The sequence below is a fragment of the Schistocerca serialis genome, chromosome 12 (genome assembly GCF_023864345.2).
Source record: "Schistocerca serialis cubense isolate TAMUIC-IGC-003099 chromosome 12, iqSchSeri2.2, whole genome shotgun sequence".
NCBI lineage: Eukaryota > Metazoa > Arthropoda > Insecta > Orthoptera > Acrididae > Schistocerca > Schistocerca serialis.
The window spans coordinates 141052727-142206159 of record NC_064649.1 but is presented as its reverse complement, the minus strand read 5'-3'; the positions used below and the strand labels follow the sequence as shown (position 1 = coordinate 142206159).

Here is a 1153433-nt window from a genome sequence, read left to right as displayed (position 1 = left end):
TCATTTGACTCATCCTTGTATAACGGGAATACGATTAGTTAAGAACAGGAAGGTAGAACAGAGAATGAGTTACTGTGAACAGTTCAATGATAGGCTTATCCTTGTCAGAACTGACAATGAAGAGATAGAGAATGTATAGGAGGATATTGAACGGTGATTCAGTATGTAAAGGGGACTGGAATGCAGTTGTATGGGAGGTAGTAGAAGAAAGGGTTACGGGACAGTATAGACTTGGTAGTAGAAACGAGAGAGAGGATGGGCTAATTGAGTTCTGCAATAAATTTGAGCTAGCAGTAGTGAACACTCTGTTCAAGAGCGGAAGGCACGGGAAAGTTTCAGTTATATTCCACCATGCTCAGTCAGAGATTCTGAAATCAGAAGCTGGGTTGTAAGACGTGAGTGAACAGGAGTAGATATATATTCAGATCACAATTTAGTAGTGATGAAGAGTGAGCGCAAAGAAGTCGGTCACGTTAGTACTAAGGAATAAAGAGATACGTTGGAAGTTCTCTGACGCTATAACCACTGCTATTATGGACAGTACAGTTGAAGAGGAACAGACATGTCTAAAGAGGGCAATCACAGAAGTTGGAAGAAAATTGTAGGTTCACGGAAGGCAACTGCCAAGAAATCATGCATAACAGATGAAATACTTCAGCTAATCGACGAAAGAAGGAAATAAAAACATTTTCATGGAAATTCAGGAATACAGAAATACAAAAAGCTTAGGAACGAAATAAATACGAAGTGTTTGAAATAAAAGACCGGAAAGTTTTGAGGAAAATCCTTGGCGCTATCAAAGAAAACGGAGAATACCGCCGAAGACACAACTATGAATTATACGATCGTACAGAGTACATTGTAACCAGCATGAGGAAGCGGAGAATGATGTTCTTTGGTAATCTGGGAAGAATGAAACCGCAAAGACTTACTCATCGCATACATTCATCAATTTCAAAAACAAAATCGTATTCAAAGTGGGCAAGTCAAGTTAAAAAGGATTTACAGGAAGCTGAAATTTCATTTGATGACATTCAGGATCGAGAAGTTTTCAGAGAAAACTTCAAAATTACTAAAAACCTTATTTCGCTTACTACGCCAGTTTCACGTCCTGCCTGCAAATGGTCAAAACAGAGAAAAGAAGCACAGTCAGCCAAAATGAAAATCTACTGGCAAAAGATGAAAACACAATCAGAGAAGAGATAAAAATCTTCGTGGTCCAAGTACGGTCGAAACGATAGCAAAAAAAAAAAAAAAAAAAGTGAAGTGCAGTAAAGCTAAGGCAAAATCGGTGCATAAAAATTGTGTAGACATCGAAAAAAAATGTAGGAAGGGCGCATTCAGGATTTAGGAAAGTCAAAATAACGTCCGGTCAAATTAAATGCAGGAGGGATAACGTTAAGAGTTCAGTGAAAATTCCATTGTTAAATGCAGAGGAGAGAGCGGATATGTGGAAAGAGTGTGTGTCTATGACTGCGAGTACTTATTTGACAACAGAAGAAGAAATAAGAGACAACAGGGACGAGTTATGGGATCCAGTATTAGAATCAGAATTTAAAAGAGCTTTGCAACACTTAAAATCAAATAAGGCAGAAGGAACAGATGACATTCCACCGGAATTTGTAAAATCGTTGGGGGAATTGGCAACAAAACGGCTATTCACGTTGATGCGTAGATTGTATGAGGCTGGCGATATACCACCAGACTTTCGGAAAAATATCATCCACACAATTCCGAAGACGGCAAGAGCTGACAAGCGCCAGAATTATCGCACAATCAGCTTAACAGCTCATGCTGATAAGAATAATATACAGAAGAATGTAAAAGAAAATTAAGGATGCGCTAGATGACGAATACGGCTTTAGGAAAGTTAAAGGCATCAGAGAGATAATTCTGACGCTGCAGTTGATAAAGGAAGCAGGACTAAAGAAAAATCAAGACACGTTGATAGGACTGCCGATCTGGAAAAAGCGTTCGACAATATAAAATGGTTCAAGATGAGCAGAATTCTATACTGATCGAATGTTAGAATTTTGTGTAATGACAACGCGTCGCAACACTTATACAGGGTGGTCCATTGATAGTGACCGGGCCAAATATTTAACGAAATAAGCAACACACTAGAAACCTACAAAGAACGAAACTCGTCTAGCTTGAAGGGGGAAACCAGATGGCGCTATGGTTGGCCCGCTAGATGGCGCTGCCATAGGTCAAACGGATATCAACTGCGTTTTTTTAAATACGAACCCACATTTTTTATTACTTATTCGCGTAGTACGTAAATAAATATGAATGTTTTAGTTGGACCACTTTTTTCGCTTTGTGACAGATGGCGCTGTAATAGTCACAAACGTATAGGTACGTGGTATCACGTAGCATTCCTCCAGTGCGGACGGGATTTGCTTCGTGATACATTACCCGTGTTAAAACGAGCCGTTTACCAGTTGCGGAAAAGGTTGATATCGTGTTGATGGATGGCTATTGTGATCAAAATGCCGAACGGGCGTGTGCTATGTATGCTGCTCGGTATCCTGGACGACATCATCCAAGTGTCTGGACTGTTCGCCGGATAGTTACGTTATTTAAGGAAACAGGAAGTGTTCAGCCACATGTGAAACGTCATCCACGAGCTGCAACAAATGATGATGCCCAAGTAGGTGTTTTATTTGCTGTCGCGGCTAATCGGCACATCAGTAGCAGACTAATTACGCGAGAATCGGGAATCTCAAAAACGTCGGTGTTGAGAATGCTACATCAATATCGATTGCACCCGTATCATATTTCTGTGCACCAGGAATTGAATGGCGACGACTTTGAACGTCGTGTACGTTCTGCCACTGGGCACAATAGAAATTATGGAATGATGACAGGTTTTTTGCACGCGTTCTATTTAGCGACGAAGCGTCATTCACCAACAGCGGTAAAGTAACCGGCATAATATGCACTATTGGGCAACGGAAAATCCACGATGGATGCGACAAGTGGAACATCAACGACTTTGGCGAGTTAATGTATGGTGCGGCATTATGGGAGGAACGATAATTGGCTCCCATTTTATCGATGGCAATCTAAATGGTGCAATGTATGCTAATTTCCTACGTAATGTTCTACCGATGTCATTACAAGATGTTTCACTGCATGACAGAATGGCGATGTACTTCCAACATGATGGATGTCTAGCACATAACTAGCGTGCGGTTGAAGCGGTACTGAATAGCATATTTGATGACAGGTGGATTGGTCGTCGAGGCACCATACCATGGCCCGCACGTTCACCGGATCTGACGGCCCTGGATTTCTTTCTGTGGGGAAAGTTGAAGGATATTAGCTATCGTGATCCACCGACAACGCCTGACAACATGCGTCAGCGCATTGTCAATGCATGTGCGAACATTACGGAAGGCGAACTACTCGCTGTTGAGAGGAATGTCGTTACACGTATTGCCAAATGCATTGAGGTTGACTGACCTCATTTTGAGCATTTATTGCATTAATGTGGTATTTACAGGTAATCACGCTGTAACAGCATGCGTTCTCAGAAATGATAAGTTCACAAAGGAACATGTATCACATTGGAACAACCGCAATAAAATGTTCAAACGTACCTACGTTGTGTATTTTAATTTAAAAAAGCCTACCTGGTACCAACTCTTCGACTAAAATTGTGAGCCATATGGTTGTGACTATTACAGCGCCATCTATCACAAAGCGGATAAAGCAGTCCAACTAAAACATTCATATTTCTTTACGTACTAAACGAATATGTAATTAAAAATGTGGGTTCGTATTTAAAAAGAACGCAGTTGATATCCGTTTGACCTATGGCTGCGCCATCTAGCGGGCCAACCATAGCGCCATCTGGTTTCCCCCTTCAAGCTAGACGAGTTTCGTTCTTTGTAGTTTTCTAGTGTGATGCTTATTTCGTTAAAAATTTGGCCCGGTCACGATCAATGGACCACCCTGTATAACGAAAGTTGGATACAGATACAGTGTACCGTGAACTAATCAGGATACACCACAATGCCACGAAGTAGTGGATCTATCAGACTGTCCACTAAGTAGGGCACTAACTGAGTAACAGAAGGAGTAGTGTACTGCTGACGTGGTATTTGTCGCTCGAGAGTTTTGTCTCTGTTCACTTTGTTTGAACCACTGTGTGTTATGCTTAATTTGTTTCTCTAGGGAGGAGTTTTGCTTATCTGCAGTCATATTTCGGGAGTCATGTGCAGTAGTGACATTTCTCTAACCTGTCATTTATACGACTCATTGTAATTCTAGTTCTACACTCAAGCTCATAAATTAAGGATAATTGCAGAATGTGGTGCCACACAACGTGGTACTACACAAAACTGGCGCTGACAGCATAGGCACACAGGGAACAGACACGACACAGATCTGTAACTCCACGGTATTGGAGAAAATCTTCCCGAAACATATTTGCTACAAAACGCCACTGTTTCCTGCGCATGTACCCCGACATCGGTATGGGATATGATCACCGTGCACACGTACACAGGCCGCACAACGGGTTGGCATACTCTGGATCAGGTGGTCGAGCAGCTGCTGGGGTATAGCCTCCCATTCTTGCACCACTGCCTGTCGGACCTCCGGAAGTGTCGTAGGGGTTTGAAGACGTGCAGCGATACGTCGACCGAGAGCATCACAGACGTGCTCGATGGGGTTTAGGTCTGGAGAACAGGCAGGCCACTTCTGTTTCAAGGTTCTCCTCCAGGATGGCAGCTCTATGGGACCTTGCGTTACCATCCATCAGGAGGAAGGTGGGATCCACTGCACCCCTGAAAAGGCGGACATGCTGGTGTAAAATGACGTCCCGATACACCTGACCTGTTACAGTTCCTCTGTCAAAGACATGCAGGGGTGTACGTGCACCAATCGTAATCCCACCCCACACCATCAAACCACGACCTCCATACAGGTACCTTTCAAGCCCATTAAGGGGTTAGTATCTGGTTCCTGGTTCACGCCAGATGAAAACCTGGCGAGAATCACTGTTCAGACTACACCTAAACTCGTCTGTGAACATAACCTGGGACCACGGTTCCAATGACTTTGTACTGTGTTCTTGACACCATGCTTTGCGGGCTCTCCTGTGACCAGGGGTCAGTGGAATGCACCTTGCAGATCTCTGGGAGAATAAACCATGTCTATTCAGTCGTCTGTAGACTGTGTGACTGGAGACAACTGTTCCAGTGGCTGCGGTAAGGCCCCGAGCAAGGCTACCTGCAGTACTCCGTGGCCGTCTGCGGGCACTGGTGGTGAGATATCGGTCTTCTTGTGGTGTTGTACACTGTGGACGTCCCGTACTGTAGCGCCTGGACACGTTTCCTGTCTGCTGGAATCGTTGCCATAATCTTAAGATCGCACTTTGTGGCACACGGAGGGCTCGTGCTACGACCTGCTGTGTTCGACCAACCTCCAGTTGCCCTAGTGTTCTAATCCTCATAACGTCATCAATATGTGCTCTTTGAGCCATTTTCAAAACACACTCACCATTAGCACGTCTGAAATCGTCTGCACACTTACTCGCTGCGCCATACTCTGACATGCACCAACACACCTCTGCGTATGTGGACTGCTGCCAGCGCCACCGTGCGACGACCGCAGGTCAAATGCGCCGCATGGTCATACCCCGAGATGTTTTAAACAAGCAAACCGCCCACCAGAGCGTTGTTTCACCATGTATCAGCATTATCCTTAATTTATGAGCATGGGTGTAGGAAGGTGCGAATCTTCTACACAGACTCTGAAAATAAAAAAAAAATTAGAAAAAGTAATAACCTAACATTCTATCTATGAAATGAACACTTAGGTAAATAACAAGTAACAGGAGTTACTGTAAATTACTTGGACGTAGAGTATGAAAATATGAAATGCCAATGTAAATAAGAAGAAATAGAAGAACGGTAACCAAATAAACCCGAAACGAAAATGAGTGACTGTTGGGATGGTGATGAGTGAGCCTCTTGGAGTGAAGAAAAGGTGCTTTTGCGTGTAATCTCTGTCCCTGGCGGAATGCTAAAAAACACTGGGACAGGAGAGCAGCATTCCTGCTGTGTAAAGGTGAGGTGTGTGCACTTTTCTTGTAGAAAGCTAGAACTGCTTATGCGTGGGAGAGTGTCATCAAGGGGAAGCCGAAGCACAGGGCTTCTTAAAACACGTCTCTGACAGCAGCCTTCGACAATGAAAGTCTGGAACATGCCAATACGGCTAGTGAAACGAGCTGAGAGCTCGCTAACAGTAGAAGCGATTGTCGCGCACGTACAACGTGTGGCGCAGTTGTACCGGTATGAAATGAGCGTCTTTTTTTTGTGAAAATGAAACACTACTTTTCAATTGAAAAGTAAAAACATTTTGTCCAAAGTACTGACCATTGCTTCCTATACATTTTGACCTCCTTTCTGGCAACTTGTGGACACCACGCCAATAGAAATGTTCGTCTTTTGAAGCAAACCAATCAGACACCCAATTTTCGACTTCTTCGAAGAAATCGAAGTGTTCCTCAGCCAACGCGTGTCCCATTGGTGAAAACAAATGCTAGTCGGAAGGGGACAAGTCTGGTGAATACGTCGGGTGGGGTAGCAGCTCCCAGCCAAGAGTTTTGATTGTATTCTGAATCAGTTTTGCTTTGTGTGCAGGTGCATTGTAGTGTAAAAAAATTACTTTGCCATGTCTTCTGGCCCATTCTGGTGTTTTTTCGATCACTGCATAGTTCAAATTGATCATTTGTTTCTGTAGCGATTAGTATTCACAGTTTCACCGGATTTTAGAAGCTCATGATACACCACACCTTTCTGATCCCACCAAACACAGAGCATTGTCTTCTTGCCGAATCGATCTGGTTTTGCAGTCGATGTTGATGGTTGTCCCGGATTAACCTATGATTTTTCCCGTTTAGGATTCTTAAAATACACTCCTGGAAATTGAAATAAGAACACCGTGAATTCATTGTCCCAGGAAGGGGAAACTTTATTGACACATTCCTGGGGTCAGATACATCACATGATCACACTGACAGAACCACAGGCACATAGACACAGGCAACAGAGCATGCACAATGTCGGCACTAGTACAGTGTATATCCACCATTCGCAGCAATGCAGGCTGCTATTCTCCCATGGAGACGATCGTAGAGATGCTGGATGTAGTCCTGTGGAACGGCTTGCCATGCCATTTCCACCTGGCGCCTCAGTTGGACCAGCGTTCGTGCTGGACGTGCAGACCGCGTGAGACGACGCTTCATCCAGTCCCAAACATGCTCAATGGGGGACAGATCCGGAGATCTTGCTGGCCAGGGTAGTTGACTTACACCTTCTAGAGCACGTTGGGTGGCACGGGATACATGCGGACGTGCATTGTCCTGTTGGAACAGCAAGTTCCCTTGCCGGTATAGGAATGGTAGAACGATGGGTTCGATGACGGTTTGGATGTACCGTGCACTATTCAGTGTCCCCTCGACGATCACAAGTGGTGTACGCCCAGTGTAGGAGATCGCTCCCCACACCATGATGCCGGGTGTTGGCCCTGTGTGCCTCGGTCATATGCAGTCCTGATTGTGGCGCTCACCTGCACGGCGCCAAACACGCATACGACCATCATTGGCACCAAGGCAGAAGCGACTCTCATCGCTGAAGACGACACGTCTCCATTCGTCCCTCCATTCACGCATGTCGCGACACCACTGGAGGCGGGCTGCACGATGTTGGGGCGTGAGCGGAAGACGGCCTAACGGTGTGCGGGACCGTAGCCCAGCTTCGTGGAGACGGTTGCGAATGGTTCTCACCGATACCCCAGGAGCAACAGTGTCCCTAATTTGCTGGGAAGTGGCGGTGCGGTCCCCTACGGCACTGCGTAGGATCCTACGGTCTTGGCGTGCATCCGTGCGTCGCTGCGGTCCGGTCCCAGGTCGACGGGCACGTGCACCTTCCGCCGACCACTGGCGACAACATCGATGTACTGTGGAGACCTCACGCCCCACGTGTTGAGCAATTCGGCGGTACGTCCACCCGGCCTCCCGCATGCCCACTATACGCCCTCGCTCAAAGTCCGTCAACTGCACATACGGTTCACGTCCACGCTGTCGCGGCATGCTACCAGTGTTAAAGACTGCGATGGAGCTCCGTATGCCACGGCAAACTGGCTGACACTGACGGCGGCGGTGCACAAATGCTGCGCAGCTAGCGCCATTCGACGGCCAACACCGCGGTTCCTGGTGTGTCCGCTGTGCCGTGCGTGTGATCATTGCTTGTACAGCCCTCTCGCAGTGTCCGGAGCAAGTATGGTGGGTCTGACACCCCGGTGTCAATGTGTTCTTTTTTCCATTTCCAGGAGTGTAAATCCATTTTTCATCGCTAGTAACAATTCGATGCAAAATTGATTTTTTTTCATGTCTTTGAAGCAAAATTTGGCAAATGGTTTTTTGGTTTTCAATCTGTCTTTCATTCAATTCATATGGCACCCATTTTCCACACTTTTGTATCTTTCCCATAGCTTTCAAACGGTCAGAAATTGTTTGTTGTCCAACATTTAGCATTGCTGCCATTTGCTTCTGACTCAAAGTATCATCTTCATCCAATATTGCTTGCAATTCGGCGTCTTTGAACGTTTTTGGTGGTCTTCCACGTTCTTCATTTATTACATCAAAATCATTATTTCTGAACCGTTGAAACTATCTTTTGCATGTTGCTTCTGATAGAGCATGATCACCATATGCCTCGACAAGTATTCGATGCGACTCTGCAGCACTTTATTTCAAATGAAAACAAAATATAATGCTTTCCGCAAATCATCACTTTCTGGTACAAAATTCGACATTGTTAACACGATAAAAACATACGATGTTTGTTCTATGACTTGATGTATAGTAAATATCTTTGACAGATGTCATACCAACCAAACAAAAAAAATAAGGCTCGGTCACAGCAAAGGTTCCCTGTCGACACACTTGTATCTTAACCGGTACACCTGTAAAGTGAACACTATAAAATAATAAAAACTGTATGTACTCGTGTAAACCAGTAGACGCACGACTCTTATAGAAAGACGATGGTGAATCTCTATAGAGCAACGTATAGTCTGGGTACGATACCGTGTCAGATGCGCAGTGACAAATTTGGTTATTTATTTGTTCCCAAACTAGTTTCAGTGACATCAGTGGCTTCTCTGACTCTAAAACATGCAGAAACAGCATAGTCATAAAGCAATGTAAAACTTTATTACATGTGTATTTTTTGTTCCACTTATTGATGGCATGAATAATTTCATTATACCTTATTTATTGTTTTACAATAATTACCGCGTTTCCGGCATATTTTCTGTGGATTTTTTTTTTTTTGCCTTTTTTCTCGGCGTGTACAGCGTGAAAAGTATTTAAACCGACAAACTCTGGGAGGTTGTAGGAGACATCAAAACAAATATTTTTCCCTACGGTCATTTTTTCCTATGAGGATTATTTAAACCGTTGGTGGCCGTATTACGCTCTTCAGGTGTAGGCAACTGCTGTACACCAGTGTAGTAGTGCATTGTCTCTGTTTACTAATGGAGCGACACACCTGGAGTGAGTACACTGATATGGTTGGTGCGTACTACGTAGCGCACCATAGAGGACGAGCTGCACAGCGGGTTTATCAACAACAATATCCTAATCGCTGCTGTGTACCAATGTCTGCGTGAGACCGGGTCATTTAGCAGATTACCTGGACAGGGACGCCGTCGCACGGCAAGAACGCTGCAATTTGAGGAAGCTGTCTTGCAGCATGTGGAGCGGGATCCTTCAATAAGCATTCGTGCAATTGCACGTCACATGGGGACAAATCAGAACGAATGTAAGAACAGTCCTTCGAGAGCAATTGTTACGTCCATTTCACTTACAGCGTGTCCACAACCTGGAACCAGTTGATTATCCACCCAGAGCACAGTTTTCGCAGTGGTACCTGAAACAGTGTGAAATGCATTCTACATTTCCATCCTCTGTGTTGTTTACCGATGATTCGGGCGTGATGGAGTCTTCAACATGCACAATTCGCATGTTTGGAGTGAGAATAACCCACATGCCACAGTTACTAGCGCTCATCAAGTGCGGTTCTTCGTTAATGTGTAGGTCGGTGTTCTTGCGGACTGTTTAATTGGGCCGTATCTGCTACCTAGTTGTTGTCTCTTGGTCATAAAAGAACGGGAAAGTGTTTGTTAGTTTAATTAATTTGCCGCCAGAGAAATCTTCCTCTACCGGTTTAAATACTCCTCATAGGAAAAAATGACTTTAGGGAAAAATATTTGTTTTAATGTCCCCTACAACCTCCCAGAGTTTGTCGGTTTAAATACTTTTCACCCTGTAGCATGTCATCTGCAGCTGTATGAGTGGCTGTTAGTAAACAAATACTTAAACGTTAACTTATGTTGTGGGGAAGGCAAACCAAAGACTGCGTTTTATTGGCAGGACACTTAGAAAATGTAACAGACCTACTATGGAGACTGCCTACACTACGCTTGTCCGTCCTCTTTTAGAATACTGCTGCGCGGTGTGGGATCCTTACCAGATAGGACTGACGGAGTACATCGAAAAAGTTCAAAGAAGGGCAGCACGTTTTGTATTGTTGCGAAATATGGGAGAGAGTGTCACAGAAATGATACAGGATTTGGGCTGGACATCATAAAAAAAGGCGTTTTTCGTTGCGAAGGAATCTTCTCACGAAATTCCAATCACCAACTTCTCCTCCGAATGCGAAAATATTTTGTTGACACCGACCTACCTAGGGAGGAACGATCACCAAGTTAAAATGAGGGAAATCAGAGCTCGTACGGAAAGATATAGGTGTTCATTCTTTCTGCGCGCTATACGAGATTGGAATGATAGAGAATTGTGAAGCTGGTTCGATGAACCCTCTGCCAGGCACTTGAATGTGATTTGCAGAGTATCCATGTAGGTGTAGGTGTATGTATGCCATTACAGTGGAAATTGCTTTTGTGCTGTGGATATAGGTTTGGTATGTACTAGAGTGGTACGTAGTTTGTCATGCACTCACGTTCGTTGGATAAATTGCAGATACTTTTCCTCACAGAGAAACATAACTTTAGCACTTTGTTAGTAACCAAAACATTACGCCATCTCGCTGTTAGCGTGTGTTGCAAGATGTGTATCGAATATTGCGACAGGGTTGTGGCAATTGTAGCTGGAGTTCTGACGGCTTCTGTTCCTTATTTATGTCTCTACGTGTTGTGGGGAAGTGATTGTATAGCGCTGACATACATAAGTACACGTTTGTGTGTTCGTTTAATAACAGCCACTCATGCAGTTACAGATGACGTGAAGTATGCCGACAAAAAAAAGGCAGCAAAGAAGCGGAAAAATGACGGAAACGGCGACAACAATTGTAACACCATGCAGTGATGTATAGTAAGTAAGGTATCGTGAAGATATTCAATGAAAACAATATTTGGAACCAAACAGCGGACATTAATGGTTTACAGTAAAACGTAAACATGGTCCATGGTAGGCTGTAATGCGATTTTTAGTTAATGATGCGATTGGCTAATTTCGACTACTCGTCATTGACAAGTGGCTGAAAAACCAACATGGAAAAGCACTACATTGTCTACATACATCCCTTTGTATAAATGACACTTCACAGACGTCGCGTTAAGTTAAAACATCTTAATGTGAGGTGTGAAAGTATTATTTATACATGAGGATGTATGCAGAGACTCTAGAGATTTTCCATGTTGGTTCTACAGCTGCTTGACAATGACAAATAGTCGAAATTAACTAATCGCACGATTAAATAAACGTTTATTAAAGATTTGAAAGCTGTGGATCCCCACAGTTACAAAATTTTAATTTTTTCTAAAGTGCTGTTTCTGCATGTTTTAGACTCAAGGAACTGACATGATGGTGACATTTGCCGCTGAAACTAGTTTGGGAGTAAAGAAATAAATAATAAAAGGGTTTTGCATCAAGGCGGAGCCACAATCCCGTGTTGTGTTTTTTGTATGCAAATACGGACCAATGGAAGAGTTTCAAGATAAAATTATTGACTAATTTTCGTCCAGTGCTCTGTGCGAGTTCGTTCGTTTGTTCAGGAAGGGGCCCCGACGGGGTTTGCCACCTTTTCGGCCGGTCGGCGAAGACAGAATCGAGGCGCACCCGTGCAATCTTTCACGAACGATTTTACATAAACTATTCAGCAAAAAAAAAAAAAAAAATCATTTTTGTGTTACTTATAGCTTTATATGTCAGGTTCATGATGATGTGCTCATCGTTCCGTTTATTGCCACACTTACTGTGATATTTACATGCAAGTAAGACACTGCGCTAAATTCTAAAAAGTTTACAATGAAAAATAGGGGTCGCTATGATTTAGCGCTTGGTACGTATTACATAATATGTTGCTGAGTATGAAATTCAACTAACATATCGAATTTTGTCTTCAGACTTGGGTGGAGGTCTCTATCTGCCACCAATCTCGAGAAAAATTGATATGTTGCAGCACACTCGTTTGCGATCACGCCGCGCCAGCGGTAAAAAAAAAAAAAAAATGGCTCTGAGCACTATGGTACTTAACTTCTGGGCCGGCCGTCGTGGGCGAGCGGTTCTAGGCGCTTCAGTCCAGAACCGCGCTGCTGCTACGGTCGCAGGTTCGAATCCTGCCTCGGGCATGGATGTGCGTAATGTCCGTAGGTTAATCAGGTTTAAGTAGTTCTAAGTCTAGCGGACTCATGACCTCAGATGTTAAGTCCCATAGTGCTTAGAGCCATTTGAACCATTTGAACTTAACTTCTCAGGTCATCAGTACCATAGAACTTAGAACTACTTAAACCTAACTAACCTAAGGACACCAAACACATCCATGCCCGAGGCAGGATTCGAACCTGCGACCGTTGCGGTCGCGCGATTCCAGACTGTAGCTCCCAGAACCGCACGGGCATCCCGGCCGGGCCAGTGATAAAGCCAGAGTGAAATATCCACAACATTCCTCATATGTCATAAAAGGTTTGAGGTTTCGAAATGAGATTTTGGCAGACGACAGCACGCAAAGAGGATAGTATTTTCCCATATCTTTATACGCAAAACTTCATTGTCTGCCGTGTTATTCCACTAACTACGTGCTTTTATAATGTAAGAATTTAATTTTTAAGGGCCATCCGTAGCTGGCGGAACGAGAAATGCAGTGGTTTCTGGAACGACGTAAGCGAAGATATTACACGTTTTTGTACTGACAATGTGCTTTTTCATAACTTATTAACCCTACTTTTCCTCAGTTCCTCATGCAATAAACTAAATAATCCACTATTACGGTATACTGATAATTTTACTTATGGGCCGTCTGACAGCAACTGAATAAAACAATTTTAGTGCCATACGCGTTTCGCTTTTATTTTCTGCAAGGCATCATCAGTGGCCTGGAATATGTACATATGTCAGCTATATATAAGCCTGGGCAAACCCTCCAGTCACACCTAAGCCAACCAGCTACCAAGAGGGACAAATTCCAACAATCAGGAATATATAAATTTGAATGTCAAACTTGTGATGCAGTATACATAGGCATGACATGCAGGAATTTTGAAACACGATACAAAGAACATATCAGATGTTGGAAGTATGAAGCAAACCATTCCACATTTGCAGAACATTTAAAACACCATAACCACCATCCTACAAACATGGAACAAGAAATGAAAATAATGAGGATAAGCAACCATGACAAACATCTTATACAAACGCAAGAAAACTTCCACATCCAGAAAGCCATAGCAGAAAACAAACATGTGATAAATGAACAAAACACACATCAGCACAGGCTCCCTACTACACTTAACAAAGGAAATGATAACATAAAACAAAAAAAACTCTTCCCCCTTCAGCATCTGGACACACACACACACACACACACACACACACACACACACACACACACACACAGCTCACAAAAAAATTATACCACAATAAAATACACACAAACACACACACACAAACACACACACACACACACACACACACACACACACACACAAGCAGTGCAAAAAAAATACCACACCATACACACACACACACACACACACACACACACACACACACACACACACACACACATACACAAACGCACACACAAATGCATACACGAACAGATCACAGATACTTCAATAATTACACTCGAAAGTTTGGCAATAACTTTCAATCTTTGGCAAAAACATTTGACAGTCGGCAACAGAAACGAAAACATTACATTGAAACAAGCGTTCAGTTCATAGTGCTGTGGAATGTGGGAAAAACCACAAATTGGCGTTCCTAAGAAGATGAACTACACCAAAAATGCAACAGGAGCGTAATATGTAAGAAATTGTCCACGCAACCTGTAAGTACAGTTCAAAACATTACTACTTAATAGGAAATACCAACCACCAGAACTGCATATAGCCTATAGCTACAGTGACAAAAATGTAAATTAAATAGCTAACATATGTACATATTCCAGGCCACTGATGATGCCTTGCAGAAAATAAAGGCGAAACGCGTATGGCACTAAAATTGTGTTTTATTCAGTTGCTGTCAGACGGTCGATAAGTAAAAATTATCAATATACCGTAATATTGCACGCAACTGAGGAAGACAGGACTACAAAAGTTAAAGATGTAAATAAACCTGTTTCAAAATTCTCTCGTATTTGTGTGTGCATGGCAGATTAGTGAGCTGACATTTTATAAGTTGTGCTGTGTTTTGGCAAAGGAAACAAATTTTAACGTGACAACAAGAGAAATCTGTAGGTTTTACTCAAAATTCGCCACTCATCACGCTTCTCTGAAAATTATAAACGGTTAACAAGTCAAGCTATTTCATAAGCTATTAACCTTACTTTTCCTCAGTTCCTCGTTCAATAAACTAAATAAACCACTGTTTCAAAATTCTCCCGCAATTGTGCGTTCAAAAAAAAAAAAGAAAAAGAAAAAAGGTTCAAATGGCTCTGAGCACTATGGGACTTAACAGTGTGGTCATCAGTCCCCTAGAACTTACAACTACTCAAATCTAACTAACCTAAGGACAGCACACACATCCATGCCCGAGGCAGGATTCGAACCTGCGACCGTAGCGGTCACGCGGTTCCAGACTGGAGCGCCTAGAACCGCACGGCCACACCGGCCGGCCGCATTTGTGTGTGCATGAGATATTAGTGAGGTGACAGTTTGTAAGTTGTGCTGTGTTTTGGCAAAGGAAACAAATTTTAACATGATAACAAGTGAAATGTGCAGGTTTTACTCAAAATTCGCCACTCATCACGCTTCCCTGAAAATTGCAAACGGTTAACAAGTCTAGCGAAAATAAATAGCTGCATTTTCAATGGAATTCTGTTTTGGATACTAATCAAAGCAGACGTGACACATCTTTTTGAATTGTCGTCATGCGAGTGTGGGTGTGGAGGGGATCTGTTGTGACTTGGTAAGACAGCCAAGTCACTATGAGAGGAAAGCGAAAGGCACGCGTTAAGCTCACGCAGATTGGCGTGAGGTCTGGAACAGTTAAGGGAATTTTTAGTAGCAAATAAAGTACGTAGTTGATGTAATACTTAACTTTAATCCATAAGTGGTGTACATCGCTCTGACGGTACAGGCATCACAAGTTAAATATCTATTGATAATGGCGCCTTGCTAGGTCGTAGCAAATGACGTAGCTGAAGGCTATGCTAACTATCGTCTCGGCAAATGAGAGCATATTTGTCAGTGTAGCATCGCTAGCAAAGTCGGCTGTACAACTGGGGCGAGTGCTAGGAAGTCTCTCTAGACCTGCCGTGTGGCGGCGCTCGGTCTGCAATCACTGACAGTGGCGACACGCGGGTCCGACGTATACTAACGGACCGCGGCCGATTTAAAGGCTACCACCTAGCAAGTGTGGTGTCTGGCGGTGACACCACAGGATCCACTTAATATTTGCAAAAAATGTGAGCTTCGGTGTAGAACAACACTTCCCCTCCAGCACTCAACATTTCCCCTACAGTGCCTTCCCACAACCCCCACCACTGCCGTGCTCCCTACGTATGGCCTGCCATCAGCGTTTCTAACAGCCACGAAATTCTGCACAGATTGTACTTTTAGACTTGACTGAGTTTAAACTTTACTTGTACACTGAGCAAAGTCCAAGTCCATATTTAATTCAAGTCAAATAAAAAAATAAAAGATACTCAAAACTTACAATATCTACAGTAAAAAAAAGGAAATTTGCTAGTTTTATTATGAAAATGAATTTCATGGTTCACGTATTTTATGCATGTTGGTAAAGGTTTTTTAAAGAAACTGTTATACTACACTTGTTGCATGAAATATGGATGACAGCACCGAGAGGGTCAATAACATACGAAGATGTAAAAGCTTAACTGCAGTTGCACACTGACGAAATAGCAAATATATGACGTGAGCCAGACAGCATCTGACGACCAATCGACGTCATCAGCGCCCTATATGACGTCACATCAGCCACACTGAATAGCCCACAGCGCAGTTTGCTTGAAAGTACTGACTGCTCCCCCCCCCCCCCCCCCCCATCTATAATCCAAACAGTAGTGTTTGAACAATATGCTAACGCAATGTGTGGTTCCTCTCAGTGCTAATGATGAAAGTGAAAATTTTCCCAAACGTACCTAACTAGCTACCCAAGTAAAATTAAGAATGTGGTGTCACCGCCAGACACCACACTTGCTAGGTGGTAGCCTTTAAATCGGCCGCGGTCCGTTAGTATACGTCGGACCCGCGTGTCGCCACTGTCAGTGATTGCAGACCGAGCGCCGCCACACGGTAGGTCTAGAGAGACGTCCTGGCACTCGCCCCAGTTGTACAGCCGACGTTCATAGCAATGGTTCACTGACAAATACGCTCTCATTTGCCGAGACGATAGTTAGCATAGCCTTCAGCTACATTTGCTACGACCTAGCAAGGCGCCGTATTCAATTGATAATTAATATTATGAAGCATGTACCGTAACGAGAGATGTTCTACAATTGTGGATTAAAGTTAAGTATTATATCAAATACTTACTTTATTTGCAATTCTCAAGATATTGTCCTGTTCCAGACCTCACGCCAATCTGCGTGAGCTTAACGCGTGCCTTTCGGCTTCCTCTCGTTGTGACTTGGCTGTCTGACTAAGTCACAACAAAGTAGATGGCCCCAGAGGAGGCGAAAGTAATTGTAAGCTTTATTCTTTACTTCCTGTAAGTTCCTTTCGTCCTCCCAGGTAGCGGTCAGCTCTCGGTCTCAGCTTAATTTTCATCAGCTGCTTCTGTATTTCTCAAAATATTCGCTTCTTTGTCGGATACTCTATTAAAAAAGCATTTCTGTGGTGCAGTTTGGCGGGAATATGTTTAGCATTAATAGGATACATGAAGTCGGTCGCCGGTGTCTCGTTAAGGAAGTTATGGAGACTTTTCTATATGTCGTATGCACTACATAGGTATAATGCTTGCGCCTTTCCGTTGACGTCTACAAGATTATGGCCGGCGTTTTCGTAGCCTGCGTCAAGGTGTCGAAGTTAACTTTGGAGACGCGACTACCGCTTAACAAAGCGACCCAACGCCGCACTTCTACATTTACATACATACCCCAAAAGCCATGTGTGGTGCCTGGCGCAGAGTACCTTGTACCGTTACAAGTCATTTCCTTACCTCTTCGCAAAAAGTACGACGATTAAACGGCTGTCTCTGTCACTCCGTGCGAACACTCACTTCTCTTATCTTCAGTCAATATGGTGCAGCAGCGCGGTTCGGGACTGAAGCGCCTAGAACCGCTCGGCCACAGCGGCCGACCCTTGTCTCACAGCGGGATAAATGTTCAAAAAAAAATGGCTCTGAGCGCTATGGGACTCAACTGCTGAGGTCATTAGTCCCCTAGAACTTAGAACTACTTAAACCTAACTAACCTAAGGACAGCACAAACATCCATGCCAGAGGCAGGATTCGAAACTGCGACCGTAGTGGTCTTGCGGTTCCAGACTGCAGCGCCTTTAACCGCACGGCCACTTCGGCCGGCGATAAATGTATTTACAGTTATTGCGTCTACTTTTGAAGTAATAAACTGTTTACTTTCTTTTTTTCCAACTGTTTCGTTTTCAGTTGACTGCCCCTTGTATCTTGGAACAGTTATTCATATTTGGAAAAACCTTATTTTTAAGATTCCGTACCTCATTCGGTTAAAACGGAACCCTCATAAAAGATGCTTTTTTTGTCCTTCTGCCAGTCTTTCCGTCCTGCCGTATTAAATTCCTTTTCTTAGGAATGAATAGGCGTATAAAATTCGAATTTGTCGCACACTAAGATCTATGGTCCTTCGGCGGTGGAAAAGATTTAAGCTTCTACCGTACTTCAGTCAAAAGATACAGCCATTTATGTCACGTATTTTGATACTCAAAACTCTCTCATCAAAACGCGTAGGGTGCTTCCCCTTGACCTAGAAGCATGAAATTTGGCAAGAAGCAAGGTTTCACAGCAGAATGAAGGGAAAAAATTCGACTACTGTTATTTTGTAGTTATATAACACTTTTTGGTTATTTGTCATCCATCTGTCTGTCTGTTCATTTGTTTGTACCCGTTTTTCTTTTGAACAGATCAGCGCATCAAATTCAAATTTATGTCACCTACTGACGTCTATGGTCCACCGGCGGTGGCAAACGTTTAAGCTTCTAAGTCGTTGCAATCGAAAGATGCGATCATTTACGCTACATATTTTGATACTTGAAATCTCACTCATCAAAAGCACTATGGGGCTTAACATCTCAGGTCACCGGTCCCCTAGACTTTGAACTACTTAAACGTAACTAACCTAAGGACATCACACACAGTCATGCCCGAGGCAGGATTCGAACCTGCGACCGTAGCAGCGGCGCGGTTCCGGACTGAAGCGCTTAGAACCGCTCGGCCAAAGCTCATCAGAAGCCGTAGAGACTTCCTGTTCAGCTAGAAACATGAAATTAGCCAAGAAGCAGTCTTTCAGAGTACAAATAAAGTAAACAATATGAAAACTGAAAAATATATTACAAAAAATATATTTTTGCCATTGATACAAACATTGCATTCATAATCCGTCAAAAGCATAAAAGGCGAACATTTCTGCGAGCAAACATGAAATGTAAGTTGCAGTTATGTTTTAGTAAGAATGCTTCACGGTAAATGATGACAGCCAAAACAGTTACAGCCTAAAGATTTACTAAAAATTTTTGACCATGGTTTCGGTATATATAAATATACCTTCATCAGAAGTAAAATACCAAAAATTACATCCTGCAATGGAGATTAATAAAAGAATTGTGCCAAAGGCGTCGTCAGTATTTAAAGCACGTCGCCTTTGACACAATTCTTTCATTAATCCCCATTGGATGATGTAATTTTAGGTATTTTACTTCTGATGAAAGTATATTGATATATACCGAAACCGTGGTCAAGAATTTTTAATAAATCTTTATCCTGCAACTGTTTTGGCTGTCATTATTTACCGTGAAGAATTTCAACACTTGCTGTTTTCAGCCATGTTTAAAATCTTGTTTTAGTAAGAAAATAAAAATATTTTATTAAATCTTCTATATTTATATACATAAGCTGAAGTGCTCTGCTCGTTTCTTTTTGTACGTCCGGTTTAGTCTGAAGAACTACTGTAGAGATTTTCATACCGTCTTGTAATTCCAGGGACCGATATGTTCCTAGTGTCTATACCGAAAACAGCCAAAAATCGTTGTGATTCTCGACTCCCAGGAAGGGTGTATATAGATAATTATGTATACGGAGTGAACTGTAATGAAACCGACAAACCGCAAAGCGGATTCCAGACTATAAATGGAGGAGAAAATCTTCTACGATCATGTCTGGAAATGCATCGTTGCCGCGGTAGATGGTGCTCACGAATGACACTTCCTCTGACACTGTGCCGTGTATTGCTTGTTTGTTGCAGGCTGTGTGAGTAACGCAGCGTACTGTTAAGCAGCTGAATGGTCCGGTATTCGTGTCGACAACAAGCAGAGACAGTGTTTGTGTACGGCCAAGCAGACGGAAACGGTCGAGAGGCAAGTACTCTCACAGACCTCCAGCCACACCACACAACATTTCAAGTCCTTCTTGGGTGTTTGGTTGCTCATGGGTCCTTTCAGACAAACGAACATTAAAGGAAGCGACGGACTGTGCGTGCAACAGATTTGGAGGACCGGGTTCTACACTCCTAGTACACGCTCTAGGTAAGTGCCCCGCCATCATAGTGTAAGCCAAAGTACGATTACGTGTGTGCTGTATGGCAACCGCTACTATCCCTGTCACTTGCAATCCCGTGGAGCGCACTTTGTACATATGTTATGACGTGGATGTGATGCAGCTCTGTATTACGGGACGATTTGTTGCTGAATGCACACCGTCCATTTCCGGACACATGTTCATAGAACCTCTTTTCTTCCATTTCCAGTCAGGAATCCTCCCTTGCAGTTTGTCGGTTTTATTAATGTTCATTACCCTGTTTATATATAAAAACTGTATGGCCTACAGAGATTATTTTGTTTCTATTTAACCGAATTTTTATGTTGTCCATAACGTCCAAAACCTTCTAAGCTTTTCATCCTAATTAAGAAGAAAATGCCTTATTGATATATAACCAACACAAATTCAGAAAATATCGTTCTTGTGCAACTCAGCGAGCTCTTCATTCCCATGAAGTAATGAATGCTGTCGACAAGGGATCTCAGATCGATTCCATATCCCTAGATTTCCAGAAGGGTTTTGATCCCGTTCCTCACAAGCGACTATTAATCAAATTGCGTGCATATGGAGTATCGTCTCAGTTGTGTGACTGGATTTGTGGTTTCCTCTCAGAGAGGTCACAGTACGTAGTGATAGACTGTAAATCATCAAGTAGAATGGAAATGATATCTGGCGTTCCGCAAGGTAGTGTCATAGGCCCTCTGCTGTTCCTGATTTACATAAATGATCTAGGTGATAATCTGAGCAGCCCCCTTAGATTGTTTGCACATGACGCTGTAATTTACCGTCTAGTAAAATCATCAGACGATCAATTCCAATTACAAAATGATCTAGAGAGAATTTCTGTATGGTGCGACAAGGAAAGTGCGAGGTCATCCACATGGGTACTAAAAGAAATCCGATAAATTTTCGGTATACGATAATCCGCACAAATCCAAGGGCTGTCAATTCGATTAAATATCTAGGAATTACAATTACGAGCAACTTTAATTGGAAAGACCACATAGATAATATTGTCGGGAAGGCGCAACAAAGACTGCGTTTTGCTGGCAGAACACTTAGAAGATGCGACAAACCCACTAAAGACACAGCCTACATTACACTTGTCCTTCCCTTGCGCGGTGTGGGATTCCTACCAGGTAGGATTGACGGATGTCATCGAGAAAGTGCAAAGAAGGGTAGCCCGTTTCCTGTTATCGCGCAATAGCGGTGAAAGTGTCACTTATATGATACGGGAGTTGGGGTGGCAGTCACTGACATAAAGGAGGTTTTCTTTGCGGCGATATGTATTTACGAAATTTCAGTCACCAATTTTCTCTTCCGAATGCAAAAATATTTTTTTGTCACCCACCTATATAGGAGAAATGATCATCATAATAAATAAGAGAAATCAGAGCTCGAACGGAAAGATTTAGGTGTTCCTTTCTTGCACGCGCCATTCGAGAGTGAAATAGTAGAGTAGTAGTACGAAAATGGTTCGATGAACCCTCTGCCAGACACTTAAGTCTGAATTGCAGAGTAACCATGTAGATGTAGAAGGCCATTGTCTTTTCCGCATCTACTTCTGACCAAAAAGTGATTTTCGTAGCTGGAGTGCGGAGTTTTTGGTAATCATGCCTTTTGCATTCTGTGAAGATATTTTCATAGCAACATTTATCCCCTAACAAATATTTATGTTTATGTGTAGAGACTAAAGCGATGAGTGAAAATTTGTACCAAGGCAAGGAATCGAACCCGGCCACGACCCTTGGTACTCACCGATTCAGTCTATGTACCGGGTGATCAAAAAGTCAGTATAAATTTGAAAACTTAATAAACCACGGAATAATGTAGATAGAGAGGTAAAAATTGACACACATGCTTGGAATGACATAGGGTTTTATTAGAACAAAAAAAAAATGCTAGATGCGTGAAAGATCTCTTGCGCGCGTCGTTTGATGATGATCGTGTGCTCAGCCGCCACTTTCGTCATGCTTAGCCTCCCAGGTCCCCAGAGCTCAGTCCGTGCGATTATTGGCTTTGGGGTTACCTGAAGTGGCAAGTGTATCGTGATCAACTGACGTCTCTAGGGATGCTGAAAGACAACATCCGACGCCAATGTCTCACCATAACTCCGGACATGCTTTACAGAGCTGTTCGCAACATTATTCCTCGACTACAGCTATTGTTGAGGAATAATGGTGGACATATTGAGCATTTCCTGTAAAGAACACTATCTTTGCTTTGTCTTACTTTGATATACTAATTATTGCTATTCTGATGAGATGAAGCGCCATCTGTCGGACATTTTGTGAACTTTTGTATGTTTTTGGTTCTAATAAAACCCCATGTCATTCCAAGCATTTGTGTCAGTTTGTACCTCTCTATCTACATTATTCCGTGATTTATTCAGTTTTCAAATTTATACTGACTTTTTGATCACCCGGTACATAACATCATATGTGTATGGGACCAGTAAAGTTTCTGAAACAGTGACGTTTCATTTAAATATTTCTTTATATCTAACCGAGAAGTGAAATACCAATATTCATAAATGTAGCTTTAAAATTTGTTTAATGTAACGAAATAATTTCTTAAAAATTCTCATCACCTATTGCACTCCCTTAGGGGCTGAATTTCCTAAAACACTGAAACAAGTATTTTTTAAATTTCTAACCGAGAAGTCAAATACCAGTTGTCATAGATGTAACAGTAAAAAATCTTTAGTAATTATTTATTTTGCAAAAATGTTTCATGCACTATTTTACCTCCTTTGTGGTTGAATTTCAAAAAATGGTTCAAATGGCTCTGAGCACTATGGAACTTAACATGTGAGGTTATCAGTCCCCTAGAACGTAGAACTACTTAAACCTAAATAACCTAAGGACATCACACACATCCATGCCCAAGGCAAGATTCGAACCTGCGACCGTAGGAGTCGCGCGGTTCTTGACTGAAGCGCCTAGAACCTCTCCGCCACAATGGCCGGCGGTCGAATTTCAAAAAATGCTGAAACATGTATTTCTTTCTAGAACGAAATTTTCACTCTACAGCGGAGTGTGTGCTGATATGAAACTTCCTGTTAGATTAAAACTGTTTGCTGGACCGAGACTCGAACTCGGGACCTTTGCCTTTCGCCAGCAAGTGCTCTACCAACTGAGCTACCCAAGCACGACTCACACCCCGTCCTCACAGCTGTAATTCCGCCAGGCAAAGGTCCAGAGTTCGAGTCTCGGTCCGGCACACATTTGTAATCTGCCAGGAAGTTTCACGTATTTCTTTATTCCTGATCTAGAAACGAAATACCAATTTTCGTAGATTTAGCTTCAAAATTGCCTTAACAGTGACATTTTTCAAAAAAATAAAAACCACTTCACCCCCCGTTTCACAACCTTAGCGTTGCAATCTCTAAAACTGCCTTCCTAAACGACGTCTACAGTATAAGACACACACCTTCTCCAGATTTCAAGTTTCTATCCTTAGCGGGGTGGGCTGGCCGATGATGAGTCAGTCGATCAGGCTTTGCTTTTTATACAGGGTGTTACAAAAAGATATGGCGAAACTTTCAGGAAACATTCCTCACACACAAATAAAGAAAAGATGTTATGTGGACATGTGTCAGGAAACGCTTAATTTCCATGTTAGAGCTCATTTTAGTTTCGTCCACCTACGCTCAATGGAGCACATTATCATGGTTTCATACGGGATACTCTACCTGTGCTGCTAGAACATGTGCCTTTACAAGTACGACACAACATGTGGTTCATGCACGATGGAGTGTCCTGCACGTTTCAGTCGAAGTGTTCCTACGCTTCTCAACAACAGATTCGGTGACCGATGGATTGGTAGAGGCGGACCAATTCCGTGGCCTCCACGCTCTCCTGACCTCAACCCTCTCGACTTTCATTTATGGGGGCATTTGAAAGCTCTTGTCTACGCAACCCCGGTACCAAATGTAGAGACTATTCGTGCTCGTATTGTGGACGGCTGTGATACAATACGCCATTCTCCAGGGCTGCATCAGCGCATCAGGGATTCCATGCGACAGAGGGTGGATGCATGTATCCTCGCTAACGGAGGACATTTTTAACAGTTCCTGTAATAAAGTCTTTGAAGTCACGCTGGTACGCTCTGTTGCTGTGTGTTTCCATTCCATGATTAATGTGATTTGAAGAGAAGTAATAAAATGAGCTCTAACATCGAAAGTAAGCGTTTCCGGACACATGTCCACATATCATATTTTCTTTCTTTGTATGTGAGGAATGTTTCCTGAAAGTTTGGCCGTACCTTTTTGTAACACCCTGCATGTAGAGAATATTTACATAGTTTGTAAGTGCACGATTACTATTCGCACTTGGCCAGTTTTGTTTCTATCTGTCTCGTTTTCATTTGACTACCCCTAGTCCCTTGGAACAGGTTTTCGTAATTGGAAAAATCTTCGATTTTCGGAGAAATTTTTATAATTTATGAATAAGACCACAGTACGCAAAACGAATGTTGTGATTTAAAAATGGAATAAAATACATCAAACATCTATCATAGGTGTGGTTACCGGCGAAAGTGTGAAAAGTGTTCCAACATACAACTCTGTCCCTTACCAAGAAACGTAATGAACGTCCACTGAGTTACGCGGATGGATCCAAATGACCATCACCGGTAAGAATTCCCACGTTGGACTGTAGAGTACACGTGTAGCAGTAGACATAGAAGTCACGTAGCAACCGTAAGCTCGGCCATTCGCGCCGGATACCGCGTTTGTGTATCGGACGGCATGTCTGGGAACATCCGCTAGTTTCGTAAACTGGTCTGTTGCTTTGCGTCGCAAGAATGCGCTGTTCTGCAGTCGCTAAACTGTCAGCGGGCGGCGATGTGTGTCGGCTTGCACAACGCGCAGGTGCTGACGTCGACTGTCTGCACGTAACGCGGCCGCTGCGTTTGGCAGAACGGTCGGTGATCGACTCTGTCCGAAGCACGAGGTCACCGACACTGCCGGAAGAAGAAAAAAGAAAAGGATAGCGGGCACTAGCGAGACACAGGTCAACCACACGTCTACCGTCTGTCTGCATCTACGTGGACACTCCATAGACCACACTAAAGTGCGTAGCAGAGGGTGCATCGAACCACCTACACAATAATTCTGGGTTATAGCAATCTCGAACGGCGCACGGAAACAACGAACACCTGTATCTTTCTGTGCGAGCTCTGGTTCCCCTTACTTTATTATGATGTTCGTTGCTCCCTAAATAAAATATTTTCGCACTCGGAGGAGAAAGTTGGTGATCGAAATTTCGTGAGAAGGTTCCACCGCAACAAAAAAACGCCTGTCTTTTAATGATGTCCATCCCAAGCATGTAATGGCACTTCTGGGGAAGGCGGATAGTCGTCTTCGGTTCATTGGTAGAATTTTGGGAAGATGTGGTTCATCTGTAAAGGAGACCGCTTATAAAACACTAATACGACCTTTGGGTTCCCTATCAGGTCGGATTGAGGGAGGACATAGAAGCAATTCAGAGGCGGGCTGCTAGGTTTGTTACTGGTAGGTTTGATCATCAAGCGAGTGTTACGGAAATGCTTCAGGAACTTGGGTGGAAGTCTCTAGAGGAAAGGAGGCGTTCTTTTCGTGAATCGCTACTGAGTGAATTTAGGGAACCAGCATTTGAGACTGACTGCAGTACAATTTTACTGCCGCCAACTTACATTTCGCAGAAAGACCACAAAGATAAGAGAGATTAGGGCTCGTACAGAGGCATATAGGCAGTCATTTTTCCCTCGTTCTGTTTGGGAGTGGAACAGGGAGAGAAGATGCTAGTTGTGGTACGAGGTACCCTCCGCCACGCACCGTATGGTGGATTGCGGAGTATGTATGTAGATGTAGATGAAATCCTGTATCATGTCCGTGACACTCTCTCCCCTATTTCTCGATAATACAACACGTGCTGCCCTTCTTTGATCTTTCTCGATGTACTCTGTTAACCCAATCTGATAAGGATCCCACACCCCGCAGCGGTACTCCAACAAAGGACAGACAAGCGTAGTGTAGGCAGTCTCTTTAGTACATCTGTTGCATCTTCTTCGTGTTCTGCCAATAAAACGCAGTCTTTGGTTCACATTCCCGACAACATTCCGTGTGTGTTCTTTCCAATTTCAGTTGTTCATAATTGTAATTACTATCTATTTACTTGAATTTAAAGCCTTTAAATTTGACTGTTTTATCTCGTAAGTGAAGTAACGGATTCCTTTTAGCGCTTATGTGGATGACCTCACACCTACCATTAGTTAGGGTCAGCCGCCAATTTTGACATTATAGAGAAACCTTTTCCAAATCGTTTTGCAATTTGTTTTGATGTTGACTTTACTAGACGATAAACGACAGCATCTTCTGGAAACAACCTAAGACGGCTGCTGAGGCTGTCTCCTAAATAGTTTTTATAAATAAGGAACAGCTGAGGGCCTATAACAATACCCTGGCGAACGCCAGAAATCTCATCTGTTTTTCTGGACGACTTTTCGTCAATTGCTACGAATTGTGACTTCTCTGACGGGAAATCACGAATCTAGTCACATACTGAGAAGATATTCCATAAGCAAGCAAAAAAATGGTTCAAATGGCTCTGAGTACTATGCGACTAAACTTCAGAGGGCATCAGTCCCCTAGAACTTAGAACTACTTAAACCTAACTAACCTAATGACATCACACAAATCCATGCCCGAGGCAGGATTCGAACCTGCGACCGTAGCAGCAGCGCGGACCGTGGGAACGACTCAGACCGCGCGACTACCCCATCCGGCTTAAATGTCAGGGAGTTGCTGCAAATTTTCGTGGTTTTGTTGGGAAAGAACAAGACCTCCATATAACAAAAGAAAGCACTGAACCACGACTCGCTATAGGATTGGAAGCCGGAGCGAAGTTGAGCTGAAATTTTTACAAAGAACCGGACAGTATACAGGGTGGTCCACTAACAGTGACCGGGCCAAATATAACAGAATACGGTGATGCGGTCGGCAACGCCTATACAGGGTGGTGCATTGATAGTGACCGGGCCAAATATCTCACGGAATAAACATCAAACGAAAAAACTACAAACAACAAAACTCGTCTACCTTCAAGGGGGAAACCAGATGGCGCTATGGTTGGCTCGCTAGATGGCGCTGCCGTAGGTCAAACGGATATCAACTGCGTTTTTAAAATAGGAACTCCCATTTTTATTACATATTCGTGTAGTACGTAAAGAAATATGAATGTTTTAGTTGGACCACATTTTCGCTTTGTGATAGATGGCGCTGTAGTAGTCACAAACGTATAAGTACGTGGTATCACGTAGCATTTCGCCATTGCGGACGGTATTTGCTTCGTGATACATTACCCGTGTTAAAATGGACCGTTTACCAATTGCGGAAAAGGTCGATATCGTGTTGATGTGTGGCATTGTGACCAAAATTCCCAACGGGCGTGTGCTATGTATCCTGGACGACATCCTCCAAATATCCGGACCGTTCGCTGGATAGTTACCTTATTTAACGAAACAGGAAGTGTTCAGCCACATGTGAAACGTCATCCACGACCTGCAACATATGATGATGCCCAAGTAGGTGTTTCAGTTGCTGTTGAGGCTGATCCGCACATCAGTAGCAGACAAATTGCACGGGAATCGGGAATCTCAAAAACGTCGGTGTTGAGAATGCTACATCAACATCGATGCACCCGTACCATATTTCTATGCACCAGGAATTGAATGGCGCCGACTTTGAACGTCGTGTACAGTTCTGGCACTGGGCACAAGAGAAATTACGGGACGATGACAGATTTTCTGCACGCCTTCTATTTAGCGACGAAGCGTCATTCACCAACAGCGGTAACGTAAACCGGTATAATATGCACTATTGGGCAACGGAAAATCCACAATGGCTGCGACAAGTGGAACATCAGCAACCTTGGTGGGTTAATGTATGGTGAGACATTATGGGAGGAAGGATAATTGGCCCCCCATTACATCGATGGCAATCCAAATGGTGCAACGTATGCTGATTTCCTACGTACTGTTCTACCGATGTTACTAAAAGATGTTCCACTGCATGACAGAATGGCGATGTACTTCCAACATGATGGATGTCCGGCAGATAGCTCGCGTGCAGTTGAAGCGGTATTGAATAGTATATTTCATGGCAGGTGGATTGGTCGTCGAAGCACCATACCGTGGCCCGCACATTCACCGGATCTGACGTCCCCGGATTTCTTTCTGTGGGGAAAGTTGAAGGATATTAGCTATCGTGATCCACCGACAACGCCTGAAAACATGCGTCAGCGCATTGTCAAGGCTTGTGCCAAAATTACGGCAGGCGAACTACTCGCTGTTGAGAGGAATGTCGTTACACGTATTACCAAATGCGTTGATGTTGACGGACATCATTTTGAGCATTTATTGCATTAATGTGGTATTTACAGGCAATCACGGTGTAACACCATGCGTTCTCAGAAATGATAAGTTCACAAAGGAACATGTATCACATTGGAACGACCGAAATAAAATGTGCAAATGTTGCTACGTTCTGTATTTTGATTTGAAAAACCTTCATGTTACCAATTGTTCGTCTAAAATTGTGAACCATATGTTTCTGACTATTACAGCACCATCTACTACAAAGCGAAAAAAGTTGTCCAACTAAAACATGCATATTTCTTTACGCACTACGCGAATATGTAATAAAAAAGGGGGGTTCCTATTTAAAAAAAACGCAGTTGATATCCGGTTGACGAATGGCAGCGCCATCTAGCGGGCCAACCATAGCGCCATCTGGTTTCGTCCTTCAAGCTAGACAAGTTTCGTTCTTTGTAGTTTTTTCGTTTGACGCTTATTTCGTGAGATATTTGTCCCGGTCAAAAAAAATGGTTTAAGTGGCTCTGAGCACTATGCGACTTAACGTCTGAGGTCGTCTGTCGCCTAGAACTTAGAACTAATTAAACCTAACTAACCTAAGGACATCACACACATCCATTCCCGAGGCAGGATTCGAACCTGCGACCGTAGCGGTCGCTCGGCTCTAGACTGTAGCGCCCAGAATCGCTCTGCCACTCCGGCCGGCTCTCCCGGTCACGATCAGTGGACCACCCTGCATAAGGAGACGTTAAATACTGTTGGTGGATTGTTTACAGCTGTTAGAAGTAGTCCGTCTTGTAGCGGAATTGAAGTAAATAGTTCCGCTGAATTACTATGGACAGAGGTTATAGTGGATACCGGACTAAATTTGTAATCGGTTCCTGTTACCGACAATGCAATTGGTGAACAGTTTAAAGAAAACTTGAGTCTCGTTTCAAACAGTTATCCCACTCATACAACTGTATTTTTATTTCTCATGGGCCTGCAGCCTTGTATATGTCTTGTAAGGATATCATAGACTGAAGAGCCAAAGAAACTGGTACACCCACCTAATATCGTTTAGGGCACCGCGACCACACAGAATTGCCACAACACGACGTGGCATGGACTCGACTAATGTCTGAAGTAGTGTTGAAGGGAATTGACACCATGAATCCTGCACGGCTGTCATTAAATCCGTAAAGTGTACGAGGGGTAGAGATCTCATCTGAACAGCACGCTGCAAAGCATCCCAGATATACTCAATAATGTTCATGTCTGGGGACTTTAGTGCCCAGCGGAAGTGTTTAAACTCAGAAGAGTGTTCCTGGAGCCACTCTGTAGCAATTCTGGACATGTGAGGTGTCGTAGCATTGTTCTCCTAAACTCCGTCAGAATGTACAATTGACATGAATGGATGTAGGTAATCAGACAGGATGCTTACGTACATGTCACCTGTCAGAGTCGTATCTAGACTCCCATATCACTCCAACTGCACACGCCCCGCACCATTACAGAGCCTCCGCCAGTTTGAACAGTCTGCTGCTGACATACAGCGACCATGGATTGATGAGGTCGTTCCATACCTGTACACGTCCATCCGCTCGATACAATTTGAAACGAGACTCATCCGACCATACAGTATGTTTCCAGATCAACAGTCCACTGTCGGTTTTCACAGGCCCAGGCGAGCGTAAAACCTTCTCTCGTGCAATCAAGGATACACGAGTGTGGATTGTGCCTTGGGTTCCGAAAGCGCATATCGATGATGTTTCGTTGCATGATTCGCACACTGACATTTGTTGATGGATCAGCATTGAAATCTGCAGCAATTTGCCAAAGGGTTGCACCTCCGTGACGCTGAACGATTCTCTTCACTAGTCGTTGGTCCCGTTCTTGCAGCATCTTTCTCCGGCCGCAATGATGTCGGAAATTTGATGTTTTACCGGATCCCTGATATTCACGGTACACTCGTGAAGGGGTCGTACGGGAAAATCCCCACTTCATCGCTACCTCAGAGATACTGTGACACATCGCTCGTGCCCCGATTATAACACCACGTTAAAACTCACAATCTTGATTACCTGCCATTGTAGCAGCAGTAACCGATCTATCAACTGTACCATAACTTGTTGCCTTATATACACTTTGCTGACCGCAGCGCCGTATTCTGCCTGTTTGCCGGCCAGTGTGACCGTGCTGTTCTACGCGCTTCAGTCTGGAACCGCGCGACCGCTACGGTCGCAGGTTCGAATCTTGCCTCGGGCATGGATGTGTGTGATGTCCTTAGGTTAGTTAAGTTTAAGTAGTTCTAAGTTCTAGGGGACTGATGACCTCAGATGTTAAGTCCCATAGTGCTCAGAGCCATTTGAGCAATTTTTCTGCCTGTTTACGTATCTCTGTATTTTAATACTCATGCCTGTACTAATTTCTTTGGCGCGCTGCAGTGTATATTGAAAACCAGTTATGCTGCTATAATGTTTTTTATTGAGCTGTTCTGATTGCTACGAGCTCGTATCGAACCCCATAGCTGTTTTTAAGCTATGTGCAGGAATTTCAATCTTGCAATGAACTTTTTTTTACATTTTCGTTGTTTACAAACTTCGTAACAATTTTGCATTACTTACATCGTTAGGACATCGATACTGCTGGTGCTGCCGAAATGTTACTGTAGGTGGAGACGCATTAACCTTCAGTTTATGCAGGTACTGCTCAATATTTTTGAGATGGTCGATTATTTTTATATTTGACAGGTTCCTTTGATAGCTTTTAACTATGTGCTATGGTTACATCTCTGAATTCTTCTTCCACGTGATTTTGAGATGTTGTAATCTTTGCTTTGTGTACTGGAATATCGTTACTTCACTGATTTACTTTATGGGTTTGCACAGACATATGTCTATGTGGGTTTGTCAGTAGATGTAAAGGTGCGTTTACACTGCCATTTGTATCGGCACATGTATGAGATACATGTATATGCGACTTTGCGACATGTATCGCGACTTGTATGAGTTGACAAGTATCAACGTCATACATGTATGAGCGTGCGTTTACACTGGTTGATATGTATCACTGTGCGATAGCTTTCGACGACGATTTGGAAGATTTCACATTTTTATGTGCTGGTACACTTGCTCTTTTGGAAGATGATACGAAGAAAAGGCGGAGGAAGCGTAGATGGTGACAGAGAGAGTTTCTCGCGAATTAACGCTAGAGGATGGCGCATATTTTAGAAATTATGTTAGGATGAGTATGGAGGATTTCCGCGGTTTGCTATCACTTGTGGCTCCTCTTGTGTCCAAAACCAACACAAACTTTCGGGAAGCGATTCCACCAGAGGATCAGTTGGCAGTAACACTCCATTTTTTAGCCACTGGGGATTCCTCTTGAAACGAAGATTTCATTACAAAACATTTGCATTGTCACGCGATTGCTAATGCCAACGTCTCACACACGATTGTCGGCATCCGTTGTCAACATTATCACGCGAGGCCGCCGGAATAATAGCAAAAAACTGATATACGTTCCAGATGCATGAAAAAATTATAGAATGTATTACATACTCTGATATATATAAAACTTTTACCTTCACTTCTTGGCATAAAACTTGCACAATAGCCTCGCAAACACGAAGAATAATGTTGCATATGGCACTTTTTGATGTTCTATGCAGATACATTAACGTAGAAACGATAGTCGGCACCTCCAAAACTCAAACAGCCGCCCAAGAGCCTGGTACTACGCATGCGCTAATCGTCAAAATAAGCGGCAGGCGACAAGACGACAGGAAATGATAGTACTGCGCATGCGCGAGTTCTTCAAATGTCGCTCATACATGTCGCATATATGGGCAAAAAGCGATATACAAAATGTATACGCGACATGTATGAGCTCGAGGGTCCGCATACAAGTTCCGTGAATTTTTGTATGAGGTGATGTATCGCGACATGTCAAATTGACATGTCGCTCATACATGTCGCGATACATGTATCCCAGTGTAAACGTACCTTAATGTTTATGTTTATTGGTACTATGGTTACGTCTGTGTTATTAATCTGTGGATTTGTATGATTTTGTTATCTTTGCTTTGTTTTCTGGTGGCGTTATCTGTGCTTAATTATTTTTAACCATGGTCAATTTCGTTGATTTGGATCTACTGAAGAACGGGATACCACCCGTCGGCTTTGAACAATGACGTCATACATTACTCATAGATAATAATGTCTTCACTTTCAGCCATAGAGTAAATATCTCTGGAGTGGGCATTCACATGCGCAGAACAGATTTTGTGTTGTCAACATAACATTGCCGGCCTGGTCACGTGATCTCGGGACGTCGTGTGTTTGTCCGTACAGCGCCCTGTATATTTCGAATGTCACTACATCCCTGGTATTGACGGATTCTTTTCGTACGTGTCGTGGATTATTTATATATGTTGCGCAGATATTTTAACAGTATCCATTTGATACCGGGAATAAACCAGCTACGTAAATTTTAAGGGCAAGTGATATTGCATTCTGCTTCTTTGCGATAGGTGTCACCGTTCAGATGCATTCGATTTTTGGTAGTTTTCGGTATGATACGGCTTTTAATAGTATTACAGAGCCTGACGTACATTTTTGCAGTGATAGTCTTGCAAAACGACTTGACAGTACGCTAGTACTATACTTTTGCAAGTGTCCGAAAAACACCGAATTTGCCTATTAGTAATTATATCACTGCTAATTCGTCCTTTTTTCTGCTATTTCTGCGTATTTATTTTCTCGTCTTTGCGACCTAAAGCACAAGTTTTCTTACTGGTGACGCTTTGAAGTGTTTATTTAACGCATTTTACGTACTTGCTCCCAGTTTATTAAATAAATAGTAGACTGAGTTAGAAGGGGGGAAAAAAGGCGATCGGAGAATAAATGTACTGTAAAGCAAATACAGTTGGTCATGCAACAGTCAACCCATATAACACCATTAAGGGAAGTGGAAAGTGACTCAAATGAAAGAGTTTGGGGACATGTTTACTAACATTTTACGCTTCTTAATCAAATGGTGAAGAAAATAAATTGAAGGCAAAATACACCAAAGAAGATGAATGTGTACTTTGATTAGCTACACTATTGTGTTTTTTTATTGGGTTTGTGCCGGCCGCGGTGGTCTCGCGGTTCTAGGCGCGCAGTCCGGAACCGCACGACTGCTACGGCCGCAGGTTCGAATCCTGCCTCGGGCATGGATGTGTGTGATGTCCTTAGGTTAGTTAGGTTTAAGTAGTTCTAAGTTCTAGGGGACTGATGACCACAGCTGTTTAGTCCCATAGTGCTCAGAGCCATTTGAACCATTTTTTTTATTGGGTTTGTGCAGAAAATGTATTTAAGCTGAATGCAAAAATTGGTAGTAGGTGCTGGGGAAAATTAAAAATAGTTGGGATAGCATCTACCTTCAGCCACACACGTCCAAATTTTTCTCATTCCAAACATTCCTCTTCAAAGTGTTTTGAACATACTTTGGAATATTTTGTGGGGACAAAATTACTCCTCCTTATTTTCTGGAGTCACGTCTTTACTCATTGTTTATCCTTCGGGAAACTAAAATATAAAACGCACATAATCATTCTCCATGTCCTAGACACACTTAACATGGTCTCCTACTGTAACTTTACAGTAAACAAAAGGTTTGGACACATATATTATACGAAGACAATTACAGACTCCCATTCTATTCAATTTATCTGTCTCCCGTCTTTCAAATCTATATACATAATCGACAAGTCACTGATAAATGCTTGGAGGATAGTATTTGCTGAAACAACTAACCTTTCCCTTTCCTGTTCCACTAGCAAATTTACGAGAGGAAGCGATTGTTTGTAAGCTTTTGTACGAGCCGTAATACCTATTATATAGTCATAAAATCGTAGAAAAATAGGTCTACAAAATCAAGCCTTAATTATCATGCGTCTCGAAATTTTTAAACATAATACCCATGAAAAGTTACTATCCCTCCTTTCGCATATTTTTCTTCGCATTCGTAGCAACACCAGTAATTCACCATCGCTAGTACACTATCAACAAACGGTGAAAACACAACGAAAACTCTTGATATTAAAAACTTCAAACTCAGAGGAAAGCACACACGCACAGCGTGTCCCGAGAATACGTCACAATCCTGGTTTAATGTTGACAACATGCGCAGAACGCAATGCTCACTCCAGAGATATTTACTCTATGCTCTCAGCCATAGATAATAAAACAATTCTGTGTTCCGAATAATCGCCATCATTGAACATTAAAATAATCGAATGTGATTTTAAAAGAGATCGCTACATATTGGTCAAGATATTCTTCGTGTGCATTTATTGAAATAATTGGTTGTTTGCAATTCATTCGGTACTTAATTTTATTCTTAGTGATATTGAGATAATTTGGACTATTAGTTTCTTATTTTAGGACAATTTTTAGTATCTCATTTTCGATTGTAGGTATGGATTTATCTGTTCCGATGAAGGTGGATGATTTGAGAAAGGCTATGGGCGTAGACATGTTGGCCAAGATTTGTTTTTTGCAAATGTGTGATCTCGTTGCCGAGTATGTTCGATGTCGTGAGTGCGGCGAACGTACGCGCCTCACAAGTGTATCTCGTCGCCGTACTCACGACTTATTCGTATGGCGCTGTAGCACAGATCGGTTGTGACGGTCCATAGACGAGGGACGTGGTTCGAAAAATCTAAGCCCGCATGAGATTTTCACTCTGCAGTGGAGTGTACGCTGATATGAAACTTCCTGGCAGATTAAAACTGTGTGCCCGACCGAGACTCGAACTCGGGACCTTAGCCTTTCGCGGGCAAGTGCTCTACCATCTGAGCTACCGAAGCACGACTCACGCCCGGTACTCACAGCTTTACTTCTGCCAGTACCTCGTCTCCTACCTTCCAAACTTTACAGAAGCTCTCCTGCGAACCTTGCAGAACTAGCACTCCTGAAAGAAAGGATATTGCGGAGACATGGCTTAGCCACAGCCTGGGGGATGTTTCCAGAATGAGATTTTCACTCTGCAGCGGAGTGTACGCTGATATGAAACTTCCTGGCAGATTAAAACTGTGTGCCCGACCGAGACTCGAACTCGGGACCTAGTTCGAGTCTTGGTCGGGCACACAGTTTTAATCTGCCAGGAAGTTTCAATCTAAGCCCGCGTTTAGAGACATTATGAAAATCACGTACTGTTGGTGTTTGAGATATCCTGTGTGTCCATGAATGTCGTGTGGGTAAGCGTACAGTTGTGGATTGGTACCCTTTTTTTGGGGGCCGTTGGGGGGGGGGGGGGGGGGGGGAGGCCGAAGGTACAGTCGAAACTGACGAGTTGCATTTTGGCAAAAGGAAGTGCAACAGGGGGGAACCTCCGGTGGGATTATGGGTTTGGGGGGCTGTAGTTTCAGGTCAAGAGTGTGACGATTTAGTGTTTAGAGTAGTACGCAATCGAAGGAAGGAAGTTTTGGTCAGCTTAATTCAAGATCACGTTGCAGAGGATTCCAGTGTAATTTCAGATGGTTTTTCTTCGTTTAGGGATTCAGGAGAAAGGGGTTGAATCCATAAATTATCGTCAGACTATTAAACTTATCTGGAACATCCTCGGTCCCACTTCGCGACCGCGATGCGGCAGCTGCCTCATGATATTTCGTTATTGTTATGGTTCCTTCGTTCAGACATTCATTACATTCAAGAAACACACAATAACATCGAAAATTGTTTTACTGCTTAATAAGTAATTCAGCTGGGGCGAGCATACGACACAACGGCTCTCACTTCGATTGTACACACCTATTTACATTTAGCTTTCACGTTATCGGTGCAACCTGTGTAGTACAACTGCAAAGATCGATATACGTTCTCATGTAGTCGATGTAGGTTATTTACGTCACGATGACGCAGCGTTACGTCACCACGACGTAGGGGTGTCCTCATCTAGCGTGAGATGAATGCTACCCCTGTTAATACGATGTACGGAACATCGAACTAACAAGGGGAGACCACGACGTTTGGAACGCGGATTTACTGCAGCCTTCGTACACTCGCAGTACTCCATGAGGACAACAAAATGTGTAAGAAGTAGCGCGTACTTCTCAAGCGTTACTGAGAAAATCGCAAGATAATCTCGGTCGTCGAATATATATCTGTGCGTGACCATTTCAACCATGAAGCGGCTGCATCCGAGTGGATTGCCGGCACGATAGCTCAGCGTGTTCGGTCAGAGAGCGTGTTGGCTTCTGTAATAAAAAACAGTGGAAGGATCAACAAAACGAACTTGAATGGATGTCATGCGACATCCGCAACGACCAAACACAACGATCATCAACGAACAAAATGCAAAAAAAAAATTTAAAAAAAGTGGTTAGCGTTCGAGCCCCGTAACCATTGGGTCACTGGATCGAGTCCCGTTCGTCAGTTCTTTTTTTCTTTTCAACAGTCATATTTTTACTATTTATATTACAATTAATATAATGAGAAAAATAAGTGTAATCGGATAAACTTTTATTAAATTTACAATGTCATTTGGCAGTCTACAAATTTTTATTATCACAAGTAATATAATATTCAAAACTGTCGACTAGTAAACGACCAAAAGCATAAAGTGATACTGAAAATGTATGCTTGTCCGAGTCTCCGTGTCTTAAAAATTGTTCGTATTTAATCGAAAGAGAACGAGTAATTGCTTCTCGTGAAGGCGCTATTAAAATAAACTCGATACTGCATGACCAATTATCAGCGCCGATATTAAGAAAATACTGCGTTATGCATGGTTTGCTTCCAAATTATCGGCTGAAAGAGAGGTTTTTGAAAATGTTAACGAGGGTTGTTTTTCCACGGAAAACCTCAAAAGACCTTGCGTATGCGGGAACGTAGCATTTATTCAATGCAGCTGGTGCCGTCTAACTTTGTTTTCCATGTTTTTACAAAAAATACCATCCAGCTACTTGTAATGTCGAAAGTGACGATTAATTGTACATGTTTTGAAAGCCGTCTATGCCGATCAAAATTTAGAGCTAACAAGTCGTTTCGGGCTCCTTCCAGATATAAAGGATTTCTCAAATCACGTAGAAGCATACATTTTCAGTATCACTTTATGCTTTTGGTCGTTTACTAGTCGACAGTTTTGAATATTATATTACTTGTGATAATAAAAATTTGTAGACTGCCAAATGACATTATAATTTAATAAAATTTTATCCGATTACATGTATTTTTCTCATTATATCAATTGTAATATAAATAGTAAAGAAAATGACTGTTGAAACCTCCCCTTTGAACAATTATACATGACTGTGCTTAAACTGACATACAATATTTTTAGCGCAACGCAATCTGACTTTCAAAAATCCCTGCAAAAGAATGGCCCTGAGTAACATTAAACTATACCTTTCACAAATCACTTACCTCACAAAAATCTTCGCTACTCAAGCTACTGCAATACAGCGAGCGCCACTACTGCCAGCTAAATAAAAGATTCAAACACTATGGAAGGCACTAACTACTGATAGGGATAGTTAGCAAATGAAAGATATTAATAGAGAACAAACAATGTATTTACCTTGATATCATCATATATAAATATAGCAGTTCATGACAAATTTCAAAACTCCGCCATCTCTCTCCCCACATCCACCACTGCTGGCGGCTCACCTCCAACTGCGCAACGCTACGCGCTGTTCACATCCAGCTGCCGCTGCCCAACACTACAATGGCGAGTACTACAACAATGCAAAGCAGCCACAGACTGCACGCAGCACAGCCAGTGATTTTCATACAGAGGTGGCGTTACCAATAAAAAAACCTAAACAGCCTACTTACACTGTGTTGAAAATAAAAAAAGAAACTGACGAACGGGACGCGATCCACCGATCCAGCTATTACGGGGCTTCATCGCTAACCACTCGGTTGCCTCCACTTCACGTAAAAATGACCACGCACAGCTATATACCGTGTGATCAAAAAGTCAGTATAAATTTGAAAACTTAATAAACCACGGAATAATGTAGATAGAGAGGTACTAATTGACACACATGCTTGGAATGACATGGGGTTTTATTAGAACAAAAAAAAAAAAAAAACAAAGTTCACAAAATGTCCTACAGATGGCGCTGGACAGCAAAACGTCAGTGACTGCGCATGACAATCGTGTATAAAAGGAGCTGTAATGAGAGAGAGTATCACAGCATGTTGACGTTACCTGAAAAGGCGCTTTTAGTGAAGCTGTATTATCAGAATGGGGAATGTGTTAGTTTAGCGTTACTATCCTATCGCCATAGGAAGGGGATTCGAACGGGTAAAGGTCCGTTGACAAATGCAGCTGTGGCGAGAATGATTTCGAAGTTCGAAGCCACGGGTTGTTTAGACGATGGACCCCGTAGTGGCCGACCGAGCACAAGGAGTAATGCTGCTGAGACAGTTCAGGAAGAAACGGAGACTGTAGCGGGTTCGTCTATGCGCAGGGAAGTCAGCGCTCGTGCAGTCGCACGTCGCACCGGCATTCCATACACTACTGTTTGGTTGGCACTTAGGCGTACCCTCCCATGCTATCCGTACAAAATCCATCGGCATCATGAACTGTTACCTGGCGATTTAGTGAAGCGGAGGGTATTTGCAGTGTGGGCGTTTCAAAAGATGGCGGAAGATGACGATTGGTTGAGTAACGCGTTGTGGACCGACGAAGCTCATTTCACGCTCCGAGGGTCTGTCAGCGCCCACAACTGCAGAATTTGGGCTACCGAAAATCCTATAACTGTCGCGGAAAGTCCATTGCACGACGCGAAAGTCACGGTATTGGTTTGATTTACCACATCTACCGTTATCGGACCTTTTTTCTTCCAGGAAATGCGTGATTCTGGCTTTGTAACTGCTACCGTGACGGGTGAGAGGTACGCCGATATGTTACAGAATCGCATCATCCCCAGCCTGGCTGATAAACAACTGCTGGAACGTACGATGTTTTTGCAGGATGGCGCTTCACCCCATATTGCTAGACGCGTTAAAGATCTCTTGCGCGCGTCGTTTGGCGATGATCGTGTGCTCAGCCGCCACTTTCGTCATGCTTGGCCTCCCAGGTCCCCAGACCTCAGTCCGTGCGATTATTGGCTTTGGGGTTACCTGAAGTCGCAAGTGTATCGTGATCGACCGACATCTCTAGGGATGCTGAAAGACAACATCCGGCGCCAATGCCTCACCATAACTCTGGACATGCTTTACAGTGCTGTTCACAACATTATTCCTCGACTACAGCTATTGTTGAGGAATGAGGGTGGACATATTGAGCATCTCCTGTAAAGAACATCATCTTTGTCTTACTTTCTTATGCTAATTATTGCTATTCTGATCAGATGAAGCACCATCTGTCGGAAATTTTTTTGATCTTTTGTATTTTTTTGGTTCTAATAAAACCCCATGTCATTCCCAGCATGTGTGTCAATTTGTATCTCTCTATCTACTTCATTCCGTGATTTATTCAGTTTTCAAATTTATACTGAATTTTTGATCATCCACTATTTGACGACCGAAATTATCTTGCGATTTTCTCAATAACGCTTGAGAAGTACGCGCTACTGCTTACACATTTTGTCGTCCTCATGGAGTACTACGAGTGTTAGAAGTTTGCAGGAAATCCGCATTCCAAACGTCGTGACTTCCCCTTGTAAGTAGCCAACTAAGTAACTGTGGTGTCACCGCCAGACACCACACTTGCTAGTTGGTAGCCTTTAAATCGGCCGCGGTCCGTTAGTATACGTCGGACCCGCGTGTCGCCACTGTCAGTGATTGCAGACCGAGCGCCGCCACACGGCAGGTCTAGTCTAGAGAGACTCCCTAGCACTCGCCCCAGTTGGACAGCCGACTTTGCTAGCGATGGTTCACTGACTGCATACGCTCCCATTTGCAGAGACGACTGTTTAGCATAACCTTCAGCTACGTCATTTGCTTCGACCTAGCAAGGCGCCATATTCAGTTACTATAATCTTGACAGGTAATATTGTGACTAATGTACCGTCAAGAGCGACGTTCATCATTAATGGATTAAAGTTAAGTATCAAACTAACTACGTCTGCTTTCTGAATTCTAATTCCTTGTCATGTTCCAGACCTCACGTCAGTATAGTTCTTCCCTCTTCACGCCAGCCTGCGTGAGCTAAAAAGCGTGCATTTCGGCCTCCTCTAGTAACACGGTGTTGGCTCTTCTGTCAACACTACAGTAACTATCTTACCGTTTTCGTCCTTCGGCTTTTAAGATCTACTACTGGTTTCTGTTCTGTGTTCTCGGACGTTCCGTGTGCAAGTATTTTGTTTACTAGGGAAGTGTGTCGAAGACTTTCCGGAAATCACACTCAGCATCAACCTGATCTCCATCTACTGCCTTGTGTATCTCGCGACCGAGGAAACAAGGCAGTGAAGACCACAACAAACGACAAAAGACGTGTAACAATAGCAACAATTTTGCTGACAGTCGGCACTCGGCGAACGGTACGTGCTTCGATTTGCGCCGCCGCTACGAGGAATCGGAGCATGGCAGGTGAGTGTTTGCGAACCTGCGAGAGGCAATGGCCGAGCACTGAACCGCCGAGGGGGCTTCGTCAGCAAGTGCGAAACGCAGTCGCACGCATTCTCACGCTCCGCCGCTGCCGATGCGCTATTGTCTGTCGCCAGTCGCGGGCCAGGTGTTTAACCGCACGCACCCCTCTAGCCGCCGCGTGTAGCGTAACCGCGCCGCTTAGACCCCGCCCTGTTTGACTAGCCCGTATGTGTGTGTGTGTTCCCTAGTTGTGTTGCGAGCGCGCGGCATGAAGAGCTCGGTCAGTGACGCGCCCGAAGAACTGACGTCGTGGGAAGAGCTCAAGTCGCACTGGGCCACCGAGACGTCGTCGTATTTCGAGACGACGTGGAGTGTGGCGACGCCGGGCGTCGGGGCGACACTGGAGATGCGGCTAGCTCGCTGGCATCTGGGAGCGTCCTCCGAGGAGATCGTCAGCCACTGCGCATGCGCCGTTTCCATCTGCGCCTACAGCCAGCGATCGCAGCTGCGCTTCTGCGCGTGGACCGAGAAGTCTCGCGTCAGCTTGACGATGACCTTGACGGAGGCGAGGCTAGAATTCTGCAAGCACCGGTGGCTGGCTTCTTCGGCGACCCATTACCGTCGCTGTGGCGCTGCCTCCTCCTACACGTGCACCGTCGACGTCGAGATCTTCGAGGTCAGCACCGGCCCCGAGTGCCTCTGCGGTGGAAGAGGGTTCTTATGACGCCTGTGAACTGCTCGTATGTACTGCAGTCGAACGAGTCGTGAATTACCTTAAAGTACCTTGTGAACACATTGTGGAGTTACTGCCAAAAACTGGATTTTTAACGTTTAACAAATCACCAAGTTCATCGTCTGCGACACCGTTCGACCGACATTAAATTTTATCCATTGAAAATAGTTGATGAAAACCTACGAACTGTAAAAACAGCGCTTCTGTTTCTTATAAAATACTCAGTAACGTGATCTTTCGTTTTTGTACGACACTGGCGTTTATTCCACCGGGTACGACAGAACTTCGCCCAGTGATGCCCTGCTTTCGTAGAAAATTTGCCGAAAATTTGTACTATTGTGATGAATGTTGCACATAGTGAAGCCTGTACACGTAAATAAAATTGTTTAACAGTTCTTCTAATTGGATTTATATCGTCAGTAGACCAAATTACAAAGTTTCTCACCGACGTTTCTTACATTCCAGCCCAAAGTACCTCCTCTCACACCGATACATTTACAGCATGTGTGGATAAAAGCCTGCGTCAAGTTCGGAAATTATTGGCGGCCGGAGTGGCGGAGCGGTTGTCTGGAACTGCGCGACCGCCACGGTCGCAGGTTCGAATCCTGCCTCGGGCATGGACGTGTGTGATGTCATTAGGTTAGTTAGGTTTAAGCAGATCTAAATTCTAGGGGACTGATGACCTTAGAAGTTAAGTCCCATAGTGTTCAGAGCCATTTGAACCATTTGTCTTTACTGATTACTGACTTCGGCTCATTACCGAGTCGTCCTTAAAAAAAATTGTTCAAATGGCTCTGAGCACTGTGGGACTCAACTGCCGTGGTCATCAGTCCCCTAGAACTTAGAACTACTTAAACCTAACTAACCTAACGAAATCACACACATCCATGCCCGAGGCAGGATTCGAACCTGCGACCGTAGCAGTCGCGCGGTTCCAGACTGAAGCGCCTAGAGCCGCTCGGCCACCACGGCCGGCTTAGTTGGTTATGTAAATTTACAATGTTGATAACTAATGAAATGTTGCAGTGTCCATTTTGCCACGTATGTGTACAAACGATTATTTGTGAGAGTTTTTTCTTTTTGGAAGAAATTTCGGCCATTTGACTGTTGATTGTTAATTAATTTTACATGATGATGATGATTTCGGCTTTGTGGCCATTCTCAGATGCATGATGTACATAAGTGACGATGCAGGTTACGAGACTGTATGGGCTGTTAAATACATCGTACTGTATATTAACTGTGCACACTGTCAGCCATATTACGTATTTTCGATATGTACTCATACTTTCTCACACTGGTCCTTAGGCCAGAAAAATGTTTTTTTCTCGACGACAGGCAGGTCAGATATATTGTAACATTTCATCATGCACTTGAGAATGCCAATAAAGCCAAAATTGCGATGGTATAAAATAAATGAACAATTAACACTCAAACGGCTGAAATTTTTTCCAAAAAATTCTAAATGACTGCGGCCGCCCACAAAGGAAAGATCAATGATTTCTGAGATGATTTAGGTCAAGTCCATGGGAACACCCTTCATACTTCCCTATAAAATGACCAAAGTTGTGGTGCCTGATAAAGCTAAAGTGCCTGAAACGGAAATATCACTACTTGTTACAACCAATTGTGCATCGGAAATTCAGTACACGGCAATGTAACGACCATCTTTTGATTCTATTTCCGTCAGATGTATTAATAATTGTCGCGACTATACAACAATGATCACGTGAAATGGTAAAGAAATACAACAATCAGCCAAAGGTAGGGTATAAAAATTTTACTCACGTATAACCATTACCGGTCTCAAATAAAAAAAAATCCATTTTTATATGATTCTTAGAAGTTATACTTACGGAATAAATGAGACTGCAAAATGAGGAAACTGCACAACAGTTGCTTAATACACAATCTTTCACTGTGAGGGCGACCTGTTTAGGAACACGTAAAGTTCCATGAAAATTGTTATAATAAAAAGTACTCGCTGGTAATAATTGCCAATGCATAGTTTTCCTGTTCGCGGTCGCGGTTGCGCAGCGATGGGGGACGCTTTTTATGGAATTTATGTAACTTAAGTCCATGCAACACGCGATTTTCCTCCCGTCCATTTTTATTGCATTTTACGTGTTTCCATATCCTGGTAACTTTTGGAGTCCGTCGTGATACACGTTTTTTCGGATTTTTCTAGGTCCCTTTTACCCTTTTTTTGCGTTTCTTCATTTTACTAAAAAAAGGTTCATAGATACTTCCATGTTGGAGTCTTGCTTTTCGCTTGTTAATTGTTTGGTGCTCTAAATTAAACAATTTTTGTTGGTATTCGACGCTATCATCTTCACTTCCAGGGATTAGACTACCTGGATGTTCTGTCTTCAAAAGTCACTGAGTCTATATTATTTTGTGCCTATCAGCGCTTTCTCTTCCTCTCAGATTGTGCCTCCACAGCTGTTTTGTTAGTTTTCCTTCTGGCATTCTGCACATACATTTTTCTATACTTCTTTATTGTGTTGTTTATCGCTTCAAAACTCAGTTCTTCTTTAATTTGTCCATTCGTAATCCGGTATTGGCGTGTGCCACCTTTCAGTGTTCTTCTAAATCTCACTAACCCAGAGACGGATGACCTCGATGTTTGGTCTCTTCCTCGAAACAACCCAACCCCCCTCACTCACCCAAGTTACACTCTCATACAACATAGATGTAACAACCACAGTTCATACAACTTTGCCTTTGTTTCGCTTCTAATTCCAGTCTTCAACGTTCTGTTAATAGTGTCACATGCATAGTAAAACTGAGGAGGCTTATTTTGTGTCTTTAGGTAATTAAAGATGTTAACTTGCTTAGTTACTCTGTTATTAATAACAATTTTAGGTATAACAAGCGCAATTCCTTTAAAATGCTATTACCTCCGTTTCCTCCGTCTTTCCTTTCACCTGATTTTGGGGTATGTTATATCAATTACTTTTCAATGTTCTGTGACTTCCTGTTGGTCCAGTATTGTTTAGTTCTTCAAAAGCTTGGATTGTTTGGTTTGGTTTGGTTTGGTTTTCTGCTTGGAACTCTCCCCTCACCACTCTCTCTCTCTCTCTCTGTCTGTGTGTGTATGTGTGTGTGTGTGTCTCCCTCGCTGTTTTTAAACCAATTTGGTTCAGTTTTTTTGTTGACAAGTAGTCAAATTTCGGTTGGTCCATATGTATTCACTCTGAGGCAAAGCCGATAATGAATCAATTCGTATAGTCGTCATTGCCGGCCGGAGTGGCCGTGCGGTTCTAGGCGCTACAGTCTGGAACCGAACGACCGCTACGGTCGCAGCTTCGAAGCCTGCCTCGGGCATGGATGTGTGTGATGTCCTTAGGTTAGTTAGGTTTAAGTAATTCTAAGTTCTAGGGGACTGACGACCTCAGATGTTCAGTCGCATAGTGCTCAGAGCCATTTGAACCATAGTTGTCATTGTGTCTGAGAATTTTTCGGCTCTTCGGTTGGGTTTCATTTCTTACCTGGATTAGTTTGATACGGTATTTGTGGGTCTAGTATTTTTCTTAATGTTCCTGTGACTCGCAGCCTTTCAGTTGGACAATAGTTGATGATAGTATTCCGGCTACATATAGGGCTTCCGCGTTTATTACCATGTGTGTCTTATTTTTGTATTCCATAAAGGGGACTTTTTGTCATACGTGTGCTTATTGAGTTGGAAGGCTAGTTTTATTGAGATATCCATATTGCATTCTTTGCCCAGCAGGTGCAACTTACGTATGGCGCATTGAAATTTCTTTTTATCGCCAGTTACAATAAACTAATAGCCCGCAAAAGGGAGATGTTTATGGTTCTATGTTGTGATATCTGTAACGCAGGATGTACGTTATTTTTCCACCTTCTTAAGACGTCGGCAGTGTACATATTAAATAATTTCGGGGATGAACTGCATCTTTGTCTGACTCCCTGCTTACGGATGTCATATCTAAATTTCTTGCACCTCTTTTATTCATTATTTTCGGGTCTGTGAGCATATCGTTCAGTACCCGTCGTGTTTAGCCTCATTTTCGTAATACGCACCATAGTATTTGTCATTTACACAGTCGAAGGATTGTACGTAATCTATAAAGGGTACATACGTTTCCGTATTAAATTCGCACCTTTCTTTATTAACCATTTTAGAATGTATACACCTTTTGCGCTCGAACTTCCCGTCCTGAAACCACTCACTTATTCCCAAAGAAGTGTGTCACTCGGAACCTGTACGCTGTTGTCAGTCACTCTAGCATATCTGTGTCTATCAAATTTCTTTCTCTGTAGGTATCAAACGTATTCCGTTTTCGTTTCTCTAAAAAGAGGAAGACAATTTCTTGTTTGTGCTACAGCACCGAGCAAGTAACAAGCGCAAAGCAAGAATCTAGCATCCAAGTCTCAAAGTGGATGGATTTTTAAAATTCTGAAGTTGGTACTGATTAGATGTGACTGTTTTTTTTTTTTTTTTTACAGTTTTTGGCTGGCTGTTGTACTGAAGTTGTAATCCTTACAATTCTACTACATGCACGATTCCGGTAATATCTGTCATGGTAACGACTCACTTGCTAATGTGTTACAAGCGACTGAAAGTTAGTTACGAGGACATGGACTAGCAGATACTTGTGGTAACTACGAACTTCTCCATATTGTCTGTGAATGGCATAATTCGGCAGAAACAGAAAATTAGAAGAAAACAAATTATCTGATCTAGGCTATCCTTGGTTCATAACATTATAAAATAAGATCAGTGCTGGACAAGATGGAGACGGTGGATGTAAGTTAATAATTACAACAAAATTCGGCATAGCTTACGCAAAATTTGTGAGAAGCAAGGCCAATATGATCTGTAATCTGCTTGACAATATTTCTACTTGGATCACGAATCTAGAACGAAAAATATGTGTTTAAAGATAACCTGGTGTGCAGTTCACTACTCTACAGAGGGCAATACACAACATTCTGCTAGTAATACAGAATAAATGTTGAAGTAAATATTCAACTCGTAATAAACCAAACGGCATACCGTGGGCAAAAAGAGTTTTGATTTTCACAAATTATCTGTAACAAAATTAGGATCTGTGCTAAAACATTCCTGTCTCTCACTTTTCTGGTTGCTGACTGAACAACTACTACAACTCAGCTTAAGACAGTGTTAAAAAATATATCGGCTCAACCACTTGTTCATAGTGTCAAACACTAAGATTGGCGCGTTTCGGAAGTCAAGCTTCCATCATCAGAATAATAAAAAGCAAAAGAACCTGTTAAAACTCGCTAATCCAAGGAAGAATACCGCAAATAATATTACGAGAGTCACAATACCATACTTCGGTGATATTTCGCAAAAAGTGGCTAACATTTTCAAACCTCTTTAAGTTGATACCGCTTTTCAGACCAATAATACGCTGCGGTTTAAATTAAGAAATAATTTGCAGCAGGAAAGCGATAAATATGAGACAGACGGGGTCTATAAAATTCAGTGTAACACGTGCAAGGTAAGCTATGTACGCCAAAGTGGTAGGTCCTTTACAGTACGTTACAAAGAACATAGCGATGCTTTCCGACATAATAATTTCGAAAAGTCAGCTGTAGCCACGCATATTTGGGAAACGGAACACCCCATTTTGGGAATAGATCAGGATCTCGTTATTTGACATAGACAGGACAAAGGCAAAAAGCTGGATCTATTAGAACAGCTGGAAATTACGATACATAGCGTGGATAATCAGAACACACTGAATGAACAGGTAACTGGCAATACAAATAACTTCTTCAAACATTTCACTGGTTTCTTTTAGTAACTACATTTTTAGCAATTGGTAGGCTACCATCATTTCTTGAGGTCCTTGGAACATGTATACGTTATCTGTTTGTATAGACATCTCTGTGACTTCCTTGTTTACTCACTCGCGTTTCAGTGTCGTGTTTGTCTACGTGGTGTGTGGTATCAACGAAGACGCACGGGCGGTTTACGTCGATAGAGGAGAGAGCCATGTGGTTAGATGATGAACACCATAGGCGACACCATTTTAGAGTTTTTTATATTTTGACGACTATGTGGAGATGCACCTTGGAAGACACGGCTCCAACAAGGGAAGTAGCCACGATGTTTTAATTTTATTATCAATTTTATTGTTCCTGGTGCATGTTCCATTTTAGCGAGTTTTAACAGGTTCTTTTACTTTTTATTATTCTGATGATGGAAGCTTGAGTCCCGAAACGCGCCAATCTTAGTGTTTTACACTATAAACAAGTGGTTGAGCCGATATATTTTTTAACATTGACATTCACAACCACGACCTCTCATCCAATATGGATGAAATCGCAGCTTAATACAGTTGTATGAAATTTCCAGTAGCTTGTAAACATTTGATGGGCATACATTATACTGTCACTGTACTGAACCAATATTTAGGTAGCCTGCAGTCTTCCCACACGGAATTGAGCTTGGGTTCACAGAGTACAGTACACTGTCGTCACACCACCTGGCTATCTATATATTATTTGAAATGCTACGCCTCTTCTCTCAAAATCTATTAATTGCAGAAATCTTCTAACCTGACCGAATGTGTTTCATCGAGCCAGTTGATATTTTTTCACCTGACGGATATAATCCACGCGCCACACAGATACTCCCACAAAAAAGAAGGTTCAGATGGCTCTGAGCACTATGGGACTTAACTTCTGAGGTCATCAGTCCCCTAGAACTTAGAACTACTTAAACCTAAGTAACCTAAGGCCATCACACATATCCATGCCTGAGGCAGGATTCGAGCCTGCGACCGTAGCGGTCACGCGGTTCCAGACTGTAGCACCTAGAACCGCTCGGCCACCCCGGCCAGCAGATACACCCATATTTGCAAAACACAGAATACAACAAAACATATCGAACAGATAAAATACACAAAATATTTTGGCTTCAGTTGTAGTGATAACTGCTATATGTTAACAGTAAAGTGCGATAATAAATGCATGGGAAAGTTTCTCAAACATGTTTCCTGGAATAATGATGGAGAGAATAAGTCAGCAGAATAGTTTTGCTGACGTGCGTAGGCAGATAAGTGGAGGAAAAGTTCTGATCACTCATAATAACCAAGTCTCAGTTGTCAGTTGTTTGCAGTGGAAGTTAATGGTACCTTTGAATGTAACTAGTAACAACTTGAAACAGCTGTCAACGACACAAAAATCTGTTACGCTTCACAACGAGGTCACCATTAACTTTGATTACATGAGTAAATTACTATACTCTTTTAATCTCATCTGCAGCTCTCTCAAAACGCATTTAACTTAATAATTCTCGTAATGTGAAGTATGACAAAAAAGGAAGGAAGAAGATATTATGAAACGTCAAGTGTGACGAACGAGGAAGAAAGACGATATTACTCAGTGCAAATCCGGTAATTCCCAAGACTGTTTGCCTATCGAAGCCGCGGGCTCCAAACGATAGATATCGAACGTGCGATTCTAAATCGATCATGCGACTGCGGTGGTGGGCGTTATGAACAGAGTTTATGGTAGTCACTACCGCAACGACAAAAGAAGAACGTTGACTAAAATACTTGTTATTGCAAAGGAAATGACTTGCCTCACACGCCGTCGGTGTTGTCGTCATGAGTAAGTGGATTTGATGTGTGTGCTTCGGGAAGCATTTATTCCGTTTTTGCCAAAACCTTGACTACGTCATGCAAAAATTTATGTAGAGTGTCACATGCGCCAACTTTTCCTTGCAACCGCAAGTTATGGAAATACAGATACTGGTCTCTTTCAACAACTTTATTTGGTCCACCTATCTGTACAGTGTCGTTAGTCACTATTACATAATACACTTCTCTGCAAAACCCGAAGTAGTCGCACACGGTTTTGGTAGATAAGTCAGTTTCCGATGCTGTTGCTTACAGGATGCAGTCCTTAATCTAGCAAAATACAAGAATTATGCTGGTCTGGAGCGATGATTTTGAATAGTCAAAACCGTGTATTCATCCTGATATTCGTTCGTTTACCACAGATTCCACAATGAAATTGTAAAAGTATTTCACTATCAGAACTCTTCAAACGAACTTTTATAGACTTAGCCCCACCGCAGTCAACACACTCCCTCCTTTCCTCATCCGGTATTAGTTCAATTTTTACAACAAAAATTCAAACAGTTTTCTACATTACGTAAGAATGAAATTAGATTCTTTCTCTTGAGGCAACGGGCCGAAGAAACGTCTACTACTGCAGACATTCCAACTCACTACGGACATAAATCAGGCCGGCCATGGTGGCCAAGCGGTTCTAGGCGCTTCAGTCTGGAACCGCGCGACTGCTACGGTCGCAGGTTCGAATCCTGCCTCGGGCATGGATGTGTGTGTTGTCCTTAGGTTAGTTAGGTTTAAGTAGTTCTAAGTTCTAGGGGTCTGATGACCTCAGATGTTAAGTCCCATAGTGCTCAGAGCCATTTGCACCATTTTTGAACATACAGTAAATCATGTAGGTTTCCCTTGCAGCTTCATCATAACGCCCGCCACCGCAGTGGCGTGATAGGTTCAGAATCGCGCGTTTGATATCTATATCGTTTTGTTCCAGTCGGCTCCGACAGATTAGATTAGATTAGTACTTGTTCCATAGATCATGAATACGACACTTCGTAATGATGTGAAACGAGTCAGGTTAATAAAAGGTGTCTATACAAGATATTACATTACACAAAATATTACATGACAATTAATATTTATTTTGGTTGGGGTGGGGAAATTACCCTCTTACTGTATCTAAAAATTCATCTAATGAGTAGAAGGAGTTGCATTCAGAAATAAATTTCGTTCAAATGCTATATGGCTAACTGTCAGACGTTTGATGCTATTAGGTAAGTGACCAAAGACGTTTGTGGCAGCATAATTTACCCCCTTGTGAGGCAAAGTTAGATTTAACCTTGAGTAGTGAAGATCATCCTTTCTCCTAGTGTTGTAGCCATGTACACTGCTATTACTTTTGAATTCGTTCGGATTGTTAATAACAAATTTCATAAGTGAATATATATATATATATATATATATATATATATATATATATATATATATATATATATATATTATGAAGCTACAGTGAAGATCCCTAGCTCTTTAAATAGGCGTTTGCAGGATGATCCTGGAAGAGCTCCAGCAATTATTCTGATTACACGCTTTTGTGCAATGAACACTCTTTTACTCAATGATGAGTTACCCCAGAATATGATGCCATACGAAAGCAGAGAACGAAAATAGGCGTAGTAAGCTAATTTACTGAGATGTATATCGCCAAAATTTGCAATGACCCTAATAGCATAAGCAGCTGAACTCAAACGTTTCAGCAGATCTTCAGTGTGTTTCTTCCAGTTAAACCCCTCATCAATGGTTCAAAATGATTCAAATGGCTCTGAGCTCTATGGGACTTTATATCTGAGCTCATCAGTCCCATAGACTTACAACTACGTAAACCTAACTAACGTAAGGACATCACAAACATCCATGCCCGAGGCAGGATGCGAACCTGCGACCGTAGCGGTCTCGCGGTTTCAGACTGTAGCGCCTAGAACCTCTCGGCCTCATCAATGTATACACCTACAAATTTTGAATATTCTACCTTAGCTACCGATTTCTGATCGAAGTCTATATTTATTAATGGTGTCATTCCATTTACTATGTGGAACTGTATATACTGTGTTTTGTCAAAGTTTAATGAGAGCCCATTTGTACAGACCACTTAATGATTTTCTGAAAAGCTTCGTTTACAATTTCATCAGTTAATTCTTGTCTGTTGGGTGTGACAGCTGCACATGTATCATCAGCAAACATTATTGAAAATTAGCGCAAAACTTCTGAGGTAAGCACAGCTCCGGTTATATCATCTGATTGTGAGGTTGTCACTACGAGAGAAAATTATGTGCCGCTGACATGCAGATAACATTGTTACATATTTCTTACGAAAATCACTATCACCATCTGTGAAGTTCGTCTCAGTGAATCTACAGTCAGGATAATGATTTTGTTGTTACGTGATACTAACGAAGTCAGGTTTGATGTATTCACTTGTTTAACGTGTGTTTCCGCTGTCGTGAGAGATGTGTTCCGGATCTGACGTCTACTTTTCTCGAAGACCGCTGAACTTCTACAATATGGCGATGACGATCTTGATAATTATTGAAATAATGACAAAACCTAAATTAAAATTTTTACTACTGACTCGTAGCTTCGATTAGCAGCAAAAAACGTTAAGGAAATAAACTCTATTTTGAGGCTGAGTATGGGACTGACTTTAACAATGTCAGCAGCAGTCGGTTTATTATTGCAGTCAAAACGAAAGGCTGGACACCTGACCCTCACACTTCTAAACGCAGTTTTGTACAAAGCAAAGCAAAAGACAGTTCGATGTGCTGAGTGATATCAGTCATATTTCTACTCGTCAGTAACGCGAAACAACAAAATCAACTTTTGTGGTCTTGTCTTCCTCAGTTGCGTGTAGTATTACGGTATACTGATAATTTTTACTTGTGGACCGTCTGACCCGTATGGCACTAAAATTGTGTTTTATTCAGTTGCTGTCAGACGGTCAATAAGTAAAAATTATCAATGTACCGAAACAACAAAGTTCACACCCACTAGCTCGTCTTACATATCACAAGAATTTAGTTTTGTTGGCTGCTCATTGCCAGCATACATCACTATGAAACAGTGTTCAGCAAACTGTTTCTTATTTCCACACAAACAACTCTTCTCTTCACAAACTAACAGACTTTTCTTACAACTGCTCCGTATTCGCGATTTCCCGTCTTACACATCTCAGTCTCCTTGAACCAATTCGTTCATCAATTGTCTCCTTTTCGTTCGTAAAAGCGACCAAACACGCAACTGCATGCTTGACAGGTACGTTCGCGCAACCTACAGACGGTTTCAAGCCTGCTTGTGCAAGCAGTTTGTTTATCAGAGAAAGTAGAGCTTACTCAGACTACAATGCGCTGGCTTTGGCAACCTTTTTGCTTGTGTTGAGATAGAAGACATGTGACACGTGGAATAAAGAATGGTTAAAGAAACCAAAACATTATCCCCATGTCAACTATTCGGGGTAGATACTATAGGGAAACTATTTCACCGTACTGTTGATTTTCTTCTATTTTTCTCCATTATACTATTGTGTTCTTTGACTTGGCCTACAGTACAGTATGACCTTTATAAAGAATGTTACTTAAAAGAACCAAATGAGAATTAAATCAAGCCAGACAATGACAAATGCTTGCATAAGCTTCCTTATTCTTGGTACACACGCTCAAGCATACACACGCTTGAAGGCTTGCACAAGCATGCATAATCGAAATTTGATCAAGCATCTAGCTGCCCGTACAGTACTACTGCTTGCGCACATTTATCCTACACACCATCAAGCAAGCTTGGGCAAGCATGCTTGCGCAAGTGTGCTTGTCAAGCATGCAGTTATGTCTGGGTCACCTTAAAACTTTTTACATATATCATTTTTTCTGCTGAGCCTAAACTTCCAGAAACATAACGATAATATACACAGGTACGTTGCGAACAATACTGCAACACAAAATAATAGCATCAATTTACTTAACAGTTTCTCATTACAGGTCAGTACACATAACGCATAAGATGACTGAGAACAGTAAGAAGAAAGAAAGTAGTGAAAATATACTGTTTCGTGTTGCTGTCTACATCGACTTAGTGAAACACTCCAACAACGGAAAAAGGACGGCCACAATACGCTGGTCAGAGTACATACTAACAGATGAAAATGGAATAATTTGGAAGCGACAAGTATGTTCACTCAATTCGGCGTAATCTGGGATTAATGTATGGTTCAAATGGCTCTGAGCACTATGGGACTTGAAATCGGAGGTCATCAGTCCCCTAGAACATCGCACTACTGAAACCTAACTAACCTAAGGACATCACACACATCCATGCCCGAGGCAGTATACGAACCTACGAACGTAGAGGTCGCGCGGGTCCAGACTGTAGCGCCTAGAACTGCTCGGCCACTACAGCCGGCGGGATTAATGTAGCAGATACAGTTTTAGTAGGTGTGATTATGTGATGTTCATAGTTGATTTTGGTTTGAAGCAGGACATGGCTAGGAAAAGAATGAACTCAGTAGTGGAGGACATGAAAAGCTGGGGTATGCCGCGTTACATCAGAAAGGAGACATTTGGATTTGCTGATTTTTACTTTGGAGAAAGAGGTACAACTGAAGAATGGGGATAAGAAACGGAAAATTGGCGGGAAACCATGGAGGAGGTTAGTGTGTAGTTAGAGAATAGAATGAAAGCTTAAGGGAAAGTAAGTCTGAAAAAGTACAATGATAAAAACGACTAAACCAAGTACGTAACGTTGCAGAGATTTTCATTATTCGAAGTTCATTTACTACCCATTACTACGCATAAGATGAAGTTCGGAGAGTTAGTATTTTTCTAATCTTGTATATTGTACATTTGTCATGTTCACAAGGAAACCAACAGTAAATTGAACAGCCAGTCTGACTATGAAATGTTGTTCATGGCTGTGTAAAAATGGTTCAAATGGCTCTGAGCACTATGGGACTTAACTTCTGACGTCATCAGTCCCCTAGAACAGAACTACTTAAACCTAACTAACCTAAGGACATCACACACATCCATGCCCAAGGCAGGATTCGAACCTGCGACCGTAGCGGTCGCGCGGTTCCTGACTGTAGCGCCTAGAACCGCTCGGCCACTCTGGCCCGCTATGACTGTGTAGTTTTGGTTAAAAATATTGGTTAAAAACAGTCTTGGTTGCAATTTTTTTATTTTTCGACGACGCGTTTCGCCTTATTTAGGCATCTTCAGGTTATCTTTTCTAGATGGACACGAGAGGCAACAAGATCTGCATAACGCGGTCGCGTAGTCACTACCTGAGCCCCCATCTTACTCTGTTACTCGCTCCTGTGAACGCGAACGCGTTATGCAGATATTGTTGCCTCTCGTGTCCATCTAGAAAAGATAACCTGAAGATACCTAAATAAGGCGAAACGCTTTGTTGAAAAATAAAAAACTGCAACCAAGATTGTTTTTAACCAATGTTGTTAAGCACTGGTTTGCTGTATGCGACACATGGATTGGAAAAATTTCGGCAGTGTATTTATTAACATCTCCACATGCCACCTACGGAGGATTGGTATGTTCCTTACTAATTCTGAGAAATACACTACTGGTCATTAAAATTGCTACACCAAGAAGAAATGTAGTTGATAAACGGGTATTGATTGGACAAATATATTATACTAGAACTAACATGTGATTACATTTTCGCGCAATTCGGGTGCATAGATCCTGAGAAATGAGTACCCCGAACAACCACCTCTGGCTGTAATAATGGCCTCCATACGTCTGGGCATTGGGTCAAACAGAGCTTGGATGGCGTGTACAGGTACAGCTGCCCATGCAGCTTCAACACGATACCACAGTTCATCATGAGTAGTGACCGGCGTATTGTGACGAGCCAGTTGCTCGGCCGCCATTCACCAGACGTTTACAATTGGTGAGAGATCTGGAGAATGTGCTGGCCAGGGCAGCAGTCGAACATTTTCTGTACCCAGAAAGGCCCGTACAGGACCTGCAACATGCGGTCGTGCATTATCATGCTGAAATGTAGGGTTTCGAAGGGATCGAATGAAGGGTAGAACCACGGGTCGTAACACATCTGAAATGAAACGTCCACTGTTCAAAGTGCCGTCAATGCGAACAATAGGTGACCGAGACACGTAACCAATGGCACCCCATACATCACGCCGGGTGATGATGAATGCGCGCTTCCAATGTGCGTTCACCGCGATGTCGACAAACACGGATGTGCCCATCATGATGCTGTAAACAGAGCAGCAATGTCGCGACACGATAAACCGCAATCGCGATAGTCTACAATCCGACCTTTATCAAAGTCGGAAACGTGATGGTACACATATCTCCTCCTTACACGAGGCATCACAACAACGTTTCACCAGGCAATGCCGGTCAACTGCTGTTTGTGTATGAGAAATCGGTTGGAAACTTTCCTCATGTCAGCACGTTGTAGGTGTCGCCATCGGCGCGAACCTTGTGTGAATGCTCTGAAAAGCTAATAATTTGCATATCACAGCGTCTTTTTCCTGTCGGTTAAATTTCGCCTCTGTAGCACGTCATCTTCGTGGTGTAACAATTTTAATGGCCAGTAGTGTAAATATCTATTCGTACTAACCACTTTCGTTAATTTTGTTCACCTTGGGAATGTGTCATGTTGTAAAATGCTTTCAGTTTCCACATGAACATTTACATATCGATACCCAATAATAACAGATCTAAACACATCGACGTGGCCTGATGTCGAAATTAAATAATGTTTTTCTACGTTTACATGCGAAACGGCTTCCGAAAGCCGAAAACCGAATTTCGTAAACCGTTTCTCGCTGCCGTGTTTACATGTGAAAGTCCGAAGAGCATTTGCTAGCCCAGTGAAATATGGTGTCTGGAAAACAACTATTTCAGTTTCTGATTTAGTCAATACAATAGCTATTTCTCTTCACTGAAATATTACTGTTTCGTGTTCTGTCTAATATTTCTGCGTCTCCTTCTCAGCACAATAAGTCGCTCCGTCCATATTAGTCGAAATTTTGAAAACAAGACGTAACCTGACAATCCAAGCACGTTTCAAAAACAGTTGCGCGTTTACGTGGGAGCGAAAATCGATTGGAAAATGGAAAACTGGCAGCCAGAAGCGGATTTCCAGAATCGATTGTTGAGTTCACGAGCGTATTTTTGATCCGTTGTTCCAACTACGAAAATGCGTGATTTTTTTCACCATACGCGTTTAGCTTTATTGAGGTAAAGCATCATCAGTGCTCTATAATTAAGTTTATTTACATTTTGATTTACTTTTATATCGAAAAAAAGTTCGTTAAAAATAGGTTGGTTTGTACTTACGGTGATTTTTCGGCTGCTTTCTCGCTTACATCGGAAATTGCCGTCTGTTAGCACTTCGTTGTTTTTCTGTTTTAGACACAGAAAGTAGGTACAGTTGCATCCCTCTTAATGAAACCATAAAAATAATTGAAGAAAACCTGAAAACTTACAACCAGCTACCTCATGAACACACAGGCGAAGCCACAAAATTATTGCTGTTAATAACACAAGAAAATTATCTTGAATTCAACAAGAATACTACATATAAGAAGAAGGTTTACACATGGGTTCACCTATCTGAGGAACATTAGAAAACATTTTCATGAAACACATAGAAAAACTAATATTTGAAGACATGATAACAAAGGAAAGTTACATCATCATCTACTGGTACAAATACATGGATGACATAATACACATGGTAGATGAACCTAAAAACAGAATGCAGCAAGTACACAGTGACATAAATACTGTACACAGAAACATAAAGTTCACAAAAGAAGAACAAGAAAACACTCTCAACGTTTTAGACATAACGATAAGAAAAGACAATAACAAACACTCATTCGACATAGAGAGAAAACCCACAACAAGTGACATTATCTTAGATGCAACTTCAAACTACCTACAAAACTACAAACAAGCAACAGTCAGATACATGTTACACAGGTTGAACATGACCCCCCAAAACATTTCTAATTACCAAAAAGAGTTAGCAATTATAAAACAAATAGCATTAAAAGTGGACTCAAAGAAACAATGGTAGACAAATTAAACAAAAAATAAAGGGACAAATAAGGAAGAAAACTAACCAAACCACACTACCTTGTACAACTTGCATTACAACAAAAATGGGCTTACATTGACTTACCACAACAAGTTCACTCATAAAATAGGAAACATATTCAAAAAATAAGGCATGAACATTGCTTACAAAACAGACAATTCCATACAAATGCCTATCCCAAAACTAAAATCAAAACTAGTCAGATACCAACAATGTGGTATCTATCAGCTCAGTTGCAGAGATTGTGAGAAGATATACATTGGAATGGCTGACAGGACATTTGACACAAGATACAAAGAACACATCAGTGCATTAAAATACAGTACAAGTCATTCAATATTAGCGGATCATCTAAAAGTTGAACACTATAGACCAAGCAATATTGAAAACGATACGAATATCATAAAAATCAGTAAAAACAGACACCTCCTTCATTTCCAAGAAAATTTTCTCATACAAAAAGCGTTAACACAAAATAAACAGTTGCTCAATGACAAGATAAATATTGGAAACCAGGCTCTATGTAGAATAATTGATGAAATCATATGAAAAAGAAAAGAGCCTTTTCCATCTTTCACACCCACCCTCTCTCCCACAACGCCCTTCCTCCCACTCACAGTTTAATTTCACCTCTCGCTCCTCACCTTCTTCTCTAACTCAAACTGCGTCACACTGCTATATAATTCTCCACTCATCATGGTTTCTCCTCACCCATACCCCCCCCCCCCCCAAAAAAAAAAAATTCTCCATCGCTATTCCTTCGCTATTCTTACGGAGTATATGAATACACAGAAACATACTTAAATAAAATTATACACAAACAATAATCTAATTTAAAAAAGAATATTCGTAATAGTGGAAAGGTTACGTTGGCAACACTACAACATACAAAGATCAACACGTACTTGAAATACGAAAACAAACAGAATCCAGTGGTGTGCATAAAAGTGTATTGTGAGAAATGCATAGTGCTGCAGAACATCTAAAAAGGATTTTAATGTCTATTATATGTTCTACCAGTTGTGAGGTATTTCTAATTGTTCTGTCATTTTCTAGTTGTGGAGTGTTTATGTGACCAATCAAAAACAGGATTGTGGAATCGGTACCTCATGTAAACATAGTGAATGTAGAAAATGGTGTAAAAAGCGAGATCCAATATTTATAAACAATGAATACGATGAGTATGGAATTTATTAAAAATGAAGCAATAATAAGCATTACACATCCGACTACTTTTTGTCCACAGTATGTAACAATTACCTTTTCTATGTACATTTTCCCATGAATCGAAATAAATGTTACTTTTAGAAACATCATTAGAAGCTGACGATTTGGATAAAGAACTCGAGCCTTTAATGACTTTTTTGTAGTTTTGGATTTGTAGTAGCAATTTCTAATGGATCTTATTCAGAACCAACGAGACGATCTACGTTACAACTATCATTCTACATTTGTTTCTATTACAGACTATAAACTATTTTCTCTTGTGCTATTTTATTCTTTTCTCTTCGCAAATCAGCTTTAGATTCGGCGTTTTTCCGTAACGTACTAACACATTGTTCTCTCTCGCTGGCCGACGATACGGTTACAATAAAGAGAAAATATAAAACATAGAGCAATACTACACATGGTAGTAAGAGAAGTGAAGATTAAATAAAGTAAAATATAAAAACAGAGAAAAAAATGTTCATTTAAAACAGCTGGTATGATAGTTTGGGATTACAATCTTTATATCCCATGTGAAGTCCAGTACATTGCAGTATGTACGACCGTGTCATTTGCTGTTAGTAGGTCCTGTATCGTGCAAGGATGGTAAAACTTCCTGCAGACAAGTAGATGTGGGTCTTGCAGTTCTCCACATTCGCACTGCACGTCTGTACTGATATAGAGCCGGCCGGTGTGGCCATGCGGTTCTAGGCGCTACAGTCTGGAACCGCGCGGCCGCTACGGTCGCAGGTATGAATCCTGCCTCGTGGTTAGTTAGGTTTAAGTAGTTCTAAGTTCTAGGGGACTGATGACCTAACATGTTGAGTTCCATAGTCCTCAGAGCCATTTGTACTGATATAGCTCCATTTCTTCAGGTTTAATTTGCATCGTGATACACCAGATCTTAATCTGTATAAGGCTTTCCAGATCGTGTATGGAACTTCGAAGCCGGCTACAGGTTCTTCCCTGGTCCTTCTGGTTCCGAGTTTCGCCAGAAACCGTCGTGGTTTAGGCGGTAAAGGGATTGGATCAGCAGAAAACTCTTCCATGATTTATGTCTTTTAGATTGTGGATAGTGTCCAAATATTGGATGACTGGTGTGGTGTCACCGCCAGACACCACACTTGCTAGGTGGTAGCCTTTAAATCGGCCGCGGTCCGTTAGTATACGTCGGACCCGCGTGTCGCCACTGTCAGTGATTGCAGACCGAGCGCCGCCACACGGCAGGTCTAGAGGCTCCCTAGCACTCGCCCCAGTTGTACAGCCGACTTTGCTAGCGACGGTTCACTGCCTACATACGCTCTCATTTTCAGAGACGACAGTTTAGCATAGCCTTCAGCTACGTCATTTGCTACGACCTAGCAAGGCGCCATATTCAGTTACTAATTCAAGAATGTATTCTGAACATATAATATTCTGAAGCATGTGCCGTCAAGAGCAACGTTCATCATTAATGGATTAAAGTTAAGTATCAAACTAATTACGTCCGCTTTGTGAATTCTAATTTTTTGTCATGTTCCAGACCTCACGTCAGTATAGTTCTTCCCTCCGCACGCCAGTCTGCGTGAGCTAAAACGAGTGCATTTCGGCCTCGTCTAGTAACGCGGTGTTGGCTCTTCTGTCAACACAACAACTGGAATGTGTTTCTTGTTTTTGTTTCTCGATTTCTACAGCTGCTCTGCTTCTGATGTCTGGAGAGGGTACTCCCATAAGGGGGTACGGCTGGTTTTCGTGAGTTGGATGGTGGCAGCCTATTATGAGGCGTCCTGTCTCATTCACAGCTATATTTGCTTGTTTTACACGGGTGGACTTTTACCACAAGCGGAGAAGCATAACGCTAGAGACGACATTCGGAGAACTGTGGGTTGACCTCCCCATCTACTATTTGTACGCCTGCGGATGATAATGTTCCTGGAACTCACTTTTATCCTTGTGTCTGAACAGTGATCCTTGAAGGTGAGAACACGGTCGAGTTTCACTCCAAAGTGTTTTGTGTGTCGCAATGAGACAGGAGCTGTCCCCTCCAGGTAGTTGTTTTTGTGGTCTGCAGTCCTGAGACTGGTCTGATGCAGCTCTCCATGCTACTGTATCCTGTGCAAGCTTCTTCATCTCCCAGTACCTACTGCAGCCTACATCCTTCTGAATCTGCTTAGTGTATTCATCTCATGGTCTCCCTCTACGATTTTTACGCTCCACGCTGCCCTCCAATGCTAAATTTGTCATCCCTTGATGCCTCAGAACATGTCCTACCAACCGGTCCCTTCTTCTTGTCAAGTTGTGCCACAAACTCCTCTTCTCCCCAATTCTATTCAATACCTCCTCATCCCCATCTAATCTTCAGCATTCTTCTGTAGCGCCACATATCGAAAGCTTCTATTCTCTTCTTGTCCAGACTATTTATCGTCCATGTTTCACTACCATACATGCCTACACTCCATACAAATACTTTCAGAAACGACTTCCTAACACTTAAATCTGTACTCGATGTTAACAAATTTCTCTTCTTCAGATACGCTTTCCTTGCCATTACCAGCCTAGATTTTATATCCTCTCTACTTCGACCATCATCAGTTATTTTGCTCCCCAAATAGCAAAACTCTTTACTACTTTAAGTGTCTCATTTCCTAATGTAATTCCCTCAGCATCACCCGACTTAATTCGACTACATTCCATTATCCTCGTTTTGCTTTTGTTGATGTTCATCTTATATCCTCCTTTCAAGACACTGTCCATTCCGTTCAACTGCTCTTCCATGTCATTTGCTGTCTCTGACAGAATTACAATGTCATCGGCGAACCTCAAAATTTTTATTTCTTCTCCATGGATTTTAATACCCACTCCGAATTTTTCTTTTGTTTCCTTTACTGCTTGCTCAATATACAGATTGAATAACATCGGGGAGAGGCTACAACCCTGTCTCAATCCCTTCCCGACCACTGCTTCCCTTTCATGTCCCTCGACTCTTGTAACTGCCATCTGGTTTCTGTACAAATTGTAAATAGCCTTTCGCTCCCTCTATTTTACCCCTGCCACCTTCAGAATTTGAAAGAGAGTATTCTAGTCAACATTGTCAAAAGCTTTCTCCAAGTCTACAAATGCTAGAAACATAGGTTTGCCTTTCCTTAATCTTTCTTCTAAGTTAAGTCGTAAGGTCATTATTGCCTCACGTGTTCCAACATTTCTACGGAATCTAAACTGATAGTTCTGTCACTTTCACATCTGTCAACACCTGCTTTCTTTGGGATTGGAATTATTATATTCTTCTTGAAGTCTGAGGGTATTTCGCCCGTCTCACACATCTTGCTCACCAGACGGTAGTTTTGTCAGGACTGGCTCTCCCAAGACCGTCAGTAGTTCTAATGGAATGTTGTCTACTCCCTGGGCCTTGTTTCAACTCAGGTTACCCAGGTTACGTTGAGCCTTCTCCTGGCCTCTCTTCTGCGCAGGTGAAAAGCGCAGACCTGGATCTTTGATCGGTTTCCTTTAGGTTCTTACGGTCATAGAACTCAGCTAGATTCCCAAGCACTGTTGTCAGTTTTCTTTCAACTTCTTCAAACGTTTTGCCCTGAGCAACAAAGACTGTTTCATCTGCGGAGATGAAGGAGCGAGCATCTTCACTAATCGGCTGGTAATTGGCGTAGTTTTACATCAGTGGGGCAAGGACACTACCCTGGGGCAGTCCGTTTTGCTGGGTCCACCATCGGCCTGTCTTTGTCTCCAGCGTAACAAAGTAGCGTTTGTTCTGCAGCGGGCACTGGATGAATTGCGCCAGTCGGTAATCCCTCGTGGTGTTACATATTTTTGATATTAACTTATTATGGTCAATGGTGTCATACACGCTGTAAGGTCGATAGAAGCTAGACCTGTGATTTGTTTCCGTAGCCATCTTCTACACTGTTGGCCATTAAAATTGCTACACCACGAAGATGAGGTGCTACAGACGCGTAATTTAACCGACAGGAAGAAAATGCTGTGATATGCAAATGATTACTTTTTCAGAGCATTCACACAAGGTTGGCGCCGGTGGCGACACCTACAACGTGCTGACATGAGGAAAGCTTCCAACCGATTTCTCATACACAAACGGCAGTTGACCGGCGTTGCCTGGTGAAACGTTGTTGTGATGTCTCGTGTAAGGAGGAGAAATGCGTACCATTACGTTTCCGACTTTGATAAAGGTCGGATTGTAGCCTATCGCCATTGCGGTTTGCCGTAACGCGACATTGCTGCTCGTGTTGGTCGAGATCCAATGACTGTTAGCAGAATATGGAATCGGTGGGTTCAGGAGGGTAATACGGAACGCCGTGCTGGATCCCAACGGCCTCGTATCACTAGCAGTCGAGATGTCAGGCATCTTACCCGCATGGCTGTAACGCATCGTGCAGCCACGTCTCGATACCTAAAATGGCTCTGAGCACTATGGGACTTAACTGCTGTGGTCATCAGTCCCCTAGAACTTACAACTGCTAAAAACCTAACTAACCTAAGGACATCATACACATCCATGCCCGAGGCAGGATTCGAACCTGCGACCGTAGCGGTCGCGCGGTTCCAGACTGTAGCGCCTAGAACCGCTCGGCCACTTCGGCCTGCTCTCGATACCTGAGTCAGCAGATGAGAACGTTTGCAAGACAACAACCATTTGCACCAACAGTTCGACGACGTTTGCAGCAGCATGGACTATAAACTCGGAGACCACGGCTGCGGTTACCCTTTACGTTGCATCACAGACAGGAGCGCCTGCGATGGTGTACTCAACGACGAACCTGGGTGCACGAATGGCAAAACGTCATTTTTTCGGATGAATTCAGGTTCTGTTTACAGCATCATTAAGGTCGCATCCGTGTTTGGCGGAATCGCGGTGAACGCACATTGGAAGCGTGTATTAGTCATTGCCATACTGGCGTATCACCCGGCGTGATGGTATGGGGTGCCATTGGCTACACGTCTCGGTCACCTCTTGTTCGCATTGACGGCACTTTGAACAGTGGACGTTACATTTCAGATGTGTTACGATCCGTGGCTCTACCCTTCATTCCATCCCTGCAAAACCCTACATTTCTGCAGGATAATGCGCGACCGCATGTTGCAGGTCCTGTACGGGCTTTTCTGGATACAGAAAATGTTCGACTGCTGCCCTGGCTAGCACATTCTCCAGATCTCTCACCAATGGAAGACGTCTGGTCAATGGTGGCGGAGCAACTGGCTCGTCACAATACGCCAGTCACTGCTCTTGATGAACTGTGGTATCGTGTTGAAGCTGCATGGGCAACTGTACCTGTACATGCCATCCAAGCTCAGTTTGACTCAATGCCTAGGCGAATCAAGGTTGTTATTACGGCCAGAGGTGGTTGTTCTGGGTACTGATTTCTCAGGATCTATGGACCCAAATTGCGTGAAAATGTAATCACATGTCAGTTCTAGTATAATATATTTGTCCAGTGAATACTCGTTAATCATCTGCATTTGTTCTTGGTGTAGCAATTTTAATGGCCAGTAGTGTATGTGCTGTGTAAGGTTCAAAATTTGCCCATAGCATGACCTTCCAGGGGAGAAATCTGCTTGCTCTTTAATAATATTCTGGTCTACATGTCCGCAGATGCGGTTGAGGACCATTCTTTCTAGGACTTCATAGATCTGGTAGAGGAGGGAGATAGGCTGAAAAGTTTTGGTATCTGTGGGGCTCTTTCCATATTTTGGCATAGCTGCTATCTTTGTCTTCTGACGGATGTTGGGATCTTCATTTACAGGACGTATTTGTTTATCATATCTAATAACTACCTTCTGGCAGTGTGTCCGAACTTTTTTATTCGCTCTGGAAGTGGATCATCTAATCCAGTAGATTTACAATTCTTGATTAGAGAGATTTCTGTGTCTTCCAGGGTAAAGAGAGTGCGTAGGTAGTCTTCTTGGTGAGTGAATCTCTGAAGCTCCTTTTTCGCATATTTGCTGTTGGTTTAGCCATTGAGTAGGAGCTGATGCACTATTTATATTTTGAATGTTAGTTGGGGAGGATTATTATTGATGTTTTCAAGAAAGAGCCAGGCCTTTCGTCTATTCTGTTTCATGCCTACGCCTGTAATTAAGTTACACTATTTCGCTCTTCTTGAGTCTGATATAGCCCGGAAGAGTTCTCTTCTCACGCCGCGCTTGCTTCTTCTGGAAACGGGTTTCCTTCAAAGAGCTGTTCCAGGAGAACCTTTGAGTTTTTGTCGAGACCAGGTATATATGTAGCTCTACAACCTCGGAGGACTCTTTTGCGTTAGACTGTTCTAAGTAATTCAATAAATATATCAAATTTTTTCGGGCTCGCTTCTAGGTTCGGGACCGCTTTGTCAAGTTCTTCGGTAAATTTGACCCGCTGGGCATGTTTCAATTTAAAACGTCTTTTGAATTGAGTGGTTGCTGGTTTGACAAGTGCCTCTACCAGGCATACATTACTGGCCATGAAAATTGCGACACCAAGAAGAAATGCATATGGTAAACAGGTATTCATTGGACAAATATATTATACTAGAACTGACATGTGATTACATTTTCACGAAATTTGGGTGCATAGATCCTGAGAAATCAGTACCCAGAACAACCACCTCTGGCCGTAATAACGGCCTTGATACGCCTGGGCATTGAGTCAAATAGAGCTCGGATGGCGTGCACAGGTACAGCTGCCCATGCATCTTCAACACGGTACCAAAGTTCATCAAGAGTAGTGCCTAGCGTATTGTGACGAGCCAGTTGCTCGGCCAACATTGACCAGACGTTTTCAATTGGTGAAAGATCTGGAGAATGTGCTGGCCAGGGCAGCAGTCGAACATTTTCTGTATCGAGAAAGGCCTCTACAGGACCTGCAACATGCGGTCGTGCATTATCCTGCTGAAATGTAGGGTTTCGCAGGGATCGAATGAAGGGTAGAGCCACGGATCGTAACACATTTGAAATGTAACGTCCACTGTTCAAAGTGCCGTCAATGCGAACAAGAGGTGACCGAGACGTGTAAGCAATGGCACCCCATACCATCACGTCGGGTTATACGCCGGTATGGCGATGACGAATACACGCTTCCAATGTGCGTTCATCGCGATGTCGCCAAACACGGATGCGACCTTAATGATGCTGTAAACAGAACCTGGATTCATCCGTAAAAATGACGTTTTGCCATTCGTGCACACAGGTTCGTCGTCGAGTGCACCATCGCAGGCGCTCCTGTCTGTGTTGCAGCGTCAAGGGTAACCGCAGCCACGGTCTCCAAGCTGATAGTCCGTGCTGCTGCAAACGTCGTCGAACTGTTCGTGTAGACGGTTGTTGTCTTGCAAACGTCCCCATATGTTGACTCACGGATCGAGACGTGGCTGCCCGATCTGTTACAGCCATGCGTATAAGATGCCTGTCATCTCGACTGCTAGTGATACGAGGCCGTTGGGATCCAGCACGGCGTTCCGTATTACCCTTCTGAACGCAACGATTCCATATTCTGCTAACAGTCATTGGATCTCGACCAACGCGAGCAGGAATCTCACGATACGATGAACCGCAGTCGCGATAGGCTACAATCCGACCAAGTCGGAAACGTGATGGTACGCATTTCTCCTCCTCACACGAGGCATCACAACAACGTTTCACTAGGCAACGCCGGTCAACTGCTGTTTGTGTATGAGAAATCGGTTGGAAACTTTCCTCATGTCTGCACGTTGTAGGTGTCGCTACCGACGCCAACATTGTATAAATGCTCTGAAAAGCTAATCGTTTGCATATCACAGCATGTTCTTCCTGTCGGTTGAATTTCGCGTCTGTAGCACGCCCTCTTCGTGGTGCAGCCATTTTAATGGCCAGTAGTGTATTATGGATTGATGTTGTGTACATGGGAGTACATCCTTCCTGGTTTGATGTGGAATGTGTTTTCCGACGAAAATGTTATCAGCATTGTGACCTCGGTTCCACTTGCTGTTGTTAAAGGAGGATGGAAATTTGGGATCGTGTATTAATTTCAGTCCAGTTGAGTCTCTTCAGGTTTCGAGGTCCTCTCCGCTTTTGTGTATGTGGCTGTATCAACAGACTAAGCTATGGCACTTGAAATCGCCCATTCCAAGTTCCGTTGGCTGTAAGCCGAAGTTGGACGGTTCATTGAATCTGAAATCGCTGTTCGGTTGCTTGTAGATAGATGTCACAGTACAGGATTGCATCTCTACAGTCAAGATTTCGATGTCTTGCTGAGGTGTCAGTTGTGCAGGGATTATGTCTAAGTGGTTTTGGCGAAGACTGCGCTGCCGTATTGCCCATGTGACCTTTCCATTACTAATTTCATTCCGCGGATTTTCGGTCTTCTACTGTTTGGGCCGCTATGGGCCTCTTGAATTAGTAGGAGATGTCACTTGTGTCTTTCACATACTTCAGCGAGTAATACCCCTTTCTCATGTAAGAACTCTTCAGTGCTTATGGACATCATCGTTAAAGTTGGTTTTGGTAAAAACCGTTTGGGGATGTGGTGTTGAAAGGACTGGCCGTTAGGCAAAAACTTAACTTTAACCAGGGTACGCCAGATCGCTGTCACGATCTTCGACAGGGCTCCTTTCGTGTACCCCTGTTAGGTAACTGCTATTATTGTACAACGCATGCTTACTCGAGTTGTCCGTTGGCTCGCATGCTTCATATCTTATAACTGTTAACTTTTAAAAATTGAAGTTACAAATTTTTAACCCTAGATTACTAGACCCTTGTAAAACTTACGATTGGAATAGGGTATAAAATAGGGCACTTTGCGCTTAATTTGGTACGTAACATACCATTGCAGGTGTAACAACTGTAATTAAGTAATACATACCCTATATATTATGACTTTCTTTGAAAAAGGTTGGAGTAGTAAAATTTACGATGGTTTAATACCAGTGTAACATTTTCTCCTCTTTTGTGGCCCAGGAGTAACATCGCTGTAGCGATGTTGCAATTATCTCCGTATCGAAACTGGATTAGCAATATTTTGTAAATGTTACGGTCCTGGTTCGGCGTGTCCCTTTCAAATCTCTAGCCGCTAGCGCCAAATACAGTGTCAAGCTTATCAGTGCTACACACTGCAAAGCAATGATCGTACGAAAGCTGTCTGGGTTCAGATCGATATTCTGCATTTCTGTAATTTATATGATCCTCTTAACACGGTACGCAGTCGTCGATTTTGGGCTTTCCAGTACAATGGTCCAGTAGACGATGTTTCATGCTGATGTAATTATTCACGAGTTATTTTCACTGTGGACAACGTTTTCTGGTGTTCGTGTGAATACATAACTCTAACGATTCTGCATCAGCATGCAGCATGACTGCTCACTTTCGGAAAGTTTATACGAAGCAAGAGTAATAGTCTGAACTCCAGGATCCTAGTTGCCTATGTTGTAGTAGAAGAGAAATAATTGTTTATATATTCCTAGACCAGTAATTTCACATATTTCTAGCACCTAGCCACCAGTGTAAACAGTGGGTACCAGGTTATAATGTTGCCTATGCGGACCACGTTTATCGTATCTAAACTTCCACCATGTTGTGCATTTTCAATTTCTTACTTTTGTCGTGGTATCATTACACACCAAGGTGTCTTACAGGACTCTTTATCTCTTATCGGCCAACATTTTGATAGGAACATTACGGCCTTATTTGAACATGTGCTTTTATCGCCTTATTTTCAGTTTAATGGTGAGTTTTATGAGCAGATTGATGGCGTTGGAAGCTAATTTATACATGGAAGTCTTCGAGGACAAGGCACTGGAATCAGCAAGTCTTAAACCAACGGTCTTCTGGAGGTACGTGGGCGACACATTTGTGGTATGGCCGCACGGGATGGATGAATTACATCGGTTTCTTCAGCATTTGAATTCTATCCATGCTAGTATCAAATTAACTATGGAAACAAAAAAAAGACGGCTGCCTTCCCTTTTTGGATGTTGTCGTTCGCCGTAAAGTTGATGGCACACTAGGACAAGCCGGAAATCAACACACACAAATCTATATCTACATGCCGGTACCTGCCATCACCCTTCACAGACCATAGGTGTCTTTAAGACCTTAGTGCATAGGGCGAGCCGGCCGCGGTGGCCGAGCGGTTCTAGGCGCTTCAGTCTGGAACCGCGCGACCGCTACGGTCGCAGGTTCGAATCCTGCCTCGGGCATCGGTGTGTGTGATGTCCTTAGGTTAGTTAGGTTTAAGTAGTTCTAGGGGACTGATGACCTCAGATGTTAAGTCCCATAGTGCTCAGAGCCATTTGAACCATTTTGCATAGGCCGCACTGTACATACGATTAAGATAATTTGCAACAACAGCTCACATTCCTCAAGAGCATTTTTAAATCGAATGGATTTTCTCCTCAACAAATTCGTAGAACATTCAGTGTAAAACCCAGAATGCGGGTATGAGATGGGGAAGAAGATAGTAATTCCTTCAGATCTAGTGGTTCAAATGGCTCTGAGCAATATGGGACTTAACTGCAGAGGTCATCAGTCCCCTAGAACTTAGAAGTACTTAAACCTAACTAACCTAAGGATATCACACACCTCCATGGCCGAGGCAGGATTGGAACCTGCTACCGTAGCGGTCTCGCGGTTCCAGACTGAAGCGCCTAGAACCGCTCGGTCATTTCGGCTCAGATCTAGTGCGTTTTCGCCCTTTGTGGGTGCTTTTTCCTCGAAGAAAGGCCGTATTCTTGAGAACCACTGCGCTAAGGTGAATTTCCGGCCCCCCCCACGAAGCTTGCAGCTTTACTCGGATCTGTGAAGGACGATTTACAGCTTCGTAAAGCGGGTGTGTATAAGATTACTTGTGGAAATTGTGGGAAGTCGTACATAGTTCAAACAACACGCACCGTTCATGAGAGACTTGTGGAACATCTCAGATACACAGTCTTAATACAGGCAGACAAGTCAGCTGCGGCCGAACATTGTATTGATACAGGGCATTCCATGAATTATAATGATACAGGGAGTTTCAAAAATGACCGGTATATTTGAAACGGCAATAAAACCTAAACGAGCAGCGATAGAAATACACCGTTTGTTGCAATATGCTTGGGACAACAGTACATTTTCAGGCAGACAAACTTTCGAAATTACAGTAGTTACAATTTTCAACAACAGATGGCGCTGCGGTCTGGGAAATTCTATAGTACGATATTTTCCACATATCCACCATGCGTAGCAATAATATGGCGTAGTCTCTGAATGAAATTACCCGAAACCTTTGACGACGAGTCTGGCGGAATGGCTTGACATGCAGATGAGACGTACTGCTTCAGCTGTTCAATTGTTTCTGGATTCTGGCGGTACACCTGGTCTTTCAAGTGTCCCCACAGAAAGAAGTCACAGGGGTTCATGTCTGGCGAATAGGGAGGCCAATCCACGCCGCCTCCTGTATGTTTCGGATAGCCCAAAGCAATCACACGATCATCGAAATATTCATTCAGGAAATTAAAGACGTCGGCCGTGCGATGTGGCCGGGCACCATCTTGCATAAGCCACGAGGTGTTCGCAGTGTCGTCTAAGGGAGTTTGTACCGCCACAAATTCTCGAAGAATGTCCAGATAGCGTGATGCAGTAATCGTTTCGGATCTGAAAAATGGGCCAATGATTCCTTTGGAAGAAATGGCGGCCCAGACCAGTACTTTTTGAGGATGCAGGGACGATGGGACTGCAACATGGGGCTTTTCGGTTCCCCATATGCGCCAGTTCTGTTTATTGACGAAGCCGTCCAGGTAAAAATAAGCTTCGTCAGTAAACCAAATGCTGCCCACATGCATATCGCCGTCATCAATCCTGTGCACTATATCGTTAGCGAATGTCTCTCGTGCAGCAATGGTAGCGGCGCTGAGGGGTTGCCACGTTTGAATTTTGTATGGATAGAGGTGTAAACTCTGGCGCATGAGACGATACGTGGACGTTGGCGTCATTTGGACCGCAGCTGCAACACGGCGAACGGAAACCCGAGGTCGCTGTTGGATCACCTGCTGCACTAGCTGCGCGTTGCCCTCTGTGGTTGCCGTACGCGGTCGCCCTACCTTTCCAGCACGTTCATCCGTCACGTTCCCAGTCCGTTGAAATTTTTCAAACAGATCCTTTATTGTATCGCTTTTCGGTCCTTTGGTTACATTAAACCTCCGTTGAAAACTTCGTCTTGTTGCAACAACACTGTGTTCTAGGCGGTGGAATTCCAACACCAGAAAAATCCTCTGTTCTAAGGAATAAACCATGTTGTCTACAGCACACTTGCACGTTGTGAACAGCACACGCTTACAGCAGAAAGACGACGTACAGAATGGCGCACCCGCAGACTGCGTTGTCTTCTATATCTTTCACATCACTTGCAGCGCCATCTGTTGTCGAAAATTGTAACTACTGTAATTTCGAAAGTTTGTCCGCCTGAAAATGTACTGTTGTCCCAAGCATATTGCAACAAACGGTGTATTTCTATCGCTGCTCGTTTAGGTTTTATTGCCGTTTCAAATATACCGGTCATTTTTGAAACACCCTGTATGAAGATTTTAGTATACACCTCTTCCTTTTGGGAATCTGTCTTCAAGGAAGCTATAGAGATTAGATTAGCTAACAATTTAATAAATAGAGATAACGGTTTTAATTTTGACAAAGCATGCAATCCGGCTCTTGGGGTAATTAAACTGCAGAGAATTCGTCACGGTGTCGCCGCCGCTTATCATACGTAGATAAGCGAACTGAATGTCTGTACGTCTTCTCCTCAGGCGGCGCATGTGTAAGCGTACTTCTCTGCCGCCGACCAACATGTGTGAACCGCATGCGCAGTACCGCCGCGATGGAGCAAATAAGGCCGTGCTTGGCATCTTGTTGTCATTCTTGTGACTCACTCTGAGAATGGCTGGACGATACGCGGCCGAAATATCAGTGAAGGAAATTCTATTTCCGCAGCTACATGCCTGAAATTTAATGGACTTCCTACAATGTTGTTTCAGAAGTTTTCCGTTGAAACGAGTTTAGCGGTCATTTCGACGTATTTGACCGGAGAAAGTGGTGCCATTGTCTTTTTTTGCTTTTGGCACATATTAATCATCTGTTATAGCGTCTGTTCTTTGCATAAACCTATTTTGTGTTTTCATGTGTCTTGGATGTATAATGTAATCAGATCATAAATTGTTTGATTCTAATCGGATTGGTTTTTATATTGAAAATAGCTAACCTTTCGAAATGAGCAGATACAGTGCTGTTCTTCGTTAAAATTTGCAGCGAGTCAATTGGTATCGTTATAACTCTTCCTTCAGTTAGGAGCGTACAGCCTGATAATGGTCGGCGGTAAGAGAGCTACTTCAGCTAGTATCAGCACTTCATTCTTATACAGCATTAAATGTTTGACATATAGTTTGCAGATAACATTTGTAATGTTTCGACGGGAACGAATTTCGTCACGAACCATAAATTATATTCATTTTTCGTAAACTCAGATTGTGTAACTGTTAGGTTTTAATGGACGCCAGGGAAAATCCAGCATTGGTTTATTCCACTCATGTTTTCAGGTTTTGTTGAAAAGAAAAGTTGACGCATACTTCCTGTGTATACTGTTAGTAATTTTCCGATGATGCTGCAAAGGCTATTTTTTGACCGCCTGTGCGTGGCATCAAAAATAGCAATATAGTGACGCTAAATTATGAAGAATGGGAGTGCCCAATGGCTTTCCTTTTAGGAGCACACTACACGCGTTGTTATCTGTAATCGTAAAAATCATTTCTTGCTTCAGTACCTACACACGCTAAAGTAAGTTTCCCATTCTGCGTATGACAATAACTAGCATTTACTGATACATTAAAGCACCAAAGGCCAGTGACTATGATAGAGATGAGATGTGATCGACTACATTTCTCTTGTTTTGTTCATTATTCATTTGTATTCAGAATGTCGGAGATATTCTTATTCATAGTTTCATTAAATACGTATGTCCGCTGATTCATATAGAAATTCACTAGCCACCTACCACGCAACTGAAAGCAGCAATTAATTTTTCTTCTTGTATATATCGGTGCTGCCTTCCGAAGATCTTCATCAATGAACGAAAAATTATTTTCAGGTATGAACTGCCGTAATAAAAATCGGAAATTAAACTTCTTAGCAATTTCGCAGTATTTTTGCAGGTCTACTTGCAAACAATATACAAGAACCGACATCACTCAAACAGTCGTTCAGTTGCTCTTTCCATGAGGCTTATTCGAGTCCTGTCATATAAACAGTATTTGTCGACAAAACTGACAACATGAACTCTTCAGAACGGTAGTACTGAACTCATCATTCTGGAGGCCTGAGGTTCAATGACCCGTCGGAACTTGCAAGTTCAGGCTTTTCGTATCACCCGTAAATCCCCTAATGGGATATCCAGCATAGTTCGTTTGGAAATAATTTTTCCCCATTCTTGTCCTGTCGGAACTAGAGATTTTTCCCTATTTAATTTGTTGTCGACAGGAAGTTGAGGCTTATTTTTCCTTTCCCTTTTGTTTTCTTTTCAAAAATATCCCTTTCCCATTCACCGTCTTCAGTTGTCTCCATTTCAGTTATGCTGTACAAAGTCATTACGCAGCATTGCTTCGTTCTGTCACATTTCACACCTAGGTTTTTGTCTTGTGCCCCGTTCTGTAGTGTCTAAACGCCTTTGATTTTGCGTTTTTACGTTTCCGATTTTTTTCAGTATTATCATCAATGTTGCGAGAAATTTTTAATCAACAGTAATTCTGGAAACTAATTATGGTTTTTTCCATTAACTCGGTGGTTAAGTATCGAATTACAAATTCAAAATTATAGTGTTCGATATACAGATGATCCCATGGTTCCTTTCTCTAACACTTGTTCCTTCCCTCACCTCTGCCAATGATTTGCCAGTGTGAAAGAAAGTCATCTCGAATCAAAGGATACACTCGTAGAATGAAGGAGAAATATTTAACAGCGGGTATGGATTGCAATATCCGCCTCCTCCTGTGCGGTGATGCAGAAGAGGAATTTGTGACGCAGCGTGAGGATGACTCGGCGGTCGGATGGTCCCGGTAGGCCACTCGTGGCCTGAAGACGGAGTGCTTTTGACTAGAAGAAGGGATCGGTTAGCAGGACACGTTCTGAGGCATGAAGGGATCATCAGTTTAGCACTGGAGTGAATCGCGGAGGTTAAAAATCGTAGACCAAGAGATGAAACACTAGCAGTGGTTACTCGGAGATGAAGAAGCTTGCACAGGATAGAGTAGCATGGAGAGCTGCATCAAACCAGTCTCAGAACTGAAGACCACAACAACAACAACTGTGCGGTGGCACTCGACGGAGAGGTAATCTGGTTCGAATCCTGCTGCTGCGAAATTTCGAGTGGAAAAAGCCAAGTGGTATATCCGATTTCCCAAAAACTTCGCTCAGTGAAAGAGGAGCCAAAATAAGCGAACGTGTGTCTCCGCTTATCCGTAGATACTCGACCGTGTGTGAGAAAACGACCCTCAGAGTTTCCAGCGTTCTTTAGACGGCTTTTAGCGAATAAATAGTTCAACTGAAACTGTGGTACAATGGCTAGTGTCATGGCTTCGCACTTTCATGCCCCATGTTCGAAACCCGACTGTTTTCTCATTTAGCTACCCAACCGGTGGAAGATGCTACACAAATATTTTCCTGTGTATGCTAATATGAACCCCATGAACCATGGACCTTGCCGTTGGTGGGGAGGCTTGCGTGCCTCAGCGATACAGATAGCCGTTCCGTATGTGCAACCACAACGGAGGGGTATCTGTTGAGAGGCCAGACAAACGTGTGGCTCCTGAAGAGGGGCAGCAGCCTTTTCAGTAGTTGCAGGGGCAACAGTCTGGATGTTTGACTGATCTGGCCTTGTAACAATAACCAAAACGGCCTTGCTGTGCTGGTACTGCGAACGGCTGAAAGCAAGGGGAAACTACAGCCGTAATTTTTCCCGAGGGCATGCAGCTTTGCTGTGTGAGCGTTTCTGAAGAAGAGAAATTTGTTAACATCGAGTATAGATTTAAGTGTCAGGAAGTCGTTTCTGAAAGTATTTGTATGGAATGTAGCCATGTATGGAAGTGACACATGGACGATAAATAGTTTGGACAAGGAGAGAATAGAAGCTTTCGAAATGTGGTGCTACAGAAGAATGCTGAAGATTAGATGGGTAGATCACTTAATTAATGAGGAGGTGTTGAATAGAATTGGGGAGAAGAGGAGTTTGTGGCACAACTTGACTAGAAGAAGGGATCGGTTGGTAGGACATGTTCTGAGGCATCAAGGGATCACCAATTCAGTGTTGGAGGGCAGCGTGGAGGGTAAAAATCGTAGAGGGAGACCAAGAGATGAGTACACTAAGCATATTCAGAAGGATGTAGGTTGCAGTAGGTACTGGGAGATGAAGAAGCATGCACAGGATAGAGTAGCATGGAGAGCTGCATCAAACTAGTCTCAGGACTGAAGACCACAACAACAACAATGCTAATATAACGTTGCCATTGTTCGTCTACTAATTGTATGTCTGGTGAATTAATTTTAAAAAAATAGCAAGAAAAGAATAAATGAATGGAAAAATTATATGAAATTGTATTCGGTGAAATTCCTGTAGTATATCTTGGTTTATAATCGGTTACAATCTCCGGTTTTCGGAAAACTGGCCCGTTATGGGTTGTTTGCCGCTAAGTTATTGCCAATGCGTTAACGCTTCAGCAATGTTAATAACATTTCTTTCGCAAATGAGATTAATAAGGAAAAAACCTTATTGTGGTAAGCATGCCCTCGCTCGATGCTAGTCGTGTTCCGAATTTCTACGTTTCGAATGTTTCTACCACAGGTATCATCCAAGGGAATGCAGAAAATCTTCCTGAAGAACGAACATAAGGATAAAACATGAGAATTAGAAATTAATATAAGGATGAGATATAAGAACATGTGAATTTAAAAGAATAATAATCCCTGAAAATACCATACACACCTTTATTATAAACGTGTATAATGTCTTGATAAGAAACCTTGTAGTAACTTTCTACGGACGTGAGTAGATGAATGAGAAAAATAAAATAAAATAGAATGAATGAAAACAGTAACTGGGCTTCGAATGCGGAACGCAAGAGACCGTGACACCAGCCACAATGCCACGAGTTGGGCAGATCTTATAGCGCGCTAAATGCCCTCTAAATTACGTCGGAGACTTTTATGGTGGTTTTCTAAGAAATGTTCGAGTATCTACGGATACGTCGAGACACGTGTTCGCTTATTTTGGCTCCACTTACGCTGAGCGGAATTTGTTGGGAAATCGGGTTATGGCACTTGCCGTGATTGTTTAGCCTGCAAGACGTGGAGAGAGAGCGACGTAAATTTCCTGGTCATCAGCATTTACGCCAGCGTCCCGGTTTAAATTTCAGACTTCTCCGCAGTGTCTCGAGATGTGGGGGCATTTGACACTGTTGATGGTGACCTGCCTGTCAGATGGGGACGTTAAGCTCGTGGCCCCCTTGATGCTATTCGAGAGGGGTAGTGTATGTGCAGGCACCGCCAATACAAACACAACGCAACAGCGTGCCCTACAAGGACGCATCGCAATCATCGACACTACACAGGTATAAACCTGACGCTTCCTCACAGGTAGGAGGAAGGCAACAGCAAACCACCTCCACCTGGATTTTATCATGTGCAACGATGCTACTAAATTCTTGCATCTGCTCCCTCTACGCTCATATCCTATGTGACCAGTTGGACTTCGACATGAACAGCTATTTCTAGTGCACTGCGTTTTCATCGAAAAACCAATTTCTCATTTCAGTGGCTACATACAATTTTATAGTGACTGAAAGTATTTCTTTTTATCCTGCAGCATCAAGGACGACGATATGCAATTCTACTGCCAAACATCAGTGCCAGTTCAGCGTGTTAATTCTTGTGCCTTATCCTACATGATCATTACACAAAATTTATTACCCACAAAAGTTCTTACCGTCTCTGATAGAGGCACTATCAGCCAGGTTCAAATTTGCAGCAACATATTTCGAATTATAGTAATAATAATCTCATCAATTTCAAAAGATGGTCTTAAGATTATGTAGCCAAATCTTGAGATGAGAAACGTTAGACCATGCTAGAATGGTGTATCGTGATTATTACGACACTTGTTCTGTACTATCGGACAAAAAAATGCACTTATTCTTTTACTTTCTACAAATCTACCTTCCTTTATATGTCAAGCAGAATGTGTGATACATTCATTAATTTCAGCATCCCCAACGCAACGCAACACTTTTCCTTCTTCTCTAGTTAAAAAAAAAGTGGTTCAAAAATGGCTCTGAGCACTATGGAACATCTGAGGTCATCAGTCCCATAGAACGTAGAACTACTTAAACCTAACTAACCTAAGGACATCACACACATCCATGCCCAAGGCGGATTCGAACCTGCGACCGTAGCAGTAGCGTGGTTCCGGACTGAAGCACCTAGAATTTTTTAATGTTCTATGCCTTTTTATAAATCAAGTATTCTTTCATTCATTCTGACATTGCTCTGCCTTCTACTTCAGAGATTTGGATGTTCGTCTGGTTTTCACTGTGACTTGGAATCTCTCTTCCGTGCTTTTGCTTATGTTTTTGTATTTTTATCTAAGCGCATAATTAGCATATTTTCTGCGATTTAGAGTTCTCTTAAGTCCTCCTCCGTTCCCTTAAGCAGTTTCTTTCTTTTTTTTTGTGGAAATAGTTAAAAATTTTTTGTTCGTTTGCAACGGCTCGATCTGAGGATGTCCAAAAAAATTTATTGTTCTTTTTCTCACTGTGTCTGAGAGTTTTTCGGTACTTAGGTAAAGGGTTTCGTTTTTTGGTAAAACCTTTCAGCAGTCTAGATTGCATGTACGAGGGTTGGCAACTACTTATTTCCAGCTCGTACAAAATAGATATGTGTTTCAAAGTTTTACTGACCTTCAAAGTAGTCACCGGCATTTTGTATAACCCGTTGCCAGCGATGTGGAAGTCGTAAGATACTCTTAGCAGTTGAAACACGTATGTAACATAGCAGCGATGGCGAGACATTGTAGCATCTGTGACAAGAGAGTATGCGCTTGACCGCGCGAGTGTTGCGAGCGGTTCTCAGTCTGTCTGTCAGTCGTTGCGAGTCTGTAGCTCTGTCTAGTTGGGTACAGTACTCTGTCAGTAGTCGTCGCGAGCAGTAGCTCTGTTCAGTGCCGTGCAGTACGCCAGTAGTCGTCATGCAGAGCGGTCGGTCAGTGGTAGCAGTCCAGTGGGGTTGCGTGATGTGGTCTGGCGACAACACTGGTCAAGATGCTGAATGAGGTATACTGTTAATTAAGATAATCATCGGATAATGTAAAGTTTAACTATTGTAACTAATTTTCAACAAGTACCCCCAATAATAACTTTGATTTCAAAAGCAATTTTACATAAAATTTTCATTTAATTGAAGTAACTATCTCGTTCCACTTCCCTTAAACAAAAGTTTCAGTTTTCAATTAGATTACAAAAAAAAAGGGGGAATATTATTATTTGCAATGCAGTTCCTCCAAGCGGTGCGCAACAACAAGAGCAGAAATTTGACTAGGTGTTGCAATGAGGTAAGAATTTAATTTTGATTTTTCCACAGGGCCAAAGGCCGATATTTCGGTTTAATTGAATCATTATTATCACTGAGATTTTCTTATCACTGAATGGACTTTAATTTTTTATGAAGAACTTATACTTGAGTCAGATTGCGATTCTCACTTTTATTGTTATTAAATTTAATTGCAGGGAGGTTACGTTTGGCTCCCATTCATTTATTATTTCTGTCTTTAAAATTTCAGTGGAGAGGTTACACTTAGCGCAATGTCCATTGGCATTCCTAAATAATATTTCTGTCTTGTAAAAATTTTTGTGGGGAGGTTACACTTGGCGACACCCAGTCCAGGATCGAATTTCGTTGAGAGTCTTTTGAGCAACAGTCAGATATCTGCTCTTATTTGCTTAGATATAATTAGGATTTGGCGCTACGCTTTTATTAACTTGTGACTTTCTTTCTACAGGTCAACGGCAATTCGTTGCTCTGTTGTATTTGTGTGTTGCTTTTGTATTATGCTGATTTATTTTGTGAAAAATTGTGACTATTGTAAAAATGCCGCGAAAGACTGTGAATAGTGTATCGCGAGGTATTACGAACGAAACTACCGATTTAAACAACTTTACCGATAGGACATGTGACACGCAGTGTAATGATGTCAATCCTGCGTTCACTAACAATCAGTGTATTACAACCACTAATGATGACTTTTATCTTAATGATGAACAAACGAACTCAATTGTCTCGTCTGTTAATTTGACGACAATTGATGACGCGGGACGCTCTATTGTAATGAGCGCTGCCGAGCTTAAGACACCCGATTTGGAAAATTCAAGTAACATTCAGACAAATATTTCTAATGAAAGTGGACAGTGTACTGAAAGTACGACGGATCTATTTAATTCCGAAATAAGGTATGACAGTGAACATCCGACTGACAAACCTTTTTCTAAATCTCAGAATAACCAAATGGTTACAGTCAGCGAGACAATTCCAGATCCACCACTAAACAGCACAGAGAGTATAAACGCTAATTTTGGCTTTGAACGAATTATGGCAAGATTGTTACAACAACATAGTGAGAAAATAGACAACAACATCAAACAACTTAGTGAACAGGTCAAACAACAGAGTGTAGAGAACAAACAAGATAATGAAAAACTCAAACAATACTTGAATGAAAAATTAGACAATAATAATGAAAATCTCAAACAACTTAGTGAACAGGTCAGACAACAGAATGAAAAATTGGATGACAATTCCAAACAGCTTAGTGAACAAATTAGAGCCGTTGCCGCGCAGTGCCATGACACTAAGGAACAGTTGCGCGTGGAAATTGAGGCTTGTTCACGAAAAAATAGCGAAGAAATTAAGTCTGTTGCGCAAGAATTAAGGGAAATGCAAACAGCCGCAACAGAAACACTCAGAGACGAAATTAGCGGAGTCGCTAAACAATGCTCTGAAAAAGCTACACAATTACGTGACGAGTTTAAAGCAATGACAGTAGAACTTTCGCGCACAATGGATGAAAAGATCGACGCGAAATTCGACCAGCAGAACACTCAGATTGACGAACGCTTTAATCTTCACATACACAACAGTGATACGCGTTTCCGTAAATTTATTCAGGATCAAAACAAAGTAAAACGACAAGTAATGGAAACAATCACAGCACAGAGACAGGAAGACAAACGTAAAATGTTTGCGAAGGCAAAAACGTATGTAGACAATAATATTACTACAGTGTCCGACAAAATTAATACCATAGAACAGTTGAACGCGGAATTACGGGATGAAATTTCTGATCTTAAATCAAAAACAGATACACACACAGTAAATATTCAAACAGTGACAGACAGATTCGAACAATTAGATCTAACACAGGATTGCGATGTCATCAAAGCTGATGTTAAAAAACTGAGCGAAACTACGCGCAAGTTGCAAAAACAGATTAATGCGTCTGATTCTAAAACCGATGATCAGGTTAAAATACTGACTGAAAAATGTGATGAATTGGCCAGTCGTATTGATGTTATCGAAAATACTAATGACAATAAATCAGACGATACTGCACCGGTTTCATTTATCCAAACACCTGAATTTCAAAATATACAGCAGACAATTAATGAGATCGATTCATCTAACAACACGTTACGTAGGAAGTTATCAAATTTACAACAAGAAGTAACAGAGATGAAAAACATTTCAGTTAATAACATGCCACAACAGACGCCACTTTATGAACATGTGTCAGACTCACGCAGCGCGTATAATTTGGGTAATCTACAGAGAGTACGGGACTTAGATTCCGATCAACCACAGTTCAATAGATTCTCTTACGATCCTGAACATGTTCCATTACACAGAGATGATAATTTCGATTACAAACATTTTCTGTCAGTGAGAAAGTTTAAAGTTTTTAAAAACGATAGAACGCAGATTCACCCACTGGATTGGATTCAACAATTTAGCTTTGCTCTTCCACCGACTTGGCCTGTAACACACAAACTTGAATTTATTTGCAGTTTTTTGGAAGGCGAACCGGCAACTCGTATGAGACCGATCGCGAGACAGTGTTACTCGGTAGAGGAATTTCAGAATGCTTTTCTGTCAGCGTATTGGTCGAAGACGACACAGCGCGGAATTAAAGATCAACTAATTAGTTTGCCAAATTATGAGAACTCCAATTTTCCCAGTGTCACGCAATTTTTTGAGCACATGGTACAACAAAACCAGTACCTAAGTGAACCGTACAGTGAATCCGCACTTATACAATTATGCATTTCCAAATTACCACGGTCATTACGAGTGTCACTTCTAACGGGCCAGCAAAAAGAAAACATTTCAGCATTCAGAGATCTTTTACAGCTCTTGGAAGTACAGCAATCTGATTATTCTTTTGTAAACAAAAACTTTTCGTGTAATAAGCAAGGTCAACAAACTTACGGTAATTATGATCAGGGACGTAATTTCAATAGGAAAAGTAACAGACGCTTTAGGAACGACAACTACCAGAACTTAAATCACAGACAAAATTCAGATTATCAATATCGTCAAAATTTTCAGCAACAGGAAGCACATTTTGGTAACAATAGACGTTTTCCACCACAACAGCATGAAAGTCAACCGGTTAGCATACGTAACCAACAATGTAATGCACAAGGTCAACCAGGCTTTAATGTTCCGCCGCGAGCACGTATAGTCCATGATACAACAAATAGTAACGTACGTCAGCAAGGAAACAACTACGTACAAAGAAGACAGTATTTCAATTCGTATCGTAATGCACCGTATAGGAATGACTTTCACGACAGACGTAAAAACGATGAGCACAATTATCAGCGTACATCTAACAACAGTCGGTCATACCAACAGCAGAATTATCCGCAAGAACCTATTCTCGTGAACGAACCCGACAGTAGGTACCATCCAGAGCGTAATACGTGTTCTCGTATTATGACGTTCTTAGATAATACAAATCTCCTTCATCATAACCAACATGGATTCCGCAAACAGAGATCATGTGAAACTCAGCTCGCCCTATTTGCCCAAGAAATTCACAGTGCCGTAGACACTGGCGAGCAGATTGATGCCGTATTCCTGGACTTCAGGAAGGCATTTGATACGGTTCCGCACTTACGTTTAGTGAAAAAAATACGAGCTTACGGAATATCGGACCAGGTTTGTGATTGGATTCAGGATTTCCTAGAAGAAAGAACACAACATGTCATTCTTAACGGTTCAAAATCTGCAGATGTAGAGGTAATTTCGGGAGTACCGCAGGGAAGCGTGATAGGACCTTTATTGTTTACAATATACATAAATGACTTAGTTGACAACATCGGTAGCTCCGTGAGGCTATTTGCAGATGACACGGTTGTCTACAAGAAAGTAGCAACATCAGAAGACTCGTACGTACTCCAGGAGGACCTACAGAGGATTAATGCATGGTGCGACAGCTGGCAGCTTTCCCTAAACGTAGATAAATGTAATATAATGCGCATACATAGGGGCAGAAATCCATTCCAGTACGATTATGCCATAGGTGGTAAATCATTGGAAGCGGTAACGACCGTAAAATACTTAGGAGTTACTATCAGGAGCGATCTGAAGTGGAATGATCACATAAAACAAATAGTGGGAAAAGCAGGCGCCAGGTTGAGATTCATAGGAAGAATTCTAAGAAAATGTGACTCATCGACGAAAGAAGTAGCTTACAAAACGCTTGTTCGTCCGATTCTTGAGTATTGCTCATCAGTATGGGACCCTTACCAGGTTGGATTAATAGAAGAGATAGACATGATCCAGCGAAAAGCAGCGCGATTCGTCATGGGGACATTTAGTCAGCGCGAGAGCGTTACGGAGATGCTGAACAAGCTCCAGTGGCGGACACTTCAAGAAAGGCGTTACGCAATACGGAGAGGTTTATTATCGAAATTACGAGAGAGCACATTCCGGGAAGAGATGGGCAACATATTACTACCGCCCACATATATCTCGCGTAATGATCACAACGAAAAGATCCGAGAAATTAGAGCAAATACGGAGACTTACAAGCAGTCGTTCTTTCCACGCACAATTCGTGAATGGAACAGGGAAGGGGGGATCAGATAGTGGTACAATAAGTACCCTCCGCCACACACCGTAAGGTGGCTCGCGGAGTATAGATGTAGATGTAGATGTAGAAGAAGTAATAGAGCAGTTCAAATAGTAGAAATGCCACAGAATCCTCCTAATAATAATAACACGTCAGATAGAATCTGACTAGATACTGCACAGGACGCATCCTCTAATAACACAAGCACTACCTTTGACACGCAAAATGTTGTTCACGTAAATGTAATTACTTTTGACGATATCAGAGACACTCTCTTGCAGGAAAGACCAGTTATTCAGAAAACCATTTCACATCCTGTTATCGAAATTAAGATTGGTTCATCGAAATTCTCAGCAGTAATTGATTCCGGCTCACCTATATCTGTAATAAATGAGGAGACTTTCAACGAGTGCAACAAAGAGAATACCTATCCGACATTACCTTTAGGCAAAACAAAAGTGAAGGGAGCAGTATCGAGTAAAGGTGTAGACGTTAAATTACAGACACATTTATCATTTTGTATTGGAGGTCATACTTTCCACTCTAATTTTTGGATTGTTCCTTTATTGACAACAGACGTAATTTTAGGTACGAATTTTCTCGTACAACACGATGCAGTAGTTGATTTTCAAAATTCTTATTTAATGTTAAAGGATGAAAATGTACAATTGGCTTCAGAATTTCAGCACTATTTATCTGCGGAAGAACAAACAATTAACCGCACAGAGGTCATTTCCGCAACACGTAACATAGACTGTAATCCCACATTGTTCACGGATACGTACGTACACAACTATAATACTCCAGACGAAGCTGACTACGACGTAACGCAATTGATTTCTGATAAGGTTAAAGAGAGCAGTGCAACTACAGACGACGAACGAACGCACTTACACAAAATTCTTTTACAGCAAGCTTCAGTTTTTGACAACATTCCTGGTACTATGTCCGGATTTATGTATGAATTTCAAGTGAAACAACACGATACATTTAAAGCTAAGCATTATCCTATTCCGTATATTCATAGAGAACAAGTTAAAAAAGAATTGCAGGATATGCTCGATCAAGGAATTATTGAACCAGCAGTTAGTCCATACATAAACCCGCTACATATTGTCAAGAAAAAAGATGGCTCACTTCGCCTTGTACTTGATTCACGTCACATTAATGACATTATTATTAACGAAACAGATCGACCACAGACACTAGAGGAACTTTTACAGAAATTTCACGGTACAGTTATTTATTCCACATTAGATTTGAAATCGGGATTTTGGCAAATTCAACTTCATCCGAATTGTAGAAAATACACAGCATTTCTTTGTTTTGGCGACTGTTATCAATTTTGCAAATTACCGTTCGGCTTAACTATTTCTTCTGCAGCTTTTATTCGCGGTTTGAACACAATACTTCCGACAGAACTTAAAGACAGAATTACGACGTATGTAGACGATATCCTTATTGCAGAAGCTAACTGGTCTGAACACAATATGATTCTTGAACAACTGTTGCAAACTTTTCCTGCACAAGGACTTACAGTTAATCTTAGTAAATCGCACTTTGGCAAAACTTCCATAAAATTTCTTGGACACGTAATTTCAGCAGAAGGCATTGCACCAGATCCGGAAAAACTTCAAGCTCTACGTGACATTACTGTTCCTACGACGAAGAAGCAATTACGCAGTTTTTTGGGCTTAATTAACTTTTTTCGTAAATTTATTCATCATTCTGCTTTAGACACACCCAGATTATGTCAATTAACAGGTAAAAACAGTATTTGGTCTTGGGATAAGCAAGCACATTCTGAATTCATGAACCTGAAACATGCTCTGTTGAATGCTCCACTTTTATCGCACCCCGATCTTACTAGAAATTTTTCCATTGCCACCGACAGTTCTAACACCGCTTTAGGCGTACACATTTTCCAGGAAATTGAAGAAGATGGTTCTACAGTAATTAAAAACATCGCATTTGCAAGTCGCATTCTGTCACCTGCTGAACGAAATTATTCCGTCACAGAACTTGAAACATTATGCGTTGTATGGGCTTTTACGAGATTTAGGCACTTTCTTTATGGCAGACACACCACCGTCTACACAGACCACAGAGCGATACAATTTTTACTTTCGGCTAAATTCACTCACGACAGGTTAAGTAGATGGAAACTATATTTACAAGAATTTAATTTTACGATTGTTCACATTCCCGGCACACAAAATGTTATAGCAGACGCACTATCGCGTTCTCTCAGCAACAATCAGCAAGACGTAGCAACCAACTTCTGCAAAACAAATTTCAGTGTCATGTACATTCAGCAAGTCGCATTTGAAAACTTTATTTCATCGTCATTACAGGACATAGCACAAGAGCAAAATAAGGACAATGTGTGGAAAGAAATTAAACACCTTTGGCAAGATAGGAAAAATGTTACGATTAGGAACCACTACACTGTACGCAATGACATTCTGTTTCGCCGCTCTCATCCTGACAGCAACAATTGGTTATTATGCATTCCTGACGAACTGGTTAACAAATTAATCTGGTAGACTCATTTAAGTTACGCACATTACGGAGCACGAAAATGTTTTCTTATACTGAGACAGAACTGTTATTTTACTAACATGGAGAAACGTATACGACGAGTTTTAGCGTCTTGTAAAATTTGCCAGAAAGCTAAATCAGACACCACTTCACATATTCCTCCATTATATCCCATTATACCTGTTAAATTAAGACACATGGCCGCAGTAGATATTTTTGGTCCGATTCCGAGAACTAACAGAGGTTTTTGCTACATCTTTGTCGCTGTTGAGCTCACTTCAAAATTTGTTACTTTCACTCCGTTACGTAAAGCTACTGCTAAAACTGTTTCGAAAGCATTTGTAAAACATTTTCTATTTCATGTAGGGCATGTGATGAAAGTAATTTCTGACAATGGATCTCAATTTCGTAGTAGTGTATGGACACGCATGTTACGAGCCAGAAACATTTCTCCGATTTATATATCCAAGTACCACGCTTCTTCGAACCCCTGTGAAGGATTAATGAAAGAAATTGGTAAGCTGTGCCGAATATACTGCCACAAAAGACATATTGATTGGGATACACACATACTCTCATTCCAAGACGTAATTAATTCCATTCCAAATGAATCCACTATGCTATCTCCGTCTGTTATACTGAAAAACGTTGAACCACCAAACAAAATTAAAGAATTAGTAAACTTCCCTAAATGTCGTCGACTAAGACACCACGAAATAATTGACATTGCGCTGAACAACATCAAACGTGCCGCAGAGCGCCGGAGAAGACAGCAAAAACAGGTTTGTACACGCCGAGACTTTCACGTTGGACAGAAAATATTAGTACGTACACATTATTTATCCAGTAAATTAAAAGGTAAGTGCAGTAAATTTGAACTTCTATACGCAGGTCCATATCGGATTCGCAGCATCCCTCACCCCAATGTTGTATACGTCGAAACTTTGAGAACTAGAAAATCGAAAGGCAACCACCATATCTCAAACATTAAACCGTTTATTGAATGAAGACACTTTATGATTCAACACACTATGATGTCATTTATTAATGCAATTATTTCACTTGACTAATTACTGATGATTATCGCATTTTTTCTTGGCAAGTGCCCGGCAAGGTAAGGTTAGCAGGTCGCTTTTCTTGTCGTTACACATCAGACCGTGCACATTTTCCACTTTTTTGTGTATATGATTGTATTCCAGTTTTGTTTATATGCACTGTGAAATAGTTAAGATATAACACACACCAGTTGACTTTGACATTTTTTTTTGCCTTATGACATCTCAACATCGTGACTGTTTTACATTTTGCTGCTGCATTGTATTATTCTGTGTACATTTTTGCATCTGAACACTGTCAATGTCTTTGACATATTACGTTTTCTGTCATGTTATGCTGTATGGTTAATTATGTCACCATAAACCAGTCATTATTTAATGGGTATATGATTTAAATGTAAGACATTAATCTCTGTCATCAATTTCAGAAAGAAATGGTGCGTGTAAGAAATAAATTCAACAGAAATGGGAATTTCACCTACGGAATAAACGAAAGAAGATGCAATAACTTTATGAGGAAGAGTAAATGGATCAGGATTAACAAGCATTAACAAGAATATACTATACTCATCGTAGAATAGCAGTCTTAACTAATTTTTTCTTTCAGAATACAAGGTGATTGATGCAGGCTGTCAGACTGAACTACACATCTTAGTTTTAGTGATGAAATATGCTAGAGATAAGGAATAGTTGTATAATGAGTAATGAAGTGATTTTTTGCAGATGATAATGAATACTGATGAATAATGATGAAGGATATGGTATTATGAATAATGAAGTTTTTATTTACAGGTGATGATAATAGTGAAGTTATGATAATATGGATAATGAAGTGATTGATAATGAAGTTTTTTTTCTTTACAGATGAGGATAATGTTGGAGTTTTATATTTATGCTATGTAGTTATTTAAGTATTTGTTGCAGTTTGTTTTGACAGCAGGTGTTATATTGCATAGTAGGATGACGGAAAGTTTTGGAAAGGACAGCTATGGAACACATTTTATACACATTTCACTAGTTGTTAATTCGAAGTTCACTACTTTTCAGCATAGTGTGCGTTTCTTCTTTCAGGTCAATAATCCATTTTGTATTTTTTCCAGGAGATGCTTTTCATGATACTTACTAAACCTGTTACTTATTATACCTGTTCTAGTACTTGCATTTTTTTTTTATTTTTACCCATTTGTGTTTATCATTTATAAGTGTGATCACGTATACTGCCTTGTTACATAACCTTGCTACAGCTGACTCATGACGAATGACGTTACCTATCCTCATTGGCAGCAATAGGTCAAAAGCAAAAAGTGTTATGCCTCAGCAATTAATTATCGATCCCAACGCAATGCATTGCTAACAAAAAAAAAATGTATTAACAGTCCCAAATAGTGATACCAGTTTGAGAAAATTCTGAATAATACTGATTAGCTCTGAATAGTATGTCACTTGAGTAATGACTTCTTAATGAGACAACAAAAATACACATATATATATAAAATAATGCTTAGTAACTGGCTAGTAATTGCCAATGTTATTGTAATGAGACTACTTATAATCCCCATGATTATTAATGCTATGACTATAATTAACTGATTTTTAATAATGACTTCGTAATGATCTGAATAATAATGAATGAGGAACAATGCTTTATACTATTCGCTACCTGATGGCCACTAATTAGTGTCACTTAATGAATTGTTATTAATTATGCCATTAATTAGCTCTTGTTTTCAATGTTCATGCTTTATAATTGGAAATGAATGTGACTGTTTAATAATGCTTTGTAATTAGAAGAAGGCTAATGATTCTTACTAGATTGGAATGACACATAATTAATTAACTATGCTATTGTTTCATAATGCTTTGTGATTAGGAAAAAGCTAATGATTATTACTATTGGAAGACAAATGATTAATTAATTATGCTATACTTTATAACTGGAAATGAATGCGATTGTTTCATAATGCTTTGTAATTAGAAGGCTAATGATTCTTACTATATTGAAATGACAAATGATTAATTAACTATGCTTTATAATTGGAAATGAATGTGACTGTTTTATAATGCTTTGTAATTAGGAAAAAGCTAATGATTCTTACTATTGAAATGACAAATGATTAATTAACTATGCTTTATAATTGGAAATGAATGTGGCTGTTTAATAATGCTTTGTAATTATGAAAAAGCTAATGATTATTACTATTGAAATGACAAATGATTAATTAACTATGCCATACTTTGTAACTGGAAAAGAATGCGATTGTTTCATGATGCTTTGTAATTAGGAGAAGGTTAATGATTAATACTATATTGAAATAACAAATGATTAATTAATTATGCTTTATAATTGGATAAGAATGCGACTGTTTCATAATGCTTTGTAATTAGAAAGCTAATGATTATTACTATTGAAATGACAAATGATTAATTAACTATGCCATACTTTGTAACTGGAAAAGAATGCGATTGTTTCATGATGCTTTGTAATTAGGAGAAGGTTAATGATTATTACTATTGAAATGACAAATGATTAATTAATTATGCTTTATAATTGGAAATGAATGTGACTGTTTAATAATGCTTTGTAATTAGGAAAAAGCTAATGATTATTACTATTGAAATGACAAATGATTAATTAACTATGCCATACTTTGTAACTGGAAAAGAATGCGATTGTTTCATGATGCTTTGTAATTAGGAGAAGGTTAATGATTAATACTATATTGAAATGACAAATGATTAATTACCTATGCTATACTTTGTAACTGGAAAAGAATGCGATTATTTAATAATGCTTTGTAACTAGGAAAAGAGGAGTACTGATTCTATGTAAAACAATTAATGAACATTTTTCTGTAATACTACATACATGGTACAGAAATGTTCAATAACTGGGCTATGAATGCCGCAAACTACTACTGTAATTGACAATATTATGTGACTTAATGTCCTTCACCTTATGAGCTAACTACCCTGAATTACTGCAATGTCCATTTGTCCTGTTTATCCTAGTGATCATGGAGCACTATCTTTAGTTTTGCACTAATTCTACGTTGGTGTGCCTTGTAAGAGCGTGGTGTTGACACGACATGCTGTCCACCACCGTGAGCGATGAAGACGTTATTATGGTCCCACTGTTTGGTGTACCTAATATACTGCCAAAATAAAAAAAAATGGAATATTACTACGACAGTTCAGTGTCTTGGCTACGCTGATAAATTCTGAGGGGGAAAAGAACTTCAAGTTGTGTCACTTGGTGTTGTACTTCTGTGGAAAGATATGGACTTTCAAAACAGCTGTGTGCAATCTAAAGTGCTACAACCATGATGCAATCCTTCCCTTTCCTATCCTAATTCTTGTCACATAGTGAAAATCATTTTTTGCTAACATTATTTATGTTCATGGGTTATACGATTTTTTTCGATTCGCTAAAATCCAGTGCGAGTACACTTGTCACTGGTCGACATGATATTTTTTTGCTATTATGTTTATTTATTGCCAAAATGCTAAAGACATTTTTTTGATTTGTTCTGAAGTACGGTATATGTGCACTTTTGTCTTTTATATTGTATATACATTTTTTATTTTCTGAACTACAGTGCATGAGCACTTCTGTTAGGTGTTAATATGTTTTCTACTGAACTTCAGTGCCTGTACACTTTTCTCATTTTTCAATATGATTTCTACTATTCTGTATATTCAATACTTTAATGCGTATGCACTTATGTCATTTGTTACTAATTGTACATACATTTCATCAATTACTGATATGTTCTCAACTGCAGTGCATGTGCACTCATGTCACTTGTCAACATAATATTTTGCCAGTCTGTTTATTTGTTCTGAATATGCTAAAGAATTTTTTTTTCAGTGCCTGTGCACTTTGTTATCTGTCAAATAATTTGTATATACATTTTTCTGATTTGCTACTATGTTTTGTACTCACATTTTGTCTTTGTCTGATATATTTTGTACTTAGTGCATGTGCACAACATTTAAATATTCTGTAAGTTGTAGAATTTTGTTAATTAAAGAAAAATTTTGCCGCGCTTGGCAAGTCCAAATGACTCACCATCGCTGCCAAATTTTTGCCCCCCCAGTGGAGGGTTATGAAACACGTATGTAACATAGCAGCGATGGCGAGGCATTGTAGCATCTGTGACCAGAGAGTATGCGCTTGACCGCGCGAGTGTTGCGAGCGGTTCTCAGTCTGTCTGTCAGTCGTTGCGAGTCTGTAGCTCTGTCTAGTTGGGTACAGTACTCTGTCAGTAGTCGTCGCGAGCAGTAGCTCTGTTCAGTGCCGTGCAGTACGCCAGTAGTCGTCATGCAGAGCGGTCGGTCAGTGGTAGCAGTCCAGTGGGGTTGCGTGATGTGGTCTGGCGACAACACTGGTCAAGATGCTGAATGAGGTATACTGTTAATTAAGATAATCATCGGATAATGTAAAGTTTAACTATTGTAACTAATTTTCAACAAGTACCCCCAATAATAACTTTGATTTCAAAAGCAATTTTACATAAAATTTTCATTTAATTGAAGTAACTATCTCGTTCCACTTCCCTTAAGCAAAAGTTTCAGTTTTCAATTAGATTACAAAAAAAAAAGGGGAATATTATTATTTGCAATGCAGTTCCTCCAAGCGGTGCGCAACAACAAGAGCAGAAATTTGACTAGGTGTTGCAATGAGGTAAGAATTTAATTTTGATTTTTGCACAGGGCCAAAGACCGATATTTCGGTTTAATTGAATCATTATTATCACTGAGATTTTCTTATCACTGAATGGACTTTAATTTTTTATGAAGAACTTATACTTGAGTCAGATTGCGATTCTCACTTTTATTGTTATTAAATTTAATTGCAGGGAGGTTACGTTTGGCTCCCATTCATTTATTATTTCTGTCTTTAAAATTTCAGTGGAGAGGTTACACTTAGCGCAATGTCCATTGGCATTCCTAAATAATATTTCTGTCTTGTAAAAATTTTTGTGGGGAGGTTACACAGTGCCAGTTGTGTTGACAGTTCGAGCGGCGCGGTCTTTTTGTAGCAGTTCTGAAGCGAATGCCGTGTAGTGTTTCCTTCAGTTTAGAAATCGAGTTGAACTCACGAGGGCTTAAGCAGGGGAGTGCAGTAAGTGGTATAGCACCTGGCAGCCCCATCAGTCAAACAAATCAGTAAGAGCTTGCACTGTACGTGCTTGAGCATTGTCTTGCAAAATGATTCTCAGGTCCTGCAGAAAGTGTCATCGCTTCTGGTCGTACGTTGTGTTCCAAAAATGAATCTCTGACGACGACCACTTAGTCTGAATTGCCGAACTTAAAATGTGTTTGTCGGGGAAAATGGATACAGCAAAAGAGACATCGCAAACGCTTCCAAGGGCCACCGACCAAAGACACCTGGTGAATCAGTAGAAGAGGCCAAACGGAGTGTATTCCTGCCGTACTGTGGAGTAACTAGCAGTAAGTTAGGACGTCTGCTGCAGAAACATGGGTTAAGATCAGTGTTCCGACCCGCCCCCAAGATACGACCTATGTTGCGCCCTGTTAAGGACGACATTCCTCTTCGAGTGTCTACATCTACATCTACACGACTACTCTGCAATTCACATTTAAGTGCTTGGCAGAGGGTTCATCGAACCACAATCATACTATCTCTCTACCATTCCACTCCCGAACAGCGCGCGGGAAAAACGAACACCTAAACCTTTCTTTTCGAGCTCTGATTTCTCTTATTTTATTTTGATGATCATTCCTACCTATGTAGGTTGGGCTCAACAAAATATTTTCGCATTCGGAAGAGAAATTTGCTGACTGAAATTTCGTAAATAGATCTCGCCGCAACGAAAAACGTCTTTGCTTTAATGACTTCCATCCCAACTCGCGTATCATATCGCCCACACTCTCTCCCCTATTATGTGATAATACAAAACGAGCTGCCCTTTTTTGCACCCTTTCGATGTCCTCCGTCAATCCCACCCGGTAAGGATCCCACACCGTCCAGCAATATTCTAACAGAGGACGAACGAGTGTAGTGTAAGCTGTCTCTTTAGTGGACTTGTTGCATCTTCTAAGTGTCCTGCCAATGAAACGCAACCTTTGGCTCGCCTTCCCCACAATATTATCTATCTGGTCTTTCCAACTGAAGTTGTTAGCAATTTTAACACCCAGGTACTTGGTTGAATTGACAGCCTTTAGAATTGTACTATTTATCGAGTAATCGAATTACAGCGGATTTCTTTTGGAACTAATGTGGATCACCGCACACTTTTCGTTATTTAGCGTCAACTGCCACCTGCCACACCATACAGCAATCTTTTCTAAATCGCTTTGCAACTGATACTGGTCTTCGGATGACCTTACTAGACGGTAAATTACAGCATCATTTGCGAACAACGTAAGAGAACTGCTCAGATTGTCACCCAGGTCATTTATATAGATCAGGAACAGCAGAGGTCCCAGGACGCTTCCCTGGGGAACACCTGATATCACTTCAGTTTTACTCGATGATTTGCCGTCTGTTACTACGAACTGTCCGGTGTGTATGGTGTACCCTGTGAATGTGGCAGCATGTGCATTGGGCAGACAATTCGCACGGATACGGAGCGTTGTACAGAGCACAAGCGCCATATAAAACAAAGGGAGCTCGACAAGTCGGTCATAGCGGAGCATTGCCTAGAAAACGGACATGAAATAGTTCGAAAATGCAAAAGTGTTGGCTCATATGTCTACGTGTTGGAAGCGGCCGAGATTCGTTTAAACAACAACAATTTCAACAGAGACCAGGTGTACACACTCAGCAGGGCATGTGGGCGGGCGTTGACATCGAAAGAAAGCCGGAGCGGCAGTTTCAAACGTGGCGCCTGCCCCTGGCGCCACCTGACGTCACCGGTGCTGCCACGGGCAATAGCTCTGCTAGCTGTCCGGGTCGACTTACCCTCGCGCGCACCACATTGGGTCGATCTGATTGGCTGCTGACAATGTCATCATGCCTATATAAGTGAGAAACCTTAGCAGCCCCGGCCTCCTTTCGTCTCCATGATTTCTACCTCACCCTTTATGGTTGTCCCATCCAGCTCACCCCCACCCTGAGATACCTTGGCCTCACCCTCGACCGACACGTCACCTGGACCCCTCACCTCCAGACCATCCAGCAGAAAGCCCATTCCCGCCTCCGCCTTCTGAATGGCCAGACATGGGGATTGCATCCTTCTACCATCCTCCACACATACAAATCCCTCATCCGTTCTATCCTCTGTTATGCCAGCGTTGCCTGGATCTCCGCATCCACCCGCTTTTACAAGGCCCTCCAAATCCGAGGCCCTCCAAATCCTCGAACACCATGTGCTCCACCTGGCCTTCTGTATCCACCTTCCTTCCCCCACACGGCTCCTGTATGAACTCATCCCCTTCCCCCACCTCCTCCTGTTCCTCCAACATCTCCGCATCCTTTACCCTCCTTCCTCTCCACCCCCCGCCCATTGCTGCGCCTCTATCGCTTATCCCTCCCTCTCTCTATCTCCACACCCTCCATCAGGGCAATTTCCAACGCCTACCCCTCCCAGATTATGAACTTTGCTGTGACATCTACCCTTCCTTCCCACTGTAACCTGGCCTTGTTCCCCCCCTCCCCAAGCGCCCCCTATTTCCTCTCCCCTCCTTGCTCCCAGAGCGGATTTTCCTCCACCCCCCCCTTAGACCCTGCACCCCGTACTTGCCTCTTTCCTTCCCACATCCCCCCCTACCTGGCCCTCTCCAGCGCGCCCCCCACTCATCTACCCCCTCTCTTCTCCTCCCTCCCTCCCTCCCTCCCTTCTTCCGGTCTCCCTCATCTCCTTGCACCTGGCAGATCCTCCGTTTTGATCATCGTCAGTGTGCCACATCAGTGTTGTGTTTAGTGCTGTTTCTCCTGTGCATCAACAGGTGTGATTTTACTTGTGTGCTGCCTTGAGGCCCACTGTCAGTTGTTTGTTATGTGCTACGCCATCGTCGATACTTTTATGCTCCGGTCATACTGTGCCTTGTGTTCTTTTAATTGTCCCAGTGTGTGGTTTTTTGTGTGTGCTACTTTTTTACTGTTTTTATCTCCATTTCACAGTCGCCCCTTTTTTTGTCTATTGCCTTCCATGATGTTTCCCCTTTTTTATATCTATGTTCACCATATTCTCTCCTTTGTATATTTTTAAATGTCTTCTCTTCTTTGTTCTGTGTCTTTCGGCGCAGCGCATATGCTCCTGCCAGCCCGCCCCCATGGGGAATCGAAACACAATAAAGAAAAAAAAAAAAACAAGGAGCCCCGGCAGTCAATGAACTCCTGACGATGATGGGGAACATAGTCATCCAAAGTTCGAGGATTTTATTTGATTTAATGTGACAGAGAAACCGAGAACGTTTTATTCAGTGTACCCACAGGTTGGATTTACCATTATAGATTGTAGTCTACTGTTTTGTCAATGAAGCTGTGACAAACTACAATATGGTGGTGATTTGTTTAGCCTACCGAACATGTAGAAATTTATTTGTTGCTGGTGTAATTGCCGGGGGTGCTGCGGTTGTATTACAATAGGCCGTAATTTTTCCTTGGTCTATGGACTACAGTATGATATGAGTGACCATACACTGATGAGCCCAAACATTATGGCCACTGTCCACAGCGAGGTTGAATGCTTCCTGGATGCATTGCGGACACGTGACACACTAAGGAAAGAATGTAGGCGAAGAGAGACGAATGGGCAGCCATTATGGCGAAGATGCAGGCCTCACTTGCGGAAATCCACTGTATCGATGATTTCAGCCGTAAATAGAAATATTAAAAAAGGTAGGAAGATTTTTCTGTTTAGCAAAAGTGACAAAAAGCAGATTACAGAGTACCTGACGGCTCAACACAAAAGTTTTGTCTCAAGTACAGATAGTGATGAGGATCAGTGGACAAAGTTCAAAACCATCGTACAATATGCGTATGTGCCAAGCAAGAAGATGGAAAAGAGCCACCGTGGTACAAAAACCGAGTTAGAAAACTGCTGCGGAAGCAAAGGGAACTTCACAGCAAACATAAACATGGCCAAAGCCTTGCAGACAAACAAAAATTACGCGAAGCGAAATGTAGTGTGAGGAGGGCTATGCGAGAGGCATAAATGAATTCGAAAGTAAAGTTCTATGTACTGACTTGGCAGAAAATCCTAAGAAATTTTGGTTTTATGTCAAAGCGGTAGGTCGATCAAAACAAAATGTCCAGACACTCTGTGACCAAAATGGTACTGAAACAGACGATGACAGACTACAGGCCGAAATACTAAATGTCTTCTTCCAAAGCTGTTTCACAGAGGAAGACTGCACTGTAGTTCCTTCTCTAGATTGTCGCACAGATGGCAAAATGGTAGATATCGAAATAGACGACAGAGGGATAGAGAAACAATTAAAATCGCTCAAAAGAGGAAAGGCCGCTGGATCTGATGGGATATAAGTTCGATTTTACACAGAGTACGCGAAGGAACTTGCCCCCTTCTTGCAGCGGTGTACCGTAGGTCTCTAGAAGAGCGTAGTGTTCCAAAGGATTGGAAAAGGGCACAGGTCATCCCCGTTTTCAAGAAGGGACATCGAACAGATGTGCAGAACTATAGACCTATATCTCTAACGTCGATCAGTTGTAGAATTTTGGAACACGTATTATGTTCGAGTATAATCACTTTTCTGGAGACTAGAAATCTACTCTGTAGGAATCAGCATGGGTTTCGAAAAAGAGGGTCGTGTGAAACCCATCTCGCGCTATTCGTCTACGAGACTCAGAGGGCCATAGACACGGGTTCCCAGGTATATGCCGTGTTTCTTGACTTGCGCAAGGCGTTTGATACAGTTCCCCACAGTCGCTTAATGAACAAAGTAAGAGCATATGGACTATCAGACCAATTGTGTGATTGGATTGAAGAGTTCCTAGATAACAGAACGCAGCATGTCATTCTCAATGGAGAGAAGTCTTCCGAATTAAGAGTGATTTCAGGTGTGTCGCAGGGGAGTGTCGTAGGACCGTTGCTATTCACAATATACATAAATGACCTTGTGGATGACATCGGAAGTTCACTGAGGCTTTTTGGAGATGATGCTGTGGTGTATCGAGAGGTTGTAACAATGGAAAATTGTATTGAAATGCAGGAGGATCTGCAGCGAATTGACGCTTGGTGCAGGAATGGCAATTGAATCTCAATGTAGACAAGTGTAATGTGCTGCGAATACATAGAAAGATAGATCCCTTATCATTTAGCTACAATATAGCAACTGGGAGCAGTTAATTCCATAAATTATCTGGGAGTACGCATTAGGAGTGATTTAAAATGGAATGATCGTATAAAGTTGATCGTCGGTAAATCAGATGCCAGATTCATTGGAAGAATCCCAAGGAAATGCAATCCGGATACAAAGGAAGTAAGTTACAGTACGCTTGTTCGCCCACTGCTTGAATACTGCTCAGCAGTGTGGGATCCGTACCAGATAGGGTTGATAGAAGAGATAGAGAAGATCCAACGGAGAGCAGCGCGCTTCGTTACAGGATCATTTAGTAATCGCGAAAGCGTTACGGAGATGATAGATAAACTCCAGTGGAAGACTCTGCAGGAGAGACGCTTAGTGGCTCGGTACGGGCTTCTGTTGAAGTTTCGAGAACATACCTTCACCGAGGAGTCAAGCAGTATATTGCTCCCTCCTGTGTATATCTCGCGAAGAGACCGTGAGGATAAAATCAGAGAGATTAGAGCCCACACAGAAGCATACCGACGATCCTTCTTTCCACGAACGATACGAGACTGGAATAGAACCGATAGAGGTACTGGGGGTACCCTCCGCCACACACCGTCAGGTGGCTTGCCGAGTATGGATGTAGATGTAGATGTAGGTGTAGATATAAGCGATTTTCACAAAGGGCACGTTGTTGTGGCGAGAACCTCTGAAACGCCGAAGCTGGTCTTCTGTTGGCATACTGCTGTCGTGAGCACCTGTGGAAAGTGGTCGAAGCATGGTCGAGTTACGAGTAGCCGGCCGCTGTGGCCGAGCGGTTCTGGGCGCTTCAGTCCGGATCCGCGCAGCTACTACGGTCGCAGGTCCGAATCCTGCCTTGGGCATGGATGTGTGTGATGTCCTTAGGTTACTTAGGTTTAAGTAGTTCTGAGCTCTAGGGGACTGATGACCTCAGATGTTAAGTCCCATAGTGCTCAGAACCATTTGATTTGAGTAACGACTAGGGCATAGAGTTCGGACGACCCCTCGCTGTGTAATCCAGGATAGGCGATTTGTAGCAGATTTGACGACAGAATACAATGCTGGTACTCGGTGCACACCGTTCAAAGGTCATTGTTGACCATTGAGCTAAACATCACTCGCCCCCTATGTGTTCTTGTGCTGACCCAACGACATGGTCAGTTACGATTACAGCATCACTGACTTTTCACCGTGGATCAATAGAAACGTGTCGCCTGCGGAATGAATCGTATTTGTTATTGCAACAGGTCGATGGTTGGGTCCCTACACGCCGTCAGCGAGACAAATCGCTACTTGAAACGTGCACTGCGTCACAGATGCAGGCTGATGAGAGCTGAATTATGTCAGCGCTTCTAAGAGACCGATGGAATTTCTCGTAGACATCGTGACACAGTGGAGTACGTGAAAGTTATTGCGGACCACTTGTATCTCTTCACGGTTGAAGACTTTTCTGACGGAGATGACATCTTCCAAGAGGATATCTCTCCGCGACACAAAGCAAGAATCGTGCTGCAGTGGCTTGAGCTCACATTGATGTCTTAGTCAGCAAATGCCCCTGATCTGTTCCCACTGGAACACACATCAGGCGCCAACTGTATATCCATAAACCACCGTCTCCTAATTTGCGTGTGTCCGCAGCTCGTGGTCGTGCGGTAGCGTTCTCGCTTCCCGCGCCCGGGTTCCCGGGTTCGATTCCCGGCGGGATCAGTGATTTTCTCTGCCTCGTGATGACTGGGTGTTGTGTGGTGTCCTTAGGTTGGTTAGGTTTAAGTAGTTCTGAGTTCTAGGGGACTGATGACCATAGATGTTAAGTCCCATAGTGCTCAGAGCCATTTTTGATCCTAATTTGCGGGAATTTAGTGACCTATGAGAAGACACCTGGTGCCACATACTTCGGGAAACCTATTGTAGAGTCCATGCCAACCAGAATCGCTGCTGTACTGTGTTTGAAAAGTAGAACAACACGCTATTAGACAGGTGGTCAAAATGTTTTGACTCATCGGTGTATTGTCAAGTCTTCGACTGATAATTACTGAAAAGTAGGAACTGCTAGAGCCGATATATAAAAGGTGTATGGGCATCGCGTGATATAAAATTAGTAGCGAAAGATAATGATCCCATGAACGCTCTGTGCCAATAACATGGAAAATATGAGCTTAGAAGAGCTTTTCAAAGGAATGCACAGAATATTTGTAAAGTATACAGCGTAAGGATGAAATAAGCATAGCTGAATGTGATCGAAAGTGGCTGAAAATAAGATTTTATAGGATGGCCGAAGCAAAAAATATATGAGAAGTACATCGGCGGAAGGGAATAAAACTTACCTGCATACGATTCTTACTAATATAAAATATCCTTAGTAATACAAAATACTGGTATGGAACCCATAAATTGCTAGTAGTGTTCATCTTGAGCACAGCATAGTGTGGAAATAAAACGTGGACCACTGGAAATCCAGAGAAAGAGAAATTGTATTTGTTTGAAATTTTTTGCCATCGAAGAATGTTAGAAATTGGCAGATGTAGCACATAATGAATTAGTAGGTCAGGGAAAGTTAATGTAAGTGGATATATGTTACAGCATCTAGGAATAGTTAACTTGGCTTTGGAAGGAACAGAAGAGAGCGAAAATAGTAGTAGGCACAAGAACAGTGCATAAGGTTATTGATCTTAAAACCCTAGCATGATATGATCTTTGCCTCGACTCCTCATGAAATAGATTCTGGTAAAGTATTGCAGAAACCAAGGTGACACATCAGTATAGTTATTTCATGAACCATGTACATGATCATCAGTCTTCAACTCATGTTGTTCATTAGTTCCCCTAACTCTTGTAACTAACCGATATAGATATGAAGGATTGTAACCTCCACCGTATGACAGAAGGTGAAGAGCCCAACAGGGGAGGAATAAACGGAATGAAACTAGAGGTGTTGAGAGAGTATGTGATGTTCCTTCAGTGATGACAAAATTTACCCTTAGCTGTGTAAGCCTACTCATCAGTAAGACATTGATACCATTTGGTCTACATTCATTTAGGTAGGATCTCATAAAGCGTTGTATACTCTCCTGAAGGAAGTTGGCCTGTAGGTTCTGTAAATGTTCTTCAATATCCTGAATACTAGCATTGCGGCAAAGTTGATGTCCGAGCTAGTACCACACATTTTCTATTGGGGATAGATGTGGGAATCTTGTAGGGCACTATTGTACCGCAACATCGTACAGTCTGCTCATAGGGACATGGGACATATGTGGGAAAGCATTGTCCTATTGAAAAATAGCACCATGATACTGTCATATGAGAGACAACACATGACGAATCAGAATGTCTGTGCTGTACCGTTGTGGTGTCAGAGCACTACCAGGCATAACCTGACGTCATACCCTGACACCAGGAATAACACCACGTGCGTCTCCAAAACACTGTTAGAGTGGGACTGCACAGCCTTGTACCGCAAGGAAGCAAGGGAGAGGATGTTGTTATGGGTGGGCAGTATCCTCTTCCTACAAAACATATGCGCACGTGGATTAATATGGTACTTTGTTTACATGAACTGGAAACAGTTACTGAACTTGATTAGAGTCCATGTGTAGTGGTACAAGGTCATCAGTAATAGTCATCTTGCAGACTTTTCTTTAATTTAAAGTACAATTCTCGTTGACATAAACTAGACCTGCTCCAGTCACTAACCTGGTCGCTATGTACTGTTGTAGCGGGTGGTGAACTAAGCCTGCTCTGCGAGTAAAGTGACAAACGCCAAACTGGTCGACTGGGTTAATGTGTGAGGCCCTTTGGTCAGCAGAGGCCACCTAAATACATGCTGTCGAGAGGGCGTTGGCGGCTTCTTGCTTGTGGGTGTGTCTTTGGCCTCTCTCGTGATGGGGACACTTGATCCAGCACCTTCTAATTGCTGTCTGGTGTCTCCTGGCAACAGTTTACGCGAGCACAGTGGACTCTTCCCAAGTCCTGAAAATACTCGCCGCCAATGGTCACTTGGAGGTGGTGCAGAAAAGGTGGTGCAGAAACACGATACATCGACGAAAACAGTGGGATGCCATGGTTGGTTGGTTGGTTGGTTGCTTGGTTTATTTGCAGGAGGGGACCAAACAGTGAGGACATTTGTCCCATTGGATTAGGAGATGATGAGGAAGGACATCAGCCATGCCCTTTCAAAGGAAGCATCCCAGGACGCTATGCATCAGCAGTCCATGCTCCCTGATCGCGACAAATGCAGCCATTAGTCTTGTGGTGTTAATGGCAGCCCTGTGTGTGGGATAGCTATTCCATAGTCCAGTAGCTGTTAATGTTCGACCAATGGTGCGGGTGGCACAGAATGTCGCTGGGGGTCAGTTACTCGTTCTCCGATGGCAGAGGCAGGTGTGAAGACGTTACCATGTACTTGGGGCACAATACGGCGGTGCTTAGTTGAGCTGATCGGGTGTGGTAGAAAGGAACAATGACAAGCAGTACATCTGCCTTCATGTTCCCATGCCTGCCACCACCAGGCCACTGCCACATTCTAATTCCACATTAATATACATCTTGCATGATTCGGCCAGCTTGCCAATAGGAGACCGCGCAATGAGGCTTGTTTCAAACTCTGTCAGATGCTGACAACGCTGCCTCACATATGTACGTGGTATCTCTTTATCCTCCACAGTGATCGCTCAACATCTGACGCTGTGTATGTCTCTTATATACACTACCTGGCCTCATACCATCACTAAATATGAGCAACACTGATGTAGAGCACCTGCCCGCAAAAGGCAGAGGTCCCGAGTTCGAGTCTCGGTCCTCCACACAATTTTAATCTGCCAGGAAGTTTCATATCAGCGCACACTCCGCTGCAGAGTGTAAATCTCATTCTGGGACACTGATGTACGCTGGTGGCCTTTCTACCAACCACAGAAAACTGCAAGTTCGATGATTCACATATTTTGTACATATGTGTTCATGTGCAAAGTTGGCTTATGACTGTTCCTTGTCGGTGCTCCACATTTTTTGTCAGACAGTGCACTTGCATGAGAGGCAGTTAGCAATGTTAGAACACAGTTCTGATACGTAAGACCTAACATGGTGAAGTGAGACAGAGGAAGCGATCTCTGTAATTATTATCAGTTATCGCGACTGGATCTACAGCTTTATGCGCTATAAAAATACTGTGACAACCTTGTAATACTGGCAAGTTACATTGAGTAACGATGTGCTTAGGTACTAATTATACTGCAAGCATGATCTACGGATGGTCGCCACTCAACCGTAACCTGTTATAATGTAGTTGTTACCACATTATATTGCGATCAAGATCATTAAAATTTCTAATAACTATTCCGGTACTAGAGCGTAGCTCATGAACAGTGACTGGCGCAAACCAGTTGCGAATGGCCAGTGGCTGTCGTTGCCGTTGTCCAAGACGCCTATTTAAACACTCGCGATGGAATTTTTGCTGAAATAACTTACAAAACATTAGGTTGGTGCATAAGTTCGTTTTTTCGTAAGTTAAATGAACACAGCAAATACACGTAACTCAGACTTCAGTCGTAAGTAATACATTCTACTTCACTATTCACAACAGCCTGCACCGCGGCTGATTTTCAGGCGAAGAACTCATCTAGCAACATTCAGAGTACATTTTCATCCGCAAACGAAGTTTGAATGTTGTTCGATAGAGAATGGTAAAGGTGAAACCCTAGGTCGTAAGGTCAGGTGAATAACGTGGATCTGGAATGCCTCCCCCACACAATTCCGGCAAGGTGTTTTCTGTCAGTCTAGCAGAATGCGGGCGGGGGTGTTATCACTTCATACAGTCCTCACGGTCGCTGTTCTAGGACCACGTCTGCAAGTTTCAGTTGTTGACAATAAATGCCAGCAGTCATGGTTACACCTTAGGGAAGCAATTAGTAGTACACACCCGTCGCTGTTGGGCCAGATGCCTAATGCACGCTCCATCCAAAGAAACTGGTACACCTGCCTAATATCGTGTAAGGCCCCGGCGAGCTCGAACAAGTGCTCCAATACGACGTGGCATGAACTCGATTGATGTCTGAATTTGTGCTGGAGGGGATTGATACCATGAATCCTGCAGGGCTGTCTATAAACCCGTAAGAGTACCAGGGGGTGGAGATCTCTTCTGAACGGCACGAGACAAGGCATCCCAGATATGCTCGATAGTGTTCATGTCTGGGGAGTTTGGTGGGCAGCGGAAGTGTTTAAACTTATAGCAGTCTCCCTGGAGCCACTCCGTAGCAATTCTGGACATGCGTCGTGTCGTATTGTCCTGTTGGAATTGCCCAAGTCCGTCGGAAAGCACAATGGACATGAATGGATTCAGGTGATCAGACAGGATGCTTACGTACGCGTCACCTGTCAGAGTCGTATCTAGACGTATCAGGGGTCCAATACCACTCCAACTGTACACGCCCCAGTCCATTACAGAGCCCCCAAAATGTTGAAGAGTCCCCTGCTGACATGCAGGGCCCATGGATTCATGAGGTTGTCTCCATACCCGCAGACATCCATCTGATACAATCTGAAACGAAATTCGTCGGACTGGGCAACAACAATAACGGTCCGATGTCGGTATTGACGGGCCTAGGTGATGCGTAAAGCTTTGTGTCGTGCAGTCATCAAGGGTACACGAGTGAGTCTTCGGCTCCGAAAGCCCATACCGATGATGTTTCATTGAATGGTTCACACGGTGACACTTGCTGATGGCCCAGTTTTGAAATTTGCAGCAATTTGCGGGCGGGTTGCACTTCTGTCACGTTCAACGATTCTCTTCAGTCGACGTCGGTCCCGTTATTGCAAGCTCTTTTTCCTGCCGCAGCGATGTCGGAGATTTGATGTTTTACAGGATTCCTTATGTTCACGGCACACTCATGAAATGGTCGCACGGGAAAATCCCCATTTGATTGCTATCTCGGAGAAGCTGTATCCCATCGCTCGCGCGCCGACTATAACACTACATTCAAACTCACTTAAATCTTGATAACCTACCATTATAGCAGCAGTAAGCGATCTAACAACTGCGCCAGACACTTGTTGTCTTATATAGACGTTGCCGACCGCGACACCGTATTCGGCCTGTGTACGTATCTCTGTATTTCAATACTCATGCCTATACTGGTTTCTTCGGCGCTTCCGTGTATTAGCTTATGTGGATAAGCACAAGTCTTTTTCAGTTGCTGCTTGTTTTTTGGGCTCAACCATTCCATTCTTTCCTTCACGTTAGCAAAAAGACACCATTTCTGATCCCGAGTAAAGATACAGGATCGGAATGGTCGATGTCGTTCATGTGGCAATAAAATACGAGCAAGCAGAGATGCATTATGGCCACCTGCTCATTTTAGGGATTTTGTCTTGAAGCATGTGGTACCCATAACACTGATTTTTGAACATTGCTCATTGCATGCAAATGTCGCATGATGGAGGAATGATCACAGTTCACCATATCCGCCACTTCTCGAGTACACTGAGGTGGACCACTGTGGGTTAATGCGTGTAAACGATCTTCATCAAAACTCAAAGGTCTTTCTGGACATGCAGTATCACAAATGTCAAAGCCATTCTCCTTAAAGGAGGAATACATTTTCTTGCAGTGCTCTGTCCAATGGCGTTATCCCCATGCACAGCGGAAATACTTCTGGTTGTCTCCCCTGCTGTCATTCCTCTGCTGAACTTGAACAGAAGAATATGTCGAAAATGTTCCGATTTCTCCGGTTGGTGCTCCATTTTCTAGGATCGACAGCTCCATTCAGTATCTTCTAATGACAAAATAACGATATGTAGACTCAAATAGCAGCAGTCAACTACACTACTGGCCATTAAAATTGCTACCCTGAGAAGATATGCAGATGATAAACGGGTATTCATTGGACAAATATATTATGCTGGAACTGACATGTGATTACATTTTCACGCAGTTTGGGTGCATAGATCCTGAGAGATCAGTATCCAGAACAACCACCTCTGGCCGTAATAATGGCCTTGATACGCCTGGGCATTGAGTCTAAAAGAGCTTGGATGGCGTGTATAGGTACAGCTGCCCATGCAGCTTCAACACGATACCACAGTTCATCAAGAGTAGTGACTGGCGTATTGTGACGAGCCAGTTGCTCGGCCACCATTGACCAGGCGTTTTCAGTTGGTGAGAGATGTGGAGAATGCGCTGGCCAGGGCAGCAGTCGAACATTTTCTGTATGCAGAAAGGCCCGTACAGGACCAGCAACATGCGGTCGTGCATTATCCTATTGAAATGTAGCGTTTCGCAGGGATCGAATGAAGGGTAGAGCCACAGGTCGGAACACTGAACTGTAACGTCCACTGTTCAAAGTGCCGCCAATGCGAACAAGAGGTGACCGAGACGTGTAACCAATGGCACACCAGCCGGCCGCGGTGGTCTCGCGGTTCTAGGCGCTCAGTCTGGGACCGCGCGACTGCTACGGTCGCAGGTTCGAATCCTGCGTCGGGCATGGATATGCGTGATGTCCTTAGGTTAGTTAGGTTTAAGTAGTTCTATGGGACTGATGACCACAGATGTTAAGTCCCATAGTGCTCAGAGACATTTGAACCAATGGTACCCCATACCATCACGCCGGGTGATACGCCAGTATGGTGATGACGAATACACGCTTCCAATGTCCGTTCTCCGCCATGTCGACCAACACGGATGCGACCATCATGATGCTGTAAGCAGAACCTGGATTCGTCCAAAAAAATGACATTTAGCCATTCGTGCACCCAGGTTCGTCGTCGAGTACACCATCGCAGGCGCTCCTGTCTGTGATGCAGTGTCAAGGGTAACCGCAGCCACGGTCTCCCAGCTGATAGTCCACGCTGCTGCAAACGTCGTCGAACTGTTCGTGCAGATGGTTGTTGTCTTGCAAACGTCCCCATCTGTTGACTCAGGGATCGAGACGTGGCTGCACGATCCGTTACAGCCCTGCAGATGAGATGCCTGTCATCTCGACTGCTAGTGATACGAGGCCGTTGGGCTCCAGCACGGATCGTGACTGCTAACACTCATTGGATCTCGACCAACGCGAGCAGCAATGTCGCGATACGATAAACCGCAATCGCGATAGGCTGCAATCCGACCTTTATCGAAGTCTGAAACGTGATGGTACGCACTTCTCCTCCTTACACGAGGCATCACAACGGCGTTTCACCAGGCAACGCCGGTCAACTGCTGTTTGTGTATGAAAAATAGGTTGGAAACTTTTCTCATGTCAGCACGTTGTAGGTGTCGCCACCGGCGCAAACCTTGTGTGAATGCTCTGTAAAGCTAATCATTTGCATATCACAGCATCTTCTTCCGGTCGGTTAAATTTCGCGTCTCTAGCATGTCATCGTCGTGGTGCAGCAATTTTAATGGCCAGTAATGTATGTTCAAATCTTCTTTTCGTATACGAAAACTCTAATTTAGATATAGGATTCTGTAAAGATCAATGAAATGGACAGGAATTCCATATAGGCTTACAATATTTCATGATAATTCTAGGGGTAAACTGTCAGACGCTTTTTTTAAAAAAAATCAGCGAAGCTTAGGTGCAATGGACACTTGGATTCTATGCGTTGTTGTGTTACGTCCAGCGGATGAAATGTTTGTTCAGCACAATGCTGCCTCACCCACTTAGAAAGCCAACCTGCTCTTCACGTAGTCGACTATCTACTGCTTCTCGTAACCTTTCCAGATAAACGAGGCAAAAGACCTTGCCTGGAAAGTTTCCAGGTTATACATTCGGATATTCAATTCCTCAGTAGTTTAACAGTGACGCTACGCCTCCAGTCTTCTAGAACTTGTGTTATTTGCCAACAGCTATTACGCAGGCAGTGAATTAAGTTCAGACACTCATATTTCAGATTTCGGCTGAGATTTTATCGAAAACCAGCTGCTTCATTTCTTCTGATTTTTACGATTGGCCTCGCACTCCTCTGCTTCTGTGGTATCATCTGTCTTTACCATTTCCTTTTGCGTTTTGAGCTAATTTTCAAAGCTGTAATCATTAATTGGGTTGGGATGATATAAAGTGTCCTTGAAGCACTGAACCTATCGACCAGCTTGTTCATCTTGTCTGACGACAAGTTTGCCATGTTTGTTCTTGATGGAGCCATTTGAAAAAGTATTGGCTCCTGCAAGTTCTCTTTCTTTCTTATTTTTTGTTACATCAGCTCGAGAATAGCTTTTGACTCAGCGGTCTGACTAGCCATAGTTTCGTCTAGCTACTTGCTCTTCTCGAACTTTGGCTTGGTCACGCTGTCGCTTTATCTTCTTTGTTTAGTCTCTGAGATGCCGTTCGATCTTCAACTCATGATTCCTTCTGCGTTTCTCTCCATTGTCGAATTCTGTGTTGTTTTCAATGAATCGTTGAATTTAAACCCCTACGTATTAACGCTGCCGGGTGGATCTTAAAGGACTCGCATTCGAGAGGACGACGGTTCAATTCCGTCTCCGGCCATCCTGATTTAGGTTTTCCGTTATTCCCCTAAATCGCTTCAGGCAAATGCCGGGATGGTTCCTTTGAAAGGGCACTGCCGATTCCCTTCCCCATCCTTCCCTCACCCGAGCTTGCGCTCCGTCTCTAATGACCTCGTTGTCGACGGGACGTTAAACACTAATCTCCTCCCCTTCCTCCTCCTCCTCTCCTCTGCAAGTCCTACAACTTGGTTGGGATCTTAAAGTACTTGGAGTCGATTTCCAAGACTGATTACGAAAGTATTTTCTGCTTTCTTGTCTTTCAATTTGTTGATGTCGAGTATAAATTTAAATATTAGAAAAACATTTCTGAAATTATTTCTTTAGCGCGTGGCGTTGTACAAAAAGTGGCCTATAAACTAAGGTAAAAAGGAAGCATAACAATTTCAAGTTTGATACTAGGCAAGAATGCTGAAGAGTAGATCGACTAAATAATGAAGAAATACTGAACTGCATTGGGTAGAAAAGGAATTTTTGGTTCAGCTTGACTGAAAGAAGCAACAGATTGCTACAAAACATCCTGGGGCGTCAAAGTACAGTTAAATTGTGGAGGGGAGTGCTGGGGGAGAGCGCATGTTCAAATGGATGCAATATTTATGGAGAGAAGAATATGCTCGCAAAAGGATAAATCAGCGTGGAAAGCTGTCTCAAACCGGTCACCAGAGCAAAAAGCACCACCACAAGAATAACAGAAAAGGTTACGACGTTGACGACAACAACTGATTATATAAGAAAATTAAAAAAAATAGCATCAATGTTAAGAGAGATAGTTGAGCCATGTCAGATATTCCACCTTGCTACGCGAAAACAGGTTGGGCATACTAATTAGGTATAAATAGTAACGATCAGCGGAAGGTAGAAAAAGATGCAGGAGAACATCAAATCAGTAGAAAGGCTGATCTGAGGAAAAGTAAAATAACAACCGTATATTACGCTGAAACGATAAAAACACAACACAGCCTCAACCGCACACACTGTTGTGAAACGGTATTCAGCAGGAAACACCGCGCGATAAGGTGAAACCTAACCGCACGTACCTTTTACGTAACGGACATCACGTCTGACAAATCATAAACGATCACATTACTCCCGATATAACTTACCTTTAAACGTTGTTGTTCATTTGCCTCAGCCACCAGTTGAGGTGTTTCCAGAATGAGATTTTCACTCTGCAGCGGAGTGTGCGCTGATATGAAACTTCCTGGCAGATTAAAACTGTGTGCCGGACCGAGACTCGAACTCGGGACCTTTGCCTTTCGCAGGCAAGTGCTCTGCCATCTGAGCTACCCAAGCACGACTCACGCCCCGTCCTCCCAGTTTTACTTCTGCGAGTATCTCATCTCCTACCTTCTATACTTTACAGAAGCTCTTCTGCGAACCTTGCACTGGCCCGCGAAAGACAAAGGTCCCGAGTTCGAGTCTCGGTCCCGTACACAGTTTTAATCTGCCAGGAAGTTTCAGTTAAGGCGTTGTTTGGAATATTAATTGTGCTATAAACGTAAAAGAGCTTTATTTTGTCCATTTTGGTTAGAGAACACCGCAACTGTTTTTGTAAATTACACTGTAGGAGCCGGCCGGTGTGGCCAAGCGGTTCTAGGCGTTTCAGTCCGGAACCGCTCGACCGCTACAGTCGCAGGTTCGAAACCTGCCTCGGGCATTGATGTGTGTGATGTCCTTAGGTTAGTTAGGTTTAAGTAGTTCTAAATTCTAGGGGACTGATGACCTCAGATGTTAAGTCCCATAGTGCTCAGAGCCATTTGAACCATTTTTGAACACTGTAGGAAATAATGCGAAAATACGGAAATCTCCTGATACGAGCAGTTCTGATAAAGGGAGCATTGTTGTGGCGTTGAGACTGGAAACGGTAATCTCTGAAACGGCGACGCTGGTCCCCTGTTGGCGTACTGTTGTTATGAGCACCAATGGAAAGTAGTTGGCTGGTGGAATAATGAGTAAGCCGTATGGTACAAGACGTCCACGTCGCGTCACAAAACGTAGGGGTCAGAGTATCCCCCACTGTGTGATCCAGGATAGGCAGCCATCTGTGGCAGATCTAACGACAGAATACAATTCTGGTGTGTTTCAGTTGACACCGTTCAAAGGCCATTGTTGAAAATGGACCTCCACATCATACGAGGCCAACGTGTTCCTGTGTTGACCCCACGACACTGTCAGTTCTGATTGCACTGGGCACAGCATCATTGAATTTTTACCGTGGATGAAAAGAAACAGATCGCCTATCGAATGAATCGCATTTCTAGTTACAGCCGGACACGCCGTCATCCAGGCAAATGGCTGCACGAAACACGAACCGCGCCATAGATGCAGGCCGGTGATGGAGGAATTAAGCTATGGGTGCACAGAGTTCGGCTTCCATGGGATTTGCAGTGGTAATTGAAGGCATCAAGACAGCAGTGAACTGCGTGAACATTATTGTGCGTCACTTCATGTCTGAAGTCGCCCGCTATGGGATGACATCTTCCAGTAGGATAACTGACCGTGTTTCAAGGTCATAATCGTGCTGCAGTGGTCAGAGGGCCATTATGGTGAACTCACATTGATGTCTTGACCAGAAAATGTGTCTGATCTGTGCCCACTGGAACAGGTATCAAGTGCCAGTTGCCTGGCTGTAAACCACCACCCCATAATTTAGGGGAATTGCGTGACCTGTAGGTAGACATATTGGAGCCATATGCTTCTGGCATCCTCACAAGGACTTGTGGAATCCATGCGCAGCAGAATATCTGTTCTAGTGTCTTTGAAAAGTGGAACAACAGGTGGTCATAATGTTTCGGCTCATCGGTGAATAAGTGTACAACTATGATATCACGAAACTTCATCATATTTTACGACGCAAATGTAAAGCCTTTTGTAAACTATGCATCGCAAAAACGTTGTTATTTTTAAGCAGAAATGAAAATCTTGCAAAGAAGTGAATGCTTTCGTCTGACGATGGGTACAGCCCTGAAGCTAGTAATGGTACAATGAAATCATTTCAGAACACTTGTGGGTGGTTGCAGTATTTCCTATCGTGTAAAACAGCTGCCTACACCTTTAGTCTTTCATGGGAGGTCAAGCCACGAATTATTGACTGTTAATGAATTTAAAAGGCTGTAAAACGACCGTTTGGCGACTCGCTCAGTTATCAGTCAGCAGGTGAACAGAGGGCCTGTCTCCCATAATCTTTGGATTGTTTTTGTGCTCACTGTCAACAATGAACAAAGGAATTTTAACGGCGGAGGTTAAATGCTTTTCGAATTTGACGGCTTCCGGCTCTCCACCGTGTACAACATTTTTACTGCTGCGCCATTCGAATGCTATCTTCTCGCTTAAGTCATTCACATTCCGCTGTGCAAAAGGAATTTTTGTCAGCAGCTTCAAGAGGAAGTGTCAGATTTTGGTACGAAATGTGACCGTACTACTTTGCTAAGGGAATTGTGATTCTAGAGAAACAATAACTGTAGAGCTGCTTGAAGTACCGCTATGACAATGTTATATCATCTAAGTCGCTTGTAGTTTCTATCCCTTTTCCGCACAAACAAATGCCCGAGTTAATTTTTTGCTTCTTTCATCTTATAGTCGGCTGCTGTGGCCGAGCGGTTCTAGGCGCTTCAGTCTGTAACCGCGCGACCGCTATGGTTACAGGTTCGAATCCTGCCTCGGGCATGGATGTGTGTGATGTCCTTAGGTTAGTTAGGTTTAAGTGGTTCCAAGTTCTAGGGGACTGATGATCTCAGATGTTAAGTCCCATAGTGCTCAGAACCATTTGACCCATTTTTTTCATCTTGTATGACTGATATCTGTTCGAAAGTATCTGGACATCTAAAAAACAATGAAACAACATCCAGACAGGCCGTGAAAACCCAATTATACCGATCGGATGGTGTGTCATCCTCAGCTCTTAGGTATCAAATGGTTCAAATGGCTCTGAGCACTATGCGACTTAACTTCTAAGGTCAACAGTCGTCTAGAACTTAGAACTAATTAAACCTAACTAATCTAAGGACATCACACACATCCATGCCCGAGGCAGGATTCGAACCTGCGACCGTAGTGGTCGCTCGGTTCCAGACTGTAGTGCCTAGAACCGCACGGCCACTCTGGCCAGCTCTTAGGTATCAACAGATGTGGGTATGGAGGGGCATGTAATCAGCACACAGCTCTCCCAGTTGTTGTCAGTTTTCCTGACTGGTACCGCTACCTCTCAGTCAAATAGCTCCTCTATTGGCCTCACAAGGGCTAAGTGCACCCCACTTACCAACAGCACTTGACAGATCTGGATGGTGACCCATCCAAATGCTAGCTAAGCCGGACAGCATTTAACTTTGGTGATGTGGCGGAAACCGGCGTTACCACCGAGGCAAGGCCATTGGCATCCGGCGATCTATCAGTGAACATGAATAAGGGGTGTGTCCACTCTTCGTCTTTATGACTGAACTCGGCTGGGAAGAGATTCAATGTCTTAATGTCTGTGGAGGAAACGCAAGCTATTTTTCTGTAAGAGGTGAAACCAGAGACGATTGTGGACTGGACGCTAGGCTCTGGTGCGAAGTAGACCCTGTAACTCATCCAAAAGGTTCAAGATGGGGATCTGGACATTCCAGGAAGAACATTGCTTCACACATACAAGTTCATGATAATGGTGGATTGCCCTGCTCTTGAGATCAGCGTTTCTGAACTGTTCCCATAAAATGTGTTCATCTCTTTCTGCACTTAGAGTTTTCTCAAGCACAAATAAGGGGATCACATCCTGACCACGACAAACACACCCACATCATAACACCATTTCCTCTGCACTTGGCAGACCTGGATGGTGACCCATCCAAATGTTGTACACAAGATGGTAGGTAATGCCCTCCAAAATTTTTCCAACCTCTTCCACTGGATTGTCATTTACCACTCATCACTCCAAATCACTCGTCAGTCAGCCACTGTCCAGCAGGATCGCTGTATGGAGCATCTGGAGCGTCGCTCAGGGTTACGTGTGGCTTATGAGGAGCTGCTTGACCATTGGACCTCATACTTTTTAACTACCTACGCACAGCATTTAAATTCACATAATTTGCTGTCAAATGTACAGTTTGGTTTTAGAAATGGCTTAACAACTGAAGATGCTATATTCTCTTTTCTCTGTGAGGTTTTGAACGGATTAAATAAAAGGTTGCGAACGTTAGGTGTTTTCTTTGATTTAACGAAGGCTTTTGACTGTGTTGACCACAAAATATTACTGCAGAAGTTGGAACATTATGGAGTAAGGGAAGTAGCTTACAATTGGTTCGCCTCTTCCTTTAAGAACAGAAAGCAGAAGGTAATTCTCCGCAATATTGAGAGTGGTAATGATGTTCAGTCCCAGTGGGGCACTGTTAAATGGGGCGTTCCCCAAGGGTCGGTGCTGGGGCCACTGCTGTTTCTTATTTATATAAATGATATGCCTTCTAGTGTTACAGGTGATTCAAAAATATTTCTGTTTGCTGATTACACCAGCTTGGTAGTGAAGGATCTTGTGTGTAATATTGAAACATTATCAAATAATGTAGTTCATGAAATAAGTTCGTGGCTTGTGGAAAATAATTTGATGCTAAATCACAGTAAGACTCAGTTTTTACAGTTTCTAACTCACAATTCAACAAGAACTGATATTTTAATCAGACAGAATGGGCATGTTATAAGCGAGACGGAACAGTTGAAGTTCCTAGGCGTACGGATAGATAGTAAGCTGTTGTGGAAAGCCCATGTTCAGGATCTTGTTCAGAAACTAAACGCCGCTTTATTTACCATTAGAACAGTATCTGAAATAAGTGACATTTCAACATGAAAAGTAGTCTACTTCGCATATTTTCATACGCTTATGTCGTATGGTATTATTTTTTTGGGGTAATTCTTCTGATTGAAAAAGGGTATTTTTGGCTCAAAAACCGGCTGTTCGAGCTATGTGTGGTGTAAGTTCGAAAACCTCTTGTCGACCCCTATTCAATAGTCTGGGAATTTTGACATTGCCCTTACAGTATATATTTTCTTTAATGTCGTTTGTTGTTAGCAATATTAGCTTATTCCCAAGAGTTAGCAGCTTTCACTCAGTTAATACTAGGCAGAAATTAAATCTGCATGTGGAATGCACTTCCTTGACTCTTGTGCAGAAAGGAGTGCACTATTCTGCTGCATCCATTTTCAATAAGCTACCACAAGAACTCAAAAATCTTAGCAGTAGCCCAAACGCTTTTAAGTCTAAACTGAAGAGTTTCCTCATGGCTCACTCCTTCTATTCTGTCGAGGAGCTCCTGGAAGAGCTAAAAAATTAAGCAAATTCCAGTGTTACATTCTTGATTTTCTTCATTTAAACTAACGACGTGTCGCCTGAATATGTTTCTTATATTTCATTTTATCTGTTTCTACAATCTACAACTGAATATGTTTCTTATATTTCATTTTATCTGTTGCTACAATCGTGTTATAATTTCATGTATTGACTCGTTCCATGACCACGGAGACTTCTTAAAGTGGTCCCACGGAACAATAAATAAATAAAAATAAAAAAACAGTCTTTGCACTAGGTTGACTGCAGGTAATAGTTTGGAATTAATGAGTGATTCCTTCCGCTGGTTTAATGTGATTTTTTACTAGCGCCCTGAGCAAAGGTCGACGATCCCCGGCCGTCAGCACATCAGGTCTGCCTAGTCTCGGTTTAGCTGCAATCGTTCCTTCACGTCTGCCCTACACAATTAAACTGAAGCGTCAAAGAAACTGGTATAACCATGCGTATTTAAATACAGAAATATGTAACTAAACAAAATCGGCGCTGCGGTCGGCAACACCTACATAAGACAACAAGTGTCTGGCGCAGTTGTTAGATCGGTTACTGCAGCTAGAACGGCAGATCATCAAGATTTAAGTGAGTTTCAACGTGGTGTTATGGTCGGCGCACGAGCGATGGGACACAGCATCTCTGAGGTAGCGATGAAGTGGAGATGTTGCCGTACGACCATTTCACGACTGTACGGTGAATATCAGGAATCCGGTAAAACATCAAATCTCCTACATCGCTGCGGCCGGAAAAAGGTCCTGCAAGAGCGGGACCAGCGACGACTGAAGAGAATAGCTCAATGTGACAGAAGTGCAACCCTTACCCAAACTGATGTAGATTTCACTTCTAGGTCTTCAACAAGCGTCAGCGTGCGGACCATTCCACGAAACGTCATTGATATGGGCTCTTTCGGAGCCGAAGGCCCACTCGTGTACCCTTGATGACTGCACAAAGCTTTACGCCTCGCCTGGGCCCGTCAACACCGATATTGGACTGTTGATGACTGGAAACATGTTGCCTGGTCCGACGAGTCTCGTTTCAGATTGTATCGAGCGGATGGACGTGTACGAGAATGGGGACAACCTGCATGTCATCAGGGGACTGTTGAAACTGGTGGAGGCTCTCTAATGGTGTGGGGCGTGCGCAGTTGGAGTGATATGGGCCCCCTGATACATCTACATACGAGTGTGATACATGACACGAAGGTTAGCATCCTGTCTGATCACCTGCATCCATTCATGTCCATTGTGCATTCAGACGGACAATTCCAGCAGGACAATACGACACCCCACACATCCAAAATTGCTACATACTGGCTCTGGGAACACTCTTCTGAGCTAAAACACTTTCGCTGGTCACCAGAGTTCCCAGACATGAACATTATTGGGCATATCTGGGATGCCTTGCAACGTGTTGTTCAGATGAGATCTCCACCCCACTGTACACTTATGGATTTATCGACAGGCCCGCAGGATTCAAGATGTCACTACCCTCCAGCACTACTTCAGACATCAGTTGAGCCCATGCCACTTCGTGTTGCGGTACTTCTGCGTGCTCGCAGGGGCCCTACACGATATTAGGCGGGTGTACCAGTTTCTTTGGCTCTGAAGTTACATCACAAGCAGTCGACTTGGGCTACGTTAGAAAGGTGGAACGTCCGTAATGGATTTGTTACTCAGGGGACATCCAATGACTAATACCCGTTCGGAGTCATTCAGCTCTCCGGACTGAACCATTTGCTGATACTGCTTCACTGCTGAAAACATAAGATGCCAAGAGCGCCAACAATAAGTAAGGAAAGAGGGATATAATTCCAAAGTTGTTTAATTAAGATGTTGGTAATTACTATTTTTCTGGTGAAACATGTAGGGAAATATGTAAAGCTACGTCTGTGACAATATTAGTATTCTGATTGAGAACAAGAAAACAGAAATTTATTAATCTTCCTATAAATCAAGAAAATCAAATTCTCTTGTATCTGACCGCGATTACCAAAATATTTTCTGACACCTCCTAACAATTAGTACCGACAGACAACTTACCTCGTCTTGCCGCTGAAACTGCGTGAATATGCTGCATCCAGCGACATGCTAAACTAATTCAAAAAGAATACTGCGATCCATGCAGACTGCAATTCATGGTCAACAACAACTGACACAGCAATTTTTATATAGAAATTGAGTGATCAGAAGGGGTTTGGTCAACAAGCCTTAAGCGGTTAAAAAAAAAAAAATAGACTTTCCTTTTCCTCGGCTGTATGATTAGCAATTATTCCACAATGTCTACAATCAATGCTCACGTATCTGGTCACAACAAAGATACCAATATTACACTATATGTATTGCACACACAAATCTGTAAAAAGCTCTTCAGTACGTAAGCAAGCAAAACTACATGTAATAAAAAGGCAAATTACCGAAAATCCTCAATTAATACCAAAGTATCCTCCAGTGTTCCTAGCAAGGTCACGAAAAGTAGCGACCTCTCAAGTCGCGCGGCTTCCCTCCACCGCAGGCAGCTTTCGACTACTCTCAACTAGACTTGGCCACTGTTTCTATGTTTCGATACAGTGTATCGATACGTGGTACTGTTTCGGTGTTCCGGAACGGCTACGGTTCACTGTTTCGAAACAATGTTGTTTCATTCCACCCGTGTCTCGGATAACTGGACCAGATTCGGTCTCGAGCCAGACACAGAAACTGTATCGTTGTTTCAGAATAAGTCTGTTTCAGTCCACCAGTGCTTGGAACGGACTAATTGTATCGAAACAGTGATGTTTCATTCCCCTCTGTGTCGGACGAGATTCGGGCTCGGCACAGGTACTGAAACACATTTAACATACCACTTCATGAAACACTTTCAAGAGCGTCAAAATCTTTTTGACAAGCAATAGCATGAAGCTTAAGATATCCGAAAATAAAGCTTCGTTTCTTAGCTGACCGTCATATTCCGAAATGGCGTAACATCTGCTTTATAAACACTAACCAAGCAATAAAACAACGCATACTATTCACATTCAAAATAATAAATATGTGAAAATCATTCAGTTAAATTACACTTTTTGATAACATACGCTTCTCTGTTCATGTACAGCAATCATATTAAGAAACGTAAGTAAGCCTACAACATTTCGAATAAAAAAAGGCGTAGAGTGACAGTTATTAGACATATACATAAATTTGATGTAGGTATGATTGCAAGCAATCTGTTTCACATCACTGATAGTGTAATGGTGAACTAGAAGGATTAGGAAGCATGGTGAATTTATAGTAACGGTTCGAAACACCTTGAAAGACAAAATTTTTTCTGTTATATTTTGTTATTTATTCGAATTATTTGGCGTTATTTGCGAGTCTATAGTTACTGTGCCTATTATCCTCAATGATTCCCTTTGTGTGCATGGAAATTAGCAGGATGGGTATATTACCCATACTAGCGGAATGTGGGAATCCCAGTAGCATATCCGTTGTTTCTGCAGTTTGCTCCCACCTCCAGTTCCGTTCGTGGTGGCTCTTCTGTCTTCAGCTATGGCTGTCCTCAGCCAATTGAAAAATATGAAAGTCACACGACACGAAAGCAGCGCGCTATGGCTGTCCTCAGCCAATTGAAAAATATAAAAGTCACACGACACGAAAGCCGCGCATTTGCTGCAGAAATATGAAACTGCCAAGACGCCTAAGTGATAATTTCATACTTTCTGCGATATGATTAGCGCTCTGGCACCTCATTTGTGTTTATGTGGACATACTTATACAGTAGACAGACAAGATGATAAATTGTGTGGGTTTATTAGATTACAAAACACAAACTGTTTCACTGTTTCGAAACAGCGTATCGAAACATTACATTGTACTGTTTCATTTGTTTCGAAACAGTTACGTGTTTGTTTGCCCATCTCTAATTTCAACAACAGTTCGCTCACTGCCACTCGCGATAATAATATCTCAGTCTCCAGAGTTTGTGTATGCACACCACAAAAGAATCAGCGGCCAACGTTCCAAAGATATAGCACACTCCAGCTTTCAAATCCACAATGAAAAAGTTTTCAGCCGGTGTTAAGATCTTGAAATGTCAAGAGTTGCAGTCTACAAGTGCATCACTACTATGCAATTCACACTTAAGTGCTTGGCAGAGGGTTCATCGAACCACTTTCACACTTCTTCTCTACAGGTCCACTCTCTAACATTGCGCGGGAAGAACAATCACTTAAACTATTCCGTGAGACCTCTGATTTCTCTTACTTCACGACAATGATCATTTATCCTTGTGTAGGTGGGCGCCAACTAAATATTTTCACATTTGGAGGAGAAAGTTGGAGATTTAAATTGCGTGAAAAGGTCTTCTGATTAATCATGAAAATTTTGTGAAGGGAATCTTTGGAAAAGTGATACTGGAAAAAGTAATGTCATTTTACGAAAATAAATAAACACGAGATTCAAACTGACGCTAGTTAAAAATTTAAGTTATCTTTGTTTTCTAAAAAATCACGCAAGAGATGAAATGGAGTTTATTAGTCTGATTGGTGATAGGAAATCAGTTCAGACTGATAATTGATACTAAAGTATTCTGTAGTTAGAACATTCTAAACAGTTCGGTGCTAAAATTTTAGCCTGATTTCCATTTAATATGAAAGTTGGATATTACGTATCAGAGTCTATATTAATCGACTGCACAAAAGTGCTTATAATCTATGGCGAAAACAAATTACGCGGATTTTAAACAAGAACTCAAATAAAGTTTTCAGTCGGTTTTAAGATCTTGAAATGTCAAGATCAGACATCAACAAATATCGTGCGAGAATAACGCGAAGATCCGGCAGAAAACCCGTTTTCTCAGAACGTCAAAAATGTCGGAAACGGTAATATTGACCCCCATACCTCCGATAAGCCAAGAATATTTCAAATAAAATAGTCAATGTTTATAAACTTATGTTTTGTAATTCCTTCAGCTAACATTTTCTTTATTTCATTTGTGAATTTAACGTAAGAACAAATCATACCGCAACTGTCTTCCTCTACAGTTTTTGCCCTCCACAGTTCCCTCTAGTTCCAGGGAAGTCATTCCCTCATGTCTTAACAGGTGTCCTACCATCCTGTCCTTTCTCCTTAGTGTTTTCCACATATTCCTTTCCTCTCCTTTCTGCGCAGAACCTCCTCTTTCCTTACGTTATCAGTCCACCTAATTTTCAACATTCGTCTATAGCACCACATCTCAAATACTTCGATTCTCTTCTCTTCTGTTATGGTTTTCCCACAGTCCATGTTTCACTACCTACACTCCAGACGTACATTCTGAGAAATTTCTTCCTCATATTAAGGCCGATACTTGATATTAGTAGACTACTTTTGGCCAGGGACGCCCTTTCTGCCATTGCTAGTCTGCTTTTGATGTCCTCCTAGCTCCGTCCGTCATTGGTTATTTTACTGCCTAGGTAGCAGAATTCATCTACTTCGTGATCATCACTCCCAATGTTAAGTTTCTCGCTGTTCTCATTTCTACTACTTCTCATTACCTTCGTCTTTCTCCGATTTGCTCTCAAACCATACTGTGTACTCATTAGACTGTTCATTCCGTTCAGCAGATCATTTAATTCTTCTTCACTTTCACTCAGGATAGCAATGTCATCAGCGGATCATACCATTGATATCCTTTCACCTTGAGTTTTAATTCGAGTCCTGAACCTTCCTTTTATTTCCATCATTGCTTCCTCAATGTACAGGTTGAAAAATAGGGGCGAAAGGCTACATCCTTGTCTTACACCCTTTTGAATACGAGCACTTCGTTCTTGATCGTCCACTCTTATTATTCCCTCTTGGCTGTTGTACATATTGCATATGACCCGTCTCTCCCTGTAGCTTATCCCTACGTTTCACAGAATTTCGAACATCTCGCACAATTTTCAGTTGTGGAACGCTTTTTTCAGGTAGACCAATCCTATGAACGTGTCTTGATTTTTCTTTAGTCTTGCTTCCATTATTAGCCGTAACGTCAGAATTGCCTCTCTCGTCCCTTTACTTTTCCTAAAGCCAAACTGATCATCACCTAGCGCATTCTCAATTTTCTTTTCCATTCTTCTGTATATTATTCTTGAAAGCAGCTTCGATGCATGAGCTGATTGTGCGATAATTCTCGCACTTGTCCGCTATTGCCGTCTTCGGAATTGTGTGGATGATGCTTTTCCGAAAGTCAGACGGTATTCTACAGACCAACGTGAATAGTCGTTTTGTTGCCACTTCCCCCACCAATGATTTTTGAAATTCTGATGGAATGTTAGCTATCCCTTCTGCCTTATTTGACCTTAAGTCCTCCAAAGCTCTTTTAAATTCTGTTTCTAGATCTGGATCCCCTATATCTTCTAAATCGACTTCTGTTTCTTCTTCTATCATATCAGACAAATATTCCCCCTCATAGAGGCTCTCAAAGTATTCTTTGCAGCTATCCGCTCTCTGCTCTGCAGTGGAATTTCCGTCGCAGTCTTAATGTTACCACCCTTGTTTTTAATGTCACCGTTCTAGGCGCTTTAGTCTGTAACCGCGCGACCCCTACGGTCGCAGGTTCGAATCCTGCCTCGGTCATGGATGTGTGTGATGTCCTTAGGTTAGTTAGGCTTAAGTAGTTCTAAGTTCTAGGGGACTGGTGACCTCAGATGTTAAGTACCATAGAGCTCAGAGCCATTTGAACCATTTTTTTATAATGTCACCGAAGGTTTTTTTGACTTTCCTGTAGGCTGAGTCTATCTTCTTGTTTTCTTTTTCGATCACATTCTTCTTGCAGCCATTTCCACTTAGCTTCCCTGCACTTCCTAATTATTTAATTCCTCATAGACTTGTATTTCTGCATTCCTGAGATTCCCGGAACATTTTTGCACTTCCTCCTTTCATCAATCAACTGAAGGATTTCTTCTGTTAACCATGGTTTCTTCGCAGTTACCTTCTTTGTACCTGTGTTTGCCTTTCCAACTTCTGTGATGGCCCTTTTTATAGATGTCCATTCCTCTTCAACTGTACTGCCTACTGCGCTATTCCTTATTGCTGTATCTATAGCGTTAGAGAACTTCAAACGTATCTCGTCATTCCTTAGCACTTCCGTATCCCACTTCTTTGCGTATTGATTCTTCCTGACTAATGTCTTGAACTTCAGCCTACTCTTCATCACTACTATATTGTGATCTGAGTCTATATCTGCTCCTGTGTACGCCTTACAATCCAGTATCTGATTTCGGAATCTCTGTCTGACCATGATGTAATCTAACTGAAATCGTCCCGTATCACGCGGCTTTTTCCAAGTATACCTCCTCCTGTTGTGATTCTTGAACAGAGTATTCGCTATTACTAGCTGAAACATGTTACAGAACTCAATTAGTCTTTCTCCTCTCTTATTCCTTGTCCCAAGCCCATATTCTCCTGCAACCTTCTCTTGTACTCTTTCCCTTACAACTGTATTCCAATCTCCCATGACTATGAGATTTTCATCTCCATTTACGTACTGTGATACCCTTTCAATATCCTCATACACTTTCTCTGTCTCTTCATCTTCAGCTTGCGACGTCGGCATGTATACCTGAACTATCGTTGTCGGTGTTGGTCTGCTGTCGATTCTGATTAGAACAATTCGGTCATTGAACTGTTCACAGTAACACACCCTCTGTCCTACCTTCCTATTCATAACGAATCCTACACCTGTTATACCATTTTCTGCTGCTGTTGATATTACCCAATACTCATCTGACCTGAAATCCTTGTCCCTTTCCACTTCACTTCACTGACCCCTACTATATCTAAAGTGAGCCTTTGCATTTCCCTTTTCAGATTTTCTAGCTTCTCTATCACGTTCAAACTTCTGACATTCCACGCCCCGACTCGTAGAACGTTATCCTTTCGTTGATTATTCAATCTCTTTCTCATGTTAACCTCCCCCTTGGCAGTCCCCTGCCGGAGATCCGAATTGGGGACTATTCCGGAATATTTCGCCAAAGGAGAGATCATCACGACACTTCTTCAATTACAGGCCACATGTCCTGTGGATACACGATGCGTGTCTTTAATGCAGTAGTTTCTGTTGCCTTCTGCATCCTCATGCCGTTCATCATTGCTGATTCTTCCGCCTTTAGGGGCAATTTCCCACCCCTAGGACAAGAGAGTGCCCTGAACCTCTATCCGCTCCTGCGTCCTCTTTGACAAGGCCGTTGGCAGAATGAGGCTGACTTCTTATGCCGGATGTCTTCGGCCGCCAATGCTGATTATTTATCAAAATTTAGGCAGTGGCGGGAATCGAACCCGGGACCGAAGACGTATTGATTATGAATCAAAGACGCTAGCCCTAGATGTTGTATGGTGTTTATATATTATTTTATAGAGGATTTGTTAATGGTATTTTGTACAGCGTATGTCGTTGATCCTATGAGTACTCATAATGATCATAAAACAATTTGAAAACAGTTTTTCAGGCTTTTAGGAGCACGTTTTTTTTTCTTTTTTTTTTTTTAGCTGTAGTTGCAAAAGTCATACATAGATTTTTAAAGTACGTGTATATGGGAGACTGTAATTGTTTTACAGAAAATTTCTTTATTAAGCCATGTAGGTCTTCGTTCCTATGCCCATTTGATTATCTCTCATCGTTGGTATAAATATGACTGCATGTAATTCCCATAAAAGAAATGTTTCGTCGTCCCAGGTAATGTGTTGCAATTTTTATACGGGAACAGTAGCGATTCTTACCAAAATTGCAGCGTATAAAGAACTTAACTGAATGAGAGTATAACTTAAGATCCTGCATTTTATATATATATATATATATATATATATATATATATATATATATATATATATATATATATATCGTGTGAGTGTGGAATTATAAGATGAATGTGATATTTACACAACGTACGACGTAATGTGCATAAGTTGATGTCATGCCTGTGCTTGAAAAACGACATAGTATCGAAACTAGTTAATCGCACAAATTAAACAAAGAAAATTAAGACGCTTCACGGCCTGCAACAAACTGTGTTGTAAAATCGTAAATGTAATCAGATTAATACGTTCTAAGCGATTCTTGACCTATTGCTGGTTTTACAGTGTTATAAGCTACTATTACGGCGCACTCAAATATTAATGTGTCGTTATTAACTCTTTAACACCTCTGATTTTATATGAAATGACAAAATAGATGTTTGATTTTTTTAATAAGAAAATAATGTCTCTTTTTTTGTTTATTGTGTGGTTAGCTGCTCTCGTATTACTGAAATGTCATAGAGCAGCCATTTGCATTAGAAATATTTTTGAAGAAAGAGCCTATAATTTTTTATCCCAAAATTTATTTCTCGTTTGACTGACTTCCTTTTAGCTATGTCCTTAAGACGTTTGCAGGATCTGAAGTTATACTCACATTCAGTTATGTCCTTCGAATTTAAAAATTGCAATTTTGGTAAGAATAGTTATTGTTCCTGTATAAAAGAATAGGAACCCTTATCTTGGATCACGAGGTAATTCTTTTATCAAAACTTGTACATTGAACGTCATGGCATTGAGTCAAAAGCATATAATTATACAAATATGTTCAGACTAAGCTTTTCTATGAAAAAACTAAAATCATAAATATGCTTTTCCTCTTCACGCGCTGCCATCTATCAATCATAAGATATAACATCGTTTAATATGATATTGTCTGATATTCTGTCAACCATTCTCAAACGTTGATATGGATGCAATCTTGTGCATCACAGAATTCTCAACTCTGGCTTCGACTTCCCACACAAGATAAAAACTTACATCGACGTGTTATTACGGACAAATTCTAAATCACGGCAGTAACTATAGTAACAAAGGCCTTCGCCGTCAATGGCCGCAGTTTTCCAGCCGTCTGCCGGCAACCGACACGTGGTGCAGGTTCTCTCTGGTAGGTGGCTCCGCTGTCGCCACAACTCGCTCAGGCACCGTAAAATCCATGTAACAGAATAATTACGAGTACAGCTGCAATTAACATAAGATAAAATATTATGGAAATGGAAGAGGATGTAGGTGAAGATGAAATGGGAGATACGATACTGCGTGAAGAGTTTGACAGAGCACTGAAAGACCTGAGTCGAAACAAGGCCCCCGGAGTAGACAATATTCCATTGGAACTACTGACGGCCGTGGGAGAGCCAGTCCTGACAAAACTCTACCATCTGGTGAGCAAGATGTATGAAACAGGCGAAATACCCTCAGACTTCAAGAAGAATATAATAATTCCAATCCCAAAGAAAGCAGGTGTTGACAGATGTGAAAATTACCGAACTATCAGCTTAATAAGTCACAGCTGCAAAATACTAACACGAATTCTTTACAGACGAATGGAAAAACTAGTAGAAGCCAACCTCGGGGAAGATCAGTTTGGATTCCGTAGAAACACTGGAACACGTGAGGCAATACTGACCTTACGACTTATCTTAGAAGAAAGATTAAGGAAAGGCAAACCTACGTTTCTAGCATTTGTAGACTTAGAGAAAGCTTTTGACAATGTTGACTGGAATACTCTCTTTCAAATTCTAAAGGTGGCAGGGGTAAAATACAGGGAGCGAAAGGCTATTTACAATTTGTACAGAAACCAGATGGCAGTTATAAGAGTCGAGGGACATGAAAGGGAAGCAGTGGTTGGGAAGGGAGTAAGACAGGGTTGTAGCCTCTCCCCGATGTTATTCAATCTCTATATTGAGCAAGCAGTAAAGGAAACAAAAGAAAAATTCGGGGTAGGTATTAAAATTCATGGAGAAGAAATAAAAACTTTGAGGTTCGCCGATAACATTGTAATTCTGTCAGAGACAGCAAAGGACTTGGAAGAGCAGTTGAATGGAATGGACAGTGTCTTGAAAGGAGGATATAAGATGAACATCAACAAAAGCAAAACAAGGATAATGGAATGAAGTCTAATTAAGTCGGGTGATGCTGAGGGAATTAGATTAGGAAAAGAGGCACTTAAAGTAGTAAAGGAGTTTTGCTATTTGGGGAGCAAAATAACTGATGATGGTCGAAGTAGAGAGGATATAAAATGTAGGCTGGCAATGGCAAGGAAGGCGTTTCTGAGGAAGAGAAATTTGTTAACATCCAGTATTGATTTAAGTGTCAGGAAGTCATTTCTGAAAGTATTCGTATGGAGTGTAGCCATGTATGGAAGTGAAACATGGACGATAAACAGTTTGGACAAGAAGAGAATAGAAGCTTTCGAAATGTGGTGCTACAGAAGAATGCTGAAGATTAGATGGGTAGATCACATAACTAATGAGGAAGTATTGAATAGGATTGGGGAGAAGAGAAGTTTGTGGCACAACTTGACCAGAAGAAGGGATCGGTTGGTAGGACATGTTCTGAGGCATCAAGGGATCACCAATTTAGTATTGGAGGGCAGCGTGGAGGGTAAAAATCGTAGAGGGAGACCAAGAGATGAATACACTAAGCAGATTCAGAAGGATGTAGGTTGCAGTAGGTACTGGGAGATGAAAAAGCTTGCACAGGATAGAGTAGCATGGAGAGCTGCATCAAACCAGTCTCAGGACTGAAGACCACAACAACAACAACAACAACAACAACAACAACAACAACAACACAACTTGGTGTTACATTTCAATTGTGTGTCGGACCGAGACTCGAACTCGAGACCTTTGCCTTTTACTGGCAAGTGGTCCACCGACTGAGCTACCTAACAACAACTCACCACCTGTCCTGATTCTGTAATTAATATACATTGCAAAACATAATTTTATCATTGTACGATATTCTGAACAGCGGATATTTATAGAAAGAAAGAAAATACAAAGGGAACCCTCCATTCTATAGATCACGGATATTGATGCGCTTCAAATATGTTGTGGATTCAGTTAGTATTTTTTTCAAATATACATTCCGTTTGTGATTGGTATCATATTCTCCCAAATCATCTTCTTCGTTGAAATCTATCAATTCATCATCAATAATGATCTGTCTTTCGACCAAGAGATCCTGTATTGCGATACAGATCTCATCGGCAACTGCAACGGAATTTTCAGAGATCACGCTCGGCGGTGTTGTGGTTACGAGATTCAAATCGCGGAGTAGATTTTCGGCGTATTTAATGGCATTTGTGATTTCCCCTTTTGATTCTTCGTTCAACTCCTCTGCTTGTGGATCTTCTTCTGGCTGCACTACAGCAGAAACACTTGGTTCTTTCATTTCACAGAATTTTTCTAACACGCGGCACTAGAGACGGTTTGCGTACAAGTGACGCTGTAGTTAGATGCGAACGCAAAGGAATGCAATTCGCATCCTCGTCGGCCTAGGGGCTAGGGTTCCCATTATGGCTAACGCTATTCACGGGAGAGGGGACGATAGTGGGTGGAGATCGATTTCAGGTAATACAAGAAGTAACGTTGTATGAACGTTTGGAACTCCAGCTGCGAACCACAAATGGAATGAATATTTCAAAATACATCTTAATACATCTTTATAATTTCGCACACCTTACACTGTTTGTTGATATTCTTTGAAATGAAATCGAGACATTCAGTCGAAAAAAAAAAAATACATGAGCAAGTTTCGAACACGGAACCTCCAGGATGGTAGCCGTGAACCTTTGACGCTGCGTTACGCTGACTTGCCCGAAATGTTGTAATTTTGTTGCATTAATTTGAGGTGTAAGTGGTGCTGATATTCAAGACCATAAAATTGGGTTAAAAGCTGTGAGCTATGTGAGGAAGTTAACCTTGCATTACTGCGCAACTGTTTCACCAGGTATCCAGTCTAGCTTACCAAATTCCCAACCAGACTAACATTTATTATAATCTTTTAGTATTCATCTTACGATAACCGGTGATATACATATAGAAAGACAATTTAAACAAAAAGAAATAAATCAGTTTATATTTGGACATTTATTTTAACATTGATCATTGTTCCGTTAAAATTTCAGCATATCAAACTTGATTCATAACTAAACTGGTGCCTTATTTAGGATTGTGAAAATGTGAGTTTGTAATCTTACAGAACACATCAAATATGAAGCCAAGATTGGGAGACTGCATACAACACTGCATTCATAAAATAACACACGAAGAACGTTGAAACATATGCAAGAGAAAATTAACCACAACCAACCGATTCAATTTTCACCCGAAGAAGTTACGTTCGTAGCGCAATCCTGTCCGTCATGAAATTACCACACACTGGTATACTAAATTCATACTAACTCTCTGTGAAATCTTCCCGAAAAGAATAGCCGAGGGGTGCTTTGATGATTACACCACATGCTTCACGTGGTCAACTTGGTTTACACAAAGAGTGTAACTCCACAATAATTTTGACAATTAAAATAAATTAGATCGAAAAGCAATTTACAAAAGAAAAACCTCGAACTGGTTACTAACGTCTTACTATTAACCTGATGGGTCAAGCAATTATATAGGCACGTGGTAATGGTCTCACAAAGTACACCCCACGTGGGTTGAACATAAAGAAAAGTTGCTATATTGAAAAATATTGTCAAGACGAGACGTTATAATCTCACGCACATTCGCATTGATGATCTTAGTTAGAGTTACTGATCAACACGTGGGTCCACTTTACTCACAAAGTAGTGACAAAGCAACTACTGGAAGATATTCTGAACTTCACACTCGAAATACACTGCTTTGCAATTTAAGATAACATAAGATATTTTAGATCTAAACATGAAATAAAGGTGATTAAATTTTCAGTTTGGCTGAACTTAAGAAATCAATTGTCCTACGGACTTAGCAGACACGCGCTTAGCCGGGGATCTTACAACTTCAGACGCTCGCCGCGGACAGACTGACCTGGGCCCCTACCGAGCGTTCTTCACAGATACAAACGGAAGTGACCAGAGAGGCAGCTTCCTATACCAACATGACAAGGGACGGACAGGACCATACTAAGAATGGAAACCTCTCTGCATTTAGAAAGCGTAGCTACCTGCTCCGACGTTGATCCTACTGTTGTCTAGCAGACAGGCTTGTCTGCTACCATCAAGCATGCAACTAGAAATACATTTGCTCATTCATCCTTTCACACAGAAGGGAAGGGGGATGACAGTATCTTATCATATACAGTATCTTATCATATACAGTATATAAAAGAAAGCGGATGTAGTTTCCGTATGAGACTGTGTGACGTGAGTTACATGTAAACTGTGATTTAAAGTCTAGTAGTGTGACAGATCTACTTGTTTATGTGTAAAAGTAACACGTTCCACTACTCAGACTCCTCCCAGATAGTGAGGAACGCCACAGTAAATTTAGAAGAGGAATTTATGCCGTAAATGACAACAGATTTAAGAAATTAACATGAAAGGAATCCAACAGAGACCTTTCAATGTGTGTACTGTTACGGATGTACACATCGCGCAATGACTGTCAAAATCGATTTTCTCAAAAACTAAGGCTCGTCGCTAAAAATGCGGGTAGCCAGGTACTCAGGGTAATTGCCTCTACAACATAGTTGAAGCGCATCAAAAACTTACAGTATTGAGGGTCCCCTTTGTCAGTTAAACCAGGAGAACAACGTGCTGTCTTACAATACGGCATCAACCTGAGCGCCTTTTTTTCAACTGCGCGTGTTTTCAACACGGCGAGCTGACATTTGTAAGATCTTCATTCGTAGCATCTAGGTTGATTTTTATACAAGAGATTTCCATCTTCCATAACCCTCATAATGTGTGAGAAGAAAATATGTTCCATAATTATAGTGCAGATTGCCTTCAGCAGTACAGGCTTACAACTTCCGTGCCTCTGTCCGACGGAGACGGCGATAACGTGCGCTTCTATTCCAGTCGCTAGGTACGCTGCATTGCTCTACTGACCTACAATAAACTGCTAATGGCAGTGGAGCAAGGTCTTCCGCTTAACCTCGGTACAACCTCACAGGTTATCCCATCCGGACCAGTTCCCCATCCACTATCGCACACTTTCGTTGATTTTTCTACTCTGCGACCTTTTATTTAAGTATCTGCCACATGTAGGAGTAATCCACTAAATTAGAGGCAGACATCATTAACGTCGATATGCAGCAGCATTTTAGAACATATACAGGGTGTTACAGAAAGGTACGGCCAAACTTTCAGGAAACATTCCTCACACACAAAGAAAGAAAATATGTTATGTGGACATGTGTCCGGAAACACTCACTTTCCATGTTAGAGCTCATTTATTACTTCTCTTCAAATCACATTAATCATGGAATGGAAACACACAGCAACAGAACGTACCAGCGTGACTTCAAACACTTAGTTACAGGAAATGTACAAAATGTCCTCCGTTAGCGAGGATACATGCATCCACCCTCCGTCGCATGGAATCCCTGATGCGCTGATGCAGCCCTGGAGAATGGCGTATTGTATCTCAGCCGTCCACAATACGAGCACGAAGAGTCTCTACATTTGGTACCGGGGTTGCGTAAACAAGAGCTTTCAATTGCCCCCATAAATGAAAGTCAAGAGGGTTGAGGTCAGGAGAGCGTGGAGGCCATGGAATTGGTCCGCCTCTACCAATCCATCAGTCACCAAATCTGTTGTTGAGAAGCGTACGAACACTTCGACTGAAATGTGCAGGAGCTCCATCGTACATGAACCACATGTTGTGACGTACTTGTAAAGGCACATGTTCTAGCAGCACAGGTAGAGTATCCAGTATGAAATCATGATAACGTGCTCCATTGAGCGTAGGTGGAAGAACATGGGGCCCAATCAAGACATCACCAACAATGCCTGTCCAAACGTTCACAGAAAATCTGTGTTGATGACGTGATTGCACAACTGCGTGCGGATTCTCGTTAGCCCACACATGTTGATTGTGAAAATTTACAATTTGATCACGTTGGAATGAAGCCTCATCCGTAAGGAGAACATTTGCACTGAAATGAGGATTGACACATTGTTGGATGAACCATTCGCAGAAGTGTACCCGTGGAGGCCAATCAGCTGCTGGTTCTCCCGTAGCACTCTCCATACAGTGACGTGGTCAACGTTACCTTGTACAGCAGCAACTTCTCTGACGCTGACATTAGGGTTATCGTCAACTGCACGAAGAATTGCCTCGTCCATTGCAGGTGTCCTCGTCGTTCTAGGTCTTCCCCAGTCGCGAGTCATAGGCTGGAATTCTCCGTGCTCCCTAAGACGCCGATCAATTGCTACGAACGTCTTCCTGTCGCGACACCTTCGCTCTGGAAATCTGTCTCGATACAAACGTACCGCGCCACGGCTATTGCCCCGTGCTAATCCATACATCAAATGGGCGTCTGCCAATTCCGCATTTGTAAACATTGCACTGACTGCAAAACCACGTTCGTGATGAACACTAACCTGTTGATGCTACGTACTGATGTGCTTGATGCTAGTACTGTAGAGCAATGAGTCGCATGTCAACACAAGCATCGAAGTCAACATTACCTTCCTTCAATTGAGCCAACTGGCGATGAATCGAGGAAGTTCAGTACGTACTGACGAAACTAAAATGAGCTCTAACAAGGAAATTAAGCGTTTCCGGACACATGTCCACATAACATCTTTTGTTTATTTGTGTGAGAGCAATGTTTCCTGAAAGTTTAGCGTACCTTTTTGTAACACCCTGCATTGTGTTCGAACATAATGAATTACCTCGAGGAGAACGGTCTATTGACAAACAGTCAGCACAAATGTAGAAAACATGGTTTTTGTGAAACACAACTAGGTAGGTCTTTGCTCACACCAAGTGTTGAGTTCTATTGACAAGGGATTTCAAATTGATTCCCTCTTTCTAGGTTTCCAGAAGGCTTTTGACACGGTACCACACAAGCCGCTTGTCGTGAAATTGGGTGCCTACGTAACATCGTCTCAGTTATGTGACTGGATTTGTGATTTCCATTCAGAGGTCACAGTTCGTAGTAATTGACGGAAAGTCATCGAGTAAAACAGAAGTTATTTCTGGCGTTCCCAAAAGTGGTGTTATAGGCCCTTTACTGTACATTATTAGTACAAACGGTTTGGGAGACAATCTGAGAAGCCGTCTTAGGTTGTTTGCAGATGGTTCAAAATGGTGGCTCTGAGCACTATGGGACTTAACATCTATGGTCATCAGTCCCTAGAACTTAGAACTACTTAAACCTAACTAACCTAAGGACAGCACACAACACCCAGCCATCACGAGGCAGAGAAAATCCGTGACCCCGCCGGGAATCGAACCCGGGAACCCGGGCGTGGGAAGCGAGAACGCTACCGCACGACCACGAGATGCCGTTTGCAGATGACGCCGTCGTTTATGGACTAATAAAGTCATCAGAAGATCAAAACAAATTGCAAAAACATGTAGAAAAGATATCTGAATGGTGCGAAAATTGGCAGTTGGCCCTAAATAACGAAAAGTGTGAGGTCATCGACAACAGTGCCAAAAGGAATCCGTTAAACTTTGGTTACACGGCAAGTCAGTCAAATCTAAAGGCGATAAATTGAACTAAATACCTAGAAATTACAAATACGAACAACTTAAATTGGAAAGAACACATAGGAAATATTGGGGGAAGGCAAAACAAAGACTGCTTTTTATTCGCAAAGCACTTAGAAAATGTAACAGATCTACTGAAGTGACTACCGACACTTTGTTTGTCCGTTCTCCTTCGGAGTATTGCTTCGCGGTCTGAGATCCTTACCAGATAGGATTAAGGAAATACATTGAGAAAGTTTAAAGAGGACTAGCACGTTTTCTGTTATTGTGAAGGAGGGGAGAGAATGTCACGGACATGAAACAGGATTTGGGGTGGAGACCATTAAAACAAATGCGTTTTTCGTTACGGCGGAAACTTCTCACGAAATTTCAATGACCGAGTTTCTCTCCCGGATATGAAACATTTTGTTGACTGCTACCTACATAGTGAGAAGCGATCATCATAGTAAAATAAGGGAAATGATAGCTCGCACGGGAAGATGTGGGTGTTCGTTTTTCCCGCACGCTGTTCGAGATTGGGATAATAGAGAATTATTGTGAAGATGGTTCTATGAACTACCAGTCAGGCATTTAAGTGTGATTTGCAAAGTATCTGTGTAGATGTAGATGAGCATTCGTGCGTTGATTGAAAGAAGCAATGAGATTACAATCTTCCGAAAGTGAAACAATTTCGGACGAGGCTTTTTCTCTGTTACCAGTAAATTTACGTCCCACTATCTTTCTTAGATTCCAGAACGGATGAACGAAAAAACTTTAAATTACAGCAACCACAGAGTGTGTAAGCTGATAGTCTTCTCCTTGAAATATGTATATAATTATGTGCAGAGAGAGAGGAATAGATTTGCTCCCAAGGGAGATTAATATTGTAAGAAAGTAAACTAATTTTTCCAATTATCTTTAAATCTGGATTTAACACTGTTTCCTGTATTTTCACACGTCGCATAGCCGGGATTATAGCTGGCGTCCAATACAGACTAACTTTCCAAACATTTCTTTTTCCCTGCAGGTGGTTGATTTTTGCCGTTCTTTTAAAAATGATATTTTGCTGTGTGCAATTCTAATGGAAAATGATCGGGTTGTTTAGCTGTGCTTTGTTCTTTTCCGTCGCTCATCAACATTTGCATACCGGTTTTTAAATAAATGAAACAGGCGATATGTCAAACTTTCTTGAGGTATATTTCAAAAAAAAAAATGTACAAATTTTGTCATGAATTATTGAGACAGGCACTACTTTACGTGCAGATCAAAAAATGGTTCAAATGGCTCTGAGCGCTATGGGACTTGACATCTGAGGTCATCAGTCCCCTAGAACTTAGAACTACTTAAACCTAATTAACCTAAGGACATCACACAACACCCAGTCATCACGAGGCAGAGAAAATCACTGACCCCGCCGGGAATCGAACCCGGGAACCCGGGCCTGGGAAACGAGAACGCTACCGCACGACCACGAGCTGCGGACACGTGCAGATCATGCAAGAAAACAGCTAACAGAAGATAAAACAAGATTGAAAAAGTTCATTTTAATTAAGATACCTTTGACCTCTTCAGCGACGGCACGATCCATTCCAAGTTGCTGTGTCAGGATTTCATGACATGATCCAACTAAAACGTTACATTCCTCCGCAATCTCTCGGACAGACAGTCTTCGATTGGCAAGCACAATTTCGGTGACGCTTCCTAACATGATCGTCGTCGGTATCCGTCGAATAGCATCCTGAACGAGTGTCGTTTTTCACTTCCGTCCGACAAATTTGTAAACTGTGTGAACCATTCGTAAAACTGAATACGGGTTAAGCACTCATTACCGCAGACTTGTTGCATCATTTGGTGTGTCTCTGCAAAGGTTTTTTGAGTATCACTCAAAATTTAATGCAGGCGCGTTGCTTTTCTATGTCATCTAGAAATTTGCGAACTGTGCGACCCAACGCTCTACTCAGTACACTACTGAACTATAATTAACAGACGTACAATATTAAAATTGCCGACATCTGCACATTAAACACAGGCGTGTGCAGTGATGCCAACCGCATTTCGCTCCAAGGCACTACTGCTGCAAAATCCCCAGTGTTCTGGAATTCTTTGAACAGACCTCATCTACTAGTTTTCCTTGAAGCGATTAGGAGCTTCTGCGGTAACGCCCACGCACGGACGAGTGTTGCAGAAGGAGCAATGTTAGAACCACTATTATACACTACTGACCATTAAAATTGCTACACCAAGGAGAAACGCAAATGATAAACTGGTATCCATTGGACAAATATATTATACTAGAACTGACATGTGATTACATTTTCACGCAATTTGGGTGCATAGATTCTAAGAAATCAGTACCAAGAACAACCACCTCTGGCCGTAATAACGGCCTTGATACGCCTGGGCATTGAGTCATACAGAGCTAGGATGGCGTGTACAGGTACACCTGCCCATGCAGCTTCAACACGATACCACAGTTCATCAAGAGTAGTGACTGGCGTATTGTGACGAGCCAGTTGCTCGGCGACCATTGACCAGACGTTTTCAATTGGTGAGAGATCTGGAGAATGTGCTGGCCAGGGCAGCAGTCGAACATTTTCTGTATCCAGAAAAACCCGTACAGGACATGCAACATGCGGTCGTGGATTATCCTGCTGCAATGTAGGGTTTCGCAGGGATCGAATGAAGGGTAGAGCCAAGTGCGTAACACACCTGAAATGTAACGTCCACTGTTCAAAGTGCTGTCAATGCGAACAAGAGGTGATAGAGACGTGTAACCAATAGCACCCCATACCATCACGCCGGGTGATACGCCGGTATGGCGATGACGAAAACACGTTTCCAATGTTCGTTCAGCGCGATGTCGCCAAACACGGATGCGACCATCATGATGCTGTAAACAGAAGCTGGATTCATCCGAAAAAGTGACGTTTTGCCATTCGTGCACCCAGGACATCGGAGGCGCTCCTATCTGTGATGCACCTTCTTGGGTAACCGCAGCCACGGTCTCCGAGCTCATAGTCCATGCTGCTGGAGTCGTCGTCGAACTGTTCGTGCAGATGGTTGTCGTTTTGCAAACGTCCCCATCTGTTGACTCGGGGATCGAGACGTGGCTGCACGATCCGTTACAGCCGCGCGGATAAGATACCTGTCATCTCGACTGCTAGTGATACGAGGCCGTTGGGATCCAGCACGGCGTTCCGTATTACCTTGCTGAACCAACCGATTCCATATTCCGCTAACAGTCATTGGATCTCGACCAACGCGAGCAGCAGTGTCGCGATACGATAAACCGCAATCACGATAGGCTACAATCCGACCTTTTATCAAAGTCGGAAACGTGATGGTACGCATTTCTCCTCCTTACACGAGGCATCACAACAACGTTTCAGCAGGCAACGCCGGTCAACTGCTGTTTGTGTATGAGAAATCGGTTGGAAACTGCTCATGTCAGCAAGTTGTAGGTATCGCCACCGACGCCAACCTTGTGTGGATTCTCTGAAAGGCTAATCATTTGCATATCCCAGCATCTTCTTCCTGTCGGTTAAATTTCTAGTCTGTAGCACGTCATCTTCGTGGTGTAGCAATTTTAATGGCCAGTAGTGTACGTGGTCAACTCAGAATTCCGGACAACCATGTCTAATTCTGCTCTGGGAGAACAGTTTCCTCGGTCGGCGTCTCACTCAGATAGCTAGGACGCCTGCGGTCGGGCGTTTCCCCGCACTCGCCGGGCCACGCTGACGCAGACGTAGACACCCCACTGCGGCTGCCGTGTCTCGCGGCTGCTCCACGCCTCGTTTCGACACGTCGCCTTCAGCTATTCTGTGCCGCGGCAGTCGGGGCCCTTGAACCGAGCGCTGTTTCGGATTTCTCTTCACTTACCTTCATGCCCAGATTTACTCGTTCGCCACTTGAGCCTTGTAATCATTACCCGCCATTGAGCGGCTCGTAACGCCGCCAGGCGGTTTTTACGTATACGTTTTAATGTCCTCCCTGTTTGTTCCACTTGCTGCCTTAACGAGCCCTCTGTTTCTCAGCACGAACTGCTGCCTAACAGTGACGAATGGAGGGTGACACCGAATAAGCGTATAAAATAAGTTCTGCTGTGCCGAACACTTTACCTGCCAACAAGTTTATATTCTGCAGAATACGCTTGTTGTTGGGTACAATAATTGCACTGATCACGGCAACCGCAACAGGAGAACGAATGATGGCGTGCGATGTGGGTGAACATTACAATAGCAGTTCGGCATTTGGGTACACCCAGAATGAGAACTTGCTGATTTCGAATACAAGTGACTGAAGTTTATTTCTGTCTGTATCTGCATCTTCATCTACACTCCGTAAGCCACCTTTCCTTCTGTACCGGGGGGTACCTACGAGCGTCACTCCAAAACAAATGCACACTATTTTTTTTAAACCCATTTTTTATTCTACGTGTTTGACAGTTTTACAGTGTGTAGATACGTCCTTCAGGAGCAATGTTTTCATTTCTCCACATAATTCCCATCGCTCTCAACTGGCTTACGCCATCTTGGAACCAACACCTGTATACCCACACGGCAAAATCCTGGACCAGCATGTTGGAGCCACTGTTTGGCAGCGTGCACAAGGGAGTCATCATCTTCAAACCTTGTTCCATGAAGAGAGTCTTTCAGTTTCCCAAAGAGATGATAGTCACATGGAGCCAGGTCGGGACTGTAAGGCGGGTGTTTCACTGTTGTCCATCCGAGTTTTGTGATCGCTTCCATGGTCTTTTCACTGATATATGGCCGTGCATTGTCGTGCAACAGCAAAACATCCTGCTTTTGGCGATGTGGTGGAACACGACTCGGTTGAGCTTGAAGTTTCTTCAGTGTCGTCACATATGCATCAGAATTTATGGTGGTTGCACTTGGCACGATGTCCACAAGCAAGAGGCCTTCGGAATCGAAAAACACCGTAACCACAACTTTTCCAGCAGAAGGTGTGGTTTCGAATTTTTTTCCTTGGGTGAATTTGTATGATGCCACTCCATTGATTGCCTATTCGTCTCTGGTGAAAAGTGATGGAGCCATGTTTCAATCATCTGTCACAATTCTTCCAAGAAATTCATCTGCACCATCTCGTACTGTTCCAAAACCTGGCCGCATACAGTTTTTCTTGTTTCTTTGTGAGCCACTGTCAACCTCCTGGGAACCCACGTGGCACATACCTTTTTTAACGCCAACACTTTCAGTATTCTGCAAACACTTCCTTCCCCTATCCCAACGTAGCGTGACATTTCGTTCACTGTGATGCGTCTGTCAGCAGTCACCAACTCGTTAACTCTCTGCACATTGTCTGGAGTGTGTGCAGCACGAGACCTGCCGCTGCGAGGACAATCCTCAATATTGCCGTGCCCGCTTTCGTCACGTAACCTGCCTGCAATCGACAGCAGCATCTCCATACACCTTTTTGAACCTCTTGTGGATGTTTCCCACTGTCTCTTTGTCACAGCACAGGAATTCTATGACAGCACGTTGCTTCTGACGAACGTCAAGTGTAGCAGCCATCTTGAAGACATGCTCTGACGGCGCCACTCACGGGAACAGGTTGAACTAACAAGGGAACCTCCCCATCGCACCCCCCTCAGATTTAGTTATAAGTTGGCACAGTGGATAGGCCTTGAAAAACTGAACACAGATCAATCGAGAAAATAGGAACAAGTTTTGTGGAACTATGAAAAAATAAGCAAAATATACAAACTGAGTAGTCCATGCGGTAGATAGGCAACATCAAGGAGCTTGTGACCTCAGGAGCGCCGTGGTCCCGTGGTTAGGGTGAGCAGCTGCAGACCGAGAAGTCCTTGGTTCAAGTCTTCTCTCTGGTGAAAATTTTACTTTCTTTATTTCATTGACGTCGCTGTTCACTGTAATAAGTTTAGCGTCTGTGTTTTGCGACCGCACCGCAAAACCGTGCAATTAGTAGACGAAAGGACGTGCCTCTCCAATGGGAACCGAAAGCATTTGATCGCAAGGTAATAGATCAACCGATTCCTCCACAGGAAAACACGTCTGATATATTGTATACGACACTGGTGACGGCATGTGTGTCACATGACAGGAATATGTTGTCGACACACGTAACTTGTACATTTGGCGAATGGGTAAAAAGGTTCTTCTACCTTGCCTGATTTAGGTTTTCTTGTGAATGTGATAATCACTCCCAAAAAAGTGATCGCATCGGACGCACAGACAATAATTGTCTGAAAATAAAAAATTAAACTTTTCACTCGAGGGAAGACTTGAATCAAGGACCTCTCTTTCCACAGCTGCTCACGCTAACCACGGGACCACGGCGCTCCTGAGCTCCCACTATCCTTGATGTTGCCTATCTTGCGAATGGACTACTCAGTTTGTATATTTTGCTTATTTTTTTTTCATAGTTCCCCACAACGTCTTTCTGTTTTCTCGATTGAACTGTGTTCAGTTTTTCAAGGCCTATCCACTGAGCCAACTTATAACTAAATCTGAGGGGGGTGCGATGGGGAGGTTCCCTTATATAAGTTTGAAAACATGCGGGAAGGATGTATCTACACAGTGTAAAACTTTCACACGTGCAGAATGAAAACTGTATTTTTACAAAAATAGTGTGCATTTCTTTTGGAGTGACCCTCGTATGTCGGCCGTGGTGGCCAAGCAGTTCTAGGCACTACAGTCTTGAACCGTACGACCCCTACGATCGCAAGTTTGAATCCTGGGTCGGGCATGGATGAGTGTGATGTCCTTAGGTTAGTTAGGCTTAAGTAGTTCTAAGTTCTAGGGGACTGATGACCTCAGAAGCTAAGTCCCATAGTGCTCAAGGCATTTGAACTATATATATATACACTCCTGGAAATGGAAAAAAGAACACATTGACACCGGTGTGTCAGACCCACCATACTTGCTCCGGACACTGCGTGAGGGCTGTGCAAGCAATGATCAGACGCACGGCACAGCGGACACACCAGGAACCGCGGTGTTGGCCGTCGAATGGCGCTAGCTGCGCAGCATTTGTGCACCGCCGCCGTCAGTGTCAGCCAGTTTGCCGTGGCATACGGAGCTCCATCGCAGTCTTTAACACTGGTAGCATGCCGCGACAGCGTGGACGTGAACCGTATGTGCAGTTGACGGACTTTGAGCGAGGGCGTATAGTGGGCATGCGGGAGGCCGGGTGGACGTACCGCCGAATTGCTCAACACGTGGGGCGTGAGGTCTCCACAGTACATCGATGTTGTCGCCAGTGGTCGGCGGAAGGTGCACGTGCCCGTCGACCTGGGACCGGACCGCAGCGACGCACGGATGCACGCCAAGACCGTAGGATCCTACGCAGTGCCGTAGGGGACCGCACCGCCACTTCCCAGCAAATTAGGGACACTGTTGCTCCTGGTGTATCGGCGAGGACCATTCGCAACCGTCTCCATGAAGCTGGGCTACGGCCCCGCACACCGTTAGGCCGTCTTCCGCTCACGCCCCAACATCGTGCAGCCCGCCTCCAGTGGTGTCGCGACAGGCGTGAATGGAGGGACGAATGGAGACGTGTCGTCTTCAGCGATGAGAGTCGCTTCTGCCTTGGTGCCAATGATGGTCGTATGCGTGTTTGGCGCCGTGCAGGTGAGCGCCACAATCAGGACTGCATACGACCGAGGCACACAGGGCCAACATCCGGCGTCATGGTGTGGGGAGCGATCTCCTACACTGGCCGTACACCACTGGTGATCGTCGAGGGGACACTGAATAGTGCACGGTACATCCAAACCGTCATCGAACCCATCGTTCTACCATTCCTAGACCGGCAAGGGAACTTGCTGTTCCAACAGGACAATGCACGTCCGCATGTATCCCGTGCCACCCAACGTGCTCTAGAAGGTGTAAGTCAACTACCCTGGCCAGCAAGATCTCCGGATCTGTCCCCCATTGAGCATGTTTGGGACTGGATGAAGCGTCGTCTCACGCGGCCTGCACGTCCAGCACGAACGCTGGTCCAACTGAGGCGCCAGGTGGAAATGGCATGGCAAGCCGTTCCACAGGACTACATCCAGCATCTCTACGATCGTCTCCATGGGAGAATAGCAGCCTGCATTGCTGCGAAAGGTGGATATACACTGTACTAGTGCCGACATTGTGCATGCTCTGTTGCCTGTGTCTATGTGCCTGTGGTTCTGTCAGTGTGATCATGTGATGTATCTGACCCCAGGAATGTGTCAATAAAGTATCCCCTTCCTGGGACAATGAATTCACGGTGTTCTTATTTCAATTTCCAGGAGTGTATTTTTTTTTTTTTTTTTTTTTTTGCCCTTGTATTTCAATTCCAGTCGTGTACGGATCTCAGCAGGACAGTCTCTGTCGTTTCTAGCCACCCAGTCAACGTATAATACAATACAATCACGCTGTTGCAGTCGTGAGTCCGAAGACCGGTTTGATGCGCCTCTCCACGACTCTGAATGAGATTTTCACTCTGCAGCGGAGTGTGCGCTGATATGAAACTTTCCTGGCAGATTAAAACTGTGTGCCGCACCGTGACTCGAACTCTGGCAAGTGCTCTACCAACCGAGCTACCCAAGCACGACTCACGCCCCGTCCTCACAGCTTTACTTCTGCCAGTACCTCGTCTCCTACCTTCCAAACTTTACAGGAGCTCTCCTGCGAACCTTGCAGAACTAGCACTCCTGAAAGAAAGCATATTGCGGAGACATGGCTTAGCCACAGCCTGGGGACGGGGCGTGAGTCGTGCTTGGGTAGCTCAGTTGGTAGAGTACTTGCCCGCGAAAGGCAAAGGTCCCGAGTTCGAGTCTCGGTTCGGCACACAGTTTTAATCTGCCACGAAAGTTTCATATCTGTGTAAACCTTTCATTTCCGTAACGAGTGGCAACCTACATGTATTTGAACCTGCGTACTGCAATAGACAGTTGTACTACGGCTAAATTTTTCTTTGTATATAGAGTGAAGCGGCGGGTGAAAATTTGTACCAACATGGGGAATCGAACCCGGTTCCCCTGCTTAATAGTCAGGTGCGTAGCTACTAATCCATACTGGCGCAGGGGTTCAGATAACTGCGTGGATTAGCCTGGCACGCCTCCCTCCTAGATACAAAATCTCAGTGGCACCCCAGCCTACTTTAAATTCCCCCCTGACACACGTCTAGAAATGTCCAGACTCTTAATGTGTTGGAAGAGCACCCCAGCACCGAACGTAAATGGGAGATCGAGCCTGAAACCCACGTGCAGGCACTTATACAAATGAAATGACGCAGTGTCAGAGACATTACTGGTCTCATACGTGTATGATTTTATGTATTTAGACTCGTGATGACTGGGTGTTCTGTGATGCCCTTAGGTTATATTGGTTTAAGTAGTTCTAAGTTGTAGGGGACTGATGACAATAGATGTTAAGTCCCATAGTGCTCAGAGCCATTTGAACCATTTTTATGTATATAGACTGCGAGGGTAATCCACGCAGTTGGGTAAACCATCACTGTGGCAATGTGGGCTGCCAGCCAGCACGGTAGCTTAGCGTGTTCGGTCAGAGGGCTGCTCGCTCTTTGTAATAAAAAAAACTATGAGTAAAAGAATCAGCGATCAATTTGAACGCATGTCTTGTGACGTCCGCCTAGACCAAACGCAACGAACAAAAAAAAAAAAAAAAAAAAGTGTGTAGGGCACCTGTCCCATAAACAGGGGACCTAGGTTCGATTCCCAGTCTTGACAAAAATTTTAACTCGCTGCTTGCGTCTTCATACGTAAAATTAAATATGTAAGGACCAGTAAAGTCTCTGTTACTGTGTGATTTCATTTTTAAAATTTTTGTCTCCTTCCCCTGGCCCCATTTTATTCCATAAAGAAACTATAATTTGATCAAATTGAAATTCTTCCATATCATATGTGGCATACAGCAAACCAGTGCTTAACAGTAATGGTTAAAAACAGTCTTGGCTGCAATTTTATTTTTTTATTTTTCAACGACGCGTTTCGCCTTATTTAGGCATCTTCAGGTTATCTTTTCTAAATGGACGGGAGAGGCAACAAGATCTGCATAACGCGGTGGCGTAGTCACTACCTGAGCCCCAATCTTACTCTGTTACTCGCTCCTGTGAACGCGAACGCGTTATGCAGATCTTGTTGCCTCTCGCGTACAACTAGTAAAGATAACCTGAAGATGCCTAAATAAGGCGAAACGCGTCGATCAAAAATAAAAAACTACAATTGCAACCAAGACTGTTTTTAACCAATACTGATCAAATTGAGACTATTATATATACCTGCGATCGAAAGCTGGGAGACTCGTGTTTCAGTCCATGATCTATTGTATCGCGCACGATTTATTGACCGCGCTATATTGGTTGAAACGTTTCAGGCGGGCGCAAATCGTCCATAACTGCTGTGTCCGTGCAAGCAACAAGGAAGCACGGCTCCACTTTACAGACGGTGACAAGAGCGCGTTTTTCCTGTCACTGTAGCAAAAAAATCTGATGACTGCAGGGGCCACTTACCTCCGCTCGGCCTCCCCCCCCGCACCCCACCCGTGATACACACACGTGAGTACAACGACAACGAACTGTTACTGGAGTAAACTGAATACTTCATATTCCACCTCACAATTGCATTTGGTATTTCACAATATGTTGCCTCTCTCACTCACTCTCTCCCTACCTCCTGCACCCCCCTCTCTCTCTCAGCAATTATAATTCCATTCCTGAACCTTTCTTTTATTTCCATCACTGGTTTATACCGTTCTTAATTCGAGTACTTCCTTCTTAGACTTCCTGTGTTACTGTTCCCTCGTGATTCTTGTACATAATGTGTATCACCGTCTTCACCTGTAACTCACCTATATTTTTCTCAGAATTTCGAACATCTTGCTCCATTTTAAGTTGTCGAAGGGTTTTTCCAGGGTGGCAACATACACTTCTAGCCATTACAATTGCTACACCAAGAAGAAATGCAGATGATAAACGGGTATTCATTTGACAAACATATTATACTAGAATTGACATGTGATTACATTTTCACGCAATTTGGGTGCATAGATCCTGAGAAATCAGTACCCAGAACAACCACCTCTGGCCGAAATAACGGCCCTGATACGCCTAGGCATTGAGTCAAACAGAGCTTGGATGCCGTGTACAGGTACAGCTGCCCATACAGCTTCAACACGATACCACAGTTCATCAAGAGTAGTGACTGGCGTATTGTGACGAGCCAGTTGCTCGGCCACCACTGACCACACGTTTTCCATTGGTGAGAGATGTGGAGAATGTGCTGGCCAGGGCAGCAGCCGAACATTTTCTGTATCCGGAAAGGCCCGTACAGGACCTGCAACATGCGGTCGTGCAATATCCTGCTGAAATGTAGGGTTTCGCAGGGATCGAATGAAGGGCAGAGCCACGGGTCGTAACACATCTGAAATGTAACGTCCACTGTTCAAAGTGCCGTCAGTGCGAACAAGAGGTGACCGAGACGTGTAACCAACGCCACCCCATACCATCACGCTGGGTGATACGCCAGTATGGCGATGACGAATACACGCTTCCAATGTGCGTTCACCGCGGTGTCGCCATACACGGATGCGACCATCATGATGCTGTAAACACAACCTGGATTCATCTGAAAAAGTGACGTTTTGCCCTTCGTGCACACAGGTTCGTCGTAGAGTACACCATCGCCGGCGCTCCTGTCTGTGACGCAGCGTGAAGGGTATCCCCAGCCATGGTCTCCGAGCTGATAGTCCATGCTGCTGCAAACGTCGTCGAACTGTTCGTGCAGTTGGTTGTTGTCTTGCAAACGTCCCCATCTGTTGGTCAGGGATCGAGACGTGGCTTGTACGATCCGTTACAGCCGTGCGGATAAGATGCCTGTCATCTCGACTGCTAGTGATACGAGGCCGTTGGGATCCAGCTCGGCATTCCGTATTACCCTCCTGAACCCACCGATTCCATATTCTGCTAGCAGTCATTGGATCTCGACCGACGCGAGCAGCAACGTCGCTATACGATAAACCGTAATTGCGATAGGCTACAATCCGATCTTTATCAAAGTCGGAAACGTGATGGTACGCATTTCTCCTCCTTACACGAGGCATCACAACAACGTTTCACCAGGCAACGCCGGTCAACTGCTGTTAGTTATGAGAAATCGGTTGGAAACTTTCCTCATGTCAGCACGTTGTAGGTGTCGCCACCGGCGCCAACTTTGTGTGAATGCTCTGAAAAGCTAATCATTTGAATATCACAGCATCTTCTTCCTATCGGTTACATTTCGCCTCTGTCGCAGGTCATCTTCGTGGTGGAGCAATTTTAATGGCCAGTAGTGTAACAACGCATCTTGATTTTTTTTTTAGTCTTGCTTTCATTATGAACCGCAACGCCCTTCTGGTGCTTTTACCTTTCCTAAAACCAAACCAGATCCTCAATTTTCTTTTCCTTTCTTTATTATGGTATTGTTGTCGTCGACTTGGATGCGTGAACTGTTAAGCTGATTGTGCGATACTTCTCACAGCTGTCGACTGCTGTTACCTTCGAAAATGTGCGGATAATATTACTGAGAATGTTCGATGGTATATCGCCAGCCTCATACATTCTACACTCCAATGTGAATAATCGATTTTTTTGCCACTTCCCGCAATGATTTTAGAAATTCCGTTGGAATATTATCTATCTCTATGTGCCATGTTTTCGCTGTTAGCAATGTAATTCCCGTTTCAGTCTTAATATTACCTTTGCAGTGGACACATAATGGCCGGCCTCGGTGGCCGAGCGGTTCTAGGCGCTTCGGTCCGCAACCGCGCGACTCTTACGGTCGCAGGTTCGAATCCTGCCTCGGTCATGGATATGTGTGATGTCCTTAGGTTAGTTAGGTTTAAGTAGTTCTAAGTTCTAGGGGACTGATGACCTCAGATGTTTAAGTCCCTTAGTGCTCAGAGCCATTTGACACATAATGTTTTGCGGCGTGATCACTCTGTTCTATAAATAATTCAAAAGCCAAGATCGCTTGGATACTGTTTTCTAGATAATCCATTTCTACACACAAAAGTGCCATCATCGGATTTGTGCAGCATAACATGACAGGTTTGAGGGAGAGCTTAAATGAGTTATACTATATACATTACTGTTAATACAGAATCACATACCTGAATGTAGCTTCTTTTTGTTGTGGTCTTCAGTCCTCAGACTGGTTTGATGCAGCTCTCCATGCTACTCTATCCTGTGCAAGCTTCTTCATCTCCCAGTACCTACTGCAGCCTACATCCTTCTGAATCTGCTTAGTGTATTCATCTCTTGGTCTCCCTCTATGATTTTTACCCTCCGCGCTGCCCTCCAATACTAAATTGCTGATCCCTTGATGCCTCAGAACATGTCCTACCAAACGGTGCCTTCTTCTTGTCAAGTTGTGCGACAAACTTCTCCCCAATTCTATTCAGTGCCTCCTCGTTAGTTGTGTGATCTACCCATCTAATCTTCAGCATTCTGCTGTAGCACCACATTTCGAAAGCTTCTATTCTCTTCTTGTCTAAACTATTTATCGTCCACGTTTCACTTCCATACATGGCTACACTCCATATAAATACTTTCAGAAACGACTTCCTGACACTTAAATCTATACTCGATGTTAACAAATTTCTCTTCTTCAGAAGCACTTTCCTTCCCATTGCCAGTCTACATTTTATATCCTCTCTACTTCGACTATCATCAGTTATTTTGCTCCCCAAATAGCAGAACTCCTCAACTACTTTAAGTGTCTCATTTCCTAATCTAATACCCTCAGCATCACCCGACTTAATTCGACTACATTCCATTATCCTCGTTTTGCTTTTGTTGATGTTCATCTTATACCCTTCTTCAAGACACTATCCATTCCGTTCAACTGCTCTTCCAAGCCTAACGTGTATAAATGATTTGGATATAACGATAGATGAGGCAGACGAGCTGATATAAAACCATTGTCCCAGAAATAAAAATTAAAAAACAACTGCTCTCATGGTCATTCTATTCTATCAGATTGTAATATTGCTACAGGAATTTTGCTATGCTGAAATCGGGTGCTAATAGTAGAATAAAAGCGGGTTAAAAGCTGTGAGCTGTCTGGGGAGAAGTTAACCGTGCATTACTGCGCAACTGTTTCACCAGGTAACTAGTCTAGGTTTACCACATTACCAATCAGACTAACATTGATTATAATCTTTTACAGTCATACAACAACCGGTAATATATCTACACTACTGGAAATGGAAAAAAGAACACATTGACACCGGTGTGTCAGACCCACCATACTTGCTCCGGACACTGCGAGAGGGCTGTACAAGCAATGATCACACGCACGGCACAGCGGACACACCAGGAACCGCGGTGTTGGCCGTCGAATGGCGCTAGCTGCGCAGCATTTGTGCACCGCCGCCGTCAGTGTCAGCCAGTTTGCCGTGGCATACGGAGCTCCATCGCAGTCTTTAACACTGGTAGCATGCCGCGACAGCGTGGACGTGAACCGTATGTGCAGTTGACAGACTTTGAGCGAGGGCGTATAGTGGGAATGCGGGAGGCCGGGTGGACGTACCGCCGAATTGCTCAACACGTGGGGCGTGAGGTCTCCACAGTACATCGATGTTGTCGCCAGTGGTCGGCGGAAGGTGCACGTGCCCGTCGACCTGGGACCGGACCGCAGCGACGCACGGATGCACGCCAAGACCGTAGGATCCTACGCAGTGCTGTAGGGGACCGCACCGCCACTTCCCAGCAAATTAGGGACACTGTTGCTCCTGGGGAATCGGCGAGGACCATTAGCAACCGTCTCCATGAAGCTGGGCTACGGTCCCGCACACCGTTAGGCCGTCTTCCGCTCACGCCCCAACATCGTGCAGCCCGCCTCCAGTGGTGTCGCGACAGGCGTGAATGGAGGGACGAATGGAGACGTGTCGTCTTCAGCGATGAGAGTCGCTTCTGCCTTGGTGCCAATGATGGTCGTATGCGTGTTTGGCGCAGTGCAGGTGAGCGCCACAATCAGGACTGCCTACGACCGAGGCACACAGGGCCAACACCCGGCATCATGGTGTGGGGAGCGATCTCCTACACTGGCCGTACACCACTGGTGATCGTCGAGGGGACACTGAATAGTGCACGGTACATCCAAACCGTAGTCGAACCCATCGTTCTACCATTCCTAGACCGGCAAGGGAACTTGCTGTTCCAACAGGCCAATGCACGTCCGCATGTATCCCGTGCCACCCAACGTGCTCTAGAAGGTGTAAGTCAACTACCCTGGCCAGCAAGATCTCCGGATCTGTCCCCCATTGAGCATGTTTGGGACTGGATGAAGCGTCGTCTCACGCGGTCTGCACGTCCAGCACGAACGCTGGTCCAACTGAGGCGCCAGGTGGAAATGGCATGGCAAGCCGTTCCACAGGACTACATCCAGCATCTCTACGATCGTCTCCATGGTAGAATAGCAGCCTGCATTGCTGCGAAAGGTGGATATACACTGTACTAGTGCCGACATTGTGCATGCTCTGTTGCCTGTGTCTATGTGCCTGTGGTTCTGTCAGTGTGATCATGTGATGTATCTGACCCCAGGAATGTGTCAATAAAGTTTCCCCTTCCTGGGACAATGAATTCACGGTGTTCTTATTTCAATTTCCAGGAGTGTATATATAAAAAGGAGAATTTAAATAAAAAGAAAGAAATCAGTTTATATTTGGAAATTTATTTTAAGATTGTTCATTGAAATATCAGCATATTATACGTGAGTTATAACTGAGCTGGTGCCTTGTTTAAGGATTGTAAAAATGTGAGATTTTAATCTTACGGAACACATCAAATATGGAGCCAAGATTGGGAGACTGCCTACAACACTGCATTCACAAAACAACACCCAAAGAACGTTGAAACATAAGCAAGAAGAAATTAACCACAACCAACAGATTCAGTTTTCACCCAAAGAAATTACGTTCGTAACACAATCGTGTCCGTCATGTAATTACCACACACTGGTATACTAAATTCATATTAACTCTTTGTGAAATCTTCCCAAAAAGAATAGCTGAAGGCTACTTTGATGATTACACCACATGCTCCACGTGGTCAACTTGATTTACAGAAAGCGTATAACTCCGCAGTAATTTTGATAATTAAAATAAATTCGATCGAAAAGCAATTGACAAAAGAAAAACCTTGAACTGGTTACTAACGTCTTACTATTAACCTGATGGGTCAAACAGTTATATAAGCACGTGGTACTGGTCTCGGAAAGTACACTCGGCGTGGGTTGAACATAAAGAAAAGTTGCTATATTGAAAAATATTGTCAAGACGAGACGTTATAATCACACAAGCATTCACATTTAAGATTGATGAACTTAGTTAGAGTTACTGATCAACATGTGGTTCCACTTTATTCACAAAGTAATGACAAAGCAATTACCGCAAAATAATCTGAACTTCACACGAGAATTACACTACGCTGCAATTTAAGATAACCTTAGATATTTTAGAGCTAAACCCGAAATAAAGATGATTAAATTTTCAGTTAGGCTGAACTTAACAAATCCATTGTCCTATGGACTTAGCAGACACGCGCTTAGCCGGAGATCTTACCACTTCAGACGCTCGCCACGGCCCCACAGCAACTGCCCTACCGCCGAGCGTGCTTCCTGACGGTAGCTCACAAACACCAACGGAAGTGGCCAGAGGGGCAGCTTCCTATACCAACATGACAACGGACGGACAGAACCATACTAAGGATAGAAACCTCTTTGCTTTAAGAAAGCGTAGCTACCTGTTCCAACGTTGGTCCTACTGTTCTCTAGCAGACAGCCTTGTCTGCTACCCTCAAGCATGCAACTACAAACACATTTGATCATTCATCCTCTCACACAGAAGGGAAAGGGGATGTCAGTAACTTATCATATACAGTATATAACAGAAAGCGGATGTAGGTTCCGTATGAGACTGTGTGACATGAATTAGATATAAACTGTGTTTTAAAGTGTAGTAGTGTGACAGATCGTTCTTGTTTACGTGTAAAAGTAACACGTTCCACTACTCAGTCTCCTCCCAGATAGTCAGAAACGCCACAGTAAATTTAGAAGAGGAATTTATTCCATAAATGACAACAGATTTAAGAAATCAAACATGAAAGGAATCCAACAGAGACCTTTCAAGATATATAAAACCGAAATCACAAGATAAAACTATTTGACACTTGACCGCTGCGGTTAAGCTACATTGAGGTATGTGGTACTGTACTAATAGTAATGTATACAGTGCAACTCATGTAAGCCCTCCCTCAAACCTGTCATGTTACATCTTCACAGATCCGATGATGGCACCTTTAGTGTGTTGAAACCGGTCATCTAGTAAAAAGTATTTAAGCGATCTCGGCTTTTGAATTATTTCGTAATATTACAGCCCTTTCTTCCAATTTCGGTGGAGTTTGTTTCTACTTTTCTACACGCCGAGTGCTTTTTTTCTACAGTCATTACTTCTTAGATTTCTTCAGATTGTTCCTGCAGCCATTTCGCCTTAGCTGGCTTGCACTTCCTATTTATTTCGTTCTCAAGGGTCTTGTATTTCTGTATTCCTGAATTTTCCTAAATATTTTTGTCTTTCTTTCGCTGATCGCCTGAAGTATTTCATCTCTCACCCATGTTTTCTTCACAGTTCTCCCCCGTGTGCCTGTTTTTCTTGCCAAAGTCTGTCTTTGAGCTTTTTGGAGATGTCCATTCCTCTTTAACTGGGCTGCTTACTGAGCTATTCACTATTGCAGTTTCTATAGCAGTGGTTCCAATCCTGGAGGTAATTACCTCCTGAGGCGTAAAATACGCATTTCTCCTCCTTACACGAGGCATCCCCACAACGTCTCACCAGCCAAGGCCGGTCAACTGCTGTTTGTGTATGAGAAATCGGTTGGAAACTTTCCTGATGTCAGCACGTTTTACGTGTCGCCACCGGCGCCGGCCTTGTGTGAATGCTCTGAAAAGCTAATCATTTGCATATCACAGCATCTTCTTGGTGTCGGTTAAATTTCACGTCTGTAGCTCGTCATCTTCGTGGTGTAGCAATTTTAACGGACAGTAGTGTATGATAACAATTGTCTGGCGCAGTTGTTACAGTGGCAGGTTATCAAGATTTAAATGAGTTTGAACGTCGCGTACGACCGATGGGACACAGCATGTTCGAGGTAGCGATGAAGTGGGGATTTTCCAGTACGACCATTTCACGAGTGTAAATTGAATATCAGGAATCTGGTGAAACATTAAATTTCGGTCATAGCTGGTACCGGAAACAGATCCCGCAAGAAATGGATCAACGACGGCTGAAGAGAATCGTTCAGCGTGACAGAAGTGCAACCCTTTCGCAATCTGCTGCAGATTTCAGTGCTGGGCAATTAACAAGTGTCAGCGTGCGAACCATTCACCGAAACATGATCGATAAGCGTGAGACAAGGCCCACTCGTGTCCCCTTGATGACTGCACGACAGAAACCTCTATTTAACTTTTTATAGCTGCGATTCACAGTCATATAGAACTTTATAACATCATATTTACGCCAGTAACTGTAACACTTCCTTTATTTCACGATTGCAATTTGGGCCTTACGCCATCATCAAGTAATGACAACGACATATACGAGGGCAGTTCAATAAGTAATGCAACACATTTTTTTTCTCGGCCAATTTTCGTTGAAAAAACCGGAAATTTCTTGTGGAATATTTTCAAACATTCCCGCTTCGTCTCGTATAGTTTCATTGACTTCCGACAGGGGGCAGCGCTGTACGGAGCTGTTAAAATGGCGTTTGTAACGGATGTGCGTTGCAAACAACGCGCAGTGATAGAGTTTCTTTTGGCGGAAAACCAGGGCATCTCAGATATTCATAGGCGCTTGCAGAATGTCTACGGTGATCTGGCAGTGGACAAAAGCACGGTGAGTCGTTGGGCAAAGCGTGTGTCATCATCGCCGCAAGGTCAAGCAAGACTGTCTGATCTCCCGCGTGCGGGCCGGCCGTGCACAGCTGTGACTCCTGCAATGGCGGAGCGTGCGAACACACTCGTTCGAGATGATCGACGGATCACCATCAAACAACTCAGTGCTCAACTTGACATCTCTGTTGGTAGTGCTGTCACAATTGTTCACCAGTTGGGATATTCAAAGGTTTGTTCCCGCTGGGTCCCTCGTTGTCTAACTGAACACCATAAAGAGCAAAGGAGAACCATCTGTGCGGAATTGCTTGCTCGTCATGTGGCTGAGGGTGACAATTTCTTGTCAAAGATTGTTACAGGCGATGAAACATGGGTTCATCACTTCGAACCTGAAATAAAACGGCAATCAATGGAGTGGCGCCACACCCACTCCCCTACCAAGAAAAAGTTTAAAGCCATACCCTCAGCCGGTAAAGTCATGGTTACAGTCTTCTGGGACGCTGAAGGGGTTATTCTGTTCGATGTCCTTCCCCATGGTCAAACGATCAACTCTGAAGTGTATTGTGCTACTCTTCAGAAATTGAAGAAACGACTTCAGCGTGTTCGTAGACACAAAAATCTGAACGAACTACAGCTTCTTCATGACAACGCAAGACCTCACACAAGACTTCGCACCCGAGAGGAGCTCACAAAACTTCAGTGGACTGTTCTTCCTCATGCACCCTACAGCCCCGATCTCGCACCGTCGAATTTCCATATGTTTGGCCCAATGAAGGACGCAATCCGTGGGAGGCACTACGCGGATGATGAAGAAGTTATTGATGCAGTACGACGTTGGCTCCGACATCGACCAGTGGAATGGTACCGTGCAGGCATACAGGCCCTCATTTCAAGGTGGCGTAAGGCCGTAGCATTGAATGGAGATTACGTTGAAAAATAGTGTTGTGTAGCTAAATGATTGGGGAATAACCTGGTGTATTTCAATGCTCAATAAAACAACCCCTGTTTCAGAAAAAAAATGTGTTGCATTACTTATTGAACTGCCCTCGTAAATGTGTCAGCTCATTTTAGGTTGACATGGCCTAATAGCCACATCATCTTCACTTGATCTTGGCCTAAGGCCGAAATTGCAATCGTGAAATAAAGAAAATGTTCAAGTCACTGTCGTAAATATGACGACTTTTACAAACCTTTATGCCTCGTCTGGGGCCGTCAACGCCGACTTTGGGCTGTTGATGACTGGAAATATGTTGCCTGGTCGGACGAGTCCCGTTTCAAATTTTATCGAGCTCATGAACGTGTACGGGTATGTAGACAACCTCATGAATCCAGGGAACCAACGTGTCAGCAGGGCCTGTTCAAGGTAGTGGAGGCTCTAATGGTGTGGGACGTGTGCATTTGGAGTGACATGGGAGCCTTGATACCACTAGATAGGACTCTGACGAGTGACACGTAGGTAAACATCGTGTCTAATCACCCTCATCCATTCATGTCCATTGTGCATTCCGATGGACGGGCAATTTCAGCAGGACAATGCGACACCCCAACGTCCAGAATTGCTACAGGAACACTCTTCCGAGTTTTAACACTCCCCTGGCCACCAAACTGCCGAGACATGAATGTTAACGTGCTGTGCAGAAGGAATCTCCAACCTCTCGTACTCTTCATGGTCTCAGTTCCCTCCACCATTCCGTCCGACATTAGTCGAGACCATGCCACGTCGTGTTGCGGCACTTCTGCGTGCTCGCGTGGACCCTACACGATATTAGGCGGGTGTAACGGTTTCTTTGGCTCTTCAGTGTAACCTGAAACCCATTGTACAGTGCCGGCCGGTGTGCTTCCCTATTCAGATTTTCTAGCTTCCCTATTGCCAGTCACCTCTAAAATTAAGAAAAGTGCATTATGCCTCTGCCAACGGCCTTGCCGCAGTTGTAACACCGGTTCCCGTCAGATCACCGAAGTCAAGCGCTGTCGGGGTGGCATAGGACTTGGATGAATGACCATCCAGTGACGCCTTTGGGGGAGGATGACACGGCGGCCGGTCGGTATCCTTTGGGCCTTCATGGCCTGTTCGGACGGAGTATAGTTTAGTAATATTTTCCCTCAAAAATTAAAACTCATATGTATTTGACGGTGTTTCCCATAGAGTACAGAAGATCTGTTCCAGTATAGTAAGCTCTATCTTATCTATGTAATGCATCACTGATTCGGGACATTTTTCCAGAGAGACTGCAACACAACGTTGTTATTCCGCTCTACACACAAAGGTGATAAGAGGTACGTCAATGATTGCCGACCTGTTTCACTAGCGACATCATTTTCCAAAATTTTTCAGAAAGTGATGTATTCTACAATAGTATCCCACCCGAGAAACAATAATATCCTCAGTAAATCACAGCCTAGAATTCAAAAGAGATGCTCTACTGAGAATGCCATTTACACGTTCACTGGCCAGATTTTACAAGCATTAAATAACGCAGGCCGGCCGGGGTGGCCGAGCGGTTCTAGGCGCTTCAGTTTGGAACCGCGGGACCGCTCCGGTCGCAGGTTCGAATCCTGCCTCGGGCATGGATGTGTGTGATGTCCTTAGGTTAGTTAGGTTTAAGTAGTTCTAAGTTCTAGGGGACTAATGACCACAGATGTTAAGTCCCATAGCGCTCAGAGCCATTTGAACCATTTTGAACCATTGTCCAGGGAATGGCGGGGGGACTTGGTGGCAGCATTACCGATTTCCTTGCAGTTTGAGTAACTAACTGTCTGAGACGCAGCCGTAATGAGCGGTAGGTAGTTGTGCCGCTTTCCACTGGGTGCAGGCGTTTTCCCCCGACTCGGCGCTTCTCGACGCTCAAGGCAGGCAGCTGGCCGTGCACTGGCCACGTCCCTTCCGCTACGCTGATCCATTCGCCAGGCCGGAACTCTCTCGCCCGAAGTCAGTCAGAACTCGCTGCCGCCTCGGTTTCACTCCTTACCGACAACCTGACAAGAAACGCAGTTTACCACGCCTTGCCGTGCCACAGATGGCGGTGAGCACCTTTTCTGTGTCGTAGTGAGCTCCAGGCTACAGGTACTGGACAAAAATAGCGAAACATCGGAAGAAACGCATGCTCGAACATAAATCTACACTCCTGGAAATGGAAAAAAGAACACATTGACACCGGTGTGTCAGACCCACCATACTTGCTCCGGACACTGCGAGAGGGCTGTACGAGCAATGATCACACGCACGGCACAGCGGACACACCAGGAACCGCGGTGTTGGCCGTCGAATGGCGCTAGCTGCGCAGCATTTGTGCACCGCCGCCGTCAGTGTCAGCCAGTTTGCCGTGGCATACGGAGCTCCATCGCAGTCTTTAACACTGGTAGCATGCCGCGACAGCGTGGACGTGAACCGTATGTGCAGTTGACGGACTTTGAGCGAGGGCGTATAGTGGGCATGCGGGAGGCCGGGTGGACGTACCGCCGAATTGCTCAACACGTGGGGCGTGAGATCTCCACAGTACATCGATGTTGTCGCCAGTGGTCGGCGGAAGGTGCACGTGCCCGTCGACCTGGGACCGGACCGCAGCGACGCACGGATGCACGCCAAGACCGTAGGATCCTACGCAGTGCCGTAGGGGACCGCACCGCCACTTCCCAGCAAATTAGGGACACTGTTGCTCCTGGGGTATCGGCGAGGACCATTCGCAACCGTCTCCATGAAGCTGGGCTACGGTCCCGCACACCGTTAGGCCGTCTTCCGTTCACGCCCCAACATCGTGCAGCCCGCCTCCAGTGGTGTCGCGACAGGCGTGAATGGAGGGACGAATGGAGACGTGTCGTCTTCAGCGATGAGAGTCGCTTCTGCCTTGGTGCCAATGATGGTCGTATGCGTGTTTGGCGCCGTGCAGGTGAGCGCCACAATCAGGACTGCATACGACCGAGGCACACAGGGCCAACACCCGGCATCATGGTGTGGGGAGCGATCTCCTACACTGGCCGTACACCACTGGTGATCGTCGAGGGGACACTGAATAGTGCACGGTACATCCAAACCGTCATCGAACCCATCGTTCTACCATTCCTAGACCGGCAAGGGAACTTGCTGTTCCAACAGGACAATACACGTCCGCATGTATCCCGTGCCACCCAACGTGCTCTAGAAGGTGTAAGTCAACTACCCTGGCCAGCAAGATCTCCGGATCTGTCCCCCATTGAGCATGTTTGGGACTGGATGAAGTCTCGTCTCACGCGGTCTGCACGTCCAGCACGAACGCTGGTCCAACTGAGGCGCCAGGTGGAAATGGCATGGCAAGCCGTTCCACAGGACTACATCCAGCATCTCTACGATCGTCTCCATGGGAGAATAGCAGCCTGCATTGCTGCGAAAGGTGGATATACACTGTACTAGTGCCGACATTGTGCATGCTCTGTTGCCTGTGTCTATGTGCCTGTGGTTCTGTCAGTGTGATCATGTGATGTATCTGACCCCAGGAATGTTTCAATAAAGTTTCCCCTTCCTGGGACAATGAATTCGCGGTGTTCTTATTTCAATTTCCAGGAGTGTAGATGGCGGTCAACCCTACAGGTTGCGCTCTCTTATTTGACCACGATAGGCACCATATCTTCAGTAAGATGCAGGTAACAGTCCGTCTTCAGAATAGTGTTCTGTGTAGCTGATTTACCAAAATCTTTATTACCAATTTCAAACATATGATAGGTACATCTCTATAACTAAAACTTTCAAGACCAGGTACACTAGAAACTCCGCTACCTGCTCTTACTATGGCAACGGTGAACAATCCATTTCCATGTGAGAAAGTATCGTTAATATCCAAGCTAAAATTAAGAGAACATCCAAGAAATACACAAGAAGGATCGCATTCCAGTGAAGAGTGTTGCAGCCCACGCCCTCGTCGATGGACCTTGTGTATTTCTTGGATGTTCTCTTAATTTTAGCTTGGATATTAACGATACTTTCTCACATGGAAATGGATGGTTCACCGTTGCCATAGTAAGAGGTGGTAGTGGAGTTTCTAGTGTACGTGGTCTTGAAAGTTTTAATGATAGAGATGTACCTATCATATGTTTGAAATTGGTAATAAAGATTTTGGTAAATCAGCTTATGACTCAACATCTCCTCTTGTTTTGTATGCTCGTAGCAAAAGAAAAATTAATCAAAATGAGTCTGTATTTATTTGGGTTAAAGGTAAAGGTGTATGTGAATATGTAAAATTTGTAGCTGATTGTACTTTATATTTCCGTAAATAAAGATCTGTACATCCAGAACTGGAGGCTCAAGGATGCAACAGTTTTGTTCGAACTTTTTCATGGGGCACCATATCCAAGATTTATACGAAGGTGACTCCAAAAGAAACGCACACTATTTTACTTTTAAATCCATCTTTTATTCTACATGTTTGAAAGTTTTACAGTGTGGAGATACATCCTTCATTTCTCCACATAATTTCCGTCCCTCTCAACTGCCTTACGCCATCTTGGAACCAGCGATTGTATACCCGCACAGTAAAATTCTGGACCAACCTGTTGGAGCCACTGTTTCGCAGCGTGCACAAGGGAGTCATCATCTTCAAACCTTGTTCAACGAAGAGAGTCTTTCAGTTTCCCAAAGAGATGATAGTCACACGGAGCCAGGTCAGGACTGTAAGGCGGGTGTTCCAGTGTTGTCCATCCCAGTTTTGTGATCGCTTCCATGGTTTTTTGACTGACATGTGGCTGTGCATTGTCGTGCAACAGCAAAACATCCTGCTCTTTCCGATGTTGTCGACCACGACTCAGTCGAATTTGAAATTTCTTCAGTGTCCTCACATTTGCATCAGAACTTATGGTGGTTCCACTTGGCACGATGTCCACAATCAAGAGCCCTTCGGAATCGAAAAACACCGCAGCCGTAACTTTTGCAGCAGAAGGTGCGGTTTTGAATTTTTTTTTCCTTGGGTGAATTTGCATGATGCCACTCCATCCTTCCAAGAAATTCATCTTCACCATTCTCGTACTGCTCCAAAAGTTCGCTGCATACCGTTTTTATTGTTTCTTTGTGAGCCACTGTCAACTTCCTGGGAGCCCACCTGGCACAATCCTTTTTTAACGCCAACACTTTCAGTATTCTGCAAACACTTCCTTCCCCTATCCCAACGTAGCGTGACAATTCGTTCACTGTGATGCGTCTGTGAGCAGCCATAAACTCGTTAACTCTCTGCACATTGTCTGGAGTGTGTGCAGTACGAGGCCTGCCGCTGCGAGGACAATCCTCAATGTTGCCGTGCCCGCTTTCGTCACGTAACCTGCTTGCCCACCGACTAACTGCACTGCGATCGACAGCAGCATCTCCGTACACCTTTTTCAGCGTCTTGTGGATGTTTCCCACTGTCTCGTTGTCACAGCACAGGAATTCTATGACAGCACGTTGCTTCTGACGAACGTCAAGTGTAGCAGCCATCTTGAAGACATGCTGCGACGGCGCCACTCACGGGAACAGGTTGAACTAAGTTTGAAAAGAAGCGGGAAGGATGTATCTACACACTGTAAAACTTTCACACGTTCAGAATGAAAATTGTATTTTTACAAAAACAGTGTGCATTTCTTTTGGAGTGACCCTCGTACTACCGCATACAGGCAAAGCGGAAGAACATCGTCCGCTAAGTCACAATGCCGACGACTTTGTCTGGCATGGTCGTGACCGACGATCATTAAAGAGGGCTTGATGACAAAGAAGAGGACGAGAGTTACAAAAGTCGGTGCAGAACCGAATGTGGCACTCCCGAACTCTGTCAGCATCAGAAGACGAAAGGACCTCTATAAGCAAGGCGAGCAGGAATTCTAGAACCACTCGCCAGTCATGCAAATGACCATAACAGAAAAACGTGGTGCCGAAGCCATAAAGAACTGGACTATGCAGCAAAGAAAGAAAGTCATTTGGTCAGGTGAGTCCTGTTTCACACTTTTCCCAATATCTGGCAGAGTGTACGCCACGTGAGTGAAACATTGTGGAGGTTCGGTGGTGATTTGGGTAGCCATATCGTGATATTCCATGAGCCCCATAATTACTCTGAGAGGTCGCATTACTGTCAAAGATTATGTGGCCATTATGGCTGATCAATTCCAATCCCAAAGAAAGTAGGTGTTGACAGATGTGAAAATTACCGAACTATCAGTTTAATAAGTCACAGCTGCAAAATACTAACGCGAATTCTTTACAGACGAATGGAAAAACTGGTAGAAGCCGACCACGGCGAACATCAGTTTGGATTCTGCAGAAATGTTGGAACACGTGAAGCAATACTGACGCTACGACTTATCTTAGAAGCTAGATTAAGGAAAGGCAAACCTACATTTCTGGCATTTGTAGACTTAGAGAAAGCTTTTGACAATGTTGACTGGAATACTCTCTTTCAAATTCTAAAGCTGGCTGGGGTTAAATACAGGGAGCGAAAAGCTATTTACAATATTTACAGACACCAGATGGTAGTTATAAGGGTCGAGGGGTATGAAAGGGAAGCAGTGGTTGGGAAGGGAGTGAGACAGGGTTGTAGCCTGTCCCCGATGTTATTCAATCTGTATATTGAGCAAGCAATAAAGGAAACAAAAGAAAAGTTCGGAGTAGGTATTAAAATGCATGGAGAAGAAATAAAAACTTTGAGGTTTGCCGATGACATTGTAATTCTGTCAGAGACAGCAAAGGACTTGGAAGAGCTGTTGAACGGAATGGACAGTGTCTTGAAAGGAGGATATAAGATGAACATCAACAAAAGCAAGACGAGGATGAAGGTAGTCGAATTAAATCGGCTGATGCTGAGGGAATTAGATTAGGAAGTGAGACGATTGACGTAGTAAATGTTTTGCTATTTGGGGAGCAAAATATCTGATCATGGTCGAAGTAGAGAGGATATAAAATGTAGACTGGCAATGGCAAGGAAAGCGTTTCTGAAGAAGAGAAATTTGTCAACATTCAGTATAGATTTAAGTGTCAGGAAGTCATTTCTGAAAGTATTTGTATGGAGTGTAGCCATGTGTGGAAGTGAAACATGGACGATAAATAGTTTGGACAAGAAGAGAATAGAAGCTTTCGAAATGTGGTGCTACAGAAGAATGCTGAAGATTAGATGGGTAGATCACATAATTAAGGAGGAGGTATTGAGTAGCATTGGGGAGAAGAGAAATTTGTGACATAACTTGACTAGAAGAAGGGATCGGTTGGTAGGACACGTTCTGAGGCATCAGGGGATCATCAAATTAGTACTGGAGGGAATCACAAAGGGTAAAAATCGTAGAGAGATGAATACACTAAACAGCTTCAGAAGGATGTAGGTTGTAGTAGGTACTGGGAGATGAAGAAGCTTGCACAGGATAGAGTAGCATGGAGAGCTGCATCAAACCAGTCTCAGGACTGAAGACCACAACAACAACAACAACGGTGTTCCATACAGACTTAATTATATGTCTATAGACCCACCATCTATCCCGGGAACCAATAATCTCGACGATTTTTACCTGTTATCGATATCGTTACTGCCAAGATATCTATGCAAGGAATTTTAATACTTTTCGAGAACGACAAAAAATATTTTTTCGTGTGATTTAATTACAAATTAACAATTTTAGAATTTCTACCTTTACTTGTAAAGCGCAGTCTCGCTTCTTGCCAAATTTCATGATTCCAGGTCATCGGTAAGAACCCTATGACTGAGTTTGCGAGCATTAAAATATGTGACATAAATAGCCGTATCGTTTCCAGAATGAGATTTTCACTCTGCAGCGGAATGTGGGCTGATATGAAACTTCCTGGCAGATTAAAAGTGTGTGCTGGACCGAGACTCGAGCTCGGGACCTTTGCCTTTCGCGGGCAAGTCTCGGTCCGGCACACAGTTTTAATCTGCCAGGAAGTTTCATATCAACTGTATCGTTTTTTGTACTGAACTAAAAGCTTATGTCTTTACACCACCTCGAGACCATGGACTTTAGTGTGCAACATCAGTTTCAACATGTGTGCCTACCCGTTCCTGACCAAAAAGATTTTCAACTGTGGGACAGACAAACGAATGAACAACAAAGTGGTCCTATTGAGGTTCCAATTTTACTAATACGGATATGGAATCCCAAAATTGATGAATAGTTGGCTGACAGGCCCCCCACCACGAACAGTCGCTAACAGGTTACCGGAAGATGCGAACCGGTGGTGAACTCCCGAGTTCCCATATATCCTATACCGCACTGCAGTCAACTGGGAGTACTGTGGTGTGCGTACAGGTGGGACAGAGACAATGGGTGTTCAGTGAGGAGTTCATATTTTGCTCGAGGCTGTCAAGGCGACGTCAACCTCTTGGTATGAATGATGAAATTCACAGGAAATTGCGACCCTTCAGCTCCTTGAGTCATGATGTGGGCAGCTATTGATGGGCGGTGATACGTTCGCCACTGTATGGAAAGAATAATTAATGAACACTGCTGTGATTCCTCTGGTGACCGGGGCACGAATGTTGCGATTATGCCACATCCCTTCCCGCGTTTACTACAATTTTTCTTGCTACGTTTCAATGCCCACTGTAGGAGGATTTTGCTACGGGAGGCTAGCGAGTTGATATGATCACAAAGGCAGACTCATCAAACGACGCACCAGATGGTGACATAGCGTGGGAACGGACGTGCGAGCGAGAGCAGTTCAGTACTGGCAGGAGCAGAGGGGGACGCTGGGGATTCACTTACTACGCTGGACGCCAAGAAGCGAATCTTCTATTATTTATATTTACTGTTTTGGATATTAATATACAGTTCCAACCGTGCTGGAGACGTTACTTGTAGTGATCAATAATTATTTCAATATGACTCAGTTCATCAGGAAATGCTAATTACAAATTTTAATTACTGTCAGTGCCTACTGATGGAAAGGATGGACCAATCACAAGTGCGACCCGAAAGAGCAAGCGCAAAACTGCTAAGATAGCTCACTAGGCAGTCTGTGATCAGTTTCCGAGGAGGTAATCATAATCCGTGTATAAAATCTGATCTCATGAACAGACGGAACACTTTGTTTAAAATCTGCCCCGGATGACGTACTTGTTCTGCGTTGTGTTAAACCGAGGCAGTCCACGGTCGGTTTTCGAGTTGCCAACACGCTAACTAGTATTTGAATTTCAGCTCCGAGTAAAGACGTAATTAATTGTTAAAACAGCCTCATATAACGTATTTGTGCTATCTCGCATGGGTTCTAAGGTCGTGCGAAGAATCTTAGTGACTTTTGTGGCGCTCACGAAGTCATGATTAATGACTGGGAATCTTGTTATGAATATTAATGATAGATTGGCTCTAAAGATCTCTCTACTAATTTTGTGATTAATCAAAGAAAACAAAACTAGTTCGCATTCTATCATTTTACGGTTATTATTATTCTCCCATTTAAAACCTACCCATTTGTCAGATTATTCGACACTCTGTATCGAACGATTTAAGAAGGATGTCTGTATGGTGTGAAAATTGGCAATTGACTCCAAATAATGAAAAGTGTGAGGTCATCGATATGAGGGCTAAATGGGATCCGTTAAACTACGGTTACAGGATGAATCAATCAAATCTAAAGACCATAAGTTCAAGTAAAACTTAGGAATTACAAACAAATGGGAAACAACACATAGAAAATGTTGTGGGGAAAGCCGACCAAAGACTGCGTTTTATTGGCAGAAGACTTAAAAGATACAACAGGTTTACGAAAGAGACAGCCCACACTGTTTGTCCGTCCCCCTTTGGAATACTGCTGCAGGGTGTGGGATCCTCACCAGATAGGGTTAACCGAGCACATCGAGACAAAGAACAGCAGCACGTTTTTTACTATCGAGAAATAAGGAGAGAGTGTCACGGACATGATACGGTATTTGGGGCGGACATCAGCAAAACAAAGGCTTTTGTTGCTGCGGAGGGATCTTGTCACAAAATTTCAGTGACTTTTTCCTCCGAATGGGAAAATATTTTGTTGACGCCGACCTACGTCGGAAGAAATAATAATCATAATAAAATAAAGGAAATTGGAGGTCACACGGAAAGATATGGGTGTTTTTTTTGTCACTCTTCGAAACTGGAATAACAGAGAATTATTGTGAAGTTGGTTCAATGAACCCTCTGGTAGGCACTTAAGAGTGATTTGCGGGGTATCGATGTACATGTAGATGCAGATGAAGCGTTACAACTCGCCACCGGCGGAGAAGAAATCAATTGGGCGACATCTACGTCATGCAAGTTAATCAAGCTGGCTACAATCCAGATACAAGTAATAGTGAACAGACGCACTAGACTTTCATCTGTAAATCCTCGTAGCATCACTGTGCGTCCCTGTGTCCACATTGTGGCAAAATATTTCTAACATTCACGTCTTGTCTGCTGTGATACTGTTACACCAGGTGGCAAATTTCAGCAGAATAATGCAAGACCTCGCATGGCGTTTTACACCACGAACGTCTTGAGTAATATATAGCTGCTCGACGTATCTGCCAGGACTGCTAATTTGTCACTCTTAGAGCGTATCTGGGATACAACATAACGACGTATACTTTCATATCAGCCTGCAGCAAGCATTGTTAATAAAGTCACGTATTACGTAACTTCGTGGCAGATTAAAACTGTGTGCCGGACCGAGACTCGAACTCGGGACCTTTGCCTAAACCTTTCTGTTCGCGCTCTGATTTCTCTTATTTTATTTTGATGATCATTCCTGCCTATGTAGGTTGGGCTCAACAAACTTATTTTCGCATTCGGAAGGGAAAGTTGGTGACTGAAATTTCGTAAATAGATCTCGCCGCGACGAGAAACGTCTTTGCTTTAATGACTTTCATCCCAACTCGCGTATCATATCCGCCACACTCTCTCCCATATTACGTGATAATACAAAACGAGCTGCCCTTTTTTGCACCCTTTTGATGTCCTCCGTCAATCCCACCTGGTAAGGATTCCACATCGCGCAGCAATATTCTAACAGAGGACGAACGAGTGTAGTGTAAGCTGTCTCTTTAGAGGACTTGTTGCATCTTCTAAGTGTCCTGCCAATGAAACGCAACCTTTGGCTCGCCTTCCCCACAACATTATCTATGTGGTCTTTCCAACTGTACTTAGTTGAATTGACAGCCTTGAGAATTGTACTATTTATCGAGTAATCGAATTCCAACGGATTTCTTTTGGAACTCGTGTGGATCACCTCACACTTTTCGTTATTTAGCGTCAACTGCCACCTGCCACACCGTACAGCAATCTTTTCTAAATCGCTTTGCAACTGATACTGGTCTTCGGATGACCATAGTAGACGGTAAATTACAGCATCATCTACGAAAAGCCAAAGAGAACTGCTCAGATTGTCACCCAGGTCATTTATATAGATCAGGAACAGCAGAGATCCCAGGACGCTTCCCTGGGGAACACCTGATATCACTTCAGTTTTACTCGATGGTTTGCCGTCTATTACTACGAACTGCGACCTTCCTGACAGGAAATCACGAGTCCAGTCGCACAACTGAGACGATACCCCATAGGCCCGCAGCTTGATTAGAAGTCGCTTGTGAGGAACGGTGTCAAAAGCTTTCCGGAAATCTAGAAATACGGAATCAACTTGAGATCCCCTGTCGATAGCGGCCATTACTTCGTGCGAATAAAGAGCTAGCTGCGTTGCACAAGAACGATGTTTTCTGAAACGATGCTGATTACTTATCAATAGATCGTTCCCTTAGAGGTGATTCATAATGTTTGAATACAGTATGTGCTCCAAAACCCTACTGCAAACCGACGTCAGTCTGCGCATTGCGTTCGTGCCGTTTGTTGCTTGACAGCTTGTCTTTGCGGTGCCGCCGTCTCGTTTCTTATTCGATTTACTGCCGTCACTAAGTTGCTGGTTTGCTTGCCCGTGAGTGGCAGAAGTAGCTCTTATCGATAAGTGCACTGTCGCACGATCTCTTTCGGAGTTGAGTCGGGACGCAGCGTCAGTGAGGTCCGGACAACCAGTACTCGCCGACTGTCCGACGGAAGGAGACTGGAGTGGGGACGACCGTTGGTTTGTCGTTCAGTCGTCTCATCGGGCGATGTGTATTTGGTCTTCTGACCGCTTCTGGGCCTCGTCATCTTCCGGGACGTTGGTCGGTTCCTTCCTTGAGCAGAGATGTCGGGTGGCCAATGGGCAAGTGTTGCCTCTACATGGTTGGGTCCGAGCCAGTGCGCCGGTTCGCCGTGTCTCCGAGTTCCGAAAGGACATGGAGTTGAGTCAGGGATGGAGCTGCAGTGAGGTCCTGACAGCCAAGACTCGCCCGACTGTTGCTGACACACATGACTTGAGTGGGGCGACCTCGATTGGTCGTTCGGTCGGTCGTCTTCTTGGATGACGTATATTTGGTCGTTGACCGCTTCTGGTTCTCTGTGTGTGTCGACTTGTCATTCGTCCAGGTTGTTCCACAGTGATTGCTTTTACGATTGTCCGAGTTCTTGTGGAAGTGTTTTCGTGGAACTGTGTCTGTGTTGTTGTTGTGGTCTTCAGTCCAGACACTGGTTTGATGCAGCTCTCCATGCTACTCTATCCTGTTCAAGCTTCTTCATCTCCCAGTACCTACTGCAACCTACATCCTTCTGAATCTGCTTAGTGTATTCATCTCTTGGTCTCCCTCTAAGATTTTTACCCTCCACGCTGCCCTCCAATACCAAACTGGTGATCCCTCGATGCCTCAGAACATGTCCTACCAACCGATCCCTTCTTCTAGTCAAGTTGTGCCACAAACTCTTCTTCTCCCCAATACTATTCAATACCTCTTCATTAGTTATGTGATCTACCCATCTACAGCATTCTTCTGTAACACCACAATTCAAAAGCTTCTATTCTCTTCTTGTCCAATATGTTTATCGTCCACGTTTCACTTCCATACATGGCTACACTCCATACAAATACTTTCAGAAGCGACTTCATGACACTTAAATCTATACTGGATGTTGACAAATTTCTCTTCTTCAGAAACGCTTTCCTTGCCATTGCCAGTCTACATTTTATATCCTCTCTACTTCGACCATCATCAGTTATTTTGCTCCCCAAATAGCAAACTACTTTACTACTACTTTACTACTTTAAGTGTCTCATTTCCTAATCTAATTCCCTCAGCATCACCCGACTTAATTCTACTACATTCCATTATCCTCGTTTTGCTTTTGTTGATGTTCATCTTATACCCTTCTTTCAAGACACTGTCCATTCCATTCAACTGCTCTTCTAAGTCCTTTGCCGTCTCTGATAGAATTACAATGTCATCGGCGAACCTCAAAGTTTTTATTTCTTCTCCATGGATTTTAATACCAACTCCGAACTTTTCTTCCGTTTCCTTTACTGCTTGCTCAATATACAGATTGAATAACATCGGGGAGGGGCTACAACCCTATCTCACTCCCTTCCAAACCGCTGCTTCCCTTTCATACTCCTCGACTCTTCTAACTGCCTCTGCTTTCTGTACAAATTTTAAATAGCCTTTCGCTCCCTGTATTTTACCCCTGCTACCTTCAGAATTTGAAAGAGGGTATTCCAATCAACATTGTAAAAAGCTTTCTCTAAGTGTACAAGTGCTAGAAACGTAGGTTTGCCTTTCCTTAATCTTTCTTCTAAGATACGTCGTAGGGTCAGTATTGCCTCACGTGTTCCAGCATTTTTACGGAATTCTAACTGATCTTCCCCGAGGTCGACTTCTATCAGTTTTTCCATTCGTCTGTAAAAAAATTCGTGTTAGTATTTTGTAGCTGTGACTTATTAAACTGATAATTTGGTAATTTTCACATCTGTCAACACCTGCTTTCTTTTGGATTGGAAATTTTATGTTTTTCTTGAAGTCTGAGGGTATTTCGCCTGTCTCATACATCTTGCTCACCAGATGGTAGAGTTTCGTCAGGACTGGCTCTCCCAAGGCTATCAGTAGTTCTAATGGAATGCTGACTACTCCGGGGGCCTTGTTTCGACTCAGGTCTTTCAGTGCTCTGTCAAACTCTTCACGCAATATCACATCTCACATTTCATCTTCATCTACATCCTCTTCCATTTCCGTAATATTGTCCTGAAGTACATCGCCCTTGTATAGACCCTCTATATACTCCTTCCACCTTTCTGCTTTCCCTTCATTGCTTAGAACTGGGTTTCCATTTGAGCTCTTGATATTCATACAAGTGGTTCTCTTATCTCCAAAGGTCTCTTTAATTTTCCTGTAGGCAGTATCTATCTTACCCTTCGTGAGATAAGCCTCTACATCCTTACATTTGTCCTCTAGCCATCCCTGCTTAGCCATTTTGCACTTCCTGTCATATCTCATTTTTGAGACATTTGTATTCCTTTTTGCCTGCTTCATTTATTGCATTTTTATATTTTCTCCTTTGATCAATTAAATTCAATATTTATTCTGTTACCCAAGGGTTTCTACTAGCCCCCGTCTTTTTACATGTGTCTGGCTTGTATGATTGCGACTGAGCAGTTACGTTAATGCTGCCTGGGTGCTGTAGTCAGTCGGTCGGCTGGGACAGAGTGCGGCACGCCGTGTAGTTCGGCAACCTTTGGTGTTCATATTTTTTTCTTAGAGTGGTTATTGTGCCTTGGCTGTTTTTGGACGCCAATATTTGAAGACGTAGTGCTGCTGGTATCTTCGTCCTCGCTGACATTTTACGTTGTCATGGCGCTGGTCGGGCGGAAGGGAATTGATTAGGTGGTTGGTCTGTCTTTCAGCCGTCTCTGGGTCGGGTTGCCATCCAATTATTTAATCTCACTTTTGGCTCCTTATCTCACCTAACTTTACGTTAGAGCTGCTTCCTCAGGCCGACCCTTAGAACACTTTTGAGCACCACTGTTCTATTGGTTTTAGATGGTGGTTTTCATTTTAATCTGAAGTACTGTCCGAGGCCTTCAGTCGTCTATTAATTTAGTTTTAATTTTTTTTTAATAAGGCCTTCAGCAGACTTAAATTAAAATTTGAAGTTTGATTTGTTTAAAAACTAAATTTTGAAATTCTGTTCTATCGGAAATTCTTGTTATCCAGGCCTTAAGCCCTGAGTTATTCAATGTCCAGCGTGTGGCCTTCAGCCGAGCTTTTACGCGAAATATTTTTAATTAAGGCCTTCAGCCGCGTGTATTCCTTGAAACGTCCCCTTAGAAAAGTTAATGAATTACTGTGCTGATAAATCTCTTACGTTATTTGATTTTCAAACAGTTGAGCAAAACTGAACGTACTCAGACATTTCTCTCTTTACTTATTCTGATCATCACTAAACTGACACACAATATTTTTAGCGCAACGCAATCTGACTTTCAATAATCCCTACAAAAGAATGGCCCTGACTAACAATAACCTATACCTTTCGTGAATCACTTACCTCACAAAAATCTTCGTTACTCGAACTACTGCAATATAGCGAGCGCCAATACTGCCAGCTAAATAAAAGATTCTAACTACTGAAGGCACTAACTACTGATAGGCATAGTTAGCAAATGAAAGATTTTGATAGAGAACAAACAATGTATTTACCTTAATAGTGCTCAAAACTCATAATATATATATCAGTTCATGACATCCAGTCTCACAAATTTACTGTTTCTGATGGACACACGTCCAGATCATCCGCTCTCAAAACTCCGCCATCTCTCTCCCCACATCCACCACTGCTGGCGGCTCACCTCCATCTGCCCAACGCTACGCGCTGTTCACATCCAACTGCCCAACTCTACAGTAGAGAATATCCCAACAATGCTAACCAGCCACAGACTGCACACAGCACAGCCAGTGATTTTCATACAGAGCGCTACGTGGCGTTACCAACATAAAAACCTAAACAGCCTACTTACATCCTTAAAGCAATTTTAATAACTTGTGTTCAGGATTTCAGTCGTATTGTTAGAGTCCTTTTAAGGGCATGTGTGATTAAGTGTTTTTAGGAAAATAAAGTTTGAGTGTTTTGCGCAACTCACATTAACTGATTTGGCCCACTTTGCACAACTATAACCTGATCCGCTCTGTCCTGCGAAACCACTTTTCCGCAGTATAGCTTCTTTTAGCAGAGCTAATCCCGGAAGGTATGCAGGCGAACTTCTGTGAAAGTTGGGAGGTAAAGAGAGAGAGGTTCTAGCTGAAGCAAGGCTGTGAAGACAGTTCCTGAGTCGTCCTTGCATGTTCAGTCGGTAGGGCACTTACCTGCGAAAGGCAAAGTTCTGGGTTCGAGTCCCAGTTTTAATCTGCAAGGAAGTTTCACAATCAGCGCGGACTCCACTGAAGCGTTAAAATTGACTGCTTTTGACCGGCAAGTTAATGTAACAGAAATCTTAACTGGCAGACAGTCGGCGAACGGCGGCGTATATCACGCTAAAAGCTGCTTGTAAAGCTATAAGATGACTTTTTCAGGGCAGAATTACGGGTATCCTAGGCATATACTCCGTACACATGGTGCAGATAAGAGCAGATCTTAATGTCTCGTACAGAAGCGTACCTGCAGTGACTTGTGCTACGTGCCACCTATGCCTGGAGCACCCAGAAACCTTATTATGTGTTAGAATAAAAATTAACCATAATTCTATCCAATGCTGTCAGTGTTTCTTTCGTGACTATGTTACCTTCGTAAAATAGAGAACAGCCGCCTTCAGTCGCAATCGTCATTTTATTTCAAAAATGGTTCAAATGGCTCTGAGCACTATGAGACTTAACTTCTGAGGTCATCAGTCCCCTAGAACTTAGAACTACTTAAACCTAACCAACCTAAGGACATCACACCCATCCATGCCAGAGGCATGATTCGAACCTGCGACCGTAGCGGTCGCCCGGTTCCAGACTGTACCGCCTACAATCGCACGGCCACCCCGGCCGGCTTTTATTTCAGTGCGCGAAATGTTTCAAGCCCCGGGCTCGAATATTCAGGTGCTTTGACGTTCGACATCACTATTTTTTTCCCAAAATTAGCTTAATTCTGGTCCTGGTAAGTTTAAATGGTATAGTAAAAATTGGCACATTGAGAGTATGAGTTCACAAAACTAAAATAAATTGAAAAATAATTCATTATTGTCAGTAGTCGATACATGGATTGAAGTACAATCTTTATCTATATACCGGCTGATCAAAAAGTCAGTATAAACTTGAAAACTGAATAAATCACGGAATAATGTAGATAGAGAGGTACAAATTGGCACACATGATTGGAATGACATGGGGTTATCATTAGAACCAAAAAAATACAAAAGTTCAAAAAATGTCCGACAGATGGCTCTTCATCTGATCAGAATAGCAATAATTAGCATAACAAAGTAAGACAAAGCAAAGATGTTCTCTACAGGAAATGTTCAATATGTCCGCCCTCATTCCTCAACAATAGCTGTAGTCGAGGAATAATGTTGTGAACAGCACTGTAGAGCATGTCCGGAGCTATGGTGAGGCATTGGCGTCGGATGTTGTCTTTCAGCATCCCTAGAGATGTCGGTCGATCACGATACACTTGCGACTTCAGGTAACCCCGTAGCCAAAAATCGCATGGACTGAGGTCTGGGAACCTGGGAGGCGAAGCATGACGAAAATAGCGGCTGAGCACACGATCATCACCAAACGACGCGCGCAAGAGATCTTTCACGCGTCTAGCAATACGGGATGGAGCGCCATCCTGCACAAACATCGTACGTTCCAGCAGGTGTTTATCAGCCAGGCTAGGGATGATGCGATTCTATAACATATCAGCTTACCTCTCACCCGTCACGGTAGCAGTTACAAAAGCAGAATCTCGCATTTCGTCGAAAAAAAAGGCCCGATAACGGTATATCTGGTAAATCCAACCCATACCGTGACTTTCTCGGCGTGGAATGGAGTTTCCACGACAGTTCTAGGATTTTCGGTAGCCCATATTCTGCAGTTGTGGGCGCTGACAGACCCTCGGAGCGTGAAATGAGTTTCGTCGGTCCACAACACGTTACTCAACCGATCGTCATCTTCCGCCATCTTTTGAAACGCCCACACCGCAAATGTCCTCCGCTTCACTAAATCGCCAGGCAACAGTTCATGATGCCGATGGATTTTGTACGGATAGCGTGGGATGGTACGCCTCAGTGCCAACCAAACAGTAGTGTATGGAATGCCGGTGCGACGTGCGACTGCACGAGCGCTGACGAACCCGCTACAGTCTCCATTTCTTCCTGAACTGTCTCAGCAGCATTACGCCTCTTGCTCGGTCGGCCACTACGGGGTCTATCGTCTAAACAACCCGTGGCTTCGAACTTCGAAATCATTCTCGCCACAGCTGCATTTGTCATCGGACCATTACCCGTTCGTATCCCCTTCCTATGGCGATAGGATTTAACGCTGAACTAGCACATTCCCCACTCTGATAATACAGCTTCACTAAAAGCGCGTTTTCAGGTAACGTCAACATGCTGTGATTCTCTGTCTCATTACAGCTCCTTTTATACACGACTGTCATGCGCAGTCACTGATGTTTTGCTGTCCAGCGCCATCTGTCGGACATTTTGTGACCTTTGTTTTTTTTTGGTTCTAATAAATCCCCATGTCATTCCAAGCATGTGTGTCAATTTTTACCTCTCTATCTACATTATTCCGTGGTTTATTAAGTTTTCAAATTTATACTGACTTTTGATCATCCTGTATTATTGCAAGGAGTCAATACATGGATTGAAGTACAATAGGAGTAGACATCTTTATCTACATATATACACATTCCATTATACAGGGCGTATGTAAACACAAGTAAAAACAAGCGAAGGAATTTCAGATGTATATATGCTGCATTTCTACAAGTACACAACTGTTATTTCAGAGAAGATACAAAGCTGTTGTATAAACAGTAATACATAGCTACCGCTGTGTTGCAATGATGCCGCTCATGACAAACAAAGAGGTCCCGCTGTGACGTGAAATGGCGCCCTACACCGTCACACCTGTTTGTCGGGCTGTACAGTGGACGACAGTTAGGCTGCTATGCCATCTACACTACTGGCCATTAAAATTGCTGCACCACGAAGATGACGTGCTGCAGATGCGAAATTTAACCGACAGGAAGAAGATGCTGTGATATTCAAAGCATTAACTTTTCAGAGCATTCACACAAGGTAGCGCCGGTGGCGACACCTACAAAGTGCTGACACGAGGAATGTTTCCAACCGATTCCTCATACACAAACACCAGTTGACCGGCGTTGCCTGGTCAAACGTTGTTGTGACGCCTCGTGTAAGGAGGAGAAATGCGTACCATCACGTTTCCGACTTTGATAAAGGTCGGATTGTAGCCAATCGCGATTGCGGTTTATCGTATCGCGACATTGCTGCTCGCGTCGGTCGAGATCCAATGACTGTTAGCAGAATATGGAATCGGTGGGTTCACGAGAGTAATACGGAACGCCGTGTTGGATCCCAACGGCCTCGTATCACTAGCAGTCGAGATGACAGGCATCTTATCCGCATGGCTGTAACAGTTCGTGCAGCCGCGTCTCGATCCCTGAGTCAACAGATGGGGACGTTTGCAAGAAGACAACAATCTGTACGAACAGTTCGACGACGTTTGCAGCAGAATGGACTATCATGTCAGAGACCGTCGCTGCGGTTACCTTTGACGCTGCATCACAGGAGCGCCTGTGATGGTGTACTCAACGACGAACCTGGGTGCACGAAGGGGAAAACGTCACTTTCTCGGATGAATCTAGGTTCTGTTTACAGCATCATGATGTCGCATCCGTGTTTGGCGACATGGCGGTGAACGCACATTGGAAGCGTGTATTCGTCATCGCCATACTGACGTATCACCCGGCGTGTTCGACTGCTGCCCTGGCCAGCACATTCTCCAGATCTCTCACCAATTGAAAACGTCTGGTCAATGGTGGCCGAGCAACTGGCTCGTCACAATACGCCAGTCACTACTCTTGATGAACAGTAGTATAGTGTTGAAGCTGCATGGGCAGCTGTACCTGTACACGCCATCCAAGCTCTCTTTGACTCAATTCCCAGGCGTATCGTTATTACGGCCAGAGGTGGTTGTTCTGGGTACTGATTTCTCAGGATCTACGCACCCAAATTGCGTGAAAATGTAATCACATGTCAGTTCTAGTGTAACATATTTCTCCAATGAATACCCATTTATCATCTGCATTTCTTCTTGGTGAGCAATTTTAATGCCCAGTAGTGTATGTCTGGGACGTTTCCAGACGTCTTAGCTGGTCATACCGGTGCTCAGTTCGAAGCGGAATCCATCACTGAAGACAATTCTACTCCAGCCAATAAGGCTCCAGGCCAAAGACGTGTCTGTAAACGCCCCTCGTAGCGGTGGGATAAAAACCTCACTGTCGCCTGTAATACGATCCGACAACTGTGACTGGTGGTGTGGATCGTCATTTCATTGCACAGCAGGCAGGACCCCTCTGGTTGTCATCAGCGTTACGTCGACGACCTTCTGTGCCCCTTCTGTTGCTAGTCATGGCAAGACACCCTGGGATTACATTTCGGGAAGATAATGCCCGGCCCCACACGGCAAGAGCTTGTCTGCTTGGTTGCCAAACCATAGCTTGGCCAGAAAGGTCATCAGATCTCCCCCCAGTTGAGAACGTTTGCAACACTGTGGGCAGGGACCTGCAACCAGCTCAGGATCTCGACCATATGACACGCCAGTTCGGCCGAATTTGGCACGATATCCTTCAGGAGGAGTTACGTTAATTCGGTTAATCAATTCGGAGCCGAATAGCTGCTTGCATAAGGACCAGAGGTGGACCAATGCGTAACTGACTTGCTCAATTTGTGATGCTCTTTCATTTCAATAAATCGTCCAATTTTTCTGAAATGGTAATCATTTGCTAACCTTTATTACATTACACCTAACGATTTCCATTCAGATAATTCATTCGTGGTACTTCTCAACATGTCAGATGTGGCTGCATGTTATCAACTCGTTGCGCTGTTAAATATTTGTGCAGTCGGGAAAACATAAACTTGAAAAATTTTAGAACGCTTCGGATGCTATTAATGCTATTTCCAAATTCTACGACGTAAGATGTTTAATTTATCAAACGAAAAGTCTTGTATGTGGGTATACAGGGTTGTCCATTGATAGTGACCGGGCCAAATATCTCACGAAATAAGCATCAAACGAAAAAACTACAGAGAACGAAACTCGTCTAGCTTGAAGGGGCAAACCAGATGGCGCTATGGTTGGCCCGCTAGATGGCGCTGCCATAGGTCAAACGGATATCAACGGCGTTTTTTTTAAATGGGACCCCCCACGTTTTATAACATATTCGTGTAGTAAGTAAAGAAATATGAATGTTGCACCACTTTTTTCGCTTTGTGATAGATGGCGCTGTAATAGTCACAAACGTATAAGTAAGTGGTATCACGTAACATTCCGCCAGTGCGGACGGTATTTGCTTCGTGATACATTACCCGTGTTAAAATGCATCGTTTATCAATTGCGGAAAAAGGTCGATATCGTGTTGATGTATGACTATTGTGATCAATTTGCCCAACGGGCGTGTGCTGTGTACGCTGCTCGGTATCCTGGACGACATCATCCAAGTGTCCGGACCATTTGCTGGATAGTTACGTTGTTTAAGGTAACAGGAAGTGTTTAGCCACATGTGAAACGTCAACCACGACCTGCAACAAATGATGATGCCCAAGTAGGTGTTTTAGTTCCTGTCGCGATTAATCAGCACACCAGTAGCAGACACCCCATTTTATCGATGGCAATCTAAATAGTGCAATGTATGCTGATTTCCTACGTAATGTTCTACCGATGTTACTACAAGATGTTTCACTGCATGACAGAATGGCGATGTACTTCCAACATGATGGACGTCCAGCACATAGCTCGCGTGCTGTTGAAGCGGTATTGAATAACATATTTCATGACAGGTGGACTGGTCGTCGAAGCATCATACCATGGCCTGCACGTTCACCGGATCTGACGTCCCCGGATTTCTTTCTGTGGGGAAAGGTGAAGGATATTTGCTGTCGTGATGCACCGACAACGCCTGACAACATGCGTCAGCGCATTGTCAATGCATGTGCGACCATTACGGAAGACGAACTACTCGCTGTTGTTAAACGTATTGCCAAATGGATTAAGGTTGACGGACATCATTTTGAGCATTTATTGCATTTGTTGTGTCTAGACAATACAGCCTAGACACAATGAGAGGAAGCGGAAAGGCACGCGCTAAGTTAAAGCAGGATTGCGTGAGGTCTGAAACAGGATACGTGATGAATGCTATAAAGAAAAGTACGTAGCTTCTGGAATACTTAACTTTAATCCATCCTTTTGGTACATCTGGAGATTGTGGCTATACAAGTGAGACTCTTTAGATACATGCAATGTTACTAATGGCGCCTTGCTAGGTCGTAGCCATTGACTTAGCTGAAGGCTATTCTAACTATCTGCTCTGCAAATGAGCGATGCTTCGTTTGTGTAGTCGCTAGCAAAGTCGTCCGTACAACTGGGGCGAGTGCTAGTCAGTCTCTCGAGACCTGCCTTGTGGTGGCGCTCGGTCTGCGATCACACAGTGGCGACACGCGGGTCCGACATGTACTAATGGACCGCGGCCGATTTAAAGCTACCACCTAGCAAGTGTGGTGTCTGGCGGTGACACCACAGCATTAATGTGGTATTTACACGTAATCACGCTGTAACAGCATGCGTTCTCAGAAATGATAAGTTTACAAAGGTACTTGTATCACATTGGAACAACCGAAATAAAATGTTCAAACGTACCTACGTTCTGTATTTTAATTTAAAAAACCTACCTGTTACCAAGTGTTCGTCTAAAATTGTGACTCATGTGTGTGTGAGTATTACAGCGCCATCTATCACAAAGCGGTCCGACTAAAACATTCAGATTTCTTTACGTACTACACGAATATGTAATAAAAAATGGGGGTTCGTATTTAAAAAAAAACAGTTTATATTCGTTTGGCCTATGGCAGCGCCATCTAGAGGGCCAACCATAGCGCCCCGTTGAAGCTAGACAAGTTTCGTTCTTTGTAGTTTTTTCGTTTGACGCTTATTTCGTGAGATATTTGGCCCCGTGACGATCAGTGGACCACCCTGTATATTGAAGTAAGCACAGTTCAAACACTAAAATCGCTTTTTCTCGAGTTTTATAAAAATTGACATCTGGCTCTTTCCAGTGTCTCTTCTATTGCACCGAATTTTAAACTGTACTACTAACATATCTGGGAACCTCCCCACATGATTTTGCGGTCTGTTGGACAGAATGTGTATTAGGCTGTGTGTAACTGTTGTATGAAACCAGTTAATAGTTCATAGATTAGCCCTTGCAGTTGTTCAAGTTCGTCTTGTGCTCTGAGGAAGTAAATATTTGTTTCTTAAGCTAAGGATATGTGCTCTTACTCTGGGGTCATTGGGTAGGGTTGGGTTGGGTTGTTTGGGAAAGGAGACCAGGCAGCGAGGTCATCGGTCTCATCGGATTAGGGAAGGATGGAGAAGGAAGTCGGCTGTGCCCTTTGAAAGGAACCATCCCGGCACTTGCCTGGAGCGATTTAGGGAAATCACGGAAAACCTAAATCAGGATGGCCGGACGCGGGATTGACCCGTCGTCCCCTCGAATGAGAGTCCAGTGTGTATATGTACTCTTACAGATATGTAAAGTAAATGTGTAATTTACGTAAAATATAACTCATCTTCTTCGGTGACAATAAAGCATATATACATTTAAAATCACCCTAGCCTCTGTACAGTAAAAAGTAAGGTGAAAAGTATGAAGTCGTCTAGTAAACTGTGCTACCACTTTCTTTATTCGCTTATCAGCTAGAACATTATGACCACCGACATATTATGGATATAAACCAATCTAGTCGATAGCAACGTCACCTGGAGAGGAATGACTCCGTGTGTAATGAGGGAGGTGGCGCAGTGGTTAGACACTGGACTCGCATTCGGGAGGACGACGGTTCAATCCCGCGTCCGGCCATCCTGATTTAGGTTTTCCGTGATTTCCCTAAATCGCTCCAGGCAAATGCCGGGATGGTTCCTTTCAAAGGGCACGGCCGACTTCCTTCCCCGTCCTTCCCTAATCCGATGAGACCGATGACCTCGCTGTCTGGTCTCATTCCCCCAAACAACCCCAACCCCAACCCAACACTGTGTGTAGAATGGGGAAGGTGCGCAGTATATCTGGCTTTGACTGAGGGCAGAGTGTGATGGCCGAGAGGCTCGGCACGAGCGTTTCGTGAACTTCACGACTTGTCGGGTGTCCGAGGAGCGCTGTGGTGAGTGTCTTCAACACGTGGCTAAACGGAGGTGAAACCACGTCTGGACTGGTGAGGCTGGGAAGCAATGCCTCATTACAGATGGCGGACGTTGCAGGCTGGGGGACTGATAAAGCAGGACAAACGGCGAACTGTGGCGGAACTAAAGCCAAACCTTAATGCTTGGCAGAGTACGAGTGTGTGTGAACACACAGAGCACCAAACACTCCTGAGGATGGGCCTCCGTAGCCAACGACCCGTGCCCGTGCTAGTGTTAACACCTGACATCCGTAACCACGGCTGAAATGGGCACGTGACCCTTGGCACTGAATGTTGGCTCATTAGCATGGTCTGTTGAAGTTGGATACCTTATTCATCATGCCAATGGGAGAGCACGAATCCGTAGTCTTCCAGTGGAACAACTCCTTGACACCTGTACCGCAGGATGGAGACAAGCCGGGGGCAGCTCTGTTAGGCTCTGGTGAACATTCATGTGGGTATCTATTGATCCAGTGGAGCTCGCACGAGGCACCGTGCCGGCCAAGCAGTATAGTATACTGGATACAGACCACGGACACAATTTGATGACCATCATCTTTTATGTTATTGTACGAGGTGCATTCAAGTTCTAAGGCCTCCGATTTTTTTTCTCCGGACTGGAAAGAGATAGAAGCATGCGCATTGTTTTAAAATGAGGCCGCGTTTATTGTCAATACGTCCCAGAGATGGCAGCACAGTTCGGCAGATGGAATTTTACCGCCAGCGGCGAGAATGAGAACTGTTTTAAATACTTAAAATGGCGACGATTTCCTTACTTGAACAGCGTGCAATCATTCGTTTTCTGAATTTGCGTGGTGTGAAACCAATTGAAATTCATCGACAGTTGAAGGAGACATGTGGTAATGGAGTTATGGATGTGTCGAAAGTGCGTTCGTGGGTGCGACAGTTTAATGAAGGCAGAACATCGTGTGACAACAAACCGAAACATCCTCGGGCTCACACAAGCCGGTCTGACGACACGATCGAGAAAGTGGAGAGATTGTTTTGGGGGATCGCCAAATGACTGTTGAACAGATCGCCTCCAGAGTTGGCATTTCTGTATTCTGTAGGTTCTGTGCACACAATCCTACATGACGACCTGAAAATGCGAAAAGTGTCATCCGGGTGGGTGCCACGAATGCTGACGGACGACCACACGGCTGCCCGTGTGGCACGTTGCCGAGCAATGTTGACGCGCAACGACAGCACGAATGGGACTTTCTTTTCGTCGGTTGTGACAATGGATGAGACGTGGATGCCATTTTTCAATCCAGAAACAAAGCGCCAATCAGCTCAATGGAAGCACACAGATTCACTGCCACCAAAAAAATTTTGGGTAATCGCCAGTGCTGAAAAAATGATGGTGTCCATGTTCTGGGACAGCGAGGGCGTAATCCTCACCCATTGCGTTCCAAAGGGCACTGCGGTAACAGGTGCATCCTACGAATATGTTTTGAAGAACAAATTCCTTAGTGCACTCCAACAAAAACGTCCGGGAAGGGATGCGCGTGTGCTGTTTCACCAGGACAACGCACCCGCACATCGAGCTAACGTTACGCAACAGTTTCTTCGTGATAACAACTTTGAAGTGATTCCTCATGCTCCCTACTCACCTGACCTGGCTCCTAGTGACTTTTGGCTTTTTCCAACAATGAAAGACACTCTCCGTGGCCGCACATTCACCAGCCGTGCTGCTATTGCCTCAGCGATTTTCCAGTGGTCAAAACAGACTCCTAGAGAAGCCTTCGCCGCTGCCATGTAATCATGGCGTCAGCGTTGTGAAAAATGTGTACGTCTGCAGGGCGATTACGTCGAGAAGTAACGCCAGTTTCATCGATTTCGGGTGAGTAGTTACTTAGAAAAAAAATCGGAGGCCTTAGAACTTGAATGCACCTCGTATTGTACACCTAGAACTGCTGTTCATTGTTGGTGTATAAAACATTAATGAAGTATGTACGTATTTTTTCAATATTTTTTCTTACTTACCTTGGATTATAATGTATTATAAAGTACATATTGCGTAGAATCAATATTATTATTTATATAGTACTGTTGTTCCCATGTATTACGTGATTTCGTTGTAATTACAGGAACTTCGGTCCATTTGTAAAATTTATATCGGTGGAGAGTGTTAAAAGGGACAGTTGAGGAGCCATAGTGAGTGATGGAATGTTGCAATTACGAGAAAATCTGAACATTACGAGTGAGATGAACGGTCGTCATTCCTGACAGTGAATTGTGCATGGTCAGATTCTGTGGGCTCAAAAGTGAATCTAAAATTTATATTTGAGGGCGGAGTTTCTAAACAATTTAATTCTGGCGTTGTGAAAAATAAACGGACTGACGGCACGTCAAGGTGGATATTTGGCGAGCCCGTTGTTTGCTGGAAATCATCTTGTGTTCATAGTATTAAAATTACTCTATCAGCCTGTCCTGGATTTTTGAAACAGAGAAAGTTTACTATGGAGTATTTCGATGTGTCAGTGAACAACGAGACAACGGAGCATCGTCACCAGAGATCCTACAATAGTAGTCTCAAGTAGACAGCTGCAGCACAGACGTCTCTGCAATCACATTGACGATTGTCAACCGGTATTACATTGCTGCCAGTTGTCAATGCCAATGCCCATCGCTAAACATTATTAAAATGCATTAGCAAATTTAAGTCAGGTTTTTATTTCTCCAGTAACACCTATGATTAAATTTAGGTTATGTGCTGTAAAAGGCTATTGCGAATGTCCGACTTTGCGTAGTTGACTCATAATGAAGTGTTTTGACACAAACGTTTATGCCAAGGCCTTTACAATCAGTTATCTAACACCATATCGCCACTAATTCTTTAGTGCTGACATTACCTTTATTCCAGTCAGGGATAATTTATTTGTTTGTTGATTGCTCTGCTTAATAATTTAAATTTACCACCGAGGGCATTCTGAATTCTAACATCTAAACTGATAACATTAATAAGCCGATACGCACCAAATTAAATAACTTGATGAAAGGACCTTTCTGTATAACAAACTTTCATGTCCTTCCCGCATTTCCAGGGGCATTTACTGCCACAGTAGCTGTTGCTAAATAGTATTTTATTTGTTTATCTGTCTCACTTACATGTGATACCTCGTAACTAGGTTTGGGATAGCTGTAAGGGAAAAACATGGAAGGTGGACCAACACATTTTGTCATCTGTCGTCTCATGAGATACACTTTATTGTTTATCAACAACATTAACACTACAATTTAAAAATCACAATTCTCGTCAAAGTTTGAACAGGCTCAAATCATTCTGAAAAACAACTTTAACAGTTGTACCATTAAGAGCAGAACATGAAAATCGAAGTACAGAATTGCCAAAAACAACTAGGCAAGCAAGTTCAGGAAATAATTTTATCAACCAAATGAATTACAATAACAGGCGTTTAATGTACCAACAATTGCTCTATTGCTTTAAAAAACAGCTTTAACAACTGTACCATTAAAAGCAGGACATGAAAATCGGAAGTACAGAGTTTCCAAAATCAAGAAAGTCCCATCAACTGGCCGTGGCTGCAAGCAGGTTGAGCAAACAATTTTACCAAATGAATTACCTTAAGAGCGGTTAAATGTACTAACAAACTGCTTGTTTAGGTAACCGTTACACAACTGGACAATATTCACCGAAATACATGCCGCTTGGCAATGCATAATCCTTAATAAGAAAACCCCCTAAGCCACAAAATACACAGTCCCTCGAGCAGACTAACTGGAAAGGAATAAAATTTGAACATAGCAGCCCAGCCATATATTCCAACCAAACAACAACCCTTAATAATGTTAACTGAATCTACCGTCAGTTCTTGGTAAAAAAAAACATTATAACAAATGAAAAGCGCTAGTCTGTTTTTGTACTACAGAATTACTTTCATTGTGTTAACCGGTATTCGGCTTACATGGCCGTCTTCAGACATTTAGTGAGTACAGTCACCAAAAAAGTTACAATGTTTGTTAACAACACTGAACGAGAAGTTACACATCTAGATTGAAGGAGAAACGTACAGTAAATATAATCTTTGACAATGTGGTGAAATGCAATGTAAAAAGTAAAACGTTGAACAGTAAATAAATAAAAGCGGAGTAAACAGGAAAAAACTTTAACACAAAATAGGAACTGCAAGCCTACATATTAGTTTATATTAACAAACAAGACCAATAAAATAAAATAAAATTAGTGCTTGACAAGGCTGCTTTTGGAGGTATAGAGCGTGGAACCAAAAGAAGAAAGAATTAGCAATATAATTACAGAATATATGAGGAACTTAAGCAATATAATAAGATAAACAGAAATGAATAAATGCAGGAAAATGCAGGAGTGTAAGGGAACATACCATAAATACAATCTTCTTCGAGTGTGGCGGTACTGCATTTTAAAAGGTAAAAAAGGCTGAACAATACACAAATACAAAAGGAGAAAACAGGAAAAACATTAGCAATATACTCAAAACCGTGCCTGTCTAACCGTTTGTATTAAGTAGATGAACCAACTAAAATAAAAACAATACTTGATGAGACAACTACAAGAGGCATTAAACATGGAAGGTAATACAAGTACCAATTAAAAGTAATCTCACAGTCCAGGTCTGATCCTAAATGACCAGACACAGCTTAATACTTCTCTCTTAAACTTCACACAATCCTCTCTTTTTTTCATTACTTCCAACACTATATGTGCCTACATATTCCCCCATTGCCCTGTATTTACTGAGTTCTTTAAATTTTATTGAACTTGTCTATGTAATTATATAGACTATACTTTCAATTGTTGAAGCTTCCTTTTAACTGGCAGTTGTATTACTTTCCATGTTTAACACTTCTTGTAGTTGTCTCATCAGGTATTGCTTTTATTTTACTGCTTCATTTATTTAATGCAAACTATTAGTTAGGCACCGTTTTGAGTATACTTTTAATGTTTTTCCTTTTGTATTTGTGCATTGTTTAGCCCTTTTTACCTACCAAAATGCAGTACCAGCACACTGTCAAAGATTTCGTTTACTGTATGTTCCCTCACACTCCTCCATTTTCCTGCATTTATTCATTTCTGTTTATCTTAGTGATATTGCTTAAGTTCCTTATATATTCTGTAGTTACACTGATAATTCTTTCTTCTTGTAATTGGTTTGTGTATCACTCTCCATGCTTTATACCTCCTAAAGTAAACTTGTCAAGTACTAATTTTATTTTATTTTTTTGGTATTGTTTGTTAATGTAAAGTGTTATGTAGGCTTGCTGTTCCTGTTTCGTGTTGAAGTTTTTTCCTGTTTACTCAGTTTTTATTTATTTACTGTTCAACATTTTACTTTTTACATTGCATTACCAACACATTGTGAAACATGATTTTACTGTACGTTTCTGCTTCATTATAGATGTGTAACTTATTTTCCAATGTTGTTTAGAAACGTTGTAACTCCTTTGGTGACAATACTCAGTAAATGTCTGAAGGCGGCCTTGTAAGCCAAAAACCGGTTAGCACAATAAAAGTGATACTGTAGAACAAAAGCAAACTAGCGCTTTTCATTTGTTATAAACTACAATAAGTATACAATTGCCCAAAATTCACGATAAGTTGGAAGTACATGCAATTGAAATGTACTTCCAAGTGGTACCCACCAACAGAAACTTTGACACAACTGTAAAATTGGCCAAAATTCAAAGTAAGCTGGGAGTTACAGCAGACGGCTATCGCAGCCAACAAGAAACGAGCAGCCAAATTTAGCAGCAAGTCAGTGACACAAGTAATTGAAATTAACGTAACGAGGTGGCAGTACGGCAGAAGCAGGATGTTAAATAAGAGCTGGCACGATCACGAGCCGCGATCTGCTTTAGCAGTGCACTTACGCGACGAGTGCCATGGCATCACAAGGCTTTCAGAAAATTTAAAAATATTTCACGAGAAAAACAGACGTATTTGGAATATACAACAGGAAGTGGAAATTTTTAGGCTTATAACGGAATACGCACAGTCCACGTTGAATAAACAATTGGAATTAAAGAACCGTATCATTCTGACTAATTTTGATTGTTTGTATGATTAGGTGCTAGTATGTAATAAAATTCTGCATCGTTGTAGCTTGTAAAGGTAGCGATGCATATATGAATATATGACGTCACGGTGACCACATGGATAGCTCCCGCACCGCAAGCCGGTTAGTCTGCCTTTGTTGTTCATGCGGGACGCTATTGCCTTGCCTTGCCTTGCACTCAGCTGCCCTGCTGCTAAGAGACTGCCACCTGATACTTTCCACATAGTAGTTTGCGTGTGCTGCGACTAATCATGTTAGCAGTGACAATTCTTTACCGTCAATTCGGCCTCTTTTTTTAAAATAATTTCTTTTTCTTTTTAGGTGCAGGCAATTTTAAAGAATGCAGCACGTCTTCTTTGCGTTTCGTTCGCTATCGTATTGACGACATTCTCTGAATAGTAAATTTTACCATCTATGAGCGAAGTTCTTCCTAACATCGTGGCTGCAGTTTCCCGGAATATAAAATACTTCATCTCCACGCTCAGAATGGATTGTCACAACTCTACACGCTCCTGTTCATCACTGCCCTACAGGGCTTGTACGAATTTAACCCCATACAGGGTGGTCCATTGATCGTGACCGGGCCAAATATCCCACGAAATAAGCGTCAAACGAAAAAACTACAAATAACGAAAGTTGCCTAGCTTGAAGGGGGAAACCAGATGGCGCTATGGTTGGCCCGCTTGATGGCGCAGCCATAGGCCAAACGGATATCACCTCCGTTTTTTGAAAATAGGAACCCCCATTTTTTATTACATATTCGTGTAGTACGTAAAGAAATATGAATGTTTTAGTTGGACCACATTTTCGCTTTGTGATAGATGGCGCTGTAATAGTCACAAACATATGGCTCACAATTTTATACGAACAGTTGGTAACCGATAGGTTTTTTAAATTAAAATACAGAACGTAGGTAAGTTTGGACATTTTATTTCGGTTGTTCCAATGTGATACATGTACCTTTGTGAACTTACCACTTCTGAGAACGCATGCTGTTACAGCGTGATTACCTGTAAATACCACATTAATGCAATAAGTGCTCAAAATGATGTCCGTCAACCTCAATGCATTTGCAATTCGTGTAACGACATTTCTCTCAACAGCGAGTAGTTCGCCTTCTCTAAAGTTATATTCACAATGCGCTGACGCATGTTGCCAGGCGTTGTCGGTGGATCACGATAGCAAATATCCTTCAAGTTTCACCACAGAAAGACATCCGGGGACGTCAGATCCGGTGAATGTGCGGGTCACGGTATGGTGCTTCGACGATCAATCCACCTGTCATGAAATACGCTGTTCAATACCGCTTCAACCGCACGCGAGCTGTGTGCCGGACATCCATCATGTTGGAAGTACATCGCTATTCTGTGATGCAGTGAAACATCTTGTAGTAACATCGGTAGAACATTACGTACGAGATACACTGACCATTTAGATTGCCATCGATAAAATGGAGGCCAATTATCCTTCCTCTCATAATGCCGCACCATACATTAACCCGCCAAGGTCGCTGATGTTCCACTTGCCGCAGCCGTCGTGGATTTTCCGATGCCCAATACTGCATATTATGCCGGTTTACGGTACCGCTGTTGGTGAATGACGCTTCGTCCCTAAATAGAACGCGTGCAAAAAATCTGTCGTAGTGGGAGAACTGTACACGACGTTCAAAGTCTTCGCCATGAAACTGATCGATGCTGATGTAGCATTCTCAACGCCGACGTTTTGGAGATTTCTGATTCTCGCGCAATTTTTGTGCTACTGATGTGCGGATTAACCGCGACTGCAGCTAAAACACCTACTTGGGCATCATCATTTGTTGCAGGTCGTGGTTGACGTTTCACATGTGGCTGAACACTTCCTGTTACCTTCAATAACATAACTATACGGGGATTGGTCCGGACACTTGGATGATGTCGTCCAGGATACCGAGCAGCATACATAGCACACGCCCGTTGCGCATTTTGATCACAATAGGCATACACCAACACGATATCGATCTTTTCCGCAATTGGTAAACGGTCCATTTAAACACGGGTAATGTTTCGCGAAGTAAATACTGTGCGCCCTGGCGGAATGCTACGTGATAGCATGTACTTATACGTATGTGACTATTACAGCGCCATCGCAAAGCGAAGGAAGTGGTCCTACTAAAACATTCATATATCTTTACGTACTACACGAATATGTAATAAAAGATGGGGGTTCCTATTTTAAAAAACGCAGTTGATATCCGTTTGACCTATGGCAGCGCCATCTAGCGGACCAACCATAGCGCCATGTGGTTTACCCCTTCAAGCTAGACGAGTTACGTTGTTTGTAGTTTTTTCGTTTGACACTTATTTCGTGGGATATTTGGCTCGGTCACTATCAATGGACCACCCTGTATGTTTAAAAATACAAACGTCGCTACAAAACACACCAGACGCATGAACAATGGCTGATTCTAGGGTGGCCTCTGTGAACTGTGTGAAAGGCCGTCGAACGCACTGTACTCGGGGTCGACTTGCGAATTTGCCCGTGCATAAAAAACCCGTGCCTTGAAACTATTTGTGACATCGTCGAGTGTTTTGAGCTGTAGGAGGTACAGTGCCGCACTATTCATGAAAATAATTTAACTGAATTGCACCTACCGAAAAGGTGAACTTGGGACGCCTTCTATAGCTATGTCATTGCCATCTCCGCACCCGGCTCGAGGCGCGGCTGCTAATGAGTGACGGAGCGAGTGAGTTAGCTAGGCCAGTTAGATCCTCTACCGGGAATTGCATGGACCGTCAACTTGCTGCTGGCGTTAAAAAGGGTAAACTTTACTTTTCGCTTTAAGTTAAAATTGAGCCAAGGATTCTCTCTTCATTCGTGTAGCAGACATAGCCTTGAGGATTCGGCTGAATCCATTTTAAATTGTCCATGCATGAAAACCGTACGTAGTACTGTGATTCGCAGAGTATGTAGTGTAAGGAAACGGCTACATCTAGAGATAAACTTGTTAGAACCGATGTGACAAGGTATTATAGATGAGTAAACAAGACACCCGCATCAGAAGTATCCACATGGTCGCCAAATGTCATCACGCGTTTGTCTGCATAGTCGTGTGGCCTTTCCCATTCTTTGGGTAGTGATTCCCAGAGCAAGCAGGATAGGAATGAGGCTTGACCGAGAGATACACTTGTTGGAATCTGGTGGAGGACAATATAGGTGGCTAAACACGAAATCTGCCAACGGCCTGGCCGCAGTGGCAACACCGCTTCCCGTCAGATCACCGAAGTTAAGCGCTGTCGGGCTGGGCTAGACCCTGGATGGGTGACCATCCGGTCTACCGAGCGCTGTTGGCAAGCGGGGTGCACTCAACCCTTGTGAGACAAACTGAGGAGCTACCTGACTGAGAAGTAGCGGCTCCAGTGTCGTAAACTGACAGACGGCCAGGTGAGCGGTGTGCTGACCACATGCCCCTCCATATCCGCATCCAGTGACGCCTGTGGACTAAGGATGACACGGCGGCCGGTCGGAACCGCTGGGTCTTCCGAGGCCTGTTCGGACGGAGTTTAGTTTTAGTTTAGTAAGTACGAAATCTGCGACAGAGTCATCGCGTGTTTACATGGCGGATTGCCGGTCGACTGCACAGTGTACTGCGAATTCGGATGCATCTTATTTAAAATTCCCTCTATATTATTCAATAAGAAGCACCCTCTCCGTTACACTGCACAACGATCCGCCAAGTGTGTAGTGTAGAAGTGCGGCCGCAGCTGGAGATACGCTTATCTGAATCGCTGGGACAAGATAATGTAGGTGACCAAAAACGAGACCTCCAATATACCTTCGCACGTGGTTGTCAAATGTCATGTGCAACCTGCTGCACAGTCTCTTGTGAACTCGGACAAATATTTTTGAAATCCCGTGAATATACATACCAGGCAGTGATTCGCAGAGTATGTAGTATACAAATGAGGCTGACATTGGGTATACACATATTCAAATCACTGAGACAAGATATTACAGTGAACACGAGACCTCGAACGTCGCTTCCCACGTGGTCGCCAAATGTCATCGTGTGTTTGTTTACATCTCTGAGTGCCAGCCAGCTGCACAGTGTTTTGAGGATGAGATTACATCTTTCTGAAATCTCATATGTGAGATTCAATAAGGACCAGCCTCGGCCGAATACTGCGCACTGACTCACCAAGCATGTTAATGTACAGGGTGATCAAAAAGTCAGAATAAATTTGAAAGCTGAATACATCACGGAATAATGTAGATACAGAGGTACAAATTGACACACATGCTTGGAATGACATGGGGTTTTATTAGAACAAAAAAAAAAAAATTACAAAAGTTCAAAAAATGTCCGACAGATGGCGCTTCATCTGATCGGAATAGCAATAATTAGCATAACAATGAAAGACAAAGCAAAGATGATGTTCTTTACAGGAAATGCTTAATATGTGCACCATCACTCCTCAACGATAGCTGCAGTCGAGGAATAATGTTGTGAACAGCACTATAGACCTATATCTCTAACGTCGATCAGTTGTAGAATTTTGGTACACGTATTGTGTTCGAGTATAATGACTTTTCTGGAGACTAGAAATCTACTCTGTAGGAATCAGCATGGGTTTCGAAAAAGACGGTCATGTGAAACCAGCTCGCGCTATTCGTCCACGAGACTCAGAGGGCCACAGACACGGGTTCCCAGGTAGATGCCGCGTTTCTTGACTTCCGCAAGGCGGTCGATACAGTTCCCCACAGTCGTTAAATGAACAAAGAAGAGCATATGGACTATCAGACCAGTTGTGTGATTGGATTGAAGAGTTCCTAGATAACAGGACGCACCGTGTCATTCTCAATGGAGAGAAGTCTTCCGAAGTAAGAGTGATTTCAGGTGTGCCGCAGGGGAGTGTCATAGGACCGTTGCTATTCACAATATACACAAATGACCTGGTGGATGACATCGGAAGTTCACTGAGGCTTTTTGCAGATGATGCTGTGGTGTATCGAGAGGTTGTAACAATGGAAAATTGTACTGAAATGCAGGAGGATCTGCAACGAATTGACGCATGGTGCAGGGAATGGCAATTGAATCTCAATGTAGACAAGTGTAATGTGCTGCGAATACACAGAAAGATAGATCCTTTATCATTTAGCTACAAAATAGCCGGTCAGCAACTGGAAGCAGTTAATACCATAAATTATCTGGGAGTTGGCATTAGGAGTGATTTAAAATGGAATGATCATATAATGTTGATCGTCGGTAAAGCAGATGCCAGACTGAGATTCACTGGAAGAATCCTAAGGAAATGCAATCCGAAAACAAAGGATGTAGGTTACAGTACGCTTGTTCGCCCACTGCTTGAATACTGCTCAGCAGTGTGGGATCCGTACCAGATAGGGTTGATAGAAGATATAGAGAAGATCCAACGGAGAGCAGCGCGCTTCGTTACACGATCATTTAGTAATCGCGAAAGCGTTACGGAGATGATAAATAAACTCCAGTGGAAGACTGCAGGAGAGACGCTCAGTAGCTCGATACGGGATTTTGTTAAAGTTTTGAGAACATACCTTCACCGAAGAGTCAAGCAGTATATTGCTCCCTCCTACGTATATCTCGCGAAGAGACCATGAGGATAAAATCAGAGAGATTAGAGCCCACACGGAGGCATACCGACAATCCTTCTTTCCACGAACAATACGAGACTGGAATAGAAGGGAGAACCGATAGAGGTACTCAAGGAACCCTCCGCCACACACCGTCAGGTGGCTTGCGGAGTATGGATGTAGATGTAGATGTAGATAAAGCATGTCCGGAGTTATGGTGAGACATTGGCGTCGGATATTGTCTTTCAGCATCCCTAGAGATGTCGGTCGATCACGATACACTTGCGACTTCGGGTAACCCCCTAAGCCAACAATCGCACGGACTGAGGTCTGGGGACCTGGGAGGCCAAGCATGACGAAAGTGGCGGCTGGGCACACGATCATCACCAAACGACGCGCGCAAGAAATCTTTCACGAGTCTAGCAATATGGGGTGGTTCTAATAAAACCCCATGTCATTCCAAGCATGTGTGTCAATTTTTACCCCTCTATCTACATTATTCCGTGGTTTATTAAGTTTTCAAATTTATACTGACTTTTCGTCACCCGGTACAACCTGAAGATACACTTACTCAAATCGCTGAGACAAGATAACATGCGTGAGTAAACACCTGCGACAGAGCTTCTCACGTGGTCACCATCTATAATCGTGTGTTTGTTTGTATCGCAGAGTACCGGCTGGCTGCATTGTGTCTTGTGAATTCGGATGAACCTTGGTTAAATACGACATACGTGATTTAGTAGGCCATACACTGCACAGTGATTCGCAGAAAATGTACAGTAAAATGCGGCTGCACCTGGAGACACAACAGTTCGAATAGCTAAGGCAAGATAGTATAGTTGAATAAACAGGAGAGCTGCACACTGCTTTCCATGTGGTCACCAAATGTCACGCGTGTTTGTTTACATCATGGAGTGCCGGCTGGCTGCACATTTCTCGTGAATTCGGCTGAATCTTCTTGAAATCCCTTTAATGTGTTTCAATAAGAAGCATCCTGTGCCATATACTACACAGTGGTTCGCAGAGCATGTACGGCTGAACAGATACACTTATTTGAATCGCTGAGACTGTAGGTGAATGAACTCGAGAGCTCCAACATGCCTCCCCACGTGGTCGCCAACTGTCAATCTGTGTTTGCTCCAACGTGCCTTCCCACGTGGTCGCCAACTGTCAATCCGTGTTTGTTTATACAGTGGCGCCCCCCTTTACCATAGGCTGCACAGTGATTCGCAGAATATGAAATGGAGAAATCCAGCAGTACCTGGAGATACCCTTGTTCATACTACAGGTGAGAAAACACGTGGTCTGCAACATAGCTTCCCACGTGGTCCCCAACTGTCGTCGCGTGTTTGTTTACATCGCGGAGCGGCTGCCCCCTTCGCAGCGGCGGCGGCGGCAGGATGGGAGCGGGCCAGCCTAGCGCTCGCCGTTTCGTTCCCCCACCTCCGCCCCCCGTTCCCCTCCCTCGGTGCCCCCTGCCCCCCTTGCAGAGTGCTGTAGCGCTCTTCGCCGTCCGTCACGGCGCGAGCCGCCAGTCGCCGCCAAACCATGACAGAGACGGGACAGCCGATTCGCGGGGGCGGCAAGTCGCCGGCGGCGGAGGCGGAGGACAAGCCGCGCGCGCCGCTGTGGAGGCGGGCTCTGGCCAACGTGACGGTGGAGCCGCTGGTGGCCGGCTACGTGATGCCGTCCGTGTTGGCGTCGCTCGCCACGCAGAACCTCAACCTGCAGAAGGCCTGCTCCGTCAACCTCGCCTTCAACGACACCGTCTGTGACGCGCTCGCCCTCAAGGAGAGCGGCGCCTACCAGGAGCAGGTTAGACGCCCCTACCGTAGCAGCTTGCGATGCTTCGTACTGGTAGAACCACCCTGCCAGACTCGAGACTGGGTCCACAGGTGATCCTCCCATCTACTCACAAGGAAACCTCCCCATCGCACCCTCCCCCCTCAGATTTAGTTATAAGTTGGCACAGTGGATAGACCTTGAAAAACTGAACACAGATCAATCGAGAAAATAGGAAGAAGTTGTGTGGAACTATGAAAAAAAATAAGCAAAATATACAAACTGAGTAGTCCATGTGCAAGACAGGCAACATCAAGGATAGACTGAACTTTCGAGCGCCGTGGTTAGCCGGCACGGTAGCTCAGCGTGTTCGGTCAGAGGTTTAGATGCCCTTTGTAATAAAAAAACTGAGTTATTCGGTCAACGATGAACTTGAATAAGTATCATGGGCCTCCGCTCCGAACAAATAGAACGAACGAAAACGAACAAAATGAGATAACAAAAAAAATTGAAAAAAAGTGGTTAGCGAGAGCAGCTGCGGAACGAGAGGTCCTTGGTTCAAGTCACCCCTCGAGTGAAAACTTTAACTTTTTGTTTTCAGACAGTTATTATCTGTCCGTCCGTCCGTCCGATGGACATATGCAGGATTTGACGGTCTACACACGGAAAAATTTGAAAACGTTAAAAACATATGTTTTGACAGAGCACAGGGAAAACGGCGACTATGAAACTGTTGCATTCATTTGTTGCAGTTTATGTGACAAACTCTTATGTTTTCATTACTTTTTTTGGGAGTGATTATCACATTCACAAGAAACCCTAAATCGGGTAAGGTAGAAGAATCTTTTTACCCATTCGCCAAGTGTACAAGTTAGGTGGGTCGACAACATATTCCTGTCATGTGACGCACATGCCGTCACCAGTGTCGTATAGAAAATATCAGACGTGTTTTCCTGTGGAGGAATCGGTTGACCTATGACCTTGCGATCAAATGTTTTCGGTTCTCAATGGAGAGGCACGTCCTTTCGTCTACTAATCGCACGGTTTTGCGGTGCGCTCGCAAAACACAGACACTTACTACAGTGAATGAACGGACAGATCATAACTTTGCGAAAATAAAGAAAGTAAACTTTTCATTCGAGGGAAGACTTGAACCAAGGACCTCTCGTTCCGGAGCTGCTCACGCTAACCACGGGACCACGGCTTTCCTGAGCTCACACTATCCTTGATGTTGCCTATCTTGCGCATGAACTACTCAGTTTGTATATTTTGCTTATTTTTTTCATAGTTCCACACAACTTCTTCCTGTTTTCTCGATTGATCTGTGTTCAGTTTTTCAAGGCCTATCCACTGTGCCAACTTGTAACTAAATCTGAGGGCGGTGCGATGGCGAGGTTCCCTTGTCAGGTATCTAGCTACGTCTCGTGGATGAAAATCCACATCTGAAAATAAGACGCACTAAACAAGGTGGTCCTCTTTTTGGGCGTGTGTAGTGAAGATATAGAGATAGGCTTACCCTGCCCAACTCCGACATCAACTCTGCCCCTACGGAGATGATGCTCTCAACTTCATACTTTTCCAGCCACGCCTCACGGTTTTCATCCAAATATGAAGCTAGGAGACTCCAAATGAGGTTATCAGCTACTGGACAAGTACAGTGATCACATAGTGACAGACCTTACCAGCTAGAGTCAAACCTGTACCCTGTCCTTCCACAGGTCATGGTCTCATCTAATCATCTATCCTGGAATATTTTATGGTTTTCACTCAAATATGGAAATAAGAGACACCACAGTAGCTGGTCCGCTGGCTTTCGGACATGTACAATGATCATATAGTGAGAGATCTACCCTGCTGAACTTAAATCGGGACCCTACATTCCACAGGTGATGCTCTCAACTACTTACTTATACAGCCATGTCTCACAGTTTTGATGCAAATGTGAAACTAAAGGACACCAAATAAGGTCGCCCGCTGGCTACTTGATATTTATAGTGATCGTATAGTGACCTACCTAACATGCTACTCAAACCCGGGCACTTCTCTTCCACAGGTGATGCTCTCAACTACTCACCTATCTAGTCATGTTTTATGGTTTTCATGCAAATCTGGAAATAAGACACCCAAACGAAGTGGTCCATTGACTTTAGGATACGTATAGTGATCATATAGTGATAGGCCTTCCCTGCTGGACTGCACCTACACCTTTCCCTCTCACGAGTAGTGCTCTCATCTATTCATCTACCAATGCATGTCATCTACATCTACATCCATACTCCACAAGCCACCTGACGGTGTGTGGCGGAGGGTACCTTGAGTACCATTATCTGTTCTCCCTTCTATTCCAGTCTCGTATTGTTCTTGGAAAGAAGGATTGTCGGTATGCCTCTGTGTGGGCTCTAATCTCTCTGATTTTATCCTCATGGTCTCTTCGCGAGATATACGTAGGAGGGAGCTATATACTGCTTGACTCTTCGGTGAAGGTATGTTCTCGAAACTTTGACAAAAGCCCGTACCGAGCTACTGAGCGTCTCTCCTGCAGAGTCTTCCACTGGAGTTTATCTATCATCTCCGTAACGCTTTCGTGATTACTAAATGATCCTGTAACGAAGCGCGCTGCTCTCCGTTGGATCTTCTCTCTCTCTTCTATCAGCCGTATCTGTTACGGATCCCACACTGCTGAGCAGTATTCAAGCAGTGGGCGAGCAAGCGTACTGTAACATACTTCCTATGTTTTCGGATTGCATTTCCTTAGGATTCTTCCAATGAATCTGTCTGGCATCTGCTTTACCGACGATCAACATTATATGATCATTCCATTTTAAATCACTCCTAATGCCAACTCCCAGATAATTTATGGTATTAACTGCTTCCAGTTGCTGACCTGCTATTTTGTAGCTAAATGTGAAACGTCCCCTTTGAACAATTATACATAACTGTGCTTAAACTGACACACAATATTTTGTTAGCGCAACGCAATCTGACTTTCAAAATTCCCTACAAAAGAATGGCCCTGACTAACATTAAACTATACCTTTCACAAATCACTTACCTCACAAAAATCTTCGCTGCTCAAGCTACTGCAATACAGCGAGCGCCACTACTGCCAGCTAAATAAAAGATTCAAACTATGGAAGGCACCAACTACTGATAGGGATAGTTAGCAAATGAAAGATATTAATAGAGAACAAACAATGTATTTACCTTGATATCATCATATATAAATATAGCAGTTCATGACAAATATCAAAACTCCGCCATCTCTCTCCCCACATCCACCACTGCTGGCGGCTCACCTCCAACTGCGCAACGCTACGCGCTGTTCACATCCAGCTGCCGCTGCCCAACACTACAATGGCGAGTATTACAACAATGCAAAGCAGCCACAGACTGCACACAGCACAGCCAGTGATTTTCATACAGAGATGGCGTTACCAATAAAAAACCTAAACAGCCTACTTACAAATGGTAAAGGATCTATCTTTCTGTGTATTCGCAGCACATTACACTTGTCTACATTGAGATTCAATTGCCATTCCCTACACCATGCGTCAATTCGCTGCAGATCCTCCTGCATTTCAGTACAATTTTCCATTGTTACAACCTCTCGATATACCACAGCATCATCTGCAAAAAGCCTCAGAGAACTTCCGATGTCATCCACCAGGTCATTTATGTATATTGTGAATAGCAACGGTACTACGACACTCCCCTGCGGCACACCTGAAATCACTCTTACTTCGGAAGACTTCTCTCCATTGAGAATGACATGCTGCGTCCTGTTATCTAGGAACTCCTCAATCCAATCACACAATTGGTCTGATAGTCCATATGCTCTTACTTTGTTCATTAAACGACTGTGGGGAACTGTATCGACCGCCTTGCGGAAGTCAAGAAACACGGCATCTACCTGGGAACCCGTGTCTGTGGCCCTCTGAGTCTCGTGGACGAATAGCGCGAGCTGGGTTTCACACGATCGTCTTTTTCGAAACCCATGCTGATTCCTACAGAGTAGATTTCTAGTCTCCAGAAAAGTCATTATAGTCGAACATAATACGTGTTCCAAAATTCTACAACTGATCGACGTTAGAGATATAGGTCTATAGTTCTGCACATCTGTTCGACGTCCCTTCTTGAAAACGGGGATGACCTGTGCCCTTTTCCAATCCTTTGGAACGCTACGCTCTACTAGAGACCTACGGTACACCGCTGCAAGAAGGGGGGGCAAGTTCCTTCGCAAACTCTGTGTAAAATCGGACTGGTATCCCATCAGGTCCAGCGGCCTTTCCTCTTTTGAGCGATTTTAATTGTTTCTCTATCCCTCTGTCGTCTATTTCGATATCTACCATTTTGTCATCTGTGCGGCAATCTAGAGAAGGAACTAGAGTGCAATCTTTCTCTGTGAAACAACTTTGGAAGAAGACATTTAGTATTTCGGCCTTTAGTCTGTCATCCTCTGTTTCAGTACCATTTTGGTCACAGAGTGTCTGGACATTTTGTTTTGATCCATCTACCGCTTTGACGTAAGACCAAAATTTCTTAGGATTTTCTGCCACATGGTTTTTGACCCAGACCTGAAACTGGGATAAACAACATAACGTGTCACACTGGCTTTTGGACACGTTTCCAAGAAAAATACAGATGATTGGTTCAAATGGCTCTGAGGACTATGGGACTTAACATCTTAGGTCATCAGTCCCCTAGAACTTAGAACTACTTAAACCTAACTAACCTAAGGACATCACACAACACCCAGCCATCACGAGGCAGAGAAAATCCCTGACCCCGCCGGGAATCGAACCCGGGAACCCGGGCGTGGGAAGCGAGAACGCTACCGCACGACCACGAGATGCCGGCAAATGCAGATGAGGATGGTGTGTTAGAAAGAGTTTTCAAAACAGGTGAAGTGTACCTGTATTATATCTGCCTGCGGAGTGTACAGTGGGGAAGTGTGTCCTGTAGTGATGTCCTATGCTGTGCTACCAATGAGACTTCAAAAATTCAACTCTTTCTTTTTGTAAAACAACGCTCTCACTTACTGCCCGTGCAGGCAAACCACAGCTGTTTAGCCCCAATCTCGAAATGAGCTAAATAATACGCACAACTTTGAACATAGCCGCTAAGGTTCAGGGACCGTGTCAGAATTATATTAGAACAAATAAAGCCTCGGTCATAAATATTAAGTCAAAATTGACTAGGTTTCGACGCTACTGTGAGCGTCGTCTTCAGAATTAGACTAATTGTTCTAAAACACATTAAGTATATAATACATTAATAAAATTAAAGTTTGTACTGACTGGAAAAATATGCAGTACTTACAAGTCTCATATTAAAAAAGATAAAGCCGGAAAGGCGACGTCTTGAATAGTTGTAGGTGAGATGGCGAGCCGCTAAGGCTTAGATCTTTTTTAATGTGTGACTTGTAAGTACTGCATCTTTTTACAGTCAGTACAAACTTTAATTTTATTAATGTATTATATACTTAATATGTTTTAGAACAGTTAGTCTAATTCTGAAAACGACGCTCATAGTAGCGTCGAAACCTGGTCAATTTTGACTTAATATTTGTGACCGAGGGCTTATTTGTTCTAATATCAATAATGTGCTATGATTCACTGGAAAAACTATTGAATACATAGTTTGGAATGCTAGGGTTCGAGATGTAAATCCACAACACGTATTTAAAAAAAACCGTGTCTTATGAGCTCGACTTAAATTTTGAGCAGGGAACAGAGAGTGTAAGTTAGCCCTCTGGTGAAGCAGATGTACTTGTGGCGCAGGGAAGATGATGAGTCTACATCTTTGTGAACGTATATACCCCGCAAGCCGCCATAAGGTGCATGGCGGAGAGTACCCTGTACCACCACTAATCATTTCCTCTCCTCTTCCGCTCGAAAATGGAGCGAGGGTGAAGTCCTAATTTCTCGTATCTTCTCGTTGCGGTACTTGCGCGAAATGTGCATTGGCGGCAGCAGAGTCGTTCTGCAGTCAGCCAAAGATGCCAGCTCTGTAAACGTTCTCAATACAGTTTCGCGAAAAGAACATCGTTTCCCCTCCAGGGATTCTCAGCTATGCTATACGCAGCATTTCCGTAACGCTCGCGTCTTGATCGAACTAGCTGTAATAAATCAAACAGCACGCCTTTGAATTTGGGGTCCGCCTTTAATCTGACCTAGTGGGGTCTCAAAGATTCGAGCAGTACTTAGGAATTGGTGAAGCTAGTGTTACATACCCGGTTTCCTTTCTGATGAGTCACAGTTTCCTAGAATCTCACCATCCACCTTCCCTAAGTGAAATAAACAAACATTAACTACCGTTCATACAAGCTCGTTCGATTTCATATCGCTTAGTAACATTACTCCAACATATTGAATCGATGAGGCAGTGTCAAGCTGAACACGTTCGCCATTTTTGTCTGAAACAGTAGGCTGCATTTTATTTTCTTTTTTGAATCATCAGTCAGAAGAGTGGTTTGATGCAGCTTGCCACGAAGTCCTGTGCTATCCATTCAGAGTAGTACTTGCAACCTACGTCCTCAATTATTTGCTTGACGTATTCCAATCTCTGTCTTCCTCTACAGTTTTTGCCCTCTACGTCTCCCTCTACTTCCATGGAAGTTATTCTCTCATGTCTTAACAGATGTCCTATCATCTTGTCCCTTCTTCTTGTTCGTGTTTTCCACATATGAATTTCCTCCCCGCTTCTGTGCAGAACCTTCTCATTCCCTACCTTATCAGTCCACCTAACTTTCAACAATCTTCTGTAGCAACACATCACAAATGCTTCGACTTTCTCCTGTTCCAGTTTTGCACAGTCTGTGGTTCACTAACATACAGTCCTGTACTCCGTTCTCATAAATTTGTTCCTCAAAGTGAGGCCTATATTGGATAGTAGTATACTTTTGTTGCCGGCCGGGGTGGCCGTGCGGTTCTAGGCGCTATAGTCTGGAACCGCGTGACCGCTACGCTCGCAGGTTCGAATCCTGCCTTGGGCATGGATGTGTCTGATGTCCTTAGGTTAGTTAGGTTTAAGTAGTTCTAAGTTCTAGGGGACTGATTACCTCAGAAGTTAAGTCCCTTAGTGCTCAGAGTCATTTGAACCATATATTTTTCTTGGCTATGATAGCCTTTTCTCCCAGTACTAGTCTATTTTTTTTAATGTTCTTCTTGCTCCATCTGTAATTTGTTATTTAGCTGCCTAGGTAGTAGAAATCTTAACTTCATCTACTTCGTGACCACCAGTCCTGATGTTAAGTTTCTCGCTGTTCTCATGTCTGCTACTTCTCATTACTTTCGTCTTTCTTCGATTTACTCTAAAGGCATATTGTGTACTGACTAGGCTGTTTACTTCATTCAGCAGATACTGTAATTCTTCTTCACTTTCACTCAGGATAGCAATGTCATCAGCGAATCGTATCATTGATATCCTTTCACCTTGTATTTTAATTCCACTCCTGAACCTTTCTATTATTGCCATCATTGCTTCTTCGATGTACAGATTGAAGAGCAGGGGCGAAAGGCTACAGCCTTGTCTTACACACTTTTTAATCTAAGCAATTCGTTTCTGGTCTTCCACTGTTATTACTCCCTCTTCGCTCTAGTGCATGTTGTATTTTACCCACCTCTCCCTATTTTCTCAGAATTTCGTACTCCTTGCACCATTTGATATCGTCGAACGCTTTTTTCACGTCAACAAATCACATGAACGTGTCTTGATTTTTCTTTTGTCTTGCTTCCATTGTCAACTGCAACGTCAGAACTGCCTCTCTGGTGCCTTTACCTTTCCTGAAGCTGCCCGCCACTAAAGCTCTGTTCGAAAATTACGGGGTTGTTTTTCATACTCATCCGCATCAAGTTATATTTTTCCACATTTAGAGCTAGCTGCCATTCCTCACACCAACTACAAATTTTCTCTACGTCATCTTGTATCCTCCTACAGTCACTCAACTTCTACGCCTGACGACATCCTTGTCTCTGACGAACACTTGCGTCGAGGACAACATACTGGGTTCTATTGCATAAGAAATCTTCGAGCCACTCGCGTATCTAGGAACCTGTTTCGTATGTTCGGGCCTTCGTTAACTGTCTGCAGCGGCGAGCGGTGTCAAACGCTTTCCGCAAAGTTACACTACTGGCCATTAAAATTGCTACACCAAGAAGAAATGCAGATGATAGACCGGTATTCTTTGGACAAATATATTATACTAGAACCGACATGCGACTACATTTTCACGCAATTTGGGTGCATAGATCCTGAGAAATCAGTACTCAGAACAACCACCTCTGGTCGTAATAACGGCCTTGATACGCCTGGTCTTCGAGTCAAACAGAGCTTGGATGGCGTGTACAGGTAAAGTTGCCCATACAGCTTCAACACGATACCACAGTTCATCAAGAGTAGTGACTGGCGTGTTGTGACGAGCCAGTTGCTCGGCCACCATTGACGAGGCGTTTTCAACTGGTGAGAGATCTGGAGAATGTGCTGGCCAGGGCAGGAATCGAATATTTTCTGTATCCAGAAAGGCCCTTACAGGACCTGCAACATGCGGTCGTGCATTATCCTGCTGAAATGTAGGGTTTCGCAGGGATCGAATGAAGGGTAGAGCCACGGGTCGTAACACATCTGAAATGTAAGGTCCACTGTTCAAAGTGTCGTCAATGCGAACAAGAGGTGACCGAGACGTGTAACCAATGGCACTCCATACCATCACGCCGGGTCATACGCCAGTATGGCACACGCTTCCAATGTGCCTTCACCGCGATGTCGCCAAATACGGATGCGACTATGATGATGCTGTAAACATAACCTGGATTCATCCGAAAAAATGACGTTTTGCCATTCGTGCTCCCAGTTTCGTCGAGTACACCATCGCAGGCGCTCCTGTCTGTGATGCAGCGACAAGGGTAACCGCAGCCACGGTCTCAGAGATGATTGTCCATGCTGCTGCAAACGTCATCGAACTATTCGTGCAGATGGTTGTTGTCTTGCAAATGTCCCCATCTGTTGACTCAGGGATCGAGACGTGGCTGCACGATCCGTTACAGCCGTGCAGATAAGATGCCTGTCATCTCGACTGCTAGTGATAGGAGGCCGTTGCGATCCAGTACGGCGTTCCGTATTACCCTTCTGAACCCACCGATTCCATATTCTGCTAACAGTCATTGGATCTCGACCAACGCGAGCACCAATGTCGCGATACGATAAACCGCAATCGCGATAGGCTACAAGCCGACCTTTATCAAAGTCGGAAACGTGATGGTACGCATTTCTCATCCGTACACGAGGCATCACAACAACGTTTCAACAGGCAACGCCGGTCAACTTCTGTTTGTGTATGAGAAATCGGTTGGAAACTTTCCTTATGTCAGCACGTTGTAGGTGTCGCCACCGGCGCCAAACTTGTGTGAATGCTCTGGAAAGCTAATCATTTGCATATCACAGCATCTTCTTCCTGTCGGTTAAATTTCGCGTCTGTAGCACGTGATCTTCGTGGTGTAGCAATTTTGATGGCCAGTAGTGTAAAATGTGCGAATGGCACTCGCACACTGAGTGTACGACATGGACTTAATTACGTTCACAGACAGTGCATCCATACCGGAAATCGAGGATCTCGACCATTTTTTGCCTGTTATCGACTTTGATACTGGCAATATACCGGTCCCAGTGATTGCGAGACTTTGGAGAATGTTTTCATTTCTAGTATGAAATCGGATAACAAATTACAAATGAAATACCATTTTCATGTGATAAAATTAGAAATTAACAGTTTTCGGATATTTTTCCTTTAGTTGTACTGTGAAAAACATTAATTCTTGCCAAATTCCGTGATTCCAATGCAAGGAGAAGTGCTTTATATATTTTAATAAGTGAGTTAGCGAGTATCAAAATATGCGACATAAAGGGCCGTATGTTTTGACTGCATTGACTTAGAAGCTAAATAATTTTTACACCTCGTATAAACAGCATAATGAAACATGAATTTCACTTGATACGTCTTCACGTTCCTAAGGAAAAGGGTTCTTAGTAACCGAACCGACTTACAGATAGATAGATAAACAGATGTGCGTTTTTGCCGATTGTACATCAACATCAAAGCCGGCGGTTCTAGGCGCTTTAGTACGGAAGCGCTGCTGCTACGATCGCAGGTTCGAATCCGGCCTCGGGCATGGATGTGTGTGATGTCCTTAGGTTAGTTATGTTTAACTAGTTCTAAATCTAAGGGACTGATGACCTCGGATGTTAAGTCCCATAGTGCTGAGAGCCATTTGAACCATTTATACGCTGCAAACCACTGTGAGGCATATGGCAGAGGTTACGTGTCATTGTTACAGTTATTATTGTTTCGTCCTGTTCCATTTACATATGCAGCACGGGAAGGATGATTGTTTGAATGCCTCTGTGCGCCAGTAATTATTCCAAAAGGTTCAAATGGCTCAAATGGCTCTGAGCACTATGGGACTTAACGTCTGAGGTCATCAGTCCCCTAGAACTTAGAACTACTTAAAACTAACTAACCTAAGGACATCACACACATCCGTGTCCGCGGTAGGATTCGAACCTGCGACCGTAGCGGTCGCGCGATTCCAGACTGTAGCGCCTAGAACCGCTCGGCCACTCCGGCCGGCAATAATTATTCCAATCTTATTCTCACCATCCCTACGTGAGCGATGCGTAGAGGGTGTACCGTATCCCTAGAGCAATCATTTAAAGCCGGTTGTTGGAATTTTGTGAATAGGCATTATCGGGATAGTTGAGGTCTTTAAAAGTCTGCCAGTTCATTTGCTTCAGTGACACTGTCCCACGGATTAAACAAACCTGCGACTATCTGTGCTACCCTTCTCTGTATGCGTTCATCACCCCCCGCCCCCCCCCCCTGTTAGTCCTGTCTGGTATGGGTCCAACACACTTGAGCAATATTCTAGAACCGGTCGCCCGAGTGATTTGTAAGCAATCTCTTTTGTGGACTGATTACACCTCCCAGTACTCCACCAATAAACCGAAGTCTATCACATGCTTAACCCACTACAGAATTTACGTGATCATTCCATTTCATATCGTTACAAAGTGTTACACTAGGCATTTGTATCAGTTGGCCGATTCCAACAGTGACTCCTTGATATTATAGTCATAGAATACTACATTTTTTCATTTTGTGAACTGCAAAACTTTACATTTCTGAGCATTTGGAGAAAGTTCCCCATCTTTGCATCACGTTGAAATCTTATCGAGATCTGACTGAATATTTATGCAGCTTCACTTAGGTAGTACATCATTATAAATAAATGCATCATCTGCATTGACTGATATACGCGACCCTAAAAGTGCGTACATATGAAATACGAAAAGATATATCATTCAACTGAAATATTACTAATACACAGGACTCAGTATTCCGTTATTTGAAAGAAGAGGATAGTCGGAAGCGATGGTAGAGTCCTGTGTTCCTCAGGCCTGTGTGCTAGGACCACTGCTCTGCACGAGATACGTAAATGACCTGAGGGATGGAGTCTGCAGACATTTTCGATAGATACTGTTATATAGAAAGATGTGCCATCGTTAAAAGCTTGTGTTGGATGTAGAGAAACATGCAGAGCATCAGCGATTCTTGTGACGATTGGCAGGTGACAGGAAAGTGTAACAGGAATACGGAATGAGATTTTCACTCTACAGCGGAGTGTGCGCTGATATGGAACTTCCTGGCAGATTAAAACTGTGTGCCGGACCGAGACTCAAACTCGGGAGTCGTAGCTCAGATGCTAGAGCACTTGCCCGCGAAAGGCAAAGTTCCGGAGTTCGAGTCTCGGTCCGGCACACGGGCCTGGAAGTTTCATAACAGCGCACACTCCGCTGCAGACTGAAAATCTCATTCTAGTGTATTTAGAAATAGGTGCATTTCTTCTCTTTACTACTCCTAAATACTTGTTTTATTTGCCTGGATAATTGGCACACATTAATCCTGTGGTCAGAGGACATGGCGCTGTTACGTTTTCTGAAGCACTCGAGTGCGTTAAAAACTTGTCTGGTGCCGTTGCACCAGGCTGATGATGTTTCTTTGTCGTTAGTGGTTAATACTGCAGTTTTTACTGGATATAATTTTGCTCTTAGATAATTGCATCGCCTGTAGTGATAGTCATCTTCAGGCATCTGAGTTAATGTCTGCCGTGTCCCGGGGCAGTGTGATAGCATCGTTGCTGTATGTCTTCCGTGTTTGCGACGAACTGAGTGGTAATATATGAAAACCTGAACACAGATCAAGCATATAAAGAGGAAGAAAGTGTACTGAACTATGGAAAAGAAGCAAAATCAAAGTAGTGAAGAGTCCGACCTCAAGATGTGCAATTCCAGCCAATTGCAAGAATCACAGCGGCGTGGTTGGGAGGTTGTGTGGTCACTGTCTTGGACTGCAAAGTAGGAAACCCGTGTTCAAGTCTCCTTCCTGCCACATCATTTTCTCTTTTCTTTTCAGGAAGTTACGAAGTTTCCGTCCGGTCACTGATATGTCCATTCTACATTTCTTGGCAATTGTTTTGTTATACACTCGTTATAGAATATGAGTCATATGGTAAGAAAATATTACTGTCAGAAGCAAATGTGATTAATAGGGCAGGCGAGATACCGCACAGACCTCTTACACAAATGAAAACAACAAATAAAGAGGTGTAAATTATGTTATAGCAAGGGAATTCAAGAGTGAAAACTTCCAAAACGGATCATCTGTGTGGTAACATCTGATACTTGTGTAGAACAAATAGGAGGCACGTATATTTGGAGGTCCCTTTCTAACACCTCGCTGTAGCAAACGGGCGTTACACCACGACAGAGAGATTTAAATACGGCACCGATGAGTGGACGGACAGTTCACAGTCTTGGGAAGAAATAAATATGGGCCACGAGGGAGATCTCCCCTTTCCCTACCGTGACCATTTTGTCGCCTGGCCACCAAGAGCTGTTGCATAGCGATTTGATTCACGGATCCAGTTATATGGCTCCTTCCGTGTATAGCGATTTTACGACTACGACGAATGGGGCCTAAAGATGGCATCTGTGTAATGCCGAAACTGGTAGCATATAAAAAGTTGATAAAATAAATTTCTACAATACATACGGCTGTTGGTAAATTATTGCATCAAGAAATACATGGCAGCCGTTGTCCCACGGTCCATCAAGGATCAACAAAGACACATACACGATGTGGCAGCTATTCAAATTCACTCGCTATTGCACTTCTTATTGTTGGACTGGTAGAAGCCGACCTCGGGGAAGATCAGTTTGGATTCTGTAGAAATATCGCAACACGTGAGGCAATACTGCCCCTACGACTTATCTTAGAAGCTAGATTAAGGAAAGGCAAACCTACGTTGCTAGCATTTGTAGACTTACAGAAAGCTTTTGACAATGTTGACTGGAATACACTCTTTCAAATTCTGAAGGTGGCAGGGGTAAAATATAGGGAGCGAAAGGCTATTTACAATTTGTACAGAAACCAGATGGCAGTTATGAGAGTCGAGGGGCATTAAAGGGAAGAAGTGGTTGGGAAGGGAGTGAGACAGGGTTGTAGCCTCTCCCCGATGCTATTCAATCTTTATATTGAGCAAGCAGTAAAGGAAACAAAAGAAAAATTCGGAGTAGGTATTAATGTCCATGGAGAAGAAATAAAAACTTTGAGGTTCGCCGATGACATTGTAATTCTGTTAGAGACAGCAGAGGACTTCGAAGAGCAGTTGAACGGAATGGACAGTGTTTTGAAAGGAGGGTATAAGATGAACATCAATAAAAGCAAAACGAGGATAATGGAATGTAGTCGAATTAAGTCGGGAGTTGCTGAGGGAATTAGATTGGGAAATGAGACACTTAAAGTAGTAAAGGAGTTTTGCTATTTGGGCAGCAAAATAACTGATGATGGTCGAAGTAGAGAGGATATAAAACGCAGACTGTCAATGGCAAGGAAAGCGTTTCTGAAGAAGAGAAATTTGTTAACATCGAGTATAGATTTAAGTGTCAGGAAGTTGTTTCTGAAAGTATTTGTATGGAGCGTAGCCATGTATGAAAGTGAAACGTGGACGATAACTAGTTTGGACAAGAAGCGAATAGAAGCTTTCGAAATGTGGTGCTACAGAAGAATGCTGAAGATTAGATGGGTAGATCACATAATTAATGGGGAGGTATTGAATAGAATTGGGGAGAAGAGGAGCTTGTGGCACAACTTGACTAGAAGAAGGGATCGGTTGGTAGGACATGTTCTGAGACATCGAGGGATCACCAATTTAGTACTGGAGGGCATCGTGGAGGGTAAAAATCGTAGAGGGAGACCAAGAGATGAATACACTAAGTAGATTCAGAAGGATGTAGGTTGCAGTAGGTACTGGGAGATGAAGAAGCTTGCACAGGATAGAGTAGCATGGAGAGCTGCATCAAACCAGTCTCAGGACTGAAGACCACGACAAAACAACATTGTTGGACTGTTAACTGTATATATTTGGTTTCTTTTTTCACAGTTCAGTGTGGCTTCTTCCTGTTTTCACGCTTGATCTGTGTTCAGTTTTTGATGGGCTATCCTCTGAGCCATCTTATCACTAAATCTGAGGGGTGTGCAATGGGGAGTTTTCCTTACTAGAAAGCAGTCGGCAACTGACGAATACACAACCGCAACCACTGCTGCAGTTCTTCGTCCGACTGAAACCGACGTCCAAGCAAGTTTTTCTTCTGGCTCTCAGAATCTTGAAAGCCACACGGTGAAAGATCGAGTCAGTAGAGAGAATACTGCAGTGTTTCCCTACCAAATCGCTGAAGTATACAGGGTGTTACAAAAAGGTACGGCCAAACTTTCAGGAAACATTCCTCACACACAAAGAAAGAAAATATGTTATGTGGACATGTGTCCGGAAACGCTTACTTTCCATCTTAGAGCTCATTTTATTACTTCTCTTCAAATCACATTAATCAAGCCCTGGAGAATGGCGTATTGTATCACAGCTGTCCACAATACGAGCACGAAGAGTCTCTACATTTGGTACCGGGGTTGTGTAGACGAGAGCTTTCAAATGCCCCCATAAATGAAAGTCAAGAGGGTTGAGGTCAGGAGAGCGTGGAGGCCATGGAATTGGTCGGCCTCTACCAATACATCGGTCACCGAATCTGTTGTTGAGAAGCGTACGAACACTTCGAGTGAAATGTGCAGGAGCTCCATCGTGCATGAAGCACATGTTGTGTCGTACTTGTAAAGGCACATGTCCTAGCAGCACAGGTAGAGTATCCCGTATCAAATCATGATAACGTGCTCCATTGAGCGTAGGTGGAAGAACATGGGGCCCAGTCGAGACATCACCAACAATGCCTGCCCAAACGTTCACAGAAAATCTGTGTTGATGACGTGATTGCACAATTGCGTGCGGATTCTCGTCAGCCCACACATGTTGATTGTGAAAATTTACGATTTGATCACGCTGGAATGAAGCCTCATCCGTAAAGAGAACATCTGCACTGAAATGAGGATTGACACTGTGGTGTCGCCGCCAGACACCACACTTGCTAGGTGGTAGCTTAAATCGGCCGCGGTCCATTTAGTACATGTGGGACCCGCGTGTCGCCACTGTGTGATCGCAGACCGAGCGCCACCACAAGGCAGGTCTCGAGATACGGGATAGCACTCACCCCAGTTGTACGACGACTTTGCTAGCGACTACACTGACGAAGCCTTTCTCTCATTTGCCGAGAGACAGTTAGAATAGCCTTCAGCTAAGTCCATGGCTACGACCTAGCAAGGCGCCATTAGCTTTACATAGTTTGATAGTTATCGTATGAAATGTCTCATCAAGAATGCTGTATTCACAACAAGGATAAATAAAAGTTAAGTATTCGAGGAGCTGCATACTTTTCTTATTAGCATTCAATACTTATCCTGTTCCAGAATTCACGCCCGTCTGCGTTAGATAGCGTGCATTTCGGCCTCCTCTATCTAGAAGGTGTTGGCACATTTACCAACACATCAGACACATTGTCGGATGAACCATTCGCAGAAGCGTATCCGTGGAGTCCAATCAGCTGCTGATAGTGCCTGCACACACTGTACATCGCACGGAAACGACTGGTTCTCCCGTAGCACTCTGCATACAGTGACGTGGTCAACGTTACCTTGTACAGCAGCAACTTCTCTCACGCTGACATTAGGGTTATCGTCAACTGCATGAAGAATTGCCTCGTCCATTGCCGGTGTCCTCGTCGTTCTAGGTCTTCCCCAGTCGCGAGTCATAGGCTGAAATGTTCCGTGCTCCCTAAGACGCCGATCAATTGCTTCGAACGTCTTCCTGTCGGGACACCTTCGTTCTGGAAATCTGTCTCGATACAAACGTACCGCGCCACGGCTATTGCCCCGTGCTAATCCATACATCAAATGGGCATCTGCCAACTCCGCATTTGTAAACTTTGCACCGACTGCAAAACCACGTTCGTGATGAACACTAACCTGTTGATGCTACGTACTGATGTGCTTGATGCTAGTACTGTAGAGCAATGAGTCGCATGTCAACACAAGCAGCGAAGTCAACATTACCTTCCTTCAATTGGGCCAACTGGCGGTGAATCGAGGAAGTACAGTACATACTGACGAAACTAAAATGAGCTCTAACATGGAAATTAAGCGTTTCCAGACACATGTTCACATAACATCTTTTCTTTATTTGTGTGTGAGGAATGTTTCCTGAAAGATTGGCCGTACCTTTTTGTAACACCCTGTATAGCTTTCTCCCCCGATTAGCAGCGTTCGGATGGGCGTTATCGTCCAGCAGGTTGATTCCGACAGTATTTAGAGAGCCCGTGGGCAAATGGCGAAGCCAATAGTCGGAATATCTCGCATGACCCTCGACAAAGAAATCCAAAGCTGTTCACGGAAGTTCCGGAGAGGTCACGATGACCTCCTTCGACTGCAGCGGCCCCCTGGAAGTCGAGTTCGTCGAGCGTTGAAGCACAGTCAGCGTGCAGCTCTATGAAGACAGTTCGCAGAAACTGCGAGGCTCCCTAAAGTTAAAACTCCGAGGAATGCTATCGTACAGAGTCATCCTGTTGCGCGATAACGACCGCTCCGTCGCTGCCAGTATGTATAAGGCGTACAGCAGCGACGCTGTCACACTGCCCTGGGACGCGCCAGGCATTACTTCAGATGCCTGTAGGTGGCTCTCCACCTAGGACAACGTACGGTGCCCTGCCTGTCAGCATATATTCGATCCGGTAGCAAAGTCGTTAGGATCCCTAGAGAACTGTTGGCGTGAAAACGATTCAAAAGCTTTTCGACAGTCTGTAATCACCGTGTGAATTTCCTCCTCAGATGTAGTCCCCCCCTCCCCCCCTACTCACCCCTGCATCTTCACAGTAAAATTAAAATTGCAAAAACTCTGTCACTGAGTCGAACTTGAATCGTTGGCTTTCACGTTGAGTACTCTTACAAGCTGAGCCATGCAAGCTTGCTAAATGGGCAGACACAAAGTTTTAAATAGGAATGGCGGAACTCTGCTGCCCGTCATCTGCGGCACTGTACTCATATACACTATGTGATCACCTGGCTGAAAATACAGGTTCGTGGCGCCCTCCACCGGTAATGCTGGAATTCAGTATGGTGTTGGCCCACCCTTAGCCTTGATGACAGCTTCCATTCTCGCAGGCATACGTTCAGTCGGGTGCTGGAATGTTTATTGGGGAATGGCAGCCCACTTTTCACGAAATGCTGCGCCTAGCAGAGGTATCAATGTCGGTCGGTGCGGCCTGGCACGGGGTTCCAAAACATTCCATACGTGTTCTATAGCATTCACGTCAGAATTCTGTGCAGGCGGGTCCATTACAGGGATGTTGTGTAGCCACTCCGCCACAGCCCGTGCATTATGAACAGGTGCTCGACCGTCTTGAAAGATGCAATCGGCATCCCCGAATTGCTCTTCAACAGTGGGAAGCAAGACAGTGCTTAAAACATGAATATAGGCCAGTGCTATGATAGTGCCACGCAAAGCAACAACGGATCCAAGCCCCCTCCATGAAAAACACGACCACACCATAACACCACCGCCTCCGAACTTTACTACACACGCTGGCAGATGACGTTCACCGGGCGTTCGCCATACCCACACCCTGCCATCGGATCGCCACATTGTATACCGTGATTCGTCACTCCACACAACGTTTTTCCACTATTGAAATGTCCAATGTTTACCCTCCTCGTCGTTTAGCATTTACCGGCGAAATGTGTGGCTTTTGAGCAGCCGCTCGACCATGAAATCCAAGTTTTCTCACCTCCCACCTAACTGTCACAGTATTCGCAATTGATCCTGATGCAGTCTGGAATTCCTGTGTGATGGCCTCGATAGATCTGCCTATTACACATTACGACCTCCTTCAACTGTCGGCGGTCTCTGTCAGTCAACATACGAGGTCGGCCTTTACGCTTTTGTGCTGTACGTATCCCTTCACGTTTCCACCAGACTATCACATCGGAAACAGTGGACCTAGGGATGTTTAGGGCTGTGGAAATCTCGCGTACGGACGTATAACACAAGTTACACCGTATCACCTGACCAAGTTCGAAGGCCGTGATTTCTGCAGAGAGCCCCATTCTGCTCTCTCACGATGTCTAATGACTACAGAGGTCGCTGATATGGAGTACCTGGTAGTAGGTGGCAGCAGAATGCACTTAATATGAAAAACGTATGTTTTTGAGGGTGTCCGGATACTTTTGATCACGCAGTGTAGCTAAGGAAAGAAGTTTATTTTTTTCGTGTATTGATTTGAGCCGATGAGAAGATATTTATACCCTCTCTTGCATCTGGCCACGGTTGTATACATACAAAACGTTTTGCATTAGAATTTAGTAAATAAAGGTAATTGTTGTGACTTTACAAATAATAGGTTGACATTAAATATCCTTGTAATAATAGAGACGTGATGATTAAAATCATATTTGCACGTATGTAAGTCTTTTAGCACTAAAATAGTACTACCATCTGTAATAATACCAATAATAATAATTATAATAACAGTAGGATATGAAATAACTTTACGGGTGCGCAAAAGTGATAAATTTAGGTGTGTTATCCTAGCTAGGGTATCTGGGAAGTAAGAAAGTTCTCTTGAGAAAGGAGCATACTTAGGTGTAAAGTGGCGATTGTGCATTCGTAAACAAGTCCACACACTATTGTTGTTTTTGGAGATACATTCGTTCTCTTTTGAGATGTGAAATAAGTTCTCTGATGTAGTGAAGGAGGTCATTTCAGAATCGGGAACCTTTTACTGTAAATTGCTTAGCCACTGATAAAAACCATTCGAAAGTCAAGATCGCGCAAAATATTTTTTATTCAAGACAATAGTGTTAGATGTCATCTTCAGATCTCAAACATTTTTTTTCTTTTTCTTGCAGTGAAACGTGTTCGTTTTACGCTGAACTACTGCACAAGGTGTCAATTGGATAATACTCAGCACATAATAAACATTGGTCATCGCTCAAATATTTGAAAAAACTACACAGAATCTTGTGCAAAACATGTCAATATACAAATGGCTTACAGGGGCTTGTTACATGATACAAATAGAGATCGCCCGTCAATACTCTCATAGTGAGAAAATTCAACTTGGAGTCTGAGTGAAGGGATGGGACGGAAAGAATTTTTCTCTGAGGGGAACAACTGCTTCTACTGTGTTATTCCGACAAGATCCTTAAGGTCACGGAGAGATGTGAACGTCTGTATACGTTGAAAATACAATAGATGAGACGGAGTATGTGAAAGTATTCCCGCATGCACGCACGTAGCCATAACAGCCTTACGTAATATGGTCAAACATGATCAAAGTCACAGATACATGGAACACATGAGTTCATCACTGCCCCAAACATCATACGTTTCCTGAGAAAGACCTTGAACGATAGCATCGCCTTGTCCAAGAACTGGAAATATAGGCGTTTGTACGCGTTTCTCTTTGAGGTCCAAGGTGAGGAGTTCTTTTACATTGTTATTGTGCATGAAGAGGTACGAATGGCACACCTAATTGAGCCGATAAAAATCTCCTGTTGGGGGACGTAAGACGAAGGTGAGTCAGATGATTAAAGCAGCGGAATCGCAACAAGGACGCGCAAGGCAAGAAATACAGCGGTCGATCACTTCCTTCACAAGTAGTTGAACCTTCCCGAAACAAGATAGCTCGCTTGCCGACAACATTCTGCAATCTGTACACACAAGACTACAAATCATGTCATTACAATAGACGATTCGTTATTCGGCTACGGCGTGTAAGCATTGATGAAACATTCTGATATCAATCGAAATGGTAATTTTGACGAAGTCTCTAACCCTGACCCTTAATATTATCCGATCGTACTCTTTCCAGCTGAGCTATGACGTCATAGAGTCCACGCCGCAGAAATGGCAGTCTACGTTGGGTTGGGTTGTTTGGGGAAGGAGACCAGACAGCGAGGTTATCGGTCTCATCGGATTAGGGAAGGAGCCGGCCAGTGTGACCGAGCGGTTCTAGGTGCTTCAGTCTGGAACCGCGTGACCGCTACGGTCGCAGGTTCGAATCCTGTCTCGGGCATGCTTGTGTTATGTCCTTAGGTTAGTTAGATGTAAGTAGTTCTAAGTTCTAGGGGACTGATGACCTCAGACGTTAAGTCCCACAGTGCTCAGAGCCATTTGAACCATTAGGGAAGGATGGGGAAGTAAGTCGGACGTGCCCTTTCAAAGCAACCATCGTGGCATTTGCCTGGAGCGATTTAGGGAAATCACGGAAAACCTAAATTAGGATCAATTGAAAGAAAAACAGTCCTCGGTCACTATTTTTAACGAATTAACGAGTTTCAACACTGCTAGGAGTGTCTTCCTCATAATTTAAATCAAAGAATGGTGTTCATTCTATAACATGGTCACAGAATTATGCCTAAAAACTTACGACAGAGTATAAGTACGGAATTATCGTGAAAGACTGGCAGTCATTTATAAAATAATAAATATGCCGAAAGGGCATTAGTCACAAAGATATTTAAGATGAAGAAAACTGTGATGGTGAGCCACTAAGGGCTGCTCGTTACTTGCGTGGTGCAGGTTACAAAACGGACTTTGACTTAAATTCTGAGGAAGACACTCCTAGCCAGGCAAATAAAACAAAGAGTGGAAATGCACCTACTTCTAAATACACTAGAATGAGATTTTCACTCTGCAGCGGAGTGTGCGCTGTTATGAAACTTCCTGGCAGATTAAAACTGTGTGCCAGACCGAGACTCGAACTCGAGTCCTTTGTCTTTCGTGGGCAAGTGCTCTTAATCTGCCAGGAAGTTTCATATCAGGGCACACTCCGCTGCAGAGTGAAAATTTCATTCTGTTTGCTCGATATTGAGTTGTACTTCCGTGGCCAGTAAGACACCCAGATTCATCCACAATGGAACACGTGTGGGACCCGCTCAGACATCACCTCCATCCCAATATCAGTAACCATGACATCAAGGACCAGTTACAATACTTGTGTGGCACTTTCTCTCAGAAGAGAATGTAACAGCTTTACACTGTCTAAACTACTCCCGAACAGGTCGTGAAGGCCCAACGGTACTGACCGGCCGTCGTGTCATCCTCAGCCGTCACTGGATGAGGATATGGAGGGGCACGTGGTCAGCACACCGCTCTCCCGGCCGTGTGTCAGTTTCCGACACCGGAGCCGCTACTTCTCAGTCAAGTAGCTCCTCAGTTTGCCTCACAAGGAATGAGTGTATCCCACTACACCGCTCGGCAGAGCAGATGGTCACCCATCCAACTACTAGCCCAGACCGACGGCGCTTGGGTGATCTGACGCGAAACGGTGTTGTCATTGTGGCAAGGCCGTTGGCCAACAGCTGTACACTTCAGTGACAAAAGTCATGGAATACCTCACAATATCGTGTCGGACCTCCTTTCTCTCGGCACAGTGCAGAAACTCGACGCGGTAGGGACTGAACAAGTCGTTCAAAGTCCACTGCAGAAATATTGACCTGTGCTGCCCTTATAGCGGTCCATAATTGCGGCAGTGTTGCCGGTGCAGAATTTTGTGCAAGAATTGATCTCTCGATTATGTCCCATAGATGTTCGATGGGATTCATTTCGGGCAATCTGGATGGCCTAATGATTCCCTCGACTTCTTCAAACCAATCGCACACAACTGTGGCCTGGTGACAGGGCGCACTGTCATTTTATAAAAGTTTCATCTTCGTATAGGGACATGAAGTCCGTGAAAATGATTGGAAATGGTCTCCAAGTAGCCGAACATAACCATTTCCAGTCAATGTCCAATTCAGTTGGACCAGAGGATGCAGTCCACTGCATCTAAACATAGCTCATACCATTACCGAGACAACACCAGCTTGCACAGTGCCTTGTTCCATGGCTTTGTGGAGTATACGCCACAATCGAACCCTACCTTTGGCTGACAAGTGAAATCGGTACCCATCAGGCCAGGCTACGGATTTCGAGTCGTCTAGGGTCCAAGCGATACGGTCAAGAGCCCAGGAGAGGCGCTGCAGGCGATGTCGCGCTGTTAGCAAGGGCACTCGCGTCGGCCGTCTGCTGCCATAGCTCATTAACATCAAATTTCGCCACAGTGTTCTAACGGATACGTTCGTCATATGTCTGTCATTGACTTCTGCGGGTTATTTCACACAGTGTCGCTTGTCTGCTAGCACTGAGATTGCGGCCAAAATCTCGTCGAAACCGTTTTCACATTATTCTGACTGGATAATCTAAAGTCTGATGGTAAAACTAAGAACTTTCATTTTGTTTTACCCACCTCTTTTCAGTGCTTCTTTTTTGCCAGTCAGAGTGTGTGTTTAGCATGTATGAAACTGGCTATCATTAATTCAGGGTGGTCAATTTATAGTGACCGGGCCAAATATCTCACGAAATACGCATCAAACGAAAAAACTACAAAGAACGAAACTGGTCTAGCTTGAAGGGCAAAACCAGATGGCGCTATGGTTGGCCCGCTAGATGGCGCTGCCGTAGGTCAAACGGATATCAACTGCGTTTTTTTAAATATGAACCCCCATTTTTTATTATATATTCGTGTAGTACGTAAAGAAATATGAATGTTTTAGTTGGACCACTTTTTTCGTTTTGTGATAGATGGCGCTGTAATAGTCACAAACGTATAAGTACGTGGTATCACGTAACATTCCGCCAGTGCGGACGGTATTTGCTTCGCGATACATTACCCGTGTTAAAATAGACCGTTTACCAATTGGCGGAAAAGGTCAATATCGTGTTGATGTATGGCTATTGTGATCAAATTGCCCAACGGGCGTGTGCTATGTATGCTGCTCGGTATCCTGGACGACATCATCCAAGTGTCCGGACCGTTCGCCGGATAGTTACGTTATTTGAGCAAACAGGAAGTGTTCAGCCACATGTGAAACGTCAACCACGATCTGCAACAAATGATGATGCCAGGTCGATGCACACCTACCATATTTCTATGCACGAGGAGTTGCATGGCGACGACTTTGAACATCGTGTACAGCTCTATCACTGGGCACAAGAGAAATTATGGGATAATGACAGATTTTTTGCACGCGTTCTATTTAGCGACGAAGCGTCATTCGCCAACAGCGGTAACGCAAACCGCCATAATATGCACTATTGCGCAACGGAAAATCCACGATGGCTGCGACATGTGGAACATCAGCGACCTTGGCGCGTTAAAGTTATCGATGGGCATCTAGATGGTGCAATGTATGCCGAATTCTTACGTAATGTTCTACCGATGTTACTACAAGATGTTTCACTGCATCACAGAATGGCGATGTACTTCCAACATGATGGATGTCCGGCACATAGCTCTCGTGCGGTTGAAGCGGTATTGAATAGCATATTTCATGACAGGTGGATTGGTCGTCGAAGCACCATACCATGGCCCCCACGTTCACCGGATCTGACGTCCCCAGATTTCTTTCTGTGGGGAAAGTTGAGGGATATTTGCTTTCATGATTTACCGACAACGCCTGACAACATGCTTCAGCGCATTGTCAATGCATGTGCGAACATTACGGAAAGGGACCTACTCGCTGTTGAGACCAATTTCGATACACGTATTGCCAAATGTATTGAGATTGACGGACATCATTTTGAGCATTTATTGCATTAATGTGGTATTTACAGGTAATCACGGTGTAACAGCACGCGTTTTGAGAAATGATAAGTTGACAAAGGTAGATGTATCACATTGGAGCAACCGAAATAAAATGTTCAAACATACCTACGTTCTGTATTTTAATTTAAAAAAACCTATCTGTTACCAATTGTTCGTCTAAAATTGTGAGCCATATGTCTGTGAGTATTAGAGCGCCATCTATCACAAAGTGAAAAAAGTGGTCCAACTAAAACATTCATATTTCTTTACGTACTACACGAATATGGAAAAAAAATTGGGGTTCCTATTTTAAAAAAACGCAGTTGATATCCGTTTGACCCATGGCAGCGCCATCTAGCGGGCCAACCATAGCGCTGTCGGGTTTCCCCTTGAAGCTAGACAAGTTTCGTTCTTTTTAGTTTTTTCGTTTGATGCTTATTTCGTGAGATATATGGCCCGGTCACTATCAATGGACCGCCCTGTATAATTTTACTTAGCATAAGACTCTTTAACTGAAACAGTATTCTCCAAATACCCTTAATGTATTGTTCAGTTCTTGAATATGTTGAATTTGTAATGTTTACAAACTCTTTGCAAGAACAAACACTGAACCAATGCGACTATGGCTCGTGGACTGCGAGGCCGGCCGGTGTGGCCGTGCGGTTCTAGGCGCTTCAGTCTGGAACCGCGTGACCGCTACGGTCGCAGGTTTGAATCCTGCCTGGGGCATGGATGTGTGTGATGTCCTTAGGTTAGTTAGGTTTAAGTAGTTCTAAGTTCTAGGGGACTGATGACCTCAGAAGTTAAGTCCCATAGTGCTCATAGCCTCGTGCACTGAGGTTCCGACAATACTTAATTATGTACTGATAGACAGAGCATCCATCCCGGGAATTGATTATACTGACAATGTTTGCCTGTTATGGACATTGATAGTGGCGAGATATCGCCCTAGATGTTCCAAGACTTAGTAGAATGTTTTAATTTGATAGTTGAAGTCGGATAACAAATGACAATGAAATACGTTTTTCTTATGATGTATTTACAAATTGAGAATTTAACATTGTTTCCATTTACTGTGGAACCTTGCTTCTTGGAAAATCTCATGACTATAGGTCAATGGGAAGTACCCTATTACGTTTTGCTGAGTGAGTTTTTGAGTATCAAAATGTGCGAAACAAATGGCCATATTTTTTGACTGAACCGACCGCAATTTTCACACTGCCGAGGGCCCTACAGCTTAATATGTGATACAGATTTGAGCTTGACACGTCCACCCGTTCCTGAAAAAAAAAAAGGGTTCTCAAAAGTCGAGTAGACAGACGGGAAATCTTATAGGGGTTTTGTTTTAACTGATTAAGAAATGAAACCCTAAAAACAGTAGAAAACAGCGGAAACTGTTCATGGTAGTCTCTGGTGCGCGCATCTTCATCAGATCCTGAAATACATCGCTGGATTGGAACACCGATCGTGGAACAGCAAGTGCTCCTAGCTACACTGTCCAATAGGTACGACCCTCTCCCCTAAATACTACATGGTGCACAACGCCGCTCTTGCAGCGTCTGCGAGCCGCAGTTGTACCAGCATCTCCGTGGCGTTTTCGCGGCTATTAAATGGGTACAATTCGTTGACCTTGGCGATATCTGCATATCAGTTTGCTGCAGAATGAAAAGCTTATAGAAGGTATACAGACACAGAATCAAGCTGATGTTTGTGAATGGCAATGAGGACGCCGTGTGCCAAGAGCCTGAGCTGAATGTTCAAAATGTGTGTGAAATCTTATGGGACTGCTAAGGTCATCAGTCCCTAATCTTACACACTACTTAACCTAAATTATCCTACGGACAAACACACACACCCATGCCCGAGGGAGGACTAGAAACTCCGCCGGGACCAGCCGCACAGTCCATGACTTCAGCGCCCGAGCTGAATTTCGGGTGGTGGATGCTCTGCGGAACCCACGCTGATTTCTATGGAGATAATTACATTTTCCCCAGACACATCGTAGTATTGGAGATCACCGTAGAAAACTCAGAACGCCACGTAAGCGAGTAAGATTGTGTACTATCGTGTGCTGGCTTCTCTGTGGACGCTTCTCTCAGCCACTCTTGACCTTAGTCGGATACTCCTCAGGTGAGAGGGTTCGTGTTTACTTTGCCGTGTTTATGCTAATGTGGAAGGTAAACAAAGAAGGATACGCTTCTGCAGCCGAGGTCGCTGTATTGTCGCTAAAGCACAACAGCGTTCTGTCCCTTCGTACAGTGGTAGCATTTTACAACTTCATAGATGGTACACTCATGTTCAGAAGAAACAGAACACCTTGAACGACTAGAGATATGACGTCCATATTTACAGGACATGTACATTAGTATGTTCTGCAGAAATGATTAGCATTTGAAGCATGTCGGCCCAAGGGTTCAAGGTCAACATCGATATCGCGGCACAAAACCATCTTCCGGCACAACATCCTCCTGCAGCTCTCGTTGTCGCTATAAGGTAATGAATCAGTGCGACCTGACATACGTGCAGGATGTCTCGCAGATTATGCGCGAGCCGGCCGCTGTGACCGAGCGGCTCTAGGCGCTGCAGAAGCGCGCTGCTGCTACAGTCGCAGGTTCGAATTTTGCCTCGGGCATGGATGTGTATGCTGTCCTTACGTTAGTTAGGTTTAAGTACTTCTAAGTTCTAGGGGACTGATGACCTCAGATTTTAAGTCCCATAGTCCTCAGAGCCATTTTAGACTATGCGCGAACCGTCGGATCAGAGGATTTGAAAGAGGATGCACTATTGGCATGAGGGAATGTGATGCATCCATCCAGGAAATTGCTGTTAGTGTGGGACGAAGTGTTTCTGCAGTGCATCGAGTGCATGCGGAATGGTTCACGGAAGGCCATAGAACACGATGAGATTGGTCAGGGCGCACCATCCGGACCACCCACTGAGAAGATCGACACCTCATCCGAATGCCATTGCAAGACAGGTCTGTGTCCTTCTCGCCTCTGGGGCAACAGTAGAACAGTGTAACACATCGTACACTATCAGGGGTGAAAGTCCGTCGCCGTTTATTAGGCATGGGTTACGTGCGCGTCATCTACTTCTCCACCTACCTTTGACTAATGTACAGAAACAGCCTAGATAGCAATGGTGTATGGACTGACGTCTCCGGGGACAGGAATGGCATCAGATAGTGTCTTAGGACGAATCCAGGTTTTATTTGTCTGAAAATGATGGCCGCGTTTTGTCAGGGGGAGTTGCATCACAGTGACTGCATTCACACTAGACATACAGCGCCGACTCAAGACCTTACAGTGTGGGGTACTATTGGGTACAGGCAAAAATCACGGTTACTGCATCTTCAGGTCGTTATGACTAGTGTGACACGTAGCCATAGCCTCTCTGCACAATACTGCAGACGCCATTTTTCATCAAGACAACGCACGACCACATGTTGCTGCAAAAACATGTGCCTTCTTGGCGTGACAGGATGTCATCCTTTTGCCCTGACCCTCAAGATCACCAGGCTACACACTAGTCGAAAATGTGTCTGATACAGTAAAACGACAGGTGCAGTGCCCATGAATGGCCATACCACAGAACGCCATTCACACTCATATAGGCGGCGATGCCATCACGCATCGGACAAGTTATCAGGGTCCATAATGGATCTTGTGCCTAGTAGGCAATGCTGAACTGACGTGCCTGAAATGCTTATCATACTAATGTACATGTCCTGTCTCTAGTCCTCCGAGGTGTTCTGTTTTCTTCTGAAGATGAGTGTGCTATTTTCCCCACAACCGCCAGGTTAGCCAAGAGCGCTGATGTGCTGCTTCCTGTACTCGGGTAGGCGCGCCATCCGTGGATCGTATACACCCGGTGGATTAACGACGAGGGCCAATGTGCCAGCCAGCCTGGATGTGGTTTTTAGGCGGTTTTCCACAGCCCACTAGGTGAATACCGCCCTGGTCCCCATGTCCTGCCTCAATGACACAACTTGTAGACTGAAAAGTTCGCACTATTTCATGGCTTAAGCTCGACACAGACAGCTGGGGTACACTACTTCCGTCCCAGGGGGTACATGGTGGCGACAGGAAGAGCATCTGGCTACCCTCTGATACTAACATTACCAGTTCCATAGTAACAGCGCCGACCCCACGCTGGAGTGGGACATAGGTCCAACAAAATTATGATGATGAGCGTGCAGTTTTCACCACCTGTGTAAAGTGGGAAGACACGATGAACTGCAACGATATCTGCAGAAATCTGCATCCCCCAGAAGATATATTTATAGGCAGGGGTGCGCTGTACACTTGTCTTTTGAGATGACCTCAGACTAAAAAATGCAGAGCGTTGAGGTCAGGTAACCTTGGCGGCCACTGTGCAGTCCCTACTCACCTTATCCACCTCGGTCCATATTCCCACTTTAGTTGGTCAGCAGCAAAACGTCTGGGTGCGCCATAATGCATGCACCAAATTATCCCAGCATGGTCTATGGGTGAAAATTCCTTCTAAGAATGGAAGTAAGGTGCACATCGGGTGGAGTTTTCACATAATTTAAAACAGCTGATCTAATAAAAAGTTTTCGATGATGCTAGGCTCACTAGTCCAACGCCAGTTACATTTAAATGCACGTTTACAGAAATAAGCATGCAATTCCTGATAATGACTCATCATAAGCGTATAAGTACTTCTTCTTCCAATAAGAGGAACATCAACAAAAGTAAAGCAAGGGTAAGTGAGTCAGCCACTGATGAAGGAATTGGATTTGGAAATGAGACACTAGAATCAGAAGATGAGTTTTGTTTTTGGGCAGTAAAATACCTGATGATGGCCGAAGAAAGAGATGAAATAAATTCAGACATTCCATATCATCAAAAATTTCAAAATTACATAACAAAGATAAAGGTGGTTACAGCTATACAACCGTACAAAGACAAGGTGGTCTTTAATAGTCTTACCAAAAATCTCGAAAAGCTCTTGACTGATTTACTTCGGATTTTTACATGAGACTCTAATGAACATTCGGATGGACAATGGCTATACACTAGCAATGTATGCATTCAACACATATACTGGGCGTACCTCCTGCTCCTTACCTCTTAGTCATCTTCCACCTCGTCGTCCTTCTGTCTGTCCACCTCATCCTGCCTTCTTTATTTGTCCATCTCCTACTCCCTGCTCTCTCTTTCTCTTCATCTTCTACTCCACCTTCTCTGTCCACTTTCTCCACCACCTCTCTCTCTTCTCCACCATATCTTCGTTCCCCTCTCATCTCTCCCTCCTCCCCTTCTTTTTCTACCTGACCACCACTCTTATACACCTTCCATATGCCTCATCCATCTCCCTCACCTCCCATCTCTCTGCCCATTTCCTCCTCACCTTCACTCTGTCCATTCCCTCCACTCTCCACCTCAACCTTTCTACAACCATGCTCATCAGCACATTTAGACCCTGCAATACAATTCAATGAAACAGGCAGATATTACTCCCACATCACACCTGTCATGCAGGGCAGGCTCAATTTCAGTAATTTGACAATCATTTATTTGCCCCTGACATACAGGCCATTTTGTATAGCAGTTAGATAAAGCAGGCCAATACTAGTTCAACACAACACAACTGTAATGCAGGGTCCAGAAAACTGTTTCTTGCTCATTATATGTGGGCTATCCTTCAATGTAGGTTGATTTGGCAAGCTGATACTGTTCCAACACAACATGCCTGTTGTACAGAGCAGCCTGTATGCCAACTGCTGGAAAAACACATTTTTGTCCATATCTCCTTTCTACTGGGGCCAGAAAGTTATAAACCAAACAGTGCTGATTCTCGTGACATGTACTGTTTCTAAACCAAATTTGTTTCAAATATATCCAGTGAGGTGGCAGGAGATCTTGGGCATACACACATAGACTCCACTTTACACAAAAACACCGAAACACACCAACCCACCCACTCATCCACCCACCCATACACAGATATATGTAGTCTTCCAGAAAATCCAGAGAAGCAAAGAAGTAAGTTCGTAAAATATTTTATTTATTAACTACTTGCCCCAATTTGTTTTTTAGATTCCAGACAATTGCACAAAGTTTTCAACAGAAGTTGTAGAGAATTTAATTTTGGAAAAATGGTTGTAATAATGTTAACTAAAACTGTATGAATGTGTCAGATAATCTGCTTTTATTACTACTGTAGCACACATGAATTCATATGAAAAAAAAAACCAGAGATGAGCGTTAAGAAAGTTGTACAGTGTACATACAGTTTCACAATACATTCGCAATAAATGTTCAAAAATGTCTCCAGCGAGATAAATACATTTAGTTGCAGGTGTATGAACAGATTTTGTTGCTCGTTTCAGTTTAACAAGGTTGTTATTAATTTCGTCTATTGCATTCACAGTGCGAGCAACTAATGCCTCACGTGTAGTGACTTTGCCTACTGCAGATACATGACTGGGACATGTTTTATTAGATTCACCAGACCAATAACAACAAAATAAATGGAAATCATGGTTTACTTTAACCTCGTACAGTTTAGCGATGGTTTCATATTAGCGAAGTTGCTAAATTTCAGGCAAAATCTTTTATCAGCCGTGACTCTGTAACTAAACATTCGCAGACCCATGTTTATCTGAACTTATTTTTGTAGTTTTATTTGTAGAATGACATATTAAAGTATTTGCATATGTTCGTGAATCACCATGTATATATGCTGTGCTCTGCTGAGGAAATGTGAGGGTCTGCTTTCTTTGTTGCCGGCAGTTTAAACTATGTTAAAGACATTTAAATCATGAGACAAACTGTTTATTTTTCATTAGATATATTTTTAAATAAAAATTGTGTACACAATGATGCGTTGTTTTGGTTTCTTCCTTGCAGATGATATTCATAGAAAACAGAAAATCTGCAGTCGTGGATTATTCCTTTATGATTAGAAAACTGTTATGGAATCTGAATTTGCATTAACGATAAAAAAGGCTCAAGATTAGAGAGAGGAGGTTGGAGTAGATGGAAAGAGAGGCGGGGCAGGAAGTGATGATGGAGACAGGGAAAAAAGAGGTGGGGGAGAGAGGTGGGAAAAGATGGAAAAAGGTGGGAGGAGTGAAAGGTACGACAGAGGGCTGGAGGAGATGCTCAGTGAGAGGGTGAAGAGGTGATGAAGAGAGAGAGGATCGGGAGAGAGAGAGGTGGACAGAGAGAGGGGATGATGGGGATATACAGAGAGAGGGTGAACAGGAAAACAATGGGACGTATATCCGGCTGTCATACATACTGAGACTATGTGAAACATTGCCAGGTTCGTGTGGTGTGCATACTGTAAGACCTTCGGTACACACACCATCAGATTATTTGAGTTGTCGTTCTAATGAAGTAGAGTCTCGTGGTCTTATCGTGGTGTGTTTATCTTCTGCTGTTAGGTCACAGGATAGAAATGCCACTTGCACGCTTAGCGTAGCAGATTGACGGTGACCAACTTCAAACAGAACTTGATTAATTTTCACACACATTTATTAAAATAATAAAAAGCATAGACATTACGTAACTCGATTCTGGATGCTGTTTACAACTGACAATCTGAAATTGCTTTGGAATTGGTACGTTAATCTTATTCTCACATATCTATGATACTTGACAAAGTGTGTATACGTTTATCTTCAGGGCTATGTACACGAATATGGTAATCTTATTAGACGCAGACTGAAACTTGACTATAGACTGGTACAGACTAATGCACACTGGTACAGACTGGTGCAGACAAATGCGGAGTGACTAATCGGAGGTCTGTACACTCATTATAATACCTCGCGCATTCAGGTATCACTGCGCGAGTGTGATCCGCGAGGAGAAAAGGTTCTACGTTAGCAGCAATCTCATTGGCTGCGTTACATATTAATACGCGGATCGGCGGAAGCAGAATTTGGTCCGTCTCTAAGGCAGCGCCATCTCGTAGTGCGGAGACGGACGAGCGCTGCGCCTGCGCTGTTGTGCTTAGCGGGGCGCGCTCTAGTGGGAAAGTTGTGTACGCGCTGAACTATGTACACAACAGTTCGCTAGTGTAATACAAAGTCCAGACTGACATTTTTACTTTGCACCGGAGTGTGCACTCACATAAAACTTCCTGGCAAATCAGTAGTGCGTATTTGACCGAAATTCATACTCGGGGCCTGTGCGTTTTGTGGAGATAGGAGATGAGGTGCTGGCGGAAGTAAATCTGAGAGGACCGGTGGTGAGTCGTAGAGAACTTTCGCGCCAATCGCGAAGGTTCCGAGTTCGAGTCTCACAAAGGGAGGCCACGACATTTGGAACGCAGATTTACTGCGAGGTTTGTACACTCGTCGTATTCCATGAGGACAACAAAATGTGTAAGCAGTAGCGCGTACTTCTCAACCGTTACTGAGAAAATCGCAAGATAATTTAGGTCGTCCAATATATACCTGTGCGTGGCAGTTATTATCACAAAGCGGTGGTCGTTATTAACACGAAGGGGCGGCAGCTAAAGCCGGCACGGTAGCTCAGCGTGTTCGGTTAGAGGGTTAGCTACCCTCCGTAACAAAAAAAAACTGAGTCAATGGATCAACGAAGAACCTAAATGTGTGTCATCGCACGTCCGCCCAGAACAAATTCAACAAATAACATAGAAGAAAATTAGATTAAAAAAAAGTTGTTAGCGTCTCTAATAACCCTAACACAACAAAGGTCAGCATTTAATAACGATTGTGGTGTTGCTCACGCTGCTAAATACTGCATTTTCGGGCAACATCAGTCATATTATGTGGCAGGTGTCATTAGAGCACAGTTAATAAAGTCATTTCATGTTGGTGTTGTTGTGGTCTTCAGTCCTGAGACTGGTTTGATGCAGCTCTCCATGCTACTCTATCCTGTGCAAGCTTCTTCATCTCCCAGTACCTACTGCAACCTACATTCTTCTGAATCTGCTTAGTGTATTCATCTCTTGGTCTCGCTCTACGATTTTTACCCTCCACGCTGCCCTCCAATGCTAAATTTGTGATCCCTTGATGCCTCAAAACATGTCCTACCAACCGATCCCTTCTTCTAGTCAAGTTGTGGCACAAACTTCTCTTCTCCCCAATTCTATTCAATACCTCCTCATTAGTTACGTGATCTACCCACCTTATCTTCAGCATTCTTCTGTAGCATCACATTTCGAAAGCTTCTATTCTCTTCTTGTCCAAACTAGTTATCGTCCATGTTTCACTTCCATACATGGCTACACTCCATACAAATACTTTCAGAAACGACTTCCTGACACTTAAATCTATACTCGATGTTAAGAAAATTTCTCTTCTTCAGAAACGCTTTCCTTGCCATTGCCAGTCTACATTTTATATCCCCTATACTTCTACCATCATCAGTTATTTTGCTCCCCAAATAGCAAAACTCCTTTACCACTTTAAGTTTCTCATTTCCTAATCTAATTCCCTCAGCATCACTTGATTTAATTTGACTACATTCCATTATCCTCGTTTTCCTTTTGTTGATATTCATCTTATATCCTCCCTTCAAGACACAGTCCATTCCATTCAACTGTTTTCCCAAGCCCTTTGCTGTCTGTGACAGAATTACAATGTCGTCAGCAGACCTTCAAGTTTTAATTTCTTCTCCATGGATTTTAATCCCTACTCCGAATTTTTTTTTGTTTCCTTTACTGCTTGCTCAATATACAGATTGAATAACATCGGGGAGAGGCTACAACCCTGTCTCACTCCTTTCCCAACCACTGCTTCCCTTTCATGCCCCTCGACTCTTATAACTGCCATCTGGTTTCTGTACAAATTGTAAATAGCCATTCGCTCCCTGTATCTTACCCCTGCCACCTGCAGAATTTCATGTAATAATCAAAAAGTAGGCACTCATCTTTTTGTGTTTCCCACGCTAGTCTCGTCGTAAATTCATGGCTCAATCGTTGAAAATCTAGGTGGTTATGATTCCAAGCTCGGATGCAAAGAGGCCTAGGTTTTATTCTGCTATATTCAAAAGTTTTGTAGATTCGCTTCACAAACCATTCTTTGAGATTACACTTTTGCTGGACAATGGTGATGTAAAAAAATAATCAGCACTCCGAAATTAAGTTACACTTCCTTTTAATTGCTTTTATTGCAATATCTAGGCGCTCAGTCAGGAACCGCGTGACTGCTACGGTCGCAGGTTCGAATCCTGCCTCGGGCATGGATGTGTCTGATGTCCTTAGGTTAGTTAGGTTTAAGTAGTTCTAAGTTCTAGGGGACTTATGACCACAGATGTTGAGTCCCATAGTGCTCAGAGCCATTTTTTGCAATATCACGTGACACACAAAACATCACTTCGCAATGCAAAACATACTTGAAAACATCTTCCTCACATTTTATAAGCCAACTACAATACGCATCTTTCCAACATGACGTCCAAGACTTGACTTTCTCCACGTCCGATTCTCTAACAACTTAACAACTAACTAACAATCGCTTACGCGCCCAAAAATCAGAGGTTCAAGTACGTCAAAGATCATAGTGACGAAAGAAAGAATACGCATAAGAATAATATCATTGCAATATAAACATATCGATGCATCACAAATGAAATCAAATGTGAATGTTGTCTCAGAAATATGTTAAGTAGTTAACAGAAACACAGTAGAATATTACTGGTATCAAGAAGATCAGATAAGGTGCCGTAATGGTTACGTAATTCAAGTACCATTACACGTCCAAGCCCCATAATCGTAGGTAGTTGGTCGCTGGATCGAGTCCTGTTCGTGACTTTTTTGTTTTTCTTTTTTTCCAACACAGTCATATTCTTCACCATTTATATTACAGTTGATGTAACGGGAAAAATACGTGTAATCAGAAGAAATTTTATTACATTTACAACGTTATTTGGCAGCCTACAAAGTTTTATTATCACAGATAATACAATATTCATGACTACCGACTTGTAAACGACCAAACGCATAAGTAGTAGTAGTAGTAAGGTATTCTGGCTTACGGTAGGTCTTGTCATGGGTTAAGCCTCTTCCACTTTGGTCTGTTCATAGCCAGTCTTTTCATTTCTGAATATTTGTCTCCTTTGATATTGTCCAGCATTTGATATATTCTTCTTCGCCGGCCGCGGTGGTCTCATGGTTCTAGGCGCGCAGTCCGGAACCGCGCGACTGCTACGGTCACAGGTTCGAATCCTGCCTCGGGCATGGATGTGTGTGATGTCCTTAGGTTAGTTAGGTTTAAGTAGTTCTAAGTTCTAGGGGACTGATGACCACAGCTGTTAAGTCCCATAGTGCTCAGAGCCATTTTTATTCTTCTTCCTCTTCCCCTTTTTCCCTCCAGTATTCCTTCTATTCCTTCCTTCAATAAACAGTCCCTCCTCAAACAATATCCAGTCCAGTTCTGTTTTCTCTTTCTGGTAACTTTCAGCGTGTTTCTTTCTTCTCCAAGCCTTCTTAATACTTCTTCATTCGTTACTCGGTCTTCTTATTTCACTTTTTCGAGTCTCCTCCATATCTACTTCTCTAGTGCCTCCAATCTTCTTTCATCTTCCTTCCTCAATGTCCAGGTCTCCGCACCATATCAACCATATAAACACATAAAGTGATAATGAAAATGTTTGCTTGTCCGTGATTTGAGAAATCCCTTATACTTGGAAGGAGCCCGAAAGTACTTGTTGCCTGTAGACAGTATATATATATAAACAGTAAAGAATACGACTGTGTTGTAAAAAAAAAAGGGGTAACGAATGTGACTCCATGCACCGACCAACTACCTACGACTACGGGGCTTGGACGCTAACAGCTGCCGCCCCTTCGTGTTAATAACGACCGCCGCTTTGTGATAATAAGTGGCACGCACAGGTTACATATTTGACTACCGAAATTATTTTGCGATTTTCTCAGTAACGCTTCAGAAGTAGGCGCTACTGCTTACACATTTTGTTGCCCTCATGGAGTTTGCAGTAAATCCGCATTCCAAATGTCGTAGCCTCCCCTTGTCAGTCTGACACACAGTTTTAATCTGCCAGGAAGGTCCATTAAATTTAAGTGTGAGAAATTCTTTCTGGATCGCAGACTTGTACAGAAGTGAAAATGGAAGACACGAAGTTCAGACAAGAAGAGAATAATGCTGGTGGTTAGATGGGTAGAACGCGTAAGTAATGAGCAAGTACTGAACCGAACTGGTAAAGAACGAAATTTATGGCACAACTTGGTTAAAAGTAGGGATCGGTTGACAAGACACACCCTGAGGTGCAGCCGCGAGGGCGGGGTTGGGGGGAGGGAGGTAAAACCTATAGAGGGAGACCAACAGATGAATACAGTATGCTGGTTTACACTGATGTAGGTTGCGGTAGTTAGTCGGAGATGACGGGGCTAGCACGGGACAGAGTAGAATGGAGATCTGCACCAAACTAGTTTTCGGACAGAAGGCTACAAGAACAACGACTTCCAGTCTAGCGTTCAAATTGCGGAAAATTCACGTTGTAGACTGAAAGGTCATGGCTTCGACAGACGTGACACAACCTCAGGCTAATGCTTCTTGTAGTAAGGTTTTATCTTTACCATCCAGGCTGGAGAGAAGTCTTCCGAAGTAAGAGTGATTTCAGGTGTGCCGCAGGGGAGTGTCGTAGGACCGCTGCTATTCACAGTATATATAAATGACCTTGTGGATGACATCGGAAGTTCACTGAGGCTTTTTAGGGATGATGATGTGGTATATCGAGAGGTTGTAACAATGGAAAATTGTACTGAAATGCAGGAGGATCTGCAGCGAATTGACGCATGGTGCAGGTAATGGCAATTGAATCTCAATGTAGTCAAGTGTAACGTGCTGCGAATACACAGAAAGAAAGATCCCTTATCATTTAGCTACAATATGGCAGGTCAGCAACTGGAAGCAGTTAATTCCATAAATTATCTGGGAGTACGCATTACGAGTGATTTAAAATGGTATAAAGTTGATCGTCGGTAAAGCAGATGCCAGACTGAGATTCATTGGAAGAATCCTAAGGAAATGCAATCCGAAACCAAAGGATACCAGATAGGGTTGATAGAAGAGATAAGATCCAACGGAGAGCAGCACGCTTCGTTACAGGATCATTTAGTAATCGCGAAGGCGTTACGGAGATGATAGATAGACTGCAGTGGAAGACTCTGCAGGAGAGACGCTCAGTAGCTCGGTACGGGCTTTTGTTAAAGTTTCGAGAACATACCTTCACCGAGGAGTCAAGCAGTATATTGCTCCCTCCAACGTACATCTCGCGAAGAGACCATGATGATTAAATCAGAGAGATTAGAGCCCACACAGAGGCATACCGACTATCCTTCTTTCCACGAACAATACGAGACTGGAATAGAAGGGAGAACTGATAGAGGTACTTAAGATATCCTCCGCCACACACCGTCAGGTGGCTTGCGGAGTATGGATGTAGATGTAGACGTAGATCGCGCGTACGCTGATGTAGGAACAGATGATTTTATTGTAGTCCAGTAAGCTGCGGAGCCGGTCGCGGTGACCGTGCTTTTCTGGCAGTGCAGTCCGGAACCGCGCGACTGCTACGGTCGCAGGTTCGAATCCTGCCTCGGACATGGATGTGTGTGATGTCTTTAGGTTAGTTAGGTTTAAGTAGTTCTAAGTTCTAGGGGACTGATGACCTCAGATGTTGAGTCCCATAGTGCTCAGAGAGAGTAAGCTGCGGCTATATCTGACAGCTTCTTCAGAATATTAGTTCCACCAGAATCACGTACCATTGCCTGTCTACTACGGCTGCCAGTCTGTTTATCTTGATTTCTTGGAAGAGTGCCGGCCGCTGTGGCCGAGAGATTCTAGGCGTTTCAGTCTGGCACCGCGCGACCGCTACGGTCGCAGGTTCGAATCCTGCCTCGGGCATGGAGGTGTGTGGTGTCCTTAGGTTAGTTAGGTTTAAGTAGTTCTTAGTGGACTGATGACCTCAGATGTTAAGTCCCGTAATGCTTAGAGCCTTTTGACCCATTTTTCTTGGAAGAGTCTACAGCAGTGCTGTATACATACAACAATAACTATCGTCTCCTAGCGACTCGCTTCTCGGAATGGGCTTGCCTGAACGCAATACCACTCGCGCGCCTTCCGGTGCGCGACGAGGTCTGTTACTTCGTGAGGTCACCGTCTGTGAGCTAACCTCTTTGGTTTACAGGAAACTACGTGTCCCGCTTATCTGCCTCTTAACCGAGGAATGTCCTCCGACGTAACACGCTCGCCAACTCTTATACACTGAAAAGCCAAAGCAAGTGGTACACCCGCCTAATATCGTGTAGAGTCCCCGCGAGCAAAGCGCCGCAACACGACTGTGGCATGGACTCGACTAACGTCTCAAGCAGTGCTGCATGTAACTGATACCATGAATCCTGCAGGGCTGTCCATAAATCAGAGTACGAATGGGTGGAGCACGTTGCAGGGAATCCCAGATATGCTCAATATTATTAATGTCTCGGGAGATTGGAGGCGAGCGGAAGTGTTTAAACTAAAAAGTGTTCCTGGAGCCACTCTGTAGCAATCCGGGACATGTGGGGTGTCGCATTGTCCTGCTGGAATTGCCCCAGTCCGTCGGAATGCACAATAGACGTGAATGGATGCAAGTGACCATGCAGGAAGCTTGCGTACGTGTTGATGATGATCGTATGGCATTGTTGCCCGGAAGGCCCCATGTGGGGAAGTTCGGCCGCCGTATTGCAAGTTCTTTTTAGGTGACGTCACTTCGGCGACTTGCGTGCGTCAATGATAATGAAATGATGATCAAGAACACAAAACACCCAGTCTTCACGAGGCAGAGAAAATCCCTGACACTGCCGGGAATCGAACCCGGGACCCCGTGCGCGGGAGAACGCTACCTCAAGACCACGAGCTGCGGACGTGTACGTGTTACATGTCAGAGTCGTTTCTAGACGTATCAGGGGCCTCATATCACTCCGACTGCACACGCCCCACACCATTACAGAGCTTCAACCGCCTTAAACAATCCGTTGCTGATATGCAGGGTCCATGGATTCATGCGGTTCTCTCCATACCCCTAGACGTCCATCTGCTCGATATAATTTGAAACGAGACTCCTCCGACCAGGCAACATGTTTCCACTCATCAACAAACCAATTCCGGTTTTGACGGGCCATGGGGACGCGTGAAGCTTAGTGTCGTGCAGTCATCAACGGTACACGAGTGGGCCTTCTGCTGCGAAAGCCCATATCGATGATGTTTCGTTGAATGGTTCACACGCTGACACTTGTTGATGGCCTACCATTGAAACGCCGCGCGGAGTGGCCGCAAGGTTTGAGGCGCCATGTCACGGATTGCGCGGTCCCTCCCGCTGGAGGTTCGAGCCCTCCCTCGGGCATGGGTGTGTGTGTCGTTCTTAGCATAAGTTAGCTAATTAGTGACCTCAGCAGTTTGGTCCCTTAGGAATTCACGCACATTTGAACATTTTGAACATTGAAATCTGCAACAACTTGCGGAAGGATTGTACTTCCGTCACGTTGAACGATGCTCTTCAGTCGTCGTTGGTCCTGTCCTTGCAGGATCTTTTTCTGGCCGCACCGATGTCGGAGGTTTGATGTTTTACTGGATTCCCGAAATTCACGGTACACTCGCGAAATGGTCGTACGGGAAAATCCCCACTTCATCGCCACTTCGGAGATGCTGTGTCCCATCTCTCGTGCGCCGGCTATAACACCACGTTCAAACTCACTTTAATCTTGATAGCTTGCCATTGTAGCAGCAGTAACAGATCTAACAACTGCTCCATACACCTGTCGTCTTATGTAGACGTTGCCGTATTCTGGCTGCTTACGTATCTGTGCCTACACCAGTTTCCTTGGCGCTTCGTGTAAATCTTATCAAAGCTTCCCTTAGCCTCTTTCTGTCTGTCTCTTTCTCTCTCTCTCTATCTCTCTCTATCTCTATCTCTCTATCTATCTCTATCTCTCTATCTATCTCTATATATCTCTATCTCTCTGTCTCTATCTCTATCTCTCTATATATATATATCTCTCTCTCTCCTAAGCATAGGACGATTTTTCAGATTCCAACTTCATAGAGAGCTGAATGTGGTTTTAAACTAATTTTTAGTGTAGGGACTCTCAGTCAAGTTCGTAGGTCCTAGCGACAGTAAACTGTAGTGGACCATTTGTTATGTATCATAGACGCCGATTGAGAATAGATTTTGCAAACTTTAGCCCCTAAGAGGGTGCACTGGAATTCAGTTTCTTACACTGCCATGGGGCACATCTGTGATTCCCCATGTCAACGCCAAAACTAAGCCACTGGTTCCAGGAACAGTACATTTATAGGGTACCATCGTTATAAATCGTAGGCATACACAGACAGACACTGAGTTTTTAATTCCGCCCTTAGTGCGACAAACTGGTGTATACTGCGTGTTAAAAATTCCGTTCCACAGTTTGCACCGCAAACTATTCCGCGATATGGGATGCACTGTACCCACTTGACGAAATAAATCACCATATCAAGCCACTGTACAGTAACACGACACGAAAATCAGATTCATGTGATATGATGAGTGTTGGCTCATTCATAATTTTGATGGGAAGCACCAATTGTCAGGGTTTCTATGAAACTCGCTATTGGAGATAACAGTAAACACTTCGGTTACAGTACTTTTTATATACCATTTGTATACAAGAACCAATTTGCCTGGTGTACTTTTATACCATCTTTAATCAGACTGTTCTAACTGAAAGTGATGTCACTTTTAAAACATAATTTTGTATGTGGCATCAAGTGGTGAAAGGTGGGGCCCTTCAAACAACTCATAATGCGCTTGTAAGCTCGGTGCCTTTTGAGCTTTCAGTTCAGTTGATGACTGCGCAATCACACTTGTATAAGAAATTGGTTGTGAGAGGTTACCCCCTCCCTGCCACTGTTCCTGATCTTCTCCACCTTTCTGAATAATATAACTAGATTGCAGACTATTTGGAAGCCACCGGCAACCAAATTTAGTTTATGAGTTGCCGAGGTCTTTATTTTCAAATGGTATCAGCGCAGTTTGTAATCGTGCGCGTAATTTTTGTATTTTAACTTCCGTGCAGACCTCTATTTGTACATTGTTGCTCTCTCGTGCATTTTATTATAGTTGTTCACTGGCGCTATTGTACATACCGGTGGTTGTATTGTGTTTGTCATTTTGGGTTTTTCTTGAAGCACGTCTATCTGTATTCTACAATCTCACATTGTCATATGTTGTTATTTGCAAAGCTGTTCTCCAGCTGTTGTCGTACTTATTGTGTGATACACGGCATTTGCCCTTTAATGTTTTGTTTTTTTCTATAACAGCATGTGCGTGTTTGTCATAGTGTTGCTGCAGAGTGCTATTCATAATTCTACTTCAGTGTTATTGACATCACTGCCGTCGGATTAGATTAGATTAGATTAGTTTTTCGTTCCATAGATCCGTGCTGAGGAGATCCTCGTGGATGTGGAACGTAATTTATTTTTTTCTTTTTAAGCTGAAATAAAAATACTAATAGTATGAATATATAAAAGACATCATTTGTTTCTATTAAAAAATTCGTCAATGGAGTAGAAGGAGTTGGCCACTAGTAAGTCTTTCAGGCTCCTTTTAAACTGATCTTCATTTGTAACTAAATTTTTTATGTTTACTGGCAAATTATTGAAGATAAGTGTTCTTGAGTAGTGGATCCCTTTTGGAACTAAAGTAAGTGCTTTTAAGTCCTTGTGCAGATCATTTTTGTTCCTGGTATTGTATGTATGAACTGAGCTGTTTGTTGGAAAAAGAGATATATTATTTAGGACAAATTTCATTAATGAGTAAATATACTGAGAGGCAGTAGTTACTATACCCAGTTCTTTGAAGAGGTTTCTACAGGACGTCCGTGAATTTACTCCACAAATAATACGTATTACACGCTTTTGGACTCTGAAAACTTTTGTTTGTCTTGAAGAGTTACCCGAAAATATTATACCATATGACATTATGGAATGAAAGTAGGCAAAGTATGCAAGCTTTTTCATTTTTATGTCGCCTATGTCTGCTAACACACGAATCGCAAATACAGATTTGTTAAGGTGTTTCTGCAGTTCTGTGGTGTGCTCTTCCCAACTGAATTTATTATCAAGTTGTAATCCCAGGAATTTAAGACTGTCAACCTCTTCTATCTGCTCTTCTTCATACTTTATGCATATTCTGGGTGGAAACCTCTTACAGGTTCTGAATTGCATATAGTGAGTCTTTTCGAAATTTAATGTCAGTGAGTTGGCTTTAAACCATTTATTAATATCCTTGAAAATATCATTAGCAGATCTTTCTAGAACTAAAGTAGACATACTATTTATTGCAATACTTGTGTCATCTGCAAACAAAACGAACTCTGCTTCTGGCAGTGTAACTGATGAGAGATCATTAATGTACACAAGAAATAGCAATGGCCCTAAGATGGATCCTTGTGGGACACCACATGTAATTTCTTCCCATTCTGATGATGACTGATCACTTAATTCACTAGTCCCTTGCACTGACACCCTTTGTTTCCTGTTAGTCAGGTATGACTTGAACCATTTTGCAGCACAGCCCGTGACACCATAGAATTCTAATTTACTTAAAAGGATGTTGTGGTTCACACAATCAAATGCCTTTGACAAATCACAGAAAATACCTGCTGCTTGTAATTTGTTATTTAATGAATTAAGTACATTTTCACTGTAGGTGTAAATAGCCTTCTCGATATCAGAACCCTTCAGAAATCCAAACTGTGTTCTTGATAATATGTTATTTGTAGTCAGATGGTTGATCAGCTGCCCGTACATTACTTTTTCCAAAATTTTTGAGAATGCTGGCAAAAGTGAAATCGGTCTGTAGTTTGATGGTATCTCTATATCCCCTTTCTTGAATAGAGGCTTAACATCTGCATATTTTAGCCAGTCAGGAAATATCCCAGTTATAATTGACTGGTTACAAAAGTAACTTAGAATTGTACTAAACTCACAAGAACATGTCTTAATTAACTTTGATGATATTTCGTCGTACCCACTAGAATGCTTTGTTTTTAAAGATTTTATTATTATTGTACTGTACTTTCTGGTGTTTGTCTAATCGCGCTTTTATTTTACTTTAAGAGTGTGTGTGTATGCTAACTTCGTCATTTTGTGCTATTCTGCTTTGCTGCGATTTGGTTTCTTTGGTACTTTACAACCGTTGTTGGTTGTATGGTCCTTGTAACCCAAAGTCAAAGAAGAAAGAAATTGTCTGTTGAGAGTTTTACCTCTGAAGAAGTTTTCCTTAAGTGGGGGTGAAAATTTGTAAATAGTTTTATGCATTAACTGCAACTCTCTCCCTGGATGTGAAGGCCTTCACGTAATTTTATCTCCTTATCCAGGGCGAATATTTTTGTGTGTAGTATCTCGATATGTGATCACATCAAAGTGGTGCTTGTTGCCTCTCTGTATCGAACAGTCACCCCACAAACACGTCACAAACCTTACGACCTGATGTTTTCTGCAGAGCCGTTACTGCCCAACTAAGTTCACTACTCCTGCCAGTATAGATTGCCCGTTTTATGAGCATACGTCTACACTTAAACACATCACCTGCTGCCCGGCAGAAAATAAACATTAATGGGTTGCACTTGTAACATGTACTTATAGGTACTAACCAACCTAAAAACATACAACATCTACATCTACATCCATACTCCGCAAGCCACCTGACGGTGCGTGACGGAGGGTAACTTAAGTACCTCTATCGGATCCCCCTTCTATTCCAGTCTCGTACTGTTCGTGGAAAGGAGGATTATCGGTATGCCTCTGTGTGGGCTCTAATCTCTCTGATTTTATCCTCAAGGTCTCTTCGCGAGATATACGTAAGGGGAGCAATATACTGCTTGACTCCTCGGTGAAGGTATGTTCTCCAAACTTCAACAAAAGCTCGTACCGAGCTACTGAGCGTCTCTCCTGCAGAGTCTTCCACTGAAGTTTATCTATCATCTCCGTAACGCTTTCGCGATTACTAAATGATCCCGTAACGAAGCGCGCTGCTCTCCGTTGGATCTTCTCTATCTCTTCTATCAATCCTACCTGGTACGGATCCCACACTGCTGAGCAGTATTCAAGCAGTGGGCGAACAAGCGTACTGTAACCTACTTCCTTTGTTTTCGGATAGCATTTCCTTAGGATTCTTCCAATGAATCTCAGTCTGGCATCTGCTTTACCGACGATCAACTATATATGATCATTCCATTTTCAATCACTCCTAATGCGTACTTCCGGATAATTTATGGAATTAACTGCTTCCAGTTGCTGACCTGCTATATTATAGCTAAATGATAAGGGATCTTTCTTTCTATGTATTCGCACCATGCATCAATTCGCTGCAGATCCTCGTGCATTTCAGTACAACCTCTCGATATACCACAGCATCATCCGCAAAAAGCCTCAGTGAACTGCAGATGTCATCCACAAGGTCATTTATGTATATTGTGAATAGCAACGGTCCTACGACACTCCCATGCGGCACACCTGAAATCACTCTTACTTCGGAACTCTTCTCTCCATTGAGAATGACACGGTGCGTTCCGTTACCTACGAAGTCTTCAATCCAATCACACAATCGGTCTGATAGTCCATATGCTCTTACTTTGTTCATTAAACGACTGTGGGGAACTGTATCGAACGCCTTGCGGAAGTCAAGAAACACGGCATCTACCTGGGAACCCGTGTCTATGGCCCTCTGAGTCTCGTGGACGAATAGCGCGAGCTGGGTTTCACACGATCGTCTTTTTCGAAACCCATACTGATTCCTACAGAGCAAATGTATAGTCTCCAGAAAAGTCATTATACTCGAACATAATACGTGTTCGAAAATTCTACAACTGATCGACGTTAAAGATATAGGTCTATACTTCTGCACATCTGTTCGACGTCCCTTCTTGAAGACTTGTAATAACTGTAGATTTGATTCTCCTAGTAACGTAAATCCTGATGTAACATTATTCAGCACACCATCCTCAGTCACCAATAGAAACACCTGTACTTATACTCATTAAATCCTGTATAAGAACAAGGCTAATTAACATCAGTCATTATTGAAATTTACTTTCGTCTAACAAGACAAAGTTGCCAACTTGTACGAGGTGTCTGAGATAATGTATAGCAAAATAGGGCAATGCTTCTACATGCTGACAACTTAAGTAAAATGTCCGGGAGCAGACGAACTTGAGCGCTATAAAAACTGTGCCATTCAGGCAGGAATTCAGTGCAACCCAGCACCTGTTCTGCAGTCCACCGACTATTTCACCCGGGTAAGAAACCTGTCGTAGATTTCTGACTGGTTCGATGCCGCGAACTCCAAACTTGAGCCAACGTCATCATTTTGGAGGGCAATTTCCAACGTACAGCACATTCACTGACGTCATAAGCCATCTCTTATCATCCCAACTCTCCTCCTTGAGCCGGCCGGAGTGGCCCAGCGGTTCTAGGCGCTACAGTCTGGAAACGCGCGGCCGCTACGGTCGCAGGTTCGAACCCTGCCTCGGGCATGGATGTATGTGATGCCCTTAGGTTAGTTAGGTTTAATTAGTTCTACGTTCTAGGGGACTGATGACCTCAGAAGCGCACGAGCGATGGGACACAGCACCTCCGAGGTAGCGATGAAATGTACGACCATTTAACGAGTGTACCGTCAATACACGAAATCCGGTAAAACATCAAATCTCCGACATCGCTGCTGCCGGAAAAGGATTCTGCATGAACGGGACCAACGACTTACGAGAATCGTTCAGCGTGGCAAAAGTGCAACCCATCCGGAAATTGCTGCAGATTTCTGTGTTGGACCATCAACAAGTGTCAGTGTGCGAACCATTCAAGGAAACATCATTGATATGGGCTTTCGGAGACGAAGGCCCACTCGTGTACCGTTGATGACTCCACGACACAAAGCTTTACTCGTCGCCTGCGCCCGTCAACACTGACATTGGACTGTTGATGACTGGAAACATGTTGTCTGGTCGGACGATTCTCGTTTGACGATTCTCGTTTGAAATTGTATCGAGTGGATGGACGTGTACGGATATGGAGATAAAACCTCATGAATCCATGGATCCTGCGTGTCAGCAGGGGACTGTTCAAGCTGCTGGAGGCCCTGTAATGGTGTGTGGATGTGGGAGGCGTGCAGTTGAAGTGATATGGGACCCCTAATACGTCTACATACGACTCTGACAGGTGATACTGTAAGTAGGCTGTTTAGGTTTTTATGTTGGTAACGCCACGTAACGCTCTGTATGAAAATCACTGGCTGTGCTGTGTGCAGTCTGTGGCTGGTTGGCATTGTTGGAGTATTCGCTATTGTAGTGTTGGGCAGTAGGATGTGAACAGCGCGTAGCGTTGCGCAGTTGGAGGTGAGCCGCCAGCAGTGGTGGATGTGGGGAGAGAGATGGCGGAGTTTTGAGAGCGGACGATCTGGCCGTGTGTCCGTCAGAAAAAGGAAATTTGTAATATTGGATGTTATGAACTGCTATATATATTATGACTTTCGAACATTATTAAGGTAAATACATTGTTTGTTCTCTATCAAAATCTCTCATTTGCTAACTGTGCCTATCAGTAGTTGGTGCCTTCAGTAGTTACAATCTTTTATTTAGCTGGCAGTATTGGCGCTCGCTGTATTGCAGTAGTTTGAGTAACGAAGATTTTTGTGAAGTAAGTGATTCATGAAAGGTATAGGTTATTGTTAGTCAGGGCCATTATATTGTAGGGATTATTGAAAGTCAGATTGCGTTGCGCTAAAAAAAAAATCTTGTGTGTCAGTTTAGTGATGATCAGAATAAGTAAAGAGAGAAGTGTCTGAGTACGTTCAGTTTTGCTTAGCTGTTTGAAAATCAAATAACGTAAGAGGATTATCAGCACAGTAATTCATTAATTTTTCCAAGGGGACGTTACAATACATACGGAAGCACCCTGTCTGATCATCTGTATTCATTAATGTACATTTGGACAGACTTGGGAAAGTCCACTAGGAGAATGCGACACTCCACACGTCCAGAATTCTTACGGAGTGGCTCCATGAACACTCTTCTGAGTTTAAACACTTCCGCTGGCCACCAAACTCCCCAAGCATGAACATTACTGAGCATATCTGGGATTCCTTGCAACGTGATGTTCGGAAGAGATCTCCACCCCCTCCCACGGATTTATGGACAGCTCTGCCCGACTCATGGAGTCACTTCCCTCCAGCTCCACTTCATAGTCGAGTGTCCGCCCTCGGTAGGTGAGTGGTCAGCGCGACATAATGTCAATCCTCCGAGCCCGGGTTCGATTCCCGGCTGGGTCGGAGATTTTCTCCGTTCAGTGACTGGGTGTTGTGTTGTCCTAATCATCATCATTTCATCACCATCGACGCGCAAGTCGCCGAAGAGGCGTCAAATCGAAAGACTTGCATCCGGCGAACGGTCTACCCGACGGGAGGTCCTAGTCACACGGCATTTGATTGGACTAGTCGAGTCCATGCCGCGTCGTTCTGCGACACTTCTGCGTGCTCGCGGGGGCCCTACACGAATTTAGGCAGGTGTACCAGTTATCAATCGCACTGTTTCCTGTGGTAGCCTGCACTTTGTATACTCTTCGCTTCGTCTGTTGTTATATTCCTTAGAGAGAGCAAAATTTTCTGACTAGTCTCATTTCTGTTACACCTCTCTCGTGACCTTACCATTCCGAAAGACAAATTGAGCGTCACCTAAAATATCCTCAATTCTAGAATGAAATTTTCCCTCTACAGCGGAGTGTGCGCTGATATGAAACTTCCTGGCAGATTAAAACTGTGTGCCAGACCGAGACTCGAACTCGGGACCTTCGCCTTTCGCGGGCAAGTGCTCTACCAGGGTTCGCAGGAGAGTTTCTGTGAAGTTTGGAAGGTAGGAGACGAGGTACTGGCAGAAGTAAGGCTGTGAGGACCGGGCGTGAGTCGTGCTTGGGTAGCTCATTTGCTAGATCACTTGCCCGCGAAGGGCAAGGGTCCTGAGTTCGAGTCTCGGTCCGGCACACAGTTTTAATCTGCCAGTAAGTTTCATCCTCAATTCTGTTTACCATTATTCTTACCTGCAGAACGGCCAAAAGCTCCTCAGTTGCATATAGCAGCGGCAGGTAGCAGCACGCCTTACATCACTTCGAGACCTCTTCTTGCCTGCGAGCGTTTACAACGGCAGCTTTACTGCCACTGCGGAATGTATGATAAGAGAAACGCCTTTACCCTAGCGCCACCACCCGCAGCCTCGTAAGCAGTCTGGCGCATACCAAACCTAGAGTATGTGTATGTGTAGCTGCAATCTAGGGGCTGAGAATGCATGATGTAAATCTACATCCACATCTACATCTACACTCAGTACGCCTCCTTACGGTACGTGGCGCCAACGTATTTCTGGTACGACTATCACTGACGTCCAATTCCCAACACCACACCCCTTCTCACTGTTGCAATCGCATATGGTGTTCCGTGTTGGTTGAGCTGTATAACATACACTTAAGTTGTTGTACGTCCTATCCCCTGGTGACTCACAGACAAGGAAAGCTTCCTATAAGACCACACAATTTTAAGAAAAACCATATCACACAGTGGATAACACCTTCTTGAGTGATTATTCCCAGGAGTGGTCCACTTAAGCATGAAAGTACGTACACCACACGTCTCACGGATATACAGGTGATTCACGAGCCTATGCAAATATACTACTGCTCATTAAAATTGCTACACTACGAAGATGAGGTGGTACAGACGCGAAATTTAACAGACAGGAAGAAGATGCTGTGATATGCAAATGATTAGCTTTTCATACACACAAGGTTGGCGCCGGTGGCGACACCTACAACGTGCTGATATGAGGAAAGTTTCCAACCGATTTCTCATACACAAACAGCAGTTGACCGGCGTTGCCTGGTGAAACGTTGTTGTGATGCCTCGTGTAAGGAGGAGAAATGCGTACCATCACGTTTCCGACTTTGATAAAGGTCGGATTGTAGCCTATCGCGATTGCGGTTAATCGTATCGCGACATTGCTGCTCGCGTTGGTGGAGATCCAAAGACTGTTGGCAGAATATGGAATCGGTGGGTTCAGGAAGGTAATTGGAAGGCCGTGCTGGATCCCAGCGGCCTCGTATCACTAGCAGTCGAGATGACAGGCATCTTATCTGCATGGCTGTAACGGATCGTGCAGCCACGTCTCGATCCCTGAGTCAACAGATGAGGACGTTTGCAACACAACAACCATCTGCACGAACAGTTCGACGACGTTTGTAGCAGCGTGGACTATCAGCTCGGAGACCGTGGCTGCGGTTACCCTTGACGCTGCATCACAGACAGGATCGCCTGGGATGGTGTGCTCAACGACGAACCTGGGTGCACGAATGGCAAAACGTCAATTTTTCGGATGAATCCGGATTCTGTTTACACCATCATAATGGTCGCATCCGTATTTGGCGACATCGCGGTGAACGCACATTTTAAGCGTGTATTCGTCATCGCCATACTGGCGTATCACCCGGCGTGATGGTATGGGGTGCCGTTGGTTACACGTCTCGGTCACCTCTTGATCGCATTGACGGCACTTTGAATAGTGGACGTTACATTTCAGATGTGTTACGACCCGTGGCTCTACCCTTCATTCGAAACCCTGCGAAACCCTACATTTCAGCAGGATAATGGACGACCGCATGTTGCAATTCCTGTACGGGCATTCCTGGATACAGAAAATGTTCGACTGCAGCCCTGGCCAGCACATTCTCCAGATCTCTCACCAATTGAAAACGTCTGGTCAATGGTGGCCGAGCAACTGGCTCGTCACAATATGCCAGACGCTACTCTTGATGAACTGTGGTATCGTGTTGAAGCTGCACGGGCAGCTGTACCTGTACACGCCATCCAAGCTCTGTTTGACTCAATGCCCAGGCGTATCAAGGCCGTTATTACGGCCAGAGGTGGTTGTTCTGGGTACCGAACTCTCAGGATCTATGCACCCAAATTGGGTGAAAATGTCATCACATGTCAGTTGTAGTATAATATATTTGTCTAATGAATACCCGTTTATCATCTGCATTTCTTCTTGGTGTAGCAATTTTATTGGCCAGTAGTGTATGTTTGTATATCAAAAACATGGCTCTGGCAGTATTCAACATCAGGCTGGAAAACATGCTTCCGCAACCAGTTCGAACACTTGCGAAAGGGTATAAATTTCAAAGACGAATATTTGAAGAACCTTTAAGACGATTTCCAGCAGACAAATTTATCTTGCCTTGCTTTTGTGAAAGATTCGAAATAATGCGTAAGACTGGCACAAAAAATTTTGCTTTGCGTCAGTATTGTGGAGTATTTTCTATTTTCCGGCAGTCTGTAAGAAAGTGGGTGGAACTCAACTGTCTGCGAACACATACCGTGGCTCCAGACATCGGCCTGCTACCATAGCTTTCCCTGCGAGATGCGGCAGTTCCTCCTGCTGCAGGGATCGTCAAAGTGGAACGACCCATTGTGCGCTCCGTGCTGTGCACTCGCTTATTGCGGCACTCACCGACCCGCATTGCCCAACGTGCGCCTCCGTCCTTTCCACGTACAAGCGCACACGGCACCCGTAATTAACAGCCTTGGCCTAGACTAACACGAGGGTCGTTCTCAAAGTAATGCCTCCTGTTTTTATGCATGAAAACTACAGCACAACTAAATAGAGCAATATTTCAGCTGCAGACTGCCCTCTTTCCACGAAGTCACCACCATTCGTTATGTATTTTTTGCCAACGATGAATCAGATTCTACACGCCGGAAACAGCTGAGGCTAACTACACTACTGGCCATTAAAACTGCTACACCAAGAAGAAATGCAGATGATAAACGGGTATTCATTGAACAATTATATTATACTAGAACTTACATGTGATTACATTTTCACGCAATTTGGGTGCATAGATCCTGAGAAATCAGTACCCAGAACAACCACCTCTGGCCGTAATAACGGCCTTGATACGCCTGGGCATTGATTCAAACAGAGCTTGGATGGCGTGTACAGGTACAGCTGCCCATGCAGCTTCAACACGATACCACAGTTCATCAAGAGTAGTGACTGGCGTGTTGTGAAGGGCCAGTTGCTCGGCCAACATTGACCAGGCGTTTTCAATTGGTCAGAGATCTGGACAATGTGCTGGCCAGGGCAATAGTCGAACTTTTTCTGTATCCAGAAAGCCCTGTACAGGATCTGCAAAATGCGGTCGTGCATTATCCTGCTGAAATGCAGGGTTTCGCAGGGATCGAATGAAGGGTAGAACCACGGGTCGTAACACATCTGAAATGTAACGTCCACTGTTGAATGTCCCCTCAATGCTAACAAGAGGTGACCGAGACGTGTAGCCAATGGCACCCCATACCATCGCGCCGGGTGATACGCCAGTATGGCGATGACGAATACACGCTTCCAATGTGCGTTCACCGCGATGTCGCCAAACACGGATGCGACCATCGTGATGCTGTAAACAGAACCTGGATTCATCCGAAAAAATGACGTTTTGCCATTCGTGCACCGAGGTTCGTTGTTGAGAACACCGTCGCAGGCACTCCTGTCTGTGATGCAGCGTCAAGGGTAACCGCAGCCACGGTCTCAGAGCTGATAGTCCATGCTGCTGCAAACGTCGTCCAACTGTTCGTGCAGATGGTTGTTGTCTTGCAAACGTCCCCATCTGTTGATTCTGGGATCGAGACGTGGGTGCACGATCCGTTACAGCCATGCGGATAAGATGTCTGTCATCTCGACTGCTAGTGATACGAGGCCGTTGGGATCCAGCACGGCGTTCCATATTACCCTCCTGAACCCACCGATTCCATATTCTGCTAACATTCATTGGATCTCGACCAACGCGAGCAGCAATATCGCTATGCGCTAAACCGCAATCGCGATAGGCTACAATCCGACCTTTATCATAGTCGGAAATGCGATGGTACGCATTTCTCCACCTTACACGAGGCATCACAACTACGTTTTACCAGGTAACGCCGGTCAACGGTTGTTTATGTATGAGAAATGGGTCGGAAACTTTCCTCATGTCAGCAAGTTGTTGGTGGATGGGCTCGTTGCTGACATCGAGTGTAAATATATTTAACGCGTCCCGCGTTATTATGGGAAAAGATTCACCTCTGTTCGGTATGCTAGTGACGAAAAATCACTAGAAACAGTAGTTATCATCAAATACCTGGCAATAACTATCTGTAGCGGTCTAGACTGGAACTACTGCACAAAATAAATAGTAGGGAAAGCAGATGCTAGGATGAGATTTCTTGAGGAAACGTAGTCTCATCCACGAAAGAAGTGGCTTAATTTTTGGAGCGATTCTTGAGTATTGTTCATCAGCCTGGGACCGTTACCAAGTTGGACTAATAGGAGAGGTTGAGAAGATCCAAACAAGAGTGTTGCGATTCGTCACAGGTTATTTTAGAAGGCGAGAGTGCGTTCTGGTTCTGGAGATATTCAGCAAATTATAGCGCCACCCGTTACAAGGGAGGCGTCATGCGTCTTGATGAGGTACACCACTGAAATTCCGAGGTCCCGTCGGATCACCGAAGCCAGCGCTGTTGGGCTTGGTTAGCTCTTGGACAGGTCACTCTCTGGGTCTGCTGAGTGCCATTGGCGAGCGGACTGCACTCGGCCCTTGTGGGGCCAATTGAGGAGCCTCTTGACTGAGAAGTAGCGGCTCTGGTAACGAAAGCTCACTGCCACCGGGAGAGCGGTTTGCTGACTATATGCCCCGTCGGTAACGCCTAAGGGCTGAGGATGACGCGGCGGCCGGTCGGACCTTCATGGTCTGTTCGGACAGTGTTTGTTTATTGAAATTATGAGAGAGGACATTCCGCAAAGAGTCGGTCAACATACTACTTCCTTCCACATACATCCTTGCAAAGGACCATAACGGGAAACTGGCGCTAATAGGGAATTTTATCGACAGGTATTTTTTCCACACACCTTTCGAAAATGGGCTGAGAAGACGGAAAAATATAGAAGAACCTTCCACCAGACACAGGAGATGGTTTGCACAGTACTGATGTACATGTAAATATCTTCAAAGACTAGACTAAAGTAGGAAGCGTTATTATTAGGGTCACATGATACGGTGTAAATGCTTTCGTTGTATTTATTCCATAGCGAGTTTTCATTTCTCTTGCGTACGATGACTCTTGAAAATGAACTTTGACCGCGAAACAGGAGGAGAACACGGCCAATGCCATAACCCGATTTTCCAGAAACTTGGCTCAGTGGAAGAGCGATCGAAATAAGCTTATCAGTAGTGAAATAAGCTTGTCCGTAGGTAGGCGACCGTTTCAGAGAAAACGTCCGATAATGCTTTCAGCGCAGTTTCGGTGCCTTTTTGGGGGCCATACGCTCATCCCAGGTGGTGGCAAAGTGGATAGGGGCGCGGGCTCTCACTTTCACGTCCCGTGTTCGGAACCCGATTACCGTTTTCATTTATATTTTTGATTTTTTTGCCCATATCCTTAGAAGATCTCTTGTCAAGCTGGGGGCTACAAGGGCATTATATTAACTGCAAAATTACGACTGTGACACACATGTGTCTACAACATATTCAGGGTATACGATCTTTTTAAATTCTAATATTCTTATATTTCGTTCGTATATCAATTTTTATATTAATTCTTGTACGGTATCATACATTTATTATATGACATATGTGTATATGACATTTTCACGGTTTACAATCTTTTTAAATACTAATATTTTTTATACTTCATTCATATATCAATTCTTGTATTAATTATTGTATCATATTCTTATTTTTATTCTTCAGGAAGATTTGGGCCATTCCCTTCGTTGATTCCGATCGTAGAAATATTCGAAACAGAGAAATTCCGAGCACCGTGAATATTGCGCCGAGGCAGATTTGCCACAGCGTCATTGCTTCGTATGAATGTCGCTTGGGAAAGAAAAGTCGGCGACACTGAAGAAGATTTCGCACGTTGTTAATAATTTCCCGACAGACCAACCATAACGGATCACTTTCCGGAAAACTGGCGCTTGCAACTGATTATGAATCAAGATACTCCACGGGAGATTCACCGAATATAATTTCAAATTATTTTCCGATTCATTCACCATATATGCAGTTAGTAGACGGTTATGGACAGAGTTATTACAATATATAACGGAAATTATTCGTGTCTATATCTACTACGGGCATCGCTAGGTAAATGAAAAACAAAAATAATATCCTGGTTTCGAACAGCCGGCGCATGTGTTTAACCGCGGTGCTACTTACTGTGACACCGCTCCCATCAAAAATGGCTCTGAGCACTAAACATCTGAGGTCATCAGTCCCCTAAGAAACTACTTAAACGTAACTAACCTAAGAACATCACACACATCCATCCTCGAGGCAGGATTTGAACCTGCGACCGTAGCGGTAGCGCGGTTCGAGACTGTAGCGCCTAGAACCGCTCGGCCACACCAGCCCGCCCACTTCGGTCGAAATATGTACTCGCTAAAAGAAACATCAAGTACCACGGCTAAGTCGAGGTACTTGTTTTCTTATTTTACCCCCTCTTCCACTGAGTGAAGTTTATGGGAAATCTAGTTACGCCACTCGCTATGTTCTCTCCGTCAGAAAGTGGCTGAAGATGGCGTCATCTGAGCAAATTCTATTGGCTGCTCGGGAAAAGACCCCACTCAGGGTCTAAGACGAATAGGCTATTGCTGAAGTAAGTTGGACAATACTTGCAGACGTAGATGACCTCGTCAAGGAGCTTCCAGGTTGCTGAAAAAAAAAATTATGTCAGGCTACGCAACATCTTGAAAGCAAAAATTACCAGTGATTCCAACGGAACGACAAAAGTAAGCGAGAATGTGACAAACAGTCCCCCGACGAGCAAAACTGGATTGTTGTCACTTGCCGAGCATGTGGCTCGTATTACGTAGAAAAAACAGCGACATGTGTATGCTCCAGACTGATATAACATCGCAGATGCACCAGAAAAACCCCTTGCCGTAGCGCGGTGAGGAAATATCGTTCTGTAAAAGCTCAAGGTGCAAATTATCCAGCGCGACTGGCTGTCGCGGAAAGCGCAAGTCATGCCCACAGTCAAATGGCGCGGCCTGAAGGATGGCTCGGGCTCCACGTACGATGTCCTAACTGCGTCCTTCAGCTGAGGTAGCTCGGTGTTTGGCCCCGCGTATCTGAAAACAAAACCTCAGCGAGTACTGCCTTGGGCCCGATAGGTCAGCGCTACTTGTTGCTATGGGCAACTGACGCGTCGTTCCTCTAAAGACCAGATGTCTCATAAGATCAACGAGCAACGTGCCTGGGGACACTCGATAATTGGAGAAACGGTATCAGATGGAGCATAAGCAAATCTTGAGAATTTTGTGTGTACTCGTGGTCGGTCGTTCTCCTGTTGGAGTACTGTCTTATTTATGAGGTGAGTTGTGGATTTACAAACACCTGCAGCTGAAACTTCCTGGCAGATTAAAACTGTGTGCCGGACCGAGACTCGAACTGGGGACCTTTGCCTTGCGCGAGCAAGTGCTCTACCAACTGAGCTACCCAAGCGCGACTCATGCCCCGTTCTCACAGCTTTACTTCTGCCAGACTCGGTCGGGCACACAGTTTTAATCTGTCAGGAAGTTTCATATCAGCGCACACTCCGCTGCAGAGTGAAAATCTCATTCTGGAAACACCTGCAGATTTTTAAGGACACCATGATATATTATTTTCGTGCTATACTAGAACTTCGGCCTTAGGCCAGTTTCAAGTATTTAGATATTTATGATGCATATAAACAGACCGATGCGACGAATGTAAATTTGTACCAAGGCCGGGATTCGAACCTGGGTCTGCTGCTCCCTAGGTAGGTGCACAAACCACTACGCCATCCTGGAACAGTGAATTTGCACACCTACACGAACTACGTTTACCCAACTCCCTCCTCAATTCAAATTCCCGTTTACGTCACAGTCCACTTAGCATAACCTTCAAACTCGAACAGTGTCGCACATGCTCTCCAACTGTATTGGAACAGCACCTCAACATCGGATGAAACGGAGGATTCTGCCTGAAACACAGCCGTAGGTGCTTAAATTAGAAGTAACTATAAGGTTCTAAAGATGTTCTCAAGGGTCAAACGTCTATGATGTACAGAGTGATTATAATTAAAGTTAAACTTCGAAACCGCTGTAGAAATAAGGCCACTGGTCAGAATGACGTCAAATTGCAAAGGAATATTATCGGAGAAGGGGGAACACGTATGGCAGAAGAAAAATAAATAGTTACAAAACGTAGCAATAGATGGCGCTGTAAGCATCATAATTTAATAGTTCCTGGAACTCCTGAAGGTAGACGTTGACTGTGGATATTGTATCACAGACACTGAATGTTCAGAGATGTCACTAAACCCGCCCAAAGACGTAAACAACTACGCATGAGTAGCGCCTTTTAGACGGAGGGAGTCCGACAGCCGATCAGTTCCAATCATTCCACCACGAAGGAGGTACACGGCTCTAGTTATCCGAGGTCCAACCAGGCCTAGACGGTCAATACCGCGGTTCGATTGCGTCCGCATTGTTACTTTTGTGCCAGGAAGGAAGGGCTCTCAACAAGAGAAGTGTCCAGGCGTCTCGGAATGAACCAAAGCGAAGTTGTTCGGACATGGAGGAGATACAGAGAGACAGGACATGCCTCGCTCAGGCCGCCCAAGGGCTACTACTGCTGTGGATGACCGCTTCCTACGGATTATGGCTCGGGGGAACCCTGACAGCAAGGCCACCATGTTGAATAATGCTTTTCGTGCTGCCTCATGACGTCGAGTTACGACTCAAACTGTGCGCAATAGGCTGCATGATGTGCAACTCAGATCCTCGGCGAAGTCCATCTTCGCAACGACGACACCAGATTGGTCCAACAACGTGCCGAATGGACCTCTCAGGATTGACGTCACGTTCTCTTCACTGAAGAGTGTCGCATATGTCTTCAACCAGACAATCGTCGGAGACTTGCATAGAGGCAACCCGTTCAGGCTGAACGCCTTACGGCGAGTGCAGCAAGGTGGGGCTTCCCTGCTGTTTTGGGGTGGCATTATGTGGGGCCGACGTACGCCGCTGGTGGTCACGGAAGGCGCCGTAATGGCTGTACGATACGTGAATGCCATCCTCCGACCGATAGTGCAACCATATCGACAGCATATTCGTGAGGTATTCGTCTTCATGTATAACGATTTAGGCCCCCATCGAGCGCATCTTGTGAATGACTTCCTTCGGAATAACGACATCGCTTGACTAAAGTGGCCAGCATGTTCTCCAGACATGAATGCTATCGAACATACCTGGGATAGATAGAAAAGGTCTTTTTATGGACGCCGTGACCCATCAACCAATGAGGGATCTCGCCGTTGAGGAGTGGGACAATCTGGACCAACAGTGCCTTGACGAACTTGTGGATAGTATGCCACGACGAATAGAAGCATGCATCAATGCAGGAGGACGTGCTGCTGGGTATTAGAGGTACTGGTGTGTACAGCAGTCTGGACCACCACCTCTGAAGGTCTCGCTATATGGTGGTACAACATCCAATGTGTGGTTTTCATGAGTAATAAAAAGGGCGGAAATGATGTTTATGTTGATCTCAATTCCAATTTTCTGTATAGGTTTTTGATGTGTGTACATACATACACATGAAGAATGATGGTGCAGGGTGTTAACAACGTTTGTTTTACTTTAAAATGTTTATGATTTTGGACATAAAAAATTCTGAGGCATTACTTTTCAGTGATTCCGCCTGCGATGCTACGGAATGGCTCTGAGCACTATGCGACTTAACATCTGTGGTCATCAGTCCCCTAGAACTTAGAACTACTTAAACCTAACTAACCTAAGGACACCACACACATCCATGCCCGAGGCAGGATTCGAACCTGCGACCGTAGCGGTCGCTCGGCTCGGCTCCAGACTGTAGCGCCCAGAACCGCACGGCCACTCCAGCCGGCGATGCTACGGAATCAAAATACGATGACGCAGATGCGACTGCTACATGTGAAAGTACAACCACTCGATAACTCGATTCAGTCGGGTCGACTGACGAAAGAAACGAACGAACAGGATGCGAGCTGATTGGCGGGGGCGGCGAGGGTGGAAATGCTGGAGGCTCCGCCAGGAGGGGGGAGGGGGGCACATACAGGGTGGTCCACTGATCGTGACCGGGCCAAATATCTCACGGAATGAGCGTCAAACGAAAAAACTACAAAGAACGAAACTCGTCCAGCTTGAAGGGGGAAACGAGATGGCGCTACGGCTGGCCCGCTAGATGGCACTGCCATAGGTCAAACGTGTATCAACTACCTTTTTTTTTTGAAATAGCAACCCCGATTTTTATTATATATTCGTGTAGTACGTAAAGAAATATGAATGTTTTAGTTGGACCACTTTTTTCACTTTGTGATAGATGGTGCTGCAGTTGTCACAAACATATGGCTCACAATTTTAGAGGAACAGTTGGTAACAGATAGGTTTTTAAATTAAAATACAGAACGTAAGTACATTTGAACATTTTATTTCGGTTATTCCAATGTCATACATGTACCTTTCTAAACTTCTCATTTCTGAGAACGCATGTTGTTACAGCGTGATTATCTGTAAATACCACATTAATGCAATAAATGCTCAAAATGATGTCCGTCAACCTCAATGCATTTGGCAATTCGTGTAACGACATTCCTCTCAACAGCGAGTAGTTCGCCTTCCGTAATGTTCGCACATGCATTGACAATGCGTTGAAGCATGTTGTCAGCCGTTGTCGGTGGATCACGATAGGAAATATCCTTCAAATTTCCCCGCAGAAAGAAATCTGGGGACCTTAGATCCGGTGAACGTGCGGGCCACGGTATGGTGCTTCGACGACCAATCCGCCTGTCATGAAATATGCTATTCAATATCGCTTCATCCGCACGCGAGCTATGTGCCGGACATCCATCATGTTGGAAGTACATCGCCATTCTGTCATGCAGTGAAACATCTTGTAGTAACATCGGTAGAACATTACGTAGGAAATCAGCATACATTGCAGCGTTTATTTTGCCATCGATAAAATGGGGCCAATTATCCTTCCTCCCATAATGCCGCTACATACATTAACCCGCCAAGATCGCTGATGTTCCACTTGTTGCAACCATCGTGGATTTTCCGTTGCCCAATAGTGCATATTATGCCGGTTTACGTCACCGCTCTTGGTGAATGATGCTTCGTCGCTAAATAGAACGCGTGCAAAAAATCTGTCATCGTCCCGTAATTTCTCTTGTGCCCAGTGGCAGAACTGTACACGACGTTCAAAGTCGTCGCCATGCAATTCCTGGTGCATAAAATATGGTACGGGTGCAGTCGATGTTGATGTAGCATTCTCAACACCGACGTTTTTGAGATTCCCGATTCTCGCGCAATTTGTCTGCTACTGATGTGCGGATTAGCCGCAACAGCAGCTAAAACACCTACTTGGGCGTCATCATTTGTTGCAGGTCGTGGTTGACGTTCCCCATGTGGCTGAACACTTCCTGTTTCCTTAAATAACGTAACTGTCCGGCGAACGGTCCGGACACTTGGATGATGTCGTCCAGGATACCGACCAGCATACATCAACAAGATATCGAACTTTTCCGCAATTGGCAAACGGTCCATTTTAACACGGGCAATGTATCACGAAGCACATACCGTCCGCACTGGCGGAATGTTACGTGATACCACGTACTTATACGTTTGTGACTGTTACAGCGTCATCTACCACAAAGCGAACGAAGTGGTCCAACTAAAACATTCATATTTCTTTACGTACTACACGAATATGCAATAAAATGGGGCTTCCTATTTTAAAAACGCAGTTGATATCCGTTTGACGTGTGGCAGCGCCATCTAGCGGGCCAACCATAGCGCCATCTGGTTTTCCCCTTCAAGCTAGACGTTTCGTTCTTTGCAGTTTTTTCGTTTGATGCTTATTTCGTGAGATATTTGGCCCGGCCACTGTCAATGGACCACCCTGTATATCCGCCATTGGTTGAAACAAGTGCCGATTTTCCTGAGAGCACGAGTTAGTGCGTCTTCTACGCGACCTGCAGACGCTATGTAAAGTACGCTGCTAGCACGGAGCGAGAAACTTCATCGATGAACAGTTTGCAGCCATGTTCGCTTACATTTTAAAGTGTATTCTTACGCTGGCATATACAAGGGAGGGCGGAATACAAAAAACACATTTGGGAAAAGTGTTTATGTCTACAAACAAACTATCCCAGGTGACTTGTTAAGTACTGGTGTAGGCGCCAGGATGTTGAATGAAAGCATCCAATCATGGACGCGTTTTGTTGTACAGGAGACGGCAGTGAGTTTGTGGGATGTAGTTCCATCCCTGTTGCACTTGGTCACTCAAGCATGGACTGTTAATGAGCCTACAGTGTAGGCTTTCACGGGCTTAAAACTAGTCCGCCCCCGATAGCAGAGTGGTCAGCGCGGGAGACTGTCAAAGCAAAGGGCCCGGTTCGATTCCCGGCTGGGTCGGAGATTTTCTCCGCTCAGGGACTGAGTGTTGTTTTGTCCTAATCATCACCATTTCATCCCCATCGACGCACAGGCCGCCGCAGTGGCGTCAAATCGAAAGACCTGCACCAGGCGAGCTGTCTACCCGACGGGAGACCATAGTCACACGACATTTCATTTCATTTCACCTAAAACTTCCGGGCTGATATGCCATGGTCGGTGTATAAAACTCGACGATTCGTCTCCGACTGCGAGAGACATCCTCCGAGGTAAAGTGGCGAACTGCAAATATAACTCGGGCGGACGGAACGTTGGGCCATAAGGTGAATAGGAAAGCCACACATGCTGATCGTTATCTGCATAAATATTCAAACCACCACCTTAGACAAAAAAAGAGGTGTAATAAAATCCTGGGTAGACAGGGCGTACAGAATTTGTGAACCTGTTTATTTAAAAGCTGTGACTGAACATTACGGTCAAATTTCGCGAGGAATGGCTATTCGAACGCTGATATAGATCGAGCACTTCGCTCTAGGCAGAGAATCAAGAGCAACTACGAACAGCCCAACGGCAAGGTTTTTCTTCCCGTTCATTAGTAAGGTCACAGATCGCATTGGGGAAACGTTAAGCAAGTATTGGGTGGAAACAATTTTCAGACCCACCAGGGAAATAAAAGAATATTTAAGATCGGCAGAAGATGCATGACACCCTTGGGCTATATCGGGGGTGTATAAAATTCCTTGTAGCTGTAGGAACACCCGTATTGTTGAACATAAGACGAATTGCGGCCTTGGTCACACGGATAAATCAGCCGTAGCAGAACATGTTTACTAGGAAGGTAATCATGAAATAAAAGTCAGCGAGACGAGCGTTATATTTGAAAACTCGTTTTATTATGCGTGCATATATAGGGTGTTACAAAAAGGTACGGCCAAACTTTCACGAAACATTCCTCACACACAAATAAAGAAAAGATGTTATGTGGACATGTGTCCGGAAACGCTTAATTTCCATGTTAGAGCTCATTTTAGTTTCGTCAGTATGCACCGTACTTCCTCGATACACCGCCAGTTGGCCCAATTGAAGGAAGGTTATGTTGACTTCACGTCATCAACACGGATTTTCTGTGAACGTTTGGGCAGGCATTGTTGGTGATGTCTTGATTGGGCTCCATGTTCTTCCACCTACGCTCAATGGAGCACGTTATCATGATTTCATACGGGATACTCTACATGTGCTGCTACAACATGTGCCTTTACAAGTACGACACAACATGTGGTTCGTGCACGATGGAGCTCCTGCACATTTCAGTCGAAGTGTTCGTACGCTTCTCAACAACAGATTCGGTGACCGATGGATTGGTAGAGGCGGACCAATTCCACGGCCTCCACGCTCTCCTGACCACAACCCTCTTGACTTTCATTTATGGGGGCATTTGAAAGCTCTTGTCTACGCAACCCCGGTACCAAATGTAGAAACTCTTCGTGCTCGTATTGTGGACGGCTGTGATACAATACGCCATTCTCCAGGGCTGCATCAGCGCATCAGGGATTCCATGCGACGGAGGGTGGATGCATGTATCCTCGCTAACGGAGGACATTTTGAACGTTTCCTGCAACGATGTGTTTGAAGTCTCGCTGGTACGTTCTGTTGCTGTGTGTTTCCATTCCATGATTAATGTGATTTGAAGAGAAATAATAAAATGAGCTCTAACATGGAAAGTTCAAATGGTTCAAATGGCTCTGAGCACTATGGGACTTAACATCGGTGGTCATCAGTCCCCTGGAACTTAGAACTACTTAAACCTAACTAACCTAAGGACATCACACACATCCATGCCCGAGGCAGGATTCGAACCTGCGACCGTAGCAGTCGCGCGGTTCCGGACTGCGCGCCTAGAACCGCTAGACCACCGCGGTCGGCTAACATGGAAAGTAATCGTTTCCGGACACATGTCCACATAACATATTTTCTTCCTTTGCGTGTGAGGAATGTTTCCTGAAAGTTTGGCCTGTTATTGTAACACCATATATATATATATATATATATATATATATATATATATATATATATATATATATATATATATATGCTATCGACATTGATAGGCACCGTAATAATTTTAACAGGAAAGCCGAAGGCATTAAACTGGATCAAATTTGGATGTCAGCGTTGCACCGCAAGCTTGACGATCGATTACTTTCAATCGACAATGTTGGTATTACCAGAGACGATCTCATAGCAGACGCCACGTGATGGACAGTGACCCTCTCTGCAATGCCTATATAATCGGCGCTTGCCCGAGTTCTCCTCGCAGTTCGCCGCTTATCTCGGAGGATGTCTCTCAGTCGGAGACGAAACGTCATGGGAGAGTTTTATACGTCGACCACGGGCTATCGGCCAGGAAGGTTTAAGTGAAGATGGACTGATAATGCTGTTTGTGGATGGCTCTGGAGATGTCGTCCGATGATTCCCCTTACGGACTCGATTGAAGACAGATCCGGTGATCTAACAGGCCAAGGTAACATTTCGACACTTTGTAGAACATGTTGGGTTGTAACGGCGGAATGTGTGCGAACCTTATCTACATCTACATCATACTCCTTTGTATGGCGGTGGATACTTCCGGTACCATTAACTGATCCCTGTAACTCTGCTCCACTCGCGAATAGTGCGTGGGAAGAATGATTGTCGGTAAGCCTCTGTATTCACTCTAATTTTCTCCTCGTGGTCTACACGCGAGATGTATGTGGGAAGGGGGGGGGGAGGGAAGAAATATGTTGTCCGGCTCCTCCTGAAAAGTGCTGTCCCGAAATGTCAATAGTAAATCTCTCCCTGATGCACAACGCCTCTCTTGTAACGTCTGCCAGTGGAGTTTGTTCAGCATCTCCGTAACGCTCTCTCGCCAGCTAAACGATCCCGTGACGAAACGCGCCGCTCTTCGTTGGATCTTCTCTATCACCTCTATCAGTCCTACCTGATAGGGATCCCACATAGGTGAACAGTACTCAAGAATCGGGCGAACAAGCGCCTTATAAGCCACTCCTTTCGTGGATGAGTTACTCTTCCTTGACATTCTTCCGATGAATCTGAGTCTGGTATCTGCTGTCCCCACTATCTGTTTTACATGGTCATTCCACTTAACGTCACTCTGGATAGTTACGCCTAGGTATTTTACAGCAGACGCTGTCTCCAGCTGTTTGTCATCGATAGTGTAGCTGTACACAGTGCATTTATTTTCCTATGTATGTGCAATTTGTTACATTTTTTTACGTTCAGGGTCAACTGTCAGAGCCGCAGCGGGAACACCGGTTCCCGTCAGATACGCGAAGTCAAGCGCTGTCGGGCTGGGCTAGCACTTGGATGGGTGACCATCTGATCTGCCGAGCGCTGTTGGCAAGCGGGGTGCACTCGGCCCCTGTGAGGCAAACTGAGGAGCCACTTGAGTGAGAAGTAGCGGCTCCGGTCTCAGAAACTGACATACGGCCGGGAGAGCGGTGTGCTGACCACATGCCACTCCATATCCGCATCCACTGACTCCTGTGGGCTGAGGAAGACACGGCGGCCGGTCGGTACCGTTGGGGCTTCCAGGACCTGTTCGGACAGGAGTTTAGTTTTAGCATCGAATGATAGCACTTTAGCGACTTTCAATAAAACTGGGCACGTAAATTCAAACGTAGAAAACTTTTTTCCGCTGACACTACACTCAATATAGTGAAAGGAAAACAGTCTGTCGCCGTTCATGGAGTAAAGCTTCACCATCAAGTATGACGTTTTGATTTATTACTCCGTTACTAGTAATACTAGTCGCAACGTATTTTGCAGACAATATCTTCATATACAACTGAATGTACCTGAAAAAAAAAAATGGTTCAAATGGCTCTGAGCACTATGGGACTTGACATCTGAGGTCATCAGTCCCCTAGAACTTAGAACTAATTAAACCTAACCAACCTAAGGACATCACTCACATCCATGCCCGAAGTAGGATTCGAACCTGCGACTGGAGCGGTCGCTCGGCTCCAAACTGTAGCGCCTAGAACCGCACGGCCACTCCGGCCGGCTGTGTACCTGAAAAATTTTATCATTGTACGACACATAGTTCAGAGGACAAACGGATGTTTTATACACGGGAGTTCGATTCTTTAAGGACAGACTTAAGACAAAATGCATTCTTATACTTAAACATATATATCTCCAAAATATTACAGCTAAAATAGTAAAACTTGAGACTATTATGTACAACATAATGCTTGATATTCTGTGCAGTTGTTGTTAGTAAATGCGCATCGGCAGACATTTCATAAGGATTTAAATTTTTAATTACCCCAGTTTCTATAATACACCTTCTCTCGTAAACTAATTAAGCAGTAAAACTGGAATTTCACAGTTTGCCTCTGCAAAAGAGGCTAATAAAACGTGTGGAACATATTTTTATTGAAGATCCTAGCTGCTTTTAGATTTTTCAACTTTGTGTTATCCGGGACTGCTCTATCTATCCCATATTTTAGGAGAACTTTCCTCAGAGAAAAGGTAACAGAAAACTGCTGCACACGATTATTCAGGAAGTAGTTCTTAAGAAGTACTCCAAGTTTCAGGATGTTAGCTTCTCTGGTTCCTGAGAAAAGGTGTATTATAGCAGAAAAAAGTCAATTTACGACAATTAATTTTTTTAAAGTTTTTATTTCAATTTTTAACAGTATTGCCATATCTGTAGTGACTAATGTTGTCCGTATCCATAATCTTTATTCTCTTCTTCGTCTTCCCAGAGCATCTCTTCCCCTGCCTTCTTTGCCTAAGCAACTTTTACATTTTTTTCTTCTGCTGTCTGAGCTTTGTCCATTCGTGCTTCATCGGTGCTTCTGAGTACCTTCACCGTGAACGCACATGTAATATAATAAATTTCGCAATAGCAAAATTCGAATTTTTTCGCCATTTTTGTCTTATGTCTGCCCTTAAAGAATGGGTGGTTGGGCTTGACAAGATGGATTCGCTAGTAGTTTTATTTTCTTGTTCCGCTACGTGCTGCGTACACCCTGAAACTGCCATACGAGGCATGACGAATGAAATGCGCTTAGTCTGTGGAGGCACTTAATCCAGCCTGCGTGTCCATTATTGAACACTAGATAGGCATCACATGGAGCTATAATGACAACAATCGAGGACACAAATACTGTTTTTAGACATCCGTATAACGTCATTTTAGCATTCATTTGTATTCTGTGTTTTCTCATATATACACTTTTTAAGCAGTTCAGGATTGGTCAGGTACCTGGAAGTTGATATTGTAACACCTAAAACAGGAAGTGGCAAACCATGGGGGTCTGTAGCTTCCCACTGGCTTCTGTCTGAAAATATTTGCACCACGACATGTCACGAAGAAAATGTTATGGATAATCATTTGTGGAAAGTTTGTGGAAGAATATTGCCTGCGCCCTTTACACGTTAAATTCGACATTCGCTCCCTTTTTTGAATATGCGTCAACTGTCACGACCCATTTCGAGCAAAACCGGTTAATATATGCAAAACTACAAACTAAATAAGTTTGTAGCGCGTACTATTAAAAAAACCACGTTGTAAACAAAGGAACAAGCAATCTTTCTCGCAGTACTCTTGACTTCTTAAGTAATAGAACTCAGTACGTTGTCCTCGATGGTGAGTGTTCATCGGAGGTGAGGGTATCATCTGGAGTGCCCCAGGGAAGTGTGGTAGGTCCGCTGTTGTTTTCTATCTACATAAATGATATTTTGGATAGGGTGGATAGCAATGTGCGGCTGTTTGCTGATGATGCTGTGGTGTACGGGAAGGTGTCGTCGTTGAGTGTCTGTAGGAGGATGCAAGATGACTTGGACAGGATTTGTGATTGTTGTAAAGAATGGCAGCTAATTATAGAAATAAATGTAAATTAATGCAGATGAATAGGAAAAAGAATCCTGTAATGTTTGAATACTCCATTAGTAGTGTAGCGCTTGACACAGTCACGTCTATTAAATATTTGGGCGTAACATTGCAGAGCGATATGAATTGGGACAAGCATGTAATGGCAGTTGTGGTGATGGCGGATAGTCGTCTTCGGTTCATTGGTAGAATTTTGGGAGACCGCTTATAAAACACTAATACGACATATTCTCGAGTACTGCTCGAGCGTTTGGGATCCCTATCGGGTCGGATTGAGGGAGGACATAGAAGCAATTCAGAGGCGGGCTGCTAGATCTGTTACTGGTAGGTTTGATCATCACGCGAGTGTTACGGAAATGCTTCAGGAACTCGGGTGGGAGTCTCCAGAGGAAAGGAGGCGTTCTTTTCGTGAATCGCTACTGAGGAAATTTAGAGAACCAGCATTTGAGGCTGACTGCAGTTCAGTTTTACTGCCGCCTACTTACATTTTGCGGAAAGACCACAAAGATAAAATAAGAGAGATTAGGGCTCGTACAGAGGCATATAGGCAGTCATTTTTCCCTCGTTCTGTTTGGGAGTTGAACAGGGAGAGAAGATGTTAGTTGTGGTACGAGGTACACTCCGCTGCGCACCGTATGGTGGATTGCGGAGTATGTATGTAGATGTAGATGTAGACTCTAGACGATGGAGATACATAGTCATTGTCCCTCGTTCTGTTTGGGAGTTGAACAGGGAGAGAATATGTTAGTTGTGGTACGAGGTACACTCCGCTGCGCACCGTATAGTGGATTGCGGAGTATGTAGATGTAGACTCTAGACGATGGAGGTATATAGGCAGTCATTTTTCCGTCGTTCTGTTTGGGAGTTGAACAGGGAGAGAAGATGTTAGTTGTGGTACGAGGTACGCTCCGCTACGCACCGTATGGTGGATTGCGGAGTATGTATGTAGATGTAGATGTAGACTCTAGACGATGGAGGTAAAAAAGAGAGGGGAGGTACCATTACGTCACAAGCTTGAAGTCGATGTCGGCCATCTTTACTAGCCCAAAGCATTAGATTCGCCGTATTCACACACCCATAGTCCACCGCTGTGACACTTCCCTGTGACGTCACTCTGTGTCGTATTACTAGAGCAAATACGAATTGAACAGAAAAACTTTCGAAACTGCATTGTTGACACTATGTTATTCATGTAATCTCTGTAATTTGATTTGTAGTTTTTATAACAGTTACTGTGCGCGCACGACAGAAATAATTAACAATAAGCTCTCGTAAACAGTAATCTGGTAATGTTTTGGGATGGTTAAATGGCGCCCATTCTGGCTTAGAAATAACGTACAGCCCTTCGTAGTGTCATCTCCCTTCTTCTTTTTACTTCCACATTCAAGACTCATCTGCAGTTCGTTTAGACTAGGTGAACGAAAAATTTACGCTCAAAAAATGTCGTATCGTAGAGAAGGTGTGGATCACACCATAGGAATAGGGGATGTGGCAAGTGAGACTTCCAGACTTTTTTAAAATACATTTCTAGCAAGGACTACGAAACTTTGCAATGTTATTCTTAAAGAATCAATATCGCAGTAGCAATACTCGAATTTTTTCGCCATTTTTGTCTTATGTCTGCCATTAAAGAATCGGTGGCTGGGCTTGACAAGATGGATTCGCTAGTAGTTTTATTTTCTTGTTCCGCTAGCTGCAGCGTACACCCTGAAACTGCCGTACGAGGCATGACGAATGAAATGGGCCATGCGGAAACCACATTAAGGCCGGTTCCCTGTTAGCTGAAACGGCTTCATTTAGCATTGAAGTGCGTCCCGAGTTCGAAGGTCTAGGGTACCGGCGAGTTCCGTAACAGGGCAGACATCCTTGGCTTTCACAGCCATTCCGATAAATGAGTGGCGGACCGTCCTGTGCACTTCTACTCCAGAACAGGTTTCCAGGCTACCGTGCGCCGCCATTCTATTGCATCCTCAGTTCGGAGCACGAAAGACCTGTAACGCCCGTACTAGAAGTTTACTCGGTTTGTTTTGCTCTCTGCGCTGTAATACTATTTAGGAGTGTGTCTGTTATAACGTCCGCAGCTCGTAGTCTTGCGGTAGCGTTCTCGCTTCCCGCGCACGGGATCCCGGGTTCGATTCCCGGCGGGGTCAGGGATTTTTCCTGCTACGAGATACTGGGTGTTGTTGAGTCGTCTCTGTTGTGTCTAGACGAGACAGCCTAGACACAATGAGAGGAAGCCGAAAGGCACGCGCTAAGCTCAAGCAGATGGGCGTGAGGTCTGAAACAGGATACGTAATGAATGCTATAAAGATAAGTACGTAGCTTCTGGAATACTTAACTTTAATCCATCATTTGTATACATCGTTCTTGATGAGACAAGGAAGACTCTGTAGATACATGCAATGTTACTAATGGCGCCTTGCTAGGTCGTAGCCACTGACTTAGCTGAAGGCTATTCCAACTATCTGCTCTGCAAATGAGCGAGGCTTCGTCAGTGTGCACCGCTAGCTACGTCGTCCGTATAACTGGGGCGAGTGCTAGTCCGTATCTCGAGACCTGCCTTGTGGTGGCGCTCGGTCTGCTATCACTGACAGTGGCGACACGCGGGTCCGAAATGTACTAACGGACCGCGGCCGATTTAAAGCTACCACCTAGCAAGTGTGGTATCTGGCGGTGACACCACAGTCTCCACATCATCATTCATAACAAATACGGTCGGAGGAAGGCAATGGCAAACCACCTCCACTAGGATCTTGCCTAGTAGACCCTTGAGTGTGGCACCTCGTCATAATCATGTCGTACTGTTGGATATGAAACACGCGGTAACTGATTGGGGACCACCGCTTATACCAAAGGTAATTTTCGACGTAATATCGTGCAATCACCACGAGAAGTCCGCCCCAGTAGCTGAGTGGTCAGCGTGACGGATTGCCGTCCTCTGGGCCCGGGTTCGATTCCCGGCTGGGTCGGAGATTTTCTCCGCTCAGGGACTGGGTGTTGTGTTGTGTTCATCATCATTTCATCCCCATCCGGCGTGCAGGTCGCCCAATGTGGCGCCGAATGTAATAAGACCTGCGATATGGCGGCCGGACCTGCCCCGCGAGGGGCCTCCCGGCCAATGACGCCAAACGCTCATCATCATCACCACGAGAAAAAAGATTGATTCATGTGGGTGTTATGAAGAATAAAATCATATTAGTGCTCTGCCTAAAGGCAGGTTGTCACGTGGTAACTCTCCGCCTTCTCCTGTGTTCTGCCATCCGCTTCAGGTCCGCGTAGTTTCAGCTTCCCTTTCATGTCGACTATCAACAACTATCTCATACTTCCTCTCAATCTCCTCCTACAAACTAGACTTTCCAAAACGTCTGTTAGCTTCAGGTCCGCGTAATTTCAGCTTCCCTTTCAAGTAGTCTATCAACCAGTATCTCATACTTCCTCTCAATCTCTTCCCAGAACGTAGACTTTCCAAAACGTGTGACAGCTTCAGGTCCGCGTAATTTAAGCTACCATTAAATGTCGTCTATCGTCTCGATCTCACACTTCCTCTCAATCTCCTCCCACAAACTAGACCTTCCAAAACGTACGTTAGCAGGCACTGCCATCCTTATGAATCTGTCCTCCAGTTCTTCTCCATTTCTCTTATCACCTGTAGCAGACTTCTCCTCTCACCAACACTGTTTCGTTACTCTTTCCATCCAGCTTATCCTTTCTCGTCGACATCCACGTCTCAGAAGTTCTAGCTTGTTTCCATCCTTGTGTCTTATCCACCCTTCTGTCCAATGGAGTTACACAGTGCGTATAAAACACTTGCCAAGTCTTTTCCCCAGACATTTATCTATCAGGTTGGTGCAGAAGTTCGTAGCGTTTTTCCATAAGTTTATTAAACACAACAGGTACACGTAACAGGACTTTTGTCTCGGGTTCGATTTCCGGTCTATCCGGATCCTTATAATAATTAGAGATGGGGCCCCTCCACGCCCGCACCAACGTGATGACCAGACCAAAAGTTCTACTGTCACCTCCGTAAACATGTTAGTTGTCTAGTAAGTGGATCACAGGATGTTGGGCTGTGATGTTATCCGTGCGTCTGGGTGAGACTACGCATTAACACGGTCCATCAGGTGATAGATAGTGGACGAAACGAGTTAGGGTAGCGATTTGAAGAGCAGAGGGAAAAAAATGCCACGGCTCGTGGCGTGGGAAAAAACCTATGCGACAGTGGGATGGGTAGTAAGAGCAGTAGTGGCTTACTAGCTGCGATAGCTCATGCAAGGTTGGATTTGTTAGTATAGGTATCGTGCATCATTACCGTGGCAAGCGATGGTGATGTGTCCCAGTTGCTGCAGCCGCTACATTCCTGGAACAATCGAGATCGTTATACAGTAGTGGGAGATCGGCCATAGATCATCTCACTGTGTGGGTGAACGCATTATTGTGGCCAAGATAGATACGAAGCCCACACCTACTACAGTAGTACAAGTTTATATGCCAACTAGCTCTGCAGATGACGAAGAAATTGAAGAAATGTATGATGAAATAAAAGAAATTATTCAGATTGTGAAGGGAGACGAAAATTTAATAGTCATGGGTGACTGGAATTCAAGTGTAGGAAAAGGGAGAGAAGGAAACATAGTAGGTGAATATGGATTGGGGGACAGAAATGAAAGAGGAAGCCGCCTGGTAGAATTTTGCACAGAGCACAACATAATCATAACTAACACTTGGTTTAAGAATCATGAAAGAAGGTTGTATACATGGAAGAACCCTGGAGATACTAAAAGGTATCAGATAGATTATATAATGGTAAGACAGAGATTTAGGAACCAGGTTTTAAATTGTAAGACATTTCCAGGGGCAGATGTGGACTCTGACCACAATCTATTGGTTATGACCTGTAGATTAAAACTGAAGAAGCTGCAAAACGGTGGGAATTTAAGGAGATGGGACCTGGATAAACTAAAAGAACCAGAGGTTGTACAGAGATTCAGGGAGAGCATAAGGGAGCAATTGACAGGAATGGGGGAAATAAATACAGTAGAAGAAGAATGGGTAGCTTTGAGGGATGAAGTAGTGAAGGCAGCAGAGGATCAAGTAGGTAAAAAGACGAGGGCTAGTAGAAATCCTTGGGTAACAGAAGAAATATTGAATTTAATTGATGAAAGGAGAAAATATAAAAATGCAGTAAGTGAAACAGGCAAAAAGGAATACAAACGTCTCAAAAATGAGATCGACAGGAAGTGCAAAGTGGCTAAGCAGGGATGGCTAGAGGACAAATGTAAGGATGTAGAGGCCTATCTCACTAGGGGTAAGATAGATACCGCCTACAGGAAAATTAAAGAGACCTTTGGAGATAAGAGAACGACATGTATGAATATCAAGAGCTCAGATGGAAACCCAGTGCTAAGCAAAGAAGGGAAAGCAGAAAGGTGGAAGGAGTATATAGAGGGTCTATACAAGGGCGATGTACTTGAGGACAATATTATGGAAATGGAAGAGGATGTAGATGAAGATGAAATGGGAGATACGATACTGCGTGAAGAGTTTGACAGAGCACTGAAAGACCTGAGTCGAAACAAGGCCCCCGGAGTAGACAACATTCCATTGGAACTACTGACGGCCGTGGGAGAGCCAGTCCTGACAAAACTCTACCATCTGGTGAGCAAGATGTATGAAACAGGCGAAATACCCTCAGACTTCAAGAAGAATATAATAATTCCAATCCCAAAGAAAGCAGGTGTTGACAGATGTGAAAATTACCGAACTATCAGCTTAATAAGTCACAGCTGCAAAATACTAACACGAATTCTTTACAGACGAATGGAAAAACTAGTAGAAGCCAACCTCGGGGAAGATCAGTTTGGATTCCGTAGAAACACTGGAACACGTGAGGCAATACTGACCTTACGACTTATCTTAGAAGAAAGATTAAGGAAAGGCAAACCTACGTTTCTAGCATTTGTAGACTTAGAGAAAGCTTTTGACAATGTTGACTGGAATACTCTCTTTCAAATTCTAAAGGTGGCAGGGGTAAAATACAGGGAGCGAAAGGCTATTTACAATTTGTACAGAAACCAGATGGCAGTTATAAGAGTCGAGGGACATGAAAGGGAAGCAGTGGTTGGGAAGGGAGTAAGACAGGGTTGTAGCCTCTCCCCGATGTTGTTCAATCTGTATATTGAGCAAGCAGTAAAGGAAACAAAAGAAAAATTCGGAGTAGGTATTAAAATTCATGGAGAAGAAATAAAAACTTTGAGGTTCGCCGATGACATTGTAATTCTGTCAGAGACAGCAAAGGACTTGGAAGAGCAGTTGAATGGAATGGACAGTGTCTTGAAAGGAGGATATAAGATGAACATCAACAAAAGCAAAACAAGGATAATGGAATGTAGTCTAATTAAGTCGGGTGATGCTGAGGGAATTAGATTAGGAAATGAGGCACTTAAAGTAGTAAAGGAGTTTTGCTATTTGGGGAGCAAAATAACTGATGATGGTCGAAGTAGAGAGGATATAAAATGTAGACTGGCAATGGCAAGGGAAGCGTTTCTGAAGAAGAGAAATTTGTTAACATCCAGTATTGATATAAGTGTCAGGAAGTCATTTCTGAAAGTATTCGTATGGAGTGTAGCCATGTATGGAAGTGAAACATGGACGATAAATAGTTTAGACAAGAAGAGAATAGAAGCTTTCGAAATGTGGTGCTACAGAAGAATGCTGAAGATTAGATGGGTAGATCATGTAACTAATGAGGAAGTATTGAATAGGATTGGGGAGAAGAGAAGTTTGTGGCAAAACTTGACCAGAAGAAGGGATCGGTTGGTAGGGCATGTTCTGAGGCATCAAGGGATCACCAATTTAGTATTGGAGGGCAGCGTGGAGGGTAAAAATCGTAGAGGGAGACCACGAGATGAATACGCTAAGCAGATTCAGAAGGATGTAGGTTGCAGTAGGTACTGGGAGATGAAAAAGCTTGCACAGGATAGAGTAGCATGGAGAGCTGCATCAAACCAGTCTCAGGACTGAAGACCACAACAACAACAACATCCAGTAATGGCGTCTGATTAACACGAGCTCGCCTGTGCCGTTATGTTTGCGTATGCTTGGCCATAGATGTTATGTCCTTACAAGTATGTCTTTTGGTCTTTTATGTTTCCGTCTATGGTTGTGGTCGACGTTCCCCAGATTCAGAATAAACGGGTTCTGCGAGTGTCTGGAGTTTCTGTATAGTCTTGTGGTGAGTTTGTGGATTACTTCCGTGAGAGTCTCAAGTCGGTGTTCCCGGTGAAGGTCCGCGACGCGTGTGTATCGTGGAGCATTGCTTATGATTTTGAGTACTTTGTTTTGTATGAGCTGCAGACGGCACAGGCGTGTAGGCGCAGCGTATCCCCAGACAGGAGCTGCGTACGTCATCAGGGGTCGGATAAGTGTCATGTACATGGACCTCGACACCCTTCTGTTCAGTGTGCTACGCCTGTTAAGCATAGGATAGAGCTGTTTGAGCCTCGCGCTAGCTCGGTTGGTCATGTGTTGTATGTGGTCTTCACTCATGGACTAGGCCTTTGCGTTGACTTCATCATTTCATCTCACCTTCGTCGACGCTCAAGTTACCGACGTGATGTCAAACAGTAACACTTGCATCCAGAGGCCTCGCAACCCCTGTCAATATCAACACGTGATCATTTAGGGGAAACACCGAAGTATGGCTGTCGGGCTTTGCTAGCACTTGGATGGGAGACTGCCCGATTCTGCTAAGTACTGTTGGCAAGCGGGGTGCACTCAGCCCTTGTGACGCAAACTGAGGAGCTACTTGACTGAGAAGTAGCGGCTCCGGTCTCGGAAACTGACATACGGCCGGGAGAGCGGTGTGCTGACCACATGCCCCTCCATACCCGCATCCGGTGACGCCTGTGGTCTAAGGATGACACGACGGTCGGTCGGTACCGTTGGGCCTCCAAAGCCTGCGCGACAAGCGTTTACATTTTGTAATATATTAAATCGATTTGCATTATATTGTTAATTCTTCAGGTACAGAATCATGTGGTAATATCCTATATGCTTCTACAACTACGTCTTAACGAGGTGCATTCAAGTTCTAAGGCCTCCGATTTTTTTTTCTAATTTACTCACCTGAAATCGACGAAACTGGCGTTACTTCTCGACGTAATCGCCCTGCAGACGTACACATTTTTCACAACGCTGACGCCATGATTCCATGGCAGCGGCGAAGGCTTCTTTAGGAGTCTGTTTTGACCACTGGAAAATCGCACAGGCGAAAGCAGCACGGCTGGTAAATGTGCGGCCACGGAGAGTGTCTTTCATTGTTGGAAAAAGCCAAAAGTCACTAGGAGCCAGGTCAGGTGAGTAGGGAGCATGAGGAATCACTTCAAAGTTGTTATCATGAAGAAACTGTTGCGTAACGTTAGCTCGATGTGCGGGTGCGTTGTCTTGGTGAAACAGCACACGCACAGCCCTTCCAGGACGTTTTTGTTGCAGTGCAGGAAGGAATTTGTTCTTCAAAACATTTTCGTAGGATGCACCTGTTACCGTAGTGCCCTTTGGAACGCAATGGGTAAGGATTACGCCCTCGCTGTCCCACAACATGGACACCATCATTTTTTCAGCACTGGTGGTTACCCGAAATTTTTTTGGTGGTGGTGAATCTGTGTGCTTCCATTGAGCTGACTGGCGCTTTGTTTCTGGATTGAAAAATGGCATCCACGTCTCATCCATTGTCACAACCGACGAAAAGAAAGTCCCATTCGTGCTGTCGTTGCGCATCAACATTGCTCGGCAACATGCCACACGGGCAGCCGTGTGGTCGTCCGTCAGCATTCGTGGCACGCACCTGGATGACACTTTTCGCATTTTCAGGTCGTCATGCAGGGTTGTGTACACAGAACCCACAGAAATGCCAACTCTGGAGGCGATCTGTTCAACAGTCATTCGGCGATCCCCCAAAACAATTCTCTCCACTTTCTCGATCTTGTCGTCAGACCGGCTTGTGCGAGCCCGAGGTTGTTTGGGTTTGTTGTCACACGATGTTCTGCCTTCATTAAACTGTCGCACCCACGAACGCACTTTCGACACATCCATAACTCCATCACCACATGTCTCTTTCAACTGTCGATGAATTCCAATTGGTTTCAAACCACACAAATTCAGAAAACGAATGATTGCACACTGTTCAAGTAAGGAAAACGTCGCCATTTTAAGTATTTAAAACAGTTCTCATTCTCGCCGCTGGCAGTAATATTCCATCTGCCGTACGGTGCTGCCATCTCTGGGATGTAATGACGTTAAATGCGGCCTCATTTTAAAACAATGCGCATGTTTCCAGTCCGGAGAAAAAAAATTGGAGGCCTTAGAACTTGAATGCACCTCGTATATGACATGTTGACCCCTACTTCGACATCATACACCATCTTGTACGGAGTCTGTTGAAAAAAATTCCGGAGCATTCGTAACTTCACCACAAGGTGTGTGGAGCGAAATGCGGTTAGCACCCCTGCACACCTCTACGTTTAATGAAGTGCCGGAAGTTTCATTGTTGTATATCTGTTATTGTTCAGTGTTGTATTGAGTAGAACGTTGTATCGCACAGTTTGGCATTGTTGGAGAACCAACGCATCTGCGTGAAGATTTGCGTGAAAGTCCAGAAAATCTTTACAGAGACACGCCAGATGATGGAGGAAATCTGCGCTGCTGAGTGCTTAACCCGTACTCGGTGTTAAGAACAGTTCACAGGGTTTTAAAATAGTCGGACGGAAGTTAAAGCTGTCCCTCGTTCAGGACGCCCTTCGACATCCACCGACGCCGCTCATGTCAGGAATGTCAACGAAATTGTGCGAGCCAATGGAAGACTGACTGCCCGAGAGATTGCAGAAGAATCTGACATTTCAGTTGGATCGTAGCACGAAATCATGACACAGCACCTTGGACTGCATCGCGTTGCCGCCAAGTTCGTCCCACCGCTCACGAATCACGACCAGAAAGTTGGAGTCTCTGAAGAGCTTGTGGATCCCCCAAATGAGAACGAGGCGCCTAGAGGATCGTAACTCGTGATAAGAGGTGGATCCAAGGTTATGGTGTAGAGACCAAGATTGCATCGATATACACTACTGGCCATTAAAATTGTTACATCACGAAGATGACGTGCTACAGACGTGAAATTTAACCGACACGAAGAAGTTGCTGTGATATGCAAATGATCAGCTTTTCAGAGCATTCACACAAGGTTGGCGCCGGTGACGACACCTACAACGTGCTGACATGAGGAACGTTTCCAAACGATTTCTCATACACAAACAGTAGTTGACCGGCGTTGCCTGGTGAAACATTGATGTGATGCCTCGTGTAAGGAGGAGAAATGCGCACCATCACGTTTCTGAATTTGACAAAGGTCGTATTGTAGCCTATCGCGATTGCGGTTCATCGTATCGCGACATTGCTGCTCGCGTCGGTCGAGATCCAATGACTGTTAGCAGAATATGGAATCGGTGGGTTCAGGAGGGTAATACGGGACGCCGTGCTGGATCCCGACGGCCTCGTATCACTAGCAGTCGAGATGACAGGCATCTTATCCGCACGGCTGTAACGGATCGTGCAGCCACGTCTCGATCCCTGAGTCAACAGATGGGGACCTATGCAAGACAATAAGAATCTGCACGAACATTTCGACGACGTTTGCAGCAGCACGGACTATCAGCTCAGAGACCATTGGCTGCTGTTACCCTTGACGCTGCAACACAGAAAGGAGCGCCTGCGATGGTGTACTCGACGACGAACCTGGGTGCACGAATGGCAAAACGTCATTTTTTCGGATGAATCCAGGTTCTGTTTACAGCATCATGATGGTCGTATCCGTGTTTGGCAACATCACGGTGAACGCACGTTGGAAGCGTGTATTCGTCATCGCCATACTGGCGTATCACCCGGCGTGATGGTATGGGGTGTCATTGGTTACACGTCTCGGTCACCTCTTGTTCGCGATGTGTTACGACCCGCGGCTCTACCCTTCATTTTATCCCTGCGAAACCCTACATTTCAGCAGGATAATGCACGACCGCATGTTGCAGGTCCTGTACTGGCATTTCTGGAAACAGAAAACGTTCGACTGCTGCCCTGGCCAGCACATTCTCCAGATATCTCACCAACTGAAAACGTCTGATCAATGGTGGCCGAGCAACTGGCTCGTCGCAATACGCCAGTCACTACTCTTGATGAACTGTGGTATCGTGTTGAAGATGCATGGGCAGCTGTACCTGTACACGCCATTCAATCTCTGACTCAGTGCCCAGGCGTATCAAGGCCGTTATTACGGCCAGAGGTGGTTATTCGGGGTAGTAATTTCTCAGGATCTGTGCACCCAAATTGCGTGAAAATGTAAACACATGTCAGTTTTAGTATAATACATTTGTCCAATGAATACCCGTTTATCATCTGCATTTCTTCTTGGTGTAGCAATTTTAATGGCCAGTAGTGTATAATAATGCATATCCTGGGTGGCGTGTCAATTTATTCCACTATGCGCCAAATGCGTACACTGCAAGAGAGCCTAGAAGTGACGTCACTACGTCACAATATGCATGCTGTCTCCTTGCAATTAGAGCTCAGTGTTCAGGTAAGAACCAAGAACCGGCATAAGAGTAAGTTCCAATTAATTATTTAAAAAGTTGATAGAATTAATCAAGAATAAGCAATTTACTCATCTTTCATGTTCAATATTTACATTTACATACAATTTTAAATTAGAACAGTACGTCAAGAACAGATACCGACGACTGTAAGAACAAAAATTAATTTAGTAATGGAATGGAAATTAGAAAGAAAAAAAATTCTCTGCATGTCAGACTACAAATAGACACGGGTTCCCAGGTAGATGCCGTGTTTCTTGACTGCTGCAAGGCGTTTGATACAGTTTCGCACAGTCGTTTAATGAACAAAGTAAGAGCATATGGACTATCAGACCAATGGTGTCATTGGATTGAAGAGTTCCTAGATAACAGAACGCAGCATGTCATTCTCAATGGAGAGAATTCATCCGAAGTAAGAATGATTTCAGGTGTGCCGCAGGGTAGTGTCGTAGGTCCGTTGCTGTTCACAATATATATATAAATGACCTTGTGGATAACATAGGAAGTCCACTTAGGCTTTTTGCGTATGAAGCTGTAGTATATCGAGAGGTTGTAACAATGGAAAATTGTACTGAAATGCAGGAGGATCTGCAACGAACTGACGCATGGTGCAGGTAATGGCGATTGGATCTCAATGTAGACAGGTGTAATGTGCTGAGAATACTGTGGTGTCACCGCCAGACACCACACTTGCTAGGTGATAGCCTTTAAATCGGCCGCGGTCCCTTAGTATACGTCGGACCCGCGTGTCGCCACTATCAGTGATTGCAGACCGAGCGCCGCCACACGGCAGGTCTAGAGAGAATTCCTAGCACTCGCCCCAGTTGTACGACCGACTTTGCTAGCGATGGTTCACTGACAAAATACGCTCTCATTTGCCGAGACGACAGTTTAGCATAGCCTTCAGCTACGTCATTTCCTAGGACCTAGCAAGACGCCATATTCAGTTACTATGTCTTCTGAACAGATAATATTGTGACTCATATACCGTCAAGAGCGACGTTCATCATTTATTGATTCAAGTTCAGTATCAAACTACTTACGTCCGCTTTCTGAATTCTAATTCCTTTTCATGTTCCAGACCTCACGTCAGTATAGTTCTTCCCTCCTCACGCCAGCCTGCGTGAGCTAGAACACGTGCATTTCAGCCTCCTCTAGTAACACGGTGTTAGCACTTCTGCAAACACAACAAATACACTCCTGGAAATGGAAAAAAGAACACATTGACACCGGTGTGTCAGACCCACCATACTTGCTCCGGACACTGCGAGAGGGCTGTACAAGCAATGATCACACGCACGGCACAGCGGACACACCAGGAACCGCGGTGTTGGCCGTCGAATGGCGCTAGCTGCGCAGTATTTGTGCACCGCCGCCGTCAGTGTCAGCCAGTTTGCCGTGGCATACGGAGCTCCATCGCAGTCTTTAACACTGGTAGCATGCCGCGACAGCGTGGACGTGAACCGTATGTGCAGTTGACGGACTTTGAGCGAGGGCGTATAGTGGGCATGCGGGAGGCCGAGTGGACGTACCGCCGAATTGCTCAACACGTGGGGCGTGAGGTCTCCACAGTACATTGATGTTGTCGCCAGTGGTCGGCGGAAGGTGCACGTGCCCGTCGACCTGGGACCGGACCGCAGCGACGCACGGATGCACGCCAAGACCGTAGGATCCTACGCAGTGCCGTAGGGGACCGCACCGCCACTTCCCAGCAAATTAGGGACACTGTTGCTCCTGGGGTATCGGCGAGGACCATTCGCAACCGTCTCCATGAAGCTGGGCTACGGTCCCGCACACCGTTAGGCCGTCTTCCGCTCACGCCCCAACACCGTGCAGCCCGCCTCCAGTGGTGTCGCGACAGGCGTGAATGGAGGGACGAATGGAGACGTGTCGTCTTCAGCGATGAGAGTCGCTTCTGCCTTGGTGCCAATGATGGTCGTATGCGTGTTTGGCGCCGTGCAGGTGAGCGCCACAATCAGGACTGCATACGACCGAGGCACACAGGGCCAACACCCGGCATCATGGTGTGGGGAGCGATCTCCTACACTGGCCGTACACCACTGGTGATCGTCGAGGGGACACTGAATAGTGCACGGTACATCCAAACCGTCATCGAACCCATCGTTCTACCATTCCTAGACCGGCAAGGGAACTTGCTGTTGCAACAGGACAATGCACGTCCGCATGTATCCCGTGCCACCCAACGTGCTCTAGAAGGTGTAAGTCAACTACCCTGGCCAGCAAGATCTCCGGATCTGTCCCCCATTGAGCATGTTTGGGACTGGATGAAGCGTCGTCTCACGCGGTCTGCACGGCTAGCACGAACGCTGGTCCAACTGAGGCGCCAGGTGGAAATGGCATGGCAAGCCGTTCCACAGGACTACATCCAGCATCTCTACGATCGCCTCCATGGGAGAATAGCAGCCTGCATTGCTGCGAAAGGTGGATATACACTGTACTAGTGCCGAAATTGTGCATGCTCTGTTGCCTGTGTCTATGTGCCTGTGGTTCTGTCAGTGTGATCATGTGATGTATCTGACCCCAGGAATGTGTCAATAAAGTTTCCCCTTCCTGGGACAATGAATTCACGGTGTTCTTATTTCAATTTCCAGGAGTTTACATTGGAAGAAAGATCCTTTATCATTTAGCTACAATATAGCAGGTCAGCAACTGGAAGCAGTTAATTCCATAACTTATCTGCGAGTACGCATTAGGAGTGATTTAAAATGCAACGACCATTTAAAACTAATCGTCGATAAAGCAGATGCCAGACTGAGATTCATAGGAAGAATCCTAAGGAAATGCAGTCCGAAAACAAAGGAAGTAGGTTACAGTACGCTTCTTCGCCCACAGCTTGAATACTGCTCACCAGTGTGGGATCCGTACCAGATAGGGTTGATAGAAGAGGTAGAGAAGATCCAACGGAGAGCAGCGCGCTTCGTTACAGGATCATTTAGTAATCGCGAAAGTGTTACGGAGATGATAGATAAACTCCAGTGGAAGACTCTGCAGGAGAGACGCTCAGTAGCTCGGTACGGGCTTTTGTTGAAGTTTCGAGAACATGTCTTCACCGAAGAGTCAAGCAGTATATTGCTCCCTCCTACGTATATCTCGCGAAGAGACCATGAGGATAAAATCAGGGAGATTAGAGCCCACACAGAGGCATACCGGCAATCTTTCTTTCCGTGAACAATACGAGGCTGGAACAGAAGGGAGAACCGATAGAGGTACTCCAGGTACCCTCCGCCACACCCCGTCAAGTGGTTTGCGGAGTATGGATGTAGATGTAGATGTAGAGATCCGATCGCCTTGGGTTCACTCAAATTCGTTTCGCCCCTGTCAGTGTCTGTTACCGTGAAAAACGCGGAATAGCATATTGCTTGCGTGTCCATGTTAAACTGTGAGTACTTGTCTGTGTCAGTCAGGTCAAAGGTAGGTGGAAGGCACAAGTATACCATCCCCAACAGTACCGTTCGTACTAAAGCAGTGCGCTCTTCAGAACAATCTCGTGACTGACGTCTGCTTTACTTACAGTTATTTTTTCATACATTCTCTACACTTTGATGTAAAATTGATAGAGGCTACACGTTTTCTCATATCGTAGCTCAGAATATAGAGCACTTACATAACATGGAAATCTGTCGTGCGGGGATAGCCTCGCCACAGCTGCAACTCGACGCTAGGGACCACGCCTGGGTACAGTGTGTAATTACACCCACGCAGACACAAGTGCAGTCGCATGCACGTTGCATCTGGCTCAGCCGGAACATTTGTTAGCCCCTTGCCAAGCAACAGATTTAACATCTTACAAGGGAATCTCCCCATCGCGCCCCCCTCAGATTTAGTTATAAGTTAAGCAAAATATACAAACTGAGTAGTCCATGCCCAAGATAGGCTATATCAAGGATAGTGTGGGAGCTCAGGAGCGCCGTAGTCCCGTGGTTAGCGTGAGCAGCTGCAGAACGAGAATTCCTTGCTTCAACTGGTCCCTCGAGTGAAAAGTTTAATTTTTTATTTTCAGACAATTATAATCTGTCCGTCTGTCCGTCCGAAGGACAAATGCAGGATTTGACGGTCTACACACGGAAAAATTTGAGAACGTTAAAAACGTATGTTTTGACAGAGCACAGGGAAAACGGTGCGACTGTGAAACTGTTGCATTCATTTGTTGCAGTTTATGTGACAAACTCTTACGTTTTCATCCCTGTTTTGGGAGTGATTATCACATCCAAAAGAAAACCTAAATCGGGCAAGGTAGCAGAATCTTTTTAGCCATTCGCCAAGTGTGCAAGTTAGGTGGGTCGACAACATATTCCTGTCATGTGACGCACATGCCGTCACCAGCGTCGTATAGAATATATCAGACGTGTTTTCCTGTGGAGGAATCGGTTGACCTATGACCTTGCGATCAAATGTCTCCTGTTCCCATTGGAGAGGCACGTCCTTTCGTCTACTAATCGCACGGTTTTGCGGTGTGGTTGCAAAAACAGACACTAAACTTATTACTGTGAACAGAGACGTCAATGAACGAACGGACAGATCATAACTTTGCGAAAATAAAGAATGTAAAAGTTTCACTCGAGGGTAGACTTGAACCAAGGACCTCTCGCTCCGCAACTGCTCACACTAACCACGGGACCACGGCGCTCCTGAGCTCAACCTATCCTTGATGTTGCCTATCTTGCGCATGGACTACTCAGTTTGTATATCTTGCTTATTTTTTTCATAGTTCCACACAACTTCTTCGTGTTTTATCGATTGATCTGTGTTCAGTTTTTCAAGGCCTATCCACTATGCCAACTTATAACTAAATCTGAGGGGGGTGCGATGCGGAGGTTCCCTCGCTAGTGCAACCGTACATAACTTCTCCAGTACTTTTCGTGGTGTCATAGTTATCTCGAGTAGTCTGAGAATGTCCTCTAGTATTTTATATTTGCATATCATTCCATGTCTTCCTGCCGTCACGGACTAAGTATAGTATCTTCGGGATCCAGAGCGACCGTCCTGTAAGTGAATTATTATTATTTTTTATTATTATCGAGTTGAGCCCATATGGACTGCGTGGTAACAACCAATTTCATTTTAGTGTCTAGGTATTCTTCTTTTTCCAGCTTTTACTTCCTGCCAGTATCTTCTGAGCCCATCAAGAAGTGCCTTTTTATGCTCTTCAGATAATGGTCCTCTCTGTCTTTCGGACGTTGATGCCATTTTAATACCTTGGTAGTTGTTCACCAATCTTCTAAATTTGTCCCTGTCAGGAATTTCTCTTTCTGAGATACCAATTTGCCTAAGATCTTTTTCACATTCTTGGAACCATCTTGGCTTTTCTTCCTTAGATTCGATGAAACTCCATTTTCTTTTAGTCAGTCGGTCACCGTCCATCCTCATGAGATGACCGTAAAATAACAATCGTCTCCTGTTAATGGATGCTGTTCCAAGGTTCTGTATTGCTGTAAAAGTCCTCATTTGCTCTCATTCGCCGTTGTCCATCAACCGATCCTTTGCCTAGAATTTTCCTTAATATCCTACCCTCTCGCTTTTCCACCCTCTCAGATTGACCTTGTCTACTCATGGTCAAAGTTTCGGACGCATATAAGCCCTCAGATTTTACAACTGTATTATAATGTCGGAACTTGGCCCCTATACTCAGACTTTTTGTTGTAGGTATTCTTTGTCAGTTGGTATGCTTTGGTCTAACTTCCTCATCCTGGCATTAATTGCTTCTTCTAATCCATTCTCCTGCACGACTTCACCGAGTCACCTGAAATTCTTAACTCGTCCGATTTATCCCAGATTGGTGATCATCCATTCAGGTCCATCACCGATGTTCGTCATATATTTTGTCTTTTGGATAGAGATCTGGAGTCCAACTTTTTCAGCAATTTCTGACGGCCTATTGATCTTGTTGACTGCTGACTATGTTGTTAACAAAAATAGCCAGGTCATCTGCAAAGGCCAAAATTATTATTATTATTATTTTATTGCAACAGTAAACAGAGAAAATGACATCACTATGCTGGATTACGCATTTTGTCACTTCGCGGACCATTCCCAAGCAGATAGGAGTGACGTATCAGCGGATACGTCGTGCAAATCCCAGTAAAGAGGCTTTTTCTAGTTGCCAGTTCCATATTTTACCAACGCCAGCCCAGAATCCAGGGAACCACTTGAACTAGTTTCACTGGTTTTCGCCAGTCACTGTATTTTTGAAAAAAATTTCCGCTGTTTGACTGTAAATTGTTATTCATTTATTTCACACAATCATGATTTCGGTTTTATAGCCATTCTTCTTTCGAAATGTGGTGCAACAGAGTATAGATTTAAGTGTTAGGAAGTCTTTTCGGAAAGTATTGGTATGGAGTGTAGCCATCTATGGAAGTGAAATGTGGACGATAAATAGTTTAAACAAGAAGAGAATAGAATTCTCGAAATGTGGTGCTACAGAAGAATGCTGAAGATTAGATGGCTAGATCACATAACTAATGAGGAGGTACTGAATAGTTTTGGAGAGAACAGAAATTTGTCGCACAACCTGACTAGAAGAACGGATCGGTTGGTAGCATTCTGAGGCACCAAGCCATCACTAATTTAGTGCTGGAGGGTAGCGCGGGCGATAAAAGTGGTAGAGGGAGACCAAGAGATAAATACACTAAGCAGATTCAAAAGGATGTGGTGGTGGTGATGAGGTCCCGTACTCAGAGGAGCGTAGGGGACGATGCAGGAAAGCCGCATCGCTGTACTAGGCAAGGTCCTAGCGGAGGTGGTTTGCCATTGCCTTCCTCCGACCGTAGTTGTGATGAATGATGATGATGAAGACGACACAACAACATCCAGTCATCTCGAGGCAGGGAAAATCCTTAACCCCGGCGGGAATCGAACCTGGGACACCGTGGGCGGGAAGCGAGAACGCTACCGTAAGACCACGAGTAATTCTCGGACATGAAGAGGCTTGCAGAGAATATAATAGGATGGAGAGTTGCATCAAACCAGTCTTTGGACTGAAACAACAGCCATTCTGTCGTGGAACTTTGAAATGTCACAAAATCTTCGTGTTGACTACGATATGTCATCACCGAAATAACGTTATATTTGATCTTATAAACCAGTCATCGTACTACAGCGTTCGAGTACATATCAAAGACACATAACATGACTGACGTTCCGCTACGGTCGCAGGTTCGAATCCTGCCTCGGGCATGGATGTGTGTGATGTCCTTAGGTTAGTTAGGTTTAAGTAGTTGTAAGTTCTAGGGGACTGATGACCTCAGATGTTAAGTCCCATAGTGCTTAGAGCCATTTGAACTATTTTTTTGACTGACGTTGTGCGCAGAAAATAAACATTAACCATTTTCATGAGGTATTTGAGAGACAGTACGTTGTTGTGATCTGCATTCATCACGTCCATATATCATAAATGTTTTTAAATGTACTCAAAGCCTGTAGTTGACGACCGGTTTATAGTATATATGACATGTATACTATATAAGACATGTCATTTAGGCAGGTCAGACATTTTGTAACATTTCAAAAATACGTTTAAGAATGACTATAAGGCCGAAATAATGATCATGTGAAATAAGAGAATTGTTGCTTACAGTCAAATGGCGGAAAGTTCTTTCAAAAAGTGCTGCATGGCTGTGGTAGGACAAAGAGTCACCCCAGCTCGATTTAAAGGCCTCATATCGAGTAAGTTTTTCCATTTGCTTCTCGTCGATTGTGCTATCAGCTGCGATGGCAATATAAATGATCGACACTAGCTGTTTCTCCACGGTTGTGATGTCTGGCGTTTTGTCTTGGAGCATTCGATCTGTCTGAAGTCAAAATTGTCACACAAATTTCGCACCATAGTTTCTGATAACTTTTTTATGGCTCGTGTTGGCACCAAAAACTTGCCTCCGGCAGACAGATGGAAATTTTGGCGTGATTCCCAGTGGATCATTCGTGCCACAGCCCTTATACCTCTGCTTATAGGCTTTCTTACCCATCTTCTTGTAAGAGCTCAAGATATGGTCAACTGTTTCGTCAGCTTCTTTCTAGATGCTGTTTGCGTCATGTGCTCGTTTCTCTGTCCGCAGCTCGTGGTCGTGGGGTAGCGTTCTCGCTTCCCGCGCCTGGGTTCCCGGGTTCGATTCCCGGCGGGGTCATGGATTTTCTCTGCCTCGTGATGACCGGGTGTTGTGTGCTGTCCTTAGGTTAGTTAGGTTTAAGTATAAGTTCTAGGGGACTGATGACCGTAGATGTTAAGTCCCATAGTGCTCAGAGCCATTTTTTTGCTCGTTTCTCTATTCTGGCTTTGATGGCATTAGTTCTGGTGGCTTGCTCCTGTGCAACGGAAATCAGACCTCAACTTTCCTTATTTAGGGTTCCGTCGGTCATCCGAGACCAGGTCTTTTTTCTACGTGTTTTGCCTTCTACCATCTCCAAAACCTGGATCGCTTTATTACAGAGCACGCCAGTCCTACATTGGAGTACAGCTTTCCGGTATTGCTCCTTGGTCTGCCGTGCGTACAAGTTGGGGCGCGCGGGATTAGCCGAGCGGTCTCAGGCGCTGCAGTCGTGGACTGTGCGGCTGGTCCCGGCGGAGGTTCGAGTCCTCCCTCAGGCATGGGTCTGTGTGTTTGCCCCTAGAATAATTTAGAATAAGTAGTATGTAAGCTTAGGGAATGATGACCGTAGCAGTTAAGTCCCATAAAATTTCACACACATTTGAACTTACAAGTTAGAGATGCTGGTCTTGACCTCAATCAGTGCCGATTTTAGTTGTCATTCACATAGTCTACCAATGCATGGTTCTCTTCTTCCACTGTCCGCCTCATTTGCAAGAGTTCCCCACTACCTGTTATTCCGTACAAGTATATCCTGGAGATCGTCTCTTCGGTGGTGAAGAGCGTGATGAATTGGGTATTTGACTGTAATCTGGAAATTGTCTTATATTCTTAATCATGTCATTTTATACTCATAACATGCTTTTTCTCTTGAATTTCAGTGTTCTCTTATAAAAAAAAATTGAATTCCAATAATTAGAAAGCCCCCTAAAACGCCTGATTTGAGTCACGTGATGCCTGTGACGTCACTGACTAGTTCGTCGCTCCTACTGACATACTGTCAATTCACAGTTTTGGAATTTACGTTTCGGAAAATGGGTTACAAATGCTGTATAGTACCACTCTGTACAAATATACCTGTAAAAACCCCTGAGAAAATTTTTTTAAGTGTTTCACAGTACGAGAAGATGCGTAAAATGTGGTTGCACTGTACCGGCAAAATACCAACACGCCGACGCTTAAGTTCGCTGACTTTCTGCAGTTAACATTAATTTACCTCAGAGATATACTTTCTCACTGTTACAAGGAACGACAGCGTGAGTCAACAAAACTAAACTCTTAGTGAAAACTGTGGTTTTGCCCTATTCTGCGCTCTTATTTGGTAGCTCAGCTAGTAGAGCGGTAAACCGTTGAATTTTATAATATGATATTCATAGATCGCTGGTTCAAATCGAGGCCCACAGAATATTTTAACTTACTTGTAAAACGCCTCTATTTCCGCTCACATGAAAAAAAAGAAAAAAACACAGTTACGAATCTTCATAACATCAGAAAGAGAATATTATTGCTTTTTCCTTGGCGTTTACAGGCGCTTACATTTGCAGTCACCGTTCACCGGCCTCGTTCAAATAGATATGTCCTACCAGTTAATGTGACCACGTTTGTTACCTTACTAGAAACAATGTTTTTTGTCAGTAATTAAAACTTCCGGGCTAAGAGGCCGTGGTCCAATAGTAGAAATACTTCTCCCTGACGTTTCTTTGCCAGCTGCGGGCAACATCATCTGAGGTGAGTCTAGACTCACCTCAGATGATGTTGCCCGCAGCTGGCAAAGAAACGTCAGGGAGAAGTATTTCTACTATTGGACCACGGCCTCTTAGCCCGGAAGTTTTAATTACTAAAGACGCCGGCCGTGAAAGCCTACACGCTATGAATGTTTTTTGTCTATGTGCTACCCAGCTAGGATCCTTGTTATTTAAAGTTTCGAAGTTTCATCGCCTTTCATAAAGATGAAGCAAGTCTGGCTTGAGGCACTGAAGTTGGTTTACCCTCAAGAACAGCACAGCCCTTACTTTTCTGTTACCTGCACGTTGTACACGCTTTATATCTCTCCGTATACTAAACCTCACAGTCCTACACGGCACTGTAGAGTGAGCGTATGTTCATATCTTCACTACTACAAATGATTTCCAAAAAAGTGAACTGTTTGTACGCAGAGTACATGCGTTTATACCCAGTTGTTCATTGCTCAGAGTGAGATTAATATGAAACTAAACATAATAGATCCCAGCATCGAAACAAATGCTACAACTACTTCTTCCTGACGCCATTTTCGTATTTCCTGCAAAACTTTAAAAATATATCCCCCTTCAAGGATTCGGACCTGTGTCCTCTATATCTGCAGTCCGATGCGCTATCCGTCGCCCCACAGAACACCTGCTATGTCTGTTGCCTCTGTAGAATGTCGTGTATAAAGGAAAGCAGCTGTAAGAATCGCCAAGGAAAATTTTATTGTGCTTTGACTGATAATTTAGTAGTAAGGTACGGGTCAATTTGAAACAGCTCTACAGTTCTTTAGTTTTGAGGGAGTTTCATGACTCAGCAGTGAGCAGGAAAAAGACTGTCCGTCGTTGAACATATCGCCGCTATAAACGGGGTAAAGGATAAACACATCAACTTTCAGAAGATTCCCACACTCAGGGTTCAAAAAATTCCTTCCTATTGTAATTTAAAACGTCATTGCGTTTTTACACTGAAGAGCGAAAGAAAAGGTACGCATGCCTAATATCGTACAGCAACACAACTTGGCATGGACTGGACTAACGTCTGAAGTAGTGCTGGATGGAACTGACACCAAGAATCTTGCAGGGCTGTCCATAAATCCGTAACAGTACGAGGGAATGGAGATCTCTTCTGAACACTACATTGCAAGGTATCTCAGATATGTTCAATAATGTTCATATCTGAGGTGTTGGTGGCCAGTGGAACTGTTTAAACTCAGAAGAGTGTTCCTGGAGCCACTCCGTAAGAATTGCCGACCCGTGGGCTGTCGCATTGTACTGCTGGAATTGCCCAAGTCCGTCCAAATGCACAACGTACATGGATTGTTGCAGGTTATCAGACGGGATGCTTACGTACGTGTCACCTGTCAGTCGTATTTAGGTGTATCAGGGGCCCCTTTCACTCGAACTGCACACGCCCCACACCATTGCAGAGCCTCCACCAGCTCGAACAGTCCCCTGCTGACATGCAGGGTCCATGGACTCGTGAGGTTGTCTCAGCACCCGTATACGTCCACCCGCTCGATACAATTTGAAACGAGATTCGTCCGACCATGCAACATGTTTAAAGTCATCAACAGTCGAATGTCGGTGTTGACGGACCCAGGAGAAGAGTAAGGTTTTGTGTCGTGCAATCATCAAGGGTACACGAGTGGACCTTCGGCTCCGAAAGCCCATATCGACGATGTCTCGTTGAATGTTTCGCACGCTGACACTTGTTGATGCCCCAGCACTGAGATCTGCATAAATGTGAGGAAGGGTTGCAGTTCTGTCACGCTGAACGATTCTCTTCGGTCGTCGTTGGTCCCATTCTTGCAGGATCTTCTTCCGGCAACAGCGATGTCGGAGATTTGATGTTTTACCCGATTCCTGATATTCACTGTACACTCGTGAAATGGTCGTACGGGATAATCTCCACTTCATCGCTACCTCAGAGATGCTGTGTGCCATGGCTGGTGCACCGACTATAGCACCACGTTCAAACTCAAGATAACCTGCCATTGTAGCAGCAGTAACCAATCTAACAACTGCGCCAGACACCTGTTGTCTTATATAGGCGTTGCCGACCGCAGCGCCGTATTCTGCCTGTTTACATATCTCTGTATTTGAATATGCATGCCTCTACCAGTTTCCTTGGCGCTTCAGTGTAGCTATGCTGTTTGCAAGAAGGGTTCGTAAAAACCTAGAAACTTAGGCTAACACTCCGGGTAATAGACGTACAGCTTCGTCTTACTCCTAGAACGTCAGCCAATAACGTGCCATATCTTTATATGTAATGATTTTTAAGTTTTAATTAGATAAAAATAACGGACATTTTGTCTATTTGAATGTTACACTGTTATAATCACTCGTATTAACAACAAACCGAACCACAGTTTCAATATAGGAAACTCTCCTATTGTCGTACTTTTACCTTTTTCGACTTGTTAGAAAATCGTATTCGTTACGTTGTATGGAAGTGCACTACCTCCTTTGCACAGTGAAGGGTGATAAAATGACAAAAGTAGAAAGAGAGAATGGGGGGGGGGGGGGGGGGGGAGGGGCAGGATGGCCCTAATTTTTATTGCCGCCATTTTATAGTGGAACAACGGCGAACAAGTACTAACATAGCCAAGACCAAAAAAATGAAGCGCATGTCAATGTTACTTTGTACATGTACACACCTCCAGCGAGTATGTAAGTGATTGTAGAATTGCAGTTCTCTGTGCATTACTATTGTTCGTGTTTAGCGCTGTTACCAGGCCTGGTATGGTGTGTAAGGGGCGCGAAGAGCGTCGGAGGATGTTGGGTGATCACTGTCAATGACTCCGAGATGACGTGCACTTCTGTGAGACGGCGCTATCAGCATCTGACAGGCTTTGAAGTAGGCCTCATTGTGGGTCTGTGTTTGGCTGGCTGGAGGAATCGCGTTGTATCCAGATTTGTTGGGCATTCGGATGTGCCATCTGAAGATGGTAACATAGTTTCACCGAAACCGCCCATCTACAATAAAGTTTTTTTTTGCGATCTCGGCTAAGAACTTCTTCCTCTCCTAGGGAATCACTAACCGCTACAGATCGCCCCTTCGTGCTCAGTGAGTAAACTAAAAGAAATGTGTTCCCGACACCGGCTGTAACGAATGCTCTTCAAATTTCAATAATAAATCTCCCCGTGCTGCACAACACCTCTGCCGCAGAGCGTGGCACTCGATTTTGTATGCAAGTTCAGTGACAGTACTTAAAGAAACCGCCGCTGTCTCTCCGCTACTCTCACTCAGCACAAAAAAGCGAGAGCAGGTTCGCGTGCCGAAACTTTCGGCACGGAAGACGGAATGGGGATTGACACAGCTTCTTCCTCACCTTTCCGTCGCCGTCTTGTAAAGCGCATCGTATTCGCCTTTTTTGTTGTCAACCAAGAGCATTTTTCTGCTGATTCCATTCATTTCCCTGCTGCAGCGCGAGATGCTGCCTATGCTGTAAGAAACGAATTCTGTAGATCAGTACAGTTGTCACAGTTTATTTATATACTTTGACAAATACCCTGTAGAGCCAAAGGAAATGGCATAGGCTTTCGTATACAAATACTTACATATGTAAACAGGCGGAATACGGCGCTCGGTCGGCAACGATTACATAAGGCAACAAGTGTCTGGCGCACTTGTTAGATCGGTTCCTACTGCTACAATGGCAAGTAATCAAGATTATGCGGTGTTAAGTCGGCGTACGACCGATGGGACAAAGTATCTGCGATGTAGCGATGTACGTCCATTTCACGAGTGTGCCGTGAATATCAAGAATGTTGTAAAACATCAGATATCGCTGCGGCTGGAAAAAGATTCTGCGAGAACGGGACCAACGATGACTGAAGTGAACCGTTCAACGTGACATAAGTTGCAACGCTTCCGCAGATTGCTGCAGATTTCATTGCTGGGCCATCAACAAGTATCAGCGTCCTAACAATTCAACGAAACAACATCGACATGGACTTTCGGAACCGTTCGTGTGCCCTTGATGACTTCACGACACAAAGCTTTGCGCCTCGCCTGGGCCCGTCAACACCGACATTCGACTGTTGATGACTGCAAACATGTTTCCTCGTCGCCGGCCGGAGTGGCCGAGCGGTTAAAGGCGCTACAGTCTGGAACCGCACGACCGCTACGGTCGCAGGTTCGAATCCTGCCACGGGCATGGATGTGTGTGATGTCCTTAGGTTAGTTAGGTTTAAGTAGTTCTAAGTTCTAGGGGACTGATGACCACAGCAGTTGAGTCCCATAGTTCTCAGAGCCATTTGAACCATTTTTGTTTCCTCGTCGGACGAGTCTCGTTTCAAACTGTATCGAGTGGATGGTCTACATCTACATCTGCATGATTACTCTGCAATTCACATTTAACTGCTTGGCAGAGGGTTCATCGAACCACAATCATACTATCTCTCTACCATTCCACTCGCGAACAGCGAGCGGGAAAAACGAACACCTAAACCTTTCTGTTCGAGCTCTGATTTCTCTTATTTTATTTTGATGATCATTCCTACCTATATAGGTTGGGCTCAACAAAATATTTTTGCATTCGGAAGAGAAAGATGGTGACTGAAATTTCGTGAATAGATCTCGCCGCGACAAAAAACGTCTTTCCTTTAATGACTTCCATCCCAACTCGCGTTTCACATCTGCCACACTCTCTCCCCTATTACGTGATAATACAAAACGAGCTGCCCTTTTTTGCACCCTTTCGATGTCCTCCGTCAATCCCACCTGGTAAGGATCCCACACCGCGCAGCAATATTCTAACAGAGGACGAACGAGTGTAGTGTAAGCTGTCTCTTTAGTGGACTTGTTGCATCTTCTAAGTGTCCTGCCAATGAAACGCAACCTTTGGCTCTCCTTCCCCACAATATTATCTATGTGGTCTTTCCAACTGAAGTTGTTCGCAATTTTAACACCCAGGTACTTAGTTGAATTGACAGCCTTGAGAATTGTACTATTTATCGAGTAATCGAATTACAATGGACTTCTTTTGGAACTCATGTGAATCACCTCACACTTTTCGTTATTTAGCGTCAACTGCCACCTGCCACACCATACAGCAATCTTTTCTAAATCGCTTTGCAACTGATACTGGTCTTCGGATGACCTTACTAGACGGTAAATTACAGCATCATCTGCGAACAACCTAAGAGAACTGCTCAGATTGTCACCCAAGTCATTTATATAGATCAGGAACAGCAGAGGTCCCAGGACGCTTCCCTGGGGAACACCTGATATTACTTCACTTTTACTCGACGATTTGCCGTCTATTACTACGAACTGCGACCTTCCTGACGGGAAATCACGAATCCAGTCGCACAACTGAGACGATACCCCATAGGCCCGCAACTTGATTAGAAGTCACTTGTGAGGAACGGTGTCAAAAGCTTTCCAGAAATCTAGAAATACGGAATCAACTTGAGATCCCCTGTCGATAGCGGCCATTACTTCGTGCGAATAAAGAGCTAGCTGCGTTGGACAAGAACGATGTTTTCTGAAACCATGCTGATTGCGTATCAATAGATCGTTCCCTTCGAGGTGATCATAATGTTTGAATACAGTATATGCTCCGAAATCCTACTGCAAAACGACGTCAATGATATAGGTCTGTAGTTCGATGGATTACTCCTACTACCCTTCTTAAACACTGGTGCGACCTGCGCAATTTTCCAATCTGTAGGTACAAATCTATCGGTGAGCGAGCGGTTGTATATAATTGCCAAGTAGGGAGCTATTGCATCAGCGTAATCTGAAAGGAACCTAATCGGTATACAATCTGGACCTGAAGACTTGCCCGTATCAAGCGATTTGAGTTGCTTCGCAACCCCTAAGGTATCTACTTCTAAGAAACTCATGCTAGCAGCTGTTCGTGTTTCAAATTCTGGAATATTCCATTGGTCTTCCCTGTATACGGGTGTGGACCTCATGGAGCAGGGGACTGGTGAAGCTGGGGGAGGCTCTGTAATGGTGTGGGGCGTGTGCAGCTGGAGCGATGTGCGACGCCTGATAGTCTATATACGACTCTTGACAGGAGACACGCACTTAAGCATCCTGTCTGATCACCTGCTTCCATTCATGTCCATTGTGCTTTCCGACGGACTTGGAGAATTCCAGCAGGACAATGCGATACCCTACAGAATTGCTACAGAATGGCTCCAGGAACACTCTTCTGAATTTAAACACTTCCAGTGGCCATCAAACTCCCCAGACACGAACATTATGGAGCATATCTGGGATGCCTTGCAATGTGGTGTACAGAAGAGATCTCCACCTCCTGGTACTCTTACAGATTTATGGACAGCCATGCAGGATTCATGGTGTTAAGTCCATCCGGCACTGCGTGCCACATCCTGTTGCGACACTTCTGGTTATTCGTGGGGGCCCTGTACAAAGGTTAACACAAAATCTTTAGCTATACCTTTTTTTTTTCGACAATTTACTCAGAGATCGCGATTCTTCAAAACGCCCGGTTTACGATTTGTACTTTAAGAGAGTAAAAATATTATAAGAAATATTTTACTTAATTTGCAGTCTCTCAAGTTTTATACAATTTTTGGCAGTCATTTTAAGCTCTTTCTAGTTATGCTTAGACGCTTTTTGTGCCATTTTTTGTCACTGCACATTTGTGAAGCAGTGACGTGTCCATTATATATAAAAAGAGCGTCATAATGTTTTGTTGGTGAAAAAAAAGGCAACTAAAAACATAGTTTGGAGACAGCACTCTTTCGATATCCCTAGAGTCTTGTCGTGTAATCAATACTTCAGCTAAAGCTACATTCACGCCTCATACCGGTACATTTTTTACGTTCATATGCAGGGGAAATTTGAAATGCTGTATCTCGGTAACGGGTAATGACGTGCGAAAAAAAATTCAGTGTTTCCGACAGCATCAATTTAAGAACACGCAGTAAAAGTTTCGAGGAACAGAAACAGTAGAAGCGACCATCCCCACAACTAGTACTTTTCGTGCCAAAAATCATGATTTTTCCGGATTTTTTTTCTAGGAACATCATATGAACAAGTGGTGCATTTATAGATCTCCTAACGTCAATCCTAGATCAACAATAATGCAAAAGAACCAGCCGATTTCCTCCATTTGCCTGGACCGAGGGAAGTGTGCAATGTTTAAGTTTTTACCCTGAACTGTAACATAGCTAAACTATGCCAATCTACACAGTGTGGAGACTGGCTATGATGTGGGGCCTGTAACATTATGTGATTGCCTTACCAATGTTCAAATGTGTGTGAAATCTTATGGGACTTAAGTCCCTAAGCGTACATACTACTTAAACTAAATTATTCTAAGGACAAACACACACACCCATGCCCGAGGGAGGACTCGAACCTCCGCCGGGACCAGCCGCACAGTCCATGACTGCAGCGCCTGAGACTGCTCGGCTAATCCGGCGCGGCGATTGCCTTATCATTTTAAATCATTCACTAATCGAGCAGTATCTCGGCAACAGCTACAGTTAGCAAATAAAGTTGCGAGAATGTAAAAGGAAAACGTCCTGTGACGTAACGTGTTTATTGTCGAAGCGCCGTCAGAGATGCGGTGAGTTACTGACTTTGAAAACCACGGCGCGAAAAACGGACAGAAGAAGAACACTTCGACACATTCTTTTGATGTACGAGATATTCTCGATTAACAGTTACTCAGTTACTCATTTTTTTCTCTTCCCTTGTCTCTTGTAACTTGTGTCGGACGCGCATGTCTTGCTGCCGTATTATTATTGTTAAAAATATTATTTTTGTGTAAAATAAAAGTGAAATACTGAAAGTGCAATACTGCATAGCAGTAGATTTATTGTGCGACGTGTATGTGAAAACGTCAAAGGAATTATTTTCATTACGAGAAGAGAAATGCCAGTCAAAACGGCATCCATGTTAAATCCTTCATTGCAGTGTAAGTTCATCTATTAGTTGCCGTAAATTCAGAGTTAAATGGAACTGATGTATGGACTATTTATTTAGTACAGAATCTACGTCTCACTCCTTCACGAAGTTATTTAATTTTCTTTATGTTTCTGCCAAATAGAGAGTTCACAGTCACGAAGTCTTTCGTCGAAATCGGACGGAAGTTGCATGCGGCGAAATATTTTCTCCGCGCCATGTTCTACTGCTAAATGCACGATAAACTACGGTCCCTTAGGAAATTCATGTTGAGCTATCCAAAAATAATTATATTTTGAATAGGCATTTACTCTCCTCTGCAATGCAACTTCCGATTGATCAGACGATCCAACAAGAAACAGCCGCACACGGTCGGCGTTCGCAAATATATTTCCAACGTTGATTATAGCTATATGTTACAGCACAAAAGTAAACATATTGTTATAATTAGCGACTACGAACGGGGACATTTATAAATGTATACACATTACGTAAACATATCATTATAGGCCCGAGTCGGGCTCGGTTAAATGGCTCAATGTAGCATTATTTGTACAACAGTTTGTAGGAGTTCTTGTAATTTTATTACAGATCTGAAGATGTTAACTGACTTTTACCGAAACCGATTACCTTCAATAAAGTTTCTTTATAGTGATCTCGGGTTAGAAGTCCTTCTTCTGTTAAGTCACATTTTTCTTCCTACCGGAAACGCCTCTCGATATCGCAACAACTAGAAAATCGGGGAAATTGGACCTCGTACGAATAGTTATCTACAACCGTTTCTCACTCACCATATGTTGACTTGCGGAAACAGACGTGCAGAATATGATAACAGATTCCGCTATAGTTTCTCAGTATTCCAGCCAACTTTAGAAACCTTTTCGCCAAATAATAGTTTCCAGTGTGACAATGGCCCAGCGCTTTGCAGCGTAGTTTTATGAGGCATAAACCTACGAGAATGAGCGTCGGTCCTCGACAAAGCCGCCCTCGTAACGACAGCAGTAACCGGCCTTCTGGGAATGGTTGCATGGGAGATGGTGTGGCCGATGATGCAGACAACTGTGCGACGTCGTTACTCTTTGCTGACGGCCAAATACCGCCTGTGCACGCCTGCGCTCTGCCGAGCACAGAAGCAAGCTTAGAAGAATAGCGTCGTGTGACTTCCACGTCGGTCGAACGGCCCCCCATTGCAAGGCTACATCCGCTTGTAAAATCTCAAAAACTTTATTGTACACGACTGGACCATTACATAATCAGTTTACAGCTGTTAAATTGAGTATTGCTAAACATCTACATAAACGCTTAGTAAGTAATTGTACAGTCCACGAAAGTGACGGAAGTTCCATGCGGCTTTTCGCGGATGATGCTGTACTATACAGAGAAGTTGCAGCATTAGAAAATTGTAGCGAAATATAGGAAAATCTGCAGCGGATAGGCACTTGGTGCAGGGAGTGGCAACTGACCCTTAACATAGACAAATGTAATCTATTGCGAATACATAGAAAGAAGGATCCTTTAGCCGGCCGGTGTGGCCGTGCGGTTCTAGGCGCTTCAGTCTGGAACCGCGTGACCGCTACGGTCGCAGGTTCGAACCCTGCCTCGGGCATGGATGTGTGTGATGTCCTTAGGTTAGTTAGGTTTAAGTAGTTCTAAGTTCTAGGGGACTGATGACCACAGATGTTAAGTCCCATAGTGCTCAGAGCCATTTGAACCATTTTTTTAAAGGATCCTTTGTTGTATGATTATATGATAGCGGAACAAACACTGGTACATCTACATCTACATTTATACTCCGCAAGCCACCCAACGGTGTATGGCGGAGGGCACTTTACGTGCAACTGTCATTACCTCCCTTTCCAGTTCCAGTCGCGTATGGTTCGCGGGAAGAACGACTGTCTGAAAGCCTCCGTGCGCGCTCGAATCTCTCTAATTTTACATTCGTGATCTCCTCGGGAGGTATAAGTAGGGGGAAGCAATCTATTCGATACCTCATCCAGAAACGCACCCTCTCGAAACCTGGCGAGCAAGCTACACCGCGATGCAGAGCGCCTCTCTTGCAGAGTCTGCCACTTGAGTTTATTAAACATCTCCGTAACGCTATCACGCTTACCAAATAACCCTGTGACGAAACGCGCCGCTCTTCTTTGGATCTTCTCTATCTCCTCCGTCAACCCGATCTGGTACGGATCCCACACTGATGAGCAATACTCAAGTATAGGTCGAACGAGTGTTTTGTAAGCCACCTCCTTTGTTGATGGACTACATTTTCTAAGTACTCTCCCAATGAATCTCAACCTGGTGCCCGCATTACCAACAATTAATTTTATATGATCATTCCACTTCAAGTCGTTCCGCACGCATACTCCCAGATATTTTACAGAAGTAACTGCTACCAGTGTTTGTTCCGCTATCATATAATCGTACAATAAAGGATCCTTCTTTCTATGTATTCGCAATACATTACATTTGTCTATGTTAAGGGACAGTTGCCACTCCCTGCACCAAGTGCCTATCCGCTGCAGATCTTCCTGCATTTCGCTACAATTTTCTAATGCTGCAACTTCTCTGTATACTACAGCATCATCCGCGAAAAGCCGCATGGAACTTCCGACACTATCTACTAGGTCATTTATATATATTGTGAAAAGCAATGGTCCCATAACACTCCCCTGTGGCACGCCAGAGGTTACTTTAACGTCTGTAGACGTCTCTCCATTGATAACAACATGCTGTGTTCTTCAATCCAGCCACACAGCTGGTCTGATATTCCGTAGGCTCTTACTTTGTTTATCAGGCGACAGTGCGGAACTGTATCGAGCGCCTTCCGGAAGTCAAGAAAAATAGCATCTACCTGGGAGCCTGTATCAAATATTTTCTGGGTCTCATGAACAAATAAAGCGAGTTGGGTCTCACACGATCGCTGTTTCCGGAATCCATGTTGATTCCTACATAGTAGATTCTGGGTTTCCAAAAACGACATGATACTCGAGCAAAAAACATGTTCTAAAATTCTACAACAGATCGACGTCAGAGATATAGGTCTATAGTTTTGCGCATCTGCTCGACGACCCTTCTTGAAGACTGGGACTACCTGTGCTCTTTTCCAATCATTTGGAACCCTCCGTTCCTCTAGAGACTTGCCGTACACGGCTGTTAGAAGGGGGGCAAGTTCTTTCCCGTACTCTGTGTAGAATCGAATTGGTATCCCGTCAGGTCCAATGGACTTTCCTCTGTTGAATTGTTGGTAGCAGTTACTTCTGTAAAATATCTGGGAGTATGCGTGCGGAACGATTTGAAGTGGAATGATCGTTTAAAATTAGTTGTTGGTAAGGCGGGTGCCAGGTTGAGATTCATTGGGAGAAAATTTAGTCATCAACAAAGGAGGTGGCTGACAAAACAATCGTTCGAGTATTGCTCATCAGTGTGGGATCCGTACCAGGTCGGGTTGACGGAGGAGATAGAGAAGATCCAAAGAAGAGCGGCGCGTTTCGTCAAGGGTTATTTGGGAACCGTGATAGCGTTACGGAGATGTTTAACAAACTCAAGTGGCAGACTCTGCAAGAGAGGCGCTCTGCATCGCGGTGTAGCTTTTTGTCCAGGTTTCGAGAGGGTGCGTTTCTGGGTGAGGTATCGAATATATTGCTTCCACCTACTTATACCTCCCGAGGAGATCACGAATGTAAAATTAGAGAGATTCGAGAGCGCACGGAGGCTTTCAGACAGTCGTTCTTCCCGCGAACCATTCGCGAGTGGAACAGGAAAGGGAAGTAATGACAGTGGCAGGTAAAGTGCCCTCCGCCACACACCGTTGGGCGGCTTGCGGAGTATAAATGTATATGTAGATGTACCAAAATTACCGATTTCCTGTTCTCTTCCATATTTGTGTTTAGAGAAAGAAAAATGTCTTCACTATCTGATGAAAAGGTTTTGGGAAAAACGACTTTTTGCCAATGGAGTGAGTGAATATTTTGTAAAAATTTGTTTGTTTGTTTATAGATGCAATCACATTCTTATGAAACAGTCAAAAACGGTTTCGGCCATACAATTACCATCTTCAGATCCTAAAGCAATACAAAAGAAAATTTGTATTACAATCTAAAAATAAGTTCAATATTTAACCACCTTATTAGTAATCTAACTGAATATATGCGAAATACATACAGTTCATTCCTAAAGGCGGCATACACTGAACACAGGTTGATGCGTTGTCAAAAAAATGGTTCAAATGGCTCTGAGCACTATGGGACTTAACATCTATGGTCATCAGTCCCCTAGAACTTAGAACTACTTAAACCTAACTAACCTAAGGACATCACACACATCCATGCCCGATGCAGGATTCGAACCTGTGACCGTAGCGGTCGCGCGGTTCCAGAATGTAGCGCCTAGAACCGCTCGGCCACTCCGGCCGGGTATTTATTACATTTCCGTGGCAAGTTATGACGCACTAGTCTTTTTAAATTATCGGAAGTCCAAAATGTATTGTTCACGCCGTTTCTTCCGAATATATGTTCGATTTTATCTGATATTTTGTCTGTATATTTCATACGAGCGTACTTATCCTTTTCGGATGTCGGTTTTACCTGCCGCTACTCGCTCCTTTTTATCTTCTTTTTAATTTTGCTATGTATGGAGTTAACTATATCTGGGCCATAATCATTCGCAAGGGCGACCTTTCTTAATATGTCAAGTGATTTTTTCACTTCAGTTTGACATAATGAAAGTTTTACTATTCTGTGGAACACTGAGTAAAAATTAGCATGTTTCTGACGTAGTGGGTGATTGGAGTGGGCATTGATAATCACGGCCGTACATGTTGGTTTCCTAAATATTTGAAACGCATGTCTACCATTTTTGCTATGAATCGTCAGATCTAGGAAGTTTATCTTTATGGCTACTTCAATTTCTGTCGTGAATTTTATCTTGGACTACATACTGCTTAACTTTTGTGCCACATCTTCTATCTGCGTTTTACTGCCTCTATAAAGAATAATTGAGTCATCGGCATATCTTCTGTAATGTACTATATTCGTCAGAATCTCTGGATTCGTCTCGAAGAAAGTCTTTTCTAGCTGGTTAATAAAAATGTCTACTAATTTTCCTGCTAAGCAGTTTCCCATAGCGAGAGAATCGCCTTGTCTTTGATGAATAGGTTTCCGGGCCTATTGGCGGATATTAATATAAGGCACATACATATCTACATCTTCATGGCGGCTGGAACACTTTCAATTAGGTCTGTCTAGCATAATTATAAAAGGTGGTTGCGGGACTTCGGCTGTTCAGTACAGATTGTCAAATCAAACACCTTTCAGTCGTCTAAATTTTCAAATTGTTATTTATTCTGCTGCCAGTTCGGCGATATATACTGAAGAGCTAAAGAAACTGGTACACCTGCCTAATATCGTGTAGGGCCCACGCCAGCACGCACAAGTGCCGCAACACGACGTGGCATCCACTCGACTAATGTCTGAAGTAGTGCTGGAGGGCTCTCGGCTCTGAGCACTATGGGACTCAACTGCGGAGGTCATTAGTCCCCTAGAACTTAGAACTAGTTATACCTAACTAACCTAAGGACGTCACAAACATCCATGCCCGAGACAGGATTCGAACCTGCGACCGTAGCGGTCTTGCGGCTCCAGACTGCAGCGCCTTTAACCGCACGGCCACTTCGGCCGGCAGTGCTGGAGGGAACTGACACCATGAATGCTGCAAAAATCCGTAATAGTGCGAGGGGGTCGAGATCTCTTCTGAAAGGCACGTTGCAAGGAATACCAGATATGCTCAATAATATTCGTGTCTGAGCACATTTTATGCAATTATGAAAAAGTTTGGACATAACTACTACTACTACTACTACCACCACTACTACTACGTGATCAGGCCCAGTGGACCGCACGCATCTACGTTTCCTCCTCCACTGTATTCTGTCCATTGCTGCTATCCGCCATTCGTCCACATCTATTGACACTTGGTTTAAATCTTCATGGAGTCCACCCCCTCCAACGCCTCTTGGGTCTCCCTGGCGGTCTGTTTCCTGTAGGTGTGAAATCCAGGAGCTTCCGAGGCCATCTGTGATCCTCCATCCGGGCCACATCGCCGGCCCACTGCATTCGTTTGGCTTTGACAGCTCCTGCTATGTTGGGCTGCTGGTATAGTTCCTCAAGCTCTTGGTTGTATCTGATCCTCCATTCCCCTGTACCTGCATCCAGAACCGGACCGAAGATCTTCCGAAGCACTTTTCTCTCAAAGACAAGGAGCTTATGGAAGTCCTGTTTCCGGATACTCCATGTCTCACAGCCATATAGAAGAACAGGCTGGATCAGGGTTTTGTATAGTCGAATCTTGAACTGTCTGGAGAGATATCTGGACCGAAGCAGTTGTGCTAGGCTGTGGTAAGATCGGTTTCCTGCTTGTATTCTGGCATTGATCTCTGCTTCACATGACGATTTCTCAGTGAAAAGTGCCCCTAGGTATCATTTGCTCCAACTCCTCTTCCGACCTAGAGAGTAAACAGATGTCGTCTGCGTAGGCTAAGTATGCCAGTCTCTTTCCTTCGATTTCAATCCCTTCGTTCTCTTGGAAGGTCTCGCGTATGATCTTCTCGAGGGCAAAGTTGAACAGGATAGGGGACAACCCATCTCCTTGCCTGAGTCCTGTCACAATTTCAAATTCCTCAGTTACGCGATTTCCCCTTTTCACCTTTGCATGTGTCTCGTTCGGACAGATCTTTATCAGATTGATGAGTTTCTCTGCTATGCCAAACTCCCTTAAACAGTTGAGCAGGCTCTTGCGATGTATGCAATCATAGGCCTTCTTAAAATCAACGAATAAAATATGCGAATCTTTACCCTATTCATCCAGTTTCTCCGTGAGCTGCCGGAGACTGAAGATGTGATCTACTGTTGACCGTCCTGGCCAGAAACCTCCCCGGTACTCCCCAATCACAGATTCTGCCACTGACTGAATTCTATGTATGACGCAATTGGACATGATCTTATAGCAGACGTTAAGCAGGGCGATTCCTCGATAGTTGTCACATTTCAGTTTGTCGCCCTTCTTATGTATTGGACAAATCAGAGCTGTTTTCCATTCTCCTGGTAGTTCTTCTTTGGTCCATATTGCCTGTATCAGTCGGTGTATTTTTTCTGAAAGTTTCTCTCCTCCTGCCAGGATCATTTCAGCCTGTATTCCATCTTGACCTGGACTCTTATTCTGTTTAAGGTGTCTGATTCTGGTTTTTATCTCATCCAGGGTAGGTGGGGGATAGTCTGCATCGGCTGTAATTGGGTACTGGAAATCAAACTGCAGTTCGGGTTCATCACAATTTAGCAGCTGTCGAAAGTACTCTTTCCATCTCTCAGCTATGTCCCTATCGTTCATCAGGATCTTATCAAGGGAATCTTTGACAAATTTCTGCTTGGCCTGGTGACCTTTGCAGAGGTACTTCACCCTCAGAAACATTTCCCTCGTCTTTTGTCCTCTGTTTCTGCTTCAGTGATGATATTCCTTATGTATTTCCTCTTTGCTCTTCTCAGAATTGCTTGTGTAGTCTTTCGGACCTCCTCAAATTGTGCTTTGGCCTATGCCAGATTTGTCCCCTTCAGCCATTTGTTCCTGGCTTCCTTTCTCCTTTCCAGGGCATCTGCACATTCCTCTCCAAACCAGTTTGGACATACCGCTATCAAAAAACCAAAATTATAAAAGTAAGCTAACGAAAAATGAGGAAGACACTTGCCATCCCAATCGGAAGAAATGAAATTGAACAAGGTTGATAAATTTTGTTATTTAGGCACTCTGATTACAGAGGACAACAGATGCACCATCAAAATCAGAAAAAGAATTGCTGCGACTAAACGTGGCTTCAATGAACGAAGAGAACTAACTGCTGTTGAACTAAATGTTTTGTATAGAAAAGAAGACAGCGTGTAGATAGATGACAGAGAGAAAGCACGTAAAAGTGACTGAACGGTCGCTTTGCAGCAGGATAACGTGCAACAACTGTGCAGAAGTAAAATCCATCGAAGATGTTATAAAAAAGCAAATGAGCTGAAAAGCCTTTTAACAGATATCCATAAAAGGAGAACAAAACATTTGGGGCATTCGGGGCAGTTATTGAGCCACATTAACTTTTTGACACACATGCAAAGGGACAAATTTCGGGAGAGGAAACCAAAGAGATGACAAGAAAGAGAATAGTGGACGATTTATTAAAGGTAACCAGTGGTGCCAAAATTATCAAGAGATGGACAATAGAAAATAGGGGAGAATGGTTGTAGCAACTAGGTCACTACGCCTTCAGGAGATGACGATTATAATACAGTGATTATGTTGTGACAATGATGTTTATATGATGACTCTGATTTGCTGACAGTGATAAGATGATAAAATGACAATGAGAAGATGAGAGTGGTGAGATGACAGTGGTAAGATGAAAATGATAAGATCACAAGTAAGATAAGATCACAAGTAAGATAAGAACGATCAGATGATGATTATGGTATGATGACAATGATGTAAAGAAGATCATGATATGATGACAGTACTGTAGTATGACGATGATGATAATGTGATGATGATGATCATGGTGATGATGTTGATAATAATGATGATGTGACGATGATGAAAATTATTAAAATATGGCTGTTAGATTAGGGAGCATTAAAGCAAATAAATGTAAGGCTCGCCCACTACATCTCTTGTCCACCGTCTCGTTTTTTAACTGTTAACGCAGCAGCTTTTTATGTGGCAGGTCACGCACTAAAATACCAGTAGTGAGAGAAGATTGCATCACTCCAGTGTAAGTTACTGCTCAACGTGTGAAGGTTGTAAGAGAGTACGTTAACGTCTCTATAAACCATTGTGGGCTCTAACTCTTTCTTCCTCTTTGCCTTGACAGAAGAATTACTGCTGACACCTGGAATGGCAGCCTCGTACCGTGAAATGAAAAGTGGCTCACGACGAACCAGTGAAAACATACGGCCTCTGAGAGTTAAAGCAGTTGTGATGGAAATCATCCCTTTTCTTTTACGTATTCCGAGTATTTACGCAAGTATTTTAAATAAATTAACACTATGAGCTGGCCAGTGTGGCCGGGCGGTTCTAGGCGCATCAGTCTGGAACCGCGCGACCGCTACGGTCGCAGGTTCGAATCCTGCCTCGGGCATGGATGTGTCTGATGTCCTTAGGTTAGTTAGGTTTAAGTAGTTCTAAGTTCTAGGGGACTGATTCTTGTGTCGGTAGCTGGGCCGACACCGTGAAGTTGAGATGGCTGAAAATGCACGCAAGACTAAAGCAGACGGGCGTGAAGTCTGGAACATGAGAACTTATAAATGAATAAGAAGAAAAGTATGTAGATGCTTATTACTTATCTTTTTATTAGTCCTTGGAATACATCTCTCTTGAATACTCGTAAGCTATAGGCACTGATACAAATGGCGCCTTGCTAGTTCGTAGCCATTAACTTAGCTGATGGCTATTCTGTCTCTCGGCTAATGAGAGAGAAAGGCTTCGTACATCTGGTCGGTAGCTAGGTTCTCGTACAACTGGGGCGAGTGCTCTCTCGTATCACGAGACCTGCCTTGGTGGTGGCGCTAGGTCTGCGATTACACAGTGGCGACACGCGGGTCCGACATGTACTAAATGGACCGCGGCCGATTTAAGCTACCACCTAGCAAGTGTGGTGTCTGGCGGTGACACCACACTGATGACCCCAGATGTTAAGTCCCATAGTGCTCAGAGCCATTTGAACCATAACACTATGAGCTAGACATTTGGGGTACGTACGGTATAAGAACATCGTTGGGAATTTAAAATTTCCATCTGGAAGTTATGACGGACGTTTTGTATAGACTACTTTAGTGGTGTTGCGTGTGTCGATCTTCAGCTCCATATCAGGTGTGTAAACAGGATTATTCAATATTTTGGGAGCTGATAGTATGGACCGAAATAAGACAAAAATGTTCAATAAACATGGGCACTAAAACGCATACTTCAAGAGCTATGAGTATCTCTTTGTCTTCATTACGTTGAATACAGGGGTGGCGGTTATCGCTGAAACAACCGATTTTGGGTTACATCGATTTTTTTTTTCATGCCACTTTAACCTGACTGGTAAAGTCGCGGTTATATAACCGAACTTTTTTATTGCTTTTATTTCCTGTAATAAACGTAGAAATCGAACAAAGAGTGAATAATTTGACTCAGTTTTAAGATACACAGAATCAGAACATCAAATAAAAGAGACAAATAAAAGAAAACTTCGACCGTTCACCGTTCTCAGCTTTTCTGGAAAACTGCAAGTGGGTGAATGCTACAAAAAAATCAGTAGCGTTCTCCAACTGATATCAGTTTTTTGAAACTCTGCTCAAAAATCACGTTGTAACCAGGGAAAATAACACTGTTTGGGGAATAGCAATAGATAGTCCTAAAGAGTGAGATTGAAGAAGTCCGTGTTTCTTGTCAATTTGTCCGTTTTCAAGGACTACAGGTAGATAAAGCTATATTGCACTGAATAGTCAAAGAAACTGGTACACATGCCTAATATCGTGTGTGGCCCCCGTGAGCACGCAAAACGCTGCAACATGACGTGGCATGGACACGACTTATGTCTGAAGTAGTCCTGGGGGCAATTGACACCATGAATCCTGCAGGGCTGTCCATAAATCTGTAAGAGTACGAGGGGGTGGAGACCTCTTCTGAACAGCGCGTTGCAAGGCATCCCAGATACGCTCAATAATGTTCATACCTGGCCACTTTGGTGGCCAGCGGAAATTTTTAAACACAGAAAAGTGTTCCTTGAGCCACTCTGCAGCAATTCTGGGCGTGTGGCGTGTCGCATTGTCCTGCTGGAATTGCCCAAGTCCGTAGAAATGCACAATGGGAAAGAACGGATGCAGGGATCAGACACGATGCTTACGTACGTGTCACCTGTCAGAATCGTATATAGACGTATCAGGGGTGCCATATCACTCCAACTGCACACGCACCACACAATTACAGAGATTCCACCAGCTTGAACAGTCCCCTGATGACTTGCAGGGTCCATGGATTCATACCCATACACGTCCATCCACTCGATACAATTTGAAACGAGACTCGTCCGACCAGGCAACATGTTTCCAGCCATCAACAAAAATCAAATGGCTCTGAGTACTATGGGATTTAACTACTGAGGTCATCAGTCCCCTAGACTTAGAACTACTTAAATCTAACTAACCTAAGGACATCACGTACATCGATGCCCGAGGCAGGATTCGAACCTGCGACCGTGGCGGTCGCGCGGTTCCAGACTGTGGCGCCTAGAACCGCTCGGCCACTCCAGCCGGCAGTCATCAACAGTCCAATGGCGGTGGTGACGGATCCAGGCGAGGGGTAAAGGTTTGCGTCGTGCAGTGATCATGGGTAAACGAGTGGGACTTCGGCTCCGAAAGCCCATATCAATAATGTTTCGTTGAATTCTTTCCGCTGGGACACTTATTGATGCTCCAGCACTGGAATCTGCTGCAATTTGTGGGTAGGGTTACTCTTCTGTCACGTTGAACGATTCTCTTCAGTCGTCGTTCGTCCCGTTCGTGCAGGACCTTTTTCCGGCCGCGGTGACGTCGCAGATGTGATGTTTTACCGAATTCCTGACATTCACGGTACACCCTTGAAATGGTCGTACGGGAAAATACCCACTTCATCGCTACGTCGGAGATGCTGTGTCCCATTGCTCGTGCACCGGCTATAACGTCACGTTAAAACTCACTGCAACGGAATGGCCGCAGTGGTAACACCGGTTCCCGTCAGATCACCGAAGTTAAGCGCTGTCGGGCTGGGCTAGCACTTGGATGGGTGACCATCCGCTCTGCCAAGCGCTGTTGGCAAGCGGGATGTACTCAGCCCTTGTGAGGCAAACTGAGGAGCTACTTGATCGAGAAGTAGCGCCTCCGGTGTCGTAACCTGACATACGGCCGGGAGAGCGGTGTGCTGACCACATGCCTCTCCACATCCGCATCCAGTGACGCCTATGTGCTGAGGATGACACGGCGGCCGGTCGGTATCTTTGAGCCTTCGTGGCGTGTTCGGGCGGAGTTAAGTTTAGTTTTTTAGAGTATTTGCGAACTGACTTAAATCTTGGTAACTTTCCAGTGTGGCAGCAGTAACCGATCTAACAACTGCGCCAGGCACTTGCTGTCTTATATAGGCGTTGCCGACCGCAGCGCCGTATTCTGCCTATTTACATATCTCTGTATTTGAATACTCATACTGGTTTCCTTGGCTTTTCGTTGTATGTAGGCACAGCAACAGATCACCTACTTTGTATTTTATTGTTTGCTATTAATGAATTATTGTCCGGCCCCGGTATCTGAGTGGTGAGCGCGTCAGACCGTCAGACCTAAGGACCCAGGTTCGACTCTCGGCCCGGCCGGAGATTTTCTCTATTCGGGGACTGAGTGTTGTGTTGTCCTAATCATCACCATTTCATCCCGATCGCTGCGCAAGTCGCCGAAGTGGCGTCAGTTCGAAAGATTTACACCCGGCGAGTGGTCTACGCGACCGGAGGCTCTAGTCACACGACATGTATGTGAATTATTGTTAATTTTCTAATTTATTATTGTTACCGTTCAAAACAATGTTCAAATGTGTGTGAAATCTTATGGGACTTAACTGCTAAGGTCATCAGTCCCTAAGCTTACACACTACTTAACGTAAAATATCCTAAGGACAAACACACACACACACACCCATGCCCGAGGAAGGACTCGAACCTCCGCCGGGACCAGCGGCACAGTCCGTGGCTGCAGCGCCTTAGACCGCTCGGCTAATCCCTAGCGGCAGTGTTACCGTAATTTTCTTATTCTTTTATTATTTCATGGAAATGGCAGAAAAATCTTTAATCTTTCAAAGCAAATGAAACATTTTACTTCATCGTTACGTCACTTCGTAAAAATATTGCCAGACTAGGTTGGTGTCATTATGCGGTGTAATGCATCTCCGGCGACGACAGTGAGAAACTGTCCTATGGACCTGGTGATAGGCAAGTCTTCAACACTGCACGTGCACACACGTACCTCTAAGCCACCACTCACGGCAACAGGTACGTTATTGAGTGTCTCAGCAATGCTGTACCATTTCCTGTGCCGAGTGTTTGTCGCTCACTTCTGTCGGCATCGTTATTAAAATAACACTGATAGTTTTCCTACTTTCTGTAATAATTCAATACTTCAACCAATGCAAATTTTACGAATAAAAATGACCCGTTTTTTAAAGAAATGTTTGTTTAAAAACGAAAAATGTTAGCACTGTTACTTTGGCTAATTGATAGTTCGGTTTTCTACTCGGTTATTAGTGAAAAATGAAAAGTACATATTTCAACAGACACCAAGCAAACACAGGTAAAATACCGGTTATTCTGAACTAAAATACCGGAAACGGTTTTAAGCGGTCGGTTTTGCCCATCACTAATGTGAATCACATGTTTCCTGCTGCAAATTCTTTGCTACTACGAACGACCTGCAGAGCGCCGCAAAGAAATGAGGACACATTCCTGTGTCATTGTCTATCGATGCAGCGCGCGGTAAACACCTGTTAGTGTTGCCAGAGTGAAGAGTATTCACCGATCTGGGTAAGTGGAACGCATACCTTCGTTCTAATGGAATCAGTTTATGTTTTGGTACTTTTGCGAAATGCTTTTACGATATAGTTTTGTCTTTATACTTAGTAGCATATGGGAAGCCTGTTATTACACACGGGTAATGGCACACACATCTTATGTTATGATGTGGCAAATGAAAAGAATTTTCGAGATCCAGACTGCCGATTCCCATGCGGATCAATACGGTTCCTTTATGCTTTTTTTATTTTATTTTTTTTTTTTTTTACTATCTTTTCGTGTTGTGTTGACTTGTGATCGCATCTGTCGGCTGAAGAAATATGTAGCAAGTAACGATGATTATGATGCGTAGATCGAAAAGGGAAAATAATATAAATAATGAATATTTTTTTATTATTTTTTAAAGAAAAAAAACGTCTGAAGTACTACTACAGCACTGCACAGCTACTTTGTCGTAATGACTATTGTCTGGTAGTAAACATGGTTCGCCGGCCGGTGTGACCGAGCGGTTCTAGGCGCTGGTTCGAATCCTGCCTCGGGCATGGATGTGTGTGATGCCCTTAGTTTTGTTAGGTTTACGTAGTTCTAAGTTCCAGGGGAGTCATGACCTCAGATGTCAAGTCCCATAGTGCTCAGAGCCATTTTTTAAACATGGTTCACTTGCTCAGGGCTGAGAGAAAAATGGTTCAAATGGCTCTGAGCACTATGGGACTTAACAGCTGAGATCATGACTCCCCTGAACTTAGAACTACTTAAACCTAACTAACCTATGGACATCAAACACGTTCATGGCCGAGGCAGGATTTGAACCTGCGAGCGTAGCAGCGGCGCGGTTCCAGACTGAAGCGCCTACAACCGCTCGGCCACACCGGCCGGCTCCACAGAGTGATGTCATCGGTCCCATCGGATTACAGAAGCAAAGCATTTCCGTACACGTCTTCATAGGACCTTTTTTCTTCATTTCCAGTTGGTTGGTTGGTTGGTTGGATGATTTGCGAGAGGGGACCAAACACTGAAGTCTTTGGTCCGAACGGACTAGGGAAAGGCAGGGAAGGAACCGTCCCGGCAATTGTCTGAAGCGATTTAGGGGAATGATGTAAGACCTAAATCAGGATAGCCGGACGCCGGTTTGAACTGTCGTCCTGCCGAATTCGTGTCCTGTGCAACTAAGCACTGCGCCACACCACTCGGCACATTTATAGTCAGCAATACGTCCCTGGAGTATGTTGGTTTTATTCATATTCAACCTGTATCTGTATGTAGGTATGTACGTATGTATGTTCCACTTCTATGAAGATGGAATCTCCCTGTCTCCCTTCATCCATAACGCGCAAGATACACTCCTGGAAATTGAAATAAGAACACCGTGAATTCATTGTCCCAGGAAGGGGAAACTTTATTGACACATTCCTGGGGTCAGATACATCACATGATCACACTGACAGACCCACAGGCACATAGACACAGGCAACAGAGCATGCACAATGTAGGCACTAGTACAGTGTATATCCACCTTTCGCAGCAATGCAGGCTGCTATTCTCCCATGGAGACGACCGTAGAGATGCTGGATGTAGTCCTGTGGAACGGCTTGCCATGCCATTTCCACCTGGCGCCTCAGTTGGACCAGCGTTCGTGCTGGACGTGCAGACCGCGTGAGACGACGCTTCATCCAGTCCCAAACATGCTCAATGGGGGACAGATTCGGAGATCTTGCTGGCCAGGGTAGTTGACTTACACCTTCTAGAGCACGTTGGGTGGCACGGGATACATGCGGACGTGCATTGTCCTGTTGGAACAGCAAGTTCCCTTGCCGGTCTAGGAATGGTAGAACGATGGGTTCGATGACGGTTTGGATGTACCGTGCACTATTCAGTGTCCCCTCGACGATCACCAGTGGTGTACGGCCAGTGTAGGAGATCGCTCCCCACACCATGATGCCGCGTGTTGGCCCTGTGTGCCTCGGTCGTATGCAGTCCTGATTGTGGCGCTCACCTGCACGGCGCCTAACACGCATACGACCATCATTGGCACCAAGGCAGAAGCGACTCTCATCGCTGAAGACGACACGTCTCCATTCGTCCCTCCATTCACGCCTGTCGCGACACCACTGGAGGCGGGCTGCACGATGTTGGGGCGTGAGCGGAAGACGGCGTAACGGTGTGCGGGACCGTAGCCCAGCTTCATGGAGACGGTTGCGAATGGTCCTCGCCGATACCCCAGGAGCAACAGTGTCCCTAATTTGCTGGGAAGTGGCGGTGCGGTCCCCTACGGCACTGCGTAGGATCCTACGGTCTTGGCGTGCATCCGTGCGTCGCTGCGGTCCGGTCCCAGGTCGACGGGCACATGCACCTTCCGCCGACCACTGGCGACAACATCGATGTACTGTGGAGACCTCACGCCCCACGTGTTGAGCAATTCGGCGGTACGTCCACCCGGCCTCCCGCATGCCCACTATACGCCCTCGCTCAAAGTCCGTCAACTGCACATACGGTTCACGTCCACGCTGTCGCGGCATGCTACCAGTGTTAAAGACTGCGATGGAGCTCCGTATGCCACGGCAAACTGGCTGACACTGACGGCGGCGGTGCACAAATGCTGCGCAGCTAGCGCCATTCGACGGCCAACACCGCTGTTCCTGGTGTGTCCGCTGTGCCGTGCTTGTGATCATTGCTTGTACAGCCCTCTTGCAGTGTCCGGAGCAAGTATGGTGGGTCTGACACAGCGGTGTCAATGTGTTCTTTTTTCCATTTCCAGGAGTGTATATTGCGAGAAAACGGTAAACTCAGTTTCGCACTAGAGATGTTTTCGTGCACAGAAGCGCTTCCCAATGAAGGACATTTCTTACAAACGAAATGAGATTATGTTCGAGAATTTTGCAGCAAACCGATGTTAAGGATTGTTGTCCGTAAATTTTGAGGGTCCATTGTTTTACCCTGGTAATATATAGGAGTCACCTGGGCTTGCAAAGCTATAGTGCACTGAGTCGGTTTTTAGTGAGCTATCACCTGAGAATGGAACAATAGGTCAAAACCACGATCGTGTCGAATAGATGCAAGAGGAGAATGTTATACACTCTGAAGCGCCACAGAAACTGGTATAGGCACGCGTATTCAAATACAGAAATGTGTAGACAGGCAGAATACGGCAACGACTATATAGGACAACAATAGTCTGGCCTAGTTGTTAGATCGGTCACTGCTGCTACAATAGCAGGTTGTCAAGATTTAAATTTTGAACGTGGCGTTACAGCCGGCGCACGACCGATGGGAAACAGCATGTCCGAGGCAGCGATGAAGTGGGGGTTTTGACGGACGAGCGTTTCAGTACGTGAATATCAGGAATCCGCTAAAACATCAAATCTCTGACCTCGCTGCGGCCGGAAAAAGATCGTGCAAGAACGGGACCAACGACGACTGAAGAGAATCGTTCAGCGTGGCAGAACTGCAACCCTTCCTCACATTTCTGCAGATTTCAATCCTGTGGCATCAACAAGTATCAGCGTGCGAACCATTCAACGAAAAATCGTCGATATGGCTTTCGGAGCCGAAGGCTCATTCGTGTACCCTTGATGACTGCACGACACAAAACCTTACTCTTCTCCTGGGCCCGTCAACACCGACATTGGACTTTTGATGACTGGAAACAAGTTGCCTGGTCGGACGAGTCTTGTTTCAAATTGTATCGAGCGGATGGACGTGTACGGGTACGGAGACAACCTCATGAGTCCATGGACCCTGCATATCAGCAGGGGACTGTTAAAGCTGGTGGGGGCTCTGTAATGATGTGGGGCGTGTGCAGTTCGAGTGAGAGGGGCCCCTGACACGTCTAGATACTACTCTGAAATCTGACACATACGTAACCATCCTGTCTGATTACCTGCAAGAATCCGTGTACGTTGTGCATTTGGACGGACTTGGGAAATTCCAGCAGTACAATGCGACACCCCACACGTCCAGAATCGGTACAGAGTGGTTCCAGAAGCTTTCTTCTGAGTTTAAACACTTCGGCTGGCCACCACTGACGAACATTATTCAGCATATCAGGGATGCCTTGCCATGTGCAGTTCAGAAGAGATCTGCAACCCTTCGTACCCTTACGGATTTATGGACAGCCCTGCAGTATTCACGGTGTCACTTCCCTCCAGCCATTACTCGAGTCCAGCCAAGTCTTGTTGCGGCAGTTTTTTACGCATATATTATTCGAACAGTAGCAGATAAACAATTGCTACTTAGTATAAATGACAAATCATTAGCCGTTGCCATTGCTTCAAGTTCACTATAAATTTTAGTTATTTCATTTAGAGCCTACGCAACTGCAAATAGAACGCAACAATGTAATAGCTGGAAATTGTTAGGACAGCCAACAAAATAGTTTTCACCTATCGCTTTTCCCTGCAGATTTTTATCCTAACTTTTTCCTGTCATAGTAGGAACTGCACCATAGGATCTACGGAATACGGTGACGGAATAGACGAGCGAATCGAAGACCGTTACTACAATCTAGAGATCGTCCCATAACCGGCCAACATCACCTTTAAACGCTCTGGAATACGTAGTACATTCATTGCAATAATACGTCTAGAGAGAGAAATGCGTCTGTCAGTAGTTAAATTAGCAGTTTCCCTAAAAGAACTTATAACTGCGTGATAGAGCATGGTGTAGATGATATGGAATTCACCGTCCCAAGTATTCACAAAGGCCTGTTCTACATTTCCCTGGGTCTCCGTATCAGGCATAACTGTCGGTGTTCCGGTGACAGTAATGTTAGCTTAGTTCTTTTCGCGGCGCAGTAGAATGATATATTATAATATCTCGGGGAAGATCAGTTTGGATTCCGTAGAAATGTGGCAACACGTGAGGCAATACTGACCCTAAGATTTATTTTAGAAGCTAGATTAAGAAAAGGTAAACCTACGTTTCTAGCATTTGTGGACTTAGAGAAAGCTTTTGACAATGTTGACTGGAACACTCTCTTTCAAATTCTGAAGGTGGCAGGTGTAAAACACAGGGAGCAAAAGGCTATTTACAATTTGTACAGAAACCAGATGGCAGTTATAAAGAGTCGAGGGACATGAAAGGGAAGCAGTGGTTGGGAAGGGAGTGAGACAGGGTTGTAGCCTCTCCCGATGTTGTTCAATCTGTATATTGAGCAAGCAGTAAAGGAAACAAAAGAAAAATTAGGAGTAGGTATTAAAATCCATGGAGAAGAAATAAAGCCGGCCGAAGTGGCCGTGCGGTTCTAGGCGCTGCAGTCTGGAGCCGAGCTACCGCTACGGTCGCAGGTTCGAATACTGCCTCGGGCATGGATGTGTGTGATGTCCTTAGGTTAGTTAGGTTTAATTAGTTCTAAGTTCTAGGCGACTGATGACCTAAGAAGTTAAGTCGCATAGTACTCAGAGCCATTTGAACCATTTTTGAAGAAATAAAAACTTTAAGGTTCGCCGATGACATTGTAATTCTGTCAGAGACAGCAAAGGATTTGGAAGAGCACTTGAACTCAATGCATAGTGTCTTGAAAGAAGGGTATAAGATGAACATCAACAAAAGCAAAACGAGGATAATGGAATGTAGTCGAATTAAGTTGGGTTATGCTGAGGGAATTAGATTACGAAATGAGACACTTAAAGTAGTAAAGGAGTTTTGCTATTTGGGGAGCAAAATAACTGATGATCGTCGAAGTAGAGAGGATATAAAATGTAGACTGGCAATGGGAAGGAAAGCGTTTCTGAAGAAGAGAAATTTGTTAACTTTAAGTATAGATGTAAGTGCCAGGAAGTCGTTTCTGAAAGTATTTGTATGGAGTGTAGCCATGCATGGAAGTGAAACTTGGACGATAAATAGTTTCGACAAGAAGAGAACAGAAGCTTTCGAAATGTGGTGCTACAGAAGAATGCTGAAGATTAGATGAGTAGATCACATAACTAATGAGGAGGTACTGAATAGAATTGGGGAGGAGTTTGTGGCACAACTTGACTAGAAAAAGGGATCGGTTGGTAGGACATGTTCTGAGGCATCAAGGGATCACCAATTTAGCATTGGAGGGCAGCGTGGAGGGTAAAAATCGTAGAGGGAGACCAAGAGATGAATACACTAAGCAGATTCAGAAGGATGTAGGTTGCAGTAAGTACTGGGAGATGAAGAAGCTTGCACAGGATAGAGTAGCATGGAGAGCTGCATCAAACCAGTCTCAGGACTGAAGACCACAACAACAACAATATCTTTGTATGACTCGTTTTCTTTTTGGTGTAAATAAATGTTCTTTTTGTTGTGAAAGGAAGTGTCGCCTCTTACTGATTTAACTTCGCAGCTACATCGTATATTTTGAAACCCGGGAAAAGATCCCCACAGCCGACACATGGAAGGATTTCTGCGAGTAACACTTCCGATTTTTCTAATAATGAGCAGCAACCGCGCAATCATATTAAGATGTGGTGAGCGACGTCGTATGCGGTTGCGGGAAGGGACTGTTTCCGGTCTGCTGTATAGCAGCCTTAATCCGCTTTTCGGAAGCATTTCAAGACTATTACTATTATAAGTAATTTTCAAGATTACTCGCAAACAACACATATCGAGCGCGCGACTGTCGTGATGCCAGATATAGATTTTGTTTACTGTGTTGACAGCAAGAGCAATCAAGCACGCGACTGTCACGACCCATTTAGTTACAGAGTTAAAAACACCGACAAAAGATGTACCGCAAAAACTGGCAATAATTTTACCTTGCTCGTGGGGGCACTACAGGGTATTAGGCAGGTGTACCAGTTTCTTTGGCTCTCGAGTTTATCCCGAAAAGTGAAAAACAGAAAGGGCGTGATGTGTTTCACTCGGAGTGAGCGAGTGGCCCACTTTCCCACCGGCCCACACACGGTCCCGCCGACGCTGCTGCCGGCTGTGTGGGAGGTGGCGCGCCGCTAATCAGCTCAGCGCAGAATCCGAGGCGCGAGTCAGCGACCCGCACACATCGAGGTTGCGTTTGCGAAACCTGCCTGCCGCGGGCGTAGCCTCTGCTTTCGCTGCAGCAGCGTGTGCTGTTTGCTGTCGGCAACGGTGTGTCGAGCCAACAGCACCTGGACTACAGGCCTGCGCCAACACCGACTCAAAGGAGGCCTCGGTGCTCGTTAGTGACGTCACGTCAGCTAGGCACGGCCAACGCCGGGTCTGTTGCAGGCAGAAACGCCTGGGCGTGCTCATCACTATAAACCTCTTATTTTTGGACAAACTGTTTGGTGTTGTCTTGGATTCTGCAGTTTTATTTAGATGAAAGATCTTCTTACTATCGTAAAGCTACAAATGAAGATGATAGTCCTGTATTACTGAATCCCGTCGAAACAAATGCAGATGAATATGAGAAGATGCTTTGCCCCATTGCAAGCTTGGGAAATTTCACATTCAAGTAACTATATTTACTTGATCCATTTTGAGTACTCAGAGCCATTTGAACCACTTTATTTATTTATTTATTTTCGTTTGACATTGTTGTGTACATAGTTCCGCTTAGTCAGCGCGTACACAACTTTCCCTCTAGAGCGCGCCCCGCTAAGCACAACAGCGCAGGCGCAGCGCTCGTCCGTCTCCGCACTACGAGATGGCGCTGCCGTAGAGACGGACCAAATTCTGCTTCCGCTGACACGCATATTAATATGTCACGCAGCCAATGAGATTGCTGCTAAGGTAGAACCTTTTCTCCTCGCAGATCACACTCGCGCAGTGATACCTGAACGCTCGTGGTATTATAAGGAGTGTACAGACCTCCGATTAGTCAGTCTACATTAGTCTGTAGTCAAGTTTCAGTCTGTGGCTAATACGATAGGCACTTTTGTCAAGTATCAGAGATGTGTGAGAATAAGATTAACGTACCAAGACCAAAGGAACTTCAGAATGTCAATTGTAAACAGCATCCAGAGTCAAGTTACGTAATGTCTATGATTTTTATTATTTTAATAAATGTGTGTGAAAATTAATCAAGTTCTGTTTAAAGTTGGTCACCGTCAATCTGCTACTCTAAGCGTGCAAGTGGCATTTCTATCACCGGACCTAACGGCAGAAGATAAACACGCCACGATAAGACCATGAGACATATTGCTGACACTCGCCTACTTCGTTAGAGCGACAAGTAAAATAATCTGATGATGTGTGTGCCGAAGGTCTTACAGTACACACACCACAGACATCGTCACTGGAAATGTGAACTAATTTACATGTGTAAATGTCCAACTGTTGCCACTCATTAGATTCCAGTCATTTTCAACGAAAGGAATTCTAAACAGGAAACAAAATAGCTTCATACATCGAAAACACTGCTGAGCTTGAACGTTTTTAAACATGCACATTAGAAAAGATAAATATTCCCCTCTTGCAACTGAAAGGAGAAACTTCATAAGATAAAAAAAAATTTATTTTAATAAAACTAGTATCTTTCTTTTGCCTCTTCTTCTGTCCCCCACCCCCTCCCCCAATGTGAACAATGGCAAGATATTTCATTGACATTCAGTGCCCCTCACCCCATAGTCAACCAAGATACCTAAAGAAGAGCACCAATATGTTCACAGTTTCTTGTAAAACAACCCAGTACAAACGTAACTTCCTAAGATTTACAAATAAGGTAAAGAGGCACGAATTCTGTTGCTGCTACTGAACCATGAAGTTGTTTTTGTGTGTCAATCCTTAAAACATGTGGAAATTTAAGTTCAGGAGTACACTATTTGTTAAGAAGTGTAATGAATTGCACAATTAACTGATTGCAGAAATCTCTCAGAACAATGTGTGTTGGTCAACTACCGCCAGTATTTTCACATTTTCCTGTGTCAGAGAGGGAGACACCACCATTGTGAGTATGCCTGCAACAGACGTGGCGTTCGCCGTGCCTAGCTGACGTGACGTCACGAACAAGCGCCGAGGCCTTCCTTCGAGCCGGTGTTTCCTGCGCGCACACTTGTGACGTCACATACCGATGGCCGGGTCTGTATCGCAACGCTACTGTTAACCACTCTGCAGCTATACGAACTTTACGAGTTTTGGAGCTGAGACCGCATAGGGATTCTCGTGCTTTCCTCTTCTACATGTCCTTGTAATGAAAGTATCGAAATTTATATCACTGCGTTAAGTAACTGAACAAAACTGCCCTATGTTATTTCAAGATGTAAAATTATTTTGACGATTTGCCTTAAATACGCGTTTCTAGGCTTCAATACAAACTGTAATTTTAAATTCTGTGTTTTACCTCAGGAGCTACGCTTTCTTACAGTAAAAAATCGGCAATATGCAACAACAAGCAGACGTTTTCGGTTTTAAATAAAGCAGCTGGAGCTCCTACAGAATTTAAGAATTTGTTTCTCTGGTTATTTTCGTAAATTTTCCTCTCCATTTCAAAATTTGCTGACCGCACACGAAAGTCAAATCATTCGACGAAATGGAGCACCTCCTGACATAATGTTTAATAAATCAAAAAACCCGAAAAAATATTTTATTTGCCTGTTTCTTCAGAACTTTAGAACCTTAAACATGAATAAACTGTTTCTCCTATATCCTTAATAGAAATTCGTGTCACAGAGTGCTGTTAATTTAATCATAATGCACCTATCTCGAAATTCCGCTTTCTATACTGTTTAATCTGACGAACACTCGATTCATTAAAGCAATTTTCTAAGGTAGTTTACTCAAATTGAAATTATTTCCGAATAGCTGTATATGTAAAACTGAACAAAATCATTCTGTAGCTCTTCCAAATAAAATTACTGGAAATTCAATAATCTGGTAGGAATGATAAGGAATACTAAACATTTTCGAGTCACACTAATTAATATAACTATTCTGTGCGACAATAGTTGCAAATATGAGAGACATTTCACAGCCAGCTTCGTATTAACCTCGCAGCAATGGTCCAGAATTAAGAAACAAATTCCCGAGTGGAATGACACAGTTAAGGCAGCCTGTAAAAGGAAAAAGAAGGCGTATCAAAAATGGCTACACACTAGAACTCAGGTAGACAGAGAGAGTTATGTTGAAGAAAGAAACAAAGCCAAACACTTAATTGCAGCATCCAAGAAGAAATCTTGGGAAGACTTTGGAAACAGGTTGGAGACTATGGGTCAAGCTGCTGGAAAACCATTCTGGGGTGTAATTAGCAGTCTTCGAAAGGGAGGTGAAAAGGAAATGACAAGTATTTTGGACAGGTCAGGAAAACTGCTGGTGAATCCTGTGGATGCCTTGGGCAGATGGAGGGAATATTTTGAAGAGTTGCTCAATGTAGGTGAAAATATGATCGGTAATGTTTCAGATTTCGAGGTAGAACGGGATAGGAATGATGATGGAAATAGCATCACATTTGAGGAAGTGGTGAAAATGGTCAATAGATTGCAGTGCAATAAAGCAGTTGGGGTGGATGAAATTAAGTCGGAACTTATCAAATACAGTGCAATGTCAGGTCTTAAATGGTTACACAGGATAATTGAAATGGCGTGGGAGTCGGGACAGGTTCCATCAGACTGGACAAAAGCAGTAATCACAACAATCTTTAAACATGGAACCAGAAAAGATTGTATCAACTACAGAGGTATCTCTTTAATCAGCGTTGTGGTTAAAATTTTCTCAGGTATTGTGAAAGGAAAGTGGGAGTATTAGTTGAGGACCAATTGGATGAAAATCAGTGTGGGTTTAGGCCTCTTAGAGGTTGTCAGGACCAGATCTTTAGCTTACGGCAAATAATGGAGAAGTGTTATGAGTGGAACAGGGAATTGTATCTATGCTTTATAGATCTAGAAAAAGCATATGACCGGGTTCCTAGGAGGAAGTTATTGTCTGTTCTACGAGATTATGGAATAGGAGGCAAACTTTTGCAAGCAATTAAAGGTCTTTATATGGATAGTCAGGCAGCAGTTAGAGTTGACGGTAAATTGAGTTCATGGTTCAGAGTAGTTTCAGGGGTAAGACAAGGCTGCAACCTGTCTCCACTGTTGTTCATATTATTTATGGATCATATGTTGAAAACAATAGACTGGCTGGGTGAGATTAAGGTATGTGAACCCAGAATAAGCAGTCTTGCATATGCGGATGACTTAGTTGTGATGGCAGATTCGATTGAAAGTTTGCAGAGTAATATTTCAGAGCTAGATCAGAAATGTAAGGACTATGGTATGAAGATTAGCATCTCCAAAACGAAAGTAATGTCAGTGGGAAAGAAATATAAATGGATTGAGTGCCAAATAGGAGGAACAAAGTTAGAACAGGTGGACGGTTTCAAGTACTTGGGATGCATATTCTCACAGGATGGCAACATCGTGAAAGAACTGGAAGCGAGGTGTAGCAAAGCTAATGCAGTGAGCGCTCAGCTACGATCTACTCTCTTCTGCAAGAAGGAAGTCAGTACCAAGACTAAGTTATCTGTGCACCGTTCAATCTTTCGACCAACTTTGTTGTATGGGAGCGAAAGCTGGGTGGATTCGGGTTACCTTATCAATAAGGTTGAGGTTACGGATTTGAAAGTAGCTAGGATGATTGCAGGTACTAGTAGATGGGAACAATGGCAGGAGGGTGTCCACAATGAGGAAATCAAAGAAAAACTGGGAATGAACTCTATAGATGTAGCAGTCAGGGCGAACAGGCTTAGATGGTTGGGTCATGTTACACGCATGGGAGAAGCAAGGTTACCCAAGAGACTCATGGATTCAGCAGTAGAGGGTAGGAGGAGTCGGGGTAGACCAAGGAGAAGGTACCTGGATTCGGTTAAGAATGATTTTGAAGTAATAGGTTTAACATCAGAAGAGGCACCAATGTTAGCACTGAATAGGGGATCATGGAGGAATTGTATAAGGGGGGCTATGCTCCAGACTGAACGCTGAAAGGCATAATCAGTCTTAAATGATGATGATGATTCCCGGGTTCGATTCCCGGCGTGGTCAGGGATTTTCTCTGCCTCGTGATGACTAGGTGTTGTGTGATGTCCTTAGGTTAGTTAGGTTTAAGTAGTTCTAAGTTATAGGGGACTGATGACCATAGATGTTAAGTCCCATAGTGCTCAGAGCCATTTGAACCATTTAAGAAACAAATGATACTGATACATGATACATAACTCCTTTTAAAAACAATTGGCAAATGTGGTGCACTGGAAACAAATAACACGCTAAAATTTTTTTTTTTTTAATTTACTTACACTTGAATGATGCGTAGATACAAATTCCTGTCTGGGAATAGCTGCAATCTAGCTATTTCTCAACTTCACATATTAGGGAAATCGAAACGTGTGTACTTTCATGCCTTTTTGGGATTTATAATTTCCCTGTCAAAAGGGAACGCAGCACTTGTATCCCATACTTCGAAGAACTGTAGACGAATACTGTATGAAATATACAGGGTGTTACAAAAACGTACGGCCAAACTTTCAGGAAACATTCCTCACACACAAAGAAAGAAAATATGTTATGTGGACATGTGTCCGGAAACGCTTGCTTTCCATGTTAGAGCTCATTTTATTACATGTCTTCAAATCACATCAATCATGGAATGGAAACACACAGCAACAGAAGGCACCAGCGTGACTTCAAACACTTTGTTACAGGAAATGTCGCATGGAATCCCTCATCTGCTGATGCAGCCCTGGAGAATGGCGTATTGTATCACAGCCGTCCACAATACGAGCACGAAGAGTCTCTACATTTGGTACCGGGGTTGCGTAGACAACAGCTTTCAAATGCCCCCATAAATGAAAGTCAAGAGGGTTGAGGTCAGGAGAGCGTGGAGGCCACGGAATTGGTCCGCCTCTACCAATCCATCGGTCACCGAATCTGTTGTCGAGAAGCGTACGAACACTTCGACTGAAATGTGCAGGAGCTCTATCGTGCATGAACCACATGTTGTGCCGTACTTGTAAAGGCACATGTTCTAGCGGCACAGGTAGAGTATCCCGTATGAAATCATTATAACGTGCTCCATTGAGCGTAGGTGGAAGAACATGCGGCCCTATCAAGACATCACCAACAATGCGTGCCCAAAAGCTCACAGAAAATCTGTGTTGATGACGTGATTGTACAATTGCGTGCGGATTCTCGTCAGCCCGCATATGTTGACTGTGAAAATTTACAATTAGATCACGTTGGAATGAAGCCTCATCCGTAAAGAGAACATTTGCACTGAAATGAGGATTGACACATTGTTGGATGAACCATTCGCAGAAGTGTACCCGTGGAGGCCAATCAGCTGCTGATAGTGCCTGCACACGCTGTACATGGTACGGAAACAAATGGTTCTCCCGTAGCACTCTCCATACAGTGACGTGGTCAACGTTACCTTGTACAGCAGCAACTTCTCTGACGCTGACATTGGGGTTATCGTCAACTGCACGAAGAATTGCCTCGTCCATTGCAGCTGTCCTCGTCGTTCTAGGTCTTCCCCAGTCGCGAGTCATAGGCTGGAATGTTCCGCGCTCCGTAAGACGCCGATCAATTGCTTCGGACGTCTTCCTGTCGGAACACCTTCGTTCTGGAAATCTGTCTCGATACAAACGTACCGCGCCACGGCTGTTGCCCCGTGCTAATCCATACATCAAATGGGCACCTGCCAACTCCGCATTTGTAAACATTGCACTGACTGCAAAACCACGTTCGTGATGAACACTAACCTGTTGATGCTACGTACTGATGTGCTTGATGCTAGTACTGTAGAGCAATGAGTCGCATGTCAACACAAGCACCGAAGTCAACATTGCCTTCCTTCAATTGGGCAACTGGCGGTGAATCGAGGAAGTACAGTACATACTGACGAAACTAAAATGAGCTCTAACATGGGAATTAAGCGTTTCCGGACGCATGTCCACATAACATCTTTTGTTTATTTGTGTGTGAGGAATGTTTCCTCAAAGTTTGGCCGTACCTTTTTGTAACACCCTGTATATCACTTTCACGTGTCACACACTTTCAACACAACATACACGCCAACAGCATTGCCGACTAAAGACAAGATGCCCAACAGTTTGTGACGTCACGTGCCAATATGGCCGCTGTGCGTAGGCCTTGTGTCTAGAATGCTTTGGTGGAGCCCGCCGTCGGGAAAGGCAGCGCGGCGCGATAGGGGCAACAACAGCAGGTGCGTGCCGGGCGATTTTCACAAGCGACAGGTGGGTTACGTCCAGACCTCTCACAGCCGAAGTCCCTCCTTCAGCTGCGTCTGTACTTAGCGCCATGCCATAGCCGCACCTGTTCTCAGAACCCGACGAGTTGTTGTTGTTGTTGTTGTTGTTGATGATGATGATGATGATGATGATGATGTCTGCGTTGTGGGACGCTCAACTGGGCGGTCATGGGCGTCCGTACACATTCCCAACCCATACACAGTTTGAGAGAACACTGAAAGACCTGAGTCGAAACAAGGCCCCGGGAGTAGACAACATTCCATTAGAACTACTGACGGCCTTGGGAGAGCCAGTCATGACAAAACTCTGCCATCTGGTGAGCAAGAAGTACGAGACAGGCGAAATACCGTTAGACTTCAAGAAGAATATAATAATTCCAATCCCAAAGAAAGCAGGTGTTGACAGATGTGAAAATTACCGAACTATCAGTTTAATAAGTCACGGCTGCAAAATAAAAAAATGGTTCAAATGGCTCTGACCACTATGGGACTAAACATCGATGGTCATCAGTCCCCTAGAACTTAGAACTACTTAAACCTAACTAACCTAAGGACAGCACACAACACCCAGCCATCACGAGGCAGAGAAAATCCCTGACCCCGCCGGGAATCGAACCCGGGAACCCGGGCGTGGGAAGCGAGAACGCTACCGCACGACCACGAGATGCGGGCGGCTGCAAAATACTAACGCGAATTCTTTACAGACGAATGGAAAAACTAGTAGAAGCCGACCTCGGGGAAGATCAGTTTGGATTTCGTAGAAATATTGGAACACGTGAGGCAATACTGACTCTACGACTTATCTTAGAAAATAGATTAAGGAAAGGGAAACCTACGTTTCTACCATTTGTACACTTAGAGAAAACTTTTGACAATGTTGACTGGAATACTCTCTTTCAAACTGTAAAGGTGGCAGGGGTAAAATACAGGGAGCGAAACGCTATTTACAATTTGTACAGAAACCAGATGACAGTTATAAGAGTCGAGGGGCATGAAAGGGAAGCAGTTGTTGGGAAGGGAGTGAGACAGGGTTGTAGGCTCTCCCCGATGTTATTCAATCTGTATATTGAGCAAGCAGTAAGGGAAACAAAAGAACAATTCGAAGTAGGTATTAAAATGCATGGAGAAGAAATAAACACTTTGAGGTTCACCGATGACATTGTAATTCTGTCAGAGACAGAAAAGGACTTGGAAGGGCAGTTGAACGGAATGGACAGTGTCTTGAAAGGAGGATATAAGATGAACATCAACAAAACCAAAACGAGGATAATGGACCGTAGTCGAATTAAGTCGGGTGATGCTGAGGGAATTAGATTAGGAAATGAGACACTTAAAGTAGTAAAGGAGTTTTGCTATTTGGGGAGCAAAATAACTGATGATGGTTGGATATAAAATGTAGACTGGCAATGGCCAGGAAAGCGTTTCTGAAGAAGAGAAATGTGTTAACATCGAGTATAGACTTAAGTGCCAGGAAGTCGTTTCTGAAAGTATTTGTATGGAGTGTAGCCATGTATGGAAGTGAAACATGGACGATAAATAGTTTGGGCAAGAAGAGAATAGAAGATTTCGAAATGTGGTGCTACAGAAGAATGCTGAAGATTGGATGGGTCGATCACATAACTAATGAGGAGAAGAGGAGTTTGTGGCACAACTTTACTAGAAGACGGGGTCGGTTGGTAGGACATGTTATGAGGCATCAAGGGATCACCAATTTAGTATTGGAGGGGAGCGTGGAGGGTAAAAATCGTAGAGGGAGACCAAGAGATGAATACACTAAGCAGATTCAGAAGGATGTAGGCTGCCCTAGGTACTGGAAGACGAAGAAGCTTGCACAGGATAGAGTAGCATGGAGAGCTGCATCAAACCAGTCTCAGGACTGAAGACCACAACAACAACAGGGTTGGGTGGACATCACGACGCCTCTGTGCTTGGATACGAGCGTTGTATCGCGGCTCCTGCTATTAAAGAGCTCGCAGAGAACGTGGCGAGTACTCAGTCCTTAGTTATCGGGATAACCAGGCAACTTCTATGAATGTGTGAATGACGGGAGAAGCGTTCTGTTACGTATTCGAGATAATTCGTGGTGACCTTGGAAAGCCGGTTTTAAACAGTCTGTTTCGATGTATTTATCTAAACATGTTAACTGAATCTTGCGTCGGTTCTTGGTAGAACAACATTACAATAAATGAAAAGCGCTGGATTCCTTAGTTCTTCAGTATTACTTTTATTGTGTTAACCGTGTTCGGCTTACAAGGCCATCTTCAGACAGTTACTGACCAAAATGTAAATGCTGCGTGGCCAGGGCCTCCCGTCGGATAGACCGTTAGCCTGGTGCAAGTCTTTAGAGCTGACGGCACTTCGGCGACTTGCGTGTCGATGGCGATGAAGTCTCCGACCCAGTCCGGAATCGAACGCGGGCCGTCAGGTGTGACATTCCGTCGCGCTGACCACTAAGCCACCAGGGGAGACAGTTACTGAGTATTGTCACCAACGAAGTTACAATGTTTGTAAACAACATTCGAAGAGAAGTTACACGTCTATATTGAAGCAGAAAGCTACCGTAAATTACATCTCTGACATTGCACTGCCACCACAATGTCAGATATGTTATTTACGGTAGCTTTCTGCTTCAATACAGACGTGTAACTTCTCCTCGAATGTTGTTTACAAACATTGTAACTTCTTTGGTGACAATACTCAGTAAACGTCTGAAGATGGTCTTGTCAGCCGAAAACCGGTTAACACATTAATAATAATACTGTAGAACAAAACCAAACTAGCGCTTCTCATTTATTATTTATTTAAAGTTGCGCAGAAGTGTGTGTGTGAAATCTTATGGGACTTAACTGCTAAGGTCATCAGTTCCTAAGCTTACACACGACTTAAACTAAATTATCCTAAGGACAAACACACACACACACATATGCCCGAGGGAGGGCTCGAACCTCCGCCGGGACCAGCCACACAGTCCACTACTGCAGCGCCTAAGACCGCTCGGCTAATCTCGCGCGGCTGCGCAGAAGTACGTGGATTAACATTCAATAACTGTCACATAGCACACGAGTGAAAAACAAACACAATGTCTAACATAAGGTAATCTGAAAACCTAAAGCACTTACAAGTAGAAATATATAGCGTACACCAACTTTACAAACTACTTCATGATAATAGAATCACTACCCCTGACATAAAACGCCAGTAATAATAATTTGTAGACAAATAATGACAAACTACCACAAAAAAGATCCAGTACAGTAGCTACAAGCATATACCAGGCGTACCGGTATGAAATGAGCCTTTTTTTTGTGGAAATGAAACACTAATTTTGAATTGAAAAGTAAAAACATTTTATTCAAAGTACTGACCATTGCTTTCTATACATTTTGACCACCTTTCTAGCAATTTGTGGACACCACGCCAATAGAAATGTTCGTCTTTTGAAGCAAACCAATCAGACACTCAATTTTCGACTTCTTCGTGGAAATCGAAGTGTTCCTCAGCCAATGCGTGTCCCATTTGTGAAAACAAATGGTAGTCGGAAGGGGCCAAGTCTGGTGAATACCGCGGGTTGGGTAGCAGCTCCCAGCCAAGTGTTTTGATTGTATCCTGAACCAGTTTTGCTTTGTGTGCAGGTGCATTGTCGTGTAAAAAAATTATTTTTCCCTGTATTCTGGCCCATTCTGGTCTTCTTTCGATCAATGCAGAGTTCAGTTTGACCATTTGTGGTCTGTAGCGATTAGTATTCACAGTTTCACCGGGTTTGAGAAGCTCATGATACACCACACCTTTCTGATCCCACCAAACACAGAGCATTGTCTTATTGCCGAATCGATCTGGTTTTGCAGTCGTTCAAAATGGCTCTGAGCACTATGGTACATAACATCTATGGTCATCAGTCCCCTAGAACTTACAACTACTTAAACCTAAATAACCTAAGGACATCACACAACACCCAGTCATCAAGGGTTTTGCAGTCTATGTTGACGGTTGTCCCGGATTAACCCATGATTTTTCCCGTATAGGATTCTTAAAATAATTCCATTTTTCATCGCTAGTAACAATTAGATGCAAAATTGATTTTCCTTAATGTCTTTGAAGCAAAATTTGACAAATGGTTTTTCGGTTTTCCATCTGTCTTTCATTCAATTCATGTGGCACACATTTTCCACACTTTTGGATCTTTCCCATAGCTTTCAAACGGTCAGAAATTGTTTGTTGTGCAACATTTAGCATTGCTGACATTTGCTTCTGACTCAAAGTATCATTTTGATCCAATATTGCTTGCAATTCGGCGTCGTCGAACTTTTTTGGTGGTCTTCCACGTTCTTCATTTCTTACATCAAAATCATTATTTCTGAATCGTTGAAACCATCTTTTGCATGTTGCTTCTGATAGAGCATGATCACCATATGCCTCGACAAGCATTCGATGCGACTCTGCAGCACTTCTTTTGAAATGAAAACAAAAAATTAATGCTTTCCGCAAATCATCACTTTCTGGTACAAAATTCGACATTATTAACACGATGAAAACATATGATGTTGTGTGTTCCATGACTTGACGAACACTAAATATCTTTGACAGATGTCATACCAATCAAAAAAAAATAAGGCTCGTTCACAAAAAAATGTTCCCTATCGACACGTTTGTATCTTAACGCTCACTTCATACTAGTTCACCTGGTAAGATACACCACCCTTTTCAGTTGAACAAATTATTTTTTGAAGTTACAACCTGTGCTTAGAATTTGGAATCAATGTTTTGCCTATTTGAGGTTTCGAATAAACCTGTGGTTTCAGTCCACAGATTCGACCGTCTCCGGCCGATGTCGGTCGTCGGCGGAATCGAGCGATATGTGAGCCTTGGGACCGCAGCCGCAAGTTACCACCGATTGCGGTGCCGTGGGGAAACTGCGGGAATGGGGGGGGGGGGGGGGGGGGAGTTTCGTTTTCTGTGGTTTCGTTGAGAAGTGACAGCCTAGCTTTGGCAAACGGTTCTTCGGACGACGCCACAGTATCGGCCTGGTGCTAAGGCTGACGACAAAAACGAATTTGAGAGGGTCGGTCGGTGTGATGCCGGGATGTAGCGACCTAGTCGGGCGCCGGTGTGTCCTTGGACGAGCTGTTCCCAGATTGCCGGCTTTAGCGCTGCGAAGCAAACGGGAGGGGACCGCTACGCCAAGTCGCAGCGGGTGTGACCGGCTGGCCTTGAACTCGGCGCAGTCCGCTACAGCTGGTCAGCTGACGCAACGCTGCAGGCGCCAGCGGAATACCTGGCACGGCGAAACTCCGGGCGGCTACCGCCAAGTCGCACAGTTTGCTCCGCCCCTTGTACCTTATCATCTTTGTCATCGTCATCGTCTTCACAACTGTCATCGCCATCATCATCAGTGTCATCACCAGATCATCAGTGTCGTCATCATCATGGGTCTCATTGTCATCTTCATCAGCAGCCATTCTCTTCATTATCATCACCAGTGCGTTATCATCATCAACATCATCATCATCATCATTGTCATTGCCATCATCAGTACCATCTGTGTCTTGTATCATTACCATCATCAGCGGCATCATCAGCGTCATCATCAGATCATCAGCGTCATCAACAGATCATCAGTGTAATCACCAGATCGTCAGTGTCATTGTTGGTATCAGCAGTGTCATTGTCTTCATTATCATCACCAGCGCCATTATCATCATCATCATCATCATTATCATGCCATCATCATCATCAGTATCATCAGTGTCTTGTATCACTACCGTCATTGTCATAATCAGTGTCAGCATCATAAGTGTCAACATCATCAGTGTCATCATCAGTGTTGTCGTTGGCATCGTTGTCATCATCATGGGTCTCATTGTCATCTTCATCAGTGTCATTGTCTTCATTAGCATCATCAGTGCCATTGTCATCATCATCGTCATTGCCATCATCATCGTCTTGTATCAGTGTCATAATCAGTGTCAGCATCATCAGTGTCATTGTCGTCATCATCAGTGTCATCACCAGATCATCAGTGTCATCATTGGAATAATCAGTGTCATCATCATGGGTCTCATGGTCATCTTCATCGTCATTGCCTTCATCACCAGTGCCATTATCATCATCAAGAACATCATCATTGTCATTGCTATCATCATCAGTATCATCAGTGTCTTGTATCATTACCATCATCAGTGTCATTCTCATAATCAGTGTCAGCATCATCATCATCAGTGTTGTCGCCACATCATCAGAGTCATCGCCACATCATCAGTGTCATCAGTGTCATCATCGTCAGCATCGTCAGCATCATGAGTGCCATCTTCGTCATCGTCATCATGACTGTCATTATCACCATCAGTGTCATTGTCAGCATCATCAGTACCATCAGTATCACTATCATCATTGTCATCATCAGTGTCCTTGTCATCATCAGTTTCATTGTCATCATCATCCGTGTCATTGCCATCATCAGCGTCATTGCCATCATCATCAGTGTCATCGAAATCATCGTCATCGTCGTCATCATCATCATCATCATCATCATCATCAGTGCCATCATCATCAGGGTTGTCAGCAACAACAACATTAACTCATCGTCGGTGTGTGTCGTTACAATCATCATTGATATTGTCATCGTTGTCATCGCCGTTGTCGTTGTTGTCATCTTATGACATTACCATCGCCTATAATAATGGTTGTATAAGTATCTCTTAGCACCGTTACATTTTTGTTCATGTAGCAATTATCAAATGGTACAACTGTGGTTTAGTAGGGAAGAGTTTTCCGCCTAGAGGACAGTGTATCTAGGTACACAAGACATTTTCTAGTCGGTACTTCGGTCTAGTCACCGATTTCATATATTCACTCTAGTGGGTAGTTTTGACTTAGGTAATTATCGTCTCATTTTCAATGCCTCTTCCTTATCTTAATGTGAATTTTTTCACATTTATGAGCTTCATTCAACTTGATTGGCCATGAACGGTGTAAAGTTAGTTTACTTACATTTCTGTATGGATACTGCCAACTAAGAAAAAGAGATTTTAACGATGTGTTGTGCCTTCATGGCCATTATACAAATGAAGAATGTTGTTATGGTACGTGCCGAATAGTTACTTTTTCATTTACTAGTCAACTTTGCTATTATTTTATGCGCATTCTGTATTTTGGAGCAGTAAAGTGACTCCTAGAAGCTGTTCTGGGTTGCCGTCATCTCATGTTCAATGTATTCGAATGGTTCAAATGGCTCTGAGCACTACAGGACTTAAAATCTGAGGTCATCAGTTCTCTAGAACTTAGAACTACTTAAACCTAACTAACCTAAGGACATCACACACATCCATTCCCTTGGCAGGATTCGAACCTCTGACCGACCGTAGCAGTCGCGCGCTTCCCGACTGAAGCGCCTAGAACCGCTCGGCCACCGCGGCCGGCATTATATCTTAGATCTGAAGATGACTCTCATGTAGCTCAAAACAGTAACCAAAATAAAAATTTGCTTTCTTGATTTCGAGGATTTTGAACCCTTGATATGAAAAACGCCTACAATATTTTAATGTGAAAACTCTTTTATCCTTTTCACGTCTACATATTTCCAGCCCTCCGCCGCTACAGTGCCCCGACTTGTACAGTGTAACGTGGCGTTGTGTCACGTAACTACGTCGATGCGTAAGAAACAGCGTACTGCAATCGAGTTTTGAATTCGAAGAGTGCGTTCACACATGGAGTACCCTGTCCTTCAGACAGATCGCACAGGAGCGCTGCGACATCTACATCGTCCTCCATACAATCCAGACTCGGCCATGCCCGACTTTCACCTGTTTCCAAAACTTACAGAACACGTTTGAGGACTACACTCTGGTAGATGTGAAGCGGTGCAGGCAAAGGTGGGGTCGTGGCTCCGTCAAGAAAGTCAAAGATTCTACAGCGAGTAATGTGTTTCTCGCAGGGGTTTCTATCTTGAGAAACACAAATACTGACATGAAAAACAGAGACGTTAAATGTCAATAACGTTCGTTTTGTTTGAAAAGCTTTAAAGACAGTCACATAAAAAATCAGATGCATTTCTACTTAGCCCGCCCTCGTAATAATTTTGTACTACCTTCACGCCCAAAGCTTCGCTCACGTAGACTGTATCATCTTCATAGAGTATTTTGTTTTTATTTAACCGAATTTTTATGTTGTTCACTGATTGCAACACCTTCTAAGCTTTTCACCGAGCGAGGTGGCGCAGTCGTTAGACAATGGACTCGCATTCGGGAGGACGACGGTTCAATCCCGCGTCCGGCCATCCTGATTTAGGTTTTCCGTGATTTTCCCTAAATCGCTCCAGGCAAATGCCGGGATGGTTCCTTTGAAAGGGCACGGCTGACTTCCTTCCCCGTCCCTCCCTAATCCGATGAGACCGATGACCTCGCTGTCTGGTCTCCTTACCCAAAACAACCTAACCTAACCTCTAAGCTTTTCAAGCTAATTAAGACCGTGTGAGCGTGGTCTCTTCCGAATGTACTTCTGACCAATAAGCGACTGTCGTGGCTGCAATGCAAGGTTTTTGTTAATCATGCCTTTTGCGATCTTGTGCAGGTGTCTCCATAGCAATTTTCATTCCGTAACAAATATTTCTTCATATCTAACCGAGAAGTGAAACACCAATTTATACAAATTTAAGTTTTATGTAACGAAATATTTTCTTAAAAATTTTCACGCTCTATTACACTCGCTTCAGGGTTGCATTTCCACTAACACTGAAACATATATTTTTTATTTCTCACAGAGAAGTCAAATACAATTTTCAAAGATGTAACCTTAAAAAACCGCCTATAGTTCTACAGAAATAATTTACTCTAAAAAAACAGTTTCTTTCTTTCTCAGGGCCTTTGTCCCGCTGCAACGCGGGGTCAGCCGTGTTATTACGGATTCGGCAGTGTGAGTTGCAGAGGGTGGCCGGGTGTTCTTCCCGACGCCAGACACAAATAGTGTACCCCAGCTGTCTGCGTTTTTTTTCCTTTACTGAATATCGATTCCTTAGTACGCTGCTCTGCAGCCTACAGATTTTAAAACGTAAGAAGAAGAGAAGAAACAATAAAAGCAGGCGAAAAAACGGTGACTTAAATTGTAAAACGGCGAAAAATTGTGGAAAGTTAAAACATAAAGCAAAGGGTTGGCAATGCTAATAAAATACACAGGAACCAGACAAGTAACATAGCAGACAGACAATTAAAAACATGGCGTCAGTCTGGTTTCTGTACACAAGAGATATAAAATCACACCCAGCGACAGTATGATGTCCGTTCGCAACACTTCCGAAAAGACACGCAGCACTGAAGACTCAATGTAAATACTGCACGAAAATGTTGGCACAAAGATGACGCACCCTAGCCAAGGGCCGATGAGGGGGGGGGGGGGGTGGCGATATGGGCAGATGAGGGGAGTAAAAACGAAAGGGGGGAACCAAAGGAGGGAGAGGACATATAAGGGCGGGAGGGGCAGGGAGGAGGGAAATGCAAAAGGACTCGGGGGAGAGAAGGGGGGCAGAGAGAGGGTAGATGGGGAAAAGAAGGATGGAAGGGGGGGAGAGGGAGCGCGGGGAAAGGACAGAGGAAAGGAGGGGGGGTGAGGATCAGAGTTGATAGGAGGGATAAATGGAGGGAGAGAGGGCATCATCCGGGAGGGGGAGTTGATGGAAGCCCACCTTGGGAAAGGAGATGAAGGGTGTAGAGGTGGAGGATGGGGGGGACACAACAGTGAAGGCGTGGCAGGGGACGGGGGTGGGAGAGGAGAGGAGCAACCAGGGGGTGAGGGGGATCAAAGCAGCTGTAGAGTGCTGTCTGCATCTGGTGTAAGTCATGAAATACTACAAACGTTTCCAAATGTCTGTGAGTGTGTAACTGAGGCGGAATGTGGGGACCAGCCCGGTATTCACCTAGCGGGATGTGGAAAACCGCCTAAAAACTACATCCTGGCTGCCGGCATACCGGCCCTCGCCGATAATCTGCCGGCCGGATTCCATCCGGGGCCGGCGCGCCTACCCGAGTCCAGGAAGCGGCGCGTTAGCGCTCTCGGCTACCCTGGCGGGTCATTCATAGAGGTAACAGCGTGGCAACAGAAACACGTTACTGAAAGTAAACGGAGCTCTTCAAACGTGACACTGTGTCCTTGCGATCTGTTTCCAGCTTTGTCGGATTCCAGTTGAAAACGAATCGCGTTCACATACAAAACTTTGAACATAGCTCCTAAGATTTAGTGGCCCTGTCAGAATTATAGTAGAACAAATAAGCCCTCGGTCACAAATATTAAGTAAAAATTGACCAGGTTTCGACGCTCATAGTAGCGTTTATAAGAGTTGATGTTCGGGAGAAGAAAGTTTGACGTAAGACAACTTGCCTTCAACATTTCAGAAGTAAACGGATTGTCCCATAATTCCATTGCAGAAGAAGCCGTGACTGCCAGAAAGAGGGCTAAGCCTGTCGATCCCAGAAATATTGTCAAATCCGAGCGAAACGTTGAAACCTCCAAGTAAAACTTCCATGCCTAGCCAAGCAACCTGTCTTGTGACGAGCAGCCCGTGAAAAGAAAAAAGCAAAGGAGAAAAAAATATCTAGAACTACAGCTCCACCTGTGAAAAGGAAGTGTTGTTTCGGAGTTTTCAGGGAAGCCACCATAGAAACTCGTTCGCAAAACTCGAGTTCTCCGAGGAACTTCGAATAGAGGAAATGATCAGACGCATAAAACACGAAATGTGGATTCAAGCAAAGTGTACAGAAATAGGGACAGGGGTGATATGTTCAGTGCCTGCAAGAATTAAAATGTAGAACATTTCTTTAAACCTAGACTCATACGTCAACTCGGAGCTGTCTGGATATCTGCATCTACCTTTGCATCTACATCTATTCATACATGCATACTCCGCAAATCACACTTAAGTCCCTGGCAGAGGGTTCATCAAACCACCTTCACAATGACCCTCTATTATTCCAATCTCGAAAAGCGCAGAAAAAACGAACACCTATGTCTTTCCGTGCGAGCTCCGATTTCTCTTATTTTATTTTGATGATCTTTTCTGCCTGTGTAGGTCGGCGACAGTAAAATGTATTCGCATTCGGAGGACAAAGCAACGAAAATCGCCCGTGTTTATATACACCCCAAATCCTGCAACATGTCCATGACACTCTCTCCCCTATTTCGCGAAAATATTAAACGTTCTGCCCTTCTTTGAGCTTTCTCGACGTCCTATTTGGTAAAGACGACGGACAAGCGTAGTGTATGCAGTCTAGTAAATCTGTTACATTTTCTAAGTGTTGTATCAACGAAACGCAGTCTATGGTTTGCTTTCCCACAACGTTTTATACGTGAATGTAGCTTTCCCGGTGTATAGTACTGCTGAATACTCGGGCTTCCATCCGGGTAGCTGCGTCAAAAATTCACTACGTTTCGATGAGTGTCATTCTCATCATCTTCTGGCGTCAAAAATCCGACGTTTCGATAAGTGTCATTCTCATCATCTTCTGGCGAAGAAGAAGATGAGAATGACACTCATCGAAACCTCGCGGATTTTTGACGCAGCTATCCGGATGTAAGCCCGAGAAGATTTTATCAACGTTTTATGTGTTTTCTTTTCAATTTAAGTTGTTCCTAATTGTAATTACTATATATTTACTTGTATTTACGCACTTTACATTTGACTGAGTTCTTGTTGAAGTTTAACGGATTTCTTTTAGCACTCATATGTATGACCTCTCACTTCTCATTATTTAGATTCAATTACCAGTTTTCGTACCATACAGATATTTCTAAATCGTTTTGCAACTTGTTTTCATCTTCCTATGACTTTACTAGGAGGTAACCGAAAGCGTCAACTGCGAACAGTCTACGAAGACCGCTCAGATTGTCCCCTAAATCGTTTGTATTAATAAGGAACAAGAGAAGGCCTCTAACACTACCTTGGGGAACGCCAGAAATCACTAATGTTCTACTCCATGACTTTCCGTCAATTACTGCGAACTGTGACCTCTTTGACAGGAAATCACGAATCCAGTCTCATAGCTGAAAAGACATTCCACGAGCACAGAATTTCACTCCAAGCCGCTTGTGTGGTAAAGTATTGAAAAGCCTAGAAATAAGGAGTCAATTTGATATCGTTTGTCAATAGCACTCAACATTTCATGTGCGTAAAGAGCTAGTTGTTTTTCACAAGGCCAATGTTTTCTAAATCCGTGTTGACCGTGTGTCAATTGATGGTTCTCGTCGAGGCAATTCATAATCTTCGCACACAATATATGTTCCAAGTTCCGTCCCCATATTGACGTTAATGATATGGGACTGTAGCTTACTGGATTACTCCTACTACCTTTTTTGAATATTGGTATGAGCTGTGCAACTTTCCAGTCTTTGGATACGGATGTTTGGTCGAGCGAGCGGTTGTATATGATTGTTAAGTTAATGTTTAACCATTTCTATAAAATATTGGGGTACAAGAAAACACATCTTTATGTTATAAAAGATCACCTTATAGTATAACCGAAAGTACTGTACTTGAAAACCGCTTAAAACTGTATGCTATGTATTTTTGTTGAAAACCACTTGAAACTGTAGTTACGTACATTTTTACATTTTTCAAAGAAATGGTTGCATGTTTCATGTTCTGCACTTCCCCAAGGAGAGAATAGGTTAAGGCATTTTTTGTGAAGTTATTGCATCAGCATCGAAATTATTAGGAGTATTATCTTAAAACTAAGACTTGATTTTGTTTAATGAACAATTTAGACTGTGTATTTTCGAATGTTAAAAAAATCATTAACTGTGAGAAAACATTTTGAAAAATGCATAATTATTTTTCATGCTTAATAGGAAGTTACTGTCACTGTTACTTCATTGAATCCCATCGCACCAGATGTATTTTCCGGCTTGCAAATAAACGACATAGGATGTCTAGTAATAAATTCTAGAATTCAGTCCCGCCCAGATAGACAAGTTTCTTTGTCGAACCCATCTCGAAAGCATTTCTCCCTGCTACATGATAGGCTGACAATCTGACGATGAGCGATGAGACGTTTCATCGTTGAGCTAAAAGGTCGGCTCTCGGCTTTCATGTATGCTGCCAGCTCGTCATTTTTTTCAGCGGTGAACACATTTTTAAATTTCCCACCTCTTATGTCAGCTCTATAGTTGTAATTATTCTTAGCTTTATGAACGTATCTTCCCAACGTTGATTTGGGTGCATTAAACTCTTTAGATGCTCTTATGACTACCATTTCAGAAAACAAAACACATGAAACTGTCATTTCCTTTGATCTGATATCCAACTGCTATTTCTCACATACTTCGCACTACGTGTAGGGAACAGAGAAAAATAAATATACGCTTTGAAATCTACTCGCATAAAAAAAGAAGGTGAAGACGTAACGCTATCCCATTTAGCTTCGTCCCATTCACTCCGAAGAGCACATTTCAGACTGACAACTTGTACTGAGTATTATAACTCATTTAAACATTTTATGTAACTAATGTATATTGAATGGCATGTACTTTAAGATGATATATCGTGGAAGGGGGTGTAGTTACAAACTAACGAGTTATCTTGCTTGTAAATGCACCAAAGTTATAAAGACGCAGTTTTAAACGTGAAGGACAATGGTTCACTTCGAAGTTGCATTCCAGATCAAGTGAAAATGACAGTCTCGGCTTCGCTTCCATTCAGAGATACAGCCATATGTCACTGCAATAGGCTGCAGGGTTCTCCAGTCTGGAAAACAGCACAATGCCGTTGTGCATCGCTATCCCGTTTTGTCATGGTGTCCCCTACTTATTTCTAAAATCGGGAACATATTGTATTGCAGTTCCGAGATCCGTTCCTTTGCTTACAAACAATACCTTTTGGAGGTACACAAATTATCGTTTTATCCCTCAAATTTGTTTCAGGCAGTTGCGGCGTGCTCAGTGGGAGTTTTATTACTTTCCTGAAACACATGCATACAAGCTATCTGCAGGTTAAGGAATGTGATACATCAGATTCTGTTGTAATTTAAATTTTTATGTACACTTTACCTTTTATTTTACGTTCTCTGCGTCCTGTAGCCAGCCAGAATAAATGACAGGTCCAAATTAAGACACGATATCAACATGAGGGATGTTAGAAAGTAGTCTGCATTGAATTTTTTCTTTATTTTCGAATCCTTAAGATGTATGTTCTAGTAATATTCGTGGGATATGCCAATTTTTGGCTTTACCGTTGTAGTTGTTTGCTAATCCTTAGGTGTGACAAACGTGGTGCTATGTACCAAACGTGCTTTTTTATAGTAAAATAAAAGATAAAGTGGACATACAATTTAAATGACAAGAAGATCGGAAGCATCACATACCTTAACCTAAAAATAACCTGTATGTATGTCTCTCAGGAAAATAATAAAAAATATCCACTGAGGATGCCACAGCTGTCGTGAAACATGTTTGCGTGATAAAACGAAACAATAATTCGTGTAGCTGCAAAAATAAATAAATAAATAAAACGGGTACCCATCCCTAATTGGTTGCTTGCTTGGTTGGTTGGTTGAATTGGGGAGGGTGGGGACCAAACACCATGGTCAACAGTTGCATCGTATTAGGGAAGAATATCGAAGGAAGTCGGCCGTACCCTTTTAAAGGAACCATCCCGGCATTTGGCTGAAACGATTTAAGGAAATCACGGAAAACCTAAATCAGGATGGCCCAACGTGGGTATTGAACCGTCGTCCTCCATTGGGCTAACCACTCTGCCACCTCGCTCGGTCATCCTTAAATCATTATCATCAGGAAGATAGTGTGGTATAGTTTACGTATCTAATCATAGTGTGGTATAGTTCATGCATCTAATAGTACAAAGTAAAAAACCGGATACCCAAATTTCCTCAGCTGCAAATCATTACAAAATTGATGTGTTGTGTTTATTTTTCTCAGAATTTCTAGCCTTTGTATCACCCTAATGTTGAGGATAAACTGAACTCCGTCCGAACAGGCCTTAGAAGACCCAACTGTACCGACCGGCCGCCGTGTCATCCTCAGCCCTCAGGCGTCACTGGATGGGGATATGGAGGGGCGTGTGGCCGGCACACCGCTCTCACGGCCGTAGGTCAGTTTACGGGACCGGAGCAGCTACTTCTCAGTCAAGTACACTACTGGCCGTTAAAATTGCTACACCACGAACACGACGTGCTACAGACGCGAAATTTAACCGACAGGAAGAAGATGCTGTGATATGCAAATGATTACCTTTTCAGAGCATTCACACAAGGTTGGCGCCGGTGGCCACACCTACAACGTGCTGACATGAGGGAAGTTTCCAATCGATCTCTCATACACAAACAGCAGTTGACCGGCGTTGCCTGGTGAAACGTTGTTGTGATGCCTCGTGTAAGGAGGAGAAATGCGTACCATCACGTTTCAGACTTTGATAAAGGTCGGATTGTGGCCTATCGCGATTGCGGTTTAGCGTATCGCGACACTGCTCCTCGCGTTGGTCTAGATCCAATGACTGTTAGCAGAATATGGAATCGGTGGGTTCAGGAGGGTAGTACGGAACGCCGTGCTGGATCCCTGTGGCCTCGTATCACTAGCAGTCGAGATGACAGGCATCTTATCCGCGTGCCTGTAACGGATCGTGCAGCAACGTCTTGATCCCTGAGTCAACAGATGGGAACGTTTGCAAGACAATAAGAATCTGCACGAACAGTTCGACGACGTTTGCAGCAGCATGGACTATCAGCTCGGAGACCACGGCTGCGGTTACCCTTGACGCTGCGTCACAGACAGGAGCGCCTGCGATGGTGTACTCAACGACGAACCTGGGTGCACGAATGGCAAAACGTCAGTTTTTGGACGAATCCAGGTTCTGTTTACAGCATCGTGATGGTCGCATCCGAGTTTGGCGACATCGCAGTGAACGCACATTGGAAGCGTGTATTCGTCATCGCCATACTGGCGTATCACCCGGCGTGATGGTATGGGATGCCATTGGTTACACGTCTCGGTGACCTCTTGTTCGCATTGACGGCACTTTGAACAGTGGACGTTACATTTCAGATGTGTTACGACCCGTGGCTCTACCCTTCATTCGATCCCTGCGAAACCCTACATTTCAGTAGGATAATGCACGACCCCATGTTGCAGGTCCTGTAAGGGCCTTTCTGGATACAGAAAATGTTCGACTGCTGCCCTGGCCAGCACATTCTCCAGATCTCTCACCAATTGAAAACGCCTGGACAATGGTGACCTAGCAACTGGCTCGCCACAATACGCCAGTCACTACTCTTGATGAAGTGTGGTATCGTGTTGAAGCTCCATGGGCAGCTGTACCTGTACACGCCATCCAAGCTCTGTTTGACTCAATGCCTAGGCGTATCAAGGCCGTTATTACGGCCAGAGGTGGTTGTTCTGGGTACTCATTTCTCAGGATCTATGCACCCAAATTGCGTGAAAATTAATCACATGTCAGTTCTAGTATATTTGTCCAATGAATATCCGTTTATCATCTGCATTTCTTCTTCGTGTAGCAATTTTAATGGCCAGTAGTGTAGCTCCTGTGTTTGCCTCACCACGGCTGAGTGCACCCCGCTTGCCAACAGCAGAACGGATGGTCACCCATCCAAGTGCTATCTCAGCCCGACAGTGCTTAAGTTCGATGATCTAATGGGAACAGGTGTTACCACTTCGGCAAGGCCGGTGGCCAAATGTTAAGGATGGCATGGTTTAAGTAATTTTGCAAGTTATTCTTTACGCTCAAACAAACAAAATCTCAAAAGTGGTACAATTCAGGCAACTGTCCCCAAAAGTGAAACGTACAACTCTTTATGCCAGAATTTTTTGCCAGTTCCCCACCCACGCATAGAGAAGACGAGCGCCTTCTGTCGGCTTGAGCGGCGCACGGGAATAATGTTGTCGCCTCAGAGCGAACTGCAGCGCAGTCCCACAGACCGCTGTTTGAAACCGTGTTTGTGGCTCCGCCGAGCCATCGCTAGCGAGAGCCCCAAGGTCGACTCTTCCACTGCTGGCTGCAGCAGCCTCGCCAGGTGGCCCTGGTCCACAGACACAGCGTGCGTCCGGGGTGTCAAACAGCCTGCGGCCCATTCAGGCCCCAGAGGTCGTCGCGGCCACCTCACCCACTCCACAACACGCGGCCTTCCCAAGGACACTCTCGTATCGGAAGGACAGTCCACACACCGGCTATAAACATTCCTCTACTGCCTAATGAAACCGGTAACATACTGAAGCGCCAGTCAAACTGGTATAGGTATGCGCAGTGCTTTCTTTCTAAAAAAAAACAATTTGAGGGTACTCCGACAATGGATATAATGCTGCGATACCACCCGTCTGCTTTTTGCCATGACGTCATCAACATGTCGTAATACAACAAAAAAAATGGTATCGGAATCTTCAGTTGACTTAGCTCAAATGAAGTAGGCGATACCGAGAAACACACAAGAGAACGAGGTATCGAACACTTCAGTTGACATCACCTCAAATGAAGCACAGTATGTTACCAGAATGATTTCCACTCTGCGGAGGGGTGTGCGCCGGTATGAAACTTCCTGGAAGATTAAAACTGTGTGCCGGACCGAGATTCGAACTCGGGACCTCTGCCTTTCGTGGGCAAGTGCTCTACCATGCAGAGTGAAAATTTCATTCTGGATACATCACCCAGGCTGTGGCCAGGCCATGTCTCCACAATATCCTTTCTTTCACGAGTGTTAGTTCTGCACGCTTCGCAGGAGAGATTCTGTAAAGTTTGGGAGGTAGGAGACGAGGTACTGGCAGAAGTAAAGCTGTGAGGACGGGGCATGAGTCGTGCTTGGGTAGCTCAGTTGGTAGAGCACTTGCCCGCGAAAGGCAAAGGTCCCGAGTTCGAGTCTCGGTCCGGCACACAGTTTCAATCTGCCGGGAATTTTCAACACTCCTCTACTGCCTAATGAAACCGGTAACACACTGAATCGTCAGTCAAACTGGTATAGGTATGGCCAGTGATTTTTTTCTAAAAAACAGTTTGAGGGTACTCTGACATTGGATATAATGCAGCGAAAACTACTTATAACTGAAGCATGCGATACCACCCGTCTGCTTTTAGCCATGACGTCATCAAAATGTCGAACTAAAAAAAAAAGGGTATCAGATTCTTCGGTTGACTTAGATCAACTGATGCAGGCGATACCGAGAAACACCCAAGCATACAAGAGAATGAGGTATCGAACACTTCGTTTGACATCGCCTCAAATGTAGCACAGGTTGTTAGTTTTCTGCTCATCTCTCACATCCAACTTAACTTACAAGTTGCAACGAAAGACAGGACACTGTTGTAAATATTGTGTTGGCAGAAGAGCCAACACCGTGTGGAGGCCGAAATGCACGCGTCTTAGCTCACGCAGGCTGGCGTGGGGAGGGAAGAACTATACCGACGTGAGGTCTGGAACATGACAAGGAAGTAGAATTGAGAAAGCGGACGTAATTAGTTTGATATGAACGTCGCTCTTGACGATGCATTATTCACAATATTGTCTGTTCAGAATTCATTCTAATTACTGAATATGGCGCCTTGCTAGGTCGTAGCAAATGACGTAGCTGAAGGCTATGCTAAACTGTCGTCTCTGCAAATGAGAGCGTATGTAGGCTGTGAACTATCGCTAGCAAAGTCGGCTGTACAACTGGGGTGAGTGCTAGGGAGTCTCTCTAGACCTGCCGTGTGGCGGCGCTCGGTCTGCAATCACTGATAGTGGCGACTCGCGGGTCCGACGTATACTAACGGACCGCGGCCGATTTAAAGGCTACCACGTAGCAAGTGTGGTGTCTGGCGGTGACACCACAGTAAAACTTCGCACAACCGACAAGAACGGAACGGCTAGCGCAAACGAATAAAGAACAACAAAACAAAGACGGCAATGAATCGCGAAGCATCATGGTAGCGGGACGGTAGAGACATGGAGCTCGGCGTTTTAGCGTACGCGTATCGGTTCGGCTATACCATCGCCCACTATTAGCGGGCTAGGGCACTACATGCTTGGTTAACTGGCTGCAAGCGATTCAGTTGTCCAGAACCGTTGCGCAGCTTCGAAATGCTTGAAACAGTCAATGACATCGCTTTTCCCACCAAAAACTGCACTGGTGTCGTTCCGTATTCCAGTTACCTACAATTACCTACTACAAAAAGAATTCTCTAAAACCCAATCCCTCCAAAACTCAAGTGAGTGCAAAAAAATGGCTCTGAGCACTATGGGACTTAACTGCTGTGGTCATCAGTCCCCTAGAACTTTGAATTACTTAAACCTAACTAAGGACATCACACACATCCATGCCCGAGGCAGGGTTCGAACCTGCGACCGTAGCGGTCACGCGGCTCCAGACTGTAGCGCCTAGAACCGCTCGGCCACTTCGGCCGCCTAAGTGAGTGCATTCCATCTGAACTCGAGGTAGGCAAAGTACAGGCTCAATGTTACCTGGGATACAGATACTCCCACTTACCTTGGCGTCGTGCTGGACAGAACATTGATATACAAATATCATTGCGAAAAAACGCGCAAGAAAGTAGAAGCACGAAATTCCCTAATAAGAAAGCTGCACAATAGCAAATGGGGTGCCAAACCTACCATGGTCAGAACTTCAGTCCAGGCTTTGTGCTTCTCAACTGCCGAATATGCCTGACCGGTATGGTGCAGATCGGCCCACGCAAAAAAGGTAGATATTAGCTTGAATGAAACATGCAGGATAGCGACAGGCTGCATGAAACTAACCCCCATAGAAAATCTTCACAGGGCCGCAGGTTTCACAGACCCTGACTGACGTAGGAAAGCCCATGAACATACCGAGAAGCTAAGACAAACCTTTGATACCCGTCACTCAATATTTGGCCTAGAGTGTGGCCCCAGTAGACTCAAATCCAGACGCTGTTTCCTAAGTTGCGCCTTAGATGAGCCCTCCATCTACTATCCACTAATAGAGGACCCACCAAGCGGCGTTTCTGGTGATTGGAAAACCTGTGAGAACGCTTAACCGCATCAGAACTGGGGTGGCTCCTGTGAAATCTAATCTGATCAAATGGGGTTTGTTGGACGAAAATGACGACAAATGCGACTGCGGCACTCGACATGACTTGGAACATCTTCTAATCTCCTACAGTGCCCTGCCTGCCCACACAGATGCATCCTCGGCGATCTATGGCTGACTAAAGAAGAAGCATTGGACATTGCCCAATGCTGGGCAAACAAATTGTAGTTTCCGGACACGAAAAAGTAAAGCAAAGTAATTCCAATTACCAACACGAAAAAATGAAATAAAAAATTTACGTCCGTGAAATAAATCTTGGGCACTCTTCCAAGTTCTCAACATCTAAAAAAATTACTTTGTCAACGAAAAAGTTTAGGGGTACTCATCCCCCAGCGTTCCCCCAGAAAAACAGCAGTGGGTATGCGTATTCAAATACAAAGATATGTGAACAGGCAGATTACGGCGCAGCCGTCAGCAACGCCTATATAAGACAACAAGTGTCTGGCGTAGCTGTTAGATCGGTTACTGCTGCTACAACGGCAGGTTATCAGGATTTAATTGAGTTTCAACGTCGCACGAGCAGTGGTACGCAGCATCTCCGAGGTAGGGATGAAGTGGGGGTTTTCCCGTACGACCAACTCGCGAGTGTACTGTGAAATCAGGAATCTGGTAAAACAACAAGTCTCTGAGATCGTTGCGGCAGGGAAAAGATCCTGCAAGAACAGGACCAACGACGACTGAAGAGAATCGTTCAACTTAGCAGGAGTGCAACCTTCCGTCAAATTGGTGCAGATTTCAATGCTGGGCCATCCAGGAGTGTCAGTGTGCGAACCATTCAAAGAAACATCGTCGATACGGGCATTTCCAGCGGAAGATCCACTCATTTACCCTTGATGACTGCACGACACAAAGCTTTAATCCTCGCCCGGGCCCGTCAACACCGACATTGGACTGTTGATGGCTGGAAACATGTTGCCTGGTCGGACGAGTCTCGTTTCAAATTGTATCGAGCGGATGGATGTGTAAGGGTATGGAGACAACCTCATGAATCCAACGACCCTGCACGTCAGCAGGGGATTGTTCAAGCTGGTGGATGCTCTGTAATGGTGTGGGGCATGTGCTGATAGTCTAGATACGAATGTGACAGGTGACACATACGTAAGCATCCCGTCTAATCCGTTGACGTCAATTGTAAATTCCGATGGACTTGGGCAATTCCAGGAGAAAGATGCGACACTCCAGAGGTTCAGAATTGCTACAGAGAGGTTCCAGGAAAACTCTTGTGAGTTTAAACACTGCCGCAGACCACCAAACTTCCCAACATGAACATAACTGAATATATCTGGGATGCCTTGCAACGTGCTGTTCAGATGAGATATCCATCCCAATTTATGCACAGCCTTGCAAGATTCCTGGTGTCAGTTCCCTCCAGCTCTACTTCAGACATTACTCGAGACCATGTCACGTCCTGCTGCGGAACTCGTGCGTGTTCGCGGAGGCACCAGACGATATTAGGCATGTTTATCACTGTTTTGGCTCTACAATGTAGTACACTTTTCTGCACTGTTCTGATTGAATGTATCCGGACACCCCGAAAAACATATGTTTTTCATATTAGGCACATTTTGCTGCCACCTACTGCTAGGTACTCCATATCAGGGACGCCCGTACTCATTGGACATCGTGAGAGAACAGAATGGGCCGCTCCGTGGAACTCACGGACTTCGAACGTGGTCAGGTGATTGGGTGTCGCTTGTGTCATACGTCTGAACCGAGATTTTGCACCGAACTGCCAATCCTGCCACAGCAACTCAGCAACGATGTCTGCAGCGGGGGAAAGAAAGGCAATCTGCAAACCAACGAGCTTCACAACAGCCTAACCGTGTACCCAATATCGACGGTCCGCCGCAGATCAAATTATAAATTCTTTCGCAGTTACTTGAAAAATCCATAAAGAAAAACATTAAGATGTAGCAGGTTCAACCTAGAAGATAAGGACAGACGGAGCAAAATTCACCAGTCGCTGTTGTAGACAAGTTTTATCGTAAAAAAATTTTTTTTCTACAGTTTAACAAAGTCACAGAGTTTCTATATATTCCTTGTGCGGTCTGACACTCCTTGATATCTTTGCCAGAATAAATTGAAATACTCCTAATTTTTCCTCAAATACTTAATTAATGTCACTAAAGAATCAATCTTGTTCTCATTTAACGAAATATTCCACTTTAAAACCGATATTCTTGACCACAATCACCGATAAAGTTTTAGAACAGAATTTTAATACGCTTCACAGTATCGATTATTTTCAAAATGTCAATACGCGTCGACTTCTCATTAATAAAACTTTAAACTAGTTAATTATTGAAAATCGTCCACACTCCTGACAAAATTCTGCCGGGATCTCTTCAAGCAGTCTCAATTTTAATAAGTTTGCAAATTTCACACATAAGTAATATTTACGATGTATATCGTAACAGTCAACTGACTGTTTTAACTTCCAGTTCAAAGTTTATTTAACCGTTGATAACCAATTGACATCCAATTACAAACTTTTTCATTCCCCATTCAACATTGAACTCCTTTTCATTTTATATAAAAAAAAACATGAAACATATTTTAATAATGGTCAGCATGATGTTTCAACGGTTCTCACAGCCGCCGGCCGTCGACCACGTTGCAATAGTGGTTAGCTCTCGTCGTCCGCCGCGTCTGGAGTCCCCGCTGGATCATCTTGCTGCTACGCTCGACACGAAAGAAAAGAAACAAAATCTTTTTAAATAACAAGTCTCCACTTAACATACTACAAATAAATAAATATAAATATTAACATTCCTTACCTGCCGTCACTCAAGCGGTAAAGAAACGCGATGTTTCCTGATTAGACTTTTGAAACACGACAGTTTCCACACTCCTAGGTCCACTGTTTCCGATGTGATAGTGAAGTGGGAACGTGAAGGGACACGTACAGCACAAAAGCGTACAGGCCGACCTGGTCTTTTAACTGACAGAGACCGTCGACAGTTCAAAAAATGGCTCTGAGCACTATGGGACTCAACTTCTGAGGTCATTAGTCCCCTAGAACTTAGAACTACTTAAACCTAACTAACCTGAGGACATCACACACATCCATGCCCAAGACAGGATTCGAACCTGCGACCGTAGCGGTCTCGCGGTACCAGACTGCTGCGCCTAGAACCGCACGGCCACTTCGGCCGGCCCGCCGACAGTTGAAGAGGGCCGTAATGTGTAATAGGCAGACATCTATCCACACCATCACACAGGAATTCCAATCTGCATCAGCAGCCACTGAATGTACTATGAGAGTTAGGAGGTAGGTGAGAAAACTTGGATTTGATGGTCGATCCGCTGCTCATAAGCAACACATCAAACTGGTAAATGCCAAACGGTGCTTCGCTTCGTGTAAGGAGGGTAAACATTGGACTATTGAACAGTGGAAACACGTTGGGTGGAGTGACGAATCACGATACACAGTGTGGTAATGTGATGGTAGGATGTGGGTGAACGCCATCTGCCAGCGTGTGTAGTGCGAACAGTAAAATTCCGTGTTATGGTGTGGTCGTGTTTTTCATGGAGGGGGCTTGCACCCCTTCTTGTTTTGCGTGGAACCATCAGAGCACAGACCAACATTGATGTTTTAAGCACCTTCTTCCTTCCCAATGTTGAAGGGGAATTCGGGAACCGCGACTGCATCTTTCAGTACGAGCACCTGTTCATAATGCACGGCCTGTGGCGGAATGGTTACACGACAATAACATCCCTGTAATGGACTGGTCTGCACAGAGTCCTGACGTGAATCCTATAGAACACCTTTGGGATGTTTTGGAACGCCAACGTCGTGCCAGGCCTCACCGACTGACATCGACACCTCTCCTCAGTGCAGCACTCCGTGAAGAATGGGCTGCCATTCCCCAAGAAACCTTCCAGCAGCTGATTGAACGTATGCCTGCGAGAGTGGAAGCTGTCATCAAGGCTAAGGGTGGGCCAACACCATACTGAATTCCAGCATTACCGAAGGAGGGCGTCACGAACTTGTAAGTCATTTTCAGCCAGTGTCCGGATACTTTTGGTCGCATAGTGTTAAGAGGGAACGGCAGGATGACGGACGAAGATATTGCTAAAATTCAGGATTTTTTCCTTCAAACCGGAATGTAATAAACAAAAGGGGTTTCTTGCAATGAATAAAGCGTACATTGAAGTTTTTTAATTCGTATTTTGTACTGAAAAATATTGATGTCTTTACTGTATAGTTGGGATTTTCCTGAGCCAGCTCTGAAAGAGATAGATCAACGGTTGACGCTGTAACGCCGGTTGTGGTTATCTGTAACATGAAATTAACGTACCACCTTCATCCTTACAGACATAGTTTTAGTTCATTGTAGAAATTGGCAAAAAAAAATTATTGGCGACATTTGGAAAAAATGACCATTTTTGGACCCCCTCTTTTTTTGGACGAAGGAATAATAAATATCAACATAAAAAAATCGGCTACGACGAATGAAGAGAGAGTTTTCTTCAAGTGAGACCAAAAATCATTAAAATCGGATGAAAATTGCAGCGTGGACGACGACAATCATGTCGAAAAACATAGTTTCAAGAAAAACGACTTTAGTTTGACAAGTATTTATCATACAAAAAAGGGACAAAGCTTGAAACTTAGGTGATATCATCGACTCCTGGTCTACAATAACTATCACCCCGGCTAGTGAATGGTCGCTTTCCGCTACTTTGATCTGATAAGCCCTCATTTTCGTCCTCAAAGCCCTTTTCGTCGCTGAGTGCACCGCCACTGGCTTCTCTATCTTCACAGAATCGGCGCAATTCATCGCCGATTTTGACTTGACGGGCATTTGCCACGTGCATTAATGCAGTATAGCCTACACTGAATAGGTATACAGTCAAACTTGAAGCAAAGTTGACAATTTATGTTATTTTTGAAGCATACCTCGAAATGAGACTACTGAAATTTTAGATCACACTTTGAGTTACGCTACCCAAGCAACGCTCCAGCGAATCACGTGTACTCAGACTGGCATAAACAGGTGTAATTCCAGCGATAACGACTTACGTCAACCGGCTCTCTAACGCCGGGGCGTGCCGTGTACGCTCGGCTTCAAACGCTCACAGAAGAGTTACTTTTCGAAGTTCGCACGTAATATATTTGGGAATAATTCTTCAATGTTTATACATTCGAATACCACAATTCAAAAATTTACAGTTTTTTCGATGTTCGAATGTTCTGCTGGGCAATGGTACAGGAGAGTCAAAGTCCATTCTGTGTTATATTTTTACTTGGTTTTAATTTGTTTCCTGGCAACTTCAGCTAGTGGAAGAGTTTGTGATCCCCGGCTCGAAGTCAATGTTGTGTTATGTAATTTATAACGTTGTGTTTCAGTGAATGGTACACTGTGATACATTTTTGGATAGGTCTTTAGGAGAGGAAATGAATTACCGAATAAAAAATACATGGTGCTATTTTAAAAAGTCGTACCGCTGCTGATACTTTGTAAAAAACATCTACAACGGAGGCAATCATTCTGTTTGATGTCCCCCTGACGGCTGGAAAACATTTGCTTGAAACAGTTTGTAATTTGCATCTGGACGAACAGTTATTTAGGGTGGTCAAAGATAAATGGGACACCCATATATATATATATATATATATATATATATATATATATATATATATATATATATATATATATATATATATATATAGATCTGTAATTTAGGAGGAGCTGTTGGTTGGTTGATTGATTGATTTTGGGGAAGAGACCAAACAGCTAGGTCATCGGTCTCATCGGATTAGGGAATGATGGGGAAGGAAGTCGGCGGTGCCCTTTCAAAGGAACGATCCCGGCATTTGACTGAAGCGATTTAGGGAAATCACGGGAAACCTAAATCAAGATGGCGGGACGCTTGATTGAACCGTCGTCCTCCCAAATGGGAGTCCAGTGTGCTACTGCGCCACCTCGCTCGGCAGAAGGAGTTGTTGAGCACACAGACAGTGTGTGTGTGTGTGTGTGTGTGTGTGTGTGTGTGTGTGTGTACATACACTTAGGAAATGCAAATTGTCATAGTGCCTCAATCAATCCTTCTCCATTATATCTTTTTTGTGATGCTCTTATTGGCCTATGTTCAGCTCACCAGAATTACTTATGTTCCTTCCATTTTACTTCAGTGACTCCTGATTCATCTATACTGAGTCTTCGTATTTTCACTTCAACGTTTTCCAACTTTCCTACCACATACTCTTTCACTTACTGCATTTCCTTTACTTCGAGGTAATCAGTTTTGGATTGTAGCTATTTCATTTCTGATACTCCTCATTACGTGGGTCTTTTTTTTTTATCTCTCGGCACATATGTGGGGCTTATTTAACTGTTCCTTCCAACAGGCCAGTAATCTTTGTTCACTTCCACAGACTATAGCAACATTATAAGCGTTATCATCGATATTCTTTCATTCTGAATTATAACTGCACAGTTGAACCTTCTATTAGTTCAGTCGTTTCTTCTTCGATGTACAGATTGAACGTTAGTGGAGAGGGATTCCCTGTCTTAGACCCTTTCTAACGCCAATACTTCGGTCTTACATTCTCATTGTTTCCTCTTTATTCTTGTACATGATGCATACTACCTGTTGTTTATGCCTATACTCCTGGAATTTCATTTTCTCCAACATTACCCCTAATCTATACTGATATCATTAGTCCATGACCTACCCCATGTGATTTGTAGGGTGCAGTGGTGGAACACCTAGTTTCCACACTGCTAGCAAGGCACACTGTTATTCATATAAACTGTGTTTTATCCATATGTGCTATCTTTTCTGGATGATCCATTTTTACAAATATTACTCCACATTTGTAGCAGTAGTAGTGTTCCATGATAATACACTGGAGGTAGCAGTGAAGCTACTGGAGATTACAGTACTGGCAAGTCACACTACAACTGTTACATCTAACTACCATATGTAACCACCATGTTGCATCCTCGTTGACCATTCTTTCTGTGTGGTGCAGAGGCATTGGCAGCACGATAGCTGGTTGTCACAGTTCTAGAACGAGATGTTACAATGCCATGAATGTCCACCCAGTTGCACCAATAGGAGCTATTCTTCCCTTTGCTTTTCCACAAATGTTGATCTAGATCTGTACCGGTAGTTGTAGTCCGTGACCTGTGTCCTGTCGTATGCAGGAGTTGACGGCACAGTAGCTGGTTGTCACAGCGCTATAATGACATGACTATTTAATTCCCTGTCTGGATGAGCAGACATTAATGACGATTGACAACCATCCAAAATTAATTGCAAATAAATTTTCTCACTGCAAATATCTTTGTGTCAGCTGTGATGAATGTTAAGGGCTATGGTATAGGGATGTAGACACTGTCATAACGAAGTTTGGATCAGTATGGAGGTGCTGTGTGCTGTGCCGAAGGCGGACGAGGCATTAGAGACGAGTGTTTGGTCCTGGACGACCTTCTGCACGGGGAACGCTCGGTCCCTCTATGCTAAGCCTGGATGGGCCCAATAATCCGGGGCGTGAGGACACAAGAGGCCGTAAATCTGTGGACAACGTTTGGTTTCCGTTCAAGGGCTGTGGAAGCTACGAAGTCCGTCTGCGGCTGCCAATAACCTCCAGAAGGTGGTGTCGTCACTGAAAGTAAGATTTTTCATCTAGTTAGCGCAACGGTCGTCGTCTGGCGGGGCCAGTCTCCCAGTGTTGTGGGAGCTGTTAATAACTGTGTGGCAACGTTTCTCTGCTTTGAGTTTGTGATCGGAAATTGCCTTGCGTGTGTGTTACTGGACCCTTGCATGATCGTCCATTTGAACGCAAAGCTGACTTAAGGCGAGCGTCGTAAAGAAACAAAATAAAGAAAAAAAATTTTGGCTGTGGATCTTCTGCAAGCCGTTGTTTTCCGATGAACAGTTTAGGTCACTGTTTGGATAAGCACGTTGTAAAATGTTAAACAACCTTGTACTGTCTGGCGGAGAGATAGAGCCAATTAATTTTATGGATGTCCAAAATGCGAGGTCATGTTAATGTTCGCCAAAATCTGTTGGTGTAGTACGTATGCATATTTAACTTTAGTCGTTGTTATTGTGTATATAGTCTTGTGTTAAGGGGGGTAGGACGTCAAACGAGCCGACTTGGAGCAGGAGAGGCACCACAGGACATTTTAATTTCCACTGTCTATACTTTTACAAATAAATTCATAAATCTTTGAAAGCATGACCAGGAAGGATTGAGGATTCATACTCATAGTAGTGGAAGCTCAAAAACGCAACGAAATACATTTTTTTACATGTCAAATTTCATCATTTTTTCACTTACTACTCGCTACATTTGTTGCTATAGGTACACTTTTCTTCCTAAGTAAAAGAGATTCTTCGATGAATTTTGCACAGCATACTAACTCTAGAGTTTATTTAATTTATGAAAAAATGAATGAACTGTTACATTTTAAACTCCTTGTTTAGAAAAAACTCAAATTTTATAGTTAATTATCTCAATTTTTACCACAAGGTTTAATAGATTTGGAAAATTCTAGAGTTTCATACACCTGTAAGTACTGCTTGCATGCTGGGCAAAATTCATCGAACAATCTCTCTTACTTGTGAAGAAATGTGTACCTACAGAAACAAATCCAGCCAGCAGTAAGTGAAAAAATGATGAAATTTCACATGTAAAAAATAGGTATTTTGCTACGTTTTTGAACTTCCACTGCTATGGGTGTGAGTCCTCAATTCTTCCTGGTCATGCTGACAAAGTTTTATGAATTTATTTGTAAAAGTATAGACAGTAGAAATTAAAATGTCCTGTGGTACCACTCCTGCTCCAAGTAGGTCCGTTTGACGTCCTACCCCCCTTAAGGAGTTTAGTCCTCGTGGCATTTAAGTGCACTATTTAAATATATTTAAGGTAGTGCTATAGTTTGTATTTGGTAATCCGCCTAGCCACGACTGATGTCGGTTGCTCGGTCTGTCTGAAATGTTGGGCCTATTGGGTAGAGACCGTTGTTTACTTGCTCTCCTCACCTCCGAGGTCCAGTACTGATACTACGGCAGTAGTTCTGCCAGAATCTAATTTGGAGAAGTTATTAATTCTTGTGAGCACAAATAAAGCTGCCTTTGCTTCTATAATTTTCTTCCGCTGGCCAGCAAGCTTTGGTTAATGATTAAAAATCGCCAACTGGTCTTCGTCCAACCTAGTGGCTCATGTTAGACGAGTTCCCTTTCCAGTTCGGGTAAATGTTTCGTCCCCCTGGTGGAGCGATCCTCTTTCCCCAGCCACGCTGGGGTCAGAGTTGCCCGAGTGTCTATTGCCTCTCAGTGTTCCAGGAGAATGAAGTAAGAGGTTAATTATCTGCTCCACCGTTACGCCCAAGAAAGGCGAGGTAGAGTAGTTTTGGATAACCTAAGTATTGTACACTATTAAGATAGTTCTAGGTTTGGATAAATTGGTGTTTGGTGAAATTCAGCCTTCTGTGTCGGTAATCCGGCGTATTCCACGATCCAACATTGTTGTAGAACTGAAAGATTTGGTTTTGATACATTTGCTGAGACGTGACTTAATTATTTGCTATTAATGTTAATTGCTTTAAATGAATCTTCTTTAATTTGTGGTTTTAATTCTTAATGTGTGATCGTCCTTAATGGTGTAACATTTAATGTACGTCTGATTGCCCCTATGTCATGTGCTGACTTCATTCAGAGACTGAAAAGGTGATCCTTGCTCAAGTTTACAGGACATTATTAACCATTGATCTTTATTGTTTACGGTTTTAAAAATGATTGTTAAAAAGGAATAATTTTAGATTTCTATTGTTTATTAAGTAATTCTTAAGTTATATAGCAAATACTACGAGTGCAAATATTCTCTCATTGTTACACTTGCCTGTCCTGTGGTTTACACTGAAGGGTGTGACAATAAATGCAAAATCTAAAGTGAAGCGTTGGGGCGAATTAATCCTTTCCCTTTTCATTACCATTAAAGATAACTGATTGTTGGTCGCTTGTTACTGAAATTGGTTGGGAGAATAGTTTATTGATTGACCCCTGTAGAAAGAGTACATCACTATGTGTTACATTTTTTCAAATATTGCTGCTGATTTCTACCCAGTACTGATATGCGTCTTGTGACAGTGTAGTAGCTGGTTGCCACAGCACTGGAAGCGCGTGGTACAATGCCACGAATGTCTACTGAGTTGAACCCATAGGATCGTTGTTTTTGTGTGTTACGTTTTTGGAAACGTTGCTCTAGATATGAACCACTAGTGTTGGCTCGTTATCTGTGGCCTGTGGTGTGCAGGAGGTGGCAGCGTAATAGCTGGTTGTCACAGTGCTAGAATAGCCTGGTACACTGACATGAATGGGCACTCAGTTGGACCAATATGGACCACTTTATTCTGTGTGTTTCCTTATCAGAAACACAGCTCTACATTTGTACTGGTACTGTTGGTTGTGACCTGTCTCTGAAGTAGTGCAGTAATTGGACGCTGCAGCACTGGAATCATGCAGTCTATTAGCATGAATGCCCCCAGAAATAGACACAATCGACCATTCTTTCTGTATGTTGCATTTTAGATATTGCACTAGATTTACACCAGCAGTGTTGGTCTGTGGCCTCGACTTCGTGGTACACAGAAGTTGGCAGTGCAGTAGCTTATTGTCATAGTACTATAATAACTTGGTGTAGTGACATGAATGTTCACACAGTAGCACCCACATGGGCCATTCTTTCTGTGTGTTGAATTTTCACTAACATTGCTCTAGACTTATACCAGTAGTGCTGCTCTGTAATCTGTGCCCTGTGCTACTCAGGAGGTGACAATGCAATAGGTAACTGCAACAGTGATGGAATCTCAGTTCGAATATGGTAAACATGAGACTGAGAAGCTCACCAGTATGGTTTTAGACAGCTATGCTCATGCAATACTAAGCTTGCTCTTTGCTCACATGATATACTGACAACTATGAACGAAGGTCAACAGGCACATTCCATATTTCTGGATTTACGGAAAGCATTTGACATGGTGGCTCATTCGAGGATGTTAATGAACGTACAAGCATATGGAGTAAATTTTCAGATATGTGAGTGGCTCGGAGGCTTCTTAAATAATAGAACCCAGTATGTTGTCCTCGCTGGCAAGTGTTCATTGGAGACATTTGTATCGTCAGGAGAGCCACAGCGAAGTGTGTTAGGACCACTGTTGTTGACTATATACATAAATATCAGGCAGACAGGGTGGGCTGCAATCTGCCATTGTTGGCTGATGATCTGTGGTTTACAGTAAGATGACGAAGTTTAGTGACTCTAGGAAGATACAAGACTACTTAGACAAAATTTTCTGCTGGTGTGGTGAGTGACAACTAGGCCTCAATGTGAGAAAATGTAAGTTAATGGGGGCGGGTATGAAGATCAAACCAAACATTTTCGGATACGATGATACTAGTGTCCTGCTTGACACAATCAATAAAATTTAGACAGCTGGCAATTTAAGCTGACTTCCAAGCGATTCTACTGCTGCCAACATTCAATGCGTATAAGAACCACAAAGATAAGACATGAGAAATCGGGGCTCATATGAGGGCATATACACTACTGGCCTGTCTGGAACAGCGCGACCGCTACGGTTGCAGGTTCCAATCATGCCTCGAGCATGGATGTGTGTGATTTCCTTAGGTTAAGTAGTTCTAAGTTCTATGGGAGTGATGACCTCAGAAGATAAGCCCTATACTGCTAAGAACCATTTCAACCAATACTGGTCATTAAAATTGCTACACCAAGAAGAAATGCGGTTGATAAACGGGTATTCATTGGGGAAATATACTAGAACTGACATGTGATTACATTTTCACGCAATTTGGGTGCATAGATCCTGAGAAATCAGTACCCACAACAACCACCTCTGGCCGTAATAACGGCCTTGATACGCCTGGACATTGAGTCAAGCAGAGCTTGGATGGCGTGTACCCATGCAGCTTCAACAGGATACCACAGTTCATCAAGAGTAGTGTTGGCATATTCTGATGAGCCAGTTGCTCGGCCACCATTGACCAGACGTTTTCAACTGGTGAGAGATCTGGAGAATGTGCTGGCCAGGGCAGCAGTCTAACATTTTGTGTATCCAGAAATGCCCGTACGGGACCTGCAACATGCGGTCGTCCATTATCCTACTGAAATGTAGGGTTTTGCAGGGATTGAATGAAGGGTAGAGCCACGGGTCGTAACACATCTGAAATGTATCGTCCACAGTTTAAAGTGCGTCATTGTGAACAACAGGTGACTGTTGTGTCTAGACAAGACAGCCTAGACACAATGAGAGGAAGCCGAAAGGCACACGCTAAGTTAGAGCAGGATGGCGTGAGGTCTGAAACAGGATACGTAATGAATGCTATAAAGAAAACTACGTAGCTCCTGGAATACTTAACTTTAATCCATCGTTTTGGTACATCTGGAGATTGTGGCGATACAAGTGAGACTCTTTAGATACATGCAGTGTTACTAATGGCGCCTTGGTAGGTCGTAGCCATTGACTTAGCTGAAGGCTATTCTAACTATCTGCTCTGCAAATGAGCGAGGCTTCGTCAGTGTGCATCGCTAGCTACGTCGTCCGTACAACTGGGGCGAGTGCTAGTCCGTATCTTGAGACCTGCCTTGTGGTGGCGCTCGGTCTGCGATCACACAGTGGCGACACGCGGGTCCACATGTACTAATGGACCGCAGCCGATTTAAAGCTACCACCTAGCAAGTGTGGTGTCTGGCGGTGACACCACAGTGGCTGATACGTGTAACCAATGGCACCCCATACCATCACGCCGGGTGATACCCCAGTATGGCGGTGACAAATACACACTTCCAATGTGCGTTCACCACGATGCCGCCAAACGCGGATGTGATGATGCTGTAAACAGAACCTGGATTCATCCGAAAATATGACGTTTTGCCGTTCGTGCACCCAGGTTCGTCGTTGAGTACACAATCGCGGCGCTCCTGTCTGTGATGCAGCATCAGGGGTAACCACAGCCACGGTTTCTAGCTGATAGTCGATACTGCTGCAAATGTCGTCGAACTGTTCATGCAGATGGTAGTTGTCTTACAAACGTCCCCATCTGTTGACTCAGGGATCGAGACCTGGCTGCATGATCCGTTGCAGGCAATCGGATACCTGTCATTTCGACTGCTACTGATACGAGGCCATTGGGATACAGCACGGCGTTCTGTATTGCCCTCCTGAACCCACCGATTCCATATTCTGCTAACAGTCATTGGATCTCGTCCAACGCGAGCAGCAATGTCGCGATATAATGAACCGCAATCGCGATAGGCTACAATGCAACCTTTATCAAAGTCGGAAACGTGATGGTATGCATTTCTCCTTCTTACACGAGGCTTCACAAGAGCATTTCACCAGGCAACGCCGGTCAGCTGCTGTTTGTGTATGAGAAATCAGTTGGAAACTTTCCTCATGTCAGCTCGTTGTTGGTGTCGCCACCCACGCCAGCCTTGTGTGAATGTTGTGAAAAAGTAATCATTTGCAAATCGCAGCATCTTCTTCCTGTCGGTTAAATTTCGGATCTGTAGCACGTCATCTTCGTGGTGTAGCAATTTTAATGGCCAGTAGTGTAGCTAGTAGTTTTTTGCTTGCTCTGCTTGCGAGTGGAACAGGATAGGAAATGAGAAGTGGTGCAGGGTACCCTCCGCCACACACCATACGGTGGCTTGCAGAATATCTTTGTAGGTGCAGATGTGGTACAATGCCTTGGATGGGCACTGAGTTGGACCCATAGGGAGTATTTCATCTGTGCGTTGCAAACATTGCTGTATGTTTATCATGGTAGTACTGGCCCGTGACCTGTGGTATTGTGTAGGGGGCGGCAGTGCAGTAGGTGACAGTGCCAGAGCAATGTAACTGAATGACATGCATGCCCTCTGGAGTATTCTCTGTGTGTGTGCTGTAAGCGCTGCTATGGACTTGTAGCCATCATACTGGCAATTGACCCGTGCTCCCCCGGCGCTGTGCAGGAGGCAACGGTGCAGTATCTGGCTGCCACAGTGACAGAGCAATGTAATTCAGTGACGTGTGTGCCCTCTGGACCATTCTGTGTGTGTGTGTGTGCTGTAAGCACTGCTATGGACTTGTGGCCACCGTACTGGCAGCTGACCCGCGCTCCCCCGGCGCTGTGCAGGAGGCGGCGGTGCAGCAGTTGGTGACGGCGGTGCTGGCGTGGCGCGCCGTGCTGCAGGCGTCGCTTCCCGCGGCGGCGCTGCTGTTCCTGGGTGCGTGGTCGGACCGGCACGGCCGGCGGAAGCCGCTGATGCTGACGCCGGTGTTCGGCGAGCTGACGGGCGCCCTGCTGCTCATGCTGTGCGTGTACTGCCGGGCCTGGCCCGTCGAGGCCGCCGCGCTCGCCGAGGCGCTGCCGCCCGCCCTCACCGGCGGCTGGGTCACCGCCTTCATGGCCATCTTCAGGTAGGTCGCTCAGCCCGTCTGTAATCTACACGACTTTCTGTGGTACTCACACATGTCTCGTATCAGCACAGTTCGTAAGGATATCGTCTGCAATGCCCAAGAGAAATGGGTTAGGACCACTTTCGTTCCTCATATATATAAACACATCTCGCCACTGGGTCCTATGACGTCACCTCAGAACCCGCCATCTCTATACACTCAGAGACTCAATTCTCGAGTCTCCACCCCATTTGACTAAAAAGTGGAATTTTTTGCCCATCCTGCATAAAAAATAGAGCGACTACATGACTTTGTGACGCTAAGAAATATAACCATATATACAGAGGGGTCCAAAAAAATGTATCCACTGGTTAAAAGTCCATAAGTTGCAAACCAATTGACGGAGTTGTCTCATTTCTGGTAATAATGAGTGTATGGCATTGGTGGCCGGCAGACCCTCGCGGGGCGGTTCGGTCGCCGCTCCACAAGCTCTTAAACGCCACTACGGCGACTTGCGAGTGAATGAGGATGAAATGATGATAAAAGCAGCGCAATGGCGGCACCGGAAGCAGACTTTTCCAGCGGATAGCGCTAACTTAAAACTCTAGCGCGATCCTCTGCGGCCTAGCAGCGGCGGAGCGAAACTCGTTCAAGGTCACCCATGTTCGCAGCGTTATGGAATAACAGCACACATGGCTGTCTAACACGGGTGACCTTGAACGAGTTTCGCTCGGCATGGCTGTGTGCTGTTATTCCATAACGCTGTCGTACACTGGTGACCTTGAACGAGTTTCGCTCGGCCGCCGCTAGGCCGCGGAGGATCGCGCTAGAATTTTAACTTAGCGCGATCCGCTGGAAAAGTCTGCTTCCGGTGCCGCCATTGCGCTAATGAGCGGGCTTACTTCCTGCCACGCCCAGATAAGCTTATCAGTCATCTCGAGGCAGAAAATCCCTGACCCCGCCGGGAATCCAACCCGGGACCCCATGCGCGGGAAGCGAGAACGCTACCGCAAGACCACGAGCCGCGGGCTCATTTTTGCTGAAAGTGTACCTTAAAGTCCAACTTAAATATTTCACTGTAGGTGTTCGAAATGGTCACCATTAACATCCACACACAAACGATGCTGCCGAACTGCAGCACAAACTACTGACTGCAACGTGTTCAGTTGGATATCTGCACATGAATATACGATGGATTCTCGAAGTTCATCCAATGTGCGTGGCTCTTGTCGGTAAACGACGTCCTTTAGTGTTCGCCACAGGTAAAAGTCCAGAGGAGTTACGTCTGGGGAACGTGGTGGATACTCCACAGCACCTCTACGGCCATCTTCCACCGGCACAATTACCAGTGAGGTGTACCTTCAGAAGCTTCAGACATCCATTTTACCTGCCATCTGAGACTTGTATGGAGACAGAAGAGTGGTCCCCCAGAGCACTACCACTTGTTAGGGTGTATCTCGACGAAAAGCTACCTGGAAGATCGATAGTATTCGATGAAATTCGGCCCCTGATACGCCTTCCGACCACAAAACATGGATCACTGAACATTGCTCTTGTTTGGTGCAAATAGACATCGGAGCAGCCATGATTAACAGCATGACAGCGATAACGAAACTAACCTGCCAGCTTGAAAATTGCAAAGATATAACAACAAATAATCAGAGCAAGCGTCCTCAACGTAAAACTGCAGTACTACAAAAATAAACAAAAAATTACTATGAAACTTCCTGGCAGATTCGTGTGCCGGGCCGAGACTCGAACTCGGGACCTTTGCCTTTCGCGGGCAAGTGCTCTACCAACTGAGCTACCCAAGCACGACTCACGCACCATCCTCACAGCTTTACTTCTGCCAGTACCTCGTCTCCACCCTTCCAAACTTCACAGAAGCTTTCCAGCGAACCTTGGAGAACTAGCAGTCCCGGAAGAAAGGAGAGCTTCTGTCAAGTTTGGAAGGTAGGAGACGAGGTACTGGCGGAATTAAAGCTGTGAGGACGGGGTGTGAGTCGTGCTTGGGTAGCTCAGTTGGTAGAGCACTTGCCTGTGGAAGGCAAAGGTTCCGAGTTCGTGTCTCGGTCCCGCACACAGTTTTAATCTGCCAGGAAGTTTCATATCAGCGCACACTCTGCTGCAGAGTGAAAATCTGATTCTGGAATCTTTCACATCTTGCCACCGGCTCCTATGACGTCATCTTTAAATCCGCCATCTCTATACACTCAGAGGCTCGATTCACCCTCCCCATTGGACTATGGAATTTGTTGTCCGGTACAAATAGAATCATTCCGCATAAAAAATAGAGCGAGTACATGACTTTGTAATGCTATGAAGTATAACCGTGTATATATATATTCCTGGGACGAGAGGTCACAGAATTTGGGGAGAGGACAGGTACAATCATTCAGCGCAAAACATGTCTACTAAATATGGGCTCTAAAATCGATACCTATGAACACATCCTCGTCTTCAATACTATGAAACAAATCTCTTCTGCTGTAAGCTCTTTGCTTTTCATATTTTGAGAGTTGGTCCTATGGAGCAAAACAAGGAAAATATGTAGAGTCCACATGGCCTCAGAAGTGCAGACGTGAAGAGCTATGAGCCCTTCTTCATCTTCGCTAATATGAAACACAACTCTTCTAGTGAATGAGTGCTCACAGCAATTAAGGTATGCATTTTTGAGCCCCTATCTACTACACATTTTCCTTCCAATTATATTCCCTATCACATCCCTGACTATGGACCATTCCTTGCATACATATATGTATTAGTGCATAACGTCTGTGTTAGCGAACGATGAGCGGGGTGTCGACCGCGTCTTACTTCTTATCCGTCGTAGCATTATGGCAAGGGTAATTTAATTTTTAGTCCTGGACCTCCGTTTTTGTATGGCATATGTTATAGATCTTTCTCCACGTCCCTGTTTTCAGATGTCTTCTCTTCCGTCGGTTGGGTTTGACGTGTAGTCGTTTTTAACTCCTCTCTTTGTCTTCAACACTTCTGTCTGTCCCGACAGCTGAGTGGTCAGTACGCCGGTCTATTCCGCCAAGGGGCTCAGGCACTGGGTGTTGTGTTGTCCTCATTAGCATTTTATCCTCATCACTGGAACGCAACAGGAAACCACCACTGGAATCACTTCCCTAGATGCTCATGTGATGGACCTCTCTGACGAGGCTTCCCCCATGACAAGACCTGCCGTACGGCAGAACACTAAGTATTTCTACAGTTCTGACAAGGGCGCGTATGACTCTAGTTGTTTTTGCGTCAAGCGGTTCTAGGGCGCTTCAGACCCCAAGTAGCCAAACATAACCATTTCTAGGTGGTTTAGTTGAACCAGAAGAGCCAGTCTGTTCTATGTAAACACATCCGCACCATTATGGAGCCACCACAAGATTGCACAGTGTCTTGACAACAATTTCGGTCCATAGTTTCGTGGGATCTGCGCCAAACTCAAAAGCTACCACCAACTCTTACCAACCGACATAGGTACTCACCTGACTAGGCCACAGTTTTCCAGTCGTGTAGAGTCCAACCGATGTGATCACATCTACATCTACATCTACGTTATTTTATGACTGACAATCTGTTTTTAGAATGTTTGCTTATATGCTTTAACTGCACATTGCTAATTCACATCCCTTCATTTTTAACATTACGGCTCATAGTATTACAATATTAAATTCCTTCCATTTTCATTATTTTTATTTGTTTCTAAGACTGGCATGCAACTTAAGACATAGCAAAGTCTTCTAAAAAATTGTCACATGTAAAAAAAAATTGGACACTACATATGAACTTCATAGACATTATTTCGTAATATACACAACTACTGTGCCCTCTCGATTTTTAATTTTTTTTAATTGTAGTATTGATCTTTATTATGTAATATACACTACTGGCCATTAAAATCGCTACACCAAGGAGAAATGCAGATGATCAATGGGTATTCATTGGACAAATATATTATACTAGAACTGACAAGTGATTACATTTTCACGCAATTTGGGTGCATAGATCCTGAGAAATCAGTACCCAGAACAACCACCTCTGGCCGTAATAACGGCCTTGATACGCCTGGGCATTGAGTCAAACAGAGCTTGGTTGGCGTGTACAGGTACAGCTGCTCATGCAGCTTCAACATGATACCAAAGTTCATCAAGAATAGTGACTGGCGTATTGTGACGAGCCAGTTGCTCGGCCACCATTGACCAGACGTTTCCAAATGGTGAGAGATCTGGAGAATGTGCTGGCCAGGACAGCAGTCCAACATTTTCTGTATCCAGAAATGCCCGTACAGGACCTCCAACTTGCGATCGTGCGTTATCCTACTGAAATGTAAGGTTTCGCAGGGATCGAATGAAGGGTAAAGCCACGGGTCGTAACACATCTGAAATGTAGCGTCCACTGTTCAAAGTGCTGTAAATGGGAACAAGAGGTGACCGAGACGTGTAATCAATGGCACCCCATACCATCACGTCGGGTGATGCGCCAGTATCGCGATGACGAATACACGCTTCCAATGTGCGTTCACCGCGATGTCGCCAAACACGGATGCGACCGTCATGATGCTGTAGACAGAACCTGTATTCATCCGAAAAAATGACGTTCTGCCATTCGTGCACCCAGGTTCGTTGTCGAGTACACCATCGCAGGCGCTCCTGTCTGTGATGCAGCGTCAAGGGTAACCGCAGCCATGGTCTCCGATCTGATAGTCCATGCTGCTGCAACCTTCGTCGAACTGTTCGTGCAGATGGTTGTTGTATTGCAAACGTCCCCATCTGTTGGCTCAGGGATCGAGACGTGGCTGCACGATCTGTTACAGCCGTGCGGATAAGATGCCTGTCATCTCGACTGCCAGTGATACGAGGCCGTTGGGATGCAGCACGGCGTTCCGTATTACCCTCCTGAAGCCACCGATTCCATATTCTGCTAACAGTCATTGGATCTCGACCAACGCGAGCGATACGATTAACCGCAATCGCGATGGGCTCCAATCCGACCTTTATCAAAGTCGGAAACGAGATGGTACACATTTCTCCTCCTTACACGAGGCATCACAACAACGTTTCACCAGGCAGCGCCGGTCCACTGCTGTTTGTGTATGACAAATCGTTGGAAACTTTCGTCATGTCAGCACGTTGTAGGTGTCGCCACCGGCGCCAACCTAGTGTGAATGCTCTGAAAAGCTAATCATTTGCATATCACAGCATCTTCTTCCTGTCAGTTAATTTTTGCGTGTGTAGCGCGTCGTCTTCGTGGTGTAGCAATTTTAATGACGAATAGTGTATGTGAATGGGAGTCTCTTTTTACGTCAGTAAATCGTATCTGTGCAGCTTGTACTATACATGTCAGTTAACGATTATTGCAGCCTACTCACTGAAAATCGTTTCAATAAAGACATGTTGCTGCTCAATAGTACATCGTCTGACGTGAAAGTCTTTGCCATTCCACTTTCGCAACAGCTTCGTTAGAAAGAAGCTTGCTGCCAAATCTTTGCACTGGCGTTCTTAGTTAAAAGAACATTGTCAAGAAAGGAAAATAAACACACACTAAGCGCATTTAACAGCTATTGTCAATTAAAAAGCGTTAAAAATATTTAAACATGTAGGATAAATGAACTCTCAAGGCCTGTTAGTGAACCATTTGGAACCACTGGTTGCCATGGTTAAGTTGGACGCCGTTCCAAAGATGTGGCAGCAGGTCATCACCATGGCAACCACTAGTTTGCCTATCGACTTTACAACAACTTCAGTGGAAAGAAGCCTGCTGCCTCATCTTTGGAACGGCGTCCAACTTCACCAGGACAACCAGTGGTTCACTAACAGGCCTTGAGAGGGCAACCCATCTACTGTCAAAAGCCTGCAGCCTCATCTTTGGAACGGCGTCCAACTTCACCAGGACAACCAGTGGTTCAGTAACAGGCCTTGAGAGGGCAACCCATCTACTGCCAAAAGCCTGCTGCCTCATCTTTGGAACGGCGTCCAACTTCACCAGGACAACCAGTGGTTCACTAACAGGCCTTGAGAGGGCAACCCATCTACTGCCAAAAGCCTGCTGCCTCATCTTTGGAACGGCGTCCAACTTCACCAGGACAACCAGTGGTTCACTAACAGGCCTTGAGAGGACAACCCATCTACTGTCAAAAGCCTGCTGCCTCATCTTTGGAACGGCGTCCAACTTCACCAGGACAACCAGTGGTTCAGTAACAGGCCTTGAGAGGGCAACCCATCTACTGCCAAAAGCCTGCTGCCTCATCTTTGGAACGGCGTCCAACTTCACCAGGACAACCAGTGGTTCACTAACAGGCCTTGAGAGGGCAACCCATCTACTGCCAAAAGCCTGCTGCCTCATCTTTGGAACGGCGTCCAACTTCACCAGGACAACCAGTGGTTCAGTAACAGGCCTTGAGAGGGCAACCCATCTACTGCCAAAAGCCTGCTGCCTCATCTTTGGAACGGCGTCCAACTTCACCAGGACAACCAGTGGTTCACTAACAGGCCTTGAGAGGACAACCCATCTACTGTCAAAAGCCTGCTGCCTCATCTTTGGAACGGCGTCCAACTTCACCAGGACAACCAGTGGTTCAGTAACAGGCCTTGAGAGGGCAACCCATCTACTGCCAAAAGCCTGCTGCCTCATCTTTGGAACGGCGTCCAACTTCACCAGGACAACCAGTGGTTCACTAACAGGCCTTGAGAGGACAACCCATCTACTGTCAAAAGCCTGCTGCCTCATCTTTGGAACGGCGTCCAACTTCACCAGGACAACCAGTGGTTCAGTAACAGGCCTTGAGAGGGCAACCCATCTACTGCCAAAAGCCTGCTGCCTCATCTTTGGAACGGCGTCCAACTTCACCAGGACAACCAGTGGTTCACTAACAGGCCTTGAGAGGGCAACCCATCTACTGCCAAAAGCCTGCTGCCTCATCTTTGGAACGGCGGCCAACTTCACCAGGACAACCAGTGGTTCAGTAACAGGCCTTGAGAGGGCAACCCATCTACTGCCAAAAGCCTGCTGCCTCATCTTTGGAACGGCGTCCAACTTCACCAGGACAAGCAGTGGTTCACTAACAGGCCTTGAGAGGGCAACCCATCTACTGCCAAAAGCCTGCTGCCTCATCTTTGGAACGGCGTCCAACTTCACCAGGACAACCAGTGGTTCAGTAACAGGCCTTGAGAGGGCAACCCATCTACTGCCAAAAGCCTGCTGCCTCATCTTTGGAACGGCGTCCAACTTCACCAGGACAACCAGTGGTTCACTAACAGGCCTTGAGAGGACAACCCATCTACTGTCAAAAGCCTGCTGCCTCATCTTTGGAACGGCGTCCAACTTCACCAGGACAACCAGTGGTTCAGTAACAGGCCTTGAGAGGGCAACCCATCTACTGCCAAAAGCCTGCTGCCTCATCTTTGGAACGGCGTCCAACTTCACCAGGACAACCAGTGGTTCACTAACAGGCCTTGAGAGGGCAACCCATCTACTGCCAAAAGCCTGCAGCCTCATCTTTGGGACGGCGTCCAACTTCACCAGGACAACCAGTGGTTCACTAACAGGCCTTGAGAGGACAACCCATGTACTGTCAAAACGAAGTTCATTTATCCTACACGTTTAAATATTTTTAAGGCGTTTTAATTGACAATAGCTGTTAAATACGCTAAGTTTAGTGTGTGTTTATTTTCCTTTCTTGACAATGTTCTTTTAACTAAGAAATTTTACATTGTTATTCGATCTATAACCCATTGGTTAGCAATGACATCATTCCGTGAGAAGTGGGCGGAGCCTCCATTATATATAGTAAGACGTGCACTGGTTTATCCAGTAGTGATTCTCCAACAGAAGGAGGTCCTTACTCATTGGTAATTCATCGTTTTATAGCTTTATAACTTTATGTATTTTCTTTAATGTATGTAGCCCTCTAATTAAAGCTTTGTATACGACTTGTAGGCCTGAAGATGACCACAGTAGTGGTCGAAACCGGTCACCGTAATAAGTAAATTGTGATAAAGAGTGTTTTTCATAGTAAATATTTGTAACACTTTGATCACTGTTTACTCCCACAATGTATTCAAAAGTAATCACATTTAAGTGCTTGGCAGAGGGTTCATCGAACCACCTTCCCAATAATTGTCTATTATTCCAATCTCGTACAGCGCACAGAAAAAAAAACGAATATCTCTACCTTTCAGTGCGAGCTATGATTTCCCTTATTTCATTATACCGATAGTTTCTGCCTATGTAGGTCGGCGTCAACAAAATATTTTAGCATTCGGAGGAGGAAGCTGATGAGTGAAGTTTAGTCAGAAGATTGCGTCGCAGCGAGGAAAATCTTTGTCTTAATGCTATCCACTCCAAATCCTGTATCATTTCAGTGAAATTCTCTCCCCTACTTCTCAATGATACGGGGTGTTCATAAAGTCTCTCCGCAGTGCCGTACGATTGTTAGCCGCGCGTACCGTATGCCGCAGTTAATATACCGAAATGAAACTCAGTGAACTAAAAGTTATTAATTTACTGAGTATTCATTTTTACATACAAATTTTCACATTAAATGTTGAAAGTGTCCCCCCTGTTATCGAGTACACAATTTAATTCGTCTAATCATGTTTCCAAACACAAGTTGTAACATTTGTTCTGTAACAGAAGCAGTGGAAGTGGATATTACAGTTTTCAATTCATCGATGGATTTTGGACGGTTTTTATATACAGTTGCTTTCGCTGCATCCCAGAAGAAAAAGTCAGGTGATGTTAGGTCAGGCGATCGTGGAAGCCAAAGTCCCTGTGAAATCATGCGGTCATCAAAAACATCAACAAGCAGTGACATTGAAACGTTAGCTGTATGCGCGGTTGCACCATATTGTTGAAAATAACGGCTCATTATTTCACTTAACACAAATTCTCCTGTGGATAGGTACAGAATATCACTGCAGTATCGTTGTGCGTTTATTGTTTCGTTGAAAAATATGGGACCCACAGTCCAACGTCTGGAAATTGCAATCCAAATTCCTATTTTCACAGAATGAAGTGGTTCCTCATGAATACACAATGGTTTCACAGTACTCCACATACGAGAATTTTGTGAGTTCATGTACCTGGATAAATGAAACCACGCCTCATCAGTGAGAAACGTTTCATTAAGAATATCCGTTCCATTGACAATAATGCAGTCTCTTGCCATGGTCAGTATTTTTCAGTTCTTGCACGACTGTCACTTTGTAAAGGAAAATTCAAATTTTTTTAGTTACAGCTGTGTGGGCCGTTCCGACACTAACATCGATTTTGTGGGCGAGTATTCTTACTGACTTGTTCGGACTCGTGGGCATTTTATCCTCAGACAAAATGCTAGGACGACCACTTCTCGGTGCATATGTCACTCAATCCGTACTTCGAAATTTGTTAATCAAATCTCGCACAGTATGTCGATGTGGGAGTATTGTCTCCGGTAAAACTGAATTAAATGTTTGACGAACTGAAACTGTGTATTTACCGCCAGCTTTGAACACTTGTTCGACTAAACACACACGTTCTTCAATGGTTAGCGTTAAGTGACTGACGCTGGCTGAGACAAACGAAATAGTGGAATGTTGGGAAGGTGCACTTGAAGGGAGGTAACCCAGGCAGGCGAACAATCATACGGTACGCGCGGCTGACTATCATACGGCACTGCGGAGGGGTTTTTTGAACACCCCGTACAAAACGTGCTGCCCTTCTTTGAACTTTCTCGATACACTGCGTCAGTTCTATCTGGTAAGGATCCCACACCGCGCAGCAGTATTCTGAAGCGGACGAACGTAGTCTCTTTAGTACATGTGTCACATTTTCAAAGCGTCCTGCCAATGAAAAATCGCGAGGGCATAAGAGGCGATGCAGACCATGACGTGCTGTTAGCAAAGGCACTCGCATAGGTCGTCTGCTGCCACAGAACCATTAACGCCAGATTTCGCTGCAGTGTACTAAAGGATACGCTCGTCGTACGTCCCACATGGATTTCTGTGCTTATTTCGCGCCGTGTTGCTTGTCTATTAGCACTAACGACTCTTTGCAAACGCCGCTGCTCTCGGTCGTTAAGTGAGGCCGTCAGCCACTGCGTTCTCCGTGGTGAGAGGTGATGCCTGAAATTTGGTATTGTCGTCACACACTTAAGACTGTGGATCTCAGAATAACGAATTCCGTAACGATTTCCGAAAAAGAATGTCTCGTGCGTCTAGTTTCAACTACCATTCCGTGTTCAGTCTGTTAAATCCTGTCGTGCAGTCATATTCATGTCGGGCACCTGTTCACACGAATTCCTTAGCACAACTGGCTCCACCAATGTACTGCCGTTTTATACCTTGTGTACGTCATACTACCGCCAACTATATACAGTACTGGTCATTAAAATTGCTACACCACGAAGATGACGTGCTACAGACGCGAAATTTAACCGACAGGAAGAAGATGCTGTGATATGCAAATGATTAGCTTTTCAGAGCATTCACACAAGGTTGGCGCCGGTGGCGACATCTACAACGTGCTGACATGAGGAAAGTTTCCAACCGATTTCTCATACACAAACAGCAGTTGACCGGCGTTGCCTAGTGAAACGTTGTTGTGATGCCTCGTATAAGGAGGAGAAATGCGTACCATCACGTTTCCGACTTCGATAAACGTTGGATTGTAGCCTATCGCGATTGCACTTTATCGTACCGCGACACTGCTGCTCGCGTTAGTCGAGAGCCAATGACTGTTAGCAGAATATCGAATCGGTGGGTTCAGGAGGGTAATACGTAACGCTGTGCTGGATCCCAACGGCCTCGTATCACTAGCAGTCGAGATGAGAGGCATCTTATCCGCATGGCTGTAACGCATCGTGCAGCCACGTCTCGATCCTTGAGTCAACAGATGGGGACATTTGCAAGGCAACCATCTGCACGAACAGTTCGATGACGTTTGGAGCAGCATGGACTATCAGCTCGGAGACCGTGGCTGCGGTTACCCTTGACGCTGCATCACAGACAGGAGCGCCTGCGATGGTGTACTCGACGACGAACCTGGGTGCACGAATGGCAAAACGTCATTTTTTCGGATGAATCCAGGTTCTGTTTACAGCATCGTGATGTTCGCATCCGTGTCTGGCGACATCGCGCTGAACGCACATTGGAAGCGTGTATTCGTCATTGCCATACTGGCGTATCACCCGGCGTGATGGTATGGGGTGCCATTGGTTACACGTCTTGGTCACCTCTTGTTCGCATTGACGGCACTTTGCACTGCGGACGCTACATTTCTGATATGTTACGACCCGTGGCTCTACCCTTCATTCGATTCCTGCGAAACCCTACATTCCGGCAGAATAATGCAAGACCGGATGTTGCAGGTCCTGTACGGGCCTTTCTGGATACAGAAAATGTTCGATTGCTGCCCTGTCCATCACATTCTCCAGAGCTCTCACCAACTGAAAACGTCTGGTCAATGGTGGCAGAGTAACTAGCTCGTCACAATACGCCAGTCACTACTCTTGATGAACTGTGGTACCTTGTTGAAGCTGCATGGGCAGCTGTTCTTGTACACGCCATCCAATCTCTGTTTGACTCAATCCCCAAGCGTATCAAGACCGTTATTACGGCCAGAGGTGGTTGTTCTGGGTACTGATTTCTGAGGATCAAATGTAATCATATGTCAGTTCTAGTATAATATATTTGTCCAATGAATACCCGTTGATCATCTGCATTTCTTCTTGGTGTAGCAATTTTAATGGCCAGTATGTAATCATTTTTTAAATAATTTTTTCATAATCTGGCGCCACAGTCATAATATATTTATTTACTATTAAAAACAGTCTTGATCACGATTTATTTATCAAGGTGACCGGTTTCGACCATTGAGTAGGAACCTCTTTCTGTTGGAGAATACACTTCATAATGGCATTTCGAAGCCGAAATCATGATCGGGTAAATGTAACAGTGCAAGTAAAAGAAAAGAGTCTAATGGCGGTACTGACTTACAAGAGCTGTATATGTGCATTCGCTCTCCCACGACTTTTGTCACCTCAGAGCACTGCCCTCATCATGTCAACTGCGTCTTTTCCCTGTCGGGGCGGGCAGCGGCTGTAATCTAAAGGCCAATCAGTGTAGGGTGGATAGCTGCGTCACACGAGCCTTTGAGCTGAAGACCTCAACGGCGAGGAGAACGTACCGGTGCTGCGCTCTCCGCAGTACTGTTGCTCGATGAACACAGAAGCCCGTTGTGGTTGAGGTTGAGGGTGAGGTTGAGGTTGAGGCAGCGGCGGCCGGCGCTGTCGGCAACATCCGCCACGCGCGCACCGGGCCGTCGCAGATTGAGGTCCCCCGCCGCCCCCGCCACCCACGCGGCGCAGCAGACCGTGACGGGACGCCGCTCGCGTGTCTCGCCCGTGTCCGAGGCTCGCGGACGCACCACGAGAGCGCACAGCTAGCCACACTGCAGGAACCGACCAGTCCGAAATACAAACACTACCACACGCACAGTGTTACACTTTCAGACATACGTCAGTGAGCTCTGGAACTGTTAAGTAGGCTGGTTAGGTTTTTATCATCGTGTGAGAGGAACGTATCTCCAAAAATGCGATTTCCGGTTTTTTTGACGTATGTCCTCACGGTAATCAGGTCCTCGTTGTGTCAAAACGGCGTATCTATATCTTCTTTCATTGCGAGAATAAGCTGCTGCGTATATCTAAGTTGTGAGCTTAATTTAGAGACAGATAAACGTATTGGTAGGTATTAAAAACCATGGAGAAGAAATAAAAACATTGAGGTTCGCCGATGACATTGTCATTATGTCAGAGACAGCAAAGGACTTGGAAGAGCAGCTGAACGGAATGGACAGTGTCTTGAAAGGACGATATAAGATGAACATCAACAAAAGCAAAACAAGGATAATGGAATGTAGTCGAATTAAGTCGGGTGATGCTGCGGGAATTAGATTAGCAAATGAGACACTTAAAGTAGTAAAGGAGTTTTGCTATTTGGCGAGAAAAATAACTGATGATGGTCGAAGTAGAGAAGATATAAAATGTAGACTGGCAATGGCAAGGAAAGCGTTTCTGAAGAAGAGAAATTTGTTAACATCGAGCATAGATTTAAGTGTCAGGAAGCCGTTTCTGAAAGTATTTGTATGGAGTGTAGCTATGTATGGAAGTGAAACATGGACGATAAATAGTTTGGACAAGAAGAGAATAGAAGCTTTTGAAATGTGGTGCTACAGAAGAATGCTGAAGATTAGATGGGTAGTTCACATAACTAATGAGGAGGATTGGGAAGAACAGAAGTTTGTGGCACAACTTGACAAAAAGAAGGGACCGGTTAGAAGGACATATTATGAGGCATCAAGGGATCATAAATTTAGCATTGGAGGGCAGCGGAGACCAAGAGATGAATACCCTAAGCAGATTCAGAAGGATGTAGGCTGCAGTAGGTACTGGGAGATGAAGAAGCTTGCACAGGATAGAGTAGCATGGAGAGCTGCATCAAACCAGTCTCAGGACAGAAGACCACAACAACAACAAACGTATTGGCTCTTACGTTCTTCTGTCTCGAGTCAGTGCACCTCTATTTTCGGATCAGCAAAACGCATGGTTCAAGTGGCTCGGAGCACTATGGGACTTAACATCTATGGTCATCAGTCCCCTTGAACTTAGAACTACTTAAACCTAACTAACCTAAGGACATCACACAACACCCAGCCATCACGAGGCAGAGAAAATCCCTGACCCCGCTGGGAATCGAATCCGGGAACCCGGGCGCGGGAAGCGAGAACGCTACCGCACGACCACGAGCTGCGGACAAGACGTATGGGCACATACGTTCTTCTGACTGCTTACTTCACGAAGCAAATTTGGAAATACGTTTTTATTCAGCAGATACCATTATCTGCTAGTTTTGCTGCATTTGTGCACTATTTTATTGTGTGCTGAAAGAGTATTATATGTTGTCTAGCAGATAATAACGAAGCTTGCGACGCCAAATAGAAACTTCGCATCACGTCTCCCTGCTGAATTATTCGTCTGTTCATCAGCTCTCGAAACACTTTACGTGCGAGGTTTCAAGCCGTTGTATTTCCTTTGCAAGAATCAATAAGCGGAGAAACGCTAAACAATGACTGCCCTTTGTAAGGCCGGTATTAGACTATCAAATTTCTTTGTCAAAGATTTGATCAAAGATATGATCAAATATTCCGTCAAATATATTTGACAAAGATCTTTGACGTAGCGCTAGAAGGGGTATCACACTGTCATCATACACTCCCGGAAATTGAAATAAGAACACCGTGGATTCATTGTCCCAGGAAGGGGAAACTTTATTGACACATTCCTGGGGTCAGATACATCACATGATCACACTGACAGAACCACAGGCACATAGACACAGGCAACAGAGCATGCACAATGTCGGCACTAGTACAGTGTATATCCACCTTTCGCAGCAATGCAGGCTGCTATTCTTCCATGGAGACGATCGTAGAGATGCTGGATGTAGTCCTGTGGAACGGCTTGCCATGCCATTTCCACCTGGCGCCTCAGTTGGACCAGCGTTCGTGCTGGACGTGCAGACCGCGTGAGACGACGCTTCATCCAGTCCCAAACATGCTCAATGGGGGACAGATCCGGAGATCTTGCTGGCCAGGGTAGTTGACTTACACCTTCTAGAGCACGTTGGGTGGCACGGGATACATGCGGACGTGCATTGTCCTGTTGGAACAGCAAGTTCCCTTGCCGGTCTAGGAATGGTAGAACGATGGGTTCGATGACGGTTTGGACGTACCGTGCACTATTCAGTGTCCCCTCGACGATCACCAGTGGTGTACGGCCAGTGTAGGAGATCGCTCCCCACACCATGATGCCGGGTGTTGGCCCTGTGTGCCTCGGTCGTATGCAGTCCTGATTGTGGCGCTCACCTGCACGGCGCCAAACACGCATACGACCATCATTGGCACCAAGGCAGAAGCGACTCTCATCGCTGAAGACGACACGTCTCCATTCGTCCCTCCATTCACGCCTGTCGCGACACCACTGGAGGCGGGCTGCACGATGTTGGGGCGTGAGTGGAAGACGGCCTAACGGTGTGCGGGACCGTAGCCCAGCTTCATGGTTGCGAATGGTCCTGGCCGATACCCCAGGAGCAACAGTGTCCCTAATTTGCTGGGAAGTGGCGGTGCGGTCCCCTACGGCACTGCGTAGGATCCTACGGTCTTGGCGTGCATCCGTGCGTTGCTGCGGTCCGGTCCCAGGTCGACGGGCACGTGCACCGTCCGCCGACCACTGGCGACAACATCGATGTACTGTGGAGACCTCACGTCCCACGTGTTGAGCAATTCGGCGGTACGTCCACCCGGCCTCCCGCATGCCCACTATACGCCCTCGCTCAAAGTCCGTCAACTGCACATACGGTTCACGTCCACGCTGTCGCGGCATGCTACCAGTGTTAAAGACTGCGATGGAGCTCCGTATGCCACGGCAAACTGGCTGACACTGACGGCGGCGGTGCACAAATGCTGCGCAGCTAGCGCCATTCGATGGCCAACACCGTGGTTCCTGGTGTGTCCGCTGTGACGTGCGTGTGATCATTGCTTGTACAGCCCTCTCGCAGTGTCCGGAGCAAGTATGGTGGGTCTGACACACCGGTGTCAATGTGTTCTTTTTTCCATTTCCAGGAGTGTATTTTTCGTCAAAGTTCAAGATGGCTGACAACAACAACTTGTTACTAACCGCAGCAGTTGCATGAAGCACAATTACACTGTGTGCATATGCGGAAGAGAAGCGGGGGAAAAAAAGGAAACATAGCTGGGTGAAATCGTGGGTTTTATGACGACATGATAAAAGCAGTCAACAAAACTTGTTACGTTAACTTGCAGTGGAGGACGTCAAGTCGTACATCAATTACTTAAGAATGGATGAGCATTCATTTCTGTATGTGCTCAGTGAAGTGTATCCTCATATCACAAAGCACAATATTCACTTAAGAACTGCTAAATCTGCAGAAAACAGCCTCACTGTAACACTCCGATTCCTTGCTACAGGACAGGGTTAGGTTAGGTCAGGTCAGGTCTCCAATCTTCATAATCTATTTTTGTAATCAGCGTGCCTCACGTTGTATTGTGCCTCATCAGCTTCATGCATCGCTCTTAATTTTGTAGTTGTCGGCACACACTAATTGTATTTACCAGCAATGTTTATAAAAACGCCACAGACGACAGAATGCAGCGATGCTAGCGCTCCACGTGGTAACATGTCACATTGCAGAGAACAGAATACAAGCGACTTCTTTGACCAAATCTACGGCGTGGCCCTAGATTTGATCAAATATTGGACGACATTTGACAAAGTTCCCTATTACACCATCAAATATCATTGACAAAGATATTGGACAAAGATATTTGACAAAGAAATTTGATAGTGTAATACCAGCCTAAGCATTGTCAACGCAGTCACGTTGCTCTCATTGTCACTTCAAATTTTGTTTTGTTTCGTGTGGTATTCACTGTGAAGAGGTTGTTGCTAGTGTGCGCTCTCTGTTAGACAAAAAGTGACTTCACAAGGCAGAAGAATGGTTGAGCTAGTGATGCAAAATTAATAATATGTTGGTAACGCCACGTAGCGCTCTGTATGAAAATCACTGACTGTGTTGTGTGGAGTCTGTGGCTGGTTGGACTCATTGTTGGAATATTCTCTATTGTAGTGTTGGACAGTTGGATGTGAACAGCCGTAGCGTTGGGCAGTTGGAGGTGAGCCGCCAGCAGCGGTGGATGTGGGGAGAGATATGACAGAGGTTTGAGAACGGACGATCTGGACGTGTGTCCGCAAGAAAAAGGAAATTCGTAAAGATGCATGTCAATATATATATATAATGACTTTTGAACATTGTTGTTTTGGTCTTTAGTACTGAGACTGGTTTGATGCAGCTCTCCATGCTGCCCTATCCTGTGCAAGCTTCTTCATCTCCCAGTAACTACTGCAACCTACATCCTTCTGAATCTGCTTAGTGTATTCATCTCTTGGTCTCCCTCTACGATTTTTACTCTCCACGCTGCCCTCCAATACTAAATTTGTGATCCCTTGATGCCTCATAACATGTCCTACCAACCGGTCCCTCCTTCTAGTCAAGTTGTTCCACAAACTCCTCTTCTCCCGAATTCTATTCAATACCTCCTCATTAGTTATGTGATCTACCCATTTAATCTTAAGCATTCTTCTGTAGCACCACATTTCTGTTCTCTTCTATTCTCTTCTTGTCTAAACTATTTATCGTCCAAGTTTCACTTCCATACATGGCTACACTCCATAGAAATACCTTCAGAAACGAGTTCCTGACACTTAAATCTATACTGGATGTTAACAAATTCCTCTTCTTCAGAAACGCTTTCCTTGCCATTACAAGTCTACATTTTATATCCTCTCTACTTCGACCACCATCAGTTATTTTGCTCCCCAAATAGCGAAACTCCTTTACTACTTTAAGTGTCTCATTTCCTAATCTAATTCCCTCAGCATCACCCGACATAATTCGACTACATTCCATTATCCTCGTTTTGCTTTTGTTGGTGTGCATCTTATATCCTCCTTTCAGGACAATGTCCATTCCGTTCAACGTTTTTGAATATTAGTAAGGTAAATACATTGTTTGTTTTCTATGAAAATCTTTTATTTGCTAACTATATGCCTTCAGTAGTAAGAATCTTATATTTAGTTGGCAGTAGTGGTGCTCGCTGTATTGCAGTAGTTTGAGTAACGAAGATTTTTTGTGAGGTAAGTGATTCATGAAAGGTATAGGTTATTGTTAGTCAGGGTCATTCTTTTGTAGGGATTGTTGAAAGTCACATTGCGTTGCGCTAACAATATTGTGTGGCAGTTCAGTGATGATCAGAATAAGTAAAGAGAAAACCGTTTGAGTACGTTGAGGTTTGCTCAGCTGTTTGAAAATCATATAACGTAGAAGTTTACCAGCGCAGTCATTCATAATTTTGCTGAGGGGCGTTCCATAGAACTATGAAGGGTAGAGGGCCACAGGACGGTCGGAAGCAAGGAAAAACTATTTATTTACCTATAATATGGTTTCTGAAGCACAGTATGAACCACACTGACGTTCCAGATGTCATGGAGCAGCGAAATGTACCTAGGCTATGCATGTGGCGGTAGTATAAAAGGGCACCTCATTAGCGGAGGTGTTACTTAGGCGATTCATTTGAAAAGGTTTCCGTCGTTATTATGGCCGCTCTATGGAAAGTAACAGACTCTGAATGCGATGTCGTAGTTGGAACTACATTCATGGGACATTGCGTTTTGGAAATTGTTAGGGAAGTCAATATTTCTTCGTCCACAGTGTCAAGTGTGTGCCGAGAATACGAAATTCCAGGCATTACCTCTAACCATGGACAACGGAGTGGCCGACAGTCTTCACTTGACGACCGACAGCAGCGCCGTTTGCGTTGTCAGTGCTAGCAGACAAGCAACACTGCGTGAAATAACTGCAGAGCTGGCCGCTGTGGGCGAGCGGTTCTAGGCGCTTCAGTCTGGAACCGTGCTGCTGCTGCGGTCGCAGGTTCGAATCCTGCCTCGGGCATGGATGTGTTTGGTGTCCTTAGGTTAGTTAGGCTTAAGTCTGGGTGACTGATGATGGTTCAAATGGCTCTTAGCACCATGGGACTTAACATCTGAGGTCATCATTCCCCTAGAACTTAGAACTACTTGAACCTAACTAACCTAAGGACATCACACACATCCATGCCCGAGGCAGGATTCGAGCCTGCGACCGTAGTAGTCGCGCGGTTCTGGACTGAAGCGCCTAGAACCGGTCGACCACCGCCCTGGACGGGGACTGATGACGTCAGATGTTAAGTCCCATAGTGCTTAGAGCCACGACTGCAGAAATCAATGTTGGATCTACGACGAATGGCAGTACTGCGAGATTTGACGTTAAGGGGCTATGGCAGCAGACATCGCCGGCAGCGCCTCTCCTGGGCTCGTGACCATATCGGTTGGTCCCTACACGACTGGCAAACCGTGGCCTGGTCAGATGACTACCGATTTTATTTGGTAAGAGCTGACGGTAGGGATAGAGTGTGGTGCATACCACCACGAAGCCATGGACCCAGGGCACTGCACAAACTGGTGGTGGCTTCATAATGGCGCTGGTGTGTTTACATGGAATAAAGTGGGTCCTCTGGTCCATCTGAACCTATAATTAAATATGAATCTTCCTGGCAGATTAAAACTGTGTGCCATGCCGGACCGGGCAATTGCCCGTGAAAGGCAAAGGTCCCGTGTTTGAGTCTCGGTCCGGCACACAGTTTTAATCTGCCAGGAAGTTTCATATCAGCAGCGCACACTCCGCTGCTGAGTGAAAATCTCAATTATATTGTTATTTATTTACTTACGACCCAGCTTTCGGTCTTTCATGTCATTCACTTGAAAATGGCATAAAAATCCGAAACCTGGGTGGTAGTTAAATAAAGAACAATACAGTCAAATTTGGAAATTTGTGGCAAGTACTATGGGATCAAACTGCTGAGGTCATCGCTCTCTAAGCTTACACACTACTTGATCTAACTCAAACTAACTTACACGAAGGACAACATACACAGCCGGCCGCTGTGGTCGAGCGGTTTTAGGCGCTTCAGCCCGGAACTACGAGGCTCCTACGGTCACAGGTTCGAATCCTGTCTTGGGCATGGATTTGTGTGATGTCCTTTGGTAAGTTTCAGTAGTAGTGTAAGGGACAGATGACCTCAGCTGTTAAGTCCCATAGGGCTTAGAGTCATTTGAACAACACACACACCCATGCCCGAGGGAGGACTAGAACCTCCGACGGAAGGGGCCGTGCAAACCGTGACGCCTCAGACCACGCAGCTACCACACGCGGCAATACCGTCAAATATCGGTGTCTTCATTTGAACCTGTAAGTGACAGGAAATGGTTATATTCGGCTACTTGCAAACCATTTGGAGCCATTCATGGACTTCATGTTCGCAAACGACGATGCCATGTCACCGGGCCACAATTCTTCGTTACTGCTTTGAAGAACGTTCTGGACAGTTCGAGCGAACGAGTTGGCCACGCAGATCGCCCGACAGAGATCCCATCGAAAGTTTATGGGACGTGATCGAGAAGTCAATACGTGCACAAAATTCTGCATCGGCAAATCTTTCGCAATTATGGACGGTTATAGAGACAGAACATCTGAATAATTCCAACGCCTTGTTAAATCCATGCCACGTCCAGTTCGTGAACTGCACCGGGCAAAGGGAGGTCCGACGCGATATCAGGAGGTATCTCATGAATCTTGCCATCTCAGTCCATAATACAGACAATAACACATGTACACTAATGGCCATTAAAATTGCTACAACAAGAACAAATGCAGATGATAAACGGGTATTCCTTGGACAAATAGATTATACTGGAACTGACATGCGATTACATTTTCACGCGATTTGGGTGCATAGATCCTGAGAAATCAGTACCCAGAACAACCACCTCTGGCCGTAATAACGGCCTCGATACGCCTGCGCATTGAGTCAGACAGAGTTTGGATGGCGTGTACAGGTACAGCTGCCCATGCAGCTTCAATACGATACCACAATTCATCAAGAGTAGTGACTGCCGTATTGTGACGAGCCAGTTGCTCGGCCACCATTGACCAGACGTTTTCAGTTGGTGAGACATCTGGATAATGTGCTGGCCAGGGCAGCAGTCGAACATTCTCTGTATCCAGAACGGCCCGTACAGGACCTGCAACATGCGGTCGTGCATTATCCTACTGAAATGTAGGGTCTCGCAGGAATCGAATGAAGGGTAGAGCCACGGGTCGTAACACATCTGAAATGTAACGTCCACTGTTCACAGTGCCGCCAATGCGAACAAGAGGTGACCGAGACGTGTAACCAATGGCACACCATACCATCACGCTGGGTGAACAAGCCAGTATGGCGATGACAAATACACGCTTCCAATGTGCGTTCACCGCGATGTCGCCAAACTCGGATGCGACCATCATGATGCTGTAAACAGAACCTGGATTCATCCGAAAAAATGACATTTTGCCATTCGTGCACCTAGGTTCGTCGTCGAGTGCACCATCGGAGGCGCTCCTCTCTGTAATGCAGCGTCGACGGTAACCGCAGCCATGGTCTCCGAGCTGATAGTCCATGCTGCTGGAAACGTCGTCGAACTGTTCCTGCAGATGGTTATTGTCTTGCAAACGTCGCCATCTGTTAGGGATTGAGACGTGGCTGCACGATCCGTTACAGCCATGCGGATAAGATGCCTGTCATCTCGACTGCAAGTGATACGAGGCCGTTGGGATCCAGCACGGCGTTCCGTATTACCCTCCTGAACCCACCGATTCCATATTCTGCTAACAGTCTTTGGATCTCGACCAACGCGGGCAGCAATGTCGCGATGCGATAAACCTTTATCAAAGTCGGAAACGTGATGGTACGCATTTCTCCTTCTTACACGAGGCATCACAACAACGTTTCACCATGCAACGCCGGTCAACTGGTGTTTGTGTATGAGAAATCGGTTGGAAACTTTCGTGATGTCAGCACGTTGTAGGTGTCGCCACCGGCGCTAACATTGTGTGAATGCACTGAAAAGCTAATCACTTGCTTATCAGAGGATCTTCTTCCTGTCGGCTAAATTTCGCGACTTTAGCACGTCGTCTTCGTGGTGTAGCAATTTCAATGGCCAGTGGTGTAATTTACGAAAAGGCAACAAAAATTTCAATTTGATGAATTGCGTCGTTCGACGCTATCAATAGTCCACTTTGGAACATGCTACAGCAGCGAGGCGAACGGTTTCCGTCACTGCTCCATAATGAAATTTTGGAGATAGTGCCTCACTGTATCCAGGTAGTGCCTTGATGGATAAGAACTTTGTTTTGCAATGTGTACGTTTAAACTAACGGAGCAGAGCTGCTTTCGTTCAAGTCCAAAGGGCAGAATGTGACTCAGTATGAACAGCCATTTGACGGGGACTGAACCTAGCGCACCACTGGTAGTTCTCATTCTGTTCTTCAGCCGATGCCAGAACACGAGTATATCGAAAACCACACTAGGCGACGCAAGGGTAGAGGTTTTAATATATTTGTTACTGTGCCCATTATCAGGAGGGAGCACATAAATATTCGTTTCGTACTATGCATACCTGTTTCTTCCTGCAATCTACACTACTGGCCATTAAAATATCTACACCACGAAGATGAAGTGCTACAGACCCGAAATTTAATCGACAGGAAGAAGATGCTGTGATACGCAAATGATTAGCTTTTCAAAGCATTCACACAAGGCTGGCGCCGGTGGCGACACATACGACGTGCCGACATGAGGAAAGTTTCCAACCAATTACTCATACACAAACAGCAGTTGACCGGTGTTGCCTGGTGAAACGTTGTTGTGATGCCTCGTGTAAGGAGGAGAAATGCGTACCATCACGTTTCCGACTTTGATAAAGGTCGGATTGTAGCCTATCGCGATTGCGGTTTATCGTATCGCGACATTGCTGCTCGCGTTGGTCGAGATCCAATGACTGATAGCAGAATATGGAATCCGTGGCTTCAGAAGGGGAATGCGGAACGCCGTGCTGGATCCCAACGGCCTCGTATCACTAGCAGTCGAGATGACAGGCATCTTACCCGCATGGCTGTAACGGATCGTGCAGCCACGTCTGCACCCCCGAGACAACAGATGGGGACGTTTGCAAGACAACAACCATCTGCACGAACAGTTCGACGACGTTCGCAGCAGCACGGACTATCAGCTCGGAGACCATGGCTGCGGTTACCCTTGACGCTGCATCACAGACAGAATGTAAGCAATGTACATTTATCTCCGATTTTCAGTATTGAGCTACTTTCTAAATGAAATGTTTGCTTAATTATGTATATACACCCTCTGCTTCACTTTTTTGTTTTTGTGTTTAGGTAACTTTAACAGTGTTACTTGGAAATGGCCATAGGGCCGAAATTGCAGTAGTAACAGTAAATATTTTATACAGTAAACGGCGACTAAGACGTCTTTTAAGGACAGATTGCTGTTGGCCTGTATGGCGGGGAAGGTCTGGAAGTAGACACGCTGGAACAATCGCCATAAGGGTCCAGGCCGGGGCGGTATGGTACGCGGAACATCTTCGTGGTGTTCTGGAAGGCACACTGCATCAGTCTAAGATCCTTCAGACCCGTGTTCACACTTACATGCTGTTTGCTTTTCCTCCACACTTAGGCATCTTCCAGCAGGACAACACAACATGTCACACAGCTCCAAGTATACATGCGTAGTTCTAAGAGCACCAGGACGAGTTTTCCTTACTCCGCTCGCCATCGGATCGAGGATTTGTGGGACCGCTTCGATTGGGCTGTACACGCCACGAATCCTCAACCGAGAAACCTGGCGCAGCTGGCCATGGGAATCGAGCCGACATGGCTCCACATCCCTCTCGCTGCGTTCCAGAACCTCACTCACCCTCTTCCTGCGCGGTTCTCAGCGGCCCGCCCCGAAAAGGTAGTTCACGCTTTTGACATGTGGACACATTAATTTGCTGCACAGAGTACAAGATACTAATTTACCCGCCAGGGTAGCCGAGAGCGCTAATGGGCTGCTTCTTGGACTCGGGTAGGCGCGCCGGACCCGGATCGAATATCGCCCGGTATACCGGCCAGCATGGATGTGGTTTTTAGGCGGTTTTCCACATCCTGCTAGGTGAATATCGGGCCGGTTCTGAAGTTCCGCCTCAGTTACACGACTCACAGACATTTGAAAACGTTCGCACTATTTCATGGCTCACACTAGACACAGACAGCTCGGGTACAGAACTTCCGTCCCGGGGGGTTCGGGGTGGCGTCAGGAAGGGGATCCGGCTATCCTCTGCAATTAAGACTGCCAAATCCGTAATAACAAGGCCGACCCAGCGTTGGAGCGGGACAAAGGCCCCGAGAAAGAAAGAAAGAAAGAAAGATAGAGATCGATTTGTCACTTATAAAACACCATAATATTGACAATATTGTTACATTCAATTCTGGATGTTTCGTTGAATGGTTCGCACACTGACACTTGTTGATGGTCGCCATTGAAATCTGCTGCAATTTGGGGAAGGGTTGCACTTCTGTAACGTTGAACGGTTCTCTTCAGTCGTCGTGTGTTCCGCTCTTGCAGGATCTTTTTCCGGCCGCAGCGATGTCGGAGATTTGATGTTTTACCGGATCCCTGATATTCACGGTACAGTCGCGAAATGGTCGTGCGGAGAAATCCTCACTTCGGAGATTCTGTGTCGCGTCCCTCGCGCACCGATTGTAACACCAAGTTCAAACTTACTTAAATATTGATAACCTGCCATTGTAGCAGCAGTAATCGATCCAAAAACTACGCCATACACTTGTTTTATTGTCTTATACAGGGTGGTCCATTCACCGTGACCGGGCCAAAAATCTCACGAAATAAACGTCAAACGAAAAAATTACAAAGAACGAAACTTGTCCAGCTTGAAGGGGGAAACCAGATGGCGCTATGGTTGGCCCGCTAGATGGAGCTGTCATAGGTCAAACGGATATCAATTGAGTTTTCTTAAATAGGAACCCTCATTTTTTATTACATATTCGTGTAGTACGTAAAGAAATATGAATGTTTTAGTTGGACTACTTTTTAGCTTTGTCATAGAGGACGCTGTAGTAGTCATATGGCTCTCAATTTTAGACGAACAGTTGGTAACAGGTAGGTTTTTTAAGTTAAGATACGGAACGTAGGTACGTTTGAACATTTTATTTCTGTTGTTCCAATGTGATACATGTACCTTTGTGAACTTATCATTTCTGAGAAAGCATGCTGTTACCGCGTGATTACCTTTAAATACCACATTAAGGAAATAAATGCAAAAAAATGGTTCTGAGCACTATGGGACTCAACTGCTGTGGTCATCAGTCCTCTAGAACTTAGAACTACTTAAACCTAACTAACCTAAGGACATCACACACATCCATGCCCGAGGCAGGATTCGAACCTGCGACCGTAGCAGTCGCACGGTTCCGGACTGCGCGCCTAGAACCGCGAGACCACCGCGGCCGGCAAATGCCCAAAATGATATCCGCCAACCTTAATGCATTTGGCAATACGTGTAACGACATTCCTCTCAACAGCGAGTAGTTCGCCTTCCGTAATGTTCGCACATTCATTGCCAATGCACTCACGCATGTCCCGTAATTTCTCTTGTGCCCAGTGGAAGAAGTGTACACGACGTTCAAAGTCGTCGCCATGCAATTCCTGGTGCATAGAAATATGATATGGGTGCAATCGATGTTGATGTAGCATTCTCAACACCCACGTTTTTGAGATTCCCGATTCTCGCGCAGTTTGTCTGCTTCTGATGTGCGGATTAGCCGCGACAGCAGCTAAAACACTTACTTGGGCATCATCATTTGTTGCATGTCGTGGTTGACATTTCACATGTGGCTGAACAATTCCTGTTTCCTTAAATAACGTAACTATCCGGCGAACGGTCCGGACATTTGAATGATGTCGTCCAGGATACCGAGCAGCATACATAGCACACGCCCGTTGGGCATTTTGATCACAAATAGCCACACATCAATACGATATCGACCTTTTCCGCAATTGGTAAATGGTCCATTTTAACACGAGCAATGTATCACGAAGCAAATACCGTCCGCACTGGCGGAATGTTACGTGATACCACGTACTTATACGTTTGTGACCATTATAGCGCCATCTATGACAAAGCGAAAAAAGTGGTCCAACTAAAACATTCATATTTCTTTACGTACTGCACGAATATGTAATAAATAATGGGGGTTCCTATTTTTTAAAAATTCAGTTCATATCCGTTTGACCTATGGCAGCGCCATCTAGCGGGCCAACCATAGCGCCATCTGGTTTCCCCCTTCAAGCTAGACAAGTTTCGGGCTTTGTAGTTTTTTCGTTTGACGCTTATTTCGTGAGATATTTGGCCCGGTCACGATCAGTGGACCGCAGCGCCGTATTCTGCCTGTTTGTATATCTGTGTATCGAATACCCATGCCTATACTAGTTTCTTTGGCGCTTCAGTCCATTTGGAGCACGTTTCGCAGACTATTTCCACATACGTCACTGAATGTACCTACAAAGTTATGTTTCTGAACACACACTTCAGCAGATATGACGTCATAACCATCGGGATACGAGAAAATGTAGTTTTTCTTTAAACAGAGCTCAGATTTCACGGACTGCACAGTGCGTCGGGTCAAGATGTCAGCCTCTTTTTCTTCCTAAATGATATGAAGAAGATACATTTTCATATCTTCAAAACGAGATTAATCACATATCTGGAACAAGGTTTCTTCAAACTGGAAACTTATGTAGGTATATGACCTAATAATAATTTTTACGTCCAGTAGTATTTTCCGTTTTGTAAGTTTTACCACTAGGCATCTCACCCCAAGGATCAGGGTAAACTGACAAAATAAATTTGGTATCATCACCAAGTTGAGTGTATATTTTATTGAGGAGTACTAAAAAATAAAAGTTGTAGTTAATGACTGTTCTATCGTTTATATTTATTGTTTTGCTGCAGGGTCGTTCCACATTGCCGATACAGGATTCCATACTCCTGAGAATCTAGACAGCATTTCATACCTCCAGTTTTACGTGCCCCATTGGTAACTGGAGCCATTCTTCACTTCTCTGGCCTCTATCTGTAGTTCTTACGTAATTGCTATGCATCGTCTGCAAAGAAATGAATGTAAACAAAAGTTATTACCAGTGCCCGTACTACCCCAAACAAAATACGGCGTCTTTCGCAGGTATCGGAGTGACACTGTTGAAGTAGGTGTTCCAATATGGCAGCAAACGGCAAGTTACTCGACGCATTCATACTTCAACATAGACAGTACATGATAGACACGTGGTTAGATTACGGGGCATAATTTCGGCGATCCGGCACCTCCCACGGATTATTATTATTATTATTATTATTACTACTACTATTAACTCATTGGAACAAGTTGGTACCCGATGTTTAAAACAGTACACGTAAATAGCATCGTAATGTAACTATAATTTGCCAATGCACCGGCACCAGTGTAAGGACATGGGTCAACAACGTGATGGGAAGGCTAAGAATGGGGGACAAGGTACTGTGTGTATGTGTGTGCGTATTATAACCAAGAAGTTGTGTTCGGTACACTCCGGTAACCTTGTGTCGGCTAACTCTTGTGTACGACTGCCAGCAACCTCAGCGGTCTAACAACATGGCGACGTCTCGTGTTATTTATGTAAGTGAGAAATAAATCATGTAAGAAGTGTTCGAACACGAGCGTCTGCATAATGTGCTTTCACGAAGTATTGTTTTTTCTGTGTCGTAATGTATGTGTGCGTGAAATCTTATGGGACAACTGCTAAGGTCATCAGTCCCTAAGCTTACACACTACTTAATCTAAATTATCCTAAGGACAAACACGTACACCCATGCCCGAGGGAGGACTCGAATCTCCTCCGGGACCAGTCGCACAGTCCACGACTGCAGCGCCCTAGACCGCTCGGCTAATCCCGCGCGGAGTCGTAATGTATGCCATAACTGCTGACCAAATGCGATCACGGCTAAAACCTGGCAACCCTTCGATCCGTTGCGTAAAACGCCCTTTCAGTTACGTTCCTCGAGATCTTCACTTAAAACTCCCGGGCTGATAGTCCGTGGTCGATGAATGAAACTGTCCCCTAACGTTTCATTTCCGACTGCGGCAGATATCTTCAGAGGTAAAATGGCTTTGCCTCTGAAAATGTCTCCCGCAATCGGAGACGAAGCGATAGGGGAAAGTTTTACGAATCGACCACGGCCTATTAGCCCGGGAGTTTCAAGTGAATTCTGTACCGGCCGTGAAAGCCTACATTGTATGATTCCCCTTTTCCAGCCCTGCACTCTTGTTAGCACATACGCCGACGCTCAACTTATCTTGAATCACGTATACCGTAGGAACAGATGGTAGCACCAGAGGTTTATATTAATTCTTTTGGTTTTATTGTTTTGATCATAAGATACTTTGTTTTAAAAACTGGAATTTGAGAACAGTATTTTTGCGAAAAAATGATTTATCATTTTAAGCTTTATGGTAAGTTGTCAAAATTGGAAACTTGTCATGTTTACCACATGACGGGGGGGGGGGGGGGGGACGTGAATTCCATGTCGTATGGTTGAAGAAGTGCGTTCCGGTACCAAAAGAACTACATCACTGGTATAGGATTGGTAACGATGTATTGAAATCACTATTTTTCTTTTCAATACATATGCGATTTTTTATCCGGTACAACTGCACCTATTGGTTGCCACTCGAGACTTGTACTGAAGGGGGAGCATTGGACAACACCAGCAAATGGGCAGCATACGCCAGTTACCTCTTACGATTCACTCTAATCATCCAGTGTTTGATACACGGTAGAGTCTAAAGGAGAATGCACGCGCCGTATACGTACAGTGTTAAAACTGCAATATCGATGACCCATTATGTCAGAAACTTCGATAGACAGTCATTGGAAATTTTTACAAAGTTTTAAGTAACTCCTTTTCCTGCCTCTTGCTTCTTTAATCATTATTTCTGCTTCACTCTTGGCTTTCATGGGTCTCAATCGATCGATTTGCTGGAAGTCTTGACGTATGTTCGGTCCTGGAGTGCTGTCAAGTTGGTTGGTTCAAATGGTTCATATGGCTCTGAGCACTATGGGACTCAACTGCTGAGGTCAGTAGTCCCCTAGAACTTAGAACTAGTTAAACCTAACTAACCTAAGGACATCACAAACATCCATGCCCGAGGCAGGATTCGAACCTGCGACCGTAGCGGTCCTGCGGTTCCAGACTGCAGCGCCTTTAACCGCACGGCCACTTCGGCCGGCTGTCAAGTTGGTCCAGCTTCCTAAACGCTATTGCAGCATCACAAACACCCAGACATAGAGTTGTCATACTTACAAAAACTTTTTGGTATGAGGATCCAAGTGACATTACTGGAAGACTGATTCGGGTTTTAGGTTTCGACCAAGTAGACATTTGAAAAATAGGTCAGAAAGAGATATGTCCCTGTAGATTGGTTTAAAAGCATTTCAAAAGTAGTTCTGAGTGAGTTATGTTTCTATACAGTGGTTTAGCAGCATTTGAAAAGTAGGTCGGAATGAGTTATCTCTCTATACACTGCATGTGCTATGCTGTTTTTGTACCTGAATTGTTCGTATGCACATACTGACTGAGCTTTGCAATACTTGCGCGGTGAATCAGCACTTGTGGTCAAAGATCATATACAGTATTCCAGAATGAGAATTGGTAGAGCACTTGCCCGCGAAAGGCAGAGGTCCTGAGTTCGAGTCTCGGTCTGGCACACAGTTTTAATCTGCCAGGAAGTTTCATCTACAGTATTATCATCAGTGTATTATTTCTGCAATAACGTAGCCCACACTGCTCTGCTCATTTCTTGTAGGTCGTATGGTTTCTTTCCTACAGCCATTCCTTAATAATGTAGGACTTCATCAATGTTTTTATCTGCAAGTCTTCCATTACCATTTTTAGAGTTTAGCTTTAAATTCAGCACTTACAGAGTACTGGCCATAGAAGCGTATGGAATATCGCCATTTCTGTTTTCACTGTGCATCCATCGTCTTAACGTGAACACTAAATCAAGGGATAAATAGATAAATACCACAGCCTTCATGACTGAATACTTACAAAGATAGCTATACTTATTTAAGCCAACGCAGCATCACTGGATTTTATTACGTTTGCCCTATTAACACAAATGATGAAACATACACTTCCAACTGGTATTATTTGACACAAGATTCATCAAATTATTCAGAAGAGATTAAATATTATTAGGAGATAATAATAATAAGTGAGAAATGTCGTTCTTAGACCAGTTCCATCACAACTACTCCCCAATAATCGTGTTTGTGTGTATGTGTGTGTGAGCGCGCACGCGCGGTTGGGAAAGAGGGGAGGTCCTGGTTGTTGAGGAAGTATCCCCACTTCAGCCGTAAGCGATTCTGAGAAACAGCACATCAAAAACAGAGAGGAACGTGCAAAAGGGCATAAAAAAGTAAAAAAGGAAAAAGTGAGGGATGGAGTGGGAGCATTGTGGAGTGTGGCAGTGACAAATTGTCTCTTTTTTTGGATGGTTTCGCACGCCATTCAAAAACATAACTGCCAGCACTCGGCAATCCCCGTGGCCTTCTCAGCGCCTGGAGGTCGAGCTGGCCGTCTGCCTCATCATCGTGGCGTGGAATTCGACTTGTCGTCCTCTATTTTTTTTTATTTTATTTATTTTTTTTTTTTTTAAGTTTCACGTCAACAATGGTGGCTGTAGAGTGACGCTAAGTAGGAATGGGACAACGTAAGATAAATAGCGATAAGTATAAGTATCGATCATCAAATATCGCCGCATTAAGTTTCTACAGTATATCGACGATTAATAGAATGAAATATAAGGGATATTTCGACACTTCTGGCGGAAAAATTTAATTTCAAAATTCAGGATGACTATAATTGCACGTGTTATTTAAAACTGTGAGAATTGGGTTTAATGAATTAATAAAAAATTTAGGGAGATGACTTTATTTATACATTATTTTACATACACTACTGGCCATTAAAATTGCTACACCAAGAAGAAATGCAGATGATAAACGGGTATTCATTGGACAAATATATTATACCAGAACTGACAAGTGATTACATTTTCACGCAATTTGGGTGGATAGATGCTGAGAAATCAGTACCCAGAACAACCACCTCTGCCCGTAATAACGGCCTTGATACGCCTGGCCATTGAGTCAAACACAGCTTGGTTGGCGTGTACAGGTACAGCTGTCCATGCAGCTTCAACACGATACCACAGTTCATCAAGAGTAGTGACTGGCGTATTGTGATGATCCAGTTGCTCGGCTACCATTGACCAGACGTTTTCAATTGGTGAGAGATCTGGAGAATGTGCTGGCCAGGACAGCAGTCGAACATTTTCTGTATCCAGAAAGGCCCGTACAGGACATGCAACATGCGGTCGTGCATTATCCTGCTGAAATGTAGGGTTTTGCAGGGATCGAATGAAGAGTAGAGCCGCGGGTCGTAACACATCTGAAATGCAACGTCCACTGTTCAAAGCGCCGTCAGTGCGAACAAGAGCTGACCGAGACGTGTAACCAATGGTACCTCATACCATCACGCCGGGTGATACGCCAGTATGGCGATGACGAATACACGCTTCTAATGTGCGTTCACCGCGATGTCATCAGACACGGATGCGACCATCACGATGCTGTAAACAGAACCTGGACTCATCCGAAAAAATGACGTTTTGCCATTCGTGCACCCAAGTTCGTCGTTGAGTACACAATCGCAGGCGCTCCTGTCTGATGCAGCGTCAAGGGTAACCGCAGCCATGGTCTCCGAGCTGACAATCTATGCTGATGCAAACGTCGTCGAACTGTTCGTGCAGATGGTTGTTGTCTTGAAAACGTCCCCATCTGTTGACTCAGGGATCGAGACATGGCTGCACGATCCGTTACAGCCATGCTGATAAGATGCCTGTCATCTCGACTGCTAGTGATACGAGGCCGTTGCGATCCCGCACGGCGTTCCGTATTACCCTCCTGAACCCACTGATTCCATATTCTGCTAACACTCATTGGATCTCGACGAACGCGCGCAGCAATGTCGCGATACGATAAACCGCAATCGGGATAAGCTACAATCCGACACCTTTATCAAAGTCTGAAACGTGATGGTACGCATTTCTCCTGCTTACACGAGGCATCACAACAACGTTTCACCAGGCAACGCCTATCAATTGCTGTTTGTGTATGAGAAATCGGTTGGAAACACTCCTCATGTGAGCACGTTGTAGGTGTCGGCACCGACACCAACCATGTGTGAATGCTCTGAAAAGCTAATCATTTGCATATGACAGCATCGTCTTCCTGTCTATTAAATTTCGCATCTGTAGCACGTTATCTTCGTGGTGTAGCAATTTTAATGGCCAGTAGTGTATAAAGAGGGAAATCTCACGAAAAATTTTATAAAGTTACACTGCAGCACGTAAGAAAAATAGAATAAAAGTCGCTCAAAATAGAGATAATATGAATGAAAAATCAATCAATGCCAAAACCTATTTCCTAAAAAACTTTAAAAATTTTTTGTTCTCATGTTCTGATTTTAGTCCACTTCTTCGAAAACAAATGACTCCATTACCTTTGAAAAGAGTCTTTCTGCTGGAACTGAAGCCTCTACAACAAATAAATAACTCCTAGCTATCTGATACAAATTGGAACAAGGATGTGGTATTTCCCACCGCACTGTCTGTAAGTTACCTTCTAACGGTCTGTGGATTGGTACTGTTAAATATACCGGTAACCAGAATGGAAGATGCTTCTGTTACTGCACAAAAATAAGCGGCTATGTGCTGGGCAAAGTTAGGGTTGCAAAACAGGGGACTAGCTTCAAAGCCATTTACATAAAAACGTCTTGACGTATCCGACGTTTTCTACTTGTTAATATTGGTAACCATGTGATGCCATATAATGCACAGTGTCAAGTAAAGTAACATGACACACGATGTCATGTATAACACAACACATGCCGTCCTGTCATCCAATATGTCATTTTTCATGTCATGCGATAAGCCACTATGTGTCATTAAAGTTTGCTATGCGTACATTCCGGTCTGTGATACTTCCTATCATAGATGCATGCCTACTCTCTATTGTGGATCCATCCCTCCCTCTAGAAGAACATAAATTAGTGTCCACAGCCATCGCCGTACATGTAACAGAGGGTGGGTGTTGTGGAGAAATGGTAGCCTCGGGGGAAAAAAGTGTATCTCGCCTCCACCTAGAAATCAAAAAGTTGTTTTAGCGGCGTCCCAGGAACAAATCCACTCCCCTCAAACTTTATACGCACAGAAAAACTCTAGCTATTACATGTATCCTCTTCAGTCACTCGATATTATGTATCGCTTTCTATGGCTGGTGAATCTTCTGGATTTTGGGCACAGCATCATGGACTGTACCCTATTCATTGTAAGATGCCGGTGCGCCGACAACTTGCATCTATGTTAGCTTTCTGGGGGCTGCGGAAGTAGTTTTAACTCGTAAAAAAGCGCGAATATGTCAAAAAAATTTTATTTAAATGTCTTGCAAGCTGCCAGATAAGGCGAAAAGCTGGCTCCCTTCTTTGACATACTTAACTCTTTCCAGGACATATTCGGCTTTTGTTATGCTATGATGAGATCACCGAAATTAAGCGCTGTCGGGCGAGGTCGGCACTTGGATGGGTGACCATCCAGACCGCCATGCGCTGTTGCCATTTTTCGGGGTGCACTCAGCCTCGTGATGCCAATTGAGGAGTTACTCGACCGAATAGTAGCGGCTCCGGTCAAAGAAAACCATCGTAACGACCGGGAGAGCTGTGTGCTGACCCCACGCCCCTCCTATCCGCATCCTCCACTGAGGATGACACGGCGGTCGGATGGTCCCGGTAGGCCACTCGTGGCTTGAGGACGGAGTGCTTTTTTATGCTATGATAGGTGAATTTTTTGCTTCGGTTCCTAACTTTTACTGTACCATAGTGGATTTTTGTTGACTTGAGCGACGGTTGACCCGGTATAGGTTTCGGTATTGCCTTTCGAAGCGTGTTGCATGTATCGTGCCAACGGATAAAGGTATCACAAAACAACAGGTCGCCCATTAACAATATGTATTTGTCTACCTTCTTACAAAATTTGAACTGATTCGCGCAATTTTGAAACGTAGAACTGATGAGCGGAAAGCGAAGTCACGTAAAATCCTATTGAATCTAGGTTTTTGACAGCGAGTTTCCAGTTTTATTGTAAGAACGCATTTTTTACTTACATGATCCACTTTAGCCTTCTCTACACATTCAATTCATTTAAGAACGAATTTTACATACTAGTCTTAGCTGGACTTTAAACCATCGTATCTTGACAACGGATAAAGATTATTGGATAAGAACAGAAATTCGTTGTCACTGTACCCATTTATCTACCTTTTACAATGAAGGGCTACATTTTGAATATAACTGCCGAACTATAAAAATGTGTGATAAAGCCTGCCACAGAGGCAAAATTTAAGATTGGATCAGAGATACATCCTTCATCTGAAATATCTTGTTGGAAACGAGAATGCCACATTAAATAATTGTTGCTGTTTCTAACGAATTTAACAGAATAAAGGGAATGCTACGGATTTGACAATTAACTAAACACAAGAAATAAAAGTGCATCAAAGAATTGTTGTAGATGCACCCAGAATACACCCTCAGCCCGAAATATGTTTCTTGCTGAGAGTAACACTTCTGAGCAAAAATGGTTCCCTTATTGTACTTTTCAGCTTATTTAAATGTGTTATTACATTAACTTACATTGGCGATGTTCCGAAGAAATCAACGTACGTTCATGTACGAATCCGTCAATGAGTGATAAATTGCGTCACAAATTTCAGAAATAATTGAGGATATCGTGCTTACAGGTATTCTCCACAAGCTGAAAACCTCAGTGTTAGAACTAACCTAAAGAAAATTATAAATTAGTTACAAGTTTGCAAGTATGCATTGTACGTACTGCAGATTAGTAATACTAGGCTTATATAAATGTACGTGGTCAAGTCTAGGAAACAGAGATACTTTCTCGCATAACTAGTTTGCTTCGTTATTTTTGGACCTGCTAAACGAAGAAATGTAAAGAAATTAGTCTCGCCCATCGTCAGAAAATTTTTTATGATTCCCTATCCTCCAGCCTCGCCAACGGCGTTGCCGCAGTGGTAACACCGGTTCCAGTCAGATCACCGAAGTTAAGCGCTGTTGAGCTGGGCTAGCACGTGGATGGGTGACCATCCGGTCTGCCGAGCGCTGTTGGCAAGCGGGGTGCATTCAGCCCCTGTGAGGCAAACTGAGGAGCTACTTGATTGAGAAGTAGCGGCTCCGGTCTCGGAAACTGACATACGGCCGGGAGAGCGGTGTGCTGACCACATGCCCCTCCATATTCGCATCCAGTGAGGATGACACGGCGGCCGGTAGGTATTGTGGGGCGGCGAGTGAGTTTGTTAATATTAATCTGTTATATCCTTGTTTGAATGTTGTAACATTCCCGGCCGATGCACCATATGTGGGGCGGCGGATGTTTAAGTTTGTAATAATAATTAATCTATTGCTGTATAAACGCTTGCATGTAAAATTCAGTTTCTAGCTTTTAGAATGTTGTTATTGCTGTCTTTTGCCGTTCTCAACACTGGCTCTCTATTTACTCCGTGACCCCCAGAAAGTGATTTAATAAAACTTGGAGCCAGTAAATAGGTATCCTAGTGCCCACTTTACCTGAGAATGTTCTTATAGCTGCAGCTTATAACTCTGAGGAATTAGGAGATTGTCCGGGATTTCTAATCAAAAACGGTTTTCCAAAATAGTTGAGTATATTCTGAAATTCACTGATAAAAACCACAAGTATCCCTACAACCTAACTAACAGAGCAGTTCAGAGTCTAATGCGCTGATGCAACTATAAATGTCCGAATTAAATGTTAAAAAGAATGCTCGCCATAATTTGATGAAAATATTTCATCAAACGCCACGCTAAATTTTTGGTAGAATGTCTGTCCCGCGACGGCACGTGAAAATACGACAAAACGCAAACTGAAGCTAGATAATAAAAATCATTCCAGAATTAACACTTCACATATAATGTTTTCATAGTTCCGCGTATCTCTAGTAACTTAATACGGCACCCGAGGCTGTTGGTAGCAGATACACTGATGCGACGCGACTACCGACACAGATGGCGTGTCATTCAGCGTCTGGAGAGAACTGGGGTCTTGCTTCCTCGCGCAGTGTTCTTATATATAAAGCCGCGGTGCGGACGGCTGAGGGATCGCCTGATCAAACCCGCTCTCCCGACTAGCCGCTGGGCTAGTAACGCACCACTTCAAGTTACATAATAATTTATAGCTTCTTTGGCTGATGGCCGAAGAAGCTCTTAATTTAAACGTGCATTCAGCACGCAGGTAAGTATTGATAATAAAATTTTGACGTGGCTAAGTTAAATACTTTAGGCGAGAGAATTAATTTAATTGCCCTGCACGCACTAGATGAGCTCTGAACTGGCCCTGTTGAGATCCGCTATCGCTATAATTTTATAGGTATTAAAAAGAAACTTTACACATTTTCATAATCATAGCGGACCTCCAACCTATTTAAATCTAAACATCCTAGCCTTATTTACTAGCCTACTTAATCTATCTTGCTTCCTTCAGTTTTGAGATAAAAACCAGAAAATCATGAATTTCCACTAAAGTCTTAATTTGTGAAATCCAAAGTACTGTTTTTATTAAATCATTATGAAAGATGAATCTAAATATAAATTTTGAAGTCTCTAGCTCTTTTCTGTTGCGCCACTGATTTTTCCAGAAAAACGTCCAAATCTCGGAAATGGCTGAAGTTATCGAACTGATATTTAACACACATTAATTTAGTATTATTTCTGACATGCTAGAAAAGTTTTAGTTCATTTGCTTGATTTTTAAGGTATTGCGCAACATTTATGACGTCAGAGCTAGTTACAGCAGACTGGCTGGCACACAATGGAAACTGATGTGAATTTACAACAGCGTGAGTAGGCTGCTTCCCTACAGTATCGTTGGGCCTCCAAGGCCTGTTCGGACGTAGTTTTTTAGTTTTTGTCCTTCAACCTCAGTTCATTGTCTAAGAGACTGTGCAATTCCCGACCGCCGTAGTCACGTCTTAAAATCCAAGCCCTACAGCACCATGCTCTATTAGGCTAGAGTAAATTTCTTCGTCGACGTCGGCGAGATATTACTACAGATGACTGCATAATCAGCAGCTGCTACTATCAGTTCGTCATTAGCCATTTTCTGCACCATCTGCAGTCACTGTGTGTACGAACGCTGCTACCAGATGGCATATCTGTTCTTGGAGCAGGAAGTTGTACCATCCTATTGCACCATCAGTGGCGCAAGATGCGTAGAGGGTTTCAGTGGAGATCAGCTGCCACTCTGCCTGACTATCCTGTGGCGATTCTGCTTTCCATTGCCGTTACTGCCGGGGAGACTGGCACGGGGTAGATACAGCCTTGTGACGCCAGATAAGGAGTTACTGCACAGAGAAAGAGCGGCTCCAAGGTATGGGAAGCCGACAAACCGCCCGGAGAGCCGTGTGCAGACACTTACAGCCCTCCATCCCGCTTCCAATGACGCCGTTGGCGGATGCAATAAAATGAAACACCTTCACCCGTCCTTACGATGTTATTTATTGTACGGCTACCAGCTTCCGTGCTTCAATACACCATCTTCAGACCTTAACTGAGGCCTGCAGATGATGCAGTGAAGCGCCGAAACTAGTAGCCGTACAATAAATAACACCGTAAGGACGGCTGTAGATGTTCCACTTTATTATATAAGTGAACGGTCGGAGTCTTTCAATCCTGCAATCAGAAAGATGGGCATACCAAAAGCCACTGGCGGAGGACGACACGGCTGACGGGTGGCTTCGAACGATCCTATGGTCTCGACAGTGGAGTTCAGTTTTTAAGTTCCGTTACCTGATTTAGAGATGCGCTGAAGAAAATGGAAATATTATCGGTACACAAAATTTCACCTCTGATACTGAGGAGAACAAGAAAAGCTTCCTGTAAATGTGGAAAAATGTGAGTTAAGCAGATTAGGTTCAAAATGGTTCAAATGGCTCTGAGCACTATGGGACTCAACATCTTAGGTCATAAGTCCCCTAGAACTTAGAACTACTTAAACCTAACTAACCTAAGGACATAACACACACCCATGCCCGAGGCAGGATTCGAACCTGCGACCGTAGCAGTCCCGCGGTTCCGGACATCAGCGCCAGAACCGCACGGCCACGGCGGCCGGCTAAGCAGATTAGGTTGGAAGATAATCTTATAATGTTAGAAGTCACCTTGTACCCGTGAAGCCTGGTGTCAGGAACACAGTACATGCTCATTGGAACAGTGGTCCCAGGTTATGTTAACGGACGAGTCCAGGTGTAGTCTGAACAGCGATTCGCGCCGGGTTTCCATCTGACGTGAACCAGGAACCAGATACCAACCCTTAATGTCCTTGAAAGGAACCATGGTGTGGGATGGGATTATGATTGGTGCACGTACACCCCTGCACGTCTTTGATAGAGGAACTGTAACAGGTCAAGTGTATCGGGACGTCACTTTGCACCAGTATGTCCGCCTTTTCAGGGCTGCAGTGGGTCCCACCTTCCTCTTGATGGATGATTACGTACGACCCCACCGAGCTGCCATCGTCGAGGAGTACCTTGAAACAGAGGATATCAAACGAATGGAGTGGCCTGCCTGTTCTCCAGACCTAAACCCCATAGAGCACGTCTGGGATGCTCACACCCGAAGTATCGCTGGTCGTATTCAAACCCCTACGACACTTCAGGAGCTCCAACAGGCACTGGTGTAAGAATGGGAGGCTATACCCCAGCAGCTGCTCGACCACCTGATCCACAGTATGCCAACCTGTTGTGCGGCCTGTGTACGTGTGCATGGTGATCATATCCCATATTGATGTCGGGGTACATGCACAGGAAACAGTGCCGTTTTGTAGTACATGCGTTTCGGGACGGTTTTTTCAACTTATCACCAATACCATGGACTTACAGGTGTGTCGTGTGTGTTCCCTATGTGCCTATGCTATTAGCGCCAGTTTTGTGTAGTGCCACGTTGTGTGGCACCACATTCTGCGCCGGCCGCGGTGGCCGAGCGGTTCTAGGTGCTTCAGTCTGGAACCGCGTGCCTGCTACGGTCGCAGGTTTGAGTCCTGCCTCTGGTATGAATGTGTGTGTTGTCCTTAGGTTAGTTAGGTTTAAGTAGTTCTAAGTTCTAGGGGACTGATGACCTCAGATGTTAAGTCCCATAGTGCTCAGAGCCATTTGAACCATTTGAACCACATTCTGCAATTGTCCTTAATTTATGAGCATGAGTGTACATGTACATAGATACTCCGCAAGGCACCGTATGGTGCGTGGCGGAGGGTATCCTGTACCACTACTTGTCATTTCCATCCAAGTTCAACTCGTAAATAGAGCGAGGGAAAACGACTGTCTCTATGTCTCCGCATGAGCCCTAATTTCTAGTATCTAATCTTCGTGGTCCTTACGCACAGTGGATGTTGGCGGCAGTAGAATCGTTCTGCAGTCAGTTTCAAATGCCAATTCTCTAAATTTTCTCAGCAGTGTTCTTCGAAACGCCGCGTTTCCTTCAGGGATTCCCATTTGACTACGGATCCCAAACACTCGATCAGTACTCAAGAATAGGTCACACCAGCGTCCTATATGCGGTCTCCTCTACAGGTGAACCACTCTTTCCCAAAACTGTCCCAATAAACCACAGTCGACCATTCGCCTATGCTACCACAGTTCCCACATGCCTGGCCGGCCGGAGTGGCCGAGCGGTTAAAGGCGCTAAGGTCTGGACCCGCACGACCGCTACGGTCGCAGGTTCGAATCCTGCCTGGGGCATGGATGTGTGTGATGTCCTTAGGTTAGTTAGGTTTAAGTAGTTCTAAGTTCTAGGGGACTTATGACCACAGCAGTTCAGTCCCATAGTGCTCAGAGCCATTTGAACCATTTGAACCCACATGCCTGTTCCACCTCCTATCGCTTTGCAACGTTATGTCCAGATATTTAAACGACTTTACTCTGTCCACCAGGACACTAGCAATATTGTATATGAACATTAGAGGTTTCATCCTCTTACACATCCGCATTAACTTACATTTTTCCACACCAACTAGAAATTTTCTCTAAATCGTCTTGTATCTTCCTTCAATCACTAAACTTGACCCTTAACGCACACCACAGCATCATCAGCAAACAACCACAGATTGCTTCCCACCATGTCTGCCAAATCATTCACGTGTACAGAGAACAGCAGCGGCCCTATCACAGTTCCCTGGGCCACTCTTGGCGATACCCTTACCTCTGATGAACACTGGCCGTCGAGAACAACATACTGAGTTCTACCATTCAAGAACTCTTGGAATCACCCACATATCTGCCATCATATTCCATGTTCTCGTACCTCCATTGCCGTACAGTGGGGCACCGCGTCAAATGCTTCACGGAAGGCTGGAAATCAAAATGTCCAGGAATCATCGCGTAGCCCTATGACACCCACCCGCACACTGCCTATTACTTTTATGCCAGACATCACTGATTTGGTTCGGAAACACTGCAACATCCGCCGTATGATTTTCACATATTTGGCGACCTGAAAAAAGACATCTACGGATGTCGGTTTCAATCGGACGTGAAAGTGTGACAGTGGATGCATTTGGGAAAACAGGAATTTATTTCATCGTTTCCCAGCGGGGTAATTGGCCGTGGTCATTATTTCTGAATGGAAACATTGGTTCAAATGGCTCAGAGGACTATGCGACTTAACAGCTGAGGTCATCAGTCACCTAGAACTTAGAACTACTTAAACCTAAGTAGCCTAAGGACATCACAAACATCCATGCCCGAGGCAGGATTGAACCTGCGACCGTAGCGGTCACGCGGTTCCAGACTGAAGCGCCTAGAACCGCAAGGCCACACCAGCCGGCTTATTTTCTTTGTACCGTGTTTTAAAATTCCTGCAGGTCATGCCTATGTATACTGCATCACATCTTTGACATTCAAGTATATATATTCCTGATCCCTTGAATTTATTCCTCTTGGTAGTTTGGTTGGCTTTGGTGTGATTGGAGGGTTTACCCAGTCTTATATGCTATTTGGAAGTCCTGTATCTTTAGTCTCTTTCTGTTCGCATCACAGTTTTCATACAGTGTCCACATACACCACTGAAGGTGCAGGGTGTCCATCGGAGGACTCCCTCAATTAAAAATTAAGTATCTCAAAAACTAAAATCTATAGTCAAGTCCACCGAATGTGAAAGCTGCAAGAATGTTATGTAGAAGTTTTGAAGTACTTCGAAAAACTACTAACAGATAGCGCTACGATCGCAATAACTAGTGGCTATAAATAGTGCGCCGCTCCTCAGAGCGATCTGTTCCACTCCTGAACATGAAAGGAAGTTCAAAAATGGTTCAAATGGCTCTGAGCACTATGGAACTTAACATATGACGTGATCAGCCACCTAGAACTTAGAACTACTTAAACCTAAGTAACCTAAGGACATCACACAGATCCATGCCCGAGGCAGGATTCGAACCTGCGACCGTCGCGGTCACGCGGTTCAGGACTGAAGCGCCTACAACCGCTCGGCCACAACGGCTGGCAATGGAAAGATTCCATAGTCCCTTTGTGGCGGCTGTTTCCATATCGCTGCTTCTTATACTAAGCTTTATGCCAGTCTGGAGTTTCTCCCACGTAGTCTCCATGCTGTTCGCAGTGTCAACAGCCAGCCACGTGTACAGAATTGGGCGACGGGCGACCTCTGGTGGACTGACAGCTGGGAATGAATGTCTGCCATTTCCCTCTCGGCCTTTCCCAGGCACTCCACAGCTATGACTGCGACACTCGCCATTACGCGCCGCGGACCTTGGATGGACACTTTCCCACAGCCAGGCAGTTGCGTTGCGAGCGTGACTCGATGGAATCTCGCATCTGCATATTCCAAAAGAATCTACGGCTGGACTGGTACATTCATGCAAATACCGAAACTGTGTCGGAAGTTAATGGCGTTCTTCCTTTCACACTGGCCTACCTGAATGTTGCAATTCCAGGAAGAACGCGTCTCTGACTGCAACGTTCCTGCTCACAACTGCTAGACTCGTCATGATGATGTTCGGTTTGTGGGGCGCTCAACTGCACGGTCATCACCGCCCGTACAAAAAAGAGAAAATCCTCAACACGTGGGGAATCGAACCCGGTATCGGCAAGCAGCAACGCTAGTCACTATACCACCAGCTGCAGGCAACTAGACTCCTCAAGTCTACAAAAAGGCACGGCCAAACTTCCAGGAAACATTCCTCACTCACAAATAAGGAAAAGATGTTATGTGGACATGTGTCCGGAAACGGTTAACTTCCATGTTAGAGCTCATTGTATGGCGACTGCTACGGGAGAACCAGTTGTTTCCGTACCGTGTACAACGTGTGCAGGCACTATCAGCAGCTGATTGGCCTCCACGGGTACACTTCTGCGAATGGTTCATCCGACAATGTGTCAATCCTCATTTCAGTGCAAATGTTCTCTTTACGGATGAGGCTTCATTCGAACGTGATCAAATTGTAAATTTTCACAATCAGCATGTGTGGGCTGACGAGAATCCGCACGCAATTGTGCAATCACGTCATCAACACAGATTTTCTGTAAACGTTTGGGCAGGCATTGTTGGTGATGTCTCGATTGGGTCCCACGTTCTTCCACCTACGCTCAATGGAGCACGTTATCATGATTTCGTACGGGATACTCTACCTGTGCTGCTAGGACATGTGCCTTTACAAGTACGACACAACATGTGGTTCATGCACGATGGAGCTCCTGCACATTTCAGTCGAAGTGTTCGTACGCTTCTCAACAACAGATTCGGTGACCGATGGATTGGTAGAGGCGGACCAATTCCGTGGCCTCCACGCTCTCCTGACCTCAACCCGCTTGACTTTCATTTATGGGGGCATTTGAAAGCTCTTGTCTACGCAACTGCGGTACCAAATGTAGAGACTCTTCGTGCTCGTATTGTGGACGGCTGTGATACAATACGCCATTCTCCATGGCTACATCCGCGCATCAGGGATTCCATGCGACGGAGGGTGGATGCATGTATCCTCGCTAACGGAGGACATTTTGAACATTTCCTGTAACAAAGTGTTTGAAGTCACGCTGGTACGTTCTGTTGCTGTGTGTTTCCATTCCATGATTAATGTGATTTGAAGAGAAGTAATAAAATGAGCTCTAACATGGAAAGTAAGCGTTTCCGGACACATGTCCACATAACATATTTTCTTTCTTTGTGTGTGAGGAATGTTTCCTGAAAGTTTGGCCGTACCTTTTTGTAGCACCCTTCATATATATATATATATATATATATATATATATATATATATATATAGTGTGTGTGTGCGCGCGCTACCAGCTGATACTTTCACTGACTTCTTGACAGTGGCGAAAACATTCTCTGTCTTCCCCTACGTCTTTTATCCTCTACAGCTCCCTCTAGTATTATGGAAGTCATTCCCTGATGTCTTAACATACATGCTGTCCTCTTGTCCCTTCTTCTTGGCCGAGCGAGGTGGCGCAGTGGCTAGCACACTGGACTCGCATTCGGGCGGACCACGGTTCAATCCTGCGTCCGGCCATCCGATTTAGGTTTTCCATGATTTCCCTAATTCGCTCCACGCAAATGCCGGGATGGTTCCTTTGACAGGGCACGGCCGACTTCCTTCCCCGTCTTCCCCTAAGCTGGTGGGACCGATAGTCTCGCTGTTTCTCGCATGATATCCTGCGAATTACAGATAAAGGCCAACAAGCCAACGGGCCAAATAGGACAAGAATGGACATAATCTCGATCCACGTCGTCCCCTGCAAACATCATTCCGAATTCTGAAGAAACTGTTTTGTTAGTGTAGAAGCACACCCTTGCAGTTAGGCAGAATGAAAAGCAGTCGCTGGCGTAATCTCTGATACCTTAGTATCTGCGCTACTGCAAGACTATACAGCTTGGATGTACATGCCAATGTCACAAGCAGAATATGCAGAGATAGTGAAAATATGTGAGGATATTAAACGTGTACTTCAGTATGTATAGGGGGAGATGATCACCTAATAATCATGGAGCTTTGAAACGCTGAACACAGACAAAGAATACTACAGACAAAGCGTTTGAAGAGAATATGGGATAGGTAGTAGGAATGATTGCTTTCTGTAATTTATTTTAGATAGTAATGGTGAATACACTCTCCGTCAGCAGCCTTCAATGGCGGGGGAGGGGGGAAAGGCACCGTGTCAAACGCTTCACAGAAATTCAGGAGTCTATGTTTCTAGATTTTCGGAAAGTGTCTGACACGGTGCCCCACTAAAGGCTGATAACGGTGGGTGTTCATCAGAGACAAGGGTCTTGTCACGAGTGCCCCAGTGAAGTGTGATAGGACCGCTGTTATTTTCTGTGTACATCAACGATGAAGTGTAACCGTGTGACATCGCAAAGAGATCTTAAAATGTCTCCTTATCAGCGGTCAACGCTAAACCACAATCTATCTAGTACCATCTCAGAAACCGCGACAGCAAGCCAGCTTCATCTACATCTACATCTACATCTATACTCCGCAAGCCACCTGACGGTCTGTCGCGGAGGGTACCTTGAGTACCTCTATCGGTTCTCCCTTCTATTCCAGTCTTGTATTCATATGATCATTCCGTTTTAAATCACTCCTAATGCCTACTCTCAAATAATTTATGGAATTAACTGCTTCCAGTTGCTGACCTGCTATATTGTAGCTAAATGATAAACGATCTTTCTTTCTATGTATTCGCAGCACATTACACTTGTCTACATTGAGATTCAATTGCCGTTCCTTGCACCACGCGTCAATTCGTTGCAGATCCTCCAGTACAATTTTCCATTGTTACAACCCCTCAATATACCACAGCATCATCCGAAAAAAGGCTCAGTGAATTTCCGATGTCATCCACAAGGTCATTTATGTATATGGTGAATAGCAACGGTCCTACGACACTCCCCTGCGGCACACCTGAAATCACTCTTACTTCGGAAGACTTGTCTCCATTGAGAATGACATGCTGCGTTCTGTTATCTAGGAACTCTTCAATCCAATCACACAATTGGTCTGATAGTCCATATGCTCTTACTTTGTTCATTAAACGACTGTCGGGAACTGTATCGAACGCCTTGCGGAAGTCAAGAAACACGGCATCTACGTGGGAACCCGTGTCTATGGCCCTCTGAGTCTCGTGGACGAATAGCGCGAGCTGGGTCTCACACGATCGTCCTTTCCGAAACCCATGCTGATTCCTGCAGAGTACATTTCTAGTCTCCAGAAAAGCCATTATACTCGAACTAATTATGATTATTTAGAATTTTACTTCCTTTTAAGTAGGCTGGAGAAAAAAGAGATACTGCAGAGAGCGCAGCGGTTGCTACTTGAGATTGTGCCATCCAAAGGGAGATTCCCTCTGTTTTCCAGTAACTGAGAAGGAAGAATCTCCTAAGGACAGAAAACATTCCTACATCAGCAGAGCCTCTGCTCGATCTCTTGCTCCTGGTCTGCCTGCACAGGTCAGAATCATTCGACTTGGAAAAAATATGCGGGGTGGCTCACAAACTATTGACACCAAAAATGACTCCGAAAGTATGATAGTATCTGAAAAGTTTGTGGGACGAATGTCGCATAGGTCAAAGGGGGCCATTATATGATGATGGTTTTTTGTGCTAGTTGCGGTTCCGTCAGAGATATGAAGGTCAACGTTTTATTAAATAAAAATAGAATACTATAGTTCGGCACTTTTGTCTGAAAGCGGCTATCGAGAAGAATCCAACGATGTGTAACAGTAAGGTCTTTGAAGGTCGACGAAGGTCACAAAGATGGCGTGAACGTCCATATACAGAAGGTGTTGGAAGTGATGACCATTGGTGTCAATGCAGTGCTGCGATCTTCTTATCAAGGATTGAGTGGTATTTCTTAAGAATTCGGCACTTATCGAAGCACGTGCTCTGACAATTCTCTCTCGCATATCTTCAGGTGTAGTTGGAACTTGTTTATAAACTGTTGTGACTTGGCAAGACAGCCAAGCCACTATGAGATAGCCGAAAGGCACGCGTTTAAGCTCACGCAGGCTGGCGTGATGTCTGGAACAGTTAAAGGAGTTGAGTCTAGTAAAAAAAAGTACGTAGCTTCTGGAATACTTAACTTTAATCCATAATTGGTGAACATCGGTCTGACGGTACATGCATCATAAGATAAATAGCAAATGATAATGGCACCTTGCTAGGTCGTAGCAAATGACGTAGCTGAAGGCTATGCTAACTATCGTCTAGGCAAATGAGAACGTAATTTGTCAGTGAACCATCGCTAGCAAAGTCGGCTGTACAACTGGGCGAGTGCTAGGAACTCTCTCTAGACCTGCTGTGTGGCGGCGCTCGGTCTGCAATCACTGACAGTGGCGACACGCGGGTCCGACGTATACTAACGGACCGCGGCCGATTTAAAGGCTACCAACTAGCAAGTGTGGTGTCTGGCGGTGACACCACATAAACAATGTCTTTTTCGAATCACCGCAAGAAAATATTCAGGGCTTCAAGTCTGGCGAACGAGCCGGCCACGACACATTTCGTCAGCATCCAATCCAACGATTTGGAAATTGTCTCTGCAACTCATGTCTAGCCATCAGCGAAAATTTGCCGGACACTCATCCTCTTGATACCACATTCTGTTCCTTGTTCCTAAAGGTATTTCTTCCAATAACAGGCCTAATGTTTCTTGCAGGAATGTGGTGTACTTCCTACCATTAAGATTTCCTTCAATGAAATAGGGGCCTATAATTCTATCCTCCAAAATCCCATACCACACATTCACCGACCACGATTTTTTCTGTGCAACTTGCCGCAGCCAACATGGATTTTCAGTTGCCCAATAATGCATGTTATGCAAACTAACATTTCCATTGTTCGTGAATGTAGCCCAGTCAGTAAATAAAATCAAATTAATAAATGTGTCCTCATCTGAATCTGAAGTTGAGCCCATCGGCTGAATTCAGTGCGATGCATACAATACGTACCACTTAATTCTTGGTGGAGACTGGTATGGTAAGGATGATATCTATGGCGATGCAGAACACGAACAACTCTTCTCTGGCTTATGTCAGATTCCCTTGCCATTTGACGCGAACTAACACAAAGATCTCTAACCACAGTGGCAAAAGTACAAATTTCCGTTCCCTCGTTAGTAACTTTCCTTTGCCGGATATGTTTCCGATGCATTAAAGATCGAGTTGTTCTCATTTTATCATACACATATTTAAAGTTACGACGTGTAGGGTGAGTACGTCGAGAATATCTTTCACTGTATAAGTCTCCAGCTCTCCCTGAATTTCGTTAGCATTCTCCGTAAGTAAGAAGCATATCGACTTGTTCTTCGAACGAGTACATCATTCACATTCGCTTGACTCGACGATACTAGTCTTACCGTTCCTATTAGTGTTGTACTGCGAAACAGTCGAATGGTGTTTACATGTCAATGGCACGTTAGATGGATACGCCGTATTCGGCGAATATTTACTATCTTCACGATATGCGAGAGAGAATTGTCGGAGCATGTGCTTCGATAAGTGCCGCAGTGATAAGGAACACCACTCAATCCATGATAAGAAGATTGCAGCACTGCACTGATAGCAATGGCCATCACTTCGAATACCTTCTGTAAATGCCACATTTTTTACCTTTGCTGACCTTCAAAGACCTTCCTGTTACACATCATTGGATTCGTCTCGATAGCCGCTATCAGAAAATAAGTACCAAACTATAGCATCCCATTTAAAAAAAACAAAAAAAAAAAAACAAAGATGATCATCATGTCTCTGACGCGACCCCACCTAGCAACAAAAAACCAACGTCATATACTGCTCCCTGTTGTCCTATGCCACTTTTGTCCCACAAACTTTTCAGCTCCTATAATACTTTCGGAGTTACTCTGGTGGCAATAGTTAGTGACTCACCCTGTATATAGACCACGTAAGAGCAGACGGACGAACACATTTCCATTACTCACAGACAGGCAGCAAATGTTTTGCACACGTGAAACATCCATGACACATAGACCAAAAATGAATATCTTACAAAATAATATAAAAAACAGTACGACAGTCAGCGCGGAAATACCTAAATTGCACAAGACTTGCAGTCAGACATCATGTGCTTAAAAGGACCATATAATAGAAATGGGCAAATAATATGTCTACCAAAACATGCTATCACAACAACAGGCAGCAATGATTGTAGGGCTGCAGTAGTAATTTTAAATAGAACATATAACATAATTAAGGTAACACAGTTATGCAATCAACACTCAGTTATCATAAAGATAATTAAAAATACAGCTGTACGCTGACTACATCAGAGATCTGGTAATGTGTGCCAGAGGCAAAAGATTAGCGATAAGTGCTGAAATTATTTCCAGATTCACTCTCTGGTGCCGGCCGGAGTGGCTGAGCGGTTCTAGGCGCTACAGTCTGGAACCGCGAGACCGCTACGGTCGCAGGTTCGAATCCTGCCTCGGGCATGGATGTGTGTGACGACCTTAGGTTAGTTAGGTTTAAGTAGTTGTAAGTTGTAGGGGACTGATGACCTTAGCAGTTAAGTCGCATAGTGCTCAGAGCAATTTGACCCTTTGGAACTCAGACAAAACAGATAACACAGGACGCATAATCTCCGTCCTAATACAAGAAACACAATTACATGTAATGAACACGGAAGGACCTATACCAACAAATGCAGGATTCGATGGTACGAGCAGTAATATCGACATTACGCTAGCTAATAATGCAGCAATGGCATATGTAACGAGCTGGACTGTAAACGACAACATAACCAGTAAAGATCACAATGTCATAACATATGCACTAAGTCACCCTCAGAACACAACGACGAATCACACACCAGACACTTATTGTTCCACAAAGCAGACTGGAAGAAATTAACGGAAATTATTCAACAACACGATCTAGAAAATATCAATCGAGGTATAGATTATACAGCACACAAGTTGACACAGGTAAGCCAACATGCATAAAACACATCAATACCGACAGCAAAGAACACAAAACGCACACCGGTACAATGGACCATCGAACTCGAGGATCCTTTCTTCCAGTAGTGCCAGTCCTGCAAGGTTCGCAGGAGAGCTTCTGTAAAGTTTGGAAGGTAGGAGACGAGGTACTGGCAGAAGTAAAGCTGTGAGGACGGGGCGTGAGTCGTGCTTTGGTAGCTCAGTTGGTAGAGCACTTGCCCGCGAAAGGCAAAGGTCCCAAGTTCGAGTCTCGGTCCGGCACACAGTTTTAATCTGCCAGGAAGTTTCATATCAGCGCACACTCCATTACAGAGTGAAAATCTCGTTCTCAGTCAGGTAACAGGTCTATAATTTGCCAATAAATAATACACAAATGATCTGGTGGACAGGGTGGGTAAGGGAATCGTCGTCGAGTATTGTAGGAGGACGATGAATAGAAAAATCAATCCTGTTGTGATCGAATACAGTATTGTCAGTGTCCTGTTTGACACCGTCAAGTCGTTTAAACATCTGGGCGTAGCGTTGCAAAGCGATTTGAAATGAGGCGAGCATGTGATGGTTGAGGTAGAAAAGGCGAATGACAGACTTACGTTTACTGGGATAATTTTGAGAAAGTGTGGTTCACCTGTAAACGAGACCGCAAGTATGAGGGTAGAGTGACCTATTCTTGAGTACTGCTCGACTGTTGGGGTCCTCACCAGTTCGGATTAAAGCACGACATCGTACCATTTCAGAGACGGGCTGCTAGATTTGTTACCAGTAGGTTCGAACAATGCGCAAGTGTTACAGAGATGCTTCGGGAACTCAAGTGGGAATCCCTGTACGGAAGACGACGTTCTTTTCAGGAAACAATACTGACAATATATGGAGAATCGGCATATGAAACTGACTGTGGAACGATTCTAATGGCGCCAACATACACTAGTGGCCATTAAAATTGCTACACCACGAAGCTGACGTGCTACAGACGCGAAATTTTACCGACAGGAAGAAGATGCTGTGATATGCAAATGATTAGCTTTTCAGAGCATTCACACAAGGTTGGCGCCGTGCTGACATGAGGAAAGTTTCCAGCCGATTTCTCATACACAAACAGCAGTTGACCGGCGTTGCCTGGTGGAACGTTGTTGTGATGCCTCGTGTAAGGAGGAGAAATACGTACCATCACGTTTCCGACTTTGATAAAGGTCGGATTGTAGCCTATCGCGATTGCGGTTTATCGTATGGCGACATTGCTGCTCGCGTTGGTCGATATCCAATGACTGTTAGCAGAATATGGAATGGGTGGGTTCAGGAGGGTAACACGGAACGCCGCGCTGCATCCCAACGGCCTCGTATCACTAGCAGTCGAGATGACAGGCATCTTATCCGCATGTCTGTAACGGATGCTGCAGCCAAGTCTCGATCGCTGAGTCAACAGATGGGGACGTTTGCAAGACGACAACCATCTGCACCAACAGTTCGACGACGTTTGCAGCAGCACGGACTATCAGCTCGGAGACCATGGCTGCGGTTACCCTCGACGCTGCATCACATACAGGTGCGCCTGCAATGATGTACCCATCGACGAACCTGGGTGCACGAATGGTAAAACGTCATTTTTTCGGATGAATCCAGGTTCTGTTCACAGCATCATGATGGTCGCATCCGTCTTTGGCGACATCACGGTCAACTCACATTGGAAGCGTATATTCGCCATCGCCATACTGGCGTATCACCCCGCGTGATGGTATGGGGTGCCACTGGTTAGACGTCTCGGTCACCTCTTGTTCGCATTGACGGCACTTTGAACAGTGGACGTTACATTTCAGATGTGTTACGACCCGTGACTCTACCCTTCATTCGATCCCTGCGAAGCCCTACATTTCAGCAGGATAATGCACGATCGCATGTTGCAGGTTCTGTACTGGCCTTTCTGGATACAGAAAATGTTCGACTGCTGCCCTGGCCAGCACATTCTCCAGCTCTCTCACCAATTGAAAACGTCTGGTCAATGGTGGCCGAGCAACTGGCTCGTCACAATACTCCAGTCACTACTCTTGATGAACTGTGGTATCGTGTTGAAGCTGCGTGGGCAGCTGTACCTGTACACGCCATCCAAGCTGTGTTTGACTCAATTCTCAGGCCTATGAAGGCCGTTATTACGGCCAGAGGTGGTTGTTCTGGGTACAGATTTCTCAGGATCTATTCACCCAAAATACGTGAAAATGTAAACACATGTCATTTCTAGTATAATATGTTTGTCCAATGAATACCCATTTATCATTTGGATTTCTTCTTGGTGTAGCAATTTTAATGGCCAGTAGTGTACATTGCTCTTAAGGACCAGGAAGATCAGAGAAAGTATGGCTCGTACAAAGGCATGTACGAGGACAGTCGCTTTTTCCTCGCTTTGTTGGCGAGTAGAACAGAGAAGAAAATAGTAGTGGTACAGAGTACCCTCCACCACACACCAGACTATGCCTTGCGGAGTACCTATGCAGATGTAGATCTGTAGATTAGATACTGATCGTGATAATGTAGTTCCCTGTGAGACAGCCGTAATTGCTTTTGTGGCAGAGGACTGGACGTAAGCCACCAGCAGGGTAACTTGTTGCTGTTGTGGAGGGCGAATGTTGACATTTGCCGAGAAGGCTGCCGTCGCATCCGACTGACTCCGCGTCACATAAACAATGCCCGCCAACGCCGCCAAACGACACTTTTCCCACGATCTATTGTCTTCCGACAAGTGCGGTGTTTATGGCCGAATGACAAGCAGCCTGAGAGATTGCTGGATGCTCGGGTTGGGAATTTCTCACCAGCAGACACGTGGTGCATCCGCCCACGGACAATGAGCCAACAGGGAAGCGAGCAGCGGCAGAAGGCCCAGCGTGAGAAGGCCCGGCCGCTCTGTACCTCAGGGCTGCGTTCCCGGACCTGTGCTAATTTTGGCGTCTACAAAATGTTTGAAACACACTGAACCAATCGAGCAGAATTGCTATACTGATAAGACTACCTTTTTCAGGACATTTTAATATTGTAGGGTAGGTTAAAACAAAGAGTGAAAAATTTCACCTCTCAACAGTTTAAGGAGTTAAACAACACGTGGTTCGGATCATACCCTTCCCCGGATTGTTAATAAAAAAGGCTCTGAGCACTATGGGACTTAATATTTGAGGTCATCAGTCCCCTAGAACTTAGAACTACTTAAACCTAACTAACCTAAGGACATCACACACATCCGTGCCCGAGGCAGGATTCGACCCTGCGACCTTATCAGTCGCGTAGTTCCAAACTGAAGCGCCTAGAACCGCTCGGCCACCGTGGCCGGCCCCGGATTGATAACTTGGGTAGGTTAGGGACACACAAGACGCCGAAGTGACGTCGAAATGAGAAACTAGCACCAGGCCATTCAAGCCCGCGAAATCGTCAGTTTTGCATGCAGTATGATAGGTAGTACTTGCACGGATATGCAGTTAGTTCAGTGAATTCATACACCTGCACATACGATGCCTGAATGTAGAAGTCAGTTATCCTACAAAGGCCTACATCTAAAATTAATATTTTAAGTGAAGAACCCAGAGACATTTACGGCTCTTGTAGGACCGTGGAGAGAAGATAAGACCAATTGCAGTACAAGCAAGGGCATTGGAGCAGTTTAACTTCCTGCGCTCCACATGCGATTTTTATGGCTGAAGCCTTAACTCGTGATACTACACTGAACACCCTCTGTCATGTAATTCATGGATGCCTTACTCTACACCATGCATGACCTATATGACCCCATAGTAATAGCGGCAAAGAGGATAAAAAATGACCAAATGTGTGTGAAATCTTATGGGACTTAACTGCTAAGGTTTTGAGTCCCTAAGCTTACACATTACTTAACCTAAATTACCCTAAGGGTAAACACACACACACCCATGCCCGAGGGAGGACACGAAGCTCCGCCGGGACCAGCTGCACAGTCCATGACTGCAGCGCTCCAGACCGCTCGGCTAATCCTATGCGGCAAAGAGGATAGACAAACCATTCGCTTGGTTGTGCAGGACTGTACAGACACCTTATGTGTTTTCATCCACAAAATGGACTTAGTTGCACCAAGACAAATATCCATACACGCAGTGTGACGACATATGCAGCACAAAGATCTCTCAGCACAGCGACCGTTTTGGTGGCTTCCTCTGACTCAGCAACATAGGGAGAGGTGTCGACACTTGGACGCCAAACAACAGAACTGGACACAGGAATGACACCACATCGTCTTTTCATGCGTCTCCGTTCTGCCTACAACATCACGATGGGCGTATCCTTGTGTGGAGTCCCCGCAAGGACGAAGAAAGTTTCCAGAGTGCGTTCGTCATCATATGGGTTCTGGATCTGCCATGATGGTATGGACTACCAATGGGTTTTTTTTGTGTGTCATCAGTCTTCTGACAGGTTTGATGCGACCTGCCACTGGCTACACGATACGACTGCCTCTGGTCCGTACAGTAGGTAATTTTGACAGTAACCTTTACGTTTCTGACCTGTTCAGACCAACGGCTGTGCCCTATCTTCAGAGTCTCCGTGATGTTATCTTCCAACAAGATAACGTAGGACCGCGCTTGTGCTGTCCTCAGGTACACATACACATGATGATGTTCTGTTATCCAAGCTCAGTTTGGTTCAATGTGCAATGGGGCTATAACCACTTATGTCTGCCCCCGTGGCCAGATCAGTGGCATGCCATGCCGAGGGGCCCGGGTTCGATTCCAGGCTTGGTGAGGAGATTTTCTCCGCTCGAGGTCTGGGTGTTGTGTTGTGCTCATCATCATTTCATCCCCATCTGCGACGCGCAAGTCGCCCAATGTGGCGTGGATTGCAATTAGTATTTGCCCTCGGCAGCCAAACTTCCCCAAATGGGGGAGTCCACACCCACAATGCATATGCTCATTTCCATTTCCGTAGCCACTTATGTTGCCAGAAGTGGCAAACCTGAGTACTAAATTCTGCACCATTTCCGAACCCCGATTACATATATATTCATTTAGGCTTCCTACTACACGGTCAAGCCACATTAATGTGACGAATTGTCAGAAGAATGAATAAACACCTTTGGGAGCCCAGATGTGCACGAAGAGATTCAATGAGGTTCTAGAAGGTACTGTCAGGGATGTGCAGCCATGCCAATACAGTGCTGTGGCCATCTGGACTAGAGTCCCCAGTTGAGACCATTATGTGAACATCCCGATCGAGGCCGTCCCACAAACTTTCGATGCAGGGAATTTGATTCCCTGGGGAGCACCGTAATGGTTGTGCTCTTCGAACCACATACATACACTACGAGCTGTGAGACCAATTTTCCTTCCGATAGATGCCATCCTGCCAAAGAAAACACAAGTTGCATGGACAGATGCGCATGGTCCCCCAAGAATAGAGGCATACTTGTCTTGGTCCATTGTGCCTTACAGCGAATGCCATGGGAGCATTACCCATACCATAAGGCATGCGGCCTGGACCCTTCGCTTTCAGACTTTTCTCCCCATACACGTCAACGGCCATCTGTCAGATGGAGCATACAAACGTGATTCATCTGAAAGGGTCACCTGTTGCCACACATTGGACTTTCAGTTCCAGCACTGGTGCTAATTCCAGCTTTCGCCGCTGCATGAGTGCACGAGCCACGTGCCTGCCTCTGAGGCTCATAGGCAGCAACGTTTGCTGAATGGTCGTTGAGCTGACACTGTCGGCAGACCGTTGGTTCATCTGGATTGTAAGTTGCTCAACAGTTGCGCGTCTATTCGCCCATACACACCTCTGCAGCCGGCGTTCACCCCTGTCATTTATGGCCCGTAGTGCAGCACGGTTACCTTGGCGCCAGTTTTGGCAATCGCCATTTTGTGCCATGCACGGCGTATCGAGGTGGCACGTGAACAGTTTACGCACTTAGCCATTTCGTAAATGCTGCCACTCGCGGTCCGAAAACCAATGATGATGCCCATTTGGGCGTCAGATAATTCGCTCCATTTCCGCATTACGAAAACGTCTACGCTGTTTTCCGCGTCCTCGTCCCCCCCCCCCCCCCCTCCTCGCCGATATCCTTTATATACCCTCCACTCCTAGCGCTGCCACCAACGGTCTGTGGGTGGTTATTGAACGTTGACGTCGGACATAGGCCGTTGTCGCATCAGCATGACTGGACCGTGTATAATGTTAAACGCAAAATACACTATTGGCCACAAAAATTGCTACACCACGAAGATGACGTCCTACAGACGCGAAATTTTACAGACAGGAAGAAGATGCTGTGATATGCAAATGATTAGCTTTTCAAAGCATGCACACAAGATTGACGCCGGTGGCGACACCTACAGCGTGCTGACATGAGCAAACTTTCCACACATTTCTCATACACAAACAGCAGTTGACCGGCGTTGCCTGGTGAAACGTTGTTGTGATGCCTCGTGTAAGGAGGAGAAATGCATTCCATCACTTTTCCGACTTTGATAAACATCGGATTGTAGCCTATCGCGATTGCGGTTTATCGTATCGCGACATTGCTGCCCGCGTTGGTCGAGATCCAATGGCAGAATATGGAATCGGTGGGTCCAAGAGGGTAATACGGAACGCCGTGCTGGACCCCGACGGCCTCGCATCACTAGCAGTCGAGATGACAGGCATCTTATCCGCATGGCTGTAACGGATCGTGCAGCTACGTCTCGATCCCTGAGTCAATAGATGGGGACGTTTGCAAGACAACAACCATCTGCACGAACAGTTTGACGATGTTTGCAGCAGCACGGACTATCAGCTCGGAGACCACAGCTGCGGTTACTCTTGACGCTGCATCACAGACAGGAACGCCTGCGACGGTGTACTCAACGACGAACCTGGGTGCACCAATGGCGAAACGTCATTTTTTCGGATAAATCTAGGTCCTGTTTACAGCATCATGATGGTCGCATCCCTGTTTGGCGACATCGCGTTGAACGCACATTGGAAGCGTGTATTCGTCATTGCCATACTGGCGTATTACCCGGCGTGATGGTATGGGGTGCCATTGGTTACACGTCTCTGTCACCTCTTGTTAGCACTGCCGTCACTTTGAACAGTGCACGTTACATTTCAGATGTGTTACGACCCGTGGCTCTACCCTTCATTCGATCCCTGCGAAACCCTACATTTCAGCAGGATAATGCACGACCACATGTTGCAGTTAATGTACGGGCCTTTCTGGATACAGAAAATGTTCGACTGCTGCCCTGGCGAGCACATTCTCCAGATCTCTCACCAATTGAAAACGTCTGGTCAATGGTGGCCGAGCAACTGTCTCGTCACAATACGCCAGTCACTACTCTTGATGAACTGTGGTATCGTGTTGAAGCTGCATGGGCAGCTGTACCTGTACACGCCATCCAAGCTCTTATCAAGGCCGTTATTACAGCCAGAGGTGGTTGTTCTGGGTACTGATTTGTCAGGATCTATGCACCCAAATTGCGTGAAAATGTAATCGCATGTCATGTTCTGGTATAATATATGTGTCCAATACCCGCTTGTCATCTGCATTTCTTCTTGGTGTAGCAACTTTAATAGGCAGTAGTGTAGTAATATTTTTATATGCCACCTTTCCTGAAGTTCTAGTTTTAATAGCTAGACACAATCGCGGACGACGTCATTGTCAAGATCGATGCTGTTTCAGTTGTGCAACAGTTTTCATTTTCGCTGCCCAAGCACCATATTGTGTGAGTTAGTAGCGGGCTGTCATTGAGATATCATTGAGCGACTGCAGGGTCAGCTATGCGTTGTTCTTTTTTTTTTTTTTTTTTTTTTTTTCGTTCCGCTGGACAGCACCCGTTCACAGATCAGACGTAACCGGACTGGCGATATTTCTGAAAGCGTAATCGGCAGCATCTGCCAGCGATGCGAGAACATCCGGGAAGTTCCACGGTCACCGCTCGCATTCCTCCACGCAACTGTGATTGGCAATAGGCAAGGTGCGCCGCAATGAGGTCTGGCTGAAGAACACTGATCACTTTGTCAACTATGGTCTGCCGTTCCACAAATTATTGCATGGATTCATGATTTCCAGCCTATTTCATTTGTCGGCTTTTACATCACGAACTGCTGTTAAAAGCGGGCCGGAGTGGCCGAGCGGTTCTAGGCGCCTCGGTCTGGAACCGGGCGACCCCTACGGTCGCAGGTTCGATTCCTGCCTCGGGCATGGATGTATGTGATGTCCTTAGGATAGTTAGGTTTAAGTAGTTCTAAGTTCTAGGGAACTGACGACCTCAGATGTTAAGTCCCATAGTGCTCAGAGCCATTTCAAACATTTTTTCTGCTGTTAAAAATTTCTATATCTGCACCATCAAACATAGCACTGGAGATAAAAATACGGTGGGAGGTACGCCGGTACGCCATTTCACATTATCTTGATAGGTTCCGTTGTTTAACTCAATTAACACAAAAACATAATTTATAGTTCCATAAAATGTCTAAACTTAAAATATCTTAAGTTGTTGTTGTGGTCTTCAGTCCAAAGACTGGTTTGATGCAGCTCTCCAAGTTACTCTAACCTGTGCAAGCGTCTTCATCTGCTAGTAATTTGGTTTTGCATTACGGTTTGTACCCCCCCCCCCCCCCCCACCACCACCACCACACCACACGTCCCTCCAGTACTAAATTGGGGATCCCTTCAAGTCTTACCAACCGATTCCCTTCTTCTAGTCAGGTTGTGCCACAAATTTCTTTGCTCCGCAATTCTATTCCTCATTAGTTACGTAATCTACCAACTTCATCAATTGATTTTTTATCATAATATGACGCTTTCAATGACAATGTTTTATTTGCCTTTTATGTCATAATGTGCTTCCAGGTTGCTATTCGATTTCAAGCGCTACATCGAAGTTTTATAGGCGTTACATCTCATTCGTTTGGTCACGAAATTTCTATCTTCTACATCGGCGAAAAACTTCCACATTTGCACTTCAGATGCAAAGAATGTAACATTTCTATGGCTGTACTATACGTACTAAGTAGGAGAGGATAAATAGAATATTACGACTGAAGCCGTCATACTACTAACAAAAGTAGCCCTAACGTGTGACATTCACTGGCAACCTCTGAGGAAAGATAGGAAGGGCGTTAAATACGCAATGCAACACAATTTTTTTGCTCGGGCAGTTTCGGTTGAAAAAATGCGGAATTTGTTGTGAGACCTCGTAAGATATTCCCGCTTCAGGCGCTATAGTTTTATGAAGTTCCGACAGGTGATGGCGCTGTACTTAGCCTTTAAAATTACATCCGTAACGGAGATGAATTCCAAGCAGAGAGCTTCTTTTGGGCGGAAAACCATAGCATCACATGAAGCTTCGTGACACATTAAGACTGTTTGCCGGGCCGAGACTCGAACTCGGGAATTAGAGCTGTGGCGACGGGTCGTGAGTCGTGCTTGGGTAGCTCAGATGGTAGAGCACTTGCCCACAAAAGGCAAAGGTGCCGACTTCGAGTCTCGTTCCGGCACACAATCTGCCAGGACGTTTCATATCAGCGCACACTCCGCTGCAGAGTGAAAATTTCATTCAGAGCATCGCAAATATTCATAGGCGCTTGGAGAATGACCACGGAGACCCGCCAGTGAAAGAAAGCGCGGTGAGTCTTAGGGCAACAAGGTCGCGTAAAATCTGACTCCTGCAATGTTGAAACGTGCGGACACTCTCTCTGGAGGTGATAGACGTATCATGATGAAACACCTCTCTGTATAACTGAACGTCTTTGTTGGTATTGCTTACACACCACCACTTCAGGTACGCAAAGTTGTGTGCCCAATGGGTTCCTTGCCTCTTAACAGAAGCTGATAAAGAGCAATGAAGTGCGAACTGTGTGGAACTGCTTACACGTTACAATTTTTTGCGACCATTGTCACAGGTGGTGATGCGTGGGCTCATCACTTCGAACCAGAAACAAAACGGCAATCCTTTCAGTTGCCCCACACCACCTCTCCACCGAAGAATACGTTCAAAACCGCACCCTGAGCCGGTAGAGTAATTGCAACGGGCTTCTGGTACTCTGAAGGCGTTATTCTTTTTGATGTCCACCCTCGCGGTACAACGATCAACTCTGATGTGTACTGCCCTATCCTCAGGAAATAGATGGAACGTCTTCAGCGAGTTCATCACCACAAAAACTAAAAACTAACTTATCCCTCTCTGTGACCTTACACAGGTCTGTTCACCCGAGAGGATCTCACAATTTCATTGAACTGTTCTTCCTCATCCACCCTATAGCCTGGATCTCGCACCTTATGACCTTTGTCTCCCTAGGAAGCAGTATGTGGGTGATGGTGAGGTTATTGATGCAACAAGACGTTGGCTCCAATGTCGACCAGTAGAGTGGTACCATGCGGGTGTAAGTGCCAGTAAGGTGGCGTAAGATCTTTGCATTGAACACAGATTACGTTGAAAACTAGAACTTTGCAGCCAAAAGAGTGGGGAGTAATATGGAGTACTGGAATCCTGGATAAAACCAAATTGCTTTCAGAAAAAAATGTGTTGCACTACTTCTTGAACGACACTCCTATGCTATATTCTGTAATTTGTTGAAATGGTTGGTTGATTTGGGGGAGGGGGCCAAGCAGAGAGGTCATCAGTCACTTCGGATTAGGGAAGGATGGGGAAAGAAATCGGCCGCATACTTTCAAAGGAACCATCCCAGCATTTGCCTGAAGCGATTTAGGGATATCGTGTGAGACCTAAATCTGGATGGCCGGACGGGGGTTTGAAGGGTCGTCGTCCCGAATGCGAGTCCAGTGTGTTCTAACCACTGAGCTACCTCGCTCGCTTGTTAAAAATTTAGAATCTGTAGCGTACTCCGTAGCAAGTCATAAAACATCATATTCCACGGTTGGCTCGTTAGCGTTTCGTACAATTTTTTAGTAAAGAAGAGAGGAGCGTACAGAATTTTCGAGTGGATGGAAGAGTTCCTAGCAAACTGAAAGCATGTCAGTTTTATTGGAGAGGCCCCGTCAGAAGCGATGGTAGGGTCTGGCGAGGCATGTTACGATGATGTATAGAGTCAAATGCCTCTTCGCATAGTTTGTAGGTGGTGCTTAGATTTTTACACAAAAACGGCGAAGCTTTTTAGCCTAATTACTTTCTACTGTATCGTATTCACATATGCTGGCTCGGTGTGACTGGAATATTGTTTGTGCCCCAGTCCAGAATATTGCCATCATAGACCGAAATAAATTACCTGGTGTAAGATATTGTGGTGCGTTACGAAGAAATATGAGGAATAACTGTCTGTCACAGATAAGTTTAGTCAGATTCAGAGGCGTCACAGAAGCGTCCACCCAAATGGATTAGATGTCGTCAGAAGAAAGTTTTTGACCATTGCGGGAAACCTTACTCAAAACTGTTCCGACAAGCGTATTTTTCACTTAATGAGCGGAATGGCGGACATACGAGTATATAGCTCTTCGCTGTTCAGAACGCTGCTTGCTATAGGGAAGATATCTACCTATAATTTTCCATTCTCTGTCCTGCTCCCACAGGCTGCTAATTTCTTTCATGGAGCGTTAAAACTCTTCAGCTAAAAGCTCATTTTTAGAAGGGTATGGAAAAACAAATCGCTCAGCTGAATTGCTTTGCCAGTGTGTGTTCGTTGGGTGGGGCCGCCATTAAATTTATCTGACGCCCTCTCCTCAAGCGTATTGAAGCCCACGACTGTTCCGCATCTGGAGCCTGCTCTTCTTAACTAATGAAAATAATCTTCTTAAATTAATCGCACACAGGTGTGGACCAATGTTGACCATAAGCGGTGACAACACAGCCGTAGGAAAAGGAAGCGGCTATAGTGAAGAACTCAAACCCTCTGTTTTTCCTTAGACTTTTGACGTCATATGTAGATTGCGTCAAGGATGTGTTTGTTTGTATGTTTTAGTTGTAGATCTAGGACGTGTGTTTTGCTCATAATGTATAATATATTTGTCGGTTTTCATTATATACCGTCCTCATGTCGTTTTTATGGGTTGAGAGATTTACCTGTAGCGTCGTTACAAGTCCAAGGTAAGTTTTCATGTGTCATGCCATTTTATGTACAGTTCATACGAGGGCGCGATGAAAAGTAATATCTCAGAATATTTTATGTGAAACCCCTGAAAGAGTATTAAATATCGAAATGAATGCTCCAAAACAGCTGCAAGAAGGTAATAGGTTTGTTTGGAAATGGCGACCATATTGCATCTATAGTAAAGTCTTCCTGACATCTCGCTAACTATAATATCTCTTGCAGTTATCGAAACATATAAATAAAAGTTTTGACAGTTCTTTACTATGATGCTATATATTTACAAACTATATACAGCTTACCAAAAATGATGTTACCTATCGTTGTTCTTATTCTCCTTTAAATTTTTATCTATGGACGTGGAAGTTTTGTTCGCCATTATTATATGTCTTTTCGTGTTCTATTATGTCAACAAAGTCTGCTAGAGAGCATTTATGTTTAAAATCTGTGTGTAAATTTAGAATTTCTTGTGGATATATCTTTGTATGAAAATAAATTTCCAGCTCTTTGAGAATGTCATAGTACGTCCTTTCGGTTTTTTAAGTAATATTTCAAACGCAGTTTTAATTTTCTCCGGTTTTGCGGTGTTGAGCTTTCCGGTGTAAATAGACGTAAGCACTAGCGCAAATATAAAGGTAAAACAGGCACAATTTACGTACAGATAATCTTATTAATGTTATTTCACAATTCACTTGATAACAGCAGTAAGCCGAAACAGGAAATGTTGTGTAAAATATTAAAAAAATATGTTACCTTACTGCAGCTGCTTTTGAGCGTTTATTTCCATAATGTCTTACACTTACATATCCTATGCAGCTTGTCCAAGAGAACGTAAAACAAATTAATTTTAAATACAATAAACGTTATTAATGTTTGCTCCTGAGCGTAGTCACATGTCCAAAAGAACAGACACCACGCATTTCGATTGGCAATGACTCTACAACCTTTACTACGAATGTACACTATAGTTCGATCTCCAGCGGGAGTCTAGAATTAGCGAACGTGGAGGACGTGGACGAAGCTGTAGATAGGTGGCTCAAGGTGGGATTCTGTTCTTGCTGGGGAGCGTGTCGATACAGTCCGTGCATTTGCTATATACACTGTGCACTAATGGTGCCTGCCTGGTAAGCAGATCCCGAGTTCGAGTCCTGGTCAGGCCCACATTTTCACTCGTAGCTGCTGTTCCCGCATAAAGTCCCGACGCAGTTGATATAATCAGTTCTTTCCCTTTCCTTTTCTTTCTCTCTCGCTCCACCTTCAATTTACATAATTTGTTGAGCGAGCGACAACCTCACATCTGCTTGCACCGCATTATCACTATCAAAGGGAAGTGCTCGAAGCTGTTCTGTAAAAGATGAAAAAGGGATGGGACCAAGTCGCGACTGAACGGAAGATGATCCATGACAGTAAAGCCAAGGTGTCGGATAGCTGCAGATGTCGCAGTGTTTGTATGTGGTCTGGCATGTTACGCTGAAAGGGAAGGGTGCAACATGCGTGAAGGAACTCCTCGAAACTCGGTTACAGCACGCCGTTTCTCACGCGTTGACGTAGTTACGTTACGCACCGCTACTTTACCAACGGCCTTGCCGCAGTGGATACACCGGCTCCCTTGAGATCACCGAAGTTAAGCGCTGTCGGGCGTGGTCGGCACTTGGAGGGGTGACCATCCATGCCGCCATTCAGTTTTCGGGGTGCACCCAGCCTCGTGATGCCAATTGAGGAGCTACTCGACCGAACAGTAGCGGCTCCGGTCAAGAATACCATCATAACGACCGGGAGAGCGGTGTGCTGACCCCACGCCCCTCCTATCCGCATCCTCCCCTGAGGATGACTCGGCGGCCGGATGGTCCCGGTCGGCCACTCGTGGCCTGAAGACGGAGTGCTTTGAGTGAGTGTACCGCCATGTTACACATGACAATTTGGACATCTCTAGCGGCAAAGGATTTCTAATTTTGTTGACAGGATAATAAAGATGTAGACTGTTGGCACGTCCATTTAATTTAAAAAGCTTTGAGAGTTTTAACATAAAAAATTTGGGGGCGTTACTGCTCAGCATACCCTCGTACTATTCCTATATATCTACCGTAAGTGCGTTAATACTCATGTGTACCGTAGCCCGAGGTCCAGGTTAGGTATGAAAGTAATGGTTCTATTGTGAATTGACAAAGCAAACAAACCTGTTTCGCAGTTACATGTATAGGATGTTTCACAATTCATGCTACACAGTTCTAGAGATTTTTGAGGGGAACTTAGTAGATAACGTTTTACACTGGAACCCAGACCTAAAAACGTCATCCAACTACGCTACGGAGCGTCCAATTTATAGGCGCCGGCGCCTATAAGTGGATGTATGCGCAGGATGATATTGTGAAATGAAATGTCGTGTGGCTAGGGCCTCCCGTCGGGTAGACCGTTCGCCTGGTGCAGGTCTTTCGATTTGACGCCACTTCGGCGACCTGCGTGTCGATGGGGATGAAATGATGATTATTAGGACAACACAACACCCAGTCCCTGAGCGGAGAAAATCTCCGACCCAGCCGGGAATGGAACCCGGGACCATAGGACTGACATTCCGTCACGCTGACCACTCAGCTACCGGGGCCGGACGATATTGTGATGATATTACAAGATTTCTAGGATAACGGAGAAGAATAAATGTACAAGTCTGAGGTAAGAGTCCCTGCACTGGAAACGAACGCGACAAAAATTATAAGCGAAAACCATTCTGATACGTCTGAAACAGGAATTAATTTAGTAGTACAGTTGTTGCTAAGACTGTAGGGTGGACAACTTTGAGGGGTGGCAGTGTGGACCAAAACAACAAAAAAATGTACAGTAAACATGGGCTCTAAAATGCATACCTTAAGAGAGGAGATGTGTTTCATATTAGCGAAGATAAACAAGTGCTCAACTCTCTTAAGGTATGCATTTTAGAGCCTATGTTTACTGTACATTTTGTTGTTATTTTGGTCCACACGGCCTCCTCTGAAAGTTGCCTACCCTATAGCCTTAGCAACAACAGTACCGCTTCATTAATCCATCTGTCAGAGTTATCAGAACAGTTTTCGCTTATAATTTTCGTCTCGATCGTTTCCAGTACAGAGACTCTTACCTCAAACTTGTACATTTATCCTTCCCCGTTATCCCAGGAAGTTTAAAACACCATCACCGAAACACCCTGTTTATACACACCTTTAAGGGTGCCAACGCCTATAACATTGACGCTATGTAACGTTCAAAAATGGTTCAAATGGCTCTGAGCACTATGCGACTTAACTTCTGAGGTCATCATTCGCCTATAACTTAAAACTAATTAAACCTAACTAACCTAAGGACATCACACACATCCGTGCCCGAGGCAGGATTCGAACCTGCGACCGTAGCGGTCGCGCGGCTCCAGACTGTAGCGCCTAGAACCGATCGGCCACTCCGGCTGGCAGGAACAACTAACATCGAATGTCTGTATAGTTACTTTCAGTCATAGTGACAATATCGTAGATTGCCTAGAGAGAAGAAAGTTATTTAGATTTCCTGTATTAGGTACAGGATATGTAGTGCCATGTATCAAATGGTTCAAATGGCTCTGAGCACTATGTGTCGCGCGATTCCAGACTGTAGCACCTACAACCACTCGGACACAGCGGCCGGCGCCATGTATCAAATTATTATCAAAGTTAAGTAATAATTTGTGTCTATTAATTTATTTTCTCGCTATTATTGAATGTTATTGGTTATTTCTTTTTGTGTTGGGACATTTCTTTTCTAGTGGCACTCCGTGAAGGAAGTGTATAATTTGATAGCACTAACGCGCATACTACAACGTATTTTATAGTACGTTAGCAGCACATAGCTAATAGCGTTGCCACAGTGGTAACATCTGTTCCGTCAGATCACCGAATTTTAAGCACTGTTAGGCGGGGCTAGCACTTGTATGGGTGACCATCCGGTCTGCCGAGTGCTGTTGGCAAGCGGGGTGCACTCAGCCATTGTGAGGCAAACTGAGGAGCTACTTGTCTGAGAAGTAGCGGCTCCGGTCTCGTCAACTGACACACGGCCAGCAGAGCGTTGAGTTGACCACATGCCCCTCCGTATCCGTATCCAGCGACGCCTATGGGCTGAGGATGACTCGGCGGTCGGTCGGTGCCGGCCTATTCGGATGGAGTTCTTGTAGTACAGGGTGTCTGAAAACGAATAGGCGTATTTCTAATGCATATATTTATTAAACTTTAAGACATATGATTATGAAACTTTACACACATATTAAGGAACCTCTGAAGTTCAAAATACAGATGTTCAATATGTCCTCCATCAGCGACACGAATAATATCACATCGATACTCAAAATTCGTTCCATACTCGGGCAAGCATGTCCTCCGTCACTGATGCTACGGCAGTACGGATCTGGTTCTTCAAGTCTTCCAGGTTCCGCGGGTGCGTGTTACATAGACGTTCTCTTCAACGAAACCGCACAGGAAAAAGTCAGAGGGTGTCAAATCGGGTGACCGTGGAGCCCAACTGAGACATGCTAAGTCGCCAGCTCCTTGACGACCAATCCTACAGTTCCGTACAGTTTCATTCAGATATTCACGCACTTCGCCACTCCAGTGAGGGGCTGCCCCGTCTTGGGAAATGAAGTTGTCTGCGTCCAACATCGGAAACAACCAGTTCTGTAACATAACCAGATATTGCTGACCTTTAACTGTGTTTTCATCAAAGGAGAATGGGCAGTACACAGATGATCTGGATATCGTATAAATCACGTGGACTTTGGGCGAATCTCGTTCATGTTGAATGGCTGCATGTGGGTTCTCTAGGCCGCAAATTCGAACATTGTGTTTGTTTACCTGACCGCCAACATGGAAAGTCGCTTCATCACTGAACACGATGCATTGTGCGAAAGTGTTATCATTGTCAATGGCATCAAGAATCAAATGGTTCAAATGGCTCTGAGCACTATGCGACTTAACATCTGAGGTCATCAGTCCCCTAGAACTTGGAACTACTTAAACCTAACTAACCTAAGGACATCACGCACATCCATGCCCGAAGCAGGATTCCAACCTGAAGCGCCTAGAACCGCTCGACCACAACGGCCGGCTGTGGTTTTCGACAGATATGCTGGAGCGTACAGGTGTTTGTCCTTCGGCAGTCAAGAACAAAATAACACCACATTGGTCCTGTGTGGACGAATTTCGTAATAACATCGCCGCAGTTTAAGTCTCCGCGTTTACCCCAAGTACTTCGGACAGCCACGAATATCACACAAATCCCTCACCTACATGTCGGTGCTTATACACCTGCAGCGGACTCGCGCTTCGTTGCACATACACTACAACAACGGGCTCGGACGAAAACATTTTGGTCGCCCCTTCTTAATTATGCAAATTATGTGTGGTAGATATCAAGTGAACTGGGTTAACATCAAAAACATTATGCTAGAAACGCAAGCGTAAAAACGTAGCCGACCGCGGTGGCCGTGCGGTTCGAGGCGCTTCAGTCCGGAACTGCGCGACCGCTACGGTCGCAGGTTTGAATCCTGCCCCGGGCATGGATGTGTGTGATGTCCTTCGGTTAAGGTTTAAGTAGTTCTAGGGGACTGGTGACCTCAGATGTTAAGTCCCATAGTGCTTAGAACCATTTGAACCTTTACATACACATCCTGTATCTAGAAACTGTCCATACCCTCTGCGAATGTTCCACCCATTCGGATGATCAGTTTGATACGTCAACCTGAAGCGTCTTTGCACTGGAATCACGGAGTTGCACTTCGCGAACACGAGAACATAAAATGATTTCTGCTGCGGCGTAGCCTTTTTTAACATATGTCGGTTACCAAGCTAAACGTAAGACTACTGACATCTAGCGACTATTAATATAAACTAGACTACGTATTCGTGTCTCCAGTAGCCGAGCCGAGGCGCAGCTTTGGATAGTTTAGACTAAACAATATTTTGTAAAACGTACATTCTTTTTGAAACACCCTGTAGAAGAAAATAACTTTTGTACTACCGTGCATGCTTGGGAGGTACTGATAGTAATACTCGGTTGGGCTGTACTGATAGTAATACTCGGTTGCAACAACCCAACAGTTTCAGCGTCAAGGAGGTATGCACCATAATTAAGACATGACTGCTAACTCAATTATTAGTCAATATTTCATTGATTTCGTCTGAAAATTAAATTTACTGTATGGTTCAAAATGGTTCAAATGGCTGTGAGCACTACGGGACTTAACATCAGAGGTCATCAGTCCCCTAGAACTTAGAACTGCTGAAACCTAACGAACCTAAGGACATCACAATCCATGCCCGAGGCAGGATTCGAACCTGCGACCGCGGATCCAGACTGATGCGCCTAGAACCGCTCGGCCACTGCGGCCGGCTCAGTAGCTCGGTACGGGATTTTGTTGAAATTCCGAGAACATACCTTCACCGAGGAGTCAAGCAGAATATTGCTCCCTCCTATGTATATCTCGTGAAAAGACCATGAGGATAAAATCAGAGAGATTAGAGTCCACACGGAGTCATACCGACAATCTTCCTTTCCACGAACAATACGAGACTGGAATAGAAGGGAGAACCGATAGAGATACTCAAGGTACCCTCCGCCAGACATCGTCAGGTGCCTTGCAGAGTATAGATGTAGATGTAGATACGTTGACTTAGAATCTTCAATTATTTACACCGCCAGAGGAACCCGATGTGGCATCAGTTTCAAGCTGATATTTGTACCCGTTCTTGAGCTGAAAGGGGCTTCACAGACGACCAGACAGACAATCAACTAGTGCCGTACGCGTTCCGTTTCTACCGACTAAAACAAAGAACACTAGAAATGGGCTTTTTTTTACATTTTTCAGTATTTTCATGACGCAACAAAACCGGAACACTTGTTGCAACTCGTACAGTTCCACAGAATTTCGCAGCAGCCGGCCGGAGTGGCCGAGCGGTTCTAGGCGCTACAGTCTGGAACCGCACGACCGCTACGTTCGCTGGTTCGAATCCTGCCTCGGACATGGATGTGTGTGATGTCCTTAGGTTAGTTAGGTTTAAGTAGTTTTAAGTTCTACGGGACTGATGACCTAAGCAGTTAAGTCCCATAGTGCTCAGAACCATTTGAACCATTTGAATTTCGCAGTAAGCGGTTTTGCTATGCTTCCAAATGGCTCTGAGCACTATGGGACTTAACTGCTGGGGTCATCAGTCCCGTAGAACTTAAAAATACTTAAACCTAACTAACCTAAGGACATCACACACATCCATGCCCGAGGCATGATCGCGTGGTTCCATACTGTAGCGCCTAGAACCGCTCGGCGACTTCGGCCGGCCTGCTATGCTTCGAAAGATGTGTAGGATTCCTCCTGCAGTCCAGGTGGGCTGAGCGTAAATACGGTCCGTCAGGAGATGGGGGTATTGGCTGTCTCACTGACGTGCGTGCGTAGTGCAGAGGGTCCCGCTAAACGAACAATCATCCAGGCAGAGGCGCAGTTGTGGGGCACTGGGGCGCAGCACGGCGTCCACCTCAGCCGGCTAAACGCCACTTGTCCTAATCGAGCGGCAACCATCTGCTAAACGGGCTCCCTCCCACTCCAGGGGGACGGGGGAACACTTCTGCCAAGCCACGCGTCGCTAGCGCTTACCCAGTAGCTTGCCAAGGCCGACGTGGCTCTCAGCAGAAATCTGTCCAGCAAGGCAAAATATTCCAAAAACGTTAGTTTTGTTGTTCGCTCGTCTCTCTCTCTGTCTGACAGTCCTGCATCTATATCTACATGAATTCCCTGAAAATCACATTTGAGTGCCTGGAAGAGGGTTCACCGAACCATCTCCACAATAATTCTCTATTACTACAGTCTCGTACAGCGCACGGAAAAAACACCTATACACCAATGGCCATTAAAATTGCCACACCACGAAGATGACGTGCTACTGACGTGAAATTTAAGCGACACGAACAAGATGCTATGATATGCAAATGATTAGCTTTTCAGAGCATTCACACAATATTGGCGCCGGTGGCGACACCTACAACGTGCTGACATGAGGAAAGTTTCCAACCGATTTCTCATACACAAGCAGTTGACCGGCGTTGCCTGGTGAAACGTTGTTGTGATGCCTCGTGTAAGGAGGAGAAATGCGTACCATCAAATTTCCGACTCTGATAAACGTCGGATTGTAGGTTATCGCGATTGCGGTTTATCGTATCGCGACATTGCTGCCCGCGTTGGTCGAGATCCAGTGGCAGAATATGGAATCGGTGGGTTCAGGAGGGTAATACGGAACGCCGTGCTGGATCTCAACGACCTCGTATCAATAGCAGTCGAGCTGACAGGCATCTTATTAGCATGGCTGTAACGGATCGACAGCCACGACTCGATCCCTTAGTCAACAGATGGGGACGTTTGCAAGACAACAACCATCTGCACGAACAGTTCGACGACGTTTGCAGCAACAAGGAATATCAGCTCGGAGACCGCGCCTGCGGTTACCCTTGACGCTGCATCACAGACAGGAGCGCCTGCGATGGTGTATTCAACGACGAACCTGGGTGCACGAATAGCAATACGTAATTTTTTTGGATGAATCCTGGTTCTGTTTACAGCATCAAGATGGTCACATCCGTGTTTGGCGACATCGCGGTGAACGCACATTGGAAGCGTTTATTCGTCATCGCCATACTGACGTATCGCCAGGCGTGATGGTATGGGGTGCCATTGGTTACACGTCTCGGTCATCTCTTGTTCGCATTGACGGCACGTTGAACAGTGGACGTTACATTTCAGATGTGTACGACCCTTGGCTCTACCCTTCATTCGATCCCTGCGATACCCTACATTTCAGCAGGATAATGCACAGCCGCATGTTGCAGGTCCTGTACGGGCCTTTCTGGATACAGAAAATGTTCGACTGCTGCCCTGGCGAGCACATTCTCCAGATCTCTCACCAACTGAACACGTCTGCTCAATGGTGGCCGAGCAACTGGCTCGTCACAATACGCCAGTCACTACTCTTGATGAACTGCGGTATCGTGTTGAAGCTGCATGGGCAGCTGTACCTGTACACGCCATCCAAGCTCTGTTTGACTCAATGCCCAGGCGTGTCGAGGCCGTTATTACGGTCAAAGGTGGTTGTTCTGGGTACTGATATCTCAGGATCTATGCACCCAAATTGCGTGAAAATGTAATCACATGTCACTTACAGTATAATATATTTGTCCAATTAATACCGGTTTATCATCTGCATTTCTTCTTGGTGTAGCAATTTTAATGGCCAGTAGAGTATCTTTCTGCCATCAGAACATACACTGCGTTTACCATCCATCCGAAGTATAGTAGAAAAATATTAGTGGATGCAAACATAAAATGTTAACTTGTAGTTGTGACTTAGCGAGTAAATAAAAAATATTTTATTAAAACTCCTGTGTCTAGATATATAAGTCGAAGTCTCCTGCCCGCTTCGTTTTGCATGGAGCGGGCTGGTTTCAGGAACTGCTGTAGAGGCAAAATCCGTTAAGATTTTCGATTCCTAGGGTGGATGAACTGTATATATATATACACAATTATGTTTCTACGAAATCCTCAGTATTCGAGTCGTACTCGCGCTTATTAGGATTTTTTTTCCGTCTGCCTCGTTTTCGTTTGACTGGCCCTCATATAAGGGTTCCATTTTTACCGAATTAGATACGGAATTATCAACCGCAAAGTCTAAACTGCATTTCCGCTGCCTTTACCTGCCTAAAGCCAAACTAAACGTCATCTAATACATCCTCCATTTTCTTTTCCATTCTTCTGTGTAGTAGTCTTGTCAGTCTTCGGAATTGTGTGGATTATGTTTTTCCGAAAGTTATGGTGTACCACCAATCTCATGCATTGTAGGGTCAACTGTCGCTTTTTTGCCACATCACCCGATTATTTCAGAAATTCCGATGGAATATCATCCATCCCATCTGCCTTATTTGATTTTTAATCTTCCATAGCTTTCTGATTCTTGTACTACATCCACCTATATCTTCCCTATCGACTCCTGTACTACTTCTATCACTTCATCAGTTAAGTCTTCCCCTCTTAGAGGCCTTCAGTGTACTGTTTCCACCTATCCACTCTCACCTCTGCGTTTGACAATAGAATTCCCACTGCGCTCTTAATGTTACCGTCCATGCTTTTAACTGCAGCAAAGGTTGTTTTGACTTCTCTATATGCTTCGTCAGTGCTCTTCACATTTTTATATAGTCATTTCCTCATAGCTTCCCTGGATTTCCTATTATTTCATTTGCTAAGTGATATTATTTATGTATTCTTGAACTTCCCTGAACATTTTTGTACTTCCTTCTTTCATCGATCAGTTGAAGTATTTCTTCTGTCACGCATGGTTTCCTCCCCGCTATCTTCTTTGTATCTATGTTTTTCTGCCCAACTTTTGAGGTGGTCCCATTTGATATGTCCATTCCTCTTCAATTTATCTGCCTACTGAGCTGTTCATTATCGCAGTATCTCGACTCTCAGAGAACTTCAAAGACGCCGCTTCATTCCTTGGTACTTCCGTATCCCACTTCTTTGCGCATTGATTATTCCTAATTAGTCTCTTAAAAGCCTACTGTTTATGATTACCAAATTGTGATCTGATTCTACATCTGCTCCTAGGTATGACTTACAATGCAGTATCTGATTTCGGTATTCCTGTCTGTTCATGATGTAATCTAACTGAATCTTCCCGTATCACCCGGCCTTTTCCAAGTATACCTTGTCGAACGTCCCCTTAGAAAAATTTATGAATTACAGTGCTGGTAAACCTCTTACGTCATTTGATTTTCAAATAGCTGAGCAGAACTGTACGTACTCAGACATTTCTCTCATTACTTATTCTGATCAACACTAAACTGACACACAATATTTTTAGCGCAACACAATCTGACTTTCAATAATCCCTACAAAAGAATGGTCTTGACTAACACTAACCTGTACCTTTCATGAATCACTTACCTCACAAAAATCTTCGTTACTCGAACTACTGCAATACAGCGAGCGCCACTACTGCCAGCTAAATAAAAGATTCTAACTACTGAAGGCACTGACTACTGATAGGCATAGTAGAGAACAATATTACAAATTTACTCTTTCTGATGGACGCACGTCCAGATCGTCCGCTCTCAAAATTCCCCCATCTCTCTCCCCACATCCACCACTGCTGACGGCTCACCTCCAACTGCGCAACGCTACGCGCTGTTCACATCCAACTCCCCAACACTACAATAGCGAATATTACAACAATGCAAACCAGCCACAGACTTCACACAGCACAGTCAGTGATTTTCATATAGAGCGCTACGTGCATTACCAACATAAAAACCTAAACAGCCCACTTACAATCTCCTCCGCTTGCGATTCTTGAAGAGAGTATTGGCTGTTACTAGCTGGATTTTACTACAGAATTGAATTACTCTTTCTCTTCTTTCATTCCTAAAACGAAGCCCATAATCTCCTGTCACCATTTCTTCTTCTTCTTCTTCTTCTTCTTCTTCTTCTTCCCCTACAACAGCATTCTCCAAGACTAGTAGGTTTTCATCTCCCTTTACGTATTGCATTATTTGTTCAGTATCCTCATATACTTTCTCTGCATCTTCAGCTTGCAACCTCTGCATGTACACGTGAACTATCGTTGCCGATGTTGGTTTGCTGTCGATTCTGATGAGAACAATCCTACCACCAAACTGTTCACAGTACCACATTCTCTGCCTTACTTTCGTATTCACAACGAATCCTGCTCCCATTACATTTGTTGCTGCTGTTGATGTTACCCTATAGTCATCTTGCGAGAAATCCTTGTCTCCTCTCCTTTTCATTTCACTGACCCCCACCCAAAATGAGATTTTCACTCTGCAGCGGAGTGTGTGCTGATATGAAACTTCCTGGCAGATTAAAACTGTGTGCCGGACCGAGACTCGAACTCGGGACCTTTGCCTTTTGCGGGCAAGTGCTGTACCAACTGAGCTACCCAAGCACGACTCACGCCCCGTCCTCACAGCTTTACTTCTGACAGTACCTCGTCTCCTACCTTCCAAACCTTACAGAAGGTCTCCTGCGAACCTTGCAGAACTAGCACTCCTGAACGAAAGGATATTGCGGAGACGCGGCTTAGCCACAGACTAGGGGATGTGCCAGAATGAGATTTTCACTCTGCAGCGGAGTGTGCGCTGATATGAAAGTTCCCGTCAGATTAAAACTGTGTGCCGCACCGAGACTCGAACTCGGGACCTTTGCCTTTCGCGGCCAAGTGCTCTACCAACTGAGCTACCCAACCACGTCTCACGTCCTGTCCTCACAGCTTTACTTCTGACACTACCTCTTCTCCTACCTTCCAAACTTCCGCAGGAGAGCTTCTGTTGGTACTAGTTATTATCTGAATGCAGTCAGAGCTGATGGTCTCCGCAAATTTGGTAACATCTGTCCTATACTGACTACAGCGATCTGAAGAATCGATTGCATTCTTTTATATAGATCTCTATATTCTCCTGTGAGCTTAGCCTGCAACCCAGCGTTCGTTTATTTATAAAACTGCGGTTTTCTCTTCAGGGCAACGCAAGGAAAACCGACGGATCAAAATATCACGCAGTATACAATAAAATCCATTGTGAGTCAGCTGTTTTCCGCGCCAAAGAATGGAGTGTCTGCCGAAGATCCGCGTCCGTGATAGCGTGTGTCTTCTTCAAGAGTCAGCGCAGACAATAGGCTACGTCGTTTGCCCTTGGGAATCTCCGAGACCTCATCGTTTCGTACACATACATGCACATCACATACACATTCTCCACACGACTACACAGGGTGCGATAGCTGACCGCTCATCACGGGAATTTCCACTGCCGCCAAGTTTCGCTACTCACGATGAATCTCATCCGCTATGTGTTTACTATGCATTGCTGCAGATTAAAGGGCTTCCTCCTTCCTTTACGCCCTGTCTCTCTCCCACTCTTATCGGTCCTCCTCGGTTGTTGCGTAGAGTGTGACAGTTATTGAACTGTATGAAATAAAATCGTCATAACTTCTGAACGGTTTGTTAGGACGGCCAAACTGCGCAGTTGGCCGCTGGGAAGAATGGAAAGTACGAGCGTCACTCCATAAGAAATGCACACTATTTCTGTACAAATACGGTTCTCATTCTGCATTTGTGAAAGTTTTACAGTGTTCAGATACATCCTTCCCGCTCGTTCTCAAACTTAGTTCAACCTGTTCCCGTGAGTGGCGCCGTCGCAGCATGTCTTCGAGATGGCTGACAGAATTCCTGTGCTGTGAAAACGAGACCGTGGGAAATATCCACAAGGGGTTGAAAAAGGTGTACGGAGATGCTGCTGTCGATCACAGTACAGTTAGTCGGTGGGCAGGCAGGTTACGTGATGAAAGCGGGCACGGCAATATTGAGGATTGTCCTCGCAGCGGCAGGCCTCGTACTGCACACACTCCAGACAGTGTGCAGAGTGTTAACGAGTTGGTGACTGCTGACAGACGCATCTCAGTGAACGAATTGTCAGGCTACGTTGGGATAGGGGAAGGAAGTGTTTGCAGAATACAGAAAGTGTTGGCGTTAAAAAAGGTTTGTGCCAGGTGGGTTCCCATGATGTTGTCAATTGCTCACAAAGAAACAAGAAAAACGGTATGCAGTGAACTTTTGGAACAGTACGAGAATGGTGGAGATGAATTTCTTGGAAGAATTGTGACAGGTGATGAAACATGGCTCCATCATTTTTCACCAGAGACGAATAGGCAATCAATAAAGTGGCATCGTGCAAATTCACCCAAGAAAAAAAAATAATTCAAAACCGCACCTTCTGCTGGAAAAGTTACGGCTGCGGTGTTTTTCGATTCCGAAGGACTCTTGCTTGTGGACATCATGCCAAGTGGAACCACCATAAAATCTGATGCATGTGTGACGACACTGAAGAAACTTCAAGCTCGACTGAGTCGTGTTCGACCACATCGGCAAAAGCACAATGTTTTGCTGTTACACGACAATGCACGGCCACATGTCAGTCAAAAAACCATGGAAGCGATCACAAAACTGGGATGGACAACACTGGAACACCCGCCTTACAGTCCTGACCTGGCTCCGTGTGACTATCATCTCTTTGGGAAACTGAAAGACTCTCTTCGTGGAACAAGGTTTGAAGATGATGACTCCCTTGTGCACGCTGCGAAACAGTGGCTCCAACAGGTTGGTCCAGAATTTTACCGTGCAGGTATACAATCGCTGGTTCGAAGATGGCGTAAGACAGTTGACAGGGACGGAAATTATGTGGAGAAATGGAAATATTGTTCGTAGAGGATGTGTCTACACACTGTAAAACTTTCAAACATGTAGAATAAAAGATGGATTTAAAAAAATGGTGTGCATTTCTTTTGGAGTGACCCTCGTAGTATCATTTGGTTTAGCGACGAAGCCCACTTGCATTTAGATGGGTTCGTCAATAAGCAAAACGGGCGCGTTTGGGGGACTGAGAAACCGCATTTCGCGATCGAGAAGTATCTTAACCCTCAGTAGGTGACTGTGTGGCGTGCGATGGCCAGTCACGGAAGAATCGGTGCGATATGCCTTGATGGCACGGTGACTACCTAAGGTACGCGAAGGGTTTGGAAGATTACTTCATCCCCATTATGAAAAGTGACCCTAATATCGACAAGATGCGGTTCATGCAAGACGGAGCTCGACAACACCATCGAAGCAGGAGAGTGTCTGATGTCCTGGAGGAGCACTTTGGGGGAACGCATTCTGGTTGTGGGGCACCCAGAGGCCAATGGTATGGGCCTCGATTGGTCGCCATATTCACCGAATCTGAGCACATGCGGCACCTTTTTGTGGAGCTATATTAAAGACAAGGTGTACAGCAATAAGCCCAAAAGCATTGCTGAGCTGAAAACAGCCATTCAGGAGGTCACCGATAGCATCGATGTTCCGACACGTCAGCGGGACTTGCAGAATCTCGCTATTCGTCTGTTCCACATCATCGCCAATGGTGACAGGCATATCGAACATAACCTAAACCCGAATATCTATGTGACATGTTGAATGAAGTATGCCGGCCGTAGTGGCCGTGCGGTTCTAGGCGCTACAGTCTGGAGCCGAGCGACCGCTACGGTCGCAGGTTCGAATCCTGCTTCGGGCATGGATGTGTATGATGTCCTTAGGTTAGTTAGGTTTAAGTAGTGAGTCTAGGGGACTGATGACCTCAGAAGTTAAGTGCCATAGTGCTCAGAGCCATTTGAACCATTTGAACTTTGAATGAAGTATATGTACGCCGTAGTTTGTAACTGATTTACGCTTTTGTCATATAGTTCAATAACTACAATGAAATGAATACGCCTAGCTGCATACAGGTGTTGATATAAGTCAACGGGGACAGCTGAAAGTGTGTACCCCGACCAGGACTCGATCCCGGGATCTCCTGTTTACATGGCAGACGCTCTATCCATCTTAGCCACCGAGGACACAGAGGACAGTGCAACTGCAGGGACAAATCTCTGGCACGTCTCCCGTGATACACACATTCGCAACTTATTGTCTCGCACCATATTCATAGTGCCCCTGCTCATTATACTCATTACTCGCGGCTTTTTCCTGATTCCTTTGAGTCCGGGCACTGTTTGTTCAAATGGCTCTGAGCACTATGGGACTTAACTTCTAAGGTCATCAGTCCCCTAGAACTTAGAACTACTTAAACCTAACTAACCTAAGGACATCACACACATCCATGGCCGAGGCAGGGTTCGAACCTGCGACCGTAGCGGTCGCGCGGTTCCAGACTGTAGCGCCTTTAACCGGTTGGCCACCCCGGCCGGCACTCTGTCTGTGCTTTCGCACAGAAGAAGATGTTCAAATGGTCGGTGAGCCTTACATATATATAGTTAAGGCTCACCGGCCATTTGACCATCATATATATATATATATATATAAGCTCAATAACTGTCACCCTGTATCTATGCTACTATATAAAAACAAGTCGTGAATTAACGTAGTTACCAAAACTCTAGAAAAGTTTTCAGATTTTTCCATGTTAGCCTAACAAACGTTCGGGCGGACATAGGCTACATTATATATGAAAGGAAAGGCTTTTAGCAAAAATCTCGAAAAATATATATACACTACATGAAGGGAAATGCTTTAAGCAAAAATCTCAGAAAATTCTAGACTGATTTATGTCAGATTTTTACAAGATACTTTATCAAATGTTTGAACGCACGAAGGGCATATCCTTTCGAATATATGTAATATAAAAATACAGTATATGCATCATTAACAGAGAAACGTTCTCAGTAGAAATCTCGAAAAGTTCGCGGCCATTTCACTTCAAATTCTTATACAATAGTCTAATAAAGATTTGGAAGGACATACTCTGCGTATTTTAATATATATGGTATACAAACATCTATACCTTGTATAAACGGGAAATATTGTTACAAAAATGTCGAAAAGATATTGACCGATTTATTTCAAGTTTTTACATATGCTTTACTAAACGTTCTGATGGTCAGAGGCTACATATTTTTTGAATACACATAGTGAATAAATACATATGTATCACGTAAGTAGAAAACATCGTTAGCAAAAACCTCGGAAACATCTTTACCTATTTCCTTCAAATTTTCACACGTTACTCTAATAAAATTTGGACGGCCATAGACTAAATATTTTAAAAATATAAATATATGTTATCTAAGTTATATAAGATGCAACAGGCAAACGTTGTTCACAAACAATACAAAACTTTTTTTACTTCAGGTTCTTGCAGAATACTGTCATAAACTTCAGACTGGCATAGCTACACATATTCTTAAACAGCTCTGTACATGTTATCTGTTAAAAACGACTGCGAGGAAAAAAAATGTGCTCTGAAAATGTGTGTTCTAGTTACATTTCTGGGCGTCAGTTTTAACTTCGGTATCAGGGCATTTAAACAATTGGTTCTCTTACCTATTTCCTTTCTCATTATACATAACTTTTTAAAAAAATTGCATACACGAAACGTGCTGTTTCGCAGTCGGTTTAACAGAAAACGGGAAAGCTGTAGTTACGGCTTATCGACTTATGGTTAGAATACTACAACTAATACGGAAACTAAATCGTACGAAATTTTGTAATCCAGGCTATTTGCGAAATACTAGCGTTGAAGTTAATATCCTCACAGGTCCAGTAGATGGATAGGTCCTTGCCATACCCCGTGTACCAGGGATCCCAACCGATTTACCCATTTATTTGAAGTGTCTTCAAATCTAGTGAAGGCTACCTTTGAAACACCAATAGACAACGCTCAAAGCTAGAGAAGGGCGGGGGGGGGGGGGCGAGAAGAGATGGGCAGAGAGAGGGTGGGGGGGGAGAAATGAGCAAAAGAGGAGAACAACAGAGAGAGGCAGTAGGAGGAGGAGGAGGAGGAGGAGGAGGAGGAGGTGGTAATGGAATGAGAAAGAGAGGAGAAGAAGGGGGGAACGCAATGGGGAGTGGGAAGGGGGGAACGGGGAAAGGGAGAGAGGAGTTGGGCAGAGAGACAGATGGAGGAAGATTCCCATACATATTCAGCAACTGCGAGGAATTTCGGGATTCGAAAAAAAATTGTTCAAATGGCTCTGAGCACTATGGGACTCAACATCTTAGGTCATAAGTCCCCTAGAACTTAGAACTACTTAAACCTAACTAACCTAAGGACATCACAAACACCCATGCCCGAGGCAGGATTCGAACCTGCGACCGTAGCAGTCCCGCGGTTCCGGACTACAGCGCCAGAACCGCTAGACCACCGCGGCCGGCTTCGGGATTCTCTGGTATTGTATATTACTGAGAACTACTTCACAAACAAAGCTTTTCCTAGGTGGAAAATACAGTGAGCGTGTCTTGATTTTAGTAGCTCTTGTTGTCATTATTAAGTAGTGTGGGAGTGCCACAAAGTGGTAAGAAAATCACATTTTCACTTTCCACGCCTATAGGGAAATTCGAAAGCGTCTGCAAATTTTCTGTTGCAAAATGTATTAAAATATTCTGCCTAAAATATATTGTTTTTATTTTCAGCGTTATATATACATTGAGGAAAGTTACCGACATATGACGTGTCAGTATTCAAACCGTCGAATTTCCGAAATCAGGAGCTATAGAAGACTGTGAATTTCATTTTTTTGTAGTACAAACTTTGATCTCTCGGTTGCTACCACTGTCAAAGCAACCCATTGTTTACATTTTAGTTTTTGGTCTGCGGTTTAGTGTTTTGAGTTCTGGTGGTAAAACATTAGAGGTCACTTTTATGATGAAAATATAAATGAATTTTAACAGTACTACGATGTCGTAATGAAATATAAAGTAACTAATGAGCAGGAAATAAGGCAATCTGTATGGGAACATATTTACACCGATCATAGATTGACGATCTTTTACATTTTCCCGCGCGGGATTAGCCGAGCGGTCTCGGGCGCTGCAGTCATGGACTGTGCGGCTCGTCCCAGCGGAGGTTCGAGTCCTCCCTCGGGCATGGGTGTGAGTGTGTTTGTCCTTAGGACAACTTAGGTTAAGTTGTGTGTAAGCTTAGGAACTGATGACCTTGGCAATTAAGTCCCATAAGATTTCAAACACTTTTGAACTTTTTTTTCCCTTCATTTTACTGGTGCAGACGGTTCTCAGTCGTAGTGCATATACAGCAAAGCTTAAGCTACTAGAGTTCTCTATCATCATAAAAATCCTTCACGATTCTATTCAGTCATACAAAATAAAATAAAGAAAGGTCGTCCGACAACGTCATATGGTATCGTGTGTCTAAGAATGTCTTCGTTGAAATTGAAAATTTGAGATGGGTGGTAAGTGGTGTTATTATTTCATTTAATGATGTTGTCTCAAGGTCCTAGGCCAGCCGGGGTGGCCGAACGGTTCTAGGCGCTACAGTCTGGAACCGTGCGACTGCTACGGTCGCAGGTTCGAATCCTGCCTCGGGCATGGATGTGTGTGATGTCATTAGGTTAGTTAGGTTCAAGTAGTTCTAAGCTCTAGGGGACTGATGACCTCAGAAGTTAAGTCCCATAGTGCTCAGAGCCATCTGAATCGAGCATCTGTGGGACATAATCAAGAAGTCAGTTCGTGTACAAAATCCTACACCGATAACATTTTTGCAGTTATGGACGACTATAGAATATTTCTACAGTGGGCTTCCAGCGACATCTGGAGTCCACGCCACATCGAAATGTTGCACCACGCAAGGGACAAGAAGGTCCGACAAGACATTACGGTGATCCTATTGACTGTCGTCATCTCGGCGTATTATCAAGAATGCCAGAGCAATAAGAATAAGAGAACTTTCAAGAAGACGAAGAAGATCCTAATTCCGCTGCAGGACATTTTTGTTTATAAAATCAGACTTATTCGTTAATTTACTATCGTCGCACTTTCTAGCGCTAGGCATTTCCATTCTTATATGTACCACTACCTCACAAAGCACTAAACCAATGTCAGTCAAATTTTCAGAAACGATATACAGTAGTTAACGGTGTCAGTGAACTAGAATCACTATAATAACTGTTTTATTCTCTGAATCAAAGGCCGTTATACGATATTGTTCCCAATTAAAAATGGCTTAATGTTAAAAACATTAAAACATTTAACCAACAAGAAGGATACATTGATTCTAGTTTACGTGCTAAAAACAGCTGTCAAAATTTCAGATTTCTAGAGATAAAGACCCATACATATAGAAAATTTAAACTTAGCGAGATGAGGCTATCCGAGTTGCCAACAAATCAGAACTGTCCCTCCAGTACCTTTACCTTTTCTAATGCGAAAATGTCATCTAATACAGCCACACTCTTCTTATCCATTCTTCTCCGTCTTTACAAATATTAGCTTCTTCAGCAAAATTCGGACTTGGTTCCACGAGCTGCTAAAGTCATTGTGCGATAGTTGTCACATTTCTCTGCCTTTGATGTCTTCGGGATTGTCTGGATTATACTGTTTCCTTAGCCAGACAGTATGGGTTAGTCTCATGTAGACTCTACATACACTACTGGCCATTAAAATTGCTACACCACGAAGATGACGTGCTACAGACGCGAAATATAACCGACAGGAAGAAGATGCTGTGATATCGAAATAATTAGCTTTTCAGAGCATTCACACAAGATTGGCGCCGGTGGCGACACGTACAACGTGAACGTTGCTGACAAAGAGGAAAGTTTCCAACCGATTTCTCATACACAAACAGCAGTTGACCGGGCGTTGGCTGGTGAAACATTGTTGTGATGCCTCGTGTAAGGAGGAGAAATGCGTACCATCACGTTATCAAAAAGGTCGGATTGTAGCCTATCGCGATTGCGGTTTATCGGTATCGCGACATCGCTGCTCGCGTTGGTCGAGATCCGATGACTGTTAGCAGAATATGGAGTCGGTGGGTTCAGGAGGGGTAATACGGAACGCCGCGCTGGATCCCAACGGGCCTCGTATCACTAGCAGTCGAGATGACAGGCATCTTATGCGCATGGCTGTAACGGATCGTGCAGCCACGTCTCGATCCCTGAGTCAACAGATGGGGGACGTTTGGGAGACAACAACCATCTGCACGTACAATTCGACGACGTTTGCAGCAGCAGGGACTATCAGCTCGGAGACCGTGACTACGGTTACTCTCGACGCTGCATCACAGACAGGAGCACCTGCGATGGGTGTACTCGACGACGAACCTGGGTGCTAGAATGGCAAAACGTCATTTTTTCGGATGAATCCAGATTATGTTTACAGCATCATGATGGTCGCATCCATGTTTGGCGACATCGCAGGTGAACGCACATTGGAAGCGTGTATTCGTCATCGCCATACTGGCGTCTCAACCGGCGTGATAGTATGCGGGTACCATTGGTTACACGTCTCGGTCACCTCTTGTTCGCATGGACGGCAGTTGAACAGTGGACGTTACATTTCAGATGAGTTACGACTCGTGGCTCTACACTTCATTCGATCCATGCCAAACCCTATATTTCAGCAAGATAATGCACGAAGGCATGTTGCGGGTCGTGTACGGGCCTTTCTGGATATAGAAAATGTTTCGACTGCTGCCCTGGCCAGCAAATTCTCCAGATCTCTCACCAACTGAAAACGTCGTCTGGTCAATGGTGGCCGAGCAACTGGCTCATCACAATACGCCAGTCACTACTCTTGATGAACTGTGGTATCGTGTTGAAGCTGCATGGGGCAGCTGTACCTGTACACGCCGTCCAAGCTTTGTTTGACTCAATGCCCAGGCGTATCAAGGCTGTTATTACGGCCAGAGGTGGTTGGTCCAGGTACTGATTTCTGAGGATCTATGCACCCAAATTGCGTGAAAATGTAATAACACGTCAGTTCTAGTATAATATATTTGTCCAATGAATACCCGTTTATCATCTGCATTTCTTCTTGGTGTAGCAATTTTAATGGCCAGTAGTGTACTAGCCTGAATAACGGTATGGTTGTGACCATCCTGTCCTGCGAATAGGACAATGGACATCTGAATAATTCTCTCGTCTGATCATCAAGACAGATCATGGAGTATGCCTGATGTTGTGGTTTAATACACTGTGTGGTGTGTGTGCATTGAACCGGGGACCTGGAAACGACGGAGAGGCTTCGTGCCCGCCGTAGCCCTCTGTGGTTCACAACCCCACAAGTGACAGCAGTCCACCCACCCCACCGCCGCCCCACACCAAACCCAGGGTTACTGTGCGGTTCGGCCCCCAGGATAACCCCCCCCCTCCCCCCCGGGATCGTCTCATAGCAAACGAGTGTACCCCCAAATGTTTACGTGGTAGAGTAATTATGGTGTACGCGTACGTGGAGAACTTGTTTGCGCAGCAATCGCCGACATAGTGTAACTGAGGCGGAATAAGGGTAACCAGCCTGCATTCACCGAGGTAGATGGCAAACCGCCTTAAAAACCATCCAGAGACTGGCCGGCACACCGGACCGAGACACTAGTCCGCCGGGCGGGTTCGTGTAGGGGACCGGCACGCCTTCCCGCTCGGGAAGCAGCGCGGTAGATCGCGCGGCTAGCCGGGTGGGCTGCAGTTTAATGTGGTAATAAACTGTACTACAAATATGTCAATAATGCAACGTCCAAAAAAAAAAAAGATTATGACAATGGGAAATTCAGAACTGCAAGAGGAACCAGGCTAGCAGACCCCGTGTGAGCAAAACTCTTCTCATCAGTACAGCCACAACCTTTGTGGTCATTTGACTGGGAGATGCAAAAAGCAATATCTGTGAATGGAACATAACTAGAGAAACTATGTTTTCGTGAAGACATTGCACTGTTTACCACCACTCCAGATTAACTTCAGCATTAGATTGAATAGCTTGCTAGTACAATTTTGAAAGTGGACTCTGAAATTAATTAGATTGAGACTAAGAAAAAGTACAACGAATATATTGAGAAGAGAAGAATGAAGTTGTAGAACGAGTGGATGAGTTTCTTAGTGTATGGCAGACGAAGAAAATGACTGGATGTATAGTAAAGTACAATAAACAGAAGAATAGAAATGGTCTAAAAGACCTTTCGATAATCTAAAAGTGGTTTTCAAAACAAAGGCAAAGTTTCCAAGGTGTTTAGGAATGCTTACTACTAGTATACAACCAGTAATGCTCCCCCCCCCCCACCCCCCCCCCCGCCAACATCACCACCCCTCCCAAAAAAAAGAACATGATTCTTTAGAAAATCGATCTCCGTTTGAAGAGAAGTTATTTTTCATGCGTTGTCGAGAGAAAGTTTAGTGAAATATTCAGATAATGTATACAGCTTCTTGGAAACCGCTAAGTGGTCTCAAACACTGCTTGAATATAATCCGTGTATTTGTGCGCCGTCAATTATGCTATCTCAAAACGTATACATAGTTTCTAATTGTAATGCTTACTTGAAACCAATAAGGCAAGACTATGACTCTGAATTAGTAGATTATGACGGCGTGTCGAATTTTCAGATTCGATCAGTAATCACCCGAAACGCTGAAAATCAAATTTTTTATTGCCCCTGCAAGCCGCGAGATAGGCAACCTGCAACAGACTCTTTGTGAATGGTTATTAAGGCAGTCACGAAGCTGTAATGCGAAATTCATCAAAAAACTGAGGGCTTCTTTGTGAGCAGTTGAGCCGCTTTAGCAAATACTAGAAGAGACATAAAATAAAACGGATTAGGATACAGACTGCAGTGGGTGAGGTAATTACGACGATGACGAGAACGTAATGGAGGTGGGCGGAACGTCTAGCGAGCAGAACGTGCGGCAGATGGGACACGGCAGTTCTTTGCTGAATTCCAAGAGATGAGGAAACACCAGCACGACTTAAGAGTAGGTGGGTAGATGAAGCAGCCACGTGCTGCTCATAGATATTATTTTATTAGTCTCCAACTAGTCTCCACCTTGAGAGCATCATCTGGGACAACATGTATAATTTTCGTTTGTGAACCCCACATATTGTGTGCCACACGCCTGCCATTCTAAAAACGTTGTTCATAATTATTTATCATGGTTCGTGCATGTACGCCTAACATTTGTTCCGACATCGTCAGTACGTGAGCATCAAACGTTTTCCCAACTTCTTCAACAGATATTGAAGTACCTTCATGTAGCGATATCCTCGGTGTAACAAAGCAGCTTAAATCACTTAATAAATACAAGGCCTCCAGTCCAGATTGTATACCAGTCAGGTTGCTCTCAGAGTATGCTGATAAAATAGCTCCATATTTAGCAATTATGTACAACCACTCGCTCACAGAAAGATACGTACCCAAAGACTGGAAAATTGCTCAAGTCACACCAATACCCCTAAAACAGAAGTAGGAGTAATCCGCTGAATTACAGGCCTATATCACTAACGTAGATTTGCAGTAGGGTTTTAGAACATATACTGTATTCGAACATTATGAAGTACCTGGAAGAAAACGATTTATTGACATATAGTCAGCACGGATTCAGAAAGTATCGTTCTTGTGAAACACAACTAGCTCTTTATACTCATGAAGTAATGAGTGCTATCGACGGGGGATGTCGAATTGATTCCATATTTTTATATTTCCAGAAGGGTTTCGACACCGTTCCTCACAAGCGTCTTCTAACCAAACTGCATGCCTACGGAGTATCGCCTCAGTTGTGCGACTGGATTCGTGATTTCCTGTCAGAAAGGTCACAGTTCGTAGTAATAAGGAAAGTCATCGAGTAAAACAGAAGTAATATCCGGCGTTCCCCAAGGAAGTTTTATAGGCCCTCTATTGTTCCTGATCTATATTAACGATATAGGAGACAATCTGAGTAGCCGTCTTAGATTGTTTGCAGATGATGCTGTCATTTACCGTCTTGTGACGTCATCAGATGACCAAAACGAATTGCAAAATGATTTAGATAAGATATCTGTATGGTGCGAAAAATGGCAATTGACCCTGAATAAAGAAAAATGTGAAGTTATTCACGAGAGTATTAAAAGAAATCAGCTAAATTTCGATTACGCGATAATTCAGACAAATCCGAAGACTGTAAATTCAACTAAATACTTAGGGATTGCAATTACAAATAACCTAAATTGGAACGATCACATAGATAATGTTGTGGGTAGAGCAAACCAAAGACTGCGATTCATTGGCAGAACACTTAGAAGTTGGGATAGGTCTACTAAAGAGATTGCTTACACTACGCTTGTCCGCGCTATTCTGGAGTATTGCTGTGCGGTGTGGGATCCTGCATCAGGTGGGACTGACGGATGACATCGAAAAAGTACAAAGAAGGGCAGCTCGTTTTGTATTATCGCGAAATAGAGGAGAGAGTGTCAGAGACATGACACGTGAATTGGAGTGGCAATTACTAAAAGAAAGGTGTTTTTTGTTGCGACGGAATCTTCTCATGAAATTTCAATCACCAGTTTTCTCTTCCGATTGCGAAAACATTCTCTTGGCACCCACCTACATAGGGAGAAATGTGCATCACGATAAAATAAGAGAAACCAGGGCTCGCACGGAAAAATTTAAGTGCTCGTTTTTCTCGCGCTCAGTTCGAGAGTGGAACGGTAGAGAGACAGCATGAAGGTGGTTCATTGAACCTTCTACGAAACACTTAATTGTGAATAGCAGAGTAATCATATAGATGTAGATGTAAATGTAGAATGAGTAGATTATGACGGCTTGTCGAATTTTTAGATTCGATCAGTAATCACCCGAAACACTGAAAACAAATTTTTGTTGCTCCTGCAAGCCGCGAGATAGGCAACCTGCAACTGGCGCTGTGTGAATGTTAAGTAAGGCAATCGCGGAGCTGTAACGCGAAATCCATGCAAAAACTCGGGGCTCATTTGCGAGCAGCTGGACCACGTTAGCAGGTACTAGAAGAGACATAAAATAAAACGGATTAGGATACAGACTGCAGTGGGTGAGGTAATTACGACGATGACGAGGACGTAATGGAGGTGGGCGGGGCGTCTACCGAGCAGAATGTGCGGCAGATGAGCTGCGGCAGTTCTTTGCTGAATTCCAAGAGGTGAGGAGACACCAGTACGACTTAAGTGTAGGTGGGTAGATGAAGTAGCCACGTGCTGCTCACAGATACTGTTTTATTAACCTGCAACTAGTCTTCACCTTGAGACCATCATCTGGCACAACCTTTATAATTTTTCTATGTGAATCCCACATCTTGTGGGCCACGCGCCTGCCATTCTAAAAATGTTGTTCATAATTATTTATCATGGTTCGTGCATGTACGCCTAACTTGAGAGGGCTTTGCGGAAAGTAAGGAACTATAGTTCGCGAAATAGACACCACAGTGAAAATCAAAACTGTTTCATTTGCAACGATCTGCTACACCTTGCAGCTACTTCTCTACACAGTCGCCACTCAGACTTAGACGTCTGTCTTAGCGTTGTACCAACTTTCCAATCCCCTCGTTACAGAAGACAGCCGTCGGTGCTTTTCGACAATTTTCTACTCTGGGCTTGTGATAAACCTTTTGCATTTCCTTTATGTTTTCGTCTCCTTTAAAGGCAAAGAGAGAAGATGAAGCGGTAGCCCATCATAGAGCCTATGCCCACCGTCATGTATTTTTTGACTTTCAGTTGTTAAAAAACAGAGGATTTTTTCTGGTACCAGTAGGAGGAAGGACGGATTCGCGCTCAGCTAGTGACCGAGTGAGAAGCACGCCATTTTAAGCGAGTAATTGTAGACCGCCATTTTGGGGTCGCTATGAATAAGTGAGGAGTATGTATTTCATATGTGCACCGTTTAGAAAAGCACAGTATTGTTTTACTAACAGAAAGGTCGTGCGAGTTGTTATTTCAAATAGTACAATAATTACAAGAACTGATGCCCACCTGTGTACTTTGGAAAATTACGAAGATCCGATAAGCTTAATGGGAACACGGTCAAGACTTCAAAGGTGAACACGGCGACCAAACGTAGCATTATAAAGAATAGTAAACACAAATCTACAGCGGAGAAACAAACTACTTCGACCTGCAAAATAATATGAACTAATACGAACTTATTTCCAGGCATAGCTCGGCTTATTGTGATTGTCATTCATACCGAAAAATTAATCTCATTAACTCACTACATTTTAAAAATCCACGCATTTCAACAATTTAATATCATTTAAACCATTACTTTATTATATTATACCGGCCAGTGTGTCCCAGCGGTTCTAGGCGCTTCAGTCCGGAACCACGCGACTGCTACGGTCGCAGGTTCGAATCCTGCCTCGGGCATGGATGTGTGTGATGTCCTTAGGTTAGTTAGGTTGAAGTAGTTCTACTTTCTAGGGGACTGATGACCTCAGATGTTGTCCCATAGTGCTCAGAGCCATTTGAACCATTTTGACCATACGACTTACCTTAGGAAATAGATTAAGGAAAGGCAAACCTACGTTTCTAGCATTTGTAGACTTAGAGAAAACTTTTGACAATGTTGAGTGGAATATTCTCTTTCAAATTCTAAAGGTGGCAAGGGTAAAATACACGGAGCGAAAGGCTATTTACAATTTGTGCAGAAACCATATGGCAGTTATAAGAGTCGTGGGGCATGAAAGGGAAGCAGCGGTTGGGAAGGGAGTGAGACAGGGTTGTAGCCTCTCCCCGATGTTATTCAATCTGTATATTGAGTAAGCAATATAGGAAACAAAAGAAAAATTTGGAATAGGTATTAAAGTCTACGGAGAAGAAAGAAAAATTTTGAGGTTCGCTGTTGACATTATAATTCTGTCAGAGACAGCAAAGGACTTGGAAGAGCAGTTGAACGGAATGGACAGTGTCTTGAAAGGAAGATATAAGATGAACATCAACAAAAGCAAAACGAGGATAACGGAATGTAGTCGAATTAAGTTGGGTGATGCTGAGGGAATTAGATTAGGAAATAAGACACTTAAAGTAGTGAACGACTTTTGCTGTTTGCGCAGCAAAATAACTGATGATGGTCGAAGTAGAGAGGATATAAAAGGTAGACTGGCAATGGCAAGGAAAACGTTTCGGAAGAAGAGAAATTTGTTAACACCGTGTATATATTTGTCAGGAAGTCGCTTCTGAAAGTATTTGTATGGAGTGTAGCCATGTATGGAAGTGAAACGTGAACGATAAATAGGTTGGACGAGAAGAGAATAGAAGCATTCCAAATGTGGTGCTACAGAAGAATGCTGGAGATTAGATGGGTAGATCACGTAACTAACGAGGAGGTATTGAATAGAATTGGGGAGAAGGGAAATTTGTGGCCCAACCTGACTAGAAGAAGGGCTCGGTTGGTAGGGCATATTCTGAGGCATCAAGGGATCACCAATTTAGTATTGGAGGGCAGCGTGAAGGGTAAAAATCGTAGAGGGAGACCAAGAGATGAATACACTAAGCAGATTCAGAAGGATGTAGGTTGCAGTAAGTACTGGGAGATGATGGAGGTTGCACAGGATAGAGTAGCATGGAGAGCTGCATCAAACCAGTCTCAGGACTGAAGACCACTACAACAACAACAACCAATTTCCAATCTTTGCTCAATCCAATCCCGCCACTTTCATTAATGATGATGAAATGATGATGACAACACAAACACCTAGTCATCTCAAGGCAGGTGAAAAGTCCCCGGAATGCTGGTTCTGCCTCGGCGCCTGTGGTGGACGACTACTGATTAGCAGGAGTCTAGTTGAGGCCCTGCAACCAACCTCTCTGCGTGCCAGACACACTGGAGTTGGTTTGGGGTGCTATTAATTATCACAACAGGAGCTCTCTAGTAGGTATCCACACGCCCTGACTGAAAAATCGTACTTCAATCTGCTGATTCGACCTATTGTGCCGTCCAGCATTTCAGGGAGCGTTTTCCAACACGACAACGCTCACCCACGTAAGACTGTCGTAACCCAAGATGCTCTACAGAGTGTCGACATGTCGCCTTGGCCCGCTGCATCACCAGATCTGTCTCCAATCGAGCACGTATGGGACATCATTGGAAGACAACACCAGCATCATCCACAAACTGAAGTAACAGTTGTTGATAATTCTTCAGGGTTATATGGCCGTGGTCCATGGAATTCTTCTATTCCTAACGTTTCGTCCAATACTACGTTAGACATCTTCAGAGGTATGGCTGGTCCTGCTGAGTCCTGCCGACAGTCGGCAGGACTCAGCAGGACCAGCCATACCTCCGAAGATGTCTAACGTAGTATTGGACGAAACGTTAGGAATAGAAGAATTCCATGGACCACGGCCATATAACCCTGAAGAATTATCAACAGTACCATCCGGTCGTGAAAGCCTTCATTGTATGAATTAACCGTCCCTGAATTGTCCAACCAAGAGCAACAAGCACTGAAATCTATCCCGCAAAATGATATCAGGCGCCTGTACAACACAACACATGCACATTTCCATGCTTGCTTTCAGTATTCTGGCATTTACACCAGTTATTAATGTACAAGGGATATTCGGAAAGTAAGGAGCGATCGGATGCGAAAAGGAAAATACAGTGAAAATCTGATGAAGCTTTGCACACATGCGTTGGGCACTGTGTCCAGTACGCTTGTCGATCGGATCATGCCGCTCTTTTCAGTTCTGAGCTCATAGTGAGAACGTAAAGATGGCTAGAAATTAGCATCTCCCTGCGAGTATGAGGGCCTGGTGAAAGATGTCGCCTGGAGCTATGCAATCCACATAACATAACTGTCGTGAGGTTCTCTCTACACGACAATTCTCGGCCGCGCTCTGCAGGGCAATGAAGATGCTCCTGCAGCGTTTTCAATGGGAAGTGTTTGATCACCCACAATAGAGCCCTTAATTGGCTACCCCTGAGCCTCATCTCTGCTCAAATGAACCGCTGGCTACGAAAATAATATTTTGACACAGACAACGAGCTGCAGTCCAGAGTAGAAAATTGTCGAAAAGCACTGGCGGCTGTCTTCTATAACGAGGGAATTGAAAAGTTGGTACAATGACTAAGTCTCAGCGGCGACTCTGTAGAGAAGTAGCTGGACGGTGTAGCTAACTGTTGCAAATACACTATTGGTCGTTAAAATTGCTACACCAAGAAGAAATGCAGATGATAAACGGGTATTCATTGGACAAATATATTGTACTACAACTGACATGTGATTACATTTCCCGCAATTTGGGTGCATAGATCCTGAGACATCAGTATCCAGAACAAGCATCTGGGCATTGAGTCAAACACAGCTTGGATGGTGTGTACAGGTACAGCTGCCCATGCAGCTTCAACACGATACCACAGTTCATCGAGAGTAGTGACTGGCGTATTGTGACAAGCCAGTTGCTCGGCCATCATTGACCATACGTTTTCAATTGGTGAGAGATCTGGAGAATGTGCTGGTCAGGGCAGCAGTCGAACATTTTCTGAATCCGGAAAGGCCCGTACAGGACCTGCAACATGCGGTCGTACATTATACTGCTGAAAAGTAGGGTTTCGCAGTGATCGAACGAAGGGTAGAGCCACGGGTCGTAACACATCTGAAATGTAACGTCTACTGTTCAATGCAGTGATCGAGACGTGTAACCAGTGGCACCCCTTACCATCACGCCGGGTGATACACCAGTATCACGATGACGAATACACGCTTCCAATGTGCGTTGACCGTGATGCCGCCAAACACGGAAGTGACCATCGTGATGCTGCAAACAGAACCTGGATTCATCCGAAAAAATGACGTTTTGCCATTCGTTCACCCAGGTTCGTCGTCGAGTACACCATCGCAGGCGCTCCTGTCTGTCAAGGGTAACCGCAGCCACGGCCTCCGAGCTGAATAGTCCGTGCTGTTCGTGCAGATGATTGTTGTCTTGCAAACGTCCCCATATTTTGATTCAGGGATCAAGACGTGGGTGCACGATCCGTTACAGCCGTGCGGATAAGATGCCTGTCATCTCGACTGCTAGTGATACGAGGCCGTTGGGATCCAGCACGGCGTTCCGTATTACCCTCCTGAACCCACTGATTCCATATTCTGCTAACAGTCATTGCATCTCGACCAGCGCGAGCAGCAATGTCGCGATACGATGAACCGTAATCGCGGTAAGCTACATTCCGACCTTTATCAAAGTCGGAAACCTGATGGTACGCATTTCTCCTCTTTACACGAGGCATCAGAACAACGTTTCACCAGGCAACGCAGGTCAACTGCTGTTTGTGTATGAGAAATCGGTTGGAAACTGTCCTCATGTCAGCACGTTGTAGGTGTCGCCACTGGCGCCAACCTTGTGTGAATGCTGTGTAAAGCTAATCATTTGCATATCACAGCATCGTCTTCCTGTCGGTTAAATTTCTGCGTCTGTAGCACGTCATCGTCGTGGTGTAGCAATTTTAATGGCCAGTAGTGCAGGTTTCGATTTTCACTGTGGTTTCCATTTCGCGACCTATCGGTCCTTACTTTCCAAATAACCCTCGTACCAGTATTTCACATTTGCCATGGCTTATCTCGCTATTAGATTAACCTGTGATACTGCCACGTTAATGACTACAGTATAATACCTAGACTAAAATAATCCCGAAATTTCGTTGCTGTGCATTAACTATTTTTTGGTGTTGCAATGTTTTCCGTAAATGTAACTCGAGAAGAGTATAGCACAAGTTCGCTAAATGAAGGGGTAATTAGAATGATATGAACACCTTAAGCTGCTAATGGGCGTTGATATACACTCCTGGAAATGGAAAAAAGAACACATTGACACCGGTGTGTCAGACCCACCATTCTTGCTCCGGACACTGCGAGAGGGCTGTACAAGCAATGATCACACGCACGGCACAGCGGACACACCAGGAACCGCGGTGTTGGCCGTCGAATGGCGCTAGCTGCGCAGCATTTGTGCACCGCCGCCGTCAGTGTCAGCCAGTTTGCCGTGGCATACGGAGCTCCATCGCAGTCTTTAACACTGGTAGCAGGCCGCGACAGCGTGGACGTGAACCGTATGTGCAGTTGACGGACTTTGAGCGAGGGCGTATAGTGGGCATGCGGGAGGCCGGGTGGACGTACCGCCGAATTGCTCAACACGTGGGGCGTGAGGTCTCAACAGTACATCGATGTTGTCGCCAGTGGTCGGCGGAAGGTGCACGTGCCCGTCGACCTGGGACCGGACCGCAGCGACGCACGGATGCGCGCCAAGACCTTAGGATCCTACGCAGTGCCGTAGGGGACCGCACCGCCACTTCCCGGCAAATTAGGGACACTGTTGCTCCTGGGGTATCGGCGAGGACCATTCGCAACCGTCTCCATGAAGCTGGGCTACGGTCCCGCACACCGTTAGGCCGTCTTCCGCTCTCGCCCCAACATCGTGCAGCCCGCCTCCAGTGGTGTCGCGACAGGCGTGAATGGAGGGACGAATGGGGACGTGTCGTCTTCAGCGATGAGAGTCGCTTCTGCCTTGGTGCCAATGATGGTCGTATGCGTGTTTGGCGCCGTGCAGGTGAGCGCCACAATCAGGACTGCATACGACCGAGGCACACAGGGCCAACACCCGGCATCATGGTGTGGGGAGCGATCTCCTACACTGGCCGTACACCACTGGTGATCGTCGAGGGGACACTGAATAGTGCACGGTACATCCAAACCGTCATCGAACCCATCGTTCTACCATTCCTAGACCGGCAAGGGAACTTGCTGTTCCAACAGGACAATGCACGTCCGCATGTATCCCGTGCCACCCAACGTGCTCTAGAAGGTGTAAGTCAACTACCCTGGCCAGCAAGATCTCCGGATCTGTCCCCCATTGAGCATGTTTGGGACTGGATGAAGCGTCGTCTCACGCGGTCTGCACGTCCAGCACGAACGCTGGTCCAACTGAGGCGCCAGGTGGAAATGGCATGGCAAGCCGTTCCACAGGACTACATCCAGCATCTCTACGATCGTCTCCATGGGAGAATAGCAGCCTGCATTGCTGCGAAAGGTGGATATACACTGTACAAGTGCCGACATTGTGCATGCTCTGTTGCCTGTGTCTATGTGCCTGTGGTTCTGTCAGTGTGATCATGTGATGTATCTGACCCCAGGAATGTGTCAATAAAGTTTCCCCTTCCTGGGACAATGAATTCACGGTGTTCTTATTTCAATTTCCAGGAGTGTATATCAACGGGGACAGGAGATCCCGGATTCGAGTCGCAGTCGGGGCACATATTTTCACGTGTCCCCGTTGATATATATCAACACCCGTTAGCCGCTGAAGGTATTAATATAATTCTAATTTCGTTCTAGACGGCTGCAGGTCATCAATCCATGTAAGTTTATAAGTTTAAATGAAGGGGTGGCTGTCAGCATACTGTCTATCAAGAGCAATGATTTCGCAATTTCAGAAATTGTGAGAAGTAAAAATTGTAGAAAGAGCAAGCCCTGAGTACAGTAAGCAGTTTCAAACAGATACAGAACGCAGCAGATGAAGAGGTTTGCAGAGCAGTGTAGACCGCTGCATCAAACCAGTCCCCAGACAGAAGTCAGCAACAACAGTTATAAATGCAGCAACACAGGACGGCATTCTTGCCTCAAAAAGGACTTCGACGGTTGCTAGACTAGCGGCGTGCAAATAACTACAGAGCGGCAGGATCGTAAATGTCACGCTATGTTGCATGCGTCCTCCCGGGAATGACAACTGTTGAAATTACATTTGTAGCGCCTTCTAAATTGTGTAGGGCGTTTTTCAGTTACTCAGATGTTCCGCTACGGTTTTATCAACATAACTGTTTTTCTTTGTTGCTGCTACATACATTTTAACATTGTCCCCACAGAGAAGAAACAATTGTAGTTCACTGAAAAAATGCATTGCGCGTAATGTGGGACATGAAATTAAACATTCCCGTCATTACGATCGATCACACACAGCAGCCACTATACTTGTACGTCATCTGCGTCGCCCGCAAACTCCCATTAAACGTTTTCTATCAGTGTAACAGTGTTTAAAGTGCACTCATTCTTGCGATAAGAACAGAGTCAGCATGGGTTTAGAAAACATCGTTCCTCTGAAACACAACTCGCCCTTTATTGACATGAAGTGCTGAGTGCTATTGACAAGGGATTTCAGATCGATTCCGTATTTCTGGATTTCCGGAAGGCTTTTGACACTGTACCACAGAAGCGGCTTGTAGTGAAATTGCCTTTTTATGGAATATCGTCTCAGTTATGAGACTGGATTTGTGATTTCCTGTCAGAGAGGTCACAGTTCGTAGTAACTGAGGGAAAGTCATTTGTGGCGTTCCCCAAGGTAGTGTTATAGGTTCTTTGCTGTACGTTACTTATATCTATATTAGATGGGTAGATGACACAACTAACGAGGAGGTATTGAATAGAATTGGAGAGAAGAGAAATTTGTGGCACAACTTGACCAGAAGAAGGGCAACCGTCTTCGCTTGTCTGCAGATGACGCTGCCGTTTATCGACTAATAAATTCATCAGAAGATCAAAACAAACTGCAGAACGATTTAGAAAAAAAATATCTGAATGGTGCCAAAAGTGGCAGTTGACCCTAAATAACGAAAAGTGTGAGGTCATCCACATGAGTGCTAAAAGGAACTTGTTAAACTTCTGTTACACGGTAAATCAGTGTAATCTAAAAGCCGGAAATTCAACTAAATACTTAGGTATTACAATTACGAACAACTTAAATTGGAAGGAACAGACAGAAAATGTTGTGAGGAAGGCTAACCAAAGGCTGCGTTTTATTGGCAAGACACTTAGAAAATGTAACAGACCTACTAAGGAGACTGCCTACACTGCGCTTTAGAATACTGCTGCGCGGTGTGGGATCCTTACCAGATAGGACTGATGGAGTAGATCGGAAAAGTTCACAGAAAGGGAGCACGTTTTGTATTTTCGCGAAATATGGGAGAGTGTAACAGAAAGGACACAGGATTTGGACTGGACATCATTAAAAGAAAGGCCTTTTCCGTTGCGACGGAATCTTCTCACGAAATTCCAATCACCAACTTTCTCCGTAGAATGCGAAAATATTTTTTTGACACTGACCTACATAGGGAGAAATGATCAATATGATAAAATAAGGGAAATAAGAGCTCGTACGCAAAGATATAGATGTTCATTCTTCCCGCGCGCTATGCGGGACTGGAATAATAGAGAATTGTGAAGGTGGTTCTATGAACCCTCTGCCAGGCACTTAAATGTGATTTTAAGAGTATCCATGTAGATGTAGATAAGTGCGGTGTATCGTTTCCCGCAGACACAATCGCGAAATGCCCAATTCCGATTAGCTAACGAAGAAAGAGGGATGTTTTCGCTGTTTTCCACACTGAGGTGCAATGCTATGAATCTCATCGATGTTTTTTTTTCCTTACTCTAGCACTTACAATAAGACTGACGAAACGTTTCGTGTCTAATAAAAACTTTTACTAATCTGGTACATTTTCAAAACCGAGTCGCAAGTTGTGCTGGGTGACGATCTCACTATTTATTCATTCGTTCAATTCATTATATCATTCACTGTCTTCCGAACAGGAACCTTCGGGGATGCCCAACGGGTCAAAGTATGCATTAGCAAAAGAGAACCAAATCATAGAGACGTGATCTGCTCACTGCACAGTCACGAAATGCACTGTCCACTACATTAATGTTACCACCTGGCATAAGCCTGGATAGCCACCTTTCGGATCGCGAACTGCTGCAAGACGTGCAGGAAGTGAGATAATGACGTTCTAGAGGATCAGGGATGAGCCATGTAGACTACAGTGCCATAGGGAGGTAGGTATCTCGGTTGAGGATCCCTGGCATGTACAGCCCGATCGAGGTGGTACCACGTATTCCTTACTGGTTTTAAATCTGGTAAGTTTGATGGCCAGGGGAGTACGGCAAAGTCATCCTAGTGCTCTTCGAACTCATATGTACACTGTGAGCTGTGTGACACGTTGCGTTGTCCTGCTGGTAGATGCCATCGTACCAAGCAAAAACAAACCGCATCTAGGGGTGGACATGGTCCCCAAGGATAGATACATACTTGTTTCATCCACATCTACATACTCCGCAACCCTCCTGACGGTGTGTGGCGGAGGGTACTTTGAGTACCTCTATCGATTCTCCCTTATGTTCCAGTCTCGTATTGTTCGTGGAATGAAAGATTGTCAGTATGCCTCTGTGTGGGCTCTAATCTCTCTGATTTTATCCTCATAGTCTCTTCGCGAGATATACGTAGGAGGGAGCAATATACTGTTTGACTCGTCGGTGAAGGTATGTTCTCGAAACGTCAACAAAGGTCGGTACCGAGCTACTGAGCGTCTCTCCTGCTGAGTCTTCCACTGGAGTTTATCCATCACCTCCGCAACGCTTTCGCGATTACTAAATTATCCTGTAACGAAGCGCGCTGCTCTCCGTTGGATCTTCTCTATCTCTTCTATCAACCCTATCTGGTACGGATCCCACACTGCTGAGCAGTATTCAAGCAGTGGGCGAACAAGTGCAAACTACTTCCTTGGTTTTCGGATTGCATTTCCTTAGGATTGTTCCAATGAATTTCAGTCTGGCATCTGCTTTACCGACGATCAACTTTATATGATCATTCCATTTTAAATCACTCCTAACGCGTATTCCCAGATAATTTATGGCATTAACTGCTTCCAGTTGCTGACCTGCTATATTATAGCTACATGATAAAGGATCTTTCTTTCTTTGTATTCGCAGCACATTACACTTGTCTACATTGAGATTCAATTGCCATTCCCTGCACCATGCGTCAATTCGTTGCAGATCCTCCTGCATTTCAGTACAATTTTCCAATGTTACAACCTCTCGATACACCACAGCATCAGCCGTATAAAGCCTCAGTGAACTTCCGATGTCATCCACAGACGCTGTGGTACTTTTTGTATGCCCATGTCATACCAACTCGCCGCCATGCTGTTCAGAAAGTTATGAACTTCTTCTTTCACCTCCTCGTCGGAGCTGAATCGCTGGTACCACAATTTACGCTGACAGGTAATGTGAGAGTCTGAAAAAACTCAAACGGGCAATTCAGAACCGGAGAAGAGTAATGCTGAGCAAGGGCGTACACATTCTCCTTGACAACGTTCGCCCGCACATCGCTCGGCAAACCGTTGCTCTCCTGCAACAGTTTCAGTGGAACATAATCACCCAACCACCCTATAGTCCTGACTTGGCGCCCAGTGACTGTCACCCGTTCCCTAGGTTAAGGGCGGTAGGACGTTAAACGGGCCGACTTGGAGCATGAGAGGCATCACAGAACATTTTAATTTCCACTGAATATACTTTTAGATATAAATACATAAAACTTTGTCAGCATCACCAGGAAGGATTCAGGATTCACACTCATTGCAGTGGAAGTTCGGAAACAACAAAATAATTTTTTTTTACCTGCAAAACTTCATTTTTTTCACTTATTAATGGCTGCAATTGTTGCTATAGGTACATTTTTCTTCATAAGTTAGAGAGATTCTTCGATGAATTTTGTACAGCATACATACCATACTCACAGGTGTATGAAACTCTAGAATTTATTTAATTTATGAAAAAACGAATGAACTGTTATATTTTAAACTTCATGTTTAGAAAAAACACAAATTTTGTAGTTAATTATGTCAATTTATCCCACAGTTTTTAATAAGTTTGGAAAATTCTAGACTTTCATACACCTTTAAGTGTGGTTTGTATGCTGTGCAAAATTCATCGAAGAATCTCTCTTAGTTATGAAGAAAAGTGCACCTACAGCAACAAATACTGCCATTAGTAAGTGAAAAAAATGATGAAATTTCACATGTAAAAAAAACATTTTGTTATGTTTTCGAACTTCCACTGCTATGAGTGTGAATTGTGAATCCTTCCTGGTCATGCTGACAAAGTTTTATGAATTTATATGTAAAAGTATAGACAGTGGAAATTGAAATGTTCTGTGATGCCTTTCATGCTCCAAGTCGGCCCGTTTGACGTCCTACCCCCATTAAAAGAACATTTGGCGGGAAAGCGACTGAGCTCCGACGACGAGGTGAGAGAAGAGGTTCATAGCTTTCTGAACAGCACGGCGGCGAGCTGGTATGACGTGGGCATACAAAAACTACCACAGTGTCTACAAAAATGCATCGCCAGAAATGGTGATTATGTCGAAAAACCACTAAATGTCCAAGCTGTAAGCTGATGTAAACCATTGTAGAAATAAACAGGTCTATGTTGTTGTTGTGATCTTCACTCCAGGGACTGGGTTCATGCAGCACTCCATGCTACTCTATCCTGCGCAAGCTTCTTCATCTCCCAGTACCTATTGCAGCCTACATCCTTCTGAAGCATCTTAGTGTATTCATCTCTTGGTTTCCCTCTACGATTTTTACCCTCCTCGCTGCCCTCCGTTACCAAATTGGTGATCCCTTGATGCCTCAGAACATGTCCTACCAACCGATCCCTTCTTCTGGTCAAGTTGTGCCACAAACTTCTCTTCTCCCCAATTCTATTCAATACCTCCTCATTAGTTATGTGATCTACCCACCTAATCTTCAGCATTCTTCTGCAGCACCACATTTCGAAAGCTTCTACTCTCTTCTTGTCTAAACTAGTTATCGTCCATGTTTCACTTCCATACATGGCCACACTCCATACAAATACTTTCAGAAACGACTTCCTGACACTTAAATTTATACTCGATGTTAACGAATTTCTCTTCTTCAGAAACGCTTTCCTTGCCATTGCCAGTCTACATTTTATATTCGCTCTACTTCGACCATCATCAGTTATTTTGCTCCCCAAACAGCAAAACTCGTTTACTACTTTAAGTGTCTCATTTCCTAATCTAATTCCCTCAGCATCACTCGACTTAATTCGACTACATTCCATTATCCTCGTTTCGCTTTTGTTGATGTTCATCTTATACCATCCTTTCAAGACGCCATCCATTCCGTTCAACTGCTCTTCCAAGTCCTTTGCTGTCTCTGACAGAATTACAGTGTCATCGGCGAATCTCAAAGTTTTTATTTGTTCTCCATGGATTTTAATGCCTACTCAGAACTTTTTTTTTTTTTACTGCTTGCTCAATATACAGATTGAATAGCATCGGGGAGAGGCTACAACCCCGTCTAACTCCGTCCCCAACCACTGCTTGCCTTTCATGTCCCTCAACTCTTATAACTGCCATCTGGTTTCTGTAGAATTAGTAAATAGCCTTTCGCTCCCTATATTTTACCGCTGCCACCTTCAGAATTTGAAAGAGAGTATTCCAGTTAACATTGTCAAAAGCTTTCTCTAAGTCTACAAATGTCAGAAACGTAGGTTTGCCTTTCCTTAATCTTTCTTCTAAGATAAGTCGTAGGATCAGTATTGCCTCACATGTTCCAACATTTCTGCGGAATCCAAACTGATCTTCCCCGAGATCGGCTTCTACCAGTTTTTCGATTCGTCTGTAAAGAGTTCGCGTTAGTATTTTGCAGCTGTGTCTTATTAAACTGATACTTCGGTTATTTTCACATCTGTCACACCTGCTTTCTTTGGGATTGGAATTATTATATTCTTCTTGAAGTCTGAGGGAATTTCGCCTGTCTCATACATCTTGCCAACCAGATGGTAGAGTTTTGTTGACTGGCTCTCCCAAGGCTGTCAGTAGTTCTAATGGAAAGTTGTTACTCCGGGCCTTGTTTCGACTTAGGTCTTTCAGTGCTCTGTTAAACTCCTCACGCCGTATCATATCTCCCATTTCATCTTCATCTACCTCCTCTCCCATTTCCATAATACTGTCCTCAAGAACATCGCCCCTGTATAGACCCTCTATATACTCCTTCCACCTTTCTGATTTCCCCTCTTTGCTTAGAACTGGGTTTCCATCTGAGTTCTTGATATTCATGCAATTGGTTCTCTTTCCTCCAAAGGTCTCTTTAATTTTCCTGTAGGCAGTGTCTATCTTACCCCTAGTGAGACAAGCCTCTACATCCTTACATTTGTCCTCTATGTACTTATAAAAATAGGAGACCTTACTTTTGGGATTACCCTCGTATCAGATGTGTCGTGTTAAGAGGGATGGAAGCCTTTGGGTGTTTCGACAGGGGTGCAAATCGTGTGGGGGGGGGGGGGGGGGGAGAGGCGGGGGAACGGGAGAGGGAGCTTTGTGTGTGATTTCGTGGTGGGTGTTGGAGGGGGGAGGGTTACCTGAGAGGCGTTGGTGCGAGGGTTGAGGGTTGGCATGTGATTGACGGAAATGAGGGCAGGGGCAGTAAAAGCTAGTAAACCACGATACAGCAATAGGCTATTGTTCATATTGCATTCCCAGGTGCAGCAACGGGTGGTTAAGTTCTATCCCCCATCGCAGTGCTTGTTCACTCTCTACAGGGTGAAAAGTATTTAAACCGACAAACTCTGGGAGGTTGTACGGGACATGAAAATAAAATTTTCCCTAATGTCATTTTTTCCTATGAGGAGTATTTAAACCGGTAGAGGAATATTTCTCTGGCGGCAAATTAATTAAACCAACAAACACTTTTCCATTTTTTATGACCAAGAGACAACACATTAAGACAACCCAATTTCAATTACAGTAGATTTTCCGAAATGCCTCCATTGCCAGCCGCAGTGGTCTAGCGGTTCAGGCGCTCCGTCCGGAACTGCGGGACTGCTACGGTCGCAGGTTCGAATCCTGCCTCGGGCGTGGATGTGTGTGATGTCCTTAGGTTAGTTAGGTTTAAGTAGTTCTAAGTTCTAGGGGACTGATGACCACCGATAGTGCTCAGAGCCATTTGAACCAGCCAGCCTCCATTGATACGTAAACAAAAGTTGCACCGTCGGATCATGTTCTGTCTGACACGGCAAAAACCCCAGGAGTACCCTGAATTGTTCCTGCTTCTGCTACTATCCGGGCAACCAGATCCACTTCTGACGCAACAGGAGTTGCGTAAACAAAGTTGCGCATCTCTCCCCACACAAAAAAGTCCAGAGGGGACATATCTGGGGATCGAGCAGGCCATGGTACAGGACCACCTCTGCCAATCCACTTTTCTGGGAACCGTCGGTCCAGAAATCGACGCACACGACGACTGAAATGTGCCGGCGCCCCGTCATGTTGGAACCACGTGCGTTGTGTTGTAGGAAGCGGGACATCTTCCAGCAATTCTGTCAGTGGTCTGGCGAGAAAATTGTAATAGTACCTGCCATTTAATAGCCTAGGTAGCAGATACGGCCCAATTAAACAGTCCCCAACAACACCGACCCACACATTAACGAAGAACCACACTTGATGAGCGCTGGTAACTGTGGCATGCGGGCTATCCTCACTCCAAACATGCGAATTGTGCATGTTGAAGACTCCGTCACGCCCGAACGTTGATTCATCGATAAACAACACAGAGGATGGAAATGTAGGATGCGTTTCACACTGTTTCAGGTATCACTGTGAAAACTGTGCTCTGGATGGATAATCAACTGGTTCCAGGTTGTGGACACGTTGTAAGTGAGATGGAGGTAACAATTGCTCTCGAAAGACTGTTCTTACATTCGTCTGATTGGTCCACATGTTACGTGCAATTGCACGAGTGCTGATTGAAGGATCCCGCTCCACATGCTGCAAGACAGCTTCCTCAACTTGCAGCGTTCATACCGTGCGACGGCGTCCCTGTCCAGGTAATTTACTAAATGACCCAGTCTCACGCAGACGTTGGTACACTGCAGCAAAGGCCGTATGATGCGGCGGCATACGGCGATTAGGATATTGTTGTTGATAAACCCGCTGTGCAGCTCGTCCGTTGTGGTGCGCTACGTAGTACGCACCAACCATATCAGTGTGCTCACTCCAGGTGTATCGCTCCATTATAGTTCAACTCTTTTATCTTGGCGGTTCGCGCATCCCCGCCCATACGCGGGAGATAGCTGCTTTGCCAGTTGTACGCCCCAACAGAAGCGGCGACATAGTATAGTTCGCGAACTTATTTTTAGGGGGGAGCGCGCAGTTTATGAAGTAAAGCCACCTCGGCCGCATTAACCCTTTCGCTGCTACAGAGACGTGCTCCCCGCATTCCGCGCTGTGCGCGATTTTATCATCACTGCACTGCTCGCCTGTGCAGACACATGGTGTTTCAACTGCTTTCTCAAAAACTATTTGGCCCAAATATTTGATTTTTACACATCTTCTTGACTGATACCTTCCCCCCATAAGTAACTTAATTTTGTTTCGATGTTCAACGCAGTTATTGTGCAGCATTAGATGTAGTAAACCGTTGCACGAAATTTTGAAGAGTTTGCAGAGGTAAAAGTCCATAGCATATAGTTTCTGTATGGTCGATTTTAGTTGCCACTAAAAAATTTCAAAAAATTACATTCAAACGAATAAAATTCATGAAGTAAGACACTTCGAAATTGTTTTTAAATTAAGAAAATATTAAGCACCGATCAAGGTTTTTTTTTTAATGTCATTTTTTTCGCTTACGTTCGTTGCATCCGCTCGGGGCGGACATCGTAAGACATCCGTTTAAGTTCGTCGTTGATCCATTAACTCAGTTTTTTTATTACAGAGGGCAGCTAACCCTCTGACCGAACACGCTGAGCTACCGTGCCGGCTTTTAATATACCACACAAAATACCAACAAACACTGTTGGTATGACTATGAATTACTCACGTTTCGTCGAAGTACAATAGGAAATAAACAATTACCGCTGTTTTTTATTGCGAAAAAGCGGTTAGTCAGAATGATACAAACAACTTTCCTTGCTATCGCCTGAATCAGGAGGCTTATTGCTTGTTTGGTTTAATTAATTAATAGAATTTGAAGCAATTGGTATAAAGAATGCTTTTTCCAAACTTTCTATAAAAGACAGTCTGTTATTAAGACATTGCTTTTGTTCAGTTACTTTATTTATGACTGAACGTTTCTAAAACTGAAGACACTCGTCCATGCTCTGCATTGCAGTCGAGCTCTGGCAACGTCGTTCTCTGTTCATTGGCTGACTGCGTTTTGTGACGTCATGTGCGCAGAACGAACCTAAACTCGGCCGCCGTCGCAAATGACGCGCACTTTAGTAAACAGAGACAATGCCCTACTACACTGGTGGACAGCAGTTGCCTACAACTGAAGAGCGTAATAAGCGTAATATGGTCTCCACCGGTTTAAATAATCCTCATAGGAAAAAATGACATTAGGGAAAAATATTTGTTTTGATGTCCCCTACTACCTCCCAGAGTTTGTCGGTTTAAATACTTTTCACCCTGTATGGCATTGCCCTTACGAGTGGTATGTCCTCATCTAGAATCCAGTTTGCAGCACTGTTTTAATTTCTTACAAAGAGTTGACTTATCGAAGTGTTGTGTACATAGTTCCGCGTAGTCAGCGCGTACACAACTTTCCCACTAGAGCGCGCCCCGCTAAGCACAACAGCGCAGGCGCAGCGCTCGTCCGTCTCCGCACTACGAGATGGCGCTGCCTTAGAGACGGACCAAATTCTGCTTCCGCCGATCCGCGTATTAGTATGTAACGCAGCCAATGAGATTGCTGCTAACGTAGAACCTTTTCTCCTCACGGATCACACTCGTGCAGTGATACCTGAATGCTCGAGGTATTATGAATGTACAGACCTCCGATTAGTCAGTCTGTATTTGTCTGCACCGGTCTGTACCAGTCTATAGTCAAGTTTCAGTCTGCACCTAAGAAGATTATGATATTCCTGTACATAGCCATGAAGATAAATGTATAGACACTTTGTCAAGTATCAGAGATACGTGAGAATAAGATTAACGTACCAAGACCAAAGGAACGTCAGATTGTCAATTGTAAATAGCATCCAGCATCAAGCTAAGTAAGGTTTATGATTGTTATTATTTTAATAAATGTGTGTGAAAATTAATCAAGTTCTGTTTAAAGTTGGGCACCGTCAATCTGCTACTCTAAGCTTGCAAGTGGCATTTCTGACGTCTGACCTAACGGCAGAAGATAAACACGCCACGATAAGATCACGAGACATATTGCTGACACTCGCCTACTTCGTTAGAGCGACAAGTCAAATAATCTGATGGTGTGTGTACCGAAGGTCTTACAGTACACACACCACAGATGTCCCCTACAACCTCCCAGAGTTTGCTGGTTTAAATACTTTTCACCGTGTATGGCATTGCCCTTACGAGGGGTATGTCCTCATCTAGAATCCAGTTTGCCCCACGGTTTTGATGTCTTACAAAGAGCTGACGTGTTGATGGCTGTGTTGTTGTGCGGTACCCTGCAGCCGTTCAGTGTACCCCCGTGTAGTGACCGGTGCCCGCGTGCTGGTGTGTGTTCGCAGCTACATGGGCGACGTGACGACTCCGGAGGAGCGGACGCTGCGCATCGGCGTGGTCAACGTCTGCCTGATGCTGGGCGTGCCCATCGGCATGGCTCTGTCCGGGGTCCTGCTCAGGGCCATCGGCTTCTACGGCGTCTTCCTCACCTCCGCCTGCATCTACACCTCCAGCATCACCTACGGATTCTTCTTCATACACGACAAGGTCAGCCCCCACTGTCTGCACCAGTTAGCGATAAACTCTTCCAGTCTGATATGCTCCTACATGACTGACACACACGGTGATTACGGTTACTACAAGCCACACCACAAGTTGGGAAACGGGGCCAAATTTATAGTAGTTTACTGTCGAGTTGAGATTTTCACAAATGTTTTATTCGTATCTTACAGAAACTAGCAGTACGGCAATAAACAGCCTTCTAAACACGTCACTAATGGCAATCAAGTAATTTATAGCAATACAACAATTTAAAAAAATTAAAGAACATTAGTAAACAGAGATACCTCTGTAGTTGTTACAATCTTTTCTGTTTCCACGTTTAAAGATTGATGTGATTACTGCTTTTGTCCAGTCTGATGGAACCTATCCCGATTCCCAGGCCATTTTAATTATCCTGTTGTAACCTCCCCACAAAATAAAAAAAAATAAAAAAAATATGAATAAGATTCTAATTTAGTGTAACCTCAAAACAAAATTCTTTCACAGTGTAATCTCCCCACAAAATTCGTTCCCATTTATAGCCTCCCTACAGAAATTCATTCACATTTAACCTCCACACAAAATTCTTTCTGATTTAATCTAAGCTCAAAATTCATTCACATTTAGCGTAACCTCACAACGGAAAAATTCCTAAACCTCTCAACAGTAAAAATTATAATTATGTCGTTCACATTCAGTGTAACGTCCCAATAAAAAAATAAATTCAGTAACATGGTAATAAAACAATGTAACTAACCTCTCAATTAAATTGTCGCTCACTTATGACTTTTCAATAATTCACTGCGAATTTTACCTGGTAAATTTTGGACGACAGCAGTGCTGCGTCATGGCCCTGAAAGATGATTCTGAATAAAAAAAGGAAAAATTCTTACCTCAATGAAGTCGACGGATATATCTGCTCTTACAATGAATTTTTCCGGCACAGCTCTGTGCAATGCTGGCCGACCCATCTGTCATTTACGAAAGGAAGCAACTGATTTTTCTATTGCAATAATCTGGATGATACCGCAAGACCGCTACGGTCGCAGGTTCGAATCCTGCCTCGGGCATGGATGTTTGTGATGTCCTTAGGTTAGTTAGGTTTAACTAGTTCTAAGTTCTAGGGGACTAATGACCTCAGCAGTTGAGTCCCATAGTGCTCAGAGCCATTTGAACCATTTAATCTGGATGATCATGGATGGGAGAAATTAGTAAATTCTTTAAATTGAAATGAATGGTTGTTAAAAGTTACTTTTTATGAGGAAGATTATTATTACGAGAGTTTTAAAACTTTTACATGCGAAGGGAGACGAAAATTTAATAGTCATGGGTGACTGGAATTCAAGAGTAGGAAAAGGGAGAGAAGCAAACATAGTAGGTGAATATGGATTGGGGGGAAGAAATGAAAGAGGAAGCCGCCTTGTAGAATTTTGCACAGAGCATCACTTAATCATAGCTAACACTTGGTTCAAGAATCATAAAAGAAGGTTGTATACCTGGAAGAATCCTGGAGATATTAAAAGGTATCAGATAGAGATTTAGGAACCAGGTTTTAAATTGTAACACATTTCCAGGGGCAGATGTGGACTCTGATCACAATCTATTGGTTATGAAGTGCAGATTGAAACCGAAGAAACTGCAAAAAGGTGGGAATTTAAGGAGATGGGACCTGGATAAACTGAAAGAACCAGAGGTTGTAGAGAGTTTCAGGGAGAGCATAAGGGAAGAATTGACAGGAATGGGGGAAAGAAATACAGTAGAAGAAGAATGGATAGCTCTGAGGGATGAAGTAGTGAAGGCAGCAGACGATCAAGTAGGTAAAAAGACGAGGGCTAGTAGAAATCCTTGGGTAACAGAAGAAATATTCAATTTAATTGATGAAAGGAGAATATATAAAAATGCCGTAAATGAAGCAGGCAAAAAGAAATACAAACGTCTCAAAAAAGAGATTGACAGGAAGTGCAAAATGGCTAAGCAGGGATGGCTAGAGGACAAATGTAAGGATGTAGAGGCTTGTCTCACTAGGGGTAAGATAGATACTGCCTACAGGAAAATTAAAGGGGCCTTTGGAGAGAAGAGAACCACTTGTATGAATATCAAGAGCTTAGATGGCAACCCAGTTCTAAGCAAAGAAGGGAAGGCAGAAAGGTGGAAGGAGTATATAGAGGGTTTATACAAGGGCGATGTACTTGAGGACAATATTATGGAAATGGAAGAGGATATAGATGAAGACGAAATGGGAGATAAGATACTGCGTGAAGTGTTTGACAGAGCACTGAAAGACCTGAGTCGAAACAAGGCCCCAGGAGTAGACAACATTCCATTAGAACTACTGATGGCCTTGGGAGAGCCAGTCATGACAAAACTCTACCATCTGGTGAGCAAGATGTATGAGACAGGCGAAATACCCTCAGACTTCAAGAAGAATATAATAATTCCAATCCCAAAGAAAGCAGGTGTTGACAGATGTGAAAATTAACGAACTATCAGTTTAATAAGTCACAGCTCCTAAATACTAGACTGATGACCTTAGAAGTTAAGTCCCATAGTGCTCAGAGCCATTTGAACCTAAATACTAACACGAACTCTTTACAGACGAATGGAAAAACTGGTAGAAGCCGACCTCGGGGAAGATCAGTTTGGATTCTGTAGAAATGTTGGGACACGTAAGGCAATACGGACCCTACGACTTATCTTAGAAGAAAGAATAAGAAAAGGCAAACCTACGTTTCTAGCATTTGTAGACTTAGAGAAAGCTTTTGACAATGTTAACTGGAATACTCTATTTCAAATTCTGAAGGTGGAAGGGGAAAATACAGGGAGCGAAAGGCTATTTACAATTTGTACAGAAACCAGATGGCAGTTATAAGATTCGAGGGACATGAAAGGAAAGCAGTGGTTGGGAAGAGAGTGAGACAGGGTTGTAGCCTGTCCCCGATGTTATTCAATCTGTATATTGAGCAAGCAGTGAAGGAAACAAAAGAAAAATTTGGAGTAGGTATTAAAATTCATGGAGAAGAAGTAGAAACTTCGAGGTTCGCCGATGACATTGTAATTCTGTCAGAGACAGCAAAGATCTTGGAAGAGCAGTTGAACGGAATGGACAGTGTCTTGAAAGGAGGATATAAGATGAACATCAACAAAAGCAAAACGAGGATAATGCAATGTAGTCAATTTAAATCGGGTGATGCTGAGGGAATTAGATTAGGAAATGAGACACTTAAAGTAGTAAAGGAGTTTTGCTATTTAGGGAGCAAAATATCTGATGATGGTCGAAGTAGAGTGGATATAAAATGTAGACTGGCAATGGCAAGGAAAGCGTTTCTGAAGAAGAGAAATTTGTTAACATCGAGTATAGATTTAAGTGTCAGGAAGTCGTTTCTCAAAGTATTTGTATGGAGTGTAGCCATGTATGGAAGTGAAACATGGACGACATACAGTTTGGACAAGAAGAGAATAGAAGCTTTGGAAATGTGGTGCTACAGAAGAATGCTGAAGATTAGATGGGTAGATCACATTAATGAGGAGGTATTGAATAGAATTGGGGAGAAGAGGAGTTTGTGGCACGACTTGACCAGAAGAAGGGATCGGTTGGTAGGACGTCTGAGGCATCAAGGGATCACAAGTTTAGCATTGGAGGGCAGCGTGGAGGGTAAAAATCGTAGAGGGAGACCAAGAGATGAATACACAAAGCAGATTCAGAAGAATGTAGGTTGCAGTAGGTACTGGTAGATGAAGAAGCTTGCACAGGATAGAGTAGCATGGAGAGCTGCATCGACCCAGTCTCAGGACTGAAGACCACAACAACAACAACATGCGACTTGAGATAACATTACTACATATGCGCGTGGCTGGTTTTTACCTTGTTCAGTAATAGTCAGGTTCCAGCATGGCTGCTCCGCGACCGGCCCAGCCAACATGATACACGAGACCAGACCAGAGCAGACTCCAGACTAGCAACAACTTACTGCTACAGCTACACAGTTCCTACTGCAGTCAACACTGCTCTCTGGTCTGAGATTCTCTTATACCTTGCATATCGCAGGCAGCGCATGAGCAATACCTCAAAATTACATCTGCTCGGACCTCTTACACTGTGTAGCCATTTAAGATCTGACATTCCACTGTATTTGAGTGTCAGGTCTTAAATGGCTACACAGGATAATTGAAATGGCCTGGGAGTCGGGACAGGTTCCATCAGACTGGACAAAAGCCGTAATCACACCAACATGGAAACAGAAAAGACTGTAACAACTACAGAGGTATTTCTTTAATCAGTGTTGTGGGTAAAATCTTCTGAGGTATTGTTGAAAGGAAAGTGCGAGTATTAGTTGAGGACCAAATGGATGAAAATCAGTGTGGGCTTAGGCCTCTTAGAGGTTGTCAGGACCAGATCTTTAGCTTACGGCAATTAATGGAGAAGTGTTATGAGTGGAACAGGGAATTGTATCTATGCTTTATAGATCTAGAAAAGGCATATGACCGGGTTCCTAGGAGGAAGTTATTGTCTGTTCTACGAGATTATGGAATAGGAGGCAAACTTTTGCAAGCAATTAAAGGTCTTTATATGGATAGTCAGGCAGCAGTTAGAGTTGACGGTAAATTGAGTTCATGGTTCAGAGTAGTTTCAGGGGTGAGACAAGGCTGCAACCTGTCTCCACTGTTGTTCATATTATTTATGGATCATATGTTGAAACCAATAGACTGGCTGGGTGAGATTAAGATGTGTGAAAGCAAAATAAGCAGTCTCGCATATGCAGATGACTTAGTTGTGATGGCAGATTCGATTGAAAGTTTGTAAAGTAATATTTCAGAGCTAGATCAGAAATGTAAGGACTATGGTATGAAGATTAGCATCTCCAAAACGAAAGTAATGTCAGTGGGAAAGAAATATAAACGGATTGAGTACCAAATAGGAGGAACAAAGTTAGAACAGGTGGACGGTTTCAAGTACTTAGGATGCATATTCTCACAGGATGGCAACATAGTGAAAGAACTGGAAGCGAGGTGTAGCAAAGCTAATGCAGTGAGCGCTCAGCTACGATCTACTCTCTTCTGCAAGAAGGAAGCCAGTACCAAGACTAAGTTATCTGTGCACCGTTCAATCTTTCGACCAACTCTGTTGTATGGGAGCGAAAGTAGCTAGGATGATTGCAGGTACTAGTAGATGGGAACAATGGCAGGAGGGTGTCCACAATGAGGAAATCAAAGAAAAACTGGGAATGAACTCTATAGATGTAGCAGTCAGGGCGAACAGGCTTAGATGGTGGGGTCATGTTACACGCGTGGGAGAAGCAAGGTTACCCAAGAGACTCATGAGTTCAGCAGTAGAGGGTAGGAGGAGTCGGGGTAGACCGAGGAGAAGGTACCTGGATTCGGTTAAGAATGATTTTGAAGTAATAGGTTTAACATCAGAAGAGGCACCAACGTTAGCACTGAATAGGGGATCATGGAGGAACTGTATAAGGGGGGCTATGCTCCATACTGAACGCTGAAAGGCATAATCAGTCTTAAATGATGATGATGATGATGTGTCCTGGAATATCATTAGAACATAACAGTTATGACGGACCCTTGTAAGGCGGCCACAAATCACCCACCCAGGGATACTCAGGCTGGGCAGAATGCTGACCACTTTAAATGCGCCCGTAAACACAATTGCCACTCTCAGGCTGGTCACTGCACCGACTTTTAGCCAGCGAAAACTTGTTATAATATGGCTTAACTTGCTGACAGAATTAGAGCTAACCTCGTGCAAGGAAACATTACTCCACACAGCCCTGAATGAGCGACCACATGATCAACCAACAAGAAGCATGAATTTGCTCATAACACACGACAGAATAGCGAAACAATTAAACTGCCAAACCTACACCTCCCATCGGACAGTAACGAGAGGAGGAGGAAAGATCACCGTCTTCAATTACACCGGTGCCAGGGACAGGAAACCCGGTCGCCGGAGGCCACAAGGCAGAAGAGACGCTGGTTACAAAAAATTATTACTTAATGATTAAACCTTCCACTAACTTAACTTGCAATTATGCTGGAACAGGCAGTATACGACCTCCGATGGCAAGGATCCACACATCCGACCGCGCACGCGTCGCCAGCGTACCCGACACGCCACGGTCACGCGACAACACGCTCTGTCACCGGAGTCCACGTCTTCTCTGCAACGTTGACGGGTAGTGACCGCTGCTTCGTGTTAGGTGTCTCCTATTAAATTCCAGTGTTGAAACGGAGGATTTAAAGAAGCTTGTTGACGTCCCACCAGGGCGGAATGAACAGCAACTACTCGTGGGGCGATTCTGTATACAACCAACACGCGGGGAGCTCTTCCACCAACTCGGACCGCTCGTTACGCACAACCGACACACATCACGTGGCGACTCGGTACAGCCGACCACGCCTGCTTCTCGCTGGAGAGCCACATTGCCCTCCCGTGTCCACCACTCTCTCTCTGCGCGCAACGCCCCTACTTCCGCGCCACCACACGAGGTTACCACCGGCCACACATCTCACTTCCTCCATAGCAGATTCCCGGAAGCAAAAACGCAGATATCGATAGCAGAGGGAAAAGACAACCAAGCAGACACTTAATGACAGACAACACATCAAACAAACATGTCAGGGGAAGAAAAGGAAAACCAATGCAGTCTAAACACAAGGTGTAGCACGAGTCGATACACGGCTCAATGACATACTAATTATCACGCACCAGCAAACGTCTGGCACATTAAGTGCCACTTTCGACTTTAACACAAGCCAGGTATTGCCTGCTGGCTGTTGTTTCAGGCCCGACCGCCGCTTGTTTAACGATTTTTCTGTCGTTTCGCCAACACAGTGGTCTGACATAAGCTTCACCCTCCAATGCCGGTGGTGAACTGAGGTGGGGCTAGCGGACACACATTGGACATGCCACACACTTGAACTTGTCAGGTGTCAGGATAATCGTCAAACAAACAACGGTCGAAGAACCCGACACAGAAGCCAACAAATGGCCACGAAAACCTCAACAATTTTGTATTCAGGTTTCGGTAGAACGAGTGTTTGCTGAGCCACTTTTTTAATTGGATGAGTTACATTATGATGTTTCCTGTACATCTCAGACTGTTATCTCCATTTCTTGTTTGTTTTACGTGCCCAATCCCATTTACGTGGCTCCTGGTAGCTACACTACAGGCCATTAACATTGCTAAACCAAGAACAAATGCAGATGATAAACGGGTATTCATTGGACGAATATATTATACTGGAACTGACATTTGATTACATTTTCACGCAGTTTAGGTGCATAGATCCTGAAAAATCAGTTCCCAGAACAACCACCTCTGGCCGTAATAATAGCCTTGATACGCCTACGCATTGAGTCAAACAGAGCTTGGATGGCGTGTACAGGTACAGCTGCCCATGCAGCTTCAACACGATACCACAGTTCATCAAGAGTAATGACTGACGTATTGTGACGACCCAGTTGCTCGGCCACCATTGACCAGACGTTTTCAGTTGGTGAGAGATCTGGAGAATGTGCTGGCCAGGGCAGCAGTCGAACATTTCCTGTATCCAGAAAGGCCAGTACAGGACCTGCAACATGCGGTCGTGCATTATCCTGCTCAAATGTAGGGTTTCGCATGGATCGAATAAAGGGTAGAGCCACGGGTCGTAACACATCTGAAATGTAACGTCCACTGGTCAAAGTGCCGTCAATGCGAAGAAGAGGTGACCGAGACGTGTAACGAATGGCACCCCATACCATCACGCCGGGTGATACGCCAGTATGGTCATGACGAATACAACCTTCCAATGTGCCTTCACGACGATATCGCCAAACATGAATGCGACCATCGTGATGCTGTAAACAGAACCTGGATTCATCCGAAAAAATGACGTTTTGCCATTCGTGCACACAGGTTCGTCGTCGAGTACACCATCGCAGGCGCTCCTATCTGTGATGCAGCGTCAAGGGTAACCGCAGCCACGGTCTCCGAGTTGATAGTCCATGCTGCTGCAAACGTCGCCGAACTGTTCGTTCAGATGGTTGTTGTCTTCCAGACGTCCCCATCTGTTAACTCAGGGATCGAGACGTGGCTGCACGAACCGTTACAGCCGTGCGGATAAGATGCCTGTCATCTCGACTGCTAGTGATACGAGGCCGTTGGGATCCAGCACGGCGTTCCATATTACCCTCCTGAACCCACCGATTCCATATTCTGCTAACAGTCATTGGACCAACGCGGGCAGCAATGTCGCGATACGATAAACCGCAATCGCAATAGGCTACAATCCGACCTTTGTCAAAGTCGGAAACGTGATGGTACGCATTTCTCATCCTTACACGAAGCACCACAACAACGTTTCACCAGGCAACGCCGGCCAACTGCTGTTTGTGTATGAGAAATAGGTTGGAAACTTTTCTCATGTCAGCACGTTGTAGGTGTCGCCACGGGCGCCAACTTTGTGTGAATGCTCTGAAAAGCTAATCATTTGCATATCACAGCATCTTCTTCCTGCCGGTTAAATTTCGCGTCTGTAGCACGTCATCTCCGTCGTGTAGCATTTTTGATGGCCAGTAGTGTACTTGTTAGGAGCAGTACATTTTTCTCAAACTATCCACAAAGTTTCTTGTGGCTTGGCTGCGACCATTGGTAGTCGAACCTAAGACTGTCTTCGGGCGCAGCGTCGGCAGCTGCACGCGGCTTCGTCTCCCCGTACGCGCGGCCAAGGCCTCGGTGGATCTGTGTCGAGTGAAAGCGAGCGATCGCCCCGGCGGCAGTGAAAGGCGTCGGGCTAGCCTCTGCGAGCCGGATCCGGCTTCACATCCCGGCGCCGCCAATCTCCGCGGAATCTCTCAGGAAAGTGTTCCGCTGCGGGGCTGTCACGTTCTCTGCCACACCTGTCGCCACGTAACTGGAGCACAGGGGGAGCGGTTCTGAGCGCTTCACATGCAGTGTTTACTGCACCAATGCGCCCGAACGGATACCCGAACGCGCTATCGTCACGCTTCCGGGATACGGATGAGCGAGTCTCACCCGGATCGATTCCACCTCCCGGATAAGCGTCGAAGGCTACAGGGCCGGCTAATGTGGATGTAATTTTTAGGCTGTTTCCCACATCCCAAAAGGTAAATACCGAGCAAGAGCCCACGTCCCGCGCTCAGATATACACTATGCTTTCTCACCCATGCACAAGAAATTTACTCTAGACCAAAGCTTCCCAAACTTCTCATCTGCCGGAACACTTTGACGCTCCTGGCACTTCGACGGAACAACTTGCTTAATTTCGAAGGTTAATAATTTTTTTTAAAAATGGGATAAATCTGTATTATTCAGCGCTTTCTTCAAATTTAGACCATAACTAGTAACACAGACTTCGTAATAGAATAAAAATTATTATTATCGTCAAATGTCAGAAAAAACGCCTCGATATAAATAAGGGAAAATTGAAAAAATCAGCACCGGCCGGAGCGATTCTAGGCGCTTCAGTCTGGAACCGCTCGACCGCTAGGGTCGCAGGTTCGAATCCTGCCTCGGACATCAACGTGTGTGATGTCTTTAGGTTAGTTAGGTTTAAGTAGTTCTAAGTTTTAGGGGAATGATGACCTCAGATGTTAAGTCCCATAGTGCTCAGAGCCATTTGAACCATTTTTGAAAAAATCAGCCAAAGGTTTATTAGCCTTAGACCTGATTTCGATATTTCTAAAAATATCTCAGAAGGAGTAGGCCTTGTTGCATCACATGATGGTACATAAGATTAGCTGAAACCGAACGGTTCTTGTCGCATATAAAATTGACAAAAATGGCTCTGAGCACTATGGGACTTAACATCTGAGGTCATCAGTCCTGTAGAACTTAGAACTACTTAAACCTAACTAACGTAAGGACATCACACACATCCATGCCCGAGGTAGGATTCGAACCTGCTACCGTAGCAGTCGCGCGGTTCCGGACTGATGCGCCGAGAACCGCTCGGCCACCACGGCCGCCTTAAAATTGACAAAAACAAGAATTAATCCAACCCATGTCTTCAGATAACAGCCAGATTACGCTTAGCCTACTTCAGAATGAATGCTCACTGTAAATTACCACTGGCAGAGGCTCTTGTCAATATAAAATTATTACAGGATAAAAGGTTTGCATAAGTTAAGTGTATATCATGCCGGAGACAAAGGCTTTTGTCTCATCTGCTATAACAAGTCCCACTCGTTCTGAAGAAGATATTTTTAGAAATATCGAAAACTAGGTCAAGGGCTAGTACATTTTTCGTTTGCGACTCGTTGGCTAATTTTTTAAACCTCTTCAGATTTACACAGTTGCTCATTCGCAGACTCTTTTGCGGAGGCCTTATTCACTTTCCGCAGAACACATTTTGGGAAGCTCTGCTCTACACGCAAAAACATATATTCATTCCGTCCTCGGGGGAGGGGGGCCGGCCGCGGTGGTCTAGCGGTTCTAGGCGCTCAGTCCGGAACCGCGCGACTGCTACGGTCGCAGGTTCGAGTCCTGCCTCGGGCATGGATGTGTGTGATGTCCTTAGGTTAATCAGGTTTCAGTGGTTCTAAGTTCTAGGGGACTGATGACCACAGATGTTAAGTCCCATAGTGCTCAGAGACATTTGAACCATTTTTTCTTCGGGGGAGGGGGGAGGTGGTGTCGATTAAAGACTCGTCATCACAGGTGCTTAGTCTCTTTAGACCCATAGTCACCATCGTCATACTGTAATGTATAGGAAAGAGTTGTTTAAATTGTGCTGCTTTTGAAATTTTATTTGTTATGGCCAAACAGCAAGGTACAAAAGTAATTAAAGAATGACATCTTCAGGTGCAAGATGTTCTTCTTGGTATGTGATTGAAAGGATGGAAAGCTTAAAAAAAATAAGCACACTACAGTCAACTTTCTAAACATCAATAAATGGTACATATGATTCTCTATTCCGAGAGTTCCGGAATCTCTACAGAAAATTGGAATAGAGATCAACTTCATTTCCGCCCTTTTTATTGCTCATGAAAACCGCACATTGCATGTTGTACCACCATACAGCAAGATCTTAAGGGGTGGTGGTCCAGATTGCTGTACACACCGGTACCTCTAATACCCAGTAGTACGTCCTCTTGCATTGATGCACGCCTGAATTCGTCGTGTCATACTGTCCACAAGTTCATCAAGGCACTGTTGGTCCAGACTGTCCCACTCCTCAACGGCGATTCGGCGTAGATCCCTCAGCGTGGTTGGTGGGTCATGTCGTCCATAAACAGTCCTTTTCAATCTATCCCAGGCATGTTCGATAGGGTCCATGACTGGAGAACATGCTGGCCACTCTAGTCGAGCGATGTCGTTATCCTGAAAGAAGTCATTCACAAGATGTGCGCGATGGGGGCGCGAATTGTCGTCCATGAAGAGGAATGCCTCGCCAAATATACTGCCGATATGATTGCACTAAGGGACGGAGGATAGCATTGAGGTGTCGTACAGCCGTTACGGCGACTTCCATGACCACAAGCGGCGTACGTTGGCCCCACATAATGCCACCCCAAAACATCAGGGAACCTCCACCTTGCTGACAGTGTGTCAAGGCGTTCATCTTGACCGGGTTGCCTCCAGACACGTCTCCGACTGTTCTCTGGTTGAAGGCATATGCGACACTTATCGGTGAACAGAACATGATGACAATCCTGAGTGGTTCATTAGCCATGTTGTTGGGCCCATCTGTACCGCACTGCATGGTGTCGTGGTTGCAATGATGGACCTCGCCATGGACGTCGGCAGTGAAATTGCGCATCATGCAGCCTATTGCGCGCAGTTTGAGTCGTAACATGACGTCCTGTGGCTGCACGAAAAGCATTATTCGACATGGTGGCGTTGCAGTCAGGGTTCTTCCGAGCCATAATGCGTAGGTAGCGGTCTTCCACTGCAGTAGTAGCTCTTGGGCGGCCTGAGCGAGGCATGTCATCGACAGTTCCTGTCTCTCTGTATCTCCTCCATGTCCGAACAACATCGCTTTGGTTCAGTCCGGAACGCCTGGACACTTTCCTTGTTGAGAGCCCTTCCAACAATGCGGATGCGATAGAACCGCGGTACTGACTGTCTAGGCATGGTTTAACCACAGACAACACGAGCCATGGGGTACCTCCTTCCTGATGGAATGACTGGAACTGATGGGCTCTCGGACTCACTCCGTCCAATAGTCGCTGCTCGGGATTGGTTGTTTACATCTTTGGACAGGGGGCGGGGCGAGGGGGGGGGGGGGGTTAGCGACATCTGAACAGTCAAAGGGACTGTGTCTGTGGTACAATAACCTCAGTGTGAACGTCTAGCGAAAAAAGTGGTTGTGGAGTGCATACGTGTAACCTCCCCCTCACTTATCGACCTTAATGACAGTGAAAAATTAAACCACGTGTACCTAATGGAAATTTGGAGAAAGCAATCGTACCGAAGTTAATCTGTCGGTAAAGAGGGAGAAAAGGGTTACATCTAAATGAAAGGAAAAATGCAAATGAAACTGGTGGAAATTAATTTTGAAAAGGGGTAAAGTTAATACAGAAAGTAAAGGTGCGGCCATACCTTCAGTACACACACCATCAGATTATTTGACTTGTCGCTCTAGCGAAGTAGGCGAGTGTCAGCAATATGTCCCATGGTCTTATCGTGGCGTGTTTATCTTCTTCCATTAGGTCAGACGATAGAAATGCCACTTGCACGCTTACAGTAATAGATTGACCGTGACCAATTTGATTAACTTTCAAACACATTTATTAAAATAATAACAAATTTGATTAACTTTCAAACACATTTATTAAAATAATAACAAGCATAAAAATAACTTAACTTGGTTCTGGATGCTATTTACAATTGACAATTTGAAGTTCCTTTGGTCTTGGTACGTTAATCTTATTCTCACATATCTCTCATACTTGACAAAGTGTCTATACATTTATCTTCATGGCTATGTACAGGAATATGGTAATCTTATTAGGTGCAGACTGAAACTTGACTATAGACTGGTACAGACTAATGCAGACAAATGCAGACTCATGCAGACTAATGCAGACTGACTAATCGGAGGTCTGTACACCCGTTATAATACCTCGCGCGTTCATGTATCACTGCGCGAGTGTGATCCGCAAGGAGAAAAGGTTCTACGTTAGCAGCAGTCTCATTGGCTGCGATACATATTAATACGCAGATCGGCGGAAGCAGAATTTGGTCCGTCTCTAAGGCAGCGCCATCTCGTAGTGCGGAGACGGGCGAGCACTGCGCCTGCGCTGTTGTGTTTAGCAGGGCGCGCTCTAGTGGGAAAGTTGTGTACGCGCTGACTATGCAGAACTATGTACACAACAGTGGTCAAACTAAAACATTCATATTTCTTTATGTACTACAAGAATATGTAACAAAAAATGAGGGTTCCTATTTAAAAAAGCGCAGTTGATATCCGTTTGACTTAAGACAGCGCCATCTGGCAGGCCAACCATAGCGCCATCTGATTTCCCCCATCATGCTATACAAGTTTCTTTCTTTGTAGTTTTTTCGTTTGACGCTTATTTCGTGAGACATTTGGCCCAGTCACGATCAATGGACCACCCTGTACACAGGGTAAACATTAATGAAACCGACAAACTACAGGGGTGGTTTCCTGACCGGAAATTGATGAAGAAATATCTATGAATATAGTCTGAAAATGCATGCAACGACGACAAATCTTTCGCACGTTCCGGCCTCTCTCTGAATAGCGTCACAGCCGTTGTAAACACGCTGGTGAAGGGTCTTAACATCAGGAGGTTGATTCAGCATAGACAACGTTTTCAGGTGCACCCAGAGGCAGAAATCCAGGGGGTTTCAGTCCGGTGATCTAGCGGGCTATGCTACGGGGTCTCCACGTCCTATCCAACACCTGAGGAAGACGTTGTTGAGGTGTCGCCGAACTGTAATGCGGATGCAGGGCGGAGCTCCGTCATCCAGAAATCACATAACCTGTCGTATTGCCAAAGGCAGTTTCTTAGGCAGTCTAGGCGGAGTAATGCACAGGAAGTCCAGGTACATTCCTCCGTTGAGGCGTTGTGGAATAACAACAGGTCCAGGTCTGTGGTCGGAAAGAATCCCTGCCCACACACTGATGCTGATCCGATGCTGATGAGACGCTTCAACCACTCCCCGAGGGTTGTCTGTAGACCACAGATGACGGTTATGCTGACCGATGATGCCAGTTCCGGTAAAGGCTGCTTCATCAGTAGAGACGATTTATGACAGAAATCCCATAATTGTGGTGGTCTGGTGCAAAAACCATAGACAAAATCCTTGCCGTAGCGGGAAATCCGCAGTTGATAATCCTTGGACTCGTTGCAGGTGATAGGGGTAGTAGCGGCTCCCATGCTGTATGCACATAATCGTACTTTGCCTTACACCATGTTGGCCGGCCACTTGCCTGGAGCTTGTACTGGGGTTCGTCTCTATGTCCTGTAGAATCTAGTCCTCCAGATTCGATGTACACACAGTCCGCTGCCTCCCTGCATGTTTGACTGTCTAAAAGTATCCACGATCACGCGTACGCCCAAAAGGTGCTTGAAATGTTGTATGATATGGTTGGTGTCTGTGAAGGTACTTGTTTTGGTTTAGCTTTGCTGCCTCTCGACTGTTTCCATCTGCCTTGCCGGACAGAAACACCATCTCGACTTGTTCCCGACATGAATACCGAGCCACTGTAAAGAGAGTAGGACAAAAGATGATGTTCTTGTAAGTTTCCTATTTAATTACAATAAAATTTTACAACTTCTTTACGGATAATAATTGACTTACCCTCGTACTTCCCCATTCATTCGTTTACCCATTACCGTATTCCATTTTGTCCTATTTTTATTAATGTGATGCTGAATTCTCCTACAGGAAAGCGTTTTATATTTTCTAAACTTATGCCAAGAGAAATAGAGAATACTAGAAATCTCGTCAACAGTTATCGTATACATCGTTCTTAAAAAAGAAAATGGAGACTGTACTGATCAGAGGTGTATAAGTACATGAAAAGTTTTTAACTGGAAGATTAGATCAACAGCCGAAACAATTTTAATTGAAGACCTGAGTCGATTTAGGTTTGGACATACAACATATTTACTTTGAAGATATTGATAAATAACGAAAGAAAATTTAATAATAAATAAATATAGCTTTTGTCGACTATATCAAGACGTTTCACATGTTCAGGAGGACAAAAATCTGTTTAATATTACAAAAAATGAAATTGCGTGATGCTTGATACGGCCTATGAGGAGCTCACGCAATTAAACTGAATGTGCAATGAAATAAGTAAGGATGGCATTTTTAACAAACCAAGGAGTTAAAGAAGGTTGCAGTCAATCAATTTTATTCAATTTGTATGTAAATGAGTTGATTAAAAATTGAAACGACGAAACAGAAAAGAACGAAGGACAGGCTAAATAACGAGCATTATAAAAAATATTAATATATGCTAACGACCAGAATACAATAACCATTCCAGAAAAAGAACTCAAGTGAAATGTTTTTATATCAAACCAAACTGGCCAAAGTAACAATTTCAAGGTATCTATTCTTCTTCTTCATGTGCCGTCTCCTCTAAGAAGGTTGGCTGTCATCATGGCAATTTCTGATCTTGATTTGGCTGATCTAAGGAGTTCTGACGTTGAACAGTTGTACCAATTTTTTAAATTATCAATCCAGGATGTCCGTCTTCTACCCCTCGTTCTCTTCCCACAAATTTTCCCTTCTAGTATTATTTGCAATATTTTGTAATTTACTCCCCTAATAACATGGCCTAAATATTGTAGCTTCCTTACTTTAATAGTTTTAATTAATTCTTTTTCCTTTCCCATTCTTCTTAGGACATCTTGATTAGTAATCCTCGACACCCAACTAATTCTAAGTATTCTTCTATATGCCCACATTTCAAAAGCTTCTAAACTGTTCATGTCCTTCTTTTTCAATGTCCACGCTTCCATTCCGTATAATAATTTTGAGAATACATAGCATCTTAGCAACCTCATTTTTGTGTTTAAACAAATGTCTCTCGAACAGAATGCATTTTTCATCTTATTAAAGATACTTCTGGCCTGTCCTATTCTCGATTTAATTTCTTCTGAGCTTTCAATCTCCTCATTTACAATTGTTCCGAGATATTTAAATTTACGTACTTGATCGACTCTTTCCCTATTGATTGTAAGATTTTCTTGTTGGTGTGTTTTAGATATCACCATGAACTTAGTCTTGCTTACGTTAAGAGTCAAGCCAAATTCTTCACTTTTTTCTGCGACTTTGTCAAGAAGTAATTGTAGATCTTTGAGGTTTCCAGCTAGTAGTGCAGTGTCATCAGCAAACCTAACATTGTTAATGTTTAGCCCATTCACTTTAATGCCAGCTATTTCATCTGATAGAGCTGCCTGGATTATGTCTTCTGAATACATATTAAACAATAAGGGTGAGAGAACGCAACCTTGTCTCACACCCCTCTTTATTTCTATATCATTCGATAACTCATTTTCTACCTTCACGGTTGCGGTTTGATTGTAGTAGAGGTTATATATAATGTGGATGTCTTTCTTATCAAGTGTTTTCTTTTCTAACAATTCTATGAGATGATCATGACGAACTTTGTCAAATGCTTTATTATAATCCAGGAAGCACACATATAGTGGCTGGTTAACCTCCATACATCGTTGCGCTAATATGTTAAAAGCAAACAATGCTTCTCTTGTACCGAGGGAACTTCTAAAACCGAATTGTGTTTCACTTATACCTTCTTCTACTTTTTTGTATATTCGTTGGTGTATAACTTTTAGAAATATCTTTAAGGTGTGACTCATTAAGCTTATTGTACGGTGATCATTACAAGTTTTGGCATTAGCCTTTTTGGGTAATGTAACAAAGGTAGATGTCAACCAATCCCTAGGAATAATTACCGAATTATAAATATCATTAAACAATTGTACAAATATATCTATATGGTCTATTCCTATGAGTTTCAGGATGTCATTTGGTATCTTATCCGGTCCAGGGGCTTTTCCTGTCTTTGATTTGTTGATAACATGTAATATTTCTTCTTTCGATATGCTTGGTCCTCGTTCTCCGATCATGTTATCATAAAATTTTTGATCTTTTCTTGTATCTTCAAATAGTTCTTTGACATATTCTGTCCACCTGTCCAGTTTACCTTTAACATCAGGAATTATTTTGTCATTTTTATCTAACAATAAACTTGTACTTTTCTTTTTATTAAGTCCAGCTAAATCTTTAACTTTTTTGTGTAAGTTGAAACTATCATGTCTTGTTTCATAACTCTCAATTTCAGAGCATTGTTCCTTGTACCATTCTTCTTTTGCTCGCCGTGTTTCTTTTCGTATTTCTGCATGTAATCTTTTATACTCACTTTCATCTCTATTTTTAAGTATTCTTCTTTGTTCCATCAATTGTAATATCTTCTCTGTCATCCACTTCTTTTTCATGTTGTCGTGTTTGGTCGCCATTGTGTTTTTACATGCATTATTTAATGTGTCTTTTATAAGTTCCCATTTGCCATCAATGTCTTCTGTTTGATTATACTTTATCCTAACTAATTCCTTATTAATCTCTTCAGAAGTCTTTTGTTTAGTCAAGGGGTCTCTTAGAATAATTGTATTTATATAGTCCTTCTTTTGTTTCTTTTGTATGGCTTTCAGTTTCACATGGAACTTTGCTACTAAAAGGTTATGATCAGAAAATATATCAGCTCCTGGATATGTTTTCACACCATGAATAGAATTTTTGTACCTCTTGTTTATAAGTATGAAATCAATTTGATTTCTGCAAACTTCTTCATTACAGTCTCTTGGTGATTTCCAAGTATAAAGTCTTCGTTTAGGGAGTTTAAAAAATGTGTTTGTAATAGACAGATTGTTTTCCTGGCAAAATTGTGACAGGTATCTATAGAAAAGACAAAAGTAGTGGCATTCCAAGGGAAACAATAGGTGCGCTCAAAGTCAGTGACAGAAAACAAAATCATAGAGCAAATACGTCATTTTAACTACCTGAGCTGTGACATTTCTTTTCATTATGATAAAGATATAAAGTATAAAAGAGCAAAATTTCAGGATATCTGTGGAACAATGAAAAGAACATGGCACAAAAGACAACTAAAGAAATGCAGCTGAAATTCTATAAAACACTAGCTGTTCCAGTGTTACTTTACAGATCTGATGTTTGGACAAGAAACGAAGAAGACATGTCAGTCTAACAGTCATATCAGAAATGAAATTTCTCAGAGCAGTTAAAGGATGTAAGCTAGAAGATAGAATAAGAAACGAAGATGTTAAAAATGACCTCAAAATATTGGCAATAACATTAGAAATCGGCATATGAGCAGAAATGGAAGCAACATGTAGACAAGATAGATATACTAAAAATTTTAAATGTGGTCTTAATTATTTATTACGGTAACGGTTTAACACGTAAGTCAAATATCATAGTTAGAAACCGTGTATGTGTCTTGAGGCACTGCAACTCTCGGAGATGCAGACTATATTTGTCCTGTATTTGAGAATGAAAGCTCTTAGCAACTTCCAAGACAACTCCACACTTAATCTCAAATCTTTATGAAACTTTTTTTCGCTGATACCCCCCCGCCTCCCCCCCCCCCCCCCAGCAAATACTGAAAGGAAAAAAGTGTATCGCTTACTATTTTTCGCTGTTCATGTGGTAAACTTTCATCATCACACACGACGCTTTAGATTATCATTTCTTTACTACTAACTCTATTCGCAGCACACTTTGCAAACGGTACCCACATATATCACAGAATGTACCTGCAACAGTTATTATATCATTGCACGGGAGCTAAGGGTTGGTTTACTATCTTTGGCTCGAAAAAGCATGTTCTTTGAGAATTTTTTTTCTCGGCATGTGTTATAATATCAATGCCAAATTTGGTCTAAATGTTTATTGATATTTCCTCTACAAACTGAAATTTTTTGGACTGGAAGTGCCGTCGGAACGAAACAAAATTTCGCTGTAGACCTCCACAAAATGGCGACCATTTAAAAAAATGTAGGCTTTTTTCATCGATTTTTCAACTTCGTCGGCCAAGCAGAAATATTTATAGTTGATGGATCAGAATAAAAGTGGTTCAAATGGTTCAAATGGCTCTGAGTACTATGGGACTTAACATCTATGGTCATCAGTCCCCTAGAACTTAGAACTACTTAAACCTAACTAACCTAAGGACATCACACACATCCATGCCCGAGGCAGGATTCGAACCTGCGACCGTAGCGGTCACGCGGTTCCAGACTGAAGCGCCTAGAACCGCACGGCCACAACGGCCGGCAATAAAAGTGGTACAACCCATAGACAATTTAGTTAGCTACAAGTTACCATATCACGCGATAAAAAAAAAAAAGTTATTTCGGGAAAAACGCGTTTGAAGTTTTGACTACATGTAAATGCAATTATTATGCAACGTACGTTCAATCTGCTGTCCGGGGTCCTTCCTCTTCCTCATAGAGGGCGCTCTGCTCTATCTGGGCCATCCTGCGCTGCTCCAGAGCGGCTCGTACGGCCGGTGACAAGCGGTTTCCGGTGGTCGCCCGAATGCTTGGTGAACTGCGTCGAATAGAGTCCCAGGGTGACGTCCATCGTTGTCATGGTCTTAAGAATTACTGAATACCCTTCGTCGAAGCTGCTCACTGCCAGGAAAGTCGCAATCTACACAGTCTTCACACCAGAGTGCAAATGCTTGGGGGCTAACTCCCAAACACACGCGTTCAAACTTTCATTCGAATTTTGTGTGTGTTTCCTCCCAAGCACCGGTACAATAACTCGTCCTCCGAAAGAAAAAAACTGGTGGGTGAAAAAGGCCGATTTCAGGCAAGTGAAATTTTTTGTTTAACCGCGAGTAACAAACATTTCCGTTCCGTATTCGGAAAAACCGTTTCAGGGGTGGATTCTAAACACTTTTATGGATCCAAAAATGCAATTTTAAAAAAATTGATTTTTTTGAACCAAAAGAAAGTAAACATCCCCTTAAGGCGACATGATGGGAGTTCGGTTCAAAAAATGGCTCTGAGCACTATGGGACTTAACATCTGTGGTCATCAGTCCCCTAGAACGTAGAACTACTAAAACCTAACTAACCTAAGGACGTCACACACATCAATGCCCGAGGCAGGATTCGAACCTGCGACCGTAGTAGTCACGCGGTTAAAGGCTGAAGCGCCTAGAACCGCACGGCCACACCGGACGGCGGAACTAGGTGACTTGTGTGTGCAGACGTGCTACGAACTGCCTCCAGCGATCTACCAAGGCCTCACGGCTTCCATGAGCCACGATACGTCGCTGCTGTTACCCGTGCACAAAAGACGACGCACCGGACATTATGTAGTTGGTCATAATGTTATGGCTGATCGGTGTGTGAAGGGGTTGCGACGTGCTTGGTGCACACAATACGGCGATCGACCCTTATGGTGGGCAGACATGGCGAACTAGAACCTTACCGACGAGTATGGCTGCCCTCACTTCCCATGCTGTCCAACATCAGTCCACTGTCACATCTGAATGCGACACAGATTTGGGAAAAAATTCGACAAACGGTCGAAATGTAGACCCAAAATGAGGTCTCTTTGAAGCTTTGTCATGTGCTGATAACGCTGTCTCACAAGTGTACGTGGCACCTACGTGTCCTTTACAGCGATCAGTCGACATATGATGCTCTTCACGCCGCTTATACACTACTGCCCATTAAAACTACTACACCAAGAGGAAATTCAGATGATAAATGGGCATTCATTGGACAAATACAGGGTGTTACAAAAAGGTACGGCCAAACTTTCAGGAAACGTTCCTCACACACAAAGAAAGAAAATATGTTATGTGGACATGTGTCCGGAAACGCTTACTTTCCATGTCAGAGCTCATTTTATTACTTCTCTTCAGATCACATTAATCATGGAATGGAAACACACAGCAACAGAACGTACCAGCGTGACTTGAAACAGTTTGTTACAGCAAATGTTCAAAATGTCCTCCGTTAGCGAGGATACATGCATCCACCCTCCGTCCCATGGAATCCCTGATGCGCTGATGCAGCCCTGGAGAATGGCGTATTGTATCACAGCCGTCCACAATACGAGCACGAAGAGTCTCTACATTTGGTACTGGGGTTGCGTAGACAAGAGCTTTCAAATGCCCCCGTAAATGAAAGTCAAGAGGGTTGAGGTCAGGAGAGCGTGGACGCCATGGAATTGGTCCGCCTCTACCAATACATCGGTCATCGAATCTGTTGTTCAGAAGCGTACGAACACTTCGACTGAAATGTGCAGGATCTCTATCGTGCATGAACCACATGTTGTGTCGTACTTGTAAAGGCACATATTCTAGCAGCACAGGTAGAGTATCCCGTATGAGATCATGATAACATGCTCCATTGAGCGTAGGTGGACGAAACTAAAATGAGCTCTAACATGGAAATTAAGCCTTTCCGGACACATGTCCACATAACATCTTTTCTTTATTTGTGTGTGAGGAATGTTTCCTGAAAGTTTGGCCGTACCTTTTTGTAACACCCTGTATATTATACTAGAACTGACATGGGATTACATTTTCACGCAATTTGGGTGCATAGATCCTGAGGAATCAGTACCCAAAACAACCACCTCTGGACGTAATAACGGCCTTGATACGCCTGGGCATTGAGTCAAACAGAGCTTGGATGGCGTGTACAGGTACAGCCGCCCATGCAGATTCAGCACGATGTCACAGTTCATCAAGAGTAGTGACTGGCGTATTGTCACGAGACAATTGTTCGGCCACCATTGACCAGACGTTTTCAGTTGGTGAGACATCTGGAGAACGTGTTGGCCAGGGCAGCAATCGAACATTTTCTGTATCCAGAAAGGCCCGTACAGGACCTGCAACATGCGGTCTCGCCTTATCCTGCAGAAATGTAGGGTATCGCAGGGATCGAATGAATGGTAGAGAACCGGGTCGTAACATCTCAAATGTAACGTCCACTGTTCCAAGTGCCGTCAATGTGAACAAGAGGTGACCGAGACGTGTAACCAATGGCATCCCATACCATCACGCCGGGTGATACGCCAGTATGGCGATGACGAATGCACACTTCCAATGTGCGTTCACCGTGATGTCGCCAAACACAGATGCGACCATCATAATGCTGTAAAGAGAACGTGCATTTATCCGCAAAAATGACGTTTTGCCATTCGTGCACCCAAGTTCGTCGTTGAGACACCACCGCAGGCGCTCCTGTAAGTGATGTAGCGTCGAGGGTAACCGCAGCCACGGTTTCCGCGCTGATAGTCCATGCTACTGCAAACGTCGTCGAACTGTTCGTGCAGATGGTTGTTGTCTTGCAAACGTCCCCATCTGTTGACTCAGTGATCGAGACGTGGTTACACGATCCGTTACAGCCGTGCGGATAAGATGCCTGTCATCTCGACTGGTAGTGATACGACTCCGTTGGGATCCAGTACGGCGTTTCGTATTACCCTCCTGAACCCACCGATTCCATATTCTGCCAACAGTCATTGGATCTCGACCAACGCGAGCAGCAATGTCGCGATACGCTATACTGCAATTGCGATAGGCTACAACCCGACCTTTATCAAAGTCGGAAACGTGATGGTACGAATTTCTCCTCCTTACACGGGGCATCACAACAACGTTTCACCACGCAACGTCGGTCAACTGCTGTTTGTGTATGAGAAATCGGTTGGAGACTTTCCTCATGTCAGCACGTTGTAGGTGTCGCCACCGGCGCCAACCTTGTGTGGATGCTCTGAAAAGCTAATAATTTGCGTATCACAGCTGTGTCTTCCTGTCGGTTAAATTTTCGTGTGTAGCACGTCATCTTCGTGGTGTAGCAATTTTAATGGCAAGTAGTGTACATCCTATCAGGACGTGTAGCAAAATTGAACACGCAGAACACTAATGCTCTCTGGTGGCAGAGTCACGTTTCACAGAGAATTCCAATTCGGCGATGTCGTACATGCGATAGACAAGGGGCGATATATAAGTAATGCAACACTTTTTTTTTCTTGGCCAATTTCGGTTGCAAAAATTGGGAATTTGATGTGTGACACCGCAGAACCTTCCCGCTTCACGCCTACAGTTTCATGAAGCTTCGATTCGTGTTGACGCTATACGTAGCCTTCAAAATGTCGTCTGTAATGGACGTGCGTCTCAAGCAGAGAGGTGTCAGTGAGTTTCCTTTCACGAAAAACATTCACAGGTGCTTGGAATACGTGAACAAAAGCACGGTGAGTCGTTGGGCGAGACGTCTGTCATCACCGAAAAAAGGTCGCGTAAACCTACAGTGTTGGAACGTGTAGACACTCTCATTCGAGGTGATGGACGGATAACAACCCGAAACACCTCGCTGCCCAACTGGACGTATCTGTTGGTAGTGCTGACGCACTTGTCCACCAGTCGGCGTACACTTGCTTCTCATCCATCCTACAGTCCAGATCTCGCACCTTCCGACTTCCATCTGTTTGTCCCAGTGAAGGATGCATGGGGAGGTTGTCGCTGCAACAAGTCGCTGGCTCCGACATCGACCAGTAGAGTGGTACTATGAGGGCATACAGGCTCTCCCACTAAGGTGGCGTTCTGCCGCCGCAGTAACTCTTCAAGTCAAACGAAAGTTTTCAGAGTCCAAAAGCGTGTAATACGTATTATTTGTGGAGTAAATTCACGGACGTCCTGCAGAAACCTCTTCAAAGAACTGGATATACTAACTACTGCCTCTCAGTATATTTACTCCTTAATGAAATTTGTCCTAAATAATATATCTCTTTTTCCAACAAACAACTCAGTTCATACATATAATACCAGGAACAAAAATGATCTGCACAAGGACTTAAAAGCACTTACTTTAGTTCAGAGAGGGGTCCACTACTCAGGAAGACTCATCTTCAATAATTTGCCAGCAAACATAAAAAATTTAGTTACAAACAAAGATCAGTTTAAAAGGAGCCTGAAAGACTTACTAGTGGCCAACTCCTTCTACTCCATTGACGAATTTTTTAATAGAAACAAATGCTGTACATATTCACACTATTAGTATTGTTATTTCAGCTTAAAAAAATGACATGTTCCACATCCACGAGGATCTCCTCAACACGGATCTATGGAACGAAAAACTAATCTAGTCTAATCTCCGCAGCTCGTGGTCTAGTGGCTAGCATTGATGCCTCTTGATCGCGGGGTCCTGGATTCGATTCCCGGCTGGATTGGGGATTTTCTTTCCCTGGGGACTGCGTGTTTGTGTAGTCATCATCATCATCATCATCATCATCATCATCATCATCATCATTTGTGACTGTGGCCAGACTGGATTGTGAAAAAAATGGATTGCCAAAAAATTGGGACTTTGTTACGGGCGCTGATGGCCGCGCAGTTGAGCGCCCCACAATTCCAAACATCATCATCAAGGACGTCGTACTGGACGGAGATTACGTTGAAAAATAGGGTTTTGCAGCGAAAAGAGTGGGAAATAATGGGGCACTGGGAATCCTGAATGAAACCAACATGCTTAAGAAAGAATGTATTGCAGAATGAGATTTTCACTCTGCAGCCGAGTGTGCGCTGATATGAAACTTCCTGGCAGATTAAAATTGTGTGTCGGACCGAGACTCGAACTCGGGACCTAGCACGATTCACGCCGCGTCCTCACAGCTTTACTTCTGCCTCTACCTCGTCTCCTACCTTGCAAACTTTACAGAAGGTCTCCTGCGAACCTTGCAGAACTAGCACTCCTGAAAGAAAGGATATTGCGGAGACATGGCTTAGCCACAGCCTGGGGGATGTTTCCAGAATGAGATTTTCACTCTGCAGCGGAGTCTGCGCTGATATGAAACTTCCTGGCACATTAAAACTTGCTCAGATGATAGAGCACTTGCCCGCGAAAGGCAAAGGTCCCGGGTTCGAGTCTCGGTCCGGCACAGAGTTTTAATCTGCCAGGAAGTTTCCAGAATGTATTGCATTACTTATTGGAAGCACATCGTAGATGGACAACAAAAATAGCTGTTGGGAGTAACTTCTTTCCAACCGCTTTGAAGTTCGTTGTGCTGGTATCCGTAGTAAAAATGTGTTTGGAAGAATGCTAATTAAGCTGTTCCGTCAATGTGAAAACTGACAGGTAATAAGGCAGTGCATACGGTTTGAATTGCTTTCTAAATGCTGGACTGAAGCGGTAAAAATTTCAGCACAGCTGCTAGAACTTAAATGCTTTCGAAACACTAATTATTACATGAAAATAAGTAAAATAAGTAGAAAGTTACTTACCTGTAATCCATCAACCGGTTCTGCAGATACTGATGTGGTGATATAATGCCCTGGCGAAATTACTGTACTCACAGAGGGAAAGCATTACGCAATCGCGAGTTTGTAAAATCGCTACTTTCGCAGGGATAAGGGGATTAGTGGGTCATAGGTGCTGAGGACAACCGGATCATTCGCTGCTGCCGGGCTTTACATAAGTCGATTTCTACTCTACGCATGGAAAACTAAGAAAGAGACGCGTGTATAACGTACGACCGTTTCCATCTGCAGCAAGGGCACGCTGTACGCTGCACTGGCCTCCAAATCATGCAGAACAGTGGGACGTATTATAAATTAGCAGACTCATGACTCTTCTTCTTCACTATCTGAAAACTACGCTCGGGGCAGTTGCTTATTCACGTCAATCTTACAAGGGGAGGCCACGACGTTTGGAATGCGGATTTACTTCAAACTTGTACACTCGTAGTACTCCATGAGGACAACAAAATGTGTAAGCTGTAGCGCGTACTTCTCAAGCGTTACTGAGAAAATCGCAAGATAATTTCGGTCGTCTAATATATACCTTTGCGTGGCCATTTTTATCATCAACCGGAGGCAGCCGACTGGTTAGCGTTCAAGCCCCTTAACCATTGGGTCGCTGGATCGAGTCCCGTTCGTCAGTTTTTTGATTTCCAACACAGTCATTTTCTTCACTATTTATATGCCGGGCTTTACAAGGTCTATACAAGGGCGATATACTTGAGGACAATATTATGGAAATGAAAGAGGATGTAGATGAATATGAAATGGGAGATACGATACTGCGTGGAGAGTTTGACAGAGCACTGAAAGACCTGAGTCGAATCAAGGCCCCGGGAGTAGACAACATTCCATTAGAACTACTGACGGCCTTGGGAGACACAGTCCTGACAAAAGTCGACCATCTGGTGAGCAAGATGTATGAAACAGGCCAAATACCCTCAGACTTCAAGAAGAATATAATAATTCAAATCCCAAAGAAAGCAGGTGTTGACAGATATGAAAATTAGCGAACTATCAGTTTAATAAGTCACAGCTGCAAAATACTAACGCGAATTCTTTACAGAAGAATGGAAAAACTAGTAGAAGCCGACCTCGGGGAACATCAGCTTGGATTACGCAGAAATGTTGGAACACGCGAAGCAATACTGACCCTACGACTCATCTTAGAAGCATTAAGGAAAGGCAAACCTACGTTTCTAGCATTTGTACACTTAGAGAAAGCTTTTGACAATGTTGACTGGAATACTCTCTTTCAAATTCTGAAGGTGGCAGGGGTAAAAAACAGGGAGCGAAAGGCTATTTACAACTTGTACAGAAACCAGATGACAGTTATAAGAATCGAGGGGCATCAAAGGGAAGCAGTAGTTGGGAAGGGAGTGAGACAGGGCTGTAGCCTATCCCCGATGTTATTCAATCTGTATATTGAGCAAGCAGTGAAGGAAACAAAAGAAAAATTCGGAGTAGGTATTAAAATCCATGGAGAACAAATAAAAACTTTGAGGTTCGTCGATGACATTGTAATTCTGTCAGAGACAGCAAAGGACTTGGAAGAGCAGTTGAACGGAATGGATAGTGTCTTGAAAGGAGGATATAAGATGAACATCAACAAAAGCAAAACGACGATAATGGAATGTAGTCGAATTAAGTCGGGTGATGCTGAGGGAATTACACTCCTGGAAAATGAAATAAGAACACCGTGAATTCATTGTCCCAGCAAGGGGAAACTTTATTGACACATTCCTGGGGTCAGATACATCACATGATCACACTGACAGAACCACAGGCACATAGACACAGGCAACAGAGCATGCACAATGTCGGCACTAGTACAGTGTATATCCACCTTTCGCAGCAATGCAGGCTGCTATTCTCCCATGGAGACGATCGTAGAGATGCTGGATGTAGTCCTGTGGAACGGCTTGCCATGCCATTTCCACCTGGCGCCTCAGTTGGACCAGCGTTCGTGCTGGACGTGCAGACCGCGTGAGACGACGCTTCATCCAGTCCCAAACATGCTCAATGGGGGACAGATCCGGAGATCTTGCTGGCCAGGGTAGTTGACTTACACCTTCTAGAGCACGTTGGGTGGCACGGGATACATGCGGACGTGCATTGTCCTGTTGGAACAGCAAGTTCCCTTGCCGGTCTAGGAATGGTAGAACGATGGGTTCGATGACGGTTTGGATGTACCGTGCACTATTCAGTGTCCCCTCGACGATCACCAGTGGTGTACGGCCAGTGTAGGAGATCGCTCCCCACACCATGATGCCGGGTGTTGGCCCTGTGTGCCTCGGTCGTATGCAGTCCTGATTGTGGCGCTCACCTGCACGGCGCCAAACACGCATACGACCATCATTGGCACCAAGGCAGAAGCGACTCTCATCGCTGAAGACGACACGTCTCCATTCGTCCCTCCATTCACACCTGTCGCGACACCACTGGAAGCGGGCTGCACGATGTTGGGGCGTGAGTGGAAGACGGCCTAACGGTGTGCGGGACCGTAGCCCAGCTTCATGGAGACGGTTGCGAATGGTCCTCGCCGATACCCCAGGAGCAACAGTGTCCCTAATTTGCTGGGAAGTGGCGGTGCGGTCCCCTACGGCACTGCGTAGGATCCTACGGTCTTGGCGTGCATCCGTGCGTCGATGCGGTCCGGTCCCAGGTCGACGGGCACGTGCACCTTCCGCCGACCACTGGCGACAACATCGATGTACTGTGGAGACCTCACGCCCCACGTGTTGAGCAATTCGGCGGTACGTCCACCCGGCCTCCCGCATGCCCACTATACGCCCTCGCTCAAAGTCCGTCAACTGCACATACGGTTCACGTCCACGCTGTCGCGGCATGCTACCAGTGTTAAAGACTGCGATGGAGCTCCGTATGCCACGGCAAACTGGCTGACACTGACGGCGGCGGTGCACAAATGCTGCGCAGCTAGCGCCATTCGACGGCCAACACCGCGGTTCCTCGTGTGTCCGCTGTGCCGTGCGTGTGATCATTGCTTGTACAGCCCTCTCGCAGTGTCCGGAGCAAGTATGGTGGGTCTGACACACCGGTGTCAATGTGTTCTTTTTTCCATTTCCAGGAGTGAAGATTAGGAAATGAGACACTTAACGTAGTAAAGGAGTTTTGCTATTTGGGGAGCAAAGTAACTGATGATGGTCGAAGTAGAGAGGATATAAAATGTAGACTGGCAATGGCAAGGAAAGCGTTTCTGAAGAAGAGAAATTTGTGAACATCGAGTATAGATTTAAGTGTCAGGAAGTCATTTCTGAAAGTATTTGTATGGAGTGTAGCCATGTATGGAAGTGAAACATGGACGATAAGTAGTTTGGACAAGAAGAGAATAGAAGCTTTCGAAATGTGGTGCTACAGAAGAATGCTGAAGATTAGATGGGTAGATCACATAACTAATGAGGAAGTATTGAATAGGATTGGGGAGAAGTTCGTGGCACGACTAGAAGAAGGGATCGGTTGGTAGGACATGTTCTGAGGCATCAAGGGATCACCAATTTAGTATTGGAGGGCAGCGTGGAGGGTAAAAATCGAAGAGAGAGACCAAGAGATGAATACACTAAGCAGATTCAGAAGGATGTAGGTTGCAGTAGTTACTGGGAGATGAAGAGGCTTGCACAGGATAGAGTAGCATGGAGAGCTGCATCAAACCAGTGTCAGGACTGAAGACCACAACAGAAACAACATGCCGGCACGGTAGCTCAACGTGTTCGGTCAGAGGGCTGCGTGCTCTCTGTAATAAAAAAAAAATAAATAAAAAAAACTGAGTCAAGGAATGAACGATCAACTTGAACGGATGTCTTGATACGTCCAACCAGACCAAACGCAACGAAGTACACCGAACAATAAACATAAAAAAACAACAACAAAAACTGGTTAGAGTTCAAGCCCCGTAACCATTGGGTCGCTGGATCGAGTTCCGTTCGTCAGTTTTTTTTTATTCACAATCATTTTCTTTACTATTTATATTACAATTGATGTAATGGGAAAAATACGTGTAATCGGATGAACTTTTATTAAATTTACAATGTTATTTGCCAATCTACAAATTTTATCATCACAAATAATGTAATTTAGTATCGACTAGTAAACGACCAAATGCACAAAGTGATACTGAAAATGTATGCTTGTCCGTGTCTTCAAAATTGTTCGTATTTAATCGTCAGAGAACGAGAAATTGCTTTTAGTGAAGACGCTATTAGAATACACTCGATACTGCATGATCGATTATCAGCGCCGATATTTAAGGAAATACTGCGTTATGCGTGGTTTGCTTCCAAACTATCGTCTGAAAGAGAGGTTTTTGAAAATGTTAACGAGGTTTCTTTCCCCACGGAAAACCTCAAAAGACCTTGCGTATGCGGAAATATAGTATTTATGCAATGCAGCTGGTGCCGTTTAACTTTACGGTTTTCCATGTTTTTACGAAAAATACCATCCTGCAACTTGTAACGTCGAAAGCGACGATTAATTGTACATCTTTCGAAAGCCGTGTGTGCCGCTCATAAACTTGGAGGTAACAAGTCGCTACGGGCTCCTTCCAGGTATGAGGGATTTCTCGAATCACGGACATACATAGAATGAAATTTTCACTTTACAGCGGAGTGTGCGCTGATATAAAACTTCCTGGCAGATTAAAACTGTGTGCCGGACCGAGACTCGAACTCGGGACCTTTGCCTTTCGCGGGCAAGTGCTCTACCAAGGCAAAGGTCCCGAGTTCGAGTCTCGGTCCGGCACACAGTTTTAACCTGCCAGGAAGTTTCATATCAGCGCACACTCCCTGTAGAGTGAAAATTTCATTCTACAAACATCCCCCAGGCTGTGGCTAAGCCATGTCTCCGCAATATCCTTTCTTTCAGGAGTGCTAGTTCTGCAAGGTTCGCAGGAGAGCTTCTGTAAAGTTTGGAAGGTAGGAGACGAGGTACTGACAGAAGTAAAGCTGTGAGGACGGGGCGTGAGTCGTGCTTGGGTAGCTCAGTTGGTAGAGCACTTGCCCGTGAAAAGCAAAGCTCCCGAGTTCGAGTCTCGGTCCGGCACACAGTTTTAATCTGCCAGGAAGTTATGGACATACATTTTCAGTATCACTTTAAGCGTTTGGTCAGTTACTAGTCGATAGTAAATTATATTATTTGTGATAATAAAAATTTGTAGGCTGCCAAATAACATTGTAAATTTAATTAAAGTTCATCCGATTACACGTATTTTTCCCATTACATCAATTGTAATATAAATAGTAAAGAAAATGATTGTGTTGAAAATTAAAAATACTTACGAACGGGACTCGATGCAGCGACCCAACATTTAGGGGGCTTGAACGCTCGGGGCAGACGTCGAAAGACACCCGTTTCAGTTCGTCCTTGATCCATTAACTCAGTTTTGTTTATTACAGAGGGCAGCTAGCCCTCTGACCAAACACGCTGAGTTACAGCTTCATTGGAAAAAATGGCCACGCACAGGTATATATTTGACGACCGAAATTATCTTGTGATTTTCTCAGTAAGGCTTGAGTAGTACGAGCTACTGCTTACACATTTGGTTTTCCTCATGGAGTACTAGGACTGTACGAAGTTTGCAGAAAATCCGCGTTCCAAACGTTGCGGCCTCCCCTTGTTAAATTCAGTCAATTTCAGTTGTTTTCAGGTGTGTCTCATTTGCTATACCTCGTCACCCTCTCAAGTGCGAAATAGTATCGGTTTCGTCACTATTTACTCTTAGCAAACTATAAGTCCCCCTCTCGGCCGAATAATATAAAGTCTTTCAAAAAGACTGTAGGTTTTCAGAGTATTATGTTGCCGAAACAATTGATCACTTCTGAAACACCCTATATTCTGTTGGCGGCCACCCTCATAAGGAGAAACTGTCATCACGACAAAATTGGAGAAATCAGAGCTCGCGTGACATGATTAAAGGACGTATTTAGTACTGAGACGGGTGTTACGATTAACCAGTTGGGAAACGGGCCCAAAATTAGTTGATTACTGTCGAGTTGTAATTTACAATTTCTTTATTGATTACTTCAACCATTACAAGTCATTTCTTTATCACTCGACCAGAAACAGATCCAAAATGCTAGTAGGCATGAGTGCCTTTTCAAAACAATTTACAGTTAACGGCCAAGCCATTTTACTTAAAACCAACTTTGATAAAACATTTGATAACAAATCAAAATTTTCCAAGTAATGAAATTAAAAACTTTACTTTACCGTTAATAGCCAAGCCATTTTACTTAAAACCGACTTTGATAAATCATTTAACAACAAAATTAAAACTTTCCAAGTAATGAAACAAAAAACCATCAATTTGCATATAATTTCGCTACCGAACACGTAGGGAGTCAACTTCTTTTAAACTTTGGTGCAACAAGATATTAAGTTACAAGGGCTCGCTAACAGGGAGGCAGAACTAGCATTACCAAAGGATGCCAAGTAGATTAAAACAGTCAAAGTAAAGATACAGTCGCCGGCCGGGATGGCCGAGCGGTTCTAGGCGCTTCAGTCTGGAACCGCGCGACCGCTACGGTCGCAGGTTCGAATCCTGCCTCGAGCATGGATGTGTGTGATGTCCTTAGGTTAGTCAGGTTTAAGTAGTTCTATGTTCCAGGGGACTGATGACCTCAGTTGTTAAGTCCCATAGTGCTCAGAGCCATTTGAACCATTTGAAAGATACAGTCATTCACCTTTTACAATAACTCACAATTTTAAAGCCACGTAATTTTAAAAACCCACCAATGAATGGCAAACTTAACCTTTTTAAACAGTGGCCAAAAAAACAATCAGAGTAAAATACAACCATTTAACATTTTACAATAACTCACAACTTTAATATCGTGTCCTGCCACCAAAATGTCCTGGGATGGAAATAATTAACCGACCGGGTGTAAGGGCGGCCATAATTGTCTCCCGAAGGATGCTCAGGCTAGAAGCGGACCAACAGACCCACAACGCCTCATATTCAGCAATCACATCGACCTCACACGACGCCCGGGGAGGAGGAGGAATCAAATCATGAACCATAATACCGGCCTTGCTATGCTGGTACTGCGAACGGCTGAAAGCAAGGGGAAAATAGGGCCGTAATTTTTCCCGAGGGCATGGAGCTTTACTGTATGGTTAAATGATGATGGCGTCCTCTTGGGTAAAATATTCCGGAGGTAAAATAGTCCCCCATTCGGATCTCCGGGCGGGGACTACTCAAGAGGATGTCGTTGTCAGCAGAAAGACAACTGGCGTTCGACAGATCGGAGCGTGGAATGTCAGCTCCCTTAATCTGGCAGGTAGGTTAGAAAATTTTGATAATACTGCGTGAACAGTTTGACAGAGCACTGAAAGACCTGAGTCGAAACAAGGCCCCGGGAGTAGACAACATTCCATTAGAACTTTAGGTGACCTATCCATCTAATCTTCAGCATTCTTCTGTAGCACCACATTTCAAAATCTTCTATTCTCTTCTTGTCCAAACTATTTATCGTCCATGTTACACTTCCATACATGGCTACACTCCATACAAATACTTTCAAAAATGACTTCCTGACACTTAAATCTATACTCGATGTTAACAAATTTCTCTTCTTTAGAAACGCTTTCCTTGCCATTGCCAGTCTACATTTTATATCCTCTCTACTTCGACCATCATCAGTTACTTTGCTCCCCAAATAGCAAAACTCCTTTACTACTTTAAGTGTCTCATTTCCTAATCTAATTCCCCCAGCATCACCCGACTTAATTCGACTACATTCCATTATCGTCGTTTTGCTTTTGTTGATGTTGATCTTATACCCTCCTTTCAAGACACTATCCATTCCATTCAACTGCTCTCCCAAGTCCTTTGCTGTCTCTGACAGAATTACAATGTCATCGACGAACCTCAAAGTTTTTATTTCTTCTCCATGGATTTTAATACCTACTCCGAATTTTTCTTTTGTTTCCTTTACTGCCTGCTCAATATACAGATTGAATAACATCGGGGAGAGGCTACAACCCTGTCTCACTCCCTTCCCAACCACTGCTTCCCTTTCATGTCCCTCGACTCTTATAACTGCCATCTGCTTTTTGTACAAATTGTAAATAGCCTTTCGCTCTCTGTATTTTACCCCTGCCACCTAAAGAATTTGAAAGAGCTTATTCCAGTCAACATTGTCAAAAGCTTTCTCTAAGTCTACAAATACTAGAAACGTAGGTTTGTCTTTCCTTAATCTAGCTTGTAACATAAGTCGTAGGGTCCGTATTGCCTCACGTGTCCCAACATTTCTACGGAATCCAAACTGATCTTCCCCGACGTCGGCTTCTACTAGTAGGATTGGGGAGAAGAGAAGTTTGTGGCACAACTTGACTAGAAGAAGGGATTGGTTGGTAGGACATGTTCTGAGGCATCAAGGGATCACCAATTTAGTATTGGAGGGCAGCGTGGAGGGTAAAAATCGTAGAGGGAGACCAAGAGATGAATACACTAAGCAGATTCAGAAGGATGTAGGTTGCAGTAGGTACTGGGAGATGAAGAAGCTTGCACTGGATAGAGTAGCATGGAGAGCTGCAACAAACCAGTCTCAGGACTGAAGACCAGAACAACAACAACAACAACAACAACAATACCTGCCCAAAAATACACTTCCTCCCAGGCAGTACTAATAAGAAGCCATAAGATCACTGTCTATAATTACAGTGGCGATAGGGACAGGAAATCCGAACGCAGGGGGTTACAAGTCAGAAAAGACGCTGGTTGCACAAACCAAAATCCTTCAGTTAACATATAAACCTTTAACCAGCTTAACTTGCAGTTTATCAGAGAAACAGCAGGTGAACTCCGATGCGAAGTTTCCTCACACCGTGTCCACGTCGCCAGCGTACCCAACTGGGCACAGTCACGCAGCCACGCGCTCTGTCACCGGAGCCCTCGTCTTCTCTGCACCCACGGCGGCCAAATACCACTCCTCAGGTTAGGCGAGTTACTGGTCCATCGTTCCCGCCTCCAGACGGACAATTTAAAGACATCCGTTGCCACTCCCACCAAGTAGTGACTCGGAACCACAGCCGTCGCCCCCGGGTGTTCACAGCAAGAGCCTACAGCCTCGTCCCGTCAACTCGTCCCACTCGTCTCGCACCGCCAGGATAGACCACGCGGCTTGTCCGAACAACAGCCAACTCTCCACCGCCACGCCACGCCGCGGTCTCATCGTACGACATTCTGTAATTCCCGATTTTAACAACCGACCGACCGACTCGTCACCGCTACGCAACCAACCGGCCATCCCCCGAAAGATCTTATTCCCTTACACAAGGCTAGCAGGAAGCAACGACTCGAAGATCGATAAGACCAGACACGCCGCCAGAGGGCAATCTCAGCAGAATCGTACGCAGCATAACGATAAATAAGAAAGAATCAATTAACGATGGAATGGAAGGCCTCAGAACAATCTTTACAGCGCGATGTACAGGGTGTTACAAAAAGGTATGGCCAAATTTTCAGGAAAGAAAATATGTTATGTGGACATGTGTCCGGAAACGCTTACTTTCCATGTCAGAGCTCATTTTATTACTTCTCTTCAAATCACATTAATCATGGAATGGAAACACACAGCAACAGAACGTACCAGCGTGACTTCAAACACTTTGTTACAGGAAATGTTCAAAATTACTCCGTTAGCGAGGATACATGCATCCACCCTCCGTCGCATGGAATCCCTGATGCGCTGATGCAGCCCTGGAGAATGGCGTATTGTATCACAGCCGTCCACAATACTAGCACGCAGGGTCTCTACATTTGGTACCGCAGTTGCGTAGACAAGAGCTTTCAAATGCTCCCATAAATGAAATTCAAGAGGGTTGAGGTGAGGAGAGCGTGGAGGCCACGGAATTGGTCCGCCTCTACCAATCCGTCGGTCACCGAATCTGTTGTTGAGAAGCGTACGAACACTTCGACTGAAATGTGCAGGAGCTCCATCGTGCATGAACCACATGTGTCGTACTTGTAAAGGCACATGTTCTAGCAGCACAGGTAGAGTATCCCGTATGAAATCATGATAACGTGCTCCATTGAGCGGAGGTGGAAACACTAAAATGAGCTCTAACATGGAAATTAAGCGTTTCCGGACACATGTCCACATAACATCTTTTCTTTATTTGTGTGTGAGGACTGTTTCCTGAAAGTTTGGCCTTACCTTTTTGTAACACCTTGTATGTTGAGAGCCGACACACGGCTCACCGATCACTGTTTGAGAGCGGCACGATAGAGAATTAGCTTGAAAGTGGTTCGGTGAACCCTCAGCCAGGCACTTAATTATAAACTGCAGCGTAATCATGTAGACGCAGGTGTCGACGTAAATGCAGAGTTGGCTGCTGAGCTTCCGACTGCTAGGTCGTTGACCTAGTTCTGGGCGTGGCTCCAGCCTGTGTCTCCAACAGTTTTATTGTGGAGCGACTTCTATTGCACGCCTTTCGTCCGGCTTTTCAACGCGTTTATGTTGCGTCATTAGCAATCTTGCCCAGACCTTGAACGGGTACGGCGAACCCCGGTTTTACAAACAGCGACGCAGGTTGCACCACAGGAAAAAAAAGGCACAGAATAAAATAACAGTAGCGACAAAGGTTTCTCGCCACCAGCGGTTTCAAAAGGTTCCCTTGCAACCTCATAGCAGGTCAGGTAAAATCACGTACAAACAACCATTAGATAGCAGTATAACCCAAACAATAGCACTGCCTAGTCATACAGAAATCAACATCATCAATACCTGAGCATATTAGTGTTTGCCTGTTACACCTTGTATTGGTTACATCTACATCTACATACATACTCCGCAATCCACCATACGGTGTGTGGCAGAGGGTACCTCGTACCACAATTAGCATCTTCTCTCCTTGTTCCACTCCCAAACAGAACGAGGGAAAAATGACTGCCTATATGCCTCTGTACGATCCCTAATCTCTCTTATCTTATCTTTGTGGTCTTTCCGCGAAATGTAAGTTGGCAGCAGTGAAATTGTACTGCAGTCGGCCTCAAATGCTGGCTCTCTAAATTTCCTCAGTAGCGATTCAGGAAAAGAACGCCTCCATTCCTCCAGAGACTCCCACCCGAGTTCCTGAAGCATTTCCGTAACACTCGCGTGATGATCAAACCTACCAGTAACAAATCTAGCAGCCCGCCTCTGAATTGCTTCTATGTCCTCCCTCAATACGACCTGATAGGGATCCCAAATGCTCGAGCAGTACTCAAGAATAGGTCGTATTAGTGTTTTATAAGCGGTCTCCTTTACAGATGAACTACATCTTCCCAAAATTCTACCAATCAATCGAAGACGACTATCCGCCTTCCCCACAACTGCCATTACATGCTTGTCCCACTTCATATCGCTCTGCAATGTTACGCCCAAATATTTAATCGACGTGACTGTGTCAAGCGCTACACTACTAATGGAGTATTCAGACATTACGGGATTCTTTTTCCTATTCATCTGTATTAATTTACATTTATCTATATTTAGTTAGCTGCAATTCTTTACACCAATCACAAATCCTGTCCAAGTCACCTTGTATCCTCCTACAGTCACTGAACAACGACACCTTCCCGTACACCACAGCATCATCAGCAAACAGCCGCACATTGGTATCCACCCTATCCAGAAGATCATTTATGTACATAGAAAACAACAGCGGACCTACCACACTTCCCTGGGGCACTCCAGATGATACCCTCACCTCCGATGAACACTCACCATCGAGGACAACGTAGTGGGTTCTGCTACTTAAGAAGTCTTCGAGCCACTCACATACTTGGGAACCAATCCCATAAGCTCGTACCTTAGGATTCTGCAGTGGGGCACCGAGTCAAAAGCTTTCCTGAAGTCAAAGAATATGGCATCCGTCTGATACGATTCATCCATGGTTCGCAAGACATCATGTGAAAAAAGGGCGAGTTGCCTTTCGCAGGAGCGATGCTTTCTAAAGCCGTGCTGATGCATGGACAGCAACTTCTCTCTCTAAAGGAAATTCATTATATTCGAACTGAGAATATGTTCGTGAATCCTGCAACAAACCGATGTTAAGGATATTAATCTGTAATTTTGAGGATCCATCCTTCTACCCTTCTTGTATTGGTTTTCCCTATTTTTCTGCCTTCTGTTGGTCTGTATCCGTACAGCATTTTTTTGATAGTCTGTCATTATCCATTTTTTGCCGTTCTCTTTCCATTTCCTTTTTTTCTGTTTTGATTTCTGTATTAGGCTTTCAGTCTTCTCTTGTACACTGCGGTCCAGAAAACCTACTCACTTCATTGAATCGCAATATTTTCTGGTTACACTCCACTTTACTCATTGTTTTGCTTATTGATATTTTTCTAATCATTGATCAGTTACAACCACCATCAAATTATTTAAATTTCTTGATTTTAATGTAGACACTAGTACAAGAACACACGTATTTATCATTTACATAAAAAAAACGTGGTTACTGATCTAGTAATCCCTGCAAGCTCCCAACATTCACACAACCACAAACATTCAGCTTGCCATTCAGTGATGCATAGCTTCATATCTGTTCCATTACCCAAATCAGCCTTTCAAACAAATAGCTTTTAGCAATGGCTATAGCTCTGCCCTGATTGCTAGTATTCTACGAAAAAAGAAAATGAATAAAATTACACCACTTCTATATACCTCCCATTAGCAGTTACTCAGTAGTTCCAAGCCTCGTGCAAGATTCCATATACTGGAAACATTTCAGAAAATCCTGCAACATGGGGTCCCGGGTTCGATTCCCGGTCGAGTTGGAGATTTTTCTCTGCCTGTTGACTGGGTGTTTGTGTTATCCTCATCACTTTCTCATCATCATCGTCTTTTGTAACAGTGGCTAGATTTGATTGTGCATAAAATTGGACTGTGAAAAAACTGGGACCTTGTACGGGCGCTGATGACCACGCTGTTGAACGCCCCACAAACCAAACATCATCATCGTTATCATCATCAATCCTGCAAAAAAGTTAAAGTCTCGCAACTAAAGACCTGCATTTATAATGACAATTGCATATCAAAAATTTTATTCAGTAGTAAAGACAAATTGCAACCATTGTCACAGAGTGGTACATATAACATCGCTCGCAAGCGGAGTGAAAAAGTGTATATTGGTCAGTCAGGCAGACCTGCGGCAATTAGGCTATGCAAACGTGAGAGAAGCTGGCGATTGTGGAAGAAAATTCGATGTTCGCTGACCAGCTTTTAGCAGAAAACCAGCCATATGATGTAGAATGTAAAGTTTTTACATTCAGTCAAGAAAAACAGAAATATGAACCTACTGAAAATCAACAAACACATGACAGAGACTCAGTTTCCAGTTTATCCTTTGTTAAATACAGTTTTCGTTAGAAATACGAGATTCAAACTGTAAATGCATCTTATTTCTCATCATTTATTAAGTATATCTCAACATAAAAAGTTTGTTTATCCTCTTTTTTAGTTAACGTAATTATTGTAATAGTTAACTATGTAAACATCAGCGCCGGCCAGTGTGGCCGAGCGGTTCTAGGCGCTTCAGTCTGGAACCGCGCGACCGCTACGGTCGCAGGTTCGAATCCTGCCTCGGGCATGGATGTGTGTGATGCCCTTAGGTTAGTTAGGTTTAAGTAGTTCTAAGTTCTAGGGGACTGATGACCTCAGGTGTTAAGTCCCATAGTGCTCAGAGCCACTTTTTTTTTTTTGTAAACATCAGCGTCTAAAATTTACAGTCGCGACACTCACTCCTGCGAAAACTTCTACTGCCTGGTAGTTGATGCGACAGTAGCTCCCCAAACGGCGAGAAAGCAGGCGTAAAATCAAAGTTGTATTTAATAATTTTTCTAGTTAATTAAAGAAATAGTTATTACATTTCTGCGTTCCAAGCATTAGCAAATTATCAAGATACGAGTGATTATGCATTACATTAAAAACAGACGAAACTCCCTGATTCAGTGACATAAGCTACAATTTAATGATGAAGAAATACTTGCGAAAAAGTATGTAACTGCAACTCATTCCATTGAAAACAAAAAAATATAAACATATATTTCAAGCATCAGACGAATACATTTCTTTTTTTGTCTATTCTTATTATGACTAGCACTTTCCTTGACAATTTTGTAGGTTCAAAAATGGTTCAAATGGCTCTGAGCACTATGCGACTTCTGAGGTCATCAGTCGCCTAGAACTTAGAACTAATTAAACCTGACTAACCTAAGGACATCATACACATCCATGCCCGAGGCAGGATTCGAACCTGCGACCGTAGCGGTCGCTCGGCTCCAGACTGTAGCGCCTAGAACCGCACGGCCACTCCGGCCGGCCAATTTTGTAGGGAACGTAATGTTTCGCGCGGTCTTACACTTCCCTCTGCTTTCTAATACACAAATATTATTGTGATTGTAATTACTATTGCTTCAAAAGCGAATGTGTTGAAGATTGTTGCTGTTAGTGTCTCTGATGAAGCAACAAAAGTGGAATTGGTTTTTTCTCTGTTGGCAAACAGTTTTATTGCTGTTATTCTTTTATCATCATGTCTGTGTGGTTTTCCGTTTCAGCTACAGTTGAGGTACCTCATGTACTGCGTTAAATAATGTAGGTATTTCATTCCACACACGTTTTCTATGTTCTGAAGAAAACGTGTTAGAGAAGGTATACGAGGCGTTTCTGCTAAAGGTCAAGTCTTCTGCAGTTTACTAGCAACTTTTTTTATTTTTAAAGAACACGACATTCTCCGGTAAATATCTGTGTGTTACAAGAAAATCGTAAATAAACTGTTGTGTACTGCAGCGGTTGACACCTCCTAGGCTCATTAGGAAACCCAAAACAACAGATGTAGCAACTTCTTGTTGTTGTAGCTGCAATTTATTGCGCTACAGACGCTCTAGTTTGTAAAAACCATTCTACAGACCAATTTAAGCTTTCACAAGATTTCGCCGAACTCAGTAGTGTAACTTCCTGGCTGCTTGGCGCGCTGAAATCGCAGTAGGTAACAAAAAAGAGACGGAATGTTGCGGCTATTAGTGTTAGACTGTGGTAAACAGTCTGCCAGTTTTGTATCTTCTGTACAAATCAAGGTTACTAAATAATAAGGTTGGGCAGTAAGCGCTCTGCTCTGCCATTGGCTGGCCTAGTGACGTCAGCGTGGAAGCAAGCGCTCACAAGCAGACGACACGGCATGCGCGTTTACGTCAAGTTTTTGGCGGAAGATTTTGTTTATACCAGAAATGAGATGTCTAAACTGCTTTTCTGCTGCTAAAATATTACAGTTAAAACTGATGAGTTATATTCTTTCGCAGCTTATGCCTCACACATCGGTAAAATATCAGATCACAACCACACTGACACACACTTGAAATTCGAAACCTCGGCTCAAATAAATCATAAACTATTCATTTATTCGCATTGAAATGAATTTACTTAAGAGCTCGAAGTTGCACACACTTGTTTGTAAGAACAGCATTCCTTCTTTCTAAAGCCGCTATAGTATTCATCAAAGTAACTTTATCTGTGTCTGAAAAAAAAACTGTCATCTGTACATGTGCTCTTATTATGATGTTTCTTATTTGGTGACAGCTTTTCCAGAGTTTCCAGAGATCTCTTATGTAGTTCTCGTTTCTTATACCGTTTGGTTCTGTCTTCTGTTGCGGGTGACACATTGACAGTCGCACTACTGCACAGCAAATTGCGCGAAGGAACTGCATCTGGCTTGAGCATTCTTTTTCGGGGCAAATTAAGCAATTCAGACTGTAAATCCCTTAAATAATCTGTTTCTGCGAAATGGCGAGAACATATTCTTGCACGCGCAACATTTACACTGTCTTTCCTACAACATTTCGACAACCATAGTTTTTGTAATGTTTCATTACGCGGGAAACTGTGATACATTACGTCAGTTCCCTTTGTGCTCCAGTTGTAGGAAAAACAGCCCGTTACAGCACAGCCTGGCATTGTAAAAATTAATTTTCTCACTCACTTGTAGATTCTCCAATAAGAATTTCACAGGACGAACCATAACCTATAGAGCTGGCGAACACAATGTTGAAATCTGCTGTCCACTATCGCTGACTATTTCAGTTCCGAATCAAATATCCGTTACAGCAAAAACCATTAACACTCCCGAATTCCGAATGTTTCCGCTGTTGTCTGAGTACCACAGAAGAAAGAACTCAATCAAAATACTCCTTCAAACACAAAACAACACAAGAAAAACAATCACACACAATTCGAACTGTGTACTGTTGGGCACAGCTGCTTCCACCGTGACGTCATGCGCACAACTGAGAGAACACGTTGCTTTCTACGCATAGCTTTCTGCGCCCCCCTGGTACAAATAATATCTGTGCAAGCCTCACATCACGTTTATCTGTGTTTGCGACATTCAGCTGTCACATAGAGATGGCCTGAGAAGCCGAAAGCCGGTTGGTGACCAAATGTAATTTTGCAGAACTTTAGGAAGCGTTATTCCTTTTAATATTATCATCATGATCTGTCAAGTACCGACAGAAAATCAGTTAATTTATCAACTGATTTAAAATAAAAACATTTTTATTTGCAGAATTTAAAAACTCAGTGAAATCATGTAATGGAAAACCTTGTGGCTGAACTATTCGGTGTTTGTTAGTTTGAAAATAATTTGACAGGAGGACATGTGCCAATAACTCATCATTATACGGTTAGATGGCGTAACAGTACCTCTTCTAATATTTTGTGCCTATTGACATTGCTGTAGTGTGACAAAGTCTTTTTTCCTTGGATTGAAGTAAAAGCAAGTCACAGTAACTTTCACTTTTATTTTGAATAGTCATTGCTGATAAAGACATTTTATGACATTTTTGTGATTTTTAAGTATTTATAAAAGGTCATTGCACAATACGTAAGCTAAAACTTTCATATTAGGTTATGGGAAGAAAGGAGGTTATTTGACCAAGGAAACAAGGAATGGTGCAGCCCTAAAAAAATGCGGGAGATTCAGAGATGCAAATTCCAAGGAAGCTGTTCATTGAACACAAAACAGTGGGAAACACTTTAAAAAGCTGAAGTGATACTGTAATGTCAGGCCTCAGACACTTGTGATGCCGTACGAAGGACACAAGACGCCGACTGTGCTTATCAATAAAACTGCTAGTAAAGAGAAAAAGAAACATGAGTTGGCATGAGATTGAATCCAAAATTGAATAAGATTTTAAAACGAATATTTCGCATCAAACACTACCTACATCTCCCATAAGGAACTTATGCTGACAAAGAAATACGTCGCATACAGGGTTCTGTTACTCACATGTGTGTAGACTGGACCATGGAAAAGTGGAACACAGTAAATTTCTCTGACAAAAAGAAGTTAAATATGTATGGTAGTGATGCTGACTTGAATCTCTGATTTGAGGTAGGAGAGGAAATGAACAATGAGTATGTTCTTCGAGCTAAAAGGTTCTCTGAATTTTTTTAAGAAATCCAATGTACATTAAAAGAGAAGTCTGGGCTGATCTGGAGATGGAACCTTGCATGTTTTAGGATAGGTGTCGAGATTTTTCTACAAGGGGAGTTTTGTTCGCTTTAGTACATGAGACTTGCTTGTTTTAGACGAAGAGCCTTGTTAATTTTCGAATCGGTACTGTTATAGAAGCCTAATTCCATCTTAAAGAGAGCCTTTGTTTTACAATAGGTGTAATGTACATTTCAGAAGAAATTTTTTCAGGAGAGGGGACTTTATTGTTACACAAGACGAGTCTCGTCTCCTTTGGGAGCTCTGTTTGTTTTAGGATGAGGAGTCGTGTTGTTGGTTGGTTGGTTGTTTGGGGGAAGCGACCAAACAGCGAGGTCATCGGTCTCATCGGATTAGGGAAGGATGTCGGCCGTGCCCTTTCAAAGGAACCATCCCGGCATTTGCCTAGAGAGATTTAGGGAAATCACGGAAAACCTAAATCAGGATGGCCGGACGCGGGATTGAACCGTCGTCCTCCCGAATGCGAGTCCAATGTGCTAACCACTGCGCCACCTCGCTCGGTGAGTCGTATTGTTTTTTTGGAAGAGATATCTTGTTTGTGTCTTGAAATGAGTGTTGTTGCTGTTTTGAGGAAGAATCACGCTTATCATGTAACACCGAAGAGGAGAAAAAAATATGCTTTGCTTTAAGAAGACTTTGCAGACTATAGCGTGTGAAGCTCGCCACAGTAGACATTTTTGGAAAGAAACGGGATGGAGTGTACGGGAAGACGTGACGCCCAATAGGAGAAAGGGTTAAGGCACCTCCTGAACAGTAATAGGTCCTTCGGGTACGACTTCTGATTTAATTTTAACTGATTCTCTCGTCGCTTCATGGTAGAACAACTTCATAATTATGTATGAGAAGCACAGTATTGTCCGTGTTCTACAGTATTAATTTATTTGATTTACTGGTTTTCGGCTTGCAAGGAGATATTCTGACTTTAACTATCGTCGTGAAATAGGATACAACATTTGTCAACAACACTGGAAAAGAAGTTACACATCGAGCGAGAGATACAAACATTGAGGAACATTATCTTTGACAGTACAATGACTGTGCAATTAAAAATGTAAAACAGCAACAAAATATTAAGGGAGCAAACCAGAAAAACATTAGCACTAAACTCGAACAACCAGTACCTATTTAAGAATTTCAGTTAAATTAACAATCTGAATAAAATAAAATTAGTATGTGGCACGAGTAGCAAAGAATAGACTGAAGAGGCCGGCCGGGGTGGCCGAGCGGTTCTAGGCGCTACAGTCTGGAACCGCGCGACCGCTATGGTCGCAGGTTCGAATCCTGCCTCGGGTATGGATGTGTGTGATGTCCTTAGGTTAGTTAAGTTTAAGTAGTTCTAAGTTCTAGGGGACTGATAGCCTCCGAAGTTAAGTCCCATAGTGATCAGAACCAACCAATAGATTGAAGAGATGTTTGATATGGAAGGTAACACAGAAGCAGAGTAAACAGACAATTGAATGTGTGAAGTATATAGACATAAGCAGTGAAATAAGATAATACAGGAAAAACAGTAGAATAGAATGGAATTCAAAATGAGAAGCACTAGAAAACTGTGAGCATTAAGCGAAGTTCAGAAGTATAGACCTGTGCTTGGTCGTTCAATATTAAATAAGGACTGCGCGTTGTAAAGCCGTATGAAACGGAACGAATACATTATGTCATCAAAAGTATACGGACACCTGTCTGAAAATGACTTACACGTTCTTGGCGCCCTCTATCGGTAATGCTACAATTTGGTACGGTGTTGGCGCACCCTTAGCCTTGATGACAGTTTCTACTCTCGCAGGCATACGTTCAATCAGGTGCTGGAAGGTTTCTTGGGGAGTGGCAGCCCATTCTTCACGGAGTGCTGCACTGAGGAGAGGTATCGATGTCGGTCAGTGAGACCTGCCACGAAGTTGGCGTTCCAAAACGTCCCAGAGGTGTTCTATACGAGTCATGTCAGGACTCTGTGCAGGCCAGTCCATTACAGGGATCTTATTATCGTGTAACCACTCCGCCACAGGCCGTACATTAGGAACAAGTGCTCGATAGTGTTGAAAGATGCAATCGCCATTTCCGAATTGCTCTTCAACAGTGGGAGGCAAGAAGGTGCTTAAAATATCAATGTAGGCCTGTGCTGTGATAGTGCCACGCAAAACAACAAGGGGTGCAAGCCCCCTCCATGAAAAACGCGACCACACCATAACACCACCGTCTCCGAATTTTACGGCTGGCACGACACACACTGGCAGATGACGTTCACCGGGCATTCGCCATACCCACACCCTGCCATCGGATCGCCACATTGTGTACCGTGATTCGTCACTCCACACAACGTTTTTCCACTGTTCAATCGTCCAGTGTTTACGCTCCTTGCATCAAGCGTGGCGTCGTTTGGCATTTACCTGTGTGATGTGTAGCTTATGAGCAGTCGCTCGACCGTGAAATCCACGTTTTCTCACCTCCCGCCTAACTTTCATAGTACTTGCAATGGATCTTGGTGCAGTTTGGAATTCCTGTGTGATGGTCTGTATAGATGTCTGCCTATTACATATTACAACCCTCTTCAACTGTCGTTGGTCTCTATCAGTCAACAGACGAGGTCGACCTGTACGCTTTTGTGCTGTATGTGTCCTTTCACGTTTGCACTTCACTATCACATCGGAAACAGTGGACCTAGGAGTGTGGAAATCTCGGTACAGACGTATGACACAAGTGACACCCAATCACCTGACCACGTTCGAAGTTCGTGAGTTCCGCAGAGCGCCCCATTCTGCTCTCTCGCAATATTTAATGACTACCGAGGTCGCTGGTACGGAGTAATTGGCAGTATATGGCAGCGCGATGAACCTAATATGAAAAACGTATGTTTTTGGGGGTGTCCGGATACTTTTGATCACATATTTATTGAGAGAAGTAGCCTTTTGGCTCTGAGCACTATGGGACTTAACATCTATGGTCATCAGTCCCCTAGAACTTAGAACTACTTAAACCTAACTAACCTAAGGACATCACACAACACCCAGTCATCACGAGGCAGAGAAAATCCCTGACCCCGCCGGGAATCGAACCCAGGAACCCGGGCGTGGGAAGCGAGAACGCTACCGCACGACCACGAGATGCGGGCAAGTAGCCTTTTCTCTGAATCTTTGTCCACGTACACATTCAACACATATATTGCACATGTCTTCCTGTCCTCCCTCTGTGTGTCCATCTCTTCTCCCCACCATCTCTGTCCACCTTATCATCCCACCGCTATATGTTCATCTCTTCCGCCCCACTCTGTCTCCTCATCTCCTCCTCCCCCTCTTCAAACCATCTCCTCTGCCCATTCTCTGTAATCTCTTCTTCCTAAACCCTCCCTATGTCCATACCATTGTTCACATTTCTCTGTGATGCCTGTCCTTCCCTTCTCTCTCACTGTTTTGCCCATCTTTCTCCCATCCCCTGCTGCCCATCCTGTCTCTATCCACTCACCCCCTCTCCCTGTCCACTGTGTCTCAGCTTCCTCTCTGCCATGCCCACCCCTATGTGCAGTCCTCACGAAATCGGGTCGACACTACGCCACAACATACCCCTATTGTGCATGGCAGTCCACACATCAGGGACTTGAAAAATGTTTTTGACTGTGACATATAGGCTGCCAGCCAAAGCAGGTCGCTAAAGCTGGGCCATACGACTCTAACAGAGCACACCTGTCATGCAAAATAGACTGTCGACGCCTGGAAAAGAGTTTCTTGCAGCAGTGTAGGCTACCCTGCAAAGCAAGACAGGGCAATACTATTTCCACACAACACACCTGTCATGCAGGCAACCTATACATCAGGAGCTAGAGAAAAATGTTTTTATCTGTTTCTCCACTCCTATTGGAGCCAGAAAGCTATAAACCTCACAGTGCTGATACTCATGAGGACCACTGTTTGTGTGCAAGATCTGTTTGACATTGATACAGTGCTTTAGGAGGATATGCCAGACATGCACACATACTCTCTGCATTATATAGATGACAGATTTTAAGAAAGTGTGGGTTGTGTGCCAATGTGCGTGCATAGAGAAGACTAGTGCAAGATATTCTTGGGCATTGCCTGAGTGTTTTGGATCCCCACTGGGTCAGATTAAAGAAAGACAAAAGGGGGGCTGCTAGATTTGTTACTGGTAGGTTCGATAAAGAAGGAAATATTATGGAGACGTTTTGGGAACTGAAATACGAGTCCCTGGAGAGAAGGCGACGTTCTTCTCAAAGGCACTATTGCGAAATTTTAGACAACCGGCATTTGCATCTGACTGCAGAATGATTCTGCTGCCGTCAACGTTCATTGTGCAAAAGGGCCACAAATATAAAAGGGCTCCTACAGAGTCAAATAGACAGACAGTTGCTCTCGCTGTATTTGCGACTTGAACGGGAAAGGGTATGACTTCTGGTGGTATAAGGTACCCGCCGCCTCTGTGGTGGCCTGTAAAGTACGGATGTAGATACAGATGTAAATGTAGATGCAGATGCAGATGTAGATGTAGACATAGGGCTGTGGCCGGTAGCTGCGACCCTCTCTCAGCACACACTCAGCATATGTGGAGTCAGAATTCTGCATCTTCCAGTTGCATTCATGTTCTGCCATCTTCACTCTCGCTGTGTAACATCTTTTTCAATATACCTGCTGAATTTTGTATAATCTTTGTCGACGACAATCAGATAGTCTGCTGATGACGTTGTAAGCCTAAAACCAATTAACAAAGTTAATTAATACTGCAGCACATACTCAATACTGCTGTTTTTACTTATAAATTTCCGTTTCTTTCGACGTTTCGATTACTTTGTCGATTCAGCATTTCTACATACTTTCGATATCATCATTACGTTTCAATGCACCTTGATTGATATTATGCCCATCATCGATTTCTACGAATCAGTTTCAGTGTGTGTGTGTGTGTGTGTGTGTGTGTGTGTGTTTAGAGTTTACAGGCGCTCAACGGCGAGGTTATCAGCACCCTTATAGGGTCTGAAGGAAACTAATATAATAAAAGCGCTAAAAATGTTGACACACTTCGAGGGCTAAACCTGCAAAATCACACTCAATCGCTCATTACCACCTCTCTCCCATCGCTCTACAGAGTCACTACATCTTACACGCCGCAAGACAACGGGGAAAGGGCGAATGGTGCTATATCTGAGACTGAAACACAACAAAAACAACAGAGAAACTGCACTGAAGGGCCAAGGAAATCTGTTTCTAACGGCACGTTGAAAGGCGTCCCAGATATGCTAAATAATTTTCATGTCTGCGGAGTTTGGTGACCAGCGGAAGTCTATCCTGCAGCAACTCTGTAGCAATTCCGGGAGTGTGGGGTGTCGCATTGTCCAACTGGATTTGCCCAAGTCCTTCGGAATGGACAATGGACACGAATGGATGCAGGTGATCACACAGGATGCTTACATTCGTGTAATGTGTCAGAGTCGTATCTATACGTATCAGGGATCCCCTATCACTCCAACTGCACATGCACCACACCATTAAAGACTCTCCATCAGCTTGAAATGTGTTCAAATGTGTGTGAAATCTTACGGGACTTAGTTGCTAAGGTCATCAGTCCCTAAGCTTACACACTATTTAACCTAAATTATCCTAAGGAGAAACACAAACACCCATGCCCGAGGGAGGACTCGAAGCTCTGTCGGGATCAGCCGCACAGTCCATGACTGCAGCGCCTCAGACCGCTCGGCTAATCCTGCGCGCCACCAGCTTGAACAGTCCACTGCTGACATGCAGGGTCCATGGATTCATGATGTTATCTCCATACCCGTTAGGTCCATCCGCTCGATACAATTTCAAGCGAGACTCGTCCGACCAGGCAACATATTTCCAGTCATCAATAGTCCAATGTCGGTGATGCCTGGCCCAGGCGAGGCGTAAAGCTGTGTGTCGTGCAGTCAGTAAGGCTAGACGAGTGGACCTTCGGCTCCGAAAGCCCATATCGATGATGTTTCGTTGAGTAGTTCGCACGCTGACGCTTGTTGACGGTCCAGCATTGAAATCTACAGCAATTTTCGGAAGTTGGACTTCTGCCACACCGGCCGGGGTGGCCGAGCGGTTCTAGGGGCTACAGTCTGGAAACCACGCGACCGCTATGGTCGCAAGTTCGAATCCTGCCTCGGGCATGGATGTGTGTGATGTCCTTAGGTTAGTTACTTTCAAGTAGTTCTAAGTTCTGATGACCTTAGAAGTCCCATAATGCTCAGAGCCATTTGAACCTTTTGAACTTCTGCCACGCTAAACAATTCTCTTCAGTCGTCGTTGTCCCGTTCTTGCAGCGTCTTTTCCCGGCCGCATCGACATCGTAGATTTTATGTTTTACCTGATTCCTGATATTCACGGTACGCTCGTGAGATGGTCGTACGGGAAAATCCTCACTTCATCGCTACCTCGGAGATGCTGTGTCCCATCGCTCGGCCGCCGAGTATAACACCACGTTCACACTCACTTATATCTTGATAGCCTGCCATTGTAGCAGCAGTCACCGATCTAACAACTGCGCCAGACACTTGGCTTGTATAGGCCTTGCCGACCGCAGTGCCGTATTCTGCGTGTTTTATTTATTTATTGCCAAATTATAGACCTGTTACCTGATGTTTAAAACAGGTCGTACATCTGCCAATTTTCGTTTTTCATCTTTTTACACTTTTCTTTTTTTTTTATCTACAACGTTTACAAAGAATGATACTTTCCAGGCCGGCCGGAGTAGCCGTGCGATTCTAGGCGCTGCAGTCTGCAACCGCGAGATCGGTATGGTCGCAGGTTCGAATCCTGCCTCGGGCATGGATGTGCGTGATGTCCTTAGGTTAGTTAGGTTTAAGTAGTTCTAAGTTCTAGGGGACTGATGACCTCAGAAGTTGAGTCCCGTAGTGCTCAGAGCCCTTTGAACCATTTGATACTTTTCAAAATAACAATAATGTAAGGTTGAAATGTTGTTGTTCTTTTCAACAAGAATATAAAAAGAAGACGGGATGGAGGAGAGATTTCTTAGTACCATTACTGTATGTAACTGATGGTGAATACCTCGGAATGGTTTCTCCGAGCCGTTGACCGTCAGTCATACACACACACACACACACACACACACACACACACACACACACACAAATGGTTATTAGTAGAGAAATAATGTTGCTTATCCTATTTTTCTGGGTGTTTACAAATCTCTGTATTTGAATACACGTGCCTAAACCAGTTTGTTTGACGCTTCAGTGTAAAATAAGGGAATACAGAAATGTAATTGGCTGACCAGCCCACAGTAAAATTGTTTATAATCTCCCACTTCTGTTCCACATACTGTGGTGTGCATACTGTAAGACCTTTGGTACACACACCATCAGATTATTTGACTTGTCGCTCTAACGAAGTAGGCGAGTGTCAGCAATATGTCTCGTTGTCTTATCGTGGCGTGTTTATCTTCTGCCATTAGGTCAGACGATGGAAATGCCACTGGCACGCTTAGAGTAGCAGATTAACAGTGACCAACTTTAAACAGAACTTGACTAATTTTCACACCATTTATTAAAATAATAAAAATCATATACATTATGTAACTTGATTCTGGAAGCTGTTTACAGTTGACAATCTGAAGTTCCTTTGGTATTGGTACGTTAATCTTATTCTCACGTATCTCTGATACTTGACAAAGTGTCTATACATTTATCTTCATGGCTATGTACAGGAATATGGTAATCTTATTAGGCGCAGACTGAAACTTGACTATAATGCAGACTGACTAATCGGAGGTCTGTACACTCGTTATAATACCTCGAGCGTTCAGGTATCACTGCGTGAGTGTGATCCGTGAGGAGAAAAGGTTCTACGTTAGCAGCGATCTCATTGGCTGCGTTACATATTAATACGCGGATCGGCGGAAACAGAATTTGCTCCGTCTCTAAGGCAGCGCCATCTCGTAGTGCGGAGACGGGCGAGCGCTGCGCCTGCGCTGTTGTGTTTAGCAGGGCGCACTCTAGTGGGAAAGTTGTGTACGCAATGAGTAAGCAGAACTATGTACACAACAGATACCATAGCCAAACAGTTTTACTCTGCGGACAACAATTTCGTGCAACTTTACGTTTCCTTTCTCTGTGTGTTGAAAAACTTTCCTCTGCGAGATTCAGCCTGTGACGCGCACGCAACTCACATTGTGCAAACGCGCTTTTTATTTATTTTTTTTTTTTTTTCACGATGGCAGCCGATAGCGAGGCCGCGACTACCCTGCACGTGACTTTTGGGAGAAACGTCGCCAAGGAGGAGCTGGCGAGTCCTCCTCCACTGGAAGACGCGCCTGCCTCGCTCCTCAGTGGTGAAGGTCAGTGCCGTACGTGTCCGCCGCTCGATTCCACGCAAAAGGACGACTCGCGGGACGCAAAACTTCCGCCTACGTAGTACGCTGTCGCAGATTACGTGTATTGCACCGCAAAAGGCTGAGTTATGTCAATGCGTCGCTACACGACGGAGCTTGCACGCCGCTTCTGCTTATTCAACGTGTTATTGCCGGACACTGGACAGAGGTTTCGCATGCTAAAGGCCACGTCTTCACGTGACCGGCAGCCTGAGGAATGACGCGACGTAAGAATCTTGCGCTGACAGAAATCAAAGTGAACCGTGATTTATTTTCAAAGAATATTCGAACTATCAGTTTATTAAGTCACAGGTGCAAAATACTAACGCGAATTCTTTACAGACGAATGGAAAAACTGGTAGAAGCCGACATCGGGGAAGATCAGTTCGGATTCCGTAGAAATATTGGAACACGTGTGGCAATACTGACCCTACGACTTATCTTAGAAGAAAGATTAAGGAAAAGCAAACCTACGTTTCTAGAATTTGTAGACATAGAGAAAGCTTTTGACAATGTTGACTGGAATACTCTCTTTCAAATTCTGAAGCTAGCAGGGGTAAAATACAGGGAGCGAAAGGCTATTTACAATTTGTACAGAAACCAGATAGCAGTTATGAGGGTCGAGGGACATGAAAGGGGAGCAGTGGTTGGGAAGGGAGTGAGACAGGGTTGTAGCCTTTCCCCAATGTTATTCAATCTGTATATTGAGCAAGCAGTAAAGGAAACAAAAGAAAAATTCGGAGTAGGTATTAAAATCCATGGAGAAGAAATAAAAACCTTGAGTTTCGCCGATGACATTGTAATTCTGTCAGAGACAACAAAGGACTTGGAAGAGCAGTTGAACGGAATGGACATTGTCTTGAAAGGAGGATATAAGATCAACATCAACAAAAGCAAAACGAGGATAATGGAATGTAGTCGAATTAAATCGGGTGATGCTGAGGGAATTAGATTCGGAAATGAGACACTGAAAGTAGTAAAGGAGTTTTGCTATTTGGGGAGCAAAATATCTGATAATAGTCGAAGTAGAGAGGATATAAAATGTAGACTGGCAATGGCAAGGAAATCGTTTCTGAAGAAGAGAAATTTGTTAACGTCGAGTATAGATTAAGTGTCAGGAAGTCGTTTCTGAAAGTATTTGTATGGAGTGTAGCCATGTATGGAAGTTCAACATGGACGATAAATAGTTTGGACAGGAAGAGAATAGAAGCTTTCGAAATGTGGTGCTACAGAAGAATGCTGAAGATAAGGTGGGTAGATCACATAACTAATGAGGAGGTATTGAATAGAATTGGGGAGAAGGGGAGTTTGTGGCACAACTTGGCGAGAAGAAGGGACCGGTTGGTAGGACATGTTCTGAGGCATCAAGGGATCACAAATTTAGCATTGGAGGGCAGCGTGAAGGGTAAAAATCGTAGAGGGAGACAAAGAGATGAATACACTAAGCAGACTCAGAAGGATGTAGGTTGCAGTAGGTACTGGGAGATGAAGAAACTTGCACAGGATAGGGTAGCATGGAAAGCTCCATCAAACCAGTCTCAGGAATGAAGACCACAACAACAATTCTTAAGAATTTATTTTATTTACTAGCGATTCATGAAGAACATTAACACATTTAATCACACTACGTAAGCATGGAAGTAGTTGCCAGGGATGAAATCATAACCAAATTCCTTTTAACAAATGGGGATTTTATTCACTTTAATAGTTCCTAAAAGCACATTTTAAAAGAAACAGATTCAAAATTATAATCAGAAAGCACCGTCTAAATATCAAAATTAAAATTTATTCAGAGGCAGAAAGAGGTTTTGACTGCAGGCGCTTTCGGGCAGAGAAATTTGCCGCTCCCTTTTGACACGGCCGTAGTTACGACCGCTCACAACAGCCTCTGAAAGACTACACTGGTGCAAATCTGCAACACTCCAAATAACTTTCAACTAAAAGTTTTAACAATTTACACAAGCACACAAACTATGCACCCCCCCCCCCTTAGGAGGGATCGGAATGGTACGAAATACAAACAATTAAAATATTAGCCTTACCACCGAACATGCAACTTGATTTTAACTTCTAAGAAAAGACTTACGGTTGAAGGGTGGCAACTTTATATACTAAAATGATCATTTAAATAAAAGCCCATGAAATGCAATCTTATATAAAATTCTACAAGGTTGGCCAAACAATAGTTAAGATGCTCTACAGTACACAGATACCGCCTCTCAAGATCATAAACAATAATATCAAAGTTTCCAAGGATCAAAGCATATTTCAGGTATTAGGCCGTTACACTCCAAGCAATAAATTCGTTAACACACCAAATCCGACAAACATGACAGAGCCAGCTACTAACGTACGGCAGATTGATAGGGAGATTACCGAACAACCCGAACGGCAGGTTGCTCTAAACCGCCCCTACTCGACAAGGGAAAAACGGACCACCCAATTTATAAACAACCACCCCGGAGAAGAATGGTGGGACGACCCCAAACCCAAACGGCTGGTGACCTCACCAAGAAAACAAGTAGAATTTAACAAGAGTAAATCAAACAACATATCAACAATCACTTAACTTCTAATAAACTGCGATTTCTGGCGAAGACCTGGCGCAGCACCCCCAAATCGCTCTCCCGACCCGTCCGCTGCCAGCCGCTTCAACGGACGCAGGAAGGCGCGCCGATCTCCCGTCTCACGGCGTCGCAGCTCGCACCGGCCAGACCGATGTCGTGGGTTGACTTCTGTTGCTCTCGTGTCGGCCGCGAAGCCACTACCCCTCGCTATACGGCGCGGCCCACTGGACTCACGTGGCGACCTCACACGCGCCGACGCTCAAGGCGGACACGTCATCTCGTGTCTCAGTGCGCGACCGACCAACCGGTCGATCCAACCGCCAGTGACCATTGCCTGAGCACACTGGGTTCAAAAGGTTCAAATGGCTCTGAGCACTATGGGACTTAACATCTGAGGTCATCAGTCCCCTAGAACTTAGAAATACTTAAACCTAACTAACCTAAGGACATCACACACACCCACGCCCGAGGAAGGATCCGATCCTGCGACCGTAGCAGCGGCGTGGTTCCGGACTGAAGCGGCTAGATCCGCTCGGCCACAGCGGCCGGAATTCACCCTGTATACTGGGGCTGCTCACGAAGTTCGCGGGGGTTTATACCACTTCGATATCGAACGGTTTGTTTAAACACGCATCCAGACAAATGCCTCGTCGCTGAAGAACACAAGCGTACCATTAGGCAGGGTTTCGTTCAAGGGCTCACACGAGCTTTTTCACGAAACGAAATCGCGTGGATTAAGTCTAACCACCACTAGCAGTTTGTATGCATGACAACTCAGGTCTTCATGGAGAATTCGTCTCAGTGTTCGATCAGAAATTGCAAGTGCAGCTGTATATCTGCGTGGCGACAGCTTGGGTGAATTCAAAATCGCGAGCCTCACTTTATTAACGTTTTCTGCTGATTTGGTGTTTCTTGACGATCCTAGCTTCTTTTTCTGCACACTACCATTATCCGCAGACGTGTCCATCGACGTAACAAAAGATTTTCGCTAAGGAAGACGACTTGCAGGCGATATTAAACTGTTCCCAGAATACAGGTTCTTTTTCTTTTTCTTAGGACTACATGTCAGATTTATGAAAAGAGCTGTGAATCCAACAGAATTGTATCACGACGTCGTAGCTCGTTATTGGACTATTCTGTATGGTCGTCCTCTGATTTCTGTAACTTCCCCATTCCAAGAAATAGTGAAGCTTTGTGAGTCGTGGTAAAAATTGCTGTTTTGAAGAGCGCGCCGCAGCAGTCGCCCTCCGTTTCTGGTGGTGGCGCCGCTGTTTTAATTGCAGCTTTGGTGTCTCCCTCTGGTGGGAAAGGGGAAAGGTTGCCTGTTCACGTGCATTTAAGGGGCGCTATGAGCTCGCCAGTCGGTGAGTCTGGGTCAGCCTCTCGTCCCCAGCTTGCAAGTCTGTCTCTCGTCCGCATTTGTTAGGCAGTTAGTGTCTGTCTGTCGTTCGGAGTGCTAGTATGCCTGTTGTTCGGATCAACCTTTAAAGCCGGCAAAATGAGCGTCTTACCACTCCGCCAGTTAGAGAACTCAGCGAGTGGTCGCCCGATCGGGGCTTAGTTCCTGCATCTGAGTCTGCGCGTTAGGCCCCCAGTGTGCTAGCCGGCCGCTGGTGGCCGAGCGGTTCTAGGCGCTATAGGCTGGAACCGCGCGACCGCTTCGGTCGCAGGTTCCAATCCTGCCTCGGGTATGGATATGTGTGTGACGTCCTTAGGTTAGTTAGCTTTAAGTAGTTCTAAGTTCTAGGGGACTGATGACCTCACATGTTAAGTCCCATAGTGCTCAGAGCCATTTGAACCAGTTTGAACAGGTTGAATATTGCAGGATGAGATTTTCACTGTGCATCGGAGTGTGTGCTGGTATGAAACTTCCTGGCAGATTAAAACTGTACGCCGGACCGAGATTCGAACTCGTTACCTTTGCAAGTGACTCTAAGCACTATGGGACTTAGCATCTGAGATCATCAGTTCCCCAGACTTAGAAATACTAAAACCTGACTGACCTAAGGACGTCACACACATCCATGCCCGAGGTAGGATTCGAACCTACGACCGCAGCAGCTGCGCGGTTCCGGACTGAAGCGCCTAGAACCGCTCGGTCACAGCGGACGGCCAGGGGCGGATTCCTGATTGGAAATGGAGGAAAAAAGGTCCTTTGAATGAGTGTGTCGTGCAGTCAGTAAGGCTAGACGAGTGGACCTTCGGCTCCGAAAGCCCATATCAATGATGTCTCGTTGAATGCTTCGCACACTGACACTTGCTGACGATCCAGCATTGAAATCTATAGCAACTTCAGGAAGGGTTGCATTTCTGTCACATTGAGCGATTTTCTTCAGTGATCGTTGGCCCCGTCCTTGCAGGATCATTTTCCAGCCGCAGCGATGTCGGAGATTTGATGTTTTACCAGATTCCTGATATTGACGGAAATGGAAGGTGTGCGTGGAACGACAAGAAATTGTCCCAGAACACAGTACAGAGATGCATCGCACCCATGTCACAACAGATGTTCAAAGTGGCCTGCGTGGGATTGCAGGTGATAGGTTTAGTAGCGTCTGTCATGCAGGATAGACTTAATCGTACTTTGGCTTACACCATGCTGTCGGGCCACTTGCCTGGAGCTTCTACATGATGTCATTAATTTCATGGCTACCAGTGTCGGCGCTTCTGTGCACCATCTTCAGGCCTTAGTTGATGGTGAAGAGCCTCCCATATTTCAGTGGCCGACATAACTGGTTTACACAGACTACCTACAGTTGTGATATCGTCTCTGTAACTATCAGCTGAAGGCCTGAAGACGGTGCATTAAAGCGCCGAAATGACACCATAAGGACGGCTGCAGGTATTTTATTTCCTTACGATCCTAAGGATTCTTCCAATGAATTTCAGTCTGGCGTCTGCCGTACCTGCGATTAGACTTACGTGGTCCTTCAACTGTACGTACACCTAGACATTTAATATATGTCACTGCATTCAGTGATTATTTTGAAATCGTGTAATGATACAGTAATGGCTCTTTCTATTTAGTTATACGCAATACTTTACATTTACACTGAAGAGCCAAAGAAACTGGTACACCTGCCTAATATCGTGTAGGGCTCCCGCAAGCACGCAGAAGTGCTACAACACTATGTGCCATGGAGTCGACTAATGTCTGAAGTAGTGCTGGAGGGAATTGACACCATGAATCCTGCAAGGCTGTCTATAAATCCGTAAGAGTACGAGGGGGTGGAGATCTCTTCTGAACAGCACGTTGCGAGGCATCCCAGATATGCTCAATAATGTTCATGTCTGGGGAGTCTGGTGGCAGCGGAAGTGTTTAAACTCAGAAGAGTGTTCCTGAAGCCACTCTGTAGCAATTCTGGATGTGTAGAGTGTCTCATTGTCCTTCTGGAATTGCCCAAGTCCGTCAGAATGCACAATGAACATGAATGGATGCAGGTGATGAGACAAGATGCTTAAGTACGTGTTGTGGGGCGGCGGGTGGAATAATAGAATATATTTTGTATTTATTCTGTTTGTCGTTCTCAACACTGGCTATCTAACTACAATATTGGCAACCAGAAAGTGATTAGCAAAACGTGAAGCCTGTAATTAGAATTCCTAGTGCCCACTTCATCTGAGAATACATTTATAACTACAGCTTATAGCTCTGAGGAACTAGGAGATTGTCTGGGATTCATAATCAAAAACCATTTTCTCTAAAATGTTCACTATATGCTGAAAGTCACAGACCAAAAAGAATCCACACAATCCAACTACCAGAGCAGTTCAGAGTCTAATGCGCTGATGCCACTATAACTGTCCAAATTAAATGTTTAAGTGAATGCTCCCCATAATTTGATGATAATGTTCATCAAACGCCACGCTAAATAATGGTAGAATGTCTGTCCTGCGGCAGCACGTGAAAATACGACATACGCAAACTAAAGATAGATCATTAACGTCATCCCAAAATTAACAATTCACTGGAAAACGATTTCATGGTTACGCGTATCCCGAGTAACTTATTACTGCATCCGAGGCTGTTTATATCAACGATACCGACGCGACGCGACTCCCGGCACATGTGGTGCGCTAATCAGCGTCTGGAGAGAACTGGGGTCTTCCTTTTCTTACATATAAAGCCGCAGTGCGGACGGCTAATGGAACGCCTGATCAAATCTGCTCTCCCGACTAGCCGCTGGGCTAAGTAATGCACCGCTTTAAGTTATCAAATAAATCATTGCTTCCTTTGCTGGTGGCCGATGAAGCTCTCAATTTAAATATGCAATCAGCACACAGGTAAGTAATCATAATAAAAGTCTGACGTGGCTAAGTCAAATATTTTGGGAGAGAGAATTTAATTACACTACACGCAGTAGATGAGCTCTGAACTTGCCCTTCGGAGATACGCTATCGCTATAGTTTTATAGTTATTCAGTTGAAACTTCTCACATCTTTATGATTATAGCGGATCTCCCTTCTACTTAAATTTAAACATCCTAGCTTTATTTATTCGCCTACTTAATCTATCTTGCTTCCTTAATTTTTAAGATAAAAACCAGAAAATCATGAATTTCAACTAAAATTTGTGAGATCCAGAATACTGTTTCTACTAAATTACTATGGAAAAGGAATCTAAACATAAATTTTTAAGTTTCTAGCTCTTTTCTGTTGTGCCAATGATTTTTACAGAAAAAGTCCAAATTTCGAAAATGGTTAAAGTTATTGAACTGATATTCAACACATATTGATTTAGTATTACTCCTGACATGATAGAAACGTTTCAGGTTATTTACTTGATTTTTTAAGTGTTGCGCAATATTTATGACGTCAGAGCTAGTTACAGCGGACTAGGCTGGCACACAATGGAAAGACTGATGTGAATGTTATAAGGCGTGAGTAGGCTGCTTCCCTACAGTGTCACCTGTCAGAATCGTATCTACACGTGTCACGGGTCCCATATCACTCCAATTGCATATGCCCCACACCATAACATAACTAGGTCTTTATTCACATGAAATGCTGAGTGCTATTGACAGAGGATTTCAGATCGATTCCGTATTTCTGGATTTCCGGAAGGCCTTTGACACTGTACCACACAAGCAGCTCGTAGTGAAATTGCGTGTTTATGGAATATCGTCTCAGTTATGTGACTGGATCTGTGATTTCCTGTCAGAGAGGTCACAGTTCGTAGCAATTGACGGAAAGCCATTGAGTAAAACAAAAGTGATTTCAGGAGTTCCGCAAGGTAGTGTTATAGGTCCTTTGCTGTTCCTTATCTATATAAACAATTTGGGAGACAATCTGAGCAGCCGTCTTCGGTTGTTTGCAGATGACACTGTCATTTATCGACTAACAAAGTCATCAAAAGATCAAAACAAATTGCAAAACGATTTAGAAGAAATATCGGAATGGTGTGTAAAGTGGCAGATGACCTTAAATAACGAAAAGTGTTAGGTCATCCACGTGAGTGCTAAAAAGAACGCGTTAAACTTCGGTTACACGATAAATGAGTGTAATCTAAAAGCCGTAAATTCAACTAAATACCTAGGAATTACAATTACGAACAATTTAAATTGGAAGGAACACATATAAAATGTTGTGGGGAAGGCTAACCAAAGACTGCGTTTTATTGGCAGGACACTTAGAAAATGTAACAGACCTAGTAAGGAGACTGCCTACACTACGCTTGTCCGTCCTCTTTTAGAATACTGTTGCGCGGTGTGGGATCCTTACCAGATAGGACTGATTGAGTACATCGAAAAAGTTCAAAGAAGGGCAGCACGTTTTGTACTATCGCGAAATATGGGAGAGAGTGTCACAGAAATGATACAGGATTTGGGCTGGAAATCGTTAGAAGAAAGGCGTTTTTCGTTGAGAACGGAATCTTCTCACGAAATTCCAATCACCAACTTTCTCCTCCGAATGCGAACATATTTTGTTGACACCAACTTACATAGGGACGATCACAAAGATAAAATAAGGGAAATCAGAGCTCGTACGGAAAGATATAGGTGTCCTTTCTTCCCGCGTGCTATACGAGACTGGAGTAATAGAGAATTGTGAAGGTGGTCCGATCAACCCTCTGCCAGGCATTTAAATGTGATTTGCAGAATATCCATGTAGATGTAGATGTAGCTGTGGATGTAGATATAGATATAGATAACAGAGCCTCCACCAACTTGACCAGTCCCCTGCTGACATGCAGCGTCCATGTATTCACGAGGTTGTCTCCATACCCGTACACGTCCATCCGCTCGACACAATTTGAAACGAGACTCGTCCGACCAGGCAACATGTTTCCAGCCATCGACAGTCCAATGTCGGTGTTGGTGGGCCCAGGTGGGGCGTAAAGCTTTCGTTGAATGGTTCGCACGCTGACACTTGGCGGTGAACCAGCGTTGAAATCTGCAGCAATTTCAGGAAGGGTTGCACTTCTGTCACGTTAGCGATTCTCTTCAGTCATCGTTGACCCCGTCCTTAATCTTTTTCCAGACGCAGCGATGTCGGAGATTTGATGTTTTACCAGATTCCTGATATTCACGGTACACTCGTGAAATGGTCGTACGGCAAAATCCCCACTTCATCACTGCCTCGGAGATGCTGTGTCCCGTAGCTCGTGCGCCAGCTATAACACAAAGGTTCAAACTCACTTAAATCTTGATTACCTGTTATTGTAGCAGCAGTAACCGATCTAACAATTGCGCCAGACACTTTTATACAGGCGTTGCCGAACGCAGTTCCGTATTCTGCCTGTTTACATATCTCTGTATTTGAATATCCATGCCGATACCATTACATTTCGTACTTCAGTGTATTCATGTTGAGAGTTACCTGCTAATCACTGCAGCATGCGTTGCTCCTCTGTAGGTACTCCTGCATCTCAGTATAGTTTTGTAGCGGTGTGACTTCTCCGTAGACAACAGCAGCATTATTTGTGAAAAGTCTCCTGGAATATGGCAACCGCCTTGCCACAGTGGGTACACCGGTTCCCGTGAGATCACCGAAGTTAAGCGCTGTCGGACGTGGCCGGCACTTGGATGGGTGACCATCCAGCCGCCATGTGCTGTTGCCATTTTTCGGGGTGCACTCAGCCTCGTGATGCCAATTGAGGAGCTACTCGACCGAATAGTAGCAGATTCGGTCAAAGAAAACCATCGTAACGACCGGGAGAGCGGTGTGCTGACCATTCGCCCCTCCTATTCGCATCCTCAGCTGAGGATGACACGGCGTTTGGATGGTCCCGATGGGCCACTTGTGGCCTGAATACGGAGTGCTCCTGGAATAGTCGACATTATCCAGTATGGCATTTATGTACAGAGCGTGGTACCCAAGAAACAAAAAAAAAAAACAAAAAAAAAGTTAGAAAGCTGGACTTCTTAAAACGCTGTTCTAATGCTTTTCTGAGTATTTTAAAGTGTGAATACGACACTTGTACTGGTAAAAAAATAAAGCTTTTATGTGCACCAACGATCTTTTATTGCATGTTTTATTAATTAGGTTAACCATTATTTTTCAACTAAAGATTGTTATAAAAAATAAATTACAGTAAGACGAACATGTAAATATGAAATATGAGATGGAGAATGAGGGAAAAAACTTACAATTCATATATCTGCCCAAAGCTTTGAAAGGATTTCGTTGTACATAACGTCTCTTTCTCTCTATCTTTCGCTGGTGCTGGTGTCCATAAGGGAGAGTCGTCCAAGAAGCAGTCAAGATTCCACGTACTTTGAAAGGTCAAATCGAGTCAGTCATGGGATACTCCACTTCACAAATAGTAGTGAAGAAACAGTTTTTGTCAACAAAGAGGCTCTGCTGTCAGTAATGATCAGGTTGTCATTCGCTTGAAGGCAATGGAACTGTCTGGATGGCAGGTGTCAGCAGAAGCTAATTGTTGGCATACTTTGCTTTGGCCGGCCGCTGTGGCCGAGCGGTTCTAGGCGCTTCAGTCCGGAACCGCGCTGCTGCTGCGGTCGCAGGCTCGAATCCTGCCTCGGGCATGGAAGTGTGTGATGTCATTAGGTTAGTTAGGTTTAAGTAGTTCTACGTCTAGAGGACTGATGACCTCATATGTTAAGTGCCATAGTACTTAGAGCCATTTGAACTTTACTTCGTTTTCACGATTTCCACAAAAAGTTCTCTCAACTGTCAAATACATTCTCACCAAGTGCTTTAATCGTGTCTTGTTGGTTCAACTGAAAACGAACTGCAAGTGTCTCAACATCTTTTCCCCCAAAGCATCTGACGTACCACATCTCAGAACCTGCGGTTATAATTTTTTTTCTTCGTCAGAGGTTTCGGTACGAACTATCGGTGCGTTCTGAGAGAAATCAAGCACTGTCTGTAAACAGGATGTAAAAAAATAAAATTTGCGGTAGAAATTGCAGGACACATTCTTCACACGTAGACGAAGAAATTATTTTATATGAACATGCGTGTGGAAACGCTTTGTTTCCATGTTACAAAAAATGGTTCAAATGGCTCTGAGCACTATGGGACTTAACATCTGAGGTCATCAGTCCCCTAGAACTTAGAACTACTTAAACCTAACCAACCTAAGGACAGCACACACATCCATGCCCCAAGCAGGATTCGAACCTGCGACCGTAGCGGTCACGCGGTTCCAGACTGAAGCGCCTAGAACCGCACGGCCACACCGGCCGGCTCCATGTTACAACTCATTTTCTCCAACTCATTAATCATCTACATCTACATCTACAGCGGTACTCTGCAAATCACATTTAAGTGCCTGGCAGAGGGTTCATCGTACCACCGTTGCAATTCTCTCTTATTCCAATCTTGTATAGCGCGCGGAAAGAACGAACAGCAGTATCTTCCCGTACGAGCTCTGATTTCCCTTATTTTGTCATGGTGATCGGTTCTCCGCGTGTAGGCCAGTGTCATCAAAATATTTTCGCATTCGAAGGAGAAAGTTTAGACTTCCATGAGAAGATTGTGCCGCAACGAAAAAGCCTTTGTTTTAATGATGTCCAGCCCCAAATCCTATATTATTTTAGTGACACTCTCTGCTCTATTTCGCGATAATACAAAACGTGCTGCCATTCTTTGAACTTTTTCGATGTACTCCGTGAGTCCTATCTGGTAAGGATCCCACACCGTGCAGCAGTATTCTAAAAAAGGACGGACAAGCGTAGTGTAGGGAGTCTCCTTAGTAGGTCTGTTACATTTTCTAAGTGTCCTGCCAATAAAACTCAGTCTTTGGTTTGCCTTCCCCACAACATTTTCTATACGTTCCTTCCAATTTAAGTTGTTCGTAATTGTAGTACCTAGGTATTTAGTTGAATTTAGGGCCTTTAGATCTGACTGATTTATCGTGTAACCGAAGTCTAACGGATTTCTTTTAGCACTCATGTAAATGACGTTATACTTTTCGTTATTTAGGGTCAATTGCCAATTTGCATCATACAGACATCTTTCCTAACTCGTTTTGCAATTTGTTTTGATCTTCTCATGACTTTATTAGTCGATAGAAGACAGCGTCGTCTGCAAATAGCCTAAGACGGCTGCTCAGATTGTCTCCAAAATCGTTTATATAGATAAGGGAAGTACGCGAGGACAGAACGCACCAGCATACCGCATGCAACAGTTTCTCACAGGAGATGTTCAGTACCACCAACTGCGACATGGTCGCGTATACTGTGGTGTCTCCGCCAGACACCACACTTGCTAGGTGGTAGCTTAAATCGGCCGCGATCCATTTAGTACATGTCGGACCCGCGTGTCGCCACTGTGTGATCGCAGACCTAGCGCCACCACAAGGCAGGTCTCGAGATACGGACGAGCACTCGCCCCAGTTGTACGGAAGACATTGCTAGCGACAATACGGACAAAGCCTTCCTCTCATTTGCCGAGAGTCAGTTAGAATAGCCTTCTGCTAAGTCAATGGCTACGACCTAGCAAGGCGCCATTAGCCTTACCTAGTTTGAGAGTTATCGTATAAATGTCTCAAGAAGAAGGATGTATACAACAATGATTAAAAGTTAAGTATAAAGCAGCTACGTACTTTTCTTGCTACCATTCAATAGTTATCCTGTTCCAGACTTGACGCTGGTCGGCGTGTGTGTACGCGTGCCTCTCTTTAAATCGGCTCCCTTCCCAGTGTGGCGTAGCAAGCTTGTTACGCCACAACATATACAAACAGTGATCCAGTACTGTCCAATTTGTTTTTTATTCCAGTCTTTTATCACAATATCAATTCCTTATACGATGACCTGTTTCAATCCGAATCTGTAAAAAAGATCTGAGGATGGTCATTACGGACTGAAACCAGTCATCATCTAAAGAATAAAAAACATTTGATGTTCAGTACGCCCTCCGTGAGCATTAACAAATGCATCAACCCGCCGGCGTTGTGAATCGCTGATGCTTTGATGTATCCCTGGTGTATTCCGTACGGTTTCGCAGCCTCCCATAATATGGACACCCAAGACTCGTAACATCTAGTAGTGGAGTTCCATACACAAGAGCTTTCAAATGCCCCCACAAATAAAAAGCCAGTAGGTTTAGGTCAGGAGAGCGTGGGGGCCACGTGATTGCTCCGTCTCTACCTATCCATCTGCCACCGAATCTGTTATTTAGAGGCCGACGGCCAACAATATTAAAATGAGGAGGTGCTCCATTGTGCATGTTTTGTAGCTCAGTTAAAGGGATATCTACTGACAGATCAGGTGGAAGATTAATGTCCATCGGTTTCTAAAAAAACGGACTTTTATTTGTGGGGGCATTTGAAAACTCTTGTGTGTGGAACCCCAGGAAGAGATGTTCGGAGTCTCCATGCCGATATTATGGAAGGGTGCGAAAGCATACGCAACACTCCAGGGATACTTCAGCGCATTGGAGAGTCACCACGAAGGCGGGTTGAAGCTTGTACCGCGGAGCATATTGAACATCTCTCGTGAGGAAGAGTTACATGTGGTATACTGGTGCACTCTGTTTGTTCTTGTTTCCCCAGATTAATGAGTTGGAGAAAATGACTTGTAACATGGAAACAAAGCTTTTCCAGACCCATTTTCATTTTACATAATTTCTTCGTCTACTTCTGAGGAATGTATGGTACAACTTGTACCATACATTTTTGTTAAACACTGTTCAAATGGTTCATATGGCTTTGAGCACTATGGGACTGACGTCATCAGTCCCCTAGAACTTAGAACTACTTAAACCTAACTAACCTAAGGACATCACACACATCCATGCCCGAGGCAGGATTCGAACCTGCGACCGTAGCGGTCGCTAAACCCTGTATATTGCATTATAATAGCCCTACATCACTTCATCGATGTATGCTGGTATTAGTTTTGCGTATGAAGGTTTCTCTCGATTAAGTATCACGTATTGTGTTTTACTTGCAAGTTACTCTTCATTCAAACCAAAAAATTGGTCTAATATTGCGAAAGCTCGTATTTTGTTCATAATGCCACTGTGGCGAAATATGTCCAGTTTCTTCTGGAAGTCAAGGAACACCGCATGAACCTTCGTGATGGTATCTGTCATCTTCAGGTTCACGTGGACGAACAGAACGAGCTGTGTTTCACTTGTGTTGTGTACATAGTTCTGCGTAGTCAGCGCTACACACCTTTCCCACTAGAGCGCGCCCCGCTAAGCACAACAGCACAGGCGCAGCGCTCGTCCGTCTCCGCACTACGAGATGGCGCTGCCTTAGAGACGGACCAAATTCTGTTTCCGCCGATCCGCGTATTAATATGTAACGCAGCCAGTGACATTGCTGCTAACGTAGAACCTTTTCTCCTCGCGGATCACACTCGCGCAGTGATACCTGAACGCGTGAGGTATTATAATGAGTGTACAGACCTCTGATTAGTCAGTCTGCACCAGTCTGCACCAGTCTGTACCAGTCTGCATTAGTCTATAGTCAAGTTTCAGCCTGCATCTAAGAAGATTACCATATTCCTGTACATAGCCATGAAAATAAATGTATAGACACTTTGTCAAGTATCAGAGATATGTGAGAATAAGATTAACGTACCAAGACCAATGGAACTTCGGGTTGTCAATTGTAAATAGCATACAGAATCAAGTTACGTAATGTCTATGCTTGTTATCATTTTAATAAATGTGTGTGAAAATTAATCAAGTTCTGTTTAAAGTTGGTCACCGTCAATCTGCTACTCTAAGTGTGCAAGTGGCATTTCTATGGTCTGACCTAACGGCAGAAGATAAACACGCCACGGTAAGACCACGAGACATATTGCTGACACTCGCCTACTTCGTTAGAACGACAAGTCAAATAGTCTGATGGTGTGTGTACTGAAGGTCTTACAGTACGCACAACTTGACAGATGTTTGCGTAATCCATTTTGATTCCTAGAGAAGATATCCTCGATCTCCAGAAATGTAATAAAAATGTTTACTAAAATACTACAACGAACGGACGTCAGAGACGTAGTCATACAGTTGTGTCCGTTTGTTTCATGAGCCTTTGTGTTTGATGAGCCTTCGTGAAAATAGGAATGAATTGTGCAGTTTTCCAGTCACTCAGCACACTTTGTCCCTTGAGGGGACCAGAGTTACAAAACTGACAGAAGAGGAGTAAGTTGTTTCGCATACTAGAAATATCATCCCATCGCTCCTATGAGAGATTTTCCTTGATTTTCTGTCACCTGTCATTTATTTCGATATGTCGTTTTTGTTTTAGTGAGACGTGCTTCCTGGCACGTTTAGGTACATTATGGGCAAATGGTAGTAGTGGGGTAGTGGTGGGGTGGGGGGGGGGGGGGCTGGGGGGAGGGAATGAGGGCGATGGCGTATCGCTTTATAGAAGGCCATTGACATGCAGGAGTATCATTTGCACATTAATTTATAGGCCAACAGCACACTGCACATGGGCGGTGCCACAGTAACAGTAACGCCGTTACTGTCCTAGTTCACACACACACACACACACACACACACACACACACACACACACACACACACACACACACACACACACACACACACATACTTACACAAACACACATACTTACACAAACACACACAAACGTTCCATCAGTGACCCCCAACAGAAAGGAGCTGCCTTACGATCTATTACCCAAAAGCGTTCCACAGGGTTTCATATTTGGACCACTTCTGTTTCTACTTGGCACATACCTCCTACTGGGGAACCAGAGAGATGCATCTACACAATCAGGATGAAGATGTTTGTCTGTGAGTGTCTGTACAGAAGAAACAGTATCGTAATATAAGGTGAACGGAAACAGCTTTCACCTATAGAAGAAAGAATTGATAATTTTAAAAAAGGAGAATGGAAATCAAAATCATATTGCATTATGGGCTTTGTTGCTGACTTTACAGCCTTGGGACGTGGTTCATGATTTCATGTGATTAAAAAAAGTAAGAACTCGGTGTTTCTTTTCACTCTGAAGAGAACGTTATTTACTTGAGGGTTATGAAATGAATATACTTTTGTGCCACTTTCAATCACAGGCATCAAGTCGTAGATACGCCTAGAAGTAGCTTAAAGCTTTGGACCAACATCTCCTTCATTAAAAAATTACACCTGATCTTTTAAAGTAACTCATTTATTCGCCTTTGATTACTTTCATAAAAACACCAACATTACCTTTCCTTTGAAAATAAAAAAAATTGTATACAGGCCACCTCGTTGATTGCTCACTTTTTCCCTTGATTTTATTGCAGTATCATGTCCTGGTTTGAGAACAACGCCATGTAGTTCCTCATTTCCGTCAGATTCTTGGTCTTCTTCTGAAGAAACACTGATAACACTATACCTTCCGTTTTCAGTTAGCCGAAAGACAAATCAGAGTAAAACACACATTAAAACGAACTTTTGGTTATTGAAATGTAATTGCTAGTTTGATTTACAGGTTGTTGTTGTTGTTTTGGTCTTCAGTCCAGAGACTGGTTTGATGCAGCTCTCCATGCTACCCTATCCTGTGCAAGCTTCTTCATCTCCCAGTACCTGCTCATCCCTTGGTCTCCCTCTACGATTTTTACCCTCCACGCTACCCTCCAATACTAAATTGGTGATCCCTTGATGTCTCAAAATATGCCCTATCAACCGATCCCCTCTTCTAGTCAAGATGTGCCACAAATTTCTCTTCTCTCCAGTTCTGTTCAATACCTCATCATTAGTTATGTGATGTACCCATCTAATCTTCAGCATTCTTCTGTAGCACCGCATTTCGAAAGCTTTTATTCTCTTCTTGTCTAAACTATTTATCGTCCACGTTTCACTTTCATACATGGCTACACTCCATACAAATACTTTCAGAAACGACTTCCTGACACTTAAATCTATACTCGATGTTAACAAATTTCTCTTCTTCAGAAACGCTTTCCTTGCCATTGCCAGTCTACATCTTATATCCTCTGTACTTCGACCATCATCAGTTATTTGCTCCCCAAATAGCTAAACTCCTTTACTACTTTAAGTGTCTCATTTCCTAATCTAATTCCCTCAGCATCACCCGACTTAATTCCACTACATTCCATTATCCTCGTTTTGCTTTTGTTGATGTTTATGTTATATCCTCCTTTCAAGACACTGTCCATTCCGTTCAACTGCTCTTCCAGGTCCTTCGCTGTCTCTGACAGAATTACAGTGTCATCGGCGAACCTGAAACTTTTTATTTTTTCTCCACGGATTTTAATTAAGATTTCCAGGTAGTTAAATTAAAACAGCACAACTTTGATTGGTTCTCACAGATAAAGTTCGAACCAAGCAAATTCAGCACTACTTCTGATGTTTGTCAAAGAGTAAACAAAACATCAACTAACACTTTCACTAACTTTGAAATTCATAATGTCACTCTTAGACTGGTTCACTGCGAAATTAGAGAAACAAACCTTTGAATGTTGTCCTCATTTGTCATCCGACACGATGGCATAGAACATTTTTGGACGTTTCCTTTCAATTCACCCCATTTTACAATAAATAAAGCTAGGCAAACGTGGACGACCCTTCTGTCCGGCCGACCATAGAATCGTTTTGCTACGACGACGACGGTATATGGAAGTAGGCGCATAATCGATGCAAAGTAGCAAGACACAATGTTATGGCCCGAGGTGAACACACATACAGTATTGCCTGCCGCCTGCTGGTTCGCGCAATTGCTGTTTTCGCTCGGCCTATTATTACACATTGTAAAAGTTTGTGAAAATGGAAAATATTAATAGCGAAAAACTAATGACGACCGCCGCTGCTGGCAAAAATTGGAATGTTACAGTGATCGCCAAATAAGATGGAGATTACGGCTGGATATCTGTAACGATTTGACGCCAAGATGCACCGGACCAATGTCTCGTGAAAAAATTCAAACTTTTATATTTAGCATAGCAACAGTGTATGTGAATTAAATTTATACACCAAATTGTTGCCGGCCGGAGTGGCCGAGCGGTTCTGGGCGCTACAGTCTAGAACCGCGCGACCGCTACGGTCGCAGGTTCGAATCCTGCATCGGGCATGGATGTGTGTGATGTCTTTAGGTTAGTTAGGTTTAAGTAGTTCTAAGTTCTAGGGGACTTATGACCACAGCAGTTGAGTCCCATAGTGCTCAGAGCCATTTGAACCATTTGAACCAAATTGTTAGAAAAATTATTTTGTTGTACATGTTCACACAGTGCTGAAATATGTCTATTTTGTATTCAAAATTTCAAAACGTAAATTATAAAAAAATAGCCAGAATATAATTTTCACTCTGTAGCGGAGTGTGCGCTGACATGAAACTTGCTGGCAGTTTAAAACTGCGCGCAGGCCCAGATTCGAGCTCGCAACCTTTGCCCTACGCAGGGAAGTGTTCCACCACCTGAGCTACCCATTTATATAAAAAAAACATTACAGACAAAAGTTCTATGTATGTTCATACTGCCAAGGAATAGATATTTCTGGCGAAGTGAAGTGATCAGAAAACTATTTATATTTACCTTGAGTCTCTTGTGAAGCGCCTCCATTAGTTGTGGAAATATCCAAGAAATAGTATTCTGCAAAAACATTGCCCTTATTTCGTATTTTTTTACCATTGTCTTCTCTCATAGCCGGCCGCTGTGGCCGAGCGGTTCTAGGCGCTTCAGTCTGGAACCGCGTGACTGCTACGGTCGCAGGTTCGAATCCTGCCTCGGGCATGGATGTGTGTGATGTCCTTAGGTTAGTTAGGTTTAAGTAGTTCTAAGTTCTAGGGGACTGATGACCTCAGATGTTAAGTGCTCTGAGTCATTTGAACCAATCTTCTCTCATAAAACCATGAAACACACCAAAGGTTATTATAGTGCTTACCATCCAAATGTTTTAACGAAAATTGCCACATTTGTACATTCTAACGTATCACAGGTAACAGGTGAAAATTTGTACCAGACCAGATCTCGAAGCCAGATTCACCAATTACGTGAGCGCTTGCCTTGAGCGCCTCGGCCATCCGAGCACACTTCCCCTCCAACCCAAATGCTACATCTACATCTACTTTTATACTCCGTAAGCCACCCAACGGTGTGTGGCGCAGGGCACTTCACGTGCCACTGTCATTACCTCCCTTCTCTGTTCCAGTCGCGTATTGTTCGCGGGAAGAACGACTGCCGGAAAGCCTCCGTGCGCGCTCGAATCTCTCTAATTTTACATTCGTGATCTCCTCGGGAGGTATAAGTAGGGGGAAGGAATATATTCGATAGCTCATCCAGAAAATCACCCTCTCGAAAGCTGGACAGCAAGCTACACCGCGATGCAGAGCGCCTCTCTTGCAGAGTCTGCCATTTGAGTTTGCTAAACATCTCCGTAACGCTATCACGCATACAAATAACCCTGTGACGAAACGCGCCGCTCTTCTTTGGATCTTCTCTATCTCCTCTGTCAAGCCGACCCCTGGTACGGATCCCACACTGATGAGCAATACTCAAGTATAGGTCGAACGAGTGTTTTGTAAGCCACCTCCTTTGTTGATGGACTACATTTTGTAAGGACTCTCCCAATGAATCTCAACCTGGTACCCGCCTTACCAACAATTAATTTTATATGATCATTCCACTTCAAATCGTTCCGTACGCATACCCCCAGATGTTTTACAGAAGTAACTGCTACCAGTGTTTGTTCCGCTATCATATAATCATAAAGGATCCTTCTTTCTATGTATTCGCAATACATTGCATTTGTCTATTTTAAGGATCAGTTGCCACTCCCTGCACCAAGTGCCTATCCGCTGCAGATCTTCTTGCATTTCTCTGCAATTTTCTAATGCTGCAACTTCCGAGCCCGTTAGACATTACTTCTCTAGCGACACCTGTGTGTGTGTGTGTGTATGTGTGTGTGTGTGTGTGTGTGCGTGCGCACGCACACAATAAAAATAGTCACCAATTGCGCAATAAAATTACGTCCACTTGTTATCATAAATTCAAGCTGAAGGGCCAAATGGAAAACATAGCAGGGTGCTAAACTGGCCAAGTGCCTAACATGGGCAATGATACATTTCGAAGAGGCCGAAAATTACCAATTAATAAAATAAGCCACAACTCTCCTTTTATATGCAGATCATGATGTGCCACCAACAGGCTTAGTCATAATTGAAACTGACTATTGTAAGCCGCTCGGGATTAGCCGAGCGGCCTAAGGCGCTGCAATCAAGAAAACTGTGCAGCTGGTCCCGGCGGAGGTTCGAGTCCTCCCTCGGGCATGGGTGTGTGTGTTTGTCCTTAGGATGATTTAGATCAAGTAGTGTGTAAGCTTAGGGACTGATGACCTTAGCAGATAAGTCCCATAACGTTTCACACACGCTTGAACATTTTTTGACTATCGTAAAAACAGACATTTGGTGTTGTCATATATAAAATAATATGCATATTATATGTGACTTGTGTGACCAGTAACGGATAAACATGCAACTGACAGAGCAACATTCATGTGTGAACTGAAATTGAGAAAGCTACTCAATGGCGGTGATACACCGTGCAGTCTATAGCCACAGAAACAGCTGATGTAACTGTACCAAGTGCTAAAATCGAAACATTTTTATAACACTAATTTTTAGGAGAGTGAGTGACAGAATGCATCAAAAATTGGTACGATAGAACAACTAAGCGTATGAAAATTACATGAGAAGTGACGTGATTATACAGACATTAACATTTTATTGGAAACGCTTATGAAGAGTTTGGCATTCAGGAAATAGGATAGTATCCCGATTTAATAATTACATCAATTCCAGTATAGAATTATGTATCCCGCCAGGTGCGTTGCTTCCTGGACTTGGGTAGGCGTGTCCGTCCTGCGGATTAACGACGAGGGCAGGTGTACCAGGCAGCCTGAATGTGGCTTTTAGGCGGTTTTCCACATACCACTAGGTGAATACTGGGCTGGTCCCCTCGTCCCGCCTCAGTGACACAACTTGCAGACATCTGAACACATTCTTACTATTCCATGGATTACACTAGACGCAGGCAGCTGGGATACACTTATTCCATCCTCGGGGGGGTGGGGCGGGAGGTGGCGGGGGAAGGGCATCCAAGCACCCCAGAACCTAAACTTGCCAAATCCGCTTCTAACAATGCCGACCCTGCGCAATACAGGATAAAGCACAAGCGATAGAAGATATATAGAGCACAGAATTATATGTATATAAAACCCTCCCACGAACCTCTTATTCCCCGTACCTTATTATATACATACGGGGTGGTCCATTGATCGTAACCGGGCCAAATATCTCACGAAATAAGCGTCAAACGAAGAAACTACAAAGAATGAAACTTGTGTAGCTTGAAGACGGCAACGAGATGGCGCTATAGTTGGCCCGCTAGATGGCGCTGCCATATGTCGAACAGATATCAACTGCATTTTTTTAAAAATATGAACTGCAAATTTTTATTACATATTCGAGTAGTACGTAAAGAAATATGAATGTTTTAGTTGGACCACTTTTTTCACTTTGTGATAGATGGCGCTGTAATAGTCACAAACATACGGCTCACAATTTTTGACGAACAGTTGGTAACAGGTAGGTTTTTTAAATTAAAATACATTATATACATTATGTAGATAAGTTTGAACATTTTATTTCGGTTGTTCCAATGTGATACATGTACCTTTGTGAACTTATCATTTCTGAGAACGCATGCTGTTACACCGTGATTACCTGTAAATACCACATTAATGCAATAAATGCTCAAAATCATATCCGTCAACCTTAATGCATTTGGCAAAACGTGTAACGACATTCCTCTCAACAGCGAGTAGTTCGCCTTCCGTAATGTTCGCACATGCGCTGATGCATGTTGTCAGGCGTTGTCGGTGGATCATGATAGAAAATATGCTTCAACTTTCGCCACAGAAAGAAATCCGGGGACGTCAGATCTGGTGAACGTGCGGGCCATGGTATGGTGCTTCGCCGACCAATCCACCTATCATGAAATATGCTACTCAATACCGCTTCAATCGCACGTGAGCTATGTGCCGGACATCCATCATGTTGGAAGTACATCACCATTCTGTCATGCAGTGAACCATCTTGTAGTAACATCGGTAGAACATTACGTAGGAAATCAGCATACATTGCAGCGTTTATTTTGCCATCGATAAAATGGGGGCCAGTTATCCTTCCTGCCATAATGCCGCGCCATACATTAACCCGCCAAGGTCGCTGATGTTTCACTTGTCGCAGCCATCGTGGATTTTCCTTTGCCCAATAGAGCATATTACGCCGGATTACATTACCGCTGTTGGTGAATGACGTTTCGCCGCTAAATAGAACGCGTGCAAAAAATCTGTCATCGTCCCGTAATTTCTCTTGTGCCCAGTGGAAGAACTGTACACGACGTTCAAAGTCGTCGCCATGCAATTCCTGGTGCGTAGAAATATGGTACCGGTGCAATCGATGTTGATGTAGCATTCTCAACACCGACGTTTTTGATATTCACGATTTTCGCGCAATTAGCCTGCTACTGATGCGGGGATTAGCCGCGACAGCAGCTAAAACACCTACCTGGGCATCATCATTTGTTGCAGGTCGTGGCTGACGTTTCACATGTGGCTGAACACTTCCCTCTTCCTTAAATAACGTAACTATCCGGCGAGCGGTCTGGACACTTGGATGATGTCGTCAAGGATACCGAGCAGCATACATCGCACACGCCCGTTGGGCATTTTGATCACAATAGCCATACATCAACACGATATCGACCTTTACCGCAATTGGTAAACGGTCCATTTTAACACGGGTAATGTATCACGAAGCAAATAGCGTCTGCACTGGCGGAATGTTACGTGATACCACGTACTTATATGTTTGTGACTATTACAGCGCCATCTATGACAAAGCGAAAAAAGTGGTACAGCTAAAACATTCATATTTCTTTACGTACTACACGAACATGTAATAAGAAATGGGGGTTCCTATTTTAAAAAAAAGTAGTTGATTTCCGTTTGAGCTATGGCAGCGCTATCTAACGGGCCAACCATAGCGCCATCTGGTTTCTCACTTCAAGCTAGATGAGTTTCGTTCTTTGTAGTTTTTTCGTTTGATGCTTATTTCGTGGGATATTTGGCGCAATCCATATGGATGTACACATGCACACTATACCCACTCTCGCTACAGAAGTATTGAGTAACACGGATGTCCGAGGCGGTCAAGGTGACCACTCACATAAGTGGGAAATTCGAGTTCCAATCCTGGTCGAGTGCCTGTGTACGTGTGTATGTGAGTGTGTGTGTCTTATAATGCTGTTAGAAAAATCGAGATTTCAGTCGAGATGTCGCCGTGATATTCTCCACTTACTTGCGAGAGTGCTGCGAACTGATTAATAAATCGGTCATAAGGACACAGATGTGTCGACCGGTGTACAAAAGCGCGCTGCCGTCGTGTAGACCGTTCGCCGGGTGCAAGTCTTTCCATTTCACGCCACTTCAGGTACTTGCGCGTCGATGGGGATGAAATGATGATGATTAGGACAACACAACACCCAGTCCCTGAGCAGAGAAAATCTCCGACCCAGCCGGGTATCGCGAACCCGGGCCCGTAGGATTGGCATTCTGTCGCGCTGACCACTCCCTTTTTTTTTTTTTTTTTTTTTTTGTCTGGGCGGACGTCACATCCGATCAAGTTGATCGTTGATCCCTTTACTCAGTTTTTTTATTACAGAGGGCGAGCGCCCTCTGACTGAACAAGCTGAGCTACCGAGCCGGCGTGCATTGACCTTTTTTTTTTTAACTCTTGTTTTGTTCGTTGCATCTGCTAAGTGCGGACGTCGCAAGACACCCGTTCAGTTCGTCATTTTTTTTTTAAGCAGAGGGCCATGTAGCCCTCTGACCGAACACGCTCAGTTACCGTGCTGGTACCACTCGGCTACCGGGGGCGGACTCCGATCGCTGTCAGTCGAGTGCAAATGTGCCATCCAGCCTGGCTGTGGTTTTTAGGCGGTTTTCCACATCCCGCTATATGAATACCGGGCACGTCCCCTCGGGACCGACCGGCTGGCCGAAAAATCGCTGATGCACATGTAGCCTAAGAAAGTCTGCTTCCACCCCCACAGCCCCGCGACACACCAGCGGCCGCCGACGAGAAGCCGGAGAAGCAGCAGCAGCAGACGGCGCCGCAGAAGAGCCCGCCGCTGCGGCGATGCATGGCCGGCATCAGCGACCTGCTCGACGTGCGACACGTCGCCCGCACGTTCCGCGTCGCCTTCCGGCACGGCAACAAGGAGCGGCGCATGCGCGTCGCCATGCTCATGCTCTGCTGCTGCGTCATCATCGGGCCCATGCACGGTGAGTAGAGCCCACGGGCTCCCGTACCCGGACCATTTGTTGCTTCTTGGTGTACAGTGTACCACATCCTGCCGACCGACACCAAGTCAGTTGAATCTACCTACACTGGATATCGGCTTTAACCAGTCCTCAGTGAGTACTGCTTAACATCATCCGACATGGTCATACATTTGCATGTGGGCTTAATTAAAATGCACTAATTTTAGTAGCTGTGTATCCAGTTACGAAGTCTCGTAACCGATTGGCCCTGACTAGTATTAGTACGCAATCTGACTGCATAAAATAACAATAAAGAATGAAGGAAAATTTCCGTTAACACAATTGATTAATTAAGTCCCCCGCAACTATAAAAGCTACGAAACAACAAAGCACAAGTGTAAGTGTTCTGTGTGTGGTAGTGTGACTCAACGTACATGTATCTGGCACGGTTCTTCCTCAATACGACAAGATATTTTAAACACCATTTACAATAAACTAATTGAAAAACCAGAAATACTATAATTGCACATAGAAACCAGAATTAAAAGTCCAATACATGAACACGAGCCAGATGCTTTGTTGACTGACCCTGTGACCAAGAGGCATTGTCATTAAGGAAATGTGAAATAATTTTTTTTTCTTACCTCCATATATACTGACGAAAAATACACTGTGATCATTGCAACATCTTCCATCTATACATTACACCAACCGAACAGAATCTACTGTCTCGCCCAACAAAACAACTGCACACGACGTCCTCTGAACTAGTACTGCTCTCGACATCCTCTCAACAAGCACTGCCCACGGCAACCTCTGAACTACTGCTGCCAGTGGAGGCGGCAGAATAATAATAATCTTTGGCGCAATCTCTGGCGCTGTGACTCAGTGTAGCCACCTTTCAACATTTGGAAGTCTTCTATTCTGATTTGGCCTGTATTGCCTACTGATGACCCACAGATATCTACAGACAGCGACCAAGCGAGGTGTCACAGCGCTTAGCACACTTTACTCGCTTTCAGGAGGACGACGGTTCAAACCAGCATCCAGCCATCCTGCTTCGGGTTCTCCGTAATTTCCTTACATCGCTTCAGGCAAATTTTGGGATGGCTCCTTTGAAAGGACACAGCCGATTTCCTTCCCTGTCCTTCCTTAAAGAGTGTTCAAATGTGTGTGAGATCTTATGGGACTTAACTCCTAAGGTCATCAGTCCCTAAGCTTACACGCTACTTAACCTAAATTATCCTAAGGACAAACACACCCACGCCCGAGGGAGGACTCGAACCTCCTCCCGAACCAGCCGCACAGTCCATCACTGCAGTGCCTTAGACCGCTCAGCTAATCCTGCAAGGCTAACGTTGAACAGCGTCCCACAAGCTTCCACATGTGGACCAGCTGTCTTGTTAGTTTGCGCATATCACCTACTGCCGACCCCTTCAGACAGTGAGTCTACTGAGCCTGCCAATAACAGATATCTATATCCCATAGGGCTTCACATTTGGACCACTTGTATTACTACTTGTTGCATACAATCTACCGGCGATCCCTTCAGACAGTGAGTCTGTTTTGATTATTTGTTTAGTTATTTGCAAAATGCTCCATTACAATATTTGTAATACTACACATATGTATAGTGAGTGGTGTAGTGTAATTTTTGTGTTGTATGATGATCATGGTAGAAGGATGAAACTCAAGACCAGCATGTACCCTACTACTCACAAATAACACCAATGGGCCCGCCAGGGGGTTAACATCCCCATCCAATTGACAGATCACCATCAACAGTTTCACATGCCCTCACTTCATGGGGCTCTGCAGAGAGGTTTAATCTTTAACCCAGGATATTGGTGCAAAGTCTGGTGACGAAGAACTTTATACCATTACCTGTTCTTCCCTTGCCGGCCAAATTCTGGCAGAGAAATTTTTTTTCCACAAGCAGGATTTGAACTGGCTTACCATCAGGTCGAGCACCACTGCACAAGTGTCTATTAACAGTCTCTACCAAGCACGATTATTGTATCTGCCACTACAGGATGTTGGCTTTGACTAATTCATGGTCGGTACAACCTAACAGCACCCCATATTGGGACAATTTTTTGGTGTTGCTTCATGGATATCATCTACTAGCGACCAACAGGCATTCATCCAAGGACGTACGTCCATTCAACCTATGAATGCAGAACCTATCATCGGTGAGCTCTACTTAACAGCAACCCAAGGGGTTCCACATTTGGACCACTACTATTGTTACTTGGTGCATGACACCCACTGGCGACCCACAGCTATCCAACTTCAGACAGCTAGTCTATTATACATATACCCATACTGGCCATCACCTTTCACTTGTCCACCATGAATATGCCTGCACAGAATCCCACAGGGTTCCAAATTTAGACTACTTCTGTCGTTACTCGCTGTGTATCACCTACTACCGACCGCTTTGGACAGTCTACGTACCACCGAAAGCTTTCCCACAAGAGAGAACCTCCTTACAGTATGCTCCGAAACACTTGCGCCTGCAGATACTAATATCTGCCACTGGTCGCCGCCTAACCTACAAGTGGGATATCCTGCGTCCTCCACATTGTTTCGTGAGGCGTGGATGTCCAGCACCACGTTTACTTGTGATTTCGCTGTCCTTCAGCTGGTTTCTACACATGCTCAAACAGTAGCACGTATACAGCCGATCAGCTTCAGTGTGTCGAAGATGGTTGTACCTAGGCACCGTGCCATCACAAACTGACCTTTCTGAATATGGATTATGTCAATGGATTTCGCCATTCGCGGCGCCTATAGCCGCTAGAACGCTTCCCCAGTTGTCTCCGCTCGACTTGTATACCTTCCTTACAGCCTCACGCGCCTACAACGGCACCAGGCGGTATTCAGTGTGGCGGTGGGCAGTGCACCCAATGCTCTGGCTCATCACTGTAGTTAGAACTCACTTTTGATGAGAATATGGATATGAAATTTTGTGGGACAGCTTTCGGTGGTACGCAAACTTAAACCTTTCGACTTAACGTAGATCTCTCATTACGATACCGATCAGTCTGTGAACAGAAAATAAAGACGGAGGCATTTTTGATATGTACGAAAATTGGGTCCAAAACTGTAATAAATGGAAAATAATAGAGCAAACAACAAATTTTAAACATGTTATTTTATTCATAACTTTTATTTTTCAGCAACTGTGGTATATATTTCCGAATAAAATTCATTTGCCAGTTGCAAATTTATTTTTATTTCGCTTTACCGGTTTCGTCAAATTAATTTCTCACCTTCGGAAGCTTAGTATTGGTTTATCAGACATCACACATATTATATGGACGTATCGTGGGATTATGCTTCAAGGAAGAAGATACTTATATCTGCTTAGCAAGTACTAAGCTTCTGATGGTGACATTTTATTTGCTGAAACTGGTAAAGCAAAATAAAAATACATTTTCGACTGATGACTGAATTTCATCGTGAAACTTTAAATACTAGGCTGCGATATATCACTCGAATACGAAATTTGTTTGCGATCCTAAATTTTGTTGCCGAACGTAAATTTGTTTCCGAACGTAAGATACACAAATTTATCTTCATGGACGATACTATAAGATGAGATTTACAAATTGAAGTAATGATATTGGCAATTCTGAAGTTTTCCAAAAGAACGTCTCTACGATTTATAATATATCAAAGCTAAACCGAAATATTAACAAAAAAGGGGCACATTAAGCATCCAGAGCGTGGAAACGAGATATCTCAGACATTTAGCGAGGCACAGAAGACACGATCAAAAACGAGACGTGGAATTAGCAGCAGAATTCCTGTTAATGTCTCTAAATAAAAAAACAGAAGGTTATACGAGGAGACGTAAATCGGCAGAGCAGGATGGAGAATTACAGTCAACCAAAAATACTATAGACATAAAAGTAACAGGAGAAAGAAGCATCTTGCTTTGGTCTTCAGTGTGGAGTGGTATGATGCAGCTCTCAGTGCTAGTCTGCCCTGTGGAAGCCCCTTCATCTCTTAGTATCTACTACAGCCTACATTCTCCAGTATCTGCTTACTTTATTCATATCTGGTTCTCCCTTTACAATTTTATCTCCTCCGCTCATCCTCCAGTACTCAACTGTTGATCTCTTGGTGTCTCATAATATGTCCTATCAACCGATTCCTTCTGTTAGTCACATTGTGCAACAAATTTTTTGCCTCCCCAATTATATTCAGTACCTCCTTATTAGGTACTCCATCTTTCCATATAATCTTCAACATTCTTCTGTAGCACTACAGTTTTTAAGGGCAGTCAAAACCAGACGGAAGCACTTAAACTAATCTCTAGAGGTAGGTGTAATGGGCAAACAAGCAGCTGATAATCTTGATAAAAATGATGATAGAAGTAGATATCAACAGATTTTGTCAGTGTTCTGTTCTCTTTTTGTTTACGCAAGTATGACATTATACACCATGTCATATGTTTCAGTTCCAGTATCAGTAGGTACATTTGACCTGCTACCAAAATATGTATCACTCTTGGTCCTCAGTAGATTAGATTAGATTAGTACTTGTTCCATAGATCATGAATATGACACTTCGTAATGGCATGGAACGTGTCAGGTTAATAAAAGGTGTCTATACAAGAGATTACATTACACAAAATATTACATGACACTTAATATTTTTATTTTTTTTGTGGGGGTTGGGGAAATTACCCACTTACTATATCCAAAAATTCATGTTATGAGCAGAACGAGTTGCCATTAAGGAATTCTTTTAATTTCCTTTTAAATGCTATATGACTATCTGTCAGAATTTTGATGCTATTAGGTAAGTGACTTTTGTGGCAGTATAATTTACCTCCCTTCTGAACCAAAGTTAGATTTAATCTTGAGTAGTGAAGATCATCCTTTCTCCTAGTGTTGTAACCATGTACACTGCTATTACTTTTGAATTCGTTCGGATTGTTAATAACAAATTTCATAAGTGAATATATAAATTGTGAGGCTACAGTGAAGATCTCTAGCTCTTGAAATAAGTGTCTGCAGGATGATCTTGGATGAGCTACAGCAATTATTCTGATTACACGCTTTTGTGCAATGAACATTCTTTTACTCAGTGATGAGTGACCCCAGAATAAGATGCCATACGAAAGCAGAGAATGAAAATAGGCGTGGTAAGCTAATTTACTGAGATGTATATCGCCAAAATTTGCAGTGACCCTAATAGCATAAGTAGCTGAACTCAAACGTTTCTGCAGATCCTCAGTGTGTTTTTATCAGTTCAACCCCTCATCAATGCATAGACCTAGAAATTTTGAATATTCTACCTTAGCTACCGATTTCTGATCGAAGTGTATATTTATTAATGGTGTCATTCCATTTACTGTGTGGAACTGTATATACTGTGTTTTGTCAAAGTTTAATAAGAGCTCATTTGCAGAGAACTACTTAATGACTTTCTGAAAAACATCATTTACAATTTCGCCAATTAATTCTTGTCTGTAGGATGTGATAGCTATATTTGTATCATCGGCAAAAAGTACCAGCTTTGCATCTTCGTGAATATAAAATGGCAAGTCATTAATATATATTAAGAACAGCAGAGGACCCAAGACCAAACCTTGCGGCACCCCATTCTTGATTGTTCCCCAGTTTGAGAAATCACCAGTTTTTTGCATATTACGTGAACTGCTTATTTAAACTTTCTGCACTCTTCCAGTTAGGTATGATTTAAACCATTTGAGCACTGTCCCATTCATACCACAGTACTTGAGCTTATCTAGAAGTATTCCATGATTTACACAATCAAAAGCCTGTGATAGATCACAAAAAATCCCAGTGGGTTACTCAGAGCATTTAAATATTTCATTAGTGAAAGTATATATAGCATTTTCCGTTGAAAAACCCTTCTGGAAACCAAACTGACATTTTGTTAAAACTTTATTTTTACGAAGGTGTGAAGCTACTCTACTTTTTCAAGAATTTTGGATAAGGCAGTCAGAAGAGAGATTGGGTGATAGTTGTTGACATCAGACATATCCCCTTTTTTATGCAGTGGTTTAACAATGGCGTACTTGTATGTACCAAGGAAAAAGAGAAGTGGTCCCAATGTAGAACCTTGTGGGACACTTTCAGTCTGTACTCATCACACAAATGTGAAAGTTGACATCATGTGTCAATCGGTTCAGTTGAACTGCGTCAATGGACATATCCCTTGTGGGTCTCAATAGGTGCCAACCATGAAGTAAGAGAAGTGCTAAGGGCTGTTCAAAAGATGCACCACGCCATGGACTAGGGTGGGATAGGGGCAGTACCATAATGCTATTGTGGACAGTATCCTGGGCTTCTACGGATAGTAACAGAGAGTTTCATGGCTGCTTTCTGCTGTGTGAGTGGCATTTCGTACTTGATGTCTTACTAGATGGCGGTGGCATCTTCCAGCAGGACAACAGTCCATGTATCAAGGACAGAATCTAAGACGTTACTGGGCGTGACGTCGGCACTCACAAATCAGCATATCACCTGCGGACGATATAGAGATTTGTCTGTGGATCACATCTCACCTTAGATAGTCACTACCTCCTATCACTGTCCTACAATATTTAAAAATCTGTATTTTATGTGAATACTACTAATGATTGAGGCACCTCTGTTATTACATCGACATCTGTACACCACAAGCCAACGTACGGTGTGTGGTGGAGAGTAGTTCGTACACCGCTGTTACTTCCCTCCGTTTCTGTTACAGTTGGGAATTATTCGAATCGAGAATGGTTGCTGTTGAGCCTCTGTGTGGGCTCGAATGTTTAATTTTATCTTCTTGGCCTTTTCGTGTGATGTGCGTAGTATGTTGGTTGACTTTCCTAGGAACATACGCTCTGGGAACTTTAACAGTAAACTACACAGTGATGCAGAAAGCCTCTCTTGCAGCGTCTGCCGCTGGAATTCGCGGAGCATCTCCGTGATGCTATCGCGCTTATTTAATGAGCCTGTAACGAAATGTGCAGCTCTTCTTTGGATCTTTTCTATTCTCTCCATCAGTCTTATCTGGTACAGATTCTTTTCTGACGAGCAGTATTCAAGTGATGGTCGAACGAATGTTTAGTAAGCCACTTCCTTTATTGATGGGCTACATTCCCTGACGATTCTACAAACGAAGCCCAGTCTGACGTCCGCCTTACCGGTGATTATTTTTCTGCGGTCGCTCCACTTTTGATCGCACCATACACGTACTCCTAGATATTTTATTGAAGTAACTGCTTCAAGTGATTGTTCTGCAATCGTGTAACCATACAATAATACATATCTCCGTATATGCAATGTGTTGTATTTGTTTATGTTGAGGGTCAATTGCTACTGTCTACACCTAGCGTCGATCCTTTGCAGGTCTCCTGAGTTTCTCTACAGTTTTCTATCTACATCTACGTCTACATCCATACTCCGCAAGCCATCTGACGGTGTGTGGCGAAGGGTACCTTAAGTACCTCTATCAGTTCTCCTTCTATTCCTGTCTCGTATTGTTCGTGGAAAGAAGGATTGTCGGTATGCTTCTGAGTGGGCTCTAATCTCTCTGATTTTATCCTCATGATCTCTTCGCGAGATATACGTAGGAGAGAGCAATATACTGCTTCACTTTTCGGTGAAGGTATGTTCTCGAAACTTCAACAAAAGCCTGTACAGAGCTACTAGGAGTCTCTCCTGCAGAGTCTTCCACTGGAGTTTATCTATCACCTCCGTAACGCTTTCGCGATTACTAAATGATCCTGTATCGAAGCGCGCTGCTCTCCGTTGGATCTTCTCTATCTCCCCTATCAACCCTATCTGGTACGGATCCCACACTGCTGAGCAGTATTCAAGCAGTGGGCGAACAAGCGTACTGTAACCTACTTCCTTTGTTTTCGGATTGCATTTCCTTAGGATTCTTCCAATGAATCTCAGTCTGGCATCTGCTTTACCAACGACCAACTTTATATGATCATTCCATTTTAAATCACTCCTAATTCTTACTCCCAGATAATTTGTGGAAGTAACTGGGAGATGAAGAAGCTTGCACAGGATAGAGTAGCATGGAGAGCTGCATCAAACCAGTCTCAGGACTGAAGACAACAACAACAATAACAACAGCAACAACTGCCTCCAGTTGCTCACCTGCTATATTGTAGCTAAATGATAAGGGATCTATGTTTCTATGTATTCGCAGCACATTACACTTGTCTACATTGAGATTCAATTGCCATTCCCTGCACCATGCGTCAATTCGCTGCAGATCCTCCTGCATTTCAGTACAATTTTCCATTGTTACAACCTCTCGATACACCACAGCATTATCTGCAAAAAGCCTCAGTGAACTTCCGATGTCATCCACAAGGTCATTTATGTATATTGTGAATAGCAACGGTCCTACGACACTCCCCTGCGGCACACCTGAAATCACTCTTACTTCGGAAGAGTTCTCTCCACTGAGAATGACATGCTGCATTCTGGTTTCTAGGAACTCTTCAGTCCAATCACAGAATTGGTCTGACAGTCCATATGCTCTTAGTTTGTTCATTAAACGACTGTGGGGAACTGTATCGAACGCCCTGCGAAAGTCAAGAAACACGGCATCTACCTGTGAACCCGTGTCTATGGCGCTCTGAGTCTCGTGGACGAATAGCGCGAGCTGGGTTTCACACGACCGTCTTTTTCGAAACCCATGCTGATTCCTACAGAGTAGATTTCTAGTCTCCAGAAAAGTCATTATACTCGAACATAATACGTGTTCCAAAATACAACTGATCGACGTTAGAGACACAGGTATATAGTTCTGCACCTGTTCGACGTCCCTTCTTGAAAACGGGGATGACCTGTGCCCTTTTCCAATCCTTTGGAACGCTACGCTCTTCTATAGACCCACGGTACGACGCTGCAGGAAGGGGGGCAAGTTCCTTCGCGTACTCTGTGTAAAATCGAAGTGGTATCCCATGAGGTCCAGTTGCCTTTCCTCTTTTGAGCGATTTTAATTGTTTTCTCCATCCCTCTGTCGTCCATTTCGATATCTACCATTTTGTCATCTGTGCGACAATCTAGAGAAGGAACTACAGTGCAGTCTTCCTCTGTGAAACCCGCTTTGGAAAAAGACATTTAGTATTTCGGCCTTTAGTCTGTCATCCTCTGCTTCAGTACCATTTTGGTCACAGAGTGTCTGGAAATTTTGTTTTGATCCACCTACCGCTTTGACATTGTGACTTTTCTGTATACGACAGCGTCATCATGGAACAGCTCCATGGAACTTCGGATATTATGTACTAGGTCACGTATCTACGTGCTGGTAGGGGTATGAGTGCAGATATTTTTATTGGCCACTAAGGACAGTGTGCTGAACAGCATTACATCAGTATTTACTTCATTTGCAGGACAGTAATCATTCCTATTAGGAGTCGTATGTTTTTAGGTTGGTTAGTATCTCCAAGAACATGTAACCAGTGCGAGCCATTGATGCTTATTTTTGCTGCGCAGGAGGTTAGGTATACGAAATGTGGTCGCGTGAACGCAAAACGGTTAGTCAATACTAACAGGAGTTATCCATTTAGGTGTATAGTAATTACCATGCAGAAAACATCGCATAGTAGTCTGTGGGAAGACTGACACAGAGAAAAAACAGCCGACACAGTGATTTTTGTATGTATTAAAAAGTACCACACATACAAAGATCTTCACCAATACCCGAGATACCTTGTATAAGCGAGTGGGGGCAAACCGATTAGGTGCTGCCTTACGTATGCAGTACAGCAAGATAACAAAGACATAGTGTTAATACAGAACAGCTGCAAAGAGAATAATCAAATTATAATCGGTCTATAAAACTAAAATAAGAATACAACAGAACTGAACGGCACGGAGTACTCATTGTGATCAGAGACACAAAAAACAATGCCCTCTGCTGGAACGCACGAAAAACGTAGTACAATGATATGCAACGCTGAACAAAATGTGTATGTACAGTTGTGGACAAAACTAGCGAGACCCGTCGCCTTTTCGTTATGCTGATCCGCACAGCTTTAAAGTCTGCTACACAGCATAACAGGCAAGGCGACGAAGTGCTACCAACATACTTTGCACAGGCGTGACACTGAAAACTATGGGCTGAACTTTGTCAGACTGTTAGCAATCATGTGTAAGACTATATTAATGCTGATTAGTGTGCTAAACACAACACGTAAATGTAAGATATAAATGAAAGAAGAAACAATAATTAGTATGAACTGTACTAATAAAAATGAATTTCCGCTTATCGAGATACCATAACTGTTTTAGTAAGACAAAGTACCCCACATGGTTACGAATTAGCAAAATATTATGCGCATTCGGCCACGAAACGGTCTGTGTCAACGTTCAGACTAGTCGTACTGGATTACCGTTGCTGACCTACCATGAAAGCGTGCAAATTTAGCGATGCGTGAAGATTCATAACGAAATTCAGTTAAAAATCATTCATTGCCACAGTGAAGTCAATTCATTTATTGGCAGAAGAGGAAAAAGCAGGCAGTAACAAGCATGAAATTCTACAAGATTTTCATTTCACATCCACAGGGCGCCGGTACATAATAAAGGTAGCAATAAAACGTATTGGGGGGGGGGGGGGCGGGGGCACGAAAATTTCTTACAATTGCTTTACTAATAGTCTATCTGTCTCCATCGAGATTAGAACCGAAAACAAACGAGACCTCCCTTGCAGTAGCAAACACCTTTCACTACACTAGCAGACAACCCAGGCAAACAGCCCTCTATTATTACCCCACACAAGAATAAGCCGGCAACTTCGCACTGAAAATGACAAAATGATCTACAGTTTCTGTTGCATAGAGCTTTCTGGAGTCAAAAACATGAATTTTCTACCTTTATGTCACCGCTTATGTGACAGTCACTCGGGATGTTTGTCGAAATAACAAAATACTGTTATTAGCGAGTAAATTTAGTAGGATAATTCTGCACCACCCCAGGAAATAAACGGCAACATAGCTCCAAACGTTTTCTACAATGTCTCGAATTCTCCACTAGACTCGCCACAGCCAGAAAACGTTCATTAGCCGAAGTGTTTCTTAAGCTAGCTAGCAATGGGAATGCTCGCAGTTCTAAAACGCGGTGGCATTAATACTGGGATCTGAATTACCACGTGTATAGACAAATGTATTTTATTTGCATTTCTGTAAACGTGATTTGGATCGAAAGCGTAGCTACGATTAATATGCTGATGTATCGACTGCAACTAGAACATGTCGAATAAAGAGTAGGAGGAATTATTTATGCGGCCCTCATCTTCAGTAACTGTTTAGCTATTTTCGTTGTTAGGATTTCGTCACCTAAATCGGTTAAAATGGAACCGTACTAGTCTCACTTTCTTGACCGTCATCTGTCTACCCACCCCTTAAAACCCATTTACCTCGAGTACAGGTAAACCTAATAAGCGTAAATGTATCGCACTTCCTGCGGTATACGGTCCCTTGGTGGTGTAAGAAATTCATTTTTATTAGTACAGTTCATACTAATTAGCGTTTCTTCTTTCATTTATATCTTCCATTTACGGTTGTGTTTAACACACTAACCAGCATTAATATAGCATTACACGTGACTGAAAACTGTCCGACAAAGTTCGGATAGTTTTTCAATTTTACACCTGTGCATAGTATGTTGGTAGCACTTCGTCGCCTTGCCTTGTATGCTGTGTAGCAGACTTTAAAGCTGTGCGGATCAGCATTACGAAAAGGCGAGGGGTCTCGCTCGTTTGGTCCACGACTGTACAAGGTGTGAACTGTGAGATTCTCTTCCATTCTAGTTTCAGTTTTGTGCACTGACCAAATTCTATCTTTCCATCTGTTTCGCTTTAACACAACGTCCTTATTATCTCGATGTACGAGATATCGAGGGCGACACTCCCAAACACACTTCGCCACGCTCCTTTAGACTACTTGACAATGCAAGTACACGTACATTAGTGGCTATGCACGCTGAGCACAGCACGAATACGAGTTGTAGAAAAACACGGCAACATGACAAACGTAACACATTAACATACCTAATAAGGTGCAGGAAAGCCGTTGGCATTCAAAACAGCTTCCAGTATACTTCACGCAGTGGTGCAATTACGATCACGCGGGAAACATCAGGTAATAAATTACGTGACATTTTTGCGGGAAGACTGTTCGATGCAGAGGAAAAACAGGTGACACACTGAAGTGGGTAGGTATTAAGGTACCTATGATCACAATATCTTCAGTCATATCCGTAACACTCCGTATATATTGTGAAAAGGACACTGAAGAGCGAAAGAAACTGGTACACATGCCTAATGTCGTGTAGGGCCCTCGTGAGCTCGCAGAAGCTCCGCAACACGACGTAATGTCTGAAGTAGAGCTGGAGGGAACTGGAGCCATGAATCCTGCAGGGCTGTCCGTAAATCCGTAAGACTACGAGTGGGTGGACGTCTCTTCTGAACAGCACTTCAAAGCCATCCCAGATATGCTCAATAATGTTCATGTCTGGGGAGTTTGGTGGCCAGTGGAAGTGTTTAAACTCAGAAGCTCGTTCCTGTAGCCACTCTGTAGCAATTCTGGACGTGTGGGTTGTCGGATTGTCCTGCTGGAATTACCCAAGTCAGTCGGAATGCGCAATGCATATGAATGGACGCAGGTGATCAGACAGGATGCTTACGTATGTGTCACCTGTCGGAACCGTATTTAGATCACGGATCTCATATCACTCGAACTGCGCACGCCCCACACCACTGCAGAGCCCCATCAGCTTGAACAGTCCCCTAGTGACATTCATGAGGTTGTCAACATACCCGTACACATCCAGCCACTCGATACAATTCACATATCACCATATTACCTGCGGACGGCATACGGAGATTTGTCTATGGGGTCACATCTCACCTTACATAGTCACCACCTCCTATTACTGTCCTACTGCCTCGGGGTGGCCGAGCGGTTCTAGGCGCTTCAGTCTGGAACCGCGTGACCGCTACGGTCGCAGGTTCGAATCCTGCCTCGGGCATGGATGTGTGTGATGTACTTAGGTTAGTTAGGTTTAAGTAGTTCTAAGTTCTAGGCGACTGATGACCTCAGAAGGTAAGTCCCATAGTGCTCAGAGCCATTAAAAAAAATATTAAAAAAAAAATGAAAAGAGACTTGTCCGACCAGGCAACATGTTTATCAGACTTCAATGTCGGTGTTGACGGGCCCAGACGTGACGTACGGCCTTATGTCGTGCAGTCGTCAATGGTACACGAATGGACCTTCGGCTGCGAAAGGCCATATCTCGATGTTTCGTTGAATGGTTCTCACGCTGACAATTTTTTATAGCCCAGCAATGAAATTTGCAGCAATTTACAGAAAGGTTGCTCTTCTGTCACATTAAACAATTCTCTTCAGACGTCGTAGGTCCCGTTCTTTCAGGGTCTTTTTCCTTCCGCGGCGATGTCGGAGATTTGATGTTTTACCACATTCCTGATATTCACGGTGCACTCGCGGAATGGTCGTACGTGAAAATCGCCACTTCATCGATACCTCGGAGATGCTGTGTTCCATCCCTCGTGAGCTCACTATGAAACCACGTTCGAACTCACTTAAGTGTTGGTAACCTGCGATTGTAGCAGCAGTAACCGATCTAAAAACTGCGTCTGACACTTGTCTTGTACAGAGGTTGCCGACCGCAGAGCCGTATTCTGCCTGTTTACATATCTCTGAACACGCATGCTTACACCGGTTGCTTTAGCGCTTCAGTGTAATAGTCCTATTACAATCCTTTGGGGTACACCCGAATTTACTTTTACACCTGAAGACTTCTCTCCGTTGAGAATGGTATGTTGTTTGCCAGAAAGTAATCAATCAAATAACACAATTGGTTTGATATTACATACGCTCGTATTCTGTGCATTACATAGCTGTCTGGAAGTGTATCGAACATGGTGTAACTTACCTACCGAAGCAGCACCGTGACCCATCGTGAAATAATTTCCGATCTTGTATGTCTGAGCACTACTTACAGTCACAGAAAGAACTGCTAAGCGCATTCCGTTTCGTTGCTGCCTCATTGAGTAAAGTACAACTTACTTCTCTCTTCAGAATACGGTGTTATGTTTCGTCTTCGGAATTAAATCTACTCTACCACATCACTATCTGTCTGAAATTCTTATTTCACGTCTCCCCGCTAAGTCTCTTCAAGACACGATGTCAGCAAAGAATGGAGAAATTGGAATGACCATCCTTATCTGCCTAATGGTGAGTTATACGGCTTACTTCAGCAGGTATGGGAAATATTGTTGTAGGTGGCAGTAAAGACTAATTCCAGTAAAAAATTCCTTGTGACATGTGTGTACACTTTATTGGCTACAGGGGCACGGATGTTAGAGTGAAACCCAAAAAAGATGCTTTCAGAAAGTGCTAAACAAAGGCAAATTATTTAGCTCAAAGTTTATTTTTATGAATTCCACCTTTTTACTTTAATTCCCTTTCGAATTCTCTTGACGACACCAAATGCAGTTCTTCTGATCTCGACTTGACGTTCTTTAAGTAGATCAATTGGTCAACTGTGTACTTTTCTTTACAGATTCCGCCTTTCAAACATTTCCACAAGCAAAAATATACAGGCACCTTGCTGAGTACGAAATATGACAATTTCTGGTGTTGCATTTTCCGGAAATTGTTGGGTGTAGATTGTGTGTGTCACCTGGTGACAAAAATGTGTAGGAGGACCATGTTGCTGGAGAAACACACCTATCCTTGTAGCTAAATGAACCTCTTCCAATAACACTGGAAGGTCTTTGCAGACTGACTTCCTTCTCTCTGTTCAGCATTCCAATGCCATTCCGATAACAACTTTTTGCAGGTTCGCTGAATTGTTATTCTTGTAGGACACTGCCTGTCGGTGTACATTTGTACGTACCTACCGTTCCATTCGCTTTCCTTCCGCATTCTCCATAAAAAGTTAGCAAATCTAGTTTCTCAAGATGTGTGAAAGACGTTTATTGTTTGCAACAAACCAGCACTGACACATCTAAGCGATACAGACAGAATGGAAGTTAAATTTACTCTCTGCTCTTTTTGTACCGATATGGCGGCAGTTGTAATAGTCTGTTCTCTCTTTACCCGACAAGACCTTTCTTTGATATTTGAATAAGAAATCGTCAAGACAGCAGTCGGTACTGCGTTGTAAACAGATAAACCCTATGTTATATATACTGCAATTACTCATAAAATTCTAACCACATTGTAAAGAGTGAATTCATCCCTTCCAGAACTATAACAGTGGCACCAGAAATAACTACAGGGCGATTCACAAAGATATGCAAATATTTTTTCATATAAACATACGTACGCAAATGTTTAGTTACGGAGTTACAGCTAATAAAAGATTTTGCCTGACATTTAGCAACTTCGTTAATATGACATCATCGCAAAACTGTACCAGGTTAAAGTAAAGCACGATTTCCATTTATTTTGTTGTTATTGATGAGGTGAATCTAATAAAACACGTCCCAGACGTGTGTCTGCAGTAGTTTCCCCGGACATCCAGAGAAGCAAAGATTATTATAAAAGTAAATTTGTTTACTTTCCGTTAAGAATGTAGAAACGTTTCTGTCATTGTTGGCAACCGTTAGTGAGTTGTTTCAGTCGTTTCCTAACCTTGAAACAAGTTAGTTTTCTGTATTTTTCAGTGAAAGAACATAATAACAACAGTGTATTTAAGTAAAATCACGTAGTAACTGTTGTAGTTTGCGTAATATGTGGTACGGTACTAATAAAAGCAGATTACTGAGACATTCATACAGTTTCAGTTAACGTTATGACCATTATTTTTCCAAAATTAAATTCTCTACAACTTCCGTTGAAAACTTTTTGCTATCGTCTGGAATTTTAAAAAAATGGGCCAAGTAGTTAATAAATTAAAAATTTTACGAAATTATTTCTTTGCTTCTCTGGATGTTACGGAAAGCTACTGCAGATACACGTCTGGGATATGTTTTATTAGATTCGGCAGACCAATAACAACAAAATAAACGAAAATAGTGCTTTACTTTAATCTCGGCAGTTTTGCGATCGCTTCATATTAGCGAATAAGCTGAATTTCAGGCAAAATCTTTTATTAGCCGTTACTCCGTAACTAAACATTTGCGGACCTATGTTTATATGAACATTTTTCTTTAGTTTTACTTGTAGAATAACATATTAAAATATTTGCGTATCTTCGTGGATCACCCTGTATAGTTCGATTTGAAAAAGCGAAATTTGTACCGATATTGTAATTAATGCAGCTGAGAAAAGAGACTACACGTCTTTAGTGACCAGTTCGTCACAATTCGTCTGGGTAACTAAAGAAATTCATTATCTTAAGCGATTCCCTAGCTCTCTCTCTCTCTCTCTCTCTCTCTCTCTCTCTCTCTCTCTCTCCTTTCTCTTCCTCTTTCCCTCTATCTGTCTCTCTCTCTCTCTCTCTCTCTCTCTCTCTCTCTCTCTCTCTCTCTCTCTCTCTCTACCCGTTAGGTGGAACACCGTGTATTCCTGCATGAAGGAAGTCCGTAACGTCCTGCTGGACATCCTCGCACGACAGGAATCGTCGACCCTTCAAGGTCTTTTTTAAGGGCCTTAAGGCGTGATAAGGGCATGGGGAGAGATCAGAAAACTCTAGGGAGGGTGCTCGAATGTATCCCGCTTGAGTTGTCTCAACTTCTCCTGAGTTACGACGTTTGTGATATGGGGACTTGCGGCCTCATTAAGCAGCGGTACACCTTGTCGCAGTTCTGCCGAATGGTGCTCTTCGACAGACATGCTGCCCCATACGCATTCTTAATTCTCCAATTGCGGTCTGTCGTTATTGTCCTTCGGTAGACAAGAACAGAACAACAGCCCGCTGGTCCTGTTTGGGCTCATTTGGTAATGACGTCACCGTAGTTCACGTTTCCATATTTACTGCAGACACGTAGGAAAGACACAAATATACACTAATCCCGTGCCTAATAGGTCGGTGGTTATATACCACCATCGGAGTCGCGCTGAGCTGCATAAGCTGCAGCAACGTCCTCAAACGCAAACTTGTTTCATATAGGAGGGTCATTTAATAATTAAAGAGACAAATTAGTCCGGGAAGAAAAACCGTTCGTAGGACGAGTTCGGTACTTTTATGACTTTAAGTTGGCATCACTGCGATAAGCCCCGATCAGCTGATGTATCAACATTGTTTTGTTTGTAACCTCAAAAATACATTTCAAGGTGGTGAGTCCGCTTGAAATGTCAACATTAGTTGAACAACGTTCTATTATTCGTTTTTTACTTGCAGAAGGCGAGAAACCATTGATTGTATACTATAGAATGTCTAAAGTTGATGGTGAAGGTTGCATGAATCGTGCAAATTTTTACAAGTGCGTAGGGGAGTTCAAAAATGGTCGCGACACAGTGACTGACGAACACCGTCCTGGCCGACAAGTTGCAGTTTCAGGTCCCTCACTTGAAAGTCGAATTGATGACATTATTGGTTCAAATAGCTCTAAGCACTATGGGACTTAACATTTGAACTACTTTAACCTAACTAAACTGTAGACATCACACACATCCATGCCAGAGGCAGGATTCGAACCTGCGACCATAGCAGCAGCGCGGTTCCGGACTGAAGCGCCTAGAGCCGCTCGGCCACCTCGGACGGCACATTATTCGTGCTGACCGCCGTGTGACGGTGGAAATGATAGTTGATAAGGTTCAAGTTAGCACTGGTACAGTTCATAACATTATCTGTAACAAGCTGAAGTACCGCAAAACATGGGCAAGATGGGTCCCAAAGGAGTTGACGCGGCTACACAAGGAAACACGTTTGAGAGCGTGCACTGAGCTAAATCAACTTTATGAAAGAGAAGGTGAGCACTTCCTCAACAAAATTTTATCTTGTGACGAAACCTGAGTTCACTCTTAAGAGCCAGAATCAAAAAGTCCCGTAATTTCTCTTGTGCCCAGTGGCAGAACTGTACACGACGTTCAAAGCCGACGCCACGCAATTCCTGGTGCATAGAAATATGGTACGGGCGCAATCGATGTTGATGTAGCATTCTCAACACCGACGTTTTTGAGATTCCCGATTCTCGCGCAATTTGCCTGCTACTGATGTGCGGATTAGCCGCGACAGCAGCTAAAGCACCTACTTGGGCATCATCATTTGTTGCAGGTCGTGGCTGACGTTTCACATGTGGCTGAACACTTCCTGTTTCCTTAAATAACGTAACTATTAGGCGAACGGTCCGGACACTTGGATGATGTCGTCCAGGATACCGAGCAGCATACATAGCACACGCCCGTTCGGCATTTTGATCACAATAGCCACACATCAACACGATATCGACCTTTTCTGCAATTGGTAAAAGGTCCATTTTAACACGGGTAATGTATCACGAAGCAAATACCGGCCGCACTGGCGGAATGTTACGTGATAACCACGTACTTATACGTTTGGTGACTATTACAGAGCCATCCATCACAAAACGAAAAAAGTTGTCCAACTAAAAGATTCGTATATCTTTACGTACTACACGAATATGTAATGAAAATGGGGGTTCTTATTTTAAAAAACGCAGTTGATATCCGTTTAACCTATGGTAGCGCCATCTAGCAGGCGAACCACAGCGTCATCTTGTTTCACCCTTTAAGCTAGACAAGTTTCGTTGATTGTAGTTTTTTCGTTTGATTCTTATTTCGTGAGATATTTGGCCCGGTCACTATCAATGGACCACCCTGTAGAGACACAAGGCTACCTTATGACATACGGCATCGTCAATCTTTGCAAAAATCACCTGCAGACAACAGACAATCTGCATCGTATTTTGGCAGTGGACCATCAGCACCAGTCCGGCCACATTGTGTGGGCAGGTATCATTGACAGCAAGCATATGTGACCAATCATCCTTCCACAATGCCTCAAAAGCAAGGCATGTCTGTAACTCCTGTGTTGGCCCAGCCTCCCCTTTTGGAAGATGTGCCTTTGGTGATGTGAAGGGTAATGGTGCTACACCACATCATGGAGCTACAGACCACTTCCGCATAAGTGCGCAGAGGCACCTCGACAAGATGTAAGCCAGCCCATGGAATGGATCAGGTGGTCACACGCTAAACATTCTGCGTGGTGTCTGTCTGTTCTATATCGTGTCTCCCTACCACTTTCGCGCAACGACGCTCTGAGCGTGTTTTTTAGGGAATTGACTAATTTGAACCTGGGACATGTTGCTGGTAAGGAGACGCCAGACCACACATGACATGCTGAGTTCAGAAGAGGTCAGTGAGACTAGCGATGATATAATCAAATACTTAATGATTTCAGCGTCAGCTCCACTGCACTCCCTGTAAAAGAATCTTAATACTAACTAAATTTAGTGGAAGGGGTTCAAGGCTTTCCTATTTTTAGTTAGCTGGTAAAATAACGTCGAAAAAGCAGTTAAGTTTACCATTGGAAATTTATTCTACTCGCAAAACATCGTTTATAAATTGCACTATTGATAAAAGGAAATGTTTTAATACAGGATGGTAAAAACCAACTGCGTTCAACAAAAATGTGAACGAATATTCCCTGAATGGATTTCCAAGTTCTACAATGCATCGAAGGATGACCTATGCCATATCTCATCTATAATCTAGGTTTAAATTAAGTTTCACAAAAGAGAAAACTATCAAAATGGTCTACAGTGACCCTCAATTATCTTTCATTACTTATATAACTTGTCATAAATTACAGTGGCTTCTCAATAATTATATAACAGAAAAATCATCGCGCTTAATTCAAGTAGCAAATGTGAACATCATGAGCTTTCATTGACGATCGACAAAAAGGGGATGTAACAGATGAGACTTCTGCAGTTCTGAGTGAAGCTTTATGCGCTCAAAAATGCGGCATCGCGTGCGTTCATTACCTTGTCGGTGTTCGTCAGGGGGCGGCGGGCAGCACAGCTCCGCTCACCTCGCCGTCTCGGAAGCAACTCTCTCCTAACTTCTCCTTACTACAATTTACCGAAGTTGGTTTAAAAAAAAACTATCTGGCTGTGTTTTCATCTGACCAATCAGGGTCTCAATGTTAACCTTAAGCTCCGTCTACAAAAATTCTGTCTATCCAATGAGAAACGTTATACTTTTCGTGGTGGGGCAATGTTTTTAAAGTTAGCAACGTAACAGAGACGCGAAAAAGTCTCACGCTAAAACCTGCAGCTGGTGTGGTCCTTTTAGCGTTATCGTAAGATCTGTACTGTTCTTCTGGAGGGCTCTATTTTTTAACATGGGCTTGCGGGTGGTCCTAACGTAACAGAGACGCGAAAAAGTCTCACGCTAAAAACATGCGGGTGGTGTGGTCCTAGCAGTTAGCTGGCGACGTGGATGTCCGTCCGTCCCTTATCGTAGGGCCTTCCAGCTTAACACGGTTCTGCTCTCGGCTTCTGTTCTCGTTTCTCCCCTCGGAACTGCGTCTGCCTCACGGTGGGAAGGTATGACATGCATTTGGGCATTCTTGTGTTAGTCTGTGGTATTCCATTTGCTCACTCGTTACTCGTATTACTTTGGTTAATTTAATGTCACGATATATTCGGAGCTATGTGACATACTACTGGATTTCCTTATAATGTCAGGGTTTTCATGGAAGGTGTTGGATTTGCCTGACACCTTACAACACGATCCACTCAGCCACCAGACCTCAACTCTGACATGAAAGAAGTGAGTGTGTGAAGCCCACTCCAGATGTGCTGACACTAGAAAAACACATTCGTGATGCCTGTGGCGCCATTCAGTTGCAGGATGGCACATTTGAAAGTGTGCATCAGCGATGTTCACCCATGTCTGGAGGCCCAATGGGCGACTTCAAAAGGTTCAAATGGCTCGGAGTACTATGGGACTTCTTAGGTCATCAGTCCCCTAGAACTTAGAACTATTTAAACCTAACTAACCTAAGGACATCACACACATACATGCCCGAAGCAGGATTCGAACCTCCGACCGTAGCGGTCGCGCGGTTTCTGACTGTAGCGCCTAGAACCACTCGACCACTCTGGCCGGCTTGGGCCACTTCGAGCACCTTCTCAACACAGTATGCCACGCACTGCACTGTATTGTACAAGCACGATAAATTATGAAACACATGCAGCAATGACGCCATGCATCCTCCTCTCTAGCTGAGCGGCCAGCACGGCTGACTGCCATGCGGAGGAACCAGGTTCTATTCCCGGTTCTACAAGGAATTATTACTCGCTGGGACGATTGGAACAGGCTGCACTCAGCCTGCTTAGGGTAACTGAGCACCTACTTGGTCGAGTGGTAGCAGCCCCAGATCACAAAAACTGAAACACACCAGAGGCCTTTATGCTGACCCCATGCCGTTCTAACTGCATCCAATGATGCCACTGGCAGAGGATGACATGGCGGTCGGTCGCTACTTATGGGCTCCCCAGAGCCTGTGGGTGGAGTTAACAAACACGATGCATTTCAAGTCATACAGGGGTGAGGCAAAATCATGTGAACAGAGGTAGTAATGGGATGGTTGTGTTTGACAGTCAACAACCCAGGTAAGGCACGCGTCGCACTGGGCTGTGCGTGTTCATTTCGGACTAGGCATCAGTACAGGTTGTTTACGAGTAGTGCACACCTCGTATATGTATTCAGAGGCCGAAGTGGACGTACAATAAAGGACCTGACAGAGTTCCAATGAGGGCAGATTGTGAGGACCCATTATCTGGAGCATCAGTAAGCAAGACAGCCAACTTATTCAATGATTCAAGAGCAACTGTTTCAAAAATCACACAAATAATAGAAAGACATCATCGTGTAAATGAAAAGAACACAAACCTATCGGCGGCTAAAGTCATTGCAGAGCTCAATAGCCACCTACGAGACCCTGTATCTATCGGCATTGTCCGCTGAAGAATCCCATAAAGCGAATATTCGTGGACAAGCTGCTATACCGAAACCATTAGTGACGACAACCAACGCAAAGAAGCGTAAAACATGTTGTCAAGAGCATAAATCCTGCACGGCTGATCTGTGGAAACACGTCATAAGGTCGGACGAGTCAACGACTTCCTTATTTCCAACATCGAGCCAGGTTAAGGTCTGGAGAAAGCCAAAAGCAACCTACAGTTTTGCTTGCCTGATTCCAAAGGTTAATCATGGAGGTGCAAGTGTAGTGGCGTAGGCAGCCATATCATGGTATCCTGCTGGTCCCATCATTAGTCTCAAAGGCCGTGTTACAGACAACGATTAGGTGAACATTTTAGGTGATCGGGTGCACCCCATGATTAAAATGTTGTTCCCCAATAATGATCAAATATTTCAGCACGATAATGCACCCATTCAGTCAGTCAGGACACTACAATCGTGCTATGAGAAGCATGCAACTGAACTGCAGCGTCTTCTCCAGCCACCACAGTCCTCAGACTTGAACATTATGGAACGCTTGTGGGCGGTATTGGAGCACAGACTGCGGAGCAGATTCCCGCCTCCCTCGTTACTGCAAGACTTAAAAGAGGTTCTTATCGAAGAGTGGCATAACACTCCACTGGAGACTGCACAATCATTACATGCCAGTATTCCAAGAAGAATCACACCTGTATCACGGGCAAATGGAGGTCCAACCCCTTATTAATAAACCTTTCCCGAGGTGTGCACATTATGTTGCCTATCCCCTGTATGTCGGAATTACGTTTTTTCCTACTTATCTTCTTAGGGACCTATTAACCTGATGAAATTACACTACTGCCCATTAATATTGCTACACCAAGAAGAAATGCAGATGATAAATGGATATTCATTGGACAAATATATTATACTAGAACTGACATGTCATTATATTTTCACGCACTTTGGCTGCATAGGTCCCGAGAAATCAGTACTCAGAACAACCACCTCTGGCCGCAATAACGGCCTCGATACGCCTGGACATTCAGTCAAACAGAGCTTGGATGGCGTATATAGGTACAGCTGCCCAAGCTGCTTCAACACGATACCACAGTTCATCAAGAGTAGTGACTGGCGTATTGTGACGAGCCAGTTGCCCGGCCACCATTGATCAGACGTTTTCAGTTGGTGAGAGATGTGGAGAATGTGTTGGCCAGGGCAGCAGTCGCACATTTTCTGTATCCAGAAAGGCCCGTACAGGACCTGCAACATGCGGTCGTGCATTATTCTGCTGAAATGTAAGCTTTCGCAGAGATCGAATGAAGGGTAGAGCCACGTGTCGCAACACATCTGAAATGTAACGTCCACTGTTCAAAGTGCCGTCAATGCGAACAAGAGGTGACCGAGACGTGTAACCAATGGCACCCCATACCATCACGCCGGATGATACGCCAGTATGGCGATGACGAATACACGCTTCCAATGTGCGTTCACCGCGATGTCGCCAAACACGGATGCGACCATCGTGATGTTGTAAACATAACCTGGATTGATCCGAAAAAATGACGTTTTGCCATTCGTGCACCCAGGTTCGTCGTTGAGTACACCATCGCAGGCGCTCCTGTCTGTGATGCAGCGTCAAGGGTAACCGCAGCCACGGTATCCCAGCTGATAGTCCGTGCTGCTGCAAACGTCGTCGAACTGTTCGTGCAGATGGTTGTTGTCTTGCAAACATCCCCACCTGTTGACTCAAGGATCGAGACGTGGCTGCACGATCCGTTACAGCCATGCGGATAAGATGCCTGTCATCTCGACTGGTACTGATACGTTGGGATCCAGCACGGCGTTCCGTATTACCCTCCTGAACCCACCGATTCCATATTCTGCTAACAGTCATTGGATCTCGACCAAGGCGAGCAGCAGTGTCGATATACGAGGGCCGTTCAGAAAGTAACCTCCGGTTGATTTAAAAAAATACACCAAGTCAAATAAAAATATTTTAATATATACATCTTACAACTACATCTTTGCACTATTTTTCTACATAGTCTCCATAGCGATTGAGGCACTTATCGTATCTCTTCACAAGCTTTGAAATTCCTTCTGCATAAAAATCACCCGCTTGTGCCTGGAGCCAGCCTGTGACCGCATCTTTGAGCTCTTCGTCGTCATCAAACCGCTGTGACCCGAGCCATTTCTTCAAATGCATGAAGAGGTGATAATCACTTGGCGCCAGGTCTGGGCTGTAAGGTGGATGGTTGATAACGTCCCACTTGAAGGACTCAAGAAGGGCCGTTGTTCTGCGAGCAGAGTGAGGACGGGCGTTATCGTGCAAAAAAACGATACCGGAAGTCAGCATACCACGGCGTTTGTTCTGTATAGCCCGTCGTAACTTTGATTAATGGTCGTACCACGTTCCATGAATTCAACCAACAACACCCCTTTGGCATCCCAAAACACCGTTGCCATCAGTTTTCTGGCAGAAAAATCTTGCGAGGCTTTTCTTGGTTTGGTAGGCGAATTTGAATGTGCCCACATCTTTGATTGTTCTTTTGTCTCAGGGTTCACGTACTTAATCCAGGTTTCGTCACCGGTCACGATTCTGTTTAACAATGGTTCTCCTTCGTCCTCATAACGTGACATAAAGTCTAATGCAGAGGCCATTCTTTGAGTTTTGTGGTGGTCGGTAAGAATTTTGGGCACCCATCGTGCACAGAACTTACGGTAACCCAATCTTGCTGTCACTATCTCGTACAAGAGAGTCTTAGAAATCTGTGGAAAACCAGTAGACAACTCCGACATTGAGAAAAGTCGATTTTCACGAACTTTTGCATCAACTGTCTGAACGAGTTCGTCAGTCACCAATGATGGTCTACCACTCCTCTCTTCATCATGAACGTTTTCTCGTCCACTTTTAAATAAACGTACCCATTCACGGACAACTCCTTCACTCATAACTCTTGGTCCGTACACGGCACAAAGCTCACGATGAATAGCTGCTGCAGAATATGCTTTGGCTGTAAAAAACCTTATGACAGCACGCACTTCGCATTTGGCGGGGTTTTCTATTGCAGCACACATTTCAAACTGCCACAAAAACTAAACTAGCGCAGGTACGACGTTCACTCGACCACGGCTTGATGCCGACTGACCTGTTGAGTGCGTGAACGCACAGATGGCGTCGCTACTCCCCCCACAACCCGCACTGTGACCAATCGGAGGTTACTTTCTGAACCGCCCTCGTACGATAAACCGCAATCGCGATAGGCTACATTCCGGGCTTTATCAAAGTCGGAAACGTGGTGGTATTTATCAAAGTGGGAAACGTGACGATACGCATTTCTCCTCCTTACATAAGGCGTTACAACAACGTTTCATCAGGCAACGCCGGTAAATTGCTGTTTGTATATGAGAAATCGGTTGGAAACTTTCCTCATGTCAGCACGTTGTAGGTGTCACCACCGGCGCCAACCTTGTGTGAATGCTCTGAAAAGTTAATCATTTGATATCACAGCATCTTCTTCCTGTTGGTTAAATTTCACGTCTGCAGCACGTCATCTTCGTGGTGTAGCAATTTTGATGGCCAGCAGTGTATATTTTCCTACAGGCATATTTCGTCGCAAGTGAAAAGTGAAGTAATGAATAAAATTTGTACCAAATTCGGAACGTGAACCCGGATCTCCCTTGGCAGATGTGTTGTCCACTAGACCATCCCGTCATTGTTGCTTACAGGATGGGATGAGGTGTGAACTGAAGTTTGTATCTAGGAGGGTACTGGACTTGGATAATCCTTCCATCTGTAGAACGCAGTCTCAGAGTGGTTCAGTGGATCACACATCTCCCTGTAAGCAGAAGACCTGGGTTCAACTCCTGGCCTTAGCACAAATTTTAATTCATTACTTCACTGCTATGTTTCCGAGGAATCGTTTGCTGCAGTTTGTCCTCATTAGCAAAATCACCGTGTGCACGCGCGCGCGCATGTATTTTGTGCGTGCATGTGTGTGTGTGTGTGTGTGTGTGCGTGCGTGTGTGCGCGCGTGCGTGTGTGTGTTTTGCCAAGTAGGCCGGTAAATGGCACCGGTTGTGTGACGAGAGCTGGTGACCCATCAATTAGTGTGCAAATGACGCTGCAGCCGGGCGTTGGCCTACTATAAGCCAATCGGCTATTACCCCGCATAAGGGTGCCAAGAAGGCGCGGCTAACCAATTTTCTGTGTCACGGCCGCCGTCGCATTACGCCCGAGACGAGACACTCTACACAGCCCAAAGCACAGGTTTCATCACTTGCTGCTTTTGCACTGGGGACATCGAGCAGCCCATAGCGATCACTGTGCAGATTATAGTGTACTGTGGTGTCACCGCCAGACACCACACTTGCTAGGTGGTAGATTAAATCGGCCGCGGTCCATTTAGTTCATGTCGGACCCGCGTGTCGCCACTGTGTGATCGCAGACCTAGCGCCACCACAAGGCAGGTCTGGTGATACGAACAAGCACTCGCCCCAGTTGGACGGACGACCTAGCTAGCGACTAGATGTACGAAGCCTTTCACTCTCATTAGCCAAGAGACAGAATAGCCTTCAGCTAAGTTAATGGCTACGAACTAGCAAGGCGCCATTAGCCTTACAGTGATTGTAATTAAAGTCTCCTGTGTATAGTCAAGAGCGATGTACCACAATGATTGATTAAAGATAAGTATTAATCCAGCTACGTACTTTTCTTCATAGCATTAATTACGTAGCCTGTTCCAGTACTTGACGCCCGTCGGCGTGTGTGTGTACGCGTGCCTTTCTTTCGGCTACCCGTCACTGTGGACTGGCTGCCTTGTCAGTCCACTTCAGTGTACCAGCGGCTGATCCACGTGGCCATCTGCAGCAAATGGTTCAAATGGCTCTGAGCACTATGGGACTTAACTTCTGAGGTCATCGCTTCCCTAGATCTTAGAACTACTTAAGCCTAACTAACCTAAGGACATCACACACACCCATGCCCGAGGCAGGATTCGAACCTGCGACCGTGGCCTTCACGTGGTTCCAGACTGTAGCGCTTAGAACCGCTCGGCATATATGAATATCCTAGAGGAACTGGAAATCAAAACCCACAGAAGGTTAATGAAACGGACTACTAAACGAATAAACAGAACTGAAGCATAAAAAATAATTAGTAAACTTTATTGGCATCCTAAATGAAAAAGGATAACTTTTCCGACATTTCACGAATTGTAAAAGACAGTCGAATACTCAAAAGAGATATCTTTAGACGAGGAACGGAATAGTATCGTATAGTTACATTATTTTTGAACGAACTTACTATCGCTGATTTTCAGCGAATAAAATTTTTGTAAACATACAAGAATCACTTGAGAAAACACTCAAAGATACATAAGTGTTGCGAAAATTCTATTATGAATGTAACCAACACCACCGAGAGATAATCGAAAAGACACTCCAGACTATAATATGTAGTGCAGGTCATAACAACTGAGATGTCAAAGAAGTAAATGCTGACACATATACATGAGGCATGCAATTCTATATTATACTATAGACGTAAGCAGCATACTTGTATCGTACATTTTTACGAAAAATTGTACAATAATGGCATATTCACTTGACGACGGCAAAAATGCCGAAACGAGCTCGTCGTGATAGACATGTAACGAATTAGTAAAGAGTCAATAAAGAAGAAGTAAAAACTTTGGAAAAATATGTCATTCTGAAAATAATTTTTCAAGTTTATTTTGTGTTACTCTTCCTGCAGCTGTGACCATTTGTATTGTGGCATCATCTCCAGATGCCTATCACGGCTTCATAACGTGAAGGGTGTTGGACATCTCATCGGGGATTACTTTCGGAATGTCAGTATTTTGATTACGGACTGTGTGTATTTCTGGTGTATGTGTTGCAATATACGTACAAACGGGAGCCACCTGTAAAAGAAGAGAGCACATTTCCAATGGCAACTGAATGACAGAACCGACGTAAGAACGTGAGGGAATGGATGAAATCCTTGCAGAGTGATTCGCGAGGCGTGAATCTAGACCGCAATCAGGCGCGGACGAATGCCGTAATTGGTTTTCTGACCTCGCTAACAAAGTCTCCCTTTCCCTCTTCGTAAGAGCAGATCTCAAAGAGTTCCGCCTGTGACGTAAGAGAGAACCGTTCAGCAAATGGAAATAGGTAGCCCAATTAGAAGACTTTTATCTCAGCGCGCTATCGATCGATCGGTTCTAAGAATCCCGCGTTCTGCGGTAGCGTCAGAGCGAGTATCGGAAATCCCGACCAACCGCTCCTTAGCGGTTATTCGCGTCGAACCGGGAACCCCCTCATCAACAGGGTAGCTGTGATGGCAGAGCGCCGATACGATAATTTAATTACACAGAGTGCGGTAACAGCTGGCGTCACGGTCGTTGCAGAATTAATAGCTTCGTGTGCACCCTGGCTTTGCACGGGACGTTTTTACATTCATGGCGTGACATCAAAATTGCAGCACCAAGAACGATTGCTAATAACAAAATTTCACATATTGCTTGTGTTCAGTATCGATATAAATTATTAACTAAAGTTAATTTGTTTTTCTGCCTGCACGTTCTAACAATACCACCACTTGCAAAGTAGGTTAGAAATCAGATTAATAATGAAACTTCCTGGCAGATTAAAACTGAGTACCGGACCGAGACTCGAACTCGGGACCTTTGCCTTTCGCGGGCAAGTGCTCTACCATCTGAGCTACCGAAGCACTACTCACGGCAGGTCCTCACAGCTTTGCTTCTGCCGGTATCTCGTCTCCTACCTTCCATATCAGCACACACTCCGCTGCAGAGTGAAAATCTCATTCTGGAAACATCCCCCAGGCCGTGGCTAAGCCATGTCTCCGCAATATCCTTTCTTTCAGGAGTGCTAGTTCTGCAAGGTTCGCAGGAGAGCTTCTGTAAAGTTTGGAAGGTAGGAGACGAGATACTGGCAGAAGTAAAGCTGTGAGTACCGGGCGTGAGTCGTGCTTCGGTAGCTCAGATGGTAGAGCACTTTCCCGCGAAAGGCAAAGATCTCGAGTTCGAGTCTCAGTCGGGCACACAGTTTTAATCTGCCAGGAAGTTTTACAGAAGCTCTCCTGCCAACCTTGCCCGCGAAAGGCAAAGGTCCCGAGTTCGAGTCTCGGTCCGGCACACAGTTTTAATCTGCCAGGAAGTTTCATATCAGCGCACACTCCGCTGCAGAGTGAAAATCTCATCCTGGCAGATTAATAATGTTGCTCACGCAGCATATTTTCGCTTTATCGGGCAACAACAAAGTTATTGACTGTGGATGGTATCGTCAGAATGGAAATAATGAAGTCACTGTAAAAAAAGTCATTAATTTTGGCACTTATCTTGAATGGATTCTCACGTAGATTTCGTCGAAGTTGTTATGGCTCATCTTGTTGATTCTAGGGTGATTCCACTTTGACTGCTAGAAGGTCCAGATCTGTATTTTAGCAATATTTGAAAACCTAACAAATGCGTTTTTCAGGAAATTCTTAATGATCAAACAATCCCAGATCACAACAATGGTATGGTACAAATGATTTTTGACTTGGTGTTCACGATCCACATTTTTATTAAGCTTCTTGTAAATTCGCATATACTTCTTAATTGTCACACCGGGTTCCCGGGTGCGATTCCCGGCGGGGTCAGTGATTTTCTCTGCCTCGTGATGACTGGGTGTTACGTGATGTTCTTAGGTTAGTTAGGTTTAAGTAGTTCTAACTTCTAGGGGACTGATGGCCATAGATGTTAAGTCCCATAGTGCTCAGAGCCATTTGAACCATTTTCTTTAATTGTCACATGATCAAGAAAACAGTTTCGTATCAATCTTCATATATTTAATTTCCACTTTAACCAAAGACAAGACTTGACTGTTCTTTTACAAAGCGAAATAACAACTTAACTTCTGCAAAGTGAAACAAAGACTGCTCTATGTGCGCATTCGCGCCAAAACGGTTACAAGTAAGTCAAAGATTATGACAGTCTCACAGAAATGAATACACATAAGAACCATATCACTGTAATATATCGATACGCTGGAGTACCAATACATTAGTAAAACCAAATGTGAATATTGTCACAAAAATATGTCTGTTACTTCGCAGAAAAGTAGTACGATATTACTGGTATCGAAAACTGGGGTTGTTGTGCCGTAATGGTCACGTAAATAAAGAACAATTGCAACGTGAAGGCTACTGTAAGGATTTGGATACGGTTTTCCATAATAGAGAGACTGATTGACGACAAATGTTTCTGTATATCACTATATACTGTAAATAAGTATCCAGCCACACACACTTAGTGCTAGTCCACAAATTCATATAGTAGTGGAAATCAGTAGAAAGGGATGGATTTTTGCAGCGAAATAAACATTATCGGTTGGAAAAGTTGTGCACAACGTATATGCATTAGTATGAAATTCAGCCTACCGACAAATGCAGCCAAATGGTATGGGATTTGATATCAGTAGTGCAATATACACTGAAGAGCCAAAGAAACTGGTACATCTGCATAATATCGTATAGGGACCCCGAGAGCATGCGGAAGTGCCGCAACACGACGTGGCATGGACTCGACTGATGTCTGAAGTAATGCTGTAGGACTGACCACAAATCCGTAAGAACAGGACGGGGTGAAGATTACTTCTAAACAGTTGCAAGGCATCAATAATGTTCATGTCTGGGAAGTTTGGTGGCCAGCGGAAGTGTTTAAACTCAGAAGAGTGTTGCTGGAGCCACTCTGTAGCAATTATGGACGTGTGGGGTGCAGCAGCATTGTCCTGCTGGAATTACCGAGTTCGTCGGAGTGCACAATGGACATGAATGGATGCAGCTGATCACACAGGATCTTTACATACGTGTCACCCGTCAGAGTCTATCTAGACTTATCAGGGGTCCCATATCACTCCAACTGCACACGCCCCACGTCATAACAGAGACTCCATCAGCTTGTACGGTCTCCTGCTGACATGAAGGGTCCATGGATTCATGAGGTTGTCTCCATATCCGTACAAGTCTATCCGCTCGATACAATCTGAAACGAGACTCGTCCGACCAGGCAACACGTTTGCAGTCACCAACAGCCCAATGTCGGTGTTGATGGTCCCTGGCGAAGCGTAAAGCTTTGTGTCGTGCAGTCATCAAGGGTTCACGAGTGGGCCTTCGGCTCCGAAAGCCCATATCGATGACGTTTCGTTGAATGGTTCGCACACTGACACTTGCTGATGGCCCAGCAGTGAAATCTGCAGCAATCTGCGCAAGGGTTGTACACGATGATCTGGGCAGCCTTCTGCGGCAAACGTAAATCACGTATTGCTTGGATGAACACTAGAATGAACTCTAACAGGTACTGTGAGACGCTAGAAACAGAACCGATTAAACTAATCAGAATGTATGAGAACCTATGGGACACAATGTATATGTGTTTTGCTAGAACCAAAAATGGATTGACGATAAAGATACCGATGTCTTGCCCGGGTCTGCCGTTGCCTGGATTTGAACCCGTGGAAAATATTTGTGAAATATTTTGAAGGCGTGTTTATCGCAATGGAAAGGAAGCTGAGACCATATGTGACCTGAAAAGAGTGATACGAGAAGGGGGCCACAATTTCACTGCAAGAACTACAAACCCTAACAAAATCAACGCCGAAGAGAATTCTGAGGTAATTAAGATGAACGGAACTTGGACTAAATACTAACTGCGCAATAACAATATCCAGGAAATGCAAGCGTCTTATTGGGTTACTCCTGTTTTGTAAGGAACTTTGTACTCCGTCGTGATTGTTTATGTCGTATATGTATCAACTACTTTCATAGAAAATTCGATGCATGTATTCTTCAGACACTTTACTATTGCCTTCGTGAAAGTGCCTTTATACTTATTTCCACTAAACTGATCGTCACCTAACACATCCTCAATTTTGTATTAACAATAAAGCTCTTCGAAGCGCTGTAGCACTATTCCGACTATGTGACAGTTGTCGTGCTGGAAGATACCATCGCCCTCAGGGAGGACATGAAGCAATTCAGATCGTTCGCAATAATACTCAAGTAGCCTATAGCTGTCATTATACCTCAATAATTGCCACAGCTGCCATGTGAATTTCCTCGACAACATAATATTATCCATAGTGACCTATGTTGGTGGCGCAGTACGCATTTCGAAATGCCGTTCTCCTGGACGACTGCTTGTCTGTACACTATCATCGATCTGGTGTAACAAGGGACATGCTCTATACGACCAGGCCGCACTTTTTTATTGCTCCACGATCCAATCTCGATGATGCCGTGTGAACACTGGAATCGTAACTGACGATGTCGTTGAGTCGACTTACGGACATGTCGGGGCCATCTGCTGCAGAACCCCATTTCAACAATGTGGGCTGAACGGTGAGCTCCGAAACACTTGTGTCCGCACCAGCATTGTTGCTCCGTCGTTAGATGTGCTTTGCAGAGAGTCACAAGTCCACTACGTCACCAGACGGCCATCGGTCACACGGTGGGCAGCGGTCTTAATGTCTCGGAGCATCGGCGCATTATAAATACACTACTGGCCATTAAAATTGCTACACCACGTAGATGACGTGCTTCACGACCGAAATTTAACCGACAGGAACAAGATGCTGTGATATTCAAATGATTAGATTTTCAGAGCGTTCACACGAGGTTGGCGCCGGTGGCGACACTTACAACGTGCTGAGATGAGGAAAGTTTCCAACCGATTTCTCATACACAAACGGCAGTTCACCGGCGTTGCCTGGTGAGACGTCGTTGTGATGCCTCGTGTAAGGAGGAGAAATGCGTACCATCACGTTTCCGACTTGTCGGATTGTAGCCTATCGCGATTGTGGTTTATCGTATCGCGACATTGCTGCTCGCCTTGGTCGAGATCCAATGACTGTTAGCAGAATATGGAATCGATGGGTTCAGGAGGGTAATACGGAACGCCGCGCTGGATACCAACGGCCTCGTATTATTAGCAGTCGAGATGACAGGCATCTTATCCGCATGCCTGTAACGAATCGTGCAGCCACGTCTCGATCCCTGAGTCAACAGATGGGGACGTTTGTAAGACAACAAACATCTGCACGAACAGTTCGACGACGTTTGCACCAGCATGGACTATCAGCTCGCAGACCGTGGCTGCGGTTACCCTTGACGCTACATCACTTACAGCAGCCCCTGCGGTGGTGTACTCAACGATAAACTTGGGTGCACGAATGGCAAAACGTCACTTTTTCTGATGTATCCATGTTCTGTTTACAGCATCACGATGGTCGCATCCGTGTTTGGCGACATCGCGGTGAACGCACATTGGAAGCGTGTATTCGCCATCGCCATACTGGCGTATCACCCGGCGTGATGGTATGGGGTGCCATTGGTTACACGTCTCGGTCACCTCTTGTTCGCATTGACGGCACTTTGAACAGTGGATGTTACATTTCAAATGTGTTACGACCCGTGGCTCTACCCTTCATTCGATCCCTGCGAAACCCTACATATCAGCAGGATAATGCACGACCGCATGTTGCAGGTCCTGTACGGGCCTTTCTGGATACAGAAAATGTGCGACTGCTGCCCTGGCAAGCACATTCTCCAGATCTCTCACCAACTGAAAACGTCTGGTCAATGGTGGTCGAGCAACTGGCTCTTCACAATACGCCAGTCACTACTCTTGATGAACTGTGGTATCGCGTTGAAGCTGCATGGGCAGCTGTACCTGTAGACGCCATCCAAGCTTTGTTTGACTCAATGCCCAGGCGTATCAAGGCCGTTATTACGGCCAGAGGTGGTTCTTCTGGGTACTGATTTCTCAGGATCTATGCACCCAAATTGCGTGAAAATATAATCACATGTCAGTTCTAGTATATCTGTCCAATGAATACCCGTTTATTATGTGCATTTCTTCTTGGTGTAACAATTTTAATGGTCAGTAGCGTGGCTTGCAGCCTACAGCGAGACCAGTAATACGGAAATGGTGAGCAAGGTGATGTGAGAGTGAGATTTACAAATAGAGATAGCAGAGCAGTACGCTTGGTAAAAGAACGAAATAGAAGTGACAGTCTAGAAGGAGAGTGAGAGGAGGGAATGGGGTCTTGAGAGGAGATTGTGGGAATGAGGTCAAAATGAGAGCGGAGAGCAGAGAGGTCAAGGGTAGGAATAAAAGCTTGGCGGTCGCCAAGGAGAGTGTTCCGAGGAAATCTGCATAGCAACGGCTGCAGGCTGGGAGGCGTGTACAGTGGGCGCAGCTGCAGCTGCAGCTGCATCTGCAGGTGGTGGCAGCTGGGACCAGTGTCGTCATCAACTTTTGGGGAGGGCAACCACAGCTCAAGGGACATTATGAACAATACTGACCATTCAATAACCATTCAAATTATTATTCAACAGTCGTGCCTTGTAAATTCCGATAAGCATCTTTTAGGTATATTCAATTTTACTGTGTCAACTATCAGTGTGGTCTGACTCTTAAACCTGCAGAACTTCCCAAAAACTGGAAATCCGTAACTGACCGTCTACAGTATACAGGGTGGTCCACTGATAGTGACTGGGCCAAATATCTCACGAAATAAGCGTCAAACGAAAAAACTACAAAGAACGAAACTCGTCTAGCTTGAAGGACAAGACCAGATGGTGCTATGGTTGGCCCGCTAGATGGCGCTGCCATAGGTCAAACGGATATCAACTGATTATTTTTTGTAGATAGGAACCCCCATTTTTATTACATATTCGTGTAGTACGTAAAGAAATATGAATGTTTAAGTTGGACCACTTTTTTAGCTTTGTGATAGATGGCGTTGTAATAATCACAAACGTATAAGTACGTGCTATCACGTAACATTCCGCCAGTGTGGACGGTATTTGCTTCGTGATACATTACCCGTGTTAAAATGGACCGTTTACCAATTGCGGAAAAGGTCGATATCGTGTTGATGTATGGCTATTGTGATCAAAATACCCAACGGGCGTGTGCTATGTATGCTGCTCGGTATCCTGGACGACATCATCCAAGTGTCCGGACCGTGCGCCGGATAGTTACGTTATTTAAGGAAACAGGAAGTGTTCAGCCACATGTGAAACGTCAGCCACGACCCGCAACAAATGATGATGCCCGAGTAGGTGTTTTAGCTGCTGTCGCGGCTAATCCGCACATCAGTAGCAGACAAATTGCGTGAGAATTGGGAATCTCAAAAAAAGCGGTGTTGAGAATGCTACATCACATCGATTGCACCAGTATCATACTTCTATGCACCAGGAATTGCATGGCGACGACTTTGAACGTCGTGTACAGTTCTGCCACTGGACACAAGAGAAGTTACGGGACGATGACAGATTTTTTGGACGCGTTCTATTTAGCGATGAAGCGTCATTCACCAGTAGCGGTAACGTAAACCGGCATAATATGCACTATTTGGCAACGGAGATTCCACGATGGCTGCGACAAGTGGAAAATCAGCGACCTTGGCGGGTTAATGTATGGTGCGGCATTATGGGAGGAAGGATAATTGGCCCCCATTTTATCGCTGGCAATCTAAATGGTCCAATGTATGCTGATTTCCTACGTAATGTTCTACCGATGTTACTACAAGATGTTTCACTGCATGACAGAATGACGATGTACTTCCAACATGATGGATGTCCAGCACACAGCTCGCGTGCGGTTGAAGCGGTATTAAATAGAATATTTCATGACAGGTGGACTGGTCGTCGAAGCACCGTACCGTGGCCCGCACGTTCACCGGATCTGACGTCCTCGGATTTCTTTCTGTGGGGAAAGTTGAAGGATATTTGCTATCGTGATCCACCGACAACGCCTGACAACATACGTCAGCGCATTGTCAATGAATGTGCGAACATTACGGAAGGTGAACTACTCGCTGTTGAGAGGAATGTCGTTACACGTATTGCCAAATGAATTGAGGTTGACGGACATCATTTTTAGCATTTATTACATTAATGTGGTATTTACAGGTAATACGTTCTCAGAAATGATAAGTTCACAAAGGTACATGTATCACATCGAAACAACCGAAATAAAATGTTCAAACGTGCCTACGTTCTGTATTTTAATTTAAAAAACCTATCTGTTACCAACTGTTCGTCTAAAATTATGAGCCATATATTTGAGACTATGACAGCGCCATCTATCATAAGGCGAGAAAAGTGGTCCAACTAAAACATTCATATTTCTTTACGTACTACACGAATATGTAATAGAAATGCGGGTTCCTACTTAAAAAAACGCAGATGATATGCGTTTGACGTATGGCAGCGCCATCTAGCGGGCCAACCATAGCGCCATCTGGTTTCCCCCCTCAAGCTAGACAAGTTTCGTTCTTTGTAGTTTTTTCGTTTGACGCTTATTTCGTGAGATATTTGGCCTGGTCGCGATCAATGGACCATCGTGCAGAAATGTAGTCATTTGTGTACTTGTCATTGTTTTCTGGTGAATCGCAACACCATGATTCCGACTTTCCACCATTTCAAGAATTACACACAGTGATTTTTTTTCTTCATAGATAAATCTGAAGATGCGTCTATATTGATGTGAAACTGGTAGTTGCGCCTAAAGCACCTTCATACAGCAACGAGGGTTTTGGAAACAACTCATTAATTGTTGTAATTTTTATGAGTATTTGAATGATTATTGAGTGTTGAGTGTGGTTAATGTTATTCATGCTGTCATCATCATCATCATCATCATTGTACAGTTCCAACTTCTTTAGTACTGATTATGAGCCTCTCCATCATTCTTCTGTCCGTGTATAATCAGTCACGGAGAACATCATCCTTTGTTCTCCTTCTCGCAGCGACGTCTTTCTTGATCATGTCCACTGACGGTTTCTGGGTCTCCCTGCTGGGCGTTTTTCTTCCATATCTCTTCCAAAATTTATTCCGTCTGTTCCTATGCTGCCAACTGCCTTACCGCAGTGTTAACACCAGTTCGCGTCAGATCACTGAAGTTAAGCGCTGACGGGCTTGGTTAGCACTTGGATGGGTCACCGTCGCAGTTTGCCGAGCGCTTTTGGCATGTGGGGCAGGCTCAGCCGCTGTGTGGCTAAATGAGGAGTTACTTGACTAAAAAGTGGCGGCTCTGGTCACGAAATCTAAAAGCGGACGAGAGAACGGTGTGCTGTTCACATGTCCGTGCATATACATATCCAGTGACGGCTTTGGACCGAGGATGACATGGCGGTCGGTCGGTTAGTTTGAGCCTTAAAGGCCTGTTCAGATGAAATTCTTGTAGTCTCCAACTCCATTACATTCCTGTACGACTGTTGTCTGGATGTGCTGCTTAGGTCTAAAAGAGGTGACTTGATTCTGGCTTTCGTCCTCACCTCCTCATTTCTTAACTTGTGGGTGGTGGACCTGAGGAATTTAGTCCCTAATGCCTGGTGTCTCGGTGACTCACTCTTTGTGAGGGTGCATGCTTCGATGAAGTAAGTCAGTACTGGCATGAAATACCTGCTGAACATCTCTAATTTTGCTCTTGCTGGAATGCTGTAATTCCATAAAACGTTCCTCACCTGGTGATAGAGACCAGTACACTTTCGCATTCTATAGTTAAACTTCTGTCTAATCAAATTATCCCTGGACATTTACAGAGCGACGTGTCGCAGTAATTAGCACACTGGACTCGCGTTCAGGAGGACAACGGTTCAAACACGCGGTGTGGCTATCCAGATTTAGCCTTTCCGTGATTTCCCTAAATTGATTCAGGCGAATGCCGGGATGGTTCCTTTGAAAGGGCGCAACAGATTTCCTCGCCCATCCTTCCCAAATCCGATGGGACCGATGACCTCGCTGTTTGGTCACCTTCCCCCAAACCAACCAGCCTGACGATTATACTTCCAACTTCCGGAAAACTGTCTACACACTCTGGGAAAGTACTAGCTAGTGTCACACTTGCGTGATGTCCGTCTCTGTTGGCTGCCATCACCGTTGTCTCGGCACTCTGATGTGGGATTTGTACTCCTGAAACTTGCACCGACATATCTTTAACCTGACGTGAACATCCTCTTCTGTTTCACAACAGGACGGGTCATCATCTACATCTACATCTACATCTATACTCCGCGAGCCACCTTACGGTGTGTGGCGGAGGGTACTTATTGTACCACTATCTGATCCCCCCTTCCCTGTTCCATTCACGAATTGTGCGTGGAAAGAACGACTGCTTGTAAGTCTCCGTATTTGCTCTAATTTCTCGGATCTTTTCGTTGTGATCATTACGCGAGATATATGTGGGCGGTAGTAATATGTTGCCCATCTCTTCCCGGAATGTGCTCTCTCGTAATTTCGATAATAAACCTCTCCGTATTGCGTAACGCCTTTCTTGAAGTGTCCGCCACTGGAGCTTGTTCAGCATCTCCGTAACGCTCTCGCGCTGACTAAATGTCCCCATGACGAATCGCGCTGCTTTTCGCTGGATCATGTCTATCTCTTCTATTAATCCAACCTGGTAAGGGTCCCATACTGATGAGCAATACTCAAGAATCGGACGAACAAGCGTTTTGTAAGCTACTTCTTTCGTCGATGAGTCACATTTTCTTAGAATTCTTCCTATGAATCTCAACCTGGCGCCTGCTTTTCCCACTATCTGTTTTATGTGATCATTCCACTTCAGATCGCTCCGGATAGTAACTCCTAAGTATTTTACGGTCGTTACCGCTTCCAATGATTTACCACCTATGGCATAATCGTACTGGAATGGATTTCTGCCCCTATGTATGCGCATTATATTACATTTATCTACGTTTAGGGAAAGCTGCCAGCTGTCGCACCATGCATTAATCCTCTGCAGGTCCTCCTGGAGTACGTACGAGTCTTCTGATGTTGCTACTTTCTTGTAGACAACCGTGTCATCTGCAAATAGCCTCACGGAGCTACCGATGTTGTCAACTAAGTCATTTATGTATATTGTAAACAATAAAGGTCCTATCACGCTTCCCTGCGGTACTCCCGAAATTACCTCTACATCTGCAGATTTTGAACCGTTAAGAATGACATGTTGTGTTCTTTCTTCTAGGAAATCCTGAAATCAGCGAATCGACTGCGTTAAGTTCACCAAAACTATTCTTGATATTCTTTACCGCAACAGTGATGAGCAGTGGTGGGAACAGTGTATTGCCATGCTGTTCTCCGCTCTGCTACTTTCCACATACAGCAGGGGACTGCCAAGGGCTAAGGGAGAAAACCCTGAAAGAAAACCCTTGATAACGCCTGCAATGCCAGTAAAAAGAGTCCATTTGTAGCTGCTTTCGAAACAAGAGACTGGGCGAGTGTATGGTTAGATTATTGAAAACGTGATGAGCAAGGTGTGTTGGTCCATTTGGGTATGGTGATGGAGGTTTTTACAGCTGAAATACGCAGTGGAAGACGGTGTGCAAACAAATCAGCGCTCCACAAGGAGACAGCATAGGTGTGCAGAAACGACGCTAAATCTACATCTACATTTACGTTCCGGAGGAAGTCTTATGATTCAGCCTTTTCCTGTTCCAGCTACGAATGCTCCAATGGGAATAGACATGGTGAGCCTTAATCTGTGTAATTCTTGAATGAAATTTTCACTGTACAGCGGAGTGTGCGCTGATATGAAACTTCCTGGCAGATTAAAACTCAGGTAGGAGACGAGGTTCTGGCGGAATTAAAGCTGTGAGGACGGGTCGTGAGTCGTGCTTGGGTAGCTCAGAAGTCATACCCAAGGCATTTACGGAAGGTATCATCCTGCCCTGGAACAGCAGGAAGGTCGAAAACATGCGACCCATCACACTCCTGAATGCCGATTTCAAAATCATCACCAGATCGATTAAGCTAAGGATGCAAACCGTTATGTACAAGGTTTTAGGCAGTTACCAGTACAGTGCAGTGCAAGGCCGAAGTGCAATCTCAGCTGCCTGCGATTTGAGGGATATCATCTGTTCATATGCTGAAACCAAAGGACAGGGCGCTCTGATCTTTCTAGATTTTGAGAAGGCTTATGACCGTGTACGTCATGACTCCCTCTTTAAAAGCATGAAGAAACTAGGATTTGGATCTCATCTCATAGACTTAATTCGCAAACTTACTACAAACGCCTCTTCACGGATTCTCATTAATGGCCATTTTACAAAAGAAGTTTCCATTGAGCAATCCATCCGCCAAGGATGTCCTCTGTCAATGATTTTGTACGCCATTGCAGTGGAGCCGCTACTGAACAACTTAGCGCATAGCGGGGTCGGGCTTAGCGTCGAGTCTGTCACTATCCCATGCATTGCGTATGCTGACGATATATGCGTCACTGTGTCATCATCGCAACAACTTCTGTCAGCGGAAACTCTTTTACAAACATTCACCTTTCTTTCAGGAGCAATACTAAATAGAACTAAAACCACAGCTTTGCAGATCGGTGGCGGTATCGGAGACATATCAAATGTTACCTGGTGCAAGGTCAAGGATTCTCACACAACCCTCGGTGTTACCTTTGAGGCCAAACTAGACAAATTCCTGACGAAGAACTGGTCACACATGCTTAATAAATTACGTGCTGCTTTGATCCTTCACTCCGACCGTGACTTGAACATACTACAGAAACTTAAGACCATCGAGATCGCCATTACGAGCAAGATGACTTATTTGGCGCAAATTCTACCAATCTCCGACCGTCTAGCCAAGAGTATACAACAAGCGTTATGTTGGTTTCTTTTTAGGGGGCACATTTTCAAAGTTCAATTCGATACCTTAACATTACCTTCGTTCAAAGGTGGCCTTAACCTCATTAAAGTACACACAAAATGTGTCACCCTGCTCCTAAATCGCATCAGGAAGGAGTTCCGTACGCGGAGGACCAGTATCATCACAAACCTCATTTAGCGGTGGAAGCCTCATAGCCTTGACCCACCCGTTAATATCGCCGGCATTCCACTTTCTTACCGACATGTGCGACTGTACTACATGGAAATGAGCTACATTCGACACAACATCGTCGATAACGGAAGCCTGACGAACAGGAAGCTTTATGGCCTTCTCATGACAACAAACCACAGGAATCGTCTCGAAGAGAAACATCCACATACACATTGTAGTATAGTATGGCGGAATGTGCACAGCGACGTGTTACCGTCACGCGTCATAGCCGACTGGTATCTAGCAGTCAACGATAAAGTAGCAACGAATGAAAAGCTACATAAAATAGGCCTTCATCCAACGCCCAACTGTGACGCATGCGGAAGAGTGGATACGCTTATTCATTGGTTCACGTGCGGACATGCAGAAGAAATTACTACATTTCTTCGTCAACGATTGTCGGTAATAGACCGTACGACGCCCTGTGGTGTAGACCTTTTAGAGATCATTCAGCCACGAAAACTGAGATATCCACGAGTAAAACGCAACGCTGCAACGTGGATCATGGGCCACACAGCATCGTTTATTATGCAGAATAGGCATGCTACTTTCCTCGACTATTATTCTTACATAGAAATTGAACACTTTAAAATGAGCCAACATTGTGACTACAGGAGGATATTTGGAAATATGCTGAAAATCATAATTAATAGTTAAATGCTTCAAATACAGTATTTCGGATAGCAGAGGTTGCCAGTGACCTGTATCTATGAATCCTATTTGGTTCCTGGGACTTCAATTCTTGTCGGAATTTACGATACTATTCAGATGCTCACCAATGCAGAAGGCATTTTTTTTTCTCTTTCCCATTTTCGTTTTCACATTTCCCTTCTCTCGCAGAGCAGCGGAGCAACTTTCCTTCAACTATGAAGTGATAGTCCTTCGTGCACCATAAAAAAAAATTCTGTTTACTACTTGGCCCAAATAAAAAAAACAATAAAGCAAAAAAAAAAATACTCAAGAAGACATTTCATTTCTTATATTGCGCAACGGCAGCCTAGAAATGATATATACCTTGTCCATTCTATTCTCATTAAAAAAAAAAAAAAAAAAAAAAAAAAGTCGGGAGAGCACTTGCCCGCGAAAGGCAAAGGTCCCGAGTTCGAGTCTCGGTCAGGCACACAGTTTTAATCTGCCAGGAAGTTTCATGTGTAATTCTTGCTTCACATTCTTTTCGCTAGAAACATGCTACATCATCATAAGTATCCGGACAGCTCCATCTATTGCGAAATTCGGCACTAGCTGTCACGAGAGAGGGACTCACATGCCTAAAAAATAAAAAAAATAAAAAAAAACCACCATGCAGTAATGTGTTGTCAGGAGAGAAGCAGTGGCAGTAGAAAGGGTTAGTCAGCAGTGCTCAGACACTATTTACGTCGACTAGTCGCTGGACGTCATCTGAGAAACGAACCCATGAGAGACGTTTCAGCACTATTAAAATTGTGTAAGTCAACCGTTAGTGACTGATAGTGAAGGAGAAACATCATCTAAATCAAGGCCATCTACTGAGGCACAGTCGATCGTTGGAGAGGGTGGTTCTAAGAAATCGCATGAAATCAGTGGAAGGAATAACTTGTGAGTTCTAAAGTGCTGCCCGCAGTCCAACTATAAGAGGCAGTCAAATGAACGAAAGGTGGAAAAAAGTGAGTAAACTGTTTATTATTTCAAAGGTAATCGCCTTTTGGATGTGTAAAGACGTGTGAGGGCTTGCTGACATGCTTGCAAGGTTTCTTCGAGTACGCTGCAAAAGTTTCGCTGGGAAACCCTTACCCATCCTCCACGCAATCCTAGTCTCTCATCATGCGAGTTCCATTTTTTTTGCAGCCTTCAAGAAAGACCTTCGTGGGCGTCGATTTCCTTCGCACTAAGACGTGCAGGTCTAGGTACAATCATGGCGCAATAGCCAACTGGAGACATATTTCCGTGAAAGCATTTACCACCTTGTCTCACAGTGGGGTTAATCTATTAACACTTACGACGATTATTAAATCTAAAAACTAAACTCCGCCCGAACACGCCATGAGGCCCAACGGCACCGACTGGCCGCCGTGTCATCCTTAGCCCACAGGCGTCACTGGATGCGGATATGGAGGAGCATGTGGTCAGCACAATGCTCTCCCTGCCACATGTCAGTTTCTGAGACCGGAGCCGCTACTTCTCAGTCAAGTAGCTCCTCAGTTTGCCTCACAAGGGCTGAGTGCACCCCGCTTGCCAACAGCGCTCGGCAGACCGGATGGTCACCCATCCAAGTGCTGGCCCAGCCCGACAGCGCTTAGCTTCGGTGATCTGACGGGAGCCGAGGTTACCACTTAGGCAATGCCGTTGGCCTAAGACGATTACTTCTTAAAATTATAAACAGTTTATTTACTTTTCTTTCATCTGTCTCATTTTCATACAGCACAATGCTTCTGTGTTAAGAACAGTGGGTACAGTGGCCAAGCAACTCGTCGTAAGAACCACATTTCTGTAGTCAATGCGAAGCGTAGCTTGAGGTGATGTAAAGAGAGACAGTAGTTGACTGGAAATAAGTGACTTGGAGTGATGAATCACGGTGTATGATGTGTCAGTCCGATGAAAAGGTTTAGGTTTGGCGAATGCCAGGAGAACTTTACCTGGTATCACGTGTGGTGCCAACAGTGAAGTACAGATGTGGTGGTATTAAGGTGTGCTGATGATTTCCATGGCTAGTTTGTGAGGCCCTTACTGTGTTTCGGGAAACGCTAAATGGGGGAAGGATGTGAACACATTTTGCAGCATTGCGCACTGCGTGCAGTAGTGGAACTGTTGGGAGACTGTGACTGATTGCTTCAGCATGACAATGCACCCTGTTGTAAAGCAGCATCAGTGAGGCAGTGGTTTGTAGACAACGAAATTCCTGATATGGGCTGGCGTGCCCTCAGTCCCGACTTCAGCCCAGTGTCATATGTTTGGCACAAATTGGAATGTGAGCGTTGCTAAAGACTCCAGTGTCCGAAATCACTACCTTCATTGGTTTCGGCTCTTGAGGAATAGTGGTTTGCCATTCCTCCACAGACATTCAGATACCTCATTCACAGTGTCGTCAGCAGCATTCAAGCCCTCACAAATGCCAAGGGTGGACACACCCTGTTATTATCAGATAGTGTACATAGGAGAAAGAAATATATTGGTTGCCTTCCAGCGAATCTCAGTCTGGCACCTGCCATACCTGAAGTTAGTTTTATGCAGTCTTTGCACCTTAACTCACTTTGTACACATACTCCTACACAATTAATGGATGAGGCTGCCTTCCAGTGATTGTTCTGCAGTTCTGTAATCCATACAGTAATAGGTCTTTTTATTTATTTATTTGTGCGTCAAATTCCGTAGGACCAAATTGAGGAGCACATCTCCAAGGCCATGGTACGTGCCAGTAAATGAAATTACAACATAAAAGTGATAACAGATAAACAAAAAATGTCTATGAACTCGAAATAAGTCAAGCCATAAGTTTCAGTAAACGCAGTCAACAATACAACAAGAATCAGCTTAATTTTTCAAGGAACACCTCGACAGAATACAACGAGTAACCCACGAGGAAACTTTTCAGTTTCGATATAAAAGCGCGCGGATTACTGCTAAGATTTGTGAATTCTTGTCGTAGCTTATTGAAAATGGATGCAGCAGTATACTGCACACCTTTCTGCACAAGAGTTAAGGAAGTTCGGTCCAAATGCAGGTTTGATATCTGTCGAGTATTAACTGAGTGAAAGTAGCTTAGTCTTGAGAATAAGCTAATATTGTTAACAAAGCCACTGTCAAAATACCTAGACTCGTGAACAGGACAAGAAGTTTGGAACTTAAATCACTTATTGCTGGAACCGCCAGTTTCTGAGCCAAAAATATACGTTTAAGATGGGAAGAGTTACCCCAAAGTATAATACCATACGGCATAAGCGAATGAAAATAAGCAAAATAGATTAAATTTCGTGTCGAACAATCACTCACTTCAGATATCGTTTGAATAGTAAAAATGGCAGCATTAAGTCTTTGAACAAGATCCTAAACGTGGGCTTTCCACGATAGTTTTCTATCTATGTGAACACCTAGAAATTTGAACTGTTCACTCTCATTAATAAATATGCCCATTCCGTGAAATTAAAACGCCATATTTTGTTGAATTGTGTGTTAGGAACTGTAAAAACTTAATCTTACTGTGATTTAGCGTTAGTTTATTTACTACAAGCCATGACGTTATGTCATGAACACTATTTGAAACAGAGGCGGTGTTGCTCACATCATCCTTTACTACGAAGCTAGTGTCATCAGCAAACAGAAATATTTTAGAGTTACCTGTAATATTACAGGCCATATCAGTTATATAAATAAGGAACAGCAGTGGCCCCAACACTGATACCTGGGGCACCCCCCACTTGGTTGTACCCCACTCAGACCCCACATCACAGTTGTTCTCAACACTGTGAATAATGATCTTTTGCTGTCTATTGCTAAAGTAAGAGGTGAACCAATAGTGAGCTACTCCCCGTATTCCGTAATGATCCAACTTCTGGAGCAATATTTTGTTTTTGACACAATCAAACGCTTTAGTTAAACCAAAAATATGCCCCGCGTTATCAGCCTTTTGTTTAACCCATCCAGTACCTCACAGAGGAAAGAGAATACAGCATTTTCAGTTGTTAAATAACTTCTAGAGCCGAATTGTACATTTGATAGCAAATCGTGTGATATAAAATGATCAATTATCCTTACATACACAGCCTTTTCAATAACTTTAGCAAACACTGATGGCGGAGAAATAGGTCTAAAATTGTCTTCATTATCCCTTTCTCCCTTTTTATAAACTGGATGTACTACTGAGTAGTTTAATCGTTCAGTAAACTGACCATTCCAAAAGAAAAAATAACAAATATGGCTAAATACAGGGCTAACATGTGCAGCACAGTACATGAATATTCTGCTAGGCCCTTCATCGTATCCATTAGAGTCCTTTGTCTTCACTGATTTAATTATTGACTCAATCTCCCTCTTGTCTACCTCACAGAGGAGTTTTTCAGGTATCAATCTCGGAAAGGCATTTGCCAAGAGAGTTATATGATTCCCTGTAGAAACTAATTTTTTGTTTAATTCACCAGCAATGTTCAGAAAATGATTGGTAAATACTGTACGTATGTCTGGTTTATCAGTAACAGAAATATTTTTGCTACGAATTGACTTTACATCGTCTACTTTGTGCTGCTGACCAGACACTTCCTTCACAACTGACCATAAGGCTTTAATTTTACCCTGTGAATTAGCTATTCTATTTGCATACCACATGCCGTTTGCCTGTTAAGCACCTTACAGTACTATTTGTAATGGGCTACTGTAGCTTGATTGTGACTACTTCTAACATACCTCTGCTGTGTCCCATCGCTCGTGCGCCCGCTATAACACCACGTTCAAACTCACTTAAATCTTGGTAACCTGCCGTTGTAGCAGCAGTAACGGGTCTAACAACTGCGCCAGACACTTTTTGCCTTACATAGGCGTTGCCGACCGCAGCGCCATATTCTACCTGTTTACGTATCTCTGTATGTGAATACGCATGCCTGTACCAGTTTCTTTGGCGCTTCAGGGTATCTTTCCATTTCGTTTCATTTGTTATCCTCATATATCTTAGCATTTCTGTATTCCACTGACAATATCTGCACAACTGTGCAGATGTCGACGGTACCGTCAGATTGGACGAAGTTGACCGATTTCGGACTTAAAACTTATATAATTATTTAACCAATAAAATTAAAATACTGATTTTTCTTTCAAAGCAGGGTATTGAGCCGTAGTAATTATATGTTTGGTCCTTATTTGTTTTCCTTCTATCACTTTGAAAAATGTACGTCAGTCAACTTCTCCCCAATTGTTACATGATAATTGTGCATTGCTTATGACTCTAGGGTGACTTTAATAGATATGGAACTTTATCAGTAACTGAAAAAGGAATATAGCATAGTGATTAAATTTTGAAGTAAGTATTAAAGTTGACTACTAAGAAAGCTTAAGGGCAGAATGAGGGGATAACAAATTTGCTTCGTGAAATTTCGAATATACACAAACACTCTTCTTTTTAGTTCTTAAACTGATTGACCACCATGTGTTTTACCATGAGGACTATGGATCCTGCTTAATCAGAGTAGCTTTGGAAATTTTACAACCTCAGCTAGTCTTGTTACTGCTTATTTTTCAACTTAAAATTTTTGAGAGACGGTTTTAAAACATCCAGATTACCTGATTTAGGTTTGTACATACGCGAAATTTTCAGAACGACAGGTCTTAAGATCTCAGTTGTATGAAAAACAAACGAAACTGCGTTCTATGAGAAGGTGACAAATTTAGTGTAGAACTGATACAGCAGTATGGATAGGTTTACGGGTCAAGAAGCGGTCGATATGCATCTCGCGTGTGAGTTCGCTGAATGCAGCGAAGTAGGACAGTGACGCTAACCACATCATAGTACTTTTGCGTCTTCTTCATGGTAAACAAATCCGCTACATTTGTGAAATGCTTTCCTTAACTGAGGTCTTACATGACAGAACTTACTGTCCACTATCACGGTTTAGAGGTCAGAGCCCCATCATCAAAGCTACTCCGTACGAACAGGCCTCGTAATGCTTCGGCCACAGACGCTGCGATATCGTTGGATTCCGCCGACGACCGATGTCGGCCGGAGACGGCCGATCTTTTCAAATCAGTACGTCGCTACGTGCGCCGTCACACTAGAGCCCATTCTATCTCCCGAACGTACAGACTTCGGACGACAATCGGTGAAATTCAGATCAAGCTGTTTCCTTCGGTCAAATCGACCGACGTTGTCGCACACGAACTATGGAGTGTGAGAAACTGATACGTTCAGGCGAAGGAAGAGTGAGTTTGTGGCATCCCGAGGATGAAAATATCATAAGCGGGATGTAGTTTGGAATCTAAGGACTGAAATCGCAGGTTTACTCCAAACCTCATACAGGAAAGATCTTGATTCGAAATTTTAGGCATAGATTATAACCTCAAAAAATAGTTTGTTCAACTGAAAAGGGTGGCATATGTTATATGCTTACAGCTACAGTACTGGATCTTTTTGGTAGATTGAAATTAGTTGTCTACAAATTACTTTATTACTGGATACGGGTGTTTTATGCCAGTGAGATTGTTGTTGTGGTCTTCAGTCCTGAGACTGGATTGATGCAGCTCTCCATGCTACTCTATCCTTTGCAAGCTTCTTCACCTCCCAGTACCTACTGCAGCCTACATCCTTCTGAATCTGCTTAGTGTATTCATCTCTTGGTCTCCCTCTACGATTTTTACCCTCCACGCCGCCCTCCAATACTAAATTGGTGATCCCTCGATGTCTCAGAACATGTCCTACCAACCGATCCCTTCTTCTAGTCAAGTTGTGCCACAAGCTCCTCTTCTCCCCAGTTCTATTCAATACCTTCTCATTAGTTATGTGATCTACCGATCTAATATTCAGCATTCTTCTCTGTAGCAAAAAAATGGTTCAAATGGCTCTGAGCACTATGGGACACAACTGCTGTGGTCATAAGTCCCCTAGAACTCAGAACTACTTAAACCTAACTAACCTAAGGACAGCACACAACACCCAGCCATCACGAGGCAGAGAAAATCCCTGACCCCGCCGGTTATCTCTGTAGCACTACATTTCGAAAGCTTCTATTCTCTTCTTGTCTAAGCAATTTATCGTCCACGTTTCACTTCCATACATGGCTACACTCCATACAAATACTTTCAGAAACGACTTCCTGACACTTAAATCTATACTCGATGTTAACAAATTTTTCTTCTTCAGAATCGCTTTCCTTGCCATTGCTAGTCTACATTTTATATCCTCTCTACTTCGACCATGATAAGTTATTTTTCTCCCCAACTACTACTTTAAGTGTCTCATTTCCTAATCTAATTCCCTCAGCATCACCCGACTTAATTCGACTACATTCCATTATCCTCGTTTTGCTTTTGTTGATGTTCATCTTATACCCTCCTTTCAAGACACTGTCCATTCCGTCAACTGCTCTTCCAAGTCCTTTTCTGTTTCTGACAGAATTACAATGTCATCAGCGAACCTCAAAGTTTTTATTTCTTCTCCATAGACTTTAATACCTACTCCGAATTTTTCTTTTGTTTCCTTTACTGCTTGCTCAATATACAGATTGAATAACATAGGGGACAGACTACAACCCTGTATCACTCCCTTCCCAACCACTGCTTCACTTTCATGTCCCTCGACTCTTAAAACTGTCATCTGCTTTCTGTACAAATTGTGAATAGCCTTTCGCTCCCTGTATTTTACCCAAATGGTTCAAATGGCTCTGAGCACTGTGGGACTTAACATCTGTGGTCATCAGTCCCCTAGAACTTAAACCTAACTAACCTAAGGACATCACACACATACATGCCCGAGGCAGGAATCGAACCTGCGACCGTAGCAGTCGAGCGGTTCCGGACTGGGCGCCTAGAACCGCTAGACCACCGCGGCCGGCTGTATTTTACCCCTGCCACCTTCAGAATTTGAAAGAGAGTATTCCAATCTTTCACTCGTGCGCCAAGTGAGAGTCACTGACGGTTAACTGACGTACGTCAGCACAGCTTTAAATAAATACAGCGAAACCACGAATTATCTCGAGTACGTAACAGAACGCCTCTCCCGTCATTCATTTATTCGTAGAAGTTGTCTGGTTATCCCGATAACGAACGGCAGAGGTTATAGTACCAGCCACGTTCTTTACGAGCCACGAAAGCTCACTCACATGCATTCGGCATCTCTTCAATAGCAGAAGCCGCTATGCGGCACTCGCACACAAACACAGACGCGTCGTGGTATCCACGCCACGCTAAGATATTAAAATCTAACCTACTCCATCCATAGAATGGATTCTAACATAACCTAACTTCCTTGACCATGCCAAAAACGAAGGACATTGGACGCACTATGACCACGTTGTCGTCCGATGTATTCGGGCGACTTCCGGCGACGGTGTCTGATGACCGTTGTCGGTGCCACTGTGAACGCAGCCTAAGGCCCAACGGTACCGACCGACCGCCGTGTCATCCTCAGCAGATCCGGATATGGAGAGGCATGTGGTCAGCACATGCTCTCCACAGAGCGGCAACTTCTCAACCAAGCAGCTACTCACTTAGCCTCACAAGGGCTGAGTCAACCCTGCTTACCAACAGCACTCGTCGGCAGACCGGATGGTGACCCATCCAAGTGCTGGCCAAGCCCGACAGTGCTTAGCTTCGGTGATCTGACGGGAACCGGTGTTACCACTGCGCCAAGGTCGCTGCTAGCCCCATTATTAGCTATAGGTTAAATCTAAAATAAGAGAAATTTGTTAACATCGAGTATAGATTTAAGTGTCAGGAAGGCGTTTCTGAAAGTATTTGTATGGAGTGTAGCCATGTATGGAAGTGAAACATGGACGATAACCAGTTTGGACAAGAAGAGAATAGAAGCTTTCGAAATGTGGTGCTACAGAAGAATGCTGAAGATAAGGTGGGTAGATCACGTAACTAATGAGGAGGTATTGAATAGGATTGGGAAGAAGTTTGTGGCACAACTTGACTAGTAGAAGGGATCGGTTGGTAGGACATGTTTTGAGGCATCAAGGGATCACAAATTTAGCATTGGAGGGCAGCGTGGAGGGTAAAAATCGTAGAGGGAGACCAAGAGATGAATACACTAAGCAGATTCAGAAGGATGTAGGTTGCAGTAGGTACTGGGAGATGAAGAAGCTTGCACAGGATAGAGTAGCATGGAGAGCTGCATCAAACCAGTCTCAGGACTGAATACCACAACAACAACAACAACAACAAATCTAAAATAAAGCAATAGCTATATTCTTCCTTTAAACAATTACGAAATTTAAAAAAAAGTTTTACAAACAAAAAAAAACCAGAGGAAATGACGAACAAAAGGCTAACGAGCAGTAGCAGGACGTCATCTCAACGCCCATAAAAACAAGAAGGGAAAGATCTATCGTAGCTGCACTGTGATAACAGCGTCTCAAATTGTGGCTGTAAAAAACCCAACTTTCAACCGCAGCGTGGTAAAATTGCCTCCGAGGATGCATGCAGTCAACAAAAATAATGTCTTAACAGTATATTAGATGGAAGTCATATGCTAGACCAAAGTTAAACTAAATAAGAAACCTCTTCTGCAAAAAGCAAATCGCCGGCCGCGGTGGTCCAGCGGTTCTAGGCGCTCAGTCCGGAACCGCGCGACTGCTACGGTCGCAGGTTCGAGTCCTGCCTCGGGTATGGATGTGTGTGATGTCCTTAGGTTAGTTGGGTTTAAGTAGTTCTAATTTCTAGGGGACTGATGACCAGAGATGTTAAGTCCCATTGTGCTCAGAGCCATTTGAACCAAAAAGCAAATCAGCTTTGAACCTGCTACGTCGAACCACGAGAAAACAGCGGTAACATTCGAGGTTCCCACTTACCGAACGCTGATACAGGGCGCCCTGCATTTTTCATTCTGGTTCCCAATTTTTGCTCCACCGCGAAATGTTGCAACAACCAGTCCGAATTATGGATGAATACGATTTCCTGAAATAAGCATAACAACTGAGAAACAATGTATTCACGTCAAAATACTATCAACTTTTCAATGTTGCTCTAAATTCCACGTCCTTAAGCTTATCTTGTTCGGAAATAAATTTTCTACAAGATAGCGTAGTAGTTTTAGAAGATTTTTACGTGCACTTTGTGAGCAACTTTAGACTGCTATATCATGGCAACGGATAAAGCTTTCACAAAGCAACACAACCATCATTAATTATATGTATTTGCCTCAGTCTTCCAAAATTTCAAGCTATTCACACAAGCTTGAAATATAGAACTCGCATGCGTGAAAATAAATTCACAAAATACGTGGTTTTTGCGCATAAAATCCGTATGAAGCTAGATTTTTGAAAGAGAGTTTTCAATTTTATTGTAATAATGCATTTGTATTTGTTTTATTCACTTTAATCCGTTTCTGCGCGTTTAATTCATGTAGGAACGAATTTTACGCGCTACATTTAGCTCCACTTTAAACCATCGTACCTCGACGGCGGATAATAATTACCGCATAAAAGATTTTTTTCCGACTATATCCATTTATCTACCGTCATTCAAAGTTAGATCCACGTCATCCGAGTTTAAAGCACAAGTGCGGTGCATCAAAAAATCTCCTAGAAAAACGTTTTTTGCATGTAAAATCCAAATGAAGCAAGATTTGTTAAAAAAACTGCTAAAATTTATCTTAGACAAAAGTGCAATGCACCGGTAGACCAAATTTGAACCACCAGTCTCGCACAAGTGCGGAGTTTTAAATCCGAACGGAACACATATAAATGGCGCCATTATCTGAGCACTATGCGACTTAACTTCTTAGGTCATCAGTCGCCTAGAACTTAGAACTAATTAAACCTAACTAACCTAAGGGAATGACATACATCCATGCCCGAGGTAGGATTCGAACCTGCGACCGTAGCGTTCGGTCGGCTCCATACTGTAGCGCCTAGAACCGCACGGCCACTCCGGCCGGCAGCATTAATTTCAGCCCAGTTAAAATATTTTACAAAGGTAATTAATTGTTTCGCTTAATTTGCCTAGGTATCAGCTCCGGTTCGTCGTTCATACCTTTCTTAATATACTGTAACATAACTACAATAAGATAGATGTTCGAACGGCTATATAAACGGTCGCTGGTCCCGGTTAAATCGAAAACTTTTTACCCCATGTTCTCAGCTGGAATAGGAACCTACCACCAAGACCATCTCCAGCAAACCGCGATTCTGCACTCGACCTTTTCAGACATATTTGCTGCGCTGTAACTTTTACCCGTCTTCCTGTGCAGCTTACTCGCACTTTTCTCCGAAATTCGAACATGTTGCACCACTTTACGCTGCTGAACGCCTTTCCCAGGTAGTAAAATCCTATCAACGTGTCTTGATTTTCCGTAATTGTTGCCTGCCTTATCAGTTGCAACGTCAGGGCTGCCCCTCTGGTGCCTTTAACTTTCCTGAAACCAGACTGTCCGTCACCTAACAAATCCTCAATTTTCCTTTTCTGTCTTCTGTACATAATTCTTGTCAGCAATTTAGATGGATGAGCAATTAAGCTGATGTTGCGATAGTTTCACGCATTTGTCTGCTATTGCTGTTTTCCGGAACTGAATGGATGATGTATTTCCGAAAGTCTGACGGTATGTGTCGCCCGTCTCACAGTTTCTACACACTAAGTTGAGTAGTCGTTTGGCTGCCCAGTGATTTTAGAAATTCCGACAGAATGTTAACTAATACTCTTCCGTATTTGGACTCATGTATCGGAAAGCTCTTTTAAGGAGGGTAGGACGTCAAACTGGCCCACTTGGAGCAGGAGAGGCACCACAGGACATTTTAATTTCCATTGTCTATACTTTTATAAATAAATTCATAAAATTTTAACGGAATGACCAGGAAGGATTCAGGATTCATACTTACAGCGGTGGAAGCTCAAAAACCTAACAAACCACATTTTTTTTACATGTGAAGTTTCATCATCTTTTCCCTTGTTACTGGCTGCATTTGTTGCTGTAGGTACACTTTTCTTCCTAAGTAAGAGACATTCTTCTATGACTTTTGCGCAGCATGCAAACCATAGTTACAGGTGTATGAAACTCTATAAGTTATTTAATTTATGAATAAATGAATGAATTGTTACATTTTAAACTTCATGTTTAGAAAAAACTCAAGTTTTATAGTTAATTATCTCAATTTTTCCACAGTAGATTTGGAAAATCCTGGAGTTTCATACACCTGTAGCCACTGTTTGTATGCTATGAAAAATTCATCGAAGAATCTCTCTGACTTAGGAAGAAAAGTGTACCTATAGCAACAAATGCATCCAGTAATAAGTGAAAAAGTGATGAAATTTCGCATGTAAAAAAGGTATTTTGCTACGTTTTTGAACTTCCACTGTGATGAGTGTGAGTCCTCAATCCTTCCTGGTCATGCTGACAAAGTTTTATGAATTTATTTGTAAAAGTATAGACAGTAGAAATTAAAATGTCCTGTGGTGCCTCTCCTGCTCCAAGCCGGCCCGTTTGACGTCCTACCCCGCTGCAATTCTGAGTCTATCTTTGAGTCTATCTCTTCCACAGCTTCTTCATCTACCTCTTAGCAGCTTCTCACAACATTTGAACTTAATTAAATCTTTTTTTTAACTTTCTTTCTCTGCCATGAGTAATGACAAATGTTTAAGACATTAACTCTTTTGTAAAGTAATCCGACGTTTGAAACAGTTTTATATACGGGAGCTCAGTTATTTAAAGAATCGGGGACGAGGAATTTACTGGTAAATTACCAGTAACAAGCACGAAAACGTGACCAACACGAAGACAGCACTTTTGCCTGAAAATGACGGGGCGTGCACCTGTAGAAATATCGGCGGTTGCCGACTACGTCAGCCGGCTGCATTCCCGTTCAGTTATTTGACCAATAAAACACCGCCAGTCTGCCCAGCCTACGACGTACGACATTTGTACTGACGGATGGCTACTCAACGCTACGACCTCTGGACGTGGCTTTACCTCGTTTTGCCAGGTGTTGAAGACACTCACCACAGCACTGCTCGAACACCCGCTATGTCGCGCAGCTTCTGAAAAGCTTTTTCCTATTCTCTTGGTCATTACAATCTGCCGTCGGTCAAACTCAGACCGCGCGCGTCCCCAATTCTACACACGAACAACACCCTCACGGATACTACAAAACGGTTCAAATGGCTCTGAGCACTATGGGACTTAACATCTGAGGTCATCAGTTCCCTAGAACTTAGAACTACTCAAACCTGACTAACCTAAGGACATCACACACATCCATGCCCGAGGCAGGATTCGAACCTGCGACCGTAGCGTTCGCGCGGTTCCAGACTGAAGCGCCTAGAACCGCACGGCCACTCCGGCCGGCTTGCAAGTCGTAGATAACTTCTGCTATCTTGGATCTACTATAGAATCAAACATGTCTGTTGACAAGGAAATTGATGCCCGCATTGGAAGAGCTGCGACAACTTTTGGCAAACTCTCTACACGTGTTTGGAAAAACAACAAACTCTCTTTGAGCACCAAAATTCTTGTATATGAGACTTGTGTCCTCGGCATCCTTTTGTATGGATCGGAAACATGCTCTACCTGTGCCAAACAAGAACGTCGCCTTAATGCTTTCCAAATGCGGTGCCTGAGATCCATCCTCGGAGTAACGTGGAAGGACCGAGTGACCAACGAAGCAGTGCTATCTAAATCTAACTGCAACAGTATTTCAGCTATCTTGAAGCAGAGACGACTCCGCTGGCTGGGACACGTCCACCGTATGGATCCTGACAGATTACCACGTGAGGTGATGCTCGGAGAGATCTCTACAGCCAAAAGACCTGTAGGACGTCCTGTATTGAGGTTCAAGGACTCCTGGAAACGAGATATGGAGAGTACTGGAATCGACACAAACAGATGGGAGGCAGGGGCTAGCATGAGACCAGAGTGGCGTGATGATATATCATCTGGAATGTCGAAGCACGATGAAGGCTTGTTAGGCAGATTAAGGCAGAAAAGCTTCGCAGTGCTACCACTGCTCCTGCCTCAGCAGCCAGATACACTTGTGACAACTGCGGCAAGAGATGACGTGCTGCCACTGGCTTGACAAGTCATATGACTAAATGCAACCCATAAACACACGGACACTGCAACAATCATCTACCAGGATGTCGTGGGCAATATATATACAGGGTGTTACAAAAAGATACGGCCAAACTTTCAGGAAACATTCCACACAAACAAATAAAGAAAAGATGTTATGTGGACATGTGTCCGGAAACGCTTACTTTCCATGTTAGAGCTCATTTTAGTTTCGTCGGTATGTACTGTACTTCCTCGATTCACTGCCAGTTGGCCCAATTGAAGGAACGTAATGTTGACTTCGGTGCTTGTGTTGACATGCGACTCATTGCTCTACAGTACTAGCATCAAGCACATCAGTACGTAGCATCAACAGGTTAGTGTTCATCACGAACGTGGTTTTGCAGTCAGTGCAATGTTTACAAATGCGGAGTTGGCAGATGCCCATTTGATGTACGGATTAGCACGGGGCAATAGCCGTGGCGCGGTACGTTTGTATCCAGACAGATTTCCAGAACGAAGGTGTCCCGACAGGAAGACGTTCGAAGCAATTGATCGGCGTCTTATGGAGCACGGAACATTCCAGCCTATGACTCGCGACTGGGGAAGACCTAGAACGACGAGGACACCTGCAATGGACGAGGCAATTCTTCGTGCAGTTGACGATAACCCTAATGTCAGCGTCAGAGAAGTTGCTGCTGTACAAGGTAACGTTGACGACGTCACTGTATGGAGAGTGCTACGGGAGAACCAGTTGTTTCCGTACCATGTACAGCGTGTGCAGGCACTACCAGCAGCTGATTGGCCTCCACGGGTACACTTCTGAGAATGGTTCACCCAACAATGTGTCAGTCCTCATTCCAGTGCAAATCTCTTTATGGATGAGGCTTCATTCCAACGTGATCAAATTGTAAATTTTCACAATCAACATGTGTGGGCTGACGAGAATCCGCGCGCAATTGTGCAATCACGTCATCAACACAGATTTTCTGTGAACGTTTGGGCAGGCATTGTTGGTGATGATTGGGGCCTATGTTCTTCCACCTACGCTCAATGGAGCACGTCATCATGATTTCATACGGGATACTATACCTGTGCTGCTAGAACATGTGCCTTTACAAGTACGACACAACATGTGGTTCGTGCACGATGGAGCTCCTACACATTTCAGTCGAAGTGTTCGTACGCTTCTCAACAACAGATTCGGTGACCGATGGATTGGTAGAGGCAGACCAATTCCGTGGCCTCCAGGCTCTCCTGACCTCAACCCTCTTGACTTTCATTTATGGGGGCATTTGAAAGCTCTTGTCTACGCAACCCCGGTACCAAATGTAGAGACTGTTCGTGCTCGTATTGTGGACGGCTGTGATACAATACGCCATTCTCCAGGGCTGCATCAGCGCATCAGGGATTCCATGCGACGGAGGGTGGATGCATGTATCCTCGCTAACGGAGGATATTTTGAACATTTCCTGTAACAAAGTGTTTTCACGCTGGTACGTTCTGTTGCTGTGTTTCCGTTCTATGATTAATGTGATTTGAAGAGAAGTAATAAAATGAGCTCTAACATGGAAAGTAAGCGTTTCCGGACACATGTCCGCATAACATATTTTCTTTCTTTGTGTGTGAGGAATGTTTCCTGAAAGTTTGGCCGTACCTTTTTGTAACACCCTGTATATTTCGAGTGTGTGTTTACCGCGGTGAATGAGATCCTCGCTGCGTGTTTCGGTAGCCAGTGGACCGTGTAGCGCTGGGCAGCTGGTGTACGACACACAGGTGGCGTGTTGCGGGCCGTGTCCAGGTTATGACAGCGGGACACCTCATACGGCACTCGCAGCGGAACCCGTTCTGCTGCGAGGCCGATGGCCCCAGATTAACTGCGACCGGTTGCCGGCGTGTCGGCAGGGGTCGTTCGCACGAGTAATGGGGAGCAGCTAGCGGTGGGTAGCGGCATATAAGATGGGTAGTCGTAAAGTTTCAATTACCACGTCGAAAAAATCAAGGTGATACCACCAAACTTGGTGATGGCTTCAGATCCTTCTTTGCATACTCACCCTTCAGTCTGACACAGTTTTCCCGACGATACAAATCAAATGACACAATTTCAGAGACTTTACTGGTCTCATATAGATATGATTTTATGTATACGGACAGAATTTGCGAGTGAAAATTTGTACCAGTGCCTTGAATCGAACCCGGATCTCTTCCTTATTAGACAGGTACGTTAGCCAATAACCTACCTGCGCACAGTGGCTCACTGAGATTATCTCGGACTATCTTGGCACGCCTCCTTCCTCTATCCAAATTCTCACTGCCTCTCCCCCCCCCCCCTTTCACTCCTCACATTTCATTTGTATAAGTACCTGGGTTTCAGTATGGATACCCTAATTACATTCGATACTAATACGCCTCATCAACAAAAGCAAAACAAGGATAATGGAATGTAGTCGAATTAAGTCGGGTGATGCTAAGGGAATTAGATTAGGAAATGAGACAATTAAAGTAGTAAAGGAGTTTTGCTATTCGGGGAGCAAAATATCTGATGATGTTCGAAGTAGAGAGCATATAAAATGTAGACTGGCAATGGCAAGGAAAGCGTTTCTGAAGAAGAAAAATTTGTTAACGTCGAGTATAGATTTAAGTGTCAGGAAGTCGTTTCTGAAAGTATTTGTATGGAGTGTAGCCATGTATGGAAGTGAAACATGGACGATAAATAGTTTACAGAAGAAGAGGATAGAAGCTTTCGAAATGTGGTGCTACAGAAGAATGCTGAAGATTAGATGGGTAGATCACATAACTAATGAGGAGGTATTGAATAGAATTGGGGAGAAGAGGAGTTTGTGGCAGAACTTGGCTAGAAGAGGGGATAGGTTGGTAGAACATATTCTGAGGCATCAAGGAATAACCAATTAAGTATTGGAGGGCAGCGTGGATGGTAAAAATCGTAGAGGGAGACCGAGAGATGAATACACTAAGCAGATTCAGAAGGATGTAGGTTGCAATAGTTACTGGGAGGTGAAGAAGCTTGCACAGGATAGAGTAGCATGGAGAGCTGCATCAATCCAGTCTCAGGACTGAAGACCACAACAGCTAATGTGCCTCTGTTCGTGTGTAATAGGCATTTGAAGTAGAATGGGGCGGCAGTGATGGTTCAGATGGCTCTGAGCACTATGGGACTTAACACCTGAGGTCATCAGTCCGCTAGAACTTAGAACTACTTAAACCTAACTAACCTAAGGACAGCACACACATCCATGCCCGAGACAGGATTCGAACCGGGGACCGTAGCGGCCGCGCGGTTCCAGACTGAAGCGCCTAGAACCGCATGGCCACACCGGCCGGCTGACTTAATGGGATTTCCGCGATCGTTCTTTAAATAAAAGTATGGTATGTCAGTCTTTGATCGCTATTTTTTATTTTCAATGACAAGTTTCACGCTAGCTGCCCATCTTGTTCAAATGTTCAAATGTGTCTGAAATCCTATGGGACTAAACTGCTAAGGTCATCAGTCCCTAAGCTTACACACTACTTAACCTAAATTATCCTAAGGACAAACACACACTCCCATGCCCGAGGGAGGACTTGAACCTCCGACGGGACCAGCCGCACAGTCCATGACTGCAGCGCCTTAGACCGCTCGGCTAATCCCCTGCGGCTGCCCATTTTCAGATCATATATTGCAGATACAGAGTAACTTGTCAGTACAGAACTATCGGTTCACTGTCATAATCTTAGGAATTTCTTTGTAAAAATATAGACAATGGAAATTGAAATGTCCTGTGGTGCCTGTCCTGCTCCAAGTCGGCCCGTTTGTCGTCCTACCTCACTTACGCCCCTGTACTGTTTAGTAATCTCTTACTAGGCACTATGGAGTAAAACGCGCAAACAAGTAATACTACACGCTCTGTCATCTGCCGAGTTCATAATTTCGATCGTAATCTTGCAGTTGATATAAGAAACATGTAAGTGAGTGATTGTAGACTTCCTAGATAGTACTAACCCACTTGCTCGTGGGGAAACGCACCGAGCTATTGGCTGCCCGTGCGGCGGTAATCGCAGAGGGGCAGCCTTTACGACCGGCCACCTCCGCTCTGGTGGCCGGGGTCGCGAATCAGGGCAGCGTGGCGTAGGCGTGCCTCTGTTCTGCACAGGATGCGTGACGCAACTCTCCCATTACGCAAAGCAGCAGCGGCGGCGGCGGATTGCACGTGGGCGGTCGCCGGCTGAACCGATATCAGCGGCGCGGCGACCGCGGCTGCGGAAATCGCGACTCGTTGAGGTGCTCCTCAGGGTCGCGTTCTGGGACCATTACTACTCCTAATTTATATAAGAATAATATGTCGCGATTACTGCTAACTCGCTTCGACTGTATTGGTGACGAACGAAAAGAGGAAGTTTTTGTCAGCGTCCCGTCCACATTTGAGGTAATTACAGGTTCTAACAACTCTACCACAACAAAGGTCAAAATTTAATAATGATTGTGGTGTTGCTCACGCTGCATTTTCGGGCAACAACAATGTTATTATGTGGCAGGTGTCGTTAGAGAACAATTAATAAACTCATTTCATGTAATAATGAATAAACTAAACACTCATCTTTTCGTGTTTCCCACACTGGTCTTGTTGTAAAATCAAGGCTCCATCGTCGAAAATCTAGGTGGTGATGATTCTAAGCTCAGATGCCAAGAGGCCTAGGTTTTATTCTGCTATATTCAAAAGTTTTATAGATGTGTTTCACAAACCATTCTTGAAGATTACTGTGGTGTGCATACTGTAAGACCTTCGGTACACACACCATCAGATTATTTGACTTGTCGCTCTAACGAAGTAGGCGAGTGTCAGCAATATGTCTCGTGGTCTTATCGTGGCGTGTTTATCTTCTGTCATTAGGTCAGACGATAGAAATGCCACTTGCACGCTTAGAGTAGCAGACTGACGGTGACCAACTTTAAACACAACTTGATTAATTTTCACACCGTTTATTAAAATAATAAAAATCATAGACATTATGTAACTTGATTCTGGATGCTGTTTACAATTGACAAACTGAAGTTCCTTTGGTATTCGTACGTTAATCTTATTCTCACGTATCTCTGATACTTGACAAAGTGTCCAGTCATTTATCTTCATGGCTATGTACAGGAATATGGTAATTTTATTAGGCGCAGACTGAAACTTGCCTATAGACTGGTACAGACAAATGTAGACTGGTACAGACAGGTGCAGATAAATGCAGACTGACTAATCGGAGGTCTGTACACTCGTTATAATACCTCACGCGTTCAGGTATCACTGCACGAGTGTGATCCGCGAGGAGAAAAGGTTCTACGTTAGCAGAAAACTCATTGGCTGCGTTACATATTAATACGCGGATCGGCGGAAGCAGAATTTGGTCCGTCTCTAAGGCAGCGCCATCTCGTAGTGCGGAGACGGCCAAGCGCTGTGCCTGCGCTGTTGTGCTTAGTGGGGCACGCTCTAGTGGGCAACTTGTGTACGCGCTGACTACGCGGTACTATGTACACAACAGTTACACTTTTGCAGGACATTGGTGATGCAGAAAAAGTAATCAGTATTCCGAATTTAAGTTACATTTCCTTTTAATAGCTTTCATTGCAATATCACGTAACACACAAAACATCACTTCACAATACAAAACATACTTGAAAACATCTTCCTCACTGTTAAAGTTCACATTTTATAAGCTGACTACAATATGCATCTCTCCAACATGATGTCCAAGAGTTGACCTTCTCAAGGTCCGACTCTCTAACTCTAACCAACTAATAATCGCTTACGCGCCCAAAAATGAGAGTTACAAGTACGACAAAGGTCATAGTGACAAAAGAAAGAATACACACAAGAATAATATCATTGCAATATAAACATATCGATGAATCAAAGTACTTCTACATTAATGAAATCAAATCTGAATGTTGTCTCAGAAATATGTCAACTACTTTACAGAAACACAGTAGAATATTGCTGGTATCGAGAGGTTCAGGTGAGCTGCCCTAATGGTTACGTAATTCAAGTAGCGTTACAAGGTCATCACAGGTTCTGTGATAGCATTGCTTGCTCTTTTTGTTTTGGAAACAGAAGTTTCATAGTCACAGTTTGTTTTTGTTCTATTATTTATTAATTTAAATTGTTTAGACCCATGGAGGATTACACAAAGTGAACCACGATCCATCGGTGCTATTTTTCTTGTCCTTCCAGAATTGTTTCACCCTCTCTATGTTCTCTTTGGAGAAAAAGAACCACTTGCATGAATAACAAGAGCTCAGATGGAAACTCAGTTCTAAGCAAAGGAGGGAAAGCAGAAAGGTGGAAGGAGTGTATAGAGGGTCTATACAGGGGCGATGTACTTGAGGACAATATTATGGAAATGGAAGAGGATGTAGATGAAGATGAAATGGGAGATAAGATACTGAGTGAAGAGTTTGACAGAGCACTGAAAGACCTAAGACGAAACAAGGCCCCGGGAGTAGACAACATTCCATTAGAACTACTGACAGACTTGGGAGAGCCAGTCCTAACAAAACTCTACCATCTGGTGAGCAAGATGTATGAGACAGGCGAAATACCCTCAGACTTCAAGAAGAATATAATAATTCCAATCCCAAAGAAAGCAAGTGTTGACAGATGTGAAAATTACCGAACTATCAGTTTAATAAGACTCGGTTGCAAAATACTAACGCGAATTCTTTACAGATGAATGGAAAAAAATGGTAGAAGCCGACCTCGGGGAAGATCAGTTTGGATTCCACAGAAATGTTGGAACACGCGAAGCAATACTGACCCTACAACTTATCTTAGAAAACAGATTAAGGAAAGGCAAACCTATGTTTCTAGCATTTCTAGACTTCGAGCAAGGTTTTGACAATGTTCACTGGAATACTCTCTTTCAAATTCTGAAGGTGGCAGGGGTAAAATACAGGGAGCGAAAGGCTATTTACAATTTGTACAGAAACGAGATGGCAGTTATAAGAGTCGAGGGACATGAAAGGGAAGCAGTGGTTGGGAAGGGAGTGAGACAGGGTTGTAGCCTATCCCGGATGTTATTCAATCTGTATACTGAGCAAGCAGTAAAGGACACAAAAGTATCATTCTGAGTAGGAATTAAAATCCATGGAGAAGAAATAAAAACTTTGAGGTTCGCCGATGACATCGTAATTCTGTCGGAGACAACAAAGGACCTTAAGAGCAGTTGAACAGAAAGGACAATGTCTTGAAAGGAGGATATAAGATGAACATCAACAAAAGGAAGACGAGGATAATGGAATGTAATCGAGTTAAGTCGGGTGATGCTGAGGGAATTAGATTAGGAAATGAGGCACTTAAAGTAGTAAAGGAGTTTTGCTATTTGGGGAGCAAAATAACGATGATGGTCGAAATAGAGAGGATATAAAATATAGACTGGCAATGGCAAGGAAAGCGTTTCTGAAGAGGAGAAATTTGTTAACATCGAGTATAGATTTAAGTGTCAGGAAGTCGTTTCTGACAGTATTTGTATGGGGTGTAGCCATGTATGGAAGTGAAACGTGGAAGATAAATATTTCGGACAAGAAGAGAATAGAAGCTTTCGAATTCTGGTGCTACAGAAGAATGCTGAAGATTAGATGGGTAGATCACATAACTAATGAGGAGGTATTGAATGGAATTGGGGAGAACAGGAGTATGTGGCAGAACTTGACGAGAAGAGGGGCTCGGTTGGTAGGGCATATTCTGAGGCATCAAGGGATAACTAATTTAGCATTGGATGGCAGCGTGGAGGGTAAAAATCGTAGAGGGAGACCAAGAGATGCATACACTAAGCAGATTCAGAAGGATGTAAGCTGCAGTAGGTACTGGTAGATGAAGAAGCTTGCACAGGATAGAGTGGCATGGAGAGCTGCATCAAAGCAGTCCCTGTACTGAAGAGCACAACAACAACATGTTTAGCTCGGCGTTCTTCCGTCCGTTTTCCCGTAGATCTTTTGGATTTTTCTTCTGGTGCAACTTCTCGGCAGAGAATCTACTTTCTGAAGATTTTTCGATGTGCGATGTCTGCGGATGTGATGTTGGCATTTTTGAGATTTGTTTGATCCAGACTGTGGTATCGATAGCTACGATGTCACGGTGTAGGTGCAAGTTCGTAGCTTGGCACTATGACACCGACGACAGCGCCCTCTAGCAGGCGCTGTGCAGCTCTACGAGCGCCGCTCCAGATTCAGCCTATTTGATTCCGAGTAGACGACGAAGTAACATTGTTTGTATTTCATAGTGGGCGAGCCACTACAGATTTTACCTTTGTAACTCCTGGCCAATGTAGATTTGATTGATGTACAGCATCGTACCTATGTGCTCTTCCGTGCAAGCTTACGTATGTCACTGACTAATATTCTCTGTTAAAGGTTCTGTTAAGTTAATTGCAGTACCCAGTGTTCTGCCTCACCTGCTCTCCCTAGCTTCCTACATTCGACCTACCCATTCAGTTTACAGGAACAGACCCACCTGGCGCCTTTCAGGCGGGATACAAGACAGACTCTTGTCGTTTTTAGTTTCTGTGAGTACATTACTATTTTCTTTGTTAATCTGTTGTCATCGAGTCTCATGATGTGTCCATAGAACTTCAGTCGTCGTTTGCGGAAGCCTGTTTCCATGTTGGAGTATTTTTCTATTGTCGTGTTTTAATGTAGCCGACATCCTTCGTCTGTGCCCTTTGGGCCCAGAATTTTGTGTAAGATTTTCCTTTCAACTTTTTTGATGTTGTGGAGATAGCTTTTGTAACTGAGGTTTAGGGTCCCGCTTACATACACTGTATTACACTACTGGCCATTAAAATTGCTACACCACGAAGATGACGTGCAACAGACGCGAAATATAACCGACAGGAAGAAGATGCTGTGATGTGCAAATGATTAGCTTTTCAGAGCATTCACACCAGGTTGGTGGCGGTGACGACACCTACAACGTGCTGACATGAGGAAAGTTTCCAACCGATTTCTCATACACAAACAGCAGTTGACCGACGTTGCCTAGTGAAATGTTGTTGTGCTGCCTCGTGTAAGAAGGAGAAATGCGTACCATCACGTTTCCGACTTTCATAAAGGTTGGATTGTAGCCTATCACGATTGCGGTTTATCGTATCGCGACATTGGTACTCGCGTTGGACGAGATCCAATGACTGTTAGCAGAATATGGAATCGGTGGGTTCAGGAGGGTAATACGGAACGCCGTGCTGGATCCCAACGGCCTCGTATCACTAGCAGTCGAGATGACAGGCATCTTATCCGCATGGCTGTAACGGATCGTGCAGCCACGTCTCGATCCTCGAGGGAACAGATGGGGACGTTTGCAAGACAACAACCATCTGTACTAACAGTTCGTCGACTTTTGCAGCAGCACGGACTATCAGCTCGGAGACCGTGGCTGCGGTTACTCTTGATGCTGCATCACAGACAGGAGCGCCTGCGATGGTGTACTCGACGAAGAATCTGGGTTCACGAATGGCAAAATGTCATTTTTCCGGATGAATCCAGGTTCTCTCTAGAGCATCATGATGGTCGCATCCGTGTTTGGCGACATCGCCGTCAACGCACACTGGAAGCGCGTATTCGTCATCGCCATACTGGTGTATCACCCGGTGTGATGGTATCGGGTGCCATTGCTTACTCGTCTCGGTCACCTCTTGCTCGCATTGACAGCACTTTGAACGGTGGACGTTACATTTCAGATGTTTTACGACCCGTGGCTCTAGCCTTCATTCGATCCCTGCGAAACCCTACATTTCAACAGGATAATGCACGACCGCATGTTGCAGGTCCTGTACGGGCCTTTCCGGATACAGAAAATGTTCTACTGCTGCCAGCACATTCTCCAGGTCTCTCACCAACTGAAAACGTCTGGTCAATGATGGCCGAGCAACTGGCCAGTCATAATACGCCAGTCACTACTCTTGATGAACTGTGGTATCGTGTTGAAGCTACATGGGCAGCTGTACCTGTGCACGCCATCCAAGCTCTGTTTGACTCAATGCCCAGGCGTATCAAGGCCGTTATTACGGCCAGAGGTGGTTGTTCTGGGTACTGATTTCTCAGGATCTATGCGCTCAGATTGCGTGAAATTGTAATCACATGTCAGTTCTAGTATAATATATTTGTCCAATGAATACCCGTTTATCATTTGCATTTCTTCTTGGTGTAGCAATTTTTAATGGCCAGTAGTGTATTATTATTCGAATTTGGCTAATTCACAACCCCATGAAACGGGTGATTTATGACATTATGTTCTGATTTCCATTTGTAAGGAGCAGCCAATTCCTATTATATCTAATTATTTACTTTATTACTTTTCTCGTGTTTTTAATTTAATAATTTCCTTGGCTGTTTGAGTGATTTTCCCTTACTTAACTTATATATGTTCTTTTTCTTATGGATTTTTGTTTTTTTATGCTGTACTAGCTTTTGTATTACCTATAATTTTTCATTCTTGCTGCCTGTTGTTCTCTTCTTTCTTCTGTCCAAGTACCACCCCTCTTGTCTTTTCTTCTTGCCACCCTTGCACTTTTCCCTGAATTCATGGACGTTTTCTAGGTCACTGCCTGTTATTCTTAACTCCTGTGGAGCTTTATTAATTTCTATAAGCCATGAAATATTGTTTTTTGGATTTTTCACAAAGAAGTTGAATATCATTTTGTCAGCCTGTTGTTATTCGTATTTTTAGTGGTATAAAATGTAATCCTCCAGTTCATCTTTGCATCAATTATATTCTTAATTTTTTCATACACCTCGTTGTTGCTTATCGATTTTACAATAGATTATTCATTCTTCGTCCCAAAAATTTCGAATTATTTTCCTGTTTTGTTCTCTAAACTATTTAACTGTTTGACTTTGTCTACATCGAGGCATTCTGAGGCATAAAGACACCCAGTTTTATACACTACACATTAATGTCTAAATTTTAAGGGTTCCGAACCTCAGTGGCTATACGACCTCTTTCTTGTACGTCTGTCTAACTGTATATCCATCTGTTAAAACCCCTTTCCGTCAGGAACAGGTAGATTATAAAGTTGAAATCCATAGTCACATTCTAACGTCCTCGGGGCTTTGGTAGTGTAAAACAGCTGAACTTCTAAGTCAGTGCAATCGAAAGATATGGCCATATATGTTACATATTTCGAGGTACGCAAAGTCATTTATCATAACCGGTGGGGCAGTTCCTGCTGACCTAAAATCATAAAATTTGACAAGAAGTAAGGTTTCATAAAATAAGTACATGAAAAAATCCTAAAACTGTTAATTCGTTATTATGTCACCTTTTTTGCCATTTTTTGTCGGTTTGCCTACCTGTTCGCCTATTAAGATCCGTTATTCTCAGGAAAATACTGCGGTATGTTGGCGCCGTCAGTAATTTACACCTCCAAGTCAATGCAGTCAAAAGATATGGTTATATATGTCACATATTTTGATGCAAATTCACTCATAAAAATCTATAGTTGAACTATGTAAATAAATGTCGGGCGCCGATAGGTCGAATCTCGTTCGGGCGTCGGATACTTTAGTCTTTGTTTTAACCTAAGCTTCAACACCCAACGCTGAAAGGAGTCACCAGAAACAACACATGGCTAGGATTCCCCTTTCCCCGATTGGATAACTGGGGTAGATTAGGGAGACGGAAGTCGCCGAAGTTGCGTCCAGTAGAAACACCTGCACTAGGCTACTGAGCCACACAAAATTATTGTTATTATCTGTACTCGTAATTAATTTTGTACGGTACCCTCAGAGCGCGGGTCCTATTCGCACGTGTTAAGCTTACGTATTAATAAATGGCTCTGAGCACTATGGGACTTAACATCTATGGTCATCAGTCCCCTAGACTTGGAACTACTTAAACCTAACTAACCTAAGCACATCACACACATCCATGCCCGAGGCAGGATTCGTACCTGCGGCTCCGGACTTAGCGCCTAGAACCGCTAGACCACCGCGGCCGGCCCTCCTACGTATTAATAGACAAGGATTTTTTATTGTACGTGTCCTTTCCTAGAGTGCCGTTTTCACTCTCCTGGCTCCAATTTTGTTCGCTGCTTGGTCCAGAGCACATGGCTGGATTATTTCTCCCGAGCATTTAAATGCTGAAACTTTCTTCACTTTTCCGTATTTTGATTCCATATCTTTCGGAACACCTGTAATACTGATCGTATACACGGCTTTTCCAAGAGAAGTTTGTAATTCATTTTTTTTCTGTTACCTCTTGCAGAATGTTTATCTGTTTCGTATCGTCTTGTAAGTACTCGGCTAATATTGTTGAACCGTGAGCAAAAGCTAAGCGTCAGTTTCAAGCTTCTCTCTATTCCTTAGAAGTTCCACTATATTTATTACCTCTTCAGTTTATTACCTCCCATCTCGTACTACTTTCTCCAAAACGGAACTAAATAATAATGGAATGATTTGTTTAGTTATATTTCATATTTCTGTGGCAGCCCCATTTCAAACACTTATTCATACATACAACCTGACTGATACAGCACGACCCTAATCTAGCCGCAAAATAAAATGACTGAAACGTAAGTCAATAAAACAAAAGCAAAGTGTACGTGCAGAACTTTGTTTCCATAACAAATACTTCATTATCTACCGGGACGGAAGCAGATTTCTCCTTCGAAAATAATGGAGAAGAACGATGGTTTACTTACACTGGTGAGCGTCAACATTACTACCACCTGCTGAATAGCTTGTTCGTCCGTCTTTGGAACGAAATACATCACTGATAGTGCGTATCGGGGATCCGACAGTCTGCTGGTAGGTTTGTGGAGGTATGTGGCCTTACATACCTACGTGCAGGTCATGTACGAGGGCTGCAACTTTAATAGTCGCAACTATTTATTTACAGCTCGTACAAAATAGATACGTGTTTCAAAGTTTCACTGACCTTCAGACTAGTTACCAGCATTGTGTATAATGCGTTGCCAGCGATGTGGAAGTCGTGTTGACAGATGGAGCGGCGCGGTCTATTGCCCGACGAATTTGTAGCAGTTCTGAAGAGAATGCCGTGAAGTTCAGTTTAGAAATCGAACTCACGAGTGCTTAAGTCAGGGGAGTGCAGTAGGTGGTACAGCACTTAGCAGCCCCATCAGTCAAACAAATCAGTAACAGCTTGCACTGCGAAATGATGGTCAGGTCCTGCAGAAAGTGTCACCACTTCTGTCTCTATGCTGTTCATTTTTGGAACACAACCTACGACCATCTCAGAGACAGAAGTGATGACGCTTTCTGCCGGACCTGACAATCATTTTGCAGGACAATACTCAAGTACGTGCAGTGCAACAACTGTTTTGTTTGACTGATGGGGCTGCTAAGTGCCATATCACCTACTGCACTCCCCTGACTTATGCTCTCGTGAGTTCATCTCTGTTTCTAAACTGAACGAAACGCTTCGCGGCATTCTCTTCAGAACTGCTACAGATCCGTCGGGCAATATACCGCGCCGCTCGAACTGTCAACACAACTGGCACTGCTAAGAGTATCCTACGACTTCCACATCGCTGCCAACGGGTTATACACAATGCTGGTGACTACTTTGAAGGTCAGTAAAACTTCGAATCACGTATTTATTTTGTACGACTTGTAAATATATAGTTGCCACTATTAAAGTTGCAACCGTCGCAATTCGCGTAAATAACGGACTGCCGATCTGCGTACGGTGACTGCGCGCGATGGCAACCCAAATGGCTTCCATACAATTTACATACATTGACCATAATGCTCCTCAAATCACTGTAGCACGATTCTGATTCCGAGACACCGACAACTGTACTGCTGAAAGATGTCATCGCTGTCGGGGAGGACATCAAGTGTGAAGGGACGCACGTGGTTCGTAGCTGTCAGCGTGTCTTCGGTTACTAACACACGTCCCATGCAAGCGCAGGAGAAATTTCTCCCATAGCATAATACGAGGTACATTCAAGTTCTAAGGCCTCCGATTTTTTTACTCTGGACTGGAAAGAGATAGAAACATGCGCATTGTTTTAAAATGAGGTCGCGTTCATTGTCAATACGTCCCAGAGATGGCAGCACCGTACGGCAGATTGAATTTTACCGCCAGCTGCGAGAATGAGAACTGTTTTAAATACTTAAAATGGCGACGTTTTCCTTACTTGAACAGCGTGCAATGATTCGTTTTCTGAATTTGCGTGGTGTGAAACCAATTGAAATTCATCGACAGTTGAAGGAGACATGTGGTGATGGAGTTATGGATGTGTCGAAAGTGCGTTCGTGGGTGCGACAGTTTAATGAAGGCAGAACATCGTGTGACAACAAACCGAAACAACCTTGGGTTCGCACAAGCCGGTCTGACGACACGATCGAGAAAGTGGAGAGAATTGTTTTGGGGGATCGCCGAATGACTGTTGAACAGATCGCCTCCAGAGTTGGCATTTCTGTGCGATCTGTGTACACAGTCCTGCATCACGACCTGAAAATGCGAAAAGTGTCATCCAGGTGGGTGCCACGAATGCTGACGGACGACTACACGGCTGCCTGTGTGGCACGTTGCCGAGCAATGTTGACGCGCAACGACAGCACGAATGGGACTTTCTTTTCGTCGGTTGTGACAATGGATGAGACGTGGATGCCATTTTTCAATCCAGAAACAAAGCGCCAGTCAGCTCAATGGAAGCACACAGATTCACCGCCACCAAAAAAATTTCGGGTAACTGCCAGTGCTGAAAAAATGATGGTGTCCATGTTCTCGGACAGCGAGGGCGTAATCCTGACCCATTGCGTTCCAAAAGGCACTACGGTAACAGGTGCATCGTACGAAAATGTTTTGAAGAACAAATTCCTTCCTGCACTGCAACAAAAGCGTCCGGGAAGGGCTGCGCGTATGCTGTTTCACCGAGACAACGCACCCGCACATCGAGCTAACGTTACGCAACAGTTTCTTCGTGATAACAACTTTGAAGTGATTACTCATGCTCCCTACTCACCTGACCCGGCTCCTAGTGACTTTTGGCTTTTTACAACAACGAAAGACACTCTCCGTGGCCGCACATTCACCAGCCGTGCTGCTATTGCCTCAGCGATTTTCCAGTGGTCAAAACAGACTCCTAAAGAAGCCTTCGCCGCTGCCATGGAATCATGGCGTCAGCGTTGTGAAAAATGTGTACGTCTGCAGGGCGATTACGTCGAGAAGTAACGCCAGTTTCATCGATTTCGGGTGAGTAGTTAATTAGAAAAAAAAATCGGAGGCCTTAGAACTTGAATGCACCTCGTATAAATCCCACCAGCCTGCGCCCGTGGCGCGCTGCACGGTTAGAGCCGCCGTTCAACTCCATGGCGGCGTCTGAGGAGTCCACCATCGGCCTCATGCAGCAGAAATGTGATTCACCCGAAGAGCCGACACTATTCCATTGATCTAGTGTTGAATGCCGACGGTCTTCTGCCCATTGCAGTCGCAATTCATGATGTCGTTGGGTCAACATGTGAACACGTAGGGGTGATCGGCTGCCGAGGTCTGTGCTCAACAGTGTACGATAAACGATTTGATCCAAAACACTTCTGCGTGAGCCAGCATTGTGGTCTTTCGCCAGAGAGACCTCAGATCACCATCTATTCTACTTTACAGAGCGAACAAGCCTCCGAGCTTCACGTGAAGTGAAGTGGTGGGCGTCCAACCACTTTCGCTGTACTTCTCTCCGTAGATGCCCACGACAGTAGCTCGTGGACATTCGACAGGCTTCACCGTTTTCGACATACTCGTGCACAGGCTATGCATAATACACACATCAAAACAAGTTTTGCGCCACCTCGGTTCCGAGAGTTCCAGAGCCTCTACAGAAAATTGGAATAGAAATCAACATAAGCATCATTTCCGCCATTTTTATTGCTCATGGAAACCACACACTGCGTGTAGTATCACCGTACAGCGATACCTTTAGAATTGGTGGTCCAGACTGCTGTACACACCGGTACCTCTAATACCCAGTAGCACGTCCTCTTGCATTGATGCATGCCTTTATTCGTCGTGGCATACTATCTAGAAGTTCATCAAGGCACTGTTGGTCCAGACTGTCCCACTCCTCAACGGCGATTCGGCGAAGATGCCTCAGAGTGGTTGATGGGTCACATCGTCCATAAACATCCCTATTCAATCCATCCCAGGCATGTTCGATAGGGTTCATGTCTGGAGAACATGCTGGCGATTCTAGTCGAGCGATGTCGTTATCCTGAAGGAAGTCATTCACAAGGTGTGCACGATGGAGGCGCGAATTATTCATGGAGACCAATGCCTCGCCAATATGTTGCCCATATGGTTCCTCTATCGGTCAGAGGATGGCATTCACGTATCGTGCAGCCGTTACAGCGCCTTCCTTGACCACCAGTGGCGTACGTCGGCCCCACATAATGCCACACCAAAACAGCGGGGAAGCTCCACCTTGCTGCACTCTTGCTGTCTAAGGTGTTCAGTCTGACCGGGTTGCCTCCAAACATGTCTCCGACGAATGTCTGGTTGAAGGCATATGGGACATTCATCGGTGAAGAGAACGTGATGCCGATCCTGAGCAGTCCATTCGGCATGTTATTGGGCCCATCTGTACCGCGCTGCATGGTGTCTTGGCTGCAAAGATGGACCTCGCCATGGGCGTCGGGAGTGAAGTTGCGCACTATCCAGCCTACTGCGCGCAGTTTGAGTCACAACACGACGTCCTGTGGCTGCACGAAAAGCATTATTCAACATGGTGACGTTGCTGTCAGGGTTCCTCCAAGCTAGAATCCGTAGGTAGCGGACATCCACTGCAGTAGTAGTCCTTGGGCGGCCTGAGCGAGGCATGTCATCGACAGTTCCTGTCTCTCTGTATCATCGCTTTGCTTAACTCCGAGACGCCTGGACACTTCCCTTATTGAGAGCCCTTCCTGGCACAAAGTAAAAATGCGGGCGCGATCTAACCGCGGCATTGACCGCCATGTTGAACTACAGACAACCCGAGCCGTGTACCTCCTTCCTGGTGGAATGACTGGAACTGATTGGCTGCTGTTCTAGGCGCTTCAGTCCGGAACCGCGGGACTGCTACGGTTCGAATCCTGCCTCGGTCGTGGATGTGTGCGATGTCCTTAGGTTAGTTAGGTTTAAGTAGTTCTAAGTTCTAGGGGACTGATGACCTAAAATGTTAAGTCCCATAATGCTCAGAGCCATTTGAACTGATTGGCTGTCAGACCCCCTCCGTCTAATAGGCGCTTCTCATACATGGTTCTTTACACCATTTGGCGGGTTTAGTGACATCTCTGAACAGTCAAAGGGACTGTGTCCGTGATACAATATCCACAGTCAGTGTCTATCTTCAGGAGTTCTGGGAACCGGGGTGATGCAAACCTTTGTGTAATAATCTGAGCTTTGTCAAAGTGACTTACCTCATGGATTTACCAATTAGCAGCCAATATCTTGGCTAGGCTGATCCCCCGTCCGTGTCTGCTCCGCTTACGTACTCTTGTTACCGCGTCACGCTCCCACATCGCCACCGGGAGACATCCAACATCACGGTGGCCAGTCGTCATACGATTTGTCAGTGTCTGCCTTTCGGAAAAGATCCAGCCGTCGCCATCGTCACGTCTTGCATATTCGGATGAGATTTTTTTCTGTTTACCCATCACAAAGATCTTTTCCTTGATCTACGTAGATCTCTCCTATTTTTCATGGTGTACTTCAGGACTTCAATACTCCCATCTCCAGTTCGCTTCATATGTGACTCCAGCTTTCCCCGTATTTAGGTATTCCTTAGTTCCAGCATGACTTTGCTCTCTGCAGCGAAGTGACTGCTACTTAGAAACTTCCTGCCAAATGAGAACCGTGGTGGGACCGGGATTCGAACCCAGGACCTTTGCCTCTCGCGAGAAGTGATCTTTTGATTAAGCTATCCAAGGGCGAATCACGAACCGCCTACACAGTTTTATTCCTGCCAACGGCTGATCTCTACTTTTCCGCACTTAACAGAAGTTCTCGTGTATACCTTATGGGACTAGCATTTGTGGAAGAAAAGATTTTGAGGGTAAATGGTTTAGCCACAAGCTTGGAGTTGGTTCAAGATTTGTCCATCAACAGCAACTACATCTAACTCATCACGAACATTTTCTTTTCAAATTACGTCCCCTCTCCTATACACCTGCGCTCTCTTGAAAATTGTTAGCTGTCCTGCTTGAACCCTACTGCCATACTTATTCTCATGTATACACTACTGGCCATTAAAATTGCTACACCACGAAGATGACGTGCTAGAGACGCGAAATTTAACCAACAGGAAGAAGATGCTGTGATATGCAAATGATTAGCTTTTCAGAGCATTCACACAAGATTGGCGCCGGTGGCGACACCTACAACGTGCTGACATGAGGAAAGTTTCCAACCAATGTCTCATACACAAACAGCAGTTGACCGGCGTTGCCTGGTGAAACGTTGTTGTGATGCCTCATGTAAGGAGGAGAAACGCGTACCATCACGTTTCCGACTTTGATAAAGGTCGGATTGTAGCCTATCGCGATTGCGGTTTATCGTATCGCGACATTGCTGTTCGCGTTGGTCGAGATCCAATGACTGTTAGCACAATATGGAATCGGTGGGTTCAGGAGGGTAATACGGAACGCCGTGCTGGATCCCAATGGCCTCGTATCACTAGCAGTCGAGAGTTGAGAGTTCTTGTTTTGTTTTCGTCGTGGGTCAGATAACAGGTGGCCGACATATCCAAGTGATGAAAAGTTATTGCAAAAACTGTGAGAGTCTCACGGCAACCATTGGTGAATTCGGTGTGACACTCGAATGTAGTGCTGCTCCAACCGAATCATCAGTCCGGAAGTTGATTCGGAAGTTTGAGACCAGGGGTTCTATTTCAAACTTTAAGAAAACAGGAGGAGAGCGTTCTGTTCGAACACAAGAAAACATTGCTGTTGTGCTTGACAATGCGACCGTAAGGCCCCGAAAATTGGTTCGCCGACGAGCTCGACAACTGAATTTATCACCGAGTTCACTGCACAAAATCCTTTCTAAAGATCTGAAAATGCAGGCGTACAAAATACATCGCAGATGTCAAACATGAAAAAACCACGGCTGCCAATCGTAATATGACAAAACTGTGCAAAATTCAAATTCGCCCTTATTCCCCTGACACCGGTTGCTTTTGGAGTACAGGTGGGTCGAACTTCTTGAGATATAGTGCTACAGAAGGACTTTCAAAATTAGATGGATTGATAAGGTAAAGAATTAGGTTCTGCGCAGAAGTGGCGAGGAAACGAATTTGTAGAAAACCGTTGTAATGGTTCTTTATTTACGTGACCATTACGGCACTCCATCACCAGTTCTCGATTCCAGTAATATCGTACTACTTTTCTGCGATGTAAGAGACATATTTGTGTGACAATATTCACATTTGGTTTTATTAATGTATAGATACTCCGATGTATTGATATATTACGGTGATATGGTTCTTGTCCCCCCCATGAACCATGGACCTTGCCGTTGGTGGTGAGGCTTGCGTGCCTCAGCGGTACAGATAGCCGTACCGTAGGTGCAACCACAACGGAGGGGTATCTGTTGAGAGGCCAGACAAACGTGTGGTTCCTGAAGAGGGGCAGCAGCCTTTTCAGTAGTTGCAAGAGCAACAGTCTGGATGATTGACTGATCTGGCCTTGTAACAATAACCAAAACGGCCTTGCTGTGCTCGTACTGCGAACGGCTGAAAGCAAGGGGAAACTACAGCCGTAATTTTTCCCGAGGGCATGCAGCTTTACTGTATGATTACATGATGATGGCGTCCTCTTGGGTAAAATATTCCGGAGGTAAAATAGTCACCCATTCGGATCTCCGGGCGGGGACTACTCAGGAGGACGTCGTTATCAGGAGAAAGAAAACTGGCGTTCTACGGATCGGAGCGTGGAATGTCAGATCCCTTAATCGGGCAGGTAGGTTAGAAAATTTAAAAAGGGAAATGGATAGGTTGAAGTTAGATATAGTGGGAATTAGTGAAGTTCGGTGGCAGGAGGAACAAGACTTCTGGTCAGGTGACTACAGGGTTATAAACACAAAATCAAATAGGGGTAATGCAGGAGTAGGTTTAATAATGGATAGGAAAATAGGAATGCGGGTAAGCTACTACATAGTGAACGCATTATTGTGGCCAAGATAGATACGAAGCCCACGCCTACTACAGTAGTACAAGTTTATATGCCAACTAGCTCTGCAGATGACGAAGAAATTGAAGAAATGTATGATGAAATAAAAGAAATTATTCAGATTGTGAAGGGAGACGAAAGAGGATGTAGATGAAGACGAAATGGGAGATACAATACTGCGTGAAGAGTTTGACAGAGCACTGAAAGACCTGAGTCGAAACAAGGCCCCGGGAGTAGACAACATTCCATTAGAACTACTGACGGCCTTGGGAGAGCCAGTCCTGACAAAACTCTACCATCTGGTGAGCAAGATGTATGAAACAGGCGAAATACCCTCAGACTTCAAGAAGAATATAATAATTCCAATCCCAAAGAAAGCAGGTGTTGACAGATGTGAAAATTACCGAACTATCAGCTTAATAAGTCACAGCTGCAAAATACTAACACGAATTCTTTACAGACGAATGGAAAAACTAGTAGAAGCCAACCTCGGGGAAGATCAGTTTGGATTCCGTAGAAACACTGGAACACGTGAGGCAATACTGGCCTTACGACTTATCTTAGAAGAAAGATTAAGGAAAGGCAAACCTACGTTTCTAGCATTTGTAGACTTAGAGAAAGCTTTTGACAATGTTGAATGGAATACTCTCTTTCAAATTCTAAAGGTGGCAGGGGTAAAATACAGGGAGCGAAAGGCTATTTACAATTTGTACAGAAACCAGATGGCAGTTATAAGAGTCGAGGGACATGAAAGGGAAGCAGTGGTTGGGAAGGGAGTAAGACAGGGTTGTAGCCTCTCCCCGATGTTGTTCAATCTGTATATTGAGCAAGCAGTAAAGGAAACAAAAGAAAAATTCGGAGTAGGTATTAAAATTCATGGAGAAGAAATAAAAACTTTGAGGTTCGCCGATGACATTGTAATTCTGTCAGAAACAGCAAAGGACTTGGAAGAGCAGTTGAATGGAATGGACAGTGTTGAAAGGAGGATATAAGATGAACATCAACAAAAGCAAAACAAGGATAATGGAATGTAGTCTAATTAAGTCGGGTGATGCTGAGGGAATTAGATTAGGAAATGAGGCACTTAAAGTAGTAAAGGAGTTTTGCTATTTGGGGAGCAAAATAACTGATGATGGTCGAAGTAGAGAGGATATAAAATGTAGGCTGGCAATGGCAAGGAAAGCGTTTCTGAAGAAGAGAAATTTGTTAACATCCAGTATAGATTTAAGTGTCAGGAAGTCATTTCTGAAAGTATTCGTATGGAGTGTAGCCATGTATGGAAGTGAAACATGGACGATAAATAGTTTGGACAAGAAGAGAATAGAAACTTTCGAAATGTGGTGCTACAGAAGAATGCTGAAGATTAGATGGGTAGATCACGTAACTAATGAGGAAGTATTGAATAGGATTGGGGAGAAGAGAAGTTTGTGGCACAACTTGACCAGAAGAAGGGATCGGTTGGTAGGACATGTACTGAGGCATCAAGGGATCACCAATTTAGTATTGGAGGGCAGCGTGGAGGGTAAAAATCGTAGAGGGAGACCAAGAGATGAATACACTAAGCAGATTCAGAAGGATGTAGGTTGCAGTAGGTACTGGGAGATGAAGAAGGTTGCACAGGATAGAGTAGCATGGAGAGCTGCATCAAACCAGCCTCAGGACTGAAGACCACAACAACAACATGGTTCTTGTGTGTATTCATTTCTGTGAGACTGTCATAATCTTCGACTTACTTGTAACCGTTTTGGCGCCAATGTGCTCAGAGCAGTCTTTGTTTCACTTTGACTCGGTGTTCACGATCCACATTTTTATTAAACTTCTTGTAAATTCACATATACTTCTTCTTAATTGCCACATCATCATAAAAACAAATTGCGTAAGTTAAGTTGTTATTTCGCTTTGTAAAAGAACAGTCAAGTCTTGTATTTGGTTGAAGTGGAAATTAAATATATGAAGATTGATACAAAACATTCGAGATAAGTGCCAAAATTAATGACTTTTTTACAGTGACTTCATTATTTCCGTTCTGACGATACCATCCATAGTCAATAACTTTGTTGTTGCCCAATAAAGCGAACATATGCTGCGTGAGCAACATTATTAATCTGATTTCTAACCTACCGGGTGATCAAAAAGTCAGTATAAATTTGAGAATTGAATAAATCAAAGATTAATGTAAACAGAGAGGTACAAATTGACACACATGCTTGGAACGACATGGGGTTTTATTAGAACCAAAAGAATACAAAAGTTCAAAAAATATCCGACAGATGGCGCTTCATCTGATCAGAGTAGCAATAAGTAGCATAACAAAGTAAGAGAAAGCAAAGACGATGTTCTTTACAGGCAATGCTCAATATGTCCACCATCGTTCCTCAACAATAGCTGTAGTCGAGGAATAATGTTGTGAACAGCACTGTAAAGCATGTCCGGAGTTATGGTGAGACACTGGCGTCGGATGTTGTCTTTCAGCATCCCTAGAGATGTCGGTCAATCACGATACACTTGCGACTTCAGGTAACCCCAAAGCCAATAATCGCACGGACTGAGGTCTGGGGACCTGGGAGGCCAAGCATGACGAAAGTGGCGGCTGAGCACACGATCATCACCAAACGACGCGCGAAAGAGATCTTTCACGCGTCTAGCAATATGGGGTGGAGCGCCATCCTGCATAAACATCGTATGTTCCAGCAGGTGTTTATCAGCCAGGCTGGGGATGATGCGATTCTGTAACATATCGGCGTACCTCTCACCCGTCACGGTAGCAGTTACGAAACTAGAATCACGCATACCCTCGAAGAAAAAGGACCCGATAACGGTATATGTGGTAAATCCAACCCATACTGTAACTTTCTCGTCGTGGAATGGAGTTTCCACGACAGTTCTAGGATTTTCGGTAGCCCAAATTCTGCAGTTGTGGGCGTTGACAGACCCTCGGAGCGTGAAATGAGCTTCATCGGTCCACAACACGTTACTCAACCAATCGTCATCTTCCGCCATCTTTTGAAACGCCCACACCGCAAATGCCCTCCGCTTCACTAAATCGCCAGGTAACAGTTCACGATGCCGATGGATTTTGTACGGATAGCATCGGAGGGTACGCCTCAGTGCCAACCAAACAGTAGTGTATGCAATGCCGGTGCGACGTGCGACTGCACGAGCGCTGACTTCCCCGTGCATAGACGAACCCGCTACAGTCTCCATTTATTCCCGAACTGTCTCAGCAACATTACTCCTTGTGCTCCGTCGGCCACTATGGGGTCCATCGTCTAAACAACCAGTGCCTTCGAGCTTCGAAATCATTCTCGCCACAGCTGCATTTGTCATCGGACCATTACCCGTTCGAATCCCCTTCCTATGGCGATAGGATCGTAACGCTGAACTAGCACATTCCCCACTCTGATAATACAGCTTCAGTAAAAGCGACTTTTCAGGTAACGTCAACATGCTGCGACTGCTGGCGCTTCTGATTCTCTCTCTCATTACAGCTCCATTTATAGACGATTGTCATAAGCAGTCACTGACATTTTCCTGTCCACCGCCATCTGACGGACATTTTGTGAACTTTGTTTTTTTTATTGGTTCTAATAAAACCCCATGTCATTCCAAGCTTGTGTGTCAATTTTTACCTCTCTATCTACATTATTCCGTGGTTTATTAAGTTTTCAAATTTATACTGACTTTTTGATCACCCGGTACTTCGCAAGTGGTGGTATTGTTAGACCGTGATTAGGAGAAGCGACCAGATGATAGGACGTAAGCCCTTAGGGAATAGCTCTCATGTTTCTTGGAGTAGTAGAGAGGAGATGTTGGAACGGAAGACAGATATTGGAACATGTCCAGCAAGCAATTGAGGATATAGTGTGCAAGTCCTATACTGAGGTGTAGACATTGTCATAGGAGAGGAATTCGTGGCGGGCCGCATTGAACAAGTTAAAACACTGGTCACCCAAAGGGAAAAAAACCTTCTGTAGTAGGTCTAAGGCGTACACACACGTGATCGTATTGGGTTGTCAACGGGGTAAATCAGGTCCAGCTGGTTGGCTGCCTGCCCGACATCTGGTCGCTGCCGTGTAAAGGGCCGGTCCCGGGACGACCAGTTTCCTGAAACGGGGCAGCGTGGAACGGAGTGCCGACCGGTTTGCCCTGGGCGGAAATTACTGCTGTCGGACTGGGCACACTGCCAGAGGCGAGACTCGTCAGCTGGTGCTCTGGCTGAAGCGGGCGACGGCACGGACCTGGTAGCGCGGAGAGGCAATACCTCGTTCCCCTCCTGGCCTGGGCTCCTCATTTTCTTTTTCCTTCCTCGCAGCAGTTAGGTAACGGTGACGCGGCACGGCCTCACAGTGCAGGAAGCTGGAGGATGTTGACTCACAACTCTCACCTGGACAGGTTCCCCGTCATAAATGTGCCGCTGAAGGGGTCACCAGCCGCTGGTTTGAGGCGCCGCATGGGTGGGTATGACGCCCAGCGACAAATGGGCCAGTTTAGGCTTGAGAGATGACAGCCTCTGGAAAGCTCACAGCATAAAATACGGAGGAGTGGACAAGAATATGGAGACACCAAAAACACCATGCCTAGTACACTGCTGGCCATTAAAGTTGCTACACCAAGAAGAAATGCAGATGATAAACTGGAATCCATTGGACAAATATTTTATACTAGAACTGACATGTGATTACATTTCGACGCAATTTTGGTGCATAGATCCTGAAAAATCAGTACCCATCTCTGGCCGTAATAACGGTCTTGATTCGCTTGGGCATTGAGTCAAACAGAGCTTGGATGGCGTGTACAGGTACAGCTGCCCGTGCAGCTTCAATCCGATACCACAGTTCATCAAGAGTTGTGACGAGCCAGTTGCTAGGCCACCATTGTCCAGGCTTTTTCAATTGGTGAGAGATCTGGAGAATGTGTTGGCCAGGGCAGCAGTCCAACGTCTTCTGTATCCAGAAACTCCCGTACAGGACCTGCAACATGCGGTCGTGCATTATCCTACTGAAATGTAGGGTTTCGCAGGGATCGAATGAAGCGTAGAGCCACGGGTCGTAACACATCTGAAATGTAACATCCACTGTTCAAAGCGCCGTCAATGTGAACTAGAGGTGACCCAGACGTGTAACCAATGGCACCCCATACTATCTCGCCGGGTGGTATGCCGGTATGGCGATAACGAATGCACGCTTCCAATGAGCGTTCACCGCGATGTCGCCAAACACGGATGCGACCATCACCATGCTGCAAACAGAACCTGGTTGATTCAAATGGCTCTGAGCACTATGGGACTTAATTTCTGAGGTCACGAGTCCCCTAGAAGTTAGAAATACTTAAACCTAACTAACCTAAGGACATCACACACATCAGTGCCCGAGGCAGGATTCGAACCTGCGAACGTAGCAGTCGCGCAGTTCGAGGCTGAAGCGCCTAGAACCGCTCGGCCACCCTGGCTGGCACAGAACCGGGATTCATCCGAAGATATGACATTTTGCCATTCGTGCACCCAGTATCGTTGTTGAGTACACCATCGCAGGCACTACTGTCTGTGATGCAGCGTCAAGGGTAATCGCAGCCATGGTCTCCGAGCTGATAGTCCATGCTGCTGCAGACGTCGTCGAACTGTTCGTGCAGATCGTTTTTGTTTTTGCAAACGTTCCCTTCTGTTGACTCAGGGATCGAGACGTGGCTGCACGATCCGTTACAGCCAAGCGGATAAGATGGTTGTCATCTCGACTGCTAGTGATACCAAACCGCTGGGATCCAGCATGGCGTTCCGTATTACTCTCCTGAACCCACCGATTCTATATTCTGCTAACAGTCATGGGATCTCGACCAACGCGTGCAGCAATGTCGCGATACGATAAACCGCAATCGCGATAGGCTACAATCCGATCTTTATCAAAGTCGGAAACGTGATGGTACGCATTTCTCCTCCTTACATGAGGCATCACAACAACGTTTCACCAGGCAACGCCGGTCAACTGCTGTTTGTGTATGAGAAATCGGTTGGAAGCTTTCCTCATATCAGCACGTTGTAGGTGTCGCCCCCGTCGCCAATCTTGTGTGAATGCTCTGAAAAGCTAATCATTTGCATATCACAGCATCTTATTACTGTCGGTTAAATTTCGCGTCTGTAGCACGTCATCTTCGGGTGTAGCAATTTTAATGGCCAGTAGTGTACATTGGAGGAAACCCGTTGGCTATTCAAAACATCTTCCACCCGTATCGGAATGGATATATATACAGGTATTGTAAGGTTTTCATGGTTTATACCACCATACCTCCAAAACAGTAGGACATTCAGGTAACAATGATAGAGGTGCATAATGATCACACAGTACTCTCTTCAAAGTGGGCACAATGCCTTAGTAAAGTTGAAATCTGGTGACTGTGGTGGTCAGGCAGGATGCAATAGTTCATTCTCAAGCTCACAAAACCTGTCCTAGCCGGGGCCATGTTGTCTAGGAACGCAGCACCACCATTGCACAACAAACATTGTAACATGGGATCGATCTGATCAGCCAAGATAGTCACATGCTCTTTGGCTGAAATGTACCCTTGCAGACTACCCATGAGGCCAATGGAATACGACCAGACGGCCGCAGTGGCCGAGCGGTTCTAGGCGCTTCAGTCCAGAACTGTGCGACTGCTACAGTCGAAGGTTCGAATCCTGCCTCGGGCATGGATGTGTGTGATGTCCTCAGCTTAGTTAGGTTTAAGTAGTTCTAAGTTCTAGGGGATTGATGTCCTCAGAAGTTCAGTCCCATAGTGCTCAGAGCCGTTTGAACCATTATTGATAGAGGTGCATAATGATCACACAGTACTCTCTCCAAAGTGGGAGCCAAAGGCCTAATAAAGTTGAAATCTGGTAACTGTGGTGGTCAAGGGGGATGCAATAGTTCATTCTCATGCTCACAAAACCTGTCCTGGTTAGGGACCACGTTGTCTAGGAACGCAGCACCACCATTGCACAACAAGCATTGTAACATGGGATCGATCTGATCAGCCAAGATAGTCACATGCTCCTTGGCTGAAATGTACCCTTGCAGACTACCCATGAGGCCAATGTAATACTACGAGCCGGCCGCTGTGGCCGAGCGGTTGTAGGTGCTTCAGAACCGCGCCATTGCTACAGTCGAAGGTTCGAATCCTGCCTCGGGCATGGATGTATGTCATGTCTGTAGGTTAGTTAGGTTTAATTAGTTCTAAGTCTAGGGGACTGATGACCTCAGATGTTAAGTCCCATAGTGCTCAGAGCCATTTGAACCATTTTGAGAATGTCGGTGTAGGGTTGTGGGATAACAGTCTCTAAAAAGATGACCAGACAAAGTACAGGGGGTGGACAATGTGTGAAAACACCAGAAACACAATACCTTACCATGTCTAAAACGGTGCACGATACCACTAGCATTCGAAACAGCTTCCAGTTGTCTCTGAATGGATGAATACCAGTGACCGTATGGTTCTCAGGCTACCACTCTTTCTGTGTGTGACAAATTTGAATCAAACGGAAATGTGTGGATATTAGGACGGCTTACCATAAGGGCGTAGAATATCGTCGATGTTCCACAATCCTGTGCGAGTGACAACCAAAGGGGTCCAGTTACGACTAGAAATGTTACGCCATACTGCCGGTCCTACGTGTCGGGCTGTACGGTTGGTGACCCCAAAAGGCCTCCCTGGTCATCGGGTTTCAGTTTGAAGTGCGACTCATCACTGAAGACAGTTCTACTCCAGCCATCGAGATTCCAGGCCGAAGACGTGTCTGGAGGTGCCCAAGACAACGGTGGGATATCACCTTGACCGTCACCTGTTATCATACCTGACGACCAGGAATGATGGTCTGCAGTGCAATTTCTTTTCATAGCCTCACCCATTCGATTGCTATCCACAGGAGTATGTCTACGACATTCTACACCTGTTGCTCTTGATGGCAAGTCATCCAGGGTTTACCTTTCATTAAGATAACGCCCGCATGCAGACGGCGACACTTTCTACTGCTTGTCTCTGTGCTTGCCAAACCCTAACTTCTCCGTCAAGGTCGCTGGATCCAATTGAAAACTTTCGGAGCATTATAGCCCAGGCCCTCCAACCAGCTCGGGATTTTGACGATGTAACGCGCCAGCAGGAAAGTATTTGCCGTGACGTTCCTCAGTAGGACATCAATGCCAAGCCGAATAACTGCTCGCATACCAGCCAGAGGTGGAACAACGCGTTATTGACTTGCTCGGTTTGTGAAGCTCTCTCTCTCTCTAGAATAAATTATCCAATTCTTCTACATCTACATTTATTCTCCGCAAGCCACCCAACGGTGTGTGGCGGAGGGCACTTTACGTGCCACTGTCATTACCTCCCTTTCCTGTTCCAGTCACGTATGGTTCGCGGGAAGAACGACTGTCTGAAAGCCTCCGTGCGCGCTCGAATCTCTCTAATTTTACATTCGTGATCTCCTCGGGAGGTATAAGTAGGGAGAAGCAATATATTCGATACCTCATCCAGAAACGCACCCTCTCGAAACCTGGACAGCAAGCTACACCGCGATGCAGAGCGCCTCTCTTGCAGAGTCTGCCACTTGAGTTTATTAAACATCTCCGTAACGCTATCACGCTTACCAAATACCCCTGTGACGAAACGCGCCGCTCTTCTTTGGATCTTCTCTATCTCCTCCGTCAACCCGATCTGGTACGGATCCCACACTGATGAGCAATACTCAAGTATAGGTCGAACGAGTGTTTTGTAAGCCACCTCCTTTGTTGATGGACTACATTTTCTAAGGACTCTCCCAATGAATCTCAACCTGGTACCCGCCTTACCAACAATTAATTTTATATGATCATTCCACTTCAAATCGTTCCGCACGCATACTCCCAGATATTTTACAGAAGTTACTGCTACCAGTGTTTGTTCCGCTATCATATACTCATACAATAAAGGATCCTTCTTTCTATGTATTCGCAATACATTACATTTGTCTATGTTAAGGGTCAGTTGCCACTCCCTGCACCAAGTGCCTATCCGCTGCAGATCTTCCTGCATTTCGCTACAATTTTCTAATGCTGCAACTTCTCTGTATACTACAACATCATCCGCGAAAAGCCGCATGGGACTTCCAACACTATCTACTAGGTCATTTATATATATTGTGAAAAGCAATGGTCCCATAACACTCCCCTGTGGCACGCCAGAGGTTACTTTAACGTCTGTAGACGTCTCTCCATTGACAACAACATGCTGTGTTCTGTTTGCTAAAAACTCTTCAATCCAGCCACACAGCTGGTCTGATATTCCGTAGGCTCTTACTTTGTTTATCAGGCGACAGTGCGGAACTGTATCGAACGCCTTCCGGAAGTCAAGAAAAATAGCATCTACCTGGGAGCCTGTATCCAATATTTTCTGGGTCTCATGAACAAATAAAGCTAGTTGGGTCTCACACGATCGCTGTTTCCGGAATCCATGTTGATTCCTACATAGTAGATTCTGGGTTTCCAAAAACGACATGATACTCGAGCAAAAAACATGTTCTAAAATTCTACAACAGATCGACGTCAGAGATATAGGTCTATAGTTTTGCGCATCTGCTCGACGACCCTTCTTGAAGACTGGGACTACCTGTGCTCTTTTCCAATCATTTGGAACCTTCCGTTCCTCTAGAGACTTGCGGTACACGGCTGTTAGAAGGGGGGCAAGTTCTTTCGCGTACTCTGTGTAGAATCGAATTGGTATCCCGTCAGGTCCAGTGGACTTTCCTCTATTGAGTGATTCCAGTTGCTTTTCTATTCCTTGGACACTTATTTCGATGTCAGCCATTTTTTCGTTTGTGCGAGGATTTATAGAAGGAACTGCAGTGCGGTCTTCCTTTGTGAAACAGCTTTGGAAAAAGGTGTTTAGTATTTCAGCTTTACGCATGTCATCCTCTGTTTCAATGCTATCATCATCCGGGAGTGTCTGGATATGCTGTTTCGAGCCACTTACTGATTTAACGTACGACCAGAACTTCCTAGGATTTTCTGTCAAGTCGGTACATAGAATTTTACTTTCGAATCCACTGAACGCTTCACGCATAGCCCTCCTTACGCTAACTTTGACATCGTTTAGCTTCTGTTTGTCTGAGAGGTTTTGGCTGCGTTTAAACTTAGAGTGAAGCTCTCTTTGCTTTCTGAAACTGCTGTCATTTGTTTTTCTGTACATGTACGTCACATCTATCGATTTCCGTCCCATTTGGATAATTTCTTCGTGGATCGTTTTTTCTTAGAGTGTATGCCTGTAATATATATGTACACTTGCGGTTATCTGTTAGAATCGAATTCTGTAGTTTACAATTCATTTCTCTAACTTTTTCGTAGACTGCTGTAAATTTATTTTAACAAATAATTAGCATCTAGTGACTACACTTTATGCTCATGTCTTCTTTTGTTCTGGTGTTCTCATACTCTCGTTAAGGAGTCGAAATCGTGTGTGTGTGTGTGTGTGTGTGTGTGTGTGTGTGTGTGTGTGTGTGTGTGTGTGTGTGTGTCAACGTGTCATAAATTCTCCGAATAGGGATGAAATATTGAAATAAGTTCACAGCAGGCTTAGAAACAATTTTATACAGATACATACATAGCAACATGCACACACACGCACAAAATATACGGTGTGTGTGTGTGTTATGTTGGTATTTCTTAGATTATATCTATATATAATGTAAGAAAAAAATATATATTGTGTCTATGTTTGTGTGTATGTTGGTATGTATGTATCTGTATAAAACTTCCGACGCCTTTTGTAAATTTATTTCTTTTGGGAATTTGTGGTAAATTCTATGGGACCAAACTGCTGGGGTCATCAGTCCCTAAGCTTAAACTGTACTTAATCTAACTTAAACTAACTTACGCTAAGGACAACACACACACTCATGCCGGAGGGAAGACTCGAACCTCTCGCAGGAACAGCCGCGCGAACCGTGACAAGGCACCTAGGACCGTGCAGATAAACCGCGCGGCAATTTATTTCAATATTTCACCCCTATTCGGAGAATGTATGACAGTTACGTTGACATACACTCAATTTCAACTCATTACCGAATCTATGAGAACACCACAAGAACAGAAAACATGAGCATCAAGTGTATTCACTAAATGCTTATTACTTATTAAAATAAATTTACAGCAGTCCTCGAAAAAGTTAGAGGAATTAATTATAAACTACACAGTTCGCTACTAACGAATAAACACAAGTTGCCACAACCAAAAGCATAAACAAATCGTGCGCTTTTTGGTAGTGAAGTTGTCCTGTAACGTGTTTTCGACTGACAGAGGAGATGCGTTTTGCGGTAGTGGAGGTGGAATAAACAGCCAGTTTGTTCCACTGGATAAACATCGTACGTTTTTCGTCTGAAGTGTGCTTTTTTTCCTTAATTGTTATTTTCATACGTATATAGATACATAGGTAGGCTGGCAGCAGCATCGTACGCTGCTCTTCAGCCTTCGATTTTCCAATGATAAAAAACAGTAAGAAGATACATAAGAGTTAGAGTGACGGGCTGAAGTGTGCACTACAGCACCGAACGTATTCCAGATACTACTCCTGGTGTGATGGAGTACATTTGTAATTTCATACACTGCATCACTTAATTATCGTCCTATACCTTCCAAAATCTCACTGAACGCAGCTCCTTTAGAGGGCGTCCGATCGTGTCGGTCGATCATTTTCGCCCTGTCGGTTCCACATTACAGGAGCAAGATCTTTCACTCAGCTCCGGCCTAAGTCACGAAGCATTGCTCATTTCAGAAGGGAGGACGAGTAGATGAGCAGAAAGCAACCGCAGCGCCGGCGTTTTCACACTTGCCGTACTCGCGGTACTGTAGACGGAAAGTAGGCAGCCGGTGTAGCACTGACGTAACAGCGACGCCTTGATTTCCTAAGCTATAGAACCACCAACACTAGACTCTACTTGCTCCGATTCTGTTCTCTATGTGTTGAGTGGTAGTCGATTCACCAAAGTGCTTTGTGAGGAAAGGTAGAATGTGGCTTCACGTTTGGACATCATGAATCAAGTAGCCCGATTTGTAGGTGTTCAAATAGTTCAAATGGCTCTCAGAACTATGGGACTTGACTTCTGAGGTCATTAGTGCCCTAGAACTTAGAACTACTTACACCTGATTAACGTAAGGACATCACACATATCCATGCCCGAGGCAGGATTGGAACCTGCGACCGTAGTAGTCGCGCGATTCCAGACTGTAGCGCCTAGAACCGCTCGGACACCGCGGCCGGCGATTTGTAGGTGTATCAGTGCAGACTGAGTAATGTGTCTACAGTGAATAGCACATCACTTTCAGCCATGTGACACGGCGTAACAACAGTGGTCTTAAAAGTTGTATCCTCCCCACAAAAAATATTTCTTAAGAAACCAAGAACCAAGTGTAACCTCCCACGGAAATATTTTTTATAAGTAACCATGAACCAAGCGTAAACTCCGCACAAAAATAATAATTAAATGAATTTTAAATTATTGTGACCTCTGAACAAAATTGGCTCCGATTTATAGTCTGTGTGCAGAAATGCATTCACATTTAATGTTCCCACAAAAATTCTTTTCTCATTTAATGTCAAGTTCGAAACAGAAAAATTCCTAAACACCAAAATAATAAAGAAGTTAGTAACCTGATGAATTTTATGAGGACAGCAGCGCTGCCCTTCGGCCCTGTTTTCTGAATAAAAAAAGCAAAAATTCTTACCTCAATAAAAACTGCAATTATATCTGCTCTTAAATAGATATTTTTCAACAGAGCTTCGTGCAATGCTGGCGTATATATATATATATTTTAATTCTTGGAAGGAATGATCATGCATTGGAAATATTGTTTAAATTGAAATGAATGCTTTTCTTTAAAAGAGTTACTTTATATTATAAAAATTATTATTGGGGCATTTTTTTGGAACAAATTAATTGACAATTAACATACATTATTAAATATGCGCAAGGCTGCTTCTTCACCTTCTACAACAATACTCATCCTCCAGAGTCCTGACCAGAGTCGCGAGCAGAGCACACAGCCAACGCATGCCGACTCCCGCCGACTCCCGCAGACTCACGCAGACTACACCAGACTACTACTGTCCACTCGCGCAGACAAGCGCAGACTAGCGACAAGCAACAACTAACGATAAACTACTCTCTGGTCAGAGATTCTGTCATGCCTCGTCCATCGCCGGCAAAGCATACGTCTTACAAAGTATCCTAACCAACAGGGATAGTGGACGAGTGTGATGTCTTGTCAATGACAATCAGTCTTACGTGAATGTTGCCCAGAACACAATGGAGCCGTCGCCAGCTTGTCTCCGTCCCGCAGTACAGGTGTCAAGCAGCTGTTCCCCTGGGAGAGCACGGATTCGTGCTCTCCCAGGGGAATAGCTGCTTGACATCTGTACATTGTACTCTGGTCATTCATGGATCCACTGGACCTCGTGCAAAGTACCGTGACGGCAAAGGAGTATCGTACACTGCTTTGCAGACCATGTACGCCCCTTTCCGACGATATTGTTTCCCAAGAGCAGTGACATTTTTCAGAAAGATAATGCGCCATGTCACAAGGCCAACTGAGTGATGAGGAGTGGTTCGAGGAAGACGGTACCCAGCTCCAGTTGATGTGATGGCCCCACCAACTCAGCAGATCTGAACCTGATCGAATACATCTGGGATGTGACTGAACGTGGGATCAGAGCTCATCGCCCCCCTCCAAGGAATTAGATGACTTGTGTGTGCAGACCTATTAAAGCATCACTGCTTCCATGTCACGAGGCGTCGCCAAAGCTGGACATTCCAGCTATTAGGTAGGTGACCATACTGTTCCGGCTGATCAAGGTGTCTGGATTCATCAGACCGCGCAATGCTCTACCGCTGCACTACGTCCAGTGCCTATGTTCGAATGACCATTTCATTCATAGTTGCCGATGTCGTGGTGTTAACATTGGCCCATCGTTAGGAGCATTCGGTGCACTGTGTGTTCAGACACACTTTACCCAACATTGAAGTCTGATGTTAGTTCCGCCACAGTTGGCCGTTTGCCCTCTCTTACCAGTCTGCCCAGCACATGACGTCCGACATCTGTAGTGATGCATGTCTGCCCAACCCCACAACGTCTGGATATGATTTCACCTCGTTTTCGCCACGCGTTGAAGACACTCACCACAGCACTCCTCGGATACCCAGCGTGTCGTGCAGTTTCTGAAATGCTCTTGCGAGCCTCTTGGCCATCACAATCTGCCCTCAGTCAAAGATCGCGTGCCTTCCTCTCTCTACCGACGAACAGAACGCCCGCTGGTATGAAACTTCCTGGCAGATTAAAACTGTGTGCTGGACCGAGACACGAACTCGGGACCTTTGCCTTCCGCGGGCAAGTGCTCTATCAAGATGCGAAGCTATGAGGAGGGGGCGTGTGTCCTGGTTGGGTAGCTCAGTTGGTACAGCACTTGCCCGCGAAAGGCAAAGGTCCCGAGTTCGAGACTCGGTCTGGCACACAATTTTAATCTGCCGGGAAGTTTTCGTTTCAGCGCACACTCCGAGTGAAAATCTCATTCTCGCGCACTGATACTACATCCTCTGTGCATTTGTGTGGCCGGCAGTCATTCCTAGCAAAGCAACGCTGCTACCGGCTAGACTGGTTTATATCGGGGGTCATTATGTTCTGGCCATGTGTGAACAAGCATTGTTCTGCTGAAAAATGGCACCAGGACCTTGTCGCAAGAGAGCTGACACGTGAGGAAGCAGGATGTTGATGGCGTTCCGCTAGAGTTTTTTCAATAAGTGCCAGTCGTGACCAGGAAACCTAGCAGTTTATCTGACTTCCAAAAGGGCATCATCATTCGCCTTCGGACCGATAGTGCAAGCACTTCCAAAATGGCTAAATTTGTAAGCTGTTCTCGTTCCGCCACAGTATACCGTGGCATTGCAAAAGGGCGCTATGCAAAACCTGCGCCAACTGTGGTGCATAGATCACAGGGGTCAACGAAGGCTGTGAATATTACGGGTAAAATTACGTGCAACTAGAATGAGAGCTTCTGTTAAGTTTGGAAGGTAGGAGAGGAGATACTGGCGGAAGTAAAGCTGTGAGGACGGGGCGTGAGTCGCGCTTGGGTAGCTCAGTTGGTAGAGCACTTGCCCGCAGAAGGGTCCCGAGTTCGAGTCTCGGTCCGGCACACAGTTTTAATCTGCCAGGAAGTTTGATGCGTGCAAATGTTCAACAGCTGACCGCCCAGATGAGCCGGGGGCTACCAACAGGGTCTCCTCAGCGAACGTTGCTGCGTGTGGTCTTCCGCAGCACGCGCCTGATTTACGCATCTATGCTGACTACTGATCATGGGCAACAGGCGTCCGCTGAGGGGCGACATGTGGTCTTTTCAGAAGGATCACGTTTTATGCTTCGTCGCACAGATGGTCGCTGGCTTTAGGGCGGGAAACGTCTGAAAGCAAACACCCTGTATCCACGAGGCAGCGTTGCAGTCTGTGGAATGTTTTCCTCGCATTCCCTGGGTGACCTCGTCATCGTGGAATGCACAGCCGACCAACACAAGTAAGCATCTGCTAATGTGTCAGGTTTGGCGAGGAAGGGAAAGCAGTAGGCACCCGTTGAGGTGATGGTTAAACATTTTATGATAGACATGATGGTTTATTTGAGTAAAAAGTGGTTGGCCTAGAGAATCTGCCCAAACTGAATGGGCTGCTGCCCAAGAGAGTAGGAGAGGACAGCGTCTAACATGTCCGGAAGCTGCCAGCAGAAGAGAACGGACGGCGTGTCCGCTCCTAGTGGCTGGCTGCGCCTTCTCACCCACGTGACCATCCCCAAGCCTCCCTATTGGTCAGCCAAATTGTAGAGGCGCGGTTCGGTAGCGTTACGTCATCAGCAACACGTGAGTTTAGCTGCTGATGGTTCAACACATGAGTTTCGAAGTGGTTCTGTCCGGTATAATGCAACGTGACTTACGATCTTAAACTAGGAGCCAGCAGAAGGCACTGGCGAACATCAATAGAAATATAAAAAAACTAAATTTTTATAATATTACATCCATCAGTAACGACCACACTGTACACATCAACGCTACTGGACATTAAAATTGCTGCACCATGAAGATGACATGCTAGAGACGCGAAATTCAACCGACAGGAAGAAGATGCTGTGATATGCAAATAGTCAGCTTTTCAGAGCATTCACACAAGGTTGGCGCCGGTGGCGACACCTACAACGTGCTGACATGAGGAAAGTTTCCAACCGATTTCTCACACGCGCTCAGCAGTTGACCGGCGTTGCCTGGTGAAGCAGTGCTGTTATGTCTCGTGTAAGGAGGAGAAATGCGTACCATCACATTTCCGACTATGATAAAGGTCGGATTGTAGCCTATCGCGATTGCGGTTTATCGTATCGCGGCGTTGCTCAAATGGCTCTGAGCACTATGGGACTTAACATCAGAGGTTATCAGTCCCCTAGAACTTAGAACTACTTAAACCTAAGTAACCTAAGGACATGACACACATTCATGCCCCAGGCAGGATTCGAACCTGCGACCGTAGCAGTCGCGCGGTTCCGGACTGAAGCACCTAGAACCGCTCGGCCACACCGACCGGCGCGACGTTGCGTTGGTCGAGATCCAATGACTGTTAGCATAATATGGAATCGGTGGGTTTAGGGGGGGGGGGTAGCACGGAACGCGGTGCTGGATCCCAACGGCCTAGTATCACTAGCAGTCGAGATGACAGGCATCTTATCCGCATGGCTGTAACGGATCGTGCAGCCACGTCTCGATCCCTGAGTCAACAGATGAGGACGTTTGCAAGACAACAACCATCTGCACGAACAGTTCGACGACGTTTGAAGCAGCACGGACTATCAGCTCGGAGACCGTGGCTGCGGTTACCCTTGGCGCTGCATCACACACATGAGCGCCTGCGATGGTGTGCTCGACGACGAACCTGGGTGCACGATTGGCAAAACGTTTAGAGCATCATGATTGTCGCATCGCGGTGAACGCACATTTCGTCATCGCCATACTGGCGTATCAGCCGGCGTTATGGTACGGGGTGCCATTGGTTACACGTCTCGGTCACCTCTTGTTCGCACTGACAGCACTTTGAACAGTGGACGTTACAATTCAGATGTGTTACGACCCGTGGCTCTACCCTTCATTCGATCCCTGCGAAACCCTACATTTCAGTAGGATAATGCACGACCGCATGTTGCAGGTCCTGTACGGGCCTTTCTGGATACAGGAAATGTTCGACTGCTGCCCTGGCCAGCACATTCTCAAGCTCTCTCATCAATCGAAAACGTCCGGTCAATGGTGGCCGAACAACTGGCTCGTCACAATACGCCAGTCACTACTCTTGATGAACTGTGGTATCGTGTTGAAGCTGCATGGGCAGCTGTACCTGTACCCCCCATCCAAGCTCTGTTCAACTCAATGCCCAGGCGTATCAAGGCCGTTATTACGGCCAGCGGTGGTAGTTCTGGGTACTGATTTCTCGGGACCTATGCACCCAAATTGCGTCAAAATGTAATCACATGTCAGTTCCAGTATAATATATTTGTCCAATGAATACCCGTTTATCATCTGCATTTCTTCTTGGTGTAGCAGTTTTAATGGCAAGTAGTGTATCTTTGGGGACCTGTCGGTACCTTCCAGAACCTCGCCGACACTCTCCTTGCTCGCCTCGCAGGGGTCCACGCTTGTGAAGGCGGCTACTCAGGTGATGTGACTGGTCAGCGTGCATCTAGGCGCCTTGTGTGAGGTCGTGACGGTGATTTCCTCATCTCTTCCAATCCAGCCGAGAACTTCCTCACTGCACATAACATGCATTCTCCTGGCTACGTGTCCCACACACCTACATTCCATAGTAATTACGGTCGTGATTAAGTTTCCCATTCCAGTCTGATCTCTTGTCTATGTGTATTCTTTTCTTTCATTTGTATGCACTGCTGGTTCAGTAGCATCATCTTTTAATTGTTTGTTGATTAGAATGCTGCTCATATAACTGCTAATTGTAAAAATTACTTTTCATACTAATTGGAAGCTTGGTTTTGAAAATCCTATTTACTCTACTTAAAATACAAATTTTTATTACTATCTGCAGGCTTATTACTAAGCAACTATGGGGGCAAACAGAACCTGGATACATTGCAGGTTGCCTATCTATCGACTCCCAGGTACAAGAAAAATTTTATTTTCAATGTCTGAAATAAGTTGTGGCCGAGTTTAAAAATTTAAAACTCTGATATAATGTAATCATTGACAGGTAAGATTATATCTGTTATAGGTTTAACACAGTAATAGAAGTTGAGGCAGCATAATTCACTGCGCGCAAATACTCGGACTATATTCATCCAGTATTTGAAATTGAGAGAACCTAGTGACTTGTAACAAACTTTAAACGTAATCGGTAACTAAAACCTTTCCTGTTTTCTCATTGACACACTTACCGTCAGATATTTTACTCATTAACTCATTTGTGAAATAATCAGAATTTTTGATGCTCTTTTATACGTAGGAATCGGACTCTTTAAAGAGTCGGAGGTTTAAAAGTTAATTATTTCTTCTGCCTTCCACCCAGTAAATGTGTCCCTAAACATAAATACCCATCAACTAGATGTGTGAATTTATTATTAATTTGCTCTATTTATTTCCCGATTTTGCTCGTTACTCACTGTCTGACGAAAGAAGAGAAGCAGCCGAAGTGTCATTTCGTACACGGCAGGTACGTAAATGGTTATAGAGTTACAATTTTATTTGACTGGCAGAAATGCTATCAGATTTAATTAGTGTAGTTCATGTTTCGCGATGTTACTAGGCTTGATAGGAAACACAGGGCGTCCCTTTATCTTGAACACCCTAAATAACTGTTTGTCCAAATGCAAATTACAAAATGTTTCAAGCAAATGTTCCTTAGCCGTCAGGGGGACGTCAATCAGCATTATTGCCTTCGTTATAGCTCTGTTCTTTACCAAGATATGAACCGGGGTATGACTCTTTTAAATGAAACCCTGTATTTTTTTATTCGGTAATTCATTTCCTGTACTAAAGACCTCTGCAAAAATGTATCACAGTGTACCATTCACTGAAACACAACGTTATTAATTACATAATACAACAGTGACTTTGGGCTCGGGATCACAAACGGGTCCACTTGCTGGAGTTGTCAGAAAACAAATGAAAACCAAGTAAAAACATAACACAAAAGTGACTTTGACTCTCCTGTACCATTGCCCAGCAGTAGAACATTCAAAGGTGCCCAAAGTGGTGACCCTGGACACCGATACACTGGTGCACTCGTTGAATGAAACAATTATTTACTGCTTCCAGTGTTGCCTGCTGAAGAGAATTACAAGCAAGCACGATACGTTCCTGCAGGTCCTCTGGAGTTGTTGGAACATCACGATAGACAACGTCTTTAATGCATCCCCAAAGAAGAAAGTCCAGAGGACTTCCTAACATCCTGCTTGGTGAGCCTGTTTCCCCCTAATTTTGTTCCTGTTGTCACGGAGCATCTTATGATCCTGTTATCACTGAACAAGTCATCTTAACTGGTGAGCCAAGCTTAGCATAAGCGTCAGTCTGACAGGTCTCCATCAACAGCGCCACGTGCTCTTAACACATTGAGAAACTGACGACAGATCTGGACCATATTCAAGGTCATAAGAACAAAACCTGATGATCAGGAACGTCCATCCCCTCTCAGTCAAATGCCACGTATTGAAATTTATGTCACAGCCAGAGGCCAAACCGAGCGTCTCAGAGTCGCAATTCAGCAGATTTCTACATCTGCATCTATGCTTCACGAGCGGAGTGTGGTTCGTGTATCACTGTTATTTCCTTCCCCCCTCCCCTCCCCCCGTCGTTAACTGTTCCAGTACCCAATAGGGGCGGGAAGAATGATTGTTGGCACGCCTTCATAAGAAATCAAATCTTTCTGATTTTACCTTCGTGCTCTTTCGCCATATATACGCAGCAGAAAGCAATTTATTAGTTGACTCTTTTTTGGAACGTACGCCGTCTCCTCCCTTACAGCGCCTGCTATTGAAGTTGACCGAGCTTATCCGTGACACTTTCGAGCTTAGTAAACGAAACTGTGGCAAAATGCGTTGCTTTTCTTTGGATCTTCTCTGGTTCCGATGTCTGCCTTGTCTGGTGAAGTCGCATGGTGTGAACGGCTTGGAGACCCGGAATGGCAGCTTCGACTGCCTAATTTCCTACTCAAAGTATGACAGCTGTATGTGTATGTGAAGGTGACATAATTTTTCTGTTTGTTTATGCGCAATACGATAGATTTGTTTATGCTGAGAGTCAATAGTGCCTACACCAAGTGTTGGTCCTCTGGGAGTCTTATTGCAATTTTCTACTATTTTTAACCTTTGGGAGTCCTTCATATACCCTATTTGATCAGAAGTATTATTACGGGATGTGTTCACTCTTCGCCTTGTTACGGCTTGAATTCGAGAAGGGACCCTCTGAGGTGCCTGTATGTATGCGCACGAATGGCAGCTCATTCTTCCTCAAGAGTCGAAACCAGATAAGATCATTTTCTAGGACGCTGGAGTCTGGAGCAAAATTGACTTTCTGTCTAGTATCAAAAGTGTTCCAGTGCGCTCAAGTCTGCGCAGGCCAATCGCATTCAAAAATGTTATGGTCCACGAATCATTGCCTGACAGATTATATATTTATTTTCGCACGAACATTACACATTTCTTCATGAATAATAGGTACATAACGTACAGACGAACGGAAACTGTACGAATATGGTAAAACTGGACAAAAAATTGAAATTAAAAAAAAATTAATACAAATGTACAAGCACGTGATACAGTTTTACAACGAGTGACAGACGAACAGGAACTGTACAACAAAGTAAAATTTGGATAAAAAAGAGTTTTGAAATTAAAAAATGAATACATATATGTCACAAACACAGGTTACAGTTTTCCAGCTGACCAGTGCAGTAGGCGTCAGGTCATAGAATCCTTGCAGAGACTGTTCAGCGCGGGTATTTGGGCATTCGAAGGCTGTTTTCTAAGGCTTCACACTTCCAAGGTGAAAGATTTTCCGACATTCCTCACTGAAGCACTTCTTTGTCCTGTGTAGATTCTGCTGGAGCTGCGCTATACCATTGTACTCGGGTGGAAACCGCCGACTTTGACTGTCGGATCTTGTGCGAGGTTACAGCTTCTGACTTCTTGTCTCCACTGTGATCGCCAGTGCCTGCCCGTAGTAAAGTTCTGAAGTTGTGTTCCTTTTCTCACTGGAGAATTTCTTGATTTCAGTCTCGATTCCGTGTGTTCGTTTGTAAGATGGGCAGAATCGGCATGAATGCGCAACGCTGGCTTATTAACATTTTCGAAGCTGTTTTATGACGGGCTGCATTGCCATGTTGATCAGGCGTTGCGCCGGAACTCTTCCTCTATCGAACCAAATTTAGCGCTCCTCATTTAGAGTTTTCTTGAGTGGGTAAAGGTATCACACTCTAACCGCGAAGAACACCCGCATACCGCAGCGCCACCTACTCCGATTTCCCCGTCGCACTTCGCGTAATGTCAGGTGACGTTTCCCAGGCAATAGCCAAATCCAAACTGAAACGCCCTGCTTAAGTCCGCAGGACAGTTGCACTCAAACACATATAACTTTATTTAGTTGCCCAAACAATAAAAGCGAAAATTTTTGAACTTAGTTATCGGCTGAATAGGCCAACTTTATTATGCCTTAGCCGGCCGGAGTGGCCGTGCGGTTCTAGGCGCTACAGTCTGGAGCCGAGCGACCGCTGCGGTCGCAGGTTCGAATCCTGTCTCGGGCATGGATGTGTGTGATGTCCTTAGGTTAGTTAGGTTTAATTAGTTCTAAGTTCTAGGCGACTGATGACCTGAGAAGTTAAGTCTCATAGTGCTCAGAGCCATTTGAACCATATTATGCCTTAAGGGCACAACAACTTAAACTTAAAAACGGCTGAAAACCATTAACTTAAAATTCAGACTCAACACAGAATATTTAGAAGGCAGAAGGCCTCACGTGAGTAAGTTCTATAACTTGGCTGAAGGCCCAACAAATCTAACACTTGAAAAGCAAACAACCTTAATTTAAAGACGGCTGAAGGCCCATGATTTAAGACTGCAGGTAAAATTAATTTAAAAAAGAAGAAAAACACAAGTCAGCAGGCCTTATCTTCAATTAGGCTGAAGGCCCCACACAGTCTGATACTTGAAAGACAAGAACTTTAATTTAAAAACGGCTGAAGGCCGACTACTTAAAATAACTAAAATAATTTTTAAAAGGCAGAAGGCCCAAAGCTTTATCTTTAAACAATATTTTACACAGGCTGAAGGCCCAAACAATCTAAGATTGAACAAGTAAGGAATTTAAATTTTAAAGCGGCTGAAGGCCCATTATTGAAAACCCAACTAAAAGTATACAGATTCAACCCATCGGCTATAAGCCATTAAAATACACAATCAAACACCAATAAGAAAAGGCAGTACAGCCAGCGGCGCTCAGAAGTTTCTGGGGGTCGGTCTGCACTTGAAATATTAACGTTCGCTTAGGGGAGACAAGTAGTCGGTCCAACTACACTACTGGCCATTAAAATTGCTACACCACGAAGATGACGTGCTACAGACGCGAAACCGGCAGGAAGAAGATGCTATGATATGCCAATGATTAGCTTTTCAGAGCATTCACACAAGGTTGGCACCGGTGGCGACACCTACAGCGTGCTGACACGAGGAAAGTCTCCAACCGATTTCTCATACACAAACAGCAGTTGACCGGCGTTGCCTGGTGAAACGTTGTTGTGATGCCTCGTGTAAGGAGGAGAAACGCGTACCATCACGTATCCGACTTTGATAAAGGTCGGATTGTAGCCTATCGCGATTGCGGTTTATCGTATCGCGACATTGCTGCTCGCGTTGGTCGAGATCCAATGACTTTTAGCAGGATATGGAATCGGTGGGTACAGGAGGGTAATACGGAACGCCGTGCTGGATCCCAACGGCCTCGTATCACTAGCAGTCGAGATGACAGGCATCTTATCCGCATGGCTGTAACGGATCGTGTAGCCACGTCTCGATACCTGAGTCAACAGATGGGGACGTTTGCAAGACAACAACCATCTGCACAAACAGTTCGACGACGTTTGCAGCAGCACGGACTATCAGCTCGGACACCGTGGCTGCGGTTACCCTTGACGCTGCATGACAGACAGGAGCGCCTGCGATGGTGTACTCAACGACGAACCTGGGTGCACGAATGGCAAAACGTTATTTTTTTCGGATGAATCCAGGTTCAGTCTACAGCATCGTGATGATCGCATCCGTGTTTGGCGACATCGCGGTGAACGCACATTGGAAGCGTGTATTCGTCATCGCCATACTGGCGTATCACCCGGCGTGATGGTATGGCGTGCCATTGGTTACACGTCTTGGTCACCTCTTGTTCGCATTGACGGCAGTTTGAACAGTGGCTCTACCCTTCACTCGATCACTGCGAAACCCTACATTTCAGCAGGATAATGCACGACCGCATGTTGCAGGTCCTGTACGGGCCTTTCTGGGTACAGAAAATGTTCGACTGCTGCCCTGGCCAGCACATTCTCCAGATCTCTCACCAACTGAAAACGTCTGGTCAATGGTGGCCGAACAACTGGCTCGTCACAATACGCCAGTCACTACTCTTGATGAACTGTGGTATCGTGTTGAAGCTGCATGGGCAGCTGTACCTGTACACGCCATCCAAGCTCTGTTTGACCCAATGTCCAGGCGTATCAAGGCCGTTATTATGGCCAGAGATGGTTGTTATGGGTACTGATTTCTCTGGATCTATGCACCCAAATTACGTGAAAATGTAATCCCATGTCAGTTCTGGGATAATATATTTGTCCAATGAATACCCGTTTATCATCTGCATTTATTCTTGGTGTAGCAATTTTAAAGGCCAGTAGTGTAGATGTGTTAGCTTATTTTTTAAAATAAATGGTGATAGGAAGGTTTGTAAATACACTCTTCAATTGAGTGTCACCGCCGTATCGTGATTTAGAGACATCTGCTATGTGTGAAGTTATTTCTGTGGTAACAGCTGCCCCAGTCGTAATGCTTTTGTGTGTAGGAGTCCCTATTCACTTCAGAATAACACTTGGGCTGTTCATCACGATCTAACCATAGTTAATGAGTAATAAGTCGCAGTGCAATACTGGTTTGTAATTTTCTTTTTTCACTTATTTTCCTATGTATACAGCAAACTGTCTCTCGAGGACTGCGAGCCAGTTACCTGCTGCGTTTATCTATTTTTCTGTAAAAGTAACAGAGTTTTATGTTGCAGTGCGGTATATTGCGTTGTGGTAGCAACTGGTCACGGATCGTAACAAGGACGAAAGCCTTCCCGCTAATCTTCTGCTTAATGTACCCGATCGCCTTTGTCCAGGGAGGAGGAAAATTGCAGCTGTCAGCGCGATTATACGTTTAATATTCTTGCGTTCACGGTGCGTCGAGAACTTCTGAGAGACTTCCCACTTCCCTTCACTGCAGCCTGATCTAGATACGTGCAGTCAGCAGCTAAATGTCGGGTTAGCAGACGTGAATGTCAGGTGCGGTTCCAAGCACAGTAACTTTGCGGTAGGCCGTCCTTTCTAATCACAAGTATGACCACTTCGTACTTCAGTAGAAGGACTTACTTCAAATAAGAGCTATACGTAGCCTTTTGCAATTCCTACTGCAGCCTTCTGGATGATTTTAGAGGGGATGTAGCAGGTAAAGTTTTGATAGGGAGCCCAAGAAGGTAACTGCAAAGAAACCACGGGTAACAGAGGAAATATTTCAGTTGATCAGCGAAAGAAAGAAGTACAAAAACGTTCAAGGTAGTTCAAGAATACAGAAATACAAATCACTAGGAATGAAATAAATAGGAAGAGTAGTAAACCTAAGGCGAAACGGTTGCGTGAAAAGTGTGAAGAAATGGAAAAAGAAATTATTGCCGGTAGGATTCACTCAGCATGTAGGAAAGTCAAAACGACCTTCGGTGGATCTAAAAGCAAGGGCGGTGACATTAAGAAGGAAATGGGAATACTACTGTCAAATGCAGAGGAGAGTGGATTGGTGGAAAGAATACATTGAAGTTCTCTATGAAGGAGAGGAATTGTTTGAAGACGTGGTAGAAGAAGAAACAGGAGTCGATACAAAAGATATGGACGATACAGGATTAGAATCGGAATTTGAAAGATCCCTGGAAGACTATAAGGCCGAACGGATAGATAAAATTCCATCAAAATTTCTAAAATCACTGGGGGAAGTGGCAACAAAACGACTATTCACGTTGATGTGTAGAATGTTTGAGTCTGGCTGTATACCATCTGACATTCGGATAAATATCATCTACATAATTCCGAAGATTGGAAGAGCCGACAAGCGCGCCAATTATCAGCTTAAAAACTCATATGTCCCAAGTTGCCGACAAGAATAATATGTAGAAGAATGGAAGAGAAAATCGAGGATGTGTTAGATAACGAAGGTAAAGGGACCAGAGAGGCAATTATGGCGTTGCGGTTGATACTGGAAGCATGACTGAAGAAGAATCGACCTGGAAAAAAGGTTCGACATTGTAAAACGGTGCAAGATGTTCGAAATTCTGAGAAAAGTAGTTGTAAGCTACAGGGAAAGATAGGTAAGATGGGAGTAATAAGAGTGGATGACCAAATGCGAGGTGCTCCGATTGAAACAGCTATAAGGCAGGAATGTAGTCTTTCCCCCCACTGTTCAATCTGTACATCGAAGAATCAATGACGGAAATAAAAGAAAGGCTCAAGAATGGAATTAAAATGCAACGTCGAAGGATATCAATGTTAAGATTTGATGATGACATTGCTGTTCTCACTGAGAGTGAAGAAGAATTATAGAATCTGCTGAACAGAATGAACAGTCTAATGACTACAAAATATGGATTGAACGTAAATCGAAGAAAGATAAAAGTAATTAGAAGTAGTAGAAATGACAAAAGCGAGGAACTTAACATCAGGATTGATGGTCACGAAGTAGATGAAGTTAAAGGAATTCTGCCGTCTAGGCAGTAAAATAACATATGAAGAACGGAGCAAGGAGGACGCCAAAATCAGAGTAGCACTGCCAAAAACGGGATCTCTGGCCAAACAGGGGCCTCAATTTGAGGAAGAAATTTCTGAGAATGTACATTTGCAGCACAGCATTGTATGGTGGTGAAACATGAAAACTGGAACAGAGGAGAGCTGAAGAATTTGAGATGTGGTGCTACACGCGAATGTCGGAAATTAGGTGGACTGATAAGGTAAGGAATGAGGAAGTTCTGCACAGAATCGGTGAGGAAAGGTATATATCGAATACACGACAAGAAGAAGGGACATGATGGTAGAGCATCAGTTAAGATGTCAAGGAATAACTTCCATGGTACTAGATGGAGCTGTAAAGGGTAAAAACTGTAGAGGAAGACAGAGATTGGAATACATCCAGCAGATAATTAATTGAGGGTGTAGGTTGCAAGTGCTACTCCGGGATATAGAGGTTGGCGGGCCGCATCAAACCAATCAGAAGAGTGATGACTCAAAAAATAGAAAAGAGGCTATTGCCGGAGATGTGCCATTTGGATGTAAAATAAGTTTGAAGATCAGACCACTTTCAAATCTCGCGCTTCATGGTACACACACTGCTTCTTTTGCTACTGCCTTTGTTCCGCAGTTTTCGCAGCATCAGCAGGGTTACAAACGGATTTGGCATGGTTAATTTGAAGGGGTGGCCGAATGCCCTTCCTGCCGCCACCCCGTACACCCCTGGACGGAATCAGTGTACCCCAACTGTCTGTATCTAGTGTAAATCATGAAACAGTGTGAACGTGTATCAAATTACTGCGAGTCGTGTAAGTGAGGCGGGGTGTGGGGACCAGCCCGGTATTCACCTAGTGGGATGTGGAAAACCGCCTAAAAACACTTCCAGGCTGACTGGCACACCGGCCCTTCGTCGTTAATCCGCCGGGCGCATTCGAGCCGTGGCGCCGATCCGAGTCCAGGAAGCGGCGCGTTAGCGCTCTCGGCTAACCTGGTGGGTCCTCGTGTTACACGCATTGCGGTCACTATAAGCTCTGACCTGTGTGTGGCAGGGGCAGTGTTTCGAACACTCGTCTGCATGACGAAGGAGGTCCTCGTCAACGCCCAGAGTGTGGTGAGTCCGTATACCACCACGGTCTAGACTCCTAGTTGCGAACATACCAATTTCTCGTAGCCGTTGCTGCAGTCAGACGAAAATGGCATGTGATGTCGTAACTGGACATCGACTAATAAAAGCACCCGCTTCTCGGTTTGTGTAAGTAGCGCAAAAAAAAGAGACTGGGTTTAATATTCCGTCGACGTCGACGTCATTAGAGATCAAGCACAAGCTCGGATTTTGTCAAGGAGAGGGAAGGAAATCGACCATGTACTGTCAAAGGAATGCCATCCCGGCATATCCCAGCAGTGATTTAGGGGAATCACGGAAAATCTAAGTCAGACCGACCGGACGTGAGTTAGAATTGTCGTCCTTCTGAATGTGAGTCTAGTGTGCTGAGCACTGCGCCATCTCGCTCGGTGCGTAACGTGAAGAGAGAGATTTCAGAGCGATGCGATCTCCAGACTTATTGTGTATCCCAACGGCATATTTCGGGAAACCAGTATTCTAGAAGTGTAGAGTTCGCCCAGGATACGGTGTCCGATGGGTAGTGACCGAATTTCGTCCAAAGCTCTGGGCGAGTTCAGTCGTTTCTTCAGAAGCGGAGGCCGAAAGTGTCTGCCACCACTCGGAACGTATGCGATGGCAGAATCGAGACGCACGCGCTACGGTCTTCCTGAAACGAAAGTATTCAGTAACGTAAAAAATATGACAACAAGTGTCTGAGACAGTTGTTAGATTGGTTACTGCTGCTACAGTGGCAGGTTATCAATATTTAAGTGAGTTTGCACTTGATGTTATAGTCTGCGCACGAGGGATGGGACACAGCATTTCCGAAGTAGCTATGAAGTGGGGATTTGCCCGTACGCCAATTTCACGAGTGTACCAGGAATATCAGGAATCCGGTAAAACATCAAATCTGCGACATCGCTGTGGTCTGAAAAAGATTCTGCAAGAACGGGACCATCGACGACTGGAAAGAATCGTTCAACGTGACAGAAGTGCAACATTTCCGCAAATCGTTGCAGATTTCGATGCTACGCCATCAACAAGTGTCAGCGTGCGAACCATTCAGCGAAACATCATCGATATGGGCTTTCAGAGCCGAAGGCCCACTCGTGTATCCTTGATGACTGCACGACACAAAGCTTTACTCCTCACCTGGGCCCGTGAACACCGACATTTGACTGTTGATGACTGGAAACATGTTGCCTGGTCGGACGAGTCTCGTTTAATATTGTATCGAGTGGGTGGACATGTACGGGTATGGAGACAACCTCATGAATCCATGGACCCAGCATGTCAGCAGAGGACTGTTGAAGCTGATGGAGACTCTCTAGTGGTGTGGGCCGTATGCAGTTGGAATGATATGGGACCCCAGGTACGTCTAGATACGACTCTGACAGGTGACACGTACGTAAGCATCCTACCTGATCACCTGCATCCATTCATGTCCATTGTGCATTCCGAGAGACTTGGGCAGTTCCAGCAGGACAATGCGACATCCGATACGTCCAGAATTGCTACAGAGTGGTCCCAGGAACACTCTTCTGAGTTTAAACACTTTTGCTGGCCATAAACTCCCCAGACATGACCATTTTTGAACGTATCTGGGATGCCTTGGAAGTGCTATTCCGAAGAGATCTCCACCCCCTCGTACTCTTATGGGTTTATGGACAGCTGTGCAGGATTCGTGGTGTCAGTTCCCTCCAGCACCATTTCAGACAATAGTCGAGTCCACGCCACGCCGCGTCGCGGCAGTTCAGCGTGCTCGCGGTTCAAATGTCTCTGAGCAAAAAAAAAAAAAAAAAAAAAAAAATGGTTCAAATGGCTCTGAGCACTATGGGACTTAACATCTATAGTCATCAGTCCCCTAGAACTTAGAACTACTTAAACCTAACGACATCACACAACACCCAGCCATCACGAGGCAGAGAAAATCCCTGACCCCGCCGGGAATCGAACCCGGGAACCCGGGCGTGGGAAGCGAGAACGCTACCGCACGACCACGAGATGCGGGCTGTCTCTGAGCACTATGGGACTTAACACCTGAGGTCATCAGTCCCCTAGAACTTAGAACTAATTAAACCTAACTAACCTAAGGACATAAAACGCATACAAGCCCGAGGTAGCATTCGAACCTGTGACCGTAGCGGTCGCGCGGTTCCTGACCGAAGCGCCTAGAACAGCTCGGTCACACCGGCCGGCATCTTGTGCTCGCGGGGGCCCTACACGATGTCAGGCTGGTGAACCGGTTTCTTTGGCTCTTCGGTGGATGAAGACGTAGATATAACAGTGCTTTGTATCAGGGCTAATCTCACTGAACAGATTTCGTGTAGTTTACGAAGTACATTTATTTATTCATCTTTATTAATGGACAATCACGAAGGTAACTAATGTTGACCGTACTGTAATTACATAAAACGTTTTGAATCGTTTTGTGTGGAATTCAAACACATTTTTGTTATTATTTCTTAACGTAGCCATTCTTGAAATCTCATTCTCAAGAAAGGAGTCTCATAGTAATACAAAACAGTAAGAGGAAACGAGGAAATGTAGAAAAGAATACAAAAGGAAAAATAGCAGTAACAAGAAACAGGTCTGTTGACATTCGTAAAATAAATGGACGTGGTGACCATTGCTTTAACAGGTTAAGTGAGTTCAGCGAGTAGCGAGGGTGTTGTACATCCAGTTTCCATTTCACGCCGGCTTCGAGAACCTCGTAGATTCGAAAGCGAGTGGACAGTGTACTGGATTTTGTTTCAGTTGCAGAACCTGTGTGGTAGGTTAGCAGGTTAGCTGCTGCAGATGCAGTCTCCGTTTCAAGTCTGGTTTCGTGTCCGAAAACAAGCTGGCGGATTGCTGGACCCGTTTTCCCCACATTCGCCTTGTTCTTAACCTGGCATCGATGCGTCACAATAGCGACTGGTGCCATGGACAGACATTAGTTGTCAGCACGCTGGGATTTGGCTGAGTGTGAGCAGACAGAAACCGTTTGGGTCAAGAGGCTGAGTTTCTCGTCACGTCGCAATGTATCCTATCCAGGAGCGCCCTAAAACTGCTGCGTACATTCCATGTCCTAATGTAGAATGTACGTTTGGGCAAGCGTGGGCGTAACTGGTAGTGACTTGGTTTTGTGCCACCTTTGCCTCAGTTGCCTGATCTCATTATTCTCGTAATTTTTGTCAGATGTACGGTCATAGTTCCCATTGTTTATTCTCCAACTTGTTTTAGATTTGAAAATGACGACGTAGTTCGTTAAAACCAGATATGTAAGCCTTTCTTTTTAAATAAAAATAATTATGTTCTCTGACTATGACTTCACTATAGTAGTGTCAAATAAACATGTAAGTGATATTTTGACACACTCCTTACTACAATTATGTCAGAGTATAAACGTCCTAGAATATTGCTCAAGTGTGTGGGACCCGTACGAGAAGGGACTAACAAGACTCATTGAACGTATACAGATAAGGGCAACACGAATGATGACAGGTTTATTTAATCCGTGGGCGAGTGTCATAGAAATACTGAAGGAACTGAACTGGACGACTCTTGAAGATAGACGTAAACTATCCCGAGAAACTCTACTAACCAAAGTTTATAGAACCGGCTTTAACTGATAATTCTAGGAATATACTACAAACCCCTGCCTACCGCTCACATAGGGATCGATAGGATAAGAGTAGAATAATTATTACACGAGGAGAGGCATTCAGACAAATCACTCTTCCCACGCTCCATACGTGAATGGAACAGGAAAACAATGGTACATCGGGAAGTATCCTTTGCAGAGTATGGATGTAGATGTAGCGGAATCGCGAAAAATTGATAATACCGAGACGTGTATTGGAATTGTGTATTCAAAAAAACTGTGGACTTCAGATCCCATTGGTGAGGAGGATGGGGAGGGGGGGGGTCCCCTCTGCCCTCCAATCCCCCTCCCCCAAATCTGCTGCTGCGGATGCCTATGTGTACAGGATATCCCAAAACGCGTTGTCCAGTAAGCTGTAAGGTTGTTGTTATCCGTTTCAGCTATTTATCACGGAAGCTAACCATCATATTTAGCGGAAGGCGAGCGCAGGCATCAACATTCCGCCCTCTGAAGTACTGCTGACAGCAACTCGTTGCGAAATCCGCCGAGTACTTTGTAGAACGACGCCAGAACAACAGCTGATATAGGTTCGTCCGTAGGCGCTTCCGATCCTTCAAACTTTCATCTGCACAAGGGCACGTGATACCTACGAATCCATCCGCATTTACCGGAGGCCCAATGGTATGCTGAGAAGAGGCTTCTGAACTGCAGCTTACCCGCCACAGGGACCACGAGACAGCTTGTGAGGGTCATTACCGCTTTTGAAAGTCAACCACAGCTACGAGGGTTGGAACTTTAATAGTGGCAACTATTTATTTACAGCTCGTACAAAATAGATACGTGTTTCGAAGAAGTTTTACTGACCCTCAAAGTAGTCACCAGCATTGTGAATAACCCGTTGCCAGCGACGTGGAAGTCGTAGGATACTCTTAGCAGTGCCAGCTGTGCTGACAGTTAGAGCGGCGCGGTCTATTCCCCGACGAATTTGTAGCACTTCTGAAGCGAATGCCGTGAAGTGTTTCCTTCAGTTTAGAAACCGAGTTGGACTTACGAGGGCTTAAGTCAGGGGAGTCCAGTATGTGGTACAGCACTTAGCAGCCCCATCAGTCAAACAGATCAGTAACAGCTTGCACTGTACGTGCTTGAGCATTGTCCTGCAAAATGATGGTCAGGTCCTGCAGAAAGTCTCATCACTTGCTGTTCATTTTTGGAACACAACCTACGACCAACTTAGAGACAGAGGTGATGACATTTTCTGCAGGACCTGACCATCATTTTGCAGGACAATGCTCAAGCACGTACAGTGCAAGCTGTTACTGATCTGTTTGACTGATGGGGCTGCTAAGTGCTGTACCACATACTGGACTCCCCTGACTTAAGCCCTCGTAAGTCCAACTCGGTTTCTAAACTGAAGGAAACACTTCACGGCATTCGCTTCAGAAGTGCTACAAATTCGTCGGGGAATAGACCGCGCCGCTCTAACTGTCAGCACAGCTGGCACTGCTAAGAGTATCCTACGACTTCCACGTCGCTGGCAACGGGTTATTCACAATGCTGGTGACTACTTTGAGGGTCAGTAAAACTTCTTCGAAACACGTATCTATTTTGTACGAGCTGTAAATAAATAGTTGCCACTATTAAAGTTCCAACCCTTGTATTTGTACGCTCCACCTCGTTGTTGATGTTGTGGTCTTCGGTCCTGAGACTGGTTTGACGCAGCTCTCCATGCTACTCTATCCTGCGCAAGCTTCTTCATCTCCCAGTACGTACTGCAACCTACATCCTTCTGAATCTGCTTAATGTATTCATCTCTTGGTCTCCCTCTACGATTTTTACCCTCCACGCTGCCCTCCAGTACTAAATTGGTGATCCCTTGATGCCTCAGAACATGTCCTACCAACCGATCCCTTCTTCTAGTCAAGTTGTGCCACAAACTTCTCTTCTCCCCAATTCTATTCAATACCTCCTCATTAGTTATGTGATCTACCCTCCTAATCTTCAGCATTCTTTTGTTGCACCACATTTCGAAAGCTTCTATTCTCTTCTTGTTTAAACTATTTATCGTCCATGTTTCACTTCCATACATGGCTACACTCCATACAAATACTTTCAGAAAAGAATTCCTGACACTTAAATCTATACTCGATCTTAATAAACTTCTCTTCTTCAGAAACGCTTTGCTTGCCATTGCCAGTCTACATTTTATGTCCTCTCTACTTCGACCATCATCAGTTATCTTGCTCCCCAAATAGCAGAACTCCTTTACTACTTTAAGTGTCTCATTTCCTCCTCGTAACATCGCAATATTGCCACTGTGGAGATCTCCAGGAGATTAATCACATCTTCGTCAACTGCTCTCGATGCAGAAGAGAATCCGAGTGGCTAATTACGGAACTGGTCCGCACCATCAACCACTCCCGTCTCACGTGTCGATCCTCTTGTCCACGAGGAAGTGAAATGTTCACAAATTACTAGCGAACCCATCAATGCTTCGCAGTTGCTAAATACGTATGGGGATTGGATACACGTGCTAACCTCTTTCTTCCCTCTGTCTCTGTCCATAACCTCTTCCCCCCCCCCTCTCTGTCTATCTCCTCCTCTATTTCCTCCACCCCTCGCTGTTCATCTCCTCTTGCCTCCTGTCTCATTACCTTCAGCCTTGTTTGTTGGTACTGCAAACAAAACCTTGTTGAAAACTCATGTCGCTTCAAATGAATGTGTAAACTGGTACAGGTTCATTCGAATATGACGTATGAGAGAGACCACTCCAGCTGGATCTCTGAGGATAGCAGCTTCAATGACAGTATTTTAGTGTCAGTCTCTGAATGGTTAGGACGATTCGAATTTCGCTGTACTATCCTAGTCATAAGCAGAAAAACCATAAATACAATTTTCTAATTTTCTGTTAAAATCGATTGCGAGGAAGAAATAAAAACAGCACATCATAGCGTAGTATACAATTTTTTATGAGGAGAAAAAATATACAGTGTGTAACGAGTGTAAGTGCAGGTATTTATATATGTGGTACCTTTACATGTACACGCACCCTTGTCTTGGTTGTTTTTCCTCTGCGTCGAAGAGTCTTCTCACAAACTATGCTGTAACTGCATCACCATTAAGTGGACTACACTTGTCAGTATAGACTAACCGATGTCGGTCCAGACATCTGCACTTCCACACTTCAACACTTGCCCTGCTGCCCAGGAGAACATGAGCATTTATGGCCTGCTCTTGTCACACATACTCGGAGGATCTAATTTACCTAAATACATACAATTCCTAATAGCTATAATTATTACTCTGTGTTGCGTACATAGTTCTGCGTAGTCAGCGCGTACACAACTTTCCCACTAGAGCGCCCCGCTAAGCACAACAGCGCAGGCGCAGCGCTCGTCCGTCTCCGCACTACGAGATGGCGCTGCCTTAGAGACGGACCAAATTCTGCTTCCGCCGATCCGCGTATTAATATGTAACGCAGCCAATGAGATTGCTGCTAAAGTAGAACCTTTTCTCCTCGCGGATCACACTCGCGCAGTGATACCTGAACGCTCGAGGTATTATAACGAGTGTACAGACCTCCGATTAGTCAGTCTGCATTTGTCTGCATTTGTCTACACCAGTCTGTACCAGTCTGCATTAGTCTCTACGAGTCTATAGTAAAGTTTCAGTCTGCGCCTAATAAGATTATCATATTCCTGTACTTAGCCATGAAGATAAATGAATAGACACTTTGTGAAGTATCAGAGATATGTGAGAATAGGATTAACGTACCAAGTTCAAAGGAACTTCAGATTGTCAATTGTAAACAGTATCCAGAATCAAGTTTCGTAAAGTCTATGCTATTTATTATTTTAATAAATGTGTGTGAAAATTAATCAAGTTCTGTTTAAAGTTGGTCACCGTCAATCTGCTACTCTAAGTGTGCAAGTGGCATTTCTATGGTCTGACCTAACGGCAGAAGATAAACACGCCACGATAAGACAACGAGACACATTGCTGACACTCGCCTACTTCGTTAGAGCGACAAGTCAAATAATCTGATGGTGTGTGTACCGAAGGTCTTACAGTATGCACACCACACTCTGCGAATAAAGTAAATACTGATATAATATTGTTCAGGTACACCTTCCTCAGCCGTCAATAGAAACATCTGCTCTTCCACCCGTAAGGCTCTCTAATGGGAGAAACAGTTGACTGCAGGAAAGAAAACGAAACCATACATTTTCATAGTGTAGCACAGCATTTTTTTGTCACATTCCGTTTTAACAGAAGATATGTACATTACTGTTTAAAGACTCTATAGCCCATGCCTGTCTACATGCCTTTTTGAGTGTCATGTAAAAATTTGAAATAAATCGTTCAAGAATATTTCGATATTTTTCGTAACAATATTTCCCAATTATATACTACTGGCCATTAAAATTGTTACGCCAAGAAGAAATGCACATCATAAATGGGTATTCATTGGACAAATATATTATACTAGAACTGACATGTCATTACATTTTCACTCAATTTGGGTGCATAAATCATGAGAAATCAGTACCCACACCAACCACCTCTGGCCGTAATAACGGCCTTGGCACGCCTGGGCATTGAGTCAAACAGAGCTTGGATGGCGTGTACAGGTACAGCTACCCATTCTCCTTCAACACGATACCACAGTTCGTCAAGAGTAGTGACTGGCGTATTGTGATGAGCCAGTTGCTCGGCTACCATTGACCAGAGGTTTTCAGTTGGTGAGAGATCTGGAGAATGTGCTGGCCAGGGCAGCAGTCGAACATTTTCTGTATCCAGAAAGGCCCGTATAGGACCTGCAACATGCGCTCGTGCATTATCCTTCTGAAATGTAGGGTTTGTCAGGGATCGAATGAGGGGTAGAGCCACGTGTCGTAACACATCTGAAATGTAACGTCCACTGTGCAAACTGCCTTCAGTGCGAACAAGAGGTGACCGAGACGTGTAACCAATGGCACCCCATACCATCACGCCGGGTGATACGCTAGTATGGCGATGACGAATACATGCTTCGAACGTGCGTTCACCGCGATGTCACCAAATACGGAAGCGACCATCATGATGCTGGAAACAAAACCTGGATTCATCCGAAAAAATGACGTTTTGCCATTCGTGCACCCAGGTTCGTCGTTGAGTACACCATCGCAGGCGCTCCTGTCTGTGATACAGCGTCAAAGGTAACCGCAGCCGTTGTCTCCGAGCTGATAGTCCATGCTGCTGCAAACGTCGTCGAACTGTTCGTGCAGATGGTTGTTGTCTTGCAAACGTCTCCATCTGTTGACTCAGGGATCGAGACGTGGCTGCACGATCCGTTACAGCCGTGCGGATAAGATGCCTGTTATCTCGACTGCTAGTGATACGAGGCCGTTGGGATCCAGCACGGCGTCCCGTATTACCCTCCTGAACCCACCGATTCCATATTCTGCTAACAGTCATTGGATGTCGACCAACGCGAGCAGCAATGTCGCGATACGATAAACCGGAATCGCGATAGGCTACAATCCAACCTTTATCAAAGTCGGAAACGTGTTGGTACGCATTTCTCCTCCTTACACGAGGCATCACAACAACGTTTCACCAGGCAACGCCGGTCAAGTTTCTTCATGTCAGCACGTTGTAGGTGTCGCCACCGGCGCCAACCTTGTGTGAATGCTCTGATAAGATAATCATTTGCATATCACAGCATCTTCTTCCTCTCGGTTAAATTTTTCGTCTGTAGCACGTCATCTTCGTGGTGTAGCAATTTTAATGGCCAGTAGTGTAGTTTAATGTGGATTCTGGATCACATTGAAAATCATCACTTTTCACATCAGCGAGGATTGACAGGGATCAAAGAAGTGATATATGGCACATAAAAATCATATACTTCAACGGGAATCGATCACGACGCCATTCGATGTGTAGTCTGTCATTTTACGACTGTGCTATTGCTCTACACCTTGTGCCCAAGATAAACACGCCTTCCCTGGGAAAGTTGCCTTGGTTCGGTTCACATGCTCTGAATATCGGTATAATAAGCTACCGGCACCTCCTACAATCGTTCTCCGAGTAAGAGAGACCGATGCAGCAGTGAGGTGGTTTAGCGCCGGAGACTGTTCGTCCTTGGCGCTTCGTGCGTGACCATCGTAACGCAGCGTTTGCCAGCGCGCTTCTGTAACCACTTAACTTATTTTCATTCAGCGAGCAAGCGATAAATAAGAAGCAATTATCAACCGTGTGACAGGCTTTTAAACGCTGATTGAAGCGTCATGAAAAAGATTCTAGATTACCTTCGGAAGTCCAGTTACACTAGTGCAGTGTAGCCTTTCCTTTTTTTCATGCCCAGTTATGTGATAAATCACATGCAGCACAGTTTGTGCTACAAAAGAAATCCTGTCGTTTTTAGCGTCAGAAACGATTACGACTCTTTCTCATGTTGATGGGCAACTTGCAGCTTGTTCCCCGCAGCGAAGAAGCCATGTTGAACGTAACTGGGATCGACTTCAAATTAACTTCCGCATCTCCGACCACGATTGTTGTAAACTGAGGCTCATATTCTTGTAGGTAGATAAATGCTGTGTGACTAGGGCCTCCCGTGGGGTAGACCGTTCGCAGGGTGCAAGTCTTTCGATTTGACGCCACTTCGGCGACCTGCGCGTCGATGGGGATGAAATGATCATGGTTATGACAACACAACACCCAATCCCTGAGCGGAGAAAATCTCCGACTCAGTCGGGAATCGAACCCGGGCCCTTACGATTGACATTCTGTCGCGCTGGCCACTCAGCTTTCTCGTAGTTAGGAAAAAAGAACCTCATGCACCCACCAAAAGTTTCAGTGATTTTGTGACGTGACTGTCACAAATAGCACGAACTATTGTTTCATTTCCCTGTCATTATTGCTTGGTTATTTTATCGAAAGTAGTGCGCATATTTGCATGGTACGCAACACACTGAGATGACAAAAGACGTAGGATTGCGATATCCACATATACAGAGAGCGGTAGTATTGTGTTCTCGAGATACACTACCGGCCATTAAAATTGCTACACCACGGAGATGACGTGCTACAGCCGCGAAATGTAACCGACAGTGAGAAGGTGCTGTGATATGCAAATGATTAGCTTTTCAGAGCATTCACACAAGGTTGGCGCCGGTGGCGACACGTACACGAGGAAAGTTTCCAACCGATTTCTCATACACAAACAGCAGTTGACCGGCGTTGCCTGGTGAAACGTTGTAGTGATGGCTCGTGTAACGAGGAGAAATACGTACCATCACGTTTCCGACTTTGATAAAGGTCAGATTGTAGCCTATCGCGATTGCGGTTTATCGTATCGCGACATTGCTGCTCGCGTTGGTCGAGATCCAATGACTGTTAGCACAATATGGAAACGGTGGGTTCAGGAGGGTAATACGGAACGCCGTGCTGGATCTCGACGGCCTCGTATCACGAGCAGTCGAGATGACAGGCATCTTATCCGCATGGCTGTAACGGATCGTGCAGCCACTTCTCGATCCCTGAGTCAACAGATGGGGACGTTTGCAAGACAACAACCATCTGCACGAACAGTTGGACGACGTTTGTAGCAGCATGGACTATCAGCTCGGAGACCGTGGCTGCGGTTACCCTTGACGCTGCATCACAGACAGGAGCGCCTGTGATGGTGTACTCGACGACGAACCTGGATGCACGAACGGCGAAACGTCATTTTTTCGGATGAATCCAGGTTCTGTTTACAGCATCATGATGGTCGCATGCGTGTTTGGCGACATCGCGGTGAACGCACATTGGAAGCGTGTATTCATCATCGACATACTGGCGTATCACCCGGCGCGATGGTATGGGATGACATTGTTTCCACGTCTCGGTCACCTCTTGTTCGCATTGACGATACTTTGAACAGCGGAAGTTACATTTCAGATGTATTACGACCCGTGGCTCTACCCTTAATTCGATCCCTGCGAAACCCTACATTTTAGCATGATAATGCATGACCGCATGTTGCAGGTCCTGTACGCGCCTTTCTGGATACAGAAAATGTTCGACTGCTGCCCTGGCCAGCACATTCTCCAGATCTCTCACCAATTGAAAACGTCTGGTCAATGGTGGCCGAGCAACTGGCTCGTTACAATACGCCAGTCACTACTCTTGATGAACTGTGGTATCGTGTTGAAGCTGCATGGGCAGCTGTACCTGTACACGTCATCCAAGCTCTGTTTGACTCAATGCCCAGGTGCTTGTTCTGGATACTGATTTCTCAGGATCTATGCACCCAAATTGCGTGAAAATGCAATCACATGCCAGTTCTAGTATAATATATTTGTCCAATGAATACCCGTTTGTCATCTGCATTTCTTCTTGGTGTAGCAGTTTTAATGGCCAGTAGTGTATAACACGGCAGTGCTTGTCGGAGCTGTCATTTGTGCTGAGATCATTTGTGTGAAAAGCTTTCCGTCGGTGATTATGGCCGGAGAGCGGGAATTAAAAAATGCTGAAAGCGGAACGGTAGTTGCAGCTAGACACGTGGGACATTGCATTTCGGAATTCATAGAGAATTCAGTATTCCGAGATCCACAGTGTAAAGAGTGTGTGGAGAACACCAAATTTCCGGCTTTACCTCTCACCACGGACAACGTAATGGCCGCCCCTGCCATGATGCTTCCCACAGAGACGTTGACCAGTCTGTGAAACACTGTACAATGCCAGTGTCCACCTATTATGTCCGGCTATGTACACCAAGATTGGGAATGTTGTGCTATATGCCCCCTTTTTCGTGAGTTAACACACTGGCAAGAGGATTGAGTCGTCCCCTCCATGTGGAAGCGTAATTTTTCGTTTTTTTCAATGCTTGGGATTTGAGGACAGACAAGGAAGTTTGTGATATATTCGTCTCCTGGCTACCTCTATGGATGGGGAACGCCGAACAGGGCAGGTGCGCGGTCTGAGGCTCCTTGGCTCTGTTGGGGCGGCTCCCCCCGTCGGAGGTTAGAGTCCTCCCTCGGTCATGGCTGTGTGTGTGTTTACCACAAATGTCCAAAAATTATGGGAAAAACTAACCGGTTAAAACCGATGCCGGTATTTTAGTTCTAAATAAACGGTACCTTTCGGTATTTGTCTGCTCTCGATTATAACAAGTGTTTTTATTTTTTGCTAATAAATGGGTAGAAATCGGAAACATAAATTAGTCATAGCACCAGTGCTAAAATTTTTCGTTGTTAAAGAAACTCTTTTTCACGAACGAGCAATTTTTATTCGTTAAATTACTGTTGCTTTGGAATATTGCGATATTATAGAAAATGCCGAAAAGCGATCAGTGATATTTTAATGAGAATGACGACAGAAACGAGCAAAAAACACATGGCATAAGAATTGGTGCAGCATTGCTGAGACAAAAAAAAAATGGCTCTGAGCACTATGGGACTTAACTTCTGAGGTCATCAGTCCCCTAGAACTTAGAACTACTTAAACCTGACCAACATAAGGACATCACGCACATTCATGCCCGAGGCAGGATACGAACCTGCGACCGTAGCGGTCGCGCGGTTCCCGACTGTAGCGCGTAGAACCGCTCGGTCACAGCGGCCGGCATTGCTGAGACAGTAATGTACCTGTTATCATGTCGCGTGGCCTGTTAAGATGGCACGTGTGTACATTCAGTCTGCGAGACTTGAGCCATCTTGTCTGTATGGTACTTTGTCGGCTGTTGTCCTCGGACATTAGTTGCACTACAGAAAGGTACCGTCCCTAGTCTGCAAGTATTTTACGAAGTGCGGTATCAGTGCAGGACAATGCTCCATTTGCTTTTAAAAGTAGGGGTCACAACAAACTCGTGACATAATATAAGGACGAAGCCTAAAACTTAACGTATTATTAATGCACTGAAGCGCCAAATGAACTGGTGTAGACATGAGTACTCAAATAAAGAGACATGTAAACAGGCAGAATACGGCGCTGCGGTCGGCAACGCCTATACAAGACAAAAAGTGTCTGGCTCACTTGTTAGATCGGTTACTGCTGATACAATGACAGGTTATCAAGATTTAAGGGGGGTAGGACGTCAAACGGGCCGACTTGGAGCGGGAGAGGAAACACAGGACATTTTAATTTCCACTGTCTATACTTTTACAAATAAATTCATAAAACTTTGACAACACCACCAGGAAGGATTCAGGATTCAAACTCATAGCAATGTAAGCTCAAAAGTAATACAAAATAATTTTTTTACGTGTAAAATTTCATCATTTTTTCACTTACTATTGGCTGCATTTGTTGCTATAGGTACACTTTTCTTCCTAAGTAAGAGAGATTCTTCGATGAATTTTGCACAGCATATAAACCATACTTACAGGGGTATGGAACTCCAGATTTTATTTAATTTATGAAAAAATGAATGAGCTGTTACATTTTAAACTTCATGTATAGAAAAAACTCAAATTTTATGGTTAACTATCTCAATTTTTAGCACAGTTTTTAATAGATTTGGAAGTTTCTAGAGTTCCATACACCTGAAAGTATGGAATGTATGCTGTGCAAAATTCATCGAAGAAGCTCCCTTACTTATGAAGAAAAGTGTACCTATAGCAACGAATGCAGGCAATAGTAAGTGAAAAAATGATGATATTTCACATGGAAAAAATATATTTTGTTATATTTTTGAATTTCCACTGCTATGAGCGTGAATTCTGAACCCTTCCTGGTCATGCTGACAAAGTTTTATGAATTTATTTGTAAAAGTATAGACAGTGGAAATTAAAATGTCCTGTGGTGCTTCTCCTGCTCCAAGTCGGCCAGTTTGACGTCCTACCCCCCCTTAAGTGAGTTTTAACGTGGTGTTACAGTCGGCGCACGAGCGATGGCACACAGCACATCCGAGGTAGCGATGAAGTGGGAATTTTCCCTTACGACCATTTCACGAGTGTGCTGTGAATATCAGGAATCCGGTTAAACATCAATTCTCCGACAACGTTGCGACCGGGAAAAGATCCTGCAAGAACAGGACCAACGACGACTGAAGAGAATTGTTCAACGTGACAGAACTGCAACTCTTCCGAAAAATAGTGCAGATTTGAATGCTGGGTCATTGTAATAATGTGAGCGTGTGCAGCTGGAGTGAAATGGGATCCCTGATATCAGGTGACACATACATCAGCATCCTGTCTGATCACCTGCATCCATTGATGTCCATTTTGCATTCCGACGGACTCGGCTAATTCCAGCAGGACAATGCGACACCCCATACGTCCAGAATTGCTACAGACTGGCTCTAGGAACACACTTCTGAGTTTGAATACTTCCACTAGCCACCAAACTCCTCAGCCATGAACATTATTGAAAATATTTGGGATGCCTTGCAACGTGTTATTGGGAAGAGATCACCCCCTCGCACTCTTCCGTATTTGTCGACAGCCCCGCAGGATTCATGGTGTCAGTTCCCTCCAACACTACTTCAGACATTAATCGAATCCATGTCACATCGTCTGCGGCACTTTAGCTTGCTCGTGGGAGCCCTGCACCATATGAGGCAGGTGTGCCAGTTTCTTTGGCTCTTCAGTGTAGTTTTAGTTTTATTCACTGACCAAAATTTTACTTCATCTTTGCAAATGTTTTGCTTGAACGCATTGTCTTCATTATCCTGATGCACGACACATAAATTTCGACCCCTCCTAACATACTCGCCCACAGTCCTTTATAATTCACTATTTTGTAATGCATTTATGTTTATTGCCTTCATTGGATTTATTTCACGCTTGCAGTTTACTGGCAGTTTCTCAAGTCTGCCTTATTTGTTGTGTTGCAGGCGAGATGGCCGTGCTGTACCTATTCACGAGGTACCGCTTCAACTGGAACGAAGTCGACTTCAGCATCTTCTCCACCTACAGCATGATCACCAACCTCATAGGTAAGAAGGCGGAAATCCAAACGTACTGTTGGTGTCAGTTAGAAGTCCTCCAAAGAGAAGTAACGGAAATGGAGCGTAAAGAAAGCCGAGTTCATGGTGTCCAGCTTGTACGTCGGAGAAACAATAAAGCATGTGAAGCAAGTTTTAGGAAAGATATAAAAATGCAAAGTGGATCCATACCTATGATAAGAGTTGCAAACGTCATTGGACTCGTTGCCGAAAGCGAGGGAGACTCGTTTGAAGGAATGAGCATTTACATCAATATTCTGTAAGCCAGCTGACGGAATGTGGCAGAGGGCACTTTTGATCCCACTAATTGATCACCCCTTCCCTATTCCATTTGCAAAAGGCGCGTGGGAAGACTTCGTAGCAGCTGAGGAGAGCTCCGCTTACCATCCTAAGGGAGCCATGGGTCTGATGATGGTTATGTAAAAATAACCGAAACCGGTTACCTATGTCATTGAATCATAAATGGTGTGATCGACTGAACTTTAGTCAAAATATGATTGTCAGTAAGCTTCTGTATTACCTTTAAATTCTAGAATTTCCACGTTGTGGTCATTTTGGGAGATGTGTGTGTGTGTGTGTGTCAGCAGATGGGCGGGCGGGGTGGGCGGAAAGGGGGGGGTGCCGGGGGGGGGGGGGGGGGAGGTGGCGGAGGAATTAATATTTTGTCTCACTGGAATGAGCATCTCTGTTACGCTCTCGCGCCTCGAACAAGCGCCTTTCTAAGCCACTTCTCTAGTCGTTGAGTTCATTCCCTTAAGATTCTTCCTACGAAGAAACTGCCTTTCTTAGCCGGCCACGGTGGCCGAGCGGTTCTAGGCGCTTCAGTCGGGAACCGCGCGACTGCTACGGTCGCAGGTTCGAATCCTGCATCGGGCATGGATGTGTGTGATGTCCTTAGGTTAGTTAGGTTTAAGTTGTTCTAAGTTCTAGGGGACTGATGACCTCAGATGTTAAGTCCCATAGTGCTCCGAGCCATTTGAACTGCTTTTTTTTTTTTTTTTTTTTTTTGCCTTTCTTACTATTCTTTTGTGTGGTCACTGCTAGATATTGTACGGTACATTCTGTGGGGCGGCGGGTTAATAATAACAATACATAATAATAAATCGTAAGTAATCGGAAGTATTAGAATATTGTTCTGCGCCTTTTGCGAGAGCCTGGAAACTATTCTTTTGGTCAGCCAGAAAGCGAAAGAGAACATACTGACCATAGTTTCCAGTCTGCAAGTCCACATTCTTGTCCAGCCCACCGAAAGAAATGTTTCTATTCTCTATTTACTCAGCGTGGTCAGGACTATGATTACAAATGAAGATTTTGATTTCTAATTGGTAGTCATATTTGATAAATTTTCCCACAGAGAACATCGCAATGTTCATAATGTTGACACTAACAATAAATCTCTCTATCCTAAACAGCACTATGACCCTTTAAACGGTCTTGCGCCCTTACGTGGCTGATAATCCAAATACTTCCGGGAGTAGACAACATTCCATTAGAGCTACTCACAGCCTTGGGAGAGCCAGTCCTGACAAAACTCTACCATCTGGTGAGCAAGATGTATGAGACAGGCGGAATACCCTCAGACTTCAAGAAGAATATAATAATTCCAATCCCAAAGAAAGCAGGTGTTCACAGATGTGAAAATTACCGAACTATCAGTTTAATAAGCCACGGCTGCAAGATACAAACACGAATTTACAGACGAATGGAAAAACTGGTAGAAGCCGACCTCAGGGAAGATCAGTTTGAATTCCGTAGAAATGTTGGAACACGTGAGGCAATACTGACCCTACGGCTTATCTTAGAAGAGAGATTAAGGAAAGGCAAACCTACGTTTCTAGCATTTGCAGACTTAGAGAAAGCTTTTGACAATGTTGACTGGAATACTCTCTTTGAAATTCTAAATGTGGCAAGGGTAAAATACAGGGAGCGAAAGACTATTTACAATTTGTACAGAAACCAGATGGCAGTTATAACAGTCGAGGGGCATGAAAGGGAAGCAGTGGTTGGGAAGGGAGTGAAACAGGGTTGTAGCCTCTCCCCGATGTTATTCAATCAATATATTGACTCAGCAGTAAAGGAAACAAAAGAAAAATTCGGAGTAGGTATTAAAATCCATGTAGAAGAAATAAAAACTTTGAGGTTCGCCGATGACATTGTAATTCTGTCAGAGACAGCAAAGGACCTGGAAGAGCAGCTGAACGGAATGGCCAGAGTCTTGAACGGAGGATATAAGATGAACATCAACAAAAGCAAAACGAGGATAATGGAATGTAGTCGAATTAAATCGGGTGATGCTGTGGGAATTAGATTAGTAAATGAGACACTTAAAGTAGTAAAGGAGTTTTGCTATTTGGGGAGCAAAATAACTGATGATGGTCGAAGTAGAGAGGATATAAAATATAGACTGGCAACGGCAAGGAAAGCGTTTCTGAAGAAGAAAAATTTGTTAACATCGAGTATAGATTTAAGTGTCAGGAAGTCGTTTCTGAAAGTATTTGTATGGAGTGTAGCCATGTATGGAAGTGAAACATGGACGATAAATAGTTTAGACGAGAATAGAAGCTTTTGAAATGTGGTGCTACAGAAGAATGCTGAGGATTTGATGGACAGATCACATAACTAATGACGAGGTATTGAATAGAATAGGGGAGAAGAGGAGGTTGTGGCACAACTTGACTAGAAGAAGGGATCGGTTGGTGGGTCATATTCTGAGGCATCAAGGGATCACCAATTTAGTATTGGAGGGCAGCGAGAAGGGCAAAAATCGTAGAGGGAGCCCAAGAGATGAATACACTAAGCAGCTTCAGAAGGCTGTAGGTTGCAGTAGGTACTGGGAGATGAAGAAGCTTGCACAGGATTGAGTAGCATGGAGAGCTCAGGACTAAAGACCACAACAACAACAATCCACTGAAGTGGAAAATAATTGTCACCACTTGCCACGTGGATTTGTTAACATTACGGGCGGCACACTAACAGTTGCTTCAGTGAAACCTAAGCGATCCAGGACGGTGTACAGTCCTCGCAATTTCGCTTCCTATTTGTACCGAAAACATGAGTTTAGTTGCAGTGTGGCTGTGACGTCATCCGAGGCATCCCGTACTCCGGCGTTTGACTGACGTGAACCGTACGGTATCTGCGTGCGAAGTAATGCGTTTAGTAACTGCCTGCCTGTGACGTCATCCAAGGCAGCGCGTATTCCGGCGTTTGACTGACGTGGATCGTAGAGTGGCTGGGTGCTAAGTGAAGTCACTGCCTTTCAGGGCGCATTTATATAAGGACGCAGCTGATGGCCAAGGGAACATCTGCTGTCATCCGCTTTACGCCCCCGGTAATAGCCTCTAAATGGCCGCTTTCTCGGACACAATATTTTATAACACTGTTTTGCATCAATTCAAAATCTTCGTAATTTTTGTATGAATGCAATTAAGTTGGATATAATCACAGAAAAAAAATTAGCTCGTCAACATATAAACTTTACTGTCTAGTTCAAAGGGTTCAAATAGCTCTGAGCACTATGAGACAACTTCTGAGGTCATCAGACCCTTACTGTCTAGTATTTTTAGAAAGGAACTGACAGTAGAACATGATCTCTGAACTATAACTTTTATTTGGTATTAGTTACACCCAGGCCTTGAAACTAGTTATAGCTCTGTTTCTTTTTTTTACAATCGTATTGACCAACTAGGATCATATTAACAACTTCAGTTCCTCTTCTTCCTTTGTTGTTGTTTCCTATTTTTTCCAGTATTCCCTCATTTTCTCCGCATGAAGTCTTTTCCTTTCTTCTGTCCATGTTGTTCCCGATTTTTTTATCTCTTCTGCTTTCAAAGCCTTCCAAATTTAGTGTTTTGTTTTTAAAACGGTTTCTTTCTGCTATTGCTGATTCTTTGATCTTGTTTCTTTCAAGATCTTTACTTACTTCTGTAATCCACGCTATTGTCGATTTCTTCTTCCAGAAATATAGGAGTATTTGTTTTGTTATTCTGTTTCCATCCATTCGGTAGAGATGTCCAAAAAAGGTTAATCTTCGTTTGGCCATTACTTCAGATATTTTCTCTATATTTTTGTAGATCTCCTCATTACTTCTTATTTTCCAACCATCTGCAGTTTTCATTGCACCCATTATTTTTCTAATAATCCTTCTTTCCAGTACCTCTGGTTTGTCCATCTTATAGTTCATCGTTAGGCATTCAGATCCATATAAACATTCTGGTCGTACCACTGTGGTGTAGTGTTTTAGTTTTGTTTTTCTAGATATACATTTTTTGTTGTACATATTTCCATTTTGTTAATTCTTACATCTATTGCAGATTTTTCTAGTCCATTCTGTTGTATAGTTTCTCCAAGATATTTAAGTTTATTTACTCGCTTTATTTTACCTATTTGTGTTTCTATGTATTTTGGTGCCTTTTTTTTAATTGGCCACGAATTTTGTTTTTTCACCTGAAATTTTGAGACCAGTTCTGTTTGCTAATTTTTCCAGAATGTTTATTTGAGTAACTGCTTCTGTCAGGTTTTCTGAAAGTATTGCGAAATCATCCGCAAAAGCCAAGCAGTTTGCCTTAATTCCATTTGTTTTCCTTCCCAGAGTTATTGGTTCAATTTTGTGATTTTTTAGCTCCGAATTCCTGATCTGTTATTTAATAGGTTTCATCATGTGCTGTAATTAGAACTTTCTAGCATTAATATAACAAACACTTAATCTACTACAAATAAGGATATTTTTGTTCCAAATTTAGTTTTCAGTAAATTACTCAAAAACTATTAGAGGTAGCTCAGTCGGGTCACGTACTTACTAGCTTTGTGTTGAACTGAAACATCATACAAATTTTCATATTTCTAAGTCTAGTATTTAGCGCCTTTAATTTTTCTTCAAAACCTGGATTATGACCAAAATATTCCTTTAATCACGTTGAGACTTGTATCAGTTAATTTTGACATACATCTGGACGTTACGCCCAATTTTTGGCTGCCTAGCTTTGATATTTAGCGCAACGTATTTTTTTCTTAAAACGATGTATTTAGGGAAAGACGTTCACCTGTTCAATCTGAGATTTGAGAGTTTAAACACTAATATACTAAAGCACATGCTGACAAACTTGGGAAAAGCAATTTTATGGTGACGTGGCGCTACTAGCAGTGAACTGGACTGAGCCTTTTCCTATATATTTGCAATATGTTGCATTTATTTACGTTCAGGGTCAATTGCTAGAGCCTGTACCATTCATCAATCCTCTGAAGGTCATTCTAAAAATCAGTGCTGTCTTCTGGCGTTGCTATTTTCTTAGAGACAACCGCATTATCTGCGGTCAAGAGCTTCCAACATTTTCTAGCTGATCATTTGTATATATAGTAAGCAGTAACGGTCCAATGACGCTTCCTTGCAGTTCTCCGGAAGTTACGTTTACATTCTCCATTCTGTTCCGTTACGAGCGAGGTGTTGAGCTCCATCTGGAAGAAAGTCTCCAACCATGTCGCAAATCAGGTCCGATACTCGGTTAAGTTTGTATTTTTTTTTTTTTTTTTTTCACTAACGGGCAATGTGAGGCGAGGCGACTTAAACGGTTTCCTAACGTCAAGCAACACAACACCAACTTCACCGCCGTTGTCTACAGCGGTATGGATCTCATGGAAGCACAAAACGAGATGTAATTGTTAAGGTTTTAGTGGCCACTTGTTGACAAATTGCCTATTAGCTACTGTCTCGATTTCTTCGACGGATGTTAAATATCTTTTCTGGCGTTTCGCCAGCACGACTCGATGGCGCTGTCGGAGGTTCACCCTCCATTCCTGGGGGTGGACTATCGAGCACCCGGCCGCGGACTGTATGTACCTGGCGCGATGAAGTCCGAAGGTTTTTCCATGTTAATTGCCGCCGCCGCGGTTCTCCTCTTGCTACCTGCAACGGTTGTTCGCTGCAGCACTGAAATGCAGGATCTGTTCACCTTGAGACTTTCTTGTTGAAGCTATTGTCATGTCTGTGTATTTCTGTAGCTTCCCTGAACAAGCGGGTGTGACATCCCCTTTTTACCGCAAGAACTTCCGTATCGACTGAAAAGGAACTAAAAAATGTTGTAATTTAATCTCAAAGATACAAGAAGAAAATTTGTTCGACTGCCATACCAGAGGAATACTCTAAAAAACTCTTTTATCATTGAGAGACAAAGGACTAATTTCGAGATTCTTTTATTACTTCTAGTATTAACTACCTTTTTTGTTCTGATGTGCTGGCGTAAAGACGTACTGCATAGTTTCATGTTTATGTGTGTGTTAAATGAAGGTGTTAAATGATGAAAAATGTGTTTTGTAATTTCTGTCAAGATCAAGCCTAAATCCCATTCCAATGGGGTACAAATTATTCTGTTAATTCTAGAAGGCGAATTTTAGATGGAGGCGACGATCTTTACGACGGCGATGCTCAACAATAGAGGTACGTGACTGTGCTCTCTACTTTCCTTTGGTGGCCGCTAAGATTAATTCCGATGTGTTTTTGCCGAGACATTCAGAACCTGCAATCTTCCTTTTCGTATAAAAACAGGAGTCCGATTGAAAAAGAAATATTCTTTAATTTAAATAATTGCAATTCTTTTACCCAGGCCACGGGGAATGATAGAAAGTACTTGCCTCTACCCTGATTGTACGTTCGCAATCTCCGAGTGTGTTACGACGTAATTATTTTACACAAAAAAATTTAAGATAGCTCTTTCTCATCAGATCGCAACCACTCCTACGCGAATGTACGTACCCTCTGAATGTGTCTAGTCAGTCGTGCGCATTCTTCTAAAGCTTTTCTGTTAATATTCTGTGGATTGCATCTCCGCAATTAATTTTTGTTTATGCCGCAAATCGCACTTCACGCGAAGTATTTATTACGCAAGTTTCAGGCTCCATTTAATGTCAAACAATTCCGAAGTACGGCTGACTAAGCAAACCGCTACAATAATTTCATATCTCTACAACTACAATAACAAAAAACAATAACAAAAAAACAAAACCAATAACAGAGAGAGAGGGTACGTTACACGGCGAATATTAGTGTGTGGTTGGTCTCACACACCGCGCGCTCCGCCATAGCCGATTTCTCCATCTGCCGCAAACTGCAACGCCACTTACGTGCGGTGACCCTGCTGTCACACACAGTCATTCCAACACAGACTTTTCCACATGTGTGTGGTACGCGGTATATTCCCGACATTGCATCTAGGTCCCTTATCTCCTTTGACGATCTGAGACACTATTTGACCTTCTTTCTCAGTTTATAAATAACCCTTTACGTGGTATTTGCGCAATATACGACCGACACTTTCCGCCAGTCTGCGAACGCATGGCAGATAGGCCGTACCAAACGTTTCTTCTTCCGATGTGTCACTTCGCCGAGCGTTTGATTCTGTAACAGTTTTTATGTAACCGGTGGAGTACCCATTGCTTCTCAGAACCTTTTCTGGGTGTTGCATCACGCGTCCGAGGTGCTGTGGCTCACATATTCGTCTCGCTCGCGTTACGAGCGTATTAATCATGCCTCTTTTCCTGGCTCGGGCGCGGGGAACTACAGTGGCAGTGCCCACGGAAAAGCCCTTGAACGCTATCGCGGCAGGTACATACTCTGAAGCGCGTATTCAAATGGCTCTAAGCACAATGGGACTTAACGTCTGTGGTCGTCAGTCCCCTAGAACTTAGAACTACTTAAACGTAACTAACCTAAGGACATCACACACATCCGTGCCCAAGGCAGGATTCGAACCTGCGGCCGTAACAGCAGTGCGGTTCGGGACTGAAGCGCCTAGAACCGCTCGGCCACAGCGGCCGGCCATGCGTATTCAAATACAGAGATATTTCAACAGGCAGAATACGGCGCTGTGGTCGCCAATGCCTGTATAAGACGACAAGTGTCTGGCGCAATTGTTACTGAAGCTTCAATGGCATGTTACCAAGATTTAAGTGAGTTTGATCGTGCTATTATAGACGGCGCACGAGCGATGGGACACAGCATCTCCAAGGTAGCGATGAAGTGGGGATTTTCCCGTACGACAACTTCACGAGTGTATCGTCAATATCAGAAATCCGGTAAAACATCAAATGTCCGACATCACTCCGGTCGGAAAAAGATCCTGCAAGAACGGGACCAACCACAACTGAAGAGAATCATTCAACGTGGCAGAAGTGCAATCCTTCGAGCCGGCCGCTGTGGCCGAGCGGTTCTAGACGCTTCAGTCCGGAACCGCGCTGCTGTTACGGTCGCAGGTTCGAATTCTGCCTCGGGCATGGATGTGTGTGATTTCCTTAGGTTAGTTACGATTAAGTAGTTCTACGTCTATGGGACTGATGACCTCAGATGTTAAGTCCCGTAGTGCTTAGAGCCATTTGAGCCTTTTGCAACCCTTCTGCAAATTGCTGCAGATTTCAATGCTGCGGCATCAACAAGTGTCGGCGTGGGAACCATTCAATGAAACATCATCGATATGGGCTTTCGGAGCCGAAAGCCCCCATTGTACCCTTAATGACTGCACGACACAAAGGTTTAAGCCTCGCAGGGCCCGTCAAAACCGAAATTGGACTGTTGATGACTGGAAACGTGTTGCCTGATCGGAAGAGTCTCGTTTCGAATTGTATCGAGCGTATGGATACAACCCCATGAACCCATAGACCCTGCATGTCAACAGGGGACTGTTTAATGCGGTGGAGGCTCTGTAGCGGTGTGTGGCGTATACAGTTGGAGCGATATGGGACCCCTGATACGTCTAGACACGACTCTGACAGGTGACACGTACGTAAGCATCCTGTGTGATCAGCTGCAGCCGTTCTTGTGCATTGTGCATTCCGACTGATTTGGGCAATTCCAGCAGGACAATGCGACAGCCCACACGTCCAGAATTGCCATAGAGTGGCTCCAGGATCACTCTTCTGAGTTTAAACACTTCCGCTGGCCACCAAACTCCCCAGACATGAACATTATTGAGCATATCTAGGATATCTCGGAACGTGCTATTCAGAAGAGATCTCCATCCGCTCGTCCTCTTACGGATTTATTAACAGCCCTGCAGGATTCATGCTGGTAATTCTCTCCAGCACTACTTCAGAGATTAGTCGAGTTGTGGTGCTTCTGAGTGCTCGCGGAGCCCTACACGATATTAGGCAGGTGTGCCAGTTTTTTCAGTGCATATTCTGTGGTCGCCAGCTCGACTCCAGTCCGCCACTAGCAATGGAGTGTGAAGCTCTGACAATGCCAGCCACTCGTGCTGGGGAAACGTCGTCAAACAAACGTCAGCTGAAGAGCCTGAGACATAGGCGAACAGGCAATGTTTCAGAGCAAGCTAGATATCACAAGATCTGTGTTTGGGGAATCAGTTCGATTCCTAAAGAGGAAATGGACACTGGTCAATGAAAACATTGTGACCAACGCACATCGCGGTTCAAAATCCTGACTGGTGGCGTTTCAGGTACGCGGCGTCATAAGAAAAGTATTTAAGTGGAGACGAACGGGGAGTCATTCTAGCTACGATACAGGCAGGAAATGGGGAAGTCTGTTGACATAAGCGACTTTTACAAAAGAGCAGGTTGTTATCTTCCACTGCCTCATAACGAGTATTTCTGAAATGGTGAAGCCGGCTAGGTGTTCGTGTGCTACTGTCTGACAGCATTTATGCAAAGTATGATACAATGAGATGTTGCTGTGCCTATGTTGTTGAGAAGTACGATCCAATATTCCCTGGGACTTGCATGCACGTGCAAAGGAACAGGCGCTGTAGCGATTACAGCTGTTGTCAAATGCATGATATGTATTCCCAGTTGCGAATATGGTAAACAGTCAGCTGTATGATGGAATGACGACACTGAAAATTTGTGCCTGCCTGGGACTCGAACCCGGGTTTCCTGTTTGTCGCTAAGATTCGCCGCGAGCTTAGGCTATACGAGCATGTTTCACGGCCGGACCTAAACCTATGTATGTCATCAACTGCGTGTCCATGACCAGCACTCGGCAGGCAAGCGACTTTCAATTAAAATGTCTCCCCTGTACTGAAATATAGATAATGGGTGAAAAAGTGCAGGTTACAGATACATGCTAGTAGACGACCTATGGAAGTTTTGGGTCTGGCCATGAATCCTGCTCAGACAGCCTAATAGTAAGAGGAATGCTCGTGATAAGCAGGAAATGCAGGTTCGTCCGCTACAAATTTTCACTGGCGCCATTTCGCCATACAGCTGATGCACGTCCCTGTTCACAACTGCAAATATATTACATGGATTCTTGCACAGTTGTTGAGGGACTATTTAATGACAATTAGGCACATCTGACACATCTCGCAGCAAGGTACAATGCTTGACCAGGCACAAGTGTTTCGGAATGCACTGTTCAACGCATGTAGCAGATGACCGCTACATGTACCCATGTTGACACAGCAATATCGTCAATTACGATAGGAGTGGATTGGACCATGCATGCATCGAAACGCCTTGTCTGGTGGAATGAACCACGTTATTCGTTACATGATCCAATATGCTACCATCCCAAGAGAACAGGTGCTCGAAACACATACTGCACCACTGATGCAGGCTGAGGGGGGGGGGGGGGGAAGGGGGCACTATCATGCTACATATGAGGGGCGTTAAATAAGTACCACATTTTTTTCTGAAAGCAGGCTGGTTTTATTCAGGTTCCGAATATGCCATATTATTCCCCACTCTTTTGGCTACAAAACCTTATTTTTCAATACAATCTCTGGTCAATACGACTGCGTTATGCCACCTTACTGGGAGAACCTGTATGCCCGACTGGTACCCCTCTACTGGTGAAGTCTGCAGCTCGTAGTCTCGCAGTCACGTTCTCGCTTCCCAAGCACGAGGTCCCGGGTTCGATTCCCAGCGGGGTCAGGGATTTTCACCTGCCTCATCATTCGTGAAAGTGGCGAGATTGGGCTGAGAAAAGGTTGGGAATTTGTACGGGCGCTGATAACCGCGCAGTTGAGCGCCCCACAAACCAAACAATCATCATCATCTACTGGCCAACGTCGGAGCCAACGTCTTGCTGCATTAACAACCTCCCCATCATCCACACACTGTTTTGCATCGTATGCATCCTTTATGTGGCCAAACAGATGGAAGCTGGCAGGTGCGAGATCTGGGCTGTAGGTTGAATGAGGAAGAACAGTCCATTAAAGTTTCTTCAGCTCGTCTCGGGTGTGCAGTCTTGTGTGAGGTCCTGCGTTGTAATGGAGATGGGGAAGTCTGTTTGCATTTTTCTGGGGACAAGCGGGCTAAACTCGTTTCTTCATTTTCGTGAGGTTAGCACAGAGTCGATCATTGCACCTTGAGGGAGGACATGGAACAGAATAACCCCTTCAGAGTACTAGAAGACTGTCGCCATGACTTTAGCAGCTGAGGGTATGGCTCTGAACTTTTCCTTCAGAGCAGGTGTGGTGTCACACCACATGGTGGATTACCCTTTTGTTTCTAGTTCGAACTGATGAATCCATGTGTCATCGCCTGTGAGTACGTCCGACAAAGTATTATTACGATCAGCCTCTTAACGCGCAACCAATTCCGCGTAGATACTCCTTCATTCCCCTTTATGATCTTCTGTTACGCGGCGTGGATCCTTGTTGGCGCACACCTTTTGAGTATCCCAAGTGGTGGACGAGTGTGTCAGCCCTATCAACAGCGAGGTGCAGTTGTGCAGCGAGGTGTTGGACTGCAATCCATCGACCACCTCGAATGAGAGTGTCCACACGTTCCATCACTGCACGAGTCACAGCTGTGTGCGGTCGGTCGGCAAAGACAGAGGCATCGCCCAGAGACTCGTCGTGCTTTTGTTCACCACCAGATCTCTGTAGGCATTCTGAAAACGCCTTTTAATATTTTTGATGCTCTGCTTTTCCCTCAAAAGAAACTCAACGGAAGCCCTCTCCTTGTTACAGATGCCATTTTCAAGGTTAGGTTACCACTGCCACCTATCAGAACTTCATAAAACTATAGGGGCTGAGACGGGGTTATTGTAAGTTGTCCGACAACAAATTCCGCATTTTTTCAAGTGAAACTGGGAAGAAAAAAAGTGTTGCATTATTTACTAAACGTCCCTCGTAATTTCCCCCCGGCCTCCATGGGAACGGTGGATCTAATCAAAGGCATCAGGACAGGTGTACAACATTATCGCGGGCCACCTGTATCCCTTCTCGCTTGATGTCAGTGGTGCTGACATTTTCCAGCATGATAACTGTCCGTGTGACAATGCCACAATTAACTTTTTATACCTGGGATCCACAGTCATGTAGAACTTTACAAAAGACATTATTTTTACGCCAGTGTTGATACCTTGGCCATTGACTTCACCTGATCTGAAACCAATGGAATACATTTGGGAGTATAGATTCATAAAGTACATGAACTGCGTGACCACGTCGACTGCGACCTCCAGAAGATAGCCAGCAGTTGCTGTATCACTTCTGCAATGCGTTACAAAGGTGTGTGTGTGTGGCTCTAAGCACTATGGGACTTAACATCTGAGGTCATCAGTCCCCTACTTAAACCTAACTAACCTAAGGACATCACACACATCCATGCCCGAGGCAGGATTCGAACCTGCGACCGTAGCGGTAGCGCGGTTCCAAACTGAAGCGCCTAGAACCACTCGGCCACTCCGACCGGCAAACTGTGTCTGTGTGTATGAAATCTTAAGGGACTTAACTGCTAAGGTCATCAGTCCCTAAGCTTACACACTACTGAACCTAAACTATCCTAAGAACAAACACACACACAACCATGCCCGAGGGAGGACTCGAACCTCCACCGGGACCAGCCGCACTGTCCATGAATGCAGCGCCTTAGACCGCTCGGCTAATCCCGCGCGGCGTTACAATGGTGGACCGACACACTGTTAAGACGGTAGTCATTATGTTTGGCACATCAGTGTACCAGCGGAAAATCGCTCCTGTTGGAGCACAGAAAATGCGAATATCTTCCTTTTTGTTAAAGACACTGATTGAAAAGTGGGGTAGCAGCTGCCTCAGTCTACCAACGGCAAAATGCAATGTGCTTGTCTTTGTCATTGACATTCAGTTCCTGAACAACTGCAAATCTGTATGGATACATGCTGGCTTTCTTCGCACCTCTAAGACATGTGCTTCGTGACATTCCACATTCCTAAGATTAACGTAGGACAGACTTTTTAGGAGAGGACAATAATCGTTATTTCACGTATCTCACTTTTTTCCGACAACGGTGGCCGTCGCCCGCCGTGAAGATCCAACGCCGTTCCACCGCCCACCATCTCGTTCAATAACTTTTGTATGCACTGTTTAGGTGCTATATGCTGGTCACTCTACCATCCGGTGAGAAAAATGTATGAGACAGGCAAAATACCCTCAGACTTCAAGAAGAATATAATAATTCCAATACCAAAGAAAGGAGCTGTTGACAGATGTGAAAATTACCGAACTACCAGTTTAATAAGTCACGGCTGCAAAATACTAACGCGACTCCTTTACAGACGAATGGAAAAACTAGTAGAAGCCGACCTCGGGGAAGATAAGTTTGGATTCCGTAGAAATGTTGGAACACGTGAAGCAATACTGACCTTACGACTTATCTTAGAAGAAAGATTAAAGAAAGGCAAACTTACGTATACTTGGAGAAAGCTTTTGCCAATGTTGACTGGAATATTCTCTTTCGATTTCTGAAGGCGGCAGGGGTAAAATACAGGGAACGAAAGGCTATTTACAATTTGTACAGAAGCCAGATGGCAGTTATAAGAGCCGAGGGACATGAAAGAGAAGCAGTGGTTGAGAAGGGAGTGAGACAGGGTTGTAGCCTCTTCCCAATGTTATTCAACCTGTATATTGAGCAAGCAGTAAAGGAAACAAAAGAAAAATTCGGAGTAGGAATTAAAGTCCATGGAGAAGAAATATAAACTTTGAGGTTCGTCGATGACATTGTAATACTGTCAGTGACAGGAAAGGACTTGGAAGAGCAGTTGAACGGTATGGACAGTGTCTTGAAAGGAGGATATAACATGAACATCAATAAAAGCAAAACGAGGATAATGGAATGTAGTCGAATTAAGTCGGGTGATGCTGAGGGAATGAGATAAGGAAATGAGACACTTAAAGTAGTAAAGAAGTTTTGCTATTTGGGGAGCAAAATAACTTATCATGGTCGAAGTAGAGAAGATATAAAATGTAGACTGGCAATGGCAAGGAAAGCGTTTCTGAAGAAGAGAAATTTGTTAACATGGAGAATTGATTTAAGTGTCAGGAAGTCGTTTCTGAAAGCATTTGTATGGAGTGTAGCCATGTATGGAAGCGAAACATGGACTATACATAGTTTGGACAAGAAGAGAATAGAAGCTTTGGAAATGTGGTGCTACAGAAGAATGCTGAAGATTAGATGGGTAGATCACATAAGTAATGAAGAGGTATTGAATAGAATTGGGGAGAAGAGGAGTTTGTGGCACAACTTGACTAGAAGAAGGGACCGGTTGGTAGGACATGTTCTGAGGCATCAAGGGATCACGAATTTAGTATTGGAGGGCAGCGTGGAGGGTAAAAATCGTAGAGGGAGACCAAGAGATGAATACACTAAGCAGATTCAGAAGGATGTAGGTTGCAGTAGGTACTGGGAGTTGAAGAAGCTTGCACAGGATAGAGTAGCATGGAGACCTGCATCAAACCAGTCTCAGGACTAAAGACCGCAACACCAACAACAACAATGCTGGTCACCAAACCTTTCAACAAACATTCGCTCACGTGTTTAATGGAAACAGTAATCGGCCGGCCGCGGTGGTCTAGCGGTTCTAGGCGCGCAGTCCAGATCCGCGCGACTGCTACGGTCGCAGGTTCGAATCCTGCCTCGGGCATGGGTGTGTGTGATGTCCTTAGGTTAGTTAGGTTGTACTAGTTCTAAGTTCTAGGGGACTAATGACCACAGCAGTTGAGTCCCATAGTGCTCAGAGCCATTTTTTTGAAACAGTAATCCAGTATTGTATTACAAGAAACACGCGCTCTTCGAAAGAATAGCAATACATTTGTCACTAAAAACTGAGTACTGAGCTCCAGCCAATACGAAGCGCCAGAACACACTGTTATGTCAAACGATGTTGCAACGTCAAATGCCACAGATTACACGATACAACTTCAGCGGAATTACTACACATGTTTGTGGGAACTGTTTCGAGTGGGACAGCCTTTATAGAGAGCACTACGCTATTTACAGGTACAAACGAAAAGGGAAAATACAGTAGAATGGAAAAAGCAAGTAATCGTAATCAGCATCGGTCCCTGAAACGAATGACTTCCGAGGTACGACATATGAACGAGTGCAGTCATGTTATTATTACAACATTGTTGTATAATACTCCTTGTGGTGAAAGGATGCGAACATGTGATCAAAAGTATCCGGACACCACCAAAAACATAAATTTTTAATATTAGGTGCGTTGTCCCACCTATTGCCAGGTACTCCGTATGAGCGACCTCAGTAGCCATTAGACATCGTGAGAGAGCAGAATGGGGCGCTCCGCGGAACACTTCGAATGTGGTCTGGTGATTGGGTGTCATACGTCTGTACGCGTGATTTCCACACTCCTAAACATACCTAGGTCCATTGTTTCCGATGTGATACTGAAGTGGAAACCTGAAGGGACATGTACAGCACAAAAACGTACAGGCCGACCTCGTCTGTTGACTGACAGAGACCGCCGACAGTTGAAGAGGGTCGTAATGTGTAATAGGCAGGCATCTATCCAGACCATCACACAGGAATTACAAACTGCATCAGGATATAGCGCGAGTTCTATGACAGTTCGGCGGAAGGTGCGAAAAGTTCGATTTCACGGTCGAGCGGGCTACTCATAAGCCACACATCGCTCCGGTAAATGGCAAACGGCGCCTCGCTTGGTGTAAGGAGCGTGAACATTTGACGATTGAATAGTGGAAAAACGTTTTGTGGAGTGACGAGTCACGGTACACAATGCGGCGATCCGATGGCAGGGTGTGGATATGACGAAAGCCCGGTGAACGTCATCTGCCAGCGTGTGTAGTGCCAACAGTAAAATTCGGAGGCGGTGGGGTTATGGTGTGATCGTGTTTTTCATGGCGGAGGCTTCCACCCCTTGTTATTTTGCGCGTCACTATCACAACACAGGGCTACATCGATGTTATAAGCATCTTGTTGCTTCCCACAGTTGAAGAGCAATTCGGGGATGGCGATTGCATCTTTCAACAAGATCGAGCACTTGTTCATAATGCACTGCCTGCGGCGGAGTAGTTACACGACAACAACATGCCTGTAATGGACTGGCCTGCACAGAGTCCTGACCTAAATCCTAGAGAACACCTTTGGGATGTTTTGGAACGCCGACTTCGTGCCACGCCTCACCGACCGACATCGATACCTCTCCTCAGTGCAGCACTCCATGAAGAATGGGCTGCCATTCTCCAAGAAACCCTCCAGCATTGAACGTATGCCTCCTGTAACTAATGTAAATAAAGAAAAGTACACAGTAAAGTGATCTTATTTCTATTATCTCCTTAAGCTGGCTTCACTAGGTTCCCTACCTGAAATTGTTCAGTGGAGCATGCTTTATGTCCTGTTAAATTTTTGCACGGTCTTATGGAAACACCCTTTGAAATATGTGTAACACATGCTTTCGCAGGCAAAAGGCTAGTTTTTAGTAAAAGAGATTAAGCTGAACCAGTGGGTAAATGCAGACGCGTTGAAGCAGCTGTCAGGGCGTGAAATTATGGACATAACTGGAGGGAGAAGTAACTGACTCAGAAGTAGCTTCGGGTCAGCCGCCTTGTTGTTCACGCTGTACATCAAAGACCCTTTGGACAATATTAATAATAGCCTCAAACTCGTCTATCGGCTTGGTTTATATAAGTTCGTAGCGTTTTTTCATAAGTTTAATAAACACAACAGGTACACATAACAGAGACTTTAGCCATCAATAATATTCTTCTTCACTATTTACAGCAGTCTTCCAACGCTGTGGTAACTTTTCAATTCCACGTGGTTTTGAGGCGAGGAACTGGTCGAGCCATGTTTGGAGTACATTTTCTTGTGGAAACGGAGTTGTTTGATGGTTGTTAGATGAAGAGCGGAAACGTGAAAATCTGAGGGTGGAAGATCGGGTGAATAAAACGGGTCGGGATGACTTTCCAACACAACTCGTGTACAGAGATTTTTGTCAGTGTAGCAAAATGTGGGCGGATGTTATCGTGGAATAACATCATTTGACGCAGTCTCCCTCGTTGTTGGTCTTGGATTGCGTCTGCAAGACTTCTCAGTTGTTGACAATAAATGACAGCCGGGTTTGTGTGTATGTGAAATCTTATGGGACTTAACTGCTAAGGTTATCAGTCCCTAAGCTTACACACTACTTAACCTAAATTATCCTAAGGACAAACACACACTCTCATGCCCGAGGGAGACTCGAACCTCCGCCGGGACCAGCCGCACAGTCCATGACTGATGTGCCTTAGGCTGCTCGGCTAATTCAGCGGTGATGGTTGCACGTGGGGGAAGCAGTTGGCAGTACGCTTCGACCATAAATATAATAGACTGGCCCTGACGTCATTTTCGTGGGTCCAACATCTCTGGGCTAAAGTCACGTGAATGTTGGCAAAACATGGTTGTTTCGTGTTGCGCTTATGGCTGTACTCAGCGTTTTGTAGGGGGAAATGGCATTAGATTTCACGTGTGTTTCTATGATAATACAGATGCGTTTATTGAAATCTGCTGACGTGACTTTTATATGTTTTTTTACACTTGAAATAGAGTATCACGTAAATTAAAGTGTTGAAAGTGATGCCTGTAAAGTCAGACTCATATTACATTTTGGAACGTATCTGTCATAATTCGGTTACAGGAGTAAGTATAACTGTTTCTCGTTCCTACTCATAGGTTCCCTAAGGATGAAAACCGAAGACAGCTTTGGATACAGGCCCTGAAACGGAAAAGCTTTAAGTCATCTGCACTTACGCGCCATTTTGTATATACAAGTGAGATTATAATAAGGTAAGAGCACCTATAGTCGACACATGAAGAGCATTTTTTTCTGCCTTGTAATACTATTAAATAAATGTAGGTTCAAAAATTATTTTCTGAAACTTCAGAGTCTCACCTTTCATATAAAATATCATTTTTTTTAAACTGATAGTTTAAACTTTTGTAAAAATAGTAGGAACTGAACCTTTGAAGTGCACCTAAAATTGACACTCTAAAATGGACCTGCTCCTAAAGTCGACAATTTTGGGACCTATAGTTGACATAATTCCCATATCCCATTTTCTTTTATAAGTGACTAGAGCTCAAAACGCGGCGAATCCAATATTTAAAGTTTTGACACGAGGTCACTCTCACTGTTTAAAAGAATTTTAACGACATTTTACTTTAACTGATAGTTTATAGTAATTTAATTCCGCTGCCCACCAGAGGGGCGTTCGATATATTTTTTTGATTTTATAAATGGTACTGTGAACAAATCAAGGTCAAATGTAGTTCTGACATAATTTTTCGCAAACAAAAAAGTAATTTTTGTTGGAAGCGTTTGGCAGTCAATTGAGAAATGTGGGTAAAATACGATACAAACACAGGATGGCAGACCGCTCATTTGAAATCCCGCCACGTTTTGCCAACAGTCACGTGGTTTATGTTGGAGCCACACCAGCCCTATAGCTTCTGCACAGCAAGGCCAGTCTACTAGTATCTATGGTCGAAGGCAGTACGCTACACCGCCGCTTTTGCACCAAATGCATAAAATTATGTTTTGTGGATATGTGCAGCTATTTGTACAGGGAGTGGCCGCTTTCTTCGGGCGCAAGCATTCCTTTCTTTTCCTTATGTTAGCATAAAGACACCATTTCTCGTCACCAATAAAGATACAGGGTAGGAATGATTCGTTTTGATCATGAGCCAGCAGAGAAAGCAGAGATGCACCTACAGCCACCAGCTGTCATTTTGACGTAGAGCATGTGCTATCCAGACACCAGATTTCCGAATCTTCCCCATTGCATGCAAATTTCGCACGATGGTTGTTGATCACAATTGATCACATTTGCCACTTCTCGTGTACATTTAAGTGTACCACCGTGGATAATGCGTTTTAACGATCTACATCAAACCCCGAAGCCCTTTCTGAAAGCCGAGTCACTAATGCCCAAACGATCCTCCTTAAGTGGGGTTGGACGTCAAACGGGACGACTTGGAGCAGGAGAGGCACCACAGGACATTTTAATTTCCACTGTCTATACTTTTACAAGTAATTTCATAAAACTTTGAAAGCGTGATCAGGAAGGATTCAGAATTCACACTCATAGCAGTGGAGGTTCGAAAACATAACGAACTAATCTTTTTTACATGTGAAATTTCGTCATTTTTTAACTTACTAATGGCAGCATTTGTTGCTATAGGTACACTTTTCTTCAAAAGTAAGAGAGATGGTTCGATGAATTTTGCACAGCAAACAAACCATACTTAAAGGTGTATGAAACTCTAGAATTTTCCAAATCGATTAAAAACTGTGGTAAAAATTGAGGTAATTAACTACAAAATTTGTGTTTTTTCTAAACATGAAGTTTAAAATACAACAGATCATTCTTTTTTCATAAATTAAATAAATTCTAGAGTTTCATACACCTGTAAGTATGGTATGTATGCTGTGCAAAATTCATCGAAGAATCTCTGTAACTTATGAAGAAAAGTGTACCTATAGCAACAAATGCAGCCATTAGTAAGTGAAAAAATGATGAAATTTCACACGTAAAAAAAATATTTTGTTATGTTTTCGAACTTCCACTGCAATGAGTGTGAATCCTGAATCCTTCCTGGTGATGCTGACAAAGTTTTATGAATTTATTTGTAAAAGTATAGACACTGGGATTTAAAATGTCCTATGATGCCTCTCCTGCTCCAAGTCGGCCCGGAAGATTAAAACTCTGTGACGGACCGAGACTCGAACTCGGGACCTTTGCCTTTCGCGGGGAAGTGCTCTACCAACTGAGCTACCCAAGCACGACTCACACCTCGTCCCCACAGCTTTACTTCTGCCAGTATCTCGTCTCCTACCTTCCAAACTTTACAGATGCTCTCCTGCAAACCTTGCAGCACTCCTGAAAGAAAGGATATTGCAGAGACATGGCTTAGCCACAGCCTGGGGGACGTTTCCAGAATGAGATTTTCACTTTGCAAGAGAGCTTCTGCAAAGTTTGGAAGGTAGGAGACGAGATACTGGCTGAGGCAAAGCTGTGAGGACGGGGCGTGAGTCGTGCTTGGGTAGCTCAGATACAGCTGGCACGGTATCTCAGCGTGTTCGGTCAGGGGGTTAGTTACACTCTTTAATGAAAAAACTGAGTGAACGAATCAACGAACAACCTGAACGTTTGCCATGAGACGTCCGCCCCGAACATATACAACGAAGAATATAGAACAAAATGAGATCAACAAAAACAAAAGAAAAGAGATGGTAGAGCACTTGCCCCCGAAAGGCAAAGGCCCCGAGTTCGAATCTCGGTCCGGCACACAGATTTAATCTGTCAGGAAGTTTCATATCGGCGCACACTCCGCTGCAGAGTGAAAATCTCATTCTGGATCCTCCTTAAAACTTTAAAACATTCCTCTTTTGTCGGGTACTGCTCAGTGGCGTTACCCCCATACACGGATCAAATGCATCTGCTGCTGTCGCCCCATTACTGAACTCAAACAAAAGAATATGTCGGAAACGTTCCGATTTCTCCACTTTGCACTCCATTTTCTAGCTTCCACTGCTCCACTCACTACCTCCAAATGACAAAATGACAACATGTAAACTCAGATAACAACAGTGAACAACAAATAAAAATGACAGTCGATAAATAAACCCACAGCATTCAGAATACTAACGTGCAAAACAAAAACGGTAGGAACTTATGCACTAAGCCAATGTAATGAAGTAGAAACTGAATTAAGCTGCTCAAATATTCAGTCAGATCTTGTTAAGATTTCTAAATGGTGCAAGGATTGGCAAAAAAGCTTTAAATGTTCAAGAGTGTAAAATCGTGCACTTCACAAAAGGGGGAAAAAAAGGCAATAGCAGATGATTATAATATCAGTGAGTCACAGTTTGAATCGGCAGCATATGACTATAATATCAGTAAGTCACAGTCTGAATCGGTAGCATAGGGCTATAATATCAGTAGCCGGCCCGTGTGGCCGTGCGGTTCTAGGCGCTTCAGTATGGAACCGCGCGACCGCTACGGTCCCAGGTTCGAATCCTGCCTCGGGCATGGATGTGTGTGATGTCCTTAGGTTAGTTAGGTTTAAGTAGTTCTAAGTTCTAGGGGACTGATGACCACAGATGTTAAGTCCCATAGTGCTCAGAGCCATTTGAACAATTATAACATCAGTAAGTCACCGTATGAATCGGTAGCATATGGCTATAATATCAGTAAGTCACAGTTTGAATCGGTAGCATATGGCTATAATATCAGTAAGTCACAGTTTGAATCGGTAGCATATGGCTATAATATCAGTAAGTCACAGTTTGAATCGGTAGCATATGGCTTTAATATCAGTAAGTCACAGTTTGAATAGGTAGCATAGGACTATGATATTAGTAAGTCACAGTTTGAATCGGTAGCGTATAGCTATAACATCAGTAAGTCACAGTTTGAATCGGTAGCACAGGACTATAATATTAGTAAGTCATAGTTTGAACCGGCAGGATATGACTATAATATGAGTAAGTCACAGTTTGAATCTGTAGCATATGGCTATAATATCAGTAAGTCACAGATTGAATCGGTAGCATATGACTGTAGTATCAGTAAGTTGCAGTTTGAATCGGTAGACACATACAGATAGGCCGGCTAGGGTGGCCGAGCGGTTCTAGGCGCTACAGTCTGGAGCCGAGCGACTGCTACGGTCGCAGGTTCGAATCCTGCCTCGGGCATGGATGTGTGTGATGTCCTTAGGTTAGTTGGGTTTAAGTAGTTCTAAGTTCTAGGGGACTGGTGACCTCAGACGTAAATCCCATAGTGCTCAGAGCCATTTGAACCATTTTGAACATACAGATACACTCCTTAGGGATATGAGACGGAATGATTGGTAGAATACTGATGAAGTGCAATCAGTCTACAAAGGAGATTGCTTAGAAGTCGCTCATACGACCCATTCGCGATTACTGCTGAAATATGTGGAACCCATACCAAATGGGAATAACAGGGGATATTGAACTTATACAGAGAAGAGAAGCACGAATGGTCAAAGGTTTGTTTGATCCGTGGGAGTGTCACAGAGATAGTTAAAGAACTCAACTGTAAGACTCCTGAAGACAGACATAAACAATCCCAATAATGCCTATTTACAAAGTGTCAAGAAGCGGCTTTAAATGATGACTCTAGGAATACACATAGGGATCGTGAGGACTAGATTAGATTAATTACTTCACACACAGAGGCATTCAAACAATCATTCTTCCCGCGCTCGGTACGTCAATGGGAGGCGAGGAGTTCTTGATAATTGGTATAGTGGGATGTACCCTCAGCTATGTTCTCCACAGTGGTTTGCAGAGTGTAGATGCAAGCGTGACATTAGCTCGTGCAGCTGCCGCGCGACACAGATTTCGTTCAGAAAAAAGGGGCAACCACTCCCAATGGAGACAGACTGACTGAGTGATACTAATTTCTGAACAGCTCTGTCAGTATTTTTTTCTTTTTTTTTTTTTCTGCCGCCGACCTTCCCGCCAGCTGGAACGGGAACGAAAGCGACTCTGCGAAGGCCACTTCCGCAAACAAAGGAAGCTGCAGCGGCGTGAGTCTGCGCTTTTTTCGGGGTAGCATTCACCGCAACCGGGCTTCGATGTCAGGGTCCGCTGGGGACGCGTCCGAGCGAAACGTCAGCTGTGGGGCTGGCGCCGTGGTTGCCCACGGCTGTGTCCGACCGCCGCACAATGGAGTAATTTGTACCGACATCCTGGCCGACATTGCAATAATTAAAGTCTGCACAACGACTGCAGCAACTATACACTGATCAGCCAGGCCATTATGACCACCGACCTACTATCGATATAACCCCGTCCAGGCGATAGCAGCGTCGCCTCCGCCAAATAACAGCTAGTCAGACGCACGCACGGTACATGTTTACGTTTTCTCTGTGAGGTACTGGATGGGTTAAACAAAAGGTTTCGAACACTGGCCATATTTTTTGATGAAACTAAGGCGTTTGATTGTCTTTAAATGCGAACACTTTAGGTTAGGCTTTACCGTGACTGTGGAATTCTTTTAGATAAGCTAAATCATTATGGTTTGAGTGGGGCAGTGCACAAATGGTTTAATTCATACTTAACTGGAAGAATGCAGAAAGTTGAAATAAGTTGTTCATGTGATGTTAAAACAACAGCTGATTCCTCAAACTGGGGGGGGGGGGGGGGGCTATCAAGTACGGGGTCCCACAGGGTTCGGTCTTAGGTCCTTTACTGTTCTTGATATACATTAATGACTTACCATTCCACATTGATGAAGATGCAAAGTTAGTTCTTTTTGCTGATGATACAAGTATAGTAATAACATCCAACGACCAAGAACTAAGTGATGTAATTGTAAATGATGTTTTTCACAAAATTATTAAGTGGTTCTGAGCAAATGGACTCTCTTTCAATTTTGATAAAACACAGTATATACAGTCCCGTACAGTAAATGGCACAACTACAGTAATAAATATAGACTTTGAACAGAAGTCTGTAGCTAAGGTAGAATTTTCAAAATTTTTAGGTGTGTCCATTGATGAAAGGTTAAACTGGAAGCAACACATTGACGGTCTGCTGAAACGTCTGAGTTCAGCTACGTATACTATTAGGGTTATTGCAAATTTTGGTGATAAGAATCTCAGTAAATTAGCTTACTACGCCTACTTTCATTCACTGCTTTCATATGGCATCATATTCTGGGGTAATTCATCATTGAGTAGAAAAGTATTCATTCCTCAAAAACGTGTAATCAGAATAATTGCTGGAGCCCACCCACGGTCATCCTGCAGACATCTATTTAAGTAACCTCACAGTATATATACAGTCACCTACCAAACAGCATCAAAAGCCTGACAGATAGCCTACTAACATTTAAAAATAAATTAAAAGAATTTCTAGATGACAACTCCTTCTACTCATTGGCTGAATTTTTAGATATAAATTAAGGGGAGAAAAAACAAATTAAACATTAGTGTCATGCAATATTTGGTGTAATGTAATATCTTGTACAGACATCTTTTATTAACCTGACATGTTCCACATCATTATGAACTGTTGTATTCATGATCTATGGAACAAGTATTAATCTAATCTAATCTAATCTAATCTATTGACATTAAATGAAACAACAAATTTACTGTTACCAGTCACCATTTTATTTATTTCCACGAAGCGTTTCAAAGGTTTAAACCTCCATTGTCGGATGGATTTATATTATTATTTATTGTTAATAACAATATGATGGAGGTTTAAACCTTTGAAAGGCGTCGTGGAAATAAATAAAACGGTGACTGGTAATAGTAAACTTGTTGTTTCATTTAACAGCGTTTGATTGTGTTTATCACAAGATATTACTCCAGAAGTTGGACTATTACAGAATACGGGGAGTAGTTAACAAATGACGCACCTCTTACTTTAGCAACAGACAGTAAAATGTCATTATTCACAGTGTTGAGAATGGCTGTGATGTGGGGTCTGAGAGGTGTACTGTGAAGTGGGGGCTGCCCCAGGGATCAGTGTTGGGGCCACTCCTATTCCTTATTTATGTAAATGATATGGCCTCTAGTATTACGGGTAATTCTAAAATATTTCTGTTTGCTGATTACACTAGCTTGGTAGTGTGCGCAACATTGGCTCGCTTTCAAGTAATGCAATTCATGGCATAAGTTCATAGCTTGTAAAAAAAATAAACTAACGCTAAATCACAGTAAGACTCAGTTTTTACATTTTCTAAGCTTTCGAAATGTGGTACTACAGAAGAATGCTGAAGATTAGATGGGTAGATCACATAACTAATGAACAAGTATTGAATAGGATTGGGGAGAAGTTTGTGGCATAACTTGACTAGAAGAAGGGATCGGTTGGTAGGACATATTCTGAGACATCAAGGGATCACCAGTTTAGTGTTGGAGGGCAGCGTGGAGGGTAAAAATCGTAGAGGGAGACCAAGAGATGGATACACTAAGCAGATTCAGAAGGATGTAGGTTGCAGTAGGTACTGGGAGATGAAGAAGCTTGCACAGGATAGAGTAGCATGGAGAGCTGCATCAAACCAGTCTCAGGACTGAAGACCACAACAACAACGACACACAATGCAACAAAACCTGACGTTTCAATTTCGCAGACTGGGCATATTATTAGTGAAACTGAACAGTTCCTATTTCTAGGTGTTCAGATAGATAGTAAACTGTCGTGGAAAGCCCACGTTTAGGATCTTGTTCAACGACTGAATGCTGCCATTTTTACTGTTCGAACAGTATCTGAAGTGAGTGATTGTTTGACACGAAAATTAGTCTACTTTGTTTATTTTCATTCGCTTATGTCGTACGGTATTATATTTTGGGGTAACTCTTCTCATTCTAAATGGATATTTGTGGCTCAGAAACGGGCGGTTCGCGCAGTAAGTGGTATAAGTTCGCGAACCTGTTATCGACCCCTGGGTATTTTGACATTGGCGTCTCAATATATATATATTCCTTGCTCTCATTTCTTGTTAACAATATTAGCTTATTCCCAAGAACAAGCAGCTTTCACTTAGTTAATACTTGGCCTAAATCAAACCTGCGTTTGGATCGGACTTCCTTAACTCTTGTGCAGAAAGGTGTGCAGTATACTGCTGCATCCATTTTCAATAAGCTGCCACTAGAATTCAAAAACCTTAGCAGTAATCCACGCGCTTTCAAATCGAAACTGAAGTGTTTCCTCATGGGTCACTCCTATTTTGTCGAGGAGTTCCTTGAAAAATTAAGCTAATTCTTGTTGTATTGTTGATTGCATTTACTTAAATTTCTGGCTTGACTTTTTTCGGGTTCATAAACATTTTATTTTTATCTGTTACTACATTTATGTTGTAATTTCATGTACTGACACGTTCCATGACCTTGGAGATTTGCTCCTCAATTTGGTCCTATAGAACTTGACGTGTAAATAAATAATAAATATGGTATCGGAGAACATGCTGCCTGTTTGTAGAATTCTCCACAGTATTGCTTGAAGAAATTTTATTAATTTCAGTAACCTGTGCTTATTTTTTTGTCCTTTTTCTGAATCCTATCAGTAAAAAATCTTTCAGGTGAGATGGAGTTACTTTCCTCCTCAGGTGTGGGCAATCCTGTGGTGTATTCTCGGATGCTGAACTCTTCTTCCTCTGAACTGATGTCTTAATGAGTGGTGACGTCTTCTTCCTCTTCTTTTGACAATATCTTAATGGTGCCTTTGATTTTGTCTTCTTTCTATTCTGCAACAGTCTCTTTGAGGTTTCTATTGATAAATTCTCTTCAAAAGAGATATTTTTTCCAATTGCATCAGTTATGTGTACTAGTTCTTTTAGTTCCCTCAGCGAAAATGGATTATGCAATCTTGGTTCTGTGTCCGCTAAACTTTGTTGACTAACTGATTGAGTTTTTCCTTCATACATATTATTTTGGTTCAAATGGCTCCAAGCACTATGGGACTTAACATCTGAGGTAATCAGTCCCCTAGAACTTAGAACTACTTAAACCTAACTAACCTAAGGACAGCACACACATCCATGCCCGAGGCAGGATTCGAACCTGCGACCGTGGCGGTCGCTTGGCTCCAGAACGTAGCGCCTCGAACCGCACTGCCACTCCGGCCGACTATATTATTTTGTTTCTTTATATATATACTCATGATCATACATCTGTTGCCTTAACTTAATTAGACTAGGTGGAAGTTCCAATATAGTGTTACTTTGAATATGGCTGTTTGTAAGTATTGTAAAGGCAAAGAGTTCTTTGCCTTTACAAATGTCTGCTTGTGTCTGTATATGTGCGGATGGATATGTGTGTGTGTGCGCAAGTGTATACCTGTTCCTTTTTCCCCCTAAGGTAAGTGTTTCCACTCCTGTTATTGGAATGACTCCTTACCCTCTCCATTAAAACCCACATCCTTTCGTCTTTCCCTCTCCTTCCCTCTTTCCTGACGAAGCAACCGTTGGTTGTGAAAGCTTGAATTTTGTGTGTATGTTTGTGTTTGTTCGTGTGTCTATCAACATTCCAGCGCTTTCGTTTGGTGAGTTACATCATCTTTGTTTTTAGATTTATTTTTCCCAAAACTCTTTGCCTCTGTATATGTCTGCTTGTGTCTGTATATGTGTGGATGGAAATGTGTGTGTGTGCGAGTGTATACCCGTCCTTTTTTCCCCCTAAGGTAAGTCTTTCCGCTCCCGGGATTGGAGTGACTCCTTACCCTCTCCCTTAAAACCCAAATCCTTTCGTCTTTCCCTCTCCTTCCCTCTTTCCTGACAAGGCAGCCGTTGGTTGCGAAAGCTAGAATTTTGTGTGTATGTTTGTGTTTGTTTGTGTGTCTATCGATGTGCCAGTGCTTTCGTTTGGTAAGTCACATCATCTTTGTTTTTAGATATATTTTTTCCCATGTGGAATGTTCCCTTCTATTATATTGATACATTTATTATGGTGACAGTCATGTTCTATAGTTTTCTCAGTAACTTCCTGTAACCTCTGAGTGCTGACTTGCCCTCATTCTTGTATAGCCCAGTGGCACCCATTGTGATTACAACATGATGTCTTGTTTCAGATTATTTGTTTTGGTTGTTAGGTTTTCAACTACAGTAGTTAATGTAGCTCTGGATGTGACGTTCACCTGCTTTATTTCTTCATTGATAGTCCTCACTGTTGTCAAACTGCGTTTTTATACTGGCTGAAAAATGATTTGGGGGGGGGGGGGGGGAGGAGGGGGTGGAAGTTCAATGCTGTCTACTGTAAATGACGTAGCTGACAATGGCACAGTTGCATTTTACAGTTATTTACTTTCACTGTTCACAACCCCCCCCCCCCCCCCCACACCAATATTACACAGTTAATTAGGCCAGTTCAATGTTGGTTAACTTTTGACAAGCCTCATTAATAGTTTGCAGGCAAACTTCAGCACACTGCTACAATAATTTACCATTGAATATCTATGAGCTGTAAAAACATAACCACACAAGTCTTGTGGAATAATACGGTTACTGGAACAGACACTGCCATTGTTTTAATACATGAGCTATTTGTGTTACACTTATCTCATGATTAAGTTGATGCATTGTTGTTGATCTAATGAGGTTTCTCGTCTGAAAACTGACTGTAGACTGACTGTCCCAAGACCAAAAATCGGGCCTTTATATGTTCTCACAACAATAGGTGCTGAAAGTATACATTGTTTTGATGTTTACTTTACAGAAATAAAAACATAACTCATTCAATTAACTCAATATATAGAAAATTCCTTCTTTTTAACAGTTCCTTCTACTACAATGGTTAGGCCGAATTATTTGTTTAAATAATGAAATTAACAGATACAGTCATACAAACAATACTTTTGACAAAACTGGAAATTACTTTGGAATTAATTAATGGCTGACTTTGCTAATATATTTTTGAATAGAGCCAAATAAATATTTTAAGGCTCCTAATGAGTCTTTTTTCAATGTTTATAATTATTACAGAATTTATATTTGTTTATAAGTCAACAATGGAATCTAAGTCACAGAACAATTACCGATTTCACCCTATAACGAAAGATATTAACTAGGAATAGTCAAAATAAATTAGGAAATTGATGACACACACAAAAGTAAACACAAAATTAGACCTGGTAGTATATTCATTAAGACTGAGGGCCAACCTTTTCTTTTATGGAAATGCAGATTATACTCATGTACGTTAATGGTAATTATGCAAAAATGTAAATAAAATGAATTTAAGGAGGCAGATGGCAGAACTAGAGAGGTAGTAAAGAGATCCCAGCTTGCTTTTGAACCTTAATTTAGAGATATGACTGAGTTTTATTATTTTTAACTTTAACTGTAACACAGTTGGAGAAAATCGAGATTAATGTTCCTATATCTGAAAAACTACATGAAAGTTTGTGAGCAGGTATATTACAAGTTACTACCGCTACTGAAGCAAAATCATGGCATTAGTTTGAATGGGCACAAAGTTAGATATTTCATGCATAAATATGTAATGTAAAAATTTACATATTTTAATAAATTAATATCTGTAGTTCTTTTGCATTTCATTTCTTAATTCTGCTTCAGTCAATATAAATAACAAGGATATGTTACTGCTAAAAATTTAGTGTTAATTTTATTGATTCCAAAGATAAAGGTACATAAATTTTGCTTCTTTAACATTGGGAACATAGCACTTGCAAACTCCTCTTAAGTCTTTTCATTGTATCTCACTTAAGTAAAACATGCATTTCTGCCTTCTTCCTAGACATCCAAGAGATCCATCTCCGTGGAATACAATGTGTGAAATGTTACGCTGCTTTGGTGTGCAGCACATTTAACATGTGAAAGAGTACAAGCCTTCTCAGCAGCACGAGACGGCATACATATGGAAAGACAAACTTGTGTGTCATCTTCAGTTGGCTATAATGCTATACATTGTTTGTTTTATAGGAACAATGGTGTCAGTGGGTGTGTTCAGCCACGTAATGAAGATGGACGATGCCCTGGTGGGAGTCCTCTCATGCACCAGCAAGATCATCTCAAGCTTCATGTACGCCTTCAGTTACACCACATGGATGATCTACATGGGTAAGTAAACTCACTGTAGGAGGTATGATCTAAAACTCAAGGGAAGTTTTGTTTTTCTTAGAGAACCCTTATTTATTCATCATCATAAACTTTACCACCTTCAGAGTAATCCCCCTCAGATACAATACATCTGAGCCAATGGTTTTTCCAAACTTGGAATCACTTCTGGAACTCAATCTTTGTTATGTTGTTTATTGCCTTAAACAATTCTGTTTTTGTCTCATTGATGGTGACAAAATGACATCCTTTTATGGCTCTCTTCAGATACGGTCCCAGAAAGAAGTCGCAGGGGGTCATGTCCAGCAAATGTGGTAGTGGAGGCAACAGCATAGTGTTGTTTTTAGCAAAAAAAACCATGATCAACCTTTGATGTGTGAGTGCGAGCATTATAATGATATAATTTCCGTGAGTGGTTTTGCCACAAATCTGGTTGTTTTCTTCAGACTGCTTCACACAAATGGCACATAACTTGCAGACAGTATTCCTTAATCACCATATGAACATAACTCCTGATGCACTATCCCATTGTACTTGAAGAAAATAGTGACAAGAACCTTCACATGTGATTGAACTTTTCGAATTTTTTTTCAGTCTCTGCTCTTCAGGCGTTTTCCATTGTGAAAACAGGGCCTCGATTTCAATGTGATAGCCATATACCCACTTTTTGTCACCTACTGTAGTCATCTGTAGAAGTTCTTAATCTTTGCTGACTTCATTCAAGAATATCTGAGAGACATCTATGTGCAATTCTTTTTGGTTGAAATTTGACAATTTTGGAACAGACTGGGTTGCTGCATGTTTCGTGCCCAAAACCTAAAAAAAAATAAAAACAAAAATAAATTGCTTGGCATGAGGCAGAGTATATGCAAACTTCATCAGCAACCTTCCTTTGGAGATTTGGCCATTTTCCACAACCATTTTCTTTACTCCTTCCAGACTGACTTCAGTAATTGATGTACTAGGGCAATCATCTTTGGAACTCTTATACCATTTGTAGACTCTTATAGATTCACCAAAAGCCAAGTCAACATTTCAAATGTGGTGCTGCACTTTACTCCAAAGTGTTGTGATTTATGAAATAAAAGATACACCTTAGAATAAAGCCCCTAAATGTGCAGTATCTTAGATACAAGCTCATATTGCTGCAGTTATTTGTGGATAAGCAAGTCATCACATCTACAACTAATAACAGGACTTAAAGACAGTGAAACAGTGTATCACAATCAACACATTGCAGGCAGTAACACAAAGTACCTGTTAGTGCACATCTTAAAATTGAAATAATTGCATTTCCTGAATAATATACTAAAGAAGGAACAATTGAAATGACTAGCAGTGTCCACATAAATTATGATTCAAGCGAGCTAAACATGAAGTTATTAGAATATATTGGCCACCAAATGCTGATCTGTTATACAGTTTTGAGAGAATTAACAAGAAATTTACTTCAAATTCTTTGATCCATCATTTTGGAAAGTAACAATTCACCAAGCCCTCAAAAGCATGTATGAAGCCCATGAAATTAAAAAATTCCCATTACTTTTTGATTACATTTCACATACCACCCATACACAATACAAAATGAAACTGCTCACATTACTAAATAACTGATCATTTTGGCATGTCAGTTAATTACTGTCTATCAAGCTTGAACTATTCCCCCAAATTGTGATATGATTCATGAAAATCACCCAGCCCACTGTCAGAGAACAGTAATTATTGTCATTCACTCTGCCCCAAAGTGTTACATACTGAACAGCTGGTCTGTACTTTAAACAAGGCACTGCACCACTCTATCATCCTCCAGTTGTGTTAGAATGGTTTGAATACCACTCCATGACCATGACAGAACCCAGGTCCTCCTTCATCCTATTGAGACAACACCGAATAAGGTTAGTGCACTTTGGTCTCAGATCCAATCACTTTCCATAAGTTGCAGCAGCAGTAGATAGGTCATGCATGAAAAAGGCTTCCCAAGACTTTCAGCAACTCCTGAAGTCACGACAGCCCCTATCAGTACCAGTATCAGAGTGAGAAAAGTACTACACATTACTAAGTTAGTAAAAGAAATTGCATGGCATTGTTGCCTGAGAAATCCTGAAAGGTAGATTCATTTCATATTTATTCCTCCATGTACAATTGTCCTTTTCCTTGTACTATGTGATAATTGTATTCTTGAGAGTAGCTGACAGAAATGATTGTGTATAGGCCTAGTGGGCTCACATATTTGTGTTACATGATTATGAGAGAAGGGAGAGGGCAAAACCCAGTGCTGACATAAAGACTTCACCTCTCAAATGACACCAGAAGGGACATGAAGTTTGAAGTTCCCATCTGACAGACAATACCATTCAATACATATATTTTGTAAGGAACTTACTAGCACTACTAAAACCTGGATAACAGGAATTAACTTTGTCTTTGATGCCATCTACAAGATATTTCAGGAATACTCTTACAAACTTTGACATCATATACCTCAACAAAAAACTGTTTTATAAATGTATGTTCATAAATTCTCCATTATTAAAATTTACAGTGAGTAAGTTAAAGAGAAAATTCAACAAATAATGTCTGTGATCATTAACTAAAATTCATTTTTTGGTAGAAGTCAGTCTGCAGATATATTCATTGTGGATTTGGTAGTAATACCTGTTGTTGTTCTTGTCATAGTATTGATTTGCTTGATAAGTGTTGTCTTGAACCAAGGCAAAACAGTTATTATGTAAGCAAAAAAATGCGATTTTTATGTAACACTACACAAGTGTTAATGGACTTAAGGCTATCTCAAATGTGTTTCCAAACAGAATACATCCAAATAAACCAACCTTTGCTGCTGTTTATTGTCACACTATTGAAATTTAATAAATTGTACCTACCACAAGTGGCAGATCAGGTTAGATGAGGATTTACTCATACACCTAACTAGAAAGAATGCATTCTGCAGGCTGAATTATCCAGGTATCAAAGTACAATGTGTCACCTTATGATGTGATACATCATATAGCATCACATAGAGTGGACTTCACGGGCAGTTGATGTATCCGTACTATCTTCAACGTGTGTAAGGTGTTTCCTACACCAATAATCAGCCACAAGAAAATTTTTGCCAATGCTTTGTTTTACCAACAGCCAATCATTATATCTTCAGGCTCATTTACACATGAGGCAACATGTGGAAGAAACTATTTTTATGGTCAAATCAAAATCATCGTGATAAAATGTAAGCTAGACTCCAACAGTTCATCAATCTGTTTGGATAGTAATCATATGACAGTGCTCAAACCAATGCCAAGGTAAAAGAGACATCATAATTTACTGCTAATGGCATAACAAACACTCTTAACATATTGAAAATGAATTTTCACTCTGAAGCAGAATGTGCGCTGATATGGAACTTCCTGGAAGATTAAAACTGTGTGCTGGCCCAGTATGCAAACCCAGGACTTTTGCATTTCAAGAAAAAGTGCTGTGTATGAGCTACACAAGTACAACTCACGACCTGTCCTCAATGATTTCCTTTAGGAAGAAAGGCAAAGGTCGTGGGTTCAAGTCCCAGTCTGGCACACAGTTTTAATCTGCCAGAAAGTTTCATATTAGTGCACACTCAACTGCAGAGTTCATTCTTAAGACAATCCCCAGGCTGTGGCTAAGTAATGTCTCCACAGGATCCTTTCATCCATGCATTTCAGTCCTGCAAGTTTTGCAGGAAAACGTCTGTGAAATTTCGAAGGTAGGAGATGAGGTGCTGGAGGAAGTAAAGCTGTGAGGACAGGGCATGAGTCATGCTCAGGTAGCTCAGTTGGTAGAGCACTTGCTTGTAAAATGCAGAAGTCCTGAAGTCTAGTTTTGGTCCAGTACACAGTTTTAATCTGCCAGGAAGTTTTGACCATAAAATAAATAAGTACATAGGCTCTCACAGCTGTTATCAGTTATATAGTGATGCGCATCATTCTTGCAGACCCTTCTAATCTAACAGTTCAGCCTTCTTTTTCATCCCTTCTTCAGGTAACTGGCGTGCACCTAAATGATGATGTGACTGAGAAGACAGTTGCATTTCTGATCAGTTTTAGCAAAGCACTGCCTGTAGTTTAGTGCATCACAGACAATCATTTCCAGAAATTCATGCAGTTTCTTCAATGAATATAAAGTCTGTGTTCCAGAATCCAGCAGCAGCAAGTGCCTACTGCTGCCCCATTCCCTCCTGCCATGTGGATGCCTTAAGAGTCCACTCTAAAACCCTATATAACCCGCATGGAGCTGGAGAAGTTGTCATAAAGTGACCCAAGTCTCTGTAAGAGTACTTCCTATCTCAGTGATTTACAGTGTGTGCTCTTCCAATGCATTTTTAGAGTAAATTATCCAGGAAAAACAGAGCTGCAGAATAAATACAGTTACAGTTTAAACTGCACCCCCCCCCCCCCCCCAAAAAAAAACTGCATCTTGGACAAAGTCATGGACTGCTGTCCATGTAAACCTTGCTGTTTTTTAGGCTGCCAGTTTTTTATGCATTTTCTATGTTTTTCATTAAGAAAACTAACCAAGATACTAATCTTTCATGAAATCCTGAAATTACTTTTCCTCACCTGTATGACTCCAGCTTCTTTTGACTGCTTAGTTTTTTCTTTACATTTTTAAAGGATGTTAGGTTTTACAAAAAATATAAAATTTTACAAAAGTCAAAAAAACTTTTAATAACCACTCTAGTCCTAATAATCTACTATTCTACTTTCAATAACTAAAAATTAAAGTCCTAAAATTCTAATTATTAAAAATTACACAACATTTTCACATAGATTTTTTTTCATATGTTCCAGTCTGAAACATGGTTCTTTGCACTTGGCAATTTTGTGCTATCTTCTCTGTTGTGTCGTGTCTTTTATTGCTGCCTTTCCCGTTTCTTTCATTTTTTCTTTCTGCTGTCTGTACTTCACACATTCTCTGGTTTCTTGTATTACCTGGTGGAGGTGAAATCTTTTCTAGGAAATAAATTCATCTTTGTTGCACAAAGCCAGTAGAGTTGTTACCTATTGGAACTCAATCCAGAAGCATCTTGGCATATTGGTAATTTAGAAGAACTGCTAACTACTTAGCAAGTACCAGTGTTTGTCATAAAGCTGTATGATAAGTAATAATGTACTATAAACAGGACTCTGTATATATAGATGTGTCCGCCCCTCGTGGTCTCGCGGTAGCGTTCTCGCTTCACGAGCACGGGGTCCCGGGTTCGATTCCCGGCGGAGTCAGGGATTTTTCCTGCCTCGAGATGACTGGGTGTTGTTGTGTTGTCTTCATCATCATCATTCATCCCCGTTACGGTCAGAGGAAGGCAACGGCAAACCACCTCCATTAGGGCCTTGCCTAGTAAGGCGGTGCGGGTCTCGCGCAATGTTCCCCTATGCTCTGTAAAGAAGCATGGGACTTCATTTCCATTTTTCATATATAGATGTAGGAATTTTTCTTTGAAATATATCATTGTAATCAAGTAGATATTGTTACACACAAACAGCACTAAGCAGTGGAGTAATAGTTTATTGGACATACAGTATACATCTGAAGTTTCCGTAATGTCTTTGTCATGTGTTAGTGTATACTTGGCTGATTCCACATCCTACATCTTGATGGGATCCATGGTACATGACGAACAAATAAATAAATGAGCTGAATTTGTTGACCTTTCCTCACCTCATTGTTCGCAATTGTTTGTTAAACATAATTTTTTTTGCATTCTGAACAATGTGTGTTGATGATAATGATTTTTGTTGCAGCACCAATCGCAGAAATTCTTAATGGCACATCATTCATCGCAATGCGCTCCATCATGTCCAAACTGGTTCCACCTGATGAGTTGGGTAAGTTTCACTTGTCTCGTGCATCGGAGCATTACATTCATAGTCACATGCAATGAATAAATAATGGCTTAGAAATAAAAAAGAGCCATGTGATAGGTACTTTTAGGTTCAAATGAAATTATGCAGATAACTTGTGTGTTTCTGGATTACCACACTCTCAATAAACTACTCAGTGCCAGACAAAGGAAAATCCAGGATGGAATGTAACAACTCAGCATCTCTGCTATATTGTTGTAAACTACACAGTGTGTAGGTTGCTACAACATACATCATCGATCTGCTTTGCATACTCTAGATCTCCCTCATTGAATTTTATCTTCCACTGTCCTTTCAACTATGTTTTCCAGTGAATATCTATGCCATATTGTTTCCAGCTGTTCTTCACTGGGTGTGTTGTGAACCACATCAGAATAGTCCTTTACTTTCCTTATTGTTTCTCAAGATGCAAAGAAATTATCAGTACTGTCAATGCACATCTTTGGTTTCTGTTTCCCTGATTTTGATCTCCATAGTTAATTATTTGTAAGTCACATGGATCATAACTGGAACAGTTTGCAATGATGTGATGTGAAATGAGTCAGCTTTACAATTGCAGTGCACTTTCTCACTAAAAAGTATGGCAACACAGACCATTCGCATGACTGTCTTAACCTATTAATGCACAAAACATATTTTTTGTTTTTGATTTTTATTGAAATTAAGTCAAAGTAGTTCTTTGTAAGGGAAGCAGCATGTACCAATGACTAAAATGTTTTTTTTTTTTTTTTTAATTTTTGCACTGTTATATTTCACATATGATAAAACATACAATGGGCATTAACATTTACAGTTCAGCAGCACCATTTATTATTTTATGTAGCAAGAAAACAATGTTAAATCTAATTTTATTCATAAAACTATATGTTACTGTTTTTCCAATTTACAGTTCAGTCATTAATGGCATTGGGAAAATAAAAACAAACTGGACTAAATCCAACATCACATTATTTCAGTAATATGTTCTGTATTTTGCACATTGTTTACCTATGATATTGCAAAGAACAAGAATCTGGGTGAAGACCAACATTACACTTTATGAAACAAAATTTTGTGCATTTTTCCACAATTTTTACATCTCCTCTGATTTAGAATTTTGTCCACAAAGTGTCTAACACTGACTCTGTGGACATCATTTGGTACACCTTCCCTGGATTTTGGCATTGCCCCTCAAGGTTTAATCATTAGTGCTGATATCAGTAGAGATAGTACAACACTTCTTCAAAACTCCAACAAACTTTCTATACAGCATCTACGTACTGATGAGGCAGAATCTAACAAGAGAGCAGTACAATTTCTTGGAGTGTATCCCAGTTCTATATAGACCTCTTAGTTTGTTGAAAAGATCAACACCTCCCATCCCTTTGTTGTATAATTGTACCAAGGTTGGTTGAGCCATGGTTACATGCTTTCACTTCGCTTTACTCCATCTCTTGCAGGTCCCCTTGGTAAGACAATCATTGATTGCAGATTTGTTGCTAATGTCACTTGACTGTTTTTGTGCCAGCTTAACAGTATAAGGTGTCCATGTTGAATAACATGATAAGATACATGAGGTACATTTTTAAGTACATCTCACTAGACCTGCCGTGTGGCGGCGCTCGGTCTGCCATCACTGACAGTGGCGACACGCGGGTCCGTCGTATACTAGCGGACCGCGGACGATTTAAAAGCTACCACCTAGCAAGTGTGGTGTCTGGCGGTGACACCACAACGGTGATGATGTGGTATACTACAAATTGCTTCCACAAGGTGTAACCATAACTGCTGACATTTACTGTCAACAGCTGATACATCTTGCAAACACAATCTGAGAACAAACAATGACAAGGAAGATAGCATGAAGTGGTCGTACTCCATGATAATGCTCGTCGAAATTCTGCTAGACAGACCCCCCTCTACCCCCCGACCCCCCCCCCCCCCCCCAAAAAAAAAAAAAAAAATAAAAAAAAGAAAAACAAAACTGTTAAAGAGCTGCATTGGGAATTCATTCCACACCCAACTCATTCTTGTAATCTTGTGCCCTCACATTTTTACCTTTCCTGCTTTCTGTTGAGCAGCCTTCATGGAACTTCCTTTATGGATGAGAATGTGCTCCAGACATTGCTTAATTAGTTCTTCACCTTAAATCCCCACAATTTCTACACTTGCAGAATTAAAAAGTTGCCCCAACACTGGCAGACAGTTGTAAACAGTGAAGGAGAATCTGTCTATTATTGATGACTAAAGTCTCTGTTATATGCATCTGTTGCTTAGGGAAAAACGCTACAAACTTGTGCACCAATTGAATACGTGAGGCAAATGCCAGGATGGTTCCCACTACAAGGCCACAGCTATTAGCCCCAGCATTGTCAACCTACACCTGTGAGCATTTCTCTAGATGCCTGTATATACACATATGAGGCCAAACAGTATGACCACTGCACATCTGATGGTGTTGTTGGCATGTGATGTGCTTAGCAAAGTATATAAGCAGAGCAGAGATGAATAGGGAATAATTCTAGTGACACTATGGGATGCAACTGGGTCAATCCACTGGTATAAACTTCATTGACATTGGATGAATTGTTATAAAACCTGGGGAGAAGCATCTTGGAAATTGTGTGCTGCTATTGTGGGAATGGAAAGTGGTTGAAGGATGGCAAAATCAAGAGTAGTTGCAAAGTATTTCACTTTCACAGCTCATCACAGAATCTGAAGGTCAGAGACATTCCATGTGTCATTATCCAGTAAATGACTGCTCAAAATATGCACAGCAGAATATTTCCACAATATCTGCCTTGTCTGTCACTTACTATTATACTTTCAGCTTCTGTACTGTATTCCTCAATTCATAGTTTTGTTTTCTATGTTTATGTGCTTATCTTCCAGCACACTAATGGTGGTGGTAACCATAGTTTCATTTTCGCTAGTTGTAAACACTGTCTTTAACTACACTTACGTGTTGCACTGCGTTTTTGCTAGCTGGCATCAGAACTGTTTCTTTACCTGGAAGTACATTTACTTGTTCTGGTGCACTGTTTCTAAATGGCATTGGTACCGGGCACATATTGTAACATGTATTTGCCTTCATTTGCAATTTTAAATTACCTGGGTTCGACACACTTTATATTGTACATCACTTCTCACTTATTATATATTTACTTAGTTTTTGCTCTGACTCATTTATTTTCACAAACAGGGCATCATTATCCTCTTGTAGCAATTAATTATTTCGTCTTTTGATGCTGAATCTGTTATGAGTTTTTGATTGCCCTGTGGCACCAGAACACAGTTCTGTGTTTTTGATTGTGTAGACAAACCTTTACAGTTATTTACTTTAACAGCACATGAGTAGCTCCAATTGTCTATGTCACCACCATTTTTAGACACTTAACACATAATAAACTAGAATTTACATCAATTTTTGTGAGCTGCAAATTTGTTACGATTCTACTCTGTGGCATCTGGAGTATGCTATCGGGAATATTTATCTAGGCTTCCATCAGGCTTGTGGTAGTAATAAAGGCAGCAGGACAGTTCTAGACAAAGCAGACCACCTGCTTTTCTTCATGCTCGATGTCTTTCCAATAGGCGATGGCATCTTCCTGCAGGCTAAAGTCGTACTACAGTGGTTTGATGAGTGTGATAGTGAAATCGTGGCGATACCTTGGCACCAAATTTCCCAATCAGAACTCACTGGAGCAGATCTAGGACACTGCTGGGTGGCAGCTTTGCACCCGCAAACCACCAGCTTGTAGTTTACAATAATTATGTGCTACATACCTCTGGAAATCAATTGAGGACTTGTTGAATCCATGCTGTGCAAAACCACTGATTTACCGCATTTCAAAGTTGGAACAACACACTATCAAGCAGACCGTAATAGTGTATTGACTTACCACTGAATGATTTTGTTTTACGGCAACTGAATTACATTCTCTGCCAGGGTTTCGATTACCTCTCGTCGTACCCTGAAATGAGAAATGTCCTACCCACTATCCTTCCCACCCCTCCTACCATGGTATTCTGCCGTCCACTGAACCTACACAATATATTCATCCATCCTTACATGACCCCTGCTCCCAGTCCCTTACCTCATGGCTCATACCCCTGTAATAGACCTAGATGCAAGACCTGTCCCATACATCCTCCCTCCACCACCTACTCCAAAGGCAGGGCTACCTGTGAAACCAGCCATGTGACCTACAAGCAAAGCTGCAACCACTGTGCTGCATTCTATGTTGGCACGACAACCGACAAGCTGTCTGTCCACATCAACGGCCACCGACAAACTGTGGCCGAGAAACGACTGGACCACCCTGTAGCTGAACATGCTGCCAAACATGGTACCCCTCATCTCAATGACTGCTTCTCAGCCTGTGCCATACGGATCCTTACCACCGACACCAGCTTTTCTTAATTGCGCAGGTGGGAACTTTTCCTGCAATACGTCTTACGTTCCTGTAACCCTCCTGGCCTTAACCTACGTTAGTCGCTGTCCTCACCCGTCCAGCACCCTGCCTGTTCCCATTCCAGCACTACACAGCCGTCATTTCCCTGCCACACCGAGTCTTTTAATTCATTTTTATTTCTCTCATTTCTGCTACTTATCCCTTCCCCCCTCTGCACATTCTCACCTACTCTCTGTCTAAACTGCAACACTTCACTGTCCACCACTCCCACCATACTACCCCTCCCCCTCCCCACCCCAGCCTCCTCCTTTCCCCCACCCAGTCACCACTCCCATCATGCACTGGTGCTGCTGCTCGCAGTGTAATTTCAGCTCTCTGAGACTGCAGACGTGTGTGCAAGTTGCGTGAGCGCGTGTGTGCATGTGTGTATGTGTGTCTACTGCTGACAAAGGCCTTAATGGCCGAAAGCTCTGTTTGTGTGAATCTTTTTATTGTGCCTGTCACGGCTCAGCATCTCCGCTATATGGTAAGTAGCAACGTTCCTTCTCTTGTATTGTTACGTTCTGTCCTGGGTTTTCCATTGTTTGATTGTTTTGCTTCCTAATCTGTAATGCTGTGACATGTCTAACATCCTTATAAAAGTGTTCCATGGGTGAATATTACTACTGCTACAACTAACGACTGCTATTGTTTTGCCCACAGGCCAGGTGAACTCCCTGTTTGGCGTGTGCGAGGCCCTGATGCCGCTGGTGTATGCCCCACTGTACACCAGCGTCTATGCTGCCACCATGGACTCCCTGCCTGGGGCCTTCTTCCTATTGGGAGGTGGTCTCACCATGCCGGCTGTTGCAATTTTCCTGTGAGTACGCCTAGCTAAACCTCACAGAGTTACAGTCCTCATGTAAAGTATCAACAAGGAAACACTGGGGCACACTGCAGCCACAATATGTTTCAGGCCACACCTTTTGCTTTGACAAAGGATGAAAATTTGGTGTCTCCAAATTAGATTGCAGTGCTCGGTAACATGATACTGTGGTGCTCGTTGTGTAAATTACGAGAGTGCAGAAAGGTTGGCAGTTAGGAGAGTAGTGCTGGCAGAAATTTAACTGTGAGAGTGAGTCCTGAGTTGTGCCTTGATAGCTCAGTCAGTAAGAACACTGTCCGTGGAAGACAAAGGTTCTGGGTGCAAGTCCCAGGGTGACACACAGTTTTAACCATTAACTCGCGAGGTGACTTTTCTGTAATGTAAACCATGAGGTGGGGTCTTTGGGACCCATACATTTAAACTGAGATCTAAGGCAAAAATCAATTGAAATTTTTAATTTATGCTACATAACATTTATTTTTACAATTATTTAAGTGCTGTTTAAATGCTTTTAGTTTATTTTATTGCAGTAAACAAAGCCCGCAGCATTTTACTATTTATCACACAAAAACACATAATTTTGTGTGGTTCTTTTAAATAGTGCACATAAATAGACTGTTAGAACACTGCTTTTTACATTCTGAAAAATTATGCAGTCTCTGTAGCAAATAAATTTCCAAATCAAACTAAATTCCAGGGTTTAAATTTGTGCATAAAAATTCCACCCAATACATACAAATAGAAAGTCTGTCAGATTGACATTCATTGCTGGGAACTACATTTTTATGACCACTCAGAACACATTCAGTTTTAACAGACACTTTAAGTATTTAATTGAAGAAACAAACAGATCCCCATCACAACTTTCCTGAAGTTCTCCCTCTGGCTAATACTCTTGTTCAATATCAGAACTGCAATCACTGGCTAATGTAAAACCATCTTTTTTATTTATTTCTTGATCTATATCACTCATACCTTCCTCCATAGACCGACTAACAATTTCATCAAACCCCGTAAAGTTAAAAATGACACATTTTGAGCTACACAGTATCATACTGAAGAAAACAGGTACATAGTTCATGAGGCAAGGTCTAGAAGACTCCAACACCCATCAGTAACACATATTAACAAAAAACACAGAAGCCGATAACACAACTGACAATTCAAGGAGGGTAGGGGGAGTATAGAAACATTCCACCTCAACTGGCCTTGGAGAGTGAGCTAGAAAATTTTCTTGTGATCTGAGAGACCACACCTTGTGAGTCAATGGTTAATCTGTCAGGAAGGTTCAGAACAGCACACACTATGCTGCAAAAGTGGAATATTAATTCTTCATTCTGGATACAATGGTGCCCACTTAACATGGTATTGATAAGAGCAGAAATGCTTGATGCTATGGTGACAAGGCAGAAATTTGATACAAATATGGCAATCACATCAGTTTTGATACACTGCTCATTCCAGAGATGTATGCTGAAGAGATTGTCAAGAATGTGGCAAATGTTGCAAACCAAAATTACTTAAAACGTTTAGAAAAGAGCTCATTTGCTAATATTCCTCCACAGATACTAAATGAGCTGGTCTCAAGGATATGTTATATTTTATATTTTTACTTGTGTGTTTCATAAGTAAAAATACTAAGTTGTGTAAAAGGAATAGTGAATATCATAAATACAGTACAAGGAGAAAGCGCAATTTACACAATGATTGTAAAAGTCTGGTGATGGTGCAGATTAGTGTGCATGACACTTGCACAGAAGTCTATAATGTTCTTTCTCCATATATTAAATTAAGTTTGACAACAAGTCAGCATTCAGGGAATCTCTGAGGTAATTTCTTCTGTGAAGGTCATTCTACAATTTGGATGTTTCTTAGTCACAAGGAAAAGCTTTCTAGAATTACAAAATATATGTATGACATAATGTAATATAAAATTGGACAATTGTATAGATTTTCTGCAAGATATGACTGCCATTTGACTGTATAACAGCTTTTATTTCACAACACACTATCAAGCAGGTGGTGATACTGCATTGATTCATCAATTAATGAATTACAAATAAGTAAATAAAATAAAACTTGTTGTATAGTCACATGGCAGTTATATTATTCAGAAAGTTTTATATGACTGTGGTTCTATACAAATGTAAAATTATTAATTATGTTAAGACCCTTTTTTTATTTTTAGCTTGCTCTGTCTAATTTATATATAATGAAAATGTGATTTAGTATCACCATAGTCTTTTTTATGCCATTACCACCTATGCACTGATTGCTTTAGAAAGATCACACAAACTGTCATACAGAAAGATGAACTGACACTCTCTATATCCTTGTAAACTTATCACAGACAGATTAACAATGGAAGAAACAAATAAAAATAAAATAATAAGGGAGTAATACTTGAAATTCTTGATTAGTTTATTCCTTTCTTGATTTAAATTAGTTATATAACTGGACACAGAGGAATTTTACACAATGTGTTTCATGTGGTGTATGACCATAATGCCTATTTCAGGTGCTAGCAGGTCATTATCAGTTGTCTGAAATTGATCCATTATGACAGTAAAACAATCTGTTAACTGTAAACCACTTACATGCCTGTTCAGCTTTCATCTGAGCTGTGCCTGGTAAGGTTGAGTCCAGACCCTCGATTAGCATCCTTGTATCATCAGCAGTTTTTGAAGCATCATTTGAAGTCACTGGAGGATCATTTATGTATGTCAGTAACAAGAGTGTGCCTAGTTTCAATCCTGGTCATACTTCAGATGTTACGTTGCCCCATTCTGCGGTTAGTTTCATGCGCTAGAAACAGTCTGTCTGTGAGACCTTATGTTTTCTATTACGAAGGTAAGAGTGATTCCATGTAAAAGGGATGCCAATAATATCTTAACACTTCAGTTTGCTAAGTAGAATTTTGTGATCCACACAATAAATGGATCTGGCAAGGGCACAGAATACTTGAACAAAATTTATTTTCTTGTTTGTCTCTGGTAGCATTTCATTTGTACTGCCTTCTCTTTTAGAATCGCTTACAAAGAAACAAACTAAGTATCAGCTAGTAAATTCTGCTCATTTATCTAAGTTGGTATCCTTTAATAGAACTCTTTCTCATACACCTTTGAAAATTGGAAGACTTGAATTAGGCCTGCATTTTGAGGTGGTTTGATTATCTCTGGTTTTGTAGATGGGACTTACAACAGTATCTGTAAGTTAGTTAGGAAATATACCCTGAGTCATTTGTTGTGGTTTTGTGGTCTTCAGTCTGAAGACTTGTCTGATGCAGTTCTCCATGCTACTCTATCCTGTGCAAGTCTCTTCATCTCCGAATAATGACTGTAACCTTCATCATTCTGCATGTGCTCACTGAATTCATCATCTACAGGTTCTAATCCTCCTCCCCCCCCCCCGCCCCCCCTCACACACAAACACACACACACACACTTCTCTGCAGTACTAAATCGGTGGTCCCTTGATGTCACAAAATGTGTCCTACCAATCAAGCCCTTCTTTTACTCAGCTTGTGCCACAGATTTCTTTTCTTTCCAATTCTGTTCAATTGACATTAACCTATTTCTCTTCTTCAGAAACGCTTTCCTTGCCATAGACAGTCTACATTTTATATCATCTCTACTCCAACCATCATCAGTTATTTTGCTCTGTCTTGAGATATGTACTCTTCAGCAGTCGTCCGTAGCAACATGTTTCAAGAACTTCTATTCTCTGCTTGTCTACACTTTTCATCATCCATGTTTCATTTCTATACATGGCTACACTCCATACAAATACTTTCAGAAAAGACTTCCTAATGCTTGTAGTACAAGTTTATATGCCAACTAGCTCTGGAGATGATGAAGAAGTTGATGAAATGTATGATGAGATAAAAGAAATTATTCAGGTAGTGAAGGAAGTTGAAAATTTAATAGTCACGGGTGACTGGAATTTGACAGTACAGAAAGGAAGAGAAGGAAACGTAGTAGGTGAATATGGATTGGGGCTAAGAAATGAAAGAGGAAGCCACCTGGTAGAATTTTGCACAGAGCATAACTTAATCATAGCTAACACTTGGTTCAAGACTCATGAAAGAAGGTTGTATACATGGAAGAACCATGGAGATACTAAAAGGTTTCAGATAGATTATATAATGGTAAGACAGAGATTTAGAAACCAGATTTTAAACTGTAAGACATTTCCAGGGGCAGATGTGGACTCTGACCACAATCTATTGGTTATGAACTGTAGATTAAAAATGAAGAAACTGCAAAAAGGTGTGAATTTAAGGAGATGGGACCTGGATAAACTGAAAGAACCAGAGGTTGTACAGAGTTTCAGGCAGACCATAAGGGAACAATTGACAGGAATGGGGGAAAGAAATACAGTAGAAGAAGAATGGGTAGCTTTGAGGAATGAAATAGTGAAGGCAGCAGAGGATCAAGTAGGTAAAAAGATGAGGGCTAGTAGAAATCCTTGGGTTACAGAAGAGATACTGAATTTAATTGATGAAAGGAGAAAATACTAAAATGCAGCAAGTGAAGCAGGCAAAAAGGAACACAAACGTCTCAAAAATGAGATCGACAGGAAGTGCTAAATGGCTAAACAGGGATGGCTAGAGGACAAATGTAAGGATGTAAAGGCTTATCTCACGAGGGGTAAGATAGATATTGCCTACAGGAAAATTAAAGAGACCTTTGGAGAAAAGAGAACCACTTGCATGAATATCAAGAGCTCAGATGGAAACCCAGTTCTAAGCAAAGAAGGGAAAGCAGAAAGGTGGAAGGAGTATATAGAGAGTCTATACAGGGGCGATGTTCTTGGGGACAATATTATGGAAATGGAAGAGGAGGTAGATGAAGAGGAAATGGGAGATAAGATACTGCGTCAAGAGTTTGACAGAACACTGAAAGACCTAAGTTGAAACAAAGCCCCGGAAGTAGACAACATTCCATTAGAACTACTGACAGCCTTGGGAGAGCCAGTCCTCTCTACCATCTGGTGAGCAAGATGTATGAGACAGACGAAATTCCATCAGACTTCAAAAAGAATATTATAATTCCAATCCCAAAGAAAGCAGGTGTTGACAGTTGTGAAAATTACCGAACTATCAGTTTAATAAGTCACAGCTGCAAAATACTAATGCGAATTATTTACAGATGAATGGAAAAACTGGTAGAAGCCGACCTTGGGGAAGAGCAGTTTGGATTCCGTAGAAATGCTGGAACACGTGAGGCAGTACTGACCTTACAACTTATCTTAGAAGAAAGATTAAGGAAAGGCAAACCTACGTTTCTAGCATTTGTAGATTTAGAGAAAGCTTTTGACAATGTTGACTGGAATACTCTCTTTCAAATTCTGAAGGTGGCAGGGGTAAAATACAGGGAGCAAAAGGCTATTTACAATTTGTACAGAAAGCAGATGGCAGTTATGAGAGTCGAGGGACATGAAAGGGAGGCAGTGGTTGGGAAGGGAGTGAGACAGGGTTGTAGCCCATCCCCGACGCTATTCAATCTGTATATTGAGCAAGCAGTAAAGGAAACAAAAGAAAAGTTCGGAGTACTATTAAAATCCACGGAGAACAAATAAAAACTTTGAGGTTCGCCGATGACATTGTAATTCTGTCAGAGACAGAAAGGACTTGGAAGAGCAGTTGAACGGAATGGACAGTGTCTTGAAAGGAGGGTATAAGATGAACATTGGGGAGAAGATGAGATTGTGGCACAACTTGACTAGAAGAAGGGATTGGTTGTTAGGACATGTTCTGAGGCATCAAGGGATCACCAATTTAGTACTGGAGGCAGCGTGGAGGGTAAAAACAGTAGAGGGAGACCAAGAGATGAATACACTAAGCAGATTCAGAAGGGTGTAGGCTGCAGTAGGTACTGGGAGATGAAGAGGCTTGCACAGGATAGAGTAGCATGGAGAGCTGCATCAAACCAGTCTCAGGACTGAAGAACACAACATATTCTTCTTGAAATCTGAGGATATTTAGGCTGTCTCATACATCTTTCTCACCAGATGGTAGAGTTATGTCATAACTGGCTCTCCCAAGGCTATCAGTAGCCAGGTTGGCTGGCAGCTTTTCTAGGAGCTCTTTGCGGTGTGGGGGAGTAGCCATGTATGTGAAAAACGGTATCCCATTTGAGTCAATTGATGTTTCAAAGTACTGCACTGAAAAGGTGTTTGAATGTTGTGCAGGTGTGGTTAAATTTAGTGGAGCAAAACTTCTTACTGTTGTTATTTATAGATCCCCAGACTCCGATTTCACAACATTTTCGCTAAAGCTAGAGGAGGTTCTTGGTTCACTTTATAGGAAATACAAAAAGTTAGTTATATGTGGTGACTTCAATATTAATTGTATAAGTGATTGTGCAAGGAAAAGGATGCTGGTAGACCTCCTTAATTCATATAATCTTATGCAAACCGTATTCTTTCCAACGAGAGTGCAAGGGAACAGTAGAACAACCATAGACAATATTTTTGTTCATTCGTCATTATTGGAAGGGCATTCTTTTAGCAAAAAGGTGAATGGCCTTTCAGATCATGATGCACAAATTTTAAGTCTAAAAGATTTTTGTGCTGCAACACATGTTAAATATAGTTACCAACTTTTTAGGAAAGCTGATCCAGTTGCTGTACAGACTTTTGTAAACCTTATCAAGGAACAAGAGTGGCAAGATGTTTATAGTGCTGATACAGTAGACGATAAATATAATGCTTTCCTCAAGACTTTTCTTGTGCTCTTTGAAAGTTGCTTTCCGTTAGAACGTTCAAAACAGGGTACTAGCACAAACAGGCAGCCTGGGTGGCTGACTAAAGGGATAAGAATATCTTGTAGAACAAAGTGGCAATTATATCAAAATGTTAGAAACAGTCAAAATCTAAATGCAGCAGCCCATTACAAACAGTATTGCAAGGTGCTTAAAAAAGTTATTAGGAAGGCAAAAAGTATGTGGTATGCAGATAGAATAGCTAAGTCTCAGGATAAAATTAAAACCATATGGTCAGTCGTAAAGGAAGTGGCTGGTCTGCAGAGACGGGTCGAGAATATAGAATCAGTGCGTAGTGGGAATGTCCGTGTTACTGATAAGTCGCATATATGTACAGTACTTAATAATGACTTTCTGAATATAGCAGGTGAACTAAATAGAAACCTAGTCCCAACAGGGAATCATATAGCGCTCTTAGAAAAAAGTGTTCTGAGACTGTTACCTGAAATGCTCCTCCATGATACTGACAAGAGGGAGATTGAGTTAATAATTAAATCACTAAAGACCAAGAACTCTCATGGATATGACGGGGTATCTAGCAGAATACTGAAGTATTGTTCCACATATGTTAGCTCAGTACTTAGCCATATCTGTAACTTTTCCTTTAGGAGTGGTCGGTTTCCTGACCGATTAAAGTACTCGGTAGTGAAGCCACTTTATAAAAAGGGAGACAGGGATAATGTTGACAATTATAGACCTATTTCTATGCCATCGGTGTTTGCTAAAGTTATCGAGAGGGTTGTATATACAAGGTTACTGCAGCATTTAAATTCACATAATTTGCTGTCAAATGTACAGTTTGGTTTTAGAAATGTCTTAACAACTGAAAATGCTATAGTCTCTTTTCTCTGTGAGGTTTTGGACGGATTAAATAAAAGGTTGCGAACGTTAGGTGTTTTCTTTGATTTAACGAAGGCTTTTGACTGTGTTGACCACAAAATATTACTGCAGAAGTTGGAACATTATGGAGTAAGGGGAGTAGCTTACAATTGGTTCGCCTCCTACTTTAAGAACAGAAAGCAGAAGGTAATCCTCCAGAATATTGAGAGTGGTAATGATGTTCAGTCCCAATGGGGCACTGTTAAATGGGGTGTTCCCCAAGGGTCAGTGCTGGGGCCACTGCTGTTTCTTATTTATATAAATGATATGCCTTCTAGTATTACAGGTGATTCAAAAATATTTCTGTTTGCTGATGACACCACCTTGGTAGTGAAGGATCTTGTGTGTAATATTGAAACATTATCAAATAATGTAGTTCATTATATAAGTTCGTGGCTTGTGGAAAATAATTTGATGCTAAATCACAGTAAGACTCAGCTTTTACAGTTTCTAACTCACAGTTCAACAAGAACTGACATTTTAATCAGACAGAATGGGCATGTTATAAGCGAGACAGAACAGTTCAAGTTTCTAGGCGTACAGATAGATAGTAAGCTGTTGTGGAAAGCCCATGTTCACGATCTTGTTCAGAAACTAAATGCCGCTTTATTTACCATTAGAACAGTATCTGAAATAAGTGACATTTCAACACGAAAAGTAGTATACTTCGCATATTTTCATACGCTTATGTCGTATGGTATTATTTTTTGGGGTAATTCTTCTGATTCAAAAAGGGTATTTTTGGCTCAAAAACGGGCTGTTCGAGCTATGTATGGTGTAAGTTCGAAAACCTCTTGTCGACCCCTATTCAATAGTCTGGGAATTTTGACATTGCCCTCACAGTATGTATTTTCTTTAATGTCGTTTGTTGTTAGCAATATTAGCTTATTCCCAAGAGTTAGCAGCTTTCACTCAGTTAATACTAGGCAGAAATCAAATCTGCATGTGGAATGCACTTCCTTGACTCTTGTGCAGAAAGGAGTACAGTATTCTGCTGCATTCATTTTCAATAAGCTACCACAAGAACTCAAAAATCTTAGCAGTAGCCCAAACTCTTTTAAGTCTAAACTGAAGAGTTTCCTCATGGCTCACTCCTTCTATTCTGTCGAGGAGCTCCTGGAAGAGCTAAAAAATTAAGCAAATTCCAGTGTTACATTCTTGATTTTCTTTATTTAAACTAACAACTTGTCGCCTGAATATGTTTCTTATATTTCATTTTATCTGTTTCTACAATCGTGTTATAATTTCATGTATTGACTCATTCCATGACCATGGAGACTTCTCCTAAATGTGGTCATTATTGCCCTCAAGTACCTCGCTCTTGTGTAGACCCTCTACATACTCCCACTTTTCTGCTTTCCCTTCTTTGTTTAGGACTAGTTTTTCATCTGATCTCTTGATATTCATTCAGTGCTTCTCCGTTCCCCAAAGGCCTCTTTAACTGCCCTCTAGTTAAATGTGATCCTAAATCCTTAAATTTGTCCTCTAGCCATTCCTGCTTATCCATTTTGCACTTCCTGTCAATCTCATTTTTTAGACGCTTGTATTCCATTTCACATGCTTTATTTACTGTTTTATATTTTCTCCTTTCATCAATTAAATTCAATATCTCTTGTGCTACCAAAATCTTTCTACTAGCCCTCATATTTTCACCTACTTGATCATTTGCTGCCTTCACTGTTTCATCTCTTCAAGTTACCCATTGTTCTTCTACTGTATTCCTTTCCCCTGTCATTGTCAATCATTCCCTAATGCTCCCTCTTAGACACTCTACAACCTCTGGTTCTTTCAGTTTATCCAAGTCCTATCTCATTAAATTCCTACCTTTTTGTAGTTGTCAGTTTTAATCTACAGTTCACAACCTATAAATTGTGGTCAGAGTTCACATCTGCCTCTGGAAATATCTTAAAATTTAAAATATGCTTCTGAAATTTCTGTTGTACCATTACATAATTAATCTGAAACCTTCCAGTGTCCCCAGGTCTCTCCCATATATACAGCCTTCTTTCATGATTCTGAACAAGTGTTAGTTACAATTAAATTATATTTTGTGCAAAATTCTATCAGGCAGATTCCTCTTTTGTTCCTTTTCCCAAATCAGTATTCACCTACTACTGTCCCTTCTCTTATTTTTCCTACTATCAAATTCCAGTCCCCAATGACTATTAAATTTTCATCTCCCTTGACTACCTGAATAATTTCTTTCATCTCATCATACATTTCTTCAATATCATCATCATCTTTGGAGCTAGTTGGCACGTAAACTTGTACTGCTGCAGTGGGTGTGGGTTTCATGTCTATATTGGCTACAGTAATATGTTCACTACTCTGTTCACAGTAGCTTATCAACATTCCTGTTTTTCATTCATTATTAAATCTACTCCTGGATTACCCGTGATCTAACATTCACACTCCGATCTGTTTTGTATCTCCTGATGACATTCTCCTGAGTAGTCTCCACCCAGAGATCCAAAAGGGAGACTATTTTACCTCTGGAACATTTTACCCAAGAGGATCCCATCATCATTGAACCATATAGTAGAGCTGCATGCTCTCAGGAAAAATTTTAGCTGTAATTTCCACTGTTCACAATACCAGCACAACAGGGCCATTACTGGTTGATGTTGCAAGGCCAGATCAGTCAGTCATACAGACTGTTGCCCCTGGAACTGCTGAAAAGAGTCCCTCTTCAGGAATCACACATTTGTCTGTTCTCATCAGATACCCCTCTGTTGTGGTTGGACCTGCAATGCAGCTTTTGGTATCCCTGAATCACACAAGACTCCCACCAACAGTAAGATCTATGGTTCATGGTGGCTGAGTCATTTACTGATAGAAAGTGATACCAATTCTGTTAGCTATTATGGCATTTTTAGCAAAATTTTTTAATCATAAGCTATCTGAGTCATTTATTTGCTACAAAGACAGCTTAAAATTTAAAATTCTGCCAAAAAATGCCATCGCAGCCAACAGACTTGGTATGACTTTATGATGACCTCATGAATTTTGTATTCTCCTTAGGGGTTGTATTTTTTGAAACTAATGTCTGCATGTAACATCTGCACAACTGAAATTGTTAACTGTATGTGGTTGTTTCCTACTGGATTCAATGTTTGTTGTAACTTTGAAGAATTCAGTTTGGCAATAAAGCATTGTAATGTTTTACCACTGCTGTGATCAAAGGTTTTATGGCTTAATACCTCACTCTTCTGTCCACACTAAGGTTGAGTTGTGGGTAGACTAAATCATTTATCTTTTTCATATTATACTGAATTATACCCTTCCCACAAGCATCAAGACTTTACTTATTACCTAATGACACTATTGTATACTAGCTGTTACCTGTGGCTGGTATCATGCATTATTAATTTTGTTATGATGAGTCATGGTGAGTAAGTAAGTTATTGTACATGCAACAACATCAGCTGCCATCATGGGTCTGCCTTTTTGGGTAAGCACAGCTCATGATGTGATGTGCCAATGCACAATGCAGTGGCATGCGCAGTGTCTCTGTGAAGCAATGCGCAAAGGGGGCCGTAGGCGGGAATGTGCCCCCATGCATAGTGCTACTGGAGTAGGGACATCATACAGCGTATACATTATGCAACAAATTTAGTAATTTTTTGACATGGTTTATGTTCACTGATGTAAAGAAAAAAAGGTGTTTTGTTCCATACTTCACCCTCTTAAGGTTGAATTTTTTACATTCTAAAGCAGCCTATGTTCTTCCTCAGGGTTCAAGCTATCTCTGTACCAAAATTTCATCCGAATCAGTTCAGCAGTTTAGTCTTGAAAGCATAACAGACATATACTTTTGCATTTATAATATTAGTATGGACAAAACTTTAAATCAAATTTTTGTAATTATCGGGTTTTGATGAAATAAAGTCCATATTTTGCCTCAAGCTACCTGTGAAAATAGACAAACATGGTGGTTTTTGATCGAACAAAGCCTGTGTGTTGCTCCAAGTTGTGCTCAAGTTACACATGAAAACCTCATCAAAATTTGTCTAGTTATTTTGGACTTTAATATCTTGAAACAGACAGACATGATGGCAGTTTTATTATTAGTATAAATATTGGTAGAAGGTTACTCAAGTTTTTAATACAGAGATACAAATATATATGTAGATGAGTCTTTAAGATATATAGAATTTGTATCACAGCTGTTTCATTTTACTCATTGCCCCCCAAATATGTTGCAATTTCACATTGATGTGTAATTGTACAGTGTCTGCATAAGATGCTTAGATGTTTTACCTGTCTGAAAGCCATATAAAACATTTTATGAAAAAGCTTATCTCATTGTACTTAACATAGCATTCTGTTTACAGATGGCTCTATGCTTCCCACAAAAAGGATGCTAGAAAGAAAGATGAAGAAGAAAATGCAGCCACCAGGACGACAGCAGTTCTCGAAGCTGCTGCCACTGCGACGAAGACGGATCCCTTGGCCTTCCCCATGGTGAGGAATGGTTCTGCCAGGTTCAGTGACAAGTCAAAAGAAGAAAGCAGAGCAGTGGATGCATCCACGCTAGACCAAAGAGCAGCAGAAGAAGGACTGACTCATAGGAAGATCTTTGGTGTCGAAAATCCGGCGTACGAGCAAGACTCTGACACAAAACCGGGAGAAGCTCGACTATGAAGAACATTATCTCTAGTGGCAATGAGAGTGTAACTCATCAGTTTGGACTTCACGGTGCACCATGACACGCTTTGTTAATTCTGCCTTCCTTTTATTTTGTTGCGCTAATGGGACCTGACAAACGATAACATAATTGTTTGAGACAATGGTGAAAAAAATTGTTGGAAGAAGGCAGATTTCTGACATTAGTAAAAATGTGTAAAAATAATATGAATGGATGTCGTGAAAGATTCTCAGTATCACACCTTGATTTTACAAGCCTAGTATACTGGGAGTCTTTTACATATAGATGTTGCCATGGAAGACTAAGTTGTCAGTTTATTATAGCAGGCAGAAAAACTCTTCCAGAGTATGTCTGTGTGGAAGATAATCTGGTATCCCAACAGCTGTGGTATGTGTTTCATCAGTATTTTATACTGGATGCCAAGTTGCTAGATTGTTTCTAAGTATTTAATGAGATGGTGGCATAGGAATGATAGGACTGAGGTAATCTGCATAAAATACTAGAAACTTCTGTAAGAATCAGATAGGCTACAAACACCCTGACAATGTGTACCCAACAGCAGCAGAAGACAAAGTGCATTTTTCTCATTCTTTGGAAAGATTTTATTATAGCTGCTGTTATGCCACAGCTAGATATTTCACTCTATTATCTAAAATAATTTATTTTCTTCAAGCTTTAACATCTCCTTATGATACCATGACTTCATTGCTGATTTTCTCCTAAAGCAGCCAGAGCTCATTCGCATACAATAATGGTTAAATATGTGGTATTCAAAGCTATTTTATTTTTACACACATTCCTCAAACAAACACAATGCTCACAATTAATGTTTGTTAACAATATATATTCAAGTAATGATAAATCAAGAGAGCTTAACATGACAAATTTAGACTGCTTATCAATTTATGTATACAAAGTGAAACTGTGACTTTAGATTCTTAAGTCATTGCTTAGATAATACCCAAGATTTTCCACTGCCATATTGTTTCAATAAATCTAGCTTTCTTGATATATGGCACTTAGGAAAATGTAGTTGGGGCCAAGGATATTCTGTTATCTTAATCCCCTCATCTCTCTCTCTCTCTCTCTCTCTCTCTCTCTCTCTCTCTCTCACCCCCCCCCCCCCCCCCACCCCCCCCCCCCCCCCACCCCCGTCTGATCACACCACACACATTCTTCCAGAGAAACAAATACCAATATAAGTAAATTAATTGTATGTTCTAGAAAGAAAGTAATGCTTACAATAATCCTAGAAATTTTACATTAAGTTTCCACAAAGAAATGGGGCTGATGACAATAAAACAGAGTTAAAAAAAAGTGTTTCATAAAGATATACTGTTTCCAAAAATAAAGTTAAGGATTCACAACAATAAAGTTCCTGTATCTTAAAGAACTGAAAATAACATCAGAATTCTGAACACATGTTAAACCAAAACACAATTGGCTGTGAGATATGTAAATGAAAAAAAGGCATAGTGGCTAGGCTAGTATACAACAATATAAACAATACCTGCTAATACATTCATGGATTATGCTAAATATAAATACATGAATATTATTTCTTTATTTTGTTCAAGCACCTTATAGTGCAGCGGCTGAAACTATAACCAAGACAGGAATTAAAAACACAGCCTGATAATGTGACACTCTGGCATAGCAACAGGAAATTCTGCTTAGATTAGCTAGAGATTCCCCAAACAATCATGTGCCTGATATTTACAGCTTTTGAACTGAATGTAACTGCAGCAACATTGTTTAGACACAGTGTTGCATTCTTGAAAAAAGTGTGAATTATATTATGGCCACCAACTAGCATCGAAGTAGAGCTTGAATGCAAAACAGATTTTAATGGTAAAAATTAAGAAACTAAAGTCAAACTATTAATGAAAAAATAAATTTTATGATGAATGGGATAATATACTGCAGTTCATTCTATGTTTTTACATTAGGTGATCCATTCAACACAACAGTATAATTCAACACAAATAACAAGTCTGTCATACGGCACTTCGGCCAAAGATGATAAGAAAGCAAAACCATTAAAAAGTAGTGTCCTTTCAAATACAGGTTGGAAACGATGTGACCAGATTGGGAAAGAAGTGTAAGTCATGAGGAATATATCATAAAACAGCAGCATGAGATCCTGACTGAAGTTGTGATTTAGCTCCCATCTTTCTTTCCTCTTCTCTTGCCTACTTTCTGCATCTTTCCCTCTTCACTTGCAGAAGAGGAAATGCATGGTTAAAGATTCAGTGTAGCTCTTTGAATGTTTCTGTTCATCAACTGAAGTGACCTTCATTTTTCAGTAAGCCTTGTTGTTCAATTATTCTTCATCCTGTCAGGTGTCCACAGGTATCCTACATTTACGAAGATAAAATATATTGATTAAAAGTACATACTCTTTGCCATCAGACTAATGTTGAGGCTAATGCTTTTTCTAAGAGAACAATGAACATAATTCAGTGCAGGCTTTCACAGCTGGATTTTACATCCTTTATGATTTATGGTTTATGAGCTGTGGTCCAAGGCATATTTCTGCACCTAGAATTTTGCCTCCTGACTCTGTACACATATGCATAAAGGGACAGTTACTTGATTTTCAAACTTAAACAAAGGACCTACCCTCACAATTGGTCATGGAAGGAGTATACAAAATCATCTGCACATGCAGACAATGGTGCATAGAGACTACCAAAAGTATCATAAACACATGGCTTTAAAACAAGGGCAGTTGTCAGGGAAATATGTCTAAATCAGCATGTATAGTCCATGCAATTGGTCCAGGAAACAACAAATCTGAGTCTCTGAGACTGTAGTTGTTTCCAAGACTATCATTATATTAAGGTGTATGATGGGGCCATATAAATTCAAAAACAACTTCACCAGGAAATGAGGAGGATTGAAATTAGACAAGTTCTGGGCCTTAGTTCCACAGGACGAGCTCTGTAATGCACATTGGCATGATTCTGTATTTGGTGGCAGTTGATTGATGTGACACAACTGTTGTGTGATTATGTACGAACTTAAAGCTTGTTAAAGTTTGAAAATTGAGTAACTATGTCATTATGCCTCTGAAGCTGTCTCCAACATCAGGAGACAAAATATTAGGAACCAAAGCACGCCTTAGAGCACATTCTAACACTCATGAAACAAAATCTCCAATGAACATTGTTTATATATGTTCAAGGTACAGTTCAGCCAGTTGAGGGTGTATGTTTCTACTGAACAAGTGAGCATAAAAGATATTGCAGAAATATGAATTGTTCAGTGATGCTGCTCTAGGTGGAAAATAAATGGGGGGGGGGGGGGGGGGGGTATATAGCCAGGAGCAGGTAAGATGCTGGCTGATATAAGTAACATATTTAAAAGTGACCACATATAAAATAGTTCTGGTGAGAAGCGCCTGTTTTGTTGATAATCTTACATCAAAGAACAATACACGAGTGCTCGTCATGCAGTGAAGTTAAGTTCGTGGGCAAATATTGTATATAGTAGTACAGGTATTGTCCAGTTACACCTCAGTGGTCTTTACCTGTACTCCTTTCCTGTGGTAGTTCTCTGTAAGACAGGAATCCAATATCCACTTAACCTTAGTGTTCCTCATTCCTGTTAAAGTTCCTGGGCTTGTAGATCTCTACAGATTCACAAGTAATTAAATTCCCCAGATAGTGGTTTAGACCCAGCAACAATGTTGGGCACAACTCTATACATCTCAGCCCAGCTGATTTCTCTCTCTGACTTAGTGTGTAGCTTGGTTTATGTCCCACTGTTATTGTTAACAGATCATCCCATTATACCAATTCACACATAACTGCAAGTGCACAATATCTGATAAATACCTGATGCTGTTAGTGGACTCTATTTGTCTTCAATAAATCTGGGGCATGCACTGATTTTCCTGATCAGTCTGTGTTGTTTTTCTGGGGTATATAACCAATTGAGTACCTTCACATTGGTGACATATGGCAGAAAGATCATGTCTGGAACTACTTCTTTAAAGCTATCTCTCACCATATATTGGACATTATCATTCTTCATGGTATATCTATTGCTCTTCTGAATTTGTTCCACATTCCAAGTATTGTATCTCATGTCTGATTCAGAAGTCATCAGACAATACATCATGAGTTAGCTATGAAATTTTCAATGGTTATGTAGCTATAAATCTCTTAAACAGGCTACATTTTAGTTCCTTCAAGATCTGTCTGGATATATATATCAGATTTTAATGTATTGGTTAATGATATTTGAGGACCTACCATACAGAAACAATTAATTTTTCCCTATTATTTTGATTTCATATTAAACCCTGATCTTGAAAAGTAATGTAGATGCCCCAGACCTATTAACTGGTATGGAGGATACATAGGACATACTTCATGGAGATTCCTAAAAATCTGACTATGTTAAGGCTTGACCAGGTATCATGTAATGGACACACTCAAGCTCTGCTTGCAAAGTGAAAAAAAATCTGTGGTGAAATAAATTTAATTCCTGTTCCTGTGTAAACTTCTGATTTCTACACGCAGTATTACATTTAAACTGGAAACATATTGTACATTTTAAATGTTCTTTAATGCTGTCCAGAAAGAGTGTACAGCAAGTACATGCTGGACTTTTAAACAAAATAACCTATTCTAGATTTCCAATTGATAGCCATTCTGGCATATCATGTTGGTGGATTGACAAGACTGCAGGAAAAGTCTTTATTTAAGTATTATGTCACTTAATGTATTTGCAAAATTTCAGTGATAACTGCTACATTTACATAAGTTCTTTTGTTATTAATACATGTTAAGCACAAAGAAAAGTGTAAATGTTTCAAAATGCTTCCAATGTAACAGTTCTCTGTTTACTTTATTATGTAAATTCTTCTATATAATATATTTTCTTGAAACTTAGTGTTTGCATGTAACTGGCTAAAAATGTGCTTTTTTCTTGAGACTGTATATTTGTAAATATTTACTTTTGGTGATGTAAATTTCTGTGTTGGAATAAAGTGATGTTTGTTCTAAAAACAGCAAGTCAGTAAAATATTGCATCTCTCACCTTCTTCCATCTCAGTAACTCATACAACACCTAAAGCAGACTTTTTTTTGTTTGTTGCATTTGAGTATTTAGTAGAATCTAAAACGCTAATACCAGTATGTCATTATAATTAAATGGAAGACATTGTGGTATGAATTAATCAGTAAACTTCCATATGCAATCACATACACAAACAAGTCAAGTATATAACCTGTAGCCTGTAAAGTGACTGGATGTTTAGGCTCAAATGTTGTTAGGGAGGCTGGTAGCTATGTTACTTTTTATCATCTGTTAGAATTCATGTTTACATGTTTTGGAAGTCATAGTTGAAGTTTCAGTTGCAGCCATGACAGATTTGAGTGGTCATACAGTGAAGAGCCAAAGGAACTGGCACACCTGCCTAATATCATGTAGGGTCCCTGCGAGCATGCAAGAAGGACTTGATTAAAGTCTAAAGTAGTGCTGGAGGGAATTGACACCATGAATCTGGCAGGTCTGTCCATGAATTCATAAGAGTATGAGGGGGTGGACATATTTTCTTGAACAACACACTGCAAGACATCCCAGATATGCTCAATAATGTTCATGTCTGGGGAGTTTTGTGGCCAGCAGAAGTGTTTAAACTCAGAAGACTGTTCCTGGAGCCACTCTGTAGGAACTCTGCATGTGTGGGGTGTTGCATTGTCCTGCCCAAGTCCATCGGAATACACAAGGGACATGAATGGATGCAGGTCATCAGACAGGATGAATACATTCGTGTCATCTGTCAGAGCCGTATCTAGAGGTATCAGGTGTCCCAAAACACCCACGACTGCACATGTCCCACGCCATTACAGAGCCTCCACCAGCTTGAACAGTCCCCTGCGGACATACAGAGTCCATGGATTCATGAGATTCTCTCCATATTCTCTCCATACCCATATCTATATGCTTGATACAATTTGAAATGACACTCGTGCAACCAAAAACATGTTTTCAGTCATGAACAGTCCAATGTCAGCATTGACAGGCCCAGGCAAGGTATAAAGCTTCATGTTGTGCAGTCATCAAGGGTACAAAAGTGGGCCTTCAGCTCCAAAACCCATATTGATGATGTTTCATTGAATGGTTCACACCCTGACACTTGTTGATGGCTCAGCATTGAAATTTGAATTGAATTGCAGAAGGGCTGCACTTCTGTCATGTTGAATGATTCTCTTCAGTCGCCATTGGTCCAATTATGGCAGGGTCTTTTTCCGGCCGCAGTGATGTTGGAGATTTGATATTCACAGTGCATTTGTGAAATGTTCATACGGGAAAATCTCCAGTTCATTCCTACCTCGGAGATGCTGTGTGCTGACTATAACAACACATTCAAATTCTCTTGAAATTTGATAACCTGCCATTGTAGCAGCAGTAACTGATCTAAAAACTGCGCAGACACCTGTTGTCTGATATAGGCATTGCTGACCACAGCACCATATTCTGCCTGTTTACATATCTCTGTATGTGAATACATATGCCTATACCAGTTTATTTAGCACTCCAGTGTAGATAAACTATTGAGGAGTGCTTAGTGAAAAATGTGCGGATGCCTGAATGACAACATGCATGACAGAAAATGAGATGGATTGTATGAGCATTCTAAGAATGATTTAATAAGGGTCCACCACAGAAGGCAAAACTTCTGTATTGGAAAAGATGTAACATAGCAAGTAATTGCGAGATGACATTCACTGTGTAAGACACGCAGCCATCTAGTACGGTGGCTGAAGGATGGCTATGTTTTTACTCGCTTTGCTCACAGCACAGCTGACGCTGCTTGCCGTGAGAACTGCATAGCATACCAGTCAGTCAATTTGAAGATTCATACCCTCTACAAATCTAAATAATCCATATTAGTTATTATCCAATTTTGTTGAAATTTGATAAACCGCCTTTTGCTATTAATAGAATGATGATGTCAAAACTTCAAGTTTTTATTTATTATAGTGCCAGACATAAAGAAAATTATCTAAAAGTTCTAAAACCAATGTGTGTTTTTTAAAACCATCTTAGGAACAAACACAGACTGCCAGAATGAGATTTTCACTCTACAGCGGAGTGTGCACTGATATGAAACTTCCTGGCAGATTAAAACTGTGTGCCCGACCGAGACTCGAACTCGGGACCTTTGCCTTTCGCGAGCAAGTGCTCTACCATCTGAGCTACCGAAGCATGACTCACGCCCGGTACTCACAGCTTTACTTCTGCCAGTATCTCGTCTCCTACCTTCCAAACTTTACAGAAGCTCTCCAGGTTCGCAGGAGAGCTTCTGTAAAGTTTGGAAGGTAGGAGACGAGATACTGGCAGAAGTAAAGCTGTGAGTACCGGGCGTGAGTCATGCTTCGGTAGCTCAGATGGTAGAGCACTTGCTCGCGAAAGGCAAAGGTCCCGAGTTCGAGTCTCGGTCGGGCACACAGTTTTAATCTGCCAGGAAGTTTCAAACACAGACTGACTTGCATTATCATTGGAAGCCATTACAAAGTTACCAGTGTATAAAAATCCATTAATTAGAATTTTGTTTTTCAACACTTTAGTCACTGTGCATTATGTAATACAAAAATTGATTAAAATTATTATTTGGTTATATTTTGTTGTGTGAGTGTGTGAGAAAGATTGAGAGAGTGTATGGGGGATGTACATTAAAACTTAATGTCATTTTTCATGAAACCTGCTACAAATAGACCTTGGGAAAGTTGCAGTGCAACCATGATTCCGGTGATGTATGTCAGTGTGAGCTTTCTTTTATATAAAAGCAGTCAGAATGAAAGTTAGAGACGGAATAAGTTTATTTATCAATTTGGGGAGTAATTCGTACTTTGCTTATTTTGATTAAACAAGATATTAGAAACTGAAGTTTTAATGACATTAATTACTATCAGATTATTGATTGGATAAGGCAAGTTTTGCCGTGAGAGTGATCTGGAAGGAACATTCTGATTGGTCATTTAGAGTAACAGCCAATCAGAATTAAGCTGTTCCCGTACGAATATAGTGGAGTGGGCAGTGAGTAAAATATTTCGAGAGAGTCACTAGCTAACTGGCCTATGGATAACACCATGTTAGATAGCTCTGAAAAAATACTCTGAAAAATGAAGAAATAGTCAGTTAATTGCAGTTCGAATACCTCGTGATTAAGACAACTGGAGGTATGAACATTTTAATGAAAGCTTAGTGTTTCTGTATTAAATAGTTTGAGAGTTATGAGCGTGTGTACTTTCTGGTCGTAGTGACAATTCCAGGAGGCATGTTTTGTGCTCTGTACAGAATACTTTGGCGAGTACTTCTTTTGAAGAAAAACACTGAAACAACTGAATGTTTAACTCGCGAATAGTTGTGGGTCAGTGCCTGGTAGATCATGAAAATGAGTCGGGTTGGACTTGCAAAAATTCTGGGTGCTTTTTGAGTGATACTATGTTGTACAGACAGTGAACTTTGAATGATAGAATATCAACATAGTAAATACAGACTTGATAGCCATTTCATGTATTTCCATATGAATAAAAAGTAGATTCAATCTAATTTTTAATGCTTTCTGCAAGTGGACTGCATCCTCCAAAAGCCTGATTTTTTAGAAATGAACTTTCAGGAATTGACTTTAAATTCAATTACACAGCCTCTGTGTGGTAGGTATTAGGTAGTGGTTTCATCAATGCTGCTTTAAACTGCCTAGGACGTGTCTGTTACTACATAGTGAAAGAACTTCAGAAAGAAGCATATGGAGGTAGGTGGACTTTCAATAAGTAAAGAGAGAATACAGACAACTGATCCTACAATGTGCTTTTGCTTTCAACAGTGTCACAGACAGGCTGCAGAGTGCGAGGAAAAGGATACAAGAAGAAACATGTGCCAGAGTCTCTGCTTCGATTGAACAATCTCCTATGAAGCTGATATGTAAATATGCTTCAGGTCTCTTTGTATAGAGATCAACAATGTGTGAAAAAAGAAAAAGCCTTACGGTCAGACCATTTCAACCAACTTTCAAGGATACAGACTGGAATGAGTGCATTTTAGCATGCTGTGGTTAGTTAACTCAATATCCACATGAGAGGAATGTACCATTTATCACAGCACACATGCTAGAAATGTTGTTGTTTGGGACAAAGAGAATCCTCAACACACAGTTGAGTTAGAAGGGAACTCGTCTCACATAATAATATAGGCAACAAGGAGAACACAGCATTTGCCTGGAACATACTTTTTTGAAGGTACTGTGCAAGTTTCTAAATGAACACTTTCCACGACAGTGGATAGAGTGTGGTTCATCAGCAACTTGAAATGGCCACCAAGAAGTCCTAATCTCACCCCACCTGACAACTCCTCATGGGGAATTATTAAGACACATGTACATACACATTGTTATGCTGCAAACAAAGAACTGTACAATCCTGTTGAGAATGCATTTTGCTGTATAAAACTGGACATGATCAAAAATATGTCAATAAGAATGTGGGGGCATATGGAAATGCATCTACAGCATGATGGGGAATACACCAATTTATTAGACACTCAATACATAATTAAGTACTTTTGCTAAAACAAATCAGGTAAATTAGCATTTGATATTAGGGAGTTTGGGACTTCTCACCCACCTCATACACCAATTTGACAGAAATTGTACAAATAATCTATGTATTTACTAACTCATTCATTTATTAGACCTATAGAAAACATCATGGATGCACAACAGGTTAAGAAATGCATTACAACATAACTATCTGTATAATTTAAAACAGGGAAGAGTTAGCCATTGCTAAGACGGGTAAAGCAGAACACACGCAAAAGTACAGGCCTATGTCGCTGCTGTCATAATTATCCAAAATAATAGAATCAGTTATAAAAGACAGAGTAATGAATTACTTGAATAAATACAACCTTTTAGGCACATCATAATTTGGGTTGTCTAATGGTAGGAGTGCAGAAGCAGCCGAGGCTCAAAAGTGAAAACTGATGTTGTTCACAATGATGAGTATGTGACAGGCATTCTTAGATCTGTCTAAGGATTTTGATGCTGCTGGCCACCAGAGTTACTGAATAAGCTAGAATTGTGTGGTTCACATCTGGTGGGCAGTGTACTAAGAGGAGAGACAACACAAACCTCAAATAAAGTGCAAATTTTACGAAGCACTTTTGAGAACCAAAATGCATTAATATAGGAGTTTCTTAGGGTAACATATTAAGACCAATATTCATCTTGATACACATTGTAACAAAGCATTTTGAGTCTTTATAATTATTACATTTTTCTTCCCTCCACCTCCCTCATCACACCCACACCCTACCCCGCCCAAAAAAAATACTTGTTCAAGTATTTTCAATAGTGTTATTTTGATGACAAAGGGCACCAAAAACCTTGGAAATTAACTCAGATCTTAACAAACTTGACTTTATTATCCATTATATTCGTTTGGTTAATTGGGAACCATTCATATACTGGTAATTAGTTTACTTGAAGTCTGTGCTAATTAGAAATACCAGTAATTTCTAACTTTGTTGTCGTTGTTCCTATGTAAACATGTACCCAATTTCTAACTTTCAGATAAGGAAGGTCAAAAGTAGACATAACAAAGTTAAATACAGTATATACCCAGATAATGCTGGAAATACATTACCAAATCGTGCACTCATTTAGTTTCAGACTAATTAGCACTAGACTTTAAAAGATTGTTACTGAAGTAGAATTCCATATTTTGGCAAACTAGACAGCATAATTTAATAGAATTCCTGTTCTATCTAAAAGAACCTAGTCAAACAAATTTTATTCCACTATTCACTTTTCCAGAAACTGAAATGAGTAATTGTAATTTGTAAAAATACAGGAAGTAACAATAGCTGAATGCACCGCTAATTAATGTAATCTTATAAAAGAGAGGCTGCTGGGAGCCCTTTCAGTCAGTCTGCAGAAGGATATGGATGGAGGAAGATCTGTACCTAAAAATTATTGCACAATGTATGCAAATCAGCTAGCACATCTTGTCAGAAAGGGCAAAGTTTTATCTAAACTCTGTGTCCAAGAGTTTGTACAGTGACTGTTTCTCACTGTGAGTTTGCAATTAATCTCAATAATTGTGCTCAACTTCTGTAATACATTCTGCAAACTGTGACGATAGTATTAACCATTGAAATGTGTTATTTCAAAATCATATTTACTGTGCACATAATTTTTCATTTTCCTATGACTACATTCATGGAAGGACAGTGTAATTATGAAATGTGTTGTGATTTACTTGCCACTTCTAAATGTTTGGTTCACTACAGTATTAGGTTACTGCCCTCAAATAATTTCATTATAGCATATCATCAGAGTGTAGTGGGTGACTATCTGTTTATCTGTGCATTAATTATAATAGGTGAGACTCAATCTGGTCATAAACCATAGGTTATATGACATCAAAGGGCAGTTAAAGTGTTCTAAACTATAACTTTGTGTGGACTCATTTTTTGAAATAGCCTACATCAGACAATTACTTTTTATAAATTATAGAGTGCAGCAATCAGTTGTCCTTTTTTAGATTTTATTACACAAATACAGATTTTAGCTAGTTGCTAGCCATTCTCAATGCACTATTTTCTATTCTCAATAGAAGTAGGTCCCTGTTGTTTGGATGTCAGTCACAGTTCTTTGAATACTGTGACTGACACACGAACAACAGGAACCGACATGCGCTGAGAATGGAAAATAGTGCATTGAGAATGGCTAGCTACTAGCTGTAATCTGGTTTTGCATAATGAAATCTAAAAAAGGATGAATGACTGCTGCACTCTATCATTTATAAGTCACATAACAGTCACTGGGAGGTAACCTGAATTACCAGTTAGTCAGATTCAGCAGAGACTGCTACCATGTGGTAGTCTAATGTCAATACAGATAAATATGGCAATTCTTCAACATCAATGACTTTCACAATAGCATTAGTTATGGGGAAAGGACCTCCTTGTTGTTGACAGCAGTAATATAGTCACTGAGAAAACAGAACTTCCATAGGAAACAAATGGAACCCTTCAGGAAGTTTATCATTCACCAATATGCAATAAAGTACCATTGAACATAAAGAAAATAAATGCCATGAATTTCAGTTTGAAGAGGGAAAGTGACTCTGTTAATTTAAGTTCAGGTGATGCCTCCATTGATGGTGCATTCAATGCATCATTCCTAGGAAAGGAAACTGATGTTCAGCTGAAGTGCTGAGAACACGCAAAGATAGCTGCAAACAGAATGTCATCAGCATCTTAAACCCTTAAGAGCCCTATCATCAGTATGTAACATCCAGTTTTAGTGGACAGTATTCACGCATACACACAATTCTTAATTAGGTGGGTGTAGATCCACTAGGAGGCAGTATCGTGACTCCTCTCCCCCACTCAAAAAGAATTTCCCATAAAAAATTCTTCAGGTGCAATCGAATACTTAACCTGTGTTAGCTGCTTCAAAGAGATGATCTTGCTGCTGTTGTTTTAGAAAACAAGAATAAATGGAAGTCCTGGTAATACAAACACTAACCAAGTCGGTAGTAATGGCAACAGTGTTTTATGCCATGCGTGGTTTTGAGTTTCTATCTTGTTTATTTTGAGGTACAACTGTACAAACTTGGCACAGTGTGTGCTTTTTAGAATTGATTGCATGTCAAGCAAAACTGGACATACAACAGTGATTCCACTAGGGTCTTATATACATTTTGCTACAATGGTGTGACTATCAAAGACAAAAAAATTAAATAGTTACAATGAATTTTGAAAGATTAATAACACTGAATAAATTGTAAAATGTTACACAACATATGAATTATTACTCATAAAATGTAATCTATAAATTCTTGTTGGCACATTTCCTAGCTTTAATAAAAATGTACTTCATTTCAGTGAAACAATCTTTTCAAATCTGCACCTGGAAGACAGGATAATGCTTCATAATTACAGAGTTACACTTGTATTTAATTGGATTCTCTCCTTTGTTTTTTTGAATTACATTAGTTTTAAACTGTATAACATTGATAATGATTATAACTAAGTTTTATGATTTTTAACTACTTTTGAATTATTTCTTGTTTAAACGTGTTATCAACAATGATACTAGTAGAATTTTAGCAGTATTAAGATAATAGAATGGTTTTAAACATTCCTACCAAATACAGTCTCTGCTTGATGTACAAGGAATATGCTGTGTATGTTTAAGTCATGATCATTGTTCCAAAAGTATAGTACTACTAATACTGCCCATATTTAGCTATGCTTAGATATGTTGCCGACATGGTATGAGCTTTTCAGTTAATTAATGTATGTGAGAAACTGCTGGCAGCAAACTTCACAAATGTAGTTAGGTACTACCTGTTACGTTTTAAGTCTCAAGGAATTCAAGGAATTAAAAGCTTCATTTGCTTACCTGAGGAGCTGCAAAATTTCAGCTCGATAGGGGAACTTAGTCATAATGTGCAGACCTTTTATTGCAAATGAAATGTCACACTTCAGTTTTATACTGTGTAAATTATGACCCTGTGAAAATTGTGAGAAAGCTTTGCTGTTATATTTCTTAAATAAAGTGTGTGTTACATGTACTTCCCAGTAAGGCTGCATTTCAAAATCTTCATGTATTTGATTTCAATCTCTTTAACATCATGCCAAAGCAGTGTACAAGGGGCATTCAAAAAGAAACAAGCCAGAAGCATAATTACAGAAATATCGCAACCCCAGAAATTTTATGAGACAGCCATTCACTGCCTTGTATCACAATGGGACAAGTGTCTCAATAGCTGAGGTCAATACTTCTAACATACAGGTATTAGTTTCTGTAATTATACCTCCAGCTTGTTTCTTTTTGAATGCCCCCTATACTAAACTCTGACATAAAAAATTGTCATTACCTACATTTAAAACATTTCATATATTTTATTAGTATTATTAAAATCATGGGAATCTGTGGTGTTAAAAGAGTGCACAATAGGAAATTCAGTGTAGTGTGAATGGGTGTGAGTCACCCCCTCCTACAGTCTTTCAGCCTTACTGTTCAGTCTACACATCAAAGAAGCAGAGATGGAAATGAAAGAAAGAGAGGGATTAGAATTCAAAGCGAAAAGATATCAATGATAAGATTTGCTGATGACATTGTTAGCCTCAGTTACTGTGAAGAGGACTACAAGATCTATTGGATGGAATGAACAATCTAATGAATACAGAATATGGACTGATGGTAAATCAGAAAAAAGACAAAGGTAATGGGATGTAACAGAAATAAGAAAAGTGAGAAACACATCAAAACAGGTGATCAGAGAGTGGATGAAGTTATGAAGTTCTGCTACATTGTAAGTGTAATAACCCACAATGGATGAAGCAAAGAGGTCCTAAAAAGCAAACTAGCACAGCCAATCAGGAAATTTCTGGCCAAAAGAAGTCCACTGTTATCAAACACAGGCCTTAATTTGAGAAAGCAATTTCTGAATATGTATGTTTAGAGTACAACATTCCATGGTAGTAAATCATGGATGGTGGGAAAACTTATGGCAAGACGAAAAAGAGAGGAGGAGGAGAGAGAGAGAGAGAGAGAGAGAGAGAGAGAGAGAGAGAGAGAGAGAGAGAGAGAGAGAGAGAGTACGCGCAAGAGAGGAAGAAGTGATACGCACATGCGTAAGATAAATACCTTTCCTCAAAAGTATTTCTCTTCTTCATACCTCCTCTGTGTTACCACAGATGACGTGTCACTGATGCCATTTATAGTAAGACTGCAGTACATGTGAGGTGCCTATTTGCTTCCACTGCCCTGAGTTTAATGCATAGTTTGTAACAAATGTTCACCAACCTTCAGTCTTGTATAGTTTTTGTCCCCTGCACAGAAAACAGCATGTAGGTTGTGAATCTGTAATCTTAAGACTGTAAGAAACTTTTTGGAAGGAATTGTTATTTTAGAAATGATTAACTTTCCAATCAGTTTGTTATACAGGATGCCACTCGCTTTTTTTTATTGGCAGAACACAAGAAACTGCACAATTACATTCCTTTTTAGATTCACAAAAATGATTTCTATTCTTCAACAAATTAATGAACTGCATATTTCTGTAAACTAGTATCACACTGTTCTCAGCTATATGTCCAAATAACCATACATTGCTAATAAAGTTTAATTAATACTGCGGCAGAGGACATGTCCATCCTCTAAGACTGCCAAACCAACTCTGATCTTATAGCCGAACCATCTCACCCACCATGCAATTTTGGCCATGCAATTTAGGTGTAATCCAAAGATCACCAAAGTGCTTCATCTTCCTTTTCATTTCTCAGTTGTTTATTATTCTGCTAGTTATTAATACTTGTGAAATAATGGACTGATAATATGCTATTGAGATATGCTATAAATATGACATGCAACTAAATACACTGTTTAGCTTGTCTAATATAAATAATAGAAAAGTGCCATTTTAGTGCACAATTTCCAAATGCGGCAGCCAATCACGGAAAAGGACCACAATTTAGGCAGTCTTTCTCATGATACCCATACCTAACAAGTCATCTCTCATCAGTACCTCACACCACATTACATCATCTTGCCAGCTTCTTGTAGCTGAATATGATGGCAGCAAAGTCTGAAATATTACTCATCTCTTCTAATATTTCAAAAAATTGTGATGTTTTTGCAGACAACAATCAATTTTGGAAATAAGCAAAATTTTACTCAGATGTTTCTAAATTTTTAGTTATCATCTCTCAAGAGCCGTACAATCACACTATGCTAGTAATTTGTTACCATTTTTCAAAAGTTAAATCTGCTTCACAATTTTTCATTCTCAGATTACAGACCAACTTATATAATCATAGATGTAATTATTTTGTGATTAGAGAAAACTGATTGGATATTTAATCATTTATAAAATAACAGTTCCTCACTAAGGGTTTCTTACAGGCTCAAGGTTACAGATTCACGACCTATGTGCTGTTCTCTGCACAGAGGACAACAACTATAGAAGACTGCAGGTTGATGAACATTTATTAGAACTTACGCATTCCATTCAGGGCAGTGGAAGCAAATAGGCACCTAACGTGTACTGCAGTCTTAGTACAAATGAGATCAGTGACACGTCATCTGGGGTAACACAGAGGAGGTATGAAGGACAGAAATGTTTTTGATGGAAGGGGTTATCATATGTGCATATATCTCTCCCTCTCACTGTCTCTTTTTCAACTTGCCATATGTGACATCCCTTGTGAAGATAATCTTTGAAGTTGAAGTGCTTGGGAATTGTGAGGCTAGATTTTATTAGCGAGAATTGTGTACTGTAACCGACCAGCAAACTGTGTAAGGACTGTGATTATAAACAAACTGGTTGGATATTTAATCATTTCTAAAATAACAGTTCCTCGCAAAGAGTTTCTTACAGCCTCAATGTTATGGATTCATCACCTATGTGCTGTTTTCTGCACATGGGACAACAACTACACAAGACTGCAGGTTGGTGAACATTTGTTACAACTTATGCATTACACTCAGGGTGGTGGAAACAAATAGGCACCTCATGAATACTGTCATCTTAGTACAAATGGGATCAGTGGCATCTCATCTGTGGTAACACAGAGGAGGTGTGGAGGGGAGAAATATGTTTGAGGGGAGAGGTTTATCATATCCACATGTATATCACCCTCTCTCTCTCTCTCTCTCGCTTTTCAACTTGCCCTAAACTGGAACAGACGAAAATCAAAGTGTTTGATGTGTGGTACCACAGAGGAATGTTTAAAATTAGATGGAGTGGTAAGATAAGGAATGAGGAGGTGTTTTGCAGAATGTGAGAAGGAAGGAACGTATGGGAAAGACTGACAAGAAGAAGGCCAGGAAATAACCTCCACAGTGCTAGAGGGAGCTACAGAGGAAAAAACTGTAAGAGAAGACAAAGATTGGAATAGATCCAACAAATAATTGAGGACATAGAGTACAAGTGCTACTTGAGATGAAGAGCTTAGTGCAGTAGAAGAATTCATGGCAGCAGCTGCCCGTTGCTGAAGACAGTCCAGCTTCAGTCATCAGAGATGGTGTTCATGGGTACGTGAGTTGTGCTTGTGTAAATATATATGTGTTTGTGTGTGTGTTTTCGACTTTACAAGAGGGTCTTTTGGCTGAAGGCTCAAATTTATAGCAATTTTTTGGTGTACCTGTCTGCAACTCAGTTTTTCCTCTATCTGGTGATTACCACTTGTGGTGTCACAAAGCATAGGCCTGTCCCACCCCTCATTAAATCGACCAAGACTTATACGAAAAATTGTAAGAACAGTTATTATTATTATGTTCTTTAAGTTTGTTTTTGGGTTTTCAGAAATACTGTGGGAAGAAAGTTTATTTATGTTGCAGATAACGTGGAAGATGTTTCCCAACGGTCACCACAAAAGTTCAACGTAGTGGCAAATGGGCGAGGAATAAAATGAATGCTGCGAACTACCACGAGCCACGGAAGAGCCCGGGCCATGAGGGCGTCGAACTTCCTAGGTCATTGTTGGACAACGTCAAAGGAAGAGATATTCTGCCTTCTCTTTGTAAACAGATCGATCGAGTCTCGAAAGGTTCGTGTAAAACGTATAGGCGGGTGACACATTAGGTGGAACCCGATGCCTGTAATACTTCCACAGTTATTAAAAAGTTGTTAAATGGCAAAGCCAATAGTTCATCATTTATATAGATAAAAAGTAGTAAACAAATAGGAAAGGAAGAGTTGCGGTGTCAGAACAAAAAGTGATACATCGCTCAGCAACGAAGAAGGACTTAAACAGCGGGCGTTACGTGGTGAAAACAAATCAACTGATAAAATAGTAAGTCTGTAATTAAGCATAAAGCCACACAACACTGCACACACTATCCTTTCCATAATGTTATTCCACTCTGGATTTTCCATGTTTAATTAGTTAGTCAGTTATTTGAATGTTCCATGGACCATGGTAGTGATCTATCACTGTGGTGTGGAACACATCAATCATAGAATATGCTAACAACTCACATGACTGAAATTAATCAAATGCACTAAAAAAGAAGTAATGGATGGATGATGATGAAATCAGTTAAGAAGCAGTGGCATGAAATGACATCAGTGCAAACTGTTTGGGTATACAGAACATTTCGTTTAATGGGTATGCACAGACAATTGAAAACTTGAATTGGACTGGTACTCAAACTTCAATTTTCTGCTTATTGGAAGCAGCTATCTCAACCATCAGACCATCTGAGCTGGCTTGTCTCAAACTTTGCCTCTGGCATTGCCACCTACCACTCACGAACATTACTTCAAGACTGGAACTTTATGGGATATGCGGTGCACCTATAGCTGTAAATAATCCCTATTTAAGTAACAGGAGATGGTTTGTCTTAGTTATAAATCCATACTCTTCAGTGAAGAAAGTTTTTACTGAAGGCTGCAGGGCTCTGTTCTTGGATCGTTTCTGTTTGTTCTAATTAATCATTTACTTTACCATGTAAGAGTTAATTCAGTAGTGTGTTATGCAGATAACATGAGGCTGCCCACTACACATCACAACACTACAGAATTGAATCAGGCAACTCAGGAAAAATTAGGACTAGGAACGACCCATTTTCTTTTAATGGACTCCTTTGTAATCCTAATAATACACAGGAAGTGATTCTGTAGAAAGATGTAGAAAGTAAATCAATAAAACAGTTAGGCCTCCATGTCTATTCCAGTTTAAACTGGAATGTATATAACCACATTGCAAGAGAAAAATGTGTGCTATCTCATGAGGAAACTGACAGATGCAGTCACTAATGAGTATCTGAAGACTGCATACTTTTATGGGGATCTTCCTGTTACATCACTCAAATTATGAAAATTAAAAAAAAGTAATCAGAATAATGAGCAAAGTGAATTCTAAGGAACTCTGCTGAGCCCTCTTTATTATGCACCATCACAATATTAGAGGCAAACAGTATCTCAGTATACTGAGACACGGACTGCGATAGTTCCAGACTTACAGAAAATAAAATGCATAAATTTTTAATAAACATCCAACATCTGCTCAGTGCTCACCTAAAATATTTCCAAAGTTAAGATCAATTATTATGTACTGAAACACCCATTCTATAAGAACTATTCGGCAAAAACATTCTTAATGGTGGTTTCTAAGAGTATTTAAGAAACTGAAATAAATTGTAAGAATGTATTTAATGTCTGAACCTATTCAGCTGCAAGTCATCAATGGTTAATAAATAATTACACTCTATCACGAGTCATACTGTCAGATCAAAAATATCCAGGCACCTATTAATGGACATTAATATGAGGCAGCCCCCCCCCCCCATGAACCATAGACCTTGCCGTTGGTAGGGAGGCTTGTGTGCCTCAGCGATACAAATGATTGACTGATCTGGCCTCGTAACACTAACAAAAACGGACTTGCTGTGCTGGTACTGCAAACGGCTGAAAGCAAGGGGAAACTACAGCCGTAATTTTTCCCGAGCGCATGCAGCTTTACTGTATGATTAAATGATGATGGCATCCTCTTGGGTAAAATATTCTGGAGGTAAAATAGTCCCCCTTTCAGATCTCCGGGCGGGGACTACTCAAGATGACGTCGTTATCAGGAGAAAGAAAACTGGCGTTCTACAGATCGGAGTCTGGAATGTCAGATCCCTTAATCGGGATGGTAGGTTAGAGAATTTAAAAGGTTAAAGTTAGATATAGTGGGAATCAGTGAAGTTCGGTGGCAGGAGGAACAAGACTTTTGGTCAGGTGAATACAGGGTTATAAATACAAAATCAAATAGGGGCAATGCAGGAGTAGGTTTAATAATAAATAAAAAAACAGGAGTGCGGGTAAGCTACTACAAACAGCATAGTGAACTCATTATTGTGGCCAAGATAGACAATAAGCCCACGTCCACCACAGTAGTACAAGTGTATATGCCAACTAGCTCTGCAGATGACAAAGAAATGAAAGAAATGTATGATGAAATAAAAGAAATTATTCAGATAGTGAAGGGAGATGAAAATTTAATAGTCGTGGGTGGCTGGAATTCGATAGTAGGAAAAGGAAGAGAAGGAAATGTAGTAGGTGAATATGGATTGGGGGGAAGAAATGAAAGAGGAAGCCGCCTGGTAGAATTTTGCACAGAGCGTAAGTTAATCATAGCTAACACTTGGTTCAAGAATCATAAAAGAAGATTGTATACATGGAAGAAGCCTGGAGATACTGACAGGTTTCAGATAGATTATATAATGGTAAGACAGAGATTTAGGAACCAGGTTTGAAAATTGTAAGGCATTTCCAGGGGCAGATGTGGACTCTGACCACAATCTGTTGGTTATGAACTGTAGATTAAAACTGAAGAAACTGCAAAAAGGTGGGAATTTAAGGAGATGGGACCTGGATAAACTGAAAGAACCAGAGGTTGTCAAGAGTTTCAGAGAGAGCATTAGGGAATGATTGACAACACTAGGGGAAAGAAATACAGTAGAAGAAGAATGGGTAGCTTTGAGAGATGAAGTAGTGAAGGCAGCACAGGATCAAGTATGTTAAAAGATGAGGGCTAGTAGAAATCCTTGGGTGACAGAAGAAATATTGAATTTAATTGATAAAAGAAGAAAATATAAAAATGCAGGAAATGAAGCAGGCAAAAAGGAATACAAACGTCTCAAAAATGAGATCGACAGGAAGTGCAAAATGGCTAAGTAGGGATGGCTAGAGGACAAATGTAAGGATGTAGAGGCTTATCTCACTAGGGGTAACATAGATACTGCCTACAGGAAAATTAAAGAGACCTTTGGAGAAAAGAGAACCACTTGCATGAATATCACGAGCTCAGATGGAAACCCAGTTCTAAGCAAAGAAGGGAAAGCAGAAAGGTACAACAAGAATATAGAGTGTCTATAAAGGGCAATGTACTTAAGGGCAATATTATGGAAATGGAAGAGGATGTAGATGAAGATGAAGTGGGAGATATGATACTGCGTGAAGAGTTTGACAGAGCACTGAAAGACCTAAGTTGAAACAAGGACCCGGGACTAGACAACATTCCATTAGAACTACTGACAGCCTTTGGAGAGCCAGTCCTGACAAAACTCTACCATCTGGTGAGCAAAATGTATGAGACAGGCAATATACCCTCTGACTTCAAGAAGAATATACTAATTCCGAACCCAAAGAAAGCAGGTGTTGACAGATGTGAAAATTACCGAACTATCAGTTTAATAAGTCACGGCTGCAAAATACTAACACGAATTCTTTACAGACGAATGGAAAAACTGGTAGAAGCCGATCTCGGGGAAGATCAGTTTGGATTCCGTAGAAATATTGGAACACGTGCGGCAGTACTGACCCTATGACTTATCTTAGAAGCTAGATTAAGAAAAGGCAAACCTACATTTCTAGCATTTGTAGGCTTAGAGAAAGCTTATGACAATGTTGACTGGAATACTCTGTTTCAAATTCTGAAGGTGGCACGGGTAAAATACAGGGAGCGAAAGGCTATTTACAATTTGTACAGAAACCAGATGGCAGTTATAAGAGTTGAGGGGCATGAAAGGGAAGCAGTGGTTGGGAAGGGAGTGAGACAGGGTTGTAGCCTCTCCCCGATGCTATTCAATCTCTATATTGAGCAAGCAGTAAAGGAAACAATAGAAAAATTCAGAGTGTGTATTAAAATCCATGGAGAAGAAATAAAAACTTTGAGGTTCGCCAATGACATTGTAATTCCGTCAGTGACAGCAAAAGACTTGGAAGAGCAGTTGAACGGAATGGACAGTGTCATGAAAGGAGGGTATAAGATGAACATCAACAAAAGCAAAACGAGGATAATGGAATGTAGTAGAATTAAATTGGGTGATGCTGAGGGAATTAGATTAGGAAATGAGACACTTAAAGTAGTAAAGCAGTTTCGCTATATGGGGAGCAAAATAACTGATGATGGCCGAATTGGCTCTGAGCACTATGGGACTTAACTTCTGTGGTCATCAGTCCCCTAGAACTTAGAACTACTTAAACCTAACTAACCTAAGGACATCACACACAACCATGCCCGAGGCAGGATTCGAACCTGCGACCGTAGCGGTCACGCGGTTCCAGACTGAAGCGCCTTTAACCGCACGGCCACACCGGCCGGCGATGGCCGAATTAGAGAGGATATAAAATGCCTGCTGGCAATGGCAAGGAAAGTGTTTCTGAAGAAAAGAAATTTGTTAACATTAAATATAGATTTAAGTGTCAGGAAGGCGTTTCTGAAATTATTTGTATGGAGTGCAGCCATGTATGCAAGTGAAACATGGACGGTAAATATTTTGGACAAGAAGAGAATAGAAGCTTTTGAAATATGGTGCTACAGAAGAATGCTGAAGATTAGATGGTTAGATCATATGACTAATGAGGAGGTATTGAATAGAATTGGGGAGAAGAGTTTGTGGCACAACTTGACTAGAAGAAAGGACCGGTTGGTAGGACATGTTCTGAGGCATCAAGGGATCACCAATTTATTATTGGAGGGCAGTGTGGAGGGTAAAAATTGTAGAGGGAGACCTAGAGATGAATACATTAAGCAGATTCAGAAGGATGTAGGCTGCAGTAGTTACTGGGAGATGAAGAAGCTTGCACAGGATAGAGTAGCATGGAGAGCTGCATCAAACCAGTCTCAGGACTGAAGGCCACAACAAATATGAGGCATGAAATGTGCTAGGAGTGCTTTCAGTGAGGGGGCCTGAAAGTGTCTCTGTCTCTGTCAGACAATGAGGACATATCACGCAGCACTCTTTGAGTCAATAACTTGTTTTGTGGCTAGTTCTTGGGCACATCAATTATACTTAGGTATCCGTAAAGTCAATGTGAGATGCAGCCACCAGAGTGTTCTAATCAAAATCTTGGGAGCTTTTGGCATGACTTCGATCGAGGTACTGTGCATGGTACTGGACGTTTTCCCTATAGATACTACAATTTCCACACAGCAGCTGCCTACTGGCTGAAGAGATGAAGATGCGACAGAATAAGAGGAATAACTGGACAAGACATAACTGACAAATAAAAATTAAACAAGTGGAGAATTGATACTTGGCAGACAGAATGGGACACAACAGATAAGGGAAGATGAGTCTACTCTTTCTTCCCCAGTATACGAGAGTGGATGAATTTAAAATACACAAATCCACATGTGGCATGGTGCACTTTTTCATGGGCCGTGGCCGTTTATCCTGTGCATCTCCACAGGTTTGGCCTGAAATGGACTCACACTTGTGCCTAGGTAAGGATGGCACACCTGAACACATAGAGCTCATCTGCAATGCCCTCGGACATGTAAGACAGAGTTTAGGAAACCAGGACATAGGACAGTTAATACGCTGACAAAATGAATGGAACTCTATAAACAACATCGCAGATGAAGTATCGTGAGAGTCCGCAGCTCGTGGTCGTGCGGTAGCGTTCTCGCTTCCCACTCCCGGGTTCAATTCCCGGCGGGGTCAGGGATTTTCTCTGCCTTGTGATGACTGGGTGTTGTGTGATGTCCTTAGGTTAGTTAGGTTTAAGTAGTTCTAAGTTCTAGGGGACTGATGACCATAGATGTTAAGTCCCATAGTGCTCAGAGCCAATTGAACCATTTGAAGTATTGTGAGCCCCATATGCGGCATACAAACAGAAGAGATCATACACTAGAATAAGGCAGGGTCCACATCAGACAGATCAGCAGTACACAGTAAACAACACAGACATAGAATCAGATGCCACATCACACACAGGAAGTGAAGACAAATAAACATACAAACATAGCACAAGCGAGCGAACGTTCTACAACACTAAATTGAATCCATAGGGAAATGTAGCTCTCTGTGTAGCTGTTTGTTATACCATTTCACAGCATGTAAAACTATCTGAAGATGTGACATTTCTTCTTCTTTCACTGCATCAGGTATGTGACTTAGGTAGATTTCCTGAGCCCTAGCACCTGATGCAGCTGAATATGACATTTTAAATCAACTCTGAATGTGCAGTGTTACCCTACATTTGGAAACGCATTACAATCTAACTAATCAATACATTAAATTAAGTATTACTACTGTCAAGACAACATATGTAACAGATGTAACCACACAAGCAGAAGATATAAAGGGAAGAACTGACATATCATATCTGAGTCAAACTGCCATCTCTTGTTTCTTCATTAAATACACTTTTAATTCTAATTTAAAATACATCTAGAACCTATTGTATGTCTTATTTATTATCATTATCTAAGTTAGCAACATGTTTAAACAAAATTGTGTATATGTATTAGTACTTATTATATATGAATTTTTTTATTTGTTTGTTTGTTTTTATAATTTATCTTTTAGTAAAATTTTTCAAACAAAAAAAGTACTAGTAATAACATTGATTTGTATGACATAACATGTAACATCACACTGTGTAGGACCTGCTATATAATAACAGGTAGCAGTTCTTGCTTGAGAAGTAAATAAATGTTGATTGGCAGCCTGTTCTTATGTTCTTACTCAAGAGTATAGGTCAGAAAAGGTAGGGATGTTGGTCATCGGGATCTGGAGCAAATTTGACATTCTACCTCATTCTAATGTGTTATGTCGGCCAGAAGTTGAGATTCTGGACACATCAGTCCTTTTGAGGAATTACATTACCTACAAGCCATTTCTTTGCAGATGCTGCTTTATGGCTGGATGCACTGTCAAGGTGACATAATCATCAACTCCATACTGTTACTTGATTTTATACAGCACACAATGCTGTAAAATGTATTCATATCTTTCCATATTTAGAAGTTTCTTGCACACAATAAGGGGACAATTGTAAGGGGTCCGTAGGCCTTTACTATAAGTTTTGCGACAGCACAGGTCAACAGGACAAACAATCGATAGTGTGTGTCGGGTTGCGAGAGCGAGAGCGAGTGTGGAGATAGTAGGGTGTGGTACGCGCTGTGGGCCGAGCCGGGTGGAGGTCTGTTGCTGGAATGCAAGACCGTACCAACAAAGGGAGTGGCCATCGCCGTGGTTTAGCCCCTTTGTGTTAGAAATATACGGGAAAGTGAAAAAGTATAATTACTAGTGTGATTCAGTGATATTTTTGTGCTGATATTTGTAATTACGCGTCTACCGCGCCGGCATCATTTGGATTGCAGTGTTGGATTGCAGTGTTGGATTACAATGATTGAAATTGCATGTGACGATAAGGAATAACAAAAGGGCCTGTGCTGAGATTAGCCGTTATTAATTCTGTACGACGAAGGCAGTGGCTGTCTCCTTACTTTGTGTTTTTGTGGTGAATATAGGTTGTTGATTAATGAAGCTGTGTTGTCGTTCTTCTTGCCACCAGACATTTTATTATTACAGCATTCGAGAAGGACAAAATGGAATGTAACAACTCCGTAGCAGTCCAATCCGATTGCCAGCCCCATTAGGTACACGGTCACATTAATTAATGTCTGTTTTGGGCTGCTATCAGATCTCGATCGAGCGGGATAAGTAAGTAGAATAAACCGGAGTGTTACACAATGCACTAATCACAAAAAACACATCCATATTCTAATGCCATTCCTTAGTCCTTCACAGTTGGAACTATACATGACAGCAAGTAATGTTTTCCAGGCATTCACCAAATCCAAGCACCTCCATCAGGTTGCCTCAAGCTGTAGCATGATTCATCACTTTCGATCACCCACAATCCCGTGGGGTTGCTCTTTACACCACAACAGCAATGATTATCATTGGCCAGAGAGATACATGGTTTGTGAGGACCTGTTCGTCCACTGTACCCCATCCTTTTTAACTTGTTGTGAACATTCATTGCGCTAACTGAACTGCTGGTACTGAGCTGCTGGTGACACTTTGGAAATTATGAGTGATTAGCTCCACCAGTTTCATACACTTTTTTACCACACATTAATACTCAACAGTCTCTGCCTGTCTGTGCATCAGGTATGCTTGGCCTTCATTCAGCTGTGATTTCCCCTTAAAGTTTCCCCTCTACAATGACATGTTGTTGTTGTGGTCTTCAGTCCTGAGACTGGTTTGATGCAGCTCTCCATGCTACTCTGTCCTGTGCAAGCTTCTTCATCTCCCAGTACCTACTGCAACCTACATCCTTCTGAATCTGCTTAGTGTATTCATCTCTTGGTCTCCCTCTACAATTTTTACCCTCCATGCTGCCCTCCAATAATAAACTGGTGATCCCTTGATGCCTCAGAATATGTCCTACCAACCGATCCCTTCTTCTAGTCAAGTTGTGCCACAAACTTCTCTTCTCCCCAATCTTATTCAATACTTCCTCATTAGTTATGTGATCTACCCATCTAATCTTCAGCATTCTTCTATAGCACCACATTTCAAAAGTTTCTATTCTCTTCTTGTCCAAACTATTTATCGTCCATGTTTCACTTCCACACAAGGTTACACTCCATACAAATACTTTCAGAAATTACTTCCTTACACTTAAATCTATGCTCGATGTTAACAAATTTCTCTTCTTCAGAAACGCTTTCCTTGCCATTGCCAGTCTACATTTTACATCCTCTCTACTTCGACCATCATCGGTTATTTTGCTCCCCAAATAGCAAAACTCCTTTACTACTTTAAGTGTCTCATTTCCTAATCTAATTCCCTCAGCACCACCCGACTTAATTTGACTACATTCCATTATCCTCGTTTTGCTTTTGTTGATGTTCATCTTATATCCTCCTTTCAAGACCCTGTCCATTCCATTCAACTGCTCTTCCAAGTCCTTTGCTGTCTCTGACAGAATTACGATGTCATCGGCAAACCTCAAAGTTTTGATTTCTTCTCCATGGATTTTAATATCTACTCCGAATTTTTCTTTTGTTTCCTTCACTGCTTGCTCAATATAGAGATTGAATAACATCGGGGAGAGGCTACAACCCTGTCTCACTCCCTTCCCAACCACTGCTTCCCTTTGATGTCCCTCGACTCTTATAACTGACATCTGGTTTCTGTACAAATTGTAAATAGCTTTTCGCTCCCTGTATTTTACCCTGCCACCTTCAGGATTTGAAAGAGAGTATTCCAGTCAACATTGTCAAAAGCTTTCTGTAAGTCTACAAATGCTAGAAATGTAGGTTTGCCTTTCCTTAATCTATCTTCTAAGATAAATCATAGGGTCAGTATTGCCTCATGTGTTCCCATATTTCTACGGAATCCAAACTGATGTCCCCAAGGTCGGCTTCTACTAGTTTTTCCATTCATCTGTAAAGAATTCGCGTCAGTATTTTGTAGACGTGACTTATTAAACTGCTAGTTCGGTAATTTTCACATCAGTCCACATGGGCAGTTTTTGAAGGCTGAAATGTCCCTGATGGATTTTCTACATAGGTGACATTCAATGATTGGCCCAAATTTAAAGTCGCTGCTCTTACTTGTTCTCTACTGACAAAACAATATTTCTGCCCCCCCCCCCATCCCCCACCCCCCATGTGATAGCTAGTGATCAGCTCTGCATTACATAGGGGTATTTGATTAATTTTGATCAGGTAGTGTTTGTGGGAATTGGCAGCACTGGGGAATAAATCTGGTGGAAGATGGTGTCTTTCCTTGGCACAGGGGTGCATATACCATCTGCATCACAGTCACTGAATTACAATGAATGGTGCAAATCAAAATGAAATTAACCAAGACACAATGGCACCAAATCATATTGTTGTGAAGTGCCCAGAATTACTGCAATTGCAACGTACACTGAGGTGGCAAAAATCATGTGACAACAATATGCAAATACATATATAGCAGTAGTATCATATGCACCAAGTATAAAAGGGCAGTGACTGTGGAGCTGCTGTTTGTACTCGTGTGATTCATGTGAAAAGTTTTCCAATGGGATTATGGCCACTCAATGGGAATTAATAGACTCGGCAGATGCAGCTAGATGCATGGTGCATTCAATTTTGGAAATTATTAGGGAATTTGATATTCTGAGAACCACAGTGCCAAGACTGTGTTGAGAATACCAAATTTCAGGCATTATGTCTCAACATGGCAACATACTGACTGGTAATCTTCACTTACAACCAAGAGCAGCAGTGTTCGCATAGAGTTGTCAGTGGTAACAGACAAGCAACACTGTGTGAAATACCCACAGAGATTAATGTGGAACATACGGAAAATGTATCCATTAGGAAAGTGCAGTGAAATTTGGCATTACTAGGCTATGGCAGTAGCCAAGCTATGAGAGTCCCTTTGCTAACAGTACAGCATTGTCTGCAACGCCTCGCCTGGGCTCGCGGCCATATAGGTTGGATGCTGGATGACTGGAAAACTATAGCCTGCTCAGGTGAGCCCCAATTTCAGTTAGTAAGGGCTTATGTTAGTGTTCAGGTGTGGCTTAGACACCACAAACCCATGGACTTAAATTGTGTGAGGTGGTGCTGGCTCCATAATGGTGTGGGCTGTGTTTACATGGATTGGACAGGGTCCTCTGGCCCAACTGAACCATCATTGACAGAAAATAGTTATATTCAGCTGCTTGGTGATCATGTGCAGTCATTTATGGATGTTAAGTTTCCAAACAACAATTGAATTTTTATGGACATCACGCTATGTCACTGGGCCACAACTCTTCATGATTGGTTTGAAGAACATTCTGAACATTTCAAGTGAATGATCACTCAACACGAATCTCATCAAATATTTATGGTACATAATCTAGGGGTCTGTTTGTGCACAGAATCCTGAACCTGCAACACTTTCACAATTCTGGATGACTACAGAGGCAGCATGGCTTAATATTTCTGCAGGGGACTTCTGATGACTTGTTGAGTCCATACCACATAGAGTTGCTGGGAAAAAGAAGGTGTGACACGAGATTAGAAGGTATTCCACGACTTTTGTCACCTCAGTGAAGTGCACCCTCATGTGAAAAGTGGGACAGCAAGTTTCGTGTCACAATCTGGCACAAATTTTCAATTGTCATGAAATACTTATCCCTCCTAAGGGGATGCTGTTTCATCATAGGCAACTTCAGCACCAGACAGAAGTGTAAACGTGCTCCGACAAAGTCAAGAGCTGTGTTGGCAATAGCACAGCTTAGCTACTGACAGGGTCACCCAAGGTGGAGTGGTCTTGACAGAGGAGCCACACAAAGTATGTCCGACAACGTAATGCAGGGAGGGCTCAAAAAGCATAGGGAAGTAAACCTTCCTGGGGGAGCAAACACTAAAAAGAATCCAAGTTCTCCAAGGTGGTGGCTGAGCATGAGTCCAATAACTGCACATGATAAAAATGTCATATTATAGAACCACAACATGAGCCTTGAATAGTGGATGGGACAGACAGAATATGACTTTGACAAAGAAAAAGAGCAAAAGATTTGGTGTTAGCAACCTGAAATAGATGAACAATGTTGAAAGCTGGAAAAATTAGAAAAAATAGCTGTAGATAATGAGGTATTGTAGCACTACAGGAAGGGAGTTGGCAAGGACAGGGGAAGATAGATATGCCTCAGTATTCTATGCCGTAAATGGAACAAAAAGAAGAACAGCTCAATCTGGAATGGATTTATAACACCAAAAAAATTAGGAAAAGTCATTTAGAATTTGAACTTATAAACAGAAGACTCAGCAGACTAAGAATGAAAGGGGATTTCAGGAATATAACAGCACAACAATAATAACAACATAAATACCAACAGAGGATGCAGATGAAGGAATGAAAGAACAGCTTATGAATACTTTGAATCCACGTGTAATAAAGTACAAACCAACTACCTACTGATAGTTTTGGGTGACTTTAATGCACAGGTTGGAAGAAATGAATGTGACAAAGTGTCAGAGAGATACACATTACATGAAGAAAGTAATGAGAACGGAGATATGTCTGGTTACTGCTACAAATAATTTACTCATCAAGAGTATTTATTTTCCACTCAACAGACTACATCTTGGAACACAGAAATCAAGTGCAATTTGAGTTGTTAATCACATAAACCATGTCTTAGTAAAAGCACAATATGCCGTGTCAGTCATAGATGTAGGCAGCAGCAGGGGTGGAAACTATGATTCAGACTGCTAAGCTGTAAAAGCTATAGTACGGGAGAAGTTGTTGGTAATACATAAAACTGGAATGGGGAACAAATTAAATAAGAATACAGAAACACTGAATGATTTCAAAATTCCAAAAACATACCAAATAAAAATTAACTATATCCAGACAAGTGGTCAGGAAACAACGAAAAATCAAGAAAGATGTACTTGAATGTAGAAAGTAGTGGAAGAAACAACACAAGAAAAAATTGAGATACAAAGAAAGGAAAGAAGCAAATGATTTGATGATGAATCTAGACTAGCAATAGAGCATAAAAATGCAGCAAGATTGAGAACACTATAGAGAGAGACAAGAAGAAATATCTAGGTGTAAAAAGAATTAAGGTCTAAAGCTCACAGGACATGTAAGAAAAGAAATGAGGAACGGCTCGAAGCAATTTTTCAAGAGATAGACAGACTAAAGGAATAGAATAGAATAAAAAGTTCTATCACACAATACATAAGATCAGAAAAAAATTTCATCCAACACAAAATGCATTAACGGTAAGATAATCACAGATGAACAAAAATATTGTTGAAATGGGCAGAATGTTTTCAGGATATGCTTAGTATCAACTCAGAGCAGGTATCAAGAGATCCATATGAAGAGGAGGAGAATATAAAGGCAAGGAAAGATGAAAGGGAAAAAGCAGAAAGATCAACAACGCAGGAGGTGCAGTCAGTGATATATAGATTGAAAAATATCTGCACCTGGTGAAGCTAGGATTATGTCAGAACTTATGACATTTTTTAGTCATCCTCTAATCTGTGAAATACATGCACTAATAAATTACATATGGGAACATGAAAATATGAGTGATAACTGGAAAACTGGATTAATACGCCTATATATAAGAAAGTTGTAGAGTTAGCTTGTGAATATTATAGAGGCATAACTTTATGGAACGCACTACACAAGATATTTTCTGGTGCAATAAATGAAAGGATAAAGAAGTGCACTGAAAATATCATCAAAGAATACCGGTGTGGTTTTGGACAAATACAGGCATTTCTGTCCAGTTCTTTCTTGTAAGACAAATAATGGAGAAATTTTATGAATATGAATAGATCTCTGTTTGTTGATTTCAAGCAAGGTTTTGACTGTGTTTACAGATTAGCATTGTATAGAATACTAAAAGAATTTGGCATCTGTGATACGCTAAGAAGGTTAGCTGAGTTAACAATGAAGGATACAAAAACAAAAGTAAAAATGACCAAGAGCTTTAACTTTACAGATGGAGTGAAACATGGTGATAGTCTCTCAGTAGTCCTGTTCAACTTAGCACTGCATAGTCTGAAACAAAAAATAGACAAGAGAGGAACAATAAGTAAGAGATGTAAAAACACTTAAAGGAATGTATGATATAATGGAAGTTACCACTGATGGTCCATGATACTCATTGTCTTTGCTGGAAGTCAGAGCTGCGTGTATGTGATGTATGTAGAATATGTACAGTTTTCAAGGGTCATGAATCTGGGATGTTCATAGTTGTGAATCTGCTGAATAATATACAGATATTGTTGCCATAGACTGCACCACATTATTGATATAAGTACACACACAGCAATGAAACACCACTTCAGTCATGAGTGTACACAACAAAAGAATAGGAATAGAACATCCAGAGACTGTAGAATAGTTCAAGACTACACTCATCGATGGTTCTAAATATTTATCTTGGTGGTCAATGTCAACTTCGGTGGTCAATGCCACCACATACCTAATTGAAAGTAAATGAAATACCAGCTCAAAGAGTCCAACAAAATCCTACTTTAGCTTTTACAGTCCAATTCATCCACAAAATAATTTCCTCACTCAGATCAGGTATCACGAAACAATCTTGGATAAATGTTACGTTACAAGGCCAGATCAGCCAATCATCTGGGCTGGTCTCTCCAGATATACCCCTCTGTTGTGGCTGTGTGGCTGTCTCTATCGTTGAGGCACATAAGTGTCCCAGCCTTGGCTAGGTCCATGGTGTATGACAGGGGCATTTTGATTTCATATGAAACATATTATGCCTAGCAACAGACAGCCTATGAAGAAAACATGACTTCTTTTAATAAGTCTGTGATGGCTGTGAACCCAGATTGGGGAAAACATTTCTATAATTTAGGTCAGATAGATTGCAAATATAGTTAGCACTCACAACTTTTCCTGTACTAACATACCGCTTCAAAATTTTTAAGATATAATAATACTTGGTCTGACCATTATAAGCATATAATCATCATGATAGTGTTATCATTCTGTGTGTCCACCTTTCTTATCATCAATTTACTATCTAGTATAGTATCCATCTGACCATTTGGCAGCAGCTGTCTGTTTCTTATCCCTTTACTGTAGCCATTCTGAAAATTTTTAACTGATTCAACTATATGCCTTGGTGAAATACTGTATATGGTATTAACTAAATGAAACACCTTTTTGCCATGTTTTACAAAACTTCACCATTTTTGCATGGCCTAACTTTCTGGAAATAAGTCCATTTTGTAGCTCACAACTGATTCCAAAGGCATCACCCAAGGAAGATGAACACATGCTGTGATAGGCAGTAATTATGTTCTAATGTGCTACAGCACATTGTAATAAATATCACACTAAAATAAAGTCATTTCTGTTCAAATGTGAGCTAGAAATTGCACTGAAATTACGCCATTTCTCTTCAAATGCATGCTGGTATGCAAACAAACAGCTGGAAATGTGTTTTTTTTTTTTTGCATTCTCTCCACAATTACCAGAAGCCACAGTGTTTGGTGCTGAAATGATTTCAGCTACACTACAGTCCACTCAGAAAAGGGATGTGCCTGTCTATGTAGGAGCATGCATGCTATGATGTGTCACCATCCCTGCCAGCACTAACGGTGCAAAATACTTGCAGCACAATGTTGAACTGGCTTTGAGAGGGCATAAGACGGCAAAAACATTGAAAAAGGATTTCAAAATCGATCCAAAATGAGGTGGTGGGCTATATATTGGAAACGTGCTGTGAAGTTATTTCAAAAGAAATAAAGCAGACTGAGTTTTCTGCAATAATGGCAATTGAAACAACAGATGTCTCCAAAAATACATTGTTAGCATCAGTGTTGTGTTATGAAAAGTATAATATGCCATATAATAATAATAATAAAATTTTATTGTCATTCGGCTGATTACAGCAATAGACAAGGTCAAGAGCATATATTTCTACATAAACTACAATAGTGATGTAAATAGGTTTACATAAAATAGATACACATTAGATTGCAGTATTTTCATCCTCAAAAAATTCATCAGTGGTGTAAAACGGATTGTTCACTAGTAGCTTGTATAATTTAGCCATGTTCTACAAAACTTCACCATTTTTGCATGGCCTAACTTTCTGGAAATAAGTCCATTTTGTAGCTCACAACTGATTCCACAGGCAGCACCCAAGGAAGATGAACACATGCTGTGATAGGCAGTAATTATGTTCTAATGTGCTACAGCACATTGTAATAAACATCACACTAAAATAAAGTCATTTCTGTTCAAATGTGAGCTAGAAATTGCACTGAAATTACGCCATTTCTCTTCAAATGCATGCTGGTATGCAAACAGCTGGAAATGTGTTTTTTTGCATTCTCTCCACAATTACCAGAAGCCACAGTGTTTGGTGCTGAAATGATTTCAGCTACACTACAGTCCACGCAGAAAAGGGATGTGCCTGTCTATGTAGGAGCATTCATGCTATGATGTGTCACCATCCCTGCCAGCACTAACAGTGCAAAATACTTGCAGCACAATGTTGAACTGGCTTTGAGAGGGCATAAGAAGGCAAAAACATTGAAAAAGGATTTCAAAATCGATCCAAAATGAGGTGGTGGGCTACATATTGGAAACGTGCTGTGAAGTTATTTCAAAAGAAATAAAGCAGACTGAGTTTTCTGCAATAATGGCAAGTGAAACAACAGATGTCTCCAAAAATACACTGTTAGCATCAGTGTTGTGTTATGAAAAGTATAATATGCCATATAATAATAATAATAATAAAATTTTATTGTCATTCGGCTGATTACAGCAATAGACAAGGTCAAGAGAATATATTTCTACATAAACTACAATAGTGATGTAAATTGGTTTATATAAAATAGGTACACATTAGATTGCAGTATTTTCATCCTCAAAAAATTCATCAGTGGTGTAAATCGGATTGTTCACTAGTAGCTTGTATAATTTAGCTTTAAAAATATTTACAGGCAGTTCTTTAAAGTCAGCACTTAGTCTATTAAACATCCTTAGTCCAAGAGCTAGGTAGGAGTTGTGCAATTTTGATAATCTATGATATGGCACATCTACAGATGTTCTGTTTCTAGTATTGTGGCTATGAATATCACTTCTCAACACAAAATTAGAGACATTGTTTCTAATGTACAATAAAACATTGTAGATGAATAAGTTTACTACTGTAAGACACTGCAATTTTATAAACAGAGGTTTACAATGTACTGTTTTATCAGAATCTGTTATTATTCTTATTACTTTCTTCCGTAAAAGTAAAATGTCATTTACATGACAGCTACTACTCCACAGTAAGATTCCCTAAGAAATGATTCTTTGGAAGAAGGCAAAATATGCTGATCTCACATAGTCATTGGGAACATGTGTTTTTAAATTTCTAATTAGATAAATAACTCTTGAAAGCCTATCCAATATATTTCTAAGATTCTGGAGTGGGGGGGGGGGGGGGGGGAGTTGAGTCTTGATGGGCACAATGCAGTTGCTCTAATAACAGGTATTTTGAATGTTATAGATTCTTTGTTCAAAGATATGCAACAAAAAATTATCACACAAAAATGTGATGCTTCAGCTCTAATGAGTTATTGTAAAGGTGTCATGCAGGCAAAAACTAAACGTTGTATCCTAATGCTCTTTATGTGCATTGTTATATACCTGAATTAAGTTTATTAGGGGAACACACTGCATCACAAAATCAGTTGGCTAGTGCATTCCTTTAAAATTTGTCAAGCTTCTCAGCCTTATTTTCAAGGTTGTCAGAATGGCTTTCCACATTAGAGGCCTTGGTGACACAAAGAGTTCCTAGTGGGTCAGCCACTAGATGGAATTTTAAATTGCTCACTGTTAGAATGTTTATTGGTTCTGGCAAAATCACCACCAAATGAAACTTGTTGTCAAGTAGTTGGACGCTGCTACATGAAAGAAAAATTCTTCAGCTTGTAGACTGTGGCATTCTTCCAAAAATTAATTCCTCACATGGATATCACGCACAGTCAATTATAGTCAAAAGAAGTCGGCAGTAGGATTAAGAGAGAAGTCCATGATCATTTCCAAGCCCTAGATTGTCTAGACAGGGCAGTGCCATTGCATTAATCAAAGTTCAAGGAATTCCCAGAGAGAGAATCTAATGTTGCTGTCCAAGTTCCCATCACGTTGGAGAAATGAAGGTTAAAGATGGAGCTCTCAGTATTGAGCCAATGGCTACATTTCACGAATATTGTTCGAGATGTATCACTACTCCATTTCATTTCAAACTACAGTTTGCATTATATCTTCTCTCAGATACCAAAACTTACGAAAATAGTAGAGACAACATTGATGACAACTACTGAAATTGAAAGATGTTTTTCATTTTTGAAGAGGACCAAGACCTTTGTTCAGAATACCATGTCAGCGCAGTGAATTAATGCCTTTCAATGCTGTCCATTGACATGATTGATGGTAACCATTGTAGACAGTTTCACTTTCGAAGTTACAGATAAAATCTGCAGCAAAGAAAGTTATGCCTGGACTTCATATTTTGTCACTGAATTAGTACTACTTTTTATTTTAACATACTTTTTGTGACTTTGTTTTTTGTTTATTTTTGTAATATTGTAGCACATTGGTAAAATTTTGTATGTGATGCCACTAAACACATGTCAGTTTCTGTCATTTCTTGACTTAAGTTATAAAAGTTATCTATGTTGAGTGTTTTGACACAGTTGCATTTGTATTGCACAACAGTCACTATGACAGTATTTACAATAACTATGAATAAACATACATTGGAGTTGAGATATGTGCACAGAAATTAGTATTTCAGTCATTGTCCATTCATGAATAAATGCACATCCCCACATTTACTTCTAAATCAGTAAACTCAGTTCATTTACTCCTGCCTTTTAGACAACGTTGCAGCTTCTATACAGGACTTGATTCCATCATTCATAAATACATAACAACACAAATACTCACTTCATGCTCATAGCTCTACTCCAGTGTACGTTTACTCATAGTTGTTGTAGATGCTGCCCTAATGAATGTTGTACATTGCAAATGTAATTGTGTTAAAATACTATGCAGAGATATCTTTTATAGTTTAAACCAAGACTGATAAAATCTGACAAGTGTTTGTCTTTGTGTGTTTGCTATCTTTGGAATTAGTTGTGTGCTAAAAAATGGGCTTATAACCCAAAATTCTGGATCATACAAAAGTGACAATGCTGTGATAAACAAGGCAAAAAATATGTTTTTTTGGTTAATGCCATTATGAAGGTGGTTCAATTTTGTCTCCCTTCCGTTTGTATGCCCATATCCAATCCCTTATTTATTTTTATCTATTAACTTACTCAATTTGTTAAACACATTCCAGGTTATCGTGCAGCCACATTGTTAAGGATTTAATGGCTAAACTATACTGAAAGCTCCAATGACTTCTGGCTGCTCAGCAGTTTTATAATGACATCTGTTTCCGTGCAGGAAATGCCAGACCTTGCTAAGCAATATAGGGTCTTAGTAGGACTACTGATTCATCCCCCACACCCACAAAAAGTTTACATTGATTCTTGTTTTGATGTGATTAATGCTCACTGTAATATTACAAAATAACTTATAAGTCTTCATCTATAAGAATGAGCAAAATCAAATATGAGACAAAGGAGGAAAGTAAGTACACTATTCATTATTTCAAAAGTAATCACCATAAGTTTTAAAACATTTATCCCACTGTGAGGCAAGGTGGGCAATGCCTCCATGGAAAAATGCTTTCGGTTGCCTTCAGAATCATCCTCGCACACAGCCAAGCCATTTATCTGAAGCTAATTGACAGCCACAATTGTCTTTCTTCAGGGCTCCAAAAATATGGAAATGACGTGGTGAGAGATTGGAACTGTATGGGCTATGTGTAAGGGCTTCCCTGTAAAACTTCTGCAGCACTGTTGAAACAATATTGGCAGTTGTGGATAGGCATTATCCCACATTTGAATGATGTTATCTGTCAGTATTCTTGGGTGTTTGGATTACACTGCAGAAGTTTCACTGGAAGCCCTTCCACATCCTCCATATAGTTCTGATCTTTCCCCATGCAATTTCCATATTTGTGAGCCATGAGGAAAGACATTCATGGCTGCTGATTTGCTTTGGATGAAGATGTGTGTAGCTGGGTACAGTCATGGTTATATAGGTAACTACAGATATTTTTCCATCACGGCATTGACTGTCTTGTCTCACTATATGGTAAATGTATTAGGCATTGTGGTGATTATATTTGAAAAAATAAATAGTTTTCTGACTTTTTTCCATCTTCTTATTTTCATTTGACTTTCCTTATACTTCTATACACTGATGTGACAAAAATTATGGGATACCTCCTAATATCATGTCAGACTTCTTTTTGCCCAGTGTAGTGCAGGACCTCAAAGTAGCATAGGCTCAACAAATTGTTGGAAGTCCCCTGCAAAAATATTGGGCCACACTTTCTCTATAGCCATTCTTAATTGCAAAAGTTTTGCATGTGGGAGTCTGTGAATGAACTGCCCTCTCCATTACATCACATAAATGTTCAATGGGATTCATGTCAGACAATGTTGATGGCCAAGCCATTTGGTTGAATTGTCCAGAAAGCTCTTCAAACTCATCTTGAACTACTGTGGTCTGGTGACATGGTGCATTGTTATGGAACCTCACATCAATTAATGGCTGCAAATGGTCTCCAAGTAGCTGAACATAATCATTTCCAACCAATGATTGGTTCAGTTGGATCAGAGGACCCAGTCTGTTCCATGTAAATGCTGTCCACACCATTATGGAACCACTATCAGCTTCCAAATTGCCTTGTTGAGAACTTGGATCCATGGGTTCATGGGATCTGTGCCACATTCAAGACCTACCATCAATTATTACCAACTGTTGATGATGATGATGATGAGGTCCCATACTCTGAGGAGTGTAGAGGACGATGCGTGAGACCCGCACTGCCGTACTAGGCAAGGTGCTACCAGAGGTGGTTTGCAATTGCCTTCCTCTAACCATAATGAGGATGAAAGATGACAATGAAGATGACACAACAACATCCAGTCATCTCGAGGCAGGGAAAATCCCTGGCCCCACCAGGAATCAGCTTGGTGTCTTATGCGCAGGAAGTGAGAATGCTACCGCAAGACCACAAGCTGTGGACAACTGAAATCAGGACTAATCTATGCAGGCCACAGTTTTCCAGTTGCCCAGGGAGCAACCGATGTGGTGATTAGCTCAGGTGAGGTGCTGCAGGTGATATTGTGCTGTTAGCAAAGGCACTCGTGTCGGTCATCTGCCAAATTTTGTTGCACTCTCCTAATGGATATGTTCATCGTACATTACACATTGATTTCTCAGTTATTTCATGCAGTGTTCCTTGTCTGTTAGCAATGAGAACTATATGCAGATCAGTCAGCCACTATGTTGTCCATAGTGAGGGGCAATGTCTGAAAATTAGTATTCTCAGCACAATGTTGACACTGTGGATCTCAGAACATCAGTTTTCATTATTTCCAAAATGGAATGTGCCATGTGTCTCACTCCAACTATCATTCCATATTCAGAGTCTGTTAATTCGCATCATGTGGCCTTAATCGTGTCAGAAACATTTCACATGAATCACGTTAGTACAACTGACAGCTCCTCAAATGCACTGCCCTTTTATCCCTTGAGTACTTGATACTACTACCACCATATAGCTACCCCATGACTTATGTCAACCTCAAGGTATATTTCACCTCCTAAAAGTAAAAACTGTCATTAATTTTATAGTTATCTCCAGTAACTTTTCCTTTTTGACACAATTAACTATTAAATATAGCTGGTAGATTATGAACATACATGGATGTAAACATGTAGCAGCTGTGGTCTTCAAAACTATCAAATTTGCTATTTGATATGTCAGTATGTGTTCTATTAACCAATCCTTTCTTTTACTCAAGCTGTGCCATATTTTTCTTTTTCTTTCTCAGTTCGATACAGTTATATGCTCATTAGCTACTTGACCTCACTCCATCACCACTTTTTGCTTCTCATTTTACCATTCTTCTGATCATGCCAGTCTCCTTCTTGTAGCCCTCTGGCATTCATCGTGTCCCGGACCTCTCAACACTAGCTTCCCCTAGGTTGTTCACTGCCACACTTTATTTGGCCATTGGCTATCATCCACCCTTTCCAGATGTCCATGCCATTTTAGATGTTTCATCCCTATGGTGTCTATTACTGATTTACTGATACCAATAGCCTCTCTTCTTGTAGAATTTGGTACGCAGTCCAGCTTTGAGATGTCACAACTTCTACCCATCTGATCTTCAGCATTCTTCTGTAGCAGCACATTGCAAAACCTACTATTGTCTTCATTTCTGAACTGATTAATATCCACATTTTCACTTCCACACCAGGCTGTGCTCCAAGCGAATACCTCCAGTAAGGATCTCTTATTACTTAAATTTATTTATGAAAAAACTGCCCTACAGCACAAAAGTACACAGAAAACTTCATTCACATTATAAGGCAAGAAAACAAGTAAAGTAATAAATCAGAGACATTAAATAACACATATCTGTAATAAGAGTGACAACAATATGAACAGTATGGAACAAAGAAATAACTCCAAGAAAACACTGCAAATCATAAACAACAACAAAATTATTACAAAAAGAATATAACATAAAAATCTCAAATAAACTAAAATAAATACCAGGCAAAAATGTAACTAGAACCAAACCTTAAAAATAAGAAAGAAAGAAGCAAATTTCCACAAATCATTTATTTATAATTGTAACTATGTAAAAATGTAATATCACTGATTTGCTGTCATCCAAGCCATCAAGAGAAAAACAGTGTACATAAAAAATGACTCTAGTGTACATCTAAGTAGAAGCCAATAATTATACAAAAAGACAGGACACACAGCAATGATATTACATGTAATGTAAAAACTCCAAATGAATGTATCGTAACTTTTCTGATCATTACATCAAGACTGTCACTCACTTAGGCATTTACATAGTATCTGATGATGACAATATGCTGAAATGGGCACATCATGGGTGATTTATAAAATAAAAACTATTTAAAGAGCAGTGTAGCTGGCTGATATTCATAACAAACCTAAATTTATATTTGATGCTAAATATTTTTCTTTTTCAGAAACAGATTGGGAGTCTGCATTTTATGTCCTTTCTTTTTTGGCTGTCATCCATTATCTTGCTACCTACACTGCAAAATTCATCTGCCACTTGTAAACACAGCCTACATATGTTAATCCAAATTAAGAAACTTAACACCATAACAAATATAGTTTTTAAACAAATAACAACTTTCAACTTCGTGCACCAGCATCTTGGAATTGTGTAATGCTGGAAATACAAAACAGACAGAAAATATTCACCAAGCAAAAATCGGGTAACTGGAAGCTGCATGCAGGCAATAGCACCTCATGAAGGCAGGCAATAGATATTGAAAGCAGCCTTTCACTACAATAACCTAATGAATTTTTGTGAAACAAACTGCCTGTAAGGCGCAGATTTCACACTGTAAGAATTATTTTATGGTAACTCCCCACCCCACCCTCCATCCCAAAATCTGAAATTTTTTATATATGTATATTTAATTACTGGCACTTTGTGCACATACCATTCGTTACAGAGAAGTGGTATATGAAAATATTATGAAAAGTACAGATTTTACTCACCATATTGTGTAGATGTTCAGTCGTAGTCGGGCACAACAAAAAGACTGCTAAACACATGTGCTATTTTCCAAAAGGCCCTCTTCTAAAGTAGACAACACAAAACACACACACACACACACACACACACACACACACACACACTTCGTTTGCTACTTTTCTTTGTTACTATTTTCTACTAGATTTGTTTACTCAGTGTCCATCCTTTTGTTTCTCTTCTTTCCTGTGTTTTTCCTTCCAAACCACATCACACATTCTGACTTATGAGTCACACTGTGTCAACCGCCACATCCATAAACAGCAAATGGCTACATAATTGTGCTGATTGCTGGTGCAGAATCTCATTCCTGATATTTCACCCACTGATATCATTACTCCTAGATCCTAAACTGGCTTACTCTTCCTGTGTCACCTGCGTATTTTTGCATGTTATTTTCTGTACATTCCTTTGGACATGAACTTGTTCCCCATTCTACCAACCCACTCCCCACCCCTACTCTTTCTCCTCTCCTTTTTCCAGTATGCACGTACTATACTCACCTAATCTGGTCGCATCTGCTGCCCCCTTTTTCATACATACCCATCCACGGACCTGCATCCCACATTGTTGTCTCCTGTACAGTATGATCAGATAATCTGTAAAAAGTATGTTATGTGACAGATAAACTACAAATACAAATAGAGGGTGGCCCTGCTGAAGTTTGCACAGCTGACATTTCTTATTTTCCAGTTTAAGACATTACTGCTCAAAATGTTAAATAGAAGTTGAAGTAGTTATGGGCCAGTGAATATGGTCTTCTGCTGAGGCACACCAATTACTTCTGTCATTCTGTAGATGCTTTAGGTTCTTCTTGAATTGGTCCTTACAGCACTTCAGAGGAGCATCATTGGGTCTTCTACCTGTGTTCACTTCACCATACAAAAGTTATTGAGGAAGTATGTCATTTCTCATCTGCTAGGATTCCCAATGCGTCCAGTCAATGACAGTGGCCTCTATATTGTACATCTTTGCCTTCTCACGAACAGCTGTATTTGATATAAAGTTATCCCATTTGATGTTCTTCATGTATCTAAGCTTCTATTTGTGATGTTGTAATGTCCTTTACATGTGATCTGAGCTGAGAAGGAAATATGAAAAATTCTTCAGATTAAAGAATGCCCATAGTTGGATTGCTTCATTAGCAAATTGTGGTTTCATATCAGATCAAATATGTGTAACATCAGTGGGACAGAAAATAGTATTGAAGTTTTTCATAGCAAATGTTACATGATAAAATATATTTCTCTAATGCTGTAACTAACTAATGACAACACAACATTTTACCTTTGGAATTGACTGGCTTCGTTAAAAATTCTATGACCATGAAATTTATGTGCAGTACTGTGTAATAAACTGACTGCTTGATCCATGAGATGAGCTATTAAAACATGTGCTGACATCAAAATGAAGGATTGAAATGCAATGAATTTTAGTAGTTAATGTTACTCATTCTTCAATAAGACTTACATGGAATATATGCCTGTACAGATATGAGCAAGAAAGCGACCATAAAAAAATCTGGCAACAGAAGAATGAAACAAGTGACAACGAATGACAGACACTCTCCCTTTTACTGTTGGGGATTAAATTAAATGAGCATTATTAAGACTCAAGTCCAAACATTGTTTGGGTTCTTTCTTCATTTAAAAGTATTGTTTTCTGTTCAACAAAACATCACTATCTGTTCGAGATAAGTTATACAGGCCAAGAAAGATAAAAAAAAAAAAAAAAAAATTCATTATGACATGCCAACGTGTTCTAATTTCTTAAGATCAGAGTGGTGTGGTGTCCAGAATTCACAACAGTAGACCAGGGTAGGAACAACAACTGCTTGGTCCACTACCAGTTTGGTGCATTTTGTCAGATCTTCATTCAGCAGGACTTGTATGAGATATTCAAAACCAATATGGATAGCATTATTCTGTCCTCCTTTTTCTTTCCTGATGAGCAATTAGTTAATAATATACTTCCTAGGTAGAGAAAGTGGTCTACTTGTTTCAAAGATGTGCTGGAAACAGAGATACTGCAATCTAGAAAGACAGTTCCCAGAGCTTGTTATGCAAGTACCTATGTCTTTGGGATATCGATGGTAAGGCCAAACCATTCCTAAGCACTACTGAAACAATCTACAAACAGCTATATTTATGCAGGTGTATGAGCTGGAGAAGCAATGTTATGTTGTCTGCATATTGCAGAGCAGTTACCTGTTTCAGATGAAGATATAACAGAAAATGCCAATGCTCAAATATTTTCAATCTGTTGTGTAAGGTGTTTTCAAGGCAGCGATATCATGCTGTGGAGAAACTTCTGTCATAGTTATCTTTGAAAATAGTCAAATCACTGTAGGCACATAGAAGGCACCTCTGCATGAAGTTCAGAGAAATATATTGACACTGGGGAATTTGTATTGGTTGTGTCATATATGTGTAACATAGTCAAAAATGGTATTTCTGAAAACGTAAAAATCATGTCAAAAATGTGCAAACGAACAGTTACAGTGCATAGAGATAACAGATAACATTTTTGACTATGTTACAATGATTTGAAAATGGGTCTTGGCCAAAAACTAGTCATTGAGTGAATAAAAAAAGTAAAATTTGTAACTTTGGATGGTTTTTCATAGTATTGAGTTTTCACAACGTTATGACAGAATGAGTTTTGTGACTTTCATTCATAATTTCATATTTTGCTAGTAAATAAAATAAAATCATTTCAGTTAAACACTTGACCTAATTTGCCACACCTGTAACATAATACAAATTCTTCATGGATGAATTCAAAGTCAAATTTAAGTTCTAATTAAATGATGTTGATCTAAGGAGATAGAAAAAAAGGATAAATATTTCTATAATAAAAGGGCCTAAGGTATTAAGAAAATAATAAAATTAATTGCATGCTTGTGCAATACAGGTAGAAAATTTCATCACACCTACAACATTTCATCGGTTCCCTCCCATTCTTCCCAGAAAAAAGATACACATTTCACAATTGCTGGTCACCATTTACATATACGACTACACAATTAAAGATAACTCTGGAGGTGAAAAGTGTGTGGAATAGCAGAATTAGATTCTTGTTCATACCTTTAATTTTGCACCTTCATCAAAGGAGGTACATTTTGTTTTCATTACAACAAACTTTTTCCATAAGATAGTTACAAAACATGTGTAAGTCAACTGCATTTTATGATACATTTTAATCATGATTTTATATTATGTGCTTCTGAAGTTCCATACCATACCTTGCACAAATAACTTTGTCATCCCCATGTCGAAATTTAGTGACACTTGGATTAGCAGCTATTAAGTTTTTACATCCTCCACACTCAGCATCTCCAAAACAAGCAGGCCTATTGAAATCTAGCAGAATACCTATTGTGTCACTTTCAATCAGTTCATGTCCTTCATAACTCCATTCATGGAATTCAGAGTCAGATGGCCTGCCTGCATTTCCATTGAAGACATACTGCCGCACTTTCATTCAGTATTTTATAGTTGTTTTCCATGAAAACTCACACTGTAACTATGAAGAGTGTTGTTGTTGTTGTTGTGGTCTTCAGTCCTAAGACTGGTTTGATGCAGCTCTCCATGCTACTCTATCCTGGGCAAGCTTCTTCATCTCCCAGTACCTACTGCAACCTACATCCTTCTGAATTTGCTTGGTGTATCCATCTCTTGGTCTCCCTCTACGATTTTTACTCTCCACACTGTGATCCCTTGATGCCTCAGAACATGTCCTACCAACCGATCCCTTCTTCTAGTCAAGTTGTGTCACAAATTTATCTTCTCCCCAATTCTATTCAATACCGCCTCATTAGTTATGTGATCTACCCAACTAATCTTCAGCATTCTTCAGTAGCACCACATTTCAAAAGCTACTATTCTCGTCTTGTCCAAACTATTTAAAGTCCATGTTTCACTTCCATACATGACTACACTCCATACAAATACTTTCTGAAACGACTTCCTGACACTTAAATCAATACTCGGTGCTAACAAATTTCTCTTCTTCACAAACGCTTTCCTTGCCATTGCCAGTCTACATTTTATATCCTCTCTACTTTGACCATCATCAGTTATTTTGCTCCCCAAATAGCAAAACTCCTTTACTACTTTAACTGTCTCATTTCCTAATATAATTCCCTCAGCATCACCCGACTTAATTCGACTACATTCCATTATCCTCGTTTTGCTTTTGTTGATGTTCATCTTATACCCTCCTTTCAAGACACTGTCCATTCTGTTCAATTGGTCTTCCAGGTCCTTTGCTGTCTCTGACAGAATCACAATGTCAATGGCAAACCTCAAAGTTTTAATTGCTTCTCTATGGATTTTAATTCCTACTCTGAATTTTTCTTTTGTTTCCTTTACTGCTTGTTCAATAAACAGATTGAATAACATCAGGAATGAAGAGTATTACACTAGCCAAAATAAGAGCAACAGCATATGCCACAGATCACAAGCAGTCACAGAGGACAGCTCGGAGACTAGGGGGCCTATGGCCATAGTCAGCATCTGCACTTGATGAGTTGACCATGGATTGTGATGCATGAAAGAATTCAGAATTGGATGCCCAGTCTAGTACTCAGTTGCAAAAATATTTCTGCACTAGCCTACCATTAGATGTGTGCCAAAAGGGGAAATTATGACTCTGCTTCCATTAGATGTATAAAGTGAGGCTACAGATGGACATATAATTTTTGTGTACAGACAGAATGAATTACGAAGAGACTTCAACCTTCAACATGCTTCTTAGCATCGTTTACTATCAGACCACTAGTAGATACAACATTCAATGGCTCTAGCTCAGCGATTCCCAATGTTTCTTAGACCAATATCTCTGGGTGCAATCAGACATCAGACCCTGCTCCCCTACCCCTGTGCCAGCTGTTGCTCCCCTCCCCCACATTATCGCAAACTTCAGTACCTGACTAAATTGCAGAATGAAAGACTTTTCTTCAAAACTTTTACTTTTTAAATGATGATCAATGATACTGTTTCTTTGTGTGTGTATGTGTGTGTGTGTGTGCGTGTGTGTGTGTGTGTGTGTGTGTGTGTGTGTGTGTGTGTGCATGTTAGAATGAATTATGAAGGAATTCATGGTGCATCGAAAGTGCTACCCGCAACTCCATCTCAGATAAGAAAGATGACTATCCACACTGAGGGTAGACACTTGTTACAAAACATGCTTCTCCTTCATTACTCCTCTCCATTGTGGCACTTCCTTCACATGCACACTGCAACCACATTTAAAATCAAACAAGTTCAGATTTGTGTGTTATACTTACCGTTCACAAATCATTTCACTGCTGCACTCTTTACTTCTGAACTGGCAGGAATTGGATGAATTCAGACTGTTAATATTTTATGGCTAACCACTCTAATAACACTAATAATAATAGTAATAATAATAATAAAAACTGTGTATGAGGCTACAGTAGCCCTTATGTAATTACTGCTGTGCCATGCTTCAATTAATTCATTTATCAGTTCAAAGTGAGTAATGAAGCAGTTTCTGGACTACTGCAGGTACTACCTACAACTTTGAGAAGACATTTTCTTGAGATATTTAGCATTTGTAACACACTGGGTGGTTATAATTAAACTTTCCCTACTTACCACATTATAACACGGAAACTAATTACCGTATGAATACCAAACTTGGTAGCATTATCAGTCATAATGATTCATAGTCTCACACACCTCACCAGTCACAGGGCACTTGTTGACATATCAACGTCAGCTTGTACAAAAGGAGCAGGGCAGTGAGACTGCTGTAATGCTGCAGTTGCACTTTGAGAATATTGGTGGTTGAAAGGATTACAGAAGGTGCTCCTCAGTCTCCAACTGATGTACAGAGTATGATGAAGAAGTTTGAAGCAACTGGAGAATTGGGTGTTGCTCCAGGAAGAGGCTGATGACTGGTTGCACTACAGGTGGTTCACGAAATCGCTGTTGCTATGGCAGACAATGCTACACACAATTCCCAAAAGTCAGAAGTGGACATGCCGTGTCACGACAATTCAACATCCTGTGGCCCACTGTATGGAAGGTGCTTCGAACCATTCTCAAATGGTACAAGATCCATTTCGTACAGCAGCTTGCACCACAGGACACACAACGATGTGTCGACTTTGTTCTCCACTTTCTCGCAAGAAATGAAGTTGATGACGGCTGGCCCTGGACCATTCTATGGACAGACAAAGCTCATATTCTCTGACAGGTGAGGTGAACACACGGAACTGCTGAGTGTGGGGATCTTCACCTCCAGTCACTGTGCATGAAGTCCCTCTGTATGGTGAACGTGTCACTGTATGTTGTGGCTTCACACCCATATTCATCATGCCTTATCTTTTTTGAACAGGTTGGCCCTCAAGGAGCAAAGACTTGCAGTGTGATTACTGTGATATGCTTCGCCAGTGTGTCATACCAGCCCTACAGGATAGAGACACATTGAGCTCCATAGTTTTCATACAAGATGGGGCACCACCCCACATCGCTTGTAACGTTCATCTGCTTCTCCTAAATACTTTTGGAAATTTCCAGAATGAGATTTTCACTCTGCAGCGCTCTGATATGAAACTTCCTAGCGGATTAAAACTGTGTGCCGGACCGAGACTCGAACTCGGGACCTTTGTGTTTCGCGGGCAAGTGCTACCCGAGCACGACTCGTGCCCCGTCCTCACAGCTTTACTTCCGCCAGTAGAGCACTTGCCCGCTCAGAAATCGATTTGCATCTGTGTGGCCCAATGAAGGCTACACTCCGCGCGACGTTTGATGTAGCAAGACGTTGGATCCGATGTCGACCAGCAGAGTGGTACCGGGGCAGGCATATAGGTCCTCCCAGTAAGGTTGCGTAGGGCTGTCACATCGAACTGAGATTACGCTGAAGACTAAAGTTTTATAGCCAGAATAGTCGGCAATAAAAATGGTTCAAATGGCTCTGAGCACTATGGAACTTAACTTCTGTGGTCATCAGTCCCCTAGAACTTAGAACTACTTAAACCTAACTAACCGAAGGACATCATACACATCCATGCCCGAGGCAGGATGCTGAAAGACAACATCCGACGCCAATGCCTCACCACTGCCAACATGCTTTACAGTGCTGTCCACAACGTTATTCCTCGACTACAGTTATTGTTGAGAAATGATGGTGGACATATTGAGCAATTCCTGTAAAGAACATCATCTTAGCTTTGTCTTACTTTGTTATGCTAATTATTGCTATTCTGATCAGATGAAGCGCCATCTGTCGGACATTTTTTGAACTTTTGTATTTTTTGATTCTAATAAAACACCATGTCATTCCAAGCATGTGTGTCAATTTGTACATCTATATCTACATTATTCCGTGATTTATTCAGTTTTCAAATTTATACTGACTTTTTGGTCACCTAGCACGTCTGTGAGACATTCTCCATGTCTTTTTTTTTTTTTTTTTTTACTTTATTGTTATTTTGACACCTGAACAATCAGGTAGGCTGGCAGCAGCACAATACGCCGCTCTTCAGCCGAAGAGAGTACATGGAGATAAACAAAGAAGAGACATCACTTAGAAAAACGGCGGGAAAAAACAGTAGACACATGAACATAAAAACACAAGAAGCCGTTCACACTGGATGACAATCCACACTAAGAACTGTTGACCCGACGCACAAACACTGAAGAAGACGATGGCACTGGTGAACAATGGAGTGTGACGGCGAAACTGAACACTAAACATGATGGCACACACGATACGCTGATGGCGGTGATCTCCGGCGCGCTAATGTCCACTGAGCGTGTGCGAGTCCGGGGACCTGCCAAGAGGGGAACAGGGGTGAGGTGGGGGAGAGGGGAGGAAAAGAGGATGCCAATGGCTTAGGAGGCGGGGACAGGAGGAGAGGGACAGGGGAGGGGAGGCCTGGGGGTCGAGGGGGGAGAAAAGGAGGAGGGAGGGAAAAGGGAGAGAAGGGAGGGAGGGTGCCCAGAGGAGTAAGTACAGGAGGAGGGCGGGAGGATCAAAGTTGGTAAGAGGGGTAGATGGAGGGGAGGAGGGCATCATCAGGGAGCTGGCGGAAGCCACCTTGGGAGAGGGTAAGGAGGGTGGAGAGATGGAGACCGGGCGGGACGTGGGAATACAGGCGCGGCAGCGGGCAGGGGTGGGAGAGGATCGGGGAGACGAGCGGGTGAGGAGGATCAAGTTTACGGGAGGTGTACAGGATCCGTATCCTTTCAAGGAAAAGGAGGAGGTGGGGGAAGGGGATGAGATCATACAGGATCCGCGTGGGGGAGGGGAGACGGATGCGATAGGCGAGGCGGAGAGCACGGCGTTCAAGGATTTGGAGGGATTTATAGAAGGTAGGGGGGGCGGAGATCCAGGCTGGATGGGCGTAACAAAGGATAGGGCGGATGAGGGATTTATAGGTGTGGAGGATGGTGGAGGGGTCCAGACCCCACGTACGGCCGGAAAGGAGCTTGAGGAGACGGAGGCGGGAATGTGCCTTGGCTTGGATTGTCTGGAGATGGGGAGTCCAGGAGAGGCGACGGTCGAGGGTGACGCCAAGGTACTTAAGGGTGGGAGTGAGGGCGATGGGACGGCCATAGACGGTGAGATAGAAATCAAGGAGGCGGAAGGAAGGGGTGGTTTTGCCTACAATGATCGCCTGGGTTTTGGAAGGTCTCCATGTCTGTGTAAGTCACGCTTATCCATTACCTTCGGTTCACAGCGACAACGAGAGTGGCAGGCACATATTACCAGTAGGTGGTGTTGCACCGCAATATCGATGTTGACCTTGAGCCTGCGACCCGGCATGGTTCAAATGGTAGTCGTTTCTGCAGAACATACTTACGTAAAAGTCCTGAGAATATGAACGTCCTGTCTCTAGTCGTTCAAGGTGTTCTGCTCTTTCTGAACATGAATGTAGGCCTACATAACCAGAAGCCACGGCACTACTAAATTCTGCAATTCGTATGCATTGCTTGCACACGAAACTACTGTTACAGTGTTGTTATGGAGTCAAATACGTCAACTGCGTATTTTCCAGACTTCGGCACATCAGATCACTGAAATTCGTGTGCCACAGAGATAGAATTTCTGGTTAGCGACTAAGTGCAAGGCTGCTGAGTCGGATATGAGTCTTGCAACTACGCAATATTTTTCTACGTTGTTGAAGTGGGTAATAAATTGAAACTAATTTCGAGGAAACGTGAACTTAGGCAACGTAGAATGCAAAATTTTGAGTTTATCGCAACGAAAACCGCTGATCTGCAACATTTTCTTCCTTACGCTACTGGAAACAGCTGACTTCCACCAAGTCATCCGAAAGAATGACCGTGACATTTACCGGAGGCCATTAACAAGTCCTGACTCTGGAACTGGCATTTACCGCCAGTTCTAGCATTTTACAAGCGCCATTGCGCTCTTATCAAGACCGAGCGAGGTGGCGCAGCGGTTAGCACGCTGGACTCGCATTCGGGAGGACGACGGTTCAAATCCGCGTTCGCCCATCCAGATTCAGGTTTTCCGTAATTTCTCTAAATCGTTCCTGGCAAATGGTTCCTTCGAAACGGCACGGCCGATTTTCTTCCCCACCCTTGACACAATACGAGCTTGTGCTTCGTCTTATGACACTGCTGTCGACAGGACGTTAAACCTAATCTTCCTTGCTTCTTTCTGTTCTCAACTAATGTCTTCATCAAAGAATTTATTTTTTTAGTATGGTTCAGCCATAGTCAAGTTATTTTCATGGCGCTGACATCAGAAGAGAGCAAAATTAACCGTATTTCTATGGCACATAACATACGACGTAACTTCCCATAGTACAGTCTTTGACAGCACGTCCACAGCGGAACAGGACGCCATTTCCATGGTAACCCCCGATTATCCACGTAAACGCTGGGGCAACGACAATCTTTGGTGCAGATTTGTAGTTCTGAGTTTAGAGGGCAGCATACTCTACTTCATACGAATGAACCATTTTAATAGTATAATTAATATTCATTGACGAATAATGATCAATAATTGACATTATGATGTATTATAACTGTAACTGTTCCTTCATAGTTATGTATTAAGTTATGTAATCATGAACGTGTTTTCTGATTGGCTTCATATACTCAGAACATTGGGTGTGTCCAGCCCTATTAATACCTGTTCCCTCTACGAGTCAGCAATTACAAGAGCGTCGACGGTCAACGAAACTCATCTACCAGTGTCCATCCACCACTCTGGGTATAATTTATTACTATTTATCTCATTTTTATATGCTTATTATAATGTCTACACTACTTTGGCAATATATCTTTACAGAGTCTGAAGATAACGCTATGAAAGAGTCGAAACTGGTCACTCACTCCAATAAACAAAAAAAAAAATGCGATCAAGATTGTTTTAAATTTTAATTTTAAAGAATTTATTTTTAATGTAATCAGTGAAGAACTGGATATGTCCGATATTAATTGGAAAAGCACTCCATAGAAATATATAGATCTAAATAATTACATATTTTTGCATGACTACTACTAAAATTGACCAAAAAGCATTAAACACTTCCTTCAGACACATGTATAGCAGCAGCGGAATGAAAAAATAGCAGCAATAATGACAGTAATAATAGAATAGAATTATGTGGTGTCTGCATACTCCCCACTAGTATTTCTCCAACTAAGAACGTGCTGAAACAGTGAAAATTTCAGTTGGAACTGTGGTAGCTAGAAGCATCTTTAGAGCCGCTGACATGAGACTAATTTCCGTGTCAGTAGCTTGCTGATAATTAACCACTTACTAGAGACCCGTATTTTCTTCACCGTACCAGTTTTGTAAACCAAGCGCATCTTCCGTTACAATACCGTTTTTTTAAGAACTATAAGACGCTACGGACTATAAGATACACCTTAATTTTTAAGCAATTTTTTTTAAATAACATTTTACCATTTTTATTATTAGACTGCAAAGCCAGAATAAAAAATTCTTAGTTTATAAAACCTAGCTGACTTCGAACTCCCTGAAAATCATCTGAACTTTCTTCTTCTTCCCTTCGTCGTCATCGTTGCCCTCTTCGTATATAAGATGGTCTTCGCTGCAATCGAGAACGTTACACTTCTTGAAAGATTTCGCAATAATGTCTTCTCTCACTCTAGACCACGACTGTTTTATCCACTAACACATGTGTGTTGACTGTAGATCATTTTATTGCTCCCTTCGAAGCGAATTAACGGTGAGTTTCATTCAACATCCATTTGTTCCGTTCCTCTGTCATATGCACTTTAAATGGATTATTTATAGAGAGTTGAAGAGGTTGCAACTGTGAAGTAGGTCCTCCCGGAATAACAGCAAGCTCTGCATTTTTCTGTCTCAGTTTCTCTTCCACAGAATTTTTCATATGACTACTATACTGATCTAGCACAAGAACTCTTCTTCGGTGAAGTACCTTTCCTTCCCTCCCACACTCTGTTAATCCACAATTTCATACCAGCTTCGTCCATCCAACACTTGTCATGTATGTGAACAACAACACCTGACGGTTTTCAGGTTTTGGCATTGTTTTGCACTTGAAAATCATCACTGGCTTAAGTTTAGTACTATCAGCACAATGCGAAAGGATAACAGTGTAGTGCATTTTTTTCATGTCCACTTATATTTATATTTACAGTTTCAGCACGTATCATGGCAACAGTTCTGTAACTCGGCACCTTTCCCTTTCCTTAAGTTTTACTCTCTTATGTAGCATTTTCCTTCTTTTCCTGCTTTCTTTGCGTGTGTGCTTCACTTTTATCAGGTCTGTCCACATTCGTTCCCTTTAATGTGTGTCAGGGCGCTGATGATCTCGACGTTGAGCGCCCATAAGCCCCAACACACACACACACACACACACACACACACACACACACACTACTCGGCACAACAAATTTCAAAGGCGTTGCGTTCATATTCACTATTTGGCTTGCCGGCCGGAGTGGCCGTGCGGTTCTAGGCGCTACAGTCTGGAACCGAGCGACCGCTACGGTCGCAGTTCGAATCCTGCCTCGGGCATGGATGTGTGTGATGTCCTTAGGTTAGTTAGGTTTAATTAGTTCTAAGTTCTAGATGACTGATGACCTTAGAAGTGAAGCGGCATAGTGCTCAGAGCCATTTGAACTAACTATTTGGCTTAGTTCACACTCGTTTTCTTCCGATGTCGAATAATAAAGCGATGGAAAGATAATATTTCCTCTTTATACTGTTATGGTGTTTGCTGAGATATTTTGCTTTTCTTTCGAATGCTTCGTAAATTTGTGGCACCAACCAACATCATCCTTAACGTTTGTTAAATTCCACTGTAGCGCTAGCTTACGAGCGTCTATTTGAATTATTTTTGTAATACTTCCAATGCCATTTTGACGGTGTCCTCGAATCTATTTCAATTCCTCATATTCTAGCTTTGGTCATTTTGCATTCGCTCCTCTATTTGCACATTTAGTCTTCTTCATTTTTTAAATTTTTTATTTCATTTCACGCAGAATCGTATCTCCCATTTGATCTTCATCTACATCCTCCTCCATTTACATAATATTGTCCTCAAGTACACATATTATGCCTAGTAACAGAAATCCTATGTAAAAACATCACTTCTTTTAATAACTTTGTGATGGCTGTGAAAACATCTCTATAATTTAGGTCATATGTTGTTGTTGTTGTTGTGGTCTTCAGTCCTGAGACTGGTTTGATGCAGCTCTCCATGCTACTCTATCCTGTGCAAGCTTCTTCACCTCCCAGTAACTACTGCAACCTACATCCTTCTGAATCTGCTTGGTGTATTCATCTCTTGGTCTCCCTCTACGGTTTTTACCCTCCACACTGCTCTCCAGTACTAAATTGGTGATCCCTTGATGCCTCAGAACATGTCCTACCAACCGATCCCTTCTTCTAGTCAAGTTGTGCCACAAACTCCTCTTCTCCCCAATTCCATTCAATACCTCCTCATTAGTTATGTGATCTACCCATCTAATCTTCAGCATTCTTCTGTAGCACCACATTTCGAAACCTTCTATTCTCTTCTTGTCTAAACTATTTATTGTCCATGTTTCACTTCCATACATGGCTACACTCCATGCAAATACTTTCAGAAACGACTTCCTGACACTTAAATCTATACTCGATGTTAACAAATTTCTCTTCTTCAGAAACGCTTTCCTTGCCATTTCCAGTCTACATTTTATATCCTCTCTACTTCGACCATCATCAGTTATGTTGCTCCCCAAATAGCAAAACTCCTTTACCACTTTAAGTGTCTAATTTCCTAATCTAATTCCCTCAGCATCAGCCCACTTAATTCGACTACATTCCATTATCCTCGATTTGCTTTTGTTGATGTTCATCTTATATCCTCCCTTCAAGACACTGTCCATTCCATTCAACTGCTCTTCCAAGTCCTTTGCTGTCTCTGACAGAATTACAGTGTCATCGGCGAACCTCAAAGTTTTTATTTCTTCTCCATGGACTTTAATTCCCACTCCGAATTTTTCTTTTGTGTCCTTCACTGCTTGCTCAATATACAGATTGAATAACATCGGGGAGAGGCTACAACCCTGTCTCACTCCCTTCCCAACCACTGCTTCCCTCGACTCTTAGAACTGCCATCTGGTTTCTGTACAAATTGTAAATAGCCTTTCGCTCCCTGTATTTTACCCCTGCCACCCATAGAATTTGAAAGAGAGTATTCCACTGAACATTGTCAAAAGCTTTCTCTAAGTCTACAAATGCTAGAAACGTAGGTTTGCCTTTCCTTAATCTTTCTTCTAAGATAAGTCGTAGGGTCAGTATTGCCTCACGTGTTCCAATATTTCTACGGAATCCAAACCGATCTTCCCCAAGGTCGGCTTCTACTAGTTTTTCCATTCGTCTGTAAAGAATTCGTGTTAGTATTTTGCAGCTGTGACTTATTAAGCTGATAGTTCGGTAATTTTCACATCTGTCAACACCTGCTTTCCTTGGGATTGAAATTATTATATTCTTCTTGAAGTCTGAGGGTATTTCGCCTGTCTCATACATCTTGCTCACCAAATGGTAGAGTTTTGTCAGGACTGGCTCTCCCTTAAGGCCGTCAGTAATTCTAATGGAATGTTGCCTACTCCTGGGGCCTGTTTCTACTTTGGTCTTCCAGTGCTCTTTCAAATTCTTCACGCAGTATTGTAGCTCCCATTTCATCTTCATCTACATACTCTTCCACTTCCATAATATTGACCTGAAGTTCATCGCCCTTGTATAGACCCTCCCATAAACTCCTTCCACCTTTCTGCTTTCCCTTCTTTGCTTAGAACTGGGTTTCCATCTGAGCTCCTGATATTCATACAAGTGGTTCTCTTTTCTCCAAATGTTTCTATAATTTTCCTGTAGGCAGTATGTATCTCACCGCTAGTGAGATAAGCCTCTACATTCTTACATTTGTCCTCTAGCCATGTCTGCTTAGCCATTTTACACTTCTTGTCGATCTCATTTTTGAGACGTTTGTATTCCTTTTTACCTGCTTTCAATTTATAGTTGCATTATACGAACACCTTTTATTTTTTCGTTACGATACTCCCTGCTAACAAAAATATAGTACTATTACCGATAACACAAATTACTTTCAATTCAGGTTCAGTGGCACCGATGACTGCAACGACACATGATAGGCCAGACAGTGTTCTGGGTTTGTGATGGTGGTGTGGGAGGGAAAGAGTGTTGGCGAGCTCGTGAATGACGGCAACTCATGTTCGTCGCATCGGTGCACTGCTGCAGCCATTCGAATCCACTGTTGATAGGTAGAGAGAGGTTTCCCGCAGCATCGAATACATGGCCATCCGTAAGATTGGCGAGGATTTTAAAACAAACGCGCTAGGGTCGCAGGTTCGAATCCTGCCTCGGGCATGGATGTGTGTGATGTCCTTAGGTTAGTTAGGTTTAAGTAGTTCTAGGGGACTGATGACCTCAGATGTTAGGTCCATACGGCTCAGAGCCAAAACAAATGCAGGACACTTTTATATATTAATTTCGAGTATAAAAGGCACTTGAATTTTGGAGGCAACTTTTCGAAGAAAAAGTGCGTCTTCTCTCTCTCTATTCGTTTAGTCGGTTCCGACTCTTCGTGATCCCATGAACCAAATCACGCCACGTTTTCCTGTCTTGCACTTTCTCCCGTAGACCTTCCAGGTTGTAACACATTGCTTCTGTGATGCCATCGATCCATCTCATCCTCTGACGTCCTCTTCTTCTAGTTCCTTCAATCTTCCCCAGCATTAATGTTTTTTCCAGCGAGACATGCCTTCGCATTGTGTGTCCAAAGTAGGTCAGCTTCTGTTTTAAGATTCCAGCTATTTTAATTCCTGTTTCTCCTTCATCTAGCCTCGCATTCCTCATGACATGTTCTGCGTACAGATTGAATGAGTACGGTGACAGTATGCAGCCTTGCCGGACCCCTTTCTGAATCTTTATCCATTTCGTTTTTCCATACATAGTTCTCACCGTGGCTTCTTGGTCAAGGTATAAACTCCGTATCATACACTCCTGGAAATGGAAAAAAGAACACATTGACACCGGTGTGTCAGACCCACCATACTTGCTCCGGACACTGCGAGAGGGCTGTACAAGCAATGATCACACGCACGGCACAGCGGACACACCAGGAACCGCGGTGTTGGCCGTCGAATGGCGCTAGCTGCGCAGCATTTGTGCACCGCCGCCGTCAGTGTCAGCCAGTTTGCCGTGGCATACGGAGCTCCATCGCAGTCTTTAACACTGGTAGCATGCCGCGACAGCGTGGACGTGAACCGTATGTGCAGTTGACGGACTTTGAGCGAGGGCGTATAGTGGGCATGCGGGAGGCCGGGTGGACGTACCGCCGAATTACTCAACACGTGGGGCGTGAGGTCTCCACAGTACATCGATGTGGTCGGCGGAAGGTGCACGTGCCCGTCGACCTGGGACCGGACCGCAGCGACGCACGGATGCACGCCAAGACCGTAGGATCCAACGCAGTGCCGTAGGGGACCGCACCGCCACTTCCCAGCAAATTAGGGACACTGTTGCTCCTGGGGTATCGGCGAGGACCATTCGCAACCGTCTCCATGAAGCTGGGCTACGGTCCCGCACACCGTTAGGCCGTCTTCCGCTCACGCCCCAACATCGTGCAGCCCGCCTCCAGTGGTGTCGCGACAGGCGTGAATGGAGGGACGAATGGAGACGTGTCGTCTTCAGCGATGAGAGTCGCTTCTGCCTTGGTGCCAATGATGGTCGTATGCGTGTTTGGCGCCGTGCAGGTGAGCGCCACAATCAGGACTGCATACGACCGAGGCACACAGGGCCAACACCCGGCATCATGGTGTGGGGAGCGATCTCCTACACTGGCCGTACACCACTGGTAATCGTCGAGGGGACACTGAATAGTGCACGGTACATCCAAACCGTCATCGAACCCATCGTTCTACCATTCCTAGACCGGCAAGGGAACTTGCTGTTCCAACAGGACAATGCACGTCCGCATGTATCCCGTGCCACCCAACGTGCTCTAGAAGGTGTAAGTCAACTACCCTGGCCAGCAAGATCTCCGGATCTGTCCCCCATTGAGCATGTTTGGGACTGGATGAAGCGTCGTCTCACGCGGTCTGCACGTCCAGCACGAACGCTGGTCCAACTGAGGCGCCAGGTGGAAATGGCATGGCAAGCCGTTCCACAGGACTACATCCAGCATCTCTACGATCGTCTCCATGGGAGAATAGCTGCCTGCATTGCTGCGAAAGGTGGATATACACTGTACTAGTGCCGACATTGTGCATGCTCTGTTGCCTGTGTCTATGTGCCTGTGGTTCTGTCAGTGTGATCATGTGATGTATGTGACCCCAGGAATGTGTGAATAAAGTTTCCCCTTCCTGGGACAATGAATTCACGGTGTTCTTATTTCAATTTCCAGGAGTGTATGAATGAAGTGATCTGGTACACCCATGTTTTTCAGTACGTTCCATAATTTGTTGTGATCGACAACAAAGTGCTTCTTATCACCCGTAAAATACGGCAATCACGATTGAGTTAGCTCTGGGGTCCAGTGATCTAATGGATTGATCGCAGTTTGATAGGCGCAAGGTATGGGTTCAGTTTCTCCCTCCTGGAGTCCATTAATTCAAGCACGAACAGATCTACTTCGTCTCTGTAACATCAAGTGAAGACCGTCAGGTTGTACCATATTTTAGAATGCCTATTAAACATTATATCCCTTCGCTGCCGTCTGGGGCAGAACCGCTTTTGGTTGGACCATAACACAGAGGAAAGACGTGTCAAACATAAACAATGTCACCAGTAAACTTTCTTACACTAGAAATCTGATTTCATTTAACGAACCAATGGTCATTTAACGTCATAGTCTCTTATTTTATTTCAGTTTGGAGACGATATAAGTTTTGGTGCTGGACACATTACGGAGTGGACGAGCGGTTCTAGGCGCTACAGTCTCGAACCGCGCGACCGCTACGGTCGCAGGTTCGAATCCTGCCTCGGGCATGGATGTGTGTTACGTCCTTAGGTTAGTTAGGTTTAAGTAGTTCTAAGTTCTAGGCGACTGATGACCTCAGAAGTTCAGTCCCATAGTGCTCAGAACCATTTGAACCAATATGGACACATTATTTTCCCCTCTCGGAACGCTGTACATCGATCATTTCGCTGTTTTCCTGAAGATTGCAAGCTTAATTATGCCCTAGCACCTGCACACTGAACTAGTTGTCGAAAATAATTTTCATTTTTAACGTCTCTTAATGTGTGGCCAACAATGATGAGAGGTGAAGTTTTTTCCTGTCAGTCATGCAAACATCTCACAACGTGTGTGCAAACAACTGATACTTAACGTCTGTTCGTGGAGGTGCGGGGTGCGATTCCCGACCGGGCCAAAAGTGCTGTATCCTCATGTAACGTTCTTCACAATAAATGAATGAAGTCTGAACTGTGGAATGAACACAGAACTGGAATTGTCGTGTGGCGTGTTGTAACTGCAAGTGGTGTCCTTACTATGTGTTTCTGTTAGCAAAACTTTACACGAATCGATTGGACAATGCAACTCCCAATATCAATAAAGAAATACAGTCACTGCAAAATACCTCCAGCGCCCTAGGCACTGAATCCTAAGGCCCTGGTCACATAAGAAATAAATCAGATTGTCTTGTCTCCAAAGCAGCAACGGAGTAACGTGATATATTCTGGTCTCTCATGAAAAAATATGAATGCTAGCTACAGGTTCAGCAGCGTGCAGTGCAAGCCATAATACTTCAAATGAACATGAAATTCATTTGGCTGATAAACGAGAACATTTAAGAAAATTCAACTTCTTTAAAAAATATGTGACATGGACTGGGAGGCGGTACTGATTATGGTGAAATACTAACACTTAGTTTTTTTTTCTTTTTTTTTTTTTAGCAAAATTATATTGCAAGTTAAGTTTGGCTTTTGTTAAACATCTGACAACTGAAGTTACATTACTCAATATTGATTCACAAACAGTGAAATGTAAACAGGAAGTATTATCTAACTTCATTAACCGAACATAAATTCGAATCATCAAATTAAACATAGATCTGTTAACAAACCTCAAAAACATTGCAAAAATGAAATATTTAACTAGTTCTTTTCTCAAAACAGTTTCCATACACTCTGGGGTTACTCAACAATTGCTGCAGTCATGGACTGTGCGGCTGGTCCCGGCGGAGGTTCGAGTCCTCCCTAGGGTAGGGGTGTGTGTGTTTCTCCTTAGGATAATTTAGGTTATGGTTCAAATGTCTCTGAGCACTATGGGACTCAACTGCTGTGGTCATTAGTCCCCTAGAACTTAGAACTACTTAAACCTAACTAACCTAAGGACATCACAAACATCCATGCCCGAGGCAGGATTCGAACCTGCGACCGTAGCAAATTTAGGTTAAGTAGTGTGTAGCCTTAAGGACTGATGATGACCTTAGCAGTTAAGTCCCACAAGATTTCACACACATTTGAACATTTTGAACTCAACAATTTCAAATTATTAGCCAACTCATCTATACTAACGCTCTGGCAAAATCAGAAATCATAAATATTGAACATCTTTACCTCATTTGCCTGAAGACTTCATCTTCCGTGTTCAACAATACTGACATACATAAATTAATCTAACTCTTGGTGGCTTCACACAGCATACCACAGTATCTTTAGCTCTGTGGTCGAGCGCATTCAGCGATCTGCATTATCGAGAATATCAGAGACATTCATCGTTTATAGTACACTAGTTTCATTTTCATTTACTAATAATCTTACCTTATTCTGGTGCCACATACAAGTGCACCCCAGTACACTCCTTTCACCACCCTCCGGCGGGGTTCAACAAATTTGGTACATATTTGGAAATACCTTGTGCAACAAATGTGTGGTAAATTTACCTAACTGTATAACATCATTAAACGCGAAAGAATTCAAAGAGCTTGGGCGCATTAGTATAAACCATAATCTGGTTATAATCTGGGTAAATCGTCTCTTAAACAAGGCTGCTGTTAAATAAAACATGTAAAGCAGAATCAGCATACAATCATAATCCTCAAAATAACGGTACAGTGTTTGGCAAGGGAGAAGAAGAGTTGTGGCTGAAGCCTACGGGCATGTTTAAGTGTGAGCATCATAAAGTCCAAATCTTTTTGTTTTGTGCAGGTTCAACAACTAATGGCGACCCGTGCAGTGTAACAAAACATCTGAGCTCCGTACTATTTTCCTCAGTCATGTGCAGAGACACAAGAGGTACTCAGCAACAGATGGCAGACTACTGTAGTTGGCGACTACCATTATATCAGTAAAGTGATGACCGTCATCACCACTGCTCTTCATTGTAAAGTTCCTTCTAAGATCCAAACGACATATATACACTACTGGCCATTACAATTGTTACACCAAGAAGAAATGCAGACGATAAACGGGTATTAATTGGACAAATATATTATACTACAACTAACATGTGATTACATTTTCACGCAATTTGGGTGCATAGATCCTGAGAAATCAGCACCCAGAACAACCACCTCTGGCCGTAATGACGGCATTGATACGCCTGAGCATTGAGTCAAACAGAGCTTGGATGGCGTGTACAGGAACAGCAGCCCATGCAACTTCAACACGATACCACAGTTCATCAAGAGTAGTGACTGGAGTATTGCGACGAGCCAGTTGCTCGGCCACCACTGACGAGACGTTTTCAGTTGGTGAGAGATCTGGAGAATCTGCTGGACTGGGCAGCTGTCGAACATTTTCTGTTTCCAGAAAGGCCCGTACAGGACCTGCAACATGCGGTCGTGCATTATCCTGCTGAATTATAGGGTTTCGCAGGGATCGAATGAACGGTAGAGCCACGGGTCGTAACACATCTGAAATGTAACGTCGACTATTCAAATTGCCGTCAATGCGAACAAGAGGTGACCGAGACGTGTAACCAATGGCACCCCATAACATCACGCCGGGTGATACGCCAGTATGGTGATGACGAATACACGCTTCCAATGTGCGTTCACCGCGATGTCGCCAAACACGCATGCGACCATCATGATGCTGTAAATACAACCTGGATTCATCCGGAAAAATAACGTTTTGCCATTCGTGCACCCAGGTTCGTCGTTGAGTACACCATCGCAGGCGCTCCTGTCTGTGATGCAGCGTCAAGGGTAACCGCAGCCACGGTCTCAAAGCTGGTAGTCCGTACTGCTGCAAACGTCGTCGAACTGCTCGTGCAGATGGTTGTTGTCTTGCAAACGTCTCCATCTGTTCACTCAGGGATCGAGACGTGGCTGCACGATCCGTTACAGCCATGCGGATAAGATGCCTGTCATCTCGACTGCTAGTGATACGAGGTCGTTGGGATCCAGCACGGCGTTCCGTATTACCCTCCTGAACCCATCGATTCTGCTAGCAGTCATTGGATCTCGACCAACGCGAGCAGCAGTGTCGCGATATGATAAACCGCAATCGCCACAGGCTACAATCCGACCTTTATCAAAGTGGGAAACGTGATGGTACGCATTTCTCCTCCTTACACGAGACATCACAACAACGTTTCACCAGGCAACGCCGGTCAACTGCTATTTGTGTATCAGAAATCGGTTGCAAACTTTCCTCATGTCAGCACGTTGTAGGTGTCGCCACGGGCGCCAATCTTGTGTGAATGCTCTGAAAAGCTAATCATTTGCATATCCCAGCATCTTGTTCGTGTCAGTTAAATTTCGCGTTTGTGGCACGTCATCTTCGTGGTGTAACAATTTTAACGGCCAGTAGTGTAGTCACTTATGTTAAAGTATGAATGCCAGTAGTAAATTGCTCCAATACTATTAACGGAGGTAGGAGAGTGGATAATGGAAGGGACAAAAAAAAGAAGGTAAGGTGGTGGAACATGAGCATTTCTACCTATGTCAACATCGAGTAATGTATCTGATCAGAATAAGTGCAGTATCGTAATGAAATTACAGACTGGATGAAGCAACAACGCTTTACGTCAGTGAATAGGTAAAACTGAATGTGAGCTTTGAATAAGACAACATCAATAAGTGTGGCATCAGGCTGCCAATTAGACATAGAATAACCAAACATTACACAGAACATCACTGGCTCATAACGTTGAACTGTGGCTCTCAGTGGCCTTGTATATGCAATGTTGTGCTATAATTACATAAGAAACGTAACAGGACAATCAAGAATTGAATGACTCCATGCGGCCTTATACTTAGAATTCATGCAAATCTTAGTAACTAATAAAATTGAATTTAATTTCGATATTGTAAACCCAACACCACCGGACTCAAAGCCGCCAACCACAGAAGAAATGAGAGAAATCATAAAATACCTTAAAAATAATAAAGCACCTGGAGAGGATAATATAGTTACTGAACTATGGAAGTACTCCAGTGACAACATGATACATTGTGTGTCAGAAATACTCAAAGAAATCTGGACAACACACAGCTTACCACCAAAATGGACACCTGCACTAATACATCTACTACATAAACAAGGGAAGAATACAGACCCTAGCAATTATAGGGGAACCTCCCTCTTACCAGTGACCTATAAGATCTTATCTAAGGCGCCTTTAAAAAGAGCAGAAGGAGTACTTGACAAACAGCTAGGAGAGTTTCAGGAAGGAAGGGAAGGTCATGTGCAACATAAATATTACTCTTAACGAACATAATAGCAATGAGGAAAATCCAGAACTTAAAATATGTAATATATAAATATCCTTTACCTATAACTTTATATGTCACTCAGTGGCCTATGAATAGTTCAAAATAAGAACAAATCGAATAAATACACTCCTGGAAATTGAAATAAGAACACCGTGAATTCATTGTCCCAGGAAGGGGAAACTTTATTGACACATTCCTAGGGTCAGATACATCACATGATCACACTGACAGAACCACAGGCACATAGACACAGGCAACAGAGCATGCACAATGTCGGCACTAGTACAGTGTATATCCACCTTTCGCAGCAATGCAGGCTGCTATTCTCCCATGGAGACGATCGTAGAGATGCTGGATGTAGTCCTGTGGAACGGCTTGCCATGCCATTTCCACCTGGCGCCTCAGTTGGACCAGCGTTCGTGCTGGACGTGCAGACCGCGTGAGACGACGCTTCATCCAGTCCCAAACATGCTCAATGGGGGACAGATCCGGAGATCTTGCTGGCCAGGGTAGTTGACTTACACCTTCTAGAGCACGTTGGGTGGCACGGGATACATGCGGACGTGCATTGTCCTGTTGGAACAGCAAGTTCGCTTGCCGGTCTAGGAATGGTAGAATGATGGGTTCGATGACGGTTTGGATGTACCGTGCACTATTCAGTGTCCCCTCGACGATCACCAGTGGTGTACGGCCAGTGTAGGAGATCGCTCCCCACACCATGATGCCGGGTGTTGGCCCTGTGTGCCTCGGTCGTATACAGTCCTGATTGTGGCGCTCACCTGCACGGCGCCAAACACGCATACGACCATCATTGGCACCAAGGCAGAAGCGACTCTCATCGCTGAAGACGACACGTCTCCATTCGTCCCTCCATTCACGCCTGTCGCGACACCACTGGAGGCGGGCTGCACGATGTTGGGGCGTGAGCGGAAGACGGCCTAACGGTGTGCGGGACCGTAGCCCAGCTTCATGGAGACGGTTGCGAATGGTCCTCGCCGATACCCCAGGAGCAACAGTGTCCCTAATTTGCTGGGAAGTGGCGGTGCGGTCCCCTACGGCACTGCGTAGGATCCTACGGTCTTGGCGTGCATCCGTGCGTCGCTGCGGTCCGGTCCCAGGTCGACGGGCACGTGCACCTTCCGCCGACCACTGGCGACAACATCGATGTACTGTGGAGACCTCACGCCCCACGTGTTGAGCAATTCGGCGGTACGTCCACCCGGCCTCCCGCATGCCCACTATACGCCCTCGCTCAAAGTCCGTCAACTGCACATACGGTTCACGTCCACGCTGTCGCGGCATGCTACCAGTGTTAAAGACTGCGATGGAGCTCCGTATGCCACGGCAAACTGGCTGACACTGACGGCGGCGGTGCACAAATGCTGCGTAGCTAGCGCCATTCGACGGCCAACACCGCAGTTCCTGGTGTGTCCGCTGTGCCGTGCGTGTGATCATTGCTTGTACAGCCCTCTCGCAGTGTCCGGAGCAAGTATGGTGGGTCTGACACACCGGTGTCAATGTGTTCTTTTTTCCATTTCCAGGAGTGTAGAAATGTAAGAGTACTGGTCTGTATGGCCTGTGTGAATACCTATTAGACAAATAGAATCATAGAGTCAAAGTATAGCATCATGTCAGTAAAGACACAATATTTAGAGGTTGTATAGCACCCTCAGGGCTTCATATTAAATAACCTGTATCTCTAACAAAGCGCATATCTACATGGAAGGATATAGGTATGCTTTATGAGGGCAGTGCACTTTATCTGTAAAGAAAATGATTAAAAGTCAAACGTCATTTGTCTTGGGCCAAGAACTGCTATGGCCAAAGCAAAGAAAAAAATGTGATTATAATATGTGCAAGCATAAAGACAGGAGTATTAAGATCAATATACCTTAGTGACTAGGTAAATGTAACATATTCCAAGAAATCAAGAGGTAAATATACAAAGACGAGGGTGAATGGCAGAAATAGTAGAACCTGTAAATGTGATTATTAACCTGAAAACAAAAAATAGGACAGTCAAATGGCTCTGAGCACTATGGGACTTAACTTCCGAGGTCATCAGTCCCATACAAATTAGAACTACTTAAACCTAAGAAGGTTGTACACATGGAAGAATCCTGGAGATACTAAAAGGTATCAGATAGATTGTATAATGGTAAGACAGAGATTTAGGAACCAGATTTTAAATTGTAAGACATTTCCAGGGGCAGATGAGGACTCTGACCACAATCTATTGGTTATGAACTGTAGATTAAAACTGAAGAAACTGCAGAAAGGTGAGAATTTATGGAGATGAGACCTGGACAAACTGACTAAACCAGAGGTTGTACAGAGTTTCAGGGAGAGCATAAGGGAACAGTTGTCACAAATGCGGGAAAGAAATACGATAGAAGAAGAATTGGTAGCTCTGAGGGATGAAGTAGTCAAGGCACCAGAGGATCAAGTAGGTAATAGACGAAGGCTAGTTGAAATCCATGGGTAACAGAAGAAATATTGAATTTAATTGATGAAAGGAGAAAATATAAAAATGCAGTAAAAGAAGCAGGCAAAAAGGAATACAAAGGTCTCAAAAATGAGATCGACAAAAAGTGCAAAATGGCTGAGCAGGGATGGCTAGAAGACAAATGTAAGGATGTAGAGGCTTATCTCACTGGGGGTAAGATAGATACTGCCTACAGGAAAATTAAAGACACCTATGGAGAAAAGAGAACCACTTGTATGAATATCAAGAACTCAGATGGAAACTCATTTCTAAGCAAAGAAGGGAAAGCAGAAAGGTGGAAGGAGTATATAGAGGGTCTATACAAGGGCGACGTACTTGAGGACAATATTATGGAAATGGAAGAGGATGTAGATGAAGACGAAATGGGAGATACAATACTGCGTGAAGAGTTTGACAGAGCACTGAAAAACCTGAGTCGAAACAAGGCCCCGGGAGTAGACAACATTCCATTAGAACTACTGACGGCCTTGGGAGAGCCAGTCCTGACAAAACTCTACCATCTGGTGAGCAAGATGTATGAGACAGGCGAAATACCCTCAGACTTCAAGAAGAATATAATAATTCCAATCCCAAAGAAAGCAGGTGCTGACGGATGTGAAAATTACCGAACTATCAGTTTAATAAGCCACAGCTGCAAAATACTAACGCGAATTCTTTACAGACGAATGGAAAAACTAGTAGAAGCCGACCTTGGGGAAGATCAGTTTGGATTCCGTAGAAATATTGGAACACGTGAGGCAATACTGACCCTACGACTTATCTTATAAGAAAGATTAAGGAAAGGCAAACCTACGTTTCTAGCATTTGTAGACTTGGAGAAAGCTTTTGACAATGTTGACTGGAATCATCTCCTTCAAAGTCTGAAGGCGGCAGGGGTAAAACACAGGGAGCGAAAGGCTATTTACAAGTTGTACAGAAACCAGATGGCAGTTATAAGATTGGAGGGACTTGAAAGGGAAGCAGTGGTTGGGAAGGGAGTGAGACAGGGTTGTAGCCTCTCCTCGATGTTATTCAATCTGTATATTGAGCAAGCAGTGAAGGAAACAAAAGAAAAATTCGGAGTAGGTATTAAAATCCATGGAGAAGAAATAAAAACTTTGAGGTTCGCCAGTGACATTATAATTCTGTCAGAGACAGCAAAAGACTTGGAAGAGCAGTTGAATGGAATGGACAGTGTCATGAAAGGAGGGTATAAGATGAACATCAACAAAAGCAAAACGAGGATAATGGAATGTAGTCGAATTAAGTCGGCAGATGCTGAGGGAATTAGATTAGGAAATGAGACACTTAAAGTAGTAAAGGAGTTTTGCTATTTGGGGAGGAAAGTAACTGATGAATTAGAGAAGATATAAAATGCAGACTGGCAATGGCAAGGAAAGCGTTCCTGAAGAAGAGAAATTTGTTGACATCGAGTATAGATTTAAATGTCAGGAAGTCGTTTCTGAAAGTATTTGTATGGAGTGTAACCATGTATGGAAGTGAAACATGGACGATAAATAGTTTAGATAAGAAGAGAATAGAAGCCTTTGAATTGTGGTGCTACAGAAGAATGCTGAAGATTAGATGGGTAGATCACATAACTAATGAGGAGGTATTGAATAGAATTGGGGAGTAGAGGAGTTTGTGGTACAACTTGTCAAGAAGAAGGGACCGATTGGTAGGACATGTTCTGAGGCATCAAGGGATCACAAATTTAGCATTGGAGGGCAGCGTGGAGGGTAAAAATCGTAGAGGGAGACCAAGAGATGAATACACAAAGCAGATTCAGAAGGATGTAGTACTGGCAGATATAGAAGCTTGCACAGCATAGAGTAGCACGGAGAGCTACATCAGACCAGTCTCAGGACTGAAGACCACAACAACAACCTAAGGACATCACACACATCCATGCCCAAGGCAGGATTCGAACCCGCGACCGTAGCGGTCGCGCGGTTTCGAAAGGGCATTCATGCACGCTAACATAAGAAGGCAGTATGATAAGCAATCTTAAAGGAATGGTCAAAAAAATGTTTTCATTTGTAAAGTTTCTGTGACAGTCTCCCACAAACACCTCTAATTATGTGGCACAAGGCTAGACAAATTTTTATAGATATGACACAACTTACTCAACACACATATTAACATCATACATTATCATTAAGAAAAATCATCAATATATCAATATAATCTTCATTATTGGACTGCGGATCATGGCATAAACACTCGCTAAACATCAATATTTCATCATAATCCCAAAACGTTGGTGCAGCTCAGGGCATGAACACTAATTCAATATTCCAATAATACTCTTATATCTAACACAAAATGCAGAGAAAAATATCCTTAATCCTAAATCTTTATAGGCAATCTGCCTAATTTACTTGGTACACAGTGTGAGAAGAGCAACGGTGTTTAGAATTCCATTTAAGTTGCTTATGTCGTGCTTTCTATGTACTGCGTTACCTGCACTTTCATGTGCTTCTATTTATGAGCATAATGTGTCGTTTGAATACAATGGGACTTCAGTACATTGGTTCTGCATAATGTACAAAAAGCATGAGTACATATTATGGACATGAGTTACAGTGTACATTGATTTCTTAAATCTACATAGGTAAAAGCAAGTAAACTAGTGACATCATCAAGTACAAGAGATATAGAAAGACTGGGCATAAATGATACATGGCAACATTATAAAATACAAAGAGTCACTAACCTAACAAAAAGATGTAATAATAATTCATTAGACAATAGCATAAATTTCAGCATAGTATCATAAAAATAGCACATTACATGGTATCAGTAAAGATAAAACAGCATCAGAAATAAATGGACCTACGATATATAGAGGCTATATACAAAAAGGCCACAAATTCTAATTGTATAAAAAACGTTTGCGTTCCAGTTTGCAGCAGTCAGACCACCCAAACGGATGTGGTCCGCTGGACACATGTCAAAACTAAATGTTGTCTCTTTCATTTGTTATTCATTTACACCCGTATGAAAACAGAAAAATGTGCAAGGCCTGAACTTACAGTAAGAGAACCGACATGCAAGATTCTCCCAACAGGACACGCCGCCACCCAATGAACAGTTGAATAACCAAGGAATCGTGAAAACAAGGCACTAATAGAATTTGTATAAGCATGGGAAATGTATCAGGTAAAAAGATCTGTGTTGCGTCATATGATTACGTACATTCATATGTAAATCAGGATAAGCATATATGAAAGCTGGCAATATAACTATGCACATTTTTAAAAAATTTGTCAATTAACATAGTCCCTGAAAAATAGCAAAAAAATTATACCAAGCTGAAGGACGAAAAAATAAAGAGTTGTGGTACGTGAACATAAAAAATTCTATCTACGTTAAATGAACCAAAGTAAAATTTATTTTATAAAATGCTTGTCGTTGTTGATGTGATAAAGGCCTCTCGTTTGTAAAGTTTCAATGTGAACCGCACTGGAATGGGCAATATTACGTATCCTAAAAGGTCCAGAATATAAAAATTCAAACGTACTGTAACGACGTTTTCCTCTGTTGGACAGGTATTGAGTGCATACCAACACTTTTTCTATCCTATGCGAAACTCCTGGGGGTTACCTGTTTTTGTTGACGTTTTGCGGCGTTGTGCTGCCCGCTTTATATTGTTCAGTGCGATGTCTCTAATTTCATGGTGACGTAATCTTCTAGTTGTAGGGAAAGAAACAATTTGACGAATTTTATTAGATGGATCTATATTTTTCAACACAAGATGCGGTGAAAGCGTGGTGGAGTCATTTGGTACTGAATTGATCACGTCCTGAAAATTCGGAATGTGCTTGTCCCAATCAATATGTTTTTTGTGACGGTAGATACGACAAAGTTTTCCAATCTCTTTCATGATGCGCTCTGATGGGTTGGAAAAAGCATAGTATCTGGAGTTTTCCAATCTCTTTCATGATGCGCTCTGATGGGTTGGAAGAATCATGGTATCTGGAGATAAAAATGTGTGTAATATTTCTAGCTTGCAGTGTGCGTTTCCATATTACTAATCGAAGTTGCTATCCATTGTTGGAGATTACCTTCTGAACAAGTCAAACATGAGGCAAAAAATGTTTAGTGAAAGCGTTAGAGGCCGGCCGGAGTGGCCGAGCGGTTAAAGGTGCTGCAGTCTGGAACCACACGACCGCTACGGTCGCAGGTTCGAATCCCGCCTCGGGCATGGATGTGTGTGATGTCCTTAGGTTAGTTAGGTTTAAGTAGTTCTAAGTTCTAGGGGACTTATGACCACAGCAGTTGAGTCCCATAGTGCTCAGAGCCATTTTTGAAAGCGTTAGAAACAGTTGTAGCAGTGGCTTTTCGTAACGCAGCAACGAAAATATAACAGAAGCCTTTATTAGTTCGTGGAATGGGTCCAAATAGATCAACAGCTGCATATGTCTTAATTTCATGGGTACAATGGGGTACAGAGGGACAATGTGAGATACTGTAGAAAATTTAGCTTTTTTTTTTTTTTTTTTTTTTTTTTTTTTTTTTTTTTTTTTTTTTTTTTTTTTGCAAGTCGCCAAGACACGTAGAATACGCTTTTCCATGTTTGTGAAATAACAGTTCCGTCGTAATATTAAAAAGCATTTGCGAGCACCATAATGGGCGTAACTCAAGTGTGTATACCATATTAACTTGTTGACAGGCTCTTCAGGAATGCAGAGAGTCCAATCATCGGCGTAAGGGCGAGCACGGCGGAACAGAATATTATTGTGCACAGTGTAGTATTTTCTGATTTGATTACGTAGGTTTTCCTGGCGTAATAAGTCTTGAAAGTCTCTTCGGGTTTGCTGTCGGATCTTGATATTTCGGCGATCAAACTGGTCGTCATCTTCAGGAAAATGCTGCCTCTGCTGATGAGTCCCGCTGAGAGGACATGGCGCTGAGGACTTCAGCTTTGCAACCAACGTGCATCTGGAGGTACGTGGACGATACCTTTTTCGTCTGGCCGCGTGGACGAAATGCTCTTAACAGATTTTTGGACCACTTCAACTGTCTTCATCCCCGTATCAAATTTACTGTGGAGGTTGAAAATGATGGGCCGGCCGCGGTGGTCTAGCGGTTCAGGCGCTCAGTCCGGAACCGCGCGACTGCTACGGTCGCAGGTTCGAATCCTGCCTCGGGCATGGATGTGTGTGATGTCCTTAGGTTAGTTAGGTTTAAGTAGTTCTAAGTTCTAGGGGACTGATGACCACAGATGTTAAGTCCCATAGTGCTCAGAACCATTTGAACCATTTTTGAAAATGATGGGATGCTTCCATTTTTAGACGTTATGGTTTATAAAAAACCAGATGGTACATTGTGACACAGTGTTCACCGAAAGCCGACCCACACAGATTGGTATCTGCATCCTAAGAATTGTCATCCACCACACCAACGCAGTGGCGTCCTTAAGACTTTGGTACGGAGAGCATATGCCATTTCCGACGCGGACAGCTTAACCCAAGAACTTAAAACTTACATTGTCCGTTCGATTCACACAGTGCAAGACAGGTGTGTGGAACACCGCCGTCATACGAGGCTACAACAGCCGGAAAATTCGGCAGTAGCAGAACACTGCTTAAATGAGGGACACAGTATGAAATTTGATGAAACTGTGGTAGTTGCCAACATTTCCGGTTGTTGGAACAGTGTCTATAAAGAGGCGATTGAAATTACGTTGGCTGATAATTTAATCAACAGAGACAATGGGTTTCCTCTTAGCAAAACGTGGAATCCTGTATTATCTCGCATCAAAACTGAACGTTCTTCGGTGCGGCCTTGATTGCGATGTATCGTTGCCAGCAGTGTTTCACTAAGGGCGGCGCCAGCTCCCTGTCTTGGAAGGCAGAAACCGTGATGGGCGGCGCATGCGCCGTGTACTGAACCGTGGCCTATATAGGACGGCGATTTGCAAACCTGGCGTTCACTACACAGGATCTCATTGATACACTCCGCACAAAACGCAACACCGCTCCTGGTCACGATCGTGTCACCTACCGTCACCTTCGTGAAGCTCCTGTCTCTTTCCTCTCCACCCTGCCCAGGCTCTACAATGTAGTCCTGTCCACCGGTTACTACCCCGACCTGTGGAAAACCTCCCGTATCATCATGTTCCTTAAACCTGGCAAACCGCCGTCCGCCGTCTCCTCCTACCGTCCCATCAGCCTTACCTCAGTCTTCAACAAGGTCCTGGAATCTATCCTCACCCGACGCATCCACCAGCATCTCCGCCAGCACCGTCTCCTTCCCGTTACCCAGTGTGGCTTTCGGCCGTCCTTCTCTTCCGACGACCTTCTCCTCCACCTCACTCATCTCCTTTCCGAACAGCTTAATTCCCGTCGCTCCGCAATCTTCCTCTCCCTGGACCTCGAACGTGCATATGACCGCGTATGGCATTCCGGTCTCCTCTTCAAGCTCCAAACCTTCGCCCTTCCCATTAACTACGTCCGTCTGATCGGCTCCTTTCTCTCCCGCCGTCCTTCCTATGTCACCATCCATAACACAGATTCCTACACCTTTTTCCCCTCTGCCGGTGTGCCCCAAGGCTCCGTCCTCTCCGCCCTTCTGTACCTTGTGTACACGGCGGACATGCCGCCGCCGTCAGCCCCTGTCCAACTTCTCCAGTTTGCCGATGACACCGCCTTCCTTGCCCTTCCCCCCACCCTGCAGCGCTCCCAACACCTTCTCCAATCCCATCTTGACCGGTTCACCGCTTGGTGCAACCAGTGGTTGCTCAAGGTCAATCCCTCCAAAACCCAGGCGATCATTGTAGGCAAAACCACCCCTTCCTTCCGCCTCCTTGATTTCTATCTCACCATCTATGGCCGTCCTATCGCCCTCACTCCCACCCTTAAGTACCTTGGCGTCACCCTCGACCGTCACCTCTCCTGGACTCCCCACCTCCGGACAATCCAAGCCAAGGCACGCTCCCGACTCAGTCTCCTCAAGCTCCTCTCTGGCCGTACGTGGGGTCTGGACTCCTCCACCATCCTCCACACCTATAAATCCCTCATCCGCCCTATCCTTTGTTATGCCCATCCGGCTTGGATCTCCGCCCCCCCCCCTACCTTTTATAAATCCCTCCAAATCCTTGAACGTCATGCTCTCCGCCTCGCCTATCGCATCCGTGTCCCCTCCCCCACGCGGATCCTGTACAATCTCATCCCCTTCCCCCACCTCCTCCTTTTCCTTGAAAGGATACGGATCCTGTACACCTCCCGCAAACTCGATCCTCCTCACGCGCTCGTCTCCCCGATCCTCTCCCACCCCCGCCCGCTGCCGCGCCTGTATTCGCATGTCCCACCCGGTCTCCATCACTCCACCCTCCTTACCCTCTCCCAAGGTGGCTTCCGCCAGCTCCCCCTCCCTGACGATGTCCTCCTCCCCTGCATCTACCCCTCCTATCAATTTTGATCCTACCCCCCCCCCCCACCTCCTGTGTCCTTTCCTTTAGGCACCCTCCCTCCTCCCTTCCCTTCTCTTTCCTTTCCCCCCTCCCTCCTCCCCTCTCCCCCGGGCTTCCCCTCCCTCCCTCCCCCTCTCTCCTTTGCCCATGGCATCTCTGCTCTTCCCTCTCCCATTCCCCTTCCCCTTCCTCCTCCTCCACCTCCTCTCTTGGCAGGTCCCCGGACTCGTACACGCTCAGTGGACATTCGCGCGCCGGGGATCATCGCCGTCAGTGTCTCGTGTGTGTGCCTTCGTTTGTGTGTAGTGTTGTTCGCCGTCACGCCACCACCGTTCACGTGCCGTCGCCATCATCCATGTTATGTGCACCGTGTCGCTTCGTGTTAGTGATGTTTCTCGTCCAGCGTGACCGGCTCCATGTTTCTTCGATTTTTAGTGTCTACATTTTTGGCCCACCGTTTTTATTGTCTACTCTGTGCCACCTTTATGTACTACTTGTTGTCAAATTCGAGGCTGAAGGGCGGCGTATTGTGCTGCTGACAGCCCGCCTTTGTATAAGGTGTTTAAAATCACAATAAAGAAACAAAAAAAAAAAAAACCTGGCGTCAATTCTCAGCGGGACTCATCAGCAGAGGCAGCATTTTCCTGAAGATGGCGACCAGTTGGATAGCCGAAATATCGAGTCAAGTTGATTTTAAGATCCGGCAGCAAGCCCGAAGAGACTTTCAATTTCTGATTGTTGTCTGGCTCGTGTCACGTCACTGAAGTTTGATCTCTTTCTAGATGTCGTCTTTGCTCTGCTCTCTGGGGATGCCTTTAAACGATGCTAAAATAAAATTTTCAAAATTTACCTGTTTAATATAGAGAAAGCTGAAATTAGTTTAACAAAAATTGGCGGCAATTTCTTGCTGCTTACTGCACAGTGAGCGAGAAAGCGAATCTCCTACAGTATTCTGGGTTTCTGCTATGTTGACAATCGTAAAATCAAATTCTTGTAAATGAAATTTCCAACGACTGAGTCTGTCATGTGCGAATTTAGCTGATAAAAGAAACTGAATAGCTCTGTGATCTGTGTATACTGTTGTGTGTCTGCCATATAGAAAGTTAACGAAATTTAGTGAAAGTCCAAACAACGCATAATGTTTCGAGTTCGGTGATAGAATAATTTCTTTCAGCCGATGTGAGGATGCGAATAGCAAACGCGATGTTCTTCTTAACAGTTGTACCGCTTTCCTCTATTTCCTGAAATACGTGGACACCAAGAGCAGTTTGGAACTGTCTGTAGCAAACGAAAAATTCTTTGTCGGGTCAGGATGTGATAGAAGTGGAGCGTTAAGTGAAGCCCTTTTCAGACTGAGAAACTCGGAGTGTGCTTGGTCATCCCACGACCAGGCAGTATTTTTACCAGTAAGATGACACAATGTGGAGGTATCTGGCGCAGAGTGGTGTATGAAACGACAAAAAACATTGATCAAACCGAGAAAGCTGCATAGTTGTTTTTTGGTAGACGGAATTGCAATGTCACGGATGGCTTGCAGTTTGTAGGGATCGGGCGTAATGCCGTCAGCCGAAATTACGTCTTGCCAAAATGAGATTTACTGAGGTTCACGGTAACACCTTCTGTAAGATAAGTTTGCAATAGCGTGCGAAGAACAAAATGGTTCAAATGGCTTTAAGCACTATGGGACTTAACTTCTGAGGTCATCAGTCCCCTAGAACTTAGAACTACTTAAACCTAACTAACCTAAGGACAGCACACAACACCCAGCCATCACGAGGCAGAGAAAATCCCTGACCCCGCCGGGAATCGAACCCGGGAAGCGAAGAACAGAATTATCTTTCGACCAAGAAGGTTCTGGAATTAGAATGTCGTCAAATGAGGTGGTGGTTCTGTCTTTTAATTCATTTGGAAGAACAGTATTCATCGCACGGATGAAAGCAGCGCAGCTAATTGTTAAACCAAAACGTAATTTACAAAATTGAAAGCAGTTACCGAAACGAAGGAAAGCAGTGTATTTTTGGCTACTAGGACGCAATTGAATCTGCGAGAATCCCGATTTTAGGTCCAGAGTAGAATAGATTGACGTTCCGTGAAATTTTTTTAAGAGCTCTTCCAGCGTTTGTGGAGGTCGGTTTCAGTAATGATGATTTCGTTGATCTGACGTGAATCCAAGACAGGCGAAGTGAGCCATCATTCTTGCTAGCAACGTGAAGAGGGTTAATATATTGACCAACGGGTGGTTCAATGATACCTTGGTCTAACGTAGCCTGAAGTTCTTGCTTGACTTGATCTCGATAGATGAACGGAATGGAATAATGTTTTGCCTTGAATGTATCATGCGGTTTTGCTTGAAATTCGTAAACAAAGCTGAACATGGTTCCTGGTACATTGTTAAATACACTCTTGGTCATAAATTAAGGATAATACTAACACATGGTGAAACAACGCTCTGGTGGGCGGTCTGCGCGTTTAAATCACCTCGGGGTATGACCGTGCGGTGCATTTGACCTGCGGTCGTCGCACGGTGGCGCTGGCAGCTGTCCACATACGCACAGGTGTGTTGGTGTTTGTCAGAGTACGGTGCAGCGAGTCAGTGTGCACACGTTTTCAGACGTGCTAATGGTGACCGTGTGTTGAAAATGGCTCAAAGAACACATATTGATGACGTTGTGATGGGTAGAATACTAGGGCGACTGGAGGCTGGTCAAACACAGCAGGTCGTAGCACGGGCCCTCCGTGTGGCACAAAGTGTGATCTCAAGATTATGGCAGCGATTCCAGCAGACAGGAAACGTCTCCGGGTGCAACAGTACGGGACGTCCACAGTGTACAACACCACAAGAAGACCGATATCTCACCATCAGTGCCCGGAGACGGCCATGTAGTACTGTAGGTAGCCGTGTTCAAAATATTCAAATGTGTGTCAAATCTTATGGGACTTAAGTGCTAAGGTCATGAGTCCCTAAGCTTACACAATACTTAACCTAAGGTATCCTAAGGACAAGCACACACACCCATGCCCGAGGGAGGACTCGAACCTCCGCCGGGACCAGCCGCACAGTCCATGACTGCAGCGCCTGAGACCGCTCGGCTAATCCCGCGCGGCACAGGTAGCCTTGCTCGGGACCTTACCGCAGCCACTGGAACAGTTGTCTCCAGACACACAGTCTACAGACGACTGAACAGACACTGTTTGTTCGCCCGGAGACCTTCAAGGTGCATTCCACTGACCCTGGTCACAGAAGAGCCCGTAAAGCCTGGTATCAAGAACACAGTCCATGATCATTGGAACAGTGGTCCCAGGTTATGTTCACAGACGAGCCCAGGTATAGTCTGAACAGGGATTCTCGCCAGGTTTTCATCTGGCGTGAACCAGGGATCAGATGCCAAACCTTAATGTCCTTGAAAGGGACCTGTATGGAGGTCGTGGTTTGATGGTGTGGGGTGGGATTATGATTGGTGCACGTGCACCCCTGCATGTCTTTGACAGAGGAACTGTAACATGTCAAGTGTATCAGGACGTCATTTTGCAGCAGTATGTCCGCCTTTTCAGGGGTGCATTTGGTCCCACCTTTCTTCTGATGGATGATATCGCATGGCCCCACCGAGCCGCCATCGTGGAGGAGTACCTTGTAAAAGAAGATACCAGGCCAATGCAGTAGCCTGCCTGTTCTCCAGACCTAAACCTCATCGAGCACGTCTGGGATGCTCTCGGTCAACGAATCTCTGCACGTCTTCAAACCCCTACGACACTTCAGGAGCTCCGACAGGCACTGGTGCAAGAATGGGAGGCTATACCCCAGCAGCTGCTCGACCACCTGATCCAGAGTATGCCAACCCGTTGTGCGGCCTGTGTAGGCTACGTGTGCATGGTGATCATATCCGATATTGATGTCGGGGCACATGTGTTTTGTAGCACATGTGTTTCGGGACGGTTTTCTCAACTTATCACCAATACCGTGGACTAACAGATCTGTGTTGTGTGTGTTCCCTATGTGCCTATGCTATTAGCGCCAGTTTTGTGTAGTGGCACGTTGTGTGGCACCACATTCTGCAATTATCCTTAATTTATGAGCATGAGTGTACTTCAGAGTGCTGTAAAAGAATATCCTGCAACTGTTGGCGCACTTCGTCGGTCGAAGCTTTACATTCATTCACTTTACTGATGATCGTCTACTCAATGTCATAATCTACTTCCTCAGGGAAATTGTTACAACGGAAATACGTCTCTGTAAAGAATGTTGTATGCCGGTTAGTATTCTTAGATGCTGAAATGACCTCTATTCTGTTAATGTCTTGCTTCTCAACTGACAAAGTATTCTCAAAAGTGACAGATAGTTTTTGCGTATCGGATTTGAGTATAAGCAATGACTTCTTAAAGATTATTACAGCATCATTTTCGCAAAGGAAATCCATACCAACGACGGCGTCGTTTGTTAAGAGAGGAACGATCTAGAAATAAGCATGAAATGTGTGATCATCAAGTATAAAAGATGGGTGGGTTTGCAGTTTCACATCTACTCCCTTGTTAGAGATCACGACTCCTACCTTCATTTTACAAAGTGGAAAGGTAGGACAGGTATTATCAGCGTTACATTATTGGAATGCTGTTTCATTTATCACTGTTACTGGTGAACCAGAGTCGATCACTGCAGAAAATAAATATAACCCAATTTTAATTTCAACTATGGGATGAGAAATATTCCTTTTGAGTCTGGTGTCTCTCTTGTAATAATGTGTCCCTAATATCGTCGAAGGTTATTGTTGTGGGTTGGCAGGAGAGCCAACACCGTGTTACTAGAGGAGGCCGAAAGGCACGCGTTTTAGCTCACGCAGGCTGGCGTGAGGTCTGGAACAGGACAAGGAATTGAGACTTTAGAAAAACGGACGTAGCTGGTGGAATACTTAACTTTATTCCATAAATGGTGAACGTCGCTCTTGACGGTACATTATTCATAATCTCAATAGTAACTGGTAATGGCGCCTTGCTAGGTCGTAGCAAATGACGTAGCTGAAGGCTATGCTAACTATCGTCTCGGCAAATGAGAGCGTAATTTGTCAGTGAACCATCGCTAGCAAAGTCGGCTGTACAACTGGGGCGAGTGCTAGGAAGTCTCTCTAGACCTGCCGTGTGGCGGCGCTCGGTCTGCAATCACTGATAGTGGCGACACGCGGGTCCGACGTATACTAACGGACCGCGGCCGATTTAAAGGCTACCACCTAGCAAGTGTGGTGTCTGGCGGTGACACCACAGTTATGACGTTTTGCTGAACGGTATTATGAGTAGAAAAATTGCATTCCACGTTTTCCGAATGAACAGCGTCTGTAGTTTCTAGTCATACATTACTAGTGAGCTGATTGGTGGCAGAAGATTTCTGCGTTGGTTCAATTACAGGGTGTTTCAAAAATGACTGGTATATTTGAAACGGCAATAAAAATTAAACGAGCAGCGATAGAGATACACCGTTTGTTGCAATATGCTTGGGACAACAGTACATTTTCAGGCAGACAAACTTTCGAAATTACAGTAGTTACAATTTTCAACAACAGATGGCGCTGCGGTCTGGGAAACTCTATAGTACGATATTTTCCACATATCCACCATGCGTAGCAATAATATGGCGTAGTCTCTGAATGAAATTACCCGAAACCTTTGACAACTTGTCTGGCGGAATGGCTTCACATGCAGATGAGATGTACTGCTTCAGCTGTTCAATTGTTTCTGGATTCTGGCGGTACACCTGGTCTTTCAAGTGTCCCCACAGAAAGAAGTCACAGGGGTCCATGTCTGGCGAATAGGGAGGCCAATCCACGCCGCCTCCTGTATGTTTCGGATAGCCCAAAGCAATCACACGATCATCGAAATATTCATTCAGGAAATTAAAGACGTCGGCCGTGTGATGTGGCCAGGCACCATCTTGCATAAACCACGAGGTGCTCGCAGTGTCGTCTAAGGCAGTTTGTACCGCCACAAATTCACGAAGAATGTCCAGATAGCGTGATGCAGTAATCGTTTCGGATCTGAAAAATGGGCCAATGATTCCTTTGGAAGAAATGGCGGCCCAGACCAGTATTTTTTGAGGATGCAGGGACGATGGGACTGCAACATGGGGTTTTTCGGTTCCCCATATGCGCCAGTTTTGTTTATTGATGAAGCCGTCCAGGTAAAAATAAGCTTCGCCAGTAAACCAAATGCTGCCCACATGCATATCGCCGTCATCAATCCTGTGCACCTTATCGTTAGCGAATGTCTCTCGTGCAGCAATGGTAGCGGCGCTGAGGGGGTGCCGCGTTTGAATTTTGTATGGATAGAGGTGTAAACTCTGGCGCATGAGACGATACGTGGACGTTGGCGTCATTTGGACCGCAGCTGCAACACGGCGAACGGAAACCCGAGGCCACTGTTGGATCACCTGCTGCACTAGCTGCGCGTTGCCCTCTGTGGTTGCCGTACGCGGTCGCCCTACCTTCCCAGCACGTTCATCCGTCACGTTTCCAGTCCATTGAAATTTTTCAAACAGATCCTTTATTGTATCGCTTTTCGGTCCTTTGGTTACATTAAACCTCCATTGAAAACTTCGTCTTGTTGCAACAACACTGTGTTCTAGGCGGTGGAATTCCAACACCAGAAAAATCCTCTGTTCTAAGGAATAAACCATGTTGTCCACAGCACACTTGCACGTTGTGAACAGCACACGCTTACAGCAGAAAGACGACTTACAGAATGGCGCACCCACAGACTGCGTTGTCTTCTATATCTTTCACATCACTTGCAGCGCCATCTGTTGTTGAAAATTGTAACTACTGTAATTTCGAAAGTTTGTCCGCCTGAAAACGTACTGTTGTCCCAAGCATATTGCAACAAACGGTGTATTTCTATCGCTGCTCGTTTAGTTTTTATTGCCGTTTCAAATATACCGGTCATTTTTGAAACACCCTGTATATGTACTGTACGGTTGTGATGGTCTGCAGAATATCGCGGTGGATAGAAACAAACATTAGGTTCATGAAGAATGAACTGAGTCTGTTGGGGCTGAATGTGATGAAAGTTGATGTTGCCAAAATTACGCTTAAATTGTTGATTAATCCCTTCATGCTTGTGGTGAAAATTTCTTTGCTGTTCACCGTTCGAGGTGACTGTGACCACTGGTTTTTGTGGGAGAAGTTACTCCCTTGCGGTTGCGTAAAATTACTGGTCTGGGCTGCACTGGCAAAGCTGTGGATATTTTAGGGCCACTGCGGCACGAATTGCGACTGGAAACTGTGACTGTTGGTTTCGAAATTCTGATATTGTTGCTGCTGCTGAGTATACTGGTTGTGAAAATGTTGCCTCTTATTAAAATGGTCATCAAATTCGTTGTCTGAACCAAATCTTTTGTTTCTCTTGTTATGGAATGGGCGAGATTTCTCGTTGTAACCGAATGAGTTATTACCTTGATTGATGTTATTAAAGATCTTATTGACAAAAGAGTAGTCCGATTGCTTAATTTCTAATAATTGTAATAAGTCACTGAAAGCTGAAATGCTTTCCTTTTGTTATCCGGTGAGAAGAGAAACCCGTAATGAACGCGAAAGTTTTGAGGTGCATAACTGTATGAGCGCGATGCTACACTGTTCGGTCAGGTACTGGCTTTGTTGAACCATATATTCAAAAAACAGGGTAATAGTTGGAAAACTAGACTGTTCAAAATTGGGTAAACTAATTAGCTGGTATTTAATGCCTCGTTGAGTCGTTTCTGACCAAAACACAGTTGATGTTGTTGTTGTTGTTGTCTTTGTTGTCTTCAGTCCTGAGACTGGTTTGATGCAGCTTTCCATGCTACCCTATCCTGTGCAAGCTTCCTCATTTCCCAGTACTTACTGCAACCTACATCCTTCTGAATCTGCTTGGTGTATTGATCTCTTGGTCTCCATCTACGGTTTTTACCCTCCACACTGCCCTCCAGTACTAAATTGGTGATCCCTTGATGCCTCAGAACATGTCCTACCAACCGATCCCTTCTTCTAGTCAAGTTGTGCCACAAACTCCTCTTCTCCCCAATTCCATTCAATACCTCCTCATTAGTTATGTGATCTACCCATCTAATCTTCAGCATTCTTTTGTAGCACCACATTTCAAAAGCTTCTATTCTCTTCTTGTCCAAACTATTTATCGTCTATGTTTCACTTCCATACATGGCTACACGCCATACAAATACTTTCAGAAACGTCTTCCTGACATTTAAATCTCTACTCGACGTTAACAAATTTCTCTTCATCAGAAACGCTTTCCTTGCCATTGCCATTTTACATTTTATATCCTCTCTACTTCGACCATCATGTTATTTTGCTCCCCAAATAGCAAAACTCCTTTACTAATTTAAGTGTCTCATTTCCTAATCTAATTCCCTCAGCATCACCCGACTTAATTCAACTACATTCCATATCCTCGTTTTGCTTTTGCTGATGTCCATCTTATATCCTCCTTTCAAGACACTGTCCATTCCGTTCAGCTGCTCTTCCAAGTCCTTTGCTGTCTCTGACAGCATTCTGCTGTAGCACCACAGATAGAAATGCATTTTGGAGCTCTTCGACGGATTGACACTGCCTTGCTATGGATCTCAGAAGCATCGAAGGTTCTCCCTCTAAGAAGCTGCAGATAAATTCGAGCTTGTGTATCACTGGCCAATTTGGTGGCAGCGAAAATGAAAATTGCTGCACCCAATCAAGGGGAATTCTAAGCATCTTGACTTTGTTTACAGATAGGAAATGTTTATAGTTGAATCCTTCGCATTGTAGATTTTGAGAGGGTTCGGCGGCATAAAAGAACTGATTGTGAGATGACTGGCTTGTATCAAAGTCACGCACTTTTGTAGTCTGCTCATATATTATTGTGAGGCTGAAAAGTAGGTGACGGTTGCTGTGGCACGTTAGTTTGAAACTGATTACGTTGAGAAAATTTTTGATGTTGTCTACTTCCTGATGTAAACTTTCCTACGTAGCGAACAGTTATGTGCGCCATGTTGGTTTAATGTTAGCTGCATGGACTGATATTCTTGAGATTCGGTGAACGGAATGGGAGCTGTGTCGTCTGATTCATTTTCGGTTTGATTTTCAAGTGTTCCTAATCTTGCCAATAGCGCATCACATTATTCCGTGAGCGTAAGAATGTGTCTGGAATTGTTTGAATGTAAAGCGTCTTCTTGCTTCTGTAGTTTGCGTGTACTTTTGTTGATCTTTTTTAAATCTGTTTTAATTGTGTCAGGGTCATGCACCAACTCTTTTAAGATGGAAGCTTAACGACCAAATGTCATCCGTACACTTTTTTTCAACTTCTTGGATTCGTGTGTCAGCAGTGGTTTTGAAATCAGTTACGTCTGTCTGTATTTGGTTCTGTGATTGCTTTATTGTGTTAACCTCATCTGTACCACGGGTGACCATACGTCTCGATTAAGCGGGATTGTCCCGTTTTTTGAGGCTCAAAAATTTGTCCCGACTTTTTTTTAAAAAAACAAGCAATTTGTCCTGATTTTCAAGGATTATTTTCAGACATTTACACAGCGGTTAAAATATTTTCTGAGTGTCGATTTTATAAACTATCAATTGAAACTGACATTCCGAACGTTGGTACCCCCTGATAATGTACAGCTTAAGCACTATAATTGTTGCGTACTCTTATTTTCTTTGCTTTTGCTTGCCATTGTTATCAGCAACAGTATCAGTTTCGTGAAGTGCTAGCACGTTGTGGTGATGCCGAAACGAAAATCAAAGATTTCGGAAGAGCTTCAGAGGAGATTTCCTTGCTTCTCTGCTACAGACTATGACTGTTCAGCAAAACGTAGCGTATGTAACTGTGCTGTATCCCTGTCTCATGGTGGTGCTGCAGATCTCAAGCATCATATGGAATCAGAGAAACACAGCAAGAATCTTCGAGCGGCAGGTTCCTCGCAAAAAATGACGAGATGTTTTGTAACTTCAAACACACAGGAACAGAAAAACGTAGCTGCTGCAGAAGGAACCCTGTCATTCCATGTTGTTAAACACCACCAAAGCTATCGTTCTAATGACTGCAGTGTTCAACTAAACAAACAAATTTTCCCTGATTCTAAGATTGCAGAAAATGTTTCGTGTGGAAGAACAAAGTGTGAAGCAATTATCAACAATGTTATAGCTCCGCATTCCCAGAAACAGGTAATAGCTGCTGCAAACACTGCAAAATACTTTTCAATATCTACTGATGCTAGCAAACCATGGGCATCAGAAAATTTTTCCCGTGATTGTTCAGTATTTTTCTGTAAGTGAGGGTGGACTGCAGACGAAATTGCTTGATCTTGATGAATTGCAGAACGAAAAGTCCGAAACAATTTCCAGTTATCTTTCTCATGTTATACAGTCATTCCGTATCATCTCAAAGTGTGTTGCATTTGGTGCAGACAATACTAACTGTAATTTTGGCGGGTTAATGAAGAAAAAGGGTAATAATGTTTTCACACATCTGAAAGAAAAATTAAAAAACTCTAACATTGTTGACATATGTTGTCCAGCACATGTTGTTCATAACACACTTCAAAGTGCTTGTGATGTTTTACCTGTTGACATTGACTGCATTGTCATGAAGTTGTACAACGATTTTCATATTTCTTCTATTCGTGTTGCAGAACTCACTGAATTCTGTGAATTCGTTGATGTCACTTACAAAAATTTACTTTCCTTTTCCAAAACAAGGTGGCTTTCATTGTTGCCAGCCGTATAAAGGATTTTGAAACTGTACGAACCTTTGAAATGTTACTTTTTCTCACAGTCTAACTCAAAGTGCCCTGCAATCGTAAAGAGTTTTTTCAGTGATCCTATAAATGAATGTTATTTACTTTTCGTACATTCACAAATGAGTGTTTTCCAACAATCCATTCTGAGCACTGAGAAACAGAATAATTCCATATTTGAAGTATTAGCAATCTTAAATAAAGCTTTGACAAGTCTAAATTTAAGGAAACATGAACATTTGATACCACTAAGTATAAAAAAAACTGCTTAATGATTGTGATGACCAGTCTGTTAAGATATTTGACATAGCTGTATCACGATTTATGATGCTTCAGTAGACTGTTTATCCTCATGGTTACAGGGAATAGCTGAGTTTTCTGTATTCTCGTGGATGATGCCCACAGAACCACCAGAATGGTCAGTAGTTGAAAATACTTTCATGTGGCTAAATGAAAAGGGCGTTATAGTAAATGACAGCCTCTTATTTGATGAAATAGTTCATATACAGTCATTTATAAAACAATAAGTGGAAACAGACAGTGAACAATGGAATCAGTTGATGGCACATGAAAAATGGTGTAGGTTTTTCAGATCTTGCCAGTGTAATGAACAGTTCAGAGAATCGCTTAATATAGCGCAGTACTTCTTTTCACTCCCCGCCCACAATGCAAATGTTGAAAGAGTTTTCAGCTTACTATCGTCACAGTGGACGGATGAGAAGAATAGATTTACGGTGAGGAACGTTAAGTGTATTTTACTGACCTGTTTAAACTTCAGTAAATACAGTTGCACTGACTTCTATTCATACCTATTAGGCAAACCTGAATTGCTGAATGAAATTTCATCTTCGAAGAAGTATGATTGCAGTGTGGAATCCACAAAACCATAAATTCCTTGTGTTCACTAAGAACTTTTTTTGTAGTGATTATTACTGTATGTCTTTCTACATTCTGTGTTATAAATGTTACATTTCTTAATAAGTAAATTTCTGAAAACTTGAAATGTACTTCTTTCCAGTCTTTCCATTCTTTGTTTGGTTTTGTACACACACACACACACACACACACACACGCACACACACAAATATCAGCAAAGGCTATATTTGCAGAGGAAGAGGAAATGTTAGCATTAAAAGTGATATTTAACGAGAAATAAAAATGGTCCCACTTTTTGGCCAAGAAAATGTATGAAAGTCCCACTTTTTTCCGAAGAAAATATGGTCACCCTATCTGTACCGGAAGTTACACTAGCGTCAGCAAGGGTTGTAAGACTAGTGACCAACTGCTGTTGTACTTCCTGTCTTTGTACTGTAACAACTGATTGTTTTCCTCTGTGTGTTTACGGAGAAAGTCTTTGTATGGCTTTTCAGAGGTCTCTGTGTGAACTTTAAGACGTGCATCTGATAAAGTACCTTGATGATCTATTCTTTCATTAACTTATTGGATTTAGTCTGTAAGCTTTTATACGTTTCACTACATTCATATCTTAAAGCATTAATGTCATCTCTTAAAGGTTTGATATTCTCTGTGCATTGCCTAGCTTTCGCTTCAATTGTATCACAAAGACATTTTTCACTGGCCCTAATGTTTGTTTCTACCTGTTTGAAACGGTTATCAGTCGATTCTGTGTACGATTTAAGCTCGTCATGTATGGTGGAAAATTGTTCATTGAACTGAGTGGTGGTGTCAACTTATATTTCTCATATGATGGAAAGTTGTTCAAATGGCTGTAAGCACTATGGGACTTAACATCTGAGGTCATCAGTCCCCTAGACTTAGAACTACTTAAACCTAACTAACCTTAGAACATCTCACACATCCATGCCCGAGGTAGGATTCGAACCTGCGGACCGTAGCAGCAGCGCGGTTCCGGTTGAGGCGCCTAGAACCGCTCGGCCATAGCGGGCGGCAAAGTTGTTCATTGAACTGACTGGTGGTATCATCTTGTTCTTCTCGTATTTCTCGTAACTGATCAGTGTTTCCAACCCGATTTCTTGTATGATGGAAAATCGTTCATCATTTTTATTATTCCGTTTAACCATCATTTGCATGAAAATTGAAGCATCGCTTCCGTATTCTTTTCACCTGATGCCGTCGGGTGTCACCTGTGTTGTGTTTTGTGGTGCGGAGACATGTTGCATTATCTACACGATTACCGGTAATGGAATCTGACGGATTTTTTAAAACAGATTGATTACTTTGCACTATTGTTTCCCATGACATACTTTTGGCAATCCGACTAATTCTGTGAAAATCAGGCCAATCACCGACCTCATTCGGTAAACAATCAAGTTTTGAATTGTGCACATCAGCCATGTGCAGATCCGCAGCGCAATACAGGAATCTGCCGTCTGATTACTAGTCAAACTAGTTAAAAAAAATATGTGTGTGAAATCTTATGGGACTTAACTACTAAGGTCATCAGTCCCTAAGCTTACACACTACTTAAACTAAATTATCCTAAGGACAAACACACACACCCATGCCCGAGGAAGAACTCGAACCTCCGCCGAGACCAGCCGCACAGTCCAAGACTGCAGCGCCTGAGACCGCTCGGCTAATCCAGCGCGGCGTCAAACTAGTGGGCGAAATTATAGTCTCAGGAAATTGTTCATTATTTTTGGGAACGGAACTCACGTTTGCTGTGGTGCTTTGCAACTGTAGCTCCGGAGAGTGGTCACTATCAATACCAACATTGTTGTCAATAATAGGAAAATCGTCTATTTTGGTATCTTTAATTGTGAGATTACGCGCCGGAGCCTTAACGGTATTGCGCGCCATCGTAAATTACATACAGAATACAAATTCAAAGACAAATGTTCAGCACTCAACTCAATGAAAAAAAAAAAACAAACAAAAAAAAATAAGGCGGAGCATAAGAATGCCGATGAACTGTGGAAAAATTTTGTAGAAGTTAGTCAATTGCGTTGCGCGAAAAAATCTAACCACTGTTATCACAACTGAGTGGTTGAGAGAACAGAATAGATGTATCTGACTATTTTAATATCAAAATTTTCACAAAGCGAACGACTGGCAGAGCTGTCGCCAAGTGTAACGTTATTCAGTATAAATGAAATAATAAAACTTTATCATTACGATGAATGAAGTCTGAACTGTGGACTGGATACACAACTCGAATTGTCGTGTGGCGTGTTGTAACTGTAAGTGGTGTGCTTACTTAGTGTTTTTGTTAGCAAACTTTACGAATCGATTGGACAATGCAACTCCTAATATCAATAAAGGAATACAGTCGCTGCAAAATACCTTCAGCGCCCGAAGCACTGAATCCTACGGCCCTGATCACATAAGAAATAAATCAGATTGTCGTATCTCCAAAGCAGCCACGGAGTAACGCGATATATTCCGGTGTCTCACAAAAAATATGAGTGCTAGCTACAGACTCAGCAGTCTGCAATGCACGCCATAATGCTTGAAATGCACATGAGATTCGTTTGGCTGATGAACGATAACATTTAAGAAAATTCAACTTCTTTAAAAAATATGTGACATGGACTGGGAGGCGGTACTGATTATGGTGAATTACTAACACTCAGTTTTTTTTTTTTTTAGCAAAATTATATTGCAAGTTAAGTTTGGCTTTTGGTAAACATCTGACAACTGAAGTTACATTACTCAATATTGACTCATAAACAGTGAAATGTAAACAGCAAGTATTATCTAACTTCATTAATCCAACATAAATGCAAATCTTCGTATTACACATAGGTCTGTTAATAAATCTTAAAAGCCTTACAAAAACGAAATATTTAACTAGTCCTTTTCTCACAACAGTTTGCGCACATTCTGGGGTTACTCAACAATTACAAATTATCAGCCAATTCATCTATACTAACGCGCTGGCAAAAACAGAAATCAAAATTATTCAAAATCTTTACCTTATTTGCCTGAATACTTCTGCTTCCATGTTCAACATGATGTTGTTTAAATTCAAAGAAGTAGTATCGGCAGCAATTGAGAGATTTATGCTAAATAAATAACAAAACGACGGAGCTGATCCTCCTTGGTACACAAAACGGGTTAGAACACTGTTGCAGAAACAACGAAAAAACATGCCAAATTTAAACAGACCCAAAATCCCCAAGATTGGCGATCTTTACCAGAAGCTAGAAATTCAGCGCGGACTTCAATGCGAGATGCCTATAACAGTTTCTACAACTTAACTTTGTCACGGAACCTGGCAGAAAATTCAAAGAGATTCTGGTCGTATGTGAAGTATGATAGCGGCAAGAAACAATCAATACCTTTTCTGCGCGATAGCAATGGAGATACTATTGAAGATAATGCTGCCAAAGCAGAATTAAGATACACAGCCTTCCGAAATACTTTCATAAAAAAGACGAAGTAAATATTCCAGAATTCGAATGAAGAACAGCTGCCAACATGAGTAACGTAGAAGTAGATATCATCGGAGTAGTGAAGAAACTTAAATCACTTAATAAAGGCACGTCTTCTGGTCCAGAATGTATACCAGTAAGGTTCCTTTCAGAGTATGCTGATGCATTAGCTCCATACTTAACAGCCGCCCTCTGTGGCCGAGTGGATCTAGGCGCTTCAGTCTGAAACCGCGCGACCTCTACGGTCGCAGGTTCGAATCCTGCCTCGGGCATGGGTGTTGTGTGTTGTCCTTAGGTTAGTTATGTTTAAGTAGTTCTAAGTTCTTGTGGACTAATGACCTCAGATGTTAAGTCCCACGGGGTCAGGGATTTTCTCTGCCTCGTGATGGCTGGGTGTTGTGTGCTGTCTTTAGGTTAGTTAGGCTTAAGTAGTTCTAAGTTCTAGGGGACTTATGACCACAGCAGTTGAGTCCCACAGTGCTCAGAGCCATTTGAACCATTTTTTTGTTAAGTCCCATAGTGCTCAGCGCCATTTGAACCATACTTCACAAATCATACACAACCGTTCGCTCGACGAAAGATCCGGGCCCAAAGACTGGAAAGTTGCAGAGGTCACACCAACATTCAAGAAAGGTAGTAGGAGTAATCCACTTAATTACAAGCCCATATCGTTTACGTCGATATGCAGCAGGATTTTAGAACATATATTGTGTTCGAACATCATGAATTACCACGAAGAAAACGGTCTATTGACACATATTCAACATGGGTTTAGAAAACATCTTTCTTGTCAAACACAACCAGCTCTTTATTCGCATGAATTGTTGAGTGCTATTGACAAGGGATTTCAGATAGATTTCATATTTTTGGCTATCCGGAAGGCTGTCAACACTGTACCACACAAACGGCGTGTAGTGAAATTACGTGATTGTGGAATATAGTGTCAGTTATGTGACTGGATGTGTGAATTACAGTTCGTAGTAATTGACGGAAAGTCATCGAGTAAAACAGAAGTGATTTCTGGCGTTCCCCAACGTAGTATTACAGTCCCTTTGCTGTTCCTTATCTATATAAATGATTTGAGAGACAATCTGAGCAGCCGTCTTAGGTTGTTTGCAGTTGGCGCTGTCGCTTATCGACTAATAAAGTCACCAGAAGAACAAAACAAATTGCAAAACGACTTAGAAAAGATATCTGCATGATGCGAAAATTGGTAGTTGACCCTAAATAACGAAAAGTGTGAGATCATCAACATGAGTGCTAAAACGAATTCGTTAAACTTCGGTTACACGATAACTCAGTCAAATCTAAAGGCCGTAAATTCAACTAAATACCTAGGAATTACAATTACGAACAACTTAAATTGGAAGGAAACATCGAAAATGTTGTGGGGAAGGCCAAACAGACTGCCTTTTTTGGCAGGACGCTTAGAAAATGTAACAGATCTACTAAGGAGACTGCCTACACTGCGCTTGTCCGTCCTCTTTTAGAATACTGCTGCGCGGTGTGGGATCCTTACCAGATAGGACTGGCGGATTACATCGAAAATGTTCAAAGAAGGGCAGCACGTTTTGTATTAGCGCGAAATATGGGAGACAGTGTCGCTGAAATGATACAGGATTTGAGCTGGACATCGTTAAAAGAAACGCATTTTTCATTACGACGGGAACTTCTCACGAAATTCCAATCACCAGTTTTCTCCTTCGAATACGAAAATATTTTGTTGACACCGACCTACATAGGGAGAAACGAGCACCACGATACAATAAGGGAAATCAGAGCTTGTACGGAGATACAGGTGTTCGTTCTTTCCGCACGCTATAGGAGATTGGAATAAAAAAGAGAATTGTGATGGTGGTTCAATGGTCGCTCTGCCACGCACTTAAATGTGATTAGCAGAGTATCCATGTAGATGTAGATGTATTCAAATCTCCCTCGTGCTCCTTTATGAACTGTCCATCCAGTTATTGACATGTCTGTCCGCTGTATTCACGCCTCTGGCTTGGAGTAATGTCCGTTTGCAACAACGAGATGTAATCAAGGGAGCTCCAGACGTCCGTAGTTACTATTTGTTGTGCACAAGTACCACATGTTACGACTGTTGCGTTCCGTTTTGGAAGTTTGGATTCTTGAATTTCTTTGTGGAAACATAGTTCTCACCCGTTTATTTGTCATTTTCATTTCTGTGAGAAGACTATCCGTCATCTCGCCTGCTCTCGCTGTTCATCACATTTACTTGCGAAGGTAATATATTCTTACCACATGACACATATTCTGTATCCGATGTATAGTGTGACAGTTGCCAAGACTACAGACGGCGAACAAATGTAAATGCCCGGACGGACAGTTCACAAATTTGAAAAAAAAAAAAAAAACGTACGGAGGAGATTTGAACACAGATCTATAGCTTTGCAGACCTACACCGTCACCACACTACCACGACGCCGTCGTCCTTGCAGATCGCTAGATATTGCACATCTTGAGCTTAGACTGTTCACTATTTCTATTTTACTTCTTTTTTCACAACTCAGTACATATTCTTCCTGTTTCCATTCTTGATCTGTGTTCAGTTTTTGACAGGTCGTCCAATGGGCCATTTTACCACAAAATCTGAGGTGGTTGCGACGGGGAGTTTCCCTGGTTAGCGTGCTGGTTCGAGTCCTCGTAACAATCTTTACATCACGGAGTTTCAATTTTGAACACATGGACACTCGGTCACTTGTGATTCAAAGTGTATTAAACGTCCTTCGTGGTTAGTTAACAGGCAGATAAGGGCCTCGATAGGATTCCTGGATAAGTACAAAAAATTTCGCCCTTTGTTTTGAAGTTCAGATTTGCTAACCGTTGCTGGTGAAAACATCGATATTTCACGCCTCTTTTGCCTGGTCAGCAATGAAGATCGTTCCGTGATACAATCTCGATGAGGCACGAAAGCTTTTGCTTCGTTAGCGACATCTTCAATGCAGACCCAAAACAAAAGTGTCCGTCGCGTCATTTAAAGTTCGGACTTATGCACCAATAATTGTTCTTGAATCACGAGTACAGTGAAAATACTGGTGATTGTTAATGTTGAGGTTCCCGTTTGAGTCTGTTAATTGCGTTTTTTTAACTGCTTGGTTCTACAACTAGTTTATGCAAAACGACTCGCCTCAGGAACAATGTTTAGCAGGTCAAGGAAATCCTTTTCGCAAGCAAAAATAGAATTTTAGGAGAACAGATACTGTCTCGAAATCTCTTGTTCATAAAAATATTAAATTTTTCCTAAGGATTACTGAGTTACTTATATGATACTCTTAGTTTCGTCAGATTCTAATGAGAGTCGTAATGCCTTTGAAATGTCACATATAATAATAAAGTTGAGTTTATAAACATTAAGATCTCCCTCATCTATAATGACATGTTTTCTAGCATTTGAAATGTCTTGTAGAAGAATAAACTGGTAGCCAGGAGCGCAGGAATTCTTTTTATTCCACGATTACCAGTTTCGTCGAAACTGAAGCCGCCATCATCGGATCTTAGGACACATACAGGTTCCCTTGATGTTGTAACGCCGGCCGGAGTGGCCGTGCGGTTCTAGACGCTACAGTCTGGAAGTCTGGAACCGCGTGACCGCTACGGTCGCAGGTTCGAATCCTGCCTCGGGCATGGATGTGTGTGATGTCCTTAGGTTAGTTAGGTTTAAGTAGTTCTAAGTTCTAGGGGACTGATGACCACAGCAGTTAAGTCCCAAGCCGTTCGAACCATTTTTTTTTATGTTGTAACCTGAATGTGTCCTAAGATCCGATGGTGGCGGCTTCAGTTTCGCCGAATCCGGTAATCATGGAATAAAAAGAATTCCTGCGATCTTGGCTACCAGTTTTTTGTTTTACAAGCATTTAGATCGCTCCCACATGAGCACAACGTGCTCCCTACAAAATTTGAAATGTCGTAGTGTTATTTTACATCTGGATTTATTGGCATAAAGAACAGTGTTTTATAATGGCCTCTCGTGATATTCTGGAGGACAACGGTTCAAACCCGCGTCCGGCCACCCTGATTTAGGTTTTGCGTGGTTTGCCTAAATCGCTTCCGGCAAATGCCGGGATGGTTCCTGCGAAAGGGCTGAGCCGTGCACGGTTCGTGTTCCTGCCATTTGTTGTTTGTCATCTTCTACTACGGTACTGCCGCCTCGTTTTCTTATTCCGTTTACTGGCGTCACTAACTTCCTGCATTACTTGCTTGTGAGCGGCAGCAGTAGCGCGTATCGATAACTGCACTGTCGTATCATCTCTGGAGCGACCGGTAGTATTTCCGGGTCGTCGAGTGTCTGGATCCCTTCCCCCACCTCCTCCTTTTCCTCGAACGGATACGGATCCTCTACACCTCCCGTAAACTCGATCCTCCTCACCCGCCAGTCTCTCCCATCCACTCCCGCCCCCGTCTGCTGCCGCGCCTGTACTCCCACGTCCCACCCGGTCTCCATCTCTCCACTCTCCACACCCTCTCCCAAGGTGGCTTCCGCCAGCTCCCCCTCCCTGATGATGCCCTCCTCCCCTCCATCTACCCCTCCTACCAACTGATCTTCCCCCCCTCCCCCCTCTTCCTGTGTTTGTTCCTTTGGGCACACTCTCTCCCTTCTCTCTTCCCTCCCTTTCTCCCCACTCCTCCCCTGGGCTTCCCCTACCCCCGTCCCTCCACTCCTCCTCTGCCATTGGCATCATTGCTCTCCCCTCTCGCTCCCCCTCACCCTTCGCCCCTCTCGGCAGGTCCCTGGACTTGCACACGTTACGTGGAGATTCGCGCGCCAGAGATCATCGCCATCCATTTCTCGTGTGTCCTGTCGTGTTTTGTGTTCAGTGTTCACCGTCACGCTCCATCGTTCGCATGTGCCATCGAAATCATCAGTGTTTGTGCGACATGTTAACAGTTTGTAGTGTGGATTATCGTCGAGTGTGAACGGCTCAATGTTTGGATTTTATGTATATTGTTTTTTACCCGCCATTATGTCAATTGTGAGTATTCTTTCTGTTTTTATCATTTTGTACAGAAACCAGATGGCAGTTATAAGAGTCGATGGGCATGAAAGGGAAGCAGTGGTTGGGAAGGGAGTGAGACAGGGTTGTAGTCTCTCGCCAATGTTATTCAATCTGTATATTGAGCAAGCAGTGAAGGAAACAAAAGAAAAATTCGGAGTAGGTATTAAAACCAATGGAGAAGAAATAAAAACTTTGAAGTTCACCGATGACATTGTAATTCTGTCAGAGACAGCAAAGGACTTGGAAGAGCAGTTGAATGGAATGGACAGTGTCTTGAAAGGAGGATATAAGATGAACATCAACAAAAGCAAAACAAGGATAATGGAATGTAGTCGAATTAAGTCGGGTGATGCTGAGGGAATTAGATTGGGAAATGAGACACTTAAAGTAGTAAAGGAGTTTTGCTATTTAGGGAGCAAAGTAACTGATGATGGTCGAAGTAGAGAGGATACAAAATGTAGACTGGCAATGGCAAGGAAAGCGTTTCTGAAGAAGAGAAATTTCTTAACATCGAGTATAGATTTAAGTATCAGGAAGTCATTTCTGAAAGAATTTGTATGGAGTGTAGCCATGTATGGAAGTGAAATATGGACGATAAATAGTTTGGACAAGAAGAGAATAGAAGCTTCCGAAATGTGGTGCTACAGAAGAATGCTGAAGATTAGATGGGTAGATCACATAAGTAATGAGGAAGTATTGAATAGGATTGGGGAGAAGAGAAGTTTGTCGCACAACTTGACCAGAAGAGGGATCGGTTGGTAGGACATGTTCTGAGGCATCAAGGGATCACCAATTTAGTATTGGAGGGCAGCGTGGAGGGTAAAAATCGTAGAGGGAGGCCAAGAGATGAATACACTAAGCAGATTCAGAAGGTTGTAGGTTGCAGTAGGTACTGGGAGATGAAGAAGCTTGCACAGGATAGAGCAGCATGGAGAGCTGCATCAAACCAGTCTCAGGGCTGAAGACCACAACAACAACAACTCCTCTAAGGCTGAAGAGCAGCGTAGAATGCTGCTGCCAGCCTACCTGTTGTTTGTACAGGTATAAAATTACAATAAAGGGAAAAAATGTGACTGGAATGTCACTTGGAGACCAGGAAGGCGCTCGGGACGCAGCAACACTGCAGTCAGGAATGGAGCCCCAGGGAGATCCACACAGTCAGTAACACTGGGGACGACCGCTGGTTGGTCGTTCGGTCGGTCGCCTCATCGACGACGTGTATTTGGGTCGGTTCATTCCTGTGAACAGATGTCGGTTGCCTTACCTCTGCACGGTTGGGTCTGAAGGAAGTGAGTTGGAGATGGACCACCAGTGCATTCGGGACGCGGCAGCAGTGAAGTCGGTGGACGGAGCGCCAGTGAGGCGCCGACAGGCAGTCCTCGCCGACTGCTGGCGACACACGTGAACTGTCCGACGGTGGGACATTGGAGCAGAACGACTGTTGGTTGATCGTTCGGTTGGTCGTCTCATCGGCTTACGTATATTCGGTGCTTTCACCGTTTCCGGACCTGGGTAGTTGGTCGGTTGCGTGGAGCAGTGAGGAAGTCTCCGTCGCGTGTACCCTGGCCGGAACCACTGGTGGCGTGCACACGTGGTTGGAGTGTGAGGTGCTGCTTGCAGGTGCTATGAAGTTCGTCGCCCACCTATCTTGGACATAAAAGTTGAGTCCTCGCGTAACCTACTATCGAGCCTAAACTGTTTACATTTTGTGGTGTGCATACTGTAAGACCTTTCGTACACACACCATCAGATTATTTGACTTGTCGTTCTAACGAAGTAGGCGAGTGTCAGCAATATGTCTCGTAGTCTTACCGTGGCGTGTTTATCTTCTGCCGTTAGGTCAGACCATAGAAATGCCACTTGCACACTTAGAGTAGCAGATTGACGGTGACCAACTTTAAACAGAACTTGATTAATTTTCACACACATTTATTAAAATAATAAAAAGCGTAGACATTACGTAACTTGATTCTGGATGCTGTTTACAATTGACAATCTGAAGTTCCTTTGGTCTTGGTACGTTAATCTTATTCTCACATATATCTCTGATACTTGACAAAAGTGCCTATACATTTATCTTCATGGCTATGTACAGGAATATGGTAATCTTATTAGGCGCAGACTGAAACTTGACTATAGACTGGTACAGACAAATGTAGAACTCGTACAAACTGGTGCAAATAAATGCAGACTGGTACAGACAAATGCAGACTGACTAATCGGAGGTCTGTAGACTCGTTATAATACCTCGCGCGTTCAGGTATCACTGTGCGAGTGTGATCCGTGAGGAGAAAAGGTTCTACTTTAGCAGCATCCTCATTGGCTGCGTTACATATTAATACGCAGATCGGTGGAAGCAGAATTTGGTCCGTCTCTAAGGCAGCGCCATCTCGTAGTGCAGAGACGGACGAGTGCTGCGCCTGCGCTGTTGTGCTTAGGAGGGCGCGCTCTAGTGGGAAAGTTGTGTACGCACTGACTACGCGGAACTATGACACAACATATTTCTTCGTTTCATCCTGATTGTCGCTTTTGGGACATTTCAGTGAGCAACAACGTGTGTGTATTTAAGTCGGTTAAGATTCCAGCCATCTTCCTATGAAATTTAACTTGATTTATTCCCTGTAATGGAAGTTCACCAGCGGTATCTTCTGCCTTCTGGCCTGGTCATTGCCGTAATTTTAGGCAGTGTATTTTCCTTCTTGTGTTGTTGCTGTCCAGCGCGGCGTGTAGTTCGACAACCGAAATGTTGTTGGTCGTTGTGGACGCCAATATTCTGTGTGTCGTGTATTGAAATCTTGTGGCCGTTTTGCTGGTTGCGTGGAGCGGAACTGATTTGGTTGATTGATCGGTCGGTTGTCTGTCGGTTGGGTTGCCTCCAGCTTAAGAAGTCGTTGGTCAGGCTGCCTGTCTCACTTAAACGGGCGTTAGTGTTACGATCCCAGGCCGACCCTTGGAAACATCTGAGCGCCGTTCCTTGTGTGTTATGTAGTAATTTCCCAGTTTGGATTTTAGTTATTTGTTTGATGTGTGGGCTTCAGCTGAGTTATTGTCTCTTAAATTAATGTCGTTCTCTTACCCTTAAGGCATAAGATTGTTATGCTTTTGTTTTAAGATAAGGCCTTTTGGTTGAAACTCTTATTGCCTAATATGCAGCCTCCAGCCAAGTTCCATTAAAATACGAGGTGCATTCAAGTTCTAAAGCTTCCGATTTTTTTTCTCTGGTCTGGAAAGAGATAGAAACATGCACATTGTTTTAAAATGAGGCCGCGTTCATTGTCAATACGTCCCAGAGATGGCGGCACCATACGGCAGATGGAATTTTACCGCCAGCTGCGAGAATGAGAACTGTTTTAAACACTTAAATGGCGACGTTTTCCTTACTTGAACAGCGTGCAATCATTCGTTTTCTGAATTTGCGTGGTGTGAAACCAATTGAAATTCATCGACAGTTGATGGAAACATGTGATGATGGAGTTATGGATGTGTCGAAAGTGCGTTCGTGGGTGCGACAGTTTAATGAAGGCAGAACATCGTGTGAGAACAAACCGAAACAACCTCGGGCTCGCACAAGCCGGTCTGACGACATGATCGAGAAAGTGGAGAGAATTGTTTTGGGGGATCGCCGAATGACTGTGGAACAGATCGCCTCCAGAGTTGGCATTTCTGTGGGTTCTGTGCACAAAATCCTGCATGACGACCTGAAAATGCGAAAAGTGTCATCCAGGTGCGTGCCGCGAATGCTGACGTACGACCACACAGCTGCCCGTGTGGCACGTTGCCAAGCAATGTTGACACACAACGACAACATGAATGGTACTTTCTTTTCGTCGGTTGTGACAATGGATGAGACGTGGATGCCATTTTTCAATCCAGAAACAAAGCGCCAGTCAGCTCAATGGAAGCACACAGAATCACCGCCACCAAAAAAATTTTGGGTAACCGCCAGTGCTGAAAAAATGATGGTGTCCATGTTCTGGGAGAGCGAGGGCGTAATCCTTACCCATTGCGTTCCAAAGGGCACTACGGTAACAGGTGCATCCTACGAAAATGTTTTGAACAACAAATTCCTTCCTGTACTGCAACAAAAACGTCTGGGAAGGGCTGAGCGTGTGCTGTTTCACCAACACAATGCACCCGCACATCGAGCTAACGTTACACAACAGATTCTTAGTGATAACAACTTTGAAGTGATTCCTCATGCTCCCTACTCACCTGACCCGGCTCCTAGTGACTTTTGGCTTTTTCCAACAATGAAAGACACTCTCCGTGGCCGCACATTCACCAGCCGTGCTGCTATTGCTTCAGCGATTTTCCAGTGGTCAAAACAGACTCCTAAAGAAGCCTTCGCCGGTGCCATGGAATCATGGTGTGAGCGTTGTGAAAAATGTGTACGTCTGCAGGGCGATTACGTCGGGAAGTAACACCAGTTTCATCGATTTCGGGTGAGTAGTTAATTAGAAAAAAAATCGGAGGCCTTAGAACTTGAACGCACCTCGTAAAATAGCTATGGCCTTCAGCTTGTTTAGATTGAAGATTTGGAAAATATTCTTGGGTGAAACCTTCAGAAGAGTCTTCTATTTCATTTCCTTGCTTAGGCCTTGTGTCTTGGATTTTGAGTGTGGCCGTCAGCCTATCTAAAGTTAATCAAAGGAGGTCGATTAAAGTTTTAAGTGTTTTGCATCCTTGTTATAATATTGTGTGTTGATGAGTAAAGTTTATACATTGAGTGAAACTGACAGCAACATATTTTGGTCCCTTTCCACAACCTAATCCGCTCTGTCCTGCTACCCCAGGCGTTTCAAGGGCACTGCTGATTTCCTTCCCCATCTCCCCCCCCCCCCCCCCAAATCCGAGCTTGTGCTCCGCCTCTAATGACCTCGTTGTCCACATGACGTTAAACTCTAATCTCTTCTTCCTCTTCCTTCACCACGGGCGCAGCCGACTTCCTTTCCCGCCCTTCCCAAATCCGATGGAACCAAAGACTTCACTGTTTGGTCTCTTCCGCCAAATCAACTAATCTCGTGATACGTACTTTAAAACGTCAAACAGCTGTACCAGAATGAGATTAGATGAACTGCAAGATAGTTACGTTGCTGAATACTTTTCAGGATGATAGTATGAGGATCAATGAACTGGAAACGAAACATAAACTGTTTATTATTTCGAAGATATTCGCGATAACTATCTTACTGTGAGGCAAGACTTGATTGTATCCAGGAGTGCGCTTGGACGGTCACTAACGTCTTTCTCCTGGGTTCCAAAAATTTCGAAATCGCATGGGGATGGATGGGGACATTATGGGGAATGTGTAGGGGCTTCCAGCGAAACTCCTGCAGAATAGTCGAAACAACCTTCCAACAAAATGCCCGCCCACATGTTTTTAAGTTTACTTCGAGTAGGCTGAAGGAGTTTCGCTGGGAAGGTCTTACATATCGTCAATACTGCCCCGAATTCTCCCTACGCGATTTCCAAATCTTTAGAACCCTCAAGAACGGCATTAGTATTTTTATATAGTAATAAAGTCGTTTTGCTTCAAACGTAGAGATGCATGGTACCGAAGGCAACTGCAAAAATTTTTTTCTTTTTTTTTCATGGAAGCATTGACCATCTAGCCTCACAATGAGATAAATGTATTAAGAGTTATGGCGATTACTTTTGAAATAAAAAACAGTGTACGTTTTCCATCTGTCTCATTTTCATTTGACTGTCCCTGATCCGGTTTCCATAGCAAACAGAAGTTTACAAGTCCTGTTCCTTTTTTCGATTTAGATACATCAGTGTAAATGGGATACTACTGCAAATAAAGAGTGCATATAACCCAACTATCTTAACGAGCTAAGAGTTACGTGCAAAGCTCCCTCCACATAATTTGGAAAAGGGGTGGGGAGTGGGCGGAAAAGTCGTGAAGTATCAGCCTTATGAGATGCATGTCCGCCCCCGGTAGCTGAGTGGTCAGCGCGACAGAATGTCAATCCTAAGGGCCGCGGGTTCGATTCCCGGCTAGGTCGGAGATTTTTTCTACTCAGGGACTGGGTGTTGTGTTGTCCTAATCATCATCATTTCATCCCCATCGACGCTCAAGTCACCGAAGTAGCGTCAAATCGAAAGACTTGTACCCGGCGAACGGTCTACCCGACGGGAGGTCCTAGTCACACGACATTTAGTTACATGAGATACATAGCGATGCAGGCTTCGGCGCTCAGATTGATTTCCTGTTCCTCCACTTCAGGAAGGAATCTGACACCCCCATGCAGTGCCATTTAGTGAAGAAATGCCAACTTTGAGACCATCTGACCAGATTTGCGATTCGATTCCAGACTTCCTGACAGAACTCAGCATGCCTCTCTTTACGGAACAAGATCGACTGATGAAAAGGTGATTTCGGGAATACCCCCAAGCAAGTGCGTCAAAAACTTCAGCAGTTTAAGTTAGCAGAAGGGCTATGTAGAGAACGGTGTGGTAGATTTCTTCCCAATTGCATTTCATGAAAAGCACATTGCTGACTCAGTTTTCATACAGCTAAAGACTCCCGCAAAAGGTAACGGAGCAACATTCATAAACAGAAAACTCTCCTCTTTCATGACGATATTATAACGTAAAGCTAAAGATAACTTTAAATAATTTCGTAGATGCATCTTCACAATTTGCTCGACAGATACAACAACGCAGGTTGAAGTAATTTTAGGGAAAGCACCGTAACAAAATTATAATCTCTTTAATAAAACCGATGCTTAAAACTTATAGTCTTCGAGTGTTTTATTTTAATTTTTAAAATGGCGTCTTTCGAATGAAATACTTTGTTTGACATTTCGCAAGCAGCATACACTGGAAGACCAATGAGGTGTCAAAAAGTTTATTTTGTCAAGGTGTTTTGTGCATAAAAAGCAACGTTAAACGAAACTATATGGTTCCAGTGACATTTTGAAGACTCAGACATCTATGACGTATATATAAAGTGACAGTGGAAAATTTGTACGAAGGCTGGGATTCGAACCGAGGCCTCCTGCTCACTAGACAGATGAACAACGGTACCATGGCTTTGCACAACTGCGCAGAGAACCCCAGCACCCCCCCCCCCCCCCCACCTCCGCGCCCTCAGACTAAATTCCCTTTCACGCCTCAGCCCACTTGGTATTTCCCCTAAACCCGAACATCATTGCAGATGCTCTCCAACTGTAATGGGAATAGCACTTCAGCATCGAACGAGACGGGGTATCTCTTCTGAAACTCAGGCATAGGTGCTTTAGTCAAGTGGTTGCAAAGTCGAAAAAGAACTTCTTAGCCGATATCGCTTAACAAAGTAAGTAACCGGTTGTGGTAAAAATATGTTACCACCTGCAGGTCTTCGTAAAGGTTATTACAACCATCTTGTGCAGCTACATCCAAATTTTCCATTGAGTTTCCAGGCAAATAAAGCATTAAATCAGCAGGGCGTTGACACGTCAAAATTAAAATTACTACGTACAACGGTAACTTTTTGGCATGACATTATAAATGTTCTGGGAACGATATTTTGGTGAATTGTGAAATACATAGTAATTTTAATTTTGACGTCCCAATGCATCGCTCGCTTCATGTTTTGTGTACCTAGAAAGTCAGGTGATGGTTCAGATGGCTCTGACCACTATGGGACTTAACATCTGAGGTCAGAACTACTTAAATCTAACGAACCTAAGGACATCACACACATCCATGCCCGAGGCAGGATTCGAACCTGCGACGGCAACAGCAGCGCAGTTCCGGTCTGAAGCGCCCAGAACCGCTCGGTCACAGCGGCCGGCTCTAGAAATTCAATCGAAGGATTTTGTGTGTAGCTGGCACAGGATGTGTTTGTAATATCATTTATGAAGATCAGGAAATGCTAATTTAGTTTTACCGAAATCGGTTATGTACAATAAAGTTTTCTACAGCGATCTCGGCTAGGAAGCCGGCGGGGTCAGGGTTTTCACCTGCCTCGAGATGACTGGGTGTTTGTGTTGTCCTCATCATTTCATCATCATTCATGAAAGTAGCGAGATTGGACTGAGCAAAGGTTGGGAATTTGTACGGGTGCTGATAACCACGCAGTTGAGTACCCGACAAACCAAACATCATCATCATCATCGGCTGAGAACTTTTTCTTCTCCTAAGCAATCACTACAAGTCGCCCCTTTGAGGTCAAAATGAGTAAACTAATGAAAACATACGATTCAAGAGACGTTTCCAAGTCTCAGACATCTATGATGTGTATATGAAGACTGCCGAATGAAAACTTTTACCAAGGCCGGCATTCGCGTTCAGTGGGAATACCAAATGGACTGAGGCGCGAATGGGAATCTGGATTGAGGAGGCAGGCGTGCAGCCTCTTCAAAACCACTGTGCCAGGGTGTCGTAGTGGTTGGTGCATCTGCCTAGTGAAGAGGAGACCTAGCTTCGAATCCCAGCCTTGATACAAATTTTCATTCATCCCTTCAGTCTGCGTATTTACATCACAATTTTCAACTGTCCCCATCGAGGTATATCAACAACACTTGCCGGCAGCTGAGGGTTTCAATTAATTATCATTTATTCTAGAGAAGCTGCACGGTCATCAATGGTATCTGTTCTTTCTTGAAACGTTACTATCTTCATATATACACTACTGGCAATTAAAATTGCTACACCACGAAGATGACGTGCTGCAGACGTGAAATTTAACCGACAGGAAGAAGATGCTGTGATATGCAAATGATTAGCTTTTCAGAGCATTCACACAAGGTTGGCGCCGGTGGCGACACCTACAACGTGCTGACATGAGGAAAGTTTCCAACCGATTTCTCATACACAAACAGCAGTTGACCGGCGTTGCCTGGTGAAACGTTGTTGTGATGCCTCGTGTAAGGAGGAGAAATACGTACCATCACGTTTCCGACTTTGATAAAGGTCGGATTGTAGCCTATCGCGATTGCGGTTTATCGTATCGCGCATTGTTGCTCGAGTTGGTCGAGATCCAATGACTGTTAACAGAATATGGAATCGGTGGGTTCAGGAGGGTAATACGAAACGCCGTGCCGGATCCCAACGGCCTCATATCACTAAAAGTCGAGATGACAGGCATCTTATCCGCTTGGCTGTAACGGATCGTGCAGCCACGTCTCGATCCCTGAGTCAACACATGGGGACGTTTGCAAGGCAACAACAATATGCACGAGCAGTTCGACGGCGTTTGCAGCAGCACGAACTATCGGCTCGGAGACCATGGCTGCGGTTACCCATGACGCTGCGTCACAGACAGGAGCGCCTGCGACGGTGTACTCAACGACGAACCTGGGTGCACGAATGGTAAAACGTAATTTTTTCGGATGAATCCAGGTTCTGTTTACAGCATCACGATGACCGAATCCGTGTTTGGCGCCATCGCGGTGAACACACAGTGGAAGCGTGTATTCGTCATCACCATACTGGCGTATCACCCGGCGTGATGTTATGGGGTGCCATTGGTTACACGTCTCGGTCACCTCTTGTTCGCATTGACTTTGAACAGTGGACGTTACATTTCAGTTGTATTACGACCCGTGGCTCTACCGTTCATTCGATCCCTGCAAAACCCTATATTTCAGCAGGATAATACATGTTGCAGGTCCTGTATGGGCCTTTCTGAATACAGAAAATCTTCGACTGCTGCCCTGGCCAGCACATTCTCCTGATCTCTCACCAATTGAAAACGTCTGGTCAATGGCGGCCGAGCAACTGGCTCGTCACAATACGCCAGTCACTACTCTTGATGAACTGTGGTATCGTGTTGAAGCTGCATGGGCAGCTGCACCTGTACACGCCATCCAAGCTCTGTTTGACTCAATGCCCAGGCGTATGAAGGCCGTTATTACGGCCAGAGGTGGTTGTTCTGGGTACTGATTTCTCAAGATCTATGCATCAAAATTGCGTTGAAATGTAATCACATGTCAGTTCTAGTATAATATATTTGTCCAATGAATACTTTTTTATCACCTGCATTTCTTCTGGTGTAGCAATTTTAATGGTCAGTAGTGTAGTTAAAGGCTAACCGGCCTTTGACCTTCGTCTGTGAGAATGCGCACAGGCTGCCCGAACTCCTACGGGAATCTTCACCTTAGTTGGGGCGAGTAATGAGTGGATGGACAAATATCTATTAGGAACATTACGTATGTAGACTGTGGACAGTTGGGAATGTGGGTCTCAGGGAAGGCGTGCAAGGGATAAGTCCCTGCAGTCGCGCTATTCATCTGTGCCCTCGGTGGCTCAGATGAAGCCTGCACGGTAGCTCAGCGTGTGCGGTCAGAGGGTTAGCTGCCCTCTGTAATAAAAAAAATGAAAAAAAAAACACTGAGTTAACCGATCAACGACGAACGTAAACGGATATCTTACGACGTCCGCCCCGAGCAGATGTAACAAACGAAAGCGAACACAACGAGATTAAAAAAAAAAAAAAAGATGGATAGAGCGTCTGCCATGTAAGCAGGAGATCCTGGGTTCGAGTCCTGGTCGGGGCACACATTTTCAGCAGTCCTCATAGAGGTATATCAGCAACACCTGTCGGCAGCTGAGGGTTTCAATTAATTATCATTACATCACAAAGGCTAGATTAACATGATAATTAACTGTCAAAATAAGTTCCGGCGAGTCATGTGCTAAATTCAAGACATTTTCAGAACAGAAGACGCTAGGAAAGCAAATAAGATGTCAATGAGATCATGCTTTCTGAACAAAGCTCCGAAATAAAAAATGAAGAAAAGCCGGTGAAATGCTCTGTGGAATGCGCTGACTAAAAGTAAGAAATAAAATAGTTTAGAGAAAAACATGACGCGCATTTGACTGTTATTCGAAATCACGTACAGCAAATGAGGTGCGTAAAATACTTCTTTAATATATATTTCTCCCTACGCTTAGACAAATCGTTTCAAAAAACATTTGACCTATTTTATTTCCATTTTAAGAGTTTCATACCTCAGTCGGTAAACACGAAAGCTTTATAGCATAACTTTGTTGTCCTCTGTCTATCCATTTGTCTGTCTGTCCGACTGTTAAGGCAGGTGTAGAGGTATCATGCTGAAATGTGTATCGCATTCTCAGGTCTATAGCCTTTTGGCGGTGTAATAATTCTAAGCTTCTAAGTCAATGCAGTCCAAAGATACGGCCATTTACGTTGCATATTTTGATGTTCGTAAGCTCACTCGTCAGAACCTATATGGTACCTTCCGTAGACCCACACTCATGAAATTTGGCGAGAAGCAAGGTTTCACAGCATAAGTAAAGGGAAAAATCTGAAAATTGTTATTTTATAATTACATCGCAAGATTTCTCAAAAATTTGTTGTCCGTCTGTTTCTGTCCTTCTGCCTTCAGGTTTTCTCTGGAATGGACAGATGAGTCAAGTTGAAATTTATGTCACATACTAAGATGTACAGCCCCTTGGCGGTGTAAAAAATTGAAGCTTTTATGTGAATGCGATGAAAAGATACAGCCATGTATGTCGCTTATTTTGATACTCGCAAATCGTGGGTATTAATAATCACTTAGCCGGCCGTTGTGACCGAGCGGTTCTAGGCGCTACAGTCTGGAACCACGCGACCGCTCGGGCATGGATGTGTGTGATGTCCTTCGGTTGGTTAGGTTTAAGTAGTTCTAAGTTCTAGGGGACTGATGACCTAAGAAGTTAAGTCCCATAGTGGTCAGAGCCATTTGAACCAATAATCGCTTAATCTACACTCCTGGAAATTGAAATAAGAACACCGTGAATTCATTGTCCCAGGAAGGGGAAACTTTATTGACACATTCCTGGGGTCAGATACATCACATGATCACACTGACACAACCACAGGCACATAGACACAGGCAACAGAGCATGCACAATGTCGGCACTAGTACAGTGTATATCCACCTTTCGCAGCAATGCAGGCTGCCATTCTCCCATGGAGACGATCGTACAGATGCTGGATGTAGTCCTGTGGAACGGCTTGCCATGCCATTTCCACCTGGCGCCTCAGTTGGACCAGCGTTCGTGCTGGACGTGCAGACCGCGTGAGACGACGCTTCATCCAGTCCCAAACATGCTCAATGGGGGACAGATCCGGAGATCTTGCTGGCCAGGGTAGTTGACTTACACCTTCTAGAGCACGTTGGGTGGCACGGGATACATGCGGACGTGCATTGTCCTGTTGGAACAGCAAGTTCCCTTGCCGGTCTAGGAATGGTAGAACGATGGGTTCGATGACGGTTTGGATGTACCGTGCACTATTCAGTGTCCCCTCGACGATCACCAGTGGTGTACGGCCAGTGTAGGAGATCGCTCCCCACACCATGATGCCGGGTGTTGGCCCTGTGTGCCTCGGTCGTATGCAGTCTTGATTGTGGCGCTCACCTGCTCGGCGCCAAACACGCATACGACCATCATTGGCACCAAGGCAGAAGCGACTCTCATCGCTGAAGACGACACGTCTCCATTCGTCCCTCCATTCACGCCTGTCGCGACACCACTGGAGGCGGGCTGCACGATGTTGGGGCGTGAGCGGAAGACGGCCTGACAGTGTGCGGGACTGTAGCCCAGCTTCATGGAGACGGTTGCGAATGGTCCTCGCCGATACCCCAGGAGCAACAGTGTCCCTAATTTGCTGGGAAGTGGCGGTGCGGTCCCCTACGGCACTGCGTAGGATCCTACGGTCTTGGCGTGCATCCGTGCGTCGCTGCGGTCCGGTCCCAGGTCGACGGGCACGTGCACCTTCCGCCGACCACTGGCGACAACATCGATGTACTGTGGAGACCTCACGCCCCACGTGTTGAGCAATTCGGCGGTACGTCCACCCGGCCTCCCGCATGCCCACTATACGCCCTCGCTCAAAGTCCGTCAACTGCACATACGGTTCACGTCCACGCTGTCGCGGCATGCTACCAGTGTTAAAGACTGCGATGGAGCTCCGTATGCCACGGCAAACTGGCTGACACTGACGGCGGCGGTGCACAAATGCTGCGCAGCTATCGCCATTCGACGGCCAACACCGCGGTTCCTGGTGTGTCCGCTGTGCCGTGCGTGTGATCATTGCTTGTACAGCCCTCTCGCAGTGTCCGGAGCAAGTATGGTGGGTCAGACACACCGGTGTCAATGTGTTCTTTTTTCCATTTCCAGGAGTGTATATTTAGTACTTTATTATTGGGTCATACCGGTTTCGTGGCAGTAAACGCCACATCAAATAAGGGACTAAATACAGATGAAGCGATTATTAATTCCCAAGATGACTACCCACAGCTATGATTGCACTACCCACAAGGTTGTTTGCTGCAGTACCTACAAGGTTGTTTGCAGTCACTCGACAAAACCTACAGGACATTTCCCGTTGACATAGAATTATGAGATTTGGCAAGAAGCAAGATTAGAAGTAGAGGGAAAAATCCGAACACTGTTAAACTGTAAATACTTCACGAGAAAAAAATCATCATTTGTTATTCGGGTGTATTTCTGTCGTCCGTTAAGTATTGATATCAATAACAGACAAAAATCGTCGAAATTCTTGAGTCACAGAATGTATAAACTGTCTATAAACATAAATAAGTTTGTATGAAACCCTCACGGCGCGATTCCTATCTGCACATTGCCTTTTTTTCTTTTTTCTTTTTTTTTTTTTTGTTTAGTTCGACTTCTTCACTCTACAGTTTATACGTATCTTCCTGAGAATTTCAAACATATTGCTCCACTTTACGTTGTAAAACACTATTTTTTGGTGGGCGACTTGTGTGTCGGTGCCGCCCTTATTTGCATGTATGTCAGGTACATCGCCGGGCCGTGTGCTCTGCGTCCACCGGAAGCCACATCCGCCATTTATCGCGGCGACACTTTCGCGCGCTGCACTTTCGGGTCGTGTACTTAGCCCGATACCATCGGCCATGTTCGCACAGTCCTCTTGGCGCATAGCCAATGTCTTTACGCCTAGACACTGGCAACGTAGCGTCCTATCAGGCAGGGGACTTCGCACGACATGTTTCGACAACAGCCACAAACATGTGGTTTTTTTGCACGGTCTAAATAAGAAAATAAAGACGTAACATTGATAGATAACCGCAAGAACTTTAGGGTGGGGACTAAACTAACATAAAAGAAGATAATTTAAATGGGAGATCAAGAATGTCAAACAACCTTACCACAAAGGGAACTGTACAGTGTGTTGACTAATATAACGAAAACCTTAGGGGAATGGATAGAGGACTTAAAAGAAGCAAAAATATTCGTATATACATATGGTTATTTTTTATTTTCTTTGTTACATTTTCATGTTGCCTGTCATTTTCTTTTCCATTTTTCCACCTTGGCTCTGCAAGTAATTTTGCCTTCCGAATGTTGTTTGTTCTGGGAAATGTTAAGTCAAAGCCTTCTTACGCTTGTCTCAGTTGCCATGGTACTAGTAAATAAACAGATCCTATTAGTAATTTATTAAGTTGCAAATAATATTTTTATTAGTGATCAGGGGGGCGCAGAAAGCTATGCGCAGAAAGCAACGTGTTTTCTCAGTTGTGCGCATGACGTCACGGTAAAAGCAGCTGTGCCAAACAGTACACAGTTCGAATTGTGTGTGATTGTTTTTCTTGTGTTGTTTTGTGTTTGAAGGAGTATTTTGATTGAGTTCTTTCTTCTGAGGCACTCAGACAACAGCGGAAACATTCCGAATTCGGGAGTGTTAACGGTTTTTGCTGTAACGGATATTTGATTCGGAACTGAAATAGTCAGCGATAGTGGACAGCGGATTCAACATTGTGTTCGCCAGCTCTATAGTTTATGGTTCGTCCTGTGAAATTCTTATTGGAGAATCTACAAGTGAGTGAGAAAATTAATTTTTACAATGCCAGGCTGTGCTGTAACGGGCTGTTTTTCCTACAACTGGAGCACAAAGGGAACTGACGTAATGTATCACAGTTTCCCGCGTAATGAAACATTACAAAAATTGTGGTTGTCGAAATGTTGTAGGAAAGACAGTGTAAATGTTGCGCGTGCAAGAATATGTTCTCGCCATTTCGCAGAAACAGATTACTTAAGGGATTTACAGTCTGAATTGCTTAATTTGCCCCGAAAAAGAACGCTCAAGCCAGATGCAGTTCCTTCGCGCAATTTGCTGTGCAGTAGTGCGACTGTCAATGTGTCACCCGCAACAGAAGACAGAACCAAACGGTATAAGAAACGAGAACTACTTAAGAGATCTCTGGAAACTCTGGAAAAGCTGTCACCAAATAAGAAACATCATAATAAGAGCAAATGTACAGATGACAGTATTTTTTTCAGACACAGATAAAGTTACTTTGATGAATACTATAGCGGCTTTAGAAAGAAGGAATGCTGTTCTTACAAACAAGTGTGTGCAACTTCGAGCTCTTAAGTAAATTCATTTCAATGCGATTAAATGAATAGTTTATGATTTATTTGAGCCGAGGTTTCGAATTTCAAGTGTGTGTCAGTGTGGTTTTGATCTGATATTTTACCGATGTGTGAGGCATAAGCTGCGAAAGAATATAACTCATCAGTTTTAACTGTAATATTTTAGCAGCAGAAAAGCAGTTTAGACATCTCATTTCTGGTATAAACAAAATCTTCCGCCAAAAACTTGACGTAAACGCGCATGCCGTGTCGTCTGCTTGTGAGCGCTTGCTTCCACGCTGACGTCACTAGGCCAGCCAATGGCAGAGCAGAGCGCTTACTGCCCAACCTTATTATTTAGTAACCTTGATTAGTGATTAGTTTCGAACATTTTCGATCATTCTCGAACCATTACCTACATAAGAAGGTACAGTGTTATTAACAAAACATAAACTACAACATTTTCATACATTTTGTGTGCACGGATTACAACAATGCAATTATTCTTTTTCTCAAGAGTGGGCATCGCCTGCGGGGAAAGCGACTGTTAAAACTACGTTTTTGAAAACCGCCACAACCCGGCTATTAGTATTTTTTATTTACAGGTTTCGTTCTTCAAATGAACAAGAGTATCATCAGAATATTCACTGCAAAAGATAAAAATGGACATAATTCGGAAACTTCCATTGACGTTTCGTAAAGTACATATTTCGTTTCCATTATGGTGACACGTTTAAGATTGGCTGACAACACTGAATATTGCGTTTAAAGTTGGCTTAGGATTAAACTGGCTGTACTACAGTTCTTAAACCCACGTTTAAAGTACAGTAGTAAATGAAGACATTGAGAGCGCCAAAAATTAAATTGACTGTACAAAAATAAATGTAACGTCTGTACAAAAGCACTTGTAACGCCCATGAAAGATGTTGTAATTTCTACAGATCTATTTTAAAGATAAGCAGATAAATAGAAATAAGAGATTCCTAAACACACCCATAAAAGAGGCGATTAAAATGTAAATCTCGTTTTCTGTAGTTGTAAATTATCTTGGATACACTATACCATGCACGTTACAAGTAGTGTTGTACAATCAGTTTTGTCTTTGGCACTGTCGATATCATTATTGAGTAATGCTCGTTTCACAACACTTTCCACAAATGCAACGTCATTTCGACGTCACACGCAATATCGACGACCTCATTCACGGGTATCGACTTTCGTTAATGTTTGATACGGGCCTCTCAACGACATTTCATGCGCCTGTACCAGGGATTTACAAAAAAAAAAAAGTTAGTCTTGGAGTGATATATTACAGTTATTGCTATAATAAAATGCCACGTAATGATTTATCAACTGTCGGTGTCTTCACATGAGAGAGCTCTCTTAGGAGTCAGTTATTATCGTCAATAATGTACAAATGAAGCATGAAAGATGCTTGTTTTATAATTTGCGGTGTGTTATTTCAAGGTATCACAAACATGTCACCATTATAATTAAATGTCACTTAATAGCGTATCAACTATATAAGGCCTGAAGAGATAATATAACCAAGACAGGAGACAAATATCACTCGGTTAAGTGCGAGCATAATGGACAAGGTCGTGGTCACTGGAGTCGAAAGTTGTGTGTTTGCATTTGATCACATACAAATATTGTTTTTTTCATGTTAAAGTTGTTAACGCGCCCTGAGACTTTCTTGTGATTGTAATACAAGTATGTTGTGCAATACTCAACGTTATTCCGTCTGCTTAGATAAGGAAGGATGAAATAAACATTTACCGATTCCCGAGTGTGAAGTTGGACAGTTTAAATTGCTGCAACAAAAACAAGGAACAATAAAATTCGTATTCTTCCTTATCACAAATATTTCGCCCTTTATTTACGAATGTGTGGTGAGACCGGAACCAAAGCGTACAGCTGTAAATGTTGCAACTGAAACGAGTAGCAATATAATTGATATTTTGCCTTTACACAAATATTTTGGATCTTTATTTCCGAATATGTGGTGACTTCTAAGTGTGTGGTTAGGAAGGAACCTAAGAGGACAACTTAAACTGTTGCGAGTGAATCGCGGAGAAATAACATTCATATTTTTCCTTGTTTGCCGAACGTGCGACCGTCGATATTGTGCGTGTCAAATCGACGACACGTTTGTAGGAAATGAGAAGTACTATGGTACAACCAGTTTGATCATAACTGCTGTCAGCCGCAATCTTTAGCACTGTCAGCCGTCTTTAAACGTAAGTCGCCATACTTTAAACAGAATATGTACTATACGTAATGTCTGTGTACGTTTTCCGTGTTACCTGAGTTTTTATCTTTTGCAGTGTGTATTTTGATGATGCTGCTGTTCTCTTGAAGTCCGCAGCTCGTGGTCGTACGGTAGCGTTCTCGCTTCCCACGCCCGGGTTCCCGGGTTCGATTCCCGGCGGGGTCAGGGATTTTCTCTGCCTCATGGTGACTGGGTGTTGTGTGATGTCCTTAGGTTAGTTAGGTTTAAGTAGTTCAAAGTTCTAGGGGACTGATGACCATAGATGTTAAGTCCCATAGTGCTCAGAGCCATTTTTTTGTTTTCTTGAAGAGCGAAAACGATAAATAATTAATACTAAGTGGGACTTGTGGCTGTTTTCAAAATATTAATTCTGTTTATGACGTCCTCATTCGTGCAATTGTAGTTTCACTGCTTATAATACATGTATTTTTGCATCAGATAAACATAACAGAACAACATTGTTTGACTGTACTACGATTGACATGGTACTTTAAAAATTTGATAGGCGCCTTTCATTGTTTATACACACTGACCAATAAAATTGCTACACCAAGAAGAAATGCAGATGATAAACGGGTATTCATTGGACAAATATATTATACTAGAAATGACATGTGATTACATTTTCACGCAGTGTGGGTGGATAGATCCTGAGAAATCAGTACCCAGAACAACCATCTCTGACCGTAATAACGATGTTGATGCTCCTGGGCATTGAGTCAAACAGAGCTTGGATGACGTGTACAGGTACAGCTGCCCATGTGGCTTCAACACGATACCACAGTTCATCAAGAGTAGTGACTGTCGTATTGTGACGAGCCAGTTGCTCAGCCACCATTGATCAGACGTTTTCAGTTGGTGAGAGATCCGGAAAATGTGCTGGCCGGGGCAGCAGTCGAACATTTTCTGTATCCAGAAAGGCCCGTACAGGACCAGCAACACGCGGTCGTGCATTATCCTGCTGAAATGTAGGGTTTCGCAGGGATCGAATGAAGGGCAGAGCCACGGGTCGTAACACATCTGAAATGTAATGTCCACTGTTCAAATCGCCGTCAATACGAACCAGAGGTGACCGAGACGTGTAACCAATGGCACCCCATACCATCACGCCGGGTGATACGCCAGTACGGCGATGACGAATACACGCTTCCAATGTGCGTTCACCGCGATGTCGCCAAACACGGATGCGACCATCATGATGCTGTAAACAGAACCTGGATTCATCCCAAAAAATGACGTATTGCCATTCGTGCACCCAGGTTCGTCGTTGATTACACCATCGCAGGCGCTCCTGTCTGTGACGCAGCGTCAAGGGTAACCGCAGCCGTGGTCTCCGAGCTGATAGTCCATGCTGCTGCAAACGTCGTCGAACTGTTCGTGCAGATCGTTGTTGTCTCAGGGATCGAGTCGTGGCTGTCGATCCGTTACAGCCATGCGCATAACATGCCTGTCATCTCGACTGCTAGTGATATGAGGTCGTTGCGATCCAGCACGGCGTTCCGTATTACCCTCCTGATCCCACCTATTCCATATTCTGCTAACAGTCATTGGATCTCGACCAACGCGAACAGCAATGTCGCTATACGATAAACCGCAATCGCGATAGGCTACAATCCGACCTTTATCAAAGTCGGAAACGTGATGGTACGTATTTCTCCTCCTTACACGAGGCATCACAACAACGTTTCACCAGGCAACGCCGGTTAATTGCTGTTTGTGTATGAGAAATCGGTTGGAAACTTTCCTCGTGTCAGCACGTTGTAGGTGTCGCCACTGGCGCCAACCTTGTGTGAGTGCTCTGAAAAGCTAATCATTTGCCTATCACAGCATCTTCATCCTGTCGGCTAAATTTCGCTTGTGGCCAGTAGTGTAAGTATTTGTTGGTCTATAAGTGTACGTCACATCTGCAGATTCCCGTCCCGTTCGGATAGTTCTTGTTTTTTTGTGTTACATGTAGGGTGAACATTAATAAAACTGACAATCTGCAAGAACGGTATCCTGACTGGAAATGGAGCAAAAAGCGTCCTATGAACATCAACTTTTGTAATCCTGTCTTCCTCAGTGCGACCGCCGGGGTGGCCGAGCGGTTCTAGGCGCTACAGTCTGGAACCGCGCGACCGTTACGGTCGCAGGTTCGAATCCTGCCTCGGGCATGGATGTGTGTGATGTCCTTAAGTTAGTTAGGTTTAAGTAGTTTGAAGTTCTACGGGACTGGTAACCACTGCAGTTGAGTCCCATAGTGCTCGGAGCCATTTGAACCATTTGAAAAAACAGCAAATTGGCATCATAAGAAGAAGAACAACACCAAAAATGTAAGAGGTGCTTAATATTGAAGAAAGTGTCTACGCAACCTGTAAGTGCAGTTCAAAACATTACTACTTAATAGGAAATACCAACCACCAGAACTGTTTATAACCTATAGGTATAGTGACAAAAATGTAAATTAAATAGCAAACATATGTACATATTCCAGGCCACAGATGACGCCTTGCAGAAAATAAAGGCGAAACGCGTATGGCACTAAAATTGTGTTTTATTCGGTTGCTGTCAGACGGTCCATAAGTAAAAATGATCAATATACAGTCCTATGAAAGTTTTTCCGAAAGTGCATCGTTGCTTCTGTCGACGGCGCTGACGAATGAAAGTTCCTCTGACCATGTGCCTTGTGTAACTTCCGTGTGCAGGCTGTGTGGCCGAGAAAATGTACTACCGTTACTAGTGACTTGAAATCTGCGCACGCTAATTTACAGTAGATTTAGTCACTTAATTCAGTATTCCACAAGCCACCTTACTTTTTGTGCTGGAGAGAATGTACTTGCTGTACCAGTCACTTGTCCTCGCCCCAAATATGTATAAAGTGGAGAAAATACAACTATCAACAAACTAAGAACTACAGTTTTAAGAGTATTTAATTCTAATTTCAGTTTATTTGCTTTTAATTTGCTTATCAACACCATGTTAACAAAAGCCTTGTTGCTCTGTGTTAACGATTATATTAAAAGAAATTCCTCAGAAAAAGGTTGCCTACGTTACACATTTCAAGAAATGTAAACTTTTTTTCTCTGAAATAAAACGCATTTTCGCAATTGTTTGATATTTCTAAGTATAAAAACAGCCTAAAACAGTAGTTTTTGACGGTTTTTGTCCTTAACTGTCAGGGAGTGGACCCCTAGGTCTCCATTCTCTTCTAGGCAATCGCTCCTGTGGTATCGATAGGCAAGATGCCACGGCGTAAGTGCAAGTACTTCAGTTGACACTACAACCGACACCGACGATAGCGCCCTCTAGCAGGCGCTGCGCAGAGCTACGAGCTCCGCCATAGAGTAAATATCTCTGGAGTGAGCATTCACATGCGCAGAACAGAACTCGTGTTGTCAACTTACATTGCCGGCCTGGTCACGTGTTCTCGGGACGTCGTGTGTTTGTCCGTATGGCGCCCTAGTACAGACGGATTATTTACATATGTTGCGCAGACATTTTAACAGCATCCATTTCATACCCGGAATAAACGAGCTACGTAACCTTTAAGGGCAAGTGATATTGCATTCTGCTTCATTGCGATAGGTTTCACAGTTCAGATGCACTCGATTTTTGGTAGTTTTTGGTATGATACGGCACTTTACAGTATTACAGAGCCTGACGTACATTTTTGCAGTGATAGTCTTGCAAAACGACTTGACAGTACGCTAGTACTTTTGCAAGTGTCCGAAAAACGCCAAATTTGCCACACGTTAGCGATTACATCACTGCTAATTCGTCCTTATTTTCTCCTATTTCTCCGTATTTATTTTGTCGTTTTTGCGACCTAAAGTACAATTTTTCTTACTGGTGACACTTTGAAGTGTTTGTTTAACGCATTTTACGTACTTGCTCCCAGTTTATTAAATAAATAGTAGACGGAGTAAGAAGGGGGAAAAAGGTGAGCGGAGAATAAATGTACTGTAAAGCAAATACACCATTAGGGGAAGTGCAAAGTGACACAAATGAAAGACTTTGGGGACATGTTTACTGATATTTTACGCTTCTTAATCAAATGGTGAGGAACATAAATTGAAGGCAATATACACCAAATAAGATGAATGTGTACTTTGATTAGCTACACTATTGTGTTTTTTATTTGATTTGCACAGAAAATGTATTTAAGCTGAATGCAGAAATTGGTAGTAGATGCTGTGGAAAATTAAAAATAGTTGGTATAGCATCTACCTTCAGCCACACACGTCCAAATTTTTCTCTATCTAAACATTCCTCTTCAAAGTGTTTTGAACATACTTTGGAATATTTTGTGGGGACAAAATTACTACTCCTTATTTTCTGGAGCCACATCTTTACTCCATGAACCATGGACCTTGCCGTTGGTGGGGAGGCTTGCGTGCCTCAGCGATACAGATAGCCGTACCGTAGGTGCAACCACAACGGAGGGGTATCTGTTGAGAGGCCAGACAAACGTGTGGTTCCTGAAGAGGGGCAGCAGCCTTTTCAGTAGTTGCAGGGGCAACAGTCTGGATGATTGACTGATCTGGCCTTGTAACATTAACCAAAACGGCCTTGCTGTGCTGGCACTGCGAACGGCTGAAAGCAAGGGGAAACTACGGCCGTAATTTTTCCCTAGGGCATGCAGCTTTACTGTATGATTAAATGATGATGGCGTCCTCTTGGGTAAAATATTCCGGAGGTAAAATAGTCCCCCATTCGGATCTCCGGGCGGGGACTACTCAGGAGGACGTCGTTATCAGGAGAAAGAAAACTGGCGTTCTACGGATCGGAGCGTGGAATGTCAGATCCCTTAATCGGGCAGGTAGGTTAGAAAATTTAAAAAGGGAAATGGATAGGTTAAAGTTCGATATAGTGGGAATTAGTGAAGTTCGGTGGCAGGAGGAACAAGACTTTTGGTCAGGTGATTACAGGGTTATAAATACAAAATCAAATAGGAGTAATGCAGGAGTAGGTTTAATAATGAATAAAAAAAATAGGAGTGCGGGTTAGCTACTACAAACAGCATAGTGAACGCATTATTGTGGCCAAGATAGACACAAAGCCCATGCCTACTACAGTAGTACAAGTTTATATGCCAACTAGCTCTGCAGGTGATGAAGAAATTGATGAAATGTATGACGAGATAAAAGAAATTATTCAGGTAGTGAAGGGAGACGAAAATTTAATAGTCATGGGTGACTGGAATTCGTCAGTAGGAAAAGGGAGAGAAGGAAACATAGTAGGTGAATATGAATTGTGGGGAAGGAATGAAAGAGGAAGCCGCCTTGTAGAATTTTGCACAGAGCATAACTTAATCATAGCTAACACTTGGTTCAAGAATCATAAAAGAAGGTTGTATACATGGAAGAACCCTGGAGATACAAAAAGGTATCAGATAGATTATATAATGGTAAGACAGAGATTTAGGAACCAGGTTTTAAATTGTAAGACATTTCCTGGGGCAGAAGTGGATTCTGACCACAATCTATCGGTTATGAACTGCAGATTGAAACTGAAGAAACTGCAAAAAGGTGGGAATTTAAGGTGATGGGACCTGGATAAACTGAAAGAACCAGAGGTTGTAGAGAGTTTCAGGGAGAGCATAAGGGAACAATTGACAGGAATGGGGGAAAGAAATACAGTAGAAGAAGAATGGGTAGCTCTGAGGGATGAAGTAGTGAAGGCAGCAGAGGATCAAGTAGGTAAAAAGACGAGGGCTAATAGAAATCCTTGGGTAACAGAAGAAATATTGAATTTAATTGATGAAAGGAGAAAATATAAAAATGCAGTAAATGAAGCAGGCAAAAAGGAATACCAACGTCTCAAAAATGATATCGACAGGAAGTGCAAAATGGCTAAGTAGGGATGGCTAGAGGACAAATGTAAGGATGTAGAGGCTTGTCTCACTAGGGTAAGATAGATACTGCCTACAGGAAAATTAAAGAGACTTTTGGTGAGAAGAGAACCGCTTGTATGAATATCAAGAGCTCAGATGGCAACCCAGTTCTAAGCAAAGAAGGGAAGGCAGAAAGGTGCATGGAGTATATAGAGGGTTTATACAAGGGCGATGTACTTGAGGACAATATTATGGAAATGGAAGAGGATGTAGATGAAGACGAAATGGGAGATAAGATACTGCGTGAAGAGTTTCACAGAGCACTGAAAGACCTGAGTCGAAACAAGGCCCCGGGAGTAGACAACATTACATTAGAACTACTGATGGCCTCGGGAGAGCCAGTCATGACAAAACTCTACCATCTGGTGAGCACGATGTATGAGACAGGCGAAATACCCTCAGACTTCAAGAAGAATATAATAATTCGAATCCCAAAGAAAGCAGGTGTTGACAAATGTGAAAATTACCGAACTATCAGTTTAATAAGTCACAGCTGCAAAATACTAACGCGAATTCTTTACAGACGAATGGAAAAACTGGTAGAAGCCGACCTCGGGGAAGATCAGTTTGGATTCCGTAGAAATGTTGGAACACGTGAGGCAATACTGACCTTACGACTTATCTTAGAAGAAAGATTAAGAAAAGGCAAACCTACGTTTCTAGCATTTGTAGACTTAGAGAAAGCTTTTGACAATGTTAACTGGAATACTCTCTTTCAAATTTTGAAGGTGGCAGGGGTAAAATACAGGGAGCGAAAGGCTATTTACAATTTGTACAGAAACCAGATGGCAGTTATAAGAGTCGAGGGGCATGAAAGGGAAGCAGTGGTTGGGAAAGGAGTGAGACAGTGTTGTAGCCTCTCCTCGATGTTATTCAATCTGTATATTGAGCAAGCAGTAAAGGAAACAAAAGAAAAATTCGGAGTAGGTATTAAAATTCATGGAAGAGAAGTTAAAACTTTGAGGTTCGCCGATGACATTGTAATTCTGTGAGAGACAGCAAAGGACTTGGAAGAGCAGTTGAACGGAATGGACAGTGTCTTGAAAGGAGGGTATGAGATGATCATCAACAAAAGCAAAACGAGGATAATGGAATGTAGTCAAATTAAGTCGGGTGATGCTGAGGGAATTAGATTAGGAAATGAGACACTTAAAGCAGTAAAGGAGTTTTGCTATTTAGGGAGTAAAATAACTGATGATGGTCGAAGTAGAGAGGATATAAAATGTAGACTGGCAATGGCAAGGAAAGCGTTTCTGAAGAAGAGAAAATTGTTAACATCGAGTATAGATTTAAGTGTCAGGAAGTCGTTTCTGAAAGTATTTGTATGGAGTGTAGCCATGTATGAAAGTGAAACATGGACGATAACTAGTTTGGACAAGAAGAGAATAGAAGCTTTCGAAGTGTGGTGCTACAGAAGAATGCTGAAGATAAGGTGGGTAGATCACATAACTAATGAGGAGGTATTGAATAGGATTGGGGAGAAGAGAAGTTTGTGGCACAACCTGACTAGAAGGGATCGGTTGGTAGGACATGTTCTGAGGCATCAAGGGATCACCTGTTTAGTATTAGAGGGCAGCGTGGAGGGTAAAAATCATAGAGGGAGACCAAGAGATGAATACACCAAGCAGATTCAGAAGGATGTAGGCTGCAGTAGGTACTGGGAGATGAAGAAGGTTGCACAGGATAGAGTAGCATGGAGAGCTGCATCAAACCAGTCTCAGGACTGAAGACCACAACACATCTTTACTCGTTGTTCATCCTTCGGGAAACTAAAATATAAATCAGACATAATCATTCTCCATGTCCTAGACACACTTAATATGGTCTCCTACTGTAACTTTATAGTAAACAAAAAGGTTTGGACGTACATATTATAGGAAGACAATTACAGACTCCCAATCTATTGAATTTATCTGTCTCCCATAAAAAAAAAACAAAAAACAAAAAAAAAAACGTTCAAATGGCTCTGAGCACTATGCGACTTAACTTCCGAGGTCATCAGTCGCCTAGAACTTAGAACTAATTCAACCTAACTAACCTAAGGACATCATACACATCCATGCCCGAGGCAGGAGTCGAACCTGCGACCGTAGCGGTCATGCGGTTCCAGACTGAAGCGCCTACAACCGCACGGCTACACCGGCCGGTTCCCATCTTTCAAATCTATATACATAATCGACAAGTCACTGATAAATGCATGGAGGATGGTATTTGCTGAAACATCTAACCATTCCCTTTCCCGTTCCACTAGCAAATTTACGAGAGGAAGCGATTGTTTGTAACCTTTTCTACGAGCCGTAATATCTATTATAGAGGGTGTTACAAAAAGGTACGGCCAAACTTAAAGGAAACATTCCTCACACACAAATAAAGAAAAGATGTTATGTGGACATGTGTCCGGAATCGCTTAATTTTCATGTTAGAGCTCATTATAGTTTCGTCCACCTACGCTCAATGGAGCACGTTATCATGATTTCATACGCGATACTCTACCTGTGCTGCTAGAACATGTGCCTTTACAAGTACGACACAACATGTGGTTCATGCACGATGGAGCTCCTGCACATTTCAGTCGAAGTGTTCGTACGCTTCTCAACAACAGATTCGGTGGTCGATGGATTGGTAGAGGCGGACCAATTCCGTGGCCTCCACGCTCTCCTGACCTCAGCCCTCTTGACTTTTATTTATGGGGGCATTTGAAAGCTCTTGTCTACGCAACCCCGGTACCAAATGTAGAGACTCTTCGTGCTCGTATTGTAGACGGCTGTGATACAATACGCCATTCTCCAGGGCTGCATCAGCACATCAGGGATTCCATGCGACGGAGTGTGGATGCATGTATCCTCGCTAACGGAGGTCATTTTGAACATTTCCTGTAACAAAGTGTTTGAAGTCAAGCTGGTACGTTCTGTTGCTGTGTGTTTCCATTCCATGATTAATGTGATTTGGAGAGAAGTAATAAAATGAGCTCTAACATGGAAAGTAAGTGTTTCCGGACACATGTCCACATAACATATTTTCTTTCTTTGTGTGTGAGGAATGTTTCCTGAAAGTTTGACCGTACCTTTTTGTAACACTCTGTGTAGTCATAAAATCGTAGAAAAATAGGTCTACAGAATCAAGCCTTAATTATAATGCGTCTCGAAATTTTTAAACGTGTGCCCATGAAAAGTTACTATCCCTCCTTTCACATATTTTTCTTTACATCCGTAGCAACAACAGTAATTAACCATCGCTATTACACTATCAACAAACGGTGAAAATACAACAAAAACTCTTGATGTTATAAATTTCAAACTCTGCGGAAAGCACACACGCACAGCGAAGTCCTGAAAACGTGAGACAATCCTGGTTTAATGTTAACAACATGCGCAGAACGCAATGCTCACTTCAGAGATATTTACTCTATGAGCTGCGCAGCAGATTCTGCCCATTTGATCAAGAGCAGACGGCCGGGCACTTCGCGCCTCATTACAAAGTTATGTAACCATTTATTAACTTGTCTTTGCCTATAATAAGAGATATATAATTTTAAACGCAGTACCGACGTGTTTTACCTTGTCCTGCTCCTACTCACTTCCTACATTCGGTCTATCTTGCAGTTTCTCGGAGCAGACCCACGCGCCGCCGTCCAGGCGGGATACAAACGCTCCCACCCACAAAACTTCATTAATCCGCCTCTGGTCACGTCAAGTTTCCGGTCCCACGCTTATTAGGAAGATTTGCTTCGTCTACTGTCCTCCGCTCGCCCCTTTCTATTGTACCTATAATAGGCAAACTCCTTGCATCAGGGTTAAGAAAACCCCAGATATTAAAAAAAAAACAAGGAGTGTGGGTTAAATTAGGCTTTAAGTGTTTTATTGGATTTATTTGGGAGTTTTTCGTATTGACAGTTACACTGTTCAGTTTAAATTCTTATGATTATTCAAAACACGAATCCATTTGGAACCGCGCGACCGCTACGTCGCAGGTTCGAATCCTGCCTCGGGCATGGATGTGTGTGCTGCCCTTAGGTTAGTTAGGTTTAAGTAGTTCTAAGTTCTAGGGAACTGATGACCTCAGAAGTTAACTCCCATAGTGCTCAGAGCCATTTGAACTAACCCATTCCTACAATTGCTTTATTAGTGGAAAAACTGCTAAATGAAAAAGGCAAAACTGGCAAATTAATTTTTCTTGTTTGGTGATTCGAGGAATGCCCTTCGAAATGGTAGGTCCATAACTTCATGATATAGAGAAAAATTTGATAAATTTGCATTATGCCAATCTCAGTTGCATGGATGTACAGTTTATTCCTGCATTGTTTTGGGAATGGATGTGTCAGCTCGAAACCTGTAACCGCTGCAGTAGCAAATGTATATTCAAGCAACTGAGATGGACAAAATAAGTATTTATCAATTTCTTTTTTAGCCAGTACCCTGCACGCTTATCACAATCCTTTGTTTAAGCGCATCGTACTGAAACTACATAGTTGTAAAAAGTCATGCTTTGTTCAAGCATTGGAGTCATATTATAAAGATGAGTTTACTTTGGATTTCTGTTCTTTTCCATAACAGGTAAAATGCACTGAACACATGCCAAAAAAAATTAAAAAATCTTTGCAGCCACTGAGAGAAACCTATGGACTTGGTCAAAATTAAGAAATAATTTGGGATCGGAAAGAGTCGAGAAGTTAGTAGCAGTCTATAAATATTTGCTTGCTAACAGTACGGACTAAACTATACTTTACAGAGCCGGCCGCGGTGGCCGAGCAGTTTTAGGCGCTTCAGTCCGGAACTGCGAGACTGCTACGGTCGCAGGTTCGAATCCTGCCTCGGGCATGGATGTATGTGATGTCCTTAGGCTGGTTAGGTATAAGTAGTTCTAAGTTCTAGAGGACTGATGACCTCAGATGTTAAGTCCCATAGTGCTCAGAGCCATATGAACTATTTTTTACATTACAGACATTACGATTCTACATCAAGTTTAAGCTTCTTTCTGGAAGTGCGAATGTTTTTTAGCTGCAAGAAAAATTAGACACAATATTCACAAAGTATATTCTTGTCTTTTAGCGTTTTCTTTAAGATTAGTTTAAAAAAAATTTCACGGGATTTTTGGGTTGGGTTAGATTACAAAAAAAAGAAAATGGTTCAAATGGCTCTGAGCACTATGGGACTTAACTGCTGTGGTCATCAGTCCCATAGAACTTAGAACTACTTAAACCTAACTAACCTCAGGACATCACACACATCCATGCCCGAGGTATGATTGGAACCTGCGACCGTAGCGGTCGCGCGGTTCCAGACTGTAGCGCCTAAGCCGCTCGGCCAGTCCGGCCGGCTGTTAAATTACAACCTGTCCTATAACCTGCTGGAAAATTCCGGAAGTAGTCTAAGTGGCCTACTATTTTCAGACTTTTTGGAGGGAAAATAAAAAGAACCAGTCGATGAAGCCATTACTGTGTACCCAGTGAGCACCTCGCAAAGATGTTTCCAATGGGCCAGTCCCGATGATGAGTAGTTGGCCGTAGTTGAACTTGTGTTGCGACACAGACACAGGAGTAAACAAACGAGCGAGGAGATAAATAAGCAGACGCAGCAAGAGGGCTGAAGGAATGTCCATTTTTAGACCCCAAGTCCACAGAGATCAGATCTGACAGATAGGGGCGTGGCACCTACGTCACAGCGACCAGGTCACGGGGAGTTATCAAGCGTAAACGCAAAGGCGAAAGAAATAGGCATGTGTCGGGAACCTTGGACAGAGACCGGATGCATTCGTGGGAAGTTTTATCTTGAAAGCGAAGGGGCACGTGCGCGATCCAACTGCAGACTTTGAGCTCATTATGTGCAAGCGAAAAGCCGGAGGCGCAATCAACGCCACCTTAGGCGAAATAAACAATGCTTCAGCTGAGATCATAGTTATTTTTCGCGGCGACATCCTCGAGTAAATTCTTCGCGGAACTCTTGCCCCATGGCTCTGCCTTCGGTTTCCATTAGATTTCAATTGGCCATTTAGTGCGAACACGTGTTGAAAAGAAATGCGTCCGAATTGTTTGTCTGATAATTCAAAGCTTTTTAAAATGCTTTTTTTATTCCAGTCTCTGATCACAAATGAATTCTTTAGACGATGACCGGTTTCAAAATGGTTCAAATGGCTCCGAGCACTATGGGACGCAACATCTTAGGTCATAAGTCCCCTAGAACTTAGAACTACTTAAACCTAACTAACCTAAGGACATTACACACACCCATGCCCGAGGCAGGATTCGAACCTGCGACCGTAGCAGTCCCTCGGTTCCGGACTGCAGCGCCAGAACCGCACGGCCACCGCGGCCGGCCATAGTGATTATTGCCAACTAGCTACTGAAGTACAGTAGCATCCAGAAACATGTTTGCCTACACCCTCCCCAGATGTCGCTACTGTGGGCTTGCTTATATGTAGTAATCATTTACGCAAAAACATTATCTGATAAAAGAACGTTAGATAAAATGCATACGGCAGACTTATTAAAATTGATGACTATCATAGAAACCAATTATGATACATTAAAAGATGAATGCAGTTACCCATGTAAAATTATTAAAAGGAAATATATGAAGAGGATAGGTCCGACCCTTTTTTTATGATGAATTTACGGTCAACAATTAATATAGCGTAATAAATTGCCTGTGGCAACCTATAAATCGCTTATGAAAGATAAACTGTCTACTGGGTGTTACAAATAGGTACGGCCAAACTTTCAAGAAACATTCCTCACACACACAAAGAAAGAAAATATGTTATGTGGACATGTGTCCGGAAACGCTTACTTTCCATGTTAGAGCTCATTTTATTGCTTCTCTTCAAATCACATTAATCATGGAATGGAAACACACAGCAACAGAACGTACCAGCGTGACTTCAAACATTTTGTTACAGGAAATGTTCAAAATGTCCTCCGTTAGCGAGGATACATGCATCCACACTCCGTCGCATGGAATCCCTGATGAGCTGATGCAGCCTAGAGAATGGCGTATTGTATCACAGCCGTCCACAATACGAGCACGAAGAGTCTCTACATTTGGTACCGGGGTTGCGTAGACAAGAGCTTTCAAATGCCCCCATAAATGAAAGTCAAGAGGGTTGAGGTCAGGGGAGCGTGGAGGCCGTGGAATTGGTCCGCCTCTACCAATCCATCGGTCACCGAATCTGTTGTTGAGAAGTGTACGAACACTTCGAGTGAAATGTGCAGGACCTCCATTGTGCATGAACCACATGTTGTGTCGTACTTGTAAAGGCACATGTTCTAGCAGCACAGGTAGAGTATCCCGTATGAAATCATGATAACGTGCTCCATTGAGCGTAGGTGGAAGAACATGGGGCCCACTCAAGACATCACCAACAATGCCTGCCCAAACGTTCACAGAAAATCTGTGTTGATGACGTGATTGCACAATTGCATGCGGATTCTCGTCAGCTCACCCAGCTGGCGGTGAATCGAGGACGTACAATACATACTGTTGTTGTGGTGTTGTGGTCTTCAGTCCTGAGACTGGTTTGATGCAGCTCTCCATGCTACTCTATCCTGTGCAACCTTCTTCATCTCCCAGTAACTACTGCAACCTACATCCTTCTAAATCTGCATAGTGTATTCATCTCTTTGTCTCCTTCTACGATTTTTACCCTCCACGCTGCCCTCCAATGCTAATTTTGTGATCGCTTGATGCCTCAGAACATGTCCTACCAACCGATCCCTTCTTCTAGTCAAGTTGTGCCACAAACTTCTCTTCTCCCCAATCCTATTCAATACCTCCTCATTAGTTACATGATCTACCCACCTTATCTTCAGCATTCTTCTGTAGCACCACATTTCGAAAGCTTCTATTCTCTTCTTGTCCAAACTAGCTATCGTCCATGTTTCACTTCCATACATGGCTACACTCCATACAAATACTATCAGAAACGACTTCCTGACACTTAAATCTATACTCGATGTTAGCAAATTTCTCTTCTTCAGAAACGCTTTCCTTGCCATTGCCAGTCTACATTTTATATCCTCTCTACTTCGACCATCATCAGTTATTTTACTCCCTAAATAGCAAAACTCCTTTACTACTTTAAGTGTCTCATTTCCTAATCTAATTCCCTCAGCATCACCCGATTTAATTTGACTACATTCCATTATCCTTGTTTTGGTTTTGTTGATGTTCATCTTATATCCTCCTTTCAAGACACTGTCCATTCCGTTCAACTGCTCAATCATACAGTAAAGCTGCATGTCCTCGGGAAAAATTACGGCTGTAGTTTCCCCTTGCTTTCAGCCGTTCGCAGTACCAGCACAGCAAGGCCGTTTTGGTTAGTGTTACAAGGCCAGATCAGTCAATCATCCAGACTGTTACCCCTGCAACTACTGAAAAGGCTGCTGCCCCTCTTCAGGAACCACACGTTTGTCTGGCCTCTCAACAGATACCCCTCCGTTGTGATTGCACCTACGGTACGGCCATCTGTATCGCTGAGGCACGCAAGCCTCCCCACCAACGGCAAGGTCCATGGTTCATGGGGTCATACATACTGACGGAACTAAAATGAGCTCTAACATGGAAATTAAGCGTTTCCGGACACATGCCCACACAACATCTTTTCTTTATTTGTGTGTGAGGAATGTTTCATGAAAGTTTGGCCGTACCTTTTTGTAACACCCTGGATATGACAGCTGAAGAAGAGACAGATCAATGAACAGCGCCCTCTGTTGGGTCGGCCGCCAGGATGTTATGTAAGCGCGCACCGATCGTAAGAACTTAACCAATAGAGGGGCTTTACATACAGCGTGACATGTCTCCCACATGAAACGTTTAAACAACATATAAGCATTCAATAAATAAAATTACGTAGTTTCGCTATAGATTCCATGAGTAGGTAGGAGATAATCAGTTACAGAATTAGAGCGACTACTGAATGCTACGGAGGGTGTAAGCAAACAGGTTTCTGGATGCTACTGTACCTCAGTAGCTAGTTGGCAATAAACACTATTTGGACGATGTGGCCTATTCTACACCATATTTTAAATCTATGTGACGATGCTATGCTGATAATATGTTTTGACGATGCCATTATGGCCGTAACACTTTAGGACATGGTGTAAAAAACGTACATTATACCAAATTTTACCTGTACATTTCCCTGGTTGTGTGACAGTATATTGTGATACATATTGCTGTTTTATGTTGAAAGACACACTGCTCACTAGATGTATATATTTATATATTTTAGATCTGAGGATGGTCATTACAGACTGAAACCGGTCATTGTCTAAAGAATTCATTTGTGATCAGAGACTGGAATAAAAAAGCATTTTACAGTATTGGATCACTGTTTGTATACGCGATTATGTCGCAGTTGGTGAAATCAGAGCTATTTAGGTATAAAAAAATATTATTAACATGTTTACACATTTATTTCTCGACGTAGCCACCCTGGCGACGAACACATTTCTCGCAACGAGAGGCCGTTTTGTTGATACTGTCACTGTAGAATCTTTGGGTTTGTCCATAGTGTAAATATTTCTCAAGTGAGCATTCACATGCGCAGAACAGATTTTGTGCTGTTAACATACATTGCCGGCCTGGTCACGTGTTCTCGGGACGTCGTGTGTTGGTCCGTATAGCACCCTGTATATTTCGAATGTCACTACATCCCTAGTACAGACGGATTCTTTTCGTACGTGTCGTGGATTATTTATATATGTTGCGCAGATATTTTAACAGTATCCATTTGATACCGGGAATAAACCAGCTACGTAACTTTTAAGAACAAGTGATATTGCATTCTGCTTCTTTGCGATAGGTGACACAGTTCAGATGCACTCGATTTTTGGTAGTTTTCGGTATGATACCGCACTTTATTGTATTACAGAGCCTGAAGTACATTTTTGCAGTGATAGCCTTGCAAAACGACTTGACAGTAGGCTAGTACTTTTACAAGTGTCCGAAAAACACCAAATTTGCCACACGTTAGCGATTATATCCCTGCTAATTCGTCCTTTTTTTTCTCCTATTTCTGCGTATTTATTTTGTCGTTTTTGCGACATAAAGCACAACTTTTTTTACTGGTGACAATTTGAAGTGTTTATTTAACGCATTTTACGTACTTGCTCCCAGTTTATTAAATAAATAGTAGACTGAGTAAGAAGGGGGAAAAAGGCAGTCGGAGAATAAATGTACTGTAAAGCAAATACACCATTAAGGGAAGTGCGAAGTGACACAAATGAAAGAGTTTGGGGACATGTTTACTGATATTTTACGCTTCTTAATCAAATGGTGAAGAAAATGAATTGAAGGCAAAATACACCAAAGAAGATGAATGTGTACTTTGATTAGCTACACTATTGTGTTTTTTATTTGATTTGCACAGAAAATGTATTTAAGCTGAATGCAGAAATTGGTAGTAGATGCTGTGGAAAATTAAAAATAGTTGGTATAGCATCTACCTTCAGCCACACACGTCCAAATTTTTCTCTATCTAAACATTCCTCTTCAAAGTGTTTTGAACATACTTTGGAATATTTTGTGGGGACAAAATTACTCCTCTTTATTTTCTGGAGCCACATCTTTACTCGTTGTTCATCCTTCGGGAAACTAAAATATAAATCACACATAATCATTCTCCGTGTCCTAGACACACTTAACATTGTCTCCTACTGTAACTTTATAGTAAACAAAAAGGGTTGGACACATACATTATACGAAGACAATTACAGACTCCCACTCTATTGAATTTATGTGTCTCCCGTGTTTCAAATCTATATACATAATCGACAAGTCACTGATAAATGTATGGAGGATAGTATTTGCTGAAACAACTAATCATTCGCTTTCCCGTTCCACTAGCAAATTTACGAGAGGAAGCGGTTGTTTGTAACCTTTTCTACTAGCCGTAATATCTATTATATAGTCATAAAATCGTAGAAAAATAGGTCTGCAGAATAAAGCCTTAATTATAATGCGTCTCGAAATTTTTAAACGTAGTACCCATGGAAAGTTACTATCCCTTCTTTCACATATTTTTCTTTGCATCCGTTGCAACAACAGTAACTCACCATCGCTATTACACTATCAACAAACGGTGAAAATACAACAAAAACTCTTGATATTGTAAACTTCAAACTCTGCGGAAAGCACACACGCACTGCGAAGTCCCGAAAACACGTGACAATCCTGGTTTGATGTTGACAACATGCGCAGAACGCAAAGCTCACTGCGGAGAAATTCACTCTATGGGCTTGTCGACGGAGCAACAGCCTCGCCTCTGCTTGCGCCGCTTCATGACTGTCAACGTGAAGCCCTCGAAGGTGTTGTTTAAATTCTGTGAACGGATGGAAGTCGGATGGGCCCAAGTCGGGACTGTGTGAAGGATGATCCATGACAGTAGATCCGACGTGTCGGTTTGTTGCAGATTTTTCAGCGTTCATGCTGAAGGGGAGGTGCTCCATGTGTGGACGAACACGTGGAATTCGAAACCCGATTACACCATGCTGTTTCTCACGCACCTACATACTCTGAAGCGCCAAAGAAACTGGTATAGGCATGCGTATTGAAATACAGAGATATGTAAACAGGCAGAATACGACGCTGTGGTCGGCAACGCCTATATAAGGCAACAAGTGTCTGGCGCAGGTGTGCACCCTCCCTCCCTCCTCTCCCTTTTCCCTCCCTCCTCCTTTTCTCCCCCCCTTCTCCCCCGGGCCTCCCCTCCCCTGTTCCTCTCCTCCTGCCCCCGACTCCTCAGCCATTGGCATCCTTTTTCTCCCCTCTCCCCCACCTCCCCCCTCTACCCCTCTTGGCAGGTCCCCGGACTCGCACACGTTACGTGGACATTCGCGCGCCGGAGGTCGCCGCCATCAGTGTTTTGTGTGTTTAGTGTTTAGTGTTTAGTGTTCATCGTCCCCTCCATCGTTCACCAGTGCCATCATCATCTTCAGTGGTTGTGCGTCGTCTCATCAGCTAGCAGTGTGGATTATCGACGAGTGTGACCGGCTCCGTGATTGTCTCTATGTGTCTCCTGTTTTATTGCCCACCGCTCTGTGACTTATGTGTCTTCTCCCTGTTTTTGCTGCTTGTGTCTTCTATGGCTGAAGAGCAGCGTAGTGTGCTGCTGACAGCCTGCCTGTTGTACAGGTTTTAAAATAACAATAAAGTAAAAAAAAAAAAATGGTGCAGTTATAGATCGGTCACTGCTGTTACAACGGCAGGCTACCAAGATTTAAGTGAGTTTGAACGTGGTGTTACAGTCGGCGCACCAGCCATGGCACACAGCATCTCCGAGGTAGCGATGAAGTACGACCATTTCATGAGTGTACCGTTAATACCAAGAAACCTGTAAAATATCAAACGTGCGACATCGCTAAGGCCGGGCAAAGATGCTGCAAGAACGGGACCAACGGCGATTGAAAAGAATCGTTCAGCGTGACACATGTGTAACCCTTCTACAAATTGCTGCAGTTTTCAATGTTAGACCATTATCAAGTGTCAGCGTACGAACTATTGAACGAAACATTATCGATATGGGCTTCAGAGCCGAAAGCCCACTCGTGTACCCTCGATGACTGCAAGACACAATGCTTTACGCCTCGCCTGGGCCCGTCAACACCAACATTGATGACTGCAAACATGTTGTCCGGTCGGGTGAGTCCCGTTTCAAATTGTATCGAGCACTTGGACGTGTACGAATATGGAGACATGAATCCATGGGCGTTGCATATCAGTAGGGAACTGTTTAAGCTGGTGGAGGCTCTGTAACTGTGCAGTGGAGTCTTATGGGGCCCCTGATACGTCTAGATACAACTCTGACTTGTGACACGTACGTAAGCATCCTGTCTGATCAGCTGCATCCATTCGTGTCCCTTGTGCAGTCGGACGAACTTGGTAAATTCCAGCAGGATAATGCCACACCCCACACATCCAGAATTGCTACAGAGTCTCTCCAGGAACACTCTTCTGAGTTTAAACACTTCCGCTGAACGCCAAACTGCCCAGATATGAACATTATTAAGCATATCTGGGATGGCTTGCAACGGGCTGTTCATAAGAGATCTCCACCCCCTCGTACTCTGCTGGATTTACCGTACCTTCCAGGATTCACGCTGTCAGATCCTTCCAGCACTACTTCAGCAGACAGGAAACAGAACACAGCATGTTATTCTCAATGGAGAGACGTCTACAGACGTTAAAGTAACCTCTGGCGTGCCGCAGGGGAGTGTTATGGGACCATTGCTTTTCACAATATACATAAATGACCTAGCAGATAGTGTCGGAAGTGCCATGCGGCTTTTCGCGGATGATGCTGTAGTAGACATAGAAGTTGCAGCATTAGAAAATTGCAGCGAAATGTAGAATGATCTGCAGCGGATAGGCAGTTGATGAGGGAGTGGCAACTGAGCCTTAACACAGACAAATGTAACGTATTGCGAATACATAGAAAGAAGGATCCTTTATTGTATGATTATATGACAGCGGAACAAACACTGGTAGCAGTTGCTTCTGTAAAATATCTGGGAGTATGCGTGCGGAACGATTTGAAGTGGAATGACCATATAAAATTAATTGTTGGTAAGGCGGGTACCAGGTTGAGATTCATTGGGAGAGTCCTTAGAAAATGTAGGCCATCAACAAAAGTGGTGGCTTACAAAACACTCGTTCGACCTATACTTGAGTATTCCCCATCAGTGTGGGATTCGTACCAGGTCGGGTTGACAGAGGAGACGTAGAAGATCCAAAGAAGAGCGGCGCGTTTCGTCACAGGGTTATTTGGTAAGCGTGATAGCGTTACGGAGATGTTTAACAAACTCAATTGGCAGACTCTTCAAGAGAGGCGCTCTGCATCGCGGTGTAGCTTGCTGTCCAGGTTGCGAAAGGGTGCGTTTCTGGATGAGGTATCGAATATATTGCTTCCCCCTGCTTATACCTCCCGAGGAGATCACGAATGTAAAATTAGAGAGATTCGAGCGCGCACGGAGGCTTTCCTGCAGTCGTTCTTCCCGCGAACCATACGCGAGTGGAACAGGAAAGGGAGGTAATGACAGTGGCACGTAAAGTGCCCTCCGCCACACACCGTTGGGTGGCTTGCGGAGTATAAATGTAGATGTAGATGTAGACCATGCTGTTTCGCACGCACCTACATACACTGAAGCGCCAAAGAAACTGGTATAGGCATGCGTATTCAAATACAGAGATATGTAAACAGGCAGAATACATCGCTGTGGTCGGCAACGCCTATATAAGGCAACAAGTGTCTGGCGCATTTGTTAGATCGAATACTGCTGCTACAACGGCAGGCTATCAAGATTTAAGTGAGTTTGGTGTTACAGTCGGCACACGAGCTATGGGACACAGCATCTCCGAGGTAGCGATCAAGTGGGGGTTTTCCCGTACGACCATTTCACGAGTGTACCGTGAATTTCAAGAAACCGGTAAAATATCAAATCTCCGACATCACTAAGGCCGATAAAAAATTATGAAAGAACGGTCCCAACAACGACTGATGAGAATCGCCGGCCGGGGTGGCCGAGCGGTTCTAGGCGCTACAATCTGGAACTATGCGACCGCTAGGGTCGCAGTTCGAATCCTGCCTAGGGTATGGATGTATGTGATGCCCTTAGGTTAGTTAGGTTTAAGTAGTTCTAATTCTAGGGGACTGATGACCTCAGAAGTTAAGACCCATGGTGCTCAGAGCCATTTGAACCATTTTTTTTTATGAGAATCGTTCAGCGTGATACAAGAGCAACGCTTCAGCAAGTTGTCGCAGATTTCAATGCAGGGCCATCAACAAGTATGAGCGTACGAACCTTTCAACGAAACATCATCGATATGGACTTAGGAGCCAAAGGCCCACTCGTGTACCCTTGATGACTGCATAACACAAAGATTTACGACTGGCCTGGGCCCGTCAGTGTCGAAATTCGACTGTTAATGGCTGGAAACATGTTGCCCGGTCGGACGAGCCCCGCTTCAGATTGTATCGAGCGTTTGGACGTGTACGAATATGGACACAACCTCATGAATCCATGGACCTTTCATATCACCAGGGAATTGTTCAAGCTGGTGGAAGCTCTCTAATGGTGTGAGGCATGTGCAGTTGCAATCATATGGGGCCCCTGATGCGTCGAGATACAACTCTGACAGGTGACACGTACGTAAGCATCCTGTCTGATCACTTGGAACCATACATGTCCGTTGTGCAGTCCGAAGGACAATGTGACACCCCACACGTCCAGAATTGCTACAGAGTGTCTCCAGGAACACTCTTCTGAGTTTAACCACTTCCGCTGACCGCCAAACTGCCCAGATATGAACATTATTGAGCACATGCGGGATGCCTTACAACATGCTGTTCAGAAGAGGTTTCCACCCCCTCGTACTCTTATGGATTTACCGTACCCTGCAGGATTCACGCTGTTAGGTTCTTCCAGCACCACTTCAGACATTAGTAAAGTTCGTGGCATGTCGTGTTGCGGCACTTCTGCGCGCTCGCGGGAGCCCTACACAATATTAGCCAGGTGTACCGGTTTCTTCGGTTCTTCAGAGTAGTTAGAACCAAGTACGTTGTCCTCGATGCTTAGTGTTCACCGGAGGTGAGGGTATCATCTGGAGTGTCCCAGGGAAGTGTGGTAGGTCCGCTGTTGTTTTCTATCTACATAAATGATCTTTTGGATAGGGTGGATAGCAATGTGTGGCTGTTTGCTGATGATGCTGTGGTGTACGGGAAGGTATCGTCATTGAGTGACTGTAGGAGGATACAAGATGACTCGGACAGGATTTGTCATTGGTGTAAAGAATGGCAGCTAACTCTAAATATAGATAAATGTAAATTAATGCAGATGAATAGGAAAAAGAATCCCGTAATGTTTGAATACTCCATTAGTAGTGTAGCACTTGACACAGTCACGTCGATTAAATATTTGGGCGTAACATTGCAGAGCGATATGAAGTGGGACAAGCATGTAATGACAGTTGTGGGGAAGGCGGATAGTCGTCTTCGGTTCATTTTGAATTTTGGGAAGATCTGGTTCATCTGTAAAGGAGACTGCTTATAAGGCACTGGTACGACCTATTCTTGAGTACTGCTCGAGCGTTTGGGATCCCTATCAGGTCGGATTGAGGGAGGACATAGAAGCAATTCAGTGGCGGGCTGCTAGATTTGTCACTGGTAGGTTTGATCATCACGCGAGTGTTACGGAGATGCTTCAGGAACTCGGGTGGGAGTCTCTGGAGGAAAGGAGGCGTTCTTTTCGTGAATTGCTACTGAGGAAATTTAGAGAACTAGCATTTGAGGCTGACTGCAGTACAATTTTACTGCCGCCAACTTACATGTCGCGGAAAGACCACAAAGATAAGATAAGAGAGATTAGGGCTCGTACAGAGCCGTATAGGCAGTCATTTTTCCCTCGTATATTTCGGAGTGGAACAGGGAGAGAAGATGCTAGTTGTGGTACGAGGTACTCACCACCACGCACCGTATGGTGGATTGCGGAGCATGTATGTAGATGTAGATGGACGTTAAACATCGCCATACTATACATTCTACCGGTAGAGGTCTGGGAATATGTAGGCATGAAGGATGTTAACAGTATGTGTTTTATTTAAAAAGCTGTAAAAGTTTTCACATAAAAATTTCGAGATATTATTTGCAACACAACCTCGAGGATTTCAGAAGGTTGTGTGAAACTTCTTTTGACCGAATTATATCATGGAGGCGTCACGAAGTCACGGAACTTCCATATGCTAACAAAGGTTATGTCGATGCCTATGAAGAACATTGTTAGCGATTACGGTATATTGATAATTTTTGCTTATGGACCGTCTGACAGCAACTGAATAAAACTGAATAAAACACTATTTTAGTGCCATAGAGCATTAAAACAAGCGTTAAGTGCATAGTGCTGTGGAATGTGGAAAAAACCGCAAGTTGGCGTTCATAAGAAGAAGAACTACACCAAAAATGTAACAGGACCGTAATATGTAATATGTAAGAAATTGTCCACGCAATCTGCCACTGATGATTCCTTGCAGAAAATAAAGGCGAAACGCGTATCGCACTAAAATTGTGTTTTATTCAGTTGCTGTCAGACGGTCCATAAGTAAAAATTATCAATATACACGCAACTGAAGAAGACAGGACTATAAAAGCTGAAGATTGTTAGCGACATTGATTTCGGTGGCTGGAGGAAGACTCTGTTGATTTCTTCGATGCCTTTCAGTATCAAGCACGCATTGCTTAGGGTCTCGCTAAAAGTTGTTAGACGTTCTGGTCTGAACGGTTTCTTATTGTTAGATCACCGAATCTCAACAGAGAGATGCATAGGATATTGTTCTAGTTTTACTCACATTTGTTCATGAGTCTGTGTTTGGTAACAGCAGATTTCTCGAAATCGCGACATCCAGGATTTTTTATTCTGTTCTCACTATCGGTTGAAGTATTACGTGCTTATTACACGGTCAGCTTTCTGCTTCACTGACTCAACTGCAACGCTCTGCCGATAGTCCCCGAATTCTCGCGTATACCGGGTGATCAAAAAGTCAGTATAAATTTGAAAACTGAATAAATAACGGAATAATGTAGATAGAGAGGTACAAATTGACACACTTGCTTGGAATGACATGGGGTTTTATAAGAACCAAAAAAACACAAACGTTCAAAAAATATCCGACAGATGCCGCTTCATCTGATCAGAATAGCAATTATTAGCATAACAAAGTAAGACAAAGCAAAGATCATGTTCTTTACAGGAAATGCTCAATATGTCCACCATCATTCCTCAACAATAGCTGTAGTCGCGGAATAATGTTGTGAACAGCACTGTAAAGCATGTCCGCAGTTATGGTGAGGCATTGGCGTCGGATGTTGTCTTCCAGCATCCCTACAGATGTCGATCGATCACGATACACTTGCGACTTCAGGTAACCACAAAGCCAGTAATCGCACGGACTGAGGTCTGGGGACCTGGGAGGCCATGCATGACGAAAGTGGCGGCTGACCACACGATCATCAGCAAACGAGATCTTTCACGCGTGTATCAATATAGGGTGGAGCGCCATCTTGCATAAACATCGTACGTTTCAGCAGGTGTTTATCAGCCAGGCTGGGGATGTTGCGGTTCTGTAACATATCGACATACCTCTCACCCGTCACGGTAGCAATTATAAAACCAGAATCACGCATTTCCTCGAAGAAAAAAAGACCCGATAACGGTAGATGTGGTAAATCCAATCCATACCGTGACTCCCTCGTCGTGCAATGGAGTTTCCACGACAGTTCTAGGATTTTCGGTAGCCCAAATGCTGCAGTTGTGGGCGTTGACAGACCCTCGGAGCGTGAAATGAGCTTCGTCGGTCCACAACGCGTTACTCAACCAATCGTCATCTTCCGCCATCTTTTGAAACGCCCACACTGCAAATGCCCTCCGCTTCACTAAATCGCCAGGTAACAGTTCATGATGCCGATGGATTTTGTACGGATAGCATGGGAGGGTACGCCTCAGTGCCAACCAAACAGTAGTGTATGGAATGCCGGTGCGACGTGCGACTGCACGAGCGCTGACTTCCCCGTGCATAGACGAACCCGCTGCAGTCTCCATTTCTTCCTGAACTGTCTCAGCAGCATTACGCCCTGTGCTCGGTCGGCCACTACGGGGTCAATCGTCTAAACAACCCGTGGCTTCGAAGTTCGAAATCCTTCTCGCCACATCTGCATTTGTCAACGGACCTTTACCCGTTCGAATCCCCTTCCTATGGCGATAGGATCGTAACGCTGGAGTAGCACATTCCCCATTCTCATAGTACGATTTCACTAAAAGCGCCTTTTCAGGTAACGTCAACATGCTGCGACTGCTGGCGCATCTGATTCTCTCTCTGATTACAGCTCCTTTTATACACGATTGTCATGCGCAGTCACTGACATTATGCTGTCCAGCGTCAACTGTCGGACATTTTGTGAACTTGTTTTTTTTTTTTTTTTACCTCTATATCTACATTATTCCGTGGTTTATTAAGTTTTCAAATTTAGACTGACTTTTTGATCTCCCGGTACATAGTGGGGTGTAACATAACTATGTCGGTCTACTGAGAGACGCTCAGAAAACTGAAAGCGTAAATTCGAAGAGTTGGTCCACACATGGACCACCCTAGGCTTCAGCATGACAATGCTTGACCACACACGACCGCTGCGACATCTGCAACAATCCAACGCCTTCGGTTCACCCATTATCGGTCATCTTCCATAAAGTCCCGTCCTTGGTCCTATCCCATCCATTTGTATCCAAAACTTAAAGAACACTTTCGACATCTTCAATTTGATTGTAATGAGACGGTGCAAGCAGAGATGAGGTCAACAAACTCGAACCTTCTACAATGACGATATCAACAAACTGGTTGGAAGAAATGTGTTCGTGACTATGTCCAAATAAATACTGGGTGATCAAAAAGTCACTATAAATTTGAAAACTTAATAAACGACGGAATGATATAGATAGAGAGGTAAAAATTGACACACGGTTTTATTAGAACAAAAAAAAAAAAACAAAGTTCACAAAATGTCCTACAGATGGCACTGGACAGCAAAACGTCAGGGACTGCGCGTGACAATCGTGTATAAAAGGAGCTGTAATGAGAGAGAGAATCAGATATCCTCTCCCGCCTCCCCATCACCTGTTTTGTTTTGGCCTCAACGCCTCCCTCACCCCTGCTCCTTCTCCATCTCCTACCCGCCAACCCCAACCCCCGCGTCGCCCGCCGACTCTCACCGCCGTGGTCATTCGGCTCAGTCCGTCGATCACGGAGGAGGAGGTGTTGGCGGAGCTCAAGGCGCATCCCACGCTGGAGGTGCGGGTGGTCCATCGCATTTTTAACTCGGCCGGCCCCACCCGCCTTATGTGGGTTTTCTCCGAGGATGCCCCCTCCATTGACTGTCTCCTGAAGGAGGGTACCGTTCTCTTCAACCAGCGCTACAAAGTCGACCCCTCCCGTTCCCCTCCTCAATCCCTGCGCTGCCAGAGGTGTCTGCGCTATAACGCACACCCAACAGCTGAGTGCCGCGAGGCCCCCACCTGCCCGCATTGTAGGCAGGCGCACTTCCTCCGGCAGTGCCCTAACCATCAATCCCTCCCTCCTGTAATACCTGCAATCTCCCCCATCCCACGTACTTCCAAAAGTGTAAAGCCCGACCCCCTCCGACCACTCCTGAACTCACCGCCTCTGTCCGTCCTCTGGACGCCCCCACCCCTCCTGGCAATTCCCTTCGTCCCGCACAAAATGCAACACCGCTCCTGGTCACGATCGTGTCACCTACCGTCACCTTCATGAAGCTCCTGTCTCTTTCCTCTCCACCCTGGCCTGGGTCTACAATGTAGTACTGTCCACCAGTTACTACCCCGACCTGTGGAAAACCTCCCATATCCTGATGTTCCTTAAACCTGGCAAACCGCCATCCGCCGTCTCCTCCTACCATCCCATCAGCCTTACCTGAGTCTTCAGCAAGGTCCTGTAATCTATCCTCACCCACCGCATCCACCAGCATCTCCGTTAGCACTGCCTCCTTCCCGTTACCCAGTGTGGCTTTCGGCCGTCCTTCTCTTCTGACGACCTTCTCCTTCACCTCACTCATCTCCTTTCCGAACAGCTTAATTCCCATCGCTCCGCAATCTTCCTCTCCCTGGACCTCTAACGTGCTTATGATCGCGTATGGCATTGCGGTCTCCTCTTCAAGCTCCAAACCTTCGCCATTCCCATTAACTATGTCCATCTGATCGGCTAAATTCTCTCCTACCGTCCTTCCTACGTCATCATCCATAACACAGATTCCTACACCTTTTTCCCCTCCGCTTGGTGTGCCCCAAGGCTCCGTCCTCTCCCCCCTTCTGTACCTTTTGTACACGGCAGACATGCTGCCGCCATCACCCCCCCCGTCCACCTTCTCCAGTTTGCCGATGACACCACCTTCCTTGCCCTTGCCCCCACCCTGCAGCGCTCCCAACACCTTCTCCAATCCCATCTTGACCAGTTCACCACTTGGTGCAACCAGTGGTTGCTCAAGGTCAATCCCTCCAAAACCCAGGCGATCATTGTAGGCAAAACCACCCCTCTCTTCCGCCTCCTTGATTTCTATCTCACCATCTATGGTCGTCCTATCGCCCTCACTCCCACCCTTAAGTACCTTGGCGTCACCCTCGACCGTCGCCTCTCCTGGACTCCCCATCTCCGGACAATCCAAGCCGAGGCACGCTCCCGACTCTATCTCCTCAAGCTTCTTTCCGGCCGTACGTGGGGTCTGGACCCCTCCACACCTATAAATCCCTCATCCGCCATATCCTTTGTTACGCCCATCCGGCCTGGATCTCCGCCCCCCCTCCCCCCTACCTTTTATAAATCCCTCCAAATCCTTGAACGCCATGCTCTCTGCCTCACCTATCGCAGCTGTCTCCCTTCCCCCACGCGGATCCTGTACGATCTCATCCCCTTCCCCCACCTCCTCCTTTTCCTTGAAAGGATACGAATCCTGTACACCTCCCGCAAACTCGATCCTCCTCACCCGCTTGTCTCACCCATCCTCTCCCACCCCTGCCCGCTGCCGCACCTGTATTCCCACGCCCCACCCGGTCTCTATCTCTCCACCCTCCTTACCCTCTCCCAAGGTGGCTTCCGCCAGCTCCCTCTCCCTGATGATGTCCTCCTCCCCTCCATCTACCCCTCCTATCATCTTTGATCCTGCCCCCCCCACTTCCTGTGTCCTTTCCGTTAGGCACCCTCCCTCCCTTCTCTCTCCTTTTCCCCCCATCCTCCTTCCTCCATCCCTCTTCCCCCGGACTTCCCCTCCCCCTTCCTCCGTTCCCCCTATCTCCTCTGCCCATGGCATCTCTGCTCTCCCCTCTCCCCCACCTCACCCTTATTCCCCTCTCGGCAGGTCCCCACACTCGCACACACTAAGTGGACATTCGCACGCCGGAGATCATCGCCCTCAGTCTCTCGTGTGTGCCGTCATGTTTAGTGTTCAGTGTTCACCGTCACACTCCATCGTTCTCCTGTGCCATCGACATCTTCAGTGTTTGTGCCTCATGTCAACAGTTTGTAGTGTGGATTATCGTCGAGTGTGAACGGCTCCGTGTTTGTCTTTATGTGTCTACTGTTTTATTGCCCACCGTTCTATAACTCATGTGTATTCTTACTGTTTTTTCTCATTGTGTATTCTATGGCTGAAGAGCAGCGTAGAGTGCTGCTGACAGCCTGCCTGTTGTACAGGTTTTAAAATAACAATAAAGTAAAAAAAAGAGAGAGAATCAGATGCGCCAGCAGTTTCAGCATGTTGACGTTACCTGAAAAGGCGCTTTTAGTGAAGCTGTATTATAAGAATGGGGAATGTGCTAGTTCAGCGTTAGGATCCTATCGCCATAGGAAGGGAATTCGAACGGGTAAAGGTCCGTTGACAAATGCAGCTGTGGCTAGAATGATTTCGAAGTTCGAAGCCACGGGTTGTTTAGACGATGGACGCCGTAGTGGCCGACCGAGCACAAGGCGTAATGCTGCTGAGACAGTTCAGGAAGAAATGGAGACTGTAGCGGGTTCGTCTATGCACGGGGAAGTCAGCGCTCGTGCAGTCGCACGTCGCACCGGCATTCCATACACTACTGTTTGGTTGGCACTTAGGCGTACCCTCCCATGCTATCCGTACAAAATCCATCGGCATCGTGAACTGTTACCTGGCGATTTAGTGAAGCGGAGGGCATTTGCGGTGTGGGCGTTTCAAAAGATGGCGATTGGTTGAGTAATGTGTTGTGGACCGACGAAGCTCATTTGACTCTCCGAGGGTCTGTCAACGACCACAACTGCAGAATTTGCGCTACCGAAAATCCTAGAACTGTCGTGGAAACTCCATTTCACGACGAGAAAGTCACGGTATGGGTTGGATTTACCACATCTACCGTTGTCGGGCCCTTTTTCTTCGAGGAAATGCGTGATTCTGGTTTTGTAACTGCTACTGTGATGGGTGAGAGGTACGCCGATATGTTACAGAATCGCATCATCCCCAGCCTGGTTGATATACTCCTGCTGGAACGTACGATGTTTATGCAGGATGGCGCTCCACCCCATATTGCTAGATGCGTGAAAGATCTGTTGCGCGCGCGTCGTTTGGTGATGATCGTGTGCTCAGCCGCCACATTCGTCATGCTTGGCCTCCCAGGTCCCCAGACGTCAGACCGTGCGATTATTGGCTTTGGGGTTACCTGAAGTCGCAAGTGTATCGTGATCGACCGACATCTCTAGGGATGCTGAAAGACAACATCCGACGCCAATGCCTCACCACAACTGCGGACATGGTTTACAGTGCTGTTCACAACATTATTCCGCGACTGCAGCTATTGTTGAGGAATGATGGTGGACATATTGAGTAATTCCTGTAAAGAACATGATCTTTGCTTTGTCTTACTTTGTTATGCTAATTATTGCTATTCTGATCAGATGAAGCGCCATCTGTCTGATATTTTTTGAACGTTTGTATTTTTTTGGTTCCAAAAAAACCCCCATGTCATTCCAAGCATGTGTGTCAATTTGTACCTCTCTATCTACATTATTCCGTGATTTATTCAGTGTTCAAATTTATACTAACTTTTTGATCACCCTGTACACTAGCAGCATGATTCCGTTAATGTCCACGAGGCATTTCGAATAGCGCAGATCCAATCTGATGGAGATGCGGATCCTGAAGGAAACGTTAGACAGCAATGGCGAAGCAACTTGCGTGTCACATAGGGAATGTCAGTGTGCGAGGCTTACATTTGACCCGCTGCGTTATATACAAGTTATTGAGCCCGTAGGAGGGTTCCATGTAGTGACCATAGCCGAATGCATAGATATACACTAGCAGAATGATTCCGACAATGGCCTCTAGGCACATCGTACAGCCCAGATCCCATCTAATGGAGATGCAGTTCGTGAGGGAAGCAATAATGTCTTGGAGAGATGTCGGCAGAGAGCCTGTAGTGCGCAATGGCGAGGTAATTCCTGTGTCCTATCGTCAGTGTGAGGGTGGGAGGATTACGTTACACCATCAGCGTTGCATCGGATGTGGGGCGTGACGGAACCCGTGCAAGAAGTATCTCTGAGTTCAAATGGTTCAAATGGCTCTAAGCACTATGGGACTAACACCTGAGGTCATCAACTACTTAAACCTAACTAACCTAAGGACATCACACACATCCGTGCCCGAGGCAGGGTTCGAACCTGCGACCGTAGCAGTCGCGCGGTTCCGGACTGAAGCGCCTAGAACGGTTCGGCCACCGCGGCCGGCTCTGACATGAGTACTGTCGATTTCCTAGTACAGGGGTTTGTCTTGGGGTTTGGGACGGCTCGGGGTATAAGAGAGTGCCGACCGCAAGTAAGAAAACAAGGCTTTGAGAACGGAAGGCGGCGGTGAGCGAGTCGGCGATTGGCTGGCGCGCAGATGCGATGGCGGCGTGGCTGAGGCCACGTGGTTATACTGGGGGCGGTGGAAGTTGGCCGCCGCTGTGCATTCTCCGGCAACTTCGTGATCTGTGGATGTGCCCGCTTCCTTGGAGGGACACGATGTTAAGGTCTTGCGAAGTGATGGTCTGACATCTTCGCAAAATCGCCCCAGCATCAAGACACCCTGTTCAGTATTCTAATTACTAAGAGCGCTTACAATATCCGGGGAAATCAGACTCAAAAGGGCAAGCTTTGCTGGGCATGTAGTTAGGATGAGTACGGACAGAATGGCGAAGAGAGTGAGGGAAACAACAGGGAGGACAAGGGAAAGACAGGAACCAAGTGGGTTGTTGAACTTCGGAAGGACTGGTTGGAATTGGGGATGAAGGTCGAAGGAAAGGAAAATTGGAGGAACAAATATGCACCGACAAATATGCCAGAGATCAATGACAGAGAAGAATGCAGGAAAAGATTAGAATGTCACCAGAGCCGCCAGGAGAAACGGAAACTGAAGATCTCGGATGAAGAGCGGGAGAGGAGAAGAGAAAGAATGAAGAGGTTCTGGAAGAAGAAGAGGGAAATGCAGTCCACTAAGGGGTTACCCGTGGTCCTACAGAGGCCGTAACGCAAGAAGAAGAAGTAAGAGCGCTTAGTTAACTGTGATTGTGGTCGATCTTAGTACAGTAAGATGTTGCCGGACGCGCGATGTTATGTGTGTTCGATTTCTTTTAATGCCTCTTACTAAGCGTGCGCTCTGCTTCCGCATAATAATGATGTATTTGCAGAATGTTAGTTCATTAGCTATTATTAGTAAGTGTTTAACTTACTTACGGTATCAGTTAATCCATGTCAATATGTCTTCCGCGGGCAATCTGAGTTTTTATTTCTAAAGGTTACTGAACCTTGAAATTACTTTCAAAACTTTACTTAAGAATTTACTTTTGAGCCGTGGTAAAATTTTCTGTTTTAACTTGAAATCCTCTCCTCGTTCATGAAGAAAAAAAAAAAAGGTTCTTAAGTGTGACAGACGGACAGACATATACTAAAGTGATCCTATAAGGCTTCCGTTACTACTGACCCAAAAAATTAAGAAGTCATTCTGACACGATAGAATTACGCTGCTTAGCGTATTACCGCGAAACGATAGCCGAACAATTTAGAAAATAAATACTTTATTGAGAACTGCTAAGTGGCACATGTGGGAACCGATTGGGTCTGAGAGCCAATAAGGATATTTTTATTCCAAGTCACATTAATATAGGCACTACGTTTTATTTGTTATAAAACAAGTACGGAAACGGAGCACTAAGTTTTTAACTAGTAGAACTGCCAACAAGAGTAACCACTTGTCACATCTTTTAAACTTTGGAAGTCCAGAGGGCAGCGGTTCTTGGCACGAAGACTATGCGTCGTCCAACGATACGGTTTCGGAAGACTTCCTGCATGATGTGACACCTGGATCAAGTCCAGGGATATGAAACAGAGAACCGAGAACACGGTTGAGCCGTGGTAAAAATTGCTGTTTTGAAGAGCGCGTTCCAGCGCGTAGTGTAAAGCAGTCGCCTTCCGTTTCTGGCGGTGGCGCCGCTGTGGCAATCGCAGCTTTGGTGTCTCCCTCTGGTGGGAAAGGTGAAAGGTTGCCTGTTCACGTGCATTTAAGGGGCGCTATGAGATCGTTAGTCGGTCAGTTGGTCAGTCGGAGGGAGTCTGGGTCAGTCACTCGTCACCAGTTCCTGGTCGTTCTCTCGTTCGCATTTGTGCGGCAGTCGTTAGAGTGCTAGTATGTCTGTCGTTTGGATCAAATTTTAACGCCGGCAAAATGAGAGTCTTGCCACTCCGCCAGTAAGAGAACTCCACTACTGGTTGCCCGGTCGGAGCTGAGTTCCTGCACCTGAGTAGCCGCGTTAGGCCGCCAGTCTGTTCGAGTTTCTCGGGCAATGGTCATTGGCGGTTGGATTGATCGGTTGGTCGGTCGCGCACTGAGACACGAGATGACTTGTCCGTCTTGAGCGTCGGCGCATGTGAGGTCGCCACGTGAGTCCAGTGGGCCGCGCCGTAAAGCGAGGGGTAGTGGCTTCGCTGTCGACACGAGAGCAACAGGGGTCAACCCACGACATCGGTCTGGCCGGTGCGAGCTGCGATGCCGTGAGACGGGAGATCGGCGCGCCTTCCTGCGTCCGTTGAAGCGGCTGGCTAGACGTGTCGTACGGTTAAAGACAGATGCGACGAACATAAACGTCTCACGAGGCCCCCCTGCGGGTGCGGGGGTAAGAGTAGGCCCGCGGTCTTCCTGCCTGTCGTAGGAGGCGACTAAAAGGAGTCTGAAACGTTTCGGCCTTAAGTGATGGTCCCCTCTCGGGTATGACCTCCATCTTTCTAAATTCTTCCGAAGAGCGAGCCAATTGGGGAAGGGCGCCTTACTTGGTGCATTGTGTCCATTTTGCGTTGAGTGCTTTCGCCAGCTTATTCGTCGTTGCATTGCAGTGCTGCCCGCTCTCCATCTCTTGGGCATGGATCCGTTCCTGCGTGCACTTTCCGCCATGCAATAAGCAGTGCCAGTTTCTGCACAGATGAAAACCATGGACGACGTGTCACCTAAAATCGAGCACGGTAGCCAGTCCGTTGTGGTGGGGCCGCCATGTACCCTGTTGGTTGTAGCCCCCTGGCCTCACAGGGATCGCTCTACTGATGCCTGCGCCGTTAACTCCCCACGTATGCCAAGGAGTAGATGCCCGTCTCCCTGGGGCATCAGGACTCCTGGCAATGGTCATCGTGTCAGGTGGCTATTGCTGTGGTTGGGTGGCGCCCGTGGGGAGGGCACTTGGTCGGAGTAGGTGGCATCAGGGCGGATGACCCGCAATGAAGCGTGGTACATCATCTCTCGCTGGCGGCCAGCCGTCAGCAGTCTCTAAGCGTTCCAAAGCTCTCTTTAAGGCTAATGTGTATGACCCCAAATCGTTCCCCTCCCTGGCCACACCATGGGAGTAACGAAAGGCTATGAATGACAGCAAAAGGTATTCGCCCCGGTATCTCGTCTGTACCAGAGCTGACGGGCAATCGTTTGTGTTTGTGAAGCCTCAGTTCTTTGTAGAACATTTAGAGGACAAGTTCGGGGAGGTGGAGGGCTTGTCCAAAATGCGGTCAGGGTCAGTCTTTATAAAAACAGCATCCTCTGCTCAGTCACGAGCCTTGCTCGCTTGTACGAAGCTGGCGGATGTTTCTGTTACTATCACCCCACATAAAAGCTTAAATATGGTCAAGGGCGTTATTTTTCACAGAGATCTCCTTTTACAGTCCGATGACGAGCTGCACGCCAACTTAGAGTGACGAGGGGTTCATTTCGTCCGGCGCGTCCACCGGGGTCCGAGCGATCACCAAGTTGCCACTGGTGCCTTCATCTTGGCCTTCGAGGGTGACACGTTACCTGAGAAGGTCAAGGTGATGGTATACTGTTGTGATGTCAAGCCATATATCCCTCCCCCATGCAGTGCTTCAAGTGTTGGAAGTTCGGCCATATGTCTTCTCGCTGTACTTCCAGCCTCACATGTCACGATTGTGGTCGACCGTCCCATCCTGATACTCCATGTGCCCCGTCTCCCATCTGTGTCAACTGCGGGGAGCACCATCCGCCTTGCTCGCCGCACTGTAAGATTCTCCAGAAGGAGCGGAAAATAATGGAATACAAGACCCTGGATAGGCTGACCTACACTGAGGCTAAGTGTAAGTTTGTATCCAGTACGAATGACGTCCACTTATGCCGCCACTGTCGCTTCTGTTACAGTTCCTATAGCTGCACCACACACCATTAGCTCTTAGAGCCAGAGAACCACACCTGTCCCCTTGATGGTGGGGGGCACTACACTCCCTGTTGCTCCTGCTCCATCTACTTCAGGAGCAACGTCCCCCCAACCATCGGGGACATCAGTTCCTCCCTCCCAGCCAGAGAAGTGTAAGACTTCTTCGGCTCCTCTCGCCAGGAAGGGGTCCCTTGGGGATCTCCCTTCGCCAGTTCCGACCGGTACAAGGGCAGACAGCAGCAAGTGGCTCAAACAACCACCGGTCCCTGGTCGTCCGTCCCTGAGACTGACCCAGTGAAGCCCTCCCAGCCTGAACCACCGAAGGCAGAGCGAAGTTAGCTGAAAAAGAAAAAGGTACCCAAGAATCCCGACATTGCGCTGGCACCCGTCCCACCGCTTCCAACAAGCTCAGTGTCTGAGGGCGAGGTCGAGATTCTGGCGTCTGCTTGTTATATCCTAGCCAGTAATGCCAACCGAGCCCGCTGCCAAAAGGTTGGCAGCATCAAAGTCCGGACGCCGTCCGCATAAGCAGCGCCAGCGAGACAGGAAATCGCCGCAAGTCTGCGCGCGCCACCGCTGGCTTCTGGCTTCTTAAGCGCTGGAGTCGCGAGCGCTAGGACAGTTCTGTATTCGCCGCTCAGTTGTATACTCGCCACCGAATTGTGTACTTGCTAGTCAGTTGTGTGTTCATAGCAGCAGAGTTGTTGTTTGTCGTCAGCCGACGTTGACCTAGCCGCTCCGACTCGAACTAGACAGATTTCTGTAGACACGGAGTTCACTACTGTGTTGCTGTATCTTCGTGAATAAAGATAAGTACCGACTTTTATTTAATCAGAGTGTTTGGGTTTTCATCTTTCTGTTCACTGTTCCAGCGGACCGGTCGGCCCGCTATTAAAAGTGTGGCGGTGACTTCGTAAGCCGTTTCTACAGCGAATTGTTTGTCCCTACGAACGCCGCCACAAAACTGGCGACGAGGACTTCCGAACTCGTGTGCAGGGCTGGTTCAACTTGTTCTTGTTCTACTAATTATAGAGATAAAATTTTGGGGGCTGGTTTAATTTGTGTTCACTATGTCTGCCGACTTACAACAGTTGATCTTGTTACAGAGTCAGCAAATACAAAGTCTGGTGGAAGCAATCTCCAAACAAGCGGCTAATCCTCCAACACAAAAGGAACAAGCACAGGCAGCACCACCTTTCCGTGCTTTTGATGCATCACGAGAAGAATGGCGAGAATATTTCGCGCAGTTGCAAGCGCACATGACAGTCTACAAAATCACAGGTACTGAGCGGCAGCTTTATTTAATTTCCACTGCAGGCGTGGAAGTCTATCGACTACTTTGTAAGTTGTTCCCGGAATCCCAGCCAGAAGCTTTAGACTATGACGTTGTTGTTAACAAGCTTGCTGAGTATTTCGAGTCGCGAGTTCATGTGGCAGCAGCCAGATTCAAGTTCTTTAGATTAAAGAAACTGCCACATCAATCTAATAAACAATGGTTAACAGATTTACGGGGCCTCACCCGTCAGTGCCGATTTAATTGTGTGTGTGGAGCTTCCTACAGTGATGTCATGTTACGAGACGGTATTACTCAAAACATTGCAGATTCTCGTATTCGTGCTGCTATCTTAAAGTTGCCTGACCCGTCATTAGAGACTGTGATGAACATCATTGAAGCCCAAGATACTTTTGACTATGCTGAGTGTGAGTTAGATCAGCCATGTATTTCTCAAATTGCCTGTGCTAAGCAAGTTATGTCACGCCCGCGGCCCCACCGGCAGAGTCAGACTGTAAACACTAGCCGGCCGCGTCATGTTAAACACATTCGTCAGCCGCGTGTGCAAAATGATAGAGTTAAGTCTTGCCCTAAGTGTGTTCTTGCTCATCCTCGTGAACGTTGCCCGTTGAGAAACGCGGTTTGTCACTTTTGTCAAAGGAAAGGACACATCCAGACTGTTTGTTTGCGTAAACGCAAGAACAATTCTAGTGCTGCCCAGCCCATGGATATTCATGTTCTTCAAAGCCAGCCCGCCCAGAAGGTCGCGTTTAAAGACTCTTCCACGGTTCGTGTGGGTAATAAACTTGTTCGCAATAAGCCACCCACCCAGCCCTCTGCTATGCGACCCAGGCGTAATTCAAACGCTGTAAAAAGTAATGTACAGACTGCAAGTGAAGCGGGAGTTGTTGTTCCACCCGCCCAACCCACGAGTTGTCGTAAACTGCGAACACGCGCTAAACGCGCTGATTTTGTGTCTTCCGCCTCCACTGCACCGATCCAGAGACAGTGTAATAAACTATTTGTGAAGCTACGCATCCAGGATAAGACCTTCAATTTTCAATTAGACACTGGTGCGTCTGTGACTCTCATAAATAGTGCTACGTATGCGGCTATCGGCCGCCCTAAACTTTCAGCGGCAAAACATTCTTTGGCTACTTATAGTGGAGAACAAATTCCTGTGTTAGGTGTATGTAGCGTGCCAGCCACATTCCGTGGCAATACAAAAACAGTTTCATTCACAGTGCTCCGCGCTACAGACAGTGTAAACATTTTCGGATTAGACTGTTTTGACTTGTTTGGCCTGTCTATCCAAGACAATGTGTTGCAAATTAATTCTGTTGTTGTTCCTTAAGACAGCATAACAGATTTGTGTAAACAATACAGTGACATATTTAAAGACGAACTAGGTTGTGCTGCGAACTTTGCCGCTCATATTACGTTAAAAGATAATGCTCAGCCTCGATTTTTTCGTGCTCGTCCAGTGCCTCACGCCCTCCGGGCACCTGTAGAAGATGAACTTCGTCGTTGGCAAAACAACGGTGTTATTCAACCCGTTTCAGCGAGCCAGTGGGCTTCTGCCTTAGTTATTATAAAGAAACCGTCTGGCAAGTTACGTTTGTGTGCTGATTTTAAGTCGACAGTTAACCCTCAGACTGTCATTGATTCTTTTCCTTTGCCTAGACCGGACGAGCTGATGGATAAGTTAGGGGAAGCTCGTTTCTTTTCCAAAATTGATCTCCGTGAAGCATATTTGCAATTGCCCCTCGACGAGCAATCACAACAGTATTTTGTCATAAACACGTCGTTGGGGTTGTTCCGTTTTCTGCGTTTGCCTTTTGGTTGTGCGTCAGCTCCAGCTGTTTTTCAGCGTTTTTTGTCACAACTTCTGGCTAATGTGCCATCGTGTTGCAACTATTTCGACGATATTGTTGTGTCCGGTCGGACGCCTGCTGAACATTTCCGTAATTTGGAGTGTTTGTTTAAAGTGTTGTCTCAGGCAGGCCTACGTTGCAACATCGATAAATGTTCATTTTTCCTTACGGAGCTGGAGTATCTGGGACATGTTATTAATGCTCAAGGCATTCATCCCTCCCAGTCACATTTAGCAGCTATTCGTGATTTGCCCGCCCCTCGCAATCTGCATGAATTGCAAGCAGTTCTTGGCAAATTGACATATTATATTAGGTTTATACCTAATGCATCACAGATTGCTGCACCGTTGCATCGTCTCCGCCGTAAGAATGTTCCGTTTGTGTGGTCAGCTGATTGCCAATCAGCCTTTCAGCAGCTTAAAGAGGCTTTATTGAATGATCGTTGTCTGGTCCATTACGACCCTAACAAGCCTCTAGTGTTAGCTTGTGATGCCTCTTCTTTCGGCCTCGGTGCTGTGTTGTCTCACCGAGTCGGTAACACCGAACGTCCTATTGCGTTCGCATCTAAATTGCTAAACAAAGCTCAGTGTAATTATAGCCAATTGGACAAGGAAGCGTTGGCTATTGTGTTCGGTGTCACAAAATTCCATCACTACCTCTATGGTAGACCATTCTATTTAGTAACAGATCACAAGCCCCTGACGTCACTGTTTCATCCGTCTAAACCAGTTCCTCAGCGGACAGCTCAGAGACTACAACGTTGGGCTCTTTTGTTATCACAATAGCAGTATGAGATACTGTATCGCCCTACAGCTCAGCATGCAAACGCTGACGCGCTTTCTAGATTGACGATTGCTGCGGATGATGTCTTCGATTCCTCTGACGACTCTTGCCATCAGATTGACGCCGATGAGCATCAATCCCTCCGGGATTTTCCGATTGATTATCGTCAGGTGGCACGTGAGACAGCTACGGATCCTCATCTGAGTTTACTATTACGTTTTGTTCAACGTGGTTGGCCGTCCAAGGCAAAGGACATATCGGATCCTGTGGTTCGTCGCTATTATCCGCAACGTCATCTGTTGTCTGTTTCGCACGGAGTTTTGCTGTTACGCACCGAGAATGACCAGCTTCGTGTAGTGGTTCCTCAAGTGCTCCAATCCAAGGTCCTCGACTTGTTGCATCAAGGTCATTGGGGAGTGGTCCGCACCAAGCAGCTTGCCCGCCGTCATTGTACATGGATCGGCATTGATAAGCAGATTACGCAGATGTCTACAGATTGTTCGACGTGTGCCGAACACCAAGCTGCTCCGCCTCAACGCTATTTTGAGTGGGCACGCCCTGCCGGTCCCTGGCAGCGAGTACACATTGATTTCGCTGGTCCATACTGGAATTCTCGTTGGCTCATCGTGATAGATGCATTTAGTAATTTTCCGTTTGTTGTGCCCATGCAGTCTACAACGTCTGCACAAACTATACAGGCGTTGACTTCAATTTTTTGTATTGAGGGTCTTCCAGAAGTTTTAGTGTCTGACAATGGTCCACAATTTATCTCTGCTGAGCTGAATTTGAATGTTTTTGTTCTGCCAATGGCATTCGCCATGTTCTTACTCCGCCGTTCCACCCTCAATCGAATGGTGCAGCGGAACGTTTTGTACGTACATTCAAGGATCATATGGACCGCCTTCGTGCTACGCACTCTCGTCAGCAGGCCCTCATCACGTTCCTGTCGTCGTACCGGACCACGCCACGCGACGGCCCTTCGCCTGCGGAGCTTCTCCACGGCCGTCGTCATCGCACCCTACTACGGTTGTTGCACCCCCCGGATCGACCCGCCGCTTCTGAGCATCGCACGCGTTTTCAGCGCAACGACGCCGTTTTTTTCAGAGTTTATCACGGTCGCCGTCGTTGGGAACGTGGTACCGTGATAAGTGTCCAGGGTCGCGGTTTTTGTACTGTTCAAGGTGCTACTGGGGTGCACAGGAGGCATCAGAACCAGTTGCGCCGCGCTGGCCGCCCGGATTCTGCCGCTCGTTCTTTGTCCACAGATTTGGTCCGCAGCGGGTTCCAGCCGCGCCTTCCGACTTCGCTGCCGCCCCCAGGGCGGCAGCAGCAGCAGCAGCCGTCGCCGCTACCACGCCGACAGCCCGTCCCGTTGATGCCTCCCGCGCAGCTTCATCCGGGAGCGCCCCAGGTGGTCGCTCCGGCGCCTGCGGTCCCTCTTCAGTCGCCACCGCCTTCGGAGCTGATGGACGTCGACCCCTCAGCCGGGCCGCCTTCCCAAGCGGTGGCTATGCAGCCTGTCCTGCAGCCGCTTTCCTTGGGCACCCCCAAGGACTCTGACACCGCAGCGCCTTGTCCGGCGCCCACTCAGCAGCCGTCGACGCAGCGTCAGGAGACGCTGCCTCTCTTCGTGGGTCCCGACGCCCCGTCGCGTCCAGTACCAGAAGTACTGACCTCGGTTTTCAGTCGGTGTTTCCCGAGGCCCCGCGCAGCCAACGCTGGGGTGTGGACCGGGGACTGCCACCGACAACAGTCTCCGCCCCGGTCTCTTCTGCTACGCCTGCGGCCAGACCCCTCCCCCGCCGTCGACGCTCGCCACGTCATTATTCAACGACGGTGCGGCGATTTGGGGGGGAGGAGTGTTATGTCCTAGCCAGTAATGCCACCCGAGCCCGCTGCCAAAAGGTTGGCAGCATCAAAGTCCGGACGCCGTCCGCATAAGCAGCGCCATCGAGACAGGAAGTCGCCGCAAGTCTGCGCGCGCCACCGCTGGCTTCTGGGTTCTTAAGCGCTGGAGTCGCGAGCGCTAGGACAGTTCTGTATTCGCCGCTCAGTTGTATACTCGCCACCGAATTGTGTACTTGCTAGTCAGTTGTGTGTTCATCGCAGCAGAGTTGTTTGTCGTCAGCCGACGTTGACCTAGCCGCTCCGACTCGAACTAGACAGATTTCTGTAGACACGGAGTTCACTACTGTGTTCCTGTATCTTCGTTAATAAAGATAAGTACCGACTTTTATTTAATCAGTGTTTGGGTTTTCATCTTTCTGTTCACTGTTCCAGCGGACCGGTCGGCCCGCTATTAAAAGTGTGGCGGTGACTTCGTAAGCCGTTTCTACAGCGAATTGCTTGTCGCTACGAACGCCGCCACAAAACTGCTGAAGACCTGGATCTCACCCGTCCCTCAGATGCCATGGATGTCACTCGTGCGGGTTCTGAATCGGTGGCAGCGAGTGAACAAGCGGCGTAAATTGCCTTCCTAGTCCCTTCACGCCTTCTCAGCCATGGACAATTTCATGCTCCAGTGGAACTGCAGCGGTTTTTTCCACCATCTAACTGAGGTCCGACAACTTATCAGCCTTCACCCTTTCTTCTGCATTGCTATTCAGGAAACTTGGTTTCCAGCAATGCGAACCCCCGCCCTCCGTGGCTATCAGCGTTATTATAAGAACCGGGCAGCTTATGAAAGGGTGTCTGGTGGCGTCTGCATATATGTCCTTAACTCTCTTCACAGCGAGTCTATCCCTCTACAAACACATTTAGAGGCTGTCGCTGTTCGGGTGTGGACGCCACAGGCTGTTACTGACTGCAGCCTTTACCTTCCACTGGATGGTGTTGTTGCGCAGCATGTCCTGGCTGCGCTGATAGCCCAATTGCCGCCACCTTTCTTGTTACTGGGCGACTTCAACGCCCATAACCCTCTGTGGGGTGAGTCGGTGGCAACAGGTCGAGGCGCCACCATTGAGCATTTCTTGGCACAGCTAGATCTTTCGCTTTTAAATGATGGTTCCTCCACACACTTTAGTGTGGCGCATGGCACATACTCCGCCATCGATCTTTCGATCTGCAGCCCTAGCCTCTTACCGTCTGTCCCATGGAGAGTGCATGACGACCTGTGTGGTAGTGACCACTTTCCGATCTTTCTGTCACTGCGTCAGTCTTCTGGGCGGCCTTGCAGGTGGGCCATTAATAAGGCTGACTGGGACTTGTTTTCCTCCACTGCCGCTATTGAGCCTCTCTCTAGTGATGACATTGATGCGGTGGTTCACTCCATCACCACCGGCATCGTTACCGCCGCCGAATCTTCTGGGTCCCCTCGACGGCGGACTGTGCCTTGGTGGTCACCTGAGATCGCTGAAGCGATTAAGGATTGCCGGCGGGCGCTCCAGCGTCACAAGCGACATCCCTCCGTCGAACACCTTATCGCCTTCAAACAGCTGCATGCGCGAGCCTGCTGCCTTATCCGCCAACGCAAGCAGGAGTGCTGGGAGCGGTATTTTTCCACCATTGGCCTCCATGTCACTCCATCGCGGGTCTGGGCCAAGATTCGACGCCTCTATGGCTATCGAACCCCTGTCAGCGTCCCAGCGCTCTCACTGAATGGAGTAGTTTGTACTGACTCCGACGTCATTGCAAACCACTTGGCAGAGCATTTTGCTCTGAATTCCGCTTCTGCGAATTACCCCCTGACCTTCCGCTCCATTAAAGAGCGGATGGAACGTCGGAGCCTGTCATTTCGCACCCACAATCCAGAATCGTACAATGTTCCATTCAGTGGGTGGGAATTTCGCAGTGCCCTAGCCGCTTGCCCTTATACCGCTCCTGGGCCAGATGGCATCCACTGTCAGATGCTGAAACGCCTTTCAGTGGACTGCCAGCGACGGCTCCTCGACCTTTACAACCATATTTGGGTCGAGGGTGAGTTTCCGTCGCAATGGCGGGAAAGTGTTGTTATCCCCATTCTGAAACCAGGCTAGAACCCTTTGGAGGTGGACAGCTACCGTCCCATTAGCCTCACCAACGTTCTTTGCAAGTTGTTTGAATGGATGGTGAGCCGGCGCTAGAATTGGGTACTGGAGTCTCGGGCCTTCTGGCTCTGTCTCAGGGTGGGTTCCGTAAAGGCCGCTCCGCCGCCGACAATCTGGTGAGCCTGGAGTCGGCCATCCGTACTGCTTTTGCCCGCCGTCAGCACCTGGTCGCTGTCTTCTTCGACATGCGGAAGGCGTATGATACGACATGGCGTCGTCACATCCTGTCTACACTTCATGGATGGGGTCTTCGGGGCCCTCTGCCGATGTTTATCAGAAATTTTCTGTCGTATCGTACCTTCCGCGTGCAAGTCGCGGCCTCCCATAGTTCCTTCCGAGTCCAGGAGAACGGTGTGCCACAGGGATCGGTTTAAGTGTCTGCCTGTTTTTAATAGCCATTAACGGGCTGGCTACGGCGGTGGGGACGTCTGTCTCCGCTTCCCTGTATGCTGACGACTTCTGCCTTTACTACAGCTCTATTGGCATTGCAGTCTTGGGCTGTAGTGCATGGCTTTCAGTTTTCGGCTGGCAAGACCTGCGTTATGCATTTCTGCCGGCGACGCACTGTTCACCCGGAGCCGTGGCTTTATCTTGATGGCGAACTTCTTGTTGTGGTTGAGACATACAGGTTTTTTGGTGTAGTTTTTGATGCCCGGTTGACTTGGCTTCCTCATATTCGGCAGCTTAAACAGATGTGTTGGCGGCATCCAAATGCTCTGCGATGCCTGAGCCATACCAGGTGGGGCGCTGACCGATCTACTCTCCTACAGCTCTACCAGGCGTTAATCCAGTCTCGTCTGGATTATGGGAGCCTGGCTTATGGCTCAGCATCACCATTTCTGCTGCAGGTACTGGACCCAATCCTACACAGCCTACATAGTTCATGCCATTTCCCATGCCAAGGCAGTGTTCAGCAACCGCAGATTTCTGTGGCTGACCCAACCTCGTGAGACGGTTGGTTGGTTGGTTGGTTGGTTCGTTTGGGGGATTCAAGGGACCAGACTGCGACGGTCATTGGTCCCTTTTTCCAAATACTTAAAATACCCACAGAGAATAAAAAACGTTCAACAGAATAGGCCTTGCCACTGGTGCTTTCCGGACCAGCCCAGTCTCCTGTTCCCGCAATCGGTCGTCCCCGGTCAGGTTGTACGATCGTGGTCCGCTTCAAAGAGCTTCTCTCCGGGCTTAGAGTTTTCACTGTTCCACCTCCTTTCCGGGCCACTTTGCCTACACCTCCATGGTGTGTTCCTCGCCATTGCATTCAGCTCGACTTGGCACAGGGCCCGAAGGACTCAGTCCCTCTGGAGGCCTTCCGCCGCCGCTTTCTTTCCCTCCTTGCAATGTATCAGGGCTCTGGCATTGTTTACACTGACGGCTCGATGGTTGCTGGTCGTGTCGGTTATGCGCTAACTCTAGGGGACCATTCCAAACAAGGTTCATTGCCGGCTGGCTGCAGTGTTTACACTGCTGAGCTGGTCGCCATCTTTCGAGCCCTAGAGTATATCCGCTTCTGCTCAGGTGAGTCCTTCGTGATCTGTAGCGATTCCCTGAGCGGTTTACGAGCTCTCGACCGGTGTTTCCCTCGTTCTCGTCTGGTGATGGCTATCCATGAGTCCCTGCATACTCTTGCCCGTAGCGGCCGTTCTGTGGTCTTTGTGTGGACCCCCGGCCATGTTGGGATACCCGGCAAAGAACGTGTTGACTGCCTGGCGAAAGAGGCCACCAGTAAACCATCTCTGGACGTTGGCCTCCCGGCGACTGATTTGCGGGCACTCTTATGCCACAAAATTTTCGACCTATGGGACACTGAATGGCGCAAACTGCCCATGCCAAACAAACTTCGCCCTATCAAGGCGACGACGACTGTGTGGCGGTCGTCCATGCGAGTCTCCCGCCAGGAGTCTGTTGTCCTCTGCCGGCTGCGCGTTGGGCACACTCGGCTGACGCACGGCCACTTATTGCGCCGTGAGGACCCACCTCCGTGTCGCTGCGGCTCCGTTTTATCTGTGGTCCACATTTTATTGGAGTGTCCGCTTTTAGCTGTGCTCAGGCAGACGTTGGCACTGCCTGACATGCTTCCTGCCCTTTTAACAGATGACCCTGCTATGGCTGGCTTGATTCTGGCCTGTGGCCTACGGTTTTAAACTCAGTTTTTAATGTGTTCTCGGTGGTTGGCTTTTCCTTTTTTTGTTCCTATAGTCGGCCAACCACCGTCACACTCTGTGTGATTTTATTTCCTTTTGTCTGGCCCTTGTCTACGTTTCCTTTGTTCTGTGTCGTCTGTCTCCTATTCTGTTGAACGTTTTTTATTCTCTGTGGTTTTTTAATATTTGGAAAAAGGGACCGATGACCGTCGCAGTCTGGTCCCTTTGAATCCCCCAAACCAACCAAAGGCCTTAGTTGGACCACACACCTGCCGCTTTATATATGTACAAATGTTAAGTAGAAATTGAAAATAACAGTTACCGTACGAAGACTCCATCCAATGACTCTCGTATGACCGTCTATTCTCTGTCCACTGCATCAACCGCTACCTCGAAACTACGTAATAAATGCCCGATGCCTCGCCCGATCCGCGTCAAAACCGCTATTTTTTTCCAAACTCTCGCTCATCTGGAGCTTCCACTAACGTCGTTTGGTGTCTGGCCACGCCCCACATATACTAGAAATTTGGGCGGAATCTATAGTAATCAGTAGGCGCGGGCCTCTTCTGAGGTAATGGAAAATTGTACTGAAATGCAGGAGGATCTGCAGCGAATTGACGCATGGTGCAGGGAATGGCAATTGAATCTCAATGTAGACAAGTGTCCTGTGCTGAGAATACATAGAAAGAAAGATTCCTTATCATTTAGCTACAGTATAGCAGGTCAGCAACTGGAAGCAGTTAATTCCCTAAATTATCTGGGAGTACGCATTAGGAGTGATTTAAAATGGAATGATCATATAAAGTTTATCGTCGGTAAAGCAGATGCCAGACTGAGATTCATTGGAAGAATCCTAAGGAAATGCAGTCCGAAAACAAAGGAAGTAGGTTACAGTACACTAGTTCGGCCACTGCTTGAATACTGCTCACCGGTGTGGGATCCGTACCAGATAGGGTTGGTAAAAGAGATAGAGAAGATCCAACGGAGAGTAGCGCGCTTCGTTACAGGATCATTTCGTAATCTAGAAAGCGTTACGGAGATGATAGATAAACTCCAGTGGAAGACTCTGGAGGAGAGACGCTCAGTAGCTCGGTTCGGGCTTTTGTTGAAGTTTCGAGAACGTACCTTCACCGAGGAGTCAAGCAGTATATTGGTCCCTTCTACGTATAACTCGCGAAGAGACCATGAGGATAAAATCAAAGAGATTAGAGCCCACACAGAGGCATACCGACAATCTTTCTTTCAACGAACAATACTAGACTGGAATAGAAGGGAGAACCGATAGAGGTACTCAAGGTACCCTCCGCCACACACCGTCAGGTGGCTTGCGGAGTATGGATGTCGATGTAGACGTAGATTTAGGTGAAGAAATTGGCACATCAGAGATAGAGCACTGTTTCCCAACATTATTTTGGCCCAAGGACCACTATGATTCCTGTTAGCAGGGACCACAAGGTAAGCTGTTTCGGTCTAAAATAAACGTTAATCAAAACTTTTAACATATTCGTTAAACTCAAAAATAATATGCTTTAGCAGCACTATTGTAATAGAAAACACAACACTGTAGTAAAAAATTAAATTCGATTTGTGTCAATCTGCTTTTTGAACTTGCATCATTTGTACAGCTTTGCTAGTCGTGGGGCTGATATTGTTGTTCAAAGTTGCACGCATACAATCAGTTACTTTCGTCACGTACTGGACTTGGTTTTGCAATTACCAGAAAAAACAGAACACCCTGGATCGGATAAATAAGTTTTGGAGAGAAGCATGAGATAGCGCAAGGCGATTTCCTCGAATTTTAGTGTATGCAATTGCCTTTTTACACCTAAACTGCTCAAGAGAATCAGAGTCAAATGCGTCCTTACAGTTTCTATCGTTTTCAAAGAGCTGTCACCTGGATTTCTACTGCAACTTTTCCAGCATTAGTGCTAAAAGGGTCGAGAATCAGTGTTTGGTCAACTTTACCTTGTGTTTTGTTATACTCTGGAAAGTAATAATTGAATTGTTCAGTCAACATTTGCAAATGTCTCTTGATGCTTTCTTGTATGCTCGAGTACTTTGAATGTCGCGAAAACAGAATAAATGTTTCCGCCAATTTCAATTATCCATATTGAAGTTTCCAAATAAAGTCACGGAGCTTATCTTTAAAGTCAAATGTATTTGCCAAATTTCTGTTTCAAATGGCTCTAAGCACTATGGAACTTAACATCTGAGGTCATCAGTCCCCTAGACTTAGAACTATTTAAACCTAACTAACCTAAGAACATCACACAGATCCATGCCCGAGGCATAATTCGAACCTGCGACCGTAGCAGCAGCGCGGTTCCGAACTGAAGCGCCTAGAACCGCTCGCTCATAACGGCCGGCAGCTTTCTGTTTCCGGAACCTTGAAAATGCAACTTATTCAAGAGTGTGAAAATATCTACAAGATAAACCAAATGCATCTGTGATATCAGATCAGAAAACTGCTCTACTAAGTCTCATATTTTCTCACCTAGGAACAACTAGACCTCAAACTTTGAGTTCGTGTAACGAATATAAGTTAGAAATTCTAAATCTGATTGGGAACCAGTAGGTTAGAGGAAGTCGTGGCAGGCCACATCGAACCATTCTGAGAATTGTGGAGTGACCCCTTCCCTCCCCCCACCCCCACTACAAAATAGCACGTCAGACGATGCGTAGAAGTGATGGGGCTACTATCAAGGAAAGTCCACACACGCGCATACGTAATCCCCCGTACGGAAAAACACGACTGACATCTTCCTCACACAGCCGACGGCTTTTCTGGGGCAAAAACCAGCTGCGATCCTACGCAACTGTGCCATCTGATACAGCTTAACAGCTGAGATGAGGTCACTCTGAAACTCAGCCACACGGCCGAGACGTTGCATGCACACTTCCGAGAAAATACAGGGCGGCCATTCAACAGCTGTTGGCTGTTATGCGAACTGACCTTTCCCTGGCGTGTTTCCAACTTCCAGACTTCTCGGGTGTCCGCCCAGGTCACGTCGTAAGTTCTCCAGGATATTTCGGCAAACAAATTCGTTACTATCTACAGGTGATTTCTGATGACAACTAAAGAACCCCTGAAGGTGGCAACGAGTTCGTTTGCCGAAATGTCGTGGAGAACTTACGACGTGACCCTGGCGGAAACCTGAGATTTCTGCAAGCTATTGGTTGTTGAGCATCAACGACACACACGCCCCCTCCCCCCCCCCCCCCGCCCCCGCCAACAACTCTCTCAATCTCTGTCTCTATTTATCTCTCTATCTCTGTTCATCTCTATCGATCTCTCTCCTGCCCAGCGAAAAGGGGTTCGTAGGAAGGTTGGAAACTTATTTGGACTTTTACAGCCTTTCGGTCCACTTTGCTACGAGCGTCGAATTGTAAGAAACAGGCTAATAGTTAATTCCCAAAAAAAACGGTTCTCATGAATTTCCACACTGATCAAAATAAAAATCCGACACAACCTGTAATATGTATAGATAACCAAAACATTAGTGCTGCCAATGAAACTAAATTTCTTGGGATTCATATCCAGGAAAATCTTAAGTGGAGCACTCATATCACATCCCCAAATTCAAAAATAGCAAAAATGAGCTATGTAGTAAGAATTCTCTGCAACAGTATTAGTGCAGAAACAGGTAAGCACGCTGTATACTTTACTCGTGTACATTCAATACTGAAGTATGTTATCATTATCTGGCCGGCCGGAGTGGCCGTGCGGTTGTAGGCACTACAGTCTGGAACTGCGTGACCACTACAGTCGCAGGTTCGAATCCTGCCACGGGCATGGATGTGTGTGATGTCCTTACGTTAGTTAGGTTTAAGTAGTTCTAAGTTCTAGGGGACTGATGACCACAGCAGTTAAGTCCCATAGTGCTCAGAGCCACTTGAACCATTTTTTATCGTTCTCTGGGGAAATGTACACCATGGCAAAACAGTTTTCAGGAAACAAAAGGTAATCATAAGAATAATGAAACGAGTGAGCAGCAGAAAACCGTGCAAACCTTTCTTTAAAGATCTAAAGATCCTGCCCCTTCCCTGCATTTATATACTGGAAGTAGTCATGCATGTCAAAAAAAGCATAATGAGAAAAGGAAAACCTTTTTCCTCAAAACAAAAGTGTCCATGATTACAGTACCAGGTCAGACAGTGACATACATGTTAATCATTGTAACACCACATTGTGCCAAAAAGGTGTATATCATGCAGGAACAAAACTTTACAACAGATTACCAAGACACATAAAATCTCTTCCTGAACCAGAAAGCTTTAAAAAGTCTGTGACAGCCTACCTTTTAAAAAACTGCTACTATTCAATCTCACAGTATCCAATGCAAGAAAAACTGTAATTTGTATCTTTAACTGTAGAAATAAGTTATAAATATACAGTATATCAAAAATTGTAATTATCAACTGTATAGATCCAATTTGTCATAAAAAATTAAATGATGTATGTTTGATGTTTGAAAAACCTATAGCTAAAAAGGTTTTCTGTCCAGTATCCTGTGTAAAATATATGTACTGAAAAAGAGATTTGTAGGGACAAATAAATAAATAAATAAGTCTTTCACAAACGGCTACTAGATGGTGCTATTGAGATGTGACATCTCTATTGTTTTCTGTTTTACTCCTTTCTTCGTTTTTCTTTGTAACGATACTTGGTACTTGGCTTATGGGTTTCTGCCTCCTTTTCGAAGTGTGATTCTGTTATCATAGCAAATGATCAGGCTTACAAGTGCTTTAAACTAGCAATAGTGGCATGATGACTCAGACATTCCCACAGTGACTACCACATGCACTGATACAGCACGCATAGAACGAGGTGAGCAGTTTTCGTCCAAAGCACTGGGTGAGCTCATTTGTTTGTTCGGAAGGGGTGGCCGAGCAGTGTCTGCCACCTTTCGGCCAGTCGGCGATGACAGAATCGACACTCACGCCCCGCAATCTGTCTCAGACGATTTTATAAAAACAATTTGGTAAAAAAAAATTCATTTTTACTTTACTTGTGGCTTTATACGTCACGTTCATTATGATATGCCCATAATTTCGTTAATGGTCACAGTTTTTGTGATATTTACATGAAAATAAGACACTGCTCGAAATTCTAAAAAGTTTGCCATCTCTCTGATTTTGCGTTTGGTGCATATTACATAATATGTTGCCATGCTCAATATTTTGCTAAGACATTGGATTTTTCTGTAGACTTGGGTGGAGGTCTTTATCTGTTACTAATCTCGAGAAAACTGATCTGACGTAGCACATCATTTGCGATCGCACCGCACCAGCGATAAAGCCCGAGTGAAATAGCCACAAAATTGCTCATATTCCATAAACGGTTTTGAGATATTCGTCAAATAATAGCACGCAAAGAGGAGAGAATATTGCCATATAGTTATCATGCAAAACTACATTATATAACGCGTCATTCCGCTAACTACAGACTTTTGAATGAAAGATCATAATTTCTAAGGACCGTCGACAGCTGGTGAAACGATAAATGCTATAGGTTTTGGAACAACAAAAGCGAAGACATTACACATTCCTTTTGTACTGGGATTGTACTTTTTCATAGGATATTGACCTTACTTTTCCTCAGTTCCCCGCTTAATAAATTTAATAAACGACTGTTTCAGACTACTCTCGGAACTGCATTTGCACAACGTGTTAGTGATGTGAGATGAGGTGAGACTGTAAACTCCGCTGTGTTTTGTTGAAAGAAACAAATTTTAATATGGCAACAAGAGAGACGCGTAGGTTTTCCTCAAAATTCGCCACTCGTGACACTTCTCTGAAAGTCACAAATGGTTAAAGAGCCAAGACAAAATACATCACTGCATTTTCAAAAAAAAAAAAAAATGTTCAAATGTGTGTGAAATCTTATGGGACTTAACTGCTAAGGTCATCAGTCCCTAAGCTTACACACTACTTAACGTAAATTATCCTAAGGACAAAAACACACACACACACACACACACACACACACACACACACACATTCCCGAGGGAGGACTCGAATCTTCGCCAGGACCAGCCGCAAAGTCCATGACTGCAGCGCTCTAGACCGCTCAGCTAATCCCGCGTGGTGCTGCATTTTCGGCGGAATTCTTTTTATATACTAACCGAAGCGGAGGTAACAGATCTTTTTGGACGATCGCCATGAAAATGTGGGCATGGAGGGGTCCCGCTTAATATTTACAAAAACTGCGGGCGTAGGCTTCAGTTTAGAGCAGCACTTCCCCTCCAGTGCTCAGCATTTCCCCTCCGGCGCCTGCCCGCAACCCCCACCACCACCCACTACTCTCCCCACACGTGCCGTGCCATCTGTACATCTACCGGCCACGGTATTCTGCATGCACTCCATCTCCTCGTCATCGGATTCTAGAGATCAGGAGAGTTGTGAGCAGACAAAACTACTTTCGTCCTACTATAGCTGTGAGTTCCTTTAGTGCTCATTGAGGTGGCATGTAGGAACTGTAACTTGTGAAATATTCGTTCACTTTCATACATTAATGAATAAAAGATTTACTTAACTTTGACACACCTCTCTGCTGTAGGAGTACTGGATAATTTACAGCTCTCATTGGTTAGCAAAGTATCACGTCCACAAATTAACAAACTGTTCTCTTCCACTGCAATATTCAACATTTACAGCAGTGCACTTCATCAGAAACTCGAACAACTGGTTGGTCCTATACTATGATGTTGACTGCTGTACCTGAGGTCTTGAATTGGGCTAAGCTGTTCCATGATTGGCTCTATATTGACCTCTGGTGTGACAGCACTGTTTTGCTGAGAGGGGATGTGTGGTTTTTCATCATGGGCACCTCACCTACACTGTTGTGAATCACAATGACATCTCATTAACATCTGTGGTATTGATATGTATTGCCAAATTTGATACCGTACTGCAGTCTCTGGATGACACCACAAGGAGTTTCTAAAAATCTCTTCACTATTGGTTCAAATGGCTCTGAGCACTATGGGACTTAAGATCTGAGGTCATCAGTCCCCTAGAACCTAGAACTACTTAAACCTAACTAACCTAAGGACATCACACACATCCATGCCCGAGGCAGGATTCCACCCTGCGACCATAGTGGTCGTGTGGTTCCAGACTCAAGCGCCTAGAACCGCTCGGCCACACTGGCCGGCCCTGCTCACTATTATTTTATTAGCTCTGACTTGTTATTGTTAAGGTAATGTCAACAGAGAAATTGGCCCAGTGTAAGAATGAAAACCTGACATGATGGCTTTAGTTGGATGGTTTTATGATTTTTGTAAGGCTTGTAAGCTCCCTATTCTTTTTTAATATTCTGATAACATTCAGGTTTGTATACTGAAACATGCCCTAAATGAAATGGTCTCTGATTTTATCCATACTGGATGAGATGTCGTGGTTGTGAATGTCAATCTTAAAAAATTTATCGGCTCAACCACTTGTTTATAGTGTAAAACACTAAGGTTGACGCGTTTCGGAAGTCAAGCTTTCATCATCAGAATAATAAAAAGTAAAGAAACCTGTTGAAACTCGCTAAAATGGGACATGCACCAGGGACAATAAAATTGGTAATATAATTAAAACATCGTGGCTACTTCCCTTGTTGCAGCCGTGTCTTCCAAGGTGCATCTCCACATAGTCGTCAAAATATAAACTTTTAAAGGAATCTTTCTTATTCGAGGATAAGTTTTCAATCACTAATAATTCAGCTTTGATAAATGAAATTAAGGATAAGCCTATCGCTGACACGGCCCGCCTAGTATCTCTTGACATTAAAAACCTTTATGCGAATGCGCCGGTAAATGAGGCCGTTAACGTCATCCAAGAAACTTTGCTCAAGTACAAAACACTGTCTCAGCAGGAAATAGTCGAATTCATCGAACTGTTAGAATTCATTCTGAAATATAATTATTTTTCTTTTAACAATAAATTTTATATGCAAGAAGATGGACTGGCTATGGGTTCCAGTATATCTGGAACCATAGCAGACATCTTTATAAATCATTTGGAAAAAAGATTCCTCGTTAACCCGCAACATCCCGTGGATAAAGTTGTATATTACAAACGCTATGTAGATGATACGCTGCTTCTTATTGATGGACAAGAAAAAGAAGTTGCAGAAATAGTAAATAAATTTAACGAGTTACACGGTAAAATTGAATTCACTGTGGAAGAAGAGAAAAATGGTGAACTGCAATTTCTCGACCTAAGTATTAGGAAACAAAATGGTAGGCATATTTAGGAAACCAACCACAACTGATGTGTTGATACAAAATAATTCCTGCCATCCAAATAGCCAGAAACTTTCTGCTTTTAGATCTTTGATAGATAGAGCCTTTAGAGTCCCCATGAATGAAGAAGACAGAATGACTGAGCTGAACATCGCGTAACAACTAGCCAGAGCTAACGGATATCACCAAAACGTTGACAATAAATTAATACGACAGAAACAGCGCGGATGCAAGGAAGAATACCGCAAATAATATTACGAGAGTCACAATACAATACTTCGGTGATATTTCGCAAAGGGTGGCTGACATTTTCAAACCTTTCAAAGTTGATACCGCTTTTCAGACCAATAATACGCCGCGGTTTAAACTAAGAAATAATTTTCAGCAGAAAAACTATAGCCGGCCGCGGTGGCCGTGCGGTTCTGGCGCTGCAGTCCGGAACCGCGGGACAGCTACGGTCGCAGGTTCTAATCCTGCCTCGGGCATGGGTGTGTGTGATGTCTTTAGGTTTGTTAGGTTTAAGTAGTTCTAAGTTCTAGGGGACTTATGACCTAAGATGTTGAGTCCCACAGTGCTCAGAGCCATTTGGAAAACTATAAATATGAGAGAGCTGCGGTATATAAAATTCAGTGTAACACGAGCAAGGCAAGCTATGTAGGCCAAACAGGTAGGTCCTTTAAAGTACGTTACAAAGAACATAGCGATGCTTTCCCGCTTAATGATTTCGAAAATTCAGCTATAGCCACGCATATTTGGGAAACGGGACATCCCATGTTGGGAATAGATCAGGATCTCGTTATTTTACATAGACAGGACAAAGGCAGAAAGCTGGATCTACTAGAACATCTGGAAATTACGATACATAGCGGGGATAATCAGAACACACTGAATGAACAGCTAACTGGTGATACAAATAACTTTTTCAAACATTTCACTGGTTTCTTTTAGTAACTACATTTTTAGCAATAGGCGGGATCCAATCATTTCATGAGGTCCTTGGAACATCCATACGTTATCTGTTTGTAAGGACATCTCTGTGACTTCTTTGTTTACTTGCGCGAGAGCTCACTCGCGTTTCAGTGTCGTGTTTGACTACGTGGTGTGTGGTATCAACGAAGACGCACGGGCGGTTTACGACGATACAGGAGAGAGCCATGTGGTTAGATGTTGAACACCATAGGTGACACCATTTTAGAGTTTTTTATATTTTGACGACTATGTGGAGATGCAGCTTGGAAGACACTGCCGCAACAAGGGAAGTAGCCACGAAGTTTTAATTTTATTATCAATTTTATTGTGCCTGGTGCATGTTCCATTTTAGTGAGTTTTAACAGGTTCTTTTACTTTTTACTATTCTGATGATGGAAGCTTGACTTCCGAAACGCGTAAATCTTAGTGTTTTACACTATAAACAAGTGGTTGAGCCGATATATTTTTTAACATTGAAATTGTCTCTTCTGTAATATAAAATTTAGATCTATGAAGTGATGAGCGTCTACAATATTTTTAAAGGAATAGAATAAAAGGAGAATAGGTGTTTGTTAATTTGCACTTTCTCGTCCGATCAAAATCTACGTCCACGTATGTCTTTCTTCAGGTCCAGAAAGCTGTGAAAAGAAAACGGCGAACAGTCCGAACTGTATGGAGGATGTTACAGTGTTTCCAAACCAAATAGCTGAAGTGTAGCCTTCGTACAATTGGCAGTGTGGTGGCGGGCATTATCGTGCAATTGGATGATACCAGCTGACAGCATTCCTGAAGGAGGCCATCATTACCTTAACTGTTGCCACCATCTCGGGCCTGAGGGCGAACGGCGAAGCCAACTGTGGAAACATCACACAACTCCCATGCCAAAGAAATCCACAGCAGTTCAGACAAGGTCAGGTAACGTCATGAAGACCTTCGACTGCAGAGGCCCTCTATTTGCTGAGTTCCTCGACTGTGGAACCACAATCAATGCACAGTGCTACGAAGAAAATTAGCAGAAAATGCGATGCACCGTAAAGTCGCAATGCCCAAGAATACTGTCAGGCGGAATCATCCAGTTGGACGATAACGCCCGCTCATACACTGCCAATTGGATGAAGGCTATGCTTCAGTGATTCGCTTGGTAAAAACTACAGTATCTAACGTACAGCTCGGATCGTTCACCACTGGACATTCAGATCTTTTGTGACACGAAGAAAGATGTATGTGGACGTCGGTTTCGGTTGGACGAGGAAGTGCAGGAGGCGATTCCGGTTGTTGATCTCTCAGCGGCCGACTGCATTCTACAGAACAGGAATCGATCGTCTCGTCTCCCAGTGTGTAAACTCACAAGAGTCTTCCTGGATCCACTCAGTAGCAATTCTGTACCCGTGGAGTGTTCGTATTGTCCAACTGGAACTGCCCAATCGGAATGCACAATGCACATGAATAGATGCAGGTGATCAGACAGGATACGTACGTACGTGTCACCTGTCAGAGTTGTATCTAGACGTATCTGGGGTCCCATATCACTCCAACTGCACACGCCCCACTCCCTTACAGGGCCTCCGCTAGCTTGAACAGTCCCCTGCTGACATGCAGGAGCCATGGATTCATGAGGTTGTCTCCACACCGCCGGCCGTGGTGGCCAAGCAGTTAAAGGCGCTACAGTCTGGAACCGCGCGACCGCTACGGTCGCAGGTTCGAATCCTGCCTCGGGCATGGATGTGTGTGATGTCCTTAGGTTAGTTAGGTTTAAGTAGTTCTAGGGGACTGATGACCTTAGAAGTTAAGTCCCATAGTGCTCAGAGCCATTTGAACCATTTTTTTTGTCTCCACACCTGTACAAGTCCACCCGCTCGTTACAATTTGAAACGAAACTCGTCCGACCAGACAGCATGTTTCCACTCATCGACAGACCAATGCTGGTGTTGACGGGCCCAGGCGAGGCGTAAAGCTTTGTGTCGTGCAGCCATCAAGGGTATACGAGAGTGCTTTCGGCTCCGAAAGCCCATATCGATGATGTTTCTTTGAAAGGTTCACACCCTGACACTTGTTGATGGCCCAGCATTGCGGAAGGGTTCTGTCACGTTGAACGATTCTCTTCAGTCATCATTGGTTCCGATCTTGCAGGATCTTTGTTCGGTGGCAGCGATGTCGGAGATTTGATATTTTACTGTATTTCTAATATTCACGGTACACTCGCGAAATGGTGGTACGGGAAAATCCCCACTTCATCGCTACCTCGGAGATGCTGTGTCCCATCGCTCGTGCGCCGACTATAACACCACGTTCAACCTCCCTTAAATCTTGATAACCTTCCACTGTAGCTGCAGTAACCGATCTAACAACTGCGCCAGGCACTTGTCTTATAAAGGCGTTGCCGATCTCAGCACCGTATTCTGCCTGTTTATGTGTCTCTGCATTTGAAGACGCATGCCTATACCAGTTTATTTGGCGCTTCATTGTAGTTTTCATTAATGAATTTCCTGTAAAACATGTTCCTTAGCGCCTGTAGGATCTTGTTCACTGTAATTTGTGACCCAGGATATAGTCTATACTGCCCACAGATGGGACAATATTTCAAGGCAGCACAATATTATTCAAAAGCTTTTGATGTGCTCAATGTTATTGAACAACCTTTCAGTCCCACCTCTACATCTTTAATATTACTGAGGATCCGGACATATTGCGCAGCAACATTGACTGACTAGGAGCCGCTTTAGACATTGTATTCTGAAGCTGTCTGTTTTTGCTCAGCCTACTGGTTTCACACGTGGTCAGATACTGTGCACCACTATGACGCTGATATACTGCTATAGAATCTACCACAGTGAAAAAGAATAACGAGAATTTTAATTTGAGACGAAATTTTTTTTTTTTTTGTTGACACAAAAAGGAATTACTGACATTGGCTGCGAGTGTGCACTGATTTAAATAAATGGGAAAAGTTGAAAATATGTCCAGAAATACCTGTAACGTACATCAGAATGGAAAGTCAATTCATTTTCAACATTTGAAAAGCGAAATGGTTAAAATGTACTGCAAAATCTTCAAGAAAATATAAATTACAACATTCTATCATATTAGGGCTCAACGAAGCATTATCTGTATACAGAGAAACATTTTGATTTTTTTGAGTTTCCCCATGGTTTTGGCTTTGAACTAATACGCGTTAAAAGAAACTCCGTTCTCATCTGATCAGAATTGAATAACAGTATTCAAGTATTCAAATTAAGTTTTCATAAGGTATTGTAATGGGACACCCTCTTCAAACATAACCTTTTTTTTATATAGAAATAGCCGATACGAGGATTTATCTCGAATCTGGTATGGGTGAATATTATCGCGGATGTTTCGCTGAAAGAATTTCATTTGTTTTGTATACACTGTATTATATTTCAGGGTATAAAAAAGAAATTAATTTGTTATAATCAATACCTACGAAATTCTATGAAAAGAATTGGAAACTACGAAATATCTGCCATATTTAAAATTCTTATTATTAATTGCACAATCTAACGCTAATTATTAAATTCATTTATGAATTCATTTATAAAATAATGGTATAACTTGGTGATGATTCTTCTTTTCGCAAGAAAGTTTGTAAACTCTTTTGCTTTGTAAACTGTTTGGAATATTGTGAGATCCGCGGAATATAGTGAGTAGTGAGCATGCCTCTGATGGAATCAGACGTGTTTTTGATTGTGTCACTAATAATGTAATTTGTGGTGTGATAGAAGTGGAAATTGTAAAGACGGTGTGATATTTAATAATGTAACAAAGAATAAAATTCAGTAAATATCCCGGCAAATCTTCATTAGTTATTTAGTCATCAGCAACCCGCAATGTTAAATCAAAATTTCAGCCGCAAGAATGTATCCCTAGACGCAAGACTTGGAGATAGCAACAAGAGAAAATGAAGATAAGTAAAAAGTTTTTCCTCTGTGTATCTTACGCCTCTCGAAGCTTTCCAACTTTTGAAGAGACAGGAAAAATTAATACCGATGTGTGGGAGGGTAAGATTGCAGTAGGAAAAGGAGAATTTACGGGGTTTTTGTTGTGTTGCCATTCACTGCATGACAATTCAGGTAGTAAGTGAAGTCAGATTATATGTCGTCGCTACAACGTGACGAAAAGGAACTTAAATCTAATACGGGAACAGTACGACACCACATAACTGGCGGAAGGTCTGGTGCAGTGGGTCTTTGCACTCTTCGTATATGCCCTCGCGTCAAGTTCGTGAGTGTGGTTACACGCACTGAAATCGGGGGCAATTAAGTACACGTAGTGCATCGCGTCCTTCGTGAGCAGAAATGCACTTGACGGAGCGGCTGTTGGTTTGGCGGAAATGTACGGCGTCCTCTGTTTACCGATTAATTTTAGCTCCCAGCTCACGGCACACGTCACATCCTGTGTTTCTAGCTGCGCTGCAATCACACACTCGACAGTGATTACCCACCCACGCACCGAACGCTTGCTATCAACACGTGCGACGTTAAATGTAGGCCTCTACCGACACCGAGTGATGCGATGTAGCGCAGCTTGATGTTGGTTCAGCTACACCCAAGGTCGCGTCATCAGAAGTGCAGGGACTCGAATGGCTTCAGTATGAGCCGGCGTAGCCTACACAGTCTCCAAACCACTGAGGGTACTTAGCACGATAACACATGTTAGGCCTTCTTGCCGTTCCAATTGGATATGAAGGGTGGATGAACGGCTAAACGCCTTTCCGTGCTGTATCCGCGCTCCCTACGAGACCGAAACATAGCGGTTATAATTATTCTTTCGCTACTTGAGAGTGATCTCAGGATAGTGAAACTTTGTGGAAACATTTGCGGGGACATGTGGAAGAGACTTCTTAAGTAATAGAACCCAGTACGCTGTCCTCGATGGTGAGTGTTCATCGGAGGTGAGGGTATCATCTGGAGTGCCTCAGGGAAGTGTGGTAGGTCCGCTGTTGTTTTCTATCTACATAAATGATATTTTGTATAAAGTGGATAGCAATGTGCGGCTGTATGCTGATGATGCTGTGGTGTATGGGAAGGTGTCGTCGTTGAGTGACTGTAGGAGGATACAAGATGACTTGGACAGGATTTGTGATTGGTGTAAAGAATGGCAGCTGACTCTAAATATAGATAAATCTAAATTAATGCAGATGAATAGGAAAACGAATCCAGTAATGTTTGAATACTCCATTAGTAGTGTGGCGCTTGACACAGTCGTGTCGATTAAATATTTGGGCGTAACATTGCAGAGCGATATGAAGCGGGACAAGCATGTAATGGCAGTTGTGGGGAAGGCGGATAGTCGTCTTCGGTTCATTGGTAGAATTTTGGGAAGATGTGGTTTATGTCTAAAGGAGACCGCTTATAAAACTCTGATACGATCTATTCTTGAGTACTGCACGAGCGTTTGGGATCCCTATCAGGTCTGATTGAGGGAGGACATAGAAGCAATTCAGAGGCGGGCTGCTAGATTTGCTACTGGTAGGTTTGATCATCACGCGAGTGTTATGGAAATGCTTCAGGAACTCGGGTAGGAGTCTCTGGAGGAAAGGAGGCGTTCTTTTCGTAAATCGCTACTGAGGAAATTTAGAGAACCAGCATTTGAGGCTGACTGCAGTACAGTTTTACTGCCGCCAACTTACATTTCGCGGAAAGACCACAAAGATAGGATAAGGGAGATTAGGGCTCGTACAGAGGCATATAGGCAGTCACTTTTCCCTCGTTCTGTTTGGGAGTGGAACAGGGAGAGGAGATGCCACAAATCACACGGGTTCAAATCTGGTGATAGCGGTGTCCACGTAGTTTGGAACGATCGACTACCCTGAAGTGGTTTTCTCCAAATGTGTCACGATCATTACATCGATATTTGCGAAGAGCAACACTGTCTCCGTTGCTATGATGAAACAGCTTTACCAGCAATGACCTGCTGATATTATCCAGTCCCATGTTGACTGTCTCCAACTGACGCTTGTATTTTAACCCTACGTCACCGTATCAGTACCGGCGCACAAAGGCAAGTCATGGCATGAACACTGCTTATAACGCAAATATTGCAGCGCACAGTCAAAGAAATGGTACAAATGGTTCTGAGCACTATACGACTTAACTTCTGAGGTCATCAGTCGCCTAGAACTTAGAACTAATTAAACTTAACTAACCTAAGGACATCACACACATCCATGCCCGAGGCAGGATTCCAACCTGCGACCGTAGCGGTGGCGCTGTTCCAGACTGCAGCGCGCACAGTAAGAACAGCATGCCTATGAAGGTGAATACCCATACAGTAAATAGTTTTCCGTCTTGTAATGGTTCTTTATTTACGTAACCATTACGGCACTCCAACCCCAGTTCTCGATACCAGCAATATCGTACTACTTTTCTGCGAAGTAACAGACATATTTTTGTGACAACATTCACATTTGGTTTTATTAATGTACAGGTACTCCGATGTATCGATATATTACAGAGATATGGTTCTTGTGTTTATTCATTTCTGTGAGACTGTCACAATCTTTGACTTACTTGTAATCGTTTTGGTGTGAATGCGCACAGAGCAGTCTTTGTTACACTTTGGCAGAAGTTAAGTTGTTATTTCGCTTTGTAAAAGAACACGCAAGTCTTGTGTTTGGTTAAAGTGGAAATTAAATATATGAAGATTGATACAAAACAGTTTTCTTGATGATGTAACAAATAAGAAGTTTATGTGACTTTACAAGAAGTTTAATAAAAATGTGGATAGTGGACACCAAGTCAAAGATTATTTCTACCATACCATTGTTCTGATCTGCGATTGTTTGATCATTAAGAATCTCCTGAAAAACGCATTTTTTAGGACTTCAAATATTGCTAAAATACAGATCTGGACCCACTAGCAGTCAAAGTCGAATCACCCTAGAATCGAAAAGATGAGCCATAACAACTTCGACGAAATCTACGTTGGAATCCATTCAAGATAAGTGCCAAAATTAATGACTTTTTACAGTGATCTCATTATTTCCATACTGACGATACCATCCACAGTCAATAACTTTGTTGTTGCCCGATAAAGCGAACATATGCTGCGTGCGCAACATTATTAATCTGATTTCTAACCTACTTTGCAAGTGGTGGTATTGTTAGAGTCTACACTCGCTCACGTAGCGAAAAAGTAATCATAACCATACTAATGTTCTTTTATGCAACCTGCAATATTACATCCGGTCTTCAAACTCCACTCGCGAGATTTTTATATTCTCTCGCTCTCTACGCCCAAATTATTAGTCCTACAGAAAAAAAAAAATTAACAGGACCTCTTTGTTGGAAATTTTGTGTAGTTAAATTTTGTACTGAGATACATTTTCGCTAGAGACCGTAGTTCTCCAGTTATTCAAGAAAAAAGTACAACAGCGATCTTCAAACGCACCCTCACTCCCACATTCAACCGCACTACTCACAATTTCTAGTATGTTGCTCATGGGACTCACTCTTACGAATGCACGAACATTTGGGACAGTACGAATTATGTCCCACGTTCGACCTTTTATGGTATTCACTGACGGGCCATATTACGTCATCCGGTTCGTCGAATGCTTACAAACTGTAAAATCGACGCTTGCGTAAAATTTACCTAACAGTCTTGTGAATTTTAACAGCATAAAATAAAAGATGGCGTCGTTTCATTCGTCATGTCTTCTAACGACAAAACTACTGTGCTTGTAAGGGTTCCATTTGGATGGAGTTGTCAACATAGTTACAGTACTAGCCAAAAATTGCTACACCAAGAAGAAATGCAGATGATAAACGGGTATTCATTGGACAAATATATTATAGTAGAACTGACATGTGATTTCATTTTCACGCAATTTGGGTGCATAGATCCTGAGAAATCAGTACCCAGAACAACCACCTCTGGCCGTAATAACGGCCTGGATACGCCTGGGCATTGAGTCAAACATAGCTTGGATGGCGTGTACAGGTACAGCTGCCCATGAAGCTTCAGCACGATACCACAGTTCATCAACAGTAGTGAATGGCGTATTGTGACGAGACAGTTGCTCGGCCACCATTGACCAGACGTTTTCAATTGGTGAGAGTTCTGGAGAATGTGCTGGCCAGGACAGCAGTCGAACATTTTCTTTATCCAGAAAGGCCCGTACAGGACCTGCAACATGCGGTCGTGCATTATCCTGCTGAAATGTAGGTTTTCACAGGGATCGAATGTAGAGCCACGGGTCGTAATACATCTGAAATGTAACGTCCACTGTTCAAAGTGCCGTCAATGCGAACAAGAGGTGACCGAGAAATGTAACCAATGGCACCCCGTACCATCACGCCGTGTGATACGCCAGCATGCCGATGACGAATACACGCTTCCAATGTGCGTTCACCGCGATGTCGCGAAACACGGATGCGACCATCACGATGCTGTAAACAGACCCTGGATTCATCCGAAAAAATGAAGTTTTGCCATTCATGCACACAGGTTCGTCGTCGAGTACACCATCACAGGCGCTCCTGTCTGTGATGCAGCGTGAAGGGTAACCGCAGCCACGGTCTCCGAGCTGATAGTGCATGCTGCTGCAAACGTCGTCGAACTGTTCGTGCAGATGGTTGTTGTCTTGTAAACGTACCCATCTGTTGACTCGGCGATCGAGACGTGGCTGCACGATCCGTTACAGCCGTGCAGATAAGATGCCTGTCATCTCGACTGCTACTGATACGAGGCCCTTGGGATCCAGCACGGCGTTCCGTATTACTCTCCTGAACCCACCGATTCCATATTCTGCTAACAGTCATTGGATCTCGACCAACGCGAGCAGCAATGTCGCGATACGACAAACCGCAATCGCGATAGGCTATAATCCGAGCATTATGAAAGTCGGAAACGTGATGGTACGCATTTCTCGTCCTTACACGAGGCATCATAACAACGTGTCACCAGGCAACGCCGGTCAATTGCTGTTTGTGTATGAGAAATCGGTTGGAAACTGTCCTCGTGTCAGCACGTTGTAGGTGTCGCCACCGGCACCAACCTTGTGTGAATGCTCTGAAAAGCTAATCATTTGCATATCACAGCATCTTCTTCCTGTCGGTTTAATTTCGCGTCTGTAGCTCGTCATTTACGTGGTGTAGCAATTTTAATGGCCAGGATTGTACTTTTAGCGTAATGTTTACAAAACTCATTTTCCTTTCATTACCCCCACGGGGAAGTTTAAACTAACAATTTCAACGAAATAGCTTGCTATGTTGGTGGCGTAACACCTCAATCAATAGAAACCGAAAAAGATCAAATATCGGGAATACTTTGTGTAGTCGGAAATTTTTGTGCCTTTGTGGAAGAGAGCGCCACGAACAACTAGAAATCCTGACTGGTGAGAGATGAATTGAGGGAGGGGGGGGGGGGGGGGGATCGAGAGGTGTGTTTGAAGGCACTTTTGTAAGTTTTGCTCGAATAACTTGAAAACCGTGGTCTCCAGCGAAAACGTATCTCAGTACTAACTTTAACTATACTTACTTTCCTACGAAATGGTCCCGTTCATTTTCTTTCTTAAGTCTCTCAGTTTGCACGTAACGAGCGAGAGAATATGAAAATCTCTCAAGTGGTTTATGAAGAGCAGATACAACATTGTCCGTTGCATAAAACAACGTCGGTAGGGACAACTGAATCACGCAGCCAAGTTTCCTCACTTAAACACACGTTTAGACGCCTCATAGGAATTGCATGTTGCAGACAATATCTACCCACATTGTTGTGCTACACAAAAGGCACATGTACGGCAACATTGTTTAACGTCACCTCTTGTTGATTGGGATTTAATTATTCTACTTGCAATCAATGTGGAAGGCAATTTCGCTGTGTGAATTATTTTTATATTAAAATGAAAAGCAATGGCGGCAACGTTAAAAGAAACTGGAGCAACTTTCGTTAAATGACTGACTTAACTCAGAACTTTTATGAAAGTTAATACAGTTTCTTCTGAAAGTAGCAACGGTTGACAGTTTTCTATTGGAGAGTAAATCTTTTGGTAAAATTTGTTATTACCGTGAATTTAAATGAGTTTGCTTTCAGAAATTAGTATTAAAATGATTATCGGACTTCGTAATAATGAAATGATTGCAGGTTCTATCGTATTTCACAAACAAAAGGCTACGACATATGAAATGGCGCACGTAAACTATAATAACCAATGGAAATGCTTGCGTATTTAAGAAAAAATAACGAATCTGTAAAGGGAGGACATGTTTATAACTGAAATATGGTTCAACTTTAACAGTATAAGAATCAAAAGTCAACTTACACCGTTCCAAACAGCCTAAAATTTGAAACAAACGATCCTCTAAATGAACCGCGCAATAATGAAATGCAGCCACTTGGTATTCTGATAACAGTTCCAGCTGCAAATAATGAAGTAACAGTCCAGGAAACATCTCCTATGATTATTTCATCGAGTCCGCAGAATGAATTGTGTAATATGAATCAAGCTAACCGAGAGATGCACAATGGCAGAAAGAAAAGAGGAAGAGAGCAGAGCAAAAAGAAAAGATGTCGGTAGCCTTGTTTCACGGTTATTTATGCTAATTAGACTTTATGATCTTTGTATAATTACTGTATCTGGCATACATCTACATCGACATCCATACTCCACAAGCCACCCGACGGTGTGTGGCGGAGGGTACCTTCAGTACCACTATCGGTTCTCCCTTCTATTCTAGTCTCGCATTGTTCGTGGAAAGAAGGATTGTCGGTATGCTTCTGTGTGGGCTCTAATCTCTCTGATTTTATCGTCATGGTCTCTTCGCGAGATATACGTAGGAGGGAGCAATATACTGCTTGACTCTTCGGTGAAGGTATGTTCTCGCAACTTTAACAAAAGCCCGTACCGAGCTACTGAGCGTCTCTCCTGCAGAGTCTTCCACTGGAGTTTATCTATCATCTCCGTAACGCTTTCGCAATTACTAAATGATCCTGTAACGAAGCGCGCTGCTCTCCGTTGGATCTTCTCTATCTCTTCTATCAACCCTATCTGGTACGGATCCCACACTGCTGAGCAGTATTCAAGCAGTGGGCGAACAAGCATACTGTAACCTACTTCCTTTGTTTTCGGATTGCATTTCCTTAGGATTCTTCCAATGGCGTCTGCTTTAGCGACGATCAACTTTATATGATCATTCCATTTTAAATCACTCCTAATGCGTACTCCCAGATAATTTATGGAATTAATTGCTGCCAGTTGCTATTTTGTAGCTAAATGATAAGGGCTCTATCTTTCTGTGTATTCGCAGCACATTACACTTGTCTACCTTGAGATTCAATTGCCATTCCTTGCACCATGCGTCAATTCGCTGCAGATCCTCCTGCATTTCAGTACAATTTTCCAATGTTGCAACCCCTCGATACACCACAGCATCATCTGCAAAAAGCCTCAGTGAACTTCCGATATCATCCACAAGGTCATTTATGTATATTGTGAATAGCAACGGTCCTACGACACTCCCCTGCGGCACAGCTGAAATCACTCGTACTTTGGAAGACTTCTCTCCATTGAGATTGACATGCTGCGTTCTGTTATCTAGTAACTCTTCAATCCAATCACACAACTGGTCTGATAGTGCATATGATCTCACGTTGTTCATTAAACGACTGTGGGGAACTGCATCGAACGCCTTGCTGAAGTCAAGAAACACGGCATCTACCTGGGAACCCGTGTCTATGGCCCTCTGAGTCTCGTGGACGAATAGCGCGAGCTGGGTTTCACACGACAGTCTTTTTCGAAACCCGTGCTGATTCCTACAGAGTAGATTTCTAGACTCCAGATAAGTCACTATACTCGAACATAATACGTATTCCAAAATTCTACAACTGATCGACGTTAGAGATATAGGTCTATAGTTCTGCATATCTGTTCGACGTCCTTCTTGAAGACGGGGATGACCTATGCCCTTTTCCAATCTTTTGGAACGCTACGCTATTCTAGAGACCTACGGTACACATAGTTACATTACATTGGGTAAATTTCATATACAAGTTTGGGGCGCCATAATTTTCGGCCACAGTTTGCTGGCAATACTTGCAGCATTACTTTTCCGGCCAGAAATGTTTACACGGGCCTCATTGTTACCACAAAATGAAATGAAATAGTCGTATGGTATTACTGGGCAATAGACAGCGTGTACTGGTGTAGATTGTCAAGATAGAAGGCTAATAAAGGAGATGTATACACTATACTGAATGTGTACACTACGAAGTAGGTAATGAGAAGACGAAAGAGATAAGCAATGCAAGTGATATAAGACAAGGATGTTCACCATCGCCGAAGCTATTCAACAAATGTGGAGAAGAACTGGTAGGTAAGGCCATACAGAATGCAAGAGGCATTATAATTCGCGGAGAAAGGATGAACACTATAAAATACAAGTATGGTCAAGCAATGTTAGTGCAATCAGAAGAGGAGCTGGAGAAGATGCTGAAGAGTAGTGCAACAAGAGGCGAGGAGTATAGAATGAAGATAAAGACAAGAAAGGCAAAAGTAATGACCATTTGCAAGAAGGAAGTTCCGGTTAACATTTTCTTATACGGAAAAAAAGATGGAACAAGTAAAACTTTTTCTGGACCTGGGAAGCTTAATGACATGGAATGGAAGGTGTACACAAGAGGAGGAACGTATCTATGGGAAAGAAATCATTTGAAAAGGTTAAGCAGTTACTCGCATCCTGAAGAACTCCAATGCAGCTGAGAAAAATATTTGATAAATGTATACAGCGTAATGCTATACAGCGGCGAATCATGGACTGTTAAAAAGAAAGAAGTAAGATATAGAGAAAGTTTTGAAATGTGGCTATGGAGAAAAACGCTTAAGGTGAAGTAGACTGAGTAACTAAGACTGGCGTAATGAAGAAAGTAGGGGGAAAAAAGGAGATTATTTGAAGTGATCAGAAAGAGGACAAATTCTTGGTTGGGACGTATACTGCCAAGGAATAGTCTGCAACAAAGAATTGTAGAGGGAAAGGTGGAAGCAACGAGCGGAAGAGATAGAATGAGAATTAAAATGATAGGTGACGTGATGTTACGACGAACATACAGTGAAGGAAGATGTGCAGGTAGAGAACCTCCGCTTGGCACTTGTCATAAGATGTTGTGACTTGCGCAACGATGAGAATGATATGAAATGATGAGGACAACACAAAACACCCATTCCTCCAGTGAAGAAAATTACAAACCCTGCCGAGAATAAAAGCCAGGCCCCCGCAGTCGAGAGACTGCGACGCTAACATCTTTTTATTTCTTGTTTTTCATTAGCCAGGCTTCATCGCTGTTGTTAGAATATAAGCATTTCCTCATAATGAACGAATAATACAAAATCATCTGAGGCCAAAGCTTTAACCTTATGTTGTTTAATTTACGAGATAAAGTAATATAAATGAGCCGTGTATAGACTCGTGCTACACCTTGTGTTTAGACTGCATTGGTTTTCCTTTTCTTCCCCTGACATGTTTGTTTGATATGTTGTCTGTCATTAAGTGGCTGCTTGGTTGTCTTTTCCCTCTGCTATCGATATCTGCGCGCAGAGAGAGAGAGTGGTGGACACGGGAGGGCAGTGTGGCTCTCCAGCGAGAAGCAGGCGTGGTCGGCTGCACCGAGTCGCCACGTGATGTGTGTCGGTTGTGTGTAACGAGCGGGTCGAGTTGGTGGAAGAGCTCCCAGCGTGTTGGTTGTATACAGAATCGCCCCACGAGTAGTTGCTGTTCATTTCACTTTGGTGGGACGTTAACAAGCTTCTTTAAATCCTCAGTTTCAACACTGGAGTTTAATAGGAGACACCTAACACGAAGCAGCGGTCACTACTCGTCAACGTTGCAGAGAAGACGTGGACTCCGGTGACAGAGCGTGTTGTCGCGTGACCGTGGCGTGTCTGGTACGCTGGCGACGCGTGCGCGGTCGGATGTGTGGATCCTTGCCATCGGAGGTCGTGTACTGCCTGTTCCAGCATAATTGCAAGTTAAGTTCGTGGAAGGTTTAATCATTAAGTAATAAGTCTGCGTAACCCGCGTCTCTTCTGCCTTGTGGCCTCCGGCGACCGGGTTTCCTGTCCCCGGCCCCGGTGTAATTGAAGACAGTGATCTTTCCTCCTCCTCTCGTTACTGTCCGATGGGAGGTGTAGTTTTGGCAGTTTAATTGTTTCGCTATTGTGTCGTGTGTTATGAGCAAATTCATGCTTCTTGTAGGTTGATCATGTGGTCGCTCATTCAGGACTGTGTGGTGTAATGTTTCCTCTAATTCTGTCAGCAAGTTAAGCCATCTTAGCACAAGTTTTCGCTGGCTAAATGTCGGTGCAGTGACCAGCCTGAGAGTGGCAATTGTGTTTACGGGCGTATTTAAATTGGTCAGTATTCTGCCCAGCCTGAGCATCCCTGGGTGGGTGATTTGTGGCCGCCTTACACGGGTCCGTCATATCTGTTATGTTCTAATGATATTCCAGGACACTTTTGTTTGAATTTTTTTTAAATTCCTGCAAGTTTGTAAATTCCTTTTATTGCCATTAATCGTGTGTTTGCTGAGACATGTTTAATTTTTTAATGGCTGTGTTGGTAGCTTCTCACCGTACTTTATTAACAAAGTTCTGTATTTACTTTAGTAGCCTGTTTACTAATATTCTTTAAATTTTTTTAGTTGTTGTATTGCCATATATTACTTTGATTGGCGTTAGCGGCGTGTTTTAAAAGGGGTACTTTATTGCCGTGCTGCTAGCTCCTGTGTTTAATTTTTTTTTAACTGTTGTATTGCTATAAATTACTTGATTGCCGTAAGCGGAGTGTTTTCAAAGGTTGTTTATTGCCGTACTGCTAAATTCTGTGTTTTTGAAAAAAATCTTTTTTAATTGTTGTATTGCTATAAATTACTTGATTGTCATCAGCGGCGTGTTTAAAAGGATGTTTATTGCCGTACTGCTAGTTTCTGTAAGATACAAATAAAACATTTTTGAAAATCTCAACTCGACAGTAAACTACTGGAAATTTGGCCCCGTTTCCCAACTTGTAACCGTAACCACTGTGTGTGTCAATAAAGTTATTAAATTCCTTTAGTGAAAACTAATTAACTAAAAGTAGGCTCATATTACTCTTGACTAAATAACACGCATTTCTTCACGCTTGAAAAGAAAACGAAGTGTTTATTTGGACATTCCGACAGAAGATAAGTATATTTGCATTTAAGTAATTTAGTTCTTTTAATTAAATAGAAGCATTCTTTTATGTAGTTGATAATTATGAAATTCGACTAGACCAGAATTTCGGACTATCACAAAATGGAGTGGGTGAGGCTCCACTTTCACATCACACAATGAATAAAGTTAGAAGAACAAGAGAAATGGGGCATTGTGGGTGGGTTAATTTTTTAGCAAGGAGAATGCTTCAGAAAATTTAATTCGTCAACTGATGTTACTAGTATACCTCTTCCAGCATTTAACCATTTCGAATATGTCGTACAAGCAATTGGTGCCTAAACTGTTGAAACCGACCATAACATGAGAAAGCATATGACGCTCCGGTTTTAATCTACTGGTGTTTCGTACGTAAGTTTAACGTACCTCTTTGAAATGCACTATTCATTAGTACGCCTCTTGGTACCAGAAGTGTGCAATGCTTTGGTAGAAGGACTGGACGATTTCATTAAGATATTTAATTTTTGTTCACCAGCACACGGCAACACACGTGATAAACCTCACGTCTCGATATGTAGTATGAAACTCAGGCCATCAAATGCAAACCATATCGATGGAGAACCACTGGTGTTTCCACTGTTCCTATGCAAAGAGTTTTGCGTCGCATTTGCCATAGGTTCGGAGTCTTCGGAATTGTTTGTATCCCTAATGAAGCGTTAATTCCAAGCCCAATTCTGTGTGACGGGCTGGATAGATGTCTGCCTATTACACATTACAACCCTCTTCAACTGTCGGCGGTCTCTGTCAGTCAACAGACGAGGTCGGCCTGTACGCTTTTGTGCTGTACGTGTCCCTTCACGTTTCCTTTTCACTATCACATCGGAAACAGTGGACCTCGGGATGATTAGAAGTATGATACAAGTGACACCTGACCACGTTCGAAGTCCCCATTCCTTTCTCTTCTCGTTCTAACAAACAATCTTGTCATCTTCTAATAATTTCCGGGTATGCAGCCGGATCCCGTCGACATTCTGCCACGATATTTAATAATAATCTTGTCATCACTAGTTGCATAATCATTCCTGCCTCTGTCAGCTTATTCTCCAGTTAACTTCACTAACCCTGCCAGAAATACCGGTCAGTTATCTCCCTTCATTCCCCGTTTAGGCGTTGTACGTGTTAGAACTTAAGCGGCTACTAACTGAGGACTGTACAACTCGTCCTTAGTAGTGTAGCGCCCTGGCAAAAATTTTCTGTGAAAATTACAGAAGATGATATGTTATCTTACTTACCAGTTATTCCTGTTTGTCGTTTATTTCCATTCTGATTTCGCTAATGATTACAACAACACCGATCATTCGCACATCCAGCCAACCGCATAAACAAACAGCGATTGTCATCCACTCGTTCGGGTTTATTTGCCTCGGCTTGTACAGCCACGTTGCCTTTTCTCTACGGGAAAGATTTTATTACTGGATGCGACGGGGATTCCCCTGGCAGAGACGTCGCGCGCACTATGCACGCATTCAAAAATCAGCTTAAGGGGCGTAGGACGTCAAACGTCCGCCCCGATAGCTGTGTGGTTAGCGTGACGGATTGCCGTCCTGCGGGCCCGGGTTCAATTCCCGGCTGGGTAGGAAATTTTCTCCGCTCAGGGTCTGGGTGTTGTTTGCCGGCACGGTAGCTCAGCGTGTCCGTTCCGAGAGCTGGTTGGCCTCTGTAATAAAAAACTGAGTGGAAGGATCAACAAACGAACTTGAACGGACATCGTGTGAGGTAAAAAAAAAAAAAATCGGGCCGACTTGGAGCAGGAGAGGCACCACAGGACATATTAATTTCCACTGTAAATTCATAAAACTTTGTCAGCATGAACAGGAAGGATTCAGGATTCACACTCGTAGCAGCGGAAGTTCAAAAACATAGCAAAATAATTTTTTTTACATGTCAAATTTCATCATTTTTTCACTTAATATTGGCTGCATTTGTTACTATAGGTACACTTTTCTTCCTAAGTAAGAGAGACTGTTCGATGAATTTTGCACAGCATACAAACCATACTTACAGGTGTCTGAACCTCTAGAATCTATTTAATTTATGAAAAAATGAATAGGCTGTTACGTTTTAAACTTTATCTTTAGAAGAAAATCATATTTTGTAGTTAATTATCTCAATTTGTACCACAGTTTTTAATAGATTTGGAAAATTCTAGAGTTTGTAAGTACGGTTTGTATGCTGTCCAAAATTCATCAAATAATCTCTCTTACTTGTGAAAAAAATGTACGTATAGCCACAAATGCAGCCAACAGTAAGTGAAAAAATGATGGAATTTCATATCTAAAAAAAATTATTTTGTTATGTTTTTGCACTTCCACTGCTATGAGTGTGAATCCTGAATCCTTCCTGGTCACGCTGACAAAGTTTTATGAATTTATTTGTAAAAGTATAGACAATAGAACATAAAATGTCCTGTGGTGCCTCTCCTGCTCCAAATCGGCCCGTTTGAAGTCCTACCCCCCCTTAAGATTCGTTCAGAAATCAACTTACAATGTGATGAAAAATGTTCAAAAACCAAGAGGGATTCATTACAAAATGTGGTGTGCATACTGTAAGACCTTGGGTACACACACCATCAGATTATTTGACTGGTCGCTCTTATGAAGTAGGCGAGTGTCAGCAATATGTCTCGTGGTCTTATCGTGGCATGTTTATCTTCTGCCGTTAGGTCAGACGATAGAAATGCCACTTGCACGCTTAGAGTAGCAGAGTGACGGTGACCAATTTTGAACAGAACTTGATTAATTTTCACACACACATTTATTAAAATAATAACAAGCATAAAAATTACTTAACTTGGTTCTGGATGCTATTTACAATTGACTATATGAAGTTCCTTTGGTATTAGTACGTTAATCGTATTCTCACATATATCTCTGATACTTCACAAAAGTGTCTATACATTTATCTTCATGGCTATGTACAGGAATATGGTAATCTTATTAGGTGCAGACTGAAACTTGACTATAGACTGGTACAGACAAATGTATACTGGTACAAACTGGTGCAAACAAATGCAGACTGGTACAGACAAATGCAGACTGGCTAATCGGAGGTCTGTACACTCGTTATAATACCTCGCGCGTTCATGTATCACTGTGCGAGTGTGATCCGTGAGGAGAAAAGGTTGTACGTTAGCAGCGATCTCATTGGCTGCGTTACATATTAATACGCGGATCGGCAGAAGCAGAATTTGGTCCGTCTCTAAGGCAGCGCCATCTCGTAGTGCGGAGACGGACGAGCGCTGCGCCTGCGCTGTTGTGCTTAGCGGGGCGCGCTCTAGTGGGAAAGTTGTATACGCGCTGACTACGCGGAACTATGTACACAACACAAAACAATATGGATTATCGACAGACCAACGTGCGCTGGATGCCAGGCGCTTTGCGAGACAAGGGTTTCTCCTCAAGAATATGAATTTGGCGCCACCTGAAATTCCCAACCGACGCAGGTACTCCTGTTTCCAGCAACCCCCCTCCCCCCACCCTCACCTCACGAGATCTGGGCCTGCCAGCAGTCCAGAGTAGGTGACAGTGCCATACGCTTACTCACCAGCACTGTGCATCGATCTGGCTGCGTTACCCGGATCTGGCTTCTTCAGGGCCGAGGACATTGTCCCGGAGGGCAGGTCGGGGCCACAGAGCCGGTAGCAAGCGGATGATCTGGCAGCGGGCCACCGAGTTACGTCAGTCAGCTTTGGTGCGGCAGGCGGCGGCACCAAAGCAGTTGTAGTCACCCAGCACGTGCCGCAACTCGCACGTGACAGGAGCGACGCGTTTAATCGTCGCAAACTCACAGGCTGGAGCTGTGCACTTGCTCGGGAATCGCACCGGTGACCTCGCCTGTTGCATCACAGTGCCCTCACAGTCTCACCTATCAACTTGCGGGATTCTAATATCCTTACTTCTACAATGAAGCTCCAAAGAAACTGGTGTAGCCATGTGTTTTCAAATACAGAGAGATGTAAACAGGCAGAATACGGCGCTGCGTTCGACAACGACTATACACGGTGGTCCATCGATCGTGACCGGGCCAAATATCTCACGAAATAAGCGTCAAACGAAAAAACTACAAAAAACGAAACTTGTATAGCTTGAAGGGGGAAACCAGATGGCGCTATGGTTGGCCCCCTAGATGGCGCTGCCGTAGGTCAAACGGATATCAACTGCGTTTTCTTTAAATAGCAAGTGACCCAGCGGGACCATCCGACCGCCGTGTCAACATCAGTTGAGGATGCGGATAGGAGGGGCGTGTGGTCAGCACGCCGCTCTCCCGGCCGGTAAGATGGTTTTCTTTGACCGGAGCCGCTACTACTCGGTCGAGTAGCTCCTCAATTGGCATCACGAGGCTGAGTGCACCCCGAAAAATGGCAACAGCGCATGGCGGCTGGATGGTCACCCATCCAAACGCCGACCACGCCCAACAGTGCTTAACTTCGGTGATCTCACGGGAACCGGTGTACCCACTGCGGCAAGGCCGTTGCCTTCTTTAAATAGGAACCCCCATTTTTATTACATTTTCGTGTAGTACGTAAAGAAATATGAATGCTGTAGTTTTTCGCTTTGTCATAGATGGCGCTGCAATAGTCAGAAAACATATGGCTCACAATTTTTAAATTAAAATACAGAACGTAGATACGTTTGAACATTTTATTTCGGTTGTTCCAATGTGATACATGTCCATTTGCGAACTTATCAGTTCTGAGAACGCATGCCGTTACAGCGTGATTACCTGTAAATACCACATTAATGCAATAAATGCTAAAAATGATGTCCGTCAACCTCAATGCATTTGGCAATACATTCCTCTCAACAGCTAGTAGTTCGTCTTACGTAATGTTCGCACATGCATTGACAATGCGCTGACGCATGTTGTCAGGCGTTGTCGGTGAATCACGATAGCAAATATACTTCTACTTTCTCCACAGAAAGAAATCGGGGGACGTCAGATCCGGTGAACGTGCGGGCCATGGTATGGTACTTCGACGACCAATCCACCTGTCATGAAATTTGCTATTCAATGCCGCTTCAACCGCACGCGAGCTATGTGCCGGACATCTATCATGTTGGAAGTACATCGCCATTCTGTCGTGCAGTGAAACATCTTGTAGTAACATCGGCAGAACATTACGTAGGAAATCAGCATACATTGCACCATTTACACTGTAATCGATAAAATGGGAGCCAATTATCCTTCCTCCCATAGTGCCGCACCATACATTAACCCGCCAAGATCGCTGATGTTCCACTTGTCGCAGCCATCGTCGATTTTCCGCTGCCCAATAGTGCATATTATGCTGCTATACGTTACCGCTGTTGGTGATTGACACTTCGTCGCTAAATAGAACGCGTGCAAAAAATCTGTCATCGTCCCGTAATTTCATTTGTGCCCAGTGGCAGAACTGTACACGACGTTCAAAGTCGTCGCCATGCAATTCCTGGTGCATAGAAATATGGTACGGGTGCAATCGATGTTGATGTAGCATTCTCAACACCGACGTTTTTGAGATTCCCGATTCTCGCGCGACTTGTCTGCTACTGATGTGCGGACTAGCCGCGACAGCAGCTAAAACACCTACTTGGGCATCATCATTTGTTGCAGGTCGTGGTTGACGTTTCACATGTGGCTGAACACTTCCTGTTTCCTTAAATAACGTAACTATCCGGCGAACGGTCCGGACACTTGGATGATGTCGTCCAGGATACCGAGCAGCATACATAGCACACGCCCCTTGATCATTTTGATCACAATAGCCATACATCAACACGATATCGACCTTTTCCGCAATTGATAAACGATCCATTTTAACACGTGTAATGTATCACGAAGCAAATACCGTCCGCTGGCGGAATGTTACGTGATACCAGGTACTTATTCATTTGTATTACAGCGCCATCTATCACAAAGCGAAAAAAGTGGTCCAACTAAAACATTCATACTTCTTTACGTACTACAAGAAAATGTAATAAAAATTGGGGTTCCTATTTTAAAAAACGCAGTTGAAATCCGTTTGACCTATGGCAGCGCCATCTAGCGGACCAACCATAGCGCCATCTGGTTCACCCCCTTCAGGCTAGACGAGTTTCGTTCTTTGTAGTTTTTCGTTTGATGCTTATTTCGTGAGATATTTGGCCCGGTCACTATCAATTGACCACCCTGTATAAGATAATAAGTGTCTGGCGCAATTGTTAGATCGGCTACTGCTGTTACAGTGGCATGTTATCAAGATTTAGGTGTTTGAACGTGATTTTGTAGTCTGCGCACGAGCAATGGGACACAGAATATCCCAGGCAGCGGTGGAATGGCGATTTTTCCGTGAGACCGTTTCACGAGTGTACCGTGAATATAATAAGTCTGGTAAAATATCAAGTCCCCGATATTGCTGCGGCTGGAAAAAGATCCTGCAAGAACGGGGAACAACGACGGCTGAAAAGAATCGTTGAACGCGACAGAAGTGATATCCTTCCGGAAATTGCTGTAGATTTCAGTGCTCCGCCATCCAACGAAACATCACCGGTATGGTACTCGTGTACCCTTGATGACTGCGCGACACAAAGCTTTACGCCTCACCTGGGCCCGTCAACACAGACATTGGACTGTTGATGATTGGAAATATGTTGCCTGGTCGGATATGTCTCGTTTCAAATGATATTGAGCGGATGGAGGCAACGTCATGAATCCATGGACCCTGCATGTTAGCAGTCAAGCTGGTGGAGGCTCTACAGTGCTGTGGGGCGTGTGCTGTTGGAGTGATAAGGGACCCCTGATACATCTAGATACGATTCTGACAGGTGACACGTACGTTAAGCATGTTGCCTGACCACCTTTATCGATTGATGTCTATTGTGCATTCCGACGGACTTCGGCAATTCCAGCAAGACAACGCAGTACTCCACACGTCCAGAACTGCTATAGAGTGGCTCGAGGAACACACTTCTGAGTTTAAACACTTCCATTTGTAAGTTGGCTATTTAGGTTTTTATATTGGTAACGCTACGTAGCGCTCTGTATGAAAATGACTTGCTGTGCTGTGTGCAGTCTGTGGCTGGTTTGCATTGTTGTCGGCTATTGTAGTGTTAGGCAGTTGGATGTGAACAGCGCGTAGCGTTGCGCAGTTGGAGGTGAGCCGCCAGCAGTGGTGGATGTGTGGAGAGAGATGACGGAGTTTTGAGAGCGGATGATCTGGACGTGTGCCCCTCAGAGACAGTAAATTTGTAAGACTGTATGTCATGAACTGCTATATATATTATGACTTTTGAACACTATTAACGTAAATACATTGTTTGTTCTCTATCAAAATCTTTCATTTGCTAACTATGCCTATTAGTAGTTAGTACCTTCAGTAAGAATCTTTTATTTAGCTGGCAGTATTGGCGCTCGCTGTATTGCAGTAGTTCGAGTATCGAAGACTTTTGTGAGGTAAGAATTCATGAAAGGTATAGGTTATTGTTAGTCAGGGCCATTCTTTTGTAGGGATTACTGAAAGTCTGATTGCGTTGCGGTAAAAATATTGTGTCAGTTAGCGAATGTCTGAGTACGTTCAGTTTTGCTCAGCTGTTTGAAAATCAAATAACGTAAGATGTTTATCAGCACAATCATTCATTAATTTTTCTAAGGGGATGTTTCACATTGGCCGCCAAACACCCCAGATAGGAACATTGTTGAGCCTACCTGGAATGCCTCGCAACGTGCTGTTCAGAAGAGATCTCCACCCCCGTCGTACTTTTACAGGTACTGTATATGGACAGCCCTGCAGGATTCATGGTGTCAGTTCCCTCCAGCACTACTTCAGACATTAGTGGAGTCCATGCCACGTCATGTTGCGGCACTTCTGCACGCTCGCGGGGGCCTATACGATATTGGGCAGGTGTACCAGTTTATTTGGCTCTTCAGCGTATATCTACCTCTTCATCTATGCTCTTGAAGAGTACTTATGTATTCTGTGTACCACTGTACTTCATTGTTGCGATGGTCCTACAGCTGTCGCCGTATCCCGCATCTACATCTACATGGATACACTGCAAATCACACTTAAGTGCGTGGCAGAGGGTCCATCGAACCACCTTCACAATAATTCTCTATTACTCCAATCGCGTACAGCTCGCGGAGAAAATCGTTCCGTGAGAGCTCTGATTCCACGTATTTTATTAGATGATCGTTCCGCCCCGAGTATGTCAGCGCCAGAAAAATATTTTTCCGTTCGGAGGAGAAACTTGATAATTGAAATTTCGTGAAAAGATTCTGCCGCAACGAAAAGCGCCTTTTTTTTTATAGCTGTCCAGCCCAAATGTTGTATCATTTCTGTGACACTCTCTCCCCTATTTCTCGATGATACAAAACGTGCTGCTCTTCTTTAAACTTTCTCGATGTACTCCATTAATTCTATGTGGTAAGGATCCCAGACCGCGCAGCAGTTCTGCAAAAGAGCACGGTCAAGCGTAGTGTGTGCAATGTCTTTAGTATGTATGTTGCATCTTCTAAGTGTTCTGCCAACAAAACGCAGTCTTAGGTTCCCCTTCCCCACAACACTTTCTATATGGTCTTTCAAATTTAAGTTGTTCGTAATTGTAATTCCTATGTATAGTTGAATTTACGGCCTTTAGGTTTGACTGACTTATCGTGTAACCGAAGAGTAACGTATTCATTTTAGCACACATGTGGATGACCTCACACTTTTCGTTGTTTAGAATCAAATGGTTCAAATGGCTCTGAGCACTATGGGACTCAACTTCTGAGGTCATTAGTCCCCTAGAACTTAGAACTAGTTAAACCTAACTAACCTAAGGACATCACACAGATCCATGCCCGAGGCAGGATTCGAACCTGCGACCGTAGCGGTCTCGCGGTTCCAGACTGCAGCGCCTAGAACCGCACGGCCACTTTAGTCGGCGTTTAGAATCAATTGCCAATTTCTGCAGTATACAGACATCGTTTCTAAATCATTTTGCAGTTTGTTTTGATCTTCTGGTGACTTTACAAGACGATAAACGACAGCATCACATGCAAACAACGGAACAGGGCTGCTCGGATTGTCTCCTAACTCGTTCATATAGATGAGGAACAACAGAGGGCCTACCCTGGGGAACGCCAGAAGTTACTCCTGTTTTACTTGATGACTTTCCGTCAGTTACTACGAACTGTGACCTCTCTGAGAGTAAATCACGAATTCAGTCACATAAGTCCATAAGACCATAAACATGCAATGTCACTACAAGCCGCTTGTGTCGCACAATCTGAAAAGCCTTCTGGAAATCTAAGAAAAAGGAATCAATTTCAAATCCCTTGTCAATAGCACTCAACACTTCATGTGAGTAAAGAACTAGTTGTGTTTCAGAAGAACGATGATTTCTAAACCAATGTTGAATGTGTGGCAATAGGCAGTTTTCTTGGAGATAATTCATAATGTTCGAACACAATATATGTTCCAAAAGCGTGCTGCATATCGACGTTAATGATATGGGCCTTTAATTTAGTGCATTACTCCTATTGCCTTTCTTGAATATTGGAGAGACCTGTGCAACTTTCCAGTGTTTGATTATGGATCGTTGTCAAATGCCTCGATATCGTCATTCTTCTTCATCCTCTCCCATTCCTCTTCTCTCCACAGCTTCCTGGATACCACTTTCATGGGGACCATACGAACTTCCCCTCAACGTTTTGATTCGTATTGACAGGGCGTATAGAGCTCGACTAAGACTTCAACATGTTTAAGAAGGAAGACGCAACTCTCCCAGCCGTTTTCGAGAAAACCGAGTTTGAAAGTGTTAGCTGTGCTTATATACTTCGTATGGTCATTAATATGCAAGGAGTTCGCAGCCGAGCGAGCAAATGCTTACTTTCATATGGGCGAGGTGCCTGGACTGAATCCCGCTGCCCTTTTTGTGAGTGTTCTGCACTAATATTCAATGGTATGCTTAGATATGCGTGACGACCGTTCATGTATACAAACCATGTTTGTTTTGTAATAGACACACTGAAAAAAACCATGGACGTGCAAAAATTCGTTGTTCATTACATCGCTTGTAAGTCGCAATAACTATCGTTTTCCATGTCTCTACGGTCCGAATCATCCTAAGTCCTGTGTGTAGTGCTCTGTAGATTACACGTTATACACTAGCGGCCATTAAAATTGCTACATCACGAACATGACGTGCTACAGACGCGAATTTTAACCGACAGGAAGAAGATGCTGTGATATGCAAATGATTAGCTTTTCAGAGCCTTCACATACGGCTGGCGCCGGTGGCGACACGTACAACGTCCTGACATGAGGAAAGCTTCCAACCGATTTCTCATACACAAACAGCAGTTGACCGGCGTTGCCTGGTGAAACGTGGTTGTGATGCCTCGTGTAAGGGGGAGAAATGCGTACCATCACATTTCCGACTTTGATAAAGGTCGGATTGTAGACTATAGCGATTGCAGTTTATCGTATCGCGACACTGCTGCTCGCGTTGGTCGAGATCCGATGACTGTTAGCACAATATGGAATCGGTGGGTTCAGGAGGGTAATACGGAACGCCGTGCTGGATTCCAACGGCCTCGTATCACTAGCAGTCGAGATGACAGGCATCTTATCCGCATGGCTGTAACGGATCGTGCAGCCACATCTCGATCCCTGAACAACAGATGGGGACGTTTGCAAGACAACAACCATCTGCACGAAGAGTTCGACGACGTTTGCAGCAGCATGCACTATCAGCTCGGAGACCACGGCTGCGGTTACGCTTGACGCTGCATCACAGACAGGAGCGCCTGCGATGGTATACTCAACGAAGAACCTGGGTGCACGAATGGCAAATCATTTTTTCGGATGAATCCAAGTTCTGTTTACAGCATCATGATGGTCGCATCCGTGTTTGGCGACATCGCGGTGAACGCACATTGGAAGCGTGTATTCGTCATCGCCATACTGGCGTATCACCCGGTGTGATGGTATGGGGTGCCATTGGTTACACGCCTCGGTCACCTCTTGTACACATTGACGGCACTTTGAACAGTGGACGTTACATTTCAGATGTGTTACGACCCGTGGCTCTACCCTTCATTCGATCCCTGCGAAACCGTACATTTCAGCAGGATAATGCGTGATCGTATGTTCTAGGTCCTGTAAGGGACTTTCTGGATAAAAAAATGTTCGACTGCTGCCCTGGCCAGCGCATTCTCCAGATCTGTCATCAATTGAAAACGTCTGGTCAATGGTGGCCGAGCAACTGGCTCGTCACAATACGCCAGTCACTACTCTTGATGAACTGTGGTATCGTGTTGAAGCTGCACGGGCAGCTGTACCTGTACACGATATCCAAGCTCTGTTTGACTCAATTCCCAGGCGTATCAAGGCCGTTATTACGGGGAGAGGTGATTGTTCTGGGTACTGATTTCTCAGGATCTATGCACCCAAATTGCGTAAAAATGTAATCAGATGTCAGGTCTAGTATAATATATTTGTCCGATGTATACCCGTTTATCATCTGCATTTCTTCTTGGTGTAGCAATTTTAATGGCCAGTAGTGTACTTGTCACAGATGTAAATACCACGATACAAATAAAATTACTACACTGACTTGGTTAAACTTCTCGGGTGTCCTTTTTTCATTTCCAGTTGCCTTAAGAAGAAAACTTTCTTTGCTTGTTTCATGTTAAAGATCAGGAAAATAGTAAACGAATGACTACATATTGTTTCTTTGCACAATCATAATAAAGTTGGACGTCTATGATTCTGCTGTGCGCATTCACAATCTCTGAGTCAGAGATATTATTATCGCGAGTTGTCGCGAGCGAGCAGTTGTCGGTGGAAGTCGGAAGTGGTCGGTAGCAGGGTGCAGTGGACAGTGGCTGCGCGAGGTGAGAAGTTGCAGCCCGCCGCGAGCAGACTTTGGTATTAACTGAGGATTTTTTGATAATTTGCCTTTTCGCTGCACGTAGTTATTGATTGCTTATGCACTGGAGGGATTTTGTCAGATCAAATTAATACTCGTCTCCTTGTTGAGACCACAAACATGTTTATAGAGTATAGACGTTGCGGAATAACTGAAAGTCTGTGTAAAGTTTGTCAGCATTTAAACCATCAGTTTCCTGATTATAGTAAATTAAAAGTTTTTATTGGTTTCTTTCATTTTTCTTTACACCGTTTAAGGTTGCTTGTCCAAATCCCTCCTGGTCATTCAATTCCTACGTATAAAAGCATGGCAGTAATTGTTGCAGTTAGTCCATGCATTGCACTCTGCACGGATCGCAGTACTGCTTTTTTAAAATTTTTTAGCACGTTGCTGATCACGCAGCTGCAGCGGCAAGACGAGGTAAGTCGTCCGTTGCGTACAGGAGCGTCGCAGAACTGCTGTTGGGGGACGTTAGAGGATACTTTAAAACTCGCAGTCGGATGGCTGAGAATTGATTTTGTTATTGCTTCATTTTGTTTTCAATCACAATTCCATTACTGTCAGAGGTGCAACGTCGCACATTTTCGTACGCCTTTAAATAATAATTACGAACTCGTTTCTACATCTACATCTACATCCATACTCCGCAAGCCACCTGACGGTGTGTGGCGGAGGGTACCTTGAGTACCTCTATCGGTTCTCCCTTCTATTCTAGTCTCGTATTGTTCGTGGAAAGAAGGATTGTCGGTATGCCTCTGTGTGGGCTCTAATCTCTCTGATTTTATCCTCATCGTCTCTTCGCGAGATATACGTAGGAGGGAGCAATATACTGCTTGACTCTTCGGTGAAGGTATGTTCTCGAAACTTTGACAAAAGCCCGTACCGAGCTACTGAGCGTCTCTCCTGCAGAGTCTTCCACTGGAGTTTATCATCTCCGTAACGCTTTCGCGATTACTAAATGATCCTCTAACGAAGCGCGCTGCTCTCCGTCGGATCTTCTCTATATCTTCTATCAACCCTATCTGGTACGGATCCCACACTGGTGAGCAGTATTCAAGCAGTGGGCGAACAAGCGTACTGTAACCTACTTCCTTTGTTTTCGGATTGTACTTCCTTAGGATTCTTCCAATGAATCTCAGTCTGGCATCTGCTTTACCGACGATCAACTTTATATGATCATTCCATTTTAAATCACTCCTAATGCGTACTCCCAGATAATTTATGGTATTAACTGCTTCCAGTTGCTGATCTGCTATTCTGTAGCTAAATGATAAAGGATCTATCTTTCTGTGTATTCGCAGCACATTACACTTGTCTACATTGAGATTCAATTGCCATTCCCTGCACCATGCGTCAATTCGCTGCAGATCCTCCTGCATTTCAGTACTCGATACACCACAGCATCATCTGCAAAATGCCTCAGTGAACTTCCGATGTCATCCACAAGGTCATTTATGAATATTGTGAATAGCAACTGTCCTATGACACTCCCCTGCGGCACACCTGAAATCACTCTTACTTCCGAAGACTTCTCTCCATTGAGAATGACATGCTGCGTTCTGTTATCTAGGAACTCTTCAATCCAATCACACAATTGGTCTGATAGTCCATATGCTCTTACTTTGTTCATTAAACGACTGTGGGGAACTGTATCGAACGCCTTGCGCAAGTCAAGAAACACGGCATCTACCTGTGAACCCGTGTCTATGGCCCTCTGAGTCTCGTGGACGAATAGCGCGAGCTGGGTTTCACACGATCGTCTTTTTCGAAACGCATGCTGATTCCTACAGAGTGAGATTTCTAGTCTCCAGAAAAGTCATTATACTCGAACACAATACGTGTTCCAAAATTCTACAACTGATCGACGTTAGAGATATAGGTCTATAGTTCTGCACCTCTGCTCGACGTCCCTTCTTGAAAACGGGGGTGACCTGTGCCCTTTTCCAATCCTTCGGAACGCTACGCTCTTCTAGAGACCTACGGTACACCGCTGCAAGAAGGGGGGCAAGTTCCTTCGCGTACTCTGTGTAAAATTGAACTGGTATCCCATCAGGTCCAGAGGCATTTCCTCTTTTGAGCGATTTTAATTGTTTCTCTATCCCTCTGTCGTCTATTTCTATATCTACCATTTTGTCATCTGTGCGACAATCTAGAGAAGGAACTACAGTGCAATCTTCCTCTGTGAAACAACTTTGGAAAAAGACATTTAGTATTTCGGCCTTTAGTCTGTCATCCTCTGTTTCAGTACCATTTTGGTCACAGAGTGTCTGGACATTTTGTTTTGATTCACCTACCGCTTTGACGTAAGACCAAAATGCTGTTGTTAGAATTGCTTTGTAGATAAAGAAGTACCGGCAGAGAGATTTGATCCAGAGACCTTGCAGTTATGAAACTAAGAGTTTATTTGCTCACCTGCGGACGCCATGAACACTACCGGCCCTACAAAGCATAAGCACGGCTATAATTTCCATACCCGATTTTCTCAAAAACGGCTGAGAATTGCGTCTTCCTCTTTAAACATGTGTAAGTCCCAGTCGTGCCGTACACATCCTGTCAATACGAATCAAAACGGTGTGGGGAAGGTGGTACGGTCCCTCTGTTAGTTACACTTATCGCAGACTTCCTCTCCTCCTTCCAGCAGGTTACCATGAAACTGCTCTCGGGGCATCTGTCTTCATCCATTCCATAATACTATGAGTTTGTGTTCTATATCTACACCATCTACATGGATACTCTGCAACTCACATTCAAGTGCCTGGCACAGGGTTCATCGAACCACCTTCACAATTCTCTATTATTCCCATCTCGTATAGCGCGCGGAAACAACACCTATATCTTTCCGTACGAGCTATGATTTCCCTTATTTTATCGTGGTGATTGTTTCTCCCTATGTAGGCCGGTGTCAACAAAATATTTTCTCATTCGGAGGAGAAAGTTGGTGACAGTAATTTCGTGAGAAGATTCTGTCGCAACGAAAAACACTTTTTTTTAATGATGTCCAGCCCAAATCCTGTATTATTTCAGCGACACTCTCTCCCATATTTCGCGATAATACAAAACGTGCTGCCCTTCTTTGAACATTTTCGATGTACTCCGTCAGTCCTACCTGGTAAGGATCCCACATCGCGCAGCAGTATTCTAAAAGAGGACGGACAAGCGTAGTGTAGGCAGTCTCCTTAGTAGATATGTTACCTTTTCTAAGTGTCCTGACAATAAAACGCAGTCCTTGGTTAGCCTTCCCCACAACATTATCTATGTGTTCTTTCCACTTTAAGTTGTTCGTATTTGTAATACCCAGGTATTTAGTTCATTTTACGGCTTTTAGATTAGACTGATTTATCGTGTAACCGAAGTTTAACGAATTCCTTTTAGCATTCATCTGGATGACCTCACACTTTTCGTTATTTAGGGTTAACTACAAATCTTCGCACCATTCAGGTATCTTTCCTAAATCGTTTTGCAATTTCTTTTGATCTTCTCATGACTTTACTAGTGGATAAACGACAGCGTCATCTACAAAGTACCTAATACGGCTGCTCATATTGTCTCCCGAATCATTTATATAGATAGGGAACACCAAAGGGCCTATAACACTTCCTTGGGGAACGCCAGAAGGTACTTCTGTTTTACTTTATGACTTTCGGTTAGTTATTACGAACTGAGACAATATTCCATAAGCACGCAATTTCACTACAAGCCGCTTGTGTGGTACAGTGGCAAAAGCCTTCCGGAAATCCAGAAATACGGAATCGATCTGAAATCCCTTGTCAATAGCACTCAACACTTCATGTGAATAAAAAGCTAGTTCTGTTCACAGGAATAATGTTTTCGAAACCCATGTTGACTCTGCGTCAATGAACAGTTTTCTTGGAGGTAATTCATAATGTTTGAACACAATATATGTTCCAAAATCCTGCTGCATATCGAAGTTAACGAAATGGTCCTGTAATTTAATGGATTACTCTCACTACCTATCTTGAATATTGTTGTAACCTGTGCAAATTTCCAGTCTCTGGGTACGGATCTTTCTTCGAAGAATGGCTGTTTATACGATTGTTAAGTATGGAGCTAATGCATCAGCATACTCCGAAAGCAACCTAATTGGTATACAACATGGACCAGAAGACTTGCTTTTATTAAGTGATTTAAATTGCTTCACTACTCCGAGGATATCTACTTCTACGTTACTCATGTTGGCAGCTGTTCTCGATTCGAATTCTGGAATATTTACTTCGTCTTCTTTTGTGAAGGCATTTCGGGAGGCTGTACTTAGTAACTCTGCTTTGGCACCACTGTCTTCGATAGTATCTCCATTGCTATCGTGCAGAGAAGACATTGATTGCTTCCTGCAGCTAACATACTTCACATGCGACCAGAATCTCTTTAAATTTTCTGACAGGTTTCGAGACAAAGTTTCGTTATGTAAACTGTTATAAGCATATCGGATTTAAGTCCGCGCTAAATTTCGAGCTTCTGTAAATGATCGCCAATCTTGGGGATTTGGCGTCTGTTTAAATTTGGCATGTTTGTTTTGTTGTTTCTGCAACAGTGTTCTGACCCGTTTAATGTGCCGAGGAGCATCAGCTGCGTCGTTTGTTTATTTATTTCGTATAAATCTCTCAACTGATTTTCTTTCTCGTATTTCCTCATTTATTACGTGGTCAAGTCGGGAAATTCTGCAGTCTGTTCTCAAGTGCTATACTTGTAAAGCTCTAAGCCTCTTTTTATTTCTTTCTATGAGTTCCCAGCACTCATTCTCATAGCTTGTAATTAGTTTCACAATGGAGTTGTATAAATTAATTTTAATGTTTAACCTCATTTTTTGAGGACCAGATTACAGGATTTGTTTCTGGATAGCAGCCCTTCCCTGCCTGATACGTTGTTGGATATCTTGTCGCATCTTCCATCCAGCTACTTAAAATCTTTACACTCTTCAATAAGATGCCCGTCAACATTCAGGTTAGTTATCTCTTCTCCGAAACATAGACATTCCGTCTGCTCACAATTAATTATCAAACTTAATTTTTTGTTTTTCTTCCAACTACTTCCTAAGCATGTAAGCTAAATCCTGTTCATAGTTTGATCAATGGCATATAAAAGTGTATGCATACACTGGTTCCCCATTTCAGTCCCCATACCCATGCACTTTGCACACTGCAGATCCGGTGCCGTCTGCAAATACGTCTTAAAGAGTGTGGGAGACATACAGCATTCTTGCTACAGTCCGATAGTTATTCTGAAGGCCTCTCTAGAAAATTCTTCCCCTACTCTAACGACACATTCTGCTGACTTTTAGACGTTTATGATGCTTCTTACATAAGATTTTGACTGTCTACATGACCACGGCACGTCGAACAGTAGCTTTAGTGATGCTGTGCCGTACGCTTTCGCAAGATCTGTGAAAACCAAATAACTGCCTACATGCCTTTCCATCCTCCTCCCCATCTTAGGGTAAAGAGGTTATCTATACATGTTCTCTTCTAAAGCCAGTTTGTTCTTCCACATTATTTACAAACTTCTCCATATTTGATTTTGGAATCCCCCCTTAAAGCCTGCTAATTGTACTTGTCACACTTACGACACAATGACTGCTACATAGACTATGTGATCAAAAGTATCCGGACACCTGGCTGAAAATGACTTACACGTTCTTGGCGCCCTCCATCGGTAATGCTGGAATTCAATATGATGTTGGCCCACCCTTAGCCTTGATGACAGCTTCCACTTAGGCATACGTCCAATCAGGTGCTGGAAGGTTTCTTGGGGAATGGCAGCCCATCTTCACTGATTGCTCCACAGAGGAGAGGTATCGCTGACGATCGGTGAGTCCTGGCACGAAGTCGGCGTTCCAAAACATCCCAAAGGTGTTCTATAGGATTCAGGTCAGGACTCTGTGCAGGCCATTCCATTACAGGGATGTTATTGTCGTGTAACCACTCCGCCACAGGCCGTGCATTATGAACAGGTGCTCGATCATGTTGAAAGATGCAATCGCCATTCCCGAATTGCTCTTCACCAGTGGGAAGCAAGAAGGTGCTTGAAACGTCAATGTAGGCCTGTGCTGTAATAATGCCACGAGAAACAAGAGGTGCAAGACCTTCCATGAAAAACACGACTACACCATAAAGCCACCGCCTCCGAATTTTAGTGTTGGCGCTACAGACTCTGGCACATGACGTTCACCGCCTCACCCACACCCTGCCATTGGATCGCCACATTGTGTACCGTGATTCGTCACTCCACACGACATTTTTCCACTGTTCAATCGTCCAATGTTTACGCTCCTTCACCAAGCAAGGCATTGTTTGCCATTTACCGGCATGATGTGTGACTTATGAGCAGCAGCTCGACCATGAAATCCAAGTTTTCTCACCTGCCGCATAACTGTCGTAGTACTTGCAGTGGATCCTGGTGCAGTTTGCAATTCCTGTGTGTTGGTCTGGATAGATATCTGCCTATTACACATTACGACGCTCTTGAACTGTCGGCGGTGTCTGTCAGTCAACAGACTAGGTCGTCCTGTACGCTTTTGTGCTGTACCTGTCCCTTCACGTCTCCACTTTACTATCACATCGGAAACAGTGGAGCTAGGGATGTTTAGGAGTGTGGAAATCTCGCGTACAGACGCGTAACACAAGTGACACCCAATCACCTGATCACGTTCGAAGTCCGTAAGTTCCGCGGAGCGCCGCATTCTGCTCTCTCACGATGTCTAATGACTACTGAGGTCGCTGATGCCAGCACACTGCACCTAATATGGAAAACGTACGTTTTGGTTGTGTCTGGATGCTTTTGATGCATGTAGTGTATTTTCATAGCGATGCCCAACAGTTGACAGCACTTACGCATTTTGAAAAGATTGAGCATTCACAAATTTGTATCTCAGGTATCCATTTGTGAAAAATACGTCTTTTACAGCGAAGACGAAGTAAAATTTAATGTACGTCTTGTAGTCGGAGAGTCTGAAACGGATAGATAACAGTGCGCAAGATACGTGAATACGATACGGCCCGATATTGGTCGGGGTAAATTCAACAAGAAAGGTTGGGCGACTTCCTTACAGTTAATATCGAAAGAGGAAAATTGGATATGTTTTAAAACCTCGCACGCAGGGACCGCGTAGCAATCGCGACTGAAACAGGAAAATACAGGAAGTGACAGTGGTCGAAACCATTGACAAACATGATAGAGCCTTGTATGCTAGACTGAATAGAGAAGTAGAAAAGCACGTGTCCAAAATAAAATAATGTAACCTGCGAAGATGTCGATCTATGGACGGGGGACACAAAAGTGGCGGCAACATGGAAAATGATTGCAGCGCCGAGGAAAGATGTGGAAGAAATACCAAACCTGGCGATTACCCGTCTGGCAGGTTGGGAGAAGCATTTTAAAGGCCTTTTAACAGAAGAAAGGACAGAGTAATCTACGGCATTGGCCTCTCATCTTGCTTGCATTTATCACGAATCTCTCCCCCAGCACAAATCCCCAAGCGACTGGAAAACGGTGCAGGTGACTCCAGTACATAAGAAAGGTAAAAGAACGGACCCGAAAAATTACAGACCAATGTCCTTAACTTGTGTTTGCTGCAGAATCCCTGAACATATTCTCAGTTCGAATATAAGAAACTTCCTTGAGACTGAGAAACTAATGTCCACGAATCAGCATGATTCTAGAAAGCACCGGTCGTGTGAAACTCACCTTTCCCTTTTCTCACATGATATGCTGCGAGCTATGAGCGAAGGGCAACAGGCAGATTCCAAATTTCTAGACTTCCAGAAAGCATTTGACACGGTGCTCTGTTGCAGGCTGTTGACGAAGTTACGAGCAGATGGAACAAGTTCACAGATATGTGAGTCGCTAGAAGACTTCTTAAATAATAGAACTCAGTAAGTCGTACTCCATCACAAATGTTCATCAGAGACAAGGGTATCGCTAGGAGTGCCCCAGGGAAGTGTCACAGGACCTCTGCTGTTCTCTGTACACACCAATGACATGGCGGAGCCGCGCGGGATTACCAGAGTGGTCTGGGGCACTGCAGTCATGGACTGTGCGGCTAATCCCGGCGGAGGTTCGAGTCCTCCTTCCGGCATGGGTGTGTGTGTTTGTCCTTAGGATAATTTAGGTTAAGCAGTGTGTAAGCTTAGGGACTGATGACCTTAGCAGTTAAGACCCATAAGATTTCACACACATTTTTTGATCTGGCGGACATGGTGGGCAGCAATCTGCGGTTGTTTGCTGACGATCACATGGTGTACGGTAAGGTGTCGAAGTTGAGTGACTGTAGGAAGATAGAAGACGACTCAGACAAAATTTCTAGTTGCTGTGATGAATGGCAACTAGCCCTAAATGTGGAAAAATGAAAGTTAATGCAGATGAGTAGGAAGAACAAACCTGTAATGTTCGGATACAGTATTACCAGCGCCCTGCTTGACACAGTCACGTCTTTTAAGTATGTGGGCGTAACAATACAAACCGATATGAAATGGAACGTCAGGATTGTGGCAGGGAAGGCGAATGCAGGACTTGGGTTTATTGTGACACTTTTAGGTGACAGTGATTCACCTGTAAAAGAGACCGCCTATAAGACGATGGATCGACCTGTTCTTGAGTACTACTGTTTGGGATCCGTATTAGATCGGACTGAAGGAAGACTTGGAAGCAATTCAGAGGCGGGCTGCTAGAGCTGTTACTCGTAGGTTCGAACAATACGTTTAAGTGTTACGGACAAGTTTCGGGAGCTCAAGTGGGTATCCCTCCAGCGCACGCAACATTCTTTTCGAGAAGTACTATTGAGAAAATTTAGAGACCAAGCATCTGAAGCTGACTGCCGAACAATTCTACAGCAGCCAACATGCGCATAAGGACCACGAAACACGAGAAATGAGGGCTCATACGGGGCATATACAGGGTGTTACAAAAAGGTACGGCCAAACTTTCAGGAAACATTCCTCACACACAAAGAAAGAAAATACGTTATGTGGACATGTGTCCGGAAACGCTTACTTTCCATGTTAGAGCTATTTTATTACTTCTCCTCAAATCACATTAATCATGGAATGGAAACACACAGCAACAGAACGTACCAGCGTGACTTCAAACACTTTGTTACAGGAAATGTTCAAAATGTCCTCCGTTAGCGAGGATACATGCATCCACCCTCCGTCGCATGGAATCCCTGATACGCTGATGCAGCCCTGGAGAATGGCGTATTGTATCACAGCCGTCCACAATACGAGCACGAAGAGTTTCTACATTTGGTACCGGGGTTGCGTAGACAAGAGCTTTCAAATGCCCCCATAAATGCTCAGGAGAGCGTGGAGGCCACGGAATTGGTCCACCTCTACTAATCCATCGGTCACCGAATCTGTTGTTGAGAAGCGTACAAACACTTCGACTGAAATGTGCAGGAGCTCCATCGTGCATGAACCACATGCTGTGTCGTACTTGTAAAGGCACATGTTCTAGCAGCACAGGTAGAGTATCCCGTACCAAATCTTGGTAACGTGCTCCATTCAGCGTAGGTGGAAGAACATGGGGCCCAATCGAGACATCACCAACAATGCCTGCCCAAACGTTCACAGAAAATCTGTGTTGATGACGTGATTGCACAATTGCGTGCGGATTCTCGTCAACCCACACATGTTGATTGTGAAAATTTACAATTTGATCACATTGGAATGAAGCCTCATCCGTAAAGAGAACATTTGCACTGAAATGAGGATTGACGCATTGTTGGATGAACCCTTCGCAGAAGTGTACTCGTGGAGGCCAATCAGCTGCTGATAGTGCCTGCACACGCTGTACATGGTACGGAAACAACTGGTTCTCCCGTAGCACTCTACATACAGTGACGTGGTCAACGTTACCTTGTACAGCAGCAACTTCTCTGGCGCTGACATTAGGGTTATCGTCAACTGCACGAAGAATTGCCTCGTCCATTGCAGGTGTCCTCGTCGTTCTAGGTCTTCCCCAGTCGCGAGTCATAGGCTGGGATGTTCCGTGCTCCCTAAGACGCCGATCAATTGCTTCGAACGTCTTCCTGTCGGGACTCCTTCGTTCTGGAAATCTGTCTCGATACAAACGTAACGCGCCACGGCTATTGCCCCGTGCTAATCCATACATCAAATGGGCATCTGCCAACTCCGCATTTGTAAACATTGCACTGACTGCAAAACCACGTTCGTGATGAACACTAACCTGTTGATGCTACGTACTGATGTGCTTGATGCTAGTACTGTAGAGCAATGAGTCGCATGTCAACACAAGCACCCAAGTCAACATTACCTTCCTTCAATTGGGCCAACTGGCGGTGAATCGAGGAAGTACAGTACATGCTGACGTAACTAAAATGAGCTCTAACATGGAAAGTAAGCGTTTCCGGACACATGTCCACATAACATCTTTTCTTTATTTGTGTGTGAGGAATGTTTCCTGAAAGTTTGGCCGTACCTTTTTGTAACACCCTGTAGATAGTCGTTATCCCCTCGATCTATTTGCGAGTGGAACACAGGGGAAAATGAGAAGTAGTGGTACAGGTTCCCTCCACCGAGCACTGTACGGTGCCTTACGGAGTATCTATGTAGATGTAGATGTAAAGTAGGAGGTACAGGAAAACCAGGAGGGTGAAAACTGAACCAAGAAGTGATAAAAAGTATCCGCACATACCCCCAAAAAAAAAAAAAAAAACATACGTCTTTCATATTAGCTGCTGTCACCTACTGCCAGGCACTCTATATCAAAGACTTCAGTAGTCATTAGACATCGTGAGAGAGCAGAATGGGGCGCTCAACGGAACTCACGAACTTCGAACGTGGTCAGGTGATTGGGTGTGACTGGTGTTATGAAACATGCCTAGGTTCACTCTTTCCGATGCGATAGTGAAGTGGAAACGTGAAGGGACACGTACAGCACAAAAGCAAACGAGCCGACCTCGTCCGTTGACTGACAGAGACCGCCGACAGTTGAAGAGGGTCATAATGTGTAGTAGGCACACATCTATCCAGACCATCACACAGAAATTCCAGAATGCATCAGGATCAACTGCAAGTACTTTGACAGTTAAGCGGGAGGTGAGAAAACTTGGATTTCATGGTCGAGCGGCTGCTCATAAGCCACACATCACACTAGCAAATGCCAAACAATGCCTTGCTTGGTGAAGGAGCGTAGACATGGGACGATTGAACAGTGGAAAAACGTTGTATGGAGTGACGAATCACGGTACACAATGTGGCGATCCGATGGCAGGGTGTGGGTATGCCGAATGCCCGTTGAACGTGATCTGGCAGCGTGTGTGGTGCCAACAGTAAAATTCGCAGTCGGTGGTGTTATGGTGTGGTCGTGTTTTTCATGGAGGGGACTTGCGTCCCTTGCTGTTTTCCTTGGCACTATCACAGCACAGGCCTACATTGATGTTTTAAGCACCTTCTTGCTTCCCACAGTTGAAGAGCAATTAGGGGATGGCGATTGCATCTTTCAACACGATCGAGCACCTGTTCATAATGCACGGCCTGTGGCGGAGTGGTTACACGACAGTAACGTCCCTGAAATGGACTGGCCTGCACAGAGACCTGACCTGAATCCTATAGATTACCTTTGGCTAACATGTAGCTCGCGGTACCTTTGCCGTCGACTCCGTGGGCCAAACTGCACACTACCTGACTGGGGGATGCTGTGTTGTTCAACGAGTGGGGATTTTGCACATCTGCAAACGATACGAGACTTCGAGAGCACCGACAGCCCAGTTAGATGTTCAAGGCGCAGTGTGTGGAGGGTGAAATTCATGCCAGAGGATGTTCTGTGATGTTTCAATGGTGTTCTTCATGCCGTGAGCAACATACATAGACATGTACATACACATGTAAGAGCGCGTCCGCCCCGATAGCTGAGTGGTCAGCATCCCGGCTGGGTCGGGGATTTCCTCCGCTCAGGGACTGGCTGTTGTGTTGTCTTCATCATCATTGCATCCCCATCCGGCGCTCAGGTCGCCCAATGTGGCGTCGAACGTAGTAAGACCTGCACGAAGGCGGCCGGACCTGCCCCGTAAGGGGCCTTCCGGCCAATGACGCCAAACTCTCGTTTCCACAAAAGAGCGTGAAAAATGGAACAGGGCATAAAGAATGCTTCACTCAACAATCTGAGGTTGGCAGCCTGCGGTCGAAGCCAGCTTCATGAGATATGGATGTAAACTTGTCTACTGCTTTGTCCTGCATTACTGTTTTACAGCTTATTTACAACTAACAAGCGTACAAGTGTACACGTACTGTGCTGTTTGTTTACTTGTACATTCTTTATTTCCTGCAGGAAAACAAGGAGAAGGATCCTCATTATCAGGAAGTCATGATGCAAGTTTTCTTGACTTTACTTGTCCATTGCATCGTATTTACATCGTCCCGTGACAGAACCTGCTATGAATAAACATCAAGCCATTCATTACTGAGTGCTATTCGGAGAAGTACAGTACTTAAGTACATTCCTGGCTACCTTGTGTGTGTACAGGATTGTATGAACTGTCAGCTGCGGACAGTGATATTATTCGTAAATTAAATACTGGCTGATGGCAAGTTTTATTTTGAACCTAAAGGAATAAAAGAACTTGTTGCAGAATTTTGACATTTTTCTAAAGAGATGAAGCAATCGCAATCCACCCGAAAATTGTTATAAGATATTACATAATAGTTTGCTACCAGAGTTTACGCGGACTTTGCAAACGTAAATAGTGACGGTGTTTTTCCTTAACGCTGCTTTTAACGCTGTCTGAACAGTGTCTACGTATGCAGAGAAACGAGCTGGTGATCAGACGCCGTATTGAGGTAGGGGGAACTTGTACAGTGCACAGAACTACGAGAGACAGCAGTGAACAAACAATTACGCCACAAATCCAAACCCGCCCCGCCGCGAGCTTTTGTACGAGTAGTGTTGTTGGTTGTTGCATCAGGATGTAGATTTCCTCGTTATTCCTTCCTCCTCCATTTCCTTTATCAAAAATCGGTTCTCTTCTCGTCCTCATTGCTCTTCTTTCAAAGGTTAATAGAATTTTTTTCGCTTACATGAAACGCATTCTCGGTTGCCAATATGGAAAACCATTAGCTGCATGAAACTTCCTGGGAGATTAATACTCTGCGCCGGACCGAGACTCGAACTCGGGACCTTTGCCTTACGCGGGCAAGTGCTCTACCAACTGAGCTACCCAAGCACGACTTACGCTCCGTCCTCACAGCTTTACTTCCGCCAGTACCTCGTCTCCTACTTTCCAAACTTCACAGAAACTCTCCTGCGAACCTTGCAGAACTAGCACTCCTGGAAGAAAGGATATTGTGGAGACATGGCTTAGCCACAGCCTGGGGGGATGTCTCCAGCATGAGTTTTTCACTCTGCAGTGGAGTGTGCGCTGATATGAAACTTCCTGGCAGATTAAAACTGTGTGCCGGACCGAGACTCAAACTCGGGACCTTTGCCTTTCGCGGGCAAGTGCTGTATAATGGTATGACGACAATGAAAAGTTGTAAAGGAATAAAACGCGGATTTCCCACTTATCGCGTGCGTCACGTTACCATTCGGCTAGCCGTGGACACTCCGTGGCCAGAGGACAACTTGCATACGTCGTCAACTATAAGTCTACAACCTGTGCTCGTACATCCATTACGTAAATTCCCGTATACGGGAGACATTTAACTTGAAAGTCGCCTGCCCGGTGTCTGCGGACAATACGATACTGTGTTATTCCGAATTACACTACTGGCCATTAAAATTGCAACACCAAGAAGAAATGCAGATGATAAACGGATATTCATTGGGTAAATATATTATACTAGAACTAACATGTGATTACATTTTCAACAATTTGGGTGCACAGATCCTGAGAAATCAGTACCCAGAACAACCACCTCTGGCCTTAATAACGGTCTTGATACGCCTGGGCATTGAGTCAAACAGAGCTTGGATGGCGTGTACAGGTACAGCTGTCCATGCAGCTTCAACACGATACCACAGTTCATCAAGAGTAGTGACTGGCGTATTGTGACGAGCCAGTTGCTCGGCCACCATTGACCAGACGTTTTCAATTGGTGAGAGATATGGAGAATGTGCTGGCCAGGGCAGCAGTCGAACATTTTCTGTATCCAGAAAGGCCCGTTCAGGACCTGCAACGTGCGGTCGTGCATTATCCTGCTGAAATGTAGGGTTTCGCAGGGATCGAATGAAGGGTAGAGCCACGGGTCGTAACACATCTGAAGTGTAACGTCCCCTGTTCAAAGTGCCGTCAACAAGAGGTGACCGAGACGTGTAACCAATGGCACCCAATACCATCACGCCGGGTGATACGCCAGTACGGCGATGACGAATACACGCTTCCAATGTGCGTTCACAGCGATGTCGCCAAACTCGGATACCACCATCATGATGCTGTAAACAGAACCTGGATTCATCGGTAAAACTGACGTTTTGCCATTCGTGCACCCAGGTTCGTCGCTGAGTACACCATCGCAGGCGCTCCTGTCTGTGATGCAGCATCAAGGGTAACCGTAGCTGATAGTCAATGGTGCTGCTAACGTCGTCGAACAGTTTGTGCAGATGGTTGTTGTCTTGCAAACGTCTCCATGTGTTGTCTCAGGGATGGAGACGTGGCTGCACGGTCCGTTACAGCCATGCGGATAAGATGCCTGTCATCTCGACTGGCCGATGGGATCCAGCACGGCGTTCCGTATTACCCTCCTGAACCCACCGATTCCATTTCTGCTAACAGTCATTGGATCTCGACCAACGCGAGCAGCAATGTCGCGATACGCTAAACCGCAATCGCGATAGGCTACAATCCGACCTTTATCACAGTCGGAAACTTAATGGTACGCATTTCTCCTCCTTACAGAGGCATCACAACTTTTCACCAGGCAACGCCGGTCAACTGCTGTTTGTGTATGAGAAATCTGTTGGAAACTTTCGTCATGTCAGCACGTTGTAGGTTTCGCCACCGGCGCCAACCTGGTGTGAATGCTCTGAAAAGCTAATCATTTGCATATCACAGCATCGTCTTCCTGTCGGTTAAATTTCGCGTCTGTAGCGTGTCATCTTCGTGGTGTTGCAATTTTAATGGCCAGTAGTGTATGATGCAATGTTCATCCGTACATGCCTACATGCATGCAATGACTTTCAATTAAAATATCTCGCCTTGTATGGGTTATTCATAATGTTTGTACGAGCACAGGTTGCAGACACATGGTTGACGACATGTGAAAAGTTGTGTCTGGCAGTCACGTGTGCTCGATTAGCCAAATAGAAGGCGACAGCTTGCGATAAGCAGACAATGCGGATTCGAGGCCCGGTCTGGCACAAATTTTTATTGTCGTCATTCCACTATACGCATGATCGCTGTCCACATTCCCACCCGCGAATACGTTTCATTTATTTCATAACGGCTGTAGTCACCGCAAGCCAGCTGCTGTGGCCGAGCGGGTCTAGGAGCTTCCGTCTGGAACCGCGCGACCACTACGGTCGCAGGTTCGAATCCTGTCTCGGGAATGGGCGTGTGTGATGTCCTTAGGTTAGTTAGGTTTAAGTAGTTCTAAGTTCTAGGGGACTGATGACCTCAGATGTTAAGTCCCATATTGCTCAGAGCCATTTGAACCATTTGTAGTCACCGCAGTGCCTATTACATAGGAGACCCTTCGACGTGCAAAAGAACATTGCACCGTACTTTCGAACAACACAGGCACTATAGTATCGTATTTTCTCGTTTCGTCATGCTCTAGCTTTCCGAAACTTACACTGATGCTGGCAATATCACTGTGTTACACTCCCACATTCTCATCTTACAAGGGAACCACCCCATCGCATCCTCTGCAATCGAGACACAGGAAGAAGTTGTGTGGAACTATGAAAAAAATAACAAAAATATACAAACTGAGTAGTCCATCTCCAACATAGGCAACATCTAGAAAAGTATAAGCTCCGGAGCGCCGTGGTCTCGTGGTTAGCGTGAGCAACTGCGGAACGGGAGGTCCTTGGTTCAAGTCTTCCCTCGAGGGAAAAGTTTAATTTTTTATTTTCAGACAATCATTATCTGTCCGTCCGATGCGAGGTAACTGCGCCGTAGTATGTATCCACAAGAAAACCTAAATCGGCAAGGTAGAAGAATCTTTTTACCCATTCGCCAAGTGTACAAGTTAGGTGGGTCGACAACATATTCCTGTCATATGACGCAAATGCTGTCACCAGTGTCGTATAGAATATATCAGACGTGTTTTCCTGTGGAGGAATCGGTTGACCTATGACCTTGCGATCAAATGTTTTCGGTTCCCATTGGAGAGGCACGTCCTTTCGTCTAGTAATCGCACGGTTTTGCGGTGCGGTCACAAAACGCAGACACTAAACTTATTACAGTGAACAGAGACGTCAATGAACGAACGGACAGATCATAACTTTGCGAAAATAAAGAAAGTAAAAGTTTCACTCGAGGGATGACTTGAACCAGGGACCTCTCGTTCCGCATCTGCTCATGCTAACCACGGGACCACGGCGCTGCTGAGGTAACACTCTTGTTGATGTTGCATATCTTGCGCATGGACTACTCAGTTTGTATATTTTGCTTATAGTTCAACACAACTTCTTCCTGTTTTCTCGATTAATCTGTGTTCAGTTTTTCAAGGCCTATCCACTGTGCTAATTTATAACTAAATCTGAGGGGGTGCGATGGGGAGGTTCCCTTGTTAGTGCCGGCCAGAGTGGCCGAGCGGTTCTAGGCGCTATCGTCTGGAACCGCGCGACCGCTACGGTCGCAGGTTCGAATCCTGCCTCGGGCATGGATGTGTGTGATGTCCTTAGGTTAGTTAGGTTTAAGTAGTTCTAAGTTCTAGGGGTACTGATGACCACAGCAGTTAAGTCCCATAGTGCTCAGAGCCATTTGAACCATTTGAACCCTTGCTAGTATTCGCTGAAACTGGTTTTGAGCCGAGCGTACTCCTGAGCGAATACATGCATTTCATTCCCACTGCTGTTATTTACTTAATGTCCATTTCTATGCTGTTGTCGCTTGTGAACGTAAACGAGAATGTTTTACGTGAACACTCTCGTTGACCAGACGCTGCCTTTCTTTCTACACCTTGCTCATCGCTATTCTGTGCAAGTTTTTGTCTTCCAAGAAGACAACGGCCGTGCTCACAGGAATCCCAGGACGTTTCTTGAAGAACACTGAACCGCGCAGTCTCAGCTGCGATTGAGTGCAACACCTACTGAAACACTGATCGCCATTCTCGCAAAATGGAGGTCTGCAGCTATTTCATACTCTCCACATACCGTCGGCTGGATCAGCGGCCAACACACTTTACCAATAATACACGTTTTAGTCTACACTCGAAATTCCTTTTCCCCTCCGGTGCTGGTTACTGGTTCCGGCTCACAGAAGCATCACCAGGCCATCCTGTGATCGAACATTTCCAGAACATTAGTTCCGCATCGAGCGCCGAGCGGGGAGGTTCTTGTTTATGTCACCTGCCGCAGCGTCGCCTGTGTGGAGTTTTCCTCGTTAGTGTTGTTCTGTCTGCCGAGTGAGTCGTAGCGCCTCCGCTCCGCCTTTACTGCCTGCCTGTGTTCCGTCTACTTGCGGCGGTCGGCCGCTCCGCTATGGCTACCATGGTTCCCGCGTGTATTCCTCGAAAAGGTACTGTGAGCTTCACTTTCCATAAATCAACGCGGCATGTGCAGCCCGGGTCTCCAGAAATCCGAGAGTGCCTTGTCGATACAATTCATGTGAACTCTGATACGGCACACACCGCTTATTTTGACGCAGACGAGTACGTGTTTTACGTGAAATTTATGAATCCCCTTCATGTTTGGGAAGGCGACAACTTGCCATAAGCAGGATTCTAGTCCCGGTCTGGCACAAAATTTGTGATTGGTGTAAAGAATGGCAGCTAACTCTAAATATAGATAAATGTAAATTAATGCAGATAATAGGAAAAAGAATCATGTAATGTTTGAATACTCCATTAGTAGTGTAGCGCTTGACACAATCACGACGATTAAATATTTGGCCGTAACATTGCAGAGCGATATGAAGTGGGACAAGCATGTAATGGCAGTTGTGGGGAAGGCGGATGGTCGTCTTCGGTTCATTGGTAGAATTTTGGGAAGATGTGGTTCATCTGTAAAGGAGACCGCTTATAAAACACTAATACGACCTATTCTTGAGTACTGCTCGAGCGTTTGGGATCCCTATCAGGTCAGATTGAGGGAGGACATAGAAGCAATTCAGAGGCGGGTTGCTAGATTTGTTACTGGTAGGTTTGATCTTCACGCGAATGTTACTGAAATGCTTCAGGAACTCGGGTGGGAAAGTCTGGAGGAAAGGAGGTGTTCTTTTCGTGAATCGCTACTGAGGCTGACTGCAGTACAATTTTACTGCCGCCAACTTACATTTCGCGGAAAGACCACAAAGATAAGATAAGGGAGATTAGGGCTCGTACAGAGGCATATAGGCAGTCAGTCATTTTTTCCTCGTTCTGTTTGGGAGTGGAACAGGGAGAGAAGAGGCTAGTTGTGGTACGAGGTACCCTCCGCCACGCACCGTATAGTGGATTGCGGAGTATGTATGTAGATGTGGATGTAGACGTTGAAACATTATTGCCGCGAAATGGTTCTCAAGTCCCGTTCAAGCATCGCGATAAATCCGTTAGTATGGTGTCACTCACAGATGCTGAAATTGAGTATACCAATCTTCGAGTGTTTAACCCCGCCGGAGATTGATGACAACTTTCTAAAGAACATATCGACTACTTACGGTAGCATTGAAAACGTCCGTCGTCAACGTTGGTCTACTCAACACAGATTACGGTGGTATAGTGGAATTCGTTCTGTGGAAATGCACGTCAAACGCAATATTCTATCACATAAAAAAAAAAATGGTTCAAATGGCTCTGAACACTCAGGTCATCAGTCCCCTAGAACTACTTAAACCTAAGGACATCCATGCCCGAGACAGGATTCGAACCTGCGACCGTAGCGGTCACGCAGTTCCAGACTGTAGCGCCTAGAACCGCTCGGCCACTCCGGCCGGCCTATCACATTTACTAGTGTGTCATGTGTACTGGTGAAGAGGGAACCTGCTCCCTATCTAATGAAAGTGGACACGTTCGGTCTAATTGTTCGCGGAGAGTTTTTGTATTAAAGCCGTCATTAATGCAGCGTCGCAAATTGACGGTTGCTGATCTTGTCTCTTCCACTCTCGACGTCGGACCTACTTCTGCTTCAGATCATAATGAATAAAAAGTCAGTTCTGATAATCGTGTAACCGAATTTTCTCATTTACCTCCGCGACCGTTTCAGAATGCTGTTGCCTCCAGGATAGAACCCGTAACAGTGACAAACAAGCGACGCCTCACTCAAGAAGAGGAGGGTGAGGATTTGGCTGTGCCTTCTGCCCCCAACCTCCTCCACATCGACTGTGTCCCCTGCTCCTCTAGATGCTCCCATCCGTGGTACGCTGTACGTTGAGTGGGGAAGGAGTTATCTCCCTCAGTTGAAGAACCTTATATCATAACAGGACAAATCTTAACAATTATCTACTTTACATACTTCTTAATTAATATCCATGTTGCAAGTGTATGAGATAAGTTAATTAAGCAATAAATAAGTTAATTAGCTTAGGAAAAGCATATGTTTTGGAAACAGAAAGCTAGAAGTTTAACGGAAATACGGAAGCGTACGACTCCTCCCGTCTGCTTTGACCAGTGACGTCACAAATATGGCGGACACGACGATAAACCGCGATTCCAATATGGCGCCTATAAAGTCGTTACGTACACATTATGAGGACGAAAATACATCGAAAAACAAACATACACACGTTCCACAAAAAGTCTAATGACACTAACGGGACAATCGCGGGAAATAGGGGTTTTTTGGGTGGGGAAAAACTAAATATAAACAAATTTAGACACCCACCCCCATACAAAACCATGCAAAACGACGAAAAAGACCGACATCGCAAAACTCCCCAAATACCACTAAACACAATATCATCTGGAATCGGACACTTCCGTTGACCTATATTGCTCAACAGCAGCTCCCGATCCCATAAGTTAGGACCTAACACTTCCCTTGACCTATGTAGCTCAAAACATCTCCCGATACCAAAACCAACATTCACAGCCACATATTGGGATCGAACAGTTCCTTTGACCTGTTATCCTTACAACATCTCCACATACAGCCGTCCCTGGTCCGAGACGCCGGAACTTTAAGAAAGCCTCATTTCTTCACGGCATACTAAACACTTCACGACCTCATCCAGAAATCCGAATAGTTGAAGAAATTTTATTAGAGACAACGCACTGTCCCCCATCATAGCCGACAACCGAAAACTGTTGACCCTGTCAGTCATAGCCATACCTACCAAAGACATAAGAAAAGCAATTTACCAATATTCACACAAGGCGCCACACTCGCAAAATAAACCAAAAACATCAGCTAGCACACCACCAGAGAGCACCACCGATCGCATCAAAACGACACCTACAAACACGCCACTCTCAAAAACTAAATTCCGCGCCATCGTGACGTCACACACCACAACAGCCTTACGTCACGGGCCAAAGCCGACGGGTGGGATCGGACGCTTCTGTCGACCCAGTTTTATTCTTCTATTGTTGTGGTCTTCAGTCCTGAGACTGGTTTGATGCAGCTCTCCATGCTACTCATACAGTAAAGCTGCATGCCCTCGGGAAAAATTACGGCCGTAGTTTCCCCTTGCTTTCAGCCGTTCGCAGTACCAGCACAGCAAGGCCGTTTCGGTTAGTGTTACAAGGCCAGATCAGTCAATCATCCAGACTGTTGCCCCTGCAGCTACTGAAAAGGCTGCTGTCCCTCTTCAGTAACCACACGTTTGTCTGGCCTCTCCACAGATACCCCTCCGTTGCGGTTGCACCTACGGTACGGCTATCTGTGTCGCTGAGACACGCAAGCCTTCCCACCAAAGGCAAGGTCTATGGTTCATGGGGGGGGGGGGGGGGGTTCTTCTATTAACTTTTCTTAAAAAAATTTCACTAAATAAATGGGCAGCATCCCTCCTGCTCGCAAAGTGGCTCCTTCTGACTGTCTATGTGGAGGGTAGCGGTGCCCCCCCCCCCCCCCGCCCTCTTCGTGTCCACCGTTACAGTCTCAGAAGATACAATGTCTTTAGACACCGACGGTTTTCTGAATTTGCCACCTACAACAACCCCTAAGGAGAAAAAAAGTAGCGACCAAGTATCAGCTGTTGCATTGGCAGTTCCACAGAATGCTTCCGCCTTTGCAGTACGTGACCTGTGGTGTCACCGCCAGACACCACACTTGCTAGGTGGTAGCTTTAAATCGGCCGCGGTCCATTAGTACATGTCGGACCCGCGTGTCGCCACTGTCAGTGATCGCAGACCGAGCGCCACCACACGGCAGGTCTCGAGAGACTTACTAGCACTCGCCCCATTTGTACGGACGACTTTACTAGCGATGCAACAGTGACGAAGCCTCGTTTATTTGCAGAGAAGATAGTTAGAATAGCCTTCAGCTAAGTCAATGGCTACGACCTAGCAAGGCGCCATAGCAATTGATAGTTATCGTATGAAGCATGTGTCATCAAGAACGATGTATACAAATGATGGATTAAAGTTAAGTATTCCAGCAGCTACGTACTTTTCTTTATAGCATTCATTACGTATCCTGTATCAGACCTCACGCCATCCTGCGTGAGTTTAAGCGCGTGCGTTTCGGTTACCCGTCACTGTGGACTGGCTGTCTTGTCAGTCCACAACACGACCCTTGTTCTTATGGGCAGGAGGCTGTGCCTATGACCCCTCCCACACCTCCGTCTGCAGAGTCCGCCATGCCGCGTAGCCTACAGAAACAGCGTATACAGCCTGACCGTGCGGTGGCAAGTAAGAAATCTAAGAAAAAATTTGCAGTGATGTCTGATTCGGCTGTGGACTCCGCAGTGGACCTTGACGCTCAGCTGTGGCCCTAATTCCACTCGGAGCTTCCGTACACCGCTGTCTAGCTGTGACCAATGACGCAAGCCTACACGTTCCTTTCCTTAAATGTTAATCGTGTAGTATCAGAATTGCGATTGGCTTCGCTGCGTCGGTTCATTTATGATTCATGTGCGGACATAGTCTTCTTACACGAGGTGTTATTTAGTAATTTCTCCTTACCTTGTTTTCGTATGCTCTTTAATGTAGCACCCGACTATTCTACGGGGACCGCCTTATTCTTTAGCGAAGCCATTCCTATTGCTGGCGTGAAAATGTTGGATTCTGGCAGGGGCAGAGGTTGTAAACTTTTTAACCTTACCTTCGTTCTTTTATATGCCCCCTTCTGTTACTGGTTGCGCAGTGGATCGTTCGCGTTTTTATGAAGAAGGTATTGTTTACCTGTTGCGTAAGAATCCTCCGGGTATTCTGTTGGGTGGTGATTTTAACTGTGTATTGCGTCTACCTCTACATCTACGTCTACATGATTACTCTGCAATTCACATTTCAGTGCTTGGCAAAGGGTTCATCGAACCACAATCATACTATCTCTCTAGCATTCCACTCCCGAACAGCGCGCGGGGGGGGGGGGGGGGGGGGGGGGGGGGGACGAACACCTAAACCTTTCTGTTCGACCTCTGATTTCTCTTATTTTATTTTGGCGATCATTCCTACCTATGTAGGTTGCGCTCAACTAAATATTTTCGCATTCGGAAGGGAAAGTTGGTGACTGAAATGTCGTAAATAGATCTCGCCGCGACGAAAAATGTCAACTCGCGTATCGCATCTGCCGCACTCTCTCCCCTATTACGTGATAATACAAAACGAGTTGCCCTTTTTTGCACCCTTTCGATGTCCTCCGTCAATCCCACCTGGTAAGGACCCCACACCGCGCAGCAATATTCTAACAGAGGACGAACGAGTGTGGTGTAAGCTGTCTCTTTAGTGGACTTGTTGCATCTTCTAAGTGTCCTGCCAATGAAACGCAACCTTTGGCTCGCCTTCCCCACAATATTATCTATGTGGTCTTTCCAACTGAAGTTGTTCGCAATTTTAATACACAGGTACTTAGTTGAATTGACAGCCTTGAGAATTGTACTATTACAATTCCGCTTCCTGTGGACCAGTTCCCTAATTTTAATTTCTCTCGTGAATTACATGAATTACCCCGCTTCTTACGCCTACAAGACGTCTGGATGTGTAAATACCCGCCGTTACTTAAATTTATCCACTTTAGTGCGACTTCTAATAGCAGGTTAGAGAGGTTTTACTTATCAGACTGCCTGAGCAGTAGCATTCTTAATGTTGAAGTCACCCCAGCTTCCTTTACGTATCACTGTGCTGTGGCCACAAGTCTGTCTGGAACGGCAACCACGCAAACTGTTTCTCCCTCCGTGGCTGTTAAACGTCGCTCACCCAGCTGACCCCCTCTCTCGATGGCGTGATGCGAGTCGTGTGGGAGCGTACCCTACCGTCCACTGGGCAATACTCTTCCACCCTTGACTGGTGGATACAGCTAGCAAAACCGACGCTCAGGCACACTTTTATAGTTTTCTGCCCTGTCATAGTGCGAGACTTTCGGAGAACTTACGAATATTACTATTCCATCCTGCGTAAACTTTATGCTGCTTCGCATCACGCCCCTCTGCGAATTGCGAATGTTAGGCATGTAAAGGCAAAATTGCTGACCTTCTACATCTACATTTCTTCTACATTTATACTCCGCCACACCCAACAGTGTGTGGTGGAGGGCACTTTACGTGCCACTGTCAGTCGCGGCCGGTGTGGCCGAGCGGTTCTAGGCGCTTCAGTCTGGAACCGCGCGACTGCTACCGTCCCAGGTTCGAATCCTGCCTCGGGCATGGATGTGTGTGATGTCCTTACGTTAGTTAGGTTTAAGTAGTTCTAAGTTGTATGCGACTGATAACCTCAGAAGTTAAATCCCATAGTGATCAGAGACATTTGAACCATTTCGCTGTTTCGAATGAAATCTGCTTTCGTTTGCCTTCTACTTTCAGATCCTATAACAAACTATAAAAATATATAAAAAACACAAAATAAAAAAATTAGTAAAAAAACATAAAAATAATTGTTGATATACATCATGTGAGCTTGGTGGTGGTTTGTTGGCTACATTCTTGGTATTTTTTTCCTTTCTCCTTTTATTTATTATTGTTATTGTAATTAATTTTTCCCCATTTGCAGCTTACGTTACACGATGATTTGATTATGGTCTACTGAAGTGTCTTGATAGTACCAAGTCATTCTGATAATGAACCACTTGCGATGAGCAGGAAATGCTGGTTCGAGTCCCGGTCTGGCATAAATTTTGATGTCATTCCACTATACGCATGATAGGTATCCATATTCCTAACTTTGAATACGCTTCATTTATTTCATAACGGTTGTAGTCACCGCAGTGCCTATTCCATAAGAGTCCCGTCTATGTCCAAAAGAACATTGCATCGTACCTTCGAACAACACAGGCACTATAGTATCTTATTTTCTCGTTTCGTCATGCTCCAGGTTTCCGAAACTTACATTACTGCTGGGATTATCACTGTGTTAACTCCCACATTCTTGTCTTAGTATTCGCTGAAACTGGTTTTGAGCCCAGCGTCCGCCTGAGGGAATGCACGCATTTCATTCCCACTGCTATTATTTCTTTGATGTCCATTTCTGTGCTGTTGTCGCTTGTGAACGTAAACGAGAGTGTTTTACCTTAACGTTCTTGATTACAAGACGCTGCCTTTCCCTCTACATCTTGCTGATCGGTATTCTGTGCAAGCTTCTGTCTTCCAAGAAGACAACGTCCTTGTTCACAGGGCTCCCAGGACGTGGTTTCTTTTTTGATGAACGCTGAGCCTCTCAGTCCCAGCTGGGATTAACTGCGAGACCACCTGAAACATTGGTCACGAGTCTCGCAAAATGGAGGTCTGCAGTTATTTCATACTCTACACATACTGTCGGCTGGATCGGCGACCAACACAGTTCACAAATAATATGTGTTTTAGCATACATCCGTAATTTATTTTCTCTTCCGGTACTGGGTACTGGTTTCGGCACACAGAACGATCACCAGGCCATCCCGTGATCAAACATTTCCAAAACATACACTGCTGGCCATTAAAATTGCTACACGACGAAGATGACGTGCTACAGACGCGAATTTCAACCGACAGGAAGAAGATGCTCTGATATGCAAATGATTGGCTTTTCAGAGCTTTCACACTAAGGTTGGCGCCGATGGCGACACCTACAACGTGCTGACATGAGGAAAGTTTCCAACCGATTTCTCATACGCAGACAGCACTTGACCGGCGTTGCCTGGTGAAACGCTGTTGCGATGCCTCGTTCAAGGAGGAGGAAAGCGTACCATCACGTTTCCGACTTTGATAAAGGTCAGATTGTAGCCCATCGCGATTGCGATTTACCGTATCGCGACATTGTTGCTCCCGTTGGTCGAGATCCAATGACTGTGAGAATATGGAATCGGTGGGTGCAGGAGGGTAATACGGAACGCCGTGCTAGATCTCAAAGGTCTCGTATCACTAGCAGTCGAGATGGCAGGCATCTTATCCGCACGGCTGTAAAGGATCGTGCAGCCACGTCTCGGTCCCTGAGTCAACAGATGGGGACGTTTGCAAGACGAAAACCATCTTCACGAACAGTTCGACGACGTTTGCAGCAGCATGGACTATCAACTCGGAGACCATGGCTGCGGTTACCCTTGACGCTGCATCACAGACAGGAGCGCCTGCGATGGTGTACTGAACGACGAACCCAGTGCACGAATGGCAAAACATTTTTTGGATGAATGCAAGTCCTGTTTAGAGAATCATAATGGTCGCATCCATGTTTGGTGAAATCGCGGTGAACGCAGATTGCAAGCGTGTATTCGTCATCGTGATACTGGCATATCAGCCGGCGTGATGGTATGGGGTGTCATTGGTTACACGTCTCAGTCACCTCTTGTTCGCATTGACGGCACTTTGAACAGTGGACGTCACATTTCAGATGTGTTACGACCTGTGGCTCTACCCCTCATTCGATCCCTGCGAAACCCTACATTTCAGCAGGATAATGCACGACCGCATGTTGCAGGTCCTGTACAGCCCTTTTGGGATACGGAAAATGTTCGACTACTGCCCTGGCCAGCACATTCTCCAGATCTCTCACCAATTGAAAACGTCTGGTCAATGGTGGCCGAGCAACTGGATCGTCACAATACGCCAGTCACTACTCTTGATGAACTGTGGTATCGTGTTAAAGCTGCATGGGCAGCTGTACCTGTACACGCCATCCAAGCTCTGTTTGACTCAACGCCCAGGCGTATCGAGGCCGTTATTACGGCCAGCGGGGGTTGTTCTGCGTACTGATTTCTCAGGATCCATGCACCCAAATTGCGTGAAAATGTAATCACATGTCAGTTCTAGTGTAATATATTTGTCCAATGAATACCCGTTTATCATCTGCATTTCTTCTTGGTGTAGCAATTTTAATGACCAGTAGTGTACTATCCTTATGTTCGTATTATCATCATAACTGACACCATTATTGAGATGGCTGAATGCCCAAAAGCCAATAAATTGGAAAAAAATCGACCTTTCTGACAGGAAATCACCGTTGCAGTAGCGCATCTGAGATGATACTCCACAGGTACATAATTTTATGTGAAGAAACTTGTGGGGTCAGTGGCGGTGTTATTTCATGGTGATGCCTCCGGGGGTGTCCAGCGTGCTGACGACGAGCACGGCATGGTCATTGAGCAGCTGACAGTTTGGTGTCCCGGCACGGTCGCCAGATCACGTGGCCGGCGAGCCCCCGGCCAGACGGCAGGGCCCCACTGCCTCGTGTGCCTTGAGCGTCGAGCCTGGAGCACTGCGCACAGCGGGCTTGACCTGTTGACCCGCGCACCCACCCAGACGAGCCCCCGGACATCAAAGGCTGGGCCGCTTATCAGCCCTGGGAGTGACGGAGGCGGTCGCCTTGTTTTGCTGTCGGCTCCATCATCAGGGGCCACCGGGTTCACCCGTCACGTTGTTCTCTTTGGGAGCGTCGGTCATCTCGTTATTGGCAAACCGTCCAAGCTACAACAGAGCTATACATCTACATTGACATGGCTACTCTGCAAATCACATTTAAGTGCGTGGCAGAGGGTTTAACGAACTATCTACATAATCATTCTCTGTTATTCCACTCTCGAACAGAGCGCGGAAATGACGAACACTTAAATGTTTTCGTGCGAGGTCTGATTTCCCTTGTTTTATCATTTTCACATTCTGAGGAGAAACATGGCGACTGAAATTCCGTGAGAACATCCCACTATGACGAGAAATGCCTTTCTTTTAAATTCATCCACTTGAAATCATGGCCGGCTGCGGTGGCCGTGCGGTTCTAGGCGCTTCAGTCCGGAACCAAATGACTGCTATGGTCGCAGGTTCGAATCCTGCCTCAGGCATGTATGTGTGTGATGTGCTTAGGTTAGTTAGGTTTAAGTAGTTCTACGTTCTAGGGGACTGTTGACCTCAGATGTTAAGTCCCATAGCGCTCAGAGCCATTTGAACCATTTTTGTTTTCAAATCATGTACCATGTCTGTGATACACTCTCCTCTATTTCTCGATAATACTAAACGAAGTACTCCGTTAATCCATTCCAGTGAAGATACCACACCGCGCAGCGGTACTGCAAAAGAGGACGGACAAGCGTAGTGTAGGCAGTCTCTTTAGTAGATCTGTTACATTTTCTAAGTGTCCTGCCAATAAAACGCAGTCTCTGGTTCCCCTTCCCTACAACATTTTCACTGTGTTCCTTTCAATTTAAATTGTTCGTAATTGTAATATCTAGATATTTAGTAAAATTTACAGCTTCTAGATTTCTTATTCGCACAACCGAAGTTTAACGGATTCCTTATAGCACTCTTGTGGATCACCTCACATTTTTCATTGTTGTTGTTGTTGTTGTTGTTGTCGTCTTTAGTCCTGAGACTGGTTTGATGCAGCTCTCAATGCTACTCTATCCTGTGCAAGCTTCATCTCCCAGTACCTACTGCAACCTGCATTCTTCTGAATCTGCTTAGTGTATTCATCTCTTGGTCTCCCCCTACGATTTTTACCCTCCACGCTGCCCTCCAATACTAAATTGGTGATCCCTTGATGGTTCAGAACATGTCCTACCAACCGATCCCTTCTTCTGGTCAAGTTGTGCCACAAACTCCTCTTCTCCCCTATTCTATTCAATACCTCCTCATTAGTTATGTGATCTACCCATCTAATCTTCAGCATTCTTCTGTACCACCACATTTCGAAAGCTACTATTCTCTTCTTGTCTAAACTATTTATCGTCCATGTTTGACTTCCATACATGGCTACAAATACATTCAGAAACGACTTCCTGACACTTAAATCTATACTCGATGTTAAGAAATTTCTCTTCTTCAGGAACGCTTTCCTTGCCATTGCCAGCCTACATTTTATATCCTGTCTACTTCGACCATCATCAGTTATTTTGCTCCCCAAATAGCAAAACTCCTTTACTACTTTAAGTGTCTCATTTCCTAATCTAATTCCCTAAGCATTACCCGACTTAATTCGACTACATTCCATTATCCTCGTTTTGCTTTTGTTGATTTTGATCCTATACCCTCTTTTCAAGACACTGTCCATTCCGTTCAACTGCTCTTCCAAGTCCTTTGCTGTCTCTGACAGAATTACAATGTCATCGGCGAACCTCAACGTTTTTATCTCTTCTCCATGGATTTTAATACCTACTCCGAATTTTTCTTTTGTTTCCTTTACTGCTTGCTCAATACACAGATTGAATAACATCGGGAGAGGCTACAACCCTGTCTCACTCCCTTCCCAACCACTGCTTCTCTTTCATGTCCCTCGACTCTTATAACTGCCTTCTGGTTTCTTCATTATTCAGGGTCAATTTCCGCACCACACTGATATCTAAATCGTTTCGCAATTTCTTTTGATCTTATGGTGACTTTCCTAGACGATAAACGACAGCATCACATGCAAACAACCTGAGACGGCTGCTCAGATTGTCTCGTAAATCGTTCGTGTGCATAAGGGGCAGCAGAGGGCCTCTAACACTACCTTGGAGAGTGCCAGAAATCATTTCTGTTTTACTCGATGACTTTTCCTTAATTACTGGCTCTGAGCACTATGGGACTTAACTTCTGAGGTCATCAGTCCCCAAGAACTTAGAACTACTTAAACCTAATCAACCTAAGGACATCACACACATCCATGCCCGAGGCAGGATTCGAACCTGCAACCGTAGCGGTCGCGCGGTTCCAGACTGTAGCGCCTAGAACCGCTCGGCCACTCCGGCCGGCTTCCTTAATTACAACTAACTGTGACCTGCCTGACAGGAAATCACGAATTCAGTCGCGTAGGTGAGACTCTATTCCATAAAAACGCAGTTTATACATATACTGGGCTGAATCGCCCGCCATCTTATAAGGTTTCTATAAACATTTTATGTATATATGAAAGTACTGACGATTCCTTTTTCAAAAACTTTTTCTTCGTGTAACATATGCTTTAGATTTTAGATATCGTGTTCCTCTGCTGAGCAATACTAACTTTTGATTGGCTCTATGTTGCGCACGTTAAGATCGTCCTGAAACAAATCATTATACTTAATGAAATACTGAAATTGAAGTAATGAATCTAATTAAGTGGCAAAAGGAACTAGTTGCGTGTTCAGTGAAAACTATTTTAACTGTAAACTCAATACTGAAATACAATATAAAAGTTGAGCACCATGAAGTGCAATATCTGACTTGAAGTATCCACAAAAATAAAATGCTGCTCTAATCTGAGGAAAAATAACTTTGTGATTACCTGCAGTATACATAGTAAATTAATCTGCCTTTTTAGCACAACATCTGAAAATTCTGATCATGTACTGTTCCCTCATAAGAATGCAAAGAAGATCTGCCCTGAAATGAAAGTAACTTACCTCGTGATAAGCATGTTATTTTGAGTATGCCGTACTGATGTTCTCGAAAGCAAATATAAATCAGCGGGTGCAGCAGCTAAAGAAAAAATAAACTAATTTCTTGATACTTGTCAGAAACAATCTGTTTTTCGCGTGGCGTAAGGTGCTACACGAACACGACAAAAATATTCAAAACTTTGCTAAGAATGAATGAGGTGCGTTTTGCTTTTAAGAAAACAGGTTTTGAAAAAATAAACTCTGATTATTCATAAAAAAGACTGTACAGCGTAAGAAGACCCTAACAATTACGAAATTCTCTCAGCACAAAAATTACAGACATTTACACTAATTTCATTATTTGTGACATAATCAAAACGACGAGACGAAATTAACACTAATCATGACTATTACTAGTTATCTGACGGGCAAAGATTTCTTTCGACTAACAGATATTTCATTCTTGCCCATGCGTTGATTACCTTGAAAAAGTCCTGCAAAAAATCCTCTCTATCAACACAGTCAATGTTGTTGCAGTCTTCAGTCCTGAGACTGGTTTGACGCAGCTCTCCATGCTACCCTATCCTGTGCAAGCTTCTTCATCTCCCAGTACCTACTGCTGCCTACATCCTTCTGAATCTGCTTAGTGTATTCATCTATTGGTGTCCCTCTACGATTTTTACCCTCCACGCTGCCCTCTAATACTAAATTGGTGATCCCTTGATGCCTCAGAACATGTCCTACCAACCGATCGATCACTTCTTCTAGTCAAGGTGTGCCACAAATTTCTCTTCTCCCTAATTCTATTCAGTACCTCCTCATTAGTTATGTGATCTACCCAACCAATCTTCAGCATTCTTCTGTAGCACCACATTTCTAAAGCTTCTATTCTCTCCTTGTCTAAACTATTTATCGTCCACGTTTCACTTCCATACATGGCTACACTCCATAGAAGTACTTTCAGAAAACACTTCCTGAAACTTAAATTTATACTCGATGTTAATAAATTTCTCTTCTTCAGAAACGCTTTTCTTGCCATTGCCAGTCTACATTTTATATCCTCTCTACTTCGACCATCATCAGTTATTTTGCTCCCCAAATAGCAAAACTCATTTACTACTTTAACCGTCTCATTTCCTAATCTAATTCCTGCACCATAATCTGATTTAATTCGAGTACAGTCCATTATCTTTGTTGATGTTTATCTTACATCCTCCTTTCAAGACACTTTCCATTACGTTCAGCTGCTCATCCAGGTCCTTTGCTGTGTCTGACAGAATTACAGTGTCATCGGCGAAACTCAAAGTTTTTATTTCTTCTCCATGGATTTTAATTCCTACTCCGAATTTTTCTTTTGTTTCCTTTTGTGCTTGCTCAATATACAGGTTGAATAACTTCGGGGATAGGCTACAACCCTGTCTCACTCCCTTCCCAACCATTGCTTCCCTGTCGTGCCCTCGAGTCTTATAACTGCCATCTGGTCAATAGCATATTTTTAAAATGAAGTTTTCTTCTCCATAATAAAGTATCCCACGTAATTTCTCTCAGATTCACAAATGTCAAACCACCTCCCCTAAAAACTCCACTACTCTCTACTACGTTTCAAATAAGGATGTCCAAGAGTTGAACAATTGACTGGCGAATAAGGGAAACACAGATAAACACAGAGTTAACGATCTTATTCACAACTCGTGCAGCGCACTCGTTGATCTTCGTACCTGTACAGTAAAGGTGAATTATTTACAATGGCAGAAAACGTATGAAAATCTTACAATATTTTCCCCAACTCTGAGTATTTGGCGATGTTTACCTTGTACGTGGGCAACCTTCTCACACAACTTTCGCAATTTATTATTTATACAATATTAAAATCCTGCAGGTATAAAGTGTTCCGAAGAGTAATAAATTTGTATACAGGTGTTCAGAACGCCATTCATCTAGATCTACATCCATACTCCGCAAGCCACCCGACGGTGTGTGGCGGAGGGTACCTTGAGTAGCTCTATCGGTTCTCCCTTCTAATCAAGTCTCGTATTGTTCGTGGAAAGATGGATTGTCGGTATGCCTCTGTGTGGGCTCTAATCTCTCTGATTTTTTCCTCATGTTCTCTTCGCGAGGTATACGTAGGAGGGACCAATATACTGCTTGACTCCTCCGTGAAGGTATGTTCTCGAAACTTCAACAAAAGCCCGTACCGAGCTACTGAGCGTCTCTCCTGCAGAGTCTTCCACTGGAGTGTATCTATCATCTCCGTAACGCTTTCGCGATTACTAAATGATCCTGTGACGAAGCGCGCTGCTCTCCGTTGGATCTTCTCTCTCTCTTCTATCAACCCTATCTGGTACGGATCCCACACTGCTGAGCAGTATTCAAGCAGTGGGCGAACAAGTGTACTGTAATCTACTTCCTTTGTTTTCGGATTGCATTTCCTTGGGATTCTTCCAATGAATTTTAGTCTGGCACCTGCTTTACCGACGATCAACTTTATAAGATCATTGCATTTTAAATCAGTCCTAATGCCTACGCCCAGATAATTTATGGAATTAACTGCTTCCGGTTGTTGACCTGCTATATTGTAGCTGAATGTTAAAGGATCTTTCTTTCTATGTATTCGCAGCACATTACACTTGTCTACATTGAGATTTAATTGCCATTCCCTGCACCATGCGTCAATTCGTTGCAGATCCTCCAGCATTTTAGTACAATTTTCCATTGTTACAACCCCTCGATATACTACAGCATCATCCGCAAAAAGTCTCAGTGAACTACCGATGTTATCCACAAGGTCATTTATATATACCGGGTTATTACAAATGATTGAAGCGATTTCACAGCTCTACAATAACTTCATTACTTGAGATATTTTCACAATGCTTTGCACACACATACAAAAACTCAAAAAGTTTTTTTAGGCATTCAAAAATGTTCGATATGTGCCCCTTTAGTGATTCGGCAGACACCTCCCACTCTCGGCGCAGCAGGTCCCCATCAATGAGTTCGAAAGCATCGTTGATGCGAACTCGCAGTTCTGGCACGTTTCTTGGTAGAGGAGGTTTAAACACTGAATCTTTCACATAACCTCACAAAAAGAAATCGCATGGGATTAAGTCGGGAGAGCGTGGAGGCCATGACATGAATTGCTGATCATGATCTCCATTACGACCCATCCATCGGTTTTCGAATCTCCTGTTTAAGAAATATCGAACATCATGATGGAAGTGCGGTGGAGCACCATCCTGTTGAAAGATGAAGTCGGCGCTGTCGGTCTCCAGTTGTGGCATGAGCCAATTTTCCAGCATGTCCAGATACACGTGTCCTGTAAGGTTTTTTTCGCAGAAGAAAAAGGGGCCTTAAACTTTAAACCGTGAGATTGCACAAAACACGTTAAGTTTTGGTGATTTGCGAATTTGCTGCACGAATGCGTGAGGATTCTCTACCGCCCAGATTCGCACATTGTGTCTGTTCACTTCACCATTAAGAAAAAATGTTGCTTCATCACTGAAAACAAGTTTCGCACTGAACGCATCCTCTTCCGTGAGCTCTTGCAACCGCGCCGAAAATTCAAAGCGTTTGACTTTGTCATCGGGTGTCAGGGCTTGTAGCAATTGTAACCGGTAAGGCTTCTGCTTTAGCCTTTTCCGTAAGATTTTCCAAACCGTCGGCTGTGGTACGTTTAGCTCCCTGCTTGCTCTATTCGTCGACTTCCGCGGGCTACGCGTGAAAACTTGCCCGCACGCGTTCAACCGTTTCTTCGCTCACTGCAGGCCGACCCGTTGATTTCCCCTTACAGAGGCATCCAGAAGCTTTAAACTGCGCATACCATCGCCGAATGGAGTTAGCAATTGGTGGATCTTTGTTGAACTTCGTCCTGAAGTGTCGTTGCACTGTTATGACTGACTGATGTGAGTGCATTTCAAGCACGACATACGCTTTCTCGACTCCTGTCGCCATTTTGTCTCACTGAGCTCTCGTGCGCTCTGGCGGCAGAAACCTGAAGTGCGGCTTCAGCCGAACAAAACTTTATGAGTTTTTCTACGTATCTGTAGTGTGTCGTGACCATATGTCAATGAATGGAGCTACAGTGAATTTATGAAATCGCTTCAATCATTTGTAATAGCCCTGTACAAGTTGAAAAGTATTTAAACTGACAAACTCTGGGAGGCTGTGGGGGACATCAAAACAAATATTTTTCCCTAATGTCATTTTTTCCTATGAGGATTATTTAAACCGGTGGAGGCCGTATTACGCTCTTCAGTTGTTGGAGGCCGTATTAGGATCTTCTTTTGTAGAGGCCATATTACGCTCTTCAGTTGTAGGCAGCTGCTGTCCACCAGTGTAGTAGTGCATTGTCTCTGTTTACTAATGGCGCCATAAACCTGGAGTGAGTATACAACGGACGAGCTGCACAGCGGGTTTATCAACAACAATATCCTAATCGCCGTTTCCCGCACCATACGACCTTTGCTGTTGTGTACTAAATTCTGCGTGAGACCGGGTCACTTAGCAGATTACCTGGACAGGGACGCTGTCGCACGGTAAGAACGCTGCAATTTGAGGAAGCTGTCTTGCAGCATGTGGAGCGGGATCCTTCAATCCTTGTTTGGGAGAACAGACCACAGCGAGGTCATCGGTGTCATCGGATTATGGAAGGACAAGGGAGAAGGTCGGCCGTGTCCTTTCAAAGGAACCATCCTGGAAGTTGCCTGGAGTGATTCAAGGAAATCGCCTAAATCTGGATGGCCGGACGCGGGACTGAACCGTCGTCCTCCCGAAAGCGAGTCCAGTGTCTAACCACTGCGCCACTTCGCTCACTGACTGTGAGAGACAGTAGAGGTCTTGGAAGAGCAATTGAATGGAATGGACAGCGTCTTGAAAGGAGGATATAAGATGAACATGAAGAAAAGCAAAACAAGGACAGTGAGATGCCGTCGAATTAAATCAGGCGATACTGTGGGAATTAGATTAGGAAACAAGATACTTACAGTAGTACATGAGTTTTGCTATTTGGACAGCAAAATAACTGATGATGGCCAAAGTAGAGAGTGTATAAAATGTAGACTGGCAATGGAAGAAGAGATATTAATTTCGTCAAATATATTCAATGTTAGGAAGTCTTTCCTGAAGGTATTTGTCTGGAGGGTAGCCATGTATGAAAGTGGAACATGGAGATGAACAGTTTAGACAAGAAGAAAACACCTTTTGAGATGTGGTACTACAAAAGAGTGCTTTAGGTTAGCTGAGAGAATCACGCAACTAATGAGGCGGTACTGAATAGAAGTGGCGAGGAAAGAATTTTTTGGCGCACCCTGACTAGAAGAATGAATCGGTTGAGAGGACACATTCTGAGATATCAAAGGATCGCGAATTTACGACTGCAGAGAGGAGTGGAAGGTAAAAACTGGAGTCCAAGAGATCAATACAGTAAGCAGATTCGGGAGGTAGGCTGCAGTAGTTACTCTGAGGCAAAGAGGCTCGCACAAGTTAGGGTAGCATGGAGAGACGCATCAAAATAGTGCTCGGACTGAAGGCCACAACTACCAGCATAAATGTAAATCTTGTCATGTAAGTAGAAGACTGGCTATGAACTCAGAAAGTGTGGTAGTAGATCGCCTGGTTTCCACATGTGACCATCACCAGACCTGCCTCTAAAGAAGGTGCCTACGACGTTCACGTGATCTAAGAGGTTGCTGATGGTGGCGTCTGTCAAAGAATAGGGACACTTAACTGTAACCCAAACACGGTTTCCAAAATTGCACATGAGATGCATTCTAGACAAGTTGTGCATGAAACTCACGGATAAACATATAAAACACTGAGTGGAATATGCAAATAACAGGCACAGTGACAGCATGCTGGACGTATTTTAGAACATCAGGCAGTAGCACTGCGCAACAGTATCTGTAGATAGAAAAATTAATAAATTTAATAAATTTCATTCTTGTCAAATTGCAATAGGGACAGGAATAAACTTTATAAAATATAAATACGAGCGGCGATCAATAAGTAATACAACACTTTTTTTCTGAAAGAACATTCAGGATTCCAATACACCATGTTGTTTCCTACTCTTTGGTTACAATACACTATTTTTCAACATACACTACTGGCCATTAAAATTGCAACATCACGAAGATGACGTGCTACAGACGACAAATTTAACCGACAGGAAGAAGATGCTGTGATATGCAAATGATTGGCTTTTCAGAGCATTCACATAAGGTTGGCGCCGGTGGCGACACCTATAACGTGCTGACATGAGGAAAGTTTCCAACCGATTTCTCATACACAAACAGCAGTTGACCGGCGTCGTTGCCTGGTGAAACGTTGTTGCGATGCCTCGTGTAAGGAGGAGAAATGCGTACCGTCACGTTTCCGACTTTGATAAAGGTCGGATTGTAGCCTATCGCGATTGCGGTTTATCGTATAGCGACATTGCTGCTCGCGTTGATCGAGATCCGATGACTGTTAGCAGAATACGGAATCGGTGGGTTCAGGAGGGTAATACGGAACGCCGTGCTACATCCCATTGGCCTCGTATCACCAGCAGTCGAGATGACAGGCATCTTATCAGCATGGCTGCAACGGATCGTGCAGCCACGTCTCGATCCCTGAGTCAACAGATGGGGACGTTTGCAAGACAACAATCATCTGCACGAACAGTTCGACGTCGTTTGCAGCAGCATGGACTATCAGCTCGGAGAACCTGGCTGCGGTTACCCTTGACGCTGCATCACAGACAGGAGCGCCTGCGATGGTGTACTCGACGACGAACCTGAGTGCACGAATGGCAAAACGTCATTTTTTCGGATGAATCCAGGTTCTGTTTACAGCATCATGATGGTCGCATTCGTGTTTGGCGACATCGTAGTGAACGCACATTGGAAGCTTGTATTCGTCATCGTATCACCCGGCGTGAAAGTATGGGGTGCCATTGGTTACACGTCTCGGTCACGTCTTGTTCGCATTGACGGCGCTTTGAACACTGGACATTACATTTCAGGCGTGTTACGACCCGTGGCTCTACTCTTGATTCGATCCCTGCGAAACCCTACATTTCAGCAGGATAATGCACGACCGCATGTTGCAGGTCCTGTACGGGCCTTTCTGGATACAGAAAATGTTGGACTGCTGCCCTCGCGAGCACGTTCTCCAGATCTCTCACCAACTGAAAACGTCTGGTCAATGGTGGTCGAGCAACTGGCTCGTCACAATACGCCAGTCACTACTCTTGATGAACTGTAGTATCGTGTTGAAGCTGCATGGGCAGCTGTACCTGTACACGCCATCCAAGCTCTGTTTGACTCAATGCCCAGGCGTATCAAGGCCGTTATTACGGCCAGAGGTGGTTGTTGTGGGTACTGATTTCTCTGGATCTATGCAGCCAAATTGCGTGAAAATGTAATCACATGTCATTTCTAGTATAAAATATTTGTGCAATGAATAGCCGTTTATCATCTGCATTTCTTGTTGGTGTAGCAATTTTAATGGCGAGTAGTGTAATTTCCGTTCAGTGCGACGGCCTCATGCCGTCTTGGTGGGAGGGCCCGTACCCCCGCATGGTACGAATCCACTAGTCGACGTCGCAGCCGACGTCTTGTTACATCGGTAATATCCAGAAAATCTTTCAGTCAGAAGACCAGAGCATTGCAGATATCCGCTTGTAGGCTGCGTATGAAGACGTGGCAGTGAACAAAACCGCGGTGAGTCGTTGTGCGAGGCGTCTGTCATCATCGCAATAAGGTCGCGCGAACCTGTCCGATCTCGCTCATGCTGGCTGGCCGCACGCACATGTGGCTCGGGCAGTGTTGGAACGTGCGGACAGTCTCGTTCGAGGTGATCGACTGATCGCAATCAAACACCTCGCTGCACGACTGCACGTCTCTGCCGGTATTGCTGGCACACTCGTCCACCAGTTGGGGCTCTCAGTGTGTGTTGGGCGAAAAGCATCGAAGGACTATCTGTGTAGAACTACTTGCACGTTACGAGGCTGATCGCGACAGTTGCTTTTGTGGAAAATGGCCACAGGCGAGGAAACATGAGTTCATCACTTGAAACTGAAAACAGAATGGCAATCCGTAGACTGGCATCACACCACATCTCCTCCAAACAAGATAAAGTTGAAAGTTACACTCTCGGCTGCTAATGTTATAGCGACGGTCCCCTGGAAATTTGACGAGGTTATCCTTTTTGATGCCCCTCCTCCTGCTACAACGATCAACTCTGAAGTGTATTCTGCTACACTCACGAAATCAAATAAACTACTTCAGCGTGTCCGTAGCAACAAAAATGACAACGCAAGGCCTAACACACGTCTACGCACTCGAGAGGAGCTCACAAAACTTCATTGGGCTGTTCTTCCTCACCCAACCTACAGGCCGTATCTCGCACCTTCAGACTTCCATCTGTTTGTCCCAATGAACGATGCATTCCGTGGGGAGCAGTACGTGGATGCTGGGGAGCTTATCGCTGCAGCCAGACGTTGGCTCCGACATCGACCAGCAGAGTGGTACCACACGGGCATACAGGGCCTTCCAGTAAGGTGTCATAAGGCCGTGGCATTGAACAGAGAGGTTCGTAGTAAAAGAGTGGGGAATAATATGGTGTATTGCAATCCTGAATACAGCCAACCTGCTTTCAGAAAAAAAGTCTTGCATTACCTATTGACTACCGCTTATATTTATACACTCATGTTCATAAATCAAGGATAATTGCAGAATGTGGTGCCACACAACTTGCCACTACACAAAACTGGCGCTAATAGCGTAGGCACATACGGAACACACACGACACACATCTGTAAGTCCATGGTATTGGTGGTGAGAAAACCGTCCCGGAACACACGTGCTACAAAACGCCACTTTCCTGCGCACATACCCCGACATCAATATGGGGTATGATCACCATGCACACGTACACAGGCCGCACAACGGATTGGCATACTCTGGATCAGGTGGTCGAGCAGCTGCTGGGGTATAGCCTCCCATTCTTGCACCAGTGCCTGTCGGAGCTCCTGAAGTGTCGTAGGGGTTTGAAGACGTGCAGCGGTACGTCGACCGAGACCATCCCAGAAGTGCTCGATGGGGTTTAGGTCTACAGAACTGGCAGGCCACTTCTTTCGCCCGATATCTTCTGCTTCAGTGTACTCCTCCATGATGGCAGCTCGGTGGGGCCGTACGTTATTATGCATCAGGAGGAAGGTGGGACCCACTGCATCACTGAAAAGGCGGACATACTGGTGCAAAATGACGTCTCGATACACCTGACCTGTTACAGTTCCTCCGTCAGACATGCAGAGGCGTACGTGCACCAATCATAATCCCACCCCACACCATCAAACCACGACCTCCATACAGCTCCCTTTCAAGGACTTTGAGAGGTTGGTATCTTGTTCCTGGTTCTCTCCAGATGAAAACCCGGCGACAATCACCATTCAGACTATACCTGGACTCGTCCGTGAGCATAACCTGGGACCACTGTTCCAATGACCATGTACTGTGTTCTCGACACCAAGCTTTACGAGCTCTCCTGTGACCAGGGGTCAGTGGAATGCTCCTTGCAGGTCTCCGGGCGAATAAACCGTATCTGTTCAGTCGTCTGTAGACTGTGTGTCTGGAAACAACTGTTCCAGTGGCTGCGGTTAGGTCCCGAGCAAGGCTACCTGCAGTACTCCGCGGCCATCTGCGGGTACTGACGGTGAGATATCGGCCTTCTTGTGGTATTTTACACTGTGGACGTCCCCTACTGTAGCGCCTGGACACGTTTCCTGTCTGCTGGAATCGTTGCCATAATCTTGAAATCACACTCTGTGGCACACGGATAGCCCGTCCTACGACCTGCTGTATTTGACCAGCCTCCAGTCGCCCTAGTATCCTACCCCCCATAACGTCATCAGTGTGCGTTCTTTGAGCCATCTTCAACACACAGTCACCATTAGCACGTCTGACAACGTCTGCACACTTACTCGCTGCACCGTACTCTCACATGCACTAGCACACGTCTGCGTATGTGGGCTGCTGCCAGCGCCACCGTGCGACGACCTACGTTGGTGGCACCGATCCTGAAGTCCAGCAAAAATTATTATCGAAATAATGTCCTATAATATCACACATTTGTGCCTGAGACAGTATAAGTAGTTGTCCATCGTCTAAACACTAAATGGTTAAAGTATGTGCCCGGATATAAAACTGTTCAGTATAAATCTTATCATCCGAATGCAGTAATCTGGGATTTACACGACTCGCTGTTTCATTTGCTATATATCTACTCTACTAGCATCCCTTTTAATGCGTGCTGAATTTATCACTACCTCAAAATACAAATACGTAAACCGCACAGTGCACCACAGGAAACAGAGCTGATTCCACAAAAATATACATCTGAGACGCCCTGTTATTTAAATGCAGTGCTTTGCATTAGTGACTGGTTCATTTGCACTGTCAGCATAGCATTAATGCATGTTGAAGTTACCAACACCTTGCCGCGCGGGGTAGCCGTGCGGTCTACGGCACCTTGTCACGGTTCGCTCGGCTCACCCCGTCGGCGGTTCGAGTCCTCCCTTGGGCATGGGTGTGTGTGTCTTGCCCTTAGTGTAAGTTAGATTTAGTAGTGTGTAAGCCTAGGGACCGTTGACCTCAGCAGTTTTGTCCCATAAAATTTACAAATAATTTCCAAATTACCAACACCTTGAAAGACAAATATGTAAACCGACCAATCACACACACAGTAAACAGTACCAGCAGGAAAACAGACATTCGTGAAACTGTGTGTATCATACACACAGGAACAGCTCTGTTTAATTTACAGAAACGATCAGTTACGTGCTTATTATTTTAAAATGTAGTTTCAGTTACGTCTGTTCGATAGCGACCTACGATAAGGTACGACGTGTATCCAAGAACTTGCGACCGAGCGAGGCGGCGCGGTGGTTAGCACACTGGACTCCCATTCGGGAGGACGACGGTTCAATCCCACGTCCGGCCATCCTGATTTAGGTATTCCGTGATTTCCCTAAATCGCTGCAGGGAAACGCCGGGATGGTTCCTTTCAAAGGGCACGGCCGTTTTCCTTCCCTAATCCGATGAGACCGATGACCTCGCTGTCTGGTCTCCTCCCCCAAAACAACCCAACCCAAGAACTTCCTGAACTTTGTCCACAAACTTTTTGAGCCCATACCTATTACTTATTGTGCTTGGTCTCCTTCGAAATACTCTCCTCCACAACTGGTACACCGCTCCCAAAGCTATTTTCACTTCCGGAAGCAGTCTTGGTACACCTCTTGCTGGATCCCGCGAGGCGCCATCTGCGACTTTTATCTCATCTCATCTATCGTTACAAATCCTCATCTTTCGAACAGCGTTTTTCAACTTTGGCAATAAGAAAGAGTTCGCAAGGGCCAGGTCTGGAGAGCACAGAGGATGAGGCAGCGCAGTGATCTCGTTTCCTGTGCATTAGTCACGCATCAACAGGGATCAACGTGCGGGTGCGTTAACGTGATGCAAGAGCCATAAATTGTTTCGCCACGTTTCAAGCCATTTCCTTCTTACATTTTCTCACAGGCGTCCCAACCCATTCCAGTAGTACCATCGATCAACTGTTGGTCCCTGTGGCACAAACTCATGATGAACTAATCCTTCAGAGCCAAAGAAAGCTATCACCATGACTTGGACGTTTGACATGACTAGGCTTTTTTGGCCTTGGAGGTCCTTTCCCGTGCAGACTTAACATTAGTCTGAACGTCATAACCGTAGACCCACGTCTGATCGCCAGTTAGGATTCTCTTAAGGAACATCTCATTTGGCAATCCAAAAGCTCTTCCCGGGTTGCGAGACGAAGGTCTTTCTGGTCTTGACTCATGAGCCGTGGGATGAACCTGGCGGCAACGCGATGCATTCCAAGGCGCAGTGTCAGGATTTCATGACATGATCCAACTGAAATGTAACATTCTTCTGCAATCTCTTGCACAGTCAGTCTTAGATTGGGACGCACAATTTCGTTGACGTTCCTGACATGGGCGTCTTCGGTAGATGTCGAAGGGCGTCCCGAACGAGGATCACCTTTAACTTCCGTACGGCTCGTGAACCATTAACAACACCGAGTATCGTACGGTAGCGTTCTCGCTTCCCGCGCCCGGGTTCCCGGGTTCGATTCCCGGCGGTGTCAGGGATTTTCTCTGCCTCGTCATGACTGGGCATTGTGTGATGTCTTTAGGTTAGTTAGGTTTAAGTAGTTCTAAGTTCTAGGGGACCGATGACCATAGATGTTAAGTCCCATAGTGCTCAGAGCCAACACCGAGTACGGCTTAAGAACTCATCACCGTAGGCTTATTGTGTCATTTGGTGACTTGCATGCAAAATTTAACGCAGACGTTACGGCGAGAAAAAAGGAATAAAAGTGAGACAGTGTTAATACTTTCATCCTTCTTCACCATTACTGCAGGTGACGTGTCACTGAGCACATTTGTACTGTGCATGCAGTACACGTGAGGTGCCTAGTTGCTTCCACTGCCCTGTGTGGAATACATAAGTTCTTGTACTCTTCACTAACCTGCTGTCTTCATGATGATGATGTCCCCAGCGCAGAAAACAGCGCGCAGGTCGTGGATTCTTTTTCTTGAGGCTGAAATTAACTTCGCAACGAACTGCTGCTACGAATAAACTATAACTCATTTGCCATGTCACTCGCGTTTTTATTGATATAGACACGAGAAACTATTCTTGATCACAACGTGTTGAACATATCTTTCCACAGCCATTATATCTGGCTAAAATAACATGAAATACATCCTGCCACAGACAACATGTCTGTCTACTGGATCGGTCAGAACTGGAGAGCCGGACTGCCCGAGACACTTCGCGCGCCAGGCCAGCAAGGCGTGACCCGAACGCCACCGAACTGCATCGGCAGTAATATCGTCAGTCTTTTGTTTCAGTAATACTTTGATTTTAATAATTTTGAAGTGACTGATTGATAGCTGGCTGTTGAGAGATGTTTATTTAAAAAAATGAAGTAATTTGGATGACAGGTTTCTTTAATGAAACTTCCTTGCAGATTAAAACTGTGTGCCCGACCGAGACTCGAAATCGGGACCTTTGCCTTTCGCGGGCAAGTGCTCTACCAACTGAGCTACCGAAGCACGACTCACGCCCGGTACTCACAGCTTTACTTCTGCCAGTACCTCGTCTCCTACCTTCCAAACTTTACAGAAGCTCTCCTGCGAACCTAGCAGAACTAGCACTCCTGAAAGAAAGGATATTGCCGAGACATGGCTTAGCCACAGCCTGGGGGATGTTTCCAGAATGAGATTTTCACTCTGCAGCGGAGTGTGCGCTGATATGAAACTTCCTGGCAGATTAAAACTGTGTGCCAGACCGAGATTCTCCTGCGAGCTTCTGTAAAGTTTGGAAGGTAGGAGACTAGGTATTGGCAGAAGTAAAGCTGTGAGGACGGGCCGTGAGTCGTGCTTCGGTAGCTCAGTTGGAAGAGCACTTGCCCGCGAAAGGCAAAGGTCCCGAGTTCTAGTCTCGGTCGGGCACACAGTTTTAATCTGCCAGGAAGTTTCGTATCAGCGCACACTCCGCTGCAGAGTGAAAATCTCATTCAGGTTTAATTAATAATAGCAACTAAAGTTTGTTTTGGCGCCCTACCGCCGAACACAGCAGCCAATCACAGAGCAGCAGCATCATGCAGGCGGTCTTTCTCACGGGAATGGTATACCGAATCACACCTGTCACCGGTACCTCATCCCACATTGCGTCATCTCTATGCTTCTTGCATCTCCACTGCCCTGGGAATAGCTTCCTGGAGCCTAATACGATGGCTGAATAAGCCAGAAATATTACAACGCGTTGCACCTCTAGCTCTGCACTCTCGAAATTCTCGAACTGTGCGACACAAAATTCTACTCAATACAGCACAGAAACTTCCTGCAATTACACATTAAATACAGGCGTGTGCAGGGACGCCAACCGCATTTCCCTCCGCGTACAGACAGCTAGTTCGAATCCTGCTGGTGGAAGGGGTTTGGGCGGCAAGGTCCCCTTTGTGCTATTAAAGAGGAATACGCTCTGTGTCTCTCCCTGCCCTTCATCCATAACAACACAAACCCGGTCACAACAGTGTCCAGACACTCATCACAGTGACCTGTTGTTGTTGTTGTTATTGTTGTTGTTGTTGTTGCTGTTGTGGTCTTTAGTCCTGAGACAGGTTTGATGCAACTCTCCATGCTACTCTATCCTGTGCAAGCTTCATCTCCCAGTACCTACTGCAACCTAAATCCTTATGAATCTGCTACTGTATTCGTCTCTTGGTCTCCCTCTACGATTTTTACCCTCCACGCTGCCCTCCAGTACCAAATTGGTGATCCCTTGATGCCTCAGAACATGTCCTACCAACCGATCCCTTCTTCTAATCAAGCTGTGCCACAAACTCCTCTTCTCCCTAATTCTATTCAGTACCTCCTCATTAGTTATGTGATCTATCCATCTAATCTTCAGCATTCTTCTGTAAAAAAATGGATCAAATGGCTCTGAGCACTATGGGACTGTGGTCATCAGTCCCCTAGAACTTAGAACTACTTAAACCTAACTAACCTAAGGGCATCACACACATCCATGCCCGAGGCAGGATTCGAACCTGCGACCGTAGCGGTCACGCGGTTCCAGACTGAAGCGGCTAGAACCGCGCGTCCACACCGGCCGGCATTCTTGTGTAGCACCACATTTCAAAAGCTTCTATTCTCTTATTGCCCAAACTATTTATCGTCCATGTTTCACTTCCATACATGGCTACACTACATACAAATACTTTCAGAAACGACTTCCTGACACTTAAATCTATACTCGATGTTAACAAATTTCTCTTCTTCAAAAACGCTTTCCCTTTCATTGCCAGTCTACATTTTATATCCTCTCTTCTTCGACCATCATCAGATATTTTGCTCCCCAAATACCAAACTAATTTACTACTTTAAGTGTCTCATTTCCTAATCTAATTCCCTCAGCATCACCTTACTTAAGTCGACTACATTCCATTATCCTCGTTTTGCTTTTCTTGATGTTCATCTTATATCCTCCTTTCAAGACACTGTCCATTCCGTTCAACTGCTCTTCCAAGTCCTTTGCTGTCTCTGAAAGAATTACAATGTCATCGCGAACCTCAAAGTTTCTATTTCTTCTCCATGGATTTTAATACCTACTCCGAATTTTTCTTTTGTTTCCTTTACTGCTTGCTCAATATACAGATTGAATAACATCGGGGAGAGGCTACAACCCTGTCTCACTCCCTTCCCAACCACTGCTTCCCTTTCATGCCCCTCCACTCTTATAACTGCCATCTGGTTTCTGTACAAATTGTAAATAGCCTTTCGCTCCCTGTATTTTACCCCTGCCACCTTCAGAATTTGAAAGAGTATTTCAATCAACATTGTCAAAAGCTTTCTCTAAGTCTACAAATGCTAGAAACGTAGGTTTGCCTTTCCCTAATCTTTCTTCTAAGATCATTCTTAGGGTCAGTATTGCCTAACGTGTTTCAAAATTTCTGCGGAATCCAAACTGATCTTCGCCGAGGTCGGCTTCTATCAGTTTTTACATTCGTCTGTAGAGAATTCGCGTAAGTATTTTGCAGCCGTGGCTTATTAAACTGATAGTTCGGTAATTTTCACATCTGTCAACACTTGCTTTCTTTGGGATTGGAATTATTATATTCTCCTTGAAGTCTGAGGGTATTTCGCATGTCTCATACGTCTTGCTGACCAATTGGTAGAGTTTTGTCAGGACTGGCTCTCCCACGCCGTCAGTAGTTCTAATGGAATGTTGTCTACTCCCGGGTCCTTGTTTCGACTTAGGTCTTTCAGTGCTCTGTCAAACTCTTCACGCAGTATCATATCTCCCATTTCATCTTCATCTACATCCTCTTCCATTTCCATAATATTGCCCTCAAGTACATCATTGGAATGCGTTTTCCTTAGAAACTTTCTAGCACTGTGAGCTAGACAAAGATTCGAACTCTGGACTTTTGCCTTTCCTGGACTCTGTTGACTGAGCTACCCGAGCACGACCCACAACCTACCCTCACTGTTGCACTTCCAGCAGTATCTCGTCTACCTTCCTTCATCTCCTACCACTGAAACTTCACAGAACCTCTCCGAGGCTGTGGATAAGCCATATCTCCGCAATATCCTTTCTTCCTTGAGACGCAGTCCTACAAGTTTATCAGGAGAACTTCTTGAAATTTGGACGGTAGAAGACGAGGTACTGTGGAAGTAGAACTGTAAGGACGGGTCACGAGAGGTACCTGGGTGACTCTGTCGGTAGAGGTCCCGAGTTCGACTCTCGGCCTCATACATTCTTTTAGCCTGCCAGGAAGATTAATATCAGTACACATTCCGCTGCAGAGTGAAAAATTCGTTCTGGGTTTTCTTTCCTTCGCGAAGTCTGAACCACTTGTATGAATATCAAGAGCTCAGATGGAAACCCAATTCTAAGCAAAGAAGGGAAAGCAGAAAGGTGGAAGGAGTATATAGAGGGTCTATACAAGGGCGATGTACTTGAGGACAATATTATAGAAATGGAAGAGAATGTAGATGGAGATGAAATGGGAGATAAGATACTGCGTGAAGAGTTTGACAGAGCACTTAAAGACCTAAGTCGAAACAAGGACCCGGTGGTTGAGTCGATATTTTTTTTTTTAACATTGGCCTTCCAATGAGGTAGCTAAACCTGCCACTTGAGGTCTTCCGTCCTTTTTTGAGCGATCAGTTTTCTGACATTTGTTGCGGCCAGCCACGAATTCCTTTGCTGTACTAAACTCATCATCTCAGTCTACCACTTGCGCCCTACATCCTCAATTATTTACAGGAATTATACGAGTCTCTCTTTACCTCAACAACTCTACGGCTTCCTCTAGTACCACGGAAGTTCTTCTTGCGATTTCTAACAGATTTCTTACCATCCCGTCCCTTCTTATCAGTATTTTCCACTTATTGCTTTTCTGACCCATTCTCTCCAGAACTTTCTCATTCCTTATCAATCCACCCAATTTTCAACATTCGTCTGTAGCACATCTCAAACGCTTAGATTCTCTTCTTTTCTGGTTTTCCCACAGTGCACGTTTCACTGCCTGCTGTGACCCGAACGTAGATTCTCAGAAATTTATTCATCAGATTTAAGCCTATGTTTAATACGAACAGACTTCCCTTGGCCAGGAACGCCCTTTATGCTGCTGTTAGTCTGCTTTTTATATCCTCCTGGCTCTGTTAGTGGGTTATATTGCTGCCTAGGTAGCAGAATTCCTTAATTTCATCTTCTTCGTGATCATGAATCCTAATGTTAAGTTTTTAGCTGTTCTACTTTCTGCTACTTCTCATTACTTTCGTCTTCTTCGATTTACTCTCAGTCCATATTCTGCAATCACTAGACTCTTCATTCCATTCACCAAATCCTGTATTCTTCTTCACTATTGCTGCGGATAGCAATGTCGTCATCCAATGTTATCTTTGGTATTCTTTCACCTTTAATTTCAATTCCACTCCTGAACCTTTCTTTTATTTCCATCACTGTTTCTTCGATGTACAGATTGAACAGTAGGGAAAGACTACATCCCTGTCTTACACCCTTTTTAATCCCAGCACTTCGTTCTTGCTCGTCCACTCTTATTATTACCTTTTGGTTCTTGTACGTGTTGGATATTATCCATCTCTTCCTATAGCTTACCTCTATTTTTCTTAGAATTTGGAACATCTTGCACCATTTTACGTTGTCGAACGCTTTTCCCTGATCGACTGATCTTATGAAAGTGTCTTTTTTTTTAATTACTTTAGAAATTCTGAAGTAATGTTATCTGTCCCTCCTGCCTTATTCGCTCTTACGTCTTTCAAAGCTCTTTTAAATTCTTATTCTATTACTGCAAACCCTGTCTCTTCTATATCGACACCTTTTTCTTCTGTCACATCAGGCAATTCTTCCCCCTTATAGAGACGTTCAATGTACTGTTTCCACCTATCCGCTCTCTCCTTTCCATTTAGCAATAGAGTTCCCATACCACTCTTAATGTTACCACCCCTACTTTTCATATCACCTTTTGACTTTTCTATATGCCGGGTCAGTCCTTTCGACCATCATTTCTTTTTCGATTTCTTCACATGTTTCATGCAGCTATTTCACCTTAGCTCCCCTGCATTTCGTATTTATTTCATTCCGAAGCTACTTGTGTTTTCTGTATTCCGAAATTTCCCTGAACATTTTTGTACTTCGTTCTTCCATCGATCAACTGAAGTATTTCTTCTATTACGCATGGTATCTTTGTAGTTACATTCTTTGTACGTATGTTTTTCTTCCGATCTTCCGTGATCCCTGCTTTTAAAGACGTTCACTTCTCTTCACCTGAACTGCCTAGTGAGCTATTCCTTACCACTGTATCTATAGCTTCATATAACTTCATTCCATAGAGTTTCCGTGTCCTCCTTTGCGCAATATTTCTTCCTGGCAGGCCTCTTAAACTTGAGCCTGCATTTCATAATCATTAATTGATTACTAAATTGTGTTCTGAGTCTATATCTGCTCCTGGATACGCCTTACAATCCGATATCTGATTTCGGACTCTTTGCATCTTGATGTAACCTAACTGACATATTCCCGTATCCACCGGCCTTTTCCATTTATACCACCTCCTCTTGTGATTCTTGAACAGCGTATTCGCTATTACTGAGATTTATTGCCGGACTCAATTAGTATTTCTGCCAACTACCAAATACATGTTACTTTCTTTTGTTCGTCAGTGGGAGGAGCTCATTAATATGTAAGATGATAAACTGTGTGATGGTCGAGTTACATACGTTAAAACATTATAACATTAATTTGAAATATAAAAAGGAAAATAATGAATTTCAAGTGTTGCTTTCCCTAATAGGTCTGTGAGAATCTGTTGCAAGCAGCCAGCAAAGAGCGGCCGAGCCACCACCAACCTTCACGCTTTTGGAATGCAATATACCCCAGAGACTCTTATCAATGTGATTGAGGTGAGAAAAAACGAAGAAAGTATTTGTTTAACGTCGTTACCACAAACGTTATTACCGAAATGGTCTCTAAGTCCTTGACCGATTTAATTTTTTAAACTTACACGATGCTCTAAGAAATATTTACAGGTTTTCTGTTAAAACAGATTGCGAGAAAGCGAGGTACTTAAAACATTAGAGAAACTGTTCCATGGTGGTCGGAAACATTCTGAGAAGCTTGTAAGGGTGCTGCAGGGGAGTTTCTGCTGAGAAGTAATCGTTAAGATAAAAATTCTATGCGTTGTGACGTTTCGAAGTTATTTAGCATTGAAGTTAGCCAAATACGCCGTTGCATGCGCTAATTCAAGTACCTCCACGCGCTAAAATTCAGTACTGTTCAGACATTTGTGGGTCCTTTAGCCGAAATGCTGATTACCAGTAAAAATGTGCCTCTTTCGGCAGTGATAAATTTCAGCTAGGGAAGAAGAAGCTACGAAACCTCCCGGCAGATTAAAACTGTGTGCCGGAGCGAGACTCGAACTCGGGACCTTTGCCTATCGCGGGCAAGTGCTCTATCATCTGAGCTACCCAAGCACGACTCCCACCCCGTCCTCACAGCTTTACTTCCGCCAGTACCTCGTCTCCTACTTTCCTACCTAGCTCTGCAAGGTTCGCAGGAGAGCTCCTGTGAAGTTTGGAAAGTAGGAGACGAGGTACTGGCGGAATTAAAGCTGTGAGGACGGGGCGTGAGTCGTGCTTGGGTAGCTCAGTCGGTAGAGCACTTTCCCGCGAAAGGCAAAGGTCCCGAGTTCGAGTCTCGCTCCGGCACACGGTTTTAATCTGCCAGGAAGTTTCATATCAGCGCACACTCCGCTGCAGAGTGAAAATCTCATTCAAGAAGAAGCTACGTTTGCTCCGTCTGAGCAAACCAAACACGGCTCACTGTATCGAATTTTTCTCTCAGCTCAAACTGCTATGCAACACCATTAGAATCTTTTCAGACTACTTTCCACCACCCTGCATATTCTTTCTCCTTACAGATACAGGATACGTTCGATACCATTCGCCACAGTCGTTTAATGAACAAAATAAGAGCATATGGACTATCAGAGCAATTGTGTGATTGGATTGAAGAGTTCCTAGATAACAGAACGCAGCATGTCATTCTCAATGGAGAGAACTCTTCCGAAGTAAGAGTGATTTCAGGTGTGCCGCAGGGGAGTGTCGTAGGACCGTTGCTATTCACAATATACATAAATGACCTTGTGGATGACATCGGAAGTTCACTGAGGCTTTTTGCGGAGGATGCTGTGGTATATCGAGAGGTTGTAGCAATGGAAAACTGTACTGAAATGCAGGAGGATCTGCAGCGAATTGACGCATGGTGCAGGGAATGGCAATTGAATCTCAATGTAAACAAGTGTAATGTGCTACGAATACATAGAAAGAAAGATCCCTTATATTTAGCTACAATATAGCAGGTCAGCAACTGGAAGCAGTTAATTCCATAAATTACCTGGGAGTACGCATTAGGAGTGATTTAAAATGGAATGATCATATAAAGTTTATCGTCGGTAAAGCAGATGCCAGACTGAGATTCATTGGAAGAATCCTAAGGAAATGCAATCCGAAAACAAAGGAAGTATATTACAGTACGCTTGTTCGCCCACTGCTTGAATATTGCTCACCAGTGTGGGATCCGTACCAGATAGAGTTGATAGAAGACATAAAGAAGATCCAACGGAGAGCAGCGGGCTTCGTTACAGAATCATTTAGTAATCGCGAAAGCGTTACGGAGATGATAGATAAACTCCAGTGGAAGACTCTGCAGGAGAGACGCTCAGTAGCTCGGTACGGGCTTTTGTTGAAGTTTCGAGAACATACCTTCACCGAGGAGTCAGGCAGTATACTGCTCCTCTCGCGAAGAGACCGTGAGGATAAAATGAGAGAGATTAGAGCCCACACAGAGGCATACCGACAATCCTTCTTTCCACGAACAATACGAGACTGGAACAGAAGGGAGAACCGATAGAGGTACTCAAGGTACCCTCCGCCACACACCGTCAGGTGGCTTGCGGAGTATGGATGTAGATGTAGATGATTCAGCTGCCCCTACCGACGTCGTTTTATGCAACCCCCACTGTTATTTTGGCCTTCGAAAACCACACTCGAGATTTTCATATTCTATCGCTCACTACGCGCGACCTATTAATCCAACCAAAAAAAAAATAATGAACAGGGAATGTAATTTAGTAGAACTTTGCACTGGGGTAAGTTATCGTTATAGGCCGTAATTTTGGAGTTACTCAAGGGAAACAGAAAAGTGACCTTCAAACGCACCTCGACTCCCGCACTCAGCCCCCACTGGTCAGGATTTCTAGTAGGTCGTTCGTGCTCCCTTCTACAACTCCACCAATTATTTCCCACATCCGAACTTTTTCCGTCTTCATTGACTCTCCTTATTGCGCCGCTGGCCTAGTCGAGCACTTACAGACTGTGCTAATGGCGTTGTGTAGATTTACTAAACGATTACATAGTTGTTTCCGTTAGGCCTCCTGACTACAAAACTACTATGCTTGTAACGATTATGTTTGGATCGAATTGTCAATGTAATTAGCTTCAGCATAACGTTTACAAAAATCGTTTTACTTTCATTATCCTCATGGGTAGGTTTAAATTAAAAATGTTAACGAAGTACCAGACTGTGCTGGTGGCCCAGCCCAATCAATAGAGACAAAAGAAGGTCGAATAGCGCGGAGAATTCGCGTGGACGGAAATTTTTGTAGAGTGGAAGGAGGAAAGGAGTGTCCCAGACAGCATACTAGAAATCCTGACTGGCGATGGATGAGTGCGGGGCGGATGTGCATTTGAAGATCACTTTTGTACGTTTTGGAAACGTATCCAAGTACAAAATTTAACTACGTTAAATTTACTACAAAAGGTCCCACTCAGGTTTTCTGTAGGAGTAATAGGTCGCGCATTCCGAGCGAGAGAATACGAAAATCTCGGGCATGGTATATGAAGGCCAAGATAACATTGCGGGTTGCATAAAACGACAGCGGAAGAGGTATCCGGACCACCCAGCATAATTTTAAACAAAATTGTGTTCATAACTACATGCTGCATTGTTTCGTTACTCGCAGTCAGCTTTAACAATAAACATGAAAATTATATTTACGGCTTACCGGAATATGATTGGAATACTACTACGGAATATGAATCGTCCGAAACTTTGTAATCCTTCCCGTTTGCCGATTAAAAGTATGCGAAATACTGTCACTCAAGCTACTACCGCAACAGAGCCAAGAAGCTGGAGAGGAATCTCTCATAGCCCGTATACCAAATGTCCCAACCGACTTACCATTTACCTATTCATTTTAATCGACTTCAGCTCTCAATCAAGGATTTGTTGGCAATAACGATAAACAAGGCTGAAAGTCAGAGAGAGGGAGAAGAGGAGATGGACTGGAAGTGGGGGTGGAAATGGACGTAAACACGGCGAAAGAGGAGTTGGGCAGAGAGAGGCGGGAGGCAGATGGCTGGGTGGACGAGATAGTCAGATAGAGAGGAGAAGAAGTGATGGACGGAGGGGGGGGGGGGGGTAAGGAAGAGGAGATGGACGAAGAGAAGGGGAAAGAGGATATGGACAAAGAGAGAGGGGACAGGGGGAAGGAGATAAGGACGTATATCCAATACCAGCAGATACTATTTAACACGTTATAACATGGAAACTGATTACCGTACGAGGACCAAACTTGGTAGCATAAAATAATAAATGTCGTGTGACTAGAGAACCCTGTCGGGTAGACCGTTCGCGGGGTGCAAGTCTTTCGATTTGACACCATTTTGGCGACTTGTACGTCTATGGGAATGAAATGATGAAGAGTAGAGCAACACAATACCCAGTCCCTGAGCGGAGAAAATCTCCGACCCAGCCGGGAATCGAACCTGAGCCCTTACGATTCACAAATTGTCGCGCTGGCCACTCAGCTACCGGGGGCGGACACTTGGCAAGGACATGGGGAAGAGAAATAATGGAGAATCAATTCAATGTAAACACTTTTAATGTCCTGGTACGGTATATCATACAATTACATACCGGTATCATTACTGCTACACAAGGGGTTCAATATGGTGCTCACCAGTCTCCAGAAGAGTCTGAAAGCGCAGGACTGCATTCTGCACACCAGAACGAAGCATGTCCTTAGGTACTCTGTCTGCCTGTCTTGATATACTGCGCTTCAGATTAGCACATCTGTGAATGTTCCTCTGGTAAAACTTGTCCTTCAGGTAGCCCCACAACCAGAAATCACAGGGAGTGAGGTCAGGTGGTCGTGGGTGCCAATCTCTTGGAAACGATCGACTGATAATTCGATCCTTTCCAAATGTTTCGGAGAAGCAGGTGAACTTGACGAGCGATGTGCGGTGAGGCCCCATCTTGCATGATCAAGTCGCCCGTCAGAGAAAAATGAGCTTCGTCTGTCCATAGGATGGTCCAGCGCCAGCCTCCGTCAGTTTCAGTCCTTGCGAGGAAGTAGAGACCGAAGTCTAGATGTTGTTGTGCATCCTGTGCTGCAAGCTGCAGTACGATATGGATCTTGTACGGATACCAGTTGAGAATGGTTCGAAGCACCTTCCTTTCAGTGGGCCACGGGATGTTCCATTGTCGGGACACAGCACGCGCACTGTCCGATGATCGGAAATTGTGCATAGCGTTGTCTGCCATAGCAACAACGATTTCATCAATCACCTGTGGTGCAACCGGTCGTCGGCCTCTTCCTGGAGCGACGCCCAGTCCTCCAGTTGATTCGAGCTACTTAATCCTGCTCCGCACAGCAGGTGGAGAGAGAGGACCCCTCTGTAATCCTCCCAGCCGGCGATATTCTCGAAGTGCATCTGCAGCATTACTGTTGTTTTGATAACAGAGCTTCACCAGTAATGTCCTCTTCTTTTGTCCAAGCTCTTGTTGACAGGTCAACAAGTCCACTGCGACTGGTCAGGAGTGAGAGACTATGAATGACGTTGACTGATCCCGGCAACTGGTGGCCATTGTTGGAACTGGTTGGTGTATGCACCCCATACTCTCGAGATTAATGCTACCAAGTTTCGTTATCGCACAGTAATTAGTTTCCGTGTTATAGCGTGTGAAAATTACCGAACTATCAGTTTAATAAGACACGGTTGCAAAATACTAACTCGAATTCTTTACAGACGAATGGAAAAACTGGTAGAAGCCGACCTCGGGGAAGATCAGTTTGGATTCCGTAGAAATATTGGAACACGTGAGGCAATACTGACCCTACGACTTATCTTAGAAGCTACATTAAGAAAAGGTAAATCTACGTTTCTAGTATTTGTAGACTTAGAGAAAGCTTTTGGCAATGTTGATTGGAATACTCTCTTTCAAATTCTGAAGGTGGCAGGGGTAAAATACAGGGAGGGAAAGGCTATTTACAATTTGTACAGAAACCAGATGGCAGTTGTAAGAGTCGAGGGGCATGAAGGGAAAGTAGTGGTTGGGATGGGAGTGAGACAGGGTTGTTGCCTCTCCCCGATGTTATTCAATCTGTATATTGAGGAAGCAGTAAAGGAAACAAAAGAAAAATTCGGAGTAGGTATTAAAATCCATGGAGAAGAAATAAAAACATTAAGGTACGCCGATGACATTGTAATTCTGTCAGAGACAGCAAAGGACTTGGAAGAGCAGTTGAACGGAGTGGACACTGTCTTGAAAGGAGGGTTTACTTGCCGCGTCAGATTTGGATAACATCCCAAGTTTTCGATGACTACCTGCGTCATCTTCGTCAGGGGTAAAACTGACTGTCGTGGACCGGTGAGGCTTCCGCTTTTATAAGCAGTGGACGGCTTCTCATTGGCTGGATGACGTCACGGTGAGAACGGCGCGTACTGAATTGGCGGCCTCTACATCATGATCAGCCTAGATGTGGTCTCTTTGTTTACAAAGGTTCCGGTGGAAGGTACGCTAAATCTGTTGGCTGCTCATTTCTCTCCTGAAATACTGAATTTATTTCGACACACTTTGACGACCACCTATTTTTTGTATGGTGGAAAATATTATGAAATGACTGACGGAACAGCCATGGGTTCGCGACTGTCACCAGCCATAGCTAACTTCTTCATGGACGACTTCGAAGAACGAGCGTTGAACAGTGCTCCCTTACGTCCATCCTGATTCTTCAGGTAAGTTGACGATACATTTTTAATCTGGCCACATGGCAATGAGGCACTGCAGCAGTTTGTTGGTCATCTGAATGGTATACATAAGATTTAAAGTGGAGGTGGAGAAGGATGGGAAGTTACCCTTCTTAGATGTTCTGGTGGAGCGAAAATCAGATGGACGTCTCGGACATTCTGTGTACAGAAAATCGACGCATACAGATTTATATCTAAACACGCGTCGTTTTCACCATCCAGCTCAGAAGAGAGCTATGCTGAATACCTTGGTACACAGAGCATGGACAATTTCGGACAAGGATCATCTCGGCTCCGAGATTAACCATCTGACGACGGTATTCAGAAAAAATGGATATTCCGATCGTGATCTGGCGAAGAAACCTGGGAAGGACGCTGTTCGAACAGATCAAGAGGACGAACACATCGCGCGGCTACCATTCTGCGGTGCAACGACCAGCAAGATCGGCAGAGTCCTGAGCCGGCAGGGAATCAGCCCAGTCTTCCGGCCACCCAGGAAGGTTAAGGAGGTGTTGCGAGCCGAGAAAGACAATCTCGGCCTGAGAGTACCGGGAATTTACAGCATTCCTTGCCAGTGTGGGAAAAATTATGCGGGCCAGTCTATAAGAACTGTTGCCGATCGCTGTGTGGAACATCGGCGTCACCTGAAATACAGATATCTAGAAAAATCAGCTGTGGCTGAGCACAGTTTGTTAAATAAACATAAGATTTTATTCAATGAAACAAGACTGCTTGCTCACGCTTCAAACTATTGGAACTCTGTCATCAGGGAAGCAGTTGAAATTAGACTCTGTGAAAATAGTTTCAACAGAGACTACGGTTATGCGCTCAACAATGCATGGAAGCGCGCAATTGATAAAGAAAGAGCGCAGAGGGAGACTTCTTACATTCCTCGCAGTTCTCCGCCTCTTGCGATGGGTGGGGCTGCAAGCAACGCTGGATAAAGCGCGCAAACAAAATCTATGGACCCAGAGGCCGCCACCTCGGTACGCGCCGTTCTCACCGTGACGTCATCCAGCCAATGAGAAGCCGTCCACTGCTTATAAAACCGGAAGCCTCAGAGGTCCACAAATCCCCCACGTGGATCCTCTATGATCTCATTCCTTTCCCCCATCTGCTCCTATTCCTCGAACATATCCACATCCTCTACACCTCCCGCCGCCTTGAACCCCCTCACCCCTGGTTGCTCCTCTCCCCTCCCACCCCCACCCCCTGCCACGCCTTCACTGTTGTCCCCCCTACCCTCCATCTCTACACCCTTCATCTCCTTTCCCAAGGTGGCTTCCATCAACTCCCCCTCCCGGATGATGCCCTCTCTCCCTCCATTTATCCCTCCTATCAACTCTGATCCTCACTCCCCCTCCTTTCCTCTGTCCTTTTCCCGGGCTCCCTCCCCCTCGTTCCATCCTCTTTCTTCCCCACCTCCCCTCTCTTTGCCCCCTTCTCTCTCCCAAGTCCTTTTGCATTTCCCTCCTCTGCCTCCTCTCATTCCCTCTCGTGTCTGCCCTTCTCCCCCTTTATTAGTCCTCTCCCTCCTTGGTTCCCCCCCTTTTTCGTTTTTTTCCTTCCTCCCTCCTGGTTCTTCCCCCTCCTCCAGGTCCCCCCCCCCCCAATCTGCCTTTGGCTCGGGAGTGTCATCTTTGTGCCGCCACTTCAGTGCAGTGTTCTCCAGTGAGTGTTCTACAGTGTGTGTTTTACAATGGGTGTTCCGTGTTGTGTTTTTTTGGGACGTGTTGCGAACTGCCATCATACTGTCGCTGGGTGTGCCTTTTATCTCTTGCGAACAGAAACCAGACTGTCGCTGTGTTCTTTAATTGTGTGTGTTCTATGTTACTTGTCTGATTCCTGTGTCTTTTATTAACGTTGCTAACCCCTTATGCTTTCTGTTTTAACTTTCCGCATTTTTCCGCCATTTTACACTTGATGTCACCGTTTTATCGCCTGTTTTTCTTGTTTCTTTTCTTCTTCCGTTCTTTAAAACAAAAGTCTGTAGGCTGTAGAGCAGCGTACTAAGCTGCTGCCAGCCCGCCCCCTTTTGGGGGGAATTGAAAATAAAATAATAAGAAAAAAAAGGTCCACGACAGTCAGTTTTACCCCTGACGAAGATGACAGAGGTAGTCATCAAAAGCTTGGGATTTTATCCAAATTTGATGTGGCAAGTAAACCGAGAACTTTGTATGCAACCTCTCTGTTGCTAGACACACTGGACCTACACCTGGAGTTGTGGCCTCTGGCGTGATTTCGTATGACAGCAGGAGCAGTCCTGTGGTTATCCCACGCACCCTGACTGGAAATCTGTACGTCAGTCTGATGACTCGACCTGTTGTGGTGTTTGAACAGCATTTCATGGGGTGTTTTCCAACAGGATAACACTTTGCCACACATCGCTGTTGTAACCTAACCTGCTCTACAGAGTGTCGACAAGTTGCCCCAGTCTGATCGATCACCAGATCTGTCTCCAGTCGAGCATCATCGGACGATAATTCCAGCAACATCCAAAGACAGCATTAACCGTCCCTACATTGACCGACCAAGTGCAACAGTCATGGAACTCGATCCCACAAACTGACATCCGGCACCTCTACAACACAATACATGACCTTTTGCATGCTTGCACTCAACATTCTAATGGTCACACCGGTTATTGGCTAAATGGTTCAAATGGCTCTAAGCACTATGAGACTTAACTTCTGAGGTCCAGTCCCCTAGAACTTAGAACTACTTAAACCTAACTAACCTAAGGACATCACACACATCCATGCCCGAGGCCGGATTCGAACCTGCGACTTAGCGGTCGCGCGGTTCCAGACTTAGCGCCTAGAACCGCTCGGCCACCCTGGCCGGCCACACCGGTTATTAATGTACCAGCACTTTACATTTGCAATAGCTTATCTCGCGCATACGTTTACCAGCGATCTTGCAATCTCAATCACTTAAATGTGTTACCTAGACAGATGATTTCCGAATTTTTTTTTACTTTACATTAATTATTCTTCGGTGTTGCGGTTTGTGTTACGTCAATGAATTTCAGTTGTTCTCCTCCATCGAAATACTAAAGCTTGCCACTAACTGTTTTGCGAGAAAAAGTCAGGAACTTCTGCTTTGTTAGTGGATGACAGAAGTGAAAATGTAAATCTGAATACTGAAACCACGTCTGAAAATACAGTGAAAGAGGGTGTGTACGATAGCAAGGCAAATAATCATCAAGAACTGTGAACCTGCAATAAGCAAATCGAATTTTGTGATAAAAATAAATAGTATCAAACAGAAAACGTTGTAGCAAAATATGTAAATAAGTAGGAAATTTCTGCGTAGACAGAAAGAAAGAAGACATCAACATTGCACAACGTTCTGCTACCTTATCATCTCCACGTGATTCAAAACAAGAAGACATGGTTTCTTTCCCGAGAAAGATATTTAAAAATAAAGAAAGAAGCTACTGCACAAATACTACTTTGAGCCAAAGAGAACAGTCGTAAAACGCATACACCAGTATGTTTCATATGAGCAGGTGGTGACAGCAAATACGTTTACTTTTTTTTCAGCCTAGGCGCTATGCTCATGGTTTGTGTAAGGCAGACATCTTGCAACCGATACTAAGAATAAAGTAAAAAATCATGAAGACTATAGCAGTCATAACTGATACCAGTTTGGAAACTGTCATTATGCTAGGTAGTGTTAATTACAAAGTTATTTACAGTTAAATAAATAATCAGATTTATTGGAAACTTTAGTTACTGTCGCTGCGTTATACCTAGTGTGATAGTACTGTACTGCTAAACTTTTTTTAGAACAAGAGCACTGGTGTCATATACATATATACTTCCACATCTACTGCAGCATACCGTAAAAGTTACTTGATGTACTATAAGAATGTGTAATTTACGTTTTTAAGTTCCCTCGCATAAATGTTTCTTTACTTGGATTCACGTCGTTTTGTCCCGGTGGCCGTAACAGTACTATATTCTGATGCAACCAGATGCCGGGTCTAGAGGCCCAGTTACGCCTTTTATACTGATCTCTTAGTTCTTCTCGGAATTTTTATTTAGGTCCCTTATTTCGGTGTTTCACTCAAGCCTTATTTAGAACTACATTTCTATAATGCCGGTCATCAGTCGGTAAAAACGCAATCCTTATAGGATCACTTTTGTTGCCCGTTGTCTGTCTGATTGTGAAAAACCCTTTTTCTCAGAAACACTAGACTCATCAAGTCGAAATTTATGTCACATAATAAAATCTACAGTCCCCTGGCAGTGTAGAAAATGGAAGCTTTGAAGTCAATGCAATCAAAAGATACGGCCTCTTTTATCAGATATTTTGATACTCGAAAACCCACTCATCAAAAACAATAGGGTACTTCCCGTGCCACAAAGGAGATTTCACAGTACAATCAGAGCAAAAAAAACCAAACTTATTAATCTGTAATTATATCACACGAAAAGAAATTTTCTTTTTTTGTTATTTGTTATCAGAAGTCTGATTTTTTTGGGATTTTTTGGGTGGGAAGAATTAATTAGAATTTAATCAAATTTTGACATCATTTCATTCATATTTCGAACAGTTTTTGCAATTTTTTTAATAATTTCAGCCAAAAATAACAAAATTACGCTTTGAAGTCCGCTGAAGGTTGCGAGTATAATTCTCCAATTGCGTGCAGTGTAGCCGTTCCGATTTCCATCTGAAATCAAAAATTTTTGATTTTATATTAATAACTTATTTTCTAAGAACATTAACCTCAATGCAGATGAAAATTAAAAATTTTGCAGGCGTTGGAACAATTTACTTCGATTTTCACGATTTTTCTCTAATTAAGCAAAGAAAAATACCCTTACAATGATGATGTCATCTCATAATTGGTTCATATAATTCGCAATTTTATAAAGAATCACACTCTCAGTTATCATAATGATCGGTACTATACTTTTTGAGTTAGACTGCACGCAAATGAAAAAAAAGGCCATTTCCAGATAAACGTGTTTGAAAAATAAATTCTCGGAAACTAGAAATTCAAGGAAGTTAACAATGAAGTAAAGTGCTTACCGATTAATCTGCGATTCCAGCACCATATAGTAACCTTCTTGTTCCTCATAGGCTTCGTTTCGCACTTGCAGCAGTGCTTTCCGAGCTTTCCAATCTTCCTTCGATTCCATTGAACTACGTCTATTCTTCCGGCTCACGCGTTGGTTACCCATTTGTTCGGCACAATTGAAGCTTTACGTGCCTACTACAATTCCTGCCTTGTTCATGACCATCACAAGGGATGAACTTCCTTCATTGAGTAAGCCCGCTGCTAAATACGATGCCAGTTCAATGAATTTTAGTCCGGAGTGAAAGTATTTAGGAGCTAATTGTCAAATATTGGAATTAAAACTTTCTTCGCATTTTGTGTGTGGCCACATAAAAATCTCCCTCGTAACTCATCCCCTGATAATTTTTTTTATATTGGTAGAATTTCTTTCTGTACGTTGGGTTCTATAGTCATAAAATCTAAACGAATGCGAATTTCGCTTTGAAATGTTGACAGCGTATTCTTGGATAGTTACGTGAATGATTTATCAAATTTAGAAAATCGGATTTTTTGAACCTCCTAATGTGGTTTCCCCTCTTAAATCGATTTTTCCTCGGCAACGGGTTGACGTATCAAGTTAAATTTATGATACATACTAAGATCTATGGTACCTTGGCGGTATAATAAACTCTAGTTCTAAGTTCAAGCAGTCAAAAGATACAGTCGTTTATGTCACATATTCTGATACTCCAAAACTCACTCATTAAAACCAATAGGGAACTTCCCGTTGACGTACAATCACGAAATTTACCAAGAAGCAACGGTTCACGGTACAAGTAAAGGGGAAAAAATGACAGAATCGTTAATTCGTAATTACATAACACGAAAAAATATTTCTTTATTCGTTTGATATTTGACGTCCAATTTGACACTAAAACATTCAGGGAAGTCTTGGAATCATTGGGACAGACATCTTGCCAGATCGATAACAGGCAAAAATAGTCGAACTTCTCGATTCTCGGAATGGATGAACCGTCTATATACGCGAGGATCATTCAATAATGAAAGAGACCAATTGGTCTGGGGAAAAGCTGTTAGTAGGGTAAGTTTGGTGCTCTTATGGATTTAAGTTGGCATCACTGGATTTAGTCCTGATCAGTTGATGTATCAACGTTGTTCTGTTTATAACCTCAAAAGTACATTTCAAGATGGCGAGTCCGCTTGAAACGTCCACATTAGTTGAACAACGTTCGGTTATTCGTTTTCCACTTGCTGAAGGCGAGAAACCAGTGAATATATATTGTAGAATGTCTAAAGTTTATGGCGAAGGTTGCACGAATCGTGCAAATTTTTACAAGTGCCTAGAGCAGTTCAAAAATGGTCGCGACCCAGTGACTGACGAACACCGTTCTGGCCGACAAGTTGCAGTTTCAGCTCCCTCACTTGAAAGCCGAATTGATGACATCATTCGTGCCGACCGCCGTGTGACAGTGAAAATGATGGTTGATAAGGTTCAAGTTAGTACTGGCACAGTTGATAACTTTATCTGTAACAAGCAGAAGTACCGCAAAACATGTGCAAGATGGGTCCCAACGGAGTTGACGCGGCGGAGGAAACGTGGTCGAGAGTGTGCACGGAGCTCAAGGAATGTCATGAAAGAGAAAATGAGCACTTCCGCAGCATAATTGTAACTTGTGGTGAAACTTGGATTCACTATTATGAGCCAGAATCAAAAATACAAAGCATGGAGTGGAAGCACATCAACTCATCTGTCAAGAAAAAATTCAAAACCCAAGCATCAGCAGAAAAATTCATTTTGATGGAGTTTTAGGATTCTGAAGGTCCAGTTTCTTTGTGATTATCTCAAAGAGCAGCGTTCAATGATCAGGCAGTACTACTCGGCTTTGCTTTTAAATAAGGCTGCCATGAGAGAGAGACGTCGTGGATCTCAGAGGAGAGACATCGCACGTCCTCATATTGCTCAACTAAACCGTGAAACCATGGGCTGGGAAGTACTGCTTCATCCCCCTTACAGTCTTGATTCAACACCTAGTGATTTCCATTTGTCAGGTGCACTGAAGGAGGCATAACGTTGGAGGAGGTTCCAGGACAACGAATACGTGAAAAAGTTTGTGGTAAACTGGTTCAAACATCAAGCTAAAGAGTTCTTGCACCCGGAATAAAAAAGGTTGTAGCCCGTCGGAACAAGTGCATAAAAGTTCGAGGGGATTATGTTGAAAAGTAGAAAAAGTAATGTTTTGTAAATACACTACTGGCCATTAAAATTGCTACACCAAGAAGAAATGCAGATGATAAATCGGTATTCATTGGACAAATATGTTATAGTAGAACTGACATGTGATTACATTTGCACGCAATTTCGGTGCATAGATCCTGAGAAATCAGTACCCAGAACAACCACCTCTGGCCGTAATAACGGCCATGATACGCCTGGGCATTGAGTCGAACAGAGCTTGGATGGCGTGTACAGGTAGAGCTGCCCCATGCAGCTTCAACACGATACCACTGTTCATCAAGAGTAGTGACTGGCGTATTGTGACGAGCCAGTTGCTTGGCCACCATTGACCAGACGTTTTCAATTGATGAAAGATCTGGAGAATGTGCTGGCCAGGGCAGCAGTCGAACATTTTCTGTATCCAGAAAGGCCCGTACAGGACCTGCAACATGCAGTCGTGCATTATCCTGCTCAATGTAGGGTTTCGGAGGGATCGAATGAAGGATAGAGCCACGGGTCGTAACACATCTGAAATGTAACGACCACTGTTCAAAGTGCCGTCAATGCGAACAAGAGGTGACCGAGACGTGTAACCAATGGCACCCCATACCATCACGCCTGGTGATACGCCAGCATGGCGATGACGAATACACGCTTCCAATGTGCGTTCACCGCGATGTCGTCAAACACGGATGCGACCATCATGATGCTGTAAACAGAACCTGGATTCATCCGAAAAAATGACGTTTTACCATTCGTGCACCCAGGTTCGTCGTCGAGTACACCATCGCAGGCGCTCCTGTGTGTGATGCAGCTTCAAGAGTAACCGCAACCATGGTCTCCGAGCTGATGGTTGTTGTCTTGCATACGTCCCAATCTGTTAACTCGGGGATCGAGACGTGGCTGCACGATCCGTTACAGTCTTGCCGATATGATGCCTGTCATCTGGACGGTACGAGGCCGTTGGGACCCAGCACGGCGTTCCGTATTGCCCTCCTGAACCTACTGATTCCATATTCTCCTAACAGTCATTGGATCTCGACGAATGCGAGCAGCGGTGTCGCGATACGATAAACCGCAATGGCGATAGGCTACAATCCGACCTTTATCAAAGTCGGTAACGTGATGGTACGCATTTCTCATCCTTACACGAGGCATCACAACAACGTTTCACCAGGCAACGCCGGTCAACTGCTGTTTATGTATGAGAAATCGGTTGGCATCTTTCCTCGTGTCAGCACGTTGTAGGTGTCGCCGCCGGCGCCAACCTTGTGTGGATGCTTTGAAAAGCTAATCATTTGCATATCACAGCATCTCCTTCCTGTAGGTTAAATTTAGTGTCTGTAGCACATCATCTTCGTGATCTAGCAATTTTAATTGCCAGTAGTGTACATGTAAATGTTATCTTCGATAAAGGAAAGGGAAGAGACACAACTGGTAAATAATTTGTTCGACTATGGTAATGTGACTCATTTATGAAAGCAGCTACGACAGACAGCAAACACAGAGATGGCAAGTAAAATCCAGAGTTGCCAACAGAACACCACACTGACCTCTGCACGAGTGAGAAATCAGCGTGAGGCCGTTTCCCGTACGTTCACGTGTCCTTCGGGCAACTGACGTGTCATTTTGCCGAGTGCACCCTTGTCCCTGATTTCCTCTTGAGTCACAGAAAATGTGACGTTAATATACTTCGGGCTGCCGCTACAGTGTGATTCATGGGGAGCGGCTGTTGTCCGGCGTGCCATGAGGCAGTTTGGTGACGTGGCGAACACCGACAGCGATGGCTGTGTACCTCGGTCTTCACGCATGACGAACAATCCAAACTCCTCGTCCAGTTCGCTCGTCACGGAACAGCCCTGCAGCGTCGGAGCAAAAACGTGCGTCACTCAAATAGCTGAGAACCCAGAGTTTTTTTAAGCCACAAGGGCACAGATGGCGAGGAAGCAAAACAGTTGGGCAGCTAGAGGTCAAATAAACACCAACAAAGAGTTTGGTATGGAATCGCTTGTGGCCTGGTCCAGCACTTCCTAACGAACGGAACCCAAAATGTCGCTATTAAAGGGGGCGAATTCGTGACGGTGGTGAGGAAGCTGTGATGATGGTGTTCCGCCCATTGGGGGCGTCCATCGCTGCAAGTTTGGCATACTTCCCTTAGTTTCTACATCTACATCTACATCTATACTCCGCGAGCCACCTTACGGTGTGTGGCGGAGGGTACTTATTGTACCACTATCTGATCCCCCCTTCCCTGTTCCATTCACGAATTGTGCGTGGAAAGAACGACTGCTTGTAAGTCTCCGTATTTGCTCTAATTTCTCGGATCTTTTCGTTGTGATCATTACGCGAGATATATGTGGGCGGTAGTAATATGTTGCCCATCTCTTCCCGGAATGTGCTCTCTCGTAATTTCGATAATAAACCTCTCCGTATTGCGTAACGCCTTTCTTGAAGTGTCCGCCACTGGAGCTTGTTCAGCATCTCCGCAACGCTCTCGCGCTGACTAAATGTCCCCATGACGAATCGCGCTGCTTTTCGCTGGATCATGTCTATCTCTTCTATTAATCCAACCTGGTAAGGGTCCCATACTGATGAGCAATACTCAAGAATCGGACGAACAAGCGTTTTGTAAGCTACTTCTTTCGTCGATGAGTCACATTTTCTTAGAATTCTTCCTATGAATCTCAACCTGGCGCCTGCTTTTCCCACTATTTGTTTTATGTGATCATTCCACTTCAGATCGCTCCGGATAGTAACTCCTAAGTATTTTACGGTCGTTACCGCTTCCAATGATTTACCACCTATGGCATAATCGTACTGGAATGGATTTCTGCCCCTATGTATGCGCATTATATTACATTTATCTACGTTTAGGGAAAGCTGCCAGCTGTCGCACCATGCATTAATCCTCTGCAGGTCCTCCTGGAGTACGTACGAGTCTTCTGATGTTGCTACTTTCTTGTAGACAACCGTGTCATCTGCAAATAGCCTCACGGAGCTACCGATGTTGTCAACTAAGTCATTTATGTATATTGTAAACAATAAAGGTCCTATCACGCTTCCCTGCGGTACTCCCGAAATTACCTCTACATCTGCAGATTTTGAACCGTTAAGAATGACATGTTGTGTTCTTTCTTCTAGGAAATCCTGAATCCAATCACAAACCTGGTCCGATATTCCGTAAGCTCGTATTTTTTTCACTAAACGTAAGTGCGGAACCGTATCAAATGCCTTCCTGAAGTCCAGGAATACGGCATCAATCTGCTCGCCAGTGTCTACGGCACTGTGAATTTCTTGGGCAAATAGGGCGAGCTGAGTTTCACATGATCTCTGTTTGCGGAATCCATGTTGGTTATGATGAAGGAGATTTGTATTATCTAAGAACGTCATAATACGAGAACACAAAACATGTTCCATTATTCTACAACAGATTGACGTAAGCGAAATAGGCCTATAATTATTCGCATCTGATTTATGACCCTTCTTGAAAGTTTCGCATCTGATTTATGACCCTTCTTGAGAGTTTCCTCTCATCCTTTCGCCATGATGATTCATCTTGGTATCGTAAGTAATGGGGATTGAAAATACAAAACGTCGACACAATTTTGAAACTGCAGAGAAGGACTGTAAGAATAAATCCTATCACTACTAGCCTGGCTCATTGCAAAGAACTACACTGAGAGAGAGAGAGAGAGAGAGAGAGAGAGAGAGAGAGAGAGAGAGAGAGAGAACTGACACACCACGAAGAAATTATCCGAATGTCACGGAAAACGGTACTGTGATGTAAATGTGCACACAAAAAGATGATTACAGTTTCTGAAATATTGACAGCCGATGTGGCCGAGCGGTTCTACGTGCTTCAGTCTGGAACCGCGCGACCGCTACGGTCGCAGGTTCTAATCCTGCCTCGGGCATGGATGTATGTGATGTCCTTAGGTTATTTAGGTTTAAGTAGTTCTAAGTTCTAGGGGACAGATGACCTGAGATGTTAAGTCCCATAGTGCTCAAAGCCATTTGAACCATTTTTTTCTGAAAACTTTGAGGATTTACTGAAGAGAAAGAGCTTCAAAAACTGAGCAAGTTGACCCACCTTTGACCCCTATGCAACCCACTGTTGGGCTTGGTGTTCTGAGAAGTTGGATGTAATTCTGCCCAATTGCCCCCGTTAGATCGTCAAAATCCCAAGTTGATTGGATGGCCCTACTCATAATGGTCCAAAATATCTCGATTGGGGGAGGGGAGGGGGCCATCTAGCGACCTTGATGGCCGAGGTAAGACAAGCAGTAGAGACTCACTGTGTGGGTGGGCATAATCTTGCCGAAATGTAATCCCAGAATGTCTTGCCATGAAGGAAGTAAACGGGGAGTAAAATATCGTCGACGTACCACTGTGTCACACCGATGCCGCAGATGACAACCAAGGTGTCCAAAGACGTCTCAGACAATAGTGGGTTCAAAATGGTTCAAATGGCTCTGACCACTATGGGACTTCACTTCTAAGGTCATCTGTCCCTTAGAATTTAGAACTACTTAAACGTAACTAACCTAAGGACATCACACACATCCATGCCCGAGGCAGGATTCGAACCTGCGACCGTAGCGGTCGCGCGGTTCCAGACTGTAGCGCCTAAAACCGCTCGGCCACCCCGGCCGACAGACAATAGTGCGATACGAACCTCACTGTCGCCAGCCATACAGCCCAATGACCAAGAGAGATGGTCGGGGGTGCCACTTTGCTTCGTAGCAGGACACCTTTGGTTGTCATCCACAGCAAGATTACAGACAGAGGCAATTCGACTATGTTATAGGCGCCGTTTTGTTGCCTTTCATGTTAAGCCATCTTAGGCTTACATTTCAGCAAGATAACGTCCATCCCCATACGCCGAGAGTTTCTACTGCTCGCCTTCGCTCTTGCCAAACCCTGCACTGCTCTTGTTCCGTCATTCTGTATACAAATATTGCCGAAATACTTTGTAATATTTTTCTTGAGTTGTACATCAAACTGGTAGATGTACAGGGTGATCAAAAAGTCAGTATAAATTTGAAAACTTAATAAACCACGGAAAAATGTAGATAGAGAGGGAAAAATTGACACACATGCTTCGAATGACATGGGGTTTTATTAGAACAAAAAAAAAAGTTTACAAAATGTCCGACAGATGGCGCTCGGCAGAAAAACGGGTGAGAGGTACGCCGATATGTTACAGGATCGTATCATCCCCAGCCTGGCTGATAAACACCTGCTGGAACGTACGATGTTTATACAGGATGGCGCTCCACCCCATATTGCTAGACGCGTGAAAATCTCTTGCGCGCGTCGTTTGGTGATGATCGTGTGCTCAGCCGCCCCTTTCGTCATGCTTGGCCTCCCAGGTCCCCAGACCTCAGTCCGTGCGGTTATTGGCTTTGGGGTTACCTGAAGTCGCAAGTGTATCGTGATCGACCGACATCTCTAGGGATGTTGAAAGACAACATCCGACGCCAATGCCTCACCATAACTCTGGACATGCTTTACAGTGCTGTTCACAACATTATTCCTGCACTACAGCTATTGTTGAGGAATGATGGTGGACATATTGAGTATTTCCTGTAAAGAACATCATCTTTGCTTTGTCTTACATTGTTATGCTAATTATTGCTATTCTGATCAGATGTTGCGCTATCTGTCGGACAGTTTTTCAACTTTTGTATTTTTTTGGTTCTAATAAAACCCCATGTCATTCCAAGCATGTGTGTCCATTTGTACCTCTATCTACATTATTCCGTGATTTATTCAGTTTTCAAATTTATACCTACTTTTTGATTACCCGGTACTTTGTGCAGGAAGGACACTCGATTTTTCAATAGTGAGACAAGAAAATGATGCACCACGAAGGAATTATCCAAATGGATGGAAATCGGTAGATGGGATGTACATGCATAGACAGACAAATGATTACAATTTCAGAAAGACTGGATGATTTATTCAAAAGAAAAAGCTTCACAAACTGAGCAAGTCCATGGTGCGTTGGCGCACCTCTGTCCAAGCGAGCAAGATCGGCGGATTTCCCCACAGTTGAGAACATTTGGAAAGCTAACGTGCCAGCTGGACAGAATTTGACACGATATCCCTCAGAAGGACATCCAATAGGTCTACCAATCAATGCCAAACCGAACAACAACTTCCATAACGGCCAGAGGTGGACCGAAGCATTATTGGCTTGCTCAGTTTCTGAATCTCTTTCTTTTGAATAAATCATCCAATCTTTCTGATTTGTAATCATTTGTTTGTCTGTACATGTATATCACATCTACCTATTTCCGTCCGTTCGGATAATTCCTTCACAGTGCGTCATTTTTTGAGTTAAGAGTGTATTTAAAAATCTCAGTATCCTTCCTGCAAGTACATCTACCAGTCTGCTGTGCAGATCAACAAAAAGATTATAAAGTATTTCACGAAATTTCGGTACATAAACATGAGACAAGAGCAACATTGGACTTATACTTACGAAGCAGAAACAGAAACAAAAAGCTGGAAACAGCATTTTCAATAACACAATAAACTTATGTAAGGAATTGTCCAAGGAGGTGAAAAATATTACCAAAACACACCTACTCAAAAAGAAACTCAAGACATTCTTAAAAAATAATGCATAATACACAATTAAAGCTTACGTAGAGGATCAGGCGTGGCTAATAATGAAAGGAGATAACTTTCAGTACCATGTCACATTACAGTACATGTTCACAATGTAACGCTTTTACAAGAAAAGTATGTGCCAGCGTCTACAGTGTATGACAGTAATGTCTTATCAGTCGTCTGAGTTCAAATTTTCAATCAACCTGTAAAGATGGGTGATACAGATTTTCAGGTGTACTGATGGGAAGACATACACGAAACATAGTTGGATAGTGTGATTTTCACTCTGCAGCGGAGTGTGCGCTGATATGAAACTTCCTGGCAGATTAAAACTGTGTGCCGGACCGAGACTCGAACTCGGGACCTTTGCCTGGTAGAGCACTTGCCCGCGGAAGGCAAAGGTCCCGAGTTCGAGTCTCGGTCCGACACACAATTTTAATCTGCGAGGAAGAGTCATAGTTGCATGTTTGCAAGCCTGAAATCAGTTGTACATGGTCTAGGAGCCACCACCAAGTGCCAGTGTGTGCAGTAATCAATTGCAAAACTATATTTTATATCTTAAATTATCTCGAACTAACAGTGCGTACGAACACTGTACAATAGGGACCAATACAGTGAGGCAGTGCGGTCGTTACGACAAGCCCCTCATATTTGGGAGTACATACTTTGCTCTTTGTGGCCATTCTGGCCTGGACATTCCTTGGTTTTGCTAGATCACTTGAAGTACATGCCAACATGGCTCCTCCTGAGAGATCACTCCCACAGCCTGTTCTACCACCATGAAAGACATTCAGGGTGATTTTTTTCCACCATTACTTTGTTACAGAGGCTGTGGTCCAACACGCGCTGTACCATGCAGCCGCAGTTACAGTATGAGTGAAAAATGGTTTATATGTGCCTCAACACCAATGCAGAGGAGAGAACGGGTAGGTGGAAAGAGAACATTAAAGGCCTGTGCGAGGGGGAGATCTGTCTGATGTGATAGAAGAACAAAAATGAGTCGATTTAGAAGAGTTAGGGGATCCAGCATTAGAATCAGAATTTAATAGAACTTTGGAGGACTTTAGAGAAAATAAAGCAATGGATAGATAACATTCCATCAGAATTTCTAAAATTATTGCGGGAAGTGGCAACAAAACGACTATTCAAGTTGGTTTGTAGAATGTATGAGTCTGGCGACTTACCATCCGACTTTTGGAAAAATATCATTCACGCAATTCCGAAGACTGCAGGAGCTAACTAGAGCGAGAAGTATCGCACAATCAGCTAAACGGCTTACGCATCTAAGTTGCTGACAAGAATAATTACGCAGAAGAATGGAGAAGAAAATTGAGGCTGTGTTAGATGACGATCAGTTTGGCTTTAGGAAAGGTGAAGGTGCCAGAGAGGCAGTTCTGACATTGCGGTTGATAATAAAAGCAAGGCTAAAGAAAAATTGAGACGCGTTCATAGGATTTGTCGACCTGAAGGGAGCCTTCGACAATGTCAAATCGTGCAAGACGTTCGAAATTCTGAGAAAAATATGGGTAAGCTATAAGGTGAGTTGGATAGTGTACAATATTTACAAGAGCCAAAAGGGAATAATTAGAGTGGACGACCAAGAACGAAGTGCTTGAATTAAAAAGGGTGTAGTCTTTCGCATTACTGTTCAACCTGTACATCGAAGAAGCAGTGGCCGGCCGATGTGGCCGTGCGGTTAAAGGCGCTTCAGTCTAGAACCGCGTGACCGCTACGGTCGCAGGTTCGAATCCTGCCTCGGGCATGGATGTGTGTGATGTCCTTAGGTTAGTTAGGTTTAATTAGTTCTAAGTTCTAGGCGACTGATGACCTCAGAAGTTAAGTCGCATAGTGCTCAGAGCCATTTGAACCATTTGAAGAAGCAGTGATGGAAATAAAAGACAGGTTCAAGAGTAGAATTTCAGTTCAAGGTGAATGGATATCAATGACACAATTTGTTGATGACATCGCTGTCCTGAGTGAAAGTGAAGAAGAATTACATGATATGCTGAATGTAATGAACATGTACTAAGTACAGAATATGGATTGAAAGTAAATCTAGAAAAAGACGAAGGTAATGATAACTAGGGGAAACGAGAACAGCGAGAAACTTAACAGCAACATTGATGCTCGCGAAATGAATGAAGTTAAGGAATTCTGTTACGTGGGCAGTAAAATAACCAATGACACACGGAGGAAGGTGGACCTCAAAAACAGACTAGCACTGGCAAAAAGGGTATTCCTGGCCAAGAAAAGTCTACTATTATGAAACATAGGCTTTAATTTCAGGAAGAAATTTCTGAGAATCTACGTTTGGAGAACACAGCATTATACGATAGTGAAACATTTTATTGTGGGGAAAATCAGAACAGAAGAGAATCAAAGCATTTGAGATGTGGTGTTACAACGAATGTTGAAAATTACTTAGGCTGATATGGTAAGGAACCAGAAGATTTTGTGCAGAATCAGAGAGGAAAGGGATATGTGGAAAAGACTGACAACGAGAAAGGACGGGATGATAGGACATTTGTTAAGACGTCAAGGAATGACTTCCATGGTGGCAGAGGGAGCTGTAGAGGGCAAAAACTGTAGAGGAAGACAGAGATTGGAATAGATCCAGCAAATAACTGAGGACAAGTGCTACTGTGAGATGAAGAGGTTGACACAGGAGAGGAATTTGTGGTGGGTTGCATCAGACCAGTGAGAAGATTGATGACTCAAAAGAAAAGGAAAAAAGCGGAGGGTAAAAACTTTCGTTCCTCGTACACTCCTTTCGCGAATGATACGGGGAAAGGGACGGGGGGGGGGGGGAGGGGGTAGGGGTGAGATGGTGTGAGGTGAACGATAGTCGTACTACAAGTACCCTCCACCACACACCGTAAGGCTACTTTCGCAGTATAGTTGTAGGTGACCATAAATGCTCTGTGTCGTCGGAGTCTTTCGTGACGGCATACATGAATAAAACGTTCTCGGTTTTCCAGTGAACTCCTGACGACGATAGCGGAGATGGTCATCGAAAGCTCCAGCATTTTATTCGAATTGACGCGGCTGGAAAACCGAAAACGTTTTATTCATAAATGCTCTGAATGACACAGGAAGTGAAACAGATAGAAAACATGGTCGTATATCACCCTAACTTCGTACATGCGCACAGTATGATGTGAAAGGGCCACCAGAGTGCATGGTAGAATCGTGCGACCGTGGCTCCATAGTGTGATAGGACGTACCAAGGGGGCCCTTACATGAAACATTCTGAACCATGGTTTTACATAGTAAGCGGTACACATTTCACAGTATAGCAAATGTTAAAATACAACTATTCGTACTCTGCATTGTATCAAATAGCATCTACGAGATATACGAAATGTAACGCACCCATTTAGTTAACAACCGCTCATTTAAATATAAATAACACAAATTTTAAGTAGTGTAAAAGTATTTTAAAGTAATCACCAGTTTTACAAAATATACGGAGAAAAACTAATTATTTCACTTGTGCAACTATCGAACAAGAATCTCATTAGTGTTAAAATCAGTTCATTTGTTAAATGGAAAATTGTTTGTCAAAATTCGATTATTTCATACAACGTGAAAAATAATGTATTGGGTAGATTTCTGGCTAACTGATGCACTGAAAGTTACGGTCACTCTCATGATATTGCGTTTCTATAAAAACTCAATTTAGGTTCATGTAATTGGTTCCGTAATTACAAGTTCGAGAACTTTCTGTGATAAACTATTATTTCTATCATTTGGTTCAAACGAGAGTTTTCTGTAAAATTTGAACCTCAAGAATTGTTTCCGCGTTATGTAAAGTGCTCCAAAATATGTTAGCATCAGAATTTCTCTTGTAATTAGCTAGATATTAATTGTTCTGTATCAAGCGTCGTTAGTCGCATATCTCAAGCAGAATTTCGATACTAAATTTGAAAATAAATATTTGGAATCACATTTGTTGTATCAGCCATTTATTATCTTCAAAACTGTAGCGTTATGTAGCAACCGATTTTAATTCCTAGTCAACTAATGTGGCTTTGCCGAACAGTAGTTTCAAAGAACTTGTACTGTTAAGAAAGTATATAAGCGGTGAGCCTAAAAGCTCGGGAGTACTGGTAAGAGGGTAACAGTTGCTTCCGGTTAGTTCGAGTACATGTTCTGTAAAGTTCGTTTCTTTGAGCTGTTACGCCCGCACTCCCACCGTCGTCGCGACTGCAGAGATATCGCTTCGACGTTCCGCCCCCCCCCCCCCCCCCCCCCGGCCCCCTCTCTCCACGGGATCGGAGATGGTCTCAAAAGTTTGGGTATATATTGTCCGGGCTAGTTACGAACCATTTCCTGTCGTGTAGGTCGGGCATAAATCTCTGAATCACGTTGTGAATCTAGTCAACTAGCAGTTGAAAATTGCTCGCGTTTTTCCAGAGAGAACTCATACACTTTCAACCACGACGGATCCAAAGCCCATTTTGTTTTTTATTACTCTGGAGTAAAATATAAACTGAGTTCCAGTCTATTTTTACTAATTTGTTTCCATGAGTAATCTGATGTAGTTACTTTAGCAGTGTGTATGCATTCGTTGAATCCTACTACATATGTTTCTAAAAGGTTTATCAGCTTCCTTCAATAACCCTTGAATGTTCACACATATTATTGTTTACGTACTAGCTGATTATGCAATTTAATGAACACTGGGAATGTCTTGTACATTTCTGTTTTATTGACACAATTGAGTTCTTAAAGTAATGAGAGATAGCACTGGGGGATCAATGAAAGAAGAGTTGATCCTAGTGTATATTGTTTCGGTATGATAACAGTCAGTCAGTACCACATTCCTTCGTGTACCTATCACCAAAGATATGATTTCCCATGAAACTGTCCTTTGCCATTAATGTCCGATAAATTATAAATATGTCTCGAGGCCTTAGAGTGTCCAAGCTTCTCAATTCTCACGGCAGGATATTAATTATGGGTTCGAATTCTTTCAATGTCTGTTCAGCACAAGTTTAATCTTTTAAAGGACACTATTTTTCACTTCTCGTTTATAAGCGGAATCACCTAGACAACGAGCGGCAAAGATACTAGTGTGATAAGGTCCAAACTATTTTCTGTCCCAATACTCTTTAATAATTCGCATACAGCTAATTAAGTCCTAATTCCGTATTGTCAATAAATCTCTTCACAGTCGTAAGTAGTCGATCGTACCATTTCGTTTAACACGTACAATCACCATTTTCTTTGAACACCCCACCTGTCCCTTAGCTGGTTTTGGCGTGTGTTCACCCCAACTAATTGACTAACAGATCAACAGAGTGCAAAACTGCCGCAATATCGGATAACGCAAAAAAGTAATATGGCCCTGTGACTCCTGATTCAACTGCGGTGGCAGTGTTGACATTAATTTATTCAGAATTGATCACTTTTAATTAAAAGGGGGTGCACATTGATGTTATATTCAGCTATTGAACACCAGATGCAAATGTTGAACCTAAAATTAATTAAGAAAGTGACTTGGGATTTCAACTACTTGATTGATAACAGATGCAGTCGATTAGCACAAATTTATTTTAACTTCCGACCTTCAATCATCACATTACAAGACTCTCCTATCAGGCAGTGGTAATAAATTGCGTTTGCGTGGAGTAAAGCGCGATAACTCAAAAGTAATTCCTATCACCTGCCCCAGGCGTAATGCAAAGTGCGAGAAGAATTCTACAATACACAGCCCATGAAACCCTCTTGGAAACTTTGCCGACGTGATCCAACAAATTAATCAGTGCCTAACTCAAGCCGGAGCGGGCGCAACATTACCGAATACAGCGTGGCGGGGCGTCGTCGTTGTGTGGACGTCGGCCGACCTCGTGGTGCTGCAAGGCTGCGCTCGTCTATTCACTCCTAGCTATCTTGCTCAGTACATAGCTGAACCAAAACTTCCTATCTCCAAGCTCAATCGTTCCATTTGCTAAGTCCTAAACTGCAGAGATGCTCACTCTTTCTCACGCAAGCTGAGTAAAGAACGCCACGTCCGCACTCTAGGCAAGCTGGGAACGGAAGACCACTATGGAGACTTCTCACAGTCTGCTCTTCACCTCAGTTTCCCCTCCAGCAAAATCACTTACGCCAATTGCAGCGCAAGTCGCGTTAATTATGCGTCGCTTCCTAGCGCTGACCAGTGCCTGCTCAGGGAAGTGAACAAATTCCCACAAAATTTCCCTTCCTCTCAACTTCTGCTGTTTAGCTCCTCCCAGGCCACCCATCAAGGTTAGCGTCTGCACAAAACACCAAGTTTTCCGGAATTCTGAGTCCCAGGCCACCCATCAAGATTAGCGTCTGCACAAACACCAATTTTTCCGGAATTCTGAGTCCCAGGAAAGTATTTCAAATTCCTCGGTCTTACGTTCCCATCGGAGGCCGGCGTATTTTATTCTCTCGCTCTTCACCTGATTTACTTCAGACTCTGCGGGCCGTGAATTCAGCGTGAAGTTGCTATAGTCACGAACACGCATATTTTGACCTCTGTTGACCACTCCACCATAGCTTTGCGCGGCTTTCTCGCATGTTTCACTGAAAACGGCACGATGGACATTTATCAACAGGCGTACAAGTTCTCCATCTGCTTCCCGGTACACCAGCATGGGGTCAACCACCCTTGCTGTCACTCATCTTAAAGGGGCTGGAGGCCGCGCCCCATTACTGCTTTCTCAGAGCTTGAGCCGCCCTAAGCTTCCTATTGTCGCTTCCCTTCGCCGTTCCCCAGCTGCGCGCCGTGGTCATTTCTGGGTACTTCCGTGGGATAAACTAGCCTCCAGTAAATCGACGCGTTTCCACAAAGTTTTCATGTTGTGTGAATTACTTTAAAACCATCACCCGACAATGATTATTCCAATATGTCCATACTATACCATCTACAAGATGCATTGTGCCTTGTCAGTCATTTTGTTCTGCCCTACTGTTCGCTCAACCTGAGTTCGGTGATCTGTAATGACTTCCTGTAAGGGGCATGGTTCTTGCCATCTTACATCTTGAATATCAATGTTCGTACACCCAGTCACCTCTTATTGACTCCGTCTCTGAATTTATCCCAAAATAATCTATTCTCCACCACTCCAATCTCTAATCCAGTTCTAAGAATGCAATTTAATTAGGCTTCTAATCCCAAAATTCCGACTACCACAGAAGAACTGCGAACACACTCGCCACCGCTGAAAACACAAACTGAAAAGACCTAACAATGCTGCGCATTGGTATATATACCGGGTGATCAAAAAGTCAGTATAAATTTGAAACCTTAATAAACCACGGAATAATGTAGATAGAGAGGTAAAAATTGACACACATGTTCGGAATGACATGAGGTTTTATTAGAACAAAAAAAAAAAAAAGTTAACAAGATGTCCGACAGATGGCGCTGGACACCAAAACGTCAGTGACTGCGCATGACAATCGTGTATAAAATGAGCTGTAATGAGAGAGAGAATCAGATGCATTAGCAGTCGCAGCATGAAAAGGCGCTTTTAGTAAAGCTGTATTATCAAAATGGGGATTGTGCTAGTTCAGTGTTACGATCCTATCGCCATAGGAAGGGGATTCGAACGGGTAACGGTCCGTTGACAAATGCAGCTGTGGCGAGAATGATTTCGAAGCTCGAATCCACGGGTTGTTTAGACGATAGACCCCGTAGTGGCCGACCGACCAAAAGGCATAATGCTGCTGAGACAGTTCAGGAAGAAATGGAGACTGTAGCGGGTTCGTCTATGCACGGGGAAGTCAGCGCTCGTGCAGTCGCACGTCGCATCGGCATTCCATACACTACTGTTTTGTTGGCATTTAGGCGTACCCTCCGATGCTATCAGTACAAAATCCATCGGCATCATGAACTGTTACCTGGCGATTTAGTGAAGTGGAGGGGCATTTTCGCTGTGGGCGTTTCAAAAGATGGCGGAAGATGACGATTGGTTGAGTAACGTGTTGTGGACCGATGACGCTCATTTCACGCTCCGAGGGTCTGTCAACGCCCACAACTGCAGAATTTGGGCTACCGAAAATCCTAGAACTGTCGTGGAAACTCCATTGCACGACGAGAAAGTCACGGTATGGATTGGATTTACCACATCTACCGTTATCGGCCCTTTTTTCTTCGAGGAAATGTGCGATTCTGGTTTTGTAACTGCTACTGTGATGAGTGAGAGGTACGCCGATATGTTACAGAATCTCATCATCCCTAGCCTGGCTGATAAACACCTGCTGGAACGTACGATGTTTATGCAGGATGGCGCTCCACCCCATATTGTTAGACGCGTGAAAGATCTCTTGCGCGCGTCGTTTGGTGATGATCGTGTGCTCAGCCGCCACTTTCGTCATGCTTGGCCTCCCAGGTCCCCAGACCTCAGTCCGTACGATTATTGGCTCTGGCGTTACATCTCTAGGGATGCTGAAAGACAACATCCGACGCCAATGCCTCGCGATAACTCCGGACATGATTTACAGTGCTGTTCACAACATTATTCCGCGACTACAGCTATTGTTGAGGAATGATGGTGGTCATATTGAGCATTTCCTGTAAAGACAATCATCTTTGCTTTGTGAAACTTCCTGGCAGATTAAAACTGTGTGCCCGACCGAGACTCGAACTCGGGACCTTTGCCTTTCGCGGGCAAGTGCTCTACCATCTGAGCTACCGAAGCACGACTCACGCCCGGTCCTCACAGCTTTACTTCTGCCAGTACCTCGTCTCCTACCTTCCAAACTTTACAGAAGCTCTCCTGCGAACCTTGCAGAACTAGCAAGGTTCGCAGGAGAGCTTCTGTAAAGTTTGGTAGGAAGTTTCATATCAGCGCACACTCAGCTGCAGAGTGAAAATCTCATTCTGGATCTTCGCTTTGTCTTACTTTGTTATGCTAATTATTGTTATTCTGATCAGATGAAGCAGCATATGTCGGAAATTTTTTGAACTTTTGTATTTTTTTGGTTCTAATAAAACCCCATGCCATTCCAAGCATGTGTGTCAATTTGTATCTTTCTGTCTACATTATTCCGTGATTTATTCAGTTTTCAAATTTATACTGACTTTTTGATCACCCGGTATATACATATTACATTCAAAGCGCACTTCTTTTATGTCTCGCTTTGATTCCCTTTATACTACTTTACGTTACTCTATTTCGAGTATCTACACTTTGTAAAATTTTAACTAACTATTACTTCGAAATACTACTTCCGTTTTTTGGCTCTTAGGTCATTTCGTATTACAGAATTTACTCCAATATTCGTTTCTGTATAACCACTCTCTAAAGAGCAGTTAGACTATGCATCCTACGAATGTTCTGGAGCAATAGAAAGATTAACACAAAATGCAGACTTTGTCCTGGTGTAAATTATTTAATATCATCGGCTCTTGACACTGACTCTTGGGGTTTCTGCAGTGAAGTAATTGATATTATGCACCCCAGTTAACATTAAACTGTTGCAGAAAAGTCGTCGAAATCAACAAGATAAGTTCAAATGGTTCAAATGGCTCTGAGCACTATGGGACAACTTCTAAGGTCATCAGTCCCCTAGAACTTAGAACTACTTAAACCTAACTAACCTAAGGACATCACACACATCCATGCCCGAGGCAGGGTTCGAACCTGCGACCGTAGCAGTCCCGCGGTTCAGGACTATAGCACCGCCGGCCCAACAAGATAAGTACACACTCCAACATAGACTCGTAATCTAGGAGTTTGATAACAGAACGTTTTTGGCGCGAACCTGATAGAAATAGTGTGTTAGAATGGGGACGTAACACAGAGACACTTGTGTATGCTACAGTCGGTCACATCTGACCACCACAAGGCAGCATCGTCGAATTGTACAGTGAACAAATACATTGTTACCACTTCAGATCTGTGTCTGGCAACCGAAAACAAGCAATAGACCCGCTGAGACATTCTGTGCCACCCCAACGAAAACAACGATTCTGAGGACTTTTCTCTCTCTCTCTCTCTCTCTCTCTCTCTCTCTCTTTCTCTGTTTGCGCGTAGTTAGAACTGCATATCATCGGTTGTTAGTTCAGCGTGTGTTTTATATCCTTGCAAATAAACACCGTGCAAACATGCTTTGAAGGCCCAACGGTACCGACCGGCCGCCGTGTCATCCTCAGCCTAGAGGCGTCACCGGATGCAGATATGAAGGGGCACGTGGTCAGCACACCACACTCCCAGCCGATGTCCTTTTTCGTGATAGGTGACGCTACTTCTCGACCAAGCAGCTCCTCAGTTGGCCACACAAGGGCTGACTGCACGCCGGTTGCCAACAGTACTCGGCAGATCCAGACGGTGACCCGTCAAAGTTCTAGCCAAGCCCGACAACGCTTAGCTTCGGTGATCTGACAGGAAAATGTGTTACCACTGCAACAAGTCCGTTGCCATTTTACATTCTTACAGAATATAAATTTCATTTTATAGGTAATCAAAATTAGACGATCGCGTTAGCTTCTGGGCTCTTATGCAGCAAAAGCAATAATTTTTTAAGGAAGTGAAGTTTACGTGAAGAAAACATAAAATACGTATATAATTATTGTTGTTCTTCATCATGATGAAAGGCAAGAATTTCCTGTTAAACTGACAAATTCAAAAGTTGTTTACGATTAACAGAAAAATATTTTATATCAATTTGCTGAAGCGATGTTTGATACTTTTTTCGTTTTGACTTTTTTTATTTTAATTTATTGTTGCGTAAAGTTTGTTCTATAGCACCATCTATAAAGTACACTTTATTTTCACTACAATATCCTCTCTATTTTGCATTAAAAATCAATAATTTTCGAATAAAACATGAATTAGATACTGACTATTTCGATTTTGCAATAAATACTATTTAGTTTTCAGTGAGAAAAAAAGACATTAGTCAGGAAGAATTAGCCGGCCGGTGTGGCCGAGCGGTTCTAGGCGCTACGGTCTGGAACCGCGCGACCGCTACGGTCGCACAGGTTCAAATCCTGCCTCGGGCATGGATTTGTGTGACGTCCTTAGGTTAGTTCGGTTTAAGTAGTGCTAAGTTCTAGGGGACTGATGACCTCAGAACTTGAGTCCTATAGTGCTCAGCGTCATCAACCACGAAGAATCAATACACAAACAAGGGGATTAGAAAGTACTAAGGAATGACAGAAACACCTGACGAGACATGGACATTTCAAAAAAGGGCCGACACAGAAGCTGGGAAGGAAAACATAGGTACGAAGAAGATAACTGCGAAGAAACCATGTGTAGCAGAAGAAATACTTGAGTAGACTGATGGAAGGAAGAAGTACAAAAATGTTCCGGGAAACTCGGGAACACAAAAATACAAGTCGCTGAGGAATGAAATACATGGGAAGTGCAGGGAAGCCAAGACGAAATGGCTGCAGGAAAAATGTGAAGACATCGAAAAAGATATGATTGTCGGAAGAACAGACTCAGCATACAGGAAAGTCAAAACAACCTTTGGTGACATTAAAAGCAACGGTGGTAACATTAAGAGTGCAACGGGAATTCCACTGTTAAATGCAGAGGAGATAGCAGATAGGTGGAAAGAATACATTGAAAGCCTCTATGAGGGTGAAGATTTGTCTCATGTGATAGAAGCAGAAACAGGAGTCGATTTAGAAGAGATAGGGGATCCAGTATTAGAATAGGAATCTAAAAGAGCTTTGTAGGACTTACGGTCAAATAAGGCAGAAGGGATAGATAACATTCCATCAGAATTTCTAAAATCATTGGGGGAAGTGGCAACAAAACGACAATTCACGTTGGTGTGTAGAATATAAGAGTCTGGCGACATACCATCTGACTTTCTGAAAAGCATCATCCACACAATTCCGAAGACGGCAAGAGCTGACAAGTGCGAGAATTATCGCACAATCAGCTTAACAGCGCATGCATCCAAGTTGCTTACAAGAATAATATACAGAAGAATGGAAAAGAAAATTGAGAATGCGATAGGTGACGATCAGTTTGGCTTTAGGAAAAGTAAAGGGACGAGAGAGGCAATTCTGACGTTACGGCTAATAATGGAAGCAAGGCTAAAGAAAAATCAAGACACTTGCATAGGATTTGTCGACCTGGAAAAAGCGTTCGACAGTATAAAATGGTGCAAGCTGTTCGAGATTCTGAAAAAAGTAGGGGTAAGCTATAGGGAGAGACGGGTCATATACAATATGTACAACAACCAAGAGGGAATAATAAGAGTGGACGATCAAGAACGAAGTGCTCGTATTGAGAAGGTTGTAAGACAAGGATGTAGTCTTTCGCCTGTACTGTTCAATCTGTACGTCGAGGAAGCAATGATGGAAATAAAAGAAAGGTTCAGGAGTGGAATTAAAATACAAAGTGAAAGGATATCAATGATACGATTCGCTGATGACATTGCTATCCTATATGAAAGTGAAGAAGAATTAGATGATCTGCTGAACGGAATGAACAGCCTAATGACCACACAGTATGGTTTGAGAGTAAATCGAAGAAAAACGAAGGTAATGAAAAGTAGTAGAAATGAGAACAAAAAACTTGGCCACGAAGTTGATGAAGTTAAGGAATTCTGCTACCTAGGCAGTAAAGTAACCAGTGACGGACGGAGAAAGGAGGACATTAAAAGCAGACTAGCTATGGCAAAAAGGACATTCTTGGCCAAGAGAAGTCTACTAATATCAAATATTGGCCTTAATTTGAGGAAGAAATTTCTGAGGATGTACGTCTGAAGTACAGCATTGTACGGTAGTGAAACATGGGCTGTGGGAAAACCGGAACAGAAGAGAATCGAAGCAGTTGAGATGTGGTGCTACAGACGAATGTTGAAAGTTAGGTGGACTGATAAGGTAAGGAATGAGGAGGTTCTGCGCAGAATCGGAGAGGAAAGGAATATGTGGAAAACACCGATATATAGAAGGAACAGGGTGATAGGACATCTGTTAAGACTTCCATGGTACTAGAGGGAGCTGTAGATGGTGAAAACTGTAGAGGAAGGCAGAGATTGGAGTACATTTAGCAAATAACTGAGGACGTAGGTTGCAAGTGCTACTCTGAGTTGAAAAGGTTGGCACAGGAGAGGAATTCGTGGCGGGTAGCATCAGACCAGTCAGATACTGATAGAAAAAAAAGAAAAAATGAAGGAGACGATAACTAAGCAGAACAAAAATTTTCCGTATGTTATCCAGCCTTTTGCATATTCCCACTCAGTTTCTAGGTCGTCCACAGCTTCCGGTTTTTAGGAGAATATCGTAAGACACTGATCGCATGCATAAAGAAAACGATATCCGACAGGTATGCAAAGTATAGGTGACACAGGCATTACCTTAACTGAGCAAAGCTACTAGGAAGGCTACCGTAGTCTACCCATGCTTATGATAGCCTGTTGTAGTTTTACAGCTCTAAGGACAACAGAGACTGTTGTGTTTTGATTTGGTGCCGTGACCAGGAAGCATGGACTGTTGACGAATGGTGTCGCACTATGTTCAGCGACGAATCACATGAAATGGTTCAAATGGCTCTGAGCACTATGCGACTTAACTTCTGAGGTCATCAGTCCCCTAGAACTTAGAACTAACTGAACCTAACTAACCTAAGGACATCACACACATCCATGCCCGAGGCAGGATCCCGAACCTGCGACCGTAGCGGTCGCTCGGTTCCAGACTGTAGTAAAACATCCTGAATAGGAAGACACTTTCATTAGCAAAACCTTAGCATCGGAAATGAGAAACACTAAATCTTAAGTAATAGTGAAATTTGGCTGTAATCCTTTATCGTGAAGAATTTCAACAGTTGCTGTTTCAGCCATGTTTAAAATCTTGGAAAAACGGCAGTTGTTGAAATATTTTAACAAACTTTCTTTTCTTTTAATCACTGCTTACTACAGTTTTTATATATAATAAAAGTTTGTTGATGGAAGGAACTGAACCTCTATTAAATGGCAACTCCTCAAGAGAAGGCACAATGTATGTCCTGGTTTATTGAGACAAAATAGGACGTTCAGACTCAACGAAACTTCATGACCAAGTATGGAAGAGATCCAGCATCGCGCCCTTCAATCCGTGCATGGCACAAAAATTTTGTGGAGACAGGGACAGCGTTGGATAAAGGGAGGAGCGGGCGACCAAAAACATCCGAGGAAAACATCGATCGCGTTTCAAACGTCTTCACTCGTTCACCTACGAAGTCCACAAGAACTTACGGTTGTACGCTTACAAAGTGCAACTGTTACAGACGCTTGAGCCAAATGACGTGCCAAAACAGACAGAGTTTGCACTCAACATGCTGGAAAGCCTTTCGGATGATGATGTATTCCTCAAGCGAGTTTGTTTCAGTGACGAGGCAACTTCTCATGATTGTGGTACATAAAACAGACACAATGTGACATTCTGGGAATCTGAACATCCCCTTGTGACTAGGAACCTTCACCGGGATAGTCCAAAAGTGAATGTGTGGTATTGAAAATGGACCAATTATTCGGTTGCACATAGATATGTGCAACCGAATAATTGGTCAATTTTTCTTCAACGAGTCAACAATTACTGCAGATATTTACCTCGACCTTCTCACCGAATATGTAGCACCACAACTGATTGACTTACAAGCAACTATCATTTTCCAGCAAGATGGTTCACCACCACTTCGGTTCCTCAATGAAACATTTCCAAGCAGATGGATTTGGAGGGATGCGCCAATTCTTTGGCCAAAGCGTTCGGTAGATATTACTTCCTTGGACTTTTTTATGGGGCATGTAAAAGATATTGTGTATCAAACACAGATACGGGGCACTGCTGACTTCAAGCAAAGGACTCGTAATGCCGTTGCCACCGTTGATGACGCTACGCTAGAGCACACATGACAAGAAATCGAGTACCGTCTTGATGTGCTTCGAGCAACTAAAGGTGCCCATATAGAGGTCCATTAAACACTGTCGAAAAAACTTTTATAAAGACTGATTACACTAAAAGAAATGTTGTTAAAATATTTCAATAACTGTCATTGTAATAAAACTTTGGAGTTGTAAAGGGACTTTATGGACACCCTGTACATTTTTATGTTGCAGTAGAACGTTGAGCGTGGATCGCTAGTTGCGTACATATTGTCTACGCTACTGATCTGAAGTATGGCATATTCCAATAGAATTTTTAGAATTATGGTACAGAATTTCTAAAAGCCCGTTCGTGTTTGAAATTGGAAAGATTTGTTAAAAAAGTCAAGTCTACAAGTGAGAGGGAACATTACAATCAAGGACAAGATTCTTTCTAATATTTTAACTCATGGAAATATATGAACACTACGCACATATGTGTACCGTGACATGCCATGCTACTAATGATATAGACGTTTAATATTAAATATTTTGATGAAATTTCCATTTAAATTGGTCAGAGCGTAAAATATTATGTATCATAAAAGCATTACTCAGGACACATACTTTAAATTATTTTTTTGGGTCCACTTGGGCGCTGTAAATAGCCTTCACTCTGTTAGGCATGGAGTTAATTTCATGCGTCAGACTTTCACAGTCACCTCCAACGCCTCCTCTTTTGTTGCTGGCTGCTTCTTCTGAACCGCTCCCAACCATTCGCCACAAATCCTCAACCGGATTAAGGTCTACCGAATTTCCTAGCCACGAAAGTTCTATGATACCCAATTCAGCTATAACAGAACGAATCTGAAGTGGTAGATTTGCACGATATGTAACCTCTGTAACCTTGGAAATTGTATTTCAAATATAAAATAACCTACGACCGCCTGTTTTGACGTGTGGCATGGAGACATATCCCGTTCGAAAATCTGTTGCTCATCTGGAAAACGATCACGTGCACTGAACATCAGAGGGAGCCGTGTCACAGCTTCTCACTGATCACTGTTCATTGCTCGCTGAAAAGAAAACAGCCATCCAACACTTCGATACGTCGTTGCTCCCCACGCCATTACCGATTGAGCATGTTTCGTGATCAGCATAAAGGCAGTCAGGATCCATCATTTCAGTGGGTTCACACATGACAAGCTGTGGTCATCACGGAAAACTGGCTTTCATCTGAAAGCACGACAGTTCTCCGCTGCTCTTTTCTCCAGTTTACGTGCAGTCTGGACCATGCTAGCCCCTTCTTCCTCGCTGCAGCAGTTAAAAATCACTCAGACGAAACAGTGAAAGACGAGGTGCATTCCTGGCTCGCAGCTCAACCGAGAACCTTCTTTTATGAGGGCATCGGGAAGCTCGTACAACGATGGACCAAGTGCGTCGAAACGCAAGAAGACTATGTCGAAAAATGATGTTCTTGTAAGTTTCCTATTTGATTACAATAACATTTTATAGCTACTATGCGGATAATAATTGACTTTCCCTCGTATATTTCGACTGGTGAATATTTCGATTTGTGAATTATGGTAGTAATTAATTTGTTAGGTCAGTAAACTGACAGTTTGGCAACTACGATGGCATATGTTTACGAAGTATAGACACTTATACAAACAGTATATACATTATTTGGTTGCACAAGTACATATGGTTGCTGTACGTTCGTAGTAGTCTATGTTTACAGCGATCGTTGAATAATAATAACTTATTATAGGTGTTTATCAGGTAGGTGTTTTTTATTTGACGCCTATGCTTTTGTTGACTTCTACTTTCACATCATTTACAAAAAATTGACTATTCTCGTACGTACTTCATTGACACTGTGACACATGCTTCCAGAGTATTTGACTGAGCAACGATATTAAGGTTCTATCTTAGTGTGAGTCATCTTTCGCTGCGCAATGCGTTTTCTTTTTCGAGTATTTCAGTACATTTTTAAAAATAATATTTATGTTTAGGATCCATCTGTTAGTTCAGTACGTCTTGTGGTTAGTTTCTTATGTGTTCCAAACTTCCAGGTTCCTCGAGAATGTTTATGGGAGGACCTCTCGGGATTTTTTTGAAGTACCTGCAATTCATGTTTAGTCGTATCTAACGTGTGTTGACTGCCTTTTAGATGGAGAAAAAATTTTGATCGCTTCTTATCGCTATTCGAATGTGGTTTTAGACCGTGTGATAGTTTCTACCGGTCTGTCCTTGCAGTAATTATTACAGTTGTTACATGCGACTTCGAATATACCAGGTTAGCATAGATTGGTGGCTTTGTGTTAACCTGATCGCAGTTTCAGGTTGTTAGTGGCCCGGAAAGCTAGCTTTATATTTGAGGTCTGATAATGCGTTAACTTTGTTCTAGACTGGACCCATAAGCAGTAGATATGCATTTTGTTTTCTTTCCAGATATTGTTGCTTTGATTAGTCGTATTTCGCTGCGTACTGTGTTGGGTTTGCGTGTCATGTATTTACTGTATAACTCAGTGAAGATATTAGGGTCGAGACTTGCGCCATGTATTGGAGTGTGTCCATGTCTTTTTGAACTATCTGCGCTTCTGGTGGTCGATTTTGCAGTCTGTTAAGCATGGAGCTAAAATACGCGAGTATTTGTGACATTAGGCTGCAGGAATGTGCATTTATGATACAGTCCAAGGAAGTAGGCTTTCTATAAATGTCAAATTTGAGGTAGGCATCCTTTCTCCTCATCGTGAGGTCCAAACATGTATGACATTGTGTGTCTTTCTCCATCGCGAATTTGATTTTCAGACATAGACTATTTAGGGCCTGATGAATTTCTTGAATATCTATCTGAGTCCTATTAATAAGCACAGTCGTGTAACTGATGTATCTATGTTGACATAAAATGCTATTTTTCTAATTTAGGAGAGTTACAAGTGAGCCGGCCAGAGTGGCCGTGCGGTTCTAGGCGCTACAGTCTGGAACCGCGAGACCGCTACGGTCGCAGGTTCGAATCCTGCCTCGGCATGGTTGTGTGTGATGTCCTTAGGTTAGTTAGGTTTAAGTAGTTCTAAGTTCTAGGGGACTGATGACCTCAGCTGTTAAGTCCCATAGTTCTCAGAGCCATTTGAACAATTTTTTTGAAGTTACAAGTGAAGAATTTTTGTTCCAGAATGTTGTTGTTGTTGTGGTCTTCAGTCCTGAGACTGGTTTGATGCAGCTCTCCATGCTACTCTATCCTGTGCAAGCTTTTTCATCTCCCAGTACCTACTGCAACCTACATCCTTCTGAATCTGCTTAGTGTATTCATCTCTTGGTCTCCCTCTACGATTTTTACCCTCCACGCTGCCCTCCAATACTAAATTGGTGATCCCTTGATGCCTCAGAACATTTTCTACCAACCGATCACTTCTTCTGGTCAAGTTGTGCCACAAACTCCTCTTCTCCCCAATCCTATTCAATACTTCCTCATTAGTTATGTGATCTACCCATCTAATCTTGAGCATTCTTCTGTAGCACCACATTTCGAAAGCTTCTATTCTCTTCTTGTCCAAACTATTTATCGTCCATGTTTGACTTCCATACATGGCTACACTCCATACGAATACTTTCAGAAATGACTTCCAGAATATCCGAAGTAATTTCGAGGTACAAATTCATGTGGCGCAACGATTGATGTTTTTCTGATCTGCAGTATGTTATGTTTATTGATTCTTATTGTTTATTGTACTGGAACATTCGTATATGTATTGGTGATGTTCAAATTCTCTTTTTCACAAAAGTTTTTCCTAATTGCTAACCTACATTTTTATAATCTCTATACTTCTGCAGCTGTCAGCCGCTACGGTCGCAGGTTCGAATCCTGCCTCGGTAATGGATGAGTGTGATGTCCTTAGGTTAGTTAGGTTTAAGTAGTTCTAAGTTCTAGGGGACTGATGGCCTCAGAAGTTAAGTCCCATAGTGCTCAGAGCCATTTTTTTTTTGTGGCTGTCAGTTGTTTTGCTGAACCAAAAACAAAAGTACTGTTTACAGTGTCTCATCACTTAATCTAACTCAGTCCCTATCATCCGATTTAATTCGACTGGATTGGATTACCTCGTTCCAAGATTAAGTCCATTTCGTTCACCTGATGTTCCAAGTTATTCCGATTCTACAGAATTACAATATGACTGGCAAGCAGTACACTTCGTACGTCATCTGCCAGAATTTTAATTCCTTTTCTAGATTTCAAACTCCTACTGGAAGAACGTTACCCTTTCGTTGGTTACTCAGTCTTTTTCTTCCAATCACGTGTAAGGTTGCCGTTTCGGAACGAGCGCATTTCACGCACCGCAGCGCCGCACTGCGCTCGGAAGAAGTCACTTGTTTGACCGCAGACAGTCCATCGCAGCGAACCATCTTTGCCAAAACGAGAAAATGCGCTTACCACAACCTAAAAACTTCGACCAGCTACGGCCAAGACAACGCTAGACAGCAGAACTCGCCTCGCAGTACAAAGACATTTTTGTCTTATAACTGTTCTCCAGACGTTTGTCTGGCGCTAATGTGGACGCATTTGACCAGCAAAGTTTGACAGAATGGTGGGAGCGTAGAGAAGCGCAAGCATTGCAGTAGCTTTCATGTAACTGAGAACCATGGTTGTAATCAGGTTACGTAAAGGGGTATGTTTTTCGCGTGCCCCTTGAGTGAGAATATCACGTCTTTGTGCACATTTGGAACTGATTCGGAATATATGGTGATCTCTGAATGGGGCATCTGTAAATTCAGGTGACTTACAAACACCTCAACCTGTAACATGCGCTAATGCACACGATACTCTTTAAAGCCTGTACTATGGTAAGTTGACGGGCTTCACCTTAAGAGAAAGGATTTTTGTATAGATTTTGACCGCGTGTACCCGAATGGAGGCAAATCAGACGTATACCCACTCAGTAATAACAATGATACGTCAAGCAATTCCGGAGTGCAACCACACGTTAGAACGGACAAGGAACAACACAGCAGATGCTACCAAATTGTTAATAAGACGGTCGCCAGCCTAATTAGGCATTAACTGAGTTTCTTCCCTGTACAAGTTGGTGTACGTTCGCCGGCCGAAGTGGCCGCGTGGTTCTGTCGCTGCAGTCTGGAACCGCGAGACCGCTACGGTCGCAGGTTCGAATCCTGCCTCGGGCATGGATGTGTGTGATGTCCTTAGGTTAGTTAGGTTTAACTAGTTCTAAGTTCTAGGGGACTAATGACCTCAGCAGTTGAGTCCCATAGTGCTCAGAGCCATTGATGTACGTTCATACAAAACAACACGTAATAACACTGCATAATATGGTAAATTTTAGAACCAGAAAATCTACTGAACTAATAATTTAACTTTCTGTACTAACATGGACAAGCTATAAATACACAACAAAACACTATAATGTTTACTACAAACTTCGTACTGTCTATTGATCTGATTAAAATCGGGCATAGGTTACCCTAGAAATAGCACTTTCGAAACACACACACAATGTCAATTTTGAAAAAGGTATAACACAGATAAATTTTGGTTTTATATTGACTTTAACTTTGCTGGTCAAATCAGTTCAGTACACTTCAGAATTCAAATGAATAGAAAAGAAAAAGGGGGGGAGGGACCCTGAAACTGTTATGATCACTGTATTGAAAATTTTGATTATTGAAATCATTAAGCACTCAAGATTTCCAATATATGAGTTACTACTCTTTTTGTCTTATTTCCTGCTCATTTAACTACCATTATTTCTGCCTCAAAATAATTAAACTTCATTACTAATTCAATTTCAAAATTATCTTCCAACTTTGTGAGACCTTTGTTATTTACCTATATATTCATTAACAACAAAGTTCTTTAAACATCATTCTAACATAGATAGGTCTGCAGGTAATTATTATTAACATAAACTTTAAATCTTCATTTCGGGACACTCGGATTGCACAACATGTGGAAAGGACCCTGTCTAGGTTAGTTGTGAGGATAATTGATAGGACAGTTCTGGTAAAATTTAAGTTGTTATTGAACAGTATGGAACAAAAGTAACCCTGGTCCACACGAATACAGTACTAAAAGTTTCAACCTGTTGGTATCGATGTGGCGGTTGGCGGGCGGCGAGATGGCGAGGCGCAGAACACATATACAACCACAGCAATGGCTCTTGATGTATCGGCACTTTGCTTCTTCTTAGCGTCGCAATACTTTTCCGTTTAGTGTCTATGGAATATTACCATGCTGTATAGGCGTCGGAAACGGCATATCCGAGGCTCAACGAAACCACGTCTTCCAGGAGAGCCTCCTCGATCCAGATCGTGTTTCTCAGACCGATGCCCAACTCCGACTACTACTGCTGAGCCCGTTATGCCGTGCAGCGCCCGTGTGCATTTTCCCGCGCTCGCCTGCCATCCACCTTTTACCGCTCCCCTACAGACAGGGTATTCACCCGAGGTTTTGCACTCTACATATCCTAATACGTTGCCTACATATGGACCAGACGCACAATTACAACTTTAACATCTTACAACAGTCTCGACATTTGTTACACTTCAATTCTATTACAATATTGCTTGAAATTTGACATAAACACTAATATTCATATCGAAAATTGTTTACAGTTTCTTTAACATAATGGCATGAAACAAAAAAGAAATGAAATCAGAACATCGATTACACTAATTTATCGAAAATCAGAAGAAAAAATTATTATATGTACAATAGTATAGCGTTGGTGTTGTTACAAACCCACTAGCGACGATGTTTTCAAATTATCTGCTATATTATTTCTCTTGTGATTCTGAGACGATGTTCAGAAGGAAGATAACATAGTCTGACACGAAGTTCATTCTTCGTCACCACGGTAAAGTATGCGTAAGCTACTTCTAAATTATGTTGTTCCTTTGCCACCTGACTTGGCGAATTCATTAACTCGCAACTTACTCCTGTAATTACCAATTTCTGCCACACATTTTCGCCCACATGTCAGAATCCTTTTGTAATGGAACAAACCTTTGTGTTCCTATGGTACCAGTTATGAATTTGTATCCTATCATACGAACTATAATTCAATGCTAAAATTATCTGCGTTGTCTTATGTTAGTAAATACGAAAAGGAGGATCGCTGACAGCAACGGCACCATCTTGAATAATGATTTTCGCGCAGCCACATGATGTCGTGTTACGACTCAAACTGTGAGCAATAGGCTGCTTGATGCGCGTCTGCAATCGCGACGTCCATGGCGGGGTGCATCTTTGCAACCACACCGTGCAGCGCGGAGCAGATGGGCCGAACAACATGCCGAATGGACAGCTCAGTATTGGCTTCACGTTCTCTTCACCGATGAGTGTCGCTTATACCTTCGACCAGAGAGTCGTCGGAGTTGTGTTTGGGGGCAACCCGGTCAGGCTGAAGGCCTTAGACACACTGTCCAGCGACTGCAGCTAGGTGAAGGTTCCCTGCTGTTTTCGGGTGGCATTACGTGCGGACGGCGTACGCCGCTGGTGGTCGTGTAAGGCGCCGTAACGGCTGCACGATACGTGGGTGCCATCCTCCGACCGATAGTGCAACCGTATCGGCAGCATATTGGCGAGGCATCCATCTTCGTGGACGACAACTCGCGCCCCCATCCTGCACATCTTGTGAATTAGTTCCCTCAGGATAAGGACATCGCTCGACTAGAGTGATTAGCATGCTCTCCAGACATGAACCCTATCGAACATGCCTGGGATAGATTGAAAAGGGCTGTTTGTGGACGACGTGACCCATCAAGCACTCTGAGGGATCTACGCCGAATCGCCGTTGAGTAATGGGACAATCTGGACCAACAGTGCCTTGATGAACTTGTGGATAGTATGCCACGGCGAATACAGGCATGCATCAATGCAAGAGGACGTGCTACTGGGTATTAGAGGTACCGGTGTGTACAGCAATCTGGACCACCACCTCTCCAAGGTCTCGCTGTATGATGGTACAACATGCAATGTGTGGTTTTCATGAGCAATAAAAAGGGCGTAAATGATATTTATGTTGATCTCTATTCCAATTTTCTGTACAGATTCCGGTACTCTCGGAACCGAGGTGATGTTAAACTTTTTGTGATGTGTGTAAAATCAGTTGCGCAGCAAACGAAATTGACATTAATTCAGCTCATAGTTTCCACGTCAGACAGCTATAATGTTATGATTCTCTTGTGTCGTCGATGTGTTGCACCTTTCCTTCGTCAATGCTTCATCTTCTTTTTTAAAAATTATAATAAAACCCATGACGGTACGAATGAGGTCATTATAGGAGGCTACCTTCGTGAGGAATTTGTTCATTGCATTTGTGTTCCACTTAATTCTCAACTGAAATTTCTTGTTTTGTGTAAGATTTTCAGCAAACCAGATGAGTTGGTGCTGTTGCTATTACTCTGAATTTTCCTGCTGCTGATACTATGTAACAGCACCTATTTGATTCACCTCACATGCTAAATGTTCACACGTTACTAGGCAACATAGGTAACAGGTGACAAGAACATTTTTCTTACATAAATCTGAACACTAAAGTGCGATTTAACACACTTGGAGATTCTGTCGCATGTGGTTCGTTCATGTACGTCTTGAATACTCCACTGTGTTACTTTCGAGTACGTTTCCCCTTTTTCGCTGCACATTGCAGGATTAGCCGTAAGGTCGGATTGGTTTATCATTGGGTCACATCTATTGCCTGGGAATGTATTTCAGTGTAAGAAGACTTCCCTTTATCTGTTGAAGGAATATGAGGTTGTACAATCAGTACAACGCGCCTCACATTTTATGCAAATCTTATTTTATTACTGCATGCCGATGTATCACTTGCTCCACGTTCCCTGTAGACGTGTAACCACTGAACATGGTATATCGCATTTACGATTATTGACGTGTGCATCCTAGATTTGCCGAAACCGGTCGTTATAAATAAAATTGTAATTAGTGATATTGGCTACTTAAGCTGTTAGTTCTCTATTTCATATTACTCTTGGTCATCCCCACAGTTGAGTGATGTCAAGCATATTATAATATTACAGTGTGTTCATCACTTTGCATGAACACTGGTTTACTACAGTTGTGCAGGGAATGGCAGCCTATACTCCCTCTTGGGAAACCCTCATCCAAAGGTCGGAATGAGGCACTAACTCGGAATATTTTCTTATAATTAAACACTCGTCTGCATCGCAAAATATTTATATCATTTCTTCCTCGCGCGTATGGACATTTTGGTTTTGTCAAAGGAACTCAACATGAAAGGAGCGAGACACGGGTGTACATCATACACTGAATACAGTATTACGAAAAGCATAACTTGCACATACCAGAACACGCTTGATACAAATTATGGTGTCCAGCTTACTGTTACTTAGCATAACTGCAGCCGGTGGTTAGTGTGAGAAAATAGAACGTTTAAGAATACAGCGCCGCTGGATGACGCTCACGTACAGTTGATGACGTTGCCGTGAAACGGACAGATGTTTTCCCGTATTTACAAGAAATGACACACGTGTAAGCACACTTGCGTTTATACGATTCAGGTAACGTCATATACAGGGTGGATCACTTTAATCCATAATGGGGAACAGCTCGAATGGAGATGAGATTCAGCAAAATGCTTTGGATGAAAGTTGCAGGTGACAATGGCCACGCATTGCTACTAACTGAACGTGATTTTCAAGCTGATTTGGAGGTTGAGGTGATTCTTTAAAATGGGAATCTTAATATTTTATTTAAGATTTGAAAAGAGCGGCAATTTTTACGTATAAAATTATACATTAATCAAGGCCATGGCTAGGTTCAGTGACGGTCGAATAAGCAAATATGTTTTTAGTTCTAGCAGGGATTAACTAGAAATAGGGAAGGAATACAGAAAAATACAATGCTAGATACACATTCGAAGGGGTATCCCGACGAATAAAAGCAGAGGTGAGTCACTTCACGACTTGTAAATCAGTGACCTACGTTTAAAGTTTTTTGTTGTTGTATCCGGAATCCGCTCCAGCTACTGCCGGGTCTGGGTGCTGACTTGTCCTCTCCATTTGGCTCGGTCCCCCCACCACTTTTCTTCCTCTACTTGCTGCCAGGTCACACCTCCCCTTTCCACAGATGTTCTCACTTCCGTTTTCCACTGTGTTCTTGGGCACCCTCTAGGTCTTTTTCCATAATTTTGGGGAGTCTCTGCCCACGCATCCCCTTAATGTGCCCGTACCATCTTAATCTCTTTTTTTTTCAATTTCTTCTCTCATACCTTCTTGTTTAAGGTCCTTTCTAATATCTACATTCCTTACTCTGTCCATTCTTGTTTTTCACTTAACTGCTCTGAGAAATTTCATTTCCCCTGCTTGCAGTCTGCTCCAGTCGCTTTCTGTCATTGTCCCTGTTTCTCCTCCATAGGTGACAATAGGGAAGTAATAAGTATTATACATAAGGAGTTTTGGTTTTTCTGAAACTTCCTTATTCCAAATCAGGTGTTTAATTGTTTGTTAGAAATTGGCTCCCGTTTGCAACTTCCTATTAATTTACATCACTAGATACTTCACTCCCTAAATAAGTGAAACTGTCTACCACTTTGAGGGGTTCTCTATTCAAAGTAATATTCCCGTTGATCCCTTTGTCTCTTTCAAATACCATTACTTCACTCTTATCTTTATTTATTTTTAATCCATATCTTTTCATTATCCCCTTCCACGTATCAAGTTGTAACTGTACATCTACCTCTTTATAGCCCCAATTTTACCATATCATCAGCAAAAATCATCTTTTGTCTTTTTCTTTTACTATATCTTTAACTGCCCTATTCATTCTCTCCATCACAACATTAAAAGGTGCAGGAGAGGCACCCAGTAATGTTGAGCAGGTGCAGACACCAACAAGTGACATCATTTCAGTAGAAGCAGTCCATCAGTGGCACCCAGTAATGTTGAGCAGCTGCAGACACCAACAAGTGACATCATTTCAGTAGAAGCAGTTCATCAGTGGCACCCAGTAATGTTGAACAGGTGCAGACACCAACAAGTGACATCATTTCAGTAGAAGCAGTTCATCAGTGGCACCCAGTAATGTTGAGCAGGTGCAGACACCAACAAGTGACATCATTTCAGTAGAAGCAGTCCATCAGTGGCACCCAGTAATGTTGAACAGGTGCAGACACCAACAAGTGACATCATTTCAGTAGAAGCAGTCCATCAGTGGCACCCAGTAATGTTGAACAGGTGCAGACACCAACAAGTGACATCATTTCAGTAGAAGCAGTCCATCAGTGGCACCCAGCAATGTTGAACAGGTGCAGACACCAACAAGTGACATCATTTCAGTAGAGGCAGTCCATCAGTGGCATCCAGTAATGTTGAGCAGGTGCAGACACCAACAAGTGACATCATTTCAGTAGAAGCAGTCCATCAGTGGCACCCAGTAATGTTGACCAGGTGCAGACACCAACAAGTGACATCATTTCAGTAGAAGAAGTCCATCAGTGGCACCCAGCAGTGTTGAACAGGTGCAGACACCAACAAGTGACATCATTTCAGTAGAAGCAGTCCATCAGTGGCACCCAGCAATGTTGAACAGGTGCAGACACCAACAAGTGACATCATTTCAGTAGAAGCACTCCATCAGTGGCACCCAGTAATGTTGAACAGGTGCAGACACCAACAAGTGACATTATTTCAGTAGAAGCAGTCCATCAGTGGCACCCAGTAATGTTGAGCAGGTGCAGACACCAACAAGTGACATCATTTCAGTAGAGGCAGTCCATCAGTGGCACCCAGCAATGTTGAACAGGTGCAGACACCAACAAGTGACATCATTTCAGTAGAAGCAGTCCATCAGTGGCACCCAGTAATGTTGACCAGGTGCAGACACCAACAAGTGACATCATTTCAGTAGAGGCAGTCCATCAGTGGCACCCAGTAATGTTGAGAAGGTGCAGACACCAACAAGTGACATCATTTCAGTAGAAGCAGTTCATCAGTGGCACCCAGTAATGTTGAACAGGTGCAGACACCAACAAGTGACATCATTTCAGTAGAGGCAGTCCATCAGTGGCACCCAGTAATGTTGAGAAGGTGCAGACACCAACAAGTGATATCATTTCAGTAGAAGCAGTTCATCAGTGGCACCCAGTAATGTTGAACAGGTGCAGACACCAACAAGTGACATCATTTCAGTAGAAGCAGTCCATCAGTGGCACCCAGTAATGTTGAGCAGGTGCAGACACCAACAAGTGACATCATTTCAGTAGAAGCAGTCCATCAGTGGCACCCAGCAATGTTGAACAGGTGCAGACACCAACAAGTGACATCATTTCAGTAGAAGCTGTTCATCAGTGGCACCCAGTAATGTTGAACAGGTGCAGACACCAACAAGTGACATCATTTCAGTAGAAGCAGTTCATCAGTGGCACCCAGTAATGTTGAACAGGTGCACACACCAACAAGTGACATCATTTCAGTAGAGGCAGTCCATCAGTGGCACCCAGCAATGTTGAACAGGTGCAGACACCAACAAGTGACATCATTTCAGTAGAGGCAGTCCATCAGTGGCACCCAGCAATGTTGAACAGGTGCAGACACGAACAAGTGATATCATTTCAGTAGAGGCAGTTCATCAGTGGCACCCAGTAATGTTGAACAGGTGCAGACACCAACAAGTGACATCATTTCAGTAGAGGCAGTCCATCAGTGGCACCCAGCAATGTAGAACAGGTGCAGACACGAACAAGTGATATCATTTCAGTAGAGGCAGTTCATCAGTGGCACCCAGTAATGTTGAACAGGTGCACACACCAACAAGTGACATCATTTCAGTAGAGGCAGTCCATCAGTGGCACCCAGTAATGTTGAGAAGGTGCAGACACCAACAAGTGACATCATTTCAGTAGAAGCAGTTCATCAGTGGCACCCAGTAATGTTGAACAGGTGCAGACACCAACAAGTGAAATCATTTCAGTAGAGGCAGTCCATCAGTGGCACCCAGTAATGTTGAGAAGGTGCAGACTCCAACAAGTGATATCATTTCAGTAGAAGCAGTTCATCAGTGGCACCCAGTAATGTTGAACGGGTGCAGACACCAACAAGTGACATCATTTCAGTAGAAGCAGTCTATCAGTGGCACCCAGTAATGTTGACCAGGTGCAGACACCAACAAGTGACATCATTTCAGTAGAGGCAGTCCATCAGTGGCACCCAGTAATGTTGAGAAGGTGCAGACACCAACAAGTGACATCATTTCAGTAGAGGCAGTCCATCAGTGGCACCCAGCAATGTTGAACAGGTGCAGACACCAACAAGTGACATCATTTCAGTAGAGGCAGTCCATCTGTGGCACCCAGCAATGTTGAACAGGTGCAGACACCAACAAGTGACATCATTTCAGTAGAGGCAGTCCATCAGTGGCATCCAGTAATGTTGAGCAGGTGCAGACACCAACAAGTGACATCATTTCAGTAGAAGCAGTCCATCAGTGGCACCCGGTAATGTTGACCAGGTGCAGACACCAACAAGTGACATCATTTCAGTAGAGGCAGTCCATCAGTTGCACCCAGTAATGTTGAACAGGTGCAGACACCAACAAGTGACATCATTTCAGTAGAAGCAGTCCATCAGTGGCACCCAGCAATGTTGAACAGGTGCAGACACCAACAAGTGACATCATTTCAGTAGAAGCAGTTCATCAGTGGCACCCAGTAATGTTGAACAGGTGCACACACCAACAAGTGACATCATTTCAGTAGAGGCAGCCCATCAGTGGCACCCACCAATGTTGAACAGGTGCAGACACCAACAAGTGACATCATTTCGGTAGAGGCAGTCCATCAGTGGCACCCAGTAATGTTGAACAGGTGCAGACACCAACAAGTGACATCATTTCAGTAGAGGCAGTCCATCAGTGGCACCCAGCAATGTTGAACTGGTGCAGACACGAACAAGTGATATCATTTCAGTAGAGGCAGTTCATCAGTGGCACCCAGTAATGTTGAACAGGTGCAGACACCAACAAGTGACATCATTTCAGTAGAGGCAGTTCATCAGTGGCACCCAGCAATGTTGAACAGGTGCAGACACCAACAAGTGATATCATTTCAGTAGAAGCAGTCCATCAGTGGCACCCAGTAATGTTGAACAGGTGCACACACCAACAAGTGACATCATTTCAGTAGAAGCAGTCCATCAGTGGCACCCAGCAATGTTGAACAGGTGCAGACACCAACAAGTGACATCATTTCAGTAGAGGCAGTCCATCAGTGGCACCCAGTAATGTTGAACAGGTGCAGACACCAACAAGTGACATCATTTCAGTAGAGGCAGTCCATCAGTGGCACCCAGTAATGTTGAGAAGCTGCAGACACCAACAAGTGATATCATTTCAGTAGAAGCAGTTCATCAGTGGCACCCAGCAATGTTGAACAGGTGCAGACACCAACAAGTGACATCATTTCAGTAGAAGCAGTCCATCAGTGGCACCCAGCAATTTTGAACAGGTGCAGACACCAACAAGTTACATCATTTCAGTAGAAGCAGTCCATCAGTGGCACCCAGCAATGTTGAGCAGGTGCAGACACCAACAAGTGACATCATTTCAGTAGAGGCAGTCCATCAGTGGCACCCAGCAATGTTGAACAGGTGCAGACACCAACAAGTGACATCATTTCAGTAGAAGCAGTCCATCAGTGGCACCCAGCAATTTTGAACAGGTGCAGACACCAACAAGTGACATCATTTCAGTAGAAGCAGTCCATCAGTGGCACCCAGCAATGTTGAGCAGGTGCAGACACCAACAAGTGACATCATTTTAGTAGAAGCAGTCCATCAGTGGCACCCAGCAATGTTGAACAGGTGCACACACCAACAAGTGACATCATTTTAGTAGAAGCAGTCCATCAGTGGCACCCAGTAATGTTGAGAAGCTGCAGACACCAACAAGTGATATCATTTCAGTAGAAGCAGTTCATCAGTGGCACCCAGCAATGTTGAACAGGTGCAGACACCAACAAGTGACATCATTTCAGTAGAAGCAGTCCATCAGTGGCACCCAGCAATTTTGAACAGGTGCAGACACCAACAAGTTACATCATTTCAGTAGAAGCAGTCCATCAGTGGCACCCAGCAATGTTGAGCAGGTGCAGACACCAACAAGTGACATCATTTCAGTAGAGGCAGTCCATCAGTGGCACCCAGCAATGTTGAACAGGTGCAGACACCAACAAGTGACATCATTTCAGTAGAAGCAGTCCATCAGTGGCACCCAGCAATTTTGAACAGGTGCAGACACCAACAAGTTACATCATTTCAGTAGAAGCAGTCCATCAGTGGCACCCAGCAATGTTGAGCAGGTGCAGACACCAACAAGTGACATCATTTCAGTAGAGGCAGTCCATCAGTGGCACCCAGCAATGTTGAACAGGTGCAGACACCAACAAGTGACATCATTTCAGTAGAAGCAGTCCATCAGTGGCACCCAGCAATTTTGAACAGGTGCAGACACCAACAAGTGACATCATTTCAGTAGAAGCAGTCCATCAGTGGCACCCAGCAATGTTGAGCAGGTGCAGACACCAACAAGTGACATCATTTTAGTAGAAGCAGTCCATCAGTGGCACCCAGCAATGTTGAACAGGTGCAGACACCAACAAGTGACATCATTTTAGTAGAAGCAGTCCATCAGTGGCACCCAGTAATGTTGAGAAGCTGCAGACACCAACAAGTGATATCATTTCAGTAGAAGCAGTTCATCAGTGGCACCCAGCAATGTTGAACAGGTGCAGACACCAACAAGTGACATCATTTCAGTAGAAGCAGTCCATCAGTGGCACCCAGCAATTTTGAACAGGTGCAGACACCAACAAGTTACATCATTTCAGTAGAAGCAGTCCATCAGTGGCACCCAGCAATGTTGAGCAGGTGCAGACACCAACAAGTGACATCATTTCAGTAGAGGTAGTCCATCAGTGGCACCCAGCAATGTTGAACAGGTGCAGACACCAACAAGTGACATCATTTCAGTAGAAGCAGTCCATCAGTGGCACCCAGCAATTTTGAACAGGTGCAGACACCAACAAGTGACATCATTTCAGTAGAAGCAGTCCATCAGTGGCACCCAGTAATGTTGAAGAGGTGCAAGTACGAACAACAGTTTGAAGGCACACACAATTGCTTTTGCAAAATTATTATCAATGCTGTTACACTAAACATACAAATTATAATAAACACACAATTGATATCAGATAATTGTCATGTTAAGTATTACAAAGACACACATATCAGTAAACCTATAATATTTATGGGTGTCAGTGCAAGGCGCAACAAACAAGTAAAATAAAATTTAGGAGAAAGGTCGGTACCAATGATTTGGGATTAGGAAGGGAAAACACACAAAACACACTCACTCGTCTTTCATCCACATTTAGGTACTACTGTGTAATTGAATAGTGTTAACTGTGTAAATGCAATTCTGTCCAAAATTTGATGTTCAACTTGTGTATCAAGTAGTAGTGGCAGCAATGTATAACAGTCAATAAGAGTTAGTCAACGTCATAGTCATCATGTCAAGACCAATGTTTGCCAAGCCAAATCAAAATGTACTGTTGCTGAACCACTGTCAGTGTGCCAAGATATGCAATTACTTCCTCTTTCCAAAAAAAAAAAGTATATACTGCTCATTGATTCAATAAAGTGTGTGTGTAGACAATCTTCTTTCCACTTGAGTGTTCTAGTCTGCCATCTTCATCCTCCTTGTTCCATATAAAGCAACAAAAAAAAAAAAAAGCTCCTCGATTACTTCACCTCTTATCCACCAAAACTCCAATAATCATCAACTTCACACAATCTCAATACCTCAATAATACCTCTTCAATACGTCGATACATATAAACCTTATTCCCAATATCATTTCACTTCCATAACAACTCTTTCCTCTAGTCAGTCTCCTCGAACAAGTACAGATAAAATCCTAGTGCAAACTTCAATTCATCATCCCATACAATCCGAAGACACAATGTTCACACACAACCTCTGTGTAATCCATCTGGCCCAAATCTTCCACTCATCATGAATTATAAAATACATTTTGGTTACCTTGTCCACCATAAAATAAAAGAAATGCATACATGACCTCTAACAGCCTTTAGTTTGAATAACTTTCAGTAAGTAGGTGCGAGTATGTAGTATGAAAGATCACATAAGACTTTGAATGAATAAATCGTAATATTTCACAGGGTGTACACCACTTCAAGAATCATGGCAAACAGAAGCAAACATGTGGAGTATTTCTTGTCAAGTGTCACTTACTATTTCAATTGCTCACGAAGAATGCAGTGTAATAACTGTCAATGGTCTAAACCTAGTGTTGGTATGTCATGTCGTTAGCTTTCTTCCTAGTAACATAAATTTATATAGCTTCCATAAAACCTCCAGCTCATATGACTTCAATGAAGTTTCTTGCACCAATGTCGTTCGTAGAATTATAGCAGTTCATTTTCTTATCTTAAAAATATAAGGCACTGAGCGTAAGCAAAACATACAATAGCGAGTAAATATACCCGTAGAGAACACTATGTCAACAAATGGATGTAGTACAATCCCTACAACGAGGCTCTGCCAAGCGAACAATCTATAATTAATACCATAGTATGACCTAAACTCCATGTTCGTACACCGTATATCAGCATTTCTATATACCAAATTAAAGAGTAGTTATGACAACAAAACAGAAATGTGTAAATATGCAATCCATACGCAAAGCAGCAAACACATATCGTACGTAACTAACAGGTCATTAGCATCATATCAGCATAAGCAAATAAATGTTCATATGTAATCTTAATAAGTAAACATGAAGGCGCAAGCAGATAAATCACAAAGGTTAACTTACATAAATAACCATGTCAGTACAACTAATCAGGTGACAATTATAATTTAAATAAATAAGCACAGCAGGCTCATAATAAAAGCGATGCATGATATACATAATTAACAACCCTGTTCATTAATCAATCATTGTCAAAATCAGTTAACACAAAGTATAAATCACGTAATCGCGAGCAGCAAATTACGTCTAAAGTACGTACCTAAGTGGAAAAATGTTTCCTGAAAAATAAACTCAATTAATAGTTACGTTTTTAGTTTATTACTTTCTTCTTCGAAATGACATTCTTCCTGAAAATTTCTCGATAGCAAGTCCTCTTAACGTCGGACGCACATAGAATTTACCTGAAGTTCTTAAATATTTTATACAACTGTATCCTGAAAAATACTGAACGTTAATAACACAATTTATCAAGTCACTGTATCTTTATACTGAATTTAATCGGAGGAATTAGGCTGTGTATTTGTTTACGGCTGTCAGTGCATTCGCACTGAGCTCTCGATCAGCTGTAGGCGCGTGACGTAGGAAGTAATCGTTTGCGGTCAACGACTGCCTTGTGCGGCGCGCAGACTTGACTGTTGCTTTGAGTATGTGCCGACGCCGGAACACGGCGCGGTATCCTTCTATTCTCTGCTTGTTTACATGTAACTGTTGGTTTCTCGAAAGTATGTCATTCCACAAAAATTTTAACTTTCGATACGTGATGTATTCCCTTAGAGCGCCCGAGATTTAAGAGTTTCTACTTCGACAGTGTTATCATGAATAATTTTGCGAACTCTATATAGGCCGTTATAAAGCAGAAAAAATTTACGACACAAGCCTTTTCCTTTGTGAGACAAACGATGAGACTTAACTAACACCTTTTGACCAGCTGACAAGGTTTTTAAACGACCAGGACGCTTAGCTGATTTCTCTCTTCTAGCAGCCGCAGATGCAATATTTCGTAGAGCCAGGTTGACAACTTCAGAATGCCGCAGTTTCCGTGTAGGCGGAAAAGGAACGATTTCAGAAATGCGATTTGTCGGTGCTTTATTTTTTAATATCAGTATAAGCGGTAAAGAAGTTGAATCATTAGGGAGTTCATTCATAAGCTTTTGAAAAATATGAAGATACTGATCCCACGTTCTGTGATTTTGATGACAGTAAAGTCGACATAATTTATTGATTTGCTTCATCCATCTCTCTGAAGCGTTAGATTGAGTGTGAAAAAGTGAAATGAAAACTGGTTTAATCTTACGACGCCGTAGAGTACGAAGCCAAATTTTAGAACGAAACTGTGATCCATTATCTGATATAACTTTATCAACATGACCCACTTCTTTAAGAAAATGTTTGATGAAACCATTAGATACTGAACGAGCTGTTGCTTTACGTAAAGGTGTAAAACACACATATTTTGATGTCAGTTCCACTGCTACCAAAATATACGCAAAACCATTAGTAGAACGAACCACTGAACCGAACAAATCGACTGCATCCATGTCCTTTAATTTTGCTCGAATGATAGGAAACAATGGTGCTCTGTGAGAAATAGTTGGCGGCTTAGCCTTTTGACATAATTTGCATTTGGCAAGAACAGATCGAATACGTTTTTCCATATTACTGAAGTAGCAATTTTCTCGTAATTTATGAAAGCATTTTCTGGTACCAAAGTGTGCGTAACTGAAATGTGTGTACCAAATCAATTTATTAACACACTCATCAGGAATACAAACTAACCAAACAGAGTTATCGACCGATTTTCGTTTAAAAAGAATATCATTGCGAACTAAATAATACTGTCTAATCGCTACGCTTTCCTTTCTCCTCCACTTCTCCTTAATGTCCTTCCAGACTGGATCCTTATTTTGCTCCTTAGCGATGTCCTGGAGCGAAGAAGAAATAAAATTCTCAAACGCAACACCTTGAATATACATCAAACAATAATTGTTTTCTTTGCAGTCCTCTTCAGCACTTTGTTTCAAACCCATAGGTGCACGTGATAAAGCATCGGCAACAATATTTGAAGAACCCTGTATGTAAACAATACTAAAGTCAAATTCCTGTAGGTACAACGCCCATCGTGACAATTTGCCATGAGTTAATTTTGTTGACATAAGAAATTCCAGAGCTCGATGATCGGTGTAAACCTTAGTATGTCTGCCAAACAAAAATGTCCGAAATTTTGTGAAAGCCCAAACAACAGCCAAGGCCTCAAGTTCCGTAATCGAATAATTCTTTTCTGATTTAGAGAGAACACGACTTCCAAATGCAATAGTTTTCTGTACTACAACGCCGTTTTCTTCTATCTCTTGAAATAAATGTGCACCTACGCCTTTGTATGATGAGTCCGTCGCCAAACAAAAATCTTTAGATAAATCCGGATGTGAAAGAAGTGGAGCAGCAACTAAAGCATCACGAAGTTGTTCAAATTCTGATTGAGCTTCCTCATCCCAACACCAATTAGATTTCTTTCCAGATAGTTCACATAAACGAATTGTGGCCAAATTGTCCAATCTAACAAAGCGTCTAAGAAAATTACAGACACCAAGGAAACTACGAACATCGCGTTTTGTGGTAGGAACAGCATAATTACGAATAGCGTCTAGTTTTTCTGGATCAGGAAGAATATCTTCTGTAGAAATAATATGACCAAGAAATTTCACCTGAGAACGACCAAATTCAGATTTTTTCAAGTTCACTGTAATGCCAACTCTTGCAAAAATACGTAATAATGAATCCAAAATTTTGTTATGCTCATTCCAAGAACGTTTAGCAACAAGAATATCGTCAACATATGAAGTAATATTGTCACGAAGATAAACAGGTAAAATTTCGTTTAAGCTACGAATGAATGCTGCTGAAGATACAGTAAGTCCAAACGGTAATTTCCGAAATCACTTGTGGGTAAAATAGTAGTCATATCCGGTTATTCTTTAGCGTCTCTCTAGATAGATTGATAGTTGAAGAGTTGTTTCGATAGATGCAAAGAATAGTAAGAGTAGGCAGCAGTGCAGAAAACTAAAAGAGAAATAGCACTACTACAGCTCGGGGCCCTGTGCACGCTACGGCACATATTCTCTTAGTGTAGTGAATCCCCTGAGGACATTAATAGCTGCACATAAATTCCAGTTTGTGACGTAGTGGCCAATTTGGTGTAAGTGCGTACATAAATTGATCTGACCATGAACATGGATGTACGTCATTCTTAGAATTGCGAAAGATCTTAAGTTTCCGAACAGTTAAGAAGTGTTTATAGTCAAAGTTTTCTCCTCATGGCGACAAAGACCTACCACGTCTGTCCCAGTCCGAAAGTCGATTATTGTCAAGTTCGCGCGCCTGGCGCTCTCTTGTTGCATCTCGTAAATGAAACAAATTATTTTCTTCAAACCCTTCTGCTATCTATGATTCTAAATTCCTTCTACTGTCTTTTCCTGCGATTTCGCCTTCAATTTGTTTAACTTGCTTTCGTAACGCCTCAAATTCCCTTTTTACGCGTTCATTAAATTTTCCCTGATTTTCTACATGCTTATTTATGTTCTGGTACTCTTCGGTTTCTGCAAATGGCAATGGAGCTGTATCATCTGAATCTCTGTCCCCATTTAAACTAAGACTTGTCAGTTTATCTGAAATCTCCTCCACTCTTTCCGATGAGTTTACGTCTTCCGTAAGTGTCGCGACTCGGGTTTCAGCATTGACACATTTGGTAGTTAATTGTTCATACTGTTGCGTTAGGTTATTTATTCTGTCAATTGGTACTGATTCCTCGATTCTTTCAAGTATTTCTTCCTTATCGTGTGCACGTTGTAAATTTAACTCTGAAAATTTTTGCACTATCTCGCGATCTCTTTCTTCCTGTTCTCTATCCTGTTCCTTTTGTTTAATCTCTACTGCAAATAATCTGTTATTGTGAGAATTCAAAATCGGTCGTACTTCTTCTCTAATTTCTTTCTTTGATTCATCTTTCATGTTTTTGAAACGTCCCTATTCGTGAGCCTAACTGTGTTTCCATTGTTTCCATCTTCGTTGTAATTCTTCCTATTTCTGTTTTAATTGTTCCTATTTGTGATCCCAAATTTAATATTGCACTCATCAACTGCTCCATATCTTCTGTCGTTAATCTCGTATTCTGAAAATTTTTTGATTGTGAAAAATTTTGAATTGTTTCGGACTATTTTCCCGACTTATTAAATTGTTTTCCACTTCATTATTCATTATCCTGTTCTCCTGTGTTGGCGAGTTCGCCAAGTCAACAATTTCGTCATTCTGACTATCCATCATTTTTGCCTTTTTCATCGATTGCGTAATCATTTACAAAACATACAAAACTCGTCACAATACGAAAATTACACACAATGAGACTTTATCTCCAACAATACCATTCACACTAAATGCTTCCCGACAAACACGCCTAACGAACAATTAATCTTCACAATTACACAAAATTGTCAAACCAGTATACAAGACATCAAAAATGAAATTCTGCAAAAATACCGTCAGAAGAATGACAAGACAACTGCAAATGTTCAATTACAAAATGTACACATGCAATATAGACTACAATTACTAAACTACAAATTACTACAACAATACTACTGTCTGCTGTTTTTACTCTCAGAAGAATTCCAAGGGACGATCCGAAGCAGCGGTCGCCACGTGCATGGGGGCTTAATTAAATATTAGTGCAAATAACTTTACTGTCTGTCCGGTTACGCAGCCTCGTAACCGGTTGGCCCTGAGTAGTATTAGTACGCAATCTGACTGCATAGAATAACAACAAAGAATGAAAGAAAACTTCCGTTAACACAATTAATTAATTAAGTCCCCAGCAACTATAAAACCTACGAAACAACAAAACACAAGTGTAGCTGTTCTGTGTGTGGAAGTGTGATTCAACGTACACATCTGGCACGGTACTTCCTCAATAAGACAAGATATTTTAGATACCATTTAGACTGAATTAATTAAATAAAACTGAAATACTATAATTGCACATATAAACCCGAATTACAGTCTAATACATGAACATTTCTAGCATTTGTAGACTTAGAGAAAGCTTTTGACAATGTTGACTGGAATACTCTCTTTCAAATTCTAAAGGTGGCAGGGGTAAAATACAGGGAGCGAAAGGCTATTTACAATTTGTACAGAAACCAGATGGCAGTTATAAGAGTCGAGGGACATGAAAGGGAAGCAGTGGTTGGGAAGGGAGTAAGACAGGGTTGTAGCCTATCCCCAATGTTATTCATTCTGTATATTGAGCAAGCAGTAAAGGAAACAAAAGAAAAATTCGGAGTAGGTATTAAAATCCATGGAGAAGAAATAAAAACTTTGAGGTTCGCCGATGACATTGTAATTCTATCAGAGACAGCAAAGGACTTGGAAGAGCAGTTGAAGGGAATGGATGGTGTCTTGAAGGGAGGATATATGATGAACATCAACAAAAGCAAAACGAGGGTAATGGAATGTAGTCGAATTAAGTCGGGTGATGTTGAGGGTATTAGATTAGGAAATGAGACACTTAAAGTAGTAAAGGAGTTTTGCTATTTGGGGAGCAAGAAACAGATGATGGTCGAAGTAGAGAGGATATAAAATGTAGACCGGCAATTGCAAGGAAAGCGTTTCTGAAGAAGAGAAATTTGCTAACATCGAGTATAGATTTAAGTGTCAGGAAGTCGTTTCTGAAAGTATTTGTATGGAGTGTAGCCATGTATGGAAGTGAAACATGGACGGTAAATAGTTTGGACAAGAAGAGAATAGAAGCTTTCGAAATGTGGTGCTACAGAAGAATGCTGAAGATTAGATGGGTAGATCACATAACTAATGAGGAGGTATTGAATAGGATTGGGGAGAAGAGAAGTTTGTGGCACAACTTGACCAGAAGAAGGGATCGGTTGGTAGGACATGTTCTGAGGCATCAAGGGATCACCAATTCAGTATTGGAGGGCAGCGTGGAGGGTAAAAATCGTAGGGGGAGACCAAGAGGTGAATACACTAAGCAGATTCAGAAGGATGTAGGTTGCAGTGGGTACTGGGAGACGAAGAATCTTGCACAGGATAGAATAGCATGGAGAGCTGCATCAAACCAGTCTCAGGACTGAAGACCACAACAACAACAACAACAACAACATGAACGCGAGCCAGATGCTTTGTTGACTGAACCTGTTACCAAGAGGTATTATTGGTTAAGACATTGAAATAATAAAAAAAAAGGAATTTTTTACCTTCATATATATTGACGAAAAGTACACTCTAGTCCATCAAAGCAATATGACAACATCTGAACAAGCACTCTCCATGGGATATTCTCAACAACGACACGCTACTGCAACATCTCTACAAGCACTCTCTACCACCGCCTCTCGACAAGAATCTCTACCACCGCTTCTCGACAAGAACTCTGCCTACCACCGCTTCTGAACAACTACTGCCTGTGGAGGCGGCTGAATAATACTCTTTGGCGCAATCTCTGGCGCTGTGACTCAGTGTAGCCACCTTTCAACCTATCTTCTTCATTTCTTCCCAGTGTCTTTCCCTGTTAACTGAGTCATATGCCTTTTCTGTGTCTATAAAAACCATTATTACCCTTCTGCTATGCTCCCAATTTTTTTCCATCATTTGACGGATAGAAAATATCAGGTCGTTCGTGCTCCTTCCTTTCCTAAACCCATGCTGTTCTTCACTCAGCTCCTTTTCTATCTTTTCAGTTATTCGATTTAGTAAAATTCTTTCAAAAATCCTAGCTGTATGACTCATAAGGGTTATTCCTCTGTAGTTTTTGCAAAGTCTTTTATTGCCTTTTTTGAAGATAGGAACAATGTCTCACAGTACTCTATACAGCCACTGCATTCCAATTGGACCTGCTGCTCCTATCATGTCCACTGATACTTCATCAGGTCCTGGGGCTTCCCCTCCCCCCCCCCCCCATTCCTCTTCTTTGAGGCTATTTCCATTTCTTCCCGTGTAATTTGCCCAAAATCTGCTTCCCAACTCCTCTCAATTTCTGCATTATTTGTTGTTTCCTCGTGTACCGACTCTTCTGTGTTTAACAGTTTCTTAAAATGATTTCTCCAGAGATCTTTTATAATCCCTGCATCTTCAATCACAGTACCATCTTCTGTTTCCATCTTTGCTGGTATTTCAGAAGCCTTCCTTTTATTTTTCATCATTTTATAGAACATTTTCTTATTGCTTTGTACATCTTCTTCAACCTTTTTTGTAAACTCTTCCCATGTCTTTTTCTTTGCTGTTTCCACTATTTCTTTGCACTTCTTGTTTTCCTCTATATATCTTTTATGCTCCTCGTCATTTTTTGTTTTCTACCACTTTCTCCATGCTTCATTCTTTCTTCCAACTGCTTGGATTGTGGTATCATCCCACCAACTTGTCTGTCCTACTTTTTCCTTTCCAGATGTTCTACCACATACGTTTTGTGCTTCTTCGGCTAAAGTGTCTTTGAATAAACTCCATTCTTTTCCTACGTCGCAGGAAACTTCTTTCGGAAATTTTTGTGTGATTAATTCTCTATACTTGTCAGCACTTTCACTCTCCTTCAGTTTCCAATCCCGTATTCTCCTTACTTCCTTCTGTTTTCTATTTTTCACACACTGATTCATTTTCCAATGTCCCACCAGTAAACTATGGGCTCAATCTGCACTCACACTTGGAATTACCTTATTACTTGTTACTTTCTTTTCATTCCCTGTTGACTAGAATATAATCAATTACACACTTGGTTCTTTCATCCCAGCTGTATCTGGTGATAACATGACTTCCTCTCTTCATAAACCAGCTGTTTGCTATTTTCATTCCATTCCTCTGGCACAAATCCAGGGGTCTTTCCCCTTCTTCATTTTTGCCTCTATATCCAAAACATCCCAACACTTGTTCAAATCCCTTTCTGTCTTTGCCTACCTGTGCATTAAAATCTCCCATCGCTATATTAGCACTCTCTGCATGGTTCTGTAACTCATTTTGAAAGTCCGTCTTCTCTTCATCGCGACATCCCACTTGAGGTACGTAAATCTGGATGTTTTTTCTATATTGAAAATGTTTAATAACATTTATATGTTGTGATGTATTTTATTTTGCCGATAATAACATTAATTAAAATTCAACGTTCAAATGTCTGTCCTCTCTTTCCTAATTCGACGGCACAGAGTAATTATCAATGGCATTCGCCAACAGTCACGTAATTGAGATATTATTTGATTTTATTTTGACTAGCAGTTTCTGCATTCCACTATGGCATCTTCAGGTCCCATATACATCTCTAAAAAATAAACGATATTTTCGTAGAATGCCGTATATTCCTGGACGTCGTGAATTCAAACAGGGAAGGAAGGGCTTCATTCGAAAACTTGATTGCAACACTGCAAATAGAGGTTTCCATGAAACAAACCACGACGTTCCAATGACGTTCGATGGTTACCTTTAAGATCATGGTTACTGGTAGTGAAACGTGACCCATTATGCCCCTTCCAATTTGTAGAAATTGGCGCCAAGTATCTCCATTGCTGGAATAGTATTGCGTCAGCAATAGAGGGGAATTTTCCGCCGGTTTTCGAGTCGCTGATTGGAACGTTTAACCACGACCACTGTCGTGGGGGCGGTAATGTTCTGTGTTCGGCCTGTACAAGTGCTCTTGAAGAGTCGGCTCTCGCCTTTCGGTCAGAGGAGGTTACAAGACTGAGCTCTCGCTGCTCTGGACAGCCTGCCTTCCGTTGGCTGTATAATATACTTTTATTTAATTGTAACTGTTTGACGAAGTTGCTGAAGTTTCGACTTCAACGTAACTGAGCGTTCTGCGTACAAGAGGCCTATGTTGTCTGTCTTGAGCAGTTTTGGCTAAAGTTGACTGTATCGGAGTTACTGTGTGACTTCGCTTGTTAAAATGAATCACTGTACCGTCAGTGATTGTGTGGCGGGCCTTCTTCGTCTCCCTCAGAGGCGCATTTGTATTGGTAGAAAGTCTTTAGTCTGGATCAACCAGACCAGGATAATTTACTTCGGTCTATAATCGCGACATTATCATCACCACGACGGGGCGTCGAAGCAACCAGGCATCGCCTCCGGTACGCCAGATCGTGTCCTTGCAGTTAAGAAGACAGCTTGGTAATGTATGTCTGGAGCACCGGCAGATTAGGGAATTTTCCTAAGTGATAATCAGAGCTCAGCAGAGCGCGCCTGTTCGTCTTTTCTAACTTTGTTCTGTCTTGGGTGTTCATTGTCTGAGTTCTCACTACTTAGCAGCAATTAATGTTGGGTTGGCTGTGTGTTTCTCTTAAGATTTGAGTTGCAAGGAATTGGCTCCACATAGCACTTCGTCATAAATGTCACAATTTAGTTTATGGACAACTTCACCTTCACAGCATTTATTTGAGTATCCAGTTTGATCCAATTTGATGTATTGTAAATGTTTCATGTGTTTTGTTTATTATTTTGAGTTTAGTCATAATAAATCAAATTATTTTGGACAGAACTTTCATTCTGTTAATCGGTAGAGCAACCCTTTCATTTCTCACTACATTAATGAAACTTTCCTTTATCTAATTAATTTGTATCCAATTAAATTATTGCAGGTGCCAAACTCTTTTCTACTCCACTTGCAGGGTCGATTATAGTCAGTCTGCGTTTCTTTTTAGTCCATGTGCAACAGCAGAAGTCGGAGTTAGAAAGGGGGGGGGGAGGGCTTAGAGCATCATTTACTTATGAATATTCTAGAAGAATTTGGTGTTAAATACACTGCTAGCCCCGGCACCTCGCAACCGCATCAAAATACGCCCCATCGTACATCAGCTCACCTCACCATCATTTCGCAAAATGATGCGTTACGCGTGGTTTTCCTGCAAAGCTATGCGATGAGCGGGAGCCTTAGGAACGTAAACCAAGTTTGTTTTCCCATAAAAACCTTATACAACCACGTAATTGTAAAAATACAGCGTTTATGACGTGTGCAAGACATCGAGATATTTACTGCTTCTTCCCCTGTATTTACGACAAATTTTAGGTGTAAATTATGAAATGTTAAATAATAGGAGTACGTAAATTTTGTAGGAAGTTTGCATCTACGCCTTGCGAGAACTTCATTTGCAATCAAAAATTTTTCCTTTGACTTTCATTTTCACGCCTTTTAAGACAATATTAATATATACAGCATACTGAGTGTTACTTCAGTTTATTAGCAGTGTAAGTACCGGAAAAACTGAAAATAAATAAAGAAGCTTCCGACCCTCGCATTACCGTTCTGTAAATTGAGGAAGAAATTTCTGAGAATATACGTTTGGAGTACAGCATTTTATGGTAATTAAACATGGAGTGTGAGAAAACCGGATCAGAAGAGAATCGAAGCATTTGAGATGTGGTGCTACAGGCGAATGTAGAAAATTAGGTGGACTGATGAAGTAAGAACTGAGGAGGTTCTGCGTAGAATCGGGGGGAAAATGGATGTGTGGAAAAGACTGACAGCGTGACGGGACAGGATTAGAGATGGGCAAAGCCGTTCATCCTAGGGAACTATTTCACCGGTAATCGCTCGCTTCTGGGAACCGTTCATTTTTACTCGTTCACCGTTCATTTGTGCTTGGTATCCGGTTCTTATGAAAAATTGAAAATTAATAGCATAGGTGACTGAAGATGGAAGGCGCCAAAAAATTGTTCAGATGGCTCCAAGCACTATGGGACATACCATCTGAGGTCATCAGTCCCCTAGAACTTTGCCTAACTAACCAAAGGACAGCACACACATCCATGCCCGAGGCAGGATTCGAACCTGCGACCGTAGCAGCAGCGCGTCTCCGGACTGAAGCGCGTAGAACCGCTCGGCCACAGCAGCCGGCTAAGGCGCCAAGAGGGGGCACTTGCCTACCGCTGGAGTACAGAATTTTTTATTCATAACAGAATTGTCACACACTTGTAATTTTCGCGATTCTGCAGAACATCTCGTTTAGCAAGCTGTAGCGTTATGTGGCTGATCGCAGGGAAATAATATATGGGTGGCGCACGAAAAACCTGGCCCCGAGTACAGACTGCTCGCCATTTACGCACGATTTCTTGACCGCTACGAGCAGAATAGATAAACACCTAATAATTAGACAGTGAAGAAATAACAAATAAGCTAATGCAAACAACTTGGAAACAATAGATGACGATTGGTGGGCGACAATGAGAACTCTAGTACTCGGGGCCTATTTTTCGTGCGCCACCTTGTAGGAGTTATCATATTCTATTTACTAAATGTGGCACCCGATACTCGATTACAAAGCGCGGGCTTCATTCAGTTGCAAATCGGTCTGCCTTCCATAACAATGAACACGCTCTTTTACCTTGGATCAAAAAAAGACGGAAAATGGCCACTCGTGTGTGCCGTGCCGACATTCTTTTTTCATGTGTAATAACAATCTTGCCTTTTTACAAGTATTTCTTCTGCTGTGTATCGAAATAGTGAAGTAAGCTGATACGCCGTTTTATTACCTGAAACGATGTACAGTACCGGCCATTAAAATTGCTACACACATAAGAAATGCAGATGATAAACGGGTATTCATTGGACAAATAGACTATACTAGAGCTGACATGTGATTACATTTTCATGAAATTTGGGTGCGTAGATCCTGAGAAATCAGTACTCAGAACAACCACCTGTGGTCGTAATAACGGCCTTGATACGCCTGGGCATTGAGTCGAACAGAGCTTGGATGGCGTGTACAGGTACAGCTGCTTGTGCAGCTTCTACACGATACCACAGTTCATCAAGAGTAGTGACTGGCGTATTGTGACGAGCCAGTTGCTCTGCCACCATTGACCAGACGTATTCAGTTGGTGAGAGATCTGGAGAATGTGCTGGCCAGGGCAGTTGAACATTTTCTGTATCCAGAAAGGCCGGACACGACCTGCAACATGCGGTCGTGCATTATCTTGCTGAAATGTAGGGTTTCGCAGGGATCGAATGAAGGTTAGAGCCACGGGTCGTAACACATCTGAAATGTAACGTCCACTGTTCAAAGTGCCGTCAATGCGAACAAGAGGTGACCGAGACGTGTAACCAATGGCACCCCATACCATCACGCCGGGTGATACGCCAGTACGGCGATGAGGAATACACGCTTCCAATGTGCGTTCACCGCTATGTCGCCCAACACGGATGCGACCATCATGATGCTGTAAACAGAACCTGGATTCTAGAATGAAATTTTCACTCTACAGCGGAGTGTGCGCTGATATGAAACTTCCTGGCAGATTAAAACTGTGTGCCGGACCGAGACTCGAACTCGGGACCTTTGCCTTTCGCGGGCAAGTGCTCTACCGACTGAGCTACCCAAGCACGACTCACGCCCCGTCCGCGGAGCTTTACTTCTGCCAGTACCTCGTCTCCTACCTTCCAAACTTTACAGAAGCTCTCCTGCGAACCTTGCAGAACTAGCACTCCTGAAAGAAAGTATATTGCGGAGACATGGCTTAGCCACAGCCTGGGGATGTTTCTAGAATGAAATTTTCACTCTACAGCGGAGTGTGCGCTGATATGAAACTTCCTGGCAGATTAAAACTGTGTGCCAGACCGAGATTCTCCTGCGAGCTTCTGTAAAGTTTGGAAGGTAGGAGACTAGGTATTGGCAGAAGTAAAGCTGTGAGGACGGGGCGTGAGTCGTGCTTGGGTAGCTCAGTTGGTAGAGCACTTGCCGGCGAAAGGCAAAGGTCCCGAGTTCGAGTCTCTGTCCGGAATACAGTTTTAATCTGCCAGGAAGTTTCAGAACCTGGATTCATTCGACAAAATGACGTTTTGCCATTCGTGCACCCAAGTTCGTCGTTGAGTACACCATCGCAGGCACTCCTGTCTGTGATGCAGCGTCGAGGGTAACCGCAGCCATGGTCTCCAAGCTCATAGTCCATGCTGCTGCAAACGTCGTCGAAATGTTCGTACAGATGGTTGTTGCAAACGTCCGCATCTGTTGACTCAGGGATCGAGACGTGGCTGCACGATCGGTTGCAGCCATGCGGGTAAGATGCCTGTTATCTCGGCTGCTAGTGATACGAGGCCGTTGGGATCCAGCACGGCGTTCCGTATTACCCTCCTGAACCCACCGATTCCATATTCTGCTAACACTCATTGGATCTCGACCAACGCGAGCAACAATGTCGCAATATGGTAAACCGCAATCACGATAGGCTACAATCAGACCTTTATCAAAGTCGGAAACGTGATGGTACGCATTTCTCCTCCTTACTCGAGGGATCACAACGTTTCACAGGGCAACGTCGGTCAACTGCTGTTTGTGTTTGAGAAATCGGTTGGAAACTTTCCTCATGTCAGCACGTTGTAGGTGTCGCCACCGGCGCCAACCTTGCGTGAATGCTCTGAAAAGCTATTCATTTGCATATCACAGCAGCTTCTTCCTGTCGGTTAAATTTCGCGTCTGTAGCACGTCATGTTCGTGGTGTAGCAATTTTAACGGCCAGTAGTGTTTGTATTACATACCACGTAATTTTTATGTAATTTACGTAATTATGAAATGCATTTTAAGTATCGGTCGTGGACGCTGAATAGAATACGAAAAGAACCAGAAGTTCAGAGTTCAAAAGAGATCTAGAATTGGTGTGCGCAACGAACGAAAGGAGTAACAACTCGATACTGAACTGTGAGCAGTCGGCAATGGAACTGCGACGAGTGGCCACTCGAAGAAGGACGAGTCGGGCCGAGAGAGACCGAGACCGAGACCGAGACACGGGGGAAGAGAACCGTGGCTGGAACGAGATCGGCCGACGTGCCGTTCGGGAACGAGACCGACCGTTTCCCTTTCCCGCGAACTGTAAGTAGAAAGCCGCGACCGAAGTGAACTATGAAGGACCGTTCCTTAGAATTCATTCCACACTCGTTCCGTTCATCTTGGCGAACCGTTCCTCTCTAGAGGGGATAGTAGGACATTTGATGAGACAGCAGGGAATTTCCAAGGTAATAGACGGAGCTGTAGAGGGTAAAAACTGTAGAGGAAGACAGAGATTGGAATACATCCAGCAAATAACTGATTACGTATGTAAGTGCGACTGAGATGAAAAGGTTGGCACAGTGAGAAGGCTGATGACTCAATTATGTATTTCCGGTGCACCATCCGCTGTCTTGGAACTTCGCGAATAAAGGCTATTCGGAAACTCCCGGTACAGAGTTCTAGAACTTGCAGAGAGGAGTGAGTACATAGTACTTTGAATAGGAACACATGTACGTAAACGTAGCTTTTCCGTGCTACGTCGGTTTCAACTCAGATCTGTAACGCGTCCCCGTCTGCCGAGGGAAACAGAAAAGTCTCAGTGGTGCTTGTCGTGGCACGCAATACGGTAGACAGTAATTACTATGGACTAGTTCTTGAGGGGTCGTATGCAAAGTTTAGTCTACGAGGCTCCTGTAGAGACAGAGGAAGACCTGCTGGCTCGAGTTCTGGCCGCTGCACTACAAACTGAAGAGGCACCAGTTGGAAGCGAGAGTGTGTACGAGGCAAACTTTGTGTTCCGCCTCACGGCAGGTCTTGTCATGGGGGAAGCCTCGCCAGAGAGGTCCGCCGCATGAGCGTCTAGGGAAGTGATTCCAGTGGTGGTTTCCCCGACCCAGCCTGGAACTGAACCGGGGCCTATTGGCGTTACAGACCGCCGCGCTGACCACTCAGCTATTTTTCTTTTCTTTCTTTCTTTAGGGCCTCCCATCTCCCCTTCTAACCCTTCCATTCGCTCTCCTTCAAGCGCCTTCTTCGGTGAGCTTCAATGCTCCACTTTTTTTTTTTTTTTTTTTTTTTTTTTTTTTTTTTTTTTTTTTTTTTAAACGGTTTATGAAACTGAATTGCATCTTGAAGGCAATGTTAGAAAATTGTAATCCGAATATATTACCATGAAAATAACTCTATTATACTGTTGAATGCATTAACGGAACGCAAAATATCCTTCCATTAGAATTTAAACAAAAATGAGAGAGTAGCAAAAGTAAAATTAAGAGAGGAAATTAAACTTCTCCAGTGATGCACGTCTTATGCATGAGAATAGTTTTTCCCTACTATTCTTGTGCTGTGGCGTGACTCTTACTTCTTGGGAAAACATGCTTCTTCGGGGTTCTGTTGAGGCCTCCACGGCTACCGTATCGGCGCCGGGGCACACGAAGTCCCCACCGTACTTCACCCTCAACAGCAATCCCCTACTTTGGCAGTCTGTCTTGTTCGGTAGATTTCATATTATTTAGGTGTTAACCGATGCCTTGTTTCTCGAACAAAATTTGCATCATATTCCCGAACTTCTTTTTATGGTCTTTGTTCCGGTATATTTTGAAGTATTCATCTTTCATATATTCTCGATATTCTTGTAGATTGTCATTACCTTTGTTGTTGACAACATAATTAACAAAATTTCCGAATAGCCACAAGATGACATTGTTTTTTTGTGGTGGAAAGGAAACTTCTTCTGGGAAGAGTATATCATGTAGTGTGATCTCTCTGCCATCTGTCCGTTTGAGAAAAGCGACTTGCAATACGATGTCATTCCAAATATTCTTGTATCCATTACAGATGAAGCGATGCTTTAAGGAGTCCAAATTGTGACATTTTTGGCACACATTGGTTGCATGTTGTCCTACGGAATACAATTTTTCATTGGTACTAATGATGTTGTTGAAAATTCTGTACCATGACGCTTGCACTTCCGTAGTCAGTGTTTCGGTATTTTTATTAGTCCATATTTTTTTCCAGTTTCTGTTGGGATACTTCAGCTCCATTTTATTTTGGTTTTCGCGTGATTGTAACTGCTGTACTATATATTTACTTGTCCTCTTACTATTGTCTGTTAAAATGTACGTCAAGTAGCTTAATTCTACATAAAAATCCTTAATATTCTTTAGGTTGTAATTTATGTCGTGAACAACTACTGGCGGCTGCATGCTTCCGGGTTTCAGAAGGTCAAATAGTGCGGCAGTTATGCTGTTCGGCTGCGTCTCTATAAGTTTTAGCGTTCTTTTAATGAAGAGGGCAGTGTTTTTCCTCCGAAGATCTATCAGCCCTAGGCCTCCGTTTTCGGGTCTCGATGTAGTCGTTCCTACTGCTACTCTAAAAATATGGCCTTTCCATACGTATCGACAGATTGTGCTCATTATAGATTTCGCTATGTCTGGAGGTGTTGGTAAAATCTGAGCGACGTGTTCAGCTTTCGAAAGAACTGCACAGTTTATTAGTTTAATTCTTTGCTTGATATTTAAGTCCCTCGTTTCATGCAGTATTAAGCTGCCTCTGATTTTTCCTAACACCTGTTTCCAATTAGCAGCCGTTGTTCTTAATGGGCAAGTGTAAAAAGTTATGCCCAAAGCAGTGTGACGGACAACACAACACACAGTCCCTGGGGGGAGAAAATGTCCGACCTAGCGTGGAATTGAACCGGGGCCTATTGGCGTGACAGTCCGCCGCGCTGACTACTCAGCTGTCGAGGCGGACGTGTGTACAAGAAGATGCTCCGAACGTAACAGTGTCTTAAACTACGTAGGTGCTCACCACATCGGGCCGCTGTTATAATGCACGAGCATCATCCTGTACGTACAGTATTCTGGATTCTTTTTTTTTTTTTATTTTGGGATAATGTAACACGCAATGTTTAATTTAATACATACAAATGTGCTCAAGTGATAAACATGTTTCGTTAGGTTTGCTTTCGAATTGTTACCTAATAACTGTACTGCGTCAAGCCTAATTCATTTCCTCAAGCAGAAGTGGACGAGTTAATCATATGAATTGTAACCGTCGTAGAAGGCAAGTGGTACATTTCTACATATGGGATCCGATTCAAAATATTACGCATTCACTCCCCTCTACAAGTCCTAGAAGTTCGCAAGGCGAATTTCGCAATCCCCTGTATAAATGGCTCATACCTCCCCAAAGCCCGCCTAAACTTCTATTTTCTTCTAAGGGCTTGGCCACTGTCACACTTCTGTCACTTTCACATCTGACCAAGCCCTGTATATACCAGAATTTTGCACGAAATCGCCTATGACGAGCACGCACGGTCCCGTTGTAAGAAATGTTGCCATACGGTCTGCATGTTTAATTATTTTTTGCTGAATTTTGACGGTAAATTGAGTTCATGGTTCAGAGTAGTTTCAGGGGTAAGACAAGGCTGCAACCTGTCTCCACTGTTGTTCATATTATTTATGGATCATATGTTGAAAACAATAGACTGGCTGGGCGAGATTAAGATATGTGAACACAAAATAAGCAGTCTTGCATATGCGGATGACTTAGTTGTGATGGCAGATTCGATTGAAAGTTTGCAAAGTAATATTTCAGAGCTACATCAGAAATGTAAGGACTATGGTGTGAAGATTAGCATCTCCAAAACGAAAGTAATGTCAATAGGAAAGAAATATAAACGGATTGAGTGCCAAATAGGAGGAACAAAGTTAGAACAGGTGGACGGTTTCAAGTACTTAGGATGCATATTCTCACAGGATGGCAACATAGTGAAAGAACTGGAAGCGAGGTGTAGCAAAGCTAATGCAGTGAGCGCTCAGCTACGATCTACTCTCTTCTGCAAGAAGGAAGTCAGTACCAAGACTAAGTTGTCTGTGCACCGTCCAATCTTTCGACCAACTCTGTTGTATGGGAGCGAAAGCTGGGTGGATTCAGGTTACCTCATCAGTAAGGTTGAGGTTACGGATATGAAAGTAGCTAGGATGATAGCAGGTCCTAGTAGATGGGAACAATGGCAGGAGGGTGTCCACAATGAGGAAATCAAAGAAAAACTGGGAATGAACTCTATAGATGTAGCAGTCAGGGCGAACAGGCTTAGATGGTGGGGTCATGTTGCATGGGAGAAGCAAGGTTACCCAAGAGACTCATGGGTTCAGCAGTAGAGGGTAGGAGGAGTCGGGGTAGACCGAGGAGAAGGTACCTGGATTCGGTTAAGAATGATTTTGAAGTAATACGTTTAACATCAGAAGAGGCACCAATGTTAGCACTGGGCAGGGGATCATGGAGGAATTTTGTAAGGGGGCTATGCTCCAGACTGAACGCTGAAAGGCATAATCAGTCTTAAATGATGATGATGCCATAATACCTTATACCTAATCAGTAAATAAAACAAAGAGAAGTGAATGGAAACCGTGTGATCAGTTAAACCGTATCATTAGTCTTTATCGAACTAGTTTGCGGTTATAGTTGACAAGAGCCGGCCCGTGTGGCCGAGCGGTTTTACGAGCTACAGTCTGGAACCGTAACTGCGTTACGGTCGCAGGTTCGAATCCTGCCTCGGGCATGGATGTGTGTGCTGTCCTTGGGTTAGTTAGGTTTAAGTAGTTCTAAGTTCTAGGGGACTGGTGACCTCAGATGTTAAGTCCCATATTGCTCAGAGCCATTTCAACATGACAAGAGTGAGTTGGAAGCCGTTCTGCGTATCAAACGGTTCTAGTAGGTGATAGTTCTATTCTAGTACTGTTGCATTCACTTTACGCAAACACGTATCTCATTGTGTGTGCCGAAAGGAGTTCTTTTGACAACGGCATGCCGAAACGTACCAGGAAGAAATAAAGTCAGTATTTTGTGTTCAAGACGAGAGTTTAATTACAAGTGCGGAAGATGACCGCGACGTCTTATGAAGTATCCTTGTCATGTAGTATCCTTGAATTTTTTTTTTTCAGTCACGACGTTTTTTTGTCAATTTCAAGTCACATGCCCCTGCAGAAGGTAAGAGATCACGTGAGGGAATGTTCTTCTACCTGTGGGTCGCGACCGCCTGGGGGTTGCAGTCGCAAGAGGAAGCACTTGCATCGCCTCTTTAAGCACATCATTTAAAAATCGTGGCTGCCAGAGGTTATCGATCAAGAAAGCAGTGTGTCCACGAAAAATTTGGCATTGTTGATTTTAATTTCGTGACGAGCCCACTGTCTATGCCAGTCGTAGCTTTAGCACCATCACTACGCATGGCGATACATTTCGTCGAATCAGACTCGTAGTTGCGACTGCTTTCTAAAAACATGTCGTACAAACACTGGCCAGTAGTGTTCGCAGGGAGTTCTTTGCAAAATAAAATGTCTGCCTTGATACTTTCATCTGCTTCAAAGCGCACAACTATAAGTACTATAAATTGAGCTGAATGTGAAACATCAGTAGATTCAACAAACTGGAAAGCAAAATGTCGGCTCTTCTTTAATTTTTTCGACTAACTGTTCTCGACTCTCACCGGCCATATCGTTTAGTCTGCGTTCAGTGTTATCATCAGAAATTGTTGTGCTTTTTAGCTTGTTTGCCTCTTGCTTACCTAACGTAATTTCAACCATATCCAGGGCTGCTGGCAAAATAAGATTCTCTGCATCTGTAGGCGGCTTCCCTGCTTTAGCGTCTTTGAATGCGACTCGGTAGCTACGTAACAACACTTTCGTTGTCGCTGAATACCTAAAATCAAATAAAAAATCTTGTTAAATAACAAACATTAATAATATTTTAAATCAACAAATAACATTACTATTTTATTACCTGAATCATAGTAGTTTGCTGCCGGTTAAATATTTTTCAGTTTCTTTTCGAAGAAATCTGACGGTTTATCAGCTTCCTTGGAACGTTTAGTTGAGAGGTGACGCAGAAGCTTTGATGGCCTCATACTCTCACGTGACAATACTTCGCCGCAAATTACACATTCAGGTTTATTGTTCGCTTCCCCCTCTGGGTTTTGTACCTGACGTGGAGGGCTACACAGATCTTTTAAGAAACTTGTCCGTTTTATGCTCGCTGAGAGCGAAGCTCGAAGACAATAATCACTTCCGTACTTGCTGGTGCACTCGGACAACTGATAACATTGACGGAAAACGCGCGACTATGCCCCCGCTCACCCCCACGCCTCTACCATGGCAAAGAACATAATTATATCTAGGCCCGCAGAACACTGCGACCACTTTTTACATTGCACTTGATTTCTTGATCAGTATAGTATCGATAGAAAGGAGAATTAAATACGTTGCATTAGAAATCGCTGACATACTTTTATTGTGAAATCATAATTAAACCAAGACCCTAAGCTGTCGACAGTCGTTGATATACATCAACGGGGACAGTTGAAAATGTGCGACCCGACCGGGACTCGAAACCAGGATCTCCTGCTTACATGGCATGACGCTCTACCCATCTGAGCCACCGAGGGCACAGAGGATAGTGCGACTGCAGGGATTTATCCCTTGCACGCTCCCCGTGAGACCCACATTCCCAACTTAATGTCCACACACCACATTCGTAGTGCCCCTGCCCATTACACTCACTACTCGCGGCAGACAATCTTACCGAGTCCCGTATGAGCTCGGGCAATGCGTGTGCATCCAACACAGAAGAAGGTCAATGGCCGGTAAGCCTTAACTATATGAAGATGATATCTGTTCTTTTGGACATGTCCGAGAGAAGAGATACCAGCTTCATATACTTTTATTGTGGTTCTGGGGGTTGCCAGAATATTTATACTTGGAAGGGGGTCGCGTATTCCAAAAGGCTGAAAATCACAAATCTAAAGTAATTTGATTAGATTAGTACTTATTCCGCAGATCATGAATACGACACTTCGTAATGATGTGGAACGTGTCAGGTTAATAAAAGGTGTCTATACAAGATATTACATTAGACAAAATATTACATGACAGTCAATATTTTTTATTATTATTATGCCGGCCGAAGTGGCCGTGCGGTTAAAGGCGCTGCAGCCTGGAACCGCAAGACCGCTACGGTCGCAGGTTTGAATCCTGCCTCGGGCATGGATGTTTGTGATGTCCTTAGGTTAGTTAGGTTTAACTAGTTCTAAGTTCTAGGGGACTAATGTCCTCAGCAGTTGAGTCCCATAGTGCTCAGAGCCATTTCTATTATTATTATTAATTTTTTTGTGGGATTGGGAAATTGCCCACTTACTATATCCAAAAATTCATCTAATGAGTAGAAGGAGTTGCCATTAAGAAATTCTTTTAATTTCCTTTTAAATGCTATATGACTATCTGTCAGACTTTTGATGCTATTAGGTAAGTGACCAAAGACTTTTGTGGCAGCATAATTTACCCCCTTCTGAGGCAAAGTTAGATTTAACCTTGAGTAGTGAAGACCATCCTTTCTCCTAGTGTTGTAGCCATGTACATTGCTATTACTTTTGAATTCGTTCGGATTGTTAATAACAAATTTCATAAGAATATATATATTGTGAGGCTACAGTGAAGATTTCTAGCTCTGTAAATAAGTGTCTACAGGATGATCTTGGATGAGCTCCAGCAATTATTCTGATTACACGCCTTTGTGCAATGAACACACTTTTACTCAATGATGACTTACCCAGAATATGCTGCCATACGAAAGCAGAGAATGAAAATAGGCGTGGTAAGGTAATTTACTCAGATGTATATGCCAAAATTTGCAATGACGCTAATAGCATAAGTAGCTGAACTCAAACGTTTCAGCAGATCCTCAGTGTGTTTTTCCAGCTCAACCCCTGATCAATGCATACACCTTGAAATTTTGAATATTCTACCTTAGCTACCGATTTCTGATCGAAGTCTATATTTATTAATGGTGTCATTCCATTTACTGTGTGGAACTGTATATACTGTGTTTAATGAGAGCCCATTTGCAGATGATTTTCTGAAAAACATCGTTTACAATTTCACCGGTTAATTCTTGTCTGTCGGGTGTGATAGCTATACTTGCCTCATCGGCAAAAAGTACCAGCTTTGCATCTTCGTGAATATAGAATGGCAAGTCATTAATATATATTGAGAACAGCAGGGGACCCAAGACCGAACCTTGCGGCACCCCATTCTTGATTGTTCCCCAGTTTGAGAAATCACCAGTAATGCAGTCCGATGTCGGAGGTACCAGCCTGGATCACGATATGAGCGAGCTCTGGCTCCGTAGAGCGCCCTAGCGACGCTTTCCAGCCGCTACTGGAGGCTCCAGAGGAACTGGAACGGCCTTGCAGGCCTCCGTCACAGAGCACAGCTCCAGACCGCGACTGCAGTGCAACGTCGTTCTGGTCCACGGCGCATTCCCTGGGTCGCTGTTCCGCAGTTGCAGCACTGCAAGTAGCCACTGTCCTCAAATCGCCAAGTCATCAGCTATCCCTTGTTCCTAACGACACTCTGGAGCGACGCAATAGCCGAGTGCAAAAGCTTCCCAAAGCCACGGGTCAACAACACCTTGGTCGAACTCCGCCCGTGACGCAAGCAGTTACTCGGTTTCGCGTTGATTGAATTGTTGGATGTCCTCCTGATAGATATCGTGCCAAACTGTCAGACTGGAGTGTTAAATCGTCAAAGTCCCGAGCTGGATGTAGGGGCCACAACTCTAAAGCTCCAAACAGTGTCAGTTGGGAAGATATCCGGTGACCTTTCTGTTGGGGTTTGGCAAGCACGAAGACAAAAAGCACAAACTCTCGCCATGTGCGGGCTGGCATTATCTTGCTGAAATGTAAGACCAGGACGGCTTGCCATGAAGTGCAACAAAACGTGACTGAACCGTGAATTTACTTTCAAAATACTTCCTTAAGCAATTTACCTAACACGAATTCTTTACAGACGAATGGAAAAACTGGTAGAAGCCGACCTCGGGGAAGATCAGTTCGGATTCCGTAGAAATGTTGGAACTCATGAGGCAATACTGACCCTACGACTTATCTTAGAAGAAAGATTAAGAAAAGACAAACCTACGTTTCTAGCATTTGTAGACTTGGAGAAAGCTTTTGACAATGTCGACTGGAAAACTCTCTTTCAAATTCTAAGGTGGCAGGGGTAAAATACAGGGAGCGAAAGGCTATTTACAATTTGTACAGAAACCAGATGGCAGTTATAAGAGTCGAGGGACATGAAAGGGAGGCAGTGGTGGGGAAGGGAGTGAGACAGGGTTGTAGCCTCTCCCCGATGCTATTCAATCTGTATATTGAGCAAGCAGTAAAGGAAACAAAAGAAAAATTCGGAGTAGGTATTAAAATCCATGGAGAAGAAATAAAAACTTTGAGGTTCGCTGATGACATTGTAATTCTGTCAGAGACAGCAAAGGACTTGGGGAGCAAAAAACTGATGATGGTCGAAGTAGAGAGGATATAAAATGTAGACTGGCAATGGCAAGGAAAGTGTTTCTGAAGAAGAAAAATTTGTTAACATCGAGTATAGATTTAAATGTCAGGAAGTCGTTTCTGAAAGTATTTGTATGAAGTGTAGCCATGTATGGAACTGAAACATGGACGATAAATAGTTTAGACAAGCACAGAATAGAAGCTTTTGAAATGTTGTGCTACAGAAGAATGCTGAAGATTACCTGGGTTGATCACATAACTAATGAGGGGGTATTGAATAGAATTGGGGAGAAGAGGAGTTTGTGACACAACTTGACTAGGAGAAGGGATCGGTTGGTAGGACATTTTCTGAGTTATCAAGAGATCACTAATTTAGTACTGGACGGCAGCGTGGAGGTTAAAAATGGTAGAGGGAGACCAAGAGATGATACACTAAGCAGATTCAGAAGGATGTAGACTGCAGTAGGTACTGGGAGATGAAGAAGCTTGCACAGGATAGACTAGCATGGAGAGCTGCATCAAACCAGCATCAGGACTCAAGACCACAACAACAACAACAACAAGGGATGTACTTTATTTAATAACGATTCATCAAGGACATTAACATATTTAATCACACTATGTGAGCGTGGAATAGTTGCCAGTAGATAACTGATGAAACAAAATTAAATTTTTTTAATAAATGGAAATTTTATTCCTAAAAGCCCTTTTTTTAAACAGATTTAAAATTATAATCAGAAAGTACCCTGTAAATATCAAGTTACAATCTATTCAGTGGCAGAAATAAAAAAAAATTTTTTTTGACAGTATGAACTTTCGGGCTGAGAAGCTTGCCGCTGCCTTTTAACACGGCCATAGTCACGACCGCTCACAACCACCTCTGAAAGGCTACACTGGTACAAATCTGCAACACGCCAGATTACTTTAAACTAAAAATTTTAACAACTCACACAAACACATTAACTATGCACCCCGTAAGAGGGATGGAAATGGTACAGAACACTCACATTAAAAATTATTTGCAACTTGTTTTTAAAAGAAAACTCTTACGGTGGAAGGGTGGCAACTTTATATACTAAAAATGACCATTTAAGTAAAACCCATGAAATGCAGCCTTACATAAAATGTACAAACATGCTCTACATTAGCCTACACATAAATCACCTCTCAAAATGATAGGCAAGATAAAAACTTATATGAGGAATTCGGCCTTTACACAAGCAATAAATTCGTTAACACCGAATCCGACAAACATGACAGAGGCAGCTATTAACGTACGGCAGACCGACAGACAGACACTAACTGCCTAACAAATGCGGACGAGAGACAGACGAGCAAGCTGGGGACGAGAGACTGACCAAGAAAACAAGTAGAATTTAACAAGGAAATGAAATCACATATCACCAATCACTTAACTAGTAGTAAACTGCGATGTCTGGCGAAGATCTGGCGCAGCACCCCCAAATCGCTCTCCCGAACCGTCCGCTGCCAGCCGCTTCAACGGACGCAGGAAGGCGCGCCGATCTCCCGTCTCACGGCGTCGCAGCTCGCACCGGCCAGACCGATGTCGTGGGTTGACTCCTGTTGCTCTCGTGTCGGCCGCGAAGCCACTACCCCTCGCTATACGGCGCGGCCCACTGGACTCACGTGGCGACCTCACATGCGCCGACGCTCAAGGCGGACAAGTCATCTCGTGTCTCAGTGCGCGACCGACCAACCGATCGTTCCAACCGCCAATGACCATTGCCTGAGCAAACTCGAGCGGACTGGCGGCCTAACACATACTAGCACTCCGGACGACAGACACTGACTGCCCTACACTGACCCGGCTGACCAACTCACCAGACTCGCTGAGACTGACAGACTGACCCACTGGCGAGTTTTTTTTTTTTCTTTATTGTGATTTCATTCCCCTGCCCCATATGGGCAGGGGAGGGCTGTCAGCAGCACAATCCGCCGCTCTTCAGCCGAGTGACATGACAACTAAAACAAGAATAAAATAATACATAAATAAGGAGGTAAAAAGGGGAACAACAACAGAGTAAGGGGAGAAAATGGAGGTAAAAATACACTGACACGTAGACGTTCATTGGGACAGTTAAAAAAGTCACCAGAAAGTTATAAAACACAGTTGGCGATTCTTAAAACACAGAGAAGACACTGAATGCGCATGCACAGGTTAAAAGTCGGCCACAGTATTAAAAACACTCCGAAACAACACACTTAAAACCCACTTGGAGGACACACACGACGAAGAATAAAACTACCAGGTGGGACCCGCCGAGGGAAAGGTCTGAGAGGATGGAGGAGGGGAGAGCATGGGGCAGCTGGGGAAGCGGTGGGATGAAGAGAGGAGGGGCAACTGTGGGTTCATGAAGAGGTAGGAGACACGTGGGGCGGGAGAGGAAGAGGGAAGACAGGGCAGGAGGGAGTGCAGAGACACTGAAAGGGAGCACAAGAGGGGGAGGGGGAGCAGAAGGGGGAAGCCGCTCAGGAGGAGGGAGGGGGAGGAGAGGGAGCCCTGAGGAGGAGGCAGGAAGGGGGGTTAGAGTTGGTAGGAAGGGTAGATGTCAGGGTGAAGCTCATCATCCGGGAGGGGTAGACGGTGGAAGTTGTGTTGGGAAAGGAGATGGAGGGTGTGGAGATGGAGAGAGGGAGGGACACAATGGTAAAGGCGCGGCAACGGGTTGGGAGTGAAGAGGAAGGGAGACACCAGGGGGTGAGGGGGATCAAGGCGGCGCACAATATATAGTGTGCGGAGGTGTTCAAGGAAAAGGAGAAGGTGGGGGAAGGGGATGAGGTCATTGAGGATGCGCATGGGGGACGGAAGGCGGATGCGGAAGGCGAGGTGGAGTGCATGGCGTTCGACGATTTGGAGGGCTTCATAGAACTGGGGAGGGGCGGAAATCCAAGCAATGCTGGCATAACAAAGGATGGGGCGGATCATGGATTTGTAGGTGTGAAGGATGGTGGAAGGATGCAGACCCCACGTCCGGCTGGACAGGAGTTTCAGGAGGCGGAGGCAGTTGAGCTTTGTTTTGGATGGTAAGGAGATGGGGAGTCCAGGTGAGGTGGCGGTCGAGTGTGAGGCCAAGGTATTTGAGGGTAGGAGTGAGGTGGATAGGACGGCCATAAATGGTGAGGTAGAAATCATGGAGGCAGGTGGTGCGGCCTATGATGATCGCCTGGGTCCCTACTGGCGAGCTCATAGCGCCCCTTAAATGCACGTGAACAGGCTACCTTTCCCATTTCCCGCCAGAGGAAGACACCAAAGCTGCGACTGCCACAGCAGCGCCACCGCCAGAAACGGAGGACGACTGCTTCACACTACGCGCTGCGGCGCGCTCTTCAAAACAGCAAATTTACCACGGCGTAGAATATCGTCGACGTAGCGCTGTCCTGTAAGGGTGTCGCAGATCACAACCACAAAGAAACGGCACCCCACAACATCAGTCCTGGTTGTCAGACTGTCTCGTGGACACCTGTTGGTACCCCACTGCTGACCGCAGCACCTTTGGTCACGTCTTCGCTGCTCACCGGGGCTCATTTCGAAGCTGGACTCATCACTAGAGACAATTACATTTCAGTCAATGAGACTCCATGCTGGAGAAATGTCCTGTGCTGCTCTGGACAGTGATGGCATAGCAATCTGACCCTCTCCCTCTATACGGCCAGACAGATGGGAGTTATATATGAAGGTAGTATCTGTTCCCGAAAGAACAGATACCATTGATGACTGTGCAGTTTCTCTAGAATGAAATGATAATTAAATCGACACCCTAGCTGCAAACAGGCGTTGATATACATAATTGGGGACATGTTGAAAATGTGTGCCCCAACCGGAACTCGAACCCAGGAGCTCCTTCTTACATGGCAGACGCTCTATCCATCTGAGCCACCGAGGGCACAGAGGATAGTGCACCTGCAGGGACTTACTCCTTGCATGCTCCCCGTGAGACCCACATTCACTACATGTCCACATCACTACTTCGTAGTGCACCTAAACAATGCTTGACCATCACGCTCATTAATGGCCGGATTAGGCGTACTACCAATGTAGTGGTGTGGACATGGTGGGAATGTGGGCCTCACGGGGAGCGTGCAACGGGTAAGTCCCTGCAGGCGCAATATCCTCTGTGCTCTCGGTGGCTCAGGTGGATAGAGCGTCTGCCATGTAAGAAGGAGATCCCGGGTTCGAGTTCCGGTTGGGGCACACATTTTCAACATGTTCCCAATGATGTATATCAACGCCTGTTTGCAGCTAGGGTGTCGATTTAATTATCAGGTGGGAGTTATGTCTGGGGTGCCACTTCATTTCAAAGTTTCAAAATAAACTGATGGGGAGTTAGGACTGAGAATTCGACAATGTCTTTTTGAAGCCACAGATGTTCTTGTGAAGTCATCGAAATGTGGTGAACAAACGTCCGACCGCGCGAAAAGATATTTGACACAAGTTTTCCCTACTATTGTTAAAAAAAAAATCGTTCTGAGCACTATGGGACTTAACGTCTTGGGTCATCAGTCCCCTAGAACTTAGAACTACTTAAGCCTAACTAACCTAAGGACATCACACACATCCATGCCTGAGGCAGGATTCGAACCAGCGACCGCAGCAGTCCCGCGGTTCCGGACTGCAGCGCCTAGAACCTATTGCTGTTATATTCTTGGGGAGGTCAATGTGAAGGAACTGTTCTGAGCCTCGTACCGGAGGAGGAAACTTGTTCATCTGGTGATTTATCTGTTGGATTTATATGGCATTTGATGCTGGGAGAAGTTCGTGAGATTTTCAGTTCTAATTCTGCTGAATGGCTATGGTGTCAGTCTTCGCTTGAGAAAGAATGTAATGAAGCTGCAGTCATTAGTACATAATCAGTTCTCTGTGGCAAGCTTTTCGAATGTACTCAAGGATGCCTTGTATAAATCAGGATATTTAGAGGATCACCCCCCACAGTTTTACGATGCCTGCTAAATTTTGATTCATATTGATTTGTGAAACGCGAGTTTTATGTGAAGAAATATCGTTCATTTTATGTATATAGTGTAAAAAACGGTATGTTTTAAGCATTTCTTTGTAGATTATTATTATTGTAGTAATTTTGTATTATAATAATGAGTTACATCTATTTTCTGAACTGAAGATTGTAAGTACTTGAAACGGTAAACTAAAAACGAAACAAAAAAACATGAATTTAAAATACAAAACAAAAACAAGTAAAATAATTGAAATAATGATGAACATTTTGATATCTTAATTAGGTACGCTGAAAATACTCTGACATTATGTAAGCTACAGGTTATTTTCCAAAAATGGTACTTCAGAAACCAGATTTTTTTACATGTGGATTGTTGTGGCATTAAAGAATTCTGTAATTCGTGTTAAAACAAAAGTTTCCATTCTTTTAAACATTAGTTAGCGGTGGTGAGGTATTCTGCAAAATTTCGTATTATTAATAAAAGTTGATTATACAGTTTTCAAGAACGTTAATTACATTTCAAATTTTATACGAAATACATTTTTTTTAATTTAATCATTTTGAAGATTACCATCTAATACTAATACGCCAAATAACCTTTCGGGGTGTGTTGTACTACCTAAAAGTGAAAACGGAAAAGTATCTATAGTACATTTGTATTTATTAAACCGGGGACCTAGAAACGTCGGAGAGGCTTCAAAAGTATCATCAAAATCAAATTCAAAATTCGAAACTCAAAAACCAATATAATTTTGGACTTGAAAGCTCGGATATTACTACATCTTTAGGTGATAGACACGATTTTAAAATTCGGGTTGAAATGGACAAAGTAAAAGAAAAGTTAAATTTTTGGGTGGAGTTTCCCCTTGATATCGACACGTTGGACTGGGTGCAATAGGAAGTACTGAACCCGGACGCCAGCCCACTGTAGTCCTCAAAGGTTCACAGCCCCACAACAGGAAACAGTGGTCCACCACTCACCTACACGCACGTGGAAATGGCGCCGACACAGTGTAACTGAGGCGGAATAAGGGGAACCAGCCAGCATTCGCCGAGGCAGATGGATAACCGCCTAAAAACCGTCCACAGACCGGCCGGCACACCGGACCTCGACCCTAATCCTCCGGGCGGATTCGTGCCGGGGACCGGCACGCCATCCCGCTCAGGGAGCAGGGCGTTAGACCGCGCGGCTAGCCGGGCGAGCTATGTATAGCACTGTTTTGGCCCTTCTAGGTACGCACTAACCTCCATCAAGATCTTTTATTTGAACATGGGCATGTCCCCTTGTCAGCTATGAAAGTAACGAAAACTTGCAGAAGACATGGGGCTGACTTGTAAAACCCAGAATCACCATTAGACCATCACACTGTCCGCGCAGAAACGAGAAAACAACGTACGGACGCTCTACATCTACATCTACATCCATACTCCACAAGCCACCTGACGGTGTGTGGCGGAGGGTACTTTGAGTACCTCTATCGGTTCTCCGTTCTATTCAAATCTCGTATTGTACGTGGAAAGAAGGACTGTCAGTATGCCTCAGTGTGGGTTCTAATCTCTCTGATTTTAACGTCATGGTCTCTTCGCGAGATGTACGTAGAAGGGAGCAATATACTGCTTGACTCCAGGTATGTTCTCGAAACTTGAACAAAAACCCGTACCGAGCTACTGAGCGTCTCTCCTGCAGAGTCTTCCACTGGAGTTTATTTATCATCTCCGTAACGCTTTCGCGATTACTAAATGATCCCGTAACGAAGCGCGCTGCTCTCCGTTGGATCTTCTCTATCTCTTCTGTCAACCCTATCTGGTACGGATCCCACACTGCTGAGCAGTATTCAAGCAGTGGGCGAACAAGCGTACTGTAACCTACTTCCTTTGTTATCGGATTGCATTTCCTTAGCATTCTTCCAATGAATGTCATTCTGGCATCTGCTTTACCGACGATCAACTTTATATGATCATTCCATTTTAAATCACTCCTAATGCGTACTCCCAGATAATTTATGGAATTAACTGCTTCCAGTTGCTGACCTGCTATACTGTAGCTAAATGATAAGGGATCTTTCTTTCTATGTATTCTCAGCACTTTACACTTGTCTACATTGAGATTCAATTGCCATTCCCTGCACCATGCGTCAATTCGCTGCAAATCCTCCTGCATTTCAGTACAATTTTCCATTGTTACAACCTCTCGATACACCACAGCATCATCCGCAAAAAGCCTCAGTGAACTTCCGATGTCATCCACAAGGACATTTATGTATATTGTGAATAGCAACGGTCCTACGACACTCCCCTGCGGCACACCTGAAATCACTCTTACTTCGGAAGGCTTCTCTCCATTGAGAATGACATGCTGCGTTCTGTTATCTAGGAACTCTTCAATCCAATCACACAATTGGTCTGATAGTCCATATGTTCTTACTTTGTTCATTAAACGACTGTGGGGAACTGTGTCGAACGCCTTGCGGAAGTCAAGAAACACGGCATCTACCTGGGAACCCGCGTCTATGGCCCTCTGAGTCTCGTGGACGAATAGCGCGAGCTGGGTTTCACACGATCGTCTTTTTCGAAACCCATGCTGATTCTCGTGACCGTTATGCAATGGACGTGTTATTATTTCCCTTGAGTCACGGAACGTGTAACGCCGATTTCTGTCGGCTGGCCGCTACGGTGATTCATGGCGAGCAGCTGATGTCCGGCGTGCGATGAGGCAGTCTGGTGACGTGGCGAACGTTCAACAGGGGGCGCGGCTGTCCATCACATCACAGGACTTCACGCATGACGAACGATCCAAATTCCTCGCCCACTTCGCTTGCCACGCAACAGCCTTGGGCCGTCGGTACAAACACGCGCGACAGTCAAAGATCTAATAGCTGTAAATTCAACAAAATACCTAGGCATTACAATTACGAACGACTTAAATTGGAAAGAACACACAGAAAATGTTGTCGGGTAGGCTAACCAAAGGCTGCGTTTTATTGGCAGGACACTAAGAAAATGTGACAGACCTACTAAGGAGACTGCCTACACTACGCTTGTCCGTCCTCTTTTAGAATACTGCTGCGCGGTGTGGGATCCTTACCAGGTAGGACTGACGGAGTACATCGAAAAAGTTCAAGGAAAGAGAGCCCGTTTTGTATTATCGCGAAATATGGGAGAGAGTGTCACAGAAATGATACAGGATTTGGGATAGAAATCATTAAAAGAAAGGCGTTTTTCGATGCGACGGAATCTTCTCACAAAATTCCAAAGTTTCTCCTCCGAATGCGAAAATATTTTGTTGACACCGACCCACATAGGGCGGAACGATCACCACGATAAAATAAGGAAAATCAGAGCTCGTACGGAAAGATATAGGTGTTCATTCTTTCCGCGCGCTATACGAGATTGGAATACTAGAGAATTGTGAAGGTGGTTCGATGAACCCTCTGCCAGGCACTTACAAGAGTATCCATGTAGATCTGAGCAGCCAGAGTTTTTCTGCGCGCTCCAAGCACAGAGTTGGCGAGGAAGCAGACGTTTGAGATGGTTCGGCTGGTGTCTGGATTCAATACTTCTAGCACACTGAGTCCAATGTGTCGATATTTAAAGGGAAACTCGACCCAAAAATTTAACTTCGTCCATTTCAACCGAATTTTAAAATCGTACCTATCACCTAAAGATGTAGCAATATCCGATCTTTGAAGTTCAATATTATATTGGGTTTTGAGTTTCGAATTTTGAATTTGATTTTAATGATAATTTTGAAAACCAGCTTTCGGTACTTAAACCTCAATTTCCGCTCTCCACATCTTTTAGTTACATTCACGAGACGTAATTCAACAGTTCTACGCATTCATTTTATGCGAAGTATTACTAATTTTCTTTCTGTACCTTTTTCAAATGTCAATCTTAAATTTTCTTGACTTACTGGAACATAAGCTTGATGATAAAATAAACAAACCATATTTTCGATAATATTAGTGCACAGGACCATGGAAATAGCTCAAGAGTACTTCTTGCAAAAATACCATCGAGATTGGGTAATATTTAGCACATAAAAGTTGGCATTGAAATTAGACAAACAAGTTTACGGAGAAAAAAAGTTTTATGAAAAAGTGAATTCTAATACAACACACACACATACCCAATAAAATTCACCAGCACATGCGTTTTGCCTTCCTGCTGCTGTAAGTGTTCTTCTTCTTGTAATTTCGAGATCAGGGTAGACTTCTTCTTTAATTTTTCTTCCTCCTGGTAGCGTCTTGCGGTCTGCTTGATCCGTGGTTGGCCTCTGATCTTCTTCTGTGATGACCATAACGGAGTGCTGGGATTCGTGCTTCCTTCAGCTTCTACAATACCCGAAAGTATCTATTTCCTTGTTTTTTCTTCGTAGGGACACTTGGACCAAATGGGACTATGCCAATTTTTATTTGCATTTTGTGTCTTGCCATCAGTGCACCTTGCCAGTGGTACATCGCAAGCAAGTCTATGACAGTCGGGTACTATCTTGACAACTTCAGCAGTGATCAGTATGCGACAGTCCCTCGTGTTAAATATTTCTTAGGCGGGCTTGACACTCGAGTGTAGCGAAATTGTTATGGGATGTAAGAGTAAATACTCCAAAGATGTGAAATAACCATTAATACTTTTTAGGAAAAGAAATTGAAGACTGCTGGTGGTGTGTGTCCCATGATGATCATGATCTAGTCATTAGCCATGGCCGTCCCTGCAAATTCGTCACTGTGCAGTCGCCACGGTTTTCGGTCATCTTTTCGCCGGGCTCCGCATCTCTCGATGTCGTCAATGAGCCAGTATCTTCTTCTTCCTATAGTCATCATTCCTTCTAAAGAATCCCTTATTATACAGTCTTTTCTCATCCAGCGTCCTAGCCAATTCTTTTTCTTCCTCTGAAATGTCTGCAGCGTTTTTCATTTCTCATTCACACTGAGTGAGGCAACCTCATTCCTTACTTTATCTGTCCATTTCATACCATCAGCCCTTCTCGAAGAGCTTTTAAGTCTTTCTCCTCTTTCCACCGATATTTCGGTTTTATTAAGGGCAACACTCCATCCAAACTGCTTCTCTAATCTACTCCTTCATAGTTTATGTTGTGAATTGGCAGGAGCCAATTCACGGAGTTTGGAGGAAGCCGAAATGCACGCGTTTAAGCTCACGCAAACTGGCGTGAGGTCTGGAACAGGACAATCCAATTAATATAGCCAATAAGGTACGTTGCTGCTGGAATACTTAACTTTAATCCATAATGGGTGTACATCGCTCTTGACGGTACATTAATAACAATCTCAATAGTAACTGGTAATGGCGCCTTGCTAGGTAGTAGCAAATGACGCAGCTGAAGGCTATGCTAACTATCGTCTCGGCAAATGAGAGCGTATTTTGTCAGTGAACCATCGCTAGCAAAGTCGGCTGTACAACTGGGCGAGTGCTAGGAAGTGTCTCTAGACCTGCCGTGTGTGGCGGCGCTCGGTCTGCAATCACTGACAGTGACGACACGCGGGTCCGACGTATACTAGCGGACCGCGGCCGATTTAAAGGCTACCACCTAGCAAGTGTGGTGTCTGGCGGTGACACCACAGTTTACATAGTGAATCATAGAAAACACTCCTGTCAAACATTTAATTTCGCCATAGGTGTGCATGTTTTCCTTTCTTGATTCCGAGTTTAATGACTGGATATTTTGCAACATTCACACCTGAAAGTATCGACTTGTTCCACCAACTCATCACAAATATTCACTTCGATCTCCTTTTTTTTGTCTTGTAAAAATTGTTGCCTTCTTCATATTTATCCTCATTCCATATTGCTAAAAACTGATGTTTGCATCTTTTTACACACTGTTAACTGCCTTCTCACTATTGCTTAGTAATACCACGATATAAAGGTACCTTTCACACAAGATCCTCCTTTCCATTGATTGATTGTTCCATCGACTCTTGATAGAATATTGTACACGTTATGAATGAAACACACACACAACACTGGTGTAATATTCTACAGTATTTATCCAAATCGTGATTGACGACAAACAAATAGCTTCAAACAATGGCTGCCCTCCTACATTACTGGACTCCATAAAGCACAAAAAGCAGAAACTCTCTTCTTCATCCTGCCCTTAATCCACCGCCTCAAGAATGCAACAAAAGGGGCACAACTCGATACTTAGGAAAATTCTCACTGGCTGTAGCTAGGAAGCTTAAATCCAGGAACGTAAAAACATAAAATTATGCGCACAGTGCTGTTGGACACTCTTTTCCCGATGGTAAAGACAGCACTGCAGGTTTGGAAAGGAATAGAATATACAAAATTACTTTTCATTGTGGCAAATTCTATGTCAGTCAATCTGACAGGGCAATAAGCAACAGCTTTAAGGAACACCACAGAAGTTCAAAACTTAGAAAAGGAGAGTTTACTTTTGCATACCACCTGCTTACAGAAGGCCATAGTTACATGGTGAAACATCCATAAAGGAAGATGAACTATCTCGAAAGAGTGGCAATCAATAAACTTGTGTCCATTGAATGGCCGCACAAAGTTCTCTTACTCACTACTTTTAACTGCAGATTCCCCTCACAATCTGACTCGGGCCATATTGTACATCACCTCTCTCACTTACCTGCCTCATTTTTTTTTATTTCAGTTACTATAATTTCTCTCGTCGAGTTAAAAAAATTTCACTTTGTATAATCACCAGCTTAAAAACACTATTATATTTTGTCTGTTTGTAATTTAGGATCTGTTAAAGGCAAGTTTATTTTTCAGTTATGTTCTTTTCTGTACTGCTGTTGTAATTTGTCTATAATTGATGAGTTAATGTTTTAAACATTTTATCTTAATTAAATAAACTTCCATCGCATTTACACTGCGATAATACCGTTTCTTTTATTCCTAATTCTAACATTAACATTTTTCGTCTCAGGAAGTGGAGACACTCTCTACACGCACTATTTTAAAACCTTCGATCCAGCAAAATTTCACTCCACCACATACTTGATACCTGATGATTGCGTAAGTGACAAAAACCGGTTCGTGTAACAATAATAAATATTGGAGAACATCACACCAGTGCTGTGTGTGTTGCACTCTTTCCGCTATTGTCACACCATTTATTTTTTCGAAGCAGCTTTTAACTTCATTATTTAAATACATATTGTAAGTAGGCTGTTTAGGTTTTTATGTTCGTAACGCCACGTAGCGCTCTATATGAAAATTACTAAGTGTGCTGTGTGCAGTCTGTGGGTGGTTTGCATTGTTGGAATATTTGCTATTGTGGTGTTGGGCAGTTGGATGTGAACAGCGCGTAGCGTTGTGCACAGTGTTGCCAATTTAGCGACTTTGTCGCTAGAAATGGCGACTTTTGCCTTCGTCTTAGCGACAAAAAAAACTTTTTAGCGACAAAAATTATTTAGCGACTTATCTGGCGACTTTTGGAGTACAGACGACTTTTGAAGTACAAATCAAAACTATTTTGGGCCAGTATTTTCATTAACAACACTAAGATTTTAACTATAGAATGGATACTACATTGACTTTGTTCTAGATCACTAAGTTAAATTAAGTTCTTAGCAGATCATGTAGCATTGTTCAGCATTTAGTAAACCTGAATGTGGGAATTGCTTACAGAGTAAGAAAACCTTGACTATAGAACAATTCATTATTCATTACCCACTAGCCTGTTATCGTCGATAGCGTATCTATCTATAATTCTTCAACTTTTGAACTCCTTTTATTTTTCGAATTGACAAAAAACATACGTAATATTAAGTATAATAAAATACATTTCTGTCTAGCAACCTCTAATTTTTCGAAATGTTAACTCGCAGTCAAATTATTACCACATGCACAGTGGTAACGCAAGAACAATTCGGTGGGGGTATCTCAGACATTATTACGTTGTAAACAATGAACAATAGGACAGATATCGAGTTACCGAATGAGTAGATTGTTTCATGACCTCTAGTTCGCCTGAGTTTGAATGTATTTTCAGTGATTATAAATTAATGAAACTTATGTTGTGATGGCTTACAGAAGAAGAAGCAGTACGCTCAAAAATATCGGGATGCGTGGGAAGCAGAACCTGAATTCAATGGGTGGCTGAAACCAGACTTATCCAAGGCAAGATGTCAAATATGTGCAACAGAGTTTTATACTAAATTGTGTGATGTTAGAAAGCATTCGAAAACTATTAAGCATAAACAAAAAATTGATTTAAAAAAATACAAACCACCTTACCTGAAAAAAATGTCAATGCCGAATGTTGAAGAAACACTAAAAGTGAATAGAAATAATGCTGTAGCGGATGCAGCCAAAGAATTGGGTTTTAGTGGCGGTTTCATAGACGGTATGCTGCAAGAATGGCATAATATAAACTTCATTAGGTGGAGTAACATTACTAACACTGTTCGATTTTGGAGTGAGGTTTTGCAGTATAAAAATGCCACAGGGGAAAATCCTTTTTCTTTGATTTCACAGCTAGCAATGACTGTTCTATGCCTACCGCATTCAAATACAGAAGTGGAAAGAGTATTCAGTTCTATGATCATTATAAAAACTAAACAACGTAACAGATTATCGTTAAAGACAATTAATGCTTTGATCATATTGAGAGACCAGCTGAAGAAACAAAATAAAGATTGTGCATCTTTTGACATACCGTCAGACGTATTGGAGCTTTTTGGAACGAACAAAAGTTACTCTTTTGCGACAAAACCAGTCGAACTGCAACATCATCTTTTGAGCGACGTTCAACCCTCTACATCAACTACAGTTCTGTCAGAGCATGAAACAGAAGAGTTATTCGATCTTCTGAGTGACGGCGATGAATAGCTCACATGCCGGTATGTATATATTTTGTAGCCTAATTTGAGTTCTTGCTTTCTTTTGTTGCAAATATAGTTGTATATTTCTAGTATATTTGACTACTGTGATTGAAACAACAATTTATGTGTTGCGTCAATTATGATAACATGTTTAATTAAACGTTAGCATATTTTATATGTATGTTGCTGCAAACGATGTGTCATTTAATTAAGACAATATAGAAATTACGTATGAGACAATTTTTATTAATATTTTAGTAACCCCCCCCTACTGGCTTATTGCACCATTCACAGTACGAAATTTTCAGTATACTACTAGTAAAATCAGTCTTAGCGACTTTCTAGCGACTTTTGATATTGAATCTAGCGACTCGGGTTTTTTAGAGTTGGCAACACTGGTTGTGCAGTTGGAGGTGAGCCGCCAGCAGTGGTGGATGTGGGGAGAGGGACGGCAAAATTTTGAGAGTGGACGATCTGGACGTGTGTCTTTGTTCGTTCTCTATCAAAATCTTTCTTTTGCTAACTATGCCTATCAGTAGTTAGTGCCTTCAGTAGTTTGAATCTTTTATTTACCTGGCAGTATTGGCGCACGCTGTATTGCAGTAGTTCGAGTAACGAAGATTTTTGTGAGATAAGTGATTCACGAAATGTATAGGTTATTGTTAGTCTGGGCCATTTTTTTGCAGGATTATTGAAAGTCCGATTGCGTTGCTCTAAAAAATATTTTGTGTACCAGTTTCGTGTTGATCAGAACAAGTAAAGAGAGAAATGTCTGAGTACGTTCAGTTCTGCTCAGCTGTTTGAAAATCAGATAACGTAAGGGGTTTACCAGCACATTAATTCTTAAAATTTTCTATGGGGAGGTATCAATATTATTTAAAGTAGGTGCAAAACAACAACTTTGACTAACCCTCTGGCATTCTTCATCGTCCCACGTAACACTAACTTCATTACTACCCAAAGAGAGTGTTAAACGGACATTGTACGCGTTATACCCGACTGGACTGGTCGTAAGCCGTGTAACTCAGTTCATGGTCAGTGACGTGTGTCGCAAAGTCGCAACGCTACAGAACTACAGCGGAATGCAGGGAAACTTTCAGAGGATGGACGCTTGGTGTGGGGGCTGGCAGCTGACTCCAGCGTAAGTGAATGAAAAGCACTGCACAAAAATACGGCGTGCGTCCCGTCACTCTTCAATTGCGATAGATCACTACAACCAGTAAAAATCGTAAAAGTGGAACAACGGCATAAATCTACTAGGGACATTTCAGTAAGTAATGGAAGACATTTTTTTCTGAAAGCGGGTCGGTGTTATTCAGGTTTCCAATACATCATATTATTCCTCACTCTTCTGGCTACAAAACCCTGTTTTCATCATAATCTCTGTTAAGTGTGAGGGCCTTACGCCATCTCAATGGGAGGACCTTTCTGCCCTCGTGGTACCACTCTACTCGTCTACTTGGGATCCAACGTCTTGGATCAGTAGTCTCATCATCATCCACACACCCGTGCACACACACACAGACACACAAAAAAACAACACACACACACACACACACACACACGCACACACACACACACACACACACACACAAAAACATACACACACACACAAAAAAACACAACGCACACATACATACAGACATACAAGAACACAACACACACACGCACACACACACACGCACACACACACACACACCCACGCACGCACGCACGCACACACACACACACACACACACACACACACACACACACAAGAACACAACACACACAGGCACGCACACACACACACACACACACACACACACACACACACACACACACACACACACACACACATTACTTCCTGCGAAGTGCACCCTGTTAGGTCAGACAGACGGAAGTCGGAAAGTGCGAGATCCCGTCTGTAGGATGGTGAGAAAGCTCAGTACAATGAAGTTTTGTGAGCTCTCTTGGGTGCACAGTGTTATGTGAGGCTTTCTACTGTCATGGAGAAAAAGATCGTTTGCATTTTTGTAGCGACAAACACGCTGAAGCAGTTTCTTCAATTTCCTGAGGATACCACAATACTTCAAACCTGATTGTTGCACGAAGAGGAAGGACATGAAACAGAATAACCTCTTCAAAGTCCCAGAAGACCGTCGCTATAGTTATCGCAGCTGAGGCTCCACCATTGAACTTTTTCTTCAAAGGAGGGGTGTTGTGGCTGCATTGGTCCAAATGGTCCAAATGGCTCTGAGCACTATGGGACTTAACTTCTAAGGTCATGAGTCCCCTAGAACTTAGAACTACTTAAACCTAATTAATCTAAGGAGATCACACACATCCATGCCCGAGGCAGGATTCGAACCTGCCATCATAGCGGTCACGCGGTTCCAGACTGTAGGGCCTAGAACCGCTCGGCCACTCCAGCCGGCTGTGGCTCCATTCCATGGAGTGCTGTTTTGTTTCCGGTTCGAACTATGAACGACAAAATACTGTAGCGATCCGTTACGCGCAAGCAGCTCCACATAGATGGTCCTTCGTTGCACTTTGTGGAACCCGGCGGCACGTACCTTTGACTACTCCAACTGGTAGTGGAGTGTTTCGGCACTATCATCAGAGACGTACAGTTGCGCAGCAAGGTGTTTGACTGAGACCAGTCGATCACCTCGGATGAGACTGACTGCACGTTCCAACGTTCCTGGGGTCACAGCTGTGTGCGGGCGGCCGGCACGCGGCAGATCGGACGGGTTTGCGCGACCTTGTTGCGATGGTCACAGACGCCTCTCCCGACGACTCACCATGCTTTTGTTCAATGCCAGCTCTCCGTAGACATCCAGCAATCTCCTTTGAATATCTGTAATGCTCTGGTTTTCCACTGGAAGAAATCTCAGTGACACATCTCTGCTTGGAGCGCACCTCCGCTACAGGCGCCATTTTGAAGGCTACCTGTAGTGCTGCCGCCTGTCGGCAGTTCATGAAACTCTAGGGGTTGAAGCATGGATGTTCCACGATGTCCCTCAACAACTTTCGCATTTTTTTCAACCGAAATTGGCCCACAAAATAAATGTATTACATTACTTATTGAAAGCCCTGGTATTTGTAAGAAAAGGAGATGGCTCGCAGCGATCCATTGGGAGGATCCTTGAGAAATAGCACTCATTCGCGGTTGGACTGACTTACAAAATTCTCTGTGAACCGCTTCTCCTATATTGTTCCCTCACCTCCCCCTCCCTCCTTCTGAGCGGATTTCCCCTCCTACTCCCCCTCCCTCTCTTGTGCCTCCTTTCAGTGTCTCTGCGCTCCCTCCTGCCCTGTCTTCCCTCTTCCTCTCCCACCCCACGTGTCTCCTGCCTCTTCGTGAACCCACGGTTGCCCCTCCTCTCTTCATCCCGCCGCTTCCCCAGCTGCCCCATGCTCTCCCCTCCTTTCCCATCCTCTCTGCCCTTTCCCTCGGCAGGTCCCACCTGGTAGTTTTATTCTTCGTCGTGTGTGTCCTCCAAGTGGGTTTTAAGTGTGTTGTTTCGGAGTGTTTTTAATACTGTCGCCGACTTTTAACCTGTGCATGCGCATCCAGTGTCTTCTCTGTGTTTTAAGAATCGCCAACTGCGTTTTTTAACTTTCTGGTGACTTTTTTAACTGTCCCCAATGAACGTCTACATGTCAGTGTATTATTACCTCCATTTTCTCCCCTTACTCTGTTTTATGTTCCCCTTTTTTACCTCCTTATGTATGTATTATTTTATTCTTGTTTTAGTTGTCATGTCACTCGGCTGAAGAGCGGCGGATTGAGCTGCTGACAGCCCTCCCCTGCCCATATGGGGCAGGGGCATGAAATCACAATAAAGAAAAAAAAATCCTATATTGTTCCTCACTCTGGAAGCCTTAGTAGGAAGAATTGATAGAGGAGAGAGTGCAGATAAAATACAGAGTGGTGTGTTTCGTTACGTATTCGTCTATCAAGTGCAAGAGAGTTATCAAGTATGGTCGCAGACTCTACAGGAGAAGCGTTCCGTACCACGGAGGGTTCAATATTGATTCCCTGAGACCATCCATTCCAAAGTGCAACAGCTAATATACACTGCGAGACAAAAAGCGTAAGGCATCCAGAAGAGGCAGTAAGTGGAACGTGACCTGTTGAGGGAGGTGATGAAACTTCTTCATTAAATATTTTACTTAAACTGCTGAGTGACAGTGAATGAAAGGGAATCTACTTTCTCTTTACTCATTCTTATATGTCGACACCGACCCACAATATTCTAGCGCAACGCAATTTGACCGCTCAAAAAAATACAAAAAAAAAGGAGAAGAAATCTTAACAATAACCTATACTTTTCATTAAGCACTTACCTCACATAAATCTTCATTGCTCGAACTACTGCAATACAGCGAGCATCAATACTGCCAGCTAAATAAAAGACTAACTACTAAAGCCACTAACTACTAATAGGCATGTCGTTAGCAAAGGTAAGATTTTGTTGCAAACCAAATAATCTATTTTTTACCTTAATAATGTGACATCCAGTTAAGATACAAACATAAATCGTCATTGACATCTAGTACAAAGGTATATAACCATGAATAATATTCAATCTCCAAGCCGAACATGTACAGATCGTTAGCCTACGCTAACACTTCAGACCTCTACACTCCATCAATGCTAACATCTCACATCTAACATCCATCACTGCTGGCTGTTCACTTCCAATGGCCCAACAGTACTTCCATCACAGCTGGCGACCAATTTCCAACGCCCCAACACTACTGGAGATTGACTTCCAACAACGAGTCCAACCAGCCACAAAGTCTCTTACAAAAAAAGCGCAGTCTGAGATCCAGTCCAAAGCGCTACACAGCGCTGCCAACACAGAAGCAACCTAATTATAGTATGTGATGTTGCTTCAGTCATTACAGAATCGAGTCAAATTATCAGAGATCTCCGTAGTATGTGCCCACTTGTCAGTGTGACGTTGCAGCTACTGTGGCACTGATTCGCTTCTGGGCGTGTCATAAAGCCATGGTGTGCTCTCCTGAGGCTAGCTGGCACATGACTGTCTGGTCCTTGACACCCTGGGTATAGACACTGGGACAGAGTTGCAAGTGGCTCCAAAACATATTGTGTTGGAGACATACCTCGGGATCGTCCTGGACACCGGAGTACCTCAACATACGAGGCGCATTCAAGTTCTAAGGCCTCCGATTTTTTTTCTAATTAACTACTCACCCGAAATCGATGAAACTGGCATTACTTCTGGACGTAATCGCCCTGCAGGCGTACACATTTTTCACAACGCTGACGCCACGATTCCATGGCAACGGCGAAGGCTTCTTTAGGAGTGTGTTTTGACCACTGGAAAATCGCTGAGGCAATAGCAGCACGGCTGGTGAATGTGCGGCCACGGAGAGTGTCTTTCATTGTTGGAAAAAGCCAAAAGTCACTAGGAACCAGGTCAGGTGAGTTGGGAGCATGAGGAATCGCTTCAGAGTTGTTATCACAAAGAAACTGTTGCGTAACGTTAGCTCGATGTGCGGGTGCGTTGTCTTGGTGAAACAGCACACGCGCAGCCCTTCCCGGACGTTTTTGTTGCAGTGCAGGAAGGAATTTGTTCTTCAAAACATTTTCGTAGGATGCACCTGTTACCGTAGTGCCCTTTGGAATGCAATGGGTAAGGATTACGCCCTCGCTGTCCCAGAACATGGACACAATCATTTTTTCAGCACTGGCAGTTACCCGAAATATTTTTGGTGGCAGTGAATCTGTGTGCTTCCATTGAGCTGACTGGCGCTTTGTTTCTGGATTGAAAAATGGCATCCACGTCTCATCCATTGTCACAACCGACGAAAAGAAAGTCCCATTCGTGCTGTCGTTGCACGTCAACATTGCTCGGCGACATGCCACACGGGCAGCCGTGTGATCGTCCGTCAGCATTCGTGGCACCCACCTCGATGACACTTTTCGCATTTTCAGGTCGTCATGCAGGATTGTGTGTACAGAACCCACAGAAATGCCAACTGTGGAGGCGATCTGTTCAACAGTCATTCGGCGATCCCCCAAAACAATTCTCTCCACTTTCTCGATCGTGTCGTCAGACCGGCTTGTGCGAGCCCGAGGTTGTTTCGGTTTGTTGTCACACGATGTTCTGCCTTCATTAAACTGTCGCACCCACGAACGCACTTTCGACACATCCATAACTTCATCACCACATGTCTCCTTCAACTGTCGATGAATTTCAATTGGTTTCACACCACGCAAATTCGGAAAACGAATGATTGCACGCTGTTCAAGTAAGGAAAACGTCGCCATTTTAAGTATTTAAAACAATTCTCATTCTCGCTGCTGGCGGTAAAATTCCATCTGCCGTACGGTGCTGCCATCTCTGGGACGTATTGACAATGAATGCGGCCTCATTTTAAAACAATGCGCATGTTTCTATCACTTTCCAGTCCGGAGAAAAAAAATCGGATGCCTTAGAACTTGAATGCACCTCGTAATTTCCCCCGTCACTCCATGGAACCACGATCCAAATTCAGACGATTTTTTTGTGACAACAGTCCTCTGATTGGTTTGATGCGGCCTGCCCGGATACCTCTCCTGTGCCAACAATTTCATCTCCGAGTAGCACTTGTAAAATACATCCTTAATTGTCTGCTGGATGTATTCCAATCTCTGTCTTCCTCTACAGCTTTTGCCTTCTGCAGCACCCTCTAGTACCATGGAAGTCATTCTCTCGTGTCTTAACAGATATCCTATCATCCTGTCCCTTCTCCTTATCAGTGTTTTCCACACATTCCTTTCCTCTCCGATTCTCCTCATTCCTTACCTTATCAGTCCATCCAATTTTCAACATTCCGTCTCAAATACTTCGATTCACTTCTGTTACAGTTTTCCCACAGCCCAATTTTCACTAACAAACTCGTGCAGTGCTGTACTCCAGATGTACGTTCTCAGAAATTTCTTCCTCAAATTAAGGCCTATATTTGATATTAGTAGACTTCTCTTGGCGAGAAATGCCCTTTTTGCCATTGCTAATCTTCTTTTGACGTCCTCCTTGCTCCGTCCGCCATTCGTTATTGTACTGCCTGGGTAGCAGAGTTCCTGAACTTCATCTACATCGTGACCATGAATCTTGAAATTAAGTTTTCCGCTGTTCTCATTTCTACTTCTTCTCATTACTTTCGTCTTTCTTCGATTTACTCTCACTCCATACTCTGTACTCATTACATTGTTCATTCCATTCAGCAGATCATGTAATTCTTCTTCACTTTCACCCAGGATGGCAATGTCATCAGCGAATCGTGTCACTCGAATCCTTTCACCTTCAATTTTAATTCCACTCCACAACCTTTCTTTTATTTCCATTATTGCTTCTTCGATGTACAGATTGAACAGTAGGGGGGGAAGACTACATCCCTGTCTTTCAACCATTGCAATCCGATCATTTCGTTCTTGGTCGTCCAGTCTTATTATTCGCTCTTGGCTCTTGTACATATTGTATACGACCCGTCTGTCCCTATAGCTTACCCCTATTTGTCTCAGAATTTCGAACATCTTGCACCATTTTACATTATCGAACGCTTTCTACAGGACGACAAATCCTATGAACATGTCTTGATTTTTCTTTAGCCTTGCTTCCATTGTCAACCACAGCATCATAATTGCGTCTCTCGGCCTTTACTTTTCCTACAACCAAGCTGGTCGTCATCTAACACATCCTCAATTTTCTTTTCCATTGTTCTGTATATTATTCTTGTCCGAAACTTGGATGCATGAACTGTTAAGCTGATTGTGCGGTAATTCTCGCACTTGTCAGCTCTTGCCGTCTTCGGAGTTGTGTGGATGATGCTTTTCCGAAAGGCAGTCGTATGTCGCTAGACCCATACATTCTACACACCAACGTGGATAGTCGTTCTGTTGGCACTTCCCCCAATAATTCTAGAAATTGTGACGGAATGTTATCCCTTCTGTCTTATTTGATCTTAAGTCCTCCAAAGCTCTTTTAAATTCTGATTCTAATACTTGATCCTCTGTCTCTTCTAAATCAACTCCTGTTTCTTCTTCTATCACATCAGATAAATCTTCGCCCTCATAGTAGCTTTCATTGCATTCTTTCCACCTATCCGCTGTACATTTAACAGTGGAATTCCCGTTGCACTCTTAATCGTAGGCCCTACCACCCTTGCTTTTAATGTCGCTGAAGATTGTTTTGACATTCCTGTGTGATGATTCTGTCCTTCCGCAATCACTACTTTTTATACGAGTATTGTCCTGTTGAAAAACGGCACCATGGTTGTGTCGTATGAGAGATAACATATGAGGATTCCGTGACTTACAGCTGTTCTGTCAGAGTTCCCGCCAGTTGCTACTAGCCGTATAGCCCATGGCTCACCCCGCGATATGGGACCGAAGATCACGCTGCCTCGTCCGCTCTCCTCAAATCAACCAACCAGCCTGTCCGACTCTGGTAGCTGAGTGGTCAGCGCGACGGACTGTCATAACCAACGGCCCAGGTTCGATTCCCGCCTGGGTTGGAGATTTTCCCCACTGAGGGACTTGGTGTTGTGTTGTCCTTATGATCATCATTTCATCCCCATCGACATGCAAGTAGCCGAAGTGGCGTCACCTCGAAAGACTTGAACCAGGCGACCGGTCCACCCAACTGGAGGCCCTAGCCACACGGCATTTCCATTTTCCAACCAACCAAGCAATCATTCTACCCAGACATTAGGAGTAACACCGCTCCAAAATAATGGAATAGTGGAACCTTTCCTCAGGAAGCCACCATATTCGCCAACGATGGTCACCCACAGTGGTACAGACCCCTGGTTCGTCTCTGAACAGCACGCTACGCCCTCCATCAGCAGCCCATGTTTCCCGGACACGGCACCACTCCAAACGCAGGCGCCTGTATTACATGTGGGATGATTATCCTTAAGTCAGTCTGTTGCTTGTTTCTTAACATTGGTACAGGATTACACACTGTAGCAGGGAGTTGTTGTCCTCAGATAGCAGACGCAGATGTGAAGGGTTTACCATGTGGCTAGCAGACAATACAACGATACTCCTCTGTTGCCGGTCAGAACTGGTGAACCAGACTCTTGACGATGAGTATTCCTGCTGCAACGTTTCGAGCAGTTCAGCACTGGTCCACTCGTCCGAATGCCCCACAAATCTACACACTGGCGAGCCAGAACATTATCACCACTTGCTTAATAGCTTGCCTGGTCGTCTTTGGAACGAAAGCCGGCCGCTGTGGCCGAGCGGTTATAGGCGCTTCAGTCTGGAACCGCGCGACCGCTACGGTTGCAGGTTCGAATCCTGTCTCGGGCATGGATGTTTCTGGTTTAAGTACTTCTAAGTTCTAGGGGACTGTGACCTCAGATATTAAGTCCCATAGCGCTCAGAGCTATTTGGAACGGAATATATCACTGAGTCTGTGTTACAGGTTTATTGGTAGGTTTGTGGAGGTACGTGTCATTAGATGCCTACAAACAGGTCATGTAATTCGCTTGAATAACAGGCCGCTCATTTGTGTACTCGGTGATCATGCTAGATTGCGGCCCAGATGGGTTCCAGTGAATTTACGAGGTACATTCAAGTTCTAAGACCTCCGATTTTTTTTCTCCGGACTGGGAAAGAGATAGAAACATGTGCATTGTTTTAAAATGAGACCGCATTCATTGTCAATACGTCCGAGAGATGGCAGCACCGTATGGCAGATGGAATTTTACTGCCAGCGGCGAGAATGAGAACTGTTTTAAATACTTAAAATGGCGACGTTTTCCTTACTTGAACAGCGTGCAATCATTCGTTTTCTGAGTTTGCGTGGTGTGAAACCAACTGAAATTCATCGACAGTTGAAGGAGACATGTGGTGATGGAGTTATGGATGTGTCGAAAGAGCGTTCGTGGGTGCGTCAGTTTAATGAAGGCAGAACATCGTGTGACAACAAACCGAAACAACCTCGGGCTCGCACAAGCCGGTCTGACGACACGATCGAGAAAGTGGAGAGAATTGTTTTGGGGGATCGCCGAATGACTGTTGAAAAGATCGCCTCCAGAGTTGGCATTTCTGTGGGTTCTGTGCACACAATCCTGCATGACGACCTGAAAATGCGAAAAGTGTCATCCAGGTGGGTGCCACGAATGCTGACGGACGACCACACGGCTGCCCGTGTGGCATGTTGCCGAGCAATGTTGACGCACAACGACAGCACGAGTGGGACTTTCTTTTCGTCGGTTGTGACAATGGATGAGACGTGGATGCCATTTTTCAATCCAGAAACAAAGCGCCAGTCAGCTCAATGGAAGCACACAGATTCACTGCCACCAAAAATATTTCGGGTAACTGCCAGTGCTGAAAAAATGATTGTGTCCATGTTCTGGGACAGCGAGGGCGTAATCCTTACCCATTGCATTCCAAAGGGCACTACGGTAACAGGTGCATCCTACGAAAATGTTTTGAAGAACAAATTCCTTCCTGCACTGCAACAAAAACGTCCGGGAAGGGCTGCGAGTGTGCTGTTTCACCAAGACAACGCACCCGCACATCGAGCTAACATTACGCAACAGTTTCTTCGTGATAACAACTTTGAAGTGATTCTTCATGCTCCCTACTCACCTGACCTGGCTCCTAGTGACTTTTGGCTTTTTCCGACAATGAATGACACTCTCCGTGGCCGCACATTCACCAGCCGTGCTGCTATTGCCTCAGCGATTTTCCAGTGGTCAAAACAGAGTGCTAAAGAAGCCTTCGCCGCTGCCATGGAATCATGGCGTCAGCGTTGTGAAAAATGTGTACGTCTGCAGGGCGATTACGTCGAGAAGTAACGCCAGTTTCATCGATTTCGGGTGATTAGCTAATTAGAAAAAAAATCGGAGGCCTTAGAACTTGAATGCACCTCGTATATTTGGTCGCCGAGACAACAAAGTAACTTCACTATAATGCTCCTCAAACTAAAATTATACTGCTGAAAGATGACATCGCTGTTAGGGAAGACGTCAATCATGAAGCAGCTTCGCAGCTGTCAGCGTGTCTTCGATTACTACCACAGGTCCCATACATGCGCAGGAGAATGTCACCCAGAGCACAGTACTGCTCCCGCCAGCCTGCATCTGTGGCACGCTGCACGTTTGCAGCCGCCACTCATCTCCTGGACGGCGTTTGTGGAGACGACGATCGACCCACTGCAGCAAAAATGTGATTCACCCGAAAAGTCGACACGTTTCCATTGATCAACGGTCGAATACCGATGGTCCTGTGCCCATTGCAATCGTAACTGGCGATGTCGTCAGGTGCACATGGGAACACGTAGGGGTGGTCTTCAACAATGTACCATGAACGATGAGCTCCAAAACAGTTATACGTGCACCAGCATTGTGCTCTTTCGGCAGAGATGCCACAGATCATCATCTGTCCTACTTTTCAGAACAGACAATCCTCCGAAGCCCTCGTTCTGCCAAGAGTCGTGGACGTGCAACCATTTACCTAGTGGTAGTTTCACTGACGTTCTACCTCTTTCCATAGATGCTCACGACAGTAGCACGTGAACATTCGACCAGTTTCGCTGTTTTAGAGGTATGGAGTGTAGAATATATGAGTCTGTCGATATACCATCTGACTTTCGGAAAAGCATCATCCACACAATTCCGAAGACGGCAAGAGCTGACAAGTGCGAGAATTATCGCACAATCAGCTTAACAGCTCATGCATCAAAATTGCTGACAAGAATAATATACAGAAGAATGGAAAAGAAAATTGAGAATGCGCTAGGCGACGATCAGTTTGGCTTTAGGAAAAGTAAAGGGAGGAGAAAGGCAATTCTGACGTTACGGCTAGTAATGGAAGGCTAAAGAAAATCAAGACACTTTCACAGCATTTGTCGACCTGGAAAAAGCGTTCGGCAATATAAAATGGTGCAGGCTGTTCGAGATTCTGAAAAAAGTAGGGGTAAGCTATAGGGAGAGACGGGTCATATACAATATGTACGACAACCAAGAGGGAACAACAAGAGTGGACGATCAAGAACGAAGTGCTCGTATTAAGAAGGGTGTAAGACAAGGCTGTAGCCTTTCGCCCCTACTCTTCAATCTGTACATCGAGGAAGCAATGATGGAAATAAAAGAAAGGTTCAGGAGTGGAATTAAAATACAAGGTGAAAGGATATCAATGATACGATTCGCTGATGACATTGCTATCCTGAGTGAAAGTGAAGAAGAGTTAAATGATCTGCTGAACGGAATGAACAGTCTAATGAGTACACAGTATGGTTTGAGAGTAAATCGAAGAAAGACGAAGGTAATGAGAAGTAGTAGAAATGAGAACAGCCAGAAACTTAACATCAGGATTGATGGTCACGAAGTCAATGAAGTTAAGGAATTCTGCTACCTAGGCAGTAAAATAACCAATGCCGGACTGAGCAAGGAGGACATCAAAAGCAGACTCGCTATGGCAAAAAAGGCATTTCTGGCCAAGAGAAGTCTACTAACATCAAATACCGGCCTTAATTTGAGGAAGAAATTTCTGAGGATGTACGTCTGGAGTACAGCATTGTATGGTAGTGAAACATGGACTGTGGGAAAACCGGGAGAGAAGAGAATCGAAGCACTTGAGATGTGGTGCTATAGACGAATGTTGAAAATTAGGTGGACTGATAAGGTAAGGAATGAGGAGGTTCTACGCAGAATCGGAGAGGAAAGGAATATGTGGAAAACACTGATAAGGAGAAGGGACAGGATGATAGGGCATCTGCTAAGACGTGAGGGAATGACTTCCATGGTACTAGAGGGAGCTGTAGAGGGCAAAAACTGTAGAGGAAGACAGAGATTGGAATACGTCAAGCAAATAATTGAGGACGTAGGACATTAATACCCTCTAGAGGTCCGTTTTGCCTGTCATACAGAACTGCTTCTCCTAACACTTATACCTGACCACGTCTCATCTTGTTTGTACTTTTCCTTTTTTTTCCCAAGCAGTGCAGAAGTAGTGTACAGTTTCTCCTCTCCTTCGTAACACTAGGGTCAGTACAAGTACACCGTCTCGCATCCTTTTCCTGTGTTCCAGAGTGTAACAATCGCACCACTTGGTATTCCTGCTGAACTGGTATGAGACATATTTTTTCCCGCCGACGTGGGAGGCATCTGCACATCAAAAGTTTCCTTACATCTAATGTCGAGCAAACGTTTACGATCGTTCTCGACTGTCAGTGGAAATACCACACACAACAGTCGCTTCGGAGAAACCCGTAATTGAACTAACCGAACCATCCGTCAAGATGACGCCCGAGCGATGCATGGCGATCTTCCAGGCAGCTAGGAGAGCTTCTATGAAAACAGTTTGTCTGGTCTGGCGAGATAATGAAATGTAGAGCCGCCTCACATGGAACCACTCTTTCAGGGTTATTGTGCGGTTCGGTCCCCGGTTGACCCCACCCCAGGGAGCGTCTCACACCAGACGAGTGTAGCCCCTATGTTTGTGTGGTAGAGTAACTGTGGTGTACGCGTACGTGCAGAACTTGTTTGCGTAGCAATCGCCGACATAGTGTAGCTGAGGCGGAATAAGGGGAACCAGCCCGCATTCGCCGAGGCAGATGGAAAACCGCCTAAAAACCATCCACAGACTGGCCGGCTCACCGGACCTCGACACAAGTCCTCAGGGCGGATTCGCGCCGGGGACCAGGCGCTCCTTCCCAGTCTGTGCGTCACATCGCACGGCTAAGTGGGCGGGCAGGACACATTTAGTCACTATTGCTCGATTAACTCACGTTTGGTAGTGGTATCCCGATGAAGTAGTTTAGAGTGCATTGTGTTTAACTGATTTTGTCATTAAAAAAGTTATCTGTTCAAAGAGGGTGAAAGCTATGTGCTAAGGTCTGATCAGAGTAGATCCAGAAAATAAAGTCGGTAGTTGCCAACCTCAAGGTGGAATGACTATAATATGTTTGAGTAAGAGGATCTTTGATGGTTACGAGAGCCCGTCGCGCGCACTATACAAATTGCAGAGTCGCAGCTGGGTGTCCGGAGGAAGCAGACGCGTGCGGACAGCTTTAAGGTAGGAGTCGCGCTCTCTGCGCAGCTACTCTAAACAAACTTTAGCACGTAAATGAGAGAAGATACATAATGATTTCAAAATGATTTTTGTTAGATAATGTTCAGAGTTAGGATTTGTATGTCCGAGGTTTGACGCAGGAAGCATTTTGTAAAATGTTTTTGTAAGATTGATTAGTGCTACAAAAATGTTGGAAATGGTAGGTTTTGTGTATGACTTAAAATTTTAACTATATATATACCTACGTTTTTTAAAATGGAACCCCGTTAGTTTTGTTAGCACATCTGAACATATAAACAAATACGTAATCAGTGCCGTTTGTTGCATTGTAAAATCTTAATTACATCCGGTGATATTGTAACCTAAAGTTGACGCTTGAGTACCACTCCTCCGCTATTCGATCGTGTGTATCGGAGAGCACCGAATTACGTAGGGATCCAAAGGGAACGGTGATGGACCTTAGGTACAGAAGAGACTGGAACAGCACATTACGTCCACATGCTAACACCCTTTTATTGGTCTTTTTCACTGACGCACATGCACATTACCATGAGGGGTGAGGTACACGTTCGACGGGCGTTTCATAGGACGTGGAGGACGCATAAATTGGCCAGCCCGTTCTCCTGATCTTACACCTCTGGACTTCTTTCTGTGGGGTACGTTAAAGGAGAATGTGTACCGTGATGTGCCTACAACCCCAGAGGATATCAAACAAAGTATTGTGGCAGCCTGCGGCGACATTACACCAGATGTACTGCGGCGTGTACGACATTCATTACGCCAGAGATTGCGATTGTGTGCAGCAAATGATGGCCACCACATTGAACATCTATTGGCCTGACATGTCGGGACACACTCTATTCCACTCCGTAATTTAAAACGGAAACCACGTGTGTACGTGTACCTCACCCCTCATGGTAATGTACATGTGCGTCAGTGAAAAAGACCAATGAAAAGGTGTTAGCATGTGAACGTAATGTGCTGTTCCAGTCTCTTCTGTACCTAAGGTCCATCACCGTTCCTTTTGGATGCCTACGTAATTCGGTGCTCTCCGATACACACGATCGAACAGCGGAGGAGTGGTACTCAAGCGTCAACTTTAGGTTACAATATCTCCGGATGTAATTAACATTTTACAATGCAACAAACGGCACTGATTACGTATTTGTATATATGTTCAGATGTGCTAACAAAACTAACGGGGTTCTATTTTTAAAAAAACGTAGGTTTGTGTTAAAAATATACTTCCGTGCATTTTTTTACGGTTTGTATTAACCAATTACACTAGCCCCTCTCCTCACGTTCTGTCTGTGGAATCGATTCGTCAGTATTTGATGTGGTTTACGAAATATATACATTTCTGCCAAAATGGAAGAGTGCAAGAAACAAGTTCACAGACGCAGTCAGATGCAGGTTTGTTGAGTAATTAATTTGGAACAATCTCATCATTGATACTTTCACAAATAAAAAAGGAAACAATTTTGGTCAGATACTTTCAAGAGGAATATAGAATTTGTATTGGTGGGGAAAGGACGTAATAACTTTTATGTGATGTGTGTCTGCTAGATAGTGTAGCTCAATGATACTTGCACTGCACATTAGCAAGAACTACTACAGTATAGTGGAGAGGATAACTGAAAGAAATACGCAACTGGACGCATGAAAATGACACTTTTATTCAAAGACAATAGTTACACTGAAGTATTATTGTGATGGCCCCTGGACGTTACAAAAGACGGAACAGAGTTCGTAATGAGGGCCGTGGTCAGCCACGGACGGCAGAGAACGCTCTGCAACGGAGCCCCATACTGTCCGCAAGTTTGGTAAGGCGTTCTTGTGGCAGGCCGTCCCGTTCATTCACCAGCGCACTTGACAACTGTTGGGTGGTCGTTGGCGCACGTGCTCGTGTTGCAGTGCGTCTCCCCAATGCATCCCACAGTGCTTGATGGGTTTATTCGCCGAATATCCACTCGTTCCAACACTCCACCACCTGCGCTCTCCCATGCAGTGGCGCATTGTCACTACACTGAAGCGCCAAAGAAACTGGTACAGGCATGCGCATTCAAACACAGACATCATACGCAAACAGCCAGAATAGGCGCTGCAGTCGACAACGCCTATATATGACAACAAATGTCTGACACAGTTCATAGATCGGGTACTGCTGTTATACGAGGTGCGGCTAGAAAAAAACCGGACTGATGCTGGAAAAAACATTTATTTACAATTATTTACAATTTCATGTTATCTCCTTCAATGTACTCTCCTCCTCGGTCTCTACACCGCTCCATACGAATTTTCCACTGTTCATAGCAATGCTGCAGATCATTTTCGGTAAGTCCATACATTACTTCCGTCGCTTTTTCTTTTACTGCTTCAACAGTCTCAAATCTAGTTCCTTTCAAAGCTGACTTGACTTTAGGGAAAAGAAAAAAGTCACAAGGGGCCAAATCAGGTGAGTAGGGTGGATGATCTAAGATGGGAATGTTGTGTTTTGCCAAAAACGTCTTCACTGACAACGCACTGTGAGCTGGGGCATTGTCTTGGTGAAGGATCCATGACTTTTTTCTCCACAAATCGTTCCGTTTTCTCCGTACTCGCTCACGTAGGGTAGCCAGGACGCTAATGTAGTAATGCTGATTCACTGTTTGTCCCTCTGGTACCCAATCAATGTGCACAATCCCTTTGATGTAAAAAAAAAACAATCATCATTGCCTTGAATTTCGATTTTGACATTCGTGCTTTTTTTTGTCGTGGAGAAACAGGAGTTTTCCAATGCATCGATTGGCGTTTAGTTTCGGGATCGTAAGTAAAAAAACCACGATTCATCGCAAGTAATAACATTTTGTAAGAAGGTGGGATCACTTTCAATGTTTTCCAGGATGTCAGAACAAATCATTCTTCGGCGTTCCTTCTGTTCAATTGTGAGACACTTTGAAACCATTTTTGAACACACTTTGTTCATGTTGAAACTTTCATGAAGAATCTGCCTAACACTTTTCTTGTCAACTCCTGTTAACTCAGACACTGCTCTGATTGTTAAACGGCGATCTTGTCGAACAAGTTTACCGATTTTTTCAATGTTTGCATCATTGTTTGCTGACAATGGTCTGCCAGTGCGAGTGTCATCACTGGTGTCTTCGCGGCCATCTTTAAATCGTTTAAACCACTCAAACACTTGTGTTCGCGATAAACAATCATCGCCGTACACTTGTTGTAACATTACAAACGTTTCACTTGCAGATTTTCCTAGTTTGAAACAAAATTTGATGTTAACACGCTGTTCTTTCTGTACACTCAACATTTTCCGACGCACAGACAAAACGTCAACTACTTAAAACAGACGCCACGGGCAGACTGAGTGCAGGAGGCAGATGAAACTCGAGCAGTAGGCGGAGCGAGAGTCACGTGACAGGCCACGCGACTTTCAGCCTTATTGCATTCGTTTTATTGTTTCACCAGTACTAGTCCGGATTTTTTCTAGCCACACCTCGTAATAGCAAGTTGTCAACATTTACGTGAGTTTTGACGTGATGTAGTAGTCGGCGCACGAGCTATGGGATACAGAAGCTCCGAGATAGCGATGAAATGGGGATTTTCCCGTACGACTATTTCACGAGTGTACCGTTGAATATCGGGAATCCGGTAAAACATCAAATCTCCGACATCGCTGCAACCGGAAAAAGATCCTGTAAGAACAGGACAAACGACGACTGAAGAGAATCATTCAACGTTACAAAAGTGCAAACATCCCGCAAAGTGCTGCAGATTTCAGTGCTGGGCCATCAGCAGTTGTCAACATGCGAAACGTTCAACGAAACATGATCGATATGGGCTTTCGCAGCCGAAGGCCCAGTCCTGTGACCTTGACGACTGCACAACATAGAGCCTTACACCTCGCCTGCGCCCGTCAGCAGCAACATGGGACTGTTGACGACTGGAAACATGTTGGCTGGTCGGACGAGTCTCGTCTCAAATTGCATCGAGTGGATGGTGGTGTACGAGTATGGAGACAACCTCATGAATCCATGGACCCTGCATGTCAGCAGGGGACTGTTCAAGCTGGTGGAGGCTCTACAGTGGTGTGCGGCGTGTGCAGCTGGAGTGATATGGGACCCATGATGCGTCTAGATACGACCGTGGCAGGTGACACGTACATATGCATCGTGTCTCATCAGCTGCATCCATTCGTTTCCATTGTCCATTCCGACAGACTTGGGCAATTCCAGGAGGACAATGCGACACCCCAGACGCCCGGAATGCCTACACAGTGCCTCCAGGAACACGTTTCTGAGTTTAAACACTCCCACTGCCCACCAAACTCCCTAGACATGAACATTATTGAGCATATCCTGGATGCCTTGCAACGTGCTGTTCAGAAGAGATCTCTACCCCTCATATTCTTACGTATATATGGACAACTTTGAAGGATTCATGGTGTCAGTTCCTTGCAGCACTGCTTCAGACATTAGTCGAGTGCTGGTGGGGGGCCTACGCGGTATCAAGCATGTGTACCAGTTTCTTTGGCTCTTCAGTGATGTCAGCGCCCAAAGGGCCCCTGATGGGACGTACTTGGGGAAGGGCTACAGAGTCACAATAACCTCGCTTGTATGCGATCTGAGTGAAGGAGGAGCAAGGAAAACGTTTTAGTCAAAGCAGAGTCCAGTGTCGGACTGATTCAATACCAGATCGTGGTTTCGTCTTACATAAAAACGGCTGTAACATAGGTCAGACAGAAAACTGTACTGATCAAAAAAAAAAAAAAAAAAAAAAAAGTTCAACTGGCACTGAGCACTATGGGACTTAACTGCTGAGGTCATCAGTCCCATAGAACTTACATCTACTTAAACCTAACTAACCTAAGGACATCACACACACCCATTGAGACCATAGCGGTCGCGCGGTTCCAGAGTGTAGCGCCTAGAACCGCTCGACCACTCTGCTCGGCTGTACTGATCGATCAACAATATTATATTCCTGAGTATCACTCTTGTTCTCGACGTCATTAAAAATGTGAACGTCATACATTTCTTTTAAAATTCACTGGTTTTGTTGAAAAATGTATCCTATGTTGAAAACTTTACCACTATGAATTCTTAAAATGTTAAGCGCGTCAGTGTGTATTAGCGCTGATACATCGGGACGTCATTAAGATAAGACAGGTAGGATCTATGTGAAAGATATAAATGGTAATTTTATCAAAGTGGTGTCCACAACAGCAGCTGTGCAAAACGTGACCAAGCCGGTCAATTCCACTCACAAACACTTACCGTCTTATGCACTAGAACTAGAGAAGCTAGTAAAAAAAAAACAAAAATTCTACATTTAGTTGGCATGTTACGGTATTGCAATAAAGCATTACAATATATCTGTCTGCTAAAATAGTCCTTACTATTGAGGAACACCTTTATAGACATTTCGTCCCAAAATTGCAAGCAAAGGGAGACAAGTGAAGTAACACAACACACAGGTTTTTTTAATAACGTGAACGAAAAAGATTAATAAGCGTTGTACTGAAACTACACTAGTCTGAGATATATTTATTTAAACATTATGCCAGTTCCTGGCTCGGTGAGATATTATTATTCGTACTGTAGTCTTCTTTGCGAAAACGAATTTATTGGCCTAGATCGCGATGTTAACACAATTACTGGGTCACTAGTTTCCGTAGCATGTATTGCCATCTTCAGACCCATAGAATCGGGCAGTGGTAGCTACATCAAACAGTGCTCAAACCACTCTGTAGCTTTAGGACTATACAATATGCATCAGAAAGTCGAGCCGTTACAATGACATGAGCCGGCCGTTGTGGCCGAGCGCTTCTAGGCGCTTCAGTCCGGAACCACGCTGCTGCTACGGTCGCAGGTTCAAATCCTGCCTCGGGCATGGATGTGTGTAACGTCCTTAGGTTAGTTAGATTTAAGTAGTTCTAAATCTAGGGGGTGTTGATCTCAGACGTTTAAGTCCTATAGTGCTTAGAGCCATTTAAACCATTTGAACGATGCCATGCCATCTGCCATGTCTGTATAAATACGTATGCCATGTTCTATGCGATATTGGACAGCGTCATACAGAAAGAAGCACTCACTATCCCCCCCCGCCCTTCCATCAGGCCAGTAACAAGTAGGGTTGGTCCTGCGACAGTTTCTACGATACAGTCTGTGAATAGCTTTGTTACTCCGTAAAGCACACCAAATCAAAAGAACCCCGGACGTGTAGGTGGTAAGAGCAGAATTTTGAAGCAGTTATCCAGCCATTGTATTTAAGGTGACTCCTTCAATAACCATAACCGACGGCCGAATTGCTTTCCTCTCTCCGTCCAACGAGAGCATCTAATGATCACCATGTTGACGGACGGACAAGTTTTAACCAACTTACCCTTTGTCTGTAGAACTAAAGTACAAATCGGAGCTCTGATATTGTTTCTGGCCGAAAATAGGAATACATTGCACTGTTTCAAATAACTTCCGGGAATTCGGCCAGGTAACACTTTCAGCGACCGCCGATATTTGGGTGGGGGAACACCCCGCCATTTTACAGGCAAACTGCAACGCAGGCGATGTACATGCAAATTTAAAACCTCGGTTCTCGGACTGAAGCAGGAAAGATAACACACACACTGAACACTAGTGCCAACAAAGATGACCAAAGTCAGAGCTATCGATAGTGAGACTACGAAACTTCCTGGAAGATTAAAACTGTGTGCCCGACCGAGACTCGAACTCGGGACCTTTGCCTTTCGCGGGCAAGTGCTCTAACATCTGAGCTACCAAAGCACGACTCACGCCCGGTACTCACAGCTTTACTTCTGCCAGTACCTCGTCTCCTACCTTCCAAACTTTACAGAAGCTCTCCTGCGAAACTTGCAGAACTAGCAAAGGTCCCGAGTTTGAGTCTCGGTCGGGCACACAGTTTTAATCTGCCAGGAAGTTTCATATCAGCGCACACTCCGCTGCAGAGTGAAAATCTCATTCTGGAAACATCCCCCAGGCTGTGGCTAAGCCATGTCTCCGCAATATCCTTTCTTTAAGGAGTGCTAGTTCTGCAAGGTTCGCAGGAGAGCTTCTGTAAAGTTTGGAAGGTAGGAGACGAGGTACTGGCAGAAGTAAAGCTGTGAGTACCGGGCGTGAGTCGTGCTTCGGTAGCTCACAATTCTAAATTCTAAATAATTCTAAATACATTGCATGATTTAATTTTTTTTTAAGTTATTGGTTATAACGTTTAAGGAAAAGGAAATTTTGTTTAATTTAGAATCTCAGCAACTACCTTTAAATATTTTGAATAATCTTAAATTTTTTAAAAGGTTATTGCTTCTGATGTTTTAGAAAAGAAAAGGAAGTTAACATTCTAAAAATTTGCATGTTAGTACAGTTTGAAGCATTATGTGTTTTAATGTTCAAGAAAAGGAAATTACAAGTTTTCTGTATACCTGTATATCCCTGTGTAAACTCAGAAAACCAATAAATGTTCTGTTACTGTGGAAAAAAAAAAAAAAAAAAAAAAAAAGATGGTAGAGCACTTGCCCGCGAAAGGCAAAGGTCCCGAGTTCGAGTCTCGGTCGGGCACACAGTTTTAATCTGCCAGGAAGTTTCATATCAGCGCACACTCCGCTGCAGACTGAAAATCTCATTCAGTGAGACTACGAATTTGCACGTGAGGTAGCATTGACTCTGTCTCTCTGTTTTTTGACAAGGGAGTGGGCCGGATTCCAAACAGAATTTAAACAGAAACCTGCATCTCTGTTAACGGGGTTGCTCGCTAATTTAATCTCTACTGCATCCCTAATAACACTGTCCCAATAGCTGGACGTGCATGCCAATATCTCGGTGTTATTATATAACATGGGGTCATGCTACCTCACCTGCGAATTCATAGTCTCACTATCGATAGCTCTGACTTTGGTCATCTTTGGTGGTACTAGTGCTCAGTGTGTGTGTTATCTTTCCTGCTTCAGTCCGAGAACCGAGATTTTAAATTTGCATGTACGCCGGCTGTCCGTTGCAGTTTGCTTTGAAAATGGCGGGGTGTTCTCCCGCCGAAATACTGGCGGTCGCTGAAAGTGTTACCTGACTGAATTCCCGGAAGTTATTTGAAAGTTGTGTACGCCAGGAGAAACTCAGGTCTCACACATTGCACTGTGTTTTCTGCGGCATTTTCTTGAGAGAGGTCACTCCACAAAAGTCTAACGCTATTTTAGAAACGGGGTGAGAAGCTGTACAGTATGAAACGTCTCCTTTGATAATAATTATTTTGTTTCCCATATTGTCTGTTTCTCTGATTGTCTCTGTGATAGTCATTACCACGGAGAGGTGATCTTTCCCTGTCATTATTACTCCTCTGCCAACGGTTGTCATACGGGTGGTGTCTGTTTTGGTCACGATTTGTGTTGTGAGAATAGCCTTGTCGTGTCCAGTTATTATTTCTTTCATCGCGGAATTGCGACGGATGTGACCTGTAATTGTTGTGTTCCTGTTTTCGCGTTCCGCGATTGTCAGTGTCAATTTCTAATTCTTGTAAGAGTCCCTGAAAAGCTTCAATGTCGTCTTTGCAACGTCCTGCCAAAATAATATGTCGTAAATGTTCAGGTAATTTGATTAAGCAAATGCGGATGAGTTCTGAGGGGCTGTATGGGTTTGACAGGTACTGATTCTTGTGCAACATGTCTTCAAAATATTTCACAAGACTGGAAAATTCAGATTGTTCGAAATGTTTCATCATTATGATGCTATGTTTTACTCGATCATGTGTAGTTTGAGACCAATATGCTGAGAGGAAGGCATGGTAAAATTCTCCTTCACTGTGGCAATCGTGAATGACAGATCGCATTCTTACAGCTGGTTCGTTCTCTAAGTAGCCACACATAAATTCTAATCTGTGCTCTAATGACCAGTTAGGAGGAAAACAATGAGAGAATTGATGGAGCCACGCTTGTGGATGAATGTCGTTGCCAGAATTCTTAAATGTTTTAAATTTACGTGTAGTAATGAACAGCTTATAGTCAAAATCATCATGTCGGCGAGTCGCATATCGGTCATTGTTACGTCGTTTCGGCGGTTCCATTTCAAAATTCGGTGCACCTTGCCAATTTCTTTCATAATTTCCGAAATGCGCTGTGTTATTATTTTGTGGCTGTTCCGTATTTCTATGTCCCTCTTCCCGTATTGGGGCGCGAGTGTCCTCTGAAATACGTAATTCTTGTATTACCTGTGTCAGCTGATCTTGTACTTCCCGGATTTCTCTTTGGTGTTGCGAATTAATTTCATTCTGATTTTGTTTGAATTTCCTAATTTGTTCGCACTCTTCTGTGTCATTAAAGACTACCGGTTTTGTGTCATTCAGATTATCATCTACCGTCGTAGATAAATTATTTAGCTGATCCGAAAGTTCAACTACTTTCTCTGATAATAAACTAATTTCCTCCATGTGTCTTTCTGAACCAATTTTCAGAGTATCTACTGTGTCCTTTAAGTTTTCGTGAGCTTTTGCAAGTTGCGTAACCGAATCGGTAGATGCAACTGAGTCAATTTTAGCTTGCAAGGTCTCATGATTTTTATGAACAATAGTTTGCAGTTCTTTTATGGCTGTTTCGTGATTCTGTAATGCATTTTCAAGTATTTCTGTAATAGAATGGTGGCTCTATCCTACCCATTTTCAATAAATTTACTTATGTATAGTACCTTTTCAGAGCTGCTAAATGTAATGTTGTAAAATTATTGTTACAAGTCTACCCGCCTACAGAAAAAATAAATGGCTCTGAGCACTAAGGGACTTAACATCTGAGGTCATCAGTCCCCTAGAACTTAGAACTACTTAAACCTAACTAACCTGAGGACATCGCACACATCCATGCCCTAGGCAGGATTCGAACCTGCGACCGTAGCGGTCGCGCGGTTCCGGACTGAGGCGCCTAGAACCGCTCGGCCACCGTGGCCGGCCTACCCGCCACACTATGCGATCAAAAGTATCCCAAAAACATACTTTTTCATATTAGGTGGATTGTGCTACCAGGTACTTCATATCAGCGACCTCAGTAGTCATTATACATCGTGAGAGAGCAGAATTGGGCACACTTCGTAAGTCACGCACTTCGAACGTTGTCAGGTGATTGGGTGCCAGTTCTCTCATACGTCTCTACGCGAGATTTCCACACTCCTAAACATCCCTAGCTCCACTGTTTCCGATGTGATAGTGAAGTGGAAACGTGGAAGGACACGTACAGCACAAAAGCTTACAGGCCGACCTCATCTGTTGACTGACAGAGACCGCCGATAGTTGAAGAGGGCCGTAATGTGTAATAGGCAGACATCTGTCCAGACCACCACACAGGAATTCCAAACTGCATCAAGATCCACTGCAAATACTATGACAGTTAGGCGGGAGGTGAGAAAACTTGGATTTCATGATCGATCGGCTGCTCATAAGCCACACATGACGACGGTAAATGCCAAACGACGTCTCGCTTCGTGTAAGGAGCGTAAACATTGGATGACTGAACAATGGAAAAACGTTGTGTGGAATGACGAATCACGGTGCACAATGTGGCGATCCGACGGCGAGGTGTGGGTATGGCGAATGCCCGGTAAACGTCATCTGCCAGCGTGTGTAGTGCCAACAGTAAAATGCGGAGGCGATGGACTTATGGTGTGGTCGTGTTTTTCATGGAGGAGGCTTGCACCCCTTGTTATTTTGCGTGGAACTATCACAGCACAGGCCTACATCGATGTTTTAAGCATCTTCTTGCTTCCAACTGTTGAAGAGCTATTCGGGGATGGCGACTGCATCTTTCAACACGATCGAGCACCTGTTCATAATGTACGGCCTGTGGCGGAGTGGATACACGACAATAACGTCCCTGTAATGGACTGGCCTGCACGGAGCCCTGACCTGAACCCTATAGAATACGTTTGGGATGTTTTGGAACGCCGACTTCGTGCCGGCCTCAGCGACCGATATCGATACCTCTCCTCAGTGCAGTGAAGAATGGGCTGCCATTCCCCAAGAAACCTTCCAGCACCTGACTGAACGCATGCCTGCGAGAGTGAAAGCTGTCATCAAGGCTAAGGGTGGGCCAACACCACACTGAATTCTAGCATTACCGATGGAGGACGCCACGAACTTGTAAGTCATTTTCAGCCACGTGTCCGGATACTTTTGATCACGTAGTGTATGTGAAACAGACCACGCATCAAATGTATGACTAAAATGGTCTCTCCACTGGGCATATTATTCACCATTTCAGTGATTCTGTATTAAAACACGTTAATGGCACAATTTCAACTAATGGGGCTTTGTGTGAGCTTAGATATTCTGCTATGCACGTTAAATTATCTTTTGCAGAAAGTTCAAGTTTATAGCTCTTACGATACGATGAGTAACTGATGCATTACATGTGAAACTGGTAAAAGGGATCTCATTAGATATTTCGTGCAGCTTTGGGATGGATGTCAGTGTGTACGAATTATGACCAGTGTTACGCAGGGTTCGATATCTGAACCGTTCCTGTTCTCGCATATTTGTGGGAAGTATGTTTTCTGAATTTCTAAATGAAGTTCTGCAGCTATTGTCAGTCCGATCACCTGTGTTAGACCTAACCTACGGATCACACACGCCGGCCGGAGTGGCCGAGCGGTTACAGGCGCTACAGTCTGGAACCGCACGACCGCTACGGTCGCAGGTTCGAATCCTGCCTCGGGTATGGATGTGTGTGATGTCCCTAGGTTAGTTAGGTTTAAGTAGTTCTAAGTTCTAGGGGACTTACGACCACAGCAGTTGAGTCCCATAGTGCTCAGAGCCATTTGAACCATTTTTTTTTTTAACGGATCACACAGACCCTAGCGTTTTGTACGGATTGTATATTTTCCCTCCAGCCTACTCGTGTTTTGCTAAGAATATTAAACATCTTCCTCGATTTTACATTATCGAGCTCTCTTTGCTCGTCGACAAATGCTATGGAACGTGTCCCGATATTTCTGAACCCTTGGATGCATTATCAGTCGCAATGTCAGAGCTGCCTCTCTCATACCCTTATGTCGGTAAAAGTTATTTAGCTAAATGACCACAACGGCAGAATGAATGAGGCCTCTACAGGCCAAACATATGACCTCGTCTGATTCATAAAGCATCAGTCACTTGCATATGAATGGCTCATTGGCAATAAAGCCGCAAGCAGCTTTAATCGCAGAATGGTCCCCGCGCTGATGGAGCAAAGCTACGTACGTCCGCCTCCCTTGAATGAAAGGAAAGGAAAGGAAACGGTTCTTTTGATTTTCAGCTCATTGTTCCTGTGCATATTCATTTGAGACTCATTATATCATTCTTCAAGCTTTAAATAAGTGCTTTCGGAATACCATTCTAAACAAAAGTAGCTTAGTACAGAAAACTTCCGGTGACAAGTTTCTGGCACGTTTTCTTACACAAAAGCCCTATTTCTGTTCCACTAGCGGTTTGAGACTTACGATGTATTGCTATTTGCCTGGAGGACTGAGAAAAAAAGTAGAGAGATCGAGGTTTTAGCGTACCATCCACTGGGTCGTTAGGGACACAGCACAAAGGAGGGAAACTGCCGTATCTTCCGAAGGTATCTATTGCATCTACATCTACGTAAGTACTTTCCAATACACCGTTCAATTTTTGGAAGAAGGCTAATAGATCTTCTTTCAACTCCTCTACCATTCCACTCTTGAATAGTATGTGGGGAAGAATGAAAACTAAAATCTTTCCGTGTAAGCTCTTCTCCTTCTTTTTCTTCTTCTTCTTCTTCTTCTTCTTCTTCTGCTGCCTGGGATTTTCCCTGTTTGTCTGCCTGATTTCGTGGATGTACCGTACCAAATGCTGTTCCATCTCTTGGGTGGTCGTCTGGGTAGTCATTTCCCTTGCAGTCGTCCATTATTACAAATTTTAACGAATCTTATGGGGTGCAATCTTTACACATGATCCTACCGATTTCTTTTCCTTGTATTCATCCATTTATTTATACCTTGTATTCCACAGTGTTCTCTTATCGATTCATTTGTTCTTTTGTCCCGCGCAGTTACTGCTTGCGTCTGTTCTAGGAGCTTCATTTCCATTGCTATTAACTTTTGTTTTATCGTTTTCGTTTCTGCTCCATACGTCATAACGAGACGCACCATTGTTTTGATGTTTATATTTTCCCCTAACTGTCATAAATTTCTTTCTGCAAGCACTATTCTGCTGGCATCTGGTATCCCTTACTGCTTTTGTCAGTTGGTTTTCCATTTCCACAGTTAAGTCTTTAGCTGTTGGTAACAGTCCCTAGATAATTAAAACTCGTAACTTGTTCAGTTGACACATTACCTGCTTCTGACTACATCTTACAGGTGTTTCCGTTATTATCACACGCTTAGTATTCTACGATAAGGTTACTGTGTTATATTGCTCAACTTTTTTTTTAAATGCTAGAGTAACCTTTGTAAATTATACAGGGTGTTTCAAAATGAACATACCGGTTTTAAGGTGTTGTAGCACCAAATGAAAGAACAACTCAAACAGTTTTGTTTGTGTACCTGTGCGCAACAGGAAGGGTATGGAATGACAAAGAGTGACTGAAAAATGTGTTGAACAAGCGCGAGTCTTTCACGCTTAGCCCCAAGAAATATCCCCGTGGAAAGTTTACGGGCCTTTTTTTTTTTCGCTGTATCACCTGTAACTGATGTTTCTTATCTTGATGTGCTACATCTGTAGCCCGTGCCTCAATGGGAGGAGCTGAACAACACATGTTTATTTGTGAGCAAGATGGTGCGCCGCCTCACCGGCATAGCTCACTGCGCGACTGGTTAAAATGACGATGTATCCGACCGATGGATTAAGAGCAAGGGGCCGGTTGACACAGCATTTTATGCGTGACTCCCACGTTCACACACGCTCTCACTCGACCGTGTGTGTGTGTCTGCGATACCAGCTGATCTCTCTGACTTCAGAAACAGTGTTATTGCAACACTTACTCCTGACACACTGATCAAGATTTCGGAACAGCTCGCCTATCGACTGGATGTGTGACGGGTGTTCTCACCGAATAACTGTAAGAAAAACTGTTTGTGTTCCTCTTTCATTTGGTGTATTATTTATAATTGTAAGGTGAATGTAATATGTGCTACAAAGCATTAAAACCCGTATATTCATTTTGAAACACCCTGTATTACTTATTTGGTACCAGTACAGAAAAATCGTCATAATATATAGCATTTACTACCCTATTTCCCATTTTAAAGGCTGGTTTCTTCCTTTCGGCATCAATGACGTGGTCCATTATTGAGGTGAATGGGAATGGGCTTAGCGAGTCTCCTTGTCTAATCCCCTTATCTATTATAATTTCATCTGGGAATCCTGCATGTGTTTTAATTTTTGCTTTAATACCTGTGCATTTACAGCGTGTTACAGGCGTTAGTGGAGAGATTTTTATATACGGTACCATCAGTACTTTGGTTGTTTCTTCTCTTTATCAAACAGTCTTCCCAGAATCACGTAACAAATTTACATCATGATGTTTCCTGAAATGCTACACGTGTCCGAAATTGCGGCTTTTTTTACGGTTCAGTGCCATGGCTTCTAAAGCGAAACATGTTATGGCTGACATAAAGCAGAGATGAGCTGAACTGAGGTTCTTCGGAGAAAGCCTTTGCTGCCGAGTACGTTGTAGGACGAGCAACTGTTTATGACAAAACTTTAACAGGCGAAGAAATAATCAAAAGCGTACAGAGAAGTAATGATGAAAGTGGTGAGAAAGAGCACATTCGAGGAAAGAGCATGAAGATCTTTCTCACTGCTGGCGCTGAAGCAGAAATAACACTGGAGTACATTCTGCAACGATGAGAAACAGGAAGTACCGATTTAATGCTTAGAAAGCAAGGGTTCCGTTTCACACAGCCTGCATCGTCCAGGACTAGTTTCGTGACACTGAGATCAGTTGTCACGTCTCCACTGGCTGCCACAGTCATCAGATCTCAATATTGTTGAGGTGAGATGGGTGCGTCGTCATTATCCGTCCCATCCTCATTAACTGAAGTTGACAAAATTTTGCAGAATGGATGACATAAAATTTACTCGAAAACCGTACAGGACGTGTATCCATCCATTGACCGACGAATAGAAGCTGATTTGAATGCCAATGGTTTTCCGACGCCGTGTTAGACATCGAAATGTACTGTGATTTTGGATTTTCAGTACCTCTTTCCACCTCCTGTAGCTTTCTCTTTCTCTGGTAATTGTCTCCCCTGCAGTGTTTTGTAGTATATACACTACTGGCCATTAAAATTCCTATACCACGAACATGACGTGCTACAGACGCGAAATTTAACCGGCAGGAAGAAGATGCTGTGATATGCAAATGATTAGCTTTTCAGAGCATTCACACAAGGTTGGCGCCGGTGGTGACACAACGTGCTGACATGAGGAAATTTTCCAGCCGATTTCTCATACATAAACAGCAGTTGACCGCCGTTGCCTGGTGAAACGTTGTTGTGATGCCTCGTGTAAGGAGGAGAAATGCGTACCATCACGTTTCCGACTTTGATAAAGGTCGGATTGTAGCCTATCGCGATTGCAGTTTATCGTATCGCGACATTGCTGCTCGCGTTGGTCGAGGTCCAATGACTGTTAGCAGAATATGGAATCGGTGGGTTCAGGAGGGTAATACGGAACGCCGTGCTCGATCCCGACGCCCTCGTATCACTAGCGGTCGAGATGACAGGCATCTTATTCGCACGGCTGTAACGGATCGTGCAGCCACGTCTCGATCCCTGAGTCAACAGATGGGGACGTTTGCAAGGCAACAACCATCTGCACGAACAGTTCGACGACGTTTGCAGCAGCACGGACTATCAGCTCGGAGACCGTGGCTGCGGTTACCCTTGACGCTGCATCACAGACAGGAGCGCATGCGATGGTGTGCTCAACGACGAACCTGGGTGCACGAATTGCAAAACATCATTTTTTAGGATCAATCCAGGTTCTGTTTACAGCATCATGATGGTCGCATCCGTGTTTGGCAACATCGCGGTGAATGCACATTGCAAGCGTGTATTCGTCATGCCATACTGGCGTATCACCCGGCGCGATGGTATGGGGTACCGTTGGTTACACGTTTCGGTCACCTCTTGTTCGCATTGACCTCACTTTGAACAGTGGACGTTACATTTCAGATCTGTTACGACCCGGGACTGTACCCTTCATTCGATCCCTGCGAAACCCTACATTTCAGCAGGATAATGCACGACTGCATGTTGCAGGTCCTGTACGGGCCTTTCTGGATACAGGAAATGTTCGACTGCTGCCCTGGCCAGCACATTCTCCAGATCTCTCACCAATTGAAAATGTCTGGTCAATGGTGGCCGAGCAACTGGCTCGTCACAATACGCCAGTCACTACTCTTGATGAACTGTGGTATCGTGTTGAAGCTGCATGGGCAGCTGTACCTGTACACGCCATCCAAGCTCTGTTTGACGCAATGCCCAGGCGCATCAAGGCCGTTATTACGGCCAGAGGTGGTTGTTCTAGGTACCGATTTCTCAGGATCTATGCACCCAAATTGCGTGAAAATATAATCACATGTCAGTCCTAGTATAATATATATTTAAATTGCAAGACATTTCCAGGGGCAGCTGTGGACTCTGACCACAATCTATTGGTTATGAGCTGCAGATTAAAACTGAAGAAACGGCAAAAACGTGGGAATTTAAGGTGATGGGACCTGGACAAACTGAAAGAACCAGAGGTTGTACAGAGTTTCAGGGAGAGCATAAGAGAACAATTGACAGGAATGGGGGAAAGAAATACAGTAGAAGAAGAATGGGTAGCTTTGAGGGATGAAATAGTGAAGACAGCAGAGAATCAAGTAGGTAAAAAGACGAGGGCTAGTAGAAATCCTTGGGCAACAGAATAAATATTGAATCTAATTGATGTAAGAAGAAAATATAAAAATGCAGTAAATGAAGCTGGCAAAAAGGAATACAAACGTCTCAAAAATGAGATCGACAGGAAGTGCAAAATGGCTAAACAGGGATGGCTAGAGGACAAATGTAAGGATGTAGAGGCTCACTAGGGGTAAGATAGATGCTGCCTACAGGAAAATTAAACAGACTTTTGGAGAAAGGAGAACCACTTGCATGAATATCAAGAGCTCAGATGGAAACCCAGGTCTAAGCAATGAAGGGAAAGCAGAAAGGTGGAAGGAGTATATAGAGGGTCTATACAAGGGCGAAATACTTGAGGAGAATATTATGGAATTGGAAGAGGATGTAGATGAAGATGAAATGGGAGATATGATACTGCGTGAAGAGTTTGACAGACCACTGAAAGACCTGAGTTGAAACAAGGCCCCGGAAGTAGACAACATTCCGTTAGAACAACTGACAGCCTTGGGAGAGTCAGTCCTGACAAAATTATACCATCTGGTGAGCAAGATGTATAAGACAGCCGAAATACCCTTAGACTTAAAGAAGAATATAATAATTCCAATCCCAAAGAAAGCAGGTGTTCACAGATGTGAAAATTACCGAACTATCAGTTTAATAAGTCGCAGCTGCAAAATACTAACGCGAATTCTTTACAGACGAATGGAAAAACTGATAGAAGCCGACCTCGGGGAAGATCAGTTTGGATTCCGTAGAAATGTTGGAACAGGTGAGGCAATACTGACCCTACGACTTATCTTAGAAAATAGATTAAGATAAGGCAAACCTGCATTTGTAGACTCAGAGAAAGCTTTTGACAATGTTGATTGGAATACTCTCTTTCAAATTCTGAAGGTCGCAGGGGTAAAATACAGGGAGTGAAAGGCTATTTACAATTTGTACAGAAACCAGATGGCAGTTATAAGAGTCGAGGGACATGAAAGGGAAGCAGTGGTTGGGAAGGCAGTGAGACAGGGTTGAAGCCTCTCCCCGATGTTATTCAATCTGTATATTGAACAAGCAATAAAAGAAACAAAGGAAAAGTTCGGAGTTGGTATTAAATTCAATGGAGAAGAAATAAAAACTTTGAGGTTCGCCGATGACATTATAATTCCGTCAGAGACAGCAAAGGACTTGGAAGAGCAGTTGAACGGAATTGGTAGTGTCTTGAGAGGAGGATATAAGATGAACATCAACAAAAGCAAAACGAGGATAATGGAATGTAGTCGAATTAAGTCGAGTGATGCTGAGGGAATTAGATTAGGAAATGAGACACTTAAAGTAGTAAAGGAGTTTTGCTATTTGGGGAGCAAAGCAACTGATGATGGTCGAAGTAGAGAGGATATAAAATGTAGGCTGGCAATGGCAAGGAAAGCGCTACTGAAAAAGAAACAGTTGTTAATATCGAGTATAGATTTAAATGTCAGGAAGTCGTTTCTGAAAGTATTTGTATGGAGTGTAGCCATGTATGGAAGTGAAACGTGAACGATAAATAGTTTGGACAAGAAGAGAATAGAAGCTTTCGAAATGTGGTGCTACAGAAGAATGCTGAAGATTACATGGGTAGATCACATAACTAATGAGGAGGTATTGAATAGGACTGGAGAGAAGAGGAGCTTGTGGCACAACTTGACTAGAAGAAGGGACCGGTTGGTAGGACATGTTCTGAGACGTCGAGGGATCAACAATTTAGTATTGGAGGGCAGCGTGGAGGGTAAAAATCGTAGAGGGAGACCAAGAGATGAATACATTAAGCAGATTCAGAAGGATGTAGGTTGCAGTAGGTACTGGGAGATGAAGAAACTTGTGCAGGATAGGGTAACATGGAGAGCTGCATCAAACCAGTCTCAGGACTGAAGACCACAACAACAACAGTGTTGCAAGCCATCACTCGCTTTAATCTGAAATATATGTCTGAGTGAAGGTACTCCACAAGAAAATAAAGATAGTGAATAGTAGAGGGAATATCAATGAGATCAATGGCGTATTCCATTTTACGAAAGAATGACAAGTTTTATTGAACCTTTAGTGACACTACAGCTAGTTGATAAATCTTGCACAAAAATGACACAAACAAATCACATAAGGAAAGGTTTTTAATAGGCAAAACATACATTGGGGTAGAAGCAATGCAAATTCGCTCCTCTGAATTAATCCCTTTCACAATGCAATCTCACTTTGTTTGAGTTTCTAGACAACATAATTGTGTAGAGATAACAGCGATTAATTTACTTATAATCAATTATTCAAAACGACAGTCACAATCGCATTATTTATATTGCCTCCAACCGGTTTCAACCCGCGACGCGGTCATTTTCAGGGCGATTTACACCATTTCGTCGCTCTAACTATAGTTACCAACCGTGCACAGGCAGGGTGACTCCAGCGAGCGACCAAATGGTGTAAATTGCCCTGAAGATGACCCCATCGCGGGTTGAAACCGGTTGGCGGCAAAATAAATAATGCGATTGTGACGGTCATTTTGAATAATTGATCACTCTGTATGCATTAACTCACTGTGACGGCTGTAATCTTCCCCCTCCTTCCTAATTCCATCTATGGTTCACGCTAGTTTTTCATGAAGATTTGAGAGGAACGAAGATTACAATAAACTTCCTAGATTACTTGGGTCGTCACGCAGAATTAGCTCCAGTTCATCTTGTCTAGGGCTGTGATACTTGAAGCTGAAAACGTCACGTTTTAGGTCCTCACTGTTGGATTGACCTAAGTAAATTTGAAGATTATTATTGAAGAATTTTAGTTTTTAGGTAAATATATTTTTTCTCGTTTTAGTATACGATATTCTTTTGATTTTTCACATTAACAAAACCGAAATTACAGTGTTTGCATAAAATACAAAAGTACGTCCTATCACATCAAAGGCATGGTTATGACTCTCTATGCGGGAATAACAATATTCCAAAGGGGTTCCAATTTTTGTTAATAAATGAATTTCTACTAGCTTTAATTTCGATTATTATTTCAGAAATAAACATAGTAGCCAGTACAGTATTGCGTAATTAATAACAGAAATGTTAAGTGTGTCAATAGTTCGTAATTTCAAATGTTTCTAAAAAAATAACTGTACATTCAGAACTAGTACTCATCAATTATAACATCGCAAATAAAGTAATTTTTCTTAAATATTAGCTTGAAATATGTTAAAGTTTTCAGAGAAGCAACTGAGATAATATTCACCTATCCAAAAATCGAAAAATATTACTGGTATCGACTACTACTGTTGAGGAAAGGTAATGCTGGAAGAGGACTCCTGTTATAGGCCCAACTCTGTTCAAATGGAGTCAACTACGAACAATTGTACCACAAACTATGGTCCAGCTGACAGCAGTGTGCTGTGAATATCATTTAACAACCCTACGACGGTGCACCCGTACTTTCCCCTTTCACCTTGACTCAGGCGGCAGCAGGAATCAGGAATGCGAGGAGCGGCAGCTGTGACGTCCTGACGCGTCCACGAAAATATGCGAACTACGCGGTCTTGCGTTCTGACTATCAGATCGCGGGGAACTTCCCTATCAGAGCCCTGAAAATCGGCAGATTTCAGTGTGAGGTGTACCTGCTCGCTGGTCTTGCCAAACCACTTTGACTCAGAGGCTCTCACTCTTTATGCTGCCAGCGTTAAACTTCAGACCGCCGACTCAGGACGAATAAGTTGACCCTCGTGGCACACAATACGTCCGAGATAATACCTAGTTCTACTGTCAGTACACATGCATTGAAGTTGCTCATAAGAATAATATACAGAAGAATGGAAATGAAAATTGAGAATGCGCTAGGTGACGATCAGTTTAGCTTTGGGAAAAGTAAAGGGACGAGAGAGGCAATTCTGACGTTACGGCTAATAATGGAAGCAAGGCTAAAGAAAAATCAAGACACTTTCACAGGATTTGTCGACCTGGAAAAAGCGTTCGACAATATAAAATGGTGCAAGCTGTTCGAGATTCTGAAAAAAGTAGGGGTAAGCTATAGGGAGAGACGGGTTATATACAATATGTACAACAACCAAGAGTGGACGATCGAGAACGAAGTGCTCGTATTAAGAAGGGTGTAAGACAAGGCTGTAGCCTTTCGCCCCTACTCTTCAATCTGTACATCGAGGAAGCAATGATGGAAATAAAAGAAAAGTTCGGGAGTGGAATTAAAATACAAGGTGAAAGGATATCAGTGATACGATTCGGTGATGACATTGCTATCCTGAGTGAAAGTGAAGAAGAATTAAATGATCTGCTGAACGGAATGAACAGTGTAATGAGTACACAATATGGTCTGAGAGTAAATCGGAGAAAGACGAAGGTAACGAGAAGTAGTAGAAATGAGAACAGCGAGAAACTTAACATCAGGATTGATGGTCACGAAGTCAATGAAGTTAAGGAATTCTGCTATCTAGGCAGTAAAATAACCAATGACGGACGGAGCAAGGAGGACATCAAAAGCAGACTCGCTATGGCAAAAAAGGCATTTCTGGCCAAGAGAAGTCTACTAATATCAAATACCGGCCTTAATTTGAGGAAGAAATTTCTGAGGATGTACGTCTGGAGTACAGCATTGTATGGTAGTGAAACATGGACTGTGTGAAAACCGGAACAGAAGAGAATCGAAGCATTTGAGATGTGGTGCTATAGACGAATGTTGAAAATTAGGTGGACTGATAAGGTAAGGAATGAGGAGGTTCTACGCAGAATCGGAGAGGAAAGGAATATGTGGAAAACACTGATAAGGAGAAGGGACAGGATGATAGGTCATCTGCTAAGACATGAGGGAATGACTTCCATGGTACTAGAGGGAGCTGTAGAGGGCAAAAACTGTAGAGGAAGACAGAGATTGGAATACGTCAAGCAAATAATTGAGGACGTAGGTTGCAAGTGCTACTCTGAGATGAAGAGGTTAGCACAGGAAAGGAATTCGCGGCGGGCCGCATCAAACCAGTCAGTAGACTGATGACCCAAAAAAATAAAACAAGTTTATCTGCGAAAATGGTCCTTGTCGGTACATCAGCATAGAGCTCGAATAGAATCGCTGGAACATTGCAAACCATTCAGATTAATCGAACATCTACAGGGTGTCCAGAAAAGGACTCCCTGATTTCAAAATTAAATATCTCGAAAACAAAAATCGATAGAGGAATGCAGTAAACAATATGTTTATTGTGAAAGCCGTAAGAAGTTTATACAGCAGTTTGAAATAATAGTTACAAAAGCTGCTAACAGAGGGCGCTGTAATCGCCATACGTAATTCCTAGTATCTGATCCGAAGCCCAGAGCGATCAGTTCCACTATTGAAACGTGAAAGGAGGTTAGCGTACCGAAGGAAGAGATTAAAACCATGTACTCCATTGAACAACGCGTTTTTCTAGTGCTAGAGTACCGCAGGTTAGAAGAAAGGCAACAAGGCGAAGTTTTCAAGCACGATTTAATGTTCCAAAAGGATCCGATGCAAAAACCATTCATACGCTCTTCGCAAAATTTCAGCGAACAGTGGGGCATGTTGGCCGCAAGCAACCCGCAGTTACGCCTGAAAATATCGCCGCAGTTTCTGGAATTACTCAGCGAAATCCAATGTCATCCGTCCGTAGAATTGCATCTGAGACTGGTTCGAAGCGTTCCAGCACGCAGAAAATACTGAGAAAGAGCCTACACATGTTTCCATTCAAACTCACCAGGCCATACCCGTACGAGCTGTGCAACAAAGGGTTGCCTTTGCTAATCAGATGCTCACAATGATTGATAGTGAAGGATTTGATGTTGGCTGCATCTGGTTTACAGATGAAGCACACTTCCACCTGAATGGATACGTGAATAAGCAGAACTGGTGGTTTTGGGGGTCCGAAAAGCCATATTGGTGTGAAGCGGAACCCCTGTATTCTTCTAAAGTTACTGTGTGGGCTGCGGTATGCAGCAGAGTCATTATTGGCCCTTTTTTTCATTCGAGAAACGGTCACTGGTGCACGTTACGTTGCAATTTTGGAACAATTTGTCACCATACAGCAAGCGTTAGAGGATCGACCGGGTACTGAATGGTTTATGCAAGATGGAGCCCGACCACATCGGACCGAACAAGTGTTTTGCTTTCTTGAGGAATAGTTCGGGAATCGAGTCATTGCTTTGGAATATCCCAAATTTACTGGTGCAGGCATGGATTGGCCTCCATATTCGCCGGATTTGACTCCCTGTGACTCTTTTTTTTGTGGGGCACAGTGAAAGACATCGTCTACCCGAAGCATCCCGCCACGCTGGACGTGCCTGAATCGGCGATCTCTGTGGCATGTGAATCCATTTCGGTTGAGACACTACCAAATGTGATGGCGAATTTCATTCTTCGTTTGCACCACCTCTGTAGTGCCAATGGTGAACATTTTGAAAACATTGTGATGTGATTGTTTGCAAAGATTGTTTTCATACGATTATTTCACTTATGTATGCTGATATGGGCTGTACAGCGTACAGCGCCATCTGTTAACAGTTTTTGTAACTATTATTTCAAACTACTGCATAAACTTCTTACGGCTTTCACAATAAACATACCGTTTACTGCATTCCTCTATCGATCTTTGTTTTCGAGATATTTAATTTTGAAATCAGAGAGTCCTTTTTCTGGACACCCTGTAAATACGCATAATGCTGGTACCACCAGGATGTGTTCTTTCTCCGCCCGCATCTCGTGGTCGTGCGGTAGCGTTCTCGCTTCCCACGCCCGGGTTCCCGGGTTCGATTCCCGGCGGGGTCAGGGATTTTCTCTGCCTCGTGATGGCTGGGTGCTGTGTGCTGTCCTTAGGTTAGTTAGGTTTAAGTAGTTCTAAGTTCTAGGGGACTGATGACCATAGATGTTAAGTCCCATAGTGCTCAGAGCCATTTGAACAATTCTTTGTTCTTTCTCTTCACACCCGTGGCAGTAATTGAATAACATTTAAATCAATTGACGACCATTGAGCTAGGGGTCACGAATTTTCTAACGTCCACTGCCATGTATGAGGGCGAGTGACACCACGAGTGCTAACGTCGTTCGAGGCGTGTCGTCGTCATCGTATTGAATGACATTGAGCGGTCACACTAGGGAGGTACCGTTCTCATGGCAAGCATGGCCACGTTTTGGCAAAAAACATCTATCTAGGCGAGATCTCAGTCTCTCATTTACAGAGTGACCCAATCTTTCCACGCCGACCATTTCCAGTTTCTGAAAGAGGGATGTTAAGCAAAAAATGGCGCAAATGGCTTTGATCACAATGGGACTTAACATCTGTGGTCATCAGTCCCCTAGAACTTAGAATCACTTAAACCCAACTAACGTAAGGACATCACACACATCCATGCCCGAGGTAGGATTCGAACCTGCGATCGTAGCAGTCGCGCGGTTCCGGACTGAGCACCTGAAGCGCTGGACCACCGCGGCCGGCGGATGTTAAGCCTCCAAGACAGTCATGCCTGGGGGGGATTACAGTCCTCTCTATACCATAGACGTACGCCAGCCACTCGTCCAACATGAAAATGCATGGAATTTTATGACCGTTTGCACAAAGGCTCAGTTTACAGCAGTCTATCTTAAATGACTTCCTCCACTCCTTTTCAGCCATCTTGCTGCCTTCTACGATGGCCTGGCTCAGGTAAAATGTTTAACGAACTGGCGCCTTTCTGTCCTACCCTAAGTGGAAGGAGCAGAGAGCTTCGGCCAGAAATCCCTCTGCAGGTAAGAGCCACTGTAAACTGTTTCCCAGAATCACTCGCACGGCCTGGTCATTGCCCTCAGCGTTTATGGCACCCAATTCATCTCGCTCCCTGTTCTCAGATCACTCTGATATGGCCGCCGAGTACAAGTTCTATATGAATGTTGATCTGACTGACAGTGTTGTTAAAGTGAAATAGCGGCATGCCACCTCTCAGTACATTTATCCTACTCCTATATGTATGGTCTATTTTTTGTAACGTGTGTTAGTAATATAAACACCGAATAAATTATCAACTGCCTAGATCGGTAAAATAATTTATACATATAGACGACCAGTTGCGACAATTGCCAACTTCTGATATGTTTACATCATTACATAATCTCCTCCGTCAGGACAGTAAGTGGTGCTGTACAAGGTGTGTCCTTGTTGCTATAGTGAGCCACTCTGGAAGTCGGCATGTCAGTTTTAAAATAACAGCTATCTACAGACATATTATATTAGGATCTGTCAGTTGTAAAGTGGTGATTAATGTGAGCACTTGTAATTGGCACAATAATATGTCTGTACATAGATGTTATTTTAAAATTCACATATGGCCGGTTAGAGCAGTTCACAATATCAAGATGGACATTCATTGTGTAGCACCACTTACTGCACTGTTAGAAGAGATTATGTAATGATGTGAACACAGATCCGAAGGTGGCAACTGAGGAGTGCCAAAACCATGTATAAATGATCTTGGCAGTTGAGAATTTATTCAGTGTTATCATAATGCTACAAGTCGTCCTCAAACTTCCGATGTCACATTTTATATATGTATTAGCAACTTTCAATATTTAGTACGTGAGGGACCACTAACTATATCTTTGATTTGTTTTGTTTTTTTATAACACACGTCAACGATCGGTTACTCTTTGACTCGTTTACAATTGCACCACACTCTTGCTAACTCGACCACTCTTTGCACATATGGCAGCCGGATGCCAAGTTATTGAGAATGTCTTAAATTTAAACACATAGGGATTATACTTCGTTCAATCCAAAGATACATTTATTTTCATAGATAAATTTGTGTACATATTCAGTAGTATTTTCACCAGCAGACATATCGCTTATTTTTAGCTGGCGCAATGATGATGTGTGACTGGAGTATGCTGCATGACATCTGATCAGCCAAAATGATCATATAATCCTTCCTTTACTTTGACCTTATAGAATAGCCATGGGGCTCACGGAATGCCACGATGTGGCTGCCCAAATAATCACCGCACCCCCGCAATGTTACACTTCTGGGACGTAAACTCGGCCAGATGTTAGAAAGAGTGTCGAACAAGATTTATCCAACTGAATGGCTATCTTGCATTTCTCCGTAATTTAGGCTTTATGACGACGGCACCACGTCATCCTGTTTCAGATATTGGAATCCCGACGATGCATGCTCGACAGGCAGTTGCCAGTTTATGTACGTCCCTTGTCGACTGCGACATTCAGTTCTGCATAGACTTTTGCAGCTGTTGTCCTCTTATGTCTAGTCACAATCACCTACAATGATTGTCCATCAGTATCGAATACAGTTTCGTCTGCGTTTTTTTCTAGACCACGTTTTTCCACTTTCCGTGTATGTGGTATAAATCTTCGATACGATGCCTCTTGAAACACTTCCCATAGCTTGGTTATGGAAAGCCCCACAAGAGGAGCCTCCATCAGTCTGAACATGTTAGCATTTACTTTGCTGGGGCATAATTCAGTCACAGGCTCAAAGAACACTGTTGTGGCCACAGCTGGGCCTGCTGACGTATTGAAGACATTGCGCACGTGGTGCCTGTAAGTATTGGGGCAGGGTTTGTGTCAGCGCACTCTGCATTCTTGCCAAATTTACTCAAGATGGCGGTGATGACGTCATCCAAGATGGCGGCATGTAGACTTGGCAACAGGGCATGGCGTCATCCAATATGGCGGATTTTGGTGGGAAAACAGGCCAATTGGTCTACCTCCACTAACCCCCAGAAAAAAATGGCGGGAAACTTAAATTTTGGCAGGAAAATAGGTCAATTAGGCTACGTCCACTAACCTAACCCTCCAGAAGAAATGGTGGGATAATGCATGCAAAATCATACTTGTCCTTATTATTATTCATTATTATCGTTTATCATTTATTATCATTCATTATCATTTATTATCACTTATTATTATTTATTATTATTAGCCTACTTCCATTAGAAAATTCGCGCCAAATTCAAATTCTAACACGATAATCGCAGCAAAACTGTACTTGTTTTTACTTTTATTCATTATCATTCATCATTTATTATTATTGGTCTACATCTACTAGAAAATTGCGCCAAGTTCAAATTCCAAACCATAATGTCTCGAAAACTTGTACTTCTGTTTTTTATTATTTATTCAAGACGTCTGATTTTCGCGGCGAGAAAGCCATTTGCGTTACACCCATAACAAAAATCTATGCGCTAGCCGCTGGACCAGCGATCGCTCCCAAGTCGTAAACATGTTTTTGCTGGACACGCTGGAACCTCCCGATGGAGATGTCACACAACGGTCGGTTGTCTGTTGACCACGTGCGCGACATAAAACGCACTGCCACACTTTTGGCGCCAAATTTGTTTTCCTGGACAGGTTCGAACGTGTCGATGCTGACGTCACACAACGGTCGGTCAGTTGCCGATCCAGCGCGTGGCCGACGTAGAACGCACTACCACACGTTCGTCGTAAACATGTTTTGCCACACAGGTTGGAACCAGCCCATGCCTTCGTCACAACAGGCGGTCCAGCACGTGTGTTCGCCGCGAAGTGCGTCTCTAAGTTAACAGATCACGCGAGTCTCATTTTTCAATCGACATAGTGTTATTACCTAATCCAAATTCGTCCCGAAAACACACGCGCGTATGCGTGAACCATCGCTCGCCCCAACCTACATACCTCCGCAATTTAACCTAACACAAAGTTCACATCACTACGTAATTAAATTGATCAGTTAATTAACCTAGGTTCGGCAGAAAGCGCCATGTCCACCTGGACTTGGAATCAAATAGTTAAAGTCTCTACCACGATCCTCAACCGACCGCCACATCCCCTCACCAACCCATGTTCATGCACTGAGCTGTACGAGGCGCATTCAAGTTCTAAGGCCTTCGATTTTTTTTCTACGAGGGCAGTTCAATAAGTAATGCAACACATTTTTTTTCTCGGCCAATTTTGGTTGAAAAAACCGGAAATTCCTTGTGGAATATTTTCAAACATTCCCGCTTCGTCTCGTATAGTTTCATTGAGTTCCGACAGGTGGTAGCGCTGTACGGAGCTGTTAAAATGGCGTCTGTAACGGATGTGCGTTGCAAACAACGGGCAGTGATCGAGTTCCTTTTGGCGGAAAACCAGGGCATCTCAGATATTCATAGGCGCTTGCAGAATGTCTACGGTGATCTGGCAGTGGACAAAAGCACGGTGAGTCGTTGGGCAAAGCGTGTGTCATCATCGCCGCAAGGTCAAGCAAGACTGTCTGATCTCCCGCGTGCAGGCCGGCCGTGCACAGCTGTGACTCCTGCAATGGCGGAGCGTGCGAACACACTCGTTCGAGATGATCGACGGATCACCATCAAACAACTCAGTGCTCAACTTGACATCTCTGTTGGTAGTGCTATCACAATTGTTCACCATTTGGGATATTCAAAGGTTTGTTCCCGCTGGGTCCCTCGTTGTCTAACCGAACACCATAAAGAGCAAAGGAGAACCATCTGTGCGGAATTGCTTGCTCGTCATGTGGCTGAGGGTGACAATTTCTTGTCAAAGATTGTTACACGCGATGAAACATGGGTTCATCACTTCGAACCTGAAACAAAACGGCAATCAATGGAGTGGCGCCACACCCACTCCCCTACCAAGAAAAAGTTTAAAGCCATACCCTCAGCTGGTAAAGTCATGGTTACAGTCTTCTGGGACGCTGAAGGGGTTATTCTGTTCGATGTTCTTCCCCATGGTCAAACGATCAACTCTGAAGTGTATTGTGCTACTCTTCAGAAATTGAAGAAACGACTTCAGCGTGTTCGTAGGCACAAAAATCTGTACGAACTTCTCCTTCTTCGTGACAACGCAAGACCTCACACAAGTCTTCGCACCCGAGAGGAGCTCACAAAACTTCAGTGGACTGTTCTTCCTCATGCACCCTACAGCCCCGATCTCGCACCGTCGGATTTCCATATGTTTGGCCCAATGAAGGACGCAATCCGTGGGAGGCACTACGCAGATGATGAAGAAGTTATTGATGCAGTACGATGTTGGCTCCGACAGCGACCAGTGGAAAGGTACCGTGCGGGCATACAGGCCCTCATTTCAAGGTGGCGTAAGGCCGTAGCATTGAATGGAGATTACGTTGAAAAATAGTGTTGTGTAGCAAAAAGATTGGGGAATAACCTGGTGTGTTTCAATGCTGAATAAAACAACCCCTGTTTCAGAAAAAAATGTGTTGCATTACTTATTGAACTGCCCTCGTAATTAACTACTCACCCGAAATCGATGAAACTGGCGTTACTTCTCGACGTAATCGTCCTGCAGACGTACACATTTCTCACAACGCTGACGCCATGATTCCATGGCAGCGGCGAAGGCTTCTTTAGGAGTCTGTTTTGACCACTGGAAAATCGCTGAGCCAATAGCAGCACGGCTGGTGAATGTGTGGTCACGGAGAGTGTCTTTCATTGTTGGAATAAGCCAAAAGTCACTAGGAGCCAGGTCAGGTGAGTAGGGAGCATGAGGAATCACTTCAAAGTTGTTATCACGAAGAAACTGTTGCGTAACGTTAGCTCGATGTGCGGGTGCGTTGTCTTGGTGAAACAGCACACGCGCAGTCCTTCCCGGACGTTTTTGTTGCAGTGCAGGAAGGAATTTGTTCTTCAAAACATTTTCGTAGGATGCACCTGTTACCGTAGTGCCTTTTGGAACATAGTGGGTAAGAATTACGCCCTCGCTGTCCCAGAACATGGACACCATCATTTTTTCAGCACTGGCGGTTACCCGAACTTTTTTTGGTGGTGGTGAATCTATGAGCTTCCATTGAGCTGACTGGCGCTTTGTTTCTGGATTGAAAAATGGCATCCACGTCTCATCCATTGTCACAACCGACGAAAAGAATGTCCCATTCGTGCTGTCGTTGCGCGTCAACATTGCTCGGCAACATGCCACACGGGCAGCCGTGTGGTCGTCCGTCAGCATTCGTGGCACCCACCTGGATGACACTTTTCGCATTTTCAGGTTGTCATGCAGGATTGTGTGCACAGAACCCACAGAAATGCCAACTGTGGAGGCGATCTGTTCAACAGTCATTCGGCGATCCCCCAAAACAATTCTCTCCACTTTCTCGATCGTGTCGTCAGACCGGCTTGTGCGAGCCCGAGGTTGTTTCGGTTTGTTGTCACACGATGTTCTGCCTTCATTAAACTGTCGCACCCACGAACGCACTTTCGACACATCCATAACTCCATCACCACATGTCTCCTTCAACTGTCGATGAATTTCAATTGGTTTCACACCACGCAAATTCAGAAAAGGAATGATTGCACGCTGTTCAAGTAAGGAAAACGTCGCCATTTTAAGTATTTAAAACAGTTCTCATTCTCGCCGGTGGCGGTGAAATTCCATCTGCCATACGGTACTGCCATCTCTGGGACATATTGACAATGAATGCGGCCTCATTTTAAAACAATGTGCATGTTTCTATCTCTTTCCAGTCCGGAGAAAAAAAGTTGGAGGCCTTAGAACTTGAATGCACCTCGTATTAACGTTTAGTAACGTACATTAACGTATATGACATTTTCTCTATAGAAATAAGTGAACTTTGGATTTTGGCGGTCACTTTGTGTTTCACTACCAACATGAGAAAATTGTGGCAAACAAAGCTCACCTCCACTAACCTGTCACCCGACCGCCACCTCCTCCTAGGGACTGGTGGTAAAAGGACTCACTCAGGCTGCACTAGACTGATCGAGAGAAGAATGACTTTATTTTATTTGCCAGCACTTTATTTACCGATTAATTATATTTATCACAGAACACACGCTCTGAAATGTCCCACAGCATACAGACCTGCAAACTACTCCTACATAACTCAAAAAATGGTTCAAATGGCTCTGAGCACTATGGGACTCAACTGCTGTGGTTATCAGTCCCCTAGAACTTAGAACTACTTAAACATAACTAACCTAAGGACATCACACACATCCATGCCCGAGGCAGGATTCGAACCTGCGACCGTAGCAGTCGCACGGTTCCGGACTGCGCGCCTAGAACCGCGAGACCACCGCGGCCGGCTACATAACTCATGTATAAGGCTCTACATACACGCTTGCTAATTGTAAACCGTCAAAAAAAGTCACTACACAGCTTGCAGACAAGTGAAGCACACCTAAATAACTCTTAATGTGTCTAAATAATAATCCATCTGAAATATCCTGCTCGCTAATCGTCAACTTTTCAAAATCATAAACCAGTCTTTATGTAAACGATAAGATATAGATAACACCACCACCCTCTGTATTCGCCAATCAGTCCACGGTCTAACTGACTTAGTACACAGAATCATCGACACAGAGACATACAGAAAGCAGAGCAAACGCTTTCCGAACATGGAGGTGACTGGATGCAGTCGAGTGCTTTGCTGTATTCCACGTCCCGATCACTGCATTTGTGCTAGGTGGTGGCATCTTTGCTTCATTTATAATCCATTCTAGAACACAGAACGAGATGTTATGTCATGATCGCGTATATAGATCAAATTGATAGAGTTGCGAAAAGTGATCGAGGAATAGGTATATAGCGACCGAATATAGAGCGTACTGCAGTGAACTTGAGGAAGTACTTTGCTATCTTCTGGTTCGCACCGAACAATTTGTATATCGGCCCAAGTATGCTGCAACAGGAGGAATCTCGGTAAAACGTGGACATCGAAACGAAGAGAATAAGGGGATAGTCAATTTTTTTTCCCCATTGAGGGTGCATTATACTGTATGTCTATTAAGGTACCAGTGATTCCAGATGCATCAGTCACGTGACATAGCGTGCATTCTGCTCGTATGTCCAGTATGTGTTTTAAATCACTGTCTACTTGCGATCGTTAACGGTAAACCTGTCGGTCATCAGAGGAATTCCATCTCATATGTGAAGAAACTTGACACACTCCTCTAAAGGAGCTTTCATTTATGCAATCACCCCAGTCGCATCTTGGGTGTAAAATCGAGACTTCAGGGTCATAACTAACTTAGCGGTAAGAGATTGTGATGTACTGCAATCGCTGTCTACGGATTGCTCGACTTATTCGTTGTTTACAGAGTTAGTGACGGAATGAGTTGTAATTTTCACATGTCGCACGCTGCTGCTTTGCGTTTATCTGTCTCCTTGTAGGATAAACCCCCCCCCCCCTTCCAGTAAGTATCATTTTGTGTAGGCCTTATGCAGGCATCGTATAATTTCTGAACTGTGATCGGATGTGAATACTATACGTCTCCACAAAGCTATATTGAGCACGTACCATGAACAGGAAATGTTTTACGATTCGATAAGATAGTTCAAGGTAGAGAAACTGTGAAGAAGGATGTATGTCTGATAGGGGTGAAAGGTTTTCGATCTAATATTATAGACTGTTTTTAAGTGCAGCACGACGTAGTCTTAGGAGTGTGTGTGTTTATGTTCTCTATCTGACCATGAGGTCCGGAGTCCAACTGGCTTAGTTCGGTTGGGTTGTTTTGAGGAAGGAGACCAGACAGCGAGGTCATTGGTCTCATCGGATTAGGGAAGGATGGGGAAGGAAGTCGGCCGTGCCCTTTGAAAGCAACCATCCCGACATTTGCCTGGAGTGATTTAGGGAAATCACGGAAAACCTAAATCAGGATGGCCGGACGCGGGATTGAACCATCGTCCTCCCGAAAACTGGCTTAGTACTCATCACCACACGTGCTGCACCACCTGTTGTGATGTGGGCATGGGCTGGTTCCAACCTGTGTGGCAAAACATGTTCACGACGAACGTGTGGTAGTGCGTTCTACGTCGGCCACGTGCTGGATCGGCAACTGACCGACAGTTGTGTGACGTCAGCATCAACACGTTCGAACCTGTCCAGGAAAACAAATTTGGCGCCAAAAGTGTGGCACTGCGTTCTATGTCGTGCACGTGGTCAACAGACAACCGACCGTTGTGAGACATCTGCATCGGGAGGTTCCAGCGTGTCCAGCGAAAACATGTTTAAGACGTGGGAGCGATCGCTGGTCCAGCGGCTAGCACATGGATTTTTGTCATGGATGTAATGCAAATGGCTTTGTCGCCGCGAAAATCGGATGTCTTGAATAAATAATAAAAAACATAAGTACAAGTTTTTGAGACATTATGGTTTGGAATTTGAACTTGGCGCAATTTTCTAGTGGATGTAGACCAATAATAATAAATGATAAATGATAATGAATAAAAATAAAAACAAGTACGGGTTTGCAGCAATTATCGTGCTGGAATTTGAATTTGGCGCGAATTTTCTAGTGGAGGTAGGCTAATAATAATAAATGATAATAAATGATAATCAATAATAATGAATAATAATAAAGGCAAGTACGATTTTGCATGCATTATCCTGCTGGAATTCAAATTTCCCACCATTTTCTCTGGAGGGTTAGGTTAGTGGACATAGCCCACTTGTCCTATTTTCCCATCAAAATTCAAATTTCCCGCTATTTTTTTTGGGGGGGGGGGGTGGGTTAGGTTAGTGGTGGTAGCGCAATTGGCCTATTTTCCCACCAAAATCCGCCATCTTGGATGAGGTCATGCCCTTTTGCCAAGTCTACAAGCCGCCATCTTGGATGACGTCATCACCGCTATCTTGAATAAATTTGGCAACAATGCGGAGTGCGCTGACAAGAACCTTGCCCCACTACTCCTGCAGCCAAATATATCGGCGCGAGCCTCAGGCTTGGCTAGCACCCCCCCTACATTTGTGAACAAACACGCATCTTCAGCCGCATTTCTATAATTTTGTCCTCCCCTTGTAAATGCGATTTCTGCTACGATTCTGATCTGGTGAAACAAGAAGAGCCACAACAGAAGGTTGCCATCACTGATGGGAAGAATCGTACGGAATTTTGTTTCTGGCATTTGGGCGCTGAAATAAGGCTGAAACACTCCATGCTTGGTTGGGGAATGTGTTTGATTTCAGTGCGCCATAACATAAAGATTCGATTTGCAATATGTTTTAAGCGCCATTTCTTCACAAATCGCGTTTGCAGTGCTGTTGTGTTATCGGTTCTCTGTTTCATGTCACTGGACTTGATCCAGGTGTCACATCGTGCAGAAAGTCTTCTGAAAATACGTCACTGGACGACGCATAGCCTTCGTGCCAAGAACCGCTCCACTGTGGATTTAAAAGATGTGACACGGTGGTTATTATTGTCGGTAGTTCTACTAGTTAAAAACTTACTGCTCCGTTTCTGTACTTGTTTTAATAACAAATAAAACGTAGTGCCTCAATATTAATGGGACTCGAAATAAAAGTATCCTTATTGGCTCTTAGATCCAATTGCTTAGCAGTTCTCAATAAATTATCTATTTTATAAATTGTCCGGCTATCGTTTGGCGGTGGTACGCGTAATTCTATCGTGTCAGAATGGAGACAGTCTTAACGGAACCCTTACAGGATCACTTTATTGCCTGACTGTCCCACTGTTAAGAACCTTTTTTTTCTTCAGGAACGAGGAGAGGTATCACGTTACAAATTATTTCAGATACAAAGGTCAACGGTCTGAAGGCGATGTTAAATTTAAACTTCCAAGTCAATCAAATCAAAAGATAACGGGCTTTTATGTCACATACTTTGATACTCCAAAACTCACTCACCAAATTATATAGACGAATTATCGATACTGAAGCCGGCCGTGGTGGGCATCTAGCGGTCTCGAAAACGAAAGCTCACGGGATCGAGTCACGGTGGGGACATGTATTTTTCTGTCTTCATTAACCCAGCCTTCACCTTGTGAGAGGCTGTTTAGGTTTTTATTTTGGTAACGCCACGTAGCGCTCTGTATGAAAATCACTGACTGTGTGCAGTCTGTGGCTGGTTGCCATTGTTGTAATATTCGCTACTGTAATGTTGGACAGTTGGATGTGAACAGCGCGTAGCGTTGCGCGGTTGGAGGTGAGCCGCCAGCAGTGGTGGATGTGGGGAGAGAGATGGCCGAGTTTTGAGCGTACGATGAGGACGTGTGTCTGTCAGAAAAAGGAAATTTGTTTAATTGGATGTCACAAAATTATGACTTTTGAACACTATTAAGGTAAATACATTGTTTGTTCTCTATCAAAATCCTCCATTTGCTAACTATACCTATCAGTAGTTAGTGCCTTCAGTAGTTGCAATCTTTTATTTAGCTGACAGTATTGGCGCACGCTGTATTGCAGTAGTTCGAGTAACGAAGATTTTTGTGAGGTGATTCATGGAAGGTATAGTTTATTCTTAGTCAGGCTCATTCTTTTGTGGGGATTGTTGAAAGTCAGATTGCGTTGCGCTAGTAATATTGTGTGTCAATTTAGTAATGATCAGAATAAGCGAAGAGAGAACTGTCTGAGTACGTTCGGTTTTGCTCAGCTGTTTGAAAATCAAATAACGTAGAAGTTTACCAGCACAGTCATTCATAATTTTTTCTAAGGGGACGTTTCAACCTCTCAACGATGTGTCTAGTCACCACAAATGACGCCTGGTTCGGATCCCACGTTAAACTGAAGATCCCCATTCCCCAGTTAAATAGTTTGGATAGGTTGGGGGCGTGCAATTCGCCGAAGTGGCCTTCAGCAGAAAGATTCTCAGCACGCTGCTGAGCCACATGAAATAATAATAATTATTATTATTACTATTATGTATACACATAACTAAGTCTATACGGAACCCGCACAGCACCAGTCCCACCCGTACTTATACAGGGTGTTACAAAAAGGTACGGCCAAACTTTCAGGAAACATTCCTCACACACAAATAAAGAAAATATGTTATGTGGACATGCGTCCGGAAACGCTTACTTTCCATGTTAGAGCTCATTTTATTACTTCTCTTCAAATCACATTAATCATGGAATGGAAACACACAGCAACAGAACGTACTAGCATGACTTCAAACACTTTGTTACAGGAAATGTTCAAAATTACTCCGTTAGCGAAGATACATGCATCCACCCTCCGTCGCATGGAATCCCTGATGCGCTGATGCAGCCCTGGAGAATGGCGTAGTGTATCACAGCCGTCCACAATACGAGCACGCAGAGTCTCTACATTTGGTACCGGGGTTGCGTAGACAAGAGCTTTCAAATGCCCCCATAAATGAAAGTCGAGAGGGTTGAGGTCAGGAGAGCGTGGAGGCCACGGAATTGGTCCGCCTCTACCAATGCATCGATCACCGAATCTGTTGTTGAGAAACGTACGAACACTTCGACTGAAATGTGCAGGAGCTCCATCGTCCATGAACCACATGTTGAGTCGTACTTGTAAAGGCACATGTTCTAGCAGCACAGGTACAGTATCCCGTATGAAATCGTGATAACGTGCTCCATTTAGCGTAGGTGGAAGAACGTGGGGCCCAATCGAGACATCACCAACAATGCCTGCCCAAACGTTCACAGAAAATCTGTGTCGATGACGTGATTGCACAATTGCGTGCGGATTCTCGTCAGCCCATACATGTTAACTGTGAAAATTTACAATTTGGTCACGTTGGAATGAAGCCTCATCCGTAAAGATCACATTTGCACTGCAATGAGGATTGACATATTGTCGGATGAACCATTCGCGCCGGCCGCGGTGGTCTAGTGGTTCTAGGCGCGCAGTCCGGAGCCGCGCGACTGCTACGGTCGCAGGTTCGAATCCTGCCCCGGGCATGGATGTGTGTGATGTCCTTAGGTTAGTTAGGTTTAAGTAGTTCTAAGTTCTAGGGGACTGATGACCACAGATGTTAAGTCCCATAGTGCCCAGAGCCATTTGAACCATTTTTTGAACCATTCGCAGAAGTGTACCCGTGGAGGCCAATCAGCTGCTGATAGTGCCTGCACACGCTGTACACGGTACGGAAACAACTGGTTCTCCCGTAGCACTCTCCATACAGTGACGTGGTCAACGTTACCTTGTACAGCAGCAACTTCTCTGACGCTGACGTTAGGGTTATCGTCAACTGCGCGAACAATTGCCTCGTCCATTGCAGGTGTTCTCGTCGTTCTAGGTCTTCCCCAGTCGCGAATCATAGGCTGGAATGTTCCGTGCTCCCTAAGACGCCGATCAATTGCTTCGAACGTCTTCCTGTCGGGACACCTTCGTTCTGGAAATCTGTCTCGATACAAACGTACCGCGCCACGGCTATTGCCCCGTGCTAATCCGTACATCAAATTGGCATTTGCTAACTCCGCATCTGTAAACATTGCACTGACTGCAAAACCACGTTCGTGATGAAGACTAACCTGTTGATGCTACGTACTGATGTGCTTGATGCTAGTACTGTAGAGCAATGAGTCGCATGTCAACACAAGCACCGAAGTCAACATTACCTTCCTTCAATTGGGCCAACTGTCGGTGAATCGAGGAAGTACGGTACATACTGACGAAACTAAAATGAGCTCTAACATGGAAATTAAGCGTGTCCCGACACATGTCAACATAACAGCTTTTCTTTATTTGCGTGTGAGGAATGTTTCCTGAAAGTTTGGCCGTACCTTTTTGTAACACGCTGTATATGAGGTCGGTTCAAAACAATTCGGAACATCCGTAATTTGGCGCCAGTAGTGTCTTGGAGCGAAATGCGGTTGGCATCCCTGCACACGCCTGTGTTTGATGAGTAACTGCCGGGCTCAGTGCTGTATTGAGTAGAACGTTTTGTCGCACAGCTTGCGAATTTCGAGAAGGTAGAGTTAAAGGAGAAACGCGTCTACATTAAATTTTACGTGAGACTCAAGAAAACCTTCACAGACACACACGAATGGTGGAGGAAGCCTACGGTGACGAGCAGTTAAGCCGTACTCGGAGTTACGAACGGTTCGCGCTGTTAAAAACGTCCGGACGGAAGTTAAAGATGACCCTCGTTCAGGAGGGCCTTCGACGTCTACCGACAACGCTCGTGTCAAGAACGTCAACGATATTGGACGTCTCAATGGAAGACTGACTGTCCGAGAGCTGGCAGAAGAATGTAACATTTCAGTCGGGTCATGTCATGAAATCCTGACACAGCAGCCAGGAATGCATCGTGTTGCCGCCAGGTTCGTCCTACAGCTCGTGAGTAAAGACGAGAAAGACTTTAGCCTCGCAATGTATCAAGAGCCTCAAGATCGCGCAAATGACGTTCCTTAAGGGGGGTAGGACGTCAAACGGGCTGACTTGGAGCAGGAGAGTCACAAAAGGACATTTTAATTTCCACTGTCTATACTTTTACAAATAAATTCATAAAACTTTGTCACCATGACCAGGAAGGATTCACACTCATCGCAGTGGAAGTTCAAAAACATAACAAAATACCTTTTTTTACGTGTGAAATTACATATTTTTTCACTTATTACTGCCCGCATTTGTTGCTATAGGTACACCTTTCTTCCTAAGTAAGAGAGAGTCTTCGATGAGTTTTTCATAGCACACAAACAGTAGTTACAGGTGTATGAAACTCTAGAATTTTCTACTTCTATTAAAAAACTGTGGAAAAAATTGAGATAATTAACTATGAAACCTGAATTTTTTCTAAACATGAAGTTTAAAATATAACAGTTGATTTATTTTTTCATAAATTAAATAATTTCTAGAGTTTCATACTGTTGTGGGTTGGCAGGAGAGCCAACACCGTATTATTAGAGGAAGCTCACGCAGGCTGGCGTGAGGTCTGGAACAGGTCAAGGAAATTAGACTTTAGAAAAAAACGGACGTAGCTGGTGGAATACTTAACTTTAATCCATAAATGATGATCGTCGCTCTTGACTGTACATGACTCATAATATCAATAGTAACTGGTAATGACGCCTTGCTAGGTCGTAGCAAATGACGTAGCTGAAGGCTATGCTAACCATCGTCTCGGCAAATGAGAGCGTATTTGTCAGTGAACCATCGCTAGCAAAGTCGGCTGTACAACTGGGGCGAGTGCTAGGGAGTCTCTCTAGACCTGCCGTGTGGCGGCGCTCGGTCTGCAATCACTGACAGTGGCGACACGCAGGTCCGACGTATACTAACGGACCGCGGCCGATTTAAAGGCTACCACCTAGCAAGTGTGGTGTCTGGCGGTGACACCACACATACCCCTTTAACTACGGTTTGTCTGATGTGCAAAAGTCATCGAAGAATCTCTCTTAGTTAGGAAGAAAAGTGTACCTATAGCAACAAATGCAGCCAGTAGTAAGTGAAAAAATGATGAAATTTCACATGTAAAAAAAAAGTGTTTTGTTACGTTTTTGAGCTTCCACTGCTTGCTATGAGTGTGAATCCTGAATCCTTCCTGGTCATGGTGACAAAGTTTTATGAATTTATTTGTAAAAGTATAGACAGTGGAAATTAAAATGTGGTGCCTCTCCTGCTCCAAGTCGGCCCGTTTGACGTCCTACCCCCCTTAAGAGAATCATAATTGGTGATGAGACGTGGATCTATGGTTATGATTTTGGGGCTAAGGTTCAGTGTTCACAATGGGTCACGAATAGTTCTCCAAGACCTAAAAAAAAGCTCGTCAGGTCAGGTCAAATGTCAAAGCCATGATGATAGCTTTCTTTGAAGGCTTAGTTCACGATGAATTCGTGCCACAGGGACAAACTGTTAATCGGAGTTACTAACGGGATGTATTGCGACGCCTGCGATGAAATTTGAGAAGGAAATGGCCTGAAATGTGGCCAGACAATTCATGCCTCTTGCGTCACGGCCGCGTCACACCCGCACATTCATCCCAGTTGGAGCGTGACTGTTGCACAAAATACAAAATGACTGTGGTGCCTCATGCTCAGTACTCTCCAGACTTGGCCCCTGTGGACTTTTATGTCCAAAGTTGAAAACCCTGTTGAAAAGACCAAGATTTGCTACGATAGACGAGATCAAATAAACTCGCGATCCAGCAAGAGGCGTACCGAGACAGCTTCCGGAAGTGGAAACCGAGTTGGAAGGGTAGCATAAATTGTGGAGGAGAGTATTTCAAAGGACACACCCGCACATTCATCCCAGTTGGAGCGTGACTGTTGCACAAAATACAAAATGACTGTGGTGCTTCATGCTCAGTACTCTCCAGACTTGGCCCCTGTGGACTTTTATGTCCAAAGTTGAAAACCCTGTTGAAAAGACCAAGATTTGCTACGATAGACGAGATCAAATAAACTCGCGATCCAGCAAGAGGCGTACCGAGACAGCTTCCGGAAGTGGAAACCGAGTTGGAAGGGTAGCATAAATTGTGGAGGAGAGTATTTCAAAGGACACACCCGCACATTCATCCCAGTTGGAGCGTGACTGTTGCACAAAATACAAAATGACTGTGGTGCTTCATGCTCAGTACTCTCCAGACTTGGCCCCTGTGGACTTTTATGTCCAAAGTTGAAAACCCTGTTGAAAAGACCAAGATTTGCTACGATAGACGAGATCAAATAAACTCGCGATCCAGCAAGAGGCGTACCGAGACTGCTTCCGGAAGTGGAAACCGAGTTGGAAGGGTAGCATAAATTGTGGAGGAGAGTATTTCAAAGGAGACCATGCACAAGAAGTAAAAAGGTATCGTAGAAAAAGTTTGTGAACAAACCTCCGGAATGAAGCTTCCTGGCAGATTAAAACTGTGCGTCGGACCGAGACTCGAACTCGGAACCTTTGCCTTTCGCGGGCAAGTGCTCTACCCGCGCGACTCACGACCCGTCCTCACAAATTTACTTCTGCCAGTACCTCGTCTCCTACCTTCCAAACATTACAGAAGCTCTCCTGCGAACCGGTCCCGAGTTCGAGTCTCGGTCCGGCACACAGTTTTAATCTGCCAGGAAGTTTCATATCAGCGCACACTCCGCTACAGAGTGAAAATCTCATTCTGAACGCTCCGGAATTTTTGGAACAGACCTATATACCGGGTGATCAAAAAGTCAGTATAAAATTGAAAACTGAATAAATCACGGAATAATGTACATAGAGAGGTACAAATTGACACACATGCTTGGAATGACATGGGGTTTTATTATAACAAAAAAAAAAAAAAAAAAAAAAAATTCACAAAATGTCCGACAGATGGCAATGGACAGCAAAACTGCTACCGTGACGGGTGAGAGGTACGCCGATATGTTACAGAATCGCATCATCCCCAGCCTGGCCGGAAAATACGATGTTTATGCAGGATGGCGCTCCACCCCATATTGCTGGACGCGTGAAAGATCTCTTTCGCGCGTCGTTTGGTGATGATCGTGTGCTCAGCCGCCACTTTCGTCATGCTTGGCCTCCCAGGTCCCCAGACCTCAGTCCGTGCGATTATTGGCTTTGGGGTTACCTGAAGTCGCAAGTGTATCGTGATCGACCGACATCTCTAGGGATGCTGGAAGACAACATCCGACGCCAATGCCTCACCGTAACTCCGGACATGCTTTATAGGGCTGTTCACAACATTGTTCCTCGACTACAGCTGTTGTTGAGGAATGATGGTGGACATACTGAGCGTTTCCTGTAAAGAACATCATCTTTGCTTTGTCTGAATTTTGTTATGCTAGTTATTGCCATTCTGATCAGATGAAACGCCATCTGTCGGACATTTTTTGAACTTTTATATTTTTTTGGTTCTAATAAAACCCCATGTCATTCCAAGCATGTGTGTCAATTTGTACCTCTCTAGATTTATTCAGATTTATTCAGTTTTCAAATTTATACTGACTTTTTGATCACCAGGTATATTTATATCACTCCAGTCCAAATAGAGATACACTGTTTCTTCATTCTACTTACAAATGTCTGATTTTGTCCCTTCATATGGCATGGCGGTTTAGTGATAGAGGCAAGTCTGAATGACGAAGAACGACTCTCCGTGCAGAACCGGGAATCGCAAAAGAAATCGACGGCCTGGTGGCAGTGAAGCGGCGAACGACAGGCGAGGTGAAGTGCAAAAAGTAAAAATCGGTCACGGGTCGGTTTTTAAATCCTCGGCACGAACTTCTGAATACGACGAAGGCCACATCGCCCAGTGGCTTCACCGACCGGCCGCATTCATTCACTAAGGCCGCCGAACCGAAGAAGAACTTGAAATGTTGTGTGTTAGTCAGGACACTCGAACTGAATTCTGTAGTGCCCAAACCACCTTGCTTAGTGCTGGTTGCAGCGCTGTGGACAGCACGAAGACCGCGCGACCATTCTGGTGCCGCCATTTCTCTCGTAGGAAGCAGATGACATTTATATTCTCTGAAGAGCCAAAGAAACTGGTACACCTGCCTAATATCGTATAGTGACCCCGCGAGCACGCAGAAGTGCCACAACGCGACGTAGCATGGACTCGACTAATGTCCGACGTAGTACTGAAGGGAACTGACACCATAAATCCTGGAGAAAACTCCATAAATTCGTAAGAGTACGAGGGGGTGGAGATCTCTTCTGAACAGCACGCTGCAAGGGACCCAAGTTATGCTGAATAAGGTTCATGCCTAGAGAATTTGGTGGCCGGCGGAAGTGTTTAAACTCAGAATAGTGTTCCTCGAGCCACTCTATAGGAATTATGCATGTGTGGCGAGTCGCGTTGTCCTACTGGAATCACCTAAGACTGTCGGAATGCGCAATGGACACGAATGGATGCAGATGATCAGACAGCATTCTTAGGTACGTGTCACCTGTCAGAGTTGTATCTAGACTATCAGGGCTCCAATATCTCTCCAACTGCACACGCCCCGCAACGTTACAGAGCCTCCACCAGCTTGAACAGTCCCCTGCTGACATGCAGGGTCCACGGATTCATGAGGTTGTCTCCATACCCCTACACGTCCATCCACTCGATACAATTTGAAACGACACTCGTCCGACCACGAAACATGTTTCCAGTCATCAACAGTCCAATGTCGCAGTTGATGGGCCCAGGCGAGACTTAAAGTTTAATTTTTGTCGTGCAGTAGTGAAGGGTACACGAGTGGGCCTTCGGTTCCGAAAGCGCATATCGAGAAAGTTTCGTTGATTGGTTCGCGCGCTGACACTTGTTGACGGTCCAGCATTGAAATCTGCAGGCCGGCTGTTGTGGCCGAGCGGTTCTAGGCGCTACAGTCTGGAACCGCGCGACCGCTACGGTCGCAGGTTCGAATCCTGCCTCGGGCATGGATGTGTGTGATGTCTTTAGGTTAGTTAGGTTTAAGTAGTTCTAACAAGGGAACCTCCCCATCGCACCCCCCTCAGATTTAGTTATAAGTTGGCACACTGGATGGGTCTTGAAAAACTGAACACAGGTCAATCGAGAAAACAGGAAGAAGTTGTGTGGAACTATGAAAAAATAAGCAAAATATACAAACTGGGTCGTCCATGCCTAAGATAAGCAACATCAAGGAGAGTTTGAGCTCAGGAGCGCCGTGGTCCCGTGGTTAGCGTGAACAGCTGCGGAACGAGAGGTCATTGCTTCAAGTCTACCCTCGAGTGAAAAGTTTAATTTTTTATTTTCAGACTATTGTCTGTCCGTGATCGTGTGTCAATTATCAAAGCTCTCGCACTCACACATAATCAACTTCGCTCTCCAAAATTCCAGGGCATGTTCAGATTTGCTCGGACATATGCAGGATTTGACGGCCTACACAAGGAATAATTTGAAAACTTTAAAAACATATCTTTTGACAGAGCACAGGGAAAACGGTGCGACTGTGAAACTGTCGCATTCATTTGTTGCAGTTTATGTGACAAACTCTTATGTTTTCATCACTTTTTTGGGAGTGATTATCACATCCACAAGAAAACCTAAATCGGGCAAGGTAGAAGAATCTTTTTACCCATTCGCCAAGGTGAGTCGACAACATATTCCTGTAATGCGACGCACATGCCGTCACCAGTGTCGTATAGAATATATCTGATGTGTTTTCCTGTGGAGGAATCGGTTGACCTATGACCTTGCGATAAAATTTTTTCGGTTCCCATTGGAGAGGCACGTCCTTTCGTCTACTAATCGCACGGTTTTGCGGTGCAGTTGCAAAACACAGACACTAAACGTATTGCAGTGAACAGAGACGTCAATGAACGAACGGACAGATCATAACTTTGCAAAAATAGAAAAAGTAAACTTCTCCCTCGAGGGAAGATATGAACCAAGGACCCCTAGTTCCGCAGCTTCTCTCGCTAACCACGGGACCACGTCGCTCCTGAACTTCCTGTGTCCTCGATGTTGCCTACCTTGCGCATGGACTACTCAGTTTGTATATTTTGCTTATTTTTTCATAGTTCCACACAACTTCTTCCTGTTTTCTCGATTGATCTGTGTTCAATTTTTCAAGGCCTATCCACTGTGTCAACTTATAACTAAATCGGAGGGTGGTGCGATGTGGAGGTTCCCTTGTAAGTTCTAGGGGACTGATGACCTCAGCAGTTAAGTGCCATAGTGCTCAGAGCCATTAGAACCATTCTTGGAATCTGCAGCAATTTGCGGAAGGGCTGCACTTCTGTCACGCTGAACGATTCTCTTCAGTCGTCGCTGGCCCCGATTTTGCAGGATCTATTTTCGGCCGCAGCGATGCAGCACATATGATGTTTTACCGGATTTCTGACATTCACAACACACTCGTGAAACGGTCGTACGGGAAAATCCCCACTTCATCGTTACTTCGTCCGCCCCCGGTAGCTGAGTGGTCAGCGCGACAGAACGTCAATCCTAAGCGCCCGGGTTCGATTCCCGACTGGCTCGGAGATTTTTTCCGCTCAGAGACTGGGTGTTGTCCTAATCATCATCATTTCATCCCCATCGACGCGCAGGTCGCCGAAGTGGCGACAAATCGAAAAGAGTTGCACCAGGGGGGCGGTGTACTCGACGAGAGGTACTACTCACACAACATTTACGTTTATCGTTACCTCGGAGATTGTGTGTCCCACAGCTCGTGCGTCGATTATAACACCACGTTCAAACTCACTTATGTCCTGATAAGCTGCCATCGTAGCACCAGTAACCGATGTAACAACTCCGTCAGACACTTGCTGTCTTATATAGGCGCTGCCGGGCGCAACGCCGTGTTCTGTCTGTTTACATATCTCTGTAGTTGAATAAGCATGTCTCTACCAGTTTCTTTGGCGCTTCAGTGTAGAATTAATCCCCTGAGTCGACTTTTCTTACGTATTGCATTTTTGAGTTTTTTCACTGTATTTGCCGGGATGCGAGATAACCAGAACGGATAATCACTCTACCCTATGTCCACTAAACAATGTTCACTTCTCGCCCTAAGAATCACTTTGCCTTACCAGTGCGCGGATGGACATAATGCTTGTCTCGCAACTGCCTGCCAGTAACAAATCACTGTGCTTGCTATTGTTTAACTGCTACGCAAGATCTTACTCCAGCTAAAGTTAACTGTCGAATCTCGTGAATTACAGTGAGAGTTCGAAATAGTTGGAAGAGAGATGGAGAAGCTTAATGCCGAATAATTAGCAAACTGATTGAACTTTATATTCGTTAACTAAATTAGAAAATGTAAACAGACTTACCTACATCATTGGACATTGTTATTAGTAAATGCGTATAGTTTGGAAATAAGCACCAGTTTTTCAGATTTAATTTCTATCGTCAGTTGTAAATATAATTTTACTGTGCTATACCGGTGTCGAAAAATTATTCATCTTCAGAATCCTACAAAATTCGGGGTAATATATACACTCCTGGAAATTGAAATAAGAACACCGTGAATTCATTGTCCCAGGAAGGGGAAACTTTATTGACACATTCCTGGGGTCAGATACATCACATGATCACACTGACAGAAGCACAGGCACATAGACACAGGCAACAGAGCATGCACAATGTCGGCACTAGTACAGTGTATATCCACCTTTCGCAGCAATGCAGGCTGCTATTCTCCCATGGAGACGATCGTAGAGATGCTGGATGTAGTCCTGTGGAACGGCTTGCCATGCCATTTCCACCTGGCGCCTCAGTTGGACCAGCGTTCGTGCTGGACGTGCAGACCGCGTGAGACGACGCTTCATCCGGTCCCAAACATGCTCAATGGGGGACAGATCCGGAGATCTTGCTGGCCAGGGTAGTTGACTTACACCTTCTAGAGCACGTTGGGTGGCACGGGATACATGCGGACGTGCATTGTCCTGTTGGAACAGCAAGTTCCCTTGCCGGTCTAGGAATGGTAGAACGATGGGTTCGATGACGGTTTGGATGTACCGTGCACTATTCAGTGTCCCCTCGACGATCACCAGTGGTGTACGGCCAGTGTAGGAGATCGCTCCCCACACCATGATGCCGGGTGTTGGCCCTGTGTGCCTCGGTCGTATGCAGTCCTGATTGTGGCACTCTCCTGCACGGCGCCAAACACGCATACGACCATCATTGGCACCAAGGCAGAAGCGACTCTCATCGCTGAAGACGACACGTCTCCATTCGTCCCTCCATTCACGCCTGTCGCGACACCACTGGAGGCGGGCTGCACGATGTTGGGGCGTGAGCGGAAGACGGCCTAACGGTGTGCGGGACCGTAGCCCAGCTTCATGGAGACGGTTGCGAATGGTCCTCGCCGATACCCCAGGAGCAACAGTGTCCCTAATTTGCTGGGAAGTGGCGGTGCGGTCCCCTACGGCACTGCGTAGGATCCTACGGTCTTGGCGTGCATCCGTGCGTCGCTGCGGTCCGGTCCCAGGTCAACGGGCACGTGCACCTTCCGCCGACCACTGGCGACAACATCGATGTACTGTGGAGACCTCACGCCCCACGTGTTGAGCAATTCGGCGGTACGTCCACCCGGCCTCCCGCATGCCCACTATACGCCCTCGCTCAAAGTCCGTCAACTGCACATACGGTTCACTTCCACGCTGTCGCGGCATGCTACCAGTGTTAAAGACTGCGATGGAGCTCCGTATGCCACGGCAAACTGGCTGACACTGACGGCGGCGGTGCACAAATGCTGCGCAGCTAGCGCCATTCGACGGCCAACACCGCGGTTCCTGGTGTGTCCGCTGTGCCGTGCGTGTGATCATTGCTTGTACAGCCCTCTCGCAGTGTCCGGAGCAAGTGTGGAGGGTATGACACACCGGTGTCAATGTGTTCTTTTTTCCATTTCCAGGAGTGTATATTTAGACCTTGATTATACGTTTATGTGGACTATAACAAGTAGATTACAGAAACTTAGTATGCTTTTAGCAAATGTCAACATCTTCTTCATTGTTAATCTCTGTCTACAATAAACACAAACAGCATGTACATTTCTGGACATATCAGTGCATTATGCTTCTATGAAGAAGATATTGACATCTGCTAAACCAGTACTAAGTAAGCTTCTGTAATATACTTCTTATACTTCACATAAATGTGAAGTCAAGGTCCAATGAAATGTAATACCCTGATTTTGTAGCTTCTGAAGATGTCTAATTTGTTGAAGACCGTAAATTACATAAAAAATACATTTCGTATGATGCGTGACTTTTATTCTGAAAAATACATACTCCAGTTGCATTAACTTACAGCCATAAATACAATATTATGCAGTAAGTTTAAAAAGGTAGCTCTTCGACAAAGTGTTCATGCAAATTAATTCCTCAAACAAAATTTACTTTCTGTGTTTAAAATGGAGTGATGTCTCCCTTACCTCAGTTCAAGCATTTTCGAGATAAAGAAAAAAGACTACCGTAATAGCCAAACGATGTGAGTTACGAAAATTTACAAACAAATACTAAAAATGTTCCCTGAACACGACATTCCACTATGTGATGAGCTAGCGCACACGGGAAATTACCCTTTTTAACGTCTTCCAAATTACATTAACAGCATTTCGACTTGGGCCTGCTGTAGTCAACGTTAAGCGATAACTGAGACTGTGAAAAGAGGGACGCTACATTGGTCGACTGGAAACGAGTGGTCTGGAGCTATGAGTCGTGTTAAGTTGTTGTTGTTGTTGTTGTCGTCGTGTGCAATACGAAGACTGGTTTGATGCAGCTCTCGTGTGAAAGCTCTTCGTCTCCGAGCAGCTACTGCAACTTACATTGTTCTTAATCTTTTAATTTAGTTTATTTATTTATTTACATGTCTAGTTTCGAACGAACAAATTGAGGTGCAAATCTCCAAGGTCATGGAACGTGTCAGTACATTAAATTACAACATAAAAGTAATAACAGAGAAAATAAAATGTTTATGAACACAAATAAGTAAAGCCATAAGTAAACACAATTAACAATATAATGTAAAAACCTGCTTAACTTTTCAAGGAACTCTACAGAATAGGAGGAGTGACCCATGAGGAAACCCTTCAGTTTCTATATGAAAGTGCGTGGATCATTGCCATGATTTTTCAAGTCTTGTCGTAGCTTATTGAAAATGGATGTAGCATTATACTGCATACATTTTTGTAAAAGAGTCAAGGAAGTGTGATCCAAATGCAGATTGCATTTCTACCAAGTATTAATTGACTGAAAGCTGCTAATTCTTGGGAATAAGCTGATATTGTTAAAAAGAAACGACTGTAAAGGATATGTATATTGAGAGGCCAATGTTAAAACAGCCAGACTAGTAACCAGGTGTCGACAAGACGTTCGTGAACTGACATCACTTATTGCCCGAATTGACCCAAAAAGATCCTTTTAGAATCTGAAGAGTTATCCCAAAATATATTACCATACGACATAAGTGGACGAAAATATGCAAAATAGGCTAATTTTCTTGTCGAACGATCACTTACTTCAATACCGTTCGAATAGTAAAAATGGCAACATTAAGTCTTTGAATAAGATCCCGAACGTGCGCTTTCCACGACGTTTTACTATATATCTGAACACCTGGAAATTTGAACTCCTCAGTTTCACTAACCATATGCCGATTCGATGAAATTAAAACGTCGGGTTTTGTTGAATTGTGCGTTGGAAACTGTAGAAACCGAATCTTACTGTGATTTAGCGTTAGTTTATTTTCTAGAAGCCATGAACTTGAGTCATAAACTGCACTATTTTAAACAGAGCAAACGTTGCGCACAACATCCTTTACTACCAAGCTAGTGTCATCAGCAAATAGAAATATTTTAGAATTACCCGTAATACTAGAGGGCATATCATTTATATAAATAGGGAAAAGGAGCGGCCCCAACACTGATTCCTAGGGCGCCCCGTATTTGACTGTATCCCACTCCGACCCCACATAAAAACCATAATGGTCTTTTGCTGTCTGTTGTTAACGTAAGAGATGAAGCAATTGTGAACTACTCTCCGTATTCCGTACTGGCCCTACGTCTGGAGCAATATTTGTGATCAACACAAACGCCTTAGTTAAATAAAAAAATATGCCTAGCGTTCGAAACCTTTTGTTTAACCCATCCAGTACCTCACAGAGAAAAGAGAATACAGCATTTTCAGTTGTTAAACGACTTCTAAAGCCGAGGTGTACATTTATGGCAAATTGTGTCATGTAAAATGATCAATTGTCCTTACATACACAGCCTTTTCAATAACTTTAGCAAACACTGATGCCATAGAAGTAGGACTAAAATTGTCTATATTATCCCTTTCTCCCTTTTTATAAAGCGGCTTTGCTACTGAGTGCTTTAATCGTTCGGGGAACCGACCATTCTTAAAAGAAAAATTACAAATATGGCTAAATACAGGGCTAACATGCGCATCACAGTTCTTTAGTATTCTGCTAGGCACTACATCATATCCACGAGAGTCCTTAGTCTTCAGTGATTTAATTATTGACTCAATCTCCCGCTTGTCTGTATCACAGAGGAGTATTTCAGACATCAGTTTCGGAAAGCCATTTTCCAAGAGAGACGTAAGATTTCCTGTAGAAACTAAGTTTGTATTTAATTCACTAGCAACGCTCAGAAAATGATTGTTAAATACTGTACATATATCTGATGTATCAGTAACAGAAGTATTTTTACTACAAACTGACTTTATAACATCGATCTTTGGCTGCTGACCAGACACTTCCTTCACAACTGACCATATGGTTTTAACTTTATCCTGTAAATTAATTATTCTGTTTGCGTACCACATACTGTTTGGCTTCCTCATAACATTTTTAAGCACCTTACAAAAAAATGGTTCAAATGGCTCTGAGCACTATGGGACTTAACTTCTGAGGTCATCAGTTCCCTAGAATTTAGAACTACTTAAATCTAACTAACCTAAGGACATCGCACACATCCATGCCCTAGGCAGGATTCGAACCTGCGACCGTAGCGGTCGCGCGGTTCCAGGCTGTAGCGCCTAGAACCGCTCGGCCACTCCGGCCGGCTTGTCATGACAATTCTCAAGTTTTAAATACACTTGGTATATGAAATCCCTTCTCACAAGCTGTTTAGTAGATAACAAGACCTGAACAAACTTCTTTTTATTAAATTCATTCTTAATAACAATAACTTTTACCCACTGCTCCTGCATGCTGCAGCGAATTGCTGTAAGCCACATGGAAAAAGGCAGTCATCTAATGATGTGAGCGGAAAACTTAGCGCCAAAACAGAGACACTGACACACCACAACATGTCAATTTCTCTAATCCAGTAAATTCCATTGCACAAGCCAGATTCTGTATCACTTGTGAATTCTTCGGATAGTTTAGGTACTCATTGTTACAGTGTGACATCGCAAGTTATTGTGGGATAACATTTATTGCAGTAAGATACCTAGAGGTGGAACGTACAGGAGACTGCAGACTTGTGCCTGAGCCGTGATTCACAAACACATCTGTCACTGCTAGCCAGCGTGAGAACGGGCCTCTGTGTCACTCATAACGACCGTATACTCACACCCCCTACGAATCTAAATAAAACATGTTAAATATTAACCGATTACTTTCACACTTAGTACAGCATTTTTTTGTTATTCATAAGAAGATCTCCTCCAAATTTCAAAGCTGTACATGTAATAGTTTTGGAGATTTAGACAATTACCTAAAACCCACCAAACCGACACTCCGAGACAAAATTTCAGTTAGGAGCAATAACAGGTGTCTTTTGTTATCATTTGAAACCATTGACATATTTCTCAAGTTAGCCAATCAATTTATTAGGATTTTTATTTTCGAAACTTTAATTACTTTTTATTCCATAGATTAAAATTCTGGAAAAATTAATATCTCTCTGTGATGTGGTTGTGTGTATATATGGGAATGAGTGAGAATGTGTACGTGGGACATACTTTTAAAAATTCAATATTACATTATGTGTAATATTACGTCATTGGAATGTGGGAAAGATGTGTTTTACCCACACTGCTGAAGACGTATGTCTAGGTGTGATTGCTTTTGTAAGAAGGCAGCCGGAATATCTGTTTGAAGTGGAATCGTTTTCTAAGTTATTGTAAAGATTAGTTTTTTTTCGTTTTGTTATATTAAACATTGTGTTAGTATTTGCATTTTGGAAGACACAAATGCGTTTCTGAATAGTGATTAGCTTAGGCGAGTTTTGCCGTGAGAATGATCTCGAAGGATCATTCTGATTGGTCCATCAGACTGATCAGAATTAAGTAGTTCCAGCGCACAGCTAGTTAGATATGCTGTGAGTGAGAGCGTCTCGAGACAGTCGCTGCCCAGTTTCGGACGCGCAAAGGTCCTGTTAGATGTCTCAGTGTTCATTACGTGTGAGGTGGAGAATTATTGAGTGCTGCGCGTTTAAAACGAGTCGTAATGCAAGCCGTTGCAGTTACAGTTTGCTGAAATTTTGGAGTTTTTGGAGTGTTTTGTTGGAAAGTTACGAGCGTACAAACTTTCGGCCTTTCTGAACATTCCGCGAGGAGTATTCTACAATCATTTATGGAGTATTTAGCGAGCAGTTTCTTTTAAAGAAACCCACTGAAAAGGATCGAATGTGACCCTCATTTATGGTAGTGAATCTCTGACTGTGAGATCGCTTCTTCAGTCGGGTCGCACTTGGGTAAAATCCTGGCTGCTTTGCGTGTGAGGTTTGTTGTTTGACTGAATATTAAGAATGATTGAGTAGTTTTTCACTAAATTCGGACTTGGTAGCGCACTAACCCTTGTTATTCAGCAGTTAACTTTACTTGCCTGAAAATTGTAGGACGTTCACTTCAGTCGAATGCATCATATTACCACACAAAATCCCGATAAAAGAGAGATTTCAGGACGTGAAATACTACTACAGTTTATTCGGACTTTGCAGGATAGATGTTAGGCGACGTATTTCTTCAACACTACTTTTTCGTCGTCTAGTAAGTATCTACGCTTGCAGAGAAAAGGAACACAGAACGGACGCCGTACTGAGATAGGTGGACGTTCAATGTTGAGCAGTACGACGAACGAAAAACTGTACATAAGCCGCCCCGCCTCAACAGGTTCGTCTGCTCCTGTAGTTTTTCATATTCAAATACGCAGTCAGACAGCTTATCGAAATGTTAGTTCCAAGTTTCTCATGTAACAATCCGTTGAGAACACCCATACGACACTCAGTAGTATGCAGGTTAGATTCCGATTACTGATAGCTCAGGTTGCTTATCGAGACCATTTTCACAAACGAACATACGCATATTTGTTGCAGCTACGTTACATATTGCTTGCATATGCGTTACAGACGAAGGACTGACTCACGATATACACTCCTGGAAATGGAAAAAAGAACACATTGACACCGATGTGTCAGACCCACCATACTTGCTCCGGACACTGCGAGAGGGCTGTACAAGCAATGATCACACGCACGGCACAGCGGACACACCAGGAACCGCGGTGCTGGCCGTCGAATGGCGCTAGCTGCGCAGCATTTGTACACCGCCGCCGTCAGTGTCAGCCAGTTTGCCGTGGCATACGGAGCTCCATCGCAGTCTTTAACACTGGTAGCATGCCGCGACAGCGTCGACGTGAACCGTATCTGCAGTTGACGGACTTTGAGCGAGGGCGTATAGTGGGCATGCGGGAGGCCGGGTGGACGTACCGCCGAATTGCTCAACACGTGGGGCGTGAGGTCTCCACAGTACATCGATGTTGTCGCCAGTGGTCGGCGGAAGGTGCACGTGCCCGTCGACCTGGGACCGGACCGCAGCGACGCACGGATGCACGCCAAGACCGTAGGATCCTACGCAGTGCCGTAGGGGACCGCACCGCCACTTCCCAGCAAATTAGGGACACTGTTGCTCCTGGAGTATCGGCGAGGACCATTTGCAACCGTCTCCATGAAGCTGGGCTACGGTCCCGCACACCGTTAGGCCGTCTTCCGCTCACGCCCCAACATCGTGCAGCCCGCCTCCAGTGGTGTCGCGACAGGCGTGAATGGAGGGACGAATGGAGACGTGTCGTCTTCAGCGATGAGAGTCGCTTCTGCCTTGGTGCCAATGATGGTCGTATGCGTGTTTGGCGCCGTGCAGGTGAGCGCCACAATCAGGACTGCATACGACCGAGGCACACAGGGCCAACACCCGGCATCATGGTGTGGGGAGCGATCTCCTACACTGGCCGTACACCACTGGTGATCGTCGAGGGGACACTGAATAGTGCACGGTACATCCAAACCGTCATCGAACCCATCGTTCTACCATTCCTAGACCGGCAAGGGAACTTGCTGTTCCAACAGGACAATGCACGTCCGCATGTATCCTGTGCCACCCAACGTGCTCTAGAAGGTGTAAGTCAACTACCCTGGCCAGCAAGATCTCCGGATCTGTCCCCCACTGAGCATGTTTGGGACTGGATGAAGCGTCGTCTCACGCGGTCTGCACGTCCAGCACGAACGCTGGTCCAACTGAGGCGCCAGGTGGAAATGGCATGGCAAGCCGTTCCACAGGACTACATCCAGCATCTCTACGATCGTCTCCATGGGAGAATAGCAGCCTGCATTGCTGCGAAAGGTGGATATACACTGTACTAGTGCCGACATTGTGCATGCTCTGTTGCCTGTGTCTATGTGCCTGTGGTTCTGTCTGTGTGATCATGTGATGTATTTGACCCCAGGAATGTGTCAATAAAGTTTCCCCTTCCTGGGACGATGAATTCACGGTGTTCTTATTTCAATTTCCAGGAGTGTAGAAAAGTCGAAACAACGGTCGGTGAACCTAAAAGCGGGAACATTAGGACCACAATGGGAATTCCAAAGTTAAAGGTGGAGAAGAGAACAGATAGACGCAGAGAGTACATTGAGGACGTCTAGGAAGGAGAGGACTTACCTGATGACGTGATAGAAATAGAGGTTCCTGAATTCAGAAGAGTTCTGGAAAACTTAAGATCAAATAAAGCTGAAGTGATACATATCATTTCATCGGAGGAAATCGCAAACAAACGATTATTTAAGTTGGTGTATAGAATGTATACTCCACCAGACTTTCGGAAAAATATCATCCACGCAATTCCGAAGATAGCTACGGCGGATAAGTGTGAAACCTAAGGCATGATCAGCTTAACAGCTCATGCATCCAAGCTGCTGACATGGATAGTATACATAAAAACGTAAAAGGAAATTAAGGATCAGTTAGATGACTATCAATTGGACTTTAGGAAAGCCAAAGGCACCAGAGTAGCCGTTCAAATGGTTCAAATGGCTCTGAGCACCATGGGACTCAACATCTCAAGTCATCAGTACCCTAGAACCCACAACTACTTACACCTAACCAACCTAAGGACATCACACACATCCATGCCCGAGGCAAGGTTCGAACCTGCGACTGTAGCGGTCGAGAGTAGCAGTTGTGGCGTTGCAGTTGATAGTGGAAGCAAGACTAAAGAAAAATGAAGGCACGTTCATAGGATTTGTCGATCTAGAAAATGGCGTTCGACAATGTCAAAGGGTGGAAGGTGTTTGAAATTCTGAGAAGAATAAGAGTAAGCTACAGGGAAAGACAGGTGATACGCAATGTGTACAAGAACCAAGCGGAACAATAAAACTAGATGACCAAGAACGAAGTGTTCAGAGTAAAAAGGCTCTAAGACACATGCTGTCTTTCGCCCCTTCCGTTCAATCTATGCATCGAAAAAGCAATGATGCAAATAGAATAATGGTTAGGGGTGAAATTAAAATGCGTGGTGAAGAGAAGTCAATGATAAGATTTGCTGATGATATTGATATCTTCAGTGAAAGAGAAAAAGAATTACAGGATCTGTTGAATGGAATGAACAGGTTAAAGAATACAGAATAAGAGTAAACCAGAAAAAGATGAAAATGATGAGAAGTAGCGGAAATAAGAGTAACAAGAAGCTGTAAGTAGGCTGTTTATGTTTTCTCTATGTAAGTAGGCTGTTTATGTTTTCTTATTGGCAACGTTACGTAGCGCTCAATATGAAAATCACTGGCTGTGCTGTGTGCAGTCTGTGGCTAGTTTGCATTGTTGTCTGCCATTGTAGTGTTGGGCAGCGGCAGCTGAATGTGAACAGCGCGTAGCGTTGCGCAGTTGGAGGTGAGCCGCCAGCAGTGGTGGATGTGGGGAGAGAGATGGTGGAGTTTTGAAATTTGTCATGAACTGCTATATTTATATATGATGATATCAAGGTAAATACATTGTTTGTTCTCAAAAAAAAAAAAAAAAAAAAAAAAAAGGAGGCCATTATCCTGGCCATTGTCATTCCTTTAGAGAAAGCATCGCAAATCCGACACGCTAATTACTTGGAAACATATCGTACTTTCTGATATTTACTGAAATGCCTAATGAAATGACGAGAAATATTTTTACATCTGCACACCTGATTATGACAAGCGTCTTTCTACGAGAATTGAGAGCTACTGACTTACGAAATGCCACATGACTATTGAATGATATTTTTATGCTTTGCTTTTCATAGTTGCTTATTTCATTTGACATCTGTTTTCCAGTTGTGTTGCAGCATTGCTTTTATAAAATAAAATGCATTTGGTAATGTGAACACTTTCTGTCAACAGATCTATTAAACAATTATTTTATGATCCACATTCTTTAAAAAAAGGAGCACTTGGAAAGGAAAGAACAATAAGAAGGAACTAGTAACAGTAACACATAATTTTCTTTTCAAGTACTTGGTAATTTCTTTTGTAGAATAAATTGTGATGCATCACTCTAATGTTAAGATGTGACATAGGTATTAGACATGGCCATTTTAGTGTAATATTTTTTCTGCTTGCGCTATGTCATGTTTAGGTATAAGTTGCTGCTGTTTGCCAGGCATAGTGTTATTGAATTTGACTTTTGCTCATTTATGCTGCTAGCTTTGCCAATTTGCATTTTTTGCATTGCTGTTTGTGTTGATTTGTTATGTGATGCTGCATTGCCTCGTCCCTTAGTCTAGCATCTGAGCTCAGTAGATTTAAGTTAGCTTAAGAGGGGGTAGCCTATAAGAGAATGAGTTGCGATGAATTTGAAGAAATGCACTGAGAGGCTATACGAGAAAAGTACAGAAAACAGGTTTAGGTAGGATTTTCTTGGAAACACATGTTGAGGTAAGAAATGTGTGAACATATAAATACAGAAAGCATGCTTAGATAGAATTTTTTTGGTGGAAACAAAGGATGAAATAAGAGGAAAGATATATGAAGTTTTGGGTTGGACTGCAGTACCACATGTTACACTGAAAACGAACCCTGTCCTTTCCTATTGGTGTTATCCCACTATATGTTTGTGTACCCTTGTGTATTTGTTTTCTTCCTGTCTCTGTGTAGTTTCATAGAATTTTTTCTTCTTTTAATATTAAGCTACATTCACTATGATGAGGAATACTGTTATCCTCGAATATAATTGGCATTAATAATATGTTATTTACTTTGTAAAGATGTTAGACATTATTCATTCTGTTTAAATGCTCATGTGTGAAGTTGATGTTTCGCAAGTTATTCTGATCTTCTATGTATGTACTCATGTCATAATTCCTGTAACACTGACGTATATGTCTATTTCTATTCTTTTGTAAAGCCTGTACTACAAATGTTATCTGTATTGTTATGTTTTTAATGATGTATTTTGTACCTTTGTTATTGTATTCTTATGTTATAAAATTGTAATTGACACCAGATCATCTTATTATTAACTTGTAAGTTACATTTCACTGCACACGTTTCTGTTGGTCATAGTATATGGACAATATGTGAGAAGTAGGGACTGATAGTGTTTGCACGTGTGTTAATAATTCTGCAAGGGACTGGATAACAGCATTGCTGGTTCTAAGGACAATTCCAGAAACTTTGTGAGTGCACAAGTGGTGGTTTATGGACTTGCTATATTCTCTGCAAGACTCTTCGATGGTGAATGTGCACCTGCACAATCGCAACAGATGGCTGCTGGACATTTCTACAAGGACTACAGTGGGTCTGCACCTCTGGTGGCCCACCAATACCATACTCTCTACCAGGACTACAGTGGGTCTGCTCTGTGATGACCTACCTACCAATACTCTTCAAAATTTCGACTGACTCTGCTGTGGGTTTGCTCTGTTGTGGCCCATTATCCGTCAGCATGTCAAGAGTCAGCACTGTCTTTCTGTTGGAAGGACAACACTACTTCTTCAAGACTGCATGGAAATACACTACTTCTGTGTGCATTTTCTTTTACTGCTCAGACTTTGAGAAAAACACTGCTATTTTACTGTGATGAATCAGGACTATCTTTATGGACTGTGAGAAAATTTTAGCTTTTGACCAACATTGTATCAATAAGTGTGTGCATTTGATTTCTTTATTATTGTAATTATGAAAAAATTTTTTTCAAATCTGTATTGGGCACTGCCCAAACCAATTTGTAAAAATTTTTGTGGGGAGCATGGGGGCTATGTAAGTAGGCTGTTTATGTTTTCTCTATGTAAGTAGGCTGTTTATGTTTTCTTATTGGCAACGTTACGTAGCGCTCAATATGAAAATCACTGGCTGTGCTGTGTGCAGTCTGTGGCTAGTTTGCATTGTTGTCTGCCATTGTAGTGTTGGGCAGCGGCAGCTGGATGTGAACAGCGCGTAGCGTTGCGCAGTTGGAGGTGAGCCGCCAGCAGTGGTGGATGTGGGGAGAGAGATGGCGGAGTTTGAAATTTGTCATGAACTGCTATATTTATATATGATGATATCAAGGTAAATACATTGTTTGTTCTCTATTAATATCTTTCATTTGCTAACTATCCCTATCAGTAGTTAGTGCCTTCAGTAGTTTGAATCTTTTATTTAGCTGGCAGTAGTGGCGCTCGCTCTATTGCAGTAGCTTGAGCAGCGAAGATTTTTGTGAGGTAAGTGATTAGTGAAAGGTATAGTTTAATGTTAGTCAGGGCCATTCTTTTGTAGGGAATTTTGAAAGTCAGATTGCGTTGCGCTAAAAATATTTTATGTCAGTTTAAGCACAGTCGTATATAAATTGTTCAAAGGGGACGTTTCAAAGCTTAACACAAAACGGGTGATCACGAAGTAGACGGGGTTAAGGAATTCTGCTACCTTGAAAGTAATACAGTTCATGACGGACGAAGCAAAGAAGCCATGAAAAGCAGACCAGCATTGGGAAAGAGGGCATTTCTGGGTCAAAAAGTCTACTGGTGTCAAAAGTCTCCCTTTACTTGAGAGAGCAAATTATAAGATTGTGACACAGGATTCTATGACAATGAAACATGGACTTTGGCGAATCCGGAACAGAAGAGAAGCGAAGCACTTGAGATGTGGTGCCACAGAACAATATTGAGAATGAGGTGGACTGATAAGGTAAGGATCAGGATGTTGTCAGCCACATCGGCGAAGAAAGGAATATGTGGAAAACGCCGTCAAGGAGAGGGGAGAGGATCGGGGAATAACTTCCATGGTACTAGAGGAAACTGTAGAGGAAGACAGAGATGCAATACATCCAACAAATAATTGAGCAGGTAGGTTGTAAGTGCTACTCTGAGATGAACAGGGTGGCACAGGAGAGGAATTAGTGATTGGCCGCATCAAACCAGTCAGATGACTGATCACTCGGGAAAAAGGAATGAACAGGAGAACCGCACACCACACGAAATGTAGGAGCTACAGTGTCCGGAGTCCACACGTACTTTCGCGTGTTGGCTTCTGCCGGTCGTTTCTGAGTGAAGTGGGATCAGGATGTTCGGATCGACATTCATTTCCTCAGATGAAGCTTGGCTGAGGCTGTCAACGAGTGCGAACTGGCAGAACAGTCGCCCTTTTGCACAACAAAAGCCCCATCAGTTCTTTGAAGAGCCATTGCACAGCCTTTAGTTTGATGTTCTTTGCACGATTTCCGGTTTCAGAGTCATAGTACGATTCTTTCATCAAACTGTTAATCAAATGGTATATACAGAAAATGAGTAATCCATATGTGAATCAGTTCACAACAAATGAACGAGCGATTTTTTTTTTCTTCCGAAAGATGAGGCATAAGCACACACCTCCTTGACTACTTTGTGAAGAGTGCATAAAGTGTTGGGTGAACAGAGTGAAACATCCCCTTAGAAAAATTTATGTATTACTGTGCTGGTAAACCTCTTACGTTATTTGATTTTCAAACAGCTGAGCAAAACTGAACGTACTCAGTCATTTCGCTATTTACTTATTCTGATCAACATTAAACTGACACACAATATTATTTTAGCGCAACGCAATCTGACTTTCAATAATCCCTACAAAAGAATGGCCCTGACTAACATTAACCTATACCTTTCACGAATCACTTACCTCACAAAAATCCTCGTTACTCTAACAACTGCAATGCAGCGAGCGCCACTATTGCCAGCTAAATGAAAGATTCTAACTACTGAAGGCACTAACTACTGATAGGCATAGCTAGCAAATGAAAGATTTTGATAGAGAACAAACAATGTATTTACCTTAATATTATTCAAAAGTCATAATATATGACATCCAGTCTTACAAATTTCCTTTTTCTGACGGACACACGTCCAGATCGTCCACTCTCAAAACTACGCCATCTCTCTCCCCACATCCACCATTGCTGGCGGCTCAACTCCAACCGCGCAACGCTACGCGCTGTTCACATCCAACTGTCCAACACTACAATAGCCAATATTCCAACAATGCCACCCAGCCACAGACTGCACACAGCACAGCCAGCGATTTTCATACAGAGCGCTACGTGGCGTTACCAACATAAAAACCTAAACAGCCTACTTACACGAAGATGATCAGCAGATGCAGTGCAGTCTCCTGGTCAACTCGATCGCCCGTGATTTCTACCTGTGGAACAAACTGAAGGGCCAGTTGTGCTCAGATAGCCGGCCTGCGTGGCCGAGCGGTTCTAGGCGCTTCAGCCTGGAACCGCGTGACCGCTACGGTCGCAGGTTCGAATCCTGCCTCGGGCATGGATGTGTGTAATGTCCTTAGGTTAGTTAGGTTTAAGTAGTTCTAAGTTCTAGGGGACTGATGACCATAGGTGCTAAGTCCCATAGTGCTCAGAGCCAATTGAACCATTTTTTTGTACTCAGATAGCCCTCACACACTGGAAGAGTTACAGCAGAACACTGAAAACGCAGTCGGCAACACCACTTCTTAGGGCTATGAATTCTAGAAAACAAAAATTCAATTGGCAACTATAAGAAGAAGAGCACCACCAAAAATGGAACAAAAACACATGTAGAAGCACATCCTGGAAACCTACCACTGAAGATGCCTTACAAAGAATAAAGACGGAACGCGTATGGCATGAAAATTGTTTATCATTGAGTGTATTTAAGCGGTCCAAAGTAAAAATCATAAACGTACTGAAAACGTTATTCCTGCCGTCCGTCAGGCAGAGGAGATACGCGCGTCTCACCGTCTAATAAATCGAGCAAGTCACTGTAACCCCCTAAATGGAGGTCGTTTCCAGCATCTTCTGTGGCGTTCACGAAGAAGGGTCAAACCAACGTCAGTCTTCATGAAAATACACTATAAGACCAAAAACAGCGACGCATTACGAAGGAATGATCCGAATGGCAAGGAACTGGGTAGACGTGATATTCATGTATAGACAAACAAACAATTACAACTTCACGAAAAAAAAAATCCTGATAAGTACGAGTAGGACCCTCCCTCAGAGGTTTCCCTACGGGCCTAATTATGTACGAGGGTTGGCACTTTAATAGTGGCAACTATTTATTTGCAGCTCGTGCAAAATAGATACCTGTTTCAAAGTTTTATTGGACTTCAAAGTAATCACCAGCATTGTGTATAACCCGTTGCCAGTGATGTGGAAGTCTTAGGATACTCTTAGCAGTGCCAGTTGTGTTGACAGTTCGAGCTGCGCGCTCTATTGCCCGACGAATTTGCAGCAGTTCTGAAACACCGTGAAGTGTTTCCTTCAGTTTAGAAATCGAGTTGAACTTACGAGGGCTTAAGTCAGGGGACTGACTGGTATAGCACTTAGGAACCCCATCAGCCAAACAAATCAGTAACAGCTTGCACTGTACGTGCTTGAGCATTGTCCTGCAAAATGATGGTAAGGTCGTGCAGAAAGTATCATTACTTCTGTCTCTATGCTGTTCATTTTTGGAACACAACCTACGACCAACTTGGAGATAGAAGTGATGATACTTTCTGCAGCACCAGACCATCATTTTTCAGGACAATGCTCAAGCACGTACAGTGCAAGTACTGATTTGTTTGGCTGATGTGTCTGCTAAGTGCCATACAACCTACTGGACTCCCCTGACTTAAGCCCTCGTGAGTTCAACTCGATTTCTAAACTGAAGGAAACAGTCCACGGCATTCTCTTCAGAACTGCTACAAATCCGTCGGGCAATAGACCGCGCCGCTCGAACTGTCAACACAACTGGCACTGCTAAGAGTATCCTACGACGTCCACACAGCTGGCAACGGGTTATACACAATGCTGGTGACTACTTTGAAGGTCAGTAAAACTTTGAAACAGGTATCTATTTTGTACGAGCTGTAAACAAATAGTTGCAACTATTAAAGTTCCCACCCTCGTATATAGACTGTCCAGTCCAAGAATCCAGATAACGTCTACCCATTACTGACAAAAGTCTCAACAGAAGGAAGGACAGACACTAGGATAACAAATGACAAAAAATTTCTTTCATGTGACTTGAATACAAACTAACAGTTTCAAATTTTATCCTTTGCTTCTACTGTGAAACCTTGCGTCTTGCCAAATATCATGATTCTGCGACAACGAGAAGTTCTCTGTTGATTTTGATGACTTTGCGATTATCAAAATATGTGACATAAATGACCGTACTGTTCGTGTGCATTGACTTAGAAGCGTACATTTATTAGATCGCCAAAGGACTATAGACCTTAGTTTGCGACTGAAATTTCAACGTGATACTTCTACCCGTTGATGAGAGAAAAGGAGTCTTAACAGACGGATAGACAGGCAGGCAGGCAGGCAGTCATATAAACGACAAAAAGATTTCTCTCGTATGTTAAAAACATGTCGTGTGGCTAGGACCTCCCGTCGGGTAGACCGTTCGCCTGGTGCAGGTCTTTCGATTTGACGCCACTTCGGCGATTTGCGTGCCGATGGGGATGAAATGATGATGATTAGGACAACACAACACCCAGTCCCTGAGCGGAGAAAATCTCTGGCCCAGCCGGGAATCGAACCCGGGCCCTTAGGATTGACATTATGTCGCACTGACCACTCAGCTACGGGGAACGGACTTTCGTGTATTGTAATTACAAATTAACAATTTCAGAATTTTTTCTTCATTTGTACTGTGAAACCTTGATCCTTACCAAATTTGATTATTCTGCGTCAACGAGAAGGACCCTATAGGTTTTGATGTATGTGTTTGAGAGTAGCAAATACTGTGACATGAATGGCCGTATCTTTTGACCGCATTGAGTTAGAAGCTTCAGTTTCTCACTCAGTCAAGGGACCGTAGACCTTTCTTTGTGACAAACTTGGACTTGATATGTCTACCCATACGTCAAAAAGAGGGTTTTCAACAGGTGCACATACAGATACACAGACAGAGAGAGAGAGACAGACGGACAACTAAGTGATTCTATAATAGTTGCATTTTTACCGACCGAGGAACAGATCCCTAAGAACTGGATACTTTATTTAAGAGACAGAACTTCGCAAATTGAACCAGTCAATAACGTGTTGATCCACATCCGGCAGTTACGCAAGCAGTTATTCGGCTTGGCGTTGACTGTATTGTCGGATGGTATCCTGAGGGATATCATGCCAAATTTTGTCCAACTTTCGCGTTAGATCATCACAATTTCAAGGTGGTTGGAGGGCCTTATCCCTATTGCTCCTAAAGCGTTCAATTGGGGAGCGAGTGGGTTTGTCAAGCACGAAGACAAACGGTAGAAACTCACCCTGTGTGCGCCCGCATTATCTTGCCGAAATGTGACGAACGGCAAACTAGAAATCTACTCCGTAGGAATCAGCATGGGTTTCGAAAAAGACGATCTTGTGAAACCCAGCTCGCGCTATTCGTCCACGAGACTCAGAGGGCCATAGACGCGGGTTCCCAGGTAGATGCCGTGTTTCTTGACTTCCGCAAGGCGTTCGATACAGTTCCCCACAGTCGTTTAACGAACAAAGTAAGAGCATGTGGACTATCAGACCAGTTGTGTGATTAGATTGAAGAGTTCCTAGATAACAGAATGCAGCATGTCATTCTCAATGGAGAGAAGTCTTCCGAAGTAAGAGTGATTTCAGCTGTGCCGCAGGGGAGTGTCGTAGGACCGTTGCTATTCACAATATACATAAATGACCTTGTGGATGACATCGGAAGTTCACTGAGGCTTTTTGCGGATGATGTTGTGGTATATCGAGAGGTTGTAGGAATGTAAAGTTGTACTGAAATGCAGGAGGATCTGCAGCGAATTGACGCATGGTGCAGGGAATGGCAATTGAATCTCAATGTAGACAAGTGTAATGTCCTGCGAATACATAAATAGATAGATCCCTTATCATTTAGCTACCATATAGCAGGTCGGCAACTGGAAGCAGTTAATTCCATAAATTATGTGGGAGTACGTATTACCATTGATTTAAAATGGAATGATCATATAATGTTGATCGTCGGTAAAGCAGATGCCAGACTGAGATTCATTGGAAGAATCCCAAGGAAATCCAAACCGAAAACAAAGGAAGTAGGTTACAGTACACTTGTTCGCCCACTGCTTGAGTATTGCTCACCGGTGTGGGATCCGTGCCAGATGGGTTGATAGAAGAGACAGAGAAGATCCAACGGAGAGCAGCGCGCTTCGTTACAGGATCATTTAATAATCGCGTTACGGAGATGATAGATAAACTCCAGTGGAAGACTCTGCAGGAGAGACGCTCAGTAGCTCGGTACGGGCTTTTGTTGAAGTTTCGAGAACATACCTTCACCGAAGAGCCAAGCAGTATATTGCTGCCTCCTACGTATATCTCGCGAAGAGACCGTGAGGATAAAATCCGAGAGGTTTAGAGCCCACACGGAGGCATACCGACACTCTTTGTTTCCACGAACAATACGAGACTGGAATAGAAGTGAGAACGGATAGAGGTACTCAAAATACCTTCCGCCACACACCGTCAGGTGGCTTGCGGAGTATGGATGTAGATGTAGATGTAGAAACCAAGCACAGAATATCGTCGATGTAATGCTGTGCCGCAGGGGACAAGTAAAGGAATCCTGCAATGAAATGAAATGACACCCCAGATCAAAACTCACGGCTGTCTGGCCATTTGGCGGGCGACACTCAGGCTGGTATACCAACGCAGTCCACAAGGTGCGTGGGGGGAGGGGGAGGGAGGGCATGCTGAAATGTAGTCCCACAACGGCTTGTCACGAAGGGCGACCAAACAGGTCGCAGAATATCGTAGACATACCACTAGCCTGTACGTCTCCTTAAGATGACAACCAACAAGACATGGAACCCCAGACCATCTCTCCTGGTTGTAGGACCTTCTAGTGGGCGACACTCATGCTGCTAGGCCACTGCTGTCCACGGCGTCCTTAGGCACGTCTTCACTCGTCATCGGTCCTCATTTCGAAACGGGACTCATCTTTGAAGAAAATTGCTCTCCAATCAATAAGATTCCAGGCCAAAACGTTTCTGGAGAAGCTCTGGCCAGCGTTGGGATACCAACCTGGCCGTCGCCCGACTTACGGCCAGACAGCCGGGAGTTATGGTTTCGGATGCCATTTCATTTCATAGCAGGAATTCATTTGGTTGTCCCTTGCATCGAGACAGTACGTCGACGATATTCTCCGCCTCGTTTCGGTGCCCTTCATGGTAAGCCACCCTGAGCTTACATTTCAGCAAGATAATGCCCTTCTGCACACGGCGAAAAGTTTCTACTGCTCGTCTTGGTGCTTGCCAAACCCTACCATGATCGGGGAGGTGGCCAGATCGCTCCCCAGTTGAGCGCTGTAGGAGCTTATGGGGAGGGTCCTCCAACCAGCTTGAGGTCTTGATTATGTGACGCACCAATTGGACAGAGTCTGGCACGATATTCCTCAGGATACCGTCCAGCAATTCTGTCAATCAATGCCAAGCAGAAAACTGCATGAGAGCTACAGGTAGTCTGTGAACCATTTTCTCTTGAATAAATCACGGGTTCCTCGGTATATGGACATCACATCTACCGATATCCGCCCCATTCCGATAGTCCGTGCGTGATGCGTTTTTTCCTTGAGTGTATTTTCGAGGCTAGTTTTATTTTCCTTGCTCAGTCTGTGTCTCGCTGCTGCACAGGCAACTGCATTGAACGCCGCCAACATGCCGTACAGGAGGTATCGACGTCGTCGTAGCCGCACAACAGTCTACAAAACCATTGAAAACACTGAACTTACAACAGCATCAGGAGACAAGGAGAATCGCATTCCTGTCAAGAGTGTTGCAGCCCACGCCCTCGGCGATGGACCTTGTGTATTTCTTGGATGTTCCCTTAATTTTAGCTTGGATATAAACTACACTTTCTCACATGGAAATGGATGGTCCACCGTTGCTGTAGTAAGAGGTGGTAGCGGAGTTCCTAGTGTACCTGGTCTTGAAAGTTTTAGTGATACAGATGTACGTATCATATGTTTGAAATTGGTAGTCAAGATTTTGGTAAAACAGCTTATGACTCAACCTCTCCTCTTGTCCTGTATTCACGTAACAAAAGAAAACTTAATCCTAATGAATCTGTATTTATTTGGATGAAAGGTAAAGGTATATGTGAATATGTAAAATTTTATATATGTATACAGGGCTATTACAAATGATTGAAGCGATTTCATAAATTCACTGTAGCTCCATTCATTGACATATGGTCACGACACACTACAGATACGTAGAAAAACTCATGAAGTTTTGTTCGGCTGAAGCCGCACTTCAGGTTTCTGCCGCCAGAGCGCTCGAGAGCGCAGTAGGACAAAATGGCGACAGGAGCCGAGAAAGCGTATGTCGTGCTTGAAATGCACTCACATCAGTCAGTCATAACAGTGCAACGACATTTCAGGACGAAGTTCAACAAAGATCCACCAACTGCTAACTCCTTTCGGCGATGGTATGCGCAGTTTAAAGCTTCTGGATGCCTCTGTAAGGGGAAATCAACGGGTCGGCCTGCAGTGAGCGAAGAAACGGTTGAACGCGTGCGGGCAAGTTTCACGCGTAGCCCGCGGAAGTCGACGAATAAAGCAAGCAGGGAGCTAAACGTACCACAGCCGACGGTTTGGAAAATCTTACGGAAAAGGCTAAAGCAGAAGCCTTACCGTTTACAATTGCTACAAGTCCTGACACCCGATGACAAAGTCAAACGCTTTGAATTTTCGGCGCGGTTGCAACAGCTCATGGAGAGGATGCGTTCAGTGCGAAACTTCTTTTCAGTGATGAAGCAACATTTTTTCTTAATGGTGAAGTGAACAGACACAATGTGCGAATCTGGGCGGTAGAGAATCCTCACGCATTCATGCAGCAAATTCGCAATTCACCAAAAGTTAACGTGTTTTGTGCAATTTCACGGTTTAAAGTTTACGGCCCCTTTTTCTTCTGCGAAAAAAACGTTACAGCACACGTGTATCTGGACATGCTGGAAAATTGGCTCGTGCCACAACTGGAGACCGACAGCGCCGACTTCATCTTTCAACAGGATGGTGCTCCACCGCACTTCCATCATTGTGTTCGGCATTTCTTAAACAGGAGATTGGAAAACCGATGGATCGGTCGTGGTGGAGATCATGATCAACAATTCATGTCATGGCCTCCACGCTCTCCCGACTTAACCCCATGCGATTTCTTTCTGTGGGGTTATGTGAAAGATTCAGTGTTTAAACCTCCTCTACCAAGAAACGTGCCAGAACTGCGAGCTCGCATCAACGATGCTTTCGAACTCATTGATGAGGACATGCTGCACCGAGTGTGGGAGGAACTTGATTATCGGCTTGGTGTCTGCCGAATCACTAAAGGGGCACATATCGAACATTTGTGAATGCCTAAAAAAACTTTTTGAGTTTTTGTATGTGTGTGCAAAGCATTGTGAAAATATCTCAAATAATAAAGTTATTGTAGAGCTGTGAAATCGCTTCAATCATTTGTAATAACCCTGTATATATATGGCTTTCCTTTGTTCGCAGGTGGTTGGATACCTTCCAAATGTAATCTGACAAACTGCTAAATAATTTGCTCAAATGTGGTGATGTGAGTCGCAAGAGAACATTCTGAGGTGTAAATAAACGATTCTAATGAAATCTGGCAGATACGTAGAGGGAGTCAAAATAATGCAGTACGGGTCCATCCTTTTTCGTTCTTGCCCAATTCTGCTTTTAAGCGGTAAAAACCAACCTATAATCTACTGGGAACATTAGGCTTAGACCACCACCCTTTTCATAGTTTTAAAAGAAACTAATGGAGAGTTCGAACCGTGAATTCGGCAATGTCTTTTTGAAGCCCCAGATGTTCGTGTGATGTCATCGAAATGTGGTAACGAAGGACCGCGCTAAAAGGTATTTGACAGAAGTTCTTGTTGCATTCTTCTTGGAGTGGTCAACGTCAAAGAACTGTTCTGAGCGTCGTACCAGAGGAGAGGGAATTCGTTCGTCTGATGATACCAGAAGGCTCGACGGGACAGATATAGATATGGATATGGCATTTGATGTTGCAGAATGATTATGATGTTAGTCTCCAGTTGAGAAGTAATGTAGATCTAAGCTTGATAAACAATGCAGTCACTATTCATAGCGTGTAGGCTTTCACGGCCGGCGTCTTTAGTAATTAAAACTTCCGGGCTAAGAGGCCGTGGTACGATAGTAGAAATACTTCTCCCTGACGTTTCGTTTTCAGCTGCGGGCAACATTATCTGAGGTGAGTCTACGACGTAGACTGCAGTCACTAGTACATAATCAGTTATCTTTGGAAAGATTTTCGAATGTACTCAAGTATGACTTGTTATAAAAAAGGATATTTAGAGGATTGCTCCCCACAATTAGGGAAAGCCTGCTACATTTTGTTTCATATTAATTTGTCCATCGTGTATTACGTGAAGAAATATCGTTCATTTCATGCATATAGTGTAAAAAACTGTTTAAAAGTATTTCCTTATAGATTATCATCAATGTTGTGATTTTGTATTATAATAATGACTTACATGTATTTCTAAATTGGAAATTATAAGTATGTGAAATCGTAAGCTAAAAACAAAACAAAATTCGTTAATTTAAAAGGTGAAACAAAAATAACTAAAATAAATTATTGGAATAGTAATAATCGTTTTGATATTTTAAGTATGTATGTTGAAAATACTCTGACATTGTGTATAGGTTACTTTCCAGAAATGGTATTTCAGAAACCAGCTTTGTTGCATGTGGATGGTTGTGGCATGAAAGATTCTTTAATTGTTTTTATAACAAAAGTTTTCATTTTTTAAAAAATTAATGGTGGTGGGGTACTCGGTAAAATTTCATATCATTAAAAAAGTTGATTACGCAGTTTTAAAGAACGTTAATTAAATTTCGACTTTTACATGAAAGACATTTTCTTATTTTTCATGATTTTGAAAATATTCCCTATAAACCTAATACGCCAAATTACCTTTCGGAGTGTGTTTTTCTTCCTAAAGGTGAAAACTAAGAGATACGTGTCGCGTTGTTTTGGCTCCTCTACATACGCATTAATTTTCATCAGGATCGTTCGTTTGCACCTGGGCATGTCCCCTTCTCAGCCATGAAAGCAACAAGAACCGGCAGCAAACACAGAGTTGCCAAGTAAAAACCAGAGTCACAAACAGACCATGACACTCACCCCCGCAGAAACGATGGACGTTCTCCGTACGTTCACGTGTCCTTCGGGCAATGGCCGGGTTATTAGTTTGCTTGAGTCACAGAACATGTAACGCTCATTTCTGTCTGTCCGCCGCTACGGTGATTCATGGCGAGCGGCTGTTGTCTGGCGTGCCATGAGGCAGTCTGGTGACGTGGCGAACGTTCAACAGGGGGCGCGGCTGTCCATCTCGTCACAGGACTTCACGCATGACGAACGATCCAAATTCCTCGTCCAGTTCGCTCGCCATGCAACAGCCTTGGGCCGTCAGTGCAAAAACGTGTGGCACTAAAAATTCTGAGCAGCCAGAGTTTTTCTGTGCTCTCGATGCGCACAGCTGGCGAGGAAGCAGACGTTTCAGATGGTACGGCTGATGTCAGAGTTCAAGGTTTCCTAACATGCAGACTCCAACATGTCGATACTAAGGGGAGACTACACCCAAAAACTTAACTTTGCTTCCACTTTGTCAAATTCAACCAAATTTTAAAATAATGTCTTTCATGTAAAGATGTAGCAATATCCAAGCTTTGAAACCCAGAACTTCATTGGTTCTTGAGTTGTGAATTTTTAATATGACTTTAATGATACTTTTGAAAACGAACTTTTGATACTCCGACCTCACTTTCCACATTCCATCTTTTTAGTTAGGTTCACAATACATAGTTCAACAGTTACAAGCATTCATTTTATGACAAATATTATTATTTTCCTTTCAGTATTCTTTTTTTTTCAAGTTGCAAAGTTAAATTTTCTTGACTTACCGGAACATAAATATGATGATAAAATAAGCAAACTATATTTTCCATCATATTAGTGCAAAGAAGCATGGAAATATCCAAAGACTAATTCCTGCAAAAATATCATGGACATTGGCTAATACTTAGGATATACAAGTTGGCAGGGAAATCAGAAAAACAAACTTATAGGAAAGTGGATATTAAAATTTTATGAAAAAGTGAATGGTAGTACAACACACATACTCATTAAAATTCACCAGCGCCATGCTTTTTCCCTTCCTGCTGCTGTAAGTGTTCTTCTTCTTGTAATTTCGAAGTCAGGGTAGACTTTTTCTTTTAATTTTTATTTCTCCACGGAAGGTCTTGCAGAATTCTCGATCAATGCTTGATCTCTAGATAAGCAGATTTTCTTCTGTAAGGAGGCTAGAGGGGTGTGGTGATTCGTGCTTTCTTCAGTCTTCACACATCCCATACTGAACTGAGAAACAGCTTCTACAGGACCCAAAAGTATCTATTTTCCTTCTTCGTTCTTCTTTAGGACACATGGACCAAATGACATTGTGCAAACTTTCATTTGCGGTTTGTGTCTTTTCATCAGTGCTTCTTGCCAGTAGGGCACCGCTTGACCGTCGGGTACTATCTTGACAAATTTCGTAGTGGTCAGTATGCCGTGGTCCCTCGTGCAGTCCGTACATAAAATATTTCTTAGACGTACTTGGAATTCGAATGTAGCCAAATCGTTTTGGGATTTAAGAGTACCGAGCGGTTCTAGGCGCGACCGCTACGGTCGCAGGTTCGAATCCTGCCTCGGGCATGGATGTGTGTGATGTCCTTAGGTTAGTTAGGTTTAAGTAGTTCTAAGTTCTAGGGGACTGATGACCACAGATGTTAAGTCCCATAGTGCTAAGAGCCATTTGAACCATTTTGATGATGATCTGCCCATTAGCCATGTCCATCACTGCAGATTGTTCGCTCTACACTCCCCACGATTTTTGGTCATCCTTTCGCCATCCTCCACTTCTCTTCATGTTTTCAGTCGGCTAGTATCTTCTTCTTCCTCCACTAGTCCTCTATCCAGGTACCATTCGTTCTAAAGCATCCTTTATTATGCAGTCTTTTCCCATCTAACGTCCTAGCCAATTCTCTTTCCTTCACTTAAATGATTGCATTATTTCTCATTCACACCGGGCGAGGCAACATTATTCCTAATTTTATCTGCCCATCTGATACCATCAGTTCTTCTGGAAAATCTTTTAACCCTTCCTCCTCTCTCCTTTCGGCATCATTAAGGGCAACACTCCATCCAAACTGCTCCTCTAATCTACTTATTCATTGTTTACATAGTGAACCATAGTGAAAACACTCCTGTAAAACATTTCGTTTGCTATACGTATGCATGTTTTTCTTTCTTGATTCCAAGTCACGTGACGGGTTGTTCTGCTACGTTCACACCTCAAGGTATCTATTTGTTCCACCAACTCACCACAAATTTTCAGTTCGATCTTCTTTTATTGTCTTGTAAAAATCGTTGCCTTCTTGACGTTTATCATCATTCTATATTCCTAACAACTAGTGTTCGTGTCTTTTGACATACTGTTAATTGCCTTTTAATTTTTACTTAGTAATACCACATCATAAGCAAAGCTTTTACACTATATCATCCTTTTCGCTATTGCACTGATTGTCTGTTCCTTCTGTTCTCGGTAGAATGTTTTATATATTATGAATGAAACAAACACAGTACTGGTATAATATTATACAGTATTTACCAACCACATGACTGAAGACAAATTCCAAATGGAATTAAATGTAGTCAAACAAACAGCATCGAGCAATGGTTACCCTCCTACCTTAGTCGACTTCCTAAACCAAAAAAAAAAAAAAGTAGAAATATCATGTTACTCTCTGTGTTCTTGACCTACCAGCTCAAGACTGCAATAAATGTTACGCAATTCCATACTTAGGAAACGTCTCACTGTATCTAGCCAGAAATCTTAAATTCATGAATGTAAAAACATTTTATGTACACAACACTGTCGGACGCTTATTGTCCAATGCTAAAGACAGCATACAGCTTTGGAGAAGAGTGGAATGTATAAAGGTACTTGTAACTGTGGTAAATTCTATATGGGTCACTCTGACACGGCAATATGTACTGGCCTGAAGGACACCACAGAAGTTGGAAACTTAGAAAAGGAGACTCTACTTTTTCAGGCCACCTGCCTGAAGAAGGCCATAGTTACAAGGTAAAACATGAAGTATTACATCATATCCAGAAAGGAAGGAAGATGAAATATCTTGAAATAATGGAAATTAATGAATCCACTCACCACTTCTAACTGCAGATACTACTCATAATCCCAGCCAGGCCATGTTGCAAACTAACCCTCTTACTCACATGCCCCACTTACTTTATTTCAGTTACTATAACTCCTCTCGTTATGTTAAAATATTTTTACTTAGTATAATCACAGCTGCTTCACTTGGCAGTTTAATATCACTAGTATATCTTACCTGTTTCTAATTTAGGACCTATTAAAGACAACATTATATTGTTCACCAACATCTTTGGAATATATCATAAAATTTTATTGTTCAGTTATATTTTTTACGTGTGTCTATAGTTCATTAGTTAATATGTCCAATACTTTATCTTAGTTAAAGAATCTTACATCGCATTTACACTGAATTAAACTCTCTTTTTTTATTCCTGATTCTGACAGTAACGTTTTTTATCTATCGAAATGGAGACACTCTGTACATGCACTAGTTTAAGATCTCTGATCCGACAAAATTTCCCTGCATCGCATACTTCTTTCTGTACCTGATGATGCCCAAAACCGATCGTGTAACAAACAATAATTACTGTAGAGTGGTTCGCAAGTGCTGTGTGTGTTTCATTCTTTGTGCTATAGTAACATCGTTCCTTATTTGGTAGCAACTTTTAACTTCATCGTTTAAATACCTATCAATCAAAGTAGGTGCAAAACAACAATGTTGACTAACCTTCTGCCATTCTTCGTCGTCCCACGTAACACTAGCTTCCTTAGTAGTCAAAGAGAGTGTTAAACGGACATTGTACTCGTTATACCAGAGTGGAATGCTGGACAACGTCGTAAGCCGTGTGACTCAGTTCATGGTCAGTGACGTGTGTCGCGAAGTCGCAACGCTACAGAACTACAGCGGAATGCAGGAAAACTTTCAGATGATGGGCGCTTGGTGTGGGGGCTGGCAGCTGACTCCAGCGTAAGTGAATGAAAAGCACTGCACAAAAATACGGCGTGCGTCCCGTCACTCTTCAACTGCGATAGATCACTACAAACAGAAAAAATGGTAAAAGTGGAACAACGGCATAAAACTACTAGGGACATTTCAAGAAGTAATGGAACACTTTTTTTCTGAAAGCGTGTTGATGTTACTCAGGATTCCAATACATCATATTATTCCCCACTCTTCTGGCTACAAAACATTATTTTCCATCATAATCTCGTTGCGCCATCTGACTGGGAAAGGCTGAATGCCGTCATTGTACCACTTTACTGGTCCACTTCGGATCCAACGTCTTGTTGGATCAGTAGTCTCCCCATCATTCACACACACACACACACACACACACACACACACACACACACACACACACACACTACTTCCCGCGAAGTGCACCCTGTTAGGCCAGACAGACGGAAGTCGGAAAGTGCGAGATCCCGGCTGTAGGATGGATGAGGAAGCACAGTCCAATGAAGTTTTGTGAGCTCTCTTGGGTGCACAGTGTTATGTGAGGCTTTCTACTGCCATGAAGAAAAAGATGGTTTGCATTTTTGTAGCGACAAACGTGCTGAAGCAGTTTCTTCAATTTCCTGAGGATACCACAATACTTCAAACTTGATCGTTGCACGAAGAGGAAGGACATGAAACAGAATAACCTCTTCAAAGTCCCAGAAGACCGTCGCTATAGCTATCGCAGCTGAGGCTCCACCATTGAACTTTTTCTTCAAAGGAGGGGTGTTGTGGCTGCATTGGTTCAAATGGTCCAGATGGCTCTGAGCACTATGGGACTTAACTTCTAAGGTTATCAGTCCCCTAGAACTTAGAACTACTTAAACCTAACTAACCTAAGGAGATCACACACATCCATGCCCGAGGCAGGATTCGAACCTGCCACCGTAGCGGTCACGCGGTTCCAGACTGTAGGGCCTAGAACCGCTCGGCCACTCCGGCCGGCTGTGGCTCCATTCCATGGAGTGCTGTTTTGTTTCCGGTTCGAACTATGAACGACAAAATACTGTAGCGATCCGTTACGTGCAAGCAGCTCCACATAGATGGTCCTTCGTTGCTCTTTGTGGAACCCGGCGACACGTACCTTTGACTACTCCAACTGTTAGTGGAGTGTTTCGGCACTATCATCAGAGACGTACAGTTGCGCAGCAAGGTGTTTGACTGAGATCAGTCGATCATCTCGAATGAGAGTGTCCGCACGTTCCAACGTTCCTGGGGTCACAGCTGTGTGCGGGCGGCCGGCACGCGGCAGACCGGGCGGGTCTGCGCGACCTTGTTGCCATGGTCACAGACGCCTCTCCCGACGACTCAACGTGCTTTTGTTCAATGCCAGCTCTCCCTAGACATCCTGAAATCTCCTGTGAATATCTGCAATGCTCTGGTTTACCATTGGAAGAAACTCATTGCCATATCTCTTCTTGGAGCGCACCTCCGCTACAGACGCCGTTTTGAAGGCTGCATGTAGTGCTGCCGCCTGTCGGCAATTCATGAAACTCTAGGGGCTGAAGCAGGGATATTCCACGATGTCCCTCAACAAATTTCACACTTCTTCAACCGAAACCGGCTCACAAAATAAATGTATTGCGTTACTTATTGAATGACCTCGTACTTGTAAGAAGAGGAGATGGCTCGCAGCGATCCATTGGGAGGATCCTTGAGAAATAGAATTCATTCACGGTTGGAGAGACTTACAAAACCTTCTGTCGACCGCTTCTACTATATTGCTCCTCACTCTGGGAGCCTTAATAGGAACAATTGATAGTGGAGAGAGAGGGAGAGAGAGAGAGAGAGAGAGAGAGAGAGAGAGAGAATACAGAGTGGTGTGTTTCGTTACGTATTCGTGTAACAAGAGCAAGAGAATTACTGAGTATGGTCGCAGACTCTACAAGAGAAGCGTTACGTATCACGGAGAGGATCACTGCTGACTCCCTGAGAGCGTGCAACAGCTAATATACACTGCCAGACAAAAACGTGACGCTCTCAGAATGGGAGGTAAATGGAAAGTTATGGGTTGAGAGGAGTACGTGATGTTGCTTCAGTCATTATAGAATCAAGTGAAACGAGTCCACTTGTCAGTATAACTTTTCAGCTACTGTGGCACTGATTCGGTTGTGACCGTGTCATAAAACCCTTGTCTGCTTTCCTTAGGCTAGCTCGCCCATGACTGTCTGGTCCTTGACATCCTGGGTATCGGCAGTGGAACAGAGCTGACGTTCGAGTGGCTCCAACACATGTAATACTGGGGACATATCGTCCTGTTTAACGGAGTACCTCAACATAATATGCCTGTCAGTCCATGGAGACACGTTCCATATTCAGACGAGTATTATCCTGTTGAAAAATGGCACCATGCTAATCTCGTATCAGAAATAAAATATGAGGACTCAACATGTCCTTGATTTACAGCTGTTCTGTCAGAGTTGCCGTCAGTCACTACCAGCTGTGACCTAAAGTCATACCCGATGGCTCAACCCACAATGTGGGACTGAAAACCTCGCTGTTTGGTCTCCTCCCATCGAATCAACCAACCAACCAACCAGCACCCCACCATGACATCGGGTTGACACCACTCTGCCTCTCCAAAACAAGGGAACCTCTTCCCAGGAAGCCACCATACTCGGCAACAAGAGTCACCCAGAGTAGTACAGACCCGCTGTTCGACACTGAACAGAATGCTACGCCTTTCATAAGCAGTCCAACTTTCCCGGTCACGGCACCACTCCGAACGCAGTCGCTTGTGTTACGAGGTTGATGAATTTCTACATATGGGACGACAATCCGTAAGTACGTCTGTTGCTAATCCCTTAACAATGCCACAGAATGACGCAATGTTGGACGGAATTAATTTGTTGTTCTCAGATAGCAGGTGCATATGTGAAGGGAATTCCTTGTGCCTAGCACACAACACGACCATTCTCCTTTTTGGTGGTCAGAATTGCCGGATCAGACCCTCAAAAATGAGTGTGCCTGCCATAACGTTTCCAACAGTCGAACATCGGGCCACTGTCTCATCCGAACGCCCTACAAATTTTATACGCTGACGTTATGACCACCTGCTTAATAGCTTGTCTGTCCGTTTCTGCAACGAAATACACCACTGCGTCTGCGTATCATACAGTTAATTGGTAGGTTTGTGTAGGTATATGGCATTGGATGACTACGAACAGGTCATGTAATTGGCGTAATTAACGGGTCGCCGATTTGTGTACTCGGCGATGATGCCAGATTGTGGTTTCCATAGGATATATATCTGGCGAATTTGGTCTCAGAGTTCACTATAACGCTCCTCAAACCACTGTAGCACGGTTCTGGCTCCGAGACACGGAATACTGTACTGCTGAAAGACGACATCGGGGAAGACATCAGGCATAAAGGGAAGCAGGTGCTTCGCAGCTGTCAGCGTGTCCTCGATTGTGCGAGCCAAGTTTCGAGCCGCCGTTCACCTCGACGACGACGCATGTGGAGATGACCGTCGACCTGATGTAGCAAAAATGTGATTCACTAGAAGAGACGAAACGTTTACATTGATCAACATTCGAATTCCGGTGATCTCGTTCCCACTGCAGTCGTAGTTGATGATGTAGTTGGGTCAAGATGTGAACACGTAGGGGTGGTCAGTTGCGGAGCTCCATGCTCTCCGAAACACTTGTGCGTTCACGGGCATTGTGTTCTTTCGGCAGACATGCCACACATCACCATCTGTCCTACTTTACAGATCAGGGAAGCCTCCGAACCCCACATTCTGTGAAGAGTCGTGGACGTCCAGTCATTTAGCGTCTAGTGGTAGTTTCACTGTCGTTCTACCTCTTTCTGCAGATGCTCACGACAGTAGCACGTGAACAATCGACCACCTTCACCGTTTTCCAGGTACTTGTTCACAGACTCGGCACAATAATAATCTGCCTTTGTCAAAGTCGCTTGCCCCAATGGATTCCCCCAATTTGCAGCCTACATCTTCGCTAGGGTGATCCCCCATCGGTGTGTACTCCACTTACATACTTTTGTTACCACGTCACTTGCCCGCAACACCACCAGGCGCCACTCAAAGTGGCGTTGGGCAGTTTTGGCTTACCATTGTATATTTCAATGTTCTACCGGATGTGGCCACTTTGTATCCGACAATGAGCCCCTTTCAAACTGTGCCAGATACTGATAACGCAATCTCACACAAGTACACAACATCATCTTGTCCAAAGTGATCACTCAACATCTGATGCAATTCACGCCGCTTATACACCCTACCGTGCAACGTAACAATGCTGACAACGAACGACATTAATATGCACTCTAGAGACCATTTTGCCCCTCATACACAATTGCTTCTCATAACACTGACATCCGAACACGTCTTCTCTCTCTCTCTCTCTCTCTCTCTCTCTCTCTCTCTCTCTCTCTTTCTCCCTTTTTTTTCAGGCAGTGTACACTTTATTTTTTCCCGCTGACGTGGGAGACATCTGCGCGTCAGAAGCTTCCGCACATCTAATATTGAGGAAAAGTTTGCGTTCGTTCTCAACTGTCAGTGGAATCCCCACACGCAACAGTCGCTTCGGGGAAACCTCTAACTTAACTAACTGCAGCATCCATCAAGATGACGCCCTAGCCATGCATGACGATCTTCCAGCGGCTACGAGCGCTTATATGAAAATAATTTGCTAGTCCGGCGACATACTGAAATGTAGCATACATTTACTCACTATTGTTCGATTAACTCACGTTTGGTAGTGGTATCCCGAAGAAGCAGTTTGGAGTACATTGAGTTTCACTTATTTTGTTGTTGTTGTGGTCTTCAGTCCTGAGACTGGTTTGATGCAGCTCTCCACGCTACTCTATCCTGTCCAAGCTTCTTCATCTCCCAGTACCTACTGCAACCAACATCCTTCTGAATCTTCTTAGTGTATTCATCTCTTGGTCTCCCTCTACGATTTTTACCCTCCACGCTGCCCTCCAATACTAAACTGGTTATCCCTTGATGCCGCAGAACATGTCCTACCAACCGATCCCTTCTTCTAGTCAAGTTGTACCACAAACTCCCCCCCAATCCTATTCAATACCTCCTCATTAGTTATGTGATCTACCCATCTAATCTTCAGCATTCCTCTGTAGCACCACATTTCGAAAGCTTCTATTCTCTTCCTGTCCAAACTATTTATCCTCCATGTTTCACTTCCATACATGGCTACACTCCATACAAATACTTTCAGAAACGACTTCCTGACACTTAAATCTATACTCGATGTTAACAAATTTCTCTTCTTCAGAAACGCTTTCCTTGCCATTGCCGGTCTACATTTTATATCCACTCTACTTCGACCATCATCAGTTATTTTGCTCCCCAAATAGCAAAACTCCTTTAGTACTTTAAGTGTCTCATTTCCTAATCTAATTCCCTCAGCATCACCCGACATAATTCGACTAAATTCCATTATCCTCATTTGGTTTTGTTGATGTTCATCTTGTATCCTTCTTTCAAGACACTGTCCATTCCGTTCAACTGCTCTTCCAAGTCCTTTGCTGTCTCTGACAGAATTACAATGTCATCGGCGAACCTTAAAGTTTTTATTTCTTCTCCATCGATTTTAATACCTTCTCCGAATTCTTCTTTTGTTTCCTTTACTGGTTGCTCAATACACAGATTGAATAACATCGGGGATAGGCTACAACCCTGTCTCACTCCTTTCCCAAGCACTGCTTCCCTTTCATGTCACTCGACTCTTATGACTGCCATCTGGTTTCTGTACAAATTGTAAATAGCCTTTTGCTCCCTGTATTTCACCCCTGCCACCTTTTTATGTGTCACTGCGGAATACCATAGCTCAATAAAACTTGGTGCACACATAGAAAGAATTGCTGCAGTATATCGGAGAAGATAACACAAAAAACACGCATTTGGACGAAAATAAATTACACTTTTTAAGACAGTAATTACAGTGAAGTATTACACTGTAGCGCCAAAGAAACTGGTATAGGCATGCGTATTCAAATACAGAGATATGTAAACAGGCAGAATACGGCGCTGCGGCTGGCAACGGCTATAGAAGACAACGAGTGGCTGGCGTAGTTGTTACATCGGTTACTGCTACTGCAATGGCAGGTTATCAAGATTGAAGTGAGTTTGAACGTGGTGTTATAGTCGGCGCACGAGCGATGGGACACAGCGTCTCCGAGGTAGCGATGAAGTGGGCTTCAAATGGCTCTGAGCACTATGGGACTTAACTTCTGAGGTTCAAATGGTTCAAATGGCTCTGAGCACTATGGGACTCAACTGCTGAGGTCATTAGTCCCCTAGAACTTAGAACTACTTAAACCTAACTAACCTAAGGACATCACACACATCCATGCCCGAGGCAGGTTTCGAACCTGCGACCGTAGTGGTTGCACGGTTCCAGACTGAAGCGCGTAGAACCGCTCGGCAACATCGGCCGGCATGAAGTGTGGATTTTGCCGTAGGGTCATTTCACGAGTGTACCGAGAATATTAGGAATCTGATAAAACATCAAATCTCCGACATCGCTACGGCCGGAATAATGATCCAAGAACTGAACCAACGGCGACTGAAAAGAATCGTTCAATGTAACAGAAGTGCTGCAGACTTCAAAGCTGGACGATCAATAAGTTTCACCGTGCGAACTACTCAACGAAACATCATCGATATTTGCTTTCGAAACCGAAAGCCCACTCGTGTACCCTTGATGACTGCACCACACAAAGCTTTACGCCTCGCCTGGGTCCGTCAACACCCACATTAGACTGTCGATGACTGGAAACATGTTGCCTGGTCGGACGAGTCTCGTTTCAGATCGTATCGAGCGGATGGAAGTGTACGGGTATGGAGACAACCTCATGAATACATGGATCCTGCATGTCAACAGGGGTCTGTTCAAGCTGGTGGAGGCTCTGTAATGGCTTGGGGCGTGTGCGGTTGGAGTGGTATGGGATGCCTGATACGTCTAGATAGGACTCTAACGTACGTAAGCATCCTGTCTGATCACCTGCATCTATTCATATCCATTGTGCATTCCCGCGGACTTGGGCAATTCCAGCAGGACAATGCGATGCCCCACAAGTCCAGAATTGCTACAGAGTGGCTCCAGGACACTCTTCTGAGTTTAAACGGTTTCGACGTCCAGGGTGGCCGAGCGGTTCTAGGCGCTACAGTCTGGAACCACGCGACCGCTGCGGTCGAAGGTTCGAATCCTGCGTCAGGCATGGATGTGTGTGATGTCCTTAGGTTAGTTAGGTTTAAGTAGTTCTAAGTTCTATGGGACTGATGACCCTAGAAGTCCTATAGTGCTCAGAGCCATTTGAACCGTTTTTTAAACACCCGCTGTCCGCTAAACTTCCCAGACACGAAAATTATTGAGCATTGGGATGCCTTGCAACGTGCTATTCAGAAGAGATCTCCACCCCCTCGTACTCTTACGGATTTATGGACAGCCCTACAGGATTCATGCTGTCATTTCCCTCCAGCACTACTTCAGACATTAGTCGAGTCCATGCTGCCGTGTTGCGGCACTTCTGCGCGCTCGCGAGGGCCCTGCACGATTTTAAGCGGGTGTACCAGTTTCTTTGGCTCTTCACTTAAATGATAATTATATCAGAGAGATGAACACAATGGCAGCTGTGCAAATCGCGTACAAGCCGGTTAATTCTACTCACTAAAACTCACAGTCTCTTCCACTAGAGTTAGATGAGCCACTAAAAATAATAAACAAAATTTGGCTGGCATGTTATCGTATTGGCATAAAAAATTACAATACATCCGTCTGCTAAAGCATTCCTTACTATTCAGGAACACAGGAACACTTTGATAGACATTTCGTCCCATAATTGCAAGCAAGAAGAGACAAGTGAAGTAACACAACCGAGATTTTTTGTAGTAATGTGAATAAAAAAAATTAATCAGCGTTATACAGAGACTACATGAGTTTGAGGTATATGTATTCAAAAACATTGTGCCAGTTCCTCGCTCGGTGGAAACTTATTTCTGCTCGTACTGTAGTCTTCTTTGCGAAAACCAGTTTATTGGCCTAGAGCACTTAGTTTCGGTAACATTTCTTGCCATCTTCAGATCCAGAGAACCAGGCAGTGATAGCTACATCAAACAGTGCTTAAACCACTCTGTTTCAAGTTACTATTATACAATATGCATAAGAAAGTGGAGCCAATACAATGACATTCCCTGGCACCTCAGTATAAATACGTACGCCATGTTCTCTCGGGTATTAGACAGCGTCATACAGAAAGAAACAAAGAAGCATTCACTGCCTCCCCCCCCCCCCCCCCCCCCCCGCAAAAGCCACTCACAAGTAGTGTTGGTGCTGCGACAGTTTCCACGATCCATTTTGGGAGCCGTTTTGTTGCTCCGTAATGCAGCACACCAAATTAAAAGAACCCAGGATATGCAGGTGCTAAGAGCAGAATTTTCAAGCAGTTATCTGGCCACTGTATTTCGAGATGTCTCCTTTAACAAGTGTCAGCCGATTGGCATTCCTCTCTCTCTCTCTCTCTCCAACAAGAGCCTCTGATGCTAGCGATACAGACGGACGGACAAGCTCTGACCATCTTATCCTTTGTCTTGTAGAACTGGAATACCAAACAGAGCTCTGTTATTGTTACAAATCAGTAATAGAAATACACTACTGGCCATTAAAATTGCTACACCACGAAAATGACGTGCTACAGACGCGAAATTTAACCGACAAGAAGAAGATGCTGTGATATGTAAATGATTAGCTTTTCAGAGCATTCACATAAGGTTGGCGCCGGTGGCGACACCTACACCGTGCTGGCATGAGGAAAGTTTCCAACCGATTTGTCATACACAAACAGCAGTTGACCGGCGTTGCCTGGTGAAACGTTGTTGTGATGCCTCGTGTAAGGAGGAGAAATGCGTACCATCACGTTTCCGACTTTGATAAAGGTCGGATTGTAGCCTATCGCGATTGCGGTTTATCGTATCGCGACATTGCTGCTCGCGTTGGTCGAGATCCAATGACTGTTAGCAGAACATGGGAACGGTGGGTTCAGGACGGTAATACGGAACGCCGTGCTGGATCCCAACGGCCTCGTATCACTAGCAGTCGAGATGACAGGCATCTTATCCGCACGGCTGTAACGGATCGTGCAGCCACGTCTCGATCCCTGAGTCAGCAGATGGGGACCTTTGGAAGACAACAACCATCTGCACGAGCAGTTCGACGGAGTTTGCTGCAGCACGGACTATCAGTTCGGAGACCGTGGCTGCGGTTACCCTTGACCCTGCATCACAGCCAGGAGCGCCTGCGATGGTGTACTCATTGACGAACCTGGGTGCACGAATGGCAAAACGTCATTTTTTCGGATGAATCCAGGTTCTGTTTACAGCATCATGATGGTCGCATCCGTGTTTGGCTACATCGCGGTGAACGCACATTGGAAGCGTGTATTCGTCATCGCCATACTGGCGTATCACCCAGCGTGATGGGATGCGGTGCCATTGGTTACACGTCTCGGTCGCCTCTAGTTCGCATTGACGGCACTGTGAACAGTGGACGTTATATTTCAGATGTGTTACGACCCGTGGCTGTACCCTTCATTCGATCCCTGCGAAACTCTACATTTCAGCAGGATAATGAACGACCGCGTGTTGCAGGTCCTGTACGGGCCTTTCTGGATACGAAAATGTTCGACTGCTGTCCTGGCCAGCACATTCTCCAGATCTCTCACCAATTGAAAACGTCTGGTCAATGTTGGCCGAGCAACTGGCTCGTCACAATACGCTAGGCACTACTCTTGATGAACTTTGGTATCGTGTTGAAGCTGCATGGGCAGCTGTACCTGTACACGCCATCCAAGCTCTGTTTGACTCAGTGCCCAGGCGTATCGAGGCCGTTATTACGGCCAGAGGTGGTTGTTCTGGGTACTGATTTCTCAAGATCTATGCACCCAAATTTCGTGAAAATGTAATCACATATCAGTTCTAGTATAATATATCTGTCCAATGAACACCCGTTTATGATCTGCATTTCTTCTTAGTGTAGCAATTTTAATGGCCAGTACTGTACATTACGCTGTGTTTTTAGAAGATTTTTTTAGAGAAAAGCCGCTTCACAAGGTCTCGGAATATTTTAGAGCTATTTTAGGAACTGCGTTAAAAGCTATACACTGTTTCTGTAAACGAATGGTGGTTCTATACTTCCCATTTGCATAAATTTACTTACGTAAATTATCATTTCAGAGCTGCCAAATGTAACGTAAAATTATTGTTGGAAGTCGACTCGCCTGTGTGAAACAAACACACGCATCAAATGTATGAGTAAAATAGTCTCTGCATTGGACATATTATTTACCATTTCACTGACTGTTTGTTAAAATACGTTAGTGGCGCAATTCCAACTACTGCGATTTCTAGTGACCTTATACACTCGACTATGCACATATCTTCTGCAGAAACTTAAAGTTTATGATTTTCACGGTAAAATGAATAACTGATGCATTAGACATGAAACTGATGAAAAGCAAAAGATCTCGTCAGGTATTTCACGTACCTTCCTTGATGGATCTCAATGTGGACGAATTACAGCTAATGTTCCGCGGGAATGCCGCTCTCATAACCTTAATATTTCTTGACTAGTTGGTAGTGGTTAGTCGTCGTTTGATATTGCTTTCTTTTTGATCACAGCGTGTGGTAACTGTTAATTTTCTTTGCGAGAAGACGCCACAGTTTCCTGTCTTTAAGTTTCGTCCTAAAACAGGGTTCGTAGTGGAACCGAACATTTCGTAGTATCCTTCCCTCATTAACTTTGATGGGTTACTCAATGAATAAAGACAATAATCTTTAAGGAAGGCCTGTCCAAATTAATTTCAGACTCTTACAAGTAGGTTAAATTCCCGTCAAAAGCTATTTTTGCGAATTATTATAAAGTCAGTGTTTATTAATGGTGGCAGTCAAAGATATTATGCCTATGTTAGCTTTCGTTCGATTTGGCGAAAAAGCGATAGCGGCGCTGCGCTGCATAATGTAGCGATCGGAAATAATTCAGTTTCTCACAGTTTGAGATTTGAAGTAATCCTGTCTATGTCACTTCCCCGAATTTACTTAAAAAATTAATTAGCAGTTCTTTTTAGTAATGAAACTTTTTCCTTTCACAAAGACAATTATTTTCAGGTAAAGTGGATGGTACGTCTGAAATTAAAGTATTGAACACTTTCACTCTATATATTTTCACAATTAAGTCATAAGCCCTCACACAAGCTAACACAGTACAGGCAACACGAGACCAGGTGAGACAAAATGACAGCGAGACACTATTGTCTCGACTATTTGTAGATTTTTACAAAAAAGCTGACGTAACTATAACTTCTTACGCCAAATGTTCTATATACAGTACTTATTCTTTTGAAATGGTTATTCCTGAACAATTCACAATTATACAAAAATATTAACGAAACTATTTAATATCATCCCTTATGACCGTATAAGCGTGGCGGAACCGATCCTGCTTGTGGGAAGAATCTTTTCTGAATGTCTAAACGAAGTGCAGCTGTTACTGTCTGTTATTGTCCAGCCTACGCGTCATTCGGACCATACCGAATTGTATTAAACTCATATTTCCCTCCAGCCTGTTCCTGTTTTTCTACGAACATTAAACATTGTCCTCCATATCACGTTCCTGAGCGCTCTTTCCACGTCGACAGAGGCTGTGCGACGTGTGTCAATACTTCTTAAGTCTTGCATCCATCAGCCGGCCGAAGTGGCCGTGCGGTTAAAGGCGCTACAGTCTGGAACCGCAAGACCGCTACAGTCGCAGGTTCGAATCCTGCCTCGGGCATGGATGTGTGTGATGTCCTTAGGTTAGTTAGGTTTAACTAGTTCTAAGTTCTAGGGGACTAATGACCTCAGCAGTTGAGTCCCATAGTGCTCAGAGCCATTTGAACCATTTTTTTTCTTGCATCCATTATCAGTCGCATTGTCAGAACTGCCTCTCTCGTACCCTTACATCGTTCAAAATGATTTAGCTTAGATGAGCTCAACGGCAGAATGAATGAGAGCTCTACAGGCCAAACATATGACCTCGTCTGATTAATGCAGCATCGCCTCATATACATATGAATGGCTCATTGGCAATACAGCAGCAAGCAACTTTAATCGCAAAATGATCCCCGTGTTATGAGAGCAAAGCTAGTCCGTCTGCCTTGAATGAAAGGAAAAGAAACCGTTTTTTTTTTTTCAGGTCATTGTTCCTGTGCAGATTCATTTGAGACTCATTACATCATTTTTCAAGCTTTTAATAAGTGTTTTCGGAACGTCAAAACAAAATTAGATTATTAAAGAGAGAAAACTTCCGGCGACAGTTTCTTGCCAGTTTTCTGTAACAAAACCCTACGTCTACATCTAAATCTACATCTATACTCTGCAAACCACCGTGAGGTGCATGGGAGATGGTATGTCCAACTACACCAGTTATTGGGGGTTTCTTCCCATTCCATTCATGTATGGAGCGCGGGAAGAATGATTGTTTGAACGCCTCTGTGAATGCAGTAATTATTCTAATCTTATCTTCACGATTCCTATGAAAATGATACGCATCGGTCGTAGCATATTCCTCGACATCATTTAAAGTCGGGTTTTGAAACTTTGTTAGTAGAGAGTCTAGTGATAGTTGACGCCTATCTTCAAGAACCTTCAGTTGAGTTCCTTCAGTATCTCTGTGACATTCTCCCACGGCTCAAACAAACCTGAGACTGTTCGTGCTGACTTTCTCTGTATACGTTCAATATCCTCTGTTAGTTCCGTTTGGTATGGGTTCCACACACTTGAACAGTATTCTAGCATTGGTCGCACGAGTGTTCTGCAAAAGGTGTCCTTTGCAGACTCATTGCATCTCCCCAGTATTCTACCAATAATCTGAAGTCTACTACCTGCTTTACACACGTTTGTTCCACTCGCGGTTTGAGACTTGCGGTGTGTTGGTATTTGCCTCGACAGTTCAGAAAAAAACAAGAGGGACGGAACACAAAGGAGGCAAATTGCGATATCCTTTCTGAAGGTATCACTAGCATCTGCATCTACGTGAGTGGTCTCTAACACATCCTTACATTTTTGGTAGAGAGTTCTATGATCCTCTTTCAACTCCTTTAGCATCCCACTCTGGATTAGCATGTGGGGAAAAACTAAAACTTAAGTCTTTCAGTACGAGCTCTTTCCTTCTCCTCCTCCTCCTTCTTCTTCTTCTGCTGCTACCACCGCCGCCACCGCCTTTCTCATGTTTGTCCGTCTCATTCTGTGGATGTACTGAATCAGTTGCTATTCCATCTCTTGGGTGATCGTCGGTGAAGCCATTTTCTTTGTGGTCGTCCATGTTCACAAATTCTAGCTTTAGAGATCCATTCTTTCCAGATGATCCTTATAATTTCTTTTCCTTGTCTTCTTCCATTTATTTGTATCTTTCATTCCACACTGTTCACTTTTCGGTACAGCTATTCTTTTGCCCCACGTGGTTACTATTTGGCCCCGTCTTAGTACCTTCATTTGCGATGCTGTTAACTTTTGTTTTATCTTTCTCGTTTCTGCTATAGTTTCTGCTGCATATGTCATAACTTAGAGAAAGCTTTTGACAATGTTGAGTGGAATACTCTCTTTCAAATTCTGAAGATGGCGGAGGTAAAATACAGCGAGCGAAAGGCTATTTACAACTTGTACTGAGGCCAGATGGTAGTTATAAGAGTCGAGGGGCATGAAAGGGAAGCAGTGGTTGGGAAGTGAATGAGACAGGTTTGTAGCCCATCCCCGATGTTATACAATCTGTATATTGAGCAAGCAGAAAAGGAAACAAAAGAAAAATTCGGAGTAGGAATTAAAATCCATGCAGAAGAAATAAAAACTTTGAGGTTTGCCGATGACGTTGTAATTCTGTCAGAGACAGCAAAGGACCTGGAAGAGCAGCTGAACGGAATGGACAGTGTCTTAAAAGGAGGATATAAGATGAACATCAACAAAAGCAAAACGAGGATAATGGAATGTAGTCGAATTAAGTCAGGTGATGCTGAGGGAATTAGATTAAGAAATGAGACAGTTAAAGTAGTAAAGGAGTTTTGCTGTTTGGGGAGCAAAATAACTGATGGTGATCGAAGTAGAGAGGATATAAAATGTAGACTGGCAATGGCAAGGAAAGCGTTTGTGAAGAAGAGAAAAAATTGTTAACACCGAGTATTGATTTAAGTGTCAGGAAGTCATTTCTGAAAGTATTCGTATGGAGTGTAGCCATGTATGGAAGTGAAACATGGACGATAAATAGCTTAGACAAGAAGACAATAGAAGCTTTAGAAATGTGGTGCTACAGAAGAATGCTGAAGATTAGATGGGTTGATCACATAACTAATGAGGAGGTATTGAATAGAATTGGAGAGAAGAGAAATTTGTGGCACAACTTAACTAGAAGAAGGGATCGATTGGCACGACATGTTCTGAGGCATCAATGGATCACCAATTTAGTATTGGAGGGCAGCGTGGAGGGTAAAAATCGTAGAGGGAGACCAAGACATGAATACACTAAACAGATTCAGTAGGATGTAGGTTGCAGTAGGTACTGGAAGATGAAGAAGCTTGCACAGGATAGAGTAGCATGGAGAGCTGCATCAATCCAGTTTCTGGACCACAACAACAACAACAACATGTCATAACCAGACGTACCATTGATTTTATGTATGTATTTTCTCCTCAGCGTCTCAAATTTGTTTCTTCACACACTATTTTGCTGGCATCCGGCTTCCCTTATTGCCTCTGTCACATGGTTTTTCACTTCCGCGGTTAAGTCGTTCTAGCTGTTGGTAACAGTCCTTAGCTAATTAAAACTGGTTCAAATGGCTCTGAGCAGTATGGGACTTAACTTCTGAGGTCCTCAGTCCCGTAGAACTTAGAACTACTTAAATCTAAATAAACTAGGGACATCACAGACATCCATGCTCGAGGCAGGATTCAAACCTGCGACCGTAGCGGTCGCGTGGTTCCAGACTGTAGCGCCTAGAACCGCTCGGCCACCCCGGCCGGCAGCTAATTTAAGCTCAAACATTTTTTTCAGTTGCCACGTGATTTGCTTCCAACTACATCTTACAGATGTTTCCGTTATTACCATACCTTAGTTGTTTGGATAAGGTTTCCATGTTATATTGCTTAGCTGTTTTAGTAGATTGGTAGTGTAACATTTGTAAATCATCCTCATTATTTGCTATCAGTACAGCAGAATAGGCATAACATACAACGTTTACCACTTTATTTCCCATTTTAAAGGCTGGTTTCTTTTTTACAGCATCTATGACGTGGTCCATTCTTTAGGCATACGGGAATGGCCGTATCTACTATAATTTTATTTGGGAATTTCGCATGTGTTTTAATTTTAGTTCTATTACTTGTATATTTACAGGGTGTAACACGCTCAAGTGGATAGATTTTTATATATGGTACCTTAATATTTACACACCTCAGTGTTTTGGTTGTTTCTTCTTTTTATCAAACAGCGCTCAAGTCGAGAGATTTTTATATATGGTACCTTAATATTTACACACCTCAGTGTTTTGGTTGTTTCTTCTTTTTATCAAACAGTCTTCCCAGAAACACGTAACAAATTTACGACATGATGTTTCCTGAAATGCTACACGTGTCTGAAATTGCGGCTTTCTTTACGGTTCAGTCTCCTGGCTTCTAAAACGAAACATGTTATGGCTGACATCAAGCAGAAACTCGTAATTGGAGATGAGTTGAACTGAGGTTCTTCGCAGAAAGACTTTGCTGCAGAGTGCGCTGTTGGACGAGCAACTGTTTATGACCAAACTTTAACAGACGAAGAAATAATGAAAGGGAAGTTACCATGAAAGTGGTGAGAAAGAGGACATAGGAGCAAAGAGGATGAAGATCTCTGTCACTGCTGGCGCTGAAGCAGAAATCTTCCTGGAGTACATTCTGCAACGATCAGAAACAGGAAGTACCGATTTAATGCTTAGAAAGCCGTTGTGTGATGAAGCATACTCCAGTTACATATCATCATTGGGCCAACTAAATATATGCGACATGTCTCATAGTGAATGATATTACTGTATATGTTTCAAGGAGAAAGTTTTCTCATGAAAATAAATGTATCTTTGGTTTGAAGGAGGTATAGTTCCTGTGTGTTTAAATTTAAGACATTCGCAATAATTCGGCATCCGGCTTCCATATGTGCAAAAAATGACCGGGTTAGCAACAGTCTAGTGCAATTGTAAACAAGTCAAAGAGTAATGGATCATTACGTGTGTTATAAAAAAACCAAAACAAAGATGTAGTTAGTGGTCCCTCATGTACTACATATTGAAAGTTGCTAATACATATATAACTTTGTGACATCGTCAATGTGAGGACGATTTGTAGTATTATGAACACTGAATAAATTCTCAGCTGCCAAGATCGCTAAAATCATTTATTCATACAGATGACCGGTTTTGGCAATTCTCTGTTGGCACCTTCGGATCTGCGTTTACATCATTACATAATCTCCTCTAACAGCAGAGTAAGTAGTGCTACACAGTGCATGTCTATCTTGATATCGTGAACTGCTCTAGAAATTTGCCTGTCCACTTTAAAATAACAGCCATGTACACACATACACTCCTGGAAATGGAAAAAAGAACACATTGACACCGGTGTGTCAGACCCACCATACTTGCTCCGGACACTGCGAGAGGGCTGTACATGCAATGATCACACGCACGGCACAGCGGACACACCAGGAACCGCGGTGTTGGCCGTCGAATGGCGCTAGCTGCGCAGCATTTGTGCACCGCCGCCGTCAGTGTCAGCCAGTTTGCCGTGGCTTACGGAGCTCCATCGCAGTCTTTAACACTGGTAGCATGCCGCGACAGCGTGGACGTGAACCGTATGTGCAGTTGACGGACTTTGAGCGAGGGTGTATAATGGGCATGCGGGAGGCCGGGTGGACGTACCGCCGAATTGCTCAACACGTGGGGCGTGAGGTCTCCACAGTACATCGATGTTGTCGCCAGTGGCCAGCGGAAGGTGCACGTGCCCGTCGACCTGGGACCGGACGGCAGCGACGCACGGATGCACGCCAAGACCGTAGGATCCTACGCAGTGCCGTAGGGGACCGCACTGCCACTTCCCAGCAAATTAGGGACACTGTTGCTCCTGGGGTATCGGCGAGGACCATTCGCAACCGTCTCCATGAAGCTGGGCTACGGTCCCGCACACCGTTAGGCCGTCTTCCGCTCACGCCCCAACATCGTGCAGCCCGCCTCCAGTGGTGTCGCGACAGGCGTGAATGGAGGGACGAATGGAGACGTGTCGTCTTCAGCGATGAGAGTCGCTTCTGCCTTGGTGCCAATGATGGTCGTATGCGTGTTTGGCGCCGTGCAGGTGAGCGCCACAATCAGGACTGCATACGACCGAGGCACACAGGGCCAACACCCGCCATCATGGTGTGGGGAGCGATCTCCTACACTGGCCGTACACCACTGGTGATCGTCGAGGGGACACTGAATAGTGCACGGTACATCCAAACCGTAATCGAACCCATCGTTCTACCATTCCTAGACCGGCAAGGGAACTTGCTGTTCCAACAGGACAATGCACGTCCGCATGTATCCCGTACCACCCAACGTGCTCTAGAAGGTGTAAGTCAACTACCCTGGCCAGCAAGATCTCCGGATCTGTCCCCCATTGAGCATGTTTGGGATTGGATGAAGCGTCGTCTCACGCGGTCTGCACGTCCAGCACGAACGCTGGTCCAACTGAGGCGCCAGGTGGAAATGGCATGGCAAGCCGTTCCACAGGACTACATCCAGCATCTCTACGATCGTCTCCATGGGAGAATAGCAGCCTGCATTGCTGCGAAAGGTGGATATACACTGTACTAGTGCCGACATTGTGCATGCTCTGTTGCCTGTGTCTATGTGCCTGTGGTTCTGTCAGTGTGATCATGTGATGTATCTGACCCCAGAAATGTGTCAATAAAGTTTCCCCTTCCTGGGACAATGAATTCACGGTGTTCTTATTTCAATTTCCAGGAGTGTATTAGTGCTCACATTCATCACCACTTTACAACTGACAGATCTCCATACAACATGTGTCTACATAGCTATTATTCTGAAATTGACCCGCCGACTTTCAGATTGGTTGACGATACCAACAAGGACACATACCGAGTAGCATCGCTTACTTTATTGATGGAGGACATTATCTAATGCTGTAAACATATCGGGAGTTGGCAACAGATAACTGCCGAATCTGGTCATCTGTGTGAATAAATTACACCTGCAACATTCGCCGATATGATCATGTTAGTGCTTCATACTCCGAGCTAGGGTGGCTGCGGCCGGACAAATTGCGTGACTACCACACTCTATGTCTACTTCACCGACTCCTCGTCGCGCAAGCACCCCAGTACCTTGCTTCAGAGATTAAAAACCTGTCATGCCATCGTAATCGAAACACGAGGTCACTCTTATTTGGTATCCTAACTGCGCCCACTCACAAAACAAAAACTTTTGCAAACTCCTTCTGAGTTGCCGCTGTCCGCCTCTGAAACAAACTGCCCCTTACCTTGCGCAAAATTCAATCTCCTGCTGCTTTTAAGAAGAAGTTGAAGCATTTCCTACTATCTTCCTCATAAAGTTCTCCACAAAATTAATGTACAAGGCCAATCCTCTCATCTGTCCTATCTTGCTCCTGAGATGCCTTCCTCTTCATCTATCTCTATTAGTCACGCAATCTTCTTTTCCCTTATATTTCCTTAATTATGCTTCATCATGTCTCTCTATTCTTCTCCTCCCTTCACCATGAGTCTCCCTCATACGCCCTGCTGCTAGCACTCCTATCTAAAATCTGTCTCTTCAATAATGTCTAATTATAACAGTACTTATGATCTACGAATATAAACTCTACATGTATGTATTTTTCCAGGTGTGCCTTTCTAGTTGTTTATTTCACTTTTTGTACTATATGTAGTTTAACATGCCTACTAAAACATATGAATGTAAAATAAGTAGAATGCCTGGTTAGATGTAAGAGAGGGCCTGATGGCCCTAATCTTGTCAGGTTAAATAAATAAATAAATAAATTATTTTACCGATCTTGGCATGGGCATGATCCCCGTGTTCTCCTGTTCTACATTTGGTATATGTGGCTCGAGACTTTTTCCACGTAAGGAAACTGTGGGCAGAATGTTATAATAACTGCATCTGTAACCAGCAGCAGAGGTGATTCAGAACAGGGAGCGAGATGAACTGGGGGCCATATATGCTGAGCGCAGGGATCTGGGCGTGCGAGTGATTCTGGGATACAGTGTTCAGTGGTTCTTACCTGCAGAAGGACTTTTGGCCGAAGTTCTCTGCTCCGTCCGCTAAAGGCTCACAAAATATTTTAACTGGGCCAGGCGCCAGTCCATCGCAGAAGACAGCAGGATGGCTGAAATGGGTTGGAGGAAGTCGTTTAAGAGAGATTACTGTAAAACGAGCTTCAAGATCTATACGATCACATGTACTGCAGCGCTTCCCCATTGTGTCCAGTGCTGGGGTGTTATTCCAATATCGGAGCGCCCTGGTAATAGTGGCAATATAAGGGGAGATGTGAATTTGTGTTGGGGAGGGTATTTGACTTCGGTAGTTCGTGCAGCTATGCCGACAATAATGCTGTGGTGGTGTAATGGTGAGCATATTTGCCTCGTCAGCAAGAAGAGACGGGTTCGAGTCACGGAACAAGCACAAATTTTAATTCACTTCTTCAGCTTCCGGAGTTATCGTTTTGTGCAAACATTGGGAAGGTCATAAACTACGTTCGTTCTCATGCTCGAAGCTGGGACGACTTGGACAAAGTGGCTGGCGTATACAGGGTGTTACAAAAAGGTACGGCCAAACTTTCAGGAAACATTCCTCACACACAAAGAAAGAATATATGTTATGTGGACATGTGTCCGGAAACGCTTACTTTCCATGTTAGAGCTCATTTTAGTACTTCTCTTCAAATCACATTTATCATGGAATGGAAACACACAGCAACAGAACTTACCAGCGTGACTTCAAACACTTTGTTACAGGAAATGTTCAAAATTTCCTCCGTTAGCGAGGATACATGCATCCACCCTCCGTCGCATGGGGTCCCTGATGCGCTGATGCAGCCCTGGAGAATCGCGTATTGTATCACAGCCGTCCACAATACGAGCACGAAGAGTCTCTACATTCCGTACCGGCGTTGCGTAGACAAGAGCTTTCAAATGCCCCCATAAATGAAAGTCAAGAGGGCTGAGGTCAGGAGAGCGTGGAGGCCATGGAATTGGTCCGCCTCTACCAACCCATCGGTCACCGAATCTGTTGTTGAGAAGCGTACCAACACTTCGACTGAAATGTGCAGGAGCTCCATCGTGCATGAACCACATGTTGTGTCGTACTTGTAAAGGCACGTGTTCTAGCAGCACAGGTATAGTATCCCGTATGAAATCATGATAATGTGCTCCATTGAGCGTAGGTGGAAGAACATGGGGCCCAGTTAAGACATCACCAACAATTGTAAGTAGGCTGTTCATGTTTTCTCTATGTAAGTAGGCTGTTTATGTTTTCTCTATGTAAGTAGCCTGTTTAGGTTTTTTTATTGGTAACGCCACTTCTGTATGAAAATCACTGGCTGTGCTGTGTGCAGTCTGTGGCTGCTTTGCATTGTTGTAATACTCGCCATTGTAGTGTTAGGCAGCTGGCTGTGAACAGCGCGTAGCGTTGCGCAGTTGGAGGTGAGCCGCCAGCAGTGGTGGATGTGGGGAGAGAGATGACAGAGATTACCTTAGAAACAGACAATATGGGAACCAAAACAATTATTATCAGGGGAGACAGAATAACTTTAGACGCAACGGTCCAGCGCGCAGTTACGACTCAGGGCGAAATTCTCCACCACATGACCGACAAACAAGAAACTATGTAAACTACCGACAAAACGACAGACCTGAATTCCATCAGAACTGGCGGGATTCTAACAGAGCTGGGCCCTCTCGGCTAGGCGAATTCGTAGAAGTTAGGTCTCCTAATCCCAATAACAACGCGCGCCAACAAAGAGACAGACAATGACTCGCGCCGCAGGCACCCACGTGCGCCGGCTGGCTCAGAGAAAAATAACATAGACGCTAACCTTGTGAAAAATTTTAGCATTCTTTACCGATGTATACAACATGATAATTGCTTTGAAGTTGAAACTCTGTGCACTAGGAAGAGTAAAGGTTTACACCACATTTCACATGTAAAACCGTTTATTGAAAGATAATCTGCTTTTTAACTTTGTCTTTGCCATAAAATGTTTCACTTCACGTTGCTAGTATGCTTCAGAAACTGTTACCATGCAACAATGTTTGAAGTTAATTATCCAGTCAAGAACCAAGAGAACTTATTTAAACAGAAATTACGAATGCATTGTTATTGCGAACAGACGACACAGTGTAATTGTGTGTGTACATTCTTGCTTGTTAGTTGCACGATTACGTAACGACTATCAGGCTTACATACTTAGGACACATACTGGTACTGCTAATGAGATTTTAATGCAACATATTGGTTTACTTGAAAATACATTCTGGGTTTAAAGTACTTTCTGTGAGATACGAGAGGACACAGTGGTTAGTTTATGTGACAGCTACACGATTTTTATCACGACGCTACTAATGAGTGACAATTTACAATGTTGCTTTTGCGGTGTATCGGTTTTATATCTGCACAGTTTTCTGAATTCTTCTAGGAAGAAAAACATGTTTTAGTAGTAACTTTTGTGGTATAGCTACAATGAGATTGCCTTTTCCGTAGCACAACAATACGTTACAGCACAGTACTTTCTTCATCATGGCAATAAGCGTAATAACTAAGATATCTATACATAAAGCATTTCACTTTTGTTTATCATGTGGTAAGTACATTGACTTCTGCAGAACTTAGCTTTCGGAGGACAATAACTACGACACTTCCACAGAGATTATGTTGCGACAAGATGCACAGTTTAGCGCTACAGTACACGCATTTGAGTGATTAATCTTATACTTAAGACACTTATTTTTAAAGATTTTTTTAATTACATAGAAAGTTTTCCGTGATACATTTCATTCCATTGCTGTAATCTGTAACACCTGAGGGTATAATTACATTAATCCTCAGGGGGGTACACGCTTACTTTGTGTACCATGTGTGTGGCAACCACAAGGAACCCTAGCTAATATGGTATTTGCTTATACAACTTTACACATCGGTACCATATTTCTCTAACACACAAATTACACAGCTACCTAAACTTTTTTTTATTACATCAGTGACAGATGTTTACGCAATTACACAGATGGATAGCTTCACACTTATGAAATTGTGTTTTGTCTGTACTTTGTGAAATGCTCATATTTTTTCGGAACCATTGTGATACTATGAGAGCTTTGAATGATATATTTGGTAAGGGAGCATGATTTTAAAGTACGTTTGAGGTAGATGACATTATTGAAATGAGCAGAGAATATTTTTTTAGGGTTTGAAATTATTGCAGAAAGCTACGACGATTTTGAGATTTGACTGAGGTGTTATGATGTTATTTTTACGACGACGATGTGTATTATGCTGCTGAGGTATGTTTATGATTAATAGGCTGAGGCTATATGAGTTATTTGATTATGCTTCATATTTATAATGACGAAATATTGACGAGTGTCGATGGACACGTATATGTGTAATAAGGTAAGGAGTAATGAATAGTGGGTAGGGACTCTTGACTTGTGAAACAGGATGTTGGAAACCAAGAATCGTACCTTAGAATTATGAAATGTGTGTACATGTGTGAATGTATTACAATGCCGACGAAAAATTTTTTGGACACTGTTATATTTATAGGGTTTTGTTTCTACAGATTTGGAACGCTAATTCTTGACCTGTGAAATATTCTTATGTGAGACTGTCACTGTAGCGGAAACTGCTGTCATAAATATTTCCGTAAGAAAGTTAAGTGACCACCTGCACGTAATGCGTCACGGGCACCCACCTGGGCGACAGCCGCCCGAAAAAAAAAAAAAAAAAAAAAAAAGAAAGCCATTAGCCTTTCAGCGGCACAGGTAGAAAAAAAAAAAGGGAGGCCATTTACCTCGCTTCTGACATTCCTTTGTAGAAAGCGTCGCAAAAACGACACGGTCGAACTTGAAAACATACGATTACACTGTGCTCTTAATTTATGATATTTACTGAAATGCCTAATGAAATGACGAGAAATATTTTTACATCTGCACACCTGATTATGACAAGCGTCTTTCTATGAGAGTTGAGAGAATTTCTACTAACTTATGAAATGTCACATGACTATTGAATGATATTTTTATGCTTTGGTTTGCATAATTCCTTATTTCATTTGATACCTGTTTTCCAGCTGTGTTACAGCATTAGGTTTCATAAAATAAAATTAAATGCATTTGCTAATGTGAACACTTTCTGTCAACAGATCTATTAAATAATAATTTTGTGATCCACATTCTTCAAAAAAGTAGCACTTGGAGAGGAAAGAACAATAAGAAGGGACTAGTAACAGTAATTGCATACATAATATTCTTTTCAAGTACATGGTAATATTTTTTTTACAATAAGTTGTTGTGGTGCACCACTTTAATTACATAAACATTAAGATGTGAATATACATTTCCCTTATCTGCATTGTTGTCTTTACTGTAATATTTTTTCTGCTTGAGTTATGTCATGTTTAGATATATGCTGCTGTTTGCCAGGCATAGTGCTACTGAACTTTAATTTGTGTTACTCTGCTAAGCCAGATTTATTTTTTTATTTGCTGCGCATTGCCTCATATTAGTTGTAATGTTGAATTGCTTGGTAATTTAGATTTACTGTAGCTTGCTTTGCGATTTTCCATTTTTTTATTGCTGTTTATATTAATTGTTTTATGTGCTGCTGCATTGCCTCGTCCCTTAGTTTAGCATCTGAGCTCAGTAGATTTAAGTTAGCTTAAGAGGGGGTAGACTATATAAGAAACTAACTATTATAAATTTATAAGAAATAGGATACTGTACAGTGGAGAAAAACTATTATTGACAGAGGATGTGAACAAAATACAGAAGGCAGGCTTAGATAGGACTTTTTGGGAATAATGATGAACAAAGGGAGATCTCCATGCAAAATACTGCAGTAAAACAAACCTTGTCCTTTCCCTTTTGTGTTATCCCACTATATGTTTGTGTACCCTTGTGTACTTGTTTTCTTCCTGTCTCTGTGTAGTTTCATAGAATTTTTTTTCTTTTAATATTAAGCTACATTCACTATGATGAGGAATACTGTTATCCTCGAATATAATTGGCATTAATAATATGTTATTTACTTTGTAAAGATGTTAGACATTATTAATTCCGTTCTGTTTAATGCTCATGTGTGAAGTTGACGTTTCAAAAGTTATTGTGATCTTTTATGTATCTACTTATCTCATAATTCCTGTAACACTGATGTATATGTTATTTCGATTCTTTTGTAAAGCCTGTACTACAAATGTTATCTGTATTATTATGTTCTTTAATGATGTATTTTGTATCTTTGTAATTGTATTTTCATGTTGTAAATTTATAAAATTGTAATTGACACCAGTTCATCTTATTATTAACTTGTAAGTTACATTTCACTGCACACGTTTCTGTTGGTCATAGTATATGGACAATATGTGAGAAGTAGGGACTGTTAGTGTTTGCACGTGTGTTAATAATTCAGCAAGGGACTGGATAACAGCATTGCTGGTTCTAAGGACAATTCCAAAAACTTTGTGAGTGCACAAGTGGTGGTTTATGGACTTGCTATATTCTCCGCAAGACTCTTCGATGGTGAATGTGCACCTGCACAATCGCAACAGATGGCTGCTGGTCATCTCTACAAGGACTACAGTGGGTCTGCACCTCTGGTGGCCCACCAATACCATTATCTCTACAAGGACTACAGTGGGTCTGCACCTCTGGTGGCCCACCAATACCATTATCTCTACAAGGACTACAGTGGGTCTACATATTTGATGATCCATCAGTACCATTATTTCTACAAGGACTGCAGTGGGTCTGCGCCTCTGGTGGCCCACCAATATCGTAATCTCTACCAGGACTACAGTGGGTCTGCTCTGTGATGACCTACCAATATTCATCAAAACTTCGACTGACTCTGCAGTGGGTTTGCTCTGTTGTGACCCAATACTTGTCTGCATGTCGAGAGTCAGCACTGTCTTTCCGTTGGAAGGACAACACTACTTCTTCAAGACTGCATGGAAATCCACTACTTCCGTGTGCATTTTCTTCTACTGCTCAGACTTTGAGAAAAACACTATATTTTACCGTAATGAATGATCAGGACTGTCTTTATGGACTGTGACAAAATTTTAGCTTTTGACCAACGTTGTATCAATAAGTGTGTGCATTTGATATCTTTGTTATTGTAATTATGAAAAATTTTTTCAAATCTGTATTGGGCACTGCCCAAACCAATTTGTAAAATTTTTTGTGGGGAGCATGGGGGCTATGTAAGTAGGCTGTTCATGTTTTCTCTATGTAAGTAGGCTGTTTATGTTTTCTCTATGTAAGTAGGCTGTTTAGGTTTTTTAATTGGTAACGCCACCTCTGTATGAAAATCACTGGCTGTGCTGTGTGCAGTCTGTGGCTGCTTTGCATTGTTGTAATACTCGCCATTGTAGTGTTAGGCAGCTGGCTGTGAACAGCGCGTAGCGTTGCGCAGTTGGAGGTGAGCCGCCAGCAGTGGTGGATGTGGGGAGAGAGATGGCGGAGTTTTGAAATTTGTCATGAACTGCTATATTTATATATGATGATATCAAGGTAAATACATTGTTTGTTCTCTACTAATATCTTTCATTTGCTAACTGTCCCTATCAGTAGTTAATGCCTTCCATTCTTTGAATCTTTTATTTAGCTGGCAGTAGTGGCGCTCGCTGTATTGCAGTAGCTTGAGCAGCGAAGATTTTTGTGAGGTAAGTGATTTGTGAAAGGTATAGTTTAATGTTAGTCAGGGCCATTCTTTTGTAGGGATTTTTGAAAGTCAGATTGCGTTGCGCTAAAAAAAAATATTGTGTATCAGTCTAAGCACAGTCCTTTGTAAAAATGTTCAAAGGGGACGTTTCACAATATCTGCCCAAACGTTCACAGAAAATCTGTGTCGATGACGGATGTTGATTGTGAAAATTTACAATTTGATCACGTTGGAATGAAGCCTCATCCTTAAAGAGAACATTTGCACTGAAATGAGGATTGACACATTGTTGGATGAACCATTCGCAGAAGTGTACCCGTGGAGGCCAATCAGCTGCTGATAGTGCCTGCACGCGTTGTACATGGTACGGAAACAACTGGTTCTCCCGTAGCACTCTCCATACAGTGACGTGGTCAACGTTACCTTGTACAGCAGGAACTTCTCTGACGATGACATTAGGGTTATCGTCAACTGCACGAAGGATTGCCTCGTCCATTGCAGGTGTCCTCGTCGTCATAGGTCTTCCCCAGTCGCGAGTCATAGGCTGGAATGTCCCGTGCTCCATAAGACGCCGATCAATTGCTTCGAACGTCTTCCTGTCGGGACACCTTCGTTCTGGAAATCTGTCTCGATACAAACGTACCGCGCCACGGCTATTGCCCCGTGCTAATTCATACATCAAATGGGCATCTGCCAACTCCGCATTTATAAACATTGCACTGACTGCAAAACCCCGTCGTGATGAACACTAACCTGTTGATGCTACGTACTGATTTTCTTGATGCTAGTACTGTAGAGCAATGAGTCGCATGCCAACACAAGCACCGAAGTGAACATTACCTTCCTTCAATTGGGCCAACTGGCGGTGAATCGAGGAAGTACAGTACATACTGACGAAACTATAATGAGCTCTAACATGGAAATTAAGCGTTTACGGACACATGTCCACATACATCTTTTCTTTATTTGTGTGTGAGGAATGTTTCCTGAACGTTTGGCCGTACCTTTTTGTAACACCCTCTATGTTTATTAGAGACAGGACCGAAAACCCCACCCCCTGTTGCCAGGAAGTTGCCAGGTTCTTTTAGTGAGCTGCAAAAACATATATTTCATGGACATGACTGTCTGGGAGGTTTAACAATCTTCTTTTAGATATTGGAAATGGTAGGCGCGGAAAGGTTAGATCACTCTGTAAATCTATGTACATGTTTTTTGCCCCAACGAGGCCATAATTACCATGAGAACGGCGCCTCCCTAGTCCAAAACCTTCATTTTTCAGTCAAGGGAGAATTGGATTCGCTGATTGGCTTCTCTCAGGATGTGCAAAGTAGAGGGTTACATCCCCAGCGTGGGAACCCAGTGCTGTGTCTGGATTGGCCATCAAACCAACAGAACAATCAACAAGGGAAGTTCATTGAGTAGAGGGTAGTTCGATTGGTATGTGAAATGTGGGGGTGGCTTCGTTTTGCTAATTCCGCTCCCGTACCGAGGCTTGGTGGAGAGAGGTTATGACTGTTTGAGGGCTTTCGTCTTCTGGTCCTCCCCTGGTGGGAAACATCAGGTCTTTCCCTAAAGGGTGAGATTTGTGGTCTGTATCTTGTGATGGACGACGAGCCTGAGGCAGTTTTCAACTCTACTGGCAGCAGAACTGCTTATCATCTCGGACATATCGTATGTCACGAAAGTGCTGAGTCGCCATTCTGACGTTTCACAGTTGTCTGTGAATCAATTGGTTTGGCCAGGCTGGTGAATGGGTGCCCCTCACACTGAAATCTGCCTGAATTTCAGGGCTCTGACAGGGAAGCTTTTTATTTTATTTTCTTAAATAAAAAACTTCCCTATCGGAGTCCTGAAATTCAGGCAGATTTCAGTGTGAAGTTCCCCGCGTTCTGATAATCAGAACGCAAGACCGCATAGTTCGGATATTTTCGTGGACGCGTCAGAACGTCACAACTACCGCTCCTCACCCATAGCGCGCTGATTCCTGCTGCCGCTTGAGTCCATGTGAAGGGGTAAATTACTGCTTGCACCGCCGTAGGGTTGTTATATTCATAGTACAGTGTTCTCAGGTGAACCATAGTTTCTGGTATAGTTGCTAGTAGTTGATTCCATTTGGATAGAGTTCGGCCTGTAACAGGACAGCCGGCCGGGGTAGCCGAGCGGTTCTAGGCGCTACAGTCTGGAACCGCGCGACCACTACGGTCGCAGGTTCGAATCCTGCCTCGGGCATGGATGTGTGTCCTGTCCTTAGGTTAGTTAGGTTTAATTAGTTCTAAGTTCTAGGGGACTGATGACCTCAGCAGTTAAGTCTCATAGCGCTCAGAGTCATTTGAACCATTTGTTACAGGACATCCTCCTCTAACATTACTTTTCTTCGACAGTAGTTGTCGATACCAGCATTATTTTTCGAATTTTGTACAGATGAATATTATCTCAGTTGCTTTTCTGGAAACTTTAATATATTTCAATCTAATATTTATGAAAAGAAACTACTTTATTTTCGATGTTATAATTGATAGGTCCTACTTCTGAATGTACAGTTAACATTATTTTTTTAGAAACATTTGAAATTACGAACTGTTCGCACTCTTAAAATTTCTGTTATTAATTGCGCAATACTGTACAGGTTACTATGTTTATTTCTGGATTTGTTTAAGAAATAATAATCGAAATTAAAGCTACTAGAAATTCATTTGTTCAGAAAAATTATAAACCCTTTGGAGTATTGTTATTTCGGCAGAGTGTGTGAGTCGTAACCATGCTGTTGATGTGATCGGACGTACCTTTGTGTTTTATGCGAACACTGTAATTTCGGCTTTGTTAATGTCAAAAAATCAAAAGACTATCGTATACTAAAATGAGAAAAAATATATTTACGTAAAAACAAAAATTCTGCAACAACAATCTTCAAATTTACTTAGGTCAATCCAACCGTGAGGACCTAAAATGTGACGTTTTCAGCTTCAAGTATCAGAGCCCTAGACCAGAGGAACTGGAGCCAACTCTACATGACGAGCCAAGTAAACTAGAAAGCTTATTGTAATTTTCGCTCCTCTCAAACCTTCGTAAAAGACTAACGTGCAAAATAGATGGAATAAGGAAGAAGGGGGGGGGGGGGGGATTACAGGGCTCACAGTGAATCCATGCAAACAAAGTGAGATTGCATTCTAAAAGGCATTAATTCAGCGGAGAATTTGCATAGCTTCTACCCCAATGTATGCTTTGTCTATTAAAAACCTTGCCTTATGTGATTTGTTTTTGTCATTTTTGTGCAAGATTTGTCAGCTAGTTGTAGCTACTAAAGGTTTAATAAAACTTTCATTATTTTGTAAAACTGAATTTGCCATTGTTCTCATTCATACTCCCTCTTCTATTCACTGTTTTTATTTCTTGTGGAGGTACATGAGTAACTTCACTCAGAGATATATTTATGATTAAAGCGAGTGATGGCTTCCAACACTGTATACTATAAAACACTGTATGCATGTAGTAGCACAAGACATATCTTTACTTTTTTTTTTCGTAACATACATCCGAGGCGAGTTACTTTCTGATTTGTTTAGAATCAGCTGACGGTCAGTTATGAATGCATGCTGGGTGCCCCACATAGAGGGTCTTGGCTGCCTGGTGCAAGTCTTTTCAGTTGACGCCACCTCGGAGATTGGACTGGCGATGGGGATGAAATGAGGATGAAGACAATCCAACTGCCAGTCGGTAAGCGGAGAAAATCTCCAACGTGCCTGGGAATCGAACCCACATCCCTCGCATTGCATTCTGTTGCACTGACCATTCAGCTATTGAATTGGACTGATGGTCATATCTGACTCAAAGAAATGAGGGTGGGCAATTCATATTGACCGCGCCGAATACCTCACGAGATAAGCATCAAATGAAGAAACTACAAAGAACGAAACTCGTCTAGCTTGAAGCGGGAAACCAGATGGCGCTATGGTTGGCCCGCTAGATCGCGCTGCCATAGGTCAAATGGATATCAACTGCGTTCCTTTAGCCGGCCGGGATGGCCGAGCGTTTCTAGGCGCTACAGTCTGGAACCGCGCGACCGCTACGGTCGCAGGTTCGAATCCTGCCTCGGGCATGGCTGTGTGTGATGTCCTTAGGTTAGTTAGGTTTAAGTAGTTCTAAGTTCTAGGGGACTGATGACCTCAGCAGTTAAGTCCCATAGTGCTCAGAGCCATTTGAACCATTTTTTTGCGTTCCTTTAAAACAGGAACCCCCATTTTATTAGCTATTCGTGTAGTATGTAAAGGAGTATATATGTTTTAGTCGGACCACTTTTTTCGCTTTGTGATAGATGGCGCTGTAATAGTCACAAACGTATAAGTACGTGGTATCACGTAACATTCCGCCAGTGCGGACGGTATTTGCTTCGTGATACATTACCCGTCTTAAAATGGACCCTTTACCAATTTCGGAAAAGGTTGATATCGTGTTGATGTATGGCTATTGTGATCAAAACGCCCAACGGACGTGTGCTATGTATACTGCTCGGTATCCTGGACAACATCATCCAAGTGTCCGGACCGTTCGCCGGATAGTTACGTTATTTAAGGAAACAGGAAGTGTTCAGCCACATGTGAAACGTCAGCCACGACCTGCAACAAATAATGATGCCCAAGTAGGTGTTTTAGCTTCTGTTGCGGCTAATCTGCACGTCAGTAGCAGACAGATTGCACGAGAATCGGGAATCTGAAAAACCTCGGCGTTGAGAATGCTGCATCAACATCGATTGCACCCGTACCATATTTCTACGCACCAGGAATTGCATGGCGACGACTTTGAACGTCGTGTACAGCTCTACCACTGGGCACAAGAGAAATTACGGGACGATGACAGAATTTTTTGCACGCGTTCTATTTAGCGACGAAGCGTCATTCACCAACAGCGGTAACGTAAACCGGCATAATATGCACTATTGAGCAAAGGAAAATCCACGATGGCTGCGACAAGTGGAATATCAGCGACCTTGGCAGCATTATGGGAGGAAGGATAACTGGCGTCCATTTTATCGATGGTGATCTAAATGGTGCAATGTATGCTGATTTCCTATGTAATGTTCTACCGGTGTTACTACAAGATGTTTCACTGCATGACAGAATGGCGATGTACTTCCAACATGATGGATGTCCGGCACATACCTCGCGTGCGGTTGAAGCGGTACTGAATAGCATATTTCATTACAGGTGGACTGGTCGTCGAAGCACCATACCGTGGCTCGCACGTTCACCGGATCTGACGTCCCCGGATTTCTTTCTGTGGGGAAAGTTGAAGGATATTTGCTATCGTGATCCACCGACCACACCTGACAACATGCGTCAGCATGTGCGAAGATTACGGAAGGCGAACTACTCGCTGTTGAGAGGAATGTCGTTACACGTATTGCCAAATGCATTGAGGTTGACGGACATCATTTTGAGCATTTATTGCATTAACGTGGTATTTACAGGTAATCACGCTGTAACAGCATGCGTTCTCAGAAATGATAAGTTCACAAAGGTACATGTATCGCATTGGAACAACCGAAATAAAATGTTCAAACGAACCTATGTTCCGTATTTTAATTCAAAAAACCTACCTGTTGTCAACTAAAATTGTGAGCCACATGTTTGTGACTATTACAGCGCTATCTATCACAAACCGAAGGAAGTGGTCCAACTAAAACATTCATATTTCTTTACGTACTAGACGAATATGTAATAAAAAATGGGGGTTCCTATTTAAAAAACGCAGTTGATATCCGTTTGACCTATGGCAGCGCCATCTAACGGGCCAACCATAGCGCCATCTGGTTTCCCCCTTCAAGCTACACAAGTTTCGTTCTTTGTAGTTTTTTCGTTTGACGTATATTTCGTGAGATATTTGGCCCGGTCACGATTAATGGACCACCCTGTATACATATGAAATCAGTTGTGTCCAAACAGAGATATACGGTTTTTTTCTTTCTAGCTACAAATGTGAGATTTTGACCCTCCACATGATACAGTGGTTAGGCGGCGCAGGCAAGTCCGAATGGCGAAGAACGACGTTGTTGAGTGACTCTCTGTGCAGAACCGGGAAACGCAAAAGAAGCGGACTGCCTGGTGGCAGTGAAGCGGCGTATCACAGCCGAGGCGACAGCAGAAAAAGATACAAATCGGTCACGGATCGGTTTTTAAACTCTCGGCGCGAAGTTTTGAATACAACGGAGCCCATCGGCCGGTGGCTTCCGCGACTGCAGACAGCCATTCAGTAAGGCCGCCGAACCGAAGAAGAACCGGAAATGTCGCAGGTGTGTCAGGACAGTCGAACTTAATTCTTTATTCCCCTAATTACCGTGCACTAGCGCTGGCTCTACCGCTGTGGACACCAGGAAGACCGCGTGGCCATTCTGCTGCCGCCATTCCTCTCGTACCAGCCATGTGACATGTACATGCACCGAAGAGCCAAAGAAACAAGTAAACCTGCTAATATCGTATAGGGCCCCGGTGAGCACACAAAAGTGCCGCAAAAACACGTTTATGAAAAAATGAATCGCCTGTTACATTTGAGACTTCATGGTTAGAAAAAACTCAAATTTTATACTTTAATATCTCAATTCTTACCACAGTTTTTAATAGATTTCGAAAATTCTACAGTTTCATACACCTTTAAGTATGGTTTGTATGCTGCGCAAAATTCATCGAAGAATCTCTCTTACTTATGAAGAAAACAAATCCAGCCAATAGTAAGTGAAAAAACGATGAAATTTCACATTTTTTAAAAAATTTTGTTTTCGAACTTCCACTCCTATCAGTGTGAATCTTGAATTCTTCCTGGTTATGCTGACAAAGTACAGATACTGGAAATTAAAAAGTCCTGTGGTGCCTCTCTTGCTCCAAATCGGCCATTTTAACGTCCTACCCCCCTTAAGGGCAGACTTGGAGCAGGAGAGGCACCACTGAACATTTTAATTTCCACTGTCTATACTTTTACAAATAAATTCATAAAACTTTGTCAGCATGACCAGGAAAGATTCAGAATTCACACTCTTAGCACTGGATGTTCGAAAACATACGTAATAAATATTTTTTTACATGTGAAATTTCTTCATTTTTTTCACTTACTAATGGCAGCATTTGTTGCTGTAGGTATACTTTACTTCATAAGTAAGAGAGATTCTTCAATGAATTTTGCACAGCATACAAACCATACTTAAAGGTGTATGAAACTCTAGAATTTTCCAAATCTATTAAAAACTGTGGTAAAAATTGAGGTAATTAACTATAAAATTTGTGTTTGTTTTCTAAACATGAAGATTAAAATATAACAGTTCATTCGTTTTTTCATAAATTAAATAAATTCTAGAGTTTCATACACCTGTGAGTATGGTATGTATGCCGCGCAAAATTCATCGAAGAATCTCTCTAACTTACGAAGAAAAGTATACCTATAGCAACAAATGCAGCAAATAGTAAGTGAAAAAATGATGAAATTTCGCACGCAAAAAAAATTTATTTTGTTATGTTTTCGAACTTCCACTGCAATGGGTGAGAATCCTGAATCCTTCCTGGTGATGCTGACAAAGTTTGATGAATTTATTTGTAAAAGTATAGACAGTGGAAACTAAAATGTCCTTTGGTGCCTCTCCTGCTCCAAGTCGGCCCGTTTGACGTCCTACCCCCCTTATAGGGGATGCCACTCGCTTTTTATCAGCAGATTTCTAAAAATTGCACGATTATAGTCCACTTTATTAACCACAAATAATTTACATTCTTCACACTTTTACAGAGAACAAACAAAATAATGAACTGCAGGTTTGCGTAATTACTATCAAACTAGTTTCCAGTTACAAGTCCAAAAAACCAAAGATTGCTAATTAAGTCTTAACTAATACCGATCGTGGCAGACAACACGTCTGCCCCCAGAGACTGCAGATCCAGCTCTGATCTTACAGCCGAAATACTTCGCCAGCTATCCGAGTTACACACGCTCCGAAGATCTCCAAAGTGCTTGTTTATTATTCTGCTTTTAACTAACACTTTTGAAATAATAGAATGATAGCTTGCTTCGAGAAATGCTTCTATATGAAATGCTAGTAAATTCACTGTTTAGTTTTTCTAATATTAATAACAGAAGTTTATCAATTTGGCGTGGTATTTCCGAACACATCAGCCAGTAGCTGAGAAGGATCACAATTTAGGCGGTCTTTCTCACGATACCCATGCCGAAAAAACCATGTGTCATCGGTAATTCGCACCACGTTACGTCATCTTCCCACTGCTGCCATCTCAACTGCATAAGAAGCGATTCTTTGAGCTAAATAATGTGGCTGTAAAGCCAGAAATATTACATTTCAAAACAAAGTTTTTACGAGTACTTTTGCATCATAATGAAACCTTCACACGTTAATATGACTGCGTACATAATCCAACTTTATGCTCCCCCGTGCCTGTATGCAGCTATTACTTGTACTGCATATGACTCTTCCGCATTTAAAGTACCTACGTCCATTATCACGTACGCAGTATGCAGATCTTATGAATAATACGCATCTGACCCAACACACGTCAAAACTTTCTCCATAAACTTTACAGGTCATCTCGATGCTTACAATTGCAATGAAAAACAATTATAAAGCCAGTGAACAAAACAAGATTAGAAAGTGAATATCTCTTGGCAAAAAAGAGACGTAATTCGGTAAACGGCAAATTTAGTTTTTCCCCCGAAGAATACGTCTGTAGTGACCCAACGTTCACGAAAACAATAATGAAATTTACTGCCAACAATACTTATTTTAAATTTAAATGAATCTCACACTGTTTCAATATAAGTTTTATAGAAGTAGTTCTTTAAGTCGAGTTTTCTCAGGTATTGCATTTTTGAGTTCTTTCACTGTCCTTGCCGGGATGCGATATAATCTGAAAGGGTAATTACTCTGCGTGGGATTAGCCGAGCAATCCAAGGCACTGCAGTCATGGACTGAGTGGCTGGTTCCGACGGAGGTTCGAGTCCTCCCTCGGCATGGGTGTGTGTGTTATGATAATTTAGGTTAAGTAGTGTGTTAGCTTTGGGACTGGTGAGCTCAACAGTTAAGGCCATAAGATTTCACACACATTTGAACATTTTTTGGGTAATCATTCTACCCTAAGTCTATGAACTACGCTGACTTCTCGCTCTAATAATCACTTTGGCTTACCTGTGCGCGAACGGACCAACAGCTTTGTCTTGAAACTGCCTACCTGTAGTAAATCACGCTCCTTGCTAGTTTTTAATCAATCTTACCTTATGCTGTGCAAGACCTTGCGTCAGCTGAAGTTAGCAGTCGCATCTCGCGAACTGCAGTGTGAGCCTGGAATATTTTTCTTTAAAACTTCTGGATAACAAGTGGAATGTGGTGGCAGAATGTAGACTAATTTGCAGACTGACTGAACTTCACTTTTCCATTCCTTAACCAAACTGGAAAGTGTGAAAAGCCGGCTGTTGTGGCCGAGCGGTTCTAGGCGCTTCAGTCTGGGACCGCGCGACCGCTACCATACAGGTTCGAATCCTGGCTGGGGCATGGATGTGTGTGATGTCCTTAGGTTAGTTAGGTTTAAGTAGTTCTAAGTTCTAGGGGACTGATGACCTCAGATGTTAAGTCCCATAGTTCACAAGTGTGAACAAACGTATCAACATTACTGAGTATTGTTATTATGGATACAGTTTGGAAATAAGCAGTAGTTTTAAGAATAAATTTCAGTCATCAGTTGCAAACATGTAATTATTGTGCTTTACCAGTTTCGAAAAATTTATTTCTCAGCTTCAGAAGCCTAAAAATTACGAATATTATAAATCTTTAGACCTTGGCTATACATTTATGTTAACTATAAGAAGTAGATTACAGAAACTTACTTAGTATGCTTTTAGCATATGCCACCATGATCTTCATTGTTGATCTGTGTTTATAATAATTACAAACAGACACATTTCTAGGAATATCATGGCGTTATGCTTCTATGAAGAAGATATTGACATCTGCTAAACCAGTACTAAGTGAGTTTTCTATAATATACTTCTTCTACGTCGCATAAATGTGAAGACAAACGTCCAGAGGTATGTAATGCCCTGATCTTGTAGGCTTCTGATAATGACTAATTTGTTGAATCCCGTAAATTACATCAAAAATACATTTCAAATGACGCCTGACTTTTATTCTCAAAAATACATACTGCACTTGCATTAAATTACAACCATGAGTACAAAATTAAGCAGTAAGTTTACAAAGTTAGTTCTTCGACAAAACGTTCATGCAAATTAATTCGTCAAACAAAATTTACATTCTGTACTTAAGAAGAAGTGATGTCTCCCTAACCACAGTTCAAGCACTTCCGAGATAAACAAGAAAGACTACCGTAATAGTCAAACAATGCGAGTTACGAAAATTTACAAACAAAAACTGAAAAATGTTCCCTGAACACGACATTCCGCTGTGTGATGAGCTAGCGCACACGGGAAATTGCCCTTTTTAACGTCTTCCAAATTACAGTGACAACATTTCGACTGGAGGCTGCTGTAGTCAACGTTAAGCGATAACTGTGTAAAAAGAGGGACGCTATTATGGACGACTGGAAACTAATGGTCTGCAGTGATGAATCATGTTAAGTTCTTGTTGTTGTTGTTCTTGTTGTTGTTGTTGTTGTTGTTGTCGTAGCCTGCAGTACGAAGACCGGTTTGATGCATCTCTCCTTTCCAAGCTCTTCGTCTCCAAGCAACTACTGCAACCTACGTTCTTCTTAATCTTTTTATTTAGTTTTTTTATTTACTTACACGTCTAGTTCCGTAGGTCCAAATTGAAGAGCAAATCTCCAAAATCATGGTACGTGTCAGTACATGAAATTACAACATAAAAGTAACAACAGATAGAAATACAAAGTTTATGAACACAAATAAGTCCAGCCACAAGTTCAAGTAAACACAACAAAAATATAAAGTAAGAATCAGGTTAATTTTTCAGTGAACTCCTCGACAAAATGGTTCAGATGGCTCTGAGCGCTATGGGACGTAACATTTGAGGTCATGAGTCCTCTAGAACTTAGTACTTAAACCTAACTAATCTAAGGACATCACACACATCCATGCCCGAGGCAGGATTCGAACCTAGACCGTAGCAGCAGCGCCTAGAACCGCTTTTTTTTTATCTTGTATTTTGTTCGACAATATTCGTTGCGTTTGGTCTGGGAGGACGTCAGAAGACATCCGTTCAAGTTGATCGTCGATTCGTTGACTCAGTTTTTTTAATACAAAGAGTACGCAGCCCTCTGACCGAACACCCTGAGCTACCGAGCCGGCGTCGGCCACAGCGGCCGGCGAACTCCTCGACAGAATAGAAGGAGTGACCCATGAGGAAACTCCAGTTTCGATTTCAAAGCGTGTGGATTACTGCTAAGATTTTTGAACTCTTGTAGTAATTTATTGAAAATTGATGCAGCAGTATACTGCACACCTTTCTGCACTGGAGTTAAAGGAAGTGTGATCCAAATGCAGGTTGGATTTCCGCCAAGTATAAATTAAGTGAAAGCTGCTAATTCTTGGGAATAAGCTGATATTGTTAACAAGAAACGACAGTAAATGATATATATATATATATATATATATATATATATATATATATATATATATATATACTGAGAGGCCAATATCAAAATATCCAGATTAGTGAACAGGTATCGACAAGGGGTTCGAGAACTGAAACCAGTTATTGCCCGAACTGAGCCAAAAATATCCTTTTAGAATGGGGAGAGTTATCCCAAAATATAATACCATACGACATAAGCGAATGAAAATAAGTAAAGTAGGCTAATTTTCGTGTCGAACGATCACTTACTTCACATGCCGTTCGAATAGTAAAAATGGCAGCATTAAGGCTTTGAACAAGATCCTGAACGTGGGCTTTCCACGACAGTTTACTATCTATCTGAACACCTAGTGATTTGAACTGTTCAGTTTCACTAATAATATGCCCATTCTGCGAAATTAAAGCGTTGGGTGTTGTTGAATTGTGAGTTAGAAACTGTAAAAACTGACTCTTACTGGGATTTAGCGTTAGTTTATTTTCTACAAGCCATGAACGTATGTCATGAACTGCACTATTAAATAGAGAGCCAATGTTGCACACAACATCCCTTACTACCAAGCTAGTGCCATCAGCAAACAGAAACATTTTAGAGGTACCTGTAATACTAGAGAGTGTATCATTTATATAAATAAGAAGCAGGAGTGGCCCCAACACTGACCCCTGGGGCAACTCCTATTAGATTGTACCGCACTCAGACCGCACATCACAGCCATTCTCTACACCGTGAATAGTGATCTTTTGCTGTCTGCTGTTAAAGTAAGAGGTGAACCAATTGTGAGCTACTCCCTGTATTGCTTAATGGTCCAACTTCTGGAGCTAAATTTTGTGATCAACACAATCAAACGCCTTAGTTAAATCAAAAAATATGCCTAGCGTTCGAAACTTTTTGTTTAACCCATCCAGTACCTCACAGAGAAAAGAGAATATAGCAATTTCAGTTGTTAAGCAACTTTTAAAGCCGAACTGTGATGTAAAATGATAAATTATCCTTACTTACACAGCCTGTACCAAACACTGATGGCTTAGGAATAGGTCTAAAATTGTCTACATTATCCCTTTCTCCCTTTTTATAAACCGGCTTTACTACTGAGTTCTTTAATCGCTCAGGAAACAGACCATTCCTAAAGGAAAAACTAGAAATGTGGCTTAGTACAGGGCTAACATGTGCAGCAAAGT

The 1153433-nt window shown here is 43.6% G+C and overlaps 2 protein-coding genes, 2 non-coding genes and 1 pseudogene across 4 annotated transcripts; 3 read left to right on the top strand and 2 right to left on the bottom strand.

Moving 5' to 3' along the window:
- Positions 1–184334: 184334 nt before the first annotated feature.
- On the top strand, positions 184335–184452 carry LOC126428611 (5S ribosomal RNA; annotated as a pseudogene).
- Positions 184453–188257: 3805 nt separating this feature from the next.
- LOC126428004 (solute carrier family 46 member 3-like) lies at positions 188258–699176 on the top strand. Its single transcript, XM_050089887.1, has 9 exons — positions 188258–188524; positions 346289–346572; positions 450994–451195; positions 526410–526641; positions 644745–644846; positions 674495–674632; positions 680401–680484; positions 685617–685773; positions 697757–699176. Exons 1-9 carry the CDS (start codon positions 188258–188260, stop codon positions 698064–698066), a joined length of 1776 nt encoding a protein of 591 aa, XP_049945844.1. The 3' UTR covers positions 698067–699176.
- Positions 348292–348366, bottom strand: Trnas-cga (transfer RNA serine (anticodon CGA)). The gene has a single exon. It is a non-coding gene; the product is annotated as a tRNA-Ser (tRNA).
- Positions 699177–844985: 145809 nt separating the features above from the next.
- Positions 844986–865134, top strand: LOC126428003 (uncharacterized). The gene is made up of 3 exons (XM_050089886.1): positions 844986–845058; positions 848184–848584; positions 865048–865134. The coding sequence occupies exons 1-3, from the start codon at positions 844986–844988 to the stop codon at positions 865132–865134; spliced, it is 561 nt and encodes a 186-aa protein (XP_049945843.1).
- Positions 865135–902479: 37345 nt separating this feature from the next.
- Trnat-cgu (transfer RNA threonine (anticodon CGU)) lies at positions 902480–902554 on the bottom strand. Its single transcript has one exon. It is a non-coding gene; the product is annotated as a tRNA-Thr (tRNA).
- Between the last annotated feature and the right edge of the window lie 250879 nt (positions 902555–1153433).

Excerpts from the sequence above, each read along its gene's own strand:
- LOC126428004 (XM_050089887.1), top strand. The coding sequence starts at position 188,258 with ATGACAGAGACGGGACAGCCGATTCGCGGGGGCGGCAAGTCGCCGGCG. Across the intron at positions 674,633-680,400 it reads CACATGGATGATCTACATGG|CACCAATCGCAGAAATTCTT; the intron begins GTAAGTAAACTC and ends TTTTTGTTGCAG. Across the intron at positions 685,774-697,756 it reads CCGGCTGTTGCAATTTTCCT|ATGGCTCTATGCTTCCCACA; the intron begins GTGAGTACGCCT and ends TTCTGTTTACAG.
- LOC126428003 (XM_050089886.1), top strand. The coding sequence starts at position 844,986 with ATGGATATTCATGTTCTTCAAAGCCAGCCCGCCCAGAAGGTCGCGTTT. Across the intron at positions 845,059-848,183 it reads CTCTTCCACGGTTCGTGTGG|ATTTGGTCCGCAGCGGGTTC; the intron begins GTAATAAACTTG and ends CTTTGTCCACAG. Across the intron at positions 848,585-865,047 it reads CGTCGCGTCCAGTACCAGAA|CCTACTGGTTTCACACGTGG; the intron begins GTACTGACCTCG and ends GTTTTTGCTCAG.